General features: G+C 43.0%; 2 protein-coding genes across 7 annotated transcripts; one reads left to right on the forward strand and one right to left on the reverse strand.

The window, feature by feature from the left end:
• Positions 1-177,507: 177,507 nt before the first annotated feature.
• ASTN1 (astrotactin 1) lies at positions 177,508-784,340 on the forward strand. Of its 6 annotated transcripts, none has more exons than XM_069737797.1 (24): positions 177,697-177,852; positions 178,232-178,538; positions 505,942-506,129; positions 541,534-541,930; positions 567,767-567,940; positions 608,376-608,483; positions 609,956-610,108; positions 611,881-612,048; positions 612,366-612,450; positions 613,616-613,690; positions 622,268-622,405; positions 622,806-622,956; positions 646,061-646,227; positions 650,803-650,997; positions 653,298-653,425; positions 672,510-672,614; positions 690,951-691,139; positions 758,555-758,826; positions 762,924-763,057; positions 770,198-770,361; positions 771,282-771,417; positions 771,951-772,051; positions 780,749-780,932; positions 783,636-784,340. In XM_069737797.1, exons 2-24 carry the CDS (start codon positions 178,265-178,267, stop codon positions 783,871-783,873), a joined length of 3,924 nt encoding a protein of 1,307 aa, XP_069593898.1. In that variant the 5' UTR covers positions 177,697-177,852; positions 178,232-178,264; the 3' UTR covers positions 783,874-784,340. The 6 variants fall into 6 exon arrangements, with proteins under 6 accessions (XP_069593897.1, XP_069593899.1, XP_069593900.1 ...); XM_069737801.1 differs by having other exon boundaries at positions 770,198-770,349; positions 783,636-784,339; XM_069737796.1 differs by having other exon boundaries at positions 177,508-178,538.
• Positions 784,341-859,186: 74,846 nt separating this feature from the next.
• Positions 859,187-1,101,303, reverse strand: PAPPA2 (pappalysin 2). Its single transcript, XM_069737803.1, has 23 exons — positions 1,101,159-1,101,303; positions 1,086,641-1,088,434; positions 1,034,590-1,035,646; positions 1,017,358-1,017,503; positions 1,010,581-1,010,874; positions 1,005,669-1,005,861; positions 1,004,139-1,004,260; positions 998,703-999,186; positions 994,045-994,173; positions 992,760-992,851; positions 992,472-992,662; positions 971,355-971,444; positions 969,835-969,970; positions 946,882-947,077; positions 945,460-945,598; positions 944,182-944,356; positions 927,747-927,960; positions 924,669-924,831; positions 898,974-899,106; positions 898,564-898,673; positions 896,107-896,178; positions 863,517-863,615; positions 859,187-859,812 (listed from the first exon to the last, which is right to left on the reverse strand). The coding sequence occupies exons 2-23, from the start codon at positions 1,087,383-1,087,385 to the stop codon at positions 859,666-859,668; spliced, it is 5,127 nt and encodes a 1,708-aa protein (XP_069593904.1). The 5' UTR covers positions 1,087,386-1,088,434; positions 1,101,159-1,101,303; the 3' UTR covers positions 859,187-859,665.
• Between the last annotated feature and the right edge of the window lie 52,130 nt (positions 1,101,304-1,153,433).

Consider the following 1,153,433-nt stretch of genomic DNA (forward strand, 5'->3'; position numbering starts at 1 on the left):
TCACAAGCCGCGACGTCATCGAAGGTCCTTCACGTGCTCATTCTTAGGAAGGAAGGCTGCCGGTTAGTACCAGGGCGCGTCCGAGGGTGAGTATATCCCTATTTTTTACTTTTATTCTTTATTTTACACATAAATATGGAGCCCAGGGCCTGAAGGTAGAGTTTCCTTCAGACCCTGGGAACCATTAGTATCCTATTGCACTGCATTGGGTTTCGTGTTTCGGCTGACCCCGACCCCGACTTTTTAATAGGATCGGCCGATTTCACTCGACCCGACTTTTGAGAAAGTCGGGTTTCGTGAAACCCGACCCGACCCTAAAAAAACAAAAGTCACTCAGCCCTAGTTATGACTGGCATCTTCAATTGGATTTGACATCAGATTTTACAACATAAACTTCATAAATTACTAAATAATTATCTTAGACCTGATGAGGCTTGGTAACTTACTTTGGAAATCCATGTAAAAATGCTTGTATAGTCCTGATATTAAGATGAGCATTTAGAGCCGGATGCATAAAATGCTCATCTTAATATCTGGGGGAAAAACCGTCAAAAGGAATAAACAAGAATTTTCAAAGTAAGTACACAGCATCATCAGGTCTAAGAGATCTACTTATCAATGTGTGCAATTTGCATTGTAAATTCCGGTGATTGATCCGCTTTAAATTTATGTTGCCTTAAATTTCCACTCTAAACACAAATCATATACCCCTTTACTCTGAAAATACCAAAATTCTTTTTTTGAATTTTTCTACTCTGAAAAGAAAACAGTAATCTGCCTCCTACATTACACTCCACCGGCACAAAGTGTTATCATTTTTGCAAAGCACCAATCTAGTGGCCTGAGATATTTACCGAGCTCATACGCTTTCAATTATTTCTACTAAAGCACGAAATGGACAAATGACGCAATTTTACCATTTTTGATCATTTATCATTTTCCATTTTTTTAAATTTTCTGCATGTTATAATATTCTCCCTTCTCTCCTAATGTGATCTCATTATGTCGGTGTCGGTCTAGTAAAATGTGTTAGAACTGAACAAAGGAAAGCTATTTTCCATCGAGTTTTGTTTGGTAAAACAGCGCCGTATTAATATTTAATTGGTAATAAAACGATTATAATGGCTATTAATTAAATATGCTTTACAGAAACGAAATTTAATAATACAAAAACCTTAATAAAACTAATATATAGTCAAATCCCTAGGTGATTTTTTTCTTTAATTTTTGAAGTAAATGGAAATTCGGTCTAATACATTCACTTTTAGAATTATATGGATCTATTAACTTTTGTTTTAAACACCTAAACTACTTGTACTGAATATTCGCAGGTTTTCTGCAAAATAACAAAGCAGTGAAGCTGATGAGATCCTTGGACACTGTTCATCAGTAGGGCTGTGTGGACCTGTGGATGTTCGTGTTTGTCGGGTTTGAGCTAGTCCAAAGTCCGGTTCAGGTACCAGAGCGCTACCCTGTACTTGAACCCCATAGAAGTCAATGGGGAACTTAACTTTGGTGTTTTAAAATGGTTATAGTAACATCTAGGGGTCTCTCTCTCTTAAACTGATTTCCAGTAGAAGTCCATGTTCGGAATTCAGCACCAAACACTAGTGTCCGGTACGAAACCCCAAAACTTTACATTTCTATTCATCAGCAGTAGATAGAGCAATACTGTGGTGCTAGTCAGGAAGCCTCTGTCACCTTTTTATCTCTAACCAGGGTCGGACTGGCCATCTGGCAATTCTGGCAAATGCCAGAAGGACCTGCCTGGTCATGGGCTGCCTTGCCTGCTATGAAGTTAACAGAATCGGAGTTGTGATGGAGCACAAAGTCGCTGACTGAAAATCTTCCTTTCCTCCATCCAAGGTAATATTAGTAATATATGCCATCCAGTGCTTGGAGACGGGGACAACATGGGCCTGTGTGATTTCAAATGCCAGGACTGAATTTCACCCCCAGTCCATACCTGTTTCTAAAACTTATTCTCTGTTCACAAACTGAGTATTTGGCGCAGATTTTTTCTGCACTAAAAACTAGAGTATTTGGCAGCAAAAAACGCTGTGTTAAATATGCATGTTTATTCCGTATGTTTTTGATGCGTTTTTATGTCCTTTTTTTATCCCATTTTTTTGAAAGGTTGAAAAATCCTGCAAAAACGCTGAAAGAATTAATTTGTTGCAGAGTAGAAAAAAATGCTTTTGAAGGTTCAAAACCAGGAAAAAACTAGCAGAGTGTGTACAAGAATTCAGAAATCTCATTCACTTTGCTGCTATTGTAAATTAATGAACACCAATACACACAATCCACATGAATAGCTAAACAATTTATAGGAAAACCAGGGAGGTCGAAGATTTTTTTTTGTGAAACGCGCGTCGGGTGCGGTGGGACATCGCATTAGTTTTAATCTTGGCTTGCCACTTTTTGGAGCTTGTGTGGGTATACTCTATGGACTGATATACCATCTATTGTGCTTCGGTGGTCACACAAGGCGGTCTCCTTGTTCATTGCTATATCTTCTAGTTATCTCTGCAATCGGACAAAACATCGGATTACATGAGGACTAGTGATGAGCGAGTATACTCGTTGCTTAGGTTTCCCCGAGCATGCTCGGGTGGTCTCCCAGTATTTTGGCGTGCTCGGAGATTTAGTTTTCGTCAACTCAGCTGCATGAGTTGCGACTGCTAGACAGCCAGAATACATGTTGGAATTCCCTAACAAACAGGCAACCCCCACATGTATTCAGAGTGTCTAGCAGTCGCAAATCATGCAGCTGAGTCGACGAAAACTAAATCTCCGAGCACGCCAAAATACTCGGATGACACCCGAGCATGCTCGGGAAATCTCGAGTAACGCGTATACTTGCTCATCACTAATGAGGACCAATATTAGTCTACAGGAACAGTGCAAATATCCAATTTTTTTCTCGGGTCAAGCCCTGATCAGAGTTTTTTGCGTAATTGACCCTATTCTCACGGATGAGAGAAAAGAAGCTGATGTAACCCTAGCCAAAAGATTTATTTTTCCTATGTTGTCAAGCCTTAACAAACAGTGACACATTCAGAGGTGGGAATGGGGGTGTGGAGAGGGGGTCTTTTTCCAGAAAGGGAGGTGATTAATAAGGGGGTTGGATCAGATGACCCAGGAGGTCCCTTCCAACTCTATCATTCTATGATTCTATGAAGTATCGAAAAATACACAAGCTCGTCTCCCCAAAAAAGACTGAAAAATTTGGAAAGCTTTGCTGTTTCCATATTGATCCTTTATTGAATGTAACTGCTCTTCAGCTCATTTACAACATTGTCCAGGTACTCACGTTAGCATCATGCCACTAACACGCCTTTGAAATAATGAGCATAAAATGTATAATTAACATATATAGTAGTTTAGGCTTCACAAACTTAAAACGACAACATCATACTGTGCGCTATCTGCAGGGAAAACAATTAGATACAAAATCAGTCAGTGAACAGATTGACAGATATAATCTCGTACCTAGACAGAAAAAAAAAATAAAATAAAATAAAGAAAATCTCAGAAATACTACGGTCGGCCATGGTAATGCAATAATGTCTGGAAGCTTGTAATCAGGAGTTATTTCTACAGATGGTTTCTCAAGGACAATAAGCTGAAAGTGTCCAACCTGACACCGACGCATAACTCATGTAAATGGTGCAAGGCCTAAAACCACAACCCTCCTCCCCGTTCACTTTCCACACAGTAGACTCGTATTTGAGCCTTTAGTGAAGAGGTTTAGCTGATGAACGTATCCTCTTGGGAAATCAGCTGAAACTTAACATAAAACAAAAGCGGCTATTGATCGTTTGTAAATGTAATACAGTGTTTAGTGTAGTAATGCTTCATATATATTATGTCATCAATAATGAGTCAGCGGGTTAAAATCTCACACTAACCTTGGAAAATCCTTCAAAATCTATTTAAAAAGGCTATTCCCAAAATTATGATCATGGTTCAGGCCGCCTTCACACGTTCGCTTAAAAAACTATGCTTGAGACGGTCTGTTTTTAAAAATCTGTGTGGTTTTAATGTTGGCCGTCTGTGTGTACGAGTGTACCGTCTGTGTGTACGATGTGTTAAAGATGTGCAAAGATATAGATAGATAAAGATAATAAGAGGCAGTACTACATTAATAAGCGAAAAGTGTGGACTTGATGGTTGTATTTGCTTGCTTGAGAACAGTTCTGTGATAGAAAGTTGCAATTGGCAAAGTTGTTTCATCATGCTCTTACTAGTGATGCGGTGGATCACTGACCATGTGCCTAGCCCTCTCACATCTACATCCTCCAACCTATCTAGTGGTTGGGCATCAGTCCACTCAGTCTCTTCTACTTCTGGGGCAGGAGCAGGTGGATGGACAATGGAATCCCAGCCAACAGAGTCATCGAAAACCAGAAGAGACTGCTTTATGACTTGGGGATCAGACTGGTTGGCTGATTTGCAATGGGGTGAGGTAGAAGCTAGATGACCATGGTCCTCAGGTGCCAATTCTGTGCTTTTAACCGGATGGAAGAAAACGCAAAAGGAACTGGAAGCATACTCGGTCATCCAATCTAGCATCTCCTCAACATGTTCTGGCATCACCATTTGTGTAGCAGTAACCTGCCCTATGAAATGGTGCAGAACATCCTGTGGCTTGTGTGCACCAGAGAAAGGTGGTTTATTTGGGCATGTAGCAGCAAAGAACAATCACGTACTCTCCCTGCAGCACCTACACCACCAACACCAGCAGCAGCCACACCAGTCACCGCCACTGCCACCATGGCATGGCTGTAATGACACTGGAAGTGCCTATAGCTTGTTGATTGGCTGTGCTGCAGCCTTTCAACAACCTTTATTTGGCATTCGAACCTGAACAGTAAACATGCCATCTGATAAAAAGTCCATGTTTGAGGTTCCGTAACAGACACTTGGTGTCAGGTTCAGGTTTGCTCGTCCCTACTCTTTATGTAATTTTCTGACGTCCATTACCAACTAAGCATGGATCATGAATTTATTTTCTCTGAGGTTGAAAGGGAAATTTTGATCAAAGGTTCTTACACATATACACTTGAATGAGCCTGTGAGCAGCCCCTACGCGCGTGTCATGCCCCCCCGAAGAAGCCCACGCGAAACGTGCATTGGGGCTGCTCTCAGGCTCATTCAAATGGGACTTATATGGATAAGAACGTGGATCATGTGAATTAGTTATTTGCAGTATATGTATGTAATTGGCTGAGTGGGTTCTTTACTAATTACCTCAGGAAATTTCTGATTGTACTTGATTAAGCATACTGCATGCTCCTCAACAACATCATGCTGTAGTTATTTTATCAGGAACTGCTAAAAACACTCACACTTTATTGAAGGCACTTATTTTATTAACATACTAGCTGAAGAGCCCGGCGCTGCCTGGGCATAGTAAATATCTGTGGTTAGTTATAGCACCTCACTTCTCTTATTTTCCCATCACACCTCTCATTTTCCCCATCACATCTTTCATTTTCCCTCTCACATCTCTCATTTTCTCCCTCACAACTCTCATTTTCCCCTCACTCCTCTCATTTCCCCCTCACTCCTCTCATTCCCCCCTAACACTTGTCATTTCGACCTCACATCTGTCATTTTCCGATCACTCCACTATTTTCCCTCACTCCTCTCATTTTGCAGTCACACCTTTTCATTTTCACCTCAGTATATACATGTTTGTCATCTCCCTTATATATAGTATACACCTGTATGTCATCTCCTGTATATAGTATAGACCTGTAGGTCATCTCCCCTGTATATAGTATATACCTGCTGTGTGTCATCTCCCCTGTATATAGTATATACCTGTATGTCATCTCCTCCAATATAGTATATACCTGTATGTCATCTCCTCCTGTATATAGTATATACCTGTGTGTCATCTCCCCTGTATATAGTATATATCTGTGTGTCATCTCCTCCTGTATATAGTATATACCCGTATGTCATCTCCTCCTATATATAGCATAAACCTGTATGTCATCTCCTCCTGTATATAGTATATACCTGTAGGTCATCTGCTCCTGTATATAGTATATACCTGTAGGTCATCTGCTCCTGTATATAGTATATATCTGTGTGTCATCTCCTCCTGTATATAGTATATACTTGTATGTCATCTCCTCCTATATATAGCATAAACCTGTATGTCATCTCCTCCTGTATATAGTATATGCCTGCAGGTCATCTGCTCCTGTATATAGTATATACCTGTGTGTCATCTCCTCCTCTATATAGTATATACCTGTGTGTCATCTCTCCTGTACATAGTATATACCTGTGTGTTATCTCCCCTGTACATAGTATATATCTGTATGTCATCTCCTCCTGTATTAGACCTCATTCACACGTTATTTGGTCATTATTTTTACCTCAGTATTTGTAAGCTAAATTGGCAGCCTGATAAATCCCCAGCCAACAGGAAGCCCTCCCCCTGGCAGTATATATTAGCTCACACATACACATAATAGACAGGTCATGTGACTGACAGCTGGCGTATTTCCTATATGGTACATTTGTTGCTCTTGTAGTTTGTCTGCTTATTAATCAGATTTTTATTTTTGAAGGATAATACCAGACTTGTGTGTGTTTTAGGGCGAGTTTCGTGTGTTAAGTTGTGTGTGTTGAGTTGCGTGTGGCGACATGCATGTAGCGACTTTTGTGAGATGAGTTTTGTGTGGCGACATGCGTGTAGCAACTTTTTGTGTTTCGAGTTGCTTGTGACAGGTTAGTATAGCAAGTTGTGTGCAGCAAGTTTTGCGCATGGCGACTTTTGCGCGTGGCGAGTTTAATGTGAGGTGCCTTTTGAGTATGTGCAAGTTTTGTGTGAGGCAACTTTTTCATGTGTTGCAACTTTTGTGCATGTGGCAATTTTTCCGCGGGTGCAAGCTTTGCGTGTGGCGAGTTTTCCCATGAGGTGAGTTTTGCACGTGTGGCGAGTTTTGCGTGAGCCTAGTTTTGCATTTGGCGAGTATTACGCGTGGCGAGTTTTGAGCGGCTACTTTTGTGTTTCGACTTTTATGTGGCAAGGTTGGTGTATGTGTGGTGAAATGTGTGCTGAGGGTGGTATATGTGTTCAAGCACGTGGTAGTGTGTGGCGCATTTTGTGTGTGTGTTCATATCCCTGTGTGTGGTGAGTATCCCATGTCGGGGCCCCACCTTAGCAACTGTACGGTATATACTCTTTGGCGCCATCGCTCTCATTCTTCTCAGTCCAACCTGTTTAAATCTGGCAGCTGCCAATTTGCCTCCAACACTTTTCCTTTCACTTTTTCCCCATTATGTAGATAGGGGCAAAATTGTTTGGTGAATTGGAAAGCGCGGGGTTAATATTTCGCCTCACAACATAGCCTATGATGCTCTCGGGGTCCAGACGTGTGACTGTGCAAAAGTTTGTGGCTGTAGCTGCGTCGGTGCAGATGCCAATCCCAGACATACACACACACACACATTCAGCTTTATATATTAGACTAGCTGAAGAGCCCGGCGTTGCCTGGGCATAGTAAATATCTGTGGTTAGTTATAGCACGTCACTTCTCTTATTTTCCCATCACGCCTCTCATTTTCCCCCTCACATCTCTCATTTTCTCCCTCACACCTCTCATTTTCTCCCTCACTCCTCTCATTCCCCCCTAACACTTGTCATTTCGACCTCACATCTGTCATTTTCCGATCACTACACTATTTTCCCTCACTCCTCTCATTTTGCACTCACACCTTTTCATTTTCACCTCACACCTCTCATTTTCACCTCAGTATATACATGTTTGTCATCTCCCTTATATATAGTATACACCTGTATGTCATCTCCTGTATATAGTATATACCTGTATGTCATCTCCCCTGTATATAGTATATACCTGTATGTCATCTCCTCCTATATATAGCATATACCTGTATGTCATCTCCTCCTATATATAGTATATACCTGTATGTCATCTCCTCCTATATATAGTATATACCTGTATGTCATCTCCTTCTATATATAGTATATACCTGTATGTCATCTCCTCCTGTATATAGTATATACCTGTGTGTTATCTCCCCTGTATATAGTATATATCTGTGTGTCATCTCCTCCTGTATATAGAATATACCTGTATGTCATCTTCTATATATAGCATATACCTGTATGTCATCTCATCCTGTATATAGTATATACCTGTAGGTAATCTGCTCCTGTATATAGTATATACCTGTGTGTCATCTCCTCCTGTATTTAATATATACCTGTATGTCATCTCCTCCTCTATATAGTATATACCTGTGTGTCATCTCCTCCTGTATATAGTATGTACCTGTATGTCATCTCCTCCTCTATATAGTATATACCTGTGTGTTATCTCTCCTGTATATAGTATATATCTGTGTGTCATCTCCCCTGTATATAGTATATACCTGTGTGATCTCCTGTATTAGACCTCGTTAACACGTTATTTGCTCTGTATTTTTACCTCAGTATTTGTAAGATAAATTGGCAGCCTGATAAATCCCCAGCCAACAGGAAGCCCTCCCCCTGGCAGTATATATTAGCTCACACATACACATAATAGACAGGTCATGTGACTGACAGCTGCCGTATTTCCTATATGGTACATTTGTTGCTCTTGTAGTTTGTCTGCTTATTAATCAGATTTTTATTTTTGAAGGCTAATACCAGACTTGTGTGTGTTTTAGGGCGAGTTTCGTTTGTCAAGTTGTGTGTGTTGAGTTGTGTGTGGGGACATGCATGTAGCGACTTTTGTGAGATGAGTTTTTTGTGGCAACATGCGTGTAGCAACTTTTTGTGTGTCGAGTTGCATGTAACAGGTTAGTGTAGCAAGTTGTGTGCAGCAAGTTTTGCGCATGGCGAGTTTTGCGCGTGGTGAGTTTTATGTCTGGTGCCTTTTGAGTATGTGCAAGTTTTGTGTGAGGCAACTTTTGCATTTGTTGCAAATTTTGTGCATGTGGCAATTTTTCCACGTGTGCAAGTTTTGCATGTGGCGAGATTTCTATGAGGTGAGTTTTGCACTTGTGGCGAGTTTTACGTGAGCCTAGTTTTTGCATGTGGTGAGTTTTGCGCGTGGTGAGTTTTGAGCGGCGACTTTTGTGTTTCGACTTTTATGTGGCGAGGTTGGTGTATGTGTGGTGAAATGTGTGCTGAGGGTGGTATATGTGTTCAAGCACGTGGTAGTGTGTGGCGCATTTTGTGTGTGTGTTCATATCCCCGTGTGTGGTGAGTATCCCATGTCGGGGCCCCACCTTAGCAACTGTACGGTATATACTCTTTGGCGCCATCGCTCTCATTCTTTAAGTCCCCCTTGTTCACATCTGGCAGCTGTCAATTTGCCTCCAACACTTTTCCTTTCACTTTCTCCCCATTATGTAGATAGGGGCAAAATTGTTTGGTGAATTGGAAAGCACGGGGTTAACATTTCACCTCACAACGTAGCCTATGATGCTCTCAGGGTCCAGACGTGTGACTGTGCAAAATTTTGTTGCTGTAGCTGCGACACTTCCAACACTTTTCCTTTCACTTTTTTCCCCATTATGTAGATAGGGGCAAAATTGTTTGGTGAATTGGAACACGCGGGGTTAAAATTTCTCCTCACAATATAGCCTATGGCGCTCTCGGGGTCCAGACGTGTGACTGTGCAAAATTTTGTGGCTGTAGCTGCGACGGTGCAGATGCCAATCCCGGACATACACACACATACACACACACATACACATACACACATTCAGCTTTATATAGTAGATTAACAGACTATCCAGTGTCTATTCCCCATATCCACTGTATCTATCTTATGGATGAGCTAGTGTATTTCGTTCTTATTATGTTCTCCGTTGTCACCTGGTTCATATTTTTACATTGAATGTCCTAGTCTTTTTGACTTAAGTCGATATATGTATTTTTTGAATAAATAAACTGTGTTACTTTTTATTGGACCATTGCTCCAGTTTTTTTCTGATGTTCCTATAGAATGGCAAAATGAATGGTATCATAAAAACAGCCAGCATAATGCTATGTAAATGAAAAATAAAAGAAAAGTTATGGCTCTTGGAAGAAGGGGAGGGAAAAGAAGGAAACAAAATGAAAACTGGCTGTGAAAGTAAGGGGATAAAGGTAATCTGTTATCGAGTTTTGCCACCTAATCTGAGAGCAGCATGATGCACAGACAGAGATCCAGAGATATGTTTTGTATATACTTTGGTTTCATTTGTTTATTTTTTTCGTTTCTTTGTTATCCTGATTGTATAAATTGACTAGCTGAAGAGCCCGGCGTTGCCTGGGCATAGTAAATATCTGTGGTTAGTTATAGCACGTCACTTCTCTTATTTTCTCATCACGCCTCTCATTTTCCCCCTCACATCTCTCATTTTCTCCCTCACACCTCTCATTCCCCCCAACACTTGTCATTTCGACCTCACATCTGTCATTTTCCAATCACTACACTATTTTCCCTCACTTCTCTCATTTTGCACTCACACCTTTTCATTTTCACCTCAAACCTCTCATTTTCACCTCAGTATATACATGTTTGTCATCTCCCTTATATATAGTATACACCTGTATGTCATCTCCTGTATATAGTATATACCTGTATGTCATCTCCCCTGTGTATAGTATATACCTGCTGTGTGTCATCTCCCCTGTATATAGTATATACCTGTATGTCATCTCCTCCTATATATAGTATATACCTGTATGTCATCTCCTCCTATATATAGTATATACCTGTATGTCATCTCCTCCTATATATAGTATATACCTGTATGTCATCTCCTTCTATAAATAGTATATACCTGTATGTCATCTCCTCCTGTATATAGTATATACCTGTGTGTCATCTCCCCTGTATATAGTATATATCTGTGTGTCATCTCCTCCTGTATATAGTATATACCTATATGTCATCTTCTATATATAGCATATACCTGTATGTCATCTCCTCCTGTATATAGTATATACCTGTAGGTAATCTGCTCCTGTATATAGTATATACCTGTGTGTCATTTCCTCCTATATTTAGTATAAACCCGTATGTCATCTCCTCCTGTATATAGTATGTACCTGTATGTCATCTCCTCCTCTATATAGTATATACCTGTGTGCTATCTCTCCTGTATATAGTATATATCTGTGTGTCATCTCCCCTGTATATAGTATATACCTGTGTGATCTCCTGTATTAGACCTCGTTAACACGTTATTTGCTCTGTATTTTTACCTCAGTATTTGTAAGATAAATTGGCAGCCTGATAAATCCCCAGCCAACAGGAAGCCCTCCCCCTGGCAGTATATATTAGCTCACACATACACATAATAGACAGGTCATGTGACTGACAGCTGCTGTATTTCCTATATGGTACATTTGTTGCTCTTGTAGTTTGTCTGCTTATTAATCAGATTTTTATTTTTGAAGGCTAATACCAGACTTGTGTGTGTTTTAGGGCGAGTTTCGTTTGTCAAGTTGTGTGTGTTGAGTTGTGTGTGGCGACATGCATGTAGCGACTTTTGTGAGATGAGTTTTGTGTGGCAACATGCGTGTAGCAACTTTTTGTGTGTCGAGTTGCATGTAACAGGTTAGTGTAGCAAGTTGTGTGCAGCAAGTTTTGCGCATGGCGAGTTTTGCGCGTGGTGAGTTATATGTCTGGTGCCTTTTGAGTATGTGCAAGTTTTGTGTGAGGCAACTTTTGCATGTGTTGCAAATTTTGTGCATGTGGCAATTTTTCCGCGTGTGCAAGTTTTGCGTGTGGCGAGATTTCCATGAGGTGAGTTTTGCACTTGTGGCGAGTTTTGCGTGAGCCTAGTTTTTGCATGTGGCGAGTTTTGCGCGTGGCGAGTTTTGAGCGGCGACTTTTGTGTTTCGACTTTTATGTGGCGAGGTTGGTGTATGTGTGGTGAAATGTGTGCTGAGGGTGGTATATGTGTTCAAGCACGTGGTAGTGTGTGGCGCATGTTGTGTGTGTGTTCATATCCCCATGTGTGGTGAGTATCTCATGTCGGGGCCCCACCTTAGCAACTGATCGGTATATACTCTTTGGCGCCATCGCTCTCATTCTTTAAGTCCCCCTTGTTCACATCTGGCAGCTGTCAATTTGCCTCCAACACTTTTCCTTTCACTTTTCCCCATTATGTAGATAGAGGAAAATTAGTTTGGTGAATTGGAAAGCGCGGAGTTAAAATTTCACCTCACAACATAGCCTATGACGCTCTCAGGGTCCAGACGTGTGACTGTGCAAAATTTTGTGGCTGTAGCTGCGACGCCGCCAACACTTTTCATTTAACTTTTTACCCATTATGTAGATAGGGGCAAAATTGTTTGGTGAATTGGAAAGCGCGGGGTTAAAATTTCACCTCACAATGTAGCCTATGACGCTCTCAGGGTGCAGACGTGTGACTGTGCAAAATTTTGTTTCTGTAGCTGCGACGCCTCCAACACTTTTCCTTTCACTTTTTTCCCCATTATGTAGATAGGGGCAAAATTGTTTGGTGAATTGGAAAGCGCGGGGTTAAAATTTCACCTCACAACATAGCCTATGACGATCTCAGGGTCCAGACGTGTGACTGTGCAAAATTTTGTTGCTGTAGCTGCGACGCCTCCAACACTTTTCCTTTCACTTTTTTCCCCATTATGTAGATAGGGGCAAAATTGTTTGGTGAATTGGAACGCGCGGGGTTAAAATTTCGCCTCACAATATAGCCTATGATGCTCTCGGGGTCCAGACGTGTGACTGTGCAAAATTTTGTGGCTGTAGCTGCGACGGTGCAGATGCCAATCCCGGACATACACACACACACACATACACACACACACACACACACATTCAGCTTTATATAGTAGATTTGGTACATGTACTTTTACAGTTACTGACGAAGGTCCTTTTGTGTGACCGAAACGTTTATTGTCTTGGGATACAATAAATTATCTACTTCTTCTCACCACAAAGTTGAGTGCCGGGTTTTGTATTGCTTGGACTTTACAAAGGCTGGGATAGTCCCCCCAACAGGCTGCACTATGTCACGTGATGTGATAGCAGCAAGGCATTATGGGAAGCACTCATTTTCACACCTGAGATCCTGTTACTGATGCAATCTTCAGCAATGTGTGAAATGGAAGCCGGCATTTTTATGGTAATTTGCACAAATCGAATTTCAAATTCTTCAACCTTGCCAGGACTTGCGAATTTGATAACATTCAACGCTAATTAGATCTTTTCTTAATACTCAATCATACAGATTTTTGTGATGTGCCATAATTCCAAATTTTTAGCAATGTAAAAAAGAAAAGAAAGAGACAATTTGAGAAGCAAATAGAGGTATTCGCTCACTGTGAGCTGTGACCACTGCACCTGAAGAAGGAGTCGAAACGATTCCGAAATGTGTCATATAAATAAAAATCCCAGCAACGCATATCCCGTCTCCATACTTCTTGGCAGCACCAAGCATTGTCACTCTTTTCTCCGGCATCCTCAAATTTTTACCAGTGGATTTCTATATTTGTTATTAGTCAAATATTTTGAATTGATTTGCTGATATTCTTGCTTTTTAAAACGTCCGAAGATGAACTCTTTGAGAAATCATTATTCTAGGGGTTTAGCTGTTGCAAAAAAAAAAAAAATTTAAATTTAAGGTCCCAATTGTCAGACACCCAGCAATCATCAAGTTATCTTTTATCCTTTGGATAGGGGGTCACTTATTTTTTTAAGAGTCACTCCCATCAAAGTTTTTATTCTCTTAGTATATTGAAATCATCATAAGATGATAATTGCAAACAAATGGAGTAATGTAGAATTATAGTTCTAATGATGACTCATGTAGGGAAAAAGACTTCCTATTTCTACAAAGAGGTTAGAAGGAGTCAGCCAGTCAGTTTTGAATCACGTGATTTTATAGACCTAATTGAAAACAGATGAATTAGCTGGGTAGAAAAGCAAAATGAGCAATTGTAAATACACAGTGCAAAATAATATGATTACAATAAAATAAGAGGATACAAATTTTGATTGGAGCGCTTCTTTAATAACCCTTTAAACCCATTGCCAGGTTTTGAAAATTCAATTGCAAACTTCATCACAATCTTTACTTGACTGCACCGAACCCCCGTGGCATGGAACAGTGAATATTTAGAGGACTGATCTTTTTGTGAATTTTCAATAGAACATACTTTGCAAAGAACAATTGTTTTAAAAACACCCTCAGTTAGCGTACAAACTTTGGCAACTGTATCTACTAATTCTCGGGTATTTCATAGACACTGATGTGTGTTGATGATAAATAGTTTATTTACTTACTGTTATGTTGAGTAATTCATCAGTGACTCCAGTTACAAACCCATAAGAGTGCAGTGTCAATGATTCTTATTGTTTGCATGTCAGCCAGAGAGCAGTTACAAAATTACAGGTATCTACCATGTCTAAGTGACTTTCTAAATTGTATGAAATATATAAATGAATGTTTGAAGTAAGCTTTGGCATACTGTATGATATATACAGTATGTATAACAATAAAGTTAAATAAAACATAGAACAAAATGAAAAATGAAAAAAAGATTGATCACCCTATCTCATTCCTATGAAACTGATACAAGTTATGTCCAGGTATTGTTTGGTCATTCCTCTTTTCCATTGCGGTCAAATAAAGGCTTTTTTATGACCAAAAAGACACATATTAAAACATTTTTAATATATCAATATCTCCTATCCTACTCACTCTATGCTAATGATGGTGTTCTGATGCTAGGCAGAAATTTCTGTAAGGCTATGTGCACACGTTCATGTTTTTTTTTTCATTTTTTCGCAATAAAAACGCTATAAAAAAATGCGAAAAAACCGCTGACATTAAGCATCCTATTTTTAGAATGCATTCTGCATTTTTTGTGCACATGCTGCGTTTTTTTCCAAGGAAAAAAACGCAGCATGTTCATTCTTTGTGCGGAATTGCGGGGATTCCGCACACATAGAAATGCATTGATCCGCTTACTTACCGCATTGGGCTATGCCCACCAGGTGGGAAGTAAGCGGGATCATGTGCGGTTGGTACCCAGGGTGGAGGAGAGGAGACTCCTCCAGGCCCTGGGAACAATATACTCGTAAAAAAAAAAAATTCAAATAAAAAATCATGATATTCTCACCGTCCGGCGGCCCTCGCAGCTTTGCCGCTCTTCGCGACTCTCCGGTCCCAGTAATGCATTGTCAAAATGACCTGTGATGATGTAGCAGTCTCGCGAGACCGTACGTAATCTGGGGTCAAGCCGCAAGCCATTACTGGGACCGGAACATCGCAAGGAGCGGGAAGGCTGCGGGGGCCGCTGGAAGTTGAGAATATCATGATTTTTATTTTTTTTTATTATTTTTAACACTATCTTTTACTATTGATGCTACATAGGCAGCATCAATAGTAAAAAGTTGGTCACACTTGTCAAGCACTATGTTTGACCAGTGTGACCAACCTGTCAATCAGTTTTCCAAGTGATGCTACAGATCGCTTGAAAAATGAGAGCATTATGCAAGCTGATTTCCCTTGTAAAACGCCAGTGTTTAGCGGGAAAACACATGCCAATTTCGCATGCGATATACCCGCAGCAGGAGTTGCAGAATTGCCCACGGAAATTTCCGCGGCAATTCTGCAACCTGTGCACTTAGCCTAAGGCTAGCATCGCACCAGAAAATTTTCCATCATTCGTGAGAATCGGGCCTATTATGGTAACTACACTCAGATAAGAGTTTGATCACAGTATGATCCAATTTTCTCGGATGCGGTGATGATGGAAAAAGAAAATTGTCCATCTTCTCCAGTCTGTCAGTCTGTGAAAATCAAACTGCACTCAGTTGTCATTCGAGTGCAGTCTGATGCTTTCCATTGACTCATTGATTTGCATTGCCGAGTGCGATCCAAATATCAGATGTAAATTTAGTATTCTGTTTTTTTTTCCTTGGGCAGAGTCTGAGGAAAGAGTCTTACATGTGCATGGCCCCAAAGAATAGTGAAATTAGATATTTATTCGAATTGCACTCACACCGAATATACGGTTATCTGCATGAGTCCAAATCATAAATATTATGCCCTATGTCATTAATAATAATATTTTTATTTTTATTGCACCAACATACAGCTCTGGCAAAAAAATAAGAGACCACCACTTGAAAACCCTGTCATGGGCAGCCCAATCTCCAGACCTGAACCCCACTGAAAATCTCTATAATGTAATCAAGAGGATGATGGATTGTCACAAGCCATCAAACAAAGAAGAACTGCTTACATTTTTGCCCCAGGAGCAGTGTGAAAGACTGGTGGAAAGCAGCCAAGACGCATGAAAGCTGTGATTAAAAATCATGGTTATTCCACAAAATATTGATTTCTGAACTCTTCCCGAGTTACAACATCAGTATTGTTGTTTCTAAATGATTATGAACTTGTTTTCTTTGCATTATTTGAGGTCTGCAAGCACTGTTTTTTTTTCTTATTTTGACCTTTTTCTTTGTCAGAAAAAAATACCAAATTTATTGCTTGGAAATTGGGAGACATGTTGTCAGAAGTTTAAGTTTATAGAATAAAAGAACAATTTAAATTTTACTCAAAAATATACCTATAAAGAGAAAAATCGGAGAAACTGAACATTTTGCAGTGGTCTCTTAATTTTTGCCAGAACTGTATTTAGCAAAGGACTCCTAAGCCCTAAGCCGTGCCTAGAGACTATATTTAGCCACTCTCTCTGCTCCATCAGCTGTCCTTAGGGTAAATGCCGAATGTATCGCATAGAAACAGCAAAGTTCAAGACTAGACTTTAGAAGGACTTTTAATATGATGGTTCAGCAAAATATCATAATCACCGACTAAAGCACTAAATAAACAGATAAATACAATACACAATAAAACGTAACATTTACTATTGATGCAGATAAAAATACAACAATCACAACCTAAAAACGTCTACTATTAGGCTGACAAAAAGATACAGGGTGCACTCAGAACCTATTATATAACTATCTTACCCTACCTTACTGCGGAGGTTGGCACCCTATAAATCCTACGCAATGGCGCCCCCGCTCAACGAAGGCTCGCCCCAACTCACCCTGGAACACCCTCAAGTGAGGAAGATAGACAAACAGCAGACCATACAGACAGACAAACGAACAAAATTGCAATTGGAGCTGCAGAAAAAATAAAGTGCACGTATGCTATAAAAGATCAATATTAGCGCATATCAAGCAAACAATTGCACTTATCCCCATATGGCCTATAGCCTTCTTGTGGGATTTAAACTGTACCTAGATGCACGCTATCTGCCTGCGGGGGTTGGCACCCTACAATCCTGCGCAAATGGCGCCCCCGCTCTCGTCGTCTGGCCCTGATGCGCCCTAACACTGCCAAATGGCAACTAGACCGAAAAAATACACAAAAAGCAGGCCGCACGTACAGTCACCAATTAGGTAAACTATACCACCTAACCAAAAAAGCACATCCCCAATAACACTAACATATATACAAATCCCAATATATACATCTCAATATACATATCTCAGTATGTTCATCTCGACGCGTTTCCCCGAGGTCGGTTCATCAGGAGACATACTAGAAAGATATCACTTATCTGAGTGACGAGTAGAGGAAAAATCACTCAAGGAGGTGTACGGTAGAGCAGTGGGGAACAATGTCCATCCCTGACCGCAGGTTACAATCAGCAAAATATCACCACTACTGTGCACACAGGACTAAACAACTACTCTCTCTCACCCAGGTAATGCGGCCAGCCAATGACAGTAATGCCACTACCAAGATGGCGGCAGTTACTGGCAGGTAATCCCAGCATGATTATTGGCACCATACATGCAGGGCGGGGATTTGAACATTAAATCCGAGCATCAGCCAGTGCTCGACGAGTGCCGAACAAATCCGAGCACCCAGATATTCGCGTATCACCGAGCAGGTTCGCTCATAACTAATTATTATCAGTGAACGCTCATATGTGAGACCTCCATTGAACAGGAAGACCAAGGTTCTTTTGGGCTCATTCCTGGACTTTTGTAATTACAATTAATTCCTCCTAATCCAATTTGACCTCAGAATCTGCTTATCTTGCAGAATGCGCCTAAAGAAAAAAAGATGAATAGCATCTAATCTATATGAAGAAGCCTTTAGCAAGTCTGCACCATTAAATTACACAGTAATGGCATAACACATTACCATATGCAACATCCATTTCGTTTATCAACATGCGCTGCCCTGAATATCATACCAGTCATTATGTTTTATTGCAGGCTGATTTCACTGTCCTTTGTATTGACCTCAATTATCAATATCTCACTTACTCCAATAATGTTCATAACCTCTATGTGAAAATGGACTTACAGTATGTGGGTAATATAACTCATCAAGCAGAAGTTGATAGAGCGGGCCTTGTATAGATAGTGTACTGCTCCTTCAAGTTGTGTGGAAAATACATGCCACACTATCAATAAATGCATCTTTAGAGAATAATTACACCAGTATATTTTCATGATTTTCATCTGCTGACTAGTGTTGAGCGATACCGTCCAATATTTGAAAGTATCGGTATCGGATGGTATCGGCCGATATCCGAAAAATATCGGATTTCGCCGATACCGATATCCGATACCAATACAAGTCAATGGGACTCAAATATCGGAAGGTATCCTCTATGGTTCCCAGGGTCTGAAGGAGAGGAAACTCTCCTTCAGGCCCTGGGATCCATATTCATATGTAAAATAAAGAATAAAAATAAAAAATATTGATATACTTACCCTCGGACGTGCCCTGGTTGTCACAGCTGCAACCGCCATGCTTCTGTTCCTAAGAATGAGCGCGTTAACGACCTTCAATGACGTCGCGGCTTGTGATTGGTCGCGTGAGCTTGTCACATGACCGCTCAGCGACCAATCACAAGCCGCGACGTCATCGAAGGTCCTTAACGCGCTCATTCTTAGGAACGGAAGCATGGCGGTTGCAGCTGTGACAACCAGGGCGCGTCCGAGGGTAAGTATATCAATATTTTTTATTTTTATTCTTTATTTTACACATGAATCTTAATCCCGATACCGATTCCCGATATCACAAAAATATCGGAACTCGGTATCGGAATTCCGATACCACAAATATCGTCCGATACCCGATACTTGCGGTATCGGAATGCTCAACATTACTGCTGACATATAATAAAGTGATATGAGCAACACTCCCATCACAGATTTTATCCTCTTAATAAATTACAATCATCATATTATACAGCACTGCTCATTTACAATTGATCATTTTGCCCTTCTATCAAGTTAATACTTCTCTTTTCCATTAGGTCTATGACATCATTTGATTAAATCTGACTTATCCCTTTCAAGCTCTATGTAGAAACAGTAACATGTATGAGTCATCATTAGAACTACAGTAATACATCACTACTAGTGTGAGTGAGTATACTCGTTCCTCGGGTTTTCCCGAGCACGCTCTGGTGTTCTCCGAGTATTTATGACTGCTCGGAGATTTAGTTTTTGTTGTAGCAGCTGCATGATTTACGGCTACTGGACAGCTTGAATACATGAGGGGATTCCCTAGCAACCAGGCAACCCCCACATGTACTCAGGCTGGCTAGCAGCCGTAAATCATGCAGCTGCATGGACAAAAACGAAATAAAAACCCGAGCAATGAGTATACTCGCTCATCACTAATCACTACAAAGTTCTTGGCATCCCTTATTCAACTCTTGACCAAGCTGCTCCTCTCCTCATCCCTGCCAAGAACTTTGCATTGATGTAGAATTGTACTTCTAGTGATGACTCATGCAGGGAAAAGAGTCTGTTTTTATACAGGCCTGAGAGGGATTGAACCAGCCTGTTTTTAATCATGTGATGTCATAGAACTAATATAAAAGAGAAGCATTAAGTGGGTAGAAAGGCAAAATGAGCAATTGTATGTACTCAGTGCTGTAAAATATGATGACTTCAGCATATTAAGAGAAAACAAACTTTAATAGGAGGAGGAGTGCTTCTTTAAATCTTTAACGTATACATTTCATTTGGATAGAAATATAACATAAATGCACAATCCTATCTAACACGTGATACTTTTGCTATACTTCCACTTTTTGATCCTCCCAGATATTCTTATGCCTCCTCAATTGCTTTGCCCTCTGCAAACACTTCTTTCACTGTTTTAAAGAACATGTGACTTGTACTTTACCCGCGTTATGTACAGTAAAGTTGTCTTCTTTTATGTTACTTCTCTCATGAATTGCATTATTTGAATGCATATATACTAATTTTTTTTGTTATATATGTACAAGGCGAGTTACAGTGCCTGTTTCTTGGTGAGCACAGCTGTAGCACACGTTTCCTACTACACAAAAAGGCACCACTGTACTGGTAATCTACTATTAGAAACAAGGAGCAAAGTTGGATATGTGTGAGAAGAGAAATAGAAGATATTGTAAACCAGCCTGGTGGGAGGAGAGCAGAATTAGAATTGTACTAGTGACCTGCAATAAAAAAAAAGAATTAATAACTGATATAAAAAACAGTCATAAATAGATGTAGGAATAATAAAAGTCAAGCAGTTGAGCTGGATCCTTTAAGCCCAAGGTCTGGACGGCACATGGGCCATGGATGTCAGTGTAGTAGGCAAATGAGGAACGCTGGAAATAGGTAGAAGATGGTACTGGAGACTGCAAGTGGACAAGAGGCAGGCCGGACTCGGGAACGCTAGAAGTCCTAATTCCAAGACACAAACATATGTCTTGGTAGGCCTTATATAGGCCCAAGCAGAAGTTCACATGGGAGCACACCAGGCCAATTGCAAAGCCCAAAGTGGAGCACAACATAGTTCAGCAGACCAGGGTGAAAGGTGGAAAGCATGGATCCTAGACAGATGCGTAGAGAACATATCTTAATAGCAATTTTTCACTCAATATACAACATTTTTAGAAACTTAAGTACATTAGATATGATAATGTTAGGGCTGGCGGAAAGCACCGAGTAAATAGAGAGAGATATTATTTGGTACGTTCGCAGCCCGGGGTCCACCGTGCAGGAGAGAACCTGCTGCTGGCAAATGGCGGCCCTATATGGCGGTAGAAGCAAACACTGTTACTTCCCAGAGTCGCCTACAGAAAGCACTGTGGCCTGTTAACCTCACAGGAGTACACAGCGACTGCCGAGCAGACAGCAGTTTGTGGTTACGCATTCGTACAATCTCCTCACCGGAGAAGCCGGTATTCTAAGGCTTATTCCAGCCAGGGCCCTGAATCCACACACACAATCTCCTCACCGGAGGTGTCGGTATTCTAGGGGCTTATTTTAGCCAGGTCCCTGAACACATACAATCGTAACCACACTGGCGCAAAGTACATGACTTAGATATGATACTAGCGCATGGCCGTGCAGCCATGCGAACCTTTTATAGCTGCAGCAAGTACAGGACCTTCCTAGAAGGACCAATGAGAGGCTGCACACAGAGCCTGAGCACCTTCAGGACCTTCCTGGAGAACCAATGGGTTTTGCTGCAGTATCTAAGCATGTGACCCTCGACCTCCAATGAGAGATCTTACCCTGGGCATGCTCAGAAGGGAAAAAGCAGGACTTAGTCCCAAAAGCATCTGCTCGCCGCTGCCCAGCACTGGGATCAATGGCAGAAGCTGGAAAAGCAGCAGTAACCCTTTGCACAGAGTCAGACTGAGCAAGACGCTGGGACCGATGTCTCCGCTGAGTAGGAGAAGAATGGGAGACCGCAGCGGAGATGGCCTAAGATTCCCCCTGTGCAGAGGTGGGAACTCGACCCCTAACATGATAATATCTTTACTGGCAAAAGTAAGGCAAAAATGTGTTGAATTCACAGCGACCATTTAAATGTAAAAAAAAAAAGAGACAAACCCAAACTCATGGCCATGGGTATAAATCCCAGAATAGTAGGCAGGCAGCTGCTAGGAAGCCAACAGTGAATGGAGCCGATATTATCACTCAGACATAAGAAGAAATGATGATGTTATAGAAGGTGATGTTGAAAGCCTGTTCTAAGTTTTACTATGGAGCCTCCTGCTGTGGCCATTACCTCTTCTCTGTAACATTACATTCTGCATTATTCCTGCACTCTGACATCGTGTGTTCATTAGACCTGAAAGTGCATCATTATATGTGCAGTGTATTTGTCTGTGTTGTAGGGTCACAGGTGACCATCATCAAACATACATGACATTTTTTAGTGCTGTAGGGTCATAGTTGACATTGAATGGTTTTCCTGTGCTATGGTATCAGCATACGGTATATATTATCCTTGTATTGTGACATTATGTGCATTATCCATGTACAGTAAGATTCCTTCTGTGTGACATCTCTGTGAGCAGTATCCCTGTAGTGCAGCATCACTATGTGTCTATTATACATATAGTGTGACATGACTATGTGTATATTATCCCTATAGTGCAGCATCACTGTGTGTGTATTATCCCTATAGTGTGACATCACGTGTGTGTACTATACCTGCAGTGTAGCATCACTGTGTGCATTACCCTGCTGAGGGACATTACTGTGTGTGTATTATCCCTGCAGTGTGACATCACTGTGTGCATTACTTTGTAATGTGACATCACTGTATTACCCTTTACTGTGACATCGCTGTATTACTCTGAAGTGTGACATCACAGTATTAGCCTTTAGTGTGACATCACTGCATTACCTTTTAGTGTGACATCACAGTGTGCATTACTCTGTAGTGTGACATCATCATATTAGCTTTTAGTGTGACATCACTGTGGGCATTACTCTGTAATCTGACATCACTGTATTACCCTTTACTGTAACATCACTGTACTCATTACTCTGCAGTGTGACATCATTGTATTACCCTTTACGGTGACACCACTGTGTGCATTACTCTGTAGTGTGAAATCACTGTATTAGCCTTTAGTGTGACATCACTGTATTACCTTTTAGTATGACATCACTGTGTGCATTGCTCTGTAGTGTGACATCATTGTATTAGCCTTTAGTGTGACATCACTGTGTGCATTACTCTGTAGCGTGACATCACTGTATTACACTTTAGTGTGACATCACTGTGTGTGCATTACTCGGTAGCGTGACATCACTGTATCACCCTTTACTGTGACATTACTGTGTGCTTACACATTACTGTGATATCGCTGTGTGCATTACTCTGTAGCGTGACATCACTGTATTAACCTTTAGTGTGATATCACTGTACACATTAATATAATGATAAAAAAAGTTTAAAGCCTCACCGTGTTGTTCAATATCAAGACCTTTCACAATATGACATTTCTGCTCCAAGGAGAACCGCTGACCCACGGTAAAAAATAAAAAAATATTCTAAGTTTCGGCATCTGAGTAAAATCTTCAAAGCTTTATTTCAAAACATAGAATTAAAATTTATGTTGGTAGATAAGATAACCATCAGACGCGTTTCAGGCATGAACTGCCCTTGATCACTATGATCACTGAGTATTTTTCATTAGGATAAAGGGGGTGATTTGAACTTTTAGCTCCAATGGACGGAGAGAATGACACACGCGCATGCCGGTGCGTGTTAAATACTACTGTCAGAGATTGAAAGAGGCATTTAATAGTTTAACAATCGCAGGCAGAGCGCTGCTCAACCCGCAATTGTTAGCCACAGATCCTAGCTATAATACACAGCCAACACCTGCTGGTTAGCGTGAGCCCGCTCCATACACCCGCTCCCAACCTGCGCTGTACAAAACATCCAACACCGCGGAGACACATCACGTGTTTCTCAACGCAGTGATCCAGAACACTGCTCCCATCCCTTATGGGAAATATGCTGGATCACTGCGTTGAGAAACACGTGATGGTGTCTCCGCGGTGTTGGATGTTTTGATTTCCCTGAGGTCATTCATCCTTATGTTTATAGTCCTTTTACCAGGCACTGCTCCTAATAGCCAGTTTTCTACTCCACACTGATGAGGGGCAAATACCCCGAAACAGCTGTCTGTGGATGGATACCATGTTTTGGCATAGGTGGTTTGCTTTTTTGGATGCTGCCCTTCGCGTGGTTGTTCCTTCCCGGTGAAAGACCTGGCTATTTATTGCTTGCGTTGAGAAACACGTGATGGTGTCTCCGTGGCTTTTCTACATGCATGTACATGTACGGCAGACTTAATGAGGAGGTTAAAGCAGATTTCATATCATCCTCCTTTAGTCTTCAGCCATTGAAGTACATAAAATATCCAAATTCTGCCAATTAAAAAAGTACATCATAATGAGAACTTCAAAAACAATGTTATCCTTTGTATTTGTAGTCTTTTGATGTATCACAAGAATATTGAAGGTTATCAACCGTGTAAAATGATAGTATTAATATATTTCTATTCTCCCAAAAAATGAAAAAAATTACTATAATTTCAAAAAACATCTTTGCGGTTTGATCATAACAAATGAATCGTAATATTTAATAATTATTTTACAAGAAATTTGTTCTTGATTGACTAGTGTTTAATCAGTTTGACAGTGAAAATGACAAAACAGGCAGCTTGTTATTTCTCTTCTCAAAAATTCATGCAATTGAACTACAATTTTTTATTGTTCTCCGGCACAGACCATGAGCTGTCCTACCATTATTATAAAATAGAGGCACGAGGGCATAGTTTCTAAAGGCAAAACCAGACAACCTAAATATGAGAAACTTTGATAAATATGGCGTATAATACTGCTTATTCTAAGGGACCACTTTATCAAGTACAGTATTTTTCGCTTTACAAGATGCTCCGGATTATAAGACGCACCCCAAATTTTGAGGAGAATATAGGAAAAAACTTTTTTTTTTAATAAAATGGTGGTGCTTCTTATAATCTATGTATCTTATTGCTTACCGGGGTGGTGGCTGCGGTGAAGCGGGGTCCCCAGGGTTGCTGCTGAAGGAGGCAAGAGTGGAGCTTTGCCACAGGCTGGGATGAGTGGTTGTTCCAAAGTGCTGCACGCCGCTGTGGGTGTCCCGGTGGCAGTGCTATGCTGTGTCCCGGTGACAGGACTGCTCTGTGTCCCCAGTAGTGGTGCTGTGCTGTGTCCACTGTCCACGGTGGCGGTGTGTCCCTGATGCTGCGGGGGGCTCTGCCAACATTTTGTGAAAGGCCAGAGCCCCCCGCAAGTTCTTCCATGGTTTCCAGACTCCTGTGCAGCGGTGGACTCCGGAAAAATGGCCGCCGAAAGGCGGCGCATGCGCCGATAAAGATCTCGGCACCAAGACACAATGCACCGCCACCGTGGACACAGCGCAGCACCGCCATCGGGACACCCACAGCGGCACGCCGATAAGGTATATCCAGATATATCCAGGTATACCCCTATTTACCCCCAGAATTTTGGGGCAAAAAAGTGCGTCTCTTAATCTAAAAAATATGGTAGTTTAAGCCAATTTCCTGGTATAAAAATTACTTGAAAAGTTGCAGAAGTTTTGTGGAACTTGCAGTTGCACAAAAGTTTTGTGGCTTTTGGTTGGTCTCAGACAGCTTTTGGATGGATCTTCCCTGCAAGAGTGTTTAGTCAAATTAGGCCAACTAAGTCATCATAATTTCCACCACAAAGTAACATAAATCACAACAGACACTCACTCCAGATTCGATGAATTGGGGCCTAAAGACCCCATACACTTTTGATAGATGTTGCAGAACAATGGTTTGGCCAACCGTTCAGCCAGAGGCTATCTTGGCTATATCTCCCATTCACAGGTTTGCTCACTTGGCCAAGCGCGTCTGTGTTCTCTGCCAGACATCTCTTAGAGAACAAAAAGATCCTGATTCTGAAGTTTAACATTCCTGATCCTTATCTATCAGGGAAGAGTCAGGGTCTCCCATACGCATTTGACTGTTGGTCAAATTCATCAATATTGATGACGTTAAATAACCATAGATCAGCTATATGTCTACCAGTTGGTCGTTTGTTTGATTGTCTACTTACAGTAGATAGGCCAACTGCACTTTCTATCAACACACAGAGATTGGTAATAATTTCCCATGGGATCAATAAAGTGTATCGTATCGTATCGTATCGTAATAGATCATTCTGTGGACGTAGAATGTTATTGTTCCTGGTAGCATCAGTCCTGTTTACACAAGACGATGCGCTGCCGGCAACTATGATTCTTACAAAAGCTTATAAATAATTTCAGAAGAACAAAGAACAAGCATTTTTGCCGATTCATCAAGTGATCTGATGACCTGTTTACACTTGCCAACCAGCATTCCTAGGAACATGTGATACAATAATCAACCAATGAAAATGCACCTTATGACCAGAGGTTCCCCACTGCTTTAAAGCCTGCAAACACCGCTGTGACGCTGACTGGATACCTGGATCCGGCAAGCTTCCCCTCCTCTGCACTTCTCAGATGCTGCAGAGGCAAAGTTGCCTCTGCAGACTGCAGGCAACATGTGAGAGCGCTCAGTTCAGTCAATCTTAAGGAGTGCATCGCCCCTGGCAGTCAGGAAACTGGAAGAAAGAGCAGCGGTGAGTTCCTAAAGACAGAAAATTGGACAAGCCTTTAAGAGAATGAGAAGACCACCTCTGACCCTAACAGTAAAGTCGCAATCTACAAAAACATCTTTTCCAGATTCTGTATTTGTTTTGACAGACACTCAATTATTCTACAAATAAAATGTGAGAGGTTAGTTATATTAGGTAAGAAGCAGGTTTGGTATTTTAGTAGACTGGTCACTTAAAAACAGGAATCTCTTTCAACTTATAGGCAATAAGGTTTAATAGAAAAATATATTTTCCAAACACACACACATTTATTCATGTCACCCTATTTTTTTTTGCATCATCTTCATTCATCTCTACCAAGTCCCACTGTTCTATATGATAAGTCTATAATACTTAACTTCTGGTTTAAAACTCACCAGTAAATAATTATTCTATAATGAATATTCATGGAGATGTGTAAACTTACCGCCCATATTGCTTCACTTTGCAAAAGTCAAAGCAGTTGAGCTTGCTCTAATCATATAATCCAATGCCTCTCTGAGAAACTTATGACGTCAACAGATTTATTCAACCCTGACATATGGTAATTGCTTTGTAAGAATGTACAGAATGATGTACAAGAGGGCTAGAGAAGTTACACAATTGATCCTCTCTGTGTTGGTTTCTGCGATTTTCTTTTGCATCTACAAAATAATAAAGCTGGATTTCTACTTGTCCATTACCGTGTTTCTGTGAATGCTTGTTTCTTAAAAATCGGTCAAAAAGCTTGTTCATAAGTAGGTTTAAAAATTATCATTCGCGGAAGCATATCACTCTTTGTAAAAAAAAAAAAAGGAATGTGCTGCCGAGAACAATATCAGTTTTTGTGCACAACACAATCTATTATTGATAGTTCTGTGCACGTAGGAAATGTAGTATGCTTGTCTGAACATCCTATTAAATGACTGTCGATCAACAAACAAGTAGTTGATCGGAGATCATTTATTGCTTCAAGTTGGATGGTGTAAACCCACCATAAAGGAGGAACTGTAGAATGTCCCATTCCGATTGGAGAGCAAATCCCTTGGCTCATAAAAAGTTAAGAAAGTCCATTTTTCTAAGCTTTTGTAAGGGTGGCTATTCACTTTACCTAGATGGCGGCTGAATTATCACTTTGCTGGCAATTGTTATACTTTTTTTTCATTTTTAACTGAGAAATTATAACTTCCTCACTCCTTAGACATTAATTAAAGCGATTTTAATTGTCTGTCCATGATTTTTTGATAAGTTGTCCAGAAAAAAATGTTAAAAATTAAGTTGGCAACCCTGGTTGGGTTTTGTATCAGTCTGTGACACCCCGATTCATGTCCAGTTCTCCAAGGTAGACAAGAGAAGTGAACCATATTGCAAATGAGCAATTTCAGCAACGATCATTTGATCACATGGAGTGTTGATGATCACATTATGTAAATGGAGCAAAATGAGTCTCTATCGACCAGTTGTATCAATCGGAGTTAATTTCTGCCAATATAAAAGGGACCTAAGGCTCTATAATATTTCTCGGTGATGCAGTCGAATTCTATCTTTTGGAATTGGATTGAGGCTAACAGTGCAGAAAAATGTCAACTCCATGACGTTGTGAGCATGCCGTGAGTCATGTGCACCACTCCGTGTTATTGGGTGCTTCGATAGGATACTACTATATAGATGATGCAAAGACAAAGAGATTCCAGCATTCATGGTGAGCAAAAAATAACGATCTACTTTAGTAGTGAAATCCAAACAACGTTTTGGTCTTATAGGGTTGGTCCGAAGTCAAAATAAAATTTCATTCCAAATCCCTATTTATTGCTATAATCTAAGCTATTTTCTAATGCCCTTGTATTAAAAATTCAACACCGTTCGCTCAATACACTATCTGCCGATGTAATTTTTTCGTATTTTTGGTGTGATGACGCTTCTTTGGAGAATCCCAGTGCATGATGGAATACTCAAATGAAGTGTCATCAGAGCAGGGGGCATAGGCTGTTATCACTGTCACAACCTCTGCCCCCTCTCTGAAACAAAGCCTCATCAGTGACGCTTGTTTCAAGGGGCATGCAGGAGACTAGCGCTGCCTCCGTTAGTCACATCACTGGTCTCCTGCATGATGGGAATTCTGCGACCGCTCTGTTGCCGGCTAGTTATTACTGAGCTGAGCCAACAACAAGGCGTATGCTCTCTCTGTGCAGATCGCACAGTGTACAGCTCGCAGGGAGGGACACAGCGGGGACAAGCATAGCCTCTGAAATGAGCATCACTGATGAAGCTTCATTTTAGGAAGGGAGCACGGGCTGTGGCAATGACCGGAGTCTCTGCCCCTTACTCTGATGACACTTTGAGTATCCCAGCATGCATTGGGAATATCAAACAAATCATAATCAGAAAGGAAGTAGGCAAAAAAATACAAGAGCAGTTAGATAGTGTAGATAGGGAATGGTAGGGAATTTTTAATACGAGTAAATTATAAAATGGCTTAGATTACAGCAGTAAATAGATAGGGATTTAGAATGAAATTTAGTTTGACTTTGGACCACCCCTTTAATTCTCTGACCTCCATCAGATGCATTGCAGTGGTACAAGGAGGGAGCAAATTAAAGTAAAGCGCTGTATTTTTAATGAGTAATAGACCCGGAGAATGATGTTTTACTTTACTTTTGTTGCCTCCTTGTACTATGGCAATCCATCTGCTGAAGGTGTGTGCTTTAAAACCGAAACGTTAATGTTTGGATTGCACTAATATAATAAATTGTACTTTGGTGTGCCGGATCCCTATGTCTTTGCAGCAATTATCAGGATAAAGCAGAATCTATCTCTACGGCCTGAAGATTCAAAATATAAACTGTTAAAATCTCTTTAAAGGGAACCTGTCACCTGAATTTGGCAGGACTGGTTTTCGGTCATATGGGCAGAGTTTTCGGGTGTTTTGATTCACCCTTTCCTTACCTGCTGGCCGCAATATTGGATTGAAGTTCATTCTATGTCCTCCGTAGTGCACACCTGCGCAAGGCAAGATTGCCTTGCGCAGGTGTGTACTACGGAGGACATAGAATGAACTTCAATCCAATATTGCGGCCAGCATGCAGCCAGCGGGTAAGGAAAGGGTGAATCAAACACCCGAAAACTCCGCCCATATGACCGAAAACCGGTCCCGCCAAATTCAGGTGACAGGTTCCCTTTAAACAGTACATGACTTCTTGGCAAGAAACCTCCATGATATCATGGAACTATAGCAAGTTTAGAAATAATAAAAATGTATGTTTCTATTCCCTGATCACCCTGTTCCACTGGTAAACTATGAAAAACTCTAAAAAGTTCTATTGTAAACTAAGCCCCATCCACACATTACAATGCCTTTGGGCTTTAATCCTTCATTTTATTTATGCCGTTCCTGGTGGACACTTACTCATTGTGCCTTGTTTCCAGACTGATGCAGTCACAACTCAACAACCACATATAATTAATGTTGCATTTTTCAGAGACCGAGCTACAAATGACCATATTCATTGCCATAAACATGTCTTCATTGTGGCTTCAATTACGTCCCGGAGAGGCTGTATTTTCCGAGATTGGAAAACATGTCTGTTTTGCCCTATACAAATGGGTTCACCATCTCGCCCCAGGATGTTTGATCTGCAAGGTCATGCTCTTATTAGCAAAACCTTGTAAGACAAAAACACACTGGAGCTCCACGGAGCCATTTTAATACAACTCGGCACCCTTAGATCATTTCTTAAGAAAGGATCCCATTATAAGAGATTTTATAAGGCGTTCAGACGTTATATATATGAAATTATATATTTTTTAGAACATTGGGGCCTTGAGGAGATGTTGTTATAAGTGGGGCAGAGAGAACATTTCCACCATAGGGAAACATTCCCATATAACTTGAATCCAGTTATTATTTTTGTAGCTAAGTCTATCATCGAGGCTTGGAGATTTTCGACTCATGAGGGGAGTTATCGAATAACAAGAATTATTTCTTTAGGGAACATTGCAGCTAGAGGAGTTTTTTTTTTTCCTTGTAAGAAGGATTATTAATGCAGCGATATTTCGTAGAAGATGAAGCAATGTGGCTACTAGAAGACACTCTAGGAAAGTAAGCATTTTAATAACTGTAATTATTCCTTAGGTGAAAGCGCATTAGAGCTTCGAGGCTTCGTTCTCATACAGACAGATTTCCTCTAATTGTAATCTTTTTTTTTTTCTTCTGCTGGATAATGGCATAATTCTTTCGAGGTCCAACCCCATTTGGGCAACAGTTTTTCCTTTTATCTTTGAAACTAATTTAATAACATACTGTACTTTAAAAGTCTTACAACATTTATACTTAAATCTGAGAGGTCATTGCAGAAGCTTGTTCTTTCTTCATGTTCCTATGGACATGGTCATGTTCTCCACATTATATTTATATCTCAGTAGGACATAGGCCTCTAACTCGTTGCTAACAAAAAGCCGTACGAATTATTGCTCCGTAGTTTAGGATCTACGTTTTGATTTCTTACTTTTATTTTGCCTCCTTCAGGTCCTAGGCTAGTCATTTATATTGTTAGGGCAAAGGTGCCAAAAAATGTGACTGCTATTTCTACATGGCAGTGTCTTGTGTCTCAATGATTGTGTGTTCAGCCATGCAAAATGAGAGTATAAAATGCTAATGTGATAGTCATGTAGTAATTATCATTGTCTGAACTGAAGATAAGAAGATCAGGCAAAATTTGAATTAGCCAGTTCACGTGGATTTTTCCGGGAAATTCGATTTGGAGGGAAGTTATTCTGTGTGAAATAAATGTCACTTGTTGTGTTCTTGGTTCTCACCAAATCCCATAGCAGAATAAATGAATGCTCATATCTCCAATCCTTCTGCTCCTTAACGTCACCCATCTGGTCCTTATCATGTCTTTTTATTAATGCTGCTTGAATCCTTGGACCTCTGCATGCTGGGATGGGATTTTCAGCTTTGATGGGCGGTTCTATGTAAGCATGTATAACGTCAAGAAGTATTGACATAGCATGCACAGAACCATTCTCGGCATCATCGGAGTCGGAGGTCTCAGCCTAGTGTGAAAAGGTCCAAGGATTCAGCACTCATGGCAGTGATAACAAAATTAAGCGAGGACTGGATGTGTGATGATGAGGAGTGGAGGTGAAGGAGACCTGAGTGGTAAGGTGAGTATAAGTTTGGGGTTTATTGTAATCCTTTGATGGTCCTTTATAGCCTTTTAGTGACTGATCGCCACCATTTTGCCGAATCTATGGAATGCAAATTATGTAAAATTTGTATTTTGGCCATAACAATTATTTTTAGCACTCAAATAAAATTCAATTCCGCTAAAATATATTTGCTCATCTCTAATATAAGCCTCTAATTAATTGCAAAGGCTGTAACCGATTGGCGCTCCATAGTATAGACTCTACGTGTTTGGACTTCTTTCTTTTGCCTGCATCAGGTCTCAAGCTAGTCAATTATCTCCATAGGCCAAAGGTAACCAAAAATTAGACTGCCATTTCTACATGACAATGACTTTAGTCTCAAAGATTGTATGTTCACCTGTGCAAAACTATAGTCTAAAATGTCAATGTGTAATTAATTATCCTAGCTCGCCTTGGTTATTACTATTATTCCACAAGCCTCTTCATAAGGTGAAGGACTTCATCCATATTGCCGCCTATTACATAGTTACATAGTTATTAAGGTTGAAGGAAGACTATATGTCCATCTAGTTCAACCCATAGCCTAACCTAACATGCCCTAACATGTTGATCCAGAGGAAGGCAAAAAAACCCCATGTGCAAAGAGTAAGCTCCACATTGGGGAAAAAAATTCCTTCCCGACTCCACATACGGCAATCAGACTAGTTCCCTGGATCAACGCCCTATCAAGGAATCTAGTATATATACCCTGTAACATTATACTTTTCCAGAAAGGTATCCAGTCCCCTCTTAAATTTAAGTAATGAATCACTCATTACAACATCACACGGCAGAGAGTTCCATAGTCTCACTGCTCTTACAGTAAAGAATCCGTGTCTGTTATTATGCTTAAACCTTTTTTCCTCCAACCGCAGAGGATGCCCCCTTGTCCCTGTTTCAGGTCTATGATTAAAAAGATCATCAGAAAGGTCTTTGTACTGTCCCCTCATATATTTATACATTAAAATGAGATCACCCCTTAGTCTTCGTTTTTCCAAACTAAATAGCCCCAAGTGTAATAACCTATCTTGGTATTGCAGACCCCCCAGTCCTCTAATAACCTTGGTCGCTCTTCTCTGCACCCGCTCCAGTTCAGCTATGTCTTTCTTATACACCGGAGACCAGAACTGTGCACAGTATTCTAAGTGTGGTCGAACTAGTGACTTGTATAGAGGTAAAATTATATTCTCCTCATGAGCATCTATGCCTCTTTTAATGCATCCCATTATTTTATTTGCCTTTGTAGCAGCTGCCTGACACTGGCCACTGAATTTAAGTTTGTCATCCACCCATACACCCAGGTCTTTTTCATTGACGGTTTTGCCCAGAGTTTTAGAATTAAGCACATAATTATACATCTTATTACTTCTACCCAAGTGCATGACCTTACATTTATCCCCATTAAAGCTCATTTGCCATTTATCAGCCCAAGCTTCTAGTTTACATAAATCATCCTGTAATATAAAATTGTCCTCCTCTGTATTGATTACCCTGCAGAGTTTAGTGTCATCTGCAAATATTGAAATTCTACTCTGAATGCCCCCTACAAGGTCATTAATAAATATGTTAAAAAGAAGAGGGCCCAATACTGACCCCTGTGGTACCCCACTGCTAACCGCTACCCAGTCCGAGTGTGCTCCATTAATAACCACCCTTTGTTTCCTATCCCTGAGCCAGCTCTCAACCCACTTGCACATATTTTCCCCTATCCCCATTATTCTCATTTTATGTATCAACCTTTTGTGTGGCACCGTATCAAAAGCTTTTGAAAAGTCCATATACACTACATCCACTGGGTTCCCTTGGTCCAATCCGGAACTTACCTCTTCATAGAAACTGATCAAATTAGTCTGACATGAACGGTCCCTAGTAAACCCGTGCTGATACTGGGTCATGAGGTTATTCCTCTTCAGATACTCCAGTATAGCGTCCCTTAGAATGCCCTCCAGGATTTTACCCACAGTAGAGGTTAAGCTTACTGGCCTATAGTTTCCGAGTTCAGTTTTTGTTCCCTTTTTGAATATTGGCACCACATTTGCTATACGCCAGTCCTGTGGCACAGACCCTGTTATTATGGAGTCTTTAAAGATTAAAAATAATGGTCTATCAATGACTGTACTTAATTCCTGCAGTACTCGAGGGTGTATCCCATCCGGGCCCGGAGATTTGTCAATTTTAGTGATTTTTAGACGCCGCCGCACTTCCTGCTGGGTTAAGCAGGTGACATTTAATTGGGAATTTTTATCACTAGACATTTTGTCTGCCATGGGATTTTCTTGTGTAAATACTGATGAAAAAAAGTCATTTAGCATATTGGCTTTTTCCTCATCCTCATCCACCATCTCACCCAGACTATTTTTAAGGGGGCCAACACTATCATTTTTTAGTTTCTTACTATTTATGTAGTTAAAGAATATTTTAGGATTATTTTTACTCTCTCTGGCAATGAGTCTCTCTGTCTCAATCTTTGCTGCCTTGATTTGCTTTTTACAGAATTTATTTAATTTTCTGTATTTATTTAATGCCTCATCACTACCTACTTCCTTTAATTCTCTAAATGCTTTCTTTTTGTCACTTATTGCGCCCCTTACAGCTCTATTTAGCCATATTGGTTTCTTCCTATTTCTAGTATGTTTATTCCCATACGGTATATACTGTGCACAGGTCCTATCCAGGATGCTAATAAATGTCTCCCATTTTCTTTGTGTATTTTTGTGTCTCAGGATATCGTCCCAGTTAATTGCACCAAGATCCTCTCTCATCCGTTGGAAATTTGCCCTCCTGAAGTTTAGTGTCCTTGTAACCCCTCTACTACACATCTTTTTAAAGGATACATGAAAACTTATTATTTTGTGATCGCTATTTCCCAAGTAACCCCCAACCCTTATATTTGATATGCGGTCTGGCCTGTTGGTTAATATTAGGTCTAGCAGTGCCCCCCTTCTTGTTGGGTCCTGAACCAGTTGTGAAAGGTAATTGTCTCTCATAATTGTCAAAAACCGATTACCTTTGCTGGAACTGCAGGTTTCTGTTCCCCAATCTATTTCAGGGTAGTTGAAGTCCCCCATAATAATGACTTCTCCTTGAGTCGCAGCTTCATCTATTTGCTTTACGAGGATATTCTCCATTGCTTCCATTATTTTTGGAGATTTATAACAAACCCCTATCAGTAATTTATTATTTTTTGAATGTAGAAATCCCAAAAGTCAATATCAACTCATGTGGCCTTGCCACATGACTTAAGGTACCGTCACACTGAGCAACTTTTGAACGATAATGATAGCATAGAGATCCGTGACGTTGCAGCGTCCTAGATAGCGATCTCGTGTTTGACACGCAGCAGCGATCAGGATCCTGCTGTGACATCGCTGGTCGGAGCTAGAAGGCCAGAACTTTATTTTGTCGTCAGGTCACCTGCTGTCATCTCTGGATCGGCATGTGTGATGCAGATCCAGCGATGAGTCCCCGGGTAAGCGCAGGGCCGCTTAGTAACCCTATGTTTACCCTGGTTACCATTGTAAAAGTAAAAAAAAAACACTACATACTTACATTCCGGTGTCTGTCACATCCCTCGCCCTCAGCTTCCCGCACTGACTGAGCGCCGGCCGTAAAGCACAGTGGTGACGTCACCGCTGTGCTCTGCTTTACGGCCGGCGCTCACACAGTCAGTGCGGGAAGCTGACGGCGAGGGACGTGACAGACACCGGAATGTAAGTATGTAGTGTTTTTTTTTTTTACTTTTACAATGGTAGCTAGGGTAAACAGGGTAGGGTAGCGGCCCTGCGCTTAGTAACCCGATGTTTACCCTGGTTACCCGGGGACTTCGGCATCGTTGGTCGCTGGAGAGTGCAAAGCAGGACATCAGATTTGGCTAGTTGAGAAGTCTCTAGCTATTTGCATATTTATATTCCTAGTGGAGCATTGCATGGCCTATATGTTTCCTTACTCCAGCTCAGTATTGTCCGCAAGGAGAAACGTTCACTATTATTCCACAGTCCTTAAAACAGTGGCTGCTACATCGTCATCGCAGATCAGGTCTAAACACTGATATTTTGGGGGGAATTCTACAGCAGCTTTATAAATAATTTATTTCAACGGGGATTGAACATCAAATTCTCCGGTTGTCAGGTATGGGGAATTTTTTTTTTTTCAATTGTATGTTTTTCTGTCTCATGATTTATTTAGAACGTAGGGGGATTATGTTTCATAAACCATGTTGGAACTCTCTGCAGCATCTCCTATCAATTCTCTATAAAAAATGATAATGCTTCAGACCGAAGAATGAATAACGGAGCCGGAGTCCTTATTAGAATCCGTGTTCTGCTGAGACTTTATATTTATGTTTAGAAAAGGAGGCTGTTACAACAATTATTACCTTCGGAGGCACACTGATGCCATTGGGCGATAAGGTTGTTTTTTTTCCTGTAAGAATTGTACTCGTAGCAAAGCGTTGCCATCTGTCATGTTTGACAGCCAGGTGTAGGAAGCTCCAGAATGCATTATATTTGCGAGAATGCTAAGAGGCACAAGGAGGTGATATAAGCCCAGGGATTCAGCCGTGGTTTTCAGCTTAGACTAACACATCGACTTTAGAGCGCAGTTCATAAAAAAAAACTAGTTCAATTCACATCTGCCCCTCTGAACATGCAGATTTATTTAAGTCTTCGGGTCCCCAGTCAACTCCATTTAGACTATGTTCCTTGCACGTACAAGGAGAAAGAGTTTCCCTTCGGGGCATACAAATGCCACCGAGAAAGATCCTGTTGGTCTCCACTCCGAGAACAATAAATCATACATGACAATACACAAAATATGCATGAGAGAGAAGGCAAAAGTTGAACACAATCTTATTAATGGTTAAGTGGACAGAGTTAAACTTGATTATTCCTGAATATTTTTTATTTATTGTTTTAGGTTTTTCTCTATTGATTTCTATAATTATTTTTTTTCTTTATTTTTTTTCTTTCGTGAATATTCATTTTAAAGAAGTGATGGGAGGACCGACATAACTGAAGTGATATTTAGGCTGTGGCTTTTCAGCATCCAATTTCTACAGGGTTATTTTACATTCCTACAAGAACTGCATGACTTAAAACTGCAGAAAATCTGATGGGATGAAACTGCACGTGATACTGACCATATTGACTATTAAAGGGGTTGTCCGGCCTTAGGCGTGCCTGTGACTGCAAGTATGCAGTCACGTGCCAACTAGACTTGCAGAGCCTTTCTCAATGAAAGTGTATTGAGTGAGGCCAGACACGTCTAGTTGGAATGTGGCAGAAAGAATGGAAATCACATACTTGCAGTTACATGACTGCCCGCTCCCTGCAGGGGCATCAACATCAAAAAATCCTCACATCGTGCAGTGCAAGTGATGTGAAAATCCGCAATTATGCAATCACATAGAGTGACTGCAGACTGTACCCTTAGGCCGGACAACCCCTTTAAATATGACTTAACCTAAGGTCTCATTCAGACGTTTGTTTTTTCACGTATGAGAAAAATTATCCTAGTTTCACCTAGTTTCAACAGCGGTTTTGTTCCAATTTTCATCAGTGTCATCTGAGTTAGGTTCGAATTTCATCAGTTTTTCTCAGCTGAGAAACAAAAATTAAAAGTTTCTCTAACTTCTCCTAACTCGCCATCTGTGAAAAACAGAAAGCACTTGAGTGACATCTAACTGCTTCCAATTTTTTTCACGGACCCCTAGACTTGATTGCAGATTTTGATCCAACACTTGGATCAATATCGAATATGTCTTCACAATGTTGTAAGACCACATGGTCCACAAAAAAAAAATGGACATGTGAACTTCCCCACTGTGTTTTATGATCCATACATATATTCCACAATGACCGCAACTGCCTGTGAGGCTGTCTGTGTTTGGAGACCCGTTGATCATTCGGCCATTTTGGTTTGTTTTCAGACCATGAGAAACGGGCATCTAAATTCAACCTAAGACAAAAAAAGACACTAAAGTTGCTTACTTGCCCACAAAACTATTTATTCTGCTCTAGTTTTTGTTAATCACCTGCAAAAAAAATTATACAATGACCACAGTTTGTTGAACACCCTCTAGAACGCTATGGTTTAAGTTTGGTTTCGACAAAATTAGTTTTCGCAGAAAAAAAAGCCCCATCAGTTGATCAGCACGGATGCAACTTTTGTAATGTCTGGTCGTAACAGCTTTATTTGCCAGGGGAAGCTATGCCTGGCCGCACAGTTATGTTCCATTATGCGCCATCGATGTCAATGTGTTGCCAACTCTTCCTCACATACCATTTATTAGTTACAGAGAGACCCCCTTCTCTGCTACATACTATGCAGATACAGAGAGGGAGGCTGGCTTAGCTATTGACTTAAGGCTGTTAGCCACACTGGAAGTGGGGTGCATGTGGAACATTGGTGCGCCTTTCACAGGTATATTAGTAAACTGCATTAAAAGGGTTTTCCGGTTCATTTTTTATGGATCACAGCCTGAAGAAAATAAAAAATAGACACACCTGTCCTGGGTCCAAGCTCTGCTCCCTTCGCCTTGGTCTGCTTCCCTCTGTTCTACTCCATGTTGGGATTTGCAGGTTACCCGGTGTGTCACATCATCTCCCAAGGCTTTTTAAAACCCATTAGGACACACACCTATGTGCTCGGATTGTTGTCCTACACTATAGTGTGTTACTCTCCTCTTCCTGGGCATATTGTGGTAACCTGCTTCTGTTCCTGTTGCCCTGCTGACTTCACTGTAATTATTTTGTTCCTCACAAGACTCCTGAGGATTTCTCATCCTCAATTCCCACGTCTCTTCATGCCAGCTGCACCAATGCCCCAGGCCTGTGTACCCACCCAGACCAGGGGCTTAGTGGGTCAACTTCACCAGTTGAGTTGTACTTATTGTTAGAAGTCGAGTTTCCTCTGCTGCATAGGGGGAATCTCGATCCGTGTCTGCTGCGGTCTCCCATTCTGCATCGGCCGCAGTGGAGCCTGCTCAGCGGAGACGTCGGTCCCAGCATCTCACTGAGACTGATACTGTGCAAAGGGTTACTGCTGCCTTTCCAGGCTCTGCTACTGTACCTTGCACTGATCTGCGGTGAGCAGGCTTTTCTGGGACTAAGTCCTACTTTGCACACACTGAGCATGCCCAGGGCAAGATCTCTCAGTGGAGATCTAGGGTCACATGCTCTGGTACTGCAACGATTTCCATTGGTCCTTCTCACGGAAGGTCCTGCAGGTGCTAGGACTAAGTTCTGCTTCACACACTGAGCATGCCCAGGGCAAGATCTCTCAGTGGAGATCTAGGGTCACATGCTCAGGTACTGCAGCAATTCTATTGGTCCTTCTTTGAAAGGTCCTATACGTGCTGCAGCTATTTAAGGCTCGCATGGCCGCTAGTATCCTCTTATGTTATGTGCTTTTTGCCAGTGTGGTCATGTGTTTGAATGAGTTCAGGGACCCGGCTGAAATAAGCCCCTAGAATGCTGGCACCTCCAGCGAGGAGTTTTGTGTGCATGCATGACCACTCACTGCTCACATCTGGGTAGTTGGCCTGTGCCTCTGTGAAAGTCTAACAGGGCACAGAGCTTCACTTTCTCGGCTGCTCTGTGAAGCTAACAGAGCTGGTTTATACCGCCATATGGTGCCGCCATTTATTTAGCAGTGGGTTATTTCCTGCACGGTGGATCCCGGGTGGCGAATGTACCAATCCCACTTAATAAATATATTCGGTGCATTCCGCCAACCCTAACACTTATCACTTGGAATCTGCTTCCCGGTACAGCACTACTGGTCCGACAGTCTCCAACAGATCGAACGTGAAGACATCCCAACCACCAGACATCCGACCCTGCCATCAATCAGTAGCCTCAGATCATTGGTGGCTTTAATGTAACTGATTCCAGTCCTACAGAGACTGTCACAAAGGTAGAACTGAAGCAGGGAGCTGAAATATGGTAGATATGTCTTTTTATCCCTCATTTCTTCAAGATGGCTTCCCCTTTTTGAAGTATAAAATTTGTCAGAGAACAATTTTGTTTGCATTCATAAACTTATCTAGTGCAAGTTTTATTTGGCTGGATGACCCCTTTAAGATGAAGCTGTAATGGCCAATAAATGGTAGCAACATATTCTTATATAAGATGCACATTTTCACCTGCATTTTACAGGCTGAAGAGTCCTCATTGTTAAGATGAATAATAGCAGAATAAAAAAATATATAGTCCTTATATACCTAAGCGTAGTGCAATCTCCCCCAGTTCACTGTTTGGAAATGTTGAGAAATTCATTCTCCAGGGTCCAACACCTTAACAATGGTACATTAAGGCCCCGTCACACATAGCGACGCTTGAGCGATTCCGACAACGATACGACCTGTCAGGGATCGCTCAAGCGTCGCTATGTGATCGCTGGTGAGATGTCAAACAGTGAGATCTCACCAACGACGCAGCAGCGATGCGGCGACCTGTAGCGACCTGTAGCGACCTGTAGAACGATGCCATTTCATGATGATTCAATGGGACGTCCTGTCAGCGAGGTCATTGGTAAGGTGTCAAACACAGCGATGTGTGCTACCCAGCGGGACCTCAACGATCAAAAAATGGTCCAGGCCATTCCGACACGACCAGCGATCTCACAGCAGGGGCCTGGTCGCTGCTACGTGTCACACATAGCGAGATCGTTACTGAGATCGCTGTTGCGTCACAAAACTTGTGACTCAGCAGCGATCTCGCTAGCGATCTCGCTGTGTGTGACGGGGGCTTTAGTCTTCCCTATCAAATAAAACAAACAAAAAAAAACTCATTTAGACTTAACAAAATGCAGTATAATGCCAAAAATGTACCGTAAAGCTGTTAAAAGTATACATATAACTTGCCTTATTTTATGGCCAAGTTCAATGTGTGGATAATCGAATCTTTTATGCATTTCCATACATATCCATGTTCTTCAGCAGTTCTTTATTATTAGGTAATCAGCTCAATAAACAGACTTACAAGCACTAATGAGCGCTAAGACTGGGTGTACATGGGGAGATAATGGCTCCAATCAGACTGATCTCTAGATAATTAGTTATCGGGACGTCAATCTAAGTTTCACATGTAGAAAGTTTTTTTCTGGAAAGAGAATGGGAATTAGTGTTTCCTATCATTGCATTAATAAATTCTGGTTATTCCACCTGAAAGAGGTTCTGTACCTATGTAGAGATGTGGACTGTCTTACTCTGTTCCAGCCCCTGAAGACAACATTCGTGCTGTGCAAATAGTGTCATGCGGTTTATCATGTAATAGTGATGTGCGTCTTATATAATGTGTTATGGCAATGTACAGCATGTAAGTATTGTAAAGTGTTAATGTATAATGTGGATTGTGCATAGTGCAGGGCAAGCACAGAATTAGACTAGGGATAAGATAAGTATGGTTTATATAGTAAGGGGTTTGGCAACAGTATAGGATGTAGGATAAGAGCAATAGGTTTAGTCTATAGGATAAGAAATAGTTAATGATAGAAATAGCCCAGTGGGTGGTAGCTAGTGTTGATAAAAGGGGGGCAGTTCTGGATAGTGCGTGGTTAGAGAAGTGCAGTGTCAAGGTCAAGTTCAGGTGCAGTGAGCTGCTAGGGGCAGCATAGGCCAATCGTTCAAGGCAGTGGGAAGCCATATGGAGATTACTGATGGATATTCCGGTAATATCTGGAGCCTAGGCCCGGACCTGGTACCCAGCAGGAGGCCTGGTGTTCTGATATCTTGAGGTTGATGGATGTAGAACTACGTGGGGGCCAGGTGGCCGGTCCCAGCTGCACTGCTGGAGAGGACAGTAAATCCCTGAGGATGATGGAGTCAGTGGGCTGTTAGGGGCAGTGGAGGCCAATCGTTCAAGGCAGTGGGAGGCCGTAGAAAGATTCCTGATGGACATTCCGGTAAGATCTGGAGCCTAGGACTTAGGCTTGGTACCAAGGATGAGGCCTGGTCATCTGATATATTAAGGAAGGTGGATGTGGAACTACATGGGGGGAGGTGGCCGGTCAAGGGTGCACTGCTGGAGTGGACAGGAAATCCCTGAGGATGATGGAGTCAGTGGGCTATTAGGGGGAGTGGAGGCCAATCGTTCAAGGCAGTGGGAGGCCGTAGAAAGATTCCTGATGGACATTCCGGTACGATCTGGAGCCTAGGACTTAGGCTTGATACCAAGGATGAGGCCTGGTCATGTGATATCTTAAGGTAGGTGGATGTGGAACTACATGGGGCGCAGGTGGCCGGTCCAGGGTGCACTGCTGGAGTGGACAGGCAATCCCTGAGGCTGATGGAGTCAGTGGGCTTAGGGGTAGTTGAGAACGAACGACTGGCAGTGCTGAAGAGGTACTGTACTAAGGAAGGAAGAAACCTGAAATGCTGTACCTCCTCCCACATGTCACCACCTGATAAACTGGACCTGACTAGTAAATGTTTGCCTGTTGTAAAGAATTTGTTGTCCCCTGAATTGTGTGTGACAACTCCTAAGGATGGATCTTGATGTAGCGGAGGCCTGTGTCCTACAAGTGAGTGTGATGCACCCCACACTTGACAACACACTGGGACACCCTTTGTCTGAAAAGTGCCAGAGCATAACTGGTCAGCAGCTCGGTCACAACTCTGCAGCACTTTACACCTATATTTTAGGTACATCATAGGAAAAACATTGTTTTAATAATTTTGTATAAAAGGGAAAAACTCTCATTTCAATATAGGATTTAGCCAGTTTCTTTCAATATATATGAAACTTCCAGAATGAGCTAACTGATTTGATGCAAATTAATTTTGTGTTAAATGTTTAAGTATTCACTGAACCCAGAAAATTCCAACAATTTAAAATTTGCTTAAAATGTCTGCTCCTATTTTACACATTGTATTTGTCAGAGAAGTATCAAATTATCTCTGGCAGGCGTCACCAAAATGTCTTGCAGTCATCACATCACATGGTATAGTACAGGCAATGAAGGGGAATTATCACAGCCTCTATAAAAGCAGAGTCAGGGAATGCAGCAGCCATTTTGTGGTGAATCTGGATAGCTAAAGGACACCATAACTTACAGTTTAGCTTTAGAGCTAGGGAGAGAAAGCCATAAAACACTAAAGAAACTGTAAGGCTACATTCATACCTTTATTGATGCTTTATTTTGAAAATCGATGCAAAACTTTGTACAGTTGTGCTCAAAAATGTACATAACCCTGCAGAATTTTTGCTTTGTTTGCCTTTTTTTCCAGAGAATATGAATGATAAAACCAAAACTTGTTCTCCACTCATGGATAGTGGTTGGGTGAAGCCATTTATTGCCAAATTAATGTTTTCTCTTTTTAACTCATAATGACAACCCAAAATATCCAAATTACCCTGAACAAAAGTTCACAAACCCCATTTCTTAATACCATGTATTGCCCCTCTAACATCAATGACAGCTTGAAGTCTTTTGTGGTAGTTGTGGATGAGGTTCTTTGTTTTCTCAAATGGTAAAGCTGCCCACTCTAATTGGCAAAAAGCCTCCTGCGCAGAGATCTTTCTAATGATCTTTTTACACTTAGGCTTGTGACGAGGTCAACGGAGGATCCTCGACATCTAGTGAAAAGAAGGCTTTGCATGAGCAGATTCTTTACTGTAAGAGCAGTGAGGCTATGGAACTCTCTACCACCTGAAGTTGTAATGGTTGATTCACTGCTAAAATTCAAGAAGGGTCTGGGTTTCTTTCTTGAAAAATACAATATTAAAGGTTATGGGCTCTAGATTCTGTGAGGGACGTTCATCCAAAGAAATAGTTTGATTACCGTATGGAGTCGGGATGGAATTATTTCCCTAATATGGAGCTATTAATGTCAGCCACATGAGGTTTTTGTCTTCATCAGGATCAATATCTTAGGCTAAAGGTTGAAGTTGATGGACTTACGTCTACTTCCAACCTTATAACTATGAAACTATGAATTATGGCAATAAACTGCAATGCGGCCGGAACATGTAAACTAAGCTTAAAGATAGTGTGTGTGACAACACAGCAATGAGGAAAAGAGAAAAGTGTCATATATGCTTTTCAGTACTTTTGGAGTTCTTATGATATGCAGCGCATCGAAATTCCTAGTAAAATTTTGCAATTTTTTTTTTTAAATTTAAAAGTTTCACTCATTTTTAATGATTGCAGAAAACACCAATATTGCAGTCCTAATCCGATATCATACATAAAAAAAGTTCAGGAGTTTCACATTAGATAACTTTGCTGTTGATGCCCAGATGGCAGCACTGCTACACTATATCTGTCCATTTTATTCTTTTTATTATACCTTCATCATTATATGGTTGAGTCTATGAGGCATGCTTTCCAGAAAGTGCAAAAATCTGAGCAGAGCATGCATTTTTCTTACCCAATATTTAGAGTTCCGACAACTAATAAAATAAGAAATCATTCATAAGATATATTAAAAGATGTACCCTGCCAAGTGCTGCACATGTGCTTTAAATGTCAAATTGGTAGTAGAATTGCTGACTCCTTTTATTAATCATGAGAATGACATGGTTCAGTCTGTAAAGGCATTTTCCAAGATATTCATCTTATGGCGTATTCTAGGTATAGGCAATCAATGTATGATAAATAGAGGTTACACCACCAAAAGTCCTAAACTGGGAGAAAGGGAATGAGTGACGCTAAGCTGCAGTTCTCGGTATAGTCATACCACATAAACCCTGAAGCAGCCCTGCCAACCTAATGCCGTAGCTTGGCTTCTTTATTTTTCTTAAAGAATAAAAAGCAGGGGCTTTTCATGTGTAAAATCAGTGGGAAATAATGGACAATCAAGTAGGAAATAATGGACAATCAAGGAAGCCGCTCATTCGATAAGGTTGTGCAAATTCAAAACTCAACACTTCATAGGGCTTGAGGAATGGTAGGATGTGGCTGCTGCTCCACCTGCTCAACCCGACAAAGTCAGGCATGGAACTTGAGACAAAAAAGGGAAAATGCGGTGCTTCTGGGACCAGAAAAAACAGGGTAGTCAGAAGACAGGAAAAAGTGGAATTTAATTGACAATGCATAACTCTTTCAACGCGTTTCGGAGCTATTCTAAATAAATGAATAAAATTCCCCTATTTTCTACTGTTAACCCTGTTTCTCTAGGCCCAACAGCAGCTGCAAACACTGCATTTTCCATGTCTTCCCTCCTTTGTTTTTATCAGTGGGGGCCAGGAAGTAGGACCTTCATTATTCTTGCATTTATGGCCAAATATTACAATAAATCATCAACTTAAAAGCAGATTGGATGATAAAAGGAGTGTCTAAAGATGAGTGGAACTTTAGTGACTGCATTGCCAATGATAGCGTTGTTTCACCGCCGTAGAATCCATGATTACTTTATCTGTCCTTATGAATGTAACATCCTGGGATGATGAGTATTAACCAAAAACCAAACTTCCATGAAATCCTACCAAGGAAAAGACCTTAAATCCTATAAAAAAGTATATATGATTAAATATACTTTGTCAAGGTCGTCACTACACTCTGTGAGGACAATGATACAAAAAAATTAAAGAGATTGTTCAACAGGATTTTTTTTTGTTGAAGGGCTCAGAGTATATGAAAAACGAAAAATAAAGTAAGAAATGCTCCTCCTCACTGATCCCTCCTATTCCCATTCCAGTACTTACCTGGTCCCCTCTGGTTTCTACTTCCTGGTCCCATTTTACTTTACACCCAGGAAATAATCAATCATTGCTTACTTACCTTAATAAATCATCGGTACTTACCTACCCGCAACCACCGATCCTCACAAGATCTCCTTCTCTACTCCCCTCTTATCTCCTCTTCCCACAATCGTATACAAGATTTCTCTCGCATATCACCCCTACTCTGGAACCCTCTACCGCAACACATCAGACTCTCGCCTACCATCGAAACCTTCAAAAAGAACCTGAAGACCCACCTCTTCCGACAAGCCTACAACCTGCAGTGACCACCGATTGACCAAACCGCTGCATGACCAGCTCTACCCTCGCCTACTGTATCCTCACCCATCCCTTGTAGATTGTGAGCCCTCGCGGGCAGGGTCTTCTCTCCTCCTGTACCAGTTGTGACTTGTATTGTTCAAGATTATTGTACTTGTTTTTATTATGTATACCCCTCCTCACAAGTAAAGCGCCATGGAATAAATGGCGCTATAACAATAAATAATAACAATAATAATTGGCTGATGGTCACTGCCGATGATAAACTTTACAGGCATTTCCTTCCACTTTCTGTGCGTTTAAGACCAGATCAGGAAGTATTGACTACCTGTGGCTTGTTAACTACCGCAGCAGTGTGTTATCGGTGAGGTTGAGACTTAAGGTCTTAAATATATGACATCACTTTAACATTTTGCAAAGAATTTTTTGTACCATTGGACAATCCCTTTTGGGATTAAACTGTCTAAAAAATATGACTTATAGACGATGATTTAACTTTATACTATAGAACATAGAAAATGCTTACTTTAGATTTTTTGGTGACATTTACTTCTGGCTGATTTATGTGAAGGTTACAAATTATGCCTTGATTGGGATATTAGGGTATATAAGAAGTAGAAGATACTTATGACCAGATGTATATGACTCACAGTTGTTAAGACTGAAAAAAGACACGGTTTAATCAAACAAAATTTCTCCTTAATGAACCCATTGTTGATCCAAAGAAGACATGGGAGGGGGGAAGGGCAGGAATTCATCTCTACTGCAGAAGTAGCAATTAGCTATATTGCAAGTATAATATTATACTATAGACAAGTGCATAATCACCATCTATCACTGCTTCAATGAGACGAAATGAGACTGTTTCTTGCTAGTCGATAGGTTGTACGTTCTGGACACTTAAAGTGCAAGTTCACCTTTGCTGAGTTTTGACATGGAACATTTTGAAAATTGGACAATGATCAAAGCTTCTCCAACTAAACTAAATTATAAGGAATGCTAACTAGGCAGGAGACACTTTTGAAGTCAAACTATTTCCTTTGCAACTGTGTTCTGCAACATGCTGATCATATCTTCCACCAAAACACTTTAAAGGAAAGACAGGGATAACTATAGGGGCATTTTTTACTACTTAATTAAAAAAAAAACATTTTGCAATAGCGTTTTATTAAACATATTCATTTTGGAATGTTTCCATTCTACAGCCTTTAAGCATCACTGTACATAACGAGTTGTAAAATGAGCTAAGGCTAAATTCACAAATATTTTTGGTCTGCGTGTCCCTTTTTACCATCATTGTGACATCAGTTGCTGAAAAAAAATATGGTGGAGGCTTGTCACTGAAAAACTGACAACACGTGAATGCAACTTAGATGGCCTTGTGCTTTCCATTTTTTTCAATACACATTCGATTGGATAGGATAAGTTTGGACCTCAAATTGGTCATAAGATTCAGAGGAGAGCATTAGAAGTGGCACTCACCACCGGCAGTTTCAGTAAAATGCACTTTATTTCAGTCATAGGATTGCAGATAGATACATCAGTGAAATGAGCAATAACTGTTTCGCGTAAGTTCATGCTTCGTCTGGCTTCAGGAGTGTGCCTGAAAAAGCGTGTACTTGTGCGAAACAGCTCTTGCTCATTTCACTGATTTCTCAGTCTGCAATCCTGTGACCCCCCCAAAAAGTGTATTTTACTGAAACAGCTGGTGGTGAGTGCCACTACTCTTTCTCTCCTCTGAATCTTATGATCTATTAGATGTATGATGCTGAGGACCGCAATTATAATCTTAATATTTTTTGTTTGATATATATATTTTTCTATTTTCAACTGCACGTGAATCAAGCGTACTAGGGTGAATGAATTTGCAGCAAATTTACTTAATTACTTAAAATTAAAATTAATTTAATTAATTACTTAATTACTTAAAATGTTCCCAAATGTTCTGTCTCACCAAAATGCCAATTTTTATGGGATTCAATTTGCTTAAATCCAGGAAAATGGAAACTAGCTGACTGGCATTTTACTGGATTTGTGAAAATGCAAGGCCAGACAAGAGGAAGTTAGAGATGGGAGTAAGTTTATCTTTTATTTTATTTTTTTTCAATTCTACATTTTTTTACTCGGCCTTCTAGAGGGACATAATAAGACACATTGCATTTGCATCAAATAAATTCAATATGTATTAATCTTCTGGGTCAAACTTGGTAGAATGTGCCAAAGTCAAATTTTGCCAAATTTTTTCTAATGCGGACCATTGTTCAAATCTTCCCCAGTGAGGGGTCAATTGTGACTTTATTCAAAGATGGAAGATATAATGATATTCCCGTTGTATTTAAATATTTTAAACCTAATGTGCATTTTGAAATTTTGGCAATTAACATGATCATTGCTCCTTTTTCCTACATATCAATTGCTCTAGGGAGACTTCAATAGCCATAAATATTGTAATTTTTTAATTCCTATCCATTCTTTCCTCTGCATGTAAATGCTGAATTTGAGCCGCTCTGCTGTATTATACGCTAATCTAGATGTATTGCCATTTTGCCATTTTGTAAATGTGCTCTCGGGACCTCATTGCCCGCATAACACCTCATTACTATGGCTCTGCTCTTCAGTGCATTATTGCATGCTATAGATAATGCCAGATCTTGTGTGATAACATCGACGTGCGTGTGTTCATTTATTCCAGTATTGAACAGTAGTTATTTCTGTAATAAAAATCAAATATCACGTTAAGGCACTATTGATAGGGCAGCCTTGGGGTTAATAAAATCTATATTATATACCACTATTTAAAGCGCAGTATAGTATGATCAATACAGCAAATAAAATGAAGTTATATTTCAGGGTGGTCATAGAATAAAAAAAGTAGCAAGTACAACCAAATCTTCACCGGCATCTTCAGTTCCTTTTCTCAAGTCTTGTATCTTCTTCCCTGGTTTCATCAATGACATTTTTATAGTCAGCTATCTTCTCAGCTACTCTTATCCAGTCTTCTACAATCTTCACTGGCATGTTCAGTGACATTTCACTGGTCTATTGTCTTCACTGGTAAGTTCAGCACCTCTTCTCCACTCTTCTATCGTCTTCACTGGCACCTTCAGAACCTCTTCTCTGGTCTTCTACCTTCTTCACTGACATCTTCAGCATCTCTTCTCCAGTCCTCTATCTTCTTCACTAGTATAATCAATACTTCTTTTCTTGTCTAATATTTTCTTCACTGGTATCTTCAGTGTCTCTTTTCCGGTCATCTACCTTCTTCACTTGTATTTTCAGCGCCTCTTCTCTGTTCTGTTATCATCTTCACTAGTATCTTCAGCACCTCTTCTCTGGTCTTCTATTTTCTTCACTGGCACCTTTAGCACCTCTTCTCCAGTCTTCTATTTTTTTCACTGGCACCTTTAGTGCCTCTTGTCCGGTCTTCCAATTTCTTTACTGGCATCTTCAGTGCCACTTCTCAGGTCATCTTCAAACCGGCATTGGATAAATGACAAGTGGCACTAACCACAACCTGAGGTTTAAAAGTCCTTTTAATCCAGGTAACAGAACATCCACGCGGTGACCAGGGTATGCCCTGGAGAGGAAAGAACGACAGACATTTTTGCTTCTAAGCACACACCCCCTGCTCACCACTTGGATTTCCTGTCCTTACGTTTTGGTGAGTGCCACTTTTCATTTATTCTATGCCGGTTTAGAATTGGACTATTTGCGAGCACCACCGTTATTCTTGTTGTACTGCTCATGGTTCAACATAGAGGGAGGACTGTGGATTTTGAAGATTTGGTTGGTGCCCGTTCAGCTTCATTTTGACCCTTGTTCACATAGCTTCTATCATCTTCACTGTTATATCCAGCGCACCATTTCCAGTCATCTATCTTTTTCACTGGTATCTTCAGCGTCTCTCTACTAGTCTTCCACCTTCTTCACTAACATTTTCTTCATCTCTTCTCTTGCCTTCTATCTTCTTTACTGCCATCTTCAGCACCTCCATGTCAGACTTGGCCCAGCGACCTCATGTTGTCACATAAGGCCTACCAGACTAATAGGAATCTTGTTGCCCTATTGGCAATCTGTAGAAACACTGAGTGGTATACTCGTTTATCTTAGTTTGCTTCATCCTGATGGGCCATACGAGAGTCTCATTTTCAGGACCTCCTGAGATCTCACACGTAGCGGAGAAGAGAATATATCAGTATAAATGGCGCATGTTGGGTGGAGAACTCCATATAGATTTTGTATTGAGGTCCATCAGCTTCAGATTACACCCTTGTTGTCATTGTTCCTACTGCATTCCCTTGATTTCAGAATATGCTTCATACAGTAGGCAAACAACCGGAATTTTACACTGTATGGAAATAGAAAATTAAATACGGAGGCAAGTAAAATGGACGTCCTGTAGAGTCAAGGATCTACATTATTAAAGCCGTGCACCTCTGTGAGTATATTACTTTAATATTTCTTCTGCTACATATTCACCCACGCTCAGAGTTCTCTCTACAGCTGGCGGTGCTTGTCCCTCGCAAAATCATTGAAAAGATCCCCTGAAGAGAAATAGGTGAGTGTCATGCATATTCATACATATGTTCACGGAATTGCAGCATTTAGAGAGGCCCCAGTGCTTAAACCATAGGACGTAGCATAGAAAAATGAAAAGGTCAGCGCCCAAGTGGGGCTCCAGTGTTGAATGATTAATAAACCTACGTTTTTTATAATCTCCAGACCTGGGTCTCTTCATTAATTTATAGCCATACTACTATATATACATACATATATAAATATATATACCTACTGCTTATGTTATTGTATTATTATTCCCACACACACAATTTAGACAGTATGTATAAAGTATGTTAGAAAAATATTTATATTTACGTTCCTTATTAATTGCTGTACATATAAAAGGCCATAAATGATTAAAATAGCAATATTTGTACTCTATCTGGCATTTGCTGAAATATTCATTGGAAACGATCATCAGTCATTATTAATAATGTCCTGCATTGTAGTAAAAAATTACTATGAATTTCCCTTAGCGGTCTGCACATGAATGCAAATACTATGTGTTCAATATAGTTTAGTCTTGATTCACAGCATGTTTTCAATGCAAGCTTAGCATTAACGAATCTGTAGCCTTGATATAGGCTGCTCTATGCGATTGACTATTATTTAAAGGAAATGTGTCAGCAGGACCTGAGGACAACATGAGGTAGGGGTTAAAACACTGGACTCAATGATGTGTCACATGTCCGCCTCTTTGGTGTTACTTACTAACAATGAAGGTTTTATCACTAGGGCATTATCATTGCTGTGACTAGCTGGTGCATGCGTCCTTGTCTGACTCCACCCCTTCCTGTAATAAGTACCAACCTGTCAATAAACATGGTCATATATAAAATGTTCCCACTGTTTATTAATATGCATAGTTACGGTATTTAAAAAAAAATGTTGATGCCTACTGCATGTTTTTTTTTGCTTAAAGGTTTTTTATTTTGCTTTTTAGCTCATCAGTAGTGTTGAGCGATACCGTCCGATACTTGAAAGTATCGGTATCGGATAGTATCGGCCGATACCCGAAAAGTATCGGATATTGCCGATACCGATATCCGATACCAATACAAGTCAATGGGACACCAAGTATCGGAAGGTATTCTCATGGTTCCCAGGGTCTGAAGGAGAGGAAACTCTCCTTCAGGCCCTGGGATCCATATTAAAGTGTAAAATAAAGAATTAAAATAAAAAATATTGTTATATTCACCTCTCCGGCGGCCCCTGGACATCAGCGCGAGGAACCGGCGTCCGGCACGGCTTCTTTGTTCAAAATGAGCGCCTTTAGGACCTGCGGAATGACGTCGCGGCTTCTGATTGGTCGCGTGCCGCCCATGTGACCGCCACGCGACCAATCAGAAGCCGCGACGTCATTCCTCAGGTCCTAAAGGCGCTCATTCTAGGAATTTATCTGAGGAATGACGTCGCGGCTTCTGATTGGTCGCGTGGTGGTCACATGGGCGGCACGCGACCAATCAGAAGCCGCGACATCATTCCGCAGGTCCTAAAGGCGCTCATTTTGAACAAAGACGCCGTGCCGGACGCCGGTTCCTCGCGCTGATGTCCAGGGGCCGCCGGAGAGGTGAATATAACAATATTTTTTATTTTAATTCTTTATTTTACACTTCCGATACCGATACCCGATATCACAAAAATATCGGATCTCGGTATCGGAATTCCGATACCGCAAGTATCGGCCGATACCCGATACTTGCGGTATCGGAATGCTCAACACTACTCATCAGGCCAATTATATATTCTTTTTTTTTTTCAAAGTAATTTTTCTTTCATTGTTGTCTTTTGGGGCGAAATTCATAAAAATGGTGGACATGGTTGATGAATTTTGCTCAAAAGCAAAAATGCTCATTTTTTTTAGTTCCACCTTTGTTGCAGTTTTTTATGCAAAAATTGTTAGAATCTGTTTTGTTTTTGACCATCCGCCATCTTGTTGTGGTTTTCTGGCTGTTGGTCTTTTTCACAACAGACCCTTAAAGCAATTACAAAACGGAATCCTAGACCAAGCGAAAAAAAACAAAAACACAAGGATCCCTAAAATATAACTTTTAATAAATAAAGCTAAAAACACTTCGTTCCAAATTTGAAGACATTGATACAAATATAAATAACCACAGGAATAAATGCGATATAGACTGTCTGACCCTGTCAGGTGCCCTAATGCTGTTCGCTACCTGTCTGCGGAGGTTGGCACCCTAAGTTTCTGCGGTTGGCGCCCCCGCTCCACGACGACTGGCCCTGATGGCCCTATGTATTCCCTGTGGTCCCTAACAAGTCTTGTCCTAATGATTCAGTTACCCCCAAAAAATGAAAGCAATATAAAAAAATCAACAAAATTATGAAAAAAATGAAAAAAAAAACTCAAAAAACAAAACTCAGCAAAAAAAACCTCAAAATAGTTTCTTTAGCCTCAGGCTAAGACCCTAAATAGGGTAGTCATATAAGTCCAACCAATTTTTGGTTGCGTCTGTCTGTCTGTCCTTCTGTCACGGTTATTCATTCGCTGATTGGTCTCAGCAGCTGCCTGTCATGGGTGCCGCGACCAATCAGCGATGGGCACAGTCCGATTAGTCCCTCCCCTACTCCCCTGCACTCACTGCCCGGCGCCCGCTCCGTAATCCCCTCCACTCACCGCTCACACAGGGTTAATGGCAGCGGTAACAGCCTGCGGTGTAACGCACTCCGTTACCGCTGCTAATTACCCTGTGTGTCCCCAACTATTATAAATAATAAAAAAACAAAACACCTGCTATATTCAACCTCCACCGCCTTTCCCGCTCCTCGCCACGCTCCCGGGACCGCTCCATTGCAAGTGGCAGCTTCCGGTCCCAGGGCTGGTGTGCGACAAGGACCTGCCGTGATGCCACGGTCATGTGACCGTGACGTCATCATAGGTCCTGCTCACACCAGCCCTGGGACCAGAAGCTGCCACTTGCAATGGAGCGATCCCAGGAGCGTGGCGCGGAGCGGCAAAGGCGGCGGATGGTGAGTATAGCAGGACTTCCAATGGGCCTTCGGAAGGTGAGTAATGTTTTTTTTTTTTTTTAAGTCTCTATACTATGTGGCTCTGTGCTGGGCAATATACTACGTGGCTCTGCTGTATACTATGTGGCTGGGCAATATACTTCGTGACAGGGCAATATACCATACTATGTGGCTCTGCTATATACTACGTGGCTGGGCAATATACTATGTGACTGGGCAACATACTACGTGACTGGGCAATATACTATGTGACTGGGCAATATACTATGTGACTGGGCAATATACTACGTTGCTGGGCAATATACTACGTGGCTTGGCAATATACTACGTGACTGGGCAATATACTACGTGACTGGGCACTATACTACGTGACTGGGCAATATACTACGTGGCTGGGCAATATACTACGTGGTTTGGCAATATACTACGTGACTGGGCAATATACTACGTGGCTGGGCAATATACTACATGGCTGGGCAATATACTACGTGGGCTGTGCAATATACTACGTGGACATGCATATTCTAGAATACCCGATGCATTAGAATCGGGCCACCATCTAGTATATACAGTGGGGCAAAAAAGTATTTAGTCAGTCAGCAATAGTGCAAGTTCCACCACTTAAAAAGATGAGAGGCGTCTGTAATTTACATCATAGGTAGACCTCAACTATGGTAGACAAACTGAGAAAAAAAAATCCAGAAAATCACATTGTCTGTTTTTTTAACATTTTATTTGCATATTATGGTGGAAAATAAGTATTTGGTCAGAAACAAAATTTCATCTCAATACTTTGTAATATATCCTTTGTTGGCAATGACAGAGGTCAAATGTTTTCTGTAAGTCTTCACAAGGTTGCCACACACTGTTGTTGGTATGTTGGCCCATTCCTCCATGCAAATCTCCTCTAGAGCAGTGATGTTTTTGGCTTTTCGCTTGGCAACACGGACTTTCAATTCCCTCCAAAGGTTTTCTATAGGGTTGAGATCTGGAGACTGGCTAGGCCACTCCAGGACCTTGAAATGCTTCTTACGAAGCCACTCCTTCGTTGCCCTGGCGGTGTGCTTTGGATCATTGTCATGTTGAAAGACCCAGCCACGTTTCATCTTCAATGCCCTTGCTGATGGAAGGAGGTTTGCACTCAAAATCTCACGATACATGGCCCCATTCATTCTTTCATGTACCCGGATCAGTCGTCCTGGCCCCTTTGCAGAGAAACAGCCCCAAAGCATGATGTTTCCACCACCATGCTTTACAGTAGGTATGGTGTTTGATGGATGCAACTCAGTATTCTTTTTCCTCCAAACACGACAAGTTGAGTTTCTACCAAACAGTTCCAGTTTGGTTTCATCAGACCATAGGACATTCTCCCAAAACTCCTCTGGATCATCCAAATGCTCTCTAGCAAACTTCAGACGGGCCCGGACATGTACTGGCTTAAGCAGTGGGACACGTCTGGCACTGCAGGATCTGAGTCCATGGTGGCGTAGTGTGTTACTTATGGTAGGCCTTGTTACATTGGTCCCAGCTCTCTGCAGTTCATTCACTAGGTCCCCCCGCGTGGTTCTGGGATTTTTGCTCACCGTTCTTGTGATCATTCTGACCCCACGGGGTGGGATTTTGCGTGGAGCCCCAGATCGAGGGAGATTATCAGTGGTCTTGTATGTCTTCCATTTTCTAATTATTGCTCCCACTGTTGATTTTTTCACTCCAAGCTGGTTGGCTATTGCAGATTCAGTCTTCCCAGCCTGGTGCAGGGCTACAATTTTGTTTCTGGTGTCCTTTGACAGCTCTTTGGTCTTCACCATAGTGGAGTTTGGAGTCAGACTATTTGAGGATGTGCACAGGTGTCTTTTTATACTGATAACAAGTTTAAACAGGTGCCATTACTACAGGTAATGAGTGGAGGAAAGAGGAGACTCTTAAAGAAGAAGTTACAGGTTTGTGAGAGCCTGAAATCTTGATTGTTTGTTTCTGACCAAATACTTATTTTCCACCATAATATGCAAATAAAATGTTAAAAAAAAACAGACAATGTGATTTTCTGGATTTTTTTTCTCAGTTTGTCTCCCATAGTTGAGGTCTACCTATGATGTAAATTACAGACGCCTCTCATCTTTTTAAGTGGTGGAACTTGCACTATTGCTGACTGACTAAATACTTTTTTGCCCCACTGTATATATATATATATATATATATATATATATATATATATATATATATATATATATACAGTGTTTTCCCCCTTCCAGATTTTGTATTCTGTTGCATATTTGTCACACATAAATGTTTAAGATCACCAAACAAATTTAAATATTAGGCCAATATAACACAAGTAATCACCAAATGTAGTTTTTAAATGAAAGTCTTTATTACTAAGGGAAAAAGAAATCCAAACCTTTAGGGCCCTTTGTGAAAAAGTGATTGCCACCTTAAAACGTAAATGAACTGTGGTTTATCATATCTTTGGGAAACATGCAGGCCTGATTACTGTCACACCTGTTCTCAACAAAGAAATCACCTAAATAGGACGTGCCTGACAAACTGAAGAAGACCAAAAGATTCACAAAAGCTTGGCATAATGCCACGATCTAAAGAAATTTTGGAACAAATGAGAAAGAAGAAGTAACACAGCATTTCAAAAAAGCAACATCATAGTAGCAGTAAAATAGGGTGATGGTAGTGTGATGGTCTGGAGCTGTTTTGCTGATACAGGACCTGGAAGACTTGCTGTGGTAAATGGAACGATGAATTCTGCTATCTACTAAAATTCCTGAAGGAGAATGTCTGGCCATCTTTTTGTCACCTGAAGCTGAAGCATACTTGGGTTATGCAGCAGGACAATGATCCAAAGCACATCAGCAAGTTCACCTCTGAATGGCATAAGAAAAACAAAATTAAGACTTTGGAGTGACCTAGTCAAAGTCCTGACCATAATCCAATTGAGATGCTGTGGCATGACCTTAAAAAGGCGGCTCATGCTCAGAAACCCAGATTACAACCCAGGCAGGTCAGCACATACAATCCTTTGCTCGCTGTGTTCCATATTGAAGGTAACACACTTTGCGCGCCTTTTTCTATTTTTCTCAGTGTTGCAAAGGTGATGGAATTGTTAGCAAGACATTAGAAATTGACACAGTCAATTGAGTCCTTGAGGACTTTACATTTAGAAACACTGCTTTCAATTGCATTATTCAGAAATTATATTACTCAAAAAGTGCCATTGTCCACTCTCTGGTATAATCCATATTTAGCAGTAGAGACACCAAGATAAACTATGAAGTGGGGGTGGGGTGTTTGACTGTTTATTCTCTGCCTTCTCTGCTCTGAAATTGCATAAAGATGTAATAGATCGCTGGACTTTCTGTTCGGCGGAGGCAAGCAATTGAACAATGGCAGGAGCAATGAATGCTAAAATGGAAATTCCAGCATCTATAGCGCTGGCAAAATGCTAATGAGTAGGATCCGCCAACCCAAAAAGAATGGATAGCAAGTTAGAGAGCATGAGATTTAGGATAGAGCTAGACAAGCTTGAATGGTATGTGCATCAAAAGTTATTTTAAATTTTTATTTGTGATAAGGCCGTAAAGACCATGCATTCCTACTGGACTTGTGCGGAAGTGCAAGGAGATGGACCAGCTGCTGTGTTCCCCCTGAAGACATCAATGCTGCTGTGGTGTAGAATGTGAATAATGTTTTGTTCCTGATATGTTTCTTTCTGATAACAATTGTTGATTTCCATGTGGGCTGCAGTATTAACTAAAGGTCACAAGATGTCAGCAGGCACAGAGACAGTTCGAGAGTTAAGGATAGCCCATTGTGGGGGAGGAGGTTTGGGAATCTTTGGTTAGTGTGAGGAACAGGAAGTTGTGTTCAGTTTGAAAAAGTGTGGTCAAGTGACAACTGCGGTCACAGGCAATAGGCTGCAAGGAAAAATATGAGCTTGTTCATCCTGTAGTGTGAATCCGTCTGTCAGCCTGAGAACCTTCAGATGGACATCGGGGCCTTTGGGAGCACTAAGCCTGCGGAGCAGCAGTGAAAAATGGACTCAAACTCTCAGAGGTGGAAGGTGATGGAATCCGGGTGCACTGCTTGTGGTGCAGAAGAATTCCTAGTGCTAGAAGTCTTAGAGGGCCGCTCTACCCATACTGAGAACTAGGGCTGAAGTTAAGTCTGGTACCTGTGGGAAAGAGTGTAACCCATTGGGCCTTATCCTATATGCTTGATTACAATGACCTTAAAAAAAAGTTTGACTATTTTAACATATTCAGTGTCCCCTGGATTTTTTGCTGCAAAGGTTCTGGAAGCTGAAAGCCTGGAGCCAGTGGAAGCCTATGGGTCACAAGTAGGCGTGATGCCTTCCACACACAGCAGCACATCGGGACTGTGACACGCTTTGTCTGTAGGGTACAGGAGCGATCAGAAGCAGCAGCTCGCCCACGACTAACTCGCTCAGGCACCGTACAGAAGGACAGTTACACCTTAACACTTCAAATATAATAATCTTGAGTTTTCACTATAGAAGTAGCCAAATGCTATTATCACTTCTTCAAGCGCTCTTTTACCTCTTAACAACTTGAAATGTAAGACTCGATCAGCATCGGATTCAGCTCAGTGGATATTGAAATCTTCCTGCTCACTGATATACACGGCTGCATTTTCTGCCTCCGGTGGTGTTACTTGTAAGTTGTAAGTAAGTGACATTATTAATTATTTATGGAGTCTGCAAACATGTAGAAGTATTATGGCAGAAAAACACACAATTTCATTGCATTACGAATTGGAGTTTTTTCTCTTGAATATTTCATTGTCAGCCGCTATGATTTATATGATGTCTCTCACACATAAGCAGTGATATAAGAATTTATGTGTGTACTTATTGTGCAGTGATTTTTAAACTCTCCCTTTCATCTCAATGCAGAAACACAATCTGGTTCTGCAATAGTCAGGCAGCAGTCATAGTGCACAGAAACCATTCAGATCAATGAGATTTCGTTATGCTAGCTTTATTTATGGAGCACTGTGAGTTTTATCAGCATGGCCTGCCAATCAAACCAACCGGCACAGTACAATGCACTCGATGAAAGATGAATTGGCCCCTTAGGCCCAGTTCAGACTTGACGTTTTTTTTTTCAGTATTATTATTTTTCTCCTATAGTGCTACAATAGGGTTTTCAATAAAACATTAGCCATTCACATCATTACCAATAGGACTGAGCATAAACCCATAAAGAATCTTAATGGAGCAGTTGACTATTTCTAAGATATATTAATTGATCTTCATTGGCCTATAAGACTGTAGTAAAAAATCAATATATAAATATACTCTACTAAACTTGTTAAATAAATCTCAGCTGTTCCCACTCATTTGTTCTTCCGGCCTTCCTCCATAAAGACTATATGTCACATAACTGTAGAATTAAGCATGGTCACTCAAGGAAAAAGAAGACAAAGATGGTTTCATAAATCCGTCAATCATGGACCATGCTCAGATCGAAAACAGGTCTCCAGATCTAAGACAACTGCTTCATATATGGTTATCAAGCAGTTTGCTCAGGTAACGAGACCTGGCGGTCCAGTAAGGTCTTCCAATCCAAGCTCGGTCCTAAACGGAGTGTAAACAATAGACAATCAATATGGCTTTTATATATAAAAATATATTATTTCTGTATTTTACGGTCACTAATATTTACTTTTGATCTTTTTTTTTAATTATATCTTGGGAAATTCAATTAAAATAATATCATGAAAATTGAAAACTCTTTTTTTTAGGGGGAGGTCCATATTTTTACTAAATCTCCAAAAATGTTAATTTCTTGAAAATTAGAGTTGGTTCAAATTGATGCGTAGGACCCAGTCCACCAGTGATCTATGGCCAGTGTTTAGGAACCCTATGAATCACCTACTACCTCCTGGCATGCATTTCTATTGTTTAGATGGCTTGGCATGACATCAGTGTTGAAAAGTGATGCACATGTGAAGTCATGCCAGGTTGTCTAAGCAAAAGAAGAGCAGTGGATGCTGGCAAAGTAAGAAGTGGTTCTCAGGACTCCCCTCCAATGGCCACAGATTAATAACGTTACCGTTGAACCAGGTCCTGTAACTTGATTTGCAACAACTCAGAAATGTTGGATGATTAATGATCTTACGTTTGTTCCTTGGATTTGTGGGGGGTATTTTCTATATTTAAGCAATTATTTCTATGAAATTCCCAATGTTACTGTATATTTAGAAAACCACAAAAAAGGCTAAATCATTAAAAAATATTTGGTTAGTGCTATTCAATCCGAATGGATGATAACTTAGTTACATCAAGACCATAGCTTAACCCATTGGGACTTAAGGTTCAAAAAGAAGGAAATGATGTGTAACGCACATAACAGTTGATATTATGAAAGTTTTATGGTCTTGAGGGATGCTCCAGTTTGATGTGGGCTGATTGCTGCTTGGCTAGTATAAAATGTCAGATCTTAGACATATAATGATTACATGGTGGAACAAGTGTAATACTTTTTAGACCTTAACCCAAACATATCTGATATTTTTTTCAAAAGATGGTAATGGTAATAAATCTATTTCTTTTTAGCTGTGCCAAACCTTAAAAAATATTCACTACCACTTACATTAATATTTTTTTTATTGTTGTTCGCAATGACCAAATCATTGATAAGGAAATGTAGAGTGAGACATAAAACAAAAATATGATAAACCCCAGTAAGAAGTCGTCTACTCCACTGTAAACTCACGTGTCTCTGACGTCATCGAATGACTAAACGTTCCAGGCTTCACGATGGTTCTTCCCACTTCACTTTGAACTTCGGCAGTAAGATCCTTTTCATTTTTTGAGTTTTTTGGGGAATGCATTAATAAAATATTAGCAGTTCTAGTATAATAAGAGTCATGATGTGTTTTCACAACTCCAGGCACTTAAGTGCCTCTGACTTGATCCAATGACCAAATGTCCCAGGCTTTACAATTGTTTTTTCACACTTCACTTTGGACTTCAGCAATAAGATCCTTTTCATTTTTTGAGTTTTTTTGGGGGGATGCATTAATAAAATATTAGCAGTTCTAGTATAGTAAGAGCCATGATGAGTCTTCTCACCACTCCAGGCACTCAAATGTCTCTGACTTCAACCAATAACCAAATGCCCCTACGCTTTATAATGGTTCTTCCCATATCACTTTGGACTTCAGCAATAATGTCCTTTTAGTTTTTCTTTGTTTGGTTTTTTTTGGCATGATCCATGATTTTTTGGTTTTGACACAGCTTTATTTCTTGAGTTTTTCTCTTCTCTGTATCACAGTCAGATTGTCACGCCGTTAAAGGCGATAAAGGGGCAGGACAGCATACTGGGACCCGCACCTGTCCCTGCCACTATAATGGGGCCCTGCCTTTCCCTTATCTCAGGGGTAACTATGATGGTTAGGAGGCCTGAGCCGCCAGCGTATCCCTGTCTCCTGTGCAGGCCCTATCAATGGCTCCCTCACCCCCCAAAGGAGGTGGACTGCACCAGTGTATAAATACAACAATAAACAGGGTATACAGACAAGGTAACTAAAAGTCTCAAACTCACCAAATGCTCACACAACCACAGAAGTAACACATAGAAGGAAAGAGAAGGAAAAACTAGGAAGGAAAACAGGTTTAACATGCAACCAAAACAGCAGACACCAATCTCTGTAAATAAACTTCCAAGCTCCTAATACACCACGCTCCTTCAACCTCCGAGCCAGGCAGCTGAACTGATCACTGACAATAGCTGAAGTCAAAATCACCTTCAGCTGAGAGACCCAGTTCACAGCAACTCAGCAACAAGATTAACTCCTGCACTGCTGGCACAAAGCAGCCAGGTCAGAATACAGGAGAAGAACTTCTGTTCATTGTGTGTGGACGAGGCCCAGAGCGCTGCGGTTCTCTGGAACCTCTCTTTCGTGGTAGCCCCGTGACAAAGATAGAGCAAGAATCAGGCAGATAGAAGTTAGCTTCAACAGTAGGTCAGGACCTGTCCCCACCTCTACCTGACCTCTAATTACTACTAATCTAAACTCTTGCTTGATTAAGCAAATTTTCCTGTCTACCGCCTTTGTACCTTTATTTTGAGAACTTTAGCCAGTCTGTGTTGTGAACTGGGGATTTCTCATTTCGATGGCTAATACAGAGTAAAACATTCTACTTTTCTGAGACTCAGCCCCATTGCTTAGCTTCTATACAAATTGGTTAAAGTGAGTATGTAATCAGAAAATGTACAATCGTTTTACATTTACTTTTTAAGTAAAATTTCCTATTTTTCACTTTTTGAGATCGCAATCTGTATTAAAATTTTTAGAAATCTTGCAATTTTCACATTAACTAGTAAGAGTATTCTAAACTCATACTTTCTGTTCTTTCAGGACGTCCCCAAAAACATTACAGCAATAGATTATCTCAGACCTTATCTTTTGTATTGAAGCATCTAATAAGAGTGTGCAAAGGTTATTATGAAGGGAACGGGAGGGTCAGATGTGACATCACCTATTGTGATTGGTGAATTCTGTTATCAGCTGTATAGAAGGGTTCTTCTCCATGTAACACTGTCCTGTGATGATAATGAGACTGATGAAAAGTCATCTGTGCAGAAAATGAAGTATAATTCTAAAATTATTCCAGTAGCCAGAGCGAAAATGGCAAGATATCTTATTTTCCTTTAATACATAATGAGATATAATTTTTTTTTAAATATATTTAACGCAAAATGGTACATGATACATTCTTATATTTGGCAAGGACCCACTGCTCTTCTTTCAGCACTCTCCTTCTGTCATACAGAAAAGAATACACAATATTCAGCAAGGAGCGACTGCCGAAAAGTGTAGGGAAAAAAAACAACAAATGTAAAAAGAATTAGAAATTTATGACGCCTGCAAAACTTAAAAAGCAAAAAAAAAATTATTTAGAAAAATCAATTTTTCGCTCTTCATTTAACCCCTTCCCGACCCATGACGCCACGTAGGCGTCATGAAAGTCGGTGCCATTCCGACCCATGACGCCTATGCGGCGTCATGGAAAGATCGCGTCCCTGCAGATCGGGTGAAAGGGTTAACTCCCATTTCACCCGATCTGCAGGGACAGGGGGAGTGGTAGTTTAGCCCAGGGGGGGTGGCTTCACCCCCTCGTGGCTACGATCGCTCTGATTGGCTGTTGAAAGTGAAACTGCCAATCAGAGCGATTTGTAATATTTCACCCATTATAACGGGTGAAATATTACAATCCAGCCATGGCCGATGCTGAAATATCATCGGCCATGGCTGGAAATACTAGTGTGCCCCCACCCCACCCCTCCGATCGCCCCCCCACCCCCCCGATCTGGCCGGTACACTGCTCCGGCTCCCCTCCGTCCAGTGCTCCGCTCCCCCCCGTGCTCGTGCCCGCTCCCCCCGTGCTCCAATCACCCCCCCGTGCTCCAATCACCCCCCCTGCACTCCGATCCACCCCCCCCGTGCTCCGTTCCACCCCCCCGTGCTCCATTCCAGTCCCCCCGTGCTCCGTTCCACGCCCCCCGCGCTCCGTTCCACCCCTCCCGCGCTCCGATTCCTCCCCCCGTGCTCCGATCCCCCCCCCGTGGTCCCCCCCCACCCTATCATACTTACCGATCCAGCCGTGGTCCCGTCCGTCTTCTCCCGGGCGCCGCCATCTTCCAAAATGGCGGGCGCATGCGCAGTGCGCCCGCCGAATCTGCCGGCCGGCAGATTCGTTCCAAAGTGCATTTTGATCACTGAGATATAATCTATCTCAGTGATCAAAATAAAAAAAATAATAAATTACCCCCCCCCTTTGTCACCCCCATAGGTAGGGACAATAAAAAAATAAAGAATTTTTTTTTTTCCACTGTTAGAATAGGGTTAGGGTTAGGGGTAGGGTTAGGGGTAGGGGTAGGGTTAGGGGTAGGGTTAGGGGTAGGGTTAGGGGTAGGGTTAGGGGTAGGGCTAGGGGTAGGGTTAGGGGTAGGGTTAGGGGTAGGGTTAGGGTTAGGGCTAGGGTTAGGGTTAGGAATGTGCACACGTATTCTGGTCCTCTGCGGATTTTTCCGCTGCGGATTTGATAAATCCGCAGTGCTAAACCGCTGCGGATTTATGGCGGATTTACCGCGTTTTTTTCTGCGCATTTCACTGCGGTTTTACAATTGCGATTTTCTATTGGAGCAGTTGTAAAACCGCTGCGGAATCCGCACAAAGAAGTGACATGCTGCGGAATGTAAACCGCTGCGTTTCCGTGCAGTTTTTCCGCAGCATGGGCACAGCGATTTTTGTTTCCCATAGGTTTACATTGAACTGTACACTCATGGGAAACTGCTGCGGATCCGCAGCGTTTTCCGCAGCGTGTGCACATACCTTTAGAATTAGGCTATGTGCACACGGTGCTGATTTGGCTGCGGATTGGCCGCTGCGGATTCGCAGCAGTGTTCCATCAGGTTTACAGTACCATGTAAACATATGAAAAACCAAATCCGCTGTGCCCATGGTGCGGAAAATACCACGCGGGAACGCTGCGTTGTATTTTCCGCAGCATGTCAATTCTTTGTGCGGATTCCGCAGCGTTTTACACCTGTTCCTCAATAGGAATCCGCAGGTGAAATCCGCACAAAAAACACTGGAAATCCGCGGAAAATCCGCAGGTAAAACACAGTGCCTTTTACCCGCAGATTTTTCAAAAATGGTGCGGAAATATCTCACACGAATCCGCAACGTGGGCACATAGCCTTAGGGTTAGGGTTGGAATTAGGGTTGTGGTTAGGGTTAGGGGTGTGTTGGGGTTAGTGTTGTGGTTAGGGGTGTGTTGGGGTTAGGGTTGTGATTAGGATTATGGCTACAGTTGGGATTAGGGTTAGGGGTGTGTTGGGGTTAGTGTTGGAGGTAGAATTGAGGGGTTACCACTGTTTAGGCACATCAGGGGTCTCCAAACGCAACATGGCGCCACCATTGATTCCAGCCAATCTCGTATTCAAAAAGTCAAATGGTGCTCCCTCACTTCCGAGCCCTGACGTGTGCCCAAACAGTGGTTTACCCCCACATATGGGGTACCAGCATACTCAGGACAAACTGCGCAACAATTACTGGGGTCCAATTTCTCCTGTTACCCTTGTGAATCTAAAAAAATGCTTGCTAAAACATAATTTTTGAGGAAAGAAAAATGATTTTTTATTTTCACGGCTCTGCGTTGTAAACGTCTGTGAAGCACTTGGGGGTTCAAAGTGCTCACCACATATCTAGATAAGTTCCTTGGGGGGTCTAGTTTCTAAAATGGGGTCACTTGTGGGGGGTTTCTACTGTTTAGGCACACCAGGGGCTCTGCAAACGCAACGTGACACCCGCAGACCATTCCATCAAAGTCTGCATTTCAAAAGTCACTACTTCCCTTCTGAGCCCCGACGTGTGCCCAAACAGTGGTTTACCCCCACATATGGGGTATCAGCGTACTCAGGAGAAACTGGACAACAACTTTTGGGGTCCAATTTCTCCTGTAACCCTTGGGAAAATAAAAAATTCTGGGCTAAATAATTATTTTTGAGGAAAGAAAACGTATTTATTATTTTCACGGCTCTGCATTATAAACTTCTATGAAGCACTTGGGGGTTCAAAGTGCTCACCACACATCTAGATAAGTTCCTTTCAGGGTCTAGTTTCCAAAATGGGGTCACTTGTGGGGGGTTTCTACTGTTTAGGCACATCAGGGGCTCTGCAAACGCAACGTGACGCCCACAGAGCATTCCATCAAAGTCTGCATTTCAAAACGTCACTACTTCACTTCCGAGCCCCGGCATGTGCCCAAACAGTGATTTACCCCCACATATGGGGTATCAGCGTACTCAGGAGAAACTGGACAACAACTTTTGGGGTCAATTTCTCCTGTTACCCTTGGGAAAATAAAAAATTGCAGGCTAAAAGATCATTTTTGAGAAAATAATTTTTTTTTTTATTTTCATGGCTCTGCGTTATAAACTTCTGTGAAGCACTTGGGGGTTCAAAGTCCTCACCACACATCTAGATTAGTTCCTTTGGGGGTCTAGTTTCTAAAATGGTGTCATTTCTGGGGGATCTCCAATGTTTAGGCACACAGGGGCTCTCCAAACGTGACATGGTGTCCGCTAATGATTGGAGCTAATTTTCCATTTAAAAAGCCAAATGGCGTGCCATCCCTTCCGAGCCCTGCCGTGCGCCCAAACAGTGGTTTACCCCCACATATGGGGTATCAGCGTACTCAGGACAAACTGGACAACAATATTTGGGGTCCAATTTCTCCTATTATCCTTGGCAAAATAGGAAATTCCAGGCTAAAAAATCATTTTTGAGGAAAGAAAAATTATTTTTTATTTTCATGGCTCTGCGTTATAAACTTCTGTGAAGCACCTGGGGGTTTAAAGTGCTCAATATGCATCTAGATAAGTTCCTTGGGGGGTCTAGTTTCCAAAATGGGGTGACTTGTGGGGGAGCTCCAATGTTTAGGCACACAGGGGCTCTCCAAACGCGACATGGTGTCCGCTAACAATTGGAGCTAATTTTCCATTCAAAAAGTCAAATGGCACGCCTTCTCTTCCGAGCCCTGCCGAGTGCCCAAACAGTGGTTTACCCCCACATATGAGGTATCGGCGTACTCGGGAGAAATTGCCCAACAAATTTTATGATCCATTTTATCCTACTGCCCATGTGAAAATGAGAAAATTGAGGCGAAAAGAATTTTTTTGTGAAAAAAAATTACTTTTTCATTTTTACAGATCAATTTGTGAAGCACCTGAGGGTTTAAAGTGCTCACTAGGCATCTAAATTAGTTCCTTGGGGGGTCTAGTTTCCAAAATGGGGTCACTTGTGGGGGAGCGCCAATGTTTAGGCACACAGGAGCTATCCAAACGCGACATGGTGTCCGCTAACGATGGAAATAATTTTTCATTCAAAAAGTCAAATGGCGCTCCTTCCCTTCCGAGCCTTACCATGTGCCCAAACAGTGGTTTACCCCCACATATGAGGTATTGGTGTACTCAGGAGAAATTGCCCAACACATTTTAGGATCCATTTTATCCTGTTGCCCATGTGAAAATGAAAAAATTGAGGCTAAAAGAATTTTTTTGTGAAAAAAAAGTACTTTTTCATTTTTACGGATCAATTTGTGAAGCACCTGGGGGTTCAAAGTGCTCACTATGCATCTAGATAAGTTCCTTGGGGCGTCTAGTTTCCAAAATGGGGTCACTTGTGGGGGAGCTCCAATTTTTAGGCACACGGGGGCTCTCCAAACGTGACATGGTGTCCGCTAAAGAGTGGAGCCAATTTTTGATTCAAAAAGTCAAATGGCGCTCCTTCCCTTCCAAGCCCTGCCGTGCGCCAAAACAGTGGTTTACCCCCACATATGAGGTATCAGCGTACTCAGGACAAATTGGACAACAACGTTCGTGGTTCAGTTTCTCCTTTTACCATTGGGAAAATAAAAAAATTGTTGCTAAAAGATAATTTTTGTGACTAAAAAGTTAAATGTTCATTTTTTCCTTCCATGTTGCTTCTGCTGCTGTGAAGCACCTGAAGGGTTAATAAACTTCTTGAATGTGGTTTTGAGTACCTTGAGGGGTGCAGTTTTTAGAATGGTGTCACTTTTGGGTATTTTCAGCCATATAGACCCCTCAAACTGACTTCAAATGTGAGGTGGTCCCTAAAAAAAATGGTTTTGTAAATTTCGTTGTAAAAATGACAAATCGCTGGTCGAATTTTAACCCTTATAACTTCCTAACAAAAAAAAATTTTGTTTCCAAAATTGTGCTGATGTAAAGTAAACATGTGGGAAATGTTATTTATTAACTATTTTGTGTCACATATCTCTCTGGTTTAACAGAATAAAAATTCAAAATGTGAAAATTGCGAAATTTTCAAAATTTTCGCCAAATTTCCGTGTTTATCACAAATAAATGCAGAATTTATTGACCTAAATTTACCACTAACATGAAGCCCAATATGTCACGAAAAAACAATCTCAGAACCGCTAGGATCCGTTGAAGCGTTCCTGAGTTATTACCTCATAAAGGGACACTGGTCAGAATTGCAAAAAACGGCAAGGTCTTTAAGGTCAAAATAGGCTGGGTCTTGAAGGGGTTAATTTAGGGCTATCTGCTCGACCAGTTTCGCTAATATCAATGACAATCAAAGCTTCTCATCCATTTTATGGGTCTTTCTAATTGTCTCTTATTTACTCTACCACCATATTTTTATGAAGAAAATCGTCCATTTTTTTTTTTGAGAAAATATTCTCATTTCCCAGTAGGTCTTATACCCTCATACAATCCTTTATAGAGATACTAATTATTCCTTTGAGGAATAGAGATCCTGACCTAACATACATGCTGAAGTCTTGACTAATGATTTTCTCCTTGGCCGGCCATCCTAAATGGAGAAAAAAAACAATGACTTCCCTCTCATTTTCTTCCAGTCTGTGTTGACGCATACAATCTCCTCTCTTTCAGGCCTAATCAATAGTCTGGACCTACTTCTGGCTTAGCTTTGATCTGTCCATATAGCAGTTCTCACCTTCAGCTCAATCATGCCTGTCTCCTATTGTTGGCATATATTCACATCCATAGCAGCCGGTGATCCAAATCTCTTCTCTATGAGAATTACACGGCTGGAAAACACATTAGTCTCAATGTTCATCAATCTTAAAGGCTATCTGGGAAGTCACTTACATATGGAAAATATTCAATATCTGAAAAATGACTCTCTTCCAAGTCAATCAATGCTGGTGGTAATGATTGTTTACACAGATTAAATGGCGTACGCTGTTCAGTATGATGTATATTTTGTGCTAGGTTACATGTACTCAGGAGCAGATTATAGTCTAACAGTCCATTCCATAAAAAAGAAGAAGAAAAAGAAGCGCACTTACCCCGGTACGATAGTCACAACTTTATTCGGACATATGTTAGACAATAGCAGGGAGGAATGTGAAAAGCAAACGGACAACGGCCGTTTCGTGCTAGATGGCACTTCAACGGGTCCTTGATCCCGGACCCGTTGAAGTGCCATCTAGCACGAAACGGCCGTTGTCCGTTTGCTTTTCACATTCCTCCCTGCTATTGTCTAACATATGTCCGAATAAAGTTGTGACTATCGTACCGGTGGTAAGTGCGCTTCTTTTTCTTCTTCTTTTTTATGGAATGGACTGTTATGGATCGTATTGAAGCAGCACCCCATCGGTAATGGAGGGGATCTATGTTCAGTGCATCTAACACATGAAAACATCACTGGGGTTGAAGACTTTAGAGTCAAGCATATAGCAGCAGTGCGGTGGTATCTTTTTTTCTTGGTTGGACAGATTATAGTCTAAGGCAGTGTTCCCCAAGTCCGGTCCTCAAGAGCCACCAACAGGTCATGTTTTCAGGATTTCCTTAGTATTTCCCAGGTGATAATTGCTTCACCTGCACAGGCAATAATTCCATCACCTGGGCAATACTAAGGAAATTCTGAAAACATGACCTGTTGGTGGCTCTAGAGGACCGGAGTTGGGGAACACTGGTCTAAGGCAACAACGCTCGCACACGTCCACATGGTCATCCTTGTCCATCTACATGGTACGGAATATTTATGAACCATTCTACACGTTGTCTAAGGCTCTGTGCACACTGCGTCAGTGCCCTATGGAGAAAGCGAGTCCTGACATACAGTATCTATTACATCTATTTCAATGGACGCTATGCCCTCAATCTTAAAGAACTTTATGGCTATCCTTGAGATAAGTCATCAATATCTGATCTGTGGGGGTGCGACACTCCACCGATCAGCTGATCCTGATGAATTGCTCCCCTACGAAGCTGCACATCTGCCCCCTATTCAAATCAAGAGCTAGCGGATATGCAATTCCCGGCCGCTGCCACTGTTCCTTAGCAGTTCCGACCGCTGCGTACACTGAGAAAAGCTGATGGGGTGTGGCCGGGTGTCGCACCTCCACCGATCAGACATTGATGACCTATCCTAAGGAGAGTCCATCAGTGTTAAAGCCCTGGACAGCCAATTAAAGTTGATATTCGAGCTTGATAACCCCTATCGAAATCAGAGTCACTCTAATTATCAGCAGGGACATATTTAGAAGAGCCAGGGCCCCATAGAAATGTTTTGAATGGGCCCCTCACTGCTCACCACTGCCAGATCTCATGCAGTGGTGCTAACTCTGACACCACCCTGATTCTGCGGTGACGCCGCCTCTGATGGCACTTGCTTGCTCATTGATGGGGCACTTTGAAAGAGTCCAGTGGTGATGAGCGGGACAGAGGGGGTCATAGTTGGTAGTTTTGCAGGAGATCAGTGTGACATTTATTCTTCTTGCCTGCCCCAGGCCCCGTCGCAGCCACTATGGCTATTGTTACGCCACTGAGAAGAGTTGATCATGCATTTCATCTGCAATAACACATAAAAAGAAGTGTAGTATCACAAAAATAATAGGCCAGCCAAGTAAAGGGGCAGCCCTTTATATATTATTTATATTGAACATGTCATCAAGTTTTTGCCACCTAGTCTGAGAATGGCATAATTCAATGATTACAGCGATGCGTCACTTACTTTGTTGCTTGCTGTAGTCACAGTTTTATCAGCAGGAGATTATCACTAGAGGACTAGTAAACCTTCTTCCATGTAGTCCTCCATATTCATGAGCTCTGTAATAACCCCACCCTCACCACTGATTGGCAGTTTTTTTTAATTTGTACACAGAAAGCTGCCAATCAGGGGTGTGTGTGGGGTTATACAGAGCTCAGCATTCAGAGAACTACAGCAGATAAAACTGTGATTTTATCAAAACTGCAGCCAGCAGCCTAGTAAGTGACACATCAGCGGAAACAGGATATCTGTGTTTGCATCATGCTGATGTGGTAGCAAAAACCTGCTGACAGATTTTGATTAAAAAAGATTCCTTAACCCCATCTAGACTATCCAATAATCTAAGAAAGACTATATGCCTTATTAAAGGCGGTAAGCTACAAAAATAGCAAAAAAAACGCGAAAGGCACCCAAAATGTTTGTTTCTGCGAAATGCAATATTATATAGAAAGTTAGATTTCAGATACATTTTATCAGATGTCGAATTAAACGAACTTATCTGTGTTAAAGAATTTATGTTTATGTTTTTGCCAATGAAAACTTTTTTTCTATAATACTTTTTCCTCTGCAAACTCTGCCATTTCCTAATGTACACAGAGAACACATCGGAAGTTCCGAATGTTCACGGAACGAAGGCGTCTTGTGTATCTCAGTGACCCCGGCTGCCTCACAAGCTGCCCAACGACCTCCAAGCCTGCCCTCTGCCAGCGAGAAATTCACCGTGATTCTGTTTACTTAGCGCCATTGTTTGATTGCTTCTATTTCGTAAGTGTTTCTAGACGGTACAAAAATCCTTCACCGCGCATTGCTAGGAAAACACAAAATGCTGGCAATAGTATCAGGAGACCAGGCATGTTCAGCGCTTGCAGTCCCACGGGAAGAAGAGTGATTACACTGCATTGCATCTAGAGAGTCGGGGTGAGGACATGTGCTTGGTCTGAAGACTCATTAGTAGCTAGAAACCTCATACTGACAAGATCCGGCGAGGTCAGAAAAGCTGTCTGTAAGTATGTTTTCTGGCGCTATACCCCGAGGACTTCATATTAACATGATGTAAAGTATGAAATGGAGAAAAATCAGGACAATTAGTTGTTTTTTTGTCAATTAGAAGAAAACACAAAGTAACCGGTAGGGATCTTTCTTTTAATTAGCTTGATATATGCTGGATTGATCAAAGTAAATATCGGAATGGTTGCCATGGATTACTTTTCTTCTTAAGACAAGGAAAGGTTTTGTCACCCATTTAATTTGCAATTATTTTTTGCAGAAAATTAAAAGAACGTGTCTTGGGAGTCACCGAGTCATGAGCGATACACCTACGGTAAATTCCATGGTTGGTAAATTAGAGACTTAGCTCTTGGTTGTCACCTTTAATAATATGTGAGTTTAGTTCACATCATTGAAGACATTTAATGATGGGAAGATTTCTGAGACAGTGAAATGAGAAGGCGAAAGGTTCATTTCTGCGGAAAATGCACTTTGTAATAACAAATGTACCCCAAGAAACCGCCAACGTAAATTTAACTTGTACCATCTTGCCAACCCTCAGAGCGGTAGACCCACGATAACAACTTACCCTGTCAAAAGGGGCAGCCATCGGGACCCTGAATGATCGTGAGATTGAGGCTATGGATTCCCCTATTTTAAGGGCGTGATGGCCTCCATGTGCACCACCACTCTAGTCATTGCTTACGGGACAGACAGAGATAGCCAAAACGGCAATTTCCAGAGCTCTGTTTTATTTATTAAACAGCACAAAGATCGAAGAAGAATTTTTGCTCAAATTTTGTTAACCTTATGCCAGACCAGAAGTTGGGTTTAAAGTGAACCTGTCAGGCCATTCATTCTGCACCATTGTAGCCAGGTCTATATTTCACCGAAACACTCCGATGTTTCAGAGAAAATATACTTTGGAAATCCAAGATAAGTCTAGGTCTGACCCCGGCCGGCTCTTCCCAGCTAAGGATGGCTGACGAGTCTCTCTTTCCTATGTATATAGAGAGAGACCTGTCATTCACCTGCAGCAGTGCTGGGAAGAGGCGGCCAGAGGCACAGCCAGACTAATCTTGTTTCTGGCTTTTGTTCCTGGCCAGATCTTCAAAGTAAATTGTCTACGTATATAAAAATATATACCTAGATGCAATCTTTCATCGAGTCGCCAGAAAGGTTCCCTTTAAGCAAAGCTCTCTAGTAGATGGAGACACTGGTTCGGTTCCCCCACTTCAAATGAGTGCTATTCCTTTTGTCTGTAGTGTCAGTGTATATTCATTTTGTTAATTCAGTGGGCTGGTGCTTCCATGTTTCCATCATTAACAGTCAAAGTGGTCAGACCACCTGTCATCAGTAACTAATCACCGGCCATGTGGATAGATAATACGTTTTTTATGGTACGCCAACCCTTTTGTATTCTCAGTATGTACAGTCACCAAGTTTTGCTTGTGTATTTGCTCCATAGTCGCTATCAATGGATTCCAGCAGGCACCTTTATTAGCATTAGGCCATGTTCACACGTTCAGTATTTGACCAGGATTTTACATCAGTATTTGTAAAAGTTTCACAAAGCAAAGACGTTCCACTGATTTGAATGAAAACCATGTAATACTTCATTTCTCCTGTGGAGGCGCTGTAGGGAAACCTGTTCCCTTACAGATTGTAGCTGATCTCTGGTGATCCTAACGGCAAACTTCCTCTGTTTGATCAGTGTAGTTTGGGGGAACCCTGCTAACACAAGTAGTTTAAGAAGAATCCGTCAGCAGGATTTCACCCTTCAAACTATTTATATGGCATGTAGCTCATTCAAAGACAATTCCAACAATGTCATTACATGGCCAGTCTGCTGCCCCTCTGTTACTGACAAATCAGCATTAGAATTCATATGCAAATTAGTTTTAAGATCTTTTTTGTAGATCTGAAGCCTCTGTCATTCCAGCTCTATTCCCCGCCCAACGCTGCCACCTCCTGATTTGACTGATGGTTCTTTTGTCTGAAGCCACACAGCATGGAGGCTGTCAGTCAAACAAGAGGAGGCGATGCTGAGTGCCTTTATATGACCAATCTGCTGCTCCTCCATTACTGACAAATCCACATTAGAATTCATATGCAAATGAGTCTGAATATCTTTTATGTAGATCTGAAGCCTCTGTTGCTCCAGCCCTATTTCCCTGCCCAGCGCTGCCTTGTCTTGCTTTGACTGACGGCTCTATTGTCTGAAGTCACACAGCATGGAGGTTGTCAGTCACACAGGAGGAGGCAATGCTGAGTGCCTTTATATTGCCAGTCTGCTGTTTTTTTGCAGATCTGAAGCCTCTGTCATTCCAGCTCTATTCCCCGCCCAGTGCTGCCGCCTCCTGCTTTGACTGACGGCTCCTTTCCCTGAAGTCACACAATATGGAGACTGTCAGTCAAACAGGAGGAGGTGATACTGAGTGTGGAATAGAGCTGGAGTGACAGAGCCTTCCTTCGGATCTACCATAGCTCTTCAGTCTCATTTGCATATCACTTCAAATGCTGATTTCTCAGTAACGGAAGAACATACTGGTCATGTAAAGGTATCGCTGGACTGGTCTTTGAAAGAGTTACATGAGTATATAAATAGTTTGGGAGTGAAATTCTGCTGACATGTTCACCTGTTGACATGTTCACATGTTGATCAATGAAGACAGCCCCTTTATTTTTTTATTATTTAACCATAATTTAATTAAAATGAATTGAAAAGTGTGGTAGGAAGAAGAATACTTGAATAATCTTTCAGCCACTTTATATACAATGCAGAAAATTTGAGAGTCAATTGGAAATCATTATCGCGAGTGCGAGTTATTTTTGCACCATCGACTTTTGCAAAGTTCGGCAAAGTTCCAGATAAGAACCGTGATATAACTTGCATAATCACCTTAATGTGGAGATAGGGCAGAGCAACATCGCCCCTGAAGCTGGATGATTAACTTGGCATAAAAACGCATTATGTAAGCTGCCGAAAAATATGTGTCCATAAATTTGAAGCAAAAAATACGTCTTGCACTTCGCTCCCCTTTTAATGCCACCGTTTCACATTCAAGTGGCAGAACACCAGACATAAATAATAAAAAGCACAAAAAAAAAAGTACAAAAGACATAAAGAGTAGGGTTGAGCGAAACGGGTCGAACATTTTCAAAAGTCGCCGACTTTTGGCTAAGTCGGGGTTTCATGAAACCCGATCCGACCCCTGTGCGGGGTCGGCCATGCGGTACGCGACTTTCGCGCCAAAGTCGCGTTTCAATGACGCGAAAAGCGCCATTTCTCAGCCAATGAAGGTAAACGCAGAGTGTGGGCAGCGTGATGACATAGGTCCTGGTCCCCACCATCTTAGAGAAGGGCATTGCAGTGATTGGCTTGCTGTCTGCGACGTCACAGGGGCTATAAAGAGGCGTTCCCGCCGACCGCCATCTTACTGCTGCTGATCTGAGCTTAGGGAGAGGTTGCTGCCGCTTTGTCAGAAGCAGGGATAGCGTTAGGCAGGGTCCATTAACCACAAAACCGCTTGTGCTGCAGCGATTTGCACTGTCCAACACCACCCTCGGTGTGCAGGGACAGTGGAATTTTTTTTTTTTTTTTTTTTCCCCTCAGCGCTGTAGCTCATTGGGCTGCCCTAGAAGGCTCCCTGATAGCTGCATTGCTGTGTGTACGCCGCTGTGCAAACCAACTGCTTTTTTCAAAGCACAAATCCTCTTGTTCCTTCCTTTCTGCACAGCTATCTTTTTTGTTTGTCCACACTTTTTATTTCATTTGTGCATCAGTCCACTCCTTATTGCTGCCTGCCATACCTGGCTGAGATTACTGCAGGCAGGGAGATAGTAGCTGCCTGCCATACCTGGCTGAGATTACTGCAGGCAGGGAGATAGTAATTGTAGGACATTCCCTGTTTTTTTTTTTTTTTTTTTTTTGGTGGGAGATTAAGATTGGCAATTTGGCATTTCTGCTAGAGTGCCATCCCTGTGTGTGCCATCTCTCTCACATAGTGGGCCATAGAAAGCCTTTTCATTTTTCTGTATTTTTTTTTGTGGGGTGTATAAATTCTCCCTGATAAAAATACAGTGGGAGATTAATATTGGCCTTTGGGCTTGTGTGCCAGTCCTCAGTGTGCCATCTCTCTCACAAATAGTGGGCCATAGAAAGCCTATTTATTTTTTTTTTTGGTTTTATAAATTCTCCCTGAAAAAAAGGGAGATTAATATTGGCCTCTGGGCTTGTGTGCCAGTCCTGAGCGTGCCATCTGTGCCAGCCCTGAGCGTGCCATCTCTCTCAGAAATAGTGGGCCATAGAAAGCCTATTTAATTTTTTTTTTTGTTTTATAAATTTTCCCTGAAAAAAGGGAGATTAATATTGGCCTCTGGGCTTGTGTGCCAGTTGTGAGCGTGCCATCTGTGCCAGTCCTGAGCGTGCCATCTCTCTCACAAATAGTGGGCCATAGAAAGCCTATTTAAATATTTTTTTGGTTTTATAAATTCTCCCAGAAAAAAAGGGAGATTAATATTGGCCTCTGGGCTTGTGTGCCAGTCCTGAGCGTGCCATCTGTGCCAGCCAGCCCTGAGCGTGCCATCTCTCTCACAAATAGTGGGCCATAGAAAGCCTATTTAATTTTTTTTTTTGTTTTATAAATTTTCCCTGAAAAAAGGGAGATTAATATTGGCCTCTGGGCTTGTGTGCCAGTTGTGAGCGTGCCATCTGTGCCAGTCCTGAGCGTGCCATCTCTCTCACAAATAGTGGGCCATAGAAAGCCTATTTAAATATTTTTTTGGTTTTATAAATTCTCCCAGAAAAAAAGGGAGATTAATATTGGCCTCTGGGCTTCTGTGCCAGTCCTGAGCGTGCCATCTGTGCCAGTCCTGAGCGTCCCATCTCTCTCACAAATAGTGGGCCATAGAAAGCCTATTTTATTTTTTTTTTGGGTTTTAGAAATTCTCCCTGAAAAAAGGGAGATTAATATTGGCCTCTGGGCTTGTGTGCCAGTTGTGAGCGTGCCATCTGTGCCAGTCCTGAGCGTGCCATCTCTCTCACAAATAGTGGGCCATAGAAAGCCTATTTAAATATTTTTTTGGTTTTATAAATTCTCCCAGAAAAAAAGGGAGATTAATATTGGCCTCTGGGCTTCTGTGCCAGTCCTGAGCGTGCCATCTGTGCCAGTCCTGAGCGTCCCATCTCTCTCACAAATAGTGGGCCATAGAAAGCCTATTTTATTTTTTTTTTGGGTTTCAGAAATTCTCCCTGGAAAAAAAAAGGGAGATTAATATTGCCCTTTGGGCTTGTGTGCCAGTACTAAGCGTTCCATCTCTCTCTCTCTCTCAGTCAGTGGGCCATAGAACGCATATTTTTGGTTTTATTTGTTTTCTAAATTCTCCCTGAAAAAATAATTTTATTTTATTTGGTTTCTAAATTCTTCCTGATAAAATCATATTTTTTTTATTATTTTTTTTTCTAAAGTCTCCCTGAAAAAAAAAAAAAAAAAACAACCAAAAAAACAGTGGGAGATTAATATTGGCCTTTCTGCTTGTGTGCCAGTCTTGACTCCTGGGTGTGCCATCTCTCTCTCTCTCTCTCTCTCTCTCTCTCTCTCTCTCCAATTGTGGTCCATAGAAAGCCTATATTTTTTTTCCTTGATTTGGGTTCTAAAATCTACCAGAGAAAATAACTACATCAATCATTGGTAGAAAAATATTGGCCTCTGGGTTTGTGTGCCACTCCTGACTCCTGTGTGCGTCATCTCTCAGTCAGTGGGCCATAGAACGCCTATTTTTGGTTTTATTTGTTTTCTAAATTCTCCCTGAAAAAATTATTTTATTTTATTTGGTTTCTAAATTCTTCCTGATAAAATCATATTTTTTTTATTATTTTTTTTTCTAAAGTCTCCCTGAAAAAAAAAAAAAAAAACAGTGGGAGATTAATATTGGCCTTTCTGCTTGTGTGCCAGTCTTGACTCCTGGGTGCGTCATCTCTCAGTCAGTGGGCCATAGAACGCCTATTTTTGGTTTTATTTGTTTTATAAATTCTCCCTGAAAAAATCATTTTATTTTATTTGGTTTCTAAATTCTTCCTGATAAAATCATATTTTTTTTATTATTTTTTTTTCTAAAGTCTCCCTGAAAAAAAAAAAAAAAAAACAACCAAAAAAAACAGTGGGAGATTAATATTGGCCTTTCTGCTTGTGTGCCAGTCTTGACTCCTGGGTGCGTCATCTCTCAGTCAGTGGGCCATAGAACGCCTATTTTTGGTTTTATTTGTTTTATAAATTCTCCCTGAAAAAATCATTTTATTTTATTTGGTTTCTAAATTCTTCCTGATAAAATCATATTTTTTTTATTATTTTTTTTTCTAAAGTCTCCCTGAAAAAAAAAAAAAAAAAAACAACCAAAAAAAACAGTGGGAGATTAATATTGGCCTTTCTGCTTGTGTGCCAGTCTTGACTCCTGGGTGTGCCATCTCTCTCTCTCTCTCTCTCCAATTGTGGTCCATAGAAAGCCTACATTTTTTTTCCTTGATTTGGGTTCCAAAATCTACCAGAGAAAATAACTCCATCAATCATTGGTAGAAAAATATTGGCCTCTGGGCTTGTGTGCCACTCCTGATTCCTGTGTGCGTCATCTCTCACTCAGTGGCCCATAGAAAGCATATAGTTTGTTACATTTGTTTTCTAAATTCTCCCTGCAAAAATCTATTTTTTTTTTTTTGGGGGGTTTCTAAAGTGTTCCTGAAAAAAATAAAAATAAAAAAAAAATAATAGTGTGACATTAATATTAACATTTGTGCTTCAGTGACAGTCCTGCGTGTGGGGCATCTCTCTAATTTGCAGCCACCAAAAAAAGAGTGTGTAACATTGGGCCTGATTTTCGCTGTGGTCTCACCAACCTGTAAAGGGGTAGCTAAATCATACTGAAGTTATAGCTCACCGTGTAAGTTGTGTGACTGCAACAAATAACGTTAGTTTGGTTACGTTTTTAAAACAATGAGGAAGTCTAGTGGAAGAGGTCGTGGCCGGGGGCGTTCATTGTCAGCTGGTAATGAGGGTAGTGGTAGTGGTGGAGCATCAGGTGGTCGTGGGGGAAAAAATATTGCACCTAAGTCTGGAGCTGTGGAGCCAGGTTCGTCGTCCGGCTACACAAGGCCTCGAACGCTCCCTTTTCTGGGATTAGGAAAACCGCTTTTAAAGCCGGAGCAGCAAGAGCAAGTTTTGGCTTATCTTGCTGACTCAGCCTCTAGCTCTTTTGCCTCATCTCGTGAAACTGGTAAAAGTAAAAGCAGCGCGTCGTTAGTGGATGTTCACGGTCAGGGACAAGTCACTTCCTTGTCCTCTTCAGCAAAAACAACAACAGAGAAGAATGCAGCAGGCGACACAACGGGTTACTCCATGGAGCTCTTTACACATACCGTCCCTGGCTTAGAAAGTGAAGCAGTTAACAGTCCATGCCCATTACAAATTGAATCTGACATGGAGTGCACTGACGCACAGCCACAGCCAGACTACTATGCTGGTCCTTTGACTCAGACCACAACATTGCCCTCGCAGGGTGCTGATCAAGAATCAGACCCTGATGAGACTATGTTGCCCCATCACGAACGCTATACCACCGAACGACACGGTGACACAGACGAAGTTGCGCAGGAGGTACAAGAAGAGTTATTAGATGACCCAGTTCTTGACCCCGATTGGCAGCCATTGGGGGAACAGGGTGCAGGCGGCAGCAGTTCTGAAGCAGAGGAGGAGGAGGGGCCGCAGCAGGCATCAACATCGCCACAGGTTCCATCTGCCGGGCCCGTATCTTGCCCAAAACGCGTGGCAAAGCCAAAACCTGGTGGAGGACAGCGTGGCCATCCGGTTAAAGCTCAGTCTGCAATGCCTGAAAAGGTATCCGATGCTAGAAAGAGTGCAGTCTGGCATTTTTTTAAACAACATCCAATTGATCAGCGCAAAGTCATCTGTCAAAAATGTTCTACTTCCTTAAGCAGAGGTCAGAATCTGAAAAGTCTCAATACTAGTTGCATGCATAGACATTTAACCACCATGCATTTGAAAGCTTGGACTAACTACCAAACGTCCCTTAAGGTTGTTGCACCCTCGGCCAATGAAGCTAGTCATCAACGCAACATCCCTTCCGGCAGTGTAGGACCACCATTTAGCGCACCACCTGCTGTATCTGTGCAGGTATCTTTGCCAGGCCAAAGCAGTCAGGGTCAGGGAATCACCAGTTTCGTAGTAGGAAACACTGCATCTAGGGCACCGGCGGCAACAATACCATCTCCCACCGTCTCTCAGTCTGCCATGTCCACCGGCACCCCCGCTAGTTCCACGATCTCCAGCTCTCCAGTCCAGCTCACCCTACATGAGACTATGGTTAGAAAAAGGAAATACTTAGCCTCGCATCCGCGTACACAGGGTTTGAACGCCCACATAGCTAGACTAATCTCGTTAGAGATGATGCCCTACCGGTTAGTTGAAAGCGAAGCTTTCAAAGACCTGATGGACTACGCTGTACCACGCTACGAGCTACCCAGTCGACACTTTTTTTCCAGAAAAGCCATCCCAGCCCTCCACCAGCATGTTAAAGAGCGCATCGTCCATGCACTCAGGCAATCTGTGAGCACAAAGGTGCACCTGACAACAGATGCATGGACCAGTAGGCATGGCCAGGGACGTTACGTGTCCATCACGGCACACTGGGTAAATGTGGTGGATTCAGGGTCCACAGGGGACAGCAAGTTTGGGACAGTTCTGCCTAGCCCACGGTCTAGTAAACAGTTGTCTGTAGCCGTTCGCACCCCCTCCTCCTCCTCCTCCTCGTCCTCCTGCAGAAGCAAGAGCTCGTCCACAGACCGCAGTCGCACAAACACTCCATCCGCACCTGCCACTGTTGCACACCAGGTCTCCCATTATGGGGCAGCTACTGGCATACGTCAGCAGGCTGTATTGGCTATGAAGTGTTTGGGCGACAATAGACACACCGCGGAAGTTCTGTCCGAGTTCTTGCAGCAAGAAACGCAGTCGTGGCTGGGCACTGTAGATCTTGAGGCAGGCAAGGTAGTGAGTGATAACGGAAGGAATTTCATGGCTGCCATCTCCCTTTCCCAACTGAAACACATTCCTTGCCTGGCTCACACCTTAAACCTGGTGGTGCAGTGCTTCCTGAAAAGTTATCCGGGGTTATCCGACCTGCTCCTCAAAGTGCGTGGACTTTGCGCACATATCCGCCGTTCGCCTGTACACTCCAGCCGTATGCAGACCTATCAGCGTTCTTTGAACCTTCCCCAGCATCGCCTAATCATAGACGTTGCAACAAGGTGGAACTCAACACTGCACATGCTTCAGAGACTGTGCGAACAGAGGCGGGCTGTTATGTTTTTGTGGGAGGATACACATACACGGGCAGGCAGTAGGATGGCAGACATGGAGTTGTCAGGTGTGCAGTGGTCGAAGATTCAAGACATGTGTCAAGTCCTTCAGTGTTTTGAGGAATGCACACGGCTGGTTAGTGCAGACAACGCCATAATAAGCATGAGCATCCCCCTAATGCGTCTGCTGATGCAAAGTTTGACGCACATAAAGGATCAGGCGTCTGCACCAGAGGAAGAGGAAAGCCTTGATGACAGTCAGCGATTGTCTGGTCAGGGCAGTGTACATGACGAGGTACCGGGCGAAGAGGAGGTGGAGGATGAGGAGGATGATGGGGATGAGTATATTTTTAATGAGGAAGCTTTCCCGGGGGCACGGGAAATTGGTGGCGTGGCAAGGCCGGGTTCTGGTTTTTTGAGGGACACAAGTGACGTAGATTTGCCTGCAACTGCCCCTCAACCAAGCACAACCGCAGATTTGACAACGGGAACTTTGGCCCACATGGCGGATTATGCCTTGCGTATCCTCAAAAGGGACACACGCATTACAAAAATGATGAACGATGACGATTACTGGTTGGCCTGCCTCCTTGATCCTCGCTATAAAGGCAAATTGCAAAATATTATGCCACATGAGAACTTGGAACTAATATTAGCAACAAAACAATCAACTCTTGTTGACCGTTTGCTTCTGGCATTCCCTGCACACAGCGCCCGTGATCGTTCTCACACGAGCTCCAGGGGCCAGCAGACCAGAGGTGTTAGAGGGGCAGAAATCAGAAGTGGCGTTGGACAGAGGGGTTTTCTGACCAGGTTGTGGAGTGATTTTTCTATGACCGCAGACAGGACAGGTACTGCAGCATCAATTCAAAGTGACAGGAGACAACATTTGTCCAGTATGGTTACAAACTATTTTTCATCCCTTATCGACGTTCTCCCTCAACCGTCATTCCCATTTGATTACTGGGCATCCAAATTAGACACCTGGCCAGAATTGGCAGAATATGCATTGCAGGAGCTTGCTTGCCCGGCAGCTAGTGTCCTATCAGAAAGAGTATTCAGTGCTGCAGGTTCAATACTAACAGAAAAAAGGACTCGTCTGGCTACCCAAAATGTAGATGATCTAACCTTCATTAAAATGAACCACAACTGGATTTCAAAATCTTTTGCCCCACCCTGCCCGGCTGACACCTAGCTTTCCTATGAAAAGGTCTTGCCTGTGGACTATTCTGAATGACTTTTCCAATCTCGTAATTTTCTTCACCTGATTGTCCAGCATACGACATGTTTCCACCTCACGAAATGGCCAAACTCCCCACACGGGGCCGTGCTATCGCCACTTTGCGCTTGGACCCTTGAGAGTGCTGTTTGTCTGAAGAGGTGGGTGTGGCCGCTTTTGGTCGACGGCACTGCCACTGGGTCCCTCATAGTACAATAAAGTGTCTCTGGCGGTGGTGGTGCGCACCCAACGTCAGACACACCGTTGTAATATGAGGGGCCCTGTGCCTGTACCGCCGGCCACAAGACAGTTCCCCCCCCCAGCTCAAACAGTGCTCTACCACTAGCAAAATTATCTCTCACAGCTTCACCAATGTGTAGTCTAGCCGCTGACATCCTTCAATGCCTGGCACTGACAATACCATTGTTTTGACATTTTTGTTATGTTAGGCCTTCGAAGCCTGTCTGCGGTCCCTTCTTTCTACAACTACTACACTGACCAGGCCACTGCTGGCCGTGTTACCCTGGAACCAATTTAAAAGTGCCTACAGTCAGCCCAATTTTGTTATGTTAGGCCTTCGAAGACTGTCTGCCGTCACTCCTTCCACTAGACTTCCACTGACCATACACTGCTGCCCATGTACCCCTGGAACCAATTTAAAGTGCCTACAGCCAGCCCAATTTTGTTATGTTAGGCCTTCGAAGCCTGTCTGCGGTCACTCCTTCCACTAGACTTCCACTGACCAGACCACTGCTGCCCGTGTACCCCTGGAACCAATTTAAAAGTGCCTACAGCCAGCCCAAGTTTGTTATGTTAGGCCTTGGAAGCCTGTCTGCGGTCACTCCTTCCACTAGACTTCCACTGACCAGACCACTGCTGCCCGTGTACCCCTGGAACCAATTTAAAAGTGCCTACAGCCAGCCCAAGTTTGTTATGTTAGGCCTTGGAAGCCTGTCTGCGGTCACTCCTTCCACTAGACTTCCACTGACCAGACCACTGCTGCCCGTGTACCCCTGGAACCAATTTAAAAGTGCCTACAGCCAGCCCAAGTTTGTTATGTTAGGCCTTGGAAGCCTGTCTGCGGTCACTCCTTCCACTAGACTTCCACTGACCAGACCACTGCTGCCCGTGTACCCCTGGAACCAATTTAAAAGTGCCTACAGCCAGCCCAAGTTTGTTATGTTAGGCCTTGGAAGCCTGTCTGCGGTCACTCCTTCCACTAGACTTCCACTGACCAGACCACTGCTGCCCGTGTACCCCTGGAACCAATTTAAAAGTGCCTACAGCCAGCCTAAGTTTGTTATGTTAGGCCTTGGAAGCCTGTCTGCGGTCACTCCTTCCACTAGACTTCCACTGACCAGACCACTGCTGCCCGTGTACCCCTGGAACCAATTTAAAAGTGCCTACAGCCAGCCCAAGTTTGTTATGTTAGGCCTTCGATGCCTGTCTGCGGTCACTCCTTCCACTAGGCCTCCACTGACCACACCACTGCTGCCCGTGTACCCCTGGAACCAATTTAAAATTGCCTACAGCCAGCCCAATTTTTTTATTTTAGGCCTTCGATGCCTGTCTGCGGTCCATTCTTTCAACTACTACTACACTGACCAGGTCACTGCTGCCCGTGTACCCCTGGAACCAATTTAAAATTGCCTACAGCCAGCCCAATTTTTTTATTTTAGGCCTTCGATGCCTGTCTGCGGTCCATTCTTTCAACTACTACTACACTGACCAGGTCACTGCTGTCCGTGTACCCCTGGAACCAATTTAAAATTGCCTACAGCCATGTGTTATTATTTTAGGCCTTCGATGCCTGTCTGCGGTCACTCCTTCCACTAGGCCTCCACTGACCACACCACTGCTGCCCGTGTACCCCTGGAACCAATTTAAAATTGCCTACAGCCAGCCCAATTTTTTTATTTTAGGCCTTCGATGCCTGTCTGCGGTCCATTCTTTCAACTACTACTACACTGACCAGGTCACTGCTGTCCGTGTACCCCTGTAACCAATTTAAAATTGCCTACAGCCATGTGTTATTATTTTAGGCATTCGATGCCTGTCTGCGGTCCATTCTTTCAACTACTACTACACTGACCAGGTCACTGCTGCCCGTGTACCCCTGGAACCAATTTAAAATTGCCTACAGCCAGCCCAATTTTTTTATTTTAGGCCTTCGATGCCTGTCTGCGGTCCATTCTTTCAACTACTACTACACTGACCAGGTCACTGCTGTCCGTGTACCCCTGGAACCAATTTAAAATTGCCTACAGCCATGTGTTATTATTTTAGGCCTTCGATGCCTGTCTGCGGTCACTCCTTCCACTAGGCCTCCACTGACCACACCACTGCTGCCCGTGTACCCCTGGAACCAATTTAAAATTGCCTACAGCCAGCCCAATTTTTTTATTTTAGGCCTTCGATGCCTGTCTGCGGTCCATTCTTTCAACTACTACTACACTGACCAGGTCACTGCTGCCCGTGTACCCCTGGAACCAATTTAAAATTGCCTACAGCCAGCCCAATTTTTTTATTTTAGGCCTTCGATGCCTGTCTGCGGTCCATTCTTTCAACTACTACTACACTGACCAGGTCACTGCTGTCCGTGTACCCCTGGAACCAATTTAAAATTGCCTACAGCCATGTGTTATTATTTTAGGCCTTCGATGCCTGTCTGCGGTCACTCCTTCCACTAGGCCTCCACTGACCACACCACTGCTGCCCGTGTACCCCTGGAACCAATTTAAAATTGCCTACAGCCAGCCCAATTTTTTTATTTTAGGCCTTCGATGCCTGTCTGCGGTCCATTCTTTCAACTACTACTACACTGACCAGGTCACTGCTGTCCGTGTACCCCTGTAACCAATTTAAAATTGCCTACAGCCATGTGTTATTATTTTAGGCATTCGATGCCTGTCTGCGGTCCATTTTTTCAACTACTACTACACTGACCAGGTCACTGCTGCCCGTGTACCCCTGGAACCAATTTAAAATTGCCTACAGCCATGTGTTATTATTTTAGGCCTTCGATGCCTGTCTGCGGTCACTCCTTCCACTAGGCCTCCACTGACCACACCACTGCTGCCCGTGTACCCCTGGAACCAATTTAAAATTGCCTACAGCCAGCCCAATTTTTTTATTTTAGGCCTTCGATGCCTGTCTGCGGTCCATTCTTTCAACTACTACTACACTGACCAGGTCACTGCTGCCCGTGTACCCCTGGAACCAATTTAAAATTGCCTACAGCCATGTGTTATTATTTTAGGCCTTCGATGCCTGTCTGCGGTCACTCCTTCCACTAGGCCTCCACTGACCACACCACTGCTGTCCGTGTACCCCTGGAACCAATTTAAAATTGCCTACAGCCATGTGTTATTATTTTAGGCCTTCGATGCCTGTCTGCGGTCACTCCTTCCACTAGGCCTCCACTGACCACACCACTGCTGCCCGTGTACCCCTGGAACCAATTTAAAATTGCCTACAGCCAGCCCAATTTTTTTATTTTAGGCCTTCGATGCCTGTCTGCGGTCCATTCTTTCAACTACTACTACACTGACCAGGTCACTGCTGTCCGTGTACCCCTGGAACCAATTTAAAATTGCCTACAGCCATGTGTTATTATTTTAGGCCTTCGATGCCTGTCTGCGGTCACTCCTTCCACTAGGCCTCCACTGACCACACCACTGCTGCCCGTGTACCCCTGGAACCAATTTAAAATTGCCTACAGCCAGCCCAATTTTGTTATTTTAGGCCTTCGATGCCTGTCTGCGGTCCATTCTTTCAACTACTACTACACTGACCAGGTCACTGCTGTCCGTGTACCCCTGGAACCAATTTAAAATTGCCTACAGCCATGTGTTATTATTTTAGGCCTTCGATGCCTGTCTGCGGTCACTCCTTCCACTAGGCCTCCACTGACCACACCACTGCTGCCCGTGTACCCCTGGAACCAATTTAAAATTGCCTACAGCCAGCCCAATTTTTTTATTTTAGGCCTTCGATGCCTGTCTGCGGTCCATTCTTTCAACTACTACTACACTGACCAGGTCACTGCTGTCCGTGTACCCCTGGAACCAATTTAAAATTGCCTACAGCCATGTGTTATTATTTTAGGCCTTCGATGCCTGTCTGCGGTCACTCCTTCCACTAGGCCTCCACTGACCACACCACTGCTGCCCGTGTACCCCTGGAACCAATTTAAAATTGCCTACAGCCAGCCCAATTTTTTTATTTTAGGCCTTCGATGCCTGTCTGCGGTCCATTCTTTCAACTACTACTACACTGACCAGGTCACTGCTGTCCGTGTACCCCTGGAACCAATTTAAAATTGCCTACAGCCATGTGTTATTATTTTAGGCCTTCGATGCCTGTCTGCGGTCACTCCTTCCACTAGGCCTCCACTGACCACACCACTGCTGTCCGTGTACCCCTGGAACCAATTTAAAATTGCCTACAGCCATGTGTTATTATTTTAGGCCTTCGATGCCTGTCTGCGGTCACTCCTTCCACTAGGCCTCCACTGACCACACCACTGCTGTCCGTGTACCCCTGGAACCAATTTAAAATTGCCTACAGCCAGCCCAATTTTTTTATTTTAGGCCTTCGATGCCTGTCTGCGGTCCATTCTTTCAACTACTACTACACTGACCAGGTCACTGCTGTCCGTGTACCCCTGTAACCAATTTAAAATTGCCTACAGCCATGTGTTATTATTTTAGGCATTCGATGCCTGTCTGCGGTCCATTTTTTCAACTACTACTACACTGACCAGGTCACTGCTGCCCGTGTACCCCTGGAACCAATTTAAAATTGCCTACAGCCATGTGTTATTATTTTAGGCCTTCGATGCCTGTCTGCGGTCACTCCTTCCACTAGGCCTCCACTGACCACACCACTGCTGCCCGTGTACCCCTGGAACCAATTTAAAATTGCCTACAGCCATGTGTTATTATTTTAGGCCTTCGATGCCTGTCTGCGGTCACTCCTTCCACTAGGCCTCCACTGACCACACCACTGCTGTCCGTGTACCCCTGGAACCAATTTAAAATTGCCTACAGCCATGTGTTATTATTTTAGGCCTTCGATGCCTGTCTGCGGTCCATTCTTTCAACTACTACTACACTGACCAGGGCACTGCTGGCCGTGTACCCCTGGAACCAACATCAGAAAATATAAAAATAAGTATTTTGCTTATAAAAAAGAAAATACTGGTGAGATATCAAATGCAGACATTTTAACATTAAAAACAAACACACAACTCTAATCTGGTACAGTACTAAAAATGGCCACCAGCTACAATTACTTTCTCCTGCAAGTAGTTAACTGAAAGTTTTTTTAAATTGAAAACACACATATGGCATCCACCGAGTGTTGTCCTGTCGCGTCTTCTTTATATTATTGCCGAGAAGATGCAAAATAATGAAAATAATAAAATCATTAATTACCAAAATAATAGAGAAAGTCAACACCACATTGCAAATAAACATTCATTCCAAATAAAGAAGCAGGGCGCGTCCGAGGGTGAGTATATACCTAATAAGAATATAATCACCCTCGGACGCGCAATGCTTATTTCCAACAGCCTTCCTTCCTAAGAATCAGCCCTTCCGTCGTGTAGAGAGACGTTGTGTTACACTCCAAGGTGTTCCCCAGGTTGCCTTTCCTGAGCTTCGATCTTCCGGCTCTCGTTTAGTAGTTCTTGGAAACTACTCTGCATTAGGCCTTCAAATTGGGTATGGGGTGTAGAGAGATGGTGTGTTCCACTCCAAGGTGTTCCCCAGGTTGCCTTTCCTGAGCTTCGATCTTCCGGCTCTCGTTTAGTAGTTGTTGGAAACTACGCTGCATTAGGCCTTCAAATTGGGTATGGGGTGTAGCGAGAGGGTGTGTTACACTCCAAGGTGTTCCCCAGGTTGCCTTTCCTGAGCTTCGATCTTCCGGCTCTCGTTTAGTAGTTCTTGGAAACTACACTGCATTAGGCCTTCAAATTGGGTATGGGGTGTAGAGAGAGGGTGTGTTACACTCCAAGGTGTTCCCCAGGTTGCCTTTCCTGAGCTTCGATATTCCGGCTCTCGTTTAGTAGTTGTCGGAAACTACGCTGCATTAGGCCTACAAATTGGGTATGGGGTGTAGAGAGAGGGTGTGTTACACTCCAAGGTGTTCCCCAGGTTGCCTTTCCTGAGCTTCGATCTTCATGCTCTCGTTTAGTAGTTGTCGGAAACTACGCTGCATTAGGCCTACAAATTGGGTATGGGGTGTAGAGAGAGGGTTTGTTACACTCCAAGGTGTTCCCCAGGTTGCCTTTCCTGAGCTTCGATCTTCCGGCTCTCGTTTAGTAGTTGTTGGAAACTACGCTGCATTAGGCCTTCAAATTGGGTATGGGGTGTAGCGAGAGGGTGTGTTACACTCCAAGGTGTTCCCCAGGTTGCCTTTCCTGAGCTTCGATCTTCCGGCTCTCGTTTAGTAGTTGTTGGAAACTACGCTGCATTAGGCCTTCAAATTGGGTATGGGGTGTAGCGAGAGGGTGTGTTACACTCCAAGGTGTTCCCCAGGTTGCCTTTCCTGAGCTTCGATCTTCCGGCTCTCGTTTAGTAGTTCTTGGAAACTACACTGCATTAGGCCTTCAAATTGGGTATGGGGTGTAGAGAGAGGGTGTGTTACACTCTAAGGTGTTCCCCAGGTTTCCTTGCCATTGCTTCGGTCTTCCGACTCTCGTTTAGTAGTTGTAGAAAAGTACACTGCATTAGGCCATACAAAATGGGTATGGGGTGGAGAGAGATGGTGTGTTACACTCCAAGGTGTTCCCCAGGTTGCCTTTCCTGAGCTTCTATCTTCAGGCTCTCATTAAATTGTGGTTAAATGGAACAACTGCATTTGGCGTACTAGTTGGTTTGGGGCCTACTATCGGTGTCTGCCACTCCTTGCTGTTCTCCTCCACTGAACAAAGCTGTGCCGCCTGTTTACTACGGTTGCCAATTTTGAACTGCATTTCGACTACTTACTGATTTGGCCCTACTCTCTGTGTCAGCCTCTCATTCCAGTTGTCCTCCACTGCAATGCCCCCTGGTTATTCCTGTGTTACCAATTTTGAACTGCATTTAGCCCACTTTCTTCTTTGGGCCTATATCTGTGTTTCCACTTCATCGTGCCCATTGCCCAGCCAGTGATAGATGAGTCTGCTGGTACATTGACCCATAACGCAACATTCCCCGTGCACGCTACACAACAACATTGTGACCCTGCTGAAAGTCAGGTTGCTCTTCCCGCATACCATACCACCTTACACGGGGACAAAGAGGAAGGTGCAGATGAAAGTGCAGGTTCCTTCATCAGGTGGGGGGAGGAATACTAGTTGGCGACGTCACTGGCACAGGGCCTCTCATAGTACGCAAAAGTGTTGCTGCCGGTGGGAGGCGCCCCCGCCGTGCAAACACACCGCTGTACTTTGAGGGGCCCTGTGCCAGTGCCAATGCCAACGAGTGGGCCCCCCCTGCTTGCTCAGGTTCACAGCACTTGCAAAGTTGAAATACTTACCTCTCCCTGCTCCACTGCCGTGACGTGGTCCAGATTTCCTGGGCCCACTAATTACTTGAACCAGCCCTACCCCCCACAACTTTAGCCAAATGACCCCCAATTTCAAATGCCTTCCAATTATTATAAGGTAAATTACGCTTGACAAGCTTCATTAAGAAGAATGGATGGTTTTGACATTAAAATGGCCACTCTAGGTGTTTTCCTGGCCCCCACTCACTGCCGACTATGCTGCCCCATTGACTTGCATTGGGTTTCGTGTTTCGGTCGATCCCGACTTTACGTCATAATCGGCCGATTTCACTCGACCCGACTTTGGACATAGTCGGGTTTCGCAAAACCCGGCTCGACTCTAAAAAGGTCAAGGTCGCTCAACTCTAATAAAGAGAACACAAAAAAAGAGAAAATTTCATAACATGCTGTTTGGGTGATAAAAATGTTTATTAGGCAATATGCCTCCAGCAGATAGGGCAATATAAATCTTTTATCTCTTCCCTTGTATGCCATGAAAATTCTTCTCAAATTTTTCTTTGTCCTCTGGTATTGTCCAAATGTTCTCCATCATTCCTAGGAGAGAAAACCTCTCTCGTTATATCATTGCACGTGTTGCAAACTAACCAAATTTAATAATGAATCACATATTGATACATTTCCAAAGCAATAAGCCAGGAAGAAATTATTATCACTCAGCAAATATTTTAGATTTCTTGCTCCAGGCAAGGTACTATATGCTCAAATACAGCCATAAAGGACAGGAAACACAAAAAAGCAGCTTTGTAGGTGACTCTTGCATCTTTTTCCTGGTTTGCAGTGATTTTATACGAAGCAACGCAGAAAATCAGCAAACGCTTTCTTCGACACAAAGTGCATGTAATAGTTTTGCCACCAGGTGGCGAACTTTAACATAATGGTCTTAATGTATCAAAAATGGCGAAAAAGTTATATTTTTTCGCTAATTAAATGTTGTTTTATCTTTCTTGTTGCAATGAAATATTCCCGTTATGTCCCTATAACAATCTGTATGGACACTGAGAAATCTAAGGCAAAGACAAAAGATGCATGTCAAGAGTAATGGGAGAACAGATGTCAGGTCCTTGCTTTAAGAGCGGGTGACTAGAATGACAAGAAGTATCTTTAATATGTTGATAACTCCACGGTTTCTAATCGAAGTTCTTTTTTTATCTTAGGCTACGTTCACATTTGCGTTGTTGGGCGCAGCGTCGTCGACGCATACCGATGCATGCGTCATGCGCCCCTATCTTTAACATGGGGGCGCATGGACATGCGCCGGTATGCGTTGTAATACGTTTTTTTTACGACGCATGCGTCATATTGATGCACAAGACAGGGCGCAGAGGACGCTACTTGTAGCATTTTCCCTGCGCCGAAATTCCTGATCTTTACAATCTTATGACAACGCATGCATCGCAAAACGCTGCGTTGTGTACATGCGTTGTTGGTTGCGTCGCCGATGCTGCGCCCAACAACGCAAATGTGAACGTAGCCTTAAAATTATTTTTCATGAGGATCACTATAAGACCGGGTTCCGATGGTGAAACTAAAACTAGGATCAGTCACGTCCGCAAAATAAAACCAGAGGAGAAAAAGGGTGAACGTTCTGGTGTATTTTTTATGCATTTAGTATTGCATTTTATTTTATTATTTATTATGCTTTACATAAATGACCATCCCTGCACCTTCCAGCTTTCAATCATAGAGGTGCAGCTCCAGTCACAGGTCATCATAGGGAGCAGTGGCTGTAACCATGCTCCTGGCACCGACTGACAGCCAGCTCAGCATTGATGCATTGCTGAGCCAGCTGTCAGTCATTGCTGGGACTTGGCTATAGCCACTTCTCTGTATTGAGCAGTGACTAAAGCTGCCCCAACCGCACCTCTATGACTGAAAGCCAGAGGCTGCAGGGAGAAATAAAGTTAATTTACTCCAAGCAGCGGGGCTTTCAGTTTGGCGTTTGCATGGCTTCAGACCACTATTAACCTGCAGATTAACCCCATATCAGCTGGTTAATAATATTTTTTCACATGACAGGTTCCCTTTAAGATTGATGAGAGACACAACATAACCCATGTAATCAACTAGGCACATGGCAAAAAAATAGTAACCATAAACAAGAAATTTCTCTTTTGTAAGCTAGGGGTTCACAAGGGCCACACAGGGTGAGCCTTCATTGAGTGGAGGCGATAATTTGCGTTTCAAGCTGGGGTGCCAACCTCCGCAGCAAGGAAGGGCTGTCCGTAGGGAAATATCAGAGTGAGTGATAGGTTTGGCCTGCTACCTTCTAGCTTTCCTGTCCTTTGTTGACAGGCTTTTTTATGTATCAGGATTTTTGGACCCCTTAATTTACTGCACGTTATGTTTTTTTTATTTTAATGTGTTTAAAAAAAGTGAATTTTTAGCGTATTAGTTTCTTGATAGGTCTTCTTTCCTGTAGGGTGTAAGCTCTTATGGTCAGTGGAGTCCTCTCTCTCTCTCCTGTTGAGTGTAAGGTCTTATGGTCAGCGTAGTCTTCTTTTTATTATTATTATTATTATTATTGTACATTTTTACAGTGCCATTTATTACATGGTGTTTTACATGTGAAAAGGGGACAAATATATACAAACACAACTAAACATGAGCAAAAAACACAGCACATGAGCAAAAAACACAGCACACAGGTACATAAGGAGGGAGGACCCTGCTTGCGAGGGCTCACAGTCTGCAGGGGATGGGTGAGGATACACTAGGAGAGGTTATAGCTGATTGTGCGGTGGTTCAGTAGATTGAGGATCACTGCAGGTTGTAGGCTTGTCAAAAGAGGTGAGTCTTCAGGTTCTTTTTGAAGGCTTCCATGGTAGGCGAGAGTCTGATGTGTTGTGGTAGAGAGTTCCAGAGTTGGGGGAAGCACAGGAGAAGTCTTGGATGCGGTTGTGGGAAGAAGAGATGAGAGGGGAGTAGAGAAGGAGATATTGAGAGGATCGGAGGATGCATGTAGGTAAGTACCGGGAGACCATGTCACAGATTTATGGAGGGAACAGGTTGTGGATGGCTTTCTATGTCATGGTTAGGGTTTTGAACTGGAGTCTCTGGGCTATAGGAAGCCAGTGAAGGGCTTGGCATAGGGAAGAGGCTAGGGAATAAGCGGGGAGACAGGTGGATTAGTCGGGCAGCAGAGTGTAGGATAGATTGGAGTGGTGCCAGAGTGCTAGAGGGGAGGCCAGAGAGTAGAAGGTTGCAGTAGTCAAGGCGGGAGATGATAGGGGCATGCACTAGTGTCTATGTGGTGTCGCGATCAAGGAATGCGCAGATCCGAGAGATATTTTTGAGTTTGAGAGTGTAGAGTGTAAGCTCTTATGATCAGCATACTCTTCTTTTTCTCTCTCCTGTAGAGTGTAAGCTCTTATGATTAGCAGGGTTCTCTCTCTCTTTTCCTATATTTATTTTTCCGAGCAATTACTAGCTTTACAGTATTGAGCTTTGCACACATTTATTTGCTGCAAATCAAAGTTCGGGGTAAAATTCGGTGAAGTCAGCAAATTTGGATTTCAAAAGATCGGCTCATCACCATTTACCACTTCTTATAGGGTAATTCATAATCTAATAAACTTGACAGATATGTCCCATATGTGCAGATTATAATGTAAGGAGAATTGCCCATATATATGGAGAGTAGATCTTCACGAACACCTTTACTGTGTGATGTCATCCTATACATTAGTATACTGACCTTATATACAGAATGTGCTATATCTGTAGGATGAATATTAGATAGATTTATATGGGGTAATGTCTTTTTTGCATATATTCCCCTGCGTTCTGATGGTTTTGTGTCTTCAGTTCTAATAATTAAGTGCAGAATGTTATAGAACTTAATGCCGTGCACGTTTGTTGTATAATTGAAAGATCCACTGCTGAGAAGAAGGTCCCCATACAGATACCCTAATGTTAGTAAAAGCCTTACTTTGTGCATAGACTGTGTGTTTTCAGTACCATAATTAAAATGTATACACAAATGGCTTAATTAAAAAGTTACCTTAAAACTTCAAATCATAAACAGGAGAAGTAAAAAAATGTAAGTGCCGCAATGAAGCATGCTGGATATATAATAGGAGATGATTTTGTCCCTCAGTGCTATGCAAAAATACGATTCTTTGCCAAGTTTAGGATTGGAATATTTCACTGTGCACTGATCATGGGCCAGTTTGTGCATACAATACGAATCCATCAGCGCCAACCCATGTACAGCTAGGTCCACACCATGTGAGCGCCATGCTTGACAAAAACTAGTCATGAGAGAATTAATTTATAATTAAATAATTACAAATTTCCCACCAAATTCACATTCTCCAGAATCTTAACTTTTCTGAATTTGATTCACACGAATCCAGTAAAATGGCAGCCAGGCGGTTAACATTTTGATGGATTCTTTACAGGGCTGAGTAAGGATGAAACATTTATAAAGCATTATCCTTGCACATCTTAAACCCGCCCCTCCGCTATCCTGGCGCCACAGCTCTCAGCCCAGTCCGCCATTCGCTGTGCTCTGTGGTTTCCGCACCTTTGCACTTCCATTCTTGTTTTTGGTCTTTTCATCTTTGTGCCTCGACTCTTCTTATTATTAGTCTTCAGTTTGGGACTTTCTTGTGCTTACTAGACCTCACAGCATAGACTTACACATGTCGTGATGATACCCCACATAACCACATCATGAGCATTAGTCAGCACTGGAAAATCCCAGACTAGAGATTAAAGATGAGGAGAAAAGGAAGACAGAAGACAAGAAGAATTATCACGCCTCACGTAATCACATCGTAAGGCCCACTCTATGCCGGAAGATGGCCAAAAGACAAGAAAACTGAAAACGAGAAGAACAAAGACATGAAACCAGAGGTGGACTAGGTGGAAAATTGCATGAGCAGACGGGTGAACCGTAGGCCCAGGACAGGTGGGTACAATTATATATTATTTTTTAACCTCTTCTGAGCCTAAGGCTAGTTTCACAGTGCGCTAGTGCGATCCATTTAGCGCATACACTAACGGAATGTGCTAACGCAATGTCCAAAAAGGGATTGCGTTTAACGATCCCGCTAGCGCAGATGCCCGATCTGCGCTATCGAGAACGGACCAAAAAACGCTGCGAGCAGCGTTTGAGGTCCGTCAGAAAATAACGGGACATCGCTAGCGAATGCCGAAAATGGCATACGTTAGCGATGCGTTAGTTACATTGCGGTCAATGGGTGCGTTAACGGATCCGTTACATTGCGTTAGTGGCGCTATGTAAGGGATCCCGTTAGCGGACTGCCTCTAACGCAATGTGAACCCAGCCAGTTTATTATTATTTTTGGTTTGGAGAGACTACAGAACCTGATAAATTTCTTTCCGGACAAATTTAATTTGGACCAAGTTTTATTTGATTGAATCAAATCTGCCATGTAAGTGAGATGAATTTCCAGTAATCTCTAAAAAGAAAAGATGAGCAACTATATTTGAGTGGAAATGAATCCTACTCAAGCATTACAAAAATCTGCATTCACCCAAATCCAAACTTCTTGCATTTGCCACTGGCCTTATTTTTTGCCACTGGATGCTATTTTACTGAACCTTAAAAGGATCATCAACAGATTCAGAAATAAAAAAATATTATACTCATCGTATTGTTCACTCCTCCGTCCCCTCTGCCCCTAACAGTCACCTGTTCCGTCCTAGACGCAGTCATGGCTTGGTTTGGGGATTTGATCCACTGACCTGTTGCTGCGTGGTCAGTTCACCTGTCTGCTGAGCTATTGCCTTTTCTTCCCTGTCTGCATGCTGATGATTCCAATTTGCTCCTCTCCAGGTGTTTTCCATTTTCCCATTTTGGTTTGCGTCTGTCAAAACCTGAGGTTGGAGTTTATATGTTCACCCTTCACTGAACTTTCTTACTGGCTATACCTCTAGATTTAGGAGTTCCAATAATTCAGTTGAGGGTTTAACCTTGCATGGTAAACACCAGTTTAAATCGTGCAGTGAGTCTATTTGTTTTCGTTTCAAGTTCCTCTTCCTTTCACTTCTTTAGGTTTCTGGGAGGTTATACTTGATCGGTTATCTTTTGCTCTCCTTAACTTTCCCCCTCTAACCAATATAATCAGGTTTACTTTTCTCACCCTGGGTTTTCGTATCTTTTTGCACCCTTTCTTCTTCTCTTGTTGACAGTGTCTTGCGGCCTGCCCTCTGGTTCCTCAAGAAGTGTGATAAACTCCTAGATGGCCTTTTAGGGAGCCAGGTCTAAAGTGGTGTTTTTAAAGGGAATCTGTCACCCCATTTTTCACCTATACAGTTACATCCATATATATTTGGACAGAGACAGCATTTTTTTTATTTTGGATATAGACATTACCACAATGAATTTTAAACAAAGCAATTCAGATGCAGTTGAAGTTCAGACTTTCAGCTTTCATTTGAGGGTATCCACATTAAAATTGGATGAAGGGTTTAGGAGTTTCAGCACCTTAGCATGTGCCATCCTGTTTTTAAAGGGACCAAAAGTAATTGGACAGTTGACTCCAAGGCTATTTCATGGACAGGTGTGGGCAATCCCTTCGTTATGTCATTCTCAATTAAGCAGATTAAAGGCCTGGAGTTGATTTGAGGTATGGTGCTTGCATTTGGAAGGTTTTGCTGTGAAGTAAACATGCGGTCAAAAGAGCTCTCCATGCAGGTGAAACAAGCCATCCTTAAGCTGCGAAAACAGAAAAACCCATCCGAGAAATTGCTACAATATTAGGAGTGGCAAAATCTACAGTTTGGTACATCCTGAGAAAGAAAGAAAGCACTGGTGAACTCATCAATGCAAAAAGACCTGGGCGCCCACGGAAGACAACAGTGGTGGATGATCGCAGAATAATCTCCATGGTGAAGAGAAACCCCTTCACAACAGCCAACCAAGTGACCAACACTCTCCAGGAGGTCGGCGTATCAATATCCAAATCTACCATAAAGAGAAGACTGCATGAAAGTAACTACAGAGGGCTCACTGCACGGTGCAAACCACTCATAAGCATCTAAAAAAGCCAGCACAGTTCTGGAAGAACATTCTTTGGACAGATGAAACCAAGATCAATCTCTACCAGAATAGTGGAAAGAAAAAAGTATGGCGAAGGCGTGGTACAGCTCATGATCCAAAGCATACCACATCATCTGTAAAACACGGCGGAGGCAGTGTGATGGCGCGGGCATGCATGGCTGCCAGTGGCATTGGGTCACTAGTGTTTATTGATGATGTGACACAGGACAGAAGCAGCCGAATGAATTCTGAGGTCTTCAGAGCCACCATACTGTGTGCTCAGATTCAGCCAAATGCAGCCAAACTGATTGGTCGTCGTTTCATACTACAGATGGACAATGACCCAAAACATAAAGCCAAAGCAACCCAGGAGTTTATTAAAGCAAAGAAGTGGAATATTCTTGAATGACCAAGTCAGTCACCTGATCTCAACCCAATTGAGCATGCATTTCACTTGTTAAAGACTAAACTTCCGACAGAAAGGCCACAAACAAACAGCAACTGAAAACCACCGCAGTGAAGACCTGGCAGAGCATCAAAAAGGAGGAAACACAGCGTCTGGTGATGTCCATGAGGCATACTGATTTGCCCTGCGGTGGCCCCAGCTTATAGGTGAAAAATGGGGTGACAGACTCCCTTTAAGTTGTGCAGCAAGGATCTTTCTAATCTGTACAAGATCAGTTGGCAGTGGATGCGACGTCCACTATAGTATATCTTCCCCTTTTCCGCTATCCATGAGGGAGTGTGTGTTATGTTCATAAGACACATCTTCTTTTTTCATCTACAAGAGGGCTGAATCCAAAAACTTGTGCACGCTGGGCAAGGACTTCCAACTTTGATGAGGCTTGGGACATTTCTGCTCATGTGCACGTTGGGTCACGGTGCATGTTGGGATATTGTGATCTTGTATGCAATTGCACAGTACTCTCCTGCGCCTCATCAGGGCCGCAAATCTTGGCCTTGGTGTGCATTAATCTGGGGATTGATCACCTGCATTGGTGATAACAAGATGTGACGAGGACTGAAGAGGTGAGTAGTAAGTACAAGTAATTTTTTTTTTTTTTACATCTTACATTTATTATGCACTGAGATCTGGAGCGACCCCAAAGCTTAAAAAGGGACACTGAATTTACAAAGAATAATTTCATTGCAAGTCAAACTTCCTGGGAAAATCTGCACTAACAGGCATATTTTAATTTTGCCTAATCCACTCATCTCTACTAATAATACATTTTTTTTTACCTTTTTCAAAATTAGCCAGAATGTATGGATGGAAAAAAAATGAATTTTACAGCGGATCTGTTAGCAAATTTTGATATACACATGGTATACTTTTTGCATTTATTAGATATCTTAGGCTTGATGAGACTGATGTACTTACTTGGATAATCCATTTACAAATTTTTTTTGTAACGGTCGTAATGAAGTTCTGGAAACATGCTGGACTTAACAAAGAATGCTAGCATCTATTAGCCTATTTAGCACATGGTAATATCACTTTTCCTGTAAAGAAATTGGGCCACACTGTGCCTGTGATAATATAGTAGAAGTGAGCAGCTCAACATGTAATTTACCAGTGTCTCCTTTTCATCATGTGCCTACTTCAATCTCATCATAGTCTCCTCATCTCACCCTTCTCCTTTGCCCTCTCCTTTAGAGTTTCATTAATTTTCTCATCTTCTTTTTTCTTTCTGCCTTTCCGCAGGTGATATAATGTCCATTTCATAGAATTTTGCCTTCTTGTTTTCTACATGACCATTGCTTTCCAAGTAATCAAAAAGCAAAGAGCTATTTCTTTTATTTTACCGGTTACTATAATTCAGCAAGAATAACTTTAAAAGTAAAAAAAAATTGTAATCTAAGCTTTAACATTGTTCCATTCAGTAGATGATTTCTTAACCTAATTTCCACAGCACATCTATATTTCAGGTATATATACAGTACAGACCAAAAGTTTGGACACACCTTCTCATTTAAAGATTTTTGTGTATTTTCATGACTATGAAAATTGTACATTGACACTGAAGGCATCAAAACTATAAATTAACACATGTGGAATTATATACTTAACAAATAAGTGTGAAACAACTGAAATTATGTCTTATATTCTAGGTTCTTCAAAGTAGCCACCTTTTGCTTTGATGACTGCTTTGCACACTCTTGGCATTCTCTTGATGAGCTTCAAGAGGTAGTCACCGGGAATGGTTTTCAATTCACAGGTGTGCCCTGTCAGGTTTAATAAGTGGGATTTCTTGCCTTATAAATGGGGTTTGGACCATCAGTTGTGTTGTGCAGAAGTCTGGTGGATACACAGCTGATAGTCCTACTGAATAGACTGTTAGAATTTGTATTATGGCAAGAAAAAAGCAGCTAAGTAAAGAAAAAGTGGTCATCATTACTTTAAGAAATGAAGGTTAGTGAGTCCAAACAATTGGGAAAACTTTGAAAGTGTCCCCAAGTGCAGTGGCAAAAACCATCAAGCGCTACAAAAAAACTGGCTCACGTGAAGACCGCCCCAGGAAAGGAAGACCAAGAGTCACCTCTGCTTCTGAGGATAAGTTTATCCAAGTCACCAGCCTCAGAAATTGCAGGTTAACAGCAGCTCAGATTAGAGACTAGATCAATGCCACACAGAGTTCTAGCAGCAGACACATCTCTACAATAACTGTTAAGAGGAGATTTTGTGCAGCAGGCCTTCATGGTAAAATAGCTGCTAGGAAACCACTGCTAAGGACAGACAACAAGCAAAAGAGACTTGTTTGGGCTAAAGAACACAAGGAATGGACATTAGACCAGTGGAAATCTGTGCTTTGGTCTGATGAGTCCTAATTTGAGATCTTTGATTCCAACCACTGTGTCTTTGTGAGACTCAGAAAAGGTGAACGGATGGACTCTACATGCCTGGTTCCCACCATGAAGCATGGAGGAGGAGGTGTGATGGTGTGGGGGTGCTTTGCTGGTGACACTGTTAGGGATTTATTCAAAATTGAAGGCATACTGAACCAGCATGGCTACCACAGCATCTTGCAGCGGCATGCTTTTCCATCCGGTTTGCGTTTAGTTGGATCATCATTTATTTTTCAAAAGGACAATGACACCAAACACACCTCCAGGCTGTGTAACGGCTATTTGACCAAGAAGGAGACTGATGGGATGCTACGCCAGATGACCTGTCCTCCACAGTCACCAGACCTGAACCCAATCGAGATGGTTTGGGGTGAGCTGGACCGCAGAGTGAAGGCAAAAGGGCCAACAAGTGCTAAGCATCTCTGGGAACTCCTTCAAGATTGATGGAAGACCATTCCCGGAGACTACCTCTTGAAGCTCATCAAGAGAATGCCAGGAGTGTGCAAAGCAGTCATCAAAGCAAAAGGTGGCTACTTTGAAGAACCTAGAATTTAAGACATAATTTCATTTGTTTCACCCTTTTTTGTTAAGTATATAATTCCACATGTGTTAGTTCATAGTTTTGATGCCTTCAGTGTGAATGTACAATTTTCATAGTCATGAAAATATAGAAAAATCTTTAAATGAGAAGGTGTGTCCAAACTTTTGGTCTGTACTGTATACACTAGCTATTGAACCCGTTCTACGCCCGGGTGGTGAGCATTTATATTGGTATATGGTCTCCATCCTGGTATGTGCTGCTTCCATCCTGCGCCCTAATCTTATCTTGTGCTGCTACCATCTTGCGCCCCTTCCTGTCATATGCTGCTCCCATCCTGTGCTCCCTTCCTGTCATTTGCAGCCCCCATCCTGCACACCCTTCCTGTCATGTGCTGCCCCTATCCTGTGCCCTAATCCTATTTTGTGCTCCCCCATCCTGTCATGTGCTGCTCCAATCCTGCGCCCTCATCCTGTCATATGCAGCCCAATACTGCATCCCAATCCTGTCATGTGGTGCTCCCATCCTGCGCCCCCATCCTGTCATGTGATGCTCCCATCCTGCACCCCCATGCTGTCATGTGCTGCTCTAATCCTGTTCCCCCATGCTGTCATGTGCTGCTCCCATCCTCTGCCCCCATTCTGTCATGTGCTGCTCCCATCCTGCGCCCCTATTCTGTCATGTGCTGCTCCCGTCTTGCGCCCCCATTCTGTCATGTGCTGCACCCATTCTGCACCCCCATTCTGTCATGTGCTGCTCCCATCCTGCGCCTCCATTCTGTCATGTGCAGTAAAAAGTCACTGGCTTGCTGCGCTGACGTATTTTCTTTATACAGTATATTCAGTAGAAAGTGGCTGGATTACTCCGATGATGTATTTTATATATATAGATTCAGTATAAAAATGGCACCTGAAAGCGCAGACTGCACTGGCACCCTCCTGGGCCACAATCCTCATCCCCTGATGCGTAACTTACAAAATGGTGCCTTAGGTTCGCTATACGCATGCACCATTTCCAACGGAGAATTCATGTCCCGGCCTCTGGCCCGAAGAGACCCCGCGACAATACCGGATAGGTACCGTATATACTCAAGTAAAAGCCGACCCGTGTATAAGCCATGGGAGGGAAATGCAGCAGCTACTGGTAAATTTCAAAAATAAAAATAGATACCGATAAAAGTAAAATTAATTGAGACATCAGTAGGTTAAATGTTTTTGAATATCCATATTGAATCAGGAGCCCCATATAATGCTCCATACAGTTCATGAGCGGCCCCATAAGATGCTCCATGCAAAAATATGCCCCATATAATGCTGCACAAAGGTTAATGATGGCCTCATAAGATGTTGCATAGAATAATATACCCCATATGCTGCTCCATAAAGGTTGATGGCCCTATAAGATGCTCCATAGCATAATATGCCACATATGCTGCTCCATAAAGAACGATGGCCACATAAGATGCTCCATAGCATAATATGCCCCGTATGTGTTAGGTATCAAGTTCCCACCTCTGCACAGGGGGAATCTCAAAACATCTCTGCTGCGGTCTCCCATTCTTCTCCAGCTGCTGGGACATCGGTCCCAGCATCTTGCTTAGTCTCACTCTGTGCATAGGGTTACTGCTGCTTTTCTAGCTTCTGCCATTAAAGCCAGTGCTGGGCAGCGGCAAGCAGACGCTTCTGGTACTAAGTCCTACTTTGCACACACTGAGCATGCCCAGGGCAAGATCTCTCAGTGGAGATCTAGGGTCACATGCTCAGGTACTGCAGCGACTTCCATTGGTTCTTCTCACGGAAGGTCCTGTAGGTACTAGGACTAAGTTCTGCTTTGCACACTGAGCATGCCCAGGGCAAGATCTCTCAGTGGAGATCTAGGGTCACATGCTCAGGTAGTACAGCAATTGCATTGGTCCTTCTTTGAAAGGTCCTATACGTGCTGCAGCTATTTAAGGCTCGCATGGCCGCACCGCCATGCGCTAGTGTACATTTGTAAACGTGTGTGTGTTGTGAGTGAAAGTCGCTCTTTAAAAAACCCTCCCTATTGGATGACTGATCGCGGAAGGTGTATGATTGCTATCTTGTGCCCGACTTACCAACAGCACGTTACACACAAATAAAGCGTCTAGCTGCTGTGTCCGCCAGTGCAGCGCCGTGCACTTTCACAACACTTTCCTGACCCAAGCTTGGGTGGTTAGTGGCGTCCGCCAGTGCGGCACCGCAGGCACTCTCGTGCATTCTTTTGTTATTATTTTGGTTACGCTGACACCCCAGTAGCGGTGTCGACCGCAAGTAGTCTTCACAGACTCAGATCCCAAGTCTTAGGACTGAGCTCGGAGACTCCTTGCTTGTGCTCTTGTGTGCGGTACCGTGGCCCTGTGACTTAACAGGGTTCGCTTCCTTCACACAGGGTGAAGTTAACCCGTGTGTGTATTCACATTGTACCGCCATATAGTCCGTCATTACTTGGCAGCAGGTTCCATGTCTGCACGGTGGACCCCAGGCTGAGAACGCACCATATTCTACCTAACTTATTATTTGGTGCGTTCCGCTAGCTCCATAGCATAATATGCCCCACATGCTGCTCCATAGAGGTTGATGGCCCTATAAAATGCTCCATAGCATAATATGCCCCGTATGCTGCTCCTTAGAGGTTGATGTCCGCATAAGATGCTCCATAGCACAATATGCCCCGTATGCTGCTCCATAAAGGTTGATGGCCCCCGTAAGATGCTCCATAGCATCCATGGGAAGCTAGAAGCTGGCAGAATTCGAATGCTGCTGCAATGCCCTGCACATGGGGTAAGCGACATAGCAAATCTAATCTGAAGCAAATTTATTCTTAAAGGGACTCTGTCACCTGAATTTGGAGGGAACAATCTTCAGCCATAGGGGCGGGGTTTTCGGGTGTTTGATTCACCCTTTCCTTACCCGCTGGCTGCATGCTGGCTGCAATATTGGATTGAAGTTCATTCTCTGTCCTCCATAGTACACACCTGCGTAAGGCAAGATTGTCTTGTACAGGCATGTACTACGGAGGACAGAGAATGAACTTCAATCCAATATTGCAGCCAGCATGCAGCCAGCGGGTAAGGAAAGGGTGAACCAAACACCCGAAAACCCCGCCCCTATGGCTGAAGATTGTTCCCTCCAAATTCAGGTGACAGAGTCCCTTTAAAGGGATGGTATCACAATTGCTCTTAAGAGCAATGTCAGAGTTAGGAATGGGCATCCACCCAGTTTGGATACCTGTGTGAAGTAACAAATTCCTGGGGTATAGCTTCTGTAAAGTCATCAGGAACCTCAGGTATGGAGGGACACTATTATGATAATTTCTGGTCCATTTCATTCATGTAACAATAAGCATCATTGATACCTTGTGAGTATTGAAACCATTAAGATCTTGCGCCTCATCGGAGTATTGTAACTATCAAGTGTGTCGCCTAAAGATATCAAATACCTTTCTCTGTTTTCTTCTTTCATTGGATTTTCCATATAACCTAGCCATTAATACTCCCCACTCTGACAATCTGCCATGTCAGGAGGATGATCAGTTGGAAATGTTGCGTCCCAGGTTCAGTTCCAACAGTTTCCCGAGAGATGTCTATGCTCTTGCCACCTTTGGCCACTTTCCCTACTGCTTGTTCAGCAAAGCAGTGTCTTGCAATCCGCTGAATACAGAAAGTAATGTAACCAGTCGATCGATAATAAGAAAGAATTAACATCACACGTCATAGAAAAGAGAAAAATGACTTAATTAAAAAAGTAAGTCAAATGAGCCTGGTGGAATGCAGATATATCAAAAGTAGATCATATAGAAAGCTATACATTGTATATATGAATCCTGCAGGGGTTAGATGCGGCATGAAAGATAGGGGACGGGGAGGGGTGATGAAATGGAGAGACAGCTGCAGGGATTCTGTTCCAAGAATAAAGATGACCTGTTACCTTTCATATGGAGATAGACCATGCAGCGCAGATAACTAATTCAAAGAGGTCCTGGTTTGGCTGTAAGACACAGTAACTCTTCAGTGATTGCAAATTGTCATATTGTCCCTTTCTTGCCCTCTCCCTGATTGGAGTGATGCTTTAGAAATCTGCTGTGCTTTGGGGCTGCATAAAAATTAGCAAGCATTTTTCTCAGACTGCTGACCTGCTGAACAGAAAGGTGCCTCAGACCCAACTTAGAGAAGAAGAGGAAGGGAGCCAAGGAAAGGAAAGAAGCCAATATGGAGATTTTCAATCGCAGAAAAAATGCAAACTTGGCATTTTTTTTACAGCTGAGCCAGGGCCCAGTTGAATTTTCTATCAGCGCTGCGCATCATAAGTCTGCGTGCAGAAGCCACCCCGTGCTTTAATATTTCATGTGTTTGATTCCCTTTAAGAAAGAGATGATGATGAGCTGAGAGAAGATTTTGCTGGTTAGTAACCAACTATGGTTATAATACTAGTAATACCAGTATTCAGGATGAAGTTAAACTGACTTTAAAGTTTTTTATTTCACTGGAGTCTTAGAGATGCGTCAACAGGTAAGTAACCATCGGGTCGACAATTTCCCTCCAAGCAAGTAAGAAAAACACAAGATAAATCTGTGGATTTTTGTTCAACATCTTTTAGTTTAATCGTCCATTAGAATGACAGATGAGCAGATCCGAACTTAAAAGTTTGACGTTCATACTGGAGAGTTAGTGTCCAGAGCTAAGAGCCAAATGGACTTTCCCGAGAAGTCGGTTGCAATGTTCGGAGTGCGAGAGAGAGAGGAAAGGGAGAGGGGAAAGGGAGAGGGAAAAGGGAGAGGGAAAAAGGGAGAGGGGAAAGGGAGAGGGAAAAAGGGAGAAGGAAAAGGGAAAGGGAGAGGGGAAAGGGAGAGGGAAAAGGGAGAGGGAAAAAGGGAGAGGGGAAACGGAGAGGGAAAAAGGGAGAAGGAAAAGGGAAAGGGAGAGGGGAATGGGAGAGGGAAAAGGGAGAGGGGAAAGGGAGAGGGGAAAAGGAGAGAGGAAAGAGAGAGAGGAAGAGGAGGGGAAAAGGAGAGAGAAAAGGGAAAGGGAGAGGGGAAAGGGAGAGGGGAAAGGGAGAGGGAATGGGAGAGGGGAATGGGAGAAGGGAATGGGAGAAGGGAATGGGAGAAGGGAAACGGAGAGGGAAAATGGAAAGGGAGAGGGGAAAAGGAAAGGGGAATGGGAGAGGGGAAAAGGAGAGAGGAAAGAGAGAGGAAGGAGAGGGGAAACGGAGAGGGAAAAGGGAAAGGGAGAGGGGAAAGGGAGAGGGGAAAAGGAGAGGGGAAAAGGAGAGGGGAAAAGGAGAGGGGAAAAGGAGAGGGGAATGGGAGAGAGGAAAGAGAGAGAGGAAGGAGAGGGAAAAAGGAGAGATAAAGCAATAAATTATAGATCGGTGGGGGCTCAAGCCTGAATCTATTGTCAGAACGGAACACTTTAATTCCCTTTAATGATCCATTCATTCTTAATGGGACTGACGAATAAAGAAAAAGCTGAGCGCAGTGCTTGGCAGTCCTATTGGGAGTGAATGGGGCGGCAGTTGGCATGCCCACTTCCTTTCCATTTTAATGAGGATGAAAGTGCCCCGCTATGTCCATCGGTTCCATCAGTTGTCCCCACCCATCAATCTATAAGTTCTCACGTATCCTAGGGATAGATGATAACTTATCATCAGTTTAAAGTAGTACCTTGTGGTTGGCACCATGTAGTGAGCTCCTTAAGGCAGGCAATATATAAAAATCATAGTGAATAATTTTAGTATAATTTTTTCCAACCATTTTGTGCACACTAAAATGTCTTTAGAATCATTGTTACGTCCTTCCCGGTTCATCTTTCGTTCTCTTAGCTATTAAATAGTCTTCTACCTTCTGGTTGAAAGAGAAGACATAAATTAAATTGTCTCCAACCTACTTACAGATATAGCAGATGCCGGATGCTTCACCCGCCAGCTGATCATAACAATATATTTTGTTACCTGTCACTGTGCATCGTATTGCGGTGCTCTTAGATAATATACAACAACAGAATGCACAACAAGTGATAGCAAATGGCAACTGTCACGTCGAACTATATTTACATTTGTGAAACGGGAAGTTTTACAAGATTACTGGGACACTAAGTGCAATTGAGAGGTGGAATAACTATTGCAGTCACAAGACACGTCGAAAAAATATGACAAAAATAACTATAATTAATCATAAAGATGATGAAATTTGTTAAAATTCAATTTTCAGTTTGAAGAATTTTTCGGAAAAATTAGATTTTCATCAAATCAATTTGTCATGATAAGCAATACTGCAAAGCTTCCAATTATCCTAAAAAGGTGTGTAGAACACTCTGAGATCTCCTAGGACTGTATCCAACCCTTGTCAAGCTCTTTAACACAATGCACTGACAGACTTTTCTTGTTTTTTAAAAGAAAACATTAAAATTAAAAAGATCTTCAATTAAAAAAGGTCAAAAAATGATCCCTCTTAGTCATTTGTAATCAGGCAGACTGTTCTGAGAAGAATGGTGACGGTTAGAGGTAATTCATTCCTGATGTGACCGAAAAGAGTCATGCGCCATATATTCCATAATGTACATAACTAACAAATACGGTTGCATGCACTCTGTAATGCTAAAGCATGAAAACGTGAAATATATGAAATCTGAATTGCATTACTGCTCTAGAAAACAGGAAAAATTGAAGGTACTTACATTTATATGGGTAGGTAGGATCCTCCACCCATCAGCCCGCGACAATTTTAATTACAGCAGTTAGTTATGTATGGAGATGGCTACTCTTAGCATGCACCTGTTCAGACCAGTATTCTGTTTGAAAGTGACGATCAGTCTTTTGATATTTTTATACATAGGCCCTGTGGCTGAATATCTCATCAATCAGCCCCAAGGCGGTTTTAATTACAGCAGGATCCTACCTACTCTTATAAATGTAGGCTATCAACCCAGGCGAGGATTCACATTAGGATTAGTGATGAGCAAATGTGCTCCAATAAGGCGTTATCTGAGCTTGCTAACTGATTGTATTTGGCGTGCTCGAAAAATATGTTCGAGTCCCCGCGACTGCATATCTCGTGGCTGATTGACAGCCGCAATACATGCAGGGATTGACCAACAAACAGCCGCGTGGCATGCAGCTGTGAGGACTTGATATTTTTCGAGCACGCTGAAGACACTGAAGACACTCTTTTAGCAACCGAGCATGCTTGGATAACGCCTTATCCCATCAGTAATTAGGATAGCTTCCCAGTAGATGTGCCCAGCCTTTCCTAATTCACTTGTGTTGAGCAAGGCTTGACATGTCTGCTTGCATGCAAATCACAAACTTGCCCTCTCCTGACCCTGTCAATGGAGTAGCTTGATAGCAAGCACACTGCATACTGTGACGATTAACAAGTCTGCAGTTGCAAAGAGTGACTGCAGACTGTAACCCCAAGTCTGAACAACCCCTTTAAAGTACCACTCCAGCATTTGTTTTCTTCATTTTATTGCACCACTCCAGTGGTGGTGCTTTAAATTTAGAGCCCCTGACCCTGTCTATGCTCTGAAAATTGTGAGACCATGTCTCTATGTTTATTAGAATAGATGCAAATGGTTCCTCCGATGGCCCAGTTCGTTCTTCAAAGTTCCAGCATTCCAGGTGGCCAAAGTGGGACAGATGAGGCTTGATTAATGAAGTGCCCACATTTCCATAGCTGCACATCTTTTTATGGACCACATACTCTTACCGTATCCTTAAAGTGCAAACTATACAAAACGACAAATGTGGTGACATCAAAGACCTTTAAAAAGATAGACTGATTAATGTAGTAGTAATATTTATGCCATGACTATAAAATGGCAGGTTTTCTTATCATTGTCTCCCATGCTTTGATATTAAACCATAAAAAAATATTGCAAATGGATTTTACTGATTGCAATATCTCCAGGATTTGTTTATGGGTACTTTACAATCTAGGCTGGGATTATTTTCCTCGGACCACCTGGTCTGAGAAAAAAATCGGACTTGTGAACGGCCTCATTCACGCTCATACCGAAACTACGGTCATGTGCCCGAGCCCTTCAACTGGTAAAGAGTCAGGTAGACCAAACAGTGGATCTACTGGTGGGCTCATGTTCTGATTAGGCAAAAAGGCCTACCTGGCCTATTACTTTCAGAACTTGCCTTTTTTACTGGACCATTTTAGTTTAAGGTACTGTCTCAACATGAAAAATATATAAAATTGCAAATTTCTTGTAGAAACAAACGGCTTTGCTATTTACCATTTAATAAAAAGCTCTCCTCAATCTTAAGGACAGGGGATCATTTTATTTTATACCTTATTATGGTTTAAGTTATCAGCCACTTCTGCAGTCTACCAGAGGTGCACAGTCTCCCAGGCAATGAGCACAGCACTTACAAGCGCTTTACTACAGAACTTGTAAGTGCTGCTTTGAAGCTAGTAGGACCACTGTATCCGTCTAGTCTCAGAGTCCCACCGCTCCTCTGATAATGCATAGGCAAAGTTAATATTGCTGGCATCATGGGAGAACTTTCAGGTCAGCCCTGTGGCTCAAACTTGCCACTGGCCAAAATGGTCAACCATCTGCATTGCATCATACTCCAGAAAGTAGGAAGCCAACAGGCAAGGGAGCGGTGTGCTCCTGAAGATTGATCTTGAGAACAACCCTGAAACTCCCTACATATGGAAGATGTGATTAATGGATACAATACCAACAGGAATGCTAACAAGACAGCTTGATGCGGCTATACACATCTACATTTCATTGATTTGCTTTCATGGCTTTCTTGGCTAAGCAGTGTAACGTAGGTGGGATTACTTTGTGATGGACAGTTTTGCTTTTGTCCCTCTGTGTAAGAGCCTCAGATGTGGCAGCTTACAGATTTCTGGATGGGTAAGTACATTTTTCTTATTTATTTATAAATCACTTTTACGGCACACGTTGCAGCACCTTTTTCAGCTTCACAGTAAGTTCTTGAGAAGGTTAAACATGGAAATCGACGTGAAAAATTCAAGAGCATCTTTTTTGGAGTTGTGCTGTTTCTCTTAGAAAAACCTTCTAGAAATTTATGAATAATTTGGCAACTGGGTGATAACTTTTGGGGAATGCCCCTGCCGACTTTGACATTCTTCAATCAATAATGACTAGTGAAGACCGTGCAGAGACATGCCCCTTTGATAAGAAGAAACCTAAAACCCAGTTCTCATTTTATTTATAAATAGGAGGAATAACAGAAGAACAGAAAAATGCATAAAGCTAAGAAGAAATACTCAGGATCAATATTTACTAAAAAATACAAGTAAATGCTAAGACAGAAATGACGCGAGCGATGACAACTGTTCTTCAAAGTTGTGATATAATCCCTATGATCCCTGATAAATACCACTGCAGCCAGTAGACAGTGTCCATGGCTATGCCATCAGATTTAGTCAGGAGGTGAATAATGATTCTAAAATTACATAATGTATTGTTATTATTAGCTCTGTTAATGATAAATTCACCATTAAGAATGAGTGACACAAAATCGGTAGCAGGAGTATTGTATGTGACCTCCTTGAAAAAAAAAAAGGTGCCATGAAGAACAATGAATTCGAATATCCTCGTGCCCTCTCTAGCAGAAACTTCACACTGGCTGACATTCTGTAGAAATAGATGCCATAGGTCTCACAATAGCTTAACAAACAGTACTGAAAATTACATTCCAGGACTCCGAGGCTGACAACATCGACTATATCATTACCTTTTATGCCCTTATAGTTTCTAGCAGCACAGACCTACAGTCATGGCCGAAAGTGTTGACAACCATGAAATTGTTTGAGAAAATGAAGTATTTCTCCCAGTATGCAAATTGCCTCTTCAGAGAGGAAGCGGACTTGAACTCTATAGCGCCACCTGTTGGATGCAGCAATCCTACAAGTCACTTTTGACCCTTTAACATGCCTCAAAATTTGAATTAGGATAAAAGCTAAATCTGAATCTCAATTTGCAGACACAGTGTTTTGGGGTATTGCCCTTCATCAGTGCAAAGTATGAGAACTTATTTGGCTAGATGAGAGGCTCTGGACTGAGGTATAAGGGGTAACGTTTCTTCGCGCGGAGAGTGACATACCGGCTCTGGCATGCAAAGGTAAGGAGGCGTATTTGTCATGTTTCTCCGAGAAAAATATTGTAATTACATGTCTTGTTATATGCATTTTATTTCCTTTGTGTGTACTGGGACAACATAAAAAAGCACATCAAAGGCAAATTGGACATAATTCAACACAAAACCCAAAAGATGGTCCAGACAAAATTGTTAGCATCCTCAACTTAATATTTGGTTGCACACCCTTTGGAATAAATAACTGCAATCAATCGCTTCCTATAACCTTCAACAAGCTTCTTATACCTCGCAACTGGAATTTTTTTTACCACTCTTCTTTGGCAAACTGCTCCAGGTCTCTTATCTTTGAAGCACGCCTTCTCCAAACAACAATTTAAAGATCTGCTCAATGGGATTTAGATCCGGACTCATTGCTGGCCACTTCACAATATTCCAGTACTTTGTTTCCATTCATTTCTGGGTGCTTCTTGCAGTATATTTGGGGTCATTGTCCTGCTGGGAGACCCATGACCTAGGATGTAAACCCCAGTTTCTGACACTGGGCACTTTCTCAGAAGGATTTTGGCTTACATACATTTTGGCAAACTACAGTCTAGCTTTTTGATGGTTTTTGTGTCAGCAGTGGGGTTTTCCTGGGTCTCCTGCCATAGCATTTCATTTAATTTAAATGTAGATGGATAGTTCGCGCTGACACTGATACATCCTGAGCCTGCAGGACAGCTTGAATTTCTTTCGAACTTGATTGGGGCTGCTTATCCACCACCCGTACTATCCTCCATTGCAACCTTTCATGAATTTTTATCTGCCATCCTTGTCCAGAGAGATTAACTACAGTGCAATGGGTTGTAAACTTCTTGATTATGTTGTGCACCGTGGACAAAGGAACATCAAGATCTCTGGAGATGGACTTGTAGATTGTTAATATTATTCAACAATTTTGGGTCTGAAGTCCTCAGACAGTTCTCTTCTCCTCTTTCTGTTCTCCGTGCTTAGTGTGGCACACACAGACACACAATGCAAAGATTGAGTCAACTTCTCTCCTTTTCATGTGGTTTCACGTATGATTTTCATTTTGGCTAACATAAGACAGCACCCCATAAAAATATATATTTAGTAGATGTGCAATGAAAACTAGAATCACAACATGTATTAAAAATACACTTAATAAAATTAAATAATGCATCCACACATTATAATACCTTGATACGGAACATTAGACTAATATTTAAATTGATAATTCTGAAGAGATATAAACACTACAATGTCTTCTTGTTGCACCTAACTGATACTGCCAAACCGCGGTGGCTGGCACCCTAAAGTACGATAATGGTGCCTCTGCTCATCAGTGGCTATCCCTATAATGTTCTATACCTCCCTAAAGTGTTAACAGATGGTCAAACAAATACATTTAATGGGGGCGAAAATAACCTATATTCATATATTTAACTAGGCCATGTATAAGGAAATTGGTACTTATTAGAGAATGTCTTGAGTGGCTCCCCATCAGGCTCATCAGGAGGCTTGATATAGATAAAATATGTCAGTTCATGCTATCCAGCACAGTGTGCCTTCCAGGCTAACGTGTCCTTGCTTAAATATCCCAAATAATCTAATCACACTTTCTAAACCACCCGTTTCCGTTCTTAGGGGTTTACTGTGTAAAGATAACAGACGATAGATTCTGTCTCCATTTATAAACAGCGCATGCGCTATTTGTATACAGAATAGAGGCACAGGGACCATAATTCCCTAAATAGCTAAAGCGCATGTCCAAACGTGGTGCAATACACACCAGACCGCAGTGTGTTTGGCTTACCGTTGAGCCGGATATCAATCACCCACGACTACGCATCCCCGGATGTATGCGTTCCTTGCTGGAGCGCATAGGTGAAATAGGCTGCACCTTATTGATAGAAAATGGGCATGCTATCCCATTTAGTATATACAAATGTATATATACAAACATATATATAAATTGCAATAATTTTCTGGGAGAAATACTTCATTTTCTGGAACAATTTTAATTGTGCCAACACTTTTGTCCATGAGCCATGACTGAATACATCTGCTACAGATGGATCTGGATAAGTTGGAAACTTGGGCTGAAAGGTGGCAGATGAGGTTTAACAATGATAAATGTAAGGTTATACACATGGGAAGAGGGAATCAATATCACCATTACACACTGAACGGGAAACCACTGGGTAAATCTGACAGGGAGAAGGACTTGGGGATCCTAGTTAATGATAAACTTACCTGGAGCAGCCAGTGCCAGGCAGCAGCTGCCAAGGCAAACAGGATCATGGGGTGCATTAAAAGAGGTCTGGATACACATGATGAGAGCATTATACTGCCTCTGTACAAATCCCTAGTTAGACCGCACATGGAGTACTGTGTCCAGTTTTGGGCACCGGTGCTCAGGAAGGATATAATGGAACTAGAGAGAGTACAAAGGAGGGCAACAAAATTAATAAAGGGGATGGGAGAACTACAATACCCAGATAGATTAGCGAAATTAGGATTATTTAGTCTAGAAAAAAGACGACTGAGGGGCGATCTAATAACCATGTATAAGTATATAAGGGGACAATACAAATATCTCGCTGAGGATCTGTTTATACCAAGGAAGGTGACGGGCACAAGGGGGCATTCTTTGCGTCTGGAGGAGAGAAGGTTTTTCCACCAACATAGAAGAGGATTCTTTACTGTTAGGGCAGTGAGAATCTGGAATTGCTTGCCTGAGGAGGTGGTGATGGCGAACTCAGTCGAGGGGTTCAAGAGAGGCCTGGATGTCTTCCTGGAGCAGAACAATATTGTATCATACAATTATTAGGTTCTGTAGAAGGACGTAGATCTGGGTATTTATTATGATGGAATACAGGCTGAACTGGATGGACAAATGTCTTTTTTCGGCCTTACTAACTATGTTACTATGTTACTATGTAATATATGCGAAGCCCTCTTGTCATAGTAATTCATATATAGAGTTAAGTATAATTCTATAGTACTTGATTGAGAAACATGGCAAATGTTGACAAATGCTGTAACTTTGTGTTCTTTTAAAATTAGGGTTGTAATTTTACTTTTATGCATTTATCTTTTTAATTAATGCATATATAATCAATAGTGAAATATGTCCTACATCAGACTAAAAATGTGCCCCATACATATCAGTCAAAACAAGCACAACTCTTTAATATGTCGGACATCCCGATTCTGCTTCCCCATGCAGGAAACTCAGGTTGTAGCAAGGTCTATGGCAGACAATTTCCAGAAAGTACTTTCCAGTATTTGCTCTGCCATCGACTATTATAGTAAAATAAAGCTCTTTGTCTTCTGCCCTGTCTTACATCTGCATCCCTGGTATATGAAGTATTAGATCAGACAGGATGGACTGCAGTGTGAGCAGCCTCGTCTTACCTCAGCACCTCTGTTATCTCCAGTATTAGATCAGATAGAGTGGACAGCAATGTGAGCAGCCTCTTCTTAAGCTTAAGTCACACTAAACAACTTACCAACGATCACGACCAGTGATACGACCTGGCCGTGATCGTTGGTAAGTCATTGTGTGGTCGCTGGGGAGCTGTCACACAGACAGCTCTCTCCAGCGACCACCGATCAGGGGAACGACTTTGGCATCATTGAAACTGTCTTCAACAATTCCGAAGTCCTCCTGCAGCACCCGGGTAACCAGGGTAAACATCGGGTTACTAAGTGCAGGGCCGCGCTTAGTAACCCGATATTTACCCTGGTTACCATTGTAAAAGTAAAAAAAAAACACTACATACTCACATTCCGATGTCTGTCACGTCCCACGGCGGCGTCCACAGGGTTAAAACTGCTTTCGGCAAGAGCGCTGCTAATGCACGCGCTGCTGCCGAGAGCTTCCCTGCACTACTGTGTCAGCGCCGGCAGTAACAGCGGTGATATCACCGCTGTGCTCTGCTTTACGGCCGGTGCTGACTCATTAGCAGTTTTATCCCTGTGGACGCGGGGGGACGTGACAGACATCAGAATGGGAGTATGTACTGTTTTTTTTTTTTTACTTTTACAATGGTAACCATGGTAAATATCAGTTTACTAAGCATGGCCCTGCTTAAGGATCCCTGCTATCTACCGTATTGAATCAAATAAACACAGTGGACAGCAGTGTGAGCAGCCTCTTACCTCAGCACCACTGGTATCAACCATATAAGATCAGATAGATATGGTGGACAGCAGTGTGAGCAGCCTCATCTTACCTCAGAACTTCTAGTTTCTCCTGTATTATACTATATAAGACATACAGGGTGGACAGCAGTGTGAACAGCCTCTTACTTAAGGATCTCTGCTATCTACCGTATTAGATCAGATAAACACAGTGGACAGCAGTGTAAGCAGCCTCTTACCTCAGCACCACTGGTATCAACCATATAAGATCAGATAGATATGGTGGACAGCAGTGTGAGCAGCCTCTTACCTCAGCACCACTGGTATCAACCATATAAGATCAGATAGACATGGTGGACAGCAGTGTGAGCAGCCTCATTTTACCTCAGAACTTCTGGTTTCTCCTGTATTATACTGTATAAGACATACAGGGTGGACTGCAGTGTGAGCAGCCTCTTACTTAAGGATCCCTGCTATCTACTGTATTAGATCAGATATATACAGTGGACAGCAGTGTAAGCAGCCACTTCTTACTTTAGCCTTCAGCACAGGGACGGACTGGTCATCTGGCTATTCTGGCAAATGCCAGAAGGGCCTGTCTGGTCATGTGCTGCCTTGTCTGCTACCTTATTAACAGAATCGGTGTTCTCTAGACATCTATACTGTTAAGAGTTGTGATGGAGCACAAAGTCGCTGACTCCGTCACTTACCCCAGAAGGCCACGGGGATCATTAGAAATATTGGTCTTGTAGTAAATCTTCCTTTCCTCCATGCAGGGTAATATTAGTAATATATCCCATCTGGTTCATGGGGACGGGGACAACATGGGCCTGTGTGATTTCAAATGCCAGGACTGAATATCAGCCCCAGTCCGTACCTGCTTCAGCATGTCCAGAATTGCATTAGAATATCCTGCAAACGAAGAGAGGAGAGTGAAGCTTTCTACTGCATATGCTCACAGACACATGCCCTCTTAACATGCTACAACAGGTTTCAGCCAGTGCAACAATCAGTGTCGCTCCTAGGAGGTGGGAATGCTCCCTACAGACACATTCACAGTCGGCAGCACAGCGCAGATGTAATCCACATTTCATTTATTATAACGAGCCAGTGCAACAAGACAGAGGTCATTTTAGTTCCGTAGTGGTTACCTCACTAGATAAAATAAGCATGAAGTGCTAATTAAAGGTAATTAGAAATGTATTTATAATGATATTTTTGTCTGTATTTATTATGTTCCCAGAAAAGCCCTTCAACCCCTTCCTGACAAAAGGCATACTAGCACGTCTCATATCAGGTCCTTGTATGGAGCAGGCTCAGCTTTATCAGGCAGAAGCCAGCTGTAAGGCATAGCTGGTATCTGCATGTAATTACAGCACCAGGAGCACGCTCTGATAGCCATAGTTTAACCAGTTAAATCTCTGACACCGGCATTTAAGTAGTATTATTTCCGATGCACCCTCACTGGCTTCCATGTGCTTCATGTGACATGATCACTGGTAACCGATGGGCTATCAAGGTAGCTTTTGATTCTCCTATGAAAACCAGCCCATGGGTTGACTTCATAGGAGAACATCTTGTTCAATATATACTTTTAGAGTAACCAATCAAACTATTACAGGTTTAAGTCCTCCAAGGAAACCAAAAATAAAAAAACCTTATCAAAAATCTTTAAAAAAAAATAAAAATTTCCAATAACCACCTTTTCTCATTACAAATGAAGAAATAATAATACAAAATAAAATGGACTATTTTATATTACTACATCTGAAAAAGTCGAATGTATGAAAAACCACACCAAAATCGGGTGGGTTTTTTTTGGTCACAACACCTCAAAAAAATAATGCAATGAAAAGTAATGACATTGTCATATCTACCCCAAAATGGAATCAATAAAAAAACATCAGGGGTGATTTAAACTTTTATATTTTTTTTATTTTTTCATATTTTCTTATACTTTTTTTTTTAACTTGTGCCATGCTTCAATAGCCTTCATTGGAGGCTAGAAGCTGGCATAGCCTGATCGCTCCTATGTAGCTGAATTACTGGCTTGCTATGAGCGACGACCACAGGGTGGCGCTCACAGCAAGCCGGCATCAGCAACCGTAGAGGTCTCAAGGAGAACTCTGGTTGCTATGCCGACACATCGCTGACCCCCGATCATGTGACGGGGTCGGCGATGCGCTCATTTCTGGCCCGATGGCCGGAAGTGCCGGTTAAATGCCACTGTCAGCATTTGACAGCGGCATTTAACTAGTTAATAGCGGCGGGTGAATCGCGATTTCACCCGCCGCTATTGCGGGCACATGTCAGCTGTTCAAAACAGTTGACATGTCCCGGCTTTGATGCTGGCTCAGCGCCGCAGCCTGCATCAAAGCAGGGGATCCGACCTCAACAGTAATAGTACGGCGGAGGTCGTGAAGGAGCTAACATCGTTAAGGTCATTTTTTGTTTACTTAGATGCATGTATTTCGGGCTAAAAATTATATTTAGCAATGGAGTTCCCTTAAACGTTTTGAACCATTTGGTTTTCAAAGCCTCTTCATTGCTGGATGCTGAACAAGTTACCTGAGAATCCATCTGTGAGCTCCATTCTACTGGAATGCTTGTGACCCTTTTTATCTGTTTTTTTAGCTCATCAGCTGATTTATGAGCATGAAGTTTAATTCAGCTTTGATGAGAGCAGCAGTCACATATCAGCTAGGAGGACATCAGAAACGGACTGATGAAAGAGTTACAATTTATTATTCTGCAGTCCGCAGCAGACAAACAACAGCTAAAGAAGGCAAAAGGTACAACATTTTCAATTACATCCAATTGCAAAATGATCTTTAGCCCAAAATACACGAATTCAGGAAAAAAAAACCACCCCAATTGTGTCCACCGTCTCAGTAAGGCGTTTTTTTTTCTTTCAAAGAAACCCCATTCAGTTCCGTGCTAGATCATTTTGAAGGATTTGACATTCAGGACACTTATTTATAGAATAGAACAGAAATCATCTAAAAATATTGTATAACAATATAAAAAACTTTAAAAAACAGATAGAAATTAATAAAATATGAAAATATAAAGACATATAAATAAATAAAATATAACATTAAAATAAATGAATGCAAATATAACTAATAAATATACATACCGTACTTAAATATGTTACTATTGGATGTCTTCTATGTTACTATTGGATGTCTTCCTGGAGCAGAACAATATTGTATCATACAATTAGGTTCTGTAGAAGGACGTAGATCTGGGGATTTATTATGATGGAATATAGGCTGAACTGGATGGACAAATGTCTTTTTTCGGCCTTACTAACTATGTAATATAAATAATAAATAAAAATATAAAAATATTTTCTGCAGAAACGGCCATGTTTTTGCGTTTCATAGCCACAGAGTTCAAAATGCAGCGCACAACGGTTTGATTCACTGACGGTGCCAATGTACTTTCCTACTCACTTCAGGTCCCAGCAGTTGGATACCCTGTGGCCAAGTTATTAAGGGAGGACCCATATGGAAAAAAAGAATTGTCAAAGCTAAAATCAAACTTTAAGAATTGGACTGATCATCATTATTAAAGAAAATGTGGCAACAGAAAATGATTTATTGTCTACATTTTCTAAATTATCTCCATCTAGTTTAAATTTTGGGTGATCTTCTTAATTTTCATTATCTTGTTTAAGACAAAATCCCGAAACTTCACCGTTTTATTTCAGGCCATTGAGTCTCATAATGTAACAATTTTCGAACATATTTTCTTAAAATCTTGATGTTTCTCTATTATTTCCCTTAGAAATGTATTAAAAAAATAGTCTACTAGGTGTTACAATTTATCCATATACCGGTAGTTGTTATTATAATTTAGTGATAAATTATATCATATTTTTGGCTCGATCTCAAACTTGATGGAAGAACGATTTGTAGGGAGCTTGATCTTGCACAGGCTTAGATAGGTCCATCGGTGTCTTCTCCATAAGTGGAACAGGCTGCCACGAGAGGTGGTGAGTTCTCCTTCAATGGAAGTCTTCAAACAAACGCTGGACAGACATCTGTCTGAGATGGTTTAGTGAATCCTGCATTGAGCAGGGGGTTGGACACGATGACCCTAACGGTCTTTTTTCAACTGTAACACTCTGTAATTGTAGGAGACTGGGTTTTTATAAAGCTGGAAAATTTTCATCACCCGGGCCTTTCCTAACAATGATATTAAACAAACCATAACTCTAACAGGTTAATTAAGGTCTAAAACCTTGGTCAAAGTTATCTGAGCACTCAACAATCCAAGGGTGCCCAAACTTTAACATCGACCCATTTTCATTTTTGTAATTTTTAAAATATATAAAAATGACAATATAATTTTTTGTGCCCAAAATACAAAGGAAATGTGTCATCTTTAACTTTAGGCCTTTTAGAGATAATTTAATTTTCAACTTGCTTAACTGTTCACAATAACAATAATTTTGACCAGGGGTGCACAAACGTTTACATTCCACTGTATTAAGAGGACTAAAAGTTTGATGGGAGTGCTTCTTTAAGTTATATATTAACCCCTTCACCCCAAAGCCTGTTTTCACCTAAGTGACAGGGCCAATTTTTACAATTCTGACCACTGTCACTTTATGAGGTCATAACTCTGAAACGCTTCAACGGATCCTGGTGATTCTGACACTGTTTTCTCGTGACATATTGTACTTCATGATAGTGGTAAAACTTCTTCGATATGACTTGCATTTATTTGTGAAAAAAACAAAAATTTGTCGGAAATTATGAAAATTTAGCAATTTTCAAACTCTTAGTTTTTATGCCCTTAAATTAGAGAGTTATATCACATAATATAGTTAATAAACAACATTTCCCACATGTCTGCTTTACATCAGCACAATTTTGGAAACATAACTTTTTTTTGTTAGGACGTTATAAGGGTTAAAAGTTGACCAGCGATTTCTCATTTTTGCAACAAAATTTGCAAAACCATTTTTTTACGGACCAACTCACACTTGAAGTGACTTTGAGGGATCTATATGACAGAAAATGCCCAAAAGTGACACCATTCTAAAAACTGCACCCCTCAAGGTACTCAAAACCACATTCAAAAAGTTTATTAACCCTTCAGGTGTTTCACAGGAATTTTTTGAATGTTTAAAAAAATTGAACATTTAACTTTTTTTTTCACAAAATGTTTACTTCAGGTCCAATTTGTTTCATTTTACCAAGGGTAACAGGAGAAATTGGACCACAAAATTCGTTGTACAATTTGTCCTGAGTACGCCGATACCCCATATGTGGGGGTAAACCACTGTTTGGGCACATGGCAGAGCTCGGAAGGGAAGGAGCGCCATTTGACTTTTCAATGCAAGATTTGCTGGAATTGAGATCGGAGCCCATGTCACGATTGGAGAGCCCCTGATGTGCCTAAACAGTGGAAACCCCCACAAGTGACACCATTTTGGAAAGTAGACCCCCTAAGGAACTAATCTAGATGTGTGGTGAGCACTTTGAACCTCCAAGTGCTTCACAGAAGTTTATAATGTAGAGCCGTAAAAAAAATTTTTTTATTAATTTTCACAAAAAATGATCTTTTTGCCCCAAATGTTTTATTTTCCCAAGGGTAAAAGGATAAATTGGACCACAAAAGTTGTTGTGCAATTTGTCCTGAGTACGTCGATACTTCATATATGGGGATAAACCACTGTTTGAGCGCATGGCAGAGCTCGGAAGGGAAGGAGTGCCATTTGACTTTTCAATGCAAAATTGGCTGGAATTGAGATCGGACGCCATGTCGCATTTGGAGAGCCCCTGACGTGCCTTAACAGTGGAAACCCCCCACAAGTGACCCCATTTTGGAAAGAAGACCCCCTAAGGAACTTATCTAGATGTGTGGTGAGCACTTTTAACCCCCAATTGTTTCACTAAAGTTTAGAATGTAGCATTGTGAAAATTAAAAAATCATTATTTCTTTCCACAAAATGATGTTTTAGCCCGCAATTTTTTTTCCCAAGGGTAACAGGAGAAATTGGACCACAAATGTTATTGTCCAATTTGTCCTGAGTACGCTGATACCCCACATGTGGGGGGGAACCACCGTTTGAGTGCATGGCAGAGCTCGGAAGGGAAGGAGCACCGTTTGAAATGCAGACTTAGATGGAATGGACTGCAGGTGTCATGTTGCATTTGCAGAGCCCCTGATGTACCTAAACAGTAGAAACCCACCACAAATGACCCCATATTGGAAACTATACCCCCCAAGGAACTTATCTAGATGTGTTGTGAGAGCTTTGAACCAACAAGTGTTTCACTACAGTTTATAACGCAGAGCCGTGAAAATAAAAAATATTTTTTTTTCCACGAAAATGATATTTTATCCCCTATGTTTTTGTTTTCCCAAGGGTAACAGGACAAATTGGACCCCAAAAGTTGTTGTCCAACTTGTCCTGAGAACGCTGATACCCCATATGTTGGGGGGAACCACTGTTTGGGTGCACGGCAGAGCTCGGAAGGGAAGGAGCGCCATTTGAAATGCAGACTTAGATGGATTGGTCTGCAGGCGTCATGTTGCATTTGCAGAGCCCCTGATGTACCTAAACAGTAGAAACCCCCCACAAGTGACCCCATATTGGAAACTAGACCTCCCAAGGAACTTATCTAGATGTGTTGTGAGAGCTTTGAACCAACAAGTGTTTCACTACAGTTTATAACGCAGAGCCGTGAAAATAAAAAATATTTTTTTTTCCACGAAAATGATATTTTATCCCCTATGTTTTTATTTTCCCAAGGGTAACAGGACAAATTGGACCCCAAAAGTTTTTGTCCAACTTGTCCTGAGAACGCTGATACCCCATATGTTGGGGGGAACCACTGTTTGGGTGCACGGCAGAGCTCGGAAGGGAAGGAGCGCCATTTGAAATGCAGACTTAGATGGATTGGTCTGTAGGCGTCATGTTGCATTTGCAGAGCCCCTGATGTACCTAAACAGTAGAAACCCCCCACAAGTGACCCCATATTGGAAACTAGACCCCCCAAGGAACTTATCTAGATGTGTTGTGAGAGCTTTGAACCAACAAGTGTTTCACTACAGTTTATAACGCAGAGCTGTGAAAATAAAAAATATTTTTTTTCCACGAAAATGATATTTTATCCCCTATGTTTTTATTTTTCCAAGGGTAACAGGACAAATTGGACCCCAAAAGTTGTTGTCCAACTTGTCCTGAGAACGCTGATACCCCATATGTTGGGGGGAACCACTGTTTGGGCACACAGGAGAACTCGGAAGGGAAGGAGCCCTGTTTTACTTTTTCAAAGCAGAATTGGCTGGAATTGAGATCGGACGCCATGTCGCGTTTGGAGAGCCCCTGATGTGCCTAAACAGTGGAAACCCCCAATTATAACTGAAACCCTAACCCCAACCCTAACCCTAGCCCTAACCCTAACCCTAGCCCTAGCCCTAACCCTAGCCCTAACCCTAGCCCTAACCCTAGCCCTAGCCCTAACCCTAGCCCTAACCCTAGCACTAATGGGAAAATGGAAATAAATACATTTTTTTACATTTTATTATTTTTCCCTAACTAAGGGGGTGATGAAGGGGGGTTTGATTTACTTTTATAGCATTTTTTTGGCGGATTTTTATGATTGGCAGCTGTCACACACTAAAAGACGCTTTTTATTGCAAAAAATAGTTTTTGCATTACCACATTTTGAGAGCTATAATTTATCCATATTTTGGCCCACAGAGTCATATGAGATCTTGTTTTTTGCGGGACGAGTTGACGTTTTTATTGGTAACATTTTCGGGCAGATGACATTTTTTGATCGCTTTTTATTCTGATTTTTGGGAGGCGGAATGAACAAAAACCAGCAATTCCTGAATTTCTTTTAGGGGGGGAGTTTATACCGTTCCACGTGTGGTAAAATGGATAAAGCAGTTTTATTCTTCGGGTCAGTACGATTACAGCGATACCTCATTTATGTAATTTTTTTATGTTTTGGCGCTTTTACGCAATAAAAACTATTTTATATAAAAAAATAATTGTTTTTGCATCGCATTATTCTGAGAGCTATAACTTTTTTATTTTTCTGCTGATGATGCTGTGTGGCGGCTTTTTTTTGCGGGACAAGATGAGTTTTCAGCGGTACCATGGTTATTTATATCCGTCGTTTTGATCGCGTGTTATTCCACTTTTTGTTCGCCTGTATGATAATAAAGCGTCGTTTTTTGCCTTGTTTTTTTTTTTTTTTTTGCGGTGTTCACTGAAGGGGTTAACTAGTGGGACAGTTTTATAGAGCGGGTCGTTACGGACGCGGCGATACCAAATATGTGTACATTTATTGTTTTTTTTTTTTTTTACATAAATAAATGGATTTATTGGGAAATGTTTTTTTTTTTTGGGGGGGGATTTTTTTTTATTTTTTTTTTACACATTCTATTTTTTTTTTTTTTAACTTTCTAACATTGTCCCAGGGTGGGACATCTCTGTATTAGATCAGATCGTTGATCTGACACTGTGCATAGCACACTGTCAGATCAACGATCTGACAGGCAGTTCAGCTGGCTTTCCAGCGCCTGCTCTCAGCAGGCGCCGGCTAGCCAGGTCACTTCATGACCCGGAAGGAGTCCGGCGGCCATCTTGGATCCGGGGACTCCTTCCGGGTCACCGGAGCAACGCGATCTCATTGCGTTGCTCCGGTGGGAGAGCGCAGGGAGCCCCCGTCCCTGCGCGATCCCCCTCTATGCCGCTGTCACTACTGACAGCGGCATCAGAGGGGTTAAATGCCCGCGATCGGCGATAGCGCCGATCGTGGGCATTGCTGCGGGGTGTCAGCTGTCATATACAGCTGACCCCCGCACCCGATCACCGCGGCGCTCAGCGCGAGACCGCGGTGATCGGTGCGCCGTACTAGTACTGCTGCTGGCACTAATGCAGTGCCGGCAGCGCAGTACTAGTACGGCGCATGTCGCGAAGGGGTTAAAGTTACCTTAGCAGATACTGAGAGATACTGTTATTGTTCCCCGGTAGGGTTGAGCGACCTTTACTTTTATAGGATCGGGTCGGGTTTCACGAAACCCGACTTTTGAAAAAGTCGGGTCGAGTGAAATCGGCCGATCCTATAAAAAAGTCGGGGTCGGGGTCGGACGAAACCCGAAACCCAATGCAGTGCATTGGGTTTCCATGGTTCCCAGGGTCTGAAGGAGCGGAAACTCTCCTTCAGGCCCTGCGATCCATATTTTAGTGTAAAATAAAGAATTAAAATAAAAAATATCGCAATACTTACCCTCTGACGCGCCCTGGTACTAACCGGGAACCTTCCTTCCTTAGAATCAGCCTTCACGTCGCGGTGACGTCGCGGCTTGTGATTGGCCGCGCGGCCGCCCATGTGACCGCTCGCGTGGCCAATCACAAGCCGCGACGTCACCCGCGACGTCACCGAAGGTCCTGGAAGGGCTGATTCTTAGGAAGGAAGGCTGCCGGAAAGAAGCAGGGCGCGTCCGAGGGTGAGTATACACCTAATAGGAATATACTCACCCTCGGATGCGCCCTGCTTCTTTCCGGCAGCCTTCCTTCCTAAGAATCAGCCCTTCCAGGACCTTTGGTGACTTCGCGGGTGACGTCGCGGCTTGTGATTGGCCACGCGAGCGGTCACATGGGCGGCCGCGTGGCCAATCACAAGCCGCGACGTCACCGCGACGTCACCGCAGGGTCCTGGAAGGCTGATTCTAAAGAAGGAAGGTTCCCGGTTAGTACCAGGGCGCGTCAGAGGGTAAGTATTGCGATATTTTTTATTTTAATTCTTTATTTTACACTTAAATCTGAATTCCGATACCAATTCCCGATATCTTAAACATGACCTTGCCAAAAGTCGGCGACTTTTGAAAAATTTCGACCCGTTTCGCTCAACCCTATTCCCCGGATTCTGACGCTATTCACAATATGCTCGGCACACTTCATTAAACAGCATTTCTGCCGCCTGTGGCAAAATGTCTTGTCCAAGAGAGTGCGTTACTGGCCCCGTGGCTCTGGCATCCATCCTTCACATTTTGTGTCACGGCGGGTGTCAGTATCGGCTGAGCGGTTTCTAGTCTATATGTGTGCGTTACTTAATTTTATCACCTCGTCTTTCTAAGAAAAAAATGAGTAATTTTTCCGTCTTTCGGTGCAAAGAGAAAAAAATGGGTGTAACACAGTGATTATTCCTCTTTTTTCAATTTATTATGTATGCCAGGAAATGAAATTGATATCATGATAAAATTGTATTAGACTGCCGGTGAAAGGAGACATTTCACAATTCACAAAATTCTTTAGTGGAGAAGTAGCTTTTTAGCTCTTTCTGGAGGAGTGATAAAAATGTGTAATGTGCTGCACAAATTGTTCACCGTGTAACTGTATTGATGAACGGAGTATGAATTTTCTCTCTGCTCCATGCTATGATGTGTTTCCAAATACAGTAAAGGGATTGAGATGTGAGATTTATGACTCATTGTTGTAGCTTCTTGTATCACAATGGTCCTTTGAGCAGCCATTACTATTATTGAAATATAAAAATCATATAAACTTCCCCTAAAAATTCACTTTTATTGTTAAAAACAGGCAAACTCAAACCACCTAAAGTGACAAACAAGAAACGAACAAGTGCTCAAAAACAAAAATCCCAAAACCTAATGGGGATATCTAGTCCACCCTATTGAAGTCACCTATATCGCCCCTACCTGGCTGCGGAGGTAGACGCCCTAGGGGGAAACGTATTGGCGCCCCCGCTCAACGATGGCTGACCCTAGAGGCCCTGATACACCCTGCAGCCACTAATGAGAGCCTCTACTTGCAAGCTAGAGGGTCCCCTGTCACTAGACAGTAAAATACCTATACTAGGGAAGACCTAGGTCCCCAAATAAATTTAAAAACATTGAATGAACACATGGCGGCACACAACTGAAGGATAGTGGGTGAAAACCAATTTTGCGGTGGAAAAAATATTACTTGGATGCAGATACTCTCCTTGTTTATACCACAAACAGCCAATACTTGGCCCTTATATCCTTATATTGTGAGTTTGTCCACTAATGTCTACCGCATGCATATAGAGAATACCGCCTTCACTTGATGAAACACATATGCCAACAATTCAAAGCAGCATAGATTGCTGTATAAAAGCATATAATGTGAAAAGTCTCAGTACTCATCCCTTAATGCATTCGCAGTGGTTCACCGTCCGCCATCATAAACTAGCGCCTTGACGCGTTTCGCCAATTAAGGCTCATCAGGAGGCCTGATCCCTTGATAACCAGTGTCATCACATCAGATGGATAGCTCATATATTGAAATATACATGTTTGGTAGCCGACACTTGCGTAAAGACTTATTCCCATCTTTACAGGTTATTATCACGTATCCTTAATACAGATGATAACTTGCCGATTGTTGGTGGGAGGATTCAGCCATTGGAACCTGCATCAATCCTTAGGTCTTGCGGAGCCCCTTTCTCAGAATCTTGGTAGGTCAAAAGTTCGAAGACTGACTCAAATTTTTAGTTTTAACAAAGTTTACTGCTTCAGTGTTTTTTTAATCTTTTAGTCGAATATTTCTGTGGTTACTGAAGTACAATCATAAGAATTTCATACGTTTTTACATTTTTCTTGCCCAATACATCAAGTTTCTGCAAAGTCTCAATATTTACAGTGTTGGCCTTTATTCTTCAAGTCTTCTACAATTCACCCAGACGTGCTGGATATCGACTTCTGGGCCCAATCCTGGTATTTTGATGACACAGTCTTGTCTAATCAGTGCTTGGAGTTTATCACACCTCCTGTGTTTTTGTTCGTCTACCCACTTTTTGCGGATATACCACAGGTTTTCAATGGGATTGAGATCTTGGGAGTTTCCAGGCCATGGACCCAAAACTTTAATATTTTATTCACTGCTTAGAAACCACTTTTTCCTTGTGACATGGTCTCCATCTTGCTGGAAAAAAACATTGTTTATCACCAAATTGTTTCAAGATTGTTGAGACAAGTTGCTCTTGATGGATGATTAGATCCACTCTTCATTCATGGCTGTATTCTTAGGCAAACATTGGTAGTGAGCCCCTTCCATGGATGAAAAAACCCCCCACACATGAATGATGTCAGGATGCTTTACTGTTGGAAGGACACAAGAATCATGGCAGTGCTTTTTTTCTCCAGGAAATCATTCTTCCAGATGTCCCATACAGTCAGAAGGGGACTTCATTAAAGTTCTTGTCTGGTCTTAGGGTAGAAGTCTGCAATCACTATAAGTGACTGCAGACTTGTGAATCCTCAAAGCACGTACACAGTGATGAGCGAGTGTGCTTGTTACTCGAGATTTTCGAGCATGCTCAAGTGTTCTCCGAGTATTTTAGTCATGCTTGGAGATTATGTTTGAGTCGTCGCAGCTGCATGATTTGCGGCTGCTAGACAGCCTGAATAAATGTGGAGATTCCCTAACAAACAGGCAATCCCTGAATATGTTCAGGTTGTCTAACAGCTGCAAATCATGCAGCTGCGGTGACTCAAACATAATCTCCAAGCGCACCCAAAATACTCAGAGAACACCCTAGCATGCTTGGAAATCTTGAATAATGAGTACACTCGCTCATCACTAATGTTGACAAGTGTTAGGTGTCAAGTTCCCGCCTCCACACAGGGGGAATCTTGAACCATGTCCGCTGCGGTCTCCCATTCTTCTCCAGCCACAGTGGAGCCTGCTCAGCGGAGACATCAGTCCCAGCGTCTGGCTCAAGCTGATACTGTGCCACTGGTTACTGCTGCATTTCCAGGCTCTGCCTTTGTAGCCAGCACTGATCAACAGTGAGCAGGTCTTTCTGGGACTAAGTCCTGCTTTTCCCATTCTGAGCATGCCCACGGGATGACCTCTGATTGGAGGTCGGGGGTCACATGCTCAGGTCCTGTTGCACCTCCTATTGGACCATCTGGAAGGTCCCATAACACTACTGCTATAAAAGGTTTGCATGGCCGCTCGGCCATGCGCTAGTGTATACTTGAAAACGTGTGTGTTTGCAGATGTGTGAAAGTCGCTCATTAATCATCCCCCTTCCTAGTGTTGTTGACTGTTTGCGTATGGTGGATGCTTGCTATCTAGCACCCGACAGTGCTATCTGCACCTAACACACGATACAGCGTCTTATTGCTGTGACAGCCAGTGTGGCGCCGTGCGCTATTAGAGCGCTTTCCAGACCCAAGTCTGGTTGGTTAGTGGCGTCCGCCAGAGCGTCACTGCACGCACTCTTGCACATTAAATTATTATTTCAGTTAAACTCTGACACCCCAGTAGTGGTGTCAAGCGCAAGAGGTCTAGCGGGATTCTTTCCCTGTGTCTTGGGATAGAGTTCTGTGACTCCTTGCTTGCGCTCTTTGTGCGGTACTGCGGCCCTGTGACGCAACAGGGTTCACTTCCTTCATACCAGGTGAAGCTAACCCATGTGTGTATCCCCATTATACTGCCATATGGAACATCATTACTCAGCAGCAGGTTCCATCTCTGCACGGTGGACCCCGGGCTACGAACGCACCTTATACCATCTTCCTAATTATTTGGTGCGTTCTGCTAGCCCTAACAAAAAGTATGTGATTTGCATACATGTGGTCACATGCCGACTAGACATGCACGGCCTTGCTCAACAGAAGGGTTTTGTGTAAGACTGGACACGTCTAGTCAGAATGTAGCAAATTCAAATCAAATACTTGTAGCCACAAAACAGCCCATTCCTGTGTGCGCGCTGTGAAGATTCACAAGTTTGCAGTCACATAGAGTGACACATAGTCAATGACAGCCATAGCTCAGACAGAAGGGTAAGCGGTGTTAGTGAGTCACTGACATTGCCCATGGATCAACTTGCATCCTATTCATTACTGACAATCAGCTGTGCATCCGTTACTTTTCATTGTAGCCCTGCTCTGTGTAGCAGAGGCGATCAGATGATCACAACTTCTAGTCTACCATGGAGAGTATTGAAGGAAATGTAAAGTAAAAAAAGGTTTTTAAAAATATAAAAAAAAATACAAGTTTAAAGTTTCCCATTCGCCCCACTTAATATAAAACAATTAAAAAAATAAAAATACACATATTTGGTATCGTCGCGTTCAGAATCGCCAGATCGGTAAATGGCATAACATGAAAAACAGTCAAATGCAATAACAGGCAATCCAAAACATCATATATACACAAAAATGGTATCAATAAAAACATCAGCTCGGCACGAAAAAAATAAGCCCTCCCAAGACCCCAGATCATGAAAAATGCAGACGGTATGGGTCTTGGAAAATTACGCAATTTTTTTTCCCAACTTAAATAAAAAAGAACCTAGATATGTTTGGTAACTATGACCAACCTGGAGAATCATAATGGCTGGTCATTTTTAGCATTTGGTGAACATGATTAAAAAAAATCATGGACTTGCACTTTTTTTGTAATTTCACAGCATTTGGATTTTTTTTTCAGTTTTCCAGTACACTATATGGCAAAACTAATGGTGCTGTACAAAAGAACAACTCGTTCCGCAAAAATCAAGCCCTCACATGACCATGTTGACTGAAAAATAAAAAAAAATATGGCTCTGGGAAGAAGGGGAGAGAAAAACAGGAACGCAAAAACGAAAAATGGCCCGGAGGTGAAGAAGGTTAATATAAAACCTGATAGAAATAATAGGTCGGTTTCTAAAGACATATTTCTTTTTATTACATGTTTAAGTGGGACATTTTGAGTTCATCTACAATATATATATATATATATATATATATATATATATATATATATATATATATGTAAAAAAATGTTTAAAACCAAATTGATGTTTAAAGGGGAACTTTAGCATCTCATTAAAATTAGAAAATGACTTGCAGCTATAGGGATATCATATTTTACAGTGAGAATTTTAGGAGAAGGTTTAGAAGAGCATGAGATGCGTTTGATACACATTACAATGAATTTGGAGTGAGTGCACTTATAGTGGATGCAACTGACCTTGCAGTGTTAGATGTTGCCCTTAAAGCCAGATCACGAGATATGAGAATTTCACGGACTCGGGTCTAGGTATAAAGATACTGAAGGGTTACTGTGGAAGAGAGGCAAAGTTCTCGGGTCGGGTGAAATTGCTATAATTTGTCATTTACAATAGCTGTCAGTCTTTCACATGACATGACCTGATCCAATCTATCATCTACCAATTTGCAATGGTATAAAATAAGATTGTGCCATTGATTTGCAATGTTCCATCTTGCAGGAGCCATGACGTAAGTAAAAAAATATTCTTTAAGAATGTGCAATCAATGTGAATAATAGCAGCCGGCGGTATACAGTATCTAAAGATGTATGTTTATTTAAAGGGGAAAAGACAAAAAATGCTATTAGCATTTTTCTTCCAAATAAGGTTTAATATTACCGTGCAAATGCATAAATCAGGTTTCTCCTATGGTTTCTCTTACAGGTCAGATATTGGATTTCGTTATATGATACGGCCAGCTCTACCCTACCTACTGTATCCTCACCCATCCCTTGTAGATTGTGAGCCCTCGCGGGCAGGGTCCTCTCTCCTCCTGTACCAGTTGTGACTTGTATTGTTCAAGATTATTGTACTTGTCTTATTATGTATACCCCTCCTCACATGTAAAGCGCCATGGAATAAATGGCGCTATAATAATAAATAATAATAATATATATATATATATATAGCAAAAATAACAAATCAAATCAAATTATAAAACCACACAAAATATGTCATGTCTGTGAAAGTATTTTGAGTTCTAAAAATATAGATTTATATATCATTATTATGGCAAAATATAGATTTTTTTTTATTCCCAAAAGAAAAAATGGAAAAATGACCGGCACTGAACAAGCTGTCACTGATCAAACCAACTGCACGTGTGATCCACAATAGCTAGACGGACTTCGTTTCCACAGAAGCTAGGGCGGTGCTTTGCATACACAGTCAATGATCCAAACGCATAAAGAGAGGAAAAAAATGCAGCACTCACCCGAATTCTTCAAATAACTTGATGTCCTTTATTTAGCATGACAAGCCATTCCGGACGTGGCGCAGCATAGACAGGAGTGTAGAGGGGAGCGAGAGGGTGAAGAGACAAAAGAGACAACGGCCGTTTCGCGCAGAGGCGCTTCTACGGGTCCATGTAGAAGCGCCTCCGCGCGAAACGGCCGTCGTCTCTTTTGTCTCTTCACCCTCCCGCTCCCCTCTACACTCCTGTATATGGCGCACCATGTCCGGAATGGCTTGTCATGCTAAATAAAGGACATCAAGTTATTTGAAGAATTCGGGTGAGTGCTGCATTTTTTTCCTCTCTTCATGCGCTTAGATTTTTTTTATTATTTTGCTTTATTTTGCAATTTATTGTGACCATTTTGCCTTGTCTTCCAGAATTCCATTGAAAGAGTTGGTTAAAGAGTTCACCTAAACTCGCAAGTGACGAGAGCTGTCACTTTTACTAGAGAGAGGCTAAGGTCAGACGACAGTTTTGTCCGCATCCGAGAAAAACATGTTAATCAGACTCTGATCAGAGTTTGATCAGAATCGGATCCATATTTCTTGGAGACCGAAAAAAAGTTTCCCCACATTCTCCTTTCCGACAGTCCGTGAAAATTGGACTGTACGCGGATGTCATCAGATGTTTTTCACAGACCCTTAGACTTGCATTAGTGATTTTGAGATTTTAATCTGACACTCAGATCAAAATCAGACATGCCAATGAGTTTTTCCTCTGACCACTTGGTCCGAGTAAAAATATTGAACATGTGCACAGCCCCGCAGAATAATATGGGTACGAGTGCTATCTGTGAAAACCATCTGATTTAAAACGTTGAAATCGATAAGTGTGCAGTCACTTACCTTACCAGATAGATCCAAGAGATGAATTTAATATACTGTATATGTCATTTATATTGTGACATTTGATGAGAGATTCACTTTAATCTAAGTTCTCAACGCTCTTAGATTAGTTACAAATCAAAAAGCATAGGGCAAAGGAGTATAAACCTGGCCTAAATGAGAGATGATGTTCTAGAATATAGTTTTCCTCACTTTGAACATTAGCAAAACCAAGACACATTAGTAGACTATTGACAATATTTGCTAATTAAAAATGGGACATAAACTACATCTATGAACCAGAAGTGAAGATGAAGAAGAGGCAAGTGAAGTCCCCAATTCTGTTTGCCAATTGTTGCAGTGGCAAAGTTTCGTAAGTTCATCCTACCAGACCCCATCAATTTTTGGGATCAATTACTCATTAGTGCTTTCGAATGACTAATACTTTTTATGATAAATGTTTGCAATCAATTTGAAAATCTGTTTAATGATTTGCCAGTAGCTTTCTCCGTCCTTTTGTACAATCTTGACCATTCTTAAAACTGAGAGTCTTGAAACTCTTCAAGTGCTGATAGTAAATACCTAGGTTCAGTACAGTTTGAAGCTTGATGTTAAAAGCCTATTATGTAAATGTTCCTGGCAATCTTGATTATAATTATACATAACGAGTCCACCTCTCCTATTTCGATATCCAGTCTAATTGTTTTATTTGTTTAATTGAGTTATTTACTTTCTTTCGATGATAGTCACAGTTAACGTGTTGAGGCCAGATGGACGTGGGAGGGATGCAGCTGGTAATCATGTCGGCCATTGTGGTTTTTAAACTGATTGGTTGTTAATAATTGTTAAGTAGAACAATGTATGTATCTAGCGGTGGACACTGACAGTGAAGGGCCCCTATGTAGGACTTGTGTCTGGGTCCTCCTGCCAAGGCCCATCCATATAAACATATTACATTATAGGGGTTGTCCACTACTAGGATAACCCCTTCTTAAACTAAATGTTCGTCCCCGATAAAATAACAAAGCCTATACTCAACTCCTATGCAGCTCTGTTCCGGCCGTGTCGGCACTCGCTCTCCCCGGGGCCGTGATGGAGTGTTGTGACATGTGATGCTCGGCGCCCAATCAGCACTGGTGTCACTGTCTCCACCTTCAGACAAACTGACCATGAAAAGGAAGCCAGAGATCGGCTAATCCCGCACTTCCTCTTTATGTTCAATTTGTCCAAAGGTGGAGACAGTGACGCCAGCACTGATTGAGCGCCGGCATCACATGTCATTACACTGCACCACAGCCCCGGAACTGTGAGTGCTGACACCGCAGGAACACAGCCGGCACGGGAGGCGAGTATAGGCTTTATTATTTTATGGGGTTCAAATATTTAGTTTGAAAAAGGGTTGTCCTAGTAGTGGATGCCTTTAATCTAATTAGGGGAAAAAAATCACTATTTTTCTGCTATTTACCAGTGTAACGATGGCTGGTGCTTCTGGGTATGCTGCCGGCTCACCTCCTAAGCCCCCTGAGAACATGAGGACCCAACATAGAACATACCATTATTTCCTATGATGCAAAAGGGTTACATTTATATAAAGTGTTTTAACAGTTCTGAGTCATTCAGATGATTGTACATTCCGTCCATGTGCTGTTCATTGAGCGCAGGCAGGACACTAAGTCATCTGAATGAGTCAGTGCACACATACAGTTTTTCTTATGATTCAACGGTCTGTGTGATCGAAAGCAGCATGTACCAGTCTGGTGTTTATAGACCAGGTAAGGGCACGTTATTAGCAGGCGGCATTGGGCTCCTTTGCTATTCACACAGAGCCGGACACATCTGCAATTTGGGGACATGACTGCTCTTCAGTCAGGTCACCACTGCTCACAACATGTTCATTAACCCCTTCACCCCCGGGCGATTTTCTATTTTTTCGGTTTCATTTTTTTGCTCCCCTTCTTCCAAGAGCTATAACTTTTTTTTTATTTTTTTTTGTTCACATCGCCATATAAGAGCTTGTTTTTTTGCGGCACCAGTTGTACTTTTGAATGACAACATTCATTCTACCACACGATGTAGTGGAAAATAGGAGAAAAAAAATTCCAAGTGCATTGAAATTGCAATAAAAAGTGCAATTCCGCAATTGTTTTTTTTTTTTCTTATTTACCATGTTCACCATATAGTAAAACGGACCCGATGATATGATTGTCCAGGTCAATACGAGTACGGAGGTACCAAACACGTATAATTTATTTTTATTTAAATGGTGAAAACAAAATTGGAAATTTGGTAAAGAAAAATCGTTCATGTGTCACCATTTTCCGAGACCCAGAGAACCATAACATTTACGTTTTTTGTATCTGGGGTGGTGCGAAGGCTTATTTTTTGCACACTGAGTGGACGCTTTTACTGATACCACGATAGGGTGGATACTATGTTTTGATTGCCATCTATTGCAATCTTGCGGTGGCCATTTTTTTTCTCGTTATGTCGTTTACGAATCAAACTAATTTATTTTATATTTTGATAGATCAGACTTTTTACGATCACAGGGATATCAAACATGTGTATTTTTTTTTAGCTGCGTTATTTTTAATGCTGCAAAAGGAGGGTTATTTGAACTATTATATACAGTTTATTTATTTCATTTTTTTAAATGTACTTTTAACTTTTTACTTTCCTTAATTGTCCCCTTAGTGGAAATAAAGCTGTGAGCATCCGATTGCTTGTGCTGTACAAATACATAGCACTGCATCAGCATTACTATGTATAGTGAAAATCACGATCGCCTGTGAACGGCAGCTAAACGCTGACTTTCACAGGAGAAACTTCATGACGAGCATGGAGGTCTACAACAGACCCCCACCGGCAGCCACCGGCTCTAAGATGGATCATGACAGATCAGGCCCCTTCTCCTTCGGGGTGCTCTGAAACCAATGTATATGTGTATTTTTAATTTCAATTAAATTTTATATATTTTTAATATTATATATTGATATAATTGATTTTTCATACAAAGGCCCCAATTCAATAAAGCAATTTAGCTAGAATTCTGGCGTAAATTGCTTTCAAATCTTTTAAGATTTTTGTGCAACATGGAGTTACACAGCAAATTTTGACTCTTGGAGTTTTCGTGACAGTTTCTCCCAGCTGCACTAAAAAGATTTTTCACTCCTGATGATTCTGCATTTGAGAATCCCCAGTGCATGCTGGGATACTCAAACAGGACTTATAAAAAAGTTATAAATGTAAGAAAATAAAAAAAATCACTGCCAAACACAGGGGTAAAAAATGTGTTTGATTTAAAGTGGCTTCAGCTCCCCTTTCTTTGTAGGTTTACTGTAATTTTTGGAAATGCCTACAATATTTGGATCAGGAATATTTGTATTAAAAAACAGAACAGACAAGGGATATCAGAATTTTCTAGTAATGAACTATTGCTTAAAAGAAAACATTGCATCATGTTAGTCTTTTATTTATTGCTTAGACAATATTCACACAAATATATCTTTGGCAATTGTGCAACTGACTAGTGATGAGCAAATTACATTGTTGCTCGGGTCTCCCCGATCCTGCTCGAGTGATCTCCGAGTATTTGTTAGTGCTAATTCATGCAGCTGAGGCGAGGAAAACTAAATCTCTGACCACTAACAAATACTCGGAGATCACCCGAGCATGCTTGGGGAGACCCAAGCAACAATGCTATTCATCCATCACAACTGACCAATGTTAGTCAATGTGGACATAATCTGCAGATGTGACTTGGTAACTACATGTTCCTGAAGGCTGTCAACCACAGAGTGACGTAACTAGAGTCCTATGGGCCTTGCTGCAAAATTTGGATCTGGATCCCAATCAATGTGTTGGTCAGATCTAAGGGTTCTCGTAACATTGTACTCTGTTCTAACCCCTATTCCCTGTCCCCCTTTCTGTGATAGCATCCCCGTCTTGGCCCCTAAACTGTAATAATCTTTCCCTTCCTTTCATCTATCCTGTAATAATGTCTCCTATCCTGGATGTCATACTTTAATATTATCCTCCCTCCTGTAATAATGCGCCCCATCCTATTATAATGTTCCCCATCCTGTAATAAGGTTTACTGTCCTCCATCCAGTAATAATGCCCCCCATCCAGTAATAATGGTCCATCCTGGCCCCTTCCTGTAATAATGTCCCCTGTACTGGCCCTTATCCTGTGATAATGGCCCTGTCTTTGCTCCCATCCTCTAATAATGTCCCTTATTCTGGCCCCCTTCCTGTAATAATGTCCCCGTCTTGGCCCCTATCCTGTTATAATGTCACTTGTCTTGGCCCTTATTGTGTAAAAATGTATCCCATGCTGGCCATCCTATAGTAATAATGTACCCATCTCGGGTCCAATCCTGTAAAAATGTCCCTCATCCTGGCAACCTTCTCCAACACATTCAAAAAAAATTGTTCTTACCTGACCCCTCTCCTTTTTTTGCTCTATAGTTGGCACAGGTGGGTGGGGCAAACATGGCAGTGATATCATACACTACCCGCAGTGGGCACACCAACATCAGCTGCCAGCTTCTGATTGGCCGGCAGCTTGTATAGCTATAGCGGTGCAGGGTGTCGGTAATCTCAGATGAACATTCAACTGGATACAACCCTGAAATTGGCAGACAACGTGACTCCAAGTACCAGTTAGCGGTCACACCCTCTGCGACCACGATCGATATGCCATTGACCACAGATATGCGCTAAGTGCAATGACCCAGCATCAATTATGAGGCTTGAAAAGCAATGATAATAAACACATCAATTAAGAAAGGAGCCACGGGACCATCCGGAGATGTGAGCGATAAGATAAGTTTGAGGGGTTATTTTTACATCTTAGGTTTATCATGATCTAGAGCAGAGGTCCCCAACTCCAGTCCTCAAGGCCCACCAACATGTCATGTTTTCAGGATTTCCTTAGTCTTGCCCAGGTAATAATTGCATCACCTGTGCAATGCAAAGGAAATCCTGAAAACATGACCTGTTGGTGGGCCTTGAGGACTGGAGTTGGGGACCTCTGATCTAGAGAGACCCCATTGGATTATAAGGAACATTCAAGATGCATAGAATAACTTCTCTGCAATTCGAAATTTCCGTGGGAAAATTTGTCGAATTTGCATTTTATCAGATTCGCGCACCTCTACGAGCTACCTACTGTCCATCTCTATGTGGATTGATTCTTTCAATATTTAACATGTATTTTTGTAATCACAATTAAATATTTTATATTTTTAATATTATATATTGATATAATTGTATCCCATATTCATGATATAGGTGAAAATGACTATTGATAATTTGTATGAAGCCATTTCATTCTTTGTTTTTTTTTCTGTTGTAAGCCCTCGTAAACGCAATAATGATGGCTCATGCTCATGCAGAATGATATACAATTTCATAACTATTGGCCTCTATTAAAGTCAGCACAGTGTCTGGGTCCAATGTTTCCATTCTGTGATATATTTCCAGTGAGTTAAATGAAAAATGAAAAATAATTGTTAGGAAACAGCCTATGTGATTCCTACATTTCTACGCGTCATGTTATGGATCCATAGGACACCGATCTATAATAAGGTTGTGTGCATGAGGCTTTATGACAGTAACATAATCCAATTAAAATTCCTTGCGTTTTCACTGTGATTAGTAAACCCTCTCTGCTGGCATTTAGGGAGTCTATTATACAATTGGGTTGTGATGAATTGGAAGCAATTAGAAATGACTGGAGGAAGATGTTTCAGTATAACAACAGATTCGTTCAGTCAAATAACTGAGAATTACTGATGACATTTGGAAAGTTGGAAGGTCAAATGAAGACCATCGTAATCCAGGCGATGAGATACATGTGCTGAATTGATACTGGGAGAAAAGTTTTTTTTATCCATATGTGCCATCCATCTGTACAATAAACTAATGGAAACTTCATTAAGGGGATACTTGTGAACTCTAAAAATTGGTTTCTGTGAAAGTTGCAAGACGGAAAAATACATCAAAAACTGATAAAACCTTAATGGGGTTGTCAACTACTGGACAACCACTTTTTAATAATGGACTAGAAAGTAAAAAAAAAATCAAACAATACACTTCACTAGAAGGGTCAGGCTACTGTGTATTTTGCGACCTTATTCCACTCCCACACCATAATCCCGAGAGTCGGATCGGTGTTAGGTTCCCTTCTCAAAGCCTATTTATTGTGTTTCTCATTTGATCTCCAGATCAATCTCCAGGTATCATTGTGTCAAAGACAAAAGACAAAAATTCATCATGGAAGAGGATAGACTCCCATTCAAACCTCTATTACCATTTTGCTCTGCACCATGACAGTCTTTGAAAGTGCTGGCGTGACGTAATCCCAGGAGTAGGATCGTGTGATGTTCCTTTGTGAAAGTCTCTTTATGGCATAACCCGAATGGTCTCCAGATCCATCTCATTGCATTTAAGCAAAAGCAGAACTTATCATGGAAGAGGATAGACCCATATTCCAGCCTCCATTGCTGCCTTGCTCTGCACCATAATAACCTTTGAAAGCAGTGACGTCATGTCAATGGACACCTTCATGAGGGAACGTCACACTGATCCTTTGAATTATTGTGAGGGGTGGCATAATGTACGGTATCAAAACCCCACAAGTATTCATTCCAAGTACTCTAACCGCTCTGCATTTCATTGATTTGGTTATGGAACCCATAGTCCCATCACATATATTAGGGACGGCATTGATTGGCAATTCGAAAGGGAGCTGCCGGCAGCAGATCTTGATGATATTTGTGCCAAAATTCATTCAACACAGCAGAGCATTCCTCAAAAAAGCTATTAACAACCTCATTGATAGCAGACAAAGCTGTGTCAGGATTTCTGCATGTGACGCTCATACTGAGTTAATGAAGATGTTTCAAACACTTTGTTTCCATTTTTCAGCATTTACATATCATTAACATGTCTAGCCATCCTGTGATTTCCACCATGCCGTGACTTTTCTTTCTCAGTGTTGCAATTTCAATGTTAAGATGGATGTATATGCATTATATATTTGCACACATCTATATTTGACACACAACTTTTGAACAATGACTGTATGACATACAACCATAGCAGTTGTGACTTTTAATTTTGCTTCTTAGCAACCAAATATCAGCTATTGTTCGGTCGCCATGTTCTATCGGTAAGAAAATGTCAGCTAATAATCAGTTTCTGAAAAGCTCGTTCAACCAATGAGAATCAATAAATCTGCACTTCCTGTTTCACTAGTACAAAATGGCTGACCTAGCAAAACAGAAAAGTGACAATATCTCATTTGGTGAATAAAGTATAATTACCAAACTTTGGCAGTTATTCTAATTTTTTATTTACTTAATGTACAGCTAATTTTCCATTTTAGGTCGAAATCACTTTAATTTTTAGTATGTAAAATGCAATGTATGTTTATTCTTCTAGTGCTTATTGCTTATGTAGGAACTACTCAATGCAATTCCAGGAATCACATGAGGCATCTATCTCTCAGTACCCATAACATTACACCGATTCATTGGGCTGCTTCTACCTAATAAATACAAATTATCCTCTCATCATGGTTCCAAATTAATATCCAATTAAGCCACACACAGTAAATTAGATGCAATCTGGATTTTCAGATCCTCAAACAGCGGGATCTCTTTTAGTTTTAGGGACATGTTGTTTTTGGAAAAATATAATCATAAGTACGGGTTGATCATAGCATATTTTAGCTTAGTCTTTGGTCACATATTGTTTGCCTTATATATTACACTAATATAGTTTTATATGTCAAAAAAGGATAAAAAGTTACACTGAAATGTTCCCATAGATGTTTGGGGGAAGGAATTTGCCAACGTACATATCCATGAATAATTTTACTCAAGGCAATAAACTCTAATGGACAAAGATATGTAAAAAAAAAGTTTTAGCAAGCAAAACTATTTTATTTTTGTTTTTTGGAGGCGTTATTGAAGGTTTACAGAGCTGATATTTGTCGGCATTCCTTACTGATACTGTAAGTTTGATGGTGCTTGGGTCAAAATGAATGCACGGAACAGTAGAATAGTTGCCTACTGGATTTATTTTCCAAAATGGCCCCAAAACATGAAAAACACTACTGAAAAATTCCTATAGATGGTAATATAATACCAAAATGAACATGTTAAAAATGGATAAAACAAAAAAGTAAGGAAACATAAAAGGCAACATGTACTGATAATGATGTTCAAAGTCATGGATTTTGTTCAATGATCCAGCATCTTCTACTTAGACCTACATGGGGAAGAAAAAAGTCATACCAACAGTCTAAAAACCTTGAAGTTGATTCAGAATGCATAGAAGTTGAGGACAAGAGTAATAACAGTGTTTAGCGCAAATACAAGAATATACTTTGCCATCTGGAGATTATGGGCTACAATGTAGAGTTTATACTGCTGAAACCAGATTTCGGAATCCTCAAAGATTCCAAAGAATTGCAGTAGAGGAGGAAAATGACATAAGGCTCACTAAAGATATAGCACAAAAGTATAGATAGTTATAAGGTAGAAGACACAGATCAAGATTGGTCTTTTTGACAGCTGTATCACGAATCAAAGAAGAGAGAAAATATCAGCAGTGATTGAGATATCATATGAATCGTGTACACAATAACAGGGCTGAAATAAGTTTACTAATAGTCCAAACTTAGTTTTATAAACTTTTTGCCACCATTTAGAAATCCTAGTAACTTAATTTGTGGACACCATCAGGTTCCTAGTAAGTAGTTGTATTGGCCTGATTTTTGTTTTTTATAGAGCAAGTTGGATAACTTTAAGTGAAGGTTACACGTTTATTATTTTTGTCCATCATATCTCTTTTAAAGATATGAAAATCAAAAAATGTAAATTGTGTAGAAATTCCTGGAATTCACAGGTGCCGGAAAATTTGAACTATTGCGATTTGATCCACGTGAATCACCATGAAAATGTGTCCCACCATATCAGACCTTGTGGAAAATTGCATCAGCCACAGAAGGCTCTGATGACCACAAACACAACCGAGTGATCTTCCCCATAATGAATTGCAGCTATTACATCTCTTGTTTAGAGAAATTCCAGTCCTCACAACCCCTAACGTGTCATGTTTTCAGGATTTCCTTAGTATTGCACAGGTGATGGAAGTATCATCAAGGCATCAGAAATTCTTTAATATGTGCAACACTAAGGAAATCCTGAAAACATGACATCTTGGGGGCCATGATAACTGGAGTTTGGGAAACACTGTGCTAGGGCTAGCAGAACGCACCGAGTAAATATAGAGGTTTATTATTGGTGCGTTCGCAGCCCGCGGACTATCGTGCAGGAGGAACCTGCTGCTAGTGAATGGTGGCACTATTTGGCGATATAAGCTAGCTCTGTTACTTCATAAAGTAGCCATGAAAGTAAAGCAGTGCGCCCTGTTATACTCACAGGAGCACAAGCTAACTGCCGAGCTGATAGCATTCAGTGGTCATGCAAGCACACAATCTCCTCACCGGAGGTGCCGGTATTCTAGGGACTTATTTCAGCTGGTTCCCTGAATACATACACAACACACAATCTCCTCACCGGAGGTGCCAGCATTCTAGGGGCTTATTTCAGCCGGGTCCCTGAACAGATACAAACACATGACCACACTGGCGCAAAGCACATAACTTAGATTGATACTAGCACATGGCCGTGCGGTCATGCGAACCTTTTATAGCTGCAGCAAGTACAGGACCTTCCCAGAAGGACCAATGGGAGGCTGCCACAGAAGTTGAGCACCTTCAGGACCTTCCTGGAGGACCAATGCGATTTGCTGCAGTATCTAAGCATGTGACCCTTGATCTCCAACGGTGCATCAGAAATCAGCAAGCCAGCACAATATTTTTACAGACAAAAAAATCTGGAATCAGTGTTAGCGCTTAACAAAAGCAACTGTACTGAGCTTTTGCATTTCTTGTGAAATCCTTTTTGCGAAGGGGGAATATTTTATTTTTTTAAATGCACAAGAAAATGAACTAAAGTCCTGACTTTAGATTGCAACTGTCAATTATAATGTTGAACAAATGTATGGTAAAAGAAAAAGTGTCAACAGCAAAGGATGGGATAGTGTGAAAGAAATTAAAATCCCTATTAAATGGCTAAGACTGTGGTAGCTGCTAGCAGCAATAGAAGCACCAAACAAAGGTCGCAACTGTCCTCCTTTACGTCCATTAGATGGTAGGACGTGGAGAGAGTTATGGAATATACAGCACATCTTTTGTCTCAGTTTGTCACTTGTAGCAGCATGATGTTATCTCTGACAGCAGAGTCAGTGTTTTGCACAGAGCAGTCTGCCTGATTGTAAATGTCGAGGAAAAAACTTTTGCGGACTGGTTATTAATAAAAAAAAGACATCTGTCTGTGAGGTTTGAATGGACTTGAATACAGGTCTTGGAAACCTTCCGGTGTTCGACCAGTTTGTCAAAGTCAAGTCAATTAAAGATCACGCAAAGTCATTATTGCCCTCTACGCCTCTTTGGTCAGACCTCATCTGGAATACTGTGTCCAGTTTTGGGCACCACATTTTAAAGAAGACGTGAACATATTGGAGCAAGTTCGGAGAAGAACGATCAGAATGGTGACCGGTCTGCAAAAGAAGACTGAGAGGAGACTTCATAGCTGTCTACAAATATCTCAAGGGCTGTCACATTGTAGAAGGATCATCGTTATTCTCATTTGCACAAGGAAAGACAAGAAGTAATGGGATGAAACTGAATGGGAGGAGACACAGATTAGATATTAGAAAAAAATTTCTGACAGTTAGGGTGATCAATGAGTGGAACAGGCTGCCACGAGAGGTGGTGAGTTCTCCTTCAATGGAAGTCTTCAAACAGAGGCTGGACAGACATCTGTCTGCGATGATTTAGTGAATCCTGCTTTGAGAAGGGGGTTGGACCTGATGACCCAGGAGGTCCCTTCCAACTCTTACCATTCTATGATTCTATGATAAAGGCTTTGGAGATACTCATTTTGAATCTATTTGCTGCAAATTGATATTTTTGGAAATAATTCATCAAAATCAAACCTGTATCTGTAACTTCCTGTATCAAAACGGAGGATACCAGAATGTACCGCATCTTTATGGAACTTCCTGCATTAAAATCAAACCTAAATTTTCAAAGATTCAGTCATCCCTAATATGTATCATACACCCTGTACTATAAGTATGTTAGCATCATCTATAATGGTGACTGTCTGAAAGCCAAGTTTCAATCAATATTCATTTATCAATCACCTTTTCATATTCATTCCGCTGTCCAGTCTGCAAAATTTAGTTTACATGCAATAGTCTGATCGTATAACGTTTATCTTCTATGTTAAAGGAACCTGACAGGAGATTCATGATGCCCTAATTTATTATTTCAGCCGTGTATGATTTACTTTCAAACTCCATAGCGATTCAGAAAAAACATACTTTTAAATGCCAGAATTACGTGTCACAGATGACTAGTCTGAGGCAGGTCCCCAGAGGATTCTCCCCTCTCCGCTAAGGGTATGTTTCCACATTCAGGAAATGCTGCATTTTTGACGGTGCGTTGAGCCGCAGCGTCAAAAACGCAGCGTCCAGATGTTACAGCATTGTGGAGGGGATTTCATGAAATCCCGTCTCCACTATGCATTAAAAGACGCATGCGGCATACCCACGAAAAAGCACATGCGGCGCGTCTTTTAAGAACGCAGCATATCCTTACATTGCAGAAAAAACGCAAGGACAGCGCAGGTGACCTGCCAGTTAGGGTTGAGCGACTTTTACTTTAATAGGATCGGGTCGGGTTTCACGAAACCCGACTTTTTCAAAAGTCGGGTCGAGTGAAATCAGCTGATCCTATAAAAAAGTCGGGGTCGGGGTCGGCCGAAACTCGAAACCCAATGCAGTGCATTGGGTTTCCAATGGTTCCCAGGGTCTGAAGGAGAGGAAACTCTCCTTCAGGCCTTGCGATCCATATTTAAGTGTAAAATAAAGAATTAAAATAAAAAATATCGCTATACTTACCCTCGGACGCGCCCTGGTACTAACCGGGAACCTTCCTTCCTTCGAATCAGCGCTTGCAGGACCTTGCGGTGACGTCGCGGCTTGTGATTGGTCGCGCAAGCGGTCACATGGGCGGTCGCGCGACCAATCACAAGCCGCGACGTCACCGCAAGGTCCTGCAAGCGCTGATTCGAAGGATGAAAGGCTGCCGGTTAGTACCAGGGCGCGTCAGAGGGTGAGTATAGCGATATTTTTTATTTTAATTCTTTATTTTACACTTAAATATGGATTCCGATACCGATTTCCGATATTGCAAACATATCGGAACTCGGGATCGGAATTCCGATACCAGATTCAGAAGATCGCCGACTTCATGGCCGACCCCACACAGGGGTCGGGTCGGGTTTCATGAAACCCGACATTGCCAAAAGTCGGCGACTTCTGAAAATGGCCGACCCGTTTACCTGCGTAAAATCCTGACCAAATCCTGATGCAATCCTGAACGTGGACGCATACCCTAACAATCACTGACATGTTTCTCCTTGTATGTGTGTAGAGGAAGACCAGTAAGTCTTGAGGAACATGGCAGAATGAAGCCACTGCGGCCCTACCTTGGACTCGTCATCCTTGACACATAGGGTCCAAATGCAATTTTGCCAATTCGCCAGAATTCTGGCCAAAATTGCCTTAAAAATTCAAAACATTTTTGTGCAACTCGGAATTGTGCAAAAAAGTTTTTGACTTTTGGCGTTTTGAAGCCAGTTTCTCCCAGCTTTGGCAAAATGGAAAAAGCTGAAGAAGGACGAGAGCACAGCAGGACGTGACACCACACTTCTCCGACACTCCAGAGCCACTCAGTAGTGTCTGACTCCTACATGCCACTTCATCAGGACTGGAGAGAAAAACGACAGTCATAATGAATTGAGGGCATAGTTACCTGCCGTCTTCTCAAAGTATGTTTTCTCTGAAACGTCGCAGCGTCAAACATATATGGTTGCAATAAAGAAGTCGGTGTCTGAGTCATGCTGCCACTAATTGGAGCAGCATGAACCTCCTGTAAGAGACCCTTTAATAAGATAGCCAAATATTAAATGATCACATTATGTGGATCCAATATTTTTGTAAACATTTTAGCAACAGCTGGATATAGAATAAATATCGTGTAGCATTCTACTTGATATACATTATTGTAACATATACAAAGAAGTTTTAAAGGGAATCTGTCAGCAGGTTTTTACTATGTAATTTGAGAGCAGCGTAATGTAACATTGAGATACAGATTTCATGGATGTGTTACTTATGAGGCTGTATGCTGTTGTTTCCATACAATGAAGGTTATATCAAAAGGAGATAATCACCACTGGGACTGATGCTCCCGTATGCGCTAGTCTGACCACGCCCCCTGCTATGATAAGCAGCTCACTGTCAATAGGTAATATGCACAGAAAGCTGTGGCGTAAGCAGGGGCAGCTTTCTGAACCTTGGTTGTGTTCTAAGTGCTGCACCCAGTAAACTAAGTGAAACATCTCTGGTATCAGGGTCTCTTTTCTTACATAATGCTACTTTAAGATGATGCAGCATAAACCTGGTCACAGATTGCCTTTAATAGGATGAAAATTAAAGATTCTACTGACCAGATTAAAAATAATGTTGAGGCATGTTAACTCAAGTCGGATTTGTAGATTGTGAGCCCTCGCGGGCAGGGTCCTCTCTCCTCCTCTACCAGTTGTGACTTGTATTTTTCAAGATTATTGTACTTGTTTTATTATGTATACCCCTCCTCACATGTAAAGCGCCATGGAATAAATGGCACTATAATAATAAATAATAATAATAATAATAATAATAATAATAATTTGCAGTGGATTTTTTGTATGACTTTTCCAACAGAAAATCTACTGCAGATTACAGGATCAGTGTTTTTGTAAAATCTCATCCATAGGTTCCAGAAAAAAAATCTGCTAAATGAATCCTTCCTGCAAAAGAGTGAAATATGTAGTGAGGGCGGCTGATTACAGTGACATGGCAGCATATTAGAAACATCAATCATGGGGTGGAATTTAAGGGGAAATAATGCGGAGTATTGGTGCACTTTGCAGGAATTCACCAGCCAGTAAAGTACCTGCAGCCTCATTTAAATAAATATTCAAAGTTTATCTCAGTGATGGAATATCCCCTTGCATCCATTAGGGTATATAAGCTTGTCTTTTACCAGCTTAGCTACCAATGTAATTAGTTTGGTGACAATAAACCTCTAGACAGGTTCCCTTTAAAATGTAGAAAAGCATGCTAAATGAACATGATTGGGACTGTATTGTTCCAAGAATCATGAATGAACACAGAGGAAATGTCCTTGGAGCAGACAATTAAAACAGATTAAAGATTTTACTACAATACAAAAAGATAATTGTAGTATACAATTGTAAGTATGGATAAACCACAAAAAGGCAGAGAGATATGCAGACTATTGGGGGCTGGGAAACATAATACAAGAGCAAAGGATAAAGGGCCAGAAGATCATTAAATCATTAAGTGGTTAAACATAAGAAAACAAACCAATAACCTTCAGAGAAGAGAGTAAAGCAAAAGATAAAAGGTGACAATTTTATTATTTTATGCTTCTTAAGCCCCCCCAATACACTATAGATAGATGATTTACGAATGACAGTGCTGTCAATCGTTTGGCCGGCAGCTATCTTGCCTATCTCTCTCATACATAGAGGTGTATGTGTTCTCTATGAGAGAGCTGCTGCCAGACATCCTTGTCGGGGCCTATCTATTAAGGTACTGTTACACTAAACGATTTACCAATGATCACGACCAGCGATACGACCTGGCCGTGATCGTTGGTAAGTCGTTGTGTGGTCGCTGGAGAGCTGTCACACAGACAGCTCTCCAGCCGGCCAACGATGCCGAAGTCCCCGGGTAACCAGGGTAAACATCGGGTTACTAAGCGCAGGGCCGCGCTTAGTAACCCGATGTTTACCCTGGTTACCATTGTAAATGTAAAAAAAAACAAACACATACTCACATTCCGGTGTCTGTCACGTCCCCCGGCGTCAGCTTCCCTGCACTCCTCCTGCATCCTGTGTAAGCGCCGGCTGTAAAGCAGAGCGGTGACGTCACCACTGTGCTCTGCTTTACGGCCGGCCGGCGCTGACACAGGATGCAGGAGGAGTGCAGGGAAGCTGACGCCGGGGGACGTGACAGACACCGGAATGTGAGTATGTGTTTTTTTTTTACATTTACAATGGTAACCAGGGTAAACATCGGGTTACTAAGCGCGGCCCTGCGCTTAATAACCCGATATTTACCCTGGTTACCAGTGAACACGTCGCTGGATCGGCATCACACACGCCGATTCAGCGATGACAGCGGGTGATCAGCGACCAAATAAAGATCCTGATCATTCGCAGTGACCAACGATCACCCAGCAGGGGCCTGATCATTGGTCGCTGTCACGGATAACGATTTAGTTAACGATATTGTTGCTATGTCACAAAAAGCAACGATATCATTAACGAAATCGTTATGTGTGACGGTACCTTTAGGCTACTTTCACACTAGCATTTTTTTCAATATGTTGCAATGCGTTGTTTATGGGAAAAAATGCATCCTGCAAAGTTGTCTGCAGGATGCATTTTTGCCCCATAGACTAACATTAGCGACACATTGCGACGCATTGATGCACGTTGCAACCATCATGCGACGGTTGCGCCGTGTTGTGGCGGACCGCTAGGAGCAAAAAACGTTACATGTAACGTTTTTTTGCTACCGACGGTCCGCCATTTCTGACCGCGCATGCGCGGCCGGAACTCCGCCCCCACCTCCCCGTACCTCACAATGGGGCAGCGGATGCACTGGAAAAATGCATCCACTGCCCCCGTTGTGTGGCGCATTCACTGCTACCGTCGGTACGTCGACCCGACGCACTGCGATGGGCCGAGTCCGACGCTAGTGTGAAAGTAGCCTTAGAGAACAAAAGGATTGGCAGTCCAAAAATGGACATGTTGGATCCTTATTAGTGATGGGTGAGCCCGTAGATGTTTGGGTCCGGTGGGCTTGCCGAAAATTTTTAAAAACTTCGGTTCAGGTACTGTACAGGACCCAAACTCCAACCTGAACACAGACCCAATTCAGATGACTTAGGGTCCGAACATCCATTGTTTGCGATGGTGTCATCAGCTACTGTCGGCTTTTGCCTGTGTTGGTCATCAAAAACAGATGAGGCCCCACGTCATTTTTGAAAAGATATATTTATTACACAGGCTGCGGCTGATGAATTTTCCCATCAGCGGCACCTGCTCTTGCTGTTATCTGGGACTGCAGGCGTATGCTGATAAGGCCGGGATCACACTTTGCGAAAAACTCACACGAGTGGCACATCTCAATACTCGGCACTGCTGCCGACAATCGGGACCGGAGCGTGCGGCTGCATGTATTTCTATGCAGCTGAACGCTTCGGTCTGACTGCCGGTGGCAGTGTCGGGTATTGAGATGCGAGACTCGTGCAAGTTTCTCGCAAGTGTGATCCCGGTCTAAGAGTAGTACTCTCTCATCAGCTAACACCTGTGACCGGTGGTAACCTTTTTACTGCTGGTCACAGTTGCTGGCTCACTCTATCATCTGACAGCGTGGGAACCGCAGCTCTCTGACTGGCGGTAAATAACTTACCGCCAATCAGTGCTGCCTGAGTTTCTCATGCTGTCACACAGATGACAGCATGGGAAACAGCCGACGTTCAGGGTGCCGAACTCGAACAGTCAGGGTACGTACGTACTAGACCTCACTCTGTATATACCATTTTGCTATTTCTGTTAGGCTAGTTTCACATTTGCAGTTGTGTCCGCAGTGTTTTTGACACATACATCCGCATGCGTCTTCATTTCCTATCTTTAACATTGTAGACGCAGGTGCATGCGTTTGCATGCGTTCGCTTGCGTTTGCTTACGCATGCGTTTTTCCACGGTGTGCGGCGGGGCGGGGCTAACACAACATGTTGCAATTTTGGAGGCAGCAAATTTCCGTCAAATATGCGCAGGCATGCTCATGCGGATGAGTGCATTAAAAAAACGCACTGCTGTCTATGGGAACGCATACGTACTCATGTCATTGCGTATGCATGCATTCGATGCGCTTGCATACTTTGTACTGCACATGTCCAGGAACTGATTTAGATACGCCCATTGAGACACGCCCTCCTGGAAATATCAAATGCATGCGCATAAAAAGCGCAAACGCATGTAAAAACGCATGCAAACGCAGCATTTTTTTTGCCGTCATGCATAAATTGATGCAGATAAAAAACGCTGCGTTATCATGCGTTTGCAGGCGTTTTTGTATGCGTTTGCAGTTGCAGACGATACGCTGCGGACTCAACCGCAAATGTGAAACCAGCCTTAGAAAGGCTTCTTCACGAAAACAAGATACAATGAGAAAAATAATTATTAAATTTCTGGAACTTGAAGCTCCATCAGCGTTACATTATTGAAGCTTATATGGAAAAAGAAACATATGCAGTACAGTATACCACCCCAAGATATATTAAAATGCTACATAATGCACTCAGACAGGCCAAGGCAACATTTTATTAGTCAAGTCAAGTTATTAAATGGGTCACCCTCTGTTGAGAATAAAAGAAACATTTAAAGCATGGATAATCATTTTAAAGAAAATACTCTTAGCAAAGAAATTGGCAATTCGTGACAGTCAGGTAGAATGTTAATATGCGTTTAATGGCATATTAATCAATCACGATGTTGGAATATTTTGTAGATTAATTTTGTTACAGGAAAGTCTTGCTTTGCTCGGTATATTTATTAGTTTCAATTTTTATTCATTAAATTTAGAAGAAATTAGCACAAAGAAAAATACAATATTCACAGTCAATTTGATGATTGACTGATCTGTAGGAAGATTAGTTTTGTGCAGGCCCAGATAGGTCCTTCAGGGTCTTCTCCACCATTGTCTTGATAGTATCAAGTCATCGGATTGCTGGTTTTCCTCTGTTTTGATCTTTCTATTTTCCTGACTATGATGTCCCTCTCCAGTGATTGATCTCTTCACATCATGTGTCCATAGTAGGGAAGTCGTAGCTTGGTGATCCTTGAGTGACATATCTGGCTTCATTTATTTAAAAATTCAATTGTTTGTTCTTCTTGCCATTCATGGTATTGATAACATCCTTCTCTAGCAGCACATTTTGAAGACGTTAATTCTTCTTCTGTCTCATTTCTTTGATGTCTAGGTTTTGCATCCTTATGTTACCACCGTAAAACCAAACTTTGTACGAGCCGTGACTTAGTCATGAGTGAAATGTTCCTCAATTTGAAGACCTTGTCCAGTGACTTCATTGTTAATATACCCATAGCTATTCTCATTTTGACTTCCAGTGTCATCGCTGCATCCTGAGTGATCATTGATCCGAGTAGGTTGAAGTCCTTTACACTTCCACTTTGTCGCCGTCCATCTAAAATGTGTCCTGGACAATTGTGCTAACTACAGTATCTCCCAAACTTGACTCTATCTGTTAGTTCACGTATTCTAAAAATTCTAAACATTTACAATATGGTAACACCATTAAGGGCTTATGCACAGAATGTTTAGAAGAAGCCAAAGTAGGCCTGCCATACATGTGCAGGAGTACTCTACTATGTCTCAAGTGTCCTCTAACAATGTAGGTTTAGAAAGTTTTTTTTTTTTGCTTTTTTTTTGTCATGCTCCAATGAATCATGATTATTACTGCCATAGAAAAAAATACCTCAATAAATGCAATGTCCAACTTAATCTATACAATTCCTTTTATGCAGGTGATTCACATGCTTTGTCAGCGCCAACCTACTTATTGCCTTTGCAGCTCTGTTCCTCCCTGTGTCAGAACGCTTCTCTGAGTCCTCATGCAGAACTTCCAAACTTTTCTATATATCCTTGCTGTCTCCACCTGCCTATAGGGAGGCATGTTCAGATCCTGCAGGAACTAAACCCTGCTGTGTCCTGCATGATTTGTTTTCCCCAGGCCCTGCCAGACAAGGCATATAATATGCAGCTCCTCCCTCCTCACCTTTGCCTGAGCTTAGTTTCTAGTTGCACTTGTCTCTAGCTTCCTGCCAAGGTGTTCCTCTGTGTAGTCTCTTCTGTTATTGATCCAGCTCGTCTATTCATCTATTTTGATCTTTCCACTCCTGAAGTCAACTTGTATATTGAACATGTGCTGCCTGCTCTGACCTTGGATTGTCTGACCTTGTATTTGCCTTCGTCCTCCTACACCTGGTACCTGTGCCTTTGACCCTCTGATCTGCTGCTGCGGACCCGGAGACTTCCCTGGAGTTACACCTGGGATTACCTGCAGCCAGGCCTATCCTCACCAGCAGAGGCTTAGTTATGTCCCTCCAAGGTAAGCCCTGCCCATAGTCCACAACCTCTGGGATTACAAGATACCAAAAGAGTTGTCCAAGTATTTGCCAAAGGATTCTGTTATGTGCATGAGCCTTAAAGGTGCTGTTAATTCTATCTTTATTTTATCAAATATGGTAGGATATAATTCTGTGGCGCTTATTAATAGAGCAGTATTACAGTTTTTAATTCTACAATTGTTAGTACAGCCTTTTTCACACAAAGACTGCATACCGCTCCCCTTCTCAAAATGTTTACTAAGATAGGGTCATGTGATTACATCTGTCCAATTGAGAAACACCACACATACAAGAGTTAATTTTAATGGGATAGGATTGATCACATGTTGGTCACCTGCTCTTCCATCAGCTGCCATTTTGAAAATAGGATTTATGTGCAGCCTAAGAGGAAAGCAGCAATAACAAGCAAAGGAAGAATACCTGTAAAATTAATATATTAGCCCACAATGTATATTTTGTCCACAATTTGTTAAGCTAAAAGTAATGTGATCCACCTCGTTAAGATGGGCTATGGAAAGTAAAACCCTGATTCATTTTTTTTATCTATTTTTATAACAGTAGATATAAAAGGCCAAGCTTGGTAAGTAAAAGCAGACATTTTAAAAATAATTCTGGACATATTGCAGCAAATATGAGAATAATATAGTGGTTGGTTGTAAATACTATGTAGTGACACCAAAGATGTACATATAACAAATTAGTTTATGACGCGAGAACAACGTCTGTATATCACGGTACAATATATCCATCTTGTAAAAGCAAATAAAAATAAAAAAATCCATTGTCTTTTTAAGTTTATTCATTTTTTATTTTGCAATTTTAATCTCTAACATTGTATGAAAAAGAATAGCATAATAAGTACTTTTGTGTGTGAGCAAGAGAGACAATGATTAGTAAATTGGAAGACTGACAATAAGTATAACTCTAAGTAATTCCAAACATCTTTTTTTTTCTAGGCCACAATGCATTGATATTTTGCGTCTATATACTGGCCATAAAACCACGATTCTAGTGAACCAAACAGAGATCAGTATAGAACCGCAGTACACCATATGAAAAACTGAGGTGGGCAACTAATCCATACAAATAACTGTGGATAAATCACAAATAGGAAATCGGTAACAAGCACTCAGCCGCCAATCATTGCCCAATACAAGCACACAATCTATAAAATCATTAAGAACTTACTGCGGGAAATCAATGGTTGAGTGTCTTAAAGAACAGTGAACACGCACAACTTTCTAATACCATTTTCAACTTTTTATTTTATTCTTATTTTTGCAAAAGTAGCAGGATTTGTCTGCGAAGGCTCCAAGAAGAAAAGTGTAACATCTTTGCTGGTTTCTGCATTGCCGCTCCTTTGTTGCAGGTGATGCTTGACAGCATAAATCCTATTTTATTTCTGAAACTTGTGGCTCTACTAGTCCAGAAGCTACGAGTTAATCCTGATGCAAATACCTCCTCCATCTGATTTGGAATTGGCTAAAAATGTCCCAATAACCAAAGTTCAACCTCACCAATCTCAAGTGTTTCTTGCGTAGATTTTTTTCCTTGGTGACGGTCATTTTACCGTATTTTTTGGACTATAAGGTGCACCGGACTATAAGACGCACCCAGGTTTTAGAGGTGGAAAATAGGGAAAAAAATATTTGAAGCAAAAAAGGTGGTAAAATATTTAATAACATAAACATACTATTATATGTGTTGTTGTTATATATAATAGTATGTTATTATGTTAGAAGCTACGGGACCAGTGTGGTGTCTGTAAAGTACTGTATGAAGATGCTGGAGGGTGAGTATAAGAATGGGGGCACAGGGCTTATATTTAAAGCACCACTCCAGCACTGCAAAATGACACTGGAGTGCTGCTTTGAGATCCCATTGGGAGAACTATAACTCCCAACATGTCCTGCAGAACCTATGGCATGCTGGGAGTTATAGTTCACCACAGATGTGGCAGAGTACTTTAGTGTTTGTTGTAGTGACTAACCTTTTAATTGTTAACAGTTTCCTACTCCACACTGATGAGGGGCAAAAAACCCGAAACAGCTGTCTGTGGATGGATACTATGCTTGGCATAGGTGGTTTTCCTTTATTGGATGTTTTCCTTTATTGGATGCTGCCCTTGCCTTGGTTGTTCCTTCCCGGGGAAAGGCCTGGCTATTCACTGCCTGCGTTGAGAAACACGTGATGGTGTCTCTGCAGCTCCTCCACATGCATAACCTTTTAATTGTGGCAGCCAGCCACGCTGTGGTGAGGTAAAAAGCTGGAGCATCCCATCCCATGACACCACAGAGCGCTCCCTCTTGTTGCCTCTCCACAGCACAGGAGTAAGCTTGTAGATTGTAGTATGGTGTCTGCAGGACCTGTGATGACATCAGAAGAGGGAGGGCTCTGTACTGCCATGTGATGCTCCAGCCTGCCCTCTTCATGACATCACACAGGTCCTTGTGCTGGAGCACTCAGCATCCAGCACAGCCCCAGCAGGCAGGTATGCAGCGGTCTTGTCCCCTCTGGCCCCTGCTGCTGCCTCCTCCACCAGACACACAGATCTCCCCAGCTGCTGCAGGAATCCAGCGCTGGGGAAACCATGTGTGTCCCTGTGAAGGAATATTGATGTGCTGCTCCTGACTCACTGATCAGCTGACAGGTGGGCGGGGAAGCAGCTAATGAATATTCACTGCACTTTAATGATCGGGACCATGTGGTTTCCCCAGTGCTGATTCCTGAAGCCAGGCAGGGACATTTTTCTGCCTCCTGCCTCCCAGTGCAATCCCACTCGCTGCTGCCCCCTCCTCACGTTACATCCCTACCATAAGACGCACCCACACTTTCCTCTCAAATTTGGAGGAAAAAAAGTGTGTCTTATGGTCAGAAAAATACGGTAATTGTCATCAAAACCTTTCCCAAAAATATTCAAAACATGGCAGCACAGCTTGTGGATCCAGTTGATAGTGAAAGACGAACCAGTCTCAACAGAGTCATTTGAAACCAGTAGGGAGATCATTTGCAAACACTAGAAGGCTTAGCTGATCCAGTCTAGTGGTGAGAATTATTAAAGATAACCAAGAATATTCTACTTTGATGAATGATAAAAATCTAAGTATTTCTTGCTTTAATCGGGAACTAAATCTTGCCTGTGGCAAAATATGATTTATAGAATTATAAATGAACTTTCTGATATAGAATATAAAATTTGTAGAAAGTTTTCACAGCTCTGCCTACATTAGTGACATTTCTATTTACGCAGATTTTAACAGGAATCTTAGAGACCAAGAACAGACGGGATCGCCATTTTTCTCTTATCCGCTCTTCTGTCCCTGATGATTCCCTTTTCCCCATTTTTCAAGTCCGGTAAATTCTTTTGCATCCCCTCTTCCAACAGCTTTCAAAAGAGATCTATTTGGTATTCACCCTTTAGATATTTCCACAAATTGTTCTAACACGGAAAATTTGACAAAAAGAGGGATTTAATGATTCTAGAAGTTGACTTGCAGCGGAAAACCAAATCGGATGTCTGCTTAAAGCTGTCCTTTCACTTCCAGCCTCAGTGTTGCATGCAGGTGATTACCAAACTCACTTTGGGTGGACTACATTTGAATTATATGACTGAATAATTTTTATATGGACTTTATGCTTCATTAACTAGAAAATTAGTTTATTCATGCACATTACAAAGACTCTATTTTCCCCAGATTTCTTGTTCTGTCTTAATATTTTTTCTTGGATTAATTTGGATTTAGTGTCTCTGATCCTAGGACAAATTTTGATGCTACCTTGACGGACAATCTAAGGGCTTCATTCCTGATAATTAGCATTCCTGATAATTGTCCAGTGTAATTACACCACGTTCCAAATTATTATGCAAATTGGATTTAAGTGTCATAAAGATTTAATTGTTTTGTTTTTCAAATAAACTCATAAATGGTATTGTGTCTCAGGGCTCAATGGATCACTGAAATCAATCTTAAACACATGTGATAATTAGTTTTCCAGGTGATGCTAAGTAAAGGAAAACTATTTAAAAATGCTGTTCCACATTATTAAGCAGGCAACAGGTTTCAAGCAATATGGTAAATAAAAAGGATCTCTCTGCTGCTGAAAAGCGTTAAATAGTGCAATGCCTTGGACAAGGTATGAAAACATTAGATATTTCATGAAAACTTAACAGTGATCATCATACTGTGAAGAGATTTTTGACTGAAACAGAGCACAGACAGAGTTAATGCAGATAAAGGCATACTGAGGAAGGTTTCTGCCAGACAAATTCATTGGATTAAGAAAGCAGCTGCCAAAATACCATTACAAAGCATCAAACAGTTATTTGAAGCTGCTGGTGCCTCTGGAGTCCCTCAAACCTCAAGGTGTAGGATCCTTCAAAGGCTTGGTGTGGTGCATAAACCTACTATTCGGCCACCCCTAAACAGTTTTCACAAGCAGAAACGGTTGCAGTGGGCCCAGACATACACGAAGACTAATTTCCAAACAGTCTTGTTTACTGATGAGTGTCGAGCTACCTTGGATGGTCCAGAAGGAAGGGGTAGTGGATGGTTGGTGGATGGCCACCATGTCCCAACAAGGCTGCGACGTCAGCAAGGAGGTGTAGGAGTCATGTTTTGGGCCGGAATCATGGGATCATGGGGAACCAGCTGGAAATTAAGTTTCCTGAAGGTATGAAAATGACCTCTACAAAGTATATAGAGTTTCTGACTGACAACTTTCTTCCATGGTATAAAAAGCAGAAACGTGCCTTCACGAGGAAAATCATCTTCATGTATGACAATGTACCATCTTCTGCTGCAAAGAATCCCTCTGAGTCATTGGCTGCTATGGGCATAAAAGGAGATAAACTCATGGTGTGGCCACCATGTTCCCCTGACCTCAACTCTAAAGAGAACCTTTGGAGTATCATCAAGCAAAAGATCTATGAGGGTGGGAGGCAGTTCACATCAAAACAGCAGCTCTGGGAGGCTATTCTGACTTCATGCAAAGAAATACAAGCAGAAACTCTCCAAAAACTCACAAGCTCAATGGATGCAAGAAATATGAAGGTGATATCAAAGAAGGGGTCCTATGTTAACATCTAACTTGGATGTTTTGGAGTTAAATAGCTTTTGTTCAGTGAATGTGACCTACTAATGCTGCAAATTCCACAAATGAGCATTTTCAGTCCTTTAAAACAAATGAAATGTTTAGAAATTCTACTGTGCCTAATAATTTGGAACAGTGCATTGTGAGGTTTTTTTTTTCATTTTGGAGATTATACTGTTATCATTGGGAGGTTTCTTCAATAAAATTCGATGTATAATCTAACGGGTGTTGACTTTCATTAGACTGACTGTCATTTGCACCGACCATTTAGGAAAATCCAAGAAAAATATCATTTGCATAATAATTTGGAAAATGGCGTAAAGGGAACCTGTCATGCCTTAAAATGCTCTTTCCTTGTAGATATGGGGTTAATCCGAAAGTTAATAGCATTCTAAAGCTGTGTGGCTACCATAAAGGAAGCCTTGTTGCCGGGAGGAAATTATCTTTATTTCTCATGGCAGTCTCCGGCTTTTAGGCATAGAGGTCGGCCAGCATGATTTCAGTCACTGCTCAGTATATATAGAGTGGCGGATGTAACTACATCCCAGCATTGGCTGTATGCCATCTCAGCAGTGCATCAGTACAGAGCCGACTGTCAGGCAGTGTCGGGACAAGGTTACAGCCTCTGCTCATTATGTATTGAGCGGTAACTGAAATAGTGTTGTCTGAGCTTCTATGACTGAAAGCCAGAGGCTGCCTGGAAGAATAAAATTAATTTCCTCACGGGAACAGAGCTTTCAGTACGGCATTAGAACGCTATTAACCTGCAGATTAACCCCATGCATCTGCCGTTGTAAACAGTAGATGTCCTGCTGACTATAATATTGCAAAAGGTTTCATACTCTCACAGTGGTTCCAAGTGTTAATAGTGAATGAGAATCAATCAAATTTTTATAAATTACCAATCCATGTTCTTGAGGGGCAATTTATCTGCTCGTGTAAAAATCCTCCCAATTTTTTTCCATTTAGAATAGACCCTTTTGTACTTACTTTAAGAAATATATATAACTACGTCTGTTTCTGATCTGCACTGTTGCAGAAGAGAATGATGGATAAACTTTTCAGAATATGTAATAACAAGGACTTCTGGATCTTGTTCTTATTTATAATAGCTCACTAAATAAAACATAAAACACAGGAGTATATGGAGTGTGTTACACCGCGGAATAACGCGGTCCATTAATGCTGCCATTAACCCTGTGTGAGGGCTGACTGGAGGGGAGTATGGAGCGGGCACTGACTGCGGGGAGGAAGGAGCGGCCATTTTGCCGCCGGACTGTGCCGGTCGCTGATTGGTCGTGGCAATGGTCGTGGGGGTTTTGCCATGACCAATTAGCGACTTGGATTTCCATGACAGAGGCCGCGACCATTGAATATCTGCGACAGACAGAAGGACAGACGGAAGTGACCCTCAGACAATTATATAGTAGATTTATGTGGTACATGAAAAGACCGGAGTTATCAGCGTAATCCTACTGAGCACTGTGCCCTAGTTAGGCTATGTTCACACATGGTGTTTTTTCACCGTTTTTTATGCATATTTTCAGCTGCAGTACCAGCATAGTCTATGAGTAGTGTTGAGCGATACCGTCCGATACTTGAAAGTATCGGTATCGGATAGTATCGGCCGATACCCGAAAAGTATCGGATATCGCCGATACCGATACCCGATTCCAATACAAGTCAATGGGACACCAAGTATCGGAAGGTATCCTGATGGTTCCCAGGGTCTGAAGGAGAGGAAACTCTCCTTCAGGCCCTGGGATCCATATTAATGTGTAAAATAAAGAATTAAAATAAAAAATATTGATATAATTCCCTCTCCGGAGGCCCCTGGACATCACCGCTGGTAACCGGCAGCCTTCTTTGTTTAAAATGAGCGCGTTTAGGACCTGAGAATGACGTCGCGGCTTCTGATTGGTCACGTGCCGCTCATGTGACCGCCACGCGACCAATTAGAAGCCGTGACGTCATTCCTCAGGTCCTAAATTCCTAGAATGAGGAGTTTAGGACCTGAGGAATGACGTCGCGGCTTCTGATTGGTCACGTGCCGCTCATGTGACCGCCACGCGACCAATCAGAAGCCGCGACGTCATTCCTCAGGTCCTAAATTCCTAGAATGAGGAGTTTAGGGCCTGTCACATGAGCGGCACGCGACCAATCAGAAGCCGTGACATCATGGGAGTCCCTAAACGCGCTCATTTTAAACAAAGAAGGCTGCCGGTTACCAGCGGTGATGTCCAGGGGCCTCCGGAGAGGTAAGTATATCAATATTTTTTATTTTAATTCTTTATTTTACACATTACTATGGATCCGATACCGATACCCGATACCACAAAAGTATTGGAACTCGGTATCGGAATTCCGATACCGCAAGTATCGGCCGATACCCGATACTTGCGGTATCGGAATGCTCAACACTATCTATGAGATATCAAAAATCTCATGCACACACATTGGTTTTTTGTCATAAGTATTTTGTGATTTGCATGTTTTTTTTGCACAATAGAGCATGTCAATTCGGTTAGTTTTTTTATGCATTTTTTCAGGTGTTTTTCACCCATTGAAAGTAATGGGTGGTGAAGAAACGCTCAAAAGTCACGGAAAAAAATAGAGGTATCAGGTTTTGCAGCGTTTTTTGTGCCAAAACCTGATTAACGAAAATGAAAAAATTTTTTTCAGTAGACTTTATCATCATGCACAAGAGAAAATGTAGCATGACTAAACCGCAAGAAAAAATGCACAAAAGCCGCACCAAAAAAGCACCAAAAAAGCAGCCAAACCTGCTCTTTAGCAACAGCTTCTTTCCTGCCAAGAGAACAGGTTTTGCTGCAGAAAAGAAAAGCAGCAAAAATGCCTAGAGTGAACAAAGCCTTAATGGGATGACAGAAACCAGTTTATGAGTAAAAAAATAAATGGTAATTAAAAAATGATGAAATCAGGAAGAATATGTATGTGCACTGATGTGTGACGAGTTTACCCACTAGGGCACTTGGGAACTTTACACTCTAGTGAAAATTGATGGCTGTCGCTTTACCCTGGGTCAGGCGCATCGCTGGCGCACAGGTTACAAAAAACTGCCTGTAATATCGAATTATTTCAATCTCTGGGCTGTATAACCGACCTTCATAGGGTTGTATTAACAGAGTGGACACAAAATCAGATGAAAAAAAACATGTAAAAACCAAAAAACTTAATATAAAACAAAAAACACCCCGTGAGGCCATTTCTAGGAAAACCCTACTTATTTCTATGAAATATCCACGAACTTAGCATTTTTCCTTCATAAAACGAGCTGCTGTTCCGTTACGCTCCGGCACTTTACAGGAAATCTGGGTCCCTGCATGCTGGCAGGTGAGGGTGCATCACACTCACTTGTAGGCCACAGGCCTCCATTGTCTCCAGGCGTCCATCTTCAGGAGCCGTCACACAGAACTCAGGGGACAAAAAGTTCATTTCAACAAACAGAAGTTTACTGGACAGTTCCAGTTCATGAGGTTGCAGCATGCAGGATAGAACACAACACATCTTCAGCTCTACCATCCGTCCTTCCTGGACTATCCCTGACCCACTGGCTCCATCAGCCCCATGGATTTCCTGTCCAGCCCCGTAATATACCCAGGATCCTCTACCTTCGCATTACACGGTTCTGTGTCCATCTTCCCCTTAGCGGCAGAGAACACCCTTCCTCAGGGGACTTCTATTCTAATTCCTCACATGCCCCCTGAGGAAGTTTAATACGAAACGTGCGTTGGGGCTGAGGGCAGCTCAGCGGGACACTTGACACCTGGACACAGCTGTGGACACATAACAGCCTAAGCACTTACAGGTCATTAACTCTACTTCTGGTGCACTTTTTCATAATTTATCCACATATCTGTTGTTGGGTAGTTACCCGCAGTGCAAAATAAATTATTTGAACTGTGATCTTGTTAGTGTCCGTTAGAATTTCCTTGCTGTGTGGTCCCTCACACATGAGGCACCATTTTTCTATGTTTGTTTGTTTTTAATTATGTTTTTCTTTAAAATTTGTGTATTATAATTGAACTAATAAAAATAATTTTATATATCATATATTGAAGTGGTCGATTGTGTGGTCCATTAGCTCCTTAGTTTATAGGGAACAATATAGAGACTACCTTATCGATATATATTTATGCATAATACCACAATATTTTGTGGACACTTTAATTGATTTTCATGACTTAAAGGGGTTGTCTAGTACTTTTATATCAGTCACCCATCTTTAGGATAAGTCAATAATATAAGATAGGTCTAATTCCAATACCCGGCACCTCCACCGATCCGCTGTACATACATACACAGTCCAGTTCTCCATGTTGAATCCAAGAATTTCGAGAAAAGCACCACACAGATGCAAATCCTTCCTAACATCAATGATTGAGCTCAAGCTGCTTTATAAGTAGTTGCAAAGTGTTTTCCTCTGCGGTGCCGTCTTGCCGAATTCACTTTGCACACCTGTGGATTGTGCGCCTAAATGGACAAAATGAATTTGTTTTACTTTGAGGTACAATAAACATCGGCTGATATTGGCCACCGAAGAAATGACATTATATTGCGAGATGTGCCAAGGGACATCCTTCTACCCACATGAAGAAAATCATTCAATTTTTAGGACTCTGCCACTGTCGACAAACGCTTTGAACAAAAATAAAAGGCGAATTATCTTCAGTAGAGTGAAATCCCACAACAATAAAATGTGATTCAGAGCACTGGACAGCTCAGTGTACAACCATGTACCTACAGAAGCGGCCTCTTATGTGACAACACTGTAGAAAAACACATACGGCAAGTGCAACCTATTACACTTCAGCACTAGCTAAACCCGCTTATAGTAATGTATCTGCAGGTGCAGGCTCTTACATCATGGCGTTGTATGAGAGTATATACCTAGAGGTGCAGCCTGTTATACTGCAGCGCTGCATAAAGCAGATACAGTAAGGCATCTACAAGCACAGACTCATGCATGATGGCGCTGTATGAAATCGTACACCTACAGGCATGAGAACTTACATGATGGCGCTGTATGAAATCTTATATCTACAGATGAGGAAACATACATGATGGCGCTATCTGCAATCTATTATCTACAGTAGCAGGATCTTAAGGCATTGCACTGAATGAACTCATACACCTACAGCTGCAGAACCTTACATGATGGCGCTGTATGAAATCGTAGACCTACAGGCATGAGAACTTACACGATGGTGCTGTATGAAATCATATACAGTGGGGCAAAAAAGTATTTAGTCAGTCAGCAATAGTGCAAGTTCCACCACTTAAAAAGATGAGAGGCGTCTGTAATTTACATCATAGGTAGACCTCAACTATGGGAGACAAACTGAGAAAAAAAAATCCAGAAAATCACATTGTCTGTTTTTTTTAACATTTTATTTGCATATTATGGTGGAAAATAAGTATTTGGTCAGAAACAAACAATCAAGATTTCTGGCTCTCACAGACTTGTAACTTCTTCTTTAAGAGTCTCCTCTTTCCTCCACTCATTACCTGTAGTAATGGCACCTGTTTAAACTTGTTATCAGTATAAAAAGACACCTGTGCACACCCTCAAACAGTCTGACTCCAAACTCCACTATGGTGAAGACCAAAGAGCTGTCAAAGGACACCAGAAACAAAATTGTAGCCCTGCACCAGGCTGGGAAGACTGAATCTGCAATAGCCAACCAGCTTGGAGTGAAGAAATCAACAGTGGGAGCAATAATTAGAAAATGGAAGACATACAAGACCACTGATAATCTCCCTCGATCTGGGGCTCCACGCAAAATCCCACCCTGTGGGGTCAGAATGATCACAAGAACGGTGAGCAAAAATCCCAGAACCACGCGGGGGGACCTAGTGAATGAACTGCAGAGAGCTGGGACCAATGTAACAAGGCCTACCATAAGTAACACACTACGCCACCATGGACTCAGATCCTGCAGTGCCAGACGTGTCCCAATGCTTAAGCCAGTACATGTCCGGGCCCGTCTGAAGTTTGCTAGAGAGCATTTGGATGATCCAGAGGAGTTTTGGGAGAATGTTCTATGGTCTGATGAAACCAAACTGGAACTGTTTGGTAGAAACACAACTTGTCGTGTTTGGAGGAAAAAGAATACTGAGTTGCATCCATCAAACACCATACCTACTGTAAAGCATGGTGGTGGAAACATCATGCTTTGGGGCTGTTTCTCTGCAAAGGTGCCAGGACGACTGATCTGGGTACATGAAAGAATGAATGGGGCCATGTATCGTGAGATTTTGAGTGAAAACCTCCTTCCATCAGCAAGGGCATTGAAGATGAAACATGGCTGGGTCTTTCAACATGACAATGATCCAAAGCACACCGCCAGGGCAACGAAGGAGTGGCTTCGTAAGAAGCATTTCAAGGTCCTGGAGTGGCCTAGCCAGTCTCCAGATCTCAACCCTATAGAAAACCTTTGGAGGGAGTTGAAAGTCCGTGTTGCCAAGCGAAAAGCCAAAAACATCACTGCTCTAGAGGAGATCTGCATGGAGGAATGGGCCAACATACCAACAAGAGTGTGTGGCAACCTTGTGAAGACTTACAGAAAACGTTTGACCTCTGTCATTGCCAAGAAAGGATATATTACAAAGTATTGAGATGAAATTTTGTTTCTGACCAAATACTTATTTTCCACCGTAATATGCAAATAAAATGTTAAAAAAACAGACAATGTGATTTTCTGGATTTTTTTTTCTCAATTTGTCTCCCATAGTTGAGGTCTACCTATGATGTAAATTACAGACGCCTCTCATCTTTTTAAGTGGTGGAACTAGCACTATTGCTGACTGACTAAATACTTTTTTGCCCCACTGTATCTATAGGTGTAAAATCTTACATGATGGTGCTGTATGAAATCATATACCTATAGGTATGGAATCTTACATGATGGTGCTGTATGAAATCATATATCCACAAGTGCAGAATCTTATATGATAGCACAGTATGAAATCATATACTCACAGGTGCGGGGTCTTACATGATGGCACTGTATGAAATCATACACCTGCAGGTGCAGAATCTTACGCGATAGCGCTGTATAATAATAATAATCTTTATTTATATAGCGCCAACATATTCCGCAGCGCTTTACAGTTTCAAACACAACAGTCATAAGTAACAACGTTAACAATACAATAAAGCGAAATAAGACGACCCTGCTCGTGAGAGCTTACAATCTACCATGAGGTGGGGGAGATACAAAGTACAGGTGTGTATTTACAATGATGTATTTACAATGATGGTCCAGCCATCTTCAGAGGGTGGGGGATAGATGGGGATAGTGAACGGGCTACACACACACACACAAACATAACATGACTTTGATTAGTTAACATGGTAGGCCCCTCTGAACAAATGTGTTTTGAGCGAGCGCCTAAAACTATGCAAATTATGGATGGTCCTAATATCTTGGGGTAGATCATTCCAGAGAATTGGTGCAGCACGGGAGAAGTCTTGGAGTCGGGAGTGGGAGGTACGGATTAGTGCAGAGGTTAGTCGAAAGTCATTTGCAGAGCGCAGCGGTCAGCTAGGCCGATAGACAGAAATGAGGGAGGAGATGTAAGGGGGTGCCGCACTGTGGAGAGCTTTGTGGGTGAGAACAAGTACTTTGAATTGTATCCTGTAATGAATGGGCAGCCAGTGTAATGACTGGTGAAGAGCGGATGCATCTGAGTAACGATTAGCCAGATGGACGACCCTGGCTGCTGCATTAAGGATGGACTGGAGAGGGGAAAGTCGAGTGAGGGGGAGGCCAATTAGTAGAGCATTGCAGTAGTTCAGGCGGGAGTGGATCAGGGCGACAGTGAGGGTTTTAGCTGTCTCCATGGTGAGAAAAGGGCGGATTCTAGAGATGTTCTTTAGGTGTAAGAAGCACGAGCGGGCAAGAGATTGTATATGGGAGGTGAAGGAGAGATCGGAGTCAAACATAACACCCAGACAGCGCGGCTGCTGCCGGGGTGTTATTATGGTGCCCCCCACAGAGAGGGAAATGTCAGATTTAGGGAGATTAGTAGATGGCGGGAGCAGAAGAAGTTCAGTTTTGGGGAGGTTGAGTTTCAGATAGAGAGCGGACATGATGTCAGAGACTGCAGACAGACAGTCAGTGGTGTTCTGTAGTGCAGTGGGGGTAAGGTCAGGGGATGACGTGTACAGTTGTGTGTCATCAGCATATAGATGGTACTGAAAGCCAAATCTGCTGATGGTCTGTCCAATTGGGGCCGTGTAGAGGGAGAAGAGAAGGGGGCCAAGAACTGAGCCCTGAGGTACCCCGACAGTGAGAGGAAGAGGAGATGAAGTGGAGCCGGAGAACAGAACACTGAAGGAGCGGTCAGAAAGGTAGGAAGAGAACCAGGAGACAGCAGTGTCCTTAATGCCAAGTGACTGGAGCCTAGAGAGAAGGAGAGGGTGGTCAACAGTGTCAAAAGCTGCAGAAAGATCGAAGAGAATGAGCAGAGAGTTCTGTATGAAATCATATACTTGTAGGTGTGGAATCTTACATGATTGTGGTGTATAAAATCATATATCTACAGGTGCAGAATCTTACACGATGGCACAGTATGAAATCATACCCCTATAGGTGTGGAATCTTACATGATGGCGCTGTATGAAATCATATATCCACAGGTGAGTGATTTTACATGATGGAGCTATATGAAAACATATACCTATAGGCACGGGATCTTACATGATGGCGCTGTAGGAAATCATATATCTACACGTGCGGGATCTTACATGATGGCGCTGTATGAAATCATATACATACAGGTGCGTACTCTTACATGATGGCACTGTATGCAATCATATATCTAAAGGTATAGATATACCTACAGATACCTACAGGCGCGGGATTTTACATGATGGCGCTGTATGAAATCATATACCCACATTTGCAGGGTCTTACATGATGGCGCTGTATGAACACATACTATATATCTACACTTGCGGGATCTTACATGATGGCGCTGTATGAAATCATATACATACAGGTGCGGAATCTTACAGGATGGCACTGTATAAAATCATACACTTACAGGTGCAGAATCTTACACGATGGCGCTGTATGATATCATATAACTATAGGTGTGGAACCTTACATGATGGCGCTGTATGAAATCATATATCTACAGGTGAGTGATCTTACATGATGGCGCTGTATGAAATCTTATACCTACAGGTGAGTGATCTTACATGATGGCGCTATATGAAAACATATATCTACAAGCGCGGGATTTTACATGATGGCGCTGTAGGACATCATATACCTACAGCTGCAGGGTCTTACATGATGGCGCTGTATGAAATCATACACTCACAGGTGCGGGGTCTTACATGATAGCGCTGTATGAAATCGTATATCTACACGTGCGGGATCTTACATGATGGCGCTGTATGAAATCATATATCTAAAGGTGCAGAATCTTACACGATGGCGCTGTATGAAATCATACCCCTATAGGTGTGGAGTCTTACATGATGTCGCTGTATGAAATCATATACCTACAGGTCCGGGATCTTACATGATGGCGCTGTACGAAATCATATACCTACAGGTGCAGGATATTACATGATGGCGCTGTATGCAATCATATATCTACACATGCAGAATCTTACATGATGGCGCTGTATAAAATCATACACCGACAGGTGCAGAATCTTACACGATGGCGCTATATGAAATCATATACCTGTAGGTGTGGAATCTTACATGATAGCGCTGTATGAAATCATATACCTACATTTGCAGGGTCTTACATGTTGGCGGAGTATGAACACATACTGTATATCTACATTTGCGGGATCTTACATGATGGCGCTGTATGAAATCATATACATACAGGTGCGGAATCTTAAAAGATGGCACTGTATAAAATCATACACCTACAGGTGCAGAATCTTACATGATGGCGCTGTATGAAATCATATACATACAGGTGCGGAATCTTAAAAGATGGCACTGTATAAAATCATACACCTACAGGTGCAGAATCTTACATGATGGCGCTGTATGAAATCATATACCTACAGGTGCTGGATCTTACTTGATGGTGCTGTATGAAATCATATATCCACAGGTGCGGGTTCTTACTTGATGGTGCTGCATGAAATCATATATCTACAGGTGCGGAATCTTACATGATGGCGCTGTATGAAATCATATACCTACAGGTGCAGGATATTACATGATGGCACTATATGCAATCATATATCTACACGTGCAGGATCTTACATGATGGCACTGTATAAAATCATACACCGACAGGTGCAGAATCTTACACAATGGTGCTGTATGAAATCATATACCTGTAGGTGTGGAATCTTACATGATGGCGCTGTATGAAATCATATATCCACAGGTGCGGATCTTACATGATGGCACTGTATGAAATCATATTCCTACAGGCGCGGGATCTTACATGATGGCGCTGTAGGAAATCATATACATACAGGTGCGGAATCTTACATGATGGCACTGTATAAAATCATACACCTACAGGTGCAGAATCTTACACGATGGCGCTGTATGAAATCATATACCTACAGGTGCATGATCTTATATGATGGCGTTGTATGAAATCATATACATACAGGCTCGGGATCTTACATGATGGCGTTGTAGGAAATCATATATCTACACTTGCGGGATCTTACATCATGACGCTGTATGAAATCATATACATACAGGTGCGGAATCTTACTCGATGGCACTGTATGCAATCATATATCTCCAGGTGTGGAATCTTACATGATGATACTGTATGAAATCATATATCTACAGGTGCGGGATCTTACTTCATGGTGCTGTATGAAAGCAGATATCCACAGGTGCGGGATCTTACATGATGGTGCTGTATGAAATCATATATCTACAGGTGCGGGATCTTACATGATGGCGCTGTATGAAATCATATACTGTATCTACAGGTGTGGAATCTTACATGATGGCGCTGTATGAAATCATACACCTGCAGGTACAGAATATTACACAATGGCGCTGTATGAAATCATATACCTATAGGTGTGGAATCTTACATGATGGCGCTGTATGAAATCATATACCTATAGGTGCAGGATCTCACATGATGGCACTGTATGAAATCACATACCTACAGGTGCATGATCTTACTTGATGGCGCTTTATAAAAATATATACCTACAGGTACAGGGTCTTACATGATGGCGTTGTATGAAATCATATATCTACACGTGCGGGATCTTACATGATGGTGCTGTATGAAACCATATACATACAGATGCGGAATCTTACATGATGGCACTGTATGCAATCATATAACTACAGGTGCAGGATCTTACATGATGGCACTGTATGAAATCATATACCTACAGGTGCAGAATCTTAGACGATGGCGCTGTATGAAATCATATATCTACAGGTGCAGGATTTTACATGATGGCGCTGTATGAAATCATATATCCACAGGTGCAGGATCTTACATGATGGTGCTGTATGAAATCATATACCTACAGGTGCAGAATCTTACACGATGGCACTGTATAAAATCATATACCTATAGGTGTGGAATCTTACATGACGGCGCTGTATGAAATCATATATCCACAGTTGCGGGATCTTACATGATGGCGCTGTAGGAAATCATATACCTATAGGTGTGGAATCTTACATGACGGCGCTGTATGAAATCATATATCCACAGTTGCGGGATCTTACATGATGGCGCTGTAGGAAATCATATATCTACATGTCTGGAATCTTAGGTGATGGCGCTGTATGAAATCATATATCCACAGGTGCGGGATCTTACATGATGTCGCTGTATGAAATCCAGGTGCGGGGTCTAACATGATGGCGCTCTATGAAATCATATACCGACAGGTGCAGCATCTTACATGATGGTGCTGTGTGAAATCATTTACCTACAGGTGCGGGATCTGACATGATGGCGCTGCATGAAATCATATATCCATAGGTGCGGGATCTTATATGATGACGCTATATGAAATCATTTACCTGCAGGTGCAGGATCTTAGAAGAAGGTTGCTGTATGGAATCATTTACCTACAAATGCGGCTTCTCACCTGGCAGAACCTACATATAAATAACATGGGGTACTTGGTAAATATTGTTTTTATTTAATTAAAGCATAGAAGCCATCCCATCAGTGTCAAGGTGTACAGAAATCTGAATCATAGAATGCTACACAGTAGATGGAAGGGACCTTCAGGGTCATCGTGTTCAACCCCCTGCTCAATGCAGGAGTCACTAAACCATCTCAGACAGATGTCTCTCCGGCCTCTTTTTGAAGACTTCCATTGAAGGAGAACTCAACACTAGTGATGAGCGAGTATACTCGGTACTCGAGATTTCCCGAGCACGCTCGGGGGTCCTCCGAGTATTTGTAAGTGCTCGGAGATTTAGTTTTCCTCACCTCAGCTGAATGATTTACATCTGTTAGCCAGCTTGATTACATGTGGGGATTCCCTAGCAACCAGGCAACCCCCACATATACTTATGCTGGCTAACAGATGTAAATCATTCAGCTGCGGTGCTGAAAACTAAATCTCCGAGCACTAAAAAATACTCAGAGGTCACCCAAGTGTGCTCGGGAAATCTCGAGTAACGAGTATATTCGCTCATCACTACTCACCACCTCTCATGACAGCCTCACTGTTAAAAAGTTTTTTCTAATATCTAATCTGTATCTTCTCCCTTTCATGCCATTGCTTCTCGTGTTTCCATGTGCAAATGAGAATAAGGATGATCCCACCACACTGCGTTAGTCCAAACCACTAATATTAAGTATTAAGTCCTTACCATGTGTCATAGTGACGTCAATGTGAATAAGGGCCAAGCAGGACCAGGTACTTAATGTGGATACACAGCAAATGGGAAGAGTAATGTCCAGCTCAAGGAAAGGGAGACCTCATCCCCAACTGTACTAAGTGCAGAAACCTGAAACTTAACCGAAAAACCTTCTTTGAGTTGGACATTACTTTCATGAGTAGAGCTTGGGCAGGACAAGGGCGAAACACCACAGCTTGTCTAATTCATGAGATTGGAATAAGTTTAGAGTAAGTTTTCTGGCACATGGAGGCGCACCCCACTCGTCAGACACTCATGATTCATGAAGAACCTTCGTGAGCCATTAATGAATCAGGAGCATCTGACTTGACCATACCCTCTCATCAAGAGAAAATTGAGTGAAAAAATTTCAAGCCTTGATAAATCTGGTACCTTGTCTAATTTATGCTGCTCATGGTTTGAGTAACATTTATCAACTGAGGTTTCCCCGAGTTTGTAATATATTTTACCCTTATGGGTGTGATATAGATAAAATATTGGGATAAAGTAGCTGTGTGTTCTTTCTCATCTTCTCTCTTGTATCATGATATGACAATATCAGGCTTATGAGAAGTTAAGTATTGAAAAAAGAAAAAAGCTTTCAACATTCTGATGCAAGCAGTAACTTGTGTCATGCCGTTCTGTCTGTTTCTGGTTTCCGGCATCACAATGCATATGTTTGCTTTAACCCTTTACTCTTTCCCCCCTAATTTGAGCTGGGATACTGTTGGCTGTTACCTGGATGGAGCCTTCTCAGTCCCCTGGTCTGCTGCGCAGCCGTACATGGTTGTTAGGTCTTTTCTACTGTAGGACCATCCGCATGTGCGGTCCCTCGCTGCTGCTGTGGAAGCTGTCCGTGGGTTGTGAGGTCATTTGCAGCTGGTGCATGACTTTCAACGTGGGTCAGTGCATGCAGTTTCAGTCAGGTGCCCTGAGCCTCAGATCCTGCATTGATTGTGCTGTAATGGTTTCATTTTGTGCTTAGGGCGTGCGTGGCCACACTTCCCCTGCTTTTATCAGTTTTAGGGTGTGCACTTGAAATGCTGTCCCCAGCCAATTGCTGAGGGGCAGCTCCTATATAAAGTTCCCCTGCCCTATGGGTGGGGCCTGAGCTACTCACAAAGAACCTGAACTTTGCTATGTGTGTTTGTGTTCCTGGACCTCTCCTGTCTATGTTTTGGTACCAAAGTCCTTGCCTTGATTCCTGTTTTGTCCTGTTCTGGCGCCTGTCCTGGAGGCGGTATATCCAGGCCTGAATCCTTGATCCTGTACCTGTCCTGAACCTGTCTGAACTGTGTCTCCTGTGATTATGTTCCTGGAATCCCTCTGCATCTGGAGCTTCACTCCCAGTGACTTTGAGTCTCTTGTAACCGGTGTTTCTGCTCAGCATCTACTACTCTGTGCTCTGACTACCATGTGGTGTTAACCCCGTCTGGCTCACGTCCAGTATTGCGGTGCTTGCACCATCACGCTTGAGTTCCTTCCTAGGTCCGATGCCCAGAGCCTGATGACCGCAGTCTGGAACCTGATGACTGGTGGTGTCTGTAGGTCGTGTCGGATGTCCGGAACCGAACAACTCCTGTCTGATGTTTGCCGGTGACCCTGGGTCCAGATGTTTTGATTTCCTGTCTGTACCCTGATGTCCTGCCTGTGTCCTGATGACCTCATGGATCCTGATGTTCTCATGTGTCCTGATGTCTTACCTGCATCCTGATGACCTCGTGTTCCCTGATGTTCTGATGTCCTTTCTGTGTTCGATGTCCTGATGTAGCTGATGACCTAGGCTGCCACGCCAGTGACCCAGCTGATGACCTGGGCTGCCACGCCGGTGTCCCAGATGTCTATCCATTATTCCTGTGTCCTGATGCCCTGCCTGTGTCCTGATGTCCTGAGGTCTTTCCTGAGTCCAGATGTCCTGTCTGTATCCTGATGTTTTACCTGCATACTGATGACCTCGTGTACCCTGATGTCCTGCCTGTGTCCTGATGTCCTGCCTATGTGTGCCTCGGTGATCCGTTGGTGCCTTGGGGTCCACTGGGTGGTACCCTTCTGTAGGTGTGGAATCGGGAGCCTGGCATCGTCATGTTTTGTTTATGTACTGTGTGACTTTACTTTTGTAAACTTTACTTTCTCTATACCTGAAGTTGTGCTGTGTAATCAAGTCCTACGTGTCTCTTTCCTTGTCCACATGCTCAGTTGCCACGGAACCCCGATCTCTGCCCTAGTTCGGGTAGACCCGGGTCCCCATCTGTGGTACAAAGGGTCCGTATTGCATCCCCGGGGGATGCGCGCCCCACACCTTCTGAGGTTGGTCGGCTTGGGGTAGTCTATGGCTGAGCTGCATCTGCGGCTGCAGCAGATCATGACAACTTGTTTTTCCAAAGTTGGTCATCTAATTTTACTTTTTTGGGGTTATCTCAAGCCAAAAAAAGATATGGAACACACCATTACTAGAGTTGATGCAAATGTTGATTCACACGTCCTATTCCATCTGCCACGACAGGGATCTTTGGGCACTGCACAAGAGCAAGTGTATTGCCTTTAGCCATCCATGGCTCTTCTTTTGATTAGCCAGCCTTGGGCGAAGTCACACAAGTGTACCGCCACCATGATGATGTCAGGTTAGGCCAACTAACCAAAAGAAAATTTGCTGATGCAGACAAGTAAGAAGCGGTGCTCTTGCTGTTGAGAGACAGCCACAGACTACTATCGTGGCCTATGGAATGGTAGATTCTAGATTTTACGAATTTCCTGACTTGACTTCTGATATGTCTGTAAATCCCTATGACATATTAGGATTGTCTAGAGAAATGGTATACATAGTCTCATACCCTTAATTTGCCCAAACTCAGGGTACAATCAGAAATAGGTGCTATCAATGGCTTTATGACATCTGAATATCATTGCAGTCTATTGTTCCTTGATTGCCAGAAGTAAAAGAAAATGAAAAAGTGATTCACATTTCAACATTATCTTTTTAAATATAATTTTATCATTTATAGATGTAAATTCACTGGCAAGATGTAGGTGACGTAAAGGTTTGTAACCAGGGCTATCGTGCAGTAGTCGGTGACTGCTGAGCTGAATGTCCTCAATTCGTGAGGCTCACAAGGTCCATGTAGAGAAAGTCAGTGTCAAAGTTAATCTAAAAAAAAAAATGACTGGTAGTGCTGTCATCAAAGAGATGGATATCAAAGTGAAGTTTGAAGCCTTATTATTCTCCTGAAATGACATTTTCAGGGATACTTGCCTTTTCCTCTGATAGATGAGACAGCATCTCTCCTCCTTCTTAGAAAAGGACAAGTAGTCATGAAATACCTCAATTCTTAAGACCAATGAAACCTTCTAAATTCACTTCGATGTCCATTTCTTCGGTGACAATGCTACCAGTGGTCTTTTTGTCTTTATTTTCAATACTTTCTTGGCTGTCAGCTTAGATCACCAAAGATACTATTGCTTGTAAACCTGAAGTTGTGTGTCTTTTGTTACTATGCTATATATTCTTATAAAGGATCATTCAGACATCAGTGATTTCCTCATAAGAGAAAATTGGTCCGAGTTCCATGAGTGTGTCTTTTTTATTAGAGTGTCTTCAGAGTTCAGACAGTGTCAGTTTTTACCATCAGAGTTTGGTCTTGGTTTCAACAGTTTTTCTCAGATGAGAAAGAAAAAGCTTCTCTATATTATCCTATTAAGCAGTATGTGAAAAATGAACACCACCACTCTCCAATTTTTTCACTGACTTGTAAGGCCGATTTTCGTCTGCTATTTGGATTAATATTCGACATGTCTTGGCAACTTTGTACGAACGACATGGTGCACAAAAAAAAAAATTGGACTTGTAGACGAACACGATGCGAAACACAAACAGAACTTGTACTCAAACATGGATGTCTGAGTGAGCACTAAGTGGTAGAAATATTTTACAAGTTGACCTAGTTGATGCTCCGGAGAGAGAATCAGACTAAGATTCTATGAGGCTGAAACTTGACAAATTAATTATCCCTTCGTATATAGATGAGTGAATAATAAAATATTTTTCTCCAAGTTGCCAATCTTCAGACCTAATACTATAATTGAAAACCTGTAACTTAACCCCTTCCCATTGTGACCAATTTTAATTTTTACGTTTTCATTTTTTTTATCCCTTTCTTCCAAAAGCTATAACTTTTACTTTTTCCATTGACATAACTTTTGTAAGAAGAGTTGTAGCTTTGCAGGAAACAATTGATTTTACCATACAATGTACTGGAAACCAGAAAAAAATTGTGCAGTGCTTTAGGTTACTCAAGGACCCCAACTACTTTGATTCTTTAACAGTATTGGTCAAAGGGACCTTTTGGGCCTCTTAAAGCGAACCTGTCATCAGGTTTGGCCAATATAACATACTAGATTGTGGCCCGATTCTAACGCATCGGGTATTCTAGAATATGCATGTCCCCGTAGTATATGGACAATGATGATTCCAGAATTCGCGGCAGACTGTGCCCGTCGCTGATTGGTCGAGGCAACCTTCATGACATCATCGTCGCCATGGCAACCATTATGACATCTACGTCGATACTGTGCCCGTCGCTGAATCAGAAACGTGAGATGTCTACGTCCTTTATGACATCATCGTCACTGTGCCCGTTGCTGATTGGTCGAGGCCTGGCGGTCTCGACCAATCAGACGCGGGATTTCTACGTCCTTTATGACATCATCGTCGCTGTGCCTGTCGCTGATTGGTCGAGGCCTGGCGGCCTCGACCAATCAGAGAGCCGGGATTTCCAAGACAGACAGAAAGACAGACAGACAGAAAGACAGACAGACAGACGGAAAAACCCTTAGACAATTATATATATAGATGGCCACCGCCTTTCAGAGCTTATCTACAACATTCTATAATGCAGTAGATAAGCCACTGATCCGACCTGAAAGATAAGAAAAAAAAAGTTTTACTATACTCAGCAAGGGGGCAGTCTGGTCCTATGGGTGTCGCAGGTCCGGTGCCTCCCATCTTCTTATGAATGCCATCCTCCTGCTTGCGTCATGGCTCCCCGGCACCGCTCTCCTGCGCAGGCACACCTATGTGCCCTGTTGAGGGCAGAGCAAAGTACCGCAATGTGCAGGTGCCGGGAAAGGTCAGAGAGGCCCAGCGCCTGCGCCCTGCAGTACTTTGCTCTGCCCTCAACAGGACAGATAAGTATGCCTGGGCAGGAGCGCGATTCTGGAGAGCCTGTGATGCAAGCAGGAAGATGGTGATCATAAGAAGATGGGAGGCGCCGGACTTGGATCTGCGACACCCATCGGACCGGACCGCCCCCGGGGGAGTATAATAAAGCTAATTTTTATTTTCTTTCGGGTCAGGTTGGGGGCTTATATACAGCATTATGCAATGCTATATATAAGCCCTGAAAGGCGGTGGCTGTATCTTATATTGGCCAAACCTGATGACAGGTTCACATTAAGCTCCAAGCTTTGCACCCAATATAATTATGCCACTGGGCACTACCTTGACCAGTGGATGCCTCAATTGAGCTTTTTACAAATGGTTGACTCCAAACATCTTAATATTTCCATCTTTAATGTATACAATATTCATTTATTTTTTATTTATTTTACTCACTTATATAGCGCCATAAATTCCACAGTGCTTTACAGACGCTTCTGCTATCAGCCTATTGACTGCATCTTGGCCTAATGTACCCACAGTCACTATCTACTGTATCTCTAACCTAAGCACTAAACTGTGTGCTATCCTGTGCTTATCCTATACTCGCGCTGGAGTGTGCCTTATTTATTATTATTTATTTTTTATGCTTTGCTTATATAGAGCTATCTTATTCCACAGTGCTTTACAGACATTATCATTGCTGTCCCCAATGTGGCTCACAATCTAGATTCCCTATCAGTATGTTTTTGGAGTGTGGGGGAAAACCGAAGAACCTGTTGGAAACTCTCGCAAACGCGGGAAGAACATACAAACTCTTTGCAGATGTTGTCCTTGATGGGATTTGTACCCTGGACCCCAGCGCTGTGCTAATCACTGAGCCACTATACAGTGCTAACCACTGAGCCTCAATACAGTGCTAACCACTGAGCCACCATGCTGACCTTACTCACACTAGGCATTACTTTTACAGTCAGACATATTAGTCCCAAAGCAACAATGCAATGCTGTACTAGACACTTCATTAATAGATATAAATGTGGACATGGAAGAAGCAAGGCGAAACGGTATTGGTGTGGTGAGACACAGAACCTGGTATCTCCTTGGTGGCTCATTGGTTTAGGTAATATTATATACCTTCTATTGATTGTGCTTTATGTATGCTACCTTGAGGTAGCACTCTATATTATACTACTGCACAGTTAGCCATCTGGGTGACATATTTATACCCTTCTATTGTTGTTGCACTTGCACTTTAATAATTGATGCCCCTGGCTTCTCTGTGCGTATGTTTGTGTATGAAAAGTTTATACAATTTTGTAGCATTTTCTGTGCTTTGCTTTTTGAAGGCTCATTTGCCTTGTCATTTTATTCTTTACATCATTTTATGGATTTATTCAATAAAAATATATATTTTTAGTTATATTGCTGAAATCTCTTTACATCCTCCAATTAACACTTTATTTGGTTGCAGATTGGTTGGTTGTGTTACCTTTACAATACTTACTAAACAGCACCATTACATGCCTAAAACCACATGACTTAGGTCACACTTCACATATCACAATACATGCACATAAACGCATGACACTGTTCACTTTAGGAGATTGTTGTCTTCAGGGGCAAGAATACGACATTTCCTTCCACACCCTTACATTCCTCCCCTCTTTGAACATGGTTGTATTCAAACATTAAGGAACCTGCAAGAACACAAGGCAAACCCTAAACACATAAAATACACGTTCTTATAAAATTAACATTTCTTTCTTTCAGGGGTGCAAAAGTGTTCTTTTACCAGTAAGTACTCACCCTGGTTCTGATCAGCACTGATACCAGTCCCACTAGGTTGGGACCCCAGAACAGAGAGTTCAAGTTCCTTTAAAACAACAGCACTCAAGCCCACCACACAACAACAGATGCCCAGCAGTCCATGAGCACAGTCCAGTTTCTTCAAACTGGTTGGGACATCGGGTTTTCCTTTAGTTCCACGGGTCCACATGTGTCCATGTATTTTTAACTAGAGGCCCAGTGGCAAACATCTCAATAGCTTCAGCAGTCCATGAGCACAGTTCATGAAGTCCTGTCCCGGCTTGCACATTGGGTAATCCATTTCCACCTCTCTCCCTTTGCCCTCGTGTCAGCCTCACAGTCCTTTGGGCAAAATTCATGGAAAAACATGAGCCAGAATCCATGGGGAGAGGGGACAGAGTTCATGAGGGCCATGTGCACAGTTTTTAGAGACAAAAAAACCTGAATCTGATGCAAAACATGCGCAAAACAAGACAAAGGGAAAAACACAAAAACTCTTTTTCCATCTGTGACCAGCACTGGGGATCCCAGTCAAGAGTGGGCCTCCTGCCCATAGGAATGCATAACAGTTCCTTTGCTGATTCTTTCCTTTTCATGCATTAAGCACAATGGAGCTTTTATGGCTCCACTACTGATCATAACTTTAAAATCCACAGCCATCCTCAGACTCATGTTTCTTTGGTATCTGATTGCCCCATGTAGGTTGTTGAATAGGATCCTTGACATAGGCAACACCTGCTGCTTCTGTCAGGCCAGAGGCCTTAGTACTGCCCGTGGTGGTAGCACTGCTGGACATGGCTTCCTCACTGCATTTGTGGGAACATACCATGGGACGTATAAGGCTCAGACGTGTGGAGCACTGGCTGCATATAGCTCATGCTGGGGTTCAATGCCTGCCTGGGGATCCCCTCTTCTATCCATACTGCCTGAGGATCCTCTTTCAGCTTGATTAGGGTCACCACCACCATATACTACCCTTATGGCTTATCTTCTTTAATGAAGAGCAATTGATAGCACTCTTGTGGAGTGGTCCCATGCCACAGGAACCTAGCATTTATATAGACATGGTGGATAGTCCCAATCTCTGCAGCGAGCACCATTGCTGTCAGTCCTCCCGGCTGCACCTCCTCCTCCAGCTTGACCATCCTCTGCTTCCACTTTATCCGTCCTAGACCTCCATATGCCATAAAACAGCCAATTATGCTCAACCAGGTAATTGTACCGCTCCATTATGACTTGTTAATGGCTCATCTTGTTCTCCCACTATGGCCCGGCCTGCTCTCCCATGGGTTTACCCTTCTGTCACTCCACCCCTTCCTGGGTGGAGGTACTTCCAGCTCACCTGCCAATGTTCTGTTAGTCCATTCTCGCTCTCCACTGACTTGATTCAGCGAGCAGGGTTTCTTTTCCTTTCGCCGTGCCCATCTGGGGCAGACACTGCTAACCACAGGCCAACCTTACCAGACAGGCCACTTCCCATGCCGAATGAGCTTTTGCGCTCTTTTGACCTATCAATGCAAATGATGAACGGAGCTCCTTCTCCATCGTGCACCATCTTGTGCCTAGATGTGGTTTCCATTTTACTTGCCCTGTTCCTGTCCCGTTCTGGGCTAGTCCCAAATCATTAACTGTATCTTGCCCTAAAGTACCTTCAGTCACTATCTATCTCTAACCAAAGCACTAAACTGTGTGTTATCCTATGCTTACCCTATAGTTGTGCTGGAGTGTACCTTACTGACACTAGGTAGTACCTTTACAGTACCTACACAGCAGTACCATTACCTAAATGCATTATGTCATTCCAAGTCTACTAATCAGAAGAGGCACCAGGGATGTCGGCAAGTTGAAAGAAGTTCACAAAACTCTGCTCCAGCTGCCCATACACTACTGATGTTGTACAGTATAGTACCGATGATCATCTCTACTGCGCACTCATCAATAAATGTAATGTCACCCGTCCCCTTACCTCCCGATGTGGATGTGCCCAGTCAGCACTAACCCTTTTATATTTGATGTATTTAATACTTAATACAATAATATATAATGAATATTATAAAATGTATGCTATCTAATATGATATAAAAAATACAATCTATGAGATTTATTTCAATACCAGGTATCAGTAGACACCTCCCTGCCCAACTCTCGATGCTGACGCTAAAGCAGCAAGACAACACCTTAATATTCTTTTTGATTTGATCTCATAAAACACACAAAAAAATGCATAATAGTTTAAAATACAAAATAATGGTACAAAGTCTATTATATCATTATAAAGTGTTAGTTATTATTTGTGTGTTCTATTTGTAAATATCAAAACTATTAGTAAACATTATTATAATCTATGATAATACCTTTTGTATCACTTTTTATTCTATAATAAATTGCACGATGTTATTTTAGATTTGTCACAAGTGTAAAAGTTATTGGGATGCTTTGTGATTTTGGATGTCACTGTGCAGAGCCAAACTATAGACCAATGACAAGTAGTATTGGAATGACTGCAAACGCGAATATAATGGAAGTTGCCTGTGGAGGGGACATTAAAGTTGAGTTGTATTATATCATTCAGCCTGGTTAGGAAAAACAAGGCATCTGGGTGTACAGTGATTTCCACCTTTTGGTTCTTGGATTTCAGCAGACCAGGATTGTGCTGCATATAGTCAGTGGAAGCACGCTCCATCCATCCCTCCCTCTCCCATTCATCCCCTCCTTCCACCTCTCTTCTATCTCATCCTTCTTTCATCTCCCTCCAATCCCCACTGCCTACAGACAAAAGAAATCACAGCCGGGCTCAGGGTCTTCGATGCACTCAGCAGCTTCTTGCTGCTGTGCCCTGGGAAAAAAAGGGTCTTTCTTCCTTTACCCTAGCAAGAGGGAGCCGGGAAGCAAGCAAGAAAGGCTCAGGGAGGGAGGGGAAGAACAAGGGATAGGAGGGAAGAAATATAAAGCGAGACAGATGGGCAGAGGTGATAGGCAGATGTGGCTTAGTGTGTGTAACTGTGCATCTTGATGCTGTGCTTGTAGGTGCAGCGAGGAGTTAAAGGGAGAGATTGTGGACATGCACAGGTACTGAGGGAATTTCTGCAGTGAAGGGTTACACCGGCTGTCAGGTAGGAGGGATACGTGTGTCAATGTGTTTGTGCCTGCAGTGAAGGATTGTGGCATTGTATTTTCAGCGTACGGTTGGGTACTTGCAAGGAATGATGAAGGGTTTACACCGGTTGACATAAAAGCCAAAATTAAGTGTTGTTTTTATGTGATATAGATGATGGATGGTGGGATGAGAATTGACTGCACATCTGCAAAGTAGCGGGGCACGCGTGTATACATGGGCTGCTCAGGGATCTGTCCACACTCTTTTAACCCTTGCCCATTGCAGATTGTGCCTGTAGTTGTAGCTAGAGTAAACGGACGTGCATACTGTATGTGAGGTCATCGATAGTTAACCGTGTTGGTGTGAAGATACTGTAGATTTCTCTGTGCCTGCAGCTGAGAGACATAGGAAGTGTTGGAAGACTAAAGATGGCTCCTGCCGGTGCTTTCTGGGTGCTGCTAGCCGGTTTCCTGTTCATATCAAGAAGTGGCGGAGAGGAGGATTCATCCAGAGAGCTTGAGTGTAAAATGAAGAGCATCACGGTCTCAGCTCTCCCCTTCCTCCGAGAGAACGACCTCAGCATCATGCACAGTCCATCTGCCTCTGAGCCCAAGCTTCTCTTCTCCGTCCGGAATGACTTCCCTGGGGAGATCGCAGTAGCGGATGATTTGGAGAATACAGAACTGCCGTACTTTGTGTTGGGTGAGTGCAACCTGCATCTTAGCACACGATACACTCCTAAAAAATCCCTCACGTGAACCTGTGTTGTCTATTGCAGAGGGTCATTCATCATAAACATCCACTGCAGGTGCTGAGCAACACAAGGGCCTGCAGGATGCATATAATGAATGGAGAGATTACACTGTAAAAGTCATCCCCAATGCAGAACTGTACTGTTTATCGCTATGTAATGACGTGCGCCTATGTCACCTCTGCTGCGAGCCTGCTCCATGCCTCTACTGTCACCTCACAACTGCTAAAACAAATTAGAAATTGCCCGTGATGTCTTTGTACATGAGCAGTCCGGCACTTTGGAGATGAAAGACTCATCCCTTTCCTAAGACTTGAGCTCTATCAGATTTGGCCACGGGCATGCTTGTTAAATTGGGAGTATTGATGTAAGAACTTGGTCCAGCGGTCAGAGACGGAAAAAAATGTCTACTTGAGATAACACATTTTTTCATTCCAAAAAAATCTGTCCTTTTTTTTGGGAACCACAGATGACAGGATGGATGCTACATGGCAGATCTTGCTATCAGTGAAGTGAGCACTGGCTAAATGATATGTGTCCTACATAGCAACTAATGCATTTTTTTAATCTGTAAGGATCAATTAGTGACTTAGGTCACTTTGAACATGGGCCAAATTTCTCATTCATTCATGACGAGATGGCTCAGAAGTGCACTCGCTGTCGTTTGGGACATAACTTTTTGGACAGAGATGCATTTGTCAGAGATGTGTTTTCCTTACGCTCTAAGTGGTTCAGGTGGGTGACTTCTAAAAGGGTCATAAAGTTATGAGATCATTACTCTAGATTGAAAACTAACATTTTATTGCTTAAACTTCTGAAGATGGTTTCATCAGCCTATTCCCAATCAAGTTTTGCTCCTGTATAAAGCTGTTTTGGAGAAAAATAGTTATGGGAAAGATGGATGTTGGTTGCCATTAAGGCCTTAGGCAGCTCTACACAACCTTTCAGTTGTACAGAGCAGTAATATTAGTCTCATAAAATATATGGTGTCCTAGTCCTACTATGTCTTTGGTCAACAGCTATTAATTCCAGTCTCTTACACAATTGCCAATTCGGCCTAGTTGAGCAGACAAATTTTCTTAATCTATATACAGTCAGGTAGGTCGCTGGTCAAAATCTCAAACATGGATTATCTCCCTAAGGCCGGAGTCACATGAGCGATGAATATGGACTTGTGCTATGCGATAAAACTTTGCATAGCACTCGGACCAGTATTCATCTATGGGGCAGCTCACATCATCGTTTTTTATCTCTGCCGTTTACAATGTGCAGGTGAAATTGCCGCATGCTGCAATTGTCACCGACACTCGGCCGAGTCTCGGCTCACTTGCACCCATATAAGCCTATGGGTGCGAGTGAGACAACGCACATCTCTCGGATATCATGTGAGTGATGTGCGATAGATGCTGACACCGGCAATGGAGGAGATGGAGAAATTCATTTCTCCGCCTCCTCCGCAGCTGTGTGCCGATCCTCTCTGTGCAAGAAGCTCGGAGCACAGACACATGATGCTCAGCCCCCGCTCGCAGCAGAGCAGGAGCCGAGGGTCATTAGCATATCGCATCCGATGCTCTCGCATAGTATGCCATACGCTCATCTGACCCCGGCCTTAAGCTGAATTCAGACATTCAAGTATGGACTGTTATTTCCAGGACTGGTCAGTAGTCTTCTGTTCCAAACTCAACAGTCTTATAGGCTTGGTCCGGAATCATGGTCCATACTCGGACCAAGGAACATGGACAAATTTACCTAAAGGTGAGAGAATTAAAATATCTTTCGCTGAATTAGTAGACAGCTTTACCCACTGAATGATATTCCATGTGGGATCTGAAATATTATCGATACCAAAACTCTAACAAGAACTTCTGAAAACAATTGGACAAAGTTTAACTTGGGTATTCTAAGCATATCCCATATCCATACTATATCGATGAAAAAAGCTGGAAATAAGATGGGGTCCCCATTGCAAAATCTGTAATGCCATCCATTTTCCGACCCCCTTAATCACTAGTCTCACCAGCTATATACAGGGAAGAGCAGATGGTTTACAGTTTTGGAGACATTTTCATCTATTTTGCATTGTGCTGAACAATTGAAAGTAGCATCTGGCCCTCATACGGATTTTGTTTTTTACTTAATGACATGTTCACTTAATGATTGTGGGCCCCAATGTAGATCTCCAAAAGGGTCCCCAACTATCATGGGTCTTTAAAAGTTATGGTTTTCTTATTTTTGGCCTTCACCCTCTCACCCCCATGTTCCATAGCCTTGGAGTGGCAACAGTGACTGCACTTACTGCGCGCCCCTGGTTTTATTTCACTGGAAACATAAAGTTTCTGTTAAACATGTAACAAAAGGCCTATAATCTTAATCATAAACTTATTAAAACCTTTTTTTATTCATTAATTGGTATATTGAAAAATGGAATTAAAAAGTTGACATGAGCTTTAAAGGGGCTGAGTACGAGTAAAATAAATGAAAATCCTCTTAAAAATGTTATAGACTACCAAACCAAACATTACTCACCTGGCAAAACCATGTCTGCTCCAGTGCAACGATCCTTCGAGGTCTTGTCCTATAGTGATGATGTGCCGTGCATGTGACCACTGCAGTCAATCACTGGCCTCAGTGGTCCCATGCCATACTCTTCAGTAGGTTTGAGCGAAACGGATCGGACAAATTCAAAAGTCGCCGACTTTCGGCAAAGTCGGGTTTCATGAAAGCCGACCCGATCCTAGTGTGGGATCGGCCATGCGGTCGACAATCTTCACGCCAAAGTCGCGTTTCGTATGACGCGCTTAGCGCCATTTTTTCAGCCAATGAAGGAGCCTGGGCAGAGTGATGACATAGGTTCTAGGGGCGTGGACGCCTATCGCCATCTTATCGCTTGTGTGCTGTAGTAGCGATTTGCAATGTATAACACCAGCTTTTCGGTGCAGGGACGGAGGAGAGAGAGAGAGAATTTTTACCATTGACTTGCATTGGGTTTCGTGTTTCGGTCGAACCCCGACTTTTCGCAATAATCGTCCGATTTCACTCGACTCGACTTTTGAGAAAGTCGGGTTTCGCGAAACCCGACTCGATCTTAAAAAAGTAAAAGTCGCTCAACCCTACTCTTCAGCATTACCACTGAGATCAGTAAATGGCTCCAACAATAATGTGCATGTACAGTATGTCTTTTCCTTTATTAGAATATATTTTATGCTCTCTTTGGAAAGTTTAAAAGTTGATGTTTTGGCTTTAGCTTGAACATAAAGTTTATGCTACATTTTACGACAAAATGTGTCATATGTTGGAATTCTTGTCAACCAAAACTGTCCCATATTTATACTTTTGAGATGTTGGGTGAACATTGTATTACAGAGTTGATCAGCTGTAACACCCCCAGATGTTTAAGATTATTTATTTTGTATACTGATCTGGTATGCTATATCTAATGCTGAGATGATCATGTTTTTTCTTGGTCCCTTCAAGAAAATGGTTGAGATATAAAATATGTAGCATTTACTCAATCTAAGACATAAAGGCGTAGGTTGATGTATATGGGCTTCAATGCAAAATATGTAACTGACCTTCCGTCCATTTGTATTATTGGTGTCTACTTTGTGCTGAAGACGTCTTTGGGTCCTCTTAGGCACCTGAGTATGGATGACACTTTAGTGTCCAACAAGTCAATAGTCTACTTTTATCACTAATCGCCTTCAAAAAGTAATGAAGGCAGGGTCTTTGTCTTTGGACTGAGGTCTTCAGTTCCATATCTTGGAGGATGGGGTTGGTGCACCAATGTGCTAAGTACCAGGCAGGGGTGCTGAGAAGGACAGTAAATGGAATCCTATCTTTGGTTAGGGCATTTAGGTGTTCAGGACTAAAGTAATAACTCAATATGTGTTTTTGATGTAAGTGACCTTCCACCCATTTGTATTACTGATGTCTACTTTGTGCAGAAGACATCTTTGGATCCTCTTAAGCACCTGGGTATGGGTGACACTTTAGTGTCCAACCAGTCAGTTGTCTACTTTTGACACTAATAGCCTTCAATAAAGTAGTGAAGGGTCTTTGTCTTTGGTCTGATGTCTTCAGTTCCATATCTTGGAAGATGGGGTTGGTGCACCAATGTGCTGGGCACCAGGCAAGGGTGGTGAGAAGGACATTAAATGGAATCCTATCTTTAGTTAGGGTATTTAGAAGTAGGACTAAAGAAATAAACTCAATATGTGTTTTGGATGAAGGAAAACTATGATTCTGGTCTTTTAGTGGCAACAATCACATTTAGATAATTTCTATAATTTCTAAGGGTGCCTTCTGTTAAGACAACATAGTTTAGGAGCCTGAAAATTGTTCCTTGATTTTTATACACTCAAGTCACACATAAAGAAGGTCGCAATCTTCATTATAAGTATGGATTTTTCTGACATGAGAAGTTTACAAAACTTTTTTTTTATACAAATTGAAAGAAAATGACCCATTTGTGAGAACAACCTGAAAATAGGACACAAAACATAAAATTATTTGAAACTTTCAGATTTATTTGACTTTGAATCTGGAACATAAATCGGGCATCAAAGTTGATTGGAATCGTGAGAATATTTGTATGCAATTCCTATTAAACCAACTAACGAATGGTAAAGCTGATAAATTTTCAACCCTAAAAATTATGTAAACTGACTAAATGTGGACTAATGGGCATTTTTGTCCTGAATGCATAGGTTAGTGATGTCATCAGACTTGTATTTTAGGTAACTGAGACTGATACGTTTTCAGGAGAGTGTCAAGTAATTCGTGAGATTTTAAATCGCACAATTGGTTTATCGACCTACATAATACAGGAAAAATGAAATAAGTGGATGCTGTTATTGGATGGAAGGTAACATTTGACATGGACATCTGCATTAAAGAGTTGTCTAAATCAGGGGTCCCCAACTCCAGTCCTCAAGGCCCACCAACATGTCATGTTTTCAGGATTTCCTTAGTCTTGCCCAGGTAATAATTGCATCACCTGTGCAATGCAAAGGAAATCCTGAAAACATGACCTGTTGGTGGGCCTTGAGGACTGGAATTGGGGACCCCTGGTCTAAATGACCATCTTAAAGTGAACCAGTTATGTCGGATAATGCTATTATTATTATTATTATATAGAGGGTTAATCTGCAGGTCAATGGCATTAAAAAGCTGTTCGGCCACCGTACTGAAAGTTTTGCACCTGGAAGAAAAAAAGAACTTGATTCCTCCTAGCAGCTGACAACTTTCAGCCATAAGATATTCCCTTTCATCTACAGTCACCGCTCACAGCACTGTGAGCATCAGTCTTCAGCACGTCCGGGCACTTTAGCTGACAGTCGGCTCTCCATGCCATCAGTGCATTACCGTCTGTCAGTTAAAATGTTGAGAAGTGTTTTTACAGCCACTACTCACAGCGATGTGAGCAGAGAATATAGCCATACAAGCCTTTATGACTGATATCCAGAGGCCGCAGAGGAAATAAAGATCATTTTCTCCCAGGAGCCGCATTTTCAGTATGGCAGCCAGACAGCTTTGTAAGGCTTAACATGAAAATTAACCCCATATCTGCTGATTTAACGCATTATTCAAAGTGACAGGTTCCCTTTAATCAATACACTAACTAAATACAAACTTTTTTTTAAAGAACCAACAATAAAATGAATAGTCTAGCCAAGAATTTAGGCTTACTAGAAAATATAATTCACCTATCCACTCACTTTAAGAGGAAGAAAGCAAAAAATAAGAGAAATGATACATGCATGATCACTAGGGAATCCCTGCTGACCATCAGAACAGGGGTCCAAGATCTCATGTCTGAATAGAGCGATGGTCACACATATGCACCACCACTCTATTCAGCATCTGTGGAACTGTTGGTCAGAAGCTTTACATGGCTTTCTTCAGTATTTCCAGGCTTTGCATGGGTAAGGGCAACCCGCTAAACTACTGCATTATCGGCTACATAAGTTTGCCATCATTTAAGGACCTTTGTTAAGGGGCAAAATCTCTTCCTGGTATGGCGACATTTATTTCTCAAATTTACCTAACCCAGTAACGATGGTTTCCATCCCAGTACAAATCTGACAAACAAAAGAGATCCACTTTGAGATTTAGGTGTAGAAAAATGCTGCAAAGTATGAACGCTTTCAATAATAGAAGTGTTATTACCGTAGTTACTAGCAAACTAGCAAACTCACAAAGGAAATAGTGTACGAGTCCGAAGTATCAGATAAGAATCAGATATCTTTATTAGAAACAATAAAACAATGGACAAAGACAGCGAGGTAGGGGACGTAAACAGAACCTCATGACACCCTGGGTGGGTTTGAGGTGGCATGGTCCCCTGCACTTCTGTGGTATGTACACTGCTACTATTGCTATTTGCATTTGTCTTTGGGTATTTTTGACTGTTATCATATAGTACTGTATTATTGTCCGTTTATACCCTGTGACAATGTTGAACAAATAACTTATGTGTGCCTGCCACAAACACCCCATATTCTATGTGGGGTGTGTGTGATATTGTTATCTAGGGACCACTCTCCACCTCCTAGGTGTCATGAGGTTCTGTTTACGTCCCCTACCTCGCTGTCTTTGTCCATTGTTTTATTGTTTCTAATAAAGATATCTGATTCTTATCTGATACTTTGGACTCGTACACTATTTCCTTTGTGAGTTTGCTTGTTAGCATTAGTGTGTCCTACACACCTTCCATATAGTGGCCGTTTATACTATACTATTATGCTAGTATGAAGATATATGTATGTACCAGCCGCGTGTGTGTACCTTGTTTGGCATGTTTACTAGCAAACTGCAAAGTGTATGAACATAAGAGAGATCTAAATCAAATCAGTATTTGGAGTGACCAGTAGTGATGAGGGAATATACTCGTGACTCGAGATTTCTTGAGCACGCTTGGGGGTCCTCTGAGTATATTTCAGTGCTCGGAAATTTAGTTTTTATTGATGAAGCTGAATGATTTACATCTATTAGCCAGCATAAGTACATGTGGGGATTGCCTGGTTGCTAGGGAATCCCCACATGTAATCAAGCTCGCTGACAGATGTAAATCATTCAGCTGCGGTGAGGAAAACTAAATCTCCGAGCACTAAAAAATACTCGGAGGACACCTGAGCGTGCTCGGGAAATCTCGAGTAACGTGTATATTTTCTCATCACTAGTGACCAGACTTTTCTTTCAATGCATTATTTTTCTACCTAAACTTGCACAAAGTTTTTGAAGGAAATTGACGTGGAAGCTGTTCCAAACATCTTGGAGAACTAACCACAGATCTTCTGTGTATCTTCAGTAGGAACTTTGGTATCTTCATGTAATCTAAGGGATCAGGGCTCTATAGGCGGCATATTATCACTCCATGTTCTTAAGGTACCTTCACACTGAGCGACGCTGCAGCGATACCGACAACAATGTCGATCGCTGCAGCGTCGCTGTTTGGTCGCTGGAGAGCTGTCACACAGACAGCTCTCCAGCGACCAACGATCCCGAGGTCCCCGGTAACCAAGGTAAACATCGGGTTACTAAGCGCAGGGCCGCGCTTAGTAACCCGATGTTTACCCTGGTTACCAGCGTAAACGTTAAAAAAACAAACACTACATACTTACCTTCAGCTGTCTGTCCTCCGGCGCTCTGCTTTCCTCTGCAATGTCAGCACCGGTCAGGCATAAAGCAGAGCGGTGACGTCACCGCTGTGCTTTCCGGCTGGCCGGCGCTGACACAGGATGCAGGAGGAGTGCAGAGAAGCACAGCGCCGGGGACAGACAGTGGTAGGTAAGTATGTAGTGTTTGTTTTTTTAACGTTTACGCTGGTAACCAGGGTAAACATCGGGTTACTAAGCGCGGCCCTGCGCTTAGTAACCCGATGTTTACCCTGGTTACCAGTGAAGACATCGCTGGATCGGCGTCACACACGCCGATCCAGCGATGTCAGTGGGAGGTCCAGCGACGAAATAAAATTCTGGACTTTCCTCAACGACCAACGATCTCCCAGCAGGGGCCTCATCGTTGATCGCTGTCACACATAACAATTTCCTTAACGATATCGTTGCTACGTCACAAAAAGCAACGATATCGTTAACGATATCGTTATGTGTGATGGTACCTTTACTTAAGGTGACGATAGTTCAAAATGACATTAATTGGGTATATGTTTGGGGTCGTTGTCCGGCTGCAGAATAAAATTGAAGCTAATCTGATGCCATCTTGATGGTATTGCCAGATGGATAAGTTTCTGTCTGTATTTTTCAGCATTGAGAACTAAATTACTCTTGACCAAATTCCTAACTCTATTTGCAGAAATGCAGCCCTAAACTTGCTTCACTGTTGCCTACAGACACTCATTATTGTACCGCACTCCAGTCCATCTGCAAACAAACTATCCTCTGTTACAGCCAAATATTTAAAGTTTTGACTCATCAGTCAAGATCACCTGCTGCCATTTTTCTGTACCCCAACTCCTATGTTTTTGTGCATATTTAAGTCGCTTGACTTTGCTTCCAGGTCAATTATACGGTTTATGGCTGCCGTTCTTCCATGAACAGCTCTTCTGGCCAGACTTCTCTGAACAGTAGATGAGTATAGCTGGGTCTCATTGGTTGCTACCAGTTCTTGGCTGATGGGTCCTCAACATTGATTATTTTGTGGTGTCCTTGATGTTGAGAAATTTCAACTTTAACCATGCAACCAGTCATTAATGGGGTTATCCATTTTAAAACTACAAGTTTGCAGTAAATCTATGTGACTGCAGATTTGTGAATCCTCCCAGCGTAAGCACTGTGCACTGTGAGGATTCTTCAGTGCTGAAACTGGGAGAGGAGGGACATGATCGCAAGCATACAATTTGCATACCTGTGATCACTAGCCCATTACACCATATCTGGCCTTATTCAATGCAAGTTTATTGTGAAAGGTTGGATACAGTCTAGTCGAAATGTGGCCAGAAGTATGCAAACCGCATACTTGAGGTCACATGACCACTTGCTGCCGGCACCAAGCGAATCCTGACAATGCGAAGGATTCACAAGTCTGCAATTACATAGAGTTTATGCCCTTTCAACCTCTTTAAGAACAATCTTAGTGTAAATAAGAACAAGAAGTTCTGGAAGTTATGATATAGCCCTGATCATCCAGTTTGTGTGGGATTGCTTGAAGAGACATAAGTATTTGTGCAAGCCTACACCCACAGAAGATCTATGGCTAGGCCTTCAAGATGTTTGGAACAACCTCCCTGTTGCGGTCCTTCAAAAACTGTGTACAAGTGTGCTGAAGAATTGATGTTTTGATGCTGTTTTAAAGGCACAAGGTGGTAACACTAAATATAGTTTTGATTTAGATCTATTTTACTCTTTCATGTGGAATCTTGTTAATTGCTAAAAATGCACTATGAACTTGAGATAAACGCATCTTTGAATTTCACATTTGCCGTATTCGATGAATTGTCCCCAAAGCTTTTATTTATAACAAATATATTCACATTGCACTGAAAAAAATTGTAATTGCTCAGAAAATACATGTAGGAGATAGGATCGAGAGAGGACCCCACCTAAACAGAAGAGCTTACACACTACAGGAGGAAGAGAGAGGACTCCATTGACTGTAAGAGCTTACACCCTACAGGAGAGAGAGGGCCCCGCTGACCATAAGAGCTTACACCCTACAGGAGAGAGAGGATCCCACTGACCATAAGAGCTTACACCCTACAGGAGAGAGAGGACCCCACTGACCATAAGAGCTTACACTCTACAGAAGGGGGTTAGAGAAAGAGGACCCCATTGACCATAACAGCTTACATACTACTAGATTAGAGAGAGATATACCCAGTGACTCTGGAGATAGAAAATGACTCTGCCATGCAAACTGTGCTCCACTGGGAACCTCTGATCTGTGATGACCCTGGTACTGACCACCACTGTATAAGGTACGATAATCCGCTAGATGTCATAACTGCAGGCCATTATGGGGAAGCCCAGGTGACAATGCAAAATCGAATTAGCCCACTCTTTCATGTTTGTGCAGTGTGGGGAATGGTGCGGGCAAGTGTTTTTATTTTTTTGAGAACAGTGAATCAACTCTCAAAGTGTTCAAATTCACATGAAGCTGCAAATTAATTTGACTCAAACTTGATCCTCAATCCGCTTACCTCTACAATTAAAACTTCTATTTTTTCAGGCATTTTCACTTTGCAGATTTTTTTTGACACCTACCTAAAACTTTGCACAATGCTGTAGATTAAAGATCTGGTTGTGGAACCCCTTATCTACAAGATTATAAAGGCTACCACACATAATAACAATTGCCACAACCTGCAGATTTGGGCAAGACTGGCTGACCTGACCAACTAATGGGTTCAATTTCAACCCTTGATTGAACCTTTTGTTTTCCTGGGAGGTAAGATATCATCAATGGAGTCTAAAGTGGAGTACTGGTTTCTCTCACAGCATAACATATGCATTCTTGGTCAAACCAGGTGTGTAGGCCTGTTAACTGGAACAGGTGTTGACCAAAGCGAGTGATGGCCAACAGTTTTCCACAGAGCATTGACCCTTTAGGCATAATCCATGTTCAAACCATGAGATAAAATAAAGACTGGGATGACAAGTTTTAGGGTGAAGTAACTTATCATATTCCAGACTTTATCAGTCTATACTCTCCATTGCAGTTCTGGAGAAACTGCATTATGCCGAAAGCAAACCTAGCTTCTTACAGGTCAAAGGCGGTATGTATCAAGTTCAGCCGGATGCTTTGCTCTCTGCATTTAGCAGACATTTATGAAACAGAAGCTTTGCTTTCATACATGTTGCAGCCTACAGGTATGCTTGACCTACATTTTAAGCATGGTAAATCATTGAATGTCTATGTAAATTAGCTTTTTCTACTAACGGAAGATAAAAGCATTTGAAGAAAGCATGCAAGAGTACGTTAAGGAGACTTCTATAAGACTTAGAGGGCCGAAATAGCTTCTGCTCAGAATATTAAGTAATGAATTGACATTATATTTCCCTTCCTTCATAAATTATTCAAAATAATGTGTCTAGTTATATATATATATAGCCGCTTCATTTTATGTTTACATTTTTTTTCTATATGACATTTGCTTAGCTTTTTGTAATTAAAAATAAATACATAAGCTCCTCATATAGAAAAAAAATCCAAACAATTAAAACATGTCACATAAATGAAAAATGAGGATTAGATTACGTGCACAGTCATAGCTCAAGGCACCAAGTTATATAATTAGGAATACTGTATAATGTATTTGTAGTAGAATGTAAAGGAGAGCTTTGGTTATAAATGGCAAATTGTGCATTTCCTTTTCTTTGTTATGCTGCCGTCTTTAATACATTGACTCTAGAGATAAGCCTTTAAAAATTTGCAGAGTTTGATTTATGTCCACTGGAGAATTCTCTATTGCAAAGCTGAGTTCGCTGCATGTAAGTCAATGGAGGCTGAAATGATTGATTATGGATCCATATTGTTGCCTACTTTTTCATTTACGTCTCTTCTCCGCTTTTTTTAATTGACTTTTTCAGGATCACATGTGCACAAAAAGACGGATATAGAATATAATACAGGTATTTGGATGCCTTCTACATACACAAGTAGTGGCTCTTTCCATTGTACAATGTATGCTTTCGAAAGCCATCAAGTCCAATGTTTATGGTGGTCCAGGACAATTGATTGTCGGGGTAGTTAAAAATCCAGAATGTACAGTTTTGACGGTCGATCCTTTTGTTCTAGAAAATAAGCCGCCACCAGACATATCTGATGGTGGCCCTCTCAAAAAGAACACAGGAGTGCTTGGCCGAATGAGCACCCTTGTGTAGGGGAGAGAGGGCACGGATAGCTGCAGGCCAGACGATCAGTGGAACCATTGTTCAGCCAGCAATCATCTAATGTGGCTTTATAGTTCCTTAAAGGTACCGTCACACTCAGCGACGCTGCAGCGATATAGACAACGAGCCGATCGCTGGAGTGTCGCTGTTTAGGTCGCTGTAGAGACGTCAAACACAACAACTCCAGAACGATGCAGGAGCGATCCAGTGACGTAACGGCGACTCACTTTTCGTTCTCGCTGGTTGTTCGCTCCATGTAAAACATTGCTGACATCGTTGCTTTTGATGTCAAACATGACGGCACACGCCGACCTGGCGACGAAATAAAGTTCTGGACTTCTAGCTCCGACCAGCGATGGCACAGCGGGATCCAGATCGCTGCTGCGTGTCAAACACAACGAGATCGCTATCCAGGACGCTGCAACGTCACGGATCATTGTCGTTCTCATTGCAAAGTTGCTGAGTGTGATGGTACCTTTAGGGTTTGCTTATCTGGAGATATGTGGGATGATCAGATTTGACGAAGCAAACAATTATGATACTCTTACAGCCACTCATTCGGTTCTTAACACCTTAACTTTTTGATTTCCCTGATCCACAATTTTTCCTTTGGTCCTTGTCACTCTGGGCCAAAATTTTTGGTCAACCAGGCCTCTGACATCACTGCATGCTGTGCTGTCACCAACATGTCTCCCCAGAGGTACCGACTAGTCCTGGAGCAACGCACGTCGTAACATGGTGCGGTGTCGTCAAAGGCTTGAGAGAGCCTCTATGTCTATATTACATGTATGACTACAGTATTGGGAACATACGCCATAAGTTGACTATTATATCATATTTCTTATTTATTGCAGAGTTTACAGGTTGTTACCTTATATACATGAGGTGTCTGATAGCACTTGTACAAAAATAGACAAAAAACGGGATAGAAATACAACTTTGTAAAAGTGTGAGAGACTCTCCTGGCAGCACAATTATTTCCACAGGGCTTCGGCTTAACAGACCGAGTGAAATTCTTAGTCTTTATCTATATCGGGATCCATCCTAATGAAGAGCACAGTTTATAGGCAGCTTCACTTCAGGCTCTGTCATGGCGTATATACACCACTAACAGGCAGATCATACTGTGTCGTGATGTATACCATTCTCTATTCCTGACAATCAATCTGGGGCTTAGTTTGCCACCTACAATCCAGCTCTAAATAAAGGCAGAAAAAAACAAACAACATTATTGAACTGTTTCTTGTATTACTATACTGTATACTCTCTTCTGGTCCCGCAGGTACTCCAGATTTAAGTACATCATAGTGGGATGAAGGAGGTTTGTTATATAAATTGGCGTCCTCCAGAGGTTTTCTGTTGGCCGTCTTCTGGGCCAATAAATCATAAAAAGAATGTAGGCCACTTTTCTGTTTTGTAGTTATCTAACCAAACAATCTTTGCCTTCACTTTATTTATCCGCACGAAACCCCGAAAATGCTAAACCATAGGGTAATATGTGTCTTAAAGAAAATGAAGTATTTTTCCCTGAAAATTATTGCAATTACACGTTTTGTTATACTTGTTTGTTATACTTGTTTATTTCCTTTGTGTGTATTGGAGCACCATAATAAAAAAAAACAAAGAAAAAAGGGCACAATAGACATCTTTCCACACAAAGCCCCAAAAATTGCTATAACCTATCCAAAATTGTGGGTAATCAACTTTCTTCCAAGCAAGGCTTGTTCAAACTCACCTATGACAAGTAACAGGTGTGGACAATATGAAAAGCATACATGCACTTGTATATACACAGTTAAAACCAGAAGTTTACATACACTATATAAACAGACACATACGTATGTTTTTCTCAATACCTGACATTATATCAGAATAAGCGTTTCCCGTTTTAGGTCAATTAGGATTATCATAATTATTAATATTTGTCAAATGCCAGAATAATGAGAGACAGAGAATGTTTAAAGCTTTTTTATTACTTATAGCAAAGTCAAAAGATTAAATACACTAAGATTACTATGCCTTTAAACAATTCTGGACTGCCCATATGATGATTTCATGTGTTTGAAAGCTTCTAACAGGTTTTTTAGCAACATCTGAGTTAATTAGAGACACAACTGTGAATATATTTTAATGCACACCTGAAACACACTGTTTCTTTGAGTAGCATCATGGGAAAGTCTAAAGAAATCAGCCAAGATCTCAGGAAGAAGATTGTGTACTTGCACAAGTATGGCTCATCTTTGGGTACAATTTCAAGACACCTGAAGGTGCCTCATTCATCTGTATAAACAATTATATGCAAGTACCAACAAGATGGGAATGTTCAGCCTTCATACTGATCAGGAAGGAGACGAGTTCTGTGTCCCAGAGATGAAAGCGCTTTGGTCCAACATGTGCATATCAACCCAAGGACAAAAGCAAAAGACTTTGCGAAAATGATGTCGGAAGCTGGTAAGATTGTGTCAATATCGACAGTGAAACGAGTACTCTATCAACATAGGCAGAAAGGCCACTCTGCCAGGAAGAAGTCATTTCTCCAAGTTAAATATAAAAAAGACAGATTAATGTTTGGAAACGCACACAGGAACTGTAGAGGATTGTACTCACTCAGCTGCTTGAAGTAGGCAGAGGAAGCGGTATTGCTGAAATGTCCAGGTAAGTTTATTTAACCCCTTAATCCCATAAGACGTACTATCCCATCCAGGTGACCTGGGACTTAATTCCCAGTGACGGGATAGTACGTCATATGCGATCGGCCGCGCTCACGGGGGGAGCGCGGCCGATCGCGGCCGGGTGTCAGCTGCCTATCGCAGCTGACATCCGGCACTATGTGCCAGGAGCGGTCACGGACCGCTCACGGCACATTAACCCCCGGCACACCGCGATCAAAGATGATCGCGACGTGCCGGCGGTGCAGGGAAGCATCGCGCAGGGAGGGGGCTCCCTGCGTGCTTCCCTGAGACGATCAGTACACGGTGATGTACTCACCGTGTACTGAGCGTCTTCTCCCTGCAGTCCCCGGATCCAAAATGGCCGCCGGGCTGCATCCGGTCCTGCAGGGAGCACTTCCGGGGCAGGATCAGGCTGCAGCTGCAGCTCTAATCCTGCCCGGCTGTATGTCAGATCACCGATCTGATAGAGTGCCGTGCACACTGTCAGATCGGTGATCTGTGATGTCCCCCCCTGGGACAAAGTGAAAAAGTAGAAAAAAAAATTCCACACATGTAAAAAAAAAAAAAAAAAAAATTCCTAAATAAAGAAGAAAAAAAAAAAATATTATTCCCATAAATACATTTCATTATCTAAAAAAAAAACAAAAAAACAATAAAAGTACACATATTTAGTATCGCCGCGTCCGTAACGACCCGACCTATAAAACTGGCCCACTAGTTAACCCCTTCAGTGAACACCGTAAGAAAAAAAAAAAAAACGAGCCAAAAAAACAGCACTTTATTATCATAACGCTGAACAAAAAGTGGAATAACACGCGATCAAAAAGACAGATATAAATAACCATGATACCGCTGAAAGCGTCATCTTGTCCCACAAAAAATGAGCCACCATATAGCATCATAACCAAAAAAATAAAAAAGTTATAGTCCTCAGAATAAAGTGATGCCAAAATAATTATTTTTTCTATAAAATAGCTTTTATCGTATAAAAGCGCCAAAACATAAAAAAAATGATATAAATGAGGTATCGCTGTAATCGTACTGACCCGAAGAATAAAACTGCTTTATCAATTTTACCAAACGCGGAACGGTATAAACGCCTCCCCCAAAAGAAATTCATGAATAGCTGGTTTTTGGTCATTCTGCCTCACAAAAAATCGGAATAAAAAGCGATCAAAAACTGTCACGTGTCCGAAAATGTAACCAATAAAAACGTCAACTCGTCCCGCAAAAAACAAGACCTCACATGACTCTGTGGACCAAAATATGGAAAAATTATAGGTCTCAAAATGTGGAGACGCAAAAGCGTCTTTTAGTGTGTGACAGCTGCCAATCATAAAAATCCGATATAAAAAACGCTATAAAAGTAAATCAAACCCCCCTTCATCACCCCCTTAGTTAGGCTAGGTTCACATTGCGTTAATGGGTTAACGCTAACGGACAGCGTTGCACGGTGAAAATGTCACAATTAACGCCGTGCAACGGGTCCGTTAGCGCACCCATTGACAGCAATGTGATTTTCGGGTGTAGCGCATCGCTAGAGCGTGCCATTTTTAACTCGCGCTAGCAAGGTGCCGTTCTTTTGTGGCGCGCCTCGGATGCTGCTTGCAGCGTCCGCGGCGCGCCCGAGGTCCGATCCCCGATCTTCCAGAGCGGGGACGTTAACGCGACCACTAAACACGACACCTAAAAAGACATTGCGTTAGCGCAATCCGCTAGCGCTAAACGGATTTCCCTAACGCAATGTGAACCTAGCCTTAGGGAAAAATAATAAAATTTAAAAAAATTTATTTATTTCCATTTTCCCATTCGGGTTAGGGCTAGGGTTAGGGCTAGGGTTAGGGTTAGGGTTTGGATTACATTTACGGTTGGGATTAGGGTTGGGATTAGAATTAGGGGTGTGTCAGGGTTAGGTGTGTGGTTAGGGTTACAGTTGGGATTAGGGTTAGGGGTGTGTCTGGGTTAGAGGTGTGGTTAGGGTTACAGTTGGGATTAGGGTTAGGGGTGCGTTTGGATTAGGGTTTCATTTATAATTGGGGGGTTTCCTCTGTTTAGGCACATCAGGGGCTCTCCAAACGCGACATGGCGTCCGATCTCAATTCCAGCCAATTCTGCATTGAAAAAGTAAAACAGTGCTCCTTCACTTCCGAGCTCTCCCGTGCGCCCAAACAGGGGTTTACCCCAACATATGGGGTATCATCGTACTCGAGACAAATTGGACAACAACTTTTTGGGTCCAAGTTCTCTTGTTATCCTTGGGAAAATAAAAATTTGGGGGGCTAAAAATCATTTTTGTGGGAAAAAAAAGGATTTTTTATTTTCACGGCTCTGCGTTGTAAACTGTAGTGAAACACTTGGGGGTTCAAAGTTTTCACAACACATCTAGATAAGTTCCGTGGGAGGTCGAGTTTCCAATATGAGGTCACTTGTGGGGGGTTTGTACTGTTTGGGTACATCAGGGGCTCTGCAAATGCAACGTGACGCCTGCAGACCAATCCATCTAAGTCTGCATTCCAAATGACGCTCCTTCCCTTCCGAGCTCTGCCATGCGCCCAAACAGTGGTTCCCCCCCACATATGGGGTATCAGCGTACTCAGGACAAATTGGACAACAACTTTTGGGGTCCAATTTATTCTGTTACCCTTGTAAAAATACAAAGCTGGGGGCTAAAAAATCATTTTTGTGAAAAAAAAAAGAATTTTTATTTTCATGGCTCTGCGTTATAAACTGTAGTGAAACACTTAGGGGTTCAAAGTTCTCACAACACATCTAGATAAGTTCCTTGGGAGGTCTAGTTTCTAATATGGGGTCACTTGTGGGGGGTTTGTACTGTTTGGGTACATCAGGCGCTCTGCAAATGCAACGTGACTCCTGCAGACCAATCCATCTAAGTCTGCATTCCAAATGGTGCTCCTTCCCTTCCGAGCTCTGCCATGCGCCCAAACAGTGGTTCCCCCCCACATATTGGGTATCAGCGTACTCAGGACAAATTGGACAACAACTTTTGGGGTCCAATTTATTCTGTTACCCTTGTGAAAATACAAAACTGGGGGTTAAAAAATAATTTTTGCGAAAAAAAAAAAAATTATTTTAACGGCTCTGCGTTATAAACTGTAGTGAAACACTTGGAGGTTCAAAGCTCTCAAAACACATCTAGATAAGTTCCTTAGGGGGTCTAGTTTCCAAAATGGTGTCACTTGTGGGGGGTTTTAATGTTTAGGCACATCAGGGGCTCTCCAAACCAACATGGCATCCCATCTTAATTCCAGTCAATTTTGCATTGAAAAGTCAAATGGCGCTCCTTCCCTTCCGAGCTCTGCTATGCGCCCAAAAAGTGGTTTACCCCCACATATGGGGTATCGTCGCACTCAGGACAAATTGGACAACAATTTTTGAGGTCCAATTTCTTCTCTTACTCTTGGAAAAATAAAAAATTGGGGGCGAAAAGATCATTTTTGTGAAAAAATATGATTTTTTATTTTTACGGCTCTGCATTATAAACTTCTGTGAAGCAATTGGTGGGTCAAAGTGGTCACCACACATCTAGATAAGTTCCTTAGGGTGTCTACTTTCCAAAATGGTGTCACTTGTGGGGGGTTTCAATGTTTAGGCACATGAGGGGCTCTCCAAACGCAACATGGCGTCCCATCTCAATTCCTGTCAATTTTGCATTGAAAAGTCAAATGGCGCTCCTTTCCTTCCGAGCTCTGCCATGCACCCAAACAGTGGTTTACCCCCACATATGGGGTATCAGCATACTCAGTACAGATTGTACAACAATGTTTGGCATCCATTTTATCCTGTTACCCTTGGTAAAATAAAACAAATTGGAGCTGAAATAAATTTTGTGTGAAAAAAAGTAAAATATTCATTTTTATTTAAACATTCCAAAAATTCCTGTGTAACCCCTGAAGGGTTAATAAACTTCTTGAATGTGGTTTTGAGCACCTTGAGGGGTGCAGTTTTTAGAATGGTGTCACACTTGGGTATTTTCTATCATATAGACCCCTCAAAATGACTTCAAATGAGATGTGGTCCCTAAAAAAAAATGGTGTTGTAAAAATGAGAAATTGCTGGTCAACTTTTAACCCTTATAACTCCCTAACAAAAAAAAATTTTGGTTCCAAAATTGTGCTGATGTAAAGTAGACATGTGGGAAATGTTAATTATTAAGTATTTTGCGTGACATATCTCTGTGATTTAAGGGCATAAAAATTTAAAGTTGGAAAATTGCGAAATTTTCTAAATTTTCGCCAAATTTCCGTTTTTTTCACAAATAAATGCAAGTTATATCGAATAAATGTTACCACTAAAATGAAGTACAATATGTCACGAGAAAACAATGTCAGAATCGCCAAGATCCGTTGAAGCGTTCCAGAGTTATAACCTCATAAAGGGACAGTGGTCAGAATTGTAAAAATTGGCCCGGTCATTAACGTGCAAACCACCCTCAGGGTTTAAGGGGTTAAAGTTCATAAACTGTTCTGGATGGCAAAACAAAAACAGAGCCTTTTATGGCACAAAGTGAAAACAGAAAGTAAAACGTCCATATAACACACGCAGCGGGTCCGCCCGTTCAAGATAGCATCCGGTTCTTTAAGCCTTAGCACAGACCAACACAATGGAGATCCACACATCTCCAGCTCCAGACATTGAATGAAACGCTCGGCCTCCATTTTATCTGCCAAACCACGCCATTGGGGTTGGGATATGTGAGCAGTCATTTCCACCCCTTATGACTGTTCGTAAAACCCAGTCCTGGAATGGCCCAAATATCACACTCAGCACTATATGTGCTGCAGCATGCTTCCGAGCTCACATCACTGCAGCCATGATGACACATATCTCCCCTCAATGACTCTGCCGGCGGCCATCTTACAGAACATAGACCTTAATTTTTGGAGACATGTCCTGTGATCAGATGAAGTAATTAGGAAAACACGGCACTTCTGGAATTCTGGTGATGCACAAGTAGGATAACCAAATAAGTCAGCTGTGATGTAGCATTACTTGGCGCTCGTACATGTGTTCAAGAACTTATTTATTAAGTGAAGAAATTCAAGAAAAATGTGACGTTTTCGTCAATACCTGACTTTCATCAGTCATCTGGATAGAGGAGATCTGTGTGGCAGCGCGCTGTGTGAGAGTCAGCAGTGTCGACTGCTAAGACAGGAAGCACTCTGTGATCAGATGTAACTAAAATTTTACTTTTGGGGCATAATGCAGGAGGGACTGGTGCACTTCACAAAATAGATGGCATCATGAGAAAAGAAGATTATTTGACAATACTGAAGCAACATCTTAAGACATCTGTCAGAAAGTTAAAGCTTGGGTGGAAATGGGTCTTCTGAATGCACAATGACCCGAAGCATCCATCCAAAATAGTAGCAAAGTGGCTTAAGGATAACAAAGTCAATGTTTTGGAGTGGCCATCACAAAGCCCTGATCTCAATCCTATTGAAAATTTACGGGCAAAGCTGAAAAGGCCGCTGCGAGCAAGGTGACCTAAAAACCTGGATCAGTAATACCATTTTGTCAGTAGGAATGGGCCCAAATTCCGACCTACTATTGTGAGAAGCTTGTAGAAGGATATCCCAAACATTTCACCCAAGTCATTCAGTTTAAGGGCAATGGTACCAAACACTAATGAAATGCATGTAAACTTTAGACTTTGCAATAAGTAATAAAAATGCCTTAAAGCATTCTCTCTCTCTCTCTCTCATTATTCTGGCATTTGGAAAATATTAATAATTATGGTAATCCTAATTTATGTAAAATGGGAAAGGTTTATCATGATTTCATGTTAGATATTGAGAAAAACATGCAGATGTGTCTTTTTATATAGTGTATGGAAACTTCTGCTTTCAAATGTACATAGCCTTTCACAAATCTTAGCATTATAAACTGCACATTCCGGCACAAATTTTTTTGATGAGAAAAATACAGAGCATCAATGAACATAATATCATACAATGTTTATTCCATAAATAGTTCATAATCTGACGTGAAATTCAATAGCAATTAACATTATATAGTAACAAAAACAGAATAAATGCCTAAAAAATGCTGAAGAGAACCCCCATCACCAAACCCACAAGTAATGCTCCCCCAATGGGAAGCATACAAAAGCCCCCCCAATGATCACATGTAATAGAGCGCAGTATGCAAGAAAAGGGCCACAATGGGCCTAGCCTAAAATAAGCACCAGCCTACCAAACAAATGTCCATGGATAGGACTCCATAATATCACCACTAAGTACGGTGGTTGGTATAGGTGCAGGACTTACCAATAACGGGGGCGAGGTGGAGAGACAGCTGGGAGGTGGACCCCGACGCACGTTTCGTGGCAGCACGGTACCGCTTCCTCAAGGGGATAACCACTTTGTGGCGAAAAGGACCTTAAAATAGCCCCTGACCCTGGTCACATGGTACTCGGCGGCCAATCACGGTGGCACTGTCACTGTCATGGTAAGCAGCATTCCGGCACAAAGTTGCAAGAATGTAGAAGAAAACTTTACTCATCATTTTTTTCTCTCCACTTGTGGACATACAGAGTGAAGCAATTTCTGGCGCCAAGTTTCTTATTGTTCGACTGGGCGTTTAATTTCTTTCAGCTCTCAGAGTGCTCGTACTTTCATCCCAACAATAGCGGTGTTCAATCATAAAAAGGCAGCGTGCTAGGGATCAAAAAGTAGCACCCATTGTTTTAATTGAAATGGAACACCCATAGAGAAGGACATTACTGTGCCAGAGCTGTCACATTAGACTTTACCTGTCTTGTGTGACCATCCGTAGCAGAGATGCCATTCTCAGCTACTCTGATGTTGCACCTTAGGCCATGGTCACACATTCACTATTTGGTCAGTATTTTACATCAGTATTTGTAACCAAAACCAGGAGTGGGTGAAAAATACAGAAGTGGTGCATATGTTTCTATTATACTTTTCCTCCAATTGTTCCACTCCTGATTTTGGCTACAAATACTGAGGTAAAATACTGACCAAATACTGAACGTGTGCACGTGGCCTTCTCTGATGCTTTTGGCCTCATCCTTTCCTGACACCCTAAGGTCTCCTTCACACATCCATATAAAACACATACATGAAAAATCGGTTCCAGTGTCATCATTGTTGTCATTCGTGTGTGATCCATGTGTCTATATTTACCATTAGTATTTTTCACATGAAGTAAGAAATAAAATAAAGATTCTCTTATACACAGATGATGACACATGGTTGTCATGTGTGTGTTGTACTTTTTCACTAAGCTATAGCCATTTATTGACCCTTATCATCCGTGCTGCAGAAAAAAATGGTCATGTCTCTGTGTGTTTTGCACGGACAACACAGTTCATGAAAATTAAGAAATACATGCAGCCGCACACTCCGGTCCCGAGTTTCGGTGGCAGTGCCGGGTATTGCTGGCAGAGCCTCGCGTGAGTTTCTCGTATCACACTCTCAAGTGTGACCCCGGCCTAATAATAAAAGATAAAGGCAGGGAAAGGAGTCTAGAGGTAGAAGGTCTGAGCGTATAGGTTATTACTACAGATAGGGAGGTGCAGGATCTGCAGAGTCAGCGTGACTGTGAACTTTTTGATTTGAGATGTAGTGTAGAAACTGCTCCTTAATAGGAGCATTATTTTTAGACTTCGCATACTGCAAAACTCCTCTGTCGTAATTTTATAATAGCATTAAAGAGCTGATAAAGGGATTCAATACATTCCTAGGAGACCTCAGAGTGTTAGACACTTATTTTCCAGGCATTCAAAGTAAGGATTTGCAGTATTAAAATTTTCTGCAACTTTATTAAGTTTTTTTTTTTGAAAATTTGGCAAAGCAGCGAAATTCTAATTACAAAAGATTTGCTCATCTCTACAAATCACCTAGGGCCCAATTCATTAACACTTTCACATCAGAATTATGATGTAAAAGCTTTGAAATGATTCAATATTTAGACGAAACTCAAAGTTATGGCAAGTGGCAACATTTTGTGGCTTTTGGTGTTTTAGTTTCTCCCAGCTCATTTGAAATGGGTGGAGCTGGGGTAGGATGGGGCGGGAGACATGTTGCTGTAGTGTTCCAGTTGTCAGAAATCTCCCTCCAGTCACTGACAGGAGTGAGGTATCGCACGCCACTTGTTAGATGCTCCTGATTCACGAAGATGTGTGCCCCTCTTCATGAATGAGGAGCATCAGATTCCAGAATGCCTCCTCATCAAAACCAGTGGGACCAATGCCAGCCTTGGTGAATTAGGCCCCTAATTATTACTCTCCCATAATTGTAAGCTGTGAAGAGTAAAGGTACCGTCACACTAAACGATATTGCAGCATCCTGGCTAGCGATATCGTTCAGTTTGACAGGCAGCAGCGATCAGAATCCTGCTGTGATGTCGTTGGTCGCTGCAGAAAGTCCAGCACTTTATTTCGTCGCTAGACTTCCTGCTGACATCGCTGAATCGGCGTGTGTGACGCCGATTCAGCGATGTCTTCGCTGGTAACCAGGGTAAACATCGGGTTACTAAGCGCAGGGCCGCGCTTAGTAACCCGATGTTTACCCTGGTTACCATCCTAAAAGTAAAAAAAACAAACACTACATACTTACCTTCAGCTGTCTGTCCCTCGGCGCTGTGCTTTCCTGCACTCACTGTGAGCACAGCGGCCGGAAAGCAGAGCAGTGACGTCACCGCTCTGCTTTCCGGCCGCTGTGCTCACAGCCAGTACAGAGAAGCAGAGCGCCGAGGACAGACAGCGGAAGGTAAGTATGAAGCGTTTGTTTTTTTTACTTTTAGGATGGTAACCAGGGTAAACATCGGGTTACTAAGCGCGACCCTGCGCTTAGTAACCCGATGTTTACCCTGGTTACCGGCATCATTGGTCGCTGGAGAGCGGTCTGTGTGACAGCTCTCCAGCGACCAAACAGCGACGCTGCAGCGATCCGGATCGTTGTCGGTATCGCTGCAGCGTCGCTTAGTGTGACGGTACCTTAATAGCTCATACCCTTATGTGTAATCTAATTGATAACATGAAACTACTTTTAAGATTACAGTGGGCTCCACCTGAAGAATTGGACCTCCGTAGAGCTAGAACTAATGACATGTCTGCCCCTGAGGAAAACCCTTTTAGACTCTACCTTCTTCAGACCTCAATACTTGCAAAATTTTAGGAGGTCTAAAGACGATGTATTACACGGAGCAGCCTGTAAACAAATAATGGAAGGGGATCAGGGTTCCAAGGAGAGCACCGAAGGACCACATGAAACCCCAGTTGGCCATTTGCTTACCAGTGATCTACAGTTTCTTAAGGCTGAGAGACCATAAAACGCAACCGACATTTATATTCCAACTTTATATTTCTAGACAGGTTAGAAAACAATACCAAGCATCTAAATACGTTCCATTCTCAGCACAAACCTCTTGTTCTTCTTAACCAGGGTTTAAAATTGCTCCTCCATGTATTTTTTGGATTTTTTTTGAATGGATCAACTGTACTAATGATTTTTTTATTATAGTAATTCCAAGTACTTATCTTATTGTGATAAGAAGTTCAAGCTGTGCTCCTAATCCTAAATCATCTCAGAGTATCTTCAGCCTATGTGTAGTCAACGGTTTATTTTCTCAGCATGCTGTTCATCAGTTCTGGAGTGTTCTGGTGTTGCATGCTGATCATCCAAAAAATGTTCAAAAATATGTGACAGTAATCCTGTAGTCTCTTAGTCGATAAATCATATTTCCAACTTTCATGAAATGCCAGGGAGGCTCCGAGAATGGTGGGCCTTGTACTTCCAGAAGACTTGCCATGTCTTCCGAACCTTAACTTTAAACGCTTCACCACCTTGCTATTTTCCACTTTTGCCCTTTCGTTTTTTAGCTACCCTTCTTACCAGAGCCATAACATTTTTTTTATTTTTCCATCAATATGGCCATGTGATGAATATCTTCTTGTGGTCCGAGTTGAACTTTTTAACGACACCCTTGATTTTACTATATATTGTGCTCGAAAGTAGGAAACAAAATTAAAGCGCGGTGAAATTTCAAAAAAGTGCAATTTCACAATAGTTTTGGGGTTTTTTATTTATCATATTCACTAAATACTAAAACTGACCTTCCATTATGATTCTCCAGACCATTACGATTTCACTGATACCGAACATATACTGTATAAGTTGTTTTTTATTTAAGCGGTGAAAAAAAATCCAAAGTTTGAAAGAAAAAAAAGGTCACCATTTTCCGAGACACTCTGCCTCTCTGTGGATTATGCTTGACAACAGGTAGAGGACAGCACATTAGATGGAAAAAAACAACCATTGCTCGGCTCTTTTAAACAATTTTTGTAGGGGTCAGATATGATTTTGAAGATTTATTTTATTCGTTGCCCATATAAAATAGACTGTACGGAGAGTGTGAATTTTTACATTAGGCTCTATATATTGAACATTATGTATATGTGTCACTATTTGAAGGTTTTTTTCTATTTCCCAAATTGTACTAAAACATTAGCAATCAATCAGATCTTTGATCAATTCCGATAAGATAAAAGTCAGACATGCGTCTGTATATTTTGCTGTATCGTAAAGAAGAAGTCCTCTATGGCCTTGTGACCTTCAAAATTCTAGGCACAATGAAATCAAACGCCGAATGTCTAAAGTTGAACTATCTGATTTGTTTTTTATAAGTTTGATATCTTTTGGATTTTACTGGATTTTTGTAGGTTCTCATGTATTGCGGTATAACAAAAGACCAAACAAGCTCCTCTTTATTGAGTCTCTAAGATATGAATCAATCCTGTTTGCTACGACGAATTTCCAAAGTGACGATAAGTCAATTGAACATTTTCTAGTACAAAAATCCAGTTTTATACGAGAAAGCGAACAAACATATACTGCATTTTACAGGCATCTACAAGGGAAAAACATCTAAAAGAAACAAATTATGTTTCTACCTCTGTCATGGAGTCACAGGTTCAGTTTAATATATATTGTTTCCTGGCATTCTCTTGTCAAACTTGACATAAATGTAATTTCTTAACAGTGGATTCATTTAGATTTACTCATAGAATAAGAATCTGTGCAAACACACTAGTCTGTGGCTACTGACAAGTTCGACCAAACTTTAGTCCAAAGTTCGGTTTGGGTACCAGAACTCTATCCGAACTTCATCTCGAACCCCATAGAAGCCAATGGGGACCCAAACTATGGTGCTGTAAAATGGTCATAATAAGGGCTAGGGGGCTGCCAAAGGAAGCAGAGTACCCCCCAGAGAGTTTCTTTCTCTCTCGGATCTCCGAACACTAACACGGACTTCCATGAGAAGTCATCCCCCTCTTCAATTACTGGCCCAGCAGCTACGCTTCTCCTCCCAGCTAGGGATTTTGCCGTGATGTAGAATTGTAGTTCTTATGATGACTCATGCCGGGAAAAGAGACTTCCTGCTTCTACATAGAGCTTAGAAGAATTCAGCTACTCTGTTTTTAGTCACGTGATGTCATAGACCTAATGGAAAAGAGAAGAATTATCTGTGTAGAAAGGCAAAATGAGCAATTGTAAGTACACAGTGCCATATAATATGATTGCAATATAAAGAGGATCAAAATTTTGACCAGACTGCTTCTTTAAGCGTTGGTTTTCTGCTGCACAGTATTTGCATGGAGAATAGATCCATGTGATTGATTATTTTGTAATGGTTTTATTCCAGCTGACTCTTTGATTTCACAACTATTATGTCAGACCTTTATTGGAATCCAATGTAACCATGTATCACCAATTTCCTATCCTTAATATCACCCAGATTAGTTTCATTGACATATATAGCTGGAGGTCTTCATTTAACCCTGCTACTATAGCGACGAGGAGAAGATGTTATTTTAATTTATCAAATCCTGGGTAATGTCACTAGGTTCACGTTTGGCTTGTTTCCTATAGAAGACATTTGAATGAAGAAGTAGGAGTATTATTACTCAGCTTTCTTTATCGGTAGTGACTTTTAGAAGCCAACGCTTTTATCGCATCTAGCTTTGCATTTTAGCTTGTAGTCACTATTTTGGTTTTTAATGCTCGCAATCTTAATTTTTATCGATTTGTTACTCACCTATTAAAAATGATGTTTTCTTTGTAGAAGTTCCTTTCCAGTCTTCAGACGTCCTTTCTTTCTCCTGACATTTATGCAGGTACATTAGATCTTGAGTGTTCTTTAATGAGGCACTTACTCCACTAATGTGCTCTATTATCTTCGTTGCCTCTTAGCGCCTCCCCCCAATAATATAAAAAATGGTTTCGGATCATATCTTATAGATCTCGGCATGGATATACTTTTTCTTAGTATTCTGAGAACAATTTAGGTCGCGTCAAGACAAAACACAAAACGTAGCCAAGTCAATGTCAAACTAAACAACTCTATATAGAACATGAATATATAAAGATCATTTCCTTCAACCGGGTATCTGATAATCCTGAAAATGTCAGAATATAGAAATCATTTCCAGTCCAGAACTGAAATATAAAAGTGGGTTGTGGCAAATATAGAAACATAAGATTAAGAACTTCCTTTGTTGAAAAACAAAGTTATAACAGAATGTTAACATGGTATTTTTGTCTTCCGAAAAGATAGGGCTCGCTCACACTAGTGCATAAAAAAATCGTTCCCGTTCTCGACCAGAAAAGTGGTAGGATTTTTTTCCTCATATGTCATCTTTGAAAAACAAAGTTATAACAAAGTGTTGACATGGTATTTTTGTCTTCCGAAAAGATATCCACCTTTAGGGCTCGCTCACACTAGTGCATAAAAAAATTGTTCCTGTTCTCGACCAGAAAAGTGGTAGGATTTTTTTCCTCATTTGTCATCTTTGAAAAGCAAAGTTATAACAGAGTGTTGACTTGGTATTTTGGTCTTCCAAAAATGTATTCACCTTTAGGGCTCGCTCACACTAGTACATAATATAAAACTGGTAACTGGTCCTATTCTCGACCAGACAAGTGGTAGGATATTTTACTCACTTGTCAACCCTGTGTTGTACAATCCATTTTTTATTCACATCAGCTATTAATCATTGACAGAAGCATTTACAGTCTCCTATGCTACAGTATTGCAATGTATCCATAAAAAAAACTTTATTTTTTATTTGACTAAAAAGATATTCACCTTTTAGGGCTCATTCACACTAGTGCATAAAAAAAATATTTCCCATTCTCGACCAGAAAAGTGGGCGGATTTTTTTCCTCACTTGTCATCTTTGAAAAACAAAGTTATAACAGAGTGTTAACATGGTATTTTGGTCTTCCAAAAAGATATCCACCTTTAGTGCTCGCTCACACTAGTGCATTAAAAAAAATCGGTCCCATTCTCGACCAGACAAGTGATAGGATTTTTTTCCTCACTTGTCATCTTTGAAAAACAAAAGGTATAACAGAGTGTTAACATGGTATTTTGGTCTTCCAAAAATATATTCACCTTTAGGGCTCGCTCACACTAGTGCATGAAAAAAAATCGGTCCCATTCTCGACCAGCCAAGTGGTAGGATTTTTTTCCGCACTTGTTATCTCTATGTTGTACAATCCAATGTTTTTTCACATCAGCTATTAATCATTGACAGAAGCATTTACAGTTTCCTATGCTACAGCATTGCAATATATCCATAAAAAACTTTCTTTTTTATTCATTTAAAGTCTCAATCATGGATAATTGAGACGATAATGCTCCAAAAACATATTTTTTTTCCAACTTTTGATTGATATTCATCTATTTAAAGGGGCTGAGCTGTCCACCTTTGGGGGCCTTTTTAAGCTTAAAAAAACATATTTTTAAATTTTGCACCCTTTTGCTTTTTCAACTTTGATATGGTCTGTGGTCATAGATCAGCTGTGAGAAAAACAGAAAAAAAGACAGGTAAAAGAGTTGCAAACTCTTCCGCTCACTGACAGATTTTCCGTTAATTCGTTCCGTAGTAAGCAACAGACTGTTCGATGCCATGGCCGTAGGATGCAAACGGTGCAAAATTTTTAATCAAAAAAATCATTTTCATCCTCAAATACGTGCAATTGTTCGTGAAGGTGGACGATACTTTTAAAATGAATTATTTGTGTTACACAAGAAGCTGTCATTAAAAATCCAACCGCTACAGTTTGGGATATTTTACCGTATTGCGCAAAATGAACAAATAAAGCGCCGCTAATCTATCGAAACGGCTTATTCGGCTTTAAGGAAAACAATATGAAAGCTTCATGCAGCTTTACATTAGATTTTGCCAACAAACACCAGATTATAGGAGCAGAACCAATGATTAACAGAACATTGCTCAGACTTACGGAAATGCGTGTTCTATATTTTTTGCTAGAATTTCCCATTCCTAAATATTCTAACCCAGACTTTGCTCATGTTTAAAGCTTAGCTGATTGCTTCTGATTTGTTCTGGGAAGTGATTTGTTAGATTGAGTGAAATATGCTGAAATCTCTATATCATTTGGGTTGAACATCTGGTGGCAATAATTACTATATATGTGTGTGTTGTAATAACCTGTGTGGCTTGATGGAGCAAATCATGTCATTACGACCCACTATGTCGCAAACCAGGCATTGTGAGTTATAGCTGAAGGAGCAGGATTTAGGAACACAAGTCGGCTCCTGCGCATGTGATGATCTAAATCAGTCACTTGTTGTGAAGATGAACAGTGAGGACGGTATTTTTTGGAGATATAGTACAAGCCCTTTGGGCCTGACTTAAGGTACTGTCACACTAGACGATATCGCTAGCGATCCGTGACGTTGCAGCGTCCTCGCTAGCGATATCGTCCAGTGTGACAGGCAGCAGCGATCAGGCCCCTGCTGGGAGATCGCTGGTCGGGGAAGAAAGTCCAGAACTTTATTTCGTCGCTGGACTCCCCGTAGACATCGCTGAATCGGCGTGTGTGACACCGATTCAGCGATGTCTTCACTGGTAACCAGGGTAAACATCGGGTAACTAAGCGCAGGGCCGCGCTTAGTAACCCGATGTTTACCCTGGTTACCAGCGTAAAAAAACAAACAGTACATACTTACATTCAGCTGTCTGTCCCTTGCCGTCTGGTTCCTGCACTGACTGCTGGCTGTAAAGTGAAAGCAGAGCACAGCCACAGCGGTGAGTCACCGCTGTGTGACTCACCGCTGTGCTGTGCTTTCACTTTCACTTTACGGCCAGCAGTCAGTGCAGGAACCAGACGGCAAGGGACAGACAGCTGAATGTAAGTATGTACTGTTTGTTTTTTTACGCTGGTAACCAGGGTAAACATCGGGTTACTAAGCGCGGCCCTGCGCTTAGTTACCCGATGTTTACCCTGGTTACCGGGGACCTCGGGATCGTTGGTCGCTGGAGAGCTGTCTGTGTGACAGCTCTCCAGCGACCAAACAGTGATGCTGCAGCGATCCGGATCGTTGTCGGTATCGCTGCAGCGTCGCTAAGTGTGACGGTACCTTTAAAGTGGACTCGTCATCTATCTTTTTCTGCTTGTCAGATATGCCACCGATCCAGCAGATTGTTACACCCCTTAAAGAGGTTATCCGGGAATAGAAAATAAATAACCAAAGGAAATATTGTCATGATATGTACTTTTGCCCTGTATTTGAATAATATGCCATTTGATGTATGTAACTGTTCTCTGGTTTCTATTAGCTGTAATTTATGTATTTTCTTGTGCTGGGAGATCACCTGTAACAATGTCTCCTTCCCCCAATACTTGCAGCCCTAAAGGCCCCTTCACATTAAGCGACGCTGCAGCGATACCGACAACGATCCGGATCGCTGCAGCGTCGCTGTTTGGTCGCTGGAGAGCTGTCACACAGACAGCTCTCCAGCGACCAACGATGCCGGTAACCAGGGTAAACATCGGGTAACTAAGCGCAGGGCCGCGCTTAGTAACCCGATGTTTACCCTGGATACCATGCTAAAAGTTAAAAAAAAACAAACACTAGATACTTACCTACTGCTGTCTGTCCTCCAGCGCTGCGCTCTGCTTCTCTGCTCTCCTCCTGTACTGTCTGTGAGCCGGAAAGCAGAGCGGTGACGTCACCGCTCTGCTTTCCGGCTCACAGACAGTACAGGAGGAGTGCAGAGCACAGCGCTGGAGGACAGACAGCGTTAGGTAAGTATGTAGTGTTTGTTTTTTTTAACTTTTAGCATGGTATCCAGGGTAAACATCGGGTTACTAAGCGCGGCCCTGCGCTTAGTTACCCGATGTTTACCATGGTTACCAGTGAAGACATCGCTGGATCGGTGTCACACACGCCGATCCAGCGATGTCTCCATGGAGTCCAGCGACGAAATAAAGTTCTGGACTTTATTCAGCGACCAACGATCTCCCAGCAGGGGCCTGATCGTTGGTCGCTGTCACACAGAACGATTTCATTAACGATATCGTTGCTACGTCACAAATAGCAACGATATCGTTAACAATATCGTTATGTGTGAAGGTACCTTAAGCTCTAATGTAATTAAGCTTTGTCAACATCACTAGTGGAGGAATAGCCATTCTTCCTCACAGCAGGTGGCTAGTCAAATGTACATATTACATAGACTGCCTGGAGCCCACCAGTCTAGAATCTTCTGGTGGACCCAACCATTGAATAGAAGGTGTAACCCCTACCCCTTCATGGGCGGATCCCAGGAGCTCAGACAATCCATTCTTATTTTGAGATCAGATGTGAGTTGATCCTTGAAGGAGAAGGAGTGGGGATTCTTAGCTGAGGCAAGACCCCATGTCCATCTGGGACTGCGGAAGCGAACGGGGCGAGACTTGAGCTGAGGACATATCTCGTCATTCGTGAGATTGTTTTGGGATCCCTTGGACTAATTGTGGACTATTGCTTTGTTACCTGGCACAAGGATTATCGGGAGGTGCCCCCGAACCTGTTCCGTTGGACTAATTGTGGACTCTGTAGATCTACCTGCATGTGTTGTTCCAGCGTTCTTGATAATAAATCTGTGGAATCATCCCTTGGCCTGTTGTCCCTTCTTGCTCTGCCGTACACCCCGTCACAAATATCATTATGAATAATATTTGGAATTGAGAGTCCTCTGTGATCGATACCTTCTAATGGCGAACTGAAAAGATGGTAACAAATTGAAAGCTGTTGAGACTATGCAGGTCCCTTCATCAGGCATAGTCTGGTGTCTGTGCCTGATGAAGGGACCTGTGTAGTCTCGAAAGCTTGCAATTTGTTGCCATCTTTTCAGTTAGCCATTAAAAGGTATCAATCACTGAGGACTCTCAATTCCAAATATTATTCTATCTACTGGCTAACACGGCATAAAGATATATATCTTTCCTGTATCATTATGAATAAATTCATAAATACTTTTAATTAGCAAATGACAGAATTTTTTTTTTCTAGGGAGGTAATTGCCTTGTAAAACAGACAGAAACCTGCCCTAAAATGTTCGGAAAGAATATTAGAATGGTAGATTGGCCCAATTTTTTTTTTCATTGATCCATTGACACATCAGTTGTAAAACGGATGAGTGTTTCCGGTTCGTAAGGCTCAGAACGCGTCCTATTCTTGTCCATTGTGCAGATCAGACTTGACCATTTAACTCTATGGAGAAGAAACACAGAAGACAGACATTGTACTTCAGAGTTCCATCCATTTTTAACTGATCTGTTGTTAAATGGAATCTGTCTGCAGATTTTTGCTACATAATCTGAGAGCAACATGATGTAGGGGCAGAGACTCCGTTTCCAGCAATGTGTCATTTACTGGGTTGAGTTTTGCTGTTTTAATAAAATGAGTGTTTTATCAGCAGGAGATTATCACTACAGGACAAGCTGCCCTCATGCTTCCTAGTCCAACCACAATCCCAGCACTGATTAGCAGCTTTCTGTCAATATACAGCATACACAGAAAGCAGCCAATCAGTGGTGTGGGCAACCCCGCCCACACCACTGATTGGCTGCTTTCTGTGTAAATTGTATATTGACAGAAAGATACTTGGCTCAGTATTTTGAGCACTGCTAGATTTACAGCACTGCTAGATTTACTGCTATATCCAGTAAAGTAAGAGATACATCGCTGGAATCAGAATCTCAGCCCCTACATCTTGATGCTGTCAGATAACATAGCTAAAACTTCCTGACAAATAACTTTTATGAATCAATTAATGAAAACAAGTTCAGAGTCTAACTGATTCAGTGAAAAAATGGATGAACTGGAAATGGAAGTGACTAAGATGATACTCAAAAAAAGATAGTTCTGTTGCTCTTGTATGATAACACATGGATGTATGAATGTTGCCTTAAAGGGATGTTCCTTTCGTCAAGATCCTATCCCAGTACGTAGTATTGTGTTATAATAATAACAATAGCAAATATTTTCTAATTAGAAATATAGTATAGTTCTCCTGATTAGCTATGTTGCTTACCCCATGTGAAGGGCACTGCAGTAGTTTAGGTATCCATTGCTGCAACCACTCGTATAGTGACAGTTAGTTGTTAGTGGTTAGAACCATGGATACCTGTAATGTACTGCACATGGGGTAAGCAACATAGCTAATCAGAAGAACTATACTACACTTCTAATTGGAGGCATCTGCTAATATTATTATGATTACACCTACTACATATTTGGATAGGATCTTGGAGATGGGAATACACCTTTAAGGATCAGTCAATCTACTTTTATCCGCATTGTAAACTTTGATATCATCAATTAAACCACACCTGTTATTATCAGTAATCATGTATGTCAGCCTATGAAAATTCGGTGTAGGAGGTTTTAGGAACCAGACATGTTTAGGATAAACATCGATCGGTAGTTTCCAGACAACTTAAATATGGTTGACCGAGGCTGCTATATTTATCAGCCTTGTTTGTGTTCGCGTTATTTTATTAATGTCTCCACTGCAACTGTATAAAACTGCGAAAAGTGGAAATGGAGCCGGAGTGGCGGTGTTTTTTATTTGTTAGCGGCGTATTTTCCCATCAGGCCTTTATAATCCAGGTGATTACACTGGGATTTTGAACTATCTGTAGTTGACATGAATAATCCATCCTGCTTACTGAAGGGAGAAAGCTTTTGCTCATCCTTTTAACATTACAATGGGCTGGACACATAGAAATAAGAAGTGTTTTATGGTAATGTGCTTAGGGCAGACACTTGTGGGATTTAGCAAGTTTACTGTATAATACAAGTATTCTAGTGCTCGGCACCTAATTGTCTGAGACAGGCTTCAGCAGTTTTGACTTAAGTTTCTTTTTATAATTCCGCCTAAATTCTCTTTTACTTTTATGGTTTATTTTGTTTTGCTGGTAATTTGGAGAACGACTGCGTTAGATTGCTTTGCAAGCCTCTCCAAATCGTACCTTTCTTTGCCCATTGCCCCCATTTCATACTACGGGCAATACATTTCTATGGCAGTAAAAATGTTGCACTCGGTTTTATACCAATTTATTTTGTATTTTTGACAATTTTTGGCAGTTTGTTCCACCATGAGGCGTGACTTAGATGTAAAGGAGAGTGGACTAGATGGAAAAAATGTGACATAAAGTTCAAAAAGGATGGGAGATTTTACTAAATTAAATTCTCACCGCACAATCAGTAACAATCGATAACAATCCCGAAAAGAAGGAAGAATTGGAAGCATTTAAATAAACGAGGATGGATGAACACAGAACACAAACACTTGTTAAAAAGGAAAAAAGAAATGTATATTAAATGGAAAGATGGAGGCATATCTAAAGAAGAATGTAATGCTGTTTAGAGGGAATTCAGGGCAAGAGTTAGAAAAGCTAAAGCCAGTAATGAAGGGAGGCTTGCAAGGGAGATGAAAAGCAGTAAAAAAATGTTTTGGAGGTATGTCAAAAGCAAAAGAAGTCAAGTATGCTATAGGATTTTTACAGGATGAAAATGATGAAGTGGTAAAAAATTATGTTGCGAAGGCCAAACTTTTAAATTATTTTGCATCTGTATTCTCTAAGAAAGCAATTGTAACATCAACTGATCTTCACTGTGCCATCGAAGGAATAAAAGAATCCACACTATCTATGAACAGAGAAATGAGGGAACATGTAGCTAATTTTCATGAATTAAAATCTCCTTGTCCAGATTCATTACATCCTAGGGTACTGAAAGAATTAGCGGAATTTGCAGCACCAGTAGCCACAATCTTTGAAAAGTCAGCTGTCTCTATCTTCAAAAAAGGAAGAAGATGAAGCAATGACATTACAGGCCAGTGAGCCTTACTTCTATATGTAAGTACTTGGATAAGAATACAGTAATTAACCTGAGCTAGCATGGGTTTGTAGCAAACAAATCATGCAAGACTGATCTGATTTCCTTCTAAGATGGAATCACTGACTGGGTTGATCAGGGAAATGCAGTAGATATAGTATATCTCAACTGCAGCAAAGTATTTGATAAAGTAACTCATACTATCCTTTTTTTTTTTAAATGACAAAGTATGGGATTGACAAGGCTACGCTTAGGTGGATTCATAACTGACTCATTGGCCGTACTGAAAGAGTAGTAATAAATGGTTGCACATTCAATTAGTAGAGTGTTTAAAGTGGGGTACCACCACAACCATCTGGTCACAGACAGGCTTAACAGTATCTGGTACCTGCTCACGTGTATTTTGAAAGTCAGGGAGAAAATGAGCAAGTACTAATGATTCTATTGTGTGGTCACTTCTGGGACACCTATATTTTGGCATAATAGAGGAGTTCTGTAGCACAAAAAGGAATAATTAGGGGAACTGACAACACACTAGTGCTGCTATATTCATTGTAGTTTATTTTAGAAGGAAAACACTGTTTCAGCATCTCTGTTTAAAACAAGTTATCATCTATCCATAGAAAAGGTGATAACTTACTGATCAGTGGGTGCCTGAACACGGGACCTGCACTGATTGGCAGAATGTGCACTTTTACCCCTGTAAGAAAATGAAGCTGCGGGTAGGATGCTAGTCCGCTGTTCCATTCATTCTCTGCCAGAAAAAGCCAAGTGCAGCTCTTGGCAGTCCATAGGGAAAAAATGGATCATCGGTTGGGCATGCACACAGCCCATTCATTCTAATGGGGATAGTAGTGCCAGTTATGCTGATTGGTGCGAGTCCCTATGGATGTCCCCCACCACTCAAATAATGATCACCTATCATGTGGATATGTGCTAACTAGATTTCATCAGACAACCCTTTTAATACAATGGAGAAAGCTAAATGCTTGGTCTTGTCCTTTCTGGATTGTTTATGGGGAGAACGGGACCTTAATTTTCTTGATAGGTGGGTATCACATAACGACAGGGGACTATGGGCACCTACCCAATCCCTCGAACTAGGGGCACCCTAGGCTATCCCCGTTCCTCAGATTACCCCAGATGGTGGAGATGACAGGGTCTCGTAGGTTGATATGCTCCTTTATTTCTCTTATCTGTTCCCTTCCCCACCTAGAGAGGTATGAGGTCGAAGTACATAGGCAAACACTAACCAGACAAATAGAGTAAACAAACAGGAATAAAAGAAAGCTGCAATCAAACAAATTCACTCACAAAACAACAGAGTGGGAAACAAGGGAGGAGTAGGAAGGAAGAAACCGAATGGGAGAGGATAAGGTTAAACATGCAAATCAACTCCACAAAGCAATCTCCTGACAAACTCTCCAACTGCCTACTCCAAATACTGACCTCTCTCCTTCAGCTCCAAACCAGGTAATTCCAACTATCACTGGCAAGATCAGAAGCAAGGTGGAGGATGGTTATACCTGTTGGAAGTAACAAACTCAAAACAGCTAATACAACCCAAGACAGAGAACTCCAGGAGTCCAACTAAGCAGTTTAACCCTTGCAGCACCAGAGCAAAGAAATCCAGAACTACTAATAGGACATTGAAGCTGTTATAACTACTACAGGTGTATGAGTCCCTGGATGCTGTGATCATCTGACCCCACTCTGTCGTGGTATCTCCGTGACAGTGAGAGTCCTTAAAATGGAAGCAGCACATATCAGATAGTTACGGCATATACTTTCAATGTGCACTCAGAAAGTGATTCTCACTAACATCCAAGTGTTATTGCGGCTCTCAGACCAAATTAGAAAAAAGTGTCAGAGATGCACAAACTTTATCAGCCGTTATACTAATTACAATGATACCTTGGCTGATGAAATCTGTCTTGTGGTTGTTGTGAAATCTTTATTTTCAGTTTTGAGTTAATGATATGCTCGTGGTCCGGGGCAGCCTGTGTTATTCACCAGTATGGCTTCTGACAGGTCACTGGTCCCTAACTGACCTGCCCTCTAGTTTACATAATGAATATTATATATGTCTTCAGAAGAAAAAAAGCCCTTCTGCAAGCAGGGGCCGACAAAGGCATCTTGCTAGAGAAAAAAAAAATTGTCTCTACTAAGATGGCACCGCCGGTGCCTGCGCAATAGCAGCTATCAGCGATCTGCACCATTACGAGAATCTCATTAACTCAAAACTGAAAATAAAGATTAAACAATAACCACAAGATCGATTTCATCACCCAGTTATCATTTTAATCAGTATAACAACGCCGACCTGACACTGTCTCTAGGTTACTGAGCACAACCCGTAATCTACTATGAGGACTTGCTACAATTTCTGAACGCACGCATCATTGATCCTGAAGACTTGTGCAACACCTTAAATATCACGTTGGAATAGGTCATTTTTTACTATACATTTCGATTATGTTTTTGCTTTTTAAGTTTACCTAAAAATAAATGCCCATGATTTACTAGGAGACCTCAGTCCATATCCCTTTAAAGAGATTAGTGCTTGAGCGCAAGTAAATCAATCACGGGAGCAGTCATATTGATGGATCTCTCTGCTCCTTGTGGGCAAACTTGTAGTTTCTTGGAGAACCTCTTTTCAATTCTTAGGCTTACTATGCACTAAATGCCTTTGAGTTGGGTTACTACAAAAAATATTCCCTACACACCTTATATTATTTCACCCAGAACATCAGGTAATCAAGTTATATCTATTATTAACAAGGAAAAATGTTGTTAACTTCCCTGTTTCCGTATCGAAATACCCCCCTAATATCCAGAACCCAGGGAATGTGCCCCTCCAGCCAATCTAATAAGTAGCCCCGCCTCTGTATTAAATCATCATATTAGTGTAACGTAAACCTCCAATTTTTTCACCTCTATTATATTTGTAAGGTTTATTTCACCCCAGGACATGTTTCTCTCTCCCTTCACTGAATGTTTGGTGAAGCTTATGTAAGACTTGGTGCTTTTACCTTGCAGCCAATCTGATACATCAGAGCTGCAGGGAAGAGCTCCGCTGGGTAAGGACAAGGCTTCAACTATTTGAGCCAATGATGAGATAAGAAATTAACTACAAGGAACCTGACAGTCTGACTATAGAATACAACTAATCTGGAGTCATCGGTCATAAGGTACCTTCACACTGAACAACTTAACAACGATATCGCTAGCGATCCGTGACGTTGCAGTGTCCTGGCTAGCGATATCGTTGTGTTTGACACGCAGCAGCGATCTGGATCCTGCTGTGACATCGTTGGTCGGAGCAGAAAGGCCAGAACTTTATTATCGGCGTGTGTGATGCAGATTCAACAATGTCTTCACTGGTAACCAGGGTAAACATCGGGTTACTAAGTGCAGGGCCGCGCTTAGTAACCCGATGTTTACCCTGGTTACCATTGTAAATGTAAAAAAAACAAACACTACATACGTACATTCCGGTGTCTGTCCCCTCGCCGTCAGCTTCCTGCACTGACTGTGAGCGCCGGCCGTAAAGCACAGCGGTGACATCATCACTCTGCTTTACGGCCGGCCGGCGCTGACACAGTGCGGGAAGCTGAGGCCGGGGGACGCGACAGACACCGGAATGTAAGTATGTACTGTTTGTTTTTTTTCCATTTACAATGGTAACCCGATGTTTACCCTGGTTACCCGGGGACTTCGGCATCGTTAGTCGCTGGAGAGCTGTCTGTGTGACAGCTCTCCAGCGACCACACAGCGACGAAACAGTGACGCTGCAGCGATCGGCATCGTTGCTTAGATCGCTGCAGCATCGCTTAATGTGACGGTACCTATAGATTTGCCCTAGTGTTTTGGAGAAAAAAGTATTCATAGAGCTTACACTAAAGCAGTAGAAAAATAGAAGATAAGCAGTACCAAAAATTAGAATCTTCTATTACACTTTTACTTTTCCAATTTTACTTTTAATTAACCAGTACATGAATGCATTATCCATCCTAAATTCATAGGTCCCTGATTAAAGGGGTTATCCGGGACTTTTGTATTTTTTTCTTATGGGGCTAAGAACCAGCAGGCAGGTAGTTGCCGGACAGAGCTGATCTCTACCTGCTCTGAGCAGTCATGGACCATTCCTGCCATTGATTCTATGGCTTCCGATAACCTCACGTTGAAAGAGCAGCTTCTTCTCTTCTGCTCTGCTCTGTTGATTGGGTGCCACTGTCAATGTCATGCTGATTTACAGCCGGTTCCCCGCAGTTAAGTGGAAGGGAACCGGCTGTAAATCAGAATGCCATTAGCAGTGACACACCACCAATAGAGCACACTGGAAGAGAATACACCAATCTCTATGTCATGTCAACTGAAACAGTAGAATTGCCGGCAGGAGCGGTCCTTAACTCCTCTGACCTGGCAGACATCATGCAGGTAGGTTTCAACTGTCTAAAGACCAATATAGCACAATGAAGGAGCAATGATCATATAATAAAATCAAAAAGTTTTAATAGTATTCAACAACAATATACCACAATTTATAAATATGGATCATATACATAAAAGAGACTACGTACTAGAAAACAAAATAAGGACTCACAGATATATATAACACTCCCACCATGATAGCATCCGCCGCCATAATAAGCATATCTCTACAGCAGAAAGTAGATATCACTCCCATAAAGTACATATAAAGGATCTTACTACACTCCCGATATTATCAAAAGAAGATATTAACAAGACAGGAGTATTCAATAGCTTTAGCACAAAATAGGTGAATATAATGTCCGGTATAATACATATAGCACTACACCTATGAGTACTAGCAAAACAATAGTCTACAAATGTGCCCAGCTTATACTCTACCTGTAGACATGGTGGGGGTGATCTCTGTGCTCCAAAAACAACCTCAACTGTCTGCTTGTAAGTTCTTAGCTCCATAAGAAAAAAAAAGTCCCGGCTAACTACCTTGAGGATTAAACACCTATTAGTGACAGCAGCTGAATAGCAGATACGGTTAGGTCCAGAAATATTTGGACAGTGACCAAGTCTTGGTGAGTTCAGCTCTGCATACTGCTATATTGTATTTAAAATGAAACTGAGATGCAATTGAAGTGGAGACTTTCAGGTTTAATTAAAGGGGTTGAACAAAAACATCTTGTGAAACGTTTAGGAATTGCAACGATTTTCCTACAACGCCTCCTCATTTCAGGGGCTTAAAAGTAATTGGACAAAATAACTTTACTATAATTAAAATGTTAATTTTTAATACTTTGTAGAGAATTCTTTGCAGGCAAGTCTGGAAGCCATGGATGTCCCCAAACGCTAGGTTTCCTACTTTGTGATGCTTTGCTAGGCCTTTACTGCAGCTGACTTTAGTTGTTGCTTGTTTGTGGGTCTTTCTGCCTTAAGCATGTGAAATGCTGCTCAATGGGGATGAGATCTGGTGATTGCCATTGCAGAATATTTAACTTCTTAGCCTTAAAGAAAAACTCCTGGGCTGCTTTCGCAGTATGTTTTAGGTTATTGTCCATCTGAACTGTGAAGTGCCATCCGATCAACATTGCTGCATTTGGTTGAATCTGAGAAGAAAATATAGCCATGTACACTTCAGATATGACAGTTTGTTCTCATAAAGTTTTATGGAGACCTTGCAGCACTCTTTCTGTGTCTGTCTCTAGCTCCTCCATGGAATGTCTGTGTCTGCCTCTAGCTCCTGCCTAGAATGTTTGTGTCTGCCTCTAGCTCCTCCCTGGAATGTCTCTCTCTGCCTCTAGCTCCTGCCTAGAATGTCTGTGTGCCTCTAGCTCCTGCCTAGAATGTCTGTGTCTGCCTCTAGCTCCTCCCTAGAATGCCTGTGTCTGCCTCTAGCTCCTCCCTAGAATGCCTGTGTCTGCCTCTAGCTCCTCCCTAGAATGCCTGTGTCTGCCTCTAGCTCCTCCCTGGAATGTCTGTGTCTGCCTCTAGCTCCTGCCTAGAATGTTTGTGTCTGTCTATAGCTCCTCCCTGGAATGTCTCTCTCTGCCTCTAGCTCCTGCCTAGAATGTCTGTGTGCCTCTAGCTCCTGCCTAGAATGTCTGTGTCTGCCTCTAGCTCCTCCCTAGAATGCCTGTGTCTGCCTCTAGCTCCTCCCTAGAATGCCTGTGTCTGCCTCTAGCTCCTCCCTAGAATGCCTGTGTCTGCCTCTAGCTCCTCCCTGGAATGTCTGTGTCTGCCTCTAGCTCCTGCCTAGAATGTTTGTGTCTGTCTATAGCTCCTCCCTGGAATGTCTCTCTCTGCCTCTAGCTCCTGCCTAGAATGTCTGTCTGCCTCTAGCTCCTCCCTGGAATGTCTCTCTCTACCTCTAGCTCCTGCCTAGAATGTCTGTGTCTGCCTCTAGCTCCTGCCTAGAATGTCTGTGTCTGCCTCTAGCTCCTCCCTAGAATGCCTGTGTCTGCCTCTAGCTCCTCCCTGGAATGTCTGTGTGCCTCTAGCTCCTCCCTAGAATGTCTGTGTGCCTCTTGCTCCTGCCTGGAATGTCTGTGCCTGCCTCTTGCTCCTCCCTAGAATGTCTCTGCCTCTAGCTCCTCCCTAGAATGTCCGTGTCTGCCTCTAGCTCCTCCCTAGAATGTCTGTCTGCCTCTAGCTCCTCCCTGGAATATCTGTCTGCCTCTAGCTCCTCCCTAGAATGTCCGTGTCTGCCTCTAGCTCCTCTCTAGAATGTCTGTGTGCCTCTCGCTCCTCCCTAGAATCTGTGCCTGCCTTTAGCTCCTCTCTAGAATGCCTGTCTGCCTGTAGCTCCTCCCTAGAATGTCTGTCTGCCTCTAGCTCCTCTCTAGAATGTCTGTGTGCCTCTCGCTCCTCCCTAGAATGTCTGTGTGTTCCTCTAGCTCCTCCCTAGAATGTCTGTGTCAGCCTCTAGCTCCTCCCTAGAATGTCCGTGTCTGCCTCTAGCTCCTCTCTAGAATGTCTGTGTGCCTCTCGCTCCTCCCTAGAATCTGTGCCTGCCTCTAGCTCCTCTCTAGAATGTCTGTCTGCCTGTAGCTCCTCCCTAGAATGTCTGTCTGCCTCTAGCTCCTCCCTAGAATGTCTCTGTCTCTAGCTCCTCTCTAGAATGTCTGTGTCTGCCTCTATCTCCTCCCTGGAAAATCTGTCTGCCTCTAGCTCCTCCCTAGAATGCCTGTGTCGGTCTCTAGCTCCTCCCTAGAATGTCTGTGTCTACCTGTAGCTCCTCCCTAGAATGTATGTGTCTCCCTCTAGCTCCTCCCCCTCCATAGAATCTTGTAAGCACCAACTGTCATCTCTATCTTAATGGGAAAATGTATCTTCACTGAATTCAGATTGCACCCATGAATTGACAGTGAAAGAAGCAAATTTCTCTGATAAGATACATTACAAAATTATTCATTTTCATATGTACTATTTAGTTGTGAATTAAAAATTAAAATTAAGGTTACTTTTTTAATTTTCTTAGGTGCTAATTAGAGAAGCTGAATAGAATTGCTCAGATTTAGTTATATAAAGCTAGATGTGTCTATGGCGGACTTCAGTGGACCACGATAGATAATGGACTTTAGAATACCCGCATACGCTTTGGCGAAATATAGCAAATTAATTTTCACCTCTTTGCAGTTATGTTATTGTGAGTAATCATTGGGGTATATGTTCACATTTATACCGATTCCCCTAATGTATCGCAGGCGGCATGTTAATTTAGTTGAGGTCCACTTTGCCGACCTCATTGCTGGTTTAGTAATTCGGTTTATGTATTATTTATGGCCATGTTTCTTTTTTTCATCATTTCATCAGCAGATACTTGAATTCATTCATCACCTGGTCAGTAATGACTTTTATATTCCCTGGAGATGTATAGCTTTATGTCTACAATTTGGACTCTTCGTATCCGATTGCGCCGAGTCTCCGCACTGACGCGATTCGGGTCCTGATACTTTACGTAAAATAGACACTTGAATCCAGATCTCAATTAATTACGGTATGTAAATGAACTGTACAACAATTACAATCTGCTGCACATAATTTCTCAGTACTGTATTCAATAGGGCTTAATTTTTCGAAATAATCTTTCTGTAACCAGGAATAGTCATTCATTTGACATGTTCTGTACTTTAAGCGCAGAGAGCTCAACCCTTGTTTTCTGACATTCAGGGGGTATAAAAGCTCTAAATTGAATTGGTCTTGATGACCTTGTGTCTTTACATAATCCATAGTTGTCCCCCACGTCCCCGAAACACAACACATTACCAAGAGGCTATGCCTCATTTATCACAACTAGTGCAATGTGAATAGTGACTCCGGGCTGCTACATGTTCCATTCATGTAAATCTGCCTCCACAGGTAGATGAGTCTGGGAACAAATTGGCTGTGACTGAGCATCTCTGTGTTTTTATCTGCAGATTATGTTTGCCATTTTACGTTGCCGGTTTGTCTTATATTGTAGATTGCATTGCACAATGAGAAAGTAATTTGCGATATTCAGAGTCCATCCTGCTGGAACGTGCAAATGAAGGTCACTTGATACAGCGCAGGATGCATGGAGAGCACTGGTCATGGCATATTTAGTCCCAGCAGCACTTCAATATCCACAGGACGGGATGTAATAATGTACAGTAGGGGGTTTGCCTTCCCTTATATAATCTACTCTCCGTTCTTTCCACTTTGCATGCATTTATGGCAGATTTAGCTTCCTAGGAGTATTAAAACGTTGATGTCTAGTAGGGGAGAAAATGCCTGGAATCATGGACTACAGCTCATTCATTTTCTAAAAAAAAATGGCAGTTTTGGTGACATGAGTGCCCGCTCACACTACCGTATATTTTCTCATTGCCAATCATTCTAATGACTCTCAGATCAAACTCTGTAAGAGTTTTATCTGAGTGTGATCCGATTCTGTCGCACGAGAGAATCCAAACACAGGTGTGGAGAAGATGGATAACCTAATTTCTCCTTCTTCCCCATTGACTCTGTGTGAGTCCATCGGACTGTACTGGCTGACACCCGAGTGCAGTCCAACGTTTTACACACATCTACAGAATTGGCCAATTTGGGACAGTTGGAATTTATGCCACTGTAAGTCTATTCAGTGGCCAATGTTACAATTTCTTAACATACTTTATAATTCCAAAGGTAGACTGAAATGTGATGTCAACATAAAGATATTAAAGGGTGCTTCATGATTAGTTATTGGAAATACAGGAGACGCATGTAGCTTTTTTTGGACAAGGGTCCTCTCCAGCTTGTGTTTGCTTTTTTGGAGCTCATAATGATTTTTGGAGCTCAGTATGAGTCACACTCTAATGATGGTGAATTACTGCTAAAATATTATTATACCTAGATTTTTTTCATATGAGATACAGTCTAAGTAAAAAAAAAACTCCAGGCATAATTTAAATATTTATATAAATGTTAATAATGTTGTTAAATCTTAAAATGCAACAGAAAGAACGAGGGGTTGGAAAGAACGGATGCAGAATGACTTCTCAAAATGGACAACAGACGTTTGATAGTGCGTGGAACCGTTGGAACAACGGTATTATTGACAAGCATTTGGAGGAGGGGTGTCCTAATTGGGCCCAATTTATATTACTTTCCATTACCGTGAAGTTGAGAACAATCTATCAGTTAATTTGTGTGAAAGAGTAGAGTTGGATAATTACTATAGTCAAGGCAACCAATTAATGACTACAAATAGGTGTTTGAGTTAATACCTAAAAACCAAGAAGCGCCGGTGTCTGGGACTACAGTAGGTTGATTTGTTATTGCTCGTGGCGGAGCAGCTGCAGAAGTGAAGATAGTTCCATTTCTCACCTTTCTATTAGAAGCAAACAAGGCTAAAATCTGTCTGAGGCTCCAACTTAACACGTAGGAGATATTTTATTAAATTGATTATGTCAAGCCCAAGAAGCAAAGTCAGTTCCAGTCTTAGAAAGTTGTCTGCATCTGTATCTAGGTAAGGACGGGAATTAATCTGGCTGCCTGTGTAGACTTTAATGTTGCCTTTTTCTTAAAGGGCTAGATTAACCAGCTTGGGATTTGTAAGAATATTCATATATTGGGCTGAGAGAGTTTGGCACCAATATTTGGAATGTGGACTGAGTGGTGAACATGAATACTGAGGGATTGTACATTAGCATGGACCTGGTCATTAATGGGGAGCGAAACTGACCATCTATGGACAGTAGAGGAAATCTGAAATTAGTGGCTGTATGGGAACGATGAACCGGCTAAGGACAATGATCACTTTCCACTATCTGGGCATATTTGCATATGAAATGTGGCAGAATTAATAAGGGTGGCATGTGTAGAATTTCCAAGTAATTTCGGTTACAAATCTGCATGAAAATCTGCATGTAGAGACCTCAAATATATTAGATAATTGTTGTACAAATCCGCCAATGTCAGTAGGACAGGACAGTAATCTGACATCTATGGAGACCTCTCGCATCTTCCCGGCAGACGATGTCAGAGGAGAGAAGGATTGGAGATAAGGAGGAGATAAGTCATTGCCAAAGGCAGTTTTGGACTAGGGTGACAAGTGCCCACCAATAATCAACTCCAGGGCCCCCACTTTTCAACTACACCCAAATGTGACATTATCCTCAATCACAAATTTATATAACAATGAACTGGGTAGATTGTTAGATGAATAAGATGCCGCCTCTGTCTGTACATAGTGATTCACGTATAGAGTGCCAAGTACTGCTCATATAAGAGGGTGCTGGCCCACTCTTGCATAGAGGCCCACCGGAGGATTCTCCTGTTCCCCTGTGGGCCAGTCCAAGCCTAGCCAAAGGTACGTGGCAGCAGTTTTCTCTTAACTTTTCAATGAAAACACAGGAAATAACTTATCGGCAAAGAAACTCTTTAAATGGACTAAATATCCATATGAAAAAATTCACACGATGCACTAGTCCCTTCCGTATTTTGTATGAGACTCGCCTATGGGCACCAAAAAAAACTGGATCCCATATGGATCATCCATCTAGCATTCGATTCCTATGGTTGCATTCAATTATTTCCATAGGAAGTTGAATTTAGTCTTGTAAATTTTATTAGCTTCTGATGTAAAAAAAAAAACAGATCCTATATGGATGGCAAAAAATGGATTTAAAGGGAACCTGTCACCTGAATTTGGCGGGACTGGTTTTGGGTCATATGGGCGGAGTTTTCGGGTGTTTGATTCACCCTTTCCTTACCCGCTGGCTGGATGCTGGCTGCAATATTGGATTGAAGTTCATTCTGTCCTCCGTAGTACACGCCTGCACAAGGCAAGATTGCTTTGTGCAGGCATGTACTATGGAGGACAGAGAATGAACTTCAATCCAATATTGCAGCCAGCATGCAGCCAGCGGGTAAGGAAAGGGTGAATCAAACACCCGAAAACTCCGCCCATATGACCCAAAACCAGTCCCGCCAAATTCAGGTGACAGAGTCCCTTTAAGGATTGCATGCAAATGGCATGTGGACGGCAATACAAATGAAAAATCATTTGTTTTGTTCTTTGGATGAAAATTGGATGTTTTTTATACACTTGTGTGAACTTAACCTCACAAAGTAAATATATAGAAAAAGATACCCGCGTCATATCAGTAAAATACCAGGACACCAGGTAGAACAGACCATGCCTGCACCAATGCCAGTTTCGCATTAGCTTCTTCAGGAGAGATGCTATAGAATTTTTCTGTTTGGAAATTGGCCTGTGACACAGAGTTATAAATGTGCAGCATGTCAATTTCTTTTACAGATTTTTCTCCATTTCAATACCGAGGGTTGAAATCCGCAAAATCTCCATGGTACACTCAAATCCAGAGGTTTCAAGATTTCTTACAGCAGTACCTATGTATAATTGAAAGTAAAAAGTCCCATGGAAACAAAGCAGTGCAGAACATGTGCAAGAGGTCAGCCATTATATTTTATTTACAGGTGACACGCACTTAGACAAGAAAAGACAGGCACAGTGTTTGGTACATGGACACAAGTTCATACCTTGAATGCTGCTTATTGATTGATCTGAGGCTAAGAACACAATCCTAAGGAAGGATGACAGGACTCTCATACCATAATTCAAAGAAAATGTACATTTTTACCAGGAAACTAGGTATTGCGCAGTCTTCATAACGCTGTTTGGACAAAAGTATAAGGTGACAGGAGATGGCAGAGGGTAGATGTAGCTGTAGGACAGAGAGTGACAGTAGTGATGAAAAGGAAGAGTCAGAGGGGGAAAATAAAATGATCAGGAGAATGGAAAGTGACGGTGCTATGTCAAGGAAGAGTGACATTCAGCATGGATGAAAACGGGCCGAGGGAGTGGAAGACGAACATGGATAAATCGAGAGTGGAAATTGCCATCAGGCACAGAGAGAAGATGAAGGGGAAATATGTGCATGTTTTATTCATTTATGCATGCGTTTAGGAACATAGAAAACACTGGATGTCATGGTTTAATTCATGACCATATTAAATATATTCTTGAGAAAAAAATATTCATATGAGGCGTTCCAGCCCTTGGAGCTATAGTGACTGCTTTAGGGAGGTGGCGAGCTACAAATAACTCACAACAATGATGTCAAGAGTTGATGATCAGTAGTTATGATTGCAGCCCAAGGTAGGGAATGGTAAACTACCCATTAGGGTTGAGCGAAACGGGTCGAACATTTTCAAAAGTCGCCGACTTTTGGCTAAGTCGGGGTTTCATGAAACCCGATCCGACCCCTGTGCGGGGTCGGCCATGCGGTACGCGACTTTCGCGCCAAAGTCGCGTTTCAATGACGCGAAAAGCGCCATTTCTCAGCCAATGAAGGTAAACGCAGAGTGTGGGCAGCGTGATGACATAGGTCCTGGTCCCCACCATCTTAGAGAAGGGCATTGCAGTGATTGGCTTGCTGTCTGCGACGTCACAGGGGCTATAAAGAGGCGTTCCCGCCGACCGCCATCTTACTGCTGCTGATCTGAGCTTAGGGAGAGGTTGCTGCCGCTTTGTCAGAAGCAGGGATAGCGTTAGGCAGGGTCCATTAACCACAAAACCGCTTGTGCTGCAGCGATTTGCACTGTCCAACACCACCCTCGGTGTGCAGGGACAGTGGAAGTTTTTTTTTTTTTTTTTTTCCCCTCAGCGCTGTAGCTCATTGGGCTGCCCTAGAAGGCTCCCTGATAGCTGCATTGCTGTGTGTACGCCGCTGTGCAAACCAACTGCTTTTTTCAAAGCACAAATCCTCTTGTTCCTTCCTTTCTGCACAGCTATCTTGTTTGTTTGTCCACACTTTTTATTTCATTTGTGCATCAGTCCACTCCTTATTGCTGCCTGCCATACCTGGCTGAGATTACTGCAGGCAGGGAGATAGTAATTGTAGGACATTCCCTGTTTTTTTTTTTTTTTTTTTTTTTGGTGGGAGATTAAGATTGGCAATTTGGCATTTCTGCTAGAGTGCCATCCCTGTGTGTGCCATCTCTCTCACATAGTGGGCCATAGAAAGCCTTTTCATTTTTCTGTATTTTTTTTTGTGGGGTGTATAAATTCTCCCTGATAAAAATACAGTGGGAGATTAATATTGGCCTTTGGGCTTGTGTGCCAGTCCTGAGTGTGCCATCTCTCTCACAAATAGTGGGCCATAGAAAGCCTATTTTATTTTTTTTTGGGTTTTATAAATTCTCCCTGAAAAAAAGGGAGATTAATATTGGCCTCTGGGCTTGTGTGCCAGTCCTGAGCGTGCCATCTGTGCCAGCCCTGAGCGTGCCATCTCTCTCACAAATAGTGGGCCATAGAAAGCCTATTTATTTTTTTTTTTGGTTTTATAAATTCTCCCTGAAAAAAAGGGAGATTAATATTGGCCTCTGGGCTTGTGTGCCAGTCCTGAGCGTGCCATCTGTGCCAGCCCTGAGCGTGCCATCTCTCTCACAAATAGTGGGCCATAGAAAGCCTATTTAATTTTTTTTTTGTTTTATAAATTTTCCCTGAAAAAAGGGAGATTAATATTGGCCTCTGGGCTTGTGTGCCAGTTGTGAGCGTGCCATCTGTGCCAGTCCTGAGCGTGCCATCTCTCTCACAAATAGTGGGCCATAGAAAGCCTATTTAATTTTTTTTTTGGTTTTATAAATTTTCCCTGAAAAAAGGGAGATTAATATTGGCCTCTGGGCTTGTGTGCCAGTTGTGAGCGTGCCATCTGTGCCAGTCCTGAGCGTGCCATCTCTCTCACAAATAGTGGGCCATAGAAAGCCTATTTAAATATTTTTTTGGTTTTATAAATTCTCCCAGAAAAAAAGGGAGATTAATATTGGCCTCTGGGCTTCTGTGCCAGTCCTGAGTGTGCCATCTGTGCCAGTCCTGAGCGTCCCATCTCTCTCACAAATAGTGGGCCATAGAAAGCCTATTTTTTTTTTTTTTTGGGTTTTAGAAATTCTCCCTGGAAAAAAAAAGGGAGATTAATATTGCCCTTTGGGCTTGTGTGCCAGTACTAAGCGTTCCATCTCTCTCTCTCTCTCAGTCAGTGGGCCATAGAACGCCTATTTTTGGTTTTATTTGTTTTCTAAATTCTCCCTGAAAAAATCATTTTATTTTATTTGGTTTCTAAATTCTTCCTGATAAAATCATATTTTTTTTATTATTTTTTTTTCTAAAGTCTCCCTGAAAAAAAAAAAAAAAAACAGTGGGAGATTAATATTGGCCTTTCTGCTTGTGTGCCAGTCTTGACTCCTGGGTGCGTCATCTCTCAGTCAGTGGGCCATAGAACGCCTATTTTTGGTTTTATTTGTTTTCTAAATTCTCCCTGAAAAAATCATTTTATTTTATTTGGTTTCTAAATTCTTCCTGATAAAATCATATTTTTTTAATTTTTTTTTTTTCTAAAGTCTCCCTGAAAAAAAAAAAAAAAAACAACCAAAAAAAACAGTGGGAGATTAATATTGGCCTTTCTGCTTGTGTGCCAGTCTTGACTCCTGGGTGTGCCATCTATCTCTCTCTCTCTCTCTCTCTCTCTCTCTCTCTCTCCAATTGTGGTCCATAGAAAGCCTATATTTTTTTTCCTTGATTTGGGTTCTAAAATCTACCAGAGAAAATAACTACATCAATCATTGGTAGAAAAATATTGGCCTCTGGGTTTGTGTGCCACTCCTGACTCCTGTGTGCGTCATCTCTCAGTCAGTGGGCCATAGAACGCCTATTTTTGTTATTATTTGTTTTATAAATTCTCCCTGAAAAAATCATTTTATTTTATTTGGTTTCTAAATTCTTCCTGATAAAATCATATTTTTTTTATTATTTTTTTTTCTAAAGTCTCCCTGAAAAAAAAAAAAAAAAAAACAAACAAAAAAAACAGTGGGAGATTAATATTGGCCTTTCTGCTTGTGTGCCAGTCTTGACTCCTGGGTGTGCCATCTCTCTCTCTCTCTCTCTCTCTCTCTCTCCAATTGTGGTCCATAGAAAGCCTATATTTTTTTTCCTTGATTTGGGTTCCAAAATCTACCAGAGAAAATAACTACATCAATCATTGGTAGAAAAATATTGGCCTCTGGGCTTGTGTGCCACTCCTGACTCCTGTGTGCGTCATCTCTCAGTCAGTGGACCATAGAACGCCTATTTTTGTTTTTATTTGTTTTATAAATTCTCCCTGGAAAAATCATTTTATTTTATTTGGTTTCTAAATTCTTCCTGATAAAATCATATTTTTTTTATTATTTTTTTTTCTAAAGTCTCCCTGAAAAAAAAAAAAAAAAAACAAACAAAAAAAACAGTGGGAGATTAATATTGGCCTTTCTGCTTGTGTGCCAGTCTTGACTCCTGGGTGTGCCATCTCTCTCTCTCTCTCTCTCTCTCTCCAATTGTGGTCCATAGAAAGCCTATATTTTTTTTCCTTGATTTGGGTTCCAAAATCTACCAGAGAAAATAACTACATCAATCATTGGTAGAAAAATATTGGCCTCTGGGCTTGTGTGCCACTCCTGACTCCTGTGTGCGTCATCTCTCAGTCAGTGGGCCATAGAACGCCTATTTTTGTTTTTATTTGTTTTATAAATTCTCCCTGGAAAAATCATTTTATTTTATTTGGTTTCTAAATTCTTCCTGATAAAATCATATTTTTTTTATTATTTTTTTTTCTAAAGTCTCCCTGAAAAAAAAAAAAAACAAAAAAAAAAAACAAAACCCCCCAAAAAATGGGAGATTAATATTGGCCTTTCTGCTTGTGTGCCAGTCTTGACTCCTGGGTGTGCCATCTCTCTCTCTCTCTCTCTCTCTCTCCAATTGTGGTCCATAGAAAGCCTACATTTTTTTTCCTTGATTTGGGTTCCAAAATCTACCAGAGAAAATAACTCCATCAATCATTGGTAGAAAAATATTGGCCTCTGGGCTTGTGTGCCACTCCTGATTCCTGTGTGCGTCATCTCTCACTCAGTGGCCCATAGAAAGCATATAGTTTGTTACATTTGTTTTCTAAATTCTCCCTGCAAAAATCTCTTTTTTTTTTGGGGGGGGGTTTCTAAAGTGTTCCTGAAAAAAATAAAAATAAAAAAAAAATAATAGTGTGACATTAATATTAACATTTGTGCTTCAGTGACAGTCCTGCGTGTGGGGCATCTCTCTAATTTGCAGCCACCAAAAAAAGAGTGTGTAACATTGGGCCTGATTTTCGCTGTGGTCTCACCAACCTGTAAAGGGGTAGCTAAATCATACTGAAGTTATAGCTCACCGTGTAAGTTGTGTGACTGCAACAAATAACGTTAGTTTGGTTACGTTTTTAAAACAATGAGGAAGTCTAGTGGAAGAGGTCGTGGCCGGGGGCGTTCATTGTCAGCTGGTAATGAGGGTAGTGGTAGTGGTGGAGCATCAGGTGGTCGTGGGGAAAAAAATATTGCACCTAAGTCTGGAGCTGTGGAGCCAGGTTCGTCGTCCGGCTACACAAGGCCTCGAACGCTCCCTTTTCTGGGATTAGGAAAACCGCTTTTAAAGCCGGAGCAGCAAGAGCAAGTTTTGGCTTATCTTGCTGACTCAGCCTCTAGCTCTTTTGCCTCATCTCGTGAAACTGGTAAAAGTAAAAGCAGCGCGTCGTTAGTGGATGTTCACGGTCAGGGACAAGTCACTTCCTTGTCCTCTTCAGCAAAAACAACAACAGAGAAGAATGCAGCAGGCGACACAACGGGTTACTCCATGGAGCTCTTTACACATACCGTCCCTGGCTTAGAAAGTGAAGCAGTTAACAGTCCATGCCCATTACAAATTGAATCTGACATGGAGTGCACTGACGCACAGCCACAGCCAGACTACTATGCTGGTCCTTTGACTCAGACCACAACATTGCCCTCGCAGGGTGCTGATCAAGAATCAGACCCTGATGAGACTATGTTGCCCCATCACGAACGCTATACCACCGAACGACACGGTGACACAGACGAAGTTGCGCAGGAGGTACAAGAAGAGTTATTAGATGACCCAGTTCTTGACCCCGATTGGCAGCCATTGGGGGAACAGGGTGCAGGCGGCAGCAGTTCTGAAGCAGAGGAGGAGGAGGGGCCGCAGCAGGCATCAACATCGCCACAGGTTCCATCTGCCGGGCCCGTATCTTGCCCAAAACGCGTGGCAAAGCCAAAACCTGGTGGAGGACAGCGTGGCCATCCGGTTAAAGCTCAGTCTGCAATGCCTGAAAAGGTATCCGATGCTAGAAAGAGTGCAGTCTGGCATTTTTTTAAACAACATCCAATTGATCAGCGCAAAGTCATCTGTCAAAAATGTTCTACTTCCTTAAGCAGAGGTCAGAATCTGAAAAGTCTCAATACTAGTTGCATGCATAGACATTTAACCACCATGCATTTGAAAGCTTGGACTAACTACCAAACGTCCCTTAAGGTTGTTGCACCCTCGGCCAATGAAGCTAGTCATCAACGCAACATCCCTTCCGGCAGTGTAGGACCACCATTTAGCGCACCACCTGCTGTATCTGTGCAGGTATCTTTGCCAGGCCAAAGCAGTCAGGGTCAGGGAATCACCAGTTTCGTAGTAGGAAACACTGCATCTAGGGCACCGGCGGCAACAATACCATCTCCCACCGTCTCTCAGTCTGCCATGTCCACCGGCACCCCCGCTAGTTCCACGATCTCCAGCTCTCCAGTCCAGCTCACCCTACATGAGACTATGGTTAGAAAAAGGAAATACTTAGCCTCGCATCCGCGTACACAGGGTTTGAACGCCCACATAGCTAGACTAATCTCGTTAGAGATGATGCCCTACCGGTTAGTTGAAAGCGAAGCTTTCAAAGACCTGATGGACTACGCTGTACCACGCTACGAGCTACCCAGTCGACACTTTTTTTCCAGAAAAGCCATCCCAGCCCTCCACCAGCATGTTAAAGAGCGCATCGTCCATGCACTCAGGCAATCTGTGAGCACAAAGGTGCACCTGACAACAGATGCATGGACCAGTAGGCATGGCCAGGGACGTTACGTGTCCATCACGGCACACTGGGTAAATGTGGTGGATTCAGGGTCCACAGGGGACAGCAAGTTTGGGACAGTTCTGCCTAGCCCACGGTCTAGTAAACAGTTGTCTGTAGCCGTTCGCACCCCCTCCTCCTCCTCCTCCTCCTCGTCCTCCTGCAGAAGCAAGAGCTCGTCCACAGACCGCAGTCGCACAAACACTCCATCCGCACCTTCCACTGTTGCACACCAGGTCTCCCATTATGGGGCAGCTACTGGCATACGTCAGCAGGCTGTATTGGCTATGAAGTGTTTGGGCGACAATAGACACACCGCGGAAGTTCTGTCCGAGTTCTTGCAGCAAGAAACGCAGTCGTGGCTGGGCACTGTAGATCTTGAGGCAGGCAAGGTAGTGAGTGATAACGGAAGGAATTTCATGGCTGCCATCTCCCTTTCCCAACTGAAACACATTCCTTGCCTGGCTCACACCTTAAACCTGGTGGTGCAGTGCTTCCTGAAAAGTTATCCGGGGTTATCCGACCTGCTCCTCAAAGTGCATGGACTTTGCGCACATATCCGCCGTTCGCCTGTACACTCCAGCCGTATGCAGACCTATCAGCGTTCTTTGAACCTTCCCCAGCATCGCCTAATCATAGACGTTGCAACAAGGTGGAACTCAACACTGCACATGCTTCAGAGACTGTGCGAACAGAGGCGGGCTGTTATGTTTTTGTGGGAGGATACACATACACGGGCAGGCAGTAGGATGGCAGACATGGAGTTGTCAGGTGTGCAGTGGTCGAAGATTCAAGACATGTGTCAAGTCCTTCAGTGTTTTGAGGAATGCACACGGCTGGTTAGTGCAGACAACGCCATAATAAGCATGAGCATCCCCCTAATGCGTCTGCTGATGCAAAGTTTGACGCACATAAAGGATCAGGCGTCTGCACCAGAGGAAGAGGAAAGCCTTGATGACAGTCAGCGATTGTCTGGTCAGGGCAGTGTACATGACGAGGTACCGGGCGAAGAGGAGGTGGAGGATGAGGAGGATGATGGGGATGAGTATATTTTTAATGAGGAAGCTTTCCCGGGGGCACGGGAAATTGGTGGCGTGGCAAGGCCGGGTTCTGGTTTTTTGAGGGACACAAGTGACGTAGATTTGCCTGCAACTGCCCCTCAACCAAGCACAACCGCAGATTTGACAACGGGAACTTTGGCCCACATGGCGGATTATGCCTTGCGTATCCTCAAAAGGGACACACGCATTACAAAAATGATGAACGATGACGATTACTGGTTGGCCTGCCTCATTGATCCTCGCTATAAAGGCAAATTGCAAAATATTATGCCACATGAGAACTTGGAACTAATATTAGCAACAAAACAATCAACTCTTGTTGACCGTTTGCTTCTGGCATTCCCTGCACACAGCGCCCGTGATCGTTCTCACACGAGCTCCAGGGGCCAGCAGACCAGAGGTGTTAGAGGGGCAGAAATCAGAAGTGGCGTTGGCCAGAGGGGTTTTCTGACCAGGTTGTGGAGTGATTTTTCTATGACCGCAGACAGGACAGGTACTGCAGCATCAATTCAAAGTGACAGGAGACAACATTTGTCCAGTATGGTTACAAACTATTTTTCATCCCTTATCGACGTTCTCCCTCAACCGTCATTCCCATTTGATTACTGGGCATCCAAATTAGACACCTGGCCAGAATTGGCAGAATATGCATTGCAGGAGCTTGCTTGCCCGGCAGCTAGTGTCCTATCAGAAAGAGTATTCAGTGCTGCAGGTTCAATACTAACAGAAAAAAGGACTCGTCTGGCTACCCAAAATGTAGATGATCTAACCTTCATTAAAATGAACCACAACTGGATTTCAAAATCTTTTGCCCCACCCTGCCCGGCTGACACCTAGCTTTCCTATGAAAAGGTCTTGCCTGTGGACTATTCTGAATGACTTTTCCAATCTCGTAATTTTCTTCACCTGATTGTCCAGCATACGACATGTTTCCACCTCACGAAATGGCCAAACTCCCCACACGGGGCCGTGCTATCGCCACTTTGCGCTTGGACCCTTGAGAGTGCTGTTTGTCTGAAGAGGTGGGTGTGGCCGCTTTTGGTCGACGGCACTGCCACTGGGTCCCTCATAGTACAATAAAGTGTCTCTGGCGGTGGTGGTGCGCACCCAACGTCAGACACACCGTTGTAATATGAGGGGCCCTGTGCCTGTACCGCCGGCCACAAGACAGTTCCCCCCCCCAGCTCAAACAGTGCTCTACCACTAGCAAAATTATCTCTCACAGCTTCACCAATGTGTAGTCTAGGCGCTGACATCCTTCAATGCCTGGCACTGACAATACCATTGTTTTGACATTTTTGTTATGTTAGGCCTTCGAAGCCTGTCTGCGGTCCCTTCTTTCTACAACTACTACACTGACCAGGCCACTGCTGGCCGTGTTACCCTGGAACCAATTTAAAAGTGCCTACAGTCAGCCCAATTTTGTTATGTTAGGCCTTCGAAGACTGTCTGCCGTCACTCCTTCCACTAGACTTCCACTGACCATACACTGCTGCCCATGTACCCCTGGAACCAATTTAAAGTGCCTACAGCCAGCCCAATTTTGTTATGTTAGGCCTTCGAAGCCTGTCTGCGGTCACTCCTTCCACTAGACTTCCACTGACCAGACCACTGCTGCCCGTGTACCCCTGCAACCAATTTAAAAGTGCCTACAGCCAGCCCAAGTTTGTTATGTTAGGCCTTGGAAGCCTGTCTGCGGTCACTCCTTCCACTAGACTTCCACTGACCAGACCACTGCTGCCCGTGTACCCCTGGAACCAATTTAAAAGTGCCTACAGCCAGCCCAAGTTTGTTATGTTAGGCCTTGGAAGCCTGTCTGCGGTCACTCCTTCCACTAGACTTCCACTGACCAGACCACTGCTGCCCGTGTACCCCTGGAACCAATTTAAAAGTGCCTACAGCCAGCCCAAGTTTGTTATGTTAGGCCTTCGAAGCCTGTCTGCGGTCACTCCTTCCACTAGACTTCCACAGACCAGACCACTGCTGCCCGTGTACCCCTGGAACCAATTTAAAAGTGCCTACAGCCAGCCCAAGTTTGTTATGTTAGGCCTTGGAAGCCTGTCTGCGGTCACTCCTTCCACTAGACTTCCACTGACCAGACCACTGCTGCCCGTGTACCCCTGGAACCAATTTAAAAGTGCCTACAGCCAGCCCAAGTTTGTTATGTTAGGCCTTCGAAGCCTGTCTGCGGTCACTCCTTCCACTAGACTTCCACAGACCAGACCACTGCTGCCCGTGTACCCCTGGAACCAATTTAAAAGTGCCTACAGCCAGCCCAAGTTTGTTATGTTAGGCCTTGGAAGCCTGTCTGCGGTCACTCCTTCCACTAGACTTCCACTGACCAGACCACTGCTGCCCGTGTACCCCTGGAACCAATTTAAAAGTGCCTACAGCCAGCCCAAGTTTGTTATGTTAGGCCTTCGAAGCCTGTCTGCGGTCACTCCTTCCACTAGACTTCCACTGACCAGACCACTGCTGCCCGTGTACCCCTGCAACCAATTTAAAAGTGCCTACAGCCAGCCCAAGTTTGTTATGTTAGGCCTTGGAAGCCTGTCTGCGGTCACTCCTTCCACTAGACTTCCACTGACCAGACCACTGCTGCCCGTGTACCCCTGGAACCAATTTAAAAGTGCCTACAGCCAGCCCAAGTTTGTTATGTTAGGCCTTGGAAGCCTGTCTGCGGTCACTCCTTCCACTAGACTTCCACTGACCAGACCACTGCTGCCCGTGTACCCCTGGAACCAATTTAAAAGTGCCTACAGCCAGCCCAAGTTTGTTATGTTAGGCCTTCGAAGCCTGTCTGCGGTCACTCCTTCCACTAGACTTCCACAGACCAGACCACTGCTGCCCGTGTACCCCTGGAACCAATTTAAAAGTGCCTACAGCCAGCCCAAGTTTGTTATGTTAGGCCTTGGAAGCCTGTCTGCGGTCACTCCTTCCACTAGACTTCCACTGACCAGACCACTGCTGCCCGTGTACCCCTGGAACCAATTTAAAAGTGCCTACAGCCAGCCCAAGTTTGTTATGTTAGGCCTTCGAAGCCTGTCTGCGGTCACTCCTTAAGCTAGACTTCCACAGACCAGACCACTGCTGCCCGTGTACCCCTGGAACCAATTTAAAAGTGCCTACAGCCAGCCCAAGTTTGTTATGTTAGGCCTTGGAAGCCTGTCTGCGGTCACTCCTTCCACTAGACTTCCACTGACCAGACCACTGCTGCCCGTGTACCCCTGGAACCAATTTAAAAGTGCCTACAGCCAGCCCAAGTTTGTTATGTTAGGCCTTCGAAGCCTGTCTGCGGTCACTCCTTCCACTAGACTTCCACAGACCAGACCACTGCTGCCCGTGTACCCCTGGAACCAATTTAAAAGTGCCTACAGCCAGCCCAAGTTTGTTATGTTAGGCCTTGGAAGCCTGTCTGCGGTCACTCCTTCCACTAGACTTCCACTGACCAGACCACTGCTGCCCGTGTACCCCTGGAACCAATTTAAAAGTGCCTACAGCCAGCCCAAGTTTGTTATGTTAGGCCTTCGAAGCCTGTCTGCGGTCACTCCTTCCACTAGACTTCCACAGACCAGACCACTGCTGCCCGTGTACCCCTGGAACCAATTTAAAAGTGCCTACAGCCAGCCCAAGTTTGTTATGTTAGGCCTTGGAAGCCTGTCTGCGGTCACTCCTTCCACTAGACTTCCACTGACCAGACCACTGCTGCCCGTGTACCCCTGGAACCAATTTAAAAGTGCCTACAGCCAGCCCAAGTTTGTTATGTTAGGCCTTCGAAGCCTGTCTGCGGTCACTCCTTCCACTAGACTTCCACAGACCAGACCACTGCTGCCCGTGTACCCCTGGAACCAATTTAAAAGTGCCTACAGCCAGCCCAAGTTTGTTATGTTAGGCCTTGGAAGCCTGTCTGCGGTCACTCCTTCCACTAGACTTCCACTGACCAGACCACTGCTGCCCGTGTACCCCTGGAACCAATTTAAAAGTGCCTACAGCCAGCCCAAGTTTGTTATGTTAGGCCTTCGAAGCCTGTCTGCGGTCACTCCTTCCACTAGACTTCCACTGACCATACACTGCTGCCCATGTACCCCTGGAACAAATTTAAAAGTGCCTACAGCCAGCCCAAGTTTGTTATGTTAGGCCTTCGAAGCCTGTCTGCGTCCCGTTCTTTCAACTACAACTACACTGACCAGGCCACTGATGGCCGTGTTCCCCTGGAACCAATTTTAACTTGCCTACAGCCAGCCCAATGTTAGGCCTTTGATGCCTGTCTGCCGTCACTCCTTCCACTAGGCCTCCACTGACCTGTCTATTGCTGCCCGTGTACCCCTTGAACCAACATCATTAAATATAAAAAAAATTAATTTGATTATAAAAAATAAGATCGTGTTGAGATCTCAAATGCAGACATTTTAACAATCAAAACAAACACACAACAAATATCTGGAACTGTACTACAAAGGTCCAACAGCTACAATTTCTTTCTCCTGCAAGAAGTTAACTGAAAGTTTTTTGGAGTTGTTAACACAGATATGGCATCCACCGAGTGTTGTCCTGTCGCGTCTCCTTTAAATTATTTCCAATAAGATGTTAAACTATTAATTTAATAAAATCAATAATTAAAAAAATAATTGAGTAAGTCAAAAGCACATTGCAAATAAACATTAATTACAAATCAAGAAGCATGGCGCTTCCGAGGGTGAGTAGATACCGAATAAGAATATAATCACCCTCGGACGCGCAATGCTTATTTACAACAGCCTTCCATCCTAAGAATCAGCCCTTCCGTGGTGTAGAGAGAGGTTGTGTTACACTCCAAGGTGTTCCCCAGGTTGCCTTTCCTGAGCTTCGATCTTCCGGCTCTCGTTTAGTAGCTGTTGGAAACTACGCTGCATTAGGCCTACTAATTGTGTATGGGTGAAACAGTGGCGCATCTGCGGTCCCTCCTTCCACTAGGCCTCCACTGACCTGTCTACTGCGGCCCGTGTACCCCTTGAACCAACCTAATAAAATATTTAAAAAATTAATTTGATTATAAAAAATAAGATCGTGTTGAGATCTCAAATGCAGACATTTTAACAATCAAAACAAACACACAACAAATATCTGGAACTGTACTACAAAGGTCCAACAGCTACAATTTCTTTCTCCTGCAAGAAGTTAACTGAAAGTTTTTTGGAGTTGTTAACACAGATATGGCATCCACCGAGTGTTGTCCTGTCGCGTCTCCTTTAAATTATTTCCAATAAGATGTTAAACTATTAATTTAATAAAATCAATAATTAAAAAAATAATTGAGTAAGTCAAAAGCACATTGCAAATAAACATTAATTACAAATCAAGAAGCATGGCGCGTCCGAGGGTGAGTAGATACCGAATAAGAATATAATCACCCTCGGACGCGCAATGCTTATTTACAACAGCCTTCCTTCCTAAGAATCAGCCCTTCCGTGGTGTAGAGAGAGGTTGTGTTACACTCCAAGGTGTTCCCCAGGTTGCCTTTCCTGAGCTTCGATCTTCCGGCTCTCGTTTAGTAGCTGTTGGAAACTACGCTGCATTAGGCCTACTAATTGTGTATGGGTGAAACAGTGGCGCATCTGCGGTCCCTCCTTCCACTAGGCCTCCACTGACCTGTCTACTGCGGCCCGTGTACCCCTTGAACCAACCTAATAAAATATTTAAAAAATTAATTTGATTATAAAAAATAAGATCGTGTTGAGATCTCAAATGCAGACATTTTAACAATCAAAACAAACACACAACAAATATCTGGAACTGTACTACAAAGGTCCAACAGCTACAATTTCTTTCTCCTGCAAGAAGTTAACTGAAAGTTTTTTGGAGTTGTTAACACAGATATGGCATCCACCGAGTGTTGTCCTGTCGCGTCTCCTTTAAATTATTTCCAATAAGATGTTAAACTATTAATTTAATAAAATCAATAATTAAAAAAATAATTGAGTAAGTCAAAAGCACATTGCAAATAAACATTAATTACAAATCAAGAAGCATGGCGCGTCCGAGGGTGAGTAGATACCGAATAAGAATATAATCACCCTCGGACGCGCAATGCTTATTTACAACAGCCTTCCTTCCTAAGAATCAGCCCTTCCGTGGTGTAGAGAGAGGTTGTGTTACACTCCAAGGTGTTCCCCAGGTTGCCTTTCCTGAGCTTCGATCTTCCGGCTCTCGTTTAGTAGCTGTTGGAAACTACGCTGCATTAGGCCTACTAATTGTGTATGGGTGAAACAGTGGCGCATCTGCGGTCCCTCCTTCCACTAGGCCTCCACTGACCTGTCTACTGCGGCCCGTGTACCCCTTGAACCAACCTAATAAAATATTTAAAAAATTAATTTGATTATAAAAAATAAGATCGTGTTGAGATCTCAAATGCAGACATTTTAACAATCAAAACAAACACACAACAAATATCTGGAACTGTACTACAAAGGTCCAACAGCTACAATTTCTTTCTCCTGCAAGAAGTTAACTGAAAGTTTTTTGGAGTTGTTAACACAGATATGGCATCCACCGAGTGTTGTCCTGTCGCGTCTCCTTTAAATTATTTCCAATAAGATGTTAAACTATTAATTTAATAAAATCAATAATTAAAAAAATAATTGAGTAAGTCAAAAGCACATTGCAAATAAACATTAATTACAAATCAAGAAGCATGGCGCGTCCGAGGGTGAGTAGATACCGAATAAGAATATAATCACCCTCGGACGCGCAATCCTTATTTACAACAGCCTTCCTTCCTAAGAATCAGCCCTTTCGTGGTGTAGAGAGAGGTTGTGTTACACTCCAAGGTGTTCCCCGGGTTGCCTTTCATGAGCTTCGATCTTCCGGCTCTCGTTTAGTAGTTGGTGGAAACTACGCTGCATTAGGCCTACAAATTTGGTATGGGGTGTAGAGACAGGTTGTGTTACACTCCAAGGTTTTCACCAGGTTGCCTTTCCTGAGCTTCGATCTTCATGCTCTCGTTTAGTAGGTGTCGGAAAGTAGGCTGCATTAGGCCTACAAATTGGGTATGGGGTGGAGAGAGATGGTGTGTTACACTCCAAGGTGTTCCCCAGGTTTCCTTGCCATTGCTTCGGTCTTCCGACTCTCGTTTAGTAGTTGTAGAAAAGTACACAGCATTAGGCCTACAAAATGGGTATGGGGTGGAGAGAGATGGTGTGTTACACTCCAAGGTGTTCCCCAGGTTGCCTTTCCTGAGCTTCTATGTTCAGGCTCTCATTAAATTGTGGTTAAATGGAACAACTGCATTTGGCGTACTAGTTGGTTTGGGGCCTACTATCGGTGTCTGCCACTCCTTGCTGTTCTCCTGGTTTCCTGTCCTGAAATACCATTTTCAGCCTCTCGTTAAGTAGTTGTTAATGTTAGACTGCATTTGGCCTACTAGTTGGTTTGGGGCCTACTATCGGTGTCTGCCACTCCTTGCTGTTCTCCTCCACTGAACAAAGCTGTGCCGCCTGTTTACTACGGTTGCCAATTTTGAACTGCATTTCGACTACTTACTGATTTGGCCCTACTCTCTGTGTCAGCCTCTCATTCCAGTTGTCCTCCACTGCAATGCCCCCTGGTTATTCCTGTGTTACCAATTTTGAACTGCATTTAGCCCACTTTCTTCTTTGGGCCTATATCTGTGTTTCCACTTCATCGTGCCCATTGCCCAGCCAGTGATAGATGAGTCTGCTGGTACATTGACCCATAACGCAACATTCCCCGTGCACGCTACACAACAACATTGTGACCCTGCTGAAAGTCAGGTTGCTCTTCCCGCATACCATACCACCTTACACGGGGACAAAGAGGAAGGTGCAGATGAAAGTGCAGGTTCCTTCATCAGGTGGGGGGAGGAATACTAGTTGGCGACGTCACTGGCACAGGGCCTCTCATAGTACGCAAAAGTGTTGCTGCCGGTGGGAGGCGCCCCCGCCGTGCAAACACACCGCTGTACTTTGAGGGGCCCTGTGCCAGTGCCAATGCCAACGAGTGGGCCCCCCCTGCTTGCTCAGGTTCACAGCACTTGCAAAGTTGAAATACTTACCTCTCCCTGCTCCACTGCCGTGACGTGGTCCAGATTTCCTGGGCCCACTAATTACTTGAACCAGCCCTACCCCCCACAACTTTAGCCAAATGACCCCCAATTTCAAATGCCTTCCAATTATTATAAGGTAAATTACGCTTGACAAGCTTCATTAAGAAGAATGGATGGTTTTGACATTAAAATGGGCACTCTAGGTGTTTTCCTGGCCCCCACTCACTGCCGACTATGCTGCCCCATTGACTTGCATTGGGTTTCGTGTTTCGGTCGATCCCGACTTTACGTCATAATCGGCCGATTTCACTCGACCCGACTTTGGACATAGTCGGGTTTCGCAAAACCCGGCTCGACTCTAAAAAGGTCAAGGTCGCTCAACTCTACTACCCATCAAAACCAGTCATAACTTCACTTTACCTTTCAATCTTTGAAGAAACTCATAAATAAGTGTCACACATACCTGAAGAAAGCTTTGATGTGTAAATCCAAGCATTCTTTGGTGGATACAGTAGGAGTTGGAGTTTCATTATTTCTGTGTTGGTAGATGAGACCAGGATTAGTGTTTTCTGGATGCCATACTGTAGAAAAAGAAGGTGGCAGTCAATAAGGAACATTTGTCGACTCTATAGTGGCCGTATCCTAGTATGTGCAGTGCTCAACCAATATTCTGTTGACATATGCAACTGAGCAGTTGCGGCTGCTGATGATGCCAGAAACAGAAGTTCGGCATGGGGTGCTGGGTGTCGGACATTCATGACCTATCCTAACAATAGGCCATCAATATTAAAGTTTTGAGCAACCACATTGATGCTACAGTGAGCTGGCACCACAACTGATCACTGAGGTTGCCGGTCATCGCATCCCAATGGATCAGCCATTAATGTCCCAAGGATAGGCTATCAATGATAAAATCCAGGACAATCCCTTTAAACTTAACCAGAACAGCAAGGTTCCATTCAACATGTAGAGAACTGCAGATCAGTTCCGGCTTATTTAAGAGATTGAACCTTGAGTGTATACTGTACTTACTGCGAGTGTGACTGGTTTGCATATTACAAAGTAGAAATTGTTGGTGGTAAGGTGAATTTTGGAAAAGGATAGACTAGATCCGGACAGTCATTAGGGCAACCATATTCAAGTGATTAGTGAATTCAACAACCAGGTGGAGTATGCTGAGGTTAAGAGTGTGAAATTGGGAGATGCTTCCTTTAGATCGCTAAATGTAGGTTTAGGTAAGATCCAGCAGTCATCTCGGTGTCCAACCTAATCAAAAACTGTGAACAATGATGCAATTCTTTTGTTAGTCAAAAGGAAGTGAGGAAATAACAATTCTTCTTGTTTGTACTAAAATGTCTTCAAAATGTCACCGTGGTGCATCTAAAATAGAAAAAAACAAGTAACTTTTCACAATTAGTCTTTATTAAAAATATAAAACATTTCTATTGTTTTCATAAGGATAGTTCCTATAAAACATATATCTGCCCCTACTTTTACTAAATGTATCCTAGCAAAAAGTAGGGGACAGACGGAAAAGATGAGGGAATGGAGTAGGACCCATGAAAGTTTCGACTGAAGACTCAGACTGATTGGTGATATCTGATTTCACTGCTCTTCAGAACTTATATTTTATGTACAATTTATTGATGATTTTCAACCAGTCATCAATTATTTGAAAACATTGGCCATGATTCATCAAAGCTTTTCTGGTAGAAATCTGGAGTAAAAGGTTTTCGAAAGGAGCTAAATGTTTGCGCAACGTGAGGTTGCTCAATTTTGCAACTTTAGACATGAAAGTAGTAAAACTTTTGAGCTGCCTCATGTTGCATGAAAAAAATTGTGACTTTTGAAAGCCTTTTACACCAAATTTGCCCAGCTCCGACAAAGTGGGCAGAGCTGGGACAGGATGGGCGTATGGCAGGACGTGGAAACACCTGCTAGTCAAATTCATGATAAGTGGTAGAAATCCTTGCTCGACAAATCTTAGCCCAGTCTCTGACAGAGGTGCACGCAGCTTCACGCCTCTCCTGATTTGTTAAGAGATGTGCACCTCACACTTCACCCTGCCTCTTCAGGGTTTGCTGTGTTTCCTTTAAAAGTGCGGCTGTATTTTCTGTTTGTTTGCTTGCATGAGTTTTCGGTGAATTTTTAAGGTATTATTGTGAATATTATTTACATTTTCTATATGGAAATTGTGTAAATTCCTTTGTTTTCAGTTTTCTTCATTATATTGACCGATCATTTTATACAATAGATGTAAGATTCTGCTTCTGGGGCACTAGTAAAATCATTGCTGTTAGCATATAAATGTGACTTGTGTGTATAAAAAATAACAGCATTTAACACAGTACTAAATAAAAATGAGCTCAATATGCAGTGAATTATGCACTAGATTTACTCATATTTTATGCAAGGGTAAATTAAAAGCTGTATGTCAGTGCGGATTAAAAACTAAGTCATATTGTAATGATAACTAAGGAGAAAAGTCCATTTTCTAAAAAAAAGTTGACATCTTAGAATATTCAGCAGAACATAAGACACTTTTAGATGATAGAATCCCATAGACAGATACAATTATACGGATCTCTCCATCTAATGGGATGGTAGTTGATCAACAATCAGCTATTACAGACTAGATTACAAGCTAAACAATATAGATAAATTGGATAAAACATGTTTTGTTGGCTTTTTTCAGGACAGTAATATTTATCATCTATTCTTAAGACTGTCCATTAATATCAGATTGGCAGAGTTCTATCTCCTTGTACCCATTTCGACCAGCTGTTCCGCTCAGTTGAGGGCCTTTTCCCCTTCACAGCCCCTTATATTTGATTGTATCTTCACAGCGCCTTACATTTGGCGTATCTTCACGACGCCTTATATTTGGTGGTATCTTAACAGCGCCTTACATTTGGGGGTATCTTCACGGCGCCTTACATTTGGTGCTATCTTCACGGCGCCTTACAATTGGTGGTATCTTCACAGCACCTTATATTTGATGGTATCTTGACAGCACCTTACATTTGGTGTATCTTCACGACGCCTTATATTTGGTGGTATCTTAACGGCCCCTTACATTTGGTGTATCTTCACGACGCCTTATATTTGATGGTATCTTCACAGCGCCTTACATTTGGTGCTATCTTCACGACGCCTTATATTTGATGGTATCTTCACAGCGCCTTACATTTGGTGCTATCTTCACGGCGCCTTTTATTTGATGGTATCTTCACAGTGCCTTATATTTGGTGTATCTTCATGATGCCTTATATTTGATGGTATCTTCACAGGGCCTTACATTTGGTGGTATCTTCACGGCGCCTTACATTTGGTGGTATCTTCACGACGCTTTATATTTGATGGTATCTTCACAGTGCCTTACATTTGGTGTATCGTCACAATGCCTTACATTTGGTGGTATCTTCACGGCGCCTTACATTTGGTGGTATCTTCACGACGCTTTATATTTGATGGTATCTTCACAGTGCCTTACATTTGGTGTATCGTCACAATGCCTTACATTTGGTGGTATCTTCACGGCGCCTTACATTTGGTGGCATTGCAGCTCACTGTAGTTCATTCCCCATTAACTGAGTGATACTGAATTGCCATAAGAAGGTGGGAAAGGAACAAGGTTGTGTCCAAGACAGATGGGGTGGAGTGCGGTTGAGTATTAGGATGAGTGGAAAATTCTTCAATACATGGACTTTTTACTAATATGATAAGTAGAGATGAGCAAATAAATTCGAGTAAAATTGACTTCCACTAAAATTTTTAGAAAATTTGTATTGCTAAAATGTGCATTTTTTAGTAAATTGCTTCAACATGAAAATAACAAAACAGCCATGAACAAGTTTTAAAAAGTAAAATAATACTTATACTCACTGATACTTTTACTCACCTTATTGCACACCTCTCTTATCCCTCTGCTCTTCACTGCCACCCATCAGGTTCATTTTGCATCTTCTGGTTTTCACCACTAGGACAGTTCTAAGCATATACAGTACATTGTAACGTCAAGACATCTTGACCTTTTGTGCGCTTACATTGAGACTACCCAGTTCTCATCAGTTCTGGAAGTCCCAGCTCAGTGTGAGAGGACCAGGGATTCCAGCAGAAATGGTGGGGAACAGAAGACGTGACAAGGACTATAATGGTCAGGAGCAGAGAAGTCCTCAGGAGCAGAAAAGTAAGGTGAACTCAAGGATTTGTTCTATTTTTTACTTATTACATTTCTTATGTTCTGGGGTCTTGAGAGACCCCAGAATATAATAAGAAACCTTACATTTGTAAGAATTGAATTCCCTGGTAAAGTCCATGGGAACAGGAGAATGTAAATCTAGCCTGACCTGCTCATCTCTAGTGATAACCTGTTAAGGTGAGAACCTGGTCTTCAGGCGCAGTCAGATGGCTGTACAATTCTGAACAAGATTGGAATGCAGTACACAGACTGGCTGACAGCTCTCCCGACCAGAGCGTGACAGCTACATATATTTCTATGTAGCTGTCAAGCTCGTATTGGGAGAGCTGCCAGCCAGTCCGTACAGTGTGTTCACATCTCACTTCGATTTATACGGCCGTCTGACTGCGCCTTAGTCTATCATGTCATAAGTTGAATTTTAAGCATAGTCCACTCCCAAAGGATTTGTTTATTTTACATTGTCACCAGTAATTGTCAGTAATCTTTAGCAAAACATGACTTAAGGTACCGTCACACTAAGCGACGCTGCAGCGATACCGACAACGATCCGGATCGCTGCAGCGTCGCTGTTTGGTCGCTGGAGAGCTGTCACACAGACAGCTCTCCAGCAACCAACGATCCAGAGGTCCCCGGTAACCAGGGTAAACATCGGGTTACTAAGCGCAGGGCCGCGCTTAGTAACCCCATGTTTACCCTGGTTATCATCCTAAAAAGTAAAAAAACAAACGCTACATACTTACCTACCGCTGTCTGTCCTCGGCGCTCTGCTTCTCTGGTCTGGCTGTGAGCGCCGGGCAGCTGGAAAGCAGAGCGGTGACGTCACCGCTCTGCTTTCCGGCCACTGTGCTCACAGCCAGACCAGAGAAACAGAGCGCCGAGGACAGACAGCGGAATGTAAGTATGTAGCGGTTGTTTTTTTTACTTTAACGATGGTAACCAGGGTAAACATCGGGTTACTAAGCGCGGCCCTGCGCTTAGTTACCCGATGTTTACCCTGGTTACCAGCGAAGACATCGCTGAATCGGTGTCACACACGCCGATTCAGCGATGTCTGCGGGGAGTCCAGCGACCAAATAAACTTCTGGACTTTCTTCCCCGACCAGCGACAGCACAGCAGGGGCCTGATCGCTGCTGCCTGTCACACTGGACGATATCGCTAGCGAGGACGCTGCAACGTCACGGATCGCTAGCGATATCGTCTAGTGTGACGGTACCTTTAGTGTTCAATTTACCTGTAGCGCCACCACATTTGTTCATTGACCATAATCATCCTTCATTTAAAGTCAGCGCCACTCTTGTCCATAGGTTGTAATGGGTATTGCAGTTCCATTAAAGAGAATGAAGCTGACCTGTAATACTATATAGATCCTGTAAACCGGTGTTGTATTAATTAAAGAAAATACATTTTTTATACTAAACAACCTCTTTAAGGCTTCTTTCCACCAATGAGGTTACTAAAAAAAATCTTTAAAAGAGCTTAATGAAAACTCAGTATGTCATTACACATAGCCAACGGTTTTGCAAGGCACTTCCAATCTGCATGACAACTGATCGAACAAGACCCGTTAACCCATTAAGCAGTAGGGTATGTAACGGGCGTAGTATTCACCAGTGATGTATGTACTTCGTAGCCACAGTTGCACAGTCTTGGCTATCGCTTTAGACTATTAAACAGATGCCTCCGCCGTGTGTAGGTGAGCTTCGCATTTTAATCAAGAACCTCAAGTCAACCCAGTCTCACGAGAGACACTAGAAAGGGGTTTAGTCATTAAAGACTGACTTTTGAGTTTGTTTTCTTAAAAACCTATCATAAGCGAGAAGCATTGTCTCCCGTGTCTCCCCTATTGAATCCTACATCATTTGAACTGCTAAGTACATATTATGATTTGCGTCTCGTACTTCTGGCAGACCGATCTTCCTTTTAAGTTTTGCACTTTGTTTTGCATTTAGCTGACGCCAGCAAAAATCTATAAAAGTGAAACCTACATGCCTTTTTTTATCCGTCAAGATGAAAAATAAAATCAAATTTGATGGTAGAAAAAATTGCAGTAGGCGGCCCACCAAAGACTAATATTTAATGTCTACCCTTCAATTCTGCTTCCGTAATTCACGTTCTGCCGACTAGTTACAATCTTGTCACCTAAGAAACAGATCTGACCATGTAGAGAGAAAACCCTATTATTTATCTCATTACTATTCTTGTTCCATTTCTACATATATCAGTTCGAGATCCCATCTGTGGTAATTGATTTGACTGAAAACAAAACAAATTTATTCTTGATTAACCTTAGGCACTTTGTAAATTGCGTCCTTTCAGATTTGTGCTGCAACACTTCAGACGTAACTGTTTCTATATTATTGAAGACTCAACTTTTTTTTTGTAACAGGGAAATTCTCTTTTGGATTAAAAAAATGAACATATTTGCTGGTTTTGCTAGGGAGTCAACAAGATGGATGTAATAAACAGCTGTACTAATGCTCCAAAAAGCAATTTGTACCACCAGGCCCCCAATGCAAATTCTCGAACTGGGCTCCAACCTATCAAGTGATTTGTATAATACAAGATCCTATTTATACAATGTTTGTGACCCCTCAAGCACCAGAAACTAGTTGATAATATTAGTGCATGCCCTCATCATCTCCCGCCTCGACTACTGTCATATCCTCTTCTGTGGCCTTCCTGGTACCACTCACACACCTCTCGAGTCCGTCATTAATTCTTTTTCCAGACTAATCCACTTCTCTTCTTCCTTCTCCTCCACTTCTTCCCTCTGCAGATCCCTTCATTGGCTCCCAATTCCCTAACATATCATGTTAAAACTACTAGCATTGATCATCCTGGAGACTATATTACTCAATAAAAAAATTTTGTCCATGGCCATTTTTTTTTTAACCATTATTAACAAAAAATATTTTTTTCCCATAGGATAGGAGATAAATTGCTGATTTCTGGAGGTCTGATGACTGGAGTCACCAGCAATCGCGTGATCAGAACTCTGGAACCTTGAAACTGGGACTCTGCAGCCAAATCCTGAACTAAGCGGAAGTGCGCATGCTCGGTCTCCGCACAGCTTACTGTCTATGGGATGGCTATTAATGGCAGTTCCGCAGACAAGGAATGAAGGGAAGGTTGAACATGTGCACCTCCATTCCATTCATATCCAATGGACAGGGGATAACTTAATTTTTTAAAAAAAATTTTAACACCTATTCATTCATTGTAGCTGCCAAAAGACACACATCTTGCTGTCCTTTATATACACCTTTTATACAGACTAATGAAGGTTTGATTCACCTGAAACACCTTGGGTAATCTGTTTTCTCATTTTGACCTTTTTTAATTCTATAAATTAAATTTTCCTTAGTCCCAAAGTCTGAGGCCTCTCTCCTAGTCAAATCAGATATCCTGCTCTGATTCTGAACACCCAGAAACACATTTTTGCAAATGGAGTGTCTGGTTTAAATTATTATAAGTCACAAGGCAAGGGTCGTTAAAGTTGATATTGACTATTAAGGATTGCTACTTCCAATAGTTGGCGCTAAAATCCTTGTCCTCTTCCTTTGTTAAGAGTCTATTAGCACGTAAAAGTAATCTATTAACTCTAGTTTCAAAAGCATTTTCTTCTTACCTATCTAAGACTTTTGCACAATACTGTGATGTTTCAAATACATTTTTGACATAGGGATATATGAGAACTAAACATGGGCTGTGTCTGATATTCCCCTATGCAATTCAGTCGGGCTGTATACAAGTCAATTGGGCTGTACTGCTTTATTAGCCACAGCTCATATTCTAAATTAGTGACATTTTTGTGAATTAAAAAGATTTTGAATTATTTGAATTTATTTTTATTTTTTCTACGATTCCCATGTTGAAGCTATCCATCAGCTCCAGCTGCGACAGCTCATCTACAGCAATTTGTAACTTTTCTTAGAAACCGCTTCTATACAGGCAACTTTCTATTTTAGTCTAGTGGTTCTTTTAATGCAGGAGGATGAGTTTTTGAACATAATTTCCAGCACGAAAACAAACATGTATTGAATGTGACTATAGGTACAAACAGAAATGAAAACGACTCAAGAGATGAAATTCACAGCAGGGTTTCGGCTTCTTAAATCAGTTTCGCCATCGTTTTGTACTAGCAAAGCTTCCAGGCTGGCAAAGGCTGATTACAAGAATGTTGAAGACCTTTTTATTCCACTAATCAGAACATTTGAAATAAAGAGTAGAAGAGGGTATCAGTTCTAAACAATTATCTACATAAAGTTTTGGTGGCTCGTGAATACGGCATACCCATCTGGGCTCTAATTACTATTTCTCACAGAGCCATTTTTGGTGAAGCGTGAAATTTAAATTAAAGTATGTTTTCAAACAAGCCAAGAAAGTTTATACGAAGCAGGATAACAGAAGTTGGCTGGCAAGCAAATTTAAACAAATGCATTGTCCAACTCTTATAACAGCAGGCATCTGGTACAAAGCCACCACAATTGAGCCTTGAGGGATTATTCAGATTTTTAGGGTTTTTATGGATGAGAAAAAATGGACTGCTTCTTTATGCTGGATTCCATTTTCATCCATTTTTGCCTTTTTGTGTCCATTCCTACTACCCAAGTGACATATGTTATTAACATAGGCGAAATTTTTTTTTCCAAACTTCTAGCAGTGGATGACACATGGATGGCACCCCGGTGTGCTCTGTTTTTACATTAATCCATTAATTTGCTTTGGAGAGTATGATTTGCAACTCAGATCAAAAATGGATACATCACCATTTTTTTTCTTCGGACTCCCGGGGGGGCAATTCATTAACATTGATGTAACACATACCAGTCCTAATGGGGTTGCCTGGCCTTAGGCTGCAGAGAAAAATATGCCTGCTTTTTTTTAAAGAAAGCACCACACCTGTCCATGGGTAACATCTGGTATTGTAAACTAGCTGTGTTGAAAGGGTTGTTAATGTGCCCATGGTTCGGTAATAAATAAAAAAAAACCCTTAAGGTACCTTCACACTGAGCAACTTTTAAACGATAACGATAGCGATCCGTGATGTTGCAGCGTCCTGGATAGCGATCTCGTTGTGTTTGACACGCAGCAGCGATCAGGATCCTGCTGTGACATCGCTGGTCGGAGCTAGAAGGCCAGAACTTTATTTCGTCGCTGGATCACCCGCTGTCATCGCTGGATCGGCGTGTGTGACGCCGATCCAGCGATGTGTTCACTTGTAACCAGGGTAAACATCGGGTTACTAAGCGCAGGGCTGCGCTTAGTAACCCGATATTTACCCTGGTTACCATTGTAAATGTAAAAAAAAAAAACACTACATACTTACATTCTGGTGTCTGTCACGTCCCCCACCGTCAGCTTCCCGCACTGACTGTGAGCGCCGGCTGTAAAGCACAGCGGTGATGTCACCGCTGTGCTCTGCTTTACGGCCGGCCCTCACAGTCAGTGCGGGAAGCTGACGGCGTGGGACGTGACAGACATCGGAATGTGAGTATGTAGTGGTTTTTTTTTTTTACATCTACAATGGTAAACAGGGTAAGTATCGGGTTACTAAGCGCGGCCCTGCGCTTAGTAACCCAATGTTTACCCTCGTTACCCGGGGACTTCGGCATCGTTGGTCGCTGGAGAGCTGTCTGTGTGACAGCTCTCCAGCGACCACACAACGACTTACCAACGATCACGGCCAGGTCCTATCGCTGGTCGTGATCGTTGGTAAATCGTTTAGTCTAACGGTACCTTTATACTCACCTTCCACAGTGCTGCTCCACCACATTCAGTACTCGGGGCATCACATAACAGCCAAAGCCAATTAGTGGCTTCACATGTTGATTATTGGATTGAAGGGGTGGTGTGGTTTCCTGTTCAGAGGAAATGTGAAGGCTGCAGCTACTCAGATTCCCATGTCACAAATTGGCTGTAGCTATCATGTTCATGTCAAGAAACCAGCATGGAATCTATGCCAAGCATAGCGTTTCTGGTGCAGTGCACAGAGGCACACACCACTTACAAAATTCATTAAGTGTTGTGCACCTGTTAACGATTTTGGTGACTTCTATTTCAACAAGCCTGGTGTAGCGCGATTGTACTCTACACCAGTCTTGGTGAATCGGCCCTACTGTATTTATAGCATCCTTATCTTCACCTGCCGAGGTTTGACACCTTCTGCCTCCCATGTTTTTAACCCTCTCCTGATATGTAAGAAAGATTATACATTTGTATATATATTATTGTGATGTCATTTATGGACACAAAGTCGATTTTCTCTCTTATTAGTATCACACCAAACTCTGTTCTTGAAGGGGAGTGGTGGGATTTGTGCATACTCTTGTGCAGAGGTCCACCACAGAGATTGACACATTTCCCTGTGGGCCAGTCTCAAACTAGTGAGGGGTAATGTTAACAGGAGGCTTCTCAGACACATTGAGCTTTGTAAACCACTGAGAGTCTGGGAGGTCTTCTATTTTCTCCAGAGCCACAGGACATCATACAAGTGAGTCTTATGCAGGTAAACACGGGACTCAGGGTTTTGTCATAGTGATCAGTAGATGCTTCCATACCTTCACTATCTATTTTGTGGACAGGTGATACAGATAATTGGTAGACATGCCTTTTTAGTTGTGTAAGCAGGCTTGGCATGGCTCAGACAACACCTAAGTCTGCATATTAATAACATTTGGAAAGCTAAATTTAGGTAGAGAACTGCTGAGAGCTTGCGGGATCATCAATGCAAATTAGGCCCACGGTATAAAATATGAGTTCTTGCATAGGACAAGTTTCTTCATAGATGACTTGAGGAGAACTTCCCTAGTGGGAACGCAGGGGTTTTTTATGCACCATTCTCTTTGACTTAGAGTTACTATGGCAACCAGCAATCTATAATAAGGCGTTACAAGCTTTCCCACCCATGAATATCATAAGCCCTTTTCCTTCTCCACTTTGCTGTCCTCTTTCAGTCTCTGACTCTCCAGTGTTTGATTCTCAACATATTTCTTTACTTACAAAAAAATTCCTGGGAGATTATGTTGGTGACACACTTTGCATCTCGGAGACGTAATTACAGCTGAAAACTTGGAAGCATTAGGCCGACAGTTATGCCAATTTATACTTAAAGCGGCAGACATTCTGGCGTGAAAATGCTGCCTATGTAAACACTTCTGAACTAATCCGCGGCTCTGTTTTATCAGCAACAATAAGATTAACACATAAAATACCTGTAATAAGCAGCCAATTACCACCGGCAACAAACCATCTCTCCGTATACTTAGTACTAGATTTTCCATGCTTCATGGATTCGTAGGATCCTTCATACGTGTGCATGGGATTTTACTCGTCTTGGGACATGATGTCCTACTGACAGTAAGACCATGAAATATTTAGCCATTAAGCACTAGGAGAAGGCACGTACTTGTAAAATCTGGCTTTTGTAGATAATCCTTATAAATAGCCCCACCAGAGTGAACAAAAATCTCAAAAAGTTAAAAAACATTTCTCGACTAGTCTTCATTTACAGCAGCGTATCAGCCAGCTGTGCACACTTAAGGCATCCAGGATATATTTCTACTAGAGATGAGGCGATAAGACAAACTTCCATTGGCGGTGAAGTTATTGTACGCAAATTTAATGCCCTTTTATTATGCTTTGCTGCTCTCTAGACCTCAGAGCAGAAAAAAAGTAAGATGTAAAAATAAATAAAAAATTCTTGTACTCACTGCCCCGCTCACTCTCTGCTCCCCGTGCTCCTCACTGTAACCCATCCGGTCCTTGCAACATCTTCAGATTGTCTCCACCAACGCTGAAATTCCCAGGCCTCTCACACTGGGATGGGATTTGCAGCCTTGATGGAGCCCAGGTGGGTCTGATACATAAAGGCTTAGACAAAAAGACCACATGACCTTTCACATGGTTGCGACTAGGGTTGAGCGAAACGGGTCGTTCATTTTCAAAAGTCGCCGACTTTTGGCAAAGTCGGGTTTCATGAAACCCGATCCGACCCCTGTGCGGGGTCGGCCATGCGGTACGCGACTTTCGCGCCAAAGTCGCGTTTCAATGACGCGAAAAGCGCCATTTCTCAGCCAATGAAGGTAAACGCAGAGTGTGGGCAGCGTGATGACATAGGTCCTGGTCCCCACCATCTTAGAGAAGGGCATTGCAGTGATTGGCTTGCTGTCTGCGGCGTCACAGGGGCTATAAAGGGGAGTTCCCGCCGACCGCCATGTTACTGCTGCTGATCTGAGCTTAGGGAGAGGTTGCTGCCGCTTCGTCAGAAGCAGGGATAGCGTTAGGCAGGGTCCATTAACCACCAAACCGCTTGTGCTGTAGCGATTTCCACTGCCCAACACCACCTTCGGTGTGCAGGGACAGTGGAAGCTACATTTTTTTTTTCCCCCTCAGCGCTGTAGCTCATTGGGCTGCCCTAGAAGGCTCCCTGATAGCTGCATTGCTGTGTGTACGCCGCTGTGCAAACCAACTGCTTTTTTCAAAGCACAAATCCTCTTGTTCCTTCCTTTCTGCACAGCTATCTTTTTGGTTTGTACACACTTTTTATTTAATTTGTGCATCAGTCCACTCCTTATTGCTGCCTGCCATACCTGGCTGAGATTACTGCAGGGAGATAGTAATTGAAGGACACTCCCTGTTTTTTTTTTTTTTTTGTGGGAGATTAAGATTGACATTTCTGCTAGCGTGCCATCCCTGTCTGTGTCATCTCTCACTCAGTGGGCCATAGAAAGCCTATTTATTTTTTTGCTTGATTTGGGTTATAAAATCTACCTGAAAAAATCACTACATCAATCAGTGGGAGAAAAATATTGGCCTCAGGGCTTGTGTGCCACTCTTGACTCCTGTGTGCATCATCTCTCACTCAGTGGGCCATAGAAAGCCTATTTATTTTTTTGCTTGATTTTGGTTCTAAAATCTACCTGAAAAAATCACTACATCAATCAGTGGGAGAAAAATATTGGCCTCAGGGCTTGTGTGCCACTCCTGACTCCTGTGTGCATCATCACTCACTCAGTGGGCCATAGAAAGCCCTTTTTTTTTTTTTTTGCTTTATTTGGGTTCTAAATTCTACCTGAAAAAATCAATAAATCAATCAGTGGGAGATTAATATTGGCCTTTAGGCTTGTGTGCCAGTCCTAAGCGTGCCATCTCTCTCTCTCAGATAGTGGGCCATAGAAAGCCTATTTATTTTTATTTTTTTTATTGGGTTTATAAATTTTCCCTGGAAAAAAAAAAAAAGTGGGAGATTAATATTGGCCTCTGGGCTTGTGTGCCAGTCCTGAGCGTGCCATCTCTCTCACAAATAGTGGGCCATAGAAAGCCTATTTATTTATTTTTTTTTGGTTTTATAAATTCTCCCTTAAAAAAAAAGGGAGATTAATATTGGCCTTTGGGCTTGTGTGCCAGTCCTAAGCGTGCCATCTCTCTCTGTCTCTCAGATAGTGGGCCATAGAAAGCCTATTCATTATTTTTTTTATTGGGTTTATAAATTTTCCCTGGAACAAAAAAAAAAAAGTGGGAGATAAATATTGGCCTCTGGGCTTGTGTGCCACTCCTGACTCCGGTGTGCGTCATCTCTCACTCAGTGGGCCATAGAAAGCCTTTTTTTGTTTTATTTGTTTTCTAAATTCTCCCTGAAAAAATCATTTTATTTTCTTTGGTTTCTAAATTCTTCCTGAAAAAATCATTTTATTCTATTTTTTTTTTCCTAAAGTCTCCCTGAAAAAAAAACAAAAAAAAAAACAAATCAGTGGGAGATTAATATTGCCCTTTCTGCTTGTGTGCCAGTCTTGACTCCTGGGTGTGCCATCTCTCTCTCTCCAATTGTGGGCCATAGAAAGCCTATTATTTTTTTAGCTTGATTTGGGTTCCAAAATCTACCTGAAAAAATCACTACATCAATCAGTGGGAGATAAATATTGGCCTCTGGGCTTGTGTGCCACTCCTGACTCCTGTGTGCGTCATCTCTCACTCAGTGGGCCATAGAAAGCCTTTTTTTGTTTTATTTGTTTTCTAAATTCTCCCTGAAAAAATCATTTTATTTTATTTGGTTTCTAAATTCTTCCTGAAAAAATCATTTTATTCTATTTTTTTTTCCCTAAAGTCTCCCTGAAAAAACAAAAACAAAAAACAAATCAGTGGGAGATTAATATTGCCCTTTCTGCTTGTGTGCCAGTCTTGATTCCTGGGTGTGCCATCTCTCTCTCTCTCTCCAATTGTGGGCCATAGAAAGCCTATTATTTTTTTTAGCTTGATTTGGGTTCCAAAATCTACCTGAAAAAATCACTACATCAATCAGTGGGAGATAAATATAGGCCTCTGGGCTCGTGTGCCACTCCTGACTCCTGTGTGCGTCATCTCTCACTCAGTGGGCCATAGAAAGCCTTTTTTTGTTTTATTTGTTTTCTAAATTCTCCCTGAAAAAATCATTTTATTTTCTTTGGTTTCTAAATTCTTCCTGAAAAAATCATTTTATTCTATTTTTTTTTTCCTAAAGTCTCCCTGAAAAAAAAAAAAAAAAAAAACAAATCAGTGGGAGATTAATATTGCTCTTTCTGCTTGTGTGCCAGTCTTGACTCCTGGGTGTGCCATCTCTCTCTCTCTCTCCAATTGTGGGCCATAGAAAGCCTATTATTTTTTAGCTTGATTTGGGTTCCAAAATCTACCTGAAAAAATCACTACATCAATCAGTGGGAGAAAAATATTGGCCTCTGGGCTTGTGTGCCACTCCTGACTCCTGTGTGCGTCATCTCTCACTCAGTGGGCCATAGAAAGCCTTTTTTTGTTTTATTTGTTTTCTAAATTCTCCCTGAAAAAATCATTTTATTTTATTTGGTTTCTAAATTCTTCCTGAAAAAATCATTTTATTCTATTTTTTTTTTTCCTAAAGTCTCCCTGAAAAAAAAAAAAAAAAACAAATCAGTGGGAGATTAATATTGCCCTTTCTGCTTGTGTGCCAGTCTTGACTCCTGGGTGTGCCATCTCTCTCTCTCTCTCCAATTGTGGGCCATAGAAAGCCTATTATTTTTTTTAGCTTGATTTGGGTTCCAAAATCTACCTGAAAAAATCACTACATCAATCAGTGGGAGATAAATATTGGCCTCTGGGCTTGTGTGCCACTCCTGACTCCTGTGTGCGTCATCTCTCACTCAGTGGGCCATAGAAAGCCTTTTTTTGTTTTATTTGTTTTCTAAATTCTCCCTGAAAAAATCATTTTATTTTATTTGGTTTCTAAATTCTTCCTGAAAAAATCATTTTATTCTATTATTTTTTTTTCCTAAAGTCTCCCTTAAAAAAAAAAAAAAATCAAATCAGTGGGAGATTAATATTTACATTTGTGCTTCAGTGACAGTCCTGCGTGTGTGGCATCTCTCTCATTTGTTGCCACCAACAACAGAGTGTGTAACATTGTGCCTGATTTTCGTTGTGGTCTCACTCACCTGTAAAGGGGTAGCTAAATCATACTGAAGTTATAGCTCACCGTGCAATTTGTGTGACAGCAACAAATACCGTTAGTTTGTTTACGTTTTTAAAACAATGAGGAAGTATGGTGGAAGAGGTCGTGGCCGGGGGCGTTCATTGTCAGCTGGTAATGAGGGTAGTGGTAGTGGTGGAGCATCAGCTGGTCGTGGGAAAAAAAATATTGCACCTAAGTCTGGAGCTGTGGAGCCAGGTTCGTCGTCTGGCTACACAAGGCCTCGAACGCTCCCTTTTCTGGGAGTAGGAAAACCGCTTTTAAAGCCGGAGCAGCAAGAGCAAGTTTTGGCTTATCTTGCTGACTCAGCCTCTAGCTCTTTTGCCTCCTCTCGTGAAACTGGTAAATGTCAAAGCAGCGCGTCGTTAGTGGATGTTCACGGTCAGGGACAAGTCGCTTCCTTGTCCTCTTCAGCAAAAACAACAACAGAGAAGAATGCAGCAGGCGACACAACGGGTTACTCCATGGAGCTCTTTACACATACCGTCCCTGGCTTAGAAAGTGAAGCAGTTAACAGTCCATGCCCATTACAAGTTGAATCTGACATGGAGTGCACTGATGCACAGCCACAGCCAGACTACTATGCTGGTCCTTTGACTCAGACCACAACATTGCCCTCGCAGGGTGCTGATCAAGAATCAGACCCTGATGAGACTATGTTGCCCCATCACGAACGCTATACCACCGACCGACACGGTGACACAGACGAAGTTGCACACGAGCTACAAGAAGAGGTAATAGATGACCCAGTTCTTGACCACGATTGGCAGCCATTGGGGGAACAGGGTGCAGGCGGCAGCAGTTCTGAAGCGGAGGAGGAGGGGCCGCAGCAGGCATCAACATCGCAACAGGTTCCATCTGCCGGGCCCGTATCTTGCCCAAAACGCGTGGCAAAGCCAAAACCTGTTGGAGGACAGCGTGGCCATCCGGTTAAAGCTCAGTCTGCAATGCCTGAAAAGGTATCCGATGCTAGAAAGAGTGCAGTCTGGCATTTTTTTAAACAACATCCAATTGATCAGCGCAAAGTCATCTGTCAAAAATGTTCAACTACCTTAAGCAGAGGACAGAATCTGAAAAGTCTCAATACAAGTTGCATGCATAGACATTTAACCACCATGCATTTGCAAGCCTGGACTAACTACCAAACATCCCTTAAGGTTGTAGCACCCTCGGCCAATGAAGCTAGTCATCAACGCAACATCCCTTCCGGCAGTGTAGGGCCACCATTTTCCGCACCACCTGCAGTATCTGTGCAGGTTTCTTTGCCAGGCCAAAGCAGTCAGGGTCAGGGAATCACCAGTTTCGTAGTAGGAAACACTGCATCTAGGGCACCGGTGGCAACAATACCATCTCCCACCGTCTCTCAGTCTGCCATGTCCACCGGCACCCCCGCTAGTTCCACGATCTCCAGCTCTCCAGTCCAGCTCACCCTACATGAGACTATGGTTAGAAAAAGGAAGTACTTAGCCTCGCATCCGCGTACACAGGGTTTGAACGCACACATAGCTAGACTAATCTCGTTAGAGATGATGCCCTACCGGTTAGTTGAAAGCGAAGCTTTCAAAGCCCTGATGGACTACGCTGTACCACGCTACGAGCTACCCAGTCGACACTTTTTTTCCAGAAAAGCCATCCCAGCCCTCCACCAGCATGTTAAAGAGCGCATCGTCCATGCACTCAGGCAATCTGTGAGCACAAAGGTGCACCTGACAACAGATGCATGGACCAGTAGGCATGGCCAGGGACGTTACGTGTCCATCACGGCACACTGGGTAAATGTGGTGGATGCAGGGTCCACAGGGGACAGCAAGTTTGGGACAGTTCTGCCTAGCCCACGGTCTAGGAAACAATTGGCTGTAGCCGTTCGCACCCCCTCCTCCTCCTCTTCGTCCTCCTGCAGAAGCGAGAGCTCGTCCACAGACCGCAGTCGCACAACCACTCCATCCGCAGCTGCCACTGTTGCACACCAGGTCTCCCATTATGGGGCACCTACTGGCAAACGTCAGCAGGCTGTATTGGCTATGAAGTGTTTGGACGACAACAGACACACCGCGGAAGTTCTGTCCGAGTTCTTGCAGAAAGAAACGCAGTCGTGGCTGGGCACTGTAGATCTTGAGGCAGGCAAGGTAGTGAGTGATAACGGAAGGAATTTCATGGCTGCCATCTCCCTTTCCCAACTGAAACACATTCCTTGCCTGGCTCACACCTTAAACCTGGTGGTGCAGTGCTTCCTGAAAAGTTATCCGGGGTTATCCGACCTGCTCCTCAAAGTGCGTGGACTTTGCTCACATATCCGCCGTTCACCCGTACACTCCAGCCGTATGCAGACCTATCAGCGTTCTTTGAACCTTCCCCAGCATCGCCTAATCATAGACGTTGCAACAAGGTGGAACTCAACACTGCACATGCTTCAGAGACTGTGTGAACAGAGGCGGGCTGTTATGTTTTTGTGGGAGGATACACATACACGGGCAGGCAGTAGGATGGCAGACATGGAGTTGTCAGGTGTGCAGTGGTCGAAGATTCAAGACATGTGTCAAGTCCTTCAGTGTTTTGAGGAATGCACACGGCTGGTTAGTGCAGACAACGCCATAATAAGCATGAGCATCCCCCTAATGCGTCTGCTGATGCAAAGTTTGACGCACATAAAGGATCAGGCGTCTGCAGCTGAGGAAGAGGAAAGCCTTGATGACAGTCAGCCATTGTCTGGCCAGGGCAGTGTACAGGACGAGGTAGCGGGCGAAGAGGAGGAGGAGGACGAGGAGGATGATGGGGATGATTATATTTTTAATGAGGAAGCTTTTCCGGGGCCACTGGAAATTGGTGGCGCGGCAAGGCCGGGTTCTGGTTTTTTGAGGGACACAAGTGACGTGGATTTGCCTGAAACTGCCCCTCAACCAAGCACAACCGCAGATTTGAGAACTGGAACTTTGGCCCACATGGCGGATTATGCCTTACGTATCCTCAAAAGGGACACACGCATAACTAAAATGATGAATGATGACGATTACTGGTTGGCCTGCCTCCTTGATCCTCGCTATAAAGGCAAATTGCAAAATATAATGCCACATGAGAACTTGGAACTAATATTAGCAACCAAACAATCAACTCTTGTTGACCATTTGCTTCTGGCATTCCCTGCGCACAGCGACCGTGATCGTTCTCACACGAGCTGCAGGGGCCAGCAGACCAGAGGAGTTAGAGGGGCAGAAATCAGAAGTGGCGTTGGCCAGAGGGGTTTTCTGACCAGGTTGTGGAGTGATTTTGCTATGACCGCAGACAGGACAGGTACTGCAGCATCAATTCAAAGTGACAGGAGACAACATTTGTCCAGTATGGTTACAAACTATTTTTCATCCCTTATCGATGTTCTCCCTCAACCGTCATTCCCATTTGATTACTGGGCATCAAAATTAGACACCTGGCCAGAATTGGCAGAATATGCATTGCAGGAGCTTGCTTGCCCGGCAGCTAGTGTCCTATCAGAAAGAGTATTCAGTGCTGCAGGTTCAATACTAACAGAAAAAAGGACTCGTCTGGCTACCCAAAATGTAGATGATCTAACCTTCATTAAAATGAACCACAACTGGATTTTGAAATCTTTTGCCCCACCTTGCCCGGCTGACACCTAGCTTTCCTATGAAAAGGTCTTGCCTGTGGACTATTCTGAATGCCTTTTCCAATCTCGTAATTTTCTGCACCTGATTGTCCAGCATACGACATGTTTACACCTCACTAAATGGCCAAACTCCCCACACGGGGCCGTGGTATCGACACTTGGCGACAGCACCCGTGAGAGTGCAGTTTGTCTGAAGAGGTGGGTGAGCCCGCTTTTGGTCGACGGCACTGCCACTGGGTCCCTCCTAGTACAATAAAGTGTCTCTGGCGGTGGTGGTGCGCACCCAACGTCAGACACACCGTTGTAATATGAGGGGCCCTGGGCCTGTACCGCCGGCCACAAGACAGTTTCCCCCCACCCCAGCTCAAACAGTGCTCTACCACTTGCAAAATTATCTCACAGCTCCACCAATGTATAGTCTATGCGCTGACATCCTTCAATGCCTGCCACTGACAATACCATTGTATTGACATTTTTGTTATGTTAGGCCTTCGATGCCTGTCTGTGGTCACTCCTTCCACTAGGCCTCCACTGACCACACCACTGCTGCCCGTGTACCCCTGTAACCAATTTAAAATTGCCTACAGCCATGTGTTATTATTTTAGGCCTTCGATGCCTGTCTGCGGTGACTCCTTCCACTAGGCCTCCACTGACCACACCACTGCTGCCCGTGTACCCCTGTAACCAATTTAAAATTGCCTACAGCCATGTGTTATTATTTTAGGCCTTCGATGCCTGTCTGCGGTGACTCCTTCCACTAGGCCTCCACTGACCACACCACTGCTGCCCGTGTACCCCTGGAACCAATTTAAAATTGCCTACAGCCATGTGTTATTATTTTAGGCCTTCGATGCCTGTCTGCGGTGACTCCTTCCACTAGGCCTCCACTGACCACACCACTGCTGCCCGTGTACCCCTGGAACCAATTTAAAATTGCCTACAGCCATGTGTTATTATTTTAGGCCTTCGATGCCTGTCTGCGGTCACTCCTTCCACTAGGCCTCCACTGACCACACCACTGCTGCCCGTGTACCCCTGGAACCAATTTAAAATTGCCTACAGCCATGTGTTATTATTTTAGGCCTTCGATGCCTGTCTGCGGTCACTCCTTCCACTAGGCCTCCACTGACCACACCACTGCTGCCCGTGTACCCCTGGAACCAATTTAAAATTGCCTACAGCCAGCCCAATTTTTTTATTTTAGGCCTTCGATGCCTGTCTGCGGTCCATTCTTTCTACTACTACTACACTGACCAGGGCACTGCTGCCCGTGTACCCCTGGAACCAATTTAAAATTGCCTACAGCCATGTGTTATTATTTTAGGCCTTCGATGCCTGTCTGTGGTCACTCCTTCCACTAGGCCTCCACTGACCACACCACTGCTGCCCGTGTACCCCTGGAACCAATTTAAAATTGCCTACAGCCATGTGTTATTATTTTAGGCCTTCGATGCCTGTCTGCGGTCACTCCTTCCACTAGGCCTCCACTGACCACACCACTGCTGCCCGTGTACCCCTGGAACCAACATCAGAAAATATAATAATAAGTATTTTGCTTATAAAAAAGAAAATACTGGAGAGATATCAAATGCAGACATTTTAACATTAAAAACAAACACATACAACAAAAAGCTGGTACAGTACTAAAATTGGCCACCAGCTACAATAACTTTCTCCTGCAAGTAGTTAACTGAAAGGTTTTTTCAATTTTAAACACAGATATGGCATCCACCGAGTGTTGTCCTGTCGCGTCTTCTTTATATTATTGCCAAGAAGATGCAAAACAATGAAAATAATAAAATCATTATTTACCAAAAAAATAGAGTAAGTCAAAACCACATTGCAAATAAACATTCATTACAAATAAAGAAGCAGGGCGCGTCCGAGGGTGAGTATATACCTAATAAGAATATAATCACCCTCGGACGCGCCCTGCTTCTTTCCGACAGCCTTCCTTCCTAAGAATCAGCCCTTCCGTGGTGTAGAGAGAGGGTTTGTTACACTCCAAGGTGTTCCCCAGGTTGCCTTTCCTGAGCTTCGATCTTCCGGCTCTCGTTTAGTAGTTGTTGGAAACTACGCTGCATTGGGCCTACAAATTGGGTATGGGGTGTAGAGAGATGGTGTGTTCCACTCCAAGGTGTTCCCCAGGTTGCCTTTCCTGAGCTTCGATCTTCCGGCTCTCGTTTAGTAGTTGTTGGAAACTATGCTGCATTAGGCCTACAAATTGGGTATGGGGTGTAGAGAGATGGTGTGTTCCACTGTAGAGAGATGGTGTGTTCCACTCCAAGGTGTTCCCCAGGTTTCCTCGCCAATGCTTCGATCATCATGCTCTCGTTTAGTAGTTGTTGGAAACTACGCTGCATTAGGCCTACAAATTGGGTATGGGGTGTAGAGAGATGGTGTGTTCCACTCCAAGGTGTTCCCCAGGTTTCCTCTCCATTGCTTCGATCTTCATGCTCTCGTTTAGTAGTTGTTGGAAACTACGCTGCATTAGGCCTACAAATTGGGTATGGGGTGTAGAGAGATGGTGTGTTCCACTCCAAGGTGTTCCCCAGGTTTCCTCTCCATTGCTTCGATCTTCCGGCTCTCGTTTAGTAGTTGTTGGAAACTACGCTGCATTAGGCCTACAAATTGGGTATGGGGTGTAGAGAGATGGTGTGTTACACTCCAAGGTGTTCCCCAGGTTTCCTCTCCATTGCTTCGATCTTCCGGCTCTCGTTTAGTAGTTGTTGGAAACTACGCTGCATTAGGCCTACAAATTGGGTATGGGGTGTAGAGAGATGGTGTGTTCCACTCCAAGGTGTTCCCCAGGTTGCCTTTCCTGAGCTTCGATCTTCCGGCTCTCGTTTAGTAGTTGTTGGAAACTACGCTGCATTAGGCCTACAAATTGGGTATGGGGTGTAGAGAGATGGTGTGTTCCACTGTAGAGAGATGGTGTGTTCCACTCCAAGGTGTTCCCCAGGTTTCCTCGCCAATGCTTCGATCATCATGCTCTCGTTTAGTAGTTGTTGGAAACTACGCTGCATTAGGCCTACAAATTGGGTATGGGGTGTAGAGAGATGGTGTGTTCCACTCCAAGGTGTTCCCCAGGTTTCCTCGCCAATGCTTCAATCATCATGCTCTCGTTTAGTAGTTGTTGGAAACTACGCTGCATTAGACCTACAAATTGGGTATGGGGTGTAGAGAGATGGTGTGTTCCACTCCAAGGTGTTCTCCAGGTTGCCTTTCCTGAACTTCTATCTTCAGGCTCTCATTAAATTGTGGTTAAACGGAACAACTGCATTTGGCGTACTAGTTGGTTTGGGGCCTACTATCGGTGTCTGCCGCTCCTTGCTGTTCTCCTGGTTTCCTGTCCTGAAATTCCGTTTTCAGGCGCTCGTTAAGTAGTTGTTAATGTTAGACTGCATTTGGCCTACTAGTTGGGTTGGGGCCTACTATCGGTGTCTGCCACTCCTTGCTGTTCTCCTCCACTGAACAAAGCTGTGCCGCCTGTTTATAATAATAATAATAATAATAATTTTTATTTATATAGCGCCAACATATTCCGCAGCGCTTTACAAATTATAGAGGGGACTTGTACATACAATAGACATTACAGCATAACAGAAATACAGTTCAAAACAGATACCAAGAGGAGTGAGGGCCCTGCTCGTAAGCTTACAAACTATGAGGAAAAGGGGAGACACGAGAGGTGGATGGTAACAATTGCTATAGTTATTCGGACCAGCCATAGTGTAAGGCTTGGGTGTTCATGTAAAGCTGCATGAACCAGTTAATTAATTTTTTTTTTTTTTTTTAATATAGGCCACACAGGGATCGTTAGGTTAATGCATTGAGGCGGTAGGCCAGTCTGAACAAATGAGTTTTTAGGGCACGCTTAAAACTGTGGGGATTGGGGATTAATCGTATTATCCTAGGTAGTGCATTCCAAAGAATCGGCGCAGCACGTGTAAAGTCTTGGAGACGGGAGTGGGAGGTTCTGATTATTGAGGATGCTAACCTGAGGTCATCAGCGGAGCAGAGGGCACGGGTAGGGTGGTAGACTGAGACCAGAGAGGAGATGTAGGGTGGTGCTGAGCCATGGAGTGCTTTGTGGATGAGGGTAGTAGTTTTGTACTGGATTCTTGAGTGGATGGGTAACCAGTGTAATGACTGGCACAAGGTAGAGGCATCGGTGTAACGGTTGGTGAGGAATATGATCCTGGCAGCAGCATTCAGGACAGATTGGAGCGGGGAGAGTTTGGTAAGAGGGAGGCCGATTAGTAGAGAGTTACAATAGTCCAGACGAGAATGAATAAGTGAAACAGTAAGAGTTTTTGCAGAGTCGAAAGTAAGAAAAGGGCGAATTCTAGAAATGTTTTTGAGATGCAGGTAAGAAGAGCGAGCCAGTGATCGGATGTGGGGGGTGAATGAAAGGTCAGAATCAAGGATGACCCCAAGGCAGCGGGCATGTTGCTTTGGAGTAATGGTGGAACCGCAAACGGAGATGGCAATGTCAGGCAAAGGTAGGTTAGTAGAGGGAGAAAACACGAGGAGTTCAGTTTTTGACAGGTTTAGTTTCAGATAGAGGGAGGACATGATGCTAGAGACAGCGGTAAGACAATCACTGGTGTTTTCTAATAAGGCAGGCGTGAGATCAGGAGAAGAAGTGTATAGTTGGGTGTCGTCAGCATAGAGATGGTACTGGAAGCCAAATCTACTGATTGTTTGTCCAATAGGGGCAGTATACAAAGAGAAGAGGAGGGGGCCTAGGACTGATCCTTGAGGAACCCCAACAGTAAGGGGAAGGTGAGAGGAGGAGGAACCAGCGAAACATACAGTGAAGGATCGGTCAGAGAGATAGGAGGAGAACCAGGAGAGAACGGTGTCCTTGAGGCCGATGGAGCGGAGCATAGTGAGGAGGAGCTGATGATCCACAGTATCAAATGCTGCAGAGAGATCCAAGAGGATTAGCATGGAGTAGTGACCATTAGATTTAGCTGTTAGTAGGTCATTAGAGACTTTAGTGAGGGCAGTTTCAGTAGAGTGTAAAGAGCGGAAACCAGATTGAAGAGGGTCGAGAAGAGAGTTATCTGAGAGATAGCGGGTAAGACGGGAGTGGACCAGGCGTTCGAGGAGTTTAGAGATGAAGGGAAGATTAGAGACAGGTCTATAATTAGCGGCACAGTTTTGGTCGAGGGATGGTTTTTTAAGTAATGGATGTATGATGGCATGCTTAAATGAGGAGGGAAAAATACCGGAAGTGAGGGAAAGGTTGAATATTTTAGTTAGGTGAGAGGTGACAGCCGGGGAAAGGGACTGGAGGAAATGTGACGGAATGGGGTCACTGGTGCAAGTGGTCGGGCGAGAAGATGCAAGGAGCCTGCTTACTTCTTCTTCTGTAACTGGTTCAAAGTCAGAGAGTGAACTAGATGCAGTGGGGGAGGGAGGACAGTGCATGGTATGAAGAGATTGGGAGATGATTTCCTGTCGAATATGGTCAATTTTTTCTTTGAAGTAATTGGCCAGATTGTCAGCACGGAGATCCGTGGTTGGGGCCTGCGCTCTTGGGTTGAGTAGGGACTGGAACGTGTCAAAGAGACGTTTAGGGTTATTGGACAGGGAGGTGATGAGGGTGTTGAAGTAGGTTTGTTTGGAGAGGTGAAGGGCAGAATTGTATGTCTTTAGCATGAACTTATAATGGATGAAATCTTCGGGTAGATTAGATTTTCTCCACAGACGTTCTGCGCACCTGGAGCACCGCTGCAGGAAACGTGTTTGCAGCGTGTGCCACGGTTGTTGCCGTCTGTGCCGAGTTGTTTTATGTATAGGAGGAGCAGCTTCATCCAGGGCACTTTGCAGGGTTTCATTGTAATGCTTCAGAGCAGAATCAGGACATGAGATGGAGGAGATTGGGGCCAATGAGGACTGCAAGTTCTTCATAAGTTCCTGGGTGTTAATGGCCTGTATGTTTCTATAAGTGTGGAAAGTGGGGGTGACCTGAGCGGGATGGCAGTTCTTGATAGAGAATGAAAGAAGGTGGTGGTCAGAGAGTGGGAGAGGGGAGTTTGTGAAATCATCCACTGAGCAAAGCCGGGAGAAGACCAAGTCAAGGGAGGAATGTAATTGTTTACTACTGTTGCCAATTTTGAACTGCATTTCGACTACTTACTGATTTGGGCCTACTCTCTGTGTCAGCCTCTCATTCCAGTTGTCCTCCACTGCAATGCCCCCTGATTAGTCCTGTGTTACCAATTTTGAACTGCATTTAGCCCACTTTATTCTTTGGGCCTATATCTGTGTTTCCTCCTCATCCTGCCCATTGCCCAGCCAGTGATAGATGAGTCTGCTGGTACATTGACCCATAACGCAACATTTCCCGTGCACGCTACACTGCAAGATTGTGACCCTGCTGAAAGTCAGGTCCCCCTTCCCGCATACCATACCACCTTACACGGGGACAAACAGGAAGGTGCAGATGAAAGTGCAGGTTCCTTCATCAGGTGGGGGGAGGAATACTAGTTGGCGACGTCACTGGCACAGGGCCTCTCATGGTACGCAAAAGTGTTGCTGCCGGTGGGAGGCACCCCCGCCGTGCAAACACACCGCTGTACTTTGAGGGGCCCTGTGCCAGTGCCAATGCCAACGAGTGGGCCCCCCCTGCTTGCTCAGGTTCACAGCACTTGCAAAGTTGAAATACTTACCTCTCCCTGCTCCACTGCCGTGACGTGGTCCAGATTTCCTGGGCCCACTAATTACTTGAACCAGCCCTACCCACCACAACTTTAGCCAAATGACCCCCAATTTCAAATGCCTTCCAATTATTATAAGGTAAATTACGCTTGACAAGCTTCATTAAGAAGAATGGATGGTTTTGACATTAAAATGGGCACTCTAGGTGTTTTCCTGGCCCCCACTCACTGCCGACTATGCTGCCCCATTGACTTGCATTGGGTTTCGTGTTTCGGTCGATCCCGACTTTACGTCATAATCGGCCGATTTCACTCGACCCGACTTTTGAGATAGTCGGGTTTCGCGAAACCCGGCTCGACTCTAAAAAGGTCAAGGTCGCTCAACTCTAGTTGCGACAAACTCTCCCAACTCCTCATCAAAGTTGGAAGTACCGGCCCAGAGTAAGGAACCCAAGGATTTCAGAGTGAGCGCAGGCAATCTGAAGATGCAGCAAGAATTGGAAAGGTGGCGTGGAGGAGCCTGAGATGTGAGTATAAGAATTATTTTTTTTTACATTTTGATGGCCTCTTACGGTTCCCATTGATTACTCCTAAGGAGGAGATGCCGGTTCTCATTGGATACTCATATCTAACCTGATCTGTCCCCTCCCATAATTTTGGTGTCATCTGACCACAGCACCTTCCTCCATACATTTGGGGAGTCTCCCCCATTTTTGTGCATAAGTAAAGACTTTTTTTTCTGTCCACTCTTCCATAAAGGCCACCTCTATAAATTGTATGGCTTGTTGTGGTCATATGGGCAGATTCTCCAGTCTCTGTTTGGGAACTTGCCAGCTCCTTTAGGGTTAACTTTAGTCTGTGTGCTGCTTCTCTGATTAATGCCCTCCTTGTCTGGGTAGAGAGTTTTGGGGGGGCGGCCTTCGCTTGGCAGGTTTGTTGCACTACCATATTCTTTCCATCATCAGAGAATGGGATAATTTTTTATACTCCAACCCTGACTTGTACTTCTCAACAACCTTGTCCCTCACTTGTTTTGAGATCTCCTTCATGGTTGGTGGTGCCTCTATGACCTTTCAGAAAAGGTAAAGTGTATATACTGATGTGAAGGGCAGAGCCAGGGCCATAGTAGTGGCTGAGTATATCTGGTTAAGCGCACCCTGGCCTCCCGTCATAGATAATGTCCCTTTGCTTGCATACCTTCTGCTGCACCCTCTGCACCGTCAGGATCCCTTCGGGGCTGCAGAAGTTTGGGTGCTGGTATTATTGAGCACAAAGAGACAGAGTCCAGTTCAAACTGTAAACGAAAAACTGTACTTGGTTTCAATTGCAGCACATCCACATCAGTTACAGCACCAACACAGAGTATGGCATCATTCACATCTTTTACTTTCCCTGTGTCTTCACTTATTCCTTCCAGGGTTTCCCTGGGTCGTACTGAACCATTCAGTACTACAGCATCCTCCCTGTCCAGCATGACTGCTCTTAGGAGTTCCCTCATCTGTTTTACACAAGACAGAAGGGCTTCAGCCCATGTAGATATCTGCCACATTTTCAAAGCGACCTTCATCTTTATCCTGCTGCAATTCTTTACTGAAACTTTCTGGCCCACTGGCACTGGATGGCTGTGCACCCTTCATAAAATGCTGTGTGGCTGCTGCACTGTCCCAGGCTCTTAAGCCCTTCGGGACACCTGAGGATCTCTGGCCCCTCTGAGCTGTCTCAGCTCTCAATCTTCACTGAACTGTAATGAGGAAGTCCCCCTATCTTATCCCACGGTAACCCCTCCTATGAGCTAACTGTACACTAAGGTGCCCCATCTAGTGCCCCAATTAAGGTACTACACTTTCCCTATAACAACGTAATTCACATTGTATAGCAGCACATAAAATGGCATATTAAATACGGCAACATAGCACACATGAACATATCAGCAATTACAGTTGTATAAAACATCCACATGTTATAATGTGAACCGAATCGGTTCTTAAAGGGGTAAGGGCGAACACTAGTCCTTAGAGCCCCTTACACTGACAGTACATGTGATTCTAAGATGGCACACTTCCTTTCACTAAGAGTGTGGCTTATGAAGGTAATAGTGTTAGGAGTCGAGTTCCCGCCGCAGCACAGGGGGAATCTCGAACCATGTCTGCTGTGGTCTCCCATTCTGCATCAGCCGCGGTGGAGCCTGCTCAGTAGAGATGTCGGTCCCAGTGTCTCGCTCAGTCTGATATTGTACAAAGGGATACTGCTGCCTTTCCAGGCTCTGCTATTGTACCCTTTACTGGTTTGCGGCAAGCAGGCTTTTCTGGGACTAAGTCCTGCTTTGCACACACTGAGCATGCCCATGGGAGGACCTCTCATTGGAGGTCGGGGGTCACACGCTCAGGCCCTGTAGCAGCTCCCATTGGTCCTCCAGGAAGGTCCTGTAGAGCTGCAACTATATAACATCCACAGGTCCACACGGCCATGCGCTAGTGTCAATTTATGTATGAGCACAGCGCCAGTGTGGTCGTGTTTGTATGCAGTCAGGGACCCGGCTGAAATAAGCCCCTAGAATGCTGGCACCTCCGGTGAGGAGATTCATGTGTGTGTATTCAGGGACTCGGCTGAAATAAGCCCCTAGAATGCTGGCACCTCCGGCGAGGAGATTCGTGTATGTGTATTCAGGGACCCGGCTGAAATAAGCCCCTAGAATGCTGGCACCTCCGGCGAGGAGTTTCATGTGAGTGGATTCAGGGCTGGCGAATAGCCATTAGAATTCCGGCTCCACCGGAGAGGAGCTGCATGTTTGCATTTGACTGCATGACCACTATCTACTCTACTAAGTAGCTGTGTTCCTCTGTGAGCTAAACAGGGCACAGCGTTCTCTTTGCTAACAGACTCTGCGAAGTAACAGAGTTTGTTTATACAACTATATTGTACCGCCATATCTAGCAGCAGGATCTTTCCAGCACGATGGATCCCGGGTTGCGAATGCACCTACTACTTCTAATAAATATATATTCGGTGCGTTCCGCCAACCCTAACAAATAGCTTGCACCAAAAATTTATACGGATTTCATAACAAAAGGGGTGAATACATGTGTACATGACAAATTTTAGCTATTGGATCTCAAAAATACAATTTATGCTTATATTTTACATGCATCACTTTGCATTACAAGAATATTTAAACACAAGTTGCATATATATATTATATATATTTATATACAGTTAGGGCCAGAAATATTTGGACAGTGACACAAGTTTTGTTATTTTAGCTGTTTACAAAAACATGTTCAGAAATACAATTATATATATAATATGGGCTGAAAGTGCACACTCCCAGCTGCAATATGATAGTTTCCACATCCAAATCGGAGAAAGGGTTTAGGAATCATAGCTCTGTAATGCATAGCGTCCTCTTTTTCAAGGGACCAAAAGTAATTGGACAATGGACTCTAAGGGCTGCAATTAACTCTGAAGGCGTCTCCCTCGTTAACCTGTAATCAATGAAGTAGTTAAAAGGTCAGGGGTGGATTCCAGGTGTGTGGTTTTGCATTTGGAAGCTGTTGCTGTGAGCAGACAACATGCGGTCAAAGGAACTCTCAATTGAGGTGAAGCAGAACATCCTGAGGCTGAAAAAAAAGAAAAAATCCATCAGAGAGATAGCAGACATGCTTGGAGTAGCAAAATCAACAGTTGGGTACATTCTGAGAAAAAAGGAATTGACTGGTGAGCTTGGGAACTCAAAAAGGCCTGGGCGTCCACGGATGACAACAGTGGTGGATGATCGCCGCATACTTAATTTGGTGAAGAAGAACCCGTTCACAACATCAACTGAAGTCCAGAACACTCTCAGTGAAGTAGGTGTATCTGTCTCTAAGTCAACAGTAAAGAGAAGACTCCATGACAGTAAATACAAAGGGTTCACATCTAGATGCAAAACATTCATCAATACCAAAAATAGACAGGCCAGAGTTAAATTTGCAGAAAAACACCTCAAGAAGCCAGCTCAGTTCTGGAAAAGTATTCTATGGACAGATGAGACAAAGATCAACCTGTACCAGAATGATGGGAAGAAAAAAGTTTGGAGAAGAAAGGGAACGGCACATGATCCAAGGCACACCACATCCTCTGTAAAACATGGTGGAGGCAACGTGATGGCATGGGCATGCATGGCTTTCAATGGCACTGGGTCACTTGTGTTTATTGATGACATAAGAGCAGACAAGAGTAGCCGGATGAATTCGGAAGTGTACCGGGATATACTTTCAGCCCAGATTCAGCCAAATGCTGCAAAGTTGATTGGACGGCGCTTCATAGTACAGATGGACAATGACCCCAAGCATACAGCCAAAGCTACCCAGGAGTTTATGAGTGCCAAAAAGTGGAACATTCTGCAATGGCCAAGTCAATCTCCAGATCTAAACCCAATTGAGCATGCATTTCAGTTGCTCAAATCCAGACTTAAGACGGAAAGACCCACAAACAAGCAAGACCTGAAGGCTGCGGCTGTAAAGGCCTGGCAAAGCATTAAGAAGGAGGAAACCCAGCGTTTGGTGATGTCCATGGGTTCCAGACTTAAGGCAGTGATTGCCTCCAAAGGATTTGCAACAAAATATTGAAAATAAAAATATTTTGTTTGGGTTATGTTTATTTGTCCAATTACTTTTGACCTCCTAAAATGTGGAGTGTTTGTAAAGAAATGTGTACAATTCCTACATTTTCTATCAGATATTTTTGTTCAACCCTTCAAATTAAACGTTACAATCTGCACTTGAATTCTGTTGTAGAGGTTTCATTTCAAATCCAATGTGGTGGCATGCAGAGCCCAACTCGCGAAAATTGTGTCACTGTCCAAATATTTCTGGCCCTAACTGTATACAGTATATATATATATATGCACACACCCTATTTTTTTAATTATAAGACGCACTTTTATCCTCCAAAAATGTGGAGGAAAATGGGGGGTGCGTATTATATTCTGGATGTACCAGCTCAGCAGTAGGTCACAGGATGCTGGAGCCGGTGGCTGCAGCTAAATCCTGTGCCCGCTGCTGAAGAGAAATGAATATTTACTGCATTCCACGCCCATGGGCATGGAGGGCAATGAATATTCATTTCTCTTTAATAGCGTCTTGGTATGATTGGCCCCCAACCCTGGTCCAGGTATGCATGGCCCCATCCTTATGATTTGCCCACACATCAATACTGGTATGCATGGCCCCATTAGAAAACATTAAGAAAACTAACCATTACACTTACCTCCCGGCGCTCCCTCGCAGCATCTTGTTCCGAATCCAGCAGCTGCTTTATGCTTGTAAGCTGCGTAGTAGCAGCTCTCAGAGATGGAAGGGTTTTTTTTTTCAGTATGTACAGATATTCATAATGTAAACTAGGGGGCAGGTCAGTGAGGGATCAGTGACCTGTCAATAGTCTGCATTATGAAAACTTAATCAGAGCACCACATGAAGACCCCCCACAGGCCGCCCTGGAGCACGGGCATATCAGTAACTAAAAACTGAAAATAAAAATGAAAGAACAACCATAAGACGAATTTCATCACCAGGTATCATTATAATCAGTATAATGGCGCCGACCTGACAATGTCTGTAGGTTACTGTGCCCAATCCTGCTGACAGGTTCCCTTTAAGCCACTAAATTTGCATATATTGAAATAGATCAGTCATAGACTCCAATGCTAAAAAAGTACTTTTTATACATATGTATGTGTATTGCCTTGTATATCAGCCTGACGATGGCCAAGATGACACTCTTGTGATCAGTATATGTTGAGTGAAGTCCTTTGGATAGTTTTACCATGTATCCTAGCAGCTATTTCCATCATATACGGTATGCCGAACATAGGACTAAAACATGATGTCGACAGGTCCTAACTGGCCAATAATGCATCTACAGCTAAGATGTCAGTCAAGTAGTCCTGAGTGTAGACACAGCTTTGGTTTGTTTCTACTACTTTGATATTGAGTGTTAAAAACCTGTGCAGGATTCTACTTTCTAGAACTTTGTTAGCAAATAAAATGGCAATGAATACGTATAAGAATCATGAAAAGAAAGTGATCGGGTCATTTTGCTAGAGGCTACATCTCTTTTATTAGGTCCCTGTTTTGTAGTCCTGTTTGTTCCAGTGTAATCGAATGTTAGGTCTGGACAAGGGGTGCAAAAAAAATGTATTGCTTTTTCAAAATATATTGCTTTTTCAATCCATTTGCAGAGTCATTAACGATATGATTTTTTTTCTGCTGTTGAATTACTACGTAATGCATATAGGATAAGGACTGGTTAACCATTTAAATAGTCGACATCCGAGGCGACTAAGATGACTCAACCACTCTTTAGAACCCAACAAAATGTCCAGCCGCCATTGAAGTCAGAATACATTTTGTCTTGAATCCATAGGCTTTTTTCTACATTCAACCACTGTGCCGTAGACCTAAGTATGTATATACAGGACAAAGGCTTAGATTGTTTTTGCCTTTTGTTAATATGAGCAGGGATCGTACACAGGAAATAATTTCACACGTATGAAGCAATATTGCATCATTGTGGGAATTAATCTCCCTCGTCCGGATTTCCCTTCCTGCAGTGTTAACATTCTGCATATATTGCTGCATTTTCACGTCTTATCATTAGCACTTACCATTATTTATCTCCCGTGATACTGACTGTAAGCTTTGTCGGCTGAGGTAAATCAAAGGATCTTTTAATCATCTTCCATGTGCTCCATTATTCTAATGTTATTTAGTCTACATCTTATATATACAGGAGATTGAAAAAGGCATGACGGCACTTAGCGTATTATGGATTTATTAAAGGAATGGACCTAAATAGTATATATTGCTGCCTTTATACACATTAAAAGGTTATAGACATTAGATACAGTAAATCTCACATCCAGCAATTTACTCATGTGACTCATCCATTAGCATGCACATTTAGCTCAGGCAAACATGCACAATAAGCCCTATGGAGGTCAGAGCGGTTTGTTACTGCCAGACAACGCCGCAGCCGCTGATGTCAGGAAAATCAAATCTGTCAGATCAGCATCCCACCAAAAATTTACACCGCAGGATACAAGTTGAGTTATATGATTAACTATCATGTGACCCAGTAACATCAATCTAATAATCGGGGACTCTGCTATCACATATACTTAGGATCAATATGAGATCTGTGATTGATCGGTAACTTTTTGAAGATGTCGTGGCTCACCATTATTTGAACAGCTCCGTACAGTTGTTGTCGTGGCCGGGAGTATTATTTCATCTCTCTTATAAATAAGAATGGCTTACAGTTCCAATCTCAGGCAATGCACAATGAAAGGAGCTATACATAACCCTATAAAAGGGCTTTTCCAAAAATATTAAGTTATCCTCCAACTAGGGTTGAGTGAAACGGGTCGAACATTTTCAAAAGTCGCCGACTTTTGACAAAGTCGGGTTTCATGAAACCCGATCCGACCCCTGTGGGGGGTCGGCCATGCGGTACGCGACTTTCGCGCCAAAGTCGCGTTTCAATGATGCGAAAAGCGCCATTTCTCAGCCAATGAAGGTAAACGCAGAGTGTGGGCAGCGTGATGACATAGGTCCTGGTCCCCACCATCTTAGAGAAGGGCATTGCAGTGATTGGCTTGCTGTCCGCGGCGTCACAGGGGCTATAAAGGGGCGTTCCCGCCGACCGCCATGTTACTGCTGCTGATCTGAGCTTAGGGAGAGGTTGCTGCCGCTTCGTCAGAAGCAGGGATAGCGTTGGGCAGGGTCCATTAACCACCAAACCGCTTGTGTTGTAGCGATTTCCACTGCCCAACACCACCTTCGGTGTGCAGGGACAGTGGAAGCTACTTTTTTTTTTTTTTTTTCCCTCAGCGCTGTAGCTCAGTGGGCTGCCCTAGAAGGCTCCCTGATAGCTGCATTGCTGTGTGTACGCCGCTGTGCAAACCAACTGCTTTTTTCAAAGCACAAATCCTCTTGTTCCTTCCTTTCTGCACAGCTATCTTGTTTGTTTGTCCACACTTTTTATTTAATTTGTGCATCAGTCCACTCCTTATTGCTGCCTGCCATACCTGGCTGAGATTACTGCAGGGAGATAGTAATTGAAGGACAGTTCCTTTTTTTTTGTGTGGGAGATTAAGATTGGCATTTCTGCTAGAGTGCCATCCCTGTCTGTGTCATCTCTCACTCAGTGGGCCATAGAAAGCATATTTATTTTTTTGCTTGATTTGGGTTCTAAAATCTACCTGAAAAAATCACTACATCAATCAGTGGGAGAAAAATATTGGCCTCAGGGCTTGTGTGCCACTCCTTACTCCTGTGTGTGCCATCTCTCAGTGGGCCATAGAAAGCCTATTTATTTTTTTGCTTGATTTGGGTTCCAAAATCTACCTGAAAAAATCAATAAATCAATCAGTGGGAGATTAATATTGGCCTTTTGGCTTGTGTGCCAGTCCTAAGCGTGCCATCTCTCTCTCTCAGATAGTGGGCCATAGAAAGCCTATTTATTATTTTTTTTATTGGGTTTATAAATTTTCCCTGGAAAAAAAAAAAAAAAGTGGGAGATTAATATTGGTCTCTGGGCTTGTGTGCCAGTCCTGAGCGTGCCATCTCTCTCACAAATAGTGGGCCATAGAAAGCCTATTTATTTTTTTGGTTGATTTGGGTTCTAAATTCTACCTGAAAAAATCAATAAATCAATCAGTGGGAGATAAATATTGGCCTCTGGGCTTGTGTGCCACTCCTGACTCCTGTGTGCGTCCTCTCTCACTCAGTGGGCCCTAGAAAGCCTATTTTTTGTTTTATTTGTTTTCTAAATTCTCCCTGAAAAAATCATTTTATTTTATTTGGTTTCTAAATTATTCCTGAAAAAAATCATTTTTTTTGTATTTTTTTTTCTAAAGTCTCCCTGAAAAAAACAAACAAAAACAAATCAGTGGGAGATTAATATTGCCCTTTCTGCTTGTGTGCCAGTCTTGACTCCTGGGTGTGCCATCTCTCTCTCTCCAATTGTGGGCCATAGAAAGCCTATTAATTTTTTTGCTTGATTTGGGTTCCAAAATCTACCTGAAAAAATCACTTAATCAATCAGTGGGAGATAAATATTGGCCTCTGGGCTTGTGTGCCACTCCTGACTCCTGTGTGCGTCCTCTCTCACTCAGTGGGCCCTAGAAAGCCTATTTTTTGTTTTATTTGTTTTCTAAATTCTCCCTGAAAAAATCATTTTATTTTATTTGGTTTCTAAATTATTACTGAAAAAAATCATTTTTTTTGTATTTTTTTTTTCTAAAGTCTCCCTGAAAAAAAAAAAAAAATCAAATCAGTGGGAGATTAATATTGCCTTTTCTGCTTGTGTGCCAGTCTTGACTCCTGGGTGTGCCATCTCTCTCTCTCCAATTGTGGGCCATAGAAAGCCTATTAATTTTTTTGCTTGATTTGGGTTCCAAAATCTACCTGAAAAAATCACTAAATCAATCAGTGGGAGATAAATATTGGCCTCTGGGCTTGTGTGCCACTCCTGACTCCTGTGTGCGTCCTCTCTCACTCAGTGGGCCCTACAAAGCCTATTTTTTTTTTATTTGTTTTCTAAATTCTCCCTGAAACAATCATTTTATTTTATTTTGTTTCTAAATTCTTCCTGAAAAATTCATTTTTTTGTATTTTTTTTTCTAAAGTCTCCCTGAAAAAAAAAAAATAAATCAAATCAGTGGGAGATTAATATTGCCCTTTCTGCTTGTGTGCCAGTCTTGACTCCTGGGTGTGCCATCTCTCTCTCTCCAATTGTGGGCCATAGAAAGCCTATTAATTTTTTTGCTTGATTTGGGTTCCAAAATCTACCTGAAAAAATCACTAAATCAATCAGTGGGAGATAAATATTGGCCTCTGGGCTTGTGTGCCACTCCTGACTCCTGTGTGCGTCCTCTCTCACTCACTGGGCCCTAGAAAGGCTATTTTATGTTTTATTTGTTTTCTAAATTCTCCCTGAAAAAATCATTTCATGTTATTTGGTTTATAAATTCTTCCTTAAAAAATCATTTTTTTTTTTTTTCTAAAGTCTCCTTTTTAAAAAAAAAAACACAAATCAGTGGGAGATTAATATTTACATTTGCGCTTCAGTGACAGTCCTGCGTGTGTGGCATCTCTCTCATTTGTTGCCACCAACAACAGAGTGTGTAACATTGTGCCTGATTTTCGTTGTGGTCTCACCCACCTGTAAAGGGGTAGCTAAATCATACTGAAGTTATAGCTCACCGTGTAAGTTGTGTGACTGCAACAAATACCGTTAGTTTGGTAACGTTTTTAAAACAATGAGGAAGTCTGGTGGAAGAGGTCGTTGCCGGGGGCGTTCATTGTCAGCTGGTAATGAGGGTAGTGGTAGTGGTGGAGCATCAGGTGGTCGTGGGAAAAAAAATATTGCACCTAAGTCTGGAGCTGTGGAGCCAGGTTCGTCGTCTGGCTACACAAGGCCTCGAACGCTCCCTTTTCTGGGAGTAGGAAAACCGCTTTTAAAGCCGGAGCAGCAAGAGCAAGTTTTGGCTTATCTTGCTGACTCAGCCTCTAGCTCTTTTGCCTCCTCTCGTGAAACTGGTAAATGTCAAAGCAGCGCGTCGTTAGTGGATGTTCACGGTCAGGGACAAGTCGCTTCCTTGTCCTCTTCAGCAAAAACAACAACAGAGAAGAATGCAGCAGGCGACACAACGGGTTACTCCATGGAGCTCTTTACACATACGGTCCCTGGCTTAGAAAGTGAAGCAGTTAACAGTCCATGCCCATTACAAGTTGAATCTGACATGGAGTGCACTGATGCACAGCCACAGCCAGACTACTATGCTGGTCCTTTGACTCAGACCACAACATTGCCCTCGCAGGGTGCTGATCAAGAATCAGACCCTGATGAGACTATGTTGCCCCATCACGAACGCTATACCACCGACCGACACGGTGACACAGACGAAGTTGCACACGAGCTACAAGAAGAGGTAATAGATGACCCAGTTCTTGACCACGATTGGCAGCCATTGGGGGAACAGGGTGCAGGCGGCAGCAGTTCTGAAGCGGAGGAGGAGGGGCCGCAGCAGGCATCAACATCGCAACAGGTTCCATCTGCCGGGCCCGTATCTTGCCCAAAACGCGTGGCAAAGCCAAAACCTGTTGGAGGACAGCGTGGCCATCCGGTTAAAGCTCAGTCTGCAATGCCTGAAAAGGTAAAGCCTCGCATCCACGTACACAGGGTTTGAACGCCCACATAGCTAGACTAATCTCGTTAGAGATGATGCCCTACCGGTTAGTTCAAAGCGAAGCTTTCAAAGCCCTGATGGACTACGCTGTACCACGCTACGAGCTACCCAGTCGACACTTTTTTTCCAGAAAAGCCATCCCAGCCCTCCACCAGCATGTTAAAGAGCGCATCGTCCATGCACTCAGGCAATCTGTGAGCACAAAGGTGCACCTGACAACAGATGCATGGACCAGTAGGCATGGCCAGGGACGTTACGTGTCCATCACGGCACACTGGGTAAATGTGGTGGATGCAGGGTCCACAGGGGACAGCAAGTTTGGGACAGTTCTGCCTAGCCCACGGTCTAGGAAACAGTTGGCTGTAGCCATTCGCACCCCCTCCTCCTCCTCCTCGTCCTCCTGCAGAAGCGAGACCTCGTCCACAGACCGCAGTCGCACAACCACTCCATCCGCAGCTGCCACTGTTGCACACCAGGTCTCCCATTATGGGGCAGCTACTGGCAAACGTCAGCAGGCTGTATTGGCTATGAAGTGTTTGGGCGACAACAGACACACCGCTGAAGTTCTGTCCGAGTTCTTGCAGAAAGAAACGCAGTCGTGGCTGGGCACTGTAGATCTTGAGGCAGGCAAGGTAGTGAGTGATAACGGAAGGAATTTCATGGCTGCCATCTCCATTTCCCAACTGAAACACATTCCTTGCCTGGCTCACACCTTAAACCTGGTGGTGCAGTGCTTCCTGAAAAGTTATCCGGGGTTATCCGACCTGCTCCTCAAAGTGCGTGGACTTTGCTCACATATCCGCCGTTCGCCCGTACACTCCAGCCGTATGCAGACCTATCAGCGTTCTTTGAACCTTCCCCAGCATCGCCTAATCATAGACGTTGCAACAAGGTGGAACTCAACACTGCACATGCTTCAGAGACTGTGTGAACAGAGGCGGGCTGTTATGTTTTTGTGGGAGGATACACATACACGGGCAGGCAGTAGGATGGCAGACATGGAGTTGTCAGGTGTGCAGTGGTCGAAGATTCAAGACATGTGTCAAGTCCTTCAGTGTTTTGAGGAATGCACACGGCTGGTTAGTGCAGACAACGCCATAATAAGCATGAGCATCCCCATAATGCGTCTGCTGATGCAAAGTTTGACGCACATAAAGGATCAGGCGTCTGCAGCTGAGGAAGAGGAAAGCCTTGATGACAGTCAGCCATTGTCTGGCCAGGGCAGTGTACAGGACGAGGTAGCGGGCGAAGAGGAGGAGGAGGACGAGGAGGATGATGGGGATGATTATATTTTTAATGAGGAAGCTTTTCCGGGGCCAGTGGAAATTGTTGGCGCGGCAAGGCCGGGTTCTGGTTTTTGGAGGGACACAAGTGACGTGGATTTGCCTGAAACTGCCCCTCAACCAAGCACAACCACAGATTTGAGAACTGGAACTTTGGCCCACATGGCGGATTATGCCTTACGTATCCTCAAAAGGGACACACGCATAACAAAAATGATGAACGATGACGATTACTGGTTGGCCTGCCTCCTTGATCCTCGCTATAAAGGCAAATTGCAAAATATAATGCCACATGAGAACTTGGAACTAATATTAGCAACCAAACAATCAACTCTTGTTGACTGTTTGCTACTGGCATTCCCTGCACACAGCGCCCGTGATCGTTCTAACACGAGCTGCAGGGGCCAGCAGACCAGAGGTGTTAGAGGGGCAGAAATCAGAAGTGTCGTTGGCCAGAGGGGTTTTCTGACCAGGTTGTGGAGTGATTTTGCTATGACCGCAGACAGGACAGGTACTGCAGCATCAATTCAAAGTGACAGGAGACAACATTTGTCCAGTATGGTTACTAACTATTTTTCATCCCTTATCGACGTTCTCCCTCAACCGTCATTCCCATTTGATTACTGGGCATCAAAATTAGACACCTGGCCAGAATTGGCAGAATATGCATTGCAGGAGCTTGCTTGCCCAGCAGCTAGTGTCCTATCAGAAAGAGTATTCAGTGCTGCAGGTTCAATACTAACAGAAAAAGGACTCGTCTGGCTACCCAAAATGTAGATGATCTAACCTTCATTAAAATGAACCACAACTGGATTTCGAAATCTTTTGCCCCACCTTGCCCGGCTGACACCTAGCTTTCCTATGTAAAGGTCTTGCCTGTGGACTATTCTGAACGACTTTTCCAATCTCGTAATTTGCAGCACCTGATTGTCCAGCATCCGACATGTTAACACCTCCCTAAATGGCCAAAGTCCCCACACGGGGCCGTGGTATCGCCACTTGGCGCCAGCACCCGTGAGAGTACTGTTTGTCTGAAGAGGTGGGTGTGCCCACTTTTGGTCGACGGCACTGCCACTAGGTCCCTCATAGTACAATAAAGTGTCTGGCGGTGGTGGTGCGCACCCAACGTCAGACACACCGTTGTAATATGAGGGGCCCTGGGCCTGTACCGCCGACCACAAGACAGTCCCCCCCCAGGTCAAACAGTGCTCTACCACTTGCAAAATTTTCTCTCACAGCTCCACCAATGTTTAGTCTATGCGCTGACATCCTTCAATGCCTGGCACTGTCAATACCATTGTATTGACATTTTTCTTATGTTAGGCCTTCGAAGCCTGTCTGCGGTCACTCCTTCCACTAGGCCTCCACTGACCTGTCTACTGCTGCCCGGGTTCCCCTGGAACCAATTTTAAATTGCCTACAGCCAGCCCAATTTATTATGTTAGGGCTTCGAAGCCTGTCTGCGGTCCCTCCTTCCACTAGGCCTCCACTGACCTGTCTACTGCTGCCCGGGTTCCCCTGGAACCAATTTTAAATTGCCTACAGCCAGCCCAATTTACTATGTTAGGGCTTCGAAGCCTGTCTGCGGTCCCTCCTTCCACTAGGCCTCCACTGACCTGTCTACTGCTGCCCGGGTTCCCCTGGAACCAATTTTAAATTGCCTACAGCCAGCCCAATTTATTATGTTAGGGCTTCGAAGCCTGTCTGCGGTCCCTCCTTCCACTAGGCCTCCACTGACCTGTCTACTGCTGCCTGGGTTCCCCTGGAACCAATTTTAAATTGCCGCTTCGAAGCCTGTCTGCGGTCCCTCCTTCCACTAGGCCTCCACTGACCTGTCTACTGCTGCCCGGGTTCCCCTGGAACCAATTTTAAATTGCCTACAGCCAGCCCAATTTATTATGTTAGGGCTTCGAAGCCTGTCTGCGGTCCCTCCTTCCACTAGGCCTCCACTGACCTGTCTACTGCCGCCCGTGTTCCCCTGGAACCAATTGTAAATTGCCTACAGCCAGGCCAATTTATTACGGGGCGGCACGGTGGCGTAGTGGTTAGCACAGCAGCCTTGCAGCGCTGGAGTCCTGGGTTCAAACCCCACCAAGGACAACATCTGCAAAGAGTTTGTATGTTCTCTCCGTGTTTGCGTGGGTTTCCTCCGGGCACTCCGGTTTCCTCCCACATTCCAAAGACATACTGATAGGGAATTTAGATTGTGAGCCCCATCTGGGACAGTGATGATAATGTGTGCTAAATGTAAAGCGCTGCGGAATATGTTAGCGCTATATAAAAATAAAGATTATTATTATTATTATTATGTTAGGGCTTCGAAGCCTGTTTGCGGTCCCTCCTTCCACTAGGCCTCCACTGACCTGTCTACTGCTGCCCGGGTTCCCCTGGAACCAATTTTAAATTGCCTACAGCCAGCCCAGTTTATTATGTTAGGGCTTCGAAGCCTGTCTGCGGTCCCTCCTTCCACTAGGCCTCCACTGACCTGTCTACTGCCGCCCGTGTTCCCCTGGAACCAATTGTAAATTGCCTACAGCCAGGCCAATTTATTATGTTAGGGCTTCGAAGCCTGTCTGCGGTCCCTCCTTCCACTAGGCCTCCACTGACCTGTCTACTGCTGCCCGTGTTCCCCTGGAACCAATTGTAAATTGCCTACATCCCAATTTTTGTTATGTTAGGCCTTCGAAGCCTGTCTGCGGCCCGTTTTTCCACTACTACTACACTGACCAGGCCACTGCTGCCCGTGTTCCCCTGGAACCAATTTTAAATTGCCTACAGCCAGCCCAATTTATTATGTTAGGGCTTCGAAGCCTGTCTGCGGTCCCTCCTTCCACTAGGCCTCCACTGACCTGTCTACTGCTGCCCGGGTTCCCCTGGAACCAATTTTAAATTGCCTACAGCCAGCCCAATTTATTATGTTAGGGCTTCAAAGCCTGTCTGCGGTCCCTCCTTCCACTAGGCCTCCACTGACCTGTCTACTGCCGCCCGTGTTCCCCTGGAACCAATTGTAAATTGCCTACAGCCAGCCCAAATTATTATGTTAGGGCTTCGAAGCCTGTCTGCGGTCCCTCCTTCCACTAGGCCTCCACTGACCTGTCTACTGCTGCCCGTGTTCCCCTGGAACCAATTGTAAATTGCCTACATCCCAATTTTTGTTATGTTAGGCCTTCGAAGCCTGTCTGCGGCCCGTTTTTCCACTACTACTACACTGACCAGGCCACTGCTGCCCGTGTTCCCCTGGAACCAATTTTAAATTGCCTACAGCCAGCCCAATTTATTATGTTAGGGCTTCGAAGCCTGTCTGCGGTCCCTCCTTCCACTAGGCCTCCACTGACCTGTCTAGTGCCGCCCGTGTTCCCCTGGAACCAATTGTAAATTGCCTACAGCCAGGCCAATTTATTATGTTAGGGCTTCGAAGCCTGTCTGCGGTCCCTCCTTCCACTAGGCCTCCACTGACCTGTCTACTGCTGCCCGTGTTCCCCTGGAACCAATTGTAAATTGCCTACATCCCAATTTTTGTTATGTTAGGCCTTCGAAGCCTGTCTGCGGCCCGTTTTTCCACTACTACTACACTGACCAGGCCACTGCTGCCCGTGTTCCCCTGGAACCAATTTTAAATTGCCTACAGCCAGCCCAATTTATTATGTTAGTGCTTCGAAGCCTGTCTGCGGTCCCTCCTTCCACTAGGCCTCCACTGACCTGTCTACTGCTGCCCGGGTTCCCCTGGAACAAATTTTAAATTGCCTACAGCCAGCCCAATTTATTATGTTAGGGCTTCGAAGCCTGTCTGCGGTCCCTCCTTCCACTAGGCCTCCACTGACCTGTCTACTGCCGCCCGTGTTCCCCTGGAACCAATTGTAAATTGCCTACAGCCAGGCCAATTTATTATGTTAGGGCTTCGAAGCCTGTCTGCGGTCCCTCCTTCCACTAGGCCTCCACTGACCTGTCTACTGCTGCCCGTGTTCCCCTGGAACCAATTGTAAGTTGCCTACATCCCAATTTTTGTTATGTTAGGCCTTCGAAGCCTGTCTGCGGCCCGTTTTTCCACTACTACTACACTGACCAGGCCACTGCTGCCCGTGTTCCCCTGGAACCAATTTTAAATTGCCTACAGTCAGCCCAATTTATTATGTTAGGGCTTCGAAGCCTGTCTGCGGTCCCTCCTTCCACTAGGCCTCCACTGACCTGTCTACTGCCGCCCGTGTTCCCCTGGAACCAATTGTAAATTGCCTACAGCCAGGCCAATTTATTATGTTAGGGCTTCGAAGCCTGTCTGCGGTCCCTCCTTCCACTAGGCCTCCACTGACCTGTCTACTGCTGCCCGGGTTCCCCTGGAACCAATTTTAAATTGCCTACAGCCAGCCCAATTTATTATGTTAGGGCTTCGAAGCCTGTCTGCGGTCCCTCCTTCCACTAGGCCTCCACTGACCTGTCTACTGCCGCCCGTGTTCCCCTGGAACCAATTGTAAATTGCCTACAGCCAGGCCAATTTATTATGTTAGGGCTTCGAAGCCTGTCTGCGGTCCCTCCTTCCACTAGGCCTCCACTGACCTGTCTACTGCTGCCCGTGTTCCCCTGGAACCAATTGTAAATTGCCTACATCCCAATTTTTGTTATGTTAGGCCTTCGAAGCCTGTCTGCGGCCCGTTTTTCCACTACTACTACACTGACCAGGCCACTGCTGCCCGTGTTCCCCTGGAACCAATTTTAAATTGCCTACAGCCAGCCCAATTTATTATGTTAGGGCTTCGAAGCCTGTCTGCGGTCTCTCCTTCCACTAGGCCTCCACTGACCTGTCTACTGCTGCCCGGGTTCCCCTGGAACCAATTTTAAATTGCCTACAGCCAGCCCAATTTATTATGTTAGGGCTTCGAAGCCTGTCTGCGGTCCCTCCTTCCACTAGGCCTCCACTGACCTGTCTACTGCTGCCCGGGTTCCCCTGGAACCAATTTTAAATTGCCTACAGCCAGCCCAATTTATTATGTTAGGGCTTTGAAGCCTGTCTGCGGTCCCTCCTTCCACTAGGCCTCCACTGACCTGTCTACTGCTGCCCGGGTTCCCCTGGAACCAATTTTAAATTGCCTACAGCCAGCCCAATTTATTATGTTAGGGCTTCGAAGCCTGTCTGCGGTCCCTCCTTCCACTAGGCCTCCACTGACCTGTCTACTGCTGCCCGGGTTCCCCTGGAACCAATTTTAAATTGCCTACAGCCAGCCCAATTTATTATGTTAGGGCTTCGAAGCCTGTCTGCGGTCCCTCCTTCCACTAGGCCTCCACTGACCTGTCTACTGCTGCCCGTGTACCCCTTGAACCAACATCAGAAAATATAAAAATAAGTATTTTGCTTATAAAAAAGAAAATACTGGAGAGATATCAAATGCAGACATTTTAACATTAAAAACAAACACATACAACAAAAATCTGGTACAGTACTAAAAATGGCCACCAGCTACAATAACTTTCTCCTGCAAGCAGTTAACTGAAAGTTTTTTTCAATTTAAAACACAGATATGGCATCCACCGAGTGTTGTCCTGTCGCATCTTCTTTATATTATTGCCAAGAAGATGCAAGACAATGAAAATAATAAAATCATTATTTACAAAAAAAATAGAGTAAGTCAAAACCACATTGCAAATAAACATTCATTACAAATAAAGAAGCAGGGCGCGTCCGAGGGTGAGTATATACCTAATAAGAATATAATCACCCTCGGACGCGCCCTGCTTCTTTCCGACAGCCTTCCTTCCTAAGAATCAGCCCTTCCGTGGTGTAGAGAGAGGGTGTGTTACACTCCAAGGTGTTCCCCAGGTTGCCTTTCCTGAGCTTCGATCTTCATGCTCTCGTTTAGTAGTTGTCGGAAAGTAGGCTGCATTAGGCCTACAAAATGGGTATGGGGTGGAGAGAGATGGTGTGTTACACTCCAAGGTGTTCTCCAGGTTTCCTCGCCATTGCTTCGATCTTCCGACTCTCGTTTAGTAGTTGTAGAAAACTACACTGCATTAGGCCTACAAAATGGGTATCGGGTGGAGAGAGATGGTGTGTTACACTCCAAGGTGTTCCCCAGGTTGCCTTGCCATTGCTTCGGTCTTCTGACTCTCGTTTAGTAGTTGTAGAAAACTACACTGCATTAGGCCTACAAAATGGGTATGGGGTGGAGAGAGATGGTGTGTTACACTCCAAGGTGTTCCCCAGGTTGCCTTGCCATTGCTTCGGTCTTCCGACTCTCGTTTAGTAGTTGTAGAAAACTACACAGCATTAGGCCTACAAAATGGGTATGGGGTGGAGAGAGATGGTGTGTTACACTCCAAGGTGTTCTCCAGGTTTCCTCGCCATTGCTTCGATCTTCCGACTCTCGTTTAGTAGTTGTAGAAAACTACACTGCATTAGGCCTACAAAATGGGTATCGGGTGGAGAGAGATGGTGTGTTACACTCCAAGGTGTTCCCCAGGTTGCCTTGCCATTGCTTCGGTCTTCCGACTCTCGTTTAGTAGTTGTAGAAAACTACACAGCATTAGGCCTACAAAATGGGTATGGGGTGGAGAGAGATGGTGTGTTACACTCCAAGGTGTTCTCCAGGTTTCCTCGCCATTGCTTCGATCTTCCGACTCTCGTTTAGTAGTTGTAGAAAACTACACTGCATTAGGCCTACAAAATGGGTATCGGGTGGAGAGAGATGGTGTGTTACACTCCAAGGTGTTCCCCAGGTTGCCTTGCCATTGCTTCGGTCTTCCAACTCTCGTTTAGTAGTTGTAGAAAACTACACTGCATTAGGCCTACAAAATGGGTATCGGGTGGAGAGAGATGGTGTGTTACACTCAAAGGTGTTCTCCAGGTTTCCTCGCCATTGCTTCGATCTTCCGACTCTCGTTTAGTAGTTGTAGAAAACTACACTGCATTAGGCCTACAAAATGGGTATCGGGTGGAGAGAGATGGTGTGTTACAATCCAAGGTGTTCCCCAGGTTGCCTTGCCATTGCTTCGGTCTTCCGACTCTCGTTTAGTAGTTGTAGAAAACTACACAGCATTAGGCCTACAAAATGGGTATGGGGTGGAGAGAGATGGTGTGTTCCACTCCAAGGTGTTCTCCAGGTTGCCTTTCCTGAGCTTCTATCTTCAGGCTCTCGTTAAATTGTGGTTAAATGGAACAACTGCATTTGGCGTACTAGTTGGTTTGGGGCCTACTAACAGTGTCTGCCGCTCCTTGCTGTTCTCCTGGTTTCCTGTCCTGAAATTCCATTTTCAGGCGCTCGTTAAGTAGTTGTTAATGTTAGACTGCATTTGGCCTACTAGTTGGGTTGGGGCCTACTATCGGTGTCTGCCACTCCTTGCTGTTCTCCTCCACTGAACAAAGCTGTGCCGCCTGTTTACTACGGTTGCCAATTTTGAACTGCATTTCGACTACTTACTGATTTGGGCCTACTCTCTGTGTCAGCCTCTCATTCCAGTTGTCCTCCACTGCAATGCCCCCTGGTTATTCCTGTGTTACCAATTTTGAACTGCATTTAGCCCACTTTATTATTTGGGCCTATATCTGTGTTTCCTCCTCATCCTGCCCATTGCCCAGCCAGTGATAGATGAGTCTGCTGGTACATTGACCCATAACGCAACATTCCCCGTGCACGCTACACAACAACATTGTGACCCTGCTGAAAGTCAGGTTGCTCTTCCCGCATACCATACCACCTTACACGGGGACAAAGAGGAAGGTGCAGATGAAAGTGCAGGTTCCTTCATCAGGTGGGGGGAGGAATACTAGTTGGCGACGTCACTGGCACAGGGCCTCTCATAGTACGCAAAAGTGTTGCTGCCGGTGGGAGGCGCCCCCGCCGTGCAAACACACCGCTGTACTTTGAGGGGCCCTGTGCCAGTGCCAATGCCAACGAGTGGGCCCCCCCTGCTTGCTCAGGTTCACAGCACTTGCAAAGTTGAAATACTTACCTCTCCCTGCTCCACTGCCGTGACGTGGTCCAGATTTCCTGGGCCCACTAATTACTTGAACCAGCCCTACCCACCACAACTTTAGCCAAATGACCCCCAATTTCAAATGCCTTCCAATTATTATAAGGTAAATTACGCTTGACAAGCTTCATTAAGAAGAATGGATGGTTTTGACATTAAAATGGGCACTCTAGGTGTTTTCCTGGCCCCCACTCACTGCCGACTATGCTGCCCCATTGACTTGCATTGGGTTTCGTGTTTCGGTCGATCCCGACTTTACGTCATAATCGGCCGATTTCACTCGACCCGACTTTTGAGATAGTCGGGTTTCGCGAAACCCGGCTCGACTCTAAAAAGGTCAAGGTCGCTCAACTCTACCTCCAACCATCACTCCATATGATAGCGGATAACTTATGGATCACTTATAGTTCAACCGCTGAGACCTCCAGTGATCCCAAGATTGGGGCTCAGGATCCCGAAAGCCTGGCTGTTTGGCTCATTAAGTGAGGTGGATCCTCAAATCCCAAAGTCCAGGTGGGCACATGGGCCACAGGCATCAGGGCAACAGACAGTTGAGGCACCCAAGATAAAGGTAACAGAGGTCCTTGAGACTGCAAACAGGTAGCAGAGCTAATGGATGCCGCAGGCAGACAGGAGACCGGAAAGCAGGTAGCAGAGGTCCTCGAGACTGCATACAGGTAGCAGTGGTAATGGGTGCCGCAGGCAGACAAGAGATTGGGAAGCAGGTAGCAGAGGTACTGGAAGTTGCAGGTAGACAGGAGACCGGGAAGCAGGTAGGAGAGGTACTGGAAGCTGCAGGCAGACAGGAGACCGGGAAGCAGGTAGCAGAAGTACTGGAAGCTGCAGGCAGACAGGATTCTGGAGCATTAAAAATCGTAGTACTAACACCCAGGTGTGTGTCTTGGTGGCCGTATATAGGCTAAGGTAGATAATCACATGGGAGAACACTGAGGTAATTGCAAAACCAGACGTGGAGCACAAGACAGTTTAGTGGATCCAAGTGAAGGGAGAAAAGCTGGGACTCAGGACAGAACTGTAACAATGGCTTTGCAAAACCACATTTTGGATGTGGCAGACGTGCGAATAAACAATCAGCAGTCTATTTATTGTCACTGTTGATGAAAGCTAAGTACAGCAATCAGCTATTGTCAGTCCGATCAACAATGAATAAAGTGAAAATCAAGCATACCCACCTTCCCTCTATTCATAGTGGAGTTATACAGAACCAATCTCCTGAGTTCAAGTGTCCCGATCACAAGATCACTAGTGGTGCCAGCAGTTGGACCCCCAGTGATCAGTAAGTTAGGGGTCAACTTAATCGTTTGGAGATAACCATTTAATCAGAGATGAATAGTTGAACATGTGAATTTGATCCGCACTACTGACCTATGTTAAAGTTCTGTAAAACTGCTTTAAGAAAAATGTCATGTCTACAAAACAAAGGATATGAAAAATCTTTAGCGTTTGTACTGATATCCTCTTTGTTAAAATGTGGTTTCCAGTATTGATCTGAAAAATGATATTATTTGTATACATATCCTTGTCCATAGAGATGAGATGCTCTACAGATATCTAATTACTGTATGTATTCAATGCATTTGGCCGAGATGTGTGCAAATAAACAATTCTGTGTTCAGCAGTTGCAGATCAATGAGCAGAGACCATAAAGGATTTAAAAGCTTTTCTCACAAGAGATACTTATCAAATTTTATTTCATTCACGTCTAAAAATTGGGAGCCCTACTAATTGGGAAAGCTAGTAATGGTGGAGAGTTACAAGCTCGTGTGATTTTTCCAATCCGAAAACCAATCACAAAAGTCCAAACCAATCGGAAAGAATTACATCTCTGTTAGCTATGTACTGTAGAAACTGAACTGGCAAGTGGGCGCAATCGGATGATAAAATTCTCAGGACGTGGGGAACGAGGTCATGTCTTTCCTGAAATGATGATCAAGCCCTCATTTCTAAAGACTGGTGGAGTGTCCTAAGCCTTCAAACCACTACAGATCAGAATTTTATTGCATACGTAAATGAACACAGAAGTCTGAAGGAAAAACAGTTAAAGAAGCCCTCTTCCTCCTCCTCCCATCAAAGTTTTTATTTTCTTAATATATTGCAATGATCATATTATATAGCACTGTGTACTTACAATTGCTCATTTTTCCTTTCTACTCAGCTAATTCTCCTCTTTTCTATTAGGCCTATGACATCACATGATTAAAAACTGACTACCTGAATGCTTCTAAGCTTTATGTAGAAACAGGAAGTCTCTTTTTCCTGCATGAGTCATGAGTCCCAGCAAATGTTGCTTGCAGGTGGAGGAAGAGGGAGCAGATGGGTCAGGAGATGAAGAGAGTAATGATTTATGCAGGAAAAAGAGACTTCCTGTTTCTACATAGAGCAGAGAAAAGATAAGAATTTAATGGGTAAAAAGGAAAAATGAGCAATTGTAAGTACACAGTGCTATATAATATGATCATTGCAATATATTAATCCCTTCACCCCGGGGCACTTTCCATTTTTCCATTTTCCTTTTTTGCTCCCCTTCTTCCCAGAGCCATAATTTTTTTTATTTTTCTGTCAATATGGCCCTGTGACAGCTTGATTTTTGGGGGACGAGTTGTACTTTTGAACAAGACCATTGATTTGACCCATATATTGTACTGGAAAATGGAAAATTATTCCAAGTGCGGTGAAATTGCAAAAAAAAAAAATGTTCAAAATTCGCAATAGTTTTTTAAAATTTTTTATCATGTTCACTAAATGCTAAAACTGACCTGCCATAACGGTTCTTTAGGTCATTACAAGTTTGAAGATATCAAACATGTCTAGGTCCTTTTCAGTAGAAATGATAATAATAATAATAATAATCTTTATTTTTATATAGCGCTAACATATTCCGCAGCGCTTTACAGTTTGCACACATTATCATCACTGTCCCCAATTGGGCTCACAATCTAGAATTCCTATCAGTATGTCTTTGGTCATGTCTATGATCATTTGCTATGAACGCCAGCCACGAGGCAACGCTCATAGAAGATCTGCAATGACAACCATGGGGTCTCCTGCACCCCCCAGTTTTCATGCCAACAGCAATCATGTAAAATGTGCGAAGATGGGCGAGGTTAGTGATGCGCTTCCTGCATGAGCATGTTAAATGCCGCTGTCAGAGATTGACTGCAGTATTTAACATGTTAACAGCAGCGGGTGGATCGCAATTCCACCTGCGGCTGTTAGGGGCAAATAACAGATGATCAAATCAGCTGCCATGTGATGGAAAATATGTGATCTCAGCGCCAGAGCTTGCATCAAAGGGAGATGCGTGACATATGAAATATATATATACGTCATATGTTGTGAAGGGGTTAAGATGATAAAAACTTTGACGAAAGTACTTCTTTAAAGCTGGGTTCACAAATGTTTTTGTAACTAAAACCATGTATTTCATGACTGTTTTAATGGCATTTTTCGAAGGGTTATTTTCTTATATCTTTGTGTAGCTAGCTAGATGTTCCTTTTAAATCCATAGTGTAATATAACATGAACTGCATACAGTGAGTTTTTGGATGTGACATTTTGTGTTTTTCTTTTTTCGAGTGCTCATTGGCTTTATTTCTAAACTCTTCTCTTGGGTATGACATTTTATGGCCATTCCTATAGGACTAGAAAACTGGATTGCGTAAAATAACCCAAAAGCCAAAAGGTTGTGTTCTCTTCTCACAATTAATTTTTGGTGAGTTTTTTATGCTCCTCATTTTCACTACGTCAAAAACGCAGCGTTTTACATTTCCAGCAAAGTGGATGGGATTTACAAAAATGTCATGCCCTCGATGTTTTTTTTTTACTTGGCATAAATGAACCTGTAATGAACCTGCAATTTCAAATCCATAGGTCAATTTCTCTTCCGGGTTCACAGAGTTTTATGTGCAAATTTTCACCATAGAATTGCATCAATTGTGAAAAATCCACAGGTGAAAAACTCACATGCATTTTTAGTGCATATCTGCTGTGGAAACTCACTAAAAACACGTAATCCGCACATTACTGTACCAATAAGGTTTTGTCAAAGCAAAATATCAGGAAGTATCAAAATAAAGCAGCTTTATTAAAACATGAAACACCAAAAAGTGTCAAAAACTGCAGTGTCAAAAACTTGATAAAACTGCATGAAAAAAAGGCATTGAAAAAATGTAGGTAGCCTAATAGGTGCAGAAATGCCAACTAAATTCTGCAACATCCAGAACGACCCAAGTATTTATCATGGGGATGTAGCCTTAAAGTCATTCTGTTAGCCAAGAGGTCACGTCAGGAGCAGAATCTAAAAACCAGATAGTCAAAATTCACACAACACGGAAGGGCTGCCATCTTGATGAGCTAACTAGAGTTAGGAAGGGTTGCCATGCAGGGCCAAAGCCAAGAGGTCACGTCAGGAACAGAATCTTAAAACCAGATAGTAAAAATTCACGCCAAGGTCAGTGAAGAGAAGGAGTTAAGGTACCTTCACACTGAGCAACTTTGCAACGAGAACGATAGCGATCCGTGATGTTGCAGCGTCCTGGATAGCGATCTCGTTGTGTTTGACACGCAGCAGCGATCAGGATCCTGCTGTGACATCACTGGTCGGAGCTAAAAGCCAGAACTTTATTTCGTCGCTGGATCACCCGCTGTCATCGCTGGATCGGCGTGTGTGACACCGATCCAGCAATGTGTTCACTTGTAACCAGGTTAAACATCGGGTTACTAAGTGCAGGGCCGCGCTTAGGAACCCGATATTTACCCTGGTTACCATTGTAAATGTAAAAAAAAAACCAAACACTACATACTCACATTCCGGTGTCTGTCACGTCCCTCACCTTCAGCTTCCCGCACTGACTGTGAGCGCCGGCCGTAAAGCACAGCGGTGACGTCACCGCTGTGCTCTGCTTTACGGCCGGCCCTTTAGAAAAACCCACAATCAAGGACAGCAGTCCAAGTCAGGTAGCAAAGTCAGGTAGCAAAACTAATTGACTGGCAGTGGAAGTTAGAGACTCAGGGGTTTAAATAGCAGGCAGCACCACCAAGGGCTCTCAGAGAGCAGCAATGAAAATCAGACAATTGATCCTATTGTTTCCTGATCTCATGGCACCAAAAGACCCACTAATAATACAGGACTGATGCCGTAAAGCATCACCAATAAAAAAGGCATGACTGAAGAAGAAACTAGCAAAGGTGTTACACCCGCTACCGGTTAGGACATTCGGTCTTGCCCTAGACCGTGAATGTCAGATATGTGAGACTGGAATTACAATGAGCTTCTTATAGATGTGCTTTATTAAAGGATTATAGTATGTTTGCTCTACGATTCCCATATGTTATACTAGTTCTGATTTTTATAGTTTTATAGAGCCTCTTTAAGGTGACACAGCTTTACAAAAATAAAAAAAAATTAAAAACCCTCGAACAGATGCTCATATGGTATACATTCATAAAAAGATGCTGCAGTTTTGTAGCACACAGTGACTGGATTATTCTCATATTTTCCTAAAGCCAAACCAGCTGGATCCATTCGTGTCATTCACCCCTCTCATTTCATTTTATGTTCCCATTTCATTTGCATATTTAAATCTATTGCATAATATGATGCATTCTCTCTCCTCTCTTCTGAGCATCCTCTCCATGCCGTGTTCTAGGTAAAACGTTTCCTGTTGAAAAGATAATTATGCTGCATAAATAAGTAAGACTTCAAGGGAATTTTCCACTGAAAGGAAAAATGCAACATTTTAAGGAGATGTATAGTTTACAATTGCGCTCGTTCTGCAGGTGTAAAGTGCACATATGCCGGAGTTCTGGCAGCTCTTATTTTCGGTGATTGTGTTTCGCAGCTCTGATTGTATTTTTAAGAGCTCGTTGGGTCTTGCCCAGGGGAGCTTCAATGAAGAGGTGGGTAATGTTCTCTCTTTTTTTTTCTGATAACCTACTTTTCCTGCTCTGTGAGTCACAGCCTGAAGGTGGTGCATAGCAGACTATCATAAGAATGAAGACTGTCGTCTGGCTACAGTGCAGGAGTACATGCATCAAACTGTCATCTAACGCTGGGTGTTATCACTAATTTTAAGTTTTGTTACACGGAAAGGTGCCACAACGTGTGATGTGTTTTTGCACAAAGAGAAATAGCATAAAACCTAATAGAATATTTACCATTATATATGGACAAGGGAAAAAAGAGGCGAACATGTAATATAGAAAGATAGACCGGGTTGTGCCTGCAGTGTGGCTCTTTCCCCATAAACCAATAGGTAGCGTGATTGTTAGGGTTAGAAGGTGAGTTGGACCCTCCAAGCCCAAGGATTGGGTGGGCACATAGGCCACAAGCTTCGGTGAAGAAGATGGGTGAGGCACGAGGTACATGGACAGCTTTGGAGCGGGAGACCACAGGTTGATAGGAGATGTCCAAAGAATCACAGACAGTGAGTCAGAATGCTGGAAACCTCAGGCTGGCAGGAGACATCAAGGAGACTACAGTTAAGCAGGAGCGAGGAAACCACAGACAGCAGAGCAAGTCGAGGTGTATCGAGCAACCAGAGTGTAGCAACACAGGTGTGTGTCTTGGTAGATTTTATATGTGCCCAGGCATAAGATCACGTGGGAGCACACCAGGCCATCTGCAAAGCCTGACGTGGAGCACCACAGAGTTTAGTAGAGCGGGGTGACGGAAGCAAAACACAAATCTGGGACAAGTGCATAACAGTGATCCTATAGTAAGCATAATATATCAGCATTAAAATTTAGGATATTCACAGGTGTCTCAAAAAGCAAAAACATCGGTTCTTACCTTTCCTCTTGGCTTGATTTATCCCAAGATGTGTGGTGTCTTGAGATAATCCATCCTGAAGAACAAAAAAAATACCGACATCATTTTCATATACTTTGCGAGAGTTGTTTATTTTATATGAGTCTATATGTGACCTCCCAGACATTGAGAATGATGTGTGTTTTAGTTTTCTAGTGGGTTTTGCAAGTGTGTTGAATATGTATAATGACACATTCCAAAATAAAATTCACCCAAGGGTAAAGGTCCTTTGAATGCCACACATTTTCCCATTGGAAATATCTTTCAAGGGATCCTGTTAGCAAGATCAATATTCCTGAGCCAGTCTCCCTGAGAATCTGCCTCTAGAGATTATTTTAAATGAAAGGGGATGTTACCAGTGTGACACATGTGGATCAGGAGAGCAGCCTGTCAGTAACTACATGTCCCACACTGGTAACGCCCCTTTCATTTAAAATAATCTCCAGAGGCAGATTCTCGGGAGATCTATGTTCCTCCCATAGATCTTAACAGCTTATTTACATATAAAGAAAATGTGGATTTCGCAGGAATAGATCATCAAATCTCAGATATCAAGGTGTAATTTTATTCAACTTTCTATCACGTACATGCTTATATAGATGGCTTAGTAGGGTTGATCCTACTGACAGATTCCCTTTAAGGCCTTATTCAGACATCTGAGTTTCCCATATGTGTTCAAACCTTGTTTTTCACTGAAAGAACATATATCCTTTTGAGTTCATGGGGCACAATGTCCATATTTTTTGGAAAAATTAGTGTCTGGAAATTGTTTTTTTTTTTAAATGGAGACTTGTCTATTTTTGATCCAAGTAACAGACCAAAATCACCAGATCAAATCGATGGGTTCAGTACCAAAAAAGGTAAGGCTAGGTTCACATGGCGTAAGGGCAGTCTGTTTAGCACATAGCGCTACGGACTGTACTAATGCAATGTTCCAAAAGGGATCGCGCTTGCCGATCCCGCTAGCGCAGTTCCCCAATCTGCGCTAGCGAGGAACGGACCGCGAATGCTGCAAGCAGCGTTCGCGGTCCGTCACTCAAATGACGGCACATCACTGGCACATCACTACAAGGAATGGCGGCGTTAACGGACTACGTTACACCGCGTTATGCCGCGTTATAACGTAGTCCGTTAAACGGGTTCACATAACGTAATGTGAACCTAGCCTTAGAACACTAATGTCATCAATGAATCATCTGAGGTTGTCCATTTTTTTAACATTTGATAACAATAAATTGAGTAGATTGTTAGATGAATAAGATGCTGCCTTTGTCTGTACATAGTGATTCAAATATATTGTGCCAAGTACTGCTCATATAAGAGGATGGTGGCCGACTCTGCACAGAGGCCCACCAGAGGATTCTCCAGTTCACCAGTGGCCAGTCCAAGCCTGGTTACATGGCAGCTTTCTCCATAAACTGAGTGTCAATTTATGTGGTGGATTTCTACAACAGATTTACAACTCGTCTGGTAAAATTGTTAGGAAATCCGCGGCAAAATCCACAACAAATTTGCCTGTGACTCATGATGGAATTGTTTATAAAATCCCTAAAATCCGTTATGTTATTATAAAATCTTTTTCTCAATGAAATAATACAATATATCTGTCTAAAAATTATGGCTTATTGCCTCCTGCAGAAAACAAGGCAAGTATCATTTTTTTTTCTTTTGCGCTAATTTTATCTTCTAGCTCTGAAAAACTAGAGCGTTGGGACACGGTTTGAGAAAAATTGCACTATCCAAGAAACGACTTCAACGTGACTCTTTTTTTCTTGCCAATAGATACTTTAAAAGTCTATCTTCACTTTGTAACCATGATTTTAACCTAAATATGTGTAATATCTCCATAATGCAAAAAAAAAAAGTACTAAAAAACATTACCTCTGCTCCAACTGCATTTAGCTTTCTGGTGAAAGGTTTCCCGATTCAAGTGTCGCGCTGCCATCCATGGTTGTCTGTAATCAGGAAGCCAATTAGCCAAGTACAGGATGTCATTTACAGCTGGCAGGAGATGGGGCAATGTAGGAATTTCGAAAGCCTTCTCCATGGAGTCAGGCAGTCAGATGGGCAATTTTACTAATTGCAGTATGTAATGCAATTGCTATATGAGCAATTTCGTATACAAATACTTTCGGGGAAAAAAAATGCATTTTTGAAGTTGTACTTACCATTTCTTATATTACCCCAAACAACCTTTTTTTTTTTTTGTTAATCAGCATTTACCTAATGTAGCCTGAAAGCTATTATATCAGTCAGAAAATAAATCACCTATCATTCTTTTTACCAAAGTCATTAAATCATTAAGAACATTTGCAAATTGATTCTCATTTCATTCCAATGCAGATGTTTTGCTAAAAATCCGCAGTGCTCAGAAAACTGTGTCGAGGAAAATGATTTTCCAGGTAGTTTGAAAATCGCCTGGTGCAAATCATCAGTGTTGAGCCATATAAATAGGAAAATGTGAGTTGTTTATGAGCAGCTCTTAGCTGCGGAATGTTCACATGTAATGCTGCCACTCGGTGCACGATCTGGGTACAACTGGAATGGCTGATAAGAGATTTCCAATTTCGTTTGCAGCCAATAACTGAACATTTAAAGGGAATATGTCAAGGGTTTTTGCTATGCAATCTGAAGACAGCATGGGGTAGGGGTTAAAACACAGATTTCAACAATGTGTCACTTATCAGGCTGTGTGCTCTTGTTTGTGTACAATAAAGGTTTTATCACCTGGTGATTATCATTGCCTGGACTACATGGCATGTACTTGCTGGACCGACCACGCCCCCTCCTGTGATAAGCAGCTCACTGTCAATAGACAATGTACATAGATAGACTGGTGTGGGCGGGGTTAGCTTTCTTAGCTCTGCTTCATGCTACATCTAAGAATTCTGATTGTGTCACAACTGCTGCACCCAATACACTAAGTTATACATGGATGGATTCAGAGTTTCTTTCCCTACATCATACTGCTTTCATATGTGGTAGCAAAAACCTGGTGACAGATTCACTTTAAGGTACCTTCACATGGCAGATTTTTCCTGTTGAAAAATTGCTGTATATTGGTTGTGATATACTCAAAAAAAGTGCCAATGTTACTACATTTCTCAATCATGATAAAGAATGTGTTCAATGCTTTGTAAGGGCTGTTACAATTAGGCTATGTGCACACGCTGCGGATTTTGCTGCGGATTAACAGCGGTTTTGATGTTGCAGTTTTCCATGCCTTTACAGTACCATGTAAACCTATGGAAAACAAAATCCGCAGTGCACATGCTGCAGAAAAAAATGCATGTCAATTCTTTGTGCGGATTCCGCAGTGGTTTACACAGCGGTTTACACCTGCTCCATGATAGGAATCTGCAGGCGTAAAACCGCAGGTGGAATGCACACAAAAACAGCAAAAAAAAGTGGTAAATTTGCGGTAATTCCGCAGTAAATCCACAGTGTGGATTTCCTGTGGATTTACCAAAATCAGTCCAGAAGAATCCGCAAGACTTTCCGCAACGTGTGCACGTAGCCTTAGGGCTCAGTCAGACACTGTCACAGGGTTACCGCGACAGAGAGGAGCCAGAAGACCACAGTGTTTGATTACTCCTATCCCTGCGCTGAAAAGAAGTACTTCACCTTCTTTTTAAACAGTGTAAATTTCTTTTGGCTGTACAGGGGTTAATCGCCAATGTTGGAAGTTCTAGGAGCTAGGGCTCTCAGCTAAGTTCAGTTAGCCATTCTTATTCCCTATGTAATCTGGGTCCTGACTGACACACATTGTCAGAGCTAGCTTATGTTGCATGACTGGGATGATAGTAGTTGGCGGTTATTAGACTAGGCATTTGGTGGGTTTATCAGTGACTGTTGCTTGGGTTAGTAAGTGTGATAATTTCCCTTTCCTTCTCCTACTTTAGTTTTTCCCCATCCTCCATTCCCTGGTGCATTTCTATGTTATACAGTTAGGGCCAGAAATATTTGGACAGTGAAACAAGTTTTGTTATTTTAGCTGTTTACAAAAACATGTTCAGAAATAAAATTATATATGTAATATGGGCTGAAAGTGCACACTCCCAGCTGCAATATGATAGTTTCCACATCCAAATCGGAGAAAGGGTTTAGGAATCATAGCTCTGTAATGCATAGCGTCCTCTTTTTCAAGGGACCAAAAGTAATTGGACAATGGACTCTAAGGGCTGCAATTAACTCTGAAGGCGTCTCCCTCGTTAACCTGTAATCAATGAAGTAGTTAAAAGGTCAGGGGTGGATTCCAGGTGTGTGGTTTTGCATTTGGAAGCTGTTGCTGTGAGCAGACAACATGCGGTCAAATGAACTCTCAATTGAGGTGAAGCAGAACATCCTGAGGCTGAAAAAAAAGAAAAAATCCATCAGAGAGATAGCAGACATGCTTGGAGTAGCAAAATCAACAGTTGGGTACATTCTGAGAAAAAAGGAATTGACTGGTGAGCTTGGGAACTCAAAAAGGCCTGGGCGTCCACGGATGACAACAGTGGTGGATGATCGCCACATACTTAATTTGGTGAAGACGAACCCGTTCACAACATCAACTGAAGTCCAGAACACTCTCAGTGAAGTAGGTGTATCTGTCTCTAAGTCAACAGTAAAGAGAAGACTCCATGACAGTAAATACAAAGGGTTCACATCTAGATGCAAACCATTCATCAATACCAAAAATAGACAGGCCAGAGTTAAATTTGCAGAAAAACACCTCAAGAAGCCAGCTCAGTTCTGGAAAAGTATTCTATGGACAGATGAGACAAAGATCAACCTGTACCAGAATGATGGGAAGAAAAAAGTTTGGAGAAGAAAGGGAATGGCACATGATCCAAGGCACACCACATCCTCTGTAAAACATGGTGGAGGCAACGTGATGGCATGGGCATGCATGGCTTTCAATGGCACTGGGTCACTTGTGTTTATTGATGACATAAGAGCAGACAAGAGTAGCCGGATGAATTCTGAAGTGTACCGGGATATACTTTCAGCCCAGATTCAGCCAAATGCTGCAAAGTTGATTGGACGGCGCTTCATAGTACAGATGGACAATGACCCCAAGCATACAGCCAAAGCTACCCAGGAGTTCACGAGTGCCAAAAAGTGGAACATTCTGCAATGGCCAAGTCAATCTCCAGATCTAAACCCAATTGAGCATGCATTTCAGTTGCTCAAATCCAGACTTAAGACGGAAAGACCCACAAACAAGCAAGACCTGAAGGCTGCGGCTGTAAAGGCCTGGCAAAGCATTAAGAAGGAGGAAACCCAGCGTTTGGTGATGTCCATGGGTTCCAGACTTAAGGCAGTGATTGCCTCCAAAGGATTTGCAACAAAATATTGAAAATAAAAATATTTTGTTTGGGTTATGTTTATTTGTCCAATTACTTTTGACCTCCTAAAATGTGGAGTGTTTGTAAAGAAATGTGTACAATTCCTACATTTTCTATCAGATATTTTTGTTCAACCCTTCAAATTAAATGTTACAATCTGCACTTGAATTCTGTTGTAGAGGTTTCATTTCAAATCCAATGTGGTGGCATGCAGAGCCCAACTCGCGAAATTTGTGTCACTGTCCAAATATTTCTGGCCCTAACTGTATGTGAGTGAATACTTGTATGCTTGGTATTTTACCTTTGCCCCTGTTCGTGTTGCCTTGTTCGTCTAATTGGTGTACTGTGGTGCACAGCTGCTCCCCTCTTCCCTGGGTGGGGGAAGAGAACAGATGGAGGGCGTATTCAGTAGATAAAGCAAAGTACATGGCCCCGGCATCTTCACCTTCAGAAGCAACCCCGGGAACAGGGCGAGCTAGGGCATCCCCTAGTTTTAGGGACAGGAAAGGAGCCCCTGGTCCCTGGTCACCTGACAAACGAGTTGTGACAGACAGTCGTCTAAATAGAACCGAGAACAGAACACAGTGCAAGGACTGACTGGTGTCTCTACAGGCCCGAGAGTGACAGCTGCATGGAAGTACGTTAAGCTGTAATGCTCAGGCTGGAGAGGCACCTGCCAGTCCATGCACTGCATTCTGACCTCAGTCTGATTTTTAGTGCCGTATTACTGCACCCTAACAGGGATATCAAATATTTCTGTTGTTTACCATTTTTATTATTTTTAGTAACTATATGGGAAAAAAGTTATTTAACTTTTGCTTTTCTGCATTTTTACCTAGCATATACAGATAGGTAGAAGCAAATCTCTGTGTACCAGAACAAAAATCCTGTAAAGAAGAATACTGTTTACATCTTTAGGTAGGGAAAATTCTCTTACACATATGAGTTCAGCCTGTGGCTCACTGTTAATGTTTCCGCCTTCTGTTCTACAGGTAATGTGCTTGAGTCCTGGGTAACATCAGCATAAAAAAACAACAAATAATTATGGTATTAATAATAATTTGAACTGCTGCAGGTTCACAAGTGGATTTTCCTTATTTAATGGGAATAAATTGCCTGCGGATACCCACTTTTGTTTAAGAGTACAATTCACACGGAAACCGCTTCAGTAAGTGAAATGTCTCTTACTGAAGATGTTTTATTATCAGCTGTGGGGAAAAATCCACGGTCATATAAAGGCCACTTGAATTTCTAATTACCGTAATTTCAATTGACAATGAGACCATTTTCTGGTTGTTGTTATATTGAGGAAGAAAGAAAGCACTCGAATGCCAGTGCTAAGATAACAAAATGTGAATGTTCATTAATGCACACCAAAAAGCTATACAGGATATTTTCACAAGAATCTACCCTACTAATTCCTATGGGAATGCAGGTAAAAAAAAAATACACTGATATCTTGATATGGGCAATCTGATGTCTTCCATATTTTTCTTAATATGTAAATGAAGTTGAAAGATCTCTGGGTGGGGCATAGATCTTCCCGAGAGTCTTGCTCTGTTACTTGTTTTTTAGCTTAGTGACACCTCTGTGTGTAAGTTACTTCCCCCATTGCATGTAATCTTATATGTGTACAGACTTCCACTGTCCTTGCTTCTGTGAAGTTATCTGCCCTTCCATGGGTGCTGGACTCAACGCCCTTCTGTGCAGGTGCCGCATTGTCCTATAGGAGGAGGTTGACAGTAGAGCACATAAAAGGGCAGAACACTTCTTTTTCTTTCAAGCTTGTCTTACCCAGGACTCAAACTCAGTACATGTGGCATGGAAGGCAGAAACATTAACAATGAGCCATAGTCTGCAGAGTAGTTCTGTAATGTTCCACTTCTATAACACTCTTTATGCCCTTGGAGGTATTGAGAGGTACAGTGGTACCGACAAAAGCCTATGGGTAGAGTAATATGTCTACAGACAACTCATAGGTTGTATGCAGGCTCGGACTGGCCAGCAGGGGAACAGGGGAATTCCCCGGTGGGCCCCTGTGCAGATCTAGGCCCCCAACTTTACTGTATGGGCAGTACTTGTCATAATTCACTTGATTCTCTATGTACAGGGAAAAACAGCATCTCATTCATTAACCAAACAACCCAGTTTATTATTATATGGAGATATAGGTAAATTTGTGAACCAGAGTAATGTAATATTTGTATGCAGGTGAAAAGTGAGCCCCAAAAGTCAATGTTACTGGTGAGCCCTTGACACCCCAGTCCGACACTGCTTGTATGGCTCTCCTTAATAAGACATTGTTCATGAACTCTCCTCTCTCCTTTGAAACGAACAAGTTAGAGGTTGTCTGATGGAGTATATATCCAAGACCCAAGGTGCAGACTATATATATATATATCCAGAGATTGGAGGCAGCACACCATTCAAGCGAAAAAAGCATCCATTCAATGGCCCTTCATGGCGACGTTTCCGTTCTGTATTGAGAACCTTCCTCAAGCCTTTGAACGGTGTGCTGCCTCCAACTTCTTGATACATTTTGAAGGTTTCGTGGATACCTGGGGGGCTTGGCACCCAAATAGCATATACTAGTGCTGCTCTTGCCTTTTCATATTTATACATATATAATACATATACACATGCACATTCTTGGACTGGCCCACAGGAGAACAGTGGAATCCTCCGGTGGGCCACCACCCTCTTATATGAGCAGTGCCTGGCACAATATAACAATATACATGAATCACTATGTACAGACAGAGGCGGCATCTTATTCATCTAACAATCTACCCAGTTCATTTTTATATAAATTTGTGATTGAGGATAATGTCACATTTGCATGTAGCTGAAAAGTGGTTACTGGTGGGCCCTTGGCACCTCAGTCTGACACTATATATATATATATATATATATATATATATAGTGTATATAGGTGAAGTATACAACAAGCGGGCATATTAGTAGCTGCTCAGCAAGTGAGACACCAGTATAGATATTTTGTGTACAATGGCTTAATAAATACATCACGGCTTTTGAGCTCCACCGCCAGTAAAAATTTGGTGCAACATATCACCACTTCTTTAGGTTAAACTTCATGCACTTTTTCTCTTTCTTCCTGAAAATTCAAATCTCAGAAAAGTTGGTGGGGTGAATGTATCAAAAAGAAAAACAATCGTAACCTGACATAGTCTCATCCCATAGACTTTTTATTGATCATATAGACTGCTCTACTGAAGCCCAAGCATACCATCAGCTGCTCAGAACCTTGATCTGGTGGCCCAGACCCTTACCAATCAGCACTACTAAACCAAAGCAAATAACATAGAAAAAAATTAAGTTTGGCTATCCTTTAATCGTTTACCAGAGGTTCCTCAACTTTCAACTTTTAACCAGAGCATGATTGTATTGATTGTTTTACCAGCTGACAGAAGAAGAAAAAAAAGTTAGTAAAAAATGCTCTTTAAACCCTTCTCCCTTCAATGGGATTTCTTCCCTAAAGAGACAATTGGTTGCAAAACACAACATGTGAACCAGAATTTAATGTTGAAAACGGAAGAAAGGGAATACTACTGTGCAACTGGTCAATACGAGGCTTTCATTTCTCCCCTCCAGGGACAGACTCTCTCTGAATGGAAGCATTTGGAGATTTCATTCTTAGCATTGAGTGCTCAGAGTAATCCTCCTCTTATTTACTGGGCATCAGATATTCTTTCTTTGTCTGTGCTATTTGTAAATAATGTATTCTTTAATTTAATTTACTGAGCCTATCCCTGAATTCTCTGAAGGAAATGTAAAGCCGTGTGTAGTATTCCCAATCTCTAAATTAATGGAGCATCACTAGGATATGCCATTGATTGATGATCGGGGAGAGTCTGACTTCTGGGACTTACAATGAGGGCTCGCTCACACCAGCGTTTACATCGGACAAGTGCTATGCGATGTTTTATCAGATACCACTTGGACCAATGGTAGTGTTAATACACAATTGTTTTTAGAATCTGCCAGTGAAAGAAATTGCAACGTGCTGCGATTTGCCACGCAAATTCAATGCCACTCAACCATTCAAGTCTATGGACATATGGCAATCTTCAGACTGGACTTGGATGTCATACAAGTGTAGTCCGATTTCTTTGGATTCACCGAATGGAGAATTTGTGTTCTCCATCTTCTCACCGTGTGCTACAGTTTTCTCATCCAAGAGAATCTGATCACACTATGCTGACACTTGAATCAATATCTGATCAGAGTTTTATCCAAATGTCATTTACATAATCGATTCAATTCTTTCGGAAGAGAGAATCTACGGCCGTGTGACCCTGATACTGAGAATAAAGGAGTTACAACACTCCATTAGTGACGCATCCTATTTACTGTAGGCCGACTGTGCAGTGAAAATTTAGAAGGGAGTATAATACTAAAATAGTACTATGATCTTATTATTATTATTATTATTATGATTTATTGTTATAGCGCCATTTATTCCATGGCGCTTTACATCTGAGATCTTATCAGGATCTATGGTGGTTTCAGAGATTGGACCTCCACCGCTCTTAAAGAAGCCCCCCATGAACCTAAATCTGTGCATATGTGCATGTAGCATAGTGTGAGTATAATAATATACGAACCGATCCTTATCTTCTCCGGTATCCAGTCCTCTTCTGAGTGACGCCACCACTCTTCAGATTCACCGGATCACACTGAGCTTTGCATGATCCAGATCTGGAAGTGGCTTTTACATTGTACATCTATAGAGCATTAGAACGAGACTCCATAGGCTTAAACTGTAAAAGAGACTTCCGGGTCAGGCAGCGCACGGTGTGACCCAATGAGTATGAATAGCGGTGACGTCACTCAGAAGAGGACTGGATGGTGGAGAAGACAGTGGTAGGTGAGTATATTAACGCGCTGACAGTAGAGTGCATACACATATACACAGGTTTAGTGAAAGAAAAAGGCTTCTTCAAAGAAATAGTCATCAAGATACCACTTTAATAAGATGGACATACTCTTTTAACACAACATGATGAGTTTTAGTTGCACAGGGTATAACTTGGCCTCATCAATTCCACCACCGCCAAGGAGACATGAACTTTCAATGGTTGTCCAACTGATAAGTGTCCCTATATCTTGTCCATGTGCTCCGCTAGGGATTATAAACCAGAGCTTTCTATCCTGTAGCGTTGATCTAATGGAATGGAAAGTAATCTTTATGAGCTAGTTGCCCTACATTTAGGGTTAACAACTTTAATACCAACTTCAATATCGCAATCAGAATAAATCCTTGGATCAGAGACTGATCTATCAAAAAAGAACAGGACTTGTTGTGTCTAGTACAAGTCCAAGAGTCATCTAAAATGGTTCATAGTTCAGAATTTTCGAGGTCCCACTATGTGTGTAATTCCACCGAAACGGTTCAACACTTGGAACTATTCCTGAATTTTTAGCGGATGCGTTGGATATGTAAAGTAATCGTTTTACTAATTTTATCTGAAACCAAAGCGTATAAACTTATATAGTGTTCGTGGCCATTTCTAGTTTATCGGCCCATTATTTGGAGCCAAGCAATTATTCATGGAAAATAATTCCAAGTTTCATATACGGTAAGTGGATATTGGCTAACATCGCTCCTAGTATAAAAACCACTGGCGGCCAAGCACCTGGTGTTTCATCTTAGCCCCGTAATAACCTATCCAATTTGGTCTTTTATGTTTGTCACCTTTTATTACCACTTGGTAACATTTCTTTACATATGTCCCAACCCGGGCGCCAAGAATGGTAGCAGCGAGAGCCCTACGGACGAGACACAACCATTCTGCCAAGTATTTGGAGGAAGGAGGTTGCATTTGTGGTCTTTAGGGGCCAAATACTTCTTGTAAAATCTTGGAAACTACGTGACATCAGCGAAACATCCCAGATACATTAGATCCACTGTATAAATATAAAAATAAATAAAGCGTGGCATTTTTATATGTTCTCGTCTACAAGCTGACACTCTCCTCCCACTATGGATTAGGAAGTTTATTATCTGGTTCTTTGTATTCTGCCCACCTCTCTCTGCCCATCCAGACAATTTAATTTTTCTTTACTGCCGAGACACACGCTCCCACTGTCTGTATAGTCACTTATTGTACTTTCCTTTTCTTTGCTCTGTCTGAGATTGTGAAGCATTGTTGGCTCTGTATAAATAAGGATATACACACAGGAAGGAAGGAGAAACCTGCAAGTGCTGCAAAGAATGCCTTGAATTGTGTCATTTTAATTCATTTCACGTCTGGAACTAACAATTCCCCTCTATTTCTATGATATTCGCAGTCTAAGGTGTGAAAACGGTTGGAAAAAAGTGGATACTGTTGCCATTTTACAGCTTGGTAGCGGAAAAGTGACGGCTATTGTATCAGCTGATTAATACATTCTCATTATGTTTCCTGATATACATGTTGTTTCTATTATGTAGCTATTTCTTTTGTGTACTAATCGGTTCTACGGGTAATGTGAGGCAGTGAGGGGGATCATATGCGAGGGTCGATATTGTCCCCCCAGGATGCGGATGGAGTCTTAAAGGGAATCTGTCATCCTATTTTTGGCCCATAAGCTGCGGCCACCACCATCAGTGGCTTATCAACAGCATTCTGTAATGCTGTAGATAAGCCCCCGATGTAACCTGAAAGATAAGAAAAACAAGCAAGATTATACTCACCCAGGGGCGGTCCCGGTGCGGTTCGGTCCGATTGGCTTCGCGGTCCGGGTCCAAGGCCTCCCATCTTCATGCGATGACATCCTCTTCTTTGCTTCCTGTCGTGGCTCCTGCGCAGGCGTACTTCGCTGCCATGTTGAGGGCAGCGTAAAGTACTGCAGTGCGTAGGTACTGAGCCTCTCTGACCTTTCCCGGCGCCTGATCATTGTAGTACTTTGCTCTGCCCCAGGAGCCGCGACAGGAAGCAAAAAAGAGGACGTCATCGCATGAAGATGGGAGGTGCCGGACCCGGACCGTGACGCCCATCTGACCGGACCGCACCAAGTCCGCCCCTATCCATTCCTGTCTGTCTTGGGGAAGATGGTCTCGAAGTGGGGCTTAAATATCCTAATCTGTGTGGGACAGTAAAATGGTCAAAAGTACGTTCTCCTATTCATAAGTGGTGTGCTCCCTCCAACCGTGAAAATATGTCAGCTCATAAATATCAAGGCCTAGTAAGTTGACACTGTATTACAAATTGCCTCTTCAGAGCAGAAGAGGACAAGAACTCTAGTGCCAACTAATGGAAGAAACAACCCTAAAAGTAAACATTGACCTTATAGCGAGCCTTGTCCCTGACTAAGGCTAGGTTCACATTGCGTTAGTGGCAGTCCACTAATGGAATCTGTTACATAGCGCCACTAACGCAATGTAACGGACCCGTTAGCGCACCCATTGACCGCAATGTATCTAACGCATCGCTAACGTAAGCCATTTTTGGCATGCGTTAGCGATGTCCCGTTATTTTCTGACGGACCTCGAACGCTGCTTGCAGCGTTTTTGGGTCCGTTCTCACTGGCGCAGATCGGGCATCTGCGCTAGCGGGATGGCTAAACGCAATCCCTTTCTGGACATTGCGTTAGCGCATTCTGTTAGCGTATGCGCTAAACGGATTGCACTAATGCAATGTGAACCTAGCCTTAGAATAAAAGCCAAACCAGATTCTCAATTTACTGACACGTGTTTAAGGGATGTAGCCCCTCCTCAATGCAGACCATGAAATCTGATTTGGCTGTAAGAGAGGCCTCTAAATGGGTTCTAAGGAGAGTGACATGATCGGCATGCCAGTTTAAGGAGACTTATTGGCTGCGCAATGCTTGGCAATGCTTTGCACTGAGGAGGGGCAACACCCTGAAGCGTGTGTCTTTTAGGATTGTTGCTTCCAATAGTTGGCACTAGAGTTCAAGGCCTCTTCCTCTCTGAAGAGATAGTTTGCACATTTAATTTCCCATGGCCTATAAGTCTCCTTACGTTGGCATGTCACTCTCCAAAGAGAAACATTGCCCCTTAGACACAGCATTGAGTATGCTACACTGCTAAGCTTGTAATGCAAAAGAAAACAGTGATTACATGACACGTAGGGTAAGAAGACTGGTAATTAAGATATAGCTGGAATCAGGAACACTGGCAACACTTTATTCTGCCCTCATATAGGGCAACATAAATCTGTTGAGTTTAGAGCTTCCTTTTAGATTTATTACTCTACCATATAGCACTAATGCTCTGGATAAGAATGACCGCACTTACTGGTATTTTTTTTTCTATTCTGTCCCATTTTATGATATAGCTAGAAGATATAGAAGGTATATTTAGTAAATAAAATATACGGTATCCTGTTTTACTTATTCCCTGCACATATCCACCGAGGTGAATTTCTATGTTAAATGATTAGAGTGACCTACTTTTGGCTCTGTCTCTCGAAACGTGGTTTTTTTTTTTCTTTCCTCTTTAAAGTCATTTTTTTTATATTATAAAAATTTCTGGGTATCTTGATACAGCTTTGACATAACATTTCCTCAGTACATAAAAATACTCAATGTCCTCTGGATAAAAAAATATGCAACAAAGCGCTTATAAATCTCTAATCCATCTCGTCTTGCTAATTCAAGCATGTCAAGAGTGAATTCTCCGAAATTACACTCTGAGAAAATTTCCATTTTAATACTTCCAGTGTTAAGAACCAGGAGGGACCTCGGAAAACACAATTGTCAATCTATACTTCACCGACAAGTGGATCACACTCCATAAAACTTCTAACAAACACAGGTTCATTGCTAATAGTTATTTTCTGACATTTAAAAAAATGCTGAAAAATTATGTAAAAAAAAGTATTGGAATTCTGCTGCAAAGGAAGCAATATGGATATCAGTAACGTAAAGTTGATTTGCAGAGCACTTCGACCATGGAAAAAAATGAAATGTGTGTGTTTGTGTATACATCAAGTATATATGCCCCCATTTTATTGCAATGTAATAGGAAATGATTGCAGGGGTTAGATACTTAGGACCCAGGCTCATCCTCAAAATAAAGCTAGAAGAGGCCTTGTAAACTCTCCTGAAATGTCTGTGTTAGACATCAAACTTAAGAGCTTCTTTTCTTAGAACTTTGAATTTTTCAGTTCCTCTGTTACTCCTCCTAGAAATACAATTAAATACTCTCAATTTACTCTTAATTTTCAGGGCTCTATAATTATTTCTCAAGGAATACATCTATTTACTAACACAGGCATAGCAGGAGAGCTGATAATTCCTCTTTAAGCAATCAGTATCCCCAGTGAAAATTTGACCACCATTATTCCACATGTGACTTCTGTTTTTTATTCTTATATCTTTTCTCAAATGAATTAAAGAAGCACTCCTCCTCCTCCTCCCATCAAAGTTTTTATCCTCTTAATATATTGCAATCATCATATTATATAGCACTGTGTACTTACAATTGCTCATTTTGCCTTTCTATCCAGCTAATACTTCTCTTTTCTATTAGGTCTATGACATCACGTGATTAAAAAAGTGACCAGCCGAATCATTCTAAGTTCTATATAGAAACAGAAGGTCAATTTTCCTGCATGAGTCATGGGTCACTGCAAAAGTTTCGGGCAGGGGGAGAAGGGAGACGCTGGGTCAGGAACTGAAGAGGGGAATGATAAATGCAAAGACTTCCTGTTTCTACATAAAGCAGAGAAAAGAGTAGAATTAACTGGGTAGAAAGGCAAAATGAGCAATTGTGAGACCACAGTGCTATATAAAATGATAATTGCAATATGTTAAGAGGATAAAAACTTTGATGTGAGTGCTTCTTTAAGTAGGCACAGATTGTACTGCTTCCTTGTCTCCCTCTATGCATGATATAGTCATAAATAGCATTGCCTCCCCGCTTCTCCCTGTAAATGATGTAGATACTGATCTTCCTTGTTTTTTCCATTCATTGATAAAGGCGCAGTCAATGCTGCCTCCCAATCTTCCTTTTAAATAATGTAGGCACAGATAGTGCTGGCTCCCTGTCTTTCCTTTAAATGATACAGGCACAGATAACACTCCCTTAACAAATGTCCTTTAAATAATATAGACCCAAATATTACTGTCTATATATCTTCCTTGCAAATCATGTAGGCAACTATAGTACTATCTCCTAGCCTTTTCTATAAATGACTTTGCCCCAGGAAGTGTTGCCATCTGTATTTCCTATAAGTGATATAGGCACAGATAGCACTGCCTCCTCGTTTCTTCTCTAAATAACATCGGCACAGATAGTACTGTGTCTCTATCTCTCTCTACTTTATAAATAATGTAGGCACATATAATACTGCCTCCCTGTCTTTATTGTAAATAATATAGGCACAGAAAACCCTCCCTTAATGTGTTTCCTTTAAATGACATAGGCCCAAATATTACTAGTAAATTATGTAGGCACAGATAGTACTGTCTCACAGTCTTTTGTACAAATGATGTATGCCCAGAAAATGTACACATATTAGTTGGCTGTTTTTTGACTTAGTATTTATTGTGAATATTACTATACGTGTATTTTGTATTTCTTTATCTTTATTTTGCATTTCTTAAAGTTTGCAATGCATTTGTAAGATTCCGTAAATTTTTGCCATAAATTTTCAGATCAGATTTTCGTTATGAAGTTACAAATTCCTTAGGAACTAAGGAGATTGAGTTGTTTTCTTAGAAGCTGCAATAGTTTCTCTTGGCGCAGTAGTTAATGGGCCTTGCCATGTTTTATATATATATAGGCTTGATCACATCTTAGGAATTCTTGGCGATATACAGATAGTACGGCGCACACACGGCGCTGGGTGCCGACTCTGCTCCATTTTCACAGCATGAAGACTGAATAACAGCTGTTTGCACCTCTGACTTTGAAAGGCTTGCTAAACTTTACTAGTTAAGATATCACTAATTATTTTTTCTCATTAATAGCTTGTTGCCATGGGGACAAAGTTATTATTGTTAATGTATTCGTTCTGTTAACGGTCCCCTAGACTTCAATTGAGTCTTACTGATTTTGGTCCTTGGAGGTTTTTTTGTATCTCAGATCAGTTAATTGTGTATATGGTAATTTACAGTAGAATTATTCCGACATCAGAACGTGGGGGAGATCGGAATATAATATAGATATCAAAAAGGCAGAGAACGGAAAGATTCCTGGACATGAGAACCTCTAAATGGAGCCGAGAGGTGGGAGTCATAGCTCCATTCGAAGAGTACATACAGCAGGTCATGGTCCATTAAAAAGTCATTAGATTTGCTTTATCACAATGAATGTATGACAAATTTTGGCTTGGGTTTTTTTTTCATTTATCTAGGTATGTTATTTACATTTACCGGCTAATAGACATCAAGGTTCCTCTTGGGACTTAGAAGAACATGTAGATGTTTCTTCTTAAAGGAATAGCTGCTCTCATCTCAAGAATAGGACATCACTTTAAGATTGGTGGCACTTGAATGTCCCATAATATTTAAAGGGTTGTCAGTTATTTTTTTTTTAAAGTAGCTTAAAAGGGTTGTCCATTGTCCGGTCAAGCCATATGTTTCCCACTTTTAAAATAGCAATGTTTATGCTTACCTCTGCTGCTGGCGCTATTCCAGTGGTGTCAGCACTGTCTCTCCCAGCCATCACGCAAACCCTGCAGCCAATCAGTGGTTGCTTCTCTTTCCCAGCATTTTGACAAATCTCTTACATTGGGAGGTAGTGAGCGCTGCTGCTCTCTCGCTTACTCTGGATGTATGAGTTACGTCCAAAGGGAAGACTTTGTCTCGAATTTCCTGAATGTTGTAGGCCTTCGGAAATTTGAATGATTAACATTTTGATTTGTGAGGGTCACGCACCAAAAATATGCCGGGTACCATTTTGCGCACTGCTGAAGATTCGGTGAGTGAGATAATGATTAGGGATGAGCAATGATGCTCGGAAATTTAGTTTTCATCGCATCAGATGAATGATTTACAGCTATTAGCCAGGCTGAGTACATGTGGGGGTTGCCTGGTTGCTAGGGAATCCCCACGTGTAATCAAACTGGCTAATAGGTGTAAATGATTCAGCTGCTGTGAAGAAAACTAAATCTCCGAGCAGTCATAAATATTTGGAGGTCACCTGAGGGTGCTCGGGAAAACCCGAGCAAAGAGTATACTTGCTCATCACTACTAATGATATCAAGCGGAAGCACTGGCTTCCCTATAATGCCCTACACCTACAATCATGGCCAAAAGTATTGACACCCCTGCAATTCTGTCAGATAATACTCATTTTCTTCCTAAAAATGATTGCAAACACAAATTCTTTGTTATTATTATCTTCATTTAATTTGTTTTAAATGAAAAAACACAAAAAGAATTGTCCTAAAGCCAAATTGGATATAATTCCACACCAAACATAAAAAAGTATTGGCACTGTTCGGAAAATCCTGTGATGCTTCTCTAATTTGTGTAACTAACAGCACCTGTAACTTACCTGTGGCACCTAACAGGTGTTGGCAATAACTAAAATCACACTTGCAGCCAGTTGACATGGATTAAAGTTGACTCAACCTCTGTCCTGTGTCCTGTGTACCACATTGAGCATGGAGAAAAGAAAGAAGACCAAAGAACTGTCTGAGGACTTGAGAAACCAAATTGTGAGGAAGCATGAGCAATCTCAAGGCTGCAAGTCCATCTCCAAAGACCTGAATGTTCCTGTGTCTACCGTGCGCAGTGTCATCAGGAAGTTTAAAGACAATGGCACTGTGGCTAACCTCCCTAGATGTGGGCGGAAAAGAAAAATTGACAAGAGATTTCAACGCAAGATTGTGCGGATGTTGGATAAAGACTCTCGACTAACATCCAAACAAGTTCAAGCTGCCCTGCAGTCCGAGGGTACATCAGTGTCAACCCGTACTATCCGTCGGCGTCTGAATGAAAAGGGAATGTATGGTAGGAGACCCAGGAAAACCCCACTTCTTACCCCGAGACATAAAAAAGCCAGGCTGGAGTTTGCCAAAGCTTACCTGAAAAATCCTAAAACATTTTGGAAGAATGTTCTCTGGTCAGATGAGACAAAAGTAGAGCTTTTTGGGCAAAGGCATCAACATAGAGTTTACAGGAGAGGCATTCAAAGAAAACAACACGATCCCTACAGTCAAACACGGCGGAGGTTCCCTGATGTTTTGTGGTTGCTTTGCTGCCTCTGGCACTGGACTGCTTGACCGTGTGCATGGCATTATGAAGTCTGAAGACTACCAACAAATTTTGCAGCATAATGTATCAGTGTGAGAAAGCTGGGTCTCCCTCCGAGGTCATGGGTCTTCCAGCATAACAATGACCCAAAACACACTTCAAAAAGCACTAGAAAATGGTTTGAGAGAAAGCACTGGAGACTTCTAAGGTGGCCAGCAATGAGTCCAGACCTGAATCCCATAGAACACCTGTGGAGACATCTAAAAATGGCAATTTGGAGAAGGCACCCTTCAAATATCAAGGACCTGGAGCAGTTTGCCAAAGAAGAATGGTCTAAAATTCCAGCAGAGCATTGTAAGAAACTCATTGATGGTTACCGAAAGTGGTTGGTCGCAGCTATTTTGGCTAAAGGTTGTGCAACCGAGTATTAGGCTGAGGGTGCTAATACTTTTGTCTGGCCCATTTTTGGAGTTTTGTTTGAAATGTTCAATGTTTTGCTTTTTGCTTCATTCTCTTTTGTGTTTTTTCATTTAAGACAAATTAAATGAAGATATTAATACCAAAGAATTTGTGTTTGCAATCATTTTCAGGAAGAAAATGAGTATTATCTGAATGAAAGGGGTGTCAATACTTTTGGCCATGACTGTATCAGATCACATTGCCTAGCAGAGGTGGTACTATGACGGCCAGTATAAAGGATGAGGGCTGGCCAAGAAACACCATTTTACACTTGCACAATCTAGAATTGCGAGGTCAGAACACACAGCTCATTTCGTATAGGGAGAGAAAAGACCTATCCTGATTGCGGTGTACTAGTGAAGTACTAAGACATTTAAAAATGGAAGTGTTATCATAGAATTATAGAATGTTAGAGTTGGAAGGGACCTCCAAGGTCATCCTGTCCAACGCCCTGCTCAATGCAGGATTTACTAAACCATCTCAGACAGATGTTTGCCCAGCCTCTGTTTGAAGACATCCATTGAAGGAGAACGCACCACCTCTCGTGTCAGCCTGTTACACTCATTGATCACCCTCACTTTTTGTTAGGCTCAGTCTGTGAAAAATAATCCAAAGAGTCAAGCTATAGGGAGGTGCCGGACCTGAAGAGTCAGTGTGACTGTGAATTAATCTGTCATTTACTACAATACGAACAGCACCTTAATAAGAGCATTTTATTTTCTGCCTACACACTGAAAACAAGATGGGAAGTTTGATACTGTGCCCTAACTTTTCTACTAAACCAAAATCCTGAAACCAAGGCTTGTGTGTGACAGAAAGTGTGCTTCCTGCATTGTGATTATAGGCAAGCCATATATTTAATTTTTTTCTAAGACAAAAGAGAAATCTCCATAATCCAGAAATGTATTCAAAACTGTCTATGTGATAAAAATATATTGTTTGCAAACTTTCTTGTAATATTAGACCACTACATGCCACCAGTTACCATCTGTTTTCCGCTAGCCATATAGATTGAAATCATTTGGACATTAGTAGTGCGGTAGCTGCATTGGGGGCTCAACAGGGATTCAACATGGTCCTAGGAGTACTGAACATGTATTTTCCCGGCTATCGGAGGCTTTGTAGTATTGAGATTCATGGTAAATATACAGTATTCTCTGCAAATCTAATTTTTGGCCAAAATTGGGCAAACTGGAGAATTCGAGTTTCAAATGATCCACTCATCTCTCCAAGGAGATACAATAAATCAGTGGCCACTGGTGAATGTTGAATCAAGAGTATATGGAAACTAAACCAACCTTATTGATCATATGTGATATCTGACAATACATATAAGCACTATGTCAAGGACAGCCTTGTTAGTAAATGGTGACTTATTTCTGATCCTGACCATTTCACTGTCCCCGAGGAGCATTACTCCATACAGTCACTTCTGCCATCACTTTAGGCCCTAAACAATTATATTTAACAATTAAAAATCAAGATATTAATGTTTATTATTTTCATCCCAAACTTTCCACTTTCCAATATGATATTACATGTTATACTTACTATTAACTCAGATATTTTCATAGCCAGGAGATTTTATTGATTTGTTTTAAGACTCGATGTAGCTGTTGCTGGTTGTTATAACATTTCAGGGTCATGAGGTTTGGACAGATCCTGATTATCCTTACTATAATTGTAGAAACAAGTCTTCGTACAGCCTCGGGTATAGGTTACTGCGTTAGGATCCCAGCCTTGGAGGTACACGTTGCCCTATTTCTTGCACATAATCACAATTTTTGTGTGGAAGATAATTTTCTCAATATTTTTCAGATTTTTTTTTATTGAAATCTTGTATTAATTTTAAAGTTTTAAGGTTGTTATAAAAATACATTTTTTATTAAAGGGAATCTGTCAACAGTTTTTGCTACCCCATCTGAGAGTAGCATGATATAGGGGCAGAGACCCTCATTACAGCGATGTATTGATTTCTTTGCTGGTTGTTGGAAGTGTTGATTAAAAAATGATTTCTCTGCTGCAGATCTAGCAGATCTCAGAATACTGAGCTCTGAATAACCCCACCCACGTCACTGATTGGCAGCTTTCTGTGTAGACTGTGCATTAACAGAACTCTACCAATCAGTGGGGGGCGGGGTTTCCGGAATCATTGTGTCACGCCGTTTATGACGATAAAGGGGCAGGACGGCATACTGAGACCCACACCTGTCCCTGACACTAAAAAGGGGCCCTGGCTTTCCCTTATCTCAGGGGTACCTATAGTGGTTAGGAGGCCTGAGCCGCCAGGGTATCCCTGTTTCCTGTGCAGGCCCTATCAGTGGCCCCCTCTCCCCATTAGGGAGGAGGACTGCACCAGTGTATAAATATGACAAGTAAACAGGCTATGCAGACAAGGTAAATAAAATCTCAAACTCACCAAATGCTCACACAGCCACAGAGGAAACAAAGAAAAGGGAAAAGGGGGGAAAAAACTAGGAAGGAAAACAGGTTTAACGTGCAACCAAAACAGCAGACTTCAATCTCTGTAAATAAACCTCCAAGCTCCAAACACCACGCTCCTTCCCACTCCAAGCCAGGCAGCAGAACTAATCACTGACAACAGTTGTAGTCAAAGCTGAGTCTATATAGGAGCGGAGATTACAAAAACCAAATTAGCTGAGAGACCAAGCTCTCAGCAACTTCAGCAACTAGGTTTAACTCCTGCCCTGCTGGCACAAGGCAGCCAGGTCAGAATTCAGGAGAAGCACTTCTATTCATCGTGTGTGAACGAGGCCCAGAGCGCTGCGGTTCTCTGGAACCTCTCTGTCGCGGGAGCCCCGTGACACATTGTCTCTGTTTCTACCTTTTGCTGCTCTCAGATTGTGTAGCAAAAAACAGATTTTCTTTAACTACATGATAGCTTGTACCCTTTGAAACCAAGCAGTTATAATAAGCTTACATGGTGATATGTTAATAACAGCAGTGACATCTGCAGGCAGTAGAAAGGTACAACACTCCATGAAAAATGTACAAGTGTGCATAACTTTGAGATCTTCCTCATGCTTGCCATGGTAGAATTTACCAGTTGCTATTGTGCATCTCTCTCTTTCTCTCATAGTCATATGTGTAATATTAATTTACATGACCACTACCATCTTAATAAACTTAATAAACTTAAGCTAATGGCAATACAATGGTTAAAATTACACAGAATATTATTTATCCAAAATTACATATTTTAACCACAAATTCACTCAAACTTCCTGTCCCTCTGTCGCTTGACAAGTTTAATCTGTCCCTAAAAGGGCAGTTTTTTTTATCTTTATGGTTCTGCTTTCCTGTCAAACTGCATACAGCAGGGTGGCTCAGTGATTATCACTGTATGATGGCTTAGTGGTTAGCACTATATGTTGGCTCAGTGGTTAGCACTGTATGGCGGCTCAGTGGTTAGCACTGTATGGTGGCTGGGTGGTTAGCACTGTATGGTGGCTCAGTGATTAGCACTGTATGGTGGGTCAATGGTTAGCACTGTATGGTGGCTCAGTGGTTAGCACTGTATGGTGGGTCAGTGGTTAGCACTGTATGGTGGCTCAGTGGTTAGCACTGTATGGTGGCTCAGTGGTTAGCACTGTATGGTGGCTCAGTGGTTAGCACTGTATGGTGGCTTAGTGGTTAGCGCTGTATGGTGGCTCAGTGGTTAGTGCTGTATGGTGGCTCAGTGGTTAGCACTGTACGGTGGCTCAGTGGTTAGCGCTGTATGGTGGCTCAGTGGTTAGCACTGTATGGTGGCTCAGTGGTTAGCACTGTATGGTGGCTCAGTGGTTAGCACTGTATGGTGGCTCAGTGGTTAGCACTGTATGGTGGCTCAGTGGTTAGCGCTGTATGGTGCTCAGTGGTTAGCACTGTATGGTGGCTCAGTGGTTAGCACTGTATGGTGGCTCAGTGGTTAGCACTGTATGGTGGCTCAGTGGTTAGCACTGTATGGTGGCTCAGTGGTTAGCACTGTGTGGTGGCTCAGTGGTTAGCACTGTATGGTGCTCAGTGGTTAGCACTGTATGGTGGCTCAGTGGTTAGCGCTGTATGGTGGCTCAGTGGTTAGCACTGTATGGTGGCTCAGTGGTTAGCACTGTATGGTGGCTCAGTGGTTAGCACTGTATGGTGCTCAGTGGTTAGCACTGTATGCTGGCTCAGTGGTTAGCACTGTATGGTGGCTCAGTGGTTAGCACTGTATGGTGGCTCAGTGGTTAGCACTGTATGGTGGCTCAGTGGTTAGCACTGTATGGTGGCTCAGTGGTTAGCACTGTATGGTGGCTCAGTGGTTAGCGCTGTATGGTGGCTCAGTGGTTAGCACTGTACGGTGGCTCAGTGGTTAGCATTATTGCTTTACAGCACTGAAGTCCTAGGTTAAAATCCCACCAAGGACAATATCTACAAAGAGTTTGTATATTCTCCCTGTATTTGCAGGGGTTTACTCCTACACTCCAAAGACATTCTTAAAGGGAATTTTGACTGTGAGCCCCAACGGGGACAGCGATGATAATGTCTGTAAATGCAGAATATGATGGTGCTATAGAAGCAAGCATGATAAATAATAATAACAGTGGCTTAAAAGGGAGGTGGGAATTCAGTATGGGGCAGGCAAGTCACTAGACAACGGTGGGAAATAAGGAAAAGGAGGCATTCTAGCACCGGTAGTGCTGGCAGAATACTAATGAAAATGAATGTCAAGTTAAAACAGTTGAGAATTGAGACAGTTTCTGGTATCTGCATAATAAGCAGTTTAAATATGTAGGAACTGTTAGCTGCAAGATCAAGTTTTTACCTTGGCTTTGGGTAGGGAGGTATATAAGGTATATCATTCAATGATGAACGAAGGAGTTATCTGAGCATGCTCGGGTGCTAACCGAGTGTCTTCGGCGTGTTTGAATAATATGTTCAAGTCCCTGCGGCTGCATATCTCATGGCTGTTAGACAGCTGCATCATGGCTGTTAGACAGCTGCATGTGTTGCAGCTGTCTAACAGCCATGAGATTTCTTATTTGTTAGACAATCCCTGGATGTGTTTCAGCTGTCGAACAGCCACAAGACATGCAGCCGCGGGGACTTGAATATATTATTCGAGCACTCTGAAGACACTCGGTTAGCACAGGAGCATGCTGAGATAACACTTTATCGGAGCAAATTCGCTCATCACTAATATCCATACATCAATTGACGTATCGAGAAAAGTGAGCATTATACCGAGGTTGAGTTGGATATATAGTCTCTTTTTCCATTAAGGGCTTTGGTATTTTTTCTACATCGTATTGTTATGAAAGGCATAATAAGAATGTAAAGCGAGTTTATATAATATGAATGCGGTCAAGAACAAGCCTTCGTTTAATTCCACAGATGCACTCACAGTCTGACCTACTGTACTGGATATAACAGCCAAAGGTTAATGTAAGCACTGGCCGTCCTTATTAGAGGTCATTCTGCTTTCGGAGCTTCATCATGCAACTTAAATTCATACTTTAATGGCATTTTAAGTTTTTGCTGTATTTTTTTTTTTCATTGAAGAACATAATATGGAACCTGTTTATCGAAGCAGATGAGAGATGGCGAGGAAACTTGGAACCAAGCTGACTCTGTCAATGGAATTAAATGTTACTTTTATTAAATCATCTTCAGTTAAGCCAGGGTTTTAGCGGATAAGGAGGGTAACAGATGCACAGAAAGACGATGTGCGCACTCAGATGTTATTGCCTAATGAAAAACATGAACCCTAGCGTCAACATGATGGACTAGGAGATGGAGACAGTGGCAAACAGAAAAGGTTAGGTGCAGCGCTGATGGAAAATAGACATTAGCAAATCTTGTTTGGATCACTTGAAATGTTAGCTGATAGACTGCAACATGTCTCGATAGAAATTCTTTTTTTTTCAGGTCTGATATTGGAAGCTAACTAACTGAAAGATCTACTCCCGTTTCGTAACATGCCCATGCATATCAGATGTAAGGTGGCAACCTGCTGATTTGCTTCTATGTATGGAACGTGGCCAAAAAGAAGTCGAAGAAAATAGGGATCAGGCATGTTGGTTTTCAATATGCTCGATCCTTTTTACCCTTAGAAATTTAAGTATATGCAGGACTATTTGTAGAAGTTTGGAGGAATAACTGTTCGATTAATTAACCTGCATCCAAAGTCTAACATACGCACCCGACAGGTTCAAGAAAATGCCTGGGGCACTCTGGAATCCTACAATTGCTCATTTTACCTTTCTACCCAGTTAATGTTTCTCTTTTCCATTAGGTCTATAGCATCCTGTGATTAAAAACTGACTAGCTGAATCCTTCTAAGCTCTATGTTGAAACAGGAAGTCTCTTTTCCCTGTATGAGTCATGAGTTGCTGCAAAAGTCCCTGGTAGGGGGGTAAAAGGAGCAGCTGGGTCAGAAGTTGAAGAGGGGGAAGACAAAAGAAGGGACAAGAGGCATCCTGTTTCTACATAGACCTTATAAGGATTCAGCTGGTCAGTTTTTAATCAAGTGATATCATAGACCAAATGGAAAAGAGAATTAACTCGGTAGAAAGGCAAAATGAGCAATTGTAACACAGTGCCATATAATATGATGACTGCAATATATTAAGTAAATAAAACTTTGATGGGAGTCCTCATTTAAGTCCTGTGTAACTTTTCTTGCAAAGGACACTATTGTGTTATCTCAGGTAATGATGCCATATACTATTCATTAGTTTTCAGCCTCTACTTATAATTTGTCTGTACTGTGTAAGATGGCCGTAGGACACATAGTAGATAGTAGATAAACCTGGAGAAATGATTGGAGATACATATGTGAGTAAAAGGGGTTAATCGGCCATGGCAGGTTGATTATGTGCATCTGAAGAGTTTGGAGAGACGGCTGATCATCATATCTTCACCCCTGGGTGTGGTTCACTTTGTAAAATAAGACCTGTTTGTGTCACACCATGTCTGTGTGTTTGGAGGTGCGCAGATCTCCTGGACTGAGTGCCTTTGCTAAAGGTCTTAGAAGCTGGACTCTAAGCCAGTTGGGCTAACCAGCATTATTGTATTGACTTGTCGCTTTATGTTTCAATTTCTGCCGGGCAAAGGCTGTATTTAAGTTTTACTGTGATGTGATTTATGAGGACTGAGATAAACCAGACAGACTTTAAATAGAAATGGTTCCTGTGATACCCCAGATAACTCCCAAGTGAGTAGTATTGTTACAACTGGACATTAAGCTCTTAATGTGCTGTATAGGAGGCAAACAGTCTAAGGGCAGTCTCACACGTCCAGATATTTCCGGTACCGGAAAAATCAGTACCGGAATTATCTGTGTCCGTGTGCCGGTGCGTTTCTGTGGCACATCAGTGTGGCACACGTACTTCACACGTGTGCCGCCCGTGTGCCCACTGGGTACCACACGCACCGTGCCGGAGACAGCACTAAAGTTTAGCGCTGTCCCCGGCATCGTGCTGAAGCCCCATTCATATCTTCCCTGCAGCAGCGTTTGCTGTAGAGAAGATATGAATATTAGTGTGTAAAATCAATATCGTGGGGCCGCTCATTTACAGTAATGAATATGCGGCTCCACCCCTTTGGGAGGTGGAGCCGCATATTCATGATTGTAATCGGCGGCCCCACATGATCGCTCATACAGTACCAGGTGCTGCCAGGACAGGACTCTGCGAGGGATCCGGAAGCTAGGTGAGTATTTTAATCACAGCGTGGGGAGCGCACAGGGGGTGGGAGGGAGTTGGGGACCTGGATATTGATTTTACACACTAATATTCATATCTTCTCTACAGCAAATGCTGCTGCAGGGAAGATATGAATGGGGCTTCAGCACCAGTGGGGGGGACAGCGCTTAATGTAGCACTGTCTCCTGCACGGCACACGGACTGCACAAGGACAACGTCCGTGTGCGGTACGTGTTTTACACAGACCCATTGACTTTAATGGGCCCGTGTAATCCGTGCGCTCCCACGAACACTGACATGTCTCCGTGTTTGGCACACGGAGACACGGTCCGCAAAAAATCAATGACATCTGAAAAGATGCATATATTTTAATGTGTCTACGTGTGTCAGTGGCTCCGGTACGTGAGGAAACTGTCACCTCACGTGCCAGAGCCACTGACATGTGAAACCGGCCTAAGGGCTTATTCACATGTTCGATCTTTGCGTGCGGGTGATATCTGTGGTTTTCACGAATAGCACTCGTTCATGTGCTATTTTATGGGGCTATGTCCATGATATTTCGCGAGCTGTTCTGACCACGGAAAATCACAGAGACATGTCCATTTTTTATCCAAGGGTTGGATCAAAACTGACAATGCAAGTTTATGGGTTCATGAAAAAATACAGAGTGCACTCAGATGACATTCAAATGCATTCCTATTTTCATGGACTGTCAGAATGGAGAAGGTAGGAAATATTTTTTTCTATTCTCCATGTATGAGATAAACTGATGACACTAGGACCAAACTCTGATCAAACTCCGATCAAAGTGTGATCCCAAAATTTCGGTACGTGAAAAAATGGGGACATGTGAATGAGCCATAAGAGTGAGCCTGCCAACAAATAAAATCAATAAGGTGGAGAAAATCAGCTTATGCTCTGATCAAACTCTGGCGAGTTGAGGCTCCGTTCTCAATTCCATGTAGGTCTCAACACTGGAGGCCATATCTATCAGACATTTATGGATCTTATAATTTTGCCTAATTATAATTATCGCCTGCTGTATCCTCACCCATCCCTTGTAGATTGTGAGCCTTCGCGGGCAGGGTCCTCTCTCCTCCTGTACCAGTTATGACTTGTATTGTTTAACATTATTGTACTTGTTTTTATTATGTATACCCCTCCTCACATGTAAAGCGCAATGGAATAAATGGCGCTATAACAATAAATAATAATAATAATAATTGTCTAAGATTGCGCAAACCCTTTAAGCTATTTTTTGGGAGGGTAGCAGAGGTTGAGGAAGATGTAAATACTCTTCCAAAGAGTAAAATATTACATTTTTCTACATGCAAAATAATATAATTTCTCATGTATACAACTCAGGAGCTCGGAAATGAAACAAGCAATGAGAATAAATTTATATCTCCCCAGTTTGGTCTGCAGCAATAAAAATCAAGACATCTTTGCATTATTATTTAAACATTTGGGAGATGGAACGAGGATGAGGAACCTGGCGCACTATATATTAAGAATTCATTGCAACTTTTATGATGCTATGTTTCTCTAAATTCATTCTAAGTCCCTAACAATGCTGAACAAGGACAAATATTCTATAATAGTCTCTTATCACGTATATAAATAGTTTCCGGAACGGTGGGATCAAACAATCGCAGGCGCCAAAAAGAAACCGATCTGTCTGGTTGACAAGTTAATGGTCCGTACCGTCTAATAATCATCAAAATCTGTTATAATAGGCTTAAACAAAGATAAAAATAAAGCTATCAGAACGATTTAGTAACGCAACAGGTTAGCAAACCACAAAGGGAAATGTGGGAAGCTGTCCAAACAGTCTAGATGATGCCATAATATCAGAGCCAACATTCGAGAGTTTTTTTTTTGTATATCCAGAACATCTTGTGCTTGAGGCACTTTTCTCTGTCACTTTTTTACGCTTTTCCTTGACACATGCTATGTAGTCAAAATTCACATGTCTTTAGACTGTGCTGACATTCAGCTAAGTGTCTCGCACTAGGAGACTCCTTATGTTCTCTATTGAAGAGAATTGTTTCCAAAGCTATGCAGATGGCTGATCTATGTTCACATACTGATGACTCCAAGATGATAATTTCATCTTCTCCTGAGGTCCCTAATCTATAAATAAGGGATCCATTATTTTTTCTACCTAATAAAGGCAGACAGACAGATAGAAAGATAGATAGATAGATAGATAGATAGATAGTCACAAAAAATGGAAGTAGCACTTCAAAACTGGTGCCAATTATAAGACTTTGACCCCTTTCCAACATTGGGCGTAATAGTACGCCTACGTCAGAATCCCTCCCTTTGATGTGGGCTCCGGCGCTGAGCCCACATCTTTCCCGGCACATGTCAGCTGTTTTGAAAAGCTGACATGTGCCTCAAACAGCTACAGATGGAATCATGATCCACCCACTGCTGTTAAATAGTTAACTGCTTCTGTCAATCAGTAAGTGTACCAGAAATCCCACCCATTGGTGACCCTGTCAAGGGATCACGGATCACCGATGGGTCGGCGCTCATAGCAAGTGAGCATTTCAAATTTCAATTTCAAATACATATTTCCCACTGCAACATGCAAATATATTTATATAATTTACACAATGTGATTTTCCGGATTTTATTTTTTATATTCTATTTCTCAATGTTAAAATTAACCTACCCTTAAAATTATAGACTGTTCATGTCTTTGTCAGTGGGCAAAATTTACAAAATCAGCAAGGGATCAAATACTTATTTCCCCCACTGTAGATAGAGTTCCATGAAAAATAGGCACTACTCCAATATTCCAGTAGCAAAAATGCAGCAGAGCTATTCGGGGGAATTATTACTGTGTTAGCAGGTGCAATATATGCCTTTATACAACCGATTTTACACCACTGCCAGGACATGACCATGGGACACAACTAAACTATTTTTAGAGAATGATATGCTCCTATATATTAGAATCCATAACTAGCTGTGCCCTATTAAACGCTGATAGCCAATGCAGACATTCAATAACAGATTTCTGGAGAAATGTCAGGGAATTTTAATTATGAACCCCCTACAAGCCAATTATTAAATTACACATGTAGAGTGAGTGATTGGTCACGCAACACACATACAGCATATTCCCGGCCGGTAGGATCCTCCATCATACTGCCAAGTATTGACTTTTCTGTTAATCCGCTTAGACTCTTCTTATTACAAATGCAGTTTCCAAGCCCGGTGTCATGAGTTTCTACTATACCTTTAAATAGACAACTAAGCGCTCGGGTAGAAAATCCATCAAACATCTAATAAATAAAGCACGTTTGATTCCATTGTGGCAAATTCACATCTAGTCGCTCAGTCTCGCTAGGGTGAGCTAGGCAAATTGAATTTTGCAAATTAATTTGATCAAATTTGCTCCATCAAGTGACTGAGCTAGTTGCTGTGAAATTTTTCAGAATTGGGGACATTCATGTCTTAAGAAAGGTTGTTGAAATGAATTTGCATCAAGAAAACTAATATGATTTGAGAAGAAAAAAAAAGTAATAAATGATGGTTTTTCACAGGTTTCTGTGCAGGAAGAAAGCGCTTTTTTTAATGCAAATTATTAATGGCTAGAAATAGACCTGGTGATTGTCAAAACTCGAAGCTCCTGGACCCTGATACACAATGTGTGCCTGTCGCCCCAATCTCCCTGTTGTAGCACGGCCTAGTAATGTTTCCTTCTTATACTGCCGCGAAGCATTCTGGTCTCGAAGGGCCAAAATGCAACTGCAACCATTGCATCCATTCCTGGTGATATTCCCTGCTAAGTAAAAAGTGTTTTATGTCACTGCTTTGCCTTATTACAAAAAACATAACTTTAATGGGATTGAAAGTGACCTTGTAACTGTTGCAAAAAACAAAATCTGACTTTGCGTTAACTTCACTTGCAATGTGCACCCTTAGGGCTTGTGCATATGGCCGTATTTTCTGTCCAAGTGCGATCCGACAAAACATTGGACCAATGTTATTCTATGGCGCCATGCATACTTTCGATTTTTTCACAGCATACACTAATTGCTTCCAATATTGGGATTGCACTCGGCCATATAAGTCAATGAGTCCATGGAAAATATCAGACTGCACTTGGATGACATTTGCGATCGGTCCCATTTCAATGGACTGACAGAATGAAGAAAAGCGAGACTTTTTTTCCCCATCTTCTCCAAATCTGAAACAATTGGATAACATTGTGATCACGCTCTGATTAAACGATCTGAGTGTGATTTGCCCGATTCTCTTGGATGAGAGAATCTACGACCCTTCTGGGGAAAAATGAATGTTAGATCAAATTAGACCCATTTTACAAAAACTTGCCTGCAAACAAATGTTTTTGGAATCTGTAATCATCCGAACCCAGATTACAAATTCTACTATTCTAGTAAATTCTTGAGGAAAGCAATGATTTATTTTGCTTAGATTAAAAATAAGGCTGAACTGAAAATAATCATGAGTATATGAGTATACTTGTCAACTTCCAAGGTTGGCCACTTGGGAGGAGACTGATAACATTTTCTCTATAGCCATGCTGTCTATTTCAAACAATGCCTGACACCTCTTTATTGCTCATCGCAAGCCTTTCCCTTTACCCTGAATATATATTTGGACACTAGAAATCCATTCAATGGATGCATTTTGGCATAATCCAAAACGTAAAATAAAGTTTTGGGAACCACTGGAACTAAGCTTCTGTAGCACCTTTTGAATTTGTAAAATCTTGCAAACTCTGGAGGTCTTCTTATTTTATGGAAACCTCATTGATGTTTCATAATAACTAAATTTGTTACAAACTTTTCAAAAATAATATTTTAGGATTCAATTTGCATGAATCCTGCAAAATGACAACCAGATGACTGCCATTTTGCTGAATTCTTTTTAGGAATGGAAAGTGGATAAATACCAAAAACCCTTTATGTTCACCATTTCTAACTTAGTAATGCACCACCTCCACTGTTTCGGTCTGTGCATCTTCCTGGTCTTACATTTTGCCATTTAAGTATTGAGGCGATCAGCGTCCTGTCATTGGCTTCACGCGATCATGTTGAGTGGAGATGAACATGATGAGCTGCAATGGCAGAAGTGGTAAAGGCACCAGAAGAACAGGTGAGATAGACAATGTAAGAACAGGTTAAAAAAAGGCGAGAATAAAATTGCTTTTACATTTTTTTAATCCCTTCTTTCCCTTTACGGCAATTGGTGCAGTTTTCTATTCAGACCGAATTTATTTGGACATAATCAAATGTGCCATCGAAATACAAACAAATGTGTCTGAATTGAAATTTATGAGATTCCTTAAAGCAGTAATCCAATATTTTGTTTACTGATGGAGTGATGCCAATAATTAAGTTCCCTGCACCTACTATTATACCTACCAGCCACCGTCTTCTTCTTTTATCAGCGCTGCTCCAGTCGTCTTGTGGAGGTTGTGACCTGCCCCATCGCTTCAGTGTTTGTTGGACAATCCGGGAGTCACAATTCAATGTAAGTCTATGAGAGCCAGAACGAGGCCAGAAAAAGGCTTTAGGCTTTACATGAGACCTTGTGACTGTTACCTCTAACGTCTGGTCAGTCAGAATTGCGATCACAAGATGGTGGATCTGGACTGGAGTGACTCTGAGAAGAGATGAAGACAGTGGCTGATAAGTGTAATACTAAGGTCAGGGATCTTACATTAGTAGAACCACTCCAGTGCTGAAATTAAAAAAGAAACGCTGGAGTTGTGCTTAGTTCTCTAATCTTTATCCTTTCACCAGACTATACAGGCTACATTGTTCAAAGCAGGTAACCGTGGACATCTATAGGTCAACATAGGTGCTGTATGCACAAAATGGTAGGATAATGTTTAGCAAGTCTGTAGGCAAAGTTGCTTCATTTTTTTTATTTATATGCCAAAACATCAAAACAATATAAAAATGCATTAAAAGTAAACATTCCGTTTTTGGGTAGTGCTTACAAATCGAAAGAGTCGATTTTCCAAAATATGTGTTTCTATGAGCTTCATTTACCCTGCGTACGTTGACATAGGAGTCTCTCATTTCATTAAATATTGTATCTGATTCCTACAACTAACTTGTTTTTTTCTGAGTGTAGAAAATGTACTCCATGGAAAATGCATTTGTCTAATGTTTACATTAAACTTGTAAATCCTGTTCAAATTGTTTGTCTTAAGAATAAAAAAAATCCAGAAATGTCCTTGACTACAATGTGTTTCCTGCCCTATAATCCCCCTATATTCTCATTTTCTCAGTTTGTGTATATACATGGAGGGAGGTTGACCATACCCTTCCCGGCATCCCGCGCCGGTTCAGTGAGATGAGAAGCACGGCCTCCACTATGAGCCGTTATTTTATATTCCAAACCCAGTCAGCATTACGATAAAGATTGTCGCCTTCTTCCAGCTTTCACGCGGAGGCATCAAAGTTGTTGACAAACTGGCAGGAAGCTGCTCTGAGTATTGACTCGCTCATTATCATGCCGTTGACCTGGATTTATATAGAACGTGTAAATATTTACCGGCTCGGAACCGGTAAAATAATGGTAAGCCGGATTGCCAACCACTTAGAAATAGAGGCTTTTTAAGTCATCCTATGAACCGCGTCTTCCGACAAGAACGCCACAATGTGTCACCTTCATGTGATTTAATACCGAAAGCAAGAAGGGAACATTTTTTTGGCACAAGCTCGGAACAGATGTGAAGATGCAGATGCCGGAATGGTTAATTCTGTAAATAAGCGTTAGGTGACACGGGATGAAATTGGAAGGAAATAATTACATTTTCCAACATGCTTCTCCCAGCTTTCAGGGAAAAGAGGCAGAACCAGCAGTGTTGTCTCGCTGGGATTTCTGCTGATCCACGCAGGTCTCCTTAACTACTTTTTGGGTAACCATGGTTACTGCATATTGCATCTCATTCTTCTGCTCCAGTGTGGCTTAGCCTGTCAGCTCAAGCTAAATTGGGAAAGCAGGATGGAAATAGACAGAGATGGTTTATTCCTACGGCTTTTCTGATTAACCTCTTTGCGGCAACACAATCGTAATGAGTCGGTAGGTCTTGTGACAGAAGAGCAGTTACTACTTTGTAAACAGTCGATTCCGGCGGTTATTTAACGTGTTTTGCAAAAAATAATGGTTTTGATGCGAGCGACAACAAACACGGCAGAAGAACTTGTTTTTGAATACTCTTGGTGACAGCGAGCAAGATCCACAGCTAAGCCCAAAAATATACCTAAAGTCAAACATATCACACAATTTTTTTTTAAACGGGCAGTCTGCTTTATATTAGTATCTAACCATAAACTGATCATTCCACTGAATGGATGGATCATCAGCAATTAGCATTTATTTGTTAAGAGGTTTGCAGCCGGTGTTTAAATTCTCTACAGCACCCCAACAGGTGAAAGGTAGTATTACATATTCCACCTCTAGAAAATACTTATTTTTAGTATTTTTTTGCTGTGCTAATAGAAAAAATATTTTTCTTAAGTGGCTAAGAATACTCTAATTTGGTATTTGGATATGTGTTTTCTAAACCATACTGCCCATTTAAATGGGTGGTACATTACTTTGCAGCGGTGATTTAATGGGACATGTAAAATATATAAAAAAACATTCTAAGCTAATGGAATTGTGCCACTGTTCCATACAGTGCACCACTATAGGAGATGAGAGAATACTCAATTGGTCTCTGGACCAGTGTCCTGCTAAATTATTCAGTGTCCACTGAACGAGAGCCAAGAGAACCGCCTCCTACCTGTCAGCATCCTCAGGCCCTCATTTGATTGAGGCAACACCATATGTGCCTCACAATGCAATGATGACATTGTATTAGACTGTCTAATCAAAAGAAGAGTTGCGGATGCCGGAAGGTTGGAGGCAGTTTGCAAGGCTTCCATTCAGAAGCCACCAAATACCGACCTGGCCACCGGACCATGGACTTGTCAACTGATTTTGTCATGCCTTGTATCTTTTTTATCTCTAGCATGCTGAGCCCATTAACCCATTTAACCATTAGAAACTTAGATATCCTCGGTTTAATTTTGCAGTTTCGAACTAACAGTGGCCCATCAAAGTACCATATGACACCAAAGTGGTCAAGGTATCGGCATAATATTGGACTTATACTGCAAAATACCCTTATATGGGATTCCCTGCTGCAAAAAAAGTTTTAATATTCTTTAAGAGAAAATCAATAAAATTTACAAATATACAGTGCTTAAATTAAAGGGACTCTGTCAACAAAATGACTGTTTAAATCAAGCATAGGCTTTTGGCACACCCTTGGTTTAGCCATGCATTTTGGTGCACTTTCCCACCTACTTCTTTTCCATCTACCTACACAATTCTCTTTCTTGATTGACAGCTCTGGCTTTACAGAAATGGACGGAAAACAATTAGGTTGGAAGGCTTGCTGCACCGAGCACCTATGCTTGGTTTGATCAGTCACTTTGTGCTGCCAGACTCCCTTTAAGAATTCAGTTCTGATCTCAGAAGCTGTCCTGGGACCTGGTAACTCCACTTTCAGGTTTGTTTTAAAACTAAAGGAAACATTTCTTCCTGCCAAAGCAAATTACCATACAATTCCCTGTCCTTTTAGGAAAATTTAATTCAGTCTTTCCATTGGTGTAGGATGGATCAATGGCAATGATAACAGTGCAGGCCACACCAATAAAAAGCAGGAGAGGCGTAATTCAGACTTATCACAATGGTCACAATTTGTCTTGACAATCTGTTTGTTTAGCTCTTTTGTCCTGATCCGCTACTTTCTTGGAATTCTGACCTCAGACTGTTTCCTGACTCACCCCTCTGTCTATGACATATCCTATTGGCTTTTGACCTTGGACTTCTTGACTGCTCAGCCTCATGGCTCGTCCTTGAGTAATGACTATGGATTAGAAATATATAATAACATTCATTATGAGAGGTTGAAGATCACTTTAATCCAGTCTAGAAAAGTGGGCACTGTCCAAAATACCCTGAAAACGAAGAAACTCAGTCTCTAGGAGAATTGTGTATGAATTTTATTAAATGGACCATACCATCTATGTGTTTTTAAAAGTAAAATTCCAATAAGCCTCATTTGTCATGATTGGAGGCAGTTACTAAAGTAGACAAGCATTTATTCTTGAGCTGTTAACATAATGAAGCGGATTTTGGTTTTCTACCTTCTCTGGGCATCGTTGGTCATAATAGCTATATTTGCCACAGTGATTATTTAGACAGTGCACAGTTTGAGCTAAGTATTAGATAGGGGCAGGTAACTGAATCCTTTCATTTCAGGTCACACTGAGAGTACAGAGCTGTCTGACAGCCGCTGTGCTCTTTAATTCAAGGGTATGTAGAGCACAGCGGCTTCTGGACCACACTCTGTGCTTAAAACTGTACGCATGGCAATGTCCTTTTTTGAAAACTGCCTGCGCAGTCATTCATGTTATCTTGTCCCGTGCATTCTTATTGTGATACGAAGGCAGAATTGTTTATAGATAGGACCCTAACGTATTTTTCTCCAAAAACCGGTGGTTTGAAGTCCTTTTACTCAGCTGACAGTTATTAATAGGCTTTAATATGGCTTATCGCCTTTAAGGTTACATCGGCACTGAATAAAGAACGGCCTGCTTGTTTCTATTGAATCCATTTACTTTTACATTTGGTTCACTGTATAATTTTTGGCTTTGATGCTGCATATTCTGGAACAATATATCCAATCCTATCTACCTTACCCAAAAATCTTGAAACTGATGCAAATAATGGGTAAGCTAATATTATCCAAGGCACTTGCTGTTCTACTACCCTGTAGACTGTAGCCACAGATCACAGTCATACCAGACAGCTCTCTTCAGTCAATTGATTACAATATAGCAGTTAGCTGTTCACCTCCTTCCTTACCTCTGCCTCTTAGCTCCTTACAAGCTGCTGTTATAAATCTTGCAAAATCAACAGCAACAACCATAGGGCAGCTTTCACACCATGTCTTTTAATCATATGATAGCTCTAAGCTGCTCAAGACACAACTTAAGAAGTATCCTTTAAAAGTCCTTTAGAAGTTTTAGGTAGACAGTAAATGGAGCAATCGTCTCACATTCTCACTAATACTTCATTCATACAAAGGATTTTGGACTCCCTTTCTCAGTGGTGGTCTCAGCAGCCGAACTTCCAGCAACCATTCATCATCTAATTGTGGATATATGATAAATGTTATTTATGAGACAACCACTTTAATGTTGGCCGAAAGTAACCATTCGTCAACACTGATTGGGAAGTTTGATAGCTTAATCTTCTTCCTTCATTCAGGACGCATTCAAGCTTTGCCAAACAGGGTATGGTTCTATGTGGATGGGGGAAAGCGGGTGATAGCAGTTTGTCAAACAGCTTCCTAAATTTTCTATAGAGGGAAGGGACCATGGACAAGGAACTAGAAAAACAAGGGCTCCTTTACTGACTTACTTGAATTGCATTTTATTGCCTGGTGGCCAAGAGAATGGCTGGAGAGACATCTGCCACTTTGTCCCATCTGATCCAAAAGTTGTGACCTATCCTAGTGGTACGCTATATTATTCTATAATTTGAATATCATATTTAAGTCTCATTTTAGGTTCGAACTTAAGCCAATATTATAGAAAGCTGATATGCTTTGGGGTCTGGATGAAACTTGCAAATATGAGAACATACAATGCCAATGCAAACGGTATCCCGATGGTCGAGTCCAAAACAGCAGTTTTACAAATCAACATTATTAACTAAGGCACTGCGCTGTTATACAGATTTTATCATGAAACTATTATAACTGTCAATTACTAAAACTTATACAACTATGAGCCAATCACATCAGTAGAAAAAAAAGAGATCAGTATATGCAGAAGGGTATCAAATGGGTAAAAGTGCAGCAGCAGGGATAAGGTACTTTACACAATTAGATTACAAAAAAGAAGAGTTGGCAGAGATCTGATATAATCATATTATCCAAGTCATTTCCTATAATAGTATTATAAGAAGGGCCACACATCATGTAATTCCAAATATCATATTAGCGCTGCTCTATAATAGATTCCATTTAACCACATGGTCTTTTAAGTGCTGTCTAATTGAGAATGTTTCATTTTGTGGAGAATGCCAAGCTGGTGTAAAGAGACTTATAGGCCATGCAATGCTCCTCTGGAAAATATACAAATAGCCTTTTCATAGAGGAAGCGTCAACTATTGGAATAGTAACAATATTCAAAGTCAATATCGACCCTCTAATGAGCCTTGTCTCATAACTTAGGATAAAAAGCCAAACCAAAAACTCCATTTGCAGACACCTGTTTTGTGGTGTTTGCCCCTCATGAGTGCAAAGCAGGAGATCTGATTTGTCTGGGTGAGAGGCCTGTCATCTTGCTGATGGGAGAAAAACATCCCGAAACATGTGTCTTGCAAAAAATATGTCTAGTTTGGTTTCTTATCTCAAGTCATGTGGCAAGGCTTGTTAAACGGTCACTATTGACTTTTAGAATTGCTCCATCTAATAGGTGGCACTAAAGTTCAAGTCCCCTTCCTCTCTGAAGAAATTATTAGCATTTTAAGTGCTGACTATGCTATCCTATGTGAAAGAAAGTTTACCATAATTATGAAAGTATTCCTATATAAATAATCAATTTGACACATGTATGCAGGGATAAAACATGGGCCCATTGCTTGCCAATATCCCATCATAGGGTGCCACCTTATGTATCTCTAGCAATTCCTACTAATTGTGAGTCATATGGAAAAAGGAGGACAAGGAGCATACACTGGGATATATATATAAAAAAGTGTCTTTATTAATCCAAATATAAACATTAAAATATCTTTCAGTAACATATTACATTACACAATCTTTTCCAATCCAATGCAGAAAAAAACATCCGCCCTTATCATCCCCAATAGAGAGTAATCAGTGGGAGAATGTCCATACAAAATATATACCAGGTAAGCCTCTATAAAAGAATGTGCTGTGTAGCATGGCCCCAGGTGCCCACATGGGAGAGAGACCATCAATTATCCTGGGCGCCGCAACATATTGTAAAAATATGCTTACCGGAAGATGGGTGAAGAGGGAGGAAGCCGGATAGGAACCCCGACGCGCGTTTCGCGGCACTGCCACGCCGCTTTATCAACTCACTAATTGTGAGTCATGTAGCCTATTATCTCAGTATCTTACAGGCAATCTAAGTTACAGTCACAGCCTTCATGAAAGGTAGTTGTAGACCCCCCAACCTATGTTCACACTGCCTTGCACAACCATTATCATTCCACAATTATCTGTCTCTCTATCTATGTGGGGTGTAACTATAGTATGTTCAGGGATTGCCTTTACTCCCAAGTCCTGGAACCTAACGAAACCCAAAAGGTCACTTTGGCCCATAAAAGAAGTCCAATACTATTAAAAACCCTTGATCTTTAAGTTACACCGCTGTTTTTATCTATCTATCAAAACGGGAAGCAGAAATCCAACCGATATAGCACAATTAAAAACTGGCCTTTTTTTGGCCCATGTGGCATCGTTTCGGTTGAAGACACTGCATCTTTCTCAAGATCTCCATTTTTTTTATTATTAAAAAGAATTGATATATTTAAAGAAATTAGACCCCATTCCCTTGATAGCAGCTGCTCATTCATTTTGTTTTTATCTATATATCTATCTGTCTATCCCATCTATTTTCATCAGGCGAGTCTTATGCTCCCGATGGCTCTCTGCCCGACTGTAATACATCAGGCTTTCTTTCCCCGCATGCTGCGGAGCTATAATCATTGAGCGTCTATATCATCTGTTGTCAATAACGTGAACAGTTGGGCGGCCATGGGACATTACATTAAGGAAAAATAATTCAATTTTGGTTATCATTATAAATGGTAAATTGCAAGATGTTGAAGTGCAGAATGGTCAGATGGAATAAATTGTTTCTCCCCATTCTTGTGTCACCATTAACATAAACCCGGTGGATCTGCTCTGTTTGCATGAAGTGGAGGTGTAAACAGCTTATTCTTACATCAAATAGTGTCCATAGCAACTGCAATTTGGAGATTACTACGTTATATGGAGATTTCTGCAGAAATGTTCCGTAGCCGAGTGGAGCACATGTGGTCACCATGAAATCAGAAGACTCATGATGGAAAATGTTCACATAGAACTGATGGGTCGCGGTGACATCTGGAGACGAAAGGTGCTGAGACGCTTTTACTTTTTTTAGAGCACAAATAAAATATTAGTTACAAAGTGGGTAGATGTTCTTTTTTTGTATTTAGAAAAAATATTACATTAAGAGAATTAAAAGAGTATTCCTATCTCCAGTATCCTATCGCAATATGTAGTAGGTGTAATAATAATAATATTCGCAAATACCTCCAATTAGAAATGTAGTAAAGTTCTTTTGACTCGCTATGTCACTTACCCCATATGCAGGGCATTAGAGTAGCTTAGGTATCTATGGTTACGACAACTAACAACAAAATCTCACTATATGAGTGGACGTAATCTTGGATAACCACGCTTCTGCAATGCCCTGCACATGAGGAAAGAGACATAGCCAATCAGAAGAACTATACTACATTTCTAATTGGAGGTGTCACGCCGTTAACGGCGATAAAGGGGCAGGACGGCGTACTGGGACCCGAACCTGTCCCTGCCACTATAAAGGGGGCCCTGGCTTTCCCTTATCTCAGGGGTACCTATAATGGTTAGGAGGCCTGAGCCGCCAGCGTATCCCTGTCTCCTGTGCACGCCCTATCAGTGGCCCCCTCTCCCCCCAAAGGAGGTGGACTGCTCCAGTGTATAAATACGACAATTAAACAGGGTATGCAGACAAGGTAACTAAAAGTCTCAAACTCACCAAATGCTCACACAACCACAGAGGAAACACAGAGAAGGGAAGAGAAGGAAAAAACTAGGAAGGAAAACAGGTTTAACATGCAACCAAAACAGCAGACACCAATCTCTGTAAATAAACCTCCAAGCTCCTAATACCACGCTCCTTCTCACTCCAAGCCAGGCAGCAGAACTGATCACTGACAACAGTTGTAGTCAAAGCTGAGTCTATATAGGAGCGGAGATTACCAAAACCAAATCAGCTGAGAGACATAGCTCTCAGTAACTTCAGTAACAAGGTTTAACTCCTGCCCTGCTGACACAAGACAGCCAGGTCAGAATTCAGGAGGAGAGCTTCTGTTCATCGTGTGTGAACGAGGCCCAGAGCGCTGCGGTTCTCTGGAACCTCTCTGTCGCGGTAGCCCCGTGACAGGAGGTATTTGCAAATATTATTTTTACATCTACTACATATTGGGATAGGATCTTGGAGATGGGAATTCCCCTTTTAAGATTTCTTTACAATTTGCACTGGTTTCCTTAGGAATGGGAGTACATTCGCACTTGTGGACTTTAGTCAGTAATTTGCCTCAATATTTATGAGCCAAAATAAGGAGTTGGTCCAAAACATAGAAGTGCAAATATTTATATTATAGTTTATTTCTGTATGTTTCTTCACATTTTTTTTTTAAGTGAAATAAGGCTTTAATCTGTATGGTTACACATGCAGCCATATGGTTCCTTAACGTGACCCTCAACCTCCAACTTGAATGTGTCTTTATATTTCCCATCTACAGTCACCATACCAATTCCCTCTGTTCCACTATCGCTGTCCCCCTCTATCATATTGACAGCTCGTTCTCCTATATTCCCATTTTCTGGCATAGGGATGTGGAGTACAGTAGAGAGTCTGAACTCTCATGCCTATTTTCTGCCAGTTGATGGACTCAGGACCATCATCATCTGGGATCGGTTGCCCAACACCAACGGAAAGGCAGGGGGGAGTGGCTGCGACTTTTCACACCATCCCCCATAACTCTGTGGAGGCTATTTTTTTAAGAGAACGGGCCAAATATATGACAAAAGGGGGCAATGGCAACAGAATGGAGGATACCAGGTACAGTGACTATACATGGAATATGTACAGTAACATATAGGTTCAGGAGTTGGAAGGTCACTTTAAGGACCCTATACGCATTAACTGAAATACGGAAAAACCTGTCAATCATCTGATGTGAACAGTGGCCCTCTGTTTTCAGCTAAGATAAGCGGTATCTGGCAGTGGCTCTCTCCTCTCTCCCTATTAAAAACATATGGACTCTCAGCCTATTATTAGGATCTAAGACGCAGTTCTCGGCAATGGGTACTATCCACTGAACGGAGCTGAGTAGCTTAACTTCCCTCAATCTTTAGATCTGGCCCCCGCTAGATTTTATAATAACTGATCATGGGGGGTGTGGGGTGCCAGACCACCTCCGATCAGATATTTTTGCCCTATCAAGAGGACAGGTCATTAATTTCTGGAAAACCCCTTTAAGGCAGGAGTGGGCTTTTAAACGTCTTTCCTCCCACCCAATATCTGCACAGAGTGTTTACACCAGCACGAAGGCGCATTATAGTCACCCCAAGAATCAATACCCCTGTATTAATCTTACAAACTGTAGATTAATGCAGCATACAACAATTTTTTTGAATGCTGTCGATGAATCTACAATTAGAAAACGTTAAGGGAAAAAAATAAAATAAAAATAAATGAAATAGTAACAATATGATAAAATGTAAAATTAAATGAAAATAAATGTAAAAAGTAGCAATAGGATAAAATGTTGGGTTCAATGTTTTTCCTTCTTTTAATTTCCACATTTTTAGTCTATTTTCTATATATTTTCATCACTGCGGACAGGGTTTTGGGATATCCAGATTATATTTTTTTCTATATCAAATTGGTGAAAAGACTTTTTTCTGCCATGAAAAGTTACAAAAAAGGTTAAAGAAAAAAATAAAGAGCATTCTTTTTAGCAAAATTCATGTGCCATGTGTAACATTTTGAAAAATATTGGTGCAAAAATGATCAACAAATGGTGCTAGACAAAAATAAGAAAAGTGACTTTAAAAAAAACAAAACAGATGAATCAGACTTCGTGCATGTTCTAATCTCCATGTTCCTCAATGCAATGCACAAAACTTTGGCGCATGTGACATTCGAGCCAACAGATACAACATTTATAAATCAGGCTTCACCATGTAAGAGCTCATGTGCCAATGACATGGTAAAGGCTATCAAGGCGCTCGAAGACAGTAATGCGTAAATATACATAAATTACCATAACTCTGCTGCACTGATGTGACTATGCTCCTTCTTTACAAAAAACACTGCCTCACCTTTTGTACAGAAAATCCGACAATAACGTTATAAATAAGTAATTATTTGCAAGTGTCATCATGGCCCCTGTCCGCTGCCTCCAGCTCAAAATAAATCGTTGTCCACTGTTATATTTATAATTTTATGTTGATGGCGTCCTCTATGGTCATAAAACATTTTTTCGTTCAATTTTCATTAGGTTTATTATTTCCTAATATCTGAGACAAATTGCTCTGAGATTTCAATATTCCCCTAATTTGTGGACTGAGAGATGTATTTTCCTCATTAGTTATTAGTTCCTCTGCACTAACAGTTCTGCATCGCTTCAGAAACAGACATCATTATATTTTTCTGGGGTGGCCTTAGACATTTGGTGTGCAATTTGGCACGGGGCGGGAGCTGTGGGCCAGGTGGTCGTCTGTTGCTCCACTGCACGTTAACTGAGAGTGGAGGACCTGGTTGGGAGTGTGGACTTGTGCTGTGAGGGCGGCGGGCGCTATGCCTGTGTAGGTCGAATGTAAACGATGTTGCTGGTTTGCCAGGACCAGATGTTGGACATTTCTTTTCATTTGAAAAAAACTTTTTACTGAATGAAAACTTGGTAGGGAACATATAAAAGAGGTAGTGGGTATACAATCTTATGAGTGTTTCCTTTACAAGCATTTTCCACACACAGATTCCTTCCTCTTCACTGTCTTGTAGTATATCTTTACTTTGCCTCTTTACTCTTGCTAGTAGCCCACTGTTTACACTGTTTCTCATCACTTATCAACAACCCTGATCGCTCTGACGGTCCTGCTAGCAATTTTCTTGTTCTTTGTCTTCTTCCATCTTAGGGAGTCAGCAAGGCCGATCCTAGCTTCAAGCTCTCTGCTGCTCTGAAACCCCACCCGGAACAGTCTATTTGTCTCACATACTTAGTACTGTCTAGGCCCGTTATCTTGTGAGCTGTAAACTCTAGGCCTTTCTGCTAAGTGTCCCATCTCCAAATGATTACTCTGTCTCTTAGTTACTTCTTCTCTGGATCTTGCTATCTATTCCTTTCGGTTTCCTCTTACTTGGGGATAACCCAGAATGCGGCACTTATCACGTTGGACCTCATGGTCTTTCACTATGCAATCCAGGCTCTATCTGACTTCCTAACAGGAATTTGTCACTTTCCCTACAACCAAGCCTCTCGCACTCTGGGCTAGTCCCAAACATTAACTCTCACTTTTCCTACTGTTAAACCAAACACACTACAAATATTAGTAACACATTTAATGTACCTCACAATTCACATTATACAGCACATTTCACATTACTCCTCATAACATTAAACTTGATTATTGAAGGGGAGACAAGGACAACATGTGCATCTTTTTAAATTTTTACATTTTTTGCGAGTTTTGCTTTTGTTTTTTTTTCCTGTGGGAACTCCACTACACCTGCAATTGGGGCAACTTTAAAGGTGTTGTCTCATCATAGAAAATCTTTTTCTGAAAGGAGATACGGCAGCAGTCGACTGAGTCCTTGATCTCCGCTCCATTTAGATTGAGTTCTTTAGAGCCTGATTCTCGGGATCAGTTGAGGTTCCAGCAGTCAGACCACAGCAATCGGGAAGTTACCCGCTATTCTTTCAATAGGGGGTGTCGCTCAAACGTTCAACTTACTAATATACTTTACATTTGATCTATGAAACAATCTTCAGTTAAAAACTTGTATCCTGGATCCGAGAGGCCTTTTTCATTTGTGTCTGTCTTGCCAAAACGGTATATGAAGGTGGATGGCTGACTGCTCACATCATTAGCTAAGCCAGTCCATTTCTCTGTCTGACTGTGACAGAGGACGCTGACTTAGCTAATGAAATAATTATTATTAAATTTCACTGAAAGCTCTTGGTCTAATATAGAAAAGTATCAGAATAATGATGACCCAAGACTGGAGCTTATGATTGACGATGGTGGCACATTTCCAATTCCAAGTATACTGCTAATTTAGGCTACGTTCACATTTGCGTTGTGCGGGGCTGCGTCGGCGACGCAACGCACAACGCAAACAAAAACGCATGCAAAACGCATTGTTTTGTGACGCATGTGTCCTTTTTTGCCATGATTTTGGACGCAAAAAAAATGCAACTTGCTGCATCCTCTGCGCCCTGATGCTTGCGCCTAAAAAGACGCATGCGTCACAAAACGCAAGACAACGCATGTCCATGCACCCCATGTTAAATATAGGGGCGCATGACACATGCGTCGCCACGGCTGCACCCGACGTAGCCCCGCAAAACGCTAATGTGAACGTACCCTTAAGCTCATTTAACCCCTCTGTGACCTTGGACGTACTATCCCGTCGAGGTGCCCTGGGCCTATCTGACCCTTGACGGGATAGTACGTCCTGCCCTTTAATGCGATACCGCGACTTAAGTCGCGGTGATCGCATTAAAATTCCGACGCCATCTCACCTGGGGGGAGATGGCCTCGGCATCCAGGGCATTGTCGCCGCCCACCCGCCTTCTCGATCGCTGTGATTGGCTGTTCAATTCTGAACAGCCAATCACAGCCATTCTCATTGTTTCAGCCAATCGGAGCGGCTGAAACAATGAGGTCACAGGCTAGGATCGAGTACCGATGTACTCGATCCTAGGTCCGGTGCCTGGCAACGCCAGGCACCGGCAAGAACACCCCGGATTGGCGCGATCGCCGATCGCATCGATCGCGCCAATCGCAGGGCACCGCGCGGTATTACCGCGCTGTGCCCTGCCGGAACCTGCGTGGATCGGTGCTCTAATAGCACCGATCCTAGGATAGGACACAGTGCAGGCCCAGCAGGGCCTGCAGGAGCCGATTGGCGCGATCGATGTCATCGTCGATCGCGCCAATCACAGGGCGCAGCGGCGATCACGCTGTGACCGCTCTGTGCCCTGCAGGTGACCTGGCTGTGACCTGCCTAGGATGGCGCGAACAGATCCGATCCTAGGCAGGTCACAGCCAGGTCACCAGGAAAGCTCTGATTGGTGGGATCGATGTTATGGTCGATCCCACCAATGACAGGTCACAGCAGCAGCATGACCGCTCTGTGACCTGTCTGTGTCACCTGCCTGACCTGTGTATGACCGCTCTGCAGGGTCCTCATTCTAGCTGAGGATTCCTACAGAGCGGTCATACTGCTGGATCTCCCTGCTGGATTTTGTGCCTGGATCTCCCTGCCGTGCTGGGTATTGTGGTGCCACAGCAGCCTGTAGCACCACAATCCCTGCTAAAGAAAGAAGATAACTAAACGTAAGTTTTATCCCTGATCCCTGCCCAATCCCCGTTCATCCACCCCAATCCCCGTTCATCCACCCCAATCCCCGTTCATCCACCCCAATCCCCCCTTCCCCCTCTTTTTACCCCCTCCACCCCCATTTGTGCCGCCTCCGTGCGCACATTTAGTAGCCGCCGAGCGTTGATTGGTGACGCAGTTCACCGATCAACGCTCGCGCTCGCTTTTTTTCCCTCGCCCCCGTTGCGCCAACTCCGTACACACATTCCGCAGCCGCCAAAGTTTGATAAGTGACGCAGTTCACTTATCAGAGTTTGTGCCTGCCGTTTTCCTTTTTTTTTTTTCACCCCCCTTTTGCGCCACCTGACTACAACCGTACGTTTTGATCACTGATCCCTGCCCAATCCCCACTTCCACCCCCATCTCCCTTCCCCCTCTTTTTACCCCCCTTTGCACCTCCTTCCGTGCGCCCATTTAACAGCCGCCGAACGTTGATTGGTGACGCAGTTCACCGATCAACGCTCGCGCTCGCTTTTTTTCCCTCACCCCCGTTGCGCCAACTCCGTACACACATTCCGCAGCCGCCAAAGTTTGATAAGTGACGCAGTTCACTTATCAGAGTTTGTGCCTGCCGTTTTCCTTTTTTTTTTTTCACCCCCCTTTTGCGCCACCTGACTACAACCGTACGTTTTGATCACTGATCCCTGCCCAATCCCCACTTCCACCCCCATCTCCCTTCCCCCTCTTTTTACCCCCCTTTGCACCTCCTTCCGTGCACCCATTTAACAGCCGCCGAACGTTGATTGGTGACGCAGTTCACCGATCAACGCTCGCGCTCGCTTTTTTTCCCTCACCCCCGTTGCGCCAACTCCGTACACACATTCCGCAGCCGCCAAAGTTTGATAAGTGACGCAGTTCACTTATCAGAGTTTGTGCCTGCCGTTTTCCTTTTTTTTTTTTTCACCCCCCTTTTGCGCCACCTGACTACAACCGTACGTTTTGATCACTGATCCCTGCCCAATCCCCACTTCCACCCCCATCTCCCTTCCCCCTCTTTTTACCCCCCTTTGCACCTCCTTCCGTGCGCCCATTTAACAGCCGCCGAGCGTTGATTGGTGACGCAGTTCACCGATCAACTCTCGCGCTCGCTTTTTTCCCTTCAGCCTTTTTGCGCAACCTCCGTACACACATCCCGCAGCCGCCAAACTTTGATAAGTGACGCAGTTCTCTTATCAGAGTTTGTGCCTGCCTTTTTTTTTTTTTACAGGTTTTTCTTCTCCTTTTAGCATTTTCTTTTCAGATAAGTTTGCACAAATCACTATCCCCCCACACATACACATACAGTTATCAATAAAGTGCACCCAATCACCATATTCACACAAAAATGTCCCGCTCGTCCCGTTCGTCCCAACAGCGCTATTCATTGGAGGAGGCATATGCTTTCCTTGCCTCCGACACTGATAGCGAGGGAGAGGATCCCACTTTTCTTCACTTTTCTGATTCTTCATCCTCTTCCTCCTCCTCCTCCTCTTCCTCCTCGGGTCCTGCGGAACCACCACGCAGATGCCCCAGGACAGAAGATGAGGCAGCCCCCACCACTCCTGAACCAGCGCTCCCCACTGCGGAACCCACATGGACCTCGCCCCCCGAAAATTACGAGCCACTGATTCCTGATTTTGTGGCAGAATCAGGAATCAAGTTTGACACCACGGGCCTCACAGAAACAGACTTTTTCAAAGTCTTTTTCTCTGAGGATTTTATTAACCTCATGGTGGAGCAAACTAATTTGTATGCTCGTCAATTTTTGGAGCAAAACCCCGGTACATCATTTTCCAACTGGTCTCCTGTAGACGCAGTTGAAATGATGCAGTTTTGGGGCCTGGTCCTCCACATGGGGATCGTGAAGAAGCCAGAAATGCGGCAATATTGGAGTGTAGATGTTTTATATAACACTCCAGTATTCCGAATGGCCATGGTTCGGAGACGTTTTGAGGCCATCCATAAATTCCTGCATTATTCCGATAATGCACAGTGTCCCGCACGAGATGACCCCAACTTTGACCGTCTGTTCAAAGTTTGGCCGGTCATTGAACACTTCAACAAAAAGTTTTCTGAAGTGTACGTGCCCAAAAGGGACATCTGCGTGGATGAGTCCTTGGTCCATTTTAAGGGGCGGCTCGGATTCCATCAATACCTGCCCAACAAAAGGGCCAGGTACGGAATCAAACTCTACAAGCTGTGTGAGAGTGCCTCAGGGTACATCCACAGGTTTAGAGTGTATGAAGGGAAGGACAGCAGGATTGAACCCCCTGAGTGTCCTCCTGTCCTGGGAGTGAGTGGGAAGATCGTGTGGGATTTGGTGCACCCACTGCTGGATAAAGGTTATCACCTCTATACTGATAACTTTTATACCAGCATCCCACTCTACAAATCCCTCTCTGCGCGAGGTACCGCAGCCTGCGGTACTGTGCGCAAAAATCAGAGAGGCCTCCCAAAGACGCTACTTCGGCAGATGCTCAGAAAAGGTGAGAGCAAGGCCCAATGTAGCGACCACCTGCTGGTGGTCAAGTACAAGGACAAGAGGGATGTCCTTCTCTTGACCACCATACATGGTGATGGCAGAGCCCTCAGCACTGTACGGGGTACCTCTACACAGGTCTGCAAACCGGACTGTGTACTGGGCTACAACAAAAGCATGGGGGGGGTTGATCTCTCTGATCAACTCCTCCAACCATACAGTGCTTTGAGAAAGGCCAAGGTGTGGTACAAAAAGTTGGCCGTCCACATCGTACAAATGGCAATGCTCAACGCTTTCCTGCTGTTACGATGTGCACGCCACACCGATACGTCGTACCTTCAGTTCCAGGAGGTAGTGGTTAAGGCCCTGATATTTGGTACTCCGGAAGGAGAGGGCCCCAGTACTTCCGGAACTGAAGGTGCTCATATCGTACCAGGCCAGCATTTTCCGGGGGTGGTCCTGCCAACCGGCAGAAAAGGTAAGCCGCAAAAAAGGTGCCGAGTGTGTTACAAAAGGGGAATACGCAAGGACACCATTTATCAATGCGACACCTGCCCCGAAAAACCTGGCCTGTGTATGAAGGATTGCTTCAGATTGTACCACACCTCCATGCACTACTAATTTACTTTACAAGAAAGCGTACATTAGTTCCAAAAAGGGGGCACATCTAGATAAGTTCCTTGGGGGGGGTCTAGGTTCCAAAATGATGTCACTTGTGGTTTTTTTTTACTGTTTAGGCACATCAGGGGCTCTGCAAACGGAACATGACGACCGCAGACAATTTCTGCATTCCAAAACGTCACAACTTCCCTTTCGAGCCCCAACGTGTGCCTAAACAGTTTTTTCCCACATATGGCATACCAGCGTAATCAGGACAATTTGGACAACAACTTTTGATGTCCAATTTCTCCTGTTACCTTTGGGAAAATTAAAAATTGGGGACTAAAATATAATTTTTGTGGGAAAAAATAGGATTTTTTATTTTCACGCCTGGGCATTATAAACTTTAGTGAAGCACGTGGGGGTTCAAATTTCTCACCAAACACCTAGATAAGTTCCTTAGGGGGTACAGTTTCCAAAATGGGGTCACTTGTGGGGGGTTTCTACTGTTTAGTCACATCAGGGGCTCTGCAAATGGAACATGATGCCAGCAGAACATTCCATCAAAGTCTGCATTCCAAAACGTCACTACTTCCCTTTCGAGCCCCAACGTGTGCCCAAACAGTAGTTCCTCCCCACATATGGGGTATCAGCGTACTCAGGACAAATTGGACAACAACTTTTGGGGTCCAATTTCTCCTGGTACCCTTGGGAAAATTAAAAATTGGGGACTAAAATATCATTTTTGTGGGAAAATATAGGATTTTTTATTTTCACACCTGGGCATTATAAACTTTAGTGAAGCACGTGGGGGTTCAAAATTCTCACCACACAACTAGATAAGTTCCTTAGGGGGTACAGTTTCCAAAATGGGGTCACTTGTGGGGGGTTTCTACTGTTTAGTCACATCAGGGGCTCTGCAAATGGAACATGATGCCAGCAGAACATTCCATCAAAGTCTGCATTCCAAAACGTCACTACTTCCCTTTCGAGCCCCAACGTGTGCCCAAACAGTAGTTCCTCCCCACATATGGGGTATCAGCGTACTCAGGACAAATTGGACAACAACTTTTGGGGTCCAATTTCTCCTGGTACCCTTGGGAAAATTAAAAATTGGGGACTAAAATATCATTTTTGTAGGAAAAAATAGGATTTTTTATTTTCACGCCTGGGCATTATATACTTTAGTGAAGCACGTGGGGGTTCAAAATTCTCACCACACAACTAGATAAGTTCCTTAGAGGGTCTAGTTTCCAAAATGGGGTCACTTGTGGGGGGTTTCCACTGTTTAGGCACATCATGGGCTCTCCAAACGCGACATGGCGTCCGATCTCAATTCCAGCCAAAGTTAGCTTGAAAAAGTCAAACGGCGCTCCTTTCCTTCTGAGCCCTGCCATGCGCCCAAACAGTGGTTCCCCCCAAATATGGGGTATCAGCGTACTCAGGACAAATTGGACAACAACTTTTGGGGTCCAATTTCTCCTTTTACCCTTGAGAAAATAAAAAATTGGGGACTAAACGATCATGTTTGTGGAAAAAAATAGGAATTTTTTTTTTCACGCCCGAGCGTTATAAACTTTCGTGAAGCACTTGGGGGATAAAAGTGCTCATGACACATCTAGATAAGTTCCTTAGGGGGTCTAGTTTCCAAAATGGGGTCACTTGTGGGGGGTTTCCACTGTTTAGGCACATCAGGGGGTCGCCAAACGCGACATGGCGTCCGATCTCAATTCCAGCCAAAGTTAGCTTGAAAAAGTCAAACGGCGCTCCTTTCCTTCTGAGCCCTGCCATGCGCCCAAACAGTGGTCCCCCCCCCACATATGGGGTATCAGCGTACTCAGGACAAATTGGACAACAACTTTTGGGGTCCAATTTCTCCTTTTACCCTTGAGAAAATAACAAATTGGGGACTAAACGATCATGTTTGTGGAAAAAATAGGAATTTTTTTTTTCACGCCCGGGCGTTATAAACTTTCGTGAAGCACTTGGGGGATAAAAGTGCTCATGACACATCTAGATAAGTTCCTTAGGGGGTCTAGTTTCCAAAATGGGGTCATTTGTGGGGGGTTTCCACTGTTTAGGCACATCAGGGGGTCGCCAAACGCGACATGGCGTCCGATCTCAATTCCAGCCAAATTTAGCTTGAAAAAGTCAAACGGCGCTCCTTTCCTTCTGAGCCCTGCCATGCGCCCAAACAGTGGTCCCCCCCACATATGGGGTATCAGCGTACTCAGGACAAATTGGACAACAACTTTTGGGGTCCAATTTCTCCTTTTACCCTTGAGAAAATAAAAAATTGGGGACTAAACGATCATGTTTGTGGAAAAAATAGGAATTTTTTTTTTCACGCCCGGGCGTTATAAACTTTCGTGAAGCACTTGGGGGATAAAAGTGCTCATGACACATCTAGATAAGTTCCTTAGGGGGTCTAGTTTCCAAAATGGGGTCATTTGTGGGGGGTTTCCACTGTTTAGGCACATCAGGGGGTCGCCAAACGCGACATGGCGTCCGATCTCAATTCCAGCCAAATTTAGCTTGAAAAAGTCAAACGGCGCTCCTTTCCTTCTGAGCCCTGCCATGCGCCCAAACAGTGGTCCCCCCCCCACATATGGGGTATCAGCGTACTCAGGACAAATTGGACAACAACTTTTGGGGTCCAATTTCTCCTTTTACCCTTGAGAAAATAACAAATTGGGGACTAAACGATCATGTTTGTGGAAAAAATAGGAATTTTTTTTTTCACGCCCGGGCGTTATAAACTTTCGTGAAGCACTTGGGGGATAAAAGTGCTCATGACACATCTAGATAAGTTCCTTAGGGGGTCTAGTTTCCAAAATGGGGTCATTTGTGGGGGGTTTCCACTGTTTAGGCACATCAGGGGGTCGCCAAACGCGACATGGCGTCCGATCTCAATTCCAGCCAAATTTAGCTTGAAAAAGTCAAACGGCGCTCCTTTCCTTCTGAGCCCTGCCATGCGCCCAAACAGTGGTCCCCCCCCACATATGGGGTATCAGCGTACTCAGGACAAATTGGACAACAACTTTTGGGGTCCAATTTCTCCTTTTACCCTTGAGAAAATAAAAAATTGGGGACTAAACGATCATGTTTGTGGAAAAAATAGGAATTTTTTTTTTCACGCCCGGGCGTTATAAACTTTCGTGAAGCACTTGGGGGATAAAAGTGCTCATGACACATCTAGATAAGTTCCTTAGGGGGTCTAGTTTCCAAAATGGGGTCATTTGTGGGGGGTTTCCACTGTTTAGGCACATCAGGGGGTCGCCAAACGCGACATGGCGTCCGATCTCAATTCCAGCCAAATTTAGCTTGAAAAAGTCAAACGGCGCTCCTTTCCTTCTGAGCCCTGCCATGCGCCCAAACAGTGGTCCCCCCCCACATATGGGGTATCAGCGTACTCAGGACAAATTGGACAACAACTTTTGGGGTCCAATTTCTCCTTTTACCCTTGAGAAAATAAAAAGTTGGGGACTAAACGATCATGTTTGTGGAAAAAATAGGAATTTTTTTTTTCACGCCCGGGCGTTATAAACTTTCGTGAATAACTTGGGGGATAAAAGTGCTCATGACACATCTAGATAAGTTCCTTAGGGGGTCTAGTTTCCAAAATGGGGTCATTTGTGGGGGGTTTCCACTGTTTAGGCACATCAGGGGGTCGCCAAACGCGACATGGCGTCCGATCTCAATTCCAGCCAAATTTAGCTTGAAAAAGTCAAACGGCGCTCCTTTCCTTCTGAGCCCTGCCATGCGCCCAAACAGTGGTCCCCCCCACATATGGGGTATCAGCGTACTCAGGACAAATTGGACAACAACTTTTGGGGTCCAATTTCTCCTTTTACCCTTGAGAAAATAAAAAATTGGGGACTAAACGATCATGTTTGTGGAAAAAATAGGATTTTTTTTTTTCACGCCCGGGCGTTATAAACTTTCGTGAAGCACTTGGGGGATAAAAGTGCTCATGACACATCTAGATAAGTTCCTTAGGGGGTCTAGTTTCCAAAATGGGGTCATTTGTGGGAGGTTTCCACTGCTTAGGCACATCAGGGGGTCGCCAAACGCGACATGGCGTCCGATCTCAATTCCAGCCAAATTTAGCTTGAAAAAGTCAAACGGCGCTCCTTTCCTTCTGAGCCCTGCCATGCGCCCAAACAGTGGTCCCCCCCACATATGGGGTATCAGCGTACTCAGGACAAATTGGACAACAACTTTTGGGGTCCAATTTCTCCTTTTACCCTTGAGAAAATAAAAAATTGGGGACTAAACGATCATGTTTGTGGAAAAAATAGGATTTTTTTTTTTCACGCCCGGGCGTTATAAACTTTCGTGAAGCACTTGGGGGATAAAAGTGCTCATGACACATCTAGATAAGTTCCTTAGGGGGTCTAGTTTCCAAAATAGGGTCACTTGTGGGGGGTTTCCACTGTTTAGGCACATCAGGGGGTCGCCAAGCGCGACATGGCGTCTGATCTCAATTCCAGCCAAATTTAGCTTGAAAAAGTCAAACGGCGCTCCTTTCCTTCTGAGCCCTGCCATGCGCCCAAAAAGTGGTTCCCCCTCACATGTGGGGTATCAGCGTACTCAGGATAAATTGGACAACAACTTTTGAGGTCCATTTTCTCTTTTTACCCTTGGGAAATTAAAAAGATTATTGCTGAAAGATCATTTTTGTGACTAAAAAGTAAAATGTTAATTTTTTCCTTCCATGTTGCTTCTGCTGCTGTGAATCACCTGAAGGGTTAATAAACTTCTTGAATGTGGTTTTGAGCACCTTGAGGGGTGCAGTTTTTAGAATGGTGTCGCTTTTGGGTATTTTCTGCCATATAGACCCTTCAAAATGACTTCAAATGTGAGGTGGTCCCTAAAAAAAATGGTTTTGTAAATTTGGTTGTAAAAATGAGAAATTGCTGGTCAAATTTTAACCCTTATAACTTCCTTGAAAAAAAAAGTTTGTTTCAAAAATTGTGCTGATGTAAAGTAGACATGTGGGAAATGTTATTTATTAACTATATTGTGTCACATAACTCTCTGGTTTAACAGAATAAAAATTCAAAATTGGAAAATTGTGAAATTTTCAAAATTTTCGCCAAATTTCCGTTTTTTTCACAAATAAACGCAAGTTATATCGAAGAAATTTTAGCACTATCATGAAGTACAATACGTTACAAGAAAACAATCTCAGAATCGCTAAGATCCGTTGAAGCGTTTCGGAGTTATAACCTCATAAAGGGACAGTGGTCAGAATTGTAAAAATTGGCCTGGTCATTAACGTGCAAACCACCCTTGGGGGTAAAGGGGTTAATAATCACCTTAGCGCAAATATTGTCTTTCACCCTTTGCAAAACTTTTTTTATTTCAAGACATTTCTAATCCCCAATCGAAGACAGAAACGCTGGACCATTATTCACCACCGGTACTGGCGCCGTAACAAACTTTCAGGGACCTTAGAGACTCTTTTGCTAATTCTGGAGGATGGTTATTTTAGGTAGAAGTAAAACAGTCATAGATATTAGATTGATTCTGATGATAATCAAACTTCACGCCCAATTGCTCTCAAAAGTGGGACCAGACAATCATGTGACCAACAGACAAATTCTTACTATTTGTAAGATTGAATGAATTGGTTTAATTATATTGAGGCCTCTACGACTTTTGACGTTGTCTCTCTTCGTAGTGTAGATCGTTGCAACGATTGATTGGACCTATCGGTGCCTTTTACCATATTGATCCTCAAAACTAAGAATTTTTGGAATTGAGGGAAAAATAAATTTCTGTTCCATGATCATACAGTATTACAGTATATACAGTGCTTCATAGTGATCCTTATATGATTATTCAGCTTCATCCTTGGCTTTCCCCAGAGGTCTTCTCAGCAGCTTAAACTTAAAACAGATACCCATTTTCTTGTAAATATATCACAATTTCTGGTTATGTGACAAGTGACAAGGTTGACAAGTTAGAAATATGGATGATATACGGCTGGGTTGTGGAAGCTATAATCTTGTGCTGGAATTGCAATACTTTAGGAACACTTTCTTGAGGTGCTTTGCTAGGTTCAGCATTTCAGCAGTCTGCTCTAAAAAGGCTGTCAAAGAAAGTTAACTATTTTCACTTTTTCCCGAAAAAGGAAATTTACTCTATATTCTGCTTAGCGGCAAGAGCGGCAATACCGTAAATATATACCGTATATATTTTTAATGTGGGCACCACATCAATAGGAAAGGAGTGCTCAATGCGTGGTAAAAAAAAAAATCCATGATGGTCCAAAAACAAGGAAAAAAGATGCTATGTAAAAAATTGGCACATCCCAATGAAATTATAGCCATCTTTATTTAATTGCCACATAAGAAATATACAGTTAATAGGATTATCACAGCATGAAACAATTATAAAGCCCATATATAACACGATGGCTCAGTGGTTAGAACTGTTACTTTGCAGCGCTGTGGTTACAAAAAGTAACAGCTGCAAGGAGTTTGCATGTTCTCCCTGTGTTTGCGTGAGTTTCCTCCTGGTTCTCCGGTCTCCTCCCACACTCCAAAGTCATACTGATAGGGAATTTAGATTGTGAGCCCCAATGGGGACAGAAGATATATGAAATATGATGGTGCTATATATGCGAGAAAGATAAACAACAGTGTGATAAAACCCATCGCTGTCAGACCGGTATACGGTACCGAGCCGGGAAATGCAAAGAGCATAACTAGTTCAACTATCAAGCCACAGGGTCTGGATCGGCATCATATGACCAGTACAATGATAACTTGTGCGTGTGAATAAATATATATATATATATATATATATGTAAAAATGAAAAAAAGGAAAACAGCACTACCAAATGAAAAAAAGTGGACTTTAATGCACAAACGGCGTGGCAACGTTTCGGATATAGTATCCTTTCTCAAGCCTTGAGAAAGGTTACTATATCCGAAACGTTGCCACGCCGTTTGGGCATTAAACTCCACTTTTTTTTATTTGGTAGTGCTGTTTTCCTTTTTTTCATTTTTATATTTTGAACCACCCTGAACAGTGGTTTGGGAAGCTTTGCACTTTTTTCAAGGTAGTATTTTGATGCTGTTCCGTTTTTTTCACTATATATATATATATATACACAGTAGATATATATATATATATATATAATTATATTATTATTGCTTTAGATGAAACTCAGACTGGGGTACAGGGGATTTTCCAAATTGGAAACCCCTTTGAAGATTTGACCAAAAGTGGTAAAAATGATTTTTTGGGGGGTCTGAGTCGGTTTGGAGAGCTTTGCTTATCCATCGTCGCATTCTCGAATGTTCTATATAGAACAAATGTGTTTGTGTTATTGAGGAAGGGGGCCTAAGCATAGTTATGCATCATATGATTTCTATTAATGTGAACATAGAGTTAAACATCTTCACTATTGCAAGGTTCACCCCATCTATACTCGATCATGTCAAAGACATCTGTTCTGCTTCCCTACTGCTTAGCTACGGAATCTGGCACTCCAATAATGTTACATTATAGCGAGATTAAAACGGATTTAATCAGTCAGCGATTTATCATTTTCACTGAAGAGTAGAGATAATGTCCTACCAGACCTTCATTTTCAATGACAGGAAATAAAGATCAGGTAGAAACACTCTATGCGTTGTCTACGTTGTCTCATTGAGTGCTCTATGTGGCAGTGCACACTGAGCTTGATTTATTGTATTGTATTTACATGCCGCTAGCACCGGTTTGTCGCACTTCATTATTGGAAACCACTGTCGGAAATGAGTGGCGGCTGCTGAATGGAACATTTTGACGAGTGGCAAAGGCGGAACCATTAGCCTCATCGTTTGTACAATAACTCACGTTACATTACTTCTGGAGCTCGTAATTACTCAGAGCATTGCGATGCTACTTCATGATTAAGGATTTAAAGCCAAGTTGTAAACTCTTCCAAATAATTTCTCTCTTAAAAAAATGGTGCCTCATTACACAGCCGTATTTGTCAATGGAAGTAATTATTATTGGTCATAGCATAAAATTTTGATTTTATTCTACCTTTTACAATTTCCCTAGGGCATGATTGTTGTTTTTCCCATCATTCCTTGGGAAAACTTAAAGTGGGAAGATCTATTGAAACATTAAGGATTTCAATGAACCAGTAGGTATCACGAATTGTGCAAGTTCTCCCACTTAAAAAGAAGAGAGAGGCCTGTAATTGACATCATAGGTAGAGCACAACTATGAGAGTCAAAATGAGAAAACAAATCCAGAAAATCACCTTGTCTGATTTGGCAAGATTTAGTTTGCAAATTATGGTGGAAAATAAATATTTGGTCATATTAACAAAAGTTCACGTCAATATTTTGTTATATATCGTTTGTTGGCAGTGACAGTGGTCAAAAGTCTTCTGTAAGTCTTCACAAGGTTGACACACAGTGTTGTTGGTATGTTGGCCCATTCCTCCATGCAGATCTCCTCTAGAGCAGTGATGTTTTTGGCTTTTCGCTTGGCAACACGGACTTTCAACTCCCTCCAAAGGTTTTCTATGGGGTTGAGATCTTGAGACTGGCTAGGCCACTCCAGGACCTTCATATTCTTCTTATGAAGCTACTCCTTTGTTGCCCTAGCGGTGTGTTTGGGATCATTTTCATGCTGAAAGACCCATCCACAGTTCATCTTCAATGCCCTTTCTGACGGAAGGAGGTTTGCACTCAAAATCTCACGATACACGGCCCGATTAATTCTTTCATGTACACGGATCAGTCATCCTGGTCCCTTTACAGAGCAACAGCCCCAAAGCATGATGTTGCCACCCCCATGCTTCACAATAGGTATGGTGTTCTTTGGATGCAACTCAGCATTCTGTCTCCTTCAAACACAACGAGTTTACTTTATACCAAACAGTACTATTTTGGTTTCATCAGACCATATGACATTCTTCCAATATGCTTCTGGATAATCCAAATGCTCTATAGCAAACTTCAGATGGGCCCAGACATATACTGGCTTAAGTAGAGGGACACGTCTGGCACTGCAGGAACCCTGGCGGCGTAGTGTGTTACTGATGATAGCTTTTGTTAAGGTGGTCCCAGCTCTATGCAGGTCATTCACTAGGTCCCACCGTGTGGTTCTTGGATTTTTGCTCACTGTTCTTGAGATCACTTTGACCCCACGGGGTGAGATCTTGTGTGGAGCCCCAGATCGAGGGAGATTATCAGTGGTCTTGTATGTCTTCTATTTTCTTAATATTGCTGCCACAGTTGATTTAATTACACCAAGCTGCTTGCCTATTGAAGATACTGTCTTGCCAACTTGGTGCAGGGCTACAATTTTGTTTCTGGTGTCCTTCAACAGCTCTTTGGTCTTCACCATAGTAGAGTTTGAAGTGTGACTGAGGCTGTGGACAGGTGTCTTTTATACTGATAACAAGTTTAAACAGGTGCCATTACTACAGGTAATGAGTGGAGGACAGAGGAGTCTCTTAAAGAGGAAGTTACAGGTCTGTGAGAGCCAGGAATCTTGCATGTTTTTAAGTGGCCAAATACTTATTTTCCACCATATTTTGGGTGACCACACATAGACAGATAATAAACTTCTCCTGACAGAGTATCACAAAGTTCTTTTTTTAAAATGTTAAGTAAAGTAGTCATCTCTTGTCACAAATCTGCAGATTGAGGAAAGAACAAATAAAAAGGAAAGACACATCTGTAGTACCAGTGTGTTAGGATATTTTTGGGGGAACAGTTTGCGGCAGGTGAAATTAACATTAAAGCTAACATTAAAAAGCAAGTCCTATGATCGACTTTTAAAAGGGCTCATTGCAATATTAAAAGAGGCTGTCCAAATAGGTATTCATAGATTACAATGGGCAGGATCCATACATTTTTCCTGTTTCCTTAATTTGGTGAGAAATGATTGGAAAAGCTTTCAATGCTTATGTTCTATCAATTCTCGGTCAAAAGATCAGAGAATTCTCAAGTGGAACCTTGACTTTATATATATATAAAAAAAGCTAAAACAGACAACAAATCATTCTGGGGATGATTTTAAAGCCAATCACCTGCCAGTAGCGTTTATTGCTTAGGGGTTGAGGTGCCAAGATGAGTGATGCAAGATGACCAGCTTTGAAAAAAAGAATGATCCTATGTTATATTTTATTCAAACCTCTCAATAGGGTTCCTCACTAGTGCAATAGCTCTTTCATACTGATCTATCACGGTTGCAGTCCATGATCGTTTCATAAACAACAGATGAGTATCAATGTTATTGTACCTATCAGAATCATTCAGGCAGGTACAAATTATTCATAGCTTCCCAAACAAGTTTCGCCTTAACAAGCTTCCTCAGGGGGCTGGGGCTATAATGAATTGCAAAATGGTATGTTGAGCACTTTGAAACCTTTGTTCCACCCTCAGTTGTCAGTAAAGGGACCAATTATGTTCATTCACCGGGCTGTTTCTGCTCGAAAGCCACTCACCAATATTGGGAATAATATAGAGAAAAGACACCGGCTGTGAATACGCTGGAAAAAAAATTATGGCAAAGCTGCCTGTAAAGCAGCACAAAGACGCACATATACCTTATTCTTTCTTTTTATTTGTGCCTTTTTTAAAGTATGTTTTTTTTGTATGTCTGGAATTTTTAAGCAAAGTTTGCAAAAATTTTAATAAATCATAACCTACAGAAAACTTGGTTAAACAGAAATGTTATTACAGGGGTTGACTTCACCGATGGGTGCCGATATTCATAAGCCATGATTAGCACAGGTTGATCATATCAACAAAAATGATTATGTCTCATAGATGATACATACAAAAATATAAATATGTGAACAATATCAGTAAATTGACAAATTAATATTCAGATACATAAAGAGATACTGAGAAATACTCTAAATGGAAATATGCATTGATATACTGTATACAGAAGTTCTTGTATAATATACTCATTATTGAACACAGAATTGAGTATATCTAGATTAATAGCTCCTTATTGATATTAAGGAAATAAGAATTAATATCCCATAAAGTTAATCTAACGAGACAGAGCTCCAAGTGTGTCACATATAGGGCAGACTTCATGCAACACATTAGTTATAAAGCATGATTCATATAGGGACAGGGTAAATCCCTGCAATACTAACAAGATCTAGCCAAAAATAAATAGTGGAGCAAGTCCTAATATCAAAGTGAACACACTGACCCTACAGAGCCCATAAATATAGAGGCAATCTCAAAGTGAAAGTCAAACAAGAAAACAACCCCGACGCGCGTTTCGGGAATGACTGCTTCCAATGGGTACTTAATAAAACATGCAACTTTTTATGTTAAAAGGTCATAAAATTTGATAACTGATAAGGACAAAAATAAAGAGGATTTGTAATTTTGCATGAAATTTAAAGAATTTGATGCAGAAAAAAGTCAAAGAATAACAAAAGAGAAAAAAAGAAAAGTGACTTAAAAAAACATTGAATGATGTATCTTACCCTTTATATATAGAACAAGATTTGGATAAAGGAACCTCAGTGTATTAGTCTCTATATCCAATGTGTGTATATGTGCGCAATGAATATACTGTATATATGAATATTCAGTTATCGTAATGGCATAGTGATGTATTGCATTTGCATATTTGCTTCTGACTTACATTGACTGTTGGTAAGTCTGTTACCTATCTTTATTACTTTTTCCTGTCTGTACTTACTTTACGGTTTGTTTTCTACTCTGTCACTGGGAAATGCAAAAGCAAAAACATTAACAAGCTGAGATTCATGGAGAGTATTATTATGTGTCCCTATTTAATGCATATGAATAAAGGAGCCCTGCTGTGAATGGGCTGCAGGTAGAATTGGTGCACATAATAGAAAGGATCCAGCTTTGGTAAAACAAAATGTATTTCTTTATTAGAGTCAATAAAATAGAGGCAATAGTTGAGACATCTTAGTAGAATAGTGGGGTATGGAATGTGCGAGGGAGAAAACTGGAATCATATCGAACACTTGGCATGTTCTTTAACTCAGTTTTGGTCACTGAGGGTGAGCTGAAAAATATATTTTCCCTTTTGGCTGCAGGTAGATTGACTCAGCAGCAGAGCTTGGGACTGACTACCATTTTCACACTATAAATTGTAGGTGCAAAAGCATTTGAAGAGATATCATTGTATTAAAAGAAGAGTTCCTCAAAGTCTCTTATAATGCACCCTTTTCAGACAAGTCGGAAGCCATACTGGTGAATAGCTAATCAGAGCACCACATAAAGCCCCACCCACAGTCCCGCCCACAGGCCCGCCCACAGCACGAGCATATCATTAACTCAAAATTGAAAATAAAGATTAAACAACAGCCACAGGGCGGATATCATCAACCAAGGTATTATTTGTTATCAGTATAAGGTTACTTTCACACTTGCGTCGCTATGCGTCGGGCCGACGTACAGACGCACGCTGTGAAATTTGTGCATGACGTGGGCAGCGGATGCAGTTTTTCAAGCATCCGATGCCCATTCTGAAGTACGGGGAGGAGGGGGCGGAGTTTCGGCCACACATGCGCGGTAGAAAATGGCGGACGCGACGGACGAAAAAATGTTCACTTGAACATTTTTTCGTGCCGATGGTCTGCCAAAACTCGACGGATCCATTGCACGACGGACGCGACGTGTGGCCATCCGTCGCGATCTGTCGCTAGTACAAGTCTATGGGCAAGAAACGCATCCTGCGAGCACATTTGCAGGATCCGTTTTTTGCCCAAAACAACAGATTGCGATGAATTAAAAGAAACGCTAGTGTGAAAGTAGCCGAACAGCGCCAACCTCACGCTGTCTGTAGGTTACTGAGCACAATCCTGCTGACAGGTTCACGTTAACACATACACTAATTTAGTTAAACTATACTAACACTAAAATTAATGCTCGGGTAAAATATAGTTTAAGTCAGAAAAAAAAGAAAAGTGTGTACATGAGATTTCTGAAATGTTATAGCTTTTGCTGGTACTGTAAAAAGCAGCTTTAAGTTTGCATAAAATAAAGCAGCAAAAAAATGCAAAATATGCAAATCTACAGCACCATCCCTTTATAAAACAATTGCTCAAATACACAATGCCCATCAAGATTAATGATCTATCCATTTAATATCCAAACATGTTGGTTCCTCTAGAGACATGACTTTTTGAGCTACACTCAACTCAGGCTAATAGAAAAGGCTTCTGAACGAAGAACCCCCCTCAATTATCGCTGAGTTTTCTAAGTGGCTGTTTGAAATAGGTTTCCAAAACCACCCATTTAAATTGAAGCTGTCACCTTGAAAATGCTGTTCAATCCACAGGCAGCATTTTGACGACGGATGCTGAGTCCATATTAAAGATTAGGAGGATTGGAACAGATCAATATATAGGTTTTCAGTAAAAGTTTCAGTGAAACTTGTAATTAATTTGTCTAAATGCTTAGGGGTCCAGTGGGCTGCCTTATTCATAATTGACACCCACTGGACTCCTAAGAATAAATAGAGTAGGGATTTAAATGAATAGAATGTAAATTATACTGAACCTGTTTCAGTCATCTTATTTATCAATCTGCTTAGCTCCTCTTAATTTTCTAGATGATGACTACATTTTTAATTTGTATGGATGGAGAATCCTGGAAGGCACTTCCATTTAGATGAAGGAAATTCCAAGAGGAATCAACAAAGCGTCATCATGGATAAAAAAAATAATTGATATAAAAAAAAACTGTTAAAAAGATTTTTTTGTTGGAGCTGTATTGTTATGGATTGACCTGGGTTGGAGTAGTGGCATTGCAACCACTAGGGGCAGCATCGGCAGGTAGCATAGTCAGGGATAGCCAAGGAGTTGGTACACAGGAGCAGCAATGTAGTTTAAAGGAGCAGCACGTAACGTAGTCAGTGATAGCCAAAGAATCAGTACACAGGAGCAGCAGTGTAGTTTAAAGAGGCAACATGCAGCATAGTCATGGATAGCCAAGGAGTTGATACATGGAAGAAGCAACATAATCTTAGAATGAACGAGCAGGTGAAAGGAAACTTGACTAGAGGCTAGTGGCTCAATAATCTTGCAAGGAAGAGACAGCAATGCCAGATTTAAATAGTGTGTTCAATCATTGTGGAGACAATCAGGAACTCAAGGTGGAGACAATCAGGAACAACACCGGAACTAGTATCCGCATTAGCTTCGGAACTGTCCAGGGAGATGAATAGCTCAGAAGAAGAGCTGCCGCCTGATGCACAAGACCTGCTAGGTTTGAGTCCTGACAGTTATTGAGAAAATACCAAAGCTACCAACCATAAAACATGGCAAACACAATACGTTTCAGCTAACATAGCCTTCATCAGGTGTATACACTTTTAATTTGACAAGTTCTTTTTAAGTATATACATTAGATGTCACATTTATAAACAGTTATGACGTGTAAGCAGATTTTCCAAGTATGTCATCATGATGATATACACATGAGATGTTCTACTATAGTAGCATAGATTCCCTGATGAAATTCATAGGTTCTTACCACTTTAACAAAATCCAGTCTGTTTCTGACAGGTGGGTGTATCGGCATCTGTTCTATAGAATTACAATTCACACTCTATGTTCCTGTTCAGGCAGAGTTTCTCCATCATCTTAGGAATTATAGTAATTATGTCCTTTTGTGTGCAACGGAGTTTATCTTAAAGATAAAATTGTTTACCGTCAACCAGGCAAGGCTCCTTTCATTTTTTACATACCGTCACTTTTGCTCGATAGTTGCAAAGCCGCCAGAGAAGTACAGAAGCTACAATTCTGAGAACAATAGTAAACCTACCATAACTATTTGTGTACTAATTATATATATCGTCTGCAGCTGCAGAACACTTGGAGCTCCTCTATTGGTGTAGGCAAAAAAGAGCAAGAAGGCTTCTATTCAAGAGCAATCATCTGTCAAAGAGCCAAATTATATTTATATATGGAAATCTGCTGGTAGAAATGATTTATATAATTAGCCCTAATGAGCATTTAATAGGGTTATGATTGTCTGAAGCAAGTATTATATTCACACACCACAATTCTTTTTTACTTATCTGAATAAATTAAATGCAAAAATTGAAAAATTTAAGTATCTTTTCTTGGAAATCTGCATTTGGCTGTTCCTTTGTTAACCCCCCCCCCCCCCCTACACACATAAGATCGTTGATCATTAAAGAGTTTTTCCCACCAAGTACATTTTATTTAATAGATCTTGGAACAATAATAAGTTCCACAATTGGATGTGTAAAAAAAAAATAATGTTCCTGTGCTGAGATAATCTTATAAGTGTGCTGCTGCTGTGTACTGTGTAATGGCCGTGCACCTAAACCCAGACTCATAGTGAAAGGTGGCCAAGGAATATATCCTGGCCCCTATATCTACAACTCCCAATACATCATATACAAAAAACAGGAGAACAACGGGAGCGTTTATAAAAAATTGTACAAAGTTTTATTAGAAAAATACAATAAAATTACACACTTAAAAAAACACCAAATAAAGACACCATAAGGTAACATCAATACCCGTAACCATGCTGGCACAAATTTCCCTAGCACAGGATTATATAATATGTTAATGAATAAATGAAGGATCTGTAACCTCCAAACACCCCCCAGAACTGAGTAGAAGCCTACAACTATAACCCATATATCACAGTCATGCCCAATCTGGCTTTATCCATGGGAGAGGGGTTAATATATGGAGTGTCCACAGAGAGGCATAAGTGAAAAGCCTAAAGGTACCTTCACACATAATGATATTGTTAACGATATCGTTGCTATTTGTGACGTAGCAACGATATCGTTAATGAAATCATTATGTGTGACAGCGACCAACGATCAGGCCCCTGCTGGGAGATCGTTGGTCTCTGAATAAAGTCAAGAACTTTATTTTGTCGCTGGACTCCTGCTGACATCGCTGGATCGGCGTGTGTGACACCGATCCAGCGATGTCTTCACTGGTAACCAGGGTAAACATCGGGTAACTAAGCGCAGGGCCGCGCTTAGTAACCCGATGTTTACCCTGGTTACCATGCTAAAAGTAAAAAAAAACAAACACTAGATACTTACCTACCACTGTCTGTCCTCCAGCGCTGTGCTCTGCACTCCTCCTGTACTGGCTGTGAGCCGGAAAGCAGAGCGGTGACGTCACCGCTCTGCTTTCCGGCTCACAGCCAGTACAGGAGGAGAGCAGAGAAGCAGAGCGCAGCGCTGGAGGACAGACAGCGGTAGGTAAGTATCTAGTGTTTTTTTTTTTATACTTTTAGCATGGTAACCAGGGTAAACATCGGGTTACTAAGCGCGGCCCTGCGCTTAGTTACCCGATATTTACCCTGGTTACCGGCATCGTTGGTCGCTGGAGAGCGGTCTGTGTGACAGCTCTCCAGCGACCAAACAGCGACGCTGCAGCGATCCGGATCGTTGTCGGTATCGCTGCAGCGTCGCTTAGTGTGAAGGGGCCTTAATGGCGTTAAAAAAAAACACCCCACCAGGACACAACCCATAAGAAGATCTTACGAAGGTACTGAGGAACCCCTGAATTGGGCAATACCCAATACCCACAGAGCATGTCTGTGTTCTCTATGAGACAGCCGCTTCCGGACTCTCTTATATCACCACAAACAAAAGGATTTTGCCAATTGGGAATCCAAAATGCCAGATACTTCTCACACCATCATCTGTCGGTGGAAGATTTGGCCTCCTTGGACATTATACCTCAAGCTGACCCAACTGATATTGGCAGATTCGGCCAACTTTAGTCTAACATATATGGGGGACTTTATTCCACATGATCATGTTGGCCTTACCATTCTCCGATGAATACAGGATGCACTACGCTGTCAGCACTCATGGCAAAGTTTCCGAATGTTCAGAGATATTCCAAACGAGTTAACGTCACACCCAGTTGTGAGTTCATTCTCACATCTCCAAGAGGACTGACAGGAATGACACAGATTTGTGAGAAAGATGCTTCAGAATTGTTAATTTATAAGAAATGTTGTTAGAAGGGCTGAGAGATGTATTTTAGGGTCCGTTCAGACGAGCGCATTAAACATGTGTGCTGACTGAGTATCCGAGAAAAAAGACAGATTGCATCACGTGCTAGTCTCATCTGTATTTTGGATGACATTCTTCATTTTAAATCTACAGGTGAAGAAAAACACTCTCATCCCTTACATTTTCTATGTCTACATTGCAATTATTAACATAGAAAACTGTATTTGGTCTTATACACTTTTTTTAAACATTAATGTAAAGAACAGATCCCTTACTGGTGTCATACGAATGTAAAAAATGGACTCACAAAAGAAATAAGGAAGATTATATGAAAGAAAATCGTGTAGTTGTTTTTGGTTGGGCTTTCATATACTCATCTGATCCCGATTTCGGGCGGCCTCATTCAGACATCTGTTTTTCACATACAGTGTTTTTCATGGACAGCTCTCGTACTCACAGTTTATGGGACCATTCACATGTCAGGGATTTTTCACGGACCGAGAGGTCCTTAGAAAATCGTGGTGACATGTCAAATTTTGATATAAGGGTCTTTGTCTAACATCACGTACAAAATTTTTTGACTGCTCCGAAGCATATAAAAGAAAAGCAGATAGTCAATGAATTAAAATATCCTGCTGTTTTCGAGTGTTTCGAACATGGTATTCGAGCACGCAGAAGACACTTGGTTAGCACACAAGCAGGCTCAGGTAACACCTTATCCGAGCACGTTCGCTCGTCATTACTAGTCCTAAACAGACAAATGTGTCTTCATGGTTACAGACTATACACAAACCTTGAGTTGCCCAATCCAGCATCCATATTCTCTGTCATCACGTCTCCTTTCCTCAGATCTGTTTCTTGGCTATCGAACTGTATCTCGGCAAGAAGTAATAGGCAGAAAATAAGTGTATGTGTATTAAATGAGATTTATGTGTTGTGTTTGGAATAGTATCAGGATCGACTGTTTTTATTCGGTTGACAGTTTTCCGGGGCTAAAATGAAGAATTTGCAAATTCCTATTTGCCTTATTATAGTGGTCTGAGTCATTTTGATAATGAGATAAAATTAGGAAATTGATCACTTTGCAGTTTTCATGCAAGATCGTGTAAGGCCGGGGTCACACTTGCGAGTGCAATGCGAGAAACTGGCACAAGTCTGTCCCCTCAATACCAGGCACTGCCACCGACACTCGGGATCGAAGCGTTCAGCAGCATAGAAATACGTGCCGCCGCATGCTCCGGTCCCGAGATTGGGACGAGAGACTCGTGCGAGTTTCTCTCATTGCGCTCGCAAGTGTGACCCCGGCCTAAGGGTAACTCTATGCTTTAACTTTTACGTGTTCTATATAGGATCTAAGAAGTATTGTTTCTCCTTGTGGAGAGTGTAGGGGTTTGTACTCTCTCAGTTGCTGTTGAGGTCGGCACAGGAAGCGGTTTTCATAAAAATGTTCAGTCAGGTTTAGTACAACTTCATAAACCCACATAAGCAAAAGCAAAACAAAAGATAACCTTCTCCGGCACAAGGTGAAAAACATACAAAAAATAAACAGTCCATTAGTTCTGTGAGTTCGCCTGCTCAGGTCAATGTCTTTAGCAAACACACTGGAGGCCTCCACACCTCCAGTCACTGACACTGAACGAGACACTTGGTCTCCTATTTCCAATAAGGTGGCACTAGAGTTCAAGTTCACTTCTTTTCTGAAGAGGCAATTTGTACACTTGTACTATAGGAAAAGGTCGGCATTCACATGACCCTGTCATGTCGGACACTATTCCCACTAGGGCGTCCGACAGACAGCGGTAATTCCACATTTGTCCACTATATACGCTCAGTGGTGCCGGCTAGATTTTATTTAGGTTATCCGGGGTTAATATAGCTGGTAATCTGGTTGGAGGCTCGGTCACGCCCGTGGCCTTTAAATAGTCATTCTGAACTTTGGGTGTCGCCGATTATAGCTTGTGTCTTGTGCCTGGTGATCTCGGTCTGGAGTGGTGGTCTAGGAGTTGAAGTATCGTATCTGGTGGTGTATTATCCTTTGTCATATTTCTCCTTCCTATATTTGTGTTTGTTTTGCCCTGTGCACATTATAGTATTTTCCTGTGTGTCTGTGGCGTGGTGCTTTTTTTTAGTTTTCCCTGTCTATGCTTTCTGTGGAGGTTTGTGTGTGGTCATATCACTGGGTGGTGGGTGGAGGTTTCAGCATAGGGCTGAAACAGGAGTCAGGGTCAGGCCTGGCGGCCCAGACAAGCACACCATCAGTGTAAATTCTGGGAGAGGGACAGACAGGATTTTCCCTAGTCTGAGGGATATCGCAGGGGCCCGGGTAATCAGCTGTAGTCTACCCATTACCCCCGTGACAGACCCCTGATAAGACATTGGTATGAAGACGATCATACTGAACGCAGGGATCCTGTGCTGCACAGCATGTTGTGTCTATCTTATAATGGCTATATTTCTTGGACATGATTACACTTTTCTATTTTAATTTCATCAGCATTAGTCCAGAATTCCATACATAAATGGGAATCTGAAAATGGTGGGGTTGTTTTTTCCCTTTTTTTCGCCTGTTTCATGCTGTCCATCAATGTGACTTCTAATTAAATCAGAGTCTTGCTTAACTTCCCAGCAAACAGCTCGGTGGTGATAGGGAACTATCCCCAGGGGGACTCAATCAGTTTTAGTCTGTCAAACCCAGCTGTCCATCAGGTACGAGAGGAAAGCAAATCTGTTGTTATTGTCCTTTTGTGCTGTTTTCGTCACTGTTTTATTTATATTTACACACACTTTATGTTGTTTTTTTTTCTTATATATTGTTATTGGAGTGTTTGGCCAGGTTCTCTACTTCAAAGAGTATTTTTATTAATAAGGTTTAGGGGTTTTTTTCTATTTAAAAAGTAACTAAACCTTCATTTACTTGGTGTAGATGTTGCACTTTCTCTGGTGCCTTTTATCTGCATGCTTTCTTACAGGTGTCTGCATCAAACTATGTAATAACAATCTTCTCTCATTTGTTTTTGCTGCATTTTTATGTGTTTTCTCATTTAGTTGATAGATTTTTGGTTCAAATTTTAAAGCAATGTTTTGATTCTGTACTTTTGTCCAAGTCGTGGAAAACCCCTGCTCAATTATTATATCCACACATGCACCAATTAGGCCATGTTCACACGTTGACTATTTGGTGAGTTTTTTACCTCAGTATTTATCAGCCAAAACCAGGAGTGGAAGACTCGAGGAAAGTATAATGGAAACACGTCACCACTTTTGCATTTATCACCCACTCCTGGTTTTGGCTTACAAATACTGAGGTAAAATACTGAACGTGTGATCATAAGGGTGTGTTTCCACGTTCAGGAAGCGCTGCGTGTTTGACGCTGCGTAGAGCCGCAGCGTCAAACACGCCGCGTCCAGATGTTACAGCATAGTGGAGGGGATTTCATGAAATACCGTCTCCACAATGCATTAAAAGACGCACGCGGCATAGCCGCGGAAACGGATATGCGGCGCGTCTTTTAACCCCTTCCCGACCCATGACGCCACGTAGGCGTCATGAAAGTCGGTGCCAATCCGACCCATGACGCCTATGTGGCGTCATGGAAAGATCGCGTCCCTGCAGATCGGGTGAAAGGGTTAACTCCCATTTCACCCGATCTGCAGGGACAGGGGGAGTGGTAGTTTAGCCCAGGGGGGGTGGCTTCACCCCCTCGTGGCTACGATCGCTCTGATTGGCTGTTGAAAGTGAAACTGCCAATCAGAGCGATTTGTAATATTTCACCTAAAAAAATGGTGAAATATTACAATCCAGCCATGGCCGATGCTGAAATATCATCGGCCATGGCTGGAAATACTAATGTGCCCCCACCCCACCGATCGCCCCCCCAGCCCTCCGATCTGGCCGGTACACTGCTCCGGCTCCCCTCCGTCCAGTGCTCCGCTCCCCCCCGTGCTCTTGTCCGCTCCCCCCGTGCTCCAATCACCCCCCCGTGCTCCAATCACCCCCCCTGCACTCCGATCCACCCCCCCGGTGCTCCGTTCCACCCCCCCGTGCTCCATTCCAGCCCCCCCGTGCTCCGTTCCACGCCCCCCGTGCTCCGTTCCACCCCTCCCGCGCTCCGATTCACCCCCCGTGCTCCGATCCCCCCCCATTGTCCCCCCCACCCCATCATACTTACCTATCCAGCCGGGGTCCCGTTCGTCTTCTCCCTGGGCGCCGCCATCTTCCAAAATGGCGGGTGCATGCGCAGTGCGCCCGCCAAATCTGCCGGCCGGCAGATTCGTTCCAAAGTGCATTTTGATCACTGAGATAGATTATATCTCAGTGATCAAAATAAAAAAAATAATAAATGACCCCCCCCCCTTTGTCACCCCCATAGGTAAGGACAATAAAAAAATAAATAAATTTTTTTTTTCCACTAATGTTAGAATAGGGTTAGGGTTAGGGGTAGGGTTAGGGTTAGGGGTAGGGTTAGGGTTAGGGGTAGGGGTAGGGTTAGGGGTAGGGCTAGGGTTAGGGTTAGGGTTAGGGGTAGGGTTAGGGGTAGGGTTAGGGTTAGGGTTAGGGTTAGGGGTAGGGTTAGGGCTAGGGGTAGGGTTAGGGTTTCGGTATGTGCACACGTATTCTGTTCCTCTGCGGATTTTTCCGCTGCGGATTTGATAAATCCGCAGTGCTAAACCGCTGCGGATTTATGGCGGATTTACCGCATTTTTTTCTGCGCATTTCACTGCGGTTTTACAACTGCGATTTTCTATTGGAGCAGTTGTAAAACCGCTGCGGAATCCGCACAAAGTGACATGCTGCGGAATGTAAACCGCTGCGTTTCCGTGCAGTTTTTCCGCAGCATGTGTACAGCGATTTTTGTTTTCCATAGGTTTACATTGAACTGTAAACTCATGGGAAACTGCTGCGGATCCGCAGCGTTTTCCGCAGCGTGTGCACATACCTTTAGAATTAGGCTATGTGCACACGGTGCGGATTGGCCGCTGCGGATTCGCAGCAGTGTTCCATCAGGTTTACAGTACCATGTAAACATATGGAAAACCAAATCTGCTGTGCCCATGGTGCGGAAAATACCGCGCCGAAACGCTGCGTTGTATTTTCCGCAGCATGTCAATTCTTTGTGCGGATTCCGCAGCGTTTTACACCTGTTCCTCAATAGGAATCCGCAGGTGAAATCCGCACAAAAAACACTGGAAATCCGTGGAAAATCCGCAGGTAAAACGCAGTGCCTTTTACCCGCGGATTTTTCAAAAATGGTGCGGAAATATCTCACACGAATCCACAACGTGGGCACATAGCCTTAGAGTTAGGGTTGGAATTAGGGTTGTGGTTAGGGTTGTGATTAGGGTTATGGCTACAGTTGGAATTAGGGTTAGGGGTGTGGGGGGGTTAGTGTTGGAGTTAGAATTGAGGGGTTACCACTGTTTAGGCACATCAGGGGTCTCCAAACGCAACATGGCGCCACCATTGATTCCAGCCAATCTCGTATTCAAAAAGTCAAATGGTGCTCCCTCACTTCCGAGCCCTGACGTGTGCCCAAACAGTGGTTTACCCCCACATATGGGGTACCAGCATACTCAGGACAAACTGCGCAACAATTACTGGGGTCCAATTTCTCCTGTTACCCTTGTGAATCTAAAAAAATGCTTGCTAAAACATAATTTTTGAGGAAAGAAAAATGATTTTTTATTTTCACGGCTCTGCGTTGTAAACGTCTGTGAAGCACTTGGGGGTTCAAAGTGCTCACCACATATCTAGATAAGTTCCTTGGGGGGTCTAGTTTCTAAAATGGGGTCACTTGTGGGGGTTTCTACTGTTTAGGCACACCAGGGGCTCTGCAAACGCAACGTGACACCCGCAGACCATTCCATCAAAGTCTGCATTTCAAAAGTCACTACTTCCCTTCTGAGCCCCGACGTGTGCCCAAACAGTGGTTTACCCCCACTCATGGGGTATCAGCGTACTCAGGAGAAACTGGACAACAACTTTTGGGGTCCAATTTCTCCTGTAACCTTTGGGAAAATAAAAAATTCAGGGCTAAATAATTATTTTTGAGGAAAGAAAACGTATTTATTATTTTCACGGCTCTGCATTATAAACTTCTATGAAGCGCTTGGGGGTTCAAAGTGCTCACCACACATCTAGATAAGTTCCTTTCAGGGTCTGGTTTCCAAAATGGGGTCACTTGTGGGGGGTTTCTACTGTTAAGCCACATCAGGGGCTCTGCAAACGCAACGTGACGCCCACAGAGCATTCCATCAAAGTCTGCATTTCAAAACGTCACTACTTCACTTCCGAACCTCGGCATGTGCCCAAACAGTGGTTTACACCCACATATGGGGTATCAGCGTACTCAGGAGAAACTGGACAACAACTTTTGGGGTCCAATTTCTTCTGTAACCCTTGGGAAAATAAAAAATTCTGGGCTAAATAATTATTTTTGAGGAAAGAAAACGTATTTATTATTTTCACGGCTCTGCATTATAAACTTCTATGAAGCACTTGGGGGTTCAAAGTGCTCACCACACATCTAGATAAGTTCCTTTGGGGGTCTAGTTTCCAAAATGGGGTCACTTGTGGGGGGTTTCTACTGTTATGCCACATCAGGGGCTCTGCAAACGCAACGTGACGCCCACAGAGCATTCCATCAAAGTCTGCATTTCAAAACGTCACTTCTTCACTTCCGAGCCCCGGCATGTGCCCAAACAGTGATTTACCCCCACATATGGGGTATCAGCGTACTCAGGAGAAACTGGACAACAACTTTTGGGGTCAAATTTCTCCTGTTACCCTTGGGAAAATAAAAAATTGCAGGCTAAAAGATCATTTTTGAGAAAATAATTTTTTTATTTTATTTTCATGGCTCTGCGTTATAAACTTCTGTGAAGCACTTGGGGGTTCAAAGTCCTCACCACACATCTAGATTACTTCCTTTGGGGGTCTAGTTTCCAAAATGGTTTCATTTCTGGGGGATCTCCAATGTTTAGGCACACAGGGGCTCTCCAAACGTGACATGGTGTCCGCTAATGATTGGAGCTAATTTTCCATTTAAAAAGCCAAATGGCGTGCCATCCCTTCCGAGCCCTGCCGTGCGCCCAAACAGTGGTTTACCCCCACATATGGGGTATCAGCGTACTCAGGACAAACTGGACAACAATATTTGGGGTCCAATTTCTCCTATTATCCTTGGCAAAATAGGAAATTCCAGGCTAAAAAATCATTTTTGAGGAAAGAAAAATTATTTTTTATTTTCATGGCTCTGCGTTATAAACTTCTGTGAAGCACCTGGGGGTTTAAAGTGCTCAATATGCATCTAGATAAGTTCCTTGGGGGGTCTAGTTTCCAAAATGGGGTCACTTGTGGGGGAGCTCCAATGTTTAGGCACACAGGGGCTCTCCAAACGCGACATGGTGTCCGCTAACAATTGGAGCTAATTTTCCATTCAAAAAGTCAAATGGCGCGCCTTCCCTTCCGAGCCCTGCTGAGTGCCCAAACAGTGGTTTACCCCCACATATGAGGTATCGACGTACTCGGGAGAAATTGCCCAACAAATTTTATGATCCATTTTATCCTACTGCCCATGTGAAAATGAAAAAATTGAGGCGAAAAGAATTTTTTTGTGAAAAAAAAGTACTTTTTCATTTTTACAGATCAATTTGTGAAGCACCTGAGGGTTTAAAGTGCTCACTAGGCATCTAAATAAGTTCCTTGGGGGGTCTAGTTTCCAAAATGGGGTCACTTGTGGGGGAGCACCAATGTTTAGGCACACAGGAGTGTTGTGAGTTCTGTTTTTGGGCTCCCTCTGGTGGTTACTGATGGTACTGGGTGACTTGTCTTTCCTGGGTCTCTGGGTTCCACCTGTTCCATCAGGATATGGGAGTTTCCTATTTAACCTGGCTTTGCTGGCATTTCCTCGCCGGTTATCAATGTATCCAGTGTGTCTTGTTACCTCTGCTCCCTGCTCCTAGATCCTTCTGGTCAAGCTAAGTTTGGATTTTCCTGTTTTGGTGTTTTGCTTTATTTGGTTTTTAGTCCAGCCTGCAGATATTTGATTCTTGCTGCTGGTTGCTCTAGTGGGCTGAAATTGCTCCTCATGTACCATGAGTTGGCACATGAGTTCAAGTAATTTCAGGATGGTTTTTTGAAGGGTTTTTCGCTGACCGCGCAGTTCACTTTTGTATCCTCTGCTATCTAGCTTTAGCGGGCCTCATTTTGCTGAAACTGTTTTCATACTGCGTATGTGCTTTCCTCTCATTTCACCGTCATTATATGTGGGGGGCTGCTATTTCTGTGGGGGATTTCTCTGGAGGCAAGAGAGGTCTGTGTTTCTTCTAATAGGGGAAGTTAGATCTTCGGCTGGAGCGAGACGTCTAGGATCATCGTAGGCACGTTCCCCGGCTACTTTTATTTGTGTGTTAGGTTCAGGGTCGCGGTCAGCTCAGGTTCCATCGCCCTAGAGCTTGTTTGTATCTGTGCTTGTCCTTTAGTGATCCCCTGCCATTGGGATCATGACAGTATAACCGGCCCACAAAGTGTTAATTGTATTGGCTGAAGTAGGAGGATAAGTAGTCTGAGGAAGTTTTTTTTTTTTTTTTTTCTTTCTCTTTCCCTCAGAGTTTGCTGCCTAGCCTTATTGCAGCCTGGCTACTTCCTCCTCCTCTTAATCTTTGAATGGCTCTGATCCCAGCTGTTTATCATGGACGTCCAGAGTTTGGCTTCCAGCCTGAATAATCTTGCCACTAAGGTTCAAAATATACAGGATTTTGTTGTACATGCTCCTATGTCTGAACCTAGAATTCCTGTCCCAGAGTTTTTTTCTGGAGATAGATCTCGTTTTCTGAATTTTAGGAACAATTGCAAGTTGTTTCTTTCTTTGAAATCTCGCTCCTCTGGAGACCCTGCTCAGCAAGTCAAGATAATTATATCTTTCCTGCGGGGTGACCCTCAGGATTGGGCATTTGCATTGGCACCAGGGGACCCTGCGTTGCTTAATGCGGATGCGTTTTTTCTGGCATTGGGTTTGCTCTATGAGGAACCTAACCAAGAGATTCAGGCTGAAAAAGCTTTGTTGGCCCTCTCTCAGGGGCAAGATGAAGCAGAAATTTATTGTCAAAAATTTCGAAAGTGGTCGGTACTTACTCAGTGGAATGAGTGCGCTCTGGCTGCAAAGTTCAGAGATGGCCTTTCTGAGGCCATTAAAGATGTTATGGTGGGGTTCCCTGCGCCTGCTGGTCTGAATGAGTCTATGACTATGGCTGTTCAGATTGATCGGCGTTTACGGGAGCGCAAACCTGTGCATCATTTGGCGGTGTCGTCTGAACCGTCACCTGAGATAATGCAATGTGATAGAATTCAGTCCAGAAGTGAACGGCAAAAGTATAGGCGGAAAAAAGGGTTGTGCTTTTATTGTGGTGATTCAGCTCATGTTATATCAGCATGCTCTAAACGCACAAAAAAGGTTGATAAGTCTGTTGCCATTAGTACTTTACAGTCTAAGTTCATTCTGTCTGTGACTCTGATTTGTTCATTATCATCCATTTCCGTCGATGCCTATGTGGATTCAGGCGCTGCCCTGAGTCTTATGGATTGGTCATTTGCCAATCGCTGTGGGTTTAGTCTGGAGCCTCTGGAAGTCCCTATTCCTTTGAAGGGAATTGACTCTACACCTTTGGCTATGAATAAACCTCAGTACTGGACACAAGTGACCATGCGTATGACTCCCGTTCATCAGGAGGTGATTCGCTTCCTGGTACTGTATAATTTGCATGATGTTCTAGTACTTGGTCTGCCATGGTTACAAACTCATAATCCAGTCCTTGACTGGAAATCAATGTCTGTGTTAAGCTGGGGTTGTCAGGGGGTTCATGATGATGCACCTCCGATTTCTATCGCTTCATCTACTCCTTCTGAGATTCCTGTGTTTTTGTCTGACTATCGGGATGTTTTTGAGGAGCCTAAGCTCAGTTCGCTTCCTCCTCACAGGGATTGCGATTGTGCTATAAATTTAATTCCAGGCAGTAAATTTCCTAAAGGTCGTTTGTTCAATCTGTCAGTGCCAGAGCATACTGCTATGCGGGATTATGTTAAGGAGTCCTTGGAAAAGGGACATATCCGTCCATCTTTGTCCCCTTTGGGAGCAGGTTTTTTTTTCGTGGCCAAAAAAGATGGTTCCTTGAGGCCTTGTATAGATTATCGTCTTTTGAATAAGATTACCGTAAAATATCAGTATCCTTTGCCATTGTTGACTGATTTGTTTGCTCGCATTAAGGGGGCTAAATGGTTCACTAAGATTGATCTTCGGGGTGCGTATAATCTTATACGAATAAAGCAAGGTGATGAGTGGAAAACCGCATTTAATACGCCTGAGGGCCATTTTGAGTATTTGGTAATGCCTTTTGGACTTTCTAATGCTCCTTCAGTCTTCCAGTCCTTTATGCACGATATTTTCCGTGAATATCTGGATAAATTTATGATTGTGTATTTGGATGATATTTTGGTTTTTTCTGATGACTGGGAGTCTCATGTTCAGCAGGTCAGGAAGGTGTTTCAGGTTCTGCGGGCCAATTCCTTGTTTGTAAAAGGCTCAAAGTGTCTCTTTGGAGTCCAGAAGATTTCTTTCTTGGGGTATATTTTTTCCCCTTCTACTATTGAGATGGATCCCGTCAAGGTTCAGGCTATTTGTGACTGGACGCAGCCTACATCTCTTAAGAGTCTACAGAAGTTCTTGGGCTTTGCTAATTTCTATCGTCGTTTTATAACTAATTTTTCTAGTGTTGTTAAGCCTTTGACGGATTTGACTAAGAAGGGTGCTAATGTTGCTAATTGGTCTCCTGCGGCTGTGGAGGCCTTTCAGGAACTTAAGCGCCGGTTTTCTTCTGCTCCTGTGTTGTGTCAGCCAGATGTTTCGCTCCCTTTTCAGGTTGAGGTTGATGCTTCTGAGATTGGAGCGGGGGCGGTTTTGTCACAGAGAAGCTCCGATGGTTCAGTGATGAAGCCATGCGCGTTTTTTTTCTAGAAAGTTTTCGCCGGCTGAGCGGAATTATGATGTTGGTAATCGGGAACTTTTGGCCATGAAGTGGGCATTTGAGGAGTGGCGTCATTGGCTAGAGGGTGCTAGAGATCGTGTGGTGGTCTTGACTGATCACAAAAATTTGATTTACCTTGAGTCTGCCAGGCGTCTGAATCCTAGACAGGCTCGTTGGTCACTGTTTTTCTCTCGTTTCAATTTTGTGGTTTCATACCTGCCAGGTTCAAAGAATGTGAAGGCGGATGCTCTTTCTAGGAGTTTTGTGCCTGACTCCCTTGGAAATTCTGAGCCCTCTGGTATCCTTAGGGATGGGGTGATTTTGTCTGCTGTCTCCCCAGACTTGCGACGTGCTTTGCAGGAGTTTCAGGCGGGTAAACCTGATCGTTGTCCGCCTGAGAGACTGTTTGTTCCGGATAATTGGACCAGTAGAGTCATCTCCGAGGTCCATTCTTCTGCGTTGGCAGGTCATCCTGGAATATTTGGTACTAGAGACTTGGTGGCCAGGTCTTTTTGGTGGCCTTCCTTGTCGAGGGATGTGCGTTCTTTTGTGCAGTCTTGTGAGGTTTGTGCTCGGGCTAAGCCTTGCTGTTCTCGGGCCAGTGGATTGTTGTCACCTTTGCCTATCCCGAAGAGGCCTTGGACGCACATTTCCATGGACTTTATTTCGGATCTCCCTGTCTCTCAAAAAATGTCCGTCATCTGGGTTGTGTGTGATCGCTTTTCTAAAATGGTTCATCTGGTACCCTTGCCTAAGTTGCCTTCCTCCTCTGAGTTGGTCCCTCTGTTTTTTCAGAATGTGGTTCGTTTGCATGGGATTCCTGAGAACATCGTTTCTGACAGGGAATCCCAGTTTGTGTCTAGATTTTGGCGGACGTTCTGTGCTAAGATGGGCATTGATTTGTCCTTTTCGTCTGCATTCCATCCTCAGACGAATGGCCAGACTGAACGAACTAATCAGACCTTGGAAACTTATTTAAGGTGTTTTGTTTCTGCTGATCAGGATGACTGGGTTACCTTTTTGCCGCTGGCTGAGTTTGCCCTTAATAATCGGGCTAGTTCTGCTACCTTGGTTTCTCCTTTCTTTTGTAATTCGGGGTTTCATCCTCGTTTTTCCTCTGGTCAGGTGGAACCTTCTGATTGTCCTGGAGTGGACATGGTGGTGGATAGGTTGCATCGGATTTGGAGTCATGTGGTGGACAATTTGAAGTTGTCCCAGGAGAAGGCTCAGCAGTTTGCTAATCGCCGTCGCCGCGTGGGTCCTCGACTTCTTGTTGGTGACTTGGTGTGGTTGTCTTCTCGTTTTGTTCCTATGAAGGTCTCTTCTCCTAAGTTCAAGCCTCGGTTCATCGGTCCCTATAGGATCTTGGAAATTCTTAACCCTGTGTCGTTTCGTTTGGATCTCCCGGCATCGTTTGCTATTCATAATGTGTTCCATCGGTCGTTGTTGCGGAAGTATGAGGTACCTGTTGTTCCTTCGCTTGAGCCTCCTGCTCCAGTGCTGGTGGAGGGAGAATTGGAGTATGTTGTGGAGAAGATCTTGGATTCTCGTGTTTCCAGACGGAAACTCCAGTATTTGGTCAAGTGGAAGGGTTATGGTCAGGAGGATAATTCTTGGGTGGTTGCCTCGGATGTTCATGCTGATGATTTGGTTTGCGCTTTTCATAGGGCTCATCCTGGTCGCCCTGGTGGTTCTCGTGAGGGTTCGGTGACCCCTCCTCAAGGGGGGGGTACTGTTGTGAGTTCTGTTTTTGGGCTCCCTCTGGTGGTTACTGATGGTACTGGGTGACTTGTCTTTCCTGGGTCTCTGGGTTCCACCTGTTCCATCAGGATATGGGAGTTTCCTATTTAACCTGGCTTTGCTGGCATTTCCTCGCCGGTTATCAATGTATCCAGTGTGTCTTGTTACCTCTGCTCCCTGCTCCTAGATCCTTCTGGTCAAGCTAAGTTTGGATTTTCCTGTTTTGGTGTTTTGCTTTATTTGGTTTTTAGTCCAGCCTGCAGATATTTGATTCTTGCTGCTGGTTGCTCTAGTGGGCTGAAATTGCTCCTCATGTACCATGAGTTGGCACATGAGTTCAAGTAATTTCAGGATGGTTTTTTGAAGGGTTTTTCGCTGACCGCGCAGTTCACTTTTGTATCCTCTGCTATCTAGCTTTAGCGGGCCTCATTTTGCTGAAACTGTTTTCATACTGCGTATGTGCTTTCCTCTCATTTCACCGTCATTATATGTGGGGGGCTGCCATTTCTGTGGGGGATTTCTCTGGAGGCAAGAGAGGTCTGTGTTTCTTCTAATAGGGGAAGTTAGATCTTCGGCTGGAGCGAGACGTCTAGGATCATCGTAGGCACGTTCCCCGGCTACTTTTATTTGTGTGTTAGGTTCAGGGTCGCGGTCAGCTCAGGTTCCATCACCCTAGAGCTTGTTTGTATCTGTGCTTGTCCTTCAGTGATCCCCTGCCATTGGGATCATGACACAGGAGCTATCCAAACGCGACATGGTGTCCGCTAACGATGGAAATAATTTTTCATTCAAAAAGTCAAATGGCGCTCCTTCCCTTCCGAGCCTTACCATGTTCCCAAACAGTGGTTTACCCCCACATGTGAGGTATTGGTGTACTCAGGAGAAATTGCCCAACACATTTTATGATCCATTTTATCCTGTTGCCCATGTGAAAATGAAAAAATTGAGGCAAAAAAATTTTTTTGTGAAAAAAAAGTACTTTTTCATTTTTACGGATCAATTTGTGAAGCACCTGGGGGTTCAAAGTGCTCACTATGCATCTAGATAAGTTCCTTGGGGCGTCTAGTTTCCAAAATGGGGTCACTTGTGGGGGAGCTCCAATTTTTAGGCACACGGGGGCTCTCCAAACGTGACATGGTGTCCGCTAAAGAGTGGAGCCAATTTTTGATTCAAAAAGTCAAATGGCGCTCCTTCCCTTCCAAGCCCTGCCGTGCGCCCAAACAGTGGTTTACCCCCACATATGAGGTATCAGCGTACTCAGGACAAATTGGACAACAACTTTCGTGGTTCAGTTTCTCCTTTTACCATTGGGAAAATAAAAAAATTGTTGCTAAAAGATAATTTTTGTGACTAAAAAGTTAAATGTTCATTTTTTCCTTCCATGTTGCTTCTGCTGCTGTGAAGCACCTGAAGGGTTAACAAACTTCTTGAATGTGGTTTTGAGTACCTTGAGGGGTGCAGTTTTTAGAATGGTGTCACTTTTGGGTATTTTCAGCCATATAGACCCCTCAAACGGACTTCAAATGTGAGGTGGTCCCTAAAAAAAATGGTTTTGTAAATTTCGTTGTAAAAATGACAAATCGCTGGTCAAATTTTAACCCTTATAACTTCCTAACAAAAAAAAATTTTGTTTCCAAAATTGTTCTGATGTAAAGTAAACATGTGGGAAATGTTATTTATTAACTATTTTGTGTCACATATCTCTCTGGTTTAACAGAATAAAAATTCAAAATGTGAAAATTGCAAAATTTTCAAAATTTTCGCCAAATTTCCGTTTTTATCACAAATAAACGCAGAATTTATTGACCTAAATTTACCACTAACATGAAGCCCAATATGTCACGAAAAAACAATCTCAGAACCGCTAGAATCCGTTGATGCGTTCCTGAGTTATCACCTCATAAAGGGACACTGGTCAGAATTGCAAAAAACGGCAAGGTCTTTAAGGTCAAAATAGGCTGGGTCATGAAGGGGTTAAGGGCGCAGCATATCCTTACAATGCTGAAACAACACAAGAACAACGCAGGTGACCTGCCAGTGACCTCAGGTGCAGATTTGGTCAGGATTTTACCTGCGTAAAATCCTGACCAAATCCTGATGCAATCCTGAACGTGGACACATACACTAAGGCCGGAGTCACACTACAGCGAGATGCGGCCGAGTCTCACAAGTTAAAAACAAGCTCTGGCGCCGGCACTACGGAGCGGAGCGTGCATCTCCATGTATTGCTCCGCTCCGGAGTCCCGGTGCCAGAGCTTGGTTTTAACCTGCGAGACTCGGCCGTATCTCGCTGTGTGTGATCCCGGCATTAGGGTTAACTCACTAAAGACAGTGTTATTGCTTAAACGTTTAGCATGGCTGAAGGAGCATGATGTGTGTTTAGCACAGCTGTCAGCCGGAGAGTGCCACGGTAGTTGGCCACCACCCATCAGATATTGACGTCATGTCTTCGTATCACAACCCTTCCAGCCTATCTCACATAAATGACCAAGCTCGAGACATGGTCCTTGTGGCAGAATCCCATTACTTTACTTGCTGTTTCTGATTACCCTTCACGATCCTGCACTCAGAGCCATCTGCTTGTCACTATAAGCTCATGGTCTACAGTAACAGGGAGATGAAATAACCCGTTCCCTATCACTAAAACACACTAAGCAGAGGGGTTATATTGGGCGCTTTGTCTCCAAAAGCAGAAGGGCTGCTCCCTTCTCAGCAAAGGGTCTAGATGCATGCAAAGTGGAAACCCCCCGCATCTACTGAGTATGTTCAGGTGCACAGATCACTGTAAAATGTAAAAAAGGAAAAAATGTTTAAAAGTAAAAATGTGAAAAGTTTCTGACCCCCTAAAATGTCTAGAAATCTCTCAACCCACACAAACAATTTTTGGCAGGAACACATATTGTGTTCACAACGCAAGGGAGAATTATTTTTTGGTACGAGTATTAATCATAGCTGGGCAAGACACAATCAACCGATTTTCAAGTAGGTAGGCAAGGGTCACACCGCTGTATTTTTTTCTCCATTGAGAGAATTCCTCTCACTGTTGGGGTACCTCAGGGCTCAGTACTTGGCCCCCTTCTGTTCTCTCTCTACACGGCCCCAATTGGACAGACCATCAGCAGATTTGGCTTTCAGTACCATCTTTATGCCGACGACACACAACTATACACATCATCTCCTGACCTTACCCCCGCAGTACTACAGAACGCCACTGACTGTCTGTCCGCAGTCTCCAACATCATGTCCGCTCTCTATCTATCTGACATTTCCCTCTCTGTGGGTGGCACCATAATAACAACCCGGCAGCAGGCGCGCTGTCTGGGTGTTATGTTTGACTCCGATCTCTCCTTCACCTCCCATATACAATCTCTTGCCCGCTCGTGCCGCTTACACCTAAAGAACATCTCTAGAATCCGCCCTTTTCTCACCATGGAGACAGCTAAAACCCTCACTGTCGCCCTGATCCACTCCCGCCTGAACTACTGCAATGCTCTATTAATTGGCCTCCCCCTCACTCGACTTTCCCCTCTCCAGTCCATCCTTAATGCAGCAGCCAGGGTCGTCCATCTGGCTAATTGTTACTCGGACGCGTCCGCTCTTCGCCAGTCGTTACACTGGCTGCCCGTTCATTACAGGATACAATTCAAAGTACTTGTTCTCACCCACAAAGCTCTCCACAGTGTGGCACCCCCTTACATCTCCTCCCTCATTTCTGTCTATCAGCCTAACCGACCGCTGCGCTCTGCAAATGACTTTCGATTAACCTCTGCACTAATCCGTACCTCCCACTCCCGACTCCAAGACTTCTCCCGTGCTGCGCCAATCCTCTGGAATGCTCTACCCCAAGATATTAGGACCATCCATAATTTGCATAGTTTTAGGCGCTCGCTCAAAACACATTTGTTCAGAGCGGCCTACCACGTTGCCTAATAAAAGTTATGTTATGGTTGTGTGTGTGTAGCCCATTCACTATCCCCATCTATCCCCCACCCCCTGAAGATGGCTGGACCATGATTGTAAATACATCATTGTAAATACACACCTGTACTTTGTATCTCCCCCACCTCATTGTAGATTGTAAGCTCTCACGAGCAGGGTCGTCTTATTTTGCTTTAATTATTGTATTGTTGACGTTGTTACTTATGACTTTTGTGTTTGAAACTGTTAAACTGTAAAGCGCTGCGGAATATGTTGGCGCTATATAAATAAAGATTATTATTATTATTATTAATTGGTCAGATTATACTAATCACACTCTGATCATGATGTGATCCGATTTTCTCGGATGTGGAGAAGATGGGGGGAAAAAAAAATTCTCCAGCTTCTCTATACTGTCAGTCCACGATAATCAGGCTGCACTCAGATGTCATCCGAATGCAGCTGATGTTTTTCACTGACTCATTTACTTTCATAGCCGATTGTGATCCGTTTATGGGATGCAAATCGTGTGATTTTTTTTTTTCTTTCAACAGCCACAGGAAAAATTGGATATGTGTACGGCGCCATAGAGTAACAGTGGTCAGAGTGCGATGTGATGTTTTGTCGGATCACATTTAGACCAAAAATACGGTCATCTGCATGAGCCCTAAAAATATCTTTTTCAGGAGGTTCTAAATAATTTAGAAGAACAATTATCCATGAGTGGATGGTTTTTTTTAAAAATCATTTTCAATATCTTATCCGGTTCTGGGCTGCATCTTTGTTTTGATGCCGCCGCTTTTTTAAAATTATTTTAAGGCTTAAGGTGTTGCTGTATTGACTTACACATAATGCAAATCTGCTAATCATAGACAGTTCAGTTGTCCTGCAACTCTTTAGATACTGCTGCTCAGCATGTAAAGCCTGCCCCTCCAGAGACAGTGAGCTGTAGATAAGTGGCACGTCGGGAAAGGAGAAATGGCTACTACCTGTTCAAGGTAGGTGGCCTCATAAGGCCAGTCTCACATGTCCAGATAATTCCGGTACCGCAAAAATCAGTACCGGAAAGATTCGTGTCCGTGTGTCCATGTGCTCCCGTGGTACATCAGTGCGGCACACGTGTGCCGCCCGTGTGCCGACTGGGTACCACACGGAGCGTGCAGGAGACAGCGCTAGAGATAAGCGCTGTCCCCTGCATCTGGTGCTGAAGCCGCCATTCATATCTTCTCTCCAGCAGCGTTCGCTAGAGAGAAGATATGAAAAATCCTTTTTTTTTCTTTTTTCGTGTTAAAAATAAAGATCCCTGTACCCACCCCCCTCCCACTCCCTGTGCACCCGCCCGCTGTTAATAAAATACTCACTCGGCTCCCTCACAGCGTCCTGTCCTCGCCGCAGCTTCTCCTGTATGAGCAGTCACATGGTGCCGCCCATTACAGTGATGAATATGCGGCTCCACCCCTATGGGAGGTGGAGCCGCATATTCATGACTGTAATGGGCAGCACCACGTGGCCGCTCATACAGGAGAAGCTGGCGCTGAGAGGATGCTGTGAGGGCGCCGGGTGAGTATTTTATTAACAGTGGGGGGCGCACAGGGGTTGGGAGGGGGGTGGGGACAGGGATCTTTATTTTAAACACGAAAAACAAAAACAAAAAAAAGGATTTTTCATATCTTCTCGCCAGTGAACGCTGCTGGAGAGAAGATAAGAATGGCGGCTTCAGCACCACGTGGGGGGGACAGCGCTTACTGTAGCGCTGTCTCTTGCACGGCACACGGACTGCACACGGACAGCGTCCGTGTGCGGTACGTGTTTTACATGGACCCATTGACTTTAATGGGTCCGTGTAATATGTACGCTCCCACGAACACTGACATGTCTCCGTGTTTTGCACACGGACACACGGTCTGTGAAAACACGCTGACATGTGCAGTGACACATTGCTTTCAATGTGTCTACGTGAGCCAGTGTCTCAGGTACGTGAGGAAACTGTCACCTCATGTATCGGAGCCACTGACGTGTGAAACCGGCCTAAAAGAAACATATACACATATGTTCACACGTTGAGTATTAGCAGCAGATTTTACTGCACCAAAAACCAGTGTTGGCAGTAAAAAGGCTGCATAAAAAAGGTGCATTTTTTATGCATTTATACTTACTTCTTTCCCCCATCCACTTGAATGGGTGAAAAACGCTGCAAAAAACCCTAAAAGAATTGACATTCTGCAGATATGAAAATAAAAATGCTTTGATGGTTCAAATCCGCAAAAGAAAAAAAATAAGCAGCATATGCATGAGACCTCAGAAATCTTATTCACTTTGCTGGTACTGTAAAATGCTGTATTTTCACCTTTGAAAAAATGGGAAAAATGCAGCGTGTGAACAATCCCTTACATTCCAACTACAGATAATTCATCGGTCTTCATCTATTTTACTCCACATAAACTATTTATGCAGATTTAAAAAAAAAAAAAAACTCAGAAAATGAAGCCTCAAAAATTTAGGAAAAACAACTTTTTCATGTTTTTGAACTTTTTTTTTTTTAAATACTAAGCTGTAAAGTATTTATATTATAAGGTTATTTATAAGGTTCTTGTCCCCAATTTATATAGAGCATCACACTGATTGGCTAGGTCAGAAGCCTCTGAGATACTTACGGAGATCCAGCTGGTGTAGGGAGTCTTAGGCTGCCGTCACACTAGCAGTATTTAGTCAGTATTTTACATCAGTATTTGTAAGCCAAAACCAGGAGTGGAACAATCAGTGGAAAAGTATAATAGAAACATATGCACCACTTCTGCATTTATCACCCACTCCTGGTTTTGGCTTACAAATACTGATGTAAAATACTGACCAAATACTGCTAGTGTGACGGCAGCCTTAAAAGCAATGCTCTTTGAAAAAAAGTACGCAAATGAGTGCTCTACAAGAAGGAAGAAATCCTGCTCTCTAGTGCCAACTAGTGGCACTAGATAAACAATTCACTTGCTTCTAGAGGAGAGGTAATTTGCAGAATATTCCTTAACCCCTAAACCACCTTGGATTTTAGCATATTTCTTTTTGCTCCCCTTCTTTCCAGAGCCATAACTTTTCTATTTTTCCGTCAATATGACCATTTGAGGGCTTATTTTTTTGCAGGATGAGTTGTTCTTTCTTATTTGTACTGGAAAATGATGAAGAAAAATTGCAAGTGCTGTGAAATTGCAAATAAAGTGCAATTTCAAATTTGTTTTTTTGCATGTTTTTTTTTTTTTTTAAACTATGTTTACTAAATGCTAAAACTGACCAGCACTTATGATTTTCCAGGCAATTACGAGTTCTTAGATACCAAATTTATATAGGTTCTTTTTTATTTAAGTGGTAAAATAAAATCCAATTTTGTGTAAAAAAAAAAATATATATATATAAAAATAAAAATATGACAAATAAAAAATAAAATAAATAAAATGAAAATAAGAAAAATAAAAAATAAAATAAATAAAATGAAACACAAATCTTGGCACCATTTTCCGACACCTGTGGCGTATCCACTTCTCAGGATCTGGGGCCAGATAAGGGCTTATTTTATGCACCCTGAGCTGACGTTTTTAATGATACAATTTTGGGATAGATACAATATTTTAATTGCCCATTATTACATTTTATTGCAATGTTGTGGCGACCAAACCAATGTAATCCTGGCGTTTTGATTTTTTTTTTCTCTTTAAGCCATGGGATTAATTCTTTATCTTTATATACTTTGATAGATCGGACATTTCTGAATGCGGTGATACCAATATGGGTATTTTTTTTAAATTGTTTTATTTTGAATGGGTCAAAAGGGGGAGGATTTGAACTTTCATATTTCTTACTTGTTTACATACTTTACTAGTATTTTTAGGAGACTTAAAGCTGCGATCAATCATCTGATCGATGGTGCTACACATAGCAGACCTTCAGCTTTATGTAGCGAAAAAGCTCATCTGCTATGTTCTCCGGCCGTAGGGCACTGCTCATAGCAGTTTGGCAATACAAACCACAGGGGTCTCCTGCAGATCCCGGGTTATCATACCAACCCCTCTGCACCCCATGGTCATGTGACGGGGTGCTGATGGGCGGAGCTAATGATGCGGATCTGATTTGCACGAGTTAAATGCTGCTGTCAGAGATTGACGGCAGCATGGACATAACAGCCGTGGGTGGATCACGATTCCACCTGGAGCTGTTAGGGGCACATGACGGCTAATTGGATCAGCTGTCATGTGCCAGAAAAGGTGCAGGCTCAGTGCTGGAGCCTGCACTAAAGAGGAGGAGGCAACCTATGACGTACCTATATGTCATAAGTCTCTAAGGGGTTAAGGTGAAATTGAGAAATAAAATGTCCCAAACCAATTTTTTCCCGAGTCGCGATAAGATTAATTTTTTTTGCTGAAATAGTTATATTTGAAGATTTTCAGTATGTCTTTAATCCCTTCTTTACTAGTGTCAGCCCTTATTGTGTTGCAGTCAGTATTAGCACTGAATAAATGTAGTTTGATGTTCTCCAGGAGGAAAATAATCTAGAACAAAGTTTATTCTTGGAATTGGGGTTACTTCACTTGCAACATCCAATATAAGGCTTTCGGAGGTGGAAGTGATCGTCAATAAGGCGCAGTGATCAGCTTCAATTCTTCCCAGAAGTGATAAAGAATTAACAATGTAATAAGAAGGATAGAAAGCAAAGACAGTTGTAAAGAGGCGACAAATGAAAAAGTAAAAGGCGAAAGAAGCAAGATAGATTTAGCTGTCGCGGCTCATGAAGGAAATAACGAGTGTTGAGAGAAGAAGCTTCAAATTCTAAGGAAGCATGACTCCTAAAAGGAGGACTTAGAAGACCACTGCAAGGTAAATGGTTGGCAATAGGCATTGTATGGGTGTAAGAGAGGAAGGAAAAGCAGAACAAGTCAAAAAAGGTTGTAATAGGTAGATAACTCAGTTGGATATTTGTCTCGTAAATTTCAGTTTGTTGTCCAAAAGAAGAAAATAATGTATGCATCAACCAGAGCATGACACACGGTAAATGAAAAATTTTACGTTCCAAGATTCCATTCTAGAATTTTCATACTTTAGATGGCTTTTGAAAAACTCCAAGATATTTAAAGTACGGTACTTCCAACAAAGGCGAATTGTGTAGTGGTGGCTATATACAGTATATGTTCAGCTAGGTGACAATCCTCAAACCGCAAATCACTCAAGTCAGCAGCAGCTTTATACATTTTTATACCGTTGGTAGCCTCAGACAATAAAATGCAGACAAAAAAAAGAGAATGATGTAAAAAACCCATCAGTATTACCCCATCATGCAGTACAATAAAGAAGTCAAAACTTAAAATCTCCCAAGATTCGCAGTTCTTTTAAGGTGCCAGTCAACTAGAATAGCAAGGACTTGAAAGTCCCACTAAGGAAGGTATCACAGCAGGAGCTGGAGTGCCACCTTCTTGGAATGTGTTAAAGTGGTTAGCGGGTGGTGGGGAGGGAGGTCTGCGGAGCTACCGGTAAAGGCGCAGGTTACATAAATAACACATCCAACATTTTTATAGAGGAATGGAGAAATCATTTTTTTTTGCTTTCAGAGTAATTAACCCTTTATCATGATGTAATGATTTACTAATTTTTTTTAACAGACTCTATGCAAAAGATACGGTGCCGAAACCCTGGAATTGGGTTGGGAAATCATTGCAAAGATCTGACACTCACGACATGTTTCACGCAGGTTCTCTTGTCAGCGCTATATAACAGAAACTCTGTACAAATTACATACACATCTACATGTGCCTGTATGGCTTCGATTATTATTTTTAGGTACAGTCATTAATATTGTTCAAAGAAACATTTTCCAATTAAAAAAAGGTGGTGCATGTTTCTCCAAATTTATCAAGCTAGTTACACATTTCTCTCTTCCTTGTATCACCTCTGCATGATATAATTTACGCCTCTGCTTTGCGACAAACAAACGCACATGTTGTTTAATTTGCCATCTTTTATGATCCCCAACTTTTAAGTACAATTTTTGAAGCTATGTGCACACGTTGCGGATTAGGCTTAGGAATTTCTGGTGCGGGATTCTGCCTCTCCTGGCAGAAAACGCACCTGCGGATTTGTTGCGTTTTTTGTGTGGTTCTGTAGCGTTTTTTGTGCGTTTTTGCTGCGGTTTTCTTGTGGATTTGCTGCGTTTTTTACCCCTGCGGTTATCTATAATGGAATGGGTACAAAAACGCTGCAGATTCACAAAAAAGTAGTGACATGCTACTTCTTTTAAACCGCAGCGTTTCCGCAGGGGATTTTCCGCAAAGTGTGCACAGCATTTTTTTTTCTCATTGATTTACATTGTACTGTAAATTAATTGCGGATCTGCAGCGTTTCTGCACCTAAAAAAACGCAGCGGATCCGCAGAGAATCCGCAACGTGTGCACATACCCTAAAGATTGTGGAGGAAAATGAAAATTATTTAGCTATGCGATTATGTTTTGACAAAATTGTGTCCGTTTTCTAATACAGTAGATTTTGATAAGTGCATCTCCTGCAAGGTCGTCATTCTCTACCACTTTATTCTATGTAGTCTTTTATCTCATCTATGTCCATTCCTTTATCTATCTCACCTTTATTATCCTCTTTGGTTTATTTACCATCTTCTTGGCCAACTTCATTAATTTTCAAAGGGAATTCATCAACAGGTTTTTGCTATGTAATATGAGGGCAGCATGACGATGGGGCTGAGACACTGGTTTCAGGGATGTGTCACTTCTTAGACTGTGTGCTGTAGTATCAAAACAATGTGTGTTTTATCAGCAGGAGATTATCACTGCCGGACTAGGTGTCCACGTATATCCTAGTCCAACCACGCCCCTGCTTCTGACTAGCTGTCAATATACAATGTACAAAGAAAGCTTAGTTGGGGGTTGATACTAGTGTCATGACTTCCATTAATAAAAAATCCCTTATAGAATGCCTAACAGATGTGATCAGTTTCATGGTCTTATAAGGGATTCTGTCAAAGTTCCCATTACTTTACAAAGATTAGAAAAGTGTGCATAGTACTTTTTTCAACTCAGAAGAGTGACAGAGTTAAAACAGCGCAAAGATATCCACTCGGCATAAATAGTTCAAAAAAGGAAGAATGACAGTGCTCACTGAGATTGTAAGAAAATGAACACCATTTTTATCCTTCCATCCACATAAAAACAATTGGCGTTATGAAAAATCATTAATGTTTTTACATGGATGGAAGAATTACAGTTTTCCTCAGTGTTTTTGCAACCCTGGTGGGTGCTGTCAAGGTTCTCATTGCTGTTCCCAAATTGTTGCCAAGAAGGAAAATGAAGTAGACTACTCTTTTTTTTCCATCAAGAAAGCAATACAGTACCAGAAGAATGGGGAAAACAGCAATGTTGGGTATTAGAGATGAGAGAATCGATTTGATGTGAATTGAATTTTTGTCAAATTTTTAGGAATTGATTGAACATTGAACTCTGTGAATATGAACAATATGCAGTTTGCTTTTTTCAAATCAGTCACTGTTTTATACACTGACCTCGGGCACATATGGTTGAGCTAGTCCATAATATCTTACAGAAATCATATTGCATGGTAAAGCGCTGTAAATCAGCAGGAATTATCATAGCCTATATAAAAGCAGAGGCAGGGAATGCAGCAACTATTTTTTTGTAAATCTGGATAGTGAGAGGATGCTCAGTGTTTAGTTGTGAAGATAAGGAGAAAAAAAAACTCAAAACACCAAATAAACAGTACAGATAGTGTGTGTGTGTGTGTGTGTGTGTGTGTGTGTGTGTGTGTGTGTGTGTGAGACAGCACAGCAGTGGATAGGATTAAGGTACCGTCACACTAAGCGACGCTGCAGCGATACCGACAATGATGTCGATCGCTGCAGCGTCGCTGTGTGGTCGCTGGAGAGATGTCACACAGACCGCTCTCCAGCGACCAACGATGCCGGTCCCCTGGTAACCAGAGTAAACATCGGGTTACTAAGCGCAGGGCCGCACTTAGTAACCCGATGTTTACCCTGGTTACCAACGTAAAAGTAAAAAAAACAAACACTACATACTTACATTCCGGTGTCTGTCCCCCGGCGCTGTGCTTTCCTCTGCACTGTGTAAGCACAGCGGCCGAAAAGCACAGCGGCGACGTCACCGCTGTGCTCTGCTTTCCGGCCGGCGCTCACAGCCAGTGCAGAGAAGCACAGCACCGGGGACAGACAGCGGAAGGTAAGTATGTAGTGTTTTTTTTTTTTACTTTTACGCTGGTAACCAGGGTAAACATTGGGTTACTAAGCGCGGCCCTGTGCTTAGTAACCCGATGTTTACCCTGGTTACCAGTGAAGACATCGCTGAATCGGCGTCACACACGCCGATTCAGCGATATCTGCAGGGAGATCCAGCGACGAAACAAAGTTCTGGACTTTCTGCTCCGACCAACGATGTCACAGCAGGATCCTGATCGCTGCTGCCTGTCTAACTGAACGATATCGCTAGCCAGGACGCTGCAACGTCACGGATCGCTAGCGATATCGTTCAGTGTGACGGTACCTTTAGTGTGTGAGAAAAAAAGAATAATACAAATTTTAATTGAAAGGAAGAGATTATGAGAGGCACTGTGTCTGTGGAGCAGGACCAGGGAGGGACACATAGCTGGTAGCTGCTGCTTGCTTTATTAGTGTGGTTATTGTGCTGTAGAAATGTAATCACTCACAGGTTTGGACTGGCCCACAGGGTAACAGGGGGAATCCCTCGATGGGCCCCTGTGTAGATCTGGACCCCAAACCCCACTGTATGGGCAGTACTTGGCATAATTCACTTGATTCACTCTGTACAGAAAAAAACAGCATCTCATCATTCATTAACCACGCTACCCAGTTTATCATTACATAGAGATATAGGTAAATTTGAATGAAGGTAGTACAATACTTGCATGCAGGTGAAAAGTGGCCCCCCCAAAGTCAATGTTATTGGAGGGCCCTTGTCACCCCAGTCCGACACTGATCACACATACAAGTCTTAGAAGATCAATTGGAAGCTTTGGAGTAGTTCCGAAAACATTACAACGTTACAAATAAAATGTCTGGCCAAAAATAGGCAAAGCTTACAAATCTGAATTTCGAAAGATTTGCCCAGCTCTACGGATGAGCAAATCTTTTGAAATTTGAATTCACCAACTTTCCAAAATGTTTAGGAAAAATGTGATGAATGCGTGATGAATAAATTAGCATGAATCTCAATAATGAAAAGTGTGTAATTGTTCGGAAAATACACATAGGGGAGAGAATAGAGAGAGAGAGCGAGAAACCAGATGACCATAGTAGCTTACACTCTACAGGAGAGAGACACTTACCCAATGACTCTCAGATGGAAAAAGCCTCTGCCGTACAAAGTGTGTTCTGCTGGGAATCGCTGATCTGTGATGGCCTAGGTACTGACCGCCACTGTCTGATAATCCACTAGATGTTATAGCGGCATCGGAAGCCTACGCAGCCACGTAAAAAGATTTTATCCTGCTCTCTGATGCTTCAGCAGTGTGAGTAGTGGTGCCAGGCAAGTTTTTTTACTTTGCAAACCAAATCTCAAAATGTTTTAATTCCTGTGAAACTGCAAAGTTTGATTCAAACTTGATCCTCTGCGGATCTGTTTGCTTTTCATAGTAATGTTATCAATTATTATTATTACGTATATATCATATTACTATAGCGCAAAGATGGTACAATGGCCCCAATTAATCTAATTAATCACTGCTATTTTTTGTGCCAAATCAATTAAAATGGTGCACATGATTCATGAGTTTTGGACAACGTTAAACATTGACTTTTTTTTCTGTTTTTTAATCCATTTTAACAACTTTTGTTGAGCAAAAAGTGTTATCTTTTTCAAAATGTCATACAATTTGTAAGTAGATTTGCACCAATTTTTTTTAAGAAGTCGCAGATGACAAATTAGTCGAAACATTTGGAAACTCTAAGCCATGCACACAGTGGCAAACCTTTAAAATAAATTTTAAAAAAAAGTGCAAACAAATGAATTTGGTCTAACTCCCCCCCCCCCAGAAAACACCAAAAAAACAGGAGCAAATGCAATAATAATTCGGCCCTTTATATGATTAACGGAATATTTAAACTTCTATTTCAGAAAAACCAATTAACCCAAAAGTAATTAAGCCTCCTAGATAAAATGAAATCTGTACCTAGACAAGTCGCTATTCACATGGTCTGAAATCTTCCCATAAAAACGGGATTTTAATGCTGCAAATTTAATGAGCAAAGAAAATGTTTTTTAAAGACATAATGCATCTCCGTAGACATAATGCATCTCTATAATTAGTATTTCAAGGTAGATAATAAAACATTAAAGCGGCATAAAGCTGACACGTAATTGCAATAACCTTGCATTAGACGACACTTCTATGATGTATGAAACAATTGTGTGATGGATTCCTTTTAAAAACGGCAAAATGCTGCGTTCATGCTAATCTAAATAATGCGCCTTTCCGTTACAGTATAGATAAAGAAATCAAAACATTACAGCCGACGAAACAAAACGTATTTCAGGCTGCAAGTCATTCACGTGCCGTGTAACGCGAGTCAGCTATGCTTTATGGCCGTCTGCTAATGTATTAGTAATTGTGCTTTATGCTACATGTTTACAATTTAGGAGTTGGAAATAATTCACGGAGCTTTGTTTTCTGCCTAGGAAAACTCCGAGCTACTGATAAAACCCATCCACAGCCAAGATATCGTGCTTAATAGAATACCTAGCTCACCTATGTTAATTAAAATGCATTAAAGTGTCCAGGGAGAACTGAGTTATATCGCGTATCGACAGGTCGGCTACATTTCGAACATGACGGTAATATATTTTTACTAACTATGCTAATAATTTATAAAGCATTAAGGCTCTATATCATAATGACTTTATCGGTACAGTTACCTGGTTTTATGATTAGAGGGTGTACTTTTATATTATGTTCCCGTATATTTCTAAAAAACATTTTGGAAAATGCTTGACCCTTAGGCCGGGGACACACACAACGTATAGAAATACGGTCCGTTTTACACGGACGAGAATCGCACAAATGTTTACAAAACAGTGATCCGTGTGTAGTGCGAGGATACGATTTCCTCGCATCAAATTATCCGTATGGCATCCGTACGGCAAGATTTTCTCGCCGGCTTGCAAAACGGACATAGAATGGATCCGTGGCCTCAAATATTAGTAAAAACATATATACAGTCTAAATATATATATATATATATATATATATATATATATGTTAGTGAGACACATCTATATATATATTTATATTTCATACAGCGCTCGATAGCAGAAAAGCCGGTAATTCAGTTGTCGGCTTTTCCTATCTCCTGCCCAAACCCGACAGGATATAAGACATGGTTTACATGCAGTAAACCATTTCATATCCCGTATTTTTTTACATATTCCTCACTACTAATGTTAGAAGTGTATGTGTGCAAAATTTGGGGACTCTAGCTGTTAAAATAAAGGGTTATATCGCGGAAATAACTGGCGTGGGCTCCCGCACAATTTTCTCCGCCAGAGTGGGAAAGCCAGTGACTGAGGGTAGATATTAATATCCAAGAGAGGGACCATTTTTATTGCCCCCCTCGCCTAAAAACATCTGCCTCCAGCCACCCCAGAAGAGGCATATCTGTAAGATGCGCCTATTCTGGCACTTGGCCGCTCTCTTCCCACTCCCCAGTAGCGGTGGGATATGGGGTAATAAAGGGTTAATGTCACCTTGCTATTGTAAGGTGACATTAAGCCAGGTTAATAATGGAGAGTTGTCAATAAGACACCTGTCCATTATTAATCCAATAGTAGTAAATGATTAATAAAACACACACACATTAGGAAAAAATTATTTTAATGAAATAAAGACACAGGGTGTTGTAATAGTTTATTAAACGCTCTATCCAATTGAGGACCCTTGTCACCTGAAACAAAGTTAAAATAAAAAAACAACAATATCCCATACCTCTCCGGAGCTCAGTCATGTCCCATGATGTAAATCCATCAGAAGGGGTTAAATAATTTTACAAGCAGGAGCCTGCTAATGCAGCCGCCCCTGCCTGTAAAAACTGGGGAATGAATGGGAAGCAGGGGAACGTAGCTATCTAGACTTGTGGTGCTGAGCCCCCTGCTGGTATAAACTCATACTCATATGAACTCGTGCATGAGAAAAGATTCTGAAAAATTCCCACGCTCGAGTTCATATGAGTTTATGCCAGCAGGGGCTGCAGCACCGCAAGTCTAGGTAGCTATGTTCCCCTGCTTCCCATTCATTCCCCAGCTGAGTATCCGCAGCTGCCACCAGTGTTTATTACCAGCAGCACTGATGTCACATTGACAGCGCTGCAGCCAATCAAAGATCTCAGTGCCTCTGAGGCCTCGTTCACATATTCAGCATTTGGTCAGTAGTTCACATCATTATTAGTAAGCCAAAACCAGAAGTGAAACAATCAGAGGAAAAGCATAATAGAACACATGTGCACCAGGTCTGTATTTTTCACCCACTCCTGGCAGGGAGCCACTCGTCACAGCGCAAGCGTGGATCGAAGATGGACAATGCACAAGTGCCGCTCAGCAACATTCTGCGCAAGCGCAGCTCCCACAATAAACACTGCACAAGCACAGAAAACAATAAACATTGTGCAAGCATGGAAAACAATAAATACTGCACAAGCGCGGAAAACGATAAACACTGCGCACGCGCGGAAAACAATAAGCATTGCGCAAGCGCGAAAAACAAGTACTGCACAAGCACGGAAAACAAACATTGCGGAAAACAATAACTACTGCTCAAGCACGGAGAACAATAAACACTGCGCAAGCGCGGAAAACAATAAATATTGCGCAAGCGCAAAAAACAAACATTGCGGAAAACAATAAATACTGCTCAAGCGCGAGATATACAGTGACATCAGCGCAGTTCTGGGAGCAATTCAAATTGCGTAGGTGGGGACAAGAATGACTGAACGCAATGAAGCTCACCCCTATGACTAAACGAGCAGGTATGATATATAACTATATAAAGTTTTTTTAAAAATGATTACATTGCGATTTTAATGGGAAAAAAGTGTTAGAAATGCACATTGTATCACTAACAACGCACTGGGGACACATCACATGCTACAAACAACATGACAGGTTCCCTTGAAGCTGTATCACTGAAACTGCAGCTGCATCCCCCTACTCCCAGTTTTCTATTTACTTTGTTGCTCTAGATGGATTTTTTGAAGCAAGTTTCTTAGCATTTACAGAAAGCCAGGAGGCTTGGAAAGGGAATTATAGGATGCCGTTTTACAAGGTTTCATATATTTACCTGTACATCTGATCTATGCAAGGTTTGTGGCAAGTGCATTTAGGAAATGGAGGAAAATCTCCTATGAACCCATCTTGCTATTTCAGAGCAATTAAAAGCATTTTCTACTGAAAACCAACCATTTTATAAACCAAGCTGCTCTGGAGCTAAATGCTATGGGTCTGGCTTCTGAAACCCCTAAAATCAGCAGAAGCTGTGGTGAGCCCTGGGCGGCCGTGTGTTATACGCCACCATTAAAACAGGATATCGTGCTCTCTTACATAGGGCTGAGTCGCAGGAACAGACCCAGACCATTAGCAAGAGTGGAGCTTTTTTGGCGTAAAGCAGTTTTTTTTCTAGTCCTAAGGAATCTATTTAACGTAATTCCTTTTAAGGACCATTCCTTGAGATACAGGTAGATATTAAAGGGAATTTGTCACCAAATTTTTGCTACCTAATCTGAGAGCAGAATTACATAGGGTCAAGTATCCTTATTCCAGCTATGTGTCAATTATTGAGCTGTTTGCCATAGTTTTAATACAATCACTGCAGATCTAAGAATGCTGAGCTCTATATAACTCTGCCCACACCGCTGATTGGCAACTTTCTGTGTACACGATGGAGAACTGCATGGCAGAAGGTTCACTAGTCTTCTATTGATTTGATCAAAACTACAGCTAGCAGCCCAATAAATGACACATTGCTAGAATCAGTGTCAATGGCCTTACGTTATAATGCCGCTCTCACGCAAGGTGACAGATTCCCTTTAACCCCTTCATGACCAGGGATTGAAACCAGGGATTCAAGCTTCAGGAGGCTAATTTGCATATTCCAGGTGCCTTCTGGGAGAAGCGAAGTCTCCCTAAGCTAGAAGATCGTTGGGTACAGCCGGGACCAGCCGCTTCGAAAGCATCACCAAACCAGGGATTCAAGCTTCAGGAGGCTAATTTGCATATTCCAGGTGCCTTCTGGGAGAAGCGAAGTCTCCCTAAGCTAGAAGATCGTTGGGTACAGCCGGGACCAGCTGCTTCGAAAGCATCACCAAACCAGGGATTCAAGCTTCAGGAGGCTAATTTGCATATTCCAGGTGCCTTCTGGGAGAAGCGAAGTCTCCCTAAGCTAGAAGATCGTTGGGTACAGCCGGGACCAGCTGCTTCGAAAGCATCACCAAACCAGGGATTCAAGCTTCAGGAGGCTAATTTGCATATTCCAGGTGCCTTCTGGGAGAAGCGAAGTCTCCCTAAGCTAGAAGATCGTTGGGTACAGCCGGGACCAGCTGCTTCGAAAGCATTACCAAACCGCGCGCCGTAATTTTTGCCTGTAGGACATTATTGCAAGAGAGCTTGGCTGAGTAGATTACACAAGAAGGAAAACACACAGCAAGTCAGCAGGATCTAGGAGCAACATGGCAGATGTGACAACCTACATGGTGAGCTGCAGCATGTGCTACATGTTCACAGATCGACCAGAAGAAGAATCCAATTTCACCTGTCAGAAGTGTAGACTAGTGGCCCTTTTAGAAGAAAAGGTGCGGGGTCTGGAAGAAAGAATAGCAACTTTGAAACTCATCAAAGAGAATGAAGACTTTCTAGACAGAACAGAAGCATCTCTACTGGTCACAGAAGGTGCAAAAAGTGTCAGAGAACCTCCAAAAGCAGATGAGTGGAAGCATGTGACCAAAAGAAGCAAGAAGACCATGGAGAAATCACCAACCACACAACTGAAGAACCGATATCAAATCTTTGTAGAGGATGAAGATGGCACACCTAAGAATGAAGCAATACCAGCAAGCAAAAAAGAAAAGGGCACACAGCAACAAGTGACAGCAAAAAGTACAGCCAAGAAGCAACGAAGAGTGGTGGTGGTGGGAGACTCACTACTGAGAGGCACCGAAGCAGCCATCTGCAGACCGGACATAACTGCAAGAGAAGTATGCTGCCTTCCAGGTGCGATGATCAAGGATGTGACCGATAGGATACCAAAGCTCTTCAGCTCCAAGGACGTCCACCCATTTCTTCTGATACATGTTGGCACCAATGACACGGCAAGGAAGGACCTACCGACAATCTGCAAGGACTTTGAAGAGTTGGGGAAGAAAGTAAAGGAACTGGATGCACAGGTAGTTTTTTCTTCTATCCTTCCAGTAGACGGGCATGGCACCAGGAGATGGAACAGGATCCTTGATGCAAACAACTGGCTAAGACGATGGTGCAGACAACAAGGATTTGGATTCCTGGACCACGGTGTGAATTACTGGTATGATGGACTCCTCGCCAGAGACGGACTACACCTCAACAAACCTGGGAAACACACATTCGCCAGAAGACTCGCTACACTCATCAGGAAGGCGTTAAACTAGAAGAAGAGGGGACGGGAAGAAAAACATTAGACTCGAACAAAGACGACCCAGGAAAACATACTCAGAAGGGAGGTAAGAACATTTCTAAAACAATCCACAGTGAGGAGATTGGAACAAAACAAAATCCTCTAAACTGCATGCTTGCAAACGCCAGAAGCCTGACAAACAAGATGGAAGAACTAGAAGCAGAAATATCTACAGGTAACTTTGACATAGTGGGAATAACCGAGACATGGTTAGATGAAAGCTATGACTGGGCAGTTAACTTACAGGGTTACAGTCTGTTTAGAAAGGATCGTAAAAATCGGAGAGGAGGAGGGGTTTGTCTCTATGTAAAGTCTTGTCTAAAGTCCACTTTAAGGGAGGATATTAGCGAAGGGAATGAGGATGTCGAGTCCATATGGGTTGAAATTCATGGAGGGAAAAATGGTAACAAAATTCTCATTGGGGTCTGTTACAAACCCCCAAATATAACAGAAAGCATGGAAAGTCTACTTCTAAAGCAGATAGATGAAGCTGCAACCCATAATGAGGTCCTGGTTATGGGGGACTTTAACTACCCGGATATTAACTGGGAAACAGAAACCTGTGAAACCCATAAAGGCAACAGGTTTCTGCTAATAACCAAGAAAAATTATCTTTCACAATTGGTGCAGAATCCAACCAGAGGAGCAGCACTTTTAGACCTAATACTATCTAATAGACCTGACAGAATAACAAATCTGCAGGTGGTTGGGCATTTAGGAAATAGCGACCACAATATTGTGCAGTTTCACCTGTCTTTCACTAGGGGGACTTGTCAGGGAGTCACAAAAACATTGAACTTTAGGAAGGCAAAGTTTGAACAGCTTAGAGATGCCCTTAATCTGGTAGACTGGGACAATATCCTCAGAAATGAGAATACAGATAATAAATGGGAAATGTTTAAGAACATCCTAAATAGGCAGTGTAAGCGGTTTATACCTTGTGGGAATAAAAGGACTAGAAATAGGAAAAACCCAATGTGGCTAAACAAAGAAGTAAGACAGGCAATTAACAGTAAAAAGAAAGCATTTGCACTACTAAAGCAGGATGGCACCATTGAAGCTCTAAAAAACTATAGGGAGAAAAATACTTTATCTAAAAAACTAATTAAAGCTGCCAAAAAGGAAACAGAGAAGCACATTGCTAAGGAGAGTAAAACTAATCCCAAACTGTTCTTCAACTATATCAATAGTAAAAGAATACAAACTGAAAATGTAGGCCCCTTAAAAAATAGTGAGGAAAGAATGGTTGTAGATGACGAGGAAAAAGCTAACATATTAACCCTCCGTCACATACAATATTCGGACTAACGAGTTCACATACAATGTGCCTGTCAGGCGCCTGCTGGAAAAATACCTATAATATCTAATGTTTGCAATTTCAGTGCTCTAAAAGTGATCAGTGTCCTTCATAGGGATGTAATAAAAGAGACTACACATAATCAGTTGCAAAAAAAAACATTTACTTAACATAAAACTAATAGCTATGAAATACAAACTTTTCAAAACTCCCGCCAAATAGTCCCCAGTTCGACTCTCTCAAAAAAATGTACAAAGAAAATTTTTGAACACAAACTTAATTTTAAGGTACCTTAAGTACTATTAAAAACATATTCAATCAGAAGTAGATGCTGAGGTTTCCCCAGAAAAGTCACACTTGCAGAGCAAATAGCAAGAATTACACACCATTTTTGCATGTGTCAGGCAAATTGCTTTATGACATTTGAGACATTCATAATTTGAAAGCCTTCTGGTTCCGCTTTCCGTTTGGCAGGTGGTGCATCTCCTTCTTTTGTGAGGTGGTGCAGATGGTGACTTTTCACCATCATCTTCTGGGCGGAACCTTTTGAGCTGAACTTGAAGGCGAGAGGGGATACCGATTGTTTTCACGCTTCTCCTGCGTAGCTCTCCAAGAACTAGTTCATGGGCCAATTTTTTCAGATACAATCGTCTACTGAGTGGTTCAAGCTTGTTTTCAAGATAAATTACTTGTGAATTTATACCACCCAAATTCAACATAGCAAAAAATATGACCATTGGCCAGCGTTTGATGTTTCTGCTGACGTTGAAACTGGAGCACATCTGATCTGCTGTATCCACACCCCCTTTGGTGGCATTGTAAAATGTAATTATCTCCGTTTTTTTTTCTGCCCCAGTCCCAGGATCGATGGCAGCATCATCATGAAATGTTGATAGAAGAAGTACGATTTTTTTGGCATGTGGTACATAGGAAACTAAAGCCTTTCCATTATGGAATGCAAACATACTGCTGTACTGTTGTCTCTCTTTCACACTTACAAACTGTGGCGGCAATTCCCTTTTGTTTTTTCTTACAGTTCCCACATATGACAGCTTCTGAATTGTCAGATAATCAATCAGATCACAACTTGTAAACCAATTGTCAGCTGTAATATTGCGACCCGATCCAAATAAAGGTTCAGCCAGTCTTTTTACAACATCAATGGGTTTGTTGCTCACACAATAAGGACCTTCTGGTTGTTTTCCTGCATAAACTTCCAGGTTGTAAGTGTAGGTCTTACTGGCATCAACAAGGGCATAAATTTTTATTCCATATTTGTTTGGCTTTGATGGAATATATTGACGAAAGGCACATCTACCACGAAAACCAGGGAGCATTTCATCAATAGTGAGATTCTCTCCAGGGTAATAACTTTGTTTACAGTTTACAACAAATCTTTGAAATATATCACGAATTGGAGCAAGTCGGTCATGTGTTTTGCGTTCGGTTCGGGTAGTTCTGTCGTCAAACCGAAGGCAACGAATTAGAATCTTGAATCTGTTTATGGACATAACAAGGCTAAATTTTTCAACTCCATCCCCATCTTTACCCCAAAGTTCCTCCAAACTTTGTCTATTTGCCCTATAAGCTCCTGCAAGGTCCAGTAATCAAAAAAAAGCACGCAGTTCTATTTCATCTGTGGGCTTGATGGTTCTGTTGCAGATGTACTTGTCCTTTATAATGTCTATATATTGGTTGGTATATGTGACAATAGAGTCCAGAATGTCATCTGTAAATATACTGTTCCAGCATTCAACTGCAGTTTTTGCATTACGTGCAGTTCCTATTACTGCAGGAAGGTGAGTAATAATGTTTAAAGGTTCCCTACGTTTTTTCTGGAATGGCTTCTTGTTCCATTTAGTATTTTTATCTTTTCCAATATAATATGATCCAACTTCTTCATCCTCACCACTGTCACCATCTTGCTCTGTTTCAGAATCCAGGACACATTCTTCCACCTCATCATGAGAATCAATCTCACTTTCCTCTTCTAAATCCTCATTCAGTGTGAGGTCTCTATCATCTAACAGCATGTTTGTTACTTCCTCAACATCAAGTTGTTTGGATAAATTGTACATTTTCCTCTCCATTTCAGCAGATAATCTGAAGCAAGAGAAGGAATATGTTAGGGAACTACTGTATATGCCTGAGCAGCACACTTTCTTTTATAAAATCTCCCTTATTTCTATGAAATATCCTCACATTTTGTGCTATACATTCATAAAACAAGCTAAATAAACTATTGTGATGAATAAAAACATAAAATACCAACCTTACTGAATGTGACGTATTCACATACAATGAGCCTGAGAGATCTGTGCAGCTATATCCTCTCCCCTGAAGCTCTGAAATCCAACTGTGATATCAGGTTTCACAGACCTTCAAGAGACAGGAGACTACCTGGAGGGAGGGGGTTTCCTCACAATCTGGTGAGGAAGGAGAAATGAAAGTAAAAGAGAAGCGCCTGTCAGATCAGTTGTATGTGACGGAGGGTTAAACACCTTCTTCTCCACGGTATTCACGGTGGAAAATGAAATGCTAGGTGAAATCCCAAGAAACAATGAAAACCCTATATTAAGGGTCACCAATCTAACCCAAGAAGAGGTGCGAAACCGGCTAAATAAGATTAAAATAGATAAATCTCCGGGTCCGGATGGCATACACCCACGAGTACTAAGAGAACTAAGTAATGTAATAGATAAACCATTATTTCTTATTTTTAGTGACTCTATAGCGACAGGGTCTGTTCCGCAGGACTGGCGCATAGCAAATGTGGTGCCAATATTCAAAAAGGGCTCTAAAAGTGAACCTGGAAATTATAGGCCAGTAAGTCTAACCTCTATTGTTGGTAAAATATTTGAAGGGTTTCTGAGGGATGTTATTCTGGATTATCTCAATGAGAATAACTGTTTAACTCCATATCAGCATGGGTTTATGAGAAATCGCTCCTGTCAAACCAATCTAATCAGTTTTTATGAAGAGGTAAGCTATAGACTGGACCACGGTGAGTCATTGGACGTGGTATATCTCGATTTTTCCAAAGCGTTTGATACCGTGCCGCACAAGAGGTTGGTACACAAAATGAGAATGCTTGGTCTGGGGGAAAATGTGTGTAAATGGGTTAGTAACTGGCTTAGTGATAGAAAGCAGAGGGTGGTTATAAATGGTATAGTCTCTAACTGGGTCGCTGTGACCAGTGGGGTACCGCAGGGGTCAGTATTGGGACCTGTTCTCTTCAACATATTCATTAATGATCTGGTAGAAGGTTTACACAGTAAAATATCGATATTTGCAGATGATACAAAACTATGTAAAGCAGTTAATACAAGAGAAGATAGTATTCTGCTACAGATGGATCTGGATAAGTTGGAAACTTGGGCTGAAAGGTGGCAGATGAGGTTTAACAATGATAAATGTAAGGTTATACACATGGGAAGAGGGAATCAATATCACCATTACACACTGAACGGGAAACCACTGGGTAAATCTGACAGGGAGAAGGACTTGGGGATCCTAGTTAATGATAAACTTACCTGGAGCAGCCAGTGCCAGGCAGCAGCTGCCAAGGCAAACAGGATCATGGGGTGCATTAAAAGAGGTCTGGATACACATGATGAGAGCATTATACTGCCTCTGTACAAATCCCTAGTTAGACCGCACATGGAGTACTGTGTCCAGTTTTGGGCACCGGTGCTCAGGAAGGATATAATGGAACTAGAGAGAGTACAAAGGAGGGCAACAAAATTAATAAAGGGGATGGGAGAACTACAATACCCAGATAGATTAGCGAAATTAGGATTATTTAGTCTAGAAAAAAGACGACTGAGGGGCGATCTAATAACCATGTATAAGTATATAAGGGGACAATACAAATATCTCGCTGAGGATCTGTTTATACCAAGGAAGGTGACGGGCACAAGGGGGCATTCTTTGCGTCTGGAGGAGAGAAGGTTTTTCCACCAACATAGAAGAGGATTCTTTACTGTTAGGGCAGTGAGAATCTGGAATTGCTTGCCTGAGGAGGTGGTGATGGCGAACTCAGTCGAGGGGTTCAAGAGAGGCCTGGATGTCTTCCTGGAGCAGAACAATATTGTATCATACAATTATTAGGTTCTGTAGAAGGACGTAGATCTGGGTATTTATTATGATGGAATATAGGCTGAACTGGATGGACAAATGTCTTTTTTCGGCCTTACTAACTATGTTACTATGTTACTATGTTACCTTGGGATTTTTCGTTTTTCCGTGTTCGTTTTTCACTCCCCTCCTTCCCAGAGCCATAACTTTTTTATTTTTCCGTCAATTTGGCCACGTGAGGGCTTAATTTTTTCAGGACGAGTTGTACTTTTCAACGACATCATTGGTTTTAGCATGTTGTGTACTAGAAAACTAGAAAAAAATTCCAAGTGCGGTGAAATTGCAAAAAAAGTGCAATCCCACACTTGTTTTTTGTTTGGCTTTTTTGCTAGGTTCACTAAATGCTAAAACTGACCTGCCATTATGATTCTCCAGGTCAGTACGAGTTCATAGACACCTAACATGACTAGGTTATTTTTTACCTAAGTGGTGAAAAAAATTTCCAAACTTTGCTAAAAAAAAAAAAAAAGAAAAGAAATTGCGCCATTTTCCGATACTCGTAGCGTCTCCATTTTTCGTGATCTGGGGTCGGTTGAGGGCTTATATTTTGCATGCCGAGATGACGTTTTTAATGATAGCATTTTGGTGCAGATACGTTCTTTTGATCGCTCGTTATTGCATTTTAATGCAATGTCGCGGCAACCTAAAAAACGTAGTCCTGGCGTTTCGAATTTTTTTCTCGCTACGCCGTTTAGCGATCGGGTTAATGCTTTCTTTTAATTGATAGATCGGGCGATTCTGAGCGCGGCGATACCAAATGTGTAGATTTGATTTTTTTTATTGATTTATTTTGATTGGGGCGAAAGGGGGGTGATTTAAACTTTTATATTTTTTTTATTTTTTTCACATTTTTTTTAAACTTTTTTTTTTTACTTTTGCCATGCTTCAATAGCCTCCATGGGAGGCTAGAAGCAGGCACAACTCCATCAGATTGCTGCTATGTAGCAGAAATGGAGGTGTGCTGTGAGCACCGACCACAGGGTGGCGCTCACAGCCACCGGTGATCAGTAACCATAGAGGTCTCTAGGACCTCTATGGTTACCATCCTGATGCATCGCCGATCCCCGATCATGTGACGGGGGTCGGCGATGACATCATTTCCGGCCGCCCGGCCGGAAGCGGTAGTTAAATGCCGCTGTCTGCGTTTGACAGCGGCATTTAACTAGTTAATAGGCGCAGGCAGATCGCGATTCTGCTCGCGCCTATTACGGGCACATGTCAGCTGTTCAAAACAGCTGACATGTCCCGACTTTGGTGCGTGCTCACCGCGGAGCCCTGCATCAAAGCAGGGGATCTGACCTCGGAAGTACTATCCCGTCCGAGGTCAGAAAGGGGTTAAGGAAGGTTTGCTTCTATTTTTGTTGCTCAATGGATCTTTATTACTTCGTTCAATCACATAAATCTGTTCCTAAATTTGTATGCAAGGCGCCAACACTCACTCACACTATAGATCAATGAGAAAAATAACTGCTTTTCTATGTTCCTACTAAACGTATTTGTTAGTACACAGACTTGTTTTCTTCAGAAGCATTTTGCACGTAAAATATCTGTTTTTAACATACCTAAACAGGTAGTTTAAAAACATCTGCTGAAGTGTGAATCAATGCACGTTTCTGATATTCCCCCGGACATAGTAGTAAAGTCTCGTACAATTAAGCAGCTTTTAAAGGTTCCTGTATTGTCATGTTCCTATCCAAGTTATTCTGCTACATGTATTTGTGTAAAAAATAAAATGGCTTTTTGTATATACTGTATATCACAAATCTTTCTTAGCAATTTTCACACTAGTCACTGGGACTTTTTTACTTCCATACTTCCAGTCCTATCAGTAAGCGTTTTCAGAAGGCTCATTATCATCAGAGGCAGGATTACAATGACAAGTAACACTGCAATATACAGCTGATAACAAAGAAACCACCAATCACTATAAATGATGACACAGCTTCCCCTGCCTTCACAGTGACCTTTCTACACACTCCATAGATGCATTAATGAAAAAAAAAAGATAAAGTCAGTCTATTCATTGTGACTAATGTGCATGTTGTTTTTGTCACAACTTTGTTGTCGGGTATTCCGGGAAAAGGGGCTCTTTCACTGTTCCTATCACTAGGGGCGCCCAAGCTGGCCCTGTTTCCCAAATTACTTCTGATGGTGAAGACGCCGGGGCCACATACCTTGTCTTAGCTCCTGAATCTGCCCTCAGTCTGTAGTCTTCCTCCACCCAGGGAAGTGGAGAGTAGTAGTGTACCGTAATAGATCAACCAGACTAAAAAGGTAATACAAATGGGGATAAAGAAAAATACCACTCATGCAAATATACTTACACAAACTACTGAGGTAAACACCAGTGAGTGGAGGATTTGGAAAAAAACAAAGTAGAAGAGGCATAGCACACAAGCAAAACCTCACAAAAGTCTTAGATAAATGTACTAAATGCCTTCTCAAACAACAACCACAAACCACTATCTCCTAACCATGCAGCATGAAGCTAACTCTGGCAATGAGTGCTTGCCAGAGCCCAGAATATAGAGGAGGGGAGTGGCTAACAGTGAACAGCTGAGAGCCTTAATGCAGGAAAGCTTCCTGGAGCTCTCAACTGAGCAGATTAACTCCTGCACTGCTAAAAGAGACCTGCACTGTTTAATATGAAGGTGAAGTGTTTCTAATCAGTGCAGGAATAGGAGAAATTAGACGTTGTGGTCTTATGGCTCTTCTCCCTGATGGTAAACCTGTCACAGGTTTCCTGAAACATCTGGAAGTGTGTCTAAAAAAAAAAAGCCCCGATGGCTAAAAATTGCATGATTTCTAATTTTAATGTTTAATAAAGATTGTGTTATGGGAAAAAAAAACATTGCCATCACTTTTTGAAAAATCACATTTAATCTTAATATGCCCAATAAGATAACACCTCAGAAAGTGCCACCACAGCGGTCACGACAGGATAAAATAAGTATTACATGGCTGCAATAAATGGTTTTCCAAAACTGCTTCCATTGGCAAAAATGGAAGCTCAGAAAGGTGAAGAACATGTCTATCATGGCTATATTGTATGGAGATGGGGGCTGTCTCAATAAGACAACCATTTTATTTTTTATTAAAGCATCATTTCTAATATAGTTATACATATCACTTATTATCTTGATCTCATTTACGAAACATAATTTCATATTTTTATTTTCCTTACATATGGCTATCTTTTTGCATAATGTATTAATGCTCAACTTACTGTGCAAATTGTATGGCATTTAAAAATATAAGTGGACATTTAAGCTTATCTGGCTTATCCCCAAAGTGTCAAAATATTGTGGGATCTTCTTGACTGTTCCTTTTGGATCTTGATTGCTTTTTCTAAATCCTAATATTCTTGTTGTACTCACAGTTTTCTGTTGCTTTCCTAACAGTTTCTTTTTAATTTTTAACCCCTCTGTGACCTTAGACGTACTATCCCGTCGAGGTGCCCTGGGCTTATCTGACCCTGGACGGGATAGTACGTCATAGCCGATCGGCCGCGCTCACGGGGGGAGCGCCGCCGATCGCGGCTGGGTGTCAGCTGCTTATCGCAGCTGACATCCGGCACTATGTGCCAGGAGCGGTCACGGACCGCCCCCGGCACATTAACCCCTGGCACACCGCGATCAAAGATGATCGCGATGTGCCGGCGGTGCAGGGAAGCAAAGCGCAGGGAGGGGGTTCCCTGCGGGCTTCCCTGAGCCCCCCGCAGCAACGCGATGTGATCGCGTTGCTGCGAGGGTCTCCTCACCTCCCTCCCTGCTCGAGCCCCGGATCCAAGATGGCCGCGGATCCGGGTCCTGCAGGGAGGGAGGTGGCTTCACAGAGCCTGCTCAGAGCAGGCACTGTGAAGCAGCCTGCATTCCTATCAGATCAGTGATCTGACAGAGTGCTGTGCAAACTGTCAGATCACTGATCTGTGATGTCCCCCCCTGGGACAAAGTAAAAAAGTTAAAAAAAAATTTTCCAAATGTGTAAAAAAAATAAAAAAAAATATTCCAAAATAATGAAAAAAAAAAAAAAATATTATTCCCATAAATACATTTCTTCATCTAAATAAAAAAAAAAAAACAATAAAAGTACACATATTTAGTATCGCCGCGTCCGTAACGACCCGACCTATAAAACTGTCCCACTAGTTAACCCCTTCAGTAAACACCGTAAGAAAAAAAAAAAAAAAACGAGGCAAAAAACAACGCTTTATCATACCGCCGAACAAAAAGTGGAATAACACGCGATCAAAAGGACAGATATAAATAACCATGGTACCGCTGAAAGCGTCATATTGTCCCGCAAAAAAAGAGCCGCCATACAGCATCATCAGCAAAAAATAAAAAAGTTATAGTCCTGAGAATAAAGCGATGCAAAAATAATTATTTTTTCTGTAAAATAGTTTTTATCGTATAAAAGCACCAAACCATAAAAAAATGATATAAATGAGGTATCGCTGTAATCGTACTGACCCGAAGAATAAAACTGATTTATCAATTTTACCAAACGCGGAACGGTATAAACGCCTCCCCCAATAGAAATTCATGAATAGCTGGCTTTTGGTCATTCTTCCTCACAAAAATCGGAATAAAAAGCGATAAAAAAATGTCACGTGCCCAAAAATGTTTTCAATAAAAACGTCAACTCGTCCCGCAAAAAACAAGACCTCACATGACTCTGTGGACCAAAATATGGAAAAATTATAGCTCTCAAAATGTGGTATTGCAAAAAATATTTTTTGCAATAAAAAGGGTCTTTCAGTGTGTGATGGCTGCCAATCATAAAAATCCGCTAAAAAACTCGCTATAAAAGTAAATCAAACCCCCCTTCATCACCCCCTTAGTTAGGGAAAAATAAAAAAAAATGTATTTATTTCCATTTTCCCATTAGGGCTAGGGTTAGGGCTAGGATTAGGGTTAGGGTTAGGGCTAGGGTTAGGGCTAGGGTTAGGGCTAGGGTTAGGGCTAGGGTTAGGGTTAGGGTTAGGGCTAGGGTTAGGGCTAGGGTTAGGGTTAGGGTTAGGGCTAGGGTTAGGGTTAGGGCTAGGGTTAGGGCTAGGGTTAGGGTTAGGGTTAGGGCTAGGGTTAGGGCTAGGGTTAGGGCTAGGGTTAGGGCTAGGGTTAGGGTTAGGGCTAGGGTTAGGGCTAAGGTTAGGGTTAGGGTTGGGGCTACAGTTAGGGTTGGGGCTAAAGTTAGGGTTAGGGTTTAGATTACATTTACAGTTGGGAATAGGGTTGGGATTAGGGTTAGTGGTGTGTCAGGGTTAGAGGTGTGGTTAGGGTTACCGTTGGAATTAGGGTTAGGGGTGTGTTTAGATTAGGGTTTCAGTTATAATTGGGGGGTTTCCACTGTTTCGGCACATCAGGGGCTCTCCAAACACGACATGGCGTCCGATCTCAATTCCAGCCAATTCTGCGTTGAAAAAGTAAAACAGTGCTCCTTCCCTTCCGAGCTCTCCTGTGTGCCCAAACAGGGGTTTACCCCAACATATGGGGTATCAGCGTACTCAGGACAAATTGGACAACAACTTTTGTGGACCAATTTCTCCTGTTACCCTTGGGAAAATACAAAACTGGGGGCTAAAAAATAATTTTTGTGGGAAAACAAAAAGATATTTTATTTTCACGGCTCTGCGTTATAAACTGTAGTGAAACACTTGGGGGTTCAAAGTTCTCACAACACATCTAGATAAGTTCATTGAGGGGTCTAGTTTCCAATATGGGGTCACTTGTGGGGGGTTTCTACTGTTTAGGTACATTAGGGGCTCTGCAAACGTAATGTGACGCCTGCAGACCATTCCATCTAAGTCTGCATTCCAAATGGCGCTCCTTCCCTTCCGAACCCTCCCATGCGCCCAAACGGTGGTTCCCCCCCACATATCGGGTATCAGCGTACTCAGGACAAATTGGACAACAACATTTAGGGTCCAATTTCTCCTGCTAACCTTGGAAAAATACAAAACTGGGGGCTAAAATATAATTTTTGTGGAAAAAAAAATATTTTTTATTTGCATGGCTCTGCGTTATAAACTGTAGTGAAATACTTGGGGGTTCAAAGCTCTCACAACACATCAAGATGAGTTCCTTAGGGGGTCTACTTTCCAAAATGGTGTCACTTGTGGGGGGTTTCTACTGTTTAGGTACATTAGGGGCTCTGCAAACGCAATGTGACGCCTGCAGACCATTCCATCTAAGTCTGCATTCCAAATGGCGCTCCTTCCCTTCCGAACCCTCCCATGCGCCCAAACGGTGGTTCCCCCCCACATATGGGGTATCAGCGTACTCAGGACAAATTGGACAACAACTTCTGGGGTCCAATTTCTCCTGTTACCCTAGGGAAAATACAAAACTGGGGGCTAAAAAATAATTTTTGTGGGAAAAAAATTTTGTTTTATTTTTATGGCTCTGCATTATAAACTTCTGTGAAGCCCTTGGTGGGTCAAAGTGCTCACCACACATCCAGATAAGTTCCTTAGGGGGTCTACTTTCCAAAATGGTGTCACTTGTGGGGGGTTTCAATGTTTAGGCACATCAGTGGCTCTCCAAACGCAACATGGCGTCCCATCTCAATTCCTGTCAATTTTGCATTGAAAAGTCAAACGGCGCTCCTTCCCTTCCGAGCTCTCCCATGCGCCCAAACAGTGGTTTACTGCCACATATGGGGTATCAGCGTACTCGGGACAAATTGGACAACAACTTTTGAGGTCCAATTTCTTCTCTTACCCTTGGAAAAATAAAAAATTGGGGGCAAAAATATAATTTTTGTGAAAAAATATGATTTTTTATTTTTACGGTTCTGCATTATAAACTTCTGTGAAGCACTTGGTGGGTCAAAGTGCTCACCACACCTCTAGATAAGTTCCTTAGGGGGTCTACTTTCCAAAATGGTGTCACTTGTGGGGGGTTTCAATGTTTAGGCACATCAGTGGCTCTCCAAACGCAACATGGCGTCCCATCTCAATTTCTGTCAATTTTGCATTGAAAAGTCAAACTGCGCTCCTTCCCTTCCGAGCTCTCCCATGCGCCCAAACAGTGGTTTACTGCCACATATGGGGTATCAGCGTACTCAGGACAAATTGGACAACAACTTTTTGGGTCCAATTTCTCCTGTTACCCTTGGTAAAATAAAACAAATTGGAGCTGAAGTAAATTTTTTGTGTAAAAAAGTTAAATGTTCATTTTTATTTAAACATTCCAAAAATTCCTATTAAACACCTGAAGGGTTAATAAACTTCTTGAATGTGGTTTTGAGCACCTTGAGGGGTGCAGTTTTTAGAATGGTGTCACACTTGGGCATTTTCTATCATATAGACCCCTCAAAATGACTTCAAATGAGACGTGGTCCCTAAAAAAAAATGGTGTTGTAAAAATGAGAAATTGCTGGTCAACTTTTAACCCTTATAACTCCCTAACAAAAAAAAAATTGGTTCCAAAATTATGCTGATGTAAAGGAGACATGTGGGAAATGTTACTTATTAAGTATTTTGTGTGACATATCTCTGTGATTTAATTGCATAAAAATTCAAAGTTTGAAAATTGCGAAATTTTCAAAATTTTCGCCAAATTTCCATTTTTTTCACAAATAAACGCAGGTACTATCAAAGAAATTTTACCACTATCATGAAGTACAATATGTCACGAGAAAACAATGTCAGAATCACCAGGATCCGTTGAAGCGTTTCGGAGTTATAACCTCATAAAGGGACAGTGGTCAGAATTGTAAAAATTGGCCTGGTCATTAACGTGCAAACCACCCTTGGGGGTAAAGGGGTTAAAGTTCTGTCTGTATTAGTTGCAACAGAATCCAGCAGAGAGGATGCTTATGTTAAACTTTTGCAGTGCATTAGTGTTTCTTATGCAATAGCTCAAAAACTGCATGGGTCCAGAGCAAGAACCACATGAAAATAGCTGAACACACAGAGAAACTCCTCTTGACCCCATATAGTCCTTTTATGTCAATATTTTGATTTTAAAGGGGTTTTCCAACAAACAAAAGTAGATTTTTATCAACAGATTTTGGAATAATAACAATTTCAACAATTGGATGTATTTAAAAATAATGTTCCTGTGCTGAGATAATCTTATAAATGTGCCCCTGCTGTGTACTGTGTAATGGCTGTGTCTGACGTACAGGGATGTCGTCTGATCCAGGGCAGGGGAGGAGCAAAATAATATACAGACAGGACAGCAAGGAATCACAGATGATTCTTTTTGTGAAGTGAAACATTTCCCTGCCTGTTTTAAACAATATTTTAACTCAAAGAGAGAATTATTTGTGATCCCATGCTGTCCTGTCTGCATATTCTTTTGCTCCTCCCCTGCCCAGGATCAGACGACGTCCCTGTACGATCAGACACGGCCATTACACAGTATTGCACAGTACACAGCAGGGGCGCCTATATAAGATTATCTCAGCACAGGATCATTTGCTTTAAACACATCCAAATTGTGGAAATTATTATTATTCCAAGATCTGTTCATTAAAATATAATTTTGCTACATTATAGTATTTATCTGACATTGCTTCCTCTTAGTCACCAATCCTTACCTCCCTGACATAGAAGATATATGTGAGATGTCAACAGCCAACGACAAGCAGATTGGGGTTGATATTGAAGAAGTGTTCAAGGTACAGCTAGATAGAAGGAGTTGTCCAGGTTTGGCACAAAACCAGATTCTCCGGTGCTTCAAGCAGGTCTTGTATTGAGGGAGGCCATGCACATCTATTTCGAACGTGCCTGGAAGCATGAATATCGCATACTTGTGGTCACATGACCGCCATCTCTTGGCTCCAGCAGCAAAGGACTCTGACAACATGCGCTATACACAATGTGAGGGCACAGTAAGATGGCCGTATAACACAGATGACGATCGCATCGCAATTCTTGGAATGGCCGGCAACTCTACTGACCCAAGCGTGACAGCCTGTATTTTTAGATATTTTCAAACCCGGGCAGCCTCTTTAATCATTGTGCAAAAATGCACATAATGGCTTGCATGCTTTACATTAGTGGATCAAATTAGAAGTCACCCACAAGTTAGTACACTTCGAACTCACCTGGTGCACATGCTACCTTGCTAGATACACCAGATGGTTGGGGTCTACACAGTATGGCACCGTGGGTTGCATGTTGCCTCCTGGTCTCAAAACTTCTCCTATACACTGTACCCTTGAAGAACATCATATACTGTATGAGGAAGCAATGTACACAAGTTCATAGCTATAAATTAATAGATGAACAAAAATGAAGCTTTATCTGACAATTGTATATGTACGGTATTTATATTATTTGGAGTTTTTTTCAGTAGAGATGGAACTGTCCAATAGTTTGCAGTAAAAAATACAATGGCTGTCAAGTGTGGCAAGGTTAGGGAGCAGTCCAAGGTCAACTTCATACAGGGTCTTGCCATGGGGCGTCTACATTGTTTCTGTCGAGACCTAACCGTACAGAAATAACTAGAAGACATTGCAATACGCTGTGCTTTGTGCCATAGTGACATGTAATGTAAAAATAAGAAAACCTAGCAGTGGAGGAACACAATATTCCCTTACCCCTTAGGCCATGTTGAGGGTAAGAAGGGTGTGTGGGAGTCGTCAGGGTCGGACTCGTCAGCTGCTTTCCTATTAATGAACATGACAGTTGTGACTGGACTTAGCACTCCATAGGGCACTTCTTTTACTGCATCACTCTAACCGAGCTGACACATGTCCACTTCGTGCTTCCATCTCACTGCCGCTGTCTTTTCCAATAGAAGTCTGTGGATGGAGCACCTGTCCCACCACACTGACGATGGGAACTCCACGGGATTAAATGTTCACCCAAGATATGATGTAGCGTCTAATCCTCAGTGCTGCTATCTGTGTTACAAAACACCAGGCGCATCGCTTAACACCGAGGACCAAATTTATATTCCGCACCTCCCAACAGCACCATAAACTCTGTACACAGCGCTGCGCTGCCGGACGTAGACTTGTCTCCGGCAGTCGGTGCATTATAAATGCTTCCCATATTGCTCCTCTCTGACATATAGACTTATCCTCCCAGAAGCTTCCTAGTACTATAAACATTATAGATATTTCTAAACCCTGATATATGGATTTACCCTCTCCGCTTCCATGGTGCTAACATTATACGTGGATGGATTTTCCAACTCTCGACAATCTAATAAAGAGATGAAAGAACAGATGGACGGAAAAAGGCTTAATAGTATTTTTTTTTTTTTGCTGTAGGCAAAGCTGAAACCTGATGAGTTCTTATAGGCGCGGGATAATATAACCTGCTTAGAACGTGGCGAGAGCGATTTCACAGAATCACCTTTCATTATATGGGCTCCGCAGGAACGTAATCAGAAGGTCACAGTCATCGCTCTAAATATAGGGCTTTTTAGTCTCTCCAGAAAACTATGGGTTAGGGTTAAGTCCACCCAGGTTCATAGTTTCCCCTTTATAGGTTATCGTGTTAAGTAAAAATAATTAGGTGACGGAGTGCGGTGTTGTGGCTGGCAATCCTCTAATGAACTAATGCGCTAAATTGCAGATCATTCTAGAACCACGTAGCGTGACTAGTGGCCCGCAAAAGATGAAATTGCATCTCTTAACAACCATTTAAAAATAAAAACCCATTTTTTTTTTGCCTTATTACACCCGGCCCCCTAGAGAGTAAAATGCTGATGGATAAATAAGTCTGTAATACATTTGTCTCGCGCCCGGCTGTATCCTATTCTATTCAATTAAGTTTGCCAGTCCTATTAATGTCCACTTTGTCTTCCCACATCCTCTGAGTCATTCCCTCTAAAAAGAACCAGTCAAGGAAATGTTTGGCTACTTGCAAAATGCTTGTGTGATGATTAACCCCTCAATCACAGTCGAAGGAGACAAGGGGTAGGAGTGCAAAACTGGTATTTAGTCATTTGGCGGAAAGTTGTAGATTCATCAGGCTCTTATTCTTGTTGTGTAGCTTTGGCTTTACTCCGTTAATGATGATCACCTCTCGATAATTGGTGAATTGCCTAATTTTTACTTAGGACTCTGTTTAATTTTTTATATGTGGTACAAAGCTAGCCGCATATATCTACTTTTCTTCTCCTGGTAACAAAAGTGAGAACTAAGGCTACTTTCATACTAGCATCGGTACGGGCCCATCGCAGTGCGTCGGGCCGACGTACCGACGCATGCTGTGAAGTAAAAGCACAACGGGGGCAGCGGATGCAGTTTTACAACACATCCGCTGCCCCAATGTAAGGTCCGGGGGGGAGGGGGCGGAGTTCCGGCCGCGCATGCGCGGTTGTAAAAAGCGGACCCGACGGCCAAAAAAACATGTCGCATCTGTCGCACGACGGATGCAATGTGTGGCAATCCGTCACAATGCATCACTAATGAAAGTCTATGGAGAAAAAACGCATCCTGCAGGCAACTTTGCAGGATGCGTCTTTTCTTCAAAACGACGCATTGTGACGTGTGTCGAACGACGCTAGTGTGAAAGTAGCCTAAAATGTAAATCTATGATGTCTAAGAGTAATGTGCTTTAAATTTCATATTAATCTATTTGTCGCTGGTTACTTCAGTGTTTTAATTTTTTTTATTATGTAATCACATTAATTTAATATGAAGCATAATCTATCTATCTATCTATCTATCTATCTATCTATCTATCTATCTATCTATCTCATGTAATTCCCCCACTGTGCCTCATTTTAACAAATGACTCCATTGTGCCTCTTCTAATACAAATTTCCGTCTATAGTAATATTACAAATATTAATATTTGGCAAAAAAAAATACTCATCTCAACTCATTCCCACACGAAGCAGTGATGCGCTCTTCCTTACTGCTGAATCGGCATGAGAAAAAAATGTGCAGATCTGCTCTGCCTCATTGAATAACACTGGTGTGAGTTTCTCACATTGCACTCCTAAATATTACACGACAGTGTAAGTGAGCCCTAAGGGTTTGCTCACACTAGCATGTTAGAAAATCGGTCTCATTCTCATCCAGGAGAGTTGGATGGTTTTCTTCTTACTTGTCATCCCTGTGATGTCCGTATACAATCCATTATTTTACTCGGCAGCTATTAGTCTGGCCATTTACAGTTTCCAATGTACAGAATTGTACTGTATCCATAATATGCAAACTCAGAGAGAAAGAGGACTAGAACTCTCGTGCCACCTATTGGAAGTATCAATCCTAAAAGTCAATGTCGACCCTCTAACGAGTCTTGCCACATTTCTTAGGATAAATGCCAAAACCAAAATCTCAATTTGAAGACACTGCATTTTGGGGTACTGCCCCTAGTCAGTGCAAAGTGTGAGATCTGGATCGGCTGGGTGAGAGGCGTCCGACCCCTCCCCCCCAAATAAGATCTCAAGATCTCACACTTTGCACTGAAAAAGAACAGTACCCCAAAACACAGTGTCTGGAAATAGAGATTCAGGTTTGGCTTTTATCCTAAGTCATGTAGCAAAGCTCATTAGTGGGTCAATATTGACTTCTACTTCCAATAAGTGGTACTATAAAGTTCTAGTCCACATCCTCTCTGAAGAGACAATTTGCATAATTAATTTCCCAGAGGAGCATTGCAGGGCTTAAGTCTCTTAACCTTGACACGCCATACTTGGCTTGTCACTCTCCACAAGGAAAAATGTATCCATAAAAATCACCTGCCATACTGATGGTCCATATGGCATCCGATTTTTTTTTTTTTCTTGCTGTGTCCGATTTCAGAATTATATCGCAGCATGCTGCATTTTTTTTCTCATAGAACCAGAAACACATGGGCTACTTGCACATTGAACAAGTCTGTAGGAACCTGTTCACACACCACCAAGAAACTTGAAGACACAAAAGACCACAGTGAGGTCAAAAATACTCTGTTGTAAAAAAAATCACAGTAATAAGCAAGTGCTAGTCAAAAGATGGAAAAAGCAGGGTATTTAGTTGATATGCTTTTTTGCAAAAAAATGTATACTAAGTTGCTCCACCAATCATCAAGGTATACTCATATAGAGCAGTCCTAACTAATGTGTATAATCCCTATCTGATGTATTTAAAAACCTGATCATCTGTATAGTGTTATGATCCGGTGACCTTGGAGCCGCATGGAACTTTCTCTGAGTTGGTGGAACCTGTACTGACCGCAAATGCTGAACTTAACACCGCAACTAGAAGTAGCCGTGGGGTGTGCCTAACAAATCCTAGACACCTCGACACAGCCGGAGGACTAAATACCCCTATAGATAGAAATAGGAAATCTACCTTGCCTCAGAGCAGAACACCAAAGGATAGGCAGCCCCCCACAAATATTGACTGTGAGTAGTAGAGGAAAAGACACATGCAGGCCACTCTAGCTAAAATAGGAAAGGATAGGACAGAATACTAAGCGGTGGTAAGTATTAAAACCCTTCCAAAAATATCCACAGCAGAAAATACAAAAATTCCACCATCTAACTAAAGATGTGGAGCGTATATCTGCAACTCCAGAGAATCCAACAAGACTGAGAAAACACTGACACAGTCTAAGCTGGACAAGAGAAAACAAATGAATAGCACAGAATTATTAAGCACACAGCATGTGTGCCACAGAAACAAAAAACAGACACTTATCTTTGCTGAATTGGCAGCAAGGCAGGAGGAACCAGACAAAGATCCAAAACCTCCCAGAACCATGGACAACTGGCAAGGACTAATGAATCCTGCACAACTAAATATCCCAGTCAGAACTGCAATCAGCAGATAAACCTGGCCAGGACTGCAACTCAGGGACAACTGCATTCCCACCTACAACCACTGGAGGGAACCCAAAAGCAGAATTCACAACAGTACCCCCCCTTGAGGAGGGGTCACCGAACCCTCACCAGGGCCCCCAGGATGATCAGGATGAGCCAGATGAAAGGCACGGACCAAATCGATCAGGACGAGCCAGATGAAAGGCACGGACCAAATCAGCAGCATGAACATCAGAGGCGAAAACCCAAGAATTATCCTCCTGGCCATAACCCTTCCATTTGACAAGGTACTGAAGCCTCCACCTCGAAAACGAGAATCCAAAATCTTCTCAACCACATACTCCAACTCTCCATCAACCAACACAGGGGCCGGAGGATCAACAGAGGGAACAACGGGCTCCGCATATTTCCACAATAAAGATCTATGGAAGACATTATGGATAGCAAAAGAGGCCGGAAGCGCCAATCGAAAAGACACCGGATTAATAATCTCAGAAATCTTATAAGGACCAATAAACCGAGGCTTAAACTTAGGGGAAGAAACCTTCATAGGAACATGACGGGAAGACAACCAGACCAGATCCCCAACCCGAAGCAGGGGAACAAACACACCGACGGCGGTTAGCAAAACGTTGAGCCTCCTCCTGAGACAACACTAAATTGTCCACCACATGAGCCCAAATCTGCTGCAACCTGTCAACCACAAAATCCACACCAGGACAGTCAGAAGGCTCAACCTGCCCAGAAGAAAAACAAGGATGAATAGCAAAATTATAAAAGAAAGGCGAAACCAAAGTAGCCGAACTAGCCCGATTATTAAGGGCAAACTCGCCCAATGGCAAGAAGGCCACCCAATCATCCTGATAAGCAGACACAAAGCATCTCAAATAAGTCTCCAAAGTCTGATTAGTTCGCTCGGTCTGGCCGTTTGTCTGAGGATGAAATGCAGAAGAAAAAGACAAATCAATGCCCAGCTTGGCACAAAAGGCCCGCCAAAACCTAGAAACAAACTGGGAGCCTCTGTCGGACACAATATTCTCCGGAATACCATGCAAACAGACCACATGCTGAAAAAACAACGGAAACAAATCTGAAGAGGAAGGCAATTTAGTCAAAGGCACCAAATGAACCACCTTAGAGAACCAGTCACAAACAACCCAGATAACAGACCTCTTCTGGGAAACCGGAAGATCAGAAATAAAATCCATGGAAATATGCGTCCATTGCCACTCAGGGACTGGCAATGGCAAAAGCAACCCACTAGCATGGGAACAACAAGGCTTGGCCCGCGCACAAGTCCCACAGGACTGCACAAAAGAACGCACATCACATGACAAAGAAGGCCACCAAAAGGACCTACCAACCAAATCTCTGGTACCAAAAATACCAGGATGACCAGCCAACACAGAACAGTGAACCTCAGAAATCACTCTACTAGTCCATCTGTCAGGAACAAACAGTTTCCCCACTGGACAGCGGTCAGGTCTGTCAGCCTGAAATTCCTGAAGAACCCGTCGTAAATCAGGGGAAATGGCAGAAAGGACCACCCCTTCTTTCAGAATGCCGACCGGTTCAAGGACCTCAGGAGAATCAGGCAAGAAACTCCTAGAGAGGGCATCAGCCTTAATATTCTTAGAACCCGGAAGATACGAAACTACGAAATCAAAACGGGAAAAAAACAAGGACCATCGAGCCTGTCTGGGATTCAGCCGTTTGGCAGACTCGAGGTAAATCAGATTCTTATGATCGGTCAAGACCACAATACGGTGCTTAGCTCCCTCAAGCCAATGTCGCCACTCCTCAAACGCCCACTTCATAGCCAACAACTCCCGATTGCCGACATCATAATTGCGTTCAGCAGGCGAAAACTTACGAGAAAAGAAGGCACACGGTTTCATCAAGGAACCAACAGGATCCCTCTGAGACAAAACGGCCCCTGCCCCAATCTCAGAAGCGTCAATCTCAACCTGAAACGGAAGAGAAACATCCGGTTGGCGCAACACCGGAGCAGAAGTAAATCGGCGTTTAAGCTCCTGAAAGGCAGAGACAGCCGCAGAGGACCAATTCACCACATCAGCGCCTTTCTTCATCAAATCGGTCAAGGGTTTAACCACGCTAGAAAAGTTAGCAATGAAACGGCAATAAAAATTAGCAAAACCCAAAAATTTCTGAAGGCTCTTCACGGATGTGGGTTGAATCCAATCACGAATGGCCTGAACCTTAGCCGGATCCATCTCCATAGATGAGGGAGAAAAAAAGAAACCTTCTGCACCCCAAAGAGACACTTAGACCCCTTTACAAACAAAGCATTGTCACGAAGGATCTGAAAACCATCCTGACCTGTTGCACATGAGCCTCCCAATCATCGGAAAAAATCAAATTATCGTCCAAATATACAATCAAGAATTTATCAAGAAGATAAGTCCGGAAGATATCATGCATGAAGGACTGAAAAACAGATGGAGCATTAGTGAGCCCGAATGGCATCACAAGATATTCAAAATGACCTTTGGGCGTATTAAACACAGTTTTCCATTCATCACCCTGCTTAATACAAACAAGATTATATGCCCCCGGAAGGTCAATCTTAGTAAACCAACTAGCCCCCTTAATCCTAGCAAACAAATCAGAAAGCAAAGGTAAAGGGTATTGAAACTTGACCGTGATCTTATTCAAGAGGCGATAATCAATACAGGGTCTCAAGGAGCCATCCTTCTTAGCAACAAAAAAAAAAATCCCGCTCCCAAGAAGATGGCCAAATATGCCCTTTTGCCAAAGACTCCTTAATATAATTCCGCATGGCGGTATGTTCAGGCACAGACAGGTTGAAAAGTCGGCCCTTAGGAAACTTACAGCCTGGAATCAAGTCAATAGCACAATCACAGTCCCTGTGCGGTGGAAGGAAACTGGACTTGAGCTCATCGAATACATCCTGAAAATCAGACAAAACTTAGGAATTTCAGAAGAGGAAGAAGAGGAGATTGACATCAAAGGAACATCATTATGAATCCCCTGACAACCCCAACTAGTCACAGACATAGACTTCCATTCCAACACAGGATTATGTCCCTGCAACCACGGAAAACCCAGCATGATAGCATCATGCAAATTATGCAACACTAGAAATCGGCAATGTTCCTGACGGGCTGGCGCCATGCGCATGGTCACCTGTGTCCAAAAGTGGGGCTTATTTTTAGCCAAGGGTGTAGCATCAATGCCCCTTAAAGGAATAGGGTTCTGCAAAGGCTGCAAGGAAAAACCACAACACCTGGCAAACTCAAAGTCCATTAAGTTCAAGGCGGCGCCTGAATCCACAAACGCCATGACAGAAAATGATGACAATGAGCAGATCAAGGACACAGATAACAGAAATTTAGGTTGTACAGTACTGATGGTAAATGAACTGGCGATCCTCTTTGTCCGCTTAGGGCAGACAGAAATGACATGAGAAGCATCGCCACAATAATAACACAACCTATTCTGACGTCTGAAATCTTGTCGTTCCGTTCTAGACAGAATCCTATCACACTGCATTGGCTTAGGAATTTGCTCTGAGGACAACGCCACAGCGCGCAAAGTTCTGCGCTCCCGCAAGCGCCGGTCAATCTGAATGGCCAGAGACCTAGAATCACTCAGACCGAAAGGCGTGGGAAACCCCACCATAACATCTTTAACGGATTCAGAAAGACCCTTTCTGAAAATTGCCACCAAAGCATCATCATTCCATTTAGTCAACACAGACCATTTTCTAAATTTCTGACAATACAATTCTGCCGCCTCTTGACCCTGAGACAGGGCCAACAAGGTCTTCTCCGCTTGATCCAGAGAATTAGGTTCATCATATAATAATCCAAAAGCCTGAAAAAAGGAGTCTACATTAAGCAAAGCCGGATTCCCAGATTCCAGGGAAAATGCCCAATCCTGTGGTTCGCCACGCAGCAGGGAGATGATGATTTTAACCTGCTGAATGGAATCACCAGAGGAACGAGGTCTCAGAGCAAAAAATAGTTTACAGTTGTTTTTAAAACTCAAAAATTTGGACCTGTCACCAAAAAACAAATCAGGAGTAGGAATCTTCGGCTCTAAAACAGGAGTCTGAACAATATAATCAGAAATACCCTGTACCCTAGCAGCAAGCTGGTCCACACGAGAAGCTAATTCCTGAATATCCATGCTAGCACAAGACTCCTCAGCCACCCAGAGATAAAGAGGGAAGAGAAGAGAAAGCAGAGTGCAGAGAAAAAAAAACTGGCTCAACACCTTTCTTCCCTTCTTCTGAGATGCATTTAACTCATTATAGGCCAGTTGTACTGTTATGATCCGGTGACCTTGGAGCCGCATGGAACTTTCTCTGAGTTGGTGGAACCTGTACTGACCGCAAATCCTGAACTTAACACCGCAACTAGAAGTAGCCGTGGGGTGTGCCTAACAAATCCTAGACACCTCGACACAGCCGGAGGATTAAATACCCCTATAGATAGAAATAGGAAATCTACCTTGCCTCAGAGCAGAATCCCAAAGGATAGGCAGCCCCCCACAAATATTGACTGTGAGTAGTAGAGGAAAGACACACACAGGCAGGAAACAGGATTTAGCAAAAGAGGCCACTCTAGCTAAAATAGGAAAGGATAGGACAGAATAAAAAGCGGTCAGTATTAAAACACTTCCAAAAATACAAAAATTCCACCATCTAACTAAAGATGTGGAGCGTATATCTGCAACTCCAGAGAATCCAACAAGACTGAGAAAACACTGACACAGTCTAAGCTGGACAAGAGAAAACAAATGAATAGCACAGAATTATTAAGCACACAGCATGTGTGCCACAGAAACAAAAACCAGACACTTATCTTTGCTGAATTGGCAGCAAGGCAGGAGGAACCAGACAAAGATCCAAAACCTCCCAGAACCATGGACAACTGGCAAGGACTAATGAATCCTGCACACCTAAATATCCCAGTCAGAACTGCAATCAGCAGATACACCTGGCCAGGACTGCAACTCAGGGACAACTGCATTCCTACCTACAACCACTGGAGGGAACCCAAAAGCAGAATTCACAACAGTATAGTACATGTATAAGCAGGGTTCAGAGAGGGAAAAGAGCACAGTGAGGTCAAAAATACTCTGTTGCAAAAAAATCACAGTAATAAGCAAGTGCTAGTCAAAAGATGGAAAAAACAGAGTATTTAGTTGATACTTTTTTTGCAACAAAATGTATACTAAGCTGCTCCACCAATCGTCAAGGTATACCCATATAGAGCAGTCCTAACTAATGTATATAATCCCTATCTGATGTATTTAAAAACCTGATCATCTGTATAGTACCTGTATAAGCAGGGTTCAGAGAGGGAATATCCATGTGGACATGCTGGATGGAACAGCTTTGATGCAAATGACCCATAAGGAGTGGTGGACTCCCTAGTCTTGTAGAAACAAAAGAACAATCATAGAACCAGAAACACATGGGCTACTTGCAGATTGAACAAGTCTGTAGGAACCTGTTCACACACCACCAAGAAACTTGAAGACACAAAAGAGAACAGTGAGGTCAAAAATACTCTGTTGTAAAAAATCACAGTAATAAGCAAGTGCTAGTCAAAAGATGGAAAAAACAGGGTATTTAATTGATAATTTTTTTGCAAAAAAATGTATACTAAGCTGCTCCACCAATCGTCAAGGTATACCCATATAAAGCAGTCCTACAGACTTGTTCAATGTGCAAGTAGCCCATGTGTTTCTGGTTCTATAATTGTTCTCTTGTTTCTTCAAGACTAGGGAGTCCACCACTCCTTATGGGTCATTTGCATCAAAGCTGTTCCATCCAGCATGTCCACATGGATATTCTCTCTCTGAACCCTGCTTATACAGGTACTGTACAGATAATCAGGTTTTTAAATACATCAGATAGGGATTATATACATTAGTTAGGACTGCTCTATATGGGTATACCTTGACGACTGGTGGAGCAGCTTAGTATACATTTTTTTGCAACAAAAACGTATCAACTAAATACCCTGTTTTTTCCATCTTTTGACTAGCACTTGCTTATTACTGTAATTTTTTTTTTACAACAGAGTATTTTTGACCTCACTGTGCTCTTTTGTGTCTTCAAATTTTTTTTCTCATGCTTAATACAGCTGTGAAAAAAACTCTAATCTGTACTGTCTCATTGAATAACATTGGTCCTAGTATATTCCGATTTTTTTTTTTTATCGAATTACACATATCAGACTTATACGCTAGTGTGTGCGAACCCTAAAAGTCGTGCAGGCTATGCGGTCGACTCCCAGATCTGGCATTTGGCAGATGACCAGTCCTGTATACACAGCACTGAGCAACAGTTGTATACATGGGTGAGGAAGCCTAACAGTGCTTCCTCCTTCCATTCTAGCGATCATGTAATTAGCAGGAGGCTGAATTACCCTGAAGTGGGAACTAATATGTCAGTTCCAATTACAATGGAAATCAGCAATAAAAATGTTTTAAAGCCAAAATTTCAAAGGTCCTTTATGACCTTATAGGGGGGCACAATGTGTGAAATAAATAAAAAAAAATATAGAAAATGGAAAAAATAAAAAAAAAGCCAATGTCTGTCCAAATTGCTTTTTCTAGTCCCCATAAAAAATGTCTGACATATACAATTAAATGTTACAGAAAATCGAGCCCAACTGATAATGTATTTTACCATTCTTTTTTAGTCATAAAACCATTGTGAAAATAGAGATGTATTTCATTTTTTGTATTTACATTTTACAGCAATAAAGTAAAAAACTAAAAATGTGAAAATAACATAAAAATGCGGTCCCAAATTTCACAAAAAAATAGGCAATATTTTTTTTAATTATCTTAAAGAGAAAAAAATGTTAGACCTACTGAAACAGTATATACAGCAAAAAAAATGGGGAAAATTGCCCCGTGTTAAACTGGTTAATTTCATGTAAATCTGTTTAACAGTGTAAGTTAGAACCCCGTTGACTACTCTTCTCTGATAAAAGGCTGCAAATTCTAGCTGTGACATTTCAGACTTGAAGATAGGATACTTTCTCAAAAATAACATGTCAAAAATGAATTTATCATCAGATGTCCTTAGATATCTTGTGCCATTTTAGATAACAGACATCCGAGTCAGTGAAGCACATTGGCAGTGTGTAATATTTCATTCCTCAATCTTCTTACATTGCTGCTCTTGAAGAATTGTCCTTCTTATCCTTCAATTCTGAAATCTGCACTTTCATCTGCTCTTTCAGAAATAAATCCTTCTCCGGCCTTCCTGCCATTGAACTTGAAACTCTTCAAGCCATTCAGGAGGCATCAGCGAGGCTTATCGGACCCTCCTTTACTCAGTTTTTGAAGCAGTATACCCCATAAAATTCTTCATTTCGCACAAACTCTAGTTCCTGTCCTTCAAAGATCCCGTGTCCTCAACGACCGGCTGCATTTTATCTTTAATCTCATGCTGCACCCTGTCTCATCCCTTGCAGTTTGCCAAAGGCGTTCTCCTCTTCGCTCTCTTTTGTCTTTGCAGCTGAGTTCTACTGACAGATATTTAGTAATTCTGTTTGCTCCATTGGTCAAAAGTTGAACATAACAGGATGGTACTTGTGCAACTGCAAAAGGAAGCTACAAGAAAGGAAGGAGAGGTTACTGTTAGCTAAAAATAATAGATATGTATATATACACCTCGGCCAACTGTCACCATTTTTCAGTCATTCCCATTTATGGATTGTATGTCTCAAGATCGTAGAACCACGAACTCAAGTCTATAGTTATCACTTCTCTGTCTTTCTCTAGTTGCTTATCATTTTTTCTTTTGGAGATCCAACTGGTATAGGACATTGCTTTGTAGGTAAAAAAAAAATTGTTTTGCCATAATGTTCATACTTTTCCATCATCGAATGAAAGGGTCTTTCATTTCGGAAAGCCCTCATTCACCAGCTGAAGTTTGTTTTTTAAAAAAACCCAAACAAATGGGCTTTACTCACCCACCGTATATCCAGAGATGAGTCTCCACCACTGCTCCCAATGACCGATACTGACTGCAGTGCTGACTCCATGTCGACAGCGCTGCAGCCAGTCAGTAAGGTTAGCGCCTTCGCTTACTAATAGGCTGCAGGGCTGTCTACGCAGACAAGAACAGACACTGAGAACAGAGGCAGAGGCTCCGTCAGACTCAGGGAGGGTGAATAAAGCACAATTTGTTTTCTTAAAACAAACTGCAGCTGGGGGATTGAGGGTTTTTCAAAACCTGAAAACTGCTTTAGCAATTGGAAAAAAAAATAGTCTCATACATTTTTGTCAATAATTAGTGTTGAGCGATACCGTCCGATACTTGAAAGTATCGGTATCGGATAGTATCGGCCGATACCCGAAAAGTATCGGATATTGCCGATACCGATATCCGATACCAATACAAGTCAATGGGACACCAAGTATCGGAAGGTATCCTGATGGTTCCCAGGGTCTGAAGGAGAGGAAACTCTCCTTCAGGCCCTGGGATCCATATTAATGTGTAAAATAAAGAATTAAAATAAAAAATATTGATATACTTACCTCTCCGGAGGCCCCTGGACATCACCGCTGGTAACCGGCAGCCTTCTTTGCTTAACATGAGCGCGTTTAGGGCCTTCCATGACGTCACGGCTTCTGATTGGTCATGTGCCGCTCATGTGACCGCCACACGACCAATCACAAGCCGCGACGTCATTCTCAGGTCCTAAATTCCTAGAATGAGGAGTTTAGGGCCTGAGAATGACGTCGCTGCTTGTCTCCGGAGAGGTAAGTATATCAATATTTTTTATTTTAATTCTTTATTTTACACATTAATATGGATCCGATACCGATTCCCGATACCACAAAAGTATCGGAACTCGGTATCGGAATTCCGATACCGCAAATATCGGCTGATACCCGATACTTGCGGTATCGGAATGCTCAACACTATCAATAATTAAAATAGAATAAACCCTATAGAATGGAAGAGTGTATGGATGATGACTCCCACCACTGGGATAAGTTAGCTGGATATGACCAATAACTTTGAGTAAGGCTTATCAGAGCAAACGAGTCTGGTTATGCTAATCGCACTCTGATCAGAGTTTGATCTGATTTTCTCGGAGGTGGAGAAAAAAAAGTTTTTTCCACCTTCTCCATTCAATCTGTTTGTGCAAATCGGACCGCACTCAAATGTCATCCAAGTGTGGTCTGATGCTTTCCACGGATCCATTGACTTGAATGACAGAGTTCAATCCAATTTGGAGGCAAATCGTTAATGCAAAATGTTTCACGGACCACTCGGTCAGTGGAAAAAATTGGACATGAGCACGGCATCATTGAACCACACGGGAACGGGTGTTATGCGTCAAAATGACGGATAGCACTCATCTGATTATTACGGTTGTCTGCACAAGACCTAAGAATGTGGATGAGTAGCATGGTGGCTCAGTGACTAGCACTTTTGTATGTTCTCTCTGTGCTTGCGTGGGTTCCTTCCGGGTTCTCCGGTCTCCTCCCACACTCCAAAGACATACTGATGGGGAATTTAGATCATGAGCCTCAATGGGGACAGCGATGAAGAGGTCTATAAAGTGCTGTGGAATAAGATGGCGCTGTATAAGAAAAGAATAATAAATATATAATAAGATGAGCAGGAAATAGAGGTGACAATGTGGTTGTGCCACACTTATAAAAGTGAGGCTTTATAGAAATAGACTTTGACTAAGTAGAGGTTGAAGGTTTTTAGTACGTTCAGCAACCTTTCGTTTAATATAACTCAAAAAAATGGCTGGAGAGAATATTTACCGTAGATTTTTTTAAAGGAAAGAAGAAGTCAAGGACATATTTTTCTGTTTTTTTTTATTATTTTAGATGGAAATGTTTTTATTATTTGATCTTATACAACTTTACTTGTCTTTAACAATTTGCCTTGAGATTGCCCCAGGTTCCTAAGATTCTCATCTCTATTAAAGTGGCTATAGGCAAAACGATTCGACCACATTCACATAAACACTCCAATTTTGAAATGTTTGTGTTTTAAGAGGAGCTGTCACCATTCCTGACATGTCTGCTTTACTAAATACTTGTATTCCTCATAAAATAATTCAACATTGGAGAATTTTTCTATTCCGAAGTCTCTACCAAGTGTCATTCCTTCTGGAAATGTATGAATAGTTTGACAACAGGATGTTATCTTTCCCCTTGTCAATAGGGCATGTCCCGTTGCAGTCTGACCTTGTTACCACTCATCTGACATTATTAGGCCGCGCATGCCCCATTTGCAAAAGAAACTGGCAATAACTAGTTTTCAAATAATTCCTTCAATTGCAAAAAGAATAGCAGATGAAAAGCTCTAAACGCGATAATTATAGAAATAAGTATTTGCAAACTTTCACAGATGTCTTGCTGTCATCATAATAGTTCTTTACAGGGTATATTATACAGTAGTATTTTTCTTTTTCTTATTACTATTTTTTTCAATTCACATATTTCTTTTCAAAATTATATAAAGGAAACATTAAACAATGGCAATCATAAAACTAGAGAGAAAACCAAAATAATATAAAAATCATTAATGGCAACAATGAACATTTTGCTAAAATAAATGGGAGCATAGATAATTCTGCTGCTAAAACGGAATAATTACTTTTTTACTAACTACCGTACTTTTTATGTGTTCATCTTTTTGATAGTAGATTTTTTTCATTATATTTTTGGTACATTAGGAGATTTGATTTACAGGAGCCATATGGTTATAGACCTTATGAAACAATGGTCTGATGATGTTCACTGGTGTCTACGAGAAAATTTTCAAGGCACGCGTTGTTGACGGTGCGGAGGTTATAGTGCAGGAAGGGAGTGGAGGTGAGCTGTGACCACCACTTATTGTGAATGGTGAATTCGGAGTTATCTATAAATTGGTGCTACCATTCACTGTAATCCTGACTGTGATGATAATGAGACTTCTGAAAAGTGATCTCTACAGAACAAAAGAGCATCAGTTGATTTTGTGATTCACTGACCAGAGGGAAACTTTCATGATTTAAAATATATATATATATATATATATATATATATATATATATATATATATATATAGTACTGTAGTTACATGAAAACTAAAGAAAAATTGCCAAAAATGTTTAAAAAATTGCATTTAGCATAAAACGATTTAAACAATGTTATTTTTTGATGATACATTATTTATGGAACAGTTTCAACTGTTCCTCTTAAACAGCTTTATCGTTAGGCTTTATTGTTATCTGGTAAGGTTTATTCTCTAATTCCCAGGTGTGAGTGAGCACATGGACATCGGGCGTTAATACAGAAAGCAGGTAGACACGTGGGCAGTAAAGATTTGGAACATTCAGGAATTTCAGGAACACAAGGATGGATGAAATAGAACCAAGAAGGAATGAATGCAAGCCAAAGCACAAAAAGTACAGCTGTGGGAGCACACCAAACATAGGACTAGAGTCTCAATCCCAAGTCATGGGTGTGTGTCTTAATATACCTTTAGGGTTGAGCGAAACGGGTCGGCCATTTTCAGAAGTCGCTGACTTTTGGCAAAGTCGGGTTTCATGAAACCCGACCCGACCCCTGTATGAAGTCGGCGATCTTCTGAATCTGGTATCGGAATTCCGATACCGAGTTCCGATATGTTAGCAATATCGGAAATCGGTATCGGAATCCATATTTAAGTGTAAAATAAAGAATTAAAATAAAAAATATTGCTATACTTACCCTCTGACGCGCCCTGGTACTAACCGGCAGCCTTCCTTCCTTAGAATCAGCGCGTGAAGGACCTTAGATGACGTCGCAGCTTGTGATTGGTCGCGCGACCGCCCATGTGACCGCTCACACGACCAATCACAAGCCGTGACGTCACCGAAGGTCTTTCAAGCGCTGATTCTTAGGAAGGAAGGCTGCCGGAAAGAAGCAGGGCGCGTCCGAGGGTGAGTATATACCTAATAGGAATATACTCACCCTCGGACGCGCCCTGCTTCTTTCCGCGACGTCATCTATTTACACTTAAATATGGATCCCAGGGCCTGAAGGAGAGTTTCCTCTCCTTCAGACGCTGGGAACCATAGTATCCCATTGCACTGCATTGGGTTTCGTGTTTCGGCCGACCCCGACCCCGCCTTTTCTATAGGATCGGCCCATTTCACTCGACCCGACTTTTGAGAAAGTCGGGTTTCGTGAAACCCGACCTGATCCTATAAAAGTAAAAGTCGCTCAACCCTATATACCTTAAATAGATCTAGGGAGATGATGTCATTGATCTACACCGTGCAACTTGCAAACTCAATGTGGAGCACAGGAGAGGGCAGCAGACCCAGGTGAAAGAAGAGGAACAATGGCCAGAACGAGGGTTAGGCAGGGTAGGCACCTGCCTAAGGCACTACTTCCTGCTTCCCTTGGGGGAAACACTTTGGGGGGAAAAAAGATACCTTGTTGTTGTGGACTATAAGTTAGACTGGTTGTCAGGGGGACATCAGAAAAGAAGGAGCAGGGTCACAGGAGCCAAGAGCTGGTGGCTCCTGCTAACGCTGTGCGCACTATTTAAAAAAATGATTATTCACTGCTTCCCATGCTCATAATACCGCCACCTCTCTCCACTGGAGCCAATGACAAGATATGTGCAGGACGATGTGAGTCACATGTTAGTTGCAGCCAGTGGCTTGCTGCAGCAGCTGGGCGATCACATGTGTCCACTATTATGGAAAATTGATATTCACTGCTCCCTATGCCAATAATCAGCTAACGACGGCATTTGGAGGTGTACGGCAGTGATGTTACATGCTGAAGTCCGTTCCTGGCTTTAGAACAGGATAATGCGCTGCGATGGAGCAGAAGGAAGGTGAGTAGAATCTTTTTTTTGTGTTTGTGTGCGACATGATGGGAACCATATATACCAGGATGAGGGACATATACAGCACTTGCAAAAAATAAGAGACCACCACATCAAAACCCTGTCATGGCCAGCCCATTCTCCAGACCTGAACCCCATTGAAAACAACTGGAATGTAATCAAGAGGATGATGGATAGTCACAAGCCATCAAACAATGAAGAACTGCTTACATTTTTGCCCCAGAAGCAGTGTGAAAGACTGGTGGAAATCATGCCAAGATGCATGAAAGCTGTGAATAAAAATCATGGTTATTCCACAAAATATTGATTTCTCAACTCTTCCGGAGTTAAAACTTTAGTATTGAACTTGTTTTGTTTACATTATTTGACATCTGAAAGCACTGGGGTCGTCAGAAGTTTATAGAATAAATGAAAAAATTACATTTTACTCAAAGATATACCTACAAAGAGAAAAATCAGACAAACGAACATTTTGCAGTGGTCTCTTAATTTTTGCCAGAGCTGTATACCAGCCAAGATGGGTGGCCATCTATACCAGGATGAGGGGCTATATATATCAGCAAGAATGGGGGGCCATCTATACCAGGATGGGGGCCATATAAACCAGCCAGGATTGGGCCATATACACCTGCCAGGATAGGGGGCCATCTATACCAGGATGGGGGCCATCTATACCAGGATGAGGGGCCATATATATCAGCAAGAATGGGGGGCCATCTATACCAGGATGGGAGCCATATAAACCAGCCAGGATTGGGCCATATACAGTGGGGCAAAAAAGTATTTAGTCAGTCAGCAATAGTGCAAGTTCCACCACTTAAAAAGATGAGAGGTGTCTGTAATTTACATCATAGGTAGACCTCAACTATGGGAGACAAAGTGAGAAAAAAAATCCAGAAAATCACATTGTCTGTTTTTTTAACAATTTATTTGCATATTATGGTGGAAAATAAGTATTTGGTCAGAAACAAAATTTCATCTCAATACTTTGTAATATATCCTTTGTTGGCAATGACAGATGTCAAACGTTTTCTGTAAGTCTTCACAAGGTTGCCACACACTGTTGTTGGTATGTTGGCCCATTCCTCCATGCAGATCTCCTCTAGAGCAGGGATGTTTTTGGCTTTTCGCTTGGCAACACGGACTTTCAACTCCCTCCAAAGGTTTTCTATAGGGTTGAGATCTGGAGACTGGCTAGGCCACTCCAGGACCTTGAAATGCTTCTTACGAAGCCACTCCTTCGTTGCCCTGGCGGTGTGCTTTGGATCATTGTCATGTTGAAAGACCCAGCCACGTTTCATCTTCAATGCCCTTGCTGATGGAAGGAGGTTTGCACTCAAAATCTCACGATACATGGCCCCATTCATTCTTTCATGTACCCGGATCAGTCGTCCTGGCCCCTTTGCAGAGAAACAGCCCCAAAGCATGATGTTTCCACCACCATGCTTTACAGTAGGTATGGTGTTTGATGGATGCAACTCAGTATTCTTTTTCCTCCAAACACGACAAATTGTGTTTCTACCAAACAGTTCCAGTTTGGTTTCATCAGACCATGGGACATTCTCCCAAAACTCCTCTGGATCATCCAAATGCTCTCTAGCAAACTTCAGACGGGCCCGGACATGTACTGGCTTAAGCAGTGGGTCACGTCTGGCATTGCAGGATCTGAGTCCATGGTGGCGTAGTGTGTTACTTATGGTAGGCCTTGTTACATTGGTCCCAGCTCTCTGCAGTTCATTCACTAGGTCCCCCCGCGTGGTTCTGGGATTTTTGCTCACCGTTCTTGTGATCATTCTGACCCCACGGGGTGGGATTTTGCGTGGAGCACCAGATCGAGGGAGCGTATCAGTGGTCTTGTATGTCTTCCATTTTCTAATTATTGCTCCCACTGTTGATTTCTTCACTCCAAGCTGGTTGGCTATTGCAGATTAAGTCTTCCCATCCTGGTGCAGGGCTACAATTTTGTTTCTGGTGTCCTTTGACAGCTCTTTGGTCTTCACCATAGTGGAGTTTGGAGTCAGACTGTTTGAGGGTGTGCACAGGTGTCTTTTTATACTGATAACAAGTTTAAACAGGTGCCATTACTACAGGTAATGAGTGGAGGAAAGAGGAGACTCTTAAAGAAGAAGTTACAGGTCTGTGAGAGCCAGAAATCTTGATTGTTTGTTTCTGACCAAATACTTATTTTCCACAATAATATGCAAATAAAGTGTTAAAAAAACAGACAATGTGATTTTCTGGATTTTTTTTTCTCAGTTTGTCTCCCATAGTTGAGGTCTACCTATGATGTAAATTACAGACGCCTCTCATCTTTTTAAGTGGTGGAACTTGCACTATTGCTGACTGACTAAATACTTTTTTGCCCCACTGTATACCAGCCAGGATGGGGGCCATCTATACCAGGATGGTGGGGCATATATACCAGCCATGATGGGGCCATCAATACCAGGATGGGGGGCCATTTATACTAGGATGAGGGGCCATATATACCAGCTAGGATGGGGCCAACTATACCCAGATAGGAGGCCATCTATAACCGGATGGTGTTGCCATCTATAACAGGATGGGGGGCATATATACCAGCCAGCATGGGGCCATCTATACCAGGATGGGGGCTATATATACCAGGAAGGGGGACATCTATACCAGGATGTGGGGGTCATCCATACCAGGCACCAAAATACCTTGTCTCAGTTATGAGTGGAGCCAGTGATACCTACCAATCATTAAATAAGGCTGAGGTGAAATGGCAATTATAGCCCAAGCACAAGAGTGGCGCTGTTTCTGGTAAAAGGGAAATTCATTTTTCTAACTTCAGACCAACTCTCGAGGCAGTTTGACAACTCGGAAACTTTACATTGAAAAGTTGACGTAATTCTATTTAATAATATTTACCGATAAATGACTTGTATTTATATTTTTATGTTTTATTTCATTTTTTGTTATCACCTTTCAATTTATATCCTCAGAACTATCTTAACTCTTAGCAGTAGAGATCCTAGGGTTATGTTATACCCACCAATCACAAGGGCTATTCAAATGTCAATGACTCTAAAAGTAGGCACAAAAGATTTGCATTTCTTCGATAATTTTACATTCATGAAAGCTAAAATAAATAGTTTTCCATAAAATGACTTATATTCAGATAAGACACATTTTTATGGATTCTTCTCGTATATTTTAAGATATGTTTCCACCACACAATCATGGTGTTACTTTAAATTATATTCCTATAAAATGCTGCTTTACATTTCAGTGGAAACTGCTGGCAGGGGTGTTGTTTTAGCAAGAAGAAAGTCGTATATCTATAATCCAGAAAGATTTAGTGGCACATATAACAATATGGGATATTTATCGCACATGAGATAAACATCTATTCAAGAAGTGTTTTTCTAAGAGCCCAATTCTTCCAACAGTGACGAATTCCTAACTATGTGGATCTATAGCTATAAATTTAATCCCGCTACTGATAAATGTCTCAAGAGTTAACCCCGCTAAACCGGATGAAATTCTCCGTACCTCGGGTCAGTCATTTTGATTTATAGACTAGTAAAAGTAGATTAAATCATAGCACTGTGTAACCATAAAAAATGGTAGAGATGGATAATCTGCCGTCATTAAATGTGGGAGACCCGGGACAGTAATTAGAATATTTTAAATGACTAATTCTGCGTGTAGGTTGCTGATGAAGTTGGAATATGGATTTTATCAGCGAATGGTAAAGACTGCATGATGTATCTATCAGCCATTTTGTAATCTATAATAATCATCTCCTTTCACAAGGAATTGACTATCCAATTAGGTGAAAAAGGAGGCACTTTAATATTTTTAGACAGAATGTGCCACCTCGGTACCAGACTATAAAAAACATGTATGCATGAATATATATACACTCCTGTTATGACCCGGTGACCTTGGAGCTGCATGAGAAGTGGAGAAAGTGGCCACTATACTGACCGCAACCTGGAACTTAACACAGCAACTAGAAGTAGCCGTGGAGTGTACCTAACACACCTAGACACCTTGTCACAGCCGGAGGACTAAATACCCCTAAAAATGGAAATCGGAATACTATCTTGCCTCAGAGAAAATCCCCAAAGGATAGACAGCCCCCCACAAATATTGGCGGTGAGTCGGAGAGGAAAAAACATACACAGGCAGAAAAAACAGGATTTAGCACAGGAGGCCACTCTAGCTAGATAGGACAGAATAGGACAGAGTTCTGTGCGGTCAGTATTAAAACCCTTCAAAAAATCCACAGCAGAATATACAAAAAACTTCCTACATCTAACTAAAGATGTGGGAGAGTATATCTGCAACTCCAGTGAAACCAACCAGACTGAGAAAACACTGACACAGTCTAATCTGGACAAAAGAAAAACAAACGAACAGTACTGAAAATAAGCACACTGCATGTGTGCCACAGGAAAAGAAACAGACACTTTTATCTTTGCTGAACTGGCAGATAAGCAGGAGAGGCCAGGCAGAGATCCAACACTTCCAAAGAAACATTGACAACTGGCAAGGGCTAAAGGATCCTGTAAACCTAAATATCCCAGTCAGAATTGTATTTATCCGATACACCTGGCCAGGACTGCGAGTCAGAGACAACTGCATTCCCACCAACAACCACTGGAGGGAACCCAAGAGCAGAATTCACAACACACTCCTCAACGTTGAAATTGCAACCCTAAGAGGGAAAAGTCGTGGAATCATGGAAATTACAGACATGTTAATTATCTGCAAATAATGAATAAAAATGGAAACAAAACACTAAAAAAATCTCAATTTATTCAATATGTAGTATGAGCGCCATCTATGGAAAATCCCCGCACTTACAACCCTGGTTGCTATCAATGAGGTTATTATTGGTTATCTGAGGACTATTCTTCCACTCTCAATGTACTTTGGAAAATCATCAAGATCCGCTGCTGGCAGCTCCCTTTGTAATTTCTGACCAATGACATCCCAGATGTGCTCGACAGGAGACAAGTCCGGAGACTCTGCATGCCATGGTGACAAATTTAGGCCACTCCGTCTGCTCACAGTGACACGAGCAACATGTGGACTGGTGTTGGCAAGTTGAAAAACTGGCCCTGGGACACTTTAACACTTAGACATGTTAATGTGTAATGTTAATCTGTCTACGGTGACTTTTGAGAGGGCAAATGGTGCTAGGCTAAAGTTCACATTATGGTCATATAATAAAAGTCAATGAGTTTGCATAGTTTGTGTTTCCTCAATGAGCAAGTGGAAAAACATCCTAATCTTCTGGACTTCTTGCAACTTGATTGCTGTGGTCACAGTAAAGGTACCATTACACTAAACGACTTACCAACGATCACGACCAGTGATACGACCTGGCCATGATCGTTGGTAAGTCATTGTGTGGTCACTGGGGAGCTGTCACACAGACAGCTCTCTCCAGCGACCAACGACTTTGGCATAGTTGAAACTGTCTTCAACGATGCCGAAGTCCCCGGGTAACCAGGGTAAATATCGGGTTACTAAGTGCAGGGCCGCGCTTAGTAACCCGATATTTACCCTGGTTACCATTGTAAAAGTTAAAAAAAAAACACTACATACTCGCATTCCGTTGTCTGTCACGTCCCCTGGCGTCAGCTTCCCAAACTGTGTCAGCGCCGGCCATAAAGCAGAGCACAGCGGTGACGTCACTGCTGTGCTCTGCTTTACGGCCGGCGCTGACACAGTCAGTGCGGGAAGCTGACGCCGGGGGACGTGACAGACAACGGAATGTGAGTATGTACTGTTTTTTTTTTTTTTTAACTTTTACAATGGTAACCATGGTAAATATTGGGCTACTAAGCACGGCCCTGCACTTAGTAACCCCATATTTACCCTGGCTACCAGTGAACACATCGCTGGATCGGCGTCACACACGCCGATTCAGCGATGACTGTGGGTGATCAGCGACCAAAAAGGAGGTCCTGATCATTCCCAGCGACCAACGATCTCCCAGCAGGGGCCTGATCGTTGATCGCTGTCACACATAACAATTTCGTTAATGATATCGTTGCTACGTCACAAAAAGCAACAATATCGTTAAAGAAATCGTTATGTGTGAAGGTACCTTAAGTTGTTGTAGACAATGATTTTGTAAGATCTTGGGATCACTAAAGAAATCTTTCTGCTTTACTCATCTTTCCTTGGGGGATCATGAGAAGACAGTAAGCATTCCAACAGCACCTTGCTAAATCTTAAGACTTCTAGTCTACTTTTCATATATAGAGTGAAAGGCGGAACAGGACAGTCTTGCCTTTGCTTCAATGTCAGAACATCTCCAGTTAATCAGACAATCATTTAGAGGTTGCTCAATGTCTAGAGGTCAGCTCCATATTTGTATTTCATTCCATTCTACAAACCGGATTAGTGGCTGGGATCAATATATAACTTTCCCTGTAAGTAGCCGTTTAGACTGGAGCAGAATTTCATCTCCATTGTGTGTTAACTTTATAGATTATTATGTTAAGGTTGAGATATCGGATGCCTAGAATGAAAGACTATGGTCTGTCTTGGACCTAGATCCAAAATTTAAAGGAGCTGTACAGGATAATAAGAACATGGCTTCTTTCTACCAAAAACAGCAAGACAAGTTGAATGCAGTATTGCAGCACAACTTCTTTCGAAAAGATGAGGCTGAGCTCCTGAAAGAAAGCTGCTGTTCATTCACAACACTGCAGAATCCCATTGAATATTTGTGACCTAAGAAGGTGACAATTCACAGCCTGTTGTTCAGATTGGGTTGGATGAAGCAGTGAGCTTAAATATAGTTAAGAAGAAAATACACCTTCCTATACTTTGGGTGAACCATATTTGGTTGAGGTCGAGGACCACTACAGTTGTGGACACTTTAAAGCAGAGATCATCAAAGCCCTTCTCTCTCAATTTATGGCTTGGGGATTTCTTGTGTATGCTCCTACAATGTTGGGGAATGGATGGATCAGATAAAAGAAGGATTGGGTCTTAAACTTATATACAGGATAAGTACTAATTTTAGCAATCAAAGCAGCAGTGTAAATCATAAAGAGAATGGGGTCGTGTTAAATCATTAGTTAGAGAAGAGGATTGGGTTAGGCTACCTGAGACTTTTCCTTTTTAGCTGGTCATAACTATACTCTTAACAGTGCAAAGCTTAAAGGGGCTGCCTAGGACTTTTATATTGATGGCCTGTTTTTGGAATTAGTCATCAAAATCTGATCAGTGGGGGAGTGACACCCACCCCCCCACAATTGCTGGCAATGGTGTCAGCTAGATGTGCTCAGCTGCAGAGCGGAACCTAAACACATCCAGCCGTAGGCGGTGGGAACAGCTGATCGGTGATATAGCCGGGTGTCACACACACAATGATCAGATATCAGATCTCATTCCCTACTCCCCTCTTATCTCCTTTTCCCACAATTGCATACTAGATTTTTCCTGTGCATCCCCCCATACTATGGAATTTTATACCCCAACATATCAGACTCTCGCCTATTGTGGACACCATGAAAGGGAATCCGATGAAATACCTCTTCCCACAAGCCTACAACCTACAGTAACCATCGATCCACCAAATCACTGTACGACCAGCTCTACCCTCACCTACTGTATCCTCACCCATCCCTTGTAGATTGTGAGCCCTCACGGGAGGGGTCCTCTCTCCTCCTGTACCAGTCGATGACTTGTTTTGTTCAAGATTATTGTACTTGTTTTTTATTATGTATACTACTTTTCACATGTAAAGTGCCATGAAATACATGGCGCTATAATAACTTTAATAATAACATTTATGTCCTATCCTGAGGGTGGGCCATCAATAGAAAAGTCCCAGACAACCCCTTTTAAGAAAATACATTGCAGCTATCATATCATGACTAGTGTTGAGCATTCCGATACTGCAAGTATTGGGTATCGGCTGATACTTGCTGTATAGGAATTCCAATACCGAGTTCCGATATTTTTGTGATATCGGAAATCGGTTGTTATGGCTGGCAATCAGGCAACACAGCGTGCAGTAATCAGCGCACATACAGAGATCTGGCAATAACCAAAAACAATAGGACGAGCTCTGAGACGTGGAATCTCTGTAGACTGCAGTACCTGATCTATCCTCACACAACTATAAGCAGCAGTGGATTGCGCCTATCAACTACCTATGCAACTCGGCACTGCCTGAGGAGCTGACTAGCCTGAAGATAGAAATACAAGCCTGACTTACCTCAGAGAAATACCCCAAAGGAATAAGCAGCCCCCCACATATAATGACTGTTAGCAAGATGAAAAGACAAACGTAGGAATGAAATAGATTCAGCAAAGTGAGGCCCGATATTCTAGACAGAGCGAGGATAGCAAAGAGAACTATGCAGTCTACAAAAAACCCTAAAACGAAAACCACGCAAAGGGGCAAAAAGACCCACCGTGCCGAACTAACAGCACGGCGGTGCACCCTTTTGCTTCTCAGAGCTTCCAGCAAAAGTTAATAGCAAGCTGGACAGAAAAAACAGAAAACAAACTAGAAGCACTTATCTAGCAGAGCAGCAGGCCCAAGGAAAGATGCAGTAGCTCAGATCCAACACTGGAACATTGACAAGGAGCAAGGAAGACAGACTCAGGTGGAGCTAAATAGCAAGGCAGCCAACGAGCTCACCAAAACACCTGAGGGAGGAAGCCCAGAGACTGCAATACCACTTGTGACCACAGAAGTGAACTCAGCCACAGAATTCACAACAGTACCCCCCCCTTGAGGAGGGGTCACCGAACCCTCACCAGAACCCCCAGGCCGACCAGGATGAGCCACATGAAAGGCACGAACAAGATCTGGGGCATGGACATCAGAGGCAAAAACCCAGGAATTATCTTCCTGAGCATAACCCTTCCATTTGACCAGATACTGGAGTTTCCGTCTAGAGACACGAGAATCCAAAATCTTCTCCACAATATACTCCAATTCCCCCTCCACCAAAACAGGGGCAGGAGGCTCCACAGATGGAACCATAGGTGCCACGTATCTCCTCAACAACGACCTATGGAATACATTATGTATGGAAAAGGAGTCTGGGAGGGTCAGACGAAAAGACACCGGATTGAGAATCTCAGAAATCCTATACGGACCAATAAAACGAGGTTTAAATTTAGGAGAGGAAACCTTCATAGGTATATGACGAGAAGATAACCAAACCAGATCCCCAACACGAAGTCGGGGTCCCACACGGCGTCTGCGATTAGCGAAAAGCTGAGCCTTCTCCTGGGACAAGGTCAAATTGTCCACTACCTGAGTCCAGATCTGCTGCAACCTGTCCACCACATAATCCACACCAGGACAGTCCGAAGACTCAACCTGTCCTGAAGAGAAACGAGGATGGAACCCAGAATTGCAGAAAAATGGAGAGACCAAGGTAGCCGAGCTGGCCCGATTATTAAGGGCGAACTCAGCCAACGGCAAAAATGACACCCAATCATCCTGGTCAGCGGAAACAAAACATCTCAGATATGTTTCCAAGGTCTGATTGGTTCGTTCGGTCTGGCCATTAGTCTGAGGATGGAAGGCCGAGGAAAAAGATAGGTCAATGCCCATCCTACCACAAAAGGCTCGCCAGAACCTCGAGACAAACTGGGAACCTCTGTCAGAAACAATATTCTCAGGAATGCCATGTAAACGAACCACATGCTGGAAGAACAAAGGCACCAAATCAGAGGAGGAAGGCAATTTAACCAAGGGCACCAGATGGACCATTTTAGAAAAGCGATCACAGACCACCCAAATGACCGACATTTTTTGAGAAACGGGAAGGTCAGAAATGAAATCCATCGAAATATGTGTCCAAGGCCTCTTCGGGACCGGCAAGGGCAAAAGCAACCCACTGGCACGTGAACAGCAGGGCTTAGCCCTAGCACAAATTCCACAGGACTGCACAAAAGCACGCACATCCCGTGACAGAGATGGCCACCAGAAGGATCTAGCAACCAACTCCCTGGTACCAAAGATTCCTGGATGACCGGCCAGCACCGAACAATGAAGTTCAGAGATAACTTTACTAGTCCACCTATCAGGGACGAACAGTTTCTCGGCCGGACAACGATCAGGTTTATTAGCCTGAAATTTCTGCAACACTCTCCGCAAATCAGGGGAGATGGCAGACACAATGACTCCTTCCTTGAGAATACTCGCCGGCTCAGATAACCCCGGAGAGTCGGGCACAAAACTCCTAGACAGAGCATCCGCCTTCACATTTTTAGAGCCCGGAAGGTATGAAATCACAAAATCAAAACGAGCAAAAAATAACGACCAACGGGCCTGTCTAGGATTCAAGCGCTTGGCAGACTCAAGATAAGTAAGGTTCTTATGATCAGTCAAAACCACCACGCGATGCTTAGCACCCTCAAGCCAATGACGCCACTCCTCGAATGCCCACTTCATGGCCAGCAACTCTCGGTTGCCCACATCATAATTACGCTCAGCAGCAGAAAATTTCCTGGAAAAGAAAGCACATGGTTTGAACACTGAGCAACCAGAACCTCTCTGTGACAAAACCGCCCCTGCACCAATCTCAGAAGCATCAACCTCGACCTGGAACGGAAGAGAAACATCAGGTTGACACAACACAGGGGCACAGCAAAAACGACGCTTCAACTCCTGAAAAGCTTCCACGGCAGCAGAAGACCAATTAACCAAATCAGCACCCTTCTTGGTCAAATCGGTCAATGGTCTGGCAATGCTAGAAAAATTACAGATGAAGCGACGATAAAAATTAGCAAAGCCCAGGAATTTCTGCAGACTTTTTAGAGATGTCGGCTGAGTCCAATCCTGGATGGCCTGAACCTTAACCGGATCCATCTCGATAGTAGAAGGGGAAAAGATGAACCCCAAAAATGAAACTTTCTGCACACCGAAGAAACACTTTGATCCCTTCACGAACAAGGAATTAGCACGCAGTACCTGGAAAACCATTCTGACTTGCTTCACATGAGACTCCCAATCATCTGAGAAGATCAAAATGTCATCCAAGTAAACAATCAAGAATTTATCCAGATACTCACGGAAAATGTCATGCATAAAAGACTGAAAAACAGATGGAGCATTGGCAAGTCCGAACGGCATCACCAGATACTCAAAATGACCCTCGGGCGTATTAAATGCCGTTTTCCATTCATCTCCCTGCCTGATTCTCACCAGATTATACGCACCACGAAGATCAATCTTAGTAAACCAACTAGCCCCCTTAATCCGAGCAAACAAGTCAGAAATCAATGGCAAGGGATACTGAAACTTAACAGTGATCTTATTAAGAAGGCGGTAATCAATACACGGTCTTAGCGAACCATCCTTCTTGGCTACAAAAAAGAACCCTGCTCCCAATGGTGACGACGATGGGCGAATATGTCCCTTCTCCAGGGACTCCTTCACATAACTGCGCATAGCGGTGTGTTCAGGTACGGACAAATTAAATAAACGACCCTTAGGGGATTTACTACCAGGAATCAAATCGATAGCACAATCACAATTCCTATGCGGAGGTAGGGCATCAGACTTGGACTCTTCAAATACATCCTGAAAGTCCGACAAGAACTCTGGGATGTCAGAAGGAATGGATGACGAAATAGACAAAAATGGAACATCACCATGTACTCCCTGACAACCCCAGCTGGTTACCGACATAGAGTTCCAATCCAATACTGGATTATGGGTTTGTAGCCATGGCAACCCCAACACGACCACATCATGCAAATTATGCAGTACCAAAAAGCGAATAACTTCCTGATGTGCAGGAGCCATGCACATGGTCAGCTGGGCCCAGTACTGAGGCTTATTCTTGGCCAAAGGTGTAGCATCAATTCCTCTCAACGGAATAGGACACCGCAAAGGCTCCAAGAAAAATCCACAACGTTTAGCATAATCCAAATCCATCAGATTCAGGGCAGCGCCTGAATCCACAAACGCCATGACAGAATATGATGACAAAGAGCACATTAAGGTAATGGACAAAAGGAATTTGGACTGTACAGTACCAATAACGGCAGAGCTATCGAACCGCCTAGTGCGTTTAGGACAATTAGAAATAGCATGAGTAGAATCACCACAATAGAAACACAGTCTGTTCAGACGTCTGTGTTCGTGCCGTTCTACTTTAGTCATAGTCCTGTCGCACTGCATAGGCTCAGGCTTACTCTCAGACAATACCGCCAGATGGTGCACAGATTTACGCTCGCGCAAGCGACGACCGATCTGAATGGCCAAGGACATAGACTCATTCAAACCAGCAGGCATAGGAAATCCCACCATTACATCCTTAAGAGCTTCAGAGAGACCCTTTCTGAACAAAGCCGCTAGTGCAGATTCATTCCACAGAGTGAGTACTGACCATTTCCTAAATTTCTGACAATATACTTCTACATCATCCTGACCCTGGCATAAAGCCAGCAGATTTTTCTCAGCTTGATCCACTGAATTAGGCTCATCGTAAAGCAATCCCAGCGCCTGGAAAAATGCATCAACATTACTCAATGCAGAATCTCCTGGTGCAAGAGAAAACGCCCAGTCCTGTGGGTCGCCGCGCAAAAAAGAAATAATAATCAAAACCTGTTGAATAGGATTACCAGAAGAATGAGGTTTCAAGGCCAAAAATAGCTTACAATTATTTCTGAAGCTCAGGAACTTAGTTCTGTCACCAAAAAACAAATCAGGAATCGGAATTCTTGGTTATAGCATCGATTTCTGATCAATAGTATCTTGAATCTTTTGTACATTTACAACGAGATTATCCATTGAGGAGCACAGAGCCTGAATATCCATGTCCACAGCTGTGTCCTGAAGCACTCTAATGTCTAGGGGAAAAAAAAGACTGAAGACAGAGCTAAGAAAAAAAAATGATGTCAGGATTTCTTTTTTCCCTCTATTGGAAATCATTGAAGGGCTCCTTGTACTGTTATGGCTGACAATCAGGCAACACAGCGTGCAGTAATCAGCGCACATACAGAGATCTGGCAATAACCAAAAACAATAGGACGAGCTCTGAGACGTGGAATCTCTGTAGACTGCAGTACCTGATCTATCCTCACACAACTATAAGCAGCAGTGGATTGCGCCTATCAACTACCTATGCAACTCGGCACTGCCTGAGGAGCTGACTAGCCTGAAGATAGAAATACAAGCCTGACTTACCTCAGAGAAATACCCCAAAGGAATAAGCAGCCCCCCACATATAATGACTGTTAGCAAGATGAAAAGACAAACGTAGGAATGAAATAGATTCAGCAAAGTGAGGCCCGATATTCTAGACAGAGCGAGGATAGCAAAGAGAACTATGCAGTCTACAAAAAACCCTAAAACGAAAACCACGCAAAGGGGCAAAAAGACCCACCGTGCCGAACTAACAGCACGGCGGTGCACCCCTTTGCTTCTCAGAGCTTCCAGCAAAAGTTAATAGCAAGCTGGACAGAAAAAACAGAAAACAAACTAGAAGCACTTATCTAGCAGAGCAGCAGGCCCAAGGAAAGATGCAGTAGCTCAGATCCAACACTGGAACATTGACAAGGAGCAAGGAAGACAGACTCAGGTGGAGCTAAATAGCAAGGCAGCCAACGAGCTCACCAAAACACCTGAGGGAGGAAGCCCAGAGACTGCAATACCACTTGTGACCACAGAAGTGAACTCAGCCACAGAATTCACAACAATCGGTATCGGAGTGTGCGGTGCGTATGGTTCCAAGGGCTCTGGACGAGAGGAGACTCTCCTTCAGGCCCTGGGATCCATATTAATGTAAAAAAATAAAGAATAAAAATAAAAAATATGGCTATACTCACCCCTCCGAAGAATCCTGGCTGTCACCGCTGCAAGCGTCCGCCTCCGTCCTTAAAAATGCTGTGAGTGAAGGACCTTCGATGACGTCGCGGTCAGGTGAGCGGTCAAGTGAGCGGTCAGGTCGCGACGTCATCGAAGGTCCTTCACTCACAGCATTCTTAAGGACGGAAGCAGACGCTTGCAGCGGTGACAGCCAGGGTTCGTCAGAGGGTGAGTATAGCCATATTTTTTATTTTTATTCTTTATTTTTTACATTAATATGGAACCCAGGGCCTGAAGGAGAGTTTCCTCTCCTTCAGACCCTGGGAACCATGCAGGATATTTTCCGATATTTGTGTCCCATTGACTTGTATTGGTATCGGAACTCGGTATCGGCGAGATCCTATATTTTGCCTGTATCGGCCAATACCATCCGATACCGATACTTGCAAATATCGGAAGGTATCGCTCAACACTAATCATGACCTATGTAGTAGTGTTTTCCAGGAATTAAATTTTTTTAGATCATAACTAGAATTCTAGCTTCAATCTTGGAAATTCCTTTACAGCTAGATTTTGATGATCAGCAGCTGATGCACTTGACTGTTTTATTTTCATTATGACATCCCCAAACTTGTATATATCCAGTGCCAGCCATGTAGATCAATACCTGCAAAGTTGCACTTTGTCATCAGAAGTATTATTCAATGATGTTTTACCATTAAGCTCTCATCCTAAGACTGGAGCTTGTTAACATCAATTTATAATTACAAGACTTAAACTCTACTTTTTCCATGGAAGCTGTCAATAATTTGTAATAGTGCAGCAAAAGCATTTAACCACCAGACCTGGCAGCAAGAAAATGCACTGTTCGGCAGCTCAATAAGGTAGTCACTAGAGACGAACGGATCAGGCAAAATTCAAATTCACCTGTTCCCTTGGATCTTATGAGGAAATTCGATTCTCCCTGAATTTAATGTTCTTTATTAGACTCTGGGGCCTTTCCAGTTCTCAAAGCATAATAAATGTAAGATGCAAACATTAAAAAAAAATACCTGGACTCCCCCTAGACTCAACCCTTTGCACGCTCCCGCTGCCAACTGGCCAGTCCTCCACCGTTCCATCACGATGTATCTCTGACCATCTGCTCACTCTAGTCCTTCCGTTCTCTGGGACCAATTTTCAGCCCGAAGCCACAGCCTAAAGTGAACTCTGGACCAAAGATAAGACACCATGGAGGAGTGGAAGACAAGTCAGTGGTAAAGAAAAGGTAAGCGATGACAAAAGTTTGAAATTAAAAAAAGAAAAAGAAACATACTTCCCTCACTGCTCACCTTTCCCGCCATCCCCGCTACGCCTTACCCTCTGTCCAGTCCTCCGTACCTCCGTTGCATCGCATCTCCGGCCCTTTTTCCAGTTGTGATCTGCTTGGCTTTGTTCAGAGAATGAAGCAATCGGTTCACAGATTTACTGCATATAAAGTCTAAATACAACTTGCTGTGTTCTCCAAGCAGAGGCAATCAAAGCAGAAGAAAAATTAAGTGGTAAAGCACTCTGCACTTTTGACCCCATCGCTCAAAGGTTCTGACATGTCTGCGCTGTATGACATCACATGGAATGGCAGAAAGATGACAAATAGGTGTTTAATTATTTTTAATGCTCCAGAGACTGTGAAGGCCTTGGGCATAAAACCATATGACCATATACAGAGTCGCATAAAACATTTTGTGCAACTGGAGAAGGTGGAGATGTAAGGGGTTATAGACTGATAAAGGGAGCCCCATCTATCTGTCAGTGGCATCTAAGGAGTTAAGATCTAGGCTTGGTGAGAACACCGTTCCCTGCAGTTTCAGTACCCTCCCGATGCCACGTGATCAGCATAACATATACATCCATCATAAAGCATTAATTTATCATTGCCCATTGATGGATAGTTCAACTCACTCGGCGGTACACGGAGGTAGAAACCAGGAACACTGTCTCTTTAAATCTTCAGTTGGTTTATTATATGGTGGCATAAACCAACAAGAAAAGAAAATTAACACAGCCCTTCAGGCAAAAACAGGAAAGCAACAAAGAAAACAGAAATTCTGTACACAGTCCATATGTTTGCGGGTAACATAGTAACATAGTAACATAGTTAGTAAGGCCGAAAAAATACATTTGTCCATCCAGTTCAGCCTATATTCCATCATAATAAATCCCCAGATCTACATCCTTCTACAGAACCTAATAATTGTATGATACAATATTGTTCTGCTCCAGGAAGACATCCAGGCCTCTCTTGAACCCCTCGACTGAGTTCGCCATCACAACCTCCTCAGGCAAGCAATTCCAGATTCTCACTGCCCTAACAGTAAAGAATCCTCTTCTATGTTGGTGGAAAAACCTTCTCTCCTCCAGACACGAAGAATGCCCCCTTGTGCCCGTCACCTTCCTTGGTATAAACAGATCCTCAGCAAGATATTTGTATTGTCCCCTTATATACTTATACATGGTTATTAGATCGCCCCTCAGTCGTCTTTTTTCTAGACTAAATAATCCTAATTTCGCTAATCTATCTGGGTATTGTAGTTCTCCCATCCCCTTTATTAATTTTGTTGCCCTCCTTTGTACTCTCTCTAGTTCCATTATATCCTTCCTGAGCACCGGTGCCCAAAACTGGACACAGTACTCCATGTGCGGTCTAACTAGGGATTTGTACAGAGGCAGTATAATGCTCTCATCATGTGTATCCAGACCTCTTTTAATGCACCCCATGATCCTGTTTGCCTTGGCAGCTGCTGCCTGGCACTGGCTGCTCGAGGTAAGTTTATCATTAACTAGGATCCCCAAGTCCTTTTCCCTGTCAGATTTACTCAGTGGTTTCCCGTTCAGTGTGTAATGGTGACATTGATTCCTTCTCCCCATGTGTATAACCTTACATTTATCATTGTTAAACCTCATCTGCCACCTTTCAGCCCAAGTTTCCAACTTATCCAGATCTATCTGTAGCAGAATACTATCTTCTCTTGTATTAACTGCTTTACATAGTTTTGTATCATCTGCAAATATCGATATTTTACTGTGTAAACCTTCTACCAGATCATTAATGAATATGTTGAAGAGAACAGGTCCCAATACCGACCCCTGCGGTACCCCACTGGTCACAGCGACCCAGTTAGAGACTATACCATTTATAACCACCCTCTGCTTTCTATCACTAAGCCAGTTACTAACCCATTTACACACATTTTCCCCCAGACCAAGCATTCTCATTTTGTGTACCAACCTCTTGTGCGGCACGGTATCAAACGCTTTGGAAAAATCGAGATATACCACGTCCAATGACTCACCGTTGTCCAGCCTATAGCTTACCTCTTCATAAAAACTGATTAGATTGGTTTGACAGGAGCGATTTCTCATAAACCCATGCTGATATGGAGTTAAACAGTTATTCTCATTGAGATAATCCAGAATAACATCCCTCAGAAACCCTTCAAATATTTTACCAACAATAGAGGTTAGACTTACTGGCCTATAATTTCCAGGTTCACTTTTAGAGCCCTTTTTGAATATTGGCACCACATTTGCTATGCGCCGGTCCTGCGGAACAGACCCCATCGCTATAGAGTCCCTAAAAATAAGAAATAATGGTTTATCTATTACATTACTTAGTTCTCTTAGTACTCGTGGGTGTATGCCATCCGGACCCGGAGATTTATCTATTTTAATCTTATTTAGCCGGTTTCTTCTTGGGTTAGATTGGTGACCCTTAATATAGGGTTTTCGTTGTTCCTTGGGATTTCACCTAGCATTTAATTTTCCACCATGAATACCGTGGAGAAGAAGGTGTTTAATATGTTAGCTTTTTCCTCGTCATCTACAACCATTCTTTCCTCACTAGCAGTCTGGGTAGCAGTCTGCTCTGGAGCAAGACAGGTTCAGTATTTCCTCCTGAGGACACAAAACACTGGAGGTCCTCCCTCCAGTCCTGCTGAACAAAGACTGCCTCTGGAGCCCAGCTATTTAAGCCCCAGACCACACCCTGGGGTGTAGACAAGGTGGACATCCTCCCACCCACTCCAAGGATGTCCACATAAAAGCCAGCCCATTTTGAAAATTAGCTTAACCCCTTAGTCTGCTGGAGGAAAATACTCTGGTTTCATATCACTGATGCCATTAAGCGCAGTGATGCATATTTCCCCTCCAGTACTTTACCAGTGACTTTGTTACTATATAAATATGTCATGTATTATTAACGGGTTAACTGAAACTTGTTACAAAGTGTCTTTGTTTCCGCTACATTTGGAGTGGAGTCTCACTTTAAGAGAGCACAAAAGATTCCTTGAAGGACATTATAGTCTTCCACTCTGACTGCCAGATTAATAAATGGTAATTTTATTAGGTTACAGTATGTCTCAATCAAAGCACATTTTCAATTAATGTAAGATGGATATTGTGCCAGTATGTGTTTTGTGTCACTGGCTTCTACAACACAGCTACTTCCATGTTTCGGATTCTTTATTTTTTTTTTTTAAAGTAACTGCTTTATAAAGTCATTTTTCATGATAATTCACTGTCCCCTTGAAGTCTATAATTGACTTTAATTTTAGCTCTGTGGGAGTCACAGTGTAACTGCTCTCAATCCAATTAATAAATGTAAGTAAGCACAGAAATTAGTGATCTCTATGCACAGAATGACCTATGAGAATTTTAATGAGCAATCATAGGAAAAAAAAAACATTCCTATATTTAAAGCTAGCCCAGCATGTACTAATGCAGCCGGGCTGACTCTCTGTGCTGCAAAAGTGAAATTGTCCATTGGCACAGGGAAATTTTAATGTGTTTTCTGTATCTTAAACTACAATAGTATAATTGGGGGTTTAATATACAAAATATCCATGTAGTGATAAGACAGTATGTATCTCTGAAATGTACATGCAGACTGTGCTATTGGTGTATAGTCCTGTTTTTGCCTCTCATCCATCCTATATTGTCTTAAAGGGTTGTCCAACTCTGAAGACATTTTTAAAACCTGTCCAGAATGCTCAAAAACAATAATATAAAGTTGACTTCCTTTTCCTGGAGGCAGCGGCACCCTGGCGTCACTTACTGCTTCTATCTCGACCCCTTGATGATGGCCCTTTTGAAGATGGTGCTAGAAGCTGTGGGGCGGTGCTGGTGTCACTCACTGCTTCTATCTCCATCACTTTCTTCCAGTTAGCAGCTACGGTGATGGCTGAGATAGAAGCAGAAAGCTGGTGCTGCACTCGCATCTCCCACAGTGTCCATCACCCAAAATCCAGGAAATCTTCAGAGGGCGGTGATTCAAGAAACTGTAGAAAGTAACTGCAATGCTGCCCCTTGATGATATCCCTTTCCAGGAGGGGCTAGAAACAGTTAGAAGCTACGGCAGTGGCAGAAATAGAAGCAAAGAGCCGATGTTGCACTCGCATCTCCCAAAGTGTCCATCACACAGGATCTAGGATATCTTAACAAAATGGTGATGCAAGAAACTGCAGTTCTGCCTCCTGATGACGATTGATGCTGTGGGGAGTGAGTGCAGCCCCAATCTCCTGTGACTTCAGGCTTGAGACACCTCTCAAATGAAACATCACAGGAAGTACAGTAACAAAAAAACATATTTTGGGATTAGCAGTAGAGCGAGAAGTATAGGGTATTGTGTAAAGTACATTACAAAAATGGCTAGGGTTTAGGGATAGATAGTTAGAAAATTTGAGAAGATAGCGGTACACCACTAATGAAAAAATGAAAAAAACTTTATTCAGCCATAGCAAGCCATATTAAAAACATGAAATATTTACCTGTAGTTAATCAGGATGACAAATTGAATCAAATTACCAGGAATGGCTGCAGCTAAGTAGCAAGAAAAGGTTTGAGTTTAGGTAGTGCGCTTTTTCCTAGTGTTCTCAAACAACATTCTACTCCTAAATCCTGGTTGTCTACAACTGTTTTTTGCAAATCGTTGTAATGTGTGCGTTTACGCACTGGATAAAACTAAATCCATTAGTTCTTTTTCAGGTTTTTTACAGAAGATTACGTCTTTTATGATTTGTGATACACAATATGTAATTTATTGCAACTGTTGCTCATCGTGCAAAATGCAATATGTTGGTTGCACTACACGAAGGATTAAGAAACGCATAGCTGAATATTTACCCAATATTCAAATCAAAAATGCAGCTTATTCCGGTGTCTCAAAACACTTTGTGAATATTCCCCAAGGAGACGTCACACATTTTGCTTTTTATGCATTTGAAAAGATTTTTAATCCCATTCGGGGGTGGAAGCAAATAGAAACTATTGACTTCAAGGGAGGCATTCTGGATTCTAAAGTTGGACACGAGATATCCGATGGGCATGGACTCAAGAAATTATCTATTTTATATTTATTGATGTTTTTTTTTCCATGTTGTTTTTTTTGTTTTGTTTTGTTTTTTCTGCTGTGTTTGCATCCACACCTTGTGCGTATGTAATAAATGATTTGTCATCTGTGATTGGTTGTTCATTGATATTTATTCTGGCTGTGATTTCAATTGTATATCCTATGACTTAAGCGTGCTGCATGCACCTGAAACGGGTAAGGCTTTTCATGTTTTTAATATGGCTTGCTATGCCTGAATAAAGTTTTTTTTCCATTTTTTCATTAGTGGTGTGCCGCTTTCTTCTCAATTTTTCCTGTTTGGCTGTGCTCACTAGCCTTGCGAGCACCCACCTGCCTTCTGATTTGGCTCTACCCATTTGGTGTTGCATGTTGATCCCATTGAAGCTCCCAGACCTCCTTCTCCTGCACAGTTAGAAAATACATATTTAGGTCCTGCATCACCCCCTTTAAGCCAAAACAAAAGGTTTGGAATTAATTATTGCTTTCAGTATCTAAACAGTAGCTGTAAGCTCCATGTCTCCCTCTACTAACGTCTGCAAACAAAACGTCATCATAAACGTCTACACCAATTCCGGCAAGTTAAATTTCCACATCAAGAAATGGAGCGAATTGACCACAGGAATGTTGTATAAGCACCGATTCGTTAGAAGAAGGTTACAGTCACATATAGACACATGAGCCTCACTTTAATATAAAGAAATCATAAAGCCCCCTCCCCCCTTTTGACGTCAAAAACAGCCTAAAAGCATCAGGAAATTGCATTTTAGCAAATAATACCTCGATTTCCTTCGACGGGAACAAATGACAGATCCATAAAATATGAGATGGATGAAAGAGACAAAAGCAGAAAGGCTACAAAAATGAAACAAAGAGAGAAGTGTGTTCATGAAACACAACATAAACCCTGCACAAATGGATTCCCGCACTGTCTCGAAACTCTGAAATTCCATTAAATTCTCCCATTCAGGCTGATTTCACTGCTCCTTCCTCTCTGCCTCCTTTTACATAAAGCTGTTTTTCTTTCGCCACATCCTATTGGTTTTTAGTAGTATGTGTCTCGGTATTCTCGCTCTTCACCTCTGATTACATCTCTCTATCCCGGTACTCTTAATCTCCTCTCCCTGCCTCTGTCTGCACTTTCCCTCAGCTCTTCTTGTTAACCTTATCTCCTTTCCTCTCCAGTTCTTGTTTCAATCCTCCCTTGCCCCTAATGCCATACACTCCGCATTGCCAATCCGTTCTTATCCGGTCATAACAACTATTTGTCTTCTCCGCTGTTTGAAGCATTGTATTCCAGAATAATTTCAATTAGTAACGAAAGAGAAGGAATCGGGGACTTGTATTTTCTATAAGAGAGGGCAAATTAATCTCAATGGCTCAGATATCAAGACATCAGCAACCAGTACTGTATAAATAGACAGAGATAGAGAATCCAATTGTTTGCAGACAGTTTATCTGGATGCCGCAAATTCTCTTGACAAGCAAAAGAAATAGCAAATAAGGGATTGTTGGAGCTGACATTGTCCATTCTCCAAGCCTACCTTTGAGCATGAGCTTAACCGGGGTCTAACGAAAGGTACAGCTAGCGATACACCTATTGTCCATTCTGCGATCAGCAATACCCCCCAAAGCCCCATCTACATGCATGGCCAAGTGACCCCCTTTAGATGTGTTTGGGACTATTGCAATTTGTTCAATTGTTTCTAAAGAGTTTTCATGTGGTACCTGGCTTTGTCTCATGGGGCTTAACCTGTTGCTCAACCCCACTCGCCTAAAAAATTGTAGGGTTCTTATGAAAAAAATGCCAAGATTATATGGACCGAGGTTTTTACAGGCACTTTTCAATTTTACCCATTTACGATAATGAGACAACCCCTTTCAGATAGAATGATCGTTTTAGCCAACTGATCACAGATAGTCGTCATTTTGAAATTGGGTCAGACATTTTTATTTTTTTCACCCAAAAGTTGAACATAAGATTTTCCATCTAAGGAAAAAATGTTTTTTCATGAGAGATCTTTCATTGAAAGAATATTCTCAGGAGAATTACTAATTTGTCACCCACTGTTACTGTACATATATGGCCAGGATGAGTGACTATAATCTATATGGCTGTGTGAGAATTACCAAATATACTCACGTATAAGCCGGGGCACCTAATTTTGCCACAGAAAACTGGGTAAGCTTATTGACTCGAGTATATGCCGGATATGCATTGTCCCCTCATCCCTGTCCTGCTATGTATGGATCCCCCGGTCTCCTAGTTGTATGCATGACTGGGCGTCGTCCTCCTTCTATGCATGGCCCAGCATCCTCCCCCTTCTCTGCATGGCTCAGCATCCTCCCCATCCTCCCCCTTCTATGCATGGCTCAGCATCCTCCCTGTCCTCCCCCTTCTATGCATGGATCAGCGTCCTCCCCCTTCTATGCATTGCTTGGTGTCCTCCCCATCCTCCCCCTTCTATGCATGGCTCAGCATCCTCCCCCTTCTCTGCATGGCTCAGCATCCTCCCCATCCTCCCCCTTCCATGCATGGCTCAGCATCCTCCCTGTCCTCCCCTTCAATGCATGGATCAGCATCATACCCATCCTCCCCCTTCCATGCATGGCTCAGCATCCTCTCTGTCCTCCCCTTCTATGCATGGATCAGTGTCCTCCCCCTTCTATGCATGGCTTGGTGTCCTCCCCATCCTCCCCCTTCTATGCATGGCTCAGCGTCCTCCCCATCCTCCCTCTTCTTTGTGTGACTCAGCGTCCTCGCTTGTCCTCCTCCATACTCACCCTCCTTGCGCAGTCCTGCATGTCCCTGTATCTCCGTTGTCCGGCACCGGCAGCTCTCCTTTTCTCTGCTCAGCGGTCACGTGGTACCGCTCATTAAGGTAATGAATATGCGCTCCACACCAATGGGAGTGGAAATGCATACATATTCATTACCTTAATGAGCGGTACCACGTGACCACAGAGCAGAGGAGATCTGCTGGCGCTGGACAATGGAGATGCAGCTACAGAGGGTGAGTATGATGTTACAGCCGCTGGCTCCTGCCGCTGCTCCCCCTCCCCTGCCCCCCCACTGGCTTTCTGGGACTGTGACTCGTGTATAAGCTGAGGGGGACGTTTTCAGCACAAAAAAATGTGCTGAAAGTCTCGGCTTATACACGAGTATATACGGTACATCTGTTTAGCAATCGCTGATTAAAAGATTTTTCCACCAGCAATATTATTTAATCCAATGTGTATGGAGGCTTTAAAGGGGTGGTCCAGGATTGTTTTTTTATACATAGTAAAAAAAACAGGCAGGTAGTTGCTAACAGAGGCAACAACATGCCTGTTGTACCCCAGTGCCAGCACACAACGATCATTGACCGCTCTTGCCAGCGATTCAGCTGCTTCCTGTCAACAGAGCAGCTCTGCCGGGCTGCTCTGTCAACAGTAGATACCATGCTTCTTCACAGTCGGCTCCCTACAGTTCAGCAGCTGGAAGCCGGCTGTCAATCCGCAGTTCCACCATGTCAACAGAGCAGAGTGGAAAAGAAGCTGACGTTCTATTGATGTGACATCAGCAGAAGTAGCAATAATTGTGAAGTGAGGGGAAGCTGTTAAAACAGCCTATTTTGATTGGTGGATCCTGTGTCTATATCCCTGTTGTATGATTTCCTTAATCACATCCTTGTTTTCAATATTGCTTAAATTGTCCATCAGTGACCACCATTTTGCTGATTCAATGTGCCGTCCGGTCTAAAATTATAATTTGACTATATTTGTCAAAAGCATAGACAATATACTTGGTGCCCTACTTGGGAACATCGGTGCTGTAGTTTAATGAAGAGCATATTCTAGTTGGGAATGTGCCATTTGCTCTCCAAATGGATCAGTGCCAATGGGCATTGAAGGGGAAGCGGGTAAGTCTTGGACTTTTCAAACACTCTCTATGAGATTGCGGTGGTCATTTTGAAAATAAAAAATTGCTTCTTAAAAAAGGTCAATGTCCTTTATTCCATGAGGCAGGACAATCCTTTAATCCTTTAACATGCAGGGGGAGCAAAGAAGTGAAGGAGGACAACAGCCGTTTTGCGCCTATCCCTGTGGGTTTGGACCCGCAGAAACGCTGGGTAGGCGCAAAACCGCTGTTGTCCTCCTTCACTTCCCTGCTTCCCTTGCATGTTAAAGGATTGGTGAAGCAATGGTGAGTGTTGTTTCTTTTTTCAATATGCAACATTTCTAGTGGTTTGCTTTAAAATAAAGCACTCCTCCCGTCAAAATGTTTATCCTCTTATTGTATTGCAGTCATCATATTATACAGCACTGTGTATTACAATCGCTCATTTTGCCTTTCTACCCAGTTAATTCTTCTCTTTTCCATTAGGTCTATGACATCATGTGATGAAAAACCTACTAGCTGAATCCTTCTAAGCACTATATAGAACAGGAGGTCAGTTTTCTCTGCACAAGTCATGAGTTACTGAAAAAGTCTATAGCAGGAAGGGAGGAGGGAGCAGTTGGGTCAGGAGTTGAAGGGGGATTAAAAATGCAGGGAGAATAGACTTACTGTTTCTACATATATATCAAGGAAAAATCACGTGATATCATAGACCTAATGAAAAAGAGAAAAATTAGCTGGGTAGAAAGGCAAAAAGAGCAATTGTAAGTACACAGTGCTGTATAATATGATTTCAATATATTAAGAGGATAACAAATGTGATGGGAGGAGGGCTTTGCTAATGTAAATATATCCAAAATTATGTGCAGATTTATTTCTAAATGGATCTAGATTTGGAGTTTGAGTTACAATTTCCCTGCAGAGCCTTAGGATAAAATGGTTTAACCATTAGCTTAGTAACTAATTGCTCACTGTTTACTCAGTGAGAAAAATAAGTGTGCAGCACGATCTTAAGATCCCACAAGTGCTGGCTGCAAATAATCAGAATGTGAACCTATAAGTCTATGACTATAAAGGGATTTAGAACCCTGTAGCAGAAAAAAATATTCTCAGATCCTTGTAAAGATATAGCATGAAAGTTTTCTGCAAAAACTTTTAGACCTAAAAAAGTTAAAGGGGGGAATTATTGAAATCCGCTTTGATTGTGGCTGTGTTGGTGTTATTTACAAGATATTGTATGATGTATTGGCATATCTTTAGATAGAATTTCTGTCTAGAGATGATTTTCCACTTTTCATTCCACCCGTCTTCTAGGGTGACTTTTTTTACACCTCTTTTAACCGAGTTCCGTCACGACCTATTTTTGTTTTTACCTTTTTGATTTTTCTTCCCCTTCTTCTAAGAGCCATAACATTTTTTATTTTTCTGTCCACGTAGCCATAGGACGGCTTATTTTTACTGGATGAGCTGTTTTGAATGACATTGTTCATTTTACCACACAATAAACATGGAAACAAAAAATCCAACTGCGGTGAAATGGTGCAAAAAAAATACAATTCCTGCAATTTTTTTAATTTTATTTTTAGTCTTCATTCTATGGGGAAAATATCCATGAACTTCCAGGTCAGTATGGCTACAGTAAAACCAAACTTTTACATATACTTTTTTATTGTTTATTTAAACAATAGAAAAAGACATTTGAAAAAAAAAGATTTCAGCTTATTTCACAAGGCTTGTTTTTGCGTGTTCAGCTGACATTGCTTTTGTCACCATTTGGGAGAACATACAACATTTTGATCACTTTTTATTGTATTTAATAAGAGGACCCGCACTGATCATAAGAACTTATACTCTACTGGACAGAGAGGACCTCACTGATCATAAGAGCTTACACTCTACAGAAGAGAGAGGACCTCACTGACCATAAGAGCTTACACTCTACAGGAGAGAGAGGACCCCACTGACCATAAGAGCTTACACTCTACAGGAGAGGGAGGACTCCACTGACCATAAGAGCTTACACTCTACAGGAGAGAGAGGACCCCACTGACCATAAGAGCTTACACTCTACAGGAGATAGAGGATCCCACTGACCATAAGAGCTTACACTCTACAGGAGAGAGAGGACTCCACTGACCATAAGAGCTTACACTCTACAGGAGAGAGAGAGGACTCCACTGACCATAAGAGCTTACACTGTACAGAAGAGAGAGGACCTCACTGACCATAGGAGCTTACACTCTACAGGAGAGAGAGGACCCCACTGACCATAAGAGCTTACACTCTACAGAAGAGAGAGGACCTCACTGACCATAAGAGCTTACACTCTACAGGGAGAGAGAGAGGACCTCACTGACCATAAAAGCTTACACTCTACTGGACAGAGAGACCCTCACTGACCATAAGAACTTACACTCTACAGGAGAGAGTGGACCTCACTGATCATAAGAGCTTACACTCTACAGGAGAGAGAGGACCTCACTGATCATAAGAGCTTACACTCTACAGGAGAGAGAGAGAGGACCCCACTGACCATAAGAGCTTACACTGTACAGGAGAGAGAGGACCCCACTGACTATAAGAGCTTACACTCTACAGGAGAGAGAGAGGACCCTGGTTACCATAAGAGCTAACACTCCACAGGAGAGAGAGAGGACCCTGGTTACCATAAGAGCTTAAACCCTACAGGAGAGAGAGAGGACCCTGGTTACCATAAGAGCTTACACTCTACAGGAGAGAGAGAGGACCCCACTGACCATAAGAGCTTACACTCTACAGGAGAGAGAGAGGACCCTGGTTACCATAAGAGCTTACACTCTACAGGAGAGAGAGAGGACCCTGGTTACCATAAGAGCTTACACTCTACAGGAGAGAGAGAGGACCCTGGTTAACATAAGAGCTTACACTCTACAGGAGAGAGAGAGGACCCCACTGACCATAAGAGCGTACACTCTACAGGAGAGAGAGAGGACCCTGGTTACCATAAGAGCTTACACTCTACAGGAGAGAGAGAGGACCCAACTGACCATAAGAGCTTACACTCTACAGGAAAGAGAGAGGACCCTGGTTACCCTGGTTACCATAAGAGCTTACACTCTACAGGAGAGAGAGAGGACCCTGGTTACCATAAGAGCTTACACTCTACAGGAGATAGAGAGGACCCTGGTTACCATAAGAGCTTACACTCTACAGGAGAGAGAGGACCCCACTAATCATAAGAGCTTACACTCTACAGGAGAGAGAGGACTCCACTGACCATAAGAGCTTACACTGTACAGAAGAGAGAGGACCTCACTGACCATAGGAGCTTACACTCTACAGGAGAGAGAGGACCCCACTGACCATAAGAGCTTACACTCTACAGAAGAGAGAGGACCTCACTGACCATAAGAGCTTACACTCTACAGGGAGAGAGAGAGGACTTCACTGACCATAAAAGCTTACACTCTACAGGGAGAGAGAGAGAGAGGACCCCACTGACCCTAAAAGCTTACACTCTACTGGACAGAGAGACCCTCACTGACCATAAGAACTTACACTCTACAGGAGAGAGAGGACCTCACTGATCATAAGAGCTTACACTCTACAGGAGAGAGAGGACCTCACTGATCATAAGAGCTTACACTCTACAGGAGAGAGAGAGGACCCTGGTTACCATAAGAGCTTACACTCTACAGGAGAGAGAGAGGACCCCACTGACCATAAGAGCTTACACTCTACAGAAGAGAGAGAGGACCCTGGTTACCATAAGAGCTTACACTCTACAGGAGAGAGAGAGAGGACCTCACTGACCATAAGAGCTTACACTCTACAGGAGAGAGAGAGGACCCCACTGACCATAAGAGCTTACACTCTACAGGAGAGAGAGAGGACCCTGGTTACCATACGAGCTTACACTCTACAGGAGAGAGAGAGAGAGGACCTCACTGACCATAAGAGGTTACACTCTACAGGAGAGAGAGGACCCTGGTTACCATAAGAGCTTACACTCTACAGGAGAGAGAGAGAGGACCCCACTGACCATAAGAGCTTACACTCTACAGGAGAGAGAGAGGACCCTGGTTACCATAAGAGCTTACACTTTACAGGAGAGAGAGAGGACCCTGGTTACCATAAGAGCTTACACTCTACAGGAGAGAGAGAGAGGACCCCACTGACCATAAGAGCTTACACTTTACAGGAGAGAGAGAGGACCCTGGTTACCATAAGAGCTTACACTTTACAGGAGAGAGAGAGGACCCTGGTTACCATAAGAGCTTACACTCTACAGGAGAGAGAGAGGACCCCACTGACCATAAGTGTTTACATTCTACAGGAGAGAGAGAGGACCCTGGTTATCATAAGAGCTTACACTCTACAGGAGAGAGAGAGGACCTTGGTTACCATAAGAGCTTACACTCTACAGGAGATAGAGAGGGCCCTGGTTACCATAAGAGCTTATACTCTACAGGAGAGAGAGAGGACCCCACTGACCATAAGAGCTTACACTCTACAGGAGAGAGAGAAGACCCTGCTGACCATAAGAGCTTACACTCTACAGGAGAGAGAGAGGACCCTGGTTACCATAAGAGCTTACACTCTACAGGAGATAGAGAGGACCCTGGTTACCATAAGAGCTTACACTCTACAGGAGAGAGAGAGGACCCCACTGACCATAAGAGCTTACACTCTACAGGAGAGAGAGAAGACCCCGCTGACCATAAGAGCTTACACTCTACAGGAGAGAAAGAGAGGACCCTGGCTACCATAAGAGCTTACAGTCTACAGGAGAGAGAGGACCCCGCTGACCATAAGAGCTTACACTCTACAGGAGAAAGAGAGAGGACCCTGGTTACCATAAGAGCTTACACTCTACAGGACAGAGATGACCCCACTGACCATAAGAGCTTACACTCTACAGGTGAGAGAGGACCCCGCACACCAAAAGAGCTTACACTCTACAGGAGAGAGAGAGGGAACTGCGCTGACCATAATAGCTTGCACGCTACAGGAGAGAGAGAGAGGACCTTGCTGACCATTAAAGCTCACACTCTACAGGTGAGAGAGAGGGAACTGCGCTGACCATAATAGCTTGCATGCTACAGGAGAGAGAGAGAGGACCCTGCTGACCATTAAAGCTCACACTCTACACACTCTACAGGAGATTACTTTTTAAAACCCTTGTTTTGGGTAGTTAAAGTGCTTTTACTTGCTTCTTACAAGGAACAGTACATTGCATAATAGATACAATTTAAGGTGTGATGTTTCTTTTAAATATGAGTTTAAAAAATGAAAAAATTGTGCTTGATCTACCCTCACATTCATACTTTTATCCTCTTACTTTCTGCTTGATGTTATTTTGACCTCAAATGGCTTTCTATAATTAAAGAAAAATCCGTGGAAAAATGAAAAAAATGGGAAAAGCAAAATTTGTGATAAAATAATAACATTTTCCATAGTAGATCCTTTTTGCTTTGTGAGTCACCTCTGAAATTTGCTGCTGCTCTGTAACTGCTGATATCACCTTCTAGCAAAGAAATTTGTAATGACTTTTTGGAATTCAACACAATTGTGCTATAGAACACTGTAAAATGCATTAATAGCTGTGAAACGGCTCCAGGAAACCTTTTCGGAGAAGTTCACTTTCTTATTTGCAGCATAAAAACAGATTTGCTTTTTTTTATAATTTTTTTTTTCTTTAGAAACAAATGCCCAAATGTGGTTGTGTATTGAGGTCACTTTGCAGACCAGGACCCTCTCCAGGTGAGGCTTGGTTTCTGTGTATGGGACACTGTGATGAGCTGGATTAAAATACTTTGGAAATTTGGAGCAATAATGCAAAGAGAATTTGCAACTTGTGGTCTGATGAAAATATATTTTGTAGATGTTGACGCTAAATTGGTTCTTTAGAGTAAATATCTTAAATATAGATAAAATGACTACATTTTCTTATGTATTGCTGTCACGGACAGCACCCTCACCCAGCCTTCGTGATGTGGGGGGATAATTTTAAGGGGTCCAGTCTACAGATCAGTCTCATCGCAACCCTCACTCAAGCTACAGATTAACCACAACATGTACCCCCAATCAGTCCACACACCCAAGGCGATCAATACTGTCACACCACGTACGGGTGGTAAGTTCCATAATGTACTGGCCCGGAGGTCATACAAAAGTCATATAAACAAGCTACTAGTTAGTCTTCATAGAGGTGCTTAGGGTAACAAGAAATCACTTTTGAAGTTTTAGGCCCTGGTTCATCAAAGCTTTGAAAATTCTCACGTTTTTGCGCAACTTGAAGTTGAGCCCAAAATTTGCAGGTTTTACCAATCTAACACCAAAATAGGTGAAGCTGAAGTGGGATGGTTGTGCAACAGTGGCGAGACACCTCGGCTTCATGACAAGTTGTGTGGTTCATTAGACCAGAAATCTTACTGCAGTCCTTGACTGAAGAAGATTTGTGGTAAGGAGCATTGAGGGGAACGCCACTCATCAGACACACCAGATTCATTAAGAGGTGAGGGTAATCCTTCTACTTGGGATGTTGGTGTAGTTCTCAAGGAGCACCCTAAAGAGAAGAGTTGAGGACCACATCCACTTCACTAAAAAGAATACATGGAGAAAAGGGTCATATATCTCCGGAACACAGAGGCGTTGGAACAAAAGTAAAATGCTGGATAGAGCAGTGGCATTTACACCAGATGATAAAAAAAATCATTACATATTAATGGCAAGAGACTAGTGATGAGTGAGTGTGCACGTTACTCAAGTTTTCTGAGCATGCTTGGGTGTTCTCCGAGTATCTTGGACGTGCTCGTAGATTATGTTTGAGTCCCCGCAGCTGCATGATTTGTGGCTGTTAGACAACCTGAACACATGCAGGGATTGCCTGTTTGCTAGGGAATCCCCACATGTATTCAGGCTGTCTAGCAGCCACAAATCATGAAGCTGCGGGGACTCAAACATAATCTATGAGCTTGCCCAAGATACTTGGAGAACAGCCGAGCATGCTCGGAAAACTCGAGTAACGAGCACACTCGCTCATCACTACAAGAGACAGCTCCTCTTTAAATGGGCCATCCGCTTTGGACAATCCATGTTTGTTTGAATGGTAGCTTGATGTAAAACTGATCACAAAGGGTGGACCCCATGAGGATTTCCATGAAACACCACCATAAGCATTATATTTAGCTAATTAAATTTAATGTATTGTTGGTGTCACACAGGACAGTCCAGGTCCTCCAGAACAAGATGCTCTTTGCAATCACTCTCTAATCTATCAAAAAGCCTTGGATCTTGAACACAGAACATCCCTTCTATATATTTGGTGTTTGTCTCTAGGGTGCACTTGCACTGCGTTCATGCCATATTTTTTAATGGACAGCACAGTGTATGATCATAACCTTGGCAATACTTTGATGTAATTTGTTTGAGTTGGGGTCCTTGCCTTAGGAACATTAAGAAACACTATCATAGAAGAAAATAACATCTGAAATGTTTTTTTACTTACAAATAAAAAAAGGAAAGCTGAATGCGCTTTTTATGCTTTTTTATTATTGCATCTTCTATACATATTATAGGAAAATACTTTATGCTGCAAATTTTTTAAAGCACTTTTTGTTACCGTGTAACACATGTTTAAGGCGTTGTCCATTAGAGCAAAAATATGTTTGTCCTTGAAAAATTATATTATGGTACTTATTAATACACTTTTATTTCATTATTTCTGCTATCTACACTGCTCAAAAAAATAAAGGAACACTTAAACAACAGAATATAACGCTAAGTAAATCAAACTTCTGTGAAATCAAACTGTCCACTTAGGAAGCAACACTGATTGACAATCAATTTCACATGCTGTTTTGCAAATGAAATAGACAACAGATGGAAATTATTGGCAATTATCAAGACACCCTCAATAAAGGAGTGGTTCTGCAGGTGGGGACCACAGACCACATCTTAGTACCAATGCTTTCTGGCTGATGTTTTGGTCACTTTTGAATGTTGGTTGTGCTTTCACACTCGTGGTAGCATGAGACGGACTCTACAACCCACACAAATGGCTCAGGTAGTGCAGCTCATCCAGGATGGCACATCAATGCAAGCTGTTGCATGAAGGTTTGCTATGTCTGTCAGCGTAGTGTCCGGAGGCTGGAGGTGCCACCAGAAGAGAGGCCAGTACACCAGGAGACATGGAGGGGGCCAAAGGAGGGCAACAACCCAGCAACAGGACCACCACCACCGCCTTTGTGCAAGGAAAACCAGGAGGAGCACTGCCAGAGCCCTGCGAAGTGACCTCCAGCAGGCCACAAATGTGCATGTGTCTGCACAAACAGTTAGAAATCGACTCCATGAGGATGGTCTGAGTGCCCAATGTCCTCAGATGGGGGTGTGCTCACAGCCCATCACTGTGCAGGACACTTGGCATTTGCCACAGAATACCACGATTGGCAAATTCGCCACTGGCGCCCTGTGCTTTTCACAGATAAAAGCAGGTTCACACTGAGCACATGTGACAGATGTGACAGAGTCTGGAGATGCCGTGGAGAGCGATCTGCTGCCTGCAACATCCTTCAGCATGACCGGTTTGGCAGTGGGTCAGTAGTGGTGTGGGGTGGCATTTCTTTGGAGGGCCAAACAGCCCTCCATGTGCTCCCCAGATGTAACCTGACTGCCATTACGTACTGAGATGAGATCCTCAGACCCCTTGTGAGACCATATGCTGGTGCGGTTGGCCATGGGTTCCTCCTAATGCAGGAAAATGCCAGACCTCATGTGGCTGGAGTGTGTCAGCAGTTCATGCAAGATGAAGGCATTGAAGCTATGGACTGGCCCGCCCGTTCCCCAGACCTGAATCCGATTGAACACATCTGGGATATCATGTCTCGCTCCATCCACCAATGTCACATTGCACCACAGACTGTCCAGGGGTTGGCAGATGCATTAGTCCAGGTCTGTGAGGAGATCCCTCAGAAGACCATCAGCCACCTCATCAGGAGCATGCCCAGGCGTTGCACAGTAGGGAGGTCATACAGGCCCGTAGAGGCCACACACACTGCTGAGCATCTTTTCCTTGTCATGGGGCATTTCCACTGAAGTTGAATCAGCCTGTAATTTGATTTCCCACTTTGATTTTGAGTATCATTCCAAATCCAGACCTCAATGGAATATTCATTTTGATTTACATTGATAATTCTTATGTTTTATTGTTCTGAACACATTCCACTATGCAATGAATACAAAATTGCAACTGGAATATTTCATTCAGAGATATCTAGGATGTGGGATTTTAGTGTTCCCTTTATTTTTTTGAGCAGTGTATTTTACTAATGTGCCGCAATGTTCCAGTTTCAGCACCAACTTTGAGTTATACCGACACAAGTTTGACATGAGAGAGAATTTCCTTTATTGATATGTAATCATTGCTGGGTGTGAAGTTCGCTATTTCACTGTGTGTTGAAATGAGCCAGTTTGCCCTTTAATAAGGACCATTGGTCACATGCCAATGCAGATTTACAAAGCCCCAGGATCAGAAAATCAGTTCTTATGTAGCACGGACAAGTTGTGGTGGTGCAGCAGGGAGGTCTAGTAGGCACAACAGTGGCAGGAAGCCTGTGACGGTGACTCCGTGTACCAGATGTGGAACAACGATATAGCAGAGTACAAAGACAGAGCTGGTCCAGTGATGTAGCGAAGTATTCTGGCGAGACACAGGTGTAGTAAAGATGGCTTTGCAATAATGTCCAATGGCAGAAATGGTGCAGAAGTGAAGCAAAGTTTTATGGCAGAACCAGGTCAGCGATGCAGTGGAGTAAGGGTACCGTCACACACTGCCATTTCCATCGCTACGACGGTACGATTCATGATGTTCCAGCGATATCGTTACGATATCGCTGTGTCTGACACGCAGCAGCGATCAGGGATCCTGCTGAGAATCGTACGTCGTAGCAGATCGTTTAGAACTTTCTTTCATCGCTGGATCTCCCGCTGGCATCGCTAGATCGGTGTGTGAGACACCGATCTAGCGATCTAGCGATGCGATCTAGCGATGCGTTCGCTTGTAACCAGGGTAAACATCGGGTTACTAAGCACAGGGCCGCGCTTAGTAACCCGATGTTTACCCTGGAAACAAGCGTAAAAGTAAAAAAAAACAAACAGCACATACTTACATTCTGGTGTCCGTCAGGTCCCTTGCCGTCTGCTTCCCGCACTCAGTGACTGCCGGCCGTAAAGTGAAAGCAGAGCACAGCGGTTTCACTTTCACTTTACGGCCGGCAGTCACTGAGTGCGGGAAGCAGACGGCAAGGGACCTGACGGACACCGTAATGTAAGTATGTGCTGTTTGTTTGTTTTTTATGCTGGTAACCAGGGTAAACATCGGGTTACTAAGCGCGGTCCTGCGCTTAGTAACCCAATGTTTACCCTGGTTACCCGGGTACCTCGGCATCATTGGTCGCTGGAGAGCTGTCTGTGTGACAGCTCCCCAGCGACCACACTACGATTTACCTACGATCACGGCCAGGTCATATCGCTGGTCGTGATCGTAGGTAAATCGTATAGTCTGACGGCACCCTAAACGCCACAGAAAGTGAAATAAAAACTGAAAATACAGAAAGCAATACGGTATCTTATCCGGTATATAAAAGATAAGATAAAAGCAGAGTCTGCTCACCTGGTGGGTTTGCGAGAGTCACAACCCCTATTGAAAGCTTGCAAAATTCTCCTGCAGCACCACCACCAGGTAGATAGGATGTAAATTCTGGAAGATGGGGTAGTTTGTAGTTTGTCCTGAGGAAGAGGTTGGGATTACCTTGAAACGCATTGATGAATAAAACCACATCTACACTTCTTTTGGTTTCCTATCGTATGTTCAGTCTCTGGCAGGGCAGCTTTACACCCACCCCATCTTCTAGCATTTGTAGCTCCACAGGAAGGCACAGGTCTAAAAGACCTGGGATTACATTAATGTCAGTTCAATTACAGTGGTAGAAAAACTGTAGAGGAACAAAAGACCATGGCACAAGACCATCCGGTGATATCCTTTCGGTATAAGGAAAGTAAAAGGTAGCAGGTTGTGTGCAGACACAATTACTATGAACTCCTGAAAATATCAGCTGCTGCCTCGTGGCTGGGGATGATCTCCTACAAGATGAGTTGAATGGTTATCATTTCCATCAATAAAAACCGTTCAACTCATCTCGGTTCTAAGGATTCTTCATTACAGCAGCGTAGCCTAATATTGTATTCTTGTCCAAATTGGTAAAGTTAATTTCAGTATCAGCAAGGACACACACTTCCTAAGTGAAACTATATGGTGCGAGACAGTATTGTCACTGAAACGCGTCAGGTTGCCATTGCGACCCAAAGAGGAGAGGAACCTGGCATCCACAAATGGAGGAACGTGGATCCATTAGAAGTGAATTATAAGGACAACTAAAACCAGGACATTAGGGCCTGTTCAAAAAATAAAATATATTACTGTATATAACATTTTAATTACAATGGGGCATATTTTTGTTTTGCCGGACAACCCTTTTAAATGTTTCTTGCTTAAGATTAACATTGAAATTGATTACATCCAGAAGGTCCCTGGTGTGTTGGTCGATGTACTACTTAGATTTGTTATTTTGTTTTAAGTTTTGCTTTATCATATTGTAGCTATTCCGCAGGCGCCTTGCCATTATCAGCGTCTATCCTCTATTCATTTAAATAGGCATTGATAACATCACGTCTACGGTGAGGGAAGGGAATGAGAGACATGTACGCTGTCTACATCTCCAGCACCTCGTACCCTGTGCAGTATCTTATTCCGCATTACTGTCCATCTCTTACCTCTAATTGCAGTGGAGCCAACACTTTATCTTTTCAATCATAATTCTGTTTTCCGACTGTCCTGACCTGCATCAATAGAAATTTAACCGTGAAAATCACTAAGATAAGATTGTACAGGGATTGCAAGACCCAGAAGCAAGGTCAGTATGGAGAGCTTAAATCTGATAAACATTGGAATATAAACCAAGTTTCAGGCAAACTCCTCTGCTTTACTGGTAAAATTACACCCTACTTATAATAGTGAGAAAGACAAGAATGTCAACAAGGTGGAAAGAAACAATATAATGTAAAGTTACTTGTTGTATTAGTCTCATTCCAAAACCAGGACCCCGCTTTGAAAATACCCCCCTGTTTACTGTGGCATTGATAATATCACTGATTCATCTGCTGCAGATCTAGCAGTTCTCTGAATGTTGAGCTCTGTGTATAATCCCTCCCACACCACTGATTGGTAGCTGTGTGCACTGTGCATAGGCAGAAAGCTGCCAATCTGTGGTGGGGCGGGGTTATACAGAACCCAAGAATATGGAGGACTACCTGACAGCAGGTTTATCAATCCTCTAGTGATTATCTACTGCTGATAAAATCATGATTTTATCAGAAATACAGCAAGCAGCCCAGTACCTAACACATCTCTGGAATCAGGGTGTATGTCTCTTTATTATGTTACTCTCAGACTAGATGGCAAAAACCTTTTGACAGATATTCTTCAAAGGTCCACCAACCGTAGTTTGCAATATCGGCACCTAATCTCTACCCTCAGCCGCCACAGGCTGGTTTGAAGGCTCTCCATCTGAATTCTGATCAACATTATCATCCTTCTGAGACTAGAAGCCCAATAGGGAGCCACAATTAGCATTTCACCAAATAACTGGACAACCTGGGGATTCCCATATTTGCTACGGTGCTCCTATCTCCATGCAGTCTACTTCCTTCAAAGACACTGTTCCTACTATCAAACAAATGCATGGAGCCCTCGGATAAACTACGTTCCTCTCCAAGCCTATGTGTTGCAACACGTTCTATGTAGGACACCCTAGACTGTTGCTATTGGCCATGCTGATGCATTATATAAGCCTGAATGGGGCTCTCTTTTCAGGGAAATTGGGATCATCAGATTGGCATGCTGCTCTTTTACGTAACAAGGCCAAATGCTCCATTCGTGGTCAGGTTCCTAGACAAAATATACTTATGAGAAAAATAAATATATATATACTAGATTGTGGCCCGATTCTAACGCATCGGGTATTCTAGAATATGCATGTCCCCGTAGTATATGGACAATGATGATTCCAGAATTCGCGGCAGACTGTGCCCGTCGCTGATTGGTCGAGGCAACCTTTATGACATCATTGTCGCCATGGCAAACATTATGACATCTACGTCAATACTGTGCCCGTCGCTGAATCAGAAACATGGGATTTCTACGTCCTTTATGACATCATCGTCGCTGTGCCCGTCGCTGATTGGTCGAGGCCTGGCGGCCTCGACCAATCAGAGACGTGGGATTTCCAGGACAGACAGACAGACGGAAAAACCCTTAGACAATTATATATATAGACTAGATTGTGGCCCGATTCTAACGCATTGGGTATTCTAGAATATGCATGTCCCCGTAGTATATGGGCAATGATGATTCCAGAATTCGCGGCAGACTGTGCCCGTCGCTGATTGGTCGAGGCAACCTTTATGACATCATCGTCGCCATGGCAACCATTATGACATTTACGTCGATACTGTGCCCGTCGCTGAATCAGAAACGTGGAATTTCTACATTCTTTATGACATCATCGTCGCTGTGCCCGTCTCTGATTGGTCGAGGCCTGGCGGCCTCGACCAATGAGAGACGCGGGATTTCCTGGACAGACAGACAAAAAGACAGACAGACAGACAGAAAAACCCTTAGACAATTATATATATAGATTGTCTAAGGGTTTTTCCGTCTGTCTGTCTGTCTGTCTGTCCTGGAAATCCCGCGTCTCTGATTGGTCGAGCGATGGGCACAGCATGGCGACGATGATGTCATAAAGGTTGCCTCGACCAATCAGCGATGGGCACAGTCTGCCGCAAATTCGCCTCGACCAATCAGTGACGGGCACAGTATCGACATAGATGTCATAATGGTTGCCATGGCGACGATGATGTCATAAAGGTTGCCTCGACCAATCAGCGACGGGCACAGTCTGCCGCGAATTCTGGAATCATCATTGTCCATATACTATGGGGACATGCATATTCTAGAATACCCGATGCGTTAGAATCGGGCCGCAATCTAGTATATATATATATATATATATATATATATACCACATTCCTTCCCAATCATGATTTGGCTCGCTTCTTCATGTTCTTCCAAAATCTTCTGCTCCCTTCACTTTCTGAACAAAGCAACTGGTGGACGCCCCTTGTCTTGCCGGTTGGAATTCATTTGATTCACGAACCATATCCTAGAGTGGAAAGCCTCAGTTATTGATTCTCCAGCAAAGCAATGGTTTATTATTTCACATTCTAAACTCTGTTATGATGTTGTAGATGCTTCTGATGAAGTCATCAAAAGTCTCCTAAATAACCTGTTAGTTCAACTTAAGGTCAAGTGTCAAGTTCACACGTTCAGTATTTGGTCAGTATTTTCCATCAGTATTTGTAAGCCAAAACCCATAATGGGAAAAAAATGAAGAAGCGGTGACATGTTTCTATTATACTTTTTTGATTGTTCTACAACTGATTTTGGCTTACAAATACTGATGTAAAATACTGACCAAATACTGAACTTCTGAAAGTGGTCTAATGGTTCTTGATTGCCATGTCTAGTCTGTTAAGTCTCTAGCCTGATATATTTCTATGTTGTTTGTCTGTATATGACCTAACGCTATTCTTGAAGTACTGTCCTTGTTTGCTGCAACTTTTCTCAACACCAAAATTCTGACCCCTACTAACTCCTGACTATTCTCCTGCCTTGCTCATCAGATACCATGTCTGAAACAAATATTTCATCCCCACTGGCTCTGATCCCTTATTCTGTCTCACCATGCATTTGTCCTGTTGTCACTGCAATGCCTGGCTGCCAATAATATTACATTTTATGGGCACAGAACGATCCTATTATTGATTGTTCTGTGCTCAAAGAATGTACAAGGCCAATAAACTACCTCAGCGGAAACGCACTAGAAGCGCACATGTGTTTTTCAACTGCAGATTTTCTACATCTAATACTATTCTTTGGGGAAAATCTGCACATAAAACTCAGCGTACCATTGAGAGAAATTTACAGGTTTTGGATTTCAAACACACATCGCCGGTCGGTTTACATAGTGTAAAGAAAAATACAGTGGGTGTGAGATTTCTATAAATCCCATCCACTTTGTCAGAACTTTAAAATCCTGCATTTTTGCTGCAGCAAAAATGTACGGCTTCAAAAACTCACCAAAAACTCTTTGTGTGAACTTTACTTAAATCTCTGAACTCAGCCCATTCCAACCCTATAGCTAGAGTGTATAAAATCCAAGTCATGGTCCCAGTTGCCTCAGCCGCTACACTCTTGGTCTGGTTGGAAGTGTAGGAGCACTTTAGTAACTCCAGCACATATGAGGTGCTCAATTATCTGCTTGCTGGTTCCAAGTTCAAGTCGTGTGGAACATTTATTTTTGCCCCCTACCAGTGAGAAATAAGGTAGTCTCCTATCTCTGCCTAATTTTTGTCCCGGCCCTCACTGCACCTCAGTTGCATTAGCCACGAAACCGGTTGCAGCCACAAGGGTCAACAACCAAATCACGCATGCACTCTTTGACCCAAAACATATAAAATATGAAAAGAACAGTCCGATGGATGATTTTCATTATTTTATGTTATTTTCTCTAATGTTCTCAATGAATTTTGTTCTGACGGGAGAACAATAGATTTGGCACAGCCATTCAAGTCTGGAAGAAGATAGTTATTATGGCAGTGTTCTTTTATAGTAACATGATCATTTGATCCTACAATAGTCTCAGCCTGAAACAAGGGTTGGATCTGATTGACATATTACAGTAGTACCATGTTGGCCATTATAGGACTCTAATGAAAGAATGATCAAAAGTTTCCTTTTCCTTCCCAGCATTCGCCGGTGATGTTTGATATGTGAATTTAGACTTAATTCCAGGAGCGATGTGATGAGGAAATACCATGGCCTACATTCCTCAAACACAGAGTTCTGCTCTTTCTGTAGATTTGCATTCGTACAATTCCTGAAGGGTAATTTTGAGTAACTGCACAAGAGATAAAGGAATTCACAACACAAATGATCAGCAGGGAGTGTATTTTTCAAAGTAAAACATAAGACATGTTGTATATCTCCAACTGAGAAATGGTCCTGCAGAAAAGCCTCTTCCTGGTGGGGATGCCACCTTTTTGGGAGAAAAGATACTTGCCTATTGATTTATTATTGACACTAGATGAAAGTTTTTCCAGCACAGATATTGATTAATTCTTCTAACTTGAAAGACTCGTCTAGAATATCACATTCGTGTCTAATGAAGCCTTTTCTTCAATACTCCTTTACCAAGAATCAAAGAGGCCCCTAAAGCTTCTTATGCACAAAAAAAGAGACTGCAAAGACTCTGATGACCTTGGACTTTGCTTTTTTTTTAGAAAATAAACAAAGAAAATAAAATTATCTTCCCGTGTTTTCAAATTAAGAATGTTTAGTTCCAGCCGGTAGTATAGAAAAGCTTGGCATACAATGCCGTAAGAAAAACTTGACATTCCAATGTGAACAGTACCTGTCTGGAGGATGCCAAAAGGACTTCCTTTTTTGCCGCCATGTTATTTTTTTGTGTCATCTTTATAAGAATTGATGTCAATGGGGAAAACATTTACGTAAAACTTTAAAAATATTCTGTATAGGTCATCTCTAGAGTTGTGAAAAAAAAGTCAATGAAATGCCAAAAGCCAAATGATAAGAAAACGCAACCAAGTCTCTAAAACAGAAAAAAGGAACTGACTGCTGATATATGTGGCACGATTCATGGGCAACATGTATCAGACACTGACTGACTGATTTTAGTCAGGTAAAAACATACTTTTCCTTTGATAGAAAAATGCGGCAGCACTCAACGATCCTGGAGTAAGGAAAGTCTTTATTGAGACATGTGACAATAAATCTTCACGGCTCGGGGGATGTGCAGTGACAACAGGAATGTGCAGGGGTCGACGACGGCCGTTTCGCGCTGTGTCTAGTGCTTCTACGGGTCTATGATGTCACTGCACATCCCCCAAGCCGTGAAGATTTATTGTCATATGTCTCAATAAAGACTTTCCTCACTCCAGGTTCGGTGAGTGAGTGCTTTCTATGAAAGGATTTGTTACATACCCATGTCCATGCGAGCACCCGTGACCAGCGGTCAGGATTTCAGCTGGTTCAGTGCACACCTTGTTCTTTCCCCCTTGTGCCCTAGCAGTGCTGCTCTACTGTTTTTCTTTTTTGGTTCAAAAACATACTTTTAAAAGCCCCCTATCCGCACAGTAGACTAGTCAGTCAGGCAGATGCCCTGCGGCTTCTCTCTGCCTGCTGTCAGTGACTATCGGTCTTTCCCTGCAAGTATGTATCGGGAGAGACCTGTCACTCCAGGGCAGTGGGTAAGAAGAAGCCACTGGGGACCCACCTTTTTGATTTGGCTCCCATGCAGCTTGGTCCCTGGTGGCTTTTAAAGAGTCTAGCATTGAGTGACTGAGTGAAGGTATAGGGGGTATGCACCCAGAAGGCGCAAATGGAGGTTAAACATCTCGACTAGTGATGAACGAGTGTGCGCGTTACTCGAGATTTCTGACCATGTTCGGGTGGTCTCCGAGTACCTTGGGCATGCTCATAGATTATGGTTTTGTCTCAGCAGCTGCATGATTTGAGGCTGTTAGACAACCTGAATACATGTGGGGATGCCTGTTTATTGGGGTATCCCCACATGAATTCTGGCTGTCTAGCAGCCGCAAATCATGCAGCTGCAGGGACTCAAACATAATATATGAGCACACCCAAAATACTCGGTGAGCACCCGAGCATGCTCAGAAATCTCGAGTAACGAGCACACTCACTCATCACTATTCTTGGCGGTCTGTCTACCTCATTTCTCTGATGTGAAGCCATCCTGACTTGGTGGAAGCACATCATACTGAAGAGCACATTGAACATTGTTTCGTTCAGAATGTCCTAGCGAGAGTATTAAAAAATATTCAAGGCCTCTTTCGAGCTAATCTCCCTGTAGAAAAATACATATTTTTCTACACTTTTTACGAATGCGCCACACATCGGCGAGCATAGTATGTAACACTGAGCTCAGTGAGGGTGAATTTGCCCTCTGGTAATTCAAACACACTGCATTGAAATATTAAATCTAGAAATCTTGGAAACATCTTTCTTTCCCTCTAAGACAGTCGTTTTTTAGCTTCATTTGACACTCTTGTCTCTCATAATGTCTGCTACATATATACAAGACTGTTTTCTTTATAGGGTCTCAAGCACAATTTCATTTATCTGCATGATACATTATCGCCAGGCCTCCGCCTAAAATGAAGATTATTCATGGGCCTGCAGATGAGGGAAAAAAAATTGTGATTTTTGATGGTTTATCTGTTTATTAAATCCTGCATGAATGCAATGTATTGCGTAGCAACAACAACAACAAAATCTTTCACTTTCCTGCTTACATCTGCATTGAGCGCGAGCCTCTATTTAATCAAGTTTCTTCTATTCACTGCGTCTTGTATCCCAAGGAAATTTACACCCTCGCCGACCCAGCAGATTTTATGTTAACAATAGATTTTTAAAAAAATGACATCTAGAAGTGCAGCAATGCAATGCCCATATAATGCAGGCAGCTCTTATCTGATATATATTGTGGCGCTCGCAATGTAGCGTAGCATGAATACTGATTTTTTTTTTTGGGGGGGGATACGTCTCTATGTAACGCTTTGCTTTAATTACCTTGTAGCTAATTATGTTGTGCACTGGTTTATTCTATATTATTTGTAGGGTTGAGCGAAACGGGTCGAACATTTTCAAAAGTCGCCGACTTTTGGCTAAGTCGGGGTTTCATGAAACCCGATCCGACCCCTGTGCGGGGTCGGCCATGCGGTACGCGACTTTCGCGCCAAAGTCGCGTTTCAATGACGCGAAAAGCGCCATTTCTCAGCCAATGAAGGTAAACGCAGAGTGTGGGCAGCGTGATGACATAGGTCCTGGTCCCCACCATCTTTGAGAAGGGCATTGCAGTGATTGGCTTGCTGTCTGCGACGTCACAGGGGCTATAAAGAGGCGTTCCCGCCGACCGCCATCTTACTGCTGCTGATCTGAGCTTAGGGAGAGGTTGCTGCCGCTTTGTCAGAAGCAGGGATAGCGTTAGGCAGGGTCCATTAACCACAAAACCGCTTGTGCTGCAGCGATTTGCACTGTCCAACACCACCCTCGGTGTGCAGGGACAGTGGAAGTTTTTTTTTTTTTTTTCCCCCTCAGCGCTGTAGCTCATTGGGCTGCCCTAGAAGGCTCCCTGATAGCTGCATTGCTGTGTGTACGCCGCTGTGCAAACCAACTGCTTTTTTCAAAGCACAAATCCTCTTGTTCCTTCCTTTCTGCACAGCTATCTTTTTTGTTTGTCCACACTTTTTATTTGATTTGTGCATCAGTCCACTCCTTATTGCTGCCTGCCATACCTGGCTGAGATTACTGCAGGCAGGGAGATAGTAATTGTAGGACATTCCCTGTTTTTTTTTTTTTTTGGTGGGAGATTAAGATTGGCAATTTGGCATTTCTGCTAGAGTGCCATCCCTGTGTGTGCCATCTCTCTCACATAGTGGGCCATAGAAAGCCTTTTCATTTTTCTGTATTTTTTTTTGTGGGGTGTATAAATTCTCCCTGATAAAAATACAGTGGGAGATTAATATTAGCCTTTGGGCTTGTGTGCCAGTCCTGAGTGTGCCATCTCTCTCACAAATAGTGGGCCATAGAAAGCCTATTTAATTTTTTTTTGGGTTTTATAAATTTTCCCTGAAAAAAGGGAGATTAATATTGGCCTCTGGGCTTGTGTGCCAGTTGTGAGCGTGCCATCTGTGCCAGCCCTGAGCGTGCCATCTCTCTCACAAATAGTGGGCCATAGAAAGCCTATTTAATTTTTTTTTTTGGTTTTATAAATTCTCCCTGAAAAAAAGGGAGATTAATATTGGCCTCTGGGGTTGTGTGCCAGTTGTGAGCGTGCCATCTGTGCCAGTCCTGAGCGTGCCATCTCTCTCACAAATAGTGGGCCATAGAAAGCCTATTTAATTTTTTTTTTGGTTTTATAAATTTTCCCTGAAAAAAGGGAGATTAATATTGGCCTCTGGGCTTGTGTGCCAGTTGTGAGCGTGCCATCTGTGCCAGTTGTGAGCGTGCCATCTCTCTCACAAATAGTGGGCCATAGAAAGCCTATTTAATTTTTTTTTTGGTTTTATAAATTTTCCCTGAAAAAAGGGAGATTAATATTGGCCTCTGGGCTTGTGTGCCAGTTGTGAGCGTGCCATCTGTGCCAGTCCTGAGCGTGCCATCTCTCTCACAAATAGTGGGCCATAGAAAGCCTATTTAATTTTTTTTTTGGTTTTATAAATTCTCCCTGAAAAAAAGGGAGATTAATATTGGCCTCTGGGCTTGTGTGCCAGTTGTGAGCGTGCCATCTGTGCCAGTCCTGAGCGTGCCATCTCTCTCACAAATAGTGGGCCATAGAAAGCCTATTTAAATATTTTTTTGGTTTTATAAATTCTCCCAGAAAAAAAGGGAGATTAATATTGGCCTCTGGGCTTCTGTGCCAGTCCTGAGCGTGCCATCTGTGCCAGTCCTGAGCGTGCCATCTCTCTCACAAATAGTGGGCCATAGAAAGCCTATTTAAATATTTTTTTGGTTTTATAAATTCTCCCAGAAAAAAAGGGAGATTAATATTGGCCTCTGGGCTTGTGTGCCAGTTGTGAGCGTGCCATCTGTGCCAGTCCTGAGCGTGCCATCTCTCTCACAAATAGTGGGCCATAGAAAGCCTATTTAATTTTTTTTTTGGTTTTATAAATTCTCCCTGAAAAAAAGGGAGATTAATATTGGCCTCTGGGCTTGTGTGCCAGTTGTGAGCGTGCCATCTGTGCCAGTCCTGAGCGTGCCATCTCTCTCACAAATAGTGGGCCATAGAAAGCCTATTTAAATATTTTTTTGGTTTTATAAATTCTCCCAGAAAAAAAGGGAGATTAATATTGGCCTCTGGGCTTCTGTGCCAGTCCTGAGCGTGCCATCTGTGCCAGTCCTGAGCGTCCCATCTCTCTCACAAATAGTGGGCCATAGAAAGCCTATTTTTTTTTTGGGGGGGTTTTAGAAATTCTCCCTGAAAAAAAAAGGGAGATTAATATTGCCCTTTGGGCTTGTGTGCCAGTACTAAGCGTGCCATCTCTCTCTCTCTCTCTCTCAGTCAGTGGGCCATAGAACGCCTATTTTTGGTTTTATTTGTTTTCTAAATTCTCCCTGAAAAAATCATTATATTTTATTTGGTTTCTAAATTCTTCCTGATAAAATCATATTTTTTTTATTATTTTTTTTTCTAAAGTCTCCCTGAAAAAAACAAAACAAAAAAAAAAACAAACAAAAAAAACAGTGGGGGATTAATATTGGCCTTTCTGCTTGTGTGCCAGTCTTGACTCCTGTGTGCGTCATCTCTCACTCAGTGGGCCATAGAACGCCTATTTTTTGTTTTATTAGTTTTATAAATTCTCCCTGAAAAAATCATTTTATTTTATTTGGTTTCTAAATTCTTCCTGATAAAATCATATTTTTTTTATTATTTTTTTTTCTAAAGTCTCCCTGAAAAAAAAAAAAAAAAAACAGTGGGAGATTAATATTGGCCTTTCTGCTTGTGTGCCAGTCTTGACTCCTGTGTGCGTCATCTCTCAGTCAGTGGGCCATAGAACGCCTATTTTTGGTTTTATTTGTTTTATAAATTCTTCCTGAAAAAATCATTTTATTTTATTTGGTTTCTAAATTCTTCCTGATAAAATCATATTTTTTTTATTATTTTTTTTTCTAAAGTCTCCCTGAAAAAAAAAAAAAAAAACAACCAAAAAAAACAGTGGGAGATTAATATTGGCCTTTCTGCTTGTGTGCCAGTCTTGACTCCTGGGTGTGCCATCTCTCTCTCTCTCTCTCTCTCTCTCTCTCCAATTGTGGTCCATAGAAAGCCTATATTTTTTTTCCTTGATTTGGGTTCCAAAATCTACCAGAGAAAATAACTACATCAATCATTGGTAGAAAAATATTGGCCTCTGGGCTTGTGTGCCACTCCTGACTCCTGTGTGCGTCATCTCTCAGTCAGTGGGCCATAGAACGCCTATTTTTGTTTTTATTTGTTTTATAAATTCTCCCTGAAAAAATCATTTTATTTTATTTGGTTTCTAAATTCTTCCTGATAAAATCATATTTTTTTTATTATTTTTTTTTCTAAAGTCTCCCTGAAAAAAAAAAAAAAAAAAAAAAAAACAGTGGGAGATTAATATTGGCCTTTCTGCTTGTGTGCCAGTCTTGACTCCTGGGTGGGTCATCTCTCAGTCAGTGGGCCATAGAACGCCTATTTTTGGTTTTATTTGTTTTATAAATTCTCCCTGAAAAAATCATTTTATTTTATTTGGTTTCTAAATTCTTCCTGATAAAATCATATTTTTTTTATTATTTTTTTTTCTAAAGTCTCCCTGAAAAAAAAAAAAAAAAAACAACCAAAAAAAACAGTGGGAGATTAATATTGGCCTTTCTGCTTGTGTGCCAGTCTTGACTCCTGGGTGTGCCATCTCTCTCTCTCTCTCTCTCTCTCTCTCCAATTGTGGTCCATAGAAAGCCTATATTTTTTTTCCTTGATTTGGGTTCCAAAATCTACCAGAGAAAATAACTACATCAATCATTGGTAGAAAAATATTGGCCTCTGGGCTTGTGTGCCACTCCTGACTCCTGTGTGCGTCATCTCTAAGTCAGTGGGCCATAGAACGCCTATTTTTGTTTTTATTTGTTTTATAAATTCTCCCTGAAAAAATCATTTTATTTTATTTGGTTTCTAAATTCTTCCTGATAAAATCATATTTTTTTTATTATTTTTTTTTCTAAAGTCTCCCTGAAAAAAAAAAAAAAAAAAAAAACAAACCCCCCCAAAAAATGGGAGATTAATATTGGCCTTTCTGCTTGTGTGCCAGTCTTGACTCCTGGGTGTGCCATCTCTCTCTCTCTCTCTCTCTCTCTCTCTCCAATTGTGGTCCATAGAAAGCCTATATTTTTTTTCCTTGATTTGGGTTCCAAAATCTACCAGAGAAAATAACTCCATCAATCATTGGTAGAAAAATATTGGCCTCTGGGCTTGTGTGCCACTCTTGATTCCTGTGTGCGTCATCTCTCACTCAGTGGCCCATAGAAAGCATATAGTTTGTTACATTTGTTTTCTAAATTCTCCCTGCAAAAATCTATTTTTTTTTTTTTTTTGGGGTTTCTAAAGTGTTCCTGAAAAAATAAAAATAAAAAAAAAATAATAGTGTGACATTAATATTAACATTTGTGCTTCAGTGACAGTCCTGCGTGTGGGGCATCTCTCTAATTTGCAGCCACCAAAAACAGAGTGTGTAACATTGGGCCTGATTTTCGCTGTGGTCTCACCAACCTGTAAAGGGGTAGCTAAATCATACTGAAGTTATAGCTCACCGTGTAAGTTGTGTGACTGCAACAAATAACGTTAGTTTGGTTACGTTTTTAAAACAATGAGGAAGTCTAGTGGAAGAGGTCGTGGCCGGGGGCGTTCATTGTCAGCTGGTAATGAGGGTAGTGGTAGTGGTGGAGCATCAGGTGGTCGTGGGGAAAAAAATATTGCACCTAAGTCTGGAGCTGTGGAGCCAGGTTCGTCGTCCGGCTACACAAGGCCTCGAACGCTCCCTTTTCTGGGATTAGGAAAACCGCTTTTAAAGCCGGAGCAGCAAGAGCAAGTTTTGGCTTATCTTGCTGACTCAGCCTCTAGCTCTTTTGCCTCCTCTCGTGAAACTGGTAAAAGTAAAAGCAGCGCGTCGTTAGTGGATGTTCACGGTCAGGGACAAGTCACTTCCTTGTCCTCTTCAGCAAAAACAACAACAGAGAAGAATGCAGCAGGCGACACAACGGGTTACTCCATGGAGCTCTTTACACATACCGTCCCTGGCTTAGAAAGTGAAGCAGTTAACAGTCCATGCCCATTACAAGTTGAATCTGACATGGAGTGCACTGACGCACAGCCACAGCCAGACTACTATGCTGGTCCTTTGACTCAGACCACAACATTGCCCTCGCAGGGTGCTGATCAAGAATCAGACCCTGATGAGACTATGTTGCCCCATCACGAACGCTATACCACCAAACGACACGGTGACACAGACGAAGTTGCGCAGGAGGTACAAGAAGAGTTATTAGATGACCCAGTTCTTGACCCCGATTGGCAGCCATTGGGGGAACAGGGTGCAGGCGGCAGCAGTTCTGAAGCAGAGGAGGAGGAGGGGCCGCAGCAGGCATCAACATCGCCACAGGTTCCATCTGCCGGGCCCGTATCTTGCCCAAAACGCGTGGCAAAGCCAAAACCTGGTGGAGGACAGCGTGGCCATCCGGTTAAAGCTCAGTCTGCAATGCCTGAAAAGGTATCCGATGCTAGAAAGAGTGCAGTCTGGCATTTTTTTAAACAACATCCAATTGATCAGCGCAAAGTCATCTGTCAAAAATGTTCTACTTCCTTAAGCAGAGGTCAGAATCTGAAAAGTCTCAATACTAGTTGCATGCATAGACATTTAACCACCATGCATTTGAAAGCTTGGACTAACTACCAAACGTCCCTTAAGGTTGTTGCACCCTCGGCCAATGAAGCTAGTCATCAACGCAACATCCCTTCCGGCAGTGTAGGACCACCATTTAGCGCACCACCTGCTGTATCTGTGCAGGTATCTTTGCCAGGCCAAAGCAGTCAGGGTCAGGGAATCACCAGTTTCGTAGTAGGAAACACTGCATCTAGGGCACCGGCGGCAACAATACCATCTCCCACCGTCTCTCAGTCTGCCATGTCCACCGGCACCCCCGCTAGTTCCACGATCTCCAGCTCTCCAGTCCAGCTCACCCTACATGAGACTATGGTTAGAAAAAGGAAATACTTAGCCTCGCATCCGCGTACACAGGGTTTGAACGCCCACATAGCTAGACTAATCTCGTTAGAGATGATGCCCTACCGGTTAGTTGAAAGCGAAGCTTTCAAAGACCTGATGGACTACGCTGTACCACGCTACGAGCTACCCAGTCGACACTTTTTTTCCAGAAAAGCCATCCCAGCCCTCCACCAGCATGTTAAAGAGCGCATCGTCCATGCACTCAGGCAATCTGTGAGCACAAAGGTGCACCTGACAACAGATGCATGGACCAGTAGGCATGGCCAGGGACGTTACGTGTCCATCACGGCACACTGGGTAAATGTGGTGGATTCAGGGTCCACAGGGGACAGCAAGTTTGGGACAGTTCTGCCTAGCCCACGGTCTAGTAAACAGTTGTCTGTAGCCGTTCGCACCCCCTCCTCCTCCTCCTCCTCCTCGTCCTCCTGCAGAAGCAAGAGCTCGTCCACAGACCGCAGTCGCACAAACACTCCATCCGCACCTGCCACTGTTGCACACCAGGTCTCCCATTATGGGGCAGCTACTGGCAAACGTCAGCAGGCTGTATTGGCTATGAAGTGTTTGGGCGACAATAGACACACCGCGGAAGTTCTGTCCGAGTTCTTGCAGCAAGAAACGCAGTCGTGGCTGGGCACTGTAGATCTTGAGGCAGGCAAGGTAGTGAGTGATAACGGAAGGAATTTCATGGCTGCCATCTCCCTTTCCCAACTGAAACACATTCCTTGCCTGGCTCACACCTTAAACCTGGTGGTGCAGTGCTTCCTGAAAAGTTATCCGGGGTTATCCGACCTGCTCCTCAAAGTGCGTGGACTTTGCGCACATATCCGCCGTTCGCCTGTACACTCCAGCCGTATGCAGACCTATCAGCGTTCTTTGAACCTTCCCCAGCATCGCCTAATCATAGACGTTGCAACAAGGTGGAACTCAACACTGCACATGCTTCAGAGACTGTGCGAACAGAGGCGGGCTGTTATGTTTTTGTGGGAGGATACACATACACGGGCAGGCAGTAGGATGGCAGACATGGAGTTGTCAGGTGTGCAGTGGTCGAAGATTCAAGACATGTGTCAAGTCCTTCAGTGTTTTGAGGAATGCACACGGCTGGTTAGTGCAGACAACGCCATAATAAGCATGAGCATCCCCCTAATGCGTCTGCTGATGCAAAGTTTGACGCACATAAAGGATCAGGCGTCTGCACCAGAGGAAGAGGAAAGCCTTGATGACAGTCAGCGATTGTCTGGTCAGGGCAGTGTACATGACGAGGTACCGGGCGAAGAGGAGGTGGAGGATGAGGAGGATGATGGGGATGAGTATATTTTTAATGAGGAAGCTTTCCCGGGGGCACGGGAAATTGGTGGCGTGGCAAGGCCGGGTTCTGGTTTTTTGAGGGACACAAGTGACGTAGATTTGCCTGCAACTGCCCCTCAACCAAGCACAACCGCAGATTTGACAACGGGAACTTTGGCCCACATGGCGGATTATGCCTTGCGTATCCTCAAAAGGGACACACGCATTACAAAAATGATGAACGATGACGATTACTGGTTGGCCTGCCTCCTTGATCCTCGCTATAAAGGCAAATTGCAAAATATTATGCCACATGAGAACTTGGAACTAATATTAGCAACAAAACAATCAACTCTTGTTGACCGTTTGCTTCTGGCATTCCCTGCACACAGCGCCCGTGATCGTTCTCACACGAGCTCCAGGGGCCAGCAGACCAGAGGTGTTAGAGGGGCAGAAATCAGAAGTGGCGTTGGCCAGAGGGGTTTTCTGACCAGGTTGTGGAGTGATTTTTCTATGACCGCAGACAGGACAGGTACTGCAGCATCAATTCAAAGTGACAGGAGACAACATTTGTCCAGTATGGTTACAAACTATTTTTCATCCCTTATCGACGTTCTCCCTCAACCGTCATTCCCATTTGATTACTGGGCATCCAAATTAGACACCTGGCCAGAATTGGCAGAATATGCATTGCAGGAGCTTGCTTGCCCGGCAGCTAGTGTCCTATCAGAAAGAGTATTCAGTGCTGCAGGTTCAATACTAACAGAAAAAAGGACTCGTCTGGCTACCCAAAATGTAGATGATCTAACCTTCATTAAAATGAACCACAACTGGATTTCAAAATCTTTTGCCCCACCCTGCCCGGCTGACACCTAGCTTTCCTATGAAAAGGTCTTGCCTGTGGACTATTCTGAATGACTTTTCCAATCTCGTAATTTTCTTCACCTGATTGTCCAGCATACGACATGTTTCCACCTCACGAAATGGCCAAACTCCCCACACGGGGCCGTGCTATCGCCACTTTGCGCTTGGACCCTTGAGAGTGCTGTTTGTCTGAAGAGGTGGGTGTGGCCGCTTTTGGTCGACGGCACTGCCACTGGGTCCCTCATAGTACAATAAAGTGTCTCTGGCGGTGGTGGTGCGCACCCAACGTCAGACACACCGTTGTAATATGAGGGGCCCTGTGCCTGTACCGCCGGCCACAAGACAGTTCCCCCCCCAGCTCAAACAGTGCTCTACCACTAGCAAAATTATCTCTCACAGCTTCACCAATGTGTAGTCTAGGCGCTGACATCCTTCAATGCCTGGCACTGACAATACCATTGTTTTGACATTTTTGTTATGTTAGGCCTTCGAAGCCTGTCTGCGGTCCCTTCTTTCTACAACTACTACACTGACCAGGCCACTGCTGGCCGTGTTACCCTGGAACCAATTTAAAAGTGCCTACAGTCAGCCCAATTTTGTTATGTTAGGCCTTCGAAGACTGTCTGCCGTCACTCCTTCCACTAGACTTCCACTGACCATACACTGCTGCCCATGTACCCCTGGAACCAATTTAAAGTGCCTACAGCCAGCCCAATTTTGTTATGTTAGGCCTTCGAAGCCTGTCTGCGGTCACTCCTTCCACTAGACTTCCACTGACCAGACCACTGCTGCCCGTGTACCCCTGCAACCAATTTAAAAGTGCCTACAGCCAGCCCAAGTTTGTTATGTTAGGCCTTCGAAGCCTGTCTGCGGTCACTCCTTCCACTAGACTTCCACTGACCAGACCACTGCTGCCCGTGTACCCCTGGAACCAATTTAAAAGTGCCTACAGCCAGCCCAAGTTTGTTATGTTAGGCCTTCGAAGCCTGTCTGCGGTCACTCCTTCCACTAGACTTCCACAGACCAGACCACTGCTGCCCGTGTACCCCTGGAACCAATTTAAAAGTGCCTACAGCCAGCCCAAGTTTGTTATGTTAGGCCTTGGAAGCCTGTCTGCGGTCACTCCTTCCACTAGACTTCCACTGACCAGACCACTGCTGCCCGTGTACCCCTGGAACCAATTTAAAAGTGCCTACAGCCAGCCCAAGTTTGTTATGTTAGGCCTTGGAAGCCTGTCTGCGGTCACTCCTTCCACTAGACTTCCACTGACCAGACCACTGCTGCCCGTGTACCCCTGGAACCAATTTAAAAGTGCCTACAGCCAGCCCAAGTTTGTTATGTTAGGCCTTCGAAGCCTGTCTGCGGTCACTCCTTCCACTAGACTTCCACTGACCAGACCACTGCTGCCCGTGTACCCCTGGAACCAATTTAAAAGTGCCTACAGCCAGCCCAAGTTTGTTATGTTAGGCCTTGGAAGCCTGTCTGCGGTCACTCCTTCCACTAGACTTCCACTGACCAGACCACTGCTGCCCGTGTACCCCTGGAACCAATTTAAAAGTGCCTACAGCCAGCCCAAGTTTGTTATGTTAGGCCTTGGAAGCCTGTCTGCGGTCACTCCTTCCACTAGACTTCCACTGACCAGACCACTGCTGCCCGTGTACCCCTGGAACCAATTTAAAAGTGCCTACAGCCAGCCCAAGTTTGTTATGTTAGGCCTTCGAAGCCTGTCTGCGGTCACTCCTTCCACTAGACTTCCACAGACCAGACCACTGCTGCCCGTGTACCCCTGGAACCAATTTAAAAGTGCCTACAGCCAGCCCAAGTTTGTTATGTTAGGCCTTGGAAGCCTGTCTGCGGTCACTCCTTCCACTAGACTTCCACTGACCAGACCACTGCTGCCCGTGTACCCCTGGAACCAATTTAAAAGTGCCTACAGCCAGCCCAAGTTTGTTATGTTAGGCCTTGGAAGCCTGTCTGCGGTCACTCCTTCCACTAGACTTCCACTGACCAGACCACTGCTGCCCGTGTACCCCTGGAACCAATTTAAAAGTGCCTACAGCCAGCCCAAGTTTGTTATGTTAGGCCTTCGAAGCCTGTCTGCGGTCACTCCTTCCACTAGACTTCCACAGACCAGACCACTGCTGCCCGTGTACCCCTGGAACCAATTTAAAAGTGCCTACAGCCAGCCCAAGTTTGTTATGTTAGGCCTTGGAAGCCTGTCTGCGGTCACTCCTTCCACTAGACTTCCACTGACCAGACCACTGCTGCCCGTGTACCCCTGGAACCAATTTAAAAGTGCCTACAGCCAGCCCAAGTTTGTTATGTTAGGCCTTCGAAGCCTGTCTGCGGTCACTCCTTCCACTAGACTTCCACTGACCAGACCACTGCTGCCCGTGTACCCCTGGAACCAATTTAAAAGTGCCTACAGCCAGCCCAAGTTTGTTATGTTAGGCCTTCGAAGCCTGTCTGCGGTCACTCCTTCCACTAGACTTCCACAGACCAGACCACTGCTGCCCGTGTACCCCTGGAACCAATTTAAAAGTGCCTACAGCCAGCCCAAGTTTGTTATGTTAGGCCTTGGAAGCCTGTCTGCGGTCACTCCTTCCACTAGACTTCCACTGACCAGGCCACTGATGGCCGTGTTCCCCTGGAACCAATTTTAACTTGCCTACAGCCAGCCCTATGTTATTATGTTAGGCCTTCGAAGCCTGTCTGCGTCCCGTTCTTTCAACTACAACTACACTGACCAGGCCACTGATGGCCGTGTTCCCCTGGAACCAATTTTAACTTGCCTACAGCCAGCCCAATGTTAGGCCTTTGATGCCTGTCTGCCGTCACTCCTTCCACTAGGCCTCCACTGACCTGTCTATTGCTGCCCGTGTACCCCTTGAACCAACATCATTAAATATAAAAAAAATTAATTTGATTATAAAAAATAAGATCGTGTTGAGATCTCAAATGCAGACATTTTAACAATCAAAACAAACACACAACAAATATCTGGAACTGTACTACAAAGGTCCAACAGCTACAATTTCTTTCTCCTGCAAGAAGTTAACTGAAAGTTTTTTGGAGTTGTTAACACAGATATGGCATCCACCGAGTGTTGTCCTGTCGCGTCTCCTTTAAATTATTTCCAATAAGATGTTAAACTATTAATTTAATAAAATCAATAATTAAAAAAATAATTGAGTAAGTCAAAAGCACATTGCAAATAAACATTAATTACAAATCAAGAAGCATGGCGCGTCCGAGGGTGAGTAGATACCGAATAAGAATATAATCACCCTCGGACGCGCAATGCTTATTTACAACAGCCTTCCTTCCTAAGAATCAGCCCTTCCGTGGTGTAGAGAGAGGTTGTGTTACACTCCAAGGTGTTCCCCAGGTTGCCTTTCCTGAGCTTCGATCTTCCGGCTCTCGTTTAGTAGCTGTTGGAAACTACGCTGCATTAGGCCTACTAATTGTGTATGGGTGAAACAGTGGCGCATCTGCGGTCCCTCCTTCCACTAGGCCTCCACTGACCTGTCTACTGCGGCCCGTGTACCCCTTGAACCAACCTAATAAAATATTTAAAAAATTAATTTGATTATAAAAAATAAGATCGTGTTGAGATCTCAAATGCAGACATTTTAACAATCAAAACAAACACACAACAAATATCTGGAACTGTACTACAAAGGTCCAACAGCTACAATTTCTTTCTCCTGCAAGAAGTTAACTGAAAGTTTTTTGGAGTTGTTAACACAGATATGGCATCCACCGAGTGTTGTCCTGTCGCGTCTCCTTTAAATTATTTCCAATAAGATGTTAAACTATTAATTTAATAAAATCAATAATTAAAAAAATAATTGAGTAAGTCAAAAGCACATTGCAAATAAACATTAATTACAAATCAAGAAGCATGGCGCGTCCGAGGGTGAGTAGATACCGAATAAGAATATAATCACCCTCGGACGCGCAATGCTTATTTACAACAGCCTTCCTTCCTAAGAATCAGCCCTTCCGTGGTGTAGAGAGAGGTTGTGTTACACTCCAAGGTGTTCCCCAGGTTGCCTTTCCTGAGCTTCGATCTTCCGGCTCTCGTTTAGTAGCTGTTGGAAACTACGCTGCATTAGGCCTACTAATTGTGTATGGGTGAAACAGTGGCGCATCTGCGGTCCCTCCTTCCACTAGGCCTCCACTGACCTGTCTACTGCGGCCCGTGTACCCCTTGAACCAACCTAATAAAATATTTAAAAAATTAATTTGATTATAAAAAATAAGATCGTGTTGAGATCTCAAATGCAGACATTTTAACAATCAAAACAAACACACAACAAATATCTGGAACTGTACTACAAAGGTCCAACAGCTACAATTTCTTTCTCCTGCAAGAAGTTAACTGAAAGTTTTTTGGAGTTGTTAACACAGATATGGCATCCACCGAGTGTTGTCCTGTCGCGTCTCCTTTAAATTATTTCCAATAAGATGTTAAACTATTAATTTAATAAAATCAATAATTAAAAAAATAATTGAGTAAGTCAAAAGCACATTGCAAATAAACATTAATTACAAATCAAGAAGCATGGCGCGTCCGAGGGTGAGTAGATACCGAATAAGAATATAATCACCCTCGGACGCGCAATGCTTATTTACAACAGCCTTCCTTCCTAAGAATCAGCCCTTTCGTGGTGTAGAGAGAGGTTGTGTTACACTCCAAGGTGTTCCCCGGGTTGCCTTTCATGAGCTTCGATCTTCCGGCTCTCGTTTAGTAGTTGGTGGAAACTACGCTGCATTAGGCCTACAAATTTGGTATGGGGTGTAGAGACAGGTTGTGTTACACTCCAAGGTTTTCACCAGGTTGCCTTTCCTGAGCTTCTATCTTCAGGCTCTCATTAAATTGTGGTTAAATGGAACAACTGCATTTGGCGTACTAGTTGGTTTGGGGCCTACTATCGGTGTCTGCCGCTCCTTGCTGTTCTCCTGGTTTCCTGTCCTGAAATTCCATTTTCAGCCTCTCGTTAAGTAGTTGTTAATGTTAAACTGCATTTGGCCTACTAGTTGGGTTGGGGCCTACTATCGGTGTCTGCCACTCCTTGCTGTTCTCCTCCACTGAACAAAGCTGTGCCGCCTGTTTACTACGGTTGCCAATTTTGAACTGCATTTTGACTACTTACTGATTTGGCCCTACTCTCTGTGTCAGCCTCTCATTCCAGTTGTCCTCCACTGCAATGCCCCCTGGTTATTCCTGTGTTACCAATTTTGAACTGCATTTAGCCCACTTTCTTCTTTGGGCCTATATCTGTGTTTCCACTTCATCGTGCCCATTGCCCAGCCAGTGATAGATGAGTCTGCTGGTACATTGACCCATAACGCAACATTCCCCGTGCACGCTACACAACAACATTGTGACCCTGCTGAAAGTCAGGTTGCTCTTCCCGCATACCATACCACCTTACACGGGGACAAAGAGGAAGGTGCAGATGAAAGTGCAGGTTCCTTCATCAGGTGGGGGGAGGAATACTAGTTGGCGACGTCACTGGCACAGGGCCTCTCATAGTACGCAAAAGTGTTGCTGCCGGTGGGAGGCGCCCCCGCCGTGCAAACACACCGCTGTACTTTGAGGGGCCCTGTGCCAGTGCCAATGCCAACGAGTGGGCCCCCCCTGCTTGCTCAGGTTCACAGCACTTGCAAAGTTGAAATACTTACCTCTCCCTGCTCCACTGCCGTGACGTGGTCCAGATTTCCTGGGCCCACTAATTACTTGAACCAGCCCTACCCCCCACAACTTTAGCCAAATGACCCCCAATTTCAAATGCCTTCCAATTATTATAAGGTAAATTACGCTTGACAAGCTTCATTAAGAAGAATGGATGGTTTTGACATTAAAATGGGCACTCTAGGTGTTTTCCTGGCCCCCACTCACTGCCGACTATGCTGCCCCATTGACTTGCATTGGGTTTCGTGTTTCGGTCGATCCCGACTTTACGTCATAATCGGCCGATTTCACTCGACCCGACTTTGGACATAGTCGGGTTTCGCAAAACCCGGCTCGACTCTAAAAAGGTCAAGGTCGCTCAACTCTAATTATTTGGCATCACATAATAAGACTTGATACAGGGTCTGTTTCGAAAATTGATTTTGCTGCAAAGATCAAAGTATAGAGAATAGGCATTATTTAATTTAAAAAAAATGTAAAGGGGTTGTCCACTGCTGATTATTTTAAAAAATGGACCTATAGGGGTCATAAAATTAAAAAAAACATATGCTCACCTACTGGACCCCACATGTCATCTGCATTGCTGTCCATGTTCCTTGCCGGCCTTCTTGGTCTCTTTCAGATCAGACAGCATGTGACTGCTGCAGCCAGTAGCTACAGATTGGCTGCAGCGGTTACATAACACCCTAATTTATCTAATTTATTATGCGGACTCATGGTCAACAGTACAGCGTAAAGGCACGGTTCAGCAGGTAAGTACATTTTTTAAATAAATAATATTAATAAGCCTTTTCCAGGACAATAAAAATAGTGGATAAAACTTAAAAAAAAAAAGTTAATTTCACTCAAGAACAAGAAGCAAAACTTCCTTAAAGGGTTTTTTTTTTACCGAAGGTGGCTAAACAGGGCAAAATGGGTAAAATAATGGTAGACACAATACTCACCTGCTAAATCCACTGCCGCTCCAGTACCACAAGTCTAAAGCTTCTCAACAGTTTGTTCGTTCTGCAATTTCCCCACTTGGTCCAATATTTTTAATACATCTGAAAACTTCTATAAGTTGCGTTGTTTTTTAATTTTAAGTGTAAATTCTCTTAATATTTTATTTAGACATTTCTACTAAACAACTTCATAAAAGAAGACCTGGTTAAAAGTGGATATTTTTGTCAATGTTATTTTATTTCCCTGAGCACTCCGCTTTTTGTTTTTCAAATCCAGAGATATGAGCTTCTATAGTTAGTGCTACTTTTTATGGTATTGACCAAAGGAGAGTAGTTTAGGCAGCTCTGCATTAAAACCTGTAAAGTTACGCCCAAGAGGATCCTGTGAGCAACTCCCCCTTATAAAAAAGACCATAAAAATCAGCACTAAATACAAAAAAAACCCATATCTATGGAACCGTTTGGAGGATTTTTAAAAAAAATGCAATACTTTGGTTAGCAGTGAGAGTAAGAAAAAAACTGACCACTTTTGACTGGGTAACTAACAGCAGATTTTTCCTGCAATGCAGTGGCCTCTATAAGTGAAAATTAGTTCTACATAATGAATGGTTATCCTGTAATATATGAACAAAACTGGTTCTTCTGAGCCTTTTAACTGCTTCTTAGTCCAACAGTCTTTAGCTTAATATTGGCATATAAAATGGTATTATTGATAACTTCCCCCTAGGAATGTGTGATATCTGTATTGATGCCTGCCCTTCCTGCCTCCTGCTCCGCTCTTGTTGCAGCTGACATGGAGCAACCTTTCTAGTTTTGTGTCCTCTGGGACTTATGGTCCAAACCATACTGTGAGACATGGTTAACTGCTATGTGGTTTGGGTGGGGCCGTAAATTATTTAAGTTCCAGAAATCCTGTTATCCATTGCCAGTTATTTTCTGACCTGCTTTTGTGTAACTTGCCTTGATATCATCCCAGTGGACAGTCCTGAATTTTAACCTTCCTTTTCTACTATTTTCATTCTTTACGATTTTGGCCCTACATTGACCTCCTGATGTTGATCCGGCTATCCGACTATTCTCTTGCTTCTGGATCACTCCTCCGGATAGCAGCTCTTCCATGGACGAAATCCATGTACTTGCTTGTGGTGTTTTCTGATTTCTCCTGTATTCTGACCTCCATGTGAAATTTGACCATCCTCTTGTTTTATGATTCTGTTCCTGACGTGACCTATCAGCTCTGCCCCTGCTTGTCGACCCTTCCTGCCTCTGGTTTGCTCTTTAGAAAAGCAGGCCTTCCACGGAAGCAATCCACTGGATCCAGTTTTAAGTCCAAATCCCTGTATTGGGGTGAAGGTCGGGAATATGGAATCTGCTACGTGCAATGGCTTATGCCAAGCCTGTCCCAGGTAACCTTCTTGAGCCTGTATCCTTTCACAGGCGTAACACTGTGGCTGCTTCTATTATGTCCCACCATTCCTTTACCTCGGTGGCCCCCCAACTGCCTTTGGCCCTGTAACTGATATGACTGATAGTTAAGTTACTCCTATCACACATTCCTTTATATCGGTTCACCAACTTTTGTTAAACTTTCTGCTTACAGGTCAGTGAACAGATTACAGTTGAGCAAAATATTAAGTTGATCTACGGAATTATTATAGGATAGCAAGTTAAGAATTTTCTCCAATGTCTCCATCATCTAGGCCAGGATGTACAACCTGCAGCCCCAGGGCCAAATGCAGCTCTCGATGCCGTTCTTTCTGGCCCCAAGCCATCTCTGGCTCCTCTTTGTTCAGTAACCCTCAGAAACTACGAGCATATCTGCACTTATTACATGGTCATTTTCACTCCTTATTTTTTTACTGCTAAAAAGAGGAGCTGAGGACTCTCTTTGTCTACAGTACTGAAAGTTCCAGATGTGGAACCTCAAATTAATAAATTATTAAATCTAGTACTGTCCATATACAGTATACTTGATATCAGAATACCAATACAACATTTTTTACATCCCTTTGGAGTGGTACAATCACAAAATTTGTAAAATTTGCACCTACAATCTCATACCTAAAAATATTGTTGTCCTCTGATCTAGACACTTCCACTAATCCCATCTCCATAATATGCTGTCAACAATTCACTTTAAACCAGCATCTAGAAACTTACAAAGCAAGACGGATCCATGGGATATTCACGTTTTTCAGGATATTTGGGCCAACAAATTTTGTACAGTTTCGCAAGATGTTATGTGGTCACAATATAGCGGTATTGCATAAAATGGAATGAGCATGGAACAATTCTTTGCAGACGGGTCTCCTTGACCCTACTCCAGCTCTGGGTCATTCTAAGGTTTTAAAACAACATACATCCCTTTTTCTTTTTTCTTACTTTGCTCTTTTCTGCTCTGCGATAAATAACCTAAATGTGTTTACATGAGATTTTATTGCCTTCTTCCTAATTATTATAATGAGGTTGAAGGGCTCGCTTAGCTACCATTGGCTGTCTAATTTCATTTCTTCAGCCCGGAATAAGCCCTGGTAGGATCATGTCCGGAGTGTGATTGCTCTTGACTGGTGAATGCTGGAAGAAAACTCTTTATTTCCCATTATCATCAATTTAAATAAAGAAGCCTTTCACACTGGAATGAGGGGAGTGTGTACTGCGAAAATGGACGGAATAATTACGTTGCACCTACGTGCAAGTGCCTCATTGATGGAGGCAAGCGGCAGAATGCTTGAATTGCGTCCGTGCCACATAAGCAAGGCAGAGTGAACAGACAATTACTTGCCTCTTTACATATTCTGCAGCAATCACTCTACAGCTGCCCAAAACCGTTCTCTGCCTGCAGCGCATTTCTTAAAAAATTGGTTCTCAAACGCGAGAGATGAGGACGTGAAATGACAATGTCATTTGTGTATATAAATCCACGCGCCGATCTCGAGAAGCAGCAGGTCAGCCAGGGGTGCAACAACACTTTTTCTTCCCCTTACAGGAACTGAATATAATCAATCTAATCTTGTATCATTCAGAAGCTCACACTTCCCATTTTTGCAGAACATACCCTTTACTCCTTGAATTAATAATTTACAGAATGTTATCTTTGAACTAAACAATGACAGATTTCCCAATTAACATGTATGGCTGAGTTTTTTTATACTTAAAAAATATGATTTTTTTTTTTTTTATAAATTCTAATTTATTTTTTTAAAGGGTCCTAGGTTTCTCAAAATTGTTTCTAAGGCAATAAAAAGAAAACAAAACAAAGGAAATAATTATGTATTTTAGGTTGGCGGATTCACCAATTGCTCCAGGCTGTGGCACATTAATGGACCTCAGTAGAAAATAAACACATTTAGAGCTGATTTTGGAGTCTATCACTTGGATTTGGACTTGATATGCACTATGCATGCACTGATTTTATTAAAGTTTACGATGCAATCAATTATTATGTATAAATTAAAGAGTTATTCCCATCTGAAAAGATGGGCATAGTTAGGAAGTGCTTCTAAAAACCAATCATCATGTCCAGTTTTCGACATAATTATGCTTTTTTATTTTTTTATTGTTTTTATCTTATTGTTTATGTTAATGGCCACAACTGCAGTCTTGCAGTGAATAAACCTGAACTGTACTTACAAGCTGTTTCTATTGAGTTTGGAAGCACTCCACTGTAGTTGGCAGGGATCACTGTAATGTGCTGTTATCTCCAGAACTCAGGCATTTTCAGTACCAATGCGCTCGTCTGATGCTGTACAGACAAACTGCATCTTAAAACACCTTTGATGAGTGCAAAGTTTTGAGCTAGTGCTGTTGGTCCGAACTAGCAGACAAGCAGGAGCGCACTGCACTGTAGCAAGCAGGAGGCAGGGGAGAGATTAACTCTTGAAAAGAAAGTGTGAGACAATGCTTTAAGTGAAAGAGTGCTTGATCTTTATAGAAGGAGGGAAGATTCTTGGAATTATTTCCTCCAATGGGTCCTGGAGCCTTAATTCGACTATATGTGAAAAATAAACATTTTCTTTTTTATCTGGTTTTATTCAGTAACAATGCTATTGTTTTAGTTACCAGGGCAACTTCTATGTTTGACAATCTGAAGACCTCTCGGTTTCATAAATGTGCGTCCTACACAATGTGCGTATTTCACCGCTTTTTAGCAGTCAAGGACTAATGTCAAATAAAAAAAAATCTTCCTACAGTTATTATCCACTCACTATAGCACTATGGAAAAACACCAAATACCAATGTAAAAAAGGGGAGAACAAACTAGAAATAACATATAAAAATGACTTTATTATATCATTAAAAAATAATTAAATATGCACAAGGGTAAGGATAACTGAGAAGTCACCTGATCAGAGCAAACATTAAATTACATACAGTATATAAATGGTTTATCCACAGGAGGCATAGCATTATATGAGGCAAGTCAAAAAGAAATACAATTATATACATAGATATATATATATATAGAGAGAGAGAGAGAGAGAATAAAATGCTATATCCCTATCAATCAGAAATGTAGCAATTTTTGCACTGACCAATAAAATTTACACTAGACTCCCACTTCCTGTTCCTTACAAATTACTTTTCAGTATTCTCATTATCATTACAGACAGAATTGCAATGACAGGCAATGTCCCTTTTTTATATAGTAGATCAGGGGTGTCAAACTGCATTCCTCGAGGGCTGCAAACAGGTCATGTTTTCAGGATTTCCTTGTACTGCACAGGTGATAATTTAATCACCTACACAAATAATGAGTTGGTGATTAAATTATCACCTGTGCAGTACAAGGAAATCCTGAAAACATGACCTGTTTGCAGCCCTTGAGGAATGCAGTTTGACACCCCTGTAGTAGATATCACAAGATCCTACATTCACAATAGGCGAACTCCTCATTTTCCCTTTAAAATGACCTTTTGCTCTTAATAGATCTTGCTCAGATACTTTTATTCAATAAATTGGATCTGAGTCAGTCTCTTTTTGGTAATTCCCGTGTAAAGATAAAAAAAAATAGGAAGCAAACATGAGACTTAAAGGCCAGTGTGAAAAACGCAAGATTTGTTTTGTAATACAGTGATATAAAAAATAATTTAAAAAAATAATGAAAAAAAATCCTGATTTAAGAATTCTATTTAACTTATTGAAATAAAATTCTACTGGACTATTTTCCTGGCAAAGAAATTGATTTTAAAACTTTTTACGATAAATTAAAAGTCCAAACACTTCATCGTGTAAGTGTCATGTAAGTGTCAATCCACAATATTCACACTTTCAGAAGTGATTGTACTTTAATTATAGAATAGGAAGATGGAGTAAAGCAAAATACAAACTCGCCGAGCCTAATTTACAATGGTTCACTCAGGAAAAAAAAAATGCATTTCTGGGAAAAAAGGTCAAAAAGATCATGACTTTAGGTGGCAAAATAATTAATTGCGGATTGCATCTGGTAAGGGTAACACTTTGACCCAGCTCAGGGCACAGTGGATGATGAGAGGGGAGAGGTGAGTGTTCTATATAAATCAGCACCTGTTACACTGGAAAGTGACATCTTTTTTAAGGCAGAGTAGAAAAATGAACAATTTTAAGGTGGAATAATAGACATTGTGAATTCAGTCCCTCTGCGGGAAAGATGTAGATGATTTTATGCATAATTCAAAACTATTTTTTTTTTACATATTATAATTATTATGTTCTGTTGTCTGGAGAGACCACAAAACGTAATAAAGTGCATCAAAAATCATGGAAAATAACTTCTCTGAGAATAGAATTTTTATTAATAGAAAATAAGTCTATTCTGTATTTACTATTTGATATTATCTATTACTTTTAGCAATGATTTTGTACATTAGAAATTATTGTTTGTTTGTTTTTTTCCAATGACAGTACCTGCAGTCATCACTAAGGCTACGTTCACATTAGCGTTGCGTCGGGGGCAGCCGCGGCGACGCATGCGTCATGCGCCCCTATATTTAACATGGGGGGCGCATGGACATGCGTTGCTCTTGCGTTTTGTGACGCATGCGTCACTTTGGCGCAACTGTCAGGGCGCAGAGGACGCTGCATGATGCAGTTTTTTCTGCGCCAAAAATCATGAAAAAATGAACGCATGCGTCACAAAATGCTGCGCTGTGCGTCGCCGACACTGCACCGCACAACGCAAATGTGAACTTAGCCTAAGAAAGAAAGCTGCATATGGATGTACTGTTACACAGTGTCAGACTGGTTTGCCCACCAGTAGCCAACTCCAGGGCCCCATTTTTCAGCTACATGCAATTGCGACATTATCCTCAATCACACATAACAATGAACTGGGCAGATTGATAAATGAATGAACTCAAAATGTCCAAAATTCATAAAGGACTAGCACTTCAAATCTATAATTAAACCACAATTCTGATGTCATTAAACATGGGGGCTCATAGTTAAGGGTTTATAAGGGGCAGCTGTTTGGGGCTCAAGTCCTTTTTGGAAGTGCATTTGAACAGCAAGGTTGATTGCTGTTGAGGGGAACTAGAAAAAAAAAAAAATCTATAAATCTTCAGCAGAGCGAGTGTGAGCGAGCTGAGTGTGTCCTGAGCGTAAGTGTGGACGGCGGTAAGTGTGACTTGTGATTCAGTGACTTTGGAGTCAGGGAGTTTCCAAGGGAGGAATTACTGAATTGCTGTCTGTTTCTTATTAATACTTTGTATTTATTTTATTTTTTTTTTTTTAATTGAACTGTTCTGTCTGGTGCAATCCCCATTAGGAAATGTGCTCCACGATTGTTAATGCCATCCAGTGCACATCTTGCCACATGTATGCAGTCCTTGAGCAGCCGATCGAGGGTGCATACTGCTGTGCGAGATGTGAGCACGTTGTGCATTTGGAAACCCAGATTCTGACTCTAAATGTGCAGCTGGCAACACTGAGATCCATAGACAATATGGAGAGGAGTCTTCTGCTCACGGAGCAGACGCTCAATGGGACAGATGAGGGGGGTGATGGTGGGATGGAGCTGCAGAACAATGAAGTAGCAAGCTGGGTGACAGTTAGGAAGCGGGGTAGAGGGAAGAGTGCCAGGGAGGCTAGTCCTGATCTGGAACACCCCAATAAGTTTGCTAAGTTGGCAGATGAGGGGGGTGCCAGTACAGGGGTAGCACTGCTGCAGCCAGGCATGTCCTCTGAAAGCCGGAGGAGTGACTGCTCCAGTAAGGAGGGAAATAGGAGAGCAGGGCAGGCCAGACAGGTGCTGGTAGTGGGGGACTCAATTATTAGGGGAACAGATAGGGCAATCTGTCACAAAGACAGGGATCGTCGAACGGTGTGCTGCCTACCTGGCGCTCGAGTCCGACACATCGCTGATCGGGTGGACAGATTATTGGGAGGGGCTGGTGAGGACCCAGCGGTCATGGTGCACATTTGCACTAATGACAAAGTTAGAGGTAGGTGGAAGGTCCTTAAAGATGATTTCAGGGAATTAGGCTGCAAGCTGAAAGCAAGGACCTCCAACGTGGTATTTTCCGAAATACTGCCGGTACCACGTGCCACGCCAGAGAGGCAACGGGAGATTAGGGAGGTTAATAAGTGGCTCAAGAATTGGTGTAGGAAAGAGGGGTTTGGGTTCCTGCAGAACTGGGCCGACTTCTCAGTTGGCTACAGGCTCTACGCTAGGGACGGGCTGCACCTCAATGGGGAGGGTGCAGCTGTGCTGGGGAAGAGAATGGCTAGAAGGTTGGAGGAGTGTTTAAACTAGGAATTGGGGGGGAGGGTATTCATTTTATAGGAGGGGAAGATAGTGCAGACAGAGACCTGGGCACAAATAAGGAAGTTGGGGGTGGCGGTGGCATGGGGGTTGGGGTCAGAACAGTTAATAATTTAAGAAATAGAAGTACAGAGAGGAACATAAAGTGCATGTATACTAATGCCAGAAGCCTCGCCAACAAAATGGACGAATTAGAACTAATGTTGTTGGAGCATAATTATGACATGGTGGGGATATCTGAAACGTGGCTGGATGAGAGCCATGACTGGGCTGTTAACTTGCAGGGCTACAGCCTGTTCAGAAATGACCGTACAGATAAGCGAGGGGGAGGGGTGTGTCTATATGTAAAATCATCCTTAAAACCCATCCTGCGCGATAATATAGGTGAATTTAATGAAAATGTAGAATCCCTGTGGGTGGAGATAAGGGGAGGGGGAAAAAATAATAAATTACTGATAGGGGTTTGTTATAAATCTCCAAAAATAATGGAAGCAATGGAGAATATCCTCGTAAAGCAAATAGATGAAGCTGCGACTCAAGGAGAAGTCATTATTATGGGGGACTTCAACTACCCTGAAATAGATTGGGGAATAGAAACCTGCAGTTCCCGCAAAGGTAATCAGTTTTTGACAATTATGAGAGACAATTACCTTTCACAACTGGTTCAGGACCCAACAAGAAGGGGGGCACTGCTAGACCTAATATTAACCAACAGGCCAGACCGCATATCAAATATAAGGGTTGGGGGTCACTTGGGAAATAGCGATCACAAAATAATAAGTTTTCAAGTATCCTTTAAAAAGATGTGTAGTAGAGGGGTTACAAGGACACTAAACTTCAGGAGGGCAAATTTCCAACGGATGAGAGAGGATCTTGGTGCAATTAACTGGGACGATATCCTGAGACACAAAAATACACAAAGAAAATGGGAGACGTTTATTAGCATCCTGGATAGGACCTGTGCACAGTATATACCGTATGGGAATAAACATACTAGAAATAGGAGGAAACCAATATGGCTAAATAGAGCTGTAAGGGGCGCAATAAGTGACAAAAAGAAAGCATTTAGAGAATTAAAGAAAGTAGGTAGTGAGGAGGCATTAAATAAATACAGAAAATTAAATAAATTCTGTAAAAAGCAAATCAAGGCAGCAAAGATTGAGACAGAGAGACTCATTGCCAGAGAGAGTAAAAATAATCCTAAAATATTCTTTAACTACATAAATAGTAAGAAACTAAAAAATGATAGTGTTGGCCCCCTTAAAAATAGTCTGGGTGAGATGGTGGATGAGGATGAGGAAAAAGCCAATATGCTAAATGACTTTTTTTCATCAGTATTTACACAAGAAAATCCCATGGCAGACAAAATGTCTAGTGATAAAAATTCCCAATTAAATGTCACCTGCTTAACCCAGCAGGAAGTGCGGCGGCGTCTAAAAATCACTAAAATTGACAAATCTCCGGGCCCGGATGGGATACACCCTCGAGTACTGCAGGAATTAAGTACAGTCATTGATAGACCATTATTTTTAATCTTTAAAGACTCCATAATAACAGGGTCTGTGCCACAGGACTGGCGTATAGCAAATGTGGTGCCAATATTCAAAAAGGGGACAAAAACTGAACTCGGAAATTATAGGCCAGTAAGCTTAACCTCTACTGTGGGTAAAATACTGGAGGGCATTCTAAGGGATGCTATACTGGAGTATCTGAAGAGGAATAACCTCATGACCCAGTATCAGCACGGGTTTACTAGGGACCGTTCATGTCAGACTAATTTGATCAGTTTCTATGAAGAGGTAAGTTCCAGATTGGACCAAGGGAACCCAGTGGATGTAGTGTATATGGACTTTTCAAAAGCTTTTGATACGGTGCCACACAAAAGGTTGATACATAAAATGAGAATAATGGGGATAGGGGAAAATATGTGCAAGTGGGTTGAGAGCTGGCTCAGGGATAGGAAACAAAGGGTGGTTATTAATGGAGCACACTCGGACTGGGTAGCGGTTAGCAGTGGGGTACCACAGGGGTCAGTATTGGGCCCTCTTCTTTTTAACATATTTATTAATGACCTTGTAGGGGGCATTCAGAGTAGAATTTCAATATTTGCAGATGACACTAAACTCTGCAGGGTAATCAATACAGAGGAGGACAATTTTATATTACAGGATGATTTATGTAAACTAGAAGCTTGGGCTGATAAATGGCAAATGAGCTTTAATGGGGATAAATGTAAGGTCATGCACTTGGGTAGAAGTAATAAGATGTATAATTATGTGCTTAATTCTAAAACTCTGGGCGAAACCGTCAATGAAAAAGACCTGGGTGTATGGGTGGATGACAAACTTAAATTCAGTGGCCAGTGTCAGGCAGCTGCTACAAAGGCAAATAAAATAATGGGATGCATTAAAAGAGGCATAGATGCTCATGAGGAGAACATAATTTTACCTCTATACAAGTCACTAGTTCGACCACACTTAGAATACTGTGCACAGTTCTGGTCTCCGGTGTTTAAGAAAGACATAGCTGAACTGGAGCGGGTGCAGAGAAGAGCGACCAAGGTTATTAGAGGACTGGGGGGTCTGCAATACCAAGATAGGTTATTACACTTGGGGCTATTTAGTTTGGAAAAACGAAGACTAAGGGGTGATCTTATTTTAATGTATAAATATATGAGGGGACAGTACAAAGACCTTTCTGATGATCTTTTTAATCATAGACCTGAAACAGGGACAAGGGGGCATCCTCTGCGGTTGGAGGAAAAAAGGTTTAAGCATAATAACAGACGCGGATTCTTTACTGTAAGAGCAGTGAGACTATGGAACTCTCTGCCGTATGATGTTGTAATGAGTGATTCATTACTTAAATTTAAGAGGGGACTGGATACCTTTCTGGAAAAGTATAATGTTACAGGGTATATACACTAGATTCCTTGATAGGGCGTTGATCCAGGGAACTAGTCTGATTGCCGTATGTGGAGTCGGGAAGGAATTTTTTTCCCCAATGTGGAGCTTACTCTTTGCACATGGGGTTTTTTTGCCTTCCTCTGGATCAACATGTTAGGTTAGGCTATGGGTTGAACTAGATGGACATATAGTCTTCCTTCAACCTTAATAACTATGTAACTATGTAACTATGTAACAAGCAAGAAGAGATCCAGAAAAAAATATAAAATTTAAATTATATAAATTTAATTAACAATTAATTAAAATCCAAAAAATGACATGCAAAGGGAAATAAATAGCAGAAACGTCTCACAATAAGACCCACCAAGTACAAGTGAATAAATAATCAGTTTAAAATAGTGATAATTGTAACTAGGTAATAATGCATACCAATAGGGTCTGTTAATAATATTCCAAAGAAATTCCAGTGGTTAAACTTAAAACCACCAATACGCCCCATTTGGCCAAAGTCATCTCCAAATGCTGATAAGCAATAAACCTAACCGTGAGGGGAGAGGAACAATGCAGCCGAAAATAAGTATATAGTTTTTTACCTGGGTGAAAGCCAGTGGTGAAACGCACATCGGGGTAGGGGAGACACCACTCATCTGTATTCCAGGTAAAAAACTATATACTTATATTTGGCTGCATTGTTCCTCTCCCCTCATGGTTAGGTTTATTGCTTATCAGCATTTGGAGATGACTTTGGCCACATGGGTCGTATTGGTGGTTTTCACCATTGGAATTTCTTTGTTACATAATTAACAGACCTTACTGATATGCATTATTACCTGGTTACAATTATCACTATATTAGATAGATAAATTAATAAGATGCTGCCTTTGTCTGTACTTAGTGATTCAAGTGTATTGTGCCAAGTACTGCCCCCCGAAGAAGCCTACGCGAAACGCGCGTAGGGGCTGGCAATCCTCACATCCACACCACGACTGACATGGGTAAGGTCCAGTCCTGTATACCGTCTGTGACAGCTATTTTCACATTGGCTCCTAGTGGGATTGAATGAGGGTTTTTTTCACTCCTGATAGACTTGTCTTACGCTTTGAACCTTGGACCTTAAGTCGTACTAGTTTTTTGGTGTGGTATGTGATTGTTATCTGTACCCTTCACATAAGTAACCCTACATATATTATAGAATTTTACTTATTGCTCTGTTGATTGTATGTTACTATTTAATAAATGTTTGAAATATTTTTGATCTATTTGGCAGCGTTTGGACTCCTTTTTTCTAATTATTTATGCTATTGTTGGGAGTTTTGTCTGTCCCTGATTGGACGTTTGTGGCTCTGATCTAACTAATCATATAAGAGGGTGGTGGCCCACCGGAGGATTCTCCTGCTATCCTGTGGGCCAGTTCAATCCTGGTACTGTGTATACATAAACCACTGAGTGCAATAATAGCTGTATAAGTCCATTTGTGATTATCTTCCCCAAATGGTGGTTAGCGCTGCATACAGCCAAAATTATATAATCTATCAAATCAGTAAAATACAGCTCCCCTACAGAGATGAATTATGAAATAAATCACTCACAATTTTGGACCTACAGTAAAAGCAGAATAGAAAACATAGAGAGGATTTAAGACAGATGTAATACGTTTGGCAGCGCTCTCAGTGGGGGTAGGAGCTCCGTTTTGCCATGATGCCCTAGGATTTCTGTTTACAACATTGCCTATCTATAATATGGACATTCTAGAATTCAATACATAGATTATTCTTATCTAGAGCACATTCCGAGATTGAGCACCGCAGTAGAATCTGTTCTCTACTGGAGTCTGTAAGATCACATTCAGATGCGAAGGATTTGTTCTGCATTTTAGAATGGATTTTGCAATAAAGTAGGTCTGTAAAAAAAAAGTGCAATTCTGGTGAAGATTTTCCAAACTGTGCTTGATGGTTTGCAATATATTACATCAAAATCTGCAGCAATTCCACAGCAAATATAATTCAGACATTGTACCATCTTCATCTGTACCACACAATGAACACCATGAAAACACCAAAAACGACGTTGGAATTGTTTTTTTTTTATCACTGTCCCTACATTTTGGACTTTTTTCCTTTTTGAACACTAAGGCTGCCGTCACACTAGCAGTATTTGGTCAGTATTTTCCATCAGTATTTGTAAGCCAAAACCAGGAGTGGGTGATAAATGCAGAAGTGGTGCATATGTTTCTATTATACTTTTCCTCTAATTGTTCCACTCCTGGTTTTGGCTTACAAATACTGATGGGAAATACTGACCAAATACTGATAATGTGACGGCAGACTAAAACTTTGTAGTGTTCAAAACTATAACTTGTCCTGCAAAAGGAAAAGCCCACATATGGCTATGGCAAAGAAAAAAGTTAAAATTGTATGACTCTTGAAAGAAGAGATAAAAATGAAACCTCAAAATAAAAAAATAAGTGGCTTATACCCTGGAAACTGGACAAAAAAACTATTATTTAAAATTAAAGGTCTATTTATGTCTCAAAGTGATGGTGTAGTACTAAGGTTAGGTAAATCTGACCTAAAGGTATGTTTACACAATATATTTTTCAGGAGGTCAAAAACGTTGAGTTTTTAAGAGAAAACTGTATCAGGAACCACTTTTGTTTTCTTGTTTTTGTTTTTTTGCCCTAGAATGCTTTTGTTAGCATTTCCTGAAGCATTTGTTATCAGTTTTTTTCAGGCATTTTTACTATTCTTTAGCATTATTCAGGGTATATGCACAGAGTGTCTTTTAGATGCTGGCATACCGTCGTTATTCTTGTAGCAGAAGAAACTGCAGAAAACTCCCTCTCTTTCCCTCACTCTCTCCCTCACACTCTCTCTTTCACTCCCTAACTCTCTTGCTCACTCTCTCTCTCTTACTCTCTGCTCCATCATTCTCTCCTCCCTCATTCTCTCCTTCCTCACTCTCTCTCTCACTCTCTCTCTCCCTCACTCTCTCCCTCAATTTCTCCCTTACTCTCCCCCTCACTTTCTTTCTCATTCTCTCTCTCACCTTCTCTCAATCTCTCCCTTACTCTCTCCCTCACTTTCTTTCTCACTCTCTCCCTCACTCTCTCTCACTCTCTCTCTCCCTCACTCTCTCCCTCAATTTCTCCCTTACTCTCTCCCTCACTTTCTTTCTCACTCTCTCTCTCACCTTCTCTCAATCTCTCCCTTACTCTCTCCCTCACTTTCTTTCTCACTCTCTCCCTCACTCTCCCCTCACTCTCTGTCTAACTCTCTCTCTCCCTCACTCACTCACTCACTCACTCACTCTCACACTCTCTCTCCCACACTCTCTCCCCCACTCTCTTCCTCACTCCCTCACTCTCTCCCTCACTCTCCCCTCACTCTCAGTCTAACTCTCTCTCTCTCCCTCACTCACTCTCACACTCTCTCTCCCACACTTCCTCATTCTCTTCATCACTCTCTTCCTCACTCTCTCTGTTTCTCTCTCCCTCTCTCACACTCTCTCCCTTCTCTCCCTCACTCTCTCCCTCACTCTTTCTCTCTGTCTCACACTCTCTCTCTCTCCCACACTCTCTCCCTCACTCTCTCACTCTCCCATCTCTTCTTTCTCATTCTCTCTCCCTCACTCTCTACCTCAATCTCTCTCCCTCCCCGGCTGAATAGAAGTAAGGGCAGCACGGTGGCGCAGTGGTTAGCACAGCAGCCTTGCAGCGCTGGGGTCCTGGGTTCTAATCCCACCCAGGACAACATCTGCAAAGAGTTTGTATGTTCTCTCCGTGTTTGCGTGGGTTTCCTCCGGGCACTCCGGTTTCCTCCCACATTCCAAAGACATACTGATAGGAATTCTAGATTGTGAGCCCCATCGGGGACAGTGATGATAATGTGTGCAAACTGTAAAGCGCTGCGGAATATGTTAGCGCTATATAAAAATAAAGATTATTATTAAGTAAGGACAAGGTTTAGATACTTTTAAATGAAAAAAACTCTTAAACCGAGTACAGTCTATTGAGCTATTCAGAGGTGATGATGGTAAAAATCTAACTAAAGCATCTTTAATGTACAAGCTCTTCTAACATGACAGATCATCTATAATAGTGAAGATTCCCCACAGAAAACGGGAGACAACACTTCATTAAATTCTTTGGTGAATGTTCTTCTAGATTTTTGTCTCTTTGGATTGTACTTTCTGTTTTTAGTATAGATATCTTTTCCCTCCAACAGTTTCACGTTTGCAGCGCCACCCACGGGGAGCACTTATCAGAGTCATTGTGATATCTGCTATGTTTCTCTCACGTGTGCACAGAAACTGAAAAATTTAGCAATTGGGGCTACTGGCTTAAGGCCACTATGATTGTGCCCTTTGGGCCCAATAATCTTCAGAATAAGCAGTAGTCATTAATCATAGCCTTGGTTGGGGAGATATGAATGTGTCCCTATGGCATAAACACAATCTTAGTTTTATGGCTCCATCGAAGCCATTTCTAAGATGCAACAACTCTTCAAAGTTCTATCAATTCGGTTTGGTAATTTGACCTAAATTTAGGCTTTCGCTGCATGCTAAAAAAAAAGGCAAAACATTATGGCATAAGGCACATGTTCGAAACTACTTAAATGTAATTATATGCTGCTGCTTCTGATAATTGAGGTGCGCATCAAAGCAAAGTCATCATCATAACTCCATCTCGAAGATTTAAAATTACCACTTAGGAAAAAAAAAGCAAATGTCAAAATTTTTCTCCTCCGTCTTTTTCTCCCTTTTTTATTTTGTTTAAGCTAAATTATATAGTTTTTATCTACATATTTTCCTAATATACTCATAGGAAACTTGTTATGTTCCCGAAAAAAATTGTTTGATCTTCGGTGTTGAAATCTTCAATCAAATTGCTCCCGCAGAGAATAAAAAAAAAAAAACTAAACTAAAAAACAAAAACTAATACAGCAAAATTAAATTTCAGAAGTAAATCTATAAGAACTTCTCTTTTTCTCGCTGTTATTTTATGCTTGGTTTACCTGTGCATCTATTTAACATTTTGATCAGACATTCATGAGATTCTCATGCACCTTTACTGTAAGAGCTTTTCATTTGTATAATGGCAGCAATCATCCTCGTTTTTATGAAAATGAATGAGACGTTGTCACAGTCCTGAACCCAGTTACTTACATCATTGAATAGTAATGTCATCTTGCAGGGAGTCCTCTTCTGTAACTATGCATGTGAATTGAACAAAACAGATGCAAGAGAGTTGAAACTGTCATTTCATTATTGTACAACTACATTTATCACTTTTGCTTAACTTACAGATGTGTCCATCCTTATTTTTCCATTTTTTTAAGGACATCAATTTTTACAAAGCTGATTTAATAAATAGTCGTGACCCGCTAGCAAAAAATCTTAACAGGCTGCAAAGTGCGTCCCAACTAGGGATGAGCAGACCTGTGGAAGTTCGGGTTCTGGTACTCTACCCAAACTTTTTTCCAAAGTTTGCTTTTGAACTTGAACCATAACTTCAACCCCATTGAAAACGATGAAGACCCCTGGAAAATAGGGATGAGCGGAATAAAGAAGTTCTGTTCAGGTACCAGAACAAATTTCGGTTCTAGGTACTCTAGAGATGAGCGATCCCAAACTTAAAAATTTGGGGTTTGAGAGTTACTGTCCGGTGCTAAAAGCCGAACACTGACTTCTCCCGGAAGTCCGTTACAATGGTTTTAGTTCTGGGTGAAGTCTGGGAGGAGAGCGAGAGAGGGAGAGAGGATTTTTCAGCTGAAAAGTTTGGCTCCCCATTTTTTCAATGGGGTTCGGGTTCTGGTTCAAGTTCCAGAACAGTTCTGGTACCTAAACTGAACTTTGAAATAAATTTTGAGTAGCGTACTGGAACCTGAACTTCCACAGGTCCGTTCTTCCCTACTCATCTCTACTGGAAAATGTTCCCTCTCTTTCTCTCTCATTCTCTCTCTCTTTCTTTCTCTCTCTTTCTCTTTCTCTCTTTTTCTCTTACTCTTTTTCTCTTTCCTCTTTCTCTGTCTTTCTCTCTCTTTTTTTCTCCTTCTCTCTCTTTCTCTCTTTTGACTTTCCTTGAACATTGCAGCAGACTTCCCATAGAAGTAGACACTAACTGTCCGGTACGGACCCCAAACTTTTAAGTTTGCGTTCGCTCATCTCTAGTCGCAACCACTAGGTGGCAACACATAAGCATATATAACACAATCATCTCCTAACAGAGTATCACAAAATCAAGTGGTTTTTTTCAAAGCTGGTAACGATATCGTTGTGGACTGGTGGTTTCAGCAAAACTTAAGGAAACAAAGCAAGGAAAATCAAAGGTGTAGCCTATAATAACCAAAGTAGTTGCTTTATTCATTTCTAAAAGTGCATTTGACAGCTAGAATCTAATGCTTGCTATGGGTATTTGCAGCACATTACTACTAGATGTGATTAATCTTGTATTTTTGCATTGCTTTTTTAATGTATTTTTTTATGATACTGAATGTGAAGATGATTGTACACATTTGCACAGACCGCATGTTTCATCCTTAATCCTCCCATTAACATGCACATTAATGAAGCAGGGAGAAAGTGTCATCAAAGCAATCCTCGGTATTTCTTTTCTAACCTACAGACGATTCCTTTCTCTACAATAAACTCCATTGCATTGATTACAAATTTATTACAATTACCTTAAAATACTATCTAAACTGCAGATGAGTAAATCATTTGAAAATCGAATTTACCATCTTTGTCAAATTTTTTCCCAAATGTGGTTTGCAGAAAATCAATTTACAGCGAACTGCAAATACTTCAAAGCTCCCAATTGTCCAGAAAAGGCATGTGTAACACTCTGAGGTCTCCTAGGACTGCATCCAACCCCGTTCATGCTCTTAAATGGAATCTGTCGCCAGGTTTTTTACTGGGAATTTTAGCCTTACACAAAATCTAATAGCCACAGGTTGGAGAACATTGACCTAGTTTGTCAGTAGACCGACAATCTCTAAAATGGAAGAAGGGCCTGGCATGTGCTCCTAAAGATGCGTTCAATAAAAGGAATTTATCATTGTGGATATTACAGTAAGATCGAACCTACTAACGAGCTTCATTTTGTAGTGATCGATTGTGTTACACAATCTCTTTCTGCTCCTTTGGAATATGTCATGCGAGTGCTCCAAAAGGTCGAGGGTCTTCACGGAGGGGAGATGTCACACAGATCTTGGAGTCAAATTATGGAAGCAAATGACTAATATAATGACGAATGTGATGATTACATTGTATCTGGATTCTTGCAACCATTTAGAACACCAGTTATATAAATCTCCATATTGGTTCGTCAGCATCGTCCACCGTAAAATCCACAGTAAACAAGTGATAATTAGTTTAGAAGGTGTTTCTTTCAGCCACATCTATACGGCATACCCTATAATGGACGATGAACCTGCACAGTAACCTAATGACTCCCTTGGGATCATGTCATTTTAGAAAAACTTTTGCTTTTTATCTTTAACCTTGTCTACCGGACCCAATGATCAATAACTAGTAAGTTCCTATGGACTCTTCTTTCCTGGAGCAAGCCAGGAGAAATAATTTAATGATTATTATTATTTTTATTTATTTTATTTTTTTACGAAAATTTACAGCTGTCCAAAGATTTAACAAGTTTCCCCCTGAAACATCACTAAAATGGAAACTATTTTCTTTATAACTTAATAATGCAGAAGATTAATTAGGCTCAGTTCCAGAATACCAGATGTTTAGAAACTCCATTTTTTTTCTACATTTTAATGTGTAAGATACATCATCGATGAATTTACCCAGAGCAAATCTGCTCATTCAAAATTAAATTCTATCTAGAATAGGTTTGGTTTACCTTCCTACTTTATACCTAAACTTCCCTTAAAGGGAACCTGTCACCCCGAAAATCGCGGGTGAGGTAAGCCCACCGGCATCAGGGGCTTATCTACAGCATCCTGTAATGCTGTAGATAAGCCCCCGATGTTACCTGAAAGAGGAGAAAAAGACGTTATATTATACTCACCCAGGAGCGGTCCCGCTGCTGGTCAGGTCGGATGGGCGTCTCTGGTCCGCTGCGGCGCCTCCCATCTTCATTCCATGACGTCCTCTTCTGATCTTCAGCCACGGCTCCGGCGCAGGCGTACTTTGCTCTGTCCTGTTGAGGGCAGACAAAGTACTGCAGTGCGCAGGCGCCGGGCCTCTGACCTTTCCGGCGCCTGCGCACTGCAGTACTATCCTCTGCCCTCAACAGGGCAGACAAAGTACGCCTGCGCCGGAGCCGTGGCTGAAGATCAGAAGAGGACGTCTTGTAATGAAGATGGGAGGCGCCGCAGTGGACCAGAGACGCCCATCCGACCTGACCAGCAGCGGGACCGCCCCTGGGTGAGTATAATATAACGTCTTTTTCTCCTCTTTCAGGTAACATCGGGGGCTTATCTACAGCATTACAGAATGCTGTAGATAAGCCCCTGATGCCGGTGGGCTTACCTCACCCGCGATTTTTGGGGGTGACAGGTTCCCTTTAATATCTATGTGCTCTCCATGTGTCACAGATGAAAAATATAGAACGTTGGAGGCAAAGAAAAATTAAAGTTATCACTTAAGCTATCAGCTCGTCATCAGCTATTTTTTGGCAGTGAGATATATATGTGTCACAGATTAAAAAAGAAACCTGGAAAAGCTAAATATGCAGTGTATCAAAATTTCAACAATTATTTATCAAAAATATTCGACAACTCTAAATCGCTGATTTTCCATCTGTGACATCGGTAGAGTCGTCAAATATTCTTGATAAATAATTGCTGAAATTTTGATACACTGCACATTCTGCTTTCCAGGTGTTTTCATCTGTGACACAAACATAGCTCACTGCAACAAAAAAAAATAGCTGATGATGATCTGATAACTTTAATTATTCTGTGCCTACAACATTCTATGACATCTGTAATATGAAAACACATTAAAATTAGAGGGAAACTGTCCGGAGATTTTTGCTATGTAATCTGAGTGCATCATGAAGTAGAGGTCGAGGGCCTTATTCCAGCAATGTGCCACTTGCTAGGCTGTGTTTTTGCTTTTTCAATAAAATCAGTGTTTTATCAGCAGGAGATTATCACTAAAGGACTAGGTGTCTCGTACCTCCTAGTCCTCCTGTATCCCCACCCTCACTACTGATTGGCAGATTTCTATCCATGCACAGAAAGCAGCCAATCAATGATGTGGGCGGGGTTATACAGAGCTCAGCATTCTGAGCACTGCTAGATCCGCAGCAGAAAAAATAGCAATTGTATCCAAATGACAGCATGTAGATCAGTAAATGACACATCGCTGGAATCAGGGTCTCAGTCCCTATATTATGCTGCTGTCAGAATACATAGCAAAAACTTTATGACAGATTTCATTTAATAAATTTTTGAGAGTCAAAATATGGCTAAATTAAAAAAAAAATGGATGTGGAGAGAGGGCGGGGTTGGCTAGGCGCTGGAAATAATGCTACATATATACAGTATATATATACAGTGTATATATATATTATATATTTATAAAGTAGAGTTGCATCATGCGACATATGAAGTAACACATGATTCACTATTGATTCCTGAGTTTTACAATTCCTCATGAAAAGATAATAAAATATTCAACTTTTGCCAATTCTCATGAGCAGCCAATTATGCGAATAATGACCCTGGTGACATTTTTTGGATCCCCTTTATCTATGTCTGGGAATGAGTGGGATAAACTGATTTTGAAACATCATTTATAATTCATCTTCTATTAGACCTCATTGCCACTTTTAATGAGTGTCCTGATGCTCGAGCGTTCTCCAAAATCAGACAATTTCTAGGAAGCAGACAATAAAAATAATGTTGCTGTAATTTAACACAAATTAGCACAAGGATGAAATCTGCATTAATTGCACCATCACAGCTGCATCAACATTTCACCTTTGGGTAAGTAGTCCCAGCACACAATATACCTGATACAGGCAGATGTTAGACATAAACCTGCAAATTCTAAAAGTAAAATGCCGCTCGAGTGTTCACCTTCTGGCAGTGGCCTTTTCTGCTTCAAACTCCTTCATCTTAAATTATTCTGAGAACTGAGAAAGAACGGAGATAAAATGCCATATCTTGAAATACAGATTAAGTATTTGTTATGTTTTTATGCATTTGAAATCTCATTGAGACAAGCAATCAAATATATATGTATTTTTCGCTTTATAAGACGCTTTGGATTATAAGACGCACCCCACATTTTTTGAGGAGAAAAAAAAGGGAAAAAACTTTTTTTGATATAATCCATGCATCTCATCGCTTACCGGGGGTGGTGGCTGCGGTGAAGCGGGGTCCCAGGGATGCTTCTGGAGGAGACAGGAGTGGAACGTTGCTGCAGGCCGCAGGCTGGGATGAGGGGGCTTTCTGATGTGCGGCGCACCGCTGCGGGTATCCGATGCTGCCGCTGTGCTCTGTCCCCAGTGTTGCCAGGTAGTGTTGTCACTGCCCTCTGTCCCTGGCTGCCGAGTGCTGCTGCCACCGCGCTCTGTCCCCAGTGCTTGCCGACGCAATTGTGCTCTGCCTCGTGCTGTGTGGGGGGCTCTGTCGCTCCATCCATGCTTTCCTGTGTGTGTGCGGTGGATTCCTTCTGTGCAAATAGCCTCCGGGAGGCGGCGCATGTGCTGATGGAGATCTCGGCAAGCATCGGGGGTCAGAGCACGGCGGCAGCACCAGGGACAGAGCGCGGCGGCAGCACCAGACACCTGCAGCGGCAGCACAGATAAGGTATATCGCATTGTAAGACGCACCCCCATTCCCCACCCAATTTTGGGGAAAAAAAGTGTGTCTTACAAAGCAAAAAATACAGTATATCGGATTGGGGTCTTTTAGAGGTTGGTCTTCTCAAAGCATGAGTCATGAAATATTGAGGAACTGAAAAACTGTCGCAGTAAATTCGTATATAGAGTGACCTTCTTAAAGAGGTGGTCTTCAGATTCTATTCTAAAATAGACTAATACCATCACAGTTTTTATCCTCCTAATATATAGCAATCATCATACTATACAGCACTGTGCACTTACAATTGCTCATTTTGCCTTTCTACCCAGCTGATACTTCTCTTTTCCATTAGGTCTATGACATCACATGATTAAAAACTGACTAGCTGAATCTGATTAAAAACTGACTAGCTGAATCCCTCTAATAATGTAGAAACAAGAAGTCTCTTTTCCCTGCATGAGTCATCATTAGAACTACAATTCTGCATCACTGTAGATTTACACGTATGAAACTCTATTTTCCACTTCATCTGTCAGATTACATACAATTTAAATAACTTGTGTATTCCAATGTAGGAAATTGGAAGCATGCAGAAGAAAATGGGTATTACCTTGCTGTAATGAAAATCTTTACTCAATGCAGCCAACATAAAAGGGCGAGGCTGCAGTGTAAAAAAAATGGGAGACACATAACAAAACCTAAGTCTATGATTAGGCCACAGTTGACTTTAAAAGGCGTATAATATATCACCAGATTTTTGCTATGTAATCTGAAAGCAGCAGGATGTAAGGGCGGATATCCTGATTTCAGAACAGTGTCCCTTACTGGGCTGCTTGCTGTAGTTTTGATCCCTGTTTTGCAGTATTGGTTGAAAATCTTCTAATTTTCAGAATCCTGAACTCTGTATCACCCAGTCCCACCCACTGTGTACACTGTGCATAGGCAGAAAGCACCGTTGGGGGTTAAGTTATAAAGAGGTCATGGATATGGCAGACTACCTGGCAGCTGTGACTCTCTTGCTGATAAAACAGTGAATATATAAAAACATCAACCAGACCAATAAGTGAAACAATCAGTGGAATCAAGGTCTCAGTCTCTACAGTACATTAAGTGGCTTTCAGTGAGGTAGGAAAATCCTGGTGACAATTCCCTTTAAGGATATATAACACTCTAGACAACACAGGTAAAGGTAATAAATTAAAGTTGTATTTCTTTCTAAATTAGAGCTTAAAGAGAACCTATCATATTGAGCATGATTAGTATGAGACGCTAAGCAAACTAATATGTAATTTTTCGACAAAATTTGTACTTGTCTCATTTTATTTCCTGTTTTTGGGGGCATAAGTGTCCAGTAGCTGGTTTTGCATATTGTTTGATTGCTATCTATGCATGCCCCCTTATGCAAGAAAGGCAGTCAATCATTAATACAATTGCCAACTGGACTCCTAAGCCGAAAGAGTCCGAAATACAATTTATTCTGCATATTTTCCTCTGGAAACTACAAATCAATCTGCACAGCTCCTCCTGCTCTATGACTTTCTACTAAATTTGATGTAAATTGATTTGCAGGATCCGGACCACCAGCTACATCAGTAATGTCTGGTTGCTGCATGGAAGACCTGAGAGCCGCCTTTAACTTGACCGCGCCCTCGACTCTCCTCTTGATTAGCCGTCCTGGCTCGATGTCACATGTGCATTATGCTGCAACCATGACATGCCGCCAGGTCGTCTAATCAAGAGAAGAATTGCAGATGACAGAGGTAGGAGCAGGTTCTCACAGATCTCATCAAGCGGCCACAGATTAATGTTGTGGTCAATGGGCCGGGTCTTTCAAATCGATTACCACTAACTCTAATTGCTGATCACATATCTTATATTGACAGGTTCCCATTAAAAACAATCAGCCAACACAAAAGAAAATAATCATAATTTTTGTCCAAATTATTTAATTTTTTTGATGATTTTTTTTTCTAGAAATTGCTGGAAATACAGATGATATCCCACTAGTCCGTTGGAGACAGCAGTGGCTTGAAAATGGGACTCTGCTCTTTCACATTCACCACCAGGATGGCTCATCAAATTTGCCAGGTCTAGAACCCACAGAGGAACCTCAAGGCGAGGCAGCAGAAGAAGAGTTAAGGATTCTGCATATTTCCGTCATGGTAAGAGTATGTTCAACATGGCAAATTCCTTGTACATGTAAATAGAGAGAGGAAAAGCCCTCCATGTGTGAAACAATATTACCAAGTAGACATCTAGGTGTAATCACTTACCTAAAGTGCTTGTGCTGGGCAGGCACAACACTGGAAATGCGCAAGATATATCTATAGTGTCACTGCTGCTCCGTCTGACAGTTCCAGATCCCTGGAACCGGAACTAAATAGAAATGCCAGAAGGAATGAATTGCGGTATCGTACAGGAGCTGCCCTGGATATAGATCAGAATCGTAAGGAAGGAATAGCATCTGTTTTTTAGGTATACATGTTTCTGAGACACAATGTTGTCAGAATCCATTTTGCATTCATGGCAGTTCTGGTTCCACTCTGTTTTTAATGTTGCTTTTTCCTTTTAGGACCATCGGGGGTTAATGTCATGTTTTCCCCCCGCTGGCAATATGGTGTAACTGCAGTGTTGTTGGATCAGCTGAGGTGGTGGTGACCACTTCCACCATGCTTTAAATGGTCACTTGATGCATCAGCTGACTCTTGGTGATAGAGTTCCTCTATTGAGACCAGCCTTGCAGGAGCAGCTCTCTGGTGTCAGCCACTTCTGGTGTTTTGGAGTCCTGTTGCTGTGCTATCTGCAGTGTCGAGTTTGGAAGCGGAGTTTGGAAGCTAATTGTGTTGTTTTCTCCTCGTCCCTTTCGTGTTTGTCACTGTCCCCTGTCTGATACTATCTGCAGTGGTGAGGCTAGCGCTCATTGCCGGCCAGTGCACTAGCCACGGCAGTGTGAAGTGACAGTGAGGGGGGAAGGACCCGCTTATGGCATTAGGGGAGTGCATGGTCAGGCTCACTTTTGAGCAGGAGGTGACCATTCCTTCATTTCCCTATTGACAGGGCCTTCCTCCCCCTCCTTGTGTCTTTGTTGTGTTTGTCCACTACCGACCCCTCGCGAGGTCGCTATATATATCGTGACATGTGTAGTCCTAATAAGCAGATATTATCCTCCCTTCTGACTCTGATCAACATCCACGCCAATCGATTTCTTCTTCTTCTTCCTTATAAAGGACTGGAATACAGATGCGTTTTACTGCCCACATTAAGTCTTTACACCAAGAACTTTAGCTATTCTATTGACGCCAACTTAGAGCTCTACTTTTGATTCAGCAGAACGGCATGGGGTTCAACTGTTGGAGCTATTCTTGATGCTAAAATGCAGAATTATCATGGTTGAATGGAAACAGTCCTACAGATATAAAAGATAAATATCTATAACTACTTTACTTTCAGGCTATATCCAACTTCTTGACAGTTCAAAAGTTATCTTGCTGATCGCAATGTTTGTTTGGTTATTTTTGAAGGGTTTTCTTTAAGCCTTTTTGTAAATTATTTACTTGGATTTTGCAGTTTAGCTTTAGTATTCTGCTACTGGCTTGAACTGTTAGGGAGAATGTAAAGTGCTTCTTGTTTTTTCTGCTTATACATTATTTATTACATGGTAGGCTCTTATGTCCAGTGTATACTGAAAAATGAATGGAGGCCTAAGGATTTGTTCTTTTTATCCTGAGAGGCTTTATATTCAAAGTGAGTACTTTCTTTTGACTGGACTATATTTTTCATGGTGCAAGGAAGTACATGGGAAATTTAATGCACTGAAAATATTATAACCTTTATTAATGGGATTATTTAATGATTTTCACTGTTTTCTAAAATAAACCACCTGTCAATTGTAAAGCTAGCCACACGTATTCATGGTTGATCAAGCTTGAATGCAGGTGCAGGATTTGCACTTTCATCTGGGAAACACCTGTAACCTATGTAAGCCCAAAGGTTCCTCTGGAGCATAAGAGAAGACCAATACTATTAAAGAAACATAATAGTAAGGATCTTAAAAACTTTGGTTTTGGGCCTACAAGTTTCAAGTTACATCAGTGCTTGCATGCTTATGTCACCAAGGAAATTATAACATCTCAGATTATGGCTACATTCCTTATAGAATAAAAAGGTAAAACATGTTGGAATCCAACAAGTCTTATCTTCATTATTTAATTTTCTTATCCTCATTTAAATGGGCATCCTGATGCGTTTCGTCTCCAATTTAGGGGGACTGCTCAGGTGAATACTCATACATATCCTCATTGCAGTTCTCCAGACATGCTTACTGGCTATGCAGCACTCTACAAGCCCCTTTAGGATATGCTATCAGAATGGGATTCTCTGTTTATTGCTTTCCCATCCTACAAATACATTCATATAAAAAGTCTGAAACGCGTCGTGCAATCCATCTAGAGAGTAATCTTAGTTGACAGGTCCATACTTGGATACTGTCCTTGTGAGGATAGAAGTCATTGCATGATACATGACAGGGCAGTGTAGAACCAATCTTGCCACTTGCTCCACCTGTTTCCTCGGTGACGGTCTTCATTGACATCAATGAGGTTAGATTGAACCATTTTACTACATTTTAAAACCTCAATTAAGTATATTCTTCACCTTGTATATATTGTGGTTGATTTTGTTAATTAGCCCTCAAGCATTTAATGTGTCACGCAAGGACAGTCTTCTGTAAGGAAGGGGGGCGTCAAACTGTCCCTGGAACTGGGACCCTAACTATCCATGTCCCAGGGGTACTCTTAAAGGTAGAGGCCCAAGTCTCCAATCTTACTATGCTCCTGTTAATGTCCCAAAGCTGTCCCCTCCTCCAGGAGGCCTGGGACAGATATATTGGTGTAAATGCAAGACAAACTGGGATAATGAAAAGCCTCTTGCATACAAAAGGGTAGAGAGGAAATGGAAGGATAGGAAGGTACAACCCAAATGGAAATAGGATAATGGGGGAAAGCATACACCAAAAACAGCAGACAAGAATCTCCAGCACCAACTACAAACTCCAACTTCAGCACACCAACTCCAGCAAGCCAGGAGGCAAAACTTTCATAGGCAGGGATGATAAGGTCTTGCCAGGTTTTACAGAGAGAGAAAATGAGCAGGTCAGGAGCAGCTGTGAGATGAAGCTGCATGTCCCTAGCCAGCATACAAAGAGTCCTTAACCTCTTCAGCACCAAAGGAAACAAAGTCCACATTATATGACGAACAAAACACACAGGCTAAATGGAAGACCTGTGATTCACAGTATGTAAAGATCACCTAACTCCAGATCTCCATGGAGGATGTGACATACTTGTGTATACCAATAAAGTTAGGTTTTATCCTATATACCCTATCTCTGCTGCTGGCACCTACTGATTGAGAGAATGGGGGGGGGGGTGTTTGTTTTTTTACACCCAAATAAAACAAAACACTTTCATTGTATTTGAATTTGAAAACTCTTAGCACCATATGCTAAAAGAGTCTCAAAACATATTCTACGAAAACATATAAAGGGTGCATAGGATAAACTTACCTTCTGTTTTTCCGCTACCAATCCCCTGACTCATCAGTGCAGCATCACAAAGGCAGCTAGATTTATTACCATCTGGAAGACACTATGAGTATCCTCACCTTTTGCATTCAACTACATATGATATTAGATTTTAATACACAGTTTTAGATGGAGCTGTCTAATCATCATCAATAACTGTGATAGGAGTTTCTGTCCCAATGTGGAGAATATGTATGGGACAGAGAAAGAGGTTTCATGATAGAGAAACTTCTGGTGACCCTCTTGAGAGAATAAAAAAGCATTTAAGTCCACATTATAACATTCTCACCTCAGATCATTCCAGTGTTGTCTGCCTTCACATTCAGGTACCATCACTTTTGCTTAACTTGTTGTGCTGACAGTGATAAGCAACCTGTTTGCTAAAGCTCATCTAACTGTTAGGAGAGTGATCTCTCATTCTCCTGGGCTTTGTGCTGGTTGTTAATCAGTTCTCATCATCTCTCCATGTAAAGTCTTTCCTCCTCCTGTATGGAGCCAATCAATTTGATTTAATGACTTATTATATGTAGATTAGGTCCTGTTGACCAGTCAATGGCTAGAGCTGATCAGCTAACCCATTGCAGAATTGCGTATGTTGGCCAATAGTAGCACATGGCACCTTTTTTAAAGCCCCCCTCCAGCGTTTCTTTTTATTTTACCGCTGGAGTGTTGTCACTAATCTGTCCCCAGTAAAATACTCACCAGCCACTGTCTTCATCTGTACCCAGTCCCACTATGGTCATCTTCTGCAGGTTGTGACCTGCTGGAACTCACCAGTGTTTGCTGAGCAAACCAGAAGTCACAACTCAAATGTAAGTCTATGAGAGACAGAACAAGGCTAAAACGAGGTTCTCATAGACTTGTGTTGAGAGCTTGTGACATTTACCCCTGACTTCCGGTCAGTCAGGAGTTTCGGTCATGTGATGGCGGATTGGGACTTGAGTAATGCTGGGAAGAGCAGAACATGGTGGCTGGTCAGGGAACTTACACCAGCGCTAAAGTAAAATTAAAAAAATGCTGGAGTGCTGCTTTACATCAACATGTTATTTAGTGATTGGACCCAGGACAGTTTGACAACTTTTTTGCTTTATGTCTCAGCCTGACAACATTAGACTTGACCATAGGTATTTTGTTGACTACCTCTTGCCTGCAGATACAGTCATTAACCCTGCCTTTCTTGTACTAACACTACCATCAAGTCACTACTTTGACCAGCAGCTACTCCATGCACTCAACCCACGGTCCTTTAGAGTAAAGGCCAGTGTAACGAATGGAAACGGAGGCACAGAAGGTGAAGTTCACATTCGTTTTTATTGAAGTTTAGCGTGGAACCTCAGCACCACAGTCCCGGGGGGCTCCGAAGGGGACATTACTACGTGAGCCCCAGACACCCGTAGAATGTCCCCTCGAACAGGGTCAGAATGGAATGCCTGAGGGACACAGGAGCTACCTCCAGTTAGATCCCGGACTTGTGGCAGCTGTCCCAGCGGATCAGGTGGACAAGCAGGGTTAGCAGAAGACATGGAGCTAACCAGGTGATACCGGTACGAGTAAGAGCTGGTACCGGCGAGTCTGGCGTTGTCCGGAGAGGAGGATGGCTGACTGATGGGATGAGATGGGTTTCCGTTGATAGAACAGATGTCGTCCAGGATAGCCGGGTAGCAGGTAGCTGATGATCTGTGGAAACAGACAGTATAAGCGGAGTACTGGCAGAGAACTTCAGAAACAGAAGCAGGTGCTGACAGGAACCGGAAGTAAGCAACAGTGGAAACTTGTTGCTCCAGCACCCTCCCTATGGTGGAGGGGCTAGAAATAGTGATCAATAACACGCCATTGGTCAGAAGAACTTTTTGGAAAATGCGCGCTGTCTCTTTAAGAGATTGGAAGTGATCGCGCGACCTAAGCACTCTGCCTGGGAACCTGCTGGCTGCGTGCCAGGAAACAGATGAGGAAGGAGGAGCAGAGGCTGTATCCGGACAGCGTGGAGCCGGCACAGAGCGGGAGTCCCGACGGGGACCCTGCGAAGGTACTGGGGATGGACCGGGTGTAACAGCCAGATGCCTGTGTAGGAGTGAAATGATTAATACCAGAGTATCCTTGAAACCTGATAAGCAGCATGGCTTTTGCCCAGTCTGCCAGTAGAAGCCCTTATGGAACTTGTAACCCCGGTGGTCACAATGAGATCGCATAACCTAACTGGTAGGAAGAAATCTATTAATTCTCAGATAAAAGGAACAATTGAATAAAGTAATACTAGGTGAATGGTTTATATTTTGGGACCATTTACAGAATAAATTCCCAAAAAATAAAAATCTGTAGTGCTAATTACATTTTCCTACTCATTGATCAAAAATACAGATGACATGCGTATATTAGTCCCAACTGTACATTTAGACTATCACATCCACCACAATGGAACTTAAGATGAGGTTCTGAGCTAGGACTTAGTATTTGTTAAACAGTCTGTCTTTTTTAATACTATAAGTAACCATTCAACAATCAGAATAATTTTTTTCATAGGGGGCAAACTAAACAAAACCAAAAGTTGTAAACCAAAGTAATAAAATCAGACTTTATCCAATGGAAGATTGTCATAAACCCATGGAACAATAAAATAAACAAGCTGGAGTGTGTCTCCTTAGCAGTCAGTCATTACCCACTTCTCTTTGAACCTCTCCTGCCAGCCTCTCTCTGCGCTTTGTTGTATTTATAGATCGCGAGCATTTCAGCTGACTTGAGATGAAAGATAGAACCGCATCCCGCTTTTCTCCGTAAGTCATTTCAGAACAAGTTATGCCAGTCATACTTCACGCGCGGAACGTCCTTTAAGGTGTACCTGTTAGATTTTGCCTAATGAGACGCTGAGTTAGCCCCATTTAACAGTCGTAACTGTGAGAGGAAGACAATTATAATCTGCTTCTCTTTTATCCCACCTGAAATGTACATTCGACAGAACGCATTGTCGAGGCCCTTCTTTATCTTTGAAGAGAGGATATTCAAACAATAGCAATTATCCAGATTTGCCATTTTAATTGGGTGCCTAGCAGTCTGTATCCTGACACCCGTCTGCAGCAGGATACGCTATAATGAATTAAAAACAGCACACTTTATTATGGAAGTCATCTTATACGAGGACTACCTGACACTTAAATGGAGAGCATTGCATTATTACAAAAGTAGATGATATAATCCTGTGCACCAAATGGTGGTGTAACAGATTCACATACAGTGTAAGGGTTGATCCCCCCCCAAAAAAAAATAGTGGTATAAAATGTGCTCAGATTTATTAGGGTGACTTCAAAGACACATAGAACACAACGGCCCGAGACTAGGGTGATCAACAACAATCTTCAAGAGGAAGAGTTGAGTGTTGGAGTTGAGTCAGATGCGCATGATTCATTTAGAGGCATACGCCTCCTAATGAATATGGAGTGTCTGAAAAATGACGTGTGCCTCTACGCGCCTTGCCACAAATCTTACTACAGTCAAGCACTAGAGTAAAATTTTTGGGTAAGGTATGGTGAACTAGATGAGCTGTTGTGTCATGCCTTCGATCCGTTCCTGTCCTGTCTCAACTCATACTTTTGGCAGAGATGGGCGAAAAATGGCATGAAAAGGCCAAAAGTCCAAACATTTTTGTGCAACCTTATGTTTCGCAAATATCTTGCGGTTTATCAAAGTGGTTTACAAAAGATTTCTGCCAAAAACGCTTTGAAGAATTGGGTCCTATTGTCTGAAAAATGTATGAAGGTATATAAAAAATAACTGCTAAAAATTAGCAAAAAGAAAGACCCTGATAAATCACTCAATAATTTTGTGGTTTTAGTTGCAGTTTTTAAGCTCCAAATTTTTCATCGTGGGTTGATGAATTTTGCGCAAAATCAAAGATGCTCTTTTCTCTTGTCTTTTACCTCTTAGGCTACTTTTTTTTAAATCCGTCACAATGCGTCGTTTTGCAGAAAAAACGCATCCTGCAAAAGTGCTTGCAGGATGCGTTTTTTCCCCATACACTTCTATTGACGACGCATTTGCGACGGATTTGCACACTTCGCATCCATCTTGCGATGAATGCGTCGTGCTTTGGCGGACCGTCGGGAGAAAAAAACCCTACATGTAACGTTTTTTTCTCCCGACGGACCGCTTTTTCCGACCGCGCATGCACGGCCGGAACTCCGCCCCCACCTCCCCGCACCTTACAATGGGGCAGCGGATGCGCCGGAAAAATGCATCCGCTGCCTCCATTGTGCAATGCAGCAAACGCTAGCGTCGGAATCTCTCCCCGACGCATTGCGACGGGGAGATTCCGACGCTAGTGTTAAAGAAGCCTAAGACTCAAAAATTGTATGATCCTTTTAAATGTCACATGTTAAGCTTCAACTATGCGGAAATAAAATTATGACAAAAGTGGAAGTTAGCTCGTTCAGGCGGGCTGCGCTGCAGGAATGAAGACCCATGGGATTCCAAAACGATTTTTATTAATAACAACGCATTTCTGCTCCAGACTGGTGCCTTTCCCAAGGTTGGTGCAGAAATGCATTGCAATTAATAAAAAAAAGTTTTGGATTCGCAAGGCTCCTCATTCACGCAGCGCAACCCGCATAAACGAACCAGCTTGCATTTTTGTCATACATCTGGAAGAATCATTTCCTCCAACCATGGGGTAGCAGTAGCAGCTTTCCATGACTCCTACAGGTGAGTGCTACCATCACTTATACCTATCCTTTACCAGATGGTATTACTCTATTTTGGGTGTGCTTCTGTCTTTCTCCAGAGCTTCCCAGAAGTAAAATTAGGCAGATTTTGAACTCCAATTGCGCAAAAAAATTAGACATTTTGAAAAGTCACATCATGAGTTTGAGTAGAACATCTGGACAAGGAAAACAACATGCACATTGCTGAACAAAAATAAATAAGCAAAAAAAGAAAAATGGAACTTAAAAGAAAGTTCAAATTAAATACTAAATAAAGTGAATATAAAAACGTTAATATTAGAACCATTGTTTGTTTTTTTTTTAGAAGACAAGCAGAAAAGACAATGATGAATCAGGACCTATAGCTCCAAAGTTTTAGTCGTTGTGCAAAATATTGCTTTCTTTGATGCAGTTATGTCTTATGCTGGAAGCTTTATATTTTTATTTATATCCAAATTGTATCCATTTAACCTCTTCCATAACCTTGTCTCTAGACTCAAATTCTACTGAATATGGGGGGTCCCAGAAGTAGACTGGCCAACGATCATACATATCACCTATTCTGTGGATTCAAAAAAACTAGTAGAAGAGGTGATGGGTCAGAAATGTAAAAAGGGGGGACCCTTTGAGTGAACAGGTGACAATGAAAATAATAGGGGTAGTCACGAAAAAGGTATATATTTGTTGGAAGTCCAATGAATGAGAAACCACCAATTATGAGTATGAGGGTCCCATTTCACCTGTTTGGTCATACGTGCACGGTACCACTCCATTTATTGTCCATGGGATTGATGGGGAGGGTAGAGTACAGGGGTTGACTATCTCCATCAGGTCCACAGACATTAAATGAAGCCGTAGTGCTCATACTTGACCACTGCTCCATTAAACCTCTTCCAGAATTGTGCCTGTGGACTCTCATTCTAGTGATTGTGGGGGTCCAAGCAGTGGGACAGCCAACGATCTTGCATATCATCTATCCCGTCTTTGGGTCTGATGAATATGTCTAATTCCGTCGGTTCCATAGACTGAAGGAGTGGTGATAATTTTGACCACTTCGCCAGAACTCCAGAATTGTGTCTCTGGACTCCCTGGGGGATACATATAACTCGTAGAGAACAATCTATCTCCAGGCTAGCTTCAGTATAAAATGGGGTTGTATGTATGATTGTTTTAGAGTGTATGGACTAGATGAAATCATATTGTGCCTGACGATGCAGGATTATTTTTTTTTTGCTGTACATAGTCATTACGAGTCTTCTACAGCTTCTGCAGCTTCTTCTACGAGTGGGTGAAGACACTAATGACATTAATAATCTTCCATCACTGGAGTGTATGATGGATGCATGCCCTGTAGACTCTCTTGCACATAATAAATTGGGACATTGAGTATTGTCATTTACAGAATAGGTCAGAGCCGGGGGGCTTCCAAGTGACTTTTCTTATTCCTTCTGAAACTAGAAGATCCCCTCGTCACTCTCTTCTAGGCGATCTTAGTAGATATTTATTTCCTGGATAATTAATTTTGATAACAAGCTGTCTGAATTCCCCTCTCCACATCCCCTTTTCCCTACCATCCATCATGCTCCCAGCTCACATCTTAATATATTATGTGAATAATTAGAACAAAAGCAATGAGCTGTCAACACGTCTCCAGGTCCTTACATTGGTGACTGCCGCTCACTTTGTCTCTCTCAACCCCACTGTCTTTGAGACTTAGTCTTTGTTTGCTTAGAATAATATTATGTCACTTTGTCCCATTACCTTCTTGTACAATATTAATACATCTTTATGGGGAAAATTAAGGCTAAGCCATCTGCGTTAGCTAAAGTTTGTATTTTATCAAATTATTGTTGCGTACAAATAAATAACAGATTTTCTGTACCGATATGCTTCCAGGAGTTTTCAAGGACTTCTAAAAATGCTTTTTCAAAATACATAATAACCACAAAAGGAGCAGTTCCTTTTTTTTAACCTCAAGCACCTTTTTCTTGAGTGTTTTAAACCACCCGGAACCAATAGGCAATGTATCACCAGAAAATGACCAGATGTTTAAATCAGGCCCTTTTTGTTAAATTTGCGTTTTAAAACTTATTGATATCATTATATACCAATCTTCCACATCACTAACTAAACAGAATTAAAATCAGAAATTTAGCAATTTTCACAGTCACTACAAAGTGAAGTAATAGACTTTTCAGCAATCTCATAATCATCACAGACAGGATTACAATCTAAACACAAACTGCTCACAGCACATAACACAGGATCCACCCATCGCAATAGGAAATGAGGACAACTCGCTTCCTTCTCCTTCACCTCGCTTCATGATGATTTTTGCCCAGATCAGAGCATGCCCAGAAAATGTATAACTTTGCGTCCTAGTCACTTTACTACCTACACCTTATGTCTATATGGATTCATTCACACTGGAAGTTTTCATTGAAGTTCGGGTCTTTTAGACCTAGTGGCCAGTGGTGAAATTACAAGATTTTAGAAATATATATATATATATACAGTACAGACCAAAAGTTTGGACACACCTTCTCATTTAAAGATTTTTCTGTATTTTCATGACTATGAAAATTGTACATTCACACTGAAGGCATCAAACCTATGAAATAACACATGTGGAATTATATACTTAACAAAAAAGTGTGAAACAACTGAAATTATGTCTTATATTCTAGGTTCTTTAAAGTAGCCACCTTTTGCTTTGATGACTGCTTTGCACACTCTTGGCATTCTCTTAATGAACTTCAAGAGGTAGTCACCGGGAATGGTCTTCCAACAATCTTGAAGGAGTTCCCAGAGATGCTTAGCACTTGTTGGCCCTTTTGCCTTCACTCTGTGGTCCAGCTCACCCCAAACCATCTCGATTGGGTTCAGGTCTGGTGACTGTGGAGGCCAGGTCATCTGGCATAGCATCCCATCACTCTCCTTTTGGTCAAATAGCCCTTACACAGCCTGGAGGTGTGTTTGGGTTCATTGTCCTGTTGAAAAATAAATGATGGTCCAACTAAACGCAAACCGGATGGAATAGCATGCCGCTGCAAGATGCTGTGGTAGCCATGCTGGTTCAGTATGCCTTCAATTTTGAATAAATCCCCAACAGTGTCACCAGCAAAGCACCCCCACACCATCACACCTCCTCCTCCATGCTTCACGGTGGGAACCAGGCATGTAGAGTCCATCCGTTTACCTTTTCTGCGTCGCACAAAGACACGGTGGATAGAACCAAAGATCTCAAATTTGGACTCATCAGACCAAAGCACAGATTTCCACTAGTCTAATGTCCATTCCTTGTGTTCTTTAGCCCAAACAAGTCTCTTCTGCTTGTTGCCTGTCCTTAGCAGTGGTTTCCTAGCAGCTATTTTACCATGAAGGCCTGCTGCACAAAGTCTCCTCTTAACAGTTGTTGTAGAGCTGTGTCTGCTGCTAGAACTCTGTGTGGCAGTGACCTGGTCTCTAATCTGAGCTGCTGTTAACCTGCGATTTCTGAGGCTGGTGACTCGGATAAACTTATCCTCAGAAGCAGAGGTGACTCTTGGTCTTCCTTTCCTGGGGTGGTCCTCATGTGAGCCAGTTTCTTCGTAGCACTTGATGGTTTTTGTCACTGCACTTGAGGACACTTTCAAGGTTTTCCCAATTTTTCGGACTGACTGACCTTAATTTCTTAAAGTAATGATGGCCACTCGTTTTTCTTGACTTAGCTGCTTTTTTCTTGCCATAATACAAATTCTAACGGTCTATTCAGTAGGACTATCAGCTGTGTATCCACCAGACTTCTGCTCAACACAGCTGATAGTCCCAACCCCATTTATAAGGCAAGAAATCCCACTTATTAAACCTGACAGGGCACACCTGTGAAGTGAAAACCATTCCCGGTGACAACCTCTTGAAGCTCATCAAGAGAATGCCAAGAGTGTGCAAAGCAGTCATCAAAGCAAAAGGTGGCTACTTTGAAGAACCTAGAATATAAGACATATTTTCAGTTGTTTCACAATTTTTTGTTAAGTACGGTATATAATACCACATGTGTTAATTCATAGTTTTGATGCCTTCAGTGTGAATGTACAATTCTCATAGTCATGAAAATACAGAAAAATCTTTAAATGAGAAGGTGTGTCCAAACTTTTGGCTGTACTGTATAATATATATATATATATATATATATATATATATTTAGCCAAGAAAGTTTTTATTTTATGGCTTACGCCAATTAAAGTGGATTTATCAGTAAATTTTACAATAAAAAAGTATGCATACATAATGCGTAAGTAATAAGACCTGATGAGGCTGATATACTTACTTTAAAAATCTATGTCATAATGGCTGTAGAGTATAGTACTTTTTAATACAGTAATTTATACTCAATTTTTCATCCACCAAGCCAGATTGACAGTTCCTCAGTGTCCCTCCTCCCTGCTGCTACTGAAATGTCACACTGCTCAGTGCAAGCTGCAACTGTCAGTCAGGCTGGGTGGGCAGAGACTGCAAACACTTGGACTCATGAGCTCTCTCACTCTTTAGCTGGATTAATTAAAATGTAACAGGGCTATATTGCCATTCAGACAAAGATTTTCAAAGTAAGTATATGTTAGTACTGGCAGAACGCACCAAGAAAGATGTTATAGATGCGTTCGCAGTCCGGGGTCTACCGTGCAGGAGAAACCCTGCTGCTAGTAAATAGCAGACTATATGGCGGTACACTAAAGTATATACACGTGGGTTCAACCTCACCCAGCGTGAAGGGAGCAATCCTGCTGCGTCACAGGATCGCGGCACCGCACCTAAAGCGCGAGCGAGCAGTCAGCATACGTAACCCCAACTGGGATTAAAGTCCGATTAGACCCTCGCTGGCACTACACCACAACTGGGTGTGTAAGGAAACTAAGAATAAATATATAAATGCACAGGAGTGCGAGCAATGCCGCACTGACGGACGCCACCAACCACACTGGCTTGGGTATGGAAAGCGCAAGGCAAGCGCACGGCGCCGTACAGGCGGACACAGCAAGAGGACGCTGCAATGTGTGTTTTGTGCTGTTGGACAAGTCGGGCGCTAGATAGCAAACATACACCTTCCGCGAACAGACATTCAATAGGGAGGGTTATTTAAAGAGCGACTTTCACTCACAACACACACACATATTTACAAGACAATACTAGCGCATGGCCGTGCGGTCATGCGCAGTTTATATAGTTGCAGCACAGGAAGTGGCCACAGGACTTTTGCCCTTCCAAGACCTGTCAAGAGGACCAATGGAATGTGCCGCAGAGCCTGAGCACATGACCCTCGATCTCCAACGGGAGATCTTACCCTGGGCATGCTCAGTATGCGCAGACAAGGACTTAGTCCCAGAGAAGTCCGCTCGCTGCTGACCAGTACTGGCTTTAATGGCAGAGACTGGAGAAACAGCAGTAACTCTCAAAACAGAGTGAGAATGAGCAAGACGCTGGGACCGACGTCTTTGCTGAGCAGACTCCACTGCGGCTGGATAAGAATGGGAGACCGCAGCGGAGGTGGCTTGAGATTCCCCCTGTGCAGAAGCGGGAACTCGACCCCTAACATCACCCCCCCTCCTAGGGCCCCCCCCTCCTTGGGCCTCGCTACGTTCGAAGGCAGCAATGAGCTGCGGAGCCTGGATGTGCTCAGCAGGCTCCCAGGATCTATCCTCAGGACCGTAACCCCTCCAGTCCACCAAATAAAATTTTTTGCCACGAACCACCTTGAACCCCAAGATAGCGTTCACCTCGTAATCGTCCGTAGACTAACCCGACGTCCCAGTAGAAGACTCAGAAAACCGGGACATGTAGACGGGCTTAAGGAGGGACACATGAAAGGTGTCGGTGATACCAAGGCGTGGAGGAAGGGCCAGACGGTAAACCACAGGATTAACCTGTTCGAGGACCTTAAAAGGGCCTAAGTAGCGAGGTGCAAACTTGGTAGACTCAACTCGCAGCCTGATGTTACGGGCGGAGAGCCACACCAAATCGCCAGGAGCAAAGGTTGGAGCGGGGCGCCGATGTGCGTCGGCGGAGGACCTCATTCTCTCCTTGGAAGCCCGAATGGCATCCTGAGTGCGATCCCAAATGTCCCGTGCCTCCACAGCCCAGTCTGCCACCCTGGAATCGGCGGAAGACACGGGCATGGGCACAGGTACCCGCGGATGCTGACCATAGTTAAGGAGGAATGGGGTCTGTCCAGTGGAGTCAGCTACAGCATTGTTAAGAGCAAACTCCGCCCACGGTAGCAAAGATGCCCAGTCATCTTGCTTAGCAGAGACAAAATGTCGCAGATATGTGACCAAGGTCTGGTTGGCTCTCTCCACCAACCCATTCGTCTCGGGATGATATGCCGAAGAGAGATTTAACTCAATAGTGAGAAGATGACAAAGCTCTCTCCAGAACCGAGACGCAAACTGGGGACCCCGATCACTGACAATTTTGTCTGGCATACCGTGAAGACGGAAGATGTGTTTAATAAACAACGCTGCCAAGGCCCGTGCAGAAGGTAGACGAGGAAGCGGCACCAAATGCACCATTTTAGAAAAATGGTCGGTGATTACCCAAATAATAGTACAGCCACGAGACTTGGGCAGACCCACCACAAAGTCCATCCCGACCATCTCCCAGGGCCTGTCTGCCACCGGCAGAGGGTATAACAAACCAGCTGGCCGTTGACGGAGAGACTTATTCTTGGCACAAGAGACACATGCCCGAACGTAGTCTCCGACGTCACGAACCATATGTGGCCACCAGTACATTCTCGCCAGCAACTCTGATGTCCTCTTTGCCCCAAAGTGTCCACCCACTCTGGACGAATGAGCCCAGGAGAGAACCTCCGGTCGCAAATTGATGGGAACAAAAGTCTTGCCCGGAGGCACAGACTCAAGCGAAACCGGAGCTACGGTTCTCAGACTCTCCGAAGGGACAATGAGCCGAGGCTCGTCCTCCTCCTCCTCAGTTGACACAAGGGAGCGAGAGAGAGCGTCAGCACGAATGTTCTTCTCCCCGGCGAGATAATGTAGAGTAAAGTGGAACCGGGAGAAAAACAAGGACCATCTGGCCTGACGAGAATTCAGCCGCTGGGCTGTCTGCAAATAGACCAAATTCTTGTGGTCCGTGAAGACATGGAATGGGAACCGAGCACCCTCCAAGAGATGTCTCCACTCCGAAAAGGCCAACTTCATTGCCAGCAACTCCCTATCCCCGATGGAGTAATTTCTCTCCGCTGGTGTGAAGGTCTTTGAGAAGAAGAAGCATGGGTGCTTCCGACCTTGAGCATCCTTTTGATAGAGGACTGCTCCAGCACCAACGGATGAGGCATCCACCTCCATAAGGAAAGGCTTATCTACATCGGGACGATGTAAGATGGGAGCGCTAGCAAAATGGGACTTTATAGAAGCGAAGGCCTTGGAGACCCCTTCGGACCACAATTTGGGATTCGCTCCCTTCTTGGTGAGGGATACCAAGGGAGCTACCAAAGTTGAGAAGTGGGGGATGAACTGGCGATAGTAATTTATGAACCCCATAAAGCGCTGCACCGCTTTAAGAGAATGGGGTTCCTGCCAGTCCATCACTGCCTGTAGTTTGGCAGGATCCATAGCCAATCCCTGGGCCGAGATGATATAGCCCAGGAAAGGTAAGGACTCCTGCTCAAACACACACTTCTCCAACTTTGCATATAAGGAATTCGCCCGTAGGAGTTCGAAGACTCTGCCAACATCTCTCCGGTGGGAGTCAATATCTGGAGAGAAGATGAGAATATCATCCAGATAGACTACAACCGAGGTGGAAAGCATATCCCGGAAGATATCGTTGACAAAGTCCTGAAAAACGGCTGGGGCATTACAGAGCCCGAAGGGCATCACCAGGTACTCATAGTGCCCATCCCTGGTATTGAAAGCCGTTTTCCATTCGTCCCCCTCACGGATACGAATCAGATTATAGGCACCCCGCAGATCTAATTTGGTGAATATCTTAGCTCCCCTTAGCCTGTCAAAGAGCTCCGATATCAGGGGCAACGGGTATTTATTTTTAATGGTGATAGCATTGAGACCCCTGTAATCGATGCAAGGACGTAACTCCCCGTTCTTCTTCTGTACGAAGAAGAATCCCGCCCCTGCCGGAGACACCGACTTCCTTATAAACCCTCTTGCCAAATTCTCCTGAATGTATTGAGACATAGCCTCCGTGTGTGAGAGAGAGAGGGGATATACTCTTCCCCGAGGAGGTTCAGCTCCAGGCAAGAGGTCTATAGGACAGTCGTAGGGGCGATGAGGCGGTAGGGTCTCAGCAGCCTTCTTAGAGAATACGTCTGCATAGCACCAATAGCACCTAGGAAGAGATGAAAGGTCTGCGGGTACCTCAGTAGTAGAAACCTGTAGACACTCACTCACACACCTGCCCATACAAGACTTACTCCAACCCAATATTCTCCCTGAGGACCACTCAATATGTGGAGAGTGGAAACGGAGCCAGGGTATTCCCAGCAAAATCTCATCCATTCCCTCAGGAAGAACAAGCAGGGAAATAATCTCCTGGTGGGAAGGGGACATGGACAGCGTGAACGGAACTGTCTGGTGTGTGATCTGCAGTGGAAGTGTCGCCCCATTCACAACTCTAACTGTAACTGGTTTGGCGAGCATGACTAGTGGTATAGCATGGCGTAGAGCAAAAGCAGAGGACATGAAGTTTCCCTCTGCTCCTGAATCCACACAAAGCTCGACTGTTAGAGTGGAGGAGCCTAACAGGATTGTCCCTTTAAAGGACAGTTTGGAGGAAAATGCTGCTGTGTCTAGTGAACCTCCCCCAATGGTTACTAGACGCGATCGTCTTCCCGACCACCGCGGACATTTATTGGCGTAATGTCCAAGTTGATGATAGTTTTTACAAACCACGGGTACTCGAGCGGCCTGAGACTTAGGTCCCGCTCGAGAAACCTCCATGGCCTCATGGGAATCTGACGCCAAGACAGGAGATTCAAGAGGTCTGGCGAAGGTAGGAGCCAGCCGAAACCTCTGCCTACACTGGGTCCGCTCCAACCTCCGCTCGTGAAAACGGAGGTCGATGCGGGTAGATACTGAAATAAGTTCCTCCAGTGTGGCGGGTATCTCCCTGGTGGCCAAGGCGTCCTTCACATGGTCTGCCAGTCCCCTCCAGAACACCAGAATAAGAACTTTGTCTGGCCACTCTAACTCAGAAGCTAGAGTCCGGAACTGGATGGCAAACTGGCTGACCACGGACGTGCCCTGAATAATAGTCAACAACTGGAGCGCGGTATCGTGGGTAACACGAGGTCCTAAAAAGACCTGCTTCAGAGTGTCCAAGAAGAGAGGAGCACTCTGTACCACACGATCATCTCGCTCCCAAAGTGGCGTTGCCCACTCCAACGCCCTGCCCGACAAGAGAGATAGAATAAATCCCACTCTCGCCCGTTCCGTAGGGAAACGTGACGCCAGGAGCTCAAGATGTATGGAGCACTGGCTCACGAATCCGCAACATTGTTTACTGTCGCCAGCAAACTTGTCAGGAAGCGGGAGACGGGATAAAGTAGGAGCAGGGGTGGCAGCGGACAAACTGGCTGCGGCTACACTAGCAGCCTGAACAGCTACAGCAGTGACATCCACAGCTGAGGTTGTACGCTCAAGAGCTGCCAACCTTCCCTCCAGCTGCTGGATGTACCTCTGTAATGGTCGTCCACCATTTACTAGCCAGACCCTGGCGCTAGTATTCTGTTAGGACTGGCGGAACGCACCAAGAAAGATGTTAGGGTGGTTTCACACTTGCGTTTTTGTCTGCAGCGTTTTTTTTCAAAAAAACGCATGCGTTTTTTTTCCCTATATTTAACATTGAAAACGCATGCGTTTTTTTGTGTACGCGTTTGGTCGCGTTTTTTGACGCATGCGTTTTTTTACTGCATGCGTTCATTTTCTGAAATGCTACTTGTAGTATTTTTAGAAGCGTTTTTTGGACCAAAAAAAAACGCATGCGTTTTCATGCGTTTTTTTTGGGTCCAAAAATACATTGGAGTCAATGGGGACGCATGCGTTTTTTGGTGCATGCGTTTTTTGCGGTAAAAAGCGCATGCGTTTTTTTATTAAAAAAACAGAAAACACACTGATATGCCACCCCCCAGCATAAAGGTGATAAAGGGAACCTAACCCTACCCCTAACCCTACCCCTAACCCTAACCCTACCCCTAACCCTACCCCTAACCCTAAGGGATCCTAACCCTAACCCTAACCCTAATCCCTTTATGGTTAGGGTTAAGGGTAGGGGTAGGGTTAGGGTTAGGGGTAGGGTTAGGGTTAGGGTTAGGGGTAGGGTTAGGGGTAGGGTTAGGGTTAGGATCCCTTAGGGTTAGGGTTAGGGGTAGGGTTAGGGGTAGGGTTAGGATCCCTTAGGGTTAGGGTTAGGGGTAGGGTTAGGGGTAGGATCCCTTTAGGGTTAGGGTTATGATCCCTACCCCTAACCCTAACCCTAACCCTAACTATTTCTGTTTATAGTGGGTTTTTTACTTTATTTTGATGATTGGCAGTTGTCACACATTTTTCTGCATGCGTTTAAAAAACGCAAACGCATGAAAAAACGCATGTAAACGCGGTTAAACGCCGCGTTTTTTTCACCACATGCAAAAACGCATGCGTCAAAAAAACGCAGCGTTTACACGCGTTTACATGCGTTTTTTCACCATGCGTTTTTTTGCGTTTTTTACCGCAAAAACGCACCCGAAAAAACGCCAATGTGAAACCAGCCTCATAGATGCGTTCGCAGTCCGGGGTCCACCGTGCAGGAGAAACCCTGCTGCTAGTAAATAGCAGACTATATGGCGGTACACTAAAGTATATACACGTGGGTTCAACCTCACCCAGCATGAAGGGAGTAATCCTGCTGCGTCACAGGATCGCGGCACCGCACCTAAAGCGCCAGCGAGCAGTCAGCGTACTTAACCCCAACTGGGATTGAAGTCCGATTAGACCCTCGCTGGCACTACACCACAACTGGGTGTGTAAGGAAACTAAGAATAAATATATAAATGCACAGGAGTGCGAGCAATGCCGCACTGACGGACGCCACCAACCACACTGGCTTGGGTATGGAAAGCGCAAGGCAAGCGCACGGCGCCGTACAGGCAGACACAGCAAGAGGACGCTGCAATGTGTGTTTTGTGCTGTTGGACAAGTCGGGCACTAGATAGCAAACATACACCTTCCGCGAACAGACATTCAATAGGGAGGGTTATTTAAAGAGCGACTTTCACTCACAACACACACACATATTTACAAGACAATACTAGCGCATGGCCGTGCGGTCATGCGCAGTTTATATAGTTGCAGCACAGGAAGTGGCCACAGGACTTTTGCCCTTCCAAGACCTGTCAAGAGGACCAATGGAATGTGCCGCAGAGTCTGAGCACATGACCCTCGATCTCCAACGGGAGATCTTACCCTGGGCATGCTCAGTATGCGCAGACAAGGACTTAGTCCCAGAGAAGTCCGCTCGCTGCTGACCAGCACTGGCTTTAATGGCAGAGACTGGAGAAACAGCAGTAACTCTCAGAACAGAGTGAGAATGAGCAAGACGCTGGGACCGACGTCTTTGCTGAGCAGACTCCACTGCGGCTGGATAAGAATGGGAGACCGCAGCGGAGGTGGCTTGAGATTCCCCCTGTGCAGAAGCGGGAACTCGACCCCTAACAGTATATCAGCCTCATCAGGTCTTATTACTTAGGTATTATATATCATCAGGTCTAAGAAATTTGATTAATAATGTTTGCAATTTGTATTATTTTTTTTTCTTCTCTTGTGTATGGGTTGTGCCAGCTGCTACTAGGAATGAGTGGATTTCTAAAAAAAAAAAAAGTGATTTCCCGCAAGCTGAACCACAAAGCCTTTATCTAAATGTTTTTTTTTCTCTTTGCGCATGCAGAATGTATCATTGATAAGTTTAAAGGGAGTCTGTCAGCACAAAATGTCTGTTGAAGGGAAGCACAACATCCTTGGTGTGGCTGAACAGTTCAGTGCACTTTCTCCTCTACTTGTCTTCAACAGATCTCCACCTTCTATGATTCCTGTAAAGTCAGAGCTGTCAATCAAAGAACAGGAGTGTGGGGATGGAAGCAAAAACTGCCCAAATTACCCAGCTTAGGCTGGTTTCACACTTGCGTTTAAAACCCACTATAAACAGAAAGAGCTAGGGTTAGGGTTAGGTGTAGGGTTAGGGGTAGGGATCCTAACCCTAACCCTAAAGGGATCCTAACCCTAACCCTAACCCTACCCCTAACCCTAACCCTAAAGGGATCCTAACCCTAACCCTACCCCTAACACTAACCCTAACCCTAACCCTAACCCTAAAGGGATCATAACCCTAACCCTAACCCTACCCTTAAAGGGATTAGGGGTAGGGTTAGGGTTAGGGGTAGGGTTAGGGGTAGGGTTAGGGTTAGGGGTAGGATCCCTTTATCAATTTTATGGTGTGGGGTGGTTTATCAGTGTGTTTTTTTGTTTTTTTTTTAAAAAGCATGCGTTTTTAACGCATGCAAACGCATGTGGTTAAAAACGCATGCGTTTACATAGACAGCAATGCATTTTTTTGCCGCAAAAAAACGCATGCGGTTTTTTGCGGCAAAAAAAACGCCGCTAAAAATACTACATGTTGCATCTCTGCAACACAACGCATGCGTTGCAAAAACGCGTCAAAACGCATACAAAAAAACATGCCTTTTTAATGTTAAATATAGGGAAAAAAACGCATGCGTTTTTTTGCGTTTTTTACCGCAAAAACGCAAAAAAAAAACGCAAATGTGAAACCACCCCGCTGGTTCTCATGAATCATTATATATGGCTGTTTCTGAGTTAGTTTTAGACCTTGCTGTTAGGAGTTTGTCCCACAGTCATCACGGAACCTGGGCCAAACATTCATATATTCTATTTGTTCCACTGAGATTCTTTAAAACATGTCAAATATGACTAAAAATTTATACAAAGCAGCTGCCAAATTTTTAAAAGCATTTGCCGATATCATCTCCTAGATTACTGCATTCCCCATCATGAAATGGGTATTAAAGCTGCCATTACATTAATCATCTACAACAAAAATGAACTACAAAAGGCCAGCACGATATATTTTCTTAACATAATCACGCTGGGATAAAATGGACCCATTTTAGACATTAATTTAGTCACTTTCCTATGCTTAAATGCTTGATAAGTGGAAGTTCACAGTCTGGCTTCTGTTCTGCCACACGAGGCGGTCAGGATGGGCCACATAAAAAAATGGGCCAAAACGAAGGAGTGTTCTGGTATGGCTACGTCTATAGCTTCTGTTCTCCTGGTTGGTGGATGCGTTCCAAAATAGAAGGGTTATTAGTTTGTCTAATTCAATACAATATTTGGAGTGACCATCCTTTTCCTCTATATTAGCATCAAATCATCGCTTCATCTAGGTGCACTTGCACATAGTTTTTGAAGGAACTCACAAGGAATTTGTTCCAAACATCTTGTAGGACTAACCACAGATCTTATGTGAATGTTGATGTGCACATCCTTCTGTCTCTTTGTGTAATCTCAGACAGATTTAATGATGTTGATATCAGGACTATGTGGGGGCCTCCTTGTACTTATTTATGCTAATGATTGTTCTTAAGGCCTTTGGCTATTTGTTTGGGGTTGTTGTCCTTCTACAGAATAAATTTTGAGCCAATCATCCCCATCCCGGATGGTTTTACATGATCGATAAGTTCCCTATTGCCTACAGACAATCATTATTGTGCCGCTCTCCAGCTTTTCGGTGGACAAACTGCCTTCTGTTACAGCCAATTTTTTCACATTTTGCCTCATCAGTCCAGAGAACCTGAGGCCATTTTTCTGCACCCCAAGTTCCTATGTTTTTGTGGATTGAGTCACTTGTCCCTGATTCCATTTAGAAGGTATGGATTTTTTTTTCTGAATTTCTTCTATGAAGAAAACTTAAGGCGCAAGCCAACATCCGCAGAAGATTTGTGGTTGGCTCTCCAAGATGTTTGGAATAACCACTCTTCTGAGTTCCTTTGAAAACTGTGTGCCAGTACCTAGATGCAATTACGGTATGTTTTAATGTTGTCTTGAAGACAAAGGGTGGTCACACCAAATACCGATTTGATTTAGATTTTTCTTTTTACTTTGCATTTTGTTAATTGATAAAAATAAACTATTAACACTTCTAGTTTTTAAAGCATTCTTACTTTTCAGCAGCTTTTCCACGGCTCCCCAAAACCTTTGCATAGTATTGTATGCATAAACCATATTTGTTTAAAGTGCGAAACCCGGCATGATCATATTACTTTTATATCTACTAGGTTATGGAAGTCTTTAAACACTGAGTTATGGGACAAGGTTATACACAACTAAGTGAGAAAATATCACCATTGCTCTAGGTGGGTATTCATGAAAATAAATTAGGACTACGCCAAAAAAGTGAATAACTACAAAAGCGATATAAAAATATAATAAAAAATGTAATTTTTGAAAGTAGAAAAATTAAAATATATTCAAATAGTGGGGAGCGAAAAAATAAGAAAGTTCACGACAAAACATTTTCACATCACATATATGTGGGAAGGGCTAGTCAAATTGCTATATTCTCAATACACTAGTCATGTACAAAATGAGATATAGCGTATACTGTATAAGTGCTAAATAGGTAAATGGATAAACTGCATATTTTCAAAAAGCAGCATACCATAAAAGAAAAAAATAGCATTTGATTCAGGACCCCAGGACTCCGTCATACATTTCACCCTTGGCTTTCTCATCCCTTGAGAAAGTCAAGGGCAAAACCCTTTAATATTTCCCACACCTGTTACTTGCCACAGGTGAGTTTGAATGAGCATCACATGCCAGGAACAAATTTGTTTACCCACAATTTTGGAAAGGTGCCAACAATTTTGTTCCGCACATTTTGGGGGTTTTGTGTGAAATTTATGTCCAATTTTCCGGGTTTTTTTTTCTCTGCTTTTTGTGTTGTTCCAATAAACACAAAGGAAATACACATGTGTATAACAAAATATATGTATTTGCAATAATTTTCTGGAACAAGTTAAAGGATGCCAACCCTTTCATCCATGACTGTAAAAGCAGAAGCAGTGAAGGCGGAAACCATTTTGGATTGAATCTGGATAGGGAGCTGACATCATAGCTTACAACGTAGCCTTAGAGGTAGGGAGAGGAAGCTGGAGAAAAACTGAAGAAACTGTACAGATAGTGTGTATGACAGCACAGCAATGAAGAAGATTAGTGTGTGAGCAAAAGAGAATACTACAGTTTTAATAAATAGAGAGAGGGAGATGGAAGAGTCACTGTGTTTGTGAGGCAGGGCTTGGAAGAACCAGATAGTTGTCAGCCACTGATTGCTTGGTTAGTGTGGCTACACTAAATATATTCATTCACACATGTCTTTAAAGGGAACCTGTCACCCCCAAAATCGATGGTGAGGTAAGCTCACCATCATCAGGCGCTTATCTACAGCATTCTGTAATGCTGTAGATAAGCCCCCGATGTATCCTGAAAGAGGAGAAAAAGACGTTAGATTATACTCACCCAGGGGTGGTCCCACTCCGGTGGGTGTCTCAGGTCCCGTACAGCACCTCCCATCTTCATTCCATGACGTCCTCTTCTGGTCTTCACTCTGCAGCTCCGGCACAGGCGTACTTTGTCTGCCCTGTTGGGGGCAGAGGAAAGTACTGCAGTGCGCAGGCGCCGGGCCTCTCTGACCTTTCTCGGCACCTGCACTCTGCAGTACTTTGCTCTGCCCTCAACAGGGCAGACAAAGTACGCTTGCGCCGAAGCTGCGGCGTGAAGACCTGAAGAGGACGTCATGGAATGAAGATAGGAGATGCCGGAGCGGACATGAGACGTCCATTTGACCGGACTGCAGCGGGACCGCCCCTGGGTGAGTATAATCTAACCTCTTTTTCTCCTCTTTCAGGTAACATCGGCGGCTTATCTACAGCATTCCAGAATGCTGTAGGTAAGCCCCTGATGAAGGTGAGCTTACCTCATCATCGATTTTGCGGGTGACAGGCTCTTTTTAAGGACAATGGGAGGGTTTAGAGCACTTTTGATTTGCGACTAGTGGATTCACTGCAAGTCACATTTTTGGACAAAATTGGGCAAAACTGGCAAATTTCAATTAGAAAATTTCCGTTGATCTTTAATAGAAAGAGATACTGTAAGCCAAGAGTGTAAGAGAACTTTCATCTATTATGATTGGCCAAAAAAGAAATAGGTGAAGTCCAAATCGAGATGCCATGAATGACCAGCGACTTTGTCCACACTTAGCAATGACTTATTGACCATGGAAAATTTTCCGGATGTGAATCAAAAATGAGCTTCAGTTTGTCAAACTGTACAAATGGCTAACTTGGAAAAGTTGACTGTTTACTTCTCTTTGTTATAGGATAATTCCTCGATTCCCCACTTCCAGCTGTCAACTTTAAACGCCATTTAGCATTTCAGTTTCCATTTACTTTAAAATCACATTCAACCAATTCTTTGTGCAGATTGTAAAACATAATCCAGAGCTCACACATTACAGAACACAACAGACATGGTTTTACACAGTACTGAAAATCTGAGCAGAACTCATCTATTTTATTCCTTATTTTACAATATTTCTTAAAAGCTTTCTCCAAATAATGGGACCCGACGAGCTGACGTTGTAATTGACTCATTAGATTTCATTTATAAAAATGCAATTGTCTTTTTGAAAAAAAATTAAAAATTGCTTCTTTTCACTAAATATCACAATAAAAAAAAAATCACTTGTAAGAATAAATTGTAGAGCCTGTCACAGAATTCAGTAGAAGCTTCAGTCAAATTCTTCTGTCCAATAGACCTGACGCCACAGAAAAACAACGAGGGCTCATCAGGGGAGTTCTGTTAACAGGTACCGAGGCATAAAGATTTTTTTTGTTCGATTTACAGTTTCTAACAAAAAGAAAATTGTAACATGTTCAGTTAAGTGCTGCATTAAAGGGGTTGGGAACTTCCGTTTATTAATAATGAGCCCAACAGCATAGTCTGAAAATTAAAAAAAAATCTATACTAACCTCTCAATCCCTAGATGTTTCTGCCTGGGTTCCCCGATGGTCTTCTCATTTGATCTTCCAATGGAAACAGCAGATCACCACTGCAGCCAATCAGTGGCCACAGTGGTGATCACTGATTGGCTGCAGCTGTAGCATACCACGCCCACAAGGAGGGCCTGTGCAGTGCTTTTTTTTCTAAAGCAGGCTATGCACACTTGAAATTTAAAAAAGAAAAGGGGAGGTGAATAAACCCTTTAAAGAAGTACTGCACACGTCTAGTCGGAATGTGGCCATAAGTATGCAAGTCGTAAACTTGTGGTCACATGACTGCCCACTCCCGGGGCTGTAGAATCCTAACAGCACGCAGTATACACCCTGTGAGGATTCACTAGTCTGCAGGCTCATAGAGTGACTGCACACTTTATCCACACACCGGGACAATCCCTTTTAGTTAACATATATGATATCAGTTTACACATACCACAGAAATGGAGCAATTAAGAATGCATCTTTAACTATTTTTTTTTTACATAAAAAACTTAGACAATGGACTCATTTCTTATGTTCATTTTACATGTGGATCAATTAAGTCACATACACTAAAAAGGCGGATTATATCCAGATGACATTAATCAACACTAAATCATACGCCGTCTTAGCATCTGCCAACAACCTCTACTATCACCTGTTGTGATGACATTTCCTGAGGCCACCTGCATCAACCATCACTCTGACTTTTGCTCTCTATTACTTTAAAGAATGAAATGTTTCTTTTTCTGCTTCTAAAATATATATTTTCCTAGAATCAGCTAGAAGAAAAATATGAGCAAACTCCCTGAATTCTTAATAAACTGACTTTCTGCAGCTTTGACATACTGCCTGTCTTCAGAGGTCTTAATGTTTCATAGTCCATCAACTAGACTTTTTTCGCAAAATGTCAAAATAAAAGGCAAATGCTGGAATGTGTTGATGGGTTGAGCGTTTGAGGCTGAGCTAATAAGTGACAGGGTCAGACAATTGTTAAGAAGGGGAATGTGACCATCCCACACTTGCTCACATGAGGCCCTCACATTTACAATATATTCTTTTGGCAGGAGTAAAACTCCAAACATAAAACTTGAGTCTTTGCAGAATAAACAAGATCCAGAAGAAATTCAATGAAAAATTGCAGGACTTAAAGTTATCGACATCGGAAATAAACATTTGCTGCCATTCCTCATCACCTTCCTCAGGAAGTGCACCTACGGTTTCTTTTATGTGATTTTTTTAAGTTTTTCTCTGACTACATACAAAATCTTGAAATCTTGAAGTTTTAAATTTGATCATTGAGCCTTAGGTTAGACTGTTGCTTCATGTTCCCTAGAGTTCACATTTTAGGAGTCAATGTTATTACAATTACAGGCAGGATTGAAGTCAAAGGTAACATATATATATATATATATACAGTATATATATATATATATATATATATATGAGATAACACAGGATCCACCATTCATAACAGGTGTGGGACAGAGATAATCTTCTTTCCCTCTCTGCACGATGACGTCTGCACAGGTCATGGAGCATGCCCACAGAGCTCACCAATACAAATCAATCTGAGGGCAGTTGAAGAACACTTTGTAAATACCTTTTATCAAGGGGCTTCTCTAGCAAAAAAGGATTTACCAAAACAGATAACTAATTTTACAGTCCCATGTATGCAAAAATCATCACTGATAAAATAATATTATTTAGTATCCAAAACCTTATATTAGAGTTCAACGAACCTCCAAAGATTAAAATTGTATCAAATGAACTTGTTGTATTTCAAACCTGCCGGGAAGGGGTTAAAGAAATAATAAACTCTTATAATCCCCTATTCTTGGCCCTTCTTATACCAGTTCCATGACCACTGCCACTCTCCTTTCCAATCCTATTATCAGCTCCTCTTTTGTCGTCCATAACCACTGACTGAACAATACGTTGTGATAGGTTGTGATACACAGATGACCCCGAGGAAGAAGAAGGAAGAGCAGTTGATATGAACAATGGGCAGGAAGCAAAGGCAGTGGGACAGATATTGGGAGGGCCGAGATGAGTTAAAGAGTTTATTGGGGTTTTTTAATGCAGTCCTCAGAATCCAGCAAAATCATGACCAACTGGCAGCCTATTTTCTGGATTCACCCAAATTAAATCCTGAAAATTTGGATTCATTACAGTCTAAAACTCTGCAAAATAAGAATGTTTTAAAAAATGGAAGTGTTAATTAGTGATGAGCGAACACGTGTATGTTCCAGTCCGTCAGGTTCAGCCAAACAGTAAAAAGAAGTTTAGTTTGGGCACCAAAACAGTACCCAAGCTCGAACTTAAACCTGGACCCCATTGAAATTAATGTGGGCCCGAATATCCAACGTGTCCCATGTTGTCATCTGTGTGACAGTGTGAGAAACACCTGCTCTGTTTGGTGGTAAGTTCATTACCGCCAGACAGGGGACTGCTGTTCTCACAGATGACAGCGCAAGAGCCAGCAACTGTGACCGGGGATGAAAAGGTTACCGCCGGGTACAGGCATCAGCTGATGAGAGTACTATTCTCATCATCGTATGCTTGGTCTCGCTGATAGCAGCAAGAGCATGCGTGCGATGATGAGTTCACCAGCCAGCAGGTGACTGTGCAATAAGTAAATTGATTAAATAAAGATATGGCGTGGTGTCCCCTCTATTTTTGATAACCAGCGCAGGTAAAGCTGATGGTGTGGGAACAAGGTTCAAGTAAGTATTTCTGCTATAGGGCACAAAACGGAGAACTCTTCTGATCAGCTGCTGCATCGACTATCATCTTCCCACTGTTAGCTGCACCACTGTACTGAATAAGCAAACTCTTGTAGGAGGTGTATGACTGATTCCCGTTAAAAGCTGGATGAATCTGTGAAGGAGACTAGTTCCAAAGGTTTTTCCCCATCCCACTCCCCTTGAGTGACAAATCTGTTCTTAAATGTCTGCATAGATGTGCTTGCAATAGATGAGTCCTGTGCATCACTCTTTTCTCTGTGCACACTTGGGGGAATCCTCCACAAAGTTGTAGCAGTACAGAGAAATCCAGGAATCCAGAAAATCACAATATTTCAGCTGGGCAAGGCCTTTATCAAGCCATAAAAAAGTGCATATCTCTCTGTTTTATGGCTTAATAAGGCTATGTTCACACATAGGGTCCTGTCCCTGCGGGTTCTCCCGCAGCGGATTTGATAAATCTGCAGGGCAAACCCACTGTGGTTATCCCTGCAGATTTATCGCGGTTTGTCCTGCGGGTTCCGCTGCGGGATTTACCCCTACTATTGATGCTGCATATGCAGCATCAATAGTAATGTTAAAAATAATAAAATAATTATATACTCACCCTCTGACGTCCTGATCTCCTCGGCGCTGCAGGCGGCGGTCCGGTTCCAAAGATGCTGTGCGAGAAGGACCTTCGTGACGTCACGGTCATGTGACCGCGACGTCACCGCAGGTCCTGGACGCATAGCAAAACTGAGACCGGACGGCCGCGTGCAGCGCTGAGACTTCAGAGGTGAGTATACATGATTTTTTATTTTAATTCTTTTTTTTTTTTACTCAAATATGGTTCCCGGGGCCTGGAGGAGAGTCTCCTCTCCTCCACCCCGGGTACCACCTGCACATTATCCACTTACTTCCCGCATGGTGGGCACAGCCCCATGTGGGAAGTAAGTGGATCAATGCATTTCTATGGGTGCAGAATCGCTGCGATTCTGCACAAAGAAGTGACATGCTGCGGGTTGTAAACCGCTGCGTTCCCGCACGGTTTTTCCCGCAGCATGTGCACAGCGGTTTGCGGTTTCCATAGGGTTTACATGATACTGTAAACGCTATGGAAACTGCTGCGGACCCGCTGTTCCGCGGTAAAAACCGCAATGTGTGAACATAGCCTAAAGGTCCTGCATGGTTGAAATGTGATTTTTCTGCACTAACAAAGCTACCAAATGGAGGGGTCTGGTGCCCTGGTTCCTGGATTTCTCATGTCTGCATAGGTGGTTCGGATAACATATATCAGCAGTTAGGTTCTGTTTAATGGTTATTTTTAACGGTTTATTCTGCTCAAAGACAACCTGTCATCAGGATTTTATACCCCAAACTAAGGGTGTGTATGTAAAGGTGCTTTGATGTTCAATAAACTCTTACTTTTCTTGCAGAAATCCATTTTGATGTTTTAGAGAAATCCATAGTTGACATTATATGGTAATTGGCAAGTGCAGAGGGCGGGCGCTGCACTTACAGCTCTCCTGCCTATCTCAATATTTCCCACCCACTGCCTGCCTCCAGTGTCTAACTGACAAACAGGTATCTAAAACACGAGTCACCTGTCAGTCATAGACAGGAGGCAGGCAGCAGGAGGGGAAAAAGGCACAGAAGGAGGAGAGCTGTGAGTGCAGCGCTTGCCCACTGCACTTACAACTCATTATTATACAATTTCAACTAAGGATTTCTCCAAAACAGAAAAAAACAAATTTTTTCAAAAAGGAAGTGATTTAATCAGCAGTAAAGCCTCTTTTCAAACACGCCTTAAGCTTGGAGTATAAAATCTTCATCACAGGTTTTTTTTTAATATCTTATTTCAGCTACATTTTCAACTTAAATCTAAATCTGTCATTAAAGTAGCCAACATATTCTGAGCAGGAATTTCTTTACTTTTTTAATGAATTTTTTTCAGTGTACACATTCTCAATATAAAAAAAATAATCTAACTAATGACTATGGGAGATGCATGGACATGCCTCAAAAGTCAACTTGCATCAATGTGCGGCTCCCTGGAATGTCCAATTTGTGATTTTTCGCCTTCTAATTTGCGTTTCACTGTGAAAATCTTTTTTTTTTTCTCACTGTTCGATCCTGATAAACACACTAACTTATATTTTTTTTTACCGAACCTTGGAATGCAATGGGATTTTAATCACATTGCAACCTTTATTTAATGAAATCCCTTAATTGACCCCCTCATTTACTTACCAGATATCTGTCTTATTCCCGTGCTGGCGCTCGACACTTCTTCAGAATTCCGTGTCACCATTTTGTATTTGCTTGTCATCTTTCACTGTCTGCTACAAATACACCATCACCGAATGCTGCCCAGGAGAAGACCCAAGGGACCCAAACCTCTTCTCGTAAACTGAACTCTGTATCTTAGCATTGCACGCATGTTATGTTACAAAGCCGGGACATCGAGACAAGCCCGTTACAACCTTTTTTCTTACGGAACGTGAACAGTCCAGGGACACCAGGCCTAGCGCGATACTCAATGACCTCCTCCTGTGCAGCAATCATCGGTGATCTTATGAGCAGTAACAGACAGTGGCAGGGGGGCACTTAGGCCATCGATGACTTGTGTCTTACCAAACCACCAAGAACGCAGCATGGCTTCACTTTACCCTCTTATCTTATTGGATATCATTAGCTTTCATAATATATATTAAAAGCTATTTCCTATCCAGGGAGGCAAGCAGAAGTACTTTAAGGAAAAATATAGAGGGGAGGTGACGCCGAGTTTGGAAGAAGAAGAAGGGGCTTCTAGTGCTCCGTGGGTTGCTTGCTCTCGATGTTGTCTTTCTTGAGTGCCGTAGAGGACACTAAATTATAATGTGCAGCAAATGGATCAATTTTCTTCACTCTCATTCCACTTGTGTGAGTAAAGGCATAGCAATATCTTGACTACACGGCACCAAGGGCATATAGGAAATTGAATACACATCATTGTCAATTTTTATTAACTCCATCAATACCATCATTCTCCGTGTACTGAGCTCTCTGGCATATTTTCCTCATTACATTTTTTTTCCCTTATTTAATTCCCCGACACAAAAGGATCTCATCCTCTTCGCTTTCCTTGCCCATCACGTCACCCCCACCCCCCGCGCTCTCTCCCTACTATGTTATTATACAGGAACAACCTCTATTTTAGCTATAATTTTCTTTTGATATGAAAGCAGCCCATTTCATCCCAGACTATCCAGCCATTGCTGCTGACAGCACAGAAACCTATTTGTAGGAAGAATATAATTACGGAAACATTATATTGGTGTAAACAATTTTTAAATATCCACTTATCATAGAGCGGGAGCTGTTTTCAGCACCGCCGTCTTTGGACAGCTCCAGCACTCACGAGCCCGTTTAACGGCAATCTTTTACTATTTCTTCCACGCAATTAAATGATATCTTATTTTTAATTAAACTACCAAAATGACTTTTTTTTTTTGGATTCGGAGCTTAGTGCGCTAAAAATAGCTTTGTCTGAACATAAACCATGCCAAACCCTATCAGATCATCGCTTCTTCAGAATTGGGCTACTGCTCGCTGCAGGGTCAGATGTGAAACAGTTTTTTTTTTTCTTTAATACCAAATCTTAAATCTGATCCAGATTGCTAATCAGCAGTCTTTATTGTGTCATATATCTCCAAGGAACAAAGAACACAAGCCTTGCCGAATCTCCCTTAATGCACTTTAACTATGCAGCTACCCACAGACAAAACTGCCAGTGCAAAATCATCAGTAAAGGTCCATTTAGACAGGCCGATAATCGGAAACAAGAATGTTCATTATCGACCTGTTTAAACAGGAAGACAATCACCTCGAAAAAGAGAAAAATGCTTGCATTTAAGATACAATGGTTTTAAGGGGAAACTGTCTATAGGTTTTTGCCACCTACCCTCAGAGCAGCATAATGTAGAGATAAAGACCCTGATTCCAGTAATGTGTCACTTACTGGGCTGCTTAATGTAGTTTTGTTAAAAATCCCTCTTTTAACAGCAGCAGATTATTACTAGAGGACTAGTAAACCTGCTGCAATGTAGTCCACTCTCACCCCCAACACTGACTGGAAGCTTTCTGTGTACACGGTACATAGGCACATAGCTGCCAATCAGTGGTGTGGGAGGGGTTATGCAGAGCTCAGCAGTCAGAGAGCTGCTAGTTCTGCAACGAAAAAAAAACAGGGATGTTATCAAAATAACAGCAAGCAGCCCAATTAGTGACACGTCACTGGAATTATTTAAGCGTGTTTAAAAATAATCATAAACTGCACATTGTCCTGTTAAAGACTTGATGTGCTGCCGATTAAATGATCTTTTGTGCGCACAAAATGATTGCATAAATGCTGATTCAGTATGGATGCAACATTTGTCAGTGGTTAAACAACCACTGATTGGCTTACATGTACTCAATCGGAGTTAGTTTAATGCTCAGCCTTCGGCAGGTATCATTGTGCCTTAAAAAGTCATGCATTATTTATAGTATTGGCTTTCTCATTTAGGCAGTTGCACCTCTAAAGCTCCATGGCAGTGGCGCTCCTTGCAGCTTGTGGGTCCCAAAGCAAAATCTCCAATATGGCCCCTGATAGTGATGAGCGAATATACTCGTTACTCGAGAATTCTCGAGCACGCTCGGGGGTCCTCCGAGTATTTTTTAGTGCTCGGAAATTTAGTTTTTCTTGCCGCAGCTGAGTGATTTACATCTGATAGCCAGCATAAGTACATGTGGGGATTCCCTAGGAACCAGGCAACTCCCATATGTACTTATGCTGGCTAACAGATGTAAATCATTCAGCTGCGGCAAGAAAAACTAAATCTCCGAGCACTAAGAAATACCCGGAGGACCCCGGAGTGTGCTCGAGAAATCTCAAGTAACGTGTATATTCGCTCATCACTAGCCCCTGGCTTTTGCAGGTCTTTAATAGTAATAGTCTTTTCAAATGGACCAAAGAGACCCTTTACACCACCCAGGGTCCAGAGCCCCAGTATGATTGCAACCTGTTTGAAAAAAAAATGGTGTTACTCTACTGAGATTTTTATGTTATATATGTCTTCTTCGAATGTATTAAATTTGCATTGTGAAATATTGAAGTCCTGAAAGCACCACTCCAGTGACTGTATTTTTTTCATTGCATTGATGTCACTAATTTAAGCTTCCTTCCCTTAGTATTATGCTCACCAGCTTCCGTCTTCATCTGTTATCTAGTCCCCTTCTTCAGGTTGTGACCTGCCGGATCACTCCAGTATTTTGCCAGATCCAGTCTCTCTTAGACTTACATTGAGAGCTTGTGACCGTTAGCTTTGACTTCCGATCAGTCAGAGGTTGCGGTTACAAGATGGCAGATCAGGCCCTGAGCGGCGTCGAGAAGAGCAGAAGACAATGGCTCATAAGTATATTACTAAGGCCAGGGATTTTACGTTAGTGGCACCACCCCAGCGATGAAATAAAAAACAAAACACTGGAGTGGCGCTTTAATGAATCTTTCAGTATTCTAAGGGTGAACACATTCTTTATCTCCGTGCAAATCAAAATTGCCATATTTTTACCTAAGATGATTTTGCGTTGTTCTCTCGAGTGCAGTTGTGAGAATGTGATGAATCTGTACTGTAAACATTGTCTTTTAATGGGTTGTCTTATCTTCATAAATAGGTAAAATGGTAAAGCTCTTATGAAAACAAGCACCTTTGCAATTTACCACTGATTAAAAAACCTCTCCGTTTTCAAGAACTGTATTTTGCTCATTGCCAAGGTGACTGGCCTCTGTGGTGGCTGGTCTCCTAGGCAAGGAGTGCAATGTTTGCAATCTCTAATCTATAGAGCTTGTAAGCGCTGCTTTGAAGCTGGCTGGATTGCTTGATTTGGCCAATGCCAACGGCCCTGCACTCTTAAAATGCTGCAGAGGCAAAGCTGCTTTTGCTTGCAGAATGGGACAGTTTGGACCAGTGACTCCGCCAAGTCGCTGGTCCAAGCTATCAATTTTTAGGAAATAGGCCAGGATACAGAGGAGTGGTAGTGTCAAGAAGATGCAATAACTCCTTTAAGTTGTGTTCACATGCCATGCCATGCTGTGGCTCATATCTACAGCAGTTCTGTGCCGTTGCGGTGTCTCCACCATTTTCTTGTGCTATTCCTTAATCTTGCTGAGAAGCAGCGCAGAGGCCAGATGGTTTTGTTGATGAAACAGTAGGTCTTCGAGATGATACAGCCATTTCTCTGCAGGAATAAAGGGGTTGTCCAGGACTTTAACATTGATGGCCTATCTTTAGGATAGGTCATCAATGTCTGATCAGTGGGCGTGCTATTCATGACACCTGCGCCGATCATCTATTACTGGTTGCTGTCGATGGCCGGTACTACCCAGTTATGAAGATGCACAGCTCCGTTGACAGAATAGTGGCTGTGGCTAGCTACTGCACATCCAACCCCTATTACTTGAATAGAGGGCGGATGCCCGGCCGCGGCCACTATATAGTCAACGGAGATGAGCTGTGCATCTCTGTAACTCAGCAGTTCCGGACACCGCCAACACTGGGTACAGCAGATTGGCGGAGGTGCCATGTGTCGCACCACCACCAATCAGACATTGATGACCTATCCTAAGGATAGGCCATCAATGTTAAAGTTCCAATCACCCCTTTAATTGATCTATGCAGTGAAGCACTGCCACGGAGCTGCTGCAGCATGACCACCGCTCGTGAATGCAGCCTTAATTATATTTACTGTGGGTAAGGGTAGACACATTTGTGCTTCACAGCTGAACTAAATTGTCAAATTTATAGAAAGGTTAAATTATTTGCAGCCAATTTGCATCAGTATGCACGCGAAGAAGTTAACCAGATTGGATATTATTTTCTGCAGGGTATATAAACAGCAGCTAATATCTAGTTTTCGGGCACATAGCTGCTTTTGTCATGTTAGCTGCACTCCAGAAAGAGATATTTTTATCCTAAATTGATTTTTTTAGGAGTGCATGCCTAAACTTGCATTTTCATTTTAAAGGGAAGGGAATGAAATATAATGCACGGTAGCGGAATGCGAAATGTGCTGCTATAATGTAAGCAGCTTCTCTCCTTGCAGATGTACCATAAAATTCTCCCATTGTTAATTCAATGTAAACACCCACTAGATAGCGGATCGAGAAATGTTTGGCTATTCCGGAGAGCTAATTTAACATCTAATACACAAATAAAGTGATATGATAATATTTCTCGTACGAGCAGACTTTACTTGATCTTCTATTATTGAGTTTCATTCTATCCGGATATCAAAAGATTTTCATATTCCCATATTATGCAAAACATGATCTTAAGCATTCGGTTATTGTGTTTGTCCTCTTTGTCTCTACCCAGGCTGTTTGCATTGGATTTATTTCTTTCCTAATGTAATTCTTCGTATCTTTTTTTTTTCTTCTCCACATTGTAATAGGGTGGAATGATTGCTCTCCTGCTGTGTATCCTGTGCCTTCTCCTTATTTTATATACTAGACGACGGTGGTGCAAGAGGAGACGTGCACCCCAGCCGCAGAAGAGTGCAAGCGCAGAAGCTGCCAATGAGATCCACTACATCCCTTCCGTGCTCATTGGAGGTAGTCATGGACGAGAGAGTCTTCGCAACGCGCGAGGACAGTCTACTCATCCGGGTGGTACCCTTGGAATCCGTGAAACCCCTATCCTTGACGGTTATGAATATGATGTCACTGAGCTTCGTCATCATCTCCAACGGGAGTGCATGAATGGTGGGGAAGATTTTGGAAGCCAGGTGTCCCGTACACTGGACTCCCTTCATGGATGCAATGATAAGAACACCATGGACCTCACTCCTGGTGTGTTTTTAATGAAAAGAACCATTTCTATAAACCACAAGCCAACAAATCTCTTGACCTCTGTCGAGATTTGGTTGCTTGTATTTATGTCCAATTTTAATGTCTCATGATTACAGATGTATCTTCCCTTACCTTTCCTACAAACGAGAGATGAGCAAATCTTTTCAAATTTGAATTTGTCAAGTTCAACTAATTTCTCCAAAAAAATAAATTTGGGGGCAAATTTGGCAGACTCACTTTAAAATGACTGCTAAATTCCCTGCCTCGGCTTTTATACGGGCTACCTTTTAACCCTTCCAGATTTGCTCTGCCATATCATATGTTGTAAAAGCTCCAAAGCATTTTGGGGAAACTCTCCCAGCTACACCCCTGAAGTCATTTTAGTCTTCTCTGATTGATATGATCTTTTACAATGTGAAAAATAGCAACTACCGTTTTAGGTGATTCGTGTGAATTGAATAGCAAATTGTTCGAATATGCCAGATTTAGCAAATTTCTAAAAATTTGTCAGGAATTTTGATTTGTTCATCTCTGCTCTCAGGATATCCTGAGTTAAGAGCCATGGCCAGCCTAAAAAAAGCAAACAAAATGATTTAACAAAGCTCTGCTGGGATATGCATATACTATGTGTGTCAACACTATGGTCGTGATGTAAATTGTGGCCTGTTGAGGTTTTTTCTAACATGGATTGACAATGTAATCAATTGAAATCAGGAACAATTGAAGTTCTTAATGAAATTGGTGGAAAGGTAAAAGTAGACACATCTGTATGGCATGTCCAGTAAATTAGTTGTCTTCTCAGTGGGAAAAGCAGATGGTGTCCAGTAGTATAATATATTATTGTCGTGAGCAATTCTAAATATTAGAAGCAAAAATTGGAATATACTTAAAAAAATTTTATTCCGCACCAATCCCAAGTGATAGATGATTGAGGTCTTCCGTCTCCAGCATGATGAAGTGTCATGAGTCTGGAGCAGAGGATATAATGTTACCAATGAGGCCAGCGATTGTTTGCATCGGCCATGGGAGGGCAGTGACCCCTTCAATGTTTTTCCATGCACAAAATCCTATTTGTACAGCTCAGCTCCATAAGGGACTGCTCATATCGGCTTTTTTGTTTGTATTTTCGGAGTACTCTGGAAAATATGGGAAAAAAAATTAGCTCGCCCAAAGCAGGGTATCCGACATGAACAAAACATTGTCGCATGGTTTTAAGAGGAAGAGAAAATCCAGCAAAGATGGAATCTTTGAAAATGGAGAATTTTATTCCAAATTGATTAAAATCCAATCCAGCGAGGTGAACCGCAGACGCGTTTCAAACTTAGTCTTTATTCATGCAAGACTGAAACGCGTCTGCGTGCACCATGTTGGATTGGAATGTGTGAATTGAATAAACTTCTACATTTTAAAGGATTCCATCGTTGCTGGATTTTCTCTTCCTCTTACTCTAGGTATGCACAATAGAGAAGTCCATAGAGATCAAATAGTCAGAAAAAGGATATAAAAGTGTCCTTTTGGACCCCCTGTACTAGTATATGTCAAAGTACCATAACCATTGTAGAAACTAACATAGCAAATCTTGCTTGTTCATTCCATTGAGTGCAGTAATAAGTTGCATGCTTTGCAATATATACTTTTTTAACAAGAGAGCCAATACGTGATGGATGTTACCCTATAACATGGCAGACATCATTTAAACCTATAAGCCAGGAAAATCTCCCTACAAATCCAGTCCGGACAGGTGCCTTAAATCACCATCCCTCCCCGATATAATGGCATCTGTTTGACGGATTCCCTTTGAGCTGTCCATGGTTTTTCTATGTCATCCATTGAGCGAATGCCATTGTTGCAGATGAGTGACGATTATGTGATGGATGCAACAGACGGTGGCATCCGGCACCTATTAGATAGAATGGCGTCCATTTAACTAATATGTCACGTAAAGCTCATGGGTAGCTCAAGAGTTCTCCATTAAACAGATCCCATTATTCCGTGGATGGATGGCGCTGTGAGGCATCGGTCACAGGCCTCTGCACTCTGTAAGTGGAGAACTTTTCCTCCCATATGTATTAGATGGAGAAAAAAGTGACGTGAACAAGGTCTTGGTGCTAATGATCTGAATGAGCGATCGGAGTTAAACGCCCACTGACTAAACATTAATGGCCAATCCTTAGGACACGACATCAATATTTGAGTCCAAGAAAACTCCTTTAAAAGTACAGTAGGCCTCTAATTTTTGGTATTTGACATACAAGAATTGCTTTTTTTCTTGCTTTTGTAGAGAATGAAGGAAAGATTTGCTCTTTAGTACCTCTCCTCGTCGGAAGTGCTGTGCATCATGTAATGCTTTGCAGAGAAGCCGTCACTTAGAATAGAAGGAGCGATGCTATTTTCCAAAACACTTTTGGAAAGATAAGTGTGTGCTGGGTTTTTTGTGTTTTTTTTTTTTGTGTGTGACGCTTTTACAACTCCTATAAAAGCAGAATATTTTTTTCTCCATCTAGAGGAGTACTTCTGTCTCAAAGTGCTCCTCGCTCTACTTAAAATGCATGCCCCTGAGGCATTATTACATGTGTTATTCTTCAGCCCCCAGTTCCATCAACAATAGAAAAAAAAAGAAAAGAAGAAGAAAAAAAAAAGAATAAAGTTCAGAAAAAAAAATTATTACATTTTACTTACGGTAGATTGTTGATGGCAGAAGGTTATGTCAATGTTATTGACAGTCCTCATATCATAGAGTTACAAATATGGGAATGATCTCATGAAAGGAAAATCTATCTTATGGGTTTATAGTTAGAACTGGAGATAAATATGAGTCTTCATTCCATATCTGAAGAACCTTATAGGACTTTTCCAAAAGTAATACGTTATCCCATATCATTAAGATAGGATTCCAATGGTCAGATCTCAAGCGATCGGCAAGACATCCCCGGAGATCAGGGCTCTGGAACCCAGAGAGCAGATTCCGCACCATTCATTGTTTATGAGACTTCCAGCCAACCGAGGGCTTTACCCCAGTGATCAGACAGTTAGCATATACATCCTATCGATGGGGATAACTTTTTTTTAAGGAGGAGTATCAATTTAATTTAGTTTCAATATCAACAAATGACTTTTAAAGTTCTCATGAAAGCAATACCTTCTTAAACTAAAAATGGGCTATGTGTCCAGATTCAGGAACTTTGTATTTTATGGTGGCCATTCACAGGAATGATCAACCTTGTAACATATGTGTGGATCCGTCACAGTGAGAGCAACTCTTTGGCCCATTGAGGGGAGAGAACCCCACACTAGGATGTTTAATGGGAATCTGTCAGGTCATTTTTGTGTAGTATACTAATAGTTTCCTAATAAGGCTTGGGCGGCCCTTTCATGATATGTAACTTTTATTTCTCTACGTGACCCCATTGTGTTCCTGTAAGCCTTGGACACATTTATTGTCTTGCATTGGCATATGTAAATTGCAAATTAATATTCACGCCTTCCTGCGCCCATAGTCCTACCCACCCCTCTGCACTGGCGTCACTGATTCAGTCAGACTTCTGTATGCCCAAGGATCATTGCAATTCTCGGACTGGCACTCTGCTCTCCTGACCTGAGAGTGACAGCTGCATAGAAATACTGTACATGCTGTCACGCTTATGTCAGGAGAGTAGACGGCCAGTCCAAGGATTGCAATGCAAACCTCAGGCGAGTAACTCAGCAGTTTGAATAAGTGACGTCTGCACAGAGGGTTGGGTGGCATTAGGGGCTGGGAAAGGGATGAATATTCATTTCACATTTAAATGCACGCCGGAAAGTCAAGCTTATGTAAATGTAAAATGAATATTCAACCCATTCCCAGCCCAAAATCCCACCCAACCATCTGCAGCACTGTTTGTGTGCAGTCAGACTGCTGTGTTATATGCCCGAGGATCGTATTGCAGTCCTAGGACTGGCCATCTGCCCTCCTTACATGAGCGTGACAGCATGCGTTTCTATACTGCACAAAAATGACCTGACTGATTCTCTTTAAATTCCTTATAAGAAAACTTTCATGATAGTCTCTTATCAAATCAAATGAAATCCAATGATAGATAATTTCTAACCACTTTTTTCAATATTTTTTTCTCTAACCCTGGGTAGCAAATGACTATGTGCTCCTGCCTGTTAATGAACGATGGAGTAACAGGATATATATTTAAAAGTTTTAACAGCTTCTGATTGCTGCAATGACTTATACCTCGCTACTGTCCAAGATAGAGTAGGACAGTACATAATTGGGGAGGAGATGTCCCCCTGTCCAGAGAAAAAAGGGCTGTGTCCTGATTACAGCTCTGCAGCATGATGATGTCTCCTCCTTGCAGATTCAGATGCCAATGTGATTGTTCAGATTTTCCTTCTCTGGCTCAAGACTTTGTGCCTATATTATGTACACTCATTAATAAACTGTTTGCTTTTCCTACGGTTTGACCCACCCCGGGAAAACTCTATGTGCTGTTCTTTTTTATAGGCACATTACACTGGTACATATAGATACAGATATATGTTACAGTACAGTAGGAAAACTCTACATGCTGTTCTTCTTTATAGGCACATTACACTGGTACATATAGATACAGATATATGTTACAGTACAGTAGGGAAACTCTACATGCTGTTCTTCTTTACAGGCACATTATACTGGTACATAGAGATACAGATATATGTTACAGTACAGTAGGGAAACTCTACATGCTGTTCTTCTTTATAGGCACATACCCTGGTACATAGAGATACAGATGTATGTTACAGAACACTAGGAAAACTCTACATGCTGTTCTTCTTTACAGGCACATTATACTGGTACATAGAGATACAGATGTATGTTACAGTACAGTAGGAAAACTCTACATGCTGTTCTTCTTTTATAGGCACATACCCTGGTACATAGAGATACAGATGTATGTTACAGAACATTAGGAAAACTATACATGCTGTTCTTCTATATAGGCACACTACATTGGTATATAGAGTTACAGTACACCTCTATATACTACTAGATTACTAAATATACATATATTCACCTTCATAAGCAACTGTCGCTTCAGTGCCTACTTTCGCGTGTCCGTCATCAATCTTTGCAAATCTCCTGCAGCAAAGATGTGGACACGTACAAATTGTGACCACTAGGGCCAGTTGTTGGCTTCAATAGTCATATGCAACATGTATGGCATGTGATACGAGAAGGATATAAGCATAGATTAGCGGAAAACACCTGGCCGGAATGGATGCACTGGGAATTAAAGATTTGAGTTTAGTCTAGTTTTTTTTTATTGTGTAAAAACTGTAAAATCTCATTTGAAAAAAAAATGAGTCTACAACTTAAATGCTATGGCCACTTGATTGGGACAATGTCCGTTTTACATGCCATTTTCAAACTAAGCGAGCAAAAAAATGAAACTTTTGCATAATATTGCCACATATCATGATGATTTGGGGTGAGGAGAATACGAATGGAAATGTCCAAAATACACATAAAGAGTAACCGACTGTTTAATTTTTCATAAAACAAATATTTTATTAGAGAAATCTGCATTTTTCTCCTCCTGGACTGATCTTTCATTCTCTAAAATTCTCAGTTCATGGGTAAAATCTATCTTCAGTGAACACAGACTTTCCTTTTACTGTGATAAGAAGTGACAGTTGGTGCTCATAAAGCTCTATGGAGAACTGTTGTTTCAGGAATATTTGCAGCAGAATAGAATTTTAAAAGCACCAGCAGTTATTTTCTATTGCAGTAATTGTGAAATCTGTCTTCACGGAGTACAGATTTTACAGATTTTACCCATGAGTTCAGAGTGAAAGGTCAATCCAGGGGAAGAAAGAAGCAGATTTCTTTGATAAGATATATGACAAAGTTGCTTAGTTTAATGCGTACTATTGATTTCAGAAAGAAAAATGAAAACAATGGTTACTTTTTTTTAAATCTATACATTCCCATGCATAAATACATGGGCTGCAGCGGTAGATGTCATACTGCTCTCTATGGGATCAAAATGCCTCTGGCACTTAAAAAGACACCAGGATCAAAACTAATGCACCAGAGTGTGCAATTGTGACTAAGAAGTATAAAAATTATTGGGTCAATGGGAAATGGATAAATGGCAACATAATTCTCCATTGCATTTATTCAAGGGCAAACAGTAGCAAGCACCAGCAGAATATGAATGCCCTGTAAGTACAGTACGTACATTACATCTCCATTCTTCAATAATTTAATCTACAGTTTTAGTGTTCTTTATCCGCATACAATATTAAACAGCTTTATGCGGAGAACACATTATGGCAAGTATACAAGTGTAGCCTCCCAATTATTGAAACTGCCATGTACAGGAGGTGAAAGCCGAGCCTTAGAAATAGCAGATGTTCGTCTTGATGAGATGCAAATGATGTGATAATGAGTCCTAAGCGTACCCCTTTCATTGACATCTACAGGTGTTAATGCCGAAGAATAGCATCACACTTATAATTCTGCGCATCGGTAAATCTGAACGTGCTAATATCTCAGGTATTTGTGCAGTGTACACAGATCTGTGTGTTGAATAAAAAGAATAATTACCCCCCCGGAGCATAATTAAGTCACAAATGATGCAGTATTGTTTTTAAATTAATAATTAATTTTATCATATATTAATCATGCATTAGGTTTCTCGTAAATTTTAGCCAAATGGAGGAAAATAGGGATAAAAGACTTTCTTTAGTTACCATATACGGTGACTTACGAAAGTATTCACCCCCTTGGCTTTTTACCTATTTTGCTACATTACAACCTGTGTTTAAATATTGTTGAAATTCGATTTGTGTGTGATGCATCAGCACTAAATAGTCTAAGTTGGGGAGGTGAAAAAAATATAGGCATAGGTTAAATTAATGGAATAAAATAGCTAAAAATTAACATATGCATATGTATTCAACCCTTTTGCGATGAAGCCCCTAAAAATGTTTGGGTGCAAGTAATTACCTTCATAAGCCACCTGCTTAGTGAAAGGAAGTCCACCTGTGTGCAATCTAAGTGTCACATATCTGTCAGTATATACACACCATTACTGAAAGGCCACAGAGGCTGTAACACCATTAACAAGAGGCACCACTAACCAAACACCATGAAGACCAAGGAGCTCTCCAAACAACACCATGAAGACCAAGGAGCTCTCCAAACAACACCATGAAGACCAAGGAGCTCTCCAAACACCACCATGAAGACCAAGGAACTCTCCAAACAACACCATGAAGACCAAGGAGCTCTCCAAACAACACCATGAAGACCAAGGAGCTCTCCAAACAACACCATGAAGACCAAGGAGCTCTCCAAACAACACCATGAAGACCAAGGAGCTCTCCAAACAACACCATGAAGACCAAGGAGCTCTCCAAACAACACCATGAAGACCAAGGAGCTCTCCAAACACCACCATGAAGACCAAGGAGCTCTCCAAACACCACCATGAAGACCAAGGTTCTCTCCAAACAACACCATGAAGACCAAGGAGCTCTCCAAACAACACCATGAAGACCAAGGAGCTCTCCAAACAACACCGTGAAGACCAAGGACCTCTCCAAACAACACCATGAAGACCAAGGAGCTCTCCAAACAACACCATGAAGACCAAGGAGCTCTCCAAACAACACCATGAAGACCAAGGAGCTCTCCAAATACCACCATGAAGACCAAGGAGCTCTCCAAACGACACCATGAAGACCAAGGAGCTCTCCAAACAACACCATGAAGACCAAGGAGCTCTCCAAACAGCACCATGAAGACCAAAGAGCTCTCCAAACAACACCATGAAGACCAAGGAGCTCTCCAAATGCCACCATGAAGACCAAGGAGCTCTCCAAACACCACCATGAAGACCAAGGAGCTCTCCAAACAACACCATGAAGACCAAGGAGCTCTCCAAACAAGTCAGGAATAAAGTTGTTGAGAAGTACATGTCAGGATTGGATTATAAAAATATAACTCAATCTCTGAGGATCCCCCACAGCACCGTCAAATCCATTATCATCAAATTGAAAGAACATGGTACCACAACAATCCTGCCGATATAGGGCCACCCACCACAAGTTGTAACAACTCTGCTGGCATCACAGCATGGCCTCACATCTCTCACACAATCTTACCCTCTGCTCCAGGCCATGATGTGCTTTCTCTTTAATGCCAGCTCCATGTTCTGTGTCTCTGCTCTCTGCATGCCTCATGGCTATGTCTATAGGGGGCCGGCGCCTGAACTCTCTGGTTCTTATAGGAATCAGGTGCATCTGTCTAATCAGTTTCTGACCAATTACCAAGAGGCCTCCTGTATATAGTGCAGCTCCACCCTGTGGTCTGGGCCTGTGCAATGTGTTAGCTCAGTTAGTGTTTTGCTGCTGAGTTTGCCTGGCCTTGCTCTGAGTTACTCCCTCTGAGCTTTTCTCTGTGCTATTGCCTTGATCTTGTAGTCCGCCCTCCAGGAGGCAGAATATCCTGGTCCCTGTGTCTTTGTCCCTGTGTCTTGTTCTATTGCCTTGTCTGTACTTTGTCTTTTCTCGGTCTCCTTGTCTGTGGCTTCCTTCCCTGCTTTCTTTCCTTGTGTTTTCTGTCTGCTTACACTCCGCACTCTTGCGGCTCTGCACTCAGACCTTGCTTCGCACTCTCTGGCTTTGCTCTGTGGCTCCGCTCTTTGCAGTTCTATCTGGCTCCACTCTTTGCGGTACTATCTGGCTCCGCCTCCTGTGTTTCTGCACTTGGCTCCGTCTCTGCTCTTGGCTCCACCTCCAGCGTCTCCGCTCTTGGCGTTACCTCCAGTGTCTCTGCTCTTGGCTCCGCCTCCAGCGTCTCCGCTCTTGGCTCCGCCTCCAGCATCTCCGCTCTTGGCTCCGCCTCCAGCGTCTCCGCTCTTGGCTCTGCCTCCAGTATCTCCGCTCTTGGCTCCGCCTCCAGTGTCTCCGCTCTTGGCTCCGCCTCCAGCGTCTCCATTTTTGGCTCCGCTTCCAGTGCCTCCGCTCTTGGCTCCGCCTCCAGCATCTCCATTCTTGGCTCCGTTTCCAGCATCTCCGCTATTGGCTCCGCCTCCAGCGTCTCCGCTCTTGGCTCCACCTCCAGCGTCTCCGCCCTTGGCTCCGCCTCCAGCATCTCCGCTCGTGGCTCCGCCTCCAACGTCTCTGCTCTTGGCTCTGCCTCCAGCGTCTCCGCCCTTGGCTCCGCCTCTTGCAGCTCCGCCCTTGGCTCTGCCTTCTCCTTCTCTTCTCTTAGTTCCACCTTCTACTTGTTACTTGGTCCTCCTGTCTGAACAGGTTCCAACCTGTTTCTCATACCTGCCTGCAGACCGGTCCCTACCGGTTCTTCCTATGTTCCAGCCGTACCCGCCTGCCTACCAGAGAGCCAGCTGTGTCCGCCTGCCCGCCAGTGTCTCTGTTGTACCCGTCTGCCTGCCTGTGTCCCAGCCGTGCCCGCCTGTCAGCCAGAGTGCCAGCCGTGCCCGCTCCGTTCCTTAGTGGGATCAGCAGCCACAGCCAGACATCACCCTGGAGTGGCACCTGGTAGCTTCCTATTGCACAAGTCTGACCTCACCACCAGAGGCTCCAGCGAACACCTAGGAAGCTACTTAGTTACGCCCCTTCCAGGGAAGTTTGGTCTGTGGTCCAGTGGGGCCACACCCCCGTATGCCCGCGCCAACCAGTCTGGGCGCGTGCGTGACAGTTTGCACAGGCCATGGCCTCCGCTGTATCCCATGTCCTACCGCTCTCTGAGCATGATGAACTTTCTCTCTACCAGTATGAGCAAGCTGAAGAATTTGTTCCGCCCTGTGTCGTTCCAATTGAGGAGACCTCGGGCCCAATCATAATTTCAAATGCTCTCTACAATCAACTTCGGGCCTATGAGGAAGAGCACAACCCAGCAGACCCACCTAGGTTCTATGGGAATCCAGAGGAATGCCACAGCTTCCTGGAACAGTGCTTGCGCTACATCCTGCAGAATGCAGCTTGTTTTCCCTCTGACCAGATTAAGGTGGGCTATATCATGTCCTACCTAGCAGGAGATGCTTTATTATGGATTTGTCCCCTCTGGGAAGCAGGGGATCCTATCGTCATGAGTCTTGGGGCCTTCCTGGTGGCCTTCCGTAAAGTCTTTGAGAAGCCTCGTCCTGCTGCTCCTGTGAAGTCTTCCCCATCTAGATCTGAGAGGCGGTCCAGACGGGCGAAACCCGTGAAGAAATCGTCACGTCTGACCAAGTCCATCCAAGACCCACCTGTTCCTCTACCTGTCCCAGCAGCTACCCAAGCAAAACCCCAGAAGGCTGATAAAAATGGGCTGGCAAAGCAGCAGCCCAAATCCAGCCGCAAGAAGGGAACGCGGTATCGCTGCGGTTGCAAGGAACATCCTGACGGTCTCTGCCCTGTAGATCTAAAACTCCTAAACCCTGGGCCAGCAGGAGAGGCTGCCCTAGGTGAGAGTTCTTCCTCTCCATTAAAATCAAAGACTGTGTCTCTGTTTCCGGGAGCTTTGGTGTGGTAAAGTCGCCAACCATTCGGAGTCGGTGTGTGGTCTCTGTCATACAGCTCCAGAACCCGGTAAGGGCATTGTCTGAAGTTGGTCAAGCCCTACTCAGGAGCAGTCTAGTCCTGCAAGGACAACTACAGCTCCAAGTTGGAGCCTTATACACGAAGAAGTTTGTCTACCGTATGCTGTCTGTTATGCCCATGGGTCATTCTGAGCCAAGGACTCTACCACCCGCTCTGGTCAAGAGTTCCAGTAAAGTGCTTCGTTTGAACTTTCCCAGTCTTGAGAAGTGTCTGGTTGCCATGCGTCAAAGACACTCAGCAGTGTCATCTTCTTCAGCTGGTCTGCTAGTCGTCGAGTCAAGGTGTGCTGACGTCACCGAAGATGGGGAAACGGTGACGATGTCTCCACACATCTCCAGCGACTATACCAGTAAACAGTTAGTCATCGAGTCAAGGTGTGCTAACGTCACTGAAGATGGGGAAGCGGTGACTATCTCTCCACACATCTCCCACGACTATTCCTGTAATCCATTCCTAGGAACATCCCCGCCATTTGGACGATTTCTTCTGGATAACGGGCAGAGGATGGTTCCTATGTGGATACCTTCAGCGTCCTTGTGGCCGGCTGGTGAAGATTTCAGAACAGAAGTTTGTTCACCTCAATTTTTCTCTGACCCGGTGGAGCTGTTATTCTCCACTCTCATCTCTAATGACTTTTCTTGTGTTCCGTATCTAAGAACATCTCTGCTACCTGTCGGGCAAAAGTTGAATCCTATGAGAAGGCTTCCAGTTTCCATGTGTCTGGCTGGTGAAGATGTTAAGACAGCAGCATTCAATTCCCTGTTACCTGTCTACCTGAAGGAGGTGGTCCAGCTCATTGTGGAAGCTAACCCTGTTGAGCACCAGGAGACTTTGTTTTATGAGATTCCTGGTGACCCGCCTGCCTTATTCTACCCTGAAGATGTCATGTTGGCCTGGACTATGTGTGCTCCTATCCTTCTTCTACAAGTTATTCTGGCGGGCTTGAAGAAGAGGGGCCGTAAAGGGGGGGGGGGGTACTGTAACAACTCTGCTGGCATCACAACATGGCCTCACATCTCTCACACAATCTTACCCACTGCTCCAGGCCATGATGTGCTTTCTCTTTAATGCCAGCTCCATGTTCTGTGTCTCTGCTCTCTGCATGCCTCATGGCTATGTGTATAGGGGGCCGGCGCCTGAACTCTCTGGTTCTTATAGGAATCAGGTGCATCTGTCTAATCAGTTTCTGACCAATTACCAAGAGGCCTCCTGTATATAGTGCAGCTCCACCCTGTGGTCTGGGCCTGTGCAATGTGTTAGCTCAGTTAGTGTTTTGCTGCTGAGTTTGCCTGGCCTTGCTCTGAGTTACTCCCTCTGAGCTTTTCTCTGTGCTATTGCCTTGATCTTGTAGTCCGCTCTCCAGGAGGCAGAATATCCTGGTCCCTGTGTCTTTGTCCCTGTGTCTTGTTCTATTGCCTTGTCTGTACTTTGTCTTTTCTCGGTCTCCTTGTCTGTGGCTTCCTTCCCTGCTTTCTTTCCTTGTGTTTTCTGTCTGCTTACACTCCGCACTCTTGCGGCTCTGCACTCAGACCTTGCTTCACACTCTCTGGCTTTGCTCTGTGGCTCCGCTCTTTGTGGTTCTATCTGGCTCCGCTCTTTGCGGTACTATCTGGCTCCGCCTCCTGTGTTTCTGCACTTGGCTCCGTCTCTGCTCTTGGCTCCGCCTCCAGCGTCTCCGCTTTTGGCGTTACCTCCAGCGTCTCCGCTCTTGGGTCCGCCTCCAGCATCTCCGCTCTTGGCTCCGCCTCCAGCTTCTCCGCTCTTGGCTCCGCCTCCAGCTTCTCCGCTCTTGGCTCCGCCTCCAGCTTCTCCGCTCTTGGCTCCGCCTCCAGCGTCTCCGCTCTTGGCTCCGCCTCCAGCGTCTCCGCTCTTTGCTCCGCCTCCAGTGTCTCCGCTCTTGGCTCCGCTTCCAGCGTCTCCGCTCTTGGCTCCGCCTCCAGCGTCTCCGCTCTTGGCTCCGCCTCCAGTGTCTCCGCTCTTGGCTCCGCCTCCAGCGTCTGTGCTCTTGGCTCCGCCTCCAGCGTCTCCGCTCTTGGCTCCGCATCCAGCATCTCCGCTCTTGGCTCCGCCTCCAGCGTCTCCGCTCGTGGCTCCGCCTCCAGCGTCTCTGCTCTTGGCTCCGCCTCCAGCGTCTCCGCCCTTGGCTCCGCCTCTTGTGGCTCCGCCCTTGGCTCTGCCTTCTCCTTCTCTTCTCTTAGTTCCACCTTCTACTTGTTACTTGGTCCTCCTGTCTGAACAGGTTCCAACCTGTTTCTCATACCTGCCTGCAGACCGGTCCCTACCGGTTCTTCCTATGTTCCAGCCGTACCCGCCTGCCTACCAGAGAGCCAGCCGTGTCCGCCTGCCCGCCAGTGTCTCTGTTGTACCCATCTGCCTGCCTGTGTCCCAGCCGTGCCCGCCTGTCAGCCAGAGTGCCAGCCGTGCCCGCTCCGTTCCTTAGTGGGATCAGCAGCCACAGCCAGACATCACCCTGGAGTGGCACCTGGTAGCTTCCTATTGCACAAGTCTGACCTCACCACCAGAGGCTCCAGCGAACACCTAGGAAGCTACTTAGTTACGCCCCTTCCAGGGAAGTTTGGTCTGTGGTCCAGTGGGGCCACACCCCCGTATGCCCGCGCCAACCAGTCTGGGCGCGTGCGTGACAGTTTGCACAGGCCATGGCCTCCGCTGTATCCCATGTCCTACCGCTCTCTGAGCATGATGAACTTTCTCTCTACCAGTATGAGCAAGCTGAAGAATTTGTTCCGCCCTGTGTCGTTCCAATTGAGGAGACCTCGGGCCCAATCATAATTTCAAATGCTCTCTACAATCAACTTCGGGCCTATGAGGAAGAGCACAACCCAGCAGACCCACCTAGGTTCTATGGGAATCCAGAGGAATGCCACAGCTTCCTGGAACAGTGCTTGCGCTACATCCTACAGAATGCAGCTTGTTTTCCCTCTGACCAGATTAAGGTGGGCTATATCATGTCCTACCTAGCAGGAGATGCTTTATTATGGATTTGTCCCCTCTGGGAAGCAGGGGATCCTATCGTCATGAGTCTTGGGGCCTTCCTGGTGGCCTTCCGTAAAGTCTTTGACAAGCCTCGTCCTGCTGCTCCTGTGAAGTCTTCCCCATCTAGATCTGAGAGGCGGTCCAGACGGGCGAAACCCGTGAAGAAATCGTCACGTCTGACCAAGTCCATCCAAGACCCACCTGTTCCTCTACCTGTCCCAGCAGCTACCCAAGCAAAACCTCAGAAGGCTGATAAAAATGGGCTGGCAAAGCAGCAGCCCAAATCCAGCCGCAAGAAGGGAACGCGGTATCGCTGCGGTTGCAAGGAACATCCTGACGGTCTCTGCCCTGTAGATCTAAAACTCCTAAACCCTGGGCCAGCAGGAGAGGCTGCCCTAGGTGAGAGTTCTTCCTCTCCATTAAAATCAAAGACTGTGTCTCTGTTTCCGGGAGCTTTGGTGTGGTAAAGTCGCCAACCATTCGGAGTCGGTGTGTGGTCTCTGTCATACAGCTCCAGAACCCGGTAAGGGCATTGTCTGAAGTTGGTCAAGCCCTACTCAGGAGCAGTCTAGTCCTGCAAGGACAACTACAGCTCCAAGTTGGAGCCTTATACACGAAGAAGTTTTTCTACCGTATGCTGTCTGTTATGCCCATGGGTCATTCTGAGCCAAGGACTCTACCACCCGCTCTGGTCAAGAGTTCCAGTAAAGTGCTTCGTTTGAACTTTCCCAGTCTTGAGAAGTGTCTGGTTCCCATGCGTCAAAGACACTCAGCAGTGTCATCTTCTTCAGCTGGTCTGCTAGTCGTCGAGTCAAGGTGTGCTGACGTCACCGAAGATGGGGAAACGGTGACGATGTCTCCACACATCTCCAGCGACTATACCAGTAAACAGTTAGTCATCGAGTCAAGGTGTGCTAACGTCACTGAAGATGGGGAAGCGGTGACTATCTCTCCACACATCTCCCACGACTATTCCTGTAATCCATTCCTAGGAACATCCCCGCCATTTGGACGATTTCTTCTGGATAACGGGCAGAGGATGGTTCCTATGTGGATACCTTCAGCGTCCTTGTGGCCGGCTGGTGAAGATTTCAGAACAGAAGTTTGTTCACCTCAATTTTTCTCTGACCCGGTGGAGCTGTTATTCTCCACTCTCATCTCTAATGACTTTTCTTGTGTTCCGTATCTAAGAACATCTCTGCTACCTGTCGGGCAAAAGTTGAATCCTATGAGAAGGCTTCCAGTTTCCATGTGTCTGGCTGGTGAAGATGTTAAGACAGCAGCATTCAATTCCCTGTTACCTGTCTACCTGAAGGAGGTGGTCCAGCTCATTGTGGAAGCTAACCCTGTTGAGCACCAGGAGACTTTGTTTTATGAGATTCCTGGTGACCCGCCTGCCTTATTCTACCCTGAAGATGTCATGTTGGCCTGGACTATGTGTGCTCCTATCCTTCTTCTACAAGTTATTCTGGCGGGCTTGAAGAAGAGGGGCCGTAAAGGGGGGGGTACTGTAACAACTCTGCTGGCATCACAACATGGCCTCACATCTCTCACACAATCTTACCCACTGCTCCAGGCCATGATGTGCTTTCTCTAGTGTTGAGCATTCCGATACCGCAAGTATCGGGTATCGGCCGATACTTGCGGTATCGGAATTCCGATACCGAGATCCGATATTTTTGTGATATCGGGTATCGGTATCGGAAGTGTAAAATAAAGAATTAAAATAAAAAATATTGTTATATTCACCTCTCCGGCGGCCCCTGGACATCAGCGGGAGGATCCGGCGTCCGGCACGGCTTCTTTCTTCAAAATGCGCGCCTTCAGGACCTGTGGTATGACGTCCCGGCTTCTGATTGGTCGCGTGCCGCCCATGTGACCGCCACGCGACCAATCAGAAGCCGCGACGTCATTCCTCAGCTAAAGTCCTAGAATAAGCGCCTTTTAGGACCTGAGGAATGACGTCGCGGCTTCTGATTGGTCGCGTGGCGGTCACATGGGCGGCACGCGACCAATCAGAAGCCGGGACGTCATTCCACAGGTCCTGAAGGCGCGCATTTTGAAGAAAGAAGCCGTGCCGGACGCCGGATCCTCCCGCTGATGTCCAGGGGCCGCCGGAGAGGTGAATATAACAATATTTTTTATTTTAATTCTTTATTTTACACTTTAATATGGATCCCAGGGCCTGAAGGAGAGTTTCCTCTCCTTCAGACCCTGGGATCCATGAGAATACCTTCCGATACTTGATGTCCCATTGACTTGTATTGGTATCGGATATCGGTATCGGCGATATCCGATATTTTTCGGGTATCGGCCGATACTATCCGATACCGATACTTTCAAGTATCGGACGGTATCGCTCAACACTAGCTTTCTCTTTAATGCCAGCTCCATGTTCTGTGTCTCTGCTCTCTGCATGCCTCATGGCTATGTGTATAGGGGGCCGGCGCCTGAACTCTCTGGTTCTTATAGGAATCAGGTGCATCTGTCTAATCAGTTTCTGACCAATTACCAAGAGGCCTCCTGTATATAGTGCAGCTCCACCCTGTGGTCTGGGCCTGTGCAATGTGTTAGCTCAGTTAGTGTTTTGCTGCTGAGTTTGCCTGGCCTTGCTCTGAGTTACTCCCTCTGAGCTTTTCTCTGTGCTATTGCCTTGATCTTGTAGTCCGCTCTTCAGGAGGCAGAATATCCTGGTCCCTGTGTCTTTGTCCCTGTGTCTTGTTCTATTGCCTTGTCTGTACTTTGTCTTTTCTCGGTCTCCTTGTCTGTGGCTTCCTTCCCTGCTTTCTTTCCTTGTGTTTTCTGTCTGCTTACACTCCGCACTCTTGCGGCTCTGCACTCAGACCTTGCTTCACACTCTCTGGCTTTGCTCTGTGGCTCCGCTCTTTGCGGTTCTATCTGGCTCCGCTCTTTGCGGTACTATCTGGCTCCGCCTCCTGTGTTTCTGCACTTGGCTCCGTCTCTGCTCTTGGCTCCGCCTCCAGCGTCTCCGCTTTTGGCGTTACCTCCAGCGTCTCCGCTCTTGGCTCCGCCTCCAGCATCTCCGCTCTTGGCTCCGCCTCCAGCATCTCCGCTCTTGGCTCCGCCTCCAGCTTCTCCGCTCTTGGCTCCGCCTCCAGCGTCTCCGCTCTTGGCTCCGCCTCCAGCGTCTCCGCTCTTTGCTCCGCCTCCAGTGTCTCCGCTCTTGGCTCCGCTTTCAGCGTCTCCGCTCTTGGCTCCGCCTCCAGCGTCTCCGCTCTTGGCTCCGCCTCCAGTGTCTCCGCTCTTGGCTCCGCCTCCAGCGTCTGCGCTCTTGGCTCCGCCTCCAGCGTCTCCGCTCTTGGCTCCGCCTCCAGCATCTCCGCTCTTGGCTCCGCCTCCAGCGTCTCCGCTCGTGGCTCCGCCTCCAGCGTCTCTGCTCTTGGCTCCGCCTCCAGCGTCTCCGCCCTTGGCTCCGCCTCTTGTGGCTCCGCCCTTGGCTCTGCCTTCTCCTTCTCTTCTCTTAGTTCCACCTTCTACTTGTTACTTGGTCCTCCTGTCTGAACAGGTTCCAACCTGTTTCTCATACCTGCCTGCAGACCGGTCCCTACCGGTTCTTCCTATGTTCCAGCCGTACCCGCCTGCCTACCAGAGAGCCAGCCGTGTCCGCCTGCCCGCCAGTGTCTCTGTTGTACCCGTCTGCCTGCCTGTGTCCCAGCCGTGCCCGCCTGTCAGCCAGAGTGCCAGCCGTGCCCGCTCCGTTCCTTAGTGGGATCAGCAGCCACAGCCAGACATCACCCTGGAGTGGCACCTGGTAGCTTCCTATTGCACAAGTCTGACCTCACCATCAGAGGCTCCAGCGAACACCTAGGAAGCTACTTAGTTATGCCCCTTCCAGGGAAGTTTGGTCTGTGGTCCAGTGGGGCCACACCCCCGTATGCCCGCGCCAACCAGTCTGGGCGCGTGCGTGACACAAGTCTTAACCTGGGCAAGGAGGACATTGATCAGAGAGACAGCACAGAGACGAAAGGTAACCCTGAAGGAGCTGCAGAGTTCCCAAGCAAAGGATAGAGTATCTATCCATACAACCACAATAAGCCGTATACTCCATAGAGGTGGTCTTTATGGAAAAGTGGGCCGAAATAAAGGCTTTATTTACACACAAAAATTGGCAGCTTTCTGACTAAGCAAAGTGCACATATAAAGCTGCCAATCAGAGTTTGTGGGCGGGGTTTTACAGGGCCCAGCATTCAGAGCACTACTAGATCTGAAGCAGGAAAAATTTGATTTTATCAAAACTGAAACAAGCAGCCAAGTAAGTGACACATCGATGGAATCGGGGTCTCGGACCACGCTTCATGCTGCTCTCATATGGGACAGCAAAAATCTGGCGAAAGATTCCCTTTAAGAAATTGTGATGTACAAGTGGTGCCTGGAAGAAAAACATACTTATGAGTAGGTTATGTCTGCTGTTCTAGCTTATCCCATATTAAGGCCACTGTATAGCTTCCGACATCTTGGATGTGTGGGAGGAGAAGCGTTTGTATTATATCTTGTTTACCACAATGAAATAACATTTCTTAGGACTGCAGAGAACACTGTTAGTTTAGAATTGGAAACAGAAGGGATTTCTACGAAATATCACATTGTACCCATTCCTCCTACCTTCTCCACCTACCTACTGTACATTGCTGGTGTCAAGGAGCCCAGACTGCCAGCATTACTAAAATGTGCTGTAATTTGGTGTGAATGAAAGCCTGATTAGCAAATAACAGTTTTGCCTCCATAAAATAACAGGACCACAATATTATTCAGAAAGGAAACCCTTTAGAACAATGTTGTGTAATGATTTTCAGTAAAATGTATGTTATCAGGAAAAGGAAACTATTACCGTATATACTCGTGTATAAGCAGAGTTTTTCAGCACTTTTTTTGTGCTGAAAACGCCCCCCTCGGCTTATACACGAGTCATTGTCCCAGAAGATGGCAGGAGAGGGGGAGCGGAGTAGCAGTGGGTGACAGGAGGCAGGAGCCGGCTGCTGCGGCTAAAACCTGTGCCCGCTGCTAAAGAGAAATTAATTTTCACTGCACTGGCAGGGAGTATTCATTTCTCTTATAGCGCACACAGTGTTAGTAGCAGTCGCCGGCTTCCAGCAGCAGCCGGGCTATCTCGGGTGCCTGCTCATTAAAGTAATGAATATTCACCTCTCTCCACTCCCATAGGCATGGAGAGAGGTGAATATTCATTACTTTAATGAGCAGGGACACGTGATCGCTCGGCAGCAGATGCTGGTGGCACAGGAACAAGATGCTGCGAGGGCGCGCAGGGAAGGTAAGTAGGATTTTTTAAATCCTTTTATCATGGGGGCTATACATGCAAGGATAAGGATGAGGGACCATGCATACCAGATCAGGGATGAGGAGCCATGCAGACAAGGATGGAGATAAGGAGCCATGCATACAAGGATGGGGATAAAGAACCATGCATACAAGGATGGGGATAAGGAGCCATTCATACCAGGACAGGGATGGGGAGCCATGCAGACAAGGATGGGGATAAGGAGCCATGCATACAAGGATGGGGATAAGGAGTCATGCATACAAGGATGGGGATAAGGAGCTATGCATACCAGGACAGGGATGGGGAGCCATGCATACAAGGATGGGGATAAGAACCATGCATACAATGATGGGGATAAGGAGCCATGCCTACCAGGACAGGGATGGGGAGCCATGCAGACAAGGATGGGGATAAGGAGCCATGCATACAAGGATGGGGATAAGGAGTCATGCATACAAGGATGGGGATAAGGAGCTATGCATACCAGGACAGGGATGGGGAGCCATGCATACAAGGATGGGGATAAAGAACCATGCATACAATGATGGGGATAAGGAGCCATGCCTACCAGGACAGGGATGGGAAGCCATGCAAAGGATGGGGATAAGGAGCCATGCATACCAGGATGGGGATAAGGATCCATGCTGACAAGGATGGGGATGAGGAACCATACAGACAAGGATGGGGATGAAGAACCATGCATACCAGAATAGGAGACAATGAGTACCCGGTTTATACTCGAGTCTATACGTTTTCCCAGTTTTTCGTGGCAAAATTAGGTGCCTCGGCTTATACTCGGGTCAGCTTACACATGAGTATATACGGTACTTCTAATATTTGCTGCAGTCTTTCATAGTCCCTTAGTAGAAGCTTTTCTCCTGCTAAAGAGTAACTGCGAGAATTTATACATTCTGCCCAGTTCTTGAGTGCCTTAAAAGGGTTCTTCCCATCTTCATAGATGGATATTTTTAAATAGTACTTGTAAATAAAAGCAATTTTGCAATTTACTGTCAGTCAAAATTTGTAGCCATTCTTTAGATATTATCACTTTTCTTTTGTTTAATGCTTATTGCCTTGGAGACTGGCCATCGCTTCTGGACAGCAGAACATGCGCAGTGCTTACAAACTCATTTCTATTAAGCCAGTAAGCACTATATTAAAACTCGCTAAGATCCCAAAAATGTGCCTTCACCCCCAAATTCCGGCCAGATTCAGAGTAATACTTACATGCTAGACAACAGTAGTGGTCGGTCTCCTAGGCAACAAACTGTAGACAAAACAAAAGTTTGAATATGTCAAGAATAGGTGCAAATTTTAATAAGCAGTAAATTGCAAAATTGCTTTTAATTTACAAGTATTGTTCAAAAATATACATTTATTAATCTGGGAATAACCCTTTATCTACTGACATTAATGTTGGGACTGATATATGGGTTTCAGTTCTCTGGTAGTTATTTGGACATGCACAGGCACCAGGCTTAAATATTAAAACATAATAAAGTTTATGGCTCTTCATAAACTTTCCAGCTCAAAAAAATGAAAATGGCTTTCTTCAGCACAATCGAATAAAAACAGTCCCATCTTTGGGTAAGGCAAACGAAATCAAACGGTCTCATCAACTTGATATCACAGGAACCTCTCAGGCGCTAACACAGGCTATCCACCAGCTATGTCTTTTTTCCAGTCTCAGCAAAACTACTTCTCCCTGAGCAAGTCCAGCTGCCTTTTATTAGGCTTGTAAGACCTAGACTGGAGTATGGGAACAACCTTTCCCACCCAGGCTCTTTTGGTCACTCCCAAATCCCGGACCCAAATTCCAGTAAAAATAAAACCATCTCAGTTAACTGTTGTTACTGACGTACCTCTTCTGGGACTCACATCACCATGGTCAGCAACCTCTGTAACACATACCTGCCCTCCAGGACCTTAGCGCCTGTATTCTTACACTGTATAGCGTGTAACTCAATTATAAAAATGATACCTATTTTGTAGTAATCCAATGTCCTGGTACTGAGAAATCAAGTTTTGAAGTCATCATTCTAGAGAACTGGGCCTTTTATTTAGTGCTGATTTTATGGTATTTACAAGGGGCCATTGCTTGCAGGTTAATACTGCAGTGCAGACTAAAACACGCCCCTGAGGATCCATTAAGCACTTCCTCCTCAATAGAGACCATAAAAATTAGCATAACTCTTTAACTGTATGGTGGATTTAAAAAAAAAAAAGTAGACAAGCCGAACACTCAGGGGAACAGTGAGAATAAAGTAAGAACAAAAAGAGAACTTTTTACCCAATGACATGTCCTCTTTAAGGGAAAAAAATGTCCTCACAGGGTGTCCTGAGCCTTTAAATGCCACAATCAATAAAGAAAATTAATTAAAAAGCTGAAGGAGTATTTACAATCAGCTTTAGTTCTATGCAACCTTTATAAAGACGATTTAAGGTGTTATGTTTACTTGTATTTTTCTTTGGTTATGGAGTTAAATCTCTTCCTACTTGACTTTACTTCAATCTTTATACTTAGTGATAAAGTTGACTTTGTATTTGATTTTTATTATTATGCATTTTGGGCAGATTGTCTTTATTTTCATGCACACATAGAAGTGATTGCGTTCGGCGCTCGTTGTCAGGTAAACTGCACCATTAGGCCGCCCCCTCGGTGGTATCAGACTGATAAAGCGTGGGTTTATTGTAGTCATTAGGAGAGGACAGATGCTTCTCACCTTCTCTTTTGCATTTCGCGTCTTCTAGATTCTTCACTTCTGTCAAGATCTAAATGACAAGACAGTGCAAAGGGAATTACTTTCCACAACAGCTCTGTAACCTTGAGCCGCCGCTCCATTGTTTCTCCGTAGCCATTCATCTCAGCGCTGAGCTCAGAACTCGGAGAAATAAAGGCTCACTTTTTTTTATTATTACCCCCTTTACCCGTTTTCGGTCGATCTAATATAAGCTTCGTTCAACCGTTTTATCAGTTTACAAATTCAGTCGCGCTCCATCGGATTAGGAAAGAAATTGAATATCTATCCCAAAAGACAGCCGAGCATTATTACAAATATGCGTCAACAGAAAAGTACCTCTACTTGTGAAGATCATGCCACCGTGTGCCTACATAGCAATTCCCAAATCACCATTGTTTTAATTAGTGTCATTATTAGAATCTCCCCCAACACAAGTCTGCGGGAACTTTAATATCCATATACTTTACCCCCCCCCCACAGATGCATCAGCCACCCAAGCGCAGGCGCCATTTATATTAGCACCGCAGTCAGTGTTTTCTGCAATGTCCACAATGTCTAAATCTTTGTCACCCAAAATTCAACTGAAAAATAAACTGAAATATTTTCCGGTGGACAGAGAGAGATGAAGAACTAAAATAATGAGGTTGAATAAATATGTACATCCTGAAACTAATACTTTGCTGAAGCACCCTTTTTTAATTTTAAGTCTTTTGGGTAGTACTCTATCACCATAGCACACCTAAAATTAGCACTTTTTTTCCCACTCGTCCTTGCAGCAGAGCTTCAAATCTGTCAGATCACAAGAGCATCTACTTTGTACAGTGTCCTCTTCAGGTCACCCACAGAATTAGGTCTCTGCCCTGATTGAGCCATTCTAAAACTTTGATGTTTTTCTGGTGGATCCATTCTTTTGTTCATTTGGAGGTAAGCATAGGGTGGTTGTTGTGTTGAAAGGTGAAATTCCTTTTCATCTTCAGCTTTTTAGAAGGAAGCCTGAAGGTTTTGTTACAAAATTGACTAATATTTGAAACTGTTCCACATTCCTTCCGCTTTGAAAAAAATGTCAGTTGCCAACAAACATCCCCAATGCATAATGCTGCCTCCACCATGCTTAACTGTGAGTATGTTGATCTTTTGGTGATGTGCAGTGTTGGCTTTTTCTCACACATACCATTTGGTTTTATGGCCAAAATGTTCACCCTTGGTCTCAGTTCACAAGTGGTTTCATCAGATCATAACACGTTTTCCCACATACTTTTGGCACACTTGATGTAGGTTTTAGCAAAACATAGCCAGACTTGGGTGTTTTTCTTAGTACGAAAAGGTTTCCACTCTACCCCACAGATCAGACATATTAAGAATGCAGAAGATTGTTGTTACATCCATTACACCACCAGTACTTGTCAGAGTTTCCTGCATCTCCTTTAAAGTAGCCGCAGGCTTCTTGCCACTCTCCAGAACCAATTTTCTTCATGTTTTTCATAAATTTTTAAGGGATGTCCGTTTCTAGGTAATGTCACTGTTGTGCCAAATTTAAGCGATGACTGTTTTCAGTGTTCCATGGTTTATCTTCTTGACATTTTTTTATACTCTTTTCCCGACTAATAACTTTCTACTGTAAGATCCGTTTGCTATGTTGTAAGCTGTTTACAAACCATGGCTTTTGCTGTAGTATGCAACTCAGAAAAATCTTGCAAGAACAGGGAAACTTTATATGTAGTGATGAGCGAATATACTCGTTACTCGAGATTTCCTGAGCACGCTCGGGTGACCTCCGAGTATTTTATAGTGCTCGGAGATTTAGTTTTTATTGCTGCAGCTGAAGGATTTATATCTGTTAGCCAGTACATGTGGGGATTCCCTAGCAACAAAGCAACCCCCAAATTCATTCAGCTGCGGCAATAACAACTAAATCTCCGAGCACTAAAATATACTCGGAGGTCACCCGAGCGTGCTCGGGAAATCTCGAGTAACAAGTATATTCGCTCATCACTATTTATATGGAGTTAATCAAAATCACTGTAAATGATGGCAGCTGTATGCTGACTACTTTTTAACATGAGTGTAAAGGGACTGCTCTCTACTCGGACAACCCTTACTCAATTACTAATTTGCCCCCATTTAAAATTATAATAACTATACTCGCCTCTGGTGAAGGCATTGCTCCAGTGATATTTGTACCTGGTATCCTGGAGCTTGTGTGACATAAGACTACTTTCACACTAGCATTTACCTGATCTGCGGAGGGCTGCGGACTTCCTCTGTGAAGCCCCGCCCTCAGCCGCACCTTTGCCGCTAGCTCCGCCTACTTCTGCATGCGGCCTGCATGCGGCCTGCGTACCTATCTTTAACATTAGGTACGCAGGTCGTGTGGCTGTATGCGGATGCTTCCGCATGCGTCGTTTTGACGATGCGGAGAAAAAAAAATTGCTACAAGCTACGTCCTACGCTGGTCGCAGCATCGTCAAAATGACGCATGCGGAAGCATCCACATATAGCGGCACGACCTGCGTACCTAATGTTAAAGATAGGTACACAGGCTGCATACAGGCCGCATGCAGAAGTAGGCGGAGCTAGCGGCAGAGGTGCGGCCGAGGGTGGGCTTCACGGAGGAAGTCCGCAGCCCTCCGCAGATCAGGTAAACGCTAGTGTGAAATTAGCCTAAGATAGACACTTTTCTCTCACCTTCTTTGGACAAAACTGAAAGCCAGATGAAATGAGAGCTGCTGCTGGTCTTTGATGTCCTCTAAACGTCAATTGCATTCGAATGAGGTGAGATTGAAGCGGACAATCTGTTTTTTTTGTGGGACAGTCTGTTATCCCGCTTTCCCAGGTTCCTGAACATCGGATGGGCCCAGTAGCCATGCCAGGGATTACATTGCACTGCAGATCAGTCTTTTTACATACTGTGTGGATCACTCTCGTGAGGAACTGTAATGATGCATATTGACTTGACAGAAGAGGACAAGTAAAGGTCTTGTACTTGCTGCTTATTTTATGGATACTCTAAGCTCTTCATTTTTACTGATTCTTTATTTAGAGCCTTTATACATTTTGCAATAAACTAATTTTCCCAAATGTGAGATTCCCCTAACAAATTTTAGTTTTGCGCTTACATGTTGGATTCCTGACACCATCCACACCTTCGTTCATTAGTGTTACTTTTGCATATCTGATTAGGCATTCTCGTTAGGTTGCTACAATTACTACCTGCTGGGCTGACAGTCTCTTGGAACACAATTGAATTTTCCTGCATGCATTCTTGTGCCGCAGCGTAGATATCAATTATGTTGTCATTCCGAATGTCCTTGAGTTAAACGAGGACCAATGTGAACCTGGTCCATACAACTCCCAAGTCTTTACTCATTTTTGGAAGAGGTTTTTTTGAGCAGATCGGCTTCAAAATACTCCTCTAAGACTGCTTCAAAAACGCTTGGGGAAAAGAAAATGAATTTGTATTGGAAATCCACTTTACTGTTCTTGTCAGAAGTTTATTTTCTTGAAGAGGTTTTGAAAGATGTCTGGTGAAAAAAAAGTGCATGTCATTTCTTTTGAAGGTGATTCAGATGGAATTTGCTCCAGTCTGGCCACTACCGAACCGAAAGGCTCCAAAGAAAGTTCTAGGGGAAAAAACTCTGCTCAGATGTGCATCAAAAATTAACAAAAAGGGAATTTCCAGATTAGGTTTGCAATTGAAAAATTTGTCATTGTTGAAACCGGTCCATATCAATGTCATCCTGGTCCATACAACTGCTAAGGCTTTGTTCACACAAAGTTTTTGGAGGCGTTTTTTGGAGTAGATCCACTTTAAAATACTCCTCAAAAACTACTTCAAGGACACTTGGGAAAAAAATGAATTTGTATCGGTAATTCACATTACTGTTCTTAACAGTGGTTTTTTGAGGTTTTTTTCTTGAAGAGGTTTTGAAAGGCACCTGGTGCAAAAAATTAACCATATCATTTCTTTGAAGCTGTTTCTGATAGAATCTGCTCCAAACTGGCCACTGTCCAACCAAAAGGTTCCAAAAGAGAACGCTTTAGGAAAAAACTCTTCCCAAAACGTCTTCAAAAAAATGTTTCAGTAACAGAAAAACTGATTGAAAAAAAAAACAAAGAAGGGGAATTTCCAAACTAAATTTGTGAAAAATTTGTCATTCTTGAAAATCTGAAAAAAAAGTCTAAAATGCTGACGATTGCCTCTTTGTCCTTCTCTTCCAGTCTTTGCTTTGAACTCGGCGTCTTCGGGAGGCGATAACGCCAAGATGTCTCTGATGAGCAAGTACAAGGAAAGCATGATCTCTAACAATCCGGGGGACCACAACCACCAAGCCTCCACCCTGCTGTCACACGGTGCCTCCAGTCAGCATAAAAGAATCAACAGCAAGTCGCGAGGTGCCTGCGTGTGAGAGAGTCTGCGTGGGTGTATTTCTCGCATTGCGTAAATGCCTGCTTTTGCTAATTAATTTCACTACATATGTTGAGCTAAGAGCAAGAAAAAAAAATCTGTGTGAATGCAATACATATTTGTTATAAACTTTACAAAAAAATCTGTGTGTATTTCCATATAACTCGTATGTAGAGATTTGTCTGTGCTCATGTGTTTCCTATATACATGTAACCTTACCAGATATTTGCCATTAGGGGGAGACTTATTAGAGGCCGCCCGTCTGTTCTTGTGCCTAAGGTTGCATTAATAAACCATGTTTATTTCAACCTATTTTGTGTGCCTTTGTTAGTATATCATACCTACACCTGTAAGAGGCAAAGTCGAAATATATGGCTCATTTCTGTCTTCTGTAGGGGGAGCTAAGCCGATGGCAGATTAATGATCCCATCTTATTAAGCCAATGGCAGGGATCATTGAGCCCTGTGAGAAATCACTCATTCATTTCTACTTTATTAACACCTTGTAGGCCATTCACGGATAAAGAAGGATTAAGTCATCATGATTTCATTGCTGAGCATCTTTTGTATCGTTGGAATTAATTACATCTTCCAATAGGAAGGCTCCACCAGTACAATCCCACCGAAAGCAATGGGATAAATGTATTAATGTAATGTCTTTATGTAAAGACTTAATATTTTCAGTAATGAGACTTATTTTTCAAGACTTCTGCAATTTGCAGAGTCTGCTCTAAGATAATGTTTGGATCACATTCTTTATTCATGGCAGTGTTCTTAAGGTACCTTCACACATAACGATTTTGTTAATGATATTGTTGCTTTTTGTGACGTAGCAACGATATCGTTAACGAAATCATTATGCGTGACAGCGACCAACGATCAGGCCCCCGCTGGGAGATCGTTGGTCGCTGGGAATGATCAGGACCTTTTTTTGGTCGCTGATCAACCGCTGTCATCGCTGAATCGGCCTGTGTGACGCCGATCCAGCGATGTGTTCACTGGTAACCAGGGTAAATATCCGGGGAACGACTTCAGCATTGTTGAAACTGTCTTCAACGATGCCGAAGTCCCCGGGTAACCAGGGTAAACATCGGGTTACTAAGCACAGGGCCGCGTTTAGTAACCCGATGGTTACCCTGGTTACCATCGTAAAAGTAAAAAAAAAAACACTACATACTTACCTTCCGCTGTCTGTCCCCAGCGCTGTGCTTTCCTGCACTGACTGTGAGCACAGCGGCCGGAAAGCAGAGCGGTGACGTCACCGCTGGGCTCTGCTTTCCGGTCGCTGTGCTCACAGCCAGTGCAGGAAAGCACAGCGCTGGGGACAGACAGCGGAAGGTAAGTATGTAGTGTTTGTTTTTTTTAACTTTTACGCTGGTAACCAGGATAAACATCGGGTTACTAAGTGTGGCCCTGCGCTTAGTTACCCGATGTTTACCCTGGTTACCAGTGAAGACATCGCTGAATCGGCGTCACACACGCCGATTCAGCGATGTCTGCAGGAAATCCAGTGACAAAATAAAGTGCTGGACTTTCTGCAGCGACCAACGACATCACAGCAGGATCCTGATCGCTGCTGCCTGTCAAACTGAATGATATCGCCAGCCAGGACGCTGCAACGTCACGGATCGCTAGCGATATCGTTCAGTGTGACGGTACCTTAACTGATACAGTGTTATAGGTTGAGCAACCTGTCACCTCACTATGATGAGTTATCATCCCTTCTCTTCTGCCCTGCACTCTATACAGTGTAATAGGTGGAGTAACCTAATACCTCACTGCTCTAAGTGATCATTATTTCTCCTTCGCCCTGCACTATAATCATAATTTCTCCTCTGCCCTGCACTCTATACAGTGTAATAGGTGGAGTAACCAAATACCTCACTGCACTAAGTGATCATTATTTCTCCTTCGCCCTGCACTATAATCATAATTTCTCCTCTGCCCTGCACTCAATACAGTGTAATAGGTGATATAACCTGATACCTCACTGTGCTGAGTGCTCATCATTTCTCCTCTGTCCTGCATTCTATACAGTATAATAGATGGTGTAACCTGATGCCTCACTGTGCTGAGTGCTCATCATTTCTCCTCTGCCCTGCACTCTATACAGTATAATAGGTGATATAACCTGATACCTTTACTGTGCTGAGTGCTTATCACTTCTCATCTGCCCTGCATGCTATACAGTATAATAGGTGGTGTAACTTGATGCCTCACTGTGCTGAGTGCTCATCCCTTTTCCTCTGCCCTGCACTCTATACAGTATAATAGATGGTGTAACTTGATGCCTCACTGTGCTGAATGCTCATCATTTCTCCTCTGCCCTGCCCTCTATACAGTATAATAGGTGGTGTAACTTGATGCCTCACTGTGCTGAGTGCTCATCCATTCTCTTCTGCCCTGCACTCTATACAGTATAATAGGTGGTGTAACCTGATGCCTCACTCTGCTGAGTGCTCATCATTTCTCCTTTGCCCTGCACTCTATACAGTATAATAGGTGGTGTAACCTGATGCCTCACTGTCCTGAGTGCTCATCATTTCTCCTTAGCCCTGCACTCTACACAGTATAATAGGTGGTGTAACCTGATACCTCACTGTGCTGAGTGCACATCACTTCTCATCTGCCCTGCACTCTATACAGTATAAAAGGTGGTGTAACCTGATGCCTCACTGTCCTGAGTGCACATCACTTCTCCTTTGTCCTGCACTCTACACAGTATAACAGGTGGTGTAATCTCACTGTCTTGAGCAAAACACATTTTATCAGGTTTTTTTTTAGTGTGAATGATATGGAAATTTCAGTTGGTAGGAAGGAGGGAAAGACGTGGCTTATAAGTGGAGAAAGGAGCATGGATCTCTGATAAGCTGTATTACCGAAGTTTCATCTATTCGCTTGTACAATTGATTTATGCAAAATTTGTTGAAAGTATAGTACCCATTTATTTCCCTGAAAATTGGTTCCATAATAACATGGAATAGTTTCATTACATAGCACCATGCAAAGACCAATATGGCAGCACATGGACTGCATTAAGCTCAGAAGTAAAGTGCTGTAGGGACCTCCATTCAGACTCTGTGGATAAAGAATCCATTCTTTATAGGATATAGATAAAATGAACGTCCACATGCATCATCCGAGTCCTAGAATCCATGGCCTTGGTGCTCATTATCGTCACATCGCTCTATATTGTGGGACCACTGGCTGTAAAGACACTTTCTCTCGTAGACAGCTCTGACTTATGGTGGGCTATGTTTGCCATGCATTCATTAACTCGTATGTTATTCGTATTGTTCTGCATTCATTCGCATCAGCCCTGCTGGGAAACACAGCGCAATACCCCTATCTCTGCCATATACTGTATATGTATATAATAGAGCAGATTTCGTAGGGAGTCAATTAACCCAGCAATATGTCCTCTGGAGTGAGAGACTATAATAGAAAAATTGTCAATTACCTTATGAGCCATAGAATAATGGAATATCTATGAGACCTATAAGTAAGAGTCTGGATGGCAGAGATTCTAATGGATATGTTACTGGGAAGAATAAAGACCTTGACTTTCAAGGAGAAATCTTTCCGTCAGTAAAAATACTGAGAAAAATATAGAATGTACGCGGCTGTAAGATTTTTCTTGAAGTTTGCAAATCGATAATTGAGGTCTAAATGCACTTGTGGAATACAAAAGGTTATATTGTTATGTTAGGGTTACGTTACATTGCATCAAATCTGCAACGTTTTTCTACAATTTTAGAATAATCATGGCGGGAAAAATGTGATTTGAAGGTAAAAAATGAATTCACCCTGTTTTGATGCTACAAAATAACTGATATCACGATCTGACAAAACATCGGATCACACGTGGGCCAATATTAAATGGGAGCGTGCGCCGACGGAGTCTGTCCAAGGAAATAATCGCAGCGTGCACGATTTGCATCCGGAACTAACTCGGCCATGCAAGTCATTGAGTCCATGGAAAATAAAAAATCGGATAAGCTCCAAGCTTGGTCTGATTTTCATGGACTGATGTAAAGGAGAAGATGGAGACATTTTTTATTTTCCATTTTCTCCTCCTTGGATCACACTATGATTACACTCTGATCAAACTCTGATCATAGTGCGAATTTGCGTAATCAACCGGATCTTCTCGGATGATTGAAAATACAATCGTGCGACCCTACCGTTAGGATAGGTCATCCATATCGGATCAGGGTTACACCACTGATCAGCAGCTACAAGGTCTGAAGAGGGCAGATGTAATCATATTGAAAAAAAGCTGAAATATAAAGTTGTATTCAATGTGTAGCAGCAGCTGCTGGGTGCTGAGGAACTGCTTCTAGTCAATAGAATAAGAGGTGATCTGCGGTTCTTGGCAGCGACTGCTACTCATTGAATGGAGCTGTTTAGTGTGTGTGCTTCGCTGCTGACCGTGGGAGTGCTGGGATTTGAACCCCACGGATCTGAAACTGATGACCTATTCTATGGCGAGGTCTTCCATATCCTGGGACCGGATAACTCCTTTAAATTATTAACATGTACAGACCTTAATGTTGTGCTAAGTTCTAGAGGTTTGTATGTATATATCCTTGGCAGCGACTGCTACTCATTGAATGGAGCTGTTTAGTGTGCGTGCTTCGCTGCTGATCGTAGGGGTGCTGGGATTCGTACCCCAACTGATCACCGATCCCATGGCGAGGTCTTCAATATCCTGGGACCGGATAACTACTTTAAATTATTAACATGTACAAACCTTAATGCTGTGCTACGTTCTAGAGGTTTGTATGTATATATTCTTGGCAGCGACTGCTACTCATTGAATGGAGCTGTTTAGTGTGCGTGCTTCGCTGCTGATCGTAGGGGTGCTGGGATTCGTACCCCAACTGATCACCGATCCCATGGCGAGGTCTTCAATATCCTGGGACCGGATAACTACTTTAAATTATTAACATGTACAAACCTTAATGCTGTGCTACGTTCTAGAGGTTTGTATGTATATATTCTTGGCAGCGACTGCTACTCATTGAATGGAGCTGTTTAGTGTGCGTGCTTCGCTGCTGATCGTAGGGGTGCTGGGATTCGTACCCCCACTGATGACCGATCCCATGGCGAGGTCTTCAATATCCTGGAACTGGACAACTCCTTTAAATTATTAACATGTACAGACCTTAATATTGTGCTAAGTTCTAGAGGTTTGTATGTATATATTTATTTTCATAGGGAGAGGAGAATTAGCCAATGCCAGAAAAATGATTGAAATCCAACATCCAACCGGAATATTGTTAAAGGGAGTCCGTCAGCACAGAATGGCTGATCAAACCAAGTGCAAGGGGCTCAATGCACCGTTGGTGCGGCCAAACATTTCAATGCAACTTCCCACCTACTTGATTTCCATACATCTCTGCCCTATAAAGCTAGAGCTGTCAATCATAGACACGTGCTTGGTTTGAACAGTCATGCTCTGCTATCAGATTCGATGTAAGTAGCCTTAATACAGATTACATACTGATTTCTTCTTGAGTTTAGTGACTTCAATGGGTTATTCTCAAAGCAGAAAGTTATCCCTAAATAATAGGGTAGGAGATAACACAATGATTGCCGGGGGCGGGGGTCTCACTGCCGGGATCCAAACCAGTCCCCCTGTGAATAGCAAGTTGTGGGTCGGTGATAACTTGATATCTTGTTACAAATCCTATAAGATTTACTCAGGAGAATAAAGAAAGTCACAGTGTGAATTGCACACGCCATTAAGACTCGGTCTGAAGTGATGTGTTCTCCCACCCGTCAGTATTAGTGATACCAACGGCACAAGCTGTTTTACCCTTTTAATGAATAATTAAGGTACAAGAGGGATATCTTTTTTTAATGTATTTATTTATAGAAAGCTTCTTATAAATGTTAATCTCTGTCTACAGAATGAATATGTTGACTGGGGCTGTTGAAGAGAGGCTCGAATTATCCCAGCTTGGGGCCCTTTAATTGGTTTGCCGGGTACAATAAAAAAAATGCACGTTGGAATTATAGAGAACACGGTGTTTTCAGGACGCAGAAAAGACACAACCCACAGCTATAGGATGGATACGACTGCCATATAATGGGGGAACAAAGCTGTTCTGGTGGGGGGTTTTTTAAATAAGAAAAGGAAAACTTGAGTATTTTGAAAACTACTTAACTAGATTAAAAAAATAAATAAATATATATATATTTCATTTATTTAATTTTTTATCTAGTTTATATATATAATATATACGTCTAGAAGTAGTTTTATTCCTATTGTTTGTGGAAGAAGGACAGTTTTTTTTCTCATCCTTTTTTAAATATACATTTTATAAATTAAATTTTTAATCTATCACCAGGTTTTTTTGCTATGTCATCTGAAAGCAGCATGATGTAGGAAAAGAGATCCTACTTCCTGTGATGTATCACTTAGTTTCCTGGGTGCGGCAGTTGTGACACAATCACAATTCTTAGAAGTAGCATGTAGCAGAGCTCAGACAGCTAACCCTGCCCAGATCACAGCTTTCTGTGTACATTGTATGTTGACAGTGAGCTGCTTATTAGAAGAGGGGGCGTGGTCGGTCTAACAGTCACGTGAGCTGTAGTCATGGCAGTAATACTCTCCTGGTGATAAAGTCTTCATTGTAAGTAAGCAGCCAAATAAGTGACACAGCACTGAAATCTGCATTTCAGCCCATATCTTCGGCTGTCTTCAGATTACATAGCAAAAACCTGCTGATTGAGCCCCTTTAAATACTAAAGCTGGTAAACTATTTGAACTTTTTATCCATTCACTCTTAAGAATGGGCTAGTGAAAATCTGATGAATTCTGAAGTATAAAGTCTGTCTTCCGTTTGTTTCTAACAGATCACCATAGCCTTTAATGGCCGAGATTGGGTTGTCCAGAAAAGTCTGCAGTCACCTGTTTGTTAGACAATCCCTGCATATTTTTCGAGGACGCCGAAGACACTCTGCTCTTAGTTTGAAATTATATTAAAGTTTTTCGGCACAATATTTTCCATTATATTACTTGCAGTAACTTTTTACATTCCATGCTATTTAATTACTTTAGTGGTGATCCAGTCCTCTGTCTCCCACTGCAATATCTCAGCTCCCAGAAATACGGGCATTTATAGAAGCAAACACTGAATGTTTCCAGATTCGCTCCCTGTACTTGCACTCTGTTCTTTGCTCAGCTATGTACTTCTATATCGATAATCTACATGAAATGATCATAGAAGGTGAGCGTTGTTTTCTATTGTAGAACAAGTTCGCTGACGTTGGAGGAATTTTTCAGACACAAGATTTTGTTCTTTGAAGAAAGAACCTAATTTGTTGTCTTTCTTTTTTTAACCCAAATTTTTTGTGTTTTGCACTTTTAGTTTTTGCCTCTCTTTCTTCCAAGGGCCATAACTTTTTTATTTTTGCATTAACATAGCCATATGATGGCTTCCTTATTTCAGGATGAGTTGTAGCTTGGAACGACCACGGTTACTTTGCCGTAAAATGTACTGAAAAGGGGGGAAACAAATTCCAAATGGGGTGCAAGGATGAAAAGAACCTCACTCTGTTCAGGTTCACACAAGCGTCTAAAAAAAGTTTGGGGGTTCATCCAGAAAATGGGACACATTTTTTTCTAACAATCCGTTTTTTTTTTGTTTTTTGTTTTTTGGGGGGGGGGTTTACAGCAGGTATTAACCCTTTAACCCCCAGGCCAATTTCCGTGTTTTTGTGTTTTTGGTTTTTTTTGCTCCCCTTCTTCCCAGAGTCATAACTTTTATTTTTCTGTCAATATGGCCATGTGAGGCCTTGTTTTTGCAGGACAAGTTGTACTTTTGAACAACACCAATGGTTTTAACATATCTGTACTGAAAAACGTGAAAAAAAAAATCCAAGTGCGGTGAAATTGCAAAAAAAAGTTCAATTACACAGTTATTTTTCAATTTTTTTTTACCATGTTCACGACATGCTAAAACTGACCTGATATTATGATTTTCCAGGTCGTTATGAGTTCATAGACACTAAACATGTCTAGGTTCTTTTTAATTTAAGTGGTGAAAAAAATCCAAAATTTGTTGGAAAAAAATGGCGCCATTTTTCCGATACCCGTAGTGTCTCCATTTTTCATGATCTCTGGTTGAGTGAGGGCTTAGTTTTTCCAGGCCAAGCTGATGTTTTTATTGATACCATTTTGGTGCACATACAATCTTTTCATCTCCCGTAATTGCATTTTAATGCAATGTAGTAGTGACCAAAAAATGTAATTCTGGCATTTTTAATTTTTTTTCTCGTTATGCTGTTTAGCAATCAGGTTAATTCTTTCTTTATATTGATAGATCGGGCGATTCTGAATGCGGCGATACCAAATATGTGTTTATTTGATTTTTTTTATTGTTTTATTTTGAGTGGGGCAAAAGTGGGGGGTTATTTGAACTTTAATATTTTTTTTTATATTTTTAAAAACTTTATTTAATTTTTGCATGCTTTAATAGTCTTCATGGGAGATTGGAAGCTGCAGTACTCTGATCGTCTCTGCTACACACAGGCGATGATCAGATCACCTTTGTGTAGCAGAAATGCTCACTTGCTATGAGCGTCAACAACGGGGTACCATAGAAACATTGACTGCTACAGTTGAGAAAAAGGATTTGTGCTGCTCTAGTTTAGGGTTCAGTCTGGTCCTCCATGGCAGCTTCTGTGGCCGGCATCCTCAACCGCGCATCGTGGTCACCTCTGGTGGCTTCATAGCCCATGTCGTGATGTCACCTGAGGCTTAGTAAAAAAAAGAGGCCCACAGGATGCCAAGTTGAAGATGCCAGCCACAGAAGTGAAGAGTGCCCTGGTTTGGCTGTAAAGGAGTCTTGGACTGGAGCAGGGCAGCACAAGTATTGTATCAAAGAAGAAAGGATCCAACTTCTGGTATGGAATTTTTTTAAAAAGTATAGACTTTATTTAAATGATGAAGGCAATACTGTGGCACACCAGGTATAGATGTGACTGGATATATGGGAAACAAAAAAGATATATAGAGAAATCAAACGCGTTTTGAACGCTCTGTGCATTCTTAGACTTGAGCTGAAAACCATTGTGGCAGAATGAATGGTGGCATTCAAAAGTACATCTCATCCCGCAAATAACAAGCCCTCATACGGCTACATACCTGGAAAAATAAAAAAAGGTTATGGCTCTTGGAAGAGGGAGAGGAAAAAACAAAAGCGAGAAAAATGGAAAAGTCTGTGTTCTCCAAAATGATAAAAAAAATTCCATTAGGTATGAAAGTGGCGTATTTCTATCTATTCCTCATACTAAGTATCCACATGCAAGCAGGAGGTCAGCACACAAGCTCTAAGCCTAGTCAAATGCACTTTAATATTTTATTTGTGCATTATGAACCAGCGCATGAAAAATCCGAGAATCCTACTGTAGCGAGAGCTAGTTTGATGTTTTTCTGAATAGCAACATACCATTCAGCGCAGATGTGAATACTGGAGCTGAATCCTAAAAGTTAATTTGCTACGAATTCTGCAAGTCAAGCCCTGAGACTTTGCTTTCTTCTGTCTTGGCTCAACAGGGGGTGGCTGTGCTCCATGTGGTCTCATTCTTTCGAAAGGTTTTTCTTATTGAATTTAGAAGAAGTGCTCCGAACTTGTTCTGTATTATTTTATCCTTTTTACTTACCAAGATCCAAATCTGCAAAAGTATCAGCAATTATTGTAGAATAAATACCTGGAGATTTGCTGTTAACTATCTTGATTTTTTTCCTATTTTTCATCTCTGCTTTTTAAATCCCTATTTTTTTTTAAACTTCCTATTTATAAGGAGATAGACATATTGATCGCATTTCCCCATGAAGAAACAAGTATATTGTTGTAATGTTCATGATGTTTATATGTGTAGTGAATAATCCATATTGTTGGTGACTAGGCTGTATTCTGCCCAGAAACAGGTAGGTGGTAGGGACAGCAAAAGTTAATGGTTGGGACTAGCGCCACAGTGGGAGGTACTAGACTGAAGGGACAGTGACAGTTTCCTAGTAGTGAGTCAGGTAGGGTCCAGAGTGTATAGAGAAAGTACTTAAGGTCCAATGTGAGCAGGGATGCATTCTTGGGTGTCCCTAAAGTGAGAGGAAACCGGGAGAAAGAGATGGCATGATCCAGGGTAGTACAGAGGAAAGTGACTGGCAGACAGAATGATTCTCCAAAGAAGGGTCCTAGGAGAGGACACCTAGCAGTAAGGCCTAGAGTTTATAACTCCTGAAGGTAACGGGCTTAGACAGGGCTGAGTACTTGAGATGAATCGAGTGCCCCAGGCTGGAGTTCCAGAGCATAAGAAAAAGAGAAGATAAGAAAAAGAAGCAGAACTTTGGGTTGAATAAAGGACTCTTGCTTGCTGAACTGTAGCGTTGAGCTGGATTGTGGTGAAGTAGTGAGGAAAGTGAAGAAAGAGAACAAGTAAAGAGCAAGAAGAAAAAGGGAGTGATTTTCTGAGAGGAAAACGTTATGCGTTATCGTGAAAACATGTGAGATGATATGTACTACTGCATATAACCCTCCCCAAGTTAATGTTCAGTAAAAAGGTTATTTGAAACTGGCGGTCTCCCTCCTTGAATTGTAAAACATCTGGTCCTGGCCAACCAACAACATTGGTTACATGCAGCCCGCATGGGCGTAGCACCCTCAGAGCACAAGTTCACACTCACAGCCAGGACCCCCACCTTCATGTAACGTGTCGGGGTGCATGAGATGAGCATCTCACCCACGGCTACCGCCCGGTGCCACGTTACACATCAACATAAGAGCTTATTTTTGCGAGATGAGGTGTATTTTTAAATTGCACAATTTTGGGATACATCTCATTAATGGTATCATTTTACCAATTTGTTTGAGAAGATGGAATATGAGAATTTTTTTCTTGTAATGGTTTCCATTTTATGGTTCAGATGACTCATTAATCGCCTTTTTTTGTGACTTTTTGGAGGACAAATTAACAAAAACCTTTAATATATTTGGCAATATATTTTTACGCTGTGATCATGTTGGATAAATAGTGCAATTGATTTAGTAATTGTTTTATCCTTATAGATTAGGTGATACCAACTATAGACTTCTTTTTCTTTTTTAAGAAAAGGACATTTTCCATTGACAAAGGGTGTTTTTTTAAACATTTTCTAAACACTAAAGACTATTTTTTCAAAAGTGCCGTTAGATGCCTTGAATATCTACTCCTCTTATTGCAACGCTGTATTATCCACTGCATTTGGTGCATTAGGTCTGCTACTTTAAATCAATGGCCAGCAACTATAAGGTTAAACAGCCAATATCGGAGTTGCTTCTGATAATGTGTGCAAACTGTAAAGCACTGCTGAATATGTTAGCGCTATATAAAAATAAAGAATATTATTATCATTAATAAAACGATGAAAACCCACAAATGACAGCACAAAATTTCTCATCCCCTTGGCATCTTTGCAGTGATATTCTTCTTTGGCTTGCGGAAACTGCATAGTTTTGGCAATGTGCTATTACATCATGGGCGGGTCTAGAGATTAAAAGGGTATTTTTGCTTTGGACAATCTTTTTGTTGGAATAGTCTGCCAACAATAATATTATCCCAAGTACTCTAATAGATCAGCTGTAATCTGAGATGGAACCATCAACAAGTGATCACTCCCATCGAACAGAAGATTAAGCATTAGACAATTCCCTTTGAAATCAGAGACTGATGAGTCGTCCGAGAAAAGGCGCGTTTTGTTGCTGCCCTTAGCACTGTCTCATAGCAGAAGTTCCTAAGCAGATTTGTGGTTACTTTTGGAATACTGCTAAGGAACATAGTCCCTGACATCATACATTTTAGATGATAATTTACAGGGTATACTGAGTTTTTTTTCTTTTAAAGAAGCAATCCCATCAAAGTTTATATTCTCTTAATATATTGCAGTCAACATATTATATAGCTCTGTGTACTTACAATTGCTCATTTTGCCTTTTTTCCCAGTAAATTGTTCTCGTTTCTTTTCTCTATGTAGAAGCTGGAAGTCTCTTTTCCTTGCGTGAGTCATCCCCCTCTTCAACTCCTGAGCAGCTGCTCTGCTTCTCCAGCAACTTTTACAGTGATGAGTCACGCAGGGAAAATTGACCTCTTGTTTCTACATAGAGATTAGAAGGATTCAGCTAGGAAAAGAGAAGAATTAACTGGGCAGAAAGGCACAATGAGCAATTGTAAGTACGCGGTGCTATAAAATATGATAACATCAATTATTAAAAGGATAAAAATGTAAATGGGGGCTTTTTTAAGTTTTAATGTATGTGTCCAGGATTATGGCATTGACAACCATTCCTTAGACTAGCGTCACACCAGCGAATATTGTCTCGTCTGAGAGATTCGAGACAATTATTCTGATCAGAGTTTGACCAGAGTGTGATCTGATTCTCTCGGATGTGGAGAAGATGTAAAAAAAAATTTTCCACCTTCTCCATTCTGTCAGTCATTCAGTCCAGTTCACAAACTCATCGACTTTCATGGCCGAGTGTGATCCAATGATCAGATCCAACTTGGGTATGCTGCAATTTCTTCCTTGGACATGTGCACGGCCCCATAGAATAACATTGGTCCACGTGCAATCCAATGTTTTGCCAGATCACACTCAGACCGAAAATACGGTAGTCTGCCGGAGCCCTAGTGACCAATGAGGGTCCGACAATGACAACCTCCATAAACTGCAGCTGAAAACAGCTGATTAATGGTCGTGTTGAGTATCGGACCTCCATCAATCTTACCCCAGTCATCAATATCATAAGTTTGGAAAACCTCATTAAATAAGGTTGATATAGAAAAATAAAAATCATTGGGTCAAGTTGGGGGTCTCTCGACACTTTCCTGTACAAGGTTATCTTAATACGAGAATAGTGAATGTCACCTACAGACAGAATTGTTAGTTTCATATTACGTTTTTCAGTACATAGTTTTGCTCTCCCTTTTCCACGCCTCATATATCAATTGGCAATAAGCAGCATCATTAGCTTTTTAAATGTAAATGAATCAATTGTGTAAGGGTAATACCATCCCTACGCCACACAGCTATATCTTATTATAAAAGGGTTATTAACCTTCCGTCACCAAACACTTATATTTAAGTGCTGTAATTGATGAGTAAAGCATTGCTGTTCTCAGCATTGGGACATGAGCAATTTTGGATCTAGTCCTCAAATTTCAAATCGTTTTGCAGCAAATGAAGAAAAAAAAAAGGATTTGGGTTCTACATTTTTTAACGATGAACTGCAGTTATAAACTAATCATTGCCTAAGGCTCCTGTGACATATGCAGCTAAGGGACATTAATTAAAGGGAATCTGTCACCAGGATGTTGCTACCCCATCTGAAAGCAGTATGATGTAGAGGCAGATATCATGATTGTGTCATTTATGGGGATGCAAGCTGTAGTTTTGATAAAATCCCTGTTTTTTTTTCATAAAGTTCTACTAGTTGACTGAATGCTGAATGCTGAATGCCGAACTCTGTTTAACCTCTTTCACACCCCTGATTGGCAACTTTCTGCCAATCAGAGGAGAGAGAGTAATAGGGGGAGGAGAGAGTAGCAGCCTGAACCAATGATGAGACAGAGGGCGTGTCTCAGACTACTTGAGACTCCCCATTAGGCAATGTAGCTGAAGCATAGCCACAGATCACTGATCTTCACTTCTGAATCTTAGCTGAATAGCAGCCAAGAAAAAAATGATAATAAATAAACAAGAAAACATCATCGATATGTAATGACTTATATATCGTATTTGGACATCTGCTTTAATACTAATCCTCTAGTGATAATCTTCTGCTGACAAAACAGTGATTTTATCAAAACTGCAGCAAGCAGCCCTGTAAGCGATACATCACTGAAATCAGGGTCTTTTCCTCTACATCACGCTGCTCTCTGATGGGGTAGCAAAAACATGGTAACGGATTCCCTTTAAAGATATCCATCTTCATTACCTGTCAACTTACTGTTCTTCAAGCTGACTGCCTTTCCTTCCAACTCTCGATAAACCTGCACTCTTGGTTTGGCCTACTGAGATGTGTTTTCAGTGTAGAAAAGGAAGCCTCTGGCTGCAGCTTATCTTCCTTGAGAACAAAGGATTGGACACTGAAATTCAACATGCCCATCCTTAAATCCCATGACATCATCTGTTGAGTTACGGCTGTGAATCCCCCATAGATATCAGATGCTGTAATGTGTATACACACCTAAAGAGATGCAACACTATAGCTAGACATACATATCAGATTGCTGTCAGCCGAACGATGTTTCGGCCAACAATTTGGCCATCTCAGATGACCCACCCATGCAAAGAAGCATTTGCTTGGCCAAGCTCGCCTTTGTTCTCTATGAGAGAGCCGCCAACTGATATGATGGCCGTCGGCTTATCTCCGGGAGAAGAATGCATCTGTAATTGGACATGTCTGATTGACATCTCTCCTGATCAGTCGGACAACTCCTCTATACACATTAGACCAGTGTTCCCCCAACTCCAGTCCTCAAGAGCAACCATCAGGCCATGTTTTCAGGATTCCCTTAGTATTTCCAAGGTGATAACTGCATCACCTCCAGAGGCAATAATTCTATCACCTGGGCAATACGAAGGTAATCCTGAAAACATGACCTGTTGGTGGCTCATGAGGGCTGGAGTTGGGCAACACAACATTAGACAGTCAACCAAACCTGTCGATATCGGCGGATCAAGCCGTCATTGGTCTAATATGTATGGGAACCTTAGGGGTGGCCAAATCCCATATAGATAATGATCAGCTGACAAGTGTGCACTAGTTCTGAGAGTGGAGTGGCGTCTAGCGACAGCTTATGTCCTACATAAAACTAGGATCAAACAGATGAAATCCATCTGCCCGAGCCTCATCTTCCCAGACATCTTCCATCGATAGAGAGTTGGGCGGTCCCCATACATTAGATGCTTGGAATGTCATTATAGGCCGGCTTGGTGGAGTTAGGAGGTATGACTAGTTTTAGAATTTTGAAATGTCGGCTTGCTTGTGTCATATAAATAATTAACTCATCATTACTTATTTTCCCCTTTTTCAGCTACGCCTTTCTGTTGGTGTTTCGGGTCTTTATTGACAGGTGGCAGCAACGAAGCTACGACCATAGAGCAAATGACTAGGCTCAGCTAGTCTGAATGAGCTTCATCACTAAGTGTAGAGATTGACTGCAGCGGTTATGGGCATGTTGGCATGTGACAGGCTATAGCGGTTGTGTCATGACTCCAGTGCACTTGACTGCTGCAGCCAATCACTGAGATCAGCAGTTAAAGTGGTGTACGTCAGCATCGCCAATAGGTTTAGTGATTGGCCGCAGTGTTCACATGCATGCAGCGCCATTAATACCCTTTAAATACACTGCACATGGGGAGTAAGCATCATTAATATACGTCAAAGCAATACAGCTGAGGTTATTAATATAGATGTAGAATACATATTCCTCTAATACTTTTTCTGGCTAACTCGGCGCTGGACTATTTTTGCTGAATTTGTACTTTGAAGAGTTTTTTTATTTTCGTTATTGCTTTTGTATGCGGTAAAACATGCTCATTAGTAGAAAATAGTTTAAAAAAATAATCAGTTTTGTTATCTTAGGACAAAAGAAGTAAGTTTCTATAATAAATAAAAAAAACAAAGAGGGAGACAAAAAAAAGAATGGAAAAGTTGTAGGAGGGTATGTCAGATTCAAGCAAATTGATCTGAAAAGATAAGGCTTTTTATAAATGTAGAAAATGTTAAATGTAATAAAATAATGAGTAGTTACAGGAAAAGCAATTAGGTGATAACAGGAGACTTTTTTTTTCTGATTAGTTTTAATAGCGATGAAATGTTCAGCGCACAAGTTTTGGCACCTAGACTTAAATTAGGAGTGTAATAATTGCAGGAACTATTCTTTTCATGATTGTATCATTAACACATTATTATTATATTATCAGTCTTTTCCTGTAGCATATATAATACCTAATTTATAGACTATATCCAGCTTCAGGTACTGCTAATGGTAAAAATCATTTTGCACATTGTCCAAATTGGTGTCCAAGAAAATGGATCATAAACCAGGGTATGGTGCAGATGATGCTGACACCTTATATCGTCTTTCTATAAAACTAACTAGATTTTAATGGTTCTAACTCTAACATTGTGAATAAATATATATAAGGCATGTTACATGTAGTTACATTGCTACAATACTACATCTTTTTACTCTCCAGACATATAGGGGACAAGGAGGCAGGGTTGGCAACTTAACGTTTCATTTTTTATGGACAACTTTTCCAAAAATCATGGACACACAATATTTTTTACGGATACATTGGAAAACCATGATAAATCATTCTGATTATAAGTGATATGTGTCTGCACCCCATAATTCTGATATGAAGACATTATCTGCATTCACTGTACACTGTAAAATGATAATTACGGGCAGAATAATCTGTACAAATTTCTTCAGTTGGAGAAAAAATAATCGACACATTAAAAAAATTACAGCAGAGGAAAAAGGTTTCATATTTTTACAGACTGTCCTTGAATTTTTGGAAGGTTGGCAACCCTACACGGAAGTGTTGGGGGAATGTACAGAAGCAGCAAAGTAGCTGCTCTCTAGTGCTGCAGCCTCCCTCTCCTTTCTCCAGCACTGCAACCTTCCATTCCTTCTTCCAGCACTGCAGCCTCCCTTTCCATCCTCCAGTGCTCCAGCCTCCCTCTCCTACCTCCAGCACTGCAGCCTCCCTTTCCTTCCTCCAATACTGCAGCCTCCCTTTCCATCCTCCAGCACTGCAGCCTCCCTTTTCTTCCTCCAATACTGCAGCCTCCCTTTCCATCCTCCAGCACTGCAGCCTCTCTTTCCATCCTCCAATGATGCAGCCTCTCTTTCCATCCTCCAGCACTGCAGCCTCCTTATACTTCCTCCAGCGCTACAGCCTTCCTTTCTTCCTTCCAGCAAAGCAGAGTTGCTGTATGGAAGAATCTGGAATTACGAGAGGGTGAGTAGCATGACAAACTGACGAGTGGGTGCTATGAAATGATGAGATAATTACAAAGCGGTGAGCGGAGGTGGGGTCCCATTCAAATGTCTTCTTTGGAGCCCATTGTAATGTCTTCATGGCACTGCGTAGATAAGTGTGAATCTGACTTTTTTGGATCACTGTCAGTAAATACCTTGACCTTGTATTTGGTCACACCAACGTTTCTACTTGATGTCTTTAAGGTACCGTCACACATAACGATATCGTTAACGATATCGTTGCTTTTTGTTACGTAGCAACGATATCGTTAAGGAAATCGTTATGTGTGACAGCGACCAACGATCAGGCCCCTGCTGGGAGATCGTTGGTCGCTGAGGAAAGTCCAGAACTTTATTTCGTCTCTGGACTTCCCGCTGACATCGCTGGATCGGCGTGTGTGACACCGATCCAGCGATGTCTTCACTGGTAACCAGGGTAAACATCGGGTTACTAAGCGCAGGGCCGCGCTTAGTAACCCGATGTTTACCCTGGTTACCAGCGTAAACGTTAAAAAAACAAACACTACATACTTACCTTCAGCTGTCTGGGTGCTGTGCTTCTCTGCACTCCTCCTGCATCCTGTGTCAGCGCCAGCCAGCCGGAAAGCACAGCGGTGACGTCACCGCTCAGCTTTCCGGCTGACCGGCGCTGACAGTGCAGAGGAAAGCACAGCCCCGGGACAGACAGCGGAAGGTAAGTATGTAGTGTTTGTTTTTTTAACGTTTACGCTGGTAACCAGGGTAAACATCGGGTTACTAAGCGCGGCCCTCCGCTTAGTATCCCGATGTTTACCCTGGTTACCGGGGACCTCGGGATCGTTGGTCACTGGAGAGCTGTCTGTGTGACAGCTCTCCAGCGACCAAACAGCGACACTGCAGCGATCGACATCGTTGTCGGTATTGCTGCAGCGTCGCTTAGTGTGACGGTACCTGTTGTGAATTATGTGGTCAAGCTCCCTCCTGTGGTCACAAGTGGTACTTCGGCTGATTCTGTCTATGGGTTTCCGTTGGTGGATGTGAGTGGTACTGCGGCTTCTGAGTTTCCTTCCTCAGGTGATGAGGTTAAGTCGTTAGGTGCTGCTCTATTTAACTCCACCTAGTGCTTTGATCCTGGCCTCCAGTCAATGTTCCAGTATTGGTCTTGCTTTCTCCTGGATCGTTCCTGTGGCCTGTCTGCTCAGCATAAGCTAAGTTCTGCTTGTGTTACTTTTGTTGCTATATTTTCTGTCCAGCTTGCTATTTTGTTTTTTCTTGCTTGCTGGAAGCTCTGAGACGCAGAGGGAGCACCTCCGTACCGTTAGTCGGTGCGGAGGGTCTTTTTGCCCCTCTGCGTGGTTGTTTGTAGGTTTTTGTGTTGACTGCAAAGCTCTCTTTCCTATCCTCGGTCTATTCAGTAAGTCGGGCCTCACTTTGCTAAATCTATTTCATCTCTGTGTTTGTATTTTCATCTTAACTCACAGTCATTATATGTGGGGGGCTGCCTTTTCCTTTGGGGAATTTCTCTGAGGCAAGGTAGGCTTATTTTTCTGTCTTCAGGGCTAGCTAGTTTCTCAGGCTGTGCCGAGTTGCATAGGGAGCGTTAGGCGCAATCCACGGCTACCTCTAGTGTGGTATGATAGGATTAGGGATTGCGGTCAGCAGAGTTCCCACGTCTCAGAGCTTGTCCTATTTTGTTTGTAATTATCAGGTCACTTGTGTGCTCTTAACCACCAGGTCCATTGTGGTTCTGAATTACCTAATCACAACAGTACTGGAGGCCCAAAGTACTAATGCATCTCAATAGAGGGAAAAAAGAAGTTCTGAGACCATTTTTTTTCTTTGCACTGTGTTTTGCCTTTTTTTCCCCTAGACATTTGGGTAGTTCAGGACACAGGTGTAGTGATGGACATCAAAGGTCTGTCTTCATGTGTGGATCATCTCACTGCAAGAGTACAAAATATTCAAGACTTTGTGGCTCAGAATTCCATGTTAGAACCAAGAATTCCTATTCCTGATTTGTTTTCTGGAGACAGCTAAATTTCTGAGTTTCAAAAATAATTGCAAACTGTTTCTGGCTTTGAAACCTTGCTCCTCTGGTGACCCAGTTCAACAAGTTAAGATGATTATTTCTTTATTACGTGGCGACCCTCAAGACTGGGCATTTTCCCTTGCGCCAGGAGATCCTGCACTATGTAATATTGATGCGTTTTTTCTGGCGCTCGGATTACTGTACGATGAACCTAATTCAGTGGATCAGGCAGAGAAAAAATTGCTGGCTCTGTATCAGGGTCAGGAGGAGATAGAGATTTATTGTCAGAAGTTTAGAAAGTGGTCCGTGCTCACTCAATGGAATGAATGTGCGCTGGCAGCTATTTTCAGAAAGGGTCTCTCTGAAGCCCTTAAGGATGTCATGGTGGGATTTCCTATGCCAGCTGGTCTGAATGAGTCTATGTCTTTGGCCATTCAGATCGGTCGACGCTTGCGTGAGCGTAAATCTGTGCACCATTTGGCGGTATTATCTGAGCATAAACCTGAGCCTATGCAGTGCGATAGGACTCTGACCAGAGCTGAAAGGCAAGAACACAGACGTCGGAATGGGCTGTGTTTCTACTGTGGTGATTCCACTCATACTATCTCCGATTGTCCTAAGCGCACAAAGCGGTTCGCTAAGTCTGCCACCATTGGTACGGTACAGTGGAAATTTCTTTTGTCCGTTACTTTGATCTGCTCTTTGTCTTCCTACTCTGTCATGGCATTTGTGGATTCAGGCGCTGCCCTGAATTTGATGGACTTGGAGTTTGCTAGGCGCTGTGGGTTTGTCTTGGAGCCCTTGCAGTGTCTTATTCCATTGAGAGGAATTGATGCTACGCCTTTGGCCAAGAATAAGCCTCAGTATTGGACCCAGCTGACCATGTGCATGGCTCCTGCGCACCAGGAGGATATTCGCTTTCTGGTGTTGCATAATTTGCATGATGTGGTCGTGTTGGGGTTGCCATGGCTACAAGTCCATAACCCAGTATTAGATTGGAAATCTATGTCTGTGTCCAGCTGGGGTTGTCAGGGGGTACATGGTGATGTTCCATTTCAGTCTATCTCATCATCCACCCCTTCTGAGGTCCCAGAGTTCTTGTCTGATTACCGGGATGTATTCGATGAGCCCAAGTCCAATGCCCTACCTCCGCATAGGGATTGTGATTGTGCTATCGATTTGATTCCTGGTAGTAAGTTTCCTAAAGGTCGACTGTTTAATTTATCTGTACCTGAGCACGCCGCTATGCAGAGTTACGTAAAAGAATCCTTGGAGAAGGGTCATATTCGCCCGTCATCGTCGCCATTGGGAGCAGGGGTTTTTTTTGTGGCCAAGAAGGATGGTTCACTGAGACCTTGTATTGATTACCGCCTTCTAAATAAAATCACGGTCAAATTTCAGTACCCCTTGCCGCTGCTATCTGATTTGTTTGCTCGGATTAAGGGGGCTAGTTGGTTCACCAAGATAGATCTTCGTGGTGCATATAATCTTGTGCGTATTAAACGGGGCGATGAATGGAAAACTGCATTTAATACGCCCGAGGGCCATTTTGAGTACCTAGTTATGCCATTCGGACTTGCCAATGCTCCATCAGTATTTCAGTCCTTTATGCATGACATCTTCAGAGAGTACCTGGATAAATTCCTGATTGTATACTTGGATGACATTTTGGTCTTCTCGGATGATTGGGAGTCTCATGTGAAGCAGGTCAGAATGGTGTTCCAGGTCCTGCGTGCTAATTCTTTGTTTGTGAAGGGATCAAAGTGTCTCTTTGGTGTTCAGAAGGTTTCATTTTTGGGGTTCATTTTTTTCCCCTTCTACTATCGAGATGGACCCTGTTAAGGTCCAGGCCATTTATGATTGGACTCAGCCGACATCTCTGAAGAGTCTACAAAAGTTCCTGGGCTTTGCTAATTTCTATCGTCGCTTCATCTGTAATTTTTCTAGTATTGCTAAACCATTGACCGATTTGACCAAGAAGGGTGCTGATGTGGTCAATTGGTCTTCTGCTGCTGTGGAAGCTTTTCAAGAGTTAAAGCGTCGTTTTTCTTCTGCCCCTGTGTTGTGTCAACCAGATGTTTCGCTTCCGTTCCAGGTCGAGGTTGATGCTTCTGAAATTGGAGCGGGGGCTGTTTTGTCGCAAAGAGGTTCTGATTGCTCGGTGATGAAGCCATGCGCCTTCTTTTCCAGGAAGTTTTCGCCTGCTGAGCGTAATTATGATGTTGGCAATCGAGAGTTGCTGGCCATGAAGTGGGCATTCGAGGAGTGGCGTCATTGGCTTGAAGGAGCTAAGCATCGCGTGGTGGTCTTGACTGATCACAAGAACTTGACTTATCTTGAGTCTGCCAAACGGTTGAATCCTAGACAGGCTCGTTGGTCGCTGTTTTTCTCCCGTTTTGACTTTGTGGTTTCGTACCTTCCGGGCTCTAAAAATGTGAAGGCGGATGCCCTGTCTAGGAGTTTTGTGCCCGACTCTCCGGGTTTGTCTGAGCCGGAGGGTATTCTCAAAGAGGGAGTAATTGTATCTGCCATCTCCCCTGATTTGCGGCGGGTGCTGCAAAAATTTCAAGCTAATAAACCTGATCGTTGCCCAGCGGAGAAACTGTTTGTCCCTGATAGGTGGACGAATAAGGTTATCTCTGAGGTTCATTGTTCGGTGTTGGCTGGTCATCCTGGTGTCTTTGGTATCAGAGATTTAGTGGCTAGATCCTTTTGGTGGCCGTCTCTGTCGCGGGATGTGCGTTCTTTTGTGCAGTCCTGTGGGATTTGTGCTCGGGCTAAGCCCTGATGTTCTCGTGCCAGTGGGTTGCTTTTGCCCTTGCTGGTCCCGAAGAGGCCTTGGACACATATCTCTATGGATTTTATTTCGGATCTCCCCGTCTCTCAAAAAATGTCGGTCATTTGGGTGGTTTGTGATCGCTTCTCTAAGATGGTCCATTTGGTACCCTTGTCTAAATTACCTTCCTCCTCTGATTTGGTGCCATTGTTCTTCCAGCATGTGGTTCGTTTACATGGCGTTCCAGAGAACATCGTTTCTGACAGAGGTTCCCAGTTTGTTTCGAGGTTTTGGCGAGCCTTTTGTACTAGGATGGGCATTGATTTGTCTTTTTCCTCGGCTTTCCATCCTCAGACAAATGGCCAGACTGAACGAACCAATCAGACCTTGGAAACATATCTGAGATGCTTTGTTTCTGCTGATCAGGATGATTGGGTGTCCTTTTTGCCGTTGGCTGAGTTCGCCCTTAATAATCGGGCCAGCTCGGCTACCTTGGTTTCGCCATTTTTCTGCAATTCTGGGTTCCATCCTCGTTTCACTTCAGGGCAGGTTGAGTCTTTGGACTGTCCTGGTGTGGATACGGTGGTGGACAGATTGCAGCAGATTTGGACTCATGTAGTGGACAATTTGACTTTGTCCCAGGAGAAGGCTCAACGTTTCGCTAATCGCAGACGCTGTGTGGGTCCCCGACTTCGTGTTGGGGATTTGGTTTGGTTGTCATCTCGTTATATTCCTATGAAGGTTTCCTCTCCTAAGTTTAAGCCTCGTTTCATTGGTCCATATAGGATTTCTGAGGTTCTTAATCCTGTGTCTTTTCGTTTAACCCTTCCAGATTCTTTTTCCATCCATAACGTATTCCATAGGTCGTTGTTGCGGAGATACGTGGCACCTATGGTTCCATCTGTTGATCCTCCTGCCACGGTTTTGGTGGAGGGGGAGTTGGAGTATATAGTGGAGAAGATTTTGGATTCTCGTGTTTCGAGACGGAAACTCCAGTATCTGGTTAAGTGGAAGGGTTATGGTCAGGAAGATAATTCCTGGGTCTTTGCCTCTGATGTCCATGCTGCTGATCTTGTTCGTGCCTTTCATATGGCTCATCCTGGTCGGCCTGGGGGCTCTGGTGAGGGTTCGGTGACCCCTCCTCAAGGGGGGGGTACTGTTGTGAATTCTGTGGTCAAGCTCCCTCCTGTGGTCACAAGTGGTACTTCGGCTGATTCTGTCTATGGGTTTCCGTTGGTGGATGTGAGTGGTACTGCGGCTTCTGAGTTTCCTTCCTCAGGTGATGAGGTTAAGTCGTTAGGTGCTGCTCTATTTAACTCCACCTAGTGCTTTGATCCTGGCCTCCAGTCAATGTTCCAGTATTGGTCTTGCTTTCTCCTGGATCGTTCCTGTGGCCTGTCTGCTCAGCATAAGCTAAGTTCTGCTTGTGTTACTTTTGTTGCTATATTTTCTGTCCAGCTTGCTATTTTGTTTTTTCTTGCTTGCTGGAAGCTCTGAGACGCAGAGGGAGCACCTCCGTACCGTTAGTCGGTGCGGAGGGTCTTTTTGCCCCTCTGCGTGGTTGTTTGTAGGTTTTTGTGTTGACCGCAAAGCTCTCTTTCCTATCCTCGGTCTATTCAGTAAGTCGGGCCTCACTTTGCTAAATCTATTTCATCTCTGTGTTTGTATTTTCATCTTAACTCACAGTCATTATATGTGGGGCGCTGCCTTTTCCTTTGGGGAATTTCTCTGAGGCAAGGTAGGCTTATTTTTCTGTCTTCAGGGCTAGCTAGTTTCTCAGGCTGTGCCGAGTTGCATAGGGAGCGTTAGGCGCAATCCACGGCTACCTCTAGTGTGGTATGATAGGATTAGGGATTGCGGTCAGCAGAGTTCCCACGTCTCAGAGCTTGTCCTATTTTGTTTGTAATTATCAGGTCACTTGTGTGCTCTTAACCACCAGGTCCATTGTGGTTCTGAATTACCTAATCACAACAGTACTGGAGGCCCAAAGTACTAATGCATCTCAATAGAGGGAAAAAAGAAGTTCTGAGACCATTTTTTTTCTTTGCACTGTGTTTTGCCTTTTTTTTCCCCTAGACATTTGGGTAGTTCAGGACGCAGGTGTAGTGATGGACATCAAAGGTCTGTCTTCATGTGTGGATCATCTCACTGCAAGAGTACAAAATATTCAAGATATTGTGGCTCAGAATTCCATGTTAGAACCAAGAATTCCTATTCCTGATTTGTTTTCTGGAGATAGAGCTAAATTTCTGAGTTTCAAAAATAATTGCAAACTGTTTCTGGCTTTGAAACCTTGCTCCTCTGGTGACCCAGTTCAACAAGTTAAGATGATTATTTCTTTATTACGAGGCGACCCTCAAGACTGGGCATTTTCCCTTGCGCCAGGAGATCCTGCACTATGTAATATTGATGCGTTTTTTCTGGCGCTCGGATTACTGTACGATGAACCTAATTCAGTGGATCAGGCAGAGAAAAAATTGCTGGCTCTGTGTCAGGGTCAGGAGGAGATAGAGATTTATTGTCAGAAGTTTAGAAAGTGGTCCGTGCTCACTCAATGGAATGAATGTGCGCTGGCAGCTATTTTCAGAAAGGGTCTCTCTGAAGCCCTTAAGGATGTCATGGTGGGATTTCCTATGCCAGCTGGTCTGAATGAGTCTATGTCTTTGGCCATTCAGATCGGTCGACGCTTGCGTGAGCGTAAATCTGTGCACCATTTGGCGGTATTATCTGAGCATAAACCTGAGCCTATGCAGTGCGATAGGACTCTGACCAGAGCTGAAAGGCAAGAACACAGACGTCGGAATGGGCTGTGTTTCTACTGTGGTGATTCCACTCATACTATCTCCGATTGTCCTAAGCGCACAAAGCGGTTCGCTAAGTCTGCCACCATTGGTACGGTACAGTCGAAATTTCTTTTGTCTGTTACTTTGATCTGCTCTTTGTCTTCCTACTCTGTCATGGCATTTGTGGATTCAGGCGCTGCCCTGAATTTGATGGACTTGGAGTTTGCTAGGCGCTGTGGGTTTGTCTTGGAGCCCTTGCAGTGTCTTATTCCATTGAGAGGAATTGATGCTACGCCTTTGGCCAAGAATAAGCCTCAGTATTGGACCCAGCTGACCATGTGCATGGCTCCTGCGCACCAGGAGGATATTCGCTTTCTGGTGTTGCATAATTTGCATGATGTGGTCGTGTTGGGGTTGCCATGGCTACAAGTCCATAACCCAGTATTAGATTGGAAATCTATGTCTGTGTCCAGCTGGGGTTGTCAGGGGGTACATGGTGATGTTCCATTTCAGTCTATCTCATCATCCACCCCTTCTGAGGTCCCAGAGTTCTTGTCTGATTACCGGGATGTATTCGATGAGCCCAAGTCCAATGCCCTACCTCCGCATAGGGATTGTGATTGTGCTATCGATTTGATTCCTGGTAGCAAGTTTCCTAAAGGTCGACTGTTTAATTTATCTGTACCTGAGCACGCCGCTATGCAGAGTTACGTAAAAGAATCCTTGGAGAAGGGTCATATTCGCCCGTCATCGTCGCCATTGGGAGCAGGGGTTTTTTTTGTGGCCAAGAAGGATGGTTCACTGAGACCTTGTATTAATTACCGCCTTCTAAATAAAATCACGGTCAAATTTCAGTACCCCTTGCCGCTGCTATCTGATTTGTTTGCTCGGATTAAGGGGGCTAGTTGGTTCACCAAGATAGATCTTCGTGGTGCATATAATCTTGTGCGTATTAAACGGGGCGATGAATGGAAAACTGCATTTAATACGCCCGAGGGCCATTTTGAGTACCTAGTTATGCCATTCGGACTTGCCAATGCTCCATCAGTATTTCAGTCCTTTATGCATGACATCTTCAGAGAGTACCTGGATAAATTCCTGATTGTATACTTGGATGACATTTTGGTCTTCTCGGATGATTGGGAGTCTCATGTGAAGCAGGTCAGAATGGTGTTCCAGGTCCTGCGTGCTAATTCTTTGTTTGTGAAGGGATCAAAGTGTCTCTTTGGTGTTCAGAAGGTTTCATTTTTGGGGTTCATTTTTTTCCCCTTCTACTATCGAGATGGACCCTGTTAAGGTCCAGGCCATTTATGATTGGACTCAGCCGACATCTCTGAAGAGTCTACAAAAGTTCCTGGGCTTTGCTAATTTCTATCGTCGCTTCATCTGTAATTTTTCTAGTATTGCTAAACCATTGACCGATTTGACCAAGAAGGGTGCTGATGTGGTCAATTGGTCTTCTGCTGCTGTGGAAGCTTTTCAAGAGTTAAAGCGTCGTTTTTCTTCTGCCCCTGTGTTGTGTCAACCAGATGTTTCGCTTCCGTTCCAGGTCGAGGTTGATGCTTCTGAAATTGGAGCGGGGGCTGTTTTGTCGCAAAGAGGTTCTGATTGCTCGGTGATGAAGCCATGCGCCTTCTTTTCCAGGAAGTTTTCGCCTGCTGAGCGTAATTATGATGTTGGCAATCGAGAGTTGCTGGCCATGAAGTGGGCATTCGAGGAGTGGCGTCATTGGCTTGAAGGAGCTAAGCATCGCGTGGTGGTCTTGACTGATCACAAGAACTTGACTTATCTTGAGTCTGCCAAACGGTTGAATCCTAGACAGGCTCGTTGGTCGCTGTTTTTCTCCTGTTTTGACTTTGTGGTTTCGTACCTTCCGGGCTCTAAAAATGTGAAGGCGGATGCCCTGTCTAGGAGTTTTGTGCCCGACTCTCTGGGTTTGTCTGAGCCGGAGGGTATTCTCAAAGAGGGAGTAATTGTATCTGCCATCTCCCCTGATTTGCGGCGGGTGCTGCAAAAATTTCAAGCTAATAAACCTGATCGTTGCCCAGCGGAGAAACTGTTTGTCCCTGATAGGTGGACGAATAAGGTTATCTCTGAGGTTCATTGTTCGGTGTTGGCTGGTCATCCTGGTGTCTTTGGTACCAGAGATTTAGTGGCTAGATCCTTTTGGTGGCCGTCTCTGTCGCGGGATGTGCGTTCTTTTGTGCAGTCCTGTGGGATTTGTGCTCGGGCTAAGCCCTGATGTTCTCGTGCCAGTGGGTTGCTTTTGCCCTTGCCGGTCCCGAAGAGGCCTTGGACACATATCTCTATGGATTTTATTTCGGATCTCCCCGTCTCTCAAAAAATGTCGGTCATTTGGGTGGTTTGTGATCGCTTCTCTAAGATGGTCCATTTGGTACCCTTGTCTAAATTACCTTCCTCCTCTGATTTGGTGCCATTGTTCTTCCAGCATGTGGTTCGTTTACATGGCATTCCAGAGAACATCGTTTCTGACAGAGGTTCCCAGTTTGTTTCGAGGTTTTGGCGAGCCTTTTGTACTAGGATGGGCATTGATTTGTCTTTTTCCTCGGCTTTCCATCCTCAGACAAATGGCCAGACTGAACGAACCAATCAGACCTTGGAAACATATCTGAGATGCTTTGTTTCTGCTGATCAGGATGATTGGGTGTCCTTTTTGCCGTTGGCTGAGTTCGCCCTTAATAATCGGGCCAGCTCGGCTACCTTGGTTTCGCCGTTTTTCTGCAATTCTGGGTTCCATCCTCGTTTCTCTTCAGGGCAGGTTGAGTCTTTGGACTGTCCTGGTGTGGATACGGTGGTGGACAGATTGCAGCAGATTTGGACTCATGTAGTGGACAATTTGACCTTGTCCCAGGAGAAGGCTCAACGTTTCGCTAATCGCAGACGCTGTGTGGGTCCCCGACTTCGTGTTGGGGATTTGGTTTGGTTGTCATCTCGTTATATTCCTATGAAGGTTTCCTCTCCTAAGTTTAAGCCTCGTTTCATTGGTCCGTATAGGATTTCTGAGGTTCTTAATCCTGTGTCTTTTCGTTTAACCCTTCCAGATTCTTTTTCCATCCATAACGTATTCCATAGGTCGTTGTTGCGGAGATACGTGGCACCTATGGTTCCATCTGTTGATCCTCCTGCCCCGGTTTTGGTGGAGGGGGAGTTGGAGTATATAGTGGAGAAGATTTTGGATTCTCGTGTTTCGAGACGGAAACTCCAGTATCTGGTTAAGTGGAAGGGTTATGGTCAGGAAGATAATTCCTGGGTCTTTGCCTCTGATGTCCATGCTGCTGATCTTGTTCGTGCCTTTCATATGGCTCATCCTGGTCGGCCTGGGGGCTCTGGTGAGGGTTCGGTGACCCCTCCTCAAGGGGGGGTACTGTTGTGAATTCTGTGGTCAAGCTCCCTCCTGTGGTCACAAGTGGTACTTCGGCTGATTCTGTCTATGGGTTTCCGTTGGTGGATGTGAGTGGTACTGCGGCTTCTGAGTTTCCTTCCTCAGGTGATGAGGTTAAGTCGTTAGGTGCTGCTCTATTTAACTCCACCTAGTGCTTTGATCCTGGCCTCCAGTCAATGTTCCAGTATTGGTCTTGCTTTCTCCTGGATCGTTCCTGTGGCCTGTCTGCTCAGCATAAGCTAAGTTCTGCTTGTGTTACTTTTGTTGCTATATTTTCTGTCCAGCTTGCTATTTTGTTTTTTCTTGCTTGCTGGAAGCTCTGAGACGCAGAGGGAGCACCTCCGTACCGTTAGTCGGTGCGGAGGGTCTTTTTGCCCCTCTGCGTGGTTGTTTGTAGGTTTTTGTGTTGACCGCAAAGCTCTCTTTCCTATCCTCGGTCTATTCAGTAAGTCGGGCCTCACTTTGCTAAATCTATTTCATCTCTGTGTTTGTATTTTCATCTTAACTCACAGTCATTATATGTGGGGGGCTGCCTTTTCCTTTGGGGAATTTCTCTGAGGCAAGGTAGGCTTATTTTTCTGTCTTCAGGGCTAGCTAGTTTCTCAGGCTGTGCCGAGTTGCATAGGGAGCGTTAGGCGCAATCCACGGCTACCTCTAGTGTGGTATGATAGGATTAGGGATTGCGGTCAGCAGAGTTCCCACGTCTCAGAGCTTGTCCTATTTTGTTTGTAATTATCAGGTCACTTGTGTGCTCTTAACCACCAGGTCCATTGTGGTTCTGAATTACCTAATCACAACAGTACTGGAGGCCCAAAGTACTAATGCATCTCAATAGAGGGAAAAAAGAAGTTCTGAGACCATTTTTTTTCTTTGCACTGTGTTTTGCCTTTTTTTTCCCCTAGACATTTGGGTAGTTCAGGACGCAGGTGTAGTGATAGACATCAAAGGTCTGTCTTCATGTGTGGATCATCTCACTGCAAGAGTACAAAATATTCAAGACTTTGTGGCTCAGAATTCCATGTTAGAACCAAGAATTCCTATTCCTGATTTGTTTTCTGGAGATAGAGCTAAATTTCTGAGTTTCAAAAATAATTGCAAACTGTTTCTGGCTTTGAAACCTTGCTCCTCTGGTGACCCAGTTCAACAAGTTAACATGATTATTTCTTTATTACGTGGCGACCCTCAAGACTGGGCATTTTCCCTTGCGCCAGGAGATCCTGCACTATGTAATATTGATGCGTTTTTTCTGGCGCTCGGATTACTGTACGATGAACCTAATTCAGTGGATCAGGCAGAGAAAAAATTGCTGGCTCTGTGTCAGGGTCAGGAGATAGAGATTTATTGTCAGAAGTTTAGAAAGTGGTCCGTGCTCACTCAATGGAATGAATGTGCGCTGGCAGCTATTTTCAGAAAGGGTCTCTCTGAAGCCCTTAAGGATGTCATGGTGGGATTTCCTATGCCAGCTGGTCTGAATGAGTCTATGTCTTTGGCCATTCAGATCGGTCGACGCTTGCGTGAGCGTAAATCTGTGCACCATTTGGCGGTATTATCTGAGCATAAACCTGAGCCTATGCAGTGCGATAGGACTCTGACCAGAGCTGAAAGGCAAGAACACAGACGTCGGAATGGGCTGTGTTTCTACTGTGGTGATTCCACTCATACTATCTCCGATTGTCCTAAGCGCACAAAGCGGTTCGCTAAGTCTGCCACCATTGGTACGGTACAGTCGAAATTTCTTTTGTCCGTTACTTTGATCTGCTCTTTGTCTAACTACTCTGTCATGGCATTTGTGGATTCAGGCGCTGCCCTGAATTTGATGGACTTGGAGTTTGCTAGGCGCTGTGGGTTTGTCTTGGAGCCCTTGCAGTGTCTTATTCCATTGAGAGGAATTGATGCTACGCCTTTGGCCAAGAATAAGCCTCAGTATTGGACCCAGCTGACCATGTGCATGGCTCCTGCGCACCAGGAGGATATTCGCTTTCTGGTGTTGCATAATTTGCATGATGTGGTCGTGTTGGGGTTGCCATGGCTACAAGTCCATAACCCAGTATTAGATTGGAAATCTATGTCTGTGTCCAGCTGGGGTTGTCAGGGGGTACATGGTGATGTTCCATTTCAGTCTATCTCATCATCCACCCCTTCTGAGGTCCCAGAGTTCTTGTCTGATTACCGGGATGTATTCGATGAGCCCAAGTCCAATGCCCTACCTCCGCATAGGGATTGTGATTGTGCTATCGATTTGATTCCTGGTAGTAAGTTTCCTAAAGGTCGACTGTTTAATTTATCTGTACCTGAGCACGCCGCTATGCAGAGTTACGTAAAAGAATCCTTGGAGAAGAGTCATATTCGCCCGTCATCGTCGCCATTGGGAGCAGGGGTTTTTTTTGTGGCCAAGAAGGATGGTTCACTGAGACCTTGTATTGATTACCGCCTTCTAAATAAAATCACGGTCAAATTTCAGTACCCCTTGCCGCTGCTATCTGATTTGTTTGCTCGGATTAAGGGGGCTAGTTGGTTCACCAAGATAGATCTTCGTGGTGCATATAATCTTGTGCGTATTAAACGGGGCGATGAATGGAAAACTGCATTTAATACGCCCGAGGGCCATTTTGAGTACCTAGTTATGCCATTCGGACTTGCCAATGCTCCATCAGTATTTCAGTCCTTTATGCATGACATCTTCAGAGAGTACCTGGATAAATTCCTGATTGTATACTTGGATGACATTTTGGTCTTCTCGGATGATTGGGAGTCTCATGTGAAGCAGGTCAGAATGGTGTTCCAGGTCCTGCGTGCTAATTCTCTGTTTGTGAAGGGATCAAAGTGTCTCTTTGGTGTTCAGAAGGTTTCATTTTTGGGGTTCATTTTTTTCCCCTTCTACTATCGAGATGGACCCTGTTAAGGTCCAGGCCATTTATGATTGGACTCAGTCGACATCTCTGAAGAGTCTACAAAAGTTCCTGGGCTTTGCTAATTTCTATCGTCGCTTCATCTGTAATTTTTCTAGTATTGCTAAACCATTGACCGATTTGACCAAGAAGGGTGCTGATGTGGTCAATTGGTCTTCTGCTGCTGTGGAAGCTTTTCAAGAGTTAAAGCGTCGTTTTTCTTCTGCCCCTGTGTTGTGTCAACCAGATGTTTCGCTGCCGTTCCAGGTCGAGGTTGATGCTTCTGAAATTGGAGCGGGGGCTGTTTTGTCGCAAAGAGGTTCTGATTGCTCGGTGATGAAGCCATGCGCCTTCTTTTCCAGGAAGTTTTCGCCTGCTGAGCGTAATTATGATGTTGGCAATCGAGAGTTGCTGGCCATGAAGTGGGCATTCGAGGAGTGGCGTCATTGGCTTGAAGGAGCTAAGCATCGCGTGGTGGTCTTGACTGATCACAAGAACTTGACTTATCTTGAGTCTGCCAAACGGTTGAATCCTAGACAGGCTCGTTGGTCGCTGTTTTTCTCCCGTTTTGACTTTGTGGTTTCGTACCTTCCGGGCTCTAAAAACGTGAAGGCGGATGCCCTGTCTAGGAGTTTTGTGCCCGACTCTCCGGGTTTGTCTGAGCCGGAGGGTATTCTCAAAGAGGGAGTAATTGTATCTGCCATCTCCCCTGATTTGCGGCGGGTGCTGCAAAAATTTCAAGCTAATAAACCTGATCGTTGCCCAGCGGAGAAACTGTTTGTCCCTGATAGGTGGACAAATAAGGTTATCTCTGAGGTTCATTGTTCGGTGTTGGCTGGTCATCCTGGTGTCTTTGGTACCAGAGATTTAGTGGCTAGATCCTTTTGGTGGCTGTCTCTGTCGCGGGATGTGCGTTCTTTTGTGCAGTCCTGTGGGATTTGTGCTCGGGCCAAGCCCTGATGTTCTCGTGCCAGTGGGTTGCTTTTGCCCTTGCCGGTCCCGAAGAGGCCTTGGACACATATCTCTATGGATTTTATTTCGGATCTCCCCGTCTCTCAAAAAATGTCGGTCATTTGGGTGGTTTGTGATCGCTTCTCTAAGATGGTCCATTTGGTACCCTTGTCTAAATTACCTTCCTCCTCTGATTTGGTGCCATTGTTCTTCCAGCATGTGGTTCGTTTACATGGCATTCCAGAGAACATCGTTTCTGACAGAGGTTCCCAGTTTGTTTCGAGGTTTTGGCGAGCCTTTTGTACTAGGATGGGCATTGATTTGTCTTTTTCCTCGGCTTTCCATCCTCAGACAAATGGCCAGACTGAACGAACCAATCAGACCTTGGAAACATATCTGAGATGCTTTGTTTCTGCTGATCAGGATGATTGGGTGTCCTTTTTGCCGTTGGCTGAATTCGCCCTTAATAATCGGGCCAGCTCGGCTACCTTGGTTTCGCCGTTTTTCTGCAATTCTGGGTTCCATCCTCGTTTCTCTTCAGGGCAGGTTGAGTCTTTGGACTGTCCTGGTGTGGATACGGTGGTGGACAGATTGCAGCAGATTTGGACTCATGTAGCGGACAATTTGACCTTGTCCCAGGAGAAGGCTCAACGTTTCGCTAATCGCAGACGCTGTGTGGGTCCCCGACTTCGTGTTGGGGATTTGGTTTGGTTGTCATCTCGTTATATTCCTATGAAGGTTTCCTCTCCTAAGTTTAAGCCTCGTTTCATTGGTCCGTATAGGATTTCTGAGGTTCTTAATCCTGTGTCTTTTCGTTTAACCCTTCCAGATTCTTTTTCCATCCATAACGTATTCCATAGGTCGTTGTTGCGGAGATACGTGGCACCTATGGTTTCATCTGTTGATCCTCCTGCCCCGGTTTTGGTGGAGGGGGAGTTGGAGTATATAGTGGAGAAGATTTTGGATTCTCGTGTTTCGAGACGGAAACTCCAGTATCTGGTTAAGTGGAAGGGTTATGGTCAGGAAGATAATTCCTGGGTCTTTGCCTCTGATGTCCATGCTGCTGATCTTGTTCGTGCCTTTCATATGGCTCATCCTGGTCGGCCTGGGGGCTCTGGTGAGGGTTCGGTGACCCCTCCTCAAGGGGGGGGTACTGTTGTGAATTCTGTGGTCAAGCTCCCTCCTGTGGTCACAAGTGGTACTTCGGCTGATTCTGTCTATGGGTTTCCGTTGGTGGATGTGAGTGGTACTGCGGCTTCTGAGTTTCCTTCCTCAGGTGATGAGGTTAAGTCGTTAGGTGCTGCTCTATTTAACTCCACCTAGTGCTTTGATCCTGGCCTCCAGTCAATGTTCCAGTATTGGTCTTGCTTTCTCCTGGATCGTTCCTGTGGCCTGTCTGCTCAGCATAAGCTAAGTTCTGCTTGTGTTACTTTTGTTGCTATATTTTCTGTCCAGCTTGCTATTTTGTTTTTTCTTGCTTGCTGGAAGCTCTGAGACGCAGAGGGAGCACCTCCGTACCGTTAGTCGGTGCGGAGGGTCTTTTTGCCCCTCTGCGTGGTTGTTTGTAGGTTTTTGTGTTGACCGCAAAGCTCTCTTTCCTATCCTCGGTCTATTCAGTAAGTCGGGCCTCACTTTGCTAAATCTATTTCATCTCTGTGTTTGTATTTTCATCTTAACTCACAGTCATTATATGTGGGGGGCTGCCTTTTCCTTTGGGGAATTTCTCTGAGGCAAGGTAGGCTTATTTTTCTGTCTTCAGGGCTAGCTAGTTTCTCAGGCTGTGCTGAGTTGCATAGGGAGCGTTAGGCGCAATCCACGGCTACCTCTAGTGTGGTATGATAGGATTAGGGATTGCGGTCAGCAGAGTTCCCACGTCTCAGAGCTTGTCCTATTTTGTTTGTAATTATCAAGTCACTTGTGTGCTCTTAACCACCAGGTCCATTGTGGTTCTGAATTACCTAATCACGACACGTACCTTTAGTCCCTTAAATCCATTGGCACTTCAAACTGTCTTTTCATGTGACTCTTTAGGATAAGTTGTCATGTTCATGTGCATGAGAAATAAATATCACCATTTCTGGCCATTACATGATGCATTTGATCCATTTTTCACCAGTGCATTCCTCGGCATGGTCTTCTCTCATTTTCAGTTATCATAGCAGCTAGTTCCATCCCATTAGCTCAGAGACGTCTCCCACACACAGTACACACAGAGAAATGATATATTCCTGTTCTCCTCTCTCTGTGTTGTACAGTACATGTTCAGAAGGAGCATGGAGGACAGTATAGCCGTAAATCCAGCCTTGGAATGAGAACAACACTTCCTCCTCCTCCTCCTCCTCCTTCTCCTCCTCGTATTCTCTGCACTCTAGTATTCATTGATTTCAATAGGCAGCTGTAATCTGATCCCTCAGCGAGCTGGCAGTCCACCTTGTGTTGAACAAAATGGATTTTAGCCTAATTTCTGAGTGATTGATTAGTTCTTGAGGAGGAGGAGAGCAGAAGTGGCTCATAAATAGAGAAAGAATCATATTTTTCAGATTGGATAGACTGCAAATTTTTTTTTTCTATAATTTCTTGTACTATTGATATATACAAAGTTCAATTAAGTGACAGTGACCATTTACAATCAGTATATAGTCCTAGCCCCTCCTTTTGCACTGTGGTCTTCAATCCCTTACTCCCTATAATTTCATTTTATTAATTTATTTTACTCATTTATATAGCGCCATTAATTCCACAGCACTTTACAGACTTTATCGACAATGGATAACCTTGAATAATGTTGACCCCAAAGTTCTCTAAAGTGTGACTTTTATGAGTATTATTACGCTTTCCCAATACAATATGAAATATTGCATTTGGTTTCCATAGTTCTAGTTGGTGACATTTTGATGGATGGACATAAATCTTATTCAACATCTTAAAATAATTGGTCCTCTTATGCTGATAAAGCATTTCTCGAAATGGTTTAACATTCAGTTGCACCCTTGCTTGGAGATATTCATGAATGAGATTACTGCACCTGTTCTAACAATGTATCCTCCTAAACATGGAGGCTATAGTTTATGAACGTGGTGAAGCTGCATAGCATGGCGCTATACAATGGACAACCGTCTCTATGTTGGCCTATATTTTTGCATGGTTATATTGTGCTTCTACTGTATGTTGTAATCATTCCGGTAGAGAATACCCCACATTACGGAAGTAGTACATGCTACATTTTTTTCTTTATGATTCATTTCATAATAAATGTGGTGTGGACCTTAGTGAAGGGCAATGCATACTCTGGTTGTGACTCCACTGGAGGCCGATTGTATTCTCCTCCTGCAGGAACGCCACCAAGCCCGGAATATTTATGATTTCAGAAAAGGTAAAAAAAAGTAGTCGATCGCTGGGGCAGTTAGCAGTCAATGACAGGGTTTGATGGCCCATAGGACTATATGTTGCCCCATTTATAACCCATGTGGCACCTGTCCCTTGATAGTTATTGTATACCAATGCAGTTCTGGTGCACTTATGTTTAGAAGACCCTTTGTATTCCAATTTGGATTTGTTCCCCATCTTCTCTTCTGTTTAACTCACTCACGCCCTTCTCGACTTGACCCCTGGATTTTCTAATTATTGTTTTGTGTAATGTCTACACCAGACCTTCTGGCCTTGAACCCTGACTTAGTTTTTTTTTTTTTTATTTGATCATTGTCCCCATCGTATAGAATTCAGCCCAAGGGCCTTTGCCGTGAAGGTCAGATGCTTCAATAGGGGTGGAAAAGGTAAACTTTGGGGAGTCCTTGATATCTACTAGGTAAAGTGGCTTGTGTTCAGCGGCCTGTCCATGTTGGCTCTCTTCAGTTGATGTATACATTATAATAATTAGGTTTTCTTATATTATCTACCATATGTGAACTGTCCAGAATATTTCAATAATATCTTCACGCAAAAAAAAAAATTAAAAGGATCTCATCAAAACTTCTTAAATGCTATCATTAAAAAAAATAAAATCCTACTTACTATACTAAGCCTCAAATGAAGCCTGAGCTCGCCATGGCTGGATGATTTTCGAGCTGTAGTGTCATAAATGGCAACCATTGCAGGTGACCATGGTAATGTTTTAATGTTTTCTGTGTTGCCCTGATAATTTTGTCATGGCCAGGACAGACTTTAGCTGTGAGCTAGGAAAAAATAAAAAATAAAACCTATGTAAAAGTCTATGGGACTGAACTTTATGTTTGAAGTTTATAAAACTTGACATGGTTTTTGCAACTTTAGTTTTGTATCGTTTCTAATATGCTTTTACTTTTTCATCAAATATAACATTTCTCTCTACCTCCTACGTCTATCATTCAGCTTATATCTAAGTTATGTCCTTGGCCTCCTCCTGCTTTCCATATACTCCTTAGGCAAACTAATCAACTCTTACAGTTTAAATCACCATCTATATGCTGATGATACATTAATGTATATTTCCACTTGCATCATATCTTCTTATTTTATTGCAAATTGCCTTAAATCCATCACTTCCTGGAAGTCTTCCAATTATCTCAAATTAAATCTGTCCCAAACTGAATCAATCATTTTCCCGCCATCTTCCTTGCAGATTTTCTATAGCAATTGACCGCACCACAATGTCTTCACCCCCCACCACTATTCAGTGCTTTAGAAGTGCCTGATGTTCTGGCATATTAGTGGACATATTAAAAATCTAATTAGATTCTGTCTTGTCCAGCTGAAAAAAAACCCCTGCAAAACTTATACCATTACTAAATCACATTTGCCCGTATAAACTGTGCATAATTCTGTGCTTGCATTAATGCAGTTTTCTCCTTATCTCCCATTTCTTACTAAGCCATTCTCTTTTCAATCAATTATTTAATCCTCTGGATAAAAATTGTCTATCCAAGGCTCTTTTCTCTTCTCATCAGGGGTTCCAATATTTAGATTCATAGATTGCACCGGGGTTTTTTTGCCGTCAAAAATCCTTGAAATCCAACAGAACATAGATGAGCCCCATTGGAAGTTGATGAACTCTATCAAGATTTCTTGGGATATGTTAAAGAACAAAAAGTCTTCATGGCTGTCATGGCCCTATTATGGCGGGAAACCAAAATGCTAGTGTGAAAAGAGTCTAAAGTTCCCCATATACTGTTTGCCGAATGATGGTTTTGTTGATCGTTCAGTCGGCAGCCATCTCCCCAAACTCTTCCATACATCATGAGAGCTCACCTTGAGAAGCGCTTGTGTGTTCTCTATGAAAGACCCCAATGCTTGACTTCTCTGGTGGCAGCTTATATCTTAGAGAACAAAAATGGATTGGCAGTCCAAAATTGAATATGTCAAATTCTTCTGTCCTCCGACATTATCAGTTGGGGGAAAAGTCGGTAGTGTGGTGGCCTTAAGCAATCCCACCATTCTACCCTATAATTCTCTTCTACTTCTATGTCATGTTTTTCATTAATAATGCCACAAAACATACCACAGGTGCCAAGTGGTTCCGTTGACTTACAATAATGTCCATCAAGGTTCTGTTGTAACGTTCATGTTTTGATGATAGGGATAATTATGCATGCAATATCATTCCTCCAAGCAAATTTGGCAAAATTTATGATGAAGGTTATGTTACGGAATCAGAAGATGCAAACTAGCTCTTTCTTTAAGCTCTTCATATGGATGAACTGTCCAATTCCCACTTGAGAGCTATACGGGTTTTAAGTTGTTAAGTTTCTGTTCTTGTAGCATAGTAAAATGAATGTTTTTGGTGGATCCAAAGTGCAACACTGGTGACTCAAAAATATCTGACCAATAAGCAGGTTTAATCTTTTATATTTCTAAACTGGGAAAGCTATGAAAAATGGCTTGCTTGATAAAGGGTGGCAAATGGGACTTCTCGTAGGATGCAGTTTTAGTGATGTTCATCTCAATAGTTTAGGTTGCTCTACTTACTGTACAAAGAAATATATAAAGTTTTTGGAGTAAAATATTTGTAAACTTAACATGGAATTTATCCTAACAATTATCTCTGCTGGTCGTAATTCCATACATATGGCCATTGCATTTGATGAATAGAAGAAATGCATGTAACGAGGCCTCTTTAGACATGATTAACTGTATCATTCAGCGTGAAACTCTTTTGTGTTTTAAAAAAAATCTAAAGCGGATTTGCAAAAAAATCTGCTACAAAAATCCAAAGCAGAATCTTGGATTTCTGCCGTGGAAGTGTAGCTTGATATGCTATGTATCTGCACATAGATTAGCCACTTTCTGTGATGCTAATCTGCGTGAGGAATCATTCACAATAGTACACCTGTCACATTTTATATTTTTCTGGGATGCTGATTTTTAAATCCGTAGGGAAACAAATGTGCTATGAGCGCAGATTACGTAGTAAAATTGAAAGAGTAAGGTTTGTGGCCAAATTTCAGAAGGAAAACCACGTGAAAACGTAATTCCATGTGAATGTGTCTGTCGCAACAACAAAACTTTTTCTGAAACAGTTGCTGAAGTGATCAGATGTTCGCCATAAAACTGACTCCAGGGGATTACTGTGACTGCTCCAAATACAACCATGTATGTAGAACAATTTGTACTTAGCGACACCCTCTTCTGATTCTTAGAGGGTGCTACCAAGCAAAGGAAACCCTCCTACTATGTCCATTTTCCCTAAAACTCTTTTGCAGTAGAGTGTTTAAGAAAAACAAGGCTGGGCCTGAATAAGACGCTAAAAAGCGTAGCCTCAATAAAGTGACTGTTCTCCTACCTCTGATCGATCATCTTTTCCAGCAGTGCGCATTGGTCTCTTGTTTTTCTTCTACCCATAGTAGAACACCATAACCGGCCACCAAGAGTTATACTCTTTACAAGCTTTCCGCATCTTCAGCACTTTCTGTGGTTGGCACAATGCATAACTGGCACCAAGAGGAGAAGAAGCTGGATCACCTTTTACTAGCTTTCCAAAAGAGTTATGCCAGTTTTAAGCCTGTAATATAGTTTAGAGCCATCTGCTCCTTTTTAATGTAATACTTAAAGTATAGATCACCAAAAGCTCAAATAATAGTTGATCACTCAAGATTTCAGGATCTTTAGGGTAATGTTCACCAAAGTTTTTTAAGGGGTTTTTTTTTGTTAACGAAATACGGATCCACTTTGGAATCCTCCTCAAAAACCACTTTCAGAAAATCTCCTACAAAAATTTTCCAAAAAAGAAGCATTTGCTGAAGAGGTTACCACTTGAAAATCTTGTTGTTTTTGAACACCTCAAAAAATGGTGGAGTAAGATGCTCCTGATTTATTAAGAGGCACAAGCCAATTAATGAGTCAGGGGCACCTTACAAGTGTTGAGCTCTGCCGTGTTCCCTGACAGAACTCTTACCCCAGTCGGGGAATGTAGTAAGATTTCTGGTGTAAGGTATGCCACGTCTGGTCATGAACTTGATAGGCAGGCAATGCCGCGTTCCCATCCCACTCATGCTCTACCCACTTAGGTGGAGCTAACCAGGACAGGGGTGAAAACTCCTAAAGTGGCATAATTTTTGGACAATGTGGTGTTGTGCAAGAATTTTGCAATTTTACAATTGTTTACACCAGATTTCTGCTGTAAACACTTTCATGTATTGGTCTCTTATCATTAACAAAGCCTAAAAGTGAAGCGTTGCCTTCTTACGCCAACCTGCATCCATATATCTTATTAAGACATATGGATACCTTAGAGAGGAGTCCTCTTTCTATGAGCTAGAGAGTTTGGGAAACAGGACAGGATAGCTGTGATTGCAAAATGATTGCATTCTGAACTAATAATAATTACCAGAAATGATGATTATTCAATAATATTATAACCAAATGCAATCTGGCGGATCTTCGCCCTCATCCGGTTCCACTAGATCAAATACTGGCCCCCGCTCTGCACGGTCTATTTTGGCTATTTTTTTTATTACCTAGAGCTGCAGAAGAAAAATAAATGCGTCCTCAATCTGTTTATTATTGTAATTACATTTTCTCACTTTCTGAAATTAGCAGCATGTTCTTTTACGTTGGAACAATACGCGTTTGGCTAAATCACTCTTCACTCTGCAATTTATCCTAGATTAAGAGGTTCTTTATAGTTTTCAAGGCAACAGCAAATTTGTGATTGCTTCGGCTGCGGTGTGTTGTCCTTCTGGTGCCCTTGAATTGAAGATTTTTTAGATGAAAAAAAATGTGAATGTGCTAATAAAAGTAATTTCTGTAGGTAGCCAATGGCTATCATCCGATGGCCTGCAGATCACCATCCAAGGATGACCCCAGACAGTATCCTTAAAATCCGATGTAGTATGAGACAGCAAATTAAGAGATAAACTCTACCGGCTGCTTAAGATTTCTTTACATAGTTTTTTGCGCTTGTTTTAATCTCTTGACTGCCAGAGGCTTTGGAAGTATGTCGTTTTGCAATTTGTTGCTGGCCCCTCGAGCGATGGAATATGTTTGTGTGAGTTTATTTATACTTCATCAGATTATTCCATTGATCCTACACTTCTCCGCCCCATCCTGTCCTATTTTCATTTTTCTTATCGAAAGACACTGACTTATATCTTACAGCGGGCTCAGCCTTTCTGAACCCCGAAGGAGATTGCGGAGGGGAGATGGATAGTGAAACTCAACTAACCTTCTACACAGACCCGTCTCGCAGCCGGCGACGAAGCCGAGGTCAGTGAAATAATGCAATGTAATCTATGACCTATTGGGCCCTTTAGACTCGGGTGAAATTGAACCTTTGCTTCCCCTATAATAACTTTCCTTTTTAAGGACTGTTATCAGATAGCCCTATAAACTTGTATGCCTGTAAACTTCTAGCGATACATCGAGGCATTATTCTATTAAGCCATAAACAAAAGGCGCGGCAAAATATCTCACATAAGAAAATACTTTTCTTAATGTAACGAAGGTATATGGTAATGACATTTTTTTTTTAAATAAAAAGAGAGACTGACTCAATGCAAGGCTACAACTTCATACACCGTTTACTGTGCCTCGGGTCCACATTGTTATTACAATGATTTACATACTTCTACTGCGGTAGGATGTGGTGGTGATGTAGGCCTGGTTCCTCAACGCACGTTTCACCAAGGTTCATCTGGGGTGTCCACCTGACGAAAATTCTTATTTAGCTTTATACTCTGAATCATCTGGCTACCATCTTTAAATTTTACTAGGATTTCTGCCTCCATTAGGTGACACCCAAGACCCTGCTCTCTTACTCTGTGAAGAGGCTATTTGCATATTTTATTTCCCATGGTTGACCCATAAGTCTCTAAGCCAATTTCATGTTTTCCTTAAATAGAACATGACGGCGGATACATGCTGCTCAAATCACGGGCAACATTTATAAAGCACTGGTGGTATGATTTCAGCCATGAAGGTTATGACACTAAAGTGTTTTGGCGCAAAAACCACAGGAGACTAGCTGGACTGGTGGGTCCCCAGTGGTTTCTCTCCATCCCCTGCCAATAACTCAAGTGTCTCTCCCTTTACACTTATGCAAGGAGAGAGCTGTCATTCAGAAAGTGAAGGTGGAGAGAAGACGTCAAGGACCAACCTTTCCAATGGATTACCCATGCAGGTTTTGAAGAATGTTTTTCTCTAAAACACTGCACCATTTTTTGAGTCAAATATACATAGCGGAAATCATACAGCCAGCATCTGATACATGCTGCCAGTGGTTTGGGCAGTATGTGTTAGCTATCCTTCAAAGTTTTTTTTTTCTAGTGAGAAATCAACACACTTCCTTCCAAGTTATATACAGTTTAGGACTGAATAGAGGATTACCATGGTCATATATGAGAAAGGCATGGCTGTGGAGCAAGTACAAAAAGTAACTGTTATCAATACATAGAGAATATGGAACAAGAATGGCCACTGTTTCCTCAACGTGCCACGAATATCTGTTTCCAGTCTCCTGATTGTCACCAGACTCATCCCTAAATGTATATTTCATATGGAAAGTATCAGCTACTTTATCTTTAAGTTTTCTTTCGTTGTGTCAAAATCATGATGATGGGTTCAACTCCGATGACTATGTATACGGTAAACATGTGTATTGTAGTTACATGTTCTTGCCGCTTGCTTGCGTTGCTGACTATGATCCCATAATAATCCTATTTCTTTTATTTTTATTTCAGCAGTAGGTTCTCCACGTAGTCCTGTCAACAAGATGACTCTGACCCTTCTCAGTATAACCAGCTGTGTTATTGGCTTGGTATGTTCATCCCATATCAGCTGCCCTTTGATTGTGAGGATTACACTTCATGTTCCAGAGCACCTTATTGCTGATGGTAAGGTTATACTTCAAAGCAAGACTGTCCTTATAACACAAGGGTAGTGGGTGTTCGTCAAGAAGAGGGAAATGACAAAGAACATGATGGTAGAAAATATGTGTAGGTGTAAAAAGCCATACAGGTTCACCTAAACAACATCATATGGCTGCTCTCTACTCTGGCAAGATCATCTATCCACAATTGATGTGCAAGGTGTCTACAATACTTATTATCATAATACATCTAAAACACAAAGACACAAGTACATTTTATTCTAGCTTCTAGTACATCGAGTCCTGTGCAGTATTTATGTCACTATATCTATATAGATATGTAAAGATCTATCTATCTACAATATCGATCTACCTATCTATCTATCTATCTATCTATCTATCTATCTATCTATCTATCTATCTATCTATCTATCTATCTATCTATCTATCTATATGTACAGCTCTGGCAAAAATTACCACCACATCACAACCCTGCCATGGGCAGCTCAATCTCCAGACGTGAACCCCATTGAAAACCTCTGGAATGTAATCAAGAGGATGATGGATAGCCACAAGCCATCAAACAAAGAGGAACTGCTTAAATGTCTGCGCCAGGAGCAGTGTGAAAACTGGTGGAAAGCACGCCAAGACACATGAAAGCTGTGATTAAAAATCATGGTTATTCCACCAAATATTGATTTCTGAACTCTTCCTGAGTTAAAACATTAGTATTGTTGTTTCTAAATGATTATGAACTTGTTTTCTTTGCATTATTTGAGGTCTTTTAAGCACTGGTTTGACCATTTCTCCTTTTCAGAAAAAAAATACAAAATTTATTGCTTGGAAATTCAGAGACATGTTGTCAGAAGTTTATAGACTAAAAGAACAATTTATATTTTACTCAAAAATATACCTATAAAGAGAAAAATCGGACAAACTGAACATTTTGCATTGGTCTTTTAATTTTTGCTAGCGCTGTACGCACACACACACACACACACACACACACACATTTATATATATATATATACATGGTCAGCCATTTATATGGATACACCTAAATAAAATGGGAATGGTTGGTGATATCAACTTCCTGCTTGCGCCACATTAGTATATGGGAGGAGGAAAACTTTTCAAGATGGGTGGTGACCGTGGCAGCCATTTTGAAGTCAGCCCTTTTTTTATCCAACTTTATTTTTTCCAATGGGAAGAGGGTCATGTGACACATCAAACTTATTGAGAATATCACAAGAAAAACAATGGTCTTAACATGACTTTATTCTTTCATGAATCATGATTATTTACATGTTTATGACCACTTATAAAATGTGTTCAAAGTGCTGCCCATTGTGTTGGATTGTCAATGCAACCCTCTTCTCCCACTCATGAGACACTGATAGCAACACCTCAGAAGAAATGCTAGCACGGGCTTCTAGTATCCGTTGATTCAGATGCTGCACATCTCATATCTTTACTGCATAGACAATTGCCTTCAGAAGACCCCAAAGATAAAAGTCTAAGGGGGTCAGATCAAGAGACCTTGGTACGCAATTCAACTGGTCAATGACGACCAATCCACTTTCCAGGAAACTGTTCATGTAGGAATGCTCGGACCTGACACCCAAGATGGTGCACCACCACAACTTCTTGGCCAATGAAACCCAACCATAATAATATTTCAACAAATGAGAAAATGTTTCACATAATTCACATACATTCACTATGCTTTCAAGTAATAATTGTGAGCGTGCACTGGCATATATGATGAGTAACTCACATGTTATCCCTTACTTTTAGGAAGTCGCTTCATCCTCCTGGAGGGCAGCCAGTTAGATGCCAGTGACTGGTTGAACCCTGCACAGGTAGTTCTCTTCTCACAAATGAACTCCAGTGGTCCCTGGGCCTTAGACCTTTGTGCCAAACGAATTCTGGACCCTTGTGAGCATTTATGTGACCCTGAAACAGGTATTAAATCTTTTGATCACCGTAAGTATTGGCTTTTTTATACAGTTTTTGCAATAATGAATGCTTTTAGATAGGGGAACTCGTTAAGCTTCAACCAATCTAGGGTGACTCTTAAAATCAATTACATAATGATTACATTTCCTAATTTCAATCAACTTAACAGAGCATTGAGCAATATCAAGTTCTTAAACACTTTAATTTTTATAACCTGAAATGTATTCAATCTAGACCACATTTTTTTTAATTCTTCATGAAACAATCTTAGTAGAGTAGGGGTCATGACGGGTCTATGAGACAAATTTTCTTTCTACTTCCAGGAGAATGTTTATGCCATGAAGGCTACATGAGAGATCCAGTGCATAAGCACCTCTGTATTCGGAATGAATGGGGTACAAACCAAGGGTACGTACCGGAAACCAATCATTTCTGCCATGTTTATATTTCTAATATGGATATCCTCCCACATTAATCTTCCGAAATTTCCCAATGAGGCTGTAAAATTCATTGTTTAGGTTGGGTTATTTCTCCGTATTATCCGTATTGGGTGGGATTGGTTTAGAGTCTCTCTTTCCATTGTCTGTGTATTTATACATTTCTAAGAGAAATGGAAAAATGTAGAGTCCTGAAAAAATGTTTTGGAATCGTTATGTTTTAAATAATACATAAACATAGAATAGCTGAGAGCATTCTTGGTGTATATACGTCCACATTTTGTATGCAGAACTTTCTGAAGGCTATCACCAAAATGAAATTCAAGGCAAAGGGTTGTATGAGATACGTAAAGGATATCTGACACAGCAGCACTCTGATCTATGAACAGTCAGGTGCTGTCATTGGGCTCCAATTACTAGAATAGGGGATCAACTGCAATACCAGACGCAACCTATGGACACGAGAGGCCCTGTATTTGGAAGAAAGCAGCCATATTGTTCTAATCTCATTCAATACTGTTAAAGAGAAAGAGTTAGCACCATTTTGCAAGCTAAGCTAAAGGCCATGATGGCTATGTTATACAGATTAAGTCAATACCTTTAGTGAAGAGATGCACCTTGTGGCTCTTTAATCAGCATTTGAAGTTTTCAGGTAATGAGATTTAGGTGCACATAGGCTGGACTGTGCACTTGGCCTTCGCCTCCCGCCCTGTGCTCTCGCTTCCCGTGGCAAGGACAGCACCATTGAAAATTTTCAAACAGGAGGCCGGTCACTGAAAAATCAGTAATCTGCCAATCAAACACAGGAGGCAGGCAGAAATGCTAGGGCAGGAGAAGACCCAATGCACAGTCCGGCCTCTGTGCACCTAAATCTCATTAATCAAAGACTTCAAATGCGGAAGTGGATTAAAGAGCTACAAAGCGGTTTCTTCACTGAAGGTATCAATTAAATCTGCATAACAGCTCTATTACAGCCAAGTCTTTACTTTAACTTGCAAAATCATGCTGACAGGTTCCCTTTAAGATACAGTTTACTTTTTATTACTTTTTTTTCATTATTCAAATGTTTTAGTTTCTTTTTAGTTTCTTTCTAATTAATTTATTTTTGTTATTTATGTATTTTCCTTTTTATGTAGCCCCTGGCCATACACCATGTTTCAGAGGGGATTTGATCTTGTTTTAGGGGAACAGCCAGCAGACAAGATATTCAGGTATAGTACAAGATTACAAATATCAGTGATTCCTAACTTAAGTTATTAAAGGAGTTGTCTCAATATGATAAAGTAGATGGTGGCCCGATTCTAACGCATTGGGTATTCTAGAATATGTATGTATGTATGTATATAGCAGCCACATAGTATACAGCACAGGCCACATAGTATATAGGAGCCATGTAGTATATAGCAGACACGCAGTATATAACACAGCCCACGTAATATATAGCACAGCCCACGCAGTATATAACACAGCCCACGCAGTATATAACACACCCAATGCTGTATATAACACAGGCCACGCAGTATATAACAGTGGCCACGCAGTATATAACACAGCCCACGCAGTATATAACACTGCCCACGTAGTATATAACACTGGCCACATAGTATATAGCAGCCACACAGTATATAACATAGCCCACGTAATATATAGCACAGCCCACGCAGTATATAACACAGCCTACAGTATATAACACAGCCCACGCAGTATATAACGCTGCCCACGTAGTATATAGCAGTCACGCAGTATATAACACAGCCCAAGTAGTATATAGCAGTGTGGGCACCATATCCCTGTTAAAAAAAAAATTAAATAAAAAAATAGCTATATACTCACCCGCCAGCGTCCAGCGAAGCTGTCACGATGCACGCGCTGCTGCCGCCAGCTTCAGTTCCCAGTGATGCATTGCGAGACCGCTAAGTCTTCTGGGTAGTTTTGCAATGCATCTCTGGGAACAGAAGCTGGCGGCAGCCGTGCGTGCATCGGCGGACGATAGAAGGTGAGAATAGCAGGTTTTATGTTTTTTTATTATTTTTAACATTAGATCTTTTTACTATTGATGCTGCATAGGCAGCATCAATAGTAAAAAGTTGGTCACACAGGGTTAATAGCAGCGATAACGGAGTGCGTGACCCGTGGCATAACGTGGCCCGTTAACGCTGTTATTAACCCTGTGTGAGCGCTGACTGGATGACTGGAGGGGAGTATGGAGCGGGCACCAGGTACTGACTGGACAGAAGTAGGGAGGGACTAATTCTTGGCCGGACTGTGCCCGTCGCTGATTGGTCGCGGTCGCCAGCGACGCGAGATTTCCGTTACAGACAGACAGAAAGACAGACATATGGAAGTACCCCTTAGACAATTATATATAGATGAATAGAATTGTAATGCACGGAGGAATTTATAAGTCTGTAGCTTATTGCTCATTTTCTCTAGTAGAGGTGGCCGGTCTCCTAGGCAATCAGAGCAGCACTCGGATGCTTGTTGGATCTGGTCAGCTTTATCTCCTCCCATGCTGCAAAGGCAAAACTGCCTATGGCAGCAGCAGTGGAGAGCCCTCAGTTTGGCCCAGTGGCCCAACCATGCCGTTAACCTGACCTGTCAATCTTTGGAAATGCGCTGCCAAGAAGCAAACAGGGAGCTGGGAGGCAGGAGAGCGCTCTTGAACATTGATCTTGAGAACACCTCTTTAAAGTGAACCTGTCAGCAGGATTGTGCTCAGAAACCTACAGACACTGTCAGGTCAGCGCCATTATAATGATTACAGTGGTACCTGGTGATGAAATACGTCTTGTGGTCGTTGCTTAATCTTTATTTTCAGTTTTGAGTTAATCATATACTCGTGCTCTGGGGCCGGGCTGCACATGTTTTTTTTCCATTTTTTTGACATATACTATATACATATATATTGCATATATATGTATATACTGTATAATATTCATTATGTAAACTAGGGGGCAGGTCAGTGAGCAATCAGTGACCTGTCAGAAGCCATACTGGAGCATACCTAATCAGAGCACCACATATAAAGGCCAGGTATCATTGTAATCAGTATAACGGCGCCGACCTGACACTGTCTGTAGGTTACTGGGCACAATCCTGCTGACAGGTTCCCTTTAAGTAAAGTTCATTTGTTGAACATAATTGTGGAAAATTATGCAGAAAAAAAAAATATCCAAAGGCCGTATCACCAATAAGGGCAGATCAGATCATTACTATTTTCCGCACTCGCTGTAGGAAATGGTTTACTCATATTTGCTAGGTGCAACACAAACAATTTATGGAACTCTTCATATATATATATATATATATATATATATATATATATATATATATATGAGAAGCGTAATATAAAGCATATATCACAAAAGTTGGCATCATGGTTGTGTACTCGGCCTGTGACCTTGACAGCTACCAGCACCTTCTCCTCTCTGAGAAGCATCTCTTACGGTCATATTTGCCCATCACCTTCATTTGTAATGTCTCGCAGGCTGACAGACACCAAGGACTAGAATAACAGCCATGACCTCAAGGTCCAGGGTGCTCCGCAATGAATCTTTTCATGTCACAACATGTTTCAGAATTTCTGTACAATATATAGTATTTTTGCGTGATGGATTCACAGACGCTTTTTTAAACAGTCTTGTAAAATCCTGATACAAAATATTGACTCAGTATTCCAGGAGGTGAAAACTGCAGCTTCTATATATTTAAAAAAAAATAAATGTTTATAATATATTTTTTAAAGGGAACATGTCATGTAAACGAAAACTCTATTAACCTGCAGATATGGGATTAGTCTGCAGGATAATACTGTTTTGAATCTACCCAGCACTCACACTGAGAGCCCAGCTGCCTGGAGGAAAGAGATTTTATTTCTCCCTGCAGCCTCCAGCTTTCAGTCATAGAGGCACCACCGCCAGGGCTTTAGTCACTGCTCTGTGCATAGTGATTTGCAGCTGTAATCGCACCTTAGAACTGACTGACAGGCAGCACTTCATGAGAGCCGTCTATCTGCCAGTGACTGAAAGGCTACTGAGAGGAATACAGGTAATTTCCTCCTGGCAGCGGGGCTTTCAGTGCCGACACTGGGCAGCTTCAGAAAGGCATTAGCCTGCAGATTAATCCCACATCTGCAGAATAATAGCATTTTTTGAATGACAAGTTCCTTTTAAACTCTAGAATTTGTGGTACATTGAGTTTATATGTCTAAGTACAAAATGTTTTAAAAGATAAATAGATTATCAAACATTAATTAAAGGGAATCTGTCACCAGGTTTTTGCCATCCCATTTTTGAGCACCATAATGTAGAGACTGAGACCCTGACAAAATAATAACATGACAACCCTGATATTCTGATAAAATTAGATTTATCTGCTGCAGATCTAGCAGTTCTCTAAATGCTGAGTTCTGTATAACCACGCCCATACCTCTGATAGATTTGTGTGTACACTGTGCATAGGCAGAAAGCTGCCATCGGTGCTGGGGATAAGGTTACACAGAGCACATGAATTTGGAGGAGTACACAGCATCAACTTTACTAATCCTCTAGTGATAATCTCCTGCTGATAAAACTGTATTTTTATCAAAGCTGCAGCAAGCATCTCAATCGAGCAAGCAAGAAGTGACACATTGCTGGAATCAGTGTCTCTGCCCCTACATAATGCGGCTCTTAGATTAAGTAGCAAGATGCCGGTGCCAGATTTCCTTTAATCAAAGACTACCACTCTTCCCTTGGCAAAAAAACGTCTTTCATAAATTGCATCAAGACTATTCTTTCAAAAACAACATCCCGGTCTGTAGATTGTGTTCGGGATCGAAGCTTAATCAGCTCCATTGGAGAGAAAGATGCAGATCTGCAATACCACTCACAGCCTTGAAGACAGAGAGGAGGAGGGGTTTGTCTCTATGTAAAGTCTTGTCTAAAGTCCACTTTAAGGGAGGATATTAGCGAAGGAAATGAAGATGTCGAGTCCATATGGGTTGAAATTCATGGAGGGAAAAATGGTAACAAAATTCTCATTGGGGTCTGTTACAAACCCCCAAATATAACAGAAACCATGGAAAGTCTACTTCTAAAGCAGATAGATGAAGCTGCAACCCATAATGAGGTCCTGGTTATGGGGGACTTTAACTACCCGGATATTAACTGGGAAACAGAAACCTGTGAAACCCATAAAGGCAACAGGTTTCTGCTAATAACCAAGAAAAATTATCTTTCACAATTGGTGCAGAATCCAACCAGAGGAGCAGCACTTTTAGACCTAATACTATCTAATAGACCTGACAGAATAACAAATCTGCAGGTGGTTGGGCATCTAGGAAATAGCGACCACAATATTGTGCAGTTTCACCTGTCTTTCACTAGGGGGACTTGTCAGGGAGTCACAAAAACACTGAACTTTAGGAAGGCAAAGTTTGACCAGCTTAGAGATGCCCTTAATCTGGTAGACTGGGACAATATCCTCAGAAATGAGAATACAGATAATAAATGGGAAATGTTTAAGAACATCCTAAATAGGCAGTGTAAGCGGTTTATACCTTGTGGGAATAAAAGGACTAGAAATAGGAAAAACCCAATGTGGCTAAACAAAGAAGTAAGACAGGCAATTAACAGTAAAAAGAAAGCATTTGCACTACTAAAGCAGGATGGCACCATTGAAGTTCTAAAAAACTATAGGGAGAAAAATACTTTATCTAAAAAACTAATTAAAGCTGCCAAAAAGGAAACAGAGAAGCACATTGCTAAGGAGAGTAAAACTAATCCCAAACTGTTCTTCAACTATATCAATAGTAAAAGAATAAAAACTGAAAATGTAGGCCCCTTAAAAAATAGTGAGGAAAGAATGGTTGTAGATGACGAGGAAAAAGCTAACATATTAAACACCTTCTTCTCCACGGTATTCACGGTGGAAAATGAAATGCTAGGTGAAATCCCAAGAAACAATGAAAACCCTATATTAAGGGTCACCAATCTAACCCAAGAAGAGGTGCGAAACCGGCTAAATAAGATTAAAATAGATAAATCTCCGGGTCCGGATGGCATACACCCACGAGTACTAAGGGAACTAAGTAATGTAATAGATAAACCATTATTTCTTATTTTTAGGGACTCTATAGCGACAGGGTCTGTTCCGCAGGACTGGCGCATAGCAAATGTGGTGCCAATATTCAAAAAGGGCTCTAAAAGTGAACCTGGAAATTATAGGCCAGTAAGTCTAACCTCTATTGTTGGTAAAATATTTGAAGGGTTTCTGAGGGATGTTATTCTGGATTATCTCAATGAGAATAACTGTTTAACTCCATATCAGCATGGGTTTATGAGAAATCGCTCCTGTCAAACCAATCTAATCAGTTTTTATGAAGAGGTAAGCTATAGGCTGGACCACGGTGAGTCATTGGACGTGGTATATCTCGATTTTTCCAAAGCGTTTGATACCGTGCCGCACAAGAGGTTGGTACACAAAATGAGAATGCTTGGTCTGGGGGAAAATGTGTGTAAATGGGTTAGTAACTGGCTTAGTGATAGAAAGCAGAGGGTGGTTATAAATGGTATAGTCTCTAACTGGGTCGCTGTGACCAGTGGGGTACCGCAGGGGTCAGTATTGGGACCTGTTCTCTTCAACATATTCATTAATGATCTGGTAGAAGGTTTACACAGTAAAATATCGATATTTGCAGATGATACAAAACTATGTAAAGCAGTTAATACAAGAGAAGATAGTATTCTGCTACAGATGGATCTGGATAAGTTGGAAACTTGGGCTGAAAGGTGGCAGATGAGGTTTAACAATGATAAATGTAAGGTTATACACATGGGAAGAGGGAATCAATATCACCATTACACACTGAATGGGAAACCACTGGGTAAATCTGACAGGGAGAAGGACTTGGGGATCCTAGTTAATGATAAACTTACCTGGAGCAGCCAGTGCCAGGCAGCAGCTGCCAAGGCAAACAGGATCATGGGGTGCATTAAAAGAGGTCTGGATACACATGATGAGAGCATTATACTGCCTCTGTACAAATCCCTAGTTAGACCGCACATGGAGTACTGTGTCCAGTTTTGGGCACCGGTGCTCAGGAAGGATATAATGGAACTAGAGAGAGTACAAAGGAGGGCAACAAAATTAATAAAGGGGATGGGAGAACTACAATACCCAGATAGATTAGCGAAATTAGGATTATTTAGTCTAGAAAAAAGACGACTGAGGGGCGATCTAATAACCATGTATAAGTATATAAGGGGACAATACAAATATCTCGCTGAGGATCTGTTTATACCAAGGAAGGTGACGGGCACAAGGGGGCATTCTTTGCGTCTGGAGGAGAGAAGGTTTTTCCACCAACATAGAAGAGGATTCTTTACTGTTAGGGCAGTGAGAATCTGGAATTGCTTGCCTGAGGAGGTGGTGATGGCGAACTCAGTCGAGGGGTTCAAGAGAGGCCTGGATGTCTTCCTGGAGCAGAACAATATTGTATCATACAATTATTAGGTTCTGTAAAAGGACGTAGATCTGGGGATTTATTATGACGGAATATAGGCTGAACTGGATGGACAAATGTCTTTTTTCGGCCTTACTAACTATGTTACTATGTTACTATGTTACAGGGGTATCGTTGAGTGTGATAGAAAAGCGACCATTAAAATTGAGAAAATTTCCCAAAATTAATTTCAAGCAGATTTGCTGACTTCAGGGGTAAAAAAAATAATAATTGGCACCTAATAAATTTGATGCCAATTGAATAGACCTGGAAGGGGTTAAAACAAAAAAAAAAAAGAATTCTACAGCCTGACCTCGTCCCTCCCCTTTGCTATCCCTCCGCCGGTCCTTCGGCTGGAACTTCTATATTCTCTTTATTTAATCTTGCTTCCGGCCATCATAACGCGTGGCACGATGCATCTCAATGACGTGTGTCACGCTGGAAGCTGGCATGTGCGCCCGTCAATTACGTGGGTCCTGTGCCACATCACGGCTTTTCGCCTAGAGAATGGAAAACCTTTCCGGAAGGCAGATAAAAGCGAGAACATAAAAGACAACAGATAGAAGGGAGACGAGCCAATGGGAGGACCGGCGATGGAAGCTTCGGAAGGACCAAGGAGGGGGAAATATAACATTTTTCTGGCTGCTAATTTGCTCGATTTCTACAAAACTAATTGCAAAATATTCAGTTTCTAATTATACCATTTTTTTTATTTAAGAAAAATTCAATTTGCCTCAAATCAAAGTACTCATCTCTAGCTGCCGTGTTTTTCTTATCCTTGATAGCTCCTCTGATGCTCTTTGCTTCTTGTTCTTTCCGTAACAAATGTGAGATGTCCATAAAAGCCCATTTAACAATCACAGAGCAGTGGTGATGGGACAAGCACCAGAACAGGACCTGAGGGGAACAATTCAATATTTTTGGTTTTATCTGTTAATATCGGCAGTAAAATAACGCACTATCTTAAGCCTTATGACCGCACCATTTACAATAGGTGTCACAACTCACCTCCTCCTGTACAATGACTGATAATACCAGTATGTATAGTTAATTACATAGGATCCACAATCTTCAATAGATAAAAATGCATCTGCCATTCGCAGTAGGTGATGTCACAGCTCACCTCCTCCTCCTGTACAATGACTGATAATAACACCTTTATATACAGTAGATAACACAGGATCCACCAATCACAATAGCTGTCACAGCTCACCTCCTCCTCCTGTATAATGATTGATAATACCAGTATATGTAGTAAATTACATAGGATCCACAATCTTCAATAGATAAAAATGCATCTGCCATTCGCAGTAGGTGATGTCACAGCTCACCTTCTCCTTCTTTTCCTATACAATGATTGATAACATCTCTATATACAGTAAATAAGTCAGGATCCACCATTTACGACAGGTGATGTCTCAGATCACCTCCTCCCCCTCCTGTACAAAGACTGATAACACCTCTATATACAGTAGATGACACAGGATCCACAATTCACAACAGGTAATGTCACAGCTCACCTCCTCCCCCTGTACAAAGACTGATAACACCTCTATATACAGTAGATAACACAGGATCCACCATTCACAATAGATGATGTCACAGCTCACCTCCTCCTCCTGTACAATGACTAATAATACCTCTATATGCAGTAGATATCACAGGATCCACCATTCACAATAGGTGATGTCACAGCTCACCTCCTCTTCCTGTACAATGACTAATAACCCCTCTATATACAGTAGGTAACACAGGATCCACCATTCACAATAGGTGATATCACAGCTCACCTCCTCCTCCTGTACAATGACTAATAACGCCTCTATATACAGTAGATAACACAGGATCCACCATTCACAATAGGTGATGTCACAGCTCACCTCCTCCTCCTGTACAATGACTGATAAAACCTCTATATACAGTAGATAACACAGGATCCGCCATTCACAATAGGAGATGTCACAGCTCACCTCCTCCTCCTTCTCTTGTACAATGTCCTTGCCGTGACGAAAACATGCTCAATAAATCCTCCAATACAGGATCGGAGTCAGTCTACTAGGGTCCATGTGACAACAGAAAGTAGGAGTGTAATATTGGGCCTAGTGGCCAGTGTGAAAAATTGTTCATTTTCTGATTATTAATGTATTCAAATTGTGATATGAATACTAAAAAATAGGTCTATCAGTTTATTCTACAGACACGTTCCCTCTGTAACCTGGTGCTGCAGGCAATATCTGCAGTGAGGTTTTCTCTATCTTTGTATTTCGTAAATATTTACGTTAACACAATTTTCTTTCCAACCCAGATTCACTTATACGCTGGGAGAAGGTATGTGGCTTCCTCTCAGCAAGAGCTTTGTCATCCCCCCTGCCGAACTGGCCATTAATCCATCAGCCAAGTGTAAAACAGACATGAGTGTTATGGAGGATGCAGTGGAGGTCAGGTGAGTGCCGGGGACAGGCAGGGGAGACGCGGTGTCACTGAGCACGTCCTCTCCCCGCGCTCTGATTAATGTGCCCGCGTGTATCAGGGACACGTTGTGCTATCATGGCTATATATTGAATGCATGCTTTGGCGTTCGCGGGCATAAACGGAGGCAGCATTTGTGCCCGATGATTTGTATGTTCTCACCAACACATTTCTCACTTTTTTTTTGCCTCTGTCTCAATCCTTCCCTTTTTTCTAAATCTATTTCCCCCTCGCCCTGACCTCCGCTCTTGCCCCTTGCACTGACATGCAGCCTTTTTTTCTAGCTTTCCTTGATTTGATGGATTTCCTCCCTGTCTCTCCCAATCTATCATCCTACTCCCTGCCTCCTTCCTTATTTTTTGCTTTGCCCACAGAGAGGAGCTTATGACCTCCTCCTCATTCGATAACCTTGAGATTCTGCTAGACTCCTTTGGACCAGTTCGAGATTGCTCCAAAGGGAACGGGGGCTGCAGCAAGAACTTTCGATGTGTTTCCGACCGCAAGTTGGATTCCAGCGGCTGCGTGGTAAGTTTACCATACATGATAATTAAAATATAAAGAGATATTATTAGTGATGAGCAAGCGTGCTCGGGTAAGGTGTTAATAGAGTATCTTCGACGTGCTCTAATACTATGTTCGAGTCCCCGCGGCTGCATGTCTCGCGGTTGTTTTACGGCCACAACACAGGCAGGCATTGCTTGTTTGCTGCGGCTGTCGATCAGCCGCGAGACATGCAGCCGCCGGGACTCGAACATATGAAATAAAAAAATAGCAAAGGAAATGCTTAAACGTGGCAGGGTATCTGATATCATTACAATAAACGAACAACTAAAAGTAATATCCCTACAACCAAAAAGCAGGACCAAAGTGGTGGCATGTGGTCAGTCGGAAATCACAGAAAAACTAAAAGCGCTGAAAAAAGCCGACCATATAGTCCCGTGTATTATAATGAAAATATATAGTATATTATATCGAGCAGGTACAATAACAGAAGAAACATCAATGATTGTAATAGGGTAAAATGACATAAGAACAAGGACACACACCCAGGAGTATAAAAAAAACAGTAAGACTGGGTAAGAAAAGTGCCAGGGTGGTGTGCGCAACACAAATAATGGTAAAAAAAGAATAATAACCAATTCTATGCAGTATAAATAAATAAATGAATAAAGTGCTTGTGCATAAAAAACCTTGAACAAATATTAATATAGGTACAAGTGTGTCGTAAGATATCAAAACACTGACTGTAACAAAGATGTGTATAAACCATGTATCAAGTGTAACACAAGGTGTATAAATGCACATAGAGATAATACTAGTAATAATGCATGAGTAAAGGATCCCTGGCACCTGGATGGCGTCCTCCCCAACGCGCGCTTCGGCACGCTGCCTTCGACTGCTTACGACTTTATAGAATTAACTTATATAAAACTTTAGCAATTTTTCACACATACATTGCCTTAATTATCCTGTATTGTTCCATTTTATATAGTAACTAGCTGAAGAGCACGGCGTTGCCTGGGCATAGTAAATATATGTGGTTAGTTATAGCACCTCACTTGTCTTATTTTCCCATCACGCCTCTCATTTTCCCAATCACATCTTTCATTTTCCCCCTCACACCTCTCATTTTCTCCCTCACTCCTCTCATTCCCCCCTAACACTTGTCATTTCAACCTCACATCTGTCATTTTCTGATCACTCCACTATTTTTCCTCACTCCTCTCATTTTGCACTCACACCTTTTCATTTTCACCTCACACCTCTCATTTTCACCTCATCACCTCAGTATATACATGTTTGTCATCTCCCTTATATATAGTATACATCTGTATGTCATCTCCTGTATATAGTATATACCTGTATGTCATCTCCCCTATATATAGTATATACCTGCTGTGTGTCATCTCCCCTATATATAGTATATACCTGAATGTTATCTCCTTCTATATATAGTATAAACCTGTATGTCATCTCCTCCTGTATATAGTATATACCTGTGTGTCATCTCCCCTGTATATAGTATATATCTGTGTGTCATCTCCTCCTGTATATAGTATATACCTGCATGTCATCTTCTATATATAGCATATACCTGTATGTCATCTCCTCCTGTATATAGTATATACCTGTAGGTCATCTGCTCCTGTATATACTATATACCTGTGTGTCATCTCCTCCTGTGTATATATATGTACTTGTATGTCATCTCCTCCTCTATATAGTATATACCTGTGTGTCATCTCTCCTGTATATAGTATATATCTGTGCGTCATCTCCCCTGTATATAGTTTATATCTGTATGTCATCTCCTCCTGTATTCGACCTCGTTCACACGTTATTTGCTCAGTATTTTTACCTCAGTATTTGTAAGCTAAATTGGCAGCCTGATAAATCCCCAGCCAACAGGAAGCCCTCCCCCTGGCCGTATATATTAGCTCACACATACACATAATAGACAGGTCATGTGACTGACAGCTGCCGTATTTCCTATATGGCATATTTGTTGCTCTTGTAGTTTGTCTGCTTATTAATCAGATTATTATTTTTGAAGGATACCAGACTTGTGTGTGTTTTAGGGCGAGTTTCGTTTGTCAAGTTGTGTGTGTTGAGTTGCGTGTGGCGACATGCATGTAGCGACTTTTGTGAGATGAGTTTTGTGTGGCAACATGCGTGTAGCAACTTTTTGTGTGTCGAGTTGCATGTGACAGGTTAGTGTAGCAAGTTGTGTGCAGCAAGTTTTGCGCATGGCGACTTTTGCGCGTGGCGAGTTTTATGTGTGGTGCCTTTTGAGTATGTGAAAGTTTTGTGTGAGGCAACTTTTGCATGTGTTGCAACTTTTGTGCATGTGGCAATTTTTCCGCGTGTGCAAGTTTTGCGTGTGGCGAGTTTTCCATGAGGTGAGTTTTGCACTTGTGGCGAGTTTTGCAAGAGCCTAGTTTTTGCATGTGGCGAGTTCTGCGCGTGGCGAGTTTTGAGTGGTGACTTTTGTGTTTCGACTTTTATGTGGCGAGGTTGGTGTATTTGTGGTGAAATGAGTGCTGAGGGTAATATGTGTTCAAGCATGTGGTAGTGTGTGGCGCATTTTGTGTGTGTGTTCATATCCCCGTGTGTGGTGAGTATCCCATGTCGGGCCCCACCTTAGCAATTGTACGGTATATACTCTTTGGCGCCATCGCTCTCATTCTTTAAGTCCCCCTTGTTCACATCTGGCAGCTGTCAATTTGCCTCCTACACTTTTCCTTTCACTTTTTCCCCATTATGTAGATAGGGGCAAAATTGTTTGGTGAATTGGAAAGCACGGGGTTAAAATTTCACCTCACAACATAGCCTATGATGCTCTCAGGGTCCAGACGTGTGACTGTGCAAAATTTTGTGGCTGTAGCTGCGACGGTGCAGATGCCAATCCCGGACATACACACACACACACACACACACACACACATACACACATTCAGCTTTATATATTAGATGTTACAGCCTGAAACATATGCAGAGCTGCACTCATCATGGCTTCAGAGCTGCAATCACTCAGCATCCTAAGCTAGCTTAATATCTGCATTTATTACTTTATTATTGAATTTATCTTAAATCTTTACTCAATGTATTGATGTTTTTTCTTCCAAGCCCACCATACCCATGCATGCTCATTTTGGCTGAGCATTCTTGTGTTTCCAATGAAGAGAAGTTAGTAAGTTAGTAAGCTAATATACGAGCACTGGCTTAGCTTCCATGAGAAAAAAGAACTGGTGCTAACATTCAACAGGCAAAATTTTTCCTTCCCTTTACATCATCGGTGGAGGGAGATTTAGGGCCCTTGTACGTTTTAGATGGTCGGTGGGTTCGGCCAACATTAAAGAGTTATTCCCAATAAAAAAAAAGTTATCCCTTATTCATAAGATTGGAGTTAACTTGCATCAACTTTTTCCATCAGTAGAAATCAACTAAGTAAGGCTACGTTCACATTAGCGTTTTGCGTGTTTGCGTCGGGCGCCCCTATGTTTAACATGGTGGGCGCATGGACATGCGTTGTGCTGCGTTGTGCGACGCATGCCTTTTTTTTGCTGCAAGCGTTGGGCGCAGAAAACGCAACAAGTTGCATTTTTTTTGCGTCCAAATTTCGGCAAAAAAGGACGCATGCCTCGCAAAATGCAGCGTTTTAGCGTGCGTTTTGGTGCGTTTTTATTTGCATTGTGCATTGCGTCGCCAACGCAGCGGCGCACAACGCAAATGTGAATGTAGCCTTGATAGGTGAACTGACACCTTTGACGTAGGTAGTTAACATATTGTCCAATAGTGGTCAGTGAATCTGTAGAAGTTTGATTCATGGGTATTTTGTTAACAAGTGAATTAGTCATTACTGAGCGTGTTCCTGAAAAAAGAATTAGTATTCTCCCACTGGATTGTCTATCATAATCTGCTCTCATCATATATATAGTGTTCTTCCTTTGATAAAGTTTAGCCTCCTCTTTGAATCCCTTAAGTCTCCATCTTAAACCCTAGATTTATCCCTGAATTTTTTATTAATCTATGCTCTGTTATCAATTCCATAATGCATGAGTACAGCATCACATAGTCAGCCAGAGCCCAAACCATTCTACTAATAGGACATTGTGATAAAGCTTTCCCCTATATTTTTCTAAATAAACTGAAATATTAGCAGCATACAGTCAGGAAACTGAGCTGTGATCTCTTTAATTATATCTGTGTTGCAGGAGCTGTGTAATCATCATCAGTAACTTTGATAAGAGTTTTATGCCCAACTCTCTTTCACTTTATATAGAACCTCAGTGGTACAAGTAAAAGCAGTTTCATCATACAGGAAGTTCTGGTAAATGAGATAGTGACCCCCTACAGAGAACATAAAGTCAAGTAATTACCAAGGGGAGCCCATAAGTTCACATTACCTACCTGATATGAAAAATAATATGAATTTTCATATAGAAAGTAATAACATAACAGTAGCTAAATTATATATAGTGGGGAACTAGTGACAGGATGTCAGAAGACATGGTGCAACACCACTTAGGGAATTACAAAACGATACCCCAAAAATACTTAGTCATTTTCTTCACGATTGATGGAAATGCAACAAAAACTTGGTACTCCATTCAGTGTCAAGGTGCCTTCAAGAAAGACAAAAAGAGAGCAATCTTTGAAAGTGGGGTTTATTTAGTTTTATTTCCTATTACTTATACGATGCCAACATTTTCCTCAAAGCTGTATAGAGATTTGGACCCATTATGTTAGTCCTTATCCACAGTACTAGAGCTCATTGTGTAATTTTCTTAAGACCTCGTTAAGACATTTGTGCACATCGGTCCATGATCAGACCTGACCGCAGCTCTCTTGGCCTGAGTGTGACAGCTTCTTGTATTTCTATGAGGGTGTCACGCTCAGGTCCGGAAAGGCACAGCTAGTCCATGCATTGTGGTCCCATTTTGGAACGATTTGCCTTCCCGTCCGAATGAGCCTTAGACTTAGACACACACTAGAGCCAATTTTTTAAAATAACAGTTAACAAATTAGGGTTTGAAAGGGAGAAGAAGCTGGAATGTTCAAAGGAACCCTCCCAGGCTTAAGAGGACCATAAAACGTAAAAAAATCCTCCCTTGGCCAAATTCAAACCCGAGACCCCAATGCTGCACGAGTTGATAAGTAAGTTAACAATGAAATTCCATGATCCAGAAGAAAAAAAATCACATTACATTGAAATGTATTTTTTCCACAAGCTACAAAATAATTTCCTTTCTTCTCGCCGGCGGTGGTCGGTTAACTGTAACGATTCGAGCAATGTAACAGGCATAAAAGTGTGCTAAAAGGACAGGAAGAATGTAATTGCAGGGCAGTGTCCAATCATTTTTTTGTATTTCTGAATTGAATGAAGCCAAGAAAGTGCCATGATAACATTTAAAAGTGTTTTCTCTAAGAATCCTGGGAATTGGCCGAGTCAATCACCATATAATAGACCTCACTCCATACGTAGCAAGTCACAATTTTAACCCTTTCACGTCAACAGGATGGGGGGTCAGAAACATATTCTGAGCAATTTCCTGCCGACCGGATGACATCGGAGGGGGTTAGGAACTCAGAGATTTGCAAACTCTTCCACAATCTGTGGATTCTAATGGCTTTAATACATCACAGTCATCTGGTTCAGTTAACTGGGTCATAAGGCACGCACCGAGAGTAATCGGGCACTGAGGTACATATTACACTATTTAATAGACATTAAACATCCAGACCACCTCTGCAGTGATTCCTATATGAATCATAATCTTCCGACATCTCCAACCACCAGAATGGAAACAGGTCAACTTTTTATGGCTGAAGTAGCAGCGGGGAACCCCTTGTCTGCGATGTTACTGTCAGACGTTATAGCCGAGGCTAGAAGTATCTTCACGGTCTTCACAGATTTATTTTATACTAAGGATGAATCACATTCCTGAATTGTCCCTCAGAACTTTTGTACCTTTTGTAACTTTGAAATCCCAACTTTTTGTTTAAGAAAAAAATATATATTTTTTTAACTTACAAGGTAATTTTTTTGTCGTTATGGAAAATAAGGCAATGTACCTTCTAAGAATGACACTAACTCAAGAGCTTAGATAGGTTTTTAAGATCTGTAGACGACAGCCAACCTGTGAACACCCCATTGGTTGAGCATGAGTTTTATAAAAACTTTTAAAGGCTTGGGCTTCGCGGACAACACTCGTGCACTTGTTATTTTGTGGCTATGTGCACATGTCTGATATTTTCAGCTTATTTCCAGCTAGTGAGAATAGGAAATGCCCAGTTTGTGATTTTCAAAAATCTCCAGTTAAGAACGGAGTGTTTGTTTATTTATACCCATGATAAATATGGTCGTTCCGTGCATAAATGTAGATGTTCATTAGGCTACTTTCACACTTCCGTCTTTTCAGATCCGTCACAATCCGTTGATTTTTGAGAATGCAGGATCCTGCAAAAAAATTAGCAGGATCCTGCATTTTCCCATAGACTTGTATTAGTGACGGATTGTGACGGATGGCCATCCGTTTCATCCGTCGTGCACTGGATCCGTCGTAAAATGGCGGTCCGTCGTGCAGAGAAAACGTTAATTGTAACTTTTTTTGTGCACGTCGGAAAATCGGTCAGCGACGCATCCTGCGATGCCCGTCGTCGGCTCCAATGGATGCCTATGGACGCAGGATCCATCGCTGACTGTCACACGCAGGAATCCAGCGACAGATCCAGTTTTTCCCTTCTGAGCATGCCCGGAACAATTTTCAAGTCCGGGAAAAAGTCAGTCTCTCTCTCTCTCTCTCTCTCGTCCCCGGACATTTAGTTCTCGGAATTTCTCTACGACGGATCCGTCATTACACTGGATCCGTCACACGCGTTTTCCCTATTTTTATTACGTCTGTCTATACGTCATTTTGCTGCACCACGACGGACCCCAGAAAACGGAAGTGTGAAACTAGCCTTACATGATAGCAAAAAGAATATATAGCTGATTAATTGGTAAAATAAATTCCCTATGTCCAGTCAGTTTAGTCCTATGCCTCATCAGTACATTATTCTGAACAGTAAGATCTAGCACACAATGTATATGGACCATACTGTACATCTGTATGGCGCTGATTGTAGCAGAGAATGTCTCCTCAATATGGTACCATACAGTGCACCACAAGGCAACACATGGAGTGCCTAGTATAGAGCCATGTAGCTACTATTCAGGCACTGCTCATGAGCCCTTACACCAATACATATACTAATATAGCTTTGGCTATAAGACATCTAGGACAGATCATTTTCATCTTAATGTGAGCTGTCACATGATAAAGGCAGGTAACAGGAATTATGTGATAACTATCCAACAGGGAAGTCAGTCTGCGAAACAGTCACTTTTACACCTGTTATAAAATGGAATCTAAAGTCTCGTCCATTAAGTGCCTCTGAGATCTGGTTTCTTCACGTCTTATACAATCATCAAAGTTTGATCTACGATAGTATTTTAGTTTTAGTGTTTAAGGACTTTAAAAAAAAGTGGCAACTTCTAAGCTTTATAAGTATTAAGTTACTTAAATGGGGTGTAATAAAAATGTATTGTTAAAGGGGTTGTCCAGGATCCTGTTTATTTAGATTCCAAAAAAAACAGTGCCACATATGTGTACAGGCTGTGACTGGTACTGCAGTTCAGCTACATTCATTCAAGACCTCAATCAGACGTCAGTGTTTTTCGTGTGCACAAAAAAATGGTAGGTGTGTTTTGGATCTGGGTGTCATCAGTGTTTTTCACATATGGTTAAAGGGAACCTGTCACCTGAATTTGGCGGGACCGGTTTTCGGTCATATGGGCGGAGTTTTCAGGTGTTTGATTCACCCTTTCCTTACCCGCTGGCTGCATGCTGCCCGCAATATTGGATTGAAGTTCATTCTCTGTCCTCCGTAGTACATGCCTGCGCAAGGCAATCTTGCGGCCAGCATACAGCCAGCGGGTAGGGAAAGGGTGAATCAAACACCTGAAAACTCTGTCCATATGACCGAAAACCGGTCCCGCCAAATTCAGGTGACAGGTTCCCTTTAAATTTAAAAAAAATGATAAAGCTTCTCATATCTTTGCAATTTTATACACTGACAGCACAAAAACTGGACCCGGAGGCCATCCATCTGCTATACTTGTTCGTCACAGACCCATAGAATTGAATTGGAATGTTGCATCCAAGCTATCTATAAAAAATGAACATGTCTCTATGATTTTTGCATGGACACACAGTCCTCAAAAAAACACAGATATATGACTAAAAGCATAGATTATAATGTATCTCTGTTCTATCCATGAAAAACCAGAACACCAAACTGTATGTGCTTTATGGCAGCAGCAATAAATGGAAGTAAATTGCAGAGATTATTACTGACTCCAGGAAGTGACTCCAAAGAACCACTGAGGACAGGGGCGGACTGGGCCGGGTGGCAGGAATGCATATGCCCCCCCGGGCCAGTGCCTGAGCAGCTGCACAGGGGATCAGGGAAGATTCATACAGAGTCTTATGTGTTTATAAAGTTTATAATGTTATTCTTCTAAATTATTTAGGTTTTTAGAATAAAATGTCCAATACCTTATCCTCATTTTCTGATAATCAGGAAATTACTCTGTCCCAGTCTACACAGCAAAGTTAAAAAATAAGCTGATACAAAACACCACCAAAATTCCAAGAGTTATTTTGTCATAACTAAAAACATGATTTAAATACCGCAATATATAATTTCCTGATGATACATTACTTTTAAAAGCAAAATATAAGGTTTCAATAATTTAATGTTTTCATTCCCAAAGTGCCTCTCGCATTACATTCATTTTTTACTTAAATGAATCATGAGCGAAAATATCTTAATTAAATGTGACACTGTAGTATGTTTGAAGCTTTATATCTTTAAGTTAAATGTGTCTACTGAAGCTTTGGTTAAATTACAACTTGAAAGTGCAAAATAAACTGCGGTTGAGGCAGAAGCCAAGACTGGAAACGTGGATGTTTTTATCCACAATTTGTCCATTATTTACCTTTTCATCTCATTTTAATACTCTGAACCTGCTCGATTTATAGTTTTCTCGAAGCATAAACACCCACAAGAATAATGTAAATGTTCCCACTTCTGTGAAAGCTGTTTAGATGTGCAGACACTTCGGAGGCATTTCGTAGCAGGAAAAAAAAAAAGAAAATTGAAATGTTGAGATTGAAAAAGCAAGTTAAAAAAAAATTCTAACTATTGATCACGATTTTTTTTTTTAAAGGAAAATATGTCCAAAATAAGATTCTGATTAAACAATTATTTATATATTTTTTTATAGTAAAGCTCCATTTTTCTGACACACAGCTTCACGGTCTTTGCTATGATGTTAAACTATTAGAGAGACCTGTCACTCAAGAACAGGGGGTTGGGAGAAGCCACCGGGAACACAACTGTCCAACTGGTCTCCTGGGCAGCAGGTATCCGCTATCATGACAGTGCTGTCACCTGTTGGGTTCCTTTTAAGTTTTATGTATAAATGAAGATTAAAGAGGTTGACCACTACTAGGACAACCCTATTTTATCTAAATGTTTGGCCTCGATAAAATAAAAAATCTTCTCCTCGCCTCCTGTACCGGTGCCGTTCCAGCTGTGTCATCACTTGCGTTCTTGGGGATCTTGTGTGGTTGTTCTGACACGTGATCCTGGCATCAGGGTCTTCACCTTCAGACAAATGGAACATCTAGAGGAAGTGAGAGAGTAGCTGCAGCCCTAAATTCTTCTGGATGTTCGATTTGTCCAAAGGCGGGGCTAGTGATGCCAGCGCTGATTGGATGCCAGGGTCATTTGTCATAACAACCGCCCCTGGGACGCGAGTGCTGACACCGCTGGAACGGTGCAGCTCGCGAGGTGAGTAGAAGCTTTTTTATTTTATCGGGGCCAAGTATGGTGTATGAGAAGGGGAGACCAGTGGTGGACACAGACACAAAAGGGTCCCTGCGCAAGAACAATTTATGGGCCCTTTCCAGCCCAAGAAATGATCATATTACACATTTCCACATGGTGCCCCTGACCTTTTGGGCCTCTGTCTGGCCGCACAGGTTGCACCCATGATATGTCTGCCCCTAGACACAACATCAATGCTGTGCTTGAAAGGAGTGGGCTGACTGGTTCATTTATGCTGATGCATAGGCACAGGAGGGGGCTGGCTTAGCAATTCAAACACGAAGCAGTCGGCCAGCGCTATACATACACAACATTGGTAGAATTATAAAATGGGGACCGAAACAAAGATCTCCTATGCCGATCACAAGCCGAAAAAGAAATTGCACAGACCCTGGACCGCATTGATATCTAAAGATCAGGGCGACTGTGACGATACATGTGCGTGTGTAAGAGTATACATTGCTGCTGGAAAGACATCAAAGCATAATATTTATCAATTAGACAACTCTTTAAAGGAGAATATTTCATTGTAATCAAGGGCATTTTCCTCATTGGGGACATATCCTAATTTGTATGTATAGAAGTGTAGAGGAAGTGAACAGCATAGGGAAGGGGAAGACTGCAGGAATTGGCCAAGAAGGACCCCTTTATTTTAGTCTATGTGGAATAATAAGTTTCTAGGAAAGAATATTATTTCAACTACGAAGAAAAAGGAATGACATGAAAAGTACACTGAGTACATTACTGCCTCCGAAAGCTAGCTGTCATTTTACAAGTTCCATAGTTTTAAGGTTGAAAGAAGATAAGTCCATCGAGTTAAACATATAAGATGCTGATCCATAGGAAAGCAAAAGCCCAATGAATCAGATATTAACCCCTTCATGACCTTGAGATTTTCCGTTTTTCAATTTGGCCATGTGAGGGCTTATTTTTTGCGGGACGAGTTGTACTTTTGAACGACATCATTGGTTTTAGCATGTCGTGTACTAGAAAACGGGAAAAAAATTCCAAGTGCGGTGAAATTGCAAAAAAAGTGCAATCCCACACTTGTTTTTTGTTTGGCTTTTTTTACTAGGTTCACTAAATGCTAAAACTGATCTGCGATTATGATTCTCCAGGTCATTACGAGTTCACCGACACCAAAGAGGTCGAGGTTCTCTTTTATCTAAGTGGTGAAAAAAAATTCCAAACTTTGCTTAAAAACATTAAAAAATTGCGCCATTTTCCGATACCCGCAGTGTCTCCATTTTTCTTGATCTCGGGGTCAGGTGAGGGCTTATTTTTTGTGTGCTGAGCTGGCGTTTTTAATGATAGCATTTTGGTGCAGATACGTTCTTTTTATCGCCCGTTATTGCATTTTAATTCAATGTTGCGGCGACCAAAAAACGTAATTCTGGCATTTCGATTTTTTTTCTCGCTACGCCGTTTAGCGATCAGGTTAATCCTTTTTTTTATTGATCGATTGGGCGATTCTGAACACGGCAATACCAAATATGTGTAGGTTTGATTTTTTATTTATTTATTTTGAATGGGGCAAAAGGGGAGTGATTTAAACTTTTTATATATTTTTTAATTTTTTCACATTTTTTAAACTTTTTTTTTACTTTTGCCATGCTTCAATAGTCTCCATGGGAAGCTAGAAGCTGTCACCACTCGATCAGTTCTGCTACATAACAGCGATCACCAGATCGCTGCTATGCAGCAGAAATGCAGGTATGCAATGAGCGCCAACCACAGGGGAGAACTCACAGAAGGCCGGTATCAGTAACCACAGAGGTCTCAAGGACCTCTATGGTTACAATTCTGACACATCGCTGACCCCCGATCATGTGACGGGGGTTGGCGATGCGCTCATTTCCTGCCGCCCGTCCGAAAGCGCCGGTTAAATGCAGCTGTCAGCATTTGACAGCGGCATTTAACTAGTTAATAGCGGCGGGTGAATCGCGATTTCTCCCGCCGCTATTGCGGGCACATGTCAGCTGTTCAAAACAGCTGACATGTCCCGGCTTTGATGCAGGCTCACCGCCGGAGCCCACATCAAAGAGGGGGTTCTGACCTCGGACGTACTATCCCGTCCCAGGTCAGAAAGAGGTTAATGGCCCTATATTTGGGGAAAACTTCCTTCCCAACTCCAGATAGGTTAATCAGACTACATGTACCAGATCTCTACCGATGCGACGTTGACTTAGGGGTTCATTCTGATTGAAATATTTTGGTTTGGGAAGGATATCCTCCCCTAGTATAGGAGATTTGGCATTTGTCTTTGGGTTTTTTTTCTTCTTCTGGATCAACATGGTAGAATTTAATGGTTAGGTGTGATGTATCGTGTCTATTGATCAGTTGGTCCTTCAAACCAAATTGAGCCTCTGTCATCATCGATGTAGTATTACTGTAGATACTTTAATATCGTCCGTAATGGAAATGAACACGGATTTATGTGAGAACATATCAGTGATGACAAAACCAAATGTAAAAGTGAAGAATTAATCTTAAAAAAAAGTAATAACGCAAGATCCTTCAGATTAAAAATTCTTGTTAGCAAATCCCATTTTTGAGAAACCGAAGCAACAAAAACATTAAACTAAAAATAACGTTATCATTCACAATAACCTTTTGATCCAAATTAGTGGTGCAACATAAGCTTGTCGCCAAATATAAGGATAATCTACAGCCATTATGTGGCATATTCAGGTTATATGTAGCACCTGGCGTTCTCCGTCGACAGTGGTGGTACCGAGGGGGGGACGTGTGATCACACATCCCCTTGTTTAGTATGTAACACCTTGACGCACCTGCTCTATCAAAGACAGGCAAATACAGAAAGAAAAAAAAAGTATCAGTGGTATTTTGTTCCCCTCTGATGGGATCAGATCTGTTAACAAGAGAAATGGAATCACAAGCAGACTGTGATTGTGAAACGGAGAACGGGATAACAGGGAAAGGGAGGTGAGAATGAGTATTGTAAGAAAGACGCCAGGAGAGAAGAGAAGAGTATATTTAGAAATGAAGGATTGCGTGGCAGGCAAATCTAAAAGCGCTCAGCGTGCGACTTTCAAATGATGGAAAAAATAAATGCCGGCGAAATAAAAGTCAGGTGCAGGAAGAAAGGAAAAAGTAACATTCGCACGATTTGGAGCCCTGAAACATATGAATTTAGCTTTTATTTAGCTGGGACATATCAATCAATAGGCATTATAGACTTGGCACCATGAGAAGTATGTGCTGTGGGTACTTTTTTTTTTTAACCTAGCTCTCACCTTGCTAGCAATTTAACATAATAAGGATCACACAAAGCTACAAAACCCATTCTTAATGGTCAATAGTCATCAGTATGCCCTTATTTATCGCATGGCACTGCGCCGCAGCCGCTGTCGCCACCAAATGAACACATGCCCAGCTTCACCAAACAATAAGGAAAGACTTATGTGCAACAACTCTGCAATACTATTATTTTTATTAAACATTATGTCCTGTGTTCCTTCTTATCTGTCTACAAATCTAGTACTAATGGCATGTGGTTTAATGTAATTCTAGAAAATATAATATTGAATGAATGTTGACCAAGAGGTTGTATGGCGGTGCACTAAGCAGTGGCAACTCCATTGCACAGATGGATAGATCCATAGACAATGCTGTATAAGTGATGCATGTACACACAGTGTCTTGCGAAAGTATTCGGCCCCCTGGAACTTTTCAACCTTTTCCCACATATCATGCTTCAAACGTAAAGATACCAAATGTAAATTTTTGGTGAAGAATCAACAACAAGTGGAACACAATTGTGAAGTTGAACGAAATTTATTGGTTATTTTAAATTTTTGTGGAAATTCAAAAACTGAACAGTGGGGCGTGCAATATTTATTTGGCCCCTTTGACTTAATACTTTGTTGCGCCACCTTTTGCTGTGATTACAGCTGCAAGTCGCTTGGGCTATGTCTCTATCAGTTTTGTACATCGAGAGACTGAAATTCTCGCCCATTCTTCCTTGGCAAACAGCTCAAGCTCAGTGAGGTTTGATGGAGATCGTTTGTGAACAGCAGTTTTCAGCTCTTTCCTCAGATTCTCGACTGGATTGAGGTCTGGACTTTGACTTGGCCATTCTAACACCTGGATGCGTTTATTTGTGAACCATTCCACTGTAGATTTTGCTTTATGTTTGGGATCATTGTCTTGTTGGAAGACAAATCTCAAAGTCCAAGTCTCAGGTCTTTAGCAGACTCCAACAGGTTGTCACCAAGAATGGTCCTGTATTTGGCTCCATCCATCTTCCCATCAATTTTAACCATCTTCTCTGTCCCTGCTGAAGAAAAGCAGGCCCAAACCATGATGCTGCCACCACCATGTTTGACAGTGGGGATGGTGTTTTCAGGGTGATGAGCTATGTTGCCTTTACGCTAAACATATCGTTTGGCATTGTTGCCAAAAAGTTCGATTTTGGTTTCATCTGACCAGAGCACCTTCTTCCACATGTTTGGTGTGTTTCCCAGGTGGCTTGTTGCAAACTTTAAATTACACTTTTTATGGATATCTTTGAGAAATGGCTTTCTTCTTGCCACTCTTCCATAAAGGCCAGATTTCTGCAGTGTACCACTGATTGTTGTTTTATGGACAGACTGTCCCACCTCAGCTTTAGATCTCTGCAGTTTATCCAGAGTGATCGTGGGCCTCTTGGCTGCATCTCTGATCAGTCTTCTCCTTGTTTGAGATGAAAGTTTAGAGGGACGGCCGGGTCTTGGTAGATTTGCAGTGGTATGATACTCCTTCCATTTCAATATGATCGCTTGCACAGTGCTCTTGGGGATGTTTAAGTTTTGAAAATCATTTTGTATCAAAATCCGGCTTTAAACTTCTCCACAACAGTATCACGGACCTGCCTGTTGTGTTCCTTGGTCTTGATGATGCTCTCAGTGCTTCAAACAGAACCCTGGACTATCACAGAGCAGGTGCATTTATACGGAGACTTGATTACACACAGGTGGATTATATTCATCATCATTAGGCATTTAGGACAACATTGGATCATTCAGAGATCCACAATGAACTTCTGGAGTGAGTTTGCTGCACTGAAAGTAAAGGGGACGAATAATATTGCACGCCCCACTTTTCAGTTTTTGATTTTCAACAAAAATGTAAAATAACCAATACATTTTGTTCAACTTCACAATTGTGTTCCACTTGTTGATCCTTCACCAAAAATTTACATTTGGTATCTTTATGTTTGAAGCATGATATGTGGGAAAAGGTTGAAAAGTTCCAGGGAGCCGAATACTTTAGCAAAGCACTGTATGTGTCCTTCCATACCTTTATTTATTATTATTTATTATGCATTGCTTATATAGCGCCATCATATTCCGCAGCACTTTACATACAATATTATCACTGTGCCCATTGGGCTCACAATCTAAATTTCCTATCAGTATGTCTTTGGAATCTGGGATGAAATTAGAGGACAAAGAAGAAATCCACACAAACCCAAGGACAACTTATAAACTTGGTGGGATTTGAACCCAGGACCCCAGTGCTGCAAGGCAACAGTGCTAACCACTGAGCCACCGTGCTGCCTTACCGTTGTTCTTGCCATTAGCTAAAATGGGTAAAGTAAATTGGATGTGGTCCAAATTTCCCAAAACATTTTTCAGGATTCAATTCATACAAATCCAGCAAAATTGTAGCAAGCAGGTCACTATTTTGCTGGAGTCTTTCCTCAACTATTCTTAGACCCCCTTCATCTCCTTTGCTTTATCCTCGCCAGTCTTCTGTTGTTCCATTGCTCCATTCCAATGCCAAGGCCATTCAGAGTCCTATGATTGGCCTCACACAGTGGCGGAGGGGACACAAGTGACCGCATAATGCCAGATACAGACCTCAAATTGGCCTCAACAATGCAATGGAGCAATAAAAAAAGAAGACTGGGATGGAGAACCAGGGAGCTGTGGTTGTGTCATTGGAGATGGTGTGAGAGCAGGTAAAGAAAGGTGAGCTTAAAGGTTTTTTTTTTACATTTTAATCCCCTTCTATCACGGCATTACAGACAGTTTTGCTTTTAATATTTTCGGACGGAATCTAATCTTTGGGACAAATTGAAGCGAAGCTGCCCAATTTGAAATATAGGATATTCGCTAATTTCTATTCTTGGGTCAATACCCCCCAAAAGTGTTGACCGTCATGACCAGATTTTAAGTTTTATAAAATATCAAATTAGGTGGGGTACTCTGATACAGATTTAAGGCCAATATCAGATCAATGAGGCCCCAGTATCAATACCCCAAAAGGAGCATCCAAACTTAAGCAACCTTCTTACATTACATTCGTAGTTCATATGTCATAGCAAAGGCGGACAGAACATTGGTGCAACATGTGCAACCACACAGGAGCCAAGAGGTAAGGGAACCACTTTCACCTTCAAAGTAGATGGATTTGGACATTATGATGAGCGTTTCGACTGCAAAGGGTCCATATATTGTTCTTGCATAGGAGCCCTTATGTATCTGTATCCACTTCTTAACATACAGTATGTAGGGTTTATATGCTGAGACATCAATTGAAAGAATGTAAAATGATGGCGGCGGAACTTCGTATCAAACCAAACACGTTGACCGCCCAAAACTTCTCCAATCAAAGACATTAGGATAATCCCAGTGCCCTTCTCAATGGGGGTCTCAATTCTTAGATGCCGCCAACATTCTCTTTTAAATGTTTAAAGTCCTTTTCACTGCACTGTTATGCGAATATACATGGCAGAGTAATAAGTAGAGATCACTGAGACGGAGGACAAGAATAAATAATTAATTTGAAGAGAGAGTTGGATGTGAAAAGTGCTGAAGTTTAATGTCGTATTGCGGCAACATCAGCAAATTGTATTCACTGGTCATTAGATGTTGCTAAATGGCCATTTAATGCTTGGTTTACCCTTAAAAGATCTAAAGAGGGAGCATATTTATATGTATATAAAATATATGCAATGTAATAACGTGGGCAAACCATGATATGTGATAAAAGCCCGTGAAAGCATTGTGCTAGTTTCTGCTCAGTTTCCCAATAATAAATCTTTATCCCTGTATCCGTAACACTTTTAGCACCGGCCTAATATCAAATCTACAACTGTGTTTGTTTCCTATAGCAACCAATCACAGCACAGCTTTCATTTTTTCAAAGCCTTCTCAGAAATGAAAGCTGTGCCCTGATTGGTTGCTATGGGCAACACAATCAGTTTTTCATTTTAGACAATTTTATAAACCTACCCAATTGTGTTTATAGATGGGATATACTTAAAGATTTTGTACAAAGTATGGAAATTATTCCTTATTCATAGGCTAGGGGATAACTTCCTGATTTTTGGACCACCACCATTCTCGAGAATGGGGCTAAGCGGAGTCCCAAAGAATGAAACCAGAGGTCAACCACGAATACCTCTGTTCTAGTCACTATCTGCGAGACTGCCGGAAAAGGTACGCGTGCTTGACCTCTGTTCCCTTCAGATAGGGTTCTGTAGTACTCTATTTTAATGATCAGTAGGCGTCCCAGCAGCTGGATTGCCAGCAATCGGGAAGTTATCATCTATCCATGATGATAACCTTGGTACAAACCCTTTAATAAAAGTTTATTTTTTCTTCATAAAGCCCAAAACAAACAGTTTATACCCAAGTCAAAGTGACTAAGGTCTCATGCAAGTCACCATTTTGGGCTTCTGTTTTGCACAGTTCTGTAATTTAGCTATAGCCTTTAACTTAGTCATACTGGATCTCTGCATGCGATAATACAATGCCATAGAGCAACTGCTGGTTCATAAATTGAACCCAATGGGCAGGGCCGGTTTTAGGCAAAGATGGTCCCTAGGTAAAGTTTAAAATGGGGCCCCAAATGCTAACATATTGCACATCACACACAAGCATTTTGGTTGTATTTACATGCGCTGATCTCAGGCCGCTAAACGAGTGTGATCGACAATACTGAAGTCGTTGGACGCTTGTTTCCCGGCCTCTTTCCACCATCTGAGAAAGAATGATGGGGACAGAACGATCACTAATAGATCACTAACAGATCACCATACAGTATCATGTTATCAGCAGCACATCTACAGTTTACACCGGCGATGTCCTGCTGAGAACAATGATTTTTATTCCGGCATAAACAATCCAATCACCCAAAGAATATACATCATTTTGCTTGTTTGGTATAATACACCCCATACTCCTCCATATATTATAATGTGCATCACAGTCCTGCATATTGTAAAATGCACACCTCATAGTCCTCCTTATAATATAATGTGCCCCATAGTCCTCCATATAGTATAATACACTCCTCATAGTCCTCCATATAGTATTATACACTTCCCATAGGCCTCCATATAGCATAATACACACCTCATAGTCCTCCATATATTAAAATATACTCCTCAGTCCTCCATATAGCATAATACACTCCTCACAGTGCTCCATATAGTATAATGCACCCCATAGTTCTTCATATAGTATAATGTATTCCCCATAGACTGCTATACAGTATAATTAAGCCCACATATACTATAATGCAGCCACCCCACAGAATATAATGTGACCCCCCAAAGAGTATAATGTAACCTCCCCATAGAATATAATGCAGCCCCCCATATAGTATAATGTAGCCCCCTCATAGAGTATGATGCAATCACCCCTCATAAAATTAAATATAATACAGCCCCCCATAGAATATAATGTAGCCCCGAACAGGATATAATACAGCCCACCTCCCCATAGAATATAATGTAGCCCCATCAAAGAGTATGATGCAATCATCCCTCATAAAATCTAATAAAGCCCCACACAGAATATAATGCAGCCCCCATAGTATATAACACAGCCTCCTCCATAGAATATAATGTATAATGTACCTCCCCAAATATATAACACAGCCACATAGTATATAACACAGCCTCCTCCATAGAATATAATATACCCCCATAGTATATAGCACAGCCCACATAGTAGTATATAGCACAGCCCACATAGTAGTATATAGCACAGCCACGTAGTATATAACACAGCCCACACAGTAGTATATAGCACAGCCCACACAGTAGTATATAGAACAGCCCACACAGTAGTATAAAGCACTTCCCACACAGTAGTATACAGCACAGCCCACACAGTAGTTTACAGCACTGCCCACACAGTAGTATACAGCACTGCCCAAACAGTAATATACAGAACTGCCCACACAGTAGTATACAGCACTGCCCACACAGTAGTATACAGCACTGCCCACACAGTAGTATACAGCACAGCCCACACAGTAGTATACAGCACTGCCCACACAGTAGTATACAGAACTGCCCACACATGTTGCCACTGAGCGATGAGTATGTGACTTGGTACTGTGCCTTACAATAGGGACACAGGGTGGCTGCTTCCCAGGCTTACTTTTGAGCACTAAGCACTTTACCTTATAATATTTGGCTTGACATATACCTGTGGCTGATCTGATCCCTCATGTCTGTACTTGTTGTTATATGGATTTATATGTTATTGTTTGATTAATTTAATACATTTATACATATTTTTACATACTTTTTGTGGACAAAATACTCTTTATTCTCTTGGTGGCTATTATATTCAGGAGTGTCCTCTCGAATGAGATTGCTGTAGACATTGTGTCAATTGTGATGTATGTTTTAGGCATCCCAATATCAATATTGTTCCCTTTGGGCTGGATTTATAACACTGCCCACACAGTAGTATACAGAACTGTCCACACAGTAGTATACAGAACTGCCCACACAGTTTTATACAGCACTACTCACACAGTAGTATACAGCACAGCCCTCATCCCCTCTTCCCTCCCCTCCTCTCCCCTCCTGAGAATGGCCCCACAGTCCAGTAAAAAAAAACACAAGCTTCTCACCTTTCCTCGTGCCCGCGCTGCTCCATGCTCCTGTGTCGGCAGCTGCCGCCGCAAAGCCTGGCACATGGTGAGTGCGTGATGACGCGCACCCGCTGTGTCAGAGACAGAGCAGGGAATGATGGGAGAGGGAGCATCAGGTGACGCTCTCTCCTTCATCGTTGCTTTGAACTGTACCAGCAGACGCCGGTATAGTTCAATGTGGCAGAGGAGTCGGCACTGGAGGCAGGTGGGCCCCCTGCCTCACAGGGGCCCCATAGCGGCTTTGTGACTTGCCACCAGCTGGGGCCCCTGGGGGAGCAGGGGCCCCAGGCAGCGGCCTGGTCTGCCTGCCCCTAACGACGGCCCTGCCAATGGGGCCCTATATTTAAAAGTGCTGTAAAAAACTTGTAATTTATGGCACTATATTTGACCTTAAATTGTGACTTTGGCTGATTGAGGTTTTCTGGACATTTTTCAAAAGTGTTGCGAAAAGTAGGCCGAGTGGGGTCTCCATCAACCTACTAGATTTGCTAGAATTTACATCAGAAATTGACGTAAATCTATTGTATGGCAACTTATAGAAGCATAGATTTTATATTCTGCTGCATGGACAGACAAAGATGTACCAAATTTACTATGAGGCGCCTCTTAACAAAATTGCCACATTTTACTCCAGCACAATGTTTTTATAGGACTGCCATGTGAAAGCCCCCACCTTGAACGATGCAGAACTTTTTTCCTAAAAAGTATTGAACATCAGATATTACTGTTTATAGAGATGTGATGTACCAGGTTTTATATTCATTTTGATAATATTTCAATATATCTTATTAGAAATGTGCCTGCCCTTAAACTTTACCTGTCTCACTAGTCGTGAAATTGCTTGCATCCAATAAATGGACCAGTTCACACTTGCACAACCTGTAATATTCCTAATACTCCATATTAGCCTGTCCTATAAATGGCTTGTGCTGGCTGCTTTTGGAGCTAGCTCTGAACCCAGTATCTTAGAAGGGTTGTTCTCTTTCAGAAAATCCCAGTCCTCTGACATAATTTGTTATAAAAAAAAACATATTTTACTACTCATTTCCAGATCCAATGCTGAGACTCTGACACTGTGCCCGATGTCTGATATTGGCTGCAGTGCTGATGTCATGCCGAGAGTGCGAATGCTGATCGCTAAGCTCGGCGGCTCTGCCCATGTAGATGTAGCGCCCACTCAGAGACACTAAGCAGGGCCGGCTCCAGGTGTTTGAGGGCCCCGGGCGAAAGAGTCTCAGTGGGCCCCCCTCTTTAACACATACCATGATTCATGATGCACAGATACAGCAGAGCAATATAGCACAGCCCACATGGTATATAACACAGCCACGTAGTATATAGCACAGCCCACGTAGTATATAACACTGCCACGTAGTAAATAGCACAGCCACATAGTATATAGCACAGCCCACGTAGTATATAGCACAGACACGTAGTATATTGCCCAGCCATGTAGTATATTGGCCAGCCACGTAGTATATTGCCCAGCCACGTAGTATATAGCACAGACACATAGTATATAGTACAGACACTTAGTATATAGCACAACCACATAGTATATAGCTCCGCCTCCGAGTCCTGGCTGGAGTCACACACAGCACACTAGCACAGGGAGGGAGGAAGGACTCGGGAATGATGAAGTCCGGCTTTGGGGGCCCCCCAGGAGCACATGATACATTGTGCATCAGTGTCGGCAATGCCGGCATAATAAGTGTCTTACCGTTATGGGCCCCCAGTCTTGCCAGGGCCCCGGCACTTGCCCGGGTGCGCCGGGTGCTGACGCCAGCCCTGACACTAAGCTTAGTTCTTGGCTGCTGCACTGTTTATGTGCTGTTCAGCCAATATCAGACACCAAGGGCAATGGCGGTGCTCAACAGTGGTCTTATGGACGGTGAGTTTTTTTTATAACCGTGTCCAGTGACCAGGATTTTCGGAAATGGGACAAACCCTTTAACCATAGATACCTTGGTCTTGGTGAACAGTGACCATGGCATCTAAGTCATTAAATGGAGGAAGAGATGGGCCTCTGTCACATTTCCACACATGCCGGTAGCATTCAGGCCATGCTCGCTCTGGGAAGAAAGCGCACTGTCAATCAGAAGTGGGGGGAAGGCCATCAATATGCAAATGAGGATGCATAACAGTGCACCAAACTATTGGCCTTGCCAAGGGTGCACATTGGCCTCTACATTTGCATGCTGAAAACCTATCTTATTTAGTGGAAGCCAGGATATGATGTGAGGCCCAAATTGTTCCTATAAAGCTACCAGATTTCTTTATATGCCTCTTCTTTGCACTCATACCCACAGATTCAGTTTTACACATTTTGTCTTTCGGATAGATGTTATAAATCTCTAATTAATGCGAAAAAAAACATCAGAAATACAATTTATTGTATTTTATCCCATGTCATTATTACATTGCCAAAAATGTGTGCAAAGTAAAAAGTTTGTTGAAAAGGGTTAACATGGATATGATTAAGGCTATTTTGTTAATATTGGCAGGTATGATATATCAGTTCCTCATATTAATATAGTGATGAATGATTAAAACATGAACTGCATCATAAAGTGCTTTCCTAGCCAGGCTGGAATATTGATGACCATTGGAAGTTACAATAAATTGATAAAAACCCTTCCCCCAATATATAATTAAATAACATATAAATCAATGGTTTAATGCATCCAGAAAAGTTTCCCGGTGCTCCGCCATTATTTTGCATTCATTTGTATGAGTAAAGACCTTTATCTAGGTGGCTCAGCCTAGCTCTTATGATTCATCAGTCACCCATCTAGTTCAAAGGAACGATGACACTAATTTGCCAAGCCTGAGTTTTAGTTTTTGTTTTTAGATTTTTTTTTCTATTTGATCATCGGCTTCCAGTTCTAATATGTTTACCGCAGGTTCGGAGAATTTTAGATTGCAAGCAGCCAAACTCTTTTTTTTTTTGAAGTTTTATTTCGTCTAGAACATTGCTTGGCAACCTCATCTTCTTTTGCCGCTGTGTCTAAAAAGCGGTTTGTATTCCGTAAACCAAACTCTTAAGAATAAAGAGAAAAGATGTGAACTCCTCAAGCAGGCAGGATCAATTGTCAGACACTTGATTAAAATGTTTTTGATTTGGCAGGGGAACACACAAATAAATAATAAACACTTCATTTTTCATAATGCGCTTTCGAAATGAAGAAAGGAGTCACGAGGCTTTGGAATAAATATATGGAGAATATCAGATGCAGGATGAAATCAGAATGCCATGGTGGTCTGGTGAAATAATCTTATCTCTCTACAGTGCCCGCCAGGACTTAGTCCTATGAAAGACACGTCTGGCTGCTACAATCGTCAGGTGGGAGTTGACTGCTCGGATGGCTTCAATGGAGGTTGTGAACAACTGTGCCTTCAAAAGGAAGTCCCTTTTCCCGATGACCCGGAGATGTATAACATCTTAATGGTTTGTGGGTAAGATTCTTCTAAAGTGTTGACTTATGTGATAATAGAAAAATTTGTTTTTGCTCATGGATAGAAATATACGAATATAAAATCTAAAAAAAAGCCTGAATTGAAGTCCTTCACCACAAAAAAAGCATTTGTAATGGCTTATACAGTGTTGTAGCCCCTTTAAAATCTATACTAGCACTGTACATGTTTCTTGAACAGTGCCTAAGAAAGTAATTTCCAATTTGTATGCAAATCAGTAGGCTGAGGAACACCAAGGCATGGCTGAGAGTTTGGTGCACCGCTATACCTTCTCACTTGCAGTTCGGGGGGCCATCCTCCGCCTCTGATTGACAGTGCTCTCTGAAGTCATTCGCTAGCGAGCGAGAGAAGATAAGGAGAAGAACGCACCAGGCTACTGTGTGCGCGGCCGCAGCAGGCAATGTCACACGCATATGTGCACACATGCTGGCAGCACTCAGACAGCTCGCTGTGGGAGGCAAGAGCACTGTCAATCAGAAGTGAAGAAGTCCATTAATATGCAAATCAGGAGACGTAACGGGGCACCAAACTCTTGGCCATGCTAAGGGTACACCGTAGCCCCCTATTTTTCACATGAATTAAGCAACTTTCTCAGGTCATTTACAGTGTCATGCAGCATCGAGCCCCTCTCACTCCCTCCGGTAATCTTGCGAATTACCCAGAGCCGGGGAGAGCACAGAGCGCAGGAGTTCAAAATGGGGGCATGTCATGCAGGGAGAGACGCTGGCCAATGAATGCTTTCCCCACCAGACTGCAGGACACATGGTCCGTGTGAAAACACAAACATGTGCGCAGACCCATAGATTATAATGGGCTTGCGTGTGTACGAGTCTATGGTATGTTTGAAAAACGGCACCACACGTACCAGAAACATGGACGTGTGAAAGGGGCTTAAATATTTTTGGGGGGAGTGGTAAAGACAAAGTCTACACCTAGAAATCCTTCACAAGCTTTCAATGTTTTTTTCTGGCATCAGGTAAATTTCTGTAGACACTCTATACGACTGCAAATTGCTGGACCTTGACAGTGTGCAGTGTGTACACTGTCAGGATTCTGACCTCTTGCCTGTTTGATCGCTGATCACGTGACTGCTCATATGTGATTTGCATACTTGCAGTCAGATATTGACTAGAAACTTTTCTTGCTTTTTCTCAAAATTCTGTTGGGAGATGTTTAAGACAAGGACTGGAAGAATGCAAAGAGGCAACAGAGCTGAATCTTGACAGTGCGTATATTGCACAGTGTCAGGATTCTACAATCTGCCGTCATAGAGAGAATGTCTGCAGAAATTTAGCCAAAGTCCAAAAAAATCCTGTCTTACAAATGCTCATTCAATAATTCTTGACCCCCTCCTAAGTGCACCTTTAGAAAGACAAGTTTCTTAAAGGGACTCTGTCGGAACAGAAATGACTATTCAAACCAAGTACAGACCCTGGGTGCACTGTGGTGTAGCCAATCATTAAAATACACCTTTCACCTGTTTGTTTTCCATTTATCTCCACCCTTCTCTTGATCTACGAAGCCCGTGCTGTCAATCAAAGATGAGGAGGTTTACATAGAGGGAAAATAAGCAAGTGTTAAGATACATTTAGTGGATCGGCCACGTCTTTGTGCACCGAACGCCTGTACTTGGTTTGAACAGTCATTCTGTGCTGTGTAGAACCTTCAATGTTCAACTGGAATTAAAATGTAAAATCGGGAATATTTAATGAAAAATGAAGAATAAATAAAAATAAAACAATTATTTTTATAATGTATTATTATCATTATTATTATTATTATTATTATTATTATTATTATCGTTCTTCTATTTCCACCTGCATTTTAGAACAGGTCTGGGTGCTGTGTTTGTTCCCTGCACTAGTTATGGTAAATTAGACCGCTGCGCACACAGCAAGTATCAATGTAACATAATTACTGAAATTACTGAAATTAGATAATTGGGTAATGCTGTTAATATAGTAACCTTTTAATAATTTCTGCTGTGCCAAATCCTCTGTGTTTTTTCCGTCACAGCAAAAAATTATCTGTTGAGTGGCACTTTTAATTGTCTTGTAAACCGAAGGCTTTTCAGCAGATGATGATTCACCTTTGCATACATAGCTGAAAGTGATTTAGGCGTCAGCACAGACTTTTTTTGCCTTACTATTCAGCATTACTGGAGACAAAGTCACAATGAGGGAAACACTTTTTTATATCTTCACTTTATGGATTTTAGGCTTTGGGTTACATACAACATTGCCAGTGCAATTACTAATGTAGATTTGACTATTGCAAATTTCGATGTCGCTCATCATTGAAGATGTCATATATTCTCCACTTCACAGTAGTAAAAGATCTACAAATGATGCAACAAATTCAAATTAGGTGATATATATATATATATATATATAGCCTACAACCTGCAGTAATCACCGATCGACCAAACCGCTGCACGACCAGCTCTATCCTCACCTACTCTATCCTCACCCATCCCTTGTAGATTGTGAGCCCTCGTGGGCAGGGTCCTCTCTCCTCCTGTACCAGTTGTGACCTGTATTGTTCAAGATTATTGTACCTGTTTTTATTATATATACCCCTCCTCACATATAAAGCGCCATGGAATAAATGGCGCTATAATAATAAATAATAAATAAATATGGATATAATGAAACTCAAAGATTATTTACATCCTAAGAGCTCAGTGGCACGTACATTTTTTCACATTTGTGAAGTTATGCACCCGTTACCTATTTTAACTACTCCCCACCAAGTTGATGTTCAGTAAAGGACTTTATTTTTTTGGGTGGTGGTCACCCTCATTAAACTGTTCAACATCCACTCTTGGCCAGTCGAAGTGACCAGCATCATGCGGCCTGCAAGAGTGTAGAGCCACTCTAGACGAAGTCCATGCAGCCAGCCATGATCCCCCACCTTCATGCCACATGACAGGGTGTAAGACAGTGTTCCCCAAGTTCGGTCCTCAAGAGCCACCAACGGGTCATGTTTTCAGGATTTCCTTAGTAATGCCCAGGTGAGAACTCAATAATCTAGACAGGCATCAATTCCACCACCTGAGCCATACTAAGGAAATCCTAAAAACACAACCTGTTGGTGGCTCTTGAGGACTGGAGTTGGGGAACACTGGTGTAAGGGATACTTTAAGGTACCGTCACATTTAGCGACACTCCAGCGATATAGACAACGATCCGACCTAAACTAGATCGCTGGAGCGTCACTGTTTAGGTCGCTGTAGAGATGTCAAACACAGCAACTCCAGAACGATGCAGGAGCGATCCAGTGACGTACTTATCGTTCTCGCTGGTTGTTAGCTCTGTGAAAAAACGTTGCTGGCGTCGTTGCTTTTGCTGTCAAACATGATGAATCAGACGACCAAATAAAGTTCTGGACTTTCAGCTACGACCAGCGATGGCACAGCGGGATCCTGATCACTGCTGCGTGTCAAACACAACGAGATCGCTATCCAGGATGCTGCAACGTCACGGATCGTTGTCGTTCTCGTTGTAAAGTTGCTCAGTGTGAAGGTACCTTTACCCACAGCTACCAACCCACGTGTAAACTAGTGTTTTAATAATCTTTTATTTTCAGATAAATGCTCATTGAAGCAATCAAAAAGACACCATCCTTGATTCAATTGTGGAAACAGAAGACAGCGCTGATCCTGGTCTCCATCTCTAAGATAGGACAGTGACAACCATCTTTTAGATGACTATGAACATAGATAGGTCATGCTCCCTGTGTACTAATCATATGTTTTCCTCACTAACAGTAAAAAATGTTGTATGACGAAAAGAGATTTGGCAAAATAAATAAACTGAGTAGGCATCAGCTAGTTGGAAAAAGCTCTTAATAATACCCATGAACGAAAAATGTTTCCATTGTGAAGCGAAGGATGAAAAAAATAAAATATATATATATATGTTTTTAATAAAACAAGTAAGACAAATCTACATAGACGCACTGTACAGGGCACATGCAGTATCTGTTGGAGGAGCTATACCGTAAGTTTGGTCTACTTTGACTTCACCCTCAAGTAGAGATAAGAATAATTGATTTCCCGGGTCACAGGTCCATAGCACATTAGCCTTGGTCACTTCCCAGAGAAGTAGTGAGAAGAGATTTTATTGGCATATATACAAGTTGTTAATCGACGAAGTTAAATAATTCTTCATTCCATATAGTTAAGAAGATATCAGTATTTATAGGAGAAACATGATGAATGGAGCCTCATTAGACAACAGATGGCTGCCTCTACTGATATTACTGCAGTAATGCTTGCAGCTTATTATACGTGAATGTCAAGTTTACTTTTATTTAGTATATATGGATTTAATTTGTGTATTTTCTGCTTTAATTGGCACTAAGGTCAGGCCAGTGTCCCTGTGCTGCCTCATGGAAGGCACCTAGCAATTATAGAGTTGCTTTCCTGCACTTCAGGTCACTAATCCTAATGAAACAAAAAGGAGACAGATCTGCTGACTGCAAGAAATGATTAAGTCTCCAGTTCACATCGTGGAATCTATTATTGACCTGACCAATTTTGTGGTTTTCCTCCAGTTGTATCGAAGACTATAAACTAGGTCCGGATGGGTTATCGTGTCACCTGGTCACAGAATCATGTCCCGGAGGAGCTCACTGCGGAGAAGGTCCAGAGATGGCAATGAACCAGACACTTTTTGGGGAGTTCTTTTATGGTTACAATAACCAGACCAAGGACATTTCACCGGGCCAGTTGCTGAAAGGATCATTTAGGTGACTAATACTTATTTTATTATTCCTGATAGAGAATATCTGAACTTATACCTGCATATCTATTACGGGACGCAGTGCAACGTTAAAAGCAAATCGGGTAATTGTAGGCATAAGAGAGACTTTAGAATCTAAGGAAAGTTTTTGTAAAACTGAAATGCTGTCAATACATTAACAACTACCAGAGGGACACTATCGAGGTGTCTGAATCCTCTTAAAAAAAAAACCAATAACTGTGTTGAATGTTAAAGGGAAACAGTCGAGTTTACATTGCTCCCCAAAAAGTCACTGCCACCATGTAGTCCTGCTCTAGTGTTTGCCTTATTAGTAAGCAAAGTTGAAGCCATATGCCAAGAAGTCAAGCTTGCTGCATCCTATTTTCCTACCCGTTGTCACCTGATTGACATCCCTTAGGACAGGGAACACCACTTTGAAATTGTTTAAATGAGCCATTCATATTTAGGTACAGGGCATGCACAGTAAATGGTTTATTTGTGCTGACCTTCATTGATGCCCTGCTTCACGACACATGCTGGAGATGTCTCAGAATATAGGCTAGGGATGTTGTACCCTTGCTGGATGTATATCAATCAAGCCTGCCAGATCGGCTAGGGTTAGTGCACATTGGGCAAATTACAACCCACTGACCACATCTTGCCCTCTGGCTGTTCCAGTCCGGGCCACAGACTGTGACAGCCAACAGGCTGAAACAGTGGCCTATGAGCCGCACCATGCCCTACCCCGCCCGCCATTTGCCACCACCACTCACTGTCACCATTCTCCACATCCTCTAGATACAGATTGTGGTGAATACATTGATGGACAGCGGCACTGGCTAAATCTTCCACTAATCAGAGTGTGATACAGCAGTCACAATGGCGTCATTTCATTGCGTCATCTGTGCAGTGCGGAGAGTGTACATTGGAGACCAGAGCAGAGTGCCAGGGTGGCAGGACCAAGGTAAGTATGGGTTGTTGTTTTTTTTCATGTGTATGAGATACTTGTATGCATATTGCGGGCTGTAAGGGACACATGTTGTATATGAGTGGCTGTGTGGGGGCTCATGCTGTATGTAAGGGACTATGTGGGGAACATGCTGTATATAAGAGGCAATGTGGGGGTCATACTGTATATAGTGGGCTACGTGGGGCACATGCTGTATATAAAAGGCTACGTGGGGACTCATGCTGTATAAAAAGGGCTACGATGGGCACATTCTCTATATAGAGGCTACGTGGGGCTCATGCTAAATTTCAGAGGCTATGTGGGTCACATGCTGTATATCAGAGGCTACGCTGGGCACATACTGTATATAAGAGGCCATGTGGAGGCTCATACTGTGTATAGGAGGTTACGTGAGGGCTCATACTGTATTTAGGTGGCTATGTGGAGGCTCATTCTGTATATAAGAGGCTATGTGGCGATCGTACTGTATATAGGAGGCTATATGGGGGCTCCTACAGTATATAGGGGCTGTGTGGAGGCTCATGCGGTATAAATGGGGCTGTGTTCAGGCTCATGCGGTACATGGGAGTATGTCAGCATACTTCATTCTATTCAATGTTAAGTCATACAATTAGCAGTAATATAAAATAATTATAATTAATATGTTAATATTAATATTGAGCAGAATTAATTTTAGTATATTGGTTCAGCCCTCCACAACAGTTACGATTCCGATCTCTCATGTGGCCCCTTGGGAAAATTAATTGCCCACCCCTTGGCTTGAGCATGGCAAGCTTGATCTCATGGCATATGTTTCCACCTCCTTAAAGAGGACCTTTCATCAATATTGCTGCTCCCGTTAGAATAGTTCTAAAGAAATGGGACTTGTCATTTAGTGCAATTTTTTCTGTCTTTTAGCAAGGGGGTGTAGCTCACAGGATCCTCTGGGCCACATCTTTAGGCTGTTCTGCAATATTACCCTATAAGCTAAGCCCTCCTGAAGAGCATAGAATTTAGCACCAAATAAAAAGGCTTATAGGTTTGGAACTGTTTAGTGGATAAAAAACTAAACGGTATTCTCAAGGGAGTATTGGGAATAAAATAAGAGCAAAAACTGGTCAAGTCCTCTTTAACCTCTGACTGTTCATTTTCAAAGCAATCCTTGATAGAAATCTGATTTTTCTGGATTTCTGTTATAGATTTTCTGAGAACCCAACGGGTATCGTGTTCAAAGCAAATCCTTATCATACGAACGTGACCTAACTTAACTACGGAACTTGTCAACCAATATAGTATATTATGCTATTGCTCTTTAGCCATCATGACTCCTAACTCATATATTCTTGCTTCTAATGTAGACAGAATAATTTTGCTCGTGGACTAGAGCATCAGCTTCCAGATGGTCTTATAGTATCCACCATACCTTCAGAAACCCAATGCCATGAGGAAATATCGGAGCCGGTTCCTGACCCTGATTTTCTGACAGGTCAGTAAACACAATCATTTCACTGCTATCTTGCTTCAAAAGAACAGATGATGAAGTATCTACTGGATCTTCAGGTGCTCAGAATGTCGGGTTGTCACCGGAATGTATGTGATTACTGTGGTGAGGTGTATTTGTATGCTTATTACCTAATGCAAAGGAGAGCATTGTTTATTGGTTGTGTTAAATCTATATTATCACCCCTTAATGTATTATCACATGACACTCTCATCCATTAATGCTATTTGTGTGTGCAAAGTCTGATGAGCTATTAAAGGTGATAATATCAGATGATAACACATCCAGAAGAAATCGAAGAAAAGTCACCCCAGGGTTTGGTGAAATAAAAACATTGCACATTCTTGGAATTCTGATGCCGCTTGTTTTGAGCCATGATGCAGACGGAAATCTAATCTTAACGTATTTGTAAATGAAAGAAAATAAAATCTGAAAAAAATGAAATCCTAGATTAAAAGTGACCACTGACCACTAATAACAAGAATGTACTGTATGCCTATATATAGAGAATTGTTGGACACTGGTAATAACCCATTCAATACAAAAGCAAAGAAATCAAGCCACAGATGTCCATAAATTAAGTCTTGTGTAATAATTAGAAATGACGCAGGTATTGAACACACTAAATAAAATGTATTTAATACTTTGTACAAAAACCTTTGTTGGTGATGACAGCTTCAAGATGCCTCCTGTATGGAGAAACTAGTCGCATGCATTGCTCAGGTGTGATTTTGGCCCATTCTTTCACAATATTCAACTCCTGACGGTTCCATGGCCTCTTTCAGTGAACTTTGGGCTTTAGTTCCTTCCATATATTTTCCTTTGGATTCCAGTCAAGTGATTGGCTTGGCCATTCCAGTAGTTTTGTTTACTTTCTCTGAAACCAATTGACAGTTTCCTTGTCTGTGCATTAGGGATCATCGTCTTGTTAACATTTCCACCCTTGTTACATCTTCATCATCCTGGTAGATTGCAGCAGATTGTTATAAAAAAAATGTCTCAGTACATTTGTTCATTCATGCTTCCTTCAATTATATGAAGTTTGTCAGTGCCATATGCTGAAAAACAGCCCCACACCATGGTGTTCCCACCTCCAAACTTCCCTGTTAGGCCGAGGTCACACTTACGATTTCAAAGCGAGTCTCTTGCATCAATACCCAGCACTGCCGCCGGCACTCGGAACCAGAGTGTACGGCTGCATAGAAATACATGCAGCTGCAAACTCCTATCCCGAGTGCCGGCGGCAACTGTGCTGGTACTTGATGCGAGTTTCTCGCATTGAACTCGCAAGTGTGACCCCGGCTTTAGTATGGTGTTTTGCAGTGCCTTTTGGCCTGCAAACATGGTGTGTTGTGGATTCTGTTTTTGGGCTCCCTCTGGTGGTTACAGATGGTACTGGGTGACTTGTGTTCTCTGCGGTCTCTGGTGTCCACCTGTTCTATCAGGATATGGGAGTTTCCTATTTAACCTGGCTTTCTTGTCATTTCCTCGCCGGCTATTAATGTAATCAGTGTGTCTTGTTACCTCTGCTTCCCGCTTCTGTATTCTTCAGGACAAGCTAAGTTTTTGATTTTTCTGTTCCACGTTTTGCTTAATTTTTTTCTTAGTCCAGCTTGCAGATATGTGATTCCTTTTTGCTGGTTGCTCTAGTGGGCTGATATTACTCCTCATGTTCCATGAGTTGGAACATGAGTTCAAGTAATTTCAGGATGGTTTTTTGTAGGGTTTTTCGCTGACCGCACAGTTCACTTTTGTATCCTCTGCTATCTAGCTTTAGCGGGCCTCATTTTGCTGAATCTGTTTTCATAACTACGTATGTGCTTTCCTCTCATTTCACCGTCATTACATGTGGGGGGCTGCTATTTCTGTGGGGTGTTTCTCTGGAGGCAAGAGAGGTCTGTGTTTCTTCTAATAGGGAAAGTTAGTTCTTCGGCTGGCGCGAGACGTCTAGGAATCATCGTAGGCACGTTCCCCGGCTACAGCTAGTTGTGTGTTGAGGTTCAGGATCGCGGTCAGCTCAGTTTCCATCACCCTAGAGCTTGTTTTGTTTTTTGTGCTTGTCCTTTTGTGATCCCCTGCCATTGGGATCATGACAGTATAGCCGGCCAAAAAGTGGTAATCGTATTGGCTGAAGTAGGAGGAAAAGTAGTCTGAGGAGGTTTTTTTTTTTTTTTTTTTCCCCTCAGAGTTTGCTGCATAGCCTTAATTGCAGCCTGGCTGCGTCTTACCTCCTCTTAATCCTTGAATGGCTCTGACCTCAGCTGTTTATCATGGACGTCCAGAGTTTGGCTTCCAGCCTGAATAATCTTGCTGCTAAGGTTCAAAATATACAAGATTTTGTTGTACATGCTCCTATGTCTGAACCTAGAATTCCTATCCCAGAGTTTTTTTCTGGAGATAGATCTAGTTTTCTGAATTTTAGGAACAATTGCAAGTTGTTTCTTTCTTTGAAATCTCGCTCTTCTGGACACCCTGCTCAACAAGTCAAGATTGTTATATCTTTCCTGCGGGGTGACCCTCAGAATTGGGCATTTGCATTGGCACCAGGGGATCCTGCGTTGCTCAATGTGGATGCGTTTTTTCTGGCATTGGGTTTGCTCTATGAGGAACCTAACCTAGAGATTCAGGCTGAAAAAGCTTTATTGGCTCTCTCTCAGGGGCAAGATGAAGCAGAAATATATTGTCAGAAATTTCGGAAATGGTCGGTGCTTACTCAGTGGAATGAGTGCGCCCTGGCTGCAAGATTCAGAGATGGCCTTTCTGAGGCCATTAAAGATGTCATGGTGGAGTTCCCTGCGCCTACAGGTCTGAATGAGTCTATGACTATGGCTATTCAGATTGATCGGCGTTTACGGGAGCGCAAACCTGTGCACCATTTGGCGGTGTCTTCTGAACAGGCACCTGAGACAATGCAATGTGATAGAATTCAGTCCAGGAGTGAACGGCAAAACTATAGGCGGAAAAATGGTTTTTTTTTTTATTGTGGTGATTCAGCTCATGTTATATCAGCATGCTCTAAACGCACAAAAAAGGTTGATAAGTCTGTTGCCATTAGTACTTTACAGTCTAAGTTAATTCTGTCTGTGACTCTGATTTGTTCATTATCAGCCATTTCCGTCGATGCCTATGTGGATTCAGGCGCTGCCCTGAGTCTTATGGATTGGTCATTTGCCAACCGCTGTGGGTTTAGTCTGGAGCCTCTGGAAGTCCCTATTCCTTTGAAAGGAATTGACTCTACACCTTTGGCTATGAATAAACCTCAGTACTGGACACAAGTGACCATGCGTATGACTCCCGTTCATCAGGAGGTGATTCGCTTCCTGGTACTGTATAATTTACATGATGTCTTAGTGCTTGGTCTGCCATGGTTACAAACTCATAACCCAGTCTTGGACTGGAAAACGATGTCTGTGTTAAGCTGGGGATGTCAGGGGGTTCATGATTATGCACCTCCGATTTCTATCGCTTCATCTACTCCTTCTGAGGTTCCGGTATTTTTGTCTGATTATCGTGATGTTTTTGAGGAGCCTAAGCTCAATTCGCTTCCTCCTCACAGGGATTGCGATTGTGCTATAGATTTGATTCCTGGCAGTAAATTTCCTAAAGGTCGTTTGTTCAATCTGTCAGTGCCAGAGCATACTGCTATGCGGGATTATGTTAAGGAGTCCTTGGAAAAGGGACATATCCGTCCATCTTCGTCCCCTTTGGGAGCAGGTTTTTTTTTTGTGGCCAAAAAAGATGGTTCCTTGAGGCCTTGTATAGATTACCGTCTTTTGAATAAGATTACAGTTAAATATCAGTATCCTTTGCCATTGTTGACTGATTTGTTCGCTCGCATTAAGGGGGCTAAATGGTTCACTAAGATTGATCTTCGGGGTGCGTATAATCTTGTGCGGATAAAGCAGGGTGATGAGTGGAAAACCGCATTTAATACGCCTGAGGGCCATTTTGAGTATTTGGTGATGCCTTTTGGACTTTCTAATGCTCCTTCTGTCTTCCAGTCCTTTATGCACGATATTTTCCGTGAATATCTGGATAAATTTATGATTGTGTATTTGGATGATGTTTTGGTTTTTTCGGATGACTGGGAGTCCCATGTTCAGCAGGTCAGGAAGGTGTTTCAGGTCCTGCGGGCTAATTATTTGTTTGTAATAGGTTCAAAGTGTCTCTTTGGAGTCCAGAAGATTTCTTTTTTGGGGTATATTTTTTCCCCTTCTACTATTGAGATGGATCCCGTCAAGGTTCAGGCTATTTGTGACTGGACGCAGCCTACATCTCTTAAGAGTCTACAGAAGTTCTTGGGCTTTGCTAATTTTTATCGTCGTTTCATAACTAATTTTTCTAGTGTTGTTAAGCCTTTGACGGATTTGACTAAGAAGGGTGCTGATGTTGCTGATTGGTCTCCTGCGGCTGTGGAGGCCTTTCAGGAACTTAAGCGCCGGTTTTCTTCTGCTCCTGTGTTGCGTCAGCCAGATGTTTCGCTTCCTTTTCAGGTTGAGGTTGATGCTTCCGAGATTGGAGCGGGGGCGGTTTTGTCACAGAGAAGCTCCGATTGCTCAGTGATGAAGCCATGTGCGTTCTTTTCTAGAAAGTTTTCGCCCACTGAGCGGAATTATGATGTTGGTAATCGGGAGCTTTTGGCCATGAAGTGGGCATTTGAGGAGTGGCGTCATTGGCTTGAGGGTGCTAGACATCGTGTGGTGGTCTTGACTGATCACAAAAATCTGATTTACCTTGAGTCTGCCAAGCGTCTGAATCCTAGACAGGCTCGTTGGTCACTGTTTTTCTCCCGTTTCAATTTTGTGGTTTCATACCTGCCAGGTTCAAAGAATGTGAAGGTGGATGCTCTTTCTAGGAGTTTTGTGCCTGACTCCCCTGGAAATTCTGAGCCCACTGGTATCCTTAGGGATGGGGTGATTTTGTCGGCTGTCTCCCCAGACTTGCGACGTGCTTTGCAGGAGTTTCAGGCGGATAAACCTGATCGTTGTCCGCCTGAAAGACTGTTTGTTCCGGATAATTGGACCAGTAGAGTCATCTCCGAGGTCAAATCTTCTGCGTTGGCAGGTCATCCTGGAATATTTGGTACTAGAGACTTGGTGGCCAGGTCTTTTTGGTGGCCTTCCTTGTCGAGGGATGTGCGTTCTTTTGTGCAGTCTTGTGAAGTTTGCGCTCGGGCTAAGCCTTGCTGTTCTCGGGCCAGTGGATTGTTGTCACCTTTGCCTATCCCGAAGAGGCCTTGGACGCACATTTCCATGGACTTTATTTCGGATCTCCCTGTCTCTCAAAAAATGTCCGTCATCTGGGTTGTGTGTGACAGCTTTTCTAAGATGGTTCATCTGGTACCCTTGCCTAAGTTACCTTCCTCCTCTGAGTTGGTCCCTCTGTTTTTTCAGAACGTGGTTCGTTTGCATGGGATTCAGGAGAACATCGTTTCTGACAGGGGATCCCAGTTTGTGTCTAGATTTTGGCGGACGTTCCGTGCTAAGATGGGCATTGATTTGTCCTTTTCGTCTGCATTCCATCCTCAGACGAATGGCCAGACGGAACGAACTAATCAGACCTTGGAAACTTATTTAAGGTGTTTTGTTTCTGCTGATCAAGATGACTGGGTTACCTTTTTGCCGCTTGCCGAATTTGCCCTTAATAATCGGGCTAGTTCTGCTACCTTGGTTTCTCCTTTCTTTTGTAATTCGGGGTTTCATCCTCGTTTTTCCTCTGGTCAGGTGGAGTCTTCTGATTGTCCTGGAGTGGACATGGTGGTGGATAGGTTGCATCAGATTTGGAGTCATGTGGTGGACAATTTGAAGTTGTCCCAGGAGAGGGCTCAGCAGTTTGCTAATCGCCGTCGCCGCCTGGGTCCTCGACTTCGTGTTGGGGACTTGGTGTGGTTGTCTTCTCGTTTTGTTCCTATGAAGGTCTCTTCTCCTAAGTTCAAGCCTCGGTTCATCGGTCCCTATAGGATCTTGGAAATTCTTAACCCTGTGTCGTTTCGTTTGGATCTCCCGGCATCGTTTGCTATTCATAATGTGTTCCATCGGTCGTTGTTGCGGAAGTATGAGGTACCTGTTGTTCCTTCGCTTGAGCCTCCTGCTCCGGTGCTGGTGGAGGGAGAATTGGAGTATGTTGTGGAGAACATCTTGGATTCTCGTGTTTCCAGACGGAAACTCCAATATTTGGTCAAGTGGAAGGGTTATGGTCAGGAGGATAATTCTTGGGTGGTTGCCTCTGATGTTCATGCTGCTGATTTGGTCCGTGCATTTCATAGGGCTCATCCTGGTTGCCCTGGTGGTTCTCGTGAGGGTTCGGTGACCCCTCCTCAAGGGGGGGGTACTGTTGTGGATTCTGTTTTTGGGCTCCCTCTGGTGGTTACAGATGGTACTGGGTGACTTGTGTTCTCTGCGGTCTCTGGTGTCCACCTGTTCTATCAGGATATGGGAGTTTCCTATTTAACCTGGCTTTCTTGTCATTTCCTCGCCGGCTATCAATGTAATCAGTGTGTCTTGTTACCTCTGCTTCCCGCTTCTGTATTCTTCAGGACAAGCTAAGTTTTTGATTTTTCTGTTCCACGTTTTGCTTAATTTTTTTCTTAGTCCAGCTTGCAGATATGTGATTCCTTTTTGCTGGTTGCTCTAGTGGGCTGATATTACTCCTCATGTTCCATGAGTTGGAACATGAGTTCAAGTAATTTCAGGATGGTTTTTTGTAGGGTTTTTCGCTGACCGCGCAGTTCACTTTTGTATCCTCTGCTATCTAGCTTTAGCGGGCCTCATTTTGCTGAATCTGTTTTCATAACTACGTATGTGCTTTCCTCTCATTTCACCGTCATTACATGTGGGGGGCTGCTATTTCTGTGGGGTGTTTCTCTGGAGGCAAGAGAGGTCTGTGTTTCTTCTAATAGGGAAAGTTAGTTCTTCGGCTGGCGCGAGACGTCTAGGAATCATCGTAGGCACGTTCCCCGGCTACAGCTAGTTGTGTGTTGAGGTTCAGGATCGCGGTCAGCTCAGTTTCCATCACCCTAGAGCTTGTTTTGTTTTTTGTGCTTGTCCTTTTGTGATCCCCTGCCATTGGGATCATGACAATGGTGTGCATCATGGCTTTTAAAGAGTTCAATTTTGGTCTCATATTTTCGCAGTATTTCACAGGTTTGTCTAAATGTTGTTGAGCATGTTTTTTGTTCAGCAATTGAGTCTTACGTGGTGAGCGTGCATAAAAGCCGTGGAGGTTCAGTGCATTACTTATAGTTTTCTTTGAAACATTTGTACCTGTTGATTACATTTATTTCTGTACCTCTCCACAAGAGGTCATTGGTTCTTGGACAACTCTTCTGACAATTCTTTTCACTTTTCTGTCTGACATTTTGCAGAGGGCACTTGGTTGTGGCCGGTTTACGTTGAAATTATGTTTTTTTTCCACTTCCAGATTATGGTACCAACAGTTCTCCCTGGAACATTCAGTAGTTTAGAAATTGTTTTGAAACCAATGCCATCAGTATGTTTTGCAACAATAAGGTTGCAACGGTCTTTAGACAGCTCACTGATTTTATCCATTATGAGATGTTTCTTGTGTGGCACCTTGGTAATGTGACACCTTTATAGAGGTCATCGGTTGAACCACCTGATATAATTTTTCACTTAGTGGCATGATTAATTTCTAATTACTGATAGATTTCAGCTGGTGTCGTGACTTTCCATGGCTTTTGCACCTCCCTTTCGTCATGTGTTCAATTCTTTTTTCCTGGGTAATTTCTCATTATTATGCATAACTTTAGTGTGTGGACATATAGGGTTCGATTTCTTTGCCTATGTGGATTGGATGGGTTGTTGTTACTGACATCTGTTGATTATTTCATGTCACTAGCACAATGGATATATATTTACAGAGAAAATTGGTGATGTGTTCAATACTATTCATTAGGTCCATACTGTCCATTAGCTCTATAGCATTATGTGACAAAAACAGACTAGCTTAATTCTTCTAAGCTCTATGTAGAAACTGGAGGTCTATTTTCCCAGTATGCGGCATTATTTGAGCTACAATTCTACATCACTGCAAAGTCTATGGAAGGGAGGAGAAGCGGAGCAGCTGGGTCAGGAGTTAAGGAGGAGGTAGAGCTGAGCTGCCAGGGACTTTGCAGTGAAATAGAAATGTACTTCTTATGATGACTCATGCAGGGAAAAGAGACTTCCTGTTTCTACACAGAGTTTAGAAGGATTCAGCAAGGCTGTTTTGAATCAGGTGATGTCATAGACCTAACGGAAAAGAGAAGGATTAACTGGGTAGAAGAGCAAAATGAGCAATTGCTAGTACACAGTGCTATATAATATGAGGATTGCAATATATTTGAAGAAGATAGACACTTTTATTGGTGTGCTTCTTTAAAGAGGTTGTGCAGGCATACTTTTATCGGACATGTGGACAAACGCCACTGCACAGTGGGTTGTACAATTGCTGTTCAATGCTTTGAGAGTATTGTGTACCGCACAGTATGCAGTGGCGTCTCTTTACCATCAATGTAGAGGAGTATTGCTGAATAACCCTTGAATTGTGGACCCCTTTAAATGCACTCTGTATGTGTTAGTGTCTATTTTTAATCATTATCTAGGGCAGGAGATTTCCGGTATCCATGATTTTTTTGATGTGTCTTACACATTTTACACTATTATTTAGATGAGACAGCCCCCGAATCTTTGGTTGCAAACAGTTAAAGTCAAAATGTTCAGTCTCAGAATTTCACAGGCAGATGATTCCAGCTGAAGTCATTACTAATCAGCACGGTGACATTATCGAACCATTACGCTTTTCTTAGACACCTTCTTATCCCACTCTAACATATGCTGCGTAGCCAGCGCTCCGATATTGTATGAACCCTGTCTAATTAGCAGCTTTCATAGATAAACGGGATCTGTCATTACTCTCCACTCACCTATTACCAGAGCTGTCTGCATTCTTCTTTTTTGCTCACGCTGTAACCTTATGCACACATACATTATCTTCCTTTTATGCAAATTGGTAACATGACTTAAACAGATGAGGTTGACCTTCTATTAATATGATAAAAGGATAGCAAAATTGTTTTGGCTTGGCAAGGTTTGATGACTGTGCTTTACAATTAGTGGGTGTCATGCCCTTGCTAGACCTTACCCACACTTTGTTCAAAACAGTTCTTCAAGGTTCACGTTTACAATATAACTCTGTTTTTACACTTTAGAAAAGCATAGCCATGCTAATTTTCACCAATTTCTACCAGCACGATATGCGCTAGAACATCCTTTCCCCTCACTTCATTGCATGAATTGCTGTGGCACTTGTCCAATGGCTTGTCTGCCCTGAACTGGAAGCCTATGTTATGCCTGTATGCAGTTTGACAGGAGAATAGGCACAGAGAGACAAACACAAGCCACAACTTCCTATGATCTGTCTCTGTGTCTCTGTTGCTAGAGATGGATTACACCAGACAACAGGCAGTGGATAGAAAGTTAGACAAAAGGAAGTCAACATAGTGGTTGGCAACTAGTGGTTGGCAGAGAGACTAAGACAAGCCACAACTTCCTATGATATGTCTCAGTGTCTCTGCTGCTAGAGATGGATTACACCTGACAACAGGCAGTGGATTGAAAGTTAGACAAAAGGAAGACAACCTAGTGGTTGGCATTTTGGAGTGTTTTTTCTGGGGTATGAAAACATGAGTTAGAAATAAAATGAATTACAGATCTGTTTATCTCATTTACTATCAAAAGAGATCAAGTTGGCCGCTTTAAGTGTCAATCAAAAAGTAACAAAAAAGACAACTTGTTTAATAGCAGAGTAAACCTCTGCGGCTATATTTTTTATGGTGTATCTATGTTGTTTGGAAAATGGCATCATCTGGTTATACAGAGACTGATTAAACACAAGGAATTGGGCCAGGAATGAAGAGATAATGAATGTTTCCAAAAATTAAAACCATTTGTTCGGATAACAGCTGTGTCCACACACATCTACATACGCCATGTTCAGGCTGAACGGGCATCATGTTTGTTTTCATGAACAGGGGAAAATCATTGATGGTCAGGCGCTATCTTCAGGAGATCAGGCATGGTGAAATCCAGAATGGCTCTGTAGATTAGATAATCCTAGAACCACCATTCATAGTAGATGAAGGATTTAGAAAACGTCATCCCTCCCTCCCTGCACACTGAGCTCTGCACAGATCACAGAGCATGGCTAGAAAATGTCACGGATATGTCAGAGGCTGCAGACCATTGCACGATATCTGCCTGCAGTAGGTCTCAGTAGTTTGCTTTGCAGATGAGTGCCCACCTCCCTCGGTGCCAATGGCCACACCTGGACCTGAGTGTTTATATACTTCTTGCTTTCTGCTGGCAAACGTGGGTGAAATTTTCTATTTGCACTTCCCTGTTGAAGCTTTGAGCTGCAGCACTTGGCTAGCGTCTTCTTTGGAGTTTGGAGGACATTGTGTTTCCCTCTGAGTCTACTCAAGCTAAGTGTTCACCTTGTTTTGTGTATCCTAGCTGCCTTTAACAGTAGTGGGGATTGAATAGCACCCATCCCGTCCTTCCCAATGCAGGGCTTATCGCCAAGGTCAAGCAGGGATTAGCTATCCTGCTTGGCGATAGGTGCAGAACCTATATAGGGATGATAGGGCAGACAGACGTTAGATCTGTCTAGGCGTCTCCACTCCCCCCTTCTCTACTGTTTGGTTCCCTTTCCCTTATCCCTTCATGTTACACTTAGCATTTCCTAGACGTTGCGTGACAGAAAGATCTCATAAAAGTCAAGAAACATCTCTTCAGAGTCAGTATAAGGCGGTCATATAGGAGCGCTGAGAAGGCAGCCCAAGGAATGGGGAAGGTGTCGAGTACCACCACAGCTCCAGCCGAGAACCTACAAAGGAGGATGGAAGCAGGATTTGGTAGTGAAAACCGGTCACAGGAGCGCTGCAAGGAAACTCTGACACAGGATAGGGTTTAGCCACAACGCGTTTTGACGGAAGTACCGTCTTCATCAGGTAAAGAAACATCTCTTGACATTAGTTTCCTCTGATTTATGTAGCTTCTTTAAAGTATTTACCTAAATGCTGTTAACAGAAGCTTAGGCAAGATGGCCACACCATCATCATGTACAGAAAATAGATAAAATCCACAATCAGAAAATGAAACAGATGACATAGGAAGAATAGTTTAATTGGCAGATTTTAATGTAATATTAGTGACACATTCCTTTGAGAAGACTAATATGTATTAAGTTGCCTTAGTTGGGTTTATTCTAATGCATTATTGGGATTAAGAAGTAAGATTATGGTTGTAGAACTATATCCATGTAAACCCTCTATAGTGTACATTTGTTTTCTTCCATTTTCAAAATTTTAATCCATTTATCTTCCTGAACCATTTGCCTTTCTTTGTCCAAGAGATATAAAATTTTTCTTAAAATAAAGTGATTCAATGTAGTCTCAACTTGGTAAAAAATTAACAGTAGAGACAAGTCAAAAACATGGGCATATTCTAAATAGGTTGTTTAAAAAAAAGAGAAGTCTCTCATTTGGGACCTCAGTCTGGTGGAGTATTTCTACCAAGAGCATCTCTCTCTTTCTGTATCCTGATACATTCTTTCTTGGACCACCAATCGATTTCATCAGGCAATATGTAATTCTTCATTTCTCCTGTAGTTGCTCTTCAAGTGACTTGAACATTTAGTGAAAGGTTTCCAGGTGACATTGGATTGCTTGGGTTTCCTGCATTGCGACCCCAAATGTTTAGCCTTTTTAGAGTAGATCTTACTTAAAAAAAGAGAAATTGGCAAATGTAAGATACCTTTCTTCACTTTTCTTTATAATTAATGAGATATAAAACTCCTAATTAGACATAAGAGAATGAACCCGTAACTAATCAAATTCATTATGAATTTCCCAAATTCGGGACTCTGACATTTTTGGAATTTGATTTGCATGAATCTAGTAAGATAGTCATTTTGCTGGATTCTTTTGATGGTCAGGAATAGTTTAAAATTAAAAATTATACTCATCTGCCCTAAGCCCTCATCTTATTCTATACGTCACCTCTGTCATCACCGCAGTTCTCTAATTCTCCACATCGGTCTGTTCAGTTCTTCTGTTGATGAGGACCTCATGAACATGTGGGGGTAATGCACATCATTCATGTCAATAATTTTTGTTGCCCCTTCTCATGACCGTGGTCTCACGTTGGAACAACCAGAAGAGACCCATGGACAGGGTAGCTATGGTGGAGATAGCATAAGGAGTCAGTTGAGGCTTATTATGGTTTGGGGTTTAGAGAGATCTTACAGCATATGTTTACTTATTTAATGGCCTTTGGCTCCATTTCTTGCCATGGTGACTTGACAGATGAAACATCTGTAGGTGGATCGATCTTGTCCAAGTTGACATATGTCCACCAGCATCTACTCTGCTGTTATTATGGTAGTATCAAGCCATCGGATTGCTGTTCTTCCTCTTCGCCTTGTTCCTTCTATTCTTCCGACCATGATGTCCTTCTGCAGTGATTGCTCTTTTTATATGATGTGTTCAAAGTAGGCAAATCTTAGATGGTGATCTTTGCTTCGAGTGACATGTTTGACTTGATTTGTTCCTTAATTGATTTGTTTGTTCTTCTTGCCATCCTTGATATTGATAAATCCTCCTACAGCACCACATTTCGAAGGAGTCAATTTCTTCTTCTTTCTTGTTTATATTTATCGTCAAGGTTTCGCTTCCATATATTGCTACAAATAAGACCATGCTATACTAAGATCTCACAGCATAATAAATGTTGTTGTTTTTTTAATTTATCAGGGCACTTTGATACAGATTCAATTATGAATAAAATTTGTTGACCGAACCAAATGTATCTGCCCTAAACAAATTTCTGGATGTTCTCTCATCTTTACTCCTATTATGTGTTATAGGTTTCTGCAACACTCATCTCTTTTTAGCTTGTAGGGGGTATAGATATATGAAGGGTCTTTTTTTTTGCAGGTTATTACTATAGTCATTTCCTTACCTCCAAACAATACAACAGGAAAAAATTAGATTGTTTTGATGTGTTCTGGGACTGCATTACCTAAATCGGATTATGTACCGTTCTAATCATAATTCTAGCACCATTTGACACATACTGGTTTTCAGATGGATTATGTGATATCACAACTTTGCAGAGTGGCTCATTTGATGATTTTGATCAATTAAGATCTAAATTAATGGATCCAAGTTCCTAATCTTATTTGTGCTCCGAGGGGTAATTTCCCAGTTCTTTTCATTTATCCTCACAATGATTATCATAAAGTTTACAACAATCATCTCTTTCTGGTCTTTGTGTCTGACACCCTATATCATGTAGTGCAGGGGAAAACATATGTTTGGTGCAACCTGTACAGCCGCACAGGGGCCCGAGAGGAAAGGGGGCCACTACCACCTCCAAACCAGGTGGATTTGTGCATTACGATGAGCTATTGGACTGTAAATTGCCCATTATTCTTGCACAAGAGCCCTTTTCTTTGTCTTCCAGTGATGTAGTGAATATGATTTATTGGACCTACCTTACAAACAGATTTATTTTTGATTGTTAAAGGTTCTTTCACACAGCAATACCATTTATAAAAAAAATTGTATGGAAAAATTCTTGTTTACACTACATGCCCGTTAGCACTCTGCTTTCCTTTGGTGCCTAAGTAAGGATATTCTCTCATAAAACCAGTGTAACACAGCATACAATGAAGTATATGACAATGTTTTCGCATATTCAACCTTTGCATGCCTCCACTGGTATTGAAAATGACACGAGGTATATGTGGGGTCCTGTTGTGTTTTAACCTTGAAGCTTCAGGTTGCATCTTGCTGTCATTTATCATCGACACTGAATGGCCTCAATAATAAAGACTCCCATATTGTAATGTATTGGACCTTTTTTTGCCTCCATAACAGCAGCAATTTAAAGTGGGCGAAGATTCCAGTAGGTGTTGAAATCGTTTTGCAGGACTATTGGAAAATGCGGATAGGACAACTTCTTGCAGTTGCTGCAAAATAGATGAAGATAGTAGCATGCTTTGGATAATCTGTTGTACCTTGTCCCTTGTCCCAAAAGAGGCTTGTTCTTGACTTAAAAGAGGCTTTTTAGGGATAAAATCTGGGGATTATAAACACCAGGGACGCATTGAAAATTCATTTTCATTTTCCTTACTACAGTAAAGCAAAAAAATTCATAGGACCCTGGTCCAGTGGTCATGTCTGTATTCCAAGGCTGCCTGGCCACAACCCTACAAACCTCCTCCTACTCTTCTGATTAGTCATGCCGGCTTGGCGTAATGCATGTGACGTAACAATGACATCAAGCTGTGACTACTAATCATAAGAGGCACCGGCAGGTAGGATACCAGCAGGTGGGATACCAGTAGGTAAGGTTTAGTTCAATGGTTTCATCCAACAGCCATGAACTATCAATGAATCTTTAAGCTCCAATCTACATTCCACCCACCCTCCATTTACCATTTATAATACTGGTATGTTATTGCGTTTCAGAAGGACCCTCTTAAGCTCTAGGGTCAGATGTGCCTGGAGTTATACTTCTGGCACAAAAAGAATCATTTATGGCACAATAAATCACCAGTTTCAGCTACTTGCCTGCTATAGGAAAATCCTGGACTTTTATCGATAATCACAGAACAGATGGGATAGGTGTGATAGATGTAGAAGTATTTCTAATAATTCATCACTCTTGCCTGTGGGGTACATTTGGTATTAAAGCATAGCCCCATTCACTCACATTGATACTATGAATAAGAACTGAATTGTTTGAAATGCGTAAGATTCATCCCCAATATTTTTTGCACTGTTTTTCAAAATGTTTTTAATCTTTAATTTTAACATGGAATAATAAAAGACTTTGATTTTAGCCATTACCTGTGGAAATTATGCTGAATTCCGGATACACCCAACATTTGCACCTTGCTGACACAGTTTCTGTCCCTGCACCGCCCTAATATTCTTACTTCTTCTTCAGGACACAAAAGATCTCTGTGGTTCTCTTGAAGAAGAAGTAAGAATAATTTGAAATGCGTAGAGAATAAACTGCAATGATACCCGCTGTTGATTGGATTCCTTATTGGATATAACATCGGCAGCAAAGCTTACCCACAATTTTTTACAGTGTTGTGTTTCTGTTTCTTGGCTAAACGCTGTTATTTGGAAAACATGCTATTGCACTTTTCACGTAGACATTTCCTAACTGTCAAGTAGTAAGTAAACATAAGAGAATCGATTTGTATGGAAACAAATTTCTTACAAATTTCCTAGGAGAATTTACATTCTCCAAAATCCAAATTTTTGGAGATTCAATTTGCAAAAATCCATCAAAATTGTGACCGGTTGCCTGTTATTTGCTGGATTCGTTTGAAGGCTGAGAGGCAACTAATTTAAAAAAAATTTCTACTCCTCTTTCATCACTTGATCCTATGCCACCTCCATCGCCTCTGCAGCTATTGCAACTCCCAGTCTTCTGTTCTACCATCACTCGACTCACTTGATTCTGGCACTGAGACCAATCAGAAGGCTGCGATTGACCCAATGTGATCAAGTTCACACATCATGACGTGTGTTGCCCCCACATGAGGTTGAGGTATAATTCCTGTGATTTGTCACACATGGACACGTGGGGTAAAGGTGTTGACTTCCATCCCAATCAGGAGAGTTTCAAATCAGATTAACTTTATTTGGTCTGAATTGAATCTGCTGTACGAATTCAAGCAAATCTGTCCAAAATGAATTTTGAGAGATTTGCTTTTACCTAATAGTAAAATATTGGGGTTAACTACAAACTTTACTTTTTTAGGTTTTAATCTAAGTAAGGCTTCTGTTGACAACCTAAATCTTTCAGGTTCTTCCCTTTCATGTATTACATCTGTGGTAGAAATTCAAGAATGACATTTTTCTGTTTCATTGTAGAATCAGAAAAACATAATTTATGCAGCAGGCTGATCTGTCACATAACGGACCAAAAAAGTGGCTGTCATGATATCTGTTAATGGGGGTCTTTAATAAAACATGCTGCCAAATATTGTATTTTTTCATGTTGGATTTCTCAATGTGTATGTGGGACTCAAACTATATAAACCTCCGATCCGCTGGTGACGGGTGAGACCACTCCATAAAATGTTTATTCCTCAGCCCTTTTCATTCTCGCTGCATCAATCTGTCAGTGGCAACACATATGATGCTGATAAATACAGATTAAGCTCTATGAAAACCACAACTTTCCTGAGCAGGTATATAAATATTATCGAAGCCTTCATCCATCACGTCTCTGGATTTCAGACAGTTCATTTTGTTGCAGTCATTTTTATGTACAGTGACTTGCAATTTCTAAATTAAGCATTGTTTCATCTCCTGTTATTTGATAGAGCACATTATCCCCGTCCTCATGTCAAGGTATCTGATTTATTTGTTTATCTCCATGATCCAGGAGCTGACAGTGGACTGGCATACTTCCATTGTCATGCATAAAGTGTGCGGCATAAAAATACTATTCCTCCAAATGCATCTTTGACGGCCGATAGATATCCACCTTTCTAGCTCAGTCCCTCTGACACTCGAATCACACAATTAGAAAATTCTATCTATTTATCTCATAGGTATCTATTTCACTATCTTTATATATATATATATATATATATATATATATATATATATATATATATTGAAATTCGCTGACCTCGTGGATTTCTCTCCAAAAAAACTTGCACGAATCTCAATATTTGAAAGTTTGTAATTGCTCAGAAAATACACATGGGAGAGAGAAGAGAGAAACCCACTGACCATAAGAGCATACGCTTTATAGGAGAGAGTGGACCCTGCTGATCACAAGAGCTGACATTCTATAGGAGAGAGAGGACCCCGTTAATTACAAGAGTTTAAACTCTAGGAGAGAGAGAGAGGACTGTACTTATCATAAGAACTTACACACTACAGGAGAGAGAGATCACAAGAGCATACACTCTGTAGAAGGGAGAGAGGACCTCACTGATCACAAGAGCTGACACTCTATAGGAGAGAGAGGACCCCACTGACCATAAGAACTTACACACTACAGGAGAGAGAGATCACAAGAGCATACACTCTGTAGAAGGGAGAGAGGACCTCACTGATCACAAGAGCTGACACTCTATAGGAGAGAGAGGACCCCACTGACCATAAGAGCTTACACTCTACTGGAGAGAGAGGACCCCACTGACCATAAGAGCTTACACTCTACTGGAGAGAGAATGCGAGGACCCCGCTGACTATAAGAGCTTTCATGCTACAAATAAGAGAGAGAGGACGCTGCTGACCGTAAGAGCTTGCATTCTACAGGAAAGAGACAGAGAAGACCTCGATGACCATGACCATTAAAATTACAGGATAGAGACTTCTCAAGTGACTCTGGAAATGGAAAATTACTCTGTCATGCAAACCGGGCTCCTATGGGATCCGCTGATCTGTGATGGCCTAGGTATTGACCACCACTGTAAAAGGTATGAAAATCCACTAAATATCACAACTGAAATCAAGCTTAGACTGACCCATTGGAGAACAGTAGAATCCTCCGATGGGCCCCTGTGCAATAGTAGGCCACCACTCTCTTATGCGGGCAGTACTTGGCACTATGTACTTGAATCACTATATACAGACAGAGGCGGCATCTTATTCATTTAACAATCTACCCAGTTCATTGTTATATAAATTTGTGATCAAGGATAATGCCACTTCTGCATGTAACTAAAAAGTGGTTAAAAAGTTGGGTTGGTTACTGATGGGTCCTTGGCATCCCAGTCTGACACTGACTGCAATACATTATGGGGAGGCTTGCACAGGTACACAAATGCGATATTAGCCCACTCTCTGATTCTTTACCAGTGTAGAAAATGGTGTTGGCAAGCTTTTTTTGTGAACCACGAATTGAATCTCAAAATAATCGAATTTGGGTGTAGTCGCACATTTCAGAAAATTTGCCTCGAACTCAATCCTCTGTACATCGATCCGCTCATCTCTAATATCTGTCTCATACCTTCTGTCCTCTAGATATCTATCTTATATGTATATGTATATATAGCTCACTATCTGTGGGGCTAAATAGTCCAACTCCTCTAATATTTCGAAAAGCCTGTTTCTCCAGAATTTGGTTCCAGCACAAAACTGCAATATAACATGGAATTTCACAAGCTCAGAAGCGGAACACTGAACAAAGAAAATTGTTTAGGAAGCTAGTCTGATTAATAAAAACTTATGCTGTTTTTAGGATTTTTTTTTTAGATTTTCTTGCTGAAAGAGTTGTACCACAAGCAAAGTACATTTAATCAATAGATCTTGGAATAAAAATACGTTCCACCATTGGATGTGTTAAAAAAATGTTCCTGTGCTGCGATAATAAATGTGTCCCTGCTATTTACTATGTAACGGCTGCGTCTGACCGTACAGAGACATGGTCTGATCATACCACAGCTACTGGGCAGGGGAGGAAGCAAAAGAGTGTACAGACTTTAGAGAATGTTATTAATTATTTCTGTGGGGGTAAAACATTTCTCTACATGTTTAATCACAGGAGCGAGTGTTTATGCCAGTCCTCTGAGCTCATCATAAATCGATCTGTTGATTAAAATGTGCTTTGTTTGTGGGACAACACTTTAATGTTTTTCTGATCTAATAAGTGAGCTCTATATATAATTCTATGACTGTATAACAATACAAAATGTCAGATAAACTAATATCTATTGATTGTTGTTGTTGTGGGATTAAAGGATACACACATGAATTGACCAATTTGTAGTAATGTAGTAGGTTTAAAATTCATATATCAATATTTGCACATAGTGTGCTGCTGTATGATTTGTGTAGATAAATAGATCGATAGATAGATAGATAGATAGATAGATAGATAGATAGATAGATAGATAGATAGATAGATACAGTAGATATCAAACTCTTTATGGTAACTGTATAACATTGTTAACAATTAGGAGAAACAAGATAATATATGAAACATTTTAAAAAATTATAAAAATGTATAATTTTCTTTTCTTGCAGGCATGGTCAACTTCAGTGAGGTAACAGGTTATCCTTTAATCCAGCACTGGACTGTACGATCTGTAATGTACCATGTTCGACTCAACCAACCCACCATCTCCCAAGGTAAAGCCAGCCATTATCATGGCCTTCATCTCCCAACAAATAATTGAATTTTGAGTAGTCATTGAATCCTTACCACAATGTCTTAAAAACTTGGGTCTCTGCATATTTTGTGCCCTATTTAAAGAAAAGTACAGTATTTTTTTAACCTTTGACTGTCTGATAGCTAAACATGGATTGATAGTTTAGATGATTGAATCTTTTGAATTTTGAATTCTCCAGCTTTGTGAATTTTTAAAAAAAATGTAATTCTCAGCTAATCGATTCACCATGAATCACAATTACCACACAGATTTTAATCTCTCAAAAAAGACGTGTAACACTCGGAGGTCTCCTAAGACTGTATTAAATCCTGTTCAACCTTTGGAAGCAAACACAGCTGTAAGAGAAGTCAACAAGATCTTAACAAGTCTAGCTATGCATACACAGATGGTAACTGGTGGTAACCAACAGGCCGTTTTTAGCCTTTATAAATTGTAAAATTATTCCAAAAATAATCCCATTTTGAGGACAGACGTCTGCCCTTCTAGTGTTTACACAAGGGTGCTATACACAGAGCCTTTTTGATAAGCCGTTGTCCAAAAACAAAAAAAGCCAAACCTTTATTGTTTGTTAAATTAAGAAACTATAGCTTTTTCCAAGCCATCCAAAAATTATACCTATTTTGAAATCAGCAGCAGGTTCAATGTTTAGAAAGAGAAGAAGCTATATCTTCTTAACAAGCTTTACAAAAATTATTCCTATTATTTTTGAGATTAGCTATAACTTTGCCATTTGCAAAATGAAGAAATAATGGCTTTTTATCAAAAATCCTCTTTTTGGGAGCAGGAACATGGTTGCTGTTTTGAAAGTGGCAAAGCAATGGCATCTAAAAAGCTGAGCAAAAATTATCTCTTTTGAGGAATCAACGTCCGGTTTATTTACCTAAACAAAGTATGGTTTCCAACATCAACGTTATATAGTTATAGAAAACAATGGACAAGCGAGAGAAGTATATGGCTATTGTAGCCCAGGCAGCAGCAGCACAGTATGGATATACAGTACCTTGGGAAATTATTCGGCCCCCTGGAACTTTTCAACCTTTTCCCTCATATCATGCTTCAAACATAAAGATAGCAAATGAAATTTTTGGTGAAGAATCAATAACAAGTGCAACACAATTGTGAAGTTGAACTAAATTTATTGGTTATTTTAAATTTTTGTGGAAATTCAAAAACTGAAAAGTGGGGCGTGAAATATTATTCGGCCCCTTTACTTTCAGTGCAGCAAACTCACTCCAGAAGTTCATTGTGGATCTCTGAATGATCCAATGCTGTCCTAAATGCCTAATGATAATAAATATAATCCACCTGTGTGTAATCAAGGCTCTCCAAGCAAGGAGAAGACTGATCAGAGATGCAGCCAGGAGGCCCATGATCACTCTGGATGAACTGCAGAGATCTACAGCTGAGGTGGGACAGTCTGTCCATAGGACAACAATCAGTCGTACACTGCACAAATCTGGCCTTTATGGAAGAGTGGCAAGTTGAAAGCCAAACGATATGTTTGACGTAAAGGCAACACAGTTCATCACCCTGAACACACCATCCCCACTGTCAAACATAGTGGTGGTAGCATCATGGTTTGGGCCTGCTTTTCTTCAGCAGGGACAGGGAAGATTGTTAAAATTGATGGGAAGATGGATGGAGCCAAATACAGGACCATTCTTGAAGAAAACCTTTTTGGAGTCTGCAAAAGACCTGAGACTGGGACGGAGATTTGTCTTCCAACAAGACAATGATCCCAAACATAAAGAAAAAAATACAATGGAATGGTTCACAAATAAACGTATCCAGGTGTTAGAATGGCCAAGTCAGAGTTCAGACCTCAATCCAACCGAGAATCTGTGGAAAGAGCTGAAAACTGCTGTTCACAAACGATCTCCATCAAACCTCACTGAGCTCGAGCTGTTTGCCAAGGAAGAATGGGCAAGAATTTCAGCCTGTCGATGTACAAAACTGATAGAGACATACCCCAAGCGACTTGCAGCTGTAATCGCAGCAAAAGGTGGCGCAACAAAGTATTAGGTTAAAGGGGCCAAATAATATTGCACGCCCCACTGTTCAGTTTTTGAACTTCACCAAAAATTTAAAATAACCAATACATTTCGTTCAACTTCAATTGTGTTCCACTTGTTGTTGATTCTTCACCAAAAATTTAAAATAGCCAATAAATTTCGTTCAACTTCACAATTGTCTTCCACTTGTTGTTGATTCTTCCCCAAAAATTTACATTTGGTATCTTTATGTTTGAAGCATGACATGTGGGAAAAGTTGAAAAGTTCCAGGGGGCCGAATACTTTCGCAAGGCACTGTAACATGATGGACAGGCAGGAGAAGCACCACCTGGCAGGGGGCATCAGCGCCGGCAGCAGCTGAACAGTGTAGAACCCAATGGAGAGGAAAGAACTTGTTTATGTCTAATCTAATTATTGACATCAGCTGTAGCTGAATGAAACTCTGATCAGCACTGATCCATACCTGATTCTTTTTGACAAATGTAAGGTTTTCCAATCTGGTCTTCCTGGGTATGACAAAGCTACAGAGCCATGCTGAATTCCCTTTCAGACAGTGCACTGGAGGAATGACATGAAAAAAAGGCCATTGTAAAATGGGCCAGTTCTTGCTTTTAGTTCAATATGCTGACCCAGAAATCTAGGTATGACTGGGCCTGGCTGGTCAAATGAATCATCTCGGTATTCTGAATTGTGTCAGATTGGTGCAGTGCAGATAAGAGATCAGGTATTCATGTCACACCTACTGTAATCGCTGCTGCAATGGCTACTTGTTTAAGCCCAAGCTCTGGCACAGACGGGGGACCATTGGCTCTGCAGGGAGTATAATGGGTTCTCCTAATTAGTCATGCAATTGGCAAGCTTGGCTGAGCAGGGAACAGATCTTATCTAAGTATTATGCCAATTTTAACTGCCTTTTGGGAACCGTTAAAAATTCCCTCATTTTGCCTTCATATGGTTTAAATGCATGGCCATCCAATAGTCACTTATTTGTTTAAGGGTTCAAGCAGTCAAGCATACAGCTTGTCATGCTTGCTAGCACCACCGACAGCTCTGTTCTTCATTTTTCCATACCCCACTGCAACTGTTGATAGTCATAGTCAGCGTCGTCTTAGTCATCGGCATCAAATTAATTCTGACTGTCAAGCTTGTCCCCTGCCTTTCATTGATAAATCAATGTCCTCCTCCACATCCACAAGTCTCTCCTCCATCTCCTGCTGCATGTTACATTGACTTTGAGGGCTCCCATCAGCCCTAGAGTAATTAACATGTACATGTATGACTTGTTGAATAAGAGGGGGGTGATGTTGCTTAGGCCACAGTTCACCCTACTGACACATTTAACAGCCTCTTACAGCTTTTAACTGAGACAGTTTAATAGTCTCACTGCTTGTACAGTAAAGAATCAACTATTGTCCATTCACATTGTAATTGGCTCACCCCTAAAATTCAGTTTTTCCAACTCTTGACAAGGTACTGCATTTTCCCCATCCCCATAATGAACTTGGTGGCACTTCTCTGTACCTATTATGTCCTTCTTATACACCTTGGACAGAATTGTACACAGTATTCTACGCGTGGCCTGACCAGTGACTTGTATTGAGGCAAAAGTATGTTCTTGTCATGTGCATCTGTGCCTGTTTTAATGTATTCCATAATTTTATTTGCCTTGGCAGCAGCTGCCTGGCATTGGCTGCTAAAGTTTAGTTTTCTGTGTTGCAATATCACAAAGTTTTTTTCAGCGATATTATTTTTCTTGAGTGTTTAACTGTAGAAAAAGTGATTAAATGATACTACCATACAGGCTTCCTTAAGCTATCTCGATGGAATATTAGCATCGGATCTCTAAAATAAGGTGCAATGCTTACTCTGCAGTCTTCTGAGAGATTGTCAATACATCCATAAGAACGGAGTGATTGCTCAGACTTTAATGATACCTCTGCTATGACCACAGCTGACCTTCTGGGTCTAAGGCTTTAAGTGTGGAGCAAGTTCATTATACCTTGACCAATCTGAAGAATATTTTAGAAGATGTAAAAATAATGCATTCTTTATGGAGTAGTCCTAAAACCACAATCAGCGAGTGAAAATGTCAAAGCCGCTAATTGGTTCAGCCCTGCCTGCGTATGTCATGTAACCTGGCCTGCTAAGACTTCTTGATGAGGATGTGAGTTATTTGATGCAATAATCCCACTCATTAAAATTGACCTTGCGTTCTTGGATGCAGGAAAGGAAAAATATCACTAGGAAAAGGGCCGATCAATTGTAACATATTTATTCGAGACAAAAACAGGTTATCTTTACTTTTTACAGATGCAAGTTTCCTGGCCGCGTTAATGAGCTGTTTGCACTAAAATAAATAAAGATAAAAGTCACTTCCTAAAGGCCTCTGTGTGTGGCCTTTTCTGTGAATGAGGAATTAATAATTAACTCTACTGTATATTTATAACAAACTTATTAAGATATTCCCGAAAAGCCATGTTATGTTACACTACTATAAACAACCTAACCACTTAGTACTAGTACAAAAACTGTAAGGTAAGCCAACTACCTTAAAGGGAACCTATTACAAGATTTCAACCATTTTATGATCCTCACTACAATGTATATTAGGAAAGACTTTTCTAACCTGATAACTTTTTTTTGCATTCAAAACTATTCAATCCCCAATGCAAATTTGGGTGTTAACTATGGCACTCCGGATTCATCAAGTGCGCTGAAGGTCAAACTCATCAAATACCTGGACTGGCTATGGGTTTGTTGACTGGGTTTGTTGACAAAGTCAAGAGAGCGGTCCAAAAAGTTAAGAGAAGAGATTATTGCCTTGCAAAAACAAGGAAAATAACACTAAAAGATGGCAAACTGTCATTCACCGGTATCACTGTTCCCTCTCCAGTTACCAGAAATTGAGCAACAACAGAAAAAGAAATGTTATGGTCAGGTAACGGAAAGTGGACTGTGCAGGCAACAGTTCTCTTCTGCACCGGACAACACAAAGATACCGTTTAAAACCTAGGATAAAAACTAAATGAGCAAATACTCTTTAAAAAGTTAATAAATAGTATTCGTATATGGCGTACTTAGCTGACATGATTTTGATCAATAGATTATACCACCGTGACAAGGTGTACCCAATCAGAATTGTCTCCAACTCTAGTATCTCACCTCACTATGTGCCAGCAGGCCTCAATATAGATGGAGACAAAACAGGACACAGACATGACTGCTCAAACACTTTGTTAGGGCTAGCGGAACGCACAAAATTATAAGAGAGATGGTATAAGGTGTGTTCGCAGCCCGGGGTCCACCATGCAGAGATGGAACCTGCTGCTGAGTAATGACGAACTATATGGCGGTACAATGTGGATACACACATGAGTTAACTTCACCCTGTGTGGAGGAAGCAAACCCTGTTGCGTCACAGGGCCACGGTACCGCACCAAGAGCGCAAGCAAGGAGTCTCAAGAATCTATCCCAAGACACAGGGTTAGAGTACGTTCAGACCACTTGCGCTCAACACCGCAACTGGGGTAGCAGAAAAGTGGCAGAAAATAAACTTAAAGCCCAAGAGTGCGTGCTGTGCAGCTTTGGCGGAGGCCACTAACCGCCCAGACTTGGGATAGGAAAGCGTTCTAACAGCGCACGACACCGCACTGGCGGTTACAGCAATAGACACTGTATCGTGTGTCTTTATGTTGACAGCTTAGTCGGGCATTAGATAGCAAGCATAAACCTTTTGCGAACAGTCATACACAAGGGAGGGGATTTTAAAGAACAACTTGCACTCATCAACACACACACGATTCCAAATGTACACTAGCGCATTGCCGTGCGGCCATGCGAACCCTTTATAGCTGCAGCAAGAACAGGACCTTCCCAGAAGGATCAATGGGAGTCAGCCACAGAAGAACACCTTCAGGACCTTCCTAAAGGACCAATGGGATTTGCTGCAGTATCTAAGCATTTGACCCTTGATCTCCAATGAGAGATCTTGCCCTGGGCATGCTCAGAAAGGGCAGAGCAGAGCTTAGTCCCAGAAAGACCTGCTCGCTGCTGAACATTGCTGGCAACAAGAACAGAGCCTGGAAAGGCAGTAGTAACCAGTCGTCCAGTATCAGCCTGAGCCAGACACTGGGACCGACGTCTCTGCTGAGCAGGCTCCACTGTAGCTGGAGAAGAATGGGAGACCGCAACGTAGATGGTTCGAGATTCCCCCTGTGCAGAGGTGGGATCTTGACACCTAACACACTTGCCCATGGAAAGCTAAATAGACAAGATGTACAGCCAAAAATGGGGGCATGCCCCCATATGTACACAGTACAAGAAACTAAAGCAAAACCAGAAAATGTGCCAGCACACTTGTTGGTCTAAGTGCAATGTGGAGGTCTTGCTTTGGTTCCTTGTACTTTGCACACGTGGTCCCACTTTTTGATCTGCGCATCTTGTGTATTTAACTTCACACGGACAGGAGTAAAACAGTTAGGTCTAGGTCCTTCTCTGCCTCCATATATTTTAAGGCTTGCCAGTACATAGCGAGGTGAGATACTAGAGTTATGGAACATCCTGATTGGGTACACCTAGAATGGCTTTTGCGCTCTTTTAATCAAAATAGTGTCAACTCAGTACCCCATATTATTTACATGTAATATTACTATTTTTTTTCCTTCTGCATGGTATTTGCTCATTATTTTTATCCTAGGTTCTGTCTCTTAATGGCCACAGTGTGAATGTGCACCTACACATATCACTTATACCAACAGGTGTGCCGGACCATTTTTCGGTTTTGGTTAAGAGATATTTTTTAGCAAACTTTTGGCTCGACAAGACACTTGTATGGCCTAGTAACCTGATTCAGGTGTTACTAACTTTTTATATCAAGTTTGAGACAGTAGTTAGCAATTTGGAAAGATTTTTTTCCTAATGTTCACCATTGTGAGAAACGTTTAAAGAGGTAAAACTTTGTAATAGTTTGCCTTTTCGACACTTGTAGATACTAGTAGAATTGGAGCTGGTCTTTACTTCACCAGGATCAAAGCATACGTTTGTTATCCTAGTCCTGTATCTAATGACAAAGCCAAAGTAGAGTAACTCCCATCTCACTCAGAACAATTTACGAGCTCGCTCTCCCATAAACCACTCTCATGAGGGTCTATGAGGACCACTACATGTTCCTTCAACATCTGATATGTAAATATAGAAGGGGGAAACAGTGGACAAAAGGGTGATACCCTATGTTGGGAGAGTAGGAGAGTGATGGTTACTCTCACCTGATGGCATTGTGATAGGCATGAAGGAAAACAGTGGCTGCTGCACCATGGCTGGTGGATAAATCCTCCAGGAAATATTTGATCCAGTTTGGATGAACACGTAGTTGGGCTGCGCTGCTGGAGTAAATCAATTCTTCAGAAATGATAATGAGAATATTTTTTTTTTATTCATTTGACATTTGGTTTTTTTTCACTTCATAAAGATGCGTTGTGAATAAAAAAAAAATCTATTTCTCATCTTTAACATCTGAAACATTTTATCTGTTTCCCCAGAGATTAAGGAAGGATTTGGCCAAGTTTATTTAGCCAGTTACTTAAAATAACATGCACAGTTAAGTTAACAAAATTTGTATTTATAGGAGATCATGAACTATAACAGATTTTTTAGCCAAGCTATTTTTGAAAATCATTTAATAACATAAGAGTTTATTTACCAATACATCTTGGTCAACCGAAGTCTTCAATTGCTGAACTGTGGACATTACAAGGTGTATCAAATGTAAATGTAAGTAGAACGTATCGGGCAGTACAGTATTGTCACATTCATCCAAATAGAACTTGCAGAAATCCACACGATTGCCACTGAAAATAACCCAATTTAGATGAACGGAACTGATTTTCAGTTTCAAACCATTTTTGCAACCGTTCTGTCATGAGGGAATCCACCTATATTCATACTGTTGTGTTATTATTGTTATTTTTATTATTATTTATTATTATAGCACCATTTATTCCATGGCGCTTTACATGTGTTTTACATAATAAAACAAGTACAATAATCTTGAACAATACAAGTCACAACTGGTACAGGAGGAGAGAGGACCCTGCCCGCGAAGGCTCACAATCTACAAGGGATGGGTGAGGATACAGTAGGTGAGGGTAGAGCTGGCCGTGCAGCGGTTTGGTCAATCGGTGGTTACTGCAGGTTGTAGGCTTGTCGGAAGAGGTGGGTCTTCAGGTTCTTTTTGAAGGTTTCGATGGTAGGCAAGAGTCTGATATGTTGTGGTAGAGAATTCCAGAGTAGGGGGGATGCACGAGAGAAATCTTGTATGCGATTGTGCGAAGAGGAGATAACAGGGGAGTAGAGAAGGAGATCTTGTGAGGATCGGAGGTTGCGTGCAGGAAAGTACCGGGAGACGAGGTCACAGATGTATGGAGGAGACAGGTTGTGGATGGCTTTGTATGTCATGGTTAGGCTTTTGTACTGGAGTCTCTGGGTGATGGGGAGCCAGTGCAGGGATTGACAGAGGGGAGAGGCCGGGGAATAGTGGGGGGACAGGTGGATTAGTCGGGCAGCAGAGTTTAGAATAGATTGGAGGGGTGCAAGAGTGTTAGAGGGGAGGCCACAGAGCAGGAGGTTACAGTAGTCAAGGCGGGAGATGATGAGGGCATGGACTAGGGTCTTTGCAGATTCTTGGTTTAGGAATGTGCGGATCCGTGAAATATTTTTGAGTTGGAGGCGGCAGGAAGTGGAAAGGGTTTGGATATGTGGTTTAAAGGAGAGATCAGTGTCAAGGATTACCCCAAGACAGCGGGCTTGTGGGACTGGGGAGAGCGGGCAGCCGTTTACTGTAATGGATAGGTTCGTTGGGGAGGTCGTGTGAGATGGGGGAAAGATGATGAATTCTGTTTTGTCCATGTTAAGTTTTAGAAATCTAGTGGAGAAGAAGGATGAAATAGCAGACAGACATTGAGGGATTCTGGTTAGTAGGGAGGTGATATCTGGTCCAGAGATGTAGATCTGTGTGTCATCAGCGTAGAGATGATACTGAAAGCCGTGAGATTCTATGAGCTGTCCCAGGCCAAAGGTGTAAATGGAGAAGAGCAGGGGTCCTAGAACTGAACCTTGCGGGACTCCGACAGATAGGGGGCGAGGTGAGGAGGTGGTGTGTGAGTGGGAGACGCTGAATGTACGGTCAGTTAGGTATGATGAGATCCAGGATAGGGCCAATTCTGTGATTCCAAGTGATGAGAGGGTCTGCAGCAGCAGGGAATGGTCCACTGTGTCAAAGGCAGAGGACAGGTCCAGGAGGAGGAGGACAGAGTAGTGTCGCTTGCTCTTGGCGGTTAATAGGTCATTGGTGACCTTAGTTAGGGCAGTTTCAGTGGAGTGGTGTGACTGGAAGCCTGATTGAAAGCGGTCGAAGAAGGAGCAGGAAGATAGATGGGAGGACAGTTCAAGGTGGACATGTTGTTCCAGTACTTTTGAGGCAAAGGGGAGAAGTGATATAGGGCGATAGCTAGATACAGAGGATGGGTCAAGAGAGGGCTTTTTGAGGATAGGTGTGATTGAGGCATGTTTAAAGCTTGAGGGGAAAATGCCAGTTGTTAGTGATAGGTTGAAGAGATGGGTTAGGGTTGGGATGAAGACTGTGGTGAGGTTTGGGATGAAGTGGGATGGGAGTGGGTCAAGTGCACAGGTGGTGAGATGCGATCTTGAGAGTAGAGTGGAGAGTCCGTCTTCTGTAATGGTGGAGAAGTTGGTTTTGGAGGTGGAGGGCTGGGTAGTTGGGAGGAAGGGTTCTGGGGGTTGTTTACTAAAACTGTCTCTGATGTTCTCAATTTTCTGCTTGAAAAATGAGGCAAAGTCTTCAGCTGAGATGAGTGGGGAGGGAGGAGGTGCTGGGGGACGGAGGAGAGAGTTGAAGGTGTTGAATAACTGTTTGGGGTTGTGAGACAGGGAGGATATGAGAGATGAGAAGTAGGTGTTAGGACTGGCGGAACGCACCAAGAAAGATGTAATAGATGCGTTCGCAGTCCGGGGTCCACCGTGCAGGTAAAAACCTGCTGCTAGTAAATGGCAGCGTAATATGGCGGTGGAAGCAAACCCGGTAAAACCACAGGTCCGCAATACCGCACTAAAGAGTGCAAGCAAGGAGTCAGCGAACACAACCCCAAGACACAGGATTGAAGTCCGATTAGACCACTGCTGACACAACACCGCAACAGGGTGTGTTAGGCAACTCTTATAATTAGAGCACCGAAGTGCGAACTGTGCCGTGCTGGCAGGCACCACTAAGCACCCAGACGTGGGTCAGGAAGCGCACTACTGGCGCGTGGCGCTGCACTGGCGGTCACAGCAATAGACGCTGATACGTGTGTGACACGTTGAGTGATTAGTCGGGCGCTAGATAGCAGCCATACTCCATACGCGAACAGTCATACAATAGGGTAGGGGTATTTAATGAACGACTTGCACTCACAACAAACACACGTATTCAATTGTAAGACAATACTAGCGCATGGTCGTGCGGTCATGCGCAGTTTATATAGCAGCAGCACAGGAAGTGGCTACAGTACCTTTGCCCTTCCAAGACCTGCCAAAAGGACCAATGGAATGTGCTGCAGAGCCTGAGCACATGACCCTCGATCTCCAATGGGAGATCTTACCCTGGACATGCTCAGTACGTGCAGACAAGGACTTAGTCCCAGAGAAGTCCGCTCGCTGCTGACCAGCACTGACTTTAATGGCAGAGACTGGGGAAGCAGCAGTAACTCTCAGAACAGAGTGAGAATGAGCAAGACGTTGGGACCGATGTCTTTGCTGAGCAGACTCCACTGCGGCTGGACAAGAATGGGAGACCGCAGCGGAGGTGGCTCGAGATTCCCCCTGTGCAGAAGCGGGAACTCGACCCCTAACAGTAGGTTTGTTTTGCTGTGGCGAGCGTTGTTTTGAAAGTAGTGAGGGACTGTTTGAATGCGATGAAGTGCTCGTTGGAGTGGGATCTTTTCCATCTGCGCTCAGCAGCTCTGGAAGCTCGCCTCAGTTCTTTGGTCATGCTGGTGTGCCAGGGTTGTCTGTTGATTTTGCGAGCTTTGGTATGTGTGAGAGGGGCAAGAGATTCCAAAGCTGCAGCTATTGTGGTGTTATATAGAGCGGCAGCATCATCCACATTGTGTAGGGAGCTTATGTCTGTGAGAGGGAGGAGGGATTCAGAGAGTGAGTGAAGATCAAGGTGTTTAAGATTTCTGCGAGGGTGTGAGAGTTTGTGGGGCGGGGGTTGTAGACAAGGAGTGGAAAGGGAAGAGAATGTGAGTAGGTTGTGGTCAGATGTTACTATGGGTTGATCAGGAAAGCTAAGTGCTGGCTAATTATTAAATAACATATGTCTTATTTTTCAAATTTTTGAAGAAAGAACGTACAGGGTGGGCCATGTATATGGATACCCCTGGATGGGCCATGTGTATGGATACACTTAAATAAAATGGGAGTGGTTGGTGATATCAACTGCCTGTTTGTGGCACATTAGTATATGGGAGGAGGAAATCTTTTCAAGATGGGTGGTGGCCATGGTGGCCATTTTGAAGTCAGCCCTTTTTTTATCCAACTTTATTTTTTCCAATGGGAAGAGGGTCATGTGACACATCAAACGTATTGAGAATATCACAAGAAAAACAATGGTGTGCTTGGTTTTAACGTAACTTTATTCTTTCATGAGTTATTTACATGTTTATGACCACTTATAAAATGTGTTCAAAGTGCTGCCATTTTGAATCCAATTTTATAAATGGCCCACCCGGGGGGATCCATATAAATGGCCCACCCTGTAGTGTTCTGCACAGCAAAACTATAAAAACCGAGGCCCCCGATTCACCAAAGTGTTTCCTCCCGAAACTTGAACAGTGACAAAAATATGTTGCACTACACAAAGTGGAGCAAAAATTTTGCATCTTTTTAGCATTATCGCCCAGTGTTGGCCAGCTACGGCAAAATGGACATAGCGAAGACCTCTCATCTACTTCATGACGGGCTGTGACATGCCTTGTGCCACAAATCTTACTGCCGTCCATGTCTGGAATAAGATTTCTGGTGAAGCACCAGGAGGCACACGTCACTTCTAAGATGCGCTTTATTCATTCATTAAGAAGCTTGAGCCTCTTAAAGACTGCAGCACGCCCCTCATCAACACCGGTGTAAACAACGTCAGTCTTGATGAACATAGGCCCAAGTATTCTATCTATTGTTGATGAAGATCCACAACAATAGAAGTTAAATGCCCATGGTTTTGCCACGCGAATCACGCCATGTGAAAAGTAGAGGCCTAACCCTAGCACTGTTGCTTTTATTTAGAGCAATTGCGTTAAGTAATATGCCTTTTTTCATTTTGTGAAATTCTATTTGCAGTAGTTCTTGCTTTTTCTGCAATATGAGTATTACTCATTTCTGGGAAAATATAGACAATCTTTGAAGAGATCAGAATTTCATCTTAAAGCATTTATCTGCTCTGGTTTTTATCTGCCATTTATTGTGAACATCTGATCCTCAGACACAGATTACACATCACATTTCTATCTTCTGTTTATTGGATTCTGTTCCAGGAATAACTTACATATCAGATTAGACAATAAAATTTTAGTTTATGTCAAACTATTTCTTGTTTGCTTTTTTTTTTTCAAAGTGTCAAAATGTTGCCGGAAAAGGTCAATTTTATCATTTTTGCATACTGCAAATGCACAGAGCAAGAAATACAAATTCTATCCAAACAATCTTATCAGAATTATTAAGGACTAGCAGATCTCGCAGGCGGAAAAGCGATAAAACAATGGTCCCCCAGGTTTCCACCACAGGTCCATGCTGAATTAAAGTCTGGAATTTTCTAGCCTGTGTATGCATAACTAGTTTAACTGGACTAATGGTAAAAATGTAAATGTCTAAAGTTATAAGAAGAGCTACTCTTTAAGGGATTGTCTAGTTTAATGGTTATTTCCATGTTTAGAACTTACCATCTACAGTATCTTCAGGTTAGGTGGAAATTTGTTGATCGGTGAGGGTCTAATGTCTGAGACCAACAAGCATCCTGAGAAAAGGTCTCTGAATTGCCTCATCGAAATGGAGCTATGGTGGCACATTGGCACCACCTCTCCATTCATTCTCTATGGCACTACCGAAAAAAGTCATATACAAAACAAACAAGGTAAGGATCAGCTCACCAAGTACTCAAACAGGCAATATAAGTAGCAAGAAACCAAGAAGGATAAAAAATATGGCGAGGGTCACAAATAAAATATAACGATAATACCCTTCTGCTGTGCTAGGTTGAAAATTACTATAAAGGCAAGTCTCCAATGAGAAATGTTGATAGAACTCCATTTATAGTAAGCAAAAGTGCTAAACAAATAAAAATAAATAAATATTTCACCAAATAAATAGAATCAATGTGCCATAAAAATTATAGATCAATTGCTAATAAGAAAATATAGATTCTACACATTCCATATATAAACAAAACACCACAGATGCTGAATGTAGCTCATCAATGCAAATTAGCAAAAAAAAAGGGTATTGGATATTCCATAGAGATTAATGGTCAGACATGAGCGCGTATCGCCAATACAGGGTCCTTTCCGTAGGTAATCTTCTGCCCCAACTACCCTGCCCCCTTAAACAACTCCGTTTGCCCACCCTAGAAATTAAAACAAACACATTAATTTCTTTGGATAATTTGGCCACAGCGGCCATTTTATTAAACAAACAATTACATGAATAACAACATGTATACCATTTTAAATAAAAAAAAACTTGAGGGGAGGGTTCTTGGAGCTAAAAAAATCTGGCTCATAATAGGCAGAAAGCCACCACAAAATTTTAACCAAAAACACTTTTTTACCCTCAGCCGTAACCACCAGCTCGAGGGCACCATGTAACCCGTTTTGGGCAAACAAACCCCAAAGCTCCCGAGGTAAACACCCCATCCAGAGCCCATAACAAAAGCCAGATCAACCCCATAAGCATCATCACCAACTCCAAGAACCCCACCCCCCGCCAACCCGCCACTGTAACAATAAAAACAAAATTCTTTCCCCCCTTTGGAGTGGAACAAAAACAGAAAACCACAAACAAAAATAAAAACCTACCCACACCGCTACCCCAACCTAAAAGTGTGCTCGTCTCAGATTACCACAAAAAAGGGAGGGTGGGAGGGAATCTCTTCCCCTGGCACCGCGGTAATGATCCCTTCCCGCACTTTCCCCTAGCCCCCACCTCCTAGTCCCAACAAACGCCCCCCCTCCCCCATTCGTAACCCACCAATTTTGGGACAATACCTATTTATTTTTAAAATTCTCCACTCCTCCTCTTGGCAACGCAGTCATGTGGGGGCTTCCTTTTAGTTGCACCCATTACAGCCCCCCTCTTTACAACTATTGTATTAAAATAAGTAATTGTGCTATATAAATAAAGTATAAAATAATATCTCCACTTGAAAAAACATGCAACATAGATAAAAGCCAGATAAAGGCAGACATTCCTACCTGTATATACAAAAGAATAAATGCAAGGAGCACTTGATGTCCAGGGAAATGGTCAGATGAAAAATAGACTACGGCGGTGAGAATTAGAGGAGAAAAGATTATGGCCCTGAATCATCAAAGCAATTTCTCCATAGTTCTGGAGTAAATTGCTTTAAAAGGTCACAAAATTTTGGTGCAACTCTGCGCTGCAAAAATGTTTTTAAACTTTTGGTGTTTTCATCCCAGTCTCTCTAGGCTCAAAATGGGAAGAGCTGGGATGTGGCAGGGATGTAATGCCACATCTCTTCCAATTTATGATGAGATATGGCGTTCCTTATGCCTTAAATCTTACTCCAGTCAAGGATTGGAGTAAGATTTCTGGTGTGGCACATGGTGACGTATGACAATTGTCAGAAACTCCAGATTTTTTAAGAGTTGAGCACCTTTTCATGAACCAGGAGCGTCTGACTCCACAACATCCTCTCATCAAGAGTGGCAAGAAAATGACAGGTCTTGATGAATCGGGGGTCTATATTTGTAGCCTGGTGTCCAGAGACCAGATCAATGATCATAAGTAAGGCAAGGAGAGATGAGGCATAGCGGAGTGGAAGGTCCCCACATGTATCGCCAACACTAAGGCATCTTCATCAGGAGTAAGTAATGAATATACAAATAGATGTCCCATATAAATAACTCATCTAATTGCCATTGGGCTCAGACAGGTGTACGATCCCATTACTAGGCCTTAATACACATGCACTAAAATCAGCGTCATAGAAGTAAAAAACAAGACTTGAAATATGCAAAAGGGCCCAAAACATGGCAGTGCACAGTGATAACTGCATATGTGCAATAGACCTCCTGATCAATAGATCCAACGAGCCAACATCATATGAATTGAATGGAAATGCGGCACAGGCGTCCATCGTACATGGATGAAACAAATGCAAAAAGACTGCGTGGAACTCTGGGCATGTGCTAGAGACAGATATGTAAAGTACATTATAGTATATGCCAAATATACAGAGGGGATTAAAAGTCCAACAAGAGTATTGTGATAAATGCAGGGACAATTAAAATAGAACACAAAAGGATGGTGCACTAGAATAGCTTGTAATATTTAATAATACAGAGAACAAAGGAACAAAAAAAAGAGGGAATAAGCATTTTTGCTGAATATTATCATCAAAACTCTCCTCTGATATAGGTCATGATAAAAAGAAATTCATGATTAGAGTTATAAAAACACACTAGAAGAAACAAGGTACTTATTCTAAACACTAATTAGAGCAATACAAAGCAAAAAAGATTTTTTTAAAAAAATTAAGACGCCATAGCCAAACTGTAAACTTGGTTTTCTCCAGCAGACTCATAGAGAATGAATGGAGTGATGGTGCACCTGTCTGGCTACCACTCCATTCCCATTGGGGATTTCAGAGTCTCATACCTTATGGGTAGTAGATAACTTTTAAAGATAGGAATAACCCTTTTAAGGAAGTTATTTTATACATCTTATTAGGGAATTCTGAGTTTACAGAGAGGGAGTCTGTTTTTCAGAGACTTTATACCTAGGGTACAAAGAGTACCTCTTTCTCTTGAGGACCCATACAGTCCTGTTACACAGACAAACCCATTGATTTGCAGTGTCTCTCTATAATTCTTGATTTCTCCTGTGGTGGCACTGCTGGGAAGTTGAACACTTGACGTCTCCATACACACTGAACTAAAGTGAGCCGAACCCACCAATAACGATGGAGAAGATAAAGATCTGGCATTTCCAATTTCGTAATGCTGATCTTTTTGCTTTCCCACAATAGGCTACAATAAGAAAAGTCCAATAGCGGCTCTCTTTGAGAACACAGCATCACTCAACAGATTGACCTTTTCCGTTATTAGAAGAGTCAGGAGAGATAGTTGTCGGCCGATTGATCATCTGCACCATCATTCAACTATAAAATAGACACAGGATAAAACACTAGGTATTATTTATGAAAAGGAAGTATTAAAATAGAATACCCATAAGCTTAAAATTAAAATATAAAAATACCGGTCACCACCTGTGTCAAGGCAATATAGTGAAACCACTACAAGAACAGAAAGAACATGCGCCAAATATGGACTAAAAAACAGTAATAAAGGTAAATAAAAAATTGACGATGGCAGGGAAATAATATTAAAAAATTATCTTTATTATTAAATATAGCAACAGCAATAGAAGATAAAAGGATAAAATAACTATGTATATGTATATATTTTTACATTCATATGTATATGCACATATCACACACCGTATAATTCATGCAATACAATCGGCATGTGGCAGGTCAAAAAATGTGTATATATACTCTGGATACCCCAGTGGACCAAATAAAAGGATATATAAAAGTATGAGTACAAAAAAGAGAGAGATCATATGTCAAAAAATACCAAAGGCAAATTATGTGAGACCGAAGTGATAAAAAAATAAAATATATATATGTGTGCGTATATTAATAAATCACATATAATAAATATATAAAAGTGTCACATAACAATAAAAGCTTGTGTATAGGTACCTACTAAAGGTATTTGGGACAAAAGACTGTGCAAAAATCAACTAACAGGCAGCTAAAACGTACAAGCCTTGCTGCAACCACACCAAAAGAAAAAGTGCTATTTGACCATATGATCCAGTCTATCTGATGTCACTTACTTATAAAGCTGGGGAAAATTGCTTCCAGGACCGCCAATATGTGGTGATATGTACCCCGACGCACGTTTCGGACCCAAGAAAAGTTCCTTCGTCAGGGACGAATAAAAATAAAATATACATAGTTATTTTATCCTTTTATCTTCTATTGCTGTTGCTATATTTAATAATAAAGATCATTTTTTAATATTATTTCCCTGCCGTCATCAATTTTTTATTTACCTTTATTACTGTTTTTTAGTCCATATTTGGCGCATGTTCTTACCATCATTCAACTGACAACTATCTATTGTGAATGGAACCCCTTACTGCAAGGCTTCTCTACAGATAACATCTGGCTGTTCTGTAAAAGTCTACACCAGTGTTTCTCAACTCCAGTCCTCAAGACCCCTCAACAGGTCATGTTTTCAGGATTTCCTTAGTATTGCATAGGCGATGGAATTAATGCTTGAGCAGGTGATGGAATTATCACCTATGCAATACTAAGGAAATCCTGAAAACATGACCTGTTGAGGGGTCTTGAGGACTGGAGTTGAGAAACACTGGCCTACACAGTAGGTCTTTTGATATGAATTTTGAGAATGGATCTGTCTGACAAGTAGGTGTTGGCGAAAACAGGCAATGCCCTTAACAGTAATTGCAAACCTTTAATATTTGGATGTGCGCTTATCTTTGATCGAAGTTTATTGACATAAACGTGTTTCGAAGTCTGACTTCTTCCATGAATGACTTCTAAATTGGATTGAATTAGTTGGAGATCAGATGACCTATCTAAGACCTCCCAGGTGACATATTTTCTTTATATTGAATGGACATTTAAAAGGTCTGACTAAGATAAATCTGCTGCTCTGGGATTACAGCAGTCTTAAGTTTAGCAGTTTATTATCGACGGTATTGGATTTCTATAACAAGGTTAAATGCCCAACAATCCAGAAAATGTTAGTGGCTACAGGTAAAGCATTTCTAATGATATGGTAAAAAGGTTCTGCTATATGCAGATTTTTTTTTGTACTGATATATTTTCATTTATCTTTTAAATACTCATACATTTTTAAGATGTTTTATTTCACTTGTCTCAAATTATGCTCTTTTCCCATCAGCATTCACTCATACCCTTCACGCCCTTGATGGAGCTACTTCCCGTCTAGAATTCATGCCACTATTGGAACAATTTGGAAACCATTATATTCAGGAGGCAGTGTATGGATTTGAGGAAATCTGCTCTATCTGGTATCCCAACCGGCAAGTACAGAGGCAATTGTGGCTTGAGTTTGAAGATATAAGCAAAGGTAAGAAATAGAGTTGTGCAAAAAGATTTAGAGCAGGACCCTGATCTAGCAATCACATTTGTACTTCATGGCTGCTAGACCAGAACACTGCGAACCTCCTACTACATGCAGCAATCCCAAGAGTCTCTTCTGATTGGTGGGACACTGCAATGTACTGATGGTACACGTGTGGTTATGTGATAAAGATAAACCGCATAAAAATGTAGAACAGGACGGCACTAGAGTGATACTATTGTCAGGAATCAGGACTAAAAATAGGATCCAGAGTGCTAGGGGTCACGCATGCTATGGGGTAGTGGTGCTCTGCATATTAAATGAAAGCCAGTAGTTCATATATGCACATAGAAAAGAAGATATGCGGCACTCACCCCAATTCAGCAGTGGAAAGCGTGAACTTTAATGGAAAACATAAACAGATACAAAAATCCGTTAGAACATCAGGTGAGCAGGAGGGTGCGGTGATGGAGCTTGGACGATGGCCGTTTCGCACACCAGGTGCTTCGACGGGTCCAGGACATATCTTCTTTTCTATGTGGTTATGTGATAAAGCCTCGGCACCTGGATCCTGTAAGTCTTTTTACTCAACTGAAGATAGAGATTTTGTGCAATTTAAATTTTGTTTCACCTTTTCACCTCTTACACTTTTGTATATGTCCAATTATTTTTTCCTACAGATGCAAGCTTAGACCAAACGTTTATAGGAAATTTGCGCAACATGGCTGTTCCAATATAAAGTACATGAGTGGCCACTGTAAATTGCATATACTCACTATGATGACACCATACTAAATCTTGCAGGCTTGTTTTACATTTGCTACATTTGTATTTAATCCACATATTAATCCACATATTAACTTGGTTCTGTAAAGACTTTCCTTTATTCCAATTCCTTGGTTGCCGACTAGTACACATCGATTACATTTGAAAAGAACAATCCACACTATACAAAGCTGTCAACAAACGTCCCTCCATACATCTCTGCCCTAATCCTAATCATGATACATAAATTCCTAAATACCTGAAACATAATTATAATGACCATCTTTAAAACCTTTCCCTTCCTTGTTAAAAATACCCGGTCAAAGAGCACTGGATGCTGGGATGGTGTCATGAAATTGGCCCAGGCCTTTGACAGTGTATCCCTACCTCTGCACTGCTGTACCTGGTGTGTGTCTCCGTCACCTCTTCTCCTTGGTTGGGCAAGGTAGTTTGCTCCCTGACGCTAGTGCTGTCTGATGGAAATGTTTTCAACTTATTTTCCACAATGGCCTTTCAGTAGAGCACCATTATAGAAGACCTTTTTGCCTCAGAGATGCAAAGTTCTCCTTGAAGCATAGATCTACCAGACTGAACAACCAGTACTCTTTTTTGGCCAAGATATATATAACATGAGGGTCACAGGAAAGGCAGTGGTACATAAAGTAGGTCATATGAGCTAAGCTCCCTACAGCCAACACTTTCTTGTCTTCACCATGATGATGACTCTCCATCTCCTCCTCCCTCTCTTCCTCATTATTCTCCAAAGGCCATCCAAGTAGGAGAGACGGGATGAAGTTTGTGTGGTTACTAGCATCTGTTGCGCTACCAACCAGCTCTTGTTCTTCCTCCTTCTCCTCAGCCTCCACCTCCTCATTGTTATCCAATCTGCACTGAGCAGATGAGATGGGGCTGGGCTGGGTAGTATTTCCCTGTCTCATGTCTGCCTTCATCTCCACCTGGTCCACATGCAAAGCTGCATGTTTAATTGTCAGCAGCGACTGTTTAAGTAGGTACATAAGCTGGATTGTTGTGCTGATGATGACATCATTGCCACTCACCATCTTTGAGGAGTCCTCAAAGTCTCAGATGACATGCCCACTCTTCAGTTGTTATGTGCTGAGGCTGATGAGAATACCAACAAGTGTGTTGGAGCTGGTATTTCACAACTGGCCTCTGCTGCTCACAAAGCCTTGCCAGCATGTGCAGTGTGAAGTTCTAGCTCATGGTCATGTTGCTCACCAGTAGGTACTCGCATAATCTGCAGCAGCATTGCCAGTGTGGCCGCAGTGGTAGCTGTCTTGCAGAAATTGGTGCTGACACGGTGTACTTTGACCAGAAGCTCTGGCAAACCTGGGTAGATTTTCAAAAACCGCTGAACTACCAAGTTAGGCACGTGGTCCGGTGTGAGCTTGCCAAGCTTCACAGCTGCCACTTGGTTATGATCATTATCACACACGACCATGCCTGGTTGTACTTTCAGCGGTTAGAGCCACAGATCTATCTGGCAGGTTATTCCTTTCAATAACTCTGCTGTGTTGTGCTATTTGTCTCCTAGACAAATTAGCTTCAGCAGAGCCTGTTGTCGCTTTGCTGAGGTAATGCTGCAGAGCTTCCAACTGCTGTGGACAATGTGCTCTGAGATAGCAAATCGGATGTGGAGGATGAAGGGGTGCAGGAATTGATGTAGGAAATGGAAGAAAGCAGTAAGGCCAGCAATCTTCACATCGGACTCACATATGCCGTGCCAGACAGAAACTCAGCCCATGCCTCCACAATGTTCACCCAAAGTGCCATCAAGGAAATATAGCATCCTTGGCCACAAGCGCTTGGTCATGTGTCAGTTGTTAAGTGGACAATCACAGTAACCATGTTGGTAAGGCACAGGTGATATTTCTGGATGCGTGTTGGTACAAGAATGGGACGCCACACCGTTAGAAATAGTTGCGGCTGGGGCCGGGTCCCGAAGGACCAAATTTGTACACCTGTAGCAGGTCAATTTTGTTTTCATTTCAAACCAATGAATTTTCACACAAAGGAGGTTCTACAGTATATATGACAATATTCGATTTTTGAACAACCAGATTTGTACACCTGTAGCAGGCCAATTGTTGTCTTTATTTCAAAGTAGACATTTCACACAAACCAAGTTCTACAGTATCTATGACAATAGACAATTTTTAGAACATAAATATTTTGTAAACTGTACCAGGCCAAGTAGTTTTTACAAATATTGATCCACTGTAATTTTACACAAAGCACATTAAACTGTCTAGATGACTAATCAAATCCAGGAAAAACTTTAGAACTTTTTTTAGTGTTATATACCACCGTAATATAACAATAACCTCGTTAAACTGTATGGATGATTAAATGAATCCAGGAAAAAATTGTAAACTTTTTTGGCGGTCTGGGTTTGGTTGTTCTGGGAAAGTGGTCGGTTCCGGACCACAGGCTCCTGCCACCTCCCTTGTTGTGCCAGCTTTGTCTGGCTTTGATATTCCTCTGGTCGCTCTCTCGGGAGTCTCACAGGATACCATCTTTGTCACCTTGTCACTCACTAAGCACATAATACTCTATGGATGACTAATTGAATCCAGAAAAAAATTTCAATGCTTTTTTCAGTGTTACATGTCACCATATTTAACAGAAAGCATGTAATACCCTATGAATGGCAATATAGTCATTTTTTTCACACACACACCCCCCCCCACGAAAAAATTATGTGGTCACATGCAGCAGATATATACTTAGCAACAGACTGCAAAGCCTTAAGCCCTGCCTAGACGCTTTATTCTGCCACTCTCCCTGCTCCTGTAGTTGTCCCTAGGCTAATGAAGAATGGATCACTTAGAGTCAGAAAAAGAACAAGATGAGCCTTTAGAAGTACTGATAGTATGAAGGTTCAGATTCAGCACCAGCATCAACACTACAGGACTCTGATTCGTTAAAATGTGCACAAACAGGCCTGGACATGCACTCTCTCTTTCCAATAAGAATCGTCACTGTGCTTTGAAATGGTGTTAGTGAGCTGAACGTGGTGGCACATGTCCTTTTATAATCTCTGATGAGGTAATGCAGCCAACCAATCACAGTAATGCCACTAACAAGGTGGTTATGGTATTACAGTGACTGGCAGGTAATCCCTACACATACTGGATGTGTAACAGGCACCAAAAATATGGGGCAGGGATTCAATCTTCAAATTCGAGCACCAGCCAATGCTCGTCGATTGCCAAGCACATCCGAGCACCCAGATACTCAAATGATATCCGAGTATCACTGAGCATGTTCGCTCATTCCTAGTATTTAAGAATCAAATTATAATGTAATTTCCTTTAGTTCATTTTTGTTTTTATTCCCAAAGAAACCCTTTAAAGACACCCAGAAAACTTCTGAAAGCTATTGCCTGAAACGTGTACTGTATGTTGCCCACAAGAGAGGAATTATTGAAAAGATGTAGTTCTATTTCCAGAAAAGTAATGTAATTTTTGTCCTTGCTGTGTGCACTGATTTATATAACAGAGATATCAAATTGTTAGGTTTTACTGAGGCATTAATTGTTTCTTTTGTTCTTCTTGACGCCTTCTGAAGATACACATCTATTTGTTCAGTGGAGTCCTTATCTATAATGAATAACAGCGAGGGGGACAGTAATAATTGCAGACTTAACAGTGGTCATACCCTACAGATATTAGTTAGGATCAAACAAGAGAAAAGAGACATTTCAGGCTGGGGATGCTAAACCTTCATTTGTTCACCTCTTTACCAGGAAAACAGAACTACAGGAGATGATGCATTTTATTATAGGTGTAGATTGAAAGTTTTTGGACCTGGTCCAAAAGGGATGAAACCTAAATACTGCTGTGTTAGATCAAGATTTCACGTTATTTGCAGTCATATTATCACTGCAGTATAAAGCAATCATTTGTAGGATAAGGCAGCCAATGTAATCTGATTCTTATTGCCTACTTAGGATGCTTCTCCTTCACAAACGGCTGGCTAGATACTTTTTGCAGGTCAGCAGATTTAATAATGGCTAGATATATTTGAAAACCTCAGTCAGTGGTGTATCATGGGTTCCCAGTGCCCAATGCATGTCAAGTATTGGGCTTGCTAACCCAGTAATAATGCCCTGAGTGCCCCTTAAAAAATAATGCATCCTACAGGAGTGGACCCAGACGGAAGAAGTCACCCATGTAAGAACAATATATGGGTCCTTTGCTGTCCAACAGATCATTATAATGCACAATTCCACTCATTTCAGAGTTGAAAACGGCGCTAGTTTATTATGGCGGATGGGGAACCACTGTGAATGCATTAAGGATGAGTACTGAAACCTTCCACACTATATGCTTGTATCCAGAAATCTATGTGGCTTTGAACTATTGGCATATGTGTTGTATCAAGTGAAGTTGATGTTCTCTAGATGCACGTGATAGATACTAGTGGCCAAGTATTGGCTATTTGTGGTGTAAACAGGGAGAGTATATACATCTAAGTGACATCTTCCACCGCAAAAGTGGTTTCTCACCTATTATCTAAAAGTTATGTGCCGCCATGTGTTCATTCAATGCTTTTAAAATTTATTTGGGGATCTAGGTCTTCCCTAGTATAGGTTGTTATTGTCTAGTTACAGGGGACCCTCTAGCGTATGGGTAGAGGCTCTCATTAGTGGCTGCAGGGTTTATCAGGGCCTCAAGGGTCAGCCATCGGTGAGCGGGGGCGCCAATACGTTCCCCCCTAGGGTGTCTACCTCCGCAGCCAGGTAGGGGCGATATAGGTGCCTTCAATAGGGTGGACTAGATATCCCCATTAGGTTTTGGGGTTTTTGTTTTTTGAGCACCTTTTTGTTTTTTGTTTGGCACTTTAGTTGGTTGTAGTTTGCCTGTTTTCAATACTTTTTAGGGGAGGTTTATATGATTTTGGTTTCGGTATCCTCTGATTTATATTTCCTTTACATATGACTGTTGAAAACGGGCCCCCTTACCTCTTGCCCCACCTGTGAGGAGACATTGGTTCTATCAATGGTGTGTCCTCTACTGGCCTTCTAAAAGCAAATAATCCCCATGAGTGGCCCCTTTAGAAAGTACTAACTCCCTCTTAGTGCTCCTTAAAAAGTAATGACTCTTCCTGAATGCCCCATACAAAAGTAAAAATGGCACTTTAGCATGTAACCCCACAAAAAAATGTAAGTATATACTCACTTAATCAAAGCGACCAAGTCCTTTTATCTCCTGTACACAGAGTTTTCCGACACAGGTTATGGAATGCAGTGAGACTATCGTGAGGGGGGTCTTATAGACTGTAGGCCAAGTGCAGGCTCCTGCCACCTTTCCTTTTTATTCTTTTGAAGTTTGGAACCACTCTGAATTTTTCCCCTTATGCATTCGCCTCTAAGACCCCACCCAACATTACGCCATTGGCCTCCATCATGCCTCACTGCAATTTTTTCACGTGGGTACTCTACCCTAATGCCATCCCGGCCAAACTAATCCTATGCTGTAAATGGTCTTAGATAATATGGGCCCTAACTAATGTTGAGCCACCCCCCCTAGTGTTCGAGGGCATTATGAGAGGACCGCGTGGCAAAGCAGAATAACATTAACCCGCTCTCTGATACTTCACCAGTGTGGGAAATGGTGTTGGGCAAGTTTTTTTCGTGAACCACAAATCAAATCTCAAAATGTTAGAATTTACTTGAATCTGAGATTTTCAGGAAATTCGACTCGATCCTCCGCAGGTTGATCCACTCATCTCTAGTCTATATGCGTCTATCCAGTGGTTGTGTATTGCAGGGGTGTCAAACTGCATTCCTCGAAGGCTGCAACCAGGTCATGTTTTCAGGATTTCCTTGTACTGCACAGGTGATAATTAAATCACCTACACACATAATGATTCCAGCACCTTGTGCAATGCTAAGGAAATCTTGAAAACACGCATGGTTTGCGGCCCTCGAGGAATGCAGTTTGACACCCCTGGTGTATTGAATTTGTATAATGATAAATTGGTGTGTAAACAAGAAATTTGTGAAAAGGTAATGTTAGACACATTTATTTTTTTTTACTCGCTTATATATAGCACATAATTCCCCAGCACTTTATAGACACTTGTATAATCACTGCTCCATTGGAACTCACAATCTACATTCCCTATTAGTATGTCTTTAGAGTGTGGTAAGAAACCACAGAACCTAGAAGAAGCTTACGCAAACATGGAGAGAAGTTGCAAACCCCTTGCAGATGTTGTCTTTGGTGGGATTTGAACCCCAGACCCCAGCGCTGCAAAGTAACAGTGCTAACCACTGAGTCACTGAAATCCATAGTATTTGTACTGTGAAAATAGTGCCTGCAAAGTAGTAATGTCAAGATAGTAATTGTCACAATACAGAATTGTCAGAAATAATAATTGTTTTTATTCTTCTGCACGTACATCACACAGAAGGAGGCATTTTTCAGCACCATAGTTATGTTAGATGTTCTGATTGGCATGCACTGCACAGAGCATTGTGTCACAATGTACAAAACCAAAATGATTTGCTGTACACATTATATTTGCCACATAACTGCGATTTACACTGCTAGGTTAATTGACTTCTCAGAAATGTGGCCTTAGTAGCTGGTTCTTGTCTGATCGACATAGGGATACTAAATTGAAAGCTTCAACTGAGATGTGGAAGAATATAGTACTGCTTAATAATGAAGGCACTGAATAGAAATCGCTTATATTAAAAAATACCAAATATATATGATAATATGGAGCTACATGGTGCAGTCTCACGGTCCTAGAATGCACTGAACTATTTATAGAGAAAACTGGAAAATTTAGTGTTAGGATCACAATCATATTTGGAAGAAGAAAGATCCTTTAAACAGGACTGTGGGGCCATGGCCAACAAAGTAAGATCACCTTGCGCTACATTTTTAGATTGTTTTAATAATCTCAATATTTGTTGCAGTTTAGGCTAGTGAAAAGGCTACATTTCAGGACAATCTTGAGTAAGGAAGTCAACTATGCATTCCCTGGTGGTAATTAAAGGGTCAAAATAAAATTTTGTTTACTGCTGGAAGGACTTGTCCTCACAAGACCTTAAAAAAAAAGAAAGGACGACGTAAAACTGGTCCTGTCTATAAATGAAAGTTGTTTTACAGTTATAATATTAATGACCCATCATGATGATAGTTCATTATAGTCAGACTGGTGGGGATCCAATACCTAGCTCCCCCATTAAGCAGCTGTTTCCAGTTATGGCAATGGCTGGAGGTAAACAGTGAATAGAGCTATAAACTGTAGAGGTTTATTCACCGTGTAGTGACTGTTCAATTCAATAGTAGCTGACCTGCAGTATCTCAGGACTAATACATAAAGTGTATTTCAAAAATTGCATTTTCACATAGTGTTCTCACTTATTATGTATAGCACCATCCATTATTTAACAGTGTCCTTACTGATTATGTGTAGCACCGTCCATTATTTAACAGTGTCCTTACAGATTATGTGTAGCACCGTCCATTATTACATAGTGTCCTCCCTTATTATGTATAGCATCATCCATTATTAAATAGTGTCCTTATTGATTATGATTAGCACTAGGGTTGAGCGAAACGGGTCGAACATTTTCAAAAGTCGCCGACTTTTGGCTAAGTCGGGGTTTCATGAAACCCGATCCGACCCCTGTGCGGGGTCGGCCATGCGGTACGCGACTTTCGCGCCAAAGTCGCGTTTCAATGACGCGAAAAGCGCCATTTCTCAGCCAATGAAGGTAAACGCAGAGTGTGGGCACCGTGATGACATAGGTCCTGGTCCCCACCATCTTAGAGAAGGGCATTGCAGTGATTGGCTTGCTGTCTGCGACGTCACAGGGGCTATAAAGAGGCGTTCCCGCCGACCGCCATCTTACTGCTGCTGATCTGAGCTTAGGGAGAGGTTGCTGCCGCTTTGTCAGAAGCAGGGATAGCGTTAGGCAGGGTCCATTAACCACAAAACCGCTTGTGCTGCAGCGATTTGCACTGTCCAACACCACCCTCAGTGTGCAGGGACAGTGGAAGTTTTTTTTTTTTTTTTTCCCCTCAGCGCTGTAGCTCATTGGGCTGCCCTAGAAGGCTCCCTGATAGCTGCATTGCTGTGTGTACGCCGCTGTGCAAACCAACTGCTTTTTTCAAAGCACAAATCCTCTTGTTCCTTCCTTTCTGCACAGCTATCTTTTTTGTTTGTCCACACTTTTTATTTCATTTGTGCATCAGTCCACTCCTTATTGCTGCCTGCCATACCTGGCTGAGATTACTGCAGGCAGGGAGATAGTAGCTGCCTGCCATACCTGGCTGAGATTACTGCAGGCAGGGAGATAGTAATTGTAGGACATTCCCTGTTTTTTTTTTTTTTTTTTTTTTGGTGGGAGATTAAGATTGGCAATTTGGCATTTCTGCTAGAGTGCCATCCCTGTGTGTGCCATCTCTCTCACATAGTGGGCCATAGAAAGCCTTTTCATTTTTCTGTATTTTTTTTTGTGGGGTGTATAAATTCTCCCTGATAAAAATACAGTGGGAGATTAATATTGGCCTTTGGGCTTGTGTGCCAGTCCTGAGTGTGCCATCTCTCTCACAAATAGTGGGCCATAGAAAGCCTATTTTATTTTTTTTGGGGTTTTATAAATTCTCCCTGAAAAAAAGGGAGATTAATATTGGCCTCTGGGCTTGTGTGCCAGTCCTGAGCGTGCCATCTGTGCCAGCCCTGAGCGTGCCATCTCTCTCACAAATAGTGGGCCATAGAAAGCCTATTTAATTTTTTTTTTGGTTTTATAAATTCTCCCTGAAAAAAAGGGAGATTAATATTGGCCTCTGGGCTTGTGTGCCAGTTGTGAGCGTGCCATCTGTGCCAGTCCTGAGCGTGCCATCTCTCTCACAAATAGTGGGCCATAGAAAGCCTATTTAATTTTTTTTTTGGTTTTATAAATTTTCCCTGAAAAAAGGGAGATTAATATTGGCCTCTGGGCTTGTGTGCCAGTTGTGAGCGTGCCATCTGTGCCAGCCCTGAGCGTGCCATCTCTCTCACAAATAGTGGGCCATAGAAAGCCTATTTAATTTTTTTTTTTGGTTTTATAAATTCTCCCTGAAAAAAGGGAGATTAATATTGGCCTCTGGGGTTGTGTGCCAGTTGTGAGCGTGCCATCTGTGCCAGTCCTGAGCGTGCCATCTCTCTCACAAATAGTGGGCCATAGAAAGCCTATTTAATTTTTTTTTTTGTTTTATAAATTTTCCCTGAAAAAAGGGAGATTAATATTGGCCTCTGGGCTTGTGTGCCAGTTGTGAGCGTGCCATCTGTGCCAGTCCTGAGCGTGCCATCTCTCTCACAAATAGTGGGCCATAGAAAGCCTATTTAATTTTTTTTTTGGTTTTATAAATTTTCCCTGAAAAAAGGGAGATTAATATTGGCCTCTGGGCTTGTGTGCCAGTTGTGAGCGTGCCATCTGTGCCAGTCCTGAGCGTGCCATCTCTCTCACAAATAGTGGGCCATAGAAAGCCTATTTAAATATTTTTTTGGTTTTATAAATTCTCCCAGAAAAAAAGGGAGATTAATATTGGCCTCTGGGCTTCTGTGCCAGTCCTGAGCGTGCCATCTGTGCCAGTCCTGAGCGTCCCATCTCTCTCACAAATAGTGGGCCATAGAAAGCCTATTTTTTTTTTTTTTTGGGTTTTAGAAATTCTCCCTGAAAAAAAAAGGGAGATTAATATTGCCCTTTGGGCTTGTGTGCCAGTACTAAGCGTTCCATCTCTCTCTCTCTCTCAGTCAGTGGGCCATAGAACGCCTATTTTTGGTTTTATTTGTTTTCTAAATTCTCCCTGAAAAAATCATTTTATTTTATTTGGTTTCTAAATTCTTCCTGATAAAATCATATTTTTGTTATTATTTTTTTTTCTAAAGTCTCCCTGAAAAAAAAAAAAAAAAAAAAAAACAGTGGGAGATTAATATTGGCCTTTCTGCTTGTGTGCCAGTCTTGACTCCTGGGTGCGTCATCTCTCAGTCAGTGGGCCATAGAACGCCTATTTTTGGTTTTATTTGTTTTATAAATTCTCCCTGAAAAAATCATTTTATTTTATTTGGTTTCTAAATTCTTCCTGATAAAATCATATTTTTTTTATTATTTTTTTTTCTAAAGTCTCCCTGAAAAAAAAAAAAAAAAAACAACCAAAAAAAACAGTGGGAGATTAATATTGGCCTTTCTGCTTGTGTGCCAGTCTTGACTCCTGGGTGTGCCATCTCTCTCTCTCTCTCTCTCTCTCCAATTGTGGTCCATAGAAAGCCTATATTTTTTTTCCTTGATTTGGGTTCCAAAATCTACCAGAGAAAATAACTACATCAATCATTGGTAGAAAAATATTGGCCTCTGGGCTTGTGTGCCACTCCTGACTCCTGTGTGCGTCATCTCTCAGTCAGTGGGCCATAGAACGCCTATTTTTGTTTTTATTTGTTTTATAAATTCTCCCTGAAAAAATAATTTTATTTTATTTGGTTTCTAAATTCTTCCTGATAAAATCATATTTTTTTTATTATTTTTTTTTCTAAAGTCTCCCTGAAAAAAAAAAAAAAAAAAAAAAACCCAAAAAATGGGAGATTAATATTGGCCTTTCTGCTTGTGTGCCAGTCTTGACTCCTGGGTGTGCCATCTCTCTCTCTCTCTCTCTCTCTCCAATTGTGGTCCATAGAAAGCCTATATTTTTTTTCCTTGATTTGGGTTCCAAAATCTACCAGAGAAAATAACTCCATCAATCATTGGTAGAAAAATATTGGCCTCTGGGCTTGTGTGCCACTCCTGATTCCTGTGTGCGTCATCTCTCACTCAGTGGCCCATAGAAAGCATATAGTTTGTTACATTTGTTTTCTAAATTCTCCCTGCAAAAATCTATTTTTTTTTTTTGGGGGGGTTTCTAAAGTGTTCCTGAAAAAAATAAAAATAAAAAAAAAATAATAGTAATAGTGTGACATTAATATTAACATTTGTGCTTCAGTGACAGTCCTGCGTGTGGGGCATCTCTCTAATTTGCAGCCACCAACAAAAGAGTGTGTAACATTGGGCCTGATTTTCGCTGTGGTCTCACCAACCTGTAAAGGGGTAGCTAAATCATACTGAAGTTATAGCTCACCGTGTAAGTTGTGTGACTGCAACAAATAACGTTAGTTTGGTTACGTTTTTAAAACAATGAGGAAGTCTAGTGGAAGAGGTCGTGGCCGGGGGCGTTCATTGTCAGCTGGTAATGAGGGTAGTGGTAGTGGTGGAGCATCAGGTGGTCGTGGGAAAAAAAATATTGCACCTAAGTCTGGAGCTGTGGAGCCAGGTTCGTCGTCCGGCTACACAAGGCCTCGAACGCTCCCTTTTCTGGGATTAGGAAAACCGCTTTTAAAGTCGGAGCAGCAAGAGCAAGTTTTGGCTTATCTTGCTGACTCAGCCTCTAGCTCTTTTGCCTCCTCTCGTGAAACTGGTAAAAGTAAAAGCAGCGCGTCGTTAGTGGATGTTCACGGTCAGGGACAAGTCACTTCCTTGTCCTCTTCAGCAAAAACAACAACAGAGAAGAATGCAGCAGGCGACACAACGGGTTACTCCATGGAGCTCTTTACACATACCGTCCCTGGCTTAGAAAGTGAAGCAGTTAACAGTCCATGCCCATTACAAATTGAATCTGACATGGAGTGCACTGACGCACAGCCACAGCCAGACTACTATGCTGGTCCTTTGACTCAGACCACAACATTGCCCTCGCAGGGTGCTGATCAAGAATCAGACCCTGATGAGACTATGTTGCCCCATCACGAACGCTATACCACCGAACGACACGGTGACACAGACGAAGTTGCGCAGGAGGTACAAGAAGAGTTATTAGATGACCCAGTTCTTGACCCCGATTGGCAGCCATTGGGGGAACAGGGTGCAGGCGGCAGCAGTTCTGAAGCAGAGGAGGAGGAGGGGCCGCAGCAGGCATCAACATCGCCACAGGTTCCATCTGCCGGGCCCGTATCTTGCCCAAAACGCGTGGCAAAGCCAAAACCTGGTGGAGGACAGCGTGGCCATCCGGTTAAAGCTCAGTCTGCAATGCCTGAAAAGGTATCCGATGCTAGAAAGAGTGCAGTCTGGCATTTTTTTAAACAACATCCAATTGATCAGCGCAAAGTCATCTGTCAAAAATGTTCTACTTCCTTAAGCAGAGGTCAGAATCTGAAAAGTCTCAATACTAGTTGCATGCATAGACATTTAACCACCATGCATTTGAAAGCTTGGACTAACTACCAAACGTCCCTTAAGGTTGTTGCACCCTCGGCCAATGAAGCTAGTCATCAACGCAACATCCCTTCCGGCAGTGTAGGACCACCATTTAGCGCACCACCTGCTGTATCTGTGCAGGTATCTTTGCCAGGCCAAAGCAGTCAGGGTCAGGGAATCACCAGTTTCGTAGTAGGAAACACTGCATCTAGGGCACCGGCGGCAACAATACCATCTCCCACCGTCTCTCAGTCTGCCATGTCCACCGGCACCCCCGCTAGTTCCACGATCTCCAGCTCTCCAGTCCAGCTCACCCTACATGAGACTATGGTTAGAAAAAGGAAATACTTAGCCTCGCATCCGCGTACACAGGGTTTGAACGCCCACATAGCTAGACTAATCTCGTTAGAGATGATGCCCTACCGGTTAGTTGAAAGCGAAGCTTTCAAAGACCTGATGGACTACGCTGTACCACGCTACGAGCTACCCAGTCGACACTTTTTTTCCAGAAAAGCCATCCCAGCCCTCCACCAGCATGTTAAAGAGCGCATCGTCCATGCACTCAGGCAATCTGTGAGCACAAAGGTGCACCTGACAACAGATGCATGGACCAGTAGGCATGGCCAGGGACGTTACGTGTCCATCACGGCACACTGGGTAAATGTGGTGGATTCAGGGTCCACAGGGGACAGCAAGTTTGGGACAGTTCTGCCTAGCCCACGGTCTAGTAAACAGTTGTCTGTAGCCGTTCGCACCCCCTCCTCCTCCTCCTCCTCCTCGTCCTCCTGCAGAAGCAAGAGCTCGTCCACAGACCGCAGTCGCACAAACACTCCATCCGCACCGCCACTGTTGCACACCAGGTCTCCCATTATGGGGCAGCTACTGGCATACGTCAGCAGGCTGTATTGGCTATGAAGTGTTTGGGCGACAATAGACACACCGCGGAAGTTCTGTCCGAGTTCTTGCAGCAAGAAACGCAGTCGTGGCTGGGCACTGTAGATCTTGAGGCAGGCAAGGTAGTGAGTGATAACGGAAGGAATTTCATGGCTGCCATCTCCCTTTCCCAACTGAAACACATTCCTTGCCTGGCTCACACCTTAAACCTGGTGGTGCAGTGCTTCCAGAAAAGTTATCCGGGGTTATCCGACCTGCTCCTCAAAGTGCGTGGACTTTGCGCACATATCCGCCGTTCGCCTGTACACTCCAGCCGTATGCAGACCTATCAGCGTTCTTTGAACCTTCCCCAGCATCGCCTAATCATAGACGTTGCAACAAGGTGGAACTCAACACTGCACATGCTTCAGAGACTGTGCGAACAGAGGCGGGCTGTTATGTTTTTGTGGGAGGATACACATACACGGGCAGGCAGTAGGATGGCAGACATGGAGTTGTCAGGTGTGCAGTGGTCGAAGATTCAAGACATGTGTCAAGTCCTTCAGTGTTTTGAGGAATGCACACGGCTGGTTAGTGCAGACAACGCCATAATAAGCATGAGCATCCCCCTAATGCGTCTGCTGATGCAAAGTTTGACGCACATAAAGGATCAGGCGTCTGCACCAGAGGAAGAGGAAAGCCTTGATGACAGTCAGCGATTGTCTGGTCAGGGCAGTGTACATGACGAGGTACCGGGCGAAGAGGAGGTGGAGGATGAGGAGGATGATGGGGATGAGTATATTTTTAATGAGGAAGCTTTCCCGGGGGCACGGGAAATTGGTGGCGTGGCAAGGCCGGGTTCTGGTTTTTTGAGGGACACAAGTGACGTAGATTTGCCTGCAACTGCCCCTCAACCAAGCACAACCGCAGATTTGACAACGGGAACTTTGGCCCACATGGCGGATTATGCCTTGCGTATCCTCAAAAGGGACACACGCATTACAAAAATGATGAATGATGACGATTACTGGTTGGCCTGCCTCCTTGATCCTCGCTATAAAGGCAAATTGCAAAATATTATGCCACATGAGAACTTGGAACTAATATTAGCAACAAAACAATCAACTCTTGTTGACCGTTTGCTTCTGGCATTCCCTGCACACAGCGCCCGTGATCGTTCTCACACGAGCTCCAGGGGCCAGCAGACCAGAGGTGTTAGAGGGGCAGAAATCAGAAGTGGCGTTGGCCAGAGGGGTTTTCTGACCAGGTTGTGGAGTGATTTTTCTATGACCGCAGACAGGACAGGTACTGCAGCATCAATTCAAAGTGACAGGAGACAACATTTGTCCAGTATGGTTACAAACTATTTTTCATCCCTTATCGACGTTCTCCCTCAACCGTCATTCCCATTTGATTACTGGGCATCCAAATTAGACACCTGGCCAGAATTGGCAGAATATGCATTGCAGGAGCTTGCTTGCCCGGCAGCTAGTGTCCTATCAGAAAGAGTATTCAGTGCTGCAGGTTCAATACTAACAGAAAAAAGGACTCGTCTGGCTACCCAAAATGTAGATGATCTAACCTTCATTAAAATGAACCACAACTGGATTTCAAAATCTTTTGCCCCACCCTGCCCGGCTGACACCTAGCTTTCCTATGAAAAGGTCTTGCCTGTGGACTATTCTGAATGACTTTTCCAATCTCGTAATTTTCTTCACCTGATTGTCCAGCATACGACATGTTTCCACCTCACGAAATGGCCAAACTCCCCACACGGGGCCGTGCTATCGCCACTTTGCGCTTGGACCCTTGAGAGTGCTGTTTGTCTGAAGAGGTGGGTGTGGCCGCTTTTGGTCGACGGCACTGCCACTGGGTCCCTCATAGTACAATAAAGTGTCTCTGGCGGTGGTGGTGCGCACCCAACGTCAGACACACCGTTGTAATATGAGGGGCCCTGTGCCTGTACCGCCGGCCACAAGACAGTTCCCCCCCCAGCTCAAACAGTGCTCTACCACTAGCAAAATTATCTCTCACAGCTTCACCAATGTGTAGTCTAGGCGCTGACATCCTTCAATGCCTGGCACTGACAATACCATTGTTTTGACATTTTTGTTATGTTAGGCCTTCGAAGCCTGTCTGCGGTCCCTTCTTTCTACAACTACTACACTGACCAGGCCACTGCTGGCCGTGTTACCCTGGAACCAATTTAAAAGTGCCTACAGTCAGCCCAATTTTGTTATGTTAGGCCTTCGAAGACTGTCTGCCGTCACTCCTTCCACTAGACTTCCACTGACCAGACCACTGCTGCCCGTGTACCCCTGGAACCAATTTAAAAGTGCCTACAGCCAGCCCAAGTTTGTTATGTTAGGCCTTCGAAGCCTGTCTGCGGTCACTCCTTCCACTAGACTTCCACAGACCAGACCACTGCTGCCCGTGTACCCCTGGAACCAATTTAAAAGTGCCTACAGCCAGCCCAAGTTTGTTATGTTAGGCCTTGGAAGCCTGTCTGCGGTCACTCCTTCCACTAGACTTCCACTGACCAGACCACTGCTGCCCATGTACCCCTGGAACCAATTTAAAAGTGCCTACAGCCAGCCCAAGTTTGTTATGTTAGGCCTTGGAAGCCTGTCTGCGGTCACTCCTTCCACTAGACTTCCACTGACCAGACCACTGCTGCCCGTGTACCCCTGGAACCAATTTAAAAGTGCCTACAGCCAGCCCAAGTTTGTTATGTTAGGCCTTCGAAGCCTGTCTGCGGTCACTCCTTCCACTAGACTTCCACAGACCAGACCACTGCTGCCCGTGTACCCCTGGAACCAATTTAAAAGTGCCTACAGCCAGCCCAAGTTTGTTATGTTAGGCCTTGGAAGCCTGTCTGCGGTCACTCCTTCCACTAGACTTCCACTGACCAGACCACTGCTGCCCGTGTACCCCTGGAACCAATTTAAAAGTGCCTACAGCCAGCCCAAGTTTGTTATGTTAGGCCTTCGAAGCCTGTCTGCGGTCACTCCTTCCACTAGACTTCCACAGACCAGACCACTGCTGCCCGTGTACCCCTGGAACCAATTTAAAAGTGCCTACAGCCAGCCCAAGTTTGTTATGTTAGGCCTTGGAAGCCTGTCTGCGGTCACTCCTTCCACTAGACTTCCACTGACCAGACCACTGCTGCCCGTGTACCCCTGGAACCAATTTAAAAGTGCCTACAGCCAGCCCAAGTTTGTTATGTTAGGCCTTGGAAGCCTGTCTGCGGTCACTCCTTCCATTAGACTTCCACTGACCAGACCACTGCTGCCCGTGTACCCCTGGAACCAATTTAAAAGTGCCTACAGCCAGCCCAAGTTTGTTATGTTAGGCCTTCGAAGCCTGTCTGCGGTCACTCCTTCCACTAGACTTCCACAGACCAGACCACTGCTGCCCGTGTACCCCTGGAACCAATTTAAAAGTGCCTACAGCCAGCCCAAGTTTGTTATGTTAGGCCTTGGAAGCCTGTCTGCGGTCACTCCTTCCACTAGACTTCCACTGACCAGGCCACTGCTGGCCGTGTACCCCTGGAACCAATTTAAAAGTGCCTACAGCCAGCCCAAGTTTGTTATGTTAGGCCTTGGAAGCCTGTCTGCGGTCACTTCTTCCACTAGACTTCCACTGACCATACACTGCTGCCCATGTACCCCTGGAACCAATTTAAAAGTGCCTACAGCCAGCCCAAGTTTGTTATGTTAGGCCTTCGAAGCCTGTCTGCGGTCACTCCTTCCACTAGACTTCCACAGACCAGACCACTGCTGCCCGTGTACCCCTGGAACCAATTTAAAAGTGCCTACAGCCAGCCCAAGTTTGTTATGTTAGGCCTTGGAAGCCTGTCTGCGGTCACTCCTTCCACTAGACTTCCACTGACCAGACCACTGCTGCCCATGTACCCCTGGAACCAATTTAAAAGTGCCTACAGCCAGCCCAAGTTTGTTATGTTAGGCCTTGGAAGCCGGTCTGCGGTCACTCCTTCCACTAGACTTCCACTGACCAGACCACTGCTGCCCGTGTACCCCTGGAACCAATTTAAAAGTGCCTACAGCCAGCCCAAGTTTGTTATGTTAGGCCTTCGAAGCCTGTCTGCGGTCACTCCTTCCACTAGACTTCCACAGACCAGACCACTGCTGCCCGTGTACCCCTGGAACCAATTTAAAAGTGCCTACAGCCAGCCCAAGTTTGTTATGTTAGGCCTTGGAAGCCTGTCTGCGGTCACTCCTTCCACTAGACTTCCACAGACCAGACCACTGCTGCCCGTGTACCCCTGGAACCAATTTAAAAGTGCCTACAGCCAGCCCAAGTTTGTTATGTTAGGCCTTGGAAGCCTGTCTGCGGTCACTCCTTCCACTAGACTTCCACTGACCAGACCACTGCTGCCCGTGTACCCCTGGAACCAATTTAAAAGTGCCTACAGCCAGCCCAAGTTTGTTATGTTAGGCCTTCGAAGCCTGTCTGCGGTCACTCCTTCCACTAGACTTCCACAGACCAGACCACTGCTGCCCGTGTACCCCTGGAACCAATTTAAAAGTGCCTACAGCCAGCCCAAGTTTGTTATGTTAGGCCTTGGAAGCCTGTCTGCGGTCACTCCTTCCACTAGACTTCCACTGACCAGGCCACTGCTGGCCGTGTACCCCTGGAACCAATTTAAAAGTGCCTACAGCCAGCCCAAGTTTGTTATGTTAGGCCTTGGAAGCCTGTCTGCGGTCACTCCTTCCACTAGACTTCCACTGACCATACACTGCTGCCCATGTACCCCTGGAACCAATTTAAAAGTGCCTACAGCCAGCCCAAGTTTGTTATGTTAGGCCTTCGAAGCCTGTCTGCGGTCACTCCTTCCACTAGACTTCCACAGACCAGACCACTGCTGCCCGTGTACCCCTGGAACCAATTTAAAAGTGCCTACAGCCAGCCCAAGTTTGTTATGTTAGGCCTTGGAAGCCTGTCTGCGGTCACTCCTTCCACTAGACTTCCACTGACCAGACCACTGCTGCCCGTGTACCCCTGGAACCAATTTAAAAGTGCCTACAGCCAGCCCAAGTTTGTTATGTTAGGCCTTGGAAGCCTGTCTGCGGTCACTCCTTCCACTAGACTTCCACTGACCAGACCACTGCTGCCCGTGTACCCCTGGAACCAATTTAAAAGTGCCTACAGCCAGCCCAAGTTTGTTATGTTAGGCCTTCGAAGCCTGTCTGCGGTCACTCCTTCCACTAGACTTCCACAGACCAGACCACTGCTGCCCGTGTACCCCTGGAACCAATTTAAAAGTGCCTACAGCCAGCCCAAGTTTGTTATGTTAGGCCTTGGAAGCCTGTCTGCGGTCACTCCTTCCACTAGACTTCCACTGACCAGGCCACTGCTGGCCGTGTACCCCTGGAACCAATTTAAAAGTGCCTACAGCCAGCCCAAGTTTGTTATGTTAGGCCTTGGAAGCCTGTCTGCGGTCACTCCTTCCACTAGACTTCCACTGACCATACACTGCTGCCCATGTACCCCTGGAACAAATTTAAAAGTGCCTACAGCCAGCCCAAGTTTGTTATGTTAGGCCTTCGAAGCCTGTCTGCGTCCCGTTCTTTCAACTACAACTACACTGACCAGGCCACTGATGGCCGTGTTCCCCTGGAACCAATTTTAACTTGCCTACAGCCAGCCCTATGTTATTATGTTAGGCCTTCGAAGCCTGTCTGCGTCCCGTTCTTTCAACTACAACTACACTGACCAGGCCACTGATGGCCGTGTTCCCCTGGAACCAATTTTAACTTGCCTACAGCCAGCCCAATGTTAGGCCTTTGATGCCTGTCTGCCGTCACTCCTTCCACTAGGCCTCCACTGACCTGTCTATTGCTGCCCGTGTACCCCTTGAACCAACATCATTAAATATAAAAAAAATTAATTTGATTATAAAAAATAAGATCGTGTTGAGATCTCAAATGCAGACATTTTAACAATCAAAACAAACACACAACAAATATCTGGAACTGTACTACAAAGGTCCAACAGCTACAATTTCTTTCTCCTGCAAGAAGTTAACTGAAAGTTTTTTGGAGTTGTTAACACAGATATGGCATCCACCGAGTGTTGTCCTGTCGCGTCTCCTTTAAATTATTTCCAATAAGATGTTAAACTATTAATTTAATAAAATCAATAATTAAAAAATTAATTGAGTAAGTCAAAAGCACATTGCAAATAAACATTAATTACAAATCAAGAAGCATGGCGCGTCCGAGGGTGAGTAGATACCGAATAAGAATATAATCACCCTCGGACGCGCAATGCTTATTTAAAACAGCCTTCCTTCCTAAGAATCAGCCCTTCCGTGGTGTAGAGAGAGGTTGTGTTACACTCCAAGGTGTTCCCCAGGTTGCCTTTCCTGAGCTTCGATCTTCCGGCTCTCGTTTAGTAGCTGTTGGAAACTACGCTGCATTAGGCCTACTAATTGTGTATGGGTGAAACAGTGGCGCATCTGCGGTCCCTCCTTCCACTAGGCCTCCACTGACCTGTCTACTGCGGCCCGTGTACCCCTTGAACCAACCTAATAAAATATTTAAAAAATTAATTTGATTATAAAAAATAAGATCGTGTTGAGATCTCAAATGCAGACATTTTAACAATCAAAACAAACACACAACAAATATCTGGAACTGTACTACAAAGGTCCAACAGCTACAATTTCTTTCTCCTGCAAGAAGTTAACTGAAAGTTTTTTGGAGTTGTTAACACAGATATGGCATCCACCGAGTGTTGTCCTGTCGCGTCTCCTTTAAATTATTTCCAATAAGATGTTAAACTATTAATTTAATAAAATCAATAATTAAAAAATTAATTGAGTAAGTCAAAAGCACATTGCAAATAAACATTAATTACAAATCAAGAAGCATGGCGCGTCCGAGGGTGAGTAGATACCGAATAAGAATATAATCACCCTCGGACGCGCAATGCTTATTTAAAACAGCCTTCCTTCCTAAGAATCAGCCCTTCCGTGGTGTAGAGAGAGGTTGTGTTACACTCCAAGGTGTTCCCCAGGTTGCCTTTCCTGAGCTTCGATCTTCCGGCTCTCGTTTAGTAGCTGTTGGAAACTACGCTGCATTAGGCCTACTAATTGTGTATGGGTGAAACAGTGGCGCATCTGCGGTCCCTCCTTCCACTAGGCCTCCACTGACCTGTCTACTGCGGCCCGTGTACCCCTTGAACCAACCTAATAAAATATTTAAAAAATTAATTTGATTATAAAAAATAAGATCGTGTTGAGATCTCAAATGCAGACATTTTAACAATCAAAACAAACACACAACAAATATCTGGAACTGTACTACAAAGGTCCAACAGCTACAATTTCTTTCTCCTGCAAGAAGTTAACTGAAAGTTTTTTGGAGTTGTTAACACAGATATGGCATCCACCGAGTGTTGTCCTGTCGCGTCTCCTTTAAATTATTTCCAATAAGATGTTAAACTATTAATTTAATAAAATCAATAATTAAAAAAATAATTGAGTAAGTCAAAAGCACATTGCAAATAAACATTAATTACAAATCAAGAAGCATGGCGCGTCCGAGGGTGAGTAGATACCGAATAAGAATATAATCACCCTCGGACGCGCAATGCTTATTTACAACAGCCTTCCTTCCTAAGAATCAGCCCTTTCGTGGTGTAGAGAGAGGTTGTGTTACACTCCAAGGTGTTCCCCGGGTTGCCTTTCATGAGCTTCGATCTTCCGGCTCTCGTTTAGTAGTTGGTGGAAACTACGCTGCATTAGGCCTACAAATTTGGTATGGGGTGTAGAGACAGGTTGTGTTACACTCCAAGGTTTTCACCAGGTTGCCTTTCCTGAGCTTCGATCTTCATGCTCTCGTTTAGTAGTTGTAGAAAAGTACGCTGCATTAGGCCTACAAAATGGGTATGGGGTGGAGAGAGATGGTGTGTTACACTCCAAGGTGTTCCCCAGGTTGCCTTTCCTGAGCTTCGATCTTCATGCTCTCGTTTAGTAGGTGTCGGAAAGTAGGCTGCATTAGGCCTAAAAAATGGGGAATGGGGTGGAGAGAGATGGTGTGTTACACTCCAAGGTGTTCCCCAGGTTTCCTTGCCATTGCTTCGGTCTTCCGACTCTCGTTTAGTAGTTGTAGAAAAGTACACTGCATTAGGCCTAAAAAATGGGTATGGGGTGGAGAGAGATGGTGTGTTACACTCCAAGGTGTTCCCCAGGTTGCCTTTCCTGAGCTTCGATCTTCATGCTCTCGTTTAGTAGGTGTCGGAAAGTAGGCTGCATTAGGCCTACAAATTGGGTATGGGGTGGAGAGAGATGGTGTGTTACACTCCAAGGTGTTCCCCAGGTTGCCTTTCCTGAGCTTCGATCTTCATGCTCTCGTTTAGTAGGTGTCGGAAAGTAGGCTGCATTAGGCCTACAAATTGGGTATGGGGTGGAGAGAGATGGTGTGTTACACTCCAAGGTGTTCCCCAGGTTTCCTTGCCATTGCTTCGGTCTTCCGACTCTCGTTTAGTAGTTGTAGAAAAGTACACAGCATTAGGCCTACAAAATGGGTATGGGGTGGAGAGAGATGGTGTGTTACACTCCAAGGTGTTCCCCAGGTTGCCTTTCCTGAGCTTCGATCTTCATGCTCTCGTTTAGTAGGTGTCGGAAAGTAGGCTGCATTAGGCCTAAAAAATGGGGAATGGGGTGGAGAGAGATGGTGTGTTACACTACAAGGTGTTCCCCAGGTTTCCTTGCCATTGCTTCGGTCTTCCGACTCTCGTTTAGTAGTTGTAGAAAAGTACACTGCATTAGGCCTAAAAAATGGGTATGGGGTGGAGAGAGATGGTGTGTTACACTCCAAGGTGTTCCCCAGGTTGCCTTTCCTGAACTTCGATCTTCATGCTCTCGTTTAGTAGGTGTCGGAAAGTAGGCTGCATTAGGCCTACAAATTGGGTATGGGGTGGAGAGAGATGGTGTGTTACACTCCAAGGTGTTCCCCAGGTTTCCTTGCCATTGCTTCGGTCTTCCGACTCTCGTTTAGTAGTTGTAGAAAAGTACACAGCATTAGGCCTACAAAATGGGTATGGGGTGGAGAGAGATGGTGTGTTACACTCCAAGGTGTTCCCCAGGTTGCCTTTCCTGAGCTTCTATCTTCAGGCTCTCATTAAATTGTGGTTAAATGGAACAACTGCATTTGGCGTACTAGTTGGTTTGGGGCCTACTATCGGTGTCTGCCACTCCTTGCTGTTCTCCTGGTTTCCTGTCCTGAAATTCCATTTTCAGCCTCTCATTAAGTAGTTGTTAATGTTAGACTGCATTTGGCCTACTAGTTGGGTTGGGGCCTTCTATCGGTGTCTGCCACTCCTTGCTGTTCTCCTCCACTGAACAAAGCTGTGCCGCCTGTTTACTACGGTTGCCAATTTTGAACTGCATTTCGACTACTTACTGATTTGGCCCTACTCTCTGTGTCAGCCTCTCATTCCAGTTGTCCTCCACTGCAATGCCCCCTGGTTATTCCTGTGTTACCAATTTTGAACTGCATTTAGCCCACTTTCTTCTTTGGGCCTATATCTGTGTTTCCACTTCATCGTGCCCATTGCCCAGCCAGTGATAGATGAGTCTGCTGGTACATTGACCCATAACGCAACATTCCCCGTGCACGCTACACAACAACATTGTGACCCTGCTGAAAGTCAGGTTGCTCTTCCCGCATACCATACCACCTTACATGGGGACAAAGAGGAAGGTGCAGATGAAAGTGCAGGTTCCTTCATCAGGTGGGGGGAGGAATACTAGTTGGCGACGTCACTGGCACAGGGCCTCTCATAGTACGCAAAAGTGTTGCTGCCGGTGGGAGGCGCCCCCGCCGTGCAAACACACCGCTGTACTTTGAGGGGCCCTGTGCCAGTGCCAATGCCAACGAGTGGGCCCCCCCTGCTTGCTCAGGTTCACAGCACTTGCAAAGTTGAAATACTTACCTCTCCCTGCTCCACTGCCGTGACGTGGTCCAGATTTCCTGGGCCCACTAATTACTTGAACCAGCCCTACCCCCCACAACTTTAGCCAAATGACCCCCAATTTCAAATGCCTTCCAATTATTATAAGGTAAATTACGCTTGACAAGCTTCATTAAGAAGAATGGATGGTTTTGACATTAAAATGGGTACTCTAGGTGTTTTCCTGGCCCCCACTCACTGCCGACTATGCTGCCCCATTGACTTGCATTGGGTTTCGTGTTTCGGTCGATCCCGACTTTACGTCATAATCGGCCGATTTCACTCGACCCGACTTTGGACATAGTCGGGTTTCGCAAAACCCGGCTCGACTCTAAAAAGGTCAAGGTCGCTCAACTCTAATTAGCACCATCCATTATTACATAGTGTCCTCATTTATTATGTATAGCACCATCAATTAATAGTGTCCTCTTACTTATTGTGTATAGCACTGTCCATTATGACACAGTGTCCTCGCTTATTATTTGTAGAGTAATTGTCAACCATTACATTGTGTCCTTACATAAAGAAGTTGTCCACTGCTTGGGCAACCCTATCTTAATCTAAATATTGGCCCCAATAAAGTAAAAAAAACCTTTACCCACCTCCCGTGCTGGCTCCGTTACAGTTGTGTCAGCACTCGCCCTCCCGGGGCTATCATGAGATTGTTGTGACATTTGACCCCGGTGCCACTGTCCCCACCTTTGGACAAATTAAACATGAAGAGAAAGTCCTGGATGCAGCTGCTCTCTCACTTCCTTTTCATGTTCAATTTGACAGGAGGCAGGGACAGTGAAACCAGCGCTGATAAGGCACAGGGGTCACGTGTCACAACAACATCATGGGAACCCTGGGGAGATCGGGTGCCGACACCGCTGGAACGGCACCTGCACAGGAGGTGAGTATAATTTTTTTATTTTATCGGGGCCAAGCGTGGGGTATGAGAAGAAGTTGTGCAAGTAGTGGACAACTTCTTTAATGTGTCCGGTGTCAGATGCCTCTGTGTGTCGTTTGTTTTAGCCTAGGGTGTATCATGTATTCATTTTGAAGAGTTAATGTTAGGAGTCGAGTCTCCTCTGCTGCACAGGGGGAATCTCGATCCGTGTCTGCTGCGGTCTCCCATTCGGTATCGGCCGCAGTGGGCTCTGCTCGGCGGAGACGTCGCTCCCAGCATCTCGCTGGGGCTGATTCGGTGCATAGGGTCACTACTGCCTTTTCTGGCTTTCCTATGGTACCCTGCACTGATCTGCGGCGAGCGAGCCTCTCTGGGACTAAGTCCTTGTTTACTCACACTGAGCATGCCCAGGGCAGGGTCTCCCATTGGAGGTCGAGGGCCACATGTTCGGTCACATGCTCAGGTGCTGCAGTACATTCCATTGGTCCTTCTGGAAGGTCCTGAAAGGGCAAAACATGCTCAGGTACTGCAGCACTTTCCATTGGTCCTTCTGGAAGGTCCTGAAAGGGCAAAAACTTCAGTAGCAGCTTCCTGTGCTGCAACTATATAAACTGTGCATGACCGCACGGCCATGCGCTAGTATTGTCTTATGTTATGTGCTTTGCGCCAGTGTGGTCACATGTATGTGTGTTCAGGGACCCAGCTGAAATAAGCCCCTAGAATGCTGGCTCCTCCAGCGAGGAGATTGAGTCTGAGTGTATTCAGGGACCCGGCTGAAATAAGCCCCTAGAATGCTGGCTCCTCCGGCGAGGAGTTTTGTGTGTTTGTGTGACCACTGACTGCTCTCTGTTTGGGCAGTTAGCCTGTGCCTCTGTGGAGTCTAACAGGGCACAGTGCTTTCCTTTCACGGCTACTCAGTGAATTAACTGAGTTAGTCTATCCCGCCATATAGCTCCGCCGTTTGCTAGCAGCAGGTACTCCTGCACGGTGGACCCCGGGCTGCGAACGCACCAATATCAATAAACATCTCTATTTACTTGGTGCGTTCCGCTAGCCCTAACAGAATACTAGCGCCAGGGTCTGGCTAGTAAATGGCGGACATTCAGCAATCTTTGCGGTATATCCAGCAGCTGGAGGATAGGTTGGCGGCTCTCGAGAGCTCAACCTCAGCTGTGGATGTTACCGCAGTTGCTGTACAGGCTGCTAGCGTGGCTGCAGCAACCTTGTCCACTGCCACCCCTGTTCCGACGTTATCTCGCCTCCCGCTGCCAGAAAAATTTTCTGGAAATAGCAAAACTTGTAGGGGATTCGTGAGTCAGTGCTCTATTCACCTTGAGCTCCTGGCTGCACGTTTTCCTACAGAGCGGGCTAAGGTGGGATTTATTGTGTCTCTTTTGTCGGACAGGGCGTTGGAGTGGGCTACGCCGCTGTGGGAGCGTGGTGATCATGTGGTGCAGAGTACTCCGTTGTTCCTGAGCACTCTGAAAAAGGTCTTTTTAGGACCTCAAGTCACCCATGACACAGCGCTCCAACTACTGGCATTAACTCAGAGTGAGTCCTTGGTCAGCCATTTTTCCGTCCGCTTCCGTACTTTAGCTTCCGAGCTGGAGTGGTCGGATAAAGCCCTTATCCCCATATTTTGGAGGGGCCTGGCTGACCACATTAAGGACGCTCTGGACACTAGGGAGATTCCTGCCATACTGGAGGAGTTAATAACTGTCTCTACTTGTATTGACCTCCGTTTTAACGAGCGGAGGTTGGAGCGAGCCCAGTGTAGGCAGAGGTTTCGGCTGGCTCCCACCTTCGCCAAACCTTTGGAATCTCCAGTCCAGGCATCCGAGTCACATGAGGCCTTAGAGGTGACACGAGCGGGATCCAAGTCTCAGTCTGCCCATGCACATAAGGTCCGTCATGTTTGCCAGCAGTTAGGACACCTTGCCTCCAAGGGTCCTCAGCGGTCGGGGAAACGTCAGCGTCTAGTGGCAGTTGGAGGAGGTACACTAGACACGGCGACGTTTGCCTCAAAGTTGTCCTTCAAGGGGACAATTACCATAAGCGCATCCACTCTTATGGTCGAGCTATGCGTGGATTCTGGGGCAGAGGGTAACTTTATGTCTTCCGCTTTTGCCCAGCGTCACGCAATACCCTTGGTGATGCTCGCCAAGCCAGTAACCGTTCGAGTGGTAAATGGGTCAACACTACCTTCACAGATTACCCACCAAACCATTCCTTTCACGCTATCTGTGTCTCCATCACATCAGGAGATAATCTCCCTATTAGTCATTCCTGAGGGAATTGATGAGGTCCTGTTGGGGATACCATGGCTTCGCTACCATTCTCCTCATATTGAGTGGTCCTCTGGGAGAATTTTGGGATGGAGTAAATCCTGCGAGGGTAGATGTCTGAGGGAGTGCGTTCAGGTTGCTACTACACAGGTACCCGCAGATCTTTCCTCTCTCCCCAAGCACTATTGGCCCTATGCAGACGTGTTCTCCAAAAGAGCTGCGGAGACCCTTCTGCCTCACCGCCCCCATGACTGTCCTATTGACCTCTTGCCTGGTGCTGAGCCTCCCAGGGGTCGAGTCTATCCGTTATCTCTCCCGGAGACGGAGGCAATGTCCCAGTACATCCAAGAGAATCTGGCAAGAGGATTCATTAGGAAGTCAGTGTCACCGGCAGGGGCAGGGTTCTTCTTCGTACAAAAGAAGACTGGAGACTTACGTCCATGCATAGACTACAGGGGTCTTAACGCCATCACCGTTAAGAACAAGTACCCACTACCCCTGATATCTGAGCTGTTTGATAGGCTACGGGGATCGAGGGTATTTACTAAGTTAGATCTGCGGGGTGCTTACAACCTGATTCGCATCCGTGAGGGGGATGAATGGAAGACGGCTTTTAACACCAGGGATGGGCACTATGAATATCTGGTGATGCCCTTCGGGCTCTGTAATGCCCCAGCCGTTTTCCAAGACTTTGTGAACGACATCTTCCGGGATATGCTCACCACCTCGGTCGTAGTCTATCTGGATGATATTCTCATCTTCTCTCCAGATATTGACTCCCATAGGAGAGATGTTCGAAAAGTCTTCGACCTCTTACGGGCAAACTCCCTCTACGCCAAGTTGGAGACGTGTGTGTTTGAGCAGGAGTCCTTGCCTTTCCTTGGTTATATCATCTCTGCCCAGGGTTTGGCTATGGATCCTGCCAAGCTACAGGCTGTAATGGACTGGCAGGAACCCCATTCTCTTAAAGCGGTGCAGCGCTTTATGGGGTTCATTAATTACTATCGCCAGTTCATTCCACACTTCTCAACTTTGGTAGCTCCCTTGGTTGCCCTCACCAAGAAGGGAGCAAATCCCAAGTTGTGGTCAGAGGAGGTCTCCAAAGCCTTTCTCTCGATCAAGTCACACTTCGCTAGCGCTCCCATCCTACATCGCCCCGATGTTGATAAGCCATTTATCTTGGAGGTGGATGCCTCATCCGTTGGTGCTGGAGCAGTCCTTTTCCAAAAGGATGCTCAAGGTCGGAAGCATCCTTGCTTCTTCTTCTCCAAGACCTTCACACCAGCGGAGAGGAATTATTCCATCGGGGACAGGGAGTTGCTGGCCATGAAGTTGGCTTTTTCGGAGTGGAGACATCTCTTGGAGGGAGCTCGCTTTCCCTTCCAAGTCTTCACTGACCACAAGAACTTGGTGTATCTGCAAACGGCACAGCGGCTGAATTCTCGCCAGGCTAGATGGTCCCTGTTCTTCTCCCCGTTCCATTTTACTCTCCATTTCCTCTCCGGTGAGAAGAACGTTCGTGCTGACGCTCTCTCCCGCTCTGTGGTGTCATCGGAGGAGGAGGAGGAGGAGCCTCGGCTTATTGTTCCTTCTGAGAGCCTGAGAACTGTAGATCCGGTTTCGCTAGAGTCTGTGCCCCCGGGCAAGACTTTCGTACCAGCTAACTTGCGACCGGAGGTTCTCTCTTGGGCTCACTCCTTCAGAGTGGGTGGGCATTTTGGGACCAAGAGGACATCTGAGCTTCTGGCGAGAACATACTGGTGGCCGCATATGGCCCGAGATGTCAAGGACTATATTCAGGCGTGCGTTTCTTGTGCCCAGAATCGATCTCCTCGGCAACGGCCTGCTGGGTTGCTTTACCCTCTACCGGTGGCAGACAGGCCCTGGGAGATGGTCGGGATGGACTTTGTGGTGGGTATACCCAAGTCGCGTGGCTGCTCCATTATTTGGGTTGTCACCGACCATTTCTCCAAGATGGTGCATTTGGTGCCGCTTCCTCGGTTACCCTCAGCACGGGCATTGGCGGTGTTGTTCATTAAACACGTTTTCCGATTGCATGGTATGCCTGATAAGATTGTCAGCGATCGGGGTCCCCAGTTCGCATCTCGGTTTTGGAGAGAGCTCTGCCGTTTACTCAGCATAGAGTTAAACCTCTCCTCTGCATACCATCCCGAGACGAATGGGTTGGTGGGGAGAACCAACCAGACTCTGGTGACATATTTGCGACATTTTGTCTCTGCTAGGCAGGATGACTGGGCATCTTTGCTACCTTGGGCGGAATTTGCCCTGAACAACACCGTAGCCGATTCCACTGGTCAAACTCCTTTTCTCCTTAATTACAGCCAGCATCCGCGTGTCCCTGTGCCCATGCCCGTGTCATCCACCGATTCTAGGGTGGCAGACTGGGCGGTGGAGGCACGTGACATCTGGGACCGCACACAGGATGCCATCCGGGCCTCCAAGGAGAGAATGAGGGTTTTGGCTGATACACACCGGCGCCCCGCTCCGGTCTTTGCTCCTGGCGACTTAGTGTGGCTCTCCGCCCGTAACATCAGGCTGCGAGTTGAGTCCACTAAGTTTGCTCCTCGCTACATTGGCCCGTTTAAGGTTCTGGAACAGGTCAACCCTGTGGTCTACCGTTTGGCTATTCCTCCACGCCTTGGTATCACCGATACTTTCCACGTTTCCCTCTTAAAGCCCGTTCATTTGTCCCGGTTTTCCGAGTCATCTGCTGGGACATCGGGTTCATCCACGGATGAGTTTGAGGTGAATGCTATTGTGGGGTGCAAGGTGGTACGTGGCAAGAAATTTTATCTGGTGGACTGGAAGGGTCACAGCCCAGAGGATAGAACCTGGGAGCCTGTGGAGCACATTCGGGCTCCGCTGCTTATCGCAGCTTTTGAGCGTAGTGAGGCTCAAGGAGGGGGGGCCCTAGGAGGGGGGGTAAAGTTAGGAGTCGAGTTTCCTCTGCTGCACAGGGGGAATCTCGATCCATGTCTGCTGCGGTCTCCCATTCGGTATCGGCCGCAGTGGGTTCTGCTCAGTGGAGACATCGCTCCCAGCATCTCGCTGGGGCTGATTCGGTGCATAGGGTCACTACTGCCTTTTCTGGCTTTCCTATGGTACCCTGCACTGATCTGCGGCGAGCGAGCCTCTCTGGGACTAAGTCCTTGTTTACTCACACTGAGCATGCCCAGGGCAGGGTCTCCCATTGGAGGTCGAGGGCCACATGTTCGGTCACATGCTCAGGTGCTGCAGTACATTCCATTGGTCCTTCTGGAAGGTCCTGAAAGGGCAAAACATGCTCAGGTACTGCAGCACTTTCCATTGGTCCTTCTGGAAGGTCCTGAATGGGCAAAAACTTCAGTAGCAGCTTCCTGTGCTGCAACTATATAAACTGCGCATGACCGCACGACCATGCGCTAGTATTGTCTTATGTTATGTGCTTTGCGCCAGTGTGGTCACATGTATGTGTGTTCAGGGACCCGGCTGAAATAAGCCCCTAGAATGCTGGCTCCTCCGGCGAGGAGATTGAGTCTGAGTGTATTCAGGGACCCGGCTGAAATAAGCCCCTAGAATGCTGGCTCCTCCGGCGACGAGTTTTGTGTGTTTGTGTGACCACTGACTGCTCTCTGTTTGGGCAGTTAGCCTATGCCTCTGTGGAGTCTAACAGGGCACAGTGCTTTCCTTTCACGGCTACTCAGTGAATTAACTGAGTTAGTCTATACCGCCATATAGCTCCGCCATTTGCTAGCAGCAGGTACTCCTGCACGGTGGACCCCGGGCTGCGAACGCACCAATATCAATAAACATCTCTATTTACTCGGTGCGTTCCGCTAGCCCTAACAGTTAAATCCTGTAGATAGGGCAACGCATTCAGAGAGAAATGGGGCAAAATTTTTCCATTCCTTTTTGGTTTCCCACAAGTGTACATGTGGGTTCATCAAGAGACTTCCATCACGAGATCTATTATGTGATATCTCACCACCTATCGGCTTCACACTGCTTTGTGTGAACCCGTTTAATGGACTACGTTACACCGCAGCATAACGCAGTGTAGCTCAGTCCGTTAACACCGCCATTACTTGCAATGGCGAACGCATCGCTAGCGTACGCCCACAATGGGCGTGCGCTAGCGATGTGCCATCATTGAGTGACGGACCCGAGACGCGGGCTGCAGCGTTTCTGGGTCCGTCACTGCTAGCGCACTGCTAGCGCAGATGGAGCTAGCAGATGCTCCATCTGCGCAAGCGCAGTGCCAAAGTCGGCACTTGCGTTAGTGCAGTCCGTTTAACGGATTTGTTGAACGGACTGCACAACGCAAGTGTGAACCCCACCATATGACATATCAGGTGACCAGGGAGACCTACTCAGTCTGAACAGCCTGGGGCTCCAGGTAACCTCAATCTTCCCTTGCTTGCCTGACTGCATTGTCCCTGTAACATTTAGAAGAAGAGAGATTTTGCAATGGGTTGTTTTTGCAAGGATTGACCTAGACCCCTTAGTTACAGTGTATAAAAATCCTAATACATCAGCCCAGCAGGCCGCGTAGTTTTAAGTACTTGCACTTTGCAGTATGTAAGGCTCCTGAGCTCATACTCTAGAGTGGTGTCCTTGATACATCTCTGAGCTAGGTTATAGGAGCCAGTAATTCAGAATGCACTGTCACTCTGGGATTGTCTGCACTTAGCTGTATCTAAGATGCCCTGTCTCATTAATCCTGATATCAGATGATGTGGCACCATTGACAAAGCTCTGTCTGTGACTATTGTAAACAGTCCTATGGATAAAGCTCCGTGGGTACAATGTGTGCAGTATTATTCCTATTATAGGTATCAGATAAAGGCAGCATCCCGTGCATACTAAAGAGATGTCTAAGTGACGGATTTGCTCCTTATTAGCAGTGGCAGTAAATTCTTTCCAAATATGTAACTGATCTGATTTAGCGATACTGACAAAGTCAACTACACACATTTATTTCAGGAACTTTCCCATAAGCAGAATAGATGGCTGAGAAATATGGAGAAGCGAATGACATGATTGTAAAATACAGTCTGCAGTGCAAGACTCAATTATAGGCTCTATGTGATGATTTGCAAATACTGGATCTCATTTATCACAAACATCTCCGACATGAGGACCTCATTGCCTGTAGCAATTAATCAGGGTTTAGCATTTATTTTCTAAATTGTACTGAAAAGAAAATGAAGTATTGAATTTGTATACCCTTCAGATATACCGATTTGGGCAACAACCAGCCCACTTTCTTCAGTCTACATTTAGTGATTTTACCATCAGCCATAACTTGCCAACAACGGTTGGCTTTCTGGTCCCACCACTGTAAGACTCCATCATTGTGCTTTCAAATACAGCGTTAGGACTTTCTACAAATTTCATCCAGTTTCTCACAATATAAATTGATAACATTTTTGGTACATACCAGCAAAAGCCTTTATAGACTGCAAACCACATCACAACTGCTGGGATATCATCTATAGACATATACAGGAAAGACATGACACAATATGGTATCGCAATATTAGGGAACTTTTTGAGACGCTCATAAGTGCACATCAGATTAATGCACCAAAGGAGGAACTAGCATGGTTAGAAGACAATATCAAAGGAATCTTTAGGGGTTTTAAAGGGGTTGTTACTTGTTATATATAGTTACATAGGTTGAAAAACGACCTAGGTCCATCAAGTTCAACTTTTGTCCACCACTTATACATTTTAACCATTTTTTACCTTCCCACCCTCTGCTGCAATTTTTCCAACACCATTCTGTACCCTCACCAGTCTAGAAGAAGATTGTTAAGGTATGTTTCCTCAGTCAGGAACAGGCAGCGCTTTGGACGCAGCACATGTCTGCTGCGTCCAACGCGCTGCTGGCTTTTAAACACAGCTGATTCTGCATGTGTTCATTGAACCATGCAAATTCACTGCGCCCAATACAGTGGACTGGAAATTTAAGATAAATTGACATGCTGTGGTTTCGAAAGACGCGCCGCATGTCCGTCTCTGCAGGGATGCCGGAGGCGTCCCTGCACGCATAGCGGAGATGGGATTTCTTCAAATCCAATCCACTATGCTGTAACATCTGGCCGCTGCGGGTTTGACGCTGCGGATGAATGCAGCGCCAAAACCGCAACATTTACTGACTGTGGAAACATACCCTAAGAGTTGCAGCAAGAAACGTCAGAAAACTTTATTTTATTACTTTACTGAATGTTTTCAATAAAAAATATCAGGTTTGGACAATTATTATAAGGACAGAATCTTACATTTGCTGATAAGAATAATAACTAGTGATGAGCGAGTATACTCATTGCTCGGGTTTTCCCGAGCATACTTGGGTGACCTCCAAGTATTTATGACTGCTTGGAGATTTAGTTTTCATCACGGCAGCTGAATGATTTACAGCTACTAGCCAGGCTGAGTACATGTGGGGGTTGCCTGGTTACTAGGGAATCCCCACATGTAATCAAGCAGGCTAGTAGCTGTAAATAATTCAGCTGCCGTGACGAAAACTAAATCTCCGAGCAGTCATAATTAGTGTTGAGCGATACCTTCCGATATCGGAAAGTATCGGTATCGGTTTGGATCGGCCGATATTCAAAAAATATCGGATATCGCCGATACCGATACCCGATCCCAATGCAAGTCAATGGGACCAAAATATCGGAATTAAAATAAACCCTTTCTTTCCTTGTAGGTTCATTCTACATGAAGGAAAACAACTAAGAATAATGCCGGATGTATTTGGGGAGGTGGCGGAGACATTAAAGTCATAGAGGTTTATCCCAATCAAATAGAATAGCATGTTTTTTGTTTTTTTTTAAGACGTTCGGAGTGACAAAGATATTGACTATGTAAATTTTTTTTTTATTTTGTCAGATATTGATGTTTCACTATTCCACGCCCTTCCCCTTCTTTTTTTTCTTTTTTTTTTTCTTTTCCCACACTTTCATCTTCATCATCATCAGCATCTTTGACATCAACTTCTTCACCTTATTCATCTTCTTCTTCATCTTCTACCTATTTTTTTTTTTTTATTACATTCTTCATATTCATTTTATTCAACTATTATTATTCTTCTTATTCTACATATTCTTTTTATTCCACTGTTATTATTCTTCCTATTCTACTTCTTCATCATATTCTCATTTGTGACAGGCATTCCCGTAGTTGTTATCTATAAAAGTTTGAAGATTACACCTTCCGTTCTGCCAGTCACAAAAGTTACATTTGTCCGCGTTCAGTTTGGCCTGCAGCATCAGGCTTTATCCAGGGGCACCACGAGGAGGAACGGACTCACCCCCATACACTGCTTAGTCTTCTTCTGCATATAATTTAGATAATATCTTTTGCTCTGATATTAAGTCTTATGCTTAATGTTCTTCTGCTCTTTGTTCTGCAGCCTCTTGTTCTTCTGCTTCTCGGTCTTCCATGTTGTCGTCTCCAGGGTCGTCGTCTCCAGTGTCGTCATCTCCGCCGTCGTCGTCGTCGTCATCGGGGTGGTCTTCCGTGTCGTCGTCATCGTGGTGGTCTTCCGGGTCGTCGACGTTAGGGTCTTCAACTTGGAAATGTAGCAGAAGGTACAAGAAGGCTGAGAAAATGCCAAGAACCAGCTGATGGAACTGGAACTCGGATGGCTACCCGAAGGTTCAAGAGCCTATGGAACTACCGAGGACCAGCTGACGTTACTGGAACCCGGTTACTAAGCAGGAGGTACCCGTGCTAAAAAGCACTACCAAGGACCGCCTGACGTTGACGGAACTCGGATACCCAGAAGGAGGCACCTAAGCCAAAGGCTCTGCCCGGAACCAGCTGACGTTACTGGAACCAGGATGGGGAGCAGAAGGTACAAGAGCAAAAGACACTGCCGAGAACCAGCTGACGGTACTGGAACCCGGATGGGTAGCCGAAGGTCCAAGAGCCAATGGAACTACCGAGGACCAGCTGACGTTACTGGAACCCGGTTACTAAGCAGGAGGTACCCGTGCCTGAAAGCACTACCAAGGACCACCTGACGTTGGTGGAACTTGGATACCCAGAAGGAGGCACCTAAGCCAAAGGCTCTGCCCGGAACCAGCTGACGGTACTGGAACCAGGATGGGGAGCAGAAGGTACAAGAGCAAAAGACACTGCCGAGAACCAGCTGACGGTGCTGGAACCAGGTGGTGGACCCGAAGGCCCACAGGAGAGGAGAGAACAGCTAGGCCGCGAGGCAGCCGCAGTTACCGAACCCCAACAGTCCTACAGGGGGAGCTGGGCCTACTGGCACTACATAACCAGCCTTGACTACCAGTTCACGCAGCCCACATAGGAAGCTCCTAAACTGGAGGCACCCTGGAGTTGGCTAACTCGACCGCACCACGACGGGGCAAGCATAGGCGTCTCAGTGAAGTTGACACAACCCGGAAACAGCTGACGGTGCTGAAACCAGGCTTGGCACGAGGGAGTACCTGTGACAAGAACACTGCTGAGAACCAGCTGGCGGTGCTGGAACCCGGATGCGTTGCCCCAGTGTGCAAGAGCCAATGGCACGACCGAGGACCAGCTGACGGTGCTGGAACCCGGTTACTAAGCTGTAGGTGCCCGCGCTTAAAAGCACTACCAAGGACCGCCTGGCGTTGGCGGAACTCGGATACCCAGGAGGAGGCACCTAAGCCAAAGGCTCGGCCCGGAACCAGCTGACGGTGCTGGAACCAGGTGGTGGACCCCAAGGCCCACAGGAGAGGAGAGAACAGCTAGGCCGCGAGGCAGCCGCAGTTACCGAACCCCAACAGTCCTACAGGGGGAGCTGGGCCTACTGGCACTACAGAACCAGCCTTGACTACCAGTTCACGCAGCCCACATAGGAAGCTCCTAAACTGGAGGCACCCTGGAGTTGGCTAACCCGACCGCACCACGACGAGGCAAGCATAGGTGTCTCAGTGAGCTTGACACAACCCGGAAACAGCTGACGGTGCTGAAACCAGGCTTGGCACGAGGGAGTACCTGTGACAAAAACACTGCCGAGAACCAGCTGGCGGTGCTGGAACCCGGATGCGTTGCCCCAGTGTGCAAGAGCCAATGGCACGACCGAGGACCAGCTGACGGTGCTGGAACCCGGTTACTAAGCTGTAGGTGCCCGCGCTTAAAAGCACTACCAAGGACCGCCTGGCGTTGGCGGAACTCGGATACCCAGGAGGAGGCACCTAAGCCAAAGGCTCGGCCCGGAACCAGCTGACGGTGCTGGAACCAGGTGGTGGACCCCAAGGCCCACAGGAGAGGAGAGAACAGCTAGGCCGCGAGGCAGCCGCAGTTACCGAACCCCAACAGTCCTACAGGGGGAGCTGGGCCTACTGGCACTACAGAACCAGCCTTGACTACCAGTTCACGCAGCCCACATAGGAAGCTCCTAAACTGGAGGCACCCTGGAGTTGGCTAACCCGACCGCACCACGACGAGGCAAGCATAGGTGTCTCAGTGAGCTTGACACAACCCGGAAACAGCTGACGGTGCTGAAACCAGGCTTGGCACGAGGGAGTACCTGTGACAAAAACACTGCCGAGAACCAGCTGGCGGTGCTGGAACCCGGATGCGTTGCCCCAGTGTGCAAGAGCCAATGGCACGACCGAGGACCAGCTGACGGTGCTGGAACCCGGTTACTAAGCTGTAGGTGCCCGCGCTTAAAAGCACTACCAAGGACCGCCTGGCGTTGGCGGAACTCGGATACCCAGGAGGAGGCACCTAAGCCAAAGGCTCGGCCCGGAACCAGCTGACGGTGCTGGAACCAGGTGGTGGACCCCAAGGCCCACAGGAGAGGAGAGAACAGCTAGGCCGCGAGGCAGCCGCAGTTACCGAACCCCAACAGTCCTACAGGGGGAGCTGGGCCTACTGGCACTACAGAACCAGCCTTGACTACCAGTTCACGCAGCCCACATAGGAAGCTCCTAAACTGGAGGCACCCTGGAGTTGGCTAACCCGACCGCACCACGACGAGGCAAGCATAGGTGTCTCAGTGAGCTTGACACAACCCGGAAACAGCTGACGGTGCTGAAACCAGGCTTGGCACGAGGGAGTACCTGTGACAAAAACACTGCCGAGAACCAGCTGGCGGTGCTGGAACCCGGATGCGTTGCCCCAGTGTGCAAGAGCCAATGGCACGACCGAGGACCAGCTGACGGTGCTGGAACCCGGTTACTAAGCTGTAGGTGCCCGCGCTTAAAAGCACTACCAAGGACCGCCTGGCGTTGGCGGAACTCGGATACCCAGGAGGAGGCACCTAAGCCAAAGGCTCGGCCCGGAACCAGCTGACGGTGCTGGAACCAGGTGGTGGACCCCAAGGCCCACAGGAGAGGAGAGAACAGCTAGGCCGCGAGGCAGCCGCAGTTACCGAACCCCAACAGTCCTACAGGGGGAGCTGGGCCTACTGGCACTACAGAACCAGCCTTGACTACCAGTTCACGCAGCCCACATAGGAAGCTCCTAAACTGGAGGCACCCTGGAGTTGGCTAACCCGACCGCACCACGACGAGGCAAGCATAGGTGTCTCAGTGAGCTTGACACAACCCGGAAACAGCTGACGGTGCTGAAACCAGGCTTGGCACGAGGGAGTACCTGTGACAAAAACACTGCCGAGAACCAGCTGGCGGTGCTGGAACCCGGATGCGTTGCCCCAGTGTGCAAGAGCCAATGGCACGACCGAGGACCAGCTGACGGTGCTGGAACCCGGTTACTAAGCTGTAGGTGCCCGCGCTTAAAAGCACTACCAAGGACCGCCTGGCGTTGGCGGAACTCGGATACCCAGGAGGAGGCACCTAAGCCAAAGGCTCGGCCCGGAACCAGCTGACGGTGCTGGAACCAGGTGGTGGACCCCAAGGCCCACAGGAGAGGAGAGAACAGCTAGGCCGCGAGGCAGCCGCAGTTACCGAACCCCAACAGTCCTACAGGGGGAGCTGGGCCTACTGGCACTACAGAACCAGCCTTGACTACCAGTTCACGCAGCCCACATAGGAAGCTCCTAAACTGGAGGCACCCTGGAGTTGGCTAACCCGACCGCACCACGACGAGGCAAGCATAGGTGTCTCAGTGAGCTTGACACAACCCGGAAACAGCTGACGGTGCTGAAACCAGGCTTGGCACGAGGGAGTACCTGTGACAAAAACACTGCCGAGAACCAGCTGGCGGTGCTGGAACCCGGATGCGTTGCCCCAGTGTGCAAGAGCCAATGGCACGACCGAGGACCAGCTGACGGTGCTGGAACCCGGTTACTAAGCTGTAGGTGCCCGCGCTTAAAAGCACTACCAAGGACCGCCTGGCGTTGGCGGAACTCGGATACCCAGGAGGAGGCACCTAAGCCAAAGGCTCGGCCCGGAACCAGCTGACGGTGCTGGAACCAGGTGGTGGACCCGAAGGTCCACAGGAGAGGAGAGAACAGCTAGGCCGCGAGGCAGCCGCAGTTACCGAACCCCAACAGTCCTACAGGGGGAGCTGGGCCTACTGGCACTACAGAACCAGCCTTGACTACCAGTTCACGCAGCCCACATAGGAAGCTCCTAAACTGGAGGCACCCTGGAGTTGGCTAACCCGACCGCACCACGACGAGGCAAGCATAGGTGTCTCAGTGAGCTTGACACAACCCGGAAACAGCTGACGGTGCTGAAACCAGGCTTGGCACGAGGGAGTACCTGTGACAAAAACACTGCCGAGAACCAGCTGGCGGTGCTGGAACCCGGATGCGTTGCCCCAGTGTGCAAGAGCCAATGGCACGACCGAGGACCAGCTGACGGTGCTGGAACCCGGTTACTAAGCTGTAGGTGCCCGCGCTTAAAAGCACTACCAAGGACCGCCTGGCGTTGGCGGAACTCGGATACCCAGGAGGAGGCACCTAAGCCAAAGGCTCGGCCCGGAACCAGCTGACGGTGCTGGAACCAGGTGGTGGACCCCAAGGCCCACAGGAGAGGAGAGAACAGCTAGGCCGCGAGGCAGCCGCAGTTACCGAACCCCAACAGTCCTACAGGGGGAGCTGGGCCTACTGGCACTACAGAACCAGCCTTGACTACCAGTTCACGCAGCCCACATAGGAAGCTCCTAAACTGGAGGCACCCTGGAGTTGGCTAACCCGACCGCACCACGACGAGGCAAGCATAGGTGTCTCAGTGAGCTTGACACAACCCGGAAACAGCTGACGGTGCTGAAACCAGGCTTGGCACGAGGGAGTACCTGTGACAAAAACACTGCCGAGAACCAGCTGGCGGTGCTGGAACCTGGATGCGTTGCCCCAGTGTGCAAGAGCCAATGGCACGACCGAGGACCAGCTGACGGTGCTGGAACCCGGTTACTAAGCTGTAGGTGCCCGCGCTTAAAAGCACTACCAAGGACCGCCTGGCGTTGGCGGAACTCGGATACCCAGGAGGAGGCACCTAAGCCAAAGGCTCGGCCCGGAACCAGCTGACGGTGCTGGAACCAGGTGGTGGACCCGAAGGTCCACAGGAGAGGAGAGAACAGCTAGGCCGCGAGGCAGCCGCAGTTACCGAACCCCAACAGTCCTACAGGGGGAGCTGGGCCTACTGGCACTACAGAACCAGCCTTGACTACCAGTTCACGCAGCCCACATAGGAAGCTCCTAAACTGGAGGCACCCTGGAGTTGGCTAACTCGACCGCACCACAACGGGGCAAGCATAGGCGTCTCAGTGAAGTTGACACAACCCGGAAACAGCTGACGGTGCTGAAACCAGGCTTGGCACGAGGGAGTACCTGTGACAAGAACACTGCCGAGAACCAGCTGGCGGTGCTGGAACCCGGATGCGTTGCCTTGCCTATTAAAGATTGTCTTCCTAGAGCCCCAACTAGCGGTGTTGGAGCAAAGGGTAAGCAGGGGGAGATGAGTGTAGGCCGAAGCCTGCACTGGAGGCAGCTTTGTGTCTGCGTTGCGTTTGCAGGACACTTTGCCGGCTACACACTGGGGGAACAGCTGGCGTTGCTGAACCCCACTAACACAATGGCGTGTGTTTTTCTCTGTGCAGCTAGCACTTGCGGGCAAAAACTAGCGATGTTAGAGCCCGTGTTGAAGCAGGAGGAGGAGGAGAGGAGCAGAGTGTAGGCCGAAGCTTAGTTGAACCAATTTCAAAGGAAACCTTTAACCCCCCCCTCAGGTGTTACAAAGTACAAGAGACACACCTTGTGCAGTATTAATGCTGCACAAGTGAAAGGTTGCTCTATTAATTTGTCTACTTGCACACGCTGAATGAAAGACATACACAATTTACCCCATTCTACAGTCAAACTGTAGTGGATGCGTGACTTGGTTTTTTGATGAGACGCAGCACAGGTGTCCAAAATAACGCCTTGGTGCTTGGAGCAGCTTCCTGAGCGTTGTTATTTGCTGTACAGGAGTCTGCGCTCTTGTGTTATCCCTTGGCAATGCCCTGTTAGCGCTGCCCATCTTATGACATCATTTCATGTTGGCCGGTGCGGTTAACGATGGCCATAAATCCCAGACCCACAGTGTCTTTTCATAAAGCCACACTGCGGTGCTGGGATTCGTGGCCTTGAGCAGTAAATATTTTGGCCGCTCACACACGTCCTTACACCTGCTTCAGACTGGGCGGCCTCTGCTGATCCCTTCTTGCATGCCGCGGCCATGAGGCTGCACAGTCTGAAGAAGGCTGAAGGAGATGAGTTAAGACAGGCGAAGATATGCACTGCTCGTGCCCATCAATCACACCCTCGCAGTCAAAATAATTAAGACAACGAGGAGCATTTTATTCAGGCAGGGCGGACGAACAGGCGCAAGTAGCCAACCAATGATGTCAGAAGACGGGAAGCGCTACCAAGGGGGGTGCTGCGTATCATTAGAAAGGAAAGTCACACCTCAGGGACAGTGGAATGGTCTCAAAGAGACACATTTTGTACGTGTTGAGTTCCACGTGGGCAAGGAGAAAACATCAGCCACCTTGTACAAATGCAGCAGTACTGCTGTACAAGGTGGCTGTTATACATAGAAACACCTGGGGGTGGGGGCCAGGCTCCCTTCAATTTCAGTTCATGTGCCTGCGTGGCGTTTGCAGGTCACGTTGCAAGCTGCACAGCAGGGGAACAGCTGGCGGTGCTGAACCCCACTAACACATTGGCTGGTGTTTTTCTCTGTGCAGCTAGCATTTCCGGGCAAAAACTAGCGGTGTTTGAGCCCAGGGTCAGCAGGAGGAGGAGGAGAGGAGCAAAGTGTAGGCCGAAGCCTGCACTGGTGGCAGCTTTTGGTCGGTTGTGCCAGCGTGGCTTGTGCTGGACACGATGCCGGCTACACAGCGGGGGAACAGCTGGCGTTGCTGAACCCCACTAACACATTGGCTGGTGTTTTTCTCTGTGCAGCTAGCATTTCCGGGCAAAAACTAGCGGTGTTTGAGCCCAGGGTCAGCAGGAGGAGGAGGAGAGGAGCAAAGTGTAGGCCGAAGCCTGCACTGGTGGCAGCTTTTGGTCGGTTGTGCCAGCGTGGCTTGTGCTGGACACGATGCCGGCTACACAGCGGGGGAACAGCTGGCGTTGCTGAACCCCACTAACACATTGGCTGGTGTTTTTCTCTGTGCAGCTAGCATTTCCGGGCAAAAACTAGCGTTGTTACAGCCCAGGGTCAGCAGGAGGAGGAGAGGAGCAGAGTGTAGGCCGAAGCCTAGTTGAACCAATTTCAAAGGTTACCTTTAACCCCCCCTCAGGTGTTACAAAGAACAAGAGCCACTCCTTCTGCAGCATTAATGCTGCACAAGTAAAAGGTTGCTCTATTAATTTGTCTACTTGCACAAGCTGAATGCAACACGTAGACTATTTAGCCCATTATACTGTTTAACAGTAGTGGAGGCGTGACTTGTCTTTTTAAAGAAAAGCAGCACAGGTGTCGAAAACACCTTTTTGCATGGGCGCAGCTTCCTGAGCGTTGTTAGTTGCTGTACAGGAGTCTGCGCTCTTGTGATCCTTTGGCCATGCGCTGTGAGCGCTTCCTGTCTTATGACCTCATTTCATGTTGGCCGTTGCGGTTAGCGATGGACATGAATCCCAGACCCACAGTGTGTTTTTAAAAAATCACACTGCGGTGCTGGGATTCGTGCCCTGGTGCAGTAAATATGTTTGCCGCTCACACATGTCCTTACACCTGCTTCAGACTGGACGGCCTCATCTGATCCCTTATCGCATGCCGCGGCCATGAGGCCGCACAGTCAGAAGAAGGCGGAAGGAGGGGAGTGAAAACAGGGGAACATATGCACTGCTCGTGCCCATCAATCACACCCTCGCAGTCAAAATATATGAGACAACGGGGGGCGTTGTGTCGGGCAGGGGGGACGCACAGGCACAGCCAGCCAACCAATGATGTCAGGAGACGGGCAGCGCTAACAATGGGGGTGCTGCGTGTCATTAAAAAGGAAAGTCACACCTCAGGGACATTGTAATGGTCTGTAATGAGACACATTTTGTACTTGTTGAGTTCCACGTGTGCAAGGAGAAAAAGTCAGCCACCTTGTACAAATGCAGCAGTACTGCTGTACAAGGTGGCTGTTATACATAGAAACACCTGGGGGGGTGGGGGGCAGGCTCCCTTCAATTTCAGTTCATGTGCCTGCGTGGCGTTTGCAGGTCACGTTGCAAGCTACACAGCAGGGGAACAGCTGGCGTTGCTGAACCCCACTGACACATTGACTGGTGTTTTTCTCTGTGCAGATTGCATGTCCGGGCAAAAACTAGCGGTGTTAGAGCCCAGGGTCAGCAGGAGGAGGAGGAGAGGAGCAAAGTGTAGGCCGAAGCCTGCACTGGTGGCAGCTTTTGTTCTGTTGTGCCAGCGTGGCTTGTGCTGGACACGTTGCCGACTACACAGCAGGGGAACAGCTGGCGGTGCTGAACCCCACTAACACATTGGCTGGTGTTTTTCTCTGTGCAGCTAGCATTTCCGGGCAAAAACTAGCGGTGTTTGAGCCCAGGGTCAGCAGGAGGAGTAGAGGAGCAGAGTGTAGGCCGAAGCCTAGTTGAACCAATTTCAAAGGTTACCTTTAACCCCCCCCTCAGGTGTTGCAAGGTACAAGAGCCACACCTTGAACAGCATTAATGATGCACAAGTCAAAGGTTGCTCTATTTAATTTTGCTCCTTGCACACGCTGAATTAAACACGTACACTATTTAGCCCATTATACTGTCAAACAGTTGTGGAGGCGTGACTTGTCTTTTTAACGAGACGCAGCACAGGTGTCAAAATTTGCACCTAGGTACTGGGCGCAGATTCCTGAGCGTTGTTATTTGCTGTACAGGAGTCTGCGCTCTTGTGTTATCCCTTGGCAATACCCTGTTAGTGCAGGCCGTCTCATGACCTCATTTCATGTTGGCCGGTGCGGTTAACGATGGCCATAAATCCCAGACCCACAGTGGCTTTTCCTAAAGTCACACTGCGGTGCTGGGATTCGTGGCCTTGTGCAGTAAATATGTTCGCCGCTCACACATGTCCTTACACCTGCTTCAGACTGGGCGGCCTCAGCTGATCCCTTATCGCATGCCGCGGCCATGAGGCCGCACAGTCAGAAGAAGGCGGAAGGAGGGGAGTGAAAACAGGGGAACATATGCACTGCTCGTGCCCATCAATCACACCCTCGCAGTCAAAATATATGAGACAACGGGGGGCGTTGTGTCGGGCAGGGGGGACGCACAGGCACAGCCAGCCAACCAATGATGTCAGGAGACGGGCAGCGCTAACAATGGGGGTGCTGCGTGTCATTAAAAAGGAAAGTCACACCTCAGGGACATTGTAATGGTCTGTAATGAGACACATTTTGTACTTGTTGAGTTCCACGTGTGCAAGGAGAAAAAGTCAGCCACCTTGTACAAATGCAGCAGTACTGCTGTACAAGGTGGCTGTTATACATAGAAACACCTGGGGGGGTGGGGGGCAGGCTCCCTTCAATTTCAGTTCATGTGCCTGCGTGGCGTTTGCAGGTCACGTTGCAAGCTACACAGCAGGGGAACAGCTGGCGTTGCTGAACCCCACTGACACATTGACTGGTGTTTTTCTCTGTGCAGATTGCATGTCCGGGCAAAAACTAGCGGTGTTAGAGCCCAGGGTCAGCAGGAGGAGGAGGAGAGGAGCAAAGTGTAGGCCGAAGCCTGCACTGGTGGCAGCTTTTGTTCTGTTGTGCCAGCGTGGCTTGTGCTGGACACGTTGCCGACTACACAGCAGGGGAACAGCTGGCGGTGCTGAACCCCACTAACACATTGGCTGGTGTTTTTCTCTGTGCAGCTAGCATTTCCGGGCAAAAACTAGCGGTGTTTGAGCCCAGGGTCAGCAGGAGGAGTAGAGGAGCAGAGTGTAGGCCGAAGCCTAGTTGAACCAATTTCAAAGGTTACCTTAAACCCCCCCCTCAGGTGTTGCAAGGTACAAGAGCCACACCTTGAACAGCATTAATGATGCACAAGTCAAAGGTTGCTCTATTTAATTTTGCTCCTTGCACACGCTGAATTAAACACGTACACTATTTAGCCCATTATACTGTCAAACAGTTGTGGAGGCGTGACTTGTCTTTTTAACGAGACGCAGCACAGGTGTCAAAATTTGCACCTAGGTACTGGGCGCAGATTCCTGAGCGTTGTTATTTGCTGTACAGGAGTCTGCGCTCTTGTGTTATCCCTTGGCAATACCCTGTTAGTGCAGGCCGTCTCATGACCTCATTTCATGTTGGCCGGTGCGGTTAACGATGGCCATAAATCCCAGACCCACAGTGGCTTTTCCTAAAGTCACACTGCGGTGCTGGGATTCGTGGCCTTGTGCAGTAAATATGTTCGCCGCTCACACATGTCCTTACACCTGCTTCAGACTGGGCGGCCTCAGCTGATCCCTTATTGCATGCCGCGGCCATGAGGCCGCACAGTCAGAAGAAGGCGGAAGGAGGGGAGTGAAAACAGGGGAACATATGCACTGCTCGTGCCCATCAATCACACCCTCGCAGTCAAAATATATGAGACAACGGGGGGCGTTGTGTCGGGCAGGGGGGACGCACAGGCACAGCCAGCCAACCAATGATGTCAGGAGACGGGCAGCGCTAACAATGGGGGTGCTGCGTGTCATTACAAAGGAAAGTCACACCTCAGGGACATTGTAATGGTCTCTAATGAGACACATTTTGTACGTGTTGAGTTCCACGTGGGCAAGGAGAAAAAGTCAGCCACCTCGTACAAATGCAGCAGTACTGCTGTACAAGGTGGCTGATATACATAGAAACACCTGTGGGTGGGGGGCAGGCTCCCTTCAATTTCAGTTCATGTGCCTGCGTGGCGTTTGCAGGTCACGTTGCAAGCTACACAGCAGGGGAACAGCTGGCGTTGCTGAACCCCACTAACACATTGGCTGGTGTTTTTCTCTGTGCAGCTAGCATGTCCGGGCAGAAACTGGCGTTGTTTGAGCCCAGGGTCAGCAGGAGGAGGAGAGGAGCAAAGTGTAGGCCGAAGCCTGCACTGGTGGCAGCTTTTGGTCGGTTGTGCCAGCGTGGCTTGTGCTGGACACGATGCCGGCTACACAGCGGGGGAACAGCAGGCGGTGCTGAACCCCACTAACACATTGGCTGGTGTTTTTCTCTGTGCAGCTAGCATGTCCGGGCAGAAACTGGCGTTGTTTGAGCCCAGGGTCAGCAGGAGGAGGAGAGGAGCAAAGTGTAGGCCGAAGCCTGCACTGGTGGCAGCTTTTGGTCGGTTGTGCCAGCGTGGCTTGTGCTGGACACGTTGCCGACTACACAGCAGGGGAACAGCTGGCGGTGCTGAACCCCACTAACACATTGGCTGGTGTTTTTCTCTGTGCAGCTAGCATTTCCGGGCAAAAACTAGCGGTGTTTGAGCCCAGGGTCAGCAGGAGGAGTAGAGGAGCAGAGTGTAGGCCGAAGCCTAGTTGAACCAATTTCAAAGGTTACCTTTAACCCCCCCCTCAGGTGTTGCAAGGTACAAGAGCCACACCTTGTGCAGCATTAATGCTGCACAAGTAAAAGGTTGCTCTATTTGTTTTGCTCCTTGCACACGCTGACTAAAACACGTACACTATTTAGCCCATTATACTGTCAAACAGTTGTGGAGGCGTGACTTGTCTTTTTAACGAGACGCAGCACAGGTGTCAAAATTTGCACCTAGGTACTGGGCGCAGATTCCTGAGCGTTGTTATTTGCTGTACAGGAGTCTGCGCTATTGTGATCCCTTGGCCATGCGCTGTGAGCGCTTCCTGTCTTCTGACCTCATTTCATGTCGGCCGTTGCGGTTAGCGATGGACATGAATCCCAGACCCACAGTGTGTTTTTAAAAAATCACACTGCGGTGCTGGGATTCGTGCCCTGGTGCACTAAATATGTTTGCCGCTCACACATGTCCTTACACCTGCTTCAGACTGGGCGGCCTCATCTGATCCCTTATCGCCTGCCGCGGCCATGAGGACACCCAGTCTGAAGAAGGCGGAAGGAGATGAGTGAACACAGGCAAACATATGCACTGCACATGCCCATCAATCACACCCTCGCTGTCCAAAAAAATAAGACACCGAGGGCCGTTGTTTCGAGCAGGGGAGATGCACAGGCGCAGCCAGCTAACCAATGATGTCAAAAGACGGGCAGCGCTAACAAGGGTGGTGCTGCGTGTCATTACAAAGGAAAGTCACACCTCAGGGACATTGTAATGGTCTCTAATGAGACACATTTTGTACGTGTTGAGTTCCACGTGGGCAAGGAGAAAAAGTCAGCCACCTCGTACAAATGCAGCAGTACTGCTGTACAAGGTGGCTGATATACATAGAAACACCTGTGGGTGGGGGGCAGGCTCCCTTCAATTTCAGTTCATGTGCCTGCGTGGCGTTTGCAGGTCACGTTGCAAGCTACACAGCAGGGGAACAGCTGGCGTTGCTGAACCCCACTGACACATTGACTGGTGTTTTTCTCTGTGCAGATTGCATGTCCGGGCAAAAACTAGCGGTGTTAGAGCCCAGGGTCAGCAGGAGGAGGAGGAGAGGAGCAAAGTGTAGGCCGAAGCCTGCACTGGTGGCAGCTTTTGGTCGGTTGTGCCAGCGTGGCTTGTGCTGGACACGATGCCGGCTACACAGCGGGGGAACAGCAGGCGGTGCTGAACCCCACTAACACATTGGCTGGTGTTTTTCTCTGTGCAGCTAGCATGTCCGGGCAGAAACTGGCGTTGTTTGAGCCCAGGGTCAGCAGGAGGAGGAGAGGAGCAGAGTGTAGGCCGAAGCCTAGTTGAACCAATTTCAAAGGTTACCTTTAACCCCCCCCTCAGGTGTTGCAAGGTACAAGAGCCACACCTTGTGCAGCATTAATGCTGCACAAGTAAAAGGTTGCTCTATTTGTTTTGCTCCTTGCACACGCTGACTAAAACACGTACACTATTTAGCCCATTATACTGTCAAACAGTTGTGGAGGCGTGACTTGTCTTTTTAACGAGACGCAGCACAGGTGTCAAAATTTGCACCTAGGTACTGGGCGCAGATTCCTGAGCGTTGTTATTTGCTGTACAGGAGTCTGGGCTATTGTGATCCCTTGGCCATGCGCTGTGAGCGCTTCCTGTCTTCTGACCTCATTTCATGTCGGCCGTTGCGGTTAGCGATGGACATGAATCCCAGACCCACAGTGTGTTTTTAAAAAATCACACTGCGGTGCTGGGATTCGTGCCCTGGTGCACTAAATATGTTTGCCGCTCACACATGTCCTTACACCTGCTTCAGACTGGGCGGCCTCATCTGATCCCTTATCGCCTGCCGCGGCCATGAGGACACCCAGTCTGAAGAAGGCGGAAGGAGATGAGTGAACACAGGCAAACATATGCACTGCACATGCCCATCAATCACACCCTCGCTGTCCAAAAAAATAAGACACCGAGGGCCGTTGTTTCGAGCAGGGGAGATGCACAGGCGCAGCCAGCTAACCAATGATGTCAAAAGACGGGCAGCGCTAACAAGGGTGGTGCTGCGTGTCATTACAAAGGAAAGTCACACCTCAGGGACATTGTAATGGTCTCTAATGAGACACATTTTGTACGTGTTGAGTTCCACGTGGGCAAGGAGAAAAAGTCAGCCACCTCGTACAAATGCAGCAGTACTGCTGTACAAGGTGGCTGATATACATAGAAACACCTGTGGGTGGGGGGCAGGCTCCCTTCAATTTCAGTTCATGTGCCTGCGTGGCGTTTGCAGGTCACGTTGCAAGCTACACAGCAGGGGAACAGCTGGCGTTGCTGAACCCCACTGACACATTGACTGGTGTTTTTCTCTGTGCAGATTGCATGTCCGGGCAAAAACTAGCGGTGTTAGAGCCCAGGGTCAGCAGGAGGAGGAGGAGAGGAGCAAAGTGTAGGCCGAAGCCTGCACTGGTGGCAGCTTTTGGTCGGTTGTGCCAGCGTGGCTTGTGCTGGACACGATGCCGGCTACACAGCGGGGGAACAGCAGGCGGTGCTGAACCCCACTAACACATTGGCTGGTGTTTTTCTCTGTGCAGCTAGCATGTCCGGGCAGAAACTGGCGTTGTTTGAGCCCAGGGTCAGCAGGAGGAGGAGAGGAGCAGAGTGTAGGCCGAAGCCTAGTTGAACCAATTTCAAAGGTTACCTTTAACCCCCCCCTCAGGTGTTGCAAGGTACAAGAGCCACACCTTGTGCAGCATTAATGCTGCACAAGTAAAAGGTTGCTCTATTTGTTTTGCTCCTTGCACACGCTGACTAAAACACGTACACTATTTAGCCCATTATACTGTCAAACAGTTGTGGAGGCGTGACTTGTCTTTTTAACGAGACGCAGCACAGGTGTCAAAATTTGCACCTAGGTACTGGGCGCAGATTCCTGAGCGTTGTTATTTGCTGTACAGGAGTCTGCGCTATTGTGATCCCTTGGCCATGCGCTGTGAGCGCTTCCTGTCTTCTGACCTCATTTCATGTCGGCCGTTGCGGTTAGCGATGGACATGAATCCCAGACCCACAGTGTGTTTTTAAAAAATCACACTGCGGTGCTGGGATTCGTGCCCTGGTGCACTAAATATGTTTGCCGCTCACACATGTCCTTACACCTGCTTCAGACTGGGCGGCCTCATCTGATCCCTTATCGCCTGCCGCGGCCATGAGGACACCCAGTCTGAAGAAGGCGGAAGGAGATGAGTGAACACAGGCAAACATATGCACTGCACATGCCCATCAATCACACCCTCGCTGTCCAAAAAAATAAGACACCGAGGGCCGTTGTTTCGAGCAGGGGAGATGCACAGGCGCAGCCAGCTAACCAATGATGTCAAAAGACGGGCAGCGCTAACAAGGGTGGTGCTGCGTGTCATTACAAAGGAAAGTCACACCTCAGGGACATTGTAATGGTCTCTAATGAGACACATTTTGTACGTGTTGAGTTCCACGTGGGCAAGGAGAAAAAGTCAGCCACCTCGTACAAATGCAGCAGTACTGCTGTACAAGGTGGCTGATATACATAGAAACACCTGTGGGTGGGGGGCAGGCTCCCTTCAATTTCAGTTCATGTGCCTGCGTGGCGTTTGCAGGTCACGTTGCAAGCTACACAGCAGGGGAACAGCTGGCGTTGCTGAACCCCACTGACACATTGACTGGTGTTTTTCTCTGTGCAGATTGCATGTCCGGGCAAAAACTAGCGGTGTTAGAGCCCAGGGTCAGCAGGAGGAGGAGGAGAGGAGCAAAGTGTAGGCCGAAGCCTGCACTGGTGGCAGCTTTTGGTCGGTTGTGCCAGCGTGGCTTGTGCTGGACACGATGCCGGCTACACAGCGGGGGAACAGCAGGCGGTGCTGAACCCCACTAACACATTGGCTGGTGTTTTTCTCTGTGCAGCTAGCATGTCCGGGCAGAAACTGGCGTTGTTTGAGCCCAGGGTCAGCAGGAGGAGGAGAGGAGCAGAGTGTAGGCCGAAGCCTAGTTGAACCAATTTCAAAGGTTACCTTTAACCCCCCCCTCAGGTGTTGCAAGGTACAAGAGCCACACCTTGTGCAGCATTAATGCTGCACAAGTAAAAGGTTGCTCTATTTGTTTTGCTCCTTGCACACGCTGACTAAAACACGTACACTATTTAGCCCATTATACTGTCAAACAGTTGTGGAGGCGTGACTTGTCTTTTTAACGAGACGCAGCACAGGTGTCAAAATTTGCACCTAGGTACTGGGCGCAGATTCCTGAGCGTTGTTATTTGCTGTACAGGAGTCTGCGCTATTGTGATCCCTTGGCCATGCGCTGTGAGCGCTTCCTGTCTTCTGACCTCATTTCATGTCGGCCGTTGCGGTTAGCGATGGACATGAATCCCAGACCCACAGTGTGTTTTCAAACAATCACACTACGTGGCTGGGATTCGTGGCCTTGTGCAGTAAATAGGTTTGCCGCTTACACATGTCCTTACACCGGCTCCAGACTGGGCGGCCTCAGCTGATCCCTTATCGCCTACCACGGCCAGGAGGCCGCACAGTCTGAAGAAGGCGGAAGGAGATGAGTTAAGACAGGCGAACATATGCACTGCTCGTGCCCATAAACCACACCCTCGCTGACAAAATAAATATGACAACGAGGGGCGTTGTTTCTAGCAGGGCGGATGCACAGGCGCAGCCAGCTAACCATGATGACAAAAGACGGGAAACGCTACCAAGGGGGGTGCTGCGTATCATTACAAAGGAAAGTCACACCTCAGGGACAGTGGAATGGTCTCAATGAGACACATTTTGTACGTGTTGAGTTCCACGTGGGCAAGGAGAAAAAGTCAGCCACCTTGTACAAATGCAGCAGTACTGCTGTACTAGGTGGCTGTTATACATAGAAACACCTGGGGGGGTGGGGCCAGGTTCCCTTTTAATTTCAGTTCCTGTGCCTGCATGGCGTTTGCAGGTCACGTTGCCGGCTACACAGCAGGGGAACAGCTGGCGTTGCTGAACCCCACTAACACATTGGCTGGTGTTTTTCTCTGTGCAGCTAGCACTTCCGGGCAAAAACTAGCGGTGTTTGAGCCCAGGGTCAGCAGGAGGAGGAGAGGAGCAGAGTGTAGGCCGAAGCCTGCACTGGTGGCAGCTTTTGTTCTGTTGTGCCAGCGTGGCTTGTGCTGGACACGTTGCCGACTACACAGCAGGGGAACAGCTGGCGGTGCTGAACCCCACTGACACATCACCTAGTGTTTTTTTCTGTGTAGACAACACTTCCAGGTGGCAACTGACAGTGTTGAAACCCAGGGAATCAAAGAGGAGCAGAGTGTAGGCCGAAGCCTGCAGTGGAGCAAGTTGAAAGGGAACCTTTAACCCCCCCCCCCAGGCATTTGTTGCTGAAAGAGCCATCTTGTACAGCAGTAATACTGCACATGGAAAATGGTGGCTCCGAAAATTATGCTCCTTGCAAACGCTGAAGTACACACTCATATAATGTGTCCCCTCACACCGTCAAACCATCCCGGAAGTGGGACTTTCCTTTGTAATGTGACACAGCACAGCCGTCATTCCAACCCCCTTGGTGCCGGGCACCACCTCCTCAACGTTGTTTGGTTCTGTCACGGAGCCCGCACTGTAATGTTATCCCTTGGCCATGCACAGTTAGCGGTGCCCGTCTTCTGACATCATGTAGGTGTCAGGCTGGCAGTGCCTGTGCGTCCAAGCTGCCCGAGATCCAACCTTGCAGTGTCATCTAATGTAGTCCCACTGCGGGCCAGGGATCCATGGGCATGCGCAGTGCATATCATCGCCTCTCACTCACCTCCTTCCTGCTTCTTCAGACTGTGCGGCGTCACGGCCGTGGCATGCTATTAGGGATCAGCTGACGCCGCCTAGTCTGAAGAAGCGTGAAGAAGGGGAGTGAGAGGCTAGTATATGCACTGCGCATGGCCATGGATACCAGGCCCACTGTGGGATCACATTAGACGACACTGCGAGGTGTGATTTCGGGCAGCGTGGACGCACAGGCGCAGCCAGGACGACAACAAATGATGTCAGAGGACGGGCAGCGCAAACTGTGCATGGCCAAGGGATAACATAACAGCGCAGGGTCCATGACGGAATCAAACAACGCTAAGGAGGCAGCGCACGGTGCCAAGGGGGTAGCAATGACGGCTGTGCTGTGTCACATTACAAAGGAAAGTCCCACCTCCGGGACGGTTGGACGGTGTGAGGGGACACATTACATGAGTGTGTAGTTCAGCGTTTGCAAGGAGCATAATTTCAAGAGCGACCTTTCCCTTGTGCAGTATTAGTGCTGCACATGGTGGCTCTTTCAGTAACAAACGCCTAGGGGGGGGGGGGGACAGGTCCCCTTACATTTTAGTTGTGCCAGCGTGGCGGTCGCATGACACGTTGCCGGATACACAGCTGGGGATCAGCTGACGTTACTGAACCCCAATAACAGAGGAGCGACTGTTGACTGTGCACACAGCACTTCCAGGCACCAACTGGCGGTGTTAGAGCCCAGGGACAGCAGGAGGAGCAGATTGGAGGTATTGCCGCACACACAGCTGGGGATCAGCTGACGTTACTGAACCCCAATAACAGAGGAGCGACTGTTGACTGTGCACACAGCACTTCCAGGCACCAACTGGCGGTGTTAGAGCCCAGGGACAGCAGGAGGAGCAGAGGAACAGAGTGTAGGCCGAAGCCTGATTGGAGCAAGTTGAAAGGAAACCTTTAACCCCCCCCCCCAAGACGTTTGTAGCTGAAAGAGCCATGTTGTGCAGCACTAAGGATGCAAAAGGAAAAGGTTGCTCTTTTAATTATGCTCCTTGCAAACACCGAAGTAAACACTAAAAATGTGTCCCTTTATACCGTTAAACCGTTCCGGAGGTGCGAATTTCCTTCGTAATGGGACACAGCACAGCTGTCATTCCTATCCCCTTGATGCCGTGCGCTGCCTCCTCAGCGTTGTTTTAAGCTGCCACGGAGCCTGCGCTGTTCTGTTAGCCCTTGGCCATGCCCAATTAGCGCTGCCTGTCTTCTGACATAATTTGGTGTCAGGCTGTCAGTGCCTGTGCGTCCACGCTGCTCCAGATCCCACCTCGCAGTCTCATCTAACGTAATCCCACTGCGGGCCTTGGAACCATGGGCATGCACAGTGCATAACCTCGACTCTCACTCCCCTCCTTCCCTCTTCTTCAGACTGTGCGGTGTCACGGCCGTGGCATGCTAGGGATCAGCTGACGGCGCACAGTCTAAAGAAGGCGGAGGGAAATGAGCGAGAGCCCGAGGGGAAGATATGCACTGCGCATGCCCATGGATCCCAGGCCCGCAGTGTGACTCAATCAGAAGACACTGCGAGGCGGGATCTCGGGCACCGCGGCCGCACAGGCGCAGCCAGCCTGACACCAAATTATGTCAGAAGACAGGCAGCGCAAATAGGGCATGCCCAAGGGATAACAGAACAGCGCAGGCTCCGTGACAGCTTAAAACAACGCTGAGGAGGCAGCGCATGGCACCAAGGGGGTAGGAATGACGGCTGTGCTGCGTCACATTACGAAGGAAAGTCCCAGCTCCGGGACGGTATAACGGTATCAGTGAACACATTTTATAAGTGTTAAGTTCTGCGTGTGCAAAGAGCTAAAAAAAAAGAGCTACCTTTTCCTTGTGCAGCATTACTGCTGCACAAGATGGCTCTTTCAGTAACAAACGACGGGGGGGGGGGGGGACAGGTTCCCTTACATTTAGGTTGTTGTGCCAGCGTGGCGGTCGCAGGACACATTGCCGGCTACACAGCTGGGGATCAGCTGACGTTACTGAAACCCAATAACACTGGGTCGTATGTTTTTACTGTGCAGCCTGCACTTCTGAGCCGCAACTGGCGGTGTTGGAGCCCAGGAATAGCAGTTCAGGTGGTAGAAAGATGAACACAGCAGGAGACCTGGATGACACCCAATTACTTAATCAGGCAGAGGAGTGGCAAATTCCTGCGAGATCCAGGCCTGGTTCATTTTCAGGAAAGTAAGCCGGTCAACGTTATCGGAGGATAGTCGCATGCGACGGTCTGTTAGTACACCACCTGCGGCACTAAAGACACGTTCCGATAAGACACTAGCCGCAGGGCAAGCCAGCACCTCCAATGCATACTGGCTTAGCTCTGGCCATGTATCCAGCTTAGAGACCCAAAACTTGAACGGGGAAGAGCCGTCTGGGAGTACAGTAAGAGGGCAAGCCATGTAGTCTGTCACCATCTGACGGAACCGTTGCCTCCTGCTGACTGGAGCCGCCGGTGATGGTGTAGACATTTGGGGCGGGCACACAAAAGTGTGCCAGAGTTGTGCCATACTGGGCTTGCCTTGGGCAGAGGCACTGCTTCTGCTCCCTCTTTGGGCAGAGCCTCCCCCACTGCCTCGACGCACTGAGCTGCTTTGTAAAGCACTAGCAGCACTCCTCTCAGTTGGACAGGAGAAGATGATGGAATTCACCAGTGTGTCGTGGTACTCCCGCAATTTACGCTCCCGGGTCAACGCAGGGATGAGGTTTTGGACGTTGTCCCGGTAGCGAGGATCGAGGAGGGTGAACACCCAATAATCAGGCATGTTGAGAATGTGGTCGATGCGGCGGTCGTTTCTCAGGCACTGCAGCATGAAATCCACCATGTGCTGCAGAGTGCCAACCGGCCCAGAAACGCTGTCCCCTGCTTGAGACATGATCTCTGCCCGCTCGTCATCACCCCACCCTCGCTGTACACACTGACCACTGGACAATTGTGTCGCTCCCTCCTCTGGACGGAGCTCTTCCTCCTCCATTGACTCCTCCTCATCCTCCTCACAAATTGGCCCCTGCGTACCCCTTTGTGAGGAACCACGTGGCGCTGACTCTCCAGAAGCTGATGGAAAAGGTGACTCCTCATCCTCCACCTCTTCCACCACATCATCCCTTAACCCTTGCAAAGTTTGCTGAAGCAGGCAGATAAGGGGGACAGTCATGCTGACTAGTGCATCATCTGCACTTGCCATCCGCGTGGAATAATCAAAAGGACGCAAAACCTGGCAGACGTCCTTCATAGTGGCCCACTCTGTGGTTGTGAAGTCTGATCGGCGCTGACTGCGACTTCTTTGCGCCTGATGCAGCTGGTACTCCATAACTGCTTGCTGCTGCTCACACAACCGCTCCAACATATGTAACGTGGAATTCCACCGGGTAGGTAGGTCACATATGATGCGGTGTTCCGGAAGGCGGAATCGGCGCTGCAGAGCAGCAATGCGGGATCTGGCCAAGCTGGAACGCCGCAAGTGAGCACACTCTAGGCGGACCTTGTGCAGCAGGGCATCAAGATCCGGATAGTCCCTCAGAAAACTCTGCACAACCAAATTGAGCACATGTGCCAGACATGGGATGTGAGTGAGGTTGCCAAGGGCCAAAGCTGCCACCAGATTTCGGCCATTGTCACACACTACCATGCCTGGCTGGAGATTCGCTGGCAGTAACCACACATCGCTCTCCTGCTTTATGGCATTCCAGAGCTCCTGCGCTGTGTGGCTTCGATGCCCCAATGAAACTAGTTTCAAGACGGCCTGCTGACGTTTGGCCACGGCTGTGCTCATGTCGGTCATAGGTAAACGTTCACGGGTCCATGTGGGGGTGGACTGTGACGGATCCTGCAGAGAGGAATCAGAGGAACTGGTGTAAGAGGAGGAGTCGATGCGTACAGACTGGATTCCTGCAATCCTTGGAGTGGGCAGGACACGTCCTGCGCCACTCGCACGATCTGTACCTGGCTCAACAACATTAACCCAATGGGCAGTGAGGGAAACATATCGCCCCTGTCCATGCTGACTGGTCCACGCATCGGTGGTGAGGTGGACCTTGCTACTGACGGCGTTCAGTAGCGCATGTTTTATGTTTGCCTCAACATGCCTGTGCAGGGCAGGGACAGCCTGCCTGCTGAAGTAAAAGCGGCTGGGCACCTTGTACTGTGGGACTGCCAATGCCATCAAGTCACGGAAGCTGTCAGTCTCCACCAGCCTGAACGAGAGCATTTCCAGGGACAACAGTTTGGCAATGCCTGCATTCAGAGCCTGTGCTCGGGGGTGGTTGGCCGAGAATGCCCGCCTTTTCTCCCATGCCTGTACTACCGATGGCTGTAGAGTAGACTGGGAGTGTGAGGATGACTGGGAAGGTGGTGCTGTGGGTGGAATTACACAAGGTCTCTGGGAGGAAGCCAAACCAGCTGTGCGTGAGCTGGAGGAAGAGGCAACACGAGCTGAAGAGGTGGTAGCTGCCGCTGTTGGTTGGCCTACATCTTCAGTGTGTTTCTGTAACTCCACCGCGTGCCTGGTCCGCACATGTTTCCACATATTTGTGGTATTGAGGTTGCTGACATTTTTCCCTCTTTTTACTTTATGATGACACAGCTTGCATTTGACAAAACAAATGTCATCTGCAACTGTGTCAAAAAAGGACCAGGCACTGCAAGTCTTGGGAGCGCCCTTTTTGGCTTTGGAAAGAGACAGGCTCCTAACGGGTGCCAAAGTGGAGGCTACAGGCTCCGCAGTCTTCCCCCTCCCTCTCCCTCTTTGGCCCGTAAGAGGAAGCTCTTCCTCTGAGCTGCTCCCACCACCTTCCTGTTCCTCACGCCACGATGGGTCAAGGACCTCATCATCTCCACTACCCTCTGCCACCAACTGCTCCTCCTGGGTAGTCTCAGCAGCACAGTACGCACGAGAAAGCGGCACCTGAGTTTCATCATCAGATGCGTACTGCGCTGTGGTCACCGGAGGCACTGGCCCACCTGCCTCTTCAGAGTCAGAGAGAAAAAGGTGTTGGGCATCACTGCACACTGCCTCTTCTTCCATTTCTCCAATGCTGCTTGGCTGGCCCCCTGTTTCCAAGCCAAGAGATTCAGAGAACAGAAGTAGAGACGGCTCCTGTCCTGGGCTCTCTGACTGCCTGGCCAATTTGGCAGGTGGTGAAGAGACAGATGGCTGCTCTCCAGTGCTCTGTGCCTGAGAGGATGTGGCACTAACTGAAGTCGATGCCGAGGCGTTAGCTGCCATCCACCCGACAACGGCTTCAATTTGGTCTTCACGCAGCAGCGGTGCACGGCGCTCTCCGACAAAGCTGCGCATGAAGGACTGTTCCCTGCTGAAACTGAGTGACGACGAGTCACCGGCGCCCGCAGCAGGCACAGAATCACCACGTCCTCTCCCTGCTCCTCTCCCTGCTCCGCGCCCACGCCCACGTGCCTTACTCCCTGCCCTCTTCATCTTGGTTGACAGATAAAGATAAGCAGAAAAGTACTAAGGCCTTAGTGTGCTTATTCCTGTAATGCTCCTCCTAACAGGTGTAAGAAACACTAATGTTGTAAATTGTGGACTAAACTTTATTATTTTTCAAATGTGGCCTACACAAGTGTAAGTTGTGTTTGGTGAACTTAACCTTTTTTTTGGTGCAGATCGGGCTACAGAGCTAGTTTAAATCACACGGAGACCGTGCAGACAGCCGTAAACGGCGCTGCAAGGCCAAGAAACCCTCCTCTAGGTTATCCTATATAGTGTTTTTCCACTATTTAGCTGGATACAAGTGGAAAGACACTAATAGGAATTTTTTTTTTCAAATTTTAAACTGGCTGCACTATTTGAAAAAAAGGAAATTGTTTTTCAAGGTATGAGGCAGTAACGCACCCTGAGCTGAATCCAACCGGCTATGGCTGCACACAGACTACAGGGCGAGCTGGGCTCACACGGAGACCGTGCAGACAGCCGTAAACGGCGCTGCAAGGCCAAAAAACCCTCCTCTAGGTTATCCTATATAGTGTTTTTCCACTATTTAGCTGGATACGAGTGGAAAGACACTAATAGGAATTTTTTTTTTCAAATTTTAAACAGGCTGCACTATTTGAAAAAAAGGAAAATTTTTCTCAAGGTATGAGCCAGTAACGAACCCTGAGCTGAATCCAACCGGCTATGGCTGCACACAGACTACAGGGCGAGCTGGGCTCACACGGAGACCGTGCAGACAGCCGTAAACGGCGCTGCAAGGCCAAAAAACCCTCCTCTAGGTTATCCTATATAGTGTTTTTCCACTATTTAGCTGGATACGAGTGGAAAGACACTAATAGGAATTTTTTTTTTCAAATTTTAAACAGGCTGCACTATTTGAAAAAAAGGAAAATTTTTCTCAAGGTATGAGCCAGTAACGAACCCTGAGCTGAATCCAACCGGCTATGGCTGCACACAGACTACAGGGCGAGCTGGGCTCACACGGAGACCGTGCAGACAGCCGTAAACGGCGCTGCAAGGCCAAAAAACCCTCCTCTAGGTTATCCTATATAGTGTTTTTCCACTATTTAGCTGGATACGAGTGGAAAGACACTAATAGGAATTTTTTTTTTCAAATTTTAAACAGGCTGCACTATTTGAAAAAAAGGAAAATTTTTCTCAAGGTATGAGCCAGTAACGAACCCTGAGCTGAATCCAACCGGCTATGGCTGCACACAGACTACAGGGCGAGCTGGGCTCACACGGAGACCGTGCAGACAGCCGTAAACGGCGCTGCAAGGCCCAAAAACCCCCCTCTAGGTTATCCTATGTAGTGTTTTTCCACAATAGAGCTGGAGACTGGTGGAAAAACACTAATAGGAAATTTGAGAAAAAATGTGCAGCAGGCTGCACTAAGAGCAAAAAAGAACAACTGTGTGAGGCAGTGTGAACCCCCCCTGAGCTGAATACAACCGGGTATATGGCTGCACACAGACTACAGAGTGAGCTGCACACACACACACACAGAGACCTTGCAGAACGCTGTTAAAACAGCGCTGCAAGGCAAGAGCAAGGTGAACAGTGAAGAACACACAGCGTTTTGCTAAATTAGCCTTTGGAAAGGAAAATAAAGCAATTAGCTAGCTCAACTGGCCCTCAGTTAGAACACAGCGTCCTGTCCCTAACTGAAATCACAGCAGAGTGAGCGCAAAATGGCGGCAGCGCTTTTTTATAGTGCAGAGTGACATCATTTCAGCAGCCAATCCAAGCCTTGCCAGTACTTACATGCCCACCATGCTAAACAGGATGTGCCCACACTTTCATTCATTCCTCATTGGCTGCTGCGTTCAATTTGAATTCTGGGAACTTCCGATTCCGGTATCCGATACGCGGGAAGTATCGGAATTCAGTATCGGAATTCCGATACCGCAAATATCGGCCGATACCCGATACTTGCGGTATCGGAATGCTCAACACTAGTCATAATAAATACTCGGAGGTCACCCGAGTATGCTCGGGAAAACCCGAGCAATGAGTATACTCGCTCATCACTAATAATAACCCCAAAAATTCTTGCAAAAAAAATAAATAAAAGCTCTCCTCCATAATAAAGAAAACCATTTTGCTAGTGTCACTTATTGGAGATTACTACCCTATATGTGAATGTCTGACTTTTAATGAGTCTTGCTATATCACTAAGGACACTAGCCAAGCCGGAAATACGTAAGATGATTCTCTCTAAAACTGATTGGTCAGAAGAGACAGGATGGAACCTGATCATTTTATAAAGAAGATCCCAATGGAAAATCAAAACGTTGAGCTCCTTTCCCAAGATCGTCAAATTCTACCACATCCGAAAAGATATATTTGCCAGGATTTCCTAAGATCTCATTTTCTGTCAGTCTTGTGTCTATTCCCATTATCGATTCTATTCTGAACAAGTCAATGCTTTAGTATCGCAATTCTGGTAAGAAATCGGTTAGGGACATATGACCTGAATGTGTCTCTACCTAAGAAATATTCAGCACAATTGAACCTACTGAATAAATGAACTTATGATGAACATTTACATAATAAGTAAATTCCATAAAATCTAAATATAATTTTTTTTCTCCAAATTCCCATGGATGGAATATAAGAATATCTGTTCTTCACACAATAGATTTCCACACATTGAAAGACAGAAAAACAATAAATTACTGAGCAAGCTGTGTAATCTTTAACAAGATGGGAAGTGTTGCTTTCTAAAGTCTTATGGTTATTTAGCCTCAGCACTCCTAAGGTGTAATATCTGCCTCAATCCTTGCATCCAGCCGTGAGAGGTATCACGTCTTCCAATTTCCAACACAGACAGATCTCAAAATGCATCTGTCTCTAGCTCATTTGTGACTATAACATCAGCTTTTAATTTGCATGTGAGATTAGTTACTCCTTAGATGTGTTGAGAGCACCAAAAACAATGTGCCTTCAAATTTTAATGATGTTCTGCTGTTCTCACTAGTATAATTTGGCTTTAACTGTACTTTGTTATGATGTTCCGTGATGTTCGCCCTTCATTTTCGAAGATGACCATGACTTCAGGGTTAAAAGAGAATTAATAGTTATGGGTCCGGAGGTGGCTGATGAGTCCAATCCGGGCCCTGAAGGTTCGCCCACATACTTGACATACGAAAGCAGATGTGGTCAGTACACCAGATTCTACTTGTGCCTTGCACGCTTTCTTTTTGCGTCACAGATTTTCCTATCTTCAGCTGCACGTGCTCCTGAGGTGATCCTGCCCTGCCAACCTGGACGATCCAGGGCAAGCTCTTCCCATTCATTGGTGTTGACTTCCAGGTTTTTGAGAGACACCTTAAGGCAGTCTTTATAGCGCTTCTTCTGCCCCCCAACTGCTCGCTTTCCTTGGTACAGTTCTCCATACAGCAGTTGTTTCAGTAGTCAGCTGTCAGGCATTCGGACCACATGTCCAGCCCACCTGGCTTGGACTTTCAGCAGGAGAGTTTAAATGCTGCAGAGCCCAGTTTGTTCCAGAATTGACGTGTCTGGGACATTGTCTTGCCACCTGATGTGGAGGAGTCTGCGGAGGCAACTCATGTGGAAATGATTAAGCTGTTTAGCATGCCGGCTGTACACTGTCCAGGTCTCGCTAGCATAGAGAAGTGTGGTGAGGACCACCGCGCAGTAGACCTTCAGCTTGGTGGTAAGGCTGAGTCCCCTTCGTTCCCAGACGTTCTTACGCAGTCTCCCGAAGGCGGCACTGGCTTTGGCGATTCTGTTATTAACCTCAGCGTCTATGGTTACTTCACAGGAAAGTGTGCTGCCTAAGTAGGTGAAGTTATCGACTGCTTTGAGGTTTTGCTCCTTCACCGTGATGCGTGGCTCCTTGTACAGTTTTCCTGGAACCGGTTGATACATGACTTCGGTTTTTCTAATGTTGATCTTGAGACCAAAACTGTCGCAGGCTTGCGAAAAACAGTCCATTTCATGCTGCATCTGCTGTTAGCATTAAGTGCACAGTCATCAGCAAATAGTAATTCACGGATAACAGTCTCATGCACTTTCGTAACCGCCTTCAGGCGTTTTGGGTTGAATAGCTTGCCATCAGTCCTGTACCTAACCTGGATTCCATCTTCATAGTTGTTAAAGGCATCACTTAACATTGCAGAGAACAGCATACTGAACAGGGTTGGAGCAAGCACACAGCCTTGTTTTACGCCATTTGTTACTGGGAAAGCCTCAGATACGTCTCCATTGTTCAGAACCTTCACCATCATGCCATCATGGAACTGCCGGATGACTGAGATGAACTTGCTCGGTGTTAGGGTTGGCGAAACGCACCAAATATATAATTTATTAAATGGAATTGGTGCGTTCGCAACCCGGCATCCACCGTGCAGGAAAACACCTGCTGCTAAATAATGGCGGCTCTATATGGCGGTATATACCAACTCTGTTAGCTTCACAGAGTAACCGCGAGAGGAAAGCTCTGTGCCCTGTTAGACTTTCACAGAGGCACAGGCCAACTACCCAGATGTGAGCAGTGAGTGGTCATGCATGCATACAAAACTCCTCGCCGGAGATGCCAGCATTCTAGGGGCTTATTTCGGCCGGGTCCCTGAACACACTTAAACACAATCTCCTCACCGGAGGTGCCAGCATTCTAGGGGCTTATTTCGGCCGGGTCCCTGAGCACACTTAAACACAATCTCCTCGCCGGAGGTGCCAGCATTCTAGGGGCTTATTTCAGCCGGGTCCCTGAACACATTCAAACACATGACCACATTGGTGCAAAGCATATAGCATAAGACGATACTAGCGCATGGCCGTGCGGTCATGCGCAGTTTACAGGTCCTTCTGAAAAAATTAGCATATAGTGTTAAATTTCATTATTTACCATAATGTAATGATTACAATTAAACTTTCATATATTATAGATTCATTATCCACCAACTGAAATTTGTCAGGTCTTTTATTGTTTTAATACTGATGATTTTGGCATACAACTCCTGATAACCCAAAAAACCTGTCTCAATAAATTAGCATATTTCACCCATCCAATCAAATAAAAGTGTTTTTTAATAACAAACAAAAAAAACATCAAATAATAATGTTCAGTTATGCACTCAATACTTGGTCGGGAATCCTTTGGCAGAAATGACTGCTTCAATGCGGCGTGGCATGGAGGCAATCAGCCTGTGACACTGCTGAGATGTTATGGAGGCCCAGGATGCTTCAATAGCGGCCTTAAGCTCATCCAGAGTGTTGGGTCTTGCGTCTCTCAACTTTCTCTTCACAATATCCCACAGATTCTCTATGGGGTTCAGGTCAGGAGAGTTGGCAGGCCAATTGAGCACAGTAATACCATGGTCAGTAAACCATTTACCAGTGGTTTTGGCACTGTGAGCAGGTGCCAGGTCGTGCTGAAAAATGAAATCTTCATCTCCATAAAGCATTTCAGCCGATGGAAGCATGAAGTGCTCCAAAATCTCCTGATAGCTAGCTGCATTGACCCTGCCCTTGATGAAACACAGTGGACCAACACCAGCAGCTGACATGGCACCCCACACCATCACTGACTGTGGGTACTTGACACTGGACTTCAGGCATTTTGGCATTTCCTTCTCCCCAGTCTTCCTCCAGACTCTGGCACCTTGATTTCCGAATGACATGCAAAATTTGCTTTCATCAGAAAAAAGTACTTGGGACCACTTAGCAACAGTCCAGTGCTGCTTCTCTGTAGCCCAGGTCAGGCGCCTCTGCCGCTGTTTATGGTTCAAAAGTGGCTTTACCTGGGGAATGCGGCACCTGTAGCCCATTTCCTGCACACACCTGTGCACGGTGGCTCTGGATGTTTCCACACCAGACTCAGTCCACTGCTTCCTCAGGTTCCCCAAGGTCTGGAATCGGTCCTTCTCCACAATCTTCCTCAGGGTCCGGTCTCCTCTTCTCGTTGTACAGCGTTTTCTGCCACATTGTTTCCTTCCAACAGACTTACCATTGAGGTGCCTTGATACAGCACTCTGGAAACAGCCTATTTGTTGAGAAATTTCTTTCTGGGTCTTACCCTCTTGCTTGAGGGTGTCAATGATGGCCTTCTTGACATCTGTCAGGTCGCTAGTCTTACCCATGATGGGGGTTTTGAGTAATGAACCAGGCAGGGAGTTTATAAAAGCCTCAGGTATCTTTTGCATGTGTTTAGAGTTAATTAGTTGATTCAGAAGATTAGGGTAATAGGTCGTTTAGAGAACCTTTTCTTGATATGCTAATTTATTGAGACAGGTTTTTTGGGTTATCAGGAGTTGTATGCCAAAATCATCAGTATTAAAACAATAAAAGACCTGACAAATTTCAGTTGGTGGATAATGAATCTATAATATATGAAAGTTTAATTGTAATCATTACATTATGGTAAATAATGAAATTTAACACTATATGCTAATTTTTTGAGAAGGACCTGTATATAGTTGCAGCACAGGAAGCTGCTACTGAAGTTTTTGCCCTTTCAGGACCTTCCAGAAGGACCAATGGAAAGTGCTGCAGTACCTGAGCATGTTTTGCCCTTTCAGGACCTTCCAGAAGGACCAATGGAATGTACTGCAGCACCTGAGCATGTGACCGAACATGTGGCCCTCGACCTCCAATGGGAGACACTGCCCTGGGCATGCTCAGTGTGAGTAAACAAGGACTTAGTCCCAGAGAGGCTCGCTCGCCGCAGATCAGTGCAGGGTACCATAGGAAAGCCAGAAAAGGCAGTAGTGACCCTACGCACCGAATCAGCCCCAGCGAGACGCTGGGAGCGACGTCTCCGCTGAGCAGAGCCCACTGCGGCCGATACCGAATGGGAGACCGCAGCAGACACGGATCGAGATTCCCCCTGTGCAGCAGAGGAAACTCGACTCCTAACACTCGGGCAGCCAAATTTTGCCATGATCTTCCACAGGCCGTCTCTACTGACTGTGTCAAAAGCCTTGGTCAAATCAACAAAACTTACATAAAGGTCAAGGTTTTGCTCCTGGCACTTTTCCTGAAGTTGACGTGCTGAAAAGACCATATCTACTGTTCCATGTTTAGCATGGAAACCACACTGGCTTTCGGGTAATAGTCCTTGCTCAAGGTGATGTAAAAGGCGGTTGAGCAAGACACGAGCCAATATCTTGCCTGCAGTGGACAGAAGGGAGATGCCTCGATGGTTGTCACAAGATTGGCGATTACCTTTCCTCTTCTATAGGTGGATTATGCTGGCATCTTTCATCTGTTGTGGAACCTGTTCCTTTGTCCACATATATTGGAATAGTTTGGTCACCATTTGCATCAGAACAGGGCCGCCAGATTTATATACCTCAGCAGGTATAGCATCATTTCCGGGTGTTTTTCAACAAGAAAATTGTTTTACTGCTCTCCTGATTTCATCTCCACTTGGAAGAACATCAAGCTCCTTGTTGATTTCTACCTGGGGCAGGCGAGCAATAGCCTCATCATTGATATTGGCAGGGCGATTAAGAATATTATTAAAGTGCTCAGCCCACCGTTCCAGAATTTGTTTCCTTTCTGTCAGCAGCTTAGTTCCATCTGCGTTAAGCAGAGATGAAGAGCTTGATGACTGGGGTCCATATACAGCTTTGAGCGCATCGTAGAAGCGTTTCTGGTCATGGGTATCTGCATAGCCCTGAATTTCGACAGCCTTCTTGCTAAACCAGATATCCTGCATCTCGCGTAGCTTGATTTGTACCTTTCTTTTTATGTTGGTAAAGGCACCTTTCTTAGCTAACGACGTGGGGTCATTTTGGTACACCTTATACCGCTGATGTTTCTCTTCTAGGAGTGTCTTTATTTCCTCGTCGTTTTCATCGAACCAGTCTTGATTATTTCTGGTTGCTGATCCAAGATGCTCCAGAGCAGTATTATAAACAGCATCTCTCAGAATTGTCCACTGTTCCTCAACGCCAATCTCCTCTGCCTGTAGTATATTTAACAGTCTGCCATCAAGGTCATTGGCAAACTCCCTTGCAATTCTTTTATTTTGCAGCTTATAGATATTCAGCCTCTTTGTCGTTTTCTGCCCTTGGGGTCTCCTCGCAGGCAGGATGCGGAGCCTGCACTTAGACACAATGAGGCGATGGTCAGTCCAGCAGTCTGCACCACACATGGCCTTCGTCACTCTAAAGTCCATCCCATCCCTTTTCCTGGCAATGATGTAATTAATGAGATGCCAATGCCTCGAGCGTGGGTGCATCCATGATGTCTTCTTGAGTGTGGGTAAGCGGAATAAAGTGTTGGTGATGACAAGGTCATGTGTGGCTTGTATTATGTTTCTGATACACCTGTAGAATATACAGGATTATTTTTGTCTGAAGATACTCTTAAGGCCACCCATACACATTAAGGTAATGTTGTGTGAAGATGACAATATCAACGGGTTTGGAGGATAGTCTAATGCATATGTGGGCACCAGACAAATGATGATCGGGAGAGATGTCGATCGTACATGTCAATTTTGGACTACCAATTTCTTTGTTCTCCCTGATATATGCCACTGGCCAACATATTAGTCAGCAACTTTCTCATAGATAACACAGGAGGGCTTCTGTATATGGCAGAATCTGTTGAGATGGCTGTCGGCCAAACGATAGCTACAGCATCGTTTGACCAACAGCATTCTAATGTGGTTGACCAGCATTAATCATACTTGCTACATATCCTGGAGTCTATCACAAAAAGTGGAGACTCTTTGGTCTTCCCGATGTGCTGGAAAATCTCCAAGGACTTACCAAAACCTTTTGAAATCCGGTGAATCCATGTTTCTTGACATTCACGTTACTTGTGCTCTGTTATCTCAGGTAGGTGGAGAAGTGAGGGTGAATGGGCTAAAAAATTGGTGGGAAATCAATGTGGAGGGTGGCCACTGAGAAATGAGGTATCTATTCTAGCATAGCTGTTAGGTGTCGAGTTCCCGCCGCTGTACAGGGGGAATCTCGAACCATGTCTTCTGCGGTCTCCCATTCTTCCCCAACCGCAGAGTAGCCTGCTTAGCAGAGTCGTCGGTCCCAGTGTCTCGCTCAAGATGATGCTATGTGTCTGGTTAATGCTGTTGTCACAGGTTCTTTTATTGTAACCAGCATTAATCAGCAGCAAGCAGATGCTCAAGGGACTAAGTCCTGCTTTTTGCCTACTGAGCATGCCTGTGGGACGACCTCTCATTGGAGGTCAGAGGTCACACGCTCAGGTCCTTTAGCAGCTCTCATTGGACCACTGGGAAGGTCCTGGAAGGCAGCAACTATAAAAGGTTTGCATGGCTGCTCGGCCATGCTCTAGTATAAACTAAAATTGTGTGTATGTGGATGTGTGTATGTTATCTGATGAAAGCTCCTAATCAACCACTTCCCTAGTGTTGTTGCATGTGGGTTGGGTGTTTGGCGCTGACTAGCGCCAGTTAGTGCCATCCAGCATGAGGCACGACACTACAGCATCAATACAGCAGCGTCCACCAGTGCGGCGCCGTGCGCAGCTAGTGTGCTTTCTGGTCCCTAGTTAGGGCGGTTAGAGGTGTCTGCCAGAGCTACACTGCATGCACTCAGTGCGCTAAATCTTTTGTGTTTAGTTTCTCCCTGGCACCACAGTTGCGGCGCTGAGCGCTAGTGGGTCTAGAGGGACTCTAACCCTGTGTCCTTGGGGCAGAGTCCTGTGACCAAACACTAGCGTTCACTCTGCGGTATTGCGGCCCTGTGACGTAACAGGGTTCACCTCCTTTCATACCAGGTGAAGTTAACCCGTGTGTATGTATTGTACTTTCATGATGTAATTGCATTTGTGCCAGAGCATGGCTGTTTTGTGTTAAAGTCCCTCCGGGGTTTATGAAGTTAATAAACCTTACCTTGCTGGACTAACAACATTGCCTCTGTGAACACTGCCTAAGGCCTGCCAGAGAGAGTAAATCCCTACACTACATTCAAAAATTTTCAGTGGTCCACTGTACAGCTCACTGATGCCAATCTTGTAAAGTTAGCACGTATGCTCTTCATAACTCAAACTTGATGGCCAAATTGAGAAATTTTAGCTATATATGATTTTTTCTAGGTTTATGGCCTTCAGGCCATCAATGTCTGATCAGTTGAGTTCTAAACCTTGCAAACCACTCTAATCACAAGGAAGGAGTTACATGTCTCCAAGACAGCTTCAACATCCCTTACAGACTTTCTTTTTCCTAGGAAATACGCCATCTGATGAGTCTGAGGAAAGAGAAAGAGAACCAAAAGTGCTGACATTCCCAGAGTACATCAACAGTCTTCTTGATACCGGCACCAGGCGACTGATTCAAGGTTTGCGCATGGAGTGTCAAAGTCGTGGACGATGTTCCTCCTATTGCCAGTTGTGCCATGTTACTTCCAGCCCAGATTCTCCACCAGAACCTGTTCTTCTAGAAGTCACAAAGGCAGTCCCGATATATGAGCTGGTCTCCAACAACAATGTCACCCAGCAGGTAAGTGAATATTATTCATGGTGCCCCACAGAAAAAGAGATTTTGGCATAGGAGATGTATAGGATTTTAAAACATTTGCCTGACAGAAGGGAAGGTGGCAAAAATACAAAAAATTGTTCTCAACTAAATTGACTGCCATTTATGTTCCAGCCGGTTCAATGGTCTACATATAACTCCCTACAGTGATGATGTGCTGAATATTGACATGATGGCAGTAGACAAGCAATGGTCTCAGCGTATGTAAAACTGCTTAGTGAGTGCTCATTTATTGAAGCTGTTCTCAAATCCATGCCAGAAAAATCAGCGGTTTCACATGAGTGGCATAAGATTTGTGGGGTCAAGGTTCTCAACAAATTTCCTACAGTTTATCTGTTACTTTAATAAGTACATAGACGTTGCATATGAAAAATTGTAAAGAAAAACCAAGAAAACAACATTCAATTTACTTTTCTGTCTTGTTTTAGTAAGGTTCTTGGTTATTTCTAATTCTTGACCTTATTTCAACCCGGAATATACTGAAGTTTTAAATTTATGTCCCAAAGCCAAGTTCTCATTTATGATAAAGAATAATTTAGAACCCATGCACACAGGGTTCAGCTCCGTGCTTTTATGCAAGTGCAAGACAGCTTGGTTTTGCTTACATTACACAGCAGGGTATGGATTATTCAATACATAGACTAATTTAATGCCCTGAACTTTTTAAAACAAATGAATTCTTAACACTTCTCAAATATACTGATGTCAGAGAGTATAATATGGTGTAATAGCTTGTACTCCTGTATGCCACAGCAATAAGTTATTATGAGCCAAGCAAATAAAACAAAAAGTTGTTGAGCCATACAAGAAATTGACAACCAAGAATAAGCATAGTCAAACTTTTCTAAACCTTAGAGGAACCTTGTGCTTAAGTTGATAAGCAAATGTTTCTATCACTACAACCCCATGTCCATATGTCCTATTAGTCATATCAGATGAAACCATAAATCTAACGTGAAGGCAAAGCAATTCCAGATTAAAGGGATTTACAAGACTTTAAGGCTAGGGTCGCACGAGCGCATGTTCTCTCGTCTGAGAGAATCGGGTTGATTATGCTTATTACACTGTCACCAGAATTTGATTAGCTTGTGATCAGATGGAGAAGAAAATGTCTCCATCTCTTCTGCCAGTGCTCAGAAATCGAATTGCACTCAGATATCAACCAAGTGCAGTCCGATGTCTTCCAAGGACTCATTCACTTGCATGGCCAAGTCTTAGCCGAATATCAGATCAAACTTGGGTACGCTGCATTTTTTCCTCTAGACTGGCTCTGTCCGAGGCAAATATCAGACATGTGCACTGGCCCATAAAATAACAGGGGTCCGAGTTTGATCCGATGTTTTGTCAGATCACACTCAGTCTGATAATGCGGTCATCTGCACTAGCCCTGAAGGGGTTTTACAAGACTTTAAGGGCGCAGTTAGAGGGCTGTATAAATTGGACCAAGATCGGACCGCGATTTGTGAACTGGATGGCAGCTCTCCAAACTTGAGTTTGACAGCTACATAGAGATCTATCAAGGAAACAGGAACTATCAAGTTGTCACTCTCTGGTAGGGAGAGCAGCCAGCCAGTCTGTGCATTATGGTCCAATCTTGGTCTGATTCAAGCGTTCATCTGACTGTGCTCTAAAAGGAATTTATCAGCCCTTTCAGCACAAAAGAAGGGTGGAGATAGATAATGGATAGATAGATAATGGATAGATAGATAGATAGATAGATAGATAGATAGATAGATAGATAGATAGATAGATAGATAGATAGATAGATAGATAGATTTCAAGAAGATCGGAAGGTTCGCTGAACTGCCAAGCCATGTTAAGGGTGTAGCTGTGATTAGTTTGAACAGTCCGTCAATTGCTGACAGTCTCCATTCAATGTTCTTCCGGAACACTGGATCTTTCAGGGCTTTGTACGTTGCATGGTGGATATGAATTGTGCTGCAGCTTTCTCCCATTCAAGTGAATCTTGCTGTAGAGCATTCAGTGACAGAACACAATGTACAGAGCTATGCCAATTCTGATGCACCACAGTACCCTCAATCAGCAGATCAGTGGAGGTGCCAGGAGATCTGGTAATGATGATTTACTTATCGACATTGATGTTTGGTAGAATATGGATGTTTAATTCCTACCTCAGTCCGACCCAGGAACAACTCCAACTCATATAAATTCCGACCTTTTCAGCCAAGGACAACCCATATTTGCCTGGATTGGATTGTATAGTAAATATAGTTAGTAAAAAAAAACAAATGTCCATCAAGTTCATCCAATGGATGGAAAAGGTGTAAGGGAATGGGATATATGTACATCCATAATGCATAATCACAGCATATGAGGCAACTTCCTGGAGAATGTATTAAGCTTTTTGTTGCAGATTTCACGAACCAAAGAGAAGCAAATGTTGCCGCACATCTAAATTTGTGCAAAAATTTGAGACTGTCTGAGTTAAGTAGGAAGGAAATTTGGTGCGGTTAGTTTGTCAAATAAGTGTAAGCCCGATTTATTAACTGCAACTTAGAGAAAAGTTGCCATTCTAATTCTAGTGGAAGGAGCGGGAATAAAAACTAATGAAACATCTCTGGACAGAAGTTTTATCTTTCAATTTGCATCAGAGTTACTGTACCAACATTGAGATAAATTTGGTGCCAATAAAAGCAAAGCAGCCTCATGTAAAAACGGCTTTCAAAATTTTCATAATAGATTTCCCTTTCTGTCTATCTTAAGGATATTTTTTTAAGAGTGAATGTCCATTATTACTGCTAACACCATGACTCCGTAGGACCCAACATTTTATGCAGGTTACATTGTAAAATTTTGTCTTCTTGCAGCCACCCTTAGATGAAGCTTAGATGCTTACTGCATACTACTTTAATATTGAAGCATCAGGGTATGCCGACTTACATAAGGATAATACACTATGGGAAAGACCATTATTTTATTATACCAAACTGGCAAAATAATATTCTGTCATTTGGCTAATAGGAACAATGAAAGATTATGCACCTGCGCTTTAGTTATGACTAGGGTTGAGCGACTTTTCTTTTTATAGGATCGGGTCGGGTTTCATGAAACCCGACTTTTTCAAAAGTCGGGTCGAGTGAAATCGGCCGATCCTATAGAAAAGTCAGGGTCAGGGTTGGCCGAAACACAAAACCCAATGCAGTGCATTGGGTTTCTAATGGTTCCCAGGGTCTGAAGGAGAGGAAACTCTCCTTCAGGCCCTGGGATCCATATTTAAGTGTAAAATAAAGAATCAAAATAAAAAATATTGATATACTTATCCTCGGACGCGCCCTGGTTCTCACATGAGCGGTCACATGGGCGTCACGCGACCAATCACAAGCCGCGACGTCATCTGAGGTCCTTCAGGCGCTGATTCTTAGGAAGGAAGGCTGCGGGTTAGAACCAGGGCACGTCCGAGGGTGAGTATATACCTATTAGGAATATACTCACCCTCGGACGCGCCCTCGGACACTTCCTTCCTAAGAATTAGCGCCTGAAGGACCTTAGATGACGTTGCGGCTTGTGATTGGTCGCGTGACGCCCATGTGACCGCTCACGTGACCAATCACAAGCCGCGACGTCATCAAAGGCCCTTCAGGTGCTCATTCTTAGGAAGGAAGGCTGTCGGTGAGAACCAGGGCGCATCCGAGGGTGAGTATATCAATATTTTTTTTTTTTTATTCTTTACTTTACACTTAAATATGAATTCCGATACCGATTCCCGATATCTTAAACATATCGGAACTCGGTATCAGAATTCCGATTCCAGATCAGAAGATCGCCGACCTCATGGCCGACCCCACACAGGGGTTGGGTCGGGTTTCATGAAACCCGACTTTGCCAAAAGTCGGCGACTTCTGAATCTGGCCGACCCGTTTCGCTCAACCCTAATCTGCACCTAGGTAATAGCAGGGCTTTATTTAGTCTCCATTTTTTATCTGTTGGCGTACCCAAAGTTAGTTTGCCGTGTGTCTCCGATTTATAGCCAGGACCAATGTTCAGCTGTCTGTCTTCTTACAGCAAGACTCCATGCTCATGGCTGTCTGTCCTTCTCTCAGTTGCTGCAGGAAGCCGTGCTCAGCTCCCTTTGGTGCTCAGGTCGGGGTGATGTGATTGAAGATTGGTGTCGATGTGACTCCACAGCCTTTGGGGTAGACGGACTTCCGACGTGTGCTCCTCTGCCACAACCCATGTAAGGTTCAAAGATCCAGAGTTTACCTATATCTTTATGCTCACTCTATGGTCTTTCTTCTTTCTGTGTTCTCATAGATAAGACCTCTAAAAATAACAGACCTCTAAAAGAATTCTATTGATTCTCCCAGAACTCAATTTTTAAAAAAATCTTATTAGGTTGTTAGAGGCTTTAGACATCATGGAGGGTGGAACCCCAATTTATCAGATATTATGAATTGCTCTTCATTTAAATGGCCACATATCATTTTAAAGGGAACTATATCCGTTTTAGCCCCATCTGATGGCAGCATAACGACCGGGCCAAAACCCTCATTCCAGTTCATTCTCACTTCTTGCTTTTGTTTTTATTTTAAAAAAAGTATTTATCTCTTAACAGCTCTGCTAGAACTCTCAGTGACGATCTGATCACCTACTAGGTAGACCTCCAAATCAACAACGTTGATAAACATCTTTTCCCCTACGCACAGCGTAGACAGAAAGCTGTCTATCAATGGTGCCAGTGGGTCTACACAATTTCTCTTTAAATCTTTAAATGACCGGAAAGGTCGGAAGCTGACCTTTTTGTTGGCAATGGGAATTTTTAAATCACAATCATTACTAAAAATAAAAATGAGAAATCTTGCAATTTGTTGTTTCAGAAAATTCACATATACAGTGCCTACAAGTAGTATTCAACCCCCTGCAGATTTAGCAGGTTTACACATTTGGAATTAACTTGGCATTGTGACATTTGGACTGTAGATCAGCCTGGAAGTGTGAAATGCACTGCAGCAAAAAAGAATGTTATTTCTTTGTTTATTTTTTTTTTAAATTGTGAAAAGTCTTTTCAGAGGGTCATTTATTATTCAACCCCTCAACCCACCAGAATTCTGTTTGGTTCCCCTAAAGTATTAAGAAGTAGTTCAGGCACAAAGAACAATGAGCTTCACATGTTTGGATTAATTATCTCTTTTTCCAGCCTTTTCTGACTATTTAAGACCCTCCCCAAACTTGTGAACAGCACTCATACATGGTCAACATGGGAAAGATAAAGGAGCATTCCAAGGCCATCAGAGACAAGATCGTGGAGGGTCACAAGGCTGGCAAGGGGTACAAAACCCTTTCCAAGGAGTTGGGCCTACCTGTCTCCACTGTTGGGAGCATCATCCGGAAGTGGAAGGCTTATGGAACTACTGTTAGCCTTCCACGGCCTGGACAGCCTTTGAAAGTTTCCTCCCGTGCCGAGGCCAGGCTTGTCCGAAGAGTCAAGGCTAACCCAAGGACAACAAGGAAGGAGCTCCGGGAAGATCTCATGGCAGTGGGGACATTGGTTTCAGTCAATACCATAAGTAACGTACTCCACCGCAATGGTCTCCGTTCCAGACAAGCCCGTAAGGTACCTTTACTTTCAAAGCGTCATGTCAAGGCTCGTCTACAGTTTGCTCATGATCACTTGGAGGACTCTGAGACTGACTGGTTCAAGGTTCTCTGGTCTGATGAGACCAAGATCGAGATCTTTGGTGCCAACCACACACGTGACGTTTGGAGACTGGATGGCACTGCATACGACCCCAAGAATACCATCCCTACAGTCAAGCATGGTGGTGGCAGCATCATGCTGTGGGGCTGTTTCTCAGCCAAGGGGCCTGGCCATCTGGTCCGCATCCATGGGAAGATGGATAGCACGGCCTACCTGGAGATTTTGTCCAAGAACCTCCGCTCCTCCATAAAGGATCCTAAGATGAGTCGTCATTTCATCTTCCAACAAGACAACGACCCAAAGCACACAGCCAAGAAAACCAAGGCCTGGTTCAAGAGGCAAACAATCAAGGTGTTGCAGTGGCCTAGTCAGTCTCCTGACCTTAACCCAATTGAAAACTTGTGGAAGGAGCTCAAGATTAAAGTCCACATGAGACACCCAAAGAACCTAGATAACTTGGAGAAGATCTGCATGGAGGAGTGGGCCAAGATAACTCCAGAGACCTGTGCCGGCCTGATCAGGTCTTATAAAAGACGATTATTAGCTGTAATTGCAAACAAAGGTTATTCCACAAAATATTAAACCTAGGGGTTGAATAATAATTGACCCACACTTTTATGTTTAAAATTTATAAAAATTTAACTGAGCAACAAAACTTTTTGGTTTGTAAGATTTATGCATCTGTTAATAAATCCTGCTCTTGTTTGAAGTTTGAAGGCTCTAACTTATTTGCATCTTATTAAACCTGCTAAATCTGCAGGGGGTTGAATACTACTTGTAGGCACTGTACAGTACATTAATCATAGTGAACCGACTCAGATCCTGTATTTTGTATTGAACCATCTAATGAGCAAGTGCAATGGTCATTACGAAGTAAGGGGGAGCAGGGTCAGCTGTGATGTGACATTAGCTAATGTGGTTAATGAATCCTGTGTCATCAGCAGCATTTAGCGGTGATCCTGCCTCTGATGATTAGGAAACTGCTGTAAACTCTTCCTGAAATGACAGGAAGTATGAGTCTAAAAAAGCCCCAGTGGACAATTTGAAAATTGCAAATTTACTAATTTTGCTTATTAATAAAGACCATGACATAAAAAAAATGCTCCCAAAAATTAAAAATACATGTAACACAAAAACCTGATTAAAAAGTACATAATTTATTTTCTGATGACGAATAACCTTTAAAAACGCTTCTGTAAAGACTACTTTTTTACATGATAATTAGCTAAAGAAGCATTTGAAAGAATTTTTGTGTAAATTTTGTGATCAGTCAATCAAAAAGGAAAAGTCTTGCTCTCTGGTTGATCGAAGCATTAAAGGGAATCTGTTACACTCCCAAATGTTATTAACCTCCAGATATGGAGTTATTCAGCAGGGTAATAAAGTTCTAAAGCTTCCTGGTCCCTCTACTAAAAGCATGGCTACCAGAAGAAAGGCGTAAAAGGAGCTCATGTGGGCAGCACATCTACCTATGTCAATTAGGAGATATTCAAACTGTAGAGGGACCAAACAATTAAGAGACTAACATTACAGGATGGATGATAAATGTATAATCACTGGGCATGCACATGGTGAAACCTCCACTAATTCCAAGAATGAGAGGCCAAAAGTCCCCTGTGTGACTAGAGAAGTAGTAAGCATCTGCGACCAACACTTTTTTAGACCGTGAACGCAGTGGTGGTAATACTGCTCAATACTACTATATTCATGCAGGGAACTTTAGGTCCCCTCTTTTTGTGATCTATGGGTGTCAAGGTAATTGACCCTCAACAATCATCAGCCTTTAAAACAAGTGTCAACCACCTTGCTATTGTCAAGATGTGCTGGTCTGAAGTAGGGAGAGGGGCCTGCAACTGTCCCTGGAGCTGGGACCTTCACTATCCTTATCCCCAGGGTACTCTCGAAGGTAGAAAAGCCTGGGTCTCCAACCTTCACTATCCTTATCCCCAGGGTACTCTTGAAGGTAGAAAAGCCTGGGTCTCCAACCTTACTATGCTCCTGAATGCACACTGAACTCATTCCTCCTCCACCCAGGGAGGTGTAAGACTGATGTAAAACGGATAGCACAAACCAGACAGACAGGGGAAACAGACTGGGATTAAAGGAAACTGCAATCATAAAAAAAGTCTCAAGAAACAACAAAATGGAAACCGAGGGAACAGTAGGAGTAACCAACCAAAAGGGAGAGGATAAGGAAATACAAACACCACCAAAAAAAGGGTAAACACCTACTGACTGTCACAAATAAGGATTACTCCTTCAACACCAAATTGGGTAGTTGTGAGACTTCACCAGCAGGGAACAGAGGAATCAGTGAGGTTTAAATAGAAGGCCCTGCGGAGTGATAGGATAGTAGGCCAAATAGTAAATGGAAAACACCTGCTGTAAGAAAGGAGTAGACGAAAGACAAAGAGTAATCAGCACCCGGACTGCGACAGGATCTCCAGTGTCTCAGGGGATAGAGACAACCACCAGACTGCCGGATCGAATCCTGAGGCGTCACAGCTATGTGGCGGACCGAGCTATGGGCCGACATCTGGTGCCAGCTGACCTTATCTCGTTTGACCATACTTTTTGCTAACTCCTGTAGACCCCTTTTGTCTTTCCACATCACCTTTCACAGATCACTGTCATCCTTAGCCCCCGCTCACACTGCTGGCGACTCACAGCTCTCGCTTCCATAACAGGATATTGTTTGTCGCTGTCTCATCTTTTATGTGATGCAATAAAACATATTTTATTGATAATTATGTTTCCACAGTTCCCAGTCTCATGTTCGGCTTCACACATCTCTGAGCTTTGTGGGATATGAGTAATAATTTTCTTTTTTTTATTAAGTTATGGATCGCAGCTTGCTAAACCAATTTAGTAAGCTGCGCGCGGCGCGCCTACCCTCTGTATGTTTCCTGTGCTATAAAGCGCTCTCTCTGCTCCATAATCTGATCTATAGGGTTGTGTCACTGATTCATAAGCTCAAATCATTACAAATATGGTAAGTCAATAAAAAAATGTAACTGCGAAGACGCTTCAATAAGCCTGTTGAGACATATCGTGTATCTAGGGCTTTAAAGCAAATTTTGCTCTATGGTTAAAAATGTCCTAACATAGTGCAGGTCTTAGTAGACGCTATCTTTAAAGTGAATCTGTCACCAGGTTTTTGCTACCCCATCTAAGAGCAGCATGATGAAGGTGCAGAGACCCTGATTCCAGCAATGTATAATTTAATTTATTGCGTGCTGCAGTTTTGATAAAATCCCACTTTTTTCTGCTGCAGATCAACCAGTTCTCTGACTGCTAAGCTGTGTATAAGCCCGCCCACACTACCGATTGGCAGCTCTCTGTGTACACTGTGCATAGGCAGAAAGCTGCCAATCAGTGGTGGGGGCGTGGTTTTACTCTCTGCCATCAGGTTTATTAGTCTTCTGCTGACAAAACCGTGATTTTATGAAAACTGCACAGAGCAGTGCAGTATGTGACACATCGTTGGAATCAGGGTCTCTGCCCCTACTTTATGCTGCTGACAAATTAGCTAGCAAAAACCTGGTAACAGATTCCTTTTGAGGTGATAGTTGCCTCTCTGTGCTCCTTTGTCTATGCGAAGCTAAACAGGTTTCACATATGGCATTCCTAACCCTGGTGCTCTATGAGCCTGTGTATTGTGCTTTCTCACCCCAGAAGTAATGCTTGTTGGGCAAAATACTTCTGTACTATGCTCTTTTCTCACAGATTCTAGAAGAGTCCATAAAATATCGCTCTTTAGTAATTGGAGGCACACTGAGGAACGATATACGCCCATATAATTTTGGATACTGAAATCTGATGAAAGATCAATTTTCAAATCAATAAGGGGAGTTCTTGGTCAAGATCTTCTTCACTTGGCCAGATTGAAGAGCAGCTAGAAATACTATCCTGTATTGTATTGATCATGCACTGATTTGAATGGGCATTGTGCAATGCATTATTTCTCCTGCGGGGGCACTGTAGGGAAATTAAGCACTTACTGATAGGGTGCTCCACTAACGATCACCGAGGATCACCGAGCACTGAACATAAATCTAGGTTGATTGCGTGCAGCTCTGTGCCTTCTCCTTCTATTCTACCTTTTGTGCTGCCGCTGTTGGTCTTAGCACTGGACTGAATTATTGGACAGCGGAGTTGAATATTTCATGACATGAGGTCAATAACTGTTCCGAGTATACTCTCCAATCAGTTGATTTATTGATCAGAAACATGGATATTGATCAAAAGAAAGTGTCTATAGATTTTTAATAAAAAAATGTGAAGATTGGATTTCTTTTTTTCTTTTTTTTTTTCTTTCTGGTGGCTCAAACAAGAGAGAAGATGTAAGAGCCGGTAGATATCTGATCGACCATAGTTGTCAGTGCAATGAATTGTATCGCTCCGTAGGGCCTACTTAATAAAAGCCAATTTACATTAATTATTGCTTAGCTAAGTTTGGTAAAAACATCAATGACATTAATCAATAACAGAATCCAAGTTATTATTTAATCCTTAACTCTTCTTTATCCCTTGGCATCGTGCTTGGTATTTTTCCGGGAAATCTGGTTTTGTCGTACAACACTCCTAAAGACTTAGCGTTAGGGAATTTTAATTCTACCAATGTTCGGAATTTCCTTGGTGGAAAAAAAATGAGAGAAAGGAGCATGTTCTGAGGGTAGTAGATAAAAATATAAAACCAATTGGGTGCAATGGGTGCAGCCAAGCTGGTATACTGTGGAAATATCCATCTTAGGGGATTCTGGCAGAAATTGATGAAGTTTAAAAGGACCAAATGAAGGACACTGCCATCAAACAGGAGTTGGGCAAATGGATCCAATAAGTACAGAGAAAACAAAAACTAGTAATAATAAACTTTTATTTAAAAAAAACACTATACGTTTCGGCTGCATTCAGCCTTCCTCAGGTGTATAGCAAATGGTCAAATAGTAAGCTCTTATATACCTTTCACATAAGATGGGCAGAGTTATCAATTATCAAAACAAGCAAACAAAAAATGTTAATTGATAACTCGCCCTATTTTATGTGAAAGGTACATAAGAGCTGACCATTTTCTATACACCTGAGGAAGGCTAGATGCAGGCGAAACACATAGTGTTTTTTTTTAATAAATTTGATTTTTATCTATCTTTTGTTTTATCTCTACTTCTTGGATCCATTTGCCCTCTATCTTGATGGGAGCACAATCATCTGGTCCTTTTCACTTCATCAGGGAATTTTAATTATGATTCCTGCTGGGATGTGGAATGTGTTGGTAATATACAATATAAACAACAAAAAATAAATAAAGGAAACGCAAGGTTAAAAAAGTAATGCATCTACTTTCCTCTCCAAACTGCTGCTCCCCATTAATTACAAATCAATAACATTTTCTTGCCCTATGCCAACACTTTCTATGATAGGAGTTAGACCTTTAATGATTGTATTAATTATTAGCGAAATTTACAGATGTAGCAGCCATTATCTTAGCAGCCAAAGGCGCTCTTAAATGTTATCTACATAGCGAGGCAGATCTATACTAAGTGTGTGAACATAAATAATGTAGGCATGCCAAGTGCTCCCAAGCAGTTGGCGCTGGTCTTCGGGATTACATGTCTGCTGCAATACAAATACACTATCTGGATATGTCAGGATTCAAGACCCTCTGTTACGTCCCCATAGGTTACACCTATCTATGCTGCAGGAGCCCAGCAGTTCCCTCCTGGTGCTTGAATGGATGCATTATGAATCCCCAATCGGAGCGCGAATAGTCGATTATCTCATTAGCCAGGAGAAGGTTACAGACAAACTGGACCATTCCAAAATGGAAACAGGTAACAGTGACGGTGAGAAGAGTTCTTTCAACATAAATCACGTTATTTTTAGATAATTAAGTTAATCCAATGTAGTAAAACACTTAATATCTGACAGATTAGATTTATTTGATAATTTGCTAGATTCCTGAAGATAAAGCCACTAAAGCCCTTCATGCAGAATAAACATCTGTCGGGAGAATGATAGCTCGACCAATCCTTCAGCTGTCAACTATATTTCTCTAGACTCCTCAATAAACAGTAGGACACTCTCTGCTGAGCTTCCCTGTGTTCTCAAGGAAAGAGTCGCTGCCAGACACATCTGGTGGTGGCTTATCTCACCAAGAACCAAAGTATCACCAGTCCAAAATCAGACCAGATCTTCAACCCCCCCCCCCCCCCCCCCAGCAGTCATCCTTGTGCAAGAGATAGTCACCAGAGCAATTAAAACCTAGCATACAAGTCATTTGGACATGTTTCGCTGCTAATCATACTTTATCAGGGGTACATGGGTTATACACGGGGCCGGACTGGCCATCTGGCAATTCTGGCAAATGCCAGATGGGCTGGTCCAGTTGTGGGCCGCATTGTCTGCTATGCTGTTAACAGTATCAGCGTCCTCAAGGTGCTGTTGAGACGTAGCATCAGGGGCAGGATCAACATGGGCCTATCTGCTTTCAAATGCCAGAGCTAAATTTCACTCCCAGTCCATGCCTGGTTATACATTTACATAAACTCACCCATTTATTGTTTAGGTCAGCCCTTCAAAAAAAAAAACCTCTAAGCAAGTGTGTACATTTTTTTTCAGAATTAATATATATCTACTATATCTGGTAAAGATTCTAATATATTAATTTCAGCTGTTATATTATATACAGTACATTGCATTTATATCTTTTATATTCCAGAATAATATTGCACCGCTTATTTTCTATATCTTTTTCCATTATCAGAGACTGTCTTAAGTTTTGTTGAAGATATAATCTCAGGAGCAAAATCTCCATGTGTGATGCCAGCCCAAGTCCCTGACAAACATTCTTCGGCTATATCGATCGTGGTCCGCTGCTTGGAGTCTGACACTTCTTACACGTGAGATCCATCCTCCGCTGCTCCATAATGTTATTTGATTATCAGGGGTATAATGGAGTCAGACTCTGCCGGTTAGAGTCCTCTGATTCTATTTTCATTTAAATTGACCATCTTTAACATTAGCAAAGTGAATCAGTGAAGTGAATTATTGTGGAGCATTGTGGGAAAAAAAGGTTAATAGATTTTGCTATTAATAGTCCCTGTATTATTTAATAGGTGACATGCTGTTGCCTTAGGACTTATGGGCCCCTTAATAACCCCGGTTTGGTAAATTAATCTTTTCTTATTACTCCCATTTAATCATCTTTGGTAATATCTATTCACGTTGAGGTCTTAGTTTGGCCAAAGTCTGATAAGCTTTCCACCGTGCCTTAGGGTTTCGCTCTTTATACTGTAGCTGGTAATATAATTTGTGGTCTTCATCACAGACAGGTTTAGAAGCTTAACCCTTGTTCTTCCCTGACTTAAGAAATCTTTCACTACGTCTTGTGCATTGATCAAAATAAAGTAGTTTTGTCTCCCCGCTTGATTAGGTTCACACTTTGGGGAGTTGATAACACAGGTAGACGTTCTGAGCCGAGCCATGTGACTGTACGAATGCCATGTCCAGAGGTGGATGACGTCAAGTCTCAAGGTAAAGATTATGTTAAATTTAAAAAAATGGGATGTTTAAAGGATATCAAGTAAAGTTCATGCCAATCGATTCACACATCCAATACCATCGGCCATGACAGTGGTTTCTGGTCACACCATGGTGGACGGAGTACTGCCTCTTATCCGGCTCTTCTTTTGATTATTTGCCCTGGCATTACGACAACGTGGTGGCGTGATTGAACACATGATGTCTCGCCAGACCACCAAATCAAAAGAAAAGTCACAGTGGTCAGCAGGTTAGTGGAGGTCCTCTTTCTCACCTACAGTAGTCACAGACTATGGAATGGGAAGTGGATAAATTCACACCAACTCTAATAGCACCAACCAACCCCACCAACTCCAGCAGTCCCATGGAGAATGAAAGGTAGAGTTGGCACGAGTTACTGCCACTCCAATCTGACTAACCATTTCAAAGCCTTGTTCTTGGGATCAGTAGAGGTCCCAGCGGATAGTTGATAGCTTTTATGGCTGAGAATAGCCCTTTAAGCAAGTCGATTCGTGCTGCTCAAACCAAAGAGGGCAACCAGCTTACCATAATAGCCTGATTTGGTCCAGAGCAAGTAGTAGCATCACTGCCGAGGATGGAGATAGCCATATAGCCATGGAAGGAAAGATTATTAAAAAAAAAATCCATAAAAAAATGACTCCATCAATGGAAACACCAACGTGTTTCTGGTACACACGGCATAATCATGCCAATAAAGATAAAGATTTTATATCCATGAATCTGGATTCCCTTCCATGACTATACAGCATGAATCAGAGTCTCACTTCACCATTGCAGCCAGGTATATTTTTCTCTATACTGCTCCGACGGTTCAGAAAAAATATAGCTTGAGAAGATAGCCGACTGACTATGTCTGGCACAACATCATCACATGATTGACTGACTGATCTCACCCTATCTACTCACATGGAAAAGATCTGTCAATCACCTGGAGCGACACTTGAAGAAGGCGGCTCTTCAAACTATATTTTTGCGCTGATTTATGCTACTCTAGTTTGGGCAGCATGAATCAAGTGACATGTTCCTTTCAATTTCCGGCAACTGAAGTAACACTTCCATGATAGCTGTGAACTAAACCCAGGCGCATAGCTACAGGGAGTACAGATGTAGCAGAAGCACTCAGTCCTTGTTACCTGGGGGGTCCCAAAAGCCCCTCCGCCACACAGAAAGATACCACCATCAAAAATAGTGCATCGTAGATAAGGGCTCTTTTACAGATTTTGCATTGAGGCGCGGAGCTTCGAGTTAAGCCTTTGGCTATATACGTTCCTATGACAACATACATTTTTTTGCATCTAGAATGCAATATATTATGGAGACTTCCGTGATTTCTTCTCTTAGAAAATCAAAATAGCACCCAAGGGAATGGTCGTGATTTCAGTATACTTAAAGGGAACCTGTCACCCCCAAAATCGCGGGTGAGCTAAGCCCACTGGCATCAGGGGCTTATCTACAGCATTCTGTAATGCTGTAGATAAGCCCCCGATGTATCCTAAAAGATGAGAAAAGACGTTAGATTATACTCACCCAGGGGTGGTCCCGCTGTTGGTCCGGGTCCGGCGCCTCCCATCTTCATCAGATGACGTCCTCTTCTGGTATTCATGCTGCAGCTCCTGCGCAGGCGTACTTTGTCTGCCCTGTTGAGGGCAGAGCAAAGTACTGCAGTGCGCAGGAGTGGGCCTCTCTGACCTTTTCCGGCACCTGCGCACTGCAGTACTTTGCTCTGCCCTCAACAGGGCAGACAAAGTACGCCTGCGCAGGAGCTGCAGCATGAATACCATGAGAGGGCGTCATCTGATGAAGATGGGAGGCGCCGGACCCGGACCAGCAGTGGGAACGCCTCTGGGTGAGTATAATCTAATGTTTTTTCTCATCTTTTAGGATACATCGGGGGCTTATCTACAGCATTCCAGAATGCTGTAGATAAGCCCCTGATGACGGTGAGCTTACCTCACCCGCGATTTTGGGGGTGACAGGTTCCCTTTAAACATCGTAGTATTCCATAAAGTTCAGCACTCTTGTTTTTTTTAGATCAATGTTGGTCTTCCTGGTACTAAAATACAGTAGAAGTCAAGATATTTACTTAGAACCATGACAAGCTTCCCATCATCTTGTGCATATTTTATAATGAAATGCTCCGCGCTGTAAATAAATTAATAGGTAGACGATGTTAAAGGGAAAAAAAAACATGTAAAATGCATCAGAAAATATAAAACAACTCTGAGAAGAAAAAAAAAAGTTGATTGTTTTGCTATAGCGAGATTAAGTTTGGTGCCCAGAAGAGATATTGTAGCCCGCACCCTCCGCCTCTGTACAGTCCCTGCAGCACGCAGATCACAATTACATAAAGTAGTCAAAAATTCATGCTGCATAAAGCTGAATATTTTTTACTATTCAATGAAAGTTTTTTTTAGAAATAATACCATATATTCTCGCTAAGACCTTTAAATATTAACTTTTTCAATTGAGGTCTATTGGGAAGTGTATATTTCTGTTCCTCTCATGGATTCGTTAACAATCCTGTCTGGTTTTGCTTGTGGGTATAATATAGCATTTACCCCTTGCAATACACATAGCTGTATGTTTGCCTAAGACTTTATATGAATTTAATGGCTTAAATTTTTTTTTTTTAAATGACTATGTGGTAAGGAAAATTTCAATAATGGATCCCCCTATAAGTTCAAAATCATAATCTTCCTGTTTAAATCATATATAAGCAGATGCGGTATATTCCATTACATTCACAAAAGTTGCTCCCATAGGGAATTTGCTCTATTCATAGAAAAACTAATATAATAGTAAAGTCATAAAAGAACCAAAAGATTTTTGTTTGCTAAAATTAATAATTTGTTATCCCACAATAAGGACCAAGTATCCATCCAATCGAAAACTGTATTCTATAATTCTTCAAAAGTTATAATCTTAGTGTGTATGGTGCGGATAAGGTAAAAATGTTTGGAATGTTTCATAAGAATATTGAGAATAAACTGTAATGGAATTTATTGCCAAATGTAATTGGTTTTCAATCATTTTTATTGTTTTTTTTAAAGCCATATAGATATATGGGTAAGGAGAGGGGAAAGGAAAAATTTGGAATGGGTTTTAAGGAAATATTTACCACAGAGGCAGATTGTTAGCGGTTCTAGACAGCGGCACATTATTTGTGAGAAACGTTACAGATGCATAACAGGGTACGCTGGGGGTTTCCATCTTCCCGGCACATGGACACATAGATCAATGTGTTACGCCGCTGTGCCACTGTACCGTAGCTGCACTCTTGCGAACAATGTAGGGATCTCTCACTAGCTACCACCTTAGTGACATACCCCAGCCTAACTGACCCCATATTCCTTCGCTGTGGACCTCCAGGTCTGGATAACACTGCGACCTACTTTAACTCTTCCAGATTAGGTGCACCAACGTGCCTCCTATGAGAAAACTGCCACAACTCTAGGATTGCTTGTTGAATAACTTGCTTCCTTGCCATTCTGTTGCTTCCACGCATAAACCCATTGATGGTAATTCTCCCCCGAGGGTGTCCTTCCTTATCTCTAGCTCACTACCCACTAAAGGTACCTTCACACATAACGATATTGTTAATGATATCGTTGCTTTTTGTGACGTAGCAACGATATCGTTAATAAAATCGTTATGTGTGACAGCGACCAACGATCAGGCCCCTGCTGGGAGATCGTTGGTCGCTGAAGAAAGTCCAGAACTTTATTTCATCTCTGGACTCCTGCTGACATCGCTGGATCGGCGTGTGTGACACCGATCCAGCGATGTCTTCACTGGTAACCAGGGTAAACATCGGGTAACTAAGCGCAGGGCCGCGCTTAGTAACCCGATGTTTACCCTGGTTACCATCCTAAAAGTAAAAAAAAACAAACACTACATACTTACCTAACGCTGTCTGTCCTCCAGTGCTGTGCTCTGCACTCCTCCTGTACTGTCTGTGTGAGCACAGCGGCCGGAAAGCAGAGCGGTGACGTCACCGCTCTGCTTTCCGGCTGACCGACGCTCACAGACAGTACAGGAGGAGTGCAGAGCACAGCGCTGGAGGACAGACGGCTGTAGGTAAGTATGTAGTGTTTGTTTTTTTTTACTTTTAGGATGGTAACCAGGGTAAACATCGGGTTACTAAGTGTGGCCCTGCGCTTAGTTACCCGATGTTTACCCTGGTTACCGGCATCGTTGGTCGCTGGAGAGCTGTCTGTGTGACAGCTCTCCAGCGACCAAACAGCGACGCTGCAGCGATCCGGATCGTTGTCGGTATCGCTGCAGCGTCGCTTAATGTGAAGGGGCCTTAACTATAAAACCAGGAACTCACACACTGGTCCCTTTTACTCATCCATAATTATGGGCCAGCCATACAGTTAACCTGGTCACTCCTAAATATCAGGAACTGCAGCCTCCAGGAGGATAAAACATGCAATAAAATATAATCTGCGCACAATACAAAATTAGGGTATTAACCCATCTTCTCCACAACAATCTGATACAACTCTACTGACCAACATTCAATAAGTTACTGTTCTTGGAATGCAAGAACTAAAAACTGAAAGCGAAGAGGAGCTGGTCTCTGAAACTTGATAACAATTGTGGATCATCTTTTCATACAGGTCTGAATTAATATTTCCTAGTAATTTATAAATAAAATGATGACTGAGTGTTAATAATTGAGGGTAAGTCTGTATACATTATCCTATCAGTGCTGTCTTTGTGGGAACATCCCCCTACGACAAGAGAAAGAGTAACACCCAGTTATGATTTCATTCTTAAATTTATAGGAAGATAGAAATGATACAGTGTACAGATGAGAATATAGAATCTTCTGGAATTGTTATTTAATGAGAAATAAAATCATTTATTAATGCAGGGATACGGCAGGTGACTTCTAAGTCCTCCTTTCCTACGTATTCAGATAGCAAATTATAAAGGAGAACTTGTCAGCTGATTAATGTTGCCCAAACCGCGTGCAGCATAAATCAGATACTGGCTACCAGGGATATTTTTCATCTAAGCACTCCCGTGTTTCAAACAAAGTATACTTTAAAGATCCAACACCTTTCTATGTGATTGAATCCCATTGCCTGTCTACGTGATTCCATAGCAAGAGACCTGCCAATCAGCTACAGAGGTGGCTTGGAAAAGGTGATCGTGTCGGAGGCCGTACTCAGCTATGATCCCCAGCCAGATCTTGAACGCGTATTTTCTCTTAAACCTTGGTGCATTTCAAAGAAAGATGTACCTGGTGCAAGCATTCAGCCAGGCCCGAATTCATGATGCTTGCATTTTAGGCACCATGAATCAGCTAACAGGTTCCCTCATGCACAGAAGGGTTCCCGAATGCACAGGGCAGCATGGTGGCGCAGTGGATAGCATTGCAGCCTTGCAGCGCTGGGGTCCTGGGTTCTAATCCCACCCAGGACAACATCTGCAAAGAGTTTGTATGTTCTCTCCGTGTTTGCGTGGGTTTCCTCCAGATTCTCCGATTTCCTCCCACATTCCAAAGACATACTGATAGGGATTCTAGATTGTGAGCCCCATCGGGAACAGTGATGATAATGTGTGCAAAAACTGTAAAGCGCTGCGGAATATGTTAGCGCTATATAAAAATAAAGATTATTATTATTAAGGAGTTGTACATCATTTGAAAAACATGGCTGCTTTCTTCTCGATGATACTCAGATATCACTTGAGTATCTGGGTGCTCGGATATGCTCGGCACTCGGCAAGCATTAGCCGGTGCTTGTATTTGAATTGCCGGTCAGTCACTGTAATACTGTAGCCATCTTGGTAATGGCATTACTGTGATTGGCTAGCTGTATTATATCATCAGTGGTTGTAAAAGAACAGGCGCCGCCACGGTTGGCACACTGACGCCATTGCACATCTAAGGGACAGTTCTAATTGGAGGCAGAGAATGGTTGTCCAGGCCTGTGTGCGCACATTTTAATGAACCAGAGTCCTCTAATGATGATGCTGGTGCTGATGCTGCACCATCAGACTAACAGTCCTTCTCTGAGGGTTAATCTTATGCTTTTTCTGTTTGTATCAGATACATTCTGCATTTAGTCTAGAGAGGTACAGTTGGAGGGGCAGGGATTGTGGCAGAATACAGCTTCAAGGCAGGGCTTAGGGCTTTGCAGTCTGTTGCTAAATAAATAACTGCTGCACGTGACCACATTCTTTTTGGGGGGTGAAAAAATATGTGTATTACGTGCCTTGTGTTATTTTTCGGTGGTATATAGCACTTCAAAAAAGCTTTGAACATTTTTTCTGGTTTCAATTAGTCATCAATAGAGTATTACATGCTTTGTGTTAAATAGGAGTGCCACTATATGACAATTTGAGCAGAATGTATATGGGCCTTACTTTATGGTTAATACTGGGTGTATCCAAGTCCCCCTTCCATCTAATATTTGGCAGTTCTTGCTTCCTTCATAAATTATACTGAAATTTCCATTTTTTTCATAAAAAATTTCAATTTTGGCTCACTTATATTAATTTTTTTAAATTATTATAAAAAATGTTCCTTATCTACAAGTCATTATACAGGAAAGAATGTTTCTTAACAATTTTTTCTGTAAACTCCAATTTCTCAGCACTTTTCCCCTCCATTTGAACATTTTCACTGCCCCCCAGTCCTACTGAAAGGGTATGCCATAAAAATGCTTAGATTTCCCTATGACTCCCATTATACCCCTTACTCAAAACGAACATCCGAGCATTGGGAGTTGCTTGGTTCGAGTAATGACATCCGAGTATTTTAGTTCTCGCTCATCCCTATACCTCACATGTTCACAGGTTGTGTCTAGTTTTGCATCTCACCTTCTTTTAGGTGTTAGGGGCTATGCTGCAATACCGCCCCCAATTTATGGATAACTGTTGCACCATTCTGGCTTAAACCATGTTTTTCTAATCCGGTACAACCCCTAGAGTATCTCATGCTCATGAAAATGCACATATGAACTCATAGGCCTTCAGTTTGCTATTGCACAAAGTCTCTGTGGTCCCCTATTTACACACTTTATGACTGCTGCTGAAATAGCACCAAACTCTTGGGTCATTCTGTTGCGTATAAGCCTCCAATACTACAGCATTTGCTTTAAAAACAGCACAAATATCTAGACAAAAACTGGTTACGGCTCATGAAATCCCCAAATACTAAAAAAAAAACATTTCAGAAGCCGAGATCAAATTTCTTTGCATTTGTAATTAATTAAATGTAATAAATTGCTGGAAAGATCTTCGTTTAGTTACATGACCTCAACTGTTACATTTTGTGTATTCAGTGATATTTGTTACAGCAGTTCCTTCAGTTTAGCTTCTTTTGCAAACCAATTAAATCTAATTAAGACTAAAGTTAATAAACTGTTAAAGATGACAATGAAAATCGGTTATTGTTTTGCCTCGGTGGATCTACAGAATATTCTGTATTTTTCCGGTCTGGTATTAAGAAAATAATGAATTTGGGTACCAAACTGTGAGAATTATAAGCTAAAGTTAATCAATGTAGACTATAATGAGGTCGTTACCATAATGATGAGGTCTCAATAGAGATGAGAAAATCAGTTTCATGCAAATTGAATATGTGTAAAAATTTGAGGAAATAGCCCAGCAAATTTGAATAATTTGCTACTCACTTTGCACAAGTGAACAAAAATGTTCAACACCATTTTGCACAATTCAGAAGATTGCATCAACCAGATAAGACTCATGCAATCTCGTGCACGATCAGTCGGGCTGTACCATAATGCCTTGCAGCCATCACATCACATGGTATAATACAGCCAATCAAGCTGGACTATCATAGAATGTATAAAAGCTGAAGCAAGGAACGCAGCAGCTAACATACAATGAATCTAGATAGTGAGAGCATGTCACAGCTCAAAGCTTATCCATAAAGACAGGAACAAAAAGCTAAAAAATAATGGACAAATTCTAAGTGTGTGACAGTATGGAAGTGAAGAACGGACATGTGAATAGCACTATAGACATTAATGTGTACCTGTACAAATCTATTTTGAGAATAATGGCTAGAACATGCCCATGATTCCCGGAAGTCTGAGTGATGCCTTAGTAGTGTCAAAGTGAGCTCATCATATATGGTTATGGGTAAACAGATGGTAAGTAAACTTCAGCACAAGTTTATGGGTCCATTAAAAATTACACACACATTGTCATCGGTGTCCAGTCAATGTGCTGTCTATTTTTAACACTGTAGTTGATGGAAAAAAGTTTGCAATTTATTTATTTATTTTTTCAGAAAATCCCTGATGAAACACTGATAGTAAAAACTGACACATTGACCGAATATTGCTAAAAAAAAATTGTCCAAATTATTCATGAAAAAAGATTTGGGTTTTTACATATGAGAAAAATCGCGAATGTTAAAATGAGACCTAAGGCAATATTTGCATTAAAAAGCTTGAAAGTGTTTGGATTTGGTCCTAGGACTCCTCAGAGTGTTATATATATCTTTTCTGGGAATTGGAGGATTTGCATTACTTGCAGTTTGTGGCAATTCAATTCACACAAACCAATTTTTTGGGAAAAAATTGTTGAAGCTGTTGAAATTGAATTGGATACCCTCAACTCTCATTATAAAAAATGCACCATGTTTCAGGTTGTGATAATGTTATTGTTCTTTTTTTCAATACTTAGAAGTTGCTGATAAGATCTACAACCTTTTCAATGGTTACACCAGCGGTAAGGAACAGCAAACAGCATACAACACCTTGCTAGAACTCGGGTCCCCCAGTCTACACCGTGTACGATTCCACTACAATCAGCACTTTCAAAGTTTTGGAGAGTTTACATGGCGTTGTGAAGATGAACTGGGGCCTAGGTATTCTTTTCATTAAAACTAAAGTTCATTTGTGTGGATGTGCTACAATATCTTGAGTTTTTAAAGAGTGAGTGTTTTCTGTTCTGTTTCTGTAGAGGAGGAATGAGCTTTAAAGAAGCAGGTACCCTCAATATCAGCGATTTTATGCAGGAAGTAGGCCAAGCAAGAAGTTTGCGCAGTGCAGCTTTAGCCAATAGCAACAGAGCAGGAAGTGATGTTAGACTGGGGTCTTCATTTTGAAAATGTCTACTGTACAGCATGTTAACATGCAGTAGTTGCTACAGTTTTATTTCATGTGGGGTTAAAGAATAACTTTCCCGTGAAACCTGAAGAAAAGCACAGTTTTGCTGCCTTCAACATCCCACTTTTGACGAACATACCGGTCTAGTATGTAAAGAACTGTCCTGATTATCATACTCTGTAACTTGCCGTCCAATCTTTTGGAGTGGGCAGCTCCTCATTCTGGGCATTCTGAAAGTACAATGCTACCTGAATAAACCCTTCACTCTCCCTCACTTCCTGCCATATGTTATTCCTAGCATTGCTTTTCCATAAATTGACAACCCACCAATCTGTTATATCAATATACAGATTGGCAGACAGGAGAGCAGGAGCAGAGAAAAAGATCCTATCTTCCATTTCAGTGTCTGTGTTGTCTGGGATGGATAACATTTGACAACAAAAAGAAGGGAAACATCTAATGGCCAGCATTTTTATGGGTAGAACTAAATCTTTTTAAATTAAGTGATTCGTAGATTGTTCTGATTCATCATTGGTATTCTGCTAGCATTAGAACTAAATAAACTTCCTTTCCCTCACATCCTGCCATCAGTTTTACTTTCCATAGCCTTTCCTTTAATTGAAAACCCACCAATCTGTTATAACAGTATACAGATTGACAGACAGGAGAGCAAGAGCCGAGACAAAGATCCTATCATCCGTTTCGGTGTCTCCGCTGCCTGGGATGGATTACACTTGCCAACAGGCAGTAGACAGAAGGGGAATATCTGATGGCAAGCATTTTTATGGGTAAAACTATATGTTTTTTAAATTAGGTGATCTTTAGATTGTCTATTTAACATTCATCTATCAAAATAGATCAAGTTGTTTGAAAGTATACTTGCAAGAACTGAAGATTTCATTCATAAAATTACTCTAGAAGGTATATTTTAGCAATTATGAAACAATGGCCAAAGTTGTACTTGGTTTTCTAGTTCAGTCTCCATTGCCTTAAAGGAGTTTTCCCACAAACAAAGTTAATTTTAATCAACATTTTAATCAATGGATCTTGGAATAATAATAAGTTCCACATTTGAATGTGTTAAAAAAATGTTCCCGTGCTGAGATAATCTTACAAATGTTCCCTTTCTGTATACTGTGTAATGGCTGTGTCTTACCATGTAGAAACATGGTCTGATCACACCTCATGTCTTGAAAAAGTGAGGAATCAAAAGAGAGGATACAGACAGGACAGCATGGGATCTCAAATTAGTCTTTCTTTCAGGTAAAACATTTCTTAAAAACAGGCAGTGAAATGTTTTGCCTTACAAAAAAGAATAATTTGCGATCCCATCTGTCCTGCCTGTTTACTCTCTTTTGATTCCTCCCCTGCCCAGGAGATATGGTATGATCAGTCCATGTTCCAGCACGGTTAGACACAGCCATTACACAGTATACCTTAGGGGCACATTTATAAGATTTATCTCAGCACAGGAACATTTTTTTTAACCCATCAATCTGAAAACTAATTTTTATTCCAAGATCTATTAGTTCAAATGTACCTTATTTGTGGGAAAACACCTTTAAACAGAATTTGATTAAAATAAGTGAAATTCACCAATGGGTCAATTATTAGCAAATCAATCAGAAGCTAATTTCTAGTTAATAGTAAATGTTGGCATTTTTCGTGTGTTACTTTTTATTATTGTGATGACTTTATTATACATTTCAGACTAAATCTTTAAATGTGCAAGTGCTTGTTTGTCCTTTGAATTGTATCTGTATTCTACAGTTATATTGGATACATACTTGCATACTCTCATTTATTGCATTTGTTGCTCACTGCTTAAAAATAGATCTAACCTTTTAAGAAAATAGCAAAAAATGTAATATTATAACAATAAATAAACTATATTCTTTCATCCCTTTTTCCACTTGGTAATCCAGCAGAGAAGCTCTAAGACTACGCTCCCACTATCAGTATTTGGTCAGTATTTTACATCAGTATTTTTAAGGTAAAATAAGGAGAGGAACAATCAAAGGAAAAGTATAATAGAAACACGTCACCACTTTTGTATTTTCTACCCACTCTTGCTTTTGGCTTTCAAATACTGACCAAATACTGATAGTGAGAATGTAGCCTAATGGTCATTAAGGTCTTTGTTTAAAAGTGACCAACACGTGACCGATGCAGTCAATCAGTTGGCTCATAAAATCATAGCTCTCACCACTGAGTAGTAAAGCCCCTAGTAAATCATGTGACTGCTGATTGGTTGCAGCTGTCATGTGCTGGTTTCTTTGCAAACAACGAGAACACTGTTAAAGCGTCTGCTCTTAATCACCAGAAGAAAAAGAGGTGGATAAAGAAAACTCATGCATCATGTATGTATCATGCAAATCCACCTATGTTGTCCAAAAATAATTGTGGAACCTTTTGTAGAGTAAAAATAAATATTTTTTTCTTACTTCTTCCTCCTTTTATAGGAAAGCCGGCCTAGTATTATCTCAGCTAGAAGCTTTGAGTCCTCGATGCAGCTATCTCCTAGGCGAGCCAAGGATCAGCCTTCGGCGTTCTTCACTGCGCTACTTAGCCTGTCGCTACAGTGAGCCCAAACCCATTGCAGTGAACTGGACTGAACTGAGCAGAGACCTGAGGAAGAACTGTGAGGAACAAATACTTATAGTATTGAGCAATGACTATGGAGACAGCAAAGACAACTGAAAGTCACTGGTGCCTCTTCTAGTTCCAGGACTCAGGAACAGAGTGCTGAATACAAAAGCAAGCTGAATTCGTAACTGTACAAAAAAAATGACTTGTTGATCAAGTAGTCCTGTGTTGAGTTCTGGTCGTACAACAGAAATTAAACTGGACAACCTATATGACTGCCACTTGTTAGTTTCTGGATGTATGAGCATGGAAAGAGTTGTCATGACCTTCTCAGTCATAGTGCACTAAACAGAAAGCAAGTGTACAAAGTGTAATAATGAAATCCTAAACCCCCAGATGTATATCATGTAATGTCCTACAGTATTGCATCAAATGTTATGGACATAAATACCTAAATGGTTGCAAAATGACCAACTCAGGCTCTATGTCATGAAGATGTTTACCCCAGTATACCATAATGTAATGTTAACCAAGATTTACCAACCAATGGAAAAATTATACAACTTTTTTTCTATGGTTTATTGGTCGTAAGAGTCAATGTTCTTCCTTGGTTAAGAAAGTCCAACTTAAAAATGTAAACGATCTAAAATGATCCCCTTCTTTTCTATATCTACAAAGGATAACTAAGGATAATTACACATCAAGAGCTCTCTTCATGTGCTCGGTAACTCTTCTTGCTTCTTGCTCTTGCTAGGAAAGAGTTTAGAGGCGACAGAGCTGATCACACAGTGCCTAATTCTCACTGGGTTTGGTCTATTTATCTTTGTCTTCCAGCTGTACAACTGCAACAAGTGATTCAGTAGCAGCTTCGCCCCAGGTAGACGATCCAAGTTCCTTTTCCACTAAACAATTTGACATAAGCCAGAAAGGCATTTTTTTACAATTTACTATTTTTTCTATCAAAAATGAGTCAATAGCTTTTTTTTATTGATCTCAACAGACCAGGACCTTAAAGTCTAGAAGTGTTATTTTAATAGCTAGTTTAAGCTTAAATAATGTGAAATATGTTATCAAGCTGACGTGGTGAAGTTCAACTTCATAGTGCGATACAAGGGGGAGCTAAGGTTTTTTGAATATATAAAGTTAGCCTTCATTAACATATTATTACAGCTCGGATAGACAATTGTGAAACTTTATTGGCCCTTTTGTCTACAGATGCATCCTTCCTTACATCTCTTCTTAGCTCGACATATCACAAGTTTTTTTTTCAAAATTTTTGCAAACTATGTGATATCACAAGATGTTTGGCTTAATATTTAAAAAAATATTGGATGAGTTTGTAAGATTTTTATGCTAAATATGTCTATATGTGGCCACTTACGGACTGAAATATATAGGGTTTCGCTAGCAACTCACATTGATTTATTGGATTTGTTTCATAGAGTCCTTGACCAAATTTGAACCAAGATAAGAATGGACACAGGTATCTTCATTTGAACCATTGACCTCAATTGTGGTTACATGTCAAAATTCATATTAGTAGTGAATCCAATTTTCAAAAATATTTCCTTTTAAAATTCTCAAACTGGATTATTGAACTTTACTCTTAATTAATTGCTTCATTATTGCAGTAGCTCTTCATTTTTAATCCCATCAACTAATGGGCATTTCATCTACTTGTATTTCCCACCAAAATATATTTATCTTTCCCCATAATGTCTGACCTTCACGTCTTTGACATAAATCATCAGCGGTAATTTAGAACCATCCATCATTAATTAGTTGTGGAATCTAGAAGTTCAAGGCCTTTTTGTTGGCAATTATGTCCATTTGTCCCATTGCTCCAACTGATTGACTTTGATGAAGGTTATGTAGTGTTGAGCGATACCGTCCGATACTTGAAAGTATCGGTATCGGATAGTATCGGCCGATACCCGAAAAGTATCGGATATTGCCGATACCGATATCCGATACCAATACAAGTCAATGGGACACCAAGTATCGGAAGGTATCCTGATGGTTCCCAGGGCCTGAAGGAGAGGGAACTCTCCTTCAGGCCCTGGGATCCATATTAATGTGTAAAATAAAGAATTAAAATAAAAAATATTGATATAATTACCTCTCCGGAGGCCCCTGGACATCACCGCTGGTAACCGGCAGCCTTCTTTGCTTAAAATGAGCGCGTTTAGGACCTGAGAATGACGTCGCTGCTTCTGATTGGTCGCGTGCCGCTCATGTGACCGCCACGCGACCAATCAGAAGCCGCGACGTCATTCTCAGGTCCTAAATTCCTAGAATGAGGAGTTTAGGGCCTGAGAATGACGTCGCGGCTTCTGATTGGTCGCGTGGCGGTCACATGAGCGGCACGCGACCAATCAGAAGCCGTGACGTCATGGAAGTCCCTAAATGCGCTCATTTTAAACAAAGAAGGCTGCTGGTTACCAGCAGTGATGTCCAGGGGCCTCCGGAGAGGTAAGTATATCAATATTTTTTATTTTAATTATTTATTTTACACATTAATATGGATCCGATACCGATTCCCGATATCACAAAAGTATCGGAACTCGGTATCGGAATTCCAATACCGCAAGTATCGGCTGATACCCGATACTTGCGGTATCGGAATGCTCAACACTAGTTATGAGATTTTAACTTTTCAGGTCTGAAATAAATCCATTTACGTATTTGCTCATTTGTGTAAGAAGCGATGAAGACTATCTAATTGTTTACTTTGAGTACATTGCGTCTTATGGTGACCAAACTATTTTTTCAAAAGCATTAATGAACGGCAAAAATATTATTTCGAATGTTGATGGATTAAAGAAACAAAGCCAATCAGCTTCAAACGTTATCTTTTAAATAAACCCCCTTACACATTAGGCTAATGTCTACCAAGTCTGCCAATGTCAGTGGGTTTGGCCAACAATGGGGAACCTGTTGTGAATTCTGTGGCTGAATTCATTCCTGTGGTCACAAGTGGTACTGCAGCTTCTGAGCTTCCTCCCTCAGGTGTTCTGGTGAGCTCGTTAACTGCTTCATTACTTAACTCCGCCTGATGCTGCTATCCTTGCTCCTTGTCAATGTTTCAGTGTTGGATCTGAGCTTCTCCTGATTGTTCCTGTGACCTGCTGCTCTGTATAGCTAAGTGCTTTTTGCTTTTTTGTTGCTTTTTTTCTGTCCAGCTTGTCTTTTGTTTTGCTGGAAGCTCTGAGACGCAAAGGGTGTACCGCCGTGCCGTTAGTTCGGCACGGTGGTTTTTTTTTGCCCCCTTTGCGTGGTTTTGCTTTAGGGTTTTTTGTAGACTGCAAAGTTCGCTTTACTGTCCTCGCTCTGTCCTAGAATATCGGGCCCCACTTTGCTGAATCTATTTCATCCCTACGTTTTGTCTTTTCATCTTACTCACAGTCATTATATGTGGGGGGCTGCCTTTTCCTTTGGGGAATTTCTCTGGGGCAAGTCAGGCCTATTTTTCTATCTTCAGGCTAGCTAGTTTCTTAGGCTGTGCCGAGTTGCCTAGGTAGTTGTTAGGCGCAATCCACAGCCGCTTTTTAGTTGTGTTTAGGATAGGATCAGGTGTGCAGTCTACAGAGTTTCCACGTCTCAGAGCTCGTTCTTGTATTTTTGGGTATTTGTCAGATCACTGTGTGCGCTCTGATCGCTAAGCACACTGTGTTTCTGGATTGCCTTCATAACACCTGTCATTAGCAAACATAACAGTACAAGGAGCCTAACTAATGATTCTCAATAGAGGGAAAGAAAAAGTTCTGACATCATTTTTTTTTTTTCTGCTCTGTGTTCACTTTTTTTTTTTTCCCCTAGACATTTGGGTGATTCTGGACACAGGTGTGGACATGGATATTCAGGGTCTGTGCTCTTCAATGGATAATCTCGTTATAAATGTACAAAAAATTCAAGATACTATTGATCAGAAATCTAGGTTAGAACCAAGAATTCCTATTCCTGATTTGTTTTTTGGAGATAGAACTAAGTTTCTAAGTTTCAAAAATAATTGTAAGCTATTTCTGGCCTTGAAACCTCATTCTTCTGGTAATCCTATTCAACAGGTTTTGATTATTATTTCTTTTTTTACGCGGCGACCCTCAAGACTGGGCATTTTCTCTTGCGCCAGGAGACCCTGCATTGAGTAGTGTCGATGCGTTTTTCCTGGCGCTCGGATTGCTGTACGATGAGCCTAATTCAGTGGATCAGGCTGAGAAAAATTTGCTGGCTTTGTGCCAGGGTCAGGATGATATAGAAGTATATTGTCAGAAATTTAGGAAATGGTCAGTACTCACTCAGTGGAATGAATCTGCGCTGGCAGCTTTGTTCAGAAAGGGTCTCTCTGAGGCTCTTAAGGATGTCATGGTGGGATTTCCTATGCCTGCTGGTTTGAATGAGTCTTTGTCTTTGGCCATTCAGATCGGTCGACGCTTGCGCGAGCGTAAATCTGTGCACCATTTGGCGGTACTGCCTGAGGTTAAACCTGAGCCTATGCAGTGCGATAGGACTATGACTAGAGTTGAACGGCAGGAATACAGACGTCTGAATGGTCTGTGTTTCTACTGTGGTGATTCCACTCATGCTATTTCTGATTGTCCTAAGCGCACTAAGCGGTCCGCTAGGTCTGCCGTCATTGGTACTGTACAGTCCAAATTCCTTCTGTCCATTACCTTGATATGCTCTTTGTCGTCGTTTTCTGTCATGGCGTTTGTGGATTCGGGCGCTGCCCTGAATCTGATGGATTTGGATTATGCTAAACGTTGTGGGTTTTTCTTGGAGCCTTTGCGGTGTCCTATTCCATTGAGAGGAATTGATGCTACACCTTTGGCCAAGAATAAACCTCAATACTGGGCCCAGCTGACCATGTGCATGGCTCCTGCACATCAGGAAGTTATTCGCTTTCTGGTGTTGCATAATCTGCATGATGTGGTCGTGTTGGGGTTGCCATGGCTACAAACCCATAATCCAGTATTGGATTGGAATTCCATGTCGGTATCCAGCTGGGGTTGTCAGGGGGTACATGGTGATGTTCCATTTTTGTCGATTTCGTCATCCACCCCTTCTGAGGTCCCAGAGTTCTTGTCTGATTACCAGGATGTATTTGAAGAGCCCAAGTCCGATGCTCTACCTCCGCATAGGGATTGTGATTGTGCTATCAATTTGATTCCTGGTAGTAAATTCCCTAAAGGTCGATTATTTAATTTATCCGTGCCCGAACACGCCGCTATGCGCAGTTATGTGAAGGAATCCCTGGAGAAGGGACATATTCGCCCATCGTCATCACCACTGGGAGCAGGGTTCTTCTTTGTAGCCAAGAAGGATGGTTCGCTGAGACCGTGTATTGATTACCGCCTTCTTAATAAGATCACTGTTAAATTTCAGTATCCCTTGCCATTGTTATCTGACTTGTTTGCTCGGATTAAGGGGGCTAGTTGGTTCACTAAGATACATCTTCGTGGTGCGTATAATCTGGTGAGAATCAGGCAAGGAGATGAATGGAAAACTGCATTCAATACGCCCGAGGGTCATTTTGAGTATCTAGTGATGCCGTTCGGACTTGCCAATGCTCCATCTGTGTTTCAGTCTTTTATGCATGACATCTTCCGTGAGTATCTGGATAAATTCCTGATTGTTTACTTGGATGACATTTTGATCTTCTCAGATGATTGGGAGTCTCATGTGAAGCAGGTCAGAATGGTTTTTCAGGTCCTGCGTGCTAACTCTTTGTTTGTGAAGGGATCAAAGTGTCTCTTCGGTGTGCAGAAAGTTTCATTTTTGGGGTTCATCTTTACCCCTTCTACTATCGAGATGGATCCAGTTAAGGTCCAAGCCATCCAGGATTGGATTCAGCCGACATCTCTGAAAAGTCTGCAAAAGTTCCTGGGCTTTGCTAATTTTTATCGTCGCTTCATCTGTAATTTTTCTAGCATTGCCAAACCATTGACCGATTTGACCAAGAAGGGTGCTGATTTGGTTAATTGGTCTTCTGCTGCTGTGGAAGCTTTTCAGGACTTGAAGCGTCGTTTTTGTTCTGACCCTGTGTTGTGTCAGCCAGATGTTTCTCTTCCGTTCCAGGTCGAGGTTGATGCTTCTGAGATTGGAGCAGGGGCGGTTTTGTCACAGAGAGGTTCTGATTGCTCAGTGATGAAACCATGTGCTTTCTTTTCCAGGAAGTTTTCGCCCGCTGAGCGTAATTATGATGTGGGCAATCGAGAGTTGCTGGCCATGAAGTGGGCATTCGAGGAGTGGCGTCATTGGCTTGAAGGAGCTAAGCATCGCGTGGTGGTATTGACTGATCATAAGAACTTGACTTATCTCGAGTCTGCCAAGCGCTTGAATCCTAGACAGGCCCGTTGGTCGTTATTTTTTGCCCGCTTCGACTTTGTGATTTCGTACCTTCCGGGCTCTAAAAATGTGAAGGCGGATGCTCTGTCTAGGAGTTTTGTGCCCGACTCTCCGGGTTTATCTGAGCCAGCGGGTATCCTCAAGGAAGGAGTCATTGTGTCTGCCATCTCCCCTGATTTGCGGCGGGTGCTGCAAAATTTTCAGGCGAATAAACCTGATCGTTGTCCAGCAGAGAAACTGTTCGTCCCTGATAGGTGGACTAATAAACTTATCTCTGAACTTCATTGTTCGGTGTTGGCTGGTCATCCTGGAATCTTTGGTACCAGAGAGTTAGTGGCTAGATCCTTCTGGTGGCCATCTCTGTCACGGGATGTACGTACTTTTGTGCAGTCCTGTGGGATTTGTGCTAGGGCTAAGCCCTGCTGTTCACATGCCAGTGGGTTGCTTTTGCCCTTGCCGGTCCCAAAGAGGCCTTGGACACATATTTCGATGGATTTCATTTCTGACCTTCCCGTTTCTCAAAAGATGTCAGTCATTTGGGTGGTCTGTGATCGCTTTTCTAAAATGGTCCATCTGGTGCCCTTGGCTAAATTGCCTTCCTCCTCTGATTTGGTACCTTTGTTCTTTCAGCATGTGGTTCGGTTGCATGGCATTCCTGAGAATATTGTTTCTGACAGAGGTTCCCAGTTTGTTTCAAGGTTCTGGCGAGCCTTTTGTGGTAGGATGGGCATTGACCTATCCTTTTCCTCGGCTTTCCATCCTCAGACTAATGGCCAGACCGAACGAACCAATCAGACCTTGGAAACATATCTGAGATGTTTTGTTTCTGCAGACCAGGATGATTGGGTGTCCTTTTTGCCGTTGGCTGAGTTCGCCCTTAATAATCGGGCCAGCTCGGCTACCTTGGTTTCTCCATTTTTTTGCAATTCTGGGTTCCATCCTCGTTTCTCTTCAGGACAGGTTGAGTCTTCGGACTGTCCTGGTGTGGATTCTGTGGTGGATAGGTTGCAGCAGATCTGGACTCAGGTAGTGGACAATTTGATCTTGTCCCAGGAGAAAGCTCAACTTTTCGCTAATCGCAGACGCCGTGTGGGTCCCCGACTTCGTGTTGGGGATCTGGTTTGGTTATCTTCTCGTCATATTCCTATGAAGGTTTCCTCTCCTAAATTTAAACCTCGTTTTATTGGTCCGTATAGGATTTCTGAGGTTCTCAATCCTGTGTCTTTTCGTTTGACCCTCCCAGACTCCTTTTCCATACATAATGTATTCCATAGGTCGTTGTTGCGGAGATACGTGGCACCTATGGTTCCATCTGTTGAGCCTCCTGCCCCGGTTTTGGTGGAGGGGGAATTGGAGTATATTGTGGAGAAGATTTTGGATTCTCGTGTTTCTAGACGGAAACTCCAGTATCTGGTTAAATGGAAGGGTTATGCTCAGGAAGATAATTCCTGGGTTTTTGCCTCTGATGTTCATGCTTCCGATCTTGTTCGTGCCTTTCATGCGGCTCATCCTGGTCGGCCTGGGGGCTCTGGTGAGGGTTCGGTGACCCCTCCTCAAGGGGGGGGTACTGTTGTGAATTCTGTGGCTGAATTCACTCCTGTGGTCACAAGTGGTACTGCAGCTTCTGAGCTTCCTCCCTCAGGTGTTCTGGTGAGCTCGTTAACTGCTTCATTACTTAACTCCGCCTGATGCTGCTATCCTTGCTCCTTGTCAATGTTTCAGTGTTGGATCTGAGCTTCTCCTGATTGTTCCTGTGACCTGCTGCTCTGTATAGCTAAGTGCTTTTTGCTTTTTTGTTGCTTTTTTTCTGTCCAGCTTGTCTTTTGTTTTGCTGGAAGCTCTGAGACGCAAAGGGTGTACCACCGTGCCGTTAGTTCGGCACGGTGGGTTTTTTTTTGCCCCCTTTGCGTGGTTTTGCTTTAGGGTTTTTTGTAGACTGCAAAGTTCGCTTTACTGTCCTCGCTCTGTCCTAGAATATCGGGCCCCACTTTGCTGAATCTATTTCATCCCTACGTTTTGTCTTTTCATCTTACTCACAGTCATTATATGTGGGGGGCTGCCTTTTCCTTTGGGGAATTTCTCTGGGGCAAGTCAGGCCTATTTTTCTATCTTCAGGCTAGCTAGTTTCTTAGGCTGTGCCGAGTTGCCTAGGTAGTTGTTAGGCGCAATCCACAGCCGCTTTTTAGTTGTGTTTAGGATAGGATCAGGTGTGCAGTCTACAGAGTTTCCACGTCTCAGAGCTCGTTCTTGTATTTTTGGGTATTTGTCAGATCACTGTGTGCGCTCTGATCGCTAAGCACACTGTGTTTCTGGATTGCCTTCATAACACCTGTCATTAGCAAACATAACAGGAACCCAACTCTATACCAACTGATTATGACAGGGAATATAAGGATCTGGCATGTCTGACTTGGGACTGCAGATTTTTTTTCTAGCCTGAGATATCTGAGAGAGAACACAGGTGTGCTCCTGTGTATTGGGGAGTCAGTCAAGATAGCTGTCAACCCAACGATTGGCCAGATAACTGTCAGCCCAATGATTGCCCAAACCACTGTACTTCCGACAGCGAACTAAAGTGTAAATGGGGCTTTAGTCTGAGTTCACATTTGTATTGTCACTTCCAATTTTCTGTCCCATAAAGGGAGCAAGAAGCAGAAACGGATAGAATACCGCATCTGCAATAGAACAAAAACCAACGAAGCCTGAATGAGCCCTTGCACTGTTCTTCCCATCAAATATGACTAAACCAGTGACATAATCTTCTGATGGAGCCTACAACACTGATGTAAATTCTTAAATTTGAAAGTTATTTCTTTCCCAATGTTTTTACATCATTCATTTAAGCCATGCAGATAGTACAGAAGGAAGGACGTTGCACTAAGAATACAAAGTATTTAGAAGGTATATGGCTTTCACAGGACATCATCAATAGAACAACTATTTTGCATATGTGGAAAGACTTATATTGTTTTAATTTAGAATCATTTAGGATATTAAAATATACAAATAAGTTAAATCTGTTATTTTTCATTTGGTTATGTAAAGGACATGTCTGTAATTTAGAGATTCACTTTAACTCCTGGTCTTTTGGGTTCAAAGATTAGTACAAACAAACCTACAATATTGGTATAGTCCATAAATGTGAAGAGTTTATGCCTCTGATGAAATCAGCAGAAGTTTCATGAGTTCAACTAAAACGGGGATCAACGATTGCTTACCCAAGGATATCAAGTAAGATAATCAATTTTTTTTCGGAAGATGAGGATACCTTGAGACTGGATCATCCAGCCAAAAATGACTTAAACTAGTCATTTTATTTTGTACTTTGCACTCTTTTGTAGCAAATAAGTGGCATTAACAGCTGTGCAGAGTCTCAGTGACGTGCTCCCAGGACACACATATTTCCTAGACTTGAAGTAATTGGGTGAGGAATTGAGGAGGGTGCAGTATCCACCTTTGTCATCTGCTGTAACACTGACTTACACTTCAGCTCATAAATCATATTTTACCATAAATTTCTAAATTGTTTAAGCCGCTAAAAATTCAAACATGACTGTTAATAGCAAATGAAAAAAAATGTCTTTAGCGATGTGAAATAATGAATACTATCCTCTACTGAAAAGATCCGATGTTCCGACTCAATGACACATACCACTTTGACAGCAGAGTTGACAATCAATATTCTGGTTAATTAATTGGATAAGCAAATTATGTAAAATTGAATTATTCACTGGTTTATTTATATACAGATTTTGTTTCTAATTCTTTAAGTTTATATTTTTGCAAAGAAGCCGTTAGAAGATTGAATTATTGGATTTGAAGATAAGCCACTACTTGCAGTGTAAGAAATTCTGCAAATTAGGGTTCACCAATACATAGAAATGTTTTTCCCACCTTGAACCTTACCATAACTAAGGCTTTGTTCATATTATCATCATTATAAATCTTTTCTGTAGCATTTCCATTACTTTTTGCCATTTACAGACTGAAGTGGAATATAAAAAAATAAATAAAATGAAACTAGACTTGGATAATTTTCATTTGAACCTCTTTGTCTGGTCGGAAGTGCTTGTAGAATATGCTCCCATAAAATTTTGAATAACATATATGGAGTCTTAATATATCCAAAGAATTTCTTACAAAAATAAGGCTTAGCCTCAAAAACTTTTTATGGGACTTACAAATGTTTTATTGAACACATGTATACACGCATTGGAGGTTTTATTCGAATTATAGTATCAGCCTAAAGAGGTTTTATTATTTTTCTAAATTCCACTTTAATATATGAATGGCGAAATGGGCGATGGAGATTTTTTTCATTTTGCAATTTCAATTCTCAATGATGACAGGATAGCAGAAACTGTTGCCCCATTGCCCCTAAATGCTAAATACATTTTGCTGGAAATCTAATAGTCAGTAGATTCTCCTTACTCAGCAAATCCCTCAGAAACAAGGCCTGGACAAGAGGTAGGTGGTTTTCGAGGTTCCTGCAAAGAAGTGAGCATGAAATTTATGAGAGAATATTATTCAGTCTTTCTACAGCCGCCACGTGCCCTGACTTTTGCTTTGTTATAACTTTTAAAAACGATTAGCCCTTCCCTGTAAAAAATTGGCTGATAGACAAAAAATAAGTATTGGCAGTAAAGGACGTGTTATTATTATTATTATTATTATTATTTATTTATATAGCACCATTGATTCCATGGTGCTGTACATGAGAAGGGGTTACATACAAGTTACAAATATCACATACAGTAAACAAACTAACAATGACGGACTGATACAGAGGGGCGAGGACCCTGCCCTTGCGGGCTTACATTCTACAGGATTATGGGGAAGGAGACAGTAGGTTGAGGGTTGCAGGAGCTCCGGTGTTGGTGAGGCGGTAGCTCCGGTGTTGGTGAGGCGGTAGCTTCGTTGGTGATGAGGCAGCAGCGGTGTCAGTGCAGGCTGTAGGCTTTCCTGAAGAGATGAGTTTTCAGGTTCCGTCTGAAGGATCCGACTGTGGTTGATAGTCGGACGTGTTGGGGCAGAGAGTTCCAGAGGATGGGGGATATTCGGGAGAAGTCTTGGAGGCGATTGGATGAGGAGCGAATAAGTGTGGAGGAGAGAAGGAGGTCTTGGGAGGACCGGAGGTCACGTGAGGGAAGATATCGAGAGATTAGTTCAGAGATATATGGAGGAGACAGGTTGTGGTTGTGTTCTGAAATCTCTACTTTTTGCATGAAGAAGGCTAATCCTGCCCTGATCATGATTATCTCTTAGTATCAGATGCAATGATGCTAGTGTGAAGACAGCATCATTTACCGTTCATTTTGTGGAGACATATTGTTTAGCACTTTGGGTTTACCAAGGTCATAAATTATCCAAAAGTCAACCAACCAACCATTATGACTTCTTCTTTGCCTATTTCTGTTTGTGTACTCCATTGTTTGCATATTACTTAATTAAAATATAGCATGGTAATAGACAATTCTGAAAAATGTGAAAAATGGCTGTTTTTAAAAAACAGCCAATCAGATGTTACCTATTGTATAAACTGTACAAATGTTTTATTGTGATCGGTTGCCTATAACACTCCTTATGAAAATTTACCAATAAAACCATGTTCAAAAATGAAAAATTCTATCTTTGGCTAGACCATCCAACTTTAAAACATTGTAATATCACATTTGATATCTTGTGGTGGAATCAAAATGATCTTCATCCCTGATCATTGTCCTCCTAAAATGGCAAATGATTCCACTTGGGTATGTGACAACCACTAACAGTCACATATCGACTAGAGTTGTATTGAGCAAGGTCACGCCCATCTAGTCGGTTCATGACCGCATATATGCAAATTGTATACTTGCGGTCACAAGACTGCCCACTCCCAGCGCTGAATCCCAGTGTGCACGACATGAGGATTCACAACACTGTAGTCACATACAGTGACTGTAAACTTGGCTTGCGCAGGCGTGTACTACGGAGGACAGAGAATGAACTTCAATCCAATATTGCAGCCAGCATGCAGCAAGCGCGTAAGGAAAGGGTGAATCAAACACCCAAAAACTCCGCCCATATGACCGAAAACCGGTCCCACCAAATTCAGGTGACAGGTTCCCTTTAAGGTCGGACAATGAAGGAATATGTCATGTGTAGCATACAAACCAGAGGACTTGAAATACTGGGCTTATAGAATATAGTTACAAGTAGTCGAAATAACATCTGGATTTGAGGGCAAAAAAACAGCAAATTAGAGGAGCAGCAAAGTGGATGACATTTCAACAAATTTTCTGTGCAGATTTCCACCCTTACTATGCATACGCAAATGCAGATTCACTGAGGAATTTTCTCAAAATCCATGGCTTTTCTTTTCTTCTTTTCTGGCCCTTCTGTAGAGTATTTGCCAAAAGTTGTAATTTGGATACATGTTATACTATATGGTGGCCCGATTCTAACGCATCGGGTATTCTAGAATATGTACGTAGTTTATTTATGAAGTTTTCAGAATAATGCAATTTATACAAAGGATTCAGCTGGAAGGCCACGACCAATTAGCGAAGCGTAATTCAAATTCCGCGCCAATTCGCAGGTGGACTGTGACTGTCGCTGATTGTTCGCGGCCGGGCGTGATCAATTAGTGAAGCCAGGGCCAGCTCCAGGTTTTTTAGGGCCCCAGGCAAAAGAGTCTCAGTGGGCCCCCCTCTTTAACACATACCACGATTCATGATGCACAGATACAGCAGAGAAATATAGCACAGCCAAGTAGCATACAGCTCACGTAGCATATAACAGCCCACGTAGTATATAGCACAGCCACATAGTATATAACACAGTCCACGTAGTATATAGCACAGCCACGTAGTATATAACACAGCCCACATAGTATATAACACAGCCACGTAGCATATAGAACAGCCACATAGTATATTGCCCAGCCACATAGTATATAGCACAGCCCACGTAGTACATAGCAGACACATAGTATATTGCCCAGCCACGTAGTATATTGCACAGCCACGTAGTATATTGCCCAGCCACGTAGTATATTGCCCAGCCACGTAGTATATAGCACAGACACATAGTATATTGCCCAGCCATGTAGTATATTGCCCAGCCACGTAGTATATAGCAAAGACACGTAGTATATAGCACAGACACGTAGTATATTGCCCAGCCACATAATATATTGCACAGCCACGTAGTATATTGCACAGCCACGTAATATATTGCACAGCCACGTAATATATAGCACAGAAACGTAGTATATAACACTGCCCATGCAGTATATAACCCAGGCCACGTAGTATAGAGCACAGAAATGTAGCATATTGCCCAGCCACGTAACATATACCACAGCCATGTAGTACATAGCACAGCCTACATAGTATATAGCACAGAGATGTAGTATATAACACAGCCAACACAGTATCTAACACAGCCCATGTAGTATATAGCAATGTGGGCACCATGTCCCTGTTAAAAAAAGAATTAAAATAAAAAATCATTATATACTCACCTTCCGTCGGCCCCCGGATCCAGGCGAGGCGTTTACCGATGCTCCTTGTGACACTCCGATCGAAAGAATGCATTGCGGTCTCGCAAAATGATGATGAAGCGGTCTCGCGACTTGGGGATGGGTGGACTGAGAACTCCTGCAGCTTTTGTTTGTATTGTGGTATAGATTTTAAACAAGAGAGTTGTTCCTTTAAGAGGAAGTTTAGATGTTTGTGCCTGGTGTATTACTGTGAGGAGGGTGGGGCTTATATAGGGGAGGCAACTCTGGCTCTACCTCTTCCTCTCACAGGATGGACAGGAGGAAACATGTCTGCAGTTTCAAGGAGTATAATACTGGGGTTATCACTTCACATTATAGCTGATACGAGTACATTCACCTCACACATCATGTATTAGTGTAGTATCAGCTCCTACATCATATATGGGATAAATTTTACTTCAGAAATTCATGTAGCCGCCATGTTCCCTCATGTATACCTCCCTGCAGCCATGGATGATATACTACTCCACATTCATCATGTATTAGTGTAGACTCAGCTCTTATATCTTATTTGGGAGTAATATTACCTCAGAGATTCATGTAGCTGCCATGTTCCTTCATGGGTCTGTTACAAGTTGCCTCACACACTGCAGAGACAGCTCCTGTGTGACCTCCTTAGAGACATGGCTGTTGTATCACATTTCTGCTGTGTTATACAGTCTTCATGAGTTTTGAGTATATATGTGATAGGTCAGAGCATTGACACATACAGTGTCTGCTATTGCTAGCGTAGAGCTGGGCAGTTACAGGGACTGGTAAGAGGGAGCAGTAACGGGATGGTATATATACACTGTATATATATATATATATATATATATATATATATATATATATGATGGTAAGAGGCTGCACTTCATGTCTGTGCATTGCATGCTGCTGTGTGCTAATTCCCTCCCTTCCCATTTTTGGAGTCTGGTGACCGTATGTGACCTCATCTCTGCTACAGTACAGTCTGATGATGCTGGGTGTACAGATCCAGCATAACCAGGTGACTCACTATATATATGTTGTGATGGTGTGATATGCTATGTGGGTATCATTTTGTGTATATTTCTATTTTACTTATTTTCATGGTGTTCTCTTATAGAAGGAGTTATTTGCTAATTGAATTGAACGGCTGTTGCTGCCACCTGATATCAGCCCCCACAGTATTGTATTGTATGCTAATGACATGTTGATCTAACTTATTGAAACAATGAGCCCCTGAGACCTTCTTCCTCCTGACCTGTGAAGGAGGAGGGAGACTGCACATATAATCTGGGCATGACTTCCAAATCCATGCTTTGTTTCTGGAGATATGGCAGCCTTTAGTCCTATTATGTTGATGCTGTCCTTCCGGATATATATACACCCCTATTTCTGTATATTGTCCCCCTCATATGTTTGCAGGATCGGGTTATACCCACTGAGCGTTTTTTATATTACCTAAGATGGTGGATAGCACTAGCCTGAGTGGATTACCTGGAGCCTTACTATATATATTTTATCAGGTGTCAATAATTATTCGGGGAGTAATTCAGCACATGGCGGTATGGTGAGTGGGGCACTAATAACGCAGCATATGGCAGGAAGTGAGTGGGCACTACTAACGCAGTCATGGCGGGCAGTGTGTGGGCACTAATAACTCAGCACATGGCGGGCAGTGAGTGGGCACTCCTAGTGTGATGCTGCACCTTGCTCTGGAGAACACATCATGGACCCAGTTTTCAGCCCTGTCTCTCATCTATTGTATGTAGGTAGTGTGACTGACTGGGGACACAGACCTTGCAGTTTTCTGCACATACACTTATGGCTGCAGGCAGCTTATACTAGACCTACATATTATATTTTCTGATGGTGGTTAGAGAGCCTGTCTGTAACTGCTGTAGAGGAGCAGGCGGCTTCTTTATTGTTACAGCATATAACAGCATTGCCCATCATCGAATGTATCTGACCTTATGATGGGACATTTTCCAGTATCAACCTGTAATATACCTTGGTTGGAAACTTACATGGTGTTTTCATCTTCACTTATCCCACATCTTGTGCAGGGGGGGGGGTCCTTGAAGTTGGTTATAAATTGGTTTGGGGGATCCATTGGGATATGGATTCCTCTTTTTGGAATTTAATTTGATTCTTGATCTGGTGAATGGTAGAGGGGTTTTTCAGCAAGGGTTTGTTGAATCCTCAGGAAGTTCAAGTGAACATTGGAACCCTGTGGTTGTGGTGCTCCCGAGCTAGTGGGGTAATGGCTGGGAGTAATTGTTGGTACATTTTATGTTCACTTTTTGTTTGGTAATCACCAGATCTTATGAGCTTCAAGGACTCCTCCCAGCATGTTAACATTCTTTATGCTTTGATGTTTTATTGTATGTTCTTTTAATTCTTATATCGTCCCCTTCATATATTTGCAGGAATGGTGTATAGCCACCGAGTTCTTAATTTTATATTACCTTAGGTGGTGGATAGCACAGACTGAGTGGATTACCTGGAGCCGGCAGTTGGGGGGGTCCTTGAAGTTGGTTACAAATTGGTCTGGGGGATCCATTGGGATATGGATTCCACCTTTTGGTATTAAGTATGGTTCTGGATCTGGTGCAATGTGGAGGGGAGTTTCGGCAAGGGTTTGTCGGATCCTCAGGAAGTTCAAGTGAACATAGGAACCCTGTGGTTATGGTGCTCCCGAGCCAGTGGGGTAACGGCTGGGAGTAATTGGTACATTTTATTGTTCACTTTATGTTTGGTAATCGCCAGATCTTATGAGCTTCAAGGACTCCTCCCAGCGAGGAGTTCGGTTCGGTTATTGCATGTTTGTTTTAATAAAGGTGTGTATTATTAAAAAAAAGCACTTATTTGTTTCTTTTTTAGTGGGTCCTGGAAGCTAATTATAATTTGGTCAGTAGGGGTAACCATCTCAGGTATGGACCCTCTGTTTAAGGGGGTATTCATCATAGTATGACCCCTTGTGTGGATGAGTAAACATCTCGGGTATGGCCCCTGTTTGGAGGGGTGGACATCATAGTATGACCCCCTGGTATGGAGGGGCAACCATCTTTGGTATGGCCCCATGGTGTGGAGGAGTGACCATCGCGGTATGGCCCCCTGGTCTGCAGAAGCATTTATATCTTACAAGACCCTGTCAGGGTAAAGTCCCTGTGGTCAGGGCAATCATATTTTACATGCATACAAATTGGGTGTTGGACGAGGTCCTGAATAGTACCTGGACAGGTCATATGCCTGGGGTGTTGGACGAGGTCCTGAATAGTACCTGGACAGGTCATATGCCTGGGGTGTTGGACGAGGTCTTGAATAGTACCTGGACAGGTCATATGCCTGGGGTGTTGGACTACGTCCTGAATAGTACCTGGACAGGTCATATGCCTGGGGTGTTGGACGAGGTCCTGAAAAGTACTTGTGACTTGAGAATGCTGAGGCACAGATTTTGACTGTTTATATTGACCAACTCCTATTTCTTTCAAAATTGTTGTTTGGACAATGCAGTAATCTGGGGCATTAAACTGAAGAGCAATATACCTAATATGGGTGCCTTGGAGTCAGTGGGAGTGACTAAGGGAAAAGTAATAAAGTGCATCCCGATGCCCTTGAGCCAGTGGGAGCAGCTAAGGGTGAAGAAATCAAGTGCATTAACACGAAGGGCGATGTGCCTATTCCCAATGCCTTTGTCCTAGTTGGAGAGGGTTAATGGTATATGTTATCAAGTGCCTGTAAAGCAATTAACAATGGCGTGGCAAGGTTATTAATAATGCCTTTGTAGACTTTTCTGCTATAGGCTTCTTTCATTTGCTATGTCCAAATATTGCAGAAATTATTTAACCCCTTCACGACATGCGCCGTACTAGTACTGTGCATGCCGTGTCACCCCCTTTGATGTGGGCTCCGGCGGTGAGCCCACATCAAAGTCGCGACATGTCAGCTGTTTTGTACAGCTGACATGTGCGCGCAATAGCGGCGGGTGAAATCGCTATTCACCCGCCGCTATTAACCTGTTAAATGCCGCTGTCAAACACAGACAGCGGCATTTAACTACCGCATCCGGCTGGGCGGCCAGAAATGACGTCATCGCCGACCCCCGTCACATGATCGGGGGTCGGCGATGCATCAGGAAGGTAACCATAGAGGTCCTTGAGACCTCTATGGTTACTGATGCAGGCCTGCTGTGAGCGCCCCCTTGTGGTCGGCGCTCACAGCACACCTGCATTTCAGCTACATAGCAGCGCTCTGATGATCTATGTAGCAGAGCCGATCAAGTGGTGCCAGCTTCTAGCCTCCCATGGAGGCTATTGAAGCATAGCACAAGTAAAAAAAAATGTTTTTAAGAATATGAAAAAAATATTAAAAATATAAAAGTTTAAATCACCTCCCTTTCGCCCCATCCTAAATAAAACAATAAAAAAAAATCAAACATACACATATTTGGTATCACCGTGTTCAGAATCGCCCGATCTATCAATTAAAAAAAAGCATTAACCTGATCGCTAAACGGCGTAGCGAGAAAAAAATCCGAAACGCCAGAATTACATTTTTTTGGTCGCCGCGACATTGCATTAAAATGCAATAACGGGCGATCAAAAGAATGTATCTGCACCAAAATGGTATCATTAAAAACATCAGCTCGGCACGCAAAAAATAAGCCCTCAACCGACCCCAGATAATGAAAAATGGAGACGCTACGGGTATCGGAAAATGGCACTTTTTTTTTTTTTTTTTTTTTTTTTTTAAGCAAAGTTTGGAATTTTTTTTCACCACTTGGATAAAAAACAACCTAGTCATTTTAGGTGTCTATGAACTCATAGTGACCTAGAGAATCATAATGGCAGGTCAGTTTTAGCATTTAGTGAACCTAGCAAAAAAGCCAAACAAAAAACAAGTGTGGGATTGCACTTTTTTGCAATTTCACCGCACTTGGAATTTTTTTCCCGTTTTCTAGTAAAAGACTTGGTAAAACCAATGGTGTCGTTCAAAAGTACAACTTGTCCCGCCAAAAATAAGCCCTCACATGACCATATTGACGGAAAAATAAAAAAGTTATGGCTCAGGGAAGGAGGGAAGTGAAAAACGAAAACGCAAAAATGAAAAAGGGCCGCGACTTGAAGGGGTTAAATTATTTAATGATCGGTTATAATGTCGATATTATATTGTGTATGGCTTTTAATTACTCCTTGTTTATAGTATCTTTCTCTTTATATACACTCATCACTTTTTGGGTAGTAATAGTAAGTGGGTTTAAGAATTGGTTACTGCACAGCCCAGCTACTGTATGTAATGGTGGTTTCTTGAACTGAAATCGGTGAATTAGTGAGTTATTAGAGCTGGCTACAATACATGCAGTATAATAGTTTTTGAGGCATCACAGATGTCATTATACAGGTAGTCAGACTGTGGCTACCCCTTTGTTATGGTTTAGTTTCTGCATTCCCCATTATAGGATCCACATTGCAGGATGTTTAGCGGCTCGTTTTTTGCTGTAGTTACCATATTATTGAGCATAATTTGGTAGTGTTGCATTGTTAAAATTAATCTGTTGTAGTCCTGGAATTTTGTTCCTTATATGCACAGTCTTTCCATAGCATGCAGAACTGGTTGATGACTTTATTAGGCATGGGTGATGGGGGTCGAGTCCATTCAAGGTGTCAAATGGCCTCGCTGGTGGCGGTTTAGGAGTCAGGTGGAAGTTGCAGACAAGTTAAGGTGGACTCATTTTAACTAATAGAGGATGTAAAACCTTATGGTGGTGAGCAGGCTCGGCTTTGGTGGCCAGCCTCAAGGACGTTGTAATGGTAACATCAATCAGGGGCGGGCACAGTGGTTAAGCGCAGGAGTTTTCTGTGAAAATAAAATTCTAAATTTATTGTTGCAAAGGTAGAAAATCCAAAAATGTTTCATATACTTGTGCAAAATATTTGTCTCTGTTCCGGCACCTTCCCTTCCTAATCATCCTTTATTCCTGTATAGAATAGCATCTGATCATTGTGGCAATGCATCACTGGTCCAAAACTGTCAAAATCAAAATGCATCAGTTATGCAACAAATTTATAAGTACAGGAGTAAAAGAACTGGAACAAATACATAAAATAAATCTAAAAATGTTGAGATTTTCTAATTTTGTACCATAAACTTGCTTCATCTTTGTGAGTAGAAAGAAAATCTGGATTTTTTTTTAACTTTTCACTACAATAAAAATATGATTTCCTTTTAAGATCAATCAAGATGTAAAAATAATGTGTATTTTATTATTACCTGAATTTATTTGACTTGTAATTATTTAATAGATTTAAAAAAAAGACAATTGCATGTGCAATAAATACTTATGTTAACATGTTATTTTGGCCATAATATGCATGTTTATCATGGTTCTTATATAGATGTGGATAAGCAATCAAGTTGCTTATTTTTTGTTATGTACAGACATGGCATAATAAGTAGGGGAGGTCACTTTTCTGAAAGTATCAAATCCACCTAATATCTCATCTTTGTAGGACCACAGACTCACAAACATCAAACTCTTATGACTAAACAAAGGTTGAACCATCAACTTCTCTCAAATTCCATTTGGTTAAACCATATTTATTTAAGGTGGATTTGAGTGCTTCAGAAACAAGAAGTCCATATTATCCAACAATTTTGAGTGAATAGTAAAAGTGATGGAATTTCTTTGAGTGGAATTGAATTCTCCTCCAATTTTACAAAAAAAAAGTAGTTTCCTGAATGTGAGTATTTAGCAATTTGCTTCACGTGTACTCAACATAATGACAACCAGCTGGTTGTCTGCAAAGGGATAAAAAAAGCAAAAGATTATTTCTTACCTCACTCTTCCCTTGCAGTCTGCCATCCGGTCCTACTCTTCTTTTCACCTTCCCCCATCACATGCATCCTCTTCTGTCCGCTAAACTTGGAACCAGGGCTATCAGTACTTAGTAGGCCCATTACGCACCATGCCATCATAGATTAGGTCTCAGGTGTGCTGTGATGGCATAGACGGTGCTCTATGCCATGATGGCATAGAGCGCAGTGATGTCTTAGGCCTTGTTAGAGTGAAACACTCTTTGGAAAATAACCTCCACATGAATGATACCAGGATGGTTTACTTTTGGCATAGCGCAGGCCTCAATCATCTGTTCTTCTCCCGACAGTCATTCTTCCAGATGTCCTAAACAGTCTTGGACGGACTTCATCAGAGTAAATAACTTTATCCCAGTCCTCTGCCTTCTATTCCTAATACTTCATGAAACGTTATTTTTTTCTTATGAATCCCACTTCAGACTGGTTTTGACATTTAAAAGAATATCTGTACGTAGAAGAAAAGGGGAGCGCTGCCATGAGTACTGTGTTATGCCAAAAGAACAGCATTCTGAGACCAATCATGTGTGGGGGCTTTTCATCCATGGAGAGAGCTCACTCATAATTTTTTAATACGTCCTTGAATAAAGAATGGATAATAATAATAATAATAATAATAATTTTATTTATATAGCGCCAACATATTCCGCAGCGCTTTACAAATTATAGAGGGGACTTGTACAGACAATAGACATTACAGCATAACAGAAATACAGTTCAAAACAGATACCAGGAGGAATGAGGGCCCTGCTCGCAAGCTTACAAACTATGAGGAAAAGGGGAGACACGAGAGGTGGATGGTAACAATTGCTTTAGTTATTCGGACCAGCTATAGTGTAAGGCTCAGGTGTTCATGTAAAGCTGCATGAACCAGTTACCTGCCTAAGTATGTAGCAGTACAGACACAGAGGGCTAATACTGCATAAAGTGTATGAGAACATGATGCGAGGAACTTTTTTTTTTTTTTTTTTTATTATAAATAGGCCACACAGGGATCGTTAGGTTAATGCATTGAGGCGGTAGGCCAGTCTGAACAAATGAGTTTTTAGGGCACGCTTAAAACTGTGGGGATTGGGGATTAATCGTATTAACCTAGGTAGTGCATTCCAAAGAATCGGCGCAGCACGTGTAAAGTCTTGTAATGGATGTAAACATTTTCCAAGAGAAACTTCTCCCAAAAATCCAGGAGCAATGATGAAACACCATGTCACAAGGCAAAAGTGAAAACTAAGTGGCTTTGTGAACAAAACATGGACATTTGGGGGCCATGATCAGGAAATGCCCCAGACTTCAAACCCATTGAGAACCTATGGTCAATTCATAAAAAGCAGGTGATCAAACGAAAACATATACATTGAGATAAACTCCAAGCACTGAGACTAGGCAATGATGGGTTGTCATCAGCCAGGATTTGGCCCAGAAGTTGATATCTAGCTGCCAGGGCAACTTGCAGAAGTCTTAGATAATAAGAGTCAAAAATGTAAATATTGAGTCTTTGCATATACTTAATGTATTTGTGAATAACAATTTCAAAACTTAATGTGGACCCAAAATTAATTGTCCTAAGACCTACAACCTTCTAAATGGGGTTGTCAGGAATCAAGTCTTTCAAGCATTCAATCAGTCCCAGATTTTATGTTTCTGAACTGAGACTGAAGTTGAACTCAGGACACAGAGTGAGAAACAGGGAATATGCTCTCTACATTTTACTATAAGTAGATTTTTTTTTTAGATCTTACTATTTTAACTCCTTAGGAAATGAGAGTACTTACCATACGTAGGGCTGACTAGATATACTGGATAGGTGCAAGTTGGGTTATCTTATGTCACCACTACAAGGAGTATGGCTAGAAATGAGGGTTTGTTGATACATATAATTCAGGATTATGTAATTGTAGAGTAATGTTTATAACATTCAAAAGGGATTCAATATCTTATTTTTTCACCATTAAACTGATCTTGCATAAGCTTAGTAGGACTCCACGCAGGATTCATATATGTAGATACAAGGATGGGATCGAACCCTGTCCTGTGACATTAAATGAATTGTCCATTTCTGGACAACGCCACATGAAGAGCTTCAATTCTCAGCATAAAACAAAAAAACAATGACTTCATACCAAACCGGTGCCATTCTTCCATTGTCGGCACTGTATCTCCTGCCAATAAAGTGACACTGTTGTGTTGTGTGACCACTGCAGTCAATTAATGGCCACTAATTGGCTGCAGCCTTCATTGTTAATTCAGAACAGACTAAGATAAGAGTCAGATATCAATATAACTTGGACAAGGATCACAATGCAATGCTTAGACTGGCCGTCAGCTCTCCCCACCTGAGGTTGACAGTTGCATAGAAATACATGCTGTAATGCTCAGGTCAGAATATCTGACGACCCGTCCGAGAATTACGTTACGATCCTCATCTGAGTTATACGGTCATCTGGCTCTTCCCTTACAGTAATAATATACTCATAATATTAAACTATAACTAAAATTTCATTTGAGTTTGGTAGTTCTAATACAATTCTACGTGTGCCTCTGAATATACCTGTTATTCAGTTATAAATAACTCTATACCATTCAAAGGCAGCTTAGTCTTAAAAGAAGCTTTTAGGTGCATTTGTGAAGATTACAAAGCTTTCATATGTTGGCGGAAAATAAAGCAGACAGCGTTTAGTCATTTGTCCATGCAGGAAAAAGCCTGAAATTTGTAAGATTATTCCTTTGCAATCATATTTTTCCTCTATGTAGATGCCATTAAATATTCACTTCAGTCCTTTTCGCAGATGCAGACATTTCTGAAATCGTAAATATAGTCCAAACTATTTTTTTTTAAAAGGAAATGTAGAAACATATTTTGAAAACTTTGCAGTAAACATTTCATGCTCTAAATTAAAGCAGAATAAAAGCCAATTAGAGACCATGTAAATTATAATACTGACGGTTAAGAAGTGAAAGAGCTTTCATAGATGGAATACTTAGAAGTGAATGGATATATAAAAGATTACAGTGATCATAGCTGGTAAGATGAGCTAAACCATAAATGGGTGAAAATAAAAGGCTGTGGAATATAAGCATAAAACTAGAAATATATTAAAGAGTCAGAAATTATTTCGAGCAAGGCATTGAATGGAATTTTGACAAAAATGATAATCTACAGTAGTTTTCAGTTGAATTGTTCTTATTATCTCCTTCCCTCAAAACTTTCCATCAATGCCCAACTTGAATCTTCTATTGCAAGTGATATCTTGAAAAAAACAAGATGATTTTGAACCATATACTTTAAAGGGACAAAGTCTATTATGACATTTAGATATAAATTACGGTATCTTCTTTATCGACCTTGGAGCTACTACGGTGGCAGCTGTTGCTCTTATAGACCCAACTTTTTCATGTCTTAAATGGTTGACTATTTATTTCAACCACTGGTATGTAATGCTACATTTTCTCTGCAGCAGAAATGTATGGCCAGTTGCCAAATGTATGGCCAGTTGCCAGATTTTTTTGGTGGTGTGAACTGATTGTCAAAACTAAACTAAACTAAGCACATAGCATTGTAGGAGACAGAGCCTGTAGAAAATTTGCACCCATAGTGTTCTAATCATTGCCCCTGTTCTCATAAACCGGTTTAAACAAAAGTGCTTATTGGGATGCGGTTTTATAATAGTCTATATCCCCTACAAGGCAATGTACTTAGCTTATGCTGTCAGTTTGGGCTGTCAGACTATCTTTAAATACATGTGTGGAGATACAGGGGGGTAGTGAGTGATCAAGTCCGCTGGCCCGAAACCGCATGGTCCAGAGCTCATCCCACTGAACCCGCTCTTCTTTTACCATGGGTATAATAGTACCCAGACAACACAGGATGAGGGTAAAACAGAGTGTCAATACTTTATTGAATCACAAAACAGATAATAACACATAGAACAGTCCCAGCAAAACATCCAAGATGGTGCAATTGCAGAGTCTCACCCTTCCACTGACTCGCCGGGATTAAAGCAAATGCGACTTTGGAGCTTCCAGGGCTGACTACCCCCACCTGTGGCAAGAACAGAGAGGAGGCAATGAGAAGCTTAGGAAGCTGACAGTCCATTGTAGTATGAGGCCAGGTGTCCGGAGGGTCACAACCTGGCTTCTCCGAACATCTCCATGGAGCCAATGTGTCTGGTGGGTCCCAATCCTGGCTTTCCAAATGTATCCATGGGGCTCAGGTGACTGGTGGGTCAAAATCCTAGCTTCCTCAAATATATCCATGGGGTCAGTGATAGTTAATGGAGCAGATCTGTATTCTTTCAGTCAAGGCTGTGGTCCCCTAAGCTGGCATCCTACAGAATTTCAAATCTATTTCTCTCATGATGGAGCCATGATGTCCTGATTGTTGTCCTATAGAGAATTCCTGGCTGTAGCTTTGTAAACAATCTCTGGATCTCCTTACAGAAAGATGCAAATAATTATTTATACAAATCAAGAAAAAGACCATTGCATAGAAACCTGTTCACACTCGTAAAAGTAGAAGAACATCTTTATTATCACAAGAAAGTGCACACAAGATTAAAAAACAAGTAAAAACAGTGTGTCAACACCCTTTCCCATGTCAATAGTACATTGCCTATTGCATATACACAGCCCCAACTCATGAAATGGTTATGCGAAACAGATAACAATATTATTCAGTGAGACAATGAGTGAGATTGCCATACATGACAATACAATAATCCCATTATTATCCAATAATCAATGATGAAAACAATCTACAATGTCAAAAAGTTATAGGCAGTTGATGGGTGTCCCCAAAAATGCCTCACACGTATATCAAAAATATACAAGCTAAATGGTGAAATGTGGGGGGTTGGGCAAACCTTACACCACTCCAAATCTCTGCTGTGGACAAGGAAAGAACGCTGATGAAACGCATGTGTAGATGCAGTCAGAAAATTACATAAAGTCGCCTGCAAATGGGCTTGGATAATTCCAGGTGTGCCCCATGGGTTTGATCATGATCAAACAAAGAAAGACACATAAATTTAAAAGTCAACATAAAGATAATAATATATGTCTCTGGACCTACTGAATTTACGTTTGGATAATTAAGGATAAATGCTGTGTCGTCTCAACATGGTTTTGAGATGAGACAACCTCTATAATGTAATCAGTCACCAAGGCTATTCCCTTAATTAGAACATAACATCTGTATCAAAACTAAATGGACCTCCAAATTTACGTAGAGAATAATTTAACTGTACAGATGTGCCAAGATGCCAGCTAGGCCTTGAAGCATGTTCCAACATCATGATGTCAGAACAGGCATTGTCCCATGTGGTTACCAGTCGTGGTGGCTTGGACTAATACACACCATGACGTCAGAGCGTGCATTGAAGCGTGGTTGGACCTGGAAGTGCCAGTGAAGACGATATTAGTGTCAGAGCAGAAGAAGGTGACTAGAAAGCCAGCAGGGAACCAGCTAGGAATGTGGCAGGGACAGATGGGTGGATAGGTGAGTATGATTCTTATTTATTTTTTTTAAACCCTTTCATGACCCATATGAATATAGTGAAATGGCAGCTGGATTTGCTATGATCTGCATATTATATTTCTCTGCTGATTTACATAAAAATCTTTTTATTTTATTTTGAACTTTACAATTGTCAACTTTACAAATTAGATATATGTCATGCTGTCCCAATGTTCTTTCGATACTTTGATACTTATTTTGCACTTATTACTTTATATAGGGTATTTGTGATAGCCGGGTCTGAACGCAGTAATTTGAATATTTTTTTTTGCTATGTTGGTCATAATAGAGTTAAATAATTCAATATTTATTACAAAACACATATAAAGTACAATTTTTTTTGCCCACTCTTGAATTAGGTGGATGTTCTAAAAGGGAATTAAAAGAACAACTAAAGCACTATAAAAAGCTTGTAATCCAAGAATTGTTTACTGTTTTAATTAAAGCCCAAACACTATTAAATCCATTTGGATGGCACAGACTTAAAGCAGGACACTGGCATTGTTTTTTTAACTAAATAATGCAGGCTATTAGGTTTTGTGTATGTCTCATGTATACCTGCTTCAGTTGATGGGCCATTTCAGGGCAGTCATCTAGATTTCTCCTTCCCCTAAAATAAACTGTAATGCATACATTTTCCATGGTGTATTTGGCTTTCCAAAGTGGTCAGAGTCTCATTACACTGCATTTGCTCTACTATAAATCCTGTCTAACGACATTTAGCAATCAATAAGTAATATAGAACAGCAGTCCCACTGCAGAGTCTCGTGTACCCTAAGTAATGCAGCTTCACCCCATCTCCCCTACCTGCTGCTTATGATAGGCTTCCCCCTGTCAGCTGGTACAAGCAGGAGACAGAGAAGACAGGCTAAAGACGCATCTCATGGAATGCATCAGAAATTCTGCACACAGAACTCACAAATAATATAGGAGGGCAGTGTGTTAGGAGTCGAGTTTCCTCTGCTGCACAGGGGGAATCTCGATCCGTGTCTGCTGCGGTCCCCCATTCTGCTTCGGCCGCAGTGGGCTCTGCTCAGCGGAGGCATCGCTCCCAGCGTCTCGCTGGGACTGATTCTGTGCAGAGGGTTACTGCTGCCTTTTCTGGCTCTCCTGTCGTACCCTGCACTGATCTGCGGCGAGCGAGCTTCTCTGGGACTAAGTCCTTATTTGCACACACTGAGCATGCCCAGGGCAAGATCTCTCGTTGGAGATCGAGGGTCACATGCTCAGGTACTGCAGCACATCCCATTGGTCCTCCTGGCAGGTCCTGAAAGGGCAAAACTTCTGTAGCAGCTTCCTGTGCTGCAACTATATAAACTGCGCATGACCGCACGGCCATGCGCTAGTATTGTCTTGATAATGTGCGTGTGTAGATGGATGTATGTCGATGGATGAAAGCTCCTAAGTATCCCTCCCTAGTGTTGTTGACTGCTCGCGGATGATGGTAGCTATCTAGCGCCCGACTAGCCATCTGCACGTAACACACATCACAGCGTCCAGTTGCTGTGTCCGCCAGTACGGCGCCGTGCGCTTCCTCTGCGCTTTCCTTATCCAAGCCTGGGTGGTTAGTGGCATTCGTCAGTGCGGCACCGCACTCACTCTCGTGCCTTTATATTCTATTTATTAGTTTCCTTACACACCCAGTTGCGGTGTTGTGCCAGCAAGTGTCTAATCGGACTTCAATCCTGAGTTGGGGTTGAGTTCGCTGACTTCTTGCTCGCGCTCAATGTGCGGTACTGCGGTCCTGTGACGCAACAGGATCGCTTCCTTCACGCAGGGTGAAGTTAACCCATGTGTGTATACTTAGTACCGCCACATAGTCCGTCTTACTAGCAGCAGGGTCTTTACCTGCACGGTGGACCTCGGGCTGCGAACGCACCCAGTTTCATATCATCTATACTTGGTGCGTTCCGCCGGTCCTTAACATAATACTAGCGCCAAGGTCTGGCTAGTAATGACGGACGATCAGCGTCTACAGCGGTACATCCATCAGCTGGAGGGAAGGTTGGCGGCTCTAGAGCGTTCAACCTCAGCTGTGGATGTTACTGCTGTCGCTGTTCAGGCTGCAAGTGTGGCTGCAGCTACCTTGTCCACTGCCGCCCCTGTACCGACGCTATCTCGCCTCCCGCTACCAGAGAAATTTTCTGGTGACAGTAAGTCCTGTAGGGGTTTCGTGAGTCAGTGCTCAATACATCTCGAGCATCTGGCCTCTCGTTTCCCTACAGAGCGGGCTAAGGTGGGTTTTATAATTTCCTTATTGTCGGACAGGTCGTTGCAGTGGGCTACGCCGCTGTGGGAGCGTGGCGATCATGTGGTGCAGAGTGCTCCGTTATTCCTGAGCACTCTGAAACAGGTCTTTCTAGGACCTCGTGTCACCCATGATATGGCGCTCCAACTGTTGGCACTGACTCAGGGCTCGTCCTTGGTCAGCCTTTTTGCCGTCCACTTCCGCACTCTAGCATCTGAGCTGGAGTGGTCGGATAAAGCCCTTATCCCTATATTTTGGAGGGGGCTGGCTGACCACGTTAAGGATGCTCTGGCCACTAGGGAGATTCCCGCCACACTGGAAGAGTTAATAACAGTGTCTACTCGCATTGACCTCCGTTTTCACGAGCGGAGGTTAGAGCGAGCCCAGTGTAGGCAGAGGTTTCGGCTGGCTCCCACCTTCGCCAAACCTTTGGAATCTCCAGTCCAGGCTCCTGAGTTCCATGAACCTAAGGTGGTGTCATGAGCGGGATCTAAGTTCCAGACCGCTCGTGCACTCCAGGGTTGCCATGTATGCCAACAGTCAGGACATCTTGCCACCAGATGTCATCAGCGGTCGAGGAAACGTCAGCGTCTAGTGGTAGTAGGTGGAGGTGCACTAGACACTGCAACATTTGCCTCCAAATTGTCCTTTAAGGGGACAATTACCTTTGGCTCATCCTCCCACTTGGTAGACCTCTGCGTGGATTCTGGGGCGGAGGGCAATTTTATGTCTTCTGCCTTCGCCCAACGTCACGCAATACCCCTGGTTATGCTACCTCAACCAGTAACGGTACGAGTGGTGAATGGGTCGACACTCCCCGCACAGATAACACATCAGACCATCCCTTTTACTCTGTCCATGTCGCCATCCCATCAGGAGATTATTTCTCTGCTCATCATTCCTGAGGGTATTGATGAGGTCCTGTTGGGGATACCTTGGCTACGGTACCACTCTCCTCACATCGAGTGGTCCTCAGGCAGAATTCTGGGATGGGGTGAATCATGTGGGGGTAGGTGTCACCGAGAGTGCATTCAGGTTGCTACTACTGAGGTACCCGCAGATCTATCCTCTCTCCAAAAGCAATATTGGTCTTACGCAGACGTGTTCTCCAAAAAGGCGGCGGAGACCCTTCCGCCCCATCGCCCCTATGACTGTCCTATCGATCTCTTGCCTGGTGCGGAGCCTCCCCGGGGTCGAGATTATCCATTATCTCTCCCGGAGACGGAGGCCATGTCTCAGTACATTCAAGAGAATCTGGCAAGAGGGTTTATCAGGAAGTCAGTATCACCTGCTGGGGCAGGGTTCTTCTTCGTGCAGAAGAAGAATGGGGAACTACGTCCATGCATAGACTACAGGGGTCTTAACGCTATCACCGTTAAGAACAAGTATGCTTTGCCCTTGATATCCGAGCTCTTCGATAGGCTTCGGGGAGCTAGAGTATTTACTAAATTAGATCTGCGGGGTGCTTACAACCTGATTCGCATCCGTGAGGGGGACGAATGGAAAACGGCGTTTAACACCAGAGATGGGCACTATGAGTATCTGGTGATGCCCTTCGGGCTCTGTAATGCCCCAGCCATTTTTCAAGACTTTGTCAACGACATCTTCCGGGATATGCTTTCCACCTCAGTTGTAGTCTATCTGGATGATATTCTCATCTTTTCTCCAGATATTGACTCCCACCGGAGAGATGTTGGCAGAGTCTTCGACCTCCTACGGGCAAACTCTCTTTACGCTAAGTTGGAGAAGTGTATGTTTGAGCAGGAGTCTTTACCGTTCCTGGGCTATATCATTTCCGCCCAGGGATTGGCTATGGATCCTGCCAAACTACAGGCTGTGATGGACTGGCAAGAGCCCCATTCTCTTAAAGCGGTGCAGCGCTTTATGGGGTTCATTAACTATTACCGCCAGTTCATTCCCCACTTCTCAACTCTGGTAGCTCCCTTGGTAGCCCTCACCAAGAAGGGAGCGAATCCTAAATTGTGGTCGGAAGAGGTCTCCAAGGCCTTCACTTCTATTAAGTCCCACTTTGCTAGCGCTCCCATCTTACATCGTCCCGATATGGATAAGCCATTCCTAATGGAGGTGGATGCCTCATCCGTTGGTGCTGAAGCAGTCCTCTATCAGAAGGATGCTCAAGGTCGGAAGCATCCATGCTTCTTCTTCTCTAAGACCTTCTCGCCAGCGGAGAGAAACTACTCCATCGGGGATAGGGAGCTGCTAGCAATGAAGTTGGCCTTTTCAGAGTGGAGACATCTTCTGGAAGGTGCACGGTTTCCCTTCCAGGTGTACACGGACCACAAAAATTTGGTCTACTTACAAACAGCCCAACGGCTAAATTCTCGCCAAGCCAGATGGTCCTTGTTCTTTTCCCGGTTCCACTTTTCTCTTCATTTTCTCGCCGGGGAGAAGAATATTCGTGCTGACGCTCTCTCTCTCTCCCTTATGTCAACTGAAGAGGAGGAAGAGGAGCCTCGGCTTATTGTCCCTTCTGAGAGCCTGAGAACCGTAGCGCCGGTTTCGCTGGAGTCTGTGCCTCCGGGCAAGACTTTTGTGCCCATTAATTTGCGACCGGAGGTTCTCTCTTGGGCTCATTCGTCCAGGGTGGGTGGACACTTTGGGACAAAGAAGACATCTGAGCTACTGGCGAGGACGTACTGGTGGCCACATATGGTCCGGGATGTCAGGGATTATATTCTGGCGTGTGTCTCCTGCGCCAAAAATAAACCTCCGCGTCCATGGCCAGCTGGGTTGCTCTATCCCTTGCCGGTGGCAGATAGGCCCTGGGAGATGGTCGGGACGGACTTTGTCGTGGGTTTGCCCAAGTCTCGCGGCTGTACCATCATCTGGGTCATCACCGATCATTTCTCGAAAATGGTGCATTTGGTGCCGCTACCACGGTTACCTTCTGCACGGGCCTTGGCTGCGTTGTTCATTAAGCACATCTTCCGCCTACATGGTATGCCTGACAAAATTGTCAGTGACCGGGGTCCCCAGTTTGCGTCTCGGTTCTGGAGAGAGCTGTGTCGTCTTCTCAGTATTGAGTTGAATCTCTCTTCCGCTTATCATCCCGAGACGAATGGGTTGGTAGAGAGGGCCAACCAGACCTTGGTCACATACCTGCGACATTTTGTTTCAGCCAGGCAGGATGACTGGGCATCCTTGCTATCATGGGCAGAGTTTGCGCTGAACAACGCCGTAGCCGACTCCACTGGACAAACTCCATTCCTCCTCAACTATGGTCAGCATCCACGGGTGCCTGTGCCTATGCCCGTGTCTTCCGCAGACTCCAGGATGGCAGACTGGGCTGTGGAGGCACGGGATATTTGGGACCGCACTCAGGATGCCATTCGGGCCTCTAAGGAGAGAATGAGGTCCTCCGCCGATGCTCATCGGCGCCCCGCCCCGACCTTTGCTCCTGGCGACTTGGTGTGGCTCTCCGCCCGTAACATCAGGCTGCGAGTTGAGTCCACTAAATTTGCTCCTCGCTACTTGGGTCCCTTCAAGGTCCTCGAACAGGTTAATCCTGTGGTCTACCGTCTGGCCCTTCCTCCACGCCTGGGTATCACCGACACCTTTCATGTGTCCCTCCTTAAGCCCGTATACATGTCCCGGTTTTCTGAGTCATCTGCCGGGACATCGGGTTCGTCTAGGGACGATTTCGAGGTGAACGCTATCTTGGGGTGCAAGGTGGTACGTGGCAAAAAAATTTTTTGGTGGACTGGAAGGGTTACGGTCCTGAGGATAGGTCCTGGGAGCCTGCTGAGCACATTCGGGCTCCGCAGCTTATTGCTGCCTTCGAACGTAGCGAGGCCCAAGGAGGGGGGGCCCTAGGAGGGGGGGTAATGTTAGGAGTCGAGTTTCCTCTGCTGCACAGGGGGAATCTCGATCCGTGTCTGCTGCGGTCCCCCATTCTGCTTCGGCCGCAGTGGGCTCTGCTCAGCGGAGGCGTCGCTCCCAGCGTCTCGCTCGGACTGATTCTGTGCAGAGGGTTACTGCTGCCTTTTCTGGCTCTCCTGTTGTACCCTGCACTGATCTGCGGCGAGCGAGCTTCTCTGGGACTAAGTCCTTATTTGCACACACTGAGCATGCCCAGGGCAAGATCTCCCGTTGGAGATCGAGGGTCACATGCTCAGGTACTGCAGCACATCCCATTGGTCCTCCTGGCAGGTCCTGAAAGGGCAAAACTTCTGTAGCAGCTTCCTATGCTGCAACTATATAAATTGCGCATGACCGCACGGCCATGCGCTAGTATTGTTTTGATAATGTGTGTGTGTAGATGGATGTATGTCGATGGATGAAAGCTCCTAAGTATCCCTCCCTAGTGTTGTTGACTGCTCGCGGATGATGGTAGCTATCTAGCGCCCGACTAGCCATCTGCACGTAACACACATCACAGCATCCAGTTGCTGTGTCCGCCAGTACGGCGCCGTGCGCTTCCTCTGCGCTTTCCTTACCCAAGCCTGGGTGGTTAGTGGCATTCGTCAGTGCGGCACCGCACGCACTCTCGTGCCTTTATATTCTATTTATTAGTTTCCTTACACACCCAGTTGCGGTGTTGTGCCAGCAAGTGTCTAATCGGACTTCAATCCTGTGTTGGGGTTGTGTTCGCTGACTTCTTGCTCGCGCTCAATGTGCGGTACTGCAGTCCTGTGATGCAACAGGATCGCTTCCTTCACGCAGGGTGAAGTTAACCCATGTGTGTATACTTAGTACCGCCATATAGTCCGTCTTACTAGCAGCAGGGTCTTTACCTGCACGGTGGACCTCGGACTGCGAACGCACCCAGTTTCATATCATCTATACTTGGTGCGTTCCGCCGGTCCTTAACACAGTGTTAGAGATTTACCATATTTTTCTGATTATAAGACACTCTGGATTATAAGATGCACCCCAAATTTTCAGGAGAAAAATAAAAAAAAGTATTTTTTAATAAAATGTTGGTGCTTTTTATAATCCATGCGACTTATTGCTTACCGGGGGTGGTGGGTGCGGTGAAGTGGGGTCCCAGGGTCGCTGCTGGAGGAGGCAGAAATGGGGTGATGCTGCAGGCCGCAGGCTAGGATGAGGTGGGCTACGACGTGTGAGGCGCTAGTGCAGGGGTCTTGTGCTGGTGCATGTCTGGTGCTGCTGCCGGGTGTCTCCGGGTGCCCGGCGGTTGCTGGCCAGTGCTGCGGGTGTCTCCAGTGCCAAGCGGTGCTACGTGGGTGTCCTGCGCATCCCGGGGCTCTGCCAACATTTTGTGACAGGCCAGAGCCCTTGCAATTCCACAGTTCCCTGTGCGTGTGCGGTGGACTCCGAAAATATGGCCGCCGCCGGGGGGCAGCGCATGGGTAGATGGTGATCTCCGGACCAAGATCTCAAGAGATGAGATTTCAGCGTTGAGCACTGGAGACACCTGCAGCACCGCCTAGCAACCGCCGGGCAACCAGAGACACCCGGACACCCCCTCATTCCAGCCTTCGGCCTACACCCATGGTATTGGTAAGGCATGTCCGCTTTGTAAGATGCACCCCCATTTTCCCCCCAATGTTGGCGGAATAAGTGCATCTAACAAAGTGAAAAATACGGTATATTTCTGCAGTTTGTATGGATTTATCTGTTTTATTAATACTCTTATATAAGGCACAATTTATATCTTAAGCTGCATGGAGGAGATACAGATGAACCAGTAGGATCCCTCTATGTGTGATGGACGTGTCTGATAGCTGTCAGTACTGTACACATGCAGTACGTACACAGAAATGTACACATGCAGTACGTACACAGGAATGTACACATGCAGTACGTACACAGGAATATACGTACTGGACTGGTATTGAGACTGGGGATCACATGTAACAACTGCCTCAATGAAAGAGTTTAAAATATATAGAGACAATGAACATAGCTGACAACAAATTATATACTGAGAATATTGCCGTCAAGTCAGAATTATATGTGCAAATATAATACTGGAGTGCTACTTTTAATAAAATATGTAATAATAATAACAGCATAAAGAAGAACATTTAACATAATGCAATCTACTGGCAGTCATAACTATGCTTACATATGTGAGATTTATTAGTTTTGCCAGGTTTAGATTATAATTAATTTTTGCTCTGGTGGTCACTATCGAGTTAAATAATTTAATATTTTATATTCTAAAACACATATTGTACAATTTTATTTTTCTTCCCACACTTAAAAACTATTACCATAACTGGTTGTAGTACATCCTCCCAACCACAAGGTGCAGTATATTTTGTTGAATTTTTAAAGAAAAAATGTGAATTTCAGCTGACAAAGCTGAAATAAGATCTATGCACCAACATGTTTTACATGACAAGGAAGGTTATATCTAATGGGTTACGTTTCTTGTTGTGGAGAGTGGCATACCCAGCCTGGAATGCCAATGTGAGGAGGCTTAAAAGCATTGCAATGCTCCTCTTGGAAATTAAATATGCAAACTCCCTCCTCAGAGAGGAAGAGGGCTTGAACTCTAGTTCCACCAATTGGAAGTAGCAATCCTAAAGTCAATATTGACCATTCAACGAGCCTTGTCACATGACTTAGGACTTGGGTTTGGCTTTTATCCTACCTCATATTGCAAGGCTCGTTAAAAGGTCAATATTGACCTTTAGGATTTCTATTTCCAATAGGTGGCGCTAGAGTTCAAATCTTACTCCTATTCTGAAGATTCAATTTGCATTTAGAGGGTTATACTCACCCACAACAGTTCAATAATTTTAAATATTATTTATGACATAATAATGGGTACCAGCCACAAAAAGAGATTTTGAAGCTTAGTGATGAAACACCATCCAAAGCTAACATTGATGTTTTTCAATTTTTGGGTTTATGATTGTATAGCATTATTGTGGCCTATAAATCCTTTCTTCATGACTATCATAGGAGAAGAATAAGAATTTTTACAGAAAAATATGTATTCTTAGTCCAAAAAAGAATATTCTGAATGAGCATTTTAAGGAAAATGCAGCCACTATACAATGTAACTGACAACAGCCTTAGAGGTAATAGTCAAAAAAATGATGACTTACTAGAAAAATGTACAATTTTTTCTACTCCAGCTATAGTTTAAGAATATTGGGCTTGACAGACTGCCATAGATAGCATCAAACCGCTGCAAAGATCAATTTAGAGATGATGTCCTGGTTTTTTTGTTTGGATAGAAACAGTGCTTGCCACTCCATCCGCAGGCCAAGGGGATTTACGACTAGAGATGAGCGAACCTTCTAAGGTTTGGTTTGATTCATTGAACGTTTAGACATTTGCCGAACAGTTTGACAAACGTACCCGAACCCCACTAAATTCAATGGGAGACCAAACCAAATGTATATACAACACCTTAAGGGGTGACAAAAAAGCTTCCCAAACAGCCAAAATTAGGTGCAGATACCATGAAAATTGGCATCAGTTGACGCACATTAAAAATTTGCAAATGGCACAGCAGCAGTCAGCCATGGGTTATGCATGAGGTATCAGGGTCTGGACCACCATTTACAGCTTTGAATTGAAGTTTAAATGAGGACCTGGTGGTTAAGGGAGCAGTATAAGCCTTCTTAGCTGGGAGACCTGATACCTAATGCAACACCTCCAATTTATTTTCCAGCCACACTCAGATGGCACAAATATCAGTTTAATACAGTAATACTAGCAGAAAAGTGTAAGGAAAATAACACAGATAGTTGAATGATCAATTGACCCACAGTAGAACCTTTTATAATGGTACAGAAGCAGTCAGCCATGGCCCGTGCATGAGGTATCAGGGTCTGAGCCAGGATATACAGTTTTGAATTGAAGCTTCAATGAGGACCTGGTGGTTAAGGGAGTTGTGTAAGCTTTCTTAGCTGAGAGTCCTGATACCTCATGCAACACCTCCAATTTTTTTCCAAGCCACACTTAGATGGCACAAACATCAGTTTTATACAGTACTATTGGTACAAACATCTAAGGAAGATAACATAGTTAGCTGAGTGAAAGTAAGTGCAGGACTGCCTGTCTGGGAGCTCTACTTACATAGGCAACCCGCCAAATGGAGATCTAACTTGGAGTCTACACATTTCAAAAATATATTGTCACAGACCACTAAAGTGCCAGGCACAGAAGACACCACAAAGGTGGCACAGACTGCAATAATGCAAGATCAATGCATGACACTAATAATTTCACCATTGTCTAGTCTGCCTAGTCTGTCCTGTCTGCGACTGGGGTGCAAAAGTCCTTGGAGATCCGTGACTTGTTCATTTTGATGAAAGTTAGGCGGTGCCGAGGACAATTTCTGAGAGAACCCTGGCTGCTAAGCATGACAAAACCTCCAAGGTGTGACAAGCAAGCTCAGGCCACTCTGCCATTTTTGAAGACCAAAATCCAAAGAGTCCAACCCCCTCTGATGGCATTGATATTGAGCTCCAGATAGTCCTGCACCATCCTCTCCAGTTGTTCACAATGTGTCAGACTTGTACTCTGTTCTGCTGATGCACGGACTGGTCTAAAAAATGTGTCAAATGACTCATAGAAATTGGTTATGCCACTTACACTGCTGGTGGTAATGTTTTTGTGATGACGCTTTGATGTTCCAGGGGTTGCATGTCTAGAACTGTGATGCAGACTGTGTGCCTCACTGCTGTCTTGGGGAAAACCACTCTTAATTGTCTACAAGCATGTTTCAATACTCCAGCATGTGCACATCCCTTTCCTGGGGGATGTAAGCATCTGGCTAAATTTACTCTTTTGCCGTGGATCTGTTCTAACAGAGTTGCAACCCAGTAGTCAAAACTATTTCTAGCCAAAAGAGTACGGACATTCTGTTGAAAAGAGTACACCAAGAAGGCACTCATGTGTGGTTTCGGAGAAATTGCTGTACCACCAGGATGAGGATGTGAGCCATGCAAGGCACATGTATGAGGATATCCCGACGTAGAGCCGCCACCAGGTTTGCACTGTTATCGCACACGGCCTTCCCTGGCTCCAGGTCTAGTGGAGGCAGCCGTTGCTCTAACTCGGCCTGGATAGCTGTCCACAACTGATGAGCTGTGTTACTGCGCTCTCCAAGGCATATTAATTTTATATTGATTTTATACTGATTGCAATGATCATTTGTTGGGGACAGTTGGGGTCCTCATACACATCAGATTGGTGGCCTTTGCATGGGAGAAGAAACTAGTGTATTTGCTATGAAACATGATGAGTTATTCAATGCAAGGCCACTGATGAATGGCTCAGATCAAATGCCCCTCATATTCATTTGAAAAAATAATTTGAAAACAGTCAACTCCTTTAATGTTCACGTCGGCCAATTTGTGTTTTTTCCTCTTCTACTTTTTCCTCCCAAGAGCCATAAACTTTTTTATTTTTCCATCCACATAACCGTATTATGGCTTGTTTTATGCAGGACAAGTTGTATTTCTTGAATAACAACACCATTCATTTTATCGTATGCACTGGAAAGGGGGGAAAAATTCCAAGCAAAATTTTACAATTATTTTTTGGGCTTCCATTTATCATGTTTACTCTGCGGTAACATTTCTCGATATGATTCTCCAGATCAGTATGAGCACGTAGATACCAAACATGTACAGTGGTTTTTTTTTATTTCAGTGGTTAAAAAAAATCAGAAATTTGTAAAAACAACAAAACAAAAAACATTTGCTTATGCCACCATTTGCCGAGACCCGTAACATTTTCATTTTTATGGATATGGGGCTGTGTGAGGGCATGTTTTCTGCATTCTGAGCAGATGTTTTTACCGATACCATTTTGAAGTAGGTACGATGTATTGATTGCTTCTTATTATATATTATTGCAATGTTGAAGTGGCCAAAAAAAACAATTTGTGACATTTCGATATTTTTTGTCACTCCGTTGTTTACCGATCGGATTCATTAATATTCTATTTTGATAGATCAGATGCCAAACATGTGGGTGTTTTTTCTTGTTTTATTTGTAATGGTGCAAAAGGGAGGTGATTTGAACTTTTGTACTTTTTGCATTTATTTCTTATTTTTAAAAAACTTTTTTTTCACTTTTTACTGTATTTGTAAGTCTCTTTAGGGGACTTAAAGCTGTGGTCATCTGATCGCTTGTGCCATACATAGCAGTGCATCCGCATTGTTATGTATAGCTAAAATCACAATCTCATATGAACACCAGCTAAACGCTGGCTTTCACAAGTGGAATAGTCATGATAAGCACCGAGATCTTTAGCAGACCCCCCGATTATCATGGGAGCCCATCAGCACCCTGCAAGCACATTACGGGCACATTGATTGGAGGGTGGAATGATGCGCTACCCTGCAGGTGTGTGTTAAATGCTGCTGTCAGAGATTGACAGCGGCATTTAGAAGGTTAACAGTTGCAATCTGGGCTCCTCTAGGGGGCAGATGATGGCTGATTAAATCAGCCATCATCAGCTGGGAAAGATGCGAGCTTGCACGCTGAGCCAGCATCAAAGGCTAGGACCCGACGTGGCGGAAATGCACATGACGTGATATGTCATGAAGGGCTGAAGTACATAAGGCTGTGCTGAAATATCAGAGACAACTCTTGTACAAGTGTGTCACTGATTTGGGGCAAAACAAGACCTTTTCTCTAATCTTGAACAATCCCTTTTTAATTGCTGCGAGATCTGTTCTTTAGAGAATTTGTGAGGCTTTTCATTGTCTGATCTTGTTTGTAATGTTTATTGTTGAAAAATTCTATCATTTCCTGATTGTTTTATGCATACTCTATAAAAGTGTATGATATTCCCTGCATATCTGTTAAACTGAAAATAAATATTGGAATACTTCATGCTCTTTTGGATATTTAAAATGATGAAGTATTTAAATCTCTGGTGGATTTTCATGTTCAGAAGCAATAAACTCCATCTCTCTTTATGAGTATTTACTGAAAATTTAAGACGTGTGGGCTCTAGAGTCTGGTAATGAAACAAAGAGGAAATATCTTAATGAAGGTTCGATGACAGAATGGCCAATTGTGGATTGTTATGTACTAACTCACGTTCTAAAAAGATTAGAAGACACATTAAAATACTCATACTCTCATTACTCCTACCACTCCCCCCCATCTTCGATTACATCTGCCATTTTGGTGAATTACTTTTTTTTAGTTTTTTTTCTGTGTAATCTAACTAATTTTAACATTTACAGTTATCATCAAATGCACCCTTAGGTTAAAAAACTGAACGTGTTCCTGTAATTATTATGAAGGTAAGAGACATTGACTGAGCAAATTATATACATTGGAGACTATAGCCATGATTCATCAAGAACGGTGATCTTCTCACCGGTCTTTAAGAGTGAGGCATGTCCCACACGTCCAGATAATTCCGGTACCGGAAAAATCGGTACCGGAGTTTTCCGTGTCTGTGTGTCTGTGTGCTCACGTGGCACATCAGTGTGGCACACGTGCGGCAGCCGTGTGCCGTCCGTGTGCCGACTGGGTACCAAACGCACCGTGCAGGAGACAGCGCTAGAGTTAAGCGCTGTCCCCTGCTTTGGGTGCTGAATCCAGAATTCATTCCTTCTTCCCAGCAGCGTTCGCTGGAGAGAAGGAATGAAAAATCCTATGGGAGGTGGAGCCGCATATTCATCACTGTAATAAGCGGCACCACGTGACCGCTCATACAGGAAGAGCTGCGACGTTGAGAGGATGGAAGCATCGAGAGAGCTGGGTAAGTATTTTAATGCCAGCGAGCGGGCGGGCTTACAGGGGGTGGGAGGGGGAGATTACTGGGAACTTTATTATAACAAAAATAAATAAATAAATGATTTTTCATTCCTTCTCTCCAGCGAACGCTGCTGGAGAGAAGAAATGAATGGGGCTTCAGCACCACAAGCTGGGGGGACAGCGCTTACTGTAGCACTGTCTCCTGCACGGCACACGGACTGCACACGGACAGCATCCGTGTGCAGTACGTGTTTTACACAGACCCATTGACTTTAATGGGTCCGTGTGATCCGTGCGTTCCCACAAACACTGACATGTCTCTGTGTTTTTCAAACGGACACACAGTCCGTGAAAACACGCTGACATGTGCAGAGACACATTGATTTTAATGTGTCTACGTGAGTCAGTGTCTCCGGTACATGAGGAAACTGTCACCTCACGTACCGGAGCCACTGACGTGTGAAACCGGCCTGAGAGTGTAGCAATCAGACTTTACTGATTCATTAATCAGGAGCGTCTGACGAGTGGTGTGCGCCTCCATGCACAGTGCCAGAAATCTTACTCTAATCCATGACTGGAGTAAGATTTCAGGCACAGTTTTTAATGAAAACACCAAAATTTGGAGCATATAACCACAAATAATGTATCATTAAAATTATATATTTATTAGTACAATCAATTATGACACAATATTACAAGACAAATGTTTAAAACAGAGCAATCAACTACAGTTAAGGGTGCACCAAAACTCAGTAGTACCCCAGGAACAGATACCTGGATATGAGACTATCTGTTATGACCCACACATGGTCATATATTCCACATATAATATAAAGTGACAGTGCATTCAATTTTATCCAAAAAGTTAAAGTCTCCAAAATAGGGTAATTCACATTTTGTCTCTAGATTCAACATTAAGGGGAAATGAAAAGGCTTCTTACCTTGTGGAAACTGTTTGGCCTGTAGGAATCACTTTAGGTCCACGTCCTTCACGTCATCGAGCGGCCTCAAGACATTTGAGATTAGGGAATACATGACGTGTACAACCACGCACGTGGTGTATTACGCCAAATGCAGCTGCCATCTGATATATATCGGATTAACATCCCGCGAGTTTCGTGTCCTAACTCGTGAGCATGTCAGAGATATTGGGACCGCTCATAACGTGGATGACGTGAACTCTTTAAAAACAATCTCTACACACTTTAAATTAAAACACAAGTGTAACCCTGGGGATTTGAAGATCTGGGGTATTGATTGTGTTCATATGGGAATACGTGGAGGTGACAGTGTGCGCATTTTGACACAAAAAGAGTTGGATCATAACTTTGGATACAATGACACCAGCGGGGTTAAATGAGCAACTCATCATATTTATAGTGGGTTGGCGTCATCTCTGGATTAATGGTCTTCTTTTACTTATATACTTGTTTTTAACTTCGTTTCTCTTTTTATGTTTTGTTGTGTAGCACTATGTGTGTCATGGAACTCTCTTACGGAATACCCTTGTTAGAAAGTATCATCGCTGAAGATGGCTCATTTTGTTTGACCCCCCCAAGGAAAGCTACATGCTGAATGGAACGGCATCGGTGCAAGAATCACACATTGTATGCTTCATCATGTCTTTCACCTTTCCACTTGCATTTTATTTTATTTTGTTATATTTATAAGGTATCCTTAATAATTTATACTTATTGATATGTATTTTGGCATTGGTAGATATATTGTAACAGTGCTCTTTGAATATATCTTCATTGCCCTATTATAAAACTCACTGTATATAAAATAATATTTGCACTGTCATTTTTATGCACTGTCACTTTAAATAATAGAATCAATTGTTGTAATGGGGAAACATACTGGAGGTATTTGTATATTCATGGGTCTTTTTGTTGTCGTTGCAATTAATATTATATGCAATGACATCTACACCTTTATCTATGCTGCTGATGGACACAGCAAGCTCCATTCGGCAGCAACGGGGGAGCTATAGATTAGTGGTATCAGTGGTGCGCAAGCCTCCGACGTGTGCTCCATTGCTGCATTGTGTCCGGCGCCTGTGGGTGACGTGTGTGGGTCAGTGATGTCATCTGGGAGTTCCCCGTGACCCGCACCGCCATATTGGCGCCTGGGTGATACAGCGTTGCGGCACCCACCTGTTCGTCCACATGCGCCATTAAATGTGATAATTAGAAGCGTATTTAAGGACTTTGCTTTGTCACTCTGCCCCCTGAGGAAGCTGTTTTGAAACGCGCGTAGGGGCGTATGGTCACCCCCATGGGCATAGGTATGGGTATGATTTAGAGGGTGATCTCATGTCTCTCCCCTCACTTTGGATATAATATGTATATGGTCACTGACTAAAGGAATTTAACCCTATAATGGGAGTCTAATCTAGAGACAAAATGTGATTTACCCTATTTTGGAGACTTTAAATTTTTGGATAAAAGCACTGTCACTTTATATTATATATGGAATATATGACCATGTGTGGGTCATAAGAGATAGTCTCATATCCATGTATCTGTTCCTGGGGTACTACTGAGTTTTGGTGCACCCTTAACTGTAGTTGATTGCTCTGTTATAAACATTTGTCTTGTAATATTGTGTCATAATTGATTGTACTAATAAATATATAATTTTTATGATACATTGTTTGTGCTTTTATGCTCCAAATTTTGGTGTTTTGATATTGAGCGGGAGCTCCATAGGATAGTTTCCATTGTCCTAAGCCTTGACGTTGGGACTAATAGTCACTATTGTATTATGATATCTGCATTTGAGATATTGTGTCTGACAGTTTTTAATGAAACAGGCAAGCTGTGGCTTAAAGCCCCGTCGTGCCCCCATTACACCCCGGACTCAGCCAAAATGGGAAACTTGGAGCTGTGCAAAACAATGTCTAACTTTTCAAAGCAATTTACACCAGAACTCTTTGATGAATTCGCCCTAAGACTCCTGTAAATCAAAGTAGAAGAAAGCTCACAACCTCTGTAAAGATTTTGAAGGTTAAAAAATATAATAATAAAATAAAGTCTCTCTTTTACTTTGTCTGTGCCTGGTATCCATTGGTCATGAATTTTCGGCAAAGAGCAACAAGAGCCTGCATGTTGTCAGGTTCATAACGAAACTCGTTTCTGGGTGGGTGTCACACTCAGTGCAAGGACCACACAGGTATAATGACTTTTGATGTGCTTACTTGAGGTATGCTTTATCTTCACTACTCTGTGATCTTTTTATGTTTACGTGTCCTTTGTATTATGACTTGTACTCATAGTCTCCATGGATGTATTCCAGCTTTTTAGAGCTGACATTTGTAATTCTATTCGTTGAACATTATATATATATTTTTATATTGAGTTACTTTATACTCCAGCATTTTCCCTTACACTATATACAGTGGGGAAAATAATTATTTGATACATTGCTGCTTTGGCAAGTTTTCCTATCTACAAAGAATGAAGAGTTCTGTAATTTTTAACGTGGCTACACTTCAACTATGAAAGTCAGAATCTAATAAAAATCCAGAGTATCACATTGTATGAATTTCGTATAATTCATTTGTAATTTATTGCATGAAATAAGTATTTGATACAATAGAAAAAGAGAACTTAATATTTGGTAAAGAAACCTTTGTTTGCAATTACGGAGTTCAGACGTTTTCCTGTAGTTCTTGACCAAGTTTGCATACACTGCCGGAGGGTTTCCAGCCCACTCTTTCATACAGATCATCTCCATATTGTTCAGGTTTCGGGGCTGTCCCTGGGCAACATTGAGTTTCAACTCCCTCCAAAGATTTTCTACTGATTTCAGGTCTGGAGGCAGGCTAGGCAATTCCAGGATTTTGAAATCCTTTTTTACGGAGCCACTTCTTTGTTGCCCTGAATATGTGTTGCGAGTCATTGTCATGCTGGAGGAACCAGCCACGACCCATCTTCAATGCTCTTACTGACGGAAGGAGGTTGTTGGCCAAAATCGCATACCAATGCGATACGCATACAAAATACATGACCCCATCCATCCTCCCTTCAATATGGTGCAGTCGTCCTGTCCCCTTTGCAGAAAAGCACCCCCAAAGTATGATGTTTTCCCCACCATGCTTCATGGTTGGGATGGTGTTCTTGGGATTGTACTCATCCTTCTTCCTCCAAACATGGCGAGTGGAGTTGATACCAAAAAGTTCTATTTTGGTCTCATCTGACCACATGACCTTCTATTATGCCTTCTTGGGATCATCCAGATGACCACTGGCGAACAAAGGGCCTGGACATGTGCTGGCGTGAGCAGAGTGACCTTGCGTGCACTGCAGGATTTTAATCCATAATGGTGTAGTGTGTTACTAATGGTAATATTTAACACTGTGCCTCCTGCTCTCTTCAGGTCATTGATCAGGTCCTACCATGTAGTTCTGAGCTCATTCCTGACCTTTCTCAGAATCATTCTTACTCCACGAGATGAAATCTTTCATGGAGCCCCAAACCGAGGAAGACAGACAGTCATCTTGTGTTTCTTCCATTTTCTAATAAATGTGCCAACAGTTGTTGCCTTCTCACCAAGCTACTTGCCTATTGTCCTGTAGCCAATCCAAGCCTTGTACAGGTCTACAATTTTGTCCCTGGTGTCCTTAGATAGCACTTTGTCTTGGCCATGGTGGAGAGGTTGGAGTGTGTAGACAGGTGTCTTTTAAAAAGTTGAAAAGTTAAAACAGGTGCAATTAATACAGGTAATGAGTGCAGAGCAGGATGGCTTCTTAACCCCTTAAGCCCCGAGGGTGGTTTGCACGTTAATGACCGGGCCAATTTTTACAATTCTGACCACTGTCCCTTTATGAGGTTATAACTCTGGAACGCTTCAACGGATCTTGGCGATTCTGACATTGTTTTCTCAAGACGTATTGTACTTCATGATAGTGGTAACATTTATTCGATATAACTTGCGTTTATTTGTGAAAAAAATGGAAATTTGGCGAAAATTTTGAAAATTTTGCAATTTTCCAACTTTGAATTTTTATACCCTTAAATCACAGAGATATGTCATGCAAAATACTTAATAAGTAACATTTCCCACATGTCTACTTTACATCAGCACAATTTTGGAACCAAAATTTTTTTTTGTTAGGGAGTTATAAGGGTTAAAAGTTGACCAGCAATTTCTCATTTTTGCAACACCATTTTTTTTTAGGGACCACATCTCATTTGAAGTCATTTTGAGGGGTCTATATGATAGAAAATTCCCAAGTGTGACACCATTCTAAATACTGCACCCCTCAAGGTGCTCAAAACCACATTCAAGAAGTTTATTAACCCTTCAGGTGTTTTACAGGAATTTTTGGAATGTTTAAATAAAAATGAACATTTAACTTTTTTTCACACAAAATTTATTTAACCTCCAATTTGTTTTATTTTACCAAGGGTAACAGGAGAAAATGGACCCCAAAAGTTGTTGTACAATTTGTCCTGAGTACATTGATACCCAATATGTGGGTGTAAACCATTGTTTGGGCGCATGACAGAGCTCGGTAGGGAAGGAGCGCCATTTGACTTTTCAATACAAAATTGAGTGGAATTGAGATGGGACGCCATGTTGCGTTTGGAGAGCCCCTGATGTGCCTAAACATTGAAACCACCCAAAAATGACACCATTTTGGAAAGTAGACCCCTTAAGGAACTTATCTAGATGTGTTTTGAGAGCTTTGAGCCCCCAAGTGTTTCACTACAGTTTATAACGCAGAGCCGTGAAAATAAAAATTCTTTTTTTTTTCACAAAAATGATTTTTTAGTCCCCAGTTTTGTATTTTCACAAGGGTAACAGGATAAATTGGACCCCAAAAGTTGTTGTCCAATTTGTCCTGAGTACGCTGATACCCCATATGTGGGAGGGAAGCACTGTTTGGGCGCATGGCAGAGCTCAGAAGGGAAGGAGCGCCATTTGGAATACAGACTTAGATGGATTGGTCTGCAGGCGTCACGTTGCATTTGCAGAGCCCCTGATGTACCCAAACAGTAGAAACCCCCCACAAGTGACCCCATATTGGAAACTAGACCCCCCAAGGAACTTATCTAGATGTGTTGTGAGAACCTTGAACCCCCAAGTGTTTCACTGCAGTTTACAACGCAGAGCCGCGAAAATAAAAAAAATCTTATTTTTCCCACAAAAATGATTTTTAGCCCCCCACATTTTTATTTTCCCAAGGATAACAAGAGAACTTGGACCCCAAAAGTTGTTGTCCAATTTGTCCTGAGTATGCTAATACCCCATATGTTGGGGTAAACCCCTGTTTGGGCGCACCGGAGAGCTCGGAAGGGAAGGAGCACTGTTTTACTTTTTCAACGCAGAATTGGCTGGAATTGAGATCGGACGCCATGTCGCGTTTGGAGAGCCCCTGATGTGCCTGAACAGTGGAAACTCCCCAATTCTACCTGAAACCCTAACCCTAACACACCCCTAACTCTAATCCCAACGGTAACCCTAACCACACCCCTAACCCTGACACACCCCTAATTCTAATCCCAACCCTAATCCCAACCGTAAATATAATCCAAACCCTAACCCTAACTTTAGCCCCAACCCTAACCCTAACTTTAGCCCCAACCCTAACCCTAACTTTAGCCCCAACCCTAACCCTAACTTTAGCCCCAACCCTAACCCTAACTTTAGCCCCAACCCTAACCCTAACTTTAGCTCCAACCCTAACCCCAACCCTAACCTTAGCCCCAACCCTAACCCTAGTCCTAACCCTAGCCCTAACCCTAGCCCCAACCCTAACCCCAACCCTAGCCCCAACCCTAGACCTAACCCTAGCCCCAACCCTAGCCCTAACCCTAGCCCTAACCCTAGCCCTAACCCTAGCCCCAACCCTAACCCTAGCCCTAACCCTAACCCTAGCCCTGATGGGAAAATGGAAATAAATACATTTTTTAAATTTTATTATTTTTCCCTAACTAAGGGGGTGATGAAGGGGGGTTTGATTTACTTTTATAGCGTTTTTTATATCGGATTTTTATGATTGGCAGCTGTCACACACTAAAATACGCTTTTTTTATAGCAAAAAAGTTTTTGCGTCTCCACATTTTGAGACCTATAATTTTTCCATATTTTGGTCCACAGAGTCATGTGAGGTCTTGTTTTTTGCGGGACGAGTTGACGTTCTTATTGGTAACATTTTTGGACACGTGACAGTTTTTGATCACTTTTATTCCGATTTTTGTGAGGCAGAATGACCAAAAACCAGCTATTCATGAATTTCTTTTGGGGGAGGCGTTTATACCGTTCCGCGTTTGGTAAAGTGGATGAAGCAGTTTTATTCGTCGGGTCAGTACGATTACAGCGATACCTCATTTATATCATTTTTTTATGTTTTGGCGCTTTTATACGATAAAAGCTATTTTATAGAAAAAATAATTATTTTGGCATCGCTTTATTCTCAGGACTATAACTTTTTTATTTTTTTGCTTATTATGCTTTGTGGTGGCTCGTTTTTTGCGGGACAAGATGACGTTTTCAGCGGTATCATGGGTATTTATATCCATCTTTTTGATCGCGTGTTATTCCACTTTTTGTTCGGCGGTATGATAATAAAGCGTTGTTTTTTGGCTCGTTTTTTTTTTTTTTCCTTACGGTGTTCACTGAAGGGGTTAACTAGTGGGACAGATTTATAGGTCGGGTCGTTACGGACGCGGCGATACTAAATATGTGTACATTTATTGTTTTGTTTTGTTTTTTTTAGATAAAGAAATGTATTTATGGGAATAATATTTTTTTATTTATTTAGTAATTTTTTTTTTTTTTTACACTTGTGGACATTTTTTTTTTTTACTTTTTTACTTTGTCCCAGGGGGGACATCACAGATCGCCGATCTTAAAGTTTGCACAGCACTCTGTAAGATCGGCGATCTCACTGACATCGCTGCAGGCTTACCAGCACCTGCAGGCGACCCGGAAGTACTCCCTGCAGGACCCGGATGCAGCCCCGTGGCCATTTTGGATCCGGGGACTGCAGGGAGAAGATGCTCGGTACATGGTGAGTACATCACCATGTACCGATCGTCTCAGGGAAGCACGCAGGGAGCCCCCTCCCTGCGCGATGCTTCCCTGTACCGCCGGCACATCGCGATCATGTTTGATCGCGGTGTGCCGGGGGTTAATGTGCCGGCGGGAGCGGTCCGTGACCGCTCCTGGCACATAGTGCCGGATGTCAGCTGCGATAGTCAGCTGACCCCCGGCCGCGATCGGCCGCGCTCCCCCCGTGAGCGCGGCCGATCGCATATGACGTACTATCCCCTCACTGGGAATTAAGTCCCAGGTCACCTGGACGGGATAGTACGTCATATGGGATTAAGGGGTTAAAGAAAAACAGGTCTGTGAGAGCCAGAATTCTTGCTGGCTGGTAGGTGATCAAATACTTATGTCATGCAATAAAATGGAAGTTAATAATTTCAAAATCATACAATGTGATTTTCTGGTTTTTATTTTTAAATTCTGCCTCTCCATTCTATGTAGATGAGAACACTTTCAAAAGTTTAATTTTCCCCACTGCATAACTACTTATGGGTAATTTCTCTATCTTTACATATTAGGGCCATATACAGTAGTTGGTGACACTTGAGGAGCATGTGTTGGCCTCCACCTTTTTGGATCTATATACGTCGTATATGATTTGAAGATACAGTTTCTATGCAGCTTTGATATATACGGCTCCTTTGTGTATGATTTGAACACATCATACCAAGTCACTACATCTCTAAGCATACATTTTTGCATTGTTTGTAGCTTTACGCAGATATATTTTTAGATTGTGCTTTTATGTTTACGGTTACACTGTTCATATACAATTCATTTGATGCTTGTGCAGCTGTCTTCCTTTACACCAACAATAAACTAATCATGTTTTCAATAAAGGCTTTTATCCTGATATCCATGTTATCATCTGGGACTAATTAATTTGAGCTTGTTTGATTGCTTTTTTGTGCTATTTCCAAATGGTCCTCCCTATATGTGTCCGACAAATGTATCTGTTCACTACTAGCATGAATATAATATTTGACTTACCTAGTTAGATCACCACATATATTTTTTGTCTCAGCCCAGGTTTACCTTTTTATTTACAACAGACTCATTGTTTAGAAAATTTTCCCTACGTAGATCATCATATATTGACCCAACGAGATGGAAATCTGAAGGCCCCAAATCTGGACTATACCATGGATGTTGATATTTTTGCTTGGTGTTCTTGACACTGGTATGGGGCCTGGCATTATCATGTTTCAAGCAAAAAGTTGTCTTTTTCTCTTCCCTGACTCTGGAAATTTGAGCCTTCAATTTAGACAACGTCTTCATGTAGCCTTCAGAATGAATTGACAATTCCTCCTGGCTCCAGGAAATCCAAAAGAATCACAACTTTCTTATCCCTAAAGACTGTGCACCTCACGTTACCTGCAGATGTCAGTATTTTGAACTTCTCTATGCCCGGAGCATGACTTGTCTTTCGCATAGTTTTCACCACTGTTGAAATGCACCACCCACCGCCTCACTGTGCTCACATTTACCTTCTCCGTAAACCTTCAGCAAGTGTGAACTGATGTCAATGGGTGCATTTTTTTGCGGCATTGAGGAATTCAATGTCACACCTCTGTTTTTTATGTGCATTTTTGTCAGACACCATTTTGGAAGACTGTCCCTCGGATGCTATATGCCTTTCAACAACTAAATTAACAAGATATTAGCTGGAAGGTTCAAACTTTACTTAAACAACGCCAACATCTGGCTCAGACTCTGTAGGTCAACAGAATAAAATAGGAAGCATTACTTTCAGAGCAACCCTTGTAATTTCATGAAACCCACTTAAAGAGGATGTCCAATTATATTTTGGAACTTCCTGTATCCCTCATCTAAATGTCTCCCATGCTTTAGATGTCTTTTATGGATAATAATAATAATAATCTTTATTTATATATCGCCAACATATTCCACAGCGCTTTACATTTAAACAATTTCAAACACAATAGTTATAAGTAACAACATTAACAATACAATAATTAAAGCGAAATAAGGCGACCCTGCTCGTGAGAGCTTACAATCTACAATGAGGTGGGAGAGATACAAAGTACAGGTGTGTATTTACAATGATGGTCCAGCCATCTTCAGAGGGTGGGGGATAGATAGGGATAGTGAATGGGCTACACACACAAACATAAAATGAGTTTGATTAGTAAACATGGTAGGCCGCTCTGAACAAATGTGTTTTGCGCGAGCACCTAAAGCTATGCAAATTGTGGATGGTCCTAATATCTTGGGGTAGAGCATTCCAGATGATTGGTGCAGCATGGGAGAAGTCTTGGAGTCGGGAGTGGGAGGTACGGATTAGTGCAGAGGTTAGTCGAAAGTCATTTGCAGAGCGCAGGGGGTGCCACACTGTGGAGAGCTTTGTGGGTGAGAACAAGTACTTTGAATTGTATCCTGTAATGAATGGGCAGCCAGTGTAATGACTTGGAAAGAGCGGACGCATCCGAGTAACGATTGGACGACCCTGGCTGCTGCATTAAGGATGGACTGGAGAGGGGAAAGTCGCGTGAGGGGGAGGCCAATTAATAGAGCATTACAGTAGTCCAGACAGGAGTGGATCAGGGCAACAGTGAGGGTTTTTGTTGTTTCCATGGTGAGAAAAGGGCGGATTCTAGAGATGTTCTTTAGGTGTAAGTGGCACGAGGGGGCAAGAGATTGTATGTGGGAGGTGAAGGAGAGATCGGAGTCAAACATAACACCCAGACAGCGCGCCTGCTGCCGGGGTGTTATTATGGTGCCACCCACGGAGAGGGAAATGTCAGATTTAGGGAGGTTAGTAGATGGCAGGAGCAGAAAAAGTTCAGTTTTGGAGAGGTAGAGTTTCAGATAGAGAGCGGACATGATGTTGGAGACTGCAGACAGACAGTCAGTGGCGTTCTGTAGTACAGCGGGGGTAATGTCAGGAGATGATATGTATAGTTGTGTGTCATCAGCATAAAGATGATACTGAAAGTCAAATCTGCTGATGGTCTGTCCAATTGGGGCCGTGTAGAGGGAGAAGAGAAGGGGGCCAAGGACTGAGCCCTGAGGTACCCCGACAGTGAGAGGAAGAGGAGAGGAAGTGGAGCCAGAGAACAGAACACTGAAGGAGCGGTCAGAAAGGTAGGAAGAGAACCAGGAGAGAGCAGTGTCCCTAATGCCTAGTGACTGGAGCCTAGAGAGTAGGAGAGGGTGGTCAACAGTGTCGAAAGCTGCAGAAAGGTCGAGAAGAATGAGCAGAGAGTGGTCACCATTACGTTTTGCTGTCAGAAGGTCATTGGTCACTTTGATGAGTGGAGTTTCAGTCGAATGTAGGGGGCGGAAACCGGACTGTGAAGGGTCTAGGAGAGAGTGAGTGGAGAGGTAATGGGTAAGACGGGAGTATATCAGGCGCTCCAAGAGTTTAGAGATGAAGGGGAGATTGGAGACTGGTCTGTAGTTATTTGAGCAGGATGGGTCGAGAGCGGGTTTCTTTAGTAATGGAGTAATGATAGAGTGTTTGAAGGAGGAGGGGAAAATGCCAGAGGAGAGGGAGAGATTAAAGATTGTAGTTAGGTGAGTTGTGACGGCTGGAGAGAGAGACTGGAGGAGGTGTGAGGGAATGGGGTCGGTGGTGCATGCAGTCGGACGAGAAGAAGAGAGGAGCCTGGAGACTTCTTCCTCTGTGATGGGATCCAGCCTGTATGGTATCCTATATACTTTTCAGGGGCCCTTTTATGCTTTCCCCCTCCTTTTTCAGTTTGCATCGGCATATACCGACATCAATTTTTAGCTAATGGTGCTCTTCACACCGGCGCTTTGGGGAGCATTTCTGTTATTGGCCCATTGCGGCGGCGCGTGCGCAGTTGATACTGTGCACTACGCTGCCTGCTGGCTGTTGACATCTGTTTGGCCGGCTGCGCTTGCGCAATTCTGTCCGGCGCTTCCCCTGCTCTTGTTGCTGGGGGACGTACCCTTTCTTGATTCATTACTGCCGCATGCGCACTGAACCAGGCGCTGCACTTCCGCTCTGGCCGAATCCTGGCTCACCGGCTCCACATCAGGTTGGCCATACCTTTGCTATATATACAGGTCTCATTGCACAAACTGTATCTTCCCCTGATGATGCTCTATTTGTAGGGCGATACGCGTGGGGCCGCGTGCGGCTTGCACATGGGGACGGCATTTCCTCCTCTTTCTCTCCATGTGGGTAACTTCATGGTTCCGTGGCCTTATTATGGGCATTTTCTTAAACTAGGTCATAAACCATGCCGGTATTCTATCTACTGGTGTGGAGTTTCCTCCAGTTTTTGCTACCGGTAACACCCAGGTGGTCTGTCTTTGGATATTATGATTAGGGCAGCGGTTTTCTTCCCTGTGCATACTTACCGTCTATAAGGGTCGGTGCGCGCTATAGGGGTCTGGGTTTGGCCTACTGTGTTTTCAGTCCCATGAGCCAGAGGGTTGGTTTCTTATTATAAACAGGTGTGTGCAGGCCTAAGCAATATGCATTTGTATACTATATATAATATCTGTGTATGGACCAAGTTTCTAATGTGCTACTGTTTTTAATTATGTTTTATGTTTTTTTGAAGTTATAGTTTGTCAATAAAATTCCTGTCTTTATATTTTGGTGATTATTATCTTATTTGTTCGTGGTGTGCATTAACATAAGTGGCTGCCCTTTTTCTGTTCAGGTTCATTGCATTGGCCGCTTTTTCCACCCCGATTGGTATTTATTACCTTATAGTATTAGTAGTGCGCTCTTTGTGTCTCTTTGCCGAATGTGGAGAGTGAGCCAGGGGAGATGCAGGGAGGGATGGGAGTCACTGAACTTGGTGATTGGGAGCGGATTTCCTGACGGATATTGTCTATTTTCTCTATAAAGTGGGAGGCCAGGTCATCATGGATGTTGTACTTCCCTGCAGTTCAGTCTCCTGTATTTACTTATTTAATACAATTCTAAATTTTACATTTAGGTTCACTTTGTCTCCTCAACACTTGATTTTCAATGTAATAATGCTTTAGCACAGCATCATAGGCAGCTAGAGCCAGTGCCATGTTTAACTGCTAGAATAACACTATAATAATCTTACTTTCTATTTTTCCCTAAATAACCCAATATTAGTGGGTGGTATACCGTCAGGTGTTTGATATGTTCTTTTCTGCATTAGGAGCTATCTAATCATCATCAGTACCTGCGATAAGAGTTTCTGACCTTCTTCCCTGTGGAGAACATTTATGCTACAACCCATGTGGTTTTATCAGTGACTCTTGAGAGAATAACTAGGCATGCTATTCTCAAGGATCACCATGAAACCACATGACCTACTGTAGGAGAAGTATTCCATGAATTTTCAAATGTAAAGGAACAACTAAATTAAAAGAAATAAATTACAGAATAAATTAAAAAAATCACTGTACTGTTATGTTAATTAGTAGCCATATAATGAAAACTACATACACCAATTTGCTACTCATAGATGCTGGGAAGGGTTCACTGTTTAAAAGGTATTCAGATTGTCATCACTGATCCATGTATGAACCAGAACATTAATGCACCAAGACATTTTTCAGATAGATGACAGCTCATGAAGGTCCTATATACACTTTTGGTGTGTCATTCATCAAAAATGACATCTATGATCTTTATGTTTTTCCTCCTCATACACTATTTTTGCGATGCTTCTGAAGGAAGTTTCCCATTTACATTTATGAAAATATGCATTTAATTAAATTATGTATAGAGAAGATGCACCCATTAGATGTATGGCCATTGTCAATGGGGTAAACCATTACATTGTACATAGGTTGACAGAGGTGCATGAGCCAGTGATCATCATCGGTTTTTTTTACCGTTACTTAAAAAAAATATTTTACACTATAGTATTTGCAGCTCCTTGATGTCACTGGTGGATCCTTTGTGTTTTGTATCCAACAGCTGGCAGGTGGCATCCTTAACAGTGATATATAAGTATAATAGAGAAGCAGAGTTAAAACATCAATTTAATACAGTTGAGACTATCATGGAGTTCAATGCAAGGGTGATAGCAACAGAGATGACTTTGTTACAGAGTCCTGTACAGCAATGTTGGGTTTGCTACAGAGTCCAATGTAGCAGAGCTGGTCAGTCATGTACTAGAGTTGGGTCTGTTACAAAATACAGTACCGCAAATCCAAAATAGAAGAGTTTACCATTGGTATAGGAGAGTACCCCACGATGTGGCATAGCTGGGCTTGCCTGGTGATCAATTCATTCATAAACACTATCGTTGTCCACAGTAGGGACATGTGTGCCAACTATCTGAATACTCAGGCAGAGATCTGCTGCATGAAGCGGACTATATCAGAGGTGTTCACCAGCTTGCCTGCGCAAGCCAACATGTCAAAGAATAGAGAGAGTTGGCTGCATGGAAGAGCTATACATTCACGCAGGGAGAGACTTGTCAGTCACAGAGAAGCCACCAGGGACCAGTTGCCAGGGACCCGCCTTCCTGACTAATCTCCCTTGGGGGCTTAGTCTCTGGCCATCCTTTAACATTCATTTTGCTTTGAAACACCACATTGTTTCGGAGTCAGACATACATGGGGGAAATCATGGACTGGGCAGCATGTATCAGCTTTCAGGTTTTCCTAAAAAAAAATACAGGAAAGATATAAATCTTCATACCGTGTTAGCCAGTAGATAGAAAAATATTAAGATTTGAGAGTCCTCAGTGGTTGAAGAGACCTGAGTAGTCTCTGAAGCTGCAATTTGTTACCATCTTTTCAGTTAGCCATTAAAAGGTATCAACCACTGAGGACTCTCAAATCTTAATATTTTCCTAAAAAAAACAACATTCCACCGTATTTACTGCCGCCAGTAGGTTGAGCTTTGGAGCTTGCTGCATAAGCTCATATTAAATACCCTGATTTTTTGCAATAGAATTTTATACTGCTAAAAATCCCGAGATGTGTGCTATTCGATCAGTCTAGCAGCTGTTATTTTATTGTTTGTTGGATATAATATGCTTATGATAAGATTACAGCATTTTTATGCATCATTTTCAGAAATGTGTACTTTATGTTCAGTTAATGATCAACTCAACTTAATGGACGTTGATCCATAAGTTAGCTATTAATACAGCAAATACCTTATATAAGTATCATCATGACAAGCTATCCAACATCTTTTTTATCTCCAGATGGTAATTGGCTTTCTGTAACAATCTTTGTTCTTTTATGCATGCTACTTTGGCAGTCTGATAGGATATATTAGCGTACAGGGAATTTTCACTTACAGAACAATGACTTCTCAGGTTATGGAGAGACGATAGATTTTGTGATGTTTCTCATTAATACTTTTAATAACATCATAATTTGCTTTATATATAAAGAACTGACTGATTTATTGAACACCTGTTGCTGTTATTTTTCCTTCATCGTTTGGGGCCGAGGATTGGTAATATTACAAGAATCTTTCTTTTAGTAACTTTATGATTTACAGGACTTAAAGATTCCAGGGATGACCCTTTACATTTTCGCGTAGAGTAGTGGGTTTTACAAACTCTGGGTACCAGCATAATAGTCTCTACTTCTCCCTTGAAATAACCTAATGTGCTAAAAGATATGTATTGTGTATCTTTGAACATGTTTGTTGTTACTGCTCGAATACATGTAAAAAGCCAAAATAGAAAATATTACAAAAATTGTTGCTTAGGCAGAGTAGATACTATCATGATGGGCAGACTGCACTCATGGAAAGGATGAGATCTGGAGAGTATGACCAATGTGTTTTTATTCAACCTATGCAAAATGGCACCGAACCAGTGCCTTTCTCAAGGTACAAGTGAAACTTGCTTTTTAACCTTGAGAAAGGCATCAGTGCTGAAACGCGTTAGTTGAATAATGAACCTTTTCTTTACTCTCGTCTTTTCCATGAGCAAAGCGAACACATCAAGATATGCTTTGCCAAATTGTCATCGGGACTAAACTCCCCTCCAGCCATAGGCCTGCAGATACGGCAGATCATTCTGCTAAGGTGTTGTGTCCTTACACAGGTGAACGCTACATCTCCCTCACCCCATCTTGATCCTTACAGTACTGCACTATCTGTGTGCATTTGTCCCATCCAAATATTCCCAAAAAGCATTGGTTAAAGTAGAGGAAAGGTGGTTCCGATTTTCAACTCATTAGATACCCTGGACCTCAAATGTGAGGATGCCAATGAATTGTTAGCAGCTTAGGTCCTACAGATGTCCGCTATGGTTTGCCATGTTAGTCCACCTATTAAATCCTCCTAGAATTTGTGTCAGATAGGAGGCAGACATATTGCAGTGTATTACGTGAGTGATCAAGCTCAAGGAAGCTTAAGTTCTCTAGTGGCTCTAAAGTAAAAAAAGAAAAAAAATCATAAAAATATAAAAAAAATGTAAAAATATAAACTTTTCCCCCTACCCAATTCTTTTCTTATGTTAAAAAAATAAAAATAAACTATTAAAAATGCACAATTGATATTGGCACATCTGTAACAACCCCAGCTGTTAAAAATAGCAATTTATTTAGGCTATGTGGTGAATGTTGTTAAAAAAAAATATAAAGTCAGAATTGCTGTTTTTTATTCATCTGATTTACCAAAAAAGTGAATAAAAACACATCTATCACAAAATGGAATTGAAAATTTCAACTCATTTAGAAAAAAAATAAGCCCTCGGGCAGTTCTGTCCAGAGAAAAATCAAAAATTTATAGCGACACAAAACAAATTAACAAGTAAAAAAACAGTAATTTATTGTGAAAAAGAATCCAAAATACAAAAAATAAATGCATTTGGCATTGTCTTAATTATACTCATCATTAACAAAGGAGAAATAATAATAATAAAGATTTATTTCAACATAAGACAGTATATGCATCCCAAAATGGTTCCAATTCAAAAATGTAAATTGTCCTACAAAAGACAAGTTCTTATATGTTGATAGGAAAATGAAACATTCATGGCCATTGAAATGTAGGAACTTTGGCAACACAGTACTTAATCTGAATTAACCAGACGTATTATTTCAGTAGGCCCGGGACATAAGTTAAGGTACCTTCACACTGAACGATATCGCTAGCGATCCGTGACGTTGCAGCGTCCTGGCTAGCGATATCGTCCAGTGTGACAGGCAGCAGCGATCAGGATCCTGCTGTGATGTCGTTGGTCGGAGCTAGAAGGCCAGAACTTTATTTCGTCGCTGGACCTCCTGTAGACATCGCTGAATCGGCGTGTGTGACACCGATTCAGCGATGTCTTCACTGGTAACCAGGGTAAACATCGGGTTACTAACGTCACCGCTCTGCTTTCCGGCCGCTGTGCTTACACAGGGCAATGAAGCAGAGCGCCGAGGGACAGACAGCGGAAGGTAAGTATGAAGTGTTTTTTTTTTTACTTTACCGCTGGTAACCAGGGTAAACATCGGGTTACTAAGCGCGGCCCTGCGCTTAGTAACCCGATGTTTACCCTGGTTACCGGCAACGTTGGTCGCTGGAGAGCTGTCTGTGTGACAGCTCTCCAGCGACCAAACAATGACGCTGCAGCGATCCGGATCGTTGTCTGGATCGCTGCAGCGTCGCTCAGTGTGAAGGTACCTTTAGAGTTCATGTGAGAATGAATATTGACTCTTATTGCCGTTGAATTCATGTTCAATGGCTGCCATTTGTTGACTGGTTGTTGATTAGCTATTGTATCTGTCCTAGTATTGCAGTCCTAGTATTGTTCTACTATCTTTGGGAAACAAAAGCACAATGTTTGTTAATATGTTGATGACTAGTGTTGAGCATTCCGATACTGCAAGTATCGGGTATCAGCCGATATTTGCTGTATTGGAATTCCGATACCGAGTTCTGATTTTTTTGCGATATCGGAAATCGGAATCGGCGTGTGCGGTGCGTTTGTTTCCAAGGGTCTGGAGGAGAGGAGACTCTCCTTTAGGCCCTGGGATCCATATTCATGTAAAAAATAAAGAATAAAAATAAAAAATATGGCTATACTCACCCCTCCGAAGGACCCTGGCTGTCACAGCTGCGAGCGTCTGCCTCCGTTCCTAAGAATGCAGAGAGTGAAGGACCTTCGATGACGTCACGGTCAGGTGAGCGGTCAGGTGAGCGGTCAGATGACCGGTCACCTGACCGCGATGTCATCGAAGGTCCTTCACTCTCTGCATTCTTAGGGACGGAGGCAGACGCTCGCAGCGGTGACAGCCAGGGTCCTTTGGAGGGGTGAGTATATCCATATTTTTTATTTTTATTCTTTATTTTTTACATGAATATGGATCCCAGGGCCTGAAGGAGAGTTTCATCTCCTTCAGACCCTGGGAACCATCCAGGATACCTTCCGATATTTGTGTCCCATTGACTTGCATTGGTATCGGGTATCGGTATCGGCGATATCCGATATTTTTTGGATATCGGCCAATACCATCCGATACCTTTGAATATCGGAAGGTATCGCTCAACACTATTGATCACCCTTTGGTGGTCTGCAAATATGAAGGACAATCTATGCATGTTGTTTGAACACTCCGGCAGTGAAGGATGGCCTCCTTCCACCTTCCCCCAAGCCTCTAGAGAAATGCCTAAATGAGAAGTTGTGAACTATAAAAAGAAGGGTCTGCCTGTGTTTAGAGAGACTTTACATTGCAGTAGCCATGGCACCATGGCCCCAACTGAAGAAATCCAGAGATGCTTTATTGACCATCACTGAACCCTCAAAGACGTTTAGAGAATCCAGTTTGGGACAATCAAGTAACCTGGCCTCACACCTGGCCTCACACACCAATGGACTGTCAGCTTCCTAAGCTTGTTGTTACTTTATTACTGTGGGAGAAAAGTGGGGATCCACTGGTGGGGGTACTCGGCCCTAGAAGCAGCTCTAATCCCGGCGAGTCAATGGAAGGGTGAGACTCTGTAATGTACACTATCTTGGGTATTTGGTGGGACTGTTCTATATGTTATCTGCCTATTTTGTGGTTCAATAAAGCATTGCCACACTGTTTTACCCTCATCCTGTGTTATCTGAGTAGCCTTATGCCCACATTAAGGGGAGAGCAGGCATTTAGTGGGACGACCCCTGGCCCATGCGGGCACCCACTGACCCTCTGTGTCTCCACAGTTACCTAATATTAAAAAAACTAAAAAAAATGTTTTCCTCAGGGTCCAAAAGAATTGTGCACTAAAGAGATCAAAGCCGGATATCAAACCTCCTATGTACTTTTCTTGCCTGCACTGACTGCAGGTGCACTACAGATGAAGCGCTTGTGTAGATTCTTACAATCATTTCAGTCATTTAATTTGTATTTAGTCTTCTTTGAATATTATTGAAAAATGGGTATAAAATTAATAAAAGGATGAAACAAATAATTGGAGATAGAAAATTAATTTGACATTTCTCTCTAGAATCTGCAAAGGTTTTATAAATGTATTGCATATATAGTAAAGGTACTTCTGCAGAATAAGAGTTCATTTCTATGTTACAGCCTATAAATTGCTTGTTCTCTTTAGAGATCAGCACATGGGTTTTACTAACCAGAATTACTAAGTCAGATGAATAATTCTCTGTTATCATCAAAATATTCCCCTTTGCACAAGTACGTATATGGAAAACTTTGCAATTCATCAAAATGAATGACTAATTGGTTGAAAAAGTGATTGACTTGAATACCTGCACAGAAAAAAATGGTCTGAAATGCAGCTATGGCTAAAATTAGCAACCATCTGTCTCTTTCTGCTAAGGATCATATCTATGCAGGGGCGGATTATCAGAGGGTCAATATGGGCGGTAGCCCAGGGCCCAGTGGTCTGGGGGGGCCCTGGGCTGCTGCACAGATTGACCCTCTACTAATCGTCTGAGAATGCCCACCGCCGGGCCGGCATGTATGTGCCCCCGGATCCGGTGGGCAGAGAGAGGGGGCCCGCATTGGGCCCCTTCTCATCTGCTCACCGGGCCCCTTCCGGCGCTGCGGCGGTTTCCTATTGATGTGCGGGCGCGCGCCCGCACATCAATAGTTAACAACAACAGCCGCCAGCCAATTGGAGGCTGGCAGCTGTAGTCGGCCGCCGCGCACACATCGCCGGCGTCTGACGTCATTGTCAGTCGCCGGCGAGTGTGCGCTGCTGGAAGGAGCTCGCCGCCTGGAGCGCAGACAGGTGAGGAGACTGGTTTTTTTTTGTTCGTTTTTTTGATAAGCTAACGGACACACTGGGGGGCAATGCTGGAGGACACACTGGGGCAATGCTGGAGAACACACTGGGGGGCAATGCTGGAGGACACACTGGGGCAATGCTGGAGGACACACTGGGGGCAATACTGGAGACACTGGGGCAGATTGCTGGAGGACACACTGGGGGCAATACTGGAGACACTGGGGCAGATTGCTGGAGGACACACTGGGGCAATACTGGAGACACTGGGGCAGATTGCTGGAGGACACACTGGGGGCAATACTGGAGACACTGGGGCAGATTGCTGGAGGACACACTGGGGCAATACTGGAGACACTGGGGCAGATTGCTGGAGGACACACTGGGGGCAATACTGGAGACACTGGGGCAGATTGCTGGAGGACACACTGGGGGCAATACTGGAGACACTGGGGCAGATTGCTGGAGGACACACTGGGGGCAATACTGGAGACACTGGGGCAGATTGCTGGAGGACACACTGGGGCAATACTGGAGACACTGGGGCAGATATCTGGAGGACACACTGGGGGCAATACTGGAGACACTGGGGCAGATTGCTGGAGGACACACTGGGGGCAATACTGGAGACACTGGGGCAGATTGCTGGAGGACACACTGGGGGCAATACTGGAGACACTGGGACAGATTGCTGGAGGACACACTGGGGGCAATACTGGAGACACTGGGGCAGATTGCTGGAGGACACACTGGGGGCAATACTGGAGACACTGGGGCAGATTGCTGGAGGACACACTGGGGGCAATACTGGAGACACTGGGGCAGATTGCTGGAGGACACACTGGGGGCAATACTGGAGACACTGGGGCAGATTGCTGGAGGACACACTGGGGGCAATACTGGAGACACTGGGGCAGATTGCTGGAGGACACACTGGGGGCAATACTGGAGACACTGGGGCAGATTGCTGGAGGACACACTGGGGCAATACTGGAGACACTGGGGCAGATTTCTGGAGGACACACTGGGGGCAATACTGGAGACACTGGGGCAGATTGCTGGAGGACACACTGGGGGCAATACTGGAGACACTGGGGCAGATTGCTGGAGGACACACTGGGGGCAATACTGGAGACACTGGGACAGATTGCTGGAGGACACACTGGAGGCAATACTGGAGACACTGGGGCAGATTGCTGGAGGACACACTGGGGGCAATACTGGAGACACTGGGGCAGATTGCTGGAGGACACACTGGGGGCAATACTGGAGACACTGGGGCAGATTGCTGGAGGACACACTGGGGGCAATACTGGAGACACTGGGGCAGATTGCTGGAGGACACACTGGGGGCAATACTGGAGACACTGGGGCAGATTGCTGGAGGACACACTGGGGGCAATACTGGAGACACTGGGGCAGATTGCTGGAGGACACACTGGGGGCAATACTGGAGACACTGGGGCAGATTGCTGGAGGACACACTGGGGGCAATACTGGAGACACTGGGGCAGATTGCTGGAGGACACACTGTTGGCAATACTGGAGACACTGGGGCAGATTGCTGGAGGACACACTGTTGGCAATACTGGAGACACTGGGGCAGATTGCTGGAGGACACACTGGGGGCAATACTGGAGACACTGGGGCAGATTGCTGGAGGACACACTGGGGGCAATACTGGAGACACTGGGGCAGATTGCTGGAGGACACACTGGGGGCAATACTGGAGACACTGGGGCAGATTGCTGGAGGACACACTGGGGGCAATACTGGAGACACTGGGGCAGATTGCTGGAGGACACACTGGGGGCAATACTGGAGACACTGGGGCAGATTGCTGGAGGACACACTGGGGGCAATACTGGAGACACTGGGGCAGATTGCTGGAGACACTGGGGCAGATTGCTGGAGACACTGGGGCAGATTGCTGGAGACACTGGGGCAATGCTGGAGACACTGGGGCAGATTGCTGGACACATTTTCTGGGGGCAATGCTGGACACACTGGGGCAATATGCTAGACACACTGGGGCAATATGCTGGACACACTGGGGGCAATATGCTGGACACACTGGGGGTAATATGCTGTACACACTGGGGGTAATATGCTGGACACACTGGGGGTAATATGCTGGACACACTGGGGCAGATTGCTGGACACTGTCTTGGGGCAATGCTGGACATACTGTGGCAGATTGCTGGACACACTGGGGCAGATTGCTGGACACACTGGGGGTAATATGCTGGACACACTGGGGCAGATTGCTGGACACACTGGGGGTAATATGCTGGACACACTGGGGCAGATTGCTGGACACACTGGGGCAGATTGCTGGACACACTGGGGCAGATTGCTGGACACACTGGGGCAGATTGCTGAACACACTGTCTGGGGGCATTTCTGGACACTGGGGCACATTGCTGGACACACTGGGGGCAATATGCTGGAGTCAGACACTGGGACAGATTGCTGGTCACACTGGGGCAATGCTGGACACACTGGGGCAGATTGCTGGACACACTGGGGCAGATTGCTGGACACACTGGGGCAGATTGCTGGACACACTGTCTGGGGGCAATGCTGGACACTGGGGCAGATTGCTGGACACACTGTCTGGGGGCAATGCTGGACACACTGGGGCAATATGCTGGACATTCTGGGGCAGATTGCTGGACACACTGGGGGTAATATGCTGGACACACTGGGGCAGATTTCTGGACACACTGGGGGTAATATGCTGGACACACTGGGGGTAATATGCTGGTCACACTGGGGGTAATATGCTGGACACACTGGGGGTAATATGCTGGACACACTGGGGGTAATATGCTGGACACACTGGGGCAGATTGCTGAACACACTGGGGCAGATTGCTGGACGCTGTCTGGGGGCAATGCTGGACATACTGTGGCAGATTGCTGGACACACTGGGGGTAATATGCTGGACACACTGGGGCAGATTGCTGGACACACTGGGGCAGATTGCTGGACATACTGGGGCAGATTGCTGGACACACTGTCTGGGGGCAATGCTGGACACTGGGGCAGATTGCTGGACACACTGGGGGCAATATGCTGGAGTCAGACACTGGGACAGATTGCTGGACACACTGTCTGGGGGCAATGCTGGACACACTGGGGCAATGAGTCATGAGTGCAGGATGGGAGAACATATGGCTGGAGCCAGGAATGAGACACACGGGGCCAATTAAGGGATATTATTACTGCAGTGATGTATTTATTTTATTTTTTTGAGTATACTGTTTTAAATGGGGGGGCGGTCCTGTTACTGTGCAGAGTGACACTATATCGCCTTTTTTTCATAGTGTTGTAACGTAGAAGTTGTGAAAAATTAAGTAATGTGTTCTGCAAGCGGAGCTCGAGATAACTGTGTTATTTCCTTCAGAAACGAGTCCTGGCTGGAAAAAATGATGGCGGTCTTTGCTGGAAGAAAGATGAAGGACTTCACCTAGAGACGTCACTGGTGAGTCAGTGTTACCTATACACTGACACTATACACTGTATACTATATACAGAGCTCCTGTGTACTATGTCACCAGTGATCACTGTATTCCATATACATTATATACAGAGCTCCTGTGTATAATACCACCTGTGATCTCTGTATTACCTCTACACAGACACTGCATACTAAGTACAGATCTCCTGTGAATACTGGCACTTATAGTGATAGTATTGTGTTTGTTTGTTTTTTGATTTTTTTTATTACTGATCAGTATTGTAGTATTCAGTCACTATGTGGTGGTAATATGTGGTCTGGAAATGGTGTTGTGGTATTTGTCCCTTGTATGTGCTATTTGGTCACCAAGTGGTGGTAATATGTGGTCTTGACATGGTGCGGTGGTATTTGTTCCTTGTATGTGATATTATTCGATCACTGTGGTTGTAATTTGTGGTCTGGTCATGGTGCGGTGGTATTTGTTCCTTGGATGTGATATTGTTGGTCAAAATATACCTAAATTGTATTGCAGATTTTAACAAATATTTAATAGGTTACAGTAGAGTAGGGCCCGGCCATTTTTCTGGAATAATCTGGCTCGGGTATGTCACATGACCCCGTCACATGACCCCCGTCACAAGACCCCCGTCACATGACCCCTGTCACATGACCCGGGGGGCCCACAGTGTCTGAACAGCCCGGGGCCCTGGCTACCCTTAATCCACCCCTGTATCTATGCCATAGATTCTATGATATACGTGGGTTGTCAGTCCCCTTATCATTTTAACCTGAGCTTATCATGCTATAAAATAACCAATGGAGTAATACCTTAGTCCCCCACTGCAGCTTCCCAGGTCCGCCTCTGGTCCCTGCCCACCAGGTTCCAGCAGCTGCACAGGACCAATGTGTTGCACGGGGGAAATTGGAGTTTGCAATTTTATAGCATTGCTAAATAAAAATGTGAAGATATCAAACCCATATTTTCTGTTGTACATATCAAATCAAAAACCTAACCATCGACAGCATGAATCAGACACTGGCTGCATTATTGCAGTTTTCTAAATTTTACCCTGAAGCGCTACCCAGTTTTCAGAAATAACACATTGTGAAAAGTTGATTGGCGACTATGACTATTCAGATTCAGGTCCTTGGTGACTTCTCTTCACTCCCCGCATCACTAGACTGACAGGTCTCTCTCTATGTGTGTATAAGTAGATATGTCAGTCTAAGGACTCTGACGAATGTTATTCTATGGGACTATGCACATATCCAATTTTTCCTTCAGACCAAGCCAGTTTGAAGTAAAAAATCGCATGTCCAAGCTGGATCCAATGATCACATCGCACTCAGCCATGCAAGTCAATGAGTCCATGGAAAACACCAGACCCTCATAATTGATGTGACCAATCACTCAACCATTTGGATCATCATGGGACATGGGCTTAATGGATTATCGGCAGAAAGGTGAGTAAAATTTGAGTTATTTTTTTATTTTTGTTGAATAAATGGGTAAAAGAGGGTTGGGGAGTTTTTATTTCAAATAAAGGACTTTGTGTGTTTATTTAAATTAAAGGACTTTATTCAGTCGCCATGACAGCACAATGAGAGAGGGGATCCGCCCTTCAGGGACAGGAAACCTCAGACATAAAAAGGGCGGCACCTCACTCCCCCGCCAGTTGGTTTCCTGTCCCTGACAGTGGAACCTCTTCAGACAGGCCCCGAGAAGAGGGTCGAAGAAAAGAATTTATCCCACGCCTGACAGACCAATGCAGGTAGCGGGGTCCCCCTACCTCGGACTGGTCAGGTAGATGGAAGCACCACACGGCAGGGGCACTGTTGGTGTAGGTGTCGGCAGGAGGAAGCGGCCCGAGGCAATAAGGGCCTTGCTTCTACGACAGCTGCTTTTTACCTGGGGGTCTCCAGGGTGCCGCTTCTGCTGGGGCCTCCGGGGTCGGTCCGCCGCTTGCGCCGGGGTCTGCGGTGGCTAGAGAGAGCTGCCGTCCTTGTCCGGCGCGTCCGCTCTCAGCGCCGCAGCGGCGTCCGGAAGAGGCGTGTCCGGATGACGTCGCGAGCAGCGCGGGGCGATGACGCGGCCGCGCATGCGCGGTAGCGACCTCTTCTGGCTAATGGCGGCGCCCGGCGTTTGGGGAGGGATCTTTTGGCCACGGGGGGTCCAGCGCTTTAAGCGGACGCCTAACGGTCACGGCCCTACCAGTGCAGTACCGGTCGTCGGCAAGTGATTTCCCTGCTGGCCCCCATCCGGGGGTGGTACCCAGGGGGAGGAATTTAAACGGCGTACTGAAGCCTCAGCTTGTTCCTGTCCACCATTTCCAATATGGAGTCTCTGGAAGGAACACCGCAGCTGGGCGGTGAGCAGCAGCAGCAACCTGAACAGCCTTTGAGCAGCTCCCAGCGGCGTTCTAGTGGCAGTAGTCGCGCTGGTAGAGCTAAAGAGGCTCAGAAATCAACTAAGTCCTCAGGCCGTAAGAGATCTCCGGCTAAGAAGGACCCCCCGATCACGGTACCATTCGCTGCAGGGATGGGTAAGTGAGCTTCGTGAAAGTACGTTTCTGATAGCTGTCCCTCCTTGTATTCCCTCTCTCCTTATTAGGGGAGGAAATCTGTGTCCAAATCCAAACATAGGGAGTGTGCCATCTGTACGGAGCCACTTCCAGATGGACATGAAAAGAAATTGTGTAGCATCTGCATTCAACGGTTAATTGAGGACGAGGCCCCTGACCTTACGTCTACTCTTAGGGATCTGGTCAGACAGGAGGTCAGAGATTCCATGAGGTCTCAGAAATCAGTTTCAAAAAAGAGGAAGGAGATATTATCCCCAGCCTCAGATGTGGATTCAGACACGGGTGGTATAAGCTCGGATTCTCATCCGTCATCATCATCATCAGAGGACATGGAATCTAGTCGAGCCTGTCTATCACTTGATAGGATTAACCGCTTAGTCAAAGCTGTCAACAACACCATGGGTATTGAGGAGACCCAGGCGGAATGTTCTATCCAGGACATAATGTTTAAAGGCATAGATCGCAAATCCAAAAGAGTATTTCCGGTAGTTGATAAAGTTAAATCACTGATTACGAGAGAATGGAAGAAACCCGAAAGGAAGGGGTCACTACCACCAGCATTCAAAAGAAGATATCCCTTTGAGGAAGAGGCTTCTTCCTCCTGGGACAAGGTCCCGAAACTGGATGCGGCGGTGGCCAAAGCATGTAAAAAAACGTCTCTCCCATTTGAGGATCTGGGAAACCTAAAGGACCCGCTTGATAGGAAAGCTGAGGTATTCCTTAAAGGAGCTTGGGAAACATCAGCAGGTTCCCTGAGACCGGCGATTGCGGCCACCTGCACTGCCCGGTCGTTGATGGTATGGCTGGGTAATCTAGAAGACCAGCTCAAGGATAAGGTTCCTAGGAGCGAGATCCTATCATCTATGTCTATGATTCAGGATGCAGCAGCCTTCCTTTCGGATGCGTCAGCCGATTCCGTTAGGCTAGCTGCAAGGTCATCAGCCTTGTCTAATGCAGCCCGTAGAGCTCTTTGGATAAAATGCTGGCCAGGAGACTTACAGGCCAGATCGAAACTATGTGGCATCCCCTGTGAGGGGGTTCATTTGTTTGGCCCAGTCCTGGATGAGCTTCTAGAAAAAGCAGGTGACAATAAAAAGCGATTCCCTCTTCTAACAAGACCCTTCTATAGACGAGACTACAACAGAGGAGGGCCGTATCGCCGAAGATCGGACAGAGATTCAAATAGAGATTCGACCAGATATAACTCTTATAGAAGAAGAGGTAGAGGTTATATGTTTAACTCTTCTAGAGACTCTAAAAAGCCTCAATGACTGGCGGACCAAGTGGGCGGTAGGCTGTTGGCCTTCTACCCAGCCTGGTTGAAAATCACCAATAGTCCATGGATACTCAGTATCATTAAAGAGGGGTTAAAGTTCCAGTTCCACCATACCCCCCAGGACAAATTTAAATTAACCCCTATCCGTTCTTCTCCCGCAGAACAATTGGCGTTGGAGTCAGAAGTTCGAGATCTCCAAAAAAAGGGGGTTCTCGTTAAAGTACCTACGGAGGAACAAGGTACGGGGTTTTACTCCCCTTTATTCCTGGTAAAGAAGCCAGATGGATCATATCGTACCATCATCAATCTAAAGGGCCTGAATGTATTCCTGCTGGTCCCATCCTTTAAAATGGAATCTGTGAAGTCGGCAATAAAGCTTCTTTTTCACAATTGCTTCATGGTTGTCTTAGATCTGAAAGACGCCTATTACCATGTCCCGATACATGCAACTCATCAGCGCTTTCTCAAGGTGGCGGTTTCTCTTGCCGGCACAGTAGAGCACTTTCAATATCGGGCACTCCCCTTTGGTGTTGCAGTCGCACCTCGGGTTTTCACTAAGATTATGGTAGAGGTTATGGCACACCTTCATGAGCAAAACATACTAATAATTCCCTACCTGGATGATTTATTGATTGTTGGGCGTTCAGAGTCACACTGTAAAGAGCAGTTGGAGAAAGTGATAGCAGCATTACACAACTTAGGATGGATTATCAATCTCAAAAAGTCGCATCTTCAGCCCTCAACGTCACAGCAGTTTTTGGGTCTTACTGTGGATTCGGGTCAGCAGGAATGTCGCCTGCCAGACTCAAAAGTCGATTCTATTTGTCGGCTGGCCTCCAGAGCAATTAGTAATCCCGTAGTCTCCTTAAGAAATGCTATGTCACTCTTAGGTTCACTTACTTCTTGTTTTCCGGCGGTGATGTGGGCACAGTTTCACTCCAGGTCTCTGCAATGGGATGTTCTGCATAATTTTCGGCGGCTGGGCGCTAACCTTGATAAAAATTTTTCCCTATCTGTAGAGGCCATGGGTTCCCTAAGTTGGTGGACGCACATCCCTAATCTACGTAGAGGTGTACCTTGGCCAAATCAGATAACACGAGTGATAACAACTGATGCTAGCCCCACGGGTTGGGGGGCACACTGGGAAGACAATTACATTCAGGGTCTGTGGTCCCAATCTGAGCGAGACACGTCCTCCAATCTGAAGGAATTGATGGCGGTAGAACGCGCCTTAGATAGGTTCCTTGTACCTCTGCAGGGTAGACATGTTAGACTACTCTCTGACAACCAGGTGACCGTTGCTTATGTGAACCACCAAGGAGGTACACGGTCTAGGTCATTAATGAACGTTACAAATCATATTTTTCAGATGGCCGAAAATCACCTGCTCTCCCTTACGGCCCTTCATATAAAGGGAAATCTAAATACCATGGCCGATTATTTAAGCCGCAACGAGCTCAAACAAGGGGACTGGTCTCTAAAACCGGCTGTCTTCAATCAGATCGTACGGTTGTGGGGATGTCCAGAGATAGATCTGTTTGCCAGTCGGGGAAACAAGAAACTTCATCAATTCTGTTCCCTAGATCCAAGGGACAACCCGTATGCAATCGATGCTCTCCTGATCTCCTGGAACTTCAGTCTCGCCTATGCTTTTCCCCCTCTGAATCTGATTCCTATAGTTCTGAGGAAAATTCGGGAAGACAGGGCCCGAGTGATATTAATAGCTCCATTTTGGCCCAGAAGGTCATGGTTCCCATGGTTGAGAAGCATGTCCATTTCCCAACCATGGATCCTCCCAGAAGTTCCAGACCTCCTCTCCCAGGGTCCAGTCCTACATCCACGAGTATCCAACTTGCACCTGACAGCGTGGAATTTGAGAGGTCACTTCTGAAAGGGAAGGGATTCTCTCAAAATCTTGTGAATACTCTGCTTAAAAGTAGGAAAGCCTCCACGACTAGCATTTATGTTAGGGTATGGAGGAAGTTCCTATCAAGTTCAGGAGCACAAATCGAGAAAAAACCTGATATTGCTCAAATCTTAGAATTTTTACAGAAGGGCCTAGAGTTAGGCTTAGCCACCAGCACCCTTAGAGTTCAGGTTTCAGCTCTAGGGGCACTATATAATTCCAACCTAGCCAGTAATCACTGGATAACAAGGTTTTTCAAAGCGGTCACCAGATCCAGGCCGGTTGTTAAACAAAAGATAGTTCCATGGGATCTAAATCTTGTGCTCTCGGCTCTAACACAAGCTCCGTTCGAGCCTATTGACTCTGTTCCAATCAAGATCCTGTCGGTCAAAACAGCTCTCTTAGTTGCTCTTACATCGGCAAGAAGGGTTAGTGATCTTCAGGCATTGTCCAGACAACGTCCATATATGCAAATTATGGAAGATAGAGTGGTGATGAGGCCTGACCCTCTTTATCTTCCAAAGGTTGCGTCAAAATTTCATAGGTCCCAGGAAGTGATCCTACCTTCATTTTGTTCTAATCCCTCTAACGATAAGGAGCAGAAATTTCATTGTTTGGACGTACGTAGGTGCCTTCTCAAATACATTTCAGTAACAGACACCTGGAAAAAAGACCACTCTTTATTTTTATCCTACCAGGGGGTTAGGAAGGGACTTAGAGTATCAAAAAATACACTAGCCAGATGGATTAGGGAGGCGATATCTCTTGCTTATACCGCAGGTGGCGTGGAAATTCCAGAAGGTATAAAGGCTCACTCCACTCGTGCGGTAGCCACATCCTGGGCTGAGAGAGCAGAAGTATCGATTGAGGACATCTGTAAGGCGGCCACATGGTCTTCTCCATCCACCTTTCTTAGACACTATAGATTAGATCTAGGTGGCTCCTCCGACCTCACGTTTGGGAGAAGGGTGCTGGAGGCTATTGTCCCTCCCTAGTCACTTTTCACTTCTCTGAAAGTCTCTCGTTGTGCTATCATGGCGACTGAATAAATACGTACGCTACTCACCTGGTAGCAGTGTTTTTTCAGGAGCCATGACAGCACCCTTATATTCCCTACCCTCTTTGCTTATGGGTTCAACACTTCCTTTAGAAAATTCCTAAGTTTATTCACTGGGTGAATTGTACCATATATTAATATTGTTTATGTGCTACTAACCTAGAAGGTCCTTTCATACTCTGTAAACCAACTGGCGGGGGAGTGAGGTGCCGCCCTTTTTATGTCTGAGGTTTCCTGTCCCTGAAGGGCGGATCCCCTCTCTCGTTGTGCTGTCATGGCTCCTGAAAAAACACTGCTACCAGGTGAGTAGCGTACGTATTTTCTCTGTGTGTGTCTTTATTAAATTTGACTATGGGGTTAGTATTAGGGGTGTCTGATAGATGCCTCTCCATTACTAAACCCTGGGCTTGAAGTCAGCGAACATTAAACAGCTGACATGAACCCCAAAACTATTACCCCACTTGACATTGAACCAGGGCAAGTGGGAAGAGTGAGGCTAAGTGCCAGAATTGGTGCATCTAATGGATGGGACTTTTCTGGGGCAGGTGCGGGCTGCTATTTTTGGGCTGAGGGGCCAATATCCATGACCCCTTCCTAGGCTATTAATATCAGTCTGCAACTGTCTTCTTTAGCCTTTGCTGTCTTTTTGATCCCATGTCATTTTTGGGGAGTCTCCCTTATAGTAACCAGTAAACAGCTGTGAACTGATATTATTAGCCTGGGAACCTTTATGGCTATTGGCCCCTTCACAGAATATTAACATCAGCCCCCAGCAGTCGGCTTTCCTGCTGCTGATTATGAAAGTTAAGGGGGACCCCATGACATTTTTAAAAATTATTTATTTATTACCTAAATGGGTACGTGTTTGCTGGTGATTACACTCAGCATCGTATGCCTACTCTTCATTCTATCAGTGAGGCCAGCCGTACGATGATAAGAGTAGTACTCTCATCAGCTGATGGCTATGATCAGCGGTATCCTTTTCACCACCAGTCACAGCTGCTGGCTCACATGTTGTCATCTGTGTGACAGCATGGGAACCAGCGCGGTGACCGGCAGTACCATGTAACATTACCACCAATCAGAGCTGATGTTTTCCGCACTGTCATACAGATGACAGCATGGGAAACACTGGATGTTCGGGCCCCCCAGTCATTTGAATGGGGTCAGGGTTCGGGTTCGAGTTAGGGTATCATTCTGGTACCTGAACCAAACTTTTTTTTAATGTTCGGCAGAACACAATGGACGCGAACATCCATGGGTCCGTCCATCGCTAATGAGCAGTTCCTAGGAAAGAACCCACCAAGATAACAGAGTTGAATATGGTTTGCAGGGAGGAATGGGCTAAAAGTCCTCCAAGCCAAAGTGCAGGACTAAATCAACAATTACCAGAAATATTTAGATGAAGTTATTACTTCACAATGAGACTTATGTGAAAATCTGATATAGATTTAGCTCAAAATTATGCAGAAATATGGAAAATTCTGAAAAGTTCACAAACTTTCAAGCACCACTTTAGTCAGCACTGGTGGCATCAATGATGCTGGTAGATGGAGTTAGATTGATGAATGGCTTGGAGTGGAGCTGTGCTGTATGAAAGGTGAGGCTGGGGCTAGGTGTGAATAGTTTTCACCTTCTTTTAACCTACATTTATTATGCTCTGACATTTGGAGAGACTTCGGAGCATAAAAAGGAGCATGATTCACAAAGAATAAATACAAATTGAATGGGTCGAATCTTCCAAATTTGATAACAAGCCAATCACCTGTCGTTTTGGAGAGGAAGCTCCTAGTTTATATATTCCAAAAAGTTGAAACTTCTAATGAATATTCATGAGCAGCCATTCAGAAAGTTACTGTACATAAAATATTCTAATATTTATTCTAACATGAATGAAAACTTTGGAAACTTAGAACAGGAACATTTTGGAGACAAACTCGCCTGAGAATCTAAGCAGCAATTTATATTCAATGTTTTTCTTTCACTCCTATTCCAGCCCATCGAGGTAGTGATTATTCTTGTTATCTGAGATAACTTTACCTGTGACTTTGGGATATATTTCTCATAAAGTGATAATTACTGGACATAATGCTGATACATCAGAAAACACCGACAATCTATTAGTCTGGTTAGATATTGTACACTTGCATTTTTCATCTCTAATTGATAGGACTGATGGTCGCTCTGCTTTCATGTAGATCAACAATATGAAACGAAGACCTGATGCCGGTGCAACAAATGCAAAAATCTTATTAACATGTTCTTTACGATAGACCAAAGGAATAAAAATGTCCAGTCTCGTCAGCAATGTGAGTTCTTCAATTTCTTTGCGAGGGTTTCCTACATAATTAGAGGAAAATAAGTTATATCTTGTAGCTTTATCCTGCAGTTTTACAGTTTTTTTCGCTGAATATTTTTGTTAGGATTTGGTTATACCTATGATTCCAATTATTGTCTATTCAATAATAACAGAGGTGTAATTGTAGGGGGCCCTGGTTTTAGTGGTACAATGTCCCCTCTGCCATGTAATAATACACCAATGTTATAAGTAGTAGAGAAAAGTGAATCGAATCACAAAGAATAATATTTGTTATGAATTTAATATGTGAACATAAAATCCCTTAAAAACTATTTTAATTTTCTTTAAATATTAAAAGACACCTACCCAGTATAAACAATTTGTTAAGAAAACAAATCAATGTGAGCATAGACCAAAAATGATAAAACATATCTACACAAACCCTACAGTAATCCTAGTTTACCCCTGCCTAGCAGTGGAGGTTGGCACCCTAAGAAACGATTTTTTGGCGACCCCACTCACCGAGGACTATCCCTTACTTCCCTAAATATCCCAACTACTAGACAGGTGGGAAAACATATAGATAAAGATAAGAGGTGGAAAAAAAGAAATTAAAAAAAATTCCCAAAATGATCAGTTAATATAAATATAATCCCCTGTAGGTATTCTGTGGGTCATACACATACACTAATGATGGCTAACCTGAATATAAATCAAACATCCGTCCCTATGACAACTCCTCTGAAAAATTATTTTCCTTAACTGATATTCCTTTGCTCTGGCCTAAAACGTGATAATATGCTCAGGGATTCAATTCACCATATGCTGTTATTTTCAAACTGATGTAATAAAGTATAGAGTAGACTTATAGAGAAGATGCACCTCAACGCGTTACACTGCTGTCACGGTTCATCAGGATGCCTGTTTGATAGTGGCGATGCCAAAGATACAAGATGCCATGATAGAAAATTAGCGTACCCGAAGGTCATAGCAAGTGGATTTAAATATCCACCATTGATCAACGTAATCATAATAAACACCACCCACCTGCTGATCTGCAGTTTGTTAGGTTGGGTTCACTGTCACCTCATGTCAAGTTGTAGTTCTCACCTGTGTCGGCGTGCGTTCCAGACTGGAGCACAATAATATCTGGCCAGAAATACTGCTGATGTCATTTCCTCTCCGATATTCCGGATGTAATCTCATAAGATGTCATGTATAATATGCATTACATTCTGTGTAACGCACGATGACAGGAAGTGCAGTGTCGTCACTTCCTGTCGCGCCTCCTTGAAGATACTAATCGTCACCCTCCGGATAGTGACATGCGTTCCACACCGTGGAACGCAGGCACTTCCTGTATGAGTCTAGGCAAGCACGCTGGAGCATGGAGATGAATGACTATTGCTGCATCCTTATATAAAGTAAGAGTGTATAAATTCAAAGTAGCATAAAATTATAAACATTCTCATATCATACTGGAAATAAAGGGAAGTAATAATCAGGAAATATAACATTCTAACAAAAGGCATATTGACACAAAAATTAAGGATACAGACTGTAACTAGAGTCCTTGTATCAGAATTGTGGGCAGTAGACATGTATCACTTATAATCAGAAGGATGCATTATTATTTTACAATATGTCCATGAAAAATATTGTCTGTCCGTGATGTTTTGGTAAGCTGTCAGACGACCCCTTCTGAATACCTATGTTTCCTCAGGCGACATTTCAGCGGTGTTGACACCAGCTCTCTAGGGGCTCATGTGACCTTCAAATGTCAAGCAATCATTGCTGCCAATCAGAGCTGGCTTGACTCTCACCTTCTTCTGACAAATCAAGATATCCAGAGGATATGAGAGCTGCTGCTGTCCTCTCACTTCCTCCAGATGTCAATTACGTTTGTAAGGAAAGAGAGTGAAATCAGCACTTATTGACTGCAGGGATTACATGACATAACAATGTCATGTGAGCCCCGGGAGAGGTGGTACTGAGACCATTGGTATGGCGCCGGCATGACGCATGACCATGATCAGTGATCAAAGCATGACCATGATCAGTGAACAGTTGAGTTTTGAGTAGAGAGTGTCTATCTTAAGAAAAAGAAAGACGTGGGGGAAAATGTTCTGCCCGATAATTGTTCCTTGTGCGCGTCGTACAGACTTTTGAGATTTAGAGGATAGTGGTTCATCTATAAAAGGATGGCAATGGGTTGCGTATAGGTGTTGCAGTCAAATAGGTAGACAAGATATCTTTGCTGCAGGCACAAAAACAAGGACTGGTGGGGACGCCAGAGCTGCCGCGCAGTAACAACAGGAGAATTAACAGATAAGTATAGGCTCTTTTACTTTTTCACACCATTAGCTCCCAAAGGTCAATTTTTCATTGGTGGCTTTACTTTAGGATTAATTTGTGTTTATAAAATTTTCTAGGCTCAATTGTCCAACTGATGATTAAACAAGGAATTGCTGGTGGATAATAAAGAATTAAAATATTGCAAACAATCAACATACATTAATACCTTTGTATTTATTCATATATTATAATCTTATAAAATGCCTTGGACTGCAGGGATACTGACGATTGCTAATCCAATACAACTCCGATATACACAACATACTGTGGTCATGCAAATGACTGGACAAAACACGGAGACGTGTACGGTATGATACCTGCCTTTGATTACTACGTCTAGTCTATACTGAGTGGGCAGATGATGGTTTGCAATTAAATAAAAGTGCTCTGGAATATCAGTCTACAGTTGGTGAATAACAGATGGAGGTAAGAATAACATAAAGTTTCTGTGCGTATGTTCCGACCATAATGCTGAGATCTCATCATGTTTTAAACTCCTGGTTTTCGCTTCCATGTTCTATCCAGGTCATCCATAATTTGCATGGAATAGTTCAGTAGCACAGATCTTGTGTGTTGAGGAGGCATTAATGACTCTGACACAACTGCTCATCGTGAAATGTTTTGCAGAGTTTACTCAAGTCAGTGGTGGACGTATCTCCCCAAAGTCTGGTGGAAGGAGCACAGGCCAGTTAGTTCTTTGAGACTTGTTCTCTTCAGCTTCTGGGTCACGACATGTACACTCATCCTTCTCACACTCAGCCGCAAAAGGAATGACTTGACCCTGTCACAAGCAACAGTAAGACAATTGGTCCAAGTTGGTATACATAGTAATATGATGAAAATACCTCTATATATCAAAGAACTACACTATGACATTTACAATCAATACTGCCATCACATATATGGGTTTGAGAGTTGTGACAGTGGCAATCATTTGATTGTCAAGCAGTTATTAACAAAAATGGAGTAACCCAAATATTATAGGCCCTTTAGACTACTTAGCTTTGCAAACCTTTGACATGGAATAAATCGTTTTTACATATGCTAGTGGTAAAAACATTGCACTAAGTTTCAGTCAGCAATCCTTATCTTGTCCTTCATTTTCAGACCTGCTTGATATGTAATTTATAGTGTGATCATGTTTCAGAATCTTATCTTGTGAGAGTGCCCCTCTCAGTAATATAGGCTGGATTTGAGTTCTGCGTGTATCCAGGATGCTGCTGTCCTCACTAGGGTTGAGCGAAACGGATCGGACAAATTCAAAAATTGCCGACTTTCGGCAAAGTCGGGTTTCATGAAAACTAAACCCGATCCTAGTGTGGGATCGGCCATGCGGTCGGCGATCGTCGCGCCAAAGTCACGTTTTGTATGACGCGTTCAGCGCCATTTTTCAGCCAATGAAGGATCGTGAGCAGCGTGATGACATAGGTCTCAGGGGCGTGAACGCCTATCGCCATCTTATCGCTTGTGCTGTAGCGATTTGCAATGTGCAACACCAGATTTTCTGTGCAGGGACAGAGGGAGAGAGAGAGAGATTTCCCATTTACTTGCATTGGGTTTCGTGTTTCGGTCGATCCTCGACTTTTCGCGATAATCGGCCGATTTCACTCGACTCGACTTTTGAGAAAGTCGGGTTTCGTGAAACTCGACTCGATCTTAAAAAAGTAAAAGTCGCTCAACCCTAGTACTCACTATTCATATAAGAGGACAGCTTCTATCCCTTACTTATTTTCTTTTCATATGGTTTTCTCTTTTTCATTAGCTTGTTTTCTCTACTCTCTCTGAGTTACTTTCTCTCCTTTCCATGTTATGGAAATTTGCGTTAATACCATCCCTGCTGCTATTTCTAAGTCTGAGAGAAGGGAAGGGGAGACCAGAGGGAGCTGTGAGAACCAGGGCCAGGAGCTCAGATAGATTTGTAACATTTTTGCAAAGGCATTCAGCTAGATAAAATTACTTACAGACACTCTGCAGTAGCATTTGGGAACGAACAATACCGCAAGAAATTTGGTGAGAAGGTGTGCATAGCCTTTACATGTTACCTTCCATTTATCCAGCATGGATTTAGCCATTTTGGAAACATAACCATTAGTTTTTAACTTTCTATATTCAAACATCTACAGATGTGTCATTCCTTACGTTACATCTTGGCACAACAATTCCAAAAATGAGCAGCGCAAAAAGATTTGAAAAAGAAACAAAATATAATTTTATGATACTCCGCCAGGAGTCGTTAATGCTATGTGTCTGTATTAGGATAACGAGTTGTTGTAATGTGAATTGCAGCCTGTCAAGGGTTTTACTTGCATGTCATAATTTTGCATTGAATTTGCAATTGGAGACATTTTGCATCTGTAACTAATTTTGCAGAAATGTAAGGGTGCAAACATCTGTGTTTTACCTAACAAACAAATCTTTACAAAGTTCAGTGTGCAATAGTAGCTGCACTTGCCAAAACTTTGGAGCATCAGTCCGAACCTCTGCCACTGATAGGGAAATTCGGAATAAAAAAATCAACATATAAAAGGATATAGGATGAAGTATTAAAGAGAATCTGTCAGCAGGTTTTTGCTATGTAATACGAATCCAGTATGCTGCAGGGGTTAAAACAAAGATTTCATGGATGCCTCTGTGGTTACTTGCAATGATTGTTTTAGCACCAGTAGTTGATCATTGCTGGGACACAGCAGCACATACTCCTGGTCAGACTCCGCCCCTTCTGTGATAAGCAGCTCAGTGTCTATAGTCACTGTACATGAGAGAAAACACCGTGTGCACAGCTATACTGTGGTGCTTAGACTAGGTTCCCAGACCTTCAATATAAATATAAAGAAGTCTAGCACTCAACTTAAGCGGCGATAGGTTTGATTTATTTGTAGCACTTGAAACGTTTCAGTCCATAAGGACTTTCATCAGTCACGTGCCGTTAGAAGCCCATAGGGCTGGGTTCAGAAAGAGCAGGGATGCACAGAATGTGCAAAAAGCGCCGCCACAGCTTGCGTTATAGAGAATGGAGGTAAAATAGAGCTTAATTAGAGTGCTGTAATGGTGGGGCAATGGTCGCACATCAGGATGTAGCACCCACAAGCTGAAAGCACTGGTGTTCGGGATGAGGGACACTGCCTCCAGACACGGTATCCACCGCTAGTTAAGTGCTAGACTTCTTTATATTTATAGTCACTGTACATACAGACAATAATGTGGGCGGGCTAGGTTTGTCAGCTCTGCTGCACTGCTAAATCTGAACGCTCTAAATGTGTCAGTACCATTGAACCCAATAAACTAAGTAATACATGGTTGGATTCAGGGTCTTTTTGCCTACATCAGCAAAATCCTGCTAACAGATTCCTTTAACTTGTGTGGAAACATAACATCACCCACCATGAACTGTAATTCCGTCCTTGTAAAATTAGGCTGTTTTAATATCAAAGAACAGCTTCAAATCCTTAAAGGGTATGGCCACTACTTTTTTACTATATTTATCATTCTATCTGATCGGTGGGAGTATGGCACCACCTGCCCCACCGTCAACCAGCTATTACGAGCACCAGCGGCGGCTGGAAGGAATCGGATGCTGCCAGAACAAAACAGCTCCATCATTTGTAAAGTGGATGCGGCTGGGTACTGCAGATCCACCCCTTATTCAAAGGAATATCAAATGAATAGGGGGTGAATTTGCAGTACCCGCCCGTGGCCGATATAGTTTTGACAAAGCTGCTGGGTTCAGGCAACATACGAGAACTTTTGACTGCTGCCAGCACTTGTAACAGCTGATCGGTGTGAGTTATAAACTAAAAACTTTATTAGCATTAGGCCAGTGGCAGACGGCAGTAGATGATCTCATCTGAGAGAACAAGGTTGATTATGAAAGTAACTCTCTGTTAAAACTCTGATCAGCGTTTGATCTGAGTGTCAGCATAGTGCGCTCCAGTTCTCTCGAATAAGAGAATCGGAGCACACTGTGAAGAAAAGACGGAGAACAAAATTTCTCCATCTTCTCCATTTTATCAGTGTGCGGAAATCAGACTGTACTCAGATGTCATCCGACCGATGGTTTCCACGCACTCATTGACTTTCATGGCCGAGTGCGATCTAAATATCAGATCAAACTCGGACATGCTGCGATTATTTTCCTCGAATGTGCTCAGTCCCATAAACTAACATTGGTCCAAATCCAATGTTTTGACGGATCATACGCAGACCAATGGTGTAAGTGCTTATCGAGGGTGCAGGAGCAACCACCAGAATTCCAACCCAACACAATAATTAGTGGCTGGACTCTATAAGGCGTTGACGCTAACACTGATGCTGGTATAGAAAATACGACAGGCGGCAATCCCACGTCTACACATTTCTAATGGAAAAAGTGATTTTTTAAAAAAATTTTTCAACAGCTGAATGGCTCCACAACGACGCAATTGTGTGCATAAAGAAAAGGAACATTGTGGGATTGGATATGACCTGCTTGTTGAATTGTTTCCTTACCTTGTGCGAGGACAAAGTAGAGGCGCAGCAGTCCCCTCCGTCATACTGACAATACGCTCGGTTATTAATTGTGTCACACCAGCCATCTGCTTGAAAGGGCTACACAGGAACACAGAGTCAGTCACCACAATACACCGAGGAAATCAATAGAAACTACGTAACCTTTACAGCTCTGACTCCAAGTATATAGAGAGAACAATATTTATTTTTCTATTGCTGCCAGAAAATGCTTCAGATGAAATGCTTTGTCTCTGAGATACATTCCTGATGTGTAGGTGGATAAATGGGAGACACAGTACGGAGACCAATAGCTTCAGTATCTGTTATGCCGTCTTCTGTGATAGAAGAAAATGCAGAGCTGAACACAGCCATTTATAACGTGTACAAACAATAGGCAAATCCAAATTGTTTATCAAAGGGAAGGTAAAATTCTGGATGTGGTAAGACCCAGTGCTTCACGTACTGCAATCTGTTTTTATGGAGATAACAGGAGGCTTTGCAGCGGAAAACGTTGGTTTAAACAAGAAGCGTTCAATATATTGTATTCTAGAAACTCACAAAGGTCCTTGGTCCCAAAATGAAGCAGTACTTTATATCCAGAAATTGTACTTGAATTCAAATAATATATGAGATGGTTTAGCATTTAGTAAAAATTCTACATATATTATATACCGTAAATACAGCTCTGGCAGAAATTAAGAGACCACTGCAAAATTGTCAGTTTGTCTGATTTTTCTCTTTATAGGTATGCTAGATTGTGGCCCGATTCTAACGCATCGGGTATTCTAGAATATGCATGTCCCTGTAATATATGGACAATGATGATTCCAGAATTCGCGGCAGACTGTGCCCGTCGCTGATTGGTCGAGGCAACCTTTATGACATCATCGTCGCCATGGCAACCATTATGACATCATCGTCGCTGTGCCCGTTGCTGATTGGTCAAGGCCTGGCGGCCTCGACCAATCAGAGACGCGGGATGTCTACGTCCTTTATGACATCATCGTCGCTGTGCCCGTTGCTGATTGGTCGAGGCCTGGCGGCCTCGACCAATCAGAGACGCGGGATTTCTACGTCGATGCTGTGCCGACGTAGAATATTGCCCAGCAACATAGTATATTGCCCAACCACGTAGTATATTGCCCAGCCACGTAGTATATTGCACAGTCACGTAGTATATTGCACAGTCACGTAGTATATTGCCCAGCCACGTAGTATATTGCCCAACCACGTAGTATATTGCCCAGCCACGTAGTATATTGCCCAGCCACGTAGTATATTGTCCAGTGACATAGTATATTGCCCAGCCACGTAGTATATTGCCCAGTTACGTAGTATATTGTGCAGCCACGTACTATATTGCCTAGTTACGTAGTATATTGCCTAGTGACGTAGTATATTGCGCAGCCACGTAGTATATTGCCCAGTGACGTAGTATATTGCCCAGTGACGTAGTATATTGCCCAGTGACATAGTATATTGCCCAGCCATGTAGTATATTGCCCAGTATACAGCACAGAGCCACGTAATATATTGCACAGTGAAGTAGTATACAGCACAGAGCCACGTAGTATATTGGTCAGTCACGTAGTATATTGCCCAGCCAGGTTTGTCACAGTTTAAAAAATAAAAAATAAACATATACTCACCTTTCCGAGGGCCCCTTGTAGTCCACAGCAGCTTCCGGTCCCAGGGTTGGTATGAGCGCAGGGCCTGTGATGACGTCACGGTCACATGACCGTGACGTCATGGCAGGTCCTTCTCGCGCAGGCGCACAGGGCCTGTGATGACGTCGCAGTCACATGACCATGACGTCATGGCAGGTCCTTCTCCCATACCATCTTTGCCACTGAAAACTGCAGCAGAAGATGGCGGCCGGCGCGAGCGACTATTGAGAGTGAGTATAGCAGGGTTTTTTTATTATTATTTTTAACATTACATTTTTACTATTGATGCCGCATAGGCAGCGTCAATAGTAAAAAGTTGGGGACACACAGGGTTAATAGCGGCGGTAACGGAGTGCGTTACCCGCGGCATAACGCGGTCCGTTACCGCCGGCATTAACCCTGTGTTAGCGGTAACCGGAGGGGAGTATGAGGGCGACAGGCACTGACTGCGGGGAGTAAGGAGCGGCCATTTTCTTCTGGACTGTGCCCGTCACTGATTGGTCGCGGCAGCCATGACAGGCAGCTGGTGAGATCAATCAGCGAATGAATAACCGTGACAGACAGACAGACAGAAGGACAGACGCAAGTGACCCTTAGACAATTATATAGTAGATTTTTGAGTAAAATGTAAATTGTTCATTTAGTTTATAAACTTCTGAAACCATGTCTCCAAATTTCCAAGCAATAAATTATGATTTTTTTTTCTGAAAAGGAGAAATGGTCAAAAAAAATTTTAAAAAAACCCAGTGCTTTCAGACCTCAAATAATGTAAAGAAAACAAGTTCATAATCATTTAGAAACAATACTAATGTTTTAACTGAGGAAGAGTTCAGAAATCAATATTTTGTGGAATAACCGTGATTTTTAATCCCAGCTTTCATGCGTCTTGGCATGCTTTCCACCAGTCTGCTTCTGGGGCTAAAATGTAAGCAGTTCTTCTTTGTTTGATGGCTTGTGACTATCCATCATCCTCTTGATTACATTGCAGAAGTTTTCAGTGGGGTTCAGGCCTGGAGATTGGGCTGCCCATGACAGGGATTTGATGTGGTGGTCTCTTAAGTTTTGCCAGAGCTGTATGAGTAATTGCCAAATGGCTTACATTTTGTGTGCTTAGTACATAGATGTAACTATAGTGGTTGTATCTAGGTCCTGGAGCCTAAAGAGACCAAAAATGTCTTTTTGACAGATACCAGAAGATTAATACTTTTAAAGACCTGTTAGAGATTTAGAATGGGGTTTAACAAGCTTCAAGTTACGCTGCTGGCTAAGTTTATTGTTGAATCTGAAGGACTAAGCTCTGAAAGTTTAGTCAGCGCCAGGCATGCTTACAGCTGCCGCTTATAGTGGTGTGATGAATGGCTGCGATTGATTCAGGCACACCTGGATAACTGAAAGCCAGCAGTTTCCAGAAGAAATAAAGTTTATTTTCTCCCAGATGCAGCACCTTCAGTACTGTGACCACGAACCTCCTTAACACTAGTTACCTGCAGACTGACCCTATATCTGCCTGTTAATAGTAATATAGGACCTGACAGGTTTCCTTTAAATTGTAAAACATGTCAAAAAATTATCCCTATTAGGAAGCATATGCCTACCTGGCAAGTGTTTATCAATATATAGTGTTAATGTGTTTTTTTCACAAGGGTTGGTGCAAAAATTACCTCTATTTGGGAAGTATCAAGAGCTTTGTTCTTTACTAATCAAAGAAGCAATAGCATTTTCACAAGCCATCCAAAATTATCTCTTTTAAAATGGGCAGGGACACTTAAGCTATAATGACTTCCCTACTAAGTGTGAAGAAATTATCCCTTTTTTGGCATCCGCAACAGGTTTTCAATTCCGAAAATAACACACAAGTCTTGGAGTCAGTCCTTTTCTTCAGTAGTAAAATTAGGACAGAGGGGTATTAAACTAACTTACTTTTTTTGGCAGTCTTTCATAAATAAAAACTGCTCTTATTAAAGTACTATTACTGCAGTATATTACAGATCAAAAAATTCACATTCACACTGAGTGACTGTGCAGGTTCAGCACCTCCCTATTACTTGGATCTTCATACTGTTACTCACACACTAAGCATTGCCATTTTGAATGCTTTTCAGCGCTGCAGTAATATACCACAGTCAAATTTAGGTCTTTATACCCCTATGTATATGTAATGAGCTGTTCATTTTGACCTCCTATGCTGTAAGGCCCAAAATTGCCCCTGGTTTTACTACCCTCATTTTTAATAGTCCCTACTGATTAGCTGAACAAGACCATGTGATGAAAAAGCAACAAGGCATTATGGGGAAGCCCGCGGGGTTGCGCCTGATGTCATAATCCTAATCTAGAATGTTCTGTATTGTGTGAAAAGGCACAGAACATTTTTTTCTTACAATCCATACAAATCGAATTACAAATTGTTTGAACTTTTCTGGACCTGCAAATTTTGGTAAATTTGATTCAAAGTTGATTCGCAGTGGATTGGTTTGCTCATCTCTAGGGATGACCTTTCAAGTTTAACGAGGCATAACAGATATCTTCTTCTCTGAATTATGAAAATTGCTCAAAATGGAATTGTGAGCATGGAACAGAGTGAATAAGCCATTGGAGCCAATCAACACACTAAAAAAAACTATATGACCTGCCAATGAGACTGAGGCTGCAGAATACTAAAACACAGCCTACTGCTAGATGACTGCCTTCACAGAAGCAGTTTTTGGCCCGCTGCTAGGGTCAGGAGAAAAAAATTCAGCTATTTACATATCCTAGAACTTCACATACCGTAGTGTAGTTTTCCGAATATTCCAGCCAAAGTACTTGAAAAGTGCAGGTCTACTGTACTAAAATAATAACGCCAATAAAAACTTCATAAACTATTAACGCGGCCCTGTAGTTCCATTGTGTATTGAGCAACAGATACAGTAAATATCTATTAATGTAAAATGCTGAAAAATAGCTTTCAACACGCGAAGGATTCAGATATTGAAGCTTTGAAACAAGTGGGGACTGATCTGAATAGAAAATACACTAATGAAGTTAATATGTCACATTTGTATGCGGCTCACGCAAGATCATTTGCAATGGAACAAGTTGATTTTGCTGCAGGCTACAGATGCAGAAATATGGTTGTACCAGCAAGAACTCCAGTGGTTTGCAAACAAAAATTCTTTTATCACCAGTTCTACAATTAAACTTGTTTTCAGAGATTAGTGGAGTACTAAAGAAGAATTACAGAGAACACCCTGGTTGCTCATGCATAAAATATTTCAAGTCAACATCTAAAAGTTTCAGTAACTTTAAAAAGAATTTGAATCTACATGGAGTGTGCAAACTCTCATTCTGAAAACATCACTATAGACCCACTTTAAAAGAAATTTCCCATTTTATATACGGTACTTATGGCATCTTCATGGGAAATGTTATTAATGTCTACCAAGTGGGGTCTTACCAATGAGAACGGGGGCCCAATGCAAGCTTGCTTATCTTTTTCCATAACTCCTATAAAAGTTAGAAAGCTTTACATATGTTCGGCCACCTCTTCATTCAATCTCCTCCCGGAAGTATTGACCTTATTTATCAAATACTAGTGATGAGCGAGTGTGCTCGTTATTCAAGATTTCCGAGCATGCTCGGGTGTTCTCCGAGTATCTTGGGCGTGCTCGTAGATTATGTTTGTGTTCCCCCAGCGGCATGATTTGCAGCTGCTAGACAGCTTGAATACATGTGGGGATTCCCTAACAAACAGGCAATCCCTGCATGTGTTCACATGTGTCTAACAGCTGAAAATCATGCAGCTGCGGAAACACAAACATAATCTATGAGCACGCCCAAGATACTTGGAGAACACCTGAGTATGCTCGAAAAACTCGAGTAACGAGCACACTCACTCATCACTATCAAATACTTAAAACATTTTTTTTCTTTAAGTTTTCCCTTAAGCAAAAATGGTTATAAAATTATTAATGAACCAATATCTAAAGAAGCACTCCTCCTACTCCCATCAAAGTTTTTATCTTCTTAATGTATTGCTATCATCATATTACACAGCACTGTGTACTTACAATTGCTCATTTTGCCTTTCTACTCAGCTAATTCTTCTCTTTACCATTAGGTCTATGACATTATGTGATTAAAAACAGACTAGCTGAATTCTTCTAAACTCTGTGTAGAAACAGGAGGTACATTTTCGCTGCCTGACTCATGAATGACTGCAAAAGTCCCTGGCAGGGGGTAGGAAGTGGTGAATGATAAATGTAGGAACAAAAGACTTCCTGTTTCTACATAGAGCAGAGAAAATAGAAGAATTAGCTGGGTAGAAAGGCAAATTGAGCAATTGTAAGTACACAGTGCTGTATAATATGATGATTACAATATATTAAGAGGATAAAAATTTTGATGTGAAGAGGAGGGCTTCTATAAGGTTTAATTTATCCATCTATGAATCACATACACATTTTATTTGTGATTTTCAAGAATAGAACATATACCCATTAATGTCTATGGGGCTATTCGAATGTCTATGTTTTTGATGACCGTGTGTCAGCCAAAAAATCACGGTGACATGTTCTTTTTTGATCAGAGTCAAAATCACAATTACAAGTCTATGGGGCAATGAAAATCACAGATAGCATGTGGATGGCATTAGTGTGTAGTCTAGGAGAAACATTTCAGATTGTTTAATGTATATATTGTAGCAACACCATGTAGGCTAGGGTTAAATCCTAGCACCACAGGTTCTGGTTAGGTGCACCAGACTAGCTCAGTATATAATCATGAGAAGAGTCTGCATAGGCTGTGTGCAGCAAATAGCAAGTATAACAGGTTGCTATGGACAATAGTTGTTGCATTTAACTGAACTGGGACTAGCTCAGCCATGTGTGAGAAGCCAGGGTTTATTTTGTTTAGTTAGTGCCTAGCCTAGATGTATGCTTATGGGTTTGTTTTGGTACTGTGTAATCAGTGAAAATAAATGTCACATTGTTTTGACCCAAGAAGCCAGTGCCTGTGTGAACGTTACCTAATGCTTACTTGGGGGCATGAATCTCTACAATGATGAAATGCGTGTGTGAAGTCCAGAGAGCACAGACAATTGCAGCGTAAAGATTGAATATCCTTGGTAAACAGCATTGCATATAATGTGACATATATTTCCACAGGTTGCAGTGCACCAAAACAAAACCATAAACATAAATCCTCAGCCTTGTCCAGATGCTAACTAAACTAAATAGACCCTGGCTACTGATAGACAACTGAACTAGTCCCAGTTCGGTCAAACATAATGGTTATTGTCCATAGCAACCAGTGATACTTGCACACGGCCTATGCAGTTTCTTCTCAGAGAGAGATTTCGGCTTGTCTCTCCCTCCAGCTCCAACACAATCCTCTCTGGTCAGCTTCTCCGATCTGATTGACTAGTGAACACATGGCCTGGATATATGCAGAGCCAGCCAGGTGCAAATAATCAGAGCCTGTAGAGCTAGGATTTAACCTATATTTAATATATGAATATATTTATATATGGTGTGTGTGAAAATCAAAATCACTGATAAAACACTTAGACTACAAGATTACCCATGAATGAATTGCAGTCCTGTTAAATCTGCCTCAAAGCTGAAGGATCTAGTGGTACTTTATGCAAGAGGACAAAAAAAAGGTAGTCCGACATTTGAAAAGGTCTCTATATTGAAGTCTATGGAAGCGTGTTGCTTTGCATTGTTTCTAGGGAAGAATTAGAAGGCTTACGTTATACCATTGCGGACTCCATTTGCCCCTGTAGAGGGTTGACATTGTGTTCAGCATGACTGGATTGGATGCCTGAACCCAAGTTATTATATGCAAGTTATACAGATTTGATAATCAGTTCTTAAAAACTCACGCTGTTAGGATGGCTGGTGGTAGCCAGCATTAATCCATTCAATCCCAATTCCTAGCGGGATGCTAATGACACTGGCGTTCTCAGTCAATATTCTCATCCTGTAATAGGGTGGAAGGTGACCCATGCACCTCCTGAATAATGGTTGTGTTTCTTTAATGCAACTGTATTCTTGTGCATTGTACTTTGTGCCTAACAGATGTAATTTGCTTAGTATATATAGTAAATAATTGTGTATGGTACTACGACAAGCATGGCTGGGCATTTATTGACACTCCAGAGAGAAGGAAGTCAACTGCTTAGTTGAGAGTGCAGAGGTTTCCAGAAGAAGGTTTAATTTATTTATAATGGATAGAAAGGGGTTCAAAACTGACATAGGAATAAAAAGACCCTACATTGGGTTAACACTTTTAGGTGAGGATAGGGGTAAGAAAATACATTATAAGTGGATGCTCACCGTAGATGGTTGGGCATGGATAGGCATAACATTAATACAGGCGTGTATAGACAATGGATAGTTGGATGCAGCATGGTACTTGGGTCCTTCTGAATTTAGGGTTACATGCTCACCAAGGGTTGCAATGTGTTGCAATGTGGAAAGAAGACAGTAGGGTAACCGCTCAACATCTACTAATTATGCATGGTGCAGTTTATGGATATCTTTTGCAAAAATAACGCTTTTCGGGGCATTGAATCTCCTTTGTAAAGTTTACAGAAAGTGATACGTTATGACTATAATGACTTAATGAACCTCTTACTTTCTGTAAACTTGACAAACCAGACTCAGTTCCCTGAAACATGTTTTTATAGAAGGTGACAAAAAACAGGACCTCACGTAATCACTGGAAATGGAGCATCTCTGTGTATTGTTCTCAATCTACTTTTAGTAACTGAATCGACTACCATACCATCAACTTTCTTACTTTATAAATTGACCCCTGGTTTAGATACAGTTCAGACTGCCATAGTTGTGAGAGAGTAAAAGTTTAAGCAAGTTGCTGCCGTATTGCTGAAATTGGAACTGAGAATGGAAAGGTCAGAGAGATTGTAGTGATTTGGTGGCAGAAGCTGTCAGAGAGGAATAACTGGAAGAATATAGAAGTGGCAGTGGAAAAGTCTGAGTGTCCCTCAAACTGAAAGGCATTGTGCTGCAAAGAGAATCCGGATGCCCACTGTATAGTGTAGAGGGACCTGAAGTACGTGTTAGCCTAGATTTTTATTAGTGATGAGCGAACGTGCTCGGATAAGGTGTCATGAGAGGATACTCGGGTGCTGAGTGACTTTGGCGTGCTTGAGTCCTTGCGCCTGCTTGTACCGCGGCTGTTCGACAGCTGCAACACATGCAAGGATTGCCAAACAAACAGCCAATCCCTGCATGAGTTGCGATTGTCAAACAGCCACGAGACATGCAGCCGTGGGGACTCAAACATATTTTTCGAGTGCGCCGAAGACACTCGCTTAGGACACGAGTATGCTCAGATAACACCTGATCCGAGCACATTCGCTGAAGTGATATCAATAAATAGAGTCCGTCACACCCAAAATGCATTTTAAATAGGCTATACAGTGTTGTAGGGGACTTAGCTCCTCTAACACTCATACACGCACTGTATCTGTTACTGGTACAGTGCCTGAGAAAATAACCTTTAATTAATATGCAAAAGAGGAAGCTATGGTGTGTATGTGTGTTATGGTACTGTTATGCCTCTTCGTTTGCATATAGGAGCCCTTGCAAGGGCGAGTACTGTCTAAATGCAGCTGGCATGTGTGTGACCGTGCGTATTCTCCTCTTTGTTTCCTTACTTCTGATGGCGTTCGCTCCACTTCCGGTTGTTTTAAAGCAGCGAGTGGCCTCAGAAGAAAGAAGTTAAGGAGGAGAACGTACATGGTCGTGCATATGCCGGCAACATTCAGGCAGTGCTTGCTTTGGGAAGTGAGCACTATCAATCAGAAGCGGGAAGAAGGGCCCCAAGATGCAAATGAGGAGGCACAATGGTGCACCAAACTCTTGGCCATGCCAAGTTTGCACCGAAACTCCTTCACGTGCGTATGAAAAGATATTTTCTCAAGCACTGTACCAGTAACACACACTGCTAATATGGTTGTTATAGGGTTTAAGTCACCTACAATACTGTAATAGCCCATTTAAAATACATTTTGGGGTGTTGGACACCCTTTAAACCACCTGAAACCGTTAAACTGATATCTCTGTCTGCGACTAAAGTTGTGTATGCAGATCTGTGACTGTTATCTACAGAGCATGTTCCTGTTAAGTTCTTCAGTAAAGAAAAATCTATTTTTAATAACTATGGCCTCTCCTTTTACTTTGAGAGTAAGAATCTTCAAGAGCATTGGCAGACACAAACAGAAAAGGGCCCCTCTGCAATAACAATGCGGTCCAATAGCTCCTCATAATGCACAATTCATCCTGCTTTGATTTGGAGGTAGAGATGGAGGCCCACCTACCTCTTCGGCTCCTGTGAAACCGTACAGGTTACACCAGTGGAAAGCCTAACCCTAATCAAGCGATACACCATGCTAGAACAAACCTCCGCCAAGGGAGTAATAATAACAAGGGAGAAGGGGGTTGGACCATATGACCCAGGAGGTCCCTTCCAACTCTTCCATTCTATGATTCTATGAACATATGGTAACACCCTCCACACATACACAAGTAAGCTAGCTGAAAATTTCTACTCCAGTATTCACTGTAATTTAGTGTGCGATCTGCAGTGTATGCCATCTGATCCGTCTCCATCAATAATAATATGACCTAAGTAGGTGTCTGCAACATATGTCCCACTTGACAACCCAGGCCCCGCGTGATGGCTAACTGACATTTAGAAAAGAGCTTCGTAACAGACGAGCCCGACATAAAGTTCCATAATTATAATTTAAAATATTTTAATATGTCCCCAACTCTTCCATAAAATCCAATATAAAAACATTATATATGGCACAAGTCAAAATCAAATGATCCCCCAATCAAAATCTCAACTCATGTTCTACATTTCCCAGGAATTTATATTCTCTGAAAATGTTGCAAGATTTCGACTTTAAAAAGATGGTTGTGTTTAATTTCCTTTTCAAAGATCATTTGATCTCTTTGCAGAAGTAAATCACTCTCCGCGGAGCAGATTCACCAGGCACTAATGAGAGATATCACACCCTGATTTGGAAATAAATTGCCACTGAAGTCATTGACACTTAGTAAATCCCAGAACATGTGCTTATAAACCCGTCAGTTCAGCTGACATATGGCTCCGTACTTCCAAAGCTGTATTACTGCCAGAAAATCTCATCTTTGTCAGCGCGGAGAATTTTTTTTTGGAGTTCAGCAACTTCAAGAGCACAAAAACAAAAGACTTTCCGGTGATCTCATTTTGCCAGAATTAACAAAACATAAATCCTACATGAAAATATTAGAAAGGAGTTTAATGCAAATGAAGCAGACCGACCATGTGTCGGCTTAGAGTGGATTGCTCAAGAAAAAACTGCTGATGACTTTTTTTTTTAGAAAAAAAAAGTAATTTTCGTTTTTACTGGCGGTAAACAGACTTTAGTACAGTGGATTATTGTCGTCTGAGATTAGAATAATTTCATTACATCTGTGTGCACATCTTGTAGTGGAAGACATTTTCTAGTAGACCAATAAATGGGAATTGAAATTTTCAATAATAGTATAGTATATCATCCAGTTACTTATAAAATGAATATCTCATAATCTAAAAGGGGTTGTCCAGCCTTGGGGTACAAGTCTGTAGTCACTCTACTTAACTGCAGACTTGTGAATCCTCGCAGCATACACCGTGTGCATCAGGATTCTCCTGGGCCAGCACTGTGAGCATGGGCTATTTGCATACACATGGTCACATTCCAACTAGACATGCGTGGATTCACTCAATGAAAGTGAATTGAATGAAGTCGGATATGTCTAGTCGGAATGTGGCTGGGAGTTAGCAATTCGTACACTTGCAGTCATATGACCTGTTTCTGGCACTGACACAGCAGAATTGTTACAGAGTAACTGCAGACTTGTACCCCAAGGCCAGACAACCTCTTTAATATTCGTTTCATTAAAGGGGTTTTTTTCCGTCTTACAAAAATATGAGATGCTTCGTTGGCCTGTGTCTTCAACAGGAAGCTATAATGTCTTCTTTGGTCACTTGACTGCTGAAGATCAAGATTTTCTGCATTAGTCAGGTGACTGCTGAAGCCAATCACAACCTTCAACAGTTAAGTGATACTTCACTTAAAAAAAGAAGACAGTCACATCCTGTCCCTGCACAGACCATTAAAGTGACCAGCACTGGTTCCTTGGGGATGAGGTGCAGAGTCTGCCTCATTTCACTATTTTAACCACTTCACGGCCTATGACATATAGGTACATCATAGGTCATGTATCCCCATTTGTTGCGGGCTCCGGTGCTGAGCCAGCATCATTTCTGGCACACAACAGCTGATTTGATCAGCTGTTATGTGCCTCTAACAGACGCGAATGTAATCGCGAGCCACCCATGACTGTTAACTAGTTAAATGCTGCCATCAATCCCCGACAGCAGCATTTATCTCACACTTACCGGAAGTGCGTCACTAATCTCGCCCATTGGCACACCTGTCACAAGATTGTGGGGCACCGATGGGTTGGCATGACAACTGGGGTTCTGCAGAAGAACCCTGTGATTGACATTGCTGATCTGCTATGGACACCGGCACGTGACCGGCATTCATAGCAGATGATGGCTTTTGCTACACATAGATGGCCTTCAGACTAACACTGCATCAAGTCTCCTAAGGGGATGACTGAAGCAAGTGAAAAGTAGAAACAAATGTTTTTAAAAATATTTGAACAATTCAACAAATATAAAAGTTCAATTCACCCCCCTTTTGCCCCATTAAAAAAACAATAATAAATATACATATTTGGTATCACTGCATTCAGAAATGTCTGGTATAACAAGATATAAAAATATTTTTTCCGATCGGTAAATAGCATAATGAGAAAATAAACAAAACACCAGAGCTACATTCTTTGGGGTCGCCGCAGTGTAAGATGCTAGCAGGAATGCGGGATGGTGTCACGGATAGGAGGCAGATCAAGAGTTAAGGTATTTAACACAGAACACAGAACCAGTGACCCCATTCCGTCACATCTCCTCCAGTCCCTTTCCCCAGCTGTCACCTCTCACCTAACAAAAATATTCAACCTTTCCCTCACTTCCGGTATTTTTCCCTCCTCATTTAAGCATGCCATCATACATCCATTACTTAAAAAACCATCCCTCGATCAAAACTGTGCCGCTAATTATGGACCTGTCTCTAATCTTCCCTTCATCTCTAAACTCCTCGAACGCCTGGTCCACTCCCATCTTACCCGCTATCTCTCAGATAACTCTCTTCTCGACCCTCTTCAATCTGGCTTCCGCTCTTTACACTCTACTGAAACTGCCCTCACTAAAGTCTCTAATGACCTACTAACAGCTAAATCTAATGGTCACTACTCCATGCTAATTCTCTTGGATCTCTCTGCAGCATTCGATACTGTGGATCATCAGCTCCTCCTCACTATGCTCCGCTCCATCGGCCTCAAGGACACCGTTCTCTCCTGGTTCTCCTCCTATCTCTCTGACCGATCCTTCACTGTATGTTTTGCTGGTTCCTCCTCCTCTCACCTTCCCCTTACTGTTGGTGTTCCTCAAGGATCAGTCCTAGGCCCCCTCCTCTTCTCTTTGTATACTGCCCCTATTGGACAAACAATCAGTAGATTTGGTTTCCAGTACCATCTCTATGCTGACGACACCCAATTATACACCTCTTTTCCTGTTGTCACGCCGACCTTTTTAGAAAACACCAGTGATTGTCTTACCACTGTCTCTAACATCATGTCCTCCCTCTATCTGAAACTAAACCTGTCAAAAACTGAACTCCTCGTGTTTTCTCCCTCTACTAACCTACCTTTGTGTTGTGAATTCTGTGGCTGAATTCACTCCTGTGGTCACAAGTGGTATTGCAGCCTCTGGGCTTCCTCCCTCAGGTGTTTTGGTGAGCTCGTTGGCTGCCTTGCTATTTAACTCCACCTGAGTCTGTCTTCCTTGCTCCTTGTCAATGTTCCAGTGTTGGATCTGAGCTACTGCATCTTTCGTTTTTTCTGTCCAGCTGTGCTATTCTCTTTTGCTGGAAGCTCTGAGACGCAAAGGGGTGCACCGCCGTGCCGTTAGTTCGGCATGGTGGGTCTTTTTGCCCCCCTTTGCGTGGTTCTGCTTTAGGGTTTTTTGTAGACTGCATAGTTCTCTTTGCTATCCTCGCTCTGTCTAGAATATCGGGCCTCACTTTGCTGAATCTATTTCATTCCTACGTTTTGTCTTTTCATCTTGCTAACAGTCATTATATGTGGGGGGCTGCCTATTCCTTTGGGGTATTTCTCTGAGGCAAGTCAGGCTTGTATTTCTATCTTCAGGCTAGTCAGCTCCTCAGGCAATGCCGAGTTGCATAGGTAGTGTTAGGCGCAATCCACTGCTGCTTTTAGTTGTGTGAGGATAGGTTCAGGTATTGCAGTCTGCAGAGATTCCACGTCTCAGAGCTTGTTCTATTGTTTTTGGGTTATTGCCATATCACTGTATGTGCGCTGATTACTGCACACTGTGTTGCCTGATAGCACAGCATAACAGTACAAGGAGCCCAAACCAATGATTCTCAATAGAGGGAAAAAAGAAGTCCTGACATCATTTTTTTTTCCTCAGCTCTGTCTTCAGTTTTTTTTTTTTTTTCCCCTAGACATTAGAGTGCTTCAGGACACAGCTGTGGACATGGATATTCAGGCTCTGTGCTCCTCAATGGATAATCTCGTTATAAATGTACAAAAGATTCAAGACACTATTGATCAGAAATCTATGCTAGAACCAAGAATTCCTATTCCTGATTTGTTTTTTGGTGACAGAACTAAGTTCCTGAGCTTCAAAAATAATTGTAAGCTATTTCTGGCCTTGAAACCTCATTCTTCTGGTAATCCTATTCAACAGGTTTTGATTATTATTTCTTTTTTGCACGGCGACCCACAGGACTGGGCGTTTTCTCTTGCGCCAGGAGACCCTGCATTGAGTAATGTTGATGCGTTTTTCCTGGCGCTCGGATTGCTTTACGATGAGCCTAATTCAGTGGATCAGGCTGAGAAAAATTTGCTGGCTTTATGCCAGGGTCAGGATGATGTAGAAGTATATTGTCAGAAATTTAGGAAGTGGTCAGTACTCACTCTGTGGAATGAATCTGCACTGGCGGCTTGGTTCAGAAAGGGTCTCTCTGAAGCTCTTAAGGATGTCATGGTGGGATTTCCTATGCCTGCTGGTTTGAATGAGTCTATGTCCTTGGCCATTCAGATCGGTCGTCGCTTGCGCGAGCGTAAATCTGTGCACCATTTGGCGGTACTGCCTGAGGTTAAACCTGAGCCTATGCAGTGCGATAGGACTATGACTAAAGTTGAACGGCAAGAACACAGACGTCTGAACAGGCTGTGTTTCTACTGTGGTGATTCCACTCATGCTATTTCTAATTGTCCTAAGCGCACTAGGCGGTTCGATAGCTCTGCCGTCATTGGTACTGTACAGTCCAAATTCCTTCTGTCCATTACCTTGATATGCTCTTTGTCATCGTATTCTGTCATGGCGTTTGTGGATTCAGGCGCTGCCCTGAATCTGATGGATTTGGATTATGCTAAACGTTGTGGATTTTTCTTGGAGCCTTTGCGGTGTCCTATTCCGTTGAGAGGAATTGATGCTACACCTTTGGCCAAGAATAAGCCTCAGTACTGGGCCCAGCTGACCATGTGCATGGCTCCTGCACATCAGGAAGTTATTCGCTTTCTGGTACTGCATAATCTGCATGATGTGGTCGTGTTGGGGTTGCCATGGCTACAAACCCATAATCCAGTATTAGATTGGAACTCTATGTCGGTAACCAGCTGGGGTTGTCAGGGAGTACATGGTGATGTTCCATTTTTGTCTATTTCGTCATCCATTCCTTCTGACATCCCAGAGTTCTTGTCTGACTTTCAGGATGTATTTGAAGAGCCCAAGTCTGATGCCCTACCTCCGCATAGGAATTGTGATTGTGCTATCAATTTGATTCCTGGTAGTAAATTCCCTAAGGGTCGTTTATTTAATTTGTCCGTGCCTGAACACACCGCTATGCGCAGTTATGTGAAAGAATCCCTGGAGAAGGGACATATTCGCCCATCGTCATCACCATTGGGAGCAGGGTTCTTTTTTGTAGCCAAAAAGGATGGTTCGCTAAGACCGTGTATTGATTACCGCCTTCTTAATAAGATCACTGTTAAGTTTCAGTATCCCTTGCCATTGATATCTGACTTGTTTGCTCGGATTAAGGGGGCTAGTTGGTTTACTAAGATTGATCTTCGTGGTGCGTATAATCTGGTGAGAATCAGGCAGGGAGATGAATGGAAAACGGCATTTAATACGCCCGAGGGTCATTTTGAGTATCTGGTGATGCCGTTCGGACTTGCCAATGCTCCATCTGTTTTTCAGTCTTTTATGCATGACATTTTCCGTGAGTATCTGGATAAATTCCTGATTGTTTACTTGGATGACATTTTGATCTTCTCTGATGATTGGGAGTCTCATGTGAAGCAAGTCAGAATGGTTTTCCAGGTACTGCGTGCTAATTCCTTGTTCGTGAAGGGATCAAAGTGTCTCTTCGGTGTGCAGAAAGTTTCATTTTTGGGGTTCATCTTTTCCCCTTCTACTATCGAGATGGATCCGGTTAAGGTCCAGGCCATCCAGGATTGGACTCAGCCGACATCTCTGAAAAGTCTGCAGAAATTCCTGGGCTTTGCTAATTTTTATCGTCGCTTCATCTGTAATTTTTCTAGCATTGCCAGACCATTGACCGATTTGACCAAGAAGGGTGCTGATTTGGTTAATTGGTCTTCTGCTGCCGTGGAAGCTTTTCAGGAGTTGAAGCGTCGTTTTTGCTGTGCCCCTGTGTTGTGTCAACCAGATGTTTCTCTTCCGTTCCAGGTCGAGGTTGATGCTTCTGAGATTGGAGCAGGGGCGGTTTTGTCACAGAGAGGTTCTGGTTGCTCAGTGTTGAAACCATGTGCTTTCTTTTCCAGGAAATTTTCTGCTGCTGAGCGTAATTATGATGTGGGCAACCGAGAGTTGCTGGCCATGAAGTGGGCATTCGAGGAGTGGCGTCATTGGCTTGAGGGAGCTAAGCATCGCGTGGTGGTATTGACTGATCATAAGAATCTTACTTATCTCGAGTCTGCCAAGTGCTTGAATCCTAGACAGGCCCGTTGGTCAATATTTTTTGCTCGTTTTGATTTTGTGATTTCGTACCTTCCGGGCTCTAAAAATGTGAAGGCGGATGCTCTGTCTAGGAGTTTTGTGCCCGACTCTCCGGGGTTATTTGAGCCGGCGAGTATCCTCAAGGAAGGAGTCATTGTGTCTGCCATCTCTCCTGATTTGCGGAGAGTGTTGCAGAAATTTCAGGCTAATAAACCTGATCGTTGTCCGGCCGAGAAACTGTTCGTCCCTGATAGGTGGACTAGTAAAGTTATCTCTGAACTTCATTGTTCGGTGCTGGCTGGTCATCCAGGAATCTTTGGTACCAGAGAGTTAGTGGCTAGATCCTTCTGGTGGCCATCTCTGTCACGGGATGTGCGTGCTTTTGTGCAGTCCTGTGGGATTTGTGCTAGGGCTAAGCCCTGCTGTTCACGTGCCAGTGGGTTGCTTTTGCCCTTGCCGGTACCGAAGAGGCCTTGGACACATATTTCGATGGATTTCATTTCTGACCTTCCCGTTTCTCAAAAGTTGTCGGTCATTTGGGTGGTCTGTGATCGTTTTTCTAAAATGGTCCATCTGGTGCCCTTGGTTAAATTGCCTTCCTCCTCTGATTTGGTGCCTTTGTTCTTCCAGCATGTGGTTCGTTTGCATGGCATTCCTGAGAATATTGTTTCTGACAGAGGTTCCCAGTTTGTCTCGAGGTTCTGGCGAGCCTTTTGTGGTAGGATGGGCATTGACCTATCTTTTTCCTCGGCCTTCCATCCTCAGACTAATGGCCAGACCGAACGAACCAATCAGACCTTGGAAACATATCTGAGATGTTTTGTTTCTGCTGACCAGGATGATTGGGTGTCATTTTTGCCGTTGGCTGAGTTCGCCCTTAATAATCGGGCCAGCTCGGCTACCTTGGTCTCTCCATTTTTCTGCAATTCTGGGTTCCATCCTCGTTTCTCTTCAGGACAGGTTGAGTCTTCGGACTGTCCTGGTGTGGATTCTGTGGTGGACAGGTTGCAGCAGATCTGGACTCAGGTAGTGGACAATTTGACCTTGTCCCAGGAGAAGGCTCAGCTTTTCGCTAATCGTAGACGCCGTGTGGGTCCCCGACTTCGTGTTGGGGATCTGGTTTGGTTATCTTCTCGTCATATTCCTATGAAGGTTTCCTCTCCTAAATTTAAACCTCGTTTTATTGGTCCGTATAGGATTTCTGAGATTCTCAATCCGGTGTCTTTTCGTCTGACCCTCTCAGACTCCTTTTCCATACATAATGTATTCCATAGGTCGTTGTTGAGAAGATACGTGGCACCTATGGTTCCATCTGTGGAGCCTCCTGCCCCTGTTTTGGTTGAGGGGGAATTGGAGTATATTGTGGAGAAAATTTTGGATTCTCGTGTCTCTAGACGGAAACTCCAGTATCTGGTCAAATGGAAGGGTTATGCTCAGGAGGATAATTCCTGGGTTTTTGCCTCTGATGTCCATGCCCCAGATCTTGCTCGTGCCTTTCATGTGGCTCATCCTGGTCGGCCTGGGGGTTCTGGTGAGGGTTCAGTGACCCCTCCTCAAGGGGGGGGTACTGTTGTGAATTCTGTGGCTGAATTCACTCCTGTGGTCACAAGTGGTATTGCAGCCTCTGGGCTTCCTCCCTCAGGTGTTTTGGTGAGCTCGTTGGCTGCCTTGCTATTTAACTCCACCTGAGTCTGTCTTCCTTGCTCCTTGTCAATGTTCCAGTGTTGGATCTGAGCTACTGCATCTTTCCTGTGGCCTGCTGCTCTGCTGGATAAGTGTTACTTGTTTTTGTTTCCGTTTTTTCTGTCCAGCTGTGCTATTCTCTTTTGCTGGAAGCTCTGAGACGCAAAGGGGTGCACCGCCGTGCCGTTAGTTCGGCATGGTGGGTCTTTTTGCCCCCCTTTGCGTGGTTCTGCTTTAGGGTTTTTTGTAGACTGCATAGTTCTCTTTGCTATCCTCGCTCTGTCTAGAATATCGGGCCTCACTTTGCTGAATCTATTTCATTCCTACGTTTTGTCTTTTCATCTTGCTAACAGTCATTATATGTGGGGGGCTGCCTATTCCTTTGGGGTATTTCTCTGAGGCAAGTCAGGCTTGTATTTCTATCTTCAGGCTAGTCAGCTCCTCAGGCAGTGCCGAGTTGCATAGGTAGTGTTAGGCGCAATCCACTGCTGCTTTTAGTTGTGTGAGGATAGGTTCAGGTATTGCAGTCTGCAGAGATTCCACGTCTCAGAGCTTGTTCTATTGTTTTTGGGTTATTGCCATATCACTGTATGTGCGCTGATTACTGCACACTGTGTTGCCTGATAGCACAGCATAACACCTTTGCCTGACATTGCCATCTTCGTGTGCGGTTCCACCATTACTCCAAAGCAACATGCCTGCTGCCTTGGGGTCATCCTTGATTCTGACCTTTCATTCACCCCCACATCCGATCACTGGCTCGCTCTTCTTACCTGCATCTCAAAAACATTTCTAGAATTCGCCCTTTTCTTACTTTTGATTCTGCAAAAACTCTTACTGTTTCACTTATTCATTCTCGTCTGGACTATTGTAACTCTCTACTAATCGGCCTCCCTCTTACCAAACTTTCCACGCTCCAATCTGTCCTGAATGCTGCTGCCAGGATTGTTCTGTCTCCGCCATCTAATATTGTTACCCTGATTATTTTCTTGCATAATTGCAGTTTCCTCAGTATACAGTATTGATATATTCATGCCTTTATTCATCTGTGATGCTTTGGCTCCCTCTAGCGGTCAGAGTTATGTTGGCAGTTCAATCTTGTTTTTGTATTATCCATGTCTGATTCTCCTCCTCCTTTGCAATGCATTATGATAGCTCAGCCTCCATTTCCCTCCATTTTTCCTTTCACTTTCTTCAGTTTGCCTTCAAGGAAAGACGCTTCACTTTATCCCCCTTGCGATTGCATTGCCGGTATGTCTTTATGCTTCATATAGATATTCCTGCTCTATATTAGCTTAGTTTAACCAGTTGTACTCCCAGTTTAGTCACAAGCTTTCTAAATGTTATGCATAATGTATATCATGTGTATTATGTATCTGTTCTATGCCATGCACTGATTCTATGTATATCATTGTTCACAGTTTCACCGCATCAATATACCACTACGTTTAATAAAGCACAGACTCAACCACAGTCTCCTTATTGGACCCCGGTATAGCGGTTTAGCTGACTGTATAGCTACGTATGAGCCTGCCTCAGCTAGTGAGGACAGAACAGTGAAACGGCAACCATCCAACTAGTGGGATTCAAGTCACCAGCTACACAGAGACTGAATACAGCTGCAGCAATCTCTGCACAGCCAAGCACTCTCCCAAGACACCATGTCTCACAAATCACATAGGACAAGATCTGTTACTTCCGTCTCCTCAAAGACAACATCCATCAGCAGCGCGGTCGCCATTGCACGCGCAAATGCTGAAGCCGCCAAAATACGAGCGAGCTTTGCTGACCAAGAGATGCAACTTAAATTAGAAAAAGCACGCCTAGATGACGAAGAGAGAAGGTCACTCTTAGAGAGAGACGAGCAAGAGAGAAGGTCGCGTTTAGAGAGAGACGAGCAAGAGAGAAGGTCGCGCTTAGAGAGAGACGAGCAAGAGAGAAGGTCACGCTTAGAGAGAGCCGACCAAGAGAGAAGAACGCAGTTAGAGAAGGCACGTGTGGATGCCGCCTTAGAAAGCCTAGCAGCAAAAAGGGAAGCTGCCGCAGCCCTCGCCGAAGCAGAATCGCTAGAAGCCGCGCAAAATCCCAAGCTGCATAGCCAAAGCAGTACGTCGAGTCTGGAGTTTCCACTGCAAGACTCACCACAACGCACATCTCAGTATGTTAATGACCTTCCTGATCCAAACTATAACCCTGAGCCAGTACCAAAACCAGAATACGACACCTCCAGCGAAGTGAGCGAGAGTCGTCACGAGGCTCAGGACAGAAACAAACTCGAAAATGTGAGGCAAAACAACTCTGCTAATGACTACCTTGCCCCTCATCAGGTAACCAACGTGGATCACCCTGCTGACGCACCGTACATCAGGCCGAAGCAATACGACACCGGCTTGCGCCACCATGAGGACACTAACAGGTACGAACGCACCTCACATCACTATCAGGGCGACCCATCACCAGTATACTCTGCTGACAACCGGTTCACGACAGAATTTGCCAAGTTCTTCACACGACGTGCACTGGTTGCCAAGGGACTCATGAAATTCACTGACCGAGCTGAAGGTTACAGAGCTTGGAAAGCTTCCTTCCAAAATGTCATTAGAGACTTGGGGCTACAACACAGGGAAGAGATAGACCTGTTAGTCAAATACCTGGGAGAAGAGTCAGTCAAACACGCAGTAAGGATCAGAGACATTAATATAAACCGCCCTGAGACTGGCCTCAAAGAGATCTGGAAAAGGCTGGATGAGTGTTACGGCTCAGCAGAAGTAATAGAAAGAGCCTTGTTCAAAAGAATCGATGACTTTCCTAAAATATCTAACAAAGGTCTCCAGAAACTTAGAGAGCTAAGCGACTTGCTAAAGGAAGTCCAAGTTGCCAAATACGAGGACAACCTACAGGGACTTGCATTTCTCGACACAGCCAGAGGTGTTAACCCTATAGTCCAGAAGTTGCCCTACAATCTACAGGAGAGGTGGCTCATACATGGTTCCACGTACAAATACAAACACAGCGTTCCATTCCCTCCCTTCTCCGTTTTTGTTGACTTCATACACCAACAAGCAAGAATTAGAAACGATCCCAGCTTTGACTTTGCAATACCATATGCCACACCGTCACCACCTGCAAATCCACGCAGAACATCTGTGGAAGTACACAAGACTTATGTTTCTTCTCCAGGTTCTAATTACAGGTCTGCTGGCTGCTCCCAATCAGAGACAAAGGTGCAGGACCCTGACAAGCAGTGCCCACTTCATCAGAAGCCTCATCCTCTCCTGAAATGCAGAGCCTTCAGAGGAAAATCTATGCCAGATCGCAGAAGCTTCCTGAAAGAAAACGGTATCTGCTACAAGTGCTGCTCGTCCACAGCTCATCTCGCCAAGGATTGCAAGGTCAGTGTAAAATGCACAGAATGTGGCACCACAGATCATAACACCGCTCTACACCCTGGCCCAGCTCCATGGAGTACACAAAACACGCCAGCTGACAGTGAGCATGGCGGGGAGGAAAGGAACACTGATACAGCTACGCCAGAGATCACTTCACAATGCACCGAGGTCTGCAAAGGGACAATAGACAGTAGGTCCTGTTCAAAAATATGCCTCGTCAAAGTATACCCGAAGGGCCATAGAGACCAAGCTGTAAGACTGTATGCTATCTTAGATGACCAAAGTAATCGATCCATGGCTAGATCAATGTTCTTTGACCTATTCAACATCAAAGGGCCAAGCACTCCCTACTCCTTAAAGACGTGTGCAGGTACTGTGACAACAGCAGGCAGGAAAGCTACTGACTACCAGATCGAGTCTTTAGACGGACAATTCTGCCTACCACTACCTACGATCATCGAATGTAACCAGATCCCAGACAACAGATCTGAAATCCTTACGCCAGATGTAGCAATCCATCACGCTCACTTAAAACAAATAGCACACCTCATACCGGAACTCGACCATCAGGCCCAGATAATTCTGCTGTTGGGGAGAGATATCCTACAGGTTCATAAAGTGAGACGTCATATCAACGGACTCCACAATGCTCCCTATGCCCAAAGGCTAGACCTAGGATGGGTCATAATTGGCAACGTATGCTTGGGACGCATGCACGCCCCATCTTCTGTGACAAGCATGCTGACAAATACATTGGAGAAAGGACGTCCATCTCTGTTTCAACCTTGTAACAATGAGTTCCATGTCAGGGAACTGCCACACAGCATCCAACTACCTGATCATTTAATAGACTTTACTCACGACAGCAGTATAGTGTCGGGAAGCTATGAGGATCAGTTAGGGGGCACAGTCTTCCAGAGAACTAAGCAGGACAACCAAGTGGCAATGTCGGTAGAGGACAAGTTGTTCTTAGAGGTAATGGACAAGGGACTCGTTAAAGATGAGACCAACAGCTGGGTCGCACCTCTTCCCTTCAAAACCCACAGACCACGTCTACCGAACAACAGAAATCAGGCATTACAACGTTTCTCCTCTCTCCTTCATAATCTGCAAAAGAAACCAGAGATGAAGGATCACTTTTTCTCCTTCATGTCAAAGATTTTTGAAAACCGTCACGCAGAACTAGCTCCCACTCTCAAAGACTCTGAAGAATGCTGGTTCCTAGCCATGTTCGGAGTATACCACCCTAAGAAACCAGGCCAGATCAGAGTCGTGTTTGATTCCAGTGCTAAATTTAATGATGTCTCCCTGAATGACGTTCTGCTGACAGGACCAGACCTCAATAACAAACTACTGGGTGTACTTATGCGCTTCCGTAAGGATTCCATTGCCTTCATCGCTGACATCCAGCAAATGTTCCATTGTTTCCTTGTGAGAGAGAGAGACAGGAACATCCTAAGATTCTTCTGGTACAGAGACAATGATCCTACTAAAGAAGTGACAGAGTATCGCATGAGAGTGCACATCTTTGGCAACAGTCCTTCACCTGCAGTCGCCATTTACGGACTCAAAAGGTCAGCTCAGGAAGGAGAACCAGAATACGGAGCAGATGTCAGACAATTCATAGAAAAGGACTTTTATGTCGACGACTGTCTAAAAGCCATGCCTTCAAATGAGACTGCCATCAGTCTTCTCAGGAGAGCTCAGGACATGCTTGCCTGCTCGAACCTTAGGCTTCATAAAATAGCCTCAAACAGCCAAGAACTCATGGAAGCGTTCCCTTCTCAAGACCTATGTAATGGTCTCAGAGACCTGGACCTGGGGTCAGACCCCGCACCAATGCAACGCAGCCTCGGGCTTCTCTGGAATCTACAATCAGACACTTTCACCTTTCAGGTCAGCCAGGAAGAAAGGCCTTTCACACGTAGAGGCGTCCTGTCTACCATCAACAGTCTGTACGACCCCTTGGGTTTCGCAGCTCCTGTTACTATACAAGGCAAGGCCCTACTAAGAGACTTAACTAGGGAAACATCTGACTGGGATGCACCTCTGCCACCTGATAAGAGGATCCAGTGGGAAGAGTGGAAGAACTCGTTAGCGGCAGTCTCCAACTTGCATATGCCAAGACCATACACCCCTGTGCCATCTACTGAGATACAGAGCCAAAGACTGTACGTATTTGCAGATGCTTCTGTCAAAGCAATTGCCACTGTTGCCTACCTCAAAACTGTAGACTCCAAATGTCAGTGCCACATTGGTTTCGTCATGGGAAAGGCCAAACTCGCACCACAACCAGAGCACACTATACCCAGGTTAGAGCTTTGTGCCGCAGTCTTAGCCGTTGAGTTAGCGGAGTTCATCGCATCCGAAATGGATATCGACCTGACACAAGCCAAGTTCTGCTCAGACAGCAAAGTAGTCCTGGGATATATCCACAACGAAACCAGGCGATTCTACGTTTATGTCAATAACAGAGTGCTACGAATCAGGAGATCAGTTCACCCACAGCAGTGGCATTACATACCCACAGACCAGAATCCCGCAGATCATGCAACTAGAGCAGTTGACGTAAGTCGACTAGGAAGCACAACGTGGCTCTCTGGACCAAAACTATTGTACATTGAGGAATGTTTTCCAGACACCTTCGAACTTGTAGGAGTGGACTCTGATGCTGAAATCCGCCCTCAGGTGTCTACACTACATACAATGACCTCTGTTATCCAGCTTGGATCTTGCAGGTTCGACAGATTCTCAAGTTGGAAGTCACTTACTCGAGCCATTACCTGCCTGACACATATAGCTCGCTCATTCAGGACCACCAGAACTCGTGACATGGAAAAATGTAAAGGAGCAGCAAGGCTCACTCACAAAAGCCTAATCACCTTCATGGCTGAAGCTGCAACAATAATCAATGCAAGACCTCTGGTTCCAGTTCCTAACGACCCGGAGGAGCCCTTGTTATTGACTCCAGCTACTCTACTTACCCAGAAAACAGGACTGTCCAGTGCCCCTCCAGGAGGATTCGACGCGAAGGACCTCTACAAGCGCCAATGGAGACAGGTACAAAGTCTTGCAAATACTTTCTGGGACAGGTGGCGCAAACAATATTTGTCTACCCTGCAGCCACGGACGAAGTGGCAATCTACTAAACCTAATCTGAACATAGGTGATCTTGTTCTTGTGAAAGACTGTCAGATTCACCGGAACCAGTGGCCACTTGGTCTAGTTACCGCAACGTTCCCGAGCAAGGACGGCAACGTCCGCAAAGTTGAGCTAAGGATGACCAAAGGGAATGAACCGAAGACATTTTCCAGACCGGTATCTGAACTGGTCCTATTGTTGCCTTCGGAAGAAAGGAGTAGTGACATCCGTTGATGCCAGACGGGGAGTGTTCGGTCTCCGCCATCTAATATTGTTACCCTGATTATTTGCTTGCATAATTGCAGTTTCCTCAGTATACAGTATTGATATATTCATGCCTTTATTCATCTGTGATGCTTTGGCTCCCTCTAGCGGTCAGAGTTATGTTGGCAGTTCAATCTTGTTTTTGTATTATCCATGTCTGATTCTCCTCCTCCTTTGCAATGCATTATGGTAGCTCAGCCTCCATTTCCCTCCATTTTTCCTTTCACTTTCTTCAGTTTGCCTTCAAGGAAAGACGCTTCACTTCATCCCCCTTGCGATTGCATTGCCGGTATGTCTTTATGCTTCATATAGATATTCCTGCTCTATATTAGCTTAGATTAACCAGTTGTACTCCCAGTTTAGTCACAAGCTTTCTAAATGTTATGCATAATGTATATCATGTGTATTATGTATTTGTTCTATGCCATGCACTGATTCTATGTATATCATTGTTCACAGTTTCACCGCATCAATATACCACTACATAGTAACATAGTAACATAGTAACATAGTTAGTAAGGCCGAAAAAAGACATTTGTCCATCCAGTTCAGCCTATATTCCATTATAATAAATACCCAGATCTACGTCCTTCTACAGAACCTAATAATTGTATGATACAATATTGTTCTGCTCCAGGAAGACATCCAGGCCTCTCTTGAACCCCTCGACTGAGTTCGCCATCACCACCTCCTCAGGCAAGCAATTCCAGATTCTCACTGCCCTAACAGTAAAGAATCCTCTTCTATGTTGGTGGAAAAACCTTCTCTCCTCCAGACGCAAAGAATGCCCCCTTGTGCCCGTCACCTTCCTTGGTATAAACTACGTTTAATAAAGCACAGACTCAACCACAGTCTCCTTATTGGACCCCGGTATAGCGGTTTAGCTGACTGTATAGCTACGTATGAGCCTGCCTCAGCTAGTGAGGACAGAACAAGGATCATATTCCTCACCAACCGTTACACCGATGCCTCTACCTTGTGCCAGTCATTACACTGGCTACCCATCCACTCCAGAATCCAGTACAAAACTACTACCCTCATCCACAAAGCACTCCATGGCTCAACACCACCCTACATCTCCTCTCTGGTCTCAGTCTACCACCCTACCCGTGCCCTCCGCTCCGCTAATGACCTCAGGTTAGCATCCTCAATAATCAGAACCTCCCACTCCCGTCTCCAAGACTTTACACGTGCTGCGCCGATTCTTTGGAATGCACTACCTAGGTTAATACGATTAATCCCCAATCCCCACAGTTTTAAGCGTGCCCTAAAAACTCATTTGTTCAGACTGGCCTACCGCCTCAATGCATTAACCTAACGATCCCTGTGTGGCCTATTTAATAAAAAAAAAAAAAAAAACAATCAGGTTCCTCGCATCATGTTCTCATTCACTTTATGCAGTTAATAGCCCTCTGTGTCTGTACTGCTACATACTTAGGCAATTAACTGGTTCATGCAGCTTTACATGAACACCCGAGCCTTACACTATGGCCGGTCCGAATAACTAAAGCAATTGTTACCATCCACCTCTCGTGTCTCCCCTTTTCCTCATATTCTGTAAGCTTGCGAGCAGGGCCCTCATTCCTCCTGGGATCTGTTTTGAACAGTATTTCTGTTATGCTGTAATGTCTATTGTCTGTACAAGTCCCTTCTATAATTTGTAAAGCGCTGCGGAATATGTTGGCGCTATATAAATAAAAATTATTATTATTATTATAGAACAATACTCCTTGCAGAGAGTAGGTGGTTGAAGGGTGAAGGTAAGGAAAGGAGCAGAATTGGGAGGGTAGGTTAGGGATGAGCGAAAGTTCAGTAATATAGAGGTTAAACTTATCGGACTGTAGCCTTCTGATGCGAGGAAGTTCGAGGTTTCGATGGTGGCACCAACAACAGTGGCACGTGGTGTCTCAGTGTGGTCTGTGACAGGTGGGAATCTAATGGTGGAACCGACAACAGCGACGCGTGAAGTATAGTGGGTAGTACACCATGCTTAAAGGTGGCTAGCATGGGTCTGAGTCCAGTGAGGGAACCGCCGGAACAAAGCCTCACTCTGCAGTGTACACAAGACATTGGTAGAGGGGCTCTGGCCTAGCCATCCGCCTCTCTGCGTTGCACACTCAATGCAGTTTCTGCCTTCAACTAGGGTAACCTCTTAGATTGGAGGGTAGCGGGGAGCTGACAGTCGGTCATCCGCAAACAGTGGACCTATATGCAGGGGTCTGTCAAGTATGCAGTCACCATTGGGCAGAGCTTGTGCGGTACTCACTGTCACACCGGGAACAGCACCTGGCTTAGCTATGCTCTGCTGGCATGGCTCTGCACAGCTCTGCTCTGCTGGCACGGCTCTGTTCAGCTCCGCTCTGCACAGCTTGGCTCTGCACGACTTGGCTCTGCAAGGCTCTGCTCTTCATGGCTCTCTCTGTTGGCGACCTGGGCTCCTTCTATATGCCTCGTCGCCACACCGGTACCCTCTGGTGGGGGAGGCAGGGCATGCCACTCACCACACTGCGAGCTGCTGTCTGCGCTGCCCTCCGCACTGCACTCCACCGGTGCCAGACTACTCTGCTTCGTGCGCTTCCTTCTCTTATCCTCTCGATGCTGCGCCCTTTTCAGGTTCTCCCTGCCCCCTGGGACAGCAGGAAGATCTCTCTCACTAGGGCTTCCCCCAGGCTGCAAGGGAAGGTTCACCTCTGTAAAGCTTCCCCCCGGGAACAGAGGATGCAGCCCTTTCAGTTCTGGACCCGGCATGCAGGTACAAGCGGGCCGGTCTATCTCCTTACAGCAGCTTTTAAACAAAATGCCATAACAGGCAATCAAAACATTGTATCTATCTCAAAATGGTATCAATACAAATGTCAGCTCAGCGCACAAAAAAATAAGTCTTCACCAAGACGCAAATCCCGAAAAATGGAGACGTTACAAGTCTCGGAAAATGGAGCCAATTTATTTCTTTTTTTTTTAAATTTTGAAACAAATGTCACCACATAAATAAAGAATCTACACATGATTGGTTTCTGCAAACTCATAATGACACGGAGAGTCATAATGGCAGGTCAGTGTTAGCATTTAGAGAACATGGAATAAAAACAATGGTGGAATTGCACTTCTTTAGCAATTTCACTGAATAGCAATTTAGCAATTGGAATTTTTTTCCCATTTTTCAGTACACGATATGGCAAAATCAATGGTGTTGTTCAAATGTACAACTCATCCCGTAAACAACATGCCCTCACATGGCCATATTGATGGAAAAATAAAAAAGTTATGGCTCTGGGAAGAAGGGGAGCAATTAAAGTAATATAACAAAAAAGAAAATAACGGCTAAAAGCCGCAGCCAGCTCACCGACCAGACCACCAGATGTAGAGCACGAGAGTCCGTCCTGACCAAGACGCCAAGCGAATGCAATAGAAGAGATGAGGGTACACTCCAGCTCCAATAAAAGGTGAAAGTCTTTATTAATCCAAATTAAAAGAGGATAGTCCAGCGCACATAGTGGACAAGTAGATGAAAGCAATAGTCTCGGCTACGCGTTTCGATCCATGGGGATCTTAGTCATGCCTAAGCAATTAAAGTGCATGCAAAAATGGAAAATCCCAAGGTCGTGGAGGGGTTAAAATCATTCCTGCTCTTTGACAAATCCTTTAATTACATGTAAATATGTTGAAGAGAACTAATGTCTATTTTTTCATTTTTTTCTCTGTAAGTTCCATTCCTGGCTGTGGCATACAGACACTGATGAAAAATACTGATGTATAAATGAGGCCTTAGGTTGTTTTGCCACTCACTAGGCCCCTGCAACCTCATGACATCACATGAAGCCTATTTACTAGACCTCACGTGAGGCATGCGTCAAGCCATGTTGTCATGACTTCGTGGGAGTCTAGTAGATGGCAGAGGTGCCAAGGATGCAGAAGTTTGCAGAAGTAAACACTGCCACAATTGACCGAACAGGACGCTGAAAAAGGGTAATTTAAAGGGACACTGTCACCTGAATTTGGAGGGAACAATCTTCAGCCATGGAGGCGGGGTTTTGGGGTTTTTGATTCACCCTTTCCTTACCCGCTGGCTGCATGCTGGCTGCAATATTGGATTGAAGTTCATTCTCTGTCCTCCGTAGTACATGCCTGCACAAGGTGCAATCTTGCCTTGCGCAGGCATGTACTATGGAGGACAGAGAATGAACTTCAATCCAATATTGCAGCAACATGCAGCCAGCGGGTAAGGAAAGGGTGAATCAAACACCCAAAAACCCCGCCTCCATGGCTGAAGATTGTTCCCTCCAAATTCAGGTGACAGTGTCCCTTTAACTATTTTTGCTCATCTTTAGTTTTCATCTGTCAATAATTCCCCATTTTTTACATTAATGAGATGACTTTGCTAACTCTGTCCTAGGAGATACAGCAAAGCTGAAAAGCTAGATTAAGAAAACAAGAAATATCAGGAAATATTGTGTATATTGCGGTAAACAATGTGAAAACTGTAACACTAGACTTTTTTATATAGATTGTCAAAATAAATAGTAACCACCACAATTTTGATTAAATATGTTTACAGCAACAACACAGTTATGTCATTCTCTGATGATACATTTTCTGTAATTTGTGAAGGTAGCTTAAATCTCCTTGAAGTGTTCCTGTCATACAGTCGTAATAAATGTAAGTTATTACAAAATACCATAACTATAAGAAATGGAATATATGAATAGTAATAGAATGTATAGACGGCTTATTTCCCGACTCCCTAAAGAATAACTATTGTGTCTAGCTTTAAGCTTTTCCACCTTAAATTAACACCATTTACCCGAAATATTACTATTACTACTAAGCTAAAAAAATGTTTGCGATTGTACTCTAAATACCCAAGATCTATTCATAGTCATCTAGAAAATGACTTTACCTTGACCTAGTGAATTTCTCGAGGCATGGCTATGCTCTCCTTGAGGAAACATGGACAGGAAAAGCAATGAGATCTTTTTCAAATATGGGTTTGGAAGGCATAATTTGTTTCTATTTTCAAAGTTTTTCTTGCGTTTTCAAGGCCAAAATGTATAATATAAAGTTTTTCTATTATATTTTAAATCAGTTTCTTATTCTTTAGCCTGCCTTTAAAAAATGGTCCTCAACAGGTCAGTGATAAGATAAGGTTAAGTTCCTACTTTGAATATTTGGTGAGTTTTTGATGTTGCAGACTTTCCGCATCATTCCTGCACCTATTGGTTACAGTAGGTTACTCGCATTATTTTCGTTGCATCTTTTAGGGTGCTTATATCGCTTTTTTGACTCTGCAATTTTTCTCGCTTTTTGGTGTGTCGTGTGTTAAATTTGTTTTTGATGCTTCGTGGTATTTGGCTGTTACAAAACTTTATTAATACAGTTCTATGTGGATTACATGTGTTTTTAACTGTAGATTTTCTGCATCTAATGCAACTCTATGGTGAAAATCTGCACATAAAACACAGCGTACCCGCAACAGAAATTGGCATGTGCGGATTTGAAACATGCACTTCAGATCAGTTTATGCTGTATAAAAAAAAAATGTACAGTGGACATGAGATTTCTATAAATCCCATCCACTTTGCTGGAACTATAAGGCCACATTCATACGTTCAGTATTTGGTCAGTATTTTACCCCAGTATTTGTAAGCCAAAATCAGGAGTGGGTGAAAAATGTAGAAGTGGTGACTAGTGTTGAGCGATACCGTCCGATACTTGAAAGTATCGGTATCGGATAGTATCGGCCGATACCCGAAAAATATCGGATATCGCCGATACCGATATCCGATACCAATACAAGTCAATGGGACATCAAGTATCGGAAGGTATTCTCATGGTTCCCAGGGTCTGAAGGAGAGGAAACTCTCCTTCAGGCCCTGGGATCCATAGGGATGTGTAAAATAAAGAATTAAAATAAAAAATATTGATATATTTACCTCTCCGGCGGCCCCTGAACTCAGCGCGGGTAACCGGCAGGCTTCTTTGTTCAAAATCAGCGCTTTTAGGACCTGAGAATCACGTCCCGGCTTCTGATTGGTCGCGGGCCGCCCATGTGACCGCCACGCGACCAATCACAAGCCGCGACGTCACCGCAAGCTATTAGCGCGCTCATTTTTGAAAAATGAGCGCGTTAATGACTTTCAAAGACGTAGCGGCTTGTGATTGGTCGCGGCCACGCGACCAATCACAAGCCGCGACGTCACCGCAAGCTATTAACGCGCTCATTTTTAAAAATGAGCGCGTTAATGACTTTCAAAGACGTAGCGGCTTGTGATTGGTCACGCTCTTTGAAAGCCATTAACGCGCTCATTTTTAAAAATGAGCGCGTTAATAGCTTGCGGTGACGTCGCGGCTTGTGATTGGTCGCGTGGCCGCGACCAATCACAAGCCACTACGTCTTTGAAAGTCATTAACGCGCTCATTTTTCAAAAATGAGCGCGCTAATAGCTTGCGGTGACGTCGCGGCTTGTGATTGGTCGCGTGGCGGTCACATGGGCGGCCCGCGACCAATCAGAAGCCGGGACGTGATTCTCAGGTCCTAAAAGCGCTGATTTTGAACAACGAAGCCTGCCAGTTACCCGCGCTGAGTCCAGGGGCCGCCGGAGAGGTAAATATATCAATATTTTTTATTTTAATTCTTTATTTTACACATCTCTATGTATCCGATACCGATACCCGATACCACAAAAGTATCGGATCTCGGTATCGGAATTCCGATACCGCAAGTATCGGCCGATACCCGATACTTGCGGTATCGGAATGCTCAACACTAGTGGTGACGTATTTCTATTATACTTTTCCACTGATTGTTCCACTCATAATTTTGGTTTCCAAATACTGATGGAAAATACTGAACAAACACTGAATGTGTGAACGTGACCTTAGACATTTTTTTACACTGCGAAAATACGCTTTCAATAACTCAACAAAAACTCATCATGTGAACTTATCTTTGGAACGTAGCCACAGGTTGAGCTTTTGGTGAGTTCTCACCCTGGTTATTTTTGAAAAAAAGTAAGGAATTTTACTTAATAGGTGCAGGAAATCTGCAACATCAAAAACTCACCAAAAAAGCCCATTGTGGGAATGTAGCCTAAATGTTCAAATTGGCCTACAACTCTATTAGTATTCATACGTCTAGTTAGTGATGATTTGGTCTACACATTGCAAACTGCTCAATTTGGTTTTGTCCAAAAAAACTCAAAAACTTAAAATGGTGTGAATGTTAATGTAAAGTGTAATTCTGTAGAGTGCATTGATATTTAGTAAATGGTTGTGCAATAATGGCGGTCTTACCTCACAGGATGGGATACAGTGCAAAGATGAAGGATCTGGGTACCACTGTAGAATTCCTATGCACATAATGTCCTGACAATAAAAATGGCAAATAGTCATATACTATACATTGGTAAAGGTTACAACTACTCTAAATAAATTTCCATTAATATTCTGACTTCCAACATAGACAAACTTACCAGTTGGTGAAGATTTACTCCAAAAGTGTTAGAATCCTGACTCAATCTGCACTAAAAACTGGAGTACAGGCCTTGTTTTGGATTACACAACTTTTCAGCTCCAAATTTGTCTTTATCAAGCTTGACAAAAGACTCGTTTAGGGTTGAAAAATTTAACATGGAGAGGATTTTCATTATTGATTGCTGTGGTCATCTCTCTTGTAGGTGTCTGGAAGTCCCAGTGGGTCAGCCAGGGATTTTGATCTGCAGAAACTTGGTTACTTGTTTTTCTATTATGCTCTTGTGCTGCTGTATCTCCTTGTGTACAGGTTTCTCTGGATTATGGTATTTAGGCACTTTTTGGGTCTAACAAGAAATATCTAAATAAGGCATTCTGGCTTAAAATGTGCCAAATTTCAACAAAAATCTTGAAGTAATATATTGGCCAAAAGTAAGCCAAAGAACAGGTGGTGTAACGAAGAGAAATGTGTCTAAGGCTACTTTCACACTAGCGTCGGATTTGGCCCATCGCATTGCGTCGGGCCGAGATTCCGGCGCTATCGTTTGTCGCGCCGCACAACGGGTGCAGCGGATGCATTTCTCTGGCGCATCAGCTGCCCCATTGTGAGGTGCGGGGAGGTGGGGGCGGAGTTCCGGCCGCGCATGCACGGTCAGAAGAAGCGGTCCGTCGGCAGCAAAAAACGTTACATTTAACGTTTTTTGCTCCCGGCGGTCCGCCACAACACAGTGCAACCGTCGCACGACGGTTGCGACGTGTGACAATACGTCGCAATGCGTCGGTAATGTTACTCTATGGGGCAACAACGCATCCTGCAAACAACTTTGCAGGATGCGTTTTTTCCCCTAAACGACGCATTGCGACGTATTAAAAAAAACGCTAGTGTCAAAGTAGCCTAACATGACTAGCAAGATTCCCAAATATAAGACAAGTGTGCCAGATAGGTGACTTTTTAATTTAGGACATCCATTAGATTTCCTATTAAAAGGGGTTGTCCGGCCTTAGAGTGACTGTAGACTGGTGAATCCTCACAGTGCATGCCCTGCACACTGTGAGGATTCTCTGGTGCTGGAGCCAGGAGCACAAATGGTGGTCATCTGAACACAAGTAAGCGATTTGAATACTACTGGCCACATTCCGACTAAACTTTTTGACCTCGCTTAATACACTTGCCCCGTGCCCATCTAGTTGGCATGTGACCTCACGTATTCAAAGAAAATACTTGCGGTCACGTGCTCGCCACCCTTGGTGCCAACACCAAAGAATCCTCACAGCGCCCAGTGCTGTATATGACTCCAGACTTGTACCCTAAGGCCAGATAACACCATGGATCAGTGACTACAGTGTAGATATGTAGCTAAATAGGTTGCAGAGATACCAGTCAAAATCAGGTCCTGGTGCCTAAGGATATACAAAGGCCCCTCGTAGGAAGACACTAGTATTATACATTGCATTAGGCAAGAGGGGGTTTCTGCTTCATATTTTGCATTAGACTAAGTTAGGGAACGTCAAGTTATGATTATTTCCATGGGTGCTATTGCAACCACTTAAAATAGACCTTTCACTGGAATTTTTAATTTAAACTGAGTGCCTCCGCCGATTAGCGCTTCTCCATCGGTTCTGGCACTTTTTTTCTGTTCTTTGCCTCTCCGTTCCAAAGTGACATTATAAGCCCTTGTAATAATTGTGAAAATTTTCCCCTCAACCAACCGGGAGGATACCACAGAACTGCTCTGGGGGCATTTGCTTTTTCTTTTCTGCTATTGGCCAATCAAAACATGGCCACACCCACAGAGAAGTTATGTGGTTTATGCCCAGTTGGCTGATGGGAAAGTTTACATGTTTATTACTAGAGGGCATAACTTTGGAGGGACATATCCTTGGAGGGACACAGAAGGAAAAGAAAAACTGTTCCAGAATCAGTGGAGCAGCAGAAATTGGGGGAGTGCAGTGATGAGTTATTCAAGGAGGTGTGATAAGGATATCCCTCTTAGGTGATTATCCAAAACGTTTCATGCTGTTAGATCTTTGACATTTATAAGTTTTGATGTTTACTGCTTAAGTAGATCATCCAATAGAAACCCTAGCGTAAAACACAATAGTATAGAAGAAAATGCTGTAGCCGGGCCCTGCTGAAAATGACCATCTGTCCCCACATTATACTGCTCTCAAGTGATCAAAAATCTGCTGACAAATTCTCTTTAAAACTTTACCAAAAGAATAATAAGTGATACTGAGAATATCATATTTATTAATTTATATGGAATGATGACTTCGCACCTGCACCTTGGTAGGATTCATCCAGTGCTCTACGGTATCTGCCGTCATGCTCTTGGGAAGGATTACTGGCTCATTTGGTGGGTAGTTGCAATAGGCTGTGCAATTAGCCCCTGCGGGAAGATGATACCAACACAATCTTTTTTCTTTCCAAAAATTTGCTTAAAATCAAATATAATAAAAAGAAATGGGAAAAAAGCAATCACTGATTCAGATCTGAGAAGGAGTGTTATTCTGTGATTTAAGCTTTGGCAACAGAAGTCATCTGACGCACAATTACCATGTTACAAGAATAATGTAAGAGCGTGATACCAAATATGAGTCAACTTTTCAGAAAATAATATTTTATTAAAAATATTGTTATGAAGAAGAGCTGTGAATGTCCTGACAGTTTTGTCTTGAGATCTCCTTACCGATGGCATGACCATGGTCACAAATATAGTGGATGCCGTTGACCTCTGGGGGTGGAGGACATGTTCCTGTTAAGTCCTTGCAGAGGCTGAATTTTTCTGTCCAAGTGCCATCTTTACTGCATACTGTAGACATCTAAAAAACATAAGAAACATTTGTGAAAGCTGATACGAGAAAGTAGTGTTTCCTCCAATAGTATTAAAGATGCCGACATTATTGGAGTTGCTCATTTTTTTGTCTAGATTTTGCTGTTTTTCGTTTCCTTGTTCTTCTTTTAATTTGAGCTTTTGATTTTTATCTTTTTTATGTGTTCCTCAGTATTTTTTTTGTTTGTCATTAAGGGTTGTATGTGGGGGTTCCAGATGTTTTCAGCTGATTCAACAATTGTGACTTTTAAAAACAAAATTTGCACATTTTTTTGCCCAAATGTATTCCAAATCCCTCATTGGAGTGATTCATTGCACAATCCTGCCCACATTTAAAACAGAATATTCAGCTTTTGCAAATCAAAGGTTAAGGGCAAAAATTAAGGAGTATTTGGAATTTTTCCTAAATTTCATGAACCTCGTGCGCCATTGTGAAGAATTTAATAGCAGAAAAAGGGAGACACTCACTGTTATTGTGTGGTGCTCAGAAGTCAAATAAAATATACGGTATATCAAAAATATTTTGTAAACTTAATTTAAGTAAATACATTTATTTTGAAAAGTAATCTTTTGATGTTTGTTAAGAGGAAAAATGTGGCAAAAAAAGTAGACAACCGCTAAAAAAATACCACTTTGCCGCCATGTTGTCTATTCAACGATATCACTTATGAAGCAGAAAGCTAGAATCTGAACCGTATAAACATCAATATCGTTTCATATAGCTCTCAACTTCCTTTAGTTGGCAGGATGATAAAACAGCACTAAATTACCCCACGGTTCAGATATGTCAAGCAGTGGTGACACTTCAGTGCTAAAACTGTTATATTAAAATCATATCCTTCTGAACACCTCCCTCCTGCTGTTATTAAGTGGTCCATGTCAGAGACGTCACACTCAGACAGCGGAGCGAGATGCAGATCTCCATGCCTCCTGCATGCGCCGGTCTACTGCTGACCTTCAGCGCTAGACCAATATGTCTGTATCTATTTCCGTTAGACGCATTTTATATCAATAATGTTTATTTATAATTTACATCATGAGATTAAAGCTGCCACATTGAACTTTTTTTTTCTTTTTAATGACTCGTTGAATGAAGTGTGATCTGAAGCTATTACACTTGCAGAAACCACCTACTGCTTTCCTGTCACGAGAAGATCAAACACAATCTTCAGAAAAATTAGCTTCCAATTAGCAGGTCGTCCTCATTTTGGAAGTGTATCAGTGTTCTTTCATAAGTAATATACCTAAATTGGATTTTTTTTCTGGGGAGGGGGTTCCGCATGAAAAGCTTCATTTTATTACATGTGTACAAATATATACACTGGCTAGGTTTACAGACGCATAAGGCTATGCACAGATGTTTAGCATTTGAAGCCGATTTTTCTGCACCAAAACCCCGAGAGTTGGCAGGGAAAACGCGGTGTACAATACACACATTTTTATGTGTTTTTTTACAAGCATTTTCACTGTATTTTTTATTGCGGTTTTCTTCCATTCATTGAAATTAGGTGAAAAAGGTTGCAAAAAAGCTGAATAGGTTGACATGCTGTCAAATTGAAAGAACAGATTGACGGATAAAATCCACAAGGAAAAAACAAGCAGCGTGTGACTTCAGAAATGCAGCACTGAAATATGCACAGAAAATATGAGGCAAAAATGCAAGATGTGAATGAGGCCTAACTCTGACTGATGCCATTGTATAGGAATGCAATGGAATCCATCTACATCACCTATATATTACCAATGTAAAAAAATTATAATCTGCAGTAGATTGTTCCTGGAGAGAATGAGCTGCACTAATCTGTACAGCAAAAATAAAAGTATATTCTATGTATACCAGCCCACTGAAGGCCCAAAAGAAAACAACAATTATTTGGTGAGGGTTTGGTGAATTATGACCTATGGGGACATTTGGAATATGCACCAGATTTCCCATCACATACGGCAATGGAGCAATGCTAAACATGGCTGAACATAGTGTCACTACTCTATTGTTGGGTGTCCCTGTACTTAATGCTAAGGGCGCCCTAGCTCGCCCTGTTCCCCTGGATTACTTCTCATGGTGAAGATGCCGGGGCTACGTACCTTGCCTGAGCTTCTGAATCCGCCCTCAATCTGTACCCTTCCACCATCCAGGGAAGAGGGGAGTAGTTCTGTATCATAATACACCTACTAGACTAACAAGGTAATAAGAACAGGAATAAGGAAAAATACTAATCATACAAATATACTCACACATACAGCAGAGGTAAACACCGGGGAGTGGAGAATGGGGTAAAACCAAAGTAGGCAAAGAAAGGGAATTATCACACATTCAAAACCTAGCAACAGTCAAAGATAAATCCACCAAATGTCTTCTTCAATAAAAACCACCAACGATCTCCAGCCATGCAGTGTGTTGTGAATTCAGCTTTTGGGCTCCCTCCGGTGGTTGTAGAGGGTAATGCAGTTGTGCCTGGACTGCAGGATTGGACAGGTGTATCTAATTGCGGAACTGACTGGGGTATATAGCTTTGCAGGACTCTTTAGTCCCTGCCAGTTGTCTATTGTTTTTGGAAGATTCACTTCCCTGCTGGTCTCTCCAGTTTGCTGTGCTTTTCTACAAAGATAAGTTCTGGCTTTGTTTTTGCTGTCCACCTGCTGTGGACCTTAAAGTTTTGTGCATATTCATGTTTTTGTCTTGTCCAGCTTTGTCTGTGAAGGATTTTTTGCAGCCAAGCTGTGTCTCTGGAGATGCAGATATACCCTCCATGTCTTTAGTCAGATGTGGTGATTTGTATTTTCTGTGGTGGATATTTTCTAGTGTTTTAATACTGACCGCATAGTACTCTGTTCTATTCTTTCTTTTTAGCTAGTATGGCCTCCTATGCTAAAATCTGATTTCATATCTGCGTATGTTATTTCCCTCTCCTCTCACCGTCAATATTTGTGGGGCTGCTATCTATCCTTTGGGGATTTTCTCTGAGGCAAGATAGGTTTCCTGTTTCTGTCTTTAGGGGAAGTTAGATCTTAGGCTGTGCCGAGGGGTCTAGGGAGTGTTAGGTACCCCCCACGGCTACTTCTTGTTGCGCTGCTAGGTTCAGGGTTTGTGGTCAGTACAGGGACCACCTTCTCCAGAGTCCGTCTCATGCTGCTCCTAGGCCACCAGATCATAACAGCAGTGTAAGCTTGCTGTCACTGAGTTACTGCGATAGTGTGGAGCCAGAAGACAGCAGTGTCTGATTGCACTTCTCCTTTATTTTAAATGTGTTTATTCCTTCTGGCAGAACAGGGTTTAATCGACCATGTTTGGAAATCCCTGTGCTCAATGTTTTGCTTGGTTAGCCACTCCTTTTCCCTTTATAATCTGGGCTCTGATACTAATCCTTGTCAGAGCTAGCTTTACTGCTACATGGCTAACGGAGGGAGAGGAGTTTGTATGAGACAGAGAGTTGTTGGAGTTATTAGTGACTGTTGCTTGGTTTGTATGCATGGTAATTCCTTATCCTTCTCTGCTTTGGTTTATTCCCCTACCTTCACACCCCAGTGCAGTCCTCAGTTATGTGTGAGTGAATGTTTTGTATGCCTAGAGTTTTTTGTTAACCCTTTTTTGTGTTGCCTTGTTTGTCGGTTTGGTGAACTACGGCGCACAATGGTGCCCCCTCTTCACTGGGTGGGGGTAGAGAACAGACGGAGCGCTAACTCAAGAGATAAGGCAAAGGCGTAGGCCCCAACAATCTTCATCATCTGAAGTATCCCGGGGAGCAGGATGAGCTAGGGCGCTCCCTAGTGTTAGGGACAGGGAAGGAGCCCCTCGTCCTGGGTCACCCGTCAGCTGTGTCGTGACACTTGTTCTGACAATCAGTGCTAGCCAAGACCGAGTTTATATAGGAGATGGGAGTGGCTAACAGTGCACAGCTGAGAGCCTTACTGCAGGAAAGCTTCCAGGAGTTCTCAACTGAGATTAACTCCTGGACTGCTAAAATACATTTACACCATTTAATATGTAGGTTAAGTGCTTCTTCAGGAGTAGGAGAAATCAGAAGCTCCTGCCTCTCACAGTAAAATCGTGACTCATAGCTTTACAATTGTATCCAGATTGTCTGTTGTTCTCATACAGAAGTTGTCAGAGCATTGGCAGATGAGAAATGCAGCTCTCCATGAAAAGCTGAAGAGCTAGTAGACTTTGTTATGACTCCTGCAGAGTCTTTGGCCCTAAGTACCATTTTGTTGTCATGTCTATCAATGATGAAAAAATGTAACACATTTTAGATTGATGTTCTAACTCAGATTCTCATACATGGTAAATACTTTCTATGTACATATGAATCTAGAAGCCCTTCTCCTCCTCCCATCAATGTTTTTATTCTCTTAATATATTCCAGTCATCATATAGCACTATGTAATCACTATTGCTCATTTTGCCTTTCTACCCAGCTAAGTCTTCTCTTTTTCTTTGCTTGATGTTGAAACAGGAAGTCTCTTTTCGCTGCATGAGTCATCTCCCTCTTGAACAAGACCCAGTTCCTCCCTTTCCCCCCCATTGAGACTTTTGTAGTGAGCTATGAAACAGAGACTTCCAGTTTCTACATAGAGCTTAGAAGGATTTAGCTAGTCTGTTTTTAATCACATGATGCCATAGACCTAATGGAAAATAGAATAATTAACTGGGTAAAAAGGCAAAATGAGCAATTGTAAGTACACAGTGCTATATAATATAACGAGTGCAATATATTAAAAGGATAAAAAGTTTCATGGGACTGCATCCTTAAAGGGGTTGTTCGGTCCCAGCCGATAAGTCTGTTACTGCAGACTTATGAATCCCCCCAGCTCACGCATTGTACGCTGCGGGGATTCACCGGTTTCAGACCCGGGACCGGAGGGTATGTATGATTTATACATACTCCAGGGCAGTTTGATTTGCCGACGAATGGTGGGCGAGTGAAAGTGAGCTCAGAGATAATAATTACAGCATTGGTCTCTTCAGTTGACCACACATTGTTCTGAGTCTTTTTCATGGGGAAATATTCCCTTTAAGAGCACGCATTGAGCGTGTTAATTACCTATCTGTCTTACAAGAACTGACAGCAGAGCATTTAGCGAGATGATTGAACCAAGCAGCAGCGCTCAGTACAATCCACAGTGTAGCTGCCAAATATCAATATCGCATGATAAGCCTTACCAGGGTAACACACTTTCTGGCAGCTTGAAAGTTTTATTAAAAACACTTTCCCAACAGGAAGCAATTTCTCTTCCTGCATATAGAGATGTGTAAAGTCCACACGACTCCTCCACGATCTGTCACTCATCAATATTCTATGGATTTTACTTGCATAGCTGGGATGATCTAATGACTTACCCAGCACAGTGTGATTTTCTTCTACCTCACAATGGAGATGTAAATACATAAAATAGAACATTGTTTAAATGCATCCCCATCGGATTCCAAACACGTAGTCAGAAATCAATACTCTGCCAGAGGGATACACAAACCGAGAGATGAAATCAGTTCAGTTGTGTCCTGTGTTTAATTGGTCCCATTATAATTTCTTGTATTAGCGCCGTCTACTTGGGTAGAAACAACAGTGGGCTCGGCTGATTTTTTTTCTCGTTATTTGTTTGCTAACATTCTAGCGATCAAACATCTTTACATTGTGGAGTATTTAAGCAGATGTCTACGGTAGTTATTTTCTTTAAAGTTTCTTTTTAGTATTGTGGCTCAGGATGTAGAATTACAAAACTATATACTGTAGATGTGATCACATATCCTAGATGAGCAAGAAAAACAACACTTGATTTTGTGATACTTTGTTGGGAGATGTTTATGCTGCATGTGGCCATATACAGAATTCCAGCCCAGGGGTCATGTGATTTGCCGCCTGTTGCGGGTTTTGCAACAATGCTATCTTAATGTACTGAATGTGAATTGTGAAAAATTGCTAAGAAAAATTAAAATGGTGGACACATCTGTACTATGATATTGCATATTCATATGCCTTGTAAAATATCATATTTTTCCTTCAGAAGTCACTTTTCGGGAAAAAAAATTAACGGTTGAATGCAGCTTACCCCTGGAAACAACAGCTGCACCCAAGACAATCAATTGATTGCAAAGCTAATTAATTTTAAGAGGATGTTGACCATATGGGAAAATCATACAAGGCAACTCTATTATCACAGCTCTACCACCCCTACTGGTCTACATAAGACTTTGCTGACAAGTCTGCAGCAGTGATGTCCCATGCATACCTTGTGACCACTGCAAACAATCACTAGGGTCAGCTGTTATGGTTAGGTACAGAGAATGAGAATGCTGGACCTAGTCATTGACTATGATTGAATATTTTGTATTTCAACACTTTTCCAACATAGGAAGTACTGGTTCATCCTACATCAGGAGTGGGTGTAAGGATCGGGCTCAGGAGCTGTGCCCACTCCACGCATGGATAGACCAACACACAGGCTCTCCATGCAATGCATGTGCTGTGACTGTCACACAGCCATGATACATGCAGCTGCGGCGCCAAACATTTGATAATCTGGAGCGCTCCTGTTATCTGTGTTACCGAGGAAGCTATTCGGTAAGCGCTATAGATATTCGGATAAAATCAAAATGTATTACATTTTTGGAGCCCGAATTTAAAAAATGCAGCTCTATATTTGCCAACGGACTGCACCACAGGCCTAATCTGTGTCTACACACTGGATTCTGTCACTGTCCCTGCTCCTGTTATTCTCTCTCTCTCCCTAGGGCTACTTTCACACTAGTCCATCGGTACGGGCCGTCGCAAACCGTCGGCCCAACGTACCGACCGACAGTGTGATTGATTAGCACAATGTGGGCAGCGGATGCAGTTTTACAACGCATCCGCTGCCCCATTTTAATGACCGGAGAGGAGTTCCAGCCACGCATGCGCGGTCGGAAATCGCGGACTCAACGCATAAAAAACGTTACATGTAACAGATGCGAGGTGTGGCCATACATCGCAATGCGTCGGTAATACAAGTGTATGGGGAAAAAATGCATCCTGCAGGCACATTTGCAGGATGCGTTTTTTCACCAAAACGACGCATTGCGATGTCCGTCACACGATGCTAGTGTGAAAGTAGCCTAAGCTAAATGCAGATTCTATACGCTGCAAACGATTAGCCCTTAGAAGTGCTGCTAGTATGATGGTTCAGCTTCAGCCCCAGTATCAACACTACAGGCCTCTGATTCGTTATACTGTGCACACCGGCCTTGACAAGCACTCTCACCCTCTGTGAAGGGTCACAGAGCTCTGCATTGGCATCAGCTTGCCAAGCCGAGCAACGCTTGTCCTTTTCTAACCTCTGATGGTGTCACACGGCCAGCCACTCACAGTGACGCCACAACCATGATGGCTATGGAAATACAGTGACACACAGGCAATCCCCACATGCTTACTGAATGCGTAACATGCGCTAAAGATGCAGCACTGAAAAATAACACTAGACTGCTGCTTTAAGATCCCATTGGAGAACTGTAACTCCCAGCATGTACTGCAGATCCTCTGGCATGCTGGGAGTTATAGTTCACCACAGGACAGGAGTGGCAGAGTGCATTTTTATGTGTTATTACTAGTGTTGAGCGATACCGTCCGATACTTGAAAGTATTGGTATCGGATAGTATCGGCCGATACCCGAAAAATATCGGATATCGCCGATACCGATATCCGATACCAATACAAGTCAATGGGACATCAAGTATCGGAAGGTATTCTCATGGTTCCCAGGGTCTGAAGGAGAGGAAACTCTCCTTCAGGCCCTGGGATCCATAGGGAAGTGTAAAATAAAGAATTAAAATAAAAAAAATTGATATGCTCACCTCTCCGGCGGCCACTGGACATCATGCGGCTAACCGGGTGGCTTCTTTGTTTAAAATGCGCGCCTTTAGGACCTGGGAATGACGTCCCGGGTTCTGATTGGTCGCGTGCCGCCCATGTGACCGGCACGCGACCAATCAGAAGCCGCGACGTCATTCTCATTCACAAAAACTCCTAATTCTAGGATTTGAGGACCTGCGAATGACGTCACGGCTTCTGATTGGTCGCGTGCCGGTCACATGGGCGGCACGCGACCAATCAGAACCCGGGACGTCATTCCCAGGTCCTAAAGGCGCGTATTTTAAACAAAGAAGCCACCCGGTTAGCCGCATGATGTCCAGGGGCCGCCGGAGAGGTGAGCATATCAATTTTTTTTATTTTAATTCTTTATTTTACACTTCCCTGTTGATCCGATACCGATACCCGATATCACAAAAATATCGGATCTCGGTATCGGAATTCCGATACCGCAAGTATCGGCCGATACCCGATACTTGCGGTATCGGAATGCTCAACACTAGTTATTACTAAACTTTTAATTAATTCTTATTTGCACAGGCTGTGCTCACTGTGCCGAGTGCAGGTCCTGCAGCCAGCCACGCTAGAAAACCGAAAGTCTCTCTCTCTACAGCTGACAGGACTTGTGGTGAGGTAAAAGAAAGGCTGGAGCATCACATGATTGCACAGAGCCCTCCCTCTTGTTGCCTCACCACAGGTCGTGTAAGAGGAAGCTGCATTATTTCTAGTGCAGTGTCTGCAGGTCCTGTGATGACATAATCAGGAGGGAGGGCTCTGTGCTGTCATATGATGCTCCATCCCGCCCTCTTCATTACCTCACACAGGTCCTATATGGGAGCACTCAGCATCAGCACAGCTTGTGCTGTGCTGTCAGGTATGCGGCGACCTCTTCTGTGGCACCTTGCTCCTGTTGGCTCCTCCTCCACCGGACTTGCGATCTCCCCAGCCGCTAGGGAAACCAGGTGGGTCTGCTGTTTAATTGAAGGAATATTCATTTGCTGCTCCCCGCCCACTGCTCAGCACTGACAGGTGGGTGGGAAAGTGGCTAATGAATATTCCTTCAATTTAAGCACTGGGACCAAGTGGTTTCCCCAGTGCCTGATTCCTGCAGCAGTGATGTTTTCCTGCCTCCTGTGATTACAGTGCGTTCCCACTCCACCGCTGCCCCACATGTTACATTCGGACCATAAGACGCACCTCATACTCTCCTCCGAAATTTTGGAGGAGAAAAGTGCGTCTTATGGTCCGTAAAACACAGTATTTCTTTCCTAACAGATGTCATGTTGTTACATGTTCTCATCTATAACTCATGTTTTGTGTCTTACCTGCAGGGCCTGCAAGGCAAAGGTTAAAGCTGCCAGCCAATCGGAGGCTGGCAGCTGACGTCAGCGCGCATCGCCAGCATATGACGTCATTGTCATTCGCCGGCGAGTGCGCACTGAAACACCGGGAGAGATCTTTTCTTCGCCGCAGGAGCGCGGCCAGGTAAGAAGAAAGTTTTTTTTTAATTTTTTTTTTATTATTTTAATTGAAAGCGGCAATGTTTCAGGAAGGAGACACAAGGCCCGGAGCAGGATTGGAGACACAAGGGCAGAATGCAGACACGGGGGAAGAATGGTGACAAGGGAGCAGAATTGCAGACACGGGGCAGAATGGAGACACAGTGGGCAGAATGGAGACACAGGGGGTAGAATGGAGACACAGGGGGCAGAATGGAGACACGGGGCAGAATGAAGACAGATCGGGCAGGAATATGGGGCAAGATCATGGGACAGATGGGGCAGGATCATGGGACAGATGGGGCAGGATGGAGACAGATGATGTAGGATGGAGACAGATAGGGCAGGATCATGGGACAGATGGGGCAGGATCATGGGACAGATGGGGCAGGATGGAGACAGATGATGTAGGATGGAGACAGATAGGGCAGGATCATGGGACAGATGGGGAAGGATCATGTGACGGATGAGGCAGGATCATGGGGCAGGATGGGGAGATCATATGGGGCAGGATGGGAAATCACATGGGGGCAGGATAGGAGAACATATGGATGGAGCCAGGAATGAGACACACGGGGGCCAGGATGGGGAATATTGTTACCATAGGGGCTAATTAAGGGATATTATTACTGCAGTAATGTTTTTATTTTATTTTTTGAGGATACTGTTTTAAATGGGGGTGGGGTGGTTCTGTTACTGTGCAGACCAAGACTGTCGCTTTTTTTCTTCATCTATTGTAGTTTAGAATTTGGGAAAAAAATAAGTAATGTGTTCTGCAAGCAGTACTCTAGATAACTGTTATTTCCTGCAGAGATGAGCCCTGGCTGGATGAAGTGATGGCAGTCTGTGCTGGATGAAGATTAAAAGCAAAGATGAAGGACTTCACCTAGAGACGTCACTGGTGAGTCAGTGTGTTACCTGTACACTGAGGTAATACACTGAATACTATATGCAGTGGTCCTGTGTACATTGTCACCAGTGATCACTGAACTACCTTTACATTATGCACTATATACAGGGCACCAGTGTAAAATGTCACTGGTGATCACTGTATTACCAGTACAGAGACACTGCATACTAAGTACAGATCTCCTGAATACTGGCACTCATGGTGATATTAGTATTGTGGGTTTTTTTTATTACTGATCAGTATTGTAGTATTCAGTCACTATGTGGTGGTAGTATGTTGTCCGGCCATGGTGTGGCGGTATTTGTTCCTTACATGTGCTATTATTTGGTCACTATGTGGTGGTAATATGTGGTGGTAATATGTGGTCTGGTCATGGTGCGGTGGTATTTGTCCCCTGTATGTGGTATTATTGGTGATCATATGGTGGTAATATGTGGTCTGGTCATGGTACGGTGGTATTTGTCCCCTGTATGTGGTATTGGTCATTTTAAAAATTGAAAACTAAATAAAAATATACCTAAATTGTATTGGATACTTTAACAAATGTTTAATAGGTTAGGGTAGGGCCCGACCCTGTCGTGGTGGCAGCTTTAAAAATCTTTTGACTGTGGACAGTTCAATGGATGGAGGCGGGGTTGGGGTGCAGCCTGGGCAGTCTCAAGGGGGCCCCAAAAATTTTGCCAGTATGGGGCCCCAAAATTCCTAGTGGCAGCCCTGCTTACCTGATCATTTTTGTCTTTGTTTTAGCTTCTTTCATGGCATTGATTATTTTTATCTAAAGAACAATACATCCTGAAGTGAAGGATTGTAAGGTTATGCGCTCATTGAGTATTTGCCTGCAGAAATTTCTGCAAGGTTTCTGCTTCTCTGGGCAGCAAAAACGCTGTGTAAAATCTGCACACTAATGAGGTTAGGGTACTGGCTTAGTGTAAAATAATTACACCCTTCTTTTTAAAAGTTGCAGATATGGTGTAACCTTGTAAATGCTGCCACAATTGTGGGGTGCTGGTGAGTCGCCATGGTAGCCACAGATTGCTGCCATCTTGGTTCTCCTGTGAAGCCCTCAGGCTCATGTGTGATTTTATTTTAATCTAATATACTGTATGTGCTTGTTTTGCAGAAGAAATCGTTCCAGCCGGTCAACTTGCTGTTGGCGGCCCTCTTGGCCTTCACATTTAGCTTTGGAGCCACCTACAATTTGTTCCAGGCCATTTGTTTATTTAAAACTAGTGATGAGCGAGTGTACTCATTGCTCGGGTTTTCCATAGCAAGCTTGGGTGGTCTCCAAGTATTTGCTAGTGTTCGGAGATTTAGTTTTCATCACCTCAGCTGAATGAATTACAGCTACTAGCCAGGCTGAGTACATGTGGGGGTTGCCTGTTTGCTAGGGAATCCCCACATGTAATCAAGCTGTCTAGGAGCTGTACATCTTTCAGCTGCGGCAAGGAAAACTAAATCTCCGAGCAGTCATAAATACTCAGAGACCACCCGAGCGTGCTCAGGAAAGCCCGAGCAACGAGTAAACTCACTCATCACTATTTAAAACGTCTTGCTGCCCCGGATATGTGAATAGGATCAGACTGGCTCTGGCAATAACCGTCATCATTGCACTGCTGCTATGTCTCCTTATTATAAGATGCACCTGCACAATGGTATTCAGAATCAAGAGCCGCTTATCTGCCGAGTCCTCCATCAAGGTAAATGCAGACATAAGAAAAATGCTGCCGGTTACTGCGGGTCAACAGCAAACCCAATTGAGGAAATTTATCATGCCTGCTACACCATTGTTCTTACCAAAAGATGAACATTATGCAATAATTTGACACATTTTGAATTTTTTAAGTGTTTCATGTACGTGGATGGGGCATATTGTGCGGGGGCGAGAATCGATGGCGGGATGTGGACAATCCTAGACTGTCCATGGTTTTTGGTGATCATCCGACAGCTGCATTCCCCCTGACTTTCATCTTTGTGCATCAAACATATTTATACTTGCCAACAGTCCTGAATTTTCTAGAACTCTCAGACAATGTTTTGGATACAAAATTGGTCTGTCTCTAATATGGGTGTAGTTTCCACAGGAGGATATACCAAATTCTGCCATTACGAAGCAAAGTTTGGGGGGTGCTCCTGAAACATAATTTTTAGAACAACAGCAGTGTTGGTAAGTATACAGATCTCTACTTCATATATGATCCAACACTAGTGATCCTCTGTGTAGCACTAGTAATAGATAAACTTAATTTAGTCATTAGACAAAGCTCCATAGGAATAGAACAATGTTGCTCCCACATTAAGATTACTCCAACATTTTGCAACTACCATTCTCACAATGTGCAACAACATCAGCTGCTCGCAGGTAAGTTTACTTTACTATGCACGTGTAACCCATTGGTGTCCCCCTACTTGCGAGACACTGTTTAGTAACTGCCCACAGCTTCCACTCGCTTGAGCTCTGAATGCAGAAAGTTACCATCTCCCCATAAATGCAGTTAGCTCCCCCTGTCACAATTATTACCTATATGAAGTCAATCAAACAAATCTTATGAATATAGATGAATTCTCTATGGGGTTATGGTCAATCAAGCACAGTGATACTGTTGTTTGTATTGGTGCTTTTGGCAGTGTGGAAAGGTGCCAAGTCCTGCTGGAGAATGAAACTTTCATCTCCAAATAGCTTTTCAGCAGAGGGAAGCATGAAGTGCTCTAAAATGTCCTGGTAGACGGCTTCGCTGACTTTGGTCTTGATAAAACACAGTGGACCTACACCAGCAGATGACATGGCTCCCCAAACCATCAATGATTGTGGAGACTTCACACTAGACCTCCAGCAGCTTGGACTCCACTTTTCCTCCAGACTCTGGGATCTTGATTTCCAAATGAAATGCTAAATTTACTTTCATCTGAAAAGAACACCTTGGATCGCTGAGCAACAGTCCAGTTCTTTTTCTCCTTGGCCCAGGTAAGACGCTTCTGGCGTTGTCTATTGGTCATGAGTGGTGTGACACAAGGAATGTGACACTTGTAGCCCATGTCCTGGATACGTCTGTGTGTGGCGGCTCTTGAAGTAATGACTCCAGCAGCAGTCCGCTCCTTGTGAATCTCCACCAAATTTTTGAATGACCTTTTCTTTACAATCCTTTCAAGGCTGCTGTTATCCCAGTTGCTTGTGCACCTTTTTCTACCACACTTTTTCCTTCCACTCAACTTTCCATTAATATGCTTGGATACAGCACTCTGTGAACAGCCGACTTCTTTAGCAATGACCTTTTGTGGCTTCGCCTCCTTGTAGAGTGTGTCAATGACCGCCTTCTGGACATCTGTCAAGTCAGCAGTCTTTCCCATGATTGTGGAGCTCCTGAAAAGACTAACGGACATTTTTAAATGCATAGGAAGCCTTTGTAGGTGTTTTTTGTTAATTATTCTAATTTACTGAGATAATGACTTTGGGGCTTTCCCCGGCTGTAAGCAATAATCATCAACATTAACAGAAATAAACATTTGAAGTAGATAGCTCTGTCTGTAATGACTCTATATAATATAGGAGTTTCCTTTTTTGCATTTAAGAAGTGAAATGAATTCACTTTTCGATGATATTCTAATTTTGTGAGAAGCACCCGTATATATATTTTTCATTGTTGTCTTACAAAAAAAAGAAAAGGAATAAAACGTAACCATTTAGAAATAGTTCATTTAAACACCATAAAGAAAAAAAAATGCAAAAATAACCCCTAAAATAACACTTCCTGTCTCCCACCTATATGTTTTTCATTGTTGTCTCGCAGGAAAAAAAAAAAAGAATAAAACTTAATCATTTAAAAATAGTTCATTTAAATATCATAGATATATAGATAAAGAAGATATAAGAACATTTATAATACCCCCAGTTATTCCTGGGACCCACCACGCCCTGTTGAGGTAACTACATATGTGATTAATGGTTATATTGCTCTCCCTTACGTTGGCTTTAACAAATAGACATTTGCTCTTGGGATATTTGGCGGAGAAACATTCATAGCACTACTGGAGGTTTTATTATCATACACTTTGGATATCTTCTTTAATTGTGGCCTCACTTTAATATATGAGCGACTGTGGTTCTGCTGGATACCCCTGTGCATGTTTCTGATAATGAAGACAGGACTCTCTCTCATGACTTCATGACTCAGATGCATAACGATTCCCTGTGTAAAATTGATTATTGGGAGTAAACAGTACTCATATTGTCAATGCAAAGCTTCTCTGTAGACACTATATGAATTACTTTGTCCCTATAATGATGGATAATACCGAATGTCTATATTATTATCTGTACAAATGATGTCCATACCAATTACCCATTTTAAACTATAAGCGGGTATATCCACCTAGTGTCAGTGGCTTTCTCAGGCTTACAAGTTTTTATTTTTTTTTTACACATTCATAAACTGTAACTTTTTAATAAGACTTTGACCTTGTGTAAAGTTTAGTTTTCTGGTGTATTTTTAAAAAATCAAATTTAATAATACAATCTGCATATAATAAATAGATATTTTTTAGACCTGAGATGGTGGTGTACTTACTTTGAAAATCCATGTCATCATGGAAATATAATCCTGATATCAAAATGAGTAAATCCAGCAGCTACAGACTGAGAGAGATCCTGAGTGTGAGTGCATTCAGTCATTGTCCGCCCTGCCTGACTGATAGCTGCAGCTTATACTGAGTAATGTGAGATCTCAGCAGCAGGACAGACTCTGATCAGATATCATTTGGTCTCGGAGGGCAGAAATTCTGCAGCAACATAACGAGGAGCTGTCAAGCGTGTTTGGTGGGTGTAGACTAAAGGTACCGTCACACATAACGATTTCTTTAACGATATCGTTGCTTTTTGTGACGTAGCAACGATCCCGCTAACGAAATCGTTATGTGTGACAGCGACCAACGATCAGGCCCCTGCTGGGAGATCGTTGGTCATGGTGAATGATCAGGACCTTTTTTTTGGTCGCTGATCACCCGCTGTCATCGCTGGATCGGCGTGTGTGACGCCGATCCAGCGATGTGTTCACTGGTAACCAGTTTAAATATCGGGTTACTGAGCGCAGGGCCGCGCTTAGTAACCCGATGTTTACCCTGGTTACCATTGTAAAAGTAAAAAAAAAAAAACAGTACATACTTACATTCCGGTGTCTGTCACGTCCCCCGCCGTCAGCTTCCTGCACTGACTGTGAGCGCCGGCCGTAAAGCAGAGCGGTGACGGTGCTCTGCTTTACGGCCGGCCGGCGCTGACACAGTCAGTGCGGGAAGCTGACGCCGGGAGACATGACAGACACCGGAATGTGAGTATGTACTGTTTTTTTTTACATTTACAATGGTAACCAGGGTAAACATCGGGTTACTAAGCGCGGCCCTGCGCTTAGTAACCCGATGTTTACCCTGGTTACCCGGGGACTTCGGCATCGTTGGTCGCTGGAGAGTTGTCTGTGTGACAGCTCCCCAGCGACCACACAACGACTTACCAACGATCACGGCCAGGTCGTATCGCTGGTCGTGATCGTTTGTAAATCTTTTAGTGTAACGGTACCTTTACTTAATACTTTCTGTGAGGGTTACAACGCCATTCTAACATGGATTTTCAAAGTAAGTACACTAGCTTCATCAATTTAAAAGATATTTAACATATTCTGTGCAGTTCGTATTGTGGAATCTGGTGACAGACCCACTTTAAAAGGCATGAAATTCATTTTGAATTTACAAGCTTCCAAAGAAATTAGCAAATATGTGAAACGAACCTAACAACGCACATCTCTTTAAAGGGGTTGTCCGGGACTTTAGGATCAATGTCTGTTCAGTGGTTCAGTGGGGGGTGTGACACCCGTTACCCTCGCTGCTCAGCACAGCTCCGTCGATGGAATAGTGGCCACGTCGGGTACTGCACACCCACCACCTATTGATTTGAATAGGGGGCAAATGAGTAGTGAGGAACAGATGATCGGCGGGGCTGCCAGGTGTCGCACCCGCACCGATCAGACATTGATGACCTATCCTAAGGATAGGCCATCAGTGTTAAAGCCCTGGACAACCCCTTTAACACCAAATCTACTTTGTGCTAAGAAAACGATTCATTTTGGTAATGTCAATATACGGACATATTGAACATATACTGATGTGAAGCAGAATGTAGTGCGATGCCTTTTGCTAAAACTGCCTTGTTTTACATACCTGCCAGCCAATACATGAAGGTCATTAGAAGGTTGACCACTACTTTAATGAAAGAATAAAGGAACTAAGATCTGTAGTCAAAGTGCTTTTTTGCAAGTTGCGGGAAAAAAAAAGAAAAAAGAAAAAAGAAGAAAGTCCATATGCTGAATCGTGCGCTAAACTTCCCTTTGTGAATGCGTACCTCTTGTAATCCAATTTAAAAGATTTAAATGACTGATCGTTCTAAAGCAGACAAGGGACACAAAGTTCAATTAAAAATCTCGTTCAGCACATTGTGAACTAAGCACTTCTAGCAAAGGTGTGAAAAACAAATTTATTCCAGCACTCTCATCACTGTCACAGATAATCAACTTAATTAGGTGTTAATTATGTTTCACTGTTAAAATGAAATGTGACTATATCTGCACACAATCAAAATTAGTTATATTACCCCAGCACCGAAATATCGCTCTTGCATTTTTGCCACTGCTATCTTTAAATTATGCTGTACAATGGAAGACTCGATCAAAGTATCCTCCAAAATAAGAAAAAAAAAAAAGTAATATACATTTTTGCTGGATGAGCAATTTGGGAAAATAACACGTTTTGTATTATTCTATTTTCCGCACCTGCAGAATTGCAAAACCCAGGGGCCATAGAACTCATCCCTATTTAACGTAAACTGCTCGAGAGAGCAAAGAATATTAAGTTAGCTGCGTGCTCGGGGTTATGGTGTCAGTGCATTATAGCTAAGCTGTTTTCTCAGCAAAAGGATAACATTGTAGATGAGCTGCACTACGCACCCCTGACACTGAACTTCAAGGTTAGGTAAGACCCTTGTAAATCCCATAAATCTTACAAGACACATACAGATAGAGTCGAGTTGAATTTAGCAACTCGTGAAACTGAGTCGCTTGTAAGTCGTGATAACTTACTGAGCCGAGAGTGGTGCCAAATGACCAATCATTACAAGGATTGAGATTCGCTCGACATATTGAAAAGGTAAATTTATTATGCAGAAGATATTGTCAAGACAAGACAGGCAGAAGACAAACCCCTTGACGATGAATCATCTAACAGATGTCCTCAGAAGAAAAGCAAGCTAGAAAGTCTCCAAATAGCAAGATGGGGGAAGATGGCACACTCACACCTGGCACACTTACAAATCAGTGACTCCTAAGCAGGGCCGGACTGGCCATCTGGCAATTCTGGCAAATGCCAGAAGGGCCAGTCTGGTCATGGGCAGCCTTGTCTGCTATGTTGTCAATCGGTGTTCTCAAGACATTGATCCTATTAAGAGTTTGGATGGATCACAAAGTCGCTGACTCTGTCACTTACCCCAACAGGCCACACGTATCATTAGAAATATTGGTCTTGTAGAAAATCTTCCTTTCCTCCATCCAGGGTAATATTAGTAATATATCCCCATCTGGTTCATGGGGACGGGGACAACATGGGCCTGTGTGATTTCAAATGCCAGGACTGAATTTCAGCTCCAGTCCGTACCTGCCTAAGTGTGCCAGTTGGTTGCCATATTTGCCAAGTGGCATCACTACTGCCTGGCAGCTACTCTTTTCAAATGAATTTGTGTCTGCGGATAAAGTTGGATGCTTGGGCAGCGCAGGTAGCAGTCGAGAGGCACAGTTTGCATTTTGGTCTAGATTTGGTGAAAGATACTGCTGCTTCTACAATTACTCAGCTTTTCTCCCATGTATATGCATGCTCAGTTTGGCTGATCATGCATGTGATGACAACAAAGGGAATAAGATGCTACCAAGCACCTATGCCGGTAACTTACAGAGTCTTCTCTGAGAACAAAAGGATCTGTTAGGGGTCGAGTTCCCGCCTCTGCACAGGGGGAATCTCGGGCCATCTCCGCTGCAGTCTCCCATTCCTCTCCTGCCGCAGTTGAGCCTGCTCAGCGGAGACGTCAGTCCAAGCGTCTTGCTCAGTCCCACTCTGTTCCTGTTTCTGCCATTGAAGTCAGTGCTGGGCAGCGGCAAGCAGACGCTTCTGCGACTAAGTCCTGCTTTTCTCATTCTGAGCATGCCCTGAGTAAGATCTCTCAGTGGAGATCGAGGGTCGCATGGTAGGAAGGTCCTATAGCTGCTAGAACTAACTCCTGCTTTTCACACACTGAGCATGCCCAGGGTAAGATCTCTCAGTGGAGATCTAGGGTCACATGCTCAGGTATGGCAGTCTCTCATTGGTCCTTCTAGGAAGGTCTTTTACTTGCTGCAGCTATATAAGGCTCGCATGGCCGCACGGCCATGCGCTAGTATCAATGCATGACATGAGTTTTGCACCAGTGTGGTCACGCTTGTGTGTATTCAGGGACCCAGCTGAAATAAGCCACTAGAATACCGGCACCTCCGGTGAGGAGATTGTGTGTTTGGTTACAGGGCCCCGGCTGAAATAAGCCACTAGAATACCAACTCCTCCGGTGAGGAGATTGTATGTTTGCCTCCTGGACTGCGTGACCACAAGCTGCTATCTGCTCAGCAGTTACTGTGTATTCCTGTGGAGCTTAACAGGACACAGTCCTTTCCTTATAGCGACTCTGTGAAGCAACAGAGTTCGCTTCTACCGCCATATTGTGCCGCTGTTTGCCAGCAGCAGGTTCTTTTCCTGCACGGTGGACCCCGGGCTGCGAACGCACGAAATAACATCTCTATATTTACTCGGTGCATTCCGCCAGCCCTAACAGTATACTAGCGCCAGGGTCTGGCTGGTAAATGGCGGACGATCAGCGTTTACAGCGGTACATCCAGCAGCTGGAGGGTAGGTTGGCGGCTCTCGAGCACACAACCTCAGATGTGGATGTTACCACAGTCGCTGTTCAGGCTGCAAGTGTAGCTGCAGCCAGTTTGTCCTCTGCCACCCCTGCTCCGACTTTATCCCGTCTCCCGCTTCCAGACAAGTTTGCTGGTGACAGTAAGCTATGTCGGGGATTCGTGAGTCAGTGCTCCATACATCTTGAGCTTCTGGCTGCACGTTTTCCTACGGAACGGGCGAAAGTGGGATTTATTTTATCCCTTTTGTCGGGCAGGGCGTTGGAGTGGGCAACGCCGCTATGGGAGCACAATGATCGTGTGGCGCAGAGTGCTCCTCTCTTCCTGGACGCTCTGAAACAGGTCTTTTTGGGACCTCGTGTCACCCACGATACCGCGCTCCAATTGTTGGCAACAACACAGGGTTTGTCCATGGTCAGCCAGTTCGCCGTGCAATTCCGGACTCTGGTCTCTGAGCTGGAATGGCCGGATAAAGTCCTTATTCCGGTGTTATGGAGAGGACTGGCAGACCATGTGAAGGATGCTTTGGCCACCAGGGAGATTCCTGCCACACTGGAGGAGCTTATTTCTATATCTACCCGCATCGACCTCCGTTTTAACGAGCGGAGGTTGGAGCGGGCCCAGTGTAGGCAGAGGTTTCGGCTGGCTCCCACCTTCGCCAGACCTCTGGAATCTTCCGTTCAGGCGTCCGACTCTCATGAGGCCATGGAGGTTTCTCGAGCGGGACCTAAGTCTCGGACCGCTCGAGTACCCATGGTTTGCAGAAATTGCCAACAAGAAGGACATTATGCCAATAAATGTCCACGGCGGTCGAGTAAACGATCGCGTCTAGTAACCCTTGGAGGAGGTTCACTAGACACAGCGGCATTTTCCTCCAAGCTGTCCTTCAAAGGGACAATCATATTAGGCACTTACTCTCTAACAGTCGAGCTTTGTGTGGATTCTGGAGCTGAGGGGAATTTCATCTCCTCAGCTTTTGCTCTGCGCCATGCAATACCTCTGGTGATGCTCGCCAAACCGGTGACTGTTAGGGTAGTGAATGGGTCGACACTTCCATCTCAGATCACACACCAGACTGTCCCTTTCACGTTAGCTATGTCCCCATCCCACCAGGAGATAATTTCCCTTCTTGTCCTTCCCGAGGGAATGGATGAGATTCTGCTGGGAATACCCTGGCTCCGTTTCAACTCCCCACATATTGAGTGGTCCTCTGGGAGGATATTAAGTTGGAGTGAATCCTGTAAGGGCAGATGTGTGAAAGAGTGCGTTCAGGTTTCCACCACTGAGATACCCGCAAATCTCTCTTCTCTTCCCAAATACTATTGGTCCTATGCAGACGTCTTCTCCAAAAAGGCTGCGGAGACCCTTCCGCCTCACCGCCCCTATGACTGTCCTATAGATCTCTTGCCTGGAGCAGAACCTCCTCGGGGACGTGTCTATCCCCTCTCTCTTCTGGAAACGGAGGCCATGTCCCAATACATCCAGAAGAATTTGGCAAGAGGGTTCATTAGGAAGTCAGTGTCACCAGCAGGGGCAGGGTTCTTCTTCGTGCAGAAGAAGAATGGAGAATTACGTCCTTGCATAGATTACAGGGGTCTTAACGCCATCACCGTTAAGAATAAGTACCCGCTGCCCCTGATTTCTGAGCTTTTTGATAGGCTAAGGGGAGCTAAGGTATTTACCAAATTAGATCTGCGGGGTGCTTATAACCTGATTCGCATCCGTGAGGGGGACGAATGGAAGACGACATTTAACACCAGAGATGGGCACTATGAGTATCTGGTGATGCCCTTCGGGCTCTGTAATGCCCCAGCCGTTTTCCAAGACTTTGTCAATGACATCTTCCGGGATATGCTTTCCACCTCGGTCGTAGTCTATCTGGATGATATTCTCATCTTTTCTCCAGATATTGACTCCCACCGGAAAGATGTTGGCAGAGTCTTCGACCTCTTACGGGCAAATTCTCTCTATGCAAAGTTGGAGAAGTGTATGTTTGAGCAGGAGTCTTTACCTTTCCTGGGCTATATCATCTCCGCCCAGGGATTGGCTATAGATCCTGCCAAACTACAGGCTGTGATGGACTGGCAAGAACCCCATTCACTTAAAGCGGTGCAGCGCTTTATGGGGTTCGTTAATTATTACCGCCAGTTCATTCCCCACTTCTCAACTTTGGTAGCTCCCTTGGTAGCCCTCACCAAGAAGGGAGCAAATCCAAAATTGTGGTCAGAAGAGGTCTCCAGGGCCTTTTCTTCTATTAAGTCCCGTTTTGCTAGCGCTCCCATCCTACATCGTCCCGATGTTGATAAGCCATTCATAATGGAGGTGGATGCCTCATCCGTTGGTGCAGGAGCAGTCCTCTTCCAAAAGGATGCTCAAGGTCGGAAGCATGCTTGCTTCTTCTACTCCAAGACCTTCACACCAGCGGAGAGGAATTATTTCATCGGGGACAGGGAGTTGCTAGCGATGAAGTTGGCTTTCTCGGAGTGGAGACATCTCTTGGAGGGGGCTCGCTTTCCTTTTCAAGTCTTCACGGACCACAAAAATTTGTTATATTTGCAAACACCCCAGCGGCTAAATTCTCGCCAGGCCAGATGGTCCTTGTTCTTCTCCCGGTTCCACTTCACCCTCCATTATCTCGCTGTGGAGAACATTCGTGCTGACGCCCTCTCTCGCTGACGCTGTTGTGTCATCTGAGGAGGAGGAAGGGGAGCCTCGGCTTATTGTCCCTTCTGAGAGCCTGAGAACCGTAGCTCCGGTTTCGCTAGAGTCTGTGCCTCCGGGCAAGACTTTTGTACCCATTAATTTGCGACCGGAGGTTCTCTCTTGGGCTCATTCGTCCAGGGTGGGTGGACACTTTGGGACAAAAAGGACATCTGAGCTACTGGCGAGGTCGTACTGGTGGCCACATATGGTTCGTGATGTCAGAGATTACATTCAGGCATGTGTCTCCTGTGCCAAAAATAAATCTCCTCGACAACGGCCAGCAGGGTTACTCTATCCCTTGCCGGTGGCAGACAGGCCCTGGGAGATGGTCGGGATGGACTTTGTGGTGGGTTTGCCCAAGTCTCGTGGCTGTACCATCATTTGGGTTGTCACCGATCATTTTTCTAATATGGTGCATTTGGTCCCGCTTCCACGGTTACCTTCTGCACGGGCCTTGGCAGCGTTGTTCATAAAACACATCTTCCGCCTACACGGTATGCCGGACAAAATTGTCAGTGACCGGGGTCCCCAGTTTGCGTCTCGGTTCTGGAGAGAGCTTTGTTGTCTTCTCAGCATTGAGTTAAATCTCTCTTCCGCATATCATCCCGAGACGAATGGGTTGGTAGAGAGGGCCAACCAGACCTTGGTCACATATCTGCGACATTTTGTCTCAGCCAGGCAGGATGACTGGGCATCCTTGCTATCTTGGGCAGAGTTTGCACTGAACAACGCCATGGCCAACTCCACTGGACAAACCCCATTTCTCCTTAACTATGGTCAGCATCCGCGGGTACCTGTGCCTATGCCCGTGTCTTCCGCCGACTCCAGGGTGGCAGACTGGGCTGTGGAGGCACGGGATATTTGGGACCGCACTCAGGATGCCATTCGGGCCTCCAAGGAGAGAATGAGGTCCTCTGCCGATGCACATCGGCGCCCCGCTCCGACCTTTGCTCCTGGCGACTTGGTGTGGCTCTCCGCCCATAACATCAGGCTGCGAGTGGAGTCCACTAAGTTTGCACCTCGCTACTTGGGTCCTTTTAAGGTCCTCGAACAGGTTAATCCTGTGGTCTATCGTTTAGCCCTTCCGCCACGCCTGGGTATCACCGACACCTTTCATGTGTCCCTCTTGAAACCCGTATACATGTCCCGGTTTTCCGAGTCATCTGCTGGGACATCGGGTTCGTCTACGGACGATTACGAGGTGAATGCTATTTTGGGGTGCAAGGTGGTACGTGGTAAAAAATTTTATTTGGTGGACTGGAAGGGTTATGGTCCTGAGGACAGGTCCTGGGAGCCTGCTGAGCACATTCAGGCTCCGCAGCTCATTGCTGCCTTTGAACGTAGCGAGGTCCAAGGAGGGGGGGGGCCCTAGGAGGGGGGGTAAAATTAGGGGTCGAGTTCCCGCCTCTGCACAGGGGGAATCTCGGGCCATCTCCGCTGCGGTCTCCCATTCCTCTCCTGCCGCAGTTGAGCCTGCTCAGCGGAGATGTCAGTCCAAGCGTCTTGCTCAGTCCCACTCTGTACAAAGAGTTACTGATGCCTTTCCTGCTTCTGCCATTGAAGTCAGTGCTGGGCAGCGGCGAGCAGATGCTTCTGCGACTAAGTCCTGCTTTTCTCATTCTGAGCATGCCCTGAGTAAGATCTCTCAGTGGAGATCGAGGGTCACATGGTAGGAAGGTCCTATAGCTGCTAGGACTAACTCCTGCTTTTCACACACTGAGCATGCCCAGGGTAAGATCTCTCAGTGGAGATCTAGGGTCACATGCTCAGGTATGGCAGTCTCCCATTGGTCCTTCTAGGAAGGTCTTTTACTTGCTGCAGCTATATAAGGCTCGCATGGCCGCACGGCCATGCGCTAGTATCAATGCATGACATGAGTTTTGCGCCAGTGTGGTCACGCTTGTGTGTATTCAGGGACCCGGCTGAAATAAGCCACTAGAATACCGGCACCTCCGGTGAGGAGATTGTGTGTTTGGTTACAGGGCCCCGGCTGAAATAAGCCACTAGAATACCAACTCCTCCGGTGAGGAGATTGTATGTTTGCCTCCTGGACTGCGTGACCACAAGCTGCTATCTGCTCAGCAGTTACTGTGTATTCCTGTGGAGTTTAACAGGACACAGTCCTTTCCTTATAGCGACTCTGTGAAGCAACAGAGTTCGCTTCTACTGCCATATTGTGCCGCTGTTTGCCAGCAGCAGGTTCTTTTCCTGCACGGTGGACCCCGGGCTGCGAACGCACCAAATAACATCTCTATATTTACTCGGTGCATTCCGCCAGCCCTAACAGGATCTCATGTTGAAATGCAATCCTTTTTCTTCCCTGACATCATCCGTTGGAGAATCGGGTGATCCCCTATACATTAGATGTTGCCTTGTTCTAACATTCTATCTATGTTGTTCTCAACATAGCAGTGCCACACTGCCGGACACAAAAAGAAGAAGGCCCTGGTACAAGAACAATATACAGCCCTCAACAGTCCAATAGCTCATCACAATGCCCAATTTCACCTGCTTTGGTGTTGAAACTAGGCCCCCTTACCTCTTGGGCCCAGGTTGCACCAATGATATGTCCACACCTGCAGTGCAATACGGGATAAGTGATATCATGTATTTATGTCCAATACAAGCAATTATGAAGAAGGTGTAGGAAATTACCCTTCTGGGGTATCATTAAGTGGTGGAGGTCCCTTGTAAATTCTATTTTGTCTAACTTATCTTGTAAAATCTGATTCAAATTTTAAAGGGGTTGTCCCAGACTTTAATATTGATGACCTATCCTTAGGACAGGTCATTAGTGTCTGATCGGTAGGGGTTCAACACCCAGCTTCCCCGTCGATCATCTGTTCCTGATGTTGGCAGCAACCGGAACTGCTCAGTTACGAAGCTGCACAGCTCCATTGGAGGAATAGTGGCCGCTGCCAGGTACTGCACATCCTCCACCTATACAAATCAATAGGGGGTGAATGTGCATTACCTAGTCACGGCCATTTATTCCACCGATGGAGCTGTGCTGTGCAGCTCCACAACCAATCAGTTTCGGTTGACGACGACACTGGGAACAGCTGATTGGCTGCGGTGCCAGGTGTCGCACCACTATCATTCAGACACTGATGACCTGTCCTAAGGATAGACCATCAATGTCAAAGTCCCGGACAACCCTTTTTCATGTCCAGTTTTCATCGACCTCCTAGAAAATCTTATACTTGTTTGCAAAAATTTTGCTTCACGAAAATAAATCTTTAAAACACAATTGTATAACCAGTCTTATGGCATAATATGTGTATTCTTGCTTGAACATAAATTTGCAATCGCTTTGTAGTGAGAGTACGTATCTGCCAATGTGCCAGCGAGATGCCATGTGGGTGCATCTATGTTCTGCTGAAATTAGTGGCATAGAGGCAGAGAATCATCAAGTGTTGTATTAGCATATGCGACTTGGAAATGATAGAAGCTTATTAAAATCAGCACCATGCTAAATGAATTATTAGTTATCATATGCAAATGATTAATTTAGCTGAAATGTTAATACACTACACAAGTACATTTGCATTACTGGCACACAAAGCATGAACACACGGTTTAGTCATACAGAAACTCAGAATTATAGTACAATAAAGTCTCATACTGTGTAAGTTCTGCAGTGCAATGTACACTTGCTGTCCACCTCCGCACCACGGGTACAGTTATACATTCCCCGAAGGAGAAGGGGCAATGGTTCACATGTGATAGGAATACACCGTCCAACTGCCCAGAGTCCTGTCTGCAGACAGTGAATTTTCAGGAACTTCCTGCAAAACAGGTTAAAAAAAGCAGTCATAAGTGCAGCTCCATTGCAATGCTCGCCATTTATGTGACATGCAGAACTAGTGCTAACTGCTGTTGATTCAAAAGCATCCAGCAACTAGAGGGGTTAATACAGTTACAGGAGATGGAGTACTTAGCAGAGCCCCAGGGGGATTGTGGGAAACCTGTTTACAGTTCTTGCAGCAACAAAAGGGATGAGTGGTGTGATCTCTCTCTCACAATAATTCCGGCAAGTGAACCATAGGGACACAGGATTCATTTACAGTGGAGCTGGGCTAACCCCCTGTACTGCTAGCGGAGAAAGTCTATCAGGAGCAGGAAGATAGTTGTTGGAAGAAATTGTGTCACCGAGATCATCTCCCTCATCAAACCCTTCTCCATTACACTGTGCTAGAAGGAAATGCTGTGTACACTGTGCTTTTGTAAAAAGTCTTGATCTGTGCTGAACTGTGCTATCAAAAGAGACTGTTAGTCAATGTGCCTCTAAGAACCAGCTGTGCTGTTTATAAAGCCTGTGCTTAAGAGATTTGAATTGTACTGGATGTGACATTAAACTACACTGTTCATGTTCATGAGGACTCTATCAATTGTATCTGTGTGAGCAAGTGGATCCATCTTCTGCCTGAGGAAGCTGCAGTGCATTGTCACTCTGAGTAGTGGCTCCCCCAGAGTTCCAAAGAATTCATGAGACCTGTGCTGCCCCTATCTGAACCTAGCGGTGTGCTCGTAACATTTATGCTCACCATAGACCTGATGTGTCAGTCATGACTCTATTATTCCCGCATTAGACCTGAAGTGTCAGGCAGTGACAAGATCCTACTCAGTGTACGTCAGAATGGCCAACCAAAGCATGCTCAGTAGACCAGGGACTAATCCAGCCCCTCAATCGGACATCACTGATGACTATTGATTAGCGAATATGCTCGGAAATTTAGTTTTTATTGCCGCAGCTGAATTATTTACATCTATTAGCCAGCTTGATTACATGTGTGGATTCCCTAGCAACCAGGCAACCCCCACATGTACTTATGCTGGCTAACTGATGTAAAATCATTCAGCTGCAGCGATGAAAACTAAATTTCCGAGCACTAAAAAATATTCGGAGGTCACCCGAGCATGCTCGGGAAATCTCGAGTAACGAGTATATTCGCTCATCACTACTGATGACACTTCGCATCAGGGTGGGGACAGAGGCTGCTACAGTGACAATAGTCTCTGTCCCCTGATGATGGGGATATACTGGAGATTCGCAAATGAAATGTCATCAAACAAGAAGTTGGTAAAAAAAAGAATCAGATAGAGTAGAGAGGGAACAATTTGGACTTTTCAATTAAAGTATATTAGAAAAGCAATTCGATTATTACATTAAACAAATATACATTTAGGATTAAATCAATGTTCGTTTCAGACCACCTCTTTAAGTAAAGGTACCGTCACACTAGACGATATCGCTAGCGATCCGTGACGTTGCAGCGTCCTCGCTAGCGATATCGTCCAGTGTGACAGGCAGCAGCGATCAGGCCCCTGCTGTGCTGTCGCTGGTCGGGGAAGAAAGTCCAGAACTTTATTTGGTCGCTGGACTCCCCGCAGACATCGCTGAATCGGCGTGTGTGACACCGATTCAGCGATGTCATCACTGGTAACCAGGGTAAACATCGGGTAACTAAGCGCAGGGCCGCGCTTAGTAACCCGATGTTTACCCTGGTTACCATCCTAAAAGTAAAAAAAAACAAACACTTCATACTTACCTACCGCTGTCTGTCCTCCAGCGCTGTGCTCTGCACTCCTCCTGTACTGGCTGTGAGCGTCGGTCAGCCGGAAAGCAGAGCGGTGACGTCACCGCTCTGCTTTCTGGCCGCTGTGCTCACAGCCAGTACAGGAGGAGTGCAGAGCACAGCGCTGGAGGACAGACAGCGGTAGGTAAGTATGAAGTGTTTGTTTTTTTTTACTTTTAGGATGGTAACCAGGGTAAACATCGGGTTACTAAGCGCGGCCCTGCGCTTAGTTACCCGATGTTTACCCTGGTTACCGGCATCGTTGGTCGCTGGAGAGCTGTCTGTGTGACAGCTCTCCAGCGACCAAACAGCGACGCTGCAGCGATCGGGATCGTTGTCGGTATCGCTGCAGCGTCGCTAAGTGTGACGGTACCTTAATTCATACAATACATGACTTGATGAGACACACTGCCTGAAACTTAGCAATAACTGTATATGCAGCCAAATATAAGTAGCACCAAAAGATATAAGTCTATGTATTATAATACAGTGACTAATGCAGAGGAAAGTGTGTGGAGCTGAGAAATATAGGCAAAGAAAGTTAGTTACCATAATGATCTCCCAGAGCTGCGGCATTATTCGCCAATCTATCCCCCCTTCAGAGCAATATGTGGCATGCAACCATGTCCCATGTGACGCAGCGCGGTATTATGCAAAACCATGCGTTGGGTTGTTGGATATTACATGTCTGAATTTAAAAAGTTTGGAGCATTTCTCTGTAGTGTTGCTACAGTTAGGATAACTATAATTTAAAAAAAAAATGTCGAGTCTGTATTTTTTACGTTTTAGGCTTTAGCTTTAAATAAAAAAAAATAATTTTGCCTTAATAAAAATACAGCTACAAATCACACATTTTGCATATATGTAAGCCTGAGAGGTGGGTGATATGATGAGTTATTTCCATCAGTCTTTATCACAAGTGGATAAAACTTCTGAGTTAGAAAAGTTCATCCTGTACTCGTTAATGAGTTCTCTGCCATGATTTCTAACAGTTGGTGGCACAGAATAGAAAGAAACGGTAACTGTTACTTTTATTAAGAGCGCAGATGTGATCATCGAAGGTGAGAAGCGTTTAGCATATTACAAAAATATAATTTCAGAATTGTTACAGTTTCATCACAAACCTCCGCTGTCGTCTCTCTGAAACTTCTGCTACGTGGTAGCCCAGTTTACATCGGTATCTGCACATTGACCCGACATCATGGTTTCCCAGATGGCAGCGAGGCGTGAGTAGTCTGGCATTAGATATGGCTGGTGGAGCATCACATTCAATCTTGCAGTAGCCTTCAGGAAGAGACCAGTGACCATCCCACATGCACATTACCCACTGACTCATGCCTACAAACCAAAGAAATACAAATAACTCTTTGTGCAGTCAATAGTTATACGTAGGGTTGAGCGAAACGGGTCGAACATTTTCAAAAGTCGCCGACTTTTGGCTAAGTCGGGGTTTCATGAAACCCGATCCGACCCCTGTGCGGGGTCGGCCATGCGGTACGCGACTTTCGCGCCAAAGTCACGTTTCAATGACGCGAAAAGCGCCATTTCTCAGCCAATGAAGGTAAACGCAGAGTGTGGGCAGCGTGATGACATAGGTCCTGGTCCCCACCATCTTAGAGAAGGGCATTGCAGTGATTGGCTTGCTGTCTGCGACGTCACAGGGGCTATAAAGAGGCGTTCCCGCCGACCGCCATCTTACTGCTGCTGATCTGAGCTTAGGGAGAAGTTGCTGCCGCTTTGTCAGAAGCAGGGATAGCGTTAGGCAGGGTCCATTAACCACCAAACCGCTTGTGCTGCAGCGATTTGCACTGTCCAACACCACCCTCGGTGTGCAGGGACAGTGGAAGTTTTTTTTTTTTTTTTTCCCCTCAGCGCTGTAGCTCATTGGGCTGCCCTAGAAGGCTCCCTGATAGCTGCATTGCTGTGTGTACGCCGCTGTGCAAACCAACTGCTTTTTTCAAAGCACAAATCCTCTTGTTCCTTCCTTTCTGCACAGCTATCTTTTTTGTTTGTCCACACTTTTTATTTCATTTGTGCATCAGTCCACTCCTTATTGCTGCCTGCCATACCTGGCTGAGATTACTGCAGGCAGGGAGATAGTAGCTGCCTGCCATACCTGGCTGAGATTACTGCAGGCAGGGAGATAGTAATTGTAGGACATTCCCTGTTTTTTTTTTTTTTTTTTTTTTTGGTGGGAGATTAAGATTGGCAATTTGGCATTTCTGCTAGAGTGCCATCCCTGTGTGTGCCATCTCTCTCACATAGTGGGCCATAGAAAGCCTTTTCATTTTTCTGTATTTTTTTTTGTGGGGTGTATAAATTCTCCCTGATAAAAATACAGTGGGAGATTAATATTGGCCTTTGGGCTTGTGTGCCAGTCCTGAGTGTGCCATCTCTCTCACAAATAGTGGGCCATAGAAAGCCTATTTTATTTTTTTTTGGGTTTTATAAATTCTCCCTGAAAAAAAGGGAGATTAATATTGGCCTCTGGGCTTGTGTGCCAGTTGTGAGCGTGCCATCTGTGCCAGCCCTGAGCGTGCCATCTCTCTCACAAATAGTGGGCCATAGAAAGCCTATTTAATTTTTTTTTTGGTTTTATAAATTCTCCCTGAAAAAAAGGGAGATTAATATTGGCCTCTGGGCTTGTGTGCCAGTTGTGAGCGTGCCATCTGTGCCAGTCCTGAGCGTGCCATCTCTCTCACAAATAGTGGGCCATAGAAAGCCTATTTAAATATTTTTTTGGTTTTATAAATTCTCCCAGAAAAAAAGGGAGATTAATATTGGCCTCTGGGCTTCTGTGCCAGTCCTGAGCGTGCCATCTGTGCCAGTCCTGAGCGTCCCATCTCTCTCACAAATAGTGGGCCATAGAAAGCCTATTTTTTTTTTTTTTTGGGTTTTAGAAATTCTCCCTGAAAAAAAAAGGGAGATTAATATTGCCCTTTGGGCTTGTGTGCCAGTACTAAGCGTGCCATCTCTCTCTCTCTCTCAGTCAGTGGGCCATAGAACGCCTATTTTTGGTTTTATTTGTTTTCTAAATTCTCCCTGAAAAAATCATTTTATTTTATTTGGTTTCTAAATTCTTCCTGATAAAATCATATTTTTTTTATTATTTTTTTTTCTAAAGTCTCCCTGAAAAAAACAAAACAAAAAAAAAAACAAACAAAAAAAACAGTGGGGGATTAATATTGGCCTTTCTGCTTGTGTGCCAGTCTTGACTCCTGTGTGCGTCATCTCTCAGTCAGTGGGCCATAGAACGCCTATTTTTGGTTTTATTTGTTTTATAAATTCTCCCTGAAAAAATCATTTTATTTTATTTGGTTTCTAAATTCTTCCTGATAAAATCATATTTTTTTTATTATTTTTTTTTCTAAAGTCTCCCTGAAAAAAAAAAAAAAAAAAAACAGTGGGAGATTAATATTGGCCTTTCTGCTTGTGTGCCAGTCTTGACTCCTGTGTGCGTCATCTCTCAGTCAGTGGGCCATAGAACGCCTATTTTTGGTTTTATTTGTTTTATAAATTCTCCCTGAAAAAATCATTTTATTTTATTTGGTTTCTAAATTCTTCCTGATAAAATCATATTTTTTTTATTATTTTTTTTTCTAAAGTCTCCCTGAAAAAAAAAAAAAAAAAAAAAAAAAAAAAACAGTGGGAGATTAATATTGGCCTTTCTGCTTGTGTGCCAGTCTTGACTCCTGGGTGTGCCATCTCTCTCTCTCTCTCTCTCTCTCTCTCCAATTGTGGTCCATAGAAAGCCTATATTTTTTTTCCTTGATTTGGGTTCCAAAATCTACCAGAGAAAATAACTACATCAATCATTGGTAGAAAAATATTGGCCTCTGGGCTTGTGTGCCACTCCTGACTCCTGTGTGCGTCATCTCTCAGTCAGTGGGCCATAGAACGCCTATTTTTGTTTTTATTTGTTTTATAAATTCTCCCTGAAAAAATCATTTTATTTTATTTGGTTTCTAAATTCTTCCTGATAAAATCATATTTTTTTTATTTTTTTTTTTTCTAAAGTCTCCCTGAAAAAAAAAAAAAAAAAACAAACAAAAAAAACAGTGGGAGATTAATATTGGCCTTTCTGCTTGTGTGCCAGTCTTGACTCCTGGGTGTGCCATCTCTCTCTCTCTCTCTCTCTCTCCAATTGTGGTCCATAGAAAGCCTATATTTTTTTTCCTTGATTTGGGTTCCAAAATCTACCTGAGAAAATAACTACATCAATCATTGGTAGAAAAATATTGGCCTCTGGGCTTGTGTGCCACTCCTGACTCCTGTGTGCGTCATCTCTCAGTCAGTGGGCCATAGAACGCCTATTTTTGTTTTTATTTGTTTTATAAATTCTCCCTGAAAAAATAATTTTATTTTATTTGGTTTCTAAATTCTTCCTGATAAAATCATTTTTTTATTATTATTTTTTTTTCTAAAGTCTCCCTGAAAAAAAAAAAAAAAAAAAAAAAAAAACAAACCCAAAAAAAAATGGGAGATTAATATTGGCCTTTCTGCTTGTGTGCCAGTCTTGACTCCTGGGTGTGCCATCTCTCTCGCTCTCTCTCTCTCTCTCTCTCTCTCTCTCTCAATCCAATTGTGGTCCATAGAAAGCCTATATTTTTTTTCCTTGATTTGGGTTCCAAAATCTACCAGAGAAAATAACTCCATCAATCATTGGTAGAAAAATATTGGCCTCTGGGCTTGTGTGCCACTCCTGATTCCTGTGTGCGTCATCTCTCACTCAGTGGCCCATAGAAAGCATATAGTTTGTTACATTTGTTTTCTAAATTCTCCCTGCAAAAATCTATTTTTTTTTTTTGGGGGGGTTTCTAAAGTGTTCCTGAAAAAAATAAAAATAAAAAAAAAATAATAGTGTGACATTAATATTAACATTTGTGCTTCAGTGACAGTCCTGCGTGTGGGGCATCTCTCTAATTTGCAGCCACCATAAACAGAGTGTGTAACATTGGGCCTGATTTTCGCTGTGGTCTCACCAACCTGTAAAGGGGTAGCTAAATCATACTGAAGTTATAGCTCACCGTGTAAGTTGTGTGACTGCAACAAATAACGTTAGTTTGGTTACGTTTTTAAAACAATGAGGAAGTCTAGTGGAAGAGGTCGTGGCCGGGGGCGTTCATTGTCAGCTGGTAATGAGGGTAGTGGTAGTGGTGGAGCATCAGGTGGTCGTGGTGAAAAAAATATTGCACCTAAGTCTGGAGCTGTGGAGCCAGGTTCGTCGTCCGGCTACACAAGGCCTCGAACGCTCCCTTTTCTGGGATTAGGAAAACCGCTTTTAAAGCCGGAGCAGCAAGAGCAAGTTTTGGCTTATCTTGCTGACTCAGCCTCTAGCTCTTTTGCCTCCTCTCGTGAAACTGGTAAAAGTAAAAGCAGCGCGTCGTTAGTGGATGTTCACGGTCAGGGACAAGTCACTTCCTTGTCCTCTTCAGCAAAAACAACAACAGAGAAGAATGCAGCAGGCGACACAACGGGTTACTCCATGGAGCTCTTTACACATACCGTCCCTGGCTTAGAAAGTGAAGCAGTTAACAGTCCATGCCCATTACAAGTTGAATCTGACATGGAGTGCACTGACGCACAGCCACAGCCAGACTACTATGCTGGTCCTTTGACTCAGACCACAACATTGCCCTCGCAGGGTGCTGATCAAGAATCAGACCCTGATGAGACTATGTTGCCCCATCACGAACGCTATACCACCGAACGACACGGTGACACAGACGAAGTTGCGCAGGAGGTACAAGAAGAGTTATTAGGGGAACAGGGTGCAGGCGGCAGCAGTTCTGAAGCAGAGGAGGAGGAGGGGCCGCAGCAGGCATCAACATCGCCACAGGTTCCATCTGCCGGGCCCGTATCTTGCCCAAAACGCGTGGCAAAGCCAAAACCTGGTGGAGGACAGCGTGGCCATCCGGTTAAAGCTCAGTCTGCAATGCCTGAAAAGGTATCCGATGCTAGAAAGAGTGCAGTCTGGCATTTTTTTAAACAACATCCAATTGATCAGCGCAAAGTCATCTGTCAAAAATGTTCTACTTCCTTAAGCAGAGGTCAGAATCTGAAAAGTCTCAATACTAGTTGCATGCATAGACATTTAACCACCATGCATTTGAAAGCTTGGACTAACTACCAAACGTCCCTTAAGGTTGTTGCACCCTCGGCCAATGAAGCTAGTCATCAACGCAACATCCCTTCCGGCAGTGTAGGACCACCATTTAGCGCACCACCTGCTGTATCTGTGCAGGTATCTTTGCCAGGCCAAAGCAGTCAGGGTCAGGGAATCACCAGTTTCGTAGTAGGAAACACTGCATCTAGGGCACCGGCGGCAACAATACCATCTCCCACCGTCTCTCAGTCTGCCATGTCCACCGGCACCCCCGCTAGTTCCACGATCTCCAGCTCTCCAGTCCAGCTCACCCTACATGAGACTATGGTTAGAAAAAGGAAATACTTAGCCTCGCATCCGCGTACACAGGGTTTGAACGCCCACATAGCTAGACTAATCTCGTTAGAGATGATGCCCTACCGGTTAGTTGAAAGCGAAGCTTTCAAAGACCTGATGGACTACGCTGTACCACGCTACGAGCTACCCAGTCGACACTTTTTTTCCAGAAAAGCCATCCCAGCCCTCCACCAGCATGTTAAAGAGCGCATCGTCCATGCACTCAGGCAATCTGTGAGCACAAAGGTGCACCTGACAACAGATGCATGGACCAGTAGGCATGGCCAGGGACGTTACGTGTCCATCATGGCACACTGGGTAAATGTGGTGGATTCAGGGTCCACAGGGGACAGCAAGTTTGGGACAGTTCTGCCTAGCCCACGGTCTAGTAAACAGTTGTCTGTAGCCGTTCGCACCCCCTCCTCCTCCTCCTCCTCCTCGTCCTCCTGCAGAAGCAAGAGCTCGTCCACAGACCGCAGTCGCACAAACACTCCATCCGCACCTGCCACTGTTGCACACCAGGTCTCCCATTATGGGGCAGCTACTGGCAAACGTCAGCAGGCTGTATTGGCTATGAAGTGTTTGGGCGACAATAGACACACCGCGGAAGTTCTGTCCGAGTTCTTGCAGCAAGAAACGCAGTCGTGGCTGGGCACTGTAGATCTTGAGGCAGGCAAGGTAGTGAGTGATAACGGAAGGAATTTCATGGCTGCCATCTCCCTTTTCCAACTGAAACACATTCCTTGCCTGGCTCACACCTTAAACCTGGTGGTGCAGTGCTTCCTGAAAAGTTATCCGGGGTTATCCGACCTGCTCCTCAAAGTGCGTGGACTTTGCGCACATATCCGCCGTTCGCCTGTACACTCCAGCCGTATGCAGACCTATCAGCGTTCTTTGAACCTTCCCCAGCATCGCCTAATCATAGACGTTGCAACAAGGTGGAACTCAACACTGCACATGCTTCAGAGACTGTGCGAACAGAGGCGGGCTGTTATGTTTTTGTGGGAGGATACACATACACGGGCAGGCAGTAGGATGGCAGACATGGAGTTGTCAGGTGTGCAGTGGTCGAAGATTCAAGACATGTGTCAAGTCCTTCAGTGTTTTGAGGAATGCACACGGCTGGTTAGTGCAGACAACGCCATAATAAGCATGAGCATCCCCCTAATGCGTCTGCTGATGCAAAGTTTGACGCACATAAAGGATCAGGCGTCTGCACCAGAGGAAGAGGAAAGCCTTGATGACAGTCAGCGATTGTCTGGTCAGGGCAGTGTACATGACGAGGTACCGGGCGAAGAGGAGGTGGAGGATGAGGAGGATGATGGGGATGAGTATATTTTTAATGAGGAAGCTTTCCCGGGGACACGGGAAATTGGTGGCGTGGCAAGGCCGGGTTCTGGTTTTTTGAGGGACACAAGTGACGTAGATTTGCCTGCAACTGCCCCTCAACCAAGCACAACCGCAGATTTGACAACGGGAACTTTGGCCCACATGGCGGATTATGCCTTGCGTATCCTCAAAAGGGACACACGCATTACAAAAATGATGAACGATGACGATTACTGGTTGGCCTGCCTCCTTGATCCTCGCTATAAAGGCAAATTGCAAAATATTATGCCACATGAGAACTTGGAACTAATATTAGCAACAAAACAATCAACTCTTGTTGACCGTTTGCTTCTGGCATTCCCTGCACACAGCGCCCGTGATCGTTCTCACACGAGCTCCAGGGGCCAGCAGACCAGAGGTGTTAGAGGGGCAGAAATCAGAAGTGGCGTTGGCCAGAGGGGTTTTCTGACCAGGTTGTGGAGTGATTTTTCTATGACCGCAGACAGGACAGGTACTGCAGCATCAATTCAAAGTGACAGGAGACAACATTTGTCCAGTATGGTTACAAACTATTTTTCATCCCTTATCGACGTTCTCCCTCAACCGTCATTCCCATTTGATTACTGGGCATCCAAATTAGACACCTGGCCAGAATTGGCAGAATATGCATTGCAGGAGCTTGCTTGCCCGGCAGCTAGTGTCCTATCAGAAAGAGTATTCAGTGCTGCAGGTTCAATACTAACAGAAAAAAGGACTCGTCTGGCTACCCAAAATGTAGATGATCTAACCTTCATTAAAATGAACCACAACTGGATTTCAAAATCTTTTGCCCCACCCTGCCCGGCTGACACCTAGCTTTCCTATGAAAAGGTCTTGCCTGTGGACTATTCTGAATGACTTTTCCAATCTCGTAATTTTCTTCACCTGATTGTCCAGCATACGACATGTTTCCACCTCACGAAATGGCCAAACTCCCCACACGGGGCCGTGCTATCGCCACTTTGCGCTTGGACCCTTGAGAGTGCTGTTTGTCTGAAGAGGTGGGTGTGGCCGCTTTTGGTCGACGGCACTGCCACTGGGTCCCTCATAGTACAATAAAGTGTCTCTGGCGGTGGTGGTGCGCACCCAACGTCAGACACACCGTTGTAATATGAGGGGCCCTGTGCCTGTACCGCCGGCCACAAGACAGTCCCCCCCCCCAGCTCAAACAGTGCTCTACCACTAGCAAAATTATCTCTCACAGCTTCACCAATGTGTAGTCTAGGCGCTGACATCCTTCAATGCCTGGCACTGACAATACCATTGTTTTGACATTTTTATTATGTTAGGCCTTCGAAGCCTGTCTGCGGTCCCTTCTTTCTACAACTACTACACTGACCAGGCCACTGCTGGCCGTGTTACCCTGGAACCAATTTAAAAGTGCCTACAGTCAGCCCAATTTTGTTATGTTAGGCCTTCGAAGACTGTCTGCCGTCACTCCTTCCACTAGACTTCCACTGACCATACACTGCTGCCCATGTACCCCTGGAACCAATTTAAAAGTGCCTACAGCCAGCCCAATTTTGTTATGTTAGGCCTTCGAAGCCTGTCTGCGGTCACTCCTTCCACTAGACTTCCACTGACCAGACCACTGCGGCCCGTGTACCCCTGCAACCAATTTAAAAGTGCCTACAGCCAGCCCAAGTTTGTTATGTTAGGCCTTCGAAGCCTGTCTGCGGTCACTCCTTCCACTAGACTTCCACTGACCAGACCACTGCTGCCCGTGTACCCCTGGAACCAATTTAAAAGTGCCTACAGCCAGCCCAAGTTTGTTATGTTAGGCCTTCGAAGCCTGTCTGCGGTCACTCCTTCCACTAGACTTCCACAGACCAGACCACTGCTGCCCGTGTACCCCTGGAACCAATTTAAAAGTGCCTACAGCCAGCCCAAGTTTGTTATGTTAGGCCTTGGAAGCCTGTCTGCGGTCACTCCTTCCACTAGACTTCCACTGACCAGACCACTGCTGCCCGTGTACCCCTGGAACCAATTTAAAAGTGCCTACAGCCAGCCCAAGTTTGTTATGTTAGGCCTTCGAAGCCTGTCTGCGGTCACTCCTTCCACTAGACTTCCACAGACCAGACCACTGCTGCCCGTGTACCCCTGGAACCAATTTAAAAGTGCCTACAGCCAGCCCAAGTTTGTTATGTTAGGCCTTGGAAGCCTGTCTGCGGTCACTCCTTCCACTAGACTTCCACTGACCAGACCACTGCTGCCCGTGTACCCCTGGAACCAATTTAAAAGTGCCTACAGCCAGCCCAAGTTTGTTATGTTAGGCCTTCGAAGCCTGTCTGCGTCCCGTTCTTTCAACTACAACTACACTGACCAGGCCACTGATGGCCGTGTTCCCCTGGAACCAATTTTAACTTGCCTACAGCCAGCCCTATGTTATTATGTTAGGCCTTCGAAGCCTGTCTGCGTCACGTTCTTTCAACTACAACTACACTGACCAGGCCACTGATGGCCGTGTTCCCCTGGAACCAATTTTAACTTGCCTACAGCCAGCCCAATGTTAGGCCTTTGATGCCTGTCTGCCGTCTCTCCTTCCACTAGGCCTCCACTGACCTGTCTATTGCTGCCCGTGTACCCCTTGAACCAACATCATTAAATATAAAAAAAATTAATTTGATTATAAAAAATAAGATCGTGTTGAGATCTCAAATGCAGACATTTTAACAATCAAAACAAACACACAACAAATATCTGGAACTGTACTACAAAGGTCCAACAGCTACAATTTCTTTCTCCTGCAAGAAGTTAACTGAAAGTTTTTTGGAGTTGTTAACACAGATATGGCATTCACCGAGTGTTGTCCTGTCGCGTCTCCTTTAAATTATTTCCAATAAGATGTTAAACTATTAATTTAATAAAATCAATAATTAAAAAAATAATTGAGTAAGTCAAAAGCACATTGCAAATAAACATTAATTACAAATCAAGAAGCATGGCGCGTCCGAGGGTGAGTAGATACCGAATAAGAATATAATCACCCTCGGACGCGCAATGCTTATTTACAACAGCCTTCCTTCCTAAGAATCAGCCCTTTCGTGGTGTAGAGAGAGGTTGTGTTACACTCCAAGGTGTTCCCCGGGTTGCCTTTCATGAGCTTCGATCTTCCGGCTCTCGTTTAGTAGTTGGTGGAAACTACGCTGCATTAGGCCTACAAATTTGGTATGGGGTGTAGAGACAGGTTGTGTTACACTCCAAGGTTTTCACCAGGTTGCCTTTCCTGAGCTTCGATCTTCATGCTCTCGTTTAGTAGGTGTCGGAAAGTAGGCTGCATTAGGCCTACAAATTGGGTATGGGGTGGAGAGAGATGGTGTGTTACACTCCAAGGTGTTCCCCAGGTTGCCTTTCCTGAGCTTCGATCTTCATGCTCTCGTTTAGTAGGTGTCGGAAAGTAGGCTGCATTAGGCCTACAAATTGGGTATGGGGTGGAGAGAGATGGTGTGTTACACTCCAAGGTGTTCCCCAGGTTTCCTTGCCATTGCTTCGGTCTTCCGACTCTCGTTTAGTAGTTGTAGAAAAGTACACAGCATTAGGCCTACAAAATGGGTATGGAGTGGAGAGAGATGGTGTGTTACACTCCAAGGTGTTCCCCAGGTTGCCTTTCCTGAGCTTCGATCTTCATGCTCTCGTTTAGTAGGTGTCGGAAAGTAGGCTGCATTAGGCCTAAAAAATGGGGAATGGGGTGGAGAGAGATGGTGTGTTACACTCCAAGGTGTTCCCCAGGTTTCCTTGCCATTGCTTCGGTCTTCCGACTCTCGTTTAGTAGTTGTAGAAAAGTACACTGCATTAGGCCTAAAAAATGGGTATGGGGTGGAGAGAGATGGTGTGTTACACTCCAAGGTGTTCCCCAGGTTGCCTTTCCTGAGCTTCGATCTTCATGCTCTCGTTTAGTAGGTGTCGGAAAGTAGGCTGCATTAGGCCTACAAATTGGGTATGGGGTGGAGAGAGATGGTGTGTTACACTCCAAGGTGTTCCCCAGGTTTCCTTGCCATTGCTTCGGTCTTCCGACTCTCGTTTAGTAGTTGTAGAAAAGTACACAGCATTAGGCCTACAAAATGGGTATGGGGTGGAGAGAGATGGTGTGTTACACTCCAAGGTGTTCCCCAGGTTGCCTTTCCTGAGCTTCGATCTTCATGCTCTCGTTTAGTAGGTGTCGGAAAGTAGGCTGCATTAGGCCTAAAAAATGGGGAATGGGGTGGAGAGAGATGGTGTGTTACACTCCAAGGTGTTCCCCAGGTTTCCTTGCCATTGCTTCGGTCTTCCGACTCTCGTTTAGTAGTTGTAGAAAAGTACACTGCATTAGGCCTAAAAAATGGGTATGGGGTGGAGAGAGATGGTGTGTTACACTCCAAGGTGTTCCCCAGGTTGCCTTTCCTGAGCTTCGATCTTCATGCTCTCGTTTAGTAGGTGTCGGAAAGTAGGCTGCATTAGGCCTACAAATTGGGTATGGGGTGGAGAGAGATGGTGTGTTACACTCCAAGGTGTTCCCCAGGTTGCCTTTCCTGAGCTTCGATCTTCATGCTCTCGTTTAGTAGGTGTCGGAAAGTAGGCTGCATTAGGCCTACAAATTGGGTATGGGGTGGAGAGAGATGGTGTGTTACACTCCAAGGTGTTCCCCAGGTTTCCTTGCCATTGCTTCGGTCTTCCGACTCTCGTTTAGTAGTTGTAGAAAAGTACACAGCATTAGGCCTACAAAATGGGTATGGGGTGGAGAGAGATGGTGTGTTACACTCCAAGGTGTTCCCCAGGTTGCCTTTCCTGAGCTTCGATCTTCATGCTCTCGTTTAGTAGGTGTCGGAAAGTAGGCTGCATTAGGCCTAAAAAATGGGGAATGGGGTGGAGAGAGATGGTGTGTTACACTCCAAGGTGTTCCCCAGGTTTCCTTGCCATTGCTTCGGTCTTCCGACTCTCGTTTAGTAGTTGTAGAAAAGTACACTGCATTAGGCCTAAAAAATGGGTATGGGGTGGAGAGAGATGGTGTGTTACACTCCAAGGTGTTCCCCAGGTTGCCTTTCCTGAGCTTCGATCTTCATGCTCTCGTTTAGTAGGTGTCGGAAAGTAGGCTGCATTAGGCCTACAAATTGGGTATGGGGTGGAGAGAGATGGTGTGTTACACTCCAAGGTGTTCCCCAGGTTGCCTTTCCTGAGCTTCGATCTTCATGCTCTCGTTTAGTAGGTGTCGGAAAGTAGGCTGCATTAGGCCTACAAATTGGGTATGGGGTGGAGAGAGATGGTGTGTTACACTCCAAGGTGTTCCCCAGGTTTCCTTGCCATTGCTTCGGTCTTCCGACTCTCGTTTAGTAGTTGTAGAAAAGTACACAGCATTAGGCCTACAAAATGGGTATGGCGTGGAGAGAGATGGTGTGTTACACTCCAAGGTGTTCCCCAGGTTGCCTTTCCTGAGCTTCGATCTTCATGCTCTCGTTTAGTAGGTGTCGGAAAGTAGGCTGCATTAGGCCTAAAAAATGGGGAATGGGGTGGAGAGAGATGGTGTGTTACACTCCAAGGTGTTCCCCAGGTTTCCTTGCCATTGCTTCGGTCTTCCGACTCTCGTTTAGTAGTTGTAGAAAAGTACACTGCATTAGGCCTAAAAAATGGGTATGGGGTGGAGAGAGATGGTGTGTTACACTCCAAGGTGTTCCCCAGGTTGCCTTTCCTGAGCTTCGATCTTCATGCTCTCGTTTAGTAGGTGTCGGAAAGTAGGCTGCATTAGGCCTACAAATTGGGTATGGGGTGGAGAGAGATGGTGTGTTACACTCCAAGGTGTTCCCCAGGTTTCCTTGCCATTGCTTCGGTCTTCCGACTCTCGTTTAGTAGTTGTAGAAAAGTACACAGCATTAGGCCTACAAAATGGGTATGGGGTGGAGAGAGATGGTGTGTTACACTCCAAGGTGTTCCCCAGGTTGCCTTTCCTGAGCTTCTATCTTCAGGCTCTCATTAAATTGTGGTTAAATGGAACAACTGCATTTGGCGTACTAGTTGGTTTGGGGCCTACTATCGGTGTCTGCCACTCCTTGCTGTTCTCCTGGTTTCCTGTCCTGAAATTCCATTTTCAGCCTCTCGTTAAGTAGTTGTTAATGTTAGACTGCATTTGGCCTACTAGTTGGGTTGGGGCCTACTATCGGTGTCTGCCACTCCTTGCTGTTCTCCTCCACTGAACAAAGCTGTGTCGCCTGTTTACTACGGTTGCCAATTTTGAACTGCATTTCGACTACTTACTGATTTGGCCCTACTCTCTGTGTCAGCCTCTCATTCCAGTTGTCCTCCACTGCAATGCCCCCTGGTTATTCCTGTGTTACCAATTTTGAACTGCATTTAGCCCACTTTCTTCTTTGGGCCTATATCTGTGTTTCCACTTCATCGTGCCCATTGCCCAGCCAGTGATAGATGAGTCTGCTGGTACATTGACCCATAACGCAACATTCCCCGTGCACGCTACACAACAACATTGTGACCCTGCTGAAAGTCAGGTTGCTCTTCCCGCATACCATACCACCTTACACGGGGACAAAGAGGAAGGTGCAGATGAAAGTGCAGGTTCCTTCATCAGGTGGGGGGAGGAATACTAGTTGGCGACGTCACTGGCACAGGGCCTCTCATAGTACGCAAAAGTGTTGCTGCCGGTGGGAGGCGCCCCCGCCGTGCAAACACACCGCTGTACTTTGAGGGGCCCTGTGCCAGTGCCAATGCCAACGAGTGGGCCCCCCCTGCTTGCTCAGGTTCACAGCACTTGCAAAGTTGAAATACTTACCTCTCCCTGCTCCACTGCCGTGACGTGGTCCAGATTTCCTGGGCCCACTAATTACTTGAACCAGCCCTACCCCCCACAACTTTAGCCAAATGACCCCCAATTTCAAATGCCTTCCAATTATTATAAGGTAAATTACGCTTGACAAGCTTCATTAAGAAGAATGGATGGTTTTGACATTAAAATGGGCACTCTAGGTGTTTTCCTGGCCCCCACTCACTGCCGACTATGCTGCCCCATTGACTTGCATTGGGTTTCGTGTTTCGGTCGATCCCGACTTTACGTCATAATCGGCCGATTTCACTCGACCCGACTTTGGACATAGTCGGGTTTCGCAAAACCCGGCTCGACTCTAAAAAGGTCAAGGTCGCTCAACTCTAGTTATACGTTGAACAAACGTTTTTGGCTCCGATTAGCGATGAGCGAATGTGCTCAGATAAAGTGTTATCCAAGTATCTTGGGTTTGATCGGTTAATATGTTTGAGTCCCTGCAGTTGCATATCTCGGGGCTGTTTGACAGCCACAAGACACGCAGGGATCGTTTGTTAGGCAATCCCTGCATGTGTTACGGCTGTCTACCATTGTACAAAAGTTTTTGGCCCCGATTAGTGATGAGCGAATGTGCTCGGATAAGGTGTTATCCGAGTATCTTGAGTGTACTTGGATAATATGTTCGAGTCCCTGCAGTTGCACATCTGTGGGCTGTTCAACAGCCACAACACAATCGGGGATTGTTTTTTTTTGTTAGGCAATCCCTTCATGTGTTGCGACTGTCTACCGGCTCAAAACATGCAACCACACAGACTTGAACATATTACTCGAGCACGCCCAAGATAGTCAGATAACATCCGTGCATGCTCAAATATCACGTTATCCGATAACATTCGCTCATCACTAGCCCCGATTCATCATTGGCAGGGTTTTTTTTTTAAGTCACTTTCCCTTTTTTTGTCTTGTGGTATTCGTTGCCATTTTTTTATGCCAAATTCTTCTATATGTCGAGTGCGTTTCATAAAATTTGTGCAAAGTTAAAAATGGTCTTTATGTTTGTCTGTGGTCTGTTTTTTTTCAACTTTTTAGACACACATTTTATAATATGGCACAAGATTTGCACCAAAATTTCTGATGTAAATAAAATTCACTCCGGGATGGGGACGGGAGTCTGGTGACGACTCATTTGGCACGTACTGAGATTCTCAAACGAAGAGTCATCAAAGAGGAAGTAGCGGAAAAAAAAGTAGAGTAGTGAGAGAATGGTAAGGACTTTTTAATTAAAGTATATTTGAAAAGCGTTTAGATTACGACACTAGATAGACATTTATGTTCAAAATTCATTGTAGATCTGGACGTCCCCTTTAAGATCAATTGTTGTGTATTTAAGACGCATGGGGACCAGGAGAGTAGAATTAGTCGAGGAGCTGAGCAATATGATAGGTTTACAGAAAACCTCGGACATCAAATGTATAACAGGTGGAAGCAGCATTGTCTTGGATTTCTTGTAGAAGGAGCAGGTGAGTAATTATATTTTTATGTGCGAGTTATATTAAAATAAGCATAGAAACATTTAGTAATCCTGGAGGCTACTGGAAATTATCCTGAAAGATAATGTCACTTGGTGTAATGGTGATCCTTGTGATCATTATAAGGCAAGAACTCCGGGGCTGAAAATTCTTGTTTTGAAAGTCGTAAAATAAATTGCCATTGTTTTGCAGAAATGTCACTGATTAAATGCAGTACACACTGTCATAACATATAGTAGATGCCGCATTCCATTACTGTCACCCGAGATATTTTTCAAAAAGCAATCAAATATTTTTACAGACTAATAACAAAAGTACCATCTACAGGCTGCAAAATGGTGCTACATCCTCCGCTCCAAATTACATTTGATGGCCCCTGATCTATAGCTCTTCTAAGTATTATCCTGTAAAGTCACACCTGCTCAGAGGAATAAAGAAAACTAGTGTACAAGCCCGACAAGGCACCTAATGGGTTTGTCCAGAGACATTAAACTCTTTCTTTTTTTTTTTTACAAATGGAAACCAATAAAACTTATTCATTTAAGAAAGTTTACAGAAAAAAAATTGGGAGAACCAAAGCTAATAGAAATATATTATCAATAGTGATGAGCGAGCATGCTCGGATAAGGCATTATCAGAGCACGATCGTGTGCTAATGCTCGAATACCATGTTCGAGTCCCCGTGGCTGCATGTCTCGCGGGTGTCCAACAGCCACAACACATGCAGGGATTAGGCTACTTTCACACTAGCGTCGGATTCGGCCTGTCGCATTGCGTCGGGCTGAGATTCCGATGCTAGCGTTTGATGCGCCGCATGCGCGGTCGGAAAAAGCGGTCCGTCGGCAGCAAAAAACGTTACATTTAATGTTTATTGCTCCCGGCGGTCCGCCACAACACGGCGCAACCGTCGCAGGACGGTTGCGACGTGTGTCAATACGTCGCAATGCGTCGGTAATGTTACTCTATGGGTCAAAAATGCATCCTGCAAACAACTTTGCAGGATGCGTTTTTTCCCCTAAACGACGCATTGCGACGTATTCAAAAAAACGCCAGTGTGAAAGTAGCCTTACCTAACAAACAGGAAATCCCTGCATCTGTTGCTTCTGTCGAACCCCCACGGTGACTTCCACATAGTATTCGAGCATGCCGAATATACTCGGTTAGCCCACGATCATGCTCAGACAACACCTTATCCGAGCACGCTCGATCATCACTGATTAGCGAGTCAAACAAATACGAAACTAACAGTCCATAGCAATAGTCAAAATGATCAGATTCAATATCACAGCACGAAAATCACATTAATTAAAAATAACAAAACAAAAAAAAAAACATTTTATTTAACTAAAAGCCAAAATTACTTTCCTAGATTAGCGTCCTTAATTGCCAAAATTACACCATCATCAAAGTGCTTGATTACTGGAACTACTGCTTGATTAGGACAAACATTTCATGGCAGCTGTATGTGTCTATACCTTGGAATTTGGCAGGAGGAAGGCACGTGAAGAAGCAGCGGTTTTCTAAACCCGTTCCATCTGGACAGAAAAAGCTGGCATGGAATACCAGTGATGGTGGAGGAGGTCCACAATCCAAAAACTCACACGTTACGCTTAAATTCCAGTGTCCGGCTAAACATTTTAAGGCAGCGTCCTGATTTAAATATAATAAATACATGACACATGAGTAATGGTAAATGCTTCTAATATGATTTATTAAAATGTATTACCTTCTAAATATATTTTTTATAGAGAGCAGGGGCCTAAGGGGTAACTTTTCTACTTGTGGAGAGTGACAATCCAAACATGGCATTTAACCCTGCTGTTCTGTTCGGTCTGGGGAGACCTATTTTGAACTTTGGTATTTTTTGGGGTGTTCAAGATGCGGTTCTGAAACTTGTGGTTGATTGACTTAAATGAGGATGGGTCGGTCGGCCACGGGTTTCAGAGCCGCATCTTGAATATTTTAAAGAATATTGAAGTTCAAAGTCGGTCATTTTTGACCAACAGAACAGCAGGGTTAAAAGTAAGGAGACTTATAGGCCATGCATGCTCCTCTGGCAAATTGAATATGTAAATTGTTTCTTAAGGGAGGAAGAGGGCTAGAACTGTAGCACCACCTATTGGAAGCAGTGATCCTAAAAGTCAATATTTACTCTTTGAAGAGTCTTGCAAAATGACTTGGGATAAAAGCCAAACCAGAATCTCAATATTCAGACATGATGTTTCATCATTCATAATGATTTTTAGGATTGCTGTTTCCAATAGGTGCCTTTAGAGTTCTAGTCCTCTTCCTAGGTTTTGGTGTACCCTTGGTGTGGCCAAGAACTCAGTACTCCATTATGCAGGCTCAATTTTCATTCAGAGCACAGTCCCCAATCCTGATTGACCGCTTTCCCACAGCGAGCGCAGCCTTGACTCAATCCACACTACACTGACACTAAAATCCATTGGCGCTCACACAAGGCCAGTGCAGGAGAGCACACATTGTGGGTTCAGGAACACTCCCAGCCTGTCAGGGCTGACTGCAGCTACCTGCCCCATCGGATCTCTGAGTTGGTTGCCATAAGGTCCAGTGTCCCTATCATAACATGGGCAAGTGTTACTATAGGGAAAAGGCTGATACTCCACGTTACCATTGACCTCGAGAATGAGGGAATTACATTTCCTGCCATGCTGGGCCTTAATTAGCACTTTGCCACAAGTTATTACATTTATTCTTAGTGAAAAATGATTATACCTTAGGTTCTGACTTACCTGTAAGATTCTATGTCCTGTCTTACTGATTGTATGGAGAACATAGCCCTCATCACATGTCACTGAACATAGGGTCTCTCCATCCTGATCCGTCGAACATTGGGCAGTCCCATGTAATACATGCAGAGTCGGGCATGAGCTGGTGAATTAAGTGGACACAAATTACATGACTAGTATTAATACTAGTAGGTATTTTTCCCAATAAACTATTTTATTTAAAAACTCTTTAAAGTCCCAATAAAAAGTCAATGGAAAGCTGTAAGAAGCCATGACACCGGTGTTAATGGAAACCTGTGAGAAGCCATGACACCAGTGTGATCATAGATTGAAATCATCACTGTTTCAAAGTCTCAACAAACTTTGCATATATCTTCTCAGAGAAAATATCTTTTTTTCTCCACTTGTGAGCCACTTCTCCTTCAGATAACTTCTGAACACATTTCTCACTTCTAAAAGCAGCTAAAAGTTTGTTCTGCTCAAGATAAAATGGACTGATAGCTCAACGATGGGTCAGATTACAACTTTCTATCAAAGTCTATGGTGTGAAGACAGGGAGAGAAAGGGAGCAGTGCATAAAGAGAGGAAGAGAGACACACACAGATAATACTGTTGCATTCTTGTGTTTAAAGGGAATCTGTCAGTAGTATTTTGCCCCCCAATCTTTTTATTTGGGCATGTAGCTCTTTCAAAGACAAGTCTAGGAATACCTTTACAAGGCCAGTCCGTTCCTCCATTACTGAAAAAAATCAGCGGTCCAGTTCATATGTAAATGAGGCTTTAGATCTGAAGTCTCTGTCACTCCATCTCTATTTCTCACCCAGCGCCGCCTCCTCCTGTTTGACTGACGGCCCCTTTGCCTGAAGTCACACAGCAAACAGACATAGGGCAGAGGCATGACAGAGGTTTCAGATTTACAGCCAAATTTACTTATCAATTCAAATGCCGATTTATCAGGAACGGAGGAACAGACTGTTTAGGTAAAGGTATTGCTGAACTTTTCTTTCAAAGAGCTACATTGGCATATAAATAATTTGGGAGGTAAAATCCTGCTGACAGATTTCTATTAATCTTAACCCAGAGCTGCATTCACAGCTACATTGCTTAGTACAGTTGTTTAAAATCATCCATACTGCTGCTACTTTTGAAGATGTGCTACAAAGAGACAGAGGAGCAGGAATTACTCATGTTTCTGGGGACTATGTATGGGAGATATCATAGGAGCTAGCCTGCACCCTCTAGCTCAGAGACAGATAGAACTTGCAGAGGGGTAAACTAGTGAACAATGCTACATCAAATTCATGTAATGGCCAGACATAATATTACTCTTCATATACGCATACATGGCAGCTCATTTTGAAAAGTCACCCAAAATGATAGGTTAGCCTTAAAAGTATCTAGACTTCATAGCATTTCATCAGTTACCTGCAATTCTTTCTGATAAGTTCCTGATTTCTCCCCACTGATGAATCGCTGCTGGTACCTGGGGATCTAAGGGCGACTCCATGCACCCCAATAAGTGAGGAGGAGAACTTCAAAGTAAGTGACTCCACTCTGTACCTTGGGTTTTGGGGACATCTCAAAACGACAGGATTACTCTGGCATGAAAGCTGGTGCGTTCCTAGGAAAACACAGGTGCGATAATGGCTTTAGCTGGTTATTCTATGAGGTATGTACATTTCAAAGTGATAGTATATACATGCTGGGGTATACATCTCAACTGAAGAAACGTTGGGATTTAGAATGCTGAGATTAATGTTGTCATCAATGGGAGAACCGTGAATAGCTTTCTCAACAGAATACACATAATTGAAGTTTATTCCCTGCAAGTTATTATTTTTGATGAAGAAAGCATATTTTAAGGCATGTGTCTGTTATTTTCTTTTGCAGAAGACCTCAGAATCTAATGGGTCATTTGGCAGCGGCAGCAATGGGGCCTCCACGTGGAGCCTATTCGTTTGTACTGAAGATGCAGTATGAGCACTTTTGTGTCCCTGCAGTGCAATTCACTCCCATTCCCCTGCTCCGGGAAGTGCTTTGCAAATGTTTTGAGTGATCATTTTGAATCGTATATATAGAATATAATACGGACCTCACTTTATTATTATTATCACTTCTAAACATCTTTTCTTGAGTTACAATTTTTTCTCCTCATTTTACCTTTAATCTTTTAGGATCAGGATAAATAGATGTGTTCTCCATTATGGACAATCTCTACGTTTGATAAATAATCTGATCAGAACTGCTGCAACCCCATCAATAAATTGTAATATGCGGAAACCAGGCTGTAAGTGTTAAAAGTGTTTACCTGTAGCGCCACCACAGGTAAAATTCTGCATTACATTGTGCCTACTAAAATGAATGGTCTCTTTGTGAGTCCTCAGTAGTTGATACTGAGGACTCAATTCTAAATATTTTTCTAGCCACTGGCTAATACGGTACCAAGATATATATCTTTCCTGGTCTCTTTGTGTAGTGGAGGAAGGTACAGCTCCTCCAGCATGTTAGGACACCGCCGGCACCCCTACATGTGTCCTCTCCCCCCTCCCTGCAAGGATGCCGGCATGCGTACTACTTACCTGTTCGCGCTCCTTCAGTGTCTATCTGCTCCTAGGACCTGCACTCATCACGCAGGTCTCTTTGGAGTGGGCTAAGGGTTCTCCCTATCTCTAAAAGAGCCAATGCACAAGTTGCTAAAGCCGTCCCCAGCCAATAGCCAATGCGAGACATCTTGTATATAAGGCATCCTACCCTATTGGGAGGTGCCTCAGCAACTTTAGTTAGCTTTTGTGATTCCTGTTAGTTTAAAAGTCCCCGTGCTCCTTATCTGATCTGCTCTGTCTGAACCCATCTCAGTTCACTCTGATGAACCCATACCCCATACCTGCTCAGTCTAAACTTACACCTGAGAACCAGCATCTGTAATCCCATACTATGGTGTCCAGTGTTTCTGTTCCAGTCCTGCTTGTGCCGTATCATGCCGCTAACCAGTTTCTGGCCGATCCTGATTCCCTGACTCCCTGGGGCCAGTTGCCATGGCTCCTTGGGTCTGACATGGAGCAACATCTGGTGTGAACCTGGAGCTAAATCTAACCCCACCATCAGGGGCTCTAGCGAAGAGTCAGGTGCTCCCCGGACCGTGGCACAGTGGCCCCACAACCATGTATGTAGTAACAAAGCGGATGCTCTTTTCCATCACTCTGAACTTTGACCAAGAAATCAAGATTTTGAACAAAAACTCCCCAATTAGTAACTAAAACAATGGTAATACCCAATTTTTGAAGGTGGGAATCATTTTTTAAGTACTAATAACACTACCGTATCTTTTGGACTATTCGACGCAATTTTTCCCCAAAATTTGAGAATTTGAGAGGAAAATGGAGGGGTGTTTTATAGTCTGAATGTAGCTTACTGGGGGAGGGGTGGTAGTGGAGTGAGGTCACAGGAGGCAAAATTGCTGGAGGCGGCAGGAGTGAGATCGTGCCGGCCCTGGGTTAGGAGGAGGGAATGTACCGGTGGTGCGAGGCAGAAGCCATTGATCTCCCAGTGGTGGGCTACAGGAAAATGGCACCAGTGTTGGCACATGTGCAGATTTAGATCTCGGCTCAATGATGAGCCAAGATCTCAATCTGCATATACCTCGCCTCCAGTGCCATTTTCCTGTAGCCCACCACCTGTAGATCAATGTGTGTAGCAGAGACTCCGCTCCTGCTTCGCACCATTGACATTTTCCTGAAGCCCACCAACCCTGCTCCTGCCTCCTATAATCCCACTCCATCGCCGCGGCCCCCTGGTAAGCTAAATTCCGGCTCTAACATGGACCCCCGTTTTCACTTAAAATATTCTTTTTTTGCCTTTTTTCCTCCCCTAAATTAGGGGAGTGTCTTATTATCTGGTGCGTCTTATAGTCCAGAAAATACGGTGAATAGCAGATACTGCCTTTTAGGACAGGCTGGACTATAGTATGAAGTATGTGGTATGTTCACATGTGGCAATTGGCCTGCATTTTTATGTTTTAGTCTAATAATGACTTTCAGCATTTTCAGTTGCCTGATATTAGAATATCAATATCTACATAGCTTGTGCCACTTATTAAGCTGTGTATTGCTTTGTCAATACAATCAGTGTTTTATCAGTAGGAGAGTATCAATAGAAGACTAGGTGCCTCATGCCTTCTAGTCAACTGCTCTGTGTAACCCCACCTCTACCACTGAAAGCAGCATTTTGTCCGTAAGCAAAGAAAGCAGCCAATCAGTGGTGTGGGCGGGGTTATACAGAGCTCAGCATTCTGAGCTCTGCTAGATCTGCAGCAGAGAAAACATTGAGCGTATCAAAATGTCATCATGCAGATCAGCAAGTGACACATCTCTGAAATTCCCTACATCATGCTGCTCTGAGATTAATAGCAAAATCCTTTTGACAGAAGCCCTGTAAAAAAAAAAAATCCAATCTGATTAATTATTTGTACTTCTTTCAAAATAAGCAAAAATAAACTTTTTTTTCCCTACAGAAACAGTTTATCATCTTCATTATTGAGCATTGAGAAAATTAGGATTCTGTATTTCTAGTTTTGCATTTTTCTAAACAAAGTGCATGATAGTTATGTCATCTGTTCAGTGAATGCTGATGCCGTATGATTTATTGTGTAATCTCACGATATTGATTTAATTTCTGTAATGTAAAACAGTGTGACATCCAGAGCAAAATGATAAATAATTACTCACACACAACAATAAGCATAGAATATAAATGACAGCTAAGAGAATAACAGAACTGACTCCAGTATTTCTGAGCTCAGATCATCTAGAATTGTTATCAATTGGATAATCATTTTAAGTGATTTTAGCTGCTCTACACCAATAACCTCTTGTTGTTCCATCTGATGTCTGTTTCCAGCATCTCCATTTTTCATCCTGCTATCCTTTATAGCTTCTGAACACTGCTACTGGTATTTCCTGGCATACCTCTGGATACTGCCCCTGGTAACTCTGGCATCTCTGGCCCTGCTCCTGTACACTGCCCCGGTATCTCCTGGACACTGCTCCTGGTTTCTCATGGCCTGTTTTTGGACATAGCTCCTGTATCCTTTGCTCTGCTCCTGAACACACCTCCTGTGCCTCCTGGCCTGTTTCAGGACGCTGCTCCTAAATCTCCTCATCTGCTCCTGTGCTTCCTGGTCTACTTCTGGACACTGCTCCTGTATCTTCTGGACTTTTCCTGACCACTGCTCTTGGTATCTTCTGGCCCTATCTACTGCATAATCCTGGACTATGCTCCATATACTTGAATCTCCTGGTCTGCTCTTGGATATTGCTCCTTGTATCTCATGGCCCGATCCCTAACCTGCTCCAGGACACTGCTTCTGGCATCTCCTGACCTTCTCCTGGACATTGTCCCTAGTATCTCCTGGCCTGCTCCTTGACACTGTCCCCAATATCTCCTGACCTGCTCCTGAACATTGTCCCTAGTATCTCCTGGTCTGTTCCTGGACACTGTCCCTAGTATCTCCTGGCCTGCTCCTGGACACTGTCCCCAGTATCTCCTGACCTGCTCCTGGACATTGTCCCCAGTATCTCCTGAACTCTGTCCCTGGTATGTCTTGACATGCTCCTGGACACTGTCTGTGGTATCTATTGACCTGCTCCTGGATACTGTCCCCAGTATCTCCTGACCTGCTCATGGACATTGTCCTTAGTATCTCCTGACGTGCTCCTGGACACTGTCCCCAGTATCTCCTGACCTGCTCCTGGACACTGTTCCCGGCATCTCCTGAACTGCTCCTGGACATTATCCCTAGTATCTCCTGAGCTGCTCCTTGACACTGTCCTCGGTATCTCCTGACCTGCTCCTGGACACTGTCTCTTGTATCTGTTGACCTGCTCTTGGATACTGTCCCTGGTATCTCCTGCCCTGCTCCTGGCCACTGTCCACGGTATCTTCTGACCTGCTCCTGGACACTGTCTCTGATATCTATTGACCTGCTCCTGGATACTGGCCCCGGTATCTCGACCTGCTCCTAGACACTGTCCATGGTATCTCCTGACCTGCTCCTCAACACTATCCTTATTATCTCCCGACCTGCTCCTGGACACTGTCCACAGTATATCCTGATCTGCTCCTGGACACAATCTCTGGTATCTATTGATCTTCCCCTGGACACTGTCTCCGTTATCTCCTGACCTGCTCCTGAACACTGTCCACGGTATCTCCTGAGGGTACCGTCTCCCAGTGGCACTTTGGTCGCTACGACGGCACGATCCGTGACGCTCCAGCGTCGTTCTATTATCGCTCCAGCGTCGTAGACCGCGGTCACACTTCGCAATGCACGGCGCTGGAGAGATAATTTCATGACATATTTGCGATGTTGAAGTCGTACGGGACAGTCGTACGGGCATGTCACACAGGAGGTGCTCTCACAATTCAGAGCACATTTTGCATAATCTATGCGTGACGTTGTTCACGAGGGGCGTGTTGTGCTGCTAGGTAACTACACCTGTAATGTGCTGAATGGCCGTTGGTTACTGTGCGCGCATTGGTTGGAAAAATTGTCACCAGAGCGCTATTGTTTATTGTATAGTTTAAAGTCCAGGGAATTTAGTTCTGGTTCAATCACGTGCTCCAGAGAGAAAAGAATACAGCGCTCGAGAGCCGCGGTTTTATCGGCCGGGAACAATACTACCACATCTGTCGAATGAGCGCACAGTATTGTACCGCCCAATCAGCACACAGGAGGTGGAGAATTTGGCGCTCCTACGTATCAAGCTCCTCCACCCATTACATCGTATACGATATCGTGCACACCTTTGTTACACCATGCGATCATGCCGCCACAGCGGGACACTAGACGACGAAAGAAAGTTTCAAACGATCTGCTACGACGTATGATTCTCAGCGGGGTCCCTGATCGCAGTAGCGTGTCAGACACAGCAAGATCGTAAGTATATCGCTGGAACGTCACGGATCATGCCGTCGTAGCGACCAAAGTGCCACTGTGAGACGGTACCCTGACTTGCTCCTGGACACTATATCTGGTATATATTGACCTGCTCCTGGACACTGTCTCCGGTATCTCCTGACCTGCTCCTGGACACTGTCTCTGGTATCTCCTGACCTGCTCCTGGACACTGTCTCTGGTATCTCCTGACCTGCTCCTGGACACTGTCTCCGGTATCTCCTGACCTGCTCCTGGACACTGTACCCGGTATCTCCAGACCTGCTCCTTGACACTGTCTCCGGTATCTCCTGACCTGCTCCTGGACACTGTACCCGGTATCTCCTGACCTGCTCCTGGACACTGTACCCGGTATCTCCAGACCTGCTCCTGGACACTGTCTCCGGTATCTCCTGACCTGCTCCTGGACACTGTACCCGGTATCTCCAGACCTGCTCCTTGACACTGTCTCCGGTATCTCCTGACCTGCTCCTGGACACTGTACCCGGTATCTCCTGACCTGCTCCTGGACACTGTCTCCGGTATCTCCTGACCTGCTCCTGGACACTGTACCCGGTATCTCCTGACCTGCTCCTGGACACTGTCTCCGGTATCTCCTGACCTGCTCCTGGACACTGTACCCGGTATCTCCAGACCTGCTCCTTGACACTGTCTCCGGTATCTCCTGACCTGCTCCTGGACACTGTACCCGGTATCTCCTGACCTGCTCCTGGACACTGTACCCGGTATCTCCAGACCTGCTCCTGGACACTGTCTCCGGTATCTCCTGACCTGCTCCTGGACACTGTACCCGGTATCTCCTGACCTGCTCCTGGACACTGTCTCCGGTATCTCCTGACCTGCTCCTGAACACTGTCCCAAGTATCTCCTGACCTGCTCCTGGACACTGTCTCCGGTATCTCCTGACCTGCTCCTGGACACTGTCTCCGGTATCTTCTGACCTGCTCCTGGACACTGTCTCCGGTATCTCCTGACCTGCTCCTGGACACTGTCTCCGGTATCTCCTGACCTGCTCCTGGAAACTGTACCCGGTATCTCCAGACCTGCTCCTGGACACTGTCTCCGGTATCTCCTGACCTGCTCCTGGACACTGTACCCGGTATCTCCTGACCTGCTCCTGGACACTGTACCCGGTATCTCCAGACCTGCTCCTGGACACTGTCTCCGGTATCTCCTGACCTGCTCCTGGACACTGTCTCCGGTATCTCCTGACCTGCTCCTGGACACTGTCTCCGGTATCTCCTGACCTGCGCCTGGACACTGTCTCCGGTATCTCCTGACCTGCTCCTGGACACTGACTCCGGTATCTCCTGACCTGCTCCTGGACACTGTACCCGGTTTCTCCTGGCCTGCTCCTGGACAATGTTCACGGTATCTCCAGACCTGCTCCTGGACACTGTCCACGGTACCTCCTTTTTGCTCTCATGGACAGTGCTACTTGTATCCTTCCGGGTACTGCAACTCATTTGCCATTCACTTCCATAAGAGCTGAGCTTCAGGACATGAAAACAGCCAGTACATTGTGTACAAATCTGTATTGTATCGGCTCTATAATCTGTTCACATTTGTCCTCTGGAACTAAAGGTAGCTGACTTGTGGGGATACAAAGTGTCGGACCACCACTGATGTAACACCCATTTAAATCTGAAAAAAGCTCATCTGATTATTGGAGGAGGGGGCATTCTATCTATGAACCTTTACGTAGGAAATTAAAGCACAAGTTATATGCCTTTTAATGTTTTACTGTCACGTAGAAAAATCTTCTATCACCCATATCTTCCCTAAAAAACAGAACCGTCATGATAAAGCATTCGCCTTCCAGTTCAGATCTCCATTTTTATGCATACAAATGCAACAATTTCTGAAAGTCTGCAAGCAAAAATCTCCATTATATAATGATCTTCAGAGTACATTGTAAGCAGGCTGTTGCCAGAGGAAGAACGTGAATTATTTATTCCTTAGAAGAGAATGCTTTGTATTATAACATACCACAATACTAGCTATCCCATGTAAGGTCAAGAATTTCGCTGTACTTGGGCATTACCATCTGAAATGTACTGATCAATTCAGTAAAGAATGAGAAAATGAATTTGTCGGCCTGGTTCGAAATAAAGTAAAAGATTTTGGCACTCCAGAATATAATGCAAATAGATTTATTTCACACAGTGTCTATTTTGTTGCAAAAAAATATTTTTGACATTTCGGCCCAAAGGCCTTCATCAGAACAGGGTATTGATATCAACGTATATGGCTGGAGACAAGCAGTATGCGAACATCAGAGAAAGTCCCTATGAAAAAAAGTGCTGGGGAAAAGCACTACTGTGCAATAGGAAAAGCGAGGTTGTGCTATCCGTCAGCAGGTTGTGCTCTGTAATCTGACAGCAGCATGATGTACGGGCAGAGACCCTGATTCCAGTGATGCATCACTTAGTTTACTGGGTGCAGCAGTTGTGACACAATCCCTGTTTTCTCTGCTGTATACAGGTCCTTCTCAAAAAATTAGCATATAGTGTTAAATTTCATTATTTACCATAATGTAATGATTACAATTAAACTTTCATATATTATAGATTCATTATCCACCAACTGAAATTTGTCAGGTCTTTTATTGTTTTAATACTGATGATTTTGGCATACAACTCCTGATAACCCAAAAAACCTGTCTCAATAAATTAGCATATCAAGAAAAGGTTCTCTAAACGACCTATTACCCTAATCTTCTGAATCAACTAATTAACTCTAAACACATGCAAAAGATACCTGAGGCTTTTATAAACTCCCTGCCTGGTTCATTACTCAAAACCCCCATCATGGGTAAGACTAGCGACCTGACAGATGTCAAGAAGGCCATCATTGACACCCTCAAGCAAGAGGGTAAGACCCAGAAAGAAATTTCTCAACAAATAGGCTGTTCCCAGAGTGCTGTATCAAGGCACCTCAATGGTAAGTCTGTTGGAAGGAAACAATGTGGCAGAAAACGCTGTACAACGAGAAGAGGAGACCGGACCCTGAGGAAGATTGTGGAGAAGGACCGATTCCAGACCTTGGGGAACCTGAGGAAGCAGTGGACTGAGTCTGGTGTGGAAACATCCAGAGCCACCGTGCACAGGCGTGTGCAGGAAATGGGCTACAGGTGCCGCATTCCCCAGGTAAAGCCACTTTTGAACCATAAACAGCGGCAGAGGCGCCTGACCTGGGCTACAGAGAAGCAGCACTGGACTGTTGCTAAGTGGTCCCAAGTACTTTTTTCTGATGAAAGCAAATTTTGCATGTCATTCGGAAATCAAGGTGCCAGAGTCTGGAGGAAGACTGGGGAGAAGGAAATGCCAAAATGCCTGAAGTCCAGTGTCAAGTACCGACAGTCAGTGATGGTGTGGGGTGCCATGTCAGCTGCTGGTGTTGGTCCACTGTGTTTCATCAAGGGCAGGGTCAATGCAGCTAGCTATCAGGAGATTTTGGAGCACTTCATGCTTCCATCGGCTGAAATGCTTTATGGAGATGAAGATTTCATTTTTCAGCACGACCTGGCACCTGCTCACAGTGCCAAAACCACTGGTAAATGGTTTACTGACCATGGTATTACTGTGCTCAATTGGCCTGCCAACTCTCCTAACCTGAACCCCATAGAGAATCTGTGGGATATTGTGAAGAGAAAGTTGAGAGACGCAAGACCCAACACTCTGGATGAGCTTAAGGCCGCTATTGAAGCATCCTGGGCCTCCATAACATCTCAGCAGTGTCACAGGCTGATTGCCTCCATGCCACGCCGCATTGAAGCAGTCATTTCTGCCAAAGGATTCCCGACCAAGTATTGAGTGCATAACTGAACATTATTATTTGTTGGTTTTTTTGTTTGTTATTAAAAAACACTTTTATTTGATTGGATGGGTGAAATATGCTAATTTATTGAGACAGGTTTTTTGGGTTATCAGGAGTTGTATGCCAAAATCATCAGTATTAAAACAATAAAAGACCTGACAAATTTCAGTTGGTGGATAATGAATCTATAATATATGAAAGTTTAATTGTAATCATTACATTATGGTAAATAATGAAATTTAACACTATATGCTAATTTTTTGAGAAGGACCTGTATGTAGCAGGAATGCTGAGCTGTGCATAACTCTGCTTACACCACTGATTGGCAGCATACTGCGTACACTGTATATTGGCAGAAAGCTGCTAATTAGTGGTGGTTGGTGGGTTGGACTTGGAGGCACAAGACATCTAGTCATCTACTGATAATCTCCTGCTGATAAAACATTGATTGTATTGAAACAGCAAAACACAGCCCAGTAAGTGAAACATTTCTGAAAACAGGGTCCATGTCACTATTTCTACAGAAGTCTCAATAATAAATCACCAAATGTCCAAACAATCACTTAGGGCAATAAAAACCCAATGTGGCTAAACAAAGAAGTAAGACAGGCAATTAACAGTAAAAAGAAAGCATTTGCACTACTAAAGCAGGATGGCACCATTGAAGCTCTAAAAAACTATAGGGAGAAAAATACTTTATCTAAAAAACTAATTAAAGCTGCCAAAAAGGAAACAGAGAAGCACATTGCTAAGGAGAGTAAAACTAATCCCAAACTGTTCTTCAACTATATCAATAGTAAAAGAATAAAAACTGAAAATGTAGGCCCCTTAAAAAATAGTGAGGAAAGAATGGTTGTAGATGACGAGGAAAAAGCTAACATATTAAACACCTTCTTCTCCACGGTATTCACGGTGGAAAATGAAATGCTAGGTGAAATCCCAAGAAACAATGAAAACCCTATATTAAGGGTCACCAATCTAACCCAAGAAGAGGTGCGAAACCGGCTAAATAAGATTAAAATAGATAAATCTCCGGGTCCGGATGGCATACACCCACGAGTACTAAGAGAACTAAGTAATGTAATAGATAAACCATTATTTCTTATTTTTAGTGACTCTATAGCGACAGGGTCTGTTCCGCAGGACTGGCGCATAGCAAATGTGGTGCCAATATTCAAAAAGGGCTCTAAAAGTGAACCTGGAAATTATAGGCCAGTAAGTCTAACCTCTATTGTTGGTAAAATATTTGAAGGGTTTCTGAGGGATGTTATTCTGGATTATCTCAATGAGAATAACTGTTTAACTCCATATCAGCATGGGTTTATGAGAAATCGCTCCTGTCAAACCAATCTAATCAGTTTTTATGAAGAGGTAAGCTATAGACTGGACCACGGTGAGTCATTGGACGTGGTATATCTCGATTTTTCCAAAGCGTTTGATACCGTGCCGCACAAGAGGTTGGTACACAAAATGAGAATGCTTGGTCTGGGGGAAAATGTGTGTAAATGGGTTAGTAACTGGCTTAGTGATAGAAAGCAGAGGGTGGTTATAAATGGTATAGTCTCTAACTGGGTCGCTGTGACCAGTGGGGTACCGCAGGGGTCAGTATTGGGACCTGTTCTCTTCAACATATTCATTAATGATCTGGTAGAAGGTTTACACAGTAAAATATCGATATTTGCAGATGATACAAAACTATGTAAAGCAGTTAATACAAGAGAAGATAGTATTCTGCTACAGATGGATCTGGATAAGTTGGAAACTTGGGCTGAAAGGTGGCAGATGAGGTTTAACAATGATAAATGTAAGGTTATACACATGGGAAGAGGGAATCAATATCACCATTACACACTGAACGGGAAACCACTGGGTAAATCTGACAGGGAGAAGGACTTGGGGATCCTAGTTAATGATAAACTTACCTGGAGCAGCCAGTGCCAGGCAGCAGCTGCCAAGGCAAACAGGATCATGGGGTGCATTAAAAGAGGTCTGGATACACATGATGAGAGCATTATACTGCCTCTGTACAAATCCCTAGTTAGACCGCACATGGAGTACTGTGTCCAGTTTTGGGCACCGGTGCTCAGGAAGGATATAATGGAACTAGAGAGAGTACAAAGGAGGGCAACAAAATTAATAAAGGGGATGGGAGAACTACAATACCCAGATAGATTAGCGAAATTAGGATTATTTAGTCTAGAAAAAAGACGACTGAGGGGCGATCTAATAACCATGTATAAGTATATAAGGGGACAATACAAATATCTCGCTGAGGATCTGTTTATACCAAGGAAGGTGACGGGCACAAGGGGGCATTCTTTGCGTCTGGAGGAGAGAAGGTTTTTCCACCAACATAGAAGAGGATTCTTTACTGTTAGGGCAGTGAGAATCTGGAATTGCTTGCCTGAGGAGGTGGTGATGGCGAACTCAGTCGAGGGGTTCAAGAGAGGCCTGGATGTCTTCCTGGAGCAGAACAATATTGTATCATACAATTATTAGGTTCTGTAGAAGGACGTAGATCTGGGGATTTATTATGATGGAATATAGGCTGAACTGGATGGACAAATGTCTTTTTTCGGCCTTACTAACTATGTTACTATGTTACTATGTTACTATGTAACCACCACTAGTCCCATAGATATCATCATGGGGCTAAGAAGAGATCCCACAAAATTCATATGAAATAAAAATATTTTTATTGACAATAAATAGATAAAAAACAGTTGATATATTCTAAGCAAACCGTAATAGGGGATGCCATAAATCATATAGACGCCGATACTGAGCATAAATATATAGCAACCACCTACATTTAATACATAGTAATGGATACCAGAGATCCTATATCAGCGGTGCTAAAATATACCAGCTAAAGTCTATCCTATGAGAAGATAAATGGAGATCTGCAAAAAATCTATATACCAGGGACCCTATAGGGATCTGGATCCCAATACCAAAATCAGAGTATCAAAATACCCCAGGCTATAATAGGCACCAAGTACAATAGGCCAAAACAGCCCCAATATGCAGGGGAATGTTGTGCTCAAAATAGCTATTTTATAAAGTATATACCTGCTGCAGAGCTTCTCCAGGCCTCCCCTCACCCCGACGCGCGTTTCGCCGCCAGTTTCTTCCGGGGGCATCCCTGGTATATAGTTTTTTTTATAGATCTCCATTTATTTAGTGTAAGATTGCACTGCAGATCCATAGGGCAATGACAGAAGAACAAGCCGGATGCAGTTTCAGATACACAGTGAAGCCGGGTCTATGCTTCTTGTCCTCATCAGCGCACTGTGAATGCCCAGGGAAGAAGCAGAGGGATATGATACAGCCAGATGCGAGACTTGCAGAGTTGGCGCTAATGGCTGACTGTTTCCTGTGTCATCGCTGTCTTCCTGGGCATACGAAGTGCGGTGATGAAGCTGGGATGAATACACCCAGCTTACTGCACATTGTCAGGGACACACCACTTACACAGTAGCACACACAAAAGACACAACAGTAACACAAGTCACCACGTACTCACACACCCATGTCACCACATACACACACATACACTGTACACTCACAAGCATGTCACCACGTTCACTCTCATACGTAGTCGCACACGTCACTACGGACACCCCTATGCACACACATCACCACGTATAATAATACTACACATTCATGTTACTATGTACTTCTGCAAGTCACCATGTACACACACATCACCATGTATACCCATACATGTTCACACTCATACACACATTATGCAGCAGGACAATGATCTATAACTCGCCAGCCAGTCCACTTCTGAATGGTTTAAGAAAAACAAAATTAAGACTTTGGAGTGGCCTAGTCTAAGTCCTGACCTTAATTTCAGTGAGATGCTGTGGCATGACCTTAAAAAGGCGGTTCATGCACCAAAGCCCTCCAATGTGGCAGAAATTACAACAATTCTGCAAAGATGAGTAGGACAAAGTTCCTCCAGAGGATTGTAAAAGACTCATTGCCAGTTATTGCAACTGCTTGATTGCATTTGTTGCTGCTAAGGGTGACCCAATCAGTTACTAGGTTTAGGGGGCAATCACCTTTCTACACCGAAAAACATGACCACATATAAAAATGCTCACAGACACACGTCACTGGAATGGCTGCCAGGGCCGTGGGGTACTGGGTCCGGTCACTATTAAAGGGGTGGTCACTGTGGCTGTGACCTTGTCCGTGACCCTGGGCGCCCAAGTAAAATGGAAAGTAGGGGTTTTATGAATAAAGTTTGTTTGTGACGCCACCTGTGGTACTCGATCAGAGGTGACCGACACTGCTTAAAGGGGTACTCTGGGGTGATGTTATGGCAGCTAAGATGAAGGTGAAGTTGGGTTCCCAGGACTCCCAGTGTGTAGATGGAGATGGTGGATGGTGCAATAAGAAATGGAGGACACAGGTTTGCAGTCTCTTTAACTAGTTTACTGAAGACTTCAGGCAGCCACAGCCCAGGGCACCAGATTACAGGTACAGGCAGGGTCTGGGCAGCTTGCTAGCGAGTTCAGAGTCCCCTTTACCAGATGGAGTTAGAAGTCTTCCTACTAGCACCATGGTGTAGTCCCTTGCTGCCTTAGGCCTCACACAAAGTCCTCACTGTTCTCTCTGTCCTCCTTAAAGGGTAGGACAATTCCTGCATGACAGGTAACTCAAGCCTTTTAACAGGATCTCTATCATGACCCGGGCTCTATGTGTTACTCTGTCTCAGGTGTTAGGGCGGACAGGTGACGTGAAATCAGCTGTCCTGCCGATTTCTGCTGTGCCACATGGAGTCTGACACAACCTCGGTCTTCCGGCTACCGGTGTTTGCACTCTGCAAGGAGGTAGCTCAGTCACAGCTTTTCTTCCCAGTTGTTTCCTCTCCTTTGCCTCTCTCTCCTGAATGCTCACTACAATGTGTTCTTCTTTCTGTATTCTCTCTTTCTCCAGGAGCTGCAGCATCTCTTGGCTGCACGGGCCCCCCTTCAGTCCTTCCGACACTCACTGTCTGACTGCTCTCTTCCCTGTCTCTCTGACAGACTGACTCACTCACTTTCCCTCCAGACCAGAATATACAGTATATATATATATATATATATATACATATATATATATATATATATAGGGAAGCCACCCATAAACTGGATCAGAGCTCCCCCTTCTGGCCTCGAGTGTGAACATGTTGTATGCTTGTGTTTCCCTGATGAAAGAGATCTTACGTAGCTTCCAAGTGTGACATCACTCTCCTCATGAGGAAAGCAATGTCACTGTAACAACCAGGACCCTGGGGTGATACATCACCACTTACATGGATGCACAAATACACTCGTCATTATGTACCCAAATGAACATATTCACAGGAATACACTGCAGTGGCAATCTGAGGCTGCATTTAATCACACAGAATGAGACATATTGAAAATGATTCTCCTGTTTCTGTCTGCCCCACCTGCTCCCCTATAGTTGAGTTTTCCCCTTTCTTCTCCCCAAACATCTAAGAAGCAGCCTGAGACCTTATCATAAGCTTCCCTTATTGCCTGTAGCTACTCACACATCTGTATGAAGGTCCTTCCACATGGTGATCTGGCATCAATCGAATATCGGATATTAGCTACTCACAAAAGGCACCCTTACAAAATCCAGCTGCTGCAGCATCTCAGCGAGGATGAGCCAGAGCGGTGCACTGAATTTGCAGAATGGGCAAAACAAAAATTTGAACAGGACCCTTAGTTTACACAGAAAATTATGTTCAGTGATGAGGCAAATTTTGGGGGGTGGGCCATTTATATGGATACACCTAAACAACATTGGAATTGTGACAGCTTTCTTGCATTGAAATCTGCTGCAACGACCCGGGAACGCAGTTCATCAACACCTTTTCTATCCGCCCCTCGCGTGTTAACCTATGCGACATGTCAATGGCTGTAAACAAAGAGAAACTTGTAAATAACTCATGAAAGAATAAAGTTACGTTAAAGCCAAGCACACCGTTGTTTTTCTTGTGAAATTTTCAATAAGATTGATGTGTCACATGACCCTCTTCCCATTGGAAAAAATAAAGTTGGATCCAAAATGGCCGACTTCAAAATGGCCGCCATGGTCACCACCCATCTTGAAAAGTTTTCCTCGTCCCATAAACAGGATGTTGATATCACCAACCATTCCCATTTTATTTAGGTGTATCCATATAGCTGGCCCACCCTGTAGAGTAGTAGAGTGTTTATTTCTCACTATATTTATATACATCAGATAACATAGTTGCTGGACTTCAAGTTAGATCCAAGGAACAGATGTCGCCAAATGTTAGTGATTCACTGATAATGACACAGTGTTTTCTTATTGCTTTTACATCTATAAACACCTTCACGAGTTGTTAAGTAATAAGAACGTGACACTAAGGAAGCCAAAATATCTCCAGCAGATGGCATGACATCATGAGAAGTATGGGCGAGAGCGTATGGTAACACCTATCACACGCTGAATGTGCTGTGCCTACACAATCATGTCTGGTTAGTAAGCCCGGAGCTACTACAGTATCTAACAAACCCAGACTTGGGATAGTCTCTATAGTTTTCCCCTTGTATGACTGGAGGATAAATACATTTATTACACAGTATATTTATATTTGACGACAGAAGATACATATAATACTGTCGTCGATTATCAGCTGATGCTTCGCACAATGTCCTGTTCTGTATGACACATTTGAATGGGAGTAAAACACGGCAAAAACGCTAACGGAATCGACACGCATAGGATTTTTTTTTTAAAAAAACGCTTTGATGGTTCAAATCTGCAAGGAAAAAGTAAGCAGCGTGAAATTTTAGAAATCCCATTCACTATGTCGGTGTTGAAAAACGCAGCGTTTTTCTCCACGGCAAAAACACTTGGGAAAAAAATATGGGAAAAAAATGGCAACGTGTGAACAAGCCCAAATTCACGGAAATGGGTTCAAGAATGTGGAGACGTGAAATGGAATCAAGAAGAGCAGGGAATGAGCGTGGTTGAAGAAAAGGGGCTTGGCTGACAATGTCGTACCTAGAATCTTCTGGACTCCAATGCAAAATCACCATCTGTCATGGGTCTTTAATATGTAAAATCTCCAAAAGGGCCCTCAGCTATCAAAGGTCTTTTATAAAATGCAACATTTCAATAGGGCCCCCAACTATCTCGGGTCTTCAATAGAGTTGATCATCTCCTGTGGGCCAATGGGACCTTTTGGGCCTTTTTATGCTCCAAGACCCAGGTGCAACTGCAACTCTTGCACCCATTATAGTTATGCCCCTGATTGCCATGTATAAAATCTGGCGAGAGTGCGCTTAGTTTGGAACAAAAGTATTACCCTCCTGGACATCTACAGTGAAAAGTTAAGAAGTTTATGTGATCCCCATAGCAAGAGTATACTGGGGGCCCCTTTAGGTTGGTGGAGTTTGTTAGTCAGGACAACCAAAGGGTTTGTTTACTCCTCCACCTCTTCATGATATTTCGGCCAATTTGTTACTAGTTTCTTAGAGAGGGGATGTAATGCAGAGTTTGTTAACACCCAGTAACCCTTGCCTCCAAGTATCGCTACTAGTGTCCATATTCTCTATACTACTCGCCATACTAGTCACCATAGTCTCCAAGTTTCCATAGTCTCCATACTAGTCACCATAGACTCCATATTAGTCTCTATACTAATATCCATACTAGTTACCATAGTCTCCAAGTTTTCATAGTCTCCAAACTAGTCTCCATATTAGTCTCCATATTCTCCAAACTAGATTCCACAGTCTCCCAGTCTACATAGTCTCCATACTAGTCACCATAGTCTCCATACTAGTCTCCGTACTATTTTCCACACTAGTTAGCATAGTCTCCAAGTTTCCATGGTCTCTATACTAGTCTCCATACTAGTCACCATTGTCTCCAAACTAGTCTCCAAGTTTCCATAGTCTCTAGACTAGTCTCCATACTAGCCTCGATAGTCTCTGTACTAGTCTCCATAGTCTCCCAGTCTCCAAACTAGTCTCCATAGTCTCCAAGTTTCCATAGTCTCCATACTAGTCACCATAGACTCCATATTAGTCTCTATACTAATCTCCATACTAGTTACCATAGTCTCCAAGTTTCCATAGTCTCCAAACTAGTCTCCATATTAGTCTCCATATTCTCCAAACTAGATTCCACAGTCTCCCAGTCTACATAGTCTCTATACTAGTCACCATAGTCTTCATACTAGTCTCTGTACTATTTTCCATACTAGTTAGCATAGTCTCCAAGTTTCCATGGTCTCTATACTAGTCTCCATACTAGTCATCATTGTCTCCAAACTAGTCTCCAAGTTTCCATAGTCTCTAGATTAGTCTCCATACTAGCCTCGATAGTCTCCGTACTAGTCTCCATAGTCTCCCAGTCTCCAAACTAGTCTCCATAGTCTCCAAACTAGTCTCCATAGTCTCCAAGTCTCCATAGTCTCCATACTACTTTCCATAGTCTACCAGTCTCCATTGTGACCATACTAGTCTCCATAGTCTCCCAGTCTCCAAACTAGTCTCCATAGTCTCCAAGTTTCCATAGTCTCCATACTAGTCACCATAGACTCCATATTAGTCTCTATACTAATCTCCATACTAGTTACCATAGTCTCCAAGTTTCCATAGTCTCCAAACTAGTCTCCATATTAGTCTCCATATTCTCCAAACTAGATTCCACAGTCTCCCAGTCTGCATAGTCTCTATACTAGTCACCATAGTCTCCATACTAGTCTCTGTACTATTTTCCATACTAGTTAGCATAGTCTCCAAGTTTCCATGGTCTCTATACTAGTCTCCATACTAGTCATCATTGTCTCCAAACTAGTCTCCAAGTTTCCATAGTCTCTAGACTAGTCTCCATACTAGCCTCGATAGTCTCCGTACTAGTCTCCATAGTCTCCCAGTCTCCAAACTAGTCTCCATAGTCTCCAAGTTTCCATAGTCTCCATACTACTTTCCATAGTCTACCAGTCTCCATTGTGACCATACTAGTCTCCATAGTCTTCCAGTCTCCAAACTAGTCTCCATAGTCTCCCAGTCTCCATTGTTTCCATAATAATCTCCATAGTCTCCCAGTCTCCATAGTCTTCATACTAGTCTCCATAATCTCCCAGTCTCCATACTAATCTCCATAGTCTCCCACTCTCCATACTAGTCTACATAGTCTCCCAGTCTCCATACTAGTCTTCATACTAGTCTCCATAGTCTCCCAGTCTCCATACTAATCTCCATAGTCTCCCACTCTCCATACTAGTCTCCATAGACTCCTTGTCTCCATATTAGTCTCCACAGTCTCCCAATCTCCATGCTAGTCTCCATACTAGTCTCCATACTATTCTCCATAGTCTCGTTAGTCTCCATACTAGTCTCCATAGTCTCACAGTCTCCATACTAGTCTCCATATTATTCTCCATACTAGTCTCTTTAGTCTCCCAGTCTCCATAGTCTCCATACTAGTCTCCATTGTCTCCCAGTCTCCATACTAGTCTCCATACTAATCTCCATAGTCTCCCATTCTCCATACTAGTCTCCATGGTCTCCCAGCCTCCATACTAGTCTCCATAGTCTCCCAGTCTCCATACTAGTCTCCATACTAGTCTCGATAGTCTCCCAGTCTCCATAGTCTCCATACTAGTCTCCATAGTCTCCCAGTCTCCATACCAGTCTCCATAGTCTCCCAGTCTACTTACTAGTCTCCATACTAGTCTCCATAGTCTCCCAGTCTCCATAATCTCCATACTAGTCTCCATAGTCTCCCAGTCTCCATACTAGTCTCCATATTAGTTTCCATAGTCTCCCAGTCTCCATAGTCTCCATACTAGTCTCCCAGTCTCCATAGTCTCCAAGTCTCCATACTAGTCTCCATAGTCTCCCAGTCTCCATAGTCTCCATACTAGTCTCCATAGTCTCCCAGTCTCCATACTAGTCTCCATAGTCTCCCAGTCTCCATACTAGTCTCCATACTAGTCTCCATAGTCTCCCAGTCTCCATACTAGTCTCCATAGTGTCCCAGTCTCCCTAGTCTCCATACTAGTCTCCACAGTCTCCAAGTCTCCATACTAGTCTCCATATTAGTCCCCATAGTCTCCCAGTCTCATTACTAGTCTCCATACTAGTCTTCATAGTCTTCCAGTCTCCATAGTCTCCATACTACTCTCCATAGTCTCCCAGTCTCCATACTAGTCTCCCAGTCTCCATACTAATCTCCATACTGGTCCCTATAGTCTCCCAGTCTCAATACTAGTCTCCATACTAGTCTTTATAGTCTCCCAGTCTCCCTAGTCTCCATACTAGTCTCCATAGTCTCCCAGTCTCCATACTAGTCTCCATAGTCTCCATACAAGTCTCCATAGTCTCACAGTCTCCATACTAGTCTCCATACTAGTCTCCATAGTCTCCCAGTCTCAATACTAGTCTCCATACTAGTCTTCATAGTCTTCCAGTCTCTATAGTCTCCATACTACTCTCCATAGTCTCCCAGTCTCCATACTAGTCTCCATAGTCTCCCAGTCTCCATACTAGTCTCCATAGTCTCCCAGTCTCCATAGTCTCCACACTAGTCTCCATAGTCTCACAGTCTCCATACTAGTCTCCACACTAGTCTCCATAGTCTCCCAGTCTCCATACTAGTCTCCACAGTCTCCATACTAGTCTCCCAGTCTCCATACTAGTCCCCTTAGTCTCCCAGTCTCCATACTAGTCTCCATAGTCTCCCAGTCTCCATAGTCTCCCAGTCTCCACACTAGTCTCCATAGTCTCCCAGTCTCCATAGTCTCCATACTAGTCTCCACACTAGTCTCCACACTAGTCTCCATAGTCTCCCAGTCTCCATAGTCTCCATAGTCTCCCAGTCTCCATAGACTCTCAGTCTCCCTAGTCTCCATACTTGTTTCCATAGTCTCCCAGTCTCCATACTAGTCTCCATAGTCTCCCAGTCTCCATAGTCTCCCAGTCTCCATACTAGTCTCCATAGTCTCCCAGTCTCCACACTAGTCTCCATAGTCTCCATAGTCTCCATACTAGTCTCCACACTAGTCTCCACACTAGTCTCCATAGTCTCCCAGTCTCCATAGTCTCCATAGTCTCCCAGTCTCCATAGTCTCTCAGTCTCCCTAGTCTCCATACTAGTCTCCATAGTCTCCCAGTCTCCATAGTCTCCATAGTTTCCATACAAGTCTCCATAGTCTGACAGTCTCCATACTAGTCTCTATACTAGTCTCCATAGTCTCCCAGTCTCAATACTAGTCTCCACACTAGTCTCCACACTAGTCTCCATAGTCTCCCAGTCTCCATAGTCTCCATAGTCTCCCAGTCTCCATAGTCTCTCAGTCTCCCTAGTCTCCATACTAGTCTCCATAGTCTCCCAGTCTCCATAGTCTCCATAGTTTCCATACAAGTCTCCATAGTCTGACAGTCTCCCTACTAGTCTCTATACTAGTCTCCATAGTCTCCCAGTCTCAATACTAGTCTCCATACTAGTCTTCATAGTCTTCCAGTCTCCATAGTCTCCATACTACTCTCCATAGTCTCCCAGTCTCCATACTAGTCTCCCAGTCTCCATACTAATCTCCATACTGGTCCCTATAGTCTCCCAGTCTCAATACTAGTCTCCATACTAGTCTTCATAGTCTCCCAGTCTCCCTAGTCTCCATACTAGTCTCCATAGTCTCCCAGTCTCCATAGTCTCCATACTAGTCTCCATAGTCTCCATACAAGTCTCCATAGTCTCACAGTCTCCATACTAGTCTCCATACTAGTCTCCATAGTCTCCCAGTCTCAATACTAGTCTCCATACTAGTCTTCATAGTCTTCCAGTCTCTATAGTCTCCATACTACTCTCCATAGTCTCCCAGTCTCCATACTAGTCTCCATAGTCTCCCAGTCTCCATACTAGTCTCCATAGTCTCCCAGTCTCCATAGTCTCCACGCTAGTCTCCATAGTCTCCCAGTCTCCATACTAGTCTCCACACTAGTCTCCATAGTCTCCCAGTCTCCATACTAGTCTCCACAGTCTCCATACTAGTCTCCCAGTCTCCATACTAGTCCCCTTAGTCTCCCAGTCTCCATACTAGTCTCCATAGTCTCCCAGTCTCCATAGTCTCCCAGTCTCCACACTAGTCTCCATAGTCTCCCAGTCTCCATAGTCTTCATACTAGTCTCCACACTAGTCTCCACACTAGTCTCCATAGTCTCCCAGTCTCCATAGTCTCCATAGTCTCCCAGTCTCCATAGACTCTCAGTCTCCCTAGTCTCCATACTAGTTTCCATAGTCTCCCAGTCTCCATACTAGTCTCCATAGTCTCCCAGTCTCCATAGTCTCCCAGTCTCCATACTAGTCTCCATAGTCTCCCAGTCTCCACACTAGTCTCCATAGTCTCCATAGTCTCCATACTAGTCTCCACACTAGTCTCCACACTAGTCTCCATAGTCTCCACACTAGTCTCCACACTAGTCTCCATAGTCTCCCAGTCTCCATAGTCTCCATAGTCTCCCAGTCTCCATAGTCTCTCAGTCTCCCTAGTCTCCATACTAATCTCCATAGTCTCCAAGTCTCCATAGTCTCCATAGTTTCCATACAAGTCTCCATAGTCTGACAGTCTCCATACTAGTCTCTATACTAGTCTCCATAGTCTCCCAGTCTCAATACTAGTCTCCACACTAGTCTCCACACTAGTCTCCATAGTCTCCCAGTCTCCATAGTCTCCATAGTCTCCCAGTCTCCATAGTCTCTCAGTCTCCCTAGTCTCCATACTAGTCTCCATAGTCTCCCAGTCTCCATAGTCTCCATAGTTTCCATACAAGTCTCCATAGTCTGACAGTCTCCATACTAGTCTCTATACTAGTCTCCATAGTCTCCCAGTCTCAATACTAGTCTCCATACTAGTCTTCATAGTCTTCCAGTCTCTATAGTCTCCATACTACTCTCCATAGTCTCCCAGTCTCCATACTAGTCTCCACAGTCTCCACAGTCTCCATAGTCTCCATAGTCTCCATACTAGTCTCCACACTAGTCTCCATAGTCTCCCAGTCTCTATAGTCTCCATACTAGTCTTCATAGTCATCCAGTCTCTATAGTCTCCATACTACTCTCCATAGTCTCCCAGTCTCCATACTAGTCTCCTTAGTCTCCCAGTCTCCATAGTCTCTCAGTCTCCCTAGTCTCCATACTAGTCTCCATAGTCTCCCAGTCTCCATAGTCTCCAGTTTCCATACAAGTCTCCATAGTCTGACAGTCTCCATACTAGTCTCTATACTAGTCTCCATAGTCTCCCAGTCTCTATAGTCTCCATACTAGTCTTCATAGTCATCCAGTCTCTATAGTCTCCATACTACTCTCCATAGTCTCCCAGTCTCCATACTAGTCTCCTTAGTCTCCTAGTCTCCATAGTCTCCCAGTCTCCACACTAGTCTCCATAGTCTCCCAGTCTCTATAGTCTCCATACTAGTCTCCAAGTACTCCATAGAAGCCACATTGCATGCTGTATTCTTTTTTCAGATTGGTTTACTGAATATTCGTAAATTTACAGCAATTTTCAATATATTTTTAGATTATTCAGCACAAAAAAAAATTGTTGTATCCACTTTACTTACCCAGTGAATGGTTGTGTCCTGTCACATCTGTCAGGTGAGCAGTGAGTGTAGCCGGCGGGGTGCTGGTAGGAAGGTCGCCGTCAGATGACAGGTACACAAGGAATGAATCTGCAAGACTGGGTTCATCAAAGCTGACCTGAGCAAAGGAGGGTTAATAACGAGAAGGTAATCATTACCACGTGTAAAGAGCAGAACATAATCCGAGCAGATAACAACAAATAATGGTGAATGGCATCTTTAATATAGTAAATGAGATCTGAATCTTACTGCATCAAGCAAATGAAAGTTTCATTATTCCACGTGAATTACTGCAGATGGAGCATTACTTATTCCTCTGTGAGTAAACATATTGGAGTGCACAGGTCCTCGGTACAAAGCGAGGAATAAATATGAACCTAAATGTTTATCTAATGCAAAAAAAAATTAACTCTAATAATTTTCGGAAGTAGGGACAGAAACCCTGATTCCAGCGATGTATCACTTAGTTTACTTGATGTACCAGTTACGATAGAATCCATGTTTTTGCTGTTGCAGATCTAGCAGAGCTTGAAACGCTGAGCTCCGTATAACCCCGCCCACATCACTGATTGGCAGATTTCTGTGTACACTGTATATTGACAAAAAGCTGCCAGTCAGTTGTTGGGGCAGGGTTGGACCAAGAGGCATGAGACATCTAGTCCTCTACTGATAATCTCCTGCTGATAAAACACTGCTTTTATTGAAACAGCAAAACACAGTCTAGTAAGTGACACATTGCTGGAACCAGGATTTCTGGTCCAACATCATGCTGCTCTCAGTTTATATACTGACAGATTCCCTTTAATAAAACTCTAAAACTTTGCCCATTTTTGAATAAGCAGTGGCTTCTTCACCTTATGTTATCTGGTGAATATATAATTGAGACAGAAAATGCCATTAAAGGGGCTATTCAGGCATAAAATATTAAAGACCTATCCATAGTATATGTGATTCATATCATATTGGTGGGGATCCAACACACAGAAACCTATAGAGAAGGTTCAGGCAACCGTATCTTCTCTCATCCAAGAGAATCGGGACGATTAGGCAAATCACACTCTGATCGGAGTTTGATCACAGTATGATCTGATTCTCTCGAAAACAAATTCTCCATCTTCTCCATTCCGTCAGTGTGTAGATATCAGGCTTAACTCAGATGTCATCTGAGTGCAGTCCGATGGTTTGCATGGCCGAGTGTGATCGGATGCAAATCGTGCATGTTGATTTTTTTTTTCTCCGACCGAGCCGTTCTGAGAAAAAAAATTGGACAAGTGTGCGGCCCCATAGACTAACACTGTTCTGCGTTTTATTTTTTCAGACCGCACTCAGACCGAAAATACAGTCATGTCCACGAGACCTTATGCGGAATGAGCAGGAATTCTACATCGCCAGATTACCAAATTGCCATATCGTGAGCGATATGAACATACCGTCCATGCAGTATATACATACTGTTTATATGCTGTAGATTTTTGCACCGCAGCTTTGAAGAGATCTATTACCTTTAACCAAATAGAGTGTTCGAGAGCGGCGTTGCAGGGAACCCATGAAAGCATTTTCTGTCCAGGCACCGTATTGAGCGGCAGGCAGCTCTACAAAGAAAACACAAGACACGTCTAGAAACATAATCTTCCTATTTTCCACCTCAATTGTCTACAGTTTAGATTTTTTTTTTCTCCCAGGGACACTTCAATACTGTACAAAAGCATTCAAGCACATAATGAGCTGTATTATCTAGTAATGGACCGCGGTGCGCTAAACTATCCATCAAAACACGTTTACCAACCAGACGTAGTTTGCATTTTAAATTATCCCGTCGAATAAATATTCATTTAGCAAAACCCAAATAATTAGAATAATAGAATCGCAGCCTGTTTATATTCCTAAATTATATTTTGCAATATTCCTGGGAGAAATTCTCGACAACTTGAGGATGTTTATGAAAACTGCCAAAACTTGGACGACGTTGTTAAGCAGAGGACCCCTATGTAATAAAAGCACATAGCGGCTTCCCAACCAATAATTTGGAAAGTGCAAGGGGTTCATCGCCGAAATCCAATCTCATGGCGAATGATTTACCAGTGCTCAGATAAGTCCTGTTCTCTGCCACCGAGAAGAAGTTACTGTGCATGAAAGCCTACGCGCCTTTATGTGGTATTGCGAGTGTTTATAGTGGTAGATCTAAGCATACGTAAAATATAGCAGATATTTAATTGGGCACCCCGTTATGGTGTCGGAATTCATTACCTAGGATAGATGAGCTGCTGCTTGGGCCAATTCTCCACTAGTGTTTGCTTACAATACAGTTCCTCTCGAGAGGTGACTTAGGCTGTGTTCACTCGTAGAGTTTTGTTTTGTATTTTTGTAACTTTTTTTTTTTTTTTTGCTTCTATTTTTGGTGAACAAATATAATTTTATTAACACATGCACTCTAGACAAAACACATATGGATTCTGCACCAGAAAAACACTTGTGTTTTGAATGCAGTGTTTTTTACACAAATTTTGGCTGCAGTAACAACAAAAAAACGTAAAAATGCTGCTTATGCGTGCACCATTCCCTTACACTTAAAGGGAATCTGACACCATGTTTTTGCTACTTCATCTGAGACCATCATGATGTAGGTAAAGAGACCCTGAATACAACGATGTGTCACTTAGTTTACTGGGTGCAGAATTCTGACACAATCAGGGGTCTTAGATTTAGCATGAAGCAGGGGTGAGAAAGCTAGCCCTGCCCACACCAGGCTCTGCATGCACATTGTTTATAGACAGTGAGCTGCTTATCACAGGAGGGGGGTGGAGTTGGACTAGTGCTCGCGGGCAAGCTAGTCACAGCAATGATAGTGTCCTAGTGATAAAACCTTCATTGTAAGTAAATAACAGCACACAGCTTGATAAGTCACAAATCACTGAAATATGTATTTTAACCCCCTACCTCATGTTGTTCTCAGATTACATAGCAAAATCCTGCTGACAGATTCCATTTAAAAAGTGGATTGAACATTCTGATTTCAGCAAGACTGTCTCACTATGTTATGTGTAAGGGGGATTCCCAGGGCTCCAAAAATATGATGGGGATTGGGAAGAGAAGGATCAGGCATGTTAAATCGCCACTCCTGAAATGTTAGAGGAAATATGCGGTCACCAGACGTGTCGGGAAAGAGCTTACTCTTCTCTCTCTATTGAAACTGCTTGGCCGAACACAATGTGAAAAACAGTCCAAGTTTTAGGGCCACGTTGTTATGATCCTTTGTTGCATCTTTTTGTGAAATAGCTTTTTCTATCCATTAAACGGGAAAAGGGGAACATCTACGCGCTATCCATTTTTTGTTTCCTGGGGGCATTGACTTGTATTGGCGAGTTTGATTGGCAACATGTATTAAAGTAGGACATGTCTCCATTTTTGTTTGTTTGGTTTTTTTGGCAGACAATCGGTTCTAAAAAAAAAGAGCACATTCGTTGTAATGGGTCTGTGATCTGTCCATGAAAAGAATGGATAGCACATGCCTAAAAAAGTGGTGTGTGAAGGCGGCCTTATGCACAAAACTGTATATCTACTGTATCGTGAAAAATACAGTTTCAAAATCACATCTGTCCTATCATATATATATATATATATATATATATATATATTTAAGGCTATGTTCACGCGTTGCATTTTTTTAATGCAAATTTTAAGCAAAAGCTTAAAATTTCTGAAATTTCCGAAATCTCATGCACACACCTTTGTTTTTTTTCCTGATTGCTGCGTTTTGCAGACTGCAGAACGTCACTTCTTTCAGCGTTTTTGCAACTTTTTTCCACCCATAGAAAGTAATGGGTAAGTGCAAAAACGCAGCAAAAAACACAGGTTTTGATGCAAAAACCTTAAGGAAGTTTCATCATGGTTTTTTAGGGGGCACTAAATTTTATCAGCATGCACAAGAGACGACAAAAAACGCAGCAAAAAAACACAGATTACGGTGCGAAATCCTTAAGGAAGTTGCATCGTGGCTCTTTGGGGGGCACTAAACTTTATCAGCATGCACAAGAGACAACAAAAATGCAGCAAAAACCTGTTGTTTTTTTTGTAAGCAGCTTCTTTACTGCCAGGAGAGCTGAAAAAAATGCCGCAATAATGCAAAGTGTAAACATAGCCTTATACTGTATATCATCCTGCAGATAGAGGTAGAAAGCCTAATTGGCCATAAAAAAGTGGGTGGGTCAAATGAATAATAATCCGAGCATAGAAGAAGACCCCCAAAACACTCAAATACGAAAGCAAAAATATTTATTTATACATACAGCAATATCTAAAAGCAATAAAAACACATATACAGGGATAATGAATCAGGAAAGAACAATGTGCTGGATAAAGAATACCGTCCCATAGATTACAGGTTCCTAGTCACATATATACAATCCTAATTATACAGATACACTGATAACTGAACGCACTGATTCGCATACTCCATAATTTCATCATGTGACTGCAGATAGAGGTTTTTGATATTTTATTGAAGAGAGATGATATAGTTTTGGATATGAATTGGTAAAGAGTATAAATCATTTATATGGGCACTGACCCATAGCAGGGTTCATATAGTTTTATCACAAATAATACATAGGGGCTTTAATTCAGTATTAAAATATTTCCAACTTATTACTTAAACTGGGCTTATTTGCATGCAATTAATATAATTAGGGACCATGTTTCTCTACAGGGGTCTTTGGAAGTCTGCGGAAATACACAATTTAATGACCTAAGTAGCCAAAGTCTGCTGAGGCATGAAGAATGTTGTGAACCGTGGATGGATCGCCTCAGAAGAACTCAATCAACGTACTGTGAAGTCACATTAAAATGGAGCGTGGAGAAATGCTGAAAACATCGAAAACTTGTGACGGAAACTAAGAGCTGTCACGTACACAAGACGTGGGGTGATAAGCGATTGTTATATTTTATCTGTTGTTTTCTTTAGTTGTAGCTTTTGTTTAGGTTTGTAAATGACGTGCATGAGCTTTCCAATGTAAGAAATGCTGAGATGAATGAAGAAATCAACTTTAAAAGGGTTGCCCACTATCTTTTAGGCCGGTTTCACACGTCAGTGGCTCCGGTACGTGAGGTGACAGTTTCCTCACGTACCGGAGACACTGACTCACGTAGACACATTGAAATCAATGTGTCTCTGCACATGTCAGCGTGTTTTCACGGACCGTGTGTCCGTTTGGAAAACAAGGAGACATGTCAGTGTTCGTGGGAGCGCACGGATCACACAGACCCATTAAAGTCAATGGCTCCGTGTAAAACATGTACCGCACACGGATGTTGTCCGTGTGCAGTCCGTGTGCCGTGCAGGAGACAGCGCTACTGTAAGCACTGTCCCCCCCGCGTGTGGTGCTGAAGCCCCATTCATTTCTTCTCTCCAGCAGCGTTTGCTGGAAAGAAGGAATGAATAATCTTTTTTTTTTATTTATTTTTGTTTTTAAAATAAAGTTGCCGGAAATCTGCCCTCTCCCACCCCCTGTGCGCCCCCCCGCTGGAATTAAAATACTTACCCAGCTCCCTCGGCGCTTACATCCTCTCAGCGTCGCTGCTTGTCCTGTATGAGCGGTCACGTGGTGCCGCACATTACAGTGATGAATATGCGGCTCCACCTCCCATAGGGGTGGAGCCGCATATTCAATACTGTAATAAGCTGCTGGGAAGAAGGGATGAATACCGGCTTCAGCACCGCACGCAGGGGACAGCGCTTAACTCTAGTGCTGTCTCCTGCATGGTCCGTGTGGTCCTCAGTCAGCACACGGGCGGCACACGGCTGCCGCACGTGTGCCACACTGATGTTCAACGTAAGCACACGGACACACGGACACGGATAATTCCGGTACCGATTTTTCCGGTACCGGAATTATCTGGACGTGTGAGACTGGCCTTAGGAATAGCTCAATTCAGCCTTAAACAAATAAAAACTTCTCGGTACCTCCTGGACTCGCCCTTTTCCTCCAACGTCAGCCATGTGTCCCCCCCGTGAATTCTGATTAAATCCAACCTTCAAGATTCCTTCAGAACAGAAGTCCACTTTTCCCTTTCTTTGACAGACTGCTGTTGCAAAGTGTAAGGGTATGTGTCCACATTCAGGATTGCATCAGGACTTGGTCAGGATTTTATGCTGGTAAAATCCTGACCAAATCTGCACCTGAGGTCACTGGCAGGTCACCTGCGCTGTCCTTGCCTTGTTTCAGCAATGCAAGGACATGCTGCATTCTTAAAAGACGCGCCGCATGTGCGTTTCCGCGGGTCTGCCGCATGCGTCTTTTAATGCATAGTGGAGACGGGATTTCATGAAATCCCCTCCACTATGCTGTAACATCTGGACGCTGCGTTTTTGACGTTGCGGCTCAACACAGCGTCAAAACGCAGCGTTTCCTGAACGTGGAAACATACCCTAAGATTTCGTTCTTCCTACTGCAAATTCTGTTCTCTCTCTTCACACAAATGTACAGCCTCTATAATTGCAGACTGCTACTGGTTGTGCTCTTTCCCCTATCCATACTCAAATACAGCACACTCAATGTGATTTGCCTTCTCTGAGCTAGAATGCTTCTTCATCCCATAGAAGAAGTCTTGGCGAAACGCTAATCAGGCATTTCTCCGGGTATTATACATGATTTATTCACTTTGAGCTTTTGACCACTCTGTTCTTTTAGGATTACCCCAGATTCCACCTGTGGCTGTTAAACGTTATTTACCATCACTATGACTGTGATTTGTAGGCCATTTTCTCTAAACAGTGGGGAAAATAAAGTATTTGATATACTGCCAATTTTGCAAGTTTTCCCACCTACAAACTATTGAGAGATCTGTAATTTTGTGAGCAGCAGAATCTTAAAAAAAATTCCAGAAAATCACATTGTATGATTTTTACATAATTAATTTGCTATCTATTGCATGAAATAAGTATTTGATACAATAGAAAAACAGAACTTAATATTTGGTACAGAAACCTTTGTTTGCAATTACAGAGGTCAGACATTTCCTATAGTTCTTGACCAAGTTTGCACACACTGCAGCAGGGATTTTGACCCACTCCTCCATACAGATTCTCTGAGGATCTTTCAGGTTTCGGGGCTGTCGCTGAGCAACATTGAGTTTCAACTCCCTCCAAAGATTTTCTATTGGGTTCTTGGTCTGGAGACTGGTTAGGCCACTGCAGGACCTTGAAATGCTTTTTACAGAGCCACGCCTTAGTTGCCCTGACTGTGTGTTTCATGTCATTGTCATGCTGAAAGACCCAGCCATGATCCATCTTCAATGCTCTTACTGAGAAGGTTGTTGGCGAAAATCTTGCAATTCATGGCCCCATCTGTACTCCCTTCAATACAGTGCAGTTGTTCTGTCCCCTTTGCAGAAAAGCACCCTCAAAGTATGATGTTTCCTCCACATGCTTCACAGTTGGAACGGTGCTCTTGGGGTTGTACTCATCCTTCTTCTTCCTCCAAACACGGCGAGTTGATACCAAAAAGTTCTAATTTGGTCTCATCTTACCATATGAACATTGCCTATGCCTCCACTGGATCATCCAGATGGTCATTGGCAAACTTCAAACAGGCCGGGACTTGTGCTGGTGTAAGCAGGGGGACCTGCACTACAGGAATTTAATCCATGGCGGTGTAGTCTGTTACTGATGGTAATATTTGAGACTCTGGTCCCAACTCTCTTCGGAACACAGACAAGTGTAGTTCTGGGTTGATTCCTGACCTTCCTCAGAATCATCCTTATCCCACAAGGCAAGATCTTGCATGGAGCCCCAGACCGAGGAAAATTGACAGTCATCATGTGTTTTTTCCATTTTCTAATAATTGTGCCAACAGTTGTTGCCTTCTCACCAAGCTGCTTGCCTGATGTTCTGTAGCCCATCCCTGCCTTGTGCAGGTCTACAATTTTGTCCCCAGAGTCCTTAGACAGCTCTTTGGTCTTGGCCATGGTGGAGAAGTTGGAGTGTGATCAATTGAGTGTGAAGACAGGAGTCTTTTATACAGGTAACAAGTTCAAACCGGTGCAATTAATACAGGTAATGAGTGCAGAGTAGGAGGCTTCTTAAGGAAAAACTAACAGGTCTGTGAGAGCCAGAAGTCTTCCTTGTGGGTAGGTGATCAAATACTTGTTTCATGCAATAAAATGCTAATTAATTATGTAAAAATCATACAATGTGATTTTCTGGATTTTTTTTTAAGATTCTGTCTCTCACAGTTGAAGTGTACTTGTGATAATAATTACAGAACTATTTATTCTTTGCAGATGGCAAAACTTGCAAAATCGGCAGTGTGTCAAATACTTATTTTCCCCTCTGCATGTATGTACCTTGACCATCTCAGGTCATTTATATTTTTTTAAGTCTTTCTTGAATTCACAGTGATTTGGTTTTGATTTATCTTTTCCCAAGTGTTTTGTAATTATTGTGTCCTATTGTATATGCATTACTTACTTAAACCTTCTTCATTGATACTTATTCTATAATTGATAGAAACAAGTGGTAGAGCAGACACAGCAAGGAGCAGTGTGCTGTCAGATCTTTATGACCACCAGCAGGACAGTCAGTAATTTACATAATCTATGGCAAAACCATGGTGGCAATGTCTCAATAGGATTTGTTCCTTGCTCAAAAATATTGATTCAAATACCCTGTAAAAATTCCTGAGCTCCCCTGATTCTTCTGCTCTTTTTCGTTTTGTTCTGTGACACTCCGTTGCAGAGATGTTCACATTTGTTTCTTCTGTAGCGTAGTATGTGAAATCTCTGCTTTGGGATACCAATGACTGACATGTTAATATATAATTTGGGTTCTTTTAACACTACATTTAGTCCAACTTTCTTAACAAAAATTTCGATGTTACCTGTTGTGAATTCTGTGGCAGAGTTCACTCCTGTGGTCACAAGTGGTACTTCGGCTGATTCTCTCTGGGATCTTCCGTTTGTGGAGGAAAGTGGTACTGCAGCTTCTGAGTTTCCTCCCTCAGGTGATCTGGTGAGCTCGTTAGCTTCTTCTCTACTTAACTCCACCTGATGCTTTGATCCATGCTTCCTGTCAATGTTCCAGTGTAGGACTTGTTTTTTCCCTGGATCATTCCTGTGGCCTGCTGCTCTGCAAAGCTAAGTTTTGCTTATGTTATTTTGCTGCTATTTTTCAGTCCAGCTTGCTTTATTGGTTTTTCTCGCCTGCTGGAAGCTCTGAGACGCAGAGGGACCACCTCCGTACCGTTAGTCGGTGCGGAGGGTCTTTTTGTCCCCTCTGCGTGGGTATTTATAGGTTTTTGTGCTGACCGCAAAGTTATCTTCCCTATCCTCGTTCTGTTCAGCTAGTCGGGCCTCACTTTGCTAAATCTGTTTCATCTCTATGTTTGTGTTTTCATCTTACTCACAGTCATTATATGTGGGGGGCTGCCTTTTCCTTTGGGGAATTTCTCTGAGGCAAGGTAGGCTTATTTTTCTTCTTCAGGACTAGCTAGTTTCTCAGGCTGTGACGAGGCGCCTAGGTTCTGGTCAGGAGCGCTCCACGGCTACCTTTAGTGTGGTTTGATAGGATTAGGGATTGCGGTCTGCAGAGTTCCCACGTCTCAGAGCTCGTTCTATTATTTTGGGTTATTGTCAGATCACTGTATGTGCTCTGACCTCCATGTCCATTGTGATTCTGAATTGCCTTTCATAACAGTTACCAGAGCCTAAGAATCCAATCCTTCAATCTTTTCCCGTGGTGAAAAATACAAAAACGATCTAAAAGATATTTCTTATTATGTCATGCAGGACTAGCTCACATTACTGTGCCATATTAAGTAATGCTAAGTAGCTGCACAGTAATCATCTAGTAGCGAGAAAGAACAAAGACCCTGTTGTATAACAATATGCTTCATCATAGTTACGTAACTTTAAAGTTGTTGTCCGGCACTAAGAAATTGATTGCCTAGCCACAGAATAAGTCATCAATATCAAATCAGTAGGGTTCAACACCCAGCAACCCCACTTCTCAGCTGTTCACAGTACATGGAGCTGGAGAACGACAGCTGCAAAGTTTACAAAGCTGTTGTGTTCTAGCTCCATACAATGTCAACTTTTGGCAGCTGGAGTTCTAGCTACTAGCGGAGCAGTTGGTTGCTGGATGTGGGAACTTAACCGATCTGATATTGATGCATTATCATAAGGATAGGTCATCATTAGGGTTGAGCGAAACGGGTCGTTCATTTTCAAAAGTCGCCGACTTTTGGCAAAGTCGGGTTTCATGAAACCCGATCCGACCCCTGTGCGGGGTCGGCCATGCGGTACGCGACTTTCGCGCCAAAGTCGCGTTTCAATGACACGAAAAGCGCCATTTCTCAGCCAATGAAGGTAAACGCAGAGTGTGGGCAGCGTGATGACATAGGTCCTGGTCCCCACCATCTTAGAGAAGGGCATTGCAGTGATTGGCTTGCTGTCCGCGGCGTCACAGGGGCTATAAAGGGGCGTTCCCGCCGACCGCCATGTTACTGCTGCTGATCTGAGCTTAGGGAGAGGTTGCTGCCGCTTCGTCAGAAGCAGGGATAGCGTTAGGCAGGGTCCATTAACCACCAAACCGCTTGTGCTGTAGCGATTTCCACAGCCCAACACCACCTTCGGTGTGCAGGGACAGTGGAAGCTACATTTTTTTTTTTTTCCTCAGCGCTGTAGCTCATTGGGCTGCCCTAGAAGGCTCCCTGATAGCTGCATTGCTGTGTGTACGCCGCTGTGCAAACCAACTGCTTTTTTCAAAGCACAAATCCTCTTGTTCCTTCCTTTCTGCACAGCTATCTTGTTTGTTTGTCCACACTTTTTATTTAATTTGTGCATCAGTCCACTCCTTATTGCTGCCTGCCATACCTGGCTGAGATTACTGCAGGGAGATAGTAATTGAAGGACAGTTCCTTTTTTTTTTTTTTTTTTTTTTTGTGGGAGATTAAGATTGGCATTTCTGCTAGAGTGCCATCCCTGTCTGTGTCATCTATCACTCAGTGGGCCATAGAAAGCCTATTTATTTTTTTGCTTGATTTGGGTTCTAAAATCTACCTGAAAAAATCACTACATCAATCAGTGGGAGAAAAATATTGGCCTTTGGGCTTGTGTGCCACTCCTTACTCCTGTGTGTGCCATCTCTCACTCAGTGGGCCATAGAAAGCCTATTTATTTTTTTGCTTGATTTGGGTTCCAAAATCTACCTGAAAAAATCACAACATCAATCAGTGGGAGAAAAATATTGGCCTCAGGGCTTGTGTGCCACTCCTGACTCCTGTGTGTGCCATCTCTCACTCAGTGGGCCATAGAAAGCCTATTAATTTTTTTGCTTGATTTGGGTTCTAAATTCTACCTGAAAAAATCAATAAATCAATCAGTGGGAGATTAATATTGGCCTTTGGGCTTGTGTGCCAGTCCTAAGCGTGCCATCTCTCTCTCTCAGATAGTGGGCCATAGAAAGCCTATTTATTATTTTTTTTATTGGGTTTATAAATTTTCCCTGGAAAAAAAAAAAAAAAGTGGGAGATTAATATTGGCCTCTGGGCTTGTGTGCCAGTCCTGAGCGTGCCATCTCTCTCACAAATAGTGGGCCATAGAAAGCCTATTTATTTTTTTGGTTGATTTGGGTTCTAAATTCTACCTGAAAAAATCAATAAATCAATCAGTGGGAGATTAATATTGGCCTTTGGGCTTGTGTGCCAGTCCTAAGCGTGCCATCTCTCTCTCTCAGATAGTGGGCCATAGAAAGCCTATTTATTATTTTTTTTATTGGGTTTATAAATTTTCCCTGGAAAAAAAGAAAAAAGTGGGAGATTAATATTGGTCTCTGGGCTTGTGTGCCAGTCCTGAGCGTGCCATCTCTCTCACAAATAGTGGGCCATAGAAAGCCTATTTATTTTTTTGGTTGATTTGGGTTCTAAATTCTACCTGAAAAAATCAATAAATCAATCAGTGGGAGATAAATATTGGCCTCTGGGCTTGTGTGCCACTCCTGACTCCTGTGTGCGTCCTCTCTCACTCAGTGGGCCCTACAAAGCCTATTTTTTTTTTATTTGTTTTCTAAATTCTCCCTGAAACAATCATTTTATTTTATTTGGTTTCTAAATTATTCCTGAAAAAATCATTTTTTTTGTATTTTTTTTTTCTAAAGTCTCCCTGAAAAAAAAAAAAAAAAATCAAATCAGTGGGAGATTAATGTTGCCCTTTCTGCTTGTGTGCCAGTCTTGACTCCTGGGTGTGCCATCTCTCTCTCTCCAATTGTGGGCCATAGAAAGCCTATTAATTTTTTTGCTTGATTTGGGTTCCAAAATCTACCTGAAAAAATCACTAAATCAATCAGTGGGAGATAAATATTGGCCCCTGGGCTTGTGTGCCACTCCTGACTCCTGTGTGCGTCCTCTCTCACTCAGTGGGCCCTACAAAGCCTATTTTTTTTTATTTGTTTTCTAAATTCTCCCTGAAACAATCATTTCATTTTATTTGGTTTATAAATTCTTCCTTAAAAAATCATTTTTTTTTATTATTTTTTTTTTCTAAAGTCTCCCCTTTAAAAAAAAAAAAAAACAAATCAGTGGGAGATTAATATTTACATTTGCGCTTCAGTGACAGTCCTGCGTGTGTGGCATCTCTCTCATTTGTTGCCACCAACAACAGAGTGTGTAACATTGTGCCTGATTTTCGTTGTGGTCTCACCCACCAGTAAAGGGGTAGCTAAATCATACTGAAGTTATAGCTCACCGTGTAAGTTGTGTGACAGCAACAAATACCGTTAGTTTGGTAACGTTTTTAAAACAATGAGGAAGTCTGGTGGAAGAGGTCGTGGCCGGGGGCGTTCATTGTCAGCTGGTAATGAGGGTAGTGGTGGAGCATCAGGTGGTCGTGGGAAAAAAAATATTGCACCTAAGTCTGGAGCTGTGGAGCCAGGTTCGTCGTCTGGCTACACAAGGCCTCGAACGCTCCCTTTTCTGGGAGTAGGAAAACCGCTTTTAAAGCCGGAGCAGCAAGAGCAAGTTTTGGCTTATCTTGCTGACTCAGCCTCTAGCTCTTTTGCCTCCTCTCGTGAAACTGGTAAATGTCAAAGCAGCGCGTCGTTAGTGGATGTTCACGGTCAGGGACAAGTCGCTTCCTTGTCCTCTTCAGCAAAAACAACAACAGAGAAGAATGCAGCAGGCGACACAACGGGTTACTCCATGGAGCTCTTTACACATACCGTCCCTGGCTTAGAAAGTGAAGCAGTTAACAGTCCATGCCCATTACAAGTTGAATCTGACATGGAGTGCACTGATGCACAGCCACAGCCAGACTACTATGCTGGTCCTTTGACTCAGACCACAACATTGCCCTCGCAGGGTGCTGATCAAGAATCAGACCCTGATGAGACTATGTTGCCCCATCACGAACGCTATACCACCGACCGACATGGTGACACAGACGAAGTTGCACACGAGCTACAAGAAGAGGTAATAGATGACCCAGTTCTTGACCCCGATTGGCAGCCATTGGGGGAACAGGGTGCAGGCGGCAGCAGTTCTGAAGCGGAGGAGGAGGGGCCGCAGCAGGCATCAACATCGCAACAGGTTCCATCTGCCGGGCCCGTATCTTGCCCAAAACGTGTGGCAAAGTCAAAACCTGTTGGAGGACAGCGTGGCCATCCGGTTAAAGCTCAGTCTGCAATGCCTGAAAAGGTATCCGATGCTAGAAAGAGTGCAGTCTGGCATTTTTTTAAACAACATCCAATTGATCAGCGCAAAGTCATCTGTCAAAAATGTTCAACTACCTTAAGCAGAGGGCAGAATCTGAAAAGTCTCAATACAAGTTGCATGCATAGACATTTAACCACCATGCATTTGCAAGCTTGGACTAACTACCAAACGTCCCTTAAGGTTGTAGCACCCTCGGCCAATGAAGCTAGTCATCAACGCAACATCCCTTCCGGCAGTGTAGGGCCACCATTTTCTGCACCACCTGCAGTATCTGTGCAGGTTTCTTTGCCAGGCCAAAGCAGTCAGGGTCAGGGAATCACCAGTTTCGTAGTAGGAAACACTGCATCTAGGGCACCGGCGGCAACAATACCATCTCCCACTGTCTCTCAGTCTGCCATGTCCACCGGCACCCCCGCTAGTTCCACAATCTCCAGCTCTCCTGTCCAGCTAGCCCTACATGAGACTATGGTTAGAAAAAGGAAGTACTTAGCCTCGCATCCGCGTACACAGGGTTTGAACGCACACATAGCTAGACTAATCTCGTTAGAGATGATGCCCTACCGGTTAGTTGAAAGCGAAGCTTTCAAAGCCCTGATGGACTACGCTGTACCACGCTACGAGCTACCCAGTCGACACTTTTTTTCCAGAAAAGCCATCCCAGCCCTCCACCAGCATGTTAAAGAGCGCATCGTCCATGCACTCAGGCAATCTGTGAGCACAAAGGTGCACCTGACAACAGATGCATGGACCAGTAGGCATGGCCAGGGACGTTACGTGTCCATCACGGCACACTGGGTAAATGTGGTGGATGCAGGGTCCACAGGGGACAGCAAGTTTGGGACAGTTCTGCCTAGCCCACGGTCTAGGAAACAGTTGGCTGTAGCCGTTCGCACCCCCTCCTCCTCCTCCTCGTCCTCCTGCAGAAGCGAGACCTCGTCCACAGACCGCAGTCGCACAACCACTCCATCCGCAGCTGCCACTGTTGCACACCAGGTCTCCCATTATGGGGCAGCTACTGGCAAACGTCAGCAGGCTGTATTGGCTATGAAGTGTTTGGGCGACAACAGACACACCGCTGAAGTTCTGTCCGAGTTCTTGCAGAAAGAAACGCAGTCGTGGCTGGGCACTGTAGATCTTGAGGCAGGCAAGGTAGTGAGTGATAACGGAAGGAATTTCATGGCTGCCATCTCCCTTTCCCAACTGAAACACATTCCTTGCCTGGCTCACACCTTAAACCTGGTGGTGCAGTGCTTCCTGAAAAGTTATCCGGGGTTATCCGACCTGCTCCTCAAAGTGCGTGGACTTTGCTCACATATCCGCCGTTCGCCCGTACACTCCAGCCGTATGCAGACCTATCAGCGTTCTTTGAACCTTCCACAGCATCGCCTAATCATAGACGTTGCAACAAGGTGGAACTCAACACTGCACATGCTTCAGAGACTGTGTGAACAGAGGCGGGCTGTTATGTTTTTGTGGGAGGATACACATACACGGGCAGGCAGTAGGATGGCAGATATGGAGTTGTCAGGTGTGCAGTGGTCGAAGATTCAAGACATGTGTCAAGTCCTTCAGTGTTTTGAGGAATGCACACGGCTGGTTAGTGCAGACAACGCCATAATAAGCATGAGCATCCCCCTAATGCGTCTGCTGATGCAAAGTTTGACGCACATAAAGGATCAGGCGTCTGCAGCTGAGGAAGAGGAAAGCCTTGATGACAGTCAGCCATTGTCTGGCCAGGGCAGTGTACAGGACGAGGTAGCGGGCGAACAGGAGGAGGAGGACAAGGAGGATGATGGGGATGATTATATTTATAATGAGGAAGCTTTTCCGGGGCCAGTGGAAATTGTTGGCGCGGCAAGGCCGGGTTCTGGTTTTTGGAGGGACACAAGTGACGTGGATTTGCCTGAAACTGCCCCTAAACCAAGCACAACCACAGATTTGAGAACTGGAACTTTGGGCCACATGGCGGATTATGCCTTACGTATCCTCAAAAGGGACACACGCATAACAAAAATGATGAACGATGACGATTACTGGTTGGCCTGCCTCCTTGATCCTCGCTATAAAGGCAAATTGCAAAATATAATGCCACATGAGAACTTGGAACTAATATTAGCAACCAAACAATCAACTCTTGTTGACCGTTTGCTTCTGGCATTCCCTGCACACAGCGCCCGTGATCGTTCTAACACGAGCTGCAGGGGCCAGCAGACCAGAGGTGTTAGAGGGGCAGAAATCAGAAGTGGCGTTGGCCAGAGGGGTTTTCTGACCAGGTTGTGGAGTGATTTTGCTATGACCGCAGACAGGACAGGTACTGCAGCATCAATTCAAAGTGACAGGAGACAACATTTGTCCAGTATGGTTACTAACTATTTTTCATCCCTTATCGACGTTCTCCCTCAACCGTTATTCCCATTTGATTACTGGGCATCAAAATTAGACACCTGGCCAGAATTGGCAGAATATGCATTGCAGGAGCTTGCTTGCCCGGCAGCTAGTGTCCTATCAGAAAGAGTATTCAGTGCTGCAGGTTCAATACTAACAGAAAAAAGGACTCGTCTGGCTACCCAAAATGTAGATGATCTAACCTTCATTAAAATGAACCACAACTGGATTTCGAAATCTTTTGCCCCACCTTGCCTATGTAAAGGTCTTGCCTGTGGACTATTCTGAACGACTTTTCCAATCTCGTAATTTGCAGCACCTGATTGTCCAGCATCCGACATGTTAACACCTCCCTAAATGGCCAAAGTCCCCACACGGGGCCGTGGTATCGCCACTTGGCGCCAGCACCCGTGAGAGTACTGTTTGTCTGAGGAGGTGGGTGTGCCCGCTTTTGGTCGACGGCACTGCCACTAGGTCCCTCATAGTACAATAAAGTGTCTGGCGGTGGTGGTGTGCACCCAACGTCAGACACACCGTTGTAATATGAGGGGCCCTGGGCCTGTACCGCCGGCCACAAGACAGTCCCCCCCCCCCCAGCTCAAACAGTGCTCTACCACTTGCAAAATTTTCTCTCACAGCTCCACCAATGTTTAGTCTATGCGCTGACATCCTTCAATGCCTGGCACTGTCAATACCATTGTATTGACATTTTTCTTATGTTAGGCCTTCGAAGCCTGTCTGCGGTCACTCCTTCCACTAGGCCTCCACTGACCTGTCTACTGCTGCCCGTGTTCCCCTGGAACCAATTTTAAATTGCCTACATCCCAATTTTTGTTATGTTAGGCCTTCGAAGCCTGTCTGCGGCCCGTTCTTTCCACTACTACTACACTGACCAGGCCACTGCTGCCCGTGTTCCCCTGGAACCAATTTAAAATTGCCGACAGCAAGCCCAATTTATTATGTTAGGGCTTCGAAGCCTGTCTGCGGTCCCTCCTTCCACTAGGCCTCCACTGACCTGTCTACTGCTGCCCGTGTTCCCCTGGAACCAATTTTAAATTGCCTACAGCCCAATTTTTGTTATGTTAGGCCTTCGAAGCCTGTCTGCGGCCCGTTCTTTCCACTACTACTACACAGACCAGGCCACTGCTGCCCGTGTTCCCCTGGAACCAATTTTAAATTGCCTACAGCCAGCCCAATTTATTATGTTAGGCCTTCGAAGCCTGTCTGCGGTCCCTCCTTCCACTAGGCCTCCACTGACCTGTCTACTGCTGCCCGTGTACCCCTTGAACCAACATCAGAAAATATAAAAATAAGTATTTTGCTTATAAAAAAGAAAATACTGGAGAGATATCAAATGCAGACATTTTAACATTAAAAACAAACACATACAACAAAAATCTGGTACAGTACTAAAAATGGCCACCAGCTACAATAACTTTCTCCTGCAAGTAGTTAACTGAAAGTTTTTTTCAATTTAAAACACAGATATGGCATCCACCGAGTGTTGTCCTGTCGCGTCTTCTTTATATTATTGCCAAGAAGATGCAAAACAATGAAAATAATAAAATCATTATTTACCAAAAAAATAGAGTAAGTCAAAACCACATTGCAAATAAACATTCATTACAAATAAAGAAGCAGGGCGCGTTTGAGGGTGAGTATATACCTAATAAGAATATAATCACCCTCGGACGCGCCCTGCTTCTTTCCGACAGCCTTCCTTCCTAAGAATCAGCCCTTCCGTGGTGTAGAGAGAGGGTGTGTTACACTCCAAGGTGTTCCCCAGGTTGCCTTTCCTGAGCTTCGATCTTCATGCTCTCGTTTAGTAGTTGTCGGAAAGTAGGCTGCATTAGGCCTACAAATTGGGTATGGGGTGGAGAGAGATGGTGTGTTACACTCCAAGGTGTTCCCCAGGTTTCCTTGCCATTGCTTCGGTCTTCAGACTCTCGTTTAGTAGTTGTAGAAAACTACACTGCATTAGGCCTACAAAATGGGTATCGGGTGGAGAGAGATGGTGTGTTACACTCCAAGGTGTTCCCCAGGTTTCCTTGCCATTGCTTCGGTCTTCCGACTCTCGTTTAGTAGTTGTAGAAAACTACACTGCATTAGGCCTACAAAATGGGTATCGGGTGGAGAGAGATGGTGTGTTACACTCCAAGGTGTTCCCCAGGTTTCCTTGCCATTGCTTCGGTCTTCAGACTCTCGTTTAGTAGTTGTAGAAAACTACACTGCATTAGGCCTACAAAATGGGTATCGGGTGGAGAGAGATGGTGTGTTACACTCCAAGGTGTTCCCCAGGTTTCCTTGCCATTGCTTCGGTCTTCCGACTCTCGTTTAGTAGTTGTAGAAAACTACACTGCATTAGGCCTACAAAATGGGTATCGGGTGGAGAGAGATGGTGTGTTACACTCCAAGGTGTTCCCCAGGTTTCCTTGCCATTGCTTCGGTCTTCAGACTCTCGTTTAGTAGTTGTAGAAAACTACACTGCATTAGGCCTACAAAATGGGTATCGGGTGGAGAGAGATGGTGTGTTACACTCCAAGGTGTTCCCCAGGTTTCCTTGCCATTGCTTCGGTCTTCCGACTCTCGTTTAGTAGTTGTAGAAAACTACACTGCATTAGGCCTACAAAATGGGTATCGGGTGGAGAGAGATGGTGTGTTACACTCCAAGGTGTTCCCCAGGTTTCCTTGCCATTGCTTCGGTCTTCAGACTCTCGTTTAGTAGTTGTAGAAAACTACACTGCATTAGGCCTACAAAATGGGTATCGGGTGGAGAGAGATGGTGTGTTACACTCCAAGATGTTCCCCAGGTTTCCTTGCCATTGCTTCGGTCTTCCGACTCTCGTTTAGTAGTTGTAGAAAACTACACTGCATTAGGCCTCCAAATTGGCTATGGGGTGGAGAGAGATGGTGTGTTCCACTCCAAGGTGTTCTCCAGGTTGCCTTTCCTGAGCTTCGATCTTCCGGCTCTCGTTTAGTAGTTGTTGGAAACTACGCTGCATTAGGCCTACAAATTGGGTATGGGGTGTAGAGAGATGGTGTGTTCCACTCCAAGGTGTTCTCCAGGTTGCCTTTCCTGAACTTCTATCTTCAGGCTCTCATTAAATTGTGGTTAAACGGAACAACTGCATTTGGCGTACTAGTTGGTTTGGGGCCTACTATCGGTGTCTGCCACTCCTTGCTGTTCTCCTGGTTTCCTGTCCTGAAATTCCGTTTTCAGGCGCTCGTTAAGTAGTTGTTAATGTTAGACTGCATTTGGCCTACTAGTTGGGTTGGGGCCTACTATCGGTGTCTGTCACTCCTTGCTGTTCTCCTCCACTGAACAAAGCTGTGCCGCCTGTTTACTACGGTTGCCAATTTTGAACTGCATTTCGACTACTTACTGATTTGGGCCTACTCTCTGTGTCAGCCTCTCATTCCAGTTGTCCTCCACTGCAATGCCCCCTGGTTATTCCTGTGTTACCAATTTTGAACTGCATTTAGCCAACTTTATTCTTTGGGCCTATATCTGTGTTTCCTCCTCATCCTGCCCATTGCCCAGCCAGTGATAGATGAGTCTGCTGGTACATTGACCCATAACGCAACATTCCCCGTGCACGCTACACAACAACATTGTGACCCTGCTGAAAGTCAGGTTGCTCTTCCCGCATACCATACCACCTTACACGGGGACAAAGAGGAAGGTGCAGATGAAAGTGCAGGTTCCTTCATCAGGTGGGGGGAGGAATACTAGTTGGCGACGTCACTGGCACAGGGCCTCTCATAGTACGCAAAAGTGTTGCTGCCGGTGGGAGGCGCCCCCGCCGTGCAAACACACCGCTGTACTTTGAGGGGCCCTGTGCCAGTGCCAATGCCAACGAGTGGGCCCCCCCTGCTTGCTCAGGTTCACAGCACTTGCAAAGTTGAAATACTTACCTCTCCCTGCTCCACTGCCGTGACGTGGTCCAGATTTCCTGGGCCCACTAATTACTTGAACCAGCCCTACCCACCACAACTTTAGCCAAATGACCCCCAATTTCAAATGCCTTCCAATTATTATAAGGTAAATTACGCTTGACAAGCTTCATTAAGAAGAATGGATGGTTTTGACATTAAAATGGGCACTCTAGGTGTTTTCCTGGCCCCCACTCACTGCCGACTATGCTGCCCCATTGACTTGCATTGGGTTTCGTGTTTCGGTCGATCCCGACTTTACGTCATAATTGGCCGATTTCACTCGACCCGCCTTTTGAGATAGTCGGGTTTCGCGAAACCCGGCTCGACTCTAAAAAGGTCAAGGTCGCTCAACTCTAGTCATCAGTATCTTGGTCCAGAAAAATTCCTTTACACTCTAGTGTCCCAATGCCCCCTTTATAAAACTGTTGTGTTATTGTGTGGCAGAGATGCCTTTCTGTCCCATTAGGTGTCAAGGATTGTGTGTAACGTGCTACTTCTACAAATCATAGAGTAGGTACAAATCTATTCGCAGGAGCCGGTTCATTGACCACGTCAGTAAACTATGGCAGAAGCCTCTTACATGATGGCATCTGCGGATCTTCTTTTGATTAGCAGGGATAGAGCAACATCACAAGTGCATCACACTGCAACAATGACGTCTCGACAGGCTGGCCAATCAAAAGAAGAACCAAGGATGCCGTCAGGTAAGAGCTAGTTCTCTGACTCCGGGCTCCCGCCACAGATTACTGACATGACCGATGGACCGGCTCCTGTGAATCAATTCACAAAATCTCTATGAAATACATTATTAAACCTCTGTGCTCTGAAAGCTTGCAAACATATTATTTTCTGGTTAACCAATAAAGGTATCACTCCTAGAATACTTCTGTCATCATTGGGCAGAAAAGTAGTCACATCGATTTTTCTGGCTAACACGGTACCACAATACAATTTGTTATTGTACATCATAATTTATGAGAAGAAATCCTCCAGCGTTGAACATGTAAATGTAAGATAAAACTTCACATTTATTAGGGATGTTTAAAAAAAAAAACACTTCGTAATGATAACAGCAAATCCAAATGGTCCCCGGTAAACCTACGAGTTACAGCAAACAGCCTTAGTCATGGTGTGATTTACCATGACTTAATGTTACCATGAATAAGGCCATTTGTCGAAACAAGTAGGCTTTTTAAGTTGCATTTGGATTTGCTGTTATCAATACTGTATTTTTTTACATATCCTTAATTAAAGGGAATCTTACAATTACTTGTTCATCACTGGAGGATTTCTTCTTTTCAAATTTGCCTCTTTGCAGCCCCGGCTTGGGCGAGTTCCGTTCGATGACTTTCTTCTTCTGAAACAGTTGTTCGGATCACTGGTGAGCTGATGCTACTTCCCCATTCCCCTATTTGTTTTTACTCTTTTGACTACCATTATTAATGTATCTTCCCTTGAAAAGGACAACTCAAAAACTGCTGTATGGCTGCAAAATAAATTGTAAGTATACACACAGCTGGAAAGCAAACCTCTCAAGCCAATAAAGAAGAAACCCGCAAGTTTAGATTTGGAGAATCAGCATCCACACAGTGTCTACTCATTTACTTCACTTTAGGTTTTCATGATCAGTCGTATTATTGCGGCACTCTCCTACGGCTGTCGAAAAAAGTTCTCCTGGAGGTCACTATACCGTAAGCAGCAAATATGGTTTTATTAAATCAATTGTGTCACAAAATACAGACGATGAAGTAACTTTGGTGGATACATGAAAGTATGTAAAGTCTCCAGCTGGGCACCAATGTCTTAGCTGTAATTTGATGAAAGATGTTATGAAACGCAGTAGTAACAGCACCATGGGTAACCTACACAAATGAACCAGAATGTTGAAACATATTCAATTCCAATACCTCAAGTTTTGTGAGAAGATGAAAGATTTTGCTTATGTGACAGCTTGAAAATATTTGCCATGCAAGATGTCTAACTTTATAGATAAATATTTTAATAAAATGAATCCCGTTCACTGTTGCGATGATCTTACTTCTTAACTCGTCTCGTTAGCCGTTACGTTATTTGTACTACATGTGCGATGATGCTATTTATCTTAGCGTTTTAGATCATAATCGTATTAATTAGAGTAGTCTGCAAAAAAGCTTGAAGACTTCTCCATTATTGATCCAAGTGTTGGATCTAACTCACCATCGCAAGTCTATTGATCCCTATAAAAGTCGGAGAGCACTCGAATGCCATCCATATGTTGTCTATTTTTTATGGACTGTTTGATATGAGAATGTTGAGAAACCTTCATCAGCTATTTGTTTTACATCTGAGGAAAACTGATGACCAGACTCTGATGGTAAAAACTGAGTTTCACCAACTTTCGAAGAAACTCTGATCAAGAACATTGATGAAATTTAGGCAGTTTTTTGCGCTGTCTAAAAATTAAGAAGGATTACTAAATCTGTCCATCTATGTGCCAATGTATCGGATCTGAGACACTTTGTGGGACACATGAATCAGTACAGCACAAATCTGCTATATGTCCATGTGCATGATGCCTAGAAAAGATACTAAGGTAATGTTATTCTTTAGAAGTATCACCTTTTGGATGGGTTCTCCAATCACTGCCGAAACTGGACAGTTCTTTAAGTCTTCATGTGAGGCAGCAGCATGAGAAGCCCACAGATCATTGTATCCCTGGGATGTAGGCTCCTCACATTCAGCAGACATTTCGATGTCATCATCAACAAACTCATTGTCTTCATTGGGTATATAACAAAGACTGGGGTTTCCTTTCAATACAAAACACCATGTAAATAAAGCAGCGAGACACGGCCCAAAAAGGTTCCTACAAGAAGTTTGCCTGCCAGTACAACACACGTCGCTTACCTCTGCAAATATAATTTTCTTCCAGTTGACACTTTTGAGAACAGCCATCGCCATTTTGCATTGTGCCATCATCACATTCTTCTCCCAACTCCCTGAAGTCATCATAAAGACAAGAACATAAACTCGGAGACAGTTGTTCCAGGTCCAAGAGGCCCCATAAACACAGCAATTAATATCACCTCATTGCATAAATTATTTACAAAGTGCGTGGTTAGTAAATGATTCATAGGTATAGAGATCAATGCAAACAGCTAGTGCAAAAAAAAACTAAAATATCAATGAAATCACATTTTATCACAGTATTTGGAAAGGCCACAATGTAGGATACAGAATATTTGGCTTCTCTTCAGTGCCAAGAGGTAAATGCTGTGCAGACGAATGAGACAAATATGGATAGGTGTGAAGCCTCGCCGCAATGAATCTGCTAAAAACCTTTTTATTAATTGTTTGCCTAAAATACTAATATAGATGTGATATAAAGGCAATGTAAAACCACTCAGTATATTTTATACATTGAAATGTGCTTGATAAATGAGATGAAAAATTGGAGGCTGTAGCTACAATCTCTTTATTAAATTAGGGACAAGAAGGTTTAATTTGCTGGAATTAAAAAAAAATACTCTCACAATTCTGCTGTAATTTAGCTCTTCAGCAAAGATATAGGATATATAGAAGTGTGAGCTTCTTTGCTCTTTGAGAATGCTACAAACATAGATAATTATCATTTATCAGTTTCACCATATATCATGCATACTAACCACCTTCTCATACTCGCCAACATTTCTGATGGGGGAATAGTGACTTTTAAGCCCCATCCACCCACCTTGACCTTGCTCCAAACTCTCTTCAACACCCCTGGACAGCCAATAACACCCACTTTTGAGTAGTTTCCATCCATGGCACTACAAATTTGCTGGGATTATGTCTGAAAATTCAGTACAGTCCTGACAAACTGGAGACTATGGGCAGGTATGACTTTTTCGAGAAGTCCATCCTCTAGAAGACTTTTCTTATAATGCATTGTTGGGTGGTTGCCTCAAATAGTAACTCCTCACGCATCATATAATACAATATTACACATCAGCAAATGACTTTGGTAGAAACATAGAAACATCAAACACATTTATTGCCTATGGTATATGAGTAACTTGATGTTCCTGAGTCTCAGTGCAATATCTGCAGAAGAATTCACCAATTTTATCATTTATCACGCAGGTCACAGGTCTACTCAGGTTGCATCTAGACCCTATTATACCCCTTCCCGAACCTTAAAAAAAATACTTACTCATTAACATCTCCATCTCCACAAAATGGAACTCCGTGTATGTGAGTCAGTGCAGGGGAAGGTTCTCCAATTGAAGTCCTACCAACCACATGGACTTGGTATTGATATTTATGGCCCAGTTTCACTTCCCTATGAAGATGACAAGAACAGTTAATACACCAACTGTGGTTTTAAAAGCACATAACCAACAAGACAATAATCCAACCTCAAAATACCCAAAATCCCATTCATCTGTCAGAAGTATCTGTTGGCCATAGATTTTTGACAGGTATCCCAGATCTCTGTGTGACCACCATTTTTCTGCATTTGTGTCCTTAGGACACAAATACAGTTGAACATTAAGACAGGGCTCAGTGCAGGTAGATGTGTTCTCATCTCGGACTATCACAATCACATGAAATTATTTTGAAGGCTTCTTTCCATTTATAAAGATCTGGGGCATGTCAGCTTTTCATCACATCACGTCTACAATTTCTTCATATCATTGCACATACATTACATATCATTAGAAATCTTCACTAATACCATTGTTATGTCAAAGACTTGGCCTTCCCAAAGCTTCTTGTACACACATGGAGCCATCTGACATTTGTATGAAGTTCTACTTGCCTAAATTTTCTAGCCGGGTCAATCGTAGACTGCAGGCTGATTGCTGTGGCTTGATTGGGACATATATTATAGAGCACGATAAGTGTCCATCTGAAATCTGATGGGTAAAAATCTGAACTCCCTCAACTAACATGTTAGGCATCACTAGTGGTAGGTTCCATTTTTAAGAAGCAACCACAGACTATAATGGTAAAGATGATTACTTTACATTTTCTCATAACACAAGTTACATTTGATGTCTACAATTCACATTGAAAGAACATACCTGAACTTCATAAAACTGACCACATTAGAGACCACAGAGCATCTCCCACTATCTGCTGATTGCTAATCCTACTGGGAATAATGTCTCCCACAGCCTATTGTGACCCAGCTATAGCACTTTCCAAAGCTGAAGATCTCATAAAGCCCATAATAGCCCACTGTTTTGAGTCAATGGACTCTTCCTGGGCCAATGCTAAGGCTGGCATAGCCTCCTACTGCCAGGAAAATATTATTTCTACTGCTCAGCTGCTCTGACAATTCATGAGACACCACTCAATAACACGGTCAGTCTATTCACGTGACTTTTGCATCAAAAGGTGCAGTCATTGCAGGAAAAAGCATGACAAAACTTATGTGCTGCAGGGAGGGTTGTGAACACACACGGACGACGGCCGTTTCGTGCTTAAAGCACTTCAACAGGACCTGTTGAAGTGCTTTAAGCACGAAACGGCCTTCGTCCGTGTGTGTTCACAACCCTCCCTGCAGCACATAAGTTATGTCCGAATAAATCTGTTGGTTCACCACCGGTGAGTGCGCTTTATCTTTTTTTCTTCTTTTTTTGAGATTCTTTCTGAACTGTGGCAATAGCAGCACCCCGGTGAAACACTTTTGGGTGTAAAAGGCTATATGCGGCATTAAGTTGCAGCTTAAGAGTGGCATAAGAGTCTAACTTATAACAGCAGTGCGGATGTATATTTTCTCTTTTCTTGCAAAAGCATGACAAAGCATAACAAAAACCTTATAAACCACTACAACATGTCTATAAAAATCACTTTTATAGACTTTATAGAGGCTTAAGACATCTAATTTTGGGAGACGCGCCATGTCCCTGGCTCAGTTCTCTTTCGCCCTCAATAACAGAGGTTTTCTCTGCCTATCAAGTGGCTTCAGCCACACACTGACTTACTTCCTACTACCAGCTCAATTATATAACCTCCTCCGAGCCCCTGATACAACATGGCCAACTAGTGGGAACAGGGAATATTGCAGAATAAACTCACGTTGAATTAGAAAGAATCACAAACAGAAAACGGTGAACATCTTTACATAGGCAATCAGCTGCAGGGGATAATACGTTTTATATCCCCTATGTATACTCCTACAAATAAATTGAGTGATTTTAATATTAACACCATATTAAGGAAATGCTTTTTAGGCAACTACTTAACATAATCTTGTAGTTCCGCCTCAACTGAACCTTACCGTCAAACTCTATTAAATGTCTACCCACCCAGGTATATTTCCATTAACTGCAAAAGGTGTGTTACTGTGCTCACATAAGAGATGGAGCCTTCATTCTGCACTTTAAACTAAGTGTTATTTAGAAAAAAAAATGCAATTTGTAGTTTGAGGTGAAATTAATCACAGAATTTATTTAAAAAATATACCACCCACATTCAGTATGGTTCATTAGTTTCAAGGATAATGACTTATTATCTTCATCCCAGATCCCCACCCACTGTGTAATACACTGTTCCTCACACATTGACACATTAGTCATTTACATCAGTCTAATAATGGGCCGGTATTCATCGCTGTCATATGTTCTACATTTCGCACAGTGTCTGATGTGCTAGCCCTGCGTGTCTCGGACTGTATATGTATGTGTCTAATGTATGCATCGTCGATAGATTTTTACAAGTGGATGTACAAGAGAGTAAGGCTTTTTTTATGCTTTTTTTATGCACATTTTCAGCTGCATTTTACAGTACCAGCTATGTCTATGAGATTTCAGAAATCTCATGCACACAGCTTGTTTTATTTTTTTCCTCAGTATTTTGTGCAAAACCTTGTTTTTGCAGAATGCAGCATGTCACTTCTTTCAGCGTTTTTTCCAGCTTTTCTCAACCGTGCAAAAAACGCTGAAATAACACCGCAAAAACTCAGATATTAATTTTCACTGCGTTTTTTGTGCCAAAACCTGATAAAGTATAATCAGATTTTTTTTTGCACTAAACTTTATCACTCAGCATGCACAAGAGACAAATGTACCCTGAAAAAAAGTGCAAAAGATGCACCAAAACCGCAGCAAAAAAAGCAATAAAAACTTAACAAAACCTGCTTTTTTTATGCAAGTTTCTTACTGCCAAGACAGCAGGTTTTGACTTAAGAAAAAAATTTATAAAAAAACGCAATGTGTAAACATAGCCTAAGTTGATAAACCAAAGCTCTAAATTGTTGAGAGCAGCACAAAAGACCCAAGTCAAACTCCTGAAAGGTCAAAATACAGATGCCCAGCCTGAACTTTCTGCTACTTTTGCTAGATCTTTATCACAGTGCAAATTTAATATATTTTTGGAACATGTTAGTAAAAACAGTGGCATCCACCGGATGGCCACTCATCCACACATATAGTATAAAAATCTCCATACAGAGTGTTGAAAAATTACTGGACATTTTTTTGAGGCTCCAATTACCCAAAATGTGTCTCAAATCAAAATACATTAAAACTAGAGGTAATATATACACATATGCATAATAATACTAAAACTATCAAATAAAATAATAAGACAATAAAGATGCACTCCCGTTTTTTTATAACTGCACCTCCCACCTAATTGCCTATCATACTCAGCATTCCTCTTTCACATAGTATACTTTTTTATAGTGGTTTAGAGTCTTGTTTTCTTCTCTTAAAGCCTCCATCTTGACTCCTAGCTTTAGTCATGCGTGTTATTCGTCTATGCTTTACTATAAATCCCATGCTGAATCTATGTGCTGTGATAACACTGGGATTATTCTTTCCTCTATATTCTCCAAAATAAACTAATATGATACCAGTATATAAGTAAAAGAGGTTGGTCTTTTGAGTGCTACATTATAATGTGTGACAGGAGCTGTGCAATCATCATCATTATTTGTGATATGAGCTTCTGCCTCTCTCCTCTTATGGACATCTTCAGGGGTGCAGTCTCTGCAATTTCATCATACAGAAAGTTCTGGTGAGTGACATAATAACCCTCTTCAGAGAACATAAAGCTAGGTTATTCTCAGGATCCCAGGAAGATTACCATGTGATTACATAACCTAACTGAAGATAAATATACCATGAATTTCCATATAAAAAAGGGACAACTTTATAAAGGAAATACTTGTTGAATTATATATTTGGGGAAACTAATCACAGGATGAATTAAACCAAAAAAAAACTTGGAATGCTACTTTAAATTAAAATTTGGGCAAAACTATTACACTGAGACAAATGTGAATCTGAAGGAGGGTGTATAACATTGGCACTCTATTGGGGTTATTTGAGATCTCTCACTAAAGCCATGCACTAATGGCCATACCGTTTTCAGTTTTACACTTGCGTTTATAACTTCCAGCAAATTATCATTGCTACATATTGTAGTAATAAAGGTTGAATGTAAAGCTACAGTAATCTACTTTGTAGAGTTAACCTATAGTAGCAATGCACTCCAAAACTAAATTACATGTTTATCTCACACAAAATATGGAGCTCAATGACAAAAAAAATAAATGATGCCCCTTTAAGTTGCAGATTGATACCACCACTCTCCGAACCATCTGGAACTGAAGACTTTGGTGTCACTGTGCTATTTGTATTACTTGAGTACATTTTCCTAACATTGAATAACTTTATTTGCATGTCCCCGAATAGGTTTTGACTCCCCATTTATGGGGAACAAGAATAATCTGAAATGAGCCCTTTCTCTACTTCTGAACTGTGCAAATAAAACTTGCCCCGAAAATATTGTTACCAGTAGGACAAGCTTCCTTCCATGTAGGCCCAACTCTTCTTCATTATCATTGGTTCTACTCACATGTCCGTGAAGGTGCGTTGAGTCCTTGTAACTTGGTTGTTTCTCAAGAAAGGAGGGCTCCTGACTATTTTGTATTTCACAGGTCTGCACGATGAGCAAAGATGATCATAAGACATGGACACAAGGAGGGCCGCATCTATCTCCATGCTTGCATCAAACGTATAAACACGGACTTTTGAAACTTTTTGATCAGTGGTCAGTCTTATGGTCAATGGTGTGTCACAAAAGGCTTCCATACTTCCCAGGTGTAAAGATTCATTATTTTCCGTAACTAACTCAATATCTGAAATGGGGTTAGGTAAGTTTTGGGACAGGTAGGTTATCCATATGGTGAGGGCCTGAGGTCGAATAGGATTTAGGAAGTGGAGCTCCAGCATACAACCTTGAGGCTCAGTACAGGGGACAGACATATTGGTAAACAAGTGAATTTCAGGGCTCCATGCCTGTAAGCTTGGCTGGCAAGGCTGGTCCACATCTGGAGGACCTGGATAAAAATACAGAACGCTGTGAACTTAAGTCACCTATATATACACAGTAGACTCTAAATTATACATACAGCATGAATTCTGGACATTTTTAGCTAAATTATTATCTGGAATTCTATAACATTTAGTAGGAAAGGAGAAAAAGAGACAAAGAACTTGGCCCTGTTCACACATCAAGTAGTCATCCTTTTATAACAGATCCAGTATTAAAAAGAAAATCGGATCTGTTACAAATGGAACAAGAACAAGTGCAAAATGGAAACCAAAGTTTCGGGTTTTGGATGGATATATCTTTAAAAAAAAACTCTGCTTAAAAATGGACACTTTGGTTTTCATTCTCCATTCATTTTTTGTATGTTTTTTTTCCATTCCTAATATATCCTTTTTCACTTTCTCTAAAAACTTAATAGCACATTGAAAGAAGGCAAACAGAAGACATTTTTTCATTCTCGTTCAAATGAATAGATTCTGTACTGGGAAGGTTTATTTATGCATTTATTATCCCAAAACAGATCCAAAAATGGAAATATTTTCACATTTTTTTCTCTCCTAACCAAAGGTCTTATTTCCGGAATTATACATGTCACTTGAAGATACAACAAAATGCAAACACACTGGTGATACACTGTCTAAAGAGGAATAATTTTTTTAAGCCAATGGGTGCAATTCATCTAGACTGGCGTTCTTCACACCAGTCTTGGGGAGGCGTGCTGATGTCAGATGTTCCTGATTCATGAAGAGGAGCACTTCATGAATCAGGAGCACCGGATGAGTGGTGTTCACCTCCGTGTGTGCCTCGCTATGAATCCTACTCCTGCCCCTGTGAGGCTGCCACACCCTCGTGGTCTACCAGGTCCACCCATTTCAGGAGAGCTGGGAGAAACTGCCTTGGAAACACCAGAAGTTGCAAAATTTAGGTGCAACTATGAGTTGCACCTAAATTTTGCCACTTTTCAAAGCTTTTACACCAGAACTTTTTGAAAGCTTTGATGGATCGTGCCCAAAGTGTTTATTGCTTTTTATAGTTCTATCAATTAGGGTCAAATGGTGAGGTCATCAAAACTTCTGAAAACTCATCGACTGACCAACTTCCAAATGGTTTCAAAGATAATTGTGAAAGCTAAGATTATTCTCCGAAAGACACATGTATTCAATTGAAACAAAGCTTCTCCTTATCAACTTTGAACACACAGCCTGGGCCGACATCTGGGTTGTATCTCTAAGGGTACCGTCACACAGTGGCATTTTGATTGCTACGACGGCACGATCCATGACGCTCCAGCATCGTAACAATATCGCTCCAGCGTCGTAGACTGCTGTCACACTTTGCAATGTACGACGCTGGAGCGATAATTTCATGACGTATGTGCGATGTAGAAGCCATTGGTTACTATGCGCACATCGTATACAATATCGTGCACACCTTTGTTACACCATGCGATCATGCCGCCACAGCGGGACACTAGACGACGAAAGAAAGTTTCAAACGATCTGCTACGACGTACGATTCTCAGCGGGGTCCCTGATCGCAGGAGCGTGTCAGACACAGTGAGATCGCTGGAACGTCACGGATATATCGCTGGAACGTCACGAATCGTGCCGTCGTAGCGATCAAAATGCCACTGTGTGACGGTACCCTAAGATAATAAGCACATTATTTATTCACAGAGCCTCCATGATTGCCTTTACGAGTCCTCAGTGATTGACTGATGATTTAGTATCAGTCTACAGTCACCAAAGGAGTAGCAAGAGGAAGGAGCTCTGCAGCCTTTAGGTTGTCAACCTCTTCTCCAGGAATTAACTCTACTACACAACACTAGATCACCATGAATGTTGTTATTATTAATTTTTTCATATTCCCACAACCCAGACTCTAATTTAAAAATGTAGTACATTTTTGCAACTTGCTTCCAAAACCCTCAACAAGCTACAATACACATCCCAACCACTAGGCAGCCACATGGACACATATAGGATACACAATTCCCGACAGAGTTGTCTGAAATTTTGGAATATGTCAAGCCGTCAAGCCAGGGTGAAAGATATGGAGACACATCAGTGTGTGGCCATTTTCCAGAAAGACCACAGATTGTTATGTTGTTTTTATTGCATAACAGCCATCTGCTGATAATGCTACCCTTTTAGTTCTGTACCCATGCTGCCATGCTTTGTAGTTCCTTATCTTAACCTTAGTCCACACGAGAACTCTACCAGGGTGGTCGATTTCTTTCCTTATCTATTATCAACCCCGTCTCATAGCATAAAACTAAGCGAAACATTTATCCTCGAAATGAGCTTCAACAGCGCATCATAAGGGAAAAAACTCAGTATCAAATGCCAAGTCAATAATAAATATGACATTTCACACAGATTTTGTTTTCTTTTTTTTAGAAAGCAAATACAACCGGTCTGCATTTCACCCCATGAGTCAGGTTTTCTGGAAATCTAATTTGCTAAATAAATCTCAATATTATTCCATTAGCATTTGCAATTGTTTTTTTTATTGAGGTATTGGATACTGTACTGAAACCCTTAAGCCATCCTCTAGTGACATGGTAAGAGACAATATTAAGAATGCAGTAATGCAGAAGCCATTTAATCAGAGGAGGCCTAGCAAAGTAAGGTCAAAACAAGAACTAAGATGGTCTTTTGTATCTGCTTTTTCCTGTTTGGACTTGACCAAGAAGGAGACCAGTGAAAATAATGGTCATGTATGGTTCAATCAGTCTGCATGAGAGCGAAGCAACGAGCAGATGACCAATATAAGGGTATGTACACATGGCATATTTTGGTGTACCCACTGAGTTTTGCCAGAGGAAGACGTTTCAGGTGACTTCAGCATCTTTTGTCCAGAATAGTTATTTTCTAGGATATTATTGATTGGTCTGTTTCATAGTTTTTTTTATCCAAGAAGTATCATTTCTCCTTGCGGAGATCGACATGCTAAGCATGCCGAGATGAGGAGACTTAAAGCCGCAATGCTCCTCTGGGAAATATGCTAATTATGTAAATTGTCTCTTCAGAGAGGAAGAGAACTAAAACTCTAGAGCCACCTATTGGAAGGTAGCAATCCTACAAGTCAATGTTGACCCTTTAACGAGCCTTGTCACATGACTTAGGATAATAGCCAAACCGGAATCTCAATTTGCAGACACTGTTTCGGGGTTCTGAAGAGACAATTTGCATAATTAGCATATTTCCCAGAGGAGCATTCCGGCTTTAAGTCTCCTCATCTTGGCATGCTTAGCATGTCAATCTCCGCAAGGAGAAACAATACTTCTTGGATAACGGTCGGACGACTCTCACACAGCCAAACCAGATCTCCGCTTTGCACTGATGGGGGGCAGTACCCTGAAACACAGTGTCTGTAAATTGAGAATCTGGTTTGGCTATTGCGGAGATTGACATGCTAAGCATGGCGAGATGAGGAGACTTAAAGCCGCAATGCTCCTCTGGGAAATATGCTAATTATGCAAATTGTCTCTTCAGAACCCCGAAACACAATGTCTGCAAATTTTAGATTCCGGTTTGGCTATTATCCTAAGTCATGTGACAAGGCTCATTATATGGTCAACATCGACTTGTAGGATTGCTACCTTCCAATAGGTGGCACTAGAGTTCTAGTTCTCTTCCTCTCTGAAGAGACAATTTGCATAATTAGCATAGTTTTTTTAGGTAAATTTTGATATAAAAAATTGAGTAGCTTCCGATAAGAAATGCCTGAAGAAGGGTCAGGTGACTTCTTTTTGCTGATTCATGGCTTTCAAAGTCTGAAACTGTTGGAAAAAGTTCAAAAAGACTGAACACGTGCACAGGAATACATGTGTTCATTCCTTTTAGCATCATTTAAATGCTTCTTCAGGTGGGTTCTGAAGAAGGAGATGTCATGTGCACATACCCTTATTACTAGACTGGACTTCAAAGCTTCTGTAGTTGGAAAACCACATCTTTAATGAGAGCTGTTGACTGTAGCAAATGAGAACAATTTTTCACAGGGACTAGGTTTGTTAAAAAAAAAAATCAAATAATTGATAATGACCATTACTGATCAATAATGAACCAGTCACTGCTGTTCCTTACTTCCTGGTCCCATCTCAACGCAGAGGAAAATCAAGGAGGTTACACAGCCATCGTTGCACCAATAGCTGAGCAGGAATTTAGAGATGGGAAGAGGAAGTAGAGATCAATGGGGACCAGGTAAGACTACACTCAATTCTATTTTAGATACAGTGCCATAGCATCAGGGGGTGGTAGTGAGGAAAGGGAGGTGCCAGGGAGAGAAAATTCTATGGTGGTCCAAAAAGTATCCCCCTTTACATTTCAACAGCCACTTCCTTTATGAGTGGAGCAGGAGTGCAGTGAGTGTCTGCCCACAGCCATAGAGTTCAATGAGTGCAGCAGCCCATGGGCTACTTTGACATTTTAATCAATGCCACAGATTCCTATGCAGAGTGCAGCAGTCAAAATGTGTTTGTCATTGGCTGCTACACTTTTTATGTTCAGCATCCAAGATGACAAAGCTTAGTTTGATGAAATTAGCTTTGTCATCTCATTCGCTGCCTGGGCATAGTATAACAACAGATGGCAAACTCATCTCAATGCCTGCACTCTGCATAGGCAGAGACTGAGAAAATAAAGGCTCTCCTACAGTTCACCAACTCTCCTTCCACTTCTAATTTAGTAGTGAGAGGAGAGACTAAGGCCTGCTGGGTGCGATGTCCCATATTGAAATAGTGGTCTCCTGTGTAAATAAAACCTAACGAAAAACTTTAAGTTATTATATACTTTTTCTCAGCCTGGTGACAGTGGCTAGGATTGGACTAGAGCTAGCGTTATAGACTAGGATTAGGTAGAGGACTAGGGACAAGGGTTAGGGACAGTGCTGGCAAGCCACACTATACCACGGTGTAGGTTCAATCTGTGGCATAGTAAAAGTATATAAAAGACATACCCACTGCCTCCTCAGGAGACCAATACCCGGAATTGTCACAGGTACGGGGTGAAGAGGCCTGATGTGCATATTGTAGGAAAGATCCATCAGCTGTGCAAAACTCACATAGAGATCCTGAATCCCTGTAATAGAATAAAATAATAATTTTAAATCAGGCAAAATGTAAGAAACAATCATTTAGAAAAATAAGAAAACAGTTTTTTTTTATGCCACTACAGGGTGGGCCATTTATATTGATACACCTAAATCAGATGGGAATGGTTGGCGATATCAACTTCCTGCTTGTGGCACATTAGTATATGGGAGGGGGGAAACTTTTCAAGATGCGTGGTGACCATGGCGGCCATTTTGAAGTCGGCCATTTTGGATCCAACTTTATTTTTTCTAATGGGAAGAGGGTCTTGTGACACATCAAGCTTATTGAGAATTTCACAAGAAAAACAATGGGGTGCTCGGCTTCAACATAACTTTATTCTTTCATGAGTTATTTACAAGTTTCTCTTTGTTTACAACTATTGACATGTCGCAGAGGTTAACACGTGAGGAGCGGATAGAAATTGTGTTGATGTCTGGTGAACGCAGTACCCAGGTCATTGCAGCAGATTTCAATGCAAGACACGCTATACAAGAAAAGGGCCAACATTCCCATTTGATTTGGGTGTATCCATATACATGGTCCACCCTGTACATTAGAACAAAAACATTTTTTGATTAATTTCAAAGTAAGTTGTATTTTTAAAAATTAATAAGAGCAAATATTTGTTAAGTATCATTCCGCCTCCCATCAGGGTGTACTGTAAATACCATGGAGGGAGATCCCAGCTTTAGTTGGTCACTATGTCTTTGTTGCTACTGGCAAGAATGTGCATAGGAATGCTCTCTGCAGAGGAACTACATTGTTATATGGCTGGGTATTGGCACAGGAGCCGAGGAAGAGCCCGTAAGACCATAGCCTTCTATCGTGGGTGGAAAAACATGGCACCCTAATGGGAAGCCTACCGGCTCCTTCACAGATTAATCTATTTGTTATGAAGTGGTCCATAGAATTCATCTGTACAAATAATATAGGCATTGTTATGCTACCACCTTCTATATCCTATGTGTACAAGCCATGCCAGCCATGACTTAAGACTTAATATACACTAATAACTACCACTGTATCTCATGTCGCCCATTGTATTAATGTAGAATGCAATATGTGGCACTGGGAGATGAGATTTCATGCTCTATTATATTTAACAGAAGGTTATAGGATTACATTATAGGATTGAGCGAGAAGAAATTGGTCAGTAAAAGTCTGCAGACTCTTCAGGTTTAGGAAAAAATAGAAGCTAAAATAGCAAACTTATCAAAGTACGAAGACAACTTGGCAAAAACTAAAATTATGGAAAAGAATTAACCAAAAAAATCCTTAATTCATTGATATCCATATTCTTGTTAGGAAAAAAAAACAATCTCTGTTGAGAACAATTAAGTCCATTGAAAATTGCGTAAAAGACAGACCATTGCCTAATGGAGATTTTTTATTACCTTTCATACAGTTCTCCACTGATAGGAGGCATCCATTGAATGGTGAGATAGTCTGGCCCCTGATTAATTACTGTTGGCGCCAAAGGGACGGGTGAAGGTTTAGGCAATCTGGTCCATCCGTGATATTTGAGATCAAGGTAACAGTGCATACGGGCAACCTGGTTTGGAGTAAAGCTGTTGGCACAGTCATCATCTAATATAGAAAATGCAAGAAAAAAATTTGGTTAAACAGTTAGTATTAAGTCCACATTCTAGAATTGTCTTCACACTTTACAAAAAGTTTACAACAATGAGAAAAAAAAATCTAGACACAATTTAATTTTATGAGTTAATCATATTTTTTGCATAAGCCAAAAGCTGGCTGGAATCTAAGTTTTATTCTCCCTGCAGCCGCTTTATGCATTAAGCGGTGCAGGGAGCTTTAAGTCACAGCTCACTGCACAGTAAACATGTTGTAATCACTCACCCTATGCTTACACTGACCTCCTGCTCTGTACACATGCTGCAAACAGGCTGTCCGGCAAGGTGCACTGACTGTTCACTGCCCCCTGCACCGCCCCAATGACTGGATGCAAGCAGCTGCAGGGATAAGACAACTTAATTTTCTCTCTGTAGCTGCTCTTACAGTAAGACAGCTGGTCATGTTTAAGATTACCACTATGTCTCGAAAAAATAGTAGAGCAGCTTAGTATACATTTTTTGCAAAAAACGTATCAACCAAATACCCTGTTTTTTTACATCTTTTACTAGCACTTGCGGATTACTGCAACAATTTTTTCAAACTGAGTGTTTTTGGTTTTACTATTCTCTTTTGTGTCTTAATTTTCTCTCTGTAGCTGCTCTTACAGTAAGACAGCTGGTCATGTTTAAGATTACCACTATGTCTCGAAAAAATAGTATTTTTTTTTAACTTACAGGTTCCCTTTAAGTTTTTTTATTGTAAACTTTTTTTTTAGAATTTTTGATGATTTTTAACATTCTTTACTTCACTATTATGTTTTTAAAAAAAATGCTAAACTTCTAGTTTTCCTATTCTGTATAGATCATTTCTAAGCTCCCACCTGGAGACTTCCTTCCTCCAAACACACCAGAGAATAAAAAAAAACATTGGCTGGATATTTAACTCCCTCTAACCACACCCTTGAGGTGGAGATATAGTGAGTAGGCATCCCGTCCATCTCGAACACCTACTCACAACAAAACCAAAACCCTGATAACTGCTGATTAACCCTTCAGCACATATCATGCTAGAGAGAAACTTCAATATGTGATAGCCACGGCTCAGCCTCTGTCCCCCCCATAGAGTTTATCCACAACACAGCAGAAGAAAACATATAGCAAAAGGTTGATTTATGTGCAGGTCTTCCAATATGCAGGCGCCAAACATTTCAGACCATGAACTTCAGAACACCACATCATCAGCTTTCTCCTGCTCCATGGTCTGCGGTGCATCAGAGCTTGCGTCATCATCATCACCTCTACTCCGTTGTATACTTTCACAGCATTTTCAAGGCACTCAGTAAGGCCCATGATCACACCAGTCACACCAGTGGAAGTCTTTTTACACACAACTCAATCCTTTTCTCTTCATTGGGCATTCACTTACCTGCCATACTGTCTCCGAATGGTCTTCTCCTTGGGTGTCTATCTCACTAGCCTTAGGCCATCATATTTTAAGCCCCACTGCTCTTCACCCAGCTGTCAACTTGACCATAGTTCAAGGTCTGAAAACAAACCACTTCTCATTGTGAGGAAACTCCAACCTGCTCTCTATACCATCTTCATTCCGACGACTCACTAGCCATTTTCACTCAGGGGTTATTGATTTGGCCTCAAGCTATCCATACCTTTTGGGGAAACACTCTTCCCTTCTCTTCTCTAGCACAACTCTTCAACTTTTGTGGGAAAATTCCTTTTTTCATCTCCATCTTCCTCAGATAGTTACGTGACTCACTTTGCCAGTAAGTCAACGTTCTGTGCCACCACTTGCCACACGTTCCTCTTCAGCCAAGTCCCACAGTTACCCCTCTATAGCCGCAATCACAGTGAGATCCGGCACCAGTTTGCATACGATAAAACTTGCTCAACAGTTGCTTTGCCAACTTGGCAGAGAAGGGAACATTGGTCTCGCCCAGATGTACGAAATAAGAGCATTTTGTCATACCGATTCAAATGGGCTCACAATAGTATCAGCTCAACACAAAGACATAGAAAAAGGACTAAGCATTCTTCCATGCTCATACAATTTTACAAGACTAAAAAGAATATACACTAGTATCTGGTTTTAATTAGGAAAAAAAAAAGAATAGGTGATACATTCCCTTTAAATAATAGCGACACTTAAGCATGTGGAAAACATAAAGACTTATAGCATAATTACTCACACTAACTAGGTCAGTCTACACATGAAATATGTCCATGGTGTGTTCATTTCCACCAACCATGCAGGTAGATGATAAGAATTATGATATGACATGGCGGAACAGTCGGGGGTCTGTGCGCCATATGTGGAACCCAAGGCTTTTTCTGTGCAACTTCCCAAAATCTATATTTCACAGCTTCATTTTTTTTTATAGCTCTAACTCCATGACCATAATGTTAACATATTTTATATAGAAGACCTCTATCATATAACTACAGCGCTGATTTAATACATCCATATAAAATACAATTGTATTTCGCAGCAGGGACGCTGTTCTGTCCCAAAAAATAAGACTAAGGGGGCAGAGAAACGAGGGTTGCAGAAAGCCGGGATTCAGTAATATCTAAATAACACAGCATGGCAAATTAAAATAGCTCAGAGAGGTAATGAAAACTATTATTGCTTGTTGTGTATCACTAATGGGAATCTGTAATGAAAGCATTTTTATTGTGTAATGTGTCACTGAATCTATGAAAGTGTCATATAGTTCAATGATATGGTATATAAAAGTGTCAGCTTTATTCCTTTTAACTATCGTATTCATTTTGATTTTTTTTTCCACCTATGGATCCATTTAAAACTTGCAAATGTTTTTCTTTCTAAGGGGTCTTAAATAGGTTTTTCATTAACATCTGTAAATGAAGGCCCGATTGGTGATCGGCTGAGATAGGCTATGGGGAGGGCGCTGTGGGCACCTTCAGCGGAATTTATATGAATGGGCACTAGATTCTATGATGTGGCGTTGATCTAGGGAATTCGTTTGATTGCTGTGTATGGAGGGGTTTTTTTCCCCCAATATAGAGCTATTAAAGTCTGCCCCATGGGGTTTTTGACTTCCTCTGGGTCAACATCTTAGGCTATAGGTTAAACTCGATAGACTTAAGTCTACCTTCAACCTTAAAAACTATGAAACTATAATGAGCGACCATAGCTGGTAACGATCTCCTGCTGATAAAACTGTGATTTTAATCAAAACTACAGCAAGCAGCCCAATAAGTGACACATTGTTGGAATCTTTGTTTCTTCATTATCCTGCTTTCAGATTAGGTGGCAGAAACCAGGTGGCTGATTACTTTTAACAGGTGTGGAGCAGCTATAGCAGAGGCATAGGTAGCAATCGCAAATATTCCTTGGTGCAGAGGGGGCTAAAAGGCTCCTGTGCCACATAAGAAGATACCATTATTATATGGTAGGTTGGGAGTCCCATTACCAATTTTGCTTCCTCCTCGTAATAGAATCTGCTATTCGTAAGGCTTTCTGTTCCAGCTAATAGGACTAAATATGTAGATCACCGTTATGATGTATACTTGCTAGGGGCTTGGCTTTTGCTGGGATAATTATAAATCAGGTCATAAAACGGGTTGGATTACTGAAACCACTCCCAAAAGTGGGTGTTTTGTGTCCATTTTGTGTGTTTTCCAAGCTTTCCTGGGCAACATATATTCTAATTATTCATAAGTACATTATATATGCATATATATATTGGTATATTGGCTCAGTTAGTTGCCCAGGGAAGTAGACAAAGTAACACTGTCTCTTTAAGACTCTCACTGCTGATCCAGTGCAGAGTTGGCAAAAATAAATAAGACCTTTCTGCCCTGAGGGAAAACAAAATATCACATACAGAATAGTCCGTGTAGCTGCGGGGATCAACCCGCTCAGGTGTAGCACAAACACCTCTCTGGAGTTAGCCTCTCCAGACACACTGAATTCCTCAGAAGCCCGACTATTAAAACCCCAGACCAGACCTGGGGTGGAGATATGGAGAACGACCTCTCACCCACCCTATGGTTGTTCTCAAAAACCCAGTCCTATTAAAATGGCTGCTTAACCCCCCTCAACACATAGTGTGCTGAAGAAAAAACTTTTGGGTTTCGAATTACTGAAGCTAATGGCCTCAGTGAAACATATCTCTCCTCCAGTACTTTGCCAGTGACTTTGTCACAATATATATACACACATCGTCAACCTTTTGATCTGCGATTGGTTTCATACCACATTTCAGGAGACTTGAATTTGCCATTGAGTTTTGTGCACATCTGTCAGCAGATTTCTGGATGACGCTGTTTAGTAACTTATCAATATGTTGCAGGCTGTCAAAAAACACCAGCTTATTATCAGATTTACCCATGTCAGGTAACACTGGCTCCATGTAATCATAAAAGCCTTAAAAGCTATATTCATATCTGACATTTTTATTGAGCTTTTTCTTAAAGTTGTCCAAAAACAGCTTAAAACAACACCATGGTTATGGAAAAATGCTATATCTTTTCCATAGTTTTGCAATTAAATTGCAGCAAACATAAATGTGTCACAACTGCAATGTGTGAATGCATCCTATTTGAAACATTCGGTGCCAGATTTTCACCCATAATAGAATACTAAAACCTCATTTATCAACCTAATCTCCTCAAACATAAAACATACCGAGCAGAAATAAATATATATTAAAAGAAAAATGGATACATATAAAAAAAATAGCAGTCTCACCTGTGTAGCTCATGTAGTTATTATAAGGAGTTCCAGTGTAAAACATTGGCCCGCAGGTGTCATTTGTTGGGTCAGGATCTCGGCAAAGCTTGCTTTTTGGAGTGGGTGCGGTGTCTGCACACAGGTCTCCAGTTTCCATGGAGGGTTCAATTTCACTGCAAGGGTCATCACAGGATTCCCGTTCACTGACTCCTTTAAACACGTGGTAAAGTCCCAGGGCATGACCCACCTCATGGATCATTGTGTTACTGTGGCCTGTCATTCCATAATAAGATGGGTTCAAGACTATGCCCCCTGTAAAAACAAAGTTTTTATTGGTATATGAGGTCTGACGGGTAACGTCTCTCTTTGTGGAGAGTAACAAGCCTGACATGCCAGTGTTAGGAGACTTATAGGCCATGCAATGCTCCTCTGGGAAATTAAATATGCAAATTGCATCTTCAGAGAGGAAGTGGATTTGAACTCTAGTGCCACCATTTGGAAGTAGTAATCCTAAAAGGTTGAAATTGACTTTTAGGATTGATTTTTTCAAAAGGTGGCACTAGAGCTCAATTCCTCTTCCTCTCTGAAGAGGCAATTTTCATTTTATTTTTATATGAAACATTACCAATTTATTCTTCAAGTTATATGGAAGAGCAAATGTAAGATTTGCTCCTTCCTTCAACAAAATACATTTCTCGATGTTGAAATGTACTTGTTCCTGTGCATTTATATGTATTACTTTCGTGTGCTCAGATCTGATTTTATTGTCCTAAACTTCTCTACTCAAGGTGGCCAATTCCATAGACCAGTAGCTTAGCTACTGGGGCGGCAGAGGGTGCGTTCACCCAGCACCCAATGATCAGGGGTTCCATCGCCCAGGGCCCCATGCTCAGAAGGGGCCCACCACTGGGCACCCACCCGGAGCTACGCTACCCTTAACTATATCGGAGTGCACAGCGTACTGATATAGTTAAGCCAAAAGTATATAGCCTGTGGCTCCCTTTTCCCTGTGCTCAGATGTATTCTCATTAGATGTGAATACATCTGAGCAACAATGCAGTGCAGGGAAGTTGGGGGTGCGCTTGTCATCTCCCCATCCCGAAGTGCGGTGGAGGGATGAGGTGGCACACTGCTAACCTCATCACTTTGCTGCTGTGATCACTGAGCCGTCGCTTTGTTTTTGCATGTTATGGGTCAGTGGGAATAATTATGAGAGTGAGCAGTGTGGGTGTGGCAGAACCATATGGAGAAGTGTTGGGACAGTACAGAGAGGTGGGAGCATGTGGTACAATATGGAGGAGTGGGGGGACTAGTTGGAGAAGTGGGAGATATTATGAAGATGTGGGGGGGGGGCATATGGAAAAATGGGAGTGTGATAGGACCATATGGAGAAGTGGGTGCTCAATATGAAGATGTGGGGGGATAGTATGGAGATGTGGGAGTGTAGGGGACAATATGGGGAAAAGGATGGAGAATTGGGAGTGTCTGAGAACTACATGGAGAAGTGGGAGTGTGGGAGGATTGTATGGAAAAGTGGGGGCACAGTGTGGAGATGTGGGAGTGTAGGGGACAATATGGGGAAAAGGATAGAGAATTGAGAGTGTCTGAGAACTACATGGAGAAGTGGGAGTGTGGGAGGATTGTATGGAGAAGTGGGGGCACAGTATGGAAATTTGGGAGTGTGGGCGACAATATGGAGGAGTGGGGGACCATATCGAGAAGTGGGGGACATTATAAAGAGGTGGGAGGACCGTATGGAGAAGTGGGTGTACAATATGAAGAAGTGGCAGAACAGTATGGAGAAGTGGGAGCATAGGGGACAATATGGAGAAAAGGGTGAACAGAATGGAGCATAAAGGAAAACATGGAGAAATGGGGGTACAGCACTGAGAATTGGGAGCATGTGGGGACCATATTGAAAAGTGAGAGTGTGAGGGGATTGTATGGAGAAGTAGGGGAACAGTATGTAGAGGTGAGAGCTTTGGGGACAATATGGAGTAGTGGGGGCACAGTATGGAAACGTTGGATTCATGTACTGATAGTGGATCTGGTAATGGGTTCATGTACTGACCATGGTCCTGATCGTGTACAAATCTACCAATCCATAACTGATCAGAAGTCGTCACCCGACTGAGGCGGTCACCTTTCTGCCACTGGTTTCCTACTGTTATTGTCACCCTGCTGCCAAAGTGGAAAAGGTGCCTTATGGAGCCAAAGGTTATAGGGACTTTTACTGTATACGAGGGATGTTAATGTAAAGGCACAATACGGTCTCCTCTGGAATACAAAGTTTAGTTCACCACCAGTTCATAGAAGAGATTCTAAGAAGAAGAGCAACTAAACTTGAGAGGAGCAATCTAAGGGGAGACATGATTCATTTGTATAGTTAAATATGAAAAAATACGATGAAAATCTGTTTCATATAAAGAGAAGTTGGTCTGTAGAAAAAAAAATGTTTAATCTCCAAAGACAACAAGGCTTCTTTACCATGAAAACTGTAAATTTGTGGAATTAACTACGATACATCAAGAGTTGGTCACACACTTCATGGTTTCTGAAAACATGTAGCTGATTTCTTAGAACTTATGAATCATTGCTTGAATGTTGATCTGGGTTGAATTCAACTTGGAATTAGGAATAATTTTTTTTAAAGAGGACCTGTTACTTGCTATGAAATATCGTTGTTTATTCCTTGTATATAAATCTAGTTATTTTATCCAATTGTGAGTGGCCTTTAAGAAAATGCCTACAGAAAAGAGTTGAGAACCATGACCACTGGTTTAAAAAGTTTAGATTTACATACATAGAAGAGATGGCCACATTTGGCCACATTTCTGGAATAGAGAGGTGCATGAACAAAACAAAAACAAATCCAGATTCACTAGAGCAGCGATGAATATCCCAGGAATTTTTTTTTTTTAATGGCAAGTGATTGGAGATGAGCGGATTGATTAGTGGAAGTCCAGTCCATCAGCCAGGTCAGTAATATCTGGCTGCGGGGACGAGAGGCTTGCAAACCTCTTACCTTTTGGGATCCTTGGTGCAACTTTTTATTAACCAGGCTTGGTGCAACGTCATCTGTGCATCGCGCAGCAATAATGATGTCACACCAGGCCCATCTAATCAAAGTAGATGGAACATGGGCGGAGTGGGCTGTAGCTAATTTAGAGGAGTAATTAATTGCAAAAAATGTACTCATATACTGATTTTTGGCGAGGTGCACAAAGGCGAATGGCAGTTTTAAGAGGTGCCTGGTTCATTACGTGTGGCGCCCCTCTTAATGAATTAGGTGCATCTTCCTCCAACAGGCTCCGTCTTTAATATCGGTGTGTCTAATGCAGGTCTTAATGAATTGACCTCTAAATGCTCATTTGCTTCCTAATAAATACAACACCGTTAGGCTAGGGTCACACAATTGTATTTCCTCTCATCGATCCTTGGGGATTATGCTACTCACACGCGTATCAAACTCTGAACAGACTGATACGATTTTGATCACATTGTTGATCCAATTTTCTCGGATGTCGATAAGATGGAAAAAAAATTCTCTATCTTCTCAATTCTGTCAGTCTGTGATGTCATCTGATTTCAGTTCAATTTTTTGGACGGACCCATTGCCGAGTGCGATCTGACTTGCGGATGCAAATCATGCATTCTGCAAATTTTTCCTAGGCCAGTCTGGGACCAAGGAAAAAAGGAAAAAAATCCAAGGAAAAAAAGTCTGAAGTGCACTGTCCCATAGAATATCTTGGGTGTGAGTGGGATGCAACGTTTTATCAGATCGCACTCAGACCAAAAATACGGCCAAGGGCACGAACCCTTAATGGGTGAAATTGTCACGAGGTTACCTGTACTAGACCTCTTAGTGGCTTTAATGTTATAGTTTTGCCTAGTGGCAAGTCTTCTGCTGTACTTTTGTAGCCCCTTAGGGTCTCAGAGTCTGGAGAACCCACTAGTTCCCCGATACGCCTGTCCGATCATAGGTGGTTAAGCTGGATAATGATGTTCCCAAAATGAAAACTAAACATGGGAAGATCAAAGTCCAACAGAGTCGAAAACATTTATGGTCAAAAATGTTTTCGAAAACAGAGAATATATGTGATATAATCTTCAAAGACTAAAGTACAGTAAAATTTTTAAAAAAAGACATAAGATAGTTTTAATGGAAATGAGAGCAAAGATGAGCAAAGTTCTAGAAGAAAAACTGTATGCAACTTCTTTGCTTGACAGTACGGTCACAAATTGCAGAGCAAGCTGGAACTGACCAGTATCCTAATAAATATAGATAGGGACACTACATATGACATTGAAGCTTCATGTGCTTTAAACCTGAAACATCCTGATGGTCATTTAGTGCAATACAAAGCGACTTTTAACCACATTGAAATGCTTAATGTCTCGAGCATCCATCCCTCTTGATGTAATTAAATTGGCTCTACATTGTCCACTGATCTGGTCATATTCCAGTAACTTCCCTTCCAGCTGTAATTACAGAAGAGTCAGTGATTTTTTTTTTTAGGAGTGTGAAATTAAATAGCGTGTCTATAATTTAAATAGGGACATTTCCAAAAGAAGACTGAATAATACAAAGAAATAAATCAACGGGCACTTAGAAAACCATTACTTATTATAGGATGAAGTTTACCCATTACTTAAAGAAACAGTGTTTTGTTTCGGCCGTTATCTCGCCTGCCAAGAAGTTTCTGTTACTTTTTATTTAAAATAGAGAAGGAACAAAGTTGCATAAAGCGATTGCTATGTAATTAATATGTCTGGCACTTAAAAGAAGGAGCCCGGATAAATTAACATCTGATGAAAGGCTTGGGATTTGCACACCAGACTAGCAAACTGATATATACACTGAGATGGAGCCGGCAAAACCATGATTTAAAGCAAACAAATATATTTGACTGGTAACTATGGACAATGACTGCTTTATATGTGATCCAAAATAGCCAACGTACTCTATGATTAAACTGTCATTGCATTTAATATTAAAAAACCCACACGCATAAAATCAATCATGGAGTGGTAAAAAAATACAGAAAAATACAAAGCAGCCTTCTTCATTACTCATAGGAGTACCCCAAACTCAATACCCAGGGTAATAAATGTGCCCCATGAACTATGGATATTCAATTATACCTGCAACTTCTTACATTAAAAAGTTATTCCCAGCTCAACAAGTTATTATCAATCCACAGCAATAACTCACTGATCATATGCACAATACCACTACATTGATTTGTTTATGTTATTGTTAGAGACAATCAAGCTCTGTACTCGGCTATCTCAAGCAGTCCGATAGACAATTAATGGAGCATAAAAGTCCCGTTCTTGGAATTGGTGAAGATCCCAACAGTGAGACCCCAAGCGAACATAAAGTTATTACCTATCCTGTTGACAGATGATAAATTGAAGAATTAAGAATAACCTGTCAGGACTCAAACCCTGCAGCTCTTGTGCACCAGGTGGCAGCTCTTCCCTCTGAGCTATTCAGCTCGCTGTACAGTTCCTTACTAACCCAAATCCCAGTTGTTGTGTGGTTCCCGATTGTCTCCACCCTGAGTTCCTGATTGTCTCCACCCTGATTGAACAACCTACTTAAACTCAGCATTTCTCTTATTTCCTTGCGAGATTATTGAGCACCCAGCCTTTAGTCTAGGTTCCTTTTCACCTGCTGCTTTCATTACAAGATTGTACTGCTGCTCTGTGTACCGACCCCTTTCTATTTCCTGATTGCGCAACTTGCTGATCCTTCAACTACATTGCTTCTCTGTGTACTGACCCCTTGCTACTTTTTTTTTGTCTGGCTAAAAAAAATTATTGCTTAGTTGGATTTTGTTTCATCAGTTTTTCATCATTATAAGGGCTCACTCACATGAGCGTATAACTTGGAAGAGTTGTTTTATCGGATATCACTTAGATGAATATAATTCTATGGGACAGTGTATATCTGCATTTTTTTTCATAATGATTCAGCATGAGAAAAAAATCGCAACATGGTGTGATTAGCTCCGCAAATTGGATCACGCACACCCATACAAGTCTATAGGTGCCTCTACCTCCGCCTTTAAACAAAGTGCCATCAGTGACATCTATTTTAGAGGCTGGGCTAGTCCCTGCTCTATTGAGTATGCACTGGTTGTAAATTCCAACTTATATACAGGAGAAAATGCAGTCACAGTGCACTCGCTCACCAGCCCTGATGATAAGTGAAGTCACTTGCGGGAGTGGCTTTGGTCTCAGATTTTCCTGCACACCAGGCATTTTTCTTACAAAGAGCACTGTCAGTGATCTCTCTTGCCGGCTCTTCACTATTGATAAGAGCTGGCGAGCGAGTGCATTGTCACTGTACATATTCCACATTGACAAGATCCCACTGAGCATACGCCAGAATTCACAATTGACGCAGGCTCAGTAGGACAGGGACTAGCCCAGGCCCTGAAATAGATGTCACTGATGACTTTTCATTTCAGGCAGGGGGCAGAGACTGAAACAGTGCCCCCTGATGATGACTCATTTGACTACCTCAACAAGCACTGGAATTCTCAAATGAAGCATCACCAAAGAGGAAGTAGTGAAAAAAATAAAGAAGTTAGAGTAGGGAGGGAACAAAAGGGATTTTTTAATTAAAGTATGTTAGAAAAGATATTAGTTTAGAATTAAAATAAATTTCAGTTTCGGACCACTTCTTTAATGATATGTTCTTTCTGTGCACTGTTAATAAAAAATAAGCATACACAAGTGGACTGGATGTCTTAACTAATTGTATAAATTATTACCACCAATTACCTTGAACACCAAGGGCATCCTTGTCCCACGGCCATGTTGCCGCTCCAGCTAGCTCCTCCCCTGCAGAACCAGCAAAGAAAATATTCAGGAACAAAGTGCTGTTCAACTGCAAGGCATCTCTCAGCTCCTTTACACTCATATATGCCCTATTAGGATGCAAAAGAGAAGATGAAGCACATTATCATTAGACATAACATGTCTCTAAAGAACAGTTTTATTTAGTCTGCAATTAGGAAAGTTGTTTATTTGTTTCACAAGATCTAGTGGCAATCTCTCAAATGAAATCAAGTCATAACGATAACAACGTCAACCAGCGGAGCAGTCGATATGGTGTCATTTTTCAATAATAAATATGCTAAAAAGGAAGCATTAGAGCAAAAGGAAAGCAGTGAAGTGATGCAAAAAGCAATGCAATTAGGACAGATACAGCCATCCAGGGAAAAGGAGGCTGAATGCTGGAATGAAGGTCTGTTCACCATTGAGTACACGTTAAAAAAAAAGGCTTATTTAATCAAAATGCTCATTTACGTCCCATGTTTCAGATTTTGGAATCCCTAAAAGAGCAGAACATTTCTAGAAAAATGGAATGAAGCCATTTCCAGTTAGGTTTAGAATCTTGTCTGGATCATTGGCTCGGTCTGATGTGAAGCTCCAACTCTGGAGCAACTTTTAAGAGTATTTTATTATTAGGGAATTTAGCTAAAAGTAATAATTGTACAGTATTATGATATATGGTTTAGAAACACTCACTTCAAGGATGTGAATGAACACCTTTATTTGTTTACTGAATCGCACATCTTTTGGGCTAAAATAAAGTTTTGTTAAGAATTTTGATATTTTGACATCTAAAGACTCTTTCTATTCCTTCCCACTGCTTGCTACGGAATGATTTCATGGAGAATCTATCAATGATTTTGTTTTGTCCTGAGCTTGTAACTCTTTTATCTGTATTTCTCTGAGCTCTTCTCAGCTGATTTCTGCCCATATCAAAGTTCAATTCAACTTTGATGTGGTCTGTGGTCATTAATCAACACAGAAGAGGTCACAAAAAGACATTTAACTAACAAAAAAAACACAAGAATGTGTTGACATCATTTAACAGAGAAACCTGAAGAATTCATTTTACCATTCAGGTGACTATATTACTCACTGACAGCTTTATGGAAGTAGCCAATCCAAAACTATAAGTTGAAGCTGTAAACATTTGTTCAAAAGGGTTAATATACTTAAAAGCTGTGCACTTAATTTTACAGTTTACATATAGATATAATCTACATAAAAAAGCGTCACAATTTTGTAAATACATTGGGCCTGATTTATTAAAACTTGCATTTTGCACCCCAGTTTTAATGAATGGGACCACCGGAATAAGGTGTTTAATTAATTATCTTTAAGCCTTAATCAATTTTGTAGGTATTTTTATTATAAAATTCCCTATCATTCTAACTACACAATGTTTCCTGTTATGTTTGCTAATGACAGGTGTTATGAAGGCAATCCAGAAACACAGTGTGCTTAGCGATCAGAGCGCACACAGTGATCTGACAAATACCCAAAAATACAAGAACGAGCTCTGAGACGTGGAAACTCTATAGACTGCACACCTGATCCTATCCTAAACACAACTAAAAGCGGCTGTGGATTGCGCCTAACAACTACCTAGGCAACTCGGCACAGCCTAAGAAACTAGCTAGCCTGAAGATAGAAAAATAGGCCTGACTTGCCCCAGAGAAATTCCCCAAAGGAAAAGGCAGCCCCCCACATATAATGACTGTGAGTAAGATGAAAAGACAAAACGTAGGGATGAAATAGATTCAGCAAAGTGGGGCCCGATATTCTAGGACAGAGCGAGGATAGTAAAGCGAACTTTGCAGTCTACAAAAAACCCTAAAGCAAAACCACGCAAAGGGGGCAAAAAAAACCCACCGTGCCGAACTAACGGCACGGCGGTACACCCTTTGCGTCTCAGAGCTTCCAGCAAAACAAAAGACAAGCTGGACAGAAAAAAAAGCAACAAAAAAGCAAAAAGCACTTAGCTATACAGAGCCAACACTGAAACATTGACAAGGAGCAAGGATAGCAGCATCAGGCGGAGTTAAGTAATGAAGCAGTTAACGAGCTCACCAGAACACCTGAGGGAGGAAGCTCAGAAGCTGCAGTACCACTTGTGACCACAGGAGTGAATTCAGCCACAGAATTCACAACAGTACCCCCCCCTTGAGGAGGGGTCACCGAACCCTCACCAGAGCCCCCAGGCCGACCAGGATGAGCCGCATGAAAGGCACGAATAAGATCGGAAGCATGAACATCAGAGGCAAAAACCCAGGAATTATCTTCCTGAGCATAACCCTTCCATTTAACCAGATACTGGAGTTTCCGTCTAGAAACACGAGAATCCAAAATCTTCTCCACAATATACTCCAATTCCCCCTCCACCAAAACCGGGGCAGGAGGCTCAACAGATGGAACCATAGGTGCCACGTATCTCCGCAACAACGACCTATGGAATACATTATGTATGGAAAAGGAGTCTGGGAGGGTCAAACGAAAAGACACAGGATTGAGAACCTCAGAAATCCTATACGGACAAATAAAACGAGGTTTAAATTTAGGAGAGGAAACCTTCATAGGAATATGACGAGAAGATAACCAAACCAGATCCCCAACACGAAGTCGGGGACCCACACGGCGTCTGCGATTAGCGAAAAGTTGAACTTTCTCCTGGGACAAGATCAAATTGTCCACTACCTGAGTCCAGATCTGCTGCAACCTATCCACCACAGAATCCACACCAGGACAGTCCGAAGACTCAACCTGTCCTGAAGAGAAACGAGGATGGAACCCAGAATTGCAAAAAAATGGAGAAACCAAGGTAGCCGAGCTGGCCCGATTATTAAGGGCGAACTCAGCCAACGGCAAAAAGGACACCCAATCATCCTGGTCTGCAGAAACAAAACATCTCAGATATGTTTCCAAGGTCTGATTGGTTCGTTCGGTCTGGCCATTAGTCTGAGGATGGAAAGCCGAGGAAAAGGATAGGTCAATGCCCATCCTACCACAAAAGGCTCGCCAGAACCTTGAAACAAACTGGGAACCTCTGTCAGAAACAATATTCTCAGGAATGCCATGCAACCGAACCACATGCTGAAAGAACAAAGGTACCAAATCAGAGGAGGAAGGCAATTTAGCCAAGGGCACCAGATGGACCATTTTAGAAAAGCGATCACAGACCACCCAAATGACTGACATCTTTTGAGAAACAGGAAGGTCAGAAATGAAATCCATCGAAATATGTGTCCAAGGCCTCTTTGGGACCGGCAAGGGCAAAAGCAACCCACTGGCACGAGAACAGCAGGGCTTAGCCCTAGCACAAATCCCACAGGACTGCACAAAAGTACATACATCCCGTGACAGAGATGGCCACCAGAAGGATCTAGCCACTAACTCTCTGGTACCAAAGATTCCAGGATGACCAGCCAACACCGAACAATGAAGTTCAGAGATAAGTTTATTAGTCCACCTATCAGGGACGAACAGTTTCTCTGCTGGACAACGATCAGGTTTATTCGCCTGAAATTTTTGCAGCACCCGCCGCAAATCAGGGGAGATGGCAGACACAATGACTCCTTCCTTGAGGATACCCGCTGGCTCAGATAAACCCGGAGAGTCGGGCACAAAACTCCTAGACAGAGCATCCGCCTTCACATTTTTAGAGCCCGGAAGGTACGAAATCACAAAGTCGAAGCGGGCAAAAAATAACGACCAACGGGCCTGTCTAGGATTCAAGCGCTTGGCAGACTCGAGATAAGTCAAGTTCTTATGATCAGTCAATACCACCACGCGATGCTTAGCTCCTTCAAGCCAATGACACCACTCCTCGAATGCCCACTACATGGCCAGCAACTCTCGATTGCCCACATCATAATTACGCTCAGCGGGCGAAAACTTCCTGGAAAAGAAAGCACATGGTTTCATCACTGAGCAATCAGAACCTCTCTGTGACAAAACCGCCCCTGCTCCAATCTCAGAAGCATCAACCTCGACCTGGAACGGAAGAGAAATATCTGGCTGACACAACACAGGGGCAGAACAAAAACGACGCTTCAACTCCTGAAAAGCTTCCACAGCAGCAGAAGACCAATTAACCAAATCAGCACCCTTCTTGGTCAAATCGGTCAATGGTTTGGCAATGCTAGAAAAATTACAGATGAAGCGACGATAAAAATTAGCAAAGCCCAGGAACTTTTGCAGACTTTTCAGAGATGTCGGCTGAATCCAATCCTGGATGGCTTGGACCTTAACTGGATCCATCTCGATAGTAGAAGGAGTAAAGATGAACCCCAAAAATGAAACTTTCTGCACACCGAAGAGACACTTTGATCCCTTCACAAACAAAGAGTTAGCACGCAGGACCTGAAAAACCATTCTGACCTGCTTCACATGAGACTCCCAATCATCTGAGAAGATCAAAATGTCATCCAAGTAAACAATCAGGAATTTATCCAGATACTCACGGAAGATGTCATGCATAAAAGACTGAAACACAGATGGAGCATTGGCAAGTCCGAACGGCATCACTAGATACTCAAAATGACCCTCGGGCGTATTGAATGCAGTTTTCCATTCATCTCCTTGCCTGATTCTCACCAGATTATACGCACCACGAAGATCTATCTTAGTGAACCAACTAGCCCCCTTAATCCGAGCAAACAAGTCAGATAACAATGGCAAGGGATACTGAAATTTAACAGTGATCTTATTAAGAAGGCGGTAATCAATACACGGTCTCAGCGAACCATCCTTCTTGGCTACAAAGAAGAACCCTGCTCCCAGTGGTGATGACGATGGGCGAATATGTCCCTTCTCCAGGGATTCCTTCACATAACTGCGCATAGCGGCGTGTTCGGGCACGGATAAATTAAATAATCGACCTTTAGGGAATTTACTACCAGGAATCAAATTGATAGCACAATCACAATCCCTATGCGGAGGTAGAGCATCGGACTTGGGCTCTTCAAATACATCCTGATAATCAGACAAGAACTCTGGGACCTCAGAAGGGGTGGATGACGAAATCGACAAAAATGGAACATCACCATGTACCCCCTGACAACCCCAGCTGGATACCGACATGGAATTCCAATCCAATACTGGATTATGGGTTTGTAGCCATGGCAACCCCAACACGACCACATCATGCAGATTATGCAACACCAGAAAGCGAATAACTTCCTGATGTGCAGGAGCCATGCACATGGTCAGCTGGGCCCAGTATTGAGGTTTATTCTTGGCCAAAGGTGTAGCATCAATTCCTCTCAATGGAATAGGACACCGCAAAGGCTCCAAGAAAAACCCACAACGTTTAGCATAATCCAAATCCATCAGATTCAGGGCAGCGCCCGAATCCACAAACGCCATGACAGAAAACGACGACAAAGAGCATATCAAGGTAATGGACAGAAGGAATTTGGACTGTACAGTACCAATGACGGCAGACCTAGCGGACCGCTTAGTGCGCTTAGGACAATCAGAAATAGCATGAGTGGAATCACCACAGTAGAAACACAGACCATTCAGACGTCTGTATTCCTGCCGTTCAACTCTAGTCATAGTCCTATCGCACTGCATAGGCTCAGGTTTAACCTCAGGCAGTACCGCCAAATGGTGCACAGATTTACGCTCGCGCAAGCGTCGACCGATCTGAATGGCCAAAGACAAAGACTCATTCAAACCAGCAGGCATAGGAAATCCCACCATGACATCCTTAAGAGCCTCAGAGAGACCCTTTCTGAACAAAGCTGCCAGCGCAGATTCATTCCACTGAGTGAGTACTGACCATTTCCTAAATTTCTGACAATATACTTCTATATCATCCTGACCCTGGCACAAAGCCAGCAAATTTTTCTCAGCCTGATCCACTGAATTAGGCTCATCGTACAGCAATCCGAGCACCAGGAAAAACGCATCGACACTACTCAATGCAGGGTCTCCTGGCACAAGAGAAAATGCCCAGTCTTGAGGGTCGCCGCGCAAAAAAGAAATAATAATCAAAACCTGTTGAATAGGATTACCAGAAGAATGAGGTTTCAAGACCAGAAATAGCTTACAATTATTTTTGAAACTTAGAAACTTAGTTCTATCTCCAAAAAACAAATCAGGAATAGGAATTCTTGGTTCTAACATAGATTTCTGATCAATAGTATCTTGAATTTTCTGTACATTTATAACGAGATTATCCATTGAAGAGCACAGACCCTGAATATCCATGTCCACACCTGTGTCCAGAATCACCCAAATGTCTATGGGAAAAAAAAAAAAAAGTGAACACAGAGCAGAAAAAGAAAAAAAAAATGATGTCAGAACTTTTTCTTTCCCTCTATTGAGAATCATTAGTTTGGCTCCTTGTACTGTTATGTTTGCTAATGACAGGTGTTATGAAGGCAATCCAGAAACACAGTGTGCTTAGCGATCAGAGCGCACACAGTGATCTGACAAATACCCAAAAATACAAGAACGAGCTCTGAGACGTGGAAACTCTGTAGACTGCACACCTGATCCTATCCTAAACACAACTAAAAGCGGCTGTGGATTGCGCCTAACAACTACCTAGGCAACTCGGCACAGCCTAAGAAACTAGCTAGCCTGAAGATAGAAAAATAGGCCTGACTTGCCCCAGAGAAATTCCCCAAAGGAAAAGGCAGCCCCCCACATATAATGACTGTGAGTAAGATGAAAAGACAAAACGTAGGGATGAAATAGATTCAGCAAAGTGGGGCCCGATATTCTAGGACAGAGCGAGGATAGTAAAGCGAACTTTGCAGTCTACAAAAAACCCTAAAGCAAAACCACGCAAAGGGGGCAAAAAAAACCCACCGTGCCGAACTAACGGCACGGCGGTACACCCTTTGCGTCTCAGAGCTTCCAGCAAAACAAAAGACAAGCTGGACAGAAAAAAAAGCAACAAAAAAGCAAAAAGCACTTAGCTATACAGAGCAGCAGGTCACAGGAACAATCAGGAGAAGCTCAGATCCAACACTGAAACATTGACAAGGAGCAAGGATAGCAGCATCAGGCGGAGTTAAGTAATGAAGCAGTTAACGAGCTCACCAGAACACCTGAGGGAGGAAGCTCAGAAGCTGCAGTACCACTTGTGACCACAGGAGTGAATTCAGCCACAGAATTCACAACAGTTTCCCCATGTGTGTTTTTTTCTTTACTTCCTGTGATGTTTCTCAAACAGGACATCACAGGAGAATGGTCTGACAATTATTTCTCTGCAGCTTCAATCACATCTACTGTTACAGGATATCACCAGGGGTGGCGCTGCAATCACTTAATACAGCTTTTGCCACCGCCGTCCCCTGATGTTGTCCTGGTTCAAGGGAGAGTGATGGAAAAGTGACCGCAGTTTCAATGGTCGACACCACATTTCTTTTGTATCCGCATCTATAGTTGCCACTGCCACACTGCTGTCTCCCGTCCATCTCTGGCACAGCCACTACAATCCCAATTTGTGACATGAACGCCTCTTTCCCTGAAATGAGATGTCATCAAAGGATGGTGACAGACGCAGGATGAGTGACGGCAGCACTGCTTCACAGCTTTTATCATCACCCTCAATCCAATCATCACCAGGGGCGGCGTTGATATCACTCACCCTGCTTCTATCACCGCCCCCTGATGACTATTTACAAAAGCTGTGGAGCAGCACAGTTGTCACTCATCCTGCTTCTATTACCATCCTCTGGTAACATCTAATTTCAGTGAAAGAGACGCAAGTCTCAGAAATAGGGGCTGTGGCTGCGGTGACTGAAGATGCAGGCTACGAGGACAGACGTGTGGTGGCAGTCACAAAAGATGCGAGCACAGAAGAAGTATAGTGGTGGCTTCTGAAGATACAAGTAGGAGACCAAGAAGAAGTGTGACGGTGACCACTGAAGCAACGATCAATTCTCCATCACTCCCCCCAGACCAGAACGTCATCAGGGGATGGTTGTGACAGAAGCTGTGGTAAGTGACCGCAGAGCCACTTTTTATGATGTGACTGCGACGCCCATCGGACCAGACCGCCCCCTAGGCAAGTATAATCTAACCTCTTTTTCTCATTTTTCAGGATACATCGGGGGCTTATCTACAGTATTACAGAATGCTGTAGATAAGCCCCTGATTCTGGTGGGCTTAGCTCATCTTCCATTTTGGGGGTGACAGGTTCTCTTTAAGGGTGATAAAAGCTGAGGGGAAATGACTGCAGGTCCATCCTCCTGTAATGGCCCATTTGAGAATCCCGTCAAATGAAATATCACAGGAATGAAAGAAAAAAAAACATACAGAAAATAGAAGGATAGGGAGAATGGTCAGAAATTTTTGAATAAAGAAAATTACAAAAAAGGTTAGGGCCTAAAGATAGATATTTGTAAAGGACGTTATCGGGATCAAACTGGATTACTAGGATTACTGATTGCTGTGGGTCCAACTTCAAGGACTTCCTGCAATCCTAAAATAGGGGCTCTGGAGCCTGAGAACAAGACATTGCAGAAAGCCTTGAATCTATTAGAGATGCGCATGCTTGATATCTGGTCCACTTGTCTATGAGACTATTAGGGAAAGCCAAGCGCAGTCCCGTAGATAAAAAATGGAGTGGAAATTGAGCATGCACAGCTCCACTCCATTCAAGACAGGGCACTGCAGAGCTTGGTTTTTAGGGTCCAGGGCCCTGTTCTGTAGATTGCATGGAGTCACAGTGCTCAAAATGGGGTGATTAGTAAGTTATCCCCTATCCATATTAATATTTTGGGAATAACTCTATAATGCAAGGTATTTACACATAGTAACCTCCGCTGCTATATAAACTATACCATCAAGTTTAATGGTGGAGAGATGCTTCAAAGCAAAGACCAACGCTGGTCGACTCGTGGGGATGGTGTAACAGCATGCCAACCCAATGAATGTATCACAGTTTGTCACAATGACCATAGAAAATAGCTTAAAAGAAAAAAGACACCCACAACATGTACTAATATCCATTGAATAAAACCCTAAAAAATGGCTAAAATTCCCACCAAGAAGTCATTTTTCTTTTATAAAAAGTAATTTCAGAAGTTCTGCTCTAGAAAAACTTCACTGGATACAAAAGCAGATGTTCTAGATTTTATTCAACTTGCAGAACATTACAGTAGCTCATTCCTCCGTTGTGTTACATAATGTCAGATCTGTATCCATATTTCTATTACAAAATAATAACATATTACACATTACAATTACAATGGATTTTTGCCTAATGTTTATTTTGGGGCATCTCATTTCTTTCAGAGCCTAGGATTTTGTATTGTTTGGTCATATGTAATGGACTCTGCCAGGTGAGGTGGCTCCAGGAGGTCTGCTGTGGATTTGAGGTTCAGATGAACTGTAGCGATATTAGAATTTGGTCAGTTTTTCATTACTCCTTTTTCTTTTGCAAAAATTCCTTTGGATGCTGGTTATTTCTCCTTCCAGGGAATTACAAGAAAGAGCACTGGGCCTAAACCCAAACCCTAATCCTACCACAACCCTATGGACCAAAGAGTAGACTCAACGGAGCCACCTTTGCCAGCCTGGCAAACTGAGCACCAGATGTAACATGTGACATTACCAGGATTTTGGCCAAGACTTATAACACTTAGATGAGATTTCAAATAACATTTTCCAACAAAAGAAAAATGACTTATCTGTTCTTTATATCAATTCAGCACTGAGTACTTTAGTTACTAGGATTCCGCCTCTGCTCTATCGCTAGAATATTATTAATTCATGTCTGTAGGAAAGAATTTTATTTTTAATTATATCCATAAAATATTGGAAGTTCTTTTTCAGCAGATTGTGCAAATGTAAAAGACGAAGATATTAAATTAACTGTTCAGATTCATCTAATTTCCAATAACTTCCAAAGCTTGAAATAGTCCTAGGTGTATCTCCTTATCCCTCACGTGTATCAGGACCACCAATTCAGGGTCAGACTGGTCCATCACCGTCACCAAAAAACCCAAACAGTATATTCATCGTATGGCGACGTTCACACGTCCAGTATTTGGTCAGTATTTCACAGCAGTATTTGTAAGCAAAATCCTGGAGTGCAACAATCTGAGAAAACGTAAGATTCATGTAACCACTTCTTCATTTTTTACCCACTCCTGGTTTGGGCTTACAACTACTGATATAAAATTCTGACCAAACAATGAAAGTGTGAACTTGGCCTTAAACTACTGAACAAATACTGATAGTGTGACCGAGACCTAAAAGTTCTACTTCTGATTTTGTCTTAGAAATAATAACGTCAAATACTGACCAAATACTCAACATGTGAACGTGGCTTACAAGTTCATCACTTTTTTTTTTAGTTACAAAAACTGATGTAAAATACTGACCAAACAATGAAAGTGTGAACTTGGCCTTAAACTTTTCCTCTGATTGTTCCACTCCTGGTTTTGGCTTACAAATACTGATGTAAAATACTAAACAAATACTGAACGTGTGAACATGGCTACAGAGCTTGATCCGAGTGGCATCAGTTTTTCACGGATGTGAAGAGGAAAAAAAAAAGTTTTTTCCACCCTCTCCATCCTATCACTCTGTGAAAATCGGGCCGCACTCCGATGTCAGGCGAGTGCAGTCCGATGTTTTCCACAGACAGATAGACTTGTATTGCTGATTTTTGTCCTCCAACCACTTGGAATGCGGAAACAAATATCTGAAATGTCCATAACCCTATAGACTATCAGAGGTTCAAGTGCTATCCGTCAACTCCATGGATAGCCCTCGTGCGTGACAATCTGTCGTGTCCTCGAGCCCTTAATAAAAGAATACCAGGGGTCACAAGTGATAAAGAAAATGCCCCACGATACTTGTATACATAATATAAAACAACTTCCTAGCATTTCCCAATAATGTTTATACAGCTCTGGCAAAAATTAAGAGACCACTGCAAAACTTTCAGTTTGTCTGATTTTTCTCTATATAGGTATATTTTTGAGTAAAATGTAAATTGTTCTATAAACAACTGACAACATGTCTCCAAACTTTCAATCAATAAATTTTGTATTTATTTTCTGAAAATGAGAAATGGTCAAAATAACAAAAAATGCATTTCTTGCAGACCTCAAATAATGCAAAAAAAAAAACAAGTTCATAATCATTTAGAAACAACAATATCAATGTTTTAACTCAGGAAGAGTTCAGAAATCAATATTTTGTGAAATAACCATGATTTTTATTCACAGCTTTCATGCGTCTTGGCATGCCTTCCACCAGTCTTTCACATGGCTTTTTGGGTGACCTTATGCCACTCCTGGTACAAAAAATGTAAGCAGTTCTTCTTTGTTTGATGGCTTGTGACTATCATCCTCTTGATTACATTCCAGAGGTTTTCAATGGGGCTCAGGTCTGAAGATTGGGCTGTCCATGACAGGTGGGGGTCCTTCATACACACCTTGATTGACCTAGCTGTGTGGCATGGCGCATTGTCCTGCTGGAAAAAAAACAGTCCTCAGAGTTGGGGAACATTGCCTGAGCAGAAGGAATCAACTGTTTTTCCAGGATAACCTTGTATGCGGCTTGATTCATACGTCCTTTGCAGAGAACAGCCTGCCCAATTCCAGCCTTGCTGAAGCATCCCCAGATCATCACTGATCCTCCACCAAATTTTACAGTGGGTGCAAAACACTGTGGCTTGTGCGCCTCTCCAGGTCTCTGTCTAACCATTAGATGACCAGGTGTTGATCTGGGGATGCTTCAGCAAGGCTGGAATTGGGCAGGTTAATCTTTGCGAAGAACGTATGAATCAAGCCGCATACAAGGTTATCCTAGAAAAACAGTGGATTCCTTCTGCTCAGACAATGTTCCCCCACTCTGAGGACTGGTTTTTCCAGCAGGACAATGCGCCATGCCACACAGCTAGGTCAATCAAGGTGTGGATGAAGGACAAGCACATCAAATCTCTGTCATGGGCAGCCCAATCTCCAGACCTGAACCCCATTGAAAACCTCTGGAATGTAATCAAGAGGAAGATGGATAGTCACAAGCCATCAATCAAAGGAGAACTGCTTAAATTTTTGTACCAGGATTGGCATAAAGTCGCCCAAAATCAGTGTGAAAGATTGGTGGAAAATATGCCAAGACGCATGAAAGCTGTGATTAAAAATCATGGTTATTCCACAAAATATTGATTTTTGAACTCTTCCGGAGTTAAAACATTAGTATTGTTGTTTGTAAAGGATTATGAACTTGTTTTTTTTTTTTTTGCATTATTTGAGGTTTGCAAACAATGCATTTTTTTTGTTATTTTGCCCATTTCTCATTTTCAGAAAATAAATACAAAATTTATTGCTTGGAACTTCAGAGACATGTTGTCAGTAGTTTATAGAATAAAAGAACAATTTACATTTTACTCAAAAATATACCTATAAAGAGAAAAATCAGACTAAAGATTTTGCTGTGGTCTCTTAATTTTTGCCAGAGCTGTATTTTCCTGGAGATGCTCACTAGGATCCAGCACCATTTTCTTGGTCACTGTCCACTCTTTTGTCGCCAACCAAGTTTTCGAAACCACTGATTTGCCAGTGAATGTGTAACTTACTCTTATTCCTTAGTCATTGGACTCATTGTTATTCAAAACCTGTTGATTTCACTGCAATTGGCTAGAAAACTATGGCTGACTTGATTCATTTACTTCTTGGTTCAGCTGAACTAATAAACGCCTTAAATTTAATAAATGGGAAAAGTCGGTGAAATAGCATCCGGCAAAAGAAAAAAAGAAAACGTCAGCATATTTGTCACATGGCGTGTATTCATTTCATGCAAGATCGAGATTCGGTTAAAATATATGTAAATTAGCAATTCAAATAGCTTGTTTAGATCTCTTTTATATGTATGTGTTTATCTTTATTTGTACGGCAGGAACAATGAACGGGCTGTGTTACTAATGCAACATATCAGGATGAAGCCTTCCTGCAGAACGTACACCCAATATCTGATAGAGAAAGACACACGGGGATGAGAAATCAGCAGCACAAAAGGTGCAGAAGCTGCGTGCCGAGAGATACACAGGCATTGTATAGGCAGATGATTAAAAATTACCATAATTATAACTGTAAGGTTCTTGGTGCATTTTTTTATATATATTATTATTAAAGAGGTAGTCCAAGATATAAAACTTGACTCCTATTAAAAATATGCGGTGCTAAGTAAAAATCCTTAAAGGTGCGTCCCATGGGTACAATTCTAAAGCGCTAGTAAACAGAAGCACTGACTTTATAATTTACATCTTATTGAAAATTCTCTCTGTTCTCAAGAATGGAGGAATTTTTAATTCTAAGGTTTATTTCTAGGTGCCCAGGTGCCTATAGAACGCTATCAGTGGTGGCCTGTGTACACAGACAGACCTCAGGAAAGGATGCACACAGAGAGATAATGTAATAGGGGCAGCATGGTTGCTCAGTGGATAGCATTGCAGCCTTGCAGCGCTGGGGTCCTGAGTTTGAATCCCACCAAAGAACAACATCTGCAAGGAGTTTGCATGTTCTCCCCGCGTTTGCGTGGGTTTCCTATGGGTTCTCCGGCTTCCTCCCACATTCCAAAGACCTACTGATAGGGAATCTAGATTGTCAGCCCCAATGGGGACAGTGATGATAATGTCTGTAAAGTGCTGTGGAATTAAGGGTGCTTTTATAAATGAGTAAAATAAATACACATAATAGATATATCAGTGTGCATAGGCTGCCATGGTGCATGATAGTGCTAGTCCTGTTTACACAGGATAGTGTGCTGCCGAGAACGATTATATTTTGCTCAGCGTCATTTCACCCGACGAGTGAACATTTTGCTCAAGAACACTTGTTCACGATTATCTTTCACTGTAAATGCAGCTTTTCTTCCACAGAGATGGTAGTAATACTCTTGGTTGTAATAAAACCCTCCCTTAATATGTATAATGCCTTTCCTTAGTTTGTAGGGTTTACCTTTATGTATAGTGCTGTCCCTTAGTATATAGGGTTTTTTCTTGTTATGTATTGTTCTGTCCCTTATTATATAGCATAGCCTATTGCTCTGTATAGCAGGGTTCCTGCTATCCTTCTACAGTTTGACCACTAGTGGTTACTATTGTTCACCTTAATAATTGTGTTGCAATCTCACTTCTTACCACTGGAGGCGTTTTGTTCTGCAGTTGCCCTTTCCTAGGATGGCAGATTCTGAACTGGTGGAATCCATCTTGTTTCATGTTTGGGCCTACGTAAAGCCACATGGATCTCTCACTCATTGCTTAGGTATTGTGTCTAGCTGTTAGTCTAGTTCAAGTCTCCAGCTCCTGAACTTTCTTACCGAGACTGTTCTCACTTATCTCCAGATTGTTTCCTACAACCGTTTGCTATCTCGGAGAACATCTGCTCCTGCTGATTTCCAGAAGTGCCACTCCAGTATCATAACAGAATAGAACTGTTGCTTAGTATTTAGCATCCTTTCTTGTTTTGTATAGTACCATCTCTTATTACTTAGGGTTTCCTCTTGTTTTGTACAGCACTGTCCCTTATTACATAACATTCCCTATTGTTATACATACCGCTATCCCTTATTACATAGCATTCCTGCTTGTTATGTATATTGCCACCCTGTACTTTATTGCGTCCTCTTTTGTTATGTATAATGTCGTCCTTGTTTCATAGTATCCTCTATGGTTATGTATAGAGGCTATATATATGGGAAAAAATGAGCACGCTGCACTTTTTGTCTCCTTTCATCTGCAGATATGCATCAGAGCACCTGTGTGTTCATTATGTGACCTATCACATGACCTCCCAAAAACACAATGTGACATGTCACATGATGCATCGAATGCAGGGGGCCCATGAACTCTAAGCTGCCCAGGGCTCTGGCTGCACTTATTCAAATTTGAAGTCCTGGATAGAGATGGACAGACCCCTGGATTTGAGTCCGGCGAGTTCAGACGAACAGTTAAAAAAAGTTCAGGTTGGGAACCAGAACAGTACCCTGACCCAAACCCGGACCCCATTCACTTGAATGGGGGGCCTGAACATCCAGTGTTTGCCATGCTGTCATGAGATCTCCACTAGCACCATGAGAAAAAGTCTCATGGTACAGCGCTGAGCTCAGAGAATTCACCAGGAGAAATAAAAAATTTCTCCCGGTGAACTGCGGTGAACTCACCTCTGCACCATGAGACTTTTTCTCACTGTGCTAGCGGGGATCTCACTGGAGGTCACCGCAGTTCAGGGCCTGGCTGGGAACGCAGCCTCAGCGACAGGCGGTAATCTCGATGACGTCACAGCTAGTCTCTGATGGTGCTCTCGCAGCAGCTCATTCTCCCAGTGGTTCTCATCCTGGATGGTCACATATTCGCACCGTCCAGTTTGAAAATTGTTTATCTAGCAGGGTTACAACCTGTGGTTCACTTCACTTTGCTGATCGAGCATGCTTAGTTCTAGTTCTAAAAGTTATAGTAGGCTGTAACTGGGGACTAATATAAGAAACTCAGCAGTAGATGAGTATAATATGAAATGTCAAGATGGTGGAGACTACAGGGGAGGAGAATGGCCTGGAATAGATATCGGCAATGCATCATAGGAACTCCTATCTGCTAACCACATAGGAAACTGCCAAACACATGCCCTCTTTTGCTAGACCAAGAAGTTGCATATTAGGAGCAATAAGGTGAAATAAAAAGTAATTATACAATTTTGGAAGATAGTATTAGTCATAGTGTTGTTATGTGTGTAATGTCTTCTTTCAATTTTCTCACCCGAACACTGGAATTCCCCTTTACATTTTGTGAGTCCACTTGCCAAGACAAAGCATCCGCATACAAAGGGAACCCTAGATTAAACACTCAGCCCAAGTCTTCTTAAAGGGGTTGTCCATTACAGGACAAACCTTTCTTAAATACAATATTCATCAACATAAAAGAAAAATACTCGATACTCATCTCCTGTACCGGCACCGATCCAGCAATATCGTGCCAGGTCTCCCAATCCTCGTGTGACATTGTAATGCCTTGTGAGTCCAGCAGTCACTATTGCGCTGCTATGCTCTCGCTTCCATTGCACAGCAACCCATTAACGACTGCTGATCAACTGCAGATCTCACGTGGCATAACAATGTGAATCGGGCCGCAGGAGACCAGGTGCCAACATCGCTGGTAAGGTGCTGGTATGGGCGGTGAGTATAGGGTATTTTTAAATTACATTTGGGAATATAAAATTTGGGTGGTTGGGTAAAGAATAAATAAACCCGGACTCATGAGCTTGGCTCAAAAAATTGTCCTGTTAATATCAGGATTATACAGCCATTCTAACCTGGATTTTTAAATTAAGTACACTAGTTTCATCCGGCCTAAGGAATCTATATAGTATATGCAGTTTGTATTTGTGAAATCTGGTTACAAATCCGCTGTCAAGTCAGAAAGCTATAAACTAATACCTAAAACTAAATTGTATTTCAACCATTAAAAATTAATTATGAATATAGACAAATTCTTCAAATATCCGCAACCAGCAGGTCCAAATAGTGGATTGATGATGAGGACCCTGTTTGCACCCTTCCTAACAGAGGAGGTTTGCACCCTAACTTGTACGCGACATGGCGCCCCCGCTCACCGTCGGCTCACCCTGGATGCCATCTAGCAATCCCTAATTAGGTATTGAAACACAACCAGTCAGATATTAAATGTTCAATAAAGAGAAGGAGTTGTGCCGCGGTGATCAGAAAAGAACAGGAGGATGTGAAACAAAAAAATCAGTGAACAGAAGGAGGGTATGTCCTTATAAATGGTGGTCTGTGTTTTATGACAGCCAACAAAATTCTCCTTAGGAGCCCAAACAAACAATTCCAAAAAAAAAACTCAATTACAAACTAGAATAACAACCGGATACCCAGAACAATTCTTTATTTATGGAGATTATTGGGTAGGGGTAGGGAAAAAGCCTATGCTAGCTCACCCTCCACTCACCCTAATTGAGTGTCCCTACCTTGCCGCGGAGGTTGGCACCCTAAATTATTGTGCAAAATGGCTCCCCCACTCTCCGTTGGCTCCCCCTCACTTATCCTTCACAATGACCCTTTTAGTGTCAAGGGATAAATGACATCAGGCAGATAGGACATCCTGGTTGCAAATGTCTTTATCTTACATTTTTAGATCCTTAACAATATTTGGGAAAAAAATCTATGAGTATAAAACTATCAATTCCTTACCTTCCCCTTGCATCAGGATCAAAGCATGTCTTTGTACTATTTCCAGATTCTTTGTTTGGACAACAGTCTCCATCATCATAGTCATCCCTTGCTGTGTTGCATTCAAGGTGGCACACCCCATCACCCTTCTTACTGGAACTACAAGGCCTGAAGAAACCACAGTCTCCACCGTCATAGCCAGTAAGGGGGTGTTTACACTCAGGGTCACACTGATTATTGCCAACTCTGCCTGGTTCACATCCAGGCAATACTACTCGATTCCGTAAGCTGGAATTATGAATCTGTACTACATTGAGTTGCCAATGGATGCCATGCGGACTGTAAGCATTGGCCAAGATTTCATGCTGTCTCTCAATCTGTTCAGTGCTTACCAAAGGTCTGGAGCCATCATCTTCCAACACATTTACCACACGATAATGGACCACTTTTTCCCATTTTACTCCTGATCTGCTATACCCGTTAGTCACCTCTGGTAAATCACAAAATGTTCGACCACACAGAGGGAGTGAAATAGTGGAGATCATTTCATTTCCTGGCACAAGTCCTGGTATAACTTCTGGATAGGCTCCATCTTTATATAGACTCCATATATTACTAGACAGTATGGAATGACTTTGCATTAGTGGCAAAGTTTCAGAAGTTCTTCTCTGGGCTTCTGATCTCAGCTGATATTGAGTTCTAACCTCTGACCACAGGCGTAAGGAGAAAAGGTGTCCCCGATAGCAGTGACCCGTTTCTGAGTTGTCTCCTCCAAGCATAAGGGATCTACATAATGAAATAAAGTGACTATGGAGGGGACCCAAGAGACCTTTGGCCCTAGAAACCTCAGCTCCATCGATGTAGAGCAAAATTTGTTGTCCATCATAAATGGCAGCCAGATGAGTCCAGGTACCAGGCTTGTAGCGATGTGGAGACATCAAGACTGTAGCACTCTGAGAACGGTCAGTTCGGAGTGAGAAGTAGAAACGTGCATCTCTCTTTGCATCTACTACAGCTGGGCGAATCCCGACAGACCAGCCACGGTCGCTGGTCACGTGTGAGCAATTATCAAACATACCTGAAATAAAAGAAAGAACTGGTAAAAGAACTTACAAAGTCCAACTTTTGCTAATGAATCTTACTTTCAGACACTGAAACATATTCTAGTTTTTTCTAATTTGTTTTTAATCTAATTGTAGACTTGTAAATTCTGTACATGATTAACGAAACAATACAATATGATACTATACACTTTATTGATCCCGGGGAAATTCCGGTATTATGGGGGCAGTCAAGTTGCTTTTTCGTTATGTTAACAGCAGTTCAGAAATTTGTTTTAGGAGTAGCCACCACATGGACCAACAGGGAACTGTAGACTGGAAACGAATCATTGACTTCTGTGGGATAGTGTCGTGAGTTTGCTCCATTACCTGTGCAGAGGTCACAGTACAGGGAGGGCGAGGAAGTGAGCTGTGTCCACCACCCATTCTAACATAGTAACATAGTAACATAGTTAGTAAGGCCGAAAAAAGACATTTGTCCATCCAGTTCAGCCTATATTCCATCATAATAAGTACCCAGATCTACGTCCTTCTACAGAACCTAATAATTGTATGATACAATATTGTTCTGCTCCAGGAAGACATCCAGGCCTCTCTTGAACCCCTCGACTGAGGTCGCCATCACCACCTCCTCAGGCAAGCAATTCCAGATTCTCACTGCCCTAACAGTAAAGAATCCTCTTCTATGTTGGTGGAAAAACCTTCTCTCCTCCAGACGCAAAGAATGCCCCCTTGTGCCCGTCACCTTCCTTGGTATAAACAGATCCTCAGCGAGATATTTGTATTGTCCCCTTATATACTTATACATGGTTATTAGATCGCCCCTCAGTCGTCTTTTTTCTAGACTAAATAATCCTAATTTCGCTAATCTATCTGGGTATTGTAGTTCTCCCATCCCCTTTATTAATTTTGTTGCCCTCCTTTGTACTCTCTCTAGTTCCATTATATCCTTCCTGAGCACCGGTGCCCAAAACTGGACACAGTACTCCATGTGCGGTCTAACTAGGGATTTGTACAGAGGCAGTATAATGCTCTCATCATGTGTATCCAGACCTCTTTTAATGCACCCCATGATCCTGTTTGCCTTGGCAGCTGCTGCCTGGCACTGGCTGCTCCAGGTAAGTTTATCATTAACTAGGATCCCCAAGTCCTTCTCCCTGTCAGATTTACCCAGTGGTTTCCCGTTCAGTGTGTAATGGTGATATTGATTCCCTCTTCCCATGTGTATAACCTTACATTTATCATTGTTAAACCTCATCTGCCACCTTTCAGCCCAAGTTTCCAACTTATCCAGATCCATCTGTAGCAGAATACTATCTTCTCTTGTATTAACTGCTTTACATAGTTTTGTATCATCTGCAAATATCGATATTTTACTGTGTAAACCTTCTACCAGATCATTAATGAATATGTTGAAGAGAACAGGTCCCAATACTGACCCCTGCGGTACCCCACTGGTCACAGCGACCCAGTTAGAGACTATACCATTTATAACCACCCTCTGCTTTCTATCACTAAGCCAGTTACTAACCCATTTACACACATTTTCCCCCAGACCAAGCATTCTCATTTTGTGTACCAACCTCTTGTGCGGCACGGTATCAAACGCTTTGGAAAAATCGAGATATACCACGTCCAATGACTCACCGTGGTCCAGTCTATAGCTTACCTCTTCATAAAAACTGATTAGATTGGTTTGACAGGAGCGATTTCTCATAAACCCATGCTGATATGGAGTTAAACAGTTATTCTCATTGAGATAATCCAGAATAACATCCCTCAGAAACCCTTCAAATATTTTACCAACAATAGAGGTTAGACTTACTGGCCTATAATTTCCAGGTTCACTTTTAGAGCCCTTTTTGAATATTGGCACCACATTTGCTATGCGCCAGTCCTGCGGAACAGACCCTGTCGCTATAGAGTCACTAAAAATAAGAAATAATGGTTTATCTATTACATTACTTAGTTCTCTTAGTACTCGTGGGTGTATGCCATCCGGACCCGGAGATTTATCTATTTTAATCTTATTTAGCCGGTTTCGCACCTCTTCTTGGGTTAGATTGGTGACCCTTAATATAGGGTTTTCATTGTTTCTTGGGATTTCACCTAGCATTTCATTTTCCACCGTGAATACCGTGGAGAAGAAGGTGTTTAATATGTTAGCTTTTTCCTCGTCATCTACAACCATTCTTTCCTCACTATTTTTTAAGGGGCCTACATTTTCAGTTTTTATTCTTTTACTATTGATATAGTTGAAGAACAGTTTGGGATTAGTTTTACTCTCCTTAGCAATGTGCTTCTCTGTTTCCTTTTTGGCAGCTTTAATTAGTTTTTTAGATAAAGTATTTTTCTCCCTATAGTTTTTTAGAGCTTCAATGGTGCCATCCTGCTTTAGTAGTGCAAATGCTTTCTTTTTACTGTTAATTGCCTGTCTTACTTCTTTGTTTAGCCACATTGGGTTTTTCCTATTTCTAGTCCTTTTATTCCCACAAGGTATAAACCGCTTACACTGCCTATTTAGGATGTTCTTAAACATTTCCCATTTATTATCTGTATTCTCATTTCTGAGGATATTGTCCCAGTCTACCAGATTAAGGGCATCTCTAAGCTGTTCAAACTTTGCCTTCCTAAAGTTCAATGTTTTTGTGACTCCCTGACAAGTCCCCCTAGTGAAAGACAGGTGAAACTGCACAATATTGTGGTCGCTATTTCCTAAATGCCCAACCACCTGCAGATTTGTTATTCTGTCAGGTCTATTAGATAGTATTAGGTCTAAAAGTGCTGCTCCTCTGGTTGGATTCTGCACCAATTGTGAAAGATAATTTTTCTTGGTTATTAGCAGAAACCTGTTGCCTTTATGGGTTTCACAGGTTTCTGTTTCCCAGTTAATATCCGGGTAGTTAAAGTCCCCCATAACCAGGACCTCATTATGGGTTGCAGCTTCATCTATCTGCTTTAGAAGTAGACTTTCCATTCTGAATAATTAATCTGTTTTATTTCCCTCTAAGGCCGGAGTCACACATGCGAGAAACACGTCCGTGTCTCGCATGTGAAAACCAAGCTCTGGCGCCGGCACTTGGGAGCGGAGCGTGCGGCCGCATAGCAATACATGGAGCCGCACGCTCCGCTCCCAAGTGCCAGCGCCAGAGCTTGGTTTTCACATGCAAGACACGGATGTGTTTCCCGCATGTGTGACTCCGGCCTAACACTAAGAACAGAAAGTATATTATGGAGGCTCAGTATTTTAGTGTAAGAACTGCAAGATTAATATTTAGACCTTACATATTTAAATGAAAAATTAGAATAACATTACAAACATTTTATTAAAATAATGCATTTAACATAAAAATGAGATGCAAACTGAAGAACGTTTTCTGACAATATATTTCCCTTAAGCTATAAATCCATTTCTGTCATGATAAAGCCGAAATCACCTTCACCCATAACCAGTCTGAGATGGCAGGGTAATAAAACCAATTTGATTTTTGTCCCAAAGACTGCACAAAAAGATCTCTTTACTGTGAACTGCAATTATCATGAACTTGCAGGTAGTCTCCAGGATTCATAGTATCATTAGTTTCTCAAGGACCTAATCAACACATTGTAAAAAGTGCATTTCCAGATTAACACGAAAGAAAAAAGCTTTTTCAATTTGCTGATTTTGATAAACATTTTTTCTAGCAAGTCAAAGCAGCATGACAATTGACTTTTTCAAAAGCGATTTCTCTATTCTACACCACCTCTCCTTTATAATTAAGGCTGAAGCACAAGTTCTCACCACCTTAGGATAGACAGACAAGTGCAACTCGCAAATTAAGTGGGGGAAAAAACGAGATAAACAGAGATGGTTTACTATTAAAGGTAAGATCCTCAAGAGTCATCTGTAACATTTATCTGCTCGTAGAGGTTGATAAAATCTAGGAACTGTTGAAACTCAATTGTGACCTCAGTGTGAGATATACAGCTCCGAGAGAGCACTGCAAAGTGTTCAGTTTGTCTGATTTTTCTCTTTATAGGTATATTTTTCAGCAAAATGTAAATTGTTCTTTTAGTCTATAAACTTCTCACAACATGTCTCCGAATTTCCAAGCAATAAATTTTGCATTCTGTTTTTGAAAAGGAGAAATGGTCAAAATAAAAAAAACCCGGTGCTTTCAGACCTCAAATAATGCAAAGAAAACAAGTTCATAATCATTTAGAAACAACAATACTGATGTTTTAACTCAAGAAGAGCTCAGAAATCAATATTTTGTGGAATAACCATGATTTTTAATAACAGCTTTCACGAGTCTTGGCATGCTTTCCACCAGTCTTTCACACTGCTTCTGGGGCTAAAATGTAAGCAGTTCTTCCTTGTTTGATGGCTCGTGACTATTCATCATCCTCTCGATTATATTCCAGAGGTTTTCAATGGGGTTCTGGTCTGGAGATTGGGCTGCCCATGGCAGGGATTTGATGTGGTGGTCTCTTAATTTTTGCCAGAGCAGTATCTAGAAAGCACATTTTCTTGTAAGTAATACTTCATAATCAATTCACACTGGCATCAATTTTATAAACTTAGCAAGCCTTACCATTACTCTACTGCAGTTGTTCCCTTAGCTATTTAGTTGTCGCTTGCAAAAATTGTCTTACTCGGATGGAATATGGCCCCTCGTCATGCCGCCTGCCTTTACTAACAATAGTTAGAAAATGGCTAGTGGTGCAGAGCTCACTGATACCAGCACGGTCCTTTAACCCTGCTGTTGTCTTCGGTCAAAAACGACCGACCTTGAACTTCAATATTCTTTAAAATATTCAAGATGCAGCTCTGAAACCCGTGGCCGACCGACCCATCCTCATTTAAGTCAATCAACCACAAGTTTCAGAACCGCATCTTGAACACCCCAAAAAATACCAAAGTTCAAAATCGGTCTCCCCAGACCGAAGACAACAGCAGGGTTAAAAGGAGCCACCAGTTTTACAAGTCCGTTCATGACATTTCTCCCCTCATCTTCTGTGGGTGATATTAAGTGGAAGCAACCGCAACTCAGAGACGAAGTGGGGAACATGTGATGTTACGGAGCGGGGTCACCGAATGGTGAGGAGCTCTGCGCACCCATATTCTGGGCTTCACAAGAGTTTCATCATGGCAGGCACGGTGGCCTTTAGCAGGCCCCTGGTTGCCATGGCTGCCCAACAGCACTCCACATTCATATTGAGGCCAATGGAAGAAGGGATACAGACAGAAGAGGTCCCATGTGCAAGAACAGTATTTGGACCCTTTGCATTCATTTCAATAACTCTTTAATGTGTCTGTAATAGAAACTGCTTGCAGTTTTGGTGATGAAGGTGAGCCTCCTTACCTCTTGGTTCCCTGTACAGCTGCACAGGTTCCACCATCTATATGTCCACCCCTGAATAGAGACATGGAGCAGCGTGGCCCACAAACCAGTGATTGACAGTGGCATTTAAGGAGTTAACAGCTTCTGTTACAGTGTAATGTTGGCTATGCAACAGAGCTGGCTTATACCGGGTATGCTAAGGGGTCGCCTCCTGAGCCCACTCCGTACATGAGGAGCTGACATTGAACATACCAGTCTGTCCAATGTTGGAAAGCAGTTAAGCCCAGTTACCTATCATTATAGATGACCCGAATAAGTTTGTAAAATCAAGTTTGTATAAATTAAATAGTCGCAACAAATAAAGCAAACTGTAATATATCTTATTAGAGAAACGTGCTTTTTCCCTCTCAAAAAAGAGCAACTTTTCTTCTTCCTTCCTACTTCTTAAGGTCATCTTTTTTTCCTTTAAAAAAATAAGTTTAGAGATCAATTTACAGCTCCCTATTGAAGTCAATGGAGAAAGGAGGAGGAAGAAAAGGGAAAAACAAAGGGAGAGGACAAGTAGGGATATTGGGAGGTTACTTCTTAATTTGTCCTAAAGCTGGATTCACAGCTACACTGTCCATCGCTGCTGTATAACGTCCTTCATGCTACTGCTGCTTCTGAACGTGTTACATAGAGAAAAGAAAGCAGGAATCCCTAATATCCTTGTGTGCAATGTAAATATCATAGCAGCTAGTCTCCTGCCACTAGCACAGAGAGAAGTGGGTATTAGAAATAGAGCATGCGGATGGTGAAACTAGTGAAAAATATAGGATACAAGTCGTAAAACGGTCATAAATAGTGTTATTCCTCATATACACACAGACAAAATCTTATTCTGAAAATTCACCTTAAGTGACTGGTACTCTGAATAAACCCAAGACTTATTCAGACCAGTATTCTGCCTAGTATTCAGACATCCACTTACCTAATGCTTGTGAAATACAAGACTTTTACATTTCAATTTATTTTAAAAAAAACCTGTCCCCATGTTGGGTGGTTTCTCCACCAAATTTCTGTACTAGAATATTGTGTTAATAAATGATTGTAAATGTGTCTTCTATGGGATACAGGACTTTTTTCCCCTTAGCTTTGCAAATAGTTTCCATCTTGTCTAAGTTCTTCGTAATTATAGGAGATTATTTGCAATTTTTTTTTTTACAGAGAATCATGAAAAGCATCAGAGTTCTTGTGCTAATTTTTAAAGAAAATAAATCCTAAAACCCATCATCGCAGAGAAATTCTCGAAACTAATTAAGCTAATTTGAGCACGAAAGGAACATCACCTTTCCATTAATTACTTATTTTTCCTCTTAAATTCAGTACAAACTATTCCCACTGACTCTTTAATGAACGAGGTGCTGCAAAATGAAAGAAGATGGACAGCAAACAAAACATTTCATTAGCTATATTAGCAACAAGTTTAACTTTTTGGTGTATCCAGACTTTATAGAAATGTTCTTAATCTTAATCTTAGACCTGTGTCTAGTTGGCCATCAGGAGGATTCTGCTGTGGGCACAGACTGTGAGACACAACAATGGATATTTTTGACTTGTTAAAGACAACTATGTCATGTCTAGAGATAACTTTTGCCATTTGTTACTAAGGTCTTTTTCTTATAGGTTGAATCACAAAGAACATGTTTGACCTTAAGGTACCTTTACACTAAACGACTTACCAACGATCACGACCAGCGTTACGACCTGGCCGTGATCGTTGGTAAGTCATTGTGTGGTCGCTGGGGAGCTGTCACACAGTGACACAGTGGACGCCGGGGGACGTGACAGACATCAGAATGTGAGTATGTACTGTTTTTGTTTTTTTTAACTTTTACAATGGTAACCAGGGTAAATATCGGGTTACTAAGCGCAGCCCTGCGCTTAGTAACCCGATGTTTACCCTGGTTACAAGTGAACACATCGCTGGATCGGCGTAACACACGCCGATCCAGCGATGACAGCGGGAGATCAGCGACCAAAAAATGGTCCTGATCATTCCCCAACGACCAACGATCTCCCAGCAGGGGCCTGATCGTTGGTCGCTGTCACACATAACGAGATCGTTAGCGGGAACGTTGCTACATCACCAAAAGCGTGACGTTGCAACGATATCGTTAACGATATCGTTATGTGTGACGGTACCTTTACTGATGACATGTCCTGTGTGTGCAATGATAAAGTGGATTTTGCAACTGTAAGAAGATGTTCTTCAAAGATAAAGAGTGGCCCTCAGAATAATTTTAAGAATGGACCATTGACTCTAATAATGACCTAATGCCTTTATAAATGGAAGATAGTTCGATAATAAAGCATTTTAATAAAGAACACTTCAACTCACCACCATTGCCTAACCAACCCATAGGCAGAATATATGTTGTAATCATAGTTGAGCTTTGAAGACCACGAAACCTAGAATTGGCAAAGTCTAACTCTAAAAAGTAGGAATTCACTGGCAAGTTCTTCAACATCAGTATACCTAGGTGACCATGGAACATCCTATAGTATACGGTATGTTTCCTTGGTAAAGAAACACCACTTTTCCACATTCACCCAACTCAACACAATTACAAAGGAGAAGGACTTCTCTTTGATAAAGTCCATAATCAAGGAATGCCTTCCTAAATGTAAATCCTTAGGGTTTATCACAAGATGCAACCACTGGGAACAATTAACCTTCGTCCGGCTGAGTAGGTACAATTGTAACTATTCCGTTTTAAAATTGCAATAACTTTTTTTTTTCGAAAAGCCGTAGAGGGCTGAAATTTTGTGACATCTCTGCAGTTTTGGTCCAGAATATATTGGCCAAATTTCAATAAAATATATATGAAGGTACAGTTGTACCTCTGCAGCCTGTTAACGTTGTAAAATTATGCAGCCTGACGAAGGTTAAGAACAACAAGGCCAGATTAGGTTTCTCTAGAAAACATCTAGAAAAGACATCCGGTTCTGTAACGATATTCTATGGAAAGATGAAACCAAGATGAACTTTTACCAGAATTATAAGAAGGAGTTAAAAGAAAGGAAGCAGAGGCTCATAATTCGAAGCTTACAACATCCCCTGTCAAACATGGAGGAGGGAGTGTTATAGCATGGGTATGTATGGCTGCCAAAACAACTGGGTCACTGTCATTTCAACATAAATCAATGTTATAAATAAATACAAGAAGGTTTGAAGTATTTGATCAAATAAATATGCTTCTTTTTCCATTTATGAGCCTCTAGACCATTCCCTTGTTTCGTGAACTGATTATTCGCTATTAAAACAGCGAAAAGGTCTCTTGGTGAAATCAAAATGGACTACCAGCATAGTGAGTTGTCTGGTTACACCTCCTATTAAACTCTATGGAGATGGGAGAGGTAGGAGGAGTGAGGAACACTCAGCACTGCACAATACCAGGCAGACACAGACAGATCTGTTTGCTTTCAGCAAATGTATTTCACTTCAGTGCTGGATTCACAGCCTCATAGCTTAGTACTGCTGTACAATGTCTTCTGTGGAGATGAGCTACTGCTTCTATTTCCGTGCAATGGGGAAAGAAGAGCAGGAGTTCATCTTTCTCTGTGTACTGTATGTGGGAAAAATCATAGCAGCTACTTTCCACCAACTAGATCAGAGAGAACTGCAATTACCTGTAGAACCTGCAGATGGGAAAACTAGTGAAAAATGAAGATTTCAAGTAATATAATGATCACAAATAGCAATATTCCTCATATACACACATATGACAGCTTATTCTGAAAAGTTACCTAAAACCACAGATTCATATTAAAGGGAACCTGTCACCCCGTTTTTTTAGATTGAGCTATAAATACTGTTAAATAGGGCCTGCGCTGTGTGTTCCTATAGTGTATGTAGTGTACTCCGATTCCCCACCTATGCTGAGATATAACTTACCAAAGTCGCCGTTTGCATCTCGGCTTTGGGAAAATGGCCGCCGCGATCTCTAATGCGCACGCGCGGCATCCCGCGGCCATTTTCCTGAAGCCCCGTGCAGCAGAGCACTCGATCTGCGCACGCGCGGCCCCAGGAAGATGGCCGCCCCCACCGATGCAAGGGATTACAGCGCAGATCGCGCGCTGCTTGTTCACCACTACGCCACTACGCCACCAACGTAAAGCTGAGGAAGAACCAGCGATGTCACCACGCCCTCCCGACCTGACCAGCCTGATTGACAGGCGAAAACGGCGACTTTGGTAAGTTATATCTCAGCATAGGTGGGGAATCGGGGTACACTACATACACTATAGGAACACACAGCGCAGGCCCTATTTAACAGTATTTATAGCTCAATCTCAAAAAACGGGGTGACAGGTTCCCTTTAACATAACATAACACCCTGCAGAGAATGTGCCCAGCCTAGAGGTGCAGCCTAAATCAATGCCTCTCTTAATTCATGTCAACAAAAGTTACAGAAACACCTGAGTATCTAAGGGGAGCACCAAGCTGGTATATAAAGACTTATAGGTCATGCAATGCTCCTCTGAGAATTTAAATATTCAAATAGCCTCTTCATAAGGAAGATAACTTGATGTCTGGTGCCACCTATTGGATGCAACAATCCTAGAAGTCAATATCAACCCTTTAAAGAGCATTACCACATGACTTAGGATAGAAAGCCAATTGAGCTCATCCCACCTTCCCTCGACCTGTGGATGATGGCCTAAAGGACAGATGTGGGTATAAAAAGGGACCTTTATCCTTCTGCAGAGAGACTCTACAGAACAGCAGCCAGGACATCATGGCTCCAAACGGAGAGATACAGTTTTGAGATACTCTACAGGATGTCAGCTTAAGGGATCACGGCCCCATCTGGAGGAATACAGATCTGATCCATTGACCATCACTGGGCCCATAGAGACGTTCGGAGAAGCCAGATTGGGGCAATCTGCTCACTTGGCCCTATGGAAATGTTCAGTCAGGTTTGACCAGGTGAAGCCAGGTTGGGACCATCCGGTCACCTGGCCACATACCTCAATGGACTTTCAGTTTCCTAAGCTTGTCGATATCTCTTCCCTGTGGCTGCCCGCCAGAGGCGGGGTGCCAGTGGTGGGGGCAGCTGGCCCTGGAAACCTCGAAGTCGCAGCTGCTCTAATCCCGACATACCAGAGGAATGGTGAGACTCTGTTATTTGCACCATCTTGTGTATTTGCTCGGATTGTACTATATTTTATTGTTGGTGGTTCAATAAAATATTGCCAGACTGTTTTACCTCATCCTGTGTTTTCTGAGTAGTATTCTTCCCATGGGGAAAGAGAGCGGGCGATCAGTGGGAAGAGCACTGGTCCAAACGGTCTAATGACAGCCGGGCCAGCAGATGAGAGCACCAAATAACCCTCGTGTTTCCGCACCCCTCCTCAGTGCAAATCAGGAGGTCTAATTTGGCTATCTTCAGAAGAGTCCATTTGTATATTTAAATAACCAAAGGAACATTACATGGCCTATAAGTCTCCTTACATTGGGATGTCACTCTCCGCAAGGAGAAACGTTTCCTCTTAGATACCCAGTCAGGGGCCTCATACAGAGCCAAATCAGAACTCCTGCTTTGCAGTGAGGAAGGGCAACACTTCCACACACGTGTCTGCAAATGGAGTTTATCGTTTGATTTATTATCCTAAATGTCGTGGCAAGGCTCTTTAAAGTATCAGTATTGACTTTTAGGAATGCTATATCCAATAGTTGGCGCTAGTTGGCTCAAGTCCTTTTCCTTTTGAAGAGGCAACTTGCAGAAACATTTGCACATGTTTAATGGTCCCCTGTTTTTAACATGGGTATGGATGCTAGAGGTGGGACACACATCCATCAGACTATCTATCAAATATCTTAATCCATCCCATAAGGATATCCAGCTGTCCCTGAGGCAAAGATAAGTGCAAACATCATCCAGTCCTTTTTTATGGACCTAAAAGAAGTAATTAACTTTGGAACAAGAGTAACAAGTGGTCCACTTACAGGACTGGGGTCAGATACTCCGACTTACAGCTAGTTTATGAGAACTGTTGATAACAAAATGTATCTGTGAAGCAGAAAAGAACCCCCAGGCACCTGCAAATGTCATCAGCGCCGATATACAGATTAAACATTTGGGTCTTAGAATTTCTGCTGTGACAGCGGCCCAATTAATCCCTCATCCTAGCCGGCCTATTAATCTATTATGGATGATATGTACACTGCATAAAATGCTTGAGGTGCAACAATGTAAAATTCACAATTCAATGTAGTACAAACCACTAGAGAATTTATAGCATCTGCCATTTAGGAGACTGGAAAAGCTGGATGACAACATTGAGGTTGTTACAACCGCATTACCATAAAAAATCTAATTAGATAAATTATTAATTATTTATTATGCTTTACTTATATAGCGCCATCATATTCCTCAGCGCTTTACAGACATTATTGGCGCTGTCCCCATTGGAGTTCACAATCTAGGTTCCCTATCATTATGTTTTGGAGTGTGGAAGGAAACTGGAGAACTTGGAGGAAACCCACGCAAATAAGGGGAGAACATACAAACTCCTTACAGATGTTGTACTTGGTGGGATTGGAAACCAGGACCCCAGTGCTGCAAGGCTAATCATTGGGAAGGAAGGGTGGGAGAGAGGAAGGGAGGGAAGGAAGGAAGGGCGGGAAGGGAAGGAAGGGAAGGAAGAAAGGAAGGAAGGAAGGAAGGAAGGAAGGAAAGAAGGGAAGGAAGCAAAGGAAGGAAGGAAGGAAGCAAAGGAAGGAAGGAAGGAAGGAAGGGAAGGAAGGAAGCAAAGGAAGGAAGGAAGGAAGGAAGCAAAGGAAGGAAGGAAGGAAGGAAGGGAAGGAAGGAAGGGAAGAAATGAAGGGAAGGAAGGAAGGGAAAGAAGGAAGGAAAGGGAGGAAGGGAAGCAGGCAGGAAGGAATGATAAAAAAACAGATGGCAGTACCTGGTCCTATAGGCAAAAATAGATAAATTATTCCGTGCCTAAAGTAAAGTGAATGACATTGAGCCTTTCTAACTTTTTCAAAAAGATAGAAATATAGTAAGATAGATGGATGGATAGATAGATAGATAGATAGATAGATAGATAGATAGATGGCCCTTCCTTTGCAGACAGCAGTAGCCCCATGCCTTTACCTGCACGGATCACAACAGTGATATATTGGGGCAAACACTGATTTTTTTAGCATGTTTCTAAGTGAAAGGTACTTACTTACACATATGTACAAGTATTAGAAGCCACATAAAGGGAACCTGTCAGGTCTCCCATGACCTCCAACCCAGCAGCATTCACTTATTTTTGAGCAAATTTCCTAACCAGCCCTGTATAACGTTTTTCTGTAGAAATTAGGTTTTAAAAAAGCATTTATATTATCCCCATTTGCTATGCTAATTATGGCATTGACTAGTCGATGGGGCGTTAGTTGCCCCAAACTAGTCAGCCCCCTTTTTATGTTATCACGCCCTGTGGATGTGGTAACATAACTGGCATGCGCGGCGTCACCGCCACTCATGCACACCTGCCGCTCATTCTGGCAGTGTGACTGCGTCTCTGAAGCTGGGTGTACGATTCCCGGCTACAAAGGCGCATTATGCATGACCGGGAGCGCGCCTCTGTACCCGAGGAGTGTACACTCAGCTTCAGAGGCGTACTGTGCAGCCAAAATGTACGGCATACGTGCAGGGGCTGGCGATGACAAGAACGCCTGCAAATTATGTAACTGCCTACCTCTAAGTTAGACACATAGGGAAAAAAGTCCTGGATGACCCCTTTAAAGTAACTGAAAACTACTTTGGGAGTAAAGACACTTTGTTGATACAGTACTTAAAGTGTACAGGGCCAAATCGTACCTGCGTGTATCTGCTATAACATAACAATAACATAAATAACAGAATAACATAACAAGAACATAAATAACAGTATAAAATAAATAACATAAATAACAGAATAAAATAATTAACATAACATAAATAATGTTAAAAATAGTCTTACATATTGTGTTGTAAAGAAGCTACGATGTGACAACGTCCTTCTCCATCTGGTTCAACTCGCATCGTGCTTTCCATTAATCTGAGACAAACTGTTGATTTACTTGAAAAGCAGTTTTTGTGGTTGTCCAGCACGCCGCATCTGGCCACTATACAAATTATGTATTTACAGACCTGATTGAAAATCCTGAGCCCTAATACATATTAGCCACAAGTCACAGTCTGATCTGTAGCATCAGAAACCCTGACTGCACAGGAAAGATGACTGCAAAAAGCAGAGTACCAATACTGCCCCCTGGAGGTGCGCTTTTCAATAGCAGCATCACCTATTGATGAGCCTGGAATCACGTAGACAATGACAAATAATATTGCCTGTGTAATGAAAGTCACAATATGTCAAAATCTTCAAGAGCTTCCCCCAAATGTCCACTTCCACAGACCAGGAAACCCAAAGGACACGGCTGGCAGTTGCAGTAATGTGTGATATCTTAACAAGCCAGGGACTTGTGTCAATTTTCATGCATAATTAGAATTGGTGAAAAGGTCATAGCAAAGCAATAGATATTAGTGTCCCAGAATGGCGGCCGTGCTTCATTACTAGCGATATGAGCTTCCCTTTCATTAAAAAAAAAAAAAAGGGGAAAAAAAATCCAATTTCTGGAAATATTAATTTCGCAGAACGAAATGTTTAAAGCAATAATTCCCTCTAGTGGATAAAATTGGGTATTGCTATAAAAGTAAGGGTTAAAGTACTAAAACCGAGATAAAAAGGATATAAAAAAAGGTGTTATCTGAAATAAAATAATAAAAATTAATGTCAGGTAGTTTCTGGACTTGTTGAAAAATATAAAACTGTGTTCCTTCCCTGAAATAGCTGATAACAGGCAAAAGAATTCTTGCAAGAAACAGCAGAACAATTGTGGTTAGGATATGCTGAGCATTTTGTGTTCCTTTATTAAATGAATAGTTTACTATTAATACGTATATCTGGATGAATCGCAACTACTCGTGGCTGTAGGTCGCGGCTGGTAAGACATCTTTTACCCCTTGCAATGACAAAACACTATTTTATTCTGAAAGTGTCCGAATATTCTGATGGAAACAGAAACGTCTGCTAATTTCTGAAACTTGGACGCTTTCAGAAAAAAAAATTAGAACAATTAATAAAATGGAAACTGAACGAACAAAAGAGAAATATAAATCAAATCAATATTTGGTGCGACCAGACTTGCACACAGTTTTTGAAGGAACTCGGAAAGAAGGTTGTTAAAACATCTTGGAGAACCACAGATCTTCTGTGGATGTCGGCTTGCACACATACTTCATTCTACTCAGACCCAATGATGTTGAAATCATGGCTCTGTGGGGGCAATCTCATCACTTCCAAGATTTCATATTAACCTTTCCACCGAAAATAGCTCTTGTTTGGGGTCATTCTCCAGCTGCAGAATAAATTTGGAGCTAGATGTCTCCATGATGGTCTTACATGATGAACAAGTATCTCCCTGTATTTTTTTCAGCATCGAGGACAACATTAATCCTGACCAAATACCCAACTCCAGTTACTAAAAAATGCAACCTCAAACTTGTACAGCTGGGTCTCACTTGTTGCTGTTAGTCCTGAGCTGATGGCACTGCTGGACATCTTCTGATTTGAAAGGCAAGTTTTGCATGATGTTTCTTTCATCTGCTGCACTAAGTTTCCTTGGCCGACCACTGACGGTTCTTATAGGGAACCTGTCGCTTGATTAATAGTGCCCAAAGCATGGGTAGCATAAATCAGAGCTAGGTATCATTTTCTCTGAAAAGTCAGAGCATTTCAGAAAAATATAGTTAGTGTCATGATCCGTTCCGGAGTTTAGTCCTGTCTGCTCTTTCTCTGGGTGGATCATGTCAAGGGTTAACTTTGATCTGCCTCATTCTAGGCTCGGGTTTGCTATTTAGCTCCCAGGTATCCAGAGGGTGGTGTCAGCTATAGCTCTGTCTTTGGCGTGTGAACCTCACTCTGGAAGCACTTGGTTTGTCCTCCTGTGAACCCTGACTTGCCCTGTGTTTGTTATCTCCCCCTGCCTGCCCTTTCCCAGTGTGTCTTTGTTTGACTGTATATCTGCTTGACTTCCTGGTTCTGATCTCTTGGCTTGGCTTTTTGACTCCGTTGCAGTTTGTCCCTATTGTACCGTATTTTGCCCGTCCTGTTTACTGATCCCTTGCTACGTCCTGACTATCCATTCTGTCTAAATCCGTTTGTACTATTGTGCTGTCTTGTGCTCTAACTTGGCTTTCCTGACCTCGCTCTCGCCTATAGGTGGCGTCTGTTCAGTTGCTCTGTGTGTGCAGTCTGGCTTCCCTACCAAGCTCCCCCTGGTGGAGGTTGCGCTGTACTGCACTGCAGCTGCATGACAGTTAGAAGTTCTAGCCGAGGACCTTACACAGAGACAAGACCCAACCAGTTTTTTCCATCGCCGCTTCAGGTGATTGACATTTCTTTCAATATGGGAGTATGAATCAAGTGACAGGTTACCTTTAACATTGTCCATATCTTGGTGCTTCTTAATAAAGAACATGAACAGAACATCTTGAAACCCCAGTCTGTTTTGAAAGACCTTGCTGATGCATTATAACTGCCTTGTGTTTTGTTGCTTTGCTCAGTTTTCTCATGGTATGTGAGCTATGATATTGAACTATTTTCAGATTTGTAGCAGGGTTTTGCTGTTCCTCACTGTTAAGGCCCCATACAAAGCTGTTTCGGTTTTAGTTAATTACAGTGTTTCAACCTACATATAAAAATGATCTTTATCGCCTGTTTGTTATAATTGGTTACTCATAAACCTGACTATAATTCTAAAAGTGTACCTAAAAAAATTATGTTTTGAAGGAAAATGGTGGCCACCACCAATATTGATTTGATTTCCTTTTTATTTTGTTCATTCACTTTGCATTTTGCTAATTGATAAAAATGAACAAGTAACACTTCTATTTTTGCATTTTTCCATACATGACTAAAACTTTTTCACAGTAATGAAAGCCGATAAAATAAATGGTCATCTATGTAGCGTACATTATAGGCCCATTGGTATTATCAGAGCAGAAGTCACTCTCCGAGATTCTCCTTTTCGGCACACAGAGGAAAGGCCTCATTTTTATAAATAAATTTGGCACAGTTTATTTCTAAAGAGGAAACATTTCTTGGCAAAAAGACTTGGCCAGGATTAGAAAAATATGTCTGCTTTTCAAAAACAGTGCCACGCCTGTCTTCTGGTTGTGCTTGGTTTTGCAACGATGCCCTATTAAGAACTCATGGACAGTCCTGGTGCTGTTTTTGCAAGAAAGCAACATTTTTTTTCAATTCCGTAAAATCCCTTTCATTCAGAATTCCATATGAAAGGATTTAGAATATTTTTTCAAATTCAGACAACCACATTAATCATTTTAAAAGAAACCGGTCAGCTGATTCATGTAGCCCGCACCACAGGAAGCATGAACAGAGACCAACTCAGTTATTGCAGACCTCTATATAGTTTCAAAGTTGAAGAGGTATGTTCGGTTCAGATTGGCCGTTCCCCTAGACTGGCTGATTTCTCTTCATGTGTGTGGGTATAGAGAGAATCAGTCAAGAAGAGCCAGGTTAGAAGCCACGGGGGTCAAGATTTCCTGGCCGCCATTTGAAAGTATGTTTTCTCTGACATGTCATAGTGTTCTGTCTTCATACACGTTGATACGGTGTGTGATCCGACATACGGCATAAACCACTTCTGTCTCCCAAATAAGCAGACTGTTCTCTGTAGTCTAACTTGTTTATTGGTAAACATGAGCGCGGTAAAACGGATAATCTTAACCGGAATGGCAAGTAAGTGAGGTAGTTCAACACAGCAGATTAACACGTGTGTCCAGGGAAATACACAGAGAGAAAATGGAGTTTCCCCTTCCCATGATACCTTGGTGAATGCCAGAATGCAACACTCTAATAATTACTGAAAACACAGGTAGTAAATTTAACCACCACTGGGTGGTGCTATAGCACAGCAAAACCAAACTATGGTATTAAACCTTTTTAAAGCTAGATACGAAGCCCTGACCTTCGCTAGAATGGGCAGAACACTCCCCGCTTGGCATCAACCGATGCCACCCACAGGTTCTTTTGGCGAAAACAGTAAGACAAGTTCCGCAACTGGTCTGAGGAATAGTTTACTCTCCCCGGACTTGCCTACTTTGACCTCAACCTTACGCACTTTCCCATCTTTGCTTGGGAATATTTTAGTGATGAGGCCTAGTGGCCACTCATTACGGTGAGACTGGCTGTATTTCATGAGAACGACATCGCCGGTTTTGAGGTTTGGTTTGTCGGTCTGCCACTTCTTCCTGGGTTGTAAGGTGGAGAGGTACTGCTTCCTCCATCTGTCCCAGAAGGTATTGGAGAGACTTTGGACTTGTCTCCATTGTCGTCTGTAGAGGTCCTGGTTGCTAAATTCTCCAGGTGGAGCGCTGAGAACGCTGGCTTTCTGAGTAAGTAACATGGCAGGAGTGAGAATGGTCGGATCCTCAGAGTCACTAGAAAGTGAAGTCAATGGTCTAGCATTAATGATGGCCGAAACTTCTGCCAGGAATGTGGTTAAACTTTCATGTGTGAGTCTTGCGCTACCTGCTTGCAAGAAGATGGAGTCAAGGATTCTGCGTGCCATTCCTATCATCCTCTCCCAAGCACCTCCCATGTGAGAAGAGTGTGGAAGATTGAAAGTCCAGGTGCATCCCTGCTCATTCAAGTATCTTTCCACACTGGTGGTGTCTAGGTTAGAAGGAATTTGAAGTTCTTTCACTGCTCCTACAAAGTTGTTACCTCTATCGGAGCGTATGTGCTTCACGGGTCTGATTGCGTGGTCCGCAGGGTTGTGGTTTGTGGACACATAATGCCACTGTTTAGGGTCGGTGGATCTCCTGATCCTTAGCACCCGATTGCTGACATAGACATATAAACGACGAGTTTCATTGCAAATGTACCCCAACACTACCTTGCTGTCAGTGTAGAACTCGATTTCTTTGACCTCCAGGTCCATTTCTGTCTAAATAAGCTCAGCTAACTCTACTGCTAACACAGCTGCACAGAGTTCCAGTCTGGGTACTGTGTGTTCACGGAGTGGGGCCAATTTTGTCCGGCTCATAACAAGCCTCACGTGGCATTGTTCATTGATGTCAGTAGTTTTCAAATACGCCACTGCTGCAATTGCTTTGGTTGAGGCATCGCAGAAGATACAAAGCCTTTGCATCTTGATTTCTGTTGATGGCACAGAAGCATATGGTCGTGCAACGTAGAGACTTGACAGGGCTTCTAAAGAGTTCTTCCATCTTACCCACAAGTCTCTTTTCTCACTGGGAAGTGGATCATCCCAATCGGACGTCTCTTGGGTGAAGTCTCTCAACATCATTTTACCTTGGATAGTTACAGGAGTTACAAATCCCAGAGGATCGTACAAGCTGTTCACAACGGACAGGACGCCTCTACGCGTGAAAGGTTTCTCTTCTTCGCTGATCTGGAAGGTGAATGCATCCTTTTTCAAATCCCAAAGTAAACCCAGGCTCCGCTGCATAGCAAGGGAGTCCGTGCTTAAATCCAAGTCTTTTAAATCGGTTGAGTAATCTTGAGAGGGAAAGGCTGCCATTAGTTTTTGGCTGTTGGAAGCAATTTTGTGCAACCTCAAATTGGATGAAGCGAGCATTTCTTGCGCCCTTTTCAGGAGACTGACTGCCGACTCATCTGTGGGTGTGGATTTCAGACAGTCATCTACGTAGAAATCTTTTTCCACAAAAGATCTTACATCCGTTCCATACTTTGCTTCACCCTCTCTGGCTGAATGTCTAAGCCCATAGATAGCGACAGCAGGGGAAGAGCTGTTCCCGAAGATGTGTACCTTCATACGATATTCCACGATGTCCTTGTAGGGGTCATTATCGCGGTACCAGAAAAACCTCAAGTAGTTTCTGTGTTCTTCCTTAACAAGGAAGCAGTGAAACATCTGTTGTATGTCGGCCGTAAATGCTACTGCATCTTTGTGGAAACGAAGGAGTACTCCCAGAAGTCTGTTGTTGAGGTCTGGACAAGATAGAAAGACGTTGTTTAAAGAAACACCTTCGTATCTGGCACTTGAGTCAAATACCACTCTTATCTGACCAGGTTTCTTCGGATGATACACGCCGAAAATAGGTAAGTACCAACATTCCTCGGAATCTTGAAGTACAGGTGCAATTTCTGCATGGCCACTCTGGAATATTCTCTCCATGAAGGTAAAGAAGTGTTCTTTTGTCTCTGGTGACTTCTGCAGTTTGCGTGTAAGGGAGACAAATTGACTGTACACAAGTTCTCTGTTGTTGGGTAAGCGTTGCCTCTGTGGTTTGAATGGTAAAGGTGCGACCCAACTCTTTGATTCATCTCTTACTATCTCTCGCTCCATGATGTCCAAGAACAGTCTGTCCTCTATGGACGTTGCTACCTGGTTGTCTTCTCTTGTCCTGTGGAAAACTGTGCACCCTATATGATCTTGCTCACCGTCGCATGCATGGTCTTCACAGGAGGGATCAGCTAACGGACAAGATGGAGGGGTGTTGTGTGGCAATTCTTTAATCAGGAAACTGCTCTCGCATGGCTGGAAGAGAGACGGGCGTCCATTCTCGAGGGTATTGGTGAGCATGCTGTTGACTGATGTCGGCCTGTGTGCTCCACCCAAACAGACGTCTCCCACAATGACCCATCCTAGGTCAAGTCTCTGAGCATATGGGGCATTTTGTGGGCCGTTGATCTGTCCTCTAGCCTTGTGGACCCGTAGAATGTCTCTTCCGAGGAGTAAGATGATAGGGGCTCCTTGGTCAAGCTCCGGTATCAGGTGAGCTATACGTCTCAAGTGGGTGTGATGAGCTGCTACCTCCGGTGTAGGTATCTCAGACCTGTTGTCCGGAATTTGATTGCACTCTAGTATTGATGGTAAGGATAAGCAGGTTTGACCGTCCATAGACTCTACTTTGAATCCGGTCGCTTTTCTCCCCGCCGTCTCGACAGTGCCTGCACATGTCTTCAAGGAGTACGGAGAGCCGGGACCAGCAATGTTGAAGGTGTCGAAGAGAAAGGGCTTAGCTAGAGACCTGTTGCTCTGATCGTCCAATATTGCATATACCTTGATTGCCTTATCCCGTTGGCTCGCTGGGAATACTCTGACAAGACAGATCTTCGAGCAGGATCTCCCTGCTACAAATTCCTTGCAGATCTCTGTACACTGAGAAGTGACCACTGGGGTGTCAATGTCAGTGTCCGTCTGTTTTTCGGCAGACTCTTCTACTCGTGACGATACCCCTGAGGGTGGTCCAGGGTGTAAAGCCGTGTTGTGCTCCACACTACTGCATTCTGCGCATTTCGCACTGGTTTCACAGTTCTTGGCGGAGTGTGAGGTAGTCGCGCAGCATCTGAAGCATATCTTGTTTTCCTTTAGGAAGCTCTTACGGTCTTCTAGAGGCTTCTCCCTGAAGGCTCTACATTTTAGTAGAGGATGAGGTTTCTTGTGTAGGGGGCAGTGTTTGCTGAGATCCTGAGGTTTGTCCTCCTCTGGAGAGGACTTACTTGCCCTGTAAGGAAAACCTGTGGAGGTAACATTAGTTTTGTGTACTGCCACTGGTGTTTTACTGGGTTTTACACCGGAGGCAGTGGTACATGACATAGTGAAATCGAAACTGGGGTCATTTCTAACTTTAGCCTGCTGAACAACAAAGTCTACAAACACCCTGAAAGGAGGAAATGGCACCTTATGAGCCTGTTTGTAACGGGACCCGTGACTGACCCACTTTTCTTGTAAGTTGTAAGGGAGTTTTTGGACAATTGGGTTGACACCTGTGGCAGTGTCCAGGAATGCCAACCCTGGTAGGTCACCTTCTGCCTGAGCAGCATGCACCTCCATTAACAAGTCGCTCAGTTCTCTGAGCTTGTGATAACCCTTATTTGTTGGGGAAATCATCAATTCTTTTATACAAAGCATTTTCTATAGCTTCTATTGACCCATAACATTCTTCAAGTCTCTCCCACACCATGCGAAGTCCTGTGTGTGGGTACTTTATGTTAATGTTCCTGATTCTTTTGGCGTGTTCAGCTGACTCGCTCCCAAGCCACTTAACCAGTAGATCTAACTCTTCACTACTGGAAAGATGCAAGTCTCTGATGGCATTCTGGAAGGAGGCTCGCTATGCTCTGTAGCTTTCAGCTCGATCAGTGAACTTTACAAGTCCCTTGGTCACCAGCTCCCGGCGGGTAAAGAACCTTGCAAAGTTCATAGTGGCTGAGTCAGTGCCGGCATGAGCTGGTGTGCTGTTGTCATGCGGTGTGTGTGGTGCATCCTCATACCTGGTAGGAGCTTCTGGCTTAGGAAAGTCTGTATAAAACCGTTCTGAAGCGAAGGGTGTCCCTGTCAGTCTGGGAGGAGGCCGTACCTTCTGTTCTGTAAGACGGTAGTGGTGGTCGACGTCGTTTCGCAGTATACCTTCCTGCTTCCAGTACGGTGTTTAGAGGAAGGATCTCTGGTAATCTGTATAGGCTGGTTGGTGTAACGGATCAGAGTTGTTTTCTATTCCGGGATGTTGGTGGACATATTCTGAGACGCGTTGAGCAGGGTCCTGACGATCAAGGTCTGGTCCACGTACGTCGCTGTCACGCTCAGATTCGGGAAACTCCACGGCTTCTAAGAACTCAGCTTTGGCTATTGCGGCTGCTGCTTCTTTTTCAGCGGAAAGCCTTTCTAAGGTCGCTCACAGGCGTGCTGTATCTGCGTCTCTATCGGCTTGCAGGCGGGCTCTTTCTGCTTCTCGATCGGCTTGCAGGCGGGCTCTTTCTGCTTCTTGATCGGCTTGCAGGCGGGCTCTTTCTGCTTCTTGCTCTGCTTGTCTTAACTTTAACTGCATCTCTTGTGCAGCGAAGGAGGATCTTACCTTCGCCGCCTCAGCTTCTGCTCGGGCGAGGGTGACAGACCTTTTCGAGGAAGACTTGCTAGAGCGGCTTGTATGGGACCTCGTCCTGAGTGAGGATGCTCAACTTGCAGACATTGTGTGTCCGTTTGCAGGCTGTAGGACATCTCAGAGCGGGTACGAATGACTTCAGCGTAGACTGAGACGTGTAGTGCTTGGCGGGCAATATGGCGGCCGCTGCGGTATCTGCAGGCTGTGCGGTGTGGTACAAGCGGCTGTGTAAGTGGTCTTGTTATTGCTGGCGTCTAGCCTGGTTTGCTAGCCTCCGCTGGTATTTAGCTTCTGTTTTACTGCTTGCTGGTATCTAGCCTGCGTTTTACTGGCCTCCGCTGGTATCTAGAATCCGTTTTACTGCTTGCTGGTATCTAGCCTGCGTTTTACTGGCCTCCGCTGGTATCTAGAATCCGTTTTACTGTTCTGTCTTCATACACGTTGATACGGTGTGTGATCCGACATACGGCATAAACCACTTCTGTCTCCCAAATAAGCAGACTGTTCTCTGTAGTCTAACTTGTTTATTGGTAAACATGAGCGCGGTAAAACGGATAATCTTAACCGGAATGGCAAGTAAGTGAGGTAGTTCAACACAGCAGATTAACACGTGTGTCCAGGGAAATACACAGAGAGAAAATGGAGTTTCACCTTCCCATGATACCTTGGTGAATCCCAGAATGCAACACTCTAATAATTACTGAAAACACAGGTAGTAAATTTAACCACCACTGGGTGGTGCTATAACACAGCAAAACCAAACTATGGTATTAAACCTTTTTAAAGCTAGATACGAAGCCCTGATCTTCGCTAGAATGGGCAGAACACATAGTGTTTCAAAGTGAAGCATATATGGTTGCAATAGCGAAGCCGGTCTCTGACTCATGCTGCCTGTGGTTTGCATTAAAATAGTAGAGTTTTGTCCAGAATGAATGAGACAAAAAATTTTTAAATATATCACTCTGGATAAAGGTTACGGAATATAATTCACTTCTAATGCAGATGACCTGGTCATTATGCCACAACCATCTGAAGGTCATTGAGGCCATTCACCAAGGAAGTCACACAATATCCCATAAGAATATCTAAGAAAGTACAGGTCTTTCTGAATTTGGAGATTAAACTATCATAATAAATAAAAGCCTAGAACCAAATGACACTCAAGGAGAGAGCATCAAAAGTAGATTTGTAGAAAATGGAGCCATACTATTTCCATGGAGAACAAAGGATTGCTTTTAGTTATTGGGAGCAATCCGATTATTCAAATCTAGACATTCTTCTCTCAAGGATCTGAAACAAGACACAACTTTCCACTTTAGATCAGCTGGAGGTATGAGCTTAGACTCCCACCAATTGCTAAAACATTTGACTGAAGTTCACCGTTCCCACCCACAAGATCATTCACAATGAGGAGGACTGATGGACTTGTGTCGTCTTAGTTTTGGAATCTTAGCACTTGACCCTCCATAAAGGACTAATTATAATTCTCGTGAACTAGAAAGTTGAACTGTACGGGAATGCAGAGTCTAAGAGATCCCTTAGCTTTAACCATTAACCTCAGCAAGAAGATTTGGACCATGCTGCAAGAGCATCCACAGGTTATGGTCTGGTCCACAAAATAGTCAGTAGTTGGCAATCAGATGCAGTAAAAATGACAGGGCAGGAAAAAAAGCAGAAAGGGTATCCAGAAAAGGGTAGCAGAGACTGGACAGTAACAGAACCATTATCAGTGTACAGAAAAGTGGTCATGGGAAAGGAGTTACGAGTGGCCTTGAAAGGGTGAACAGTGTCCAGGAGTAGGACAGTGACAGAACTTGGAAACTCCAGGAGCAGACCTCAGACAGAACAAGAAGGTACCATGAATAATGATTAGGAAAATCCCTTGAAGAGAACTGAGAGGAACTAGGAGAAACTTATGGATGTTAACAGCCAGGAGTTAGTCTTTCATGCCACCATCATAACTTTTGTGACATGAGACTATGCTCCTCCATGTCTTTTGTCCTCCACAATTGGTTCCATCACCACCGGGGTACAAGAAACCTTCTGAAATACGGAAGGTTTTGAAATTTAGCTTGATATTGCTCAGGTTTCGGGGAGTCTGGAAGCTCTACCTAGATGTCCAATGAGGCTGGCTTAAGTCCTGGATAACCCCTTTAACCATTACTTAGGTGTGGCATCACAGAGTGGTCATGCAACAGAGACACAGGAGTAAATCAGGAACAAATAAAGTCTCCTAGAATCAAACGGCAAGGATATAATTTGTATGCAGCGGTTGAATAGCTGAGCATCATCTTATCACCAAGAGGAAGCAAGAGGACAGAACTGTTGTAGTAAGTAACTATTAGTACTGTAGAGAACAGTCTTTCGCCAATTGGTCGTGTCATGAACTACAGATGAGCTCAGATGTAGCAACTGGGACCTCAAATGCGTTCAAGAATTTACCCTCTTTTTAAATCAGTGGCCTGAAAAGATCAGGTTGCACGCATTTGATAGGTTTCAAATGTAATAAATTGAGTGAGTCACGAACCATGCAGTGCACCTCAATATGTCTCATTAGCAATCATGAGTCATTTAAATGGAAACCCCTCAATTAGTTTGGCATGAGGGGGCTGCAACATAAAATGGGTTTGTTCAAAGTTAGCAATCTCTTGAAGTATCCCTCTCTGACCATATGAAATTATGGGACTTATGTAGACCTAAAGGGTTCTGCATGTCTTTGTAAATCATATTGTTTCCTAGTCAGTTCATTGTTTCTCATTATTACTTACCAGGAAATTATTATCTTTTTTGTGCCATCAATCATTCATTTACAGAGAAGAAAATGCTAATTTAGACAATGGAAGTAGGGAAATGTATTTTTTAAGTTAATTTTCTATAATTTTCTGCTACCTGAGACAAGTACCTCGGTTCGCCTTATTATAGGATCACCACCGCTGTCAACATTTTCTGTTTCCATATTCATCTGTCCAAGAATACTGAAAAGTCATCCAACTTTTTTGTGTAATTTTGGCAAAGTCCAGCGGAGTCAACAGACAGGCAATATTACTAGACAAATATTGTGCTTTTGTGCCAAAGTTTCTGTTAAGTAAAATTAGCAGTTTGTGTAAAAGGCACAGATCATTGCAGTTAGATTGCACTTGTTGCCAACCCACATCCTCATTTACGAGAACTGATGCTGCAGATGGGGTACACAAAAAAACACACATCATTCAGGTGCCGCGCAAACGTAGCCAACAGAAAGTTTTCAGGGCATCATGACATATACAGTATTCAAGTAAAACCTACTCTAGCTGTCATATTTAGATCTTTTGGCTGTCCGAGTATTAACATTAGCCCAGTCTTGGATTTAACCACTCATATGAGTCAGTTTATTTTTGGATGCCCTCTTCAGTACCTTTGCTTGAGGACCACTTGATAGAAGTTACATGGACTAACGAATTTTGAAACCGCTTGTTGGGTCAAGTTAGGACAACTTAAAGGGAAGTTTAGCAGGGAGATTAAATCTAGCCAAAAAGAGTGAAAATCTTTTAAGCCCAGTGTGACATTTTGGCAGAAAATAATGTGGTCGTATTGAGCACTTCTCATGGTCTACATGCTGAATGTCATATGGGTACTTTTTAATTGAAATACAGTATCTTGTTACTATGCCAAAGAGAACATCGAACCCTGACTAGGCTACTAGCACTGGAGGCAAATCACAGAGTCTAGGAGGGGTAGAGTCTGACTGGTGGGGTATCAACAAGTTCATACATTCCTGAAATTAAGGTTTTCTTGACTGAACTTAATGGTAGTAATCATCAATATATTGAATGAGTTATACAGAAACTGACAAGTGGGCTCACTCGATTTGTACCCAAATTCCTATTCAATGTAACAAAAGTTGACTTTACACCAGCTGGGGCACTGGCTGAGGTACCTGACTCATGAAATCTATGGGTTCCACCTAAATCTAGTGTGTACATACAAGGAAAGTTGTGTAAGTGAGTAGGCTCAGTGAGACCAAGCTTAAGCACTGATGTATGACAATTTGCTATGTAGTAATCTGTAAAAATCCAAGTAAATCCCCTTAAAGCTCGGAATTATATGAGCATGGGTAGTTTTCTATTACTAGACTATAGGGAGTCTGTCAACACAAAGTGACTCAGTGCTTAGTGCACCCTTAGTGTGGCCAAACAGTTCAGTTCAATTCAGTGCAACGTCCCACCAACTTGTTTTCCATCTATCTCCACCCTTATCTGGCTCCTATAAAGTAAGAGCTGTCCATAAACGAGGACAGGGATGGAGATAGAGGCAAAACAGGTAGGTGTTATGAAAGGCAATTCAGTATAACAATGGACATGGAGGTCAGAGCACACACAGTGATCTGACAATAACCCAAAATAACAGAACGAGCTCTGAGACGTGGGAACTCTGCAGACCGCAATCCCTGATCCTCTCCAAACACAACTAGAGGCAGCCGTGGATTGCGCCTAAAGCTCCCTATGCAACTCGGCACAGCCTGAGAAACTAACTAGCCTGAAGATAGAAAAATAAGCCTACCTTGCCTCAGAGAAATACCCCAAAGGAAAAGGCAGCCCCCCACATATAATGACTGTGAGTAAGATGAAAAGACAAACGTAGGGATGAAATAGATTCAGCAAAGTGAGGCCCGATATTCTAGACAGAACAAGGATAGGAAAGATAACTTTGCGGTCTACACAAAACCCTAAAGAAAACCACGCAAAGGGGCAAAAAGACCCTCCGTACCGAACTAACGGCACGGAGGTACACCCTTTGCGTCCCAGAGCTTCCAGCAAAACAAATAGACAAGCTGGACAGAAAAAAATAGCAACAAATAGCAAAGAAGCACTTAGCTATGCAGAGCAGCAGGCCACAGGAATGATCCAGAGAAACACAAGTCCAACACTGGAACATTGACAGGAAGCATGAAACAAAGCATTAGGTGGGGTTAAGTAGAGAAGCACCTAACGACCTCACCAGATCACCTGAGGGAGGAAACTCAGAAGCAGCAGTACCAGTTTCCTCCACAAACGGAAGCTCCCAGAGAGAATCAACCGAAGTACCACTTGTGACCACAGGAGGGAGCTCTGCCACAGAATTCACAACAGTACCCCCCCCTTGAGGAGGGGTCACCGAACCCTCACCAGAGCCCCCAGGCCGACCAGGATGAGCCACATGAAAGGCACGAACAAGATCGGGAGCATGGACATCAGAGGCAAAAACCCAGGAATTATCCTCCTGAGCATAACCCTTCCATTTAACCAGATACTGGAGTTTCCGTCTTGAAACACGAGAATCCAAAATCTTCTCCACAATATACTCCAATTCCCCCTCCACCAAAACCGGGGCAGGAGGGTCAACAGATGGAACCATAGGTGCCACGTATCTCCGCAACAATGACCTATGGAAGACGTTATGTATGAAAAAAGAATCTGGGAGGGTCAGACGAAAAGACACAGGATTAATAACCTCAGAAATCCTATAAGGACCAATAAAACGAGGTTTAAACTTCGGAGAGGAAACCTTCATAGGAATATGACGAGAAGATAATCAAACCAGATCCCCAACACGAAGTCGGGGACCCACACGGCGTCAAATTGTCCACTACATGAGTCCAAATCTGCTGCAACCTGTCCACCACAGTATCCACACCAGGACAGTCCGAAGACTCAACCTGTCCTGAAGAGAAACGAGGATGGAACCCAGAATTACAGAAAAATGGCGAAACCAAGGTAGCCGAGCTGGCCCGATTATTAAGGGCGAACTCAGCCAAAGGCAAAAAGGACACCCAGTCATCCTGATCGGCAGAAACAAAGCATCTCAGATAGGTTTCCAAGGTCTGATTGGTTCGTTCGGTCTGGCCATTAGTCTGAGGATGAAAAGCCGAGGAAAAAGACAAGTCAATGCCCATCCTACCACAAAAGGCTCGCCAAAACCTCGAAACAAACTGGGAACCTCTGTCGGAAACGATATTCTCTGGAATGCCATGCAAACGAACCACATGCTGGAAGAACAATGGCACCAAATCAGAGGAGGAAGGCAACTTGGACAAGGGTACCAGATGGACCAACTTAGAAAAGCGATCACAGACCACCCAAATGACTGACATCCTTTGAGAGACGGGAAGATCTGAAATAAAATCCATAGAGATATGTGTCCAAGGTCTGTTCGGGACCGGCAAGGGCAAAAGCAACCCACTGGCACGAGAACAGCAGGGCTTAGCCCGAGCACAAATCCCACAGGACTGCACAAAAGAACGCACATCCCGCGACAGAGATGGCCACCAAAAGGATCTAGCCACTAACTCTCTGGTACCAAAGATTCCAGGATGACCAGCCAACACCGAACAATGAACCTCAGAGATCACTTTATTTGTCAACCTATCCGGGACAAACAGTTTCTCCGCTGGACAACGATCAGGATTAGTAGCCTGAAATTTTTGCAGCACCCGCCGCAAATCAGGGGAGATGGCAGACACAATTACTCCTTCCTTGAGGATACCCGCCGGCTCAGATAAACCCGGAGAGTCGGGCACAAAACTCCTAGACAGAGCATCCGCCTTCACATTTTTAGAGCCCGGAAGGTACGAAATCACAAAGTCAAAACGGGCGAAAAACAGCGACCAACGAGCCTGTCTAGGATTCAAACGCTTAGCAGACTCGAGATAAGTCAGGTTCTTATGATCAGTCAATACCACCACGCGATGCTTAGCTCCTTCAAGCCAATGACGCCACTCCTCGAATGCCCACTTCATGGCCAGCAACTCTCGGTTGCCCACATCATAATTCCGCTCAGCAGGCGAAAACTTCCTGGAAAAAAAAGCGCATGGTTTCATCACTGAACAATCAGAACCTCTCTGCGACAAAACAGCCCCTGCTCCAATCTCAGAAGCATCAACCTCGACCTGGAACGGAAGAGAAACATCTGGTTGACACAACACAGGGGCAGAAGAAAAACGACGCTTCAACTCTTGAAAAGCTTCCACAGCAGCAGAAGACCAATTGACCAAATCAGCACCCTTCTTGGTCAAATCGGTCAATGGTTTAGCAATACTAGAAAAATTGCAGATGAAGCGACGATAAAAATGAGCAAAGCCCAGGAACTTTTGCAGACTTTTCAGAGATGTCGGCTGAGTCCAATCATGGATGGCTTGGACCTTAACAGGATCCATCTCGATAGTAGAAGGGGAAAAGATGAACCCCAAAAATGAAACCTTCTGCACACCAAAGAGACACTTTGATCCCTTCATAAACAAAGAATTAGCACGCAGGACCTGAAAAACCGTTCTGACCTGTTTCACATGAGACTCCCAATCATCCGAGAAGATCAAAATGTCATCCAAGTACACAATCAGGAATTTATCCAGGTACTCTCGGAAGATGTCATGCATAAAGGACTGAAACACTGATGGAGCATTGGCAAGTCCGAATGGCATCACTAGATACTCAAAATGACCCTCGGGCGTATTAAATGCAGTTTTCCATTCATCGCCTCGCCTGATTCGCACCAGATTATACGCACCACGAAGATCAATCTTGGTGAACCAACTAGCCCCCTTAATCCGAGCAAACAAATCAGACAACAAAGGCAAGGGGTACTGAAATTTAACAGTGATCTTATTAAGAAGGCGATAATCTATACAAGGTCTCAGCGAACCATCCTTTTTGGCTACAAAAAAGAACCCTGCTCCTAATGGCGACGATGACGGGCGAATATGCCCCTTCTCCAGGGATTCCTTCACATAACTGCGCATAGCGGTGTGCTCAGGCACGGATAAATTAAACAGTCGACCTTTTGGGAATTTACAACCAGGAATCAAATTGATAGCACAATCACAATCCCTATGCGGAGGTAGGGCATCGGACTTGGGCTCATCAAATACATCCCGGTAATCAGACAAGAACTCTGGAACCTCAGAAGGGGTGGATGACGAAATTGACAAAAATGGAACATCACCATGTACCCCCTGACAACCCCAGCTGGACACCGACATGGATTTCCAATCCAATACTGGTTTATGGGCTTGTAGCCATGGCAACCCCAACACGACCACATCATGCAGATTATGCAACACCAGAAAGTGAATAACCTCCTGATGTGCAGGAGCCATGCACATGGTCAGCTGGGTCCAGTATTGAGGCTTATTCTTGGCCAAAGGCGTAGCATCAATTCCTCTCAATGGAATAGGACACTGCAAGGGCTCCAAGAAAAACCCACAACGCTTAGCATATTCCAAGTCCATCAAATTCAGAGCAGCGCCTGAATCCACAAACGCCATGACAGAATATGATGACAAAGAGCAGATCAAGGTAACGGACAGAAGAAATTTTGACTGTACCGTACCAATGGTGGCAGACCTAGCGAACCGCTTAGTGCGCTTAGGACAATCAGAGATAGCATGAGTGGAATCACCACAGTAGAAACACAGCCCATTCAGACGTCTGTGTTCTTGCTGTTCAACTCTGGTCAAAGTCCTATCGCACTGCATAGGCTCAGGTTTAAGCTCAGGTAATACCGCCAAATGGTGCACAGATTTACGCTCACGCAAGCGTCGACCGATCTGAATAGCCAAAGACATAGACTCATTCAAACCAGCAGGCATAGGAAATCCCACCATGACATCCTTAAGGGCTTCAGAGAGACCCTTTCTGAACATAGCTGCCAGCACAGATTCATTCCATTGAGTGAACACTGACCATTTTCTAAATTTCTGGCAATATACCTCTATCTCATCCTGACCCTGACAAAGAGCCAGCAAATTCTTTTCTGCCTGATCCACTGAATTAGGCTCATCGTACAGCAATCTGAGCGCCAGGAAAAACGCATTGATATTACTTAATGCAGGATCTCCTGGCGCAAGAGAAAATGCCCAGTCCTGAGGGTCGCCGCGCAAAAAAGAAATAATAATCAAAACCTGTTGAACTGGATCACCAGAGGAACGAGGTTTCAAGGCCAGAAATAACTTACAATTATTTTTGAAACTCAGAAACTTAGTTCTATCTCCAAAAAACAAATCAGGAATAGGAATTCTTGGTTCTAACATAGATTTCTGATCAATAGTGTCTTGAATCTTTTGTACTCTTGCCGAGAGCTGATCCACAAATGAAGACAGACTTCTAATGTCCATCGCTACACCTGTGTATTGAACCACCCAAATGTCTAGGGGAAAAAAAAGACAAAACACAATGCCAAGAAAAAAAAATGGTCTCAGAACTTCTTTTTTCCCTCTATTGAGAATCATTAGTACTCTTGGCTTCCAGTACTGTTATGAAAGGCAATTCAGTATAACAATGGACATGGAGGTCAGAGCACACACAGTGATCTGACAATAACCCAAAATAACAGAACGAGCTCTGAGACGTGGGAACTCTGCAGACCGCAATCCCTGATCCTCTCCAAACACAACTAGAGGCAGCCGTGGATTGCGCCTAAAGCTCCCTATGCAACTCGGCACAGCCTGAGAAACTAACTAGCCTGAAGATAGAAAAATAAGCCTACCTTGCCTCAGAGAAATACCCCAAAGGAAAAGGCAGCCCCCCACATATAATGACTGTGAGTAAGATGAAAAGACAAACGTAGGGATGAAATAGATTCAGCAAAGTGAGGCCCGATATTCTAGACAGAACAAGGATAGGAAAGATAACTTTGCGGTCTACACAAAACCCTAAAGAAAACCACGCAAAGGGGCAAAAAGACCCTCCGTACCGAACTAACGGCACGGAGGTACACCCTTTGCGTCCCAGAGCTTCCAGCAAAACAAATAGACAAGCTGGACAGAAAAAAATAGCAACAAATAGCAAAGAAGCACTTAGCTATGCAGAGCAGCAGGCCACAGGAATGATCCAGAGAAACACAAGTCCAACACTGGAACATTGACAGGAAGCATGAATCAAAGCATTAGGTGGGGTTAAGTAGAGAAGCACCTAACGACCTCACCAGATCACCTGAGGGAGGAAACTCAGAAGCAGCAGTACCAGTTTCCTCCACAAACGGAAGCTCCCAGAGAGAATCAGCCGAAGTACCACTTGTGACCACAGGAGGGAGCTCTGCCACAGAATTCACAACAGGTAGGTAGGAAGGTTCACTTAACTGCTTGGCAATGCCAAGAGTCCTGTGCTTGGTTTGAATGGTCATTATGTGCTGGTAGACGCCTTCTAGGGCTTAATTTAGATGTTTTTTTCACGTACATTTTCTATATTTATTTTTAATAGATAGAACATGTATCCAGTATAGGTTATTTAGCAGATCACATGTCCATGTTTTTTTGAGGACCCTTTTTGATCCAAGTCACGGATGGGTCCATAAAAGTCACATATAGCACAAGGATGGCATTTGTGTGCTGTGTGTTTTTAATTATTAGGCTTCTTTTACACTTGCTGTGTTTTTTGCTGTCCGTTTTTGTGGGCCTTTTTTGCAGGCTGTATTGCCGCAATTTTCACGGTCTGCCACAAAAATGGGCCGAAAAATATTGCGGATCGCCATTTTTCTGGCTTTGAATACTAGGGAAAAAGTATTGCAAAAAACGGGGATCTGCAAACACGGTCAACACGGTGCACCGCAAAAACAAGCTTCCACTGTTTTTGTGGCCCCATTGAGGCAGTGTCCGTAAGCCGTGAAAAATATCGAGCAGGCTCGATATTTTTTCATGGCCGTAAAAACGGCCTTCACGGCCATACGACATACGGCGCTCTGACGAATTGTTGTGGCCCCATAGAAATCTATTGGGGCCACAAAACCGGGCCGCAAAACACGGCGAGTGTAAAAGAAGCCTAATGGATATCAAAAGTTTTACAATTTTTTAAATTTTTTATACAAGAAAATCACTGATGGTAAAAACTGATACTCTGACCAAATACTGATGAAAATCTGATCCAAAACACTGATGAAAATTTGTCAGTTTTTTTTTACACACACTGATGAGCAAAAGGCTAACAATGTTTTGAACTTTTGACTTTCAGGCTCCATGTCTCACTATCTACTACTGCTTCAAACATGAGACTACCACCATTTTACAGTCAATCATCTTTGCTATCTCACACATAAATTTGACTTGCAACTATTTAGCATACGATTAGTTATGCAGATTCTTGTCATCTCACGGCATTGTTACTCTTTTGCTCCTGTAAATCTAATTTTACATTTTTATTATTTAGTCAGTATTTTGTAAATTCACCTTTGGCCTTCAATACTGCCTGAATCCTTCCGGGCTGCTCTTGATCAGATTCAAGCATGTCTCAACTGAAATCTGATCCCAGGTGTTTTCTACACCGTCCCAAAGTTGAAGCATACTGTTCGACTCACAATGGGTATGTGTACAGCTTTTTCTTCAATTCTAACCACAAGTGTTTGATGCAGTTGAAGTCTTGGAACTATAAAGGCCAATCCAGCACTTCTACTTCATTATTGAAGCATTTCTTCGCCAATCTCAACGTATGCTTTGGGTTGTTGTCCTGTTGGAACACTATGTCGCCCTTTTCACACCCATAGCACTTGAGTGTACAAAGTAACTCAACTTGTAGGATACTCACATGTAACTCAGGATTGAGTCCACCATCAATCCTGGTCAAGCATCCAATGTCTTTGGCTGTGAAGCGACCCCATATCATCAGGCTTCCTCCACCGAACTTGATAGTTCCTTCCATTTCTCAACCTGTTAGCCCTTTTTCCTTGTTTCTTCCAGACCCATTTGCACCCATCAGAGTCTAATCTATTGACTTTCGTCTCATCTTTCCAAATCTCCCTTTTAAAATCTTCCACTGTCCACTTTTCTGCAAACTCGATCCGACGCTTCTTATGGCAATATTGAAGTTGAGGCTTCCGCACCTTTTTTCGGGCCACCATTCTAGACTTGTTTAATGACTATTGCACGGTGCTTGCATGGATGTCTGTAATCTCACTATTACGAAGCATACGAGCTAACTCCACTTCCGTGTTTGTTGGGCTAGAATTGATAGAACTTTTGATGAGTTAACTTGTTGACTCTAATATTTTGCCTGGATGTCCACCTCTCGACTTTTGAATGTATGAAGAGATTTAATTTTATATTCTTAAACATCATGGCACTCGCATGACGCAGTTTGGCAATTTTATTGGCTGAGAGAATGCTATCGATGAGCTTGATGATGCAGTTTCCCTTTTCTTGGGAAATCTTCTTCATGGCTGCTTTTCTATTTATACCAGGGACCTTTCGCTTGGAAATCAACCTAATAACACACTGAGCTATTAGAGAATGTGAGAACAGGTTGTAATTTGTAGTGCATAGGAGGAAAGAGATTTTTTTACCATCAGCAGCAAAACAGTAACTATGCAGTGACATGAGTAGAATCTGCATAACTAATCGTATGCTAAATAGTTGCAAGTCAAATTTTGTATAAGATAGCCAAGATGATTGTTTATAAAATGATGGTGGTCTCACATTCGAAGCATTAGTGGATGTTGAGATATGGAGCCTGAAAGTCAGAAGTTCAAAACATTGTTACCCTTTTGCTCCTCAGTGTATGTGAAAATTGACGTCTGAATGAGTCCTAAGATTGTCTTTGGCTCCAGATTTGGTCTAAGATGATATACAGACTAAATAATCTTAATAAAAGATCAGCACAAAATTAGAAAATCAGCAGCTTTTTTCCAAAAAACAGTTCTACATTAGTTTACAGGTTATAGCTCTTCTCACATTCAATTTAATGAAGCGGAGCAATAACAACAGACATAATCCATGGCAAGATGTGCCACTGTTTTCGAAAGAGAGCAGCCACATTTTTCCAAATCTGGAAAGGTCTCTTTTACTATCTGTCAGAGTGAACACAGCGGAAAGGAAAAGCGAACATGTGGACACAGAACAAAAGAACTGTCACACGCAAATGTTGTCACTTGATCATCGCTCGGGTTTACTAAATCGTAAATAATAAGCAATTGATAAAATGTGTGTTCCGTTATTTGCCTAGACATTGCTCTGAGATAGTGGGAATTGGGATAAGCTGTTTCCTCATAGCTCAATGAGTTAATGACGAGCTGCAGCCACTTTGTGACATACAAGCATTTGATACCTCCAACTGGAGACTGCTCAGCTGCTATTAGCGTGTTATGTGCTATTGAGCAGAAAAGCCTTTTATATATTTAGAGCTGTACTGAGACTGTTTGTGCTGACTAGAGATATGTCCCCGGCCAAAGGCTTTCCTATGATGAAAAAAGGCAAATAAATAAATCTATAAATAAAAAAAAACAAGAATGTTTACTTACACTGTTTAATTACACGTCCAAAGGAACAATGGACCAACAAGTTCAATACGAAACGTATATGATAATGTTTATGAGCCTCTTTCGAGGATTATAGGCATTTTGTCTTTGGAAAGCACAAGTGTAAGTATATTCTAGGGGTACGCAATGGTGTTCTTTGAGGCCCTAGGTTGTGGCCACCTTTCTCCTCTACAAAGAACAAAAGTTGGCCACACACTTAAAATAGTTGCCCTCTAGAGATGAACTGATTCGCAGGACTCTGGTATATCGACCAAGTCAGTAATCTGTGACCGCTGCATGGGAGGCATGCAAATCTCGCTACTTTCTGTCATCTTCAGCTTTTCTTTTGTTTGGCCAAGCTGGAGTGACATCATGATGCTCGCACAACGTCACGCCACCTGGCTAATCAAAAGAAGAGCTAGGAAAGCCGGGAGGTAAGGAGATTCACAGGCTCCCATGCAGCAGTTACAGATTACTGACGTGGCTGGTAGACCACAGTCCTACGAATCGATTTCCCCATCTCTACCATGGACCATATGCTTGTTTGACTGCTATTTCCCTCAACTCACCTGTATACTGTACATGCACACCCAACTCGATTATGCATACATGTGTCCTAGGGAGTAATGGACCATTGAAAAAAGACGATAGTCGATCAAGAATTTGTAAGAAGCATCTATTGACTCTTCTAAACAGGCCAACAATCACTAGATGAAAGCGCACAATGCTTATTCATCAGGTACGACTGGCATAAAAATGATCTTGTTCGGCACTGTGTAAATAGGTGATGTTATCCCGATGCATATGCAGTAGACTCATACCAGTGATCGTTCTGTGCCCACAGAATGTTTTTCAGCCTAATTAGGTGAGTAAATGACAGCTGGTCGGCTTTTATGTAGCCAATCAGCGGTCATTTAATGGCCGGGATCAGCTCGTGTAAAAGTGCCATAAGTCCCTGCCAGATATCTTTGGCAACATTTTATCTCCAAAGAAAAAAGGACTGGCCATGAGGAAATACAACTTCTCTCCATTGACATCTGCTATGGAATAGTTGGCTACACACATATACTAGAAGGTTGGCCATGGCCAGGGCTGCCGAAATCGGCAATCAGGTTCAGTCAACTTTAATCTAATGTGTATGGAAACCTTAACCTGACACAGATGTGTTTATTTCCTGCAGTCACTTGAAGGTTATTCTTCAACTATAGATATCATTTATCTATTGACTTTTCCTTATTGAGAAGACATGCGCAGCTATCATAAAGGAGCAATCACTAACAGTGGAGTGGGAGCTTCACTGACAGCTATTTTTCTGAGAAATTGAGTTTTGTAACAGAGGATAGCTTTTTTTTCCTCACTGTCATAGACAACATTCGTTGGCCATGAACCAGCCGAGTATGGCAACAACAAGAGATCTGTGTGGTCTTACAGGGTCAATCATGCAACAGACCTTCAACGAGTGAATGTTGTGAAATATCTGACCTTGAGGTTCATCACAAGCAGTGCATCACTGAGTTTCCCAATTCAAGGACATCTCAGCAATGGCCTGGACTGCCTTCCTATTTAGCAATATCTATGTGTAAAGTCGTAGTAGTAAAATATTTTTCTGATTTATGAAAAATGCTGAAAATGCTTTTACATTAATAATGTACTACTTGCTTATTAAGATCATGCATTACTATCCAGACAGGTGTTTCTTTATGTCATATGAGAACATTCAATTACTTTAAATATGGAGAAAAGTTAGAAAAGTTTCTTAATTTTCATAAAAACACAGCAACAGGGCAGCTTCATTTCAATATATGGATAGCGCACATGTAAGGGCACAAGACGGAAACTCTTAAAGGTGTTTTCCCATGAATAAAAGTTCATTTTAATCAATAGATCTTGGAATAATAATAAGTTCCACAATTGGATGTGGATGCTTCTGGTGCTGTCTATTGGTCATGAGTGGCTGACACAAGGAATGTGACACTTGTAGCCCATGTCCTGGACACGTCTGTGTGTGGTGGATCGTGAAGCAATGTCTCCAGCAGCAGTCCACTCCTTGTGAATCTCCCACAAATTTTTGAATGGCCTTTTCTTAACAATCCTTTCAAGGCTGCGGTTATCCCGGTTGCTCGTGCACCTTTTTCTACCACACTTTTTCCTTCCACTCAACTTTCCATTAATATGCTTGGATCCAGCACTCTGTGACCAGCCAGCTTCTTTAGCAAAGACCATTCGTGGCTTACCCTCCATGTGTAGTGTGTCAGTGACTGCCTTCTGGACATGTGTCAAGACAGCAGTCTTCCCCATGATAGTGGAGCCCACTGAAACAGACCTTGTTAAGCACTTAGGTAGCCTTTGCAGGTGTTTTTTATTAATTATTCTAATTTACTGAGATAATGATTTTTGGGATTTCATTGGCTGTAAGCCATAATCATCAACATTAACAGAAATGAACACTAGAAATAAATCACTCTGTTTATAATGATTCTATATATATATTATATAAGTTTCACTTTTTGTATTGAAGAACTGAAATAAATTAAACTAAGATAATCTGAACCCAATGCAACCTAGATCGGCATAATAAAGTTCTAAGAACATCTTACTTTGCTCTAGTAGAACTTTGTAAGATCTAAGTAATCCGGAAGTAATTTGGATCCTAAAATGTGGTTGTTTTATGCTCATTAATTTCTATACAGATGGCTGTATGTACTGACTTCACAAATCTTTCCAATCTGGTATATCCAATATACGGGCAGCATGGTGGCTCAGTGGTTAGCACTGTATGGTGGCTCAGTGGTTAGCACTGTATGGTGGCTCAGTGGTTAGCACTGTATGGTGGCTCAGTGGTTAGCACTGCATGGTGGCTCAGTGGTTAGCACTGTATGGTGGCTCAGTGGTTAGCACTGCATGGTGGCTCAGTGGTTAGCACTGTATGGTGGCTCAGTGGTTAGCACTGCATGGTGGCTCAGTGGTTAGCACTGTTGCTTTGCAGTGCTGGGATCCTGGGTTCAAATCCCACCAAGGACAACATCTGCAAGGAGTTTGTATGTTCTCCCTGTGTTTGTGTGGTTTTCCTCCGGGGTCCCCAGTTTCCAACCACATTCCAAAGAGAATCTAGATTGTGAGTCCCAATGTGGACAGTGTCAATAATGTCTGTAAAGCGCTATGCAATTATTGGCTCTGTATAAGTGAGTAAAATAAATATGGCAGATTTAATTCACAATAACAGCAGATATCAATAATTGAATAGATTTCTACATGTCCTTCACAAACAGTGATTGTACATAGATATCATCAGAATGTAAGGGTTATTGCCAAAAATTAAGTTATCCACTATGCATAAAATAGGGGATAACTTATTGATCACTGGGGGGTCAGACCATATGATCCTTGGTGTTGCTAGAATCAGGGCATTGGAACCCGGCAATCAGACTCTGCAGAGTGTAATGGAGGAGCTCATGCTCAACCTTCAATCGGTTCATTGTTTATGAGACTGCTGAGGTCCTGATCTTATGCTCGCTTTTGGTTTGAGTGGTTGGACTCACAATGATCAGTAAGTTATCCATGATCCTTTGGAAAAAATTATGGGACTAACCCTTTGTTTTACACAGGAAAGTATGAAGTGCTAATGTTGTCTTAAATGTGTTGTCTGGCATTGGGATACAAGTCTGCATTTAGTCTATGTGACTGTGAAGCTTCACAGTGCCAACAGTGTGAATTGTCAGGATTCTCAAGTACCGATGCCGGGAGCAGTTGGGTACATGACTGCAAGTATGTGATTTGCATACATGCGGTCAGCCGGTCGCCTACCGACTAGACGTGTCCAGCCTCACTCACAACAAGTAAATTGGGCAAGGCTGGTCATGTCTAGTCGGGATGTAGCTGGAAGTATGCAAATCACATACTTGTGGTCATGTGATTGCCCCCTCCCGATGCCGCTATGGGAGAATCCTCACAGTGCCTTGTAACTGCACACTCGAACCTCAAGGTCGGCAACCACTTTAATGTGCATTCAGAAGGGCAGACAGTTGGCAAAAAAGCATTGGTAAGAACGTCTGTTTCAATTATCCTAAACAGGACAGTAAACAAGCGCTAATCAACTTGTATTTTAGCCTGATACATCAGAAAACAAATTACCGAAAACAAATATCTGACCTTACACTGTTTCACTGTTTCATCAGATTGGCCAACGTCTAATGCCAATTCGCACCTTCCTCGAGGCCATGTGGTGTGTTTTTTTTAATGTTTACAAGTTCTACAACTTACCAACGGAAAACATATGTATTTACTGCGCCCACAACCCCTATTGCTCAACGGCCAGAGCTTGAAATTGCCTGAACTTTGCAGATAATGACCGTAATAACAATGGTACAATCTAACTTTGTTTTTAACATATTTTTGCAAGTATGTGGAATGTAGAGGAATGCTCTGTGTTACGAAAAACACAAGTATCATTTAGCTCTATGTGGTCCTTATTTTATGGTTTGGAATTCGCAAAAAAAGAATACAAAAAAAAGAGCATGATTCCAGATTGCATATTGTATTCATTACTATGTTACCGGGAAAATATAGTATTTACATCTACTGCCAAGCGTAACCCGTCCTTAGCTAAAACAACAATTTAAGAAAACAACTGGAGGTGAGCGTCAATTTTCACCTCAAGTGGTCCCAATATTTTCCGGATATAAATATTTTGAGCTTGTGTTAAAGGGACATATAGTCACAATTGATTGTAAAGCCGCTCTTTCAGGATTGTTGTTTGGAAGATTCTTAAAAGACAGAATCTCAGACCAGGTCCAAATGTTCTCACATCCCATTCGTATCTCCAACAAATCTAGATGACATTTTAGGGGATTCAATTTTGACAATAGTCATCTATATACGTGACTTGGTTGTAGGTCAAGAAACAGGGACATAGAAGAGTCCCAAAGAAGAGTTTCTCAACAATTCCATGAATTCAAACAAATCTCCCATAAGGAGTTAAATGTACAGATAAGAAAAAAGTGCTGGTGCCCCAATAATAAGTAACATATACTGTAAACCAAGGCTGGATAGCACCTATGTCATGAGTGCACTGTTTACAGTCACCTTGCAGCTCCAAAATGGCTACCAAGAACAGGCTTGGCATTCCCAGACCCCTACCTAGGGTTGTCATGGCCTTCACCCTTTAACTCCTGTACAGAGATCTGGACTTAGAAAGGGGGTCCTGGGCAAGGGACACAGAGTGAGCAACTGTTTGGTGACTCAAGCTAGTAAGAAGCATAGTCAGGTAGCTGGGTCAGATCCAGGAGGTCACGTCAAGAACAGAATCATAAAATGATGGAGAGATAAATGTCAGGCCGAGGTCAAAGAACAGGAATAACCGGGACAAAACACAGGAGTACAGCACACTGGTATATACCCGAATAGCAAAATTATTGACTGGCAGTGGGAACTGGCTCTCAGGGGTTGATATAGAACATCCCCACCAAGTGCTGACAGCAAATAGAAACCCAAATTAACAAGATTAATCCCGTAACTTCTGGACTGGCCTGAGCCACAAGTCCCAGGAATAATATAGGATTGATGCTGTCAAGCATCACCCACAACAAAGATCTGGTACCACCTATTGGATGAAGAACCCGTGTGAAGGACCTGATCCTTGAAGAAATGAAGTAGAGAATGATGGTCTGTGATCGAAAGACTCCTTCTTGTTAGATCTGATTGCAGTTGCTTTTTCAGATTTTATCAAAAGTATGACATTGGGAAAAAAAATTAGCGTTAGCTCTTGAGCCTTGAAAATTGCAGACTGAATGGAGTCAACCAGTACAGTCATCCATGAACAAGATGGTACACAGTGCGTTGCAATTCCTGTCATTTTAGCAGACACTAAATATGTAATGGTGCCTACAATGAAGCAATGGATTGTTCTGGGACATTGCAGAAACAAACTATACTTAAAGGGGTTGTCCAGGACTTAGATTTTGATATCCACAGGATAGATCATTATTAACAAAACAATAGAGGTCTGCGACACCTGGAACACCTCCCATGATCAGCTGTTTGCAGGTCTTTCAGTTGCTGGTACTAAACACTGTACAAAGCCAGGGCACCATAGCTCCATGCATTGCATAGTAGCCATTCCCAGGTCCTTCAGCTTAGCTTCCTATTCACTTCAATAGAAACTGAGCTGCAGCAGTCAAGACAGCCACTAGGCAGTGTGCGGAGATGTGGTGTCTCGGCTCCATACACTGTTTACTTCCATCTACTGCAAGACTGCAAATGCAAGCGGTTAATTTGTGGAGTTGCCAGTTTTCAGCCCCCATGGACAAGATATTGTTGATCTACCACTTTATTAAGCACAAAAGGAACAGAAAGAATTACTAAAGTCACTATTTGTACCCCTGTAAGGATATGAACATATTGCCCACGTTCCCACTTGAAGACACGCATATTGCTGTATTGTGTAATGTGTATTGTGACATGCGTTATTAGTGATAGACTGCCTTTTACCTGACAGTAGAGAGAGTTATGGTTAATGTTTGGGACTAACCCAGAGTGGGAAGGGAAACAGTAAAGAGTCCATTTTCTGCCAGGAAGACAGATAGGGCCCAGCGTGCAACAGAAGCAGACCTACGATCTGACTAGTCAGTTGAGCCTCGCTACGTGGGTGTCCCTGACGTGAGTGGTGACCAAGGCATTGCATAGCGAGATCTGGAGTAGAGAATGGAAAGGAAGGACTGAGTGATTCACCGGGTCCTTGGGCCTAGCAGTACTGCTCTGAGTTCATAAGACACAGAGGTAACGTGCCAGGAAGGAACAGGGAAGATGAGACGAAGAGATAGTTCCAAGACGTCAGCAAGCAAAGAAATTAAGCAATGGCCATAGTGGCAAACTAGATCGCGGAACCGTGGGTTGAGAACAGAACTCTCACTTACTGGGCTGTAGCAATGTGCTGGGTTGTGGTGAAGACAGAGGACAATAGCAAGAAAGCCTGGAAGAGGTAGAGAGACCGTGTATGAAGATGCTCCATGTTGTTAAGGAAACGTTCGTGAAAGTTATTTACCTATTGTACATAATCCCTACCACGTTAATGTTAAGTTAAAGCCTGTTTATTATATACTGGTGGTCTCTCTCATTGAACTCTATAACATCCACTTCTGGCCACCCGAAGTAATGTGGCCTGCATGATCGTATCGCCCCCCGTCGACAAAGTCATCATACAGCCAGGATTGACGAAACGAGAACCTTGACCACAGCTACAGCCCCGCACCACGCTACACCCCCATTTGTCAGGTATCTGATTTTCTCACAGTCCCTACATTTAGGGAGCAACTCTTCCTCCCACACCCAGGTTTCCTTGTCATGATCTCTCCCTTTGTCACTGTATCTGCAACTCGAAGGTTTTCAGCCTACAAGGTGTTTGTATTTGCATCTGAAGAGTTCTTTATCTACGGTCCCTGCCTCTCATTAATCGCAGGTACTCATGTCTAAAGAATTATCTTTTCATGGACTTAATTTCTCACACATTTGTGCCACTTTTCCAATGCAATATATAGTTCCTGACTCTCTGAAGGACTGTAACTAGTACACACATCTTATTATCCACTCCTGACCATCCAATACAGGCCCCATCTCAGGGCCACAGGTCAACCAAAACTCTATTACAGTCCATCACTGAAGTCAGAGCAGATAAACCTTTGGACAATGGCAGGGTCAATACGGAAGTTCCAGTACCTATAGTCCTGGAAGATTGCTGATATAGGATGAGAGATGAGAAAGAGTGGATGACAAGTTACAGACCATGAGAATCTAGACTGGTATTTGCTCCTAAAGCCATTCTAAGGATAAGAGCAGACAGACTATGGTGTACTTTGAAATTAATTACATAGGATTAATAAAATGTTATATTCAGTAGATGGTTATACATACTGTACTTTACAGATATGTTGTTCCCTCGTCACAGACAGTCTAAGTAAACTTTGCCTCTCTCTTCACAGCTTTAAACAGATATTAATTTATGACATATCCCTTTAAGTACTTTGATTAGTACCATCTTACAGTCTATGTCAGCGCTATGTTCTGTTGCTCCAGAGCTTTTATGCAAGAAAGCACATCGGCCTATGAATTAAATTTCTCAGAAACATTTGCAGTTTGATCAATAGCTACTGAATTATTCATTGTGAAGCAATGGATACGTCCTTGTTTTAATCAGCAGAAGTCCTAAAAAATAAATTATAAGCCCACATGATGCATAGAATAGGTAAAAGAGCTAATTGGAATTAAAATGATGTAGCAAGGAACTCATTTGTGTGATCTGAGATGAGACTGATGATAGCCATGGCTGCCTCACCTTTTAACACTTCTCATCTGAAAATCAAGAATCCGTTCCTCATGCATTTAACTTGTATTTTACCAATCGTCAATTTCCATAATGAAGAGAACGATTTACATGAATCATTCTTCTAACAGTGCTGATAGTGTGGCCATACAGTGCCCAATTATACAAGGACACAATCAGTATTCAGGTAACAATTTAGCAATGAAGGTGAATTAGAGGATTTTTTTCATCATTTCATTTGTCATCAGGAGCACATTGCTCCCCTTCCTATTGTCTTATTGCTTGCATTGGGGAGGTGTGATTCTGATGATTGACAGTTCGGACCAGTAGCACGGTTGTGTTGTGCCGCTGGCTGGAACTCTACACTCTGCAAGCGGAGGCAGCAGACGGACTTTGAAGCTAGCCAAATACAGTGTGGCAACTGTGTTAGAGCAGTGCTTACAAGCTATACAGAAAAGGGCTTGTAAGCCCTGTGCACCTTGTTTAGGAATCTAGCCACCGCTAAAAACTGCAGAGGTGTCTATTAAGCGAGGCAATGAACAATGACTAATTGTTGCTGCTCGTCGTCCTTGACGTGTATGACGCCTCCTGCTTTTCGACTTTGCTCGCAGTTGGGCTAAGCATACTGCGCAAACGCTAGACACAATTTGTCTGTCCAGGTGTGAGATATCTCATGGCAATGAGGATGATGCAGGAGGCGTCATCTACGTCAAGGACAGCGAGCAGCGGCCTGGGGGAGGGGAGAAGAGGACAGAAGCCACGCCAATCGGACCGGACGGACCCAATTAGCATACAGCACTGGAGAAATCAAAAAGGTTTTTCGGGGCTATGCTGGGGGAGTCAGGGGGTTATATAAGGATTTAGGGAATGCGGAGCAGACGCCGAGACAGACAATATTTTTGGCTGCTATGAGACAAAACTGGTGACAGGTTCCCTTTAAGTAAATGTCTAAGGTCAGGGGCAGACAAGCGTTTTTTTTTTTTGTCATCTGTGAAATTCGGATCAATTATGCTAATCACACTCTTGTCATCCAATCCAGTCCAAGTTTGATGTTTGATCATAGTGTCAGCATAGTGTGATCGGCTTCTCTCGGATGTGCAGAAGTTGGCTGGATGTTCTAAAAGACAGAAATACCCAAGAAGGATGGGAGATTCTGTTAAATAAAATTCTCACAGCAGAATCGGTAATAATCCTGAAAAGAAGGAAAAATTAGAAGTATTTAAAGAGACCAGGATGGATGAACACAGAACTTAATCACTTGTTAAAAAGCAAAAAAGAAATGTATATTAAATGGAAAGAGGGGGCATATCTAAAGAAGAATGTAATGCTGTCTTCAGGGAATGCAGGGCAACCGTTAGCAGAGCTAAAGCCAGTAATAATGTAAGGCTTGCAAGGAGGAACAAAAGCAGTAAAAAAGGATTTTGGGGATACATCAAAAGCAAAAGAAAAGTCAAAGATGCTATAGAATTTTTACAGGATGAAAAGGGTGAAGTTTTCAAAAATGATGTTGAGAAGGCCAAACTTTTAAATTCCTATTTCACATCTGTGTTCTCTAAGAAAGCAAATGTAAAGTCATCTGATCTTCATGGTGCTATCGAAGGCATAAAATAATCCACACGACCTATAAACAGAGAGATGGTAAAGGAACACTTAACTAATTTAAATGAATTTAAAATTCATGGTCCAGTTGAATTACATCCTAGGGTACTGAAAGAGGTAACAGAGAAATTTGCAGAACCAATAGCCAGAATCTTTGAAAATCCTGGAGAACAGGAGAAGTCCCAAAATATTGGAGAAAGGCAAATGTCCCTATCTTCCAAAAAGGAAAGAAGATGGAGTCAGGAAATTACAGACCAGTGAGCCTTACTTCTATACCAGGAAAGATCTTTGAACAAAATATTATGCAACATGTATGTCAGTACTTGGATAAGAATACGGTAATTAACCATAGCCAGCATGGCTTTGCGGCAAACAGGTAATGCCAGACTAATCTAATTTCCTTCTATGATAGAATCACTGACTGGATGGATCAGGGAAATGCGGTAGATATAGTATATCTGGACTTCAGCAAGGCATTTGATCTCATACTATCCTTATTGAAAAAATAGTATTGACAAGGCAATGATTAGGTGGATTCATGACTGTCTCAGTGATCGTACTAAAAGAGTGGTAATAGATGGTTCCACATCCAATTGGAAGAGTGTTTCAAGTGGGGTATTCTCAAGGCTCTGTTTTGGCCCTAATGTGTGGCCCTAATGTTCAACATTTTTAGAAATGATCTAGATAAGGGAACTGAAGGTAAAGTAATCAAATTTGCACACGATGCATAGCTAGGAGGGATAGCTAACACTAGAGAAGACAGAGAAAGGATTCAGAAGGATCTAGATAAGATTGAACAATGCACAACGATTAATAGAATAGTATTTAACAGAGAAATGCAAGATTCTACATCTGGGCAAGAAAAATGAAAATTACATCTACAGAATGGGAGGAATAGAACTAAGCAATAGCACACGTGAAAAAGACTTGGGTATACTAATAGATCACAGACTGCACATGAGTCAACAGTGTGATGCAGCAGCAAAGAGGCAAATAAAGTTCTAGAGTATATAAGAGAAGTATATAGTCTAAATCACGTGAAGTAATTATCCCCCTCTGCTCCACCTTGGTCAGGCCGCATCTGGAATACTGTGTTCAGTTCTGGGCACCACATTTTAAAAAAGCCATTGAAAAACTGGAGCAAGCTCAGGGAAGAGCTACCAGGATGGTGAGCAGACTGCAAAGTATGTCCTACGAGGAACAGTTAAAGGATGTAAAAATGTTTAGCTTGCAATAAAGAAGGCTAAGAGGACACTTAATAGCGGTCTACAAATAGCTAAAGGGATGTCACAGTGTAGAGGGATCATGAAAATACGAGAAGCAATGGAATGAAACTGAAAGGGAGAAGATACAGATTAAATATTAGAAAAAACTTTTTGACAGTGAGGGTGATCAATGAGTGGAACAGGTTACCACGAGAAGTGGTGAGTTCCCCTTCAATGGAAGTCTTCAAACAAAGACTGGACAGACGTCTGTCTGAGATGGTTTAGCGAATCCTGCATTGAGCAGGGGGTTGGGCACAATGACCATGGAGATCCCTTCCAACTCTAACATTCTATGATTCTATGATTGTCTGATTCTAAGATGGATAAAAAATGTCTCCATTTTCTCCATTCTGTCAGCACGTGGAAGAAAAGTCAGTAGTCAATCAATTCGCACAATGACACAAATCACCTATATTCCCATGCTAGTGAGCAGTGTGAGGCAGTGAAGGGGATCATATGCGAGAGTCGATATTTGTCCCCCAGGATGCGGACAGAGTCATATTAAACCCTCTAGAGTGCCTTGTGTTTACAGCGGAACACCTGTGAATCACAAGGCAAAATAAAAGGAAGTGTGGATTGGGTCCAAGTACTTGACCCAGTCAAATTTTTAGGAAAACCCCTCAAGGGCTTTATTTTAAGGGGGATTTGCAGGTGTGGTAATGGGGCGAATCCCTTTCTCCACTCTGGGTTTTGGAAGTGGCTCTATGGCCACAATTGCATTTAAATCTCTCAGTTTGGCCTTGGGTGTGTCAGTTTGGAGTTTGCAACCTGCAGAGCAGGAGGCTCTGTGCAACCAAGGCCTGTGTGGAGCTAACACAGAGTCAGCGACTTCAGGGAGGCTGATGCACCCAAGAGACACAGCGGTGCCATTGCCCACGGCAACATGTTTTGAACACGGATTGCATTTTGTGGAAACCCGGCTGTGATCTGGAGGATAACACTCCTGTTATGTGAGTCTGAGAATAAATACACCAGTTATGTTGAACTTTTTGTGGTCCCTGCCTATATGTCGCACAGCACCAACCCTGCTGCAGTACAGCAGTCACGGTGCCACAAGTATGAGATTTGCAAACATGCTGTCAGATGTCAAGTGGACTCCTCATTTCTATTTTATTGAGAGAACCTGGATGAGACTTATCAACAGGTGAACTGCAGGGGGAATACAGGCGACACGTGATAGTGTGCGCATCAATTGACTGCAGACTTTTCTTCTGAGACTGGCCAACTACTTTAAACTGCAGCGATCAGAGACAGGCAGATGTCAGGTATATAACACAGCCAGCTCTTGCCGCATATGAATCATGTCCAGCTCCTGAGCCAGATTAATGTAGCCCTTAGCTACCTATGAAGAAAATATCATAGTTGGTTAAGGGGTTAAATAGGAACTGATCTGCAGTACCTGGCAGCAGATGCTACTCATTTTTCATCTCCATTCAATGTTTATATCCAGCTCCCGTGAGAACTAATAACAGCTGAACTGTGGAGGTGCCCGGTTGTGGACCCACACAGATCAGATATTTATGACCTATAATAAGTATAGGTCATCATCAGTATTATATGCCTGCACAACCCTTCTAAATAGAGCACCCAGAATTCCCATTGGTCAAGAAACCGCCAGCCCTTGCAATCATTCCTTGCTATTGGTCAGCAGGACAATCACATCGGCTGGGAAGCATCATCCACATCAATACCAGCGCCTCCGCTAGAAACAAAGCGAGTACATGTGTTATAAGCTACAGCTTTTACTTGTATATTTATGTTTTAAGGAGATAAAATATATATTTTTACACTTGGCATACTGCTAATTATTTTACAACAGCTATTAACAGCATTTCCGGAGTTTCGGGGTGAAATGATTTACAGGATAACTTTTGAAGTTGAATATATAACAGTATGAAGTTAGCCCCTAAGCTCCCGATACTGTCAGCTACAGGTAGCCATCATGTTATCTCCTACATGTTTTATTCTCTATCCAGAAGATTAACAACTCCTTATGAGAAAAATGGTACTCCGATTGATTGAAAGATGAATCAGCACAGAATTTTAATCATTTTCAATATTTAAATACTAAAAACAAAATAGTTTTCAAAGATGTATATTCTAATAAAACGTTTCATTAAAAGGATTTTGCAGTATAAGAAATACAGGACTGCTTTTCTCCAGAATTGAAACCAAACCTGTCAATGGGTTATACCTGGAATTGCAGCTCAGCTTAAGGTAAGCCGTATAAATCAGACCGAGATCAGAACGCAGTGTACGGACGGGCTGGCGGCTCTCCTGACCAGAAAGTGACAGCTCCATAGAAATACATAAGCTCGGGAGAGCTGCCAGCCAGTCTGTGCACTGCCTTCCGGTCACGATCCGATTTATATTGTCGTCTGACTGCGCCCTAAATGTGACTGTCGGATATACCGTTTATACAGCGTGGACAGGTGTGGTTCTAGTATTGGAAGAAATCAACAATATGTGTCTAATCTTGGACAATTTTGAATATTAGAATTACTATTATTAATAATGTATCACTTATTGACTTTTTGCTGATTTATGACATTGGATAAATAACTATTTACACTAAGGAATGTGAATAAATCATGAATACAGATTATATATGCCCAATTTAGGTTACTCTAAGGGAATATAAAATGAGGTTCGAAAAGTGAATTCATGAGTTTTGGTCCCATTTTTCTCAAAGATTCAGAATCAATTCACCATGAATTGCAATACTTCAATTGTCCTGAAAAGACAGACATAACACTCTGAATTCTCCTAGGATTGTATGCAATCATTTACAAGCTCTTTAAAACAAACGAAGGCTTAGTAATGAAGTCAAAGTGACCTCGGACAGTATGTGGCTAGAGGTAAAAGGATGGTGACTGTTTTCACTTTGATACTGTAACATACTATCTGTACAGATTCTTCAGTGTTTATGGCTAAGCGGTACATTCTGACATCCGCTCACCATCCAGATTTGCTACAAAATGACTGCTGCATTCCTTGTCTGTGCTTTTTTACAGCCTAGGATAATCCTTCCTGATTAACTTTTTAATGCCAAGTATTGTGATAGCAGCAAGTTATTATAAAGAAGCTCAGCAGTCCATGCCCGAGGATATGTGAGCGTTCTATGGCCGGTGCAATCTTCTGTAATGGGTAAAATGACAGCGACCTGCTTTGTTGATTTGTGCAAATCAAATCGCAAATTGTCAAAGTTCACCGGGTTCAGCTAATTCCTAATGATTTAACACAAATTCGATTCTGACAAAATCAATTCGGTCATCTCTAATAATTATATACTTAAAGGGAATGTGTTATCGGAAAATGACCTATTTACTTAAATCAAGTTTTTCATTTTAACATATTTTTTCGACAATATATGATATGTTTTTATTTTATTTTCCATATCATTATATTAAAAAAGTTTAGAAGTCTAAAAGCAATTTTCACTCTGGTCACAAGGACGAATACTAGACTCATACTTCCTGTTTCTTTCAGCAGCTAAGTAGACACAGGCAGGATCAGATTGCATCTGACTCGTTGACTTATACAGGAGAGATTTCTTCACATGCTTTGATCTGAGCAAAGGTCATGATGAAGGGAGGGGGAGAAGGTGAGCTGTGCCATCATCTTTTGTCAATGGTGGATTCTGTGTTCTCTACTGTATATGGAGGTGTTACATTTCATTGTAATGCAGTCTGTGATGATAATGAGACTGTAGAAAAGTATTCTTTACTGAACAGGAAATATGTGTCTAGTAATAAACTTGGTATAAAAATTGTAAGATTTCAGATTTTTTTGCTATATAATTATGAAAAAAATTACATTTTAATCTATTTAATCACTAGGCCATTATTTTATTATACAACATGTGTCATCTATTTTCAAAGCAAGCAATACATCTATGATTGTTGGGGAACTGACCTATGAGACAACCACTAAGAATAAGGGTCCAAAATTCCTGTATGAATAGAGACGCAGTGCACATATGTGACCATCACGCCAGTCACTTTTATGCATCTTCGAGAAGTGCATAGAACTATAGGATCTGAGGTGCACAAAAGTGACCGCTACCCCCATAATCAGAGACTTAATGGCCATGTATGCACACCACTGCTCCACTCATACCGTGGGCACAGAACCCTCGTTCTCGTGGTCAGACTCCAACTGTCGGATGGCACCAATCATAAATAAATAGGTGACAAATATTGTTGGTTGGATAATTCCTTCAACTTTGTACAAATTTCAAAAGGTGTCCAAAATTTATGTAAAGACAATTAACATGTGCACAAAAATGTAATCTTACTTGCTATGACCGCTGGATCATTTTGACCTCCTTCTGGCTTCACCCATAGTTCTACAGTGAAAGTTTCTCGAGGTATTTGCTGCTTCGCTTCTGGATTTAACACCAACTGACTGTGTGCACCAGAGAAGTAGATGGAGCCTTCAACAGGACTGTTCTTTTGTAGTGAAAAGGGTACAGAGTAATTTGATAATATCCTTTGCATATTACTTAACTCTGTGTCTCTGGGATATCGTCTGTTTCTTTTCAGTGGAGAGAAATGTCCTGACACTGTTTTAGTACTTCTCCCGAGGGACCGTCTGCTGGACTTTTTGGAAAAGTGTCTATATTTTTTATTGTCGATCATGTTCCAATCATTGGTAGAGTCTGATGTGTCAGCGGTTGCATCTCTGCTCTTATCTCCGTTTTGCATTTTTACTCTACAGTCCTCGGATCCATCCTTTGAGAGGCACTCCACACTCCTGTCTAACGTTGTGAACCAATGCTCTCGTCTAGGGTATACTTCATGAGGATGGAGTTGGAGATTAACTAAGGTTCTTCTTTCTTGACCAAGCCTACAAGAATCTTTCATCGAGAGTAATCTCAACCTTTCAGCTCTCAAAACCAGTTCTTGCTTGTATTGAAGGATGGGGTCTTCTCTATTGGGTCTTCCCCAACAGGTCAAAAAGAAAAAGGTCCAAAGAGGTATCTTCGAGCATCGCATCTTGGTCCTCACCACCCAAATACCACTAATACAATGGAGGAACATACAATGACCACAGCAACTTCAATGAAAAGGAATATACATATATCTTTATTCAATGTCTGCCGGTTTTATTGGCTTATGGTTCAGCTACATCAATAAATGTATGACTGTCCTCCATGTTGCAGAATTTACTTTTGGTTCTTCTGATCTACTGGACCTTCATGTCTTGGCTCCATTGTACATTTGATTGGTGATTGTCCACTTTCAGGATACTTGCCCTCTTTCCTCTACATTTTCTAGCTCTTTCAGGCTCTTTCAGGCTGATCTAGTTTTTTATGCGTAATGCAGGAGCTATGGAATGAAGATTTTTGCCTGATGTAGATGTGATGTTACAACCCCCAGTGGATTCCTAACATATGTTCCCAGACCAGATGTTAAGCGGACACATGTGTAGCATATGTCTAACACATGCCCTCCACATCCATATTTCTCCACCGTTCAAACTTCACATGCAGATCTCTTGCAAAATTTCCCTTCTCCTACTTCTCATATGTTTTACTAAAATTTATATTTCTCCCCTTCCGTGGGTGTGTGTGTGTCAAAAAGCGGAACGATTAACATAGGTCCAACAGAATTAAAGGGACCGTAAATTGAGAGGCAGCTGGAGCAACGCAAGCAGCAATGACCAAGTTCACAGTGATGATAAAGATAAGGAATATTTCTATGCTAGATAATAAATACTCCAAGGAAATATAAAATCCTTACCTAATATAGTGATATAAAATAAAATGAACAAAGTAAACACCGCCAGTATGTAACAAATTACGCATAGCCAATAGCATTAAGCACTGAGTCAACTAATGAACCGAACTAAGATGGTGGCTAACTTAATAAATGAGATATAGTGGAGTGAAGATACATTATGCGTAGGGATCTTGTATATGAATTTATAAATGTTATTGCCCAGTACTCTAAAGCAGACAAAGGTGGAGGATTCTAGAAGCAATGCTTCAGTAGTGTTGACCATGGGGTGGGTGGTCTTGCAGAATGTTGTGTTGTTTCAGATTTTTTAAGACTTCAATATCCTCTTCAAATCGGTGATTCTCGAATCCCTAAAGGAAATGAAAGGAGAAAATCTAGTAAGAAGCTTGAATGAATGCATAAGAAAGTGTGATGGAAATAAAGTATCATTCTCACCATATATTGGGGATAGCAATCCTAAAATTCAATATTGACCCATTAAAAGGGCCTCGCCACATGACTTTGGATAAGAAGTCAAGACTTTGGATAAGAAGTCAAGAGAGAAACTCCATTTGAAGACACATGTTATTGAGTGTTTGCCCCTCATCAGTGTAAAGCGGGAGGACTGGTTTAGCTGGATGAGAGGTTCTAATAGGCAATGTAAAGGGCAAAGTTTCTCATTGTGGAGAGCTCCAAGTCTGCATAAGAAGACACATGCCAACTGGGCACCCTCCACAAAGAGAAACTTTACCTCTTTGACCTACTGTCAGAGCCTCTCACCCGGCCAATCCAGTACTTTTGCTTTGCCCTGATGAGGTTCATACACCCGAAAGTGTCTGTAAATGGAGCTTCTTATGTGGCTTCTTATCCTAAGTCATGTGGCAAGGCTCATTAAAGGGTCGAAATTGAAATTTAGGATTACTACCTGTAATAGGTGTCGATAAAGTTTTAGTCCTGTTTCATACTTTCCAATTGAAGAGACTATTTCCATATTAAAATTCCCAGGAATCATTGCATTCTCTACAAGTCACCTAACGTTGACTGCTACCATCTGTAACATCAACGTGGTGACGCCTGGTGATCTATATCATGACTAGCTGTGGCATACCTTATGGCACAAATCTTACCCCTGTCTAGATGAGCTTGATTTATTAACAAGCTTGCACCTATTGAATTAGGCGCCTCTGACTCCATCACGCCCCTCATCAGGTCTGATGTATAAAATGCCAGTCTAGATGAATCGAGGCCACTGAATATTGGATAAAGGGGTCTTTTGGCTTTCCATCACGTGGACCGTCATTTTTAGTGATGAACGAGTGTGTTCAGCACTGCTGGATACTTGATCGAGAGCTGGGTGCTCGATCGAGTATGGAGCAGTGCCGAGTATCGCATGGTCCTCGTTTTCTGGAGTCTTCAGACTTACAGACTAGTGAGGCATGGAGAGGTAGGGAGACTCTCTCTGGGCCTCAACAGTCCGGGAGTCAGGAGCCTCCTGAAAAGCTGCTCGAGTTCCCCATTCACTTTAATTCTGCTCACTACTCGAGTTGAATACATTCGAGTGTCCGAAGTGCTCGATTTAAGTAGCATAACATTTAGTCCATCAACTGGGTCATGGTTGATCATCATATCCCCTAAAACAGTGACCAAGAGCCCTAAATTGTCATCATCTTAATGAAGTTATGCTCATCTGATGGCCAACGTAATGAGAATCCAAAATTACGTTCTCAGCCCGAAGAATGACTCCATAGTGTTGGCCACTAGATAAATCCCTTCTGTGTAACTTGCTGTCCACTCTCCGTTGTTAAAGGGAATCTGTCACAAGGCTTCTGCTTTTTAATCTGAGGGCAGGATAAAATAGAAACAGAGACCCTGATTACCGATATGTGTCACTTACATTTTGATAACATTATTTTTTTATCTGCAAGTCTTCTCAATGATGACCACTGCTTAACTCTTCCTCCACCATTTATTGACAGCTGCTGCCTACGCTGTGCATAGGCAAAAAGCTGCCATCAGGAATGACAGGAGCTCATGAATTTCGAGGACTGCATAAGCAGGAACTTATCAGGCTCCGTTCACATGACCGCATTTTCGATCCAAGTGCTAAAAAAAAGTGACAGCACTCGAACCAATGTTATTCAGTGTACCTGCTCAAATTACCATTTTTTTACCCACGGAACAGATCTCCGTGTGACAAATATCGCAGCTTGCAGTAGTCTGTTCTATACTTTGGATGAGACTTGCCCAATGAGTGCGGGAAAAAAAAAAATCGGATCCCTTGTGAATTAACCTTAAAGCAGCTGATTTTTGCGGACACATTTTTACTTGGTAACCTGTCTTTGGTCTTGTAAATTTTAATAACCGCCGATGTATAAAAATGGATGCCATGCAGACTGCAAACAGATTACAATACAGATGAAAAATCGTCCGTTTTTTCTGGATGAACTCGTGTGTACTTAGCCTCACTGAACAAGCAAGTACAGTTGCAACACATTAAGCAGTCTTTGATCAAAACTACAGCAAGAAGCCAAGTAAATATTAGGCTGCTGGAATCAGAATCTCTGCCCCTCAATCATACTGCTTTCGGATCGGGCAGCACAAACCTGGTGACAGATTTGCTTTATCTGTTTGTCGTTGTCCAACTGCTCCTGCTCTCCTGTCTGACAAACTGTATATGAGTCTAACAAAGAGGCAGGCGTTAATTTCGGGGGCAAGCAATTGGATAAGGTCAGGAGTAGTACGTGCTTGGAATTGAGGCATGGAGCAGCACAAACCTGGTGACAGATTTGCTTTATCTTTCTGTCGTTGTCCAGCTCCTGCTCTCCTGTCTGACAAAATGTATATGGGCATAACAAAGAGGCAGGCTTTAATTTGAGGGGGCAGGCAATTGTACAATGTCTGGAGTACAACATGCTTTGAATTGAGACATGAAGCGGCACAAACCTGGTGACAGATTTGCTTTATTGTCCCTCTGCTCCTGCTCTCCTGTCTGACAAACTACATATAGGCCTAACCAAGAGGCCAGCTTTAATTTCAGGGACAGGCAACTGGACAATGTCAGGAGTACAACATGCTTTGAATTGAGGCATGGAGCAGCACAAAAATGGTGATAGAGTCGCTTTATCTGTCTTTTGCTGTCCCGCTCCTGCTCTCCTGTCCGACAAACTACATATAGGCCTAACCAAGAGGCCAGCTTTAATTTCAGGGACAGGCAACTGGACAATGTCAGGAGTAGTACATGATTGGAATTGAATCAAGGGAAGTTCCTGCACCTATAGTGCTTGCAAAATGCTGATGGAGAGAAACTGCCTACTCCAAAAGTGTGGATGGCAAGTTACAGAACATGAGAATAGGGGCATTTCCTGGACATATTAAATGAGTACCAAAAGTAGTTTTACTTTTTTTTATGGGAGGTGAGGGCAGTTAGACCATGCTTTTCATGTTTTTCTGCGTGAAATGGCAGATACGCTTTTAAGATATGGTCAAGTAATAAAAAAAATGGTGTGTTTTTTTTTTCCTAAAAAAATATTGCGTCACTCCTGTCGGCAGGTTTTGTGTGATATTTTAGCTCATCAATTTCAATAAAGTTGAGCTGCAAAATCAGACTCAACCCGCATAGAGGTGAGGGTTTGGAAGAAAGCTCCCATGCTGTTCTGAGCATTTCTACAGTAATGTTAGACACGTGTAAGAATAATTTAGTTTCTAAATCAATCAGTTAAAAAAAAGGCTCCATCTGTAAAGCAAACGATGTGGTGAATGTGGTTACATAAATATACAACGGCCTCTTAGTTCTTCTGCCTGCGGTGTTTGCCAAAGTGTTACATTAGGTAATAGCCGGTAAGTGACATTGTTGGAGAGAGAAGCAGTGCAGATAATGAAATCACTGGTAAAGAAGCAAAGTAAGAACATATGAAGCCGAGGAAACCTTTCTATTCAGCCACATAGGGAACATGGTAAACGTTAGGAACCATATCCAGTAATGGCATGCATCCAATATGGTGCCCGTAGACTGCTATGCACCCAGTTTTATGTGGATGCATATGGAGGTTGGCAATGCACATCATATACCGGACGTATCCACCCCAGAACCGCAGCTTCCAGAGGATTAGATAGTATCTGAGGTGACATATAGCTCTGTGCACACCAACAAAATAATTCTGAGACATGTCTACCTGGAATGACTATCCTTGGTAAAGACGTGCAATGAATGAGGGGTCACAGTCCCATCTTCATCGATGGCTATGATTGAATAGTACTTGTAAAAAAACAAGCAACTTTGCAATCTACTCCTTGGAATGGATTGGAATGGAAAGTAATGGGAGTATACTGGGGACTGCAGAAGAGGACAAGGACGGGGGATTCTGGTGACCAGTAAGCCGAGCAGCAGTATTCAATGTCAGGCAGCAGCTGCAAAAGCAAACAAGATTTTAGGGTGTATAAAAACAGATAAAATCCCGTGACCCCAACATATTGTTACCCCTCTATAGATCACTTGTGAGGTCACATCTAGAATATGGGATCGAGTTTTGGGCTCCACGTTTTAAAAAGGATATTCAGAAGTTAGAGCCAGTTCAAAGGCGGCAACTAGATTATTACAAGGGATGGAGGCCGCTCATAGGATGAGAGGTTGGAAAGGTTGGGCTTGTTTAGCTTCGAAATAAAGACATCTCAGAGGAAATCTCATTTATATGTATAAATACATGTGTAGTCAGTACAAAGGACTGGCACGTGACTTATTCCATCCAAAGACCTTACTAAGTACCAGGGGTCATTCATTACGTTGGGAGGAAAGGCGACTTCAGCTTCTACATAGGAAAGGATTCTTTACAGTTAGAGCAGCCACACTGTGGGATGCCCGACCGCAAGAGGTAGTAATGGCAGATACTGTATCAGTCTAAGGATTTGGACATACTGGCCATGTTCCCCCTTGATGACATGTGTATTCTTGTACTGTGTATTATGACATGCGCTAGTGATTACAGTGTTCAGTGTTGTGTTCTGCCCCGCAATAGGGAAAGTTAGGGTTGATGTTTGGGACTAGCCCAGAGTGGATGGGGATAAGTGAAGAGACATTTTCTTGTCAGTAGAGGTTAGATAGGGCTCAGCCTTCAGTGAAAGCAGACCTAAGGTCTGACTAGTCAGCAGAGCCGCATGATGTTGGTGTCAATGACGTGAGTGGAGACCGAGGCAGGACACCAAGCAGTACGGCCCCGAATTTCTAACTCAGAGAGGTAACGGGGAAGGATGGAACAGTGAAACGTGAGATGAAGAGAGTGCTCTGGGTGGGAATGCCAAGGCGTCAGCAAACAGATAAGCTAAGTAACGGCCATTGTGGCGAATAGTTCCCCTAGTCGGAAAAAGACCCAGGACCGTGGGTTGAAGGCTGGACTCTCACTTACTGGACTGTAGTACTGTGCTGGGTTGCTGTGAAAGCAGAGCAATTTGGTGACAGAAGCAAGAAAGCCTGGAAGAGGTAGTGGGGTAGTATGTGAAGATGTTCCATGTTGTAAAGGAAAGGTTAGTGAAGTTATGCACCCACTATCTATTGTACATATTAAGTAAAAAACTGTTTACTGATGACTGCTGGTCTCGCTCCTTGAACATCTCAACATCTGGTCGAGACCAGCCAAAGTCACCGGCACCACGCGCCCCAGCAGACCATTCACCCCGCCAGGACACCCATCTTTATGTAGCGTCGCGGGGCGTGAAACACGAGTCCCTTATCCACAGCTACCGCCCCGCGCCATGTTACATTAGTATTTGTAAAAGGGTCAGATGTTTGTCTCTCAACAAACGGCATTATTTGTTATAGATAATCTAGCAATAGAGAAAACATTAGTGGAGAAAGGCTGAACTTGATGGACTGAAGTTTTTTCAATCTATGTAATTATAAAAGTTTGCCCCCTTCTCTTAATAAAGACAGTTTTTTCATATCATTGATGACCTAAGAATAGGTCATCAATGATAAGGTGGTGGACAGCCTCTCATGTGAATAGTTGCTGCAATATATTTTATCAGAGAAATGTGCTTCTTTCTTCACTTATGATCCACTTCTTTTTGTTTGTTATTATTATTTTTTATATACAGCATTTTTTATATATATTTATGTTTTTACATATAAAAGAACAGTGTAGGATGAATCACTCCTCCTCTTCCTCTTTTGTCTTCCCTCCCTCTTGCACACTGGGAAAGGGCTACATAAGAAGGGTCAAATTCATTTTCACCTTACACCTGAAGAAGGCTGCAAACAGCCGAAATGCGTGGTGTTTAGCTATTTTATATTTTTTATATTTATATTTTATATTTCATGCACCTTGATTTCTCTTGGTGGCAAAAACAGCACCATTCCCTGGTCCTACAAAATAGGTATTTAGATCACCTCAGAGATGTAATCACAGCTATACTGCTCAGTACTGCTGTATAATATCATCGGCGCTGTTGCTTTCTATTAAGTGCTTATTTCACCCCAGTGCTGGATTTACAGCTACACTGCTCAGTATTGAGTGTTATGATATAATATCATCCGTGCTGTTGCTTTCTAGTAAGTGCTTATTTCACCCCAGTGCTGGATTTACAGCTACAGTGCTCAGTATTGAGTGTTATGACCTCTATTCTGCAGCTAACTTTGTTGCTTCTCTAAATGTGTTACATAGAAACAGGAGAGCAGGGATCCCTCATGTCTATGTGTGCTGTGTATAGGAGACATCATAGCAGCCAGTCTACACCCACTTGCTCTGAAACAGCTCAAAATTAGACTTGGAGCCCCAAGAGTCACTAATTACATTACACACATTAGTCAATTGAGCAAAGTGAGGTTTTACAAAACATTTCAGTCATCTTTAACCTCCGACGCTCAGACTGCTATGAACTACAACTCCCAGTATGCATTCACAATAATACAGCATATAAAAATCAAGGCTATAGGTATGGCGCCAGTCTTTCCTGAAACACGACTTATAGCCCATTAACAATTACGGATACATATTAATTCTGATTTTCATATAAACAAATGATGCCAATATATTAATATATATTCTCATTTCCATTTTTCATTGCACGCATACTGTATTTTATGTTTTTTTTTTTTTTTAATAATCTGCAGCTTTCTATTGACCCTTACGGTATTGTTTTTAGCTTGCAAGAGTCAAATCGGGGGGATTTTTGAAGGGTTGTGCACCAAAATGTATTGCAAACAAGCCATATATTTTTGCACAGGTCAAACATAAATTATAAGACTTTTTGCCTGTTTTTTTTGCCATTCTTGGTATTTCTTTTTTAAATGTGGAAGGTGTTTACCGGACTGATCAAAGAGTACTAAATTTATTAAAAGATGTCAGCCTCGTAAAGAGAATATTTCACCAGTTTTTTCCCTCTAATCTGAGAGCAGCATGATGTAGAGACAGAGACTTTGATTACTGTGATTTGTCACTTAATAGGCTGCTTGCTGCAATTTTGTTGTAATCACTGTTTTATCAGCAGGACATTATCATTAGAGGCATAATAAACCTGCTGTCATGTCACATGCTTCGTATTCATTATCTCTCTAAAACCCCACCCATATCACTAATTGGCAGCTTTCTGCCTATGCATAGTGTGCACAAAGCTGTCAATCAGCGCTGTGGGCATGGTATACAGAGCTCAGCATTCAGAGAACTGGTATATCAGCACCAGATAAAACAGTGATTATATCAAAACTGAAGTAAGCAGGCTAGCTAGTGATACATTGCTGGAATCAGGGTCTCTGCCCCTACATCATAGTGAGAATCTGATGACAGATTCCCTTTAACAAGTTTGGTGCATTTTACTTTCCTCTTTTATTAAAATATATTCATATTTCAGTATTTAATGGCTCTGATCCCTAAAGATTGAGAGGCAGATATAGCAGAGAGCGGCTGAGCTTCACTGTTTCCATAACTCCTATTCATTTCTATGGGGGGTACAGAAAGAAGGTAGCTCAGCTGCTCACTCTGTAGTCTATCCTCTGATCAAGTTTCCCCAATCTCACCCATGAAGGGCTGAGAGGGTAATATTCCTTTCGGAACATTACATGAAAACATTTTCCGTGTTCCATGTGTATTTGTTCCTTTTTTTTGTATCATCAGCAAAATCACAAGAACAACAAAATGGAACGAATAGGGATGAAAATCGGACGAGGCATGAAGCAAAACAAAGTAAAAATGAATACAATATTGAAGTAAAATATAAAAATATACATAAATAAGTATATAAATCAAGGGTTAATGAGCTATAAGACTGCACTGTAAACCTAAAGAGAAGCCTGATTACGCTGCTGGTATGATGTAATAATTAGTGTTTTCTCACTCTGTAATCATAATTTGATAATAATTGGCGTCTATCATTCTACGGCAGAGGATATATTGCCGCTTGTTTTGTATTTCTCAGATTCTGTGTTTTCCTCTAACTTGTTCGTTACTGGTACTGTTACTTTGTTCTTTGCTTCACACTTTAGCGAGTGACTTCTCAGCTCCTCCATTCATGAATGTGTATCCTCCGCTCAACTTTCCAGAAGATCGCCTGCACATACCGTAGCATTGTTCTACACTTTCCACAAGTTGGTCTCCAACCTGGTCTCCAGCTGTTGCGTGATTACAACTTCCAACAGGTACCGACAGCCCGAGGCCACAGGTTAGAGACCACCCTTTACAGCGACCCGGCTGTCCGCTCATAAAAAGTGCCAAATAGCAGCGCGTGCTAAAGGCAAATACATCCTGTAGCATTGACTACGCCAAAGACACGTGCAATATGGATATGGCAGCAGCACATTGCTCCCACGGTTTTATATCGGCTGTGTGCTGAGTGAACATGCCAGATAAAGTGTTATATGAGCATGCTCGGGTGCTAACAGAATGTCATCAGCATGCTTGAGTAATATGCTCGAGTCCCCACGGCTGCATGTCTCGCTGCTGTTGGACAGCCAGAAGACATGCCCGGGTAGCCTAACTAACAGGCTTGTGTTGCGGCTGTCAAACAGCCTCGAGCCATGCAGCGGCGGGGACTCGAACATATTATTCGAAAATACTCGGTCAGCACACTAGCATGCTCAGATAACACAATCCCAGCACGTTCACTCATCACTAATAAATATTCAGGACTTAAAAACGCAACTGCGTTTTTTACATGCATTTTTTTCAAACTCCCTAAAGAGAAACAAAATGCATCGAAAAACGCAAAGTTCAACAGCTTCATTAATTGCACAGTGGGCTGAGTTTTCATGAAGTCACATCCACATTGGTTGCGCAGATATTCTGCACAAAATTTACGCTAAGTGGGAATATGGCCTTAAAAGAAAACACACCGTACTACTCACAGTAGTACAAGTCACAGGATACTACTCCATATATTGGCCTGTCTATTATCCACCTGTCTAGGTAACAATAGATCAGGACACAATGAACACTTTCAATACTCTACATGTCCTTTCTTTATGATTGAAGAAATCAACCCTTGTCCTCTACCATTTTTAGACACATTCATTTGGTAAACTGAAGCAAGACACCTTCCGCCATACTACATTTTGTTATGTCCTGTCCTTTTAGTTATCATATTTTACCTCCTGTGTCCTCCATTCCATTAATTTGGTCTACAAAGACATTTGTACTCAGTCCTAGTAAGTTCAGCACAATCAGAGCAGAGACGATCACAGAGGTCCTGCCTTACTATTAACTACTCCCCAGTCCTGGTAACTTCAGCACTTTCAGAGCAGAGACGATCACAGAGGTCCTGCCTTACTATTAACTACTCCCCAGTCCTAGTAAGTTCAGCACAATCAGAGCAGAGATGATCACAGAGGTCCTGCCTTACTAATTACTCCCCAGTCCTAGTAAGTTCAGCACAATCAGAGCAGAGATGATCACAGAGGTCCTGCCTTACTATTAACTACTCCCCAGTCCTAGTAAGTTCAGCACAATCAGAGCAGAGATGATCACAGAGGTCCTGCCTTACTATTAACTACTCCCCAGTCCTAGTAAGTTCAGCACAATCAGAGCAGAGATGATCACAGAGGTCCTGCCTTACTATTAACTATTCCTCAGTCCTGCTAGCATCAGCATATTCAGAGCAGACATGATCACAGAGGTCCTGCCTTACTATTAACTACTCCCCAGTCCTAGTAAGTTCAGCACAATCAGAGCAGAGACGATCACAGAGGTCCTGCCTTACTATTAACTATTCCTCAGTCCTGCTAGCGTCAGCATATTCAGAGCAGAGATGATCACAGAGGTCCTGCCTTACTATTAACTACTCCCCAGTCCTGGTAACTTCAGCACTTTCAGAGCAGAGATGATCACAGAGGTCCTGCCTTACTATTAACTACTCCCCAGTCCTAGTAAGTTCAGCACAATCAGAGCAGAGACGATCACAGAGGTCCTGCCTTACTATTAACTATTCCTCAGTCCTGCTAGCGTCAGCATATTCAGAGCAGAGATGATCACAGAGGTCCTGCCTTACTATTAACTACTCCCCAGTCCTGGTAACTTCAGCACTTTCAGAGCAGAGACGATCACAGAGGTCCTGCCTTACTAATTACTCCCCAGTCCTAGTAAGTTCAACACAATCAGAGCAGAGATGATCACAGAGGTCCTGCCTTACTATTAACTACTCCCCAGTCCTGGTAACTTCAGCACAATCAGATCAGAGACAATCACAGAGGTCCTGCCTTACTATTAACTACTCCCCAGTCCTAGTAAGTTCAGCACAATCAGAGCAGAGACGATCACAGAGGTCCTGCCTTACTATTAACTACTCCCCAGTCCTGGTAACTTCAGCACAATCAGATCAGAGACAATCACAGAGGTCCTGCCTTACTTTTCCTTACTCCACAGTCCTGGTAACTTCAGCACAATCAGAGCAGAGATGATCACAGAGGTCCTGCCTTACTATTAACTACTTCTCACATGAGTTATAATGTTGTCTCTTACGCCACACTTGTTTTTTTTCAGCTGATCCAAAAGTCACGAACAGCTAACATTTTAGAAAACCATAGTCCTCTTGCTATAAAACTATGTCATTAGTTAACAAAACTGATACGAAAACAAAGTCTACATCTGCAGTGACCTGTAGAGTTCTAACTGCAGCGACAATAATCTGCACAAGTTCTTTCTGTTTCCTCAAATCACAAATTTACCACATTTTAAAGACTTTGGAAAAAGTGCCCAAATATTACAGACTGTCCAGGAATTTACAGATGGTTGGCAACATCCATTGCACTGGATATTTATTTAAAGTGGCCATTAAATAGCAGAGCGAGTTACAAATGTCCACCTGTCCATCAGTCATCTAAGTAAAGTCTTAAAGACGTCTCAAGTAACTTTTACATGTTCAGCACAGCAGGTGTAAGCGGAGTGAAGGCACCTGTCCGTTCACCTCTCTTTTGTGGATATCAATTGAATTAAATAAAAGTTCATAACATGATATAACAGTCCCGTTAGTTGTCATCCAGTGCCCCCATTCATATGCCAGACTAAGTATGTAAGGTTTTAGAAGGTCCTGTCCTACAGGTCACTTATTCCAATGTGTCCTCTTTGTGCCAAATAGCTCAAATCCATTGTCCGAGCCAACACTGCGATACATCTCTCCATCCCTCTTCTTCATTACTTCCATCATTTATCACATACAATACCAACACATAACCAGTTTTACCCTGAGACTGTATGAAAAAAAAAATTGCATCCATATCTGTCTCGAAGAATATTTTCTACATACCCATCATCAAACGTTTCTTCCAGTTGACTGATAAACTCTCAACACCTTCCCAGTTTGCTGAACACCAGTGTTCTCGGTACAGACAGAATACAAATGAATAAACAATACTTGGTTCTCTTCATCTGGAAAATGACTCAACAGTCGGTGCATCTCATTTTCGTTGGGTTTGTATTAGTTACAGCATCATATTGCACGCAAGTTACAAGTCACCTACCTGGGACTCCTGCTAGGTAGTGTCTTGCTTTGGTCTCTTGCCTACTCTATGACCACCCTCTGTCCTTTTATCTCAGTTTTCCCCTTGTGTTCCCCTCCCGGCGCCCCTATTTCTGTTCTCCATCCTCCTATTCATAAACATGATCTCTTATTTTTATCCCCTTTTTTTTTATTTCAGGCTCCTCCCTACTCGTTATGAACCCCCCCCCCTCTTTCTGAAGCAGGTCCCTATTCAGGTGGACTTTTTACATCAGGATGAGCTAATCCTTTTCCTCTTGCCTTAAATCACTCAGCGTTTACTACGTCCACTCACGACTTGTTTTGATGATTTCAATTTTTTTTTTTTTTTTTTCCCCGAAATCCCAGAAAACACGTTTTGTTTTCACACCTGCCTGTCCTGAGAAGCCACGGTTTTACAGAGTACAAAAATAAAATCTCCATGCCCCTCTACAGACCCCCAGACTGAGCTCTGACTTACGTTTGCACATACTGTACTACTTTATTCATTCTGCTGGAGAGGAAAAAAAAAATGGGAAACAACAGACAGAAAGAGAGAGAGAGAGAGAGGAAGAAAAAAAAGATACTGGAAAAGACAGACACATGGAGGTGTTGCTAAAACAAACAGAGAGGAGAAGAAGAAAAAAAAGTGAAAAAGTGGATTTAAGAAGTAGCAATTATGTGATTGATGGTAATAAAAGAAAGGGTAGACACACACAGCGGTCACCTTGTGTCTGTAGAATAAAGATTAAGACCTGGCATTGTAGCCAGAGCCAATTTTAGAGAAATATTTGCCCATTCCACCCTGGCACAGAAGTGATTGATGAAAGTACTAAAGAAATAGTGCAAATTTGCCTCCAAGACCTCATACTCTAATCTGTCCCAAAAATAAAAAAAAGCATCAAGGTGACCATAAAGGTGGCAAGGGGCAACACTTGTTTCTTTTGTGTGCCAAACAGGGTAAGGATAGGGGCATAGAAGTAAAGTCAGGAGGGAGGTTAGGAATGAAGTGCAGAAAAGAAGAAGGTAGTGAGCAGTATTTAGGACCAAGATGCAGGGTCACCAGTTCACAGACACAGACAGTCAGCCGTGCGTGGGAGGACATCACCTCATTCATAAAAGCAGCAGCATGCTCTTACCTAGGCTTGCAAGTGCTTATATTACCTAGATTGGTACAGCGTCATCCGCCTGCGAAGCTTCTCCTGCTGTTGCTACTAATCCATTCATAACAAGTTTGATCATTTCCACATCAAGATCGCGGGCTGTTTAGTCTCTTGTCTCTTCCACTCTCTCTCTCTCTCCCTCTCTCTTTTACTCTCCACCCCTTTTCTCTCTTTCATTTCCCAAGCTCACCACTCTCCACTTCAAATTTTGGCAGCTTAAAGTGAACAACAAAAAAAAAAAAGGTTCAAACATTTCAGTGTTTTCTTCATCTCGCAATTCCTTTTTTTGACATCCCCTATTCTGCTCCTCAGCGCTTCTATCTTGTCCTCTCCCCTTCCTCCGTCAACCCTTTCCTCTCCTCACACTGCGCCATCGTTCTCTGCTTTATCACCATTAATGGGACGTTATTTATGGGAGCTATCAGAGCCGCGTTCATTTATAAAATATTAGTTTATGGTTGACGTAGTGCACTATCAGAATTTTTTTTTTTTTTGCCTTCCGCAGGCTTAGATTTTGCTCAGTTATCAATTCCTAATATATGAATATTCACAATGAATTAGGGTGAAAGCGGGAATGAACAACTATCTGGTTCTGTTTAGATTATCAGGACGCTATTGCGTCGACACGCTCAACTAATATTTGCTTAAGTTGTGCGTTGATGGGAGGATTTCCAGGTATTCACCGGTGATGCAGGGCAAAATGTTGCGGTCATGTTAGCCTATGACCGCTTGTTATTGTTACACACCTGTCTCGGGGATCTGCTCCCTTCCTCTGGGATCACTGCCCTCTGTTGTGCTCCTCATCAGGTTCTGCATGTTGCCCGATGTGGATCAAAGACATCATCTCCTTAGATCTATTTGAGGATTGACACACGCCTGGGACTTGGGATTGAGTTTCAAGACCTCTATGTTTGGAGTGTTCCACCTTTTGAGCATACTGTGCTGGGTTCCACTTCTCCTGTCCTGCCGTTCCTTAAAATTTTTGAGTGTGCCAAGTCCTCATTGCCCATATGCCTTCCAGCTTTCTGCATCTATGCCTCCGGTCCGTGTGCCCACCCAAACCTGGGCTTAGAGGATCCTCCTCAACCGCTGAGCCTGACAGTTATCTAATGTCATACATTTGAGACACTTATGGTTGCTTCATACCTTTAATGAAGTGACTGATGTAATAGCTGTCAATTCATAGTGAGAATGCTATAAAAAAAACTATACTATACTATAGAAAACGTATCAGTAAAACAAAATACAAAGAAACTGAGCATCCATAACAATAGACCCAAGTATTCCCAGTAGAACACTGCCAGACAATCATACTGCCTCTGCCCAATCCTTACCTTTCCATAGAGAATCTTGGTGCTATCTCTTTCACAGGTACGTGACATATGCTGTAAATGAAAATGTGATTCCTCATTCATGGCCACTTTCCTCTCTAGGGTCCTGTTCTGATGCTGACGTGCCCATTGTAGGCACTTTCTGCTGTTGAAAGAGGTCATCATGGGTAATGTGACTAGTAATCGGCTACACCGCCTCGTACACAATGAGGTGCCATGCACTGTGTGTTTCCATCCCTTGACCCATGTCATTGTGATGAGTCAAAGTTATTCACTTCATTATGGCTGATAAGTTATCAAAAACTCTCATTGGGTCAAGTTTGGATGCTTTAATATATTGTGTAATAAACAACAGCATCCTTTGTAACAGCAAAACCACTACCATCTATACAAACAGACTTTAGTAGAAAGTGGTAGTCACCTTATGGGTAAGGAGCAGTGCTTAAAGAGGACCTGTGACCTGGTTAAAAATCAAAGTTTTTTTGCATTCCACTCTACAGTTCCAGAGATATGGTCCTCTTTATTTCTCACCAATTTATATGGTCTTTACTGAGGGGGTGTGGCTCACAAGGTAACTGTCATGATCCAGTTCTGAGTTTATGCTCAGCTGCCTTATCTCTGGACTGGTCATGTGGGAGTTAATCCCCTCTGCCTCACTTTGAAGCTGGCTGAGCTATTTAAGTCCTCTGCAGCCTGTGGGCCAGTGTCAGCTATAGTACATGCTGCACGGTTTGAGCACCTGACCTGTATACTTGTACTAGTGTTCCTTTTGCCTCTGACTGCCTGCACCCGTTTATGACTTATTCTGACCTCTGGCTTGTACCCCGACTCCGTCTTACGTCTCACGTTTTGGTTACCTCATTCCCGGTAGGCTCTGACTACTTGCTTGTCCCCGACTATTCTTTGCTCGCCCCTTCTGTACCGCGCTGCTATCTCCGTGCATGACCTTGGCTTGTCTGACGTCCCTTTCATTACCTGTGACACCTGTGTTGTTGTTCAGTGTTGCTGCGCTGTGTGTACAACCTCTTTTCCTTAACCAGCACACCCTGGTGGAGGTTGCTCTATGTTGCACTGCAGCAGCACATTACAGTAACAATGCAGAGCTGCCTAAAGACACGCCCCAGAGGATCCTGTGAGCAGTGCTCCTTAGTAAAGACCATAAAAATTAGCACCAAATAAAAAGACCTATATCTCTGGAACCGTATGGTGCATTTAAAATAAAATAATCAGAGGACCAGCAAGAATAAAGGGAGAACAAATAATGCCTACTTTTGTTCTGGTGACAGGCCATCCTAAAAATGTAGGTGTCTATATATCTAACTCAATGTCTCTCCCTGTAGACTTAATAAACATTTCTTTTCAAGTTTTTTCTTGAATTGCTAAAGCTGAATTATTGCAAGTATTAAAGTGTACCTCTACTCTCAAAAGGATCGTATCACAGGAGCCTGCAGTATGGTCGTGTTTCTAAATCTCTCTATTAGGGATTTTTACTATTTACCTGCAGCATGGACCTCCTGAAATCTGAACCGTGGGCTGTTCTAAACTAGGCAAAGTTCTGCTCCTGCTGCCAGGCTGTCGTCTTCATGAGATGTTACAGTAAGACAGAAGCTAAGAGCAACGCGCAAGATGCCGGTTAGTTTAACTCAGCCCCAAGGACAGACTTTGGGAGGTCCAAGCTGCATGTAAACTGCAAAAACTTCCAATAGAGAGATCTAGAAAACCGATCACAAAGCAGAGACCATAATTTTTTTTTTCTTGGAAAGTGGAGGTACGCTTTAAATTCTAAGTAACTCTACGGATAGAAAATTGTAGGGACTTGATCCGTTCTGTAAAAAGAACGGCATCATCGTCCTTTTGTTTGTAATGTAAGTGGCAAAACAGTTTTCTTTATGTGACATGACATCGTATTTCATAAGTGCTTTTTTCACAAATTAATTTCTTATATGTGGGGGAACAGAAATCTACAGACCCCAATGAACCCACACAAGGTACATCCAGCAGTAGACTTGCTCATATGCAATCTTGGTCATCTTTTCTGTAATTGCCAGGTTTTACCAGAATAGTCTGTATAGTCACTGCTGGCACATTACCAGTATGTGTCCACCTCGCCTTGCAAATTGAGGGTCAAAAGACCCCTTCTAACAAAAAGAGGAGACAGTCTAGTAGTGGGACAGGTGAATACAGTATGTCAAAAATATCTAACGTGTGGAGCCCCCTTTTCATCCTTCTAGCATACATTTGGTATAATATTGTTTTTAAAAGCTGGAATTTGACATACAGGAATTAGATCACACATAGCAGATTCCTGTTGCATAATGTTAAACAGCATTGAATCCATACATCTGAACGAGGTTTGTAAAAATCTCATAAATAGTCCGTTTCAGATGTATTTGCAGTATTTATGCCACAGCAATTTCAGCAGCAAACCTGCTACATGTGAACATGCCCTAAAAGATCACAATTCAAAACCGAGACCGTCAATCCTCAATTTTCACGGACAACTTGTTAATCTATCTCTCACCCTTATGTATCTCTATAACATCCCTAACTGGAATTAATAGGATCAAGACAAGAGCTCTAATTAGGCTTAACATTAATATTAGCAAATGGGGAGTTTGGAAGATATTTATCCAAACCTGCACTCACTAGTGTAAAATTTGCATCCGTCAAAAGGGTCGTCCCACTATTTATTATGGCATTCATTGTATGGATCATAAAAAAAAAATAGTGATTGTCATTTGTATGCTGTTACGGTAGTACAGGTGAGAAGACTCTTCCTGCAAGATGGGGAAAAAATATATATTATCAGCTTCCAGAAGGGGAAGTAGACTGATTCAGTCCAGGGTCCACTCAATCAGCACAGATTAGCAACTTCACTGAGTTCGTCAGATGGAAGCAAAAAATGCTGACCTTTTTTTTTTCTCTTTCTTATGCTGGAGAAACTGAAAACTGCTTTAAAAAGATATTAAAATATTTAGAATTGAGAGTCCTCAGTGGTTGATACCTTAAAAAGATATCAACAGCATTTTAGGACTATTAGAATGAAAATGGTTCATAAAATGAACCCATTAAAAATTATGGATAGTTTCATACATAAGTAAAGATGAAACTTGTTCCGTGCACACGGACTGCCACTTTTCTTCGCTGCGCATCATCTGTTTACACAGGACGATGTGCTGCCGAGAAAGAGGATTTTTAAACTTTCTTAAAAGTCATCTCCTTGAAGAACAAACATTTTGGTCGTTCATTGGGTGTTGGGCGACCGCCAGCCTGCTAACATAAGACAATAGGTAAGAAACGATGCCCAAACCCTATCTATCCAGAGCTAGAAAAATTTGAGGCAGGACCAATTCAGAGCAGAGGATAGGCAGGTCTTAGCTGTCCTACCTACATAGAAATGTTCAATAGATGGACTGACAATGGGCCGCACGGGCTCATCAGAACCTTGAGATCTAGTACGTATAAGAGGCCATACAAAATAAAGTTTAAAACCTATAAAGCCTTTCAAAAGTATATAGAGACATAAAGATTAACAAGCATCTAACCTATGAAAAGAACCTTTTAAAGGGAATCTGTCACAATGTTTTTGCTACCTCATCTGACAGCAATATGACATAGGGAAAGAGGCTCTGATTCCAGCAATGTATCACTTACTTTACCGGGTGCTGCAGTTGTGATACAATCAGTTTTCTCTGCTGCAGATCTACCAGAGCTCAGATTGCTGAGCTGTTTATAACCCTGCCCCCAGCACAGATTAGCTGCTTTCTGTGTGCGCTATGCATAGGCGAAAAGCGGCTATTCAGTGCTGAGGGCATTGTTGTACCAGGAGACACAAGACATCTCTAGTCCTATAGTGATAATCTCTTGCTGATAAAACACTCATTGTATTGAAACAACAGCACACAGCCTAATAAGTGACACATTGCGGAAATCTGTGTTTGGGCCCTTACGCCATGCTGCTCTCAGTTTAAATAGCAAAAAGCCACTGACAGATTCCCTTTAAATCCTAGATTTTATGGATGATATTCATCTAGAATTTATACCAGATGACATTGGCAAAGTTTCCTGGTAACAACGTTGAAAAGTCTTAACCTACTATATACAATTATAGGCACAGGTGAATGATTGCCTGGCAGAAAAAGCCTGTTACAGGACTGCAACACAGAACTAGGATAGATGGGGGAAAACTGACCCTGCACTGAGACTAGGCTGATACCCTACGATGGAGCGGGCGACCCATTCCTTGCGAATAGACCCACCGACGATCCTAGGTTAATCTCAGCAAAGACCTATAGATTGGGGGAAGGAGGTCCCTGAAAGATCTAAGGACTGTGTACAAAAACGGGTCACCTCCTAATAGAAAACACAGAGAAGGGTGCAGAAACCAACTGAAAATAGAAACTAAGGATAGCAGAACCGGAGGTCCCAGAACTGCATAAAATCCAACACAGAAAGCTATCAAAGCACCAAGCCAGAACTCTAACGGATTAACACTGTTGTCCAGCAAGGACTGGGAGGCAGGTGCTGGGTAATAAAGGGAGATACAATGACCTGACCTAAGACAACCCAGCACCAGGGGAAAAAGTCCAGCAGCCAGAAAACCACAACAAAATGGTGGATGGTCAAAAACAAAACAGATTCTAACACAACCATACTTTCCAGAGTTTACTGGTGAATAAATCATATTACAGCTCCAGACAATCTCGAAGTGAGTGTATATATACAAGCAATAGAAATAACATTGCAGTATATTCACCACTATGAACAAATCATCCAGACCGCGGTACAGGCATGAGCAAGCTTCTGATTTGCAGATAGATCTGGGTTGTGGATGATCCCTGTGCAGACATGCACTTCCATAGATTGAGGAGGAGAACAGACACACTGACCAACAATGATGGAAACACACCTGCGTTGACGTTTCGTGGGACCTCCCCCTTTTTCAAACAAATTCCATAGATTGAGGAGGAGAGCAGAGACACTGACCAACGATGAGGGAAACACACCTGCGCTGATGTTTCGTGGGACTTCCCCCCTTTTCCCAGCCACTTCCACAGATTAAGCAGGAAATCAGAGACACTGACCGACGATGAAGGAAAAACACCTGCGTTGACATTTCGTGGGACATCCTCCTCTTTCAAGCAACTTCCATGGATTAAGCAGGAGAGCAGAGACACTGACCGAAGATGAGGGAAACACAACTGTGGCGATGTTCCGGAGGACTTCTCCCTTTCTCAAGCCTTTTGAGAAAGGGGGTGGTCCCTGAAACATCACGGCAGCTGTGTTTCCATCATCGTCGCTCAGTGTCTCTGCGCTCCTGCTCAATCTATGGAGGTGCATGGCTGCACAGGGATCACCCACCCAAGATCTGTCTGAAAATCGGAAGCTTGCTCAGACCCATACCACAGTCTGGATGATTTGTTCGCAGTGGTGAATATACTGCATGAAATATTTTGGGAAAAATTATGAAGAAAAACAACTTGTGACATTTTCTATTTTGTATGGACTATCGCCAGTTGGTTGGAGCATCTGCTATGCGGCTATTATAGGTGTGGGACTTTAGTATTAAATAAGCCACTTTTCCAATTTTTGAATCCTAAAGTTAGGCCATGTTCACATGCTAAGTATTTGATCAGTATTTTACATCAGTAGTTGTAAGCCAAAATCAGTGGAAGGCCAGTCTCACACATCCAGATAATTCCGGTACTGGAAAAATCGGTACCGGAATTATCCATGTCCGTGTGTCCGTGAGCTCACGTAGGCCATCCGTGTGGCACACGTGTGGCAGCCGTGTGCCGCCCGTGTGCCGACTGGGTACCACACGGAGCGTGCAGGAGACAGCGCTAGAGATAAGCGCTGTCCCCTGCATCTGGTGCTGAAGCCGCCATTCATATCTTCTCTGCAGCAGCGTTTGCTGGAGACAAGATATGAAAAATCCTTTTTTTTTTTTTCGTGTTTAAAATAAAGATCCCTGTCCCCACCCCCCTCCCACCCCCTGAAGCGTCCTCTCCGCGCCGCACCTTCTCCTGTATTAGCGGTCACGTGGTAACATAGTAACATAGTTAGTAAGGCCGAAAAAAGACATTTGTCCATCCAGTTCAGCCTATATTGCATCATAATAAATCCCCAGATCTACGTCCTTCTACAGAACCTAATTGTATGATACAATATTGTTCTGCTCCAGGAAGACATCCAGGCCTCTCTTGAACCCCTCGACTGAGTTCGCCATCACCACCTCCTCAGGCAAGCAATTCCAGATTCTCACTGCCCTAACAGTAAAGAATCCTCTTCTATGTTGGTGGAAAAACCTTCTCTCCTCCAGACGCAAAGAATGCCCCCTTGTGCCCGTCACCTTCCTTGGTATAAACAGATCCTCAGCGAGATATTTGTATTGTCCCCTTATATACTTATACATGGTTATTAGATCGCCCCTCAGTCGTCTTTTTTCTAGACTAAATAATCCTAATTTCGCTAATCTATCTGGGTATTGTAGTTCTCCCATCCCCTTTATTAATTTTGTTGCCCTCCTTTGTACTCTCTCTAGTTCCATTATATCCTTCCTGAGCACCGGTGACCAAAACTGGACACAGTACTCCATGTGCGGTCTAACTAGGGATTTGTACAGAGGCAGTATAATGCTCTCATCATGTGTATCCAGACCTCTTTTAATGCACCCCATGATCCTGTTTGCCTTGGCAGCTGCTGCCTGGCACTGGCTGCTCCAGGTAAGTTTATCATTAACTAGGATCCCCAAGTCCTTCTCCCTGTCAGATTTACCCAGTGGTTTCCCATTCAGTGTGTAATGGTGATATTGATTCCTTCTTCCCATGTGTATAACCTTACATTTATCATTGTTAAACCTCATCTGCCACCTTTCAGCCCAAGTTTCCAACTTATCCAGATCCATCTGTAGCAGAATACTATCTTCTCTTGTATTAACTGCTTTACATAGTTTTGTATCATCTGCAAATATCGATATTTTACTGTGTAAACCTTCTACCAGATCATTAATGAATATGTTGAAGAGAACAGGTCCCAATACTGACCCCTGCGGTACCCCACTGGTCACAGCGACCCAGTTAGAGACTATACCATTTATAACCACCCTCTGCTTTCTATCACTAAGCCAGTTACTAACCCATTTACACAGATTTTCCCCCAGACCAAGCATTCTCATTTTGTGTACCAACCTCTTGTGCGGCACGGTATCAAACGCTTTGGAAAAATCGAGATATACCACGTCCAATGACTCACCGTGGTCCAGCCTATAGCTTACCTCTTCATAAAAACTGATTAGATTGGTTTGACAGGAGCGATTTCTCATAAACCCATGCTGATATGGAGTTAAACAGTTATTCTCATTGAGACAATCCAGAATAACATCCCTCAGAAACCCTTCAAATATTTTACCAACAATAGAGGTTAGACTTACTGGCCTATAATTTCCAGGTTCACTTTTAGAGCCCTTTTTGAATATTGGCACCACATTTAGAGTTCAGTTCAGTGTTTTTGTGACTCCCTGACAAGTCCCCCTAGTGAAAGACAGATGAAACTGTACAATATTGTGGTCGCTATTTCCTAGATGCCCGACCACCTGCAGATTTGTTATTCTGTCAGGTCTATTAGATAGAATTAGGTCTAAAAGTGCTGCTCCTCTGGTTGGATTCTGCACCAATTGTGAAAGATAATTTTTCTTGGTTATTAGCAGAAACCTGTTGCCTTTATGGGTTTCACAGGTTTCTGTTTCCCAGTTAATATCCGGGTAGTTAAAGTCCCCCATAACCAGGACCTCATTATGGGTTGCAGCTTCATCTATCTGCTTTAGAAGTAGACTTTCCATGCTTTCTGTTATATTTGGGGGTTTGTAACAGACCCCAATTAGAATTTTGTTACCATTTTTCCCTCCATGAATTTCGACCCATATGGACTCGACATCCTTATTTCCTTCGCTAATATCCTCCCTTAAAGTGGACTTTAGACAAGACTTTACATAGAGACAAACCCCTCCTCCTCTCCGATTTTTACGATCCTTTCTAAACAGACTGTAACCCTGTAAGTTAACTGCCCAGTCATAGCTTTCATCTAACCATGTCTCGGTTATTCCCACTATGTCAAAGTTACCTGTAGATATTTCTGCTTCTAGTTCTTCCATCTTGTTTGTCAGGCTTCTGGCGTTTGCGAGCATGCAGTTTAGAGGATTTTGTTTTGTTCCAATCTCCTCGCTGTGGATTGTTTTAGAAATGTTCTTACCTCCCTTCTGAGTATGTTTTCCTGGATCTTCTATGTTCAAGTCTATGGTGCCATCCATTACAGTCATGAATATGCGGCTCCACCCCTATGGGAGGTGGAGCCGCATATTCATAACTGTAATCGGCGGCACCACGTGACCGCTCATACAGGAGAAGCTGGCGCTGAGAGGAAGCTGCGAGGGAGCCGGGTGAGTATTTTATTAACAGCGGACGGGCGCACAGGGGGTGGGAGGGGATAGGGGACAGGGATCTTTATTTTAAACACTAAAGAAAAGGATTTTTCATATCTTCTCTCCAGCAAACGCTGCTGCAGAGAATATATGAATGGCAGCTTCAGCACCAGGCTGGGAGGACAGCGCTTACTGTAGCGCTGTCTCCTGCACGGCACACGGACTGCACACGGACAGCGTCCGTGTGCGGTACGTGTTTTACACGGACCCATTGACTTTAATGGGTCCATGTAATCCGTGCGCTCCCACGAACACTGACATGTCTCCGTGTTTTGCACACGGACACATGGAGCGCCCCCAGACAAAGGGCCACAGGTTACTCGGTACCGGTCCTCTCTGTCTCAGTTCTGGGGTTGTCTGTTATGATAGGCAATTCAGTAACACAATGTACATAGCGATCAGAGCACATACAGTGATCTGACAATAACCCAAAATAATAGAACGAGCTCTGAGACGTGGAAACTCTGTAGACCGCAATTCCTGATCCTCTCCAAACACAACTAGAGGCAGCTGTGGATTGCGCCTAACGCTCCCTATGCAACTCGGCACAGCCTGAGAAACTAACTAGCCTGAAGATAGAAAAATAAGCCTACCTTGCCTCAGAGAAATACCCCAAAGGAAAAGGCAGCCCCCCACATATAATGACTGAGTAAGATGAAAAGACAAACGTAGGGATGAAATAGATACAGCAAAGTGAGGCCCGATATTCTAGACAGAACGAGGATAGGAAAGATAACTTTGCGGTCTACACAAAACCCTAAAGAAAACCACGCAAAGGGGGCAAAAAGACCCTCCGTACCGAACTAACGGCACGGAGGTACACCCTTTGCGTCCCAGAGCTTCCAGCAAAACAAATAGACAAGCTGGACAGAAAAAATAGCAACAAATAGCAAAGAAGCACTTAGCTATGCAGAGCAGCAGGCCACAGGAATGATCCAGAGAAACACAAGTCCAACACTGGAACATTGACAGGAAGCATGGATCAAAGCATCAGGTGGAGTTAAGTAGAGAAGCAGCTAACGACCTCACCAGATCACCTGAGGGAGGAAACTCAGAAGCTGCAGTACCACTTTCCTCCACAAACGGAAGCTCCCAGAGAGAATCAGCCGAAGTACCACTTGTGACCACAGGAGTGAACTCTGCCACAGAATTCACAACAGTTGTCACGGTGGCTGGACCCGGTCCGTGACCCTGCTAAGGGGCGTCCAATAAAAGGGGTGATGGTAGTTTGTCAAGGTTTCGTGACGCCACCTGTGGTATTCGGTCACGGTGACCGACGCTGCTTGGGGTCCACTGGGGTGATGTGATGGCAGCTAGATGGTATACCTTCCCACAGGTGAAGTATGTTCCCAGGGCTTCCCAATAGTGTAGGTGGCAATGGTGTGAGGTGCATTCAATAACGAGGACACAAGGTTGCAGTCTCTTTACCTCTTTACTGAAGGCTTCAGGATCCTCAATCCAGAGCACTGTTAACAGGGCTGTCTGAGACCGGTCGGTCCGAAGGCACATCCAGAGTTCCCCTTTGCAGGTGGAAATCGTGGCCTACCACTAGCGCCTGTGTGTTGTAGTGCTTCCCTGCTGAGCATTCGGGATAGTCCTCACAACTTTTGTTCTTGTTCATTCCAGTTCTCTCTAGTTCTTTCTCATTCTTTCTATTCTCTGTCCTCCAGGTTTGTTATGGCTAAGATGCACCCGTTTGACGGGAAGGCTCGCAGCTCTTCCGGGACCCTAGAGATGCCCCTCTCCACGCGTTGCCCCCTATGTCTGCTTAGATGATGTAAGGTAGACAGCCAACCTATAATTAACTGTCCTGCGGTATTTGAAGTAAGGCATAATGTCAGTTACTTCCTCGGTGTTCCAGGCACCGGCTACGCGCCTCAGTAGGAAGTTGCTGTTCTCTGGGTACGACTCCTACTGGCTCTCCTTTGTGCTTTGATCTCGTTTCTCACTGTCTACAATATCCTTCACTTTGTGTCTCTTTCCTAGGATACCGCCGCGGGTGGTACAGGCGTGGTTCCGTAACGTTCTGTTCTAGTCGCTAGGTACCTGCCAGGTTCCCACGCCTGACAGGGACCCCCCTGAATCTTCCCCCGCAACACCCCCTGCCACGGGATGTTGCCTGGACAAAACCCAGTCAGCTTCTGACTAACTTCCTATCCAACCCCTAATTTTACCAGTGTGAGGAGTGGCCTAATAAATAAAACCCTTTGCTTCCCCTAGTGGCCGGAGTGTGAAGTGTAATGTGTGCTGGTGATACCTGGTCAGAAGAATTCCTTTAGTGCCATCAGACGTACCATCACTCCCCTTAGTGGCAGAGCGTCATACTGCAATGACCAGGTCTCTGGGGCGCTGCACACACGGTCCGTGAAAACACGCTGACATGTGCAGAGACACATTGATTTCAATGTGTCTACGTGAGTCAGTGTCTCCGGTATGTGAGGAAACTGACACCTCATGTACCGGAGCCCCTGATGTGTGAAACCGGCCGAACAATCAGAGGAAAGGTACAATAGAAACACGTCACCACTTCTGTATTTATCACCCACTCCTGGTTTTGGCTTTCAATAACTGATGTAAAATAATGACCAAGTACTGAACGACTGAACGGGGCCTTAGAGTGATTGCAGTAATACATCACTCATAGAAATCAACAAGGCTTTTATGTACTTCTGCACGCATCTGAATTTAGACATAGGTGTGTTCTGTTGCACTGAAACAATTGTCTCTTCTGTTGCCTATTCTCAGTCTCTGGATTATCTATTTTCATAATAAGGTGACATATGTATGCACCATATGGCGACATACATCTATATCATACAGAATCATAGAAATTCTCAGTACACCTGGCTTTGCTGTTTTCATGATGCTTAAAACTTACAATGTCCTGTGTTTAAAGTACATGTTCTGTTCTTCTATGTCAGGGGAACCCAATGGAGATATTATTTTGGATTTTATCTGCATTTTTTATTAATTTCTCCTGTATTTGTTGCATAATTCAGAAAACATCTTCCCTCTGTATTCCAAGTTCAGGTTTCAGGAGCCAATTATGTATTGCCAATAGTGCTGTTTATCAGATAACCCATCTAACTAGGGGTCATTTTCAGAACCCAAATCCCAAATGTTGAAATCAGTTTCAGTAAAGTTTCTAAACTCTTTCCCACAGTTATTTCTGCAGTATAGTTTGTGAAAACATTTTGCCTAGTAAATATTAGTCCTGAGATTACGCTTAGGCTAGGTAACCATGATGGAACACTACCTGGATCCAAGGGGTACCGCTTCTCCATGTGGAGAGTGACATGCCAAGGCTGGCATGCAAACGTAAGGAGACTTTTAAGCCACAGCAAGGCTTAGGGTATGTGCCCAGGTCAGAAATCGACAGCGCTTTGAACGCAGTACATGTCCGCTGCGTCCAAAGTGCTGCCGACTTTTGAACGCAGGTGAGTCCACATGTGTTCATTGAACTGTGCGGAATCACCACGCCAAATACATTGTATGGGTGACATTTATCTTGCAGAGACTCGTGTCTCTGAATATAGCAGAAGGTGTGCTGCAGGAGGAACAGGACCTGCAATCATGTGAGCAACGGGGGGAGTGATTGGGCGCGGAGCTAGGTCCCGAACTCCTAGCAGGGATAGTGAGACCCAGCAGAGTCGGGAGAATAGTCAGCATTCCGGGGGTCAGAAGCCAGAGAAAGCAACGCAGTACCAGGGGAACAGTCAGGGACGTAGCCGGGGTAAAACCAAGAGAAACACACAAAGTACAGAATCAGCAGACAAATATCAAACGGGAGACAGACCGGGTCATACACAGAGCAATCGTACAGAAGCAGGCAATATACACAGGTATACAAGGGTCAGCTACTCAGCCAGGAACGGACGTATCACTGACAACGAGCATAGTACCAGTGCGGTTACTTATAGCCCTCCCCAAACCAGACAGTTTTACAACCTTGTGTAACAACATTGCAGTCACTCTGCATGACTACAAAGTTTTGAATCCTCACTGTGCACGCTGTGCCCACTAAGAGGATTCTCCAGTGCCAGAGCCAGGTGGTCATGTGACTGCAAGTATACGATTTGCGTGCTTCCTGCTACATTCAGACTAGACATGTATAGATGCACACATTTAAATCGGCACTTTACCATATGTATGAAAATTGCATACTTGTGGTTATGCCACCGCTGCTTCCCACACCATAGGATCCTCACAGCACGCAGAGCGTGTGCAGTGAGGATTCACAAGGCCGCAGTCACATACTTGTATCCTAAGGCCTGAAAGTCCATTTAAATGGTTTGTCCATTAAAAATAACAATTGTTTACGTGTAGGTAATATTTGAAGATAATAAAATAAGCTTCAAATATCAGTTGAAGTCCCTGCTGCTGCAGCGCCTCCTTTCTGTTGATCCCAAGAGTTTTTTTATTTACAATACCTACAACATGTGACCACTGCAGCCAATCACAGATGCTGAGGGAGAAGCATCTGTGATTGGCATGAAACATCTGGGGTCAGTGAGTGATTGGCTGCAGTAATCATGTGTTGTAGACAGGACATCATTGCTAAAGAGGACCATCAGAGAGGAGGTGCAGCAGTTGCTGTAATAATTTGTTATTATCAAAAATTATCATTGCCTAGCTGACAATGGCAAAAGGTGCAAAGGAAACCAGAGCTGGATTGGGAGCCTTAAGAAGCCAGCGGAGGACCAGCGGGGAGCTGTGGCGGCAGGGATTGGTGAAGGGCAAGGTGAGTATCAAATTTTATTGTTTTTTAATCTCTTCACTTCTCTTAAGACTCTACTAAAATATAATTTTCCTGCATTCACATGAATTGAATTCCCCAAAATTTGGATTTGCAAGAATCTGTGATGTTGAGAAATGTCTAAACAAATTTCATTAATTTAGAATTGATTCGCTCATCCTTTTTTGATGTAAATATCACCAGGTAGCGGTAATGATAGTACACTTTCCAAAGTTAGGTAAGAGCAGGAGAGCAATGTGTCAAATGTCGCACGATAATGTAGAATTTTGCACAAATTGTGACACTTTATGCCTGTTAAAAATGGTTGCCACATAAATGTTTTTGTTCCATCCCTGTAATATGGGATTTTTATGTAGAAATGCAATAAAGAATATGTTGTACTTCAAGCTAAAATGCTAACCACTTCCCTTTTTCTCATCATTTTTAACTTTAGGAATAGGTATTAAAAAAAAATAGTGGAATAAATGGCGTAAATAATTGATAAATTAAGCTTACACAATAATGACAAAGAAATGTTGCAAATTGTGCAAAACTTTTAGTGCTAATACAAAAAGAGCAATTCTTTTTTTTACAAGTTAGAATTATTATGCTGTGGGGTCTGAGCAAAATAGGGAGCATTCAATTCATGAAGAATAATGTAGCTGCAAATTAGACTTCCTAGTAAACTTTGAGCAAGCTGTAAAATCTCGCCAGAAGTGCTCTTCTCTAGTGATATCACAATAACAGTGTGAATCACCACTGCAGTCAATCACTGAGCTCAATGGCTTGTGTCGTCTACATCTGCAGAGCTACTGAATTTGGTGATTGGCTGCAGGGGTGATGTGCACTGTTGATGAACTGTAATACATCCACAGCACATATTGTATCTCCTTTGTACTCATAGTTTATTCAAATGCATCAGTGGGCTTTGCAGTGACTGTCAATCATAGTCAGGCGGAATATCTGCAGCTCCTGAACCTGGGCTACTCTCACTAATTACATGCCTCACTGGACTAGCCATGGCTCGTTAGCATTCAGCGAGTTTATGTATAATATAAGTGCATTTTACTCAAAGACACAGTAAGCAGTTGAACAAAAGAAAACAGAATAATAGCTGAATAAAGGACTAAAAAGTCATGGGGCAGTTTAAATGTGTCAAAGAACCGGACTCATTCCCATTGAAGGGGTTGTCCGGCCAAAGGCTACAAGTCTGCAGTCCTTCTATGTGACTGAAGACTTGTGAATCTGTGGTGCCCCAGGGTCCTGGTTGTCACAGTCGTATTGCTTTCCTCTCAGGGAGAGTAATGCAACGTTTGTAGGCAAGAAAGGATAACTGCATCCAGGTATCACAAACATGCAACGCATTTCATACTCCAGGCCACCAGGGGGAGCTTCTGCTCCTATTTATTAGGTCACTCCCCACAAATATATAACTAGTAGTCTGTAGGGAGAGTTAGTCAGTTCCAGACAGGAGTTCAGTTCCTGACAGAGCTCCAGACAGGAGTTCTGGAGGGAGTTCCAGACCAGAGTCTGAGGAGGATGGAAGGTTAAAGGAGCTGTGCATGCCTTCAGAGCATATTGCAACGAGCATGAAGGAAGTTGAAGCAAAGGAGAGGATACCAGAAGGGGACCAGCCCCGCTCAAGCTGACTCCTTCTGAGGCGCAACATCCCGGTAGCCGAAACACCGAGGGAGTAAGGACCTCTACGCCTTATTTCAGAGACCGTCAGGACAGCTAATTGCAGGTTACCTGTCTGGACCCACTCCCAGGAGGCACGGTGACCACTACAGAGCCGGGTTATCTAAGAGACCCTATAAACAGGCTCAAGTCACCAGTCATACGGGTTTGTCTTATCCTATATGGGGGGCAGAGAGAGAGGCATTACATCTGTGAGGACATTATGTGAAGCCTTAGGCAGTAAGGAACTACAACACTGCAGCGCAAAGGAAGGCTACTGATTTCCACATGGATAATGGAACTCTGGACTTGCCTCCAAACCGGCCGGACTCTGCCTGCCCTGTGATCTGGTGCCCTGGACTGTGGATGCTGAAGTCTTCAGTAAAGGTAAAGAGACTGCAACCTTGTGTCCTTGTTGTTCATTGCCCCTCTCATCATACCACCATCCATACAGCGGGAAGCCCTGGGGACATACTTCACCTGTGGGACGGTATACCATCTAGCTGCCATAACATCACCCCAGCGGACCCCTTAAAGCAGCATCGGTCACCCTGGCCGAATACCACAGGTGGTGTCACAAACATAAACTCTATCCCTTTAAAGACCTTTCCCTTTTACATGGACGTCCCAGGGCCACGGACCGGGTCAGCCACCGTGACATCCCCCTGTGAACCGAAGGACCCGGTACCGAGTACCCCACGGCCCTTAGGGGGTGATCCAAATCCTCACATCCTGCGAACTGCATGCTGTCAGGATTTTCTGGCATCAAGTGTAGTAGGTGCATCTGCAAGTATGCAATTTGCATACATGTAGTCACATGACGACTAGTTGTTCACAGCCTCATTCAATGCAAGGGTATTGAGCAATGCTGGATGAGTCTAGTCGGGATGTGGCCGGTAGTATGCATATCACATAAATGCAATCACATAACAGCCCGCTCCTGGCATCAGCACCAGAGAATCCTCACAGCATGCAGTGGACAGGATGGGAAGATTCACAAGTCTTCACATAGAGTGACTAAAGACGTGTAGCCTAAGGCCGGACAACCCCTTTAAGCCACAGCATATTATCATTATGTCTGTAATGTCCATTTACAATATACAGCTCTGGCAAAAATTAAAAGACCACTGCAAAATTTTCAGTTTGTCTGATTTTTCTCTATATAGGTATATTTTTGAGTAAAATGTAAATTGTTCTTTTATTCTATAAACTACTGACAACATTTCTCCCAATTTCCAAGCAATAAATTTTGTATTTATTTTCTGAAAATGAGAAATGGTCAAAATAAAAAAATGCATGGCTTGCAGACCTCAAATAATGCAAAAAAAGCAAGAACATAATCATTTAGAAACAACAATACCAATGTTTTAACTCAGGAAGAGTTCAGAACTCAATATTTTGTAGAATAACCACGATTTTTTATCACAGATTTCATGTGTCTTGGCATGCTTACCACCAGTCTTTCACACTGCTTCTGGGTGACCTTATGCCACTCCTGGTACAAAAATGTAAGCAGTTCTTCTTTGTTTGATGGCTTGATCCATCTTCCTCTTGATTACATCCCAGAGGTTTTCAATGGGGTTCAGGTCTGGAGATTAGGCTGGCCATGACGGGGACTTGATGTGCTTGTCCTTCAACCACACCTTGATTGACCTAGCTGTGTGGCATGGCGCATTATCCTGCTGGAAAAACCAGTCCTCAGAGTTGGGAAACATTGCCTGAGCAGAAGGAATCAACTGTTTTTCCAGGATAACCTTGTATGCGGCTTGATTAATACGTTCTTTGCAGAGAACAACCTGCCCAATTCTAGCATTGCTGAAGTATCCCCAGATCATCACCGATCCTCCACCAAATTTCACAGTGGGTGCAAGACCCTGTGGCTTGTACGCCTCTCCAGTCTCCGTCTAACCATTAGATGACCAGGTGTTGGGCAAAGCTGGAAATTAGACTAATCAGAGAAGATTACCTTACTCCAGTCCTCTATGGTCCAATCCTTATGGTCTTTGGCAAACTTCAGCCTGGCTCTCCTTTGCTTCTCATTGATGAAAGGCTTTGTTCTAGTCTTACATGACTTGAGTCCTGCCTCTAGGAGCCTGTTACAAAGTATTCTTGCCGTGCATTTCACCCCAGCTGCCATTTGCCATTCCTTTTGTAGGTCACTTAATGTCATCCTGCGGTTGCTGAGTGACATTCGAATAAGATGACGGTCATCCCAGTCAGTGGAGAGTCGTTTTCACCCTCTGCCGGTCTGTAGCTTTGTTGTCCCCAATGTCTGCTGCTTGACCTTGTTGTAATGGATTGCCATCTTAGAAATTTTAAGGATGGAGGCAACATGACACTCACTGTGTCCCTCTGCTAGTAAAGTCAGAATTGAGCCCTTCTTTTCCTCACTCAAGACTTTACTTTTCAACTCCATTGGCATGGTTAAAGGTTATTTTTTTAATTCCTATTACTTTTGGGATATTACTAGCATTTGTTTTGCCATCCAGCTTGTCCTATTGCAAGAGGATTGAGAACACCACAGCAGGGTTTTTTTATAATTTCCTTCATTAAATAAGATTTGGTTCAGGTGATCGCCTAATCAGAAGCACATTAAGTAGAATGATGTGTACTCTGGATGGAATTCAACTGACACTGGAATGGAATGGCTGTCAGACATGTAGAGAAGCTGATTTTTATAAAACTGTGCAGTGGTCTCTTAATTTTTGCGAGAGCTGTATATTGGGAAAAGCTCCCAACATGCATGTGTTAATGGAAGCCTATAATGGATGGCATATAGTAGCATCTTTCACTGCACGATACCAACACTATCAGGCTAATACAACCCTCAGGGACGGTGGACGTGTAACTATAATCTTGGCAATATTTACGCAGAGCTTTTTGACAATGATTTGGTGGGAAAAAAAATCAGTGGAATAAAAAAAAATGTATTTATTATTTACCTACCGTATATAGAGCCATTAATTCCTCGGCACTAGTGATGAGCGAACATGCTCGGATAATGACAAATCCAAGTATCTCGGTTGTGCTCGTATATTATGTACAAGTCCCTGTGGCTGCATGTTATACAGCTGTTAGGCCGGTTTCACACGTCCAGATAATTCCAGTACCATATAAAATCGGTACTGGAGTTATCCGTGTCCGTGTGTCCGTGTGCTCACGTGGCACATCAGTGTGGCACACGTGCGGCACACGTGTGCCTCCCGTGTGCCCACTGGGTACCACACGCACCGTGCAGGAGACAGCGCTAAAGTTTAGCGCTGTCCCCTGCATCGTGCTGAAGCCGCGATTCATATCTTCCCTGCAGCAGCGTTTGCTGCAGAGAAAATATGAATAATAGTGTTTTAAATAAAGATCTATGTGCCCCCCGCCCTCCCACCCCCTGTGCGCCCGCTGTTCTGAAAATACTCACGCGCCTCCCTCGTTGGCTGTCGCTGCTTCCTGGTCTGGCCGCATCTTCTCCTGTATGCCGTCACGTGGGGCCGCTCATTTACAGTAATGAATATGCGGCTCCACCCCTATGGGAACATAGATCTTTATTTTAAACACTATTATTCATATCTTCTATGCAGCAAACGCTGCTGCAGGGAAGATATGAATCGCGGATTCAGCACCAGTGGGGGGGACAGCGCTTAATGTAGCGCTGTCCCCTGCACGGCACACGGACTGCACACGGACAATGTCCGTGTGCGGTACGTGTTTTACACAGACCCATTGGCTTTAATGGGTCCGTGTAATACGTGCGCTCCCACGAACACTGACATCTCTCCATGTTTGGCACACGGAGACACGGTCCGCAAAATATCACGGACATCTGAACAGATGCAGTGATTTTTATGTGTCTACGTGTGTCAGTGTCTCCGGTACGTGAGAAAACTGTCACCTCACGTACTGGAGACACTGACGTGTGAAACAGGCCTTAGACAGTCTCAACACATGCCGCCAATTGCCTGCTTGTTAGGGAATACCCACATGTGTTGAGGCTGTCGAACAGCAACAAATCTTGCAGCCGTAGGGACTCGAACATAATAATATATGAGCACTCTCAGATGCTCAGATGACACCCGAGCATGGTCGAATAAGATGTTATCCAAGCACATTCGCTCATCACTACTGAGCACTTTACAGACATCACTGTCCCCATTGGGGCTCATAGCCTGGATTCCCTATCAGTATATCTTTGTGGTGTAGGAGGAAACTGGAGAGGCTGGAGGAAACCCCCCAAAACAGTTAGAACATACAAACTCCTTCCAGATGTTCTCCTTGGTGGGATTTGAACGCAAGACCCCAGTGCTGCAAAGCAACAGTACTAACCACTGAGCCACCATACAGTGCTAACCACTGAGCCAGCATACAGTGCTAACCACTGAGCCACCATACAGTGCTAACCACTGAGCCAGCATACAGTGCTAACCACTGAGCCACCATAAAGTGCTAACCACTGAGCCACCATACAGTGCTATCCACTGAGCCAGCATACGGTGATAACCACTGAGCCGGCATACAGTGCTAACCACTGAGCCAGCATACAGTGATAACCACTGAGCCGGCATACAGTGCTAACCACTGAGCCACCATACAGTGCCTGCCACTGAGCCAGCATACAGTGCTAATCACTGAGCCACCATAAAGTGCTAACCACTGAGCCACCATACAGTGCTATCCACTGAGCCAGCATACGGTGATAACCACTGAGCCGGCATACAGTGCTAACCACTGAGCCAGCATACAGTGATAACCACTGAGCCGGCATACAGTGCTAACCACTGAGCCACCATACAGTGCTAACCACTGAGCCACCATACAGTGCCTGCCACTGAGCCAGCATACGGTGCTAACCACTGAGCTAACTTGCGCCAAATTTTTGTTTTTGGTATGTTTTTTGCTGCTTGTTTCTGTGTGTTTGCTGTTTTTTTCTGCTTCCATTCAGTGTTCAGATGTGAAGCATTTTTCGAACGGAAAAGCTTCAAGAATTGACACGTTGCTTCTTTTTTCAAATGAAAAAAAAAACAGCACTGTGTGCACTGTAGATAAATTTACTTATTAAAATGAATAGTAAGAGTATAATTCAGGCCGGTTTCACACGTCAGTGTCTCCGGTACGTGTGGTGACAGTTTTCTCACGTACCGGAGACAATGACACATGTAGACCCATTCAAATGAATGGGTCAATGCACATGTCAGCGTGTTTTCACGGACTGTGTGTCTGTGTGCAAAACACGCAGACATGTCCGTTTTCACTCGGACACAAGGGCCGCAAAACGTGCCACACACGTACACACAGAGAACACTGTACACTGTCCTCTGTGTGCATGGACGGCCACTGGGGAAGAAGCGCTACTGTAAGCTGCTGTTCCCCGGCGGCTGGTGCTGAATGCAGCTTTTATCCATTGTCCCCCGCTCTGCCGGCGATCGGCGCGAAAATGGGAGAATGAATTAATGAAAAACCCAACGTGGGGTCTCCCTATGTTTTTAAACCAACCCGGCAAAACTCACAGGTGCGGGCTGCTATTCTCAGGCTGGTAAGGGGCTATGGATATGGGCCCCTCAGCATGAAAAAAAAACAGCAGCCCGCAGCTGCCCAGAAAAGGTGCATCTATTAGATGCGCCAATTCTGGAGCTTTGCCCGGTTCTTCCCACTTGCCCTGTGGTGGTGGCAAGTGGGGTAATGAGGGGTTAATGTCACCTTCCTATTGTAAGGTGACATTAAGCTAGCTTAGTATTGGAACGGTGTCACTGAGACACCTATCCATTACTAATCCTACAGTTGTTAAAGGGATAATAAAACACCACACAGTGAGAGTAAAGTCTTTTAATGAAGTCATACACCACAAAGTTTCCCATCTTTATTAGTCTGCCAATCCAAGGGAAGCCCTTGATCTCCTGTGAAAAAAAACTAAAAATAAAAAAACAACAATATACCCATACCTGTCCAGCGTTCAGTCAGTCCCACGGCGTAATCCATATCTATGGAATGTACAGTTTACAACCGGGAGCGTTGCTAATGCAACCAGCCCAGCTGTAAACTACTGGGGAATGAATGAGACGTTGCAGGCGCAGGCTCAGTAACTAGCGGTGACGTCACTGAGTCTGTGCGCGCTGTTTCTCATATCAACATGTCAATTTCTCTTGCGGTACACTGAGCATACTGTGTGGAATTTCACCCTAGGATTGCATTATGTACGGTAATTACCAGGTGTAAAATTTACATGCGTTTTGTGTGTACTTTCATGGCAGAATCAAAATGCATGTAATCCACATGTAAGTATGTCAATAAAATGACAAATACCAAGCAGTATCAAAAACAAAAAAAGCTTTATTTAAAGCATGACATACCAAAAAGAGACAAAAGCACAATAAAAATGTGATAAAAACACATGTAAAAAAACGCAATAAAAAAAGCAAGTAACTTACGGTAATTTAAATAAAAGGTGTAGAAATTCTGCAGCGTCAAAAACTCACCAAAACCGCATCGTGGGAATGTAGCCCAAGGGTGTGTGCACACATTATGTATTTGATGCAGAAATTTCTGGACCATTTCTACATCTCTAAGCAGGAAAAAATGCAGCAGCAAAACCGCACATTTTTTGTTGTGTTTTTTTCCTTGCGTTTTTGTTGTAGATTTTTCCCAGCTCATTAGTATGGGTGAAATCTGCAGCAAAAACACTAAAAGAATTGACATGCTGGAGATTTGGGCTATGTGCACACGTTGCAGTTTGGGGTGTAGAATTTTCGGCACAAAATCCGCATCTCCTGGCAGAAAACGCAGGTGTGGATTTGCTGTGGATTTTATGCGGATTTTGTGCGTTTTTGTTGGGAATTGATGCGGATTTTCTGTGTTTTTTTACCCCTGCGGATTTCTATAATGGAAGGGGTCAGAAACGCTGCAGTTCCGCACAAAAGAAGTAGGATGCCACTTCTTTTGATCCACAGCGGTTTTCATGCGGATTTTTCCGAACCATTAGCACAGCTTTTTTTTTTTCCAATTGATTTACATCGTACTGTAAATCACTGTGCGGAACTGCAGCGTTTCTGCGCGGGAAAAATCCACTGTAGATCCGCACTAATTCCGCATCGTGTGCACACAGCCTTAAAGCTATGTTCCTACGTTGCGTTTTTGCTGCAGTTTTTTTGTTCAAATTTTAAGCTGCGTTTTACGGTGCCAGCAAAATCTATGAGATTTCAGAAATCTCATGCGCACACATTGGTTTTTATTTTCCGTTTTTGAAAAATGCAGCATGTCACTTCTTTCAGTGTTTTTTTTATTTTTCTGCGTTTTATAACCCCATAGGAAACAATGGGTAAATGTAAAAACGCAGCAAAAAAAAAATGCAGGTATCAGTTTTTGCTGCGTTGTTGGTGCAAAAACCTTAAGGAAGTGGCATCCTGATATTTTGGGGGGGGAATAAACTTTATCAGCGTGCACAAAAGACAAAGACGCAGCAAAACTTGTTTTTTTCTAACAGGTTTTGCCTGACGAAAAAAAAACAATGCGGCAAAAACGCAACGTGTGAACATAGCCTAAATCTGCAAGTCACGAATAAGCAATATGTGCAGGAGACTTCAAGATTTTCATTCACTTTACTGGTACTAGGAAATCCTTCAGGTTTTGTGATAAATCTGCACTGAAAAAAAAACCGCAGCAAAAATGCAATGTGCGCACACAGACTTTTGTGTTGTTCTTGAGATCTCTGTATTTCCATAGTCAATGGAACATTTTCAAGTCAAGGAGAAATAAGAATTTAGCAGAGATGTCAGAAAAACGTAGAAGCAATAAAGAGATCCAACACTCAGGGCGAACCGCATATCATTCTTTCTTTAAGGTAAATCCAATTTCAGTCTCAGAAGTCTGGGTGCAAGTCAATAATCTAAGACATGGATCTTTAGCTACAATCAATCATCCCGGTGATAAAATCCTGACTGGACCAGAGCCACTGGCTGACAAGCGCCTGCTGACAAGACTCAGGGCATTTTAGGATGGACTTGTTATCCTTTTATACCGATGTTCTTTTTCTTCTAAGCGTTTTATTGTTTTATGAGTTTGCCCTGTAGGCTTTGCTCACTTCCAGCTTTTTCATGGCTTTACACAATGGCAACCACATGTAAAATGTTATAGAAAAGGAATTCGCGAGTTCACATCTCCAGTTATGCACATGGAAGTCGTCCGCTCCAACGTTGTATGACGCTAGAAGGGAATGGCCATCTGGATTGATTAGACCGTGTATGATATTTCACGGAAGCATACAGGAGCATTTTAGGCTACTTTTCATTGCATGCTGTATATATGGAGATCTTCTAGTAAAGAAATCCGTTATTACGGGAGAATAGCTCTACATATAGCACCCGAATGTATCAGTGTCTTGGGCGTGCTCAAATATTATGTCCGAGTCCCCGCAGTTGCTTGTCTCACGGCTTTTCGACAGCCGCAGTTCAACCAGGGATTGCCTAACAAACAGGAAATCCCTGCATGTGTTGCGGTTGCCAAACAGCCGCGGGGACTCAAACATATTTTTCGAGCACGCCGAAGACACTCGGTTAGCACCCCAGCATGCTCAGATAACACCTAATCCCAGCACGTTCACTCATCACTAATCAGCAGCATACGGGTCATATTGTACTTTATGTGCTGCCATGAAGCTGTGACCCTATGTAACGCGGCGCATTGAGATCAACTCTTAGGGAAGGTTCACACTAGGGTATACAAAATCATTCCGTTTCATCCGGAAAAGTGGGACGACTTGTTTCTCACTTGTCTTCTGTATATTATCCATTTCTTACAGCAGCAGCTATTAATCATCTACAAGATCATTTTGTTTCCTATGTTACTGAATTGCAATGTGTGGCCATGATCACACATTCAGTATTTGGTCAGTATTTTACCTCAGTATTTGTAAGCCAAAACCAGGAGTGGGTGATAAATACAGAAGTGGTGCATATGTTTCTATTATACTTTTCCTCTAAGGCCGGTGTCACACATTCAGTATTTGGTTAGTATTTTACCTCAGTATTTGTAAGGCAAAATCAGGAATGGAATAATCAGAGGAAAAGTGTAATAGAAACATATGCACCACTTCTGGATTTATCACCCACTCCTGGTATTGGCTTAGAAATCCTGAGGTAAAATACTGATCCGTTCAGCATCCGACTTTTTTCACACACCCACAGACTTGAATGGGCAAGTCTCATCCAATTTACGGAAGAAACTGCAATTTTTTTCACATGCAGATTTGATCAGTGAAAAACATCGCTCACCTGCACCGCCCCATGGAATAACATCAATCCGAGTGCGATCCTTTTTTTTCACAGATGGCACTTGGACTGAAAATACGGTATTGTGAATGAGCCCCTAAGTCTTATTACTTGTGTCTTTTCATTGCGTTTTTTTACTACATTGCTTTACATTCGTTTTTGTCTCCTTTTGATATGTCCTGTTTTAAATAATGCTGCTTTGTGTTTTGCTATTTGACTTTGACAAAACCCATACGCGTTTTTATTGCATTTCCGCTGCGGGGAAAAAAAAAAGGAAAAATGCATGTTATCCACACATGACTGTACCAATACAGTTTTGTCCAGCCGTCAAAAACAAAGCAGCTTTCTTTTACAGATGACATACAAAAAAAGAGCCCAAAACGGCAACGAAGAAAAAAAACGCAATAAAACATTTGTAAAAAAAAAAGCAATGAAAAAAAAACTCAAGTAATTTCACTTACCTGCTGCATTTTTCTGCTGTGAAAACAAAGCATTTTACAGTACCTGCACACTGAATGATACTCCTGAAAACTGCTCATTTTTTTCCTTGCATTTTTTAAGCAGTTTTAAATCTGCAGCACGTCAAGTCTTTCAATGTTTTTCACCCATTCAAATAAATGGGGGAAAAAAAATGCACCCAAAAAACAGCAGCGTTTTTTCTGCCAACATTTTAGCATTTGCAGCAGTTTGTGTGTTGCAGCCTTCGAAAAATAAAGCAGCAGAAAAATGCATCATTTGTGCTACGTTTGAACATGCCCTAAGCATTTTATTACATTTTTTATGGGTTTGATAAAGAAATATCACTGACGCCATTTTTTTATGTAATTAACCAATCCCCCTAAATAATCTTATCGTTGTGTTGTGCGGATCATTATGATTACAGGGACACCAAATATGTCCATGTTATTTGCTGATTTTTGATGTCTATTATTTAAAATTGCAATAAAAATTACATTATTTTTTCATTATCAAGCGTTTTTTACATTATTACTTTTTAGTAATTTTATATGAGAAAAAATCAATTTTATATGATGAAAAACATGGAAATTTATTGCTATGCACAATGTATTAGTGCAATTGAAACAAAAGGGGAGAAGCCAGCGCTGCTTGTGGTCAGAGCGCAATATGAAAAGTGCACATGCACATATTAATCTCTAACTGTATATCAAAATGAGACATTTAACAAACAATTGATCAATTCTTTGAGCCACCCCGCCACATCACGGCATTCTCTTGGGGCAGTCCTACTCTACGATTTTTATATTCGCTGTGCCATTACGGCCTCCTTAATATGTTGGGAGAAAGACCAAATTAATCAATTAGTACAATTGCCTTTGGAGTCAGAGCCTGCAGTACAGATCAAGTACAAAAAATGTTCCCCTTTACATCATCAGAGCTTGTGTCTCAGTAGCTTAGGTAACTGCTTGTAAATTTGAGTTTGTGATTTCAAGACCTGGGGAGACTCTCAAAATGTGAGGAAAAAACATTTTTGTAATTGCTGTTTATGATTTTTCCAACTTTTATTGGAAAGAAAATCCTTTTTTTCACTTCAGAATGCAAGGAACATAGAAATACGTTGTTATATACACCATGTATCTCTATGGACATGTATAACTTGCTTCTGGGTTCACTGCCTGCAATAGAGATCAAGATTACCAAATTCTATCTACATCATTATAATCTGTGGCTCATTGGTAGAGTTGCAGCATGGAAATGTAATTAGTTTGAGTCCTGGGAGACTAAACACAGGAGAGGAAGCAGTGAATATTTAATTTATGCAATCCCAGCACGTGTTGTAGCTGTCGAACAGTCGTGAGACATGGAGACTCAAACATATTTTTCGAGCATGCTGAAAACACTCGGTTAGCACATGAACACCTTATCCAAGCACCATCGCTCATCACTAGTGCTTCAACTATGGACTGATGGCCAATACCTGCCAGCTAAGCTTGTGTCCTGGCAGGCACCAGTTGACGGGACATCATTAGTGCTGCCAGTCCCATGATGCAGAAGTAAGCGTCAGTGGAGCAACTATTTAAATTAAGTTTATATTTGTGTTTAAGGCTCCATTGTTTTTTTTGTCACGTTACATTTCTATTACTGCATTGAATTCTGTTTTTTTTGGCCCTATAACAGAACAAATAAAGTGAATTCTTAAGTGGGTTCTCTCAAAATTGCAAGTTATGCTCTATCATTCCAATAGGGGATAACTTGCTTAACACTTGGTGTCTGACCCTGAGAATAAGGGCTTGTTTTCACTTGCAAGGAACACGTCCGTGTCTCGCATGTGGAAACGAAGCTCTGGCGCCGGCACTCTGGAGCGGAGCGTGCGGCAGCATAGGAACACATGGAGCTGCACGCTCCGCTCCAGAGTGCCGGCACCAGAGCTTTGTTTCCACATGCGAGACACGGACGTGTTCCTTGCAAGTGAAAACAAGCCCTTATAGAGAGGGCTCGGTCACTCAAACATATTTTCGGTTCGAGTGCCGTCCATGAAAAAAACAGACCAATATTATTCAATTAGGCAGTGTAGATGAACGATTTTTCTTCACGTACTAAATCTGTATGTGAAAAAAATCACAGCATTCCCTAGTTTCTCCCATAAATCAGATGACACTGGGCCAAGTCTATGGGTGTGCAAAAATAATCAGGTGCCACAGCATAGCATCCATTTTTATGGATACATTGCAATTCTGTAGCATACAGTAGGATGACAAGTGAAAAAAAAAATTGTCCCACTTTTCTGAACAATTTTTTTTAGGTGAATGTACCCAGAAAGAAAGACTCCAGGACTCCAAAAACTGTTCTCTGCAGAGTCCTGTCTTTAATGGCATGGAGGTGTGCATGCTTGGCCTCCGCTGCATTTATTGTAAGGGCTCCTACTCACTTGCGAGCAACTTGGATGAGTCTCGCATGATTAAAACCTGGGTCTGCACCCGGCACTCAGATATGAGTGTGCAGCCTCATAGGAATACATGCAGCCGCACACTCCGCTCCTGAGTGCCGGGTGCAGTGCCGGGGTATAACAGTGCGTGACTCATCCGTGTCTCGCACAAGTGAGTAGGAGCCCTAAGGCCGGTTTCCCACGTCAGTGGCTCCGGTACGTGAGGTGACAGATTCCTCACGTACCGGAGACACTGACTCACGTAGACACATTAAAATCAATGTGTCTCTGCACATGTCAGCGTGTTTTCACGGACCGTGTGTCCGTCTGGAAAACACGGAGACATGTCAGTGTTCATGGGAGCGCACGGATCACACGGACCCATTAAAGTCAATGGGTCCATGTAAAACACGCACCGCACACGGATGTTGTCCGTGTGCAGTCCGTGTGCCGTGCAGGAGACAGCGCTACTGTAAGCGCTGTCCCCCCCCGCGTGTGGTGCTGAAGCCCCATTCATTTCTTCTCTCCAGCAGCATTTGCTGGAAAGAAGGAATGAATAATCCTTTTTTTTATTCATTTTTGTTTTTAAAATAAAGTTGCCGTTAATCTGCCCCCTCCCACCCCCTGTGCGCCCCCCGCTGGCATTAAAATACTTACCCAGCTCCCTCGGCGCTTACATCCGTTCAGCGTCGCTGCTTGTCCTGTATGAGCGGTCACGTGGTGCCGCACATTACATTGATGAATATGCGGCTCCACCTCCCATAGGGGTGGAGCTGCATATTCATTACTGTAATAAGCGGCACCACGTGACCGCTCATACAGGACAAGCAGCGACGCTGAGAGGATGTAAGCGCCGAGGGAGCTGGGTAAGTATTTTAATGCCAGCGGGGGGGCGCACAGGGGGTGGGAGAGGGGCAGATTACCGACAACTTTATTTTAAAAACAAAAATAAATTATAAAAAAAAAGGATTATTCATTCCTTCTTTCCAGCGAACGCTGCTGGGAAGAAGGGATGAATACCGGCTTCAGCACCGCGCGCAGGGGACAGCGCTTAACTCTAGCGCTGTCTCCTGCACAGTCCGTGTGGTCCTCAGTCGGCACATGGGCGGCACACGGCTGCCGCACGTGTGCCACACTGATGTTCACAGACACGGATAATTCCGGTACCGATTTTTCCGGTACCGGAATTATCTGGACGTGTGAGACTGGCCTAAGAGCGTATAACACGGCGAGTGCTATCCGATTTTTTTTTTTTCTCAAATTCGGCATGAGAGAACAATCTAGTGGATCCGATAATTGGATCGCACGCACCCATACTAGTCTATGGATGAAACATTGGACTGCGCTCAGATGTCATGAGTGTGCAATCCGATGTATGAGGACAAAAACAATGGAGAAGATGGAGAAATAAAGCTCTCCGTCTTCTCCACACCTGTGCTGCGATTGAGAGAAAATCGCATCACACTCAGATGACAATCGAATTAAAGGGAACCTGTCGCCCCCAAAATCGATGATGAGGTAAGCCCACCGTCATCAGGGGCTTATCTACAGCATTCTTGAAGCATTTACAAAACATTCTCCTCCACCATATAAAATTGCAGACGTAACCCATGTAAGGCCATGTTCACACAATCAGTATTTGGTCAGTATTTTACCTCAGTATTTATTATAAGCCAAAATCAGGAGAAGAACAATCAGAAGAAAAGTATAATAGAAACACGTCACCACTTCTGTATTTATCACCCACTCCTGGTTTTGGCTTACACATACTGAGGTAAAATACTGACCAATTAGTGAATGTGTGAATGTGGCCTAATAATGAGGAGGTGACGGCTGTCAGGCGCTGTGTCTACATTGCAGACATTATTGCTCCCATTCTCCTCTGAGACAACCTGTCGTCTCTGCTCTCTGACACTGTATCCTCTTCATTTACAGTCCCTTTTATTCGCCTTCCTGCGCTTATCGTTCCCCTCACATTTTGTACCGGCTTTGGCCGGGTTGGAGGCATCTTGCCTGACTTCTCCCTGCATTACTTCTCGCTCACATACCTCTTTCTTTCCTCTCTCTCTTCTTTGAGTCTTTTTTTTCTCACTTCTCACCCTGTGTTCCTTCCTTTTCTCCCCCTCCTTTCCTTTTTTTTGTTTTTTTTCTCTCTCCTTCTCTGAAGTACTATCTGTGCTGATCGGAGCAACTCATTTCTGCCAACAAGTGCTAGGGGCCCATTGCAGGGTACTGGCTCACATCATCCACCAGCGCACACTGGATAGAGGGGAGGACTCCGGACCACTGAGAATGATCCGGATAAGATTTTAATAGAGGAGGGGGTTACGGGCAGTAGTGGTTATAGGCATGAGAAAAATAAGCCTCAGCCTATGGACTAATGCAGTGGAAAGGCTTCAGGTCAGTAGATCACGGCTGTAATTGACCGTGCGCAATGTACTTACTAGGCATATATAATAATGTGTATCCTTTTACTGATTCAGTGCCAATGTGGCTGTCAGTTAGTTTCTGAAGCTAGGAAATACACAATTCAGCGGCTGTGAAGGAGCGCAGGTTTGGCTGTGACAAAACCCTGATATATTTCTGCCTTGCATTGGCCGGTATCACCTCTCATTGTGGTGAAGTGGAAGCCGCCAGTGTGTAACGCAGTACGGTGAATACACTTGGCTACAGACGGCGTAGAGAACGGCGTGCCGGACACTGAAGCTCTGAGGTCTGAGCTGTGAGCGGATGTGCATTGCAGAAATGGAAAAAAATGCAGAAGAGAATTTGTCTTGGCCAAAAAAAGCATTGACCCATTCACCTGTAGGGTTCGGACGTTATGTGAGGGGTTATGCCGACACTAAACCTAAGGCCGCATTCATTTTTTTGCCTACGAAAAAACACCAATTCATTTTGGTCCGTGTTTCCGTTTTTACCATCATTGTGGCATCCATTTTTCTCATTTTCAAGAAAACAATGAGAGCTTCTCCAGCCCTTTAGACAGTAAAAAAAAAAAAAGGACAAAAATTGGATGACGCATGGATGGCTTCCACATGCTGTCCATTTATTTCACAGACTCATTCCTTTGAACGTGAGACCTTAATCCGTGGTCCGGATCAAAAGCAGAGACATCTACGTTTCTTGGTGGGGTTTTCACAGCCACTTGATTTGATAAAAAAGTAGACAAGAACAGTCCCATGTAAAAACGGGAATCTAAGGCCAACCTAAAGATGATCCTATATACATTTGCAAATCAAATAAATGAATGAACTGTGAAGTCCTACCATTGAGGTAGTCTACAAAAATGCCTGTCCCAAAATATCCCAAAGAGTATGTGAACCCAATGTCTTTAACAGGCAGATTCCCACTGGAACCCAACCTGAAAAAGCACTAAAAAAAGTTTAAAAAATCCAGTAACCCCATAATATAGCAAAAATCCAAATCCAAAAATATGAAATACTTTATTACATGATCACAGTGAAGATTTATTATTAAAAATAATAAAAAAGAAAATTGAAGATGGAATGATCTCCAAACAGACTAAAGTTAAGGCCGGAGTCACACTACAGCGAGATACGGCCAAGTCTCGCAGGTTAAAAACAAGCTCTGGCACCGGCACTCCGGAGCGGAACGTGCGGCTCCATGTATTGCTGTGCGGCCACACGCTCCGCTCCGGAGTGCCGGTGCCAGAGCTTGATTTTAACCTGCGAGACTCGGCCTATCTCGCTGTAGTGTGACTCCGGCCTAAAGGATAGACTACGCGGCTGGAAAGAAGTTTCTTGCTGCAAATATTCAGAAACGTTCCCACGCTACAGTTCATATGAGTTCATGCTGCAAGGAGGCGGAGCTTCGGTACTGCACCGCTAGTCACCGAAGCTCCTCTCCCTGCTTTTCATTCATTCCCCGGTCTTTTATAGCGAGGAGCGGCCGCATTAGCAGTGCTCCCGGTTGTAAATGTATTTAACCCCTTGAGATGGAGTGCAGCGTGGGACTTGACTGTATGGCGGACAGGTATGGGATATTGTTGCTTTTTTATTTTGGAATTTTTTACAGGTGAACGAGGGTCTTCAGTTGGATTGAGCGTACAATAAAGATAATGAAACCTGTGTGTTTATTTCATTAATTTCATTAAAAGACTTTATTCTTAATGTGTGTGTTTTTTTATCCCTTTCAGACTAGTGGCTTAATAATGGATAGGTGTCTTATCGACACCTCTCCATTATTAACCAGGCTTAATGTCACCACACAATAGCAAGGTGACATTAACCTCTTATTACCCCATATGCCAATGCCACAGGGCAGTGGAAAGAGAGAGGCTAAGTGCCAGAATAGGCGGATCTTACAGATGCACCTTTTCTGGGGTGGCTGGGGGCAGATATTTTTAGCCGGGGGGGGGGGCAATAACCATGGTCCCTCTCTAGGCTATTAATATCTGCCCTCTGTCACTGGCTTTCCCTCTCTGGCGGAGAAAATTGCACGGGAGCCCACGCCAGTTTTTTCCGTGAATTAACCCTTTATTTTAACACCTAGAGTTCCCATATTTTACACATAAATACTTCTAACATCATTAGTGAGGGACATATAAAAATATTACTGTTCTGCAATGGTTTACTGTGTGTAAACCATGTCTCATATCCCGTCGGGTTCGGTAAGGATTTAGCAAAAGCCGACAATTGAATTACCGGCTTTTCTGCTATCTAGGTCTGCATTAAATATAAATAAATATATATATATATATATATATATATATATATATGTGTCTCACTGACATATATATATATTTATATAGATATAAAAGAACACAGCAGCACATGTACATGAATCTAGGCCATGTGAAAACACAGACAAATGTTCGATATGAATCATACTGCTCAAAAATATTTTTTAATAAAAAATTTTTCAAAAAAATTTTTTTCATAAAACTTACAGTTATAGATAAATTGAAGATTCTTAGTGCATAAATAGGCCAATTCATATGTTCCCATCAACCACGGCAAGGTGATCTCCCTCTGATGGGTCCTACTCTACCGTACATGCCACTCTTGGGCCACCAGCCTACAACTTTGGACAAACATATCACCTGGGCTAAACCTACAATTTATGGGCAGGTAGAGTTGATTACCACCACATGCAAGGTCAATGGGAAGAGTGCAAGATCAGTCTGGATGCAGCCACATCCATACACTAAATAGAGAAAAAAAAGCCAACTAGCACTCCCAATGTGAACACATGCAAGCTGCAAGCTGTATCATATAGATATAAAAGAACACAGCAGCACATGTGCATGAATCTAGGCCATGTGAAAACACAGACAAATGTTCAATATGAATCATACTTCTCAAAAATATTTTTTCATAAAAAATTTTTAAAAAATTTTGTTTTCATAAAACTTACGGTTATAGATAAAAGGAAGATTCTTAGCGCATAAATTGGCCAATTCATGTGTGCCCATCAACCAGGGCAAGGTGATCTCCCTCTGATGGGTCTTACTCTACCGTACATGCCACTCTTGGGCCACCAGCCTACAACTTTGGACAAACATATCACCTGGGCTAAACCTACAATTTATGGGCAGGTAGAGTTGATTACCACCACATGCAAGGTCAATGGGAAGAGTGCAAGATCAGTCTGGATGCAGCCACATCCATACAACCTACAATTTATGGGCAGGTAGAGTTGCACTTTGCATTGCTAAGAATAGAAATGACTCCACTTGGGGAGCAGTCCTCGTATGTACCTGTCCTCATTAAAAACAAATCTATACACTTATTACACAAAACAAAACGTTATTATCATTTGTGTGGGAGAAGCTATGGATCTGAATACCAAAATTTTGCCGTGTACTGCTATCCCAGTAAATATGGGCGCTATACATAAAATTTGCACACCGGTATACAAATGTTTCTAAAAACTGGAGCTATGTGAGGTAAAGCGGTGATAGCGGGTGGCAGATATTCTTTTAGATGTAATTTCAATCATTGCATTTTCTCAGGCTCTTTTCACATGTACGCTCATATGTTCCGTTTTAGGAACAGACAAATGGAATCAGTGGCCCATTTTATCCATTCTGCAAATGGAAGCAGAGGGGTCCCATAGATTATTATGGGGTCCGTTTGGTGTCTGATTGTTAGAACGGAAATGCAAAACATTTTTCTTCCCTACTACAAAACAGAACCTAGGCAGATCCAATAGTAGTCAATGGGACCCTTTACTTCCATTTGTAGAACTGATGCAAGTTATCTTGATTGTCTGCTGCAAAGACAAAAGGAATCACACATCTGTGTGTCGCGATCCAAGTACGTAGTATAAAGAGAGAAAAACTCTTCATGTGTGGATCAACTTGGATATTCCGTTTGGTGAAAGATCCTGCACTGTTGATCTAGTTAGAGTGTGCATGGCAGGCATAACACAATTAATATAGGTGGATCCACAATGGACGACTGCAGCACCAACAACAGTTTTCGAGACTTTAGAATAACTGAGTTGAAAAGATGCGGGATTTGGAGTTGGTTCAACTCCTTCATCAGGTACATTTAAACATGATGTTCATAAGGGTCAGTAGTAATGTTACAAACCAGAATTACAAATATAAAGGAAAAATTAACTATATGCACACCTAAAAATTAGACATCTCTAAAAGTAATTAACTTTGAACTAGAGCATACTCGTTAATACACGTCCTAGCAAAATTTAAAAAAATTATATTATATGACACTACATGGGAAAGAAAAATTGAAAAATATATCATAAATAATATTTTATTTTTAAATTTTTCTTTCTTTTGAGTTGCATCAACTCCGATATGCCTTGTTTCAATAAAACTATTCCTGTATTCTGTCTTTAGACACCTCTTATCTACTGGCAGAGCCTGGTCAACGTGTCATGTTTTTTTTTTCACCTTCAGTGATCCAAGAATGGACCGTGATGCACAGACAGGGCACGTGTCTCCTGGTCTGACTTCAATAGCCTGATAAAAGCCTGTGAAGCTGAAGGGGGGGGCAGGGCCGGTTACTGTGGGCCAGAACTGAGTTATCTTTGCCCTGAAACCCTTCTCCTATACAGGAAACAGATTTGAATGTGATGTGCTATGGGGTGCTTTCTTTACGAGACTCGTCAAGTTTAGACTTGTGTCTTCTCTACGCTGATGCTTGTAAGCAAAATGGCGCCTGCAAGTCACTTCAAGTGTGCTTCCCGACGGATAGGCTCTGCCGTTCTGGCGGTTGCACCAATGAAGCGGATGACTTCACCACTGTCACTCCCTGTGATTCTGTCTCTAGGCACTCTCTCGCCTCTCATCGTCTCTTATCAGGTATGCATCTGTCTTCCTGTATCGCGCCTCCTGTTGAGCTGCTCCACCTTTTCTTGGATCTGGAATACCTCTTGGAGGTCATTTCTTTGGTGGGATGGACACACTGTTTTCGATCCATCAGATGCTGACAACTCCTACAACTGACAGAATCTTCCCTTCTAGGACCATCAGTATTCGTCATCTTGAGACTCAAGTTGCTATACGCTATTATGGGAATCGTGCTGCCAACCGCAATTTTGGAGTTCAAGTCGATATCTGCCATTTTGTTCGCCTTTAAGGTACTCCATTTTCCGTTTTTTTGTTTCTTCCTTTTTCTTTGTTCCTTTGTTTTCCAGGGCCTGATCATGCTCGCAGGGCCACTTGAAGGGGGGAAGCAATGCCAGTTGCTGTGAGCCGGAACTGAGTTCTCTTTGCCCTGAAAGCCCTCTTCTAAACAGGAAAGAGCGTTTAGTGTGATGTGCAGATATGATAGTAGACCTTAGGTCTGGTTCAACAGGTTCAACTTCCATCTGCAATTTGAATGCATGCAGTTGTAACACACCGAGTGAAACAGAATCCCCTCCGGATGATGTTCCCTTTGTCCAGTACACTATCAGTCTTTAACTCTGTTCTACCCGACCTGCCCCAGCCTCAATAGCGCCTGTTGGTACCAGTGACCTTTTATCTGGCAAAACAACTTCCCTGAGGCTCATCATCCTTCCCTTTCGTTGAGACATGGCTGACATCTTCCTCACAGGGGAGACAGAGATATGGCACTCAATACCTTTTCCAGGCCTTAGGCCAAGACTACTCCGGCATCCTCACAAAGCTTATGATGTGTCCTCATACTGTCTGGAGACTTTCATTGACAGGACCCTTTCACCTTTGCTGCATCAGCTTTCTTGGAACCTGTAGAACGCTGTCACTATCTAGCACTTCCATTGAACTCCACTCACACACTTGACTCGACTCTGAACTGGACTCTCAACCTGACTCCACACTGCCAAGAATTGCACAGAAAAATGAAGTGCCCGCTAGGACCGTGGGGTACTCGGTACCAGGCCGGTTCTTAAAGAGGTGGTCACGGCGGCAGTGACCTAGTCCGTGGCCCTGAGCGTCAAGAAAAAGGGGTTAATGAAGATGGGAATAAAGTCTAATGTAGTAGTGTTCGTGACGCCACCTGTGGTACTCGGCCAGGGATGGCTGATGCTGCTTAAAGGTGTCCTCTGGGGAAGATGGTATTGCAGCAAAGGTGGTATAGTTCCCCACAGGTAGAACTTGGTCCCCAGGGCTCCCAGTGCAGTTGGTAAAGATGATAGATGGTGAAGTGCATACAGTTACCCCCACAACCTTGGACTTCCGGCCTCCGGTTTCTGTGCTCGATCTTGGGGGTGAGCTCACTTGCAGCTCCACTCCCAGATTCTCTCTCCTCCTTTGCTCCTTCTCCCTTCACTGTCTCCTACAGACTGTCTGACTTTTCTGTTAATAGCTGCAGAGCTGCATGTCTGCTCAGCTCCAGCTCTCCTCACAGACTGGCCATTAACTCCTCCTCCAGCCAGAATATATAGGGAAGCTACCCTCAAACCGGGTCTAGAGCTCCCCCTTCTGGCCTGGAGTCAGAACAGTGTTGTATGTACATGTTACCTGTTAAAGGGATCCTTGTCGCTTCCAGGCATGGCATCACCCTCCCTGTGAGGAAGGCAATACCACTGTGACAACTGGCTTCCTGTGGTGTCGTACAAAAAGTACAAACATGTAGAAGGTGCAAAACATAACATTTTAAACAAGTCTATGTAGCAGGTTGTGATATCCCGCATCGGGGTGTCTTTCTCTGTTCTTTTTCTAAGGTAGGTCTTCCAACCTACATCCTCCCGGACTGGAGGCCAGCTGGATCTTCTCCTTTGGGGACACTTGCATAGACTGCATGGTTTTGGTTAGTGCAGCCACACTTTTGGTCAGCACCTGGATCTGGAGACGTAGGTCTGCAGAAGTGCGGGTGTCAAAGGTGTCCTTCTGCCCAGCCAAGATTTGTGTGACAGTCCCTTTATCAGTGTCCTGCCAGGACTTTACTTCCCTCTGGGCTGCACCAGTTAACTGACCAATGAGGATGTTGACTTTTTGCTCTTCAGACAGGGGGTATACTTTGAACAAGCTACATAGTCTCTCCTTGAAATTGCTCAGGATGTGCGACTCCCCTGAGTATTGCAGTAGCCAGGCTGCTCCTGGTATGTACGGCATCAATAGTGGCATTATGGGAACTGCGGCGGTGGGTGCCAGATCTTGCTGCACTCTGGAGGCTGCAGCTGCGTCTGCTGCCGGACTCTGCTGTAGTATGGGGGCTGCGGCTACATCTGCCACTGAATCTTGCAGCGCTATGGGGGCTACGGCTGCGTCTGCCGCCGGCACTGCATCTCCAGCTGGGCTGGACATGTTCCTTCTTCCCCCTAGTTAACCTCAGCCAGACCCCACGTTCCATTACCGGTGTGAGTGGCTGCTCCACCAGCGTTCTGGACGATGCTCCTTCCAGTTCTCAAACCCTGGGCCTCCTGGTCTTCATCCGCACACCGCAGAGCATGGAGCACAGCTTCCTTTTGCACTCTTTCCTCTGGCTCCGCCCATGAAGACACATCTCCTCTGTTCCTTGTGCGCCACGTGATGCAGCAATGGTGGTTATCACTCAGTGTAGGAAAGTCTATGGCACACAGCACCCGGCAATGCCGGGGTACGTATCCTGTTCATGACGCCAAGTTGGAGCGCCCGCTAGGGCCTTGGGGTACTCAGGCCGGGTCCAGTGATCAGCAAAGAGGTATTCACAGTGGCAGTGACCCGGTCCGTGGTTCTGGGCATCCAAGTTAAAGGGAAAGTCTTTTAAGGGGATGTTTTGTGAAAAATGGAAAATGTTGGTGACGCCACCTGTAGTATTCGGTCAGGGATGACCGGCACTGCTTAGGAAGGGGTTCCGCTGGGGCTGATGGAATTGCAGCAGAGTTGGAATGGCTTCCCACAGGTGAAGCTTAGTCCCTAGGGCTCCCGGTGTGGTTGGAAAAAGGATGATGGGTGCTAGGATGCAGAAAGGAATTGCAAGACACAGGTTTTGCAGTCTCTACCTTTTACTGATTCATTCACGGTCCAAGACACAGGCTACAGGTTATCTTGGGATCTGGGCAGCCTGGAAGCGAATTGGAGTCCCCTTAGCCAGGTGGGGTTGCCAGGACTCCTGGGTTCGCCGGGCGATATGCGTGGGGCATCTCTCTTTCACCAGGTTGTATCTTTATGGGGGTTTTCCTCTCCTGACACGTATGGGACCCAGTAGTACTATTGTGTACGGGTTACCCTTAAACCTGTTACTGGCTAGCAAGCATCCTATTGCATATGGATTTGTTCTGTGTGCATATATGGGTTATTTATGATATTGTCCAATTAGGGATACTGCACACTGCCTCATGAGCCATTAGGTTTAACTTGGGTTACTGTATTATACTGGCTATGGTCTCTATCACCCGAGTGATTGATGGTGTTTATATTTTATGTTTTAATTGTTTGTGGTGTTAAGATGTGTTAATAAAATCAGCCTGTTATTTTTACATTTGCTTCTATTTATTGGATGGTGTGCATTCTTTGCAGTAATGCTTTTTTCTTTATTATTAGCCCTAACACCTGGAGACACAGTGGCGCACAGAGCCCGGGTCCCGGTACCAAGTACCCCACGGCCCTGGCGGGATTCACAGTAGCATCCTTCTCAAGCACCACATTTCGAAGGTATCGATTCTTCCTCTTTAATTTTTTTATGGGAGATGGTACAATAGTGACATTATTAATTTTTGAGCGTTTACTAAGCGGGGATTAAAACTTTGTAAAGTGGCCCTTATTTATTTTAAGGGGGCACACAGGGGAAATTAATTATTTTAAGGGAGAACTCAGGAGCTTATTTGTATTAAGGGGCATTATTTGTTTTAAAGGGAGCACTGAAGGAGGACTATTTGTTTAAATGTGGCATTCGAGGGTCAATATTAATAGGTAAGGGGGCACAATATTAGTCTTTCTTCAGTAACATATGCTACATCACAATATATTAATATAATGTATATACAAACTAAGTAATGGGGCAGATTTATCATAACTGTACACATTGAAACCAAGCATAGCTCAGCTTTTATTTTTCAAACGTCTCTGCTAAAAAAAATGAACACTCTACTGTGATTTGCTTCCATGGTTGCAATTCTTCTTTAATATTATAAACCTGGCCTGCTGTGCAAATGTGAAATGGGATGTTATGAATGGAAAGCTAAGGATAAGGTGGGCAAGGTAAAAAAATCAACATCAAGGTGTGTTGGTAAAATCCTAAAACCCTTGGGCACCAGCTCAGCTTCTCTCAACTCTTTTGCTGTTTAAATACTTAGTAGTAATTACAATTATCCGAAACCTCTTGCTGCCAAAGCTGGTGATTCCCATAATAATTCTATTTAAAGGTTTTACGATTTAAGGAATCCCATAAAATATTTATATAGGTCACCAAAGATTAACCTACACATTAACTGGATGAAAATTACATTACATTAACAATTTCCTTTCCTTCTGTATCCTTTATTTGAAGTCAGAAACTGTCTTCACGCAATATAAGAATGTGAAGAATTCCAACCTCAAAGCTGTTCCTTCTATGAAGTTCGCTAGAGTTTTTTATGGACTCCGTAAACATCATATTGGGATTTCGCCAGCTAGTAGGTACACTGGAAACTCCAATACCCCTGTGAACTAGCAGTTGAACAAACAGGAGTTCCTAAGAATAACACACACAGTGGGCCATGAGACATTCCAAACTTATCTAAAACAGGCTGAGCTTTGCAACAAATCAGGCAAAACCCACTCTAATCAATCTGACATGACTTAAACGCTATGACACATATACTCTGCATTATGTAAAATGTACTTTGGTGCACAATGAAAGGGGAAATGAATGGCATAATTCCTAATACAGCAAGAGTAATGTCTCGAAGAGTCTGCCAGGGGTTTTCCCAATTTAGATGTTTACAGCATATCCACCAGATATACCATAAATGTCTGATGGGTGAGGTCCTACCTTTAGAAAGCCCGCCAAGAAAAAAAAACGGGTCCCTGATCATTCTTTTGAAAATCACTAGAGGTGCATAAAGTAAAAACTTGAGGATTCGCTCACATGTGAGTATAAAAAAATTGCCCCTATGTTCATCCCGAAAAGTTGAGTATCATGCGTATGTCATCCCGTATGTTATGTGAATGTACGATATTTTTCTCACTTAGCATCTGTATGAAATCCGTATGCAAAGCGTTTTTAACATCTGTAACACCCAAATGTCCTGGTTGTTACAGTGACATTGTTTTCCTCACGGGGAGAGTGATGTCACGCTTGGAAGCGAGCGAAGATCTCTTCTATCAGGTAACCACTAACATACAACATGCTCACACTCCAGGCCAGAAGGGGGAGCTCTAAACCCGGTTTAAGGGGAACTTCCCTATATATACATTCTTGTCTGGAGGGAAAGTCAGTGAGTGCCAGAGAGCAGACTGTAACAGTCTGCCAGAAACAGGAACTGAGTGCAGTCAGAGATTGCCAGAGAGGAGCTGGTCAACGAAATTAAGTATAGGCGGAGCTGGTAAGAAAGGAGTGTAGCTGAGCAGACGTGGGAGTCTGCAGCTCCTGGCAAGAAGAGAAGAGAGCAGTCAGAAAAACTGGAGGGACCTGCAGCCAAGAGGGTGCTGCAACTCTTGGAGAAAGAGAGCATAGAAAGAAGAACACATTGTAGAGAGCGTGCAGGAGAGCGAAGCGCAGGAGAGTGACACCTGGGGAGGACAGGTGCGATTGGGCTACCTCCCTGTAGAGCGCGGATCCCGGTAGCCAGAAGACCGAGGTTGTGTCAGACTGTAGGAGGCACAGCAGAAACCAGCAGGACAGTTGGACTACTCATAACCTGTCCGCCCTAATACCCAGGAGACACAGTAGTGCATAGAGCCCGGGTCGTGATAGAGACCCTGTAAAAAGGCTCAAGCCACCTGTCATACGGGTTAGTGTCCCACCTTTATGGAGGACAGAAAGAACTGTGAGGATCTTGATAGAAGCCACAGGCAGCAAGGGACTAAACCAAAGCGCTGGTAAGAAGGCTTCTAACTCCACCTGGTAAAGGGGACTCTGAACTTGCTTCCTAGCCAGCCGGACCCTGCCTGTACCTGTGATCTGGTGTCCTGGACTGCGGTTGCTTGAAGCCTTCAGTAAACCAGGTAAAGAGACTGCAAACCTGTGTCCTCCGTTTCTTACCGCACCACCCACCATCTTCACCTACACACCGGGAGCCCTGGGGACCCAACTTCACCTGTGGGAAGTTATACCATCTTAGCTGGCATAACATCACCCCAGAGGACCCCTTTAACCCCTTGCCGACCTATGATGCATACGCTGCATCATGAAAGTCGGTGCCAATCTGACCTGTGACGCAACATATGCGTCATGGCGGAATCGCGTTCCTGCAGGTCGGGTGAAAGGGTTAACTGAAATTTCACCTGACCTGCAGGGACAGGGGAACTTGTACTTTAGCCCAGGGGGGGTGGCTTAGCCCCCACTTGGCTACGATCGCCCTAGTGACCACTTTGTCACCACCCCCAGATCTGATTGGAGCTAGCATCCATGTGACGCTAGCTCTCCATTCAGATGTGGGGTGGGCGGAGAAAACCATGGCTGCCTCGCTGTCCAGCTTCATGCCTCCTTCTGCTGCATCGCACCTGACAGCCCCCGCCCCATTGATCCCCCTGATCTCCCCTCTGATCGTCCCCCTGATCTCCCCCCTGCCCTGTGGATCACCCCCTGCCTCGCTGATGTCCTCCCCTGCCCCATCGATGTCCTCCCCTGCCCCGCAGATCTCCCCCATGCCCTGTGGATCGCCCCCTGCCCCGCTGATGTCCCCCCTGCCCCGCAGATCTCCCGCCTGCCCTGTGGATCACCCCCTGCCCCGCTGATGTCCCCCCTGCCCCGCTGATCACCCCTAAGCCCCAGTTTTCCCATTAGGGCTAGGGTTGGGGCTAAAATTAGGGTTGGGATTAGGGGTAGGGTTAGGATTGGGATAAGAGGTAGGGTTAGGATTAGGGTTGGGATTAGGGGTAGGGTCAGGATTAGGGTTGAGATTAAGGGTAGGGTTAGGATTAGGGGTAGGGTTGGGTTGGGATTAGGGGTAGGGTTGGGATTAGGGGTATGGGCGTGTTGGGGTTAGGGTTGGAGATAGAATTGGGGGTTTACACTGTTTAGGCACATCAGGGCTCTCCAAAAGTGACATGGCGTCCGATCTCAAATCTAGCCAATTCTGCGTTGAAAAAGTAAAACAGTTCTACCCTTCCGAGCCCTCCTGTGCACCTAAACAGGGGTTTACCCCAACATATGGGGTATCAGCATACTCAGAACAAATTGAACAACAACTTTGTTGGTCCAATTTCTCTTGTTACCCTTGGCAAAATAAAAATTTGGGGGGCTAAAAAACCCTATTTGTGAGAAAAAAATGATTTTTTGTTTTCACGGTTCTGCATTATAAACTGCAGTGAAACACTTAAGGGTTCAAAGTTCTCTCAACACATCTAGATAAGTTCCTTGGGGGTCTAGTTTCCAATATGGGGTCACTTGTGGGGGGTTCTACTGTTTAGGTACATTAGGGGCTCTGCAAACGCAATGTGACGCCTGCAGACCATTCCATCTAACTCTGCATTCAAAATGGCGCTCCTTCCCTTCCGAGCTCTGCCATGCGCCCAAACGGTGGTTCCCCCCCCACATATAGGGAATCAGCGTACTCAGGACAAATTAGACAACAACTTTTGGGGACCAATTTCTCCTGTTACCCTTGTGAAAATAAAAAATTGCAGGCTAAAAATCATTTTTGAAGAAAAAAGAAGATTTTTTTTAATTTCACGGCTCTGCGTTATAAACTTCTGTGAAGCAGCAGGGGGTAAAAAGTGCTCACCACACATCTAGATAAGTTCCTTGGGGGGTCTAGCTTCCAAAATGGGGTCATTTGTAGGGGGTTTCTACTGTTTAGGCACATCAGGCGCTCTGCAAATGCAACGTGACGCTCGCAGACCATTCCATCAAAGTCTGCCTTTCAAAACGTCACTACTTCCCTTCCGAGCCCCAATGTGTGCACAAACAGTGGTTCACCCCCATATATGGGGTATCAGCGTACTCAGGACAAACTGGGAAACAAATATTGGGGTCCAATTTCTCCTGTTACCCTTGTGAAAATAAAAAATTGCTTGCTAAAACAAAATTTTTGAGGAAAGAAAAATGATATTTTATTTTCACAGCTCTGCGTTGTAAACTTCTGTGAAGCACTTAGGGGTTCAAAGTGCTCACCACACATCTAGATAAGTTTCTTGGGGGTCTAGTTTCCAAAATGGGGTCACTTGTGGGGGTTTCTACTGTTTAAGCATATCAGGGGGTCTGTAAACGTAACATGATGCCCGCAGACCATTCCATCAAAGTCTGCATTCCAAAACGTCACTACTTCCCTTCTGAGCCCCGACTTGTGCCCAAACAGTGGTTCCTCCCCACATATGGGGTATCGGCATACTCAGGGCAAGCTAGACAATAACTTTTGGGGTCCAATTTCTCCTGTCACTCTTGTGAAAATAAAAAATTGCTTGCTAAAAATTAATTTTTGAGGAAAGAAAAATGATTTTTTATTTTCACGGCTCTGCGTTATAAACTTCTGTGAAGCACTTGGGGGTTTAAAGTGCTCACCACACATCTAGATTAGTTCCATGGGAGGTCTAGTTTTAAAAATGGGGTCACTTGTGGAGGAGATCCAATGTTTAGGCACACAGGGGCTCTCCAAACGCCACATGGTGTCCTCTAACGATTGGAGCTAATTTTTCATTCAAAAAGTCAAATGGTGCTCCTTCTCTTCCGAGCCCTGCCGTGTGCCCAAATACTGGTTTACCCCCACATGTGAGGTATTAGTGTACTCAGGAGAAATTGCCCAATAAATTTTAGGATCCATTTTATCCTGTTGCACATGTGGAAATGAACAAATTGAGGCTAAAATAATTTTTTTTTCATATTTACGGATCAATTTGTGAAGCACCTGGGGGTTCAAAGTGCTCACTATGCATCTAGATAAGTTCCTTGGGGAGTCTAGTTTCTAAAATGGGGTCACTTGTGGGGGATCTTGATTGTTTAGGCACACAGAGGCTCTCCAAATGCGACATGGTGTCCACTAACGATTGGAACTAATTTTTCATTCAAAAGTCAAATGGCGCTCCTTCCCTTCTAAGCCTTGCCGTGTGCCCAGACAGTGGTTTGTGGCCATATATGAGGTATCCATGTACTCAGGAGAAATTGCCCAACACATTTTAGGGAGTCTAGTTTCTAAAATGGGGTCACTTGTGGGGGATCTCCATTGTTTAGGCACACAGAGGCTCTCCAAACACGACATGGTGTCCGCTAAAGATTGCAGCCAATTTTTCATTGAAAAAGTCAAATGGCGCTCCTCACTTCCGAGCCCTGTCGTGCGCCCAAACAGTGGTTCCCCCCCCCCACATATTGGGTATCGGCGTACTCAAGACAAATTGTACAATAACTTTTGGGGTCCAGTTTCTCCTTTTACCCTTGGGAAAATAAAAAAATTGTTGCTAAAGATCATTTTTGTGACTAAAAAGTTAAATGTTCATCTTTTCCTTCCATGTTGCTTCTTCTGCTGTGAAGCACCTGAAGGGTTAATAAACTTCTTGAATGTGGTTTTGAGCACCTTGAGTGGTGCAGTTTTTAGAATGGTGTCACTTTTGGGTATTTTCAGACCCCTCAAACTGACTTTAAATGTGAGGTGGTCCCTAAAAAAAATGGTTTTGTAAATTTTGTTGTAAAAATGACAAATCGCTGGTCAAATTTTAACCCTAATAACTTCCTAGCAAACAGAATAAAATTTCAAAAAGTGGTCGGGCGAGAAGATGCAAGGAGCCTGCTTACTTCTTCTTCTGTAACTGGTTCAAAGTCAGAGAGTGAACTAGATGCAGTGGGGGAGGGAGGACAGTGCATGGTATGAAGAGATTGGGAGATGATTTCCTGACCATATTCGACAGGAAATCATCTCCCAATCTCTTCATACCATGCACTGTCCTCCCTCCCCCACTGCATCTAGTTCACTCTCTGACTTTGAACCAGTTACAGAAGAAGAAGTAAGCAGGCTCCTTGCATCTTCTCGCCCGACCACTTGCACCAGTGACCCCATTCCGTCACATTTCCTCCAGTCCCTTTCCCCGGCTGTCACCTCTCACCTAACAAAAATATTCAACCTTTCCCTCACTTCCGGTATTTTTCCCTCCTCATTTAAGCATGCCATCATACATCCATTACTTAAAAAACCATCCCTCGACCAAAACTGTGCCGCTAATTATAGACCTGTCTCTAATCTTCCCTTCATCTCTAAACTCCTCGAACGCCTGGTCCACTCCCGTCTTACCCGCTATCTCTCAGATAACTCTCTTCTCGACCCTCTTCAATCTGGTTTCCGCTCTTTACACTCTACTGAAACTGCCCTCACTAAAGTCTCTAATGACCTACTAACAGCTAAATCTAATGGTCACTACTCCATGCTAATTCTCTTGGATCTCTCTGCAGCATTTGATACTGTGGATCATCAGCTCCTCCTCACTATGCTCCGCTCCATCGGCCTCAAGGACACCGTTCTCTCCTGGTTCTCCTCCTATCTCTCTGACCGATCCTTCACTGTATGTTTCGCTGGTTCCTCCTCCTCTCACCTTCCCCTTACTGTTGGGGTTCCTCAAGGATCAGTCCTAGGCCCCCTCCTCTTCTCTTTGTATACTGCCCCTATTGGACAAACAATCAGTAGATTTGGCTTCCAGTACCATCTCTATGCTGACGACACCCAACTATACACTTCTTCTCCTGATCTCACGCCTGCCTTATTAGAAAACACCAGTGATTGTCTTACCGCTGTCTCTAGCATCATGTCCTCCCTCTATCTGAAACTAAACCTGTCAAAAACTGAACTCCTCGTGTTTTCTCCCTCTACTAACCTACCTTTGCCTGACATTGCCATCTCCGTTTGCGGTTCCACCATTACTCCAAAGCAACATGCCCGCTGCCTTGGGGTCATCCTTGATTCTGACCTTTCATTCACCCCCCACATCCGATCACTGGCTCGCTCTTCTTACCTGCATCTCAAAAACATTTCTAGAATTCGCCCTTTTCTTACTTTCGACTCTGCAAAAACTCTTACTGTTTCACTTATTCATTCTCGTCTGGACTATTGTAACTCTCTACTAATCGGCCTCCCTCTTACCAAACTCTCCCCGCTCCAATCTGTCCTGAATGCTGCTGCCAGGATCATATTCCTCACCAACCGTTACACCGATGCCTCTACCTTGTGCCAGTCATTACACTGGTTACCCATCCACTCAAGAATCCAGTACAAAACTACTACCCTCATCCACAAAGCACTCCATGGCTCAGCACCACCCCACATCTCCTCTCTGGTCTCAGTCTACCACCCTACCCGTGCCCTCCGCTCCGCTGATGACCTCAGGTTAGCATCCTCAATAATCAGAACCTCCCACTCCCGTCTCCAAGACTTTACACGTGCTGCGCCGATTCTTTGGAATGCACTACCTAGGATAATACGATTAATCCCCAATCCCCACAGTTTTAAGCATGCCCTAAAAACTCATTTGTTCAGACTGGCCTACCGCCTCAATGCATTAACCTAACGATCCCTGTGTGGCCTATATTAAAAAAAAAAAAAAAAAAATTAATTAACTGGTTCATGCAGCTTTACATGAACACCCAAGCCTTACACTATGGCTGGTCCGAATAACTATAGCAATTGTTACCATCCACCTCTCGTGTCTCCCCTTTTCCTCATAGTTTGTAAGCTTACGAGCAGGGCCCTCACTCCTCTTGATATCTGTTTTGAACTGTATTTCTGTTATGCTGTAATGTCTATTGTATGTACAAGTCCCCTCTATAATTTGTAAAGCGCTGCGGAATATGTTGGCGCTATATAAATAAAAATTATTATTATTATTATTATTATATATAGAAATACAAGTCCAAGTCACAAGAAAGTCACGCAGAGAGATTTGGGTCGGGTACTACTCGGCCAGATTTGTTTCCAAGTTCACGATGTAAAGACAACTTGCTTAAAAAAATAACACCATTGAACACATGTTAGCGACTTTTTACAACCCATATCTAAATTTAAAAAAAATCTCTTTGAAGATTATAAAGTTCAAAGACGAACAAAGGTCTCTACGGCTTCTTCTCACTTATGGTAGAAGCTCTCCTCCTATTGATATATAGGGTCTCTGACAGCACTTTGACAATGTACAGTATGTCCTCTCTTGTTCAAAGTGTCCCTTTGGAAATGCAAAGTGGGCGATCGATGCAGGCTTGTCATGACTAAAAGCTTCTTCGAGTGTAGCAAGGGGCTAATTACTAATCAATCTGTTTGAAGGGATGAGGAGAAATATACGAACGGTACTTTGCATGAGACAAGAACATGTCTGGAATCAAAAGTGTGAAGAATCTGTTTTGCGTCCAGACCCCAGTATGATATTCACAGCGAGAATCATTACATCATCTTCAGAGAACTTTCACCCCATAATACCTCTGCTCTGTAGAGTTGATATACAGTGTTGGAGACTAATACTATTAATTTACAGGTTTTCAAAAATACTGTATACTATTTAGTTTAGGTGGGGTTTTTTTCATCCGAGAGCAATACTGAGATAAGTATCTATCGTTTAAATAAGGTTTTTGAGTCACATGTATTTTTTTTACAAAAATTTGGCAATTTTATTTTTCCATATCAGGAGTTGTATTACAAAAAAAAACAAGGTTAGTAATCTTGCAAATGTTATGTTGGCCACTGGCGCTATTGTAGACTCGTACTTCTTAGGCTACTTTCACATTTCCGGCGGTACGGGGCCGTCACGAAGCGTCGGTGCGACGTACCGACGGAAGTGTGTGCTTTCACATTTCCGTCAGACCGCAGGGTGAGGAAAGATCGTGAGAGCGATATGTCCTGCTGGGCATGCGCAGTCTGAAACACTGGATGCGACATACAGAAAAATGTTCCCTTGAACGTTTTTCTGTGAAGACGGTCCGCCAAAACCCGACGCAACCAGTGCACGACGAACGCAACGTGTGGCCATTGAAAAATGGTCAAATGAGGTGGTCTCCTCAAAAAAGAAAGCCAATGTGCATAATATATGGTGAAAATTAAAGTCTGATACAGTAACTGAAACCTGGGTAAGGAGGTGGTCGTCTCAAGAGGTGGACTTTTGAAGAAATTTCACATTTAAGGGAATTTTTCAGCAGGTTTTTCATATATAATCTGAGGAGAGCATGAGGTAGAAGTTAAAACACTGAACTCACTGATGTGTCACATGTCAGACTGTGTGCTGTTGCTTACCTAGACTGAAGCTTTAATTACCTAGTAATTGTCATTGCTGGACTACAAAAGCTACAGTAGCATATAAGCCCTAGTCTGACTCCGCCCCCTCCTCTGATAAGCAGCTCACTGTCTATAGCCTATGTACATATAAAGCCTGGTGTGGGCGGGGCTAGCTTTCTGAGCTCTGCTGCTTTGCTAAATCTAAAAACTATGATTGTGTCAGAACGGCTGCACCCTGTAAACTAAGTGATACATCATTGGATTCAGGTTTTTTTTGGAATATATCATGCTGCTCTCAGATGACTTACAAAAACCTGCTGATGGATTCCCTTTAACTAGATGAATGAATAAGTTTGAATGGGTCTTCAAGTCTGATAAAGTGTGGAATGCCACTGTTACGATTGGAGTGGAATAGAACTAATATTAGCCTAGTGGATTAGATAGAGAAGAGTTGGCTATAAAAAAAAATCAAGTTGTAAGGAACTGGAGGTGGAATTACTGAAAGCCCAATTTTATCCCTACCACCCGAACCATGCAAGAGCAGGGTAGTAATTTATTAGTCACATACTTGTTGGCTCTTGGGAAAATGATTAGGCCAAACTGGTCTGGCCTCTCTCTTACCAGTCCCTACAACAGCTGCTATGGCTGCCTCTATGGTATGGCCTTACTTGAGACGATTCAGATATAATTAAACTTGAAATGAAAGTGGACAGTCTAAACCTCAATCCGGGTGACAGCGAAACTAAGATGCAGAAAATTCACAAACCATCATCACAAGAGTACTTTCGAATTGGCTGCATTAGCGCATTGTACAGGGAACGTAAAGGCTAATCAGAGGTCAATTACAGGTAGTCAATATGTAAGTGACATGGAAAGAAAAAAATAGCAAGACTGGGAGCAAGCTAAAGTCAATGCCAGCAAATAACTACAAATGTCAATCCAAAGGGTAAAGGAATTAAAGTGTCAAAATACTTATCCAGCTCAGAAGAACGTACAATACTAAAGAAAAAGTTCAGACAGAAGAGAGAATAGATAAGACACTCTTGCCCTATCATGGCAAGACTAATGAGCAAATAATTTATCATTGAAAATAGTACCCATCAAAGCTTACCGGGGTAGAGAGGAGACATAATGGGACAGAGGGAAAGGCTTCAAGCTGGAAGCAAGCATGAGAGGCTGAAGTAAGTAGAGGCAGTTAGCGTCCAAGCAGGGCCGGACTGGCCATCTGTCTGGTTGTGGGCTGCCTTATCTACTACGTTGTTAGCAGAATCGGTGTGCTCAAGAAACCCATACTGTTTAGAGTTGTGACGGAACAAAAAAATCGCTGACTCTGTCACTTACCCCAGCAGGCCACAGGTATCATTAGAAATATTATTCAGGTTCTCGAGGCGGGGACACCATGGGCCTGTGCGATTTCAAATGCCAGCGCTGAATTTCAGCCCCAGTCCGTACCTGCGTCCAAGTGAGCAGTAAGCTAAGGACTACCTTAAATAATTCAGAAAGTTAACGCGGTGACTTAAAGGGTTATCCCCCAGTTATTAGTTATCCCCCAGGTGTGAAATATTACTTTCTCCAAAGGTTATGGGATAACTTACCAATTGATGGCGTTCTGACCCAGCAGCAATCCCAAGAACGGGGATCTGGAACCTGAGATCGAGTTCTGAAAAGTGTCTTCTTGAATGGAGCAGAAATGCCCATGCTCGACCTCCAACCTGTACGTTCACTATGGAGAAAGCGACGTATAGTTATTTCTGACAGTTCCATAGACAATGAATAGAGTGGAAGTCGAGCATGTGCAGGTGGCAAGCAACGTTTTCCTGGGATATGCTAAATAGAGTGCTTGAATAAATACATGATGAATACATTATGAATATTATGTGACCTGCGTCATGCCATTATTTTCTTTATTGTTGAGGGTCTTTGTGTAGTTTGAGGGTTTAAAGTTGTCATAGGGACCTGGGTTGATCCAAATCAACATCACCAACACATTTGTCCAGTGATTTGTCTAAAAGAGTAGGGTTAGTCTAGATAAAACAATATGTGCTAGTAATTTGGGGTTGCATAAAAATGTAGTCCCCATAGGTAAATTTCATTAACAAAACTGCAGTAAGATGGATAAACACTGTTGACATATGCTCTTCCAATGATCAATAATAAAGTATATACCAGTTTAAACCCTCTAGTACCTGATCATATTTATCATAAGGTCTTTTTGTTTTGTTTTCTACCGTGAAGACATATGAACACAATGGAGAAATGCCAACGTTGGGCTAGTGCTTGGCATGAAATGGGTGGCAGATAGGATAAAGGATGCAATGACAAGTTTTATACTCCCCATTAATATATCCATTCCAATATATTATACATCTGCTATACCAAAAAATGCACATTTTCCACAAGCATCTGTTTTGATAAATATATCTCTGAATGTTATGTGGATGCTCAGTGCAGTTCGATTAAAGGTCACAAGGAGGGAGTTCTGGCCAATGCTGTGAAAGAGGAGACTCACATATTCAGAGGGAAAAATATGGATCGTAGATTAGGAACATTTGTTAATTTAATTCCCTTTATATCAGGTTTTAAATTGAACAAGTCAGTGAAATTATTCGATTCCAGAAATAAATTCAATGTAAAAAATTATAATGGACTAACACTATTAATGGAATGTGTACATTAATTCAGAATATACTGTATATAAAGACATAATAGCCACACCACATTCCAGAAGACCTGGAATCACATAAGCCCCGTTTCATCAAATCCAAGCTGAAGTAAAATGAAACTTTTGGATGCCTTCCCTTCCTTCTTTGTTAATGGTATCTGTGAAAGAGGAACAACTGTGCACTGGATAAATCTTACATATAGTGGCCGTTTGTCGTACACTGACCATTGGTTTAAATCCAATTTTATAACAATACTCTATTGTGAAGATCTGAGGTTGTGGCTTGTAATAATCACCTAGGCAGGTTAAAGATGCAACTATTTTTTATTCCTTACGTCCATCGTTTTACAACAAATCCAGTTAGATGGTCAAAATACAATGCCCCCAGTCCACAAGATTCCCTCCATGGGGTAGATAGTTCTACTGCCCCCGTACCAGGCGATACTCACTGTCTCCCAACTTTTGATTGGCCCACATATTTCGTATCTCCCGCCAGTATACTCTGTAGTCACAGTCCAGGCTCCTCCAGGCGACAAATAACACAATCGACATCCATGTATCCGGGACCA

Source organism: Ranitomeya imitator, chromosome 8 (assembly GCF_032444005.1).
Source record: "Ranitomeya imitator isolate aRanImi1 chromosome 8, aRanImi1.pri, whole genome shotgun sequence".
NCBI classification, from domain to species: domain Eukaryota; kingdom Metazoa; phylum Chordata; class Amphibia; order Anura; family Dendrobatidae; genus Ranitomeya; species Ranitomeya imitator.

Coding starts and splice junctions, on each gene's coding strand:
- ASTN1 (XM_069737796.1), top strand. CDS start 178,265: ATGGCTCCTGCCGGTGCTTTCTGGGTGCTGCTAGCCGGTTTCCTGTTC. Junction 613,691..622,267: donor CCAGCAGACAAGATATTCAG/GTATAGTACAAG, acceptor TTTCCAACCCAG/ATTCACTTATACGCTGGGAG. Junction 653,426..672,509: donor TGACCCTGATTTTCTGACAG/GTCAGTAAACAC, acceptor CTTTTCTTGCAG/GCATGGTCAACTTCAGTGAG.
- PAPPA2 (XM_069737803.1), bottom strand. CDS start 1,087,385: ATGTTCCTCCATTGTATTAGTGGTATTTGGGTGGTGAGGACCAAGATG. Junction 992,663..992,759: donor AGAAAATTATATTTGCAGAG/GTAAGCGACGTG, acceptor TTGTATTGAAAG/GAAACCCCAGTCTTTGTTAT. Junction 898,674..898,973: donor TGACCATGGTCATGCCATCG/GTAAGGAGATCT, acceptor ATCTTCCCGCAG/GGGCTAATTGCACAGCCTAT.